Genomic DNA, 1,072,691 nt, shown 5'->3' with positions numbered 1-1,072,691 from the left:
AAGTCACTGAGGGCTGGCTTTGAGGATTCAAAAGACAGAGAGGTGGGTCTCTCTGCCTCCTGCTTGTGATTTAAGATGTGAGTTCTTAGCTGTTCCTGTCTCCACTCTTTCTCCACCATCATGAGTGCTAACCACCTGAAGCCATAAATGTTGGGGGAAGGGTCTGATGTACTTTGATGCTAATTACTGCTTTCTGTCTCTGGGACCCACTTTTTGACCAATAAAGGCCAATCACCTGGGCAGGGTAAATGAGATAGGTGTGGCTAAAGTGGCTTGAGACGGAGAGAATCTTGGGGGGAAAAGAAGACCGGAGGAGGGAGAGAGAGAGAGAGAAGAGGCCATCATGGGTTAAAAGGAAGAGAAGCACATGGCTGGTGGATGGAGGATTTGGCCCAGTTGAAGAACATTAGCAAGTATTTGGGATTATGCATGGGAGGTAGCGTGATAGAAATTAGTAGAAGCAGATGGCATGGGATTGGGGCAGATATCCCATACCTACCCCTCTACAGGAAGGAGTTTACAGGATTGATATCTGCCCAGCCCCAGGTTAACTAAGACTATTTTAAAATATAACAGGTGTCTGTGTCTTGCTTGATTGCTAGCAGGTTTTACAGAAAATAATAATTATAGGCCTGATAATAAACATTATTCGGCTCTATTGATAATTTAGAACAACATGTAAACCCAATTAGACACTTCATTTATAAGTTGCATCGGTCATGGTGTTTTGTCACAGCAGTAAAAAAGTAACTAAGAGCCGGGCGTGGTGGCGCACGCCTTTAATCCCAGCACTCGGGAGGCAGAGGCAGGCGGATCGCTGTGAGTTCGAGGCCAGCCTGGTCTACAAAGTGAGTCCAGGCCAGCCAAGGCTACACAGAGAAACCCTGTCTTGAAAAACCAAAAAAAAAAAAAAAAAAAAAAAAAAAAGTAACTAAGGCAGCATATTTCTCTAAGTAATTTATAAGAGTGAAGACCAATGGAAAGTTAGGCTTTGGCTGTTGCACTTAAAGTGGTGTGAGCAAGCACTCCAGGATAATCTGCCCCGAGGACAGAGCCCCACGTGGCTGGTGCCATGAGGATGTTACTGAGAAGTCGCTGATCTTCTCCTGGGTCCTGACTCCACTGGCACTCAGCCTGGATGGACAGATGGGGCCTTCATTCCTCTCCATGTGCTGTGGACTTCCCCAGAGCTGGATGAGTAACCCCAGAACTATCCTGCCTTTCACAGCCTACCAGTGGAAATTATACAGGCCCATGACATGAGGGAGTCATGGCACCCCACTCAGGTCAAGGAGAAGGACTTGCTGTGGTTTGGATCTGGAATGTACCCCAAAGTCCATATGTTAAAGGCTTGGTCTCCAGCCCCTGGTGCTTTTGGGAGGTGGCGAAGCCCCTAAGTGGCAGTGGGAGATCTGCACATCATAGAGTGCATACCCGTGGAGCAGGTGGTAGGATGCAGCCCTTTTTTTGACTTCTTTTTCACTTCCTGTCCACGAAGCTGGGATTTCGGTCTGTCCCCCACTGCCACCTGAACTGTGGCACTTTCTGGAGGTGGGGCCTTAGTAGAACATGAAGATCATGTAGTTGAAGTCAAAGAAGGGGTCCTTGGTGGTGGCAGTATCCGCTTGCATAGAGTAGAGGACACCAGGAGCTGATACACTAACTTTCCCCAACCCCTGACTTTTACCATTTTTGGCTCACAGTTCTAGGAGATAAAGACCATTGTGACAGGGTGAAAGGACCAGATAAACTCCATTAAAAAAAAAAAAAAAGAAACTCCATTCTGTGGTAAACCTAGCCAAGGGCTGAACCCAGACTCCAGAAAAACCACAAACTAATCTAAACAGAAAAATATTCCCTAGCAACACAATCAGCTCACTTGGGAAAGTCAAAATATACTCTTGGCTGGTCAAGGTGACCAGCAGGTGGTCTGGCACATAGCAACGACCAATTAGGAGAAGCCAGGCCAAAGTTCCTAACGCCCCCATGACTGCTTCAACCAATCTTTTCTTTAGGCCAACTTGTCCCTACACCTATTACCCAACCACAAAAAGCCAAGGCTTGTAACTCCCTGCTTGCAGCTTTTCTGCCCAAATGCCATCCAATCATATATTATAAAACCCATTTCTTTGTCTAAAACCTATTAAAAAAAACCCTCACTTGAGATTTGAGGTTGCCTCCCTGCATCTGCTGTGTCAGTGCATGGGAGAGGTGGCCCAGGTTCGAACCTGCATTAAAGACTTCCTTGCAATTGCATTTGGACTCAGCAGCATGGCTTGGGGTGACTGATCATATTGCACGCAAGTAATTAAACAGGGGTGCACACTGCTGCTCAATGCCCAAGATATCCCATGGGGTGGTGCCACCCACAGGTTCCACCTCTCTTACCCTAATCTAGAAAATTTCTCACACCTATGTCCAGAGGTTCGTTTCCATGGTGACTCTAGATCTAGACGCGTTGACAAGATTAACTGTCACATAGGTTTCTTTTATAGATTTCACGCAAGATGATTACAACGAATCAAATTAATGGAGATCTGCTGCATCTTTGCGCACGGCCTCAAAGGAATGAAGAAATGACAGATACACATTCACAGAAGCGGGATCTCTTGTCAGCTCTCCCATGGAAGAGACTGCAGAACCCTCGAAGCAGGACCGTCCGCTCAGCATGTTTATTACATACAGTTGAACAGCCTGGCGTGGTGGTGCACGCGTTTAATCCCAGCACCTGGGAGGCAGAGGCAGGCGGATCTATGTGAGTTCGAGGCCAGCCTGGTCTACAAAGTGAGTCCAGGACAGGCAGAGCTCTCTTACACAGAGAAACCCTGTCTTGAAAAAAACCAAAACTAAAACCAAAACCAACCAAAATAAATCCCATACAGTTGAACAGAGAGTTGGGGTTATTATATACAATTGAATTAAGTGGCAGGGTTTACAGTATACCCCTGAACGGGAGACAGGCTTAGCTCAACAGTAGGAGCAGTCTCTATAGGGGAGCAGTCTTCAGGCCGTAAATATTCAGGAGTACAAAGCTAAGGTAGACACTTTCTGCACACACTATCAACATTAGAACTTGAGACAGGAGGAAGGACTTTCCAGCTCCCATGGCTCTAAAGCACTGGGCTCCTTAATATGGCTTTGCCCATATCAAACAATCATATATAAAAAGATAACATTCGAGTCTGACATGAATGTGGAGAGATAGGCACCACTTCACATATCACTGAGAGTACAAACCATGCCTCTTCTTTGAAGAATCCCACTCGGCAGCAGGGAAATGTTCAATAAATTATGATACAGTTCCATGTGGACCACTAAGCAGGAAACGACAACAAAAACCTTTCTGGTAAATTCCTAGCGCCAAAGCCTGTAGGGTGGCGCACTAATGGGGAGGCTGCCGCGGGCGCGCATGCGCGAGCAGGAGGCGGGGCCTTGTGCGGTTCTCCGCGCGCCGCGGCCACGCCCACTTCAATTCGCTAACGCGTGACCCAGTGAGTCCCGGCTGTGCCCACTGAGCAGCCCTGCCCCGAGGCCGAGCCTCCAGGCTCCAGCGGTACAGTTTTCGAGAGCCAGGGCCCGGTGGTGCGTGTTCCGGGCAAGCGGGACCTCGGCCGCGGCGAGCTGTGCGGGGAGGAGCCGTCCCGAGGCGTGACGCTCAGTCGGGGTGCCAGGGAAGTGAGTGCAGGCTACGCCCCGGGTCGCACTGGGGGCGGGAGAGGGACCTGGCCACCAGGTGGGCAGTGGTCGTGCACACCCCATTGACCTGCGTGCTGGCCGGGTCTCCTGAGCACCGAGAGCCTGAGCTGGTTCGGAAAGTCTCCAGCTGCACTTGCACTCTGGGGATTAGACCGGCTCCAGAAAGCGCCACCTGAGCTTGTTTTCCTAGAGCCTGCTGGAGCGTTCGCGCTTGTTGTTTTTTTAAGGCTTTGATGGGAGGAGCCTGCTGAACTTTGGGGGAGAGCGCTTACAGGTTTATTTGTAGAGATGTCCTAAACTAGATGAGGACAGGACACTATGCGTTTGTAAGTCGAGTAACATTTGTCCCTTAAGGATGGTTTCAGCCACTGTTATTATTGGTTTGTTGGTTTTCTGAGACTAGTTAGGCTGGCCTCACCTTGTTTAGCTGAAGGTGATCTTGAACTCCTGATCCTTCTCCTGCCTCAGCCTGCCTAGTGCTAGTGTTACAGGTTAGTGCCGCGATGCCCCGCACTATTATTATTATTTTTTAATTATTCCGTTTTTCCATGGACAGATTTTTGGTTGGAAGCTTTATTTTCTAAATCATTTCATGCTAGATTTCATATATTATAGTTAAAGGCAGACTCAATTGTATTTGGAAAAATAAGGTTTTTTTGTTTGTTTTTTGTTTTTGTTTTGTTTTGTTTTTGAGCACATTAGGTACCTGGCACCACCTTGCATGCTGTGGTTGCAGAGATAAGCAATGTGGATGAGGTGCCAACTTTTTTGTGGTCACCAGCAATGGGACTACCCATAGGTGCTGCCACTGTAGAAATCACTATGAAGGTTTCTCAAAAGACTAATGTATGACTTAGCCGTACAACTTAATATACCCGGCGGTCCAAGTCCTACCGCAGAGATCCGTGCACATCTCTGCATACTGCTGCATATTACAAGAAATGTCTGTCATCAGATAAGTGGATTTTTATAATTGGTATACATACACAGTAGAATTTTATTTTGCCATTTAGGAAAAATGAAGTCACGACATTTATTAGAAAATGGACCAAACTAGAAATGACCCTACTAAATAAAATAGGCCAGACACAGACAAGTGCTGGGTTTCTCTCGTGTAGCTGCTGAACTGTTATTTGTTAGTTAACTTCGTTCTTTGACAACTTTACACACGTATGTAATATCTTCTGTTCTGACTACTCCCATCCTTTACCCTTTCTTGGCTCCCCACCCCCACCGCCCAGCAACACCCCTCCGCATCTCCCCGCAGAGCTCTTACCCTCCTCCATGTCTCTTCCTGTCATGACCTCCTGAGAGTTTTCCCAGGACCTTCTATGTGGCCATCGATTTAGAATACATTTGACCACAGTGTCTCCCTCTACATGAATCTACCATTGGCCAATAGTTCACAAGTAAGGAGTAGGCCTCATGAATCCCCCCACCCTGCCCACCCTCCTCCCACTCTCTCACTCCCCCCCCCCTTCCCACCTCCACCCTTGACTTGACAGGGCCAGTCTGCGCAGGCCCAGAGCAAGTATCCACAGCTGCCGTGAGTTTGAGTGCAGTGACTGTGCTGTATCTAAAAGGGTGGGATTTCAAACTAGAAATGCTCTGTCTGCTGCCTCTTGAATTCTTTTTTGTTCCCTACCTTACAAGTTGTTCGCTAAGCCTTAGAAGGTGTGGTATAAACATCTTGTTTAGGGCTGATTCCTTCGCTTTACTTATTCTCGGCTTCTTGTTTGGTTAGCTGGTTAGTTTTCTAAGACAGGGTCTCTCTGTGTAGCCTCGGCTGTCCTGGACTCACTTTGTAGACCAGGCTGGCTGGCCTTGAACTCAACAGAGATCTGACTGCCTCTGCCTCCCTGAGTGCTGGCATTACAGGCGTGCGCCACCGAGCCCGGCTATTCTCAGCATCTTGAGTAGGCATGAGACTGCATTCACCACTGCTCATTGCAAGGAGAGGCTTCTCTAGGGCTGAGAGCAGCGTTTGTCTATGATTATAAACATAGATAGCCATCTACAAATTCAGTCAGAGAGATTGGTTATCTCCATAACAGTTGTGCCACCGTTACACAGGTGGGCACATCCTGCCTGGCAGGTTGTGATTATAGTTTATAGAGCTTCAGCTGGTTAAGACGTAATCTTTTCTCTCTTAACAGCTTTCATAGCACCATCTGGCACTACAAGCTCGGCAGCTGCAGGGAGGTGTACAGGTCAGTTGCAGCTTGGTTTCTTTCTTTCTTAGAGCCAAGAGTGTGCAGCAGCGGTAGAGGCCTTTCGTCTAGCTCTGGTGGATAGCCAAGGACTATCAAGAGCCTGGGCTGTCATGTGGGGTCTCTGACCAACGATTCGTATGGAAGTGTGGTGATTTGAGTCTATTTGAATGTTTGGTCCCCAGTTGGTGGGACTGTTTGGAAAGGATTAGGGGGCGTGGCCTTGTTGTAGGAGATGTGTCACTGGGGGTGGGCTTTGACGTCATTCCCAGCTAGCCCTCTCTCTCTGCTTTACGCCTTTGGATCAGATGTGAGCTGTCAGCTGCTGCTCAGCAGCAAGCCTGCTGCTCTGTTCCCCTCCATGATCCATTATGGTCATAGACTCCAACCCCCTAGAAGCGCCAGCCCCAATAAACTTTCTTTTATAAGTTGACTTGGTCATGGTGTCTTCACAACAATGGAAAAGGCACTAAGGCAGGCGGTGTCCCACCTGGCACTGAGACTTTCCCTTAGTAACTCACTCCTCCCGGGCAGTAGTACCTGGTCACGCACATGCTCTCTACCTTTGAAACCTTTACCATTTTCCACTGGGTTTCCATATGGCGTTTGGTGCAGCCTTCCCTCATCTCCCCGACCATCCCAGCGTAACCCTTGCTGCCCCAGTATTCCCCAGGATCTGCTGTATTTCAAGCAGCCCATGAGACTCTCCTCTCTCCTCCTCCTTAAAGTTTCCCTCTCCCCACTGCCCCTTTTCCTGCCTTCCACAGGTATTCCAAGTTAAACACATAAAACTGAAGAGTTGAAGATAAGATTCTGGGTCTTAATTCTACGTTTATATCAAGGGTGGGGGTAGGTGGATCGTGAAAGTAGAAAGGAGACCATGAGCAGGGGGGAAAAAAAGCTCAGGAGATGGGGAGAAAGTAACGGAATACATGTGACATGAGGCTGGAGAGAAGGTTCGGTGGCTAAGAGCACTAGCTGCTCTTCCAGAGACCCTGGGTTTAGTTCCTAGCCCCTACCTGTAACTCCAGTGGCAGGGCCCTCTTTGGATCTGTGCAGATACTGCATTCATGTATTGCACAAACATGCAGGCATGTATACTACACTACACGCACACACACACACACACTCTATACACACATATATATGACACATACACATATATAAGATATACACATTACATGTTTTATACATGTATTGCACAAACATGCAGGCATGCATACTACACTACACACACACACACACTATACTAACACCTACAACACACACACACATATATAAGATATACATGTTGTATGTTTTATACATGACATGAAGGCAGATGGGGGTTATTTCCACAAAGAAGGGGACCAGAGATCAGGATGGTAGTGGGGAAATTCAGCAAGACGAACTGGATGATGTCACGGTGAAACCTGGAACTATATGTTGGTGTTAAAAATTGAATCTAAGGCTGGAGAGATGGCTCAGTGGTTAAGGACCTGGGTTCGATTCCTAGCACCCACATGGCAGCTCACAACTGTCTGTAATGCCAAGATCTGACACCCTCACACCAATGCACATAAGTTAAAATTAAATAAAAAACTAAAAAAAAATTGAATCTAAAAATTGCCTCGGAATAAACAACAGGAACACCAAAGATTTGTAAAAATGAAATCAATAAATATTGCTGAAATTTACAAAAAGGAACCAGACATATGTTTGTTTTAGCAGTAGAGAAGAATTTGGAATTTAAGCCTTTAAATCTTGTTTTTGGACTGTGTCTGGTCTGGCTAACTCAGTTTTGTTAGCATTTTGGTTTCCTTGCCTCAAATCTTTTGTGTCTCTGTGCAAACCATGACAGGACAGCTTTCAAGACAGCCACGTTTTGAATGAGACTTTGGGTCCCCTCCCCTGCCCCCCCCCCCCATCAATAAATCATATCACAAAGCAAAAAGCCTTGGCTCTCCTGTGGAGGAAGCAGCTTACACAGTTAAATGTAGTGATGGGGTTTTGTTGTTGTTGTTTTGTGTTTGTTTGTTTGTTTGTTTTTCGAGTCAGGGTTTCTCTGTGGAGCCTCGCCTGTCCTGGACTCACTCAGTGCTGCCATTACAGGCATGCGCCACCGTGCCTGGCTTAAAAGGGGTAGTAACGTTTTTGAGTTGAGCTGAACAGGTCTGAAGTGAGGCTGGTTTTTAGATTCCACAGACAAAGGGTGTTCTGTTGGGTGGCTACGATCGGCAGAGACGATAAGTCTTGTGTTTTTTGTTTCACCATCTCCAAATTACCCCAGGTAATAAATTATCCTTAAAAAAAAAGAAAGAAAAGAAAATGTAGAAATAAAATAAAATTAAAAACAAATAAAACCACAAGCATGTAGGCCAGACAACGTGCCACATGCCTTTAATCCCAGCATGTGGGAGGCGGAGGCAGGCGGATCTCTATGAGTTCGAGGCCAGCCTGGTCTACAAAAGTGAGTCCTGGACAGCAAGGGCTGCACAGAGAAACCTTGCTTTGAAAAAACAAAACAAAAACAAGACCAAAACCCAAAAACTGAACATGTAGGTACTTTCTTTGGGTAGATTCTTTTACACAGACTGGGATTTTCCAGATTCCTAGGTTGGCATGTAACTTTGACTGGTTTAAAAACTCGCAGGCTGCCTCACTTTGCGGGAGGATCATGGTGAAGCTGGTTCACACGCTGGCAGATCACGGTGATGACGTCAGCTGCTGCGCCTTCTCATCTTCCCTCTTAGCTACCTGCTCCTTGGACAAAACCATTCGCCTGTACTCCCTGAGTGACTTTGCTGAACTGCCGCACTCCCCCTTGAAGTTTCACACCTACGCTGTCCACTGCTGCTGTTTCTCGCCATCAGGACACGTCTTGGCATCATGCTCGACAGATGGTACCACAGTGCTGTGGAGTGTGCACAGCGGGCACACCCTGACTGTGTTGGAACAGCCGGGCGGCAGCCCAGTGCGTGTTTGCTGCTTTTCCCCGGACTCCGCTTACCTGGCATCAGGGGCCGCTGATGGATCTGTTGTTTTGTGGAATGCACAGTCGTACAAATTATATAGGTATGGCTGATTAAACCCTGCCTGGCTTGAATCCTGTTACAATTAATTTTGTTGTTGTTGTTGTTGGTTTTTTGAGACAGGGTTTCTCTGTGTAGCCTTGGCTGTCCTGGACTGGCTTTGTAGATCAGGCTGGCCTCGAACTCACAGCGATCTGCCTGCCTCTGCCTCCCACGTGCTGGGATTAAAGGCGTGCGCCACCACCACCCGGCCAATTTTGACTTTTTATTGTGGTAAACCACACATGTAGTTGACCATTTTAGTTGAAACTAAGTACACTAGAAACCATAATGTTCTTTACATTAACAATTGAAGTAATCTGATCTTCCTGTTGGTGTCTGTACAGCAGGAGGAACGCCAGCTGGCCAACTGTTGCTCCTTTGGGGTCTTAGAGCTGAAGAAGGGGATGCACTGAAGTGATGTTCAGGGGTCACCTGGGTTCAGCCAGCCAGCTCAGAAAGAATGCAGTTCCTCCCACAGAAATGGACGCTGGCTAAGGAGGCTTTGCCGCTGGTTAGGCGTGGCTCCCACCGCCGAGGCACAGCTTCCTCCTGCATGTGATTAAGGCTGCACTAATTGCCCAGGCCTTATCAGTTTGTTTTCTTACCTGAGGAACAGTGTTGCCAGCACAGCGCCGTTGGCCTCTCTTCCCAAGAGAATCGCTGTGCGCCACATGTTTTTTTTCATAAAGAATTTATCTGATGCTGGGGCACTAGGCCTTACTGCTATCTGAGTGATTTTAATACAGAAATTGAATGTGCTTTTTTTAAAAATTATAATAGCATGTCTTTTCAGTAAAAGAAAAAGTCATTCTGCATATTTTAAATATGGCCATTGTTACTCTTGGTTTTCTTGTTGGTGGTTTTTTTTTTTTTTTTTTGCTTTTTCAAGTTTTGGGTTTTTTTTTTTTAATGTGCTCATATCGACTTGCTATGCAAGTACAAAGATATGAGGACTGTGGTGGCCCTGATCCCTGTGATCTGGGCTCGCATGTGTCAGCTGACGTGTTTAAACCCGCCCTGTACGCTGTAACGGATGTGTCAGTGTGCAGCATCTGGTACCCAAGCGGTCACATGTTCTAGTCCCGTCACAGCCAGCTGCCATGTCAGAAGGGGCTGTCATATGAGGTAAAGGACGCGGAACCTCATCGCCTCCTTTTCTGCTTTTGTTTTAGGTGTGGTAGTGTCAAGGATAGCTCCTTGGTGGCCTGCGCATTTTCTCCTGACGGAGGCCTTTTTGTCACCGGCTCCTCGGGTGGAGATTTGACCTTGTGGGACGAGAGAATGAGATGTCTGCACAGCGAGAAAGCCCACGACCTTGGGATCACCTGCTGCAGCTTTTCCTCACAGCCACTTCCTGGTTGGTTAGCTCACTCGTTAAGTACTGGATCCCCATCTGTAACTCCTCTGACTTTATCCTTTGAGTTTCCATTCCATTATTAGTCCTGAGGGCCTCCCTATTCTATTACAAGACCATCCTTTCTTTATCTTTCTAGATCAAAATGAATCATGAAGAACTATTACAGAAAAAAATTCTTTTTTTTTTAAGATTTGTTTATTTAAGTATACAGTGTTTCACCTTCATGTATGCCTATGTGCCAGAAGAGGACACCAGATCTCATGACAGATGGTTGTGAGCCGCTGTGTGGTTGCTGGGAATTGAACTCAGGCCCTTTGCAAGAGCAGACAGTGCTCTTAACCTCTGAGCCATCTCTCCAGCCCAAAATTGTCTTTTTAAAAAAGGTCTGTACAGGACAATTTAGCTTGTTACAATAGATTCAGATTCTTTGAATATGGAATTTGCATAGACTTAACTGTTGCCCACGTGCACTCCTGCGTGAGCGCTCTCTCTCTCTGAAACTGAGATAGAAATGGTCAGTTTACAAGTTGGGAAAGGACTGGGGAGATAAAGTGGATGAACAGCTTGCTATGCAAGCCTAGAGAGAGAGGCAGGGTTTGGCTCCTCAGCACCACAGAGCACTCCAGCAGTGGTGTGCGTACTCCTGTAACCCCACACTGGGGAAGCAGAGTCGGCACACAGGAGCCTAGCCAGGTCACCAGGGTCCAAGTTGACTGAGAGATTTTTTTCCTCACAAACGGTAAGAAGCAGTTGAGGAAGCCACCTGATACTGACCTCTAGCTCCCGTGTGCACGTGCGTACACAAACATGCACACACACCCAGTTGGAAATAGAAGTAACATTTTGCCTTTACTAATTTAATCTTCCAAAAACTAAGATGTTTCACAAGGAGACAAGAACTCCTGACTAAATTTTTGGCTTTAAGTAGACACTTTGGAGTAGATGGTTAGTCTTGTCCTTCCTCTTCCTCCCCCCGCCCCAAAACAGGGTTTCTCTGTGTAGACTTGGCTGTATTGGATTTGCTTTGTACACCAGGCTGGCCTCGAAGTCACAGAGATCACCTGCCTCTGCCTCCCCAAGTGCTGGGATTAAAGGCGTGCACCACCATGCCTGGCGGCCTTGTTCATTTTTATTGCCTGTGTTAGAGGAGAAATTCTTCCTCGACTCTCTCCAGTCTTGTCATCAGATCAGAGCTGTGTGCGGCAAGGAACGTGCCGCACAAGTGAATTACTCATCCTGGGGGATATTGTTTGAATGATTATAGACACAGATTAACAAAACATTTCCCCTTACAGGAAGGCTTTAAAATCTGGTGTGTGGTGGAGGGGTCCGTACCCACATGGGGCTATCTGTGACGCTGTTAGTAGCCCTGGCACAGACAGGGGACAAAGTGGCTTGGGCATTCCCCTTATTCCAGAGCCCTCAGAGATTGAACAGCAGGGAAGGTCAAATTTCAAATTCCAAAGCACAGTTTGTAAGCTCCTTCCTGGCATGTTGTACGTAACCCTAATTGAAAACCAGTCCCGGCTTTATACAGTCTCCTGCCACACAGCCTTCTGCCATGCCTTGACTGTATTGAATTTGTTTTTCAAGCAATCTCCCTCTGAGCCTAGTGGTCAACCTTGACCTTGACTGGTGAGGATTGCTTGATTAGCTGAAATGTTTTCTGTTTTTAACCTTTTAACATTATATATCAGTTGGATAGATTTTTTTTTTCCTTCATGACCTCATTCTTCTATTAAATTCTCTACCCAGTTTAGTTAAGCAGTTCAGTCTTTCTGTGCTTGTTCTGTGCTGTTCCAGTCCCAGGATGGCTTATAACAGACAGGAACTGTTTCACCCATCTTGGTTGTACTTCCTCTACATCTTTGAGGCACTCACGTGTTGAAAATAAATATTGCAAAGAGACACCCTAAGTAGGCAAGAAGTCCTCACTTTTGCAGAGGGCTACGCTGTGACGAAGTCAGAACAGGCACACCAGGGTGGGATGGTGCAGGGTGTGTGTGTGTGTGTGTGTGTGTGTGTGAGAGAGAGAGAGAGAGAGAGAGAGAGAGAGAGAGAGAGAGAGAGAGAGAGAGAGAGGAGGGAGGGAGGGAGGGAGGGAGGGAGGGGGAGGGAGGGAGGGGGAGGGGGAGGGAGGGAGGGGGAGGCGGGAGAGAGAATAAAAATGACAGCATTGTGGTAGATAACTGTAAGTGAGGGTGCAGTGAAATCACTGGACTGGACAACTCTGTGTGTAGAAAGTTTATTGTGGGAGCAGACTGCTAATCGGCTCCTGAGAGTAGAGGACAGCGACCTGGTGGGAAAGTACGCAGATTCCATCTGCTGGTCAGCAGGATGGAGTCTCTGCGGGTACAAGCTGTTAGGCTTATTCAGGAGCTAGATGCCCTTGCTCTAGGTAGTTACTGTTGGGGCAGATCAGACAGGTTGCAGTTTTCCTGGTGAACAGAACACCAGCGCCTCCCCCCCAACCCCCTCACGAGATTCCTGAGGACTTCTGAATTTCGGCTTCTGTTTTCCCAACAACAATCCTTCTCTGCGCAGTCAGAGTCCTTCTGTTTAGGACACGGTTACCAACACTGCCACTGGGGGACCTAACAATAATATTTGAGGCAGATTATTGGCAGTTTATGGGTAAGGAGAGTGTCTCTAGACCAGGCCAAGGCTGTGAGGCAGGTAACAGCGTGGGCAGAGCTTACAGTTTTCCTAGCATTTTTAAAGATGACCTTTGAAACGCATACTAGCCTTACATGTAAGTTTCCTTGGTTGAAGGAAGTGGTTAAAAGGCTGATGAATTTGTAGAAACATGGAGGTGGCTTTCAGAAACAGCTGCACTGCTTGAAAACTTCCTTGCTTATTAACTGAATCAAAGTTAAAACCACGAATATGAGCAAGTCCTCATGTTCAGGATCTCTGAGGTTATAGTGTCTGATGGATTTGAAAAAAAAACTGACACTGCCGGGAGTCATGATGAGGTATATGTACGTTCATTAAGATGCACTGTAGGAAAAATTTACTTCCTATACCAAATATCTAACTCGGATACTGTATGCTATGAACCTGTAAGGGCAGAGTGCACTCTTAAAGATGGCTACCGAGTTTAATTAGGCATTATTACATGTGTGTGCCAAACCACCTGTGACACATGTAAGATGGCGCATGTGCTAAGGCAGCCGCTGTGGAAGAGCTTGGATAGATGGCGTCCACCCAGTCAGGGTCTCAGTCTGGTAGACTGACATTCTAAATCCTCTAAGAAAGCATTATCTAGTGACTTCTGAGATGCCAGCTTGATTTGATTAATTTTCCTAAACTGTGTAATATTTTCCACCAGATCAGCCGGACTGATATGATTTTTACATTTATGTAATTTAGGTTTTCCTCTCGATCAAATCAAATGGAAAATGAATTCTCACTATTATCCCGTGTGTGTTACCGAAGGCTTTTAAGAACTTGGTACTTAAGAAGGCAATTACATTGGCTATGATTAACCATTTACATTCTTAAAATAATCAACTTTTCTCATTTTCTTTTATCAATGACAGCCGCATACATCTAAAATTCAGTTGGGAGATGGTCTACTTTTGTGACTAAATATTGGGTTTTATAGCTTTGAGCTATAGCCCAAAAGGACTTTTTTTAAAACAGCAATTTCAGTCGAACGTTACAATCCTGTGTAATACCTGTTTAGAAGCACTACTGTAACCATTCGTAGGGTCAGCTAACAACTATTTCTTGCTTACATGGCATAAATGAGTCACATTAACAGATGTCGGTATAGTCAAAACCTTTTGGTTTAAGTTTCTTACCAATTCTTTGTGTTTGTTTGTGCTTATTCTGATGTGTTGTTTTTAGGTGGAGAACACGGCCTTCAGGTTTACCGATTAGCATCATGTGGTCAAGACTGTGAAATCAAACTCTGGCTTGTTTCTTTTACCCACGCCTTAGGTATGCTTTAACTGTCTAAAATTATTTGTGACCTACATAAGATTTTTTTTTTATCTTTCTAAAACAATCTTTTAAACTTATACTCTGGATATTTGAAATGATAGTAAAAATCTGTTTTAAGAAACATTTATTGAGGCCAGGTGTGGTGGCACACACCTTTAATCCTAGCACTTGGGAGGCAGAGGCAGGTGGATTGCTGTGAGTTCAAGGCCAGCCTGGTCTACAAAAGCGAGTCTAGGACAGCCAAAGCTACACAGAGAAACCCTGTCTTGAAAAACCAAAATAAAAATAAATTCCCCTTGTGTTGTAGAATTTGCCACTGTCATAATGCTCCTCTCTGCTCTCCCAGGTAAAACACGTTTGTCCTGCTTTGAGCCTGAAGCCTCTGCTGCTCTTAGAACCTCCCTGTCTTGTTAAATGTTTGGTGTCTCCAGCATCTGCTGATACCTCAGCAGAGAGCTTAGCTCTCACCTCCCCATAACTTCTTACAGTTATTTTTGTATGTTGGCGTCAGAACACGCTGAAATCTGTATGCTTACTTTTAAGAGAGTTGTGTTTATTTTCAGTAATTCTAAGAAGCATGAAAAGGACTTTAGAGTTACACTTTCTTCTGTTTGTTCTTTCAAGATAGGGTTTCTCTGTGGACCAGGCTGGCCTCGAACTCACAGAGATCCGCCTGCCGCTGCCTCCCAGGTGCGCCACTGTGCCTGGCTATGGTTGTACTTCCTGAGAGTGCTGTATGTGTTGTGGATTTGTAGGATCTGTAAACGATCATTGATTTGTGTACAGAAAGACAAAATGTATTGGTAATGTCAGATTTTATAAAATATAAGCACTTGATTTTTTTTTTAAGGCTTTTAGGCAGTTAGCATACTTTTATTTTATCAGGCACTTAAATTGTGTACACTTCACATGGTTAAAAATGTTAGTAATCATAAAATTGCTCCAGCCTAGTCTGTGCAGAGTCTATTACTTCAAAGACTGTTATTCACAGCACTAATCAGATTTAGTGGATTATAAGAAGTGTGTGTGTGTGTGTGTGTGTGTGTGTGTGTGTGTGTGTGTGTGTGTGTTGGATTCAGGGCCACATTGCATGCTATTACTGATTTTTGAAACCATCTCATAAACCTACATTATAATTATTTGCACCCAAGCTACATGAAGATTTTTTTATGCTTTCGTCTTTCTGTTACTCACATCATTAAGTATATGAATGAAGTAGTGTTGACTTAAATCATAGGAATAATCACCTTACTAAATTCTCCTTCCTTGTTAATTACAGGCGTTGAATTAAAATATAAAAGTACACTAAGTGGGCACTGTGCCCCTGTTCTGGCCTGTGCTTTCTCCCACGACGGACAGATGCTTGTGTCAGGGTAAGCTCTAAGGAAGCCATCGGTGCTCCGGAAGCAGTTCTCTGTTGCTGCTGTTGTTCTTAACACTCATCTACCGTGTGGCCCTGCATGTGCCACAGTACGTGTGCAGCTTGTGGGGGGCGGTTCTCTCCTGCCACTGTATGGGTTCCATCCAGGACTTGAACTCAGGCCCTCAGGCTTGGTGGCACTCAACCTTCCCCTGCTGAGCCATCCTACCAGCCCATGGTTTTTTTTTCACACTTTCTTATGCTTCACATTTTGGGTCTTCCAAAATTTTACCCCTTGAGTGGTAAAGTGCTCCCTTAGTGTGGCTAGTTTGTACTTCCCCCAAACAGTGAGCTTAGAAATGCATTGTAATATATTTCTTTTTCTTTCTTCCTTTCTTTTGTTGTTGTTGTTTGTTTTGTTTTGTTTTTTTTAATATTTATTTCTTTATTGTGTATACAGTGCTTGAAGGCAGAGGAGGACATCAGATCCCATTATAGATGGCTGTGAGCCACCATGTGGTTGCTGGGAATTGAACTCAGGACCTCTGAAAGAGCAGACATCTTAACCGCTGAGCCATCTCTCCAGCCCCTTATTTTGTTTTTGTTTTTGTTTTTTTCTGAGGCAGGGTTTCTATGTGTAGATCAGGCTGTCCTTGAACTCAGAGATCCACCTGCCTCTGCCTCCCGAGACCTGCAGTTAAATATTTCAGCAACAGATTCCCCCTGCATCTCCTAAGATAACCACAGGCAAATTAACACCCATTTCCAAATTAAAGCACCCTTGCTTGCAGCAGGCCAGCTTAGGCATCTTTAAGTGGTCTGTTGCTGCAGAGAAAGTTACTCTGTACTCTTAATACTTTGGATGTAATTTATATTTTTTTCTACAAGATGTTCATAAAACTTTTAGTATGTGGTTTTCTGTACATCCACCTTAGTATGTCTACATGTGGGCTAGAATTTTTTTTAAACAAATTGGGGGGGGGGCAGGGAGGCATGCATTCTGTGTGAAAACCAGAGGAGTGGGTTCTCTCCTTTTACTGCATGGGTACCAGGGATTGACCTCAAGCCCTCAGGCGTGGCACCCGGCACCTTTACCCACTGAGCCAGAGCCTCATGTGCAGCACAGGTTGGCTGGAACTTGCTATATAGACCAGGTTCTCCTACCTGTACTGCCTTAACATGCAGATTACATAGTGTGAGCCATAGGAGCCAGCAGTGCTAGGAACCCTTTTAGTGTCCTGAATCTGTCGGATAATGTCCATCAATTTTTGGAAATTCTTACCTCTTCTGCTGTTGCCCTTGTACCTTTCTGTATCTCCTCTAAGACAAATTACACCTTCTAACTATAAACATCTCTTTTAGCCTTGAATAGTTTTATTGTTTTTGTCTTTTTTTTAAATTATTTTTTATTTTTGAGACAGGGTTTCTCTGTTTTAGCCTTGACTGTCTTGGACTCACTTTGTAGACCAGGCTGGCCTCAAACTCACAGAGATCCACCTGCCCCTGCCTCCCAAGTGCTGGGATTATAGATGTGCGCCACAGTGCTCAGATCATCATCATCTTCATCACCTTCTTCTTCTTCTTCTTCTTCTTCTTCTTCTTCTTCTTCTTCTTCTTCTTCTTCTTCTTCTTCTTCCTTCATCTTCCTTCATCTTCCTTCTTCTTCTTTCTTCTTCTTCCTTCTTCTTCTTTCTTCTTCTTCCTTCTTCTTCTTCTTTCTTCTTCTTTCTTCTTCTTCCTCTTCCTCTTCTTCTTCTTCTTCTTCTTTTTCTTCTTCTTTCTTCTTTCTTCTTGTATGCGTGTTTTGCCTACATATGAGTCTGTGTACTACATGTGTTCCTAATGCCCAAGGAAGCCAGAAGGTGGTGTCAGGTCCCCTGAACTTGATCTTACAGATGGTTGTGAGTCACCCTATGAGCTCTGGGAATCAAACCCAAGTCCTCTGCAAGACCAGCCAGTGCTCTTACCTGGCTGAGCCCTCTCCAGCCCGTTTCCATCTTTTTATACTTCATTACTGATTTCCCCTTTTCTAATGCTCTCTTCAGGTCCTGGGACACTTTAACACATTTAGTTAATTAACTCTATGTGTATGATTGTTTTGCCTGCATGTATGTAAGTGTCCCAAGTGCATATATGTCAGATGCCCTGGAGCTGGAGCTGTGGATAGATGTGATCTACCGTGTGGGTGCAGGGAATCAAACGCAAGCCGTGGACGAACAGCCGGCGCTGTTAACTGCTGAGATACCTCTCCAGTCCCTACCGTGCTACATTGACTAGCCCCCTGACTTTTAACTTTACTTAAACTTTGGTTCTGCTCTTTCTAGTTGGCTTTTTTTTTAAAAGGCTTTTTGACAAATTTTGTGATTGCCTGTTCCTTTTCAAAGCTTTATTTTATGAAGCTTGGTTTGAACGCACATGCTTGGTTCAATTACTTTATAATCTTTTTTTCTTCATAAAATTTTTATTATGGTTTGACAACCTATCCTGTTTTCAAATGAAAGCAAAAGCTATGATTACTTTGTTGTTTAGATTAAAAAAAAAAAAAACAAAACCAAAAACCTCTTAGACACTTCAGTCAGACAAGACTCGATATCCCTTTGTCATTAACTTTAAGATTTACTGTTTATACATACGTGTGTGTGTGTGTGTGTGTGTGTGTGTGTGTGTGTATGTGTATGTGTGATGACTCTATGAAGGCATGTGCATGTGAGAGCCGGTACCCAAGGAGCCAGAAGTGTTAGAAAACCCTGGTAACTGGGAGCTACCTTGCGTGGGTCCTGGGTGTAAGAGCAGCGCGCCATCTCTCTGCTCCCCGCTCCCCTCCTGACATTGCCTTTGTCATCTTCTGGCAATGCTAGGGATCTAACTCAGAATGTTGCCCATGCTAGGCAAGTGATCTACCACGGAGCTATACCCCGTATTTCACTCATATTGTTTTCTTTAGTGAGTAGGAGAATCCTTGTTTTAATTGCCTAAATACTTGTGAGCATTAATATATACTGTGCCCAGAAAAGGCTTGTGAGATGAGTCCATCCGTTTGCCCTTGTAATATTTTTTGTTATGCTGTGAAAGGGCATATGATTCTCTGTGTTCTAGACTTAGTGTTGCCTACCCGATAATTTTACAGATTCCATAGCAGTGCAATTGGATGACTGCATTTCCCTCTTTTCTTTCCTGTCCCAAAAGTGTGTGGCCAAATTCAACTCGCTGGGTGTACACATGAGGTGCGTACACACAGACATGTAAAGTACATGAGTAAATAAATGAAACTTTTAAGAAGTTTAGTGTCTTTAAATAAAAAGGATGAACTCTAGCAGCAGGACAGGAAGGAAGAGTAGAGCAAAGCACCCCCCCCCCAGGAGGTCAGGAGTCCCCCAGGAGGCCAGGAGCCTGGGCCTCTGCTTTTCAGAGGCAGCTCAGTGGCGCTCTGACCTAACAATGGGTGGGTATGCAGTGAGTTTATGCTATGACACTATTTCTGAGAGGTAATGAAAGGTAGAGGTGGGGCCTAGTTAGAAGAAGTAGGTCATAGGAAGCCAGTTCTTGAGGGCCATGCCCTCTGTGGGGTCATACCACTTCCTGGTCTCTACCTGTAGCCCAGCGGTTCTTAACCCAAAGGTTGCAACCCCTTTGGGAGTCAAACAGCCCTTTCATGGGGTCGCATATCAGGTGTCCTGCGTATCAGACACATCACAGTTCCTAACCATTACACCATCAGTGACAGCTGTCCCGATCCAGTGCTCACATAAGACATTAACTAATTCTGCTTACGTGACATTGCATCTGATGGTGTTGTCAGAAAGGGGAATTTCCTTTTCATTTTGTTGTCAACCTGACATCTAAGGAATATATATAACTGAGGACCAGGCGGGGGGTTGCTTTCGCCTTAAATGTATTATTAAGTGGGCTCTGGTCAGCTGCACATGATAATGGCTCATATTCCTTTAGAAGCTTAAGGGTGTGCGTGTGTGTGTGTGTGTGTGTATGTATGTGTGTGTGTTTAGAAGCTTAAGGGTGTGCGTGTGTGTGTGTGTATGTATGTGTGTGTGTTTAGAAGCTTAAGGGTGTGTGTGTGTGTGTGTGTGTGTGTGTGTGTGTGTGTGTGTTTAGGCTGATGAATTTGTCTTCCATGACTACTTCAACGTTTGGTGCGGTGCTCCTGCCCAGCCATATCTGGGACCCACAGCTCCTTGTTTTTCTTGGACAGTTGTCCACATTGATGTTGCTATGAAACTGGAAGTCCCACCTGTCATGTTGCTGATGTCACTCCTTAGTGTTTGTTTAAAAGATGCAAAAAAAAAAAAGATGGGCTTTTCCATAAGAATTTCAGATACTCCAGAAGTGATAACTTGTAATCTACAGAACTCAGGACTAAAGAGAGCTTCTGTACGTTATGTCTAATGTATACTTATTCAATATTTGGCTTGTTTCCTACTGTGTTTTTTTTATTTTTATTTCTCACATGCAGGATACATTATATGCTTCCCGTCTTAGGTCTGATGTTTTAAAGCATAATTCTTATTTTGAATTTATGACAGAGGCTCTGAGGCCAGTGTGCATTGCTGGTGTTGAGTCGCCTGCTGAATGAGGAGCTGGAAGCTAAGAGGTGTGAGCCCCTTGGCTGTAGCCCACTCCGTTTTCGTAACGATGAGCACAGATGGCTACACAGACAGTGTCGGCACTTGCCTTGCTGACCCTGCAGTGTGTATCATAGTGGCAGAAAGACTCTTCCAAGGATAGAAAATAAAAAGGCAGCACGTTTTAATCTATTCTGTGAACCATGTGCCTTGTTACAGTGTCACAGCTGTCTCTGTATTACAGAGCCCCACCCAGGTGGCCACTCCATTCCAGATGCTCGACAGTCAGGCCTTTGGCCTTTTCCAAGAGGGTGTACTTGGTTTTTGTAGAGCTTTTCACCTACTGTTTGCTTTTTTTTTTTTTTAAGGTCAGTGGATAAGTCCGTCATCATCTATGATATCGTGAGTACTTCAGTTTTTCATGTGAACTATTTAAACTGTTTATTAGACAGTTGAGCTTCAAATTTATATAAAATATATGTATTTACTTTACTATATCTACTTACTGTACCCAAGAATATCCTATACATTCTCACAGTGCTGAGATAGTAAGCTACTCAGGAAAACCTTAACTATCTCAGTAATGTCTTTATGATAGGTGGAATTTTAAATATAATCATAGAAAACACAATTAAGGAGCACCAGTTTCCAGAAATTCATCATGTCTTGCTCCCATAACATCAGGTATGGTTGAATGTGGCCCACCCATACTTCTTAGAATACAGGGTACATTTAGGGACCAGCATGTGAAAGAGTAAGTTGCCATAGACTTGGAAAAATACAAGTTTGGGGCAGATTTATATGGGTAAATACTGAGTATAAATAAAAACAAAGGTTTTACATATCACAAGGAGATAGACCATGAGAATGATCTTTAAGAGAAAATCGGTGTTGCCTGGGACGTCATGGCTTGGGCCAGCCAGTCAGGGGAGGCATAAGCCAACAATGTTTAGTTACCCACACTAGAGTTAAAGTCATTGGAGGTTCCAGCAAAAATTGGGACCACTCAAGCCAGATGAAGCAGAGCTGCGGTATTTCCTACCAGCTGTTATGGGATGTTTATATTCACCAATGGTTGTTAATATCGGTTTTTACCTGTAAAACAGGTGCTAGTCCCCGCTAAATACATAAGAGCACACTCAGCTGAGAAAATGCCTTCATCATATTGCCTGTAGGTGATGCTGCCAGGCATTTTCTCTTACTGATGTGTGTGAAAGGCCACCCAAGGCCGTGGTGCTGGAAGAAAGCAGGCAGGGTGAGCTGTGGAGAGCAAGCCAGCAGTTGGGAGTCCTTCATGGCTCTTTCTGCCTCAGTTCCTGCCTGCAGTTCCTGCCTGCAGTTCCTGTTCGAACTTCCCTCAGTAATAGACTGTGATTCGGGAGTGTAAGCGAAATCTACCCTTCCCTCGCCAAGATGCTTTTAGAACTGGGGTTTTATCACAGCAATAGGATCCCTAACTAGGACAGCATCTGCACATCGATTGGCCACCTATGTGTACTCAGAGTATCAAAGTCCATTCACTGGTCCTGCAGTAGGGACAGATCAGATACCACAGCAAGAATACACCTTACTTGGTTTTTCTATGCAGTTGGGTTACTATAAACAGTCTTGGTAAATTGGCAAACATCAGGGGTCACTGCATGAAAACGAGCTCTAAGCTTTAGTTAGGGCTGTCTGCTCTCCTTCGGTTGTCACTACGTTTCAACAAGTTACTTACTAGTGATATATTCAGCATGTGACCCTGTAAGTGAAGCTTCTTCCCTCACTTGCCTTCTGCCTGAGTAATGGTTGTTTGTTTGGTTTTCTTTTTTTCCAGGGTTCTCAGAGTGTGCTTCACACCCTGACTCAGCACACCAGGTCTGAAGTTAATTTCACTTTGTTTTAATGGGATTGAAAAGTTAGCCAGACGCTGTGTAATGGCTGTGTTCATTAACTAGGTATGTCACGACCTGTGCCTTTGCACCCAACACCCTTCTGCTTGCTACTGGCTCGATGGACAAGACAGTGAACATTTGGCAGTTTGACCTGGAAACCCCTTGCCAAGGTTAGTAGTAAACGACCCCATCCTCGCTTGTTCTGTTGTGCTCTCACAGGACCTGGGTCCTGCTGGGCAAGCGCTCTCTGCAAGCCTCAGCTCGCCCAAGCACTGAGCATCCTTAACCTAACTTAGCACTAATCACAAGTTTCAGCCCTTCTCCTGTGGTACTGGTGATTGAACCTGGGGCCTTGTGCATGCTAGGCAAGTGCTCTACCCAGAGCTACACTTCCAAGCCTAAACTTTAGTAAGCCCTTTGGCGTGCTATTCTTATGGCCTTTCTCAACACACCATACAGACTGGAATTTAATATACCTTAAAACTAACGTTAAAGGATCCTGGGTGAAAGTCATCTACAGTGAAGTCTTGGCAAATACTTGCACGCACATTCATGATGTCCATGGGTTTTTTGCATCGTTTCCATGTGGTGTTAGGTTTTTCACGGGTATGTGGCTTGCAGACAGAGCAGGAACCACAGCTTTGCCGTGTTGGCGTTCTTTTTTGGCCTCACTACTCAGCACAGGCATGCAACCTAGGAGCTTCCTTTTCATCACTGTCAGAAATAACGACATGGTGGTGTTAGTGACAGAACAAGCGGAAGTTCCTGTCACTGGTGGGAGTAGTATAGAGCCAAGAGAAATGACTAGAAGCCTAGATCAGTGGTAGAATGAATGTGTGGCTGGCACGCACAGGTCACAAGGTTTGATCCCCAGCACGATGAAAGCAAAACCTGTCTGCAGTGGAGACGGTCCTAAAGGATCGCGTTTCCTGAGGCATTCGATCACTACCGTAAGACCTGCTGCTTTCAAGGACGCTCAAACAGCAGACGTTCCAAGCGGGACTGTCTGGAGAAGAAACGTTTGGGTTGCCGTTCACTTGGCCTGTGTGTTTTAAAGCAGGAAGCGGGACCGATCAGCTGACGCGGTTAATAGAAGACTGGACAGAGGAGGACGTCTCGGCATGGCTTCGGGCTCAAGGGTTGGAAGACCTCGTCGGTACTTTCCAGATGCACAACATCGATGGGAAAGAACTACTGCACCTCACGAAAGAAAGTCTGGCCGGTGACTTGAAAATTGGTAAGAACAGCGAAGAAGGGGCAGTCTGCAGATCCTTGGTGCGCTCCCCTGCTCTCGGGTTCAGCTCTTTTCGGGTCCCTCTTAACTGTTCCTGCACAGCCCTGCTGCAGGCTAGTTTTTGTAGAATACTTGTCAGCTTAGAAAGAAGAGAGCATTTCTTCAAGTAACCAAACCTAGTTCATAATTTTAGACAGTTACACATTCTAAAAATTGATTATAGTTCAGACCTTAAAATTTTTATTCTCAAAAAGAAATTTGGCTCTATGTATGTGTGTCTAAGGACATGTATGTAAGTGTGTGCACATGGCGGTGGACGGAGGGCACAGTCTGTTGTTGCTCAGGACGCAGCCATCCTGTTCTTCTGTGACAAGCTCTCTCAGTAGCCTGGAACTCAGCAGCTGGGGAGAGGCTGGTTGCCCAGCAAGCCCCCCATCCACTCGTCACTGCATCCTCTGCACTAAGATTGTAAACATGGGCTCTGGCTGTTGAACTCAGGTCTGCATGCTTACGTAACAGCTGACTGACTGAGGTGCCTCTGTCAAAACGCCTCTTCTAAAGGAGTAGTGTTCACAGGCTGCTGTGGTGTGTGTGTGCACGCTTGTGCTCACAGAGTGCCATGACCATTACCACTACTGAATTTTAGAGCATTTTTATCAGTGCTAAACCCCATACCCTCCTCCTTTCCCTTTCTTTTCATCTTTTGGAACTACTATTTTGTTCACAAACCTACTTATTGCCACTTTATTACTAGTACTCATATATGTGGCCTTCTGTGCCTCACCTTTTCCTTTCAATTGTCATCGGTTGATGGGATTTGGGATAGTTCTATGTTTCAGATGTAATGAAGACTTGTATGAAGTTTTTAAATATCTTTTTCAGTGTTAATGTGTACGTATCCCCAGTAGAAATGGTGGGTCACAGGATGATTCTGTGCACGCACTGGAGGAGCTGTCAAGCCATTCACCAGAGCCCCCCTGAGGGTACACAGTCCCACCAGCACTGGTTGGGGGCTCCAGCACTTGTTTTTGTTGTTAGCGGAGTTAGTACTTGTGGCTTTTCCTTTAGGCTTTGATTTGTGTTTCCTTGATGACTTTGGATGTTGCCTTAATGCATCGTGGTTGGTATGGCAACACTCCATCAACTAGGTACTTTATAACTAACAGAAATTGATTTCTTCATCCTGCCAAGTCCAAGATGAAGGCAGGCTTGGTGTCTAGTCAGGAGCAATTTACGATTTATAGACAGTGCTCTTCCTACCGTCCCTTCACCTAGTGACGTGCGTGAATTCAGTCTTTGGGGTCTCTCTTATATGGGGTCTCTCTTATATGGGGTCTCTCTTATATGGGGTCTCTCTTATATGGGGTCTCTCTTATATGGGGTCTCTCTTATATGGGGTCTCTCTTATATGGGTTCCGGTCCCGTTTGTCCCCAAAGCCTCACCTCTTATCTCCACTGTATTAATTATGTTTCACACTTGGTCTTGGCCTAAGGCTGGGAAGCCATGGTGATAGGTTTCAACATAGGAATATTGTGCTTCACAGTTTGGAAAACTGGTAAATTCAATCATTTAGAAGCAGAATTAGGATGACTGTTCGCTGGAACATTGGTTTTTCACATCATCGTGAAGCATTATATGTCAAGATCTACTGTGTAGCTGTGATCCTGTGATCCACCTGCCTCAGCCTCTCGACGGCTACGATTACAGGCGTGCATGGCTGCATACCCTGCTATTCCCCCCCCCCACACACACACCCAACAGGGTTTCTGTTTGTAACCTTGGCTGTCCTGGACTCGCCTTGTAGACCAGGACGGCCTCGAACTCACAGCGGTCCACCTGCCTCTGCATCCTGAGTGCTGGGATTAAAGGTGTGTGCCACCACCGTCTTCTGGGGCCATTCTTAACTATATTGAAGTATTCTGTTTTATTTTTCTTCAGGATAGAAGTTAACTTTTAATCTTCAAATGCTGTTTTAAGGTTTAAAGAATTCTCTTTAGTGGTACATTTTTAAGAGAAGCACACCTTTCCTTAAGACAGTAAATTGGGCTGAGACAGAATTAAAGTTAGGATTGCTTTTTACACGCCGCAGTGTCTTGCCTGCGTTTGTCATTGTGGCTTGATTTCACAGTTGCCAATGTGAGTGTAAAATCCAAATGTGCTTAGCACTCAGTGTATGGGAGCAGCCATGCACTATAAAGTATGTTGGAATGTAAGAAGCCAAAGTAGCATGCCCATTATGTTTGACACAAAAAACTGTTGCTAAGAGACTGAGCACGGTCAAGCCTCTCGTTAATAGGCCTTTTGTAAATGTGGGATAAAGAAAGGGCTTTTAAACATACTTGCGTTTTCATGGTTTTTCCCTAGGAAATAACTCCTTGTGCCACATATTTGCATATGTGATGTTGAGGGTTGTGTGTTTGTTTTTTGGTTTTTCAAGACAGGGTCTCTCTGTGTTAGCTTTGGCTGTCTGTCCTGGACTTGCTTTGTAGACCAGGCTGGACTGAAACTCACAGAGATCCACCTGCCTCTGCCTCCCCAAGTGCTGGGATTAAAAGCGTGCACTACCATGCCCAGCTGAGTTTTTCTTTTCTTTCTAACTAGAGGCTTTCACTTTTTGATATTTCCTTTCCAAAAATTCATACAAGCCCATAAGACATTTTAAAACTCATTTTCCAGCTTGCCAGGTTTGGATGTGTGTGCCTCAGCACCCATGTGCTAAGGGCGGAAGCCAGCCTGTGGTACTGCAGGGAGATGGCAGAGCTTACAGAGCTGAGACATGGCGGCATCAAATTGTTAGGTCACTGTGGTGTCCCCCGAAGAGGACACTGTGGGCTTCCCTCTCCTCTTGCTCCCTAGACGCCAGAAGGCAAACAGTGTCATTACTGAGGGTCCCCACTGCAGTCTTCTGCCTCATGACACGCCAGAGGGCAGTGGGGCCCATGCAGCCACAGACTTAGAACAGAACCAGAGTCAACTCTTCCACGTTTTGGTTGGCTTGAATACTGCGTCCACGAACAGCAAGCTGATTGTTTAACACAGCACTGAGAAACAATACAAGTCTCCTTCTGGCTTCACGCGTTATTGCCTGTGCTTACATTTTGAAGTTCTGAAAGTTTGTCTCCCTTCCTAGTAATAATTCATTTCGCAGGTATTAACTTGCCGCCTAAAGGTAACCAATTCTCTTCTAGAATCTCTGGGGCTGCGCAGCAAAGTGCTGAGGAGTATTGAGGAGCTCAGGGCCAGGACGGAGTCCCTTGCCTCCGGGATCCCTGACGAGTTTATCTGTCCCATAACTAGAGAGCTTATGAAGGACCCCGTCATTGCATCAGGTAAGTGTGCTGGCGGCCAGGCTCCGGGTGTGTGCTGTGTGCCACACAGGACAGTGGGGCACTCATCACAAGTTTAACAACTGATGCTTTATCAATAAAATGGACTTTTTCTTGCTCAAACTATTGTTACAACTCAACATTTGACCTTCAAAAAGGGCATGGTGGCACATGCCTGTAGTTCCAGCAGTGGGGAGACAGGATTGCTACAAGTTTGCGGTCAGGCTGGGCTACATAGTGAAATCATGTCCTTAAAATTAAAAAAAAAAAAAAAAAAAGCAAGCAAATAGTTCAAATAAACCTTTTTACAACTGGGCAATACACACAGCATCATTATGGTCACTAGTGGACTACAAGTCAAAGCCACACCTCAAATCGTTGATGGGTTAGTCTTGAAAAGTTGGGAAACAGGGCTGGAGAGATGGCTCAGTGGTTAAGAGCTTTGTCTGCTCTTCCAGAGGTCCTGAGTCCAATTTCCGGCAACCCATTTATACTGGAATCTGATACCCTTTTCTGGCATGCAGGTGTATATGCAGATAGAGCCCTCATATACATAAGATAAATATATCTCTTTTTTTTTTAAAGTTGGGAAACAAACGTTGGCAAAAAGGACAGAAGTCTTATTTTGCTGGTGGGAATTTAAAATGGTCTGGCTTCTGAAACAAACCTGGCAGTTTCCCAAAAACTTAGAACATAGTTCTAACTCCTAGGTTGTGTGTGTGTGTGCGCGCGTGTGCGTGTGCGTGTGCGTGTGTGTGTGTGTGTCCGTCCAGGTTCACGAGAGAAGCCAGGCACAGACAGCAGCATTGAGAATACTCTCAAACTGGAAACAGTACAAGTTTGCCTCTGTCAACAGAAGAAGCCATACATAAAATGTACAGCCAGCCTATAGAATGCAATTAGCTGGCACGATGGAACCACAGCTGAGGTGCATGAGGCTGCTCCAGGCTTACCATGTCCGCGAGGGAGAGGCAGGAGGATGGCAAGTTCACCGAGTTATTTTCAGCAGCTGCGGGTACTGTGGATTTAGCATAGAGAGGAGCGAGCCCAGCAGTGGAAGTCCTGGATCACAGTCACCCACACAGGCCTCCCCTCCCAAGTGCTGGGCTCATGGCTTTGCGTCCCTTGCCCACCTCAGACTCCAGTCTTCACGTGTGTGGGAGCAAACAGTTTAGCACGAACATGGCATAAAAATGGTAGTGATTCCTCTCCTCCACGCCACATTTTTCTGTCATCTTTAAATCCAGTGCTGTTGGATACACTGAAGGGTTTTGCTGGGCTACTCCTGAGGCTCTTTTCTTCCCTCATCCTTCACACCACTCTGTCCCCACCTTTTCTCCCAAAGCGTCTGAATTTCAACAGGGTTCTGGTGTCTGCTGTTGTGTTTCAGAGGCGCAAGGGAAGTATATGGTGGCTTCTGTTCCTGTAGCCGGTATTTTACAGAGCACAGCCCGAGCTTGGCACGCCTTCAGGGCTATGAGCCAGCTGCTGTGGCTGGCGTGTCAGGCAAGGCAAGGAGTCTGTTTAACTGCAGGTAGACACCTGCCAGTATCTGCCGTTCATTTTACTAATCCCGGTTGCCGTTGCTTACCTGAAGCGGTGTACTCTTTTCAGATGGCTATTCCTATGAGAGAGAAGCAATGGAAAACTGGATCCACAAAAAGAAACGCACGAGCCCCATGACAAACCTGTTTCTTCCTTCGCTGGTGCTGACACCAAACAGGACTCTGAAAATGGCTATCAACCGATGGCTAGAGACGCATCAGAAATGAGTCTGTTCATCCGGCATCGGATGCACTTTTCAGTGATGCCCTTCAAACGATTCATTCCAAAAGCAAAATGCAAGGAAAAGACAAAGGTTAAAGTCGGTTACTTTTAAAAACTGTCAATTATAGCCGGGCGTGGTGGCACACGCCTATAATCCCGGCACTCGGGAGGCAGAGGCAGGTGGATTGCTGTGAGTTCGAGGCCAGCCTGGTCTACAAAGCAGGTCCAGGACAGCCAAGGCTACACAGAGAAACCCTGTCTCGAAAAACCAAAAAAAAAAACAAAACCCAAAAAACCAAAAAAACACACCTGTCAATTATGAGCTGAGCAGTGGTGGTGCATACCTTTTAAATCCCAGCACTTGGGAACGAGAGGCAGATGTATCACTGTGAGTTTGAGTCCAACCTGGTCTACAGAATGAGTTCCAGGACAGCCAAGGCTACACAGAGACATTTGTCTCAAAAAACAAACAAAACCCCAAAACAACAACAACAAAAAAGTCAGTGGTCTCTAAAACAGAATTATACATCTACTGTCATTGCTGTTTCTATAAAAGTGAAAATATTTTTGCACTAATGGGAGAATGTGTAGAAATAAACTTTACTATGACTTTAAATTACAATGCCTAAATGTGTTATTAGGTATAGGACACATCTATAGCATCTGTACCCAGGAATAGTCTAGATTTTTATAGATGTTTCCATCTTGGACAACAGCCATCCAATACTTTTTTTTTTTAAAGCAACTTTTACGATAGAATCTTGACAATATATTTGTAAGTTGTTTAGTCAATTGAAAAAAATCATTCCGTGCATGTTGAATAGCAATTTTGTTGCATTTTAAATTTGTGTAAGAATTTTCCTCCCATTATTCAACCTCAGAGTAAGCTACGTCAGATAGTCAATATCTGTGCTGAGATATATCAAATGGCAAACTAGCTTGCTTTTAAGACTTAGAATTCTTTAAAAAAAAACTTGGAATTCTTCAAGATGAGACTAGATAGCCTATGACCATATAGTGGGGGAGGAGGTCCCCCTCAGTCTTAAACCTAGGGGAGGGGAATAGGGTGAAAGTGGGAGGAAGGAACAGGAGGATACAAGTGATGGGATAACAATTGAGTTGTAATCTGAATAAATTAACACAAATAAATAAAAAAATTGAAACAGGCAAAAACAAAACAAACAAACAACTTGGAATTCTTAAGTTCTCACAAACTGGGAGTACCTATGTCCAGGCAATTAGCCTGGTAGCTACTACCCCACCAGCACTGTCTCTGCCTCTGCCACACAGGGACTAAAGCTCAGGAAGGCCAGCTGGACTGACTGCTCAGATGCCTGGCTAAAGCTCTTCCCCAGAGCACAGCAACAGAGCTGCCAGGCAGGAAGCAGGACACTGCTGTCTTTAGCCTTTATCCTCTCAGGCCCCCAAACGCTCGCAAAGTGTTCAAGAACACTAAAAATAAGAAATAAGGCTGTACTCTGGAAATCCCAGGTATGGATCTCGCCAGTATTAAATAAAACCTTATTTACTAAAGTTTATTCCAACCTCAGACTCATACCAATGCTGGCAGCAGACAGGCCTGGTGCCAGGACTGCCAGAGAGCACTTTGAAGATGCAGCAGCAGCAGGTAATAACATTAGTCAGAGGTTTATAAAGGCAGAATTCCCAAGGCTCATACTTCCTGTATGTGTGCAGTCAGGGGCACGCCCACATGCTGATGTACTTCCTGTGTGTATGTAATCAGGCGCACATCCCGCCCATGTGCAGTCAGGCATACATCATACCCACCTGCAGCCAAGGGCAGGCAAGCTTGTTTACAGAAGGGGACACACACAGTTTGAACAAGAACAACGCCCAGCATTCCAAGAAATGACCTGTCCCTCGGCAAGTGGGACGTACTGGCTAGATGCATTTTGTTTTATAGTTCTCCTATGCACGGTAATTTTAAACTTTTACACAAAATTTCCGCCATCATAGAGACTGGTTTCTTTCTATAAGGTAGCTTTGCCTTCATCTCAAATGTTGTTTTTGTTAATTTGTGGTTCTGTTTTCTTGAGACAGGGTTTTTCTCTGTTGCCTCCATTGACCTTGCATTAACCATGTGGCTCAGGTTGGGTGAGATTTGCAATCCTCCTGCTTCTGTCTCCAGAATGTCAGAATTAGGAGAATGAGGCATCAAGCCCTGCCGCCAGCCTCCTAATTACTGATGTTTCTGGCTAAGCTAATCAAACTTCCTTTTTTTTTTTTTCTTTTAAATTTCATGGCTCATTTCAGATTAAAATTTCCGGCCTTGTAAGATAATCTTTTAAGGTTTCATTTTACCTGGGTGTGGTGGCACAGGACTTTGTCCCCGTAGAGGGCGGGTGAATCTCTGTGAGCTGGAGGCCAGCCTGGTCTGCACAGTGAGTTCCAGGCTAGGCAGGGTTACATAGGGGTGACCTTCTCACTTCTCAAAGACAAATAAAACAAAAAGATTGTATTTTATTTTGTGCGCATAAGTGCTTTGCCTGCATTTGCGTAATTGCATCACATGCGTCCTGGTGTGTTCGAAGGTCAGAAGAAATGGGACCCTCTGGAATTGGAGATAAGCTTGGTTTGGGACACTATATGGATGTTCTGTGTGGGGATTCAGGAATCTGGTAAGACTGGAAACAGTTTTAGAAAAGGGTGTATGTGACTCCAAAGGTTTTTTAGACTTTCTGGCACAGGTGAGTCATAGTGGCACCTACCTCCAAGTCCTGCATTTTGGGAGGGCAAGGCAAGAGTATCCTGAAGTTCAAGGTCACTTTCAGCTACAAGGCCTGCTAATGGCTGGCTGGAGACATTTGATAGCCTGTCTCGTAATAAAACTAAACACAAATCAAGCAAGCAAGCAAAAATAAATGTTAGAGAAGGCAATGGAGAAGTGTTGCCTGACCTACCGGAGGTTGTCACCCCAGGCAGACAGCACTGAGTCCTACATCCTACAGGGATGAGATGCAGCTTGTCTTTTTTTTTTTTTTTTTTTTTTTAATGCGCAGTGGTGTTTTACGTGCATGTGTGTCTGTGTGAGGGTGCCAGATCTCCTGGAACTGTAGTTACAGATGGTTGGGAGCTGCCATGTGGGTACTGGGAAGTGAACCCAGCTCCCCAAGAGCAGCTAATGCTTTTAACCACTAAGATATCTCTCCAGCCTGGATTGATTGATTTTGGGTTTTGGAGGACAGGGTTTGGCTATACTTGAACTAAGAAGACCAGGCTAGCTTTGAACTCAGCGATCCACCTGCCTCTGCCTCCTGGTTGCTGGGATTAAAGGTGGGTGCCCCCACTACCACCCAGCGGTCCCTACTTCTCTTATCCTAGGCAGATGTTTCAGACCTTGGTTGTGATTCGGGCTTGGTCATCCACTAGGATATTAAGGGTACAGTGTCACTAGGTGGCAGCCAGCATGGTCCACAGTGTGAGTTACAGGCCAGCTCTGGACATCCATTCACTACTCATAAACACTTTGTTTCAGCTCTGCCTATGACCTAGCATTCAGTAGACTGAGGCCAAGGGGCACCTTCTCATGTAGTTGCAACTAGCCCGTCTACTCTGAGAATCCCAGAGCAGCCTGCACTACAGAGTCAGACCTTGTCTCACACAACACGAATATATGGGTGAATATACAAACTAATTACTGAATGAGTTTTTAAAAGGCCTGGGGGATGGCACAGTGGGAAAATGCTCTATTCATGTAGCACCACAGAAAATAAGAAATTAGAAAAATTTAAAAGTGAAGGGCTGGAGAGGTGGCTTAGTAGTTACTGGCTGTCCTGGGGTTCTGCACTGGCTTGCTACCCTCTGGCACCCCAGGTCCTGGGAATCCTGCGCCCTCTTCTGGTCTCCACAAGCACCAGAAGTACACAAAGCAAACAGACATAATTCAGACAGACAGAAAAATGCTTATGAAAGGAAGCACACCTTAAAAAGTATTTGGTAAGTGAAAAGCACTTAATCACAAGATTGTCTCAGTCTGTTGTGCATAAATAAAATACCACTTAGAAATTTAAAATGTGGGTAAGTGGTGGTACACACCTTTAATCCCAGCGTTTGGGTGGCACAGACAGAGTTGGAGGCCAGCGTGGTCTACGGAGCAAGTCCCAGGCTAGCTAAGGTTACACAGAGAAACCCTGTCTCAAAAAACAAAACCAGAAAAGAAAAAAAGAAATCAGGGAGAAACACTGTAAATGCACCTTTTACTTTCTCCTATTTCATAAGCATACAATGAGTAAGTTCCTTTATAGAAAATTGCCAAATCTAGCTTCCAAAACAATGTCCTTTCTTTGTAACCACTGTTTGTGGGCTTTTAAATGGATACTGAACTGTATTGTTTCTTCTGTTTCATAAGCAGGCGCCTCTATTGTAGAAGATAATATAGTTTAGCCTACATGATTTACAGTTTTATTGTGGGCAAAAGTGAAAAAGGGTCTGTCTACAGGTGGTGCTTTAAATTGCAATCTGTAGAGAATTTATGTTTTTATTTCTAATTTTTTAAAATATAGAAGAGATACCACATTAGAGCAAATTGTGTGTGTGTGTGTGTGTGTGTGTGTGTGTGTGTGTGTGTGTGTGTGTGTGAGACTTGCTGGAAGCTGGCTAGCTTTTTATATAAAAGCTAACAATAACTGAAAGTCACTGCTAGAAAGGACAATTTAAAAGTTACTGTTTAAATGTGTTAGGTTTCTTTAAAAAGTAAAATACCCTAAAACTACTCACTTTCCAAGTGTAACACTTTTTATATAAACAGAAGATGTCAACCAACCCCCTCTTCAACACAAGCAAAAACTGAATCCAAGACCATCTCACAAGAAGGGGCAAGAAGCGCCCCTGCTGGACACTGAGGGCCCAGGGTTGGTTCAGGACAAGGTGGGAACGGTGCTCAGTGCCCTCTGACCTGGATGCTTCACTTCTTCCCTGGATAATAAGCGTGTCCTGTCTTTACCAATCAGAGCAGCAACTTCATGTCATCAGGACATGAAGAATAGAGCCATGCACCACTCAGTACTACTTTAGCCCTCCTGGCTCATTCTTCTGTTTTAACCTTGAAATTATGTTGGCTGGAGATGCTTAGGCTTCTAAGCAACATCACAGACAAAATGGTAACACTGGCAGGTTAGCATTATGCTGCAGATTCCAAGTTACCCTTTCCTGGCAGGTGGCGGCTACTGAGGAAGGGAGAATCAAAGTCTGGAAGGTGTTCCCACTAGTAGGTTCCCTTGTTCCAGTGAGAGGTTCACACCTGAGCACATGTTCCTGTTGCCAGGGGATGCAGGAGAGTCACAGGAGGGAATTGGAGGGATGGTCTTATTTCATTGAATGCATGCATGAAGTTCCCAAGAACATGCTTTAAAAAAAAAGAACAAAAAACAAGCAGAACTATGCCAGCAAAGATGGAGGAAAGCACACAGGATCCGTACTCCTAGATGAAGAACTACAGGCAATTACTGGTTCTGAAAGAGGAAGAATCAATCATTTCCAGGGGCAAGCCCCCGTAGGCTATCCAACCCTAAATGCATGTACATACAAGTAATACTTGGCAGGTTGGGGGGGGGGGAGTAGGTGGGGGAGAGAGAGAGAGAGAGAGAGAGAGAGAGAGAGAGAGAGAGAGAGAGAGAGGGTGTGAATTTGAGAGGGCATAGGAGATACAGGAGGAGCTGGACGGAGGACAGGGAGCTGTCTCAACGTTTTTAAATTTAAAACAATACATCAATATAAAATACATAAAGTAAGAATTTTATCATGATACAACAAAAACAATCTCTCATTCTTACACTGCTTTGAAACAGACAGAGGCAGAGGACAAACAGACACTTTCAATGGAAAGATAATGCAAACATGCTGGAAGGACCAGCTGTCCCAAGAACACAGTGCACTGCCAATTCCGGTATGGCGGACAATCTGCCGCCAGAGAGACCACTAGTACACATTGTGTGTCCTCGTGTGCTTTTCCTATCTCAGGCAAAATCACCAACTATGACACCAGAGCACCCACCTTATTTTGAAGTTCAAAGGAAGCACGCTTGCTGGTGTCTTAAAGGTGCCCTCCACTCTTCAGGGTAGAGTGTAACGTTACAAGGAGGCAGGAGGTGTCGCGGGGTCGCTGCCCCCCCCCCCACCAATGAATGGCGACCCACTTGTAGTAATGGTTTTTATTCCATATGGAAAAGTACAGTAGTTGTGCAGAAACAAAACTACGTAACAAAGGAGTAAGACTTTCACAAATATTAAAGAAAACAATAAATAAGCCATAGTAATTAGAGCAGAACTCGAGAAAGGTTACAAAAATGGCCTGGCTTCTTGTACACAGCACACTATACACACAGAACAGACACTGACCGACACTGCAGGGTTCCTGTTCCTACAGAACCCTAACCATGTGCACAGGAACAGCATGGCTACTCATGTTTAAAACATTCTGCAAATATAGAACTTCCTTCTCCCCCGTTCTAGAAAATACATTTCACATCTCAACATATAAAATACTCCCCCCACCTCTCTCAAACCAGCAACTGAACATCTTCCAATAACACCATTTTCATATAAAAATACCTTAATCAAAGGTTCATTGCTGTACCTTTTCTTTACAGATGAATAATACGTCAGCTTGGATTTAAGTAGCACCTCAGAGGTGTCCATGCAGTGAGATAAAGTGCCGTGACGGGTATACTGTTAACATGCCATGATAACGCGTCGCTCGGTGGGGTTACCAGCATGGACGAAGCTTACAAAACATGCAGATAGATGGTGGGGGTTCTGTTGTTTGTCTTTAACTTCTTTTGAGTTACATTTACAAGTCTGAATAAAATTGGGCTAGCTACTTATATATATACAACACGTGTGACTATGAAATAATGCCTGCGTGAGGAAAACAAACCACCACTCAGACCTCAAGGGTCTTGAACACCGTCCCTAGAGGACATCGGAGGCTTGTTTGGGGGACTTCTGTCACTGTCCAGAGAACACTTGGAACCAGTTGGAGCTGATTTGTAGCCATCACTAAGGTTGCTTGTCTTTGTACTCTTGGACCACCAATCAGATTTCTAGATAGCTTGTTCCCGCCCATCAGCAACACCGCAAAGCATAAACATAGTTCCAAAGGGAGGGGGGCTATAAAAATACTCTGCAAAATGACCATAACATGGAAGTGTTTGATCCCCTTTGAGTAACTCACAATGGGAATGGTACTTGTGTGTGCTCATATTTCACTTACAGAAGAAAAACAAAAACAAAAAGCCAAAAAAAAAAAACCCCTGCTGTTCACAGCCAATTTTACATCCAGCTAGAAATCACTCAGGTTGCAATTTTTACACATATGCAAGAACTGGGATTTGACTAAAGGGATCTGTAACTTTAAAATTTCCCCCATCTTTTCCAGAATACACTTCCAGATAGCATGTCAGGAATTAAAATTTTTTACTGATGGAGTTTTTTTCTTCTTCTTCTCTAGTACATGTTGTGCTTTTATATGTAGCAAACCAAATAGTCTCCTAAGAGAATGACATCAGTTGATGTCTTCTTGACAGTCTTAAAACTGACAGATATAAGCCGACAGAGTTTCCAATGCTGTTTAGTATTTCTGCTTGTGGGTGATTTCTAGCTATGTACTATAGTTTGATCTTACATTTTTAATATGTCAATGGCATCAGATCCACCCAAGAGGTGGAAAATATGGCTAAAATGTAATTTCTATTTAAAAAAAAAAAAAGACATTATTTGCTACCACAAGCCAGCAGGCTGACTCCGGATTCTACAGGGCTTGCTTAAGGCTCACACGTTTGACTCTATGAACGATCGCTTTGGTTTCGCTGAAGTCAGGTGGCTCCTGTGGGCTTCCGTACTGACATGAGGCGGCTGCTTAGAGATGCTTTCTGGGTACAGATGAGGAACCCCCTTAGTTATCCTACTGTCTTGACAAAGGGCTGGGATTTGGCACTTACTCTCCTCCGCCTCCTTCACCTGTGCCCCATTGTGGACACCCGTGCCCAGCGGGGAAACGGAACAGGGTTTGCCTTGGCTACAGTAGCCTCCTGGCTTGAGAGTGGGCTTCTCAGAGCTAGACTGCAGGCCAGCTGCAGCGGCTGTGTTTGTCAGGAGCCCCTCTGCCACCGGGCAGTGCCAGGAGCGACTCGGAGGATTGCCCTGCTGCTGGAACCTGGCAGTCTTGTCCATGATGCCCATGAACGGAGTATTGCGGGGCCTGTGTTCAGCAGCGCCACCCTGCGTCTGGTTTGTACCTTTGTCTTTGATTCGAGAGTCTGGTCCTTGGGCCTTGAATCCATCCGAAAAACTACTACTTGAAGTCAAACTGCTGGTTGAACTGGACATCTTTATGCTGCTGGATGGAGAGCCGGAAGAGCCCGAGCTAGTGAGGGAAGCCGGGTGTCGCACGTCACTGCAGCTCGCTGGGCCTCCCTGGCTTGGAGGAGCTACGTCCACCGCCACAGAGGCATGAGCCAGGAGCCTCTCGGCAGCTTTGACTTTGCTCGGTAGAGGATACGCTGTGCTGCTCTCACTGCGCTGCGGCTGGAGGTTCTGGCTGAGGCCTAGGCGATCCCCAAAGTGGCCACAAGCAGTTCCTGCGGGGAAGGGCCCTGCTCCCTCTAAATGCTGGTTTCTGCTCGGGGCAGGGGCTGCAGATACTCTACCAGGCATCGGGCTTTGGGGAGGGTTCTGAGAAGGGACCTGTATTTTTGTGCTACTGTTTCTCATGCTAGATTGGCCGGAACCCAGATGTTGGCTGGTCTTCACTATCTGTGCCTGTTTGGTAGGCTGCATAACCACGCCTGGCTGAGCTACAGTCTCTCTCAGGGACTTGCTGACCCCCGCCCTGCTCTGTGGTGACGCTGGCCTGACTTTGGACTGTAGTCCCTCTTGAAGGTTTCGGATATATGGGGAAGGGACAGGTGGTGGTGGTGGGGGTCTGGGAGTCGGGGAAATGGACTCTTCCTGGGAAGAGCTTTCTTCCTCTTCAGCTTCCTCAATGGGGAAGTGGTCCTTTAAGCTGGAGGCAGGGGCATCTTCTTCGTTATCTGAGTCATTGGGTGGAGCGGGCACGGGGCCCTGCTGTTTCTGCTGCTGGTTCCTCTGGAGTTGCTTGCACTCTTCTTCAACACGGGCCAAAAGCCTCTTGATTTCCTGGTTGGTGGGACAGAGTTTCATGGCCTCCTGCAAGTCAGCCAGAGCTGCCAGGAACTGCCTTCATATGAAAGCACAAGACGCCATTAGAAGCCACATAGGAGCATGCTTTGAATGTAACTGTCCTGAAGCTAGCTATCTCCACAGGGAAAGGAGTGAGGCCCAGGCACTTCCTGACGTGGTTATGGTGACATCCTGGTTAGCCCAGAGCTGCTGGACCAAGCACAGTGCTGCGCTGTAACCCAGGGCTTTTGACAGAACCCTGCTCACATTATCTCCCTTGGCTCTCTCTCATCCTGTCCCCTTCTAACTCAGAGATCAGACTTAACCCTCTTCTGCTCTGTGTCACCGCTAACTTGTCAGTCTCCCTGAAACAAGAACCCGGCAGGTGTTGTGTTGGGGTACAGTATGGTGGGAGAGACACCAGAATGTCAAGAAAATGAATGCTAGCCACTAACTGTAAGCCACGCCCATGGCTCTCGGAAGCGAGCCTCTGGTTTTTATTGAAAGGAATGAGACGTGTCTGAGCAATAGTAACCCTGATGAAGCAAAGCACCCTCAAACTCATCTAGCAGGTCTGACCTCCTGGGCAGAGGTGGGGGTGAGGATGGGGGGGGGGGATGAATGGGGAGGGGGGAGAGGAGGGGGGGAAGAGGGATAGTTACGTGGGTGACCCCAGATAGTACCTGCTGTTCCTTTTCGCTCTTGCCCGGGCATAAAAGGCTTCATAGGATTTGGGTTTCAATTCCAGAGCTTTTGAAGCAAATTCTTCTGCCAAGCCAAAGTCCTGGTGTCAACAGTTAAACACAGTCAGAAGCAGCACTGAGAGAAAGGGCTATCTCCTAGGAGCTCCCACTAAGGGTCACAGAGCACTGCGTCTTGGGGGGTGGGGTGGCCTGGGGGGGGCGAGAGCAGTGCAGCAGCACACAGAAGGGAAAGGTGGCGGGGGGGGGGGGGGGCGCCAGGCCTGAGCAGGCACTTCCACTGGGGGTGGGATCAGGTGGAGGGAGGTAGAGGGAGCTTTAAAACGTCAGTAGGAAGAACTACAAAACATCTGCTAGTAACAAACTACAACTTGACCACAACTGGTTACAAATAGAGTATTTACTAAGCGAACTTAAGGGCCACAAGGCAGGTCGACTATAAGGGACATTTGGGTTGGCCTTTTCTTGAATGTGGGGAGAAAAAGCCCTTGACTGTTGTTAACACAGGCAGCGCCACAGCTGGACTGCGGCAGGGTTGGGGTGTGGGTGTGGGTGTGGGACGGACACTCGGAACAGCCTGCATTTGCTGCCTTCACTGAAGCAAAGGAAATTCATCCTAAGCACATTTTGGGAGGTGGGCAGTGGCTGTGACCTGAGAGCGGTCCCCGAGAGCAGCAGGTTCGCACAGCGCCCGCCCTAGTCAGACTGGCAGCCACAAGACTGGGCCTTCACCTCCTGCTGAAGAACTGGGCACCCGGCTTACATTTGTTTTCCTTCGGCATCGAGACAGATTGAGATAGAGGGAGACTCTCAGGTCATTGAACGGCCTCATGTCCTCTCCGAATCCTTCCCGAGGGAACTTCCTCAGGGCATACTGGTACCTCTGGGCTGCCTCCTTCATCTTCCCTTTCTAGGATTCAAAAAAACCACAAGAAGTTATTCTCCCCAGGGCTCTAAGATGACCCACCATGCTGAAAATCCTCATGTAAAAATCACTGCAGAACAGGAGAGGGGTCGGGATGCGTAGGTGTCTCAGTGAGACCCAGGGCATTGACCATCCTGAACGTAATCAGGCTGCCTGCAGTCCCACGGCTTGGAACAAGAAGGTGTCTGTAAGCTGCTAAAATCACTTACTCTCCATCTTTGTGCATCAAATTATCTTCTCACATATAATTTCAGTGTGTTATTCCAAGAACCACTGAAATATATTTTAATTTCAATGTAACAGAAACCACATGAAAACAAAAATGCTGTAGTTTCTAAGGCAGATAGTGCCTCATGGATCAACCTGAAGCTTGCTGCAGAATAATAATTCTTCTAGAAGCACTGGAGAATTGGTTTTAAAAACCAGAGCCACAGCACATCACTCTCAAGGCTAAAGAAATCCATTTGCTCAGCCAGCCTCGTGGCACAGCAGGAACTGCAGCCTGTTGGAACCAGCTTGATATTTCTGACATAATTACCTAGCGGAATCCATATTAAAACCACTTCAAAGCCATAACTATATACACCCTGAACTCAATTTCCAACCGCCTCCAAGCTGGGTACCCTGCTGGGTCATGCTACATGCCTAGTTATTTGTTACTATGGGGAAAAAAAACAACAACAGCAAAAGAAATAAATGAACAACACAGCAAATAAAGCTGCCTAGTACTGAAAAGGTTTAAAGTAGTAACAATCTTCGGTCCGTCCCCCCCTCCTCCCCTTCCCCGCCACAATAGTCTTAATTCTACCTAATTACAGGTCTGGAAAGAGTAGTAATCTATATAAAGAGTCTACACACCTACTGAGCCCAGGGGTGGTGGCCACCCACAGGTCACAGGCATATATTTACAGTTATGTTGGGGCAGAGCCACACTCCCTTGTCTGTGCGTGACTACCTCTGCCCCAGCAGTGGGCTGACTAGTCTGTACAAGCTGCAGAGGCTGAAGCAACGCTCCTAGCTACCCACCATGGATGGATTGACACTGATAGCTCACTTGGGGGAATTTTAAGGCCAAATTTATGAAGTTGTAGGTCTTTTTCCATTTCTGAGAAAAACTGGAAAAATGAGCTATCTCTTGATTAACTGAGGATATATTTACTGGGCTACAGTAAATAAAAATATCACTAAACACACATAAGACCTCAGAACTTATAGAATCAAGAACTAAAAAGTGAAAGACTTGGGGCAAGGGTGTGGTGGGGCGAGCCACAGAACGGTTATTTTAATTTTTTTGTTTTGTTTTGTTTGTTTGTTTGCTTGCTTTGGTTTGGTTTTTTTGAGACAGAATGTCTCTGTGTAAGAGCCCTGGCTGTCCTGGAACTCTCTTTGTAGACCAGGCTGGCCTTGAACTCACAGAGATCCTCCTGCCTCTGCCTCCTGAGCGCTGAGATTAAAGGCATGCGCCACCACGCCTGGCTTTAATTTTCTTTTTAAGTATCTATTTTGTAAGCGTTTGTATTGTGTGAGCACACACATGCCACAGAACACAACTTACAAGATTCAGTTCTCTCCATCTACCAGTGGGGCCTGGGATTCAGAGTTGAGCTATCAGGCTTAGCAGCCAACAACTCGAGCCATTGCACCATCCTCCCTTAAACATTCTTTTCTTGTGTAAATGCTTCTTGGGTGTCTTTTGCCAAGTGCCTCAAGAGTAGGTCCAGTGCCATGCTTGGAACTCTGAAAGGCAGGAAAGCCAAGGGCCTTCCTGTGGGATGTGCCAGCTGACCTAGCAGTGGCTATCCTTCATGCAGTAGCTTTAGACAGGAAGTCACAGCCACCACCGGGAGTATTAGCACCAATTGTCCTCAAACACAAAGAGGAGCCTGTTTCCATTCAGATGCCACGGCTAGGAGATTAACAGGCTCCTGGGCAAGAGGTCAGCTTGGAAGGTGTTGGAACTGCCCTCCCAGAAGCATGGGTGCAGCACCCAATACCAAACTAAGAGGCAGCCCCAGTCAGTCACAATGGCACAGAAAGAGAAAAGCCACCTACCTTGTACATCACATTTCCTTCCTCCATCAATTTCTGTAAAAGTATAATCAAAATATCAGGTTTGGAAGTAGCCATCGCCCAAGCGGCATTTCCTGCAAAACAAACAAGCTGTCAGGGGTTTTTCCTCAGCCCAGACGAAGCAGTGTTCTCTTCGGCAGCCCCAACCCTTGACAATACAAGCTGCAAGGACTCACCACAAGGCCAGTGCTGGGCAGTGTCTCAGCGCTCCTGGCATTAGGCCTCTGCACTCTGGAAAGCTGGTCTAAGCTTCTTGACTATTTTGTGCCACGCCAGCCCCACCCCCCCATGAAGACTCACTGATGCCCACGAAAGCTATCCTTATCACTCTACTAATAACAGAGAATAAGGTGTTCCCCTTCCCCCAAGAGTCAAGAAAAAGCATTAAGGGGCTAGAGAGATGGCTCAGTGGTTAAGAGCACTGCCTGCTCTTCCAAAGGACCCGGGTTCAATTCCCAGCACCCACATGGCAGTTCACAACTGCCTGTGACTCCAAGATCTGACACCCTCACACCAGCACACATAAATTAAAATTAAATAAAATATTTTTTAAAAAAGCATTAAATCCTCAAAGGCTCCTTTCTTCTCCCAGTATGACAGGAGTGGGAGAGGCTGATGTCCCCAAGGCCCGTGCACTCTGACCTAAGTCCCCTCGAGGTCCTAGCTTGGGCTCCCTGTCCCATCCCTGGTCTAGTTTCTATTTTGGTCTCTGCTGGCTACAGCCCTCTCTAGCCCTTAACCTAGCCTTGTGCTGTCACATGCATGCAACTCTGCCACTTACTATGAACTTGGGAAGCCACTGGGCTCCCGTGGTTTGTTTTTGGTTTTCAAGTAAAGAGATGGTATCCCCACTACAGGAACAAGGTAAAAATGGGAAACTGCTTAATACTGGGACAGACTGTTTTCCATGTAGCCTTCTACACCCAGACCTGCTTGTGGCCAAAGGGCCTAAATAGCAAACCAAAACGGGAACACTTCAGCAGTTGCTACGTATGCGCTGAATTTATGTGACGCTCCACTAGCCGCCTCATAACTCTCAGGTAACACCCACTCCCTGCTCCAAGGACTGCCTCCAGGTCTCTTCATAGAGATTGTGTGCCCCGGGGTCCCAACGTTCTCAGTCAAGCTGTCATTGGCAATCCTAGAACCACAGCTGTTCTCTAGAACCATGCAGGCAGGCCTTTTGGAGCCACCGATGCTCTACCTATCTGCAAGGAATACAACTTTGGTGGCTTGGATAAGAATGGCCTTCATAAGCTCATATATTTACTGTCTGGACTCCAGTTGGTGGAACTGTTTAGGAAGGATTAGGAGGTGTGGCCTTGTTGGAGGATCGATGTCATGGGGGTGGGGGGTGGGGCGGAAAGCTTTGAGGCTTCTAAAGCCCATGGCATTCCCAGTTAGCTCTCTGCTTCCTGTTTCTGAGTCAGATCTAAGCTCTCAGCTCCTGCTCTAGGTCTGCCTGCCTGCTGCCGTGCTCCCTACACCAGGTCGGTCACGGACTCACCCTCTCAACTGTTAACTCCTCAATAAACTCGTTCTTCTGTAAGTTGCCTTGGCCATGTTCTCATTACAGCAATTTAAAAAAAAAAAATCACACTTCCTGGTGTGAGTCTCCAGGCCGTTCGTGATTCCAGACTGCCCCTCCTCTTTAGCCTCTACTCTCTACCTACCTGAAAAGAATGTTAAAAGCTAGGGGCCTACAGATGGCTCAGCAGTTGAAGGCATTTGCCTCCAAGACTGGGGGCAAGAACTGACCTCTGTGTGTAGCTTGTATTCCCCCACACAAACAAAATGTAATTTTAAAATATTTACTTATTTATTTATTTGGTTTTTTGAGACAGGGTTTCTCTGTGTAACAGCTCTGGCTTTCCTGGAACTTGCTCTGTAGACCAGGCTGGCCTTGAACTCACAGAGATCCGCCTGCCTCTGCTTCCCAAGTGTTGGGATTAAAGGCGTGTGTCACCACCACCTGGCATAAAAATATAATTTTTAAAAGAGGAAAATCATAACTGCCTTCACTTTTCTGGATGATTGTAACTAAATGAGACAGAAGACAGATGAGAAGGAGTGGGAGAACAGAGGAGAGAGAGAGAGAGAGAGAGAGAGAGAGAGAGAGAGAGAGAGAGCGAGAGAGAGAGAGCGCGCATTCTGACGGCCTTAGCAGGCCATCTTCAGTTCTTTCAGGTAAGATGCTGGAAGCCACCCTTTGGCCCTGCTGAACAGAAGTGGGGGGGAGGGGGGGCTTACTGACCTAGTTTGGCTCCTTTTCTAAGCAGTGTAACAACTACCGCGGTGTTTCGACAACCGATGGCTCTGTCCAGGGGGCGCATCCCACTGTGGTCCACGTGTTCAATCACGGCTCCCTTTTCCACCAGATACAGCACCTAGAGCAGCGGGGATGGCACAGACCTGAGGAGCAGTCCCTGGCAGGAGCGGGGGTGGGGGTGGGGTCCTGCCCAGTTCTGCCTTCTGCCTGCAGAGCTACCAGTCTTAGCTTTATATCCATTTTAGATACCTCTGGCCATAAGGGGGCGTGGCAAATAAAGATAAAACTCAGGTGACACCAGGGAAAGGCGTGACAATGGCTAAAATGTCTCTGCTACAGTGACTGTCAGGGATGAGGAAGGCAAGCCCACAGGTGCAGACCAGTGTGTGCCTAAGTATGCGATCTGTGCCTGTCCCCACGTGCAAGGCCACAGACAGGACACATGGTCACCCTTTCACCTGCAATTAGCAATTGCTTCTGCAGTGATCTCCGGCAAGTTCCAGATACACAGACTCACACAGCCTGGGAGAACAAGCTGTAGACATGAGCAGCCTGGAACCAGATGGGCCTGTGTCACTCACTTTAGGGGTTTAGGAAAGACATGAGACAGTTAAGACTGTGAAGATGGCGTGACTGAGGTCATGGTGCACAGTCTGGGTGTAATGAAATATCTGCCTGTGTGCAACATGGGAAATGCTAAGGGGAAAAAAAACTACTTTGGCCACTTCAAATTTTCTACTTACTAAAAAAGAGACTCATATCCAGCTTAAATGGTTGTGTGTATCAACAGGGCATTTCCTATCAATCCATTCGGTACCCAAAAATGATACCAGAGCGGGTACTATCTACAAGGGAGGTTCTCAACCTGTGGGTCACGACCCCATGAATATACCTTTCACAGAGGTTGCCTGAGACCTTTAGAAAACAGATATTTACATTATGATTCCTAAGAGTAGCAAAATTATAATTATGAAGTAGCAACAAAAAATAATTTTATGGTATGTGTGGGTGGAGGGGGTCACTGTAACACGAGGAACTGTATTAAAGGATCACAGCGTTAGGAAGGTTGAGAACCACTGGTCTAGAATACAAAAAGAGCTACAACAATCATAAAACCAAACCAGCAAGTGGGTAAGGGACTTAAATAGATATTTCTCCAAAGGGGAGATACAGCAAGCATGTGAAAAAAGTAGTCAATTTCAGCCAGGCAGTGGTGGCGCACGCCTTTAATCCCAGCACTCCAGAGGCAGAGGCAGGCAGATCTCTGAGCTCACTCTGTAGAGTTCCAGCACAGCCAAGGCTACACAGAGAATTCCAGTCTCGAAAAAACCCAAAACCAAAAGCAAAACACACAAACAACAACAAACAAAACCCAAAACCCTCAATTCCACTAGCTGTCAGAGAAATGAAAACCAAAGCCACAATGAGTTGTCAACCCACACTCACAGGATTCTAATTATTTTAGAAAAGAGTGCATGTGTGGGGGCGGGGTATTAGTGGTGACCAGAAGACACTAGAGTCCCAAGAAGGAAGCTCCCAGCTGCTGTGAAAGGTGAGGCAGAGGGAGGTTGTGTAGTGGTGGGGTGTCCTTAGGAAGTTAAAAGCTGCCAAGGACAGCGGTGCACACCTGCCGTCAGGGTATTAGGGAGGTAGAGGCAAGAAGGTCAGCAGTGCAAGGCCAACCTTGGCTGCTATAGGGAGGGAGCTTGAGGCTAGCCTGGGCTGTGTGAGGCCGTATCTTTAAAAAACCAAAACCAAAACCAAAATGATTACATATGATCTGGTGGTTGCATTTCTGAGCATAAAACTATAGCCCAAAAGATTTGAGAGTGGGGTCTTTTAAGAGAGATTTGTCCAGTGGTATGTCTACTGATGGATGGAGAAGTAAAATCCCAGGCCCAGGTCAGGGCCTCTGCACAGCACGGCACGTGTCTCTCTGCCTCATCCTCTCACTAGACACGTGGGACTACAAAAGCAGAGTCCCACAGTGCTCTGGTGCCTACGCACGTCTGGGATGTGCTGCCTGGCAAAGGCACGGGGCCTGCCCTGGAAGAGGGCTCCCAGTTCTCAGTTTATAAGTTAAAATTGTAACTAAAAACAACCGGTACATTATAAACTATTTGTTTAATTAATACTTTGTATTAAGTGAATGTGGCTTCTGAGTGACCTATAGAGGAATTTTACTTGTACGTACCACATGATAAAATAAGACCATGAATGTGGCAAACATGTTCTGCTCCACGTCTGTAGAATATGGAGTTGGTAGGTATAGTGCCTTTAGCCTTTTAAGAGCACATTAAAATATTGATGAATAGTCATGGACTGAACTGCACGTAATACAGGCAACTGAGAAGGCCCCACATACCACATGGGCATGTGTGCGTGCACACACACACACACACACACACACACACACACACACACACACACACACACGGAGTCTGCAGTCAGACACAGCTCTGCACACTGCTGGGAACCCCTTCCCATGCTGACCCTAACCCTGCACACAGGAGCAGGTTGCACATGCCGGGAAGTGAGCATCCACGAGTACTCACGGTCTCTGCGTCACCGTAGAAGGCAGCTAGGTCCAAGGGAGTACGGCCATTTTTGTCTGTCTGGTCTATCTCAGCTCCTTCTTCGACCAGGTACTGGACCACTGCCCTGTGACCCTTCAGACAAGCCCAGCTCAGTGCTGACAGGCCTTCCTTGTCCAGGGAAGAAAGAGCAGCACCTGAGAGAAGAGTCCATTTATAACTGGGGGGCAGAAATGAAGATGCACTAAGTAGGCGCTCCAGTCTCCCAATCTGCTCTCCGACTGTTGAACAGTGGATCCCCCAAAATGGGAATCCCCCCTCAAGATTCTCAGGTAGAGGGGAGGAAAACAGCACCAGCCAGAGGAAGAACTTGTCTACCCAAAAAGAGATCTCCTGAGTTTCAGCGACTTGTTAGAACACCTGACAGGACAAGGTAGAAATCCAGACAATGACGGGTCGCTGTGGTGGGACCACACCCTGACCGGGACTGCTTAGCTGGTCATATCCTTGGCCCTTAAGTTCAAGTTTGATTTTACTTCAGGACCCCAAAGATGGACTTGAGGCTACTGGATCTTTGTCCGTCTTCCCACTGGGCCACACTCTCTCCCTTTTGGTTAATTGGCTTCTTTTTTTTTAATTTTTAATTTTTTTTAGTTTTTCGAGACAGGGTTTCTCTGCGTAGCCTTGGCTGTCCTGGACTCGCTTTGTAGACCAGGCTGGCCTCGAACTCACATGATCCACCTGCCTCTGCCTCCGGAGTGCTGGATTAAAGGTGTGTGCCACCACTGCCCAGCTTTAATTGGCTTCTTGAGGCGGGGAGGCGGGACCTGACCTGGGACACAGGTTTCCCAGGTTTGATAACACATTCTAACAACATGAATAAACCTGGGCTGCTGAGGGTCCCGCCATCTGGGTGCCTGCCTGTGAGTACGTCTGCCTGAGCAAGTCTACAAACCTGATGGCAGAGGGGCCTTACCAAAACTGAACAGTAAGCACCCAGGCTGCATCATGCCTTAGACAATCCACATGGCAAAAAAAAAAAAAAAAGACTAACTGGGAAGTTGAAAGTACTAGTGGGGCAGCTGAAGAAGCCAGCACACTGCAGCACGCCATACCTTTTGAAAGGAGGAACTCCACGGTGCTCAGGTGTCCTTCACAGGCAGCCACCATGAGAGGTGTCCGGCCCTGCTTGTCACTCAGGTTCACGTCGCAGCCCCGTTCCAAAAGCAGCCTGACAATCTAAAAGAAGCGCTGGGAATCAGCCCCACGCTGCGCCTGAGGCCTGTCTGTATGCCCAGGCGGTTTCTCCCTCTTTCCCACCTGTTGTGTGACATGCGGGCCCAAACGATCTTTATACTGTATTCTTTTCAACAGCATCGCCTATGCATTCTTTTAGTGTGCCTAACTATTATATGTACAGAAATCACATCCACCGGGTAGAAATAGTAGTGGGGGCCATGCCATCCCAATTTAGGTGACGATGGGATAGCCACATTGGGGTGGGGGTCAGAGGTTAACAGCATAGGAAGGTGCCAGTAGATGCCACTAAGGCTCCGAACTGGTCCTGAGGAGACGCACAGCTCCCTGTGTATCTGGGCTTCTGCAGCGATAGAGTCAACCAACCCATCTATAGATGGAATGCAAATACTGTGCCGTGATAAGGGACTCGAGATCTCTCAGACTTGACATCTGTAGACAATACTGGGAGGGGACACCGCTATGAGAGAAGGCTCTGAGGCAGGAGAGTGACTCCACACCCTGGGTCACACATACTTTGCTAAGGGGTGGACTGTTGTCAGAAGATAACTTTTAGCCAAAATTCTCAAAGTGAATTCTCGGCTCCAGCAGCGCAGTTTTCACGCCATGAAGGCTGGGGATAAAAAACCAGAGACTCGGGCAGGAGTCCTACGCACTCCTTGTGTTGGAGGAAGCCACTTTGTCTACAGGGTCGGCCTATAGGTTGCCGGGGGCACATTCCCTGTTTGCTACATGGCCAGAGTGGCAGAAGTGGCAAAGTCCTCCTATGCCTCCCACCTTCCCCTGAGTTAGGCAACACTGGGACAGGCAGAGGATAAGTCACAGACACCAGTCTTCTGTAATGAGTGGCCATGAAACTGTTTGTATGCACAGTGCAGGTGCAGCAAGGTGCCGAGTGTGGGTAGAGATGTGGCCACGGTTTCAAAAACAAAGGAGGAAGCTGCTGGACAAGGGCGCCCTGCTCCCTTCAGTGGAACATGGTGTAGGAATGTTTATTACAAGAAGCGCCATGACGGCAGCTCCTTTTCAAATATGTTGTGCAAACATGCCACAAAAGTCGTAGCAGCAGACACACCACAGTGAGCCCTCCTGGAGTCGAAACCACCGTGCCTCTGGCATGGCTGCCAGCCTTCTGCCCAGTCAGCCCAGCTGACTGTTCTTGTCCCATTGCGCTGGCCTCTGAGAAGCAGTCACGATGACAGACAGAGAAGCCAGGGACGGGAAAGAGCCTCAAGGGCCATGGGTGGCCTCAACAGCGAATCCCAGCCCCCACCCACTGCTCCCAAAGCATCTAGGGGTCCCCCTGGGTACCTGCCAATGTCCCTGGCGGGCTGCACAAAACAGAGGGGGTACTCCTCTCCTGTTGGCCCTTGACACGGCAGCTCCACGCTCCAGCAGCAGCTCGCAGACCTCCAGCTTTCCTCTCCCAGCAGCAGCAGTCAGGGCTAGGGGAAGGGGAAGGGGAAGGGGAAGGGGAAGGGGAAGGGGAAGGGGAGACAGGATTGTACCAGGTGCAGAGCAAGGGCCTTGAGAGCCTTCACTTATCACCTCCAGCATGTGGACCCTCTCCCTCCAAATCTGCGTGGATTCTGTGGTAGCTGTGATCAACAGAACACAGTGGCACTACGCTCGTGTCTGGGCCCGGGTCTCTGGAAACGAGCAACCTGTGCTATCCTTGAATGCTTGCTCTTGGGAGCCGTCTGCTAGGCTGTGAGGAAGACCAAGAATCTCTGGGGGTGATTAAGGCCGCATGCGCTGTGGACAGCCAGCCTCAGTGGACAGCCAGCGCTGTCAGGCCAGCCGTGTGTGAGCTGCCCTATGTAGGTCTGCCCCTCAAGTCAAGCTGCACCGCCTAGTGCTATGAGGTCAAAGACACCTTAGCTAGCCCTACCGCACTTTGCTTAAACCACAGATCCACTACGTTTGGGGCTTGTTTTCCTCAACAAGCGATAATGAGAACACAATACATCACAAACATACCAGGGTTCCACCTGGATCTGGCCTCTCGGCCTTAAGCCCAAATCCGTTCAATGAGATGGGTTAGGGTTAGGGTTAGGGTGACGAGCACTTGAGGTGCTTCCGGGAGGCCCCAGTTCAGTGCTAGCACATTAAGCTGCCCACAGACCATCTGTAACTCCAGCTCCAGAGAAGCCAGTGGCCTTTCCTGGCCTCCAGGGCCCCACCCTCCTGTGGCATACACAGAAAGAGACATATAAATGAAAATCAAAATCTTTTTCAAATACAAGGATTTACTGAGACAATCAAGAGTACCCACCCCATCACTCCTGCCTTGCTGAACAACAAGCCAGACTCAATGTTAAAAAAGAAAAGGCAAGGTCCCAAGGCGGATGTCACTGGGGCACAGTGGTGGAGGCCAGCACCGATGGGAAAGACCGTGCATGTGACTCACCTACATCCTGGCCTTTGCTTTGTCACAGGGACTATGTCCAAGAAAGGACAAAAGGAGGTGTCAATGACAACCCAGGCCAAAATACCAGCTTTTCAGCAGGACAAAATAGGCAGATGGTTCTGAGCCACATAAGATAAGATGCAAACCTGCTGCCAAGGAGGAAGAGGCTTAAGCACTGCGCTGGTACCATTTCCATGCCTGCTTAGAAGGCTGCTTTTAAATATATCCTCAATTTCCAGCTCCCAGAAGATAGCAGTATCCCTATAAACTACTGAAAGACGCAGACTTCTCAGCTACAAACAGGGAGAAGCAGAAGAAATCCTTCACAAGAGAGCAAGTTGATGCCAGGGATTGTATAAAAAGGGCCTGTTCTCCTCAGCAGCTGATGAAGCCAAGAAATGGAGGTGGGAAGAAGGGACCCGCACTTCTCATTGGTGGGAGTGACAGCGGGAAGACCGCAGTTGGAAAACAGGCCAGGAGAATGTACATTTGTGTGGCAGCACTCTTCACATGGCCTCAAGCTGGACACAGCCCACATCGCTATCAATAGTGGGAAATGCCACTGAACAATGCTGTCACACAGAGGGAAACTCACACATGTATAAAAATACATGCCCCACAGCTAAATACAACCCACAACACAATAGGCCAGTCTTACACATTCGACAAATGGCAAAGAACACACATTAAAAAAAAAAAACAACCCATTCTGAGCAGGGCAGTAGTGGCGCATGCCTTTAATCCCAGCACTAGGGAGGCAGAGGCAGGTGTATCTCTGTGAGTTCGAGGCCAGCCTGGTCTATAAAGAGAGTTCCAGGACAGCCAAGGCTACACAGAGAAACCCTGTCTTGAAAAACAAAAAAGAAAAAACAAACAAACAAAAACCCAAACATTCTGCAAGAGCAGTCTTAAGAGGGGATCTCAAACCCTCCTTCTGGAAAGAGTAGGGCCTAAGCTCTGCCCCCTCATCAAAGCTGGGACAGGGTGGTGGGGACCTCAGGAGCCCATGTACAGGAAGGCTGCTTTCCACACACATGTCTGTACATGCTCATCTCTTCAGACTCCTCTCACACGGCTGGCTGGTACTTGCTCCTCCTGGGGCCTCCACAAATACTATGCCATCGGGTTGGCTCCTAAGCCTCTGCCTTCTGCTCACAGTTACTCCAGCTCTGGTGACTGAGGTTAACCATGAGACAGATAGACAGACACAGACACAGATACCTACACTGCAGACCAGATAGCTGGGCCTGACACCTGTTGACGTCACCTGAGTTCCACTCCCAGCCTTGTGCAGGATGTCAGGAGTGAGTAAGGCAGGAGCCATGGGAGGGAACAGATTACCAGGGAAAACTCATCTCGGGAGCCTAGTGTCTGAAGCACAGGAAGACGGAAGGAACATGGTCTCCCCCAGGCCCCCAACCCATGCCATCCTTCTAGAAAGGAGAGCCAGTTCTCACTATGTTTCTGGTCCTGAGCCCCCTTCCCCCACCTCTCCAGGCATGAATGTGGACCTCACAGGCAGGGAGCACTGTCCCTCCCCGATGGCCCTGTCTCCCCAGCAGCTGGAGAGGTGAGTCCACAGACCATTCCTGCTCATTGTGAGCTCCTTCTCACACAGTGACACACCTGCTGCCTCCTCAGGAAGTAAGTCAGCACATCTCTCTAGTAAAACGTGCTCAAGGCACGCTGTTCTGACTGACCTCAGGTCTCTTGATTGTTTTTCCATAGACAGCACAGAAGGAGCAAGTCAGGGACCAGAGGAGGCAGTGGATCAGAAGCTGACACCAGCCTTTTCAGGCTTGGCCATGAGGACTCGTGGGCTAGCATCTGCCGACTGTCAGGATGTTCCAAAATCTACGAAGTACAGCACATCCTAATAGCATCGCTCAGCTCCTGGAAGTAGGACTGGCCCCTTTCTGTTCTCCAAAGAAGGGGTAAAGCTAGCCTGGGTCCCTGTGAGAAGTCAGAGCTGATGCCAAGGCAGCAATCACGGGCTTTGGTAGAAGGTGCAGAGGACCAGCACAGAGCAGCCAAGGACTCACGAGGCGTGAGGGGCCCAGAGTGGAGCAGTATTCCAGAATGCAGGCGTTTCAAGATGAGATAGAAACTACTGTTCGGTGTGTTTTCTGTGTTTGACCAGGGCAGTTGCCTCATTTTCAGTTAAGTAGTCAAACCAGAGCAGACTTAAGTGAAACACCCTAAGGCCCATCAAACGTTTAACTTCATTGTTTAATACACCATGACTACTGAAAGACCAAGGAATAAACACAACGGCCTCCACCGTATCTATTAGTACTAAACCGCAACCCCCAGAGCCACTGAAGCACACCGATGTGAGCGGCCAGTGTAGCACGCCTGGGGTTGTGATGTAAGTGGTTCCCATAGGAGCTTGGTCACCAGACAGGGCACTATTTCGAAGGACGAGGACGTGTGGCCTTGATGGAGAAGTGTGGGCGTTGAAGTTTTCAGAAGCCCCGAGTCAGGCCCTAGTGGCTCTCTCTTCCTGCTGCCTGTGGATCCGGATCTAAAACTCTAGGCTCCAGCACCATGTCTGCCTGCACGCTGCCATGCGACCCATGGACTAAGCCTCTGAAACTGTGAGCCAGCCCCAGTTGAATGATTCCTTTATAAAAGCTGCTGTGGTTGTGGTGTCTCTTCACTGACTGAGGCAATGTCAAAGGGCGGTCTACGGAATGTTTCTTTGTGCTATCAAGTCAAAGAGGTTCTTACGTGTGTGTGTGTGTGTGTGTGTGTGTGTGTGTGTGTGTGTGTGTGTGTGTGATGCGATGCAAACAGGCTCCTGCCCCTAGGGAGGAGAAGCCAGTCAAACCTAACTTGAATGGAAAGATAATCACTGACTCCAGTGTACGTTGAAACGTATAGTTTATGTACTGATGTGCTAAGGGCAAAGCAACCACCTTACCCTCAACAAAGCCAGTGGCCAAAGTGGTCCAAACCGGAAGATGAGAATCTGAGCCAGCCCCCATCCTTGCTGCAGGGAAGCCAGGATACAGTCTGTCCTGCCACAGTGATGGAGGTGACAACGCTCACGACTGTTGAGAGCTGGTGCTTGGGGACTTTTCACTGTAGACGGTCAGAGCGTGCCACGCCCAGATCTGCCTCTGGCAGAAAAGCTGTATTGATTATTTTTACTCAAGAGGCCCGAAGGAGCCCTGAGTACAGACGAGCTGCCCAGGGAGTGCCGGACATGAAATCACTGGATCACTGGGGAACACTTGCTGACCGTGCCCACACTACCTCTGTGTGTCCCATAGCCACTTGCGCACGCCTCGGCCTCACAGAGTCTGACACTGGCGTGCATTGCTCCAGCTCATGTGTCTTTTCTAATAGGGGTCTGGGCCTACCCCAGGGGTTATGAAGGATATAAAAATTGTATTGTTTTCTTCTCCTATAACATACACCATCTGAACGGATCTTCACAGGAGGCCTGCAAATGAGTCATGAAAGATCTTGGTGCCAGCTGCTGCTTTGGAATTTTCCTCCACTCAGGGACCCTCCTCCTCCTCCTTCCATGGCTGTATCCAACGAGGAGGAGAAAGGAATCAAGAGGCACACAGGGTCACGCACATGCGTGTGCACACAGAGACATGGGAATCCATGGGAAGAAGTGAATTAGGCCTTGGGTTTGATGGCGCTGCAGTGGTCGCTCTGCCTACCAAACACTTCCTTTTTTTTTTTTTTTTTTTTTTTTTGTTTGTGAAGAAGCTTCATTCCTGAGAGAAATGGGGCCTAAGTCGGGATCTCTGTTGCAGCTGCTACTGAAGTCTTGACAGTAACACATCAGACAGCCTGAGCTAAAAATAGGATCTGTGTGTCTCACCAGCCGACAGAGAAGCCGGAAGTTGGAGCGGCTGACAAGCTGACAAGCGTGCCCTGCCAGGCCTGGAGACAGGGCTGGATCCCACCCTCTTCTTTCTCCATAGCCGGATTTGATTTGCTGTGCGCTTGCTAATGCAGTCCGTTTGTGGGGGATTAAGAACCTGTCAGCACAGGTCCACTTTGCTCAGGCTCCAACCGGATCAGGTTCTGTACAGGAATTCCTAAGGAGATACTGCTGATGACAGACGGCAGGGCACGGGCTTCCTCCTCTGCCCAGAGATGGTATTTTTAGCCTTGTCATACAATCTCCCCAGGCGAGGATGCATCTCAAGTTTCAGCCGCCAAGGGGACTTTGGGATAGCATATTCCCATATTCGGAAGCATGGAGAGCTACGGCAAACAAACTCAAAACAAGCCCTGCTCAGGAATCCCAACCATCCTGCTGAGAAAGCCACCCTCAGCCCCAGCTCTAATGAGGGTCAGTGAACTTGGCTTGACCAGACCAAAAAAAAAAAAAAAGAGTGGGTGTGGGGGCGGGGTGTGAAAGACAGTACCAAGATGAGAGAAGAGGGCATTGCCCCTTTGTTCTGGGCCAGTGAGACAAACACAAAGCCCCAATCCATGTGAACATGCGACGGCTGAAGCCAGACACAAGCGGGCTTACTTGGCACGCCCTTAACGAGATGTCACCTGTGTAATTAAACCATGAGAAAAAGCACATAGCCTACCCTGACAATCCTGACTAATTCCACCTGGGCAGGCAGCACTGTCTTCTGAGCATGAGTAGATGCACTGTGGCAGATGTTCGTTTCAAGAAAAATCTGACTGACTCTCAGCCATCTGAGCTTATTGAAAACATCACCGAGAAACACTTCTTTGTACCATAAAATGGATCACTTGGCAGGATCTTTTACATATTGAATTTCTTCGGGCAAAAATTTGATTAAAAAAAGAGAGAGAGAGACAGAGAGAGAAAGAGGGGGAAAAAAAAAAGAAACAATCTGCAACTGTCAACTTGCTGGGAACACGGTCATTTCAGCATCAGGGCTGTTTATAAAATGTTATAACAGATCTGTCACTCACGCACACAGAGTGCAGCACTGCCGTGGTCCAGGACAGCTCAGTTTGAGGATGAGAATGAAGGTTGCCCATCGTTTGCTTCTTGGATCTGACCTGGGGACTTGGAAAGGTGACAGAGACCACAGCTCTGTGCCAGACAACCATCTCTCATACATTCCATATGGAAAATCCAAACTGATCATCATGGCCAGCTACAAGCTCTTAAGCAAGAGTCTGCACCCGGTATCCACACTGGCTCCAAGGTTGCCATGAGCAGACTGGCTCAGTTCTGTGTGTTCATTTATGCAATTTACATTAATAGAAAGCAGTAGAGGTCTCAGAAAGGTCACCTCATTGCGGAGGTACATGTGACATGTGACCAGTACATGTGACAACGATCCATTTTGTGACTTGGGACAAGAGGTCCGACTTTCCGTAGCTCAGTTCCTGTAACCTCATGCAAGTGCACTTGACAGTGATCTCAAAGTGTGCTTACTGAGACTCAACAGGCCCTACCTGTGGGGTTCTGTGCAAAGCAATGAAGCATAGTAAGCTCTTCACACGCTGCATAGTGTATCGTTAAAATAGGTTAGTGGGGCTGGAGGGATGAAATCTGGTATATTACTTAGTAATATTAGTGTCTTAGTAAGCATATCGGTATCTTAGCATCGTAACTCTAGCTGCATGTGATAGCTCTTGACTATTTGTCAGCTGCATATCCATGAACTCACTTTATACACAAGCAACAATTGATATTCTTATCTGTTGGAAACGAAGAAAGTAAGGCCCAGAAAAGCCCACCAGCTTGCCCGAGGTCGCACAAAAGAGGGAGGCTGGCTGCCCTCTAGGAAGTCTCCTCTAAAGACACCGAACTCAGGCGACTGTTTGTGGATGTCTTTAGAAGGAAAAGACAGACAGTGGCTCTGTGATCCCTAAGGGCTGCGGTGTTTTTCTCATGGGCAGTAAGAACAGTCTGTGATGGCTGTGTTGCCTTCTCACTCTGACCACAGGGCTCCTGAGGCCTGAACAACAGTACATCTTATTAAAAGCAGCCAGTGCCGCTGTGTAGCACATGCATCCAAGATGGTACCTGGATCAGGGTCCTCCCTCCCTTTTGCCTCTATTCTGATATTACTTCAAATATATCTTGGGAATAACGTGTGCTAAAAATATCATAACGTATATAATATATATAACATATGTATAATGTATATAACATACATAACAAATTCAGCTTAAACACAACTTCCTAAAATACAGATGGCATTAATCCTACTTCATATGCACTCTGTTCCTCTAAAAATCTGCATGAAGACCACAGCTCTGAACAGCTGTCACTCCTAAAGTATGCTGAAGATGTTGACACTTCAGATAGGTCCAGCAACTTGCCGTTACGCTGATGGTGTGCCTGATGCCACTGAGGGCATGGCGACAGTGAGATGGACAGAGTCATGGGGAAGACACCACCCCAATCTGACAGGCTATATTTTGGGATAGAGGTGGCCAGGTTCTGCCCAGAAATAGCCAACAGTGAAGTAGGCCTAGTTTATATCCTACAACCCACTAGGAAGTGCACGCATGTGCGTGTGCACACTCCATAGCTCAAATCTCCCGCTCTGCTTACAGAGGAGAAAAATTCATCTTACCTTATGAACAGCAGTAAAGCAAATGTCTTTAGCAGCTTTGGCAATGGGAGCCAATTATTTACAACGACCACACTCCTTTGTAAGTGTTCACCAACAAAAATAGCACAGACACAAGACCTGACCCACCACACAAAGGGTCTCAGTCAGTTCTAACCAACTCTGATGGGACACGCTGGCACATCTTCCTTCAAAAACTAGAGTAGGATGACATCCTCTAGAGGCAGCTAACATCCTATATTTTCAAAGCCCAGGATGAAGGCACTGAGGACACAACCAAGGCTGCTTTGCTGGAGAGCAGGTGAGGGCCCAGGAGAGGGAGATGTTATAGATACAAGGAGGAAGGTGGTGAGCAGGAGCCATGCTCACACTACACCAGGCCGTAGTACACTCAGCGGCTGGCAGACCCCACCACCGCTACCACGCAAACAGGGCTGCTGTGAATCCAACAAAGCAGGACAGGACTACCACCAAACAGAATCATGTCATTGGCTCCTTGGCCTGCCCCCATCTACTGAATACTTCTCCACTAATTCTATAAAATGAACATCCTATCCCTTAAAGCCTTAAGTTCCCTCCCCCCCCCCCCCCCCCCGCCCACTTGGTCAGAACCCACACAGCAAGCCCTAGATTAGACCAACCCTGATTAGACCAACCCTGTCCATTGTCTGTTCAGCAGCCACAAGGAGATGTGTAACTGATAGGGCAAGTGGCCAACACCTCTACCCCTGCAGAAACTCCCTGGGACAGCACTAGGCCAAACAGTCACATGGAAGCAAGAAACATAGGAATTCCAACCTTCCAGATGCCCACAGTGTGTGGACCATAGCCTCTCTTCATAACAGACAAAAGCAAACAAACCTCGACAGGAGAGGGAGCTGCGAAACCAGGCAGATGAGAGACCTATGGGAGAGAAACCTTTGCCCTCAGAAGAGGCTGGAAATGAGGGCCCTGTTTCCATCTATTCCAAGAGTGGGGCTAAACAGCCAGAAGTCTGCCAATTGCCACAGGACAGCATTAGGTCACCGGGTAAGTGGCCCTTGTCATTTTGGCTTTGGCTGACTCACATCAAACACTGACATGGAGACAGTAACTCAATTCAGTCGGGACTTGGTGGGAGCCAGGACTGACTCGTCACGGCTGTGGAATGCTGGGACAGATAACCCCAGCATCGGATGGGCTCCTGCCCAGAAACTGGGCGACCATCATCGTCTGACAGTCTGTGGGGGTCAGAGTGGTAGCCTCAAGGGCAGTGCGGTTTCTGCTAACAGGTGAGATTCCTTATTCTCCATGGAAGATGAGGAGGAGGAGGAGGAGGAGGAGGAGGAAGAAGAGGAAGAGGAGGAGGGAAAGGAAGAAGGCAGGAGGGAGGGAAAAAGTAACTACAGAACTTACTTTGAAGGGCTTGCCTCTCAACACTGGGCAGATAGCCTGGGCAACAGTGCGGTGAAACGGAAGGTTTTTTACACAAAGCCCTCTGCTCCCCAAAGCAGCAGGACTTAGGAATTTCCTAAAAACCTATGGGTTCGTTGCAGCACCCAGACTAAACACTGTTTTAGATCAGAGTCTTTAGACTCTGTAATAAAGCCCCTGCCTTTCTAAGCCAGCACCTTCATGACCATCAGCAGTGAGATGTGATGCTCTAGCACTAAGGGCACAAGGCCACGCCTCCTCCTGACCACCCGACTCCATGAGGTAGGTCTCTCACTGGCCTTTCTGGCCCAGAGTAATCATCAGACAACCCACTGCTTTCAATCAGTAGGGGTCATGATGCCCACACTTGGGCCCTGTGAAGCAGGTGCACAGAGCCTGCAAGAGCCGGTCCAGACAGGACAGTGGGGAAGGACTTTGTGTAGGAGCTGGGGTCCGGCTCCAAGCATCTCACGCTGTGGGAGCGGATGCTGCAAGCCAAACTGGGTAGAGACACTGCATAGGAAACAGTGCACCCTTCAAAGACGGGGGAGGGGGTGAGCCTGAACCAGATGTGGAAACCACCTGTATACACCTGCCAGCCAGTATCTTAAAGCCAGGTTGTTTATAGCTAACCCTACACAGAGCGGACTTGTGAATCAAGTCAAGGGTCCCAGGAGAAATATGCTGAGTGCATTTTCCATGTAAACACCTGTCGTTCCTCGGCCTTCCCTCAGTCTATGTAGGAGTCACTGTCGGGATTCTGGCCTAGGCTGTGGCCAACACACAAAGGCCTGCTCACTAGACAAAACTCCAGCATGGGCACAGATTCCCACCCCTAGCCAAGAAGCTGTTTGCAACCAAGAGCTGCTAGGAGAGGGAAAATCAGTTTTCTTCAACAAGTTGGATGAGGGTTCTGGGAAGGGGAAGGGGAAGGAGAATATGGCCAAGATATTGTATGAAGTTCTCAAAATATAACAAAAGAAAGAAAACCCCCAAATCAAAAAACCTCTTGGCTGATTAAATTCATCTAAGTCCCTACTGACGACAGAAAGAACTGTTTTCCCAGGTCACGACGTCTGGACATTGCTATAAGGCCTTCTCAGAGAAGGACTGAACGCTTCTTCTGCCTTCTCACCAGGCTCACGTACAATCGTGAGGAGAAGAACCTTGTCAACAATCTCAGTGCAGTGTGTGGAAGCTGGTCAGTCTCTGATGGGAACACAGCTCCAGCCAGTCCCTGGGTTCTGGGCAGGTGAGTGCCTGAAGCGGAGACCGCAGCCCTGCTGAGCCTAGACTTCGCACTCTGAAGAAGCGCGAGATAATACACGGGTACTTTTTTTTTTTTTTAGTGAGAAGTCTTTAATTTCTCAAGTGTCTCTTTCGACATTGACCAACTGGCAAAATCTCAATGGGGAGGGGACAGAAACTCAGGATGACCCGCACCATCTGCAGTCCTACTCGTCCCCTGCAACCCATGCCGTGCCTCACTCCTCCTCCTCCTCCTCCTCCTCCTCCTCCTCCTCCTCCTCCTCCGGTCTACAGCAATCCACAGGAAGCCGGCTGATGGTGGCTTCTGAGAACAGCCGTGTGGCCCTGAAGGGTAGCCTGCTCTCCCACCAGGAAACGCTCCCAGGCTTCTCCCAAGTGTGAGCTGTCTAATAAACTTTCCAAACCACCATCTGCTCTGTTAGGAAAGATCTCTGAGGCAATTCGAAAACAAATCTGTGCAAGAGAAATGGCGATCGTATGTGTGGTACACAAAGTGGGGAAACGTCGCAAGCACCGCGGTCACATCCGCCGGATGCAAAGTTTCAAAGCAGTGGCATCTCCATTCATCTGAATGTTAATCTATCTTCCCACTAACCCAGGCAGACCCCTCCCCCGACTGACAGAAAGGGGCTTTAAAAGGTATTAAGTATTTCAGACGTGGGTGGGGGTGGGGCGGCTGCAAGACCCGAGTTCTATCCTCATTCTACAAGGCGGAGCAAGTCATACTTTTCCTACTGAGCCACCTTTGAGTCCCTTGACAATGGGACTACCGCCTGGCACCCCTGGCAGGCTGGCATCAAGGGAGCATCAGGTAGGGTTAGGACATGTGCAAATCCGAAGCCTTACTAAGCCTTTTCCATCAGCTATTCCTCAAGTGCATGGTAACTGCTGGGCCTATACCTCAAAATGAGTCCCTAAGAAGTTTTACTACGCATACGGCAAGTTTAAAAAGGCTTTCAGCTTCAAATGCCTCGTGACAAAATGAAAACAGGATGACATGTATCACTAGTCACTCTTAAGACAATCGGGCCACAGCGGGGCTGCGGCAACACTCGAGCGGCCCCTGACTACACCCAGTGGAAGGGTAATTACCTGTTTCTCCCCACAATGTGTCGGTGGCATTGACTTCGATTTCATGTTCCTCTGCCATTCCCAGCAAGCACTGGACCACCTGTCAGACGTGGCAAGGTGATTTAATGAGCTCTCAGAGCAATGGGTGCTTATTATAGCCCATATATCAAAGGAGAGAGTGTTGTTTTTCTAACCATTATTATCTTGTGCTGCACAAGTGGAGAAAACAGAATGAAAACCATTTGCAAGCATAATTCGTATGCTAGTCACACTTTCCCTTGGAGAATTAAAAAAAAAAGAAAGAAAGAAAGAAAGAAAGAAATACAACAGTCTCAGTGAATTTCAGCAACTCTGTTCAGGTACTCAGAATTCTAATGAATTCCAACATGACCCAAATATGCCAACGTAATCAACAAAGGACCCAGCAGATCACATAAAGTGCAGCTTCTGCATAAATCACCATTAAGCCATCCTTCATGAGGAAAGAAAACACGGTGATATAGACATTTTTACAACGAGAGTTTTTCTTTTAGTACTGTCCAGATGATTCTGCTACTGACAACACTGTTTCTCTCCCTTCTGGGCATCTTCCTGTCAAAGAGCAGAGCAGGTCCCAAGCTGGGAGCAGGAAAGCTTGCTCTTGAGGAATATCTGTGCCCTGGACCAGAGCCAGCGTCACCCTGCGTGACAGGAGAATCCGACAAAGCCATTTTCCAGGCTCCCCCATCCATACTGTTTGCAGTACACTGACTGGGTCTACTCCCAACCCGTGGAAGCTCTGAGTGCTCCATAAACGGCAGGAGGAAACCACAGACCTTACCACGGAGTGATTATGTGGAACTGTATATGGTCTGGCACATACCTGCCACAATCACAACATTCGTAAGGATTGGACAGGAGGACTCTGGGTCAGGGGAGGGCAAAACAGGGATGCAAGTGAGGTCCTGTACTCTGGAGATGGAGAGAGCAGGCCTGAGCTGGGAAGGCAGTGGCTTCTAGAAGCTACCAACGCCAAGACAGGTTCTCTCCTGGAGCCTTCAGAGAGAAGCCTGGCCTCGTCTCACCTCAATTTTATATTTTGGACACCCCACCCCCACCCCCTACTCCAGAGCATTAAAACTGAGTGGGCGCTGTGTTGTGCTTGCAGAGTGTGTGGCTATTTGCTGTGACGGTGTTAGGAAATTGACATCCTCTTCAGGACTCTGCTTAAGAAATCTTGCTTTTCTGCTTGAAATGGTTATTGGTTGTGCTGAGGCAGCTTCTGCCCAGTGTTCTCTAGGCCATCCCCTGAGTGAGGAAGATGAATTATGAAAGAGAAGAGAGCTGGGCGTGGTGGCGCACGCCTTTAATCCCAGCACTCGGGAGGCAGAGGCAGGTGGATTGCTGTGAGTTCAAGGCCAGCCTGGTCTACAAAATGAGTGCAGGACAGCCAAGGCTATACAGAGAAACCTTGTCTCGAAAAACCAAAAAAATTAAAAAAAGAAAGAAAAGAAGAACGTGCATCATGTGTGGGTGTGCATGTGCTCACAGATCTCCAGAGATGATGTCTCACATGCTGGAGCTACTCGCTCACACAGCCGAAGGAGGAGGCAGGGTATGGTGCCCTGTCCTGTGATCCCAACACTCAGGAGAGAGAGGCGGGGAGATCCAGAGTTACAAAGACAAGACTATTTGAGGTCTTGTTTTTAAAAATCAAGACAAATAAAATAGGAAAATAATCCACATGTCCAGATATGTGTATTTAACCCTGTAATTTGTGCATGCCAAAGGCCAGCTGCCCAGCCTGGTGTTCAAATTTCAGTTATTTTGGGGAAAAGAGTATCACCAGACACTGGTGCCTCCAGTCGCTCGAAGATAGATAACAAAGAGTGAGAAACACACAGCAAACTGGGAGCAAACATTCTAGTCACAGCCACGGCACACAGACAGGCCAGCTGATGGCAATTAAATCGTCAAACCTAGAGCTAGGGACATTCGCTGTGCCGACTCTCCCCTTTGGACAGTGAGCATGCTTTCAGGCTCTCAAAGCTTGATTTTTAAAAACCCTGCATGCACTCCAGAAAGATTTTAGAACTAGGGTTTCTTGGGATTGTTTTCTAAAGGCAATAAAGACAAAAGAAGGAACCAAAGGGCTGGGAGGAAAGAGAGCGAGGTAGAGGGTAAGAGCAGAGGGGAAGAGGAAGGGCAAGCAAGAGAAACGGTGTGCAGCCATCAGAGCTCGTGAGTGGGAGGCAAAGAGTTGTGCTCACCACCTCACTCAAAGCAAGCACAGGGTCACTGGGAGTCCTTTATTAGTCAGGGCCAACAGGGACTTCTCAAAAATCTTCCTTTTGTTGCTTGTGGCTCTCAACTTGGAAGGTTGTGATCAAATAACCGGTGTACTGGGCTAGAGCATCTCCTACGTCAGAAAGGAACCCCGCAGCCCCACTCACCGTGCTGTGGCCCATGCTGGCGGCGGCCGTCAGTGCCTGCTGCAGGGCCTGGCTCTTCCTTAGCGTGCCAGGCTGGGGAGGACCCGCTGACCACTCACAACTCAGTAGGTACTGGAGAATGTCACTGTGGCCCCGCAGCGCGCTGTGGACGAGGGCGCACTGACCCTTCTTATCCAAGTGGTCTACCTGGGAGGCAGAAGTAGGGCAAAGGCAGAGGTGAGCACCCTCTCCACTGAGACATGGGTGCCCTGAAGGCTGTGAGCAGCAGAACAAGGACTCGCATTCCAGCTTGTCTCTCTGGGCAGCACCAAACCCGTGGCGCTGTATCACAATACACTTTCATTGTGATAAGAACATGAATCCAGGTCTCAGGGTCCCTTTGCAGGACTAGCAACCACAAGTCTACACACACACACACACACACACACACACACACACACACACACACACACACACACACCCTCAGCAAACTACGCAGAGCTCACAGACTGAACCCTCAGACAAAGCCCTATGCTTCCCAGGCGCGTACGCAGATGAAGTATCTGCAGGCTGCTCTGAGACGCTGAGATTTGGGGCGGTGGTGATGGCAGCTTTTGGTCACTGAACCAGGATGCCAAAGGCAAGGATCTAGAGAACACAGATCTATAGGAAGAGGGACAGGAAGGAGAACATGCGGGGAGGTGACCTGAGACATACTTATAAGTGACAGCCACAAGGCTGGGAGATGCCAGCTAGTCAGAAGAAACGTGTGAGCGCTGTGCACCTCCTAAAGGCACCCCCAGCATTCCTTATCTGAAGGGGGGAAGTCTTAGGACTGAAGAAGAGCCCAGGGCCCAGTTGTGACATGTCTGCAAGATTAGGGACATCTTGCCCCATGACTTGGACTCTCCTAGAGTCCCCAATATGACAGCTAGCGTCTTCCTGAAAGCTTTCAGATGTGACAGAAGAGGACCACTGGCCTCAGAAGAAAGCAAAGAGACACCTGGTATCCAGATATGGGGGCATGTGCCACACAGCAGTAAGGCATGTACTCCAAACACTGGAGGTGAGCCTCAGATGTCCCAAATGTGGGGCTTATAACCACGGCCACCACCACCACTTCTGTACTTGCTTTAAGCCTAACCTAACTAAACAGGCAAAAGACAATTAGCGGTGCTTCACCCATCATTACTCGACAGGCTCACTTGCCTGTGAAATGCGTATGTGCTTCTATCAAGCTAGAGAGGGCTTATGCTGAGCCTAGCACCCATGGACTTCACCCAGGAGCCTGGTAGTTCTACCCGAATATGTCAGGTGGCAGGCAGTTATCTCATGGTAACAGCAAGGGGCTGGTGCAAGACTCACACCAGCGTCACGGGATTCCTAAGGAGAGATGAGAACTTGGGCCTCAAAGGCCCAGTATTCCAGGTGGGGAAAAGGAAAGATGATTTCAGGCAGTTCCCACAGCTCAAACATATGACTTCTAAGAAGCAGAGAGCTCAGCTGGGCGGTGATGGCACATGCCTTTAATTCCAGCACTTGGGAGGCAGAGATAGGCGGATCTCTGAGTTCGAGGCCAGCCTGGTCTACAAAGCGAATCCAGGATAGCCAAGGCAGCACAGACAAACCCTTTCTAGAAAACAAAAACAAAAACAAAACAAACAAATAGACAAAAAGCAGGGAACTCATGTGATTGTTTTAAAAGAATCATGAGATGAAATAGGAAAAGGAGGATGGGGGTGGGGAAGGGGCGGGAAGAGGTAAATATTTAAAATCTTTCCAAAGGGGCTGGCAAGATGGCTCACTTGCTTCCAAGTTTGATAGCCAGAACCCAAACAGTAGAAGGAGGAAACCAACTCCCTCCAGTGCATTTGTTTTCTGAACTCCTTATGTGCAGCATGGCATTTACATGCACATGCCTGCACACGCACACATACGTACACAGACACGTACACATAAAATGTAAAAAAACCTTCTGGAAAAAAAAATTTCCAAACAACTGTGGTGCCATGTTAGATTCTAGAATAAATTCAGGATGGTGCTGCTCGTGTGGCTAATAGCCACGAATCTGCCTCATACAACGCCAAGCGTATGTGGTAGGCATCACAGCCACCTCTCTCCTGAGGCTCCCACTCAGACACCTGGATCTTCTACATCGATTCTGCAATTTCTCAATGAAGCCTGGCTGCCCGGGGCCCAACAATGCCAATAACGGCAGGAAGCTCTTACCCTCGCCCCTTTCTTGGTCAGCAGATACACCAGCTTCATGTGGCCAGCAGCAGCCGCGTAGCAGAGCGCGTTCATACCGTTCTCCGACACCCCATCCAGGCAGGCGCCAAATTCCAGAAGTAGAGTGACAACTTCTTCGTGGCCAAGGTGAGACTGGACGCACAGGATGGGGGCATTATTTAACACTTCCGTCCTGTAGTTCACGTTGGCCCCTCCCAAAATCAGGAGCCGGCTCACCTGTTGGACAACATCCCCCCCCCAGCAAGATTAGTGTGTCTGTCATATGTATGTCAGCTTTAACAACATCTGGGAAGGAGGAATGTATCTGCACGTTTTTGTTTTTATTCTACTGGATCTCAAGCTTGGGACGTGCCAGCAGCAAATACGTGCACACTCGCGCATGCGCAACTTTACTGGTCAGACTGCCCAAGTTCCTCCAAATAATGAAGACAGAACTGCAGTGCGATGCAGCAAACCTATTTCTAGGGATATATCAAAGCGACTGAAAGCAGAATCCTGAAGAAATGTGCACAAGTTTCCATCAACATCATCCACCTAGGCCAAGACGTGGAAGCAGCCCCTGGGTCCACCAGCTCATGGGCGGATAGAGATGTGCGTGCCCACAGTGGGAAAATTCAGGCTTAGGGAAGAGTTCATCCGTGGTGGTGCTACAGCATAGATTAACATAGATCGCCCAACACTAATAAGGATGTGCCAAAAGTGATAAAACACAGACATAAGCTGAGCGTGGCTTCCAGACCATGGGTAGAGGGGAAACGTGTGGTTTTAATGGCTATAGAGACTTACAGGATGACAAGGTTTAGAGATTTACAGCATTTAGTGTGAATATACTTGAATGACATAAACACTTAAAATGGTTAAGATGTTAAAAATTCCTATTAATTATTGATTTTTAGTTCATCGCAAGTGAAAATAGAACTTTTTAACATGTACAGTATCCCTCTTCCCTCATCGTCTACACTGGGTGGCACATAAAAAAAAAAAAAAAAAATATATATATATATATATATATATATATGTAAACTTCACATGCGTGGATGTTTTGCCTGCATGTCTGTCTGTGCTATCATGTGCATGCCTGATGCCCACAGAGGTCAGAAGAGGGTATCAGATCCCCTATGACCAGTTGCAAATGGTTAGAAGCCACTACATAGGTGTTTGGAATTGAACCCAGGGACTTTGCCATAGGAACAGCTGTTCTTAACCTCTGAGCCATCTCTCCAGCCCTTGGGCGGCACATGTTTAACTATTTCCAGCTAACGCTGATATTATTAGTACAAGGACTAAATAGAGAAAATTCACCATTTTAACAATGAAATAATAATCAAGGATTGAATCATTATCAATAAGATACATCCAAAAGATAGCATGAATAGTCACTTTTCTTAACAAGGATATGTCCCCACAAGAAAAAGAGAAAGCACAGAAATGTTTGCGTCCCGGGACCATCAGTACAGCGCACTGACAGCAAGAGTGTCCTCTGTGCTCCCACTGAGTGCAGCACATAGCATCCACCAGGGGCTTAGACATCACGGAACGTTTCTGATCTACACATATCAAAATGAAATCACCGAACAGATCCAAATTTCTACCTATATTAATCTCCAGATTATGAGGGGGGAAATGATGCCACTTTTACACCTCCCCCTCCCCCGAGACAGGGTTTCTCTGTGTAACCCTGGCTTTCCTGGACTCACTTTGTAGACCAGGCTGGCCTCGAACTCACAGAGATCCACCTGCCTCTGCCTCCTGAATGCTGGGATTAAAGGCATGCGCCACCGTGCCCAGCTACTTTCACACCTCTTAAGATGCCCCATTGGTCCTCAGTTGGTTCCTTTCAACAGCTCCAACCCTCAGCCATCCCTCCCCCTGCCAAGCCCTGGAGGACCCTCAGGCCTGACCATTAGATGTGAAAACCTCAGAGAGTATGTCACCTATTCGACTAGAGATGATTGGGGATCACTAAGAGATACAGAAAGGAAATGGGCATCTAAACATTGTGGTAGTTCAGTGCTCTGTCCATGGAGTAGCTGACAGGCTATTTACAAACTGTAAGCACAGGAAGTAAACACTACCTGTGGGGGGAGCTATAGCTCTCAACAGCATCTTGGCATGTTAGAACCTGGTGGTTCCATGCTGCTGAAGCTTAAACTCACAAGATCGGGGGCCCCCAGCTTTCTCTCTCACACTCTTTTCCAGGGCAATCCCCTCACTGCAGGGCCCCTGGCCCCAGCAACAGTCAACAGGGCCTGTCATCACAGCCTCTGCCTTTTCAGTTCCTTCTGTCTTGAACGCTCACTCCAGACAGCAAAAGCTGTTTCCTGTGGGTCTCTACTCCAAGAACAGAACCCCAAAGTGAAGCCCCGACCCTGCTCCATGCACACTCCACTCAGGCACAGACTCCAAGCCCTCTCCATCCCCCCAAAACTTCTTGTATTCTTAGCTCACTGCACTGGGTTCCGAAACAGGAGTTCACTGAGAAGAGATGCAAGAAAAAGCTCTTCCATAGTTAGGGATGGCGCGCGCGCGCGCACACACACACACACACACACACACACACACACACTCTTGAGTCTTTTTCATTACTGGGACCAATACTTATCCAGCCAGATTCAAGTCAACACCAACTCTGTTTCCACTCTCAGTAAGCAATTAGAGGCGTGTGTGTGTGTGTGTGTGTGTGTGTGTGTGTGTGTGTGTGTGTGTGTGTATGTGTGTAGAACACAGAAGAAAAGGCAGGTGCTCAGAAATGTAAGAATCTAGCCAATAAGCTGACTGATTCCTACAAGAGTTAAACAATTTCATCACTCCCTAAAACACCAATTGACTCATGTACAATTCAAAGGGATTTCAAAACTATAAGTTTAAATAACAACAAGGATTTAAAAAAAAAAAAACCCCTTCTGAATAACTATGATCAGTATTAAAAAAAAAAAACAAAAAAAACCCAAAAAACCCATCATTGTGCTGAAGAAATAGTGTTTTATAGAGGCCTCGGATATCAGCTTGGAACAAGATGAAGGACGCTCTCAGAACATTCTGCGATTTTTGTGTTCCAGTACCTTCAGGAATCAAGCAGTGTGCACCCGACTGTGCTCAGCGTGATCTGGGTTGTGGAGTGCATCCAGCCTCAAGGTGCAGATCTCAGAGGACTCCTGGAGGGTGCGTGCTTAGGGCAGAGGCTTTCACACTATTCACACTTCCTCTGCTGGGGTGGGAGGCACTGGTTTTGTGGCTGCACTGTTGTGTGCATTTTTACCACTTAAAACCCCACCAGTTCGTAGGTCTTCCCTTTGCCCATTGTCCTTAAACGCACGGCACACCTGAAGTCACCCAGACCTTCACAATTTCATGTGCCTGGGTCCCAGCCTGGAGACTCTGACTTTCCTGAGCCTGGGGCTCTGGCAACCCAGGTTCCCAAGAGAATGGCCCTGGCAGGTAGGTAGGTAGGGCTGTAAACCCACCAGGTGTCACACACACACTACAGCAGGCTCAGGGTCAGGTATCCTGCCACCCTTCTGTACCCCAAACCTCTGCTCCCCAGCTGATAAAACAGAACAAAAGCATCCATTCCCTAGGTGGCTGTAAAGAGTAATCATGAATGTCAAAATAACAACACCTCCCTACAGGGAGAGAGGGAGGAGAGACAGGAAGGGAAGGGGAGGGAGGAGGGAGGTGAGGGACGGGGAGAGCGAGACTGGCTTAGCACTGACATTCAGTATTTCAAAAGGGCTTAAAAAAACTCTTAGCAGCCACTGTGACCATCGCCCGTTTATGGGGGTCTTCAGAGTGGAGCCCCTGGACCCCTGGAGGCCCATCTCCTCCCCACACCTACCCAGATCGTCGACAGCACAGAGCAGGAGGACAGAGGGCCTCACATGAGTCACGGCTACCATGGCAAGGTTCCCAGGTGCCTGCAGCCCTGGTGCAGTCACAGTTTCCAGAGCCAAGGGGGAGCGGCAATAAAACAACTCACCTGGGCACACAGGCGTGCCAGGAACCTTCCCCGAGAGCTTTGGCTGCCAGCTTTATGATCACCGGGAGATGGGAGTTTTTGTTGTCTCCATTTCAGAAGTGAGGACTCGGCAGGCTCCAAAGTAGATGGGGCCTGAGGTAGCTCAGGACACAAAGCTAATTGCTGTCCCTGGAGCAGCAGGGACAGCACAGGGTGGTAGCAGATACTGTGTGGCCCCACAGGAGGGGGAGAGATGACTCATCCTACACACTCTTGTCCATCTGTAGGAGACGTCACAGGCTTCACAGAAGCTCTCTTTACTAACCCTTGGAAGTGGCAAGACCACCTAGCAACTTACGAAAACACAGAAGGGTGGCAGAGCACCTCAGACAAGGAGGACCTGGAGCCAGCTCAAGCTGAGAATCAGGGCCACTGAAGATCGCCCTCCTTAATCATCCAGGCAAGGAGAGTCAGGCCGTGCCCCTGTCTCCTTCCTGGTTTCCTCTCCTTTCAGCTGAGCAGGAACTAGAAGCCAAAAGCTCCCCCAAGTCTACAGGCAGGGGCTGGCACAAGCCGATGACAACACTTGAGGAAAACAACAAGCTGGGCAGCAGCCCAGAGGCTCCAGTGGCAAGGATCCCAGTGGACCAGGCAGGGCCAGGCTGGCATGACCCTGGCCCTAGCAGCAGAGGCCACGGGGCTAGCAATCACCAGTGCACTTTTGAAATTACCAAGCCCTCATTTCAGAGCAAGTCACTTTAATTTGCCAAAGTGGCAAACTGCAATTATTTTCAAAATGACATTCATTCCTGTGTGACAACAGTTAATACTCTCTAAAAACAGTTCCCTAATTGCATGCATAATTTAAATTACTGTAATTTGTTCAGTATTCTGTGAAAACCGTTTTCTCCCTCATCAAAGACTTACAAAGACAAAACAGGAAGATAATGGAAGGACTTAAGATGCTAGAGCCAAGTTGTATAAATTTGGGGATGGCGCAGAGGCAGGTAACACTGGAATTTCATAAAACAAAGTAAAAACGAACAACTTAAAATCACCAGTATGTTACAAGGAAAGGTGACAGCCTGGAGAGCGAAGCTTTTAAATCCACTGTCTTGAAAACCCGTGTTCAAGAGAGTGTGACATTTCACATTCACTCCTTTCCACACTTACAACCTACGTAAGTTAACCTCTACGCCCACGAATTCATTAAAGTAGTGAGAGCAGACTCTGCCAGCTTACTCCTTCTCTTATGATTTATTAACTCTACAGAGAGGCCAAAAGCTATAATGCTATAGTCAGAAAGATGAGCAATGTTATAGTAAGCTAAACTCGCATTTTTATAAAATCCAAGTAGGGGAAAAAAATCACAACACAGCTATGTTTACGAGACGTCTACATTTAGAGCCATCTGCTTTTAGAAAAACTCCATCTAGAAACCAAGGGTTACCTGGGACAAGGGACAGCAGTGTGAACTGCTTCTCCTGCATTACAGAGGTGGCTTCTTGCCCACCTACTTAAGAAAGCCTGCACCACGGGAGGCTCAGGTAGGACAAAAGCATTGAAAGCTAGGAGCCTGCAGGCAGAGGACACATGAAGGGTCCCCAGGAGCATGGTTCCATTGTAGTGTAAAGGTACCAGATAAAGGAGTTAAGTTAAAGCTGAAGCTCCACAGAGGACAGTGGGAGGCCACTGGGGGACAGGGCGAGACACTCTCTCGCTCCATACCACCATTCACTGGCCAGCAGGGCTCTGGGTCGTCCTTCCAGACTCACCCATCGCTAGGTTCTCCCCGATACCCTTGGTCCTTGAGTGGGTGATAACCTCACTCTTCAAACTCAACAGGGACAGGAAGAAGGCAGACCACCATTAACCAATGGGGAAGGCTCCTCGAGTCCAGACATCAGAGCCATGGCTGAGAGAAGTGTTGAGGACGTGGTGAGTGAACAGCAGGGAGAAGAGCGCTTCCCATGTCTCCATCTCTGGTGCATGTAACCCCTTTCCTGAGGTGAAGTGGATGCCAGGTACCTGGAAACTGAGCCAGGCCTTGCCTCCTCTCTCTGGACAACCAGAGTTACAATGAGGGAGGAGCAAGAGCAATTATCACTTCATAGTGGTTTGCCGTGAAGACTCAGTCATCTGGGAAGGAGGCCCAGCGTTTCTGCAGCAGTGCATGTCAGGGCCTGGGGCTGGGCACTTCGGTGTGGCCTAAACCACAGACCTGGCCTCAGGTATGACCTTGGTTCTAAGACTGTGTTATACAATCTGCAAATGGGGAAGGAAAATCTATCTGCAAAAGTTTAACAAGAATAGCGCAATGGGAGAGCCAACGACCACAGAGCAAGAAGCTCTTGGCTCGGCACGCAGCCAACCTAGCACTCCTTCCATTGTTATGTGTCCCTGGGACCTGCAGACAGCTTTCTGCGACCCACCGTTTTATGTCATCAATGCCTAATTTCATAGGGTCCATGAAGAGTTGGGTTGCTATAGTAACTCAGGACATTAAAAATCTAGTTTCCCTGCAAAGCTCTCTGACCTTTGGTTTCCTCTGTGAACTCCCTCCTTATCACTTCCTCTCTGAAATGGTCACACAAAGACCCCATCTACATATAGCTCACTGCAGGAGCAAAGCCGGGGTTGGGGGGGGGTTTGGGGGGGGGGAAGTGTGTGATGTGAAGGAGGGGAAGCCAGCACCAGGACAACCTCTGCCCTCCCTGGAGTCACGGCTGGCAGGACGGCAGAGGGGAAACAGGCCAGGTCCCTGGGCAGAGGGCTGCTCACCTTCACGTTGGGAGTGTAGAGATTCCTGAGAGAGGCCAGGGCAGCAGACAACCCCTCTGTGCTGTAACCGATCCACAGGGCCTGAAGATGGCTTGAGGAGACTCCAGTCTTCTTACTGAGGCCCTGGAAACAACCCAAGGCAGAGAATTGTGAGTGCCTCATGTCAGCTGAGCATCTGTGTGAAAGTGAGTCTGTCTAACACACGCAGAGGTGCGCTGTACAGACAGTGACATATACAAGAGGATATGGGGGTGGGGGTGGGGATGAGAGGGGAGGGAGAGAGAGATTGAGGGAGGGAGGGAGGGAGGGAGAGAGAGAGAGAGAGAGAGAGAGAGAGAGAGAGAGAGAGAGAGAGAGAGAGAGAGAATGAACATATAAGGAGAACGCTTCCTTCTGTAGGAGGAAATCAAGAGGAATGACAATCACCGTCTGTTACTCCTAATGAATGAAGGGGTCTAGGCAGTGGCCAGTAAAGGGTGGTGGCATTACAATAATAAGGCAAGCTCAGCGCTATGTCTCCTAATGTAGAATATTTTCATCACTGTAATCTTGGTATTTTGCAAGTGGGAAGGAAAAACAAAACAAAACAAACCACCTCAAGCCCAATAAAGGCTCTAGACCAACCTGTGAGTTACACCCTTTGAGAGTCCAACAACCCTTTCACAGGGTTTACCTAAGATCATCAGAAAACATAGATATTTTCAGTATGATTTATAATAGTAGCAGAATTACAGCTATGAAGTAGCAATGAAATAATCTTATGGTTGGGGGTCGCCATGCCAAGAGGACTTGTATTAAAGGGTGGAAGCATCTGGAAGGTTGCGAACCATGGCTGTGGACATACCTACCTCGACAGGAAATTTAGGGGGAGGGGTACACATCATGTGTCAGTTTGAGAAACAAGGAGGGTCAGAGAACCCAGGCAATACGAAATGATAAAGGCGTTGGAACTCAGGTTCTTAATAACGAATGACACAATAGGGAGTGAATGCAAGGTTTCCAGAGACCTCTGAGATGGCCTACAGACCTGTCTATCATCTTCAAGCCACGAAGCTCACTCACATCTCACCTTGAAAATGTGTGCTTTCAGGATGTGGTGGCCGAGCTCCATGGTCTGTTGGCGGTTCAGCTTGCTTTCCTGTCGAGAGAACATGAACGCCAGTAGAGCGTGCCCGTTCCTAGGACCAAGAAATACAAAGGCTCATGACAAAAGATCCCATCCCCCCACACCACAGGCCCTCGCATAAGGGCATCCCACTGTGCCCCCCTGAACTGTCATCCGTGGGCGTCAGCATGAGTACCAAGAGCCTTCGGGCTGCTAACTCTTCATAAAGGCAGCATGTAATATCTATTTTGCAGTCAAGTCACTTGCAGGACACTTTCTGGGGTTACTTTGCTCTGTAGAGCGACCCTTGTTGCCTGCATCTTCCGAACCGTCACTGTCTGCTCATCACTTTCACTCCAGCCCGTCACAAGAATGCAAACTTCATGACACTACATCACAGCTATAACCACAATGCCCAATACTAAGTGAATACACAAGGGGAGGGCTTATTGGATGGATGAACACGTAACAAAGAACGGGACCTAATCCTCACTGCCCTCAGGCCCCACCTCCCATCATCCTTAGTGAACATACTGGCAGAAGACAGGCCTGGCCTTATAGGGGGAAGGGAAGGAAGTAAAGCTAGGCTCTGCATAGCAACAGGTCCCAAGTAGAGGCTAGAAGACTAGACGGAACCCACGCAACTCACACAGAACAGCCTGCCTCTGCCTCCTGAGTACTGGGGTTAAAGGTATGTGTCCCCACACCCAGTTTGTAACAGGCTACAAAAACCAGTAGCTTTCTATACACTGGTAACAAACTGGCTAAGAAAGTAACCAGGAAAAATAATTGCATTCATGGTAAGGTGAGAAGCCTCTGCAATGCAAATTAAAAGCTACTGAAGAAAGAAACTGACGATACTAGAAAATGGGAGTTCCTAGGTTCAGTGGTTGGCAGTATATCATTGTTTAAGTGGACATATTACTGAAGGTGATCTATAGTGTCTATGCAATCTGTATAAAGTATCAATGACATTCTTGACACAGTGAGAAAAAGTAATTTTTAAGGATCATATGACATCACAAAAGTGTGGAAACTCCAATTCTGAGTAAAAAGAGCAATACTGGATGCACAATGGTTAGTTTTAAAATATACTAGAGAGTCATGGTAACAAACACCAGGATGGCGTTGGAATGAAAACAGACACCTGGACCACTCGAGCAGACCAGAGACCCTGGAAATAAACACTTGTGAATACAGCCACCTGGCTTTCCACAACATGTGCTCAAAAAAAGGCAGATTCTTTCACAAATGATGTTGGGAAAACATTCACATGTTTTAAAAAATGGAAATATAAGCCAGGCATGGTGGTGCATGTCTGTAACCCCAGCACTCGGGAGGCAGAGGCAGGCAGATCACTGTGAGTTCAAGGTCAGCCTGGCCTACAAAGCGAGTCCAGGACAGCCAAGGCTACACAGAGAAACCTTGTCTCAAAAAACCAAGGAAAAAAAGGAAGAAGAAGGAGGAGGAGGAGGAGGAGAAGAAAGAAATATGTACATATTTCTGGTCCTGTACAAAAGTTAACCCAAGTGATCTGAAAATTTGAAACTAAGAAAAACACTCCAAGATACAGACATAGGCAACAACTTTCCGAATCAGATTCCAAAGTCTCAGGCAAATGGCAGCCAACAGCAAAGAGCAGCGAGTGACAAAGAGAACTGTGAGAATGACGTCAGCACAGCAAGGGAACCATTCCCAGTGTGGACAGCCCACAGCATGGGATCTCTGCCTGCTATTCATCTGAGAGAGGACTAACATCCAGAATATATCAAGAATTCAAAAACATTCACACCAAAAGAAAAAGCAATCCGATCAGCAAATGCTCCAGTGAACTAAACAGACACTTCTCAAAAGAAGTATAAATGGCAGCAATATGAAAAAAAAATGTTCATTTTTAGCCACTAAGAAAATATATGTATATGTATATTTACATATATACACATGTATATACATATACATATATACTGAGAGTCCATCTCATGCCAGATGACATTCATCTAACAACGAAGGAAAAGGCTGATGCTGAGGCTTGCTTGGTATGATGCTTGCCTAGCACACATGAAAATCCTGGGTTCAGTCCCCAGCGTGGCTGGCAGGAGAGATGGAGGGGTACACACCTGTGATACTGGTACTTAGGTGACTAAGGAGGATCTGAAATGTAGGTCGTCCTTGGTACATTATGAGTTCAAGACCTGCTGACCTAGGATACAGGAGACCTTGTCCCAAACAAAACAACAGCAACAATCAAACAATGGATGCTGGCCGAGAGAAGAACCCTCGCACTCGTTTGAGGAGAACGCAGGCTGTACAAGACATCATACAAATCCGTACGGGGATTCCTCCAAAAAAACCACACAAGCACTCCTGTGTGTGTACCTTTAGGAATCATGCTCACCACATCTTTCACAACAGCTGATTTATGAACTCAGCCTGTATGAGGTGCTAATGAACTTATGAGTGAAGAGGCTTGGTGTTTAATATATATAGTGGAGAAATATCCATGTTATTTATAGGAAAGTGGCTGGAACCTGAGTTCATCATGATAAATGGAATAAGCCTGACTCAGAAGGACAAGTGGATCACGTTTCCTGTCACATGTGGAGTCCAGAAGAAAACAGCATGAAATGGGGAAAGGTCTCTCAGAGGGGCAAAGGGAGGGCAAAATTGGGGAGTAGGCGGGGCTGCATATGATCAAAGTATATTAAATGCATACAATAAAACTATTAGTATATATATAATTAATGTATGCTAAAACACAGAAATTGCACACTTAACAGATGGCTCCACTGTGGGCATCAAGCACAGACTTCAGTGGTCAGCCCAAGGGTTTCCAGGGCTCTCTCAGCAAGGCCGACCTGTCTGAAGTCCTATCACTCTGTGTCTGTGTAGCTCCCACGTGACCCTCCTATGACTGGCCTTCCCTCATTTGTTCTTGCTCCACGTGCTCCACTTCAGATCCGGACACCGATCTGAGCCTCACCTCCCCGACCTTGTGAGTCACTGAGTGTTCTGATGCCCTGTCTGCTTCTGTGAGGAAATGGCCTCAACAGGGTAGATGATTTGCCCACGACCAAACAGCTAGTAACTGAGAGTGGGTGGTCTGCCAGGCTCAGGAGCTTAGGCTTTGGGAGAACACTGGGTATCTCCCCTTCAGGAACTCACAGCCATTGGAGGAGACACGTATAACCATACTGAAATTCAGCCAGAAGCACACTGCAAAGAAGCCACACGGTAGGAGAAAGCAGGAAGCAGTCCCAGTCTGAACAACCCGCCTTTGCATTTCCAGTCCCCTTCCTTGTGGCTTACACAGCCTCAGTGATGTCCCCAACAAGACCCCGTTTCCTGTATTACTGAACCTGAACCACTCAACTTCCCCTCTCCTCTCCCTGCCTCCTTATGACCTGGAAGAAGGGGTCTCTGGGAGACACAGGGTTACTTCCTAACAGCCACCTCCAGACCCCCCTACTCCCCTGAACCTCTTGGTATCTCTACCCTGCTCCTGCAATTCTCCTCCGCTTCCAGGAGGCCAGACTCACCGAGTCACACCAGTTTTCTATCACAGATGTTCAGTCTTCACCTATCAACTTCCTCAACCCTCACACAACATCTGCCCATGGAGAGAGGCTCTCCACAGACTCAATCTGCTCGAAACCAAAGGCAGCTCTGACCTGGAAAGACCGGTCCACAGCCCCACCCTTTCTAGCCGGTCTCCTTCAGCCGGCACAGCAGCCCCTACACTGTGTGGCCTCTCAGTCTCCCCACAGGTGCTCTACTCTCCAGAACCGTCCGGGTTCTCCAGAGGTGACAGCTAAGAGGCCTTCTCCAGCATAATTTCTGCTGGCTCTCTCAGTCCTCCACACCACAACAAAAGCTCCAGTCAAAGCAGGTGTCCTGTTGCCTGTACGTGCCCTGCCCTGCTTCTCATAGCTCTCCCTGTCTGCAGTTTATTCTACTCATATCCTATATCCTTTTCTTCCTCAAGTTCACCACACAGAGAGACCAGCAGAGTCTGTCCCAGATCATGAGTCCTTGAGAAAGGTTGAGGAGTTGATGCATCCAGGATATGGTTTGGGGGAGTCTAGCATCACAGACTTAAAATTATCTCTCAGTCTTTCCACTGCCTCACCCCCTACAGGGTTTTTCCCTGTAGCCCTGGTTGTTCTGGAACTTACTCTGTAGACCAGGCTGGCCTCGAACTCACAGAGGTCTGCCTGTCTCTGCCTCCCATGAACAATAAGAACAAAGCAGAAGGCATGGCAGAGCTCGACTTCAAAACTTACTGCAAAGCCAGTGGGTGGTGGCGCACTCCTTTAATTGCAGCACTTGGGAGGCAGAGGCAGGAGAAATCTCTGTGAGTTCGAGGCCAGCCTGGTCTACAAAGCGAGTCCAGGGGAGCCAGGGCTACATGGAGAAACCCTGTCTTGAAACACCCCCCCCCCCAAAAAAAAGGCAACTTACTACAAAGCTCTGGTTATCACAGGAACAAGGCAATGGCCTACAAACCCACCTCCCCTTACAGCTGGAAGGAAATCTACATCCTTACAGGCAACAGACTTTCAACAAAGGTGATATTAACATACAAGGAAGAAAGAACTCTTTCCAATTAAGCAGAAGAGTACAATGGAACCCATCTTTCATCAGTTAAAAAAAATGGCTTAAAGATAAAGGCTTAAATGTCAGAGTAAGCTATGGACTAGAAGGACACAGGAACCACTCCAAGGCCTTAGAATGGACAAAGACTGTCCTGAAGAAGACCTCAAAAAGCATTGGAAACGAAAGCAAAAATACACAAGTAGGGTTGATTTAACTGCAAAGCTGCACTGGAGAGAAAACAGGGCAGGGACAGTCTACAAAATGGGTAGATTTACAAACACGCTATCCCCAGGTCCTGGTAACTACTGCCTGTCTGCGGCTGCTGATCCTGCAGCAGCCATGGCCATGCTCAGCTCTGTCCTCGGCTGTACTGCCACCACTGTTCGAAATGCAGCAGCGAGGGTCAGCGATGGCCACAGTCCAGCTGCTTCCTCCGCTAACAGCAGCCGTCTACACCCTGTGAGTCTCCTGACGTTTTTGTCTCTACAAACTCAACTGCAGCTGATCTTCCCCTGAAGGGGAAAAAAAACCACCAGGTAACTTGGTGAGCGATGTCACAGCATACACTTTGTTGCCTCTGGGGATCTGCTTTTTGGTAACTAACCAGTGGTCCTAAGCCAGGTCTTGAAAGATGATAAACCCTGACTGCAAGTGTCACCTACGAGAACAGCTACAGTAGTAGTGAGTGGCACCACACCTCTCAGTACACGTCAGGAGGGCGGTGGCTCCCTCACAAGCATCGGGCCCAATGCCCACCACAGCTGAGGAGACAATCCAGCAGCTCGAGGAGGAGGAGGAGGAGGCCACACCACTAGAGCAGGAGGCGAGCCTGACTCAGACAGCAGCTGCTCAAGAAGGCAAAGATGCAGGCTAGGCTGACAAGAGAAGGCTTGAGATTGGCTGTGTCCAAAGGCACTTGGAGCCTGCCATTTCTGACCTCTCACCTATTTCGTGCTACTGGGTGATGGCCTGCTGGCAGGCAGGCAGGCAGGTATGTCTCCCCACCCTCCTGCAGTTTCAGTTCCCTAAGAACTGCATCCCGCCCTGGCTTTGTCTGTGAGGAGGCAGCTGACTGGATTACAGGGCTCGTCTCTGTCTCCACACACCTGTGCTCCTTGGGATGAGGAGCTGTGCGGCCATGGGTAGTCAGGAAGATGCAGGGGGTTAGGGATCCAAGACAGAACACACATATCTCCCCCCATCCACCCCCCACCCCCGGCAAACATCGCTACTCCCTAAAGCAGAGACACATTTGCTGCACATGACCCAGCCATGCTGGTGGGAGGAGTCAGATCAATTTAAAAAAAAAAAAGCAACTAGGCACCGCGCAGCTTCCCTTCCACCCAATCACACTGGAAGGGCCTGCTGTTCCAGTAATCAAAGGAAAGAAGCTTTTGTAGAAAGGAGTATTTTTCCCCCCACTCTTCTGACCAAAATGGGGGAAACAGCAAAACTGCGTGGACCATGTGCTTGAATTCCCACAAGCCTGTACCTGGGCTCACACAGGAAGGCTGTGCTTTCACCGTCGGCTCTCCACACCAGCCACTCTCTGAAGGACGGGTGGCAGAACATCCGAGTTTTGTCCCTCCTCTTAATGAGGAAGCAGGAGAGGGCCTCCATCCGCTGCTGAAAGTCCTCCCAGCCCTGCTCGCCTTGGATGTGACCGGCATTGATAGCCTGAAATATCTGCTCATCCGTCATGGGGTGGAGGGACGCAAGGGCCACGTTTAAAATGGGAAGGGCTCGGTCGAAGGCAGACTGGGTCATGAACTTCATGTTGCACTGCAGCAAATACAGCTCGGACAGAGACACAGGCACCACCTTGTAGCTGGCACTCTTTATGACCAGGTGTCCCCGCTGGAAGAGGTCCAGGGTGAGCTTGAGGTACAGGTAGGAACCGAGGCTCCGCAGCACCAGATGGCTGCTGACTTTACCGATGAGGGCGGCGTCGGCCTTGCCATTCAGGGAGATGTTGCTGAGGATGTCCTGGCTGCTGTGGACCCTGTGCTGGACGTATGCGTGCAGGTCACTGTGAATGTCCTTGTTGTCTGGAAAGTCATCTAAGGAAAGCTTGACAAATGGCAGCGCGCTGACGATTTCCTGGGAAAAAACAAAAACGCGCACAATGTCGCTCCAGAGTTTCCTTTTTCACTTTAAATCAGGTTCACTGGTTCTCTTTCAAGGAGGATTTTCATGGATTACAGGGACTCGTTGTTTTGTATTAAAACGTGTAATAGGATAAGGGACAGATAAAAAGCTTATGTGAAAGAAATCCTAATACGAGATAGGATCTGTAAAGGCTTTCCCAAAGCCCTCATTGAGGGCTCTGGGCCAAGTGAGCAGAGGCAGGGGCCCAAGGAGACAGCAGCAACCAAGCCACACCAACACTGGGGCAGGGAGACCCTGCAGGCGACCCAATCCCTCTAATCTCTGTGCAGCTGGTTCTAGGACAAGGGTAAACACGAACCAACACTGCACATCTAAGAACACAGCCAGACGCGGAGATAAGGGGTGCCCTCCCTGCATCAGATACCAGGGCTGTGAAACCCCACTGGGAAGTATGAAACTCCCTGCCCTGCCTGTGTCCCTGGACGATATATAGCAAAAAATCTTTGCCTGCTCCAGGATGGCATGTTCTCATTTTTAAAGAATTTTAAGTAGATATTCTTTTTAAAAAATATTTTCTGAGCATGCTTTGTCTGCATTCTGTGTACCAAATGCATGCCTATTACCCATGATGAGGGCACTGGATACCGTGGAAATAGACTTAATGATGGCTGTGAGCCACCATATGGGTGTCAGGAACTTGCGTTTTCTGAAAGAGCAGCCCATGTTCTTAATCACTAAGCCATCTCTCCAGCCCCTAAGTGAACTATTGGTTGAATCTTTCTTTCTTTTTTAAAAAAAGATTTATTTATTTTATGTATATAAGTGCTCCATCTGCAGGTACACCTGTGTGCCAGAAGAGGGCATCAGATCACATTATAGATGGTTGTGAACCACCATGTGGTTGCCGGGAATTGAACTCAGGACCTCTGGAAGAGCAGCCAGTGCTCTTAACCCCTGAGCCATCTCACCAATTCCTTGTTGGTTAAATCTTAATTGCGTGTTGCCACTGATGTTCCTACTCCCTTACTTCAAAGATAAGGTCCTAAACCCAAAAGCCAAAGAAGAAAAAACTTTAACTTCTCACTAATATTTCCGAAGCTCACGCCTTTTGATTGTCGTTAACTACAGGAAGGGAGTACCAGACAGCCATTTCCATTTTGCATGGGTACTGACCAAGCCTGGGTACTCAGCCGAACAGGAATACAGGAGTTTTAACCCCAAATTATGCTTACTGAGGGAAACATGACTGAAACATGGAACTCACAGGTTCATAGAAATAGGCATGTCTTTTAAATGTAGGTTCAATCACAAGGTTTTTGTTTTTGTTTGGCTGTTTGGTTGGTTGGCTTTCGTTTTTTGAGACAGGGTTTCTCTATGTAGCCTTGGCTGTCCTGGACTCACTTTGTAGACCGGGACTGGCCTCAAACTCACAGCGGTCTACCTGCCTCTGCCTCTCAAGTGCTGGGATTAAAGGCATGCACCACCATTTCTGGCCTTTAATTGCAAGTTTTAAAGAGGGGGGAAAATGAGTATGATTACTCAATTCCCCACAATGAATCAAAGCATACCCAGAGGAACCTCCAAACACCTGGGAGCTCCAGTAGATGGCTCCACCAGAAACTGCAGCCAGTACATAGCCCACCAGGATAAGGCAGGCTTAGATAATGCCACCTTACAATCCTTGTTCTTATGGGGCTCTCTGGACTAATTTCTTTTTTTTGGTTTTTCGAGACATGGTTTCTTTTCTATGGACTTGGCTGTCCTGGACTCAGTCTGTCGACCAGGCTGGCCTTGAACTCACAGCGATCTGCCTGCCTCTGCCTCCCCGAGTGCTAGGATTACAGGTGAGCATCACCACACCTGATCTGGACTAATTTCTTGAAGTCCAGATATATTCAAGTCAGTAGCCAAACGGCTATAACACTAGGCCAGGAACATTTGTCACTGTACACTCAGGAAGCAGGAATTTGAAAAGAGAGGAGAAGAATCTTTTGTCACCTGAAAATTTGCTCTCACAGTCACGATCAACTTCAGCCAGCTGGGGAATTTAGGAATAATTTTGGTAATAAATGAAGACAGCGTATCTCCATAATCAGGCTTATGAAATTCAGCTTCATTCAAGCCATCTATCAAAATGATGTATTCCTCTTCTGGAATTTTCTGCTCTAAAAGATGAAATAATTTTTCCAAGTTAAGAAATTATCCATTTCTATAACATGGCACCACCCAGAGCATTTTAACACACAGCTGAAAGTGTTAGCAAAACCTAAAAAGGTTTGCATATGGCAGAAGACTTGCTCCCAAAGAAGCATATTCTCTACTAAATTTTATAATGAAACACAGAGCACCGAGCCAAAGAAAACCAATTCTTACGAAAACAGTTTTCAGAAACATATTGGATTACAGACATTAGCAGAATCTCAAGTGTGTATGTGTGTGTGTGTGTGTGTAAGTAAAATACAGTTAGTTCTTCATAAACCATCACCTGAGTAGCCTGCAGCTAAAATAGCTGACATACATAAAGCCCAACCCCACAATGAGCAACAGGCCTTTCCATGAGCTCCTCAGTGGCCTGACTTAGGGACAGAGGACCCAGCCTTCCCCGAACTGCCACCAAGGGCTGTCGCTCACTGGGGAGAGCCCTGCCTTACAGATGGAGTGGAGACCTTCATACAGCCTGAGCCTAGTTTCCTGTTTTACTAGCAACAGCTTTCTACTCTCAGCAAGCGTGACACAGCCATTTCAGGCCCTCTTTCTAGCATCTTCTACCAGTAGATGCTTTGTAGACAGGTAACTCAAAAAAGGCATGAGGTGGTAGGGACCAATCATGTCACTGTCACTCCTACCTGGGGCGGGGCAAGGGGAAAAGAAGGGGGAAACCTAAATGGAATCTCCTAGAAATGCTGTTAGATTTAGATTTCAACTCATCTAAAGCAGGGGGTGGGGGGTGGGGCAGAGGAGAACATGCTGGAAAGTTGCCAACAACCCACTGTTTTCCCTGCTGCCTAAGTGTAAGCAGTCTTCAGAGTGTATGTTACCTACATAGATTACAGGAATGTTAGAGACCAGAGCCTGCCTCCTTGAAATGTGGAGGATGTGGGGGGCTGTGAGGGTAAAAAAAACAAGGAAGAAATAAGTTGGGGTAGCTCCCTGCCCGGCCTTTTAGCTTACATACAGAACAAGACGGAAGCAGAGGGCCAGATCTAGCAGCTGGAGAACCAAGTCTGAGTATCAAACACAGCTTCCTAACTACCTATAACTAGCATTAATCTCTCATGTTATTATTTGTTTTGCTTTGTTTGTTTTGCGACAGGGTTTCTCTTGTAGTCCTGGCTATCCTGGCCTCCCTTTGTAGAGCAGGCTGGCCTTGAGCTCACAGAGATCTGCCTGCCTCTACCAGGATTAAAGGGGTGCGCCACCATGCCCAGCTTTTTCCTATGTATTTAACTCCCCAGTTTCCTGCCTCCGAAAGCCCAAGCTGTTTCCTGTTTTGTTTTGACGGTTTACCACTCCTAAAAGTTACTGCTCTTTGTTGGAGAGCCTTCAGAAGGTGGAGGTTTCCAAGCCCTGCTCAGTCACCACCTACATGCAAGCACTTCAGGTATTAATAAGCTTGCCTGGCTCTGTCCCGCTCCATGTCTATTGTTGGCTCCTTTCACAAACCAAGTATCAAACTTTTGTAGGGTAGTACGTCCTTAAAACTGCTCAGTTGACGATTTTGTCCACACCAGAGGCATGGCATGGACATACCACGTCATACCACGGAGGGTGGATATGGTGGCACCAGATGTGTACTGAGTCACCAACACCCTCTTCCTGCCACCCCAGGACTACCCTTTGAGGACCACTGGGGCATCGGCCTGTACTGGGATGCAGGCCTGACGCTTCTGGTTGGTACCGTTTCTTAGGCTCGTGAGCGGCTCCAGCACGCCCCTCTTGAAAGCGGCCACGGGGTCCTGCACGCAGGAGCGGAGGCTCAGCATGCTCTGCAGCTGGGGCTCCTTGATCAGAAGGTCTCTATAGGCAGCCAGCTGGTGAGACCGGCACAGCAGAGCTGCAATGCTGTGCACAAACTCAGGCACCAGACACGTGTATGTGTTGTCAGCTTGGCAGTAATGGTAGGCCACCACCTATGGAGAAGCAGAGACTTCAGCATTACCCCCACCAAGACCACAGCTCCTCCCGTGACCTCAAACAGGAGCGTAACTGCCCCTTCCTGAGATAAGACCCAGGGAGTCTTTTCCCAAAAACTCAGTCACTGGCTAGCTTAATTGATATATTTATTCTGCTCTGTATTGGTGTAATTTGCTCGGTTCTCGATAGACCATTAATTGCAGCCACAAATCCATCTTGATTAACACGAGATTCAGTGCAACTGTACTCTGTATTGAATGCCGATTAGTAAAAGTCGCTTATAAAACCTAACGCCTCGTCTGGCTTAGAGCACTTCTCCAAGCAAGCCGTGTTCCCGGCACTGCCATCTGCATCGCATTTCCATTCTCAAGATCAGCAGCACCTCGAGGGAACCCTCTGCTCACCCAGAAAAGCACAGGATCAAGTTGGTGCTTAGGAACCCAAGCTGTAAAGTCACGGCTGCGTCTTCCTCCTGGCAGGAGTGGGTCTTACCCCCTCCCCTCCCCTCCCCTTCTTCAAGACATTCAGAAGACATTCAGAAGGGGAGCTAGCTGCCCATTGAAAGGGCGCAAGGGAAGAAGGTGAAGACCTGCCTGCCTGCACCCCACAAGGCTGAGGGAGTTCCCTTTGTTAGGACAGATCCGGCAGGCAGGCAGTAGGTTGTCTGTTAGATGCCTCCCCAACCTCTGCCCAAACAGAGTGTCAGTAGCAGAGCACTTGGGAACAAGGGGCATGCGCTACGTAAATGGACAACGCTAGCACTTTGTAAATGAAGACGAAAGTAAGAATGTGAGTGTGGAGCGAGGACGGTGGAAAGGACAGATGGCATGCGCATGCGCAGTGCACCGTGCTTTCTACAGGGGTCTGAGGCTCCACCCTCCTACTCGGCCCTGCAGCTTCTGCAGTTAATTGGCCCCAGACCACGGGCCTTGGTACATCAGAGTCCACTGAGGCAGGATAAACATCCCACATGTCACAGTGGCAGGGCGGCTCACGAGATCCTAGGATGACGATAGACTCTTAGCAAGGGGTAGGAGTATATACGATGCAGCTTTCTCAGGGCAGCATAGAACAACCATGACTTCTAGTTTAGATTACATATATCCCTTAGAGAAACGCTAACTGTCCCCTCAACTCCTGCCATACAGAGCTTAGCAGCAACCTCCACGCGGGCCTCCCAACCCCGTGCAAACCATCACAAGGTACCCAACACCCATAGTCTTGCACAGCGTTTGACAAAAGCATTTTGGTAACCCAAAGCAGACCACAAAAATCCATCTGGAACCACAGGCCGTTTTTAAAAATTTGAATAAAGTTCATTTAAGCCACAGGACACACTACTCAAAATAAAGCTAAACACAGTTCAGTAACACCTTTGCTTCTGTGACCCCTGTGGTTTATATGTGTGCACGTCTCTTACTGTGGGTCACACTTAGAATACCTGAAAACCCACCACAGTAAGGATAGCTTCAAGAAGCATCCTTCATCTCTGGTCACCACCTCAAGACCAGAGGACAGCTCTGACTCAGTGGTCAGAGCAGGGGCTGGGGGGGGGGGGGGGAGAGACAGGTGACAGTGGGAGTGGCCTGAGCTGACTGACACTCCTTTCAGTTCATCTGTACCTCCTCACAGTGTGCCCTCCTCACTGCCATCTCTGCTGGTTTTCCAGCTTCATCAATGCTGCCCATGATGGGCAAAGAAGCTGATCAAGGCAAGAAATGGACCTGCTTTCATGCAGGAAGGTGGCCTATAAGCCAGTGTGGGACACAGAGTGGGGTCCTTGGTGATCATGCATTTAGAGAGAGAAAGGCGGCCAAAGTTCTTTTTACAATCTCCCAGGAAAGCTCTGACAGAGGATGCAGAGACCCACGCCCCCCCCACCCCCCACCCCCACACACAATAGAGTGTGATGCAGGCAGAAGCGGTCTGGGCCAACTTGAAAGTTTCCCTCCCGCTCACACAGCATGAAAGGGCATGTGCCTGTAAGGATGGATGTGTGGTGAATGCATATGATTTCCCCTGCTGCCTTGAGGAACTCTCTGGACTTGGCTCAGATGGACATAAATCTTTAGGATTAATTTTCATTAAAACCTTATATTTGAGCCAGGCGTGATGGTGCATGCCTTTAATCTCAGCACTCGGAAGGCAGAGGCTGACGAGTCGCTGTGAGGTTGAGGCCACCCTGGTCTACAAAGTAAGTCCAGGACGGCCAAGGCTACACAGAGAAACCCAGTCTCAAAACAAACAAACAAACAAACAAAAAACCACAAAACAAAACAAAAAACCACACAAACAAACAACAACAAAAAAACCCTTATATTTGAAGTACTCAATCATACTTTATCAAAAGCTACACTGTGCCTCAGCACCAAGCAGTTGCTTCTATTTTTTTTTTAAATCCCTTTTCAAACTGGTCTTTCCATGCCAGGCAAACCTCTACCCAGAACACTCCGTGAAGCAAGAGCAGGTTACCTTAGAAGCGAGGTACTTCACCGCATCCTCTCTTGGTCTCTGGTTTTCCGCGGTGCCAGGCCCGGCAGGAGTTTTGGCCACATTGAGAGCACTCGTGGAAGAACTCGGTGAAAGTAACGGAGTAAAAGGAAGGTGCTGGGTGGGATCTGATGCTGGAGAGAGAGCCACCGATTGTAATGTCAGCACGCGGTGTGGAATACACCCTCTGAATTTGTCCCAGACAAATTTGAATAGTAATGAGCAAACATGACTCAAAGTGAGAGGTCTCAAATGAACACGTCAACTCCCACCCCATCTCCTCCCCTGGAGAGCTGCTTTCTTCCGGTTAAAAAAGAGAGACGATCTGGGAGTGGTGGTGCACACCTTTAATCCCAGCATCGGGAGGCAGAAACAGGCAAATCTCTGAGTTCGAGGCCAGCCTCGTCTACACAGCAAGTTCAAGGACGGCCAGGGCACTGAAAACAAAAAACAAAACGAACCAAAAATCCCACATGACTCTTGTTCATATTTCAAGATTTGTGATGGGCTCACTGCATAGGAAATAGTCAGGGAAGCCAGGCACGGTGGTGTGTCCCTGCATCTCAGCGCATGGGGCACTGACCGAGGCAAGACGATCTCAAGGTCAAAGCTATAGAGAGTCCTTGTTCACACATTCATGTGTGCACACAGTGGGAAATGGTGAGCTATTCTGTCTCCCATTTAAATTAGTCTTTTTTATTTTTGGTAAAGCCAGCACAAGATACAAAAGAATTCTGCATAAGATAAAGGGAGATAAAACAAGTATATACACTTATACCAAAAAAACAAAAAAAGGGGGGGGGGATCAGACTCTGGTTTTAAGACCCAGACTTCCCCAGGTCACTTGATCAAAACCCTTTGTAGTAATGTACGCCTTGCAATGCAAGCACCCTTTCTGGGAAGAGGGAGACAGGGGCTGCAGGTCAGAAGGACACAAGAAGGCTGGCATCAGCCCAGACTGTGGTTAATACACCATTGTAACAATGGGAGACCCTCTCTCTCTCTCCATCCCCACCCCACCCCAAAAAAAAAGAAAGAAAAAGAAAAAAAGCACCCAAAGAAAACAAGCAAAAAGCCAAAACAAAACACCCCATGACACTATGACGGCCGGAAGTATGCAGACAGTTCAGCTACGCTATGAACTTAGGCTGGATACAGTAGCTAGAACAACTCAGGGACCACATCCCCCTACTGAGAGAGCAGCGCCCCCCACCTATCTTACACTGCACGATAAGCCCGATAAGCAGCAACCACGGACGCACTTTTGGGCGACGAGCTGGGGCTATTGGACGCAATCTGTCTCATGCGGCTTCCATGACAGCTCAGGGCCACCAACTTGGAAATGATGGCTGTCTTCCCAAACCCTACGTTCCCCACAACCACTGCTCCTCTGTTTTCTGCCGGTTCTGTGTTGTTCCTCAAGTTTTCTTCTATCTGCTGAAAGAGCCAGTCTCTTCCCACAAACACAGAGTCAGTTGTGATGCTCGGCACTTCAAACAGCAAGGGCTTCAACAAAATGTCCTGTGGCTTGTAGGGAGCAAATCGTGCTTTAAAACAACAAGCAAACAAACAAACAAACATTGTTATGGGAGGGTAGGATAATTTAGTATAAAAAGAAACAATATGTATAACTTGGTTCTATATATTTGTCTATAATATTTTACTTATTTGTTGTTGTTGTTGTTCCCCAAAGTATCCTGTTAAAATGACTTGCTGGTCCCTATCTACTTCCAAGTTATTCTCAAACACACAGAGAAAGCAGAGCAAAAGCCCCACTCACGTCTCACTGGCTTCTTCCACCCTCCTGAGATAAAGTGCAAACGCACTTTCCCAGATTCAAGGGCACAGCCCCCACCTGGGTGCATACCTGCTGTGCCCACATGACACAGGTAAGGCCCCTGACCCCACAGCTGCGTGTTAGGCAGCCATCGGATATGGCTGACATGGTCTGAGGGACTGAAACAAAACTGAGTGGCTTTATGAATGGCAACTATCTTTCATCACAGCACTATTCCATTCCGGAAGTAATTTAATCGTGCACTTTAAGCAAGAAATCCCAAGTTCTAAAAGTTGGCTGCCAGCAGACCTTTAAGGTACTTAAAAAAAAAAGTACAGATACACTTCCAATAAAGTTTGAATCAGACTTCAAAACGTTCATTGGGGCGAGCTCATCACTGTGACATGGGATGCTCGGATAAATACCTTTAACGTCCTGTGCCCTACCTCCAGCTGTATTGTGCCAGGGCAATCTAATTGACGTCCGGAGAGGGGCATTTCTCTGTCCATCTAAGTAACTCAGGTCTTCCAATTTGGTAGAACTTGTTGCTGCAATATGAAAATAAAGCCTAGTTTAAGGACACACCCAAACTACTGTAAGTGATAAATTACTAAGCAGCTCAGCTCCACGTTCAGCAGTTTACCTCAGGGTAATTATTTACGCCAGCCTATGTTTCCAGCAGGACTGTTAACTTAAAAATGGAAACAGTCAATCACTATTCATTCTTAATGGTACGTTGATCTGGTTGCCAGAATTCACCATTACTCCTCGACAGAAACCGACTTCACTATAAAATTTTTTAATTGGGGGGGGGGGCACAAAAAACCCCAAGCCATCCAAAATTTGACAACTGGTGTCACACGGCACACTTCAGAACTTAACCGCTAACACATGTCATCAAACTACTTGTCTCTACAGCTCCAGGGAGCTCTGTGCTGGGTGGAACTCCAACCTCCCTAATTAAATAAGTAGACTCTGCATGTACAATCTCACAGCACTCAGAACATGAAAAGCTAGCTCTTGGCAGTAAAAGTACAAACACTTTCTTAATCTTCAAATGTGTGTGTGTGTGTGTGTGTGTGTGTGTGTGTGTGTGTGTGTGTGAGAAAATATACGTGTATACAAAGCCAGGCATGATAGTGCACATCTTTAATCTCAGCACTCAGGAGACAGAGCCAGGTGGATTACTGTGAGTTCCGGGCCTGCCTGATCTACATAGAGAGTTTCAGGCCAGGCAAGGCTACATATCGAGACCTTGTCTCAAACAAACAAACAAACAAACAAAAAACCTATAAAATTTAAATCCCCAAAATATATGTATATTGTGTATATATTAGACATTTTAATGTATTATTGTGTTTATTCTGACCAAGACAGTAAGGTTCACAGTATATAGGTATTTGTTAAAAAGCATTAAGGTTCATTCACGGGCATGCAAAAGTAGTAATTCCAGGAGAAGTTACATTCCGAGGGCTAAGGCTTTTGAAGTCATTACAAGGACAAGGGTACGAGGTCAGTACTGACTAGGGCAGTCTGTACTCAGAAAGCCCTGAGCTACGTCACAGGCTGTTACCTGCATCTGGCTACCCAGAGCATCCTCCCTCCTGAGACGTTTGTAGCTGTCCCCACCTCCTGTTCTTTTCCGTGAGGAGAGCCTCAAGCTGACTCGGAGATGTCCAGTCACCTCCTGAACGTCCTCCAAGAACAGCCACGTAAGTATTCTACCACTGTCCCTCCGAGGCAGCAGGCGACCGCTTCTGCATCTTATTAGTGCACATCTACTGCCTGACGACACACTGTGCAGATTTAAGTTAACACTCTCCTCAAGGTCAAAGCCTATGTGTATCCTCCACATCTGAAAGATTCAGCTAAGCTGGTATACAGTGTGCATGCTTGCAACCCTAGCACTTAGGTGACAGAGACAGGAGGGTGAGGAGTTTAAGCAAAAGCAAGGATAGGATACACAGACAATCTGAGGTCTAGCCTGGGCTACAAGAGGCCCTGCCTCAAGAAAATAACCAAGAGAAGAAGAACAGGAGCTTCCTCAGGCAGGATTTTTCAGAGGCTTTCGGCAGGTTAATCCGATGACAGCCTCAAGCTTCTCTGCAGATCTTACACACAGCGAAACTTCCCGCAGAGGCTACAAAACCACCCCTATCTTTCCAGGTTCCCTACCGAAACACAGCTTGAAACCCAATCAATCCTAGGCTCATGCCTGAGGCCTGGGATTCTGGCTCCTTTGCTCAACATGCCTGGAAGTGACTGCAACTGCTGTGGCTCTAGCAGAAGGCGCCATCACAGCCATAGTACATAACTCACTTGAGAGCAGAGGCTTTGGTCCTAGCGAACACAAAGACACCCTGAGTTTCAAAAGGCTTCTGTTTCCCCTTTGCCTGATCCCCTGGAGCATGACTTTCACTTTGTAATTTTGTGACAACTGAAAAGACTACAAAAATATGTGACTGTAAAAGACATTTGAAATCAGAGAACTGGTGGGGGGAAAGGGGAGCCCTAGTGGGATGTGGGTACAGGAGATGGGGAGATTTCAAGTGTCTCTGTCTTCAGATTTCCAGCTACCAGCATCAGCACCGGAGTCTGTGGCGGGCAGCCTGAGCAACACCACCTTACACCGCTGACTGTGCACTTCCACCATAGCTAAGTCCAGGCATGGGGCAGAGGCACGAAATCCAGCGCTGCTTGAGCAGCTGTGGCTACAAGGTAGGACTCTTTTTCTGATGATAACCAAGCACCCTTGATTAAGCTGAGCTAAAAGCCTCAGCATGGCAGGAATCACGAGCTTAGAGACTTTCTGAAGCCACCAGGACACCTGAGATAAGGAACAGTGAGGCCTCAGCTGCTCAGCTATGAGCTCGCCCACAGATTCTCAGACATAGCTACAAGAGCCAGGCTCACATTATCCACACAATAAATACCTAAAATGCTAAAAGAAAAAAAATTCTGGGCCAAGAAAAGTTAAGAGGTTAAAACCATTTCATACTGTAGAAAGCCCACCACTAACATCACTGTGACTAAGCCGTGCACGCAGGTGTGTACGAACCCACGCGTGCATACACTGTGCTTTACATCTGAGTGAGGAGCTCTTTTCAACATTCTGAAGGACAATGTTTCGGGAAGAGTTTTCTCCTAAGCTATATAAAGAGCAATGTGTGCTGATGTCCTAAGCTGTGGACTAACCTAGCAAAGGTAAATGCCAGAAGTCCTGGCAATCACCAGTTAATATTTCAAGAAAACTGGAACTCACATGGTAACTGTGTGTGTTGGTTTTCTGGAGAGGTACAGAGTGGTCTCTGATCCACTCAGAAAGTGTCTCAAAAGATTAGACAAAGGGTCAAAAATAGAAAATCCCACAAGCTGGAGAGTTGGCTCAATGGTTAAGAGCACTGTCTGCTCTTCCAAACACTCAGGTTCGATTCCCAACCCCCACATGGCAGCTCACAACTGTTTGTAACTGTTCCAAGGGATCCCAAAGCTCTTTAGGACACTAGGCACACACACACATGGTGCACATACCCATGTGCAGACAATAGGCCAACACACACACACACACACAATTTCTTTTTCAATATAGTAAAACCTACTGGTCCACTTCTAGACTAGCCAAGAGACAATTTTAAAGGCTTCGAGCCTTGATTTTTTAGTGAGGAAAAAAGAATGTCCATGCCATGCCTTTTGATGTGATAGGTAGCACTTCAAATTAACTCAATTCTAAAGAACAAAAACAAAACAAACAAACAAAAAACCCTTCACAATCTCTCATCTTAGAAAACTTTTTAGTCTTGGATTAAAAAAAATTAAAAAACAAAAACAAAAAACCTCCTTGTTCTCTACACTTCCCCTTCAGGAGGCTGAATTACAGGAACGGCTAGTGATCTTAGGAACTAACTACCCCTGTCCCTTCACCACAGGTCCAGGTCTCCTGTGGACACCTATCAACAAAGGCCGCCACTCTTTAACCCATGGGCCGGCTTTCCTACCACGTGGCGTCTTTGCGTTTATGTGGGTGATAACATGCAAATACGGTCACGAGGTTCTACAACATGGCCCGTCACGTTTGAGTTCGGCACTGACACTGAGTGTTCCCTGTCTGCAGCCTGCCCGTGCACCTGCTGGGTAAACAATGCTGAGTATAGTTCACACAAGTGAACATGGTCTTTTCCACGACCTTGAACCCGGCGGCCATTCCCTCAGGAGAGGTTCCGCTTGGGTGGCAGGAAGGCGGGCGGTGGAGAATCTACTAGACTCCGCACTTGTCAACAGACACACAAGGGAGGGCAGCTGCCTGCGTGTGCACTTGGTTTGCAGCGCAATCTGACAGGGAAATGAGCAAATCCATTGAGCCATGGGGTCCACTCAAACCCAGAGGTAAGATCCAGCCGTTCCTGAGGTCTGGCTCAAGGGCACACACAGAGGACAGTGGGTGAGCGCTGCAGAAGCCAGACAGCTTTGTCCCTTGACCCAGGCAATCTCTGAAATATTCAGCTCACACTCACTGTCACCTCACACAGCTGGAGACGTACCAAGAGCTTCTCGCAGGACACATCACCACCACCCTGAACTGAGTGCTGTTAACATCGCTGAGATTACTCTATTAATGAGTTTCCTAATTTTAAAAAGGAGTGGTTACCCTACAAGTGACCCACACATTGTCACTAGGTAACTATAGCCTAAAGCATCTTGAGTACCACATATTATGTTCCCGGGGGTGGGGGGTTGGGGGGGTGGGCCAGTGGCAATAGGGGTGAGGGCGGTGGGGGTGGGATGACAGGGGAGCTTTTGGAAGAATCATCAATCAATACGCACAATGCTCTCTAGTACTTCTCCCTGGCAGACAGGCCAAATCCCTCTTCTGGAACAAGGCCACTTTGCTTCCTTTGAAAGTGAATTAGAGTTGTACCTCACAACTTTTCCATTAAGGCCATTTATTTACCAGCTGCTCCAGAGTTCCATCATTTAAAAAAAAAAAAAAAGGGTGACCTAGCACATAGTGAAGGGGCAACATAAATTACAGAAAGCTCTTTTTCTGTACAAAGAGTCGGTATAGTAGCGCGGGGGCGGTTTGTAAGCACTATGCCAGTAACAAAGAATTTACTTGAACAAGCACCCCTTCTGAATTCAGCCCAAGAGCTCCGGCAAAGGAAGAAAAGACCTTCAAAATGCACAAGAATGAAGCTCCTCCGTCCACCTTCCATATTCCTTGTTTGAAGACAGGCCACCGACCCATGCATCCATGCATCCATGTGCGAGCCCGGCAACGGCTCCGTGCCTAGCTGCTGCCTCTTGCTTTCACTCCTACCACTGCACTAGCGTTCAGCCAGAGCTCCACTACAGCTCAATTTTCCAGTAGCATTTGGCCTCCCAGCTATGATGGGCTGCAGCCATACAAAACAAAGTGTTTTAAAGTTGAATGAGAAACCCTTTAAGCTGGTATCAACTAAATAATGCCTGTATGTCAAGATATAATAAGAGGTCATAATTCACACACGCTTAAATGGAACACCAAGGGCAGAGTTACTGAGCTTTTTTCTCCCTCATCTACAAAGAGCTAACATTTCAAATCACAGGTTTAAAGAAACTCAAGAGCAAAAGGACCACTGAAAGACCTTGTATGTTTAGAATGGGTAAACTGAGGCCTATGGCAAAGACCGCACTGCTGGCTTGTGTCTGGATTAATTTTTCTAGGTAGAGAAAAGGGAACCCAGGCCCCTGAGGCTTAGGCGAGAGGCATGGCCTTACCTGCAACTGAGTTGGGCCGTGGCATTATTAGCGAGCTGGAGCTCTGAGAATAAGGAATCGGACCATCTCCAGCTGAGGACTCCGCCTTGGGCAGCACGCTCTCCGCTGACCCAGAGGTCTCCTCTTCTGCCACGGGGGAGCAGTTATCTGCTCTTCGGTCCTGAAGCACTCCCTTCTGAATCCCTAACCTTAGGCTCCCATCTTTATTCCATTCCAAACTGGAGCCACTGCGGTCATCATTTTCCGATGAACTTGTAATTGTGGCTGAAATGAGAGATCAAAATACTTTGAAAATACTTTGAAGGAGGCGGCGAGGCTTGGCTGGGGCTGCTGAGAGTTAAGACACATGCACACCCCTCCCCAGGACCAAGGGAAAGGTTTTCTGGTCTACACAGGTTTTTATCAGAGTATGCTTCATATAATGTATTTCGGTAAATCAAAAGGATGTTGCTTATGGGGATGGGGGGGGGGGGGATAAACTGCTAAATCACTCTACAGGAAAGGGAAAGAGCGGATAGGACCATAATGAAAAAGCTGTCAAAGTATCTGAGCTTTAACAGTGAATCTACATAATTTGAAGGCACTGAATCCTCCCTTTAACTCCTATCTCATTAAATCCCTCTGCATCTTTAAATACTCTATCCAAATGCTCATTTCCTGGGGAGAGCCATAGGCGACATAGCAACTACTGCAGAACAGAGGCAGGATATGGAAACAGAGATGCAATTTGAAATCTGAGAATCTGATCCTTAAAACTAGCAACTGTAACATCTGTCCAGCAAGGTCCAGAGAGATCCACTTGCCTTATTCCATCCACAAGAGGGAATGGAAAACTCCAGTGTGAGCAGGGCAGGGAAAGAACCGGTCTGGGAAGGTCTGCTCTGGTTTTAGAATTAAAATTTAACTCCTAGGAAAGTAAACCATCATGTGGTGGGAGTTGGAGGGAGGGGGGACAGCAGGGATAGAGGGGGGGCAGTAGAGGAGAGGGGGAAACAACCTAAAAACTTCCTGCCTGGGAAAAGCGCAGAGGAATATGGGAAAGCGAAGCCCAGTACTCACCCTACACAGCTGCTATAAGCAGACGCTCCTAGATTTCAGACTGCCTGAGCAGCTTACAGTCCCCTGAAACCACAGGTCACCCAGCCACTCCGGCTGCCCCAAATGTTGACCCAATGCTGGCTCGTGTCCTTGAGGACAGGAGCCATGCCCATTAATGCTCTGCTTGGATCCCAGCAGCCTGGGCCTCTGAGTGGGATTCTGGCAAATGGGAGCGAGCTGGCCAGAGTGCACTCAGACCCAGCTGCCTGGAGGGACCGGCTTCATTCGCACACTATGAAGAGCACACTGTACCAGCAACTGGTAACTGAGCTCGGACAGGGTCACTTCTCTAGGACCAAAAGTTCTGAATGGTTTAATTTTTGCAATGCTCTTGAAGGTTCAGAAGACAAACGATTTCCTTGCTGTGGCTGCAGGAGCCCTTGCTGCAATTCAACCACTGTCCTTGCTGCTGCAGCCTAGACATACCGCTCTCTAGCTTCTGCCTATTTAGAAGGCCTTCCTACATGTGGAAACCTTCGTAGTGTACCTGCCTAAAGTTGACCTTCTCCATCTCTGGACAGTGCAGTATCTGGGGCATGGTGAGTGCTCAATAAATATTTGCTGGATGAATGAATGAATGAACGAACGAACGAACAGCAATTAATAGTTCAATTCTACTTGCAGTCAGACACTATACCCCACTGACCTTACTGTTACCAGCTCAGGACCACCGGCCTCACGCCTAACCCAAGTGAAAGCCAGTTGAGTGGGGTCTGCTTCAACTTCTGGGAAACCAAGATGATTGTCCCCACATTCCTATGAGTAATAAACTGTGCCCCCATCTGTCTGGAATCAAGCCGGTCTTCACTGTGTTTTGAAATGGACCCCTTACATGTAAACATAAGAAGCATGGTGACTCTTCCCAACGTGGAGATGCTGCTGCAGGGTTAACCAGAGCAGCTGACACTCTGGAGGTCTGCTATATGCCCGAGACTGCTAATGCCTTACAGGAATGGCTTAACTTATTAATGAGTTTATTGTTTATTTATGGGAATTCATTATTAATAGTAACTGTTAATAAGTTAAAAGCATAAAAAAAAATTACAGTCAGTCCCATAAAACGGAACTGTTTTAAGTCCAGTATTTGGGATTCTGAGTGCTTTTCCTGAGACATCTTGTAATATGTTACATGCTCAAGGCTGCCCCAACATCTAAACGATGGCAGCGGGAGGGGAATGACCAGACTGAGGGTTGGAAGGATGTGTTTTAATTTTTCTGTCTTGGCTATTTTTATTGGTGGGACCTGCATCTCGGGGCAGTCGATGCTTTTCTATATTTACTCTCCCCTCAGTACCGTAAGCTCTTGCAATAGATACCCTAGTCCTATCTAAGACCCTAACCAAAAGGAACAGGGACCTAGACCACCCCACTTCCTGTCACAAGTGACAGACAGCACAGCAGACTTGCAGCTTCGTGGGCCCAGAAAGCAGCTGGGAGCATCTGGAAGAGCCTGGCCAGGGGTCCTAGGGGGCAGGACAGGCTGAAGGTTTAATTGTCGCAGGGATGGTCAGGATGTGATGGGTGGAAAGCCTCAAGTACTGACAGTGAGAGAGAGAACAGTGGACGAGAGAAGGTGACCCTGAGTTCTCCAACGGAGTGGGCGTGGCTATCGTTTTTTCCCATTTTGTGGTGCTGGGCATCATATCCAGGACCTTGCCTGGACCTTAGGGAAGTATTCTACCACTGAGCTACACCCTCAGCCCTGAGGTAGGCACTCAAAAGGGAGGCTAGAAAAGGTCAGTATTCATTAGCAGGAGACTCTAATGAGAAGAGACTGGCAGTGCCCCCACAGCTACAAGGAAGCTTGTAACCGAGAGGCAGTCCACCGGCCACGCTCAGCAGGGCGCAGAGAGTGGGAGGCCAGTGGCTCTTGAAGCCCAGCGGGATTGCCTTACTGCACAAAGCCCCAGCAGTGGACTCCTGGCTCAGCTCAGCTGTAACTAAGCCACCGAAGCCAACCAGCGGAGCAGAGAAAGGCCGGGGAGTCCACTCTGCTTGCATAGAAGCTGGCCTAGCCATTTGGAGAATGTGTGCGTACACAAGCCATGTACACACGTATACACACACACACACCCCCTTAGGGCAACATCTTAAATATGAAGACTTTAAAAAATAAAGTCTCTACAGTATGGTCCGCAGAGATGTCTCAGCAGTTATTAAAAGCTCATTTGCTGCTCCTTCAAGAGGGACCCGAGTTTCGTTGCCCAGCACCCACATCAGGCAGCTCACAACAAAGGATCTGATGGCTTCTGGCCTCTGTAGACACTGGCACATATGTGACATACACGCAGAGAGAGAGAGAGAGAGAGAGAGAGAGAGACAGACAGACAGACAGACAGACAGACAGACAGAGACAGAGAGAAAGAAACACAGATACATACCCATTTAAAATAAAAACAAAATTTTTAAAATATTTCTTGATACTCCCCAAACTCTGAAACGGTCCGAGCACCCACAATTCTACTGTCTCAGTCCTGCAGCTGCATCACTGCCAGCCTTTGCTGACAGAAGCCTGTATCGCCCACCTTGTCTGTACCACTCTTCCACCATGTGCATAAGGCCCACGGGCCCATGTTCCATCAAGCCACATTCCACAGTGTAAGGTAAACGGGGGCCTGGTGCTGCTGCTCGCTACAGACTCTCAACTTACACACTTTCTCAGTGGATACTACTATGAAAACTCCTGTACCCCCGGGACAGTTGTCTATCTTCCTCTACAGTGATTGTATATTCAGCCATTTGCACGGTCACATATTCATTCTTCCAAAATACCTTCCTGAGATACGAAGCCATACACACAAAGAGGGTCCTCATGACAAGCGGGAAGAGGTGGCCCGGCTAGGAGCCAGCCCCACTTTACAGAGGCAGAGACAGACTTGGGAGAGGGTTAGTGGCACATCCAACACCAGCTCCCCTCTCTGTGCAACCAATGCATGTGCGAGGCCTCCCTGACTGGCCTAAGCTCCGTACACAGGCTGCACAAGCGGCTGTGGTTATAGGAGAGTTTGCTGTCATGGGGACACCTTACTTAAGCACTGTCACCGACTCAGTCACCAAATAATGTAATAATAGGTAAAGGTAGACAGCAAATGCTCCCCCTCAAGCTTCCCTTCAACCACCTTTGCTTTATTTCAGCTTCTGTATTGGAGGCACACTTAAAATTGAATCAGAAAAACCAAAACAAAACAAATAAACAAACAACAACAAAACAGCCTTAGTACAGAACCTAGTAGCTCTCTTAAGACCTAAATCACACTGTGGGTTTAAAAGAGCACTAAAAAAAAAGCCAGACCTGGGGCTAGAGAGATGGCTCAGAGGTTAAGAACAGTGGCTCTTCTTCTGAAGGTCCTCTGAAGGTCCTGAGTTCAATTCCCAGCAACCACATCGTGGCTCATAACCATCTATAATGAGATCTGATGCCCTCTTCTGTAAAGCACTCATATACAATAAATTAAATTATAAAAAAGCTAGACCTATTACAATGGTAATCCATGTTATCCAGGTGGCCAAGCTTAGGCTGCTCACATCAACAGGATCCTCCTTGAGCTACAGAGGAGAGAGAGCGCAGGAAGGGTGCATGCACACTGTGTGGACACACACCTAAAACAGCATCTTAAATACGAACACTTTGGGATCCAACCTGGGTCCTCGATGTTTTGAGAACTGGCACTGGGACTTGATTCCCTAGGCACATGGCACCGGGATACACGTCCATTTTACAGATATAGCCTCATGCAAGTGTGTTTCTCTTTTTCCACTGGGAAGGTTAACATCACTGTCTGACCTCTCCTAAGAACGCAAGTGAAACTGTGTGCTCCCAATTTCCAACTTTACCTCCTTGGCTGACTTGCACCCCCACAGGGAACTCCTGGTTCACTACACATCTATGAGTGAGCGTCGATTATCCTCCAAAGATCAATTAAGTAATAAGTATCCTTAAGAAATAACATACCAGCCGGGCCAGGCGTGATGACACACACACTTTTAATCCCAGCACGCGGGAGGCAGAGGCAGGCAAATCTCTGTGGGTTCGAGACCAGCCTGGGTTACAAAGCAAGTCCAGGACAGCCAGGGCAATGCAGAGAAACCTTGTCTCGAAAACAGCAGCAGCAGCAGCAGCAGCAACAACAACAACAATGAAAAGAAAAGAGAAAAGAACAACAACAACAATGAAAAGAAAAGAGAAAAGAAAAGACCATACCTACTACAATGGCCCGGCATAACAGTGCTTACAGTGTGCCATCTAAGCCCTTGTCATAGCTTGCTTACCTCACTCCCTCACTTCCCATAACATCCTTACAGACAGGAAAGCCCCACAACTCCTGAAGTATCACGTGCCTCAGAATGTTGCTCTAATGGTGTCACGTGAATTCCAGAAAATCTGAGACATGTACTCCTGAATACATTGATAAATTATATACAAAAATTGCTCTAATTTACTATAAAACATATACCAAAAATTTCCATCTTTTAAAGGAGGCAAAACCCAGAAATTACAGTTTCCCTCAAGCACTGCATGGGTTGTTGCTCATTCTCCACAGTCGGAATAAGAGCTACAGGGAACGTCACCCTTCCTGCCTGGGCTGGAAACATTTAAATAGCAGATGATAGTTAAAGAGCCTCTTACATTATTAGCAGGATAGTTCTATCCCCTTCCTGAGCAACCAAAGACAAAGTAGCACTGAAACATCTGTTCACTTCCAAAGTCAGTTGAATGGATGACAGGAAGAGCTTAGAAGTTAAAGCATTTGCGCAGTGAATTAAAAATCAAACAAGAAAGGACGATGACGGCTGCTTATAGAAGTGGGAGAAGGGAAGAAATAGGCTAAAGGGGCCGTCCAGCCTTTTTAGCACCTTCCTTGACCCAGACCAAATGAAGGTCTCTGACCACTTCAGAAGTTACAATTTCAATGCAGCAAAGAAACTCTGAGGTTGAGAAAAAAAAAGGAAGAAAGAAAGAAATCAGCTCTGAATCAAGGCAGCATTGTAGCAGTTCCCTAGGTCCTTGGCCAGACAAAAGGTCTCAGTCGGCGCCAGTGAACTCACACCTCATACCAACAGCTGTTCGGGATACCTGGGTATGCTCTGGATTCCCGGAGCAACAAAAGCAAAGGCCAAGACTGCACCACGTAATTCTTCGAGGCATCATTTTTCTGACCATGTATGCAGGACTGTGCGTCTCTCGAACCCTCAACCCAAGCCAACCCACTACAGACGAGCAAAAACCACACAACAGTCCCTGGCTCACCTGCTCCCAGCTCCTAATAGCTATTAGCTCAGCAAGGAGAAGCTTCCCTGGGGAAGAATGCAAGCTACCTCTCCTGTCAGAGGGAATGCCGGGATGGAGTCCTGGAAACCTGCAGCTCCAGGGACTGCCTGGCTTCTCCTCCTGCGCAAGCCCCAGAATGGCAGCTTGGCACTTCCGGCTAGTCCTGCCCCTTTGGGTGTTGTGCTGGGAACCCTGTGCACTGGATCGTGACAGCCAGATCTCTGTACCAAATCTCCAGCTCAGCGCTCACCCGCGTTGCGCAAGGCACGCTTTGCCACAACATGCAGCAAGGCCAAGGACCCAGGTGCAGTTCCCAGGCACATTCATCAGGCCTTTCGATTGTGGAAATACCTGAAGGAGTGGCTACGGGCTAGGCCTGGGCGGTGTGGGAGGGAGAAGCCGGGACCCGCCTCTCTCGATGAGAACACTGCCGCAACTGAGTCTGGCCTGGTAACGAAAGTCTCCAGGAAAAGTCTGAAGACTTGAATGTGATTTTTTTTTTCCTAATATAAGTTACAGTGCTTTGGCAATGCTTTGAAAACTTATATAAGGACAGCATTCACATGGGGGCTTTTGACACCCTCAAATAATGCCCCGGAGCTCGGGAGTCCATGGGAAAGGCTCTCGGCAAACAGTGGTTGGTATTATGCGATGCGGCAAGAGCAAGTGCCTTTCGTGGGAGGTGTCCACTCAGCCAGTGGCAGGCCTGATGACTTCATAGTCCCATAAGGAGACAGTTTTGAAAATAGATACTGTGCCTTACTTTTTATTGCCCTGGTTCTGAGCAAGCGTGCTCCTGGTATACAGCAGGCGCCCTTACATGCTTGCCAGTACGCAGAGAAGAGCCTGGAGAACCCAAACACACTGAGTGACTGCAGTCAGTGCAGCTGCCGCTGGCTGGAACCGAGGATTTCTTCCTACATTGACTGCATTACCCAATCATAAATGTAAAGAGAGACTTTCCTCCTTTCCCCCAAGAGATTAAAAAAAAAAAAGGCGCCTATAATTAACGATGATTTTTAAATTGCAGGCAATGTAGCAAAATGAGTATTAACCCAGATTTGAAACATTCTAAATAGTTATTAGCAAATCAATTTCAAAGCATGCTAATTTGGGAGAGCGGGGCAGGCAATACAGGTGGCAACAGAGCAGCATTGGTACAAAAATAAAAAAAAAGGTTGCGATTTACAAGTGTAAAATGAAAAGGAAGCACAGTTAAATTACCGCATCTGATCACCTCCCTGGAGACACAGAGTCACAGAAGTGAACAGACTAAGGCTACTCCAGAGTCACTTTCATTTCACAAGCCTGGGAGGAGACAGAGAGTCAACAGAAGATTAAAGCTGTCCACGATGGCTTTTTATGTTCTAAGCAACTGCTCGGGGAAGCCAATGTTAGCACGTCCCACCAGGCAGTGGCAGGGTCTGGCCCAAGGGCCCCACAGCTTAGCACAAGCCAAAGGTGTTCCTATCAAAGCTTATATTTGCTCCCCACTTCTGAATGCATGGAGAGGGGGACAGGAAAGCAAAGAGGGAGAAGCAGCCAAAGAGCTGGAATCAGCACTTACTATGCAAGGCTGTATTGCCTGGGATGCCGGCCCCTGTGGCCATCCTGGGGGGAAGGGGGGGGGAGCTAACACACACCATCTGGGAGAGACATGTAGAGTTGGGGAACAGGGCCACTGTGCAGAATCCTCCAGCCTTCCAGGACTTTCCCAACACCATCACTCAAAAGCAGCAGCTGCTGGATGCTGCAAATACTAAACATATAAAAACCTGGACAGGCCAGGGTGAACAGCGAAGAAGAGAATGGGGCTAGGAGTTGGTGGCATGCGCCTTTAATCCCAGCACTCAGGAGGCAGAAGCAGGAGAGGATCTCTGAGTTTGAGGCTAGCCTGGTCTACAGAGTGAGTTCTGGGATGGTCAGGGCTACACAGAGAAACCCTGTCTCAAAAAACAGAAGGAAAGAAGAAGAGGAGAAACAAAACAAAACAAGAACAAAATGTGAAGAGAACTGAAGGGACGAGGCTTCTGAACAGGCAGTGTCTCTAATCGCATCTAACAGAAACCCTTCTTCTTGGTAGATCTGTTAATAGAGTGCGGAAATCTTTAAGATATGGTAGGTGGTTGTGGTTGTGGTTGTCGTTAGTTTTAAACCTTGGGCAAGTGAGACAGCAGCTCACTTGCTACACAAACCAGGCGTCCTGAGTTCAATCCCTGGGGTCCCACAAACACAGAAGGAAGACAGTGACTCAGCAGGTTCCTCTGAACATGGATGGCACAGTACATATATCCACAGAGACATCTTACATATATATCATACACAGGAGTGCGCGAACGCACGCGCACACAAACACACACACACATGCACACACAAACACACACACACACATACATTTGAGCACACACGTGCACATATGCACATACACACATACATGCATGCACATGGGTGCATGCATATGTACATAAATACGTATGTGCCCACACAGATACATATATACATACATATGTATACATGTGTGTGTGCGTGCACATAAACACACATGTATATATTTATATAAATGAAATCTTGGTAGAGAAGCCAGGGTTAGTTTGTGATTCCTCCCCTCCTAAGTGGAAAACATCTATCTTCTTGAAATAAATATACACATTTAAGACAGTTATCATCATCTGGACATAAAAATTAAACAGATCCAATTCGGAACGCTCATTAAAACACAATATTTCTAGCAATTTTTTTTTTTTGAGACAGGATTTCTTTGTGTAACAGCCCTAACTGTCCTAGACTCTCTTTGTAGACCAGGCTGGCCTCGAACTCACAAAGATAAGCCTGCTTCTGTCTCCTGAGTGCTAGGATTAAAGGTGTGCACCACCGCACCTAGTATTTCTAGCAATTTTTGAAGGTCAAATTAGTTTCCATATATATTCTAATGAATACATATAGCTCCCACCTCCAAAAAACAAAAACAAAACCAAAAAACAAAACTAGGATCAACACAGATTACAATTCCATTTGTAACAGTTGGAAGCAATTTAAAAGAGCGTCACAAAGAAAACAGTTTTCTCGGGCAGAGAGGAAACACCTTTTGAAGCCTGTTTCTTTATAAAAGCTTTTCTTCCAAAGAAAGCAACTGCAACTTTGTTTTGCTGTGACTAGGTACGGCTGGGGCTCACACTTAGCAGGTTTTCACATTGCAAATTTGAAAATCAGACACCACCATCCAGGTAATGCCAGTGGTTTCAGTAAGTAAAGGGTGAGGAACTTAAAAAAAATAATAAAAATAATAAAATTAAGACATCATAGAGAATGCAGTCAGTCCCGTCCGCTTGGCCAGTATCTCTACATGTCAGGGTCCTTGTACTTCTAGAGACTTTAATGTCAGGAGAATCTGAACCTCTTAAAATAGGATAAAGTGGGGCTCCCTTCTGGATGATGCAACAATGTTTGAAAGGGGCAGGACAGTCCATTAAGCCCACGTCTCCCAGAGCAAGACTGGAAGGCCCAGAACATTCTAATGCTCACTGGCGCCTTGCTAAACAGTGGAAACCCAATGCTGCTAGGGAACCTGTGGCAGCCTTGAGGAAGCTGCCCGGGCATGTGGCAATCCAAGCTTCCTCTTCCTTCATCACGGGGCAGAGTACTTTAGGTTAAATACAATCAGCATGCTGGAAATCAGCCTAAACAGTCAGAGGAGGCTGAGGGATTCTCAAGGATAGGTTGGCACTGTGAGACATGCCCCCTAATGCCCTGAGTAAACTGTGCTCGGGACACTGCTTTGAGCCTTCGGCTGTCCTGAGCTTGCAATACTGAGGCAGCCTGTGTCTTACACAGCCCAGCCCACTGCACAGCCTTTGCTAGCCAACACTGGCTGTCCTGGTTCATAAGGCTAACCTTACTTAAAACAGGGATGTACAGACCAGTGACATTGTCACTGTGGGAGAGTGCAGGGCCCTGAGCAAGACCATTGGATTCAATGTGCTCAAGGTCACCAAAGCTGCTGGCACCAGGAAGCAGTTTCAGAAGTTCTGAGGGGACTCTGGCCTACTCCTCAGAACAAATAAAGTTATTTTCCAACTTAACAAAAAAACAAAACAAACAAATAAAAAATCCCCAAAAAACCAGAAACTTAAATGCACCTGGATCCTCTCTCTTCCAGGCCTCACCAACAGACTCTATCTACAAAGCTGCTGCCAGGCCTTCTGAGGTGGGAAAACCGGATGTTCTACCTTCACCTCTGCCCCCTAAGGTAGGAGCATTCTTAACTATTTTATTTCCTTAAACACCTATGATGCCCGAAAGCTGTGACCATGGGCTGCAGTTCATAAAGTCAGAACGTGAAAAGGGCACACCCCACCCCTGCAATCACAGGACCACAAGTGCAGCTCAGGCTTGGGAACCTGCAGGCCCTGCAGGGACTCCAGCAGAAGCTCCTCCCCTCTGGCCCCACCACTCCTGCCTCCTCAGATACCTGCAGCTCAAGCCAGCCTGGAGAGGAAGTACTTAACTCCTTTTCCTTCTCCGCCCTAACACACCTTGACAACAGACTTTGGTGCCACGGATCACAGAGGAGCGAGAACAGAGGCATGATGTCACCAGCACAGCGCTTCCCTCGTCTAAGGACCTTGTACTATGTGATGGGAGCGCAGTCCCCAGGAACTGGGGTCTCCCATGAAAGACTGTTAACCCCATCTCTCCCTTTTCCCACTTTCAGGTCAATCTTTGCATCTCTTCGTGCTTTGCCAAGGTAAGGGAACATGTTGGCTAGAGCCAAGGAACAGAGGGCAGAATGGACGACATAAAAGGTCCTTTAATTTCTTACTCCCAGCACTCGGCTAATAACCCAGAACAGAGTTGGAAAAGCAAGCCCCCCCCACCCCCATCACCATATGGAACCAAAATTAAATAACAAGTACACTGAAGGGAACCACTGTGGTGCCAGAGGAGCACACAATAGGAGTTTGATCAGCCGGCAGACACTGGGGAGGGCCATAGTAAATCAAGTGGTCGGTCAGAGCTTCCTGCAGCTTACTTTTCCGCTGGCAGTACAAGCTAGGCAAGTGCCTTTGCTTTTGTGTATAAACGCTTGTAGGGGCTGGGGATGCAGCGTAGTTGGTTTTCACTTGGCTCACAGGTCCAAAGCCTTGGTCTGATGCCTACTATTGCAAAGCAAATCACTTTCAAACTTTCAGCACTGAGCCTGGCGTGCTGGTGTACACCTTTAATGCCAGAGCTCAGAAGCAGGCGCATCTCTGTGAGTTTGGGACCAGCCTGGTCTACACAGAGAAACCTTGTCTCAAAACAAAACAAAAACAAAACAAACAAACAAACAAACAAACAAAAGAAACAAAGTTTCGGCACTGTACCCAAGTGAGAAAAAATGAATGACGGATAGGAGGTACTGTGAGCTAAAAAATGCTTGTAAATGCTTGACTCACACTCCACTCCCCCACCCTGAATGATATATTTAAAATCAGTAATTTCAAACTGGTAGAATGTCACTTGTGGGGATGGTGACAATTTTCTAAGGTCAGCTTGTAAGGACAGGTACATACTAGACTTTAATCAATAGCCTAAGCGAGTGACTATTACGATATATAAATCACATTTTGATACTGCAGTGACCACAACATAAAACAAATCCATAAAAGTCTGGTCCCACCAAAATTAGTGGAAGAAGTCTCCTGGCCGAAGCTGAGTCCTAACCAATACACACAGAGCTCCGACAGCCTGACTCCAGCCCTGTCAGGGTCGGGGTAAGGGGTTGGGGGGGGGGGGCCCAATCTTCAAAGTCTACATTGGATGAAGTCTGGGTTTGGTTTTTGAAATTATACTTGGGTGAAACTGCAGGTGACTAGAGAATATGGAGGCCTCCTATCTGACTACATATCAATGTGGATGGGGAGCTGGTGAGTGATAATGTATGACTCCCTCAAAGACATGGGTGGAGCCCAGCAAAGGGGAAGTGGTGAAGCCATGCAGGAGACCCACTATGAAATCAACAACTGTGGAGCAGAAGGCTTGAGTGATGCCTTTGGCCCTCCTCACCCCCATCCCTCCATCCTCCCACCCCCATCCCCCATCCCACGCCCTACTCGTCTGCTGCTGGAAAGCTGGAGACCTCAGCCCCTGCTGAGCCAGACCTGCAGAACCTCACCAGCTGTCAGTCTGGGCTGGATTCTAATATCACACAGGTGTCCAAGCTAACGAATCAACCAAAACCCCCTCATTTTCTAAGCAAGGAAGTGTGTGAAGGAGTTAACTCAATGTTGCTTGAGCCACTTGGAACTCAGTCTTCTTGCGCTCAGCTTGGTGGGACCACATCTGCCATAGGGGACCCCGGGAAACTTCCTGAGAGCACCCTGGCCTCAAAACTGTGGCCAGATCCCATTAGAAGCAACAAACAGAGAACGCAGGCCCTACAGGCCATCAGGGAGAAAAGCAACCTTGAGATTGGGGCTGTGAAAACTGATTTATATGCAGGGATTTCATGGCCCTGCTGTGGTGCCCAGGAAATGCTGACCAGGAAGGTAGAAGGAGTTTTGTAACTTCACAGGCCAGATCCGATAAGTTGTTTTGCTATTTTTTTAAATTTTTAAACACACACACACACACACACACACACACACACACACACACACACACACACAAAGAGCCTAGTTACATTAAGTAAACATCAAGGAATATAAAAGCTGAAATTCATTCTCTTGGCTGCACAAAGCCCTCGAGCTGTCTACAATGAACAGGGCGGGGTCTGCAGACGGTCCTTCGTGGACCACACTGAACCCCTCTCCTGAGGTGCCTGAGTGCTCTGGCGGGCAGGCGGCGAGCCATCACATTGGCACGCAGTGTGCTTCTTACCTATAATCCCACTGTCCTTGCTTTCCAGGGTGGAACTAGGGCTGCTAATGGTCTCACAGGGGCTTTTGTTGGCTGCTGTCTTGCCGACACAGCTATTCAAGGTCGAGCAGGGGCTGTCGGTGCTGGGAGAGGCGGTGCTGCTTGTCAGCGTGGAGCAAGGGCTGATGCCGCGACTCAGGGCTGTGCACTGCAGACCAACAGGAGGAGGAGTTAGCATGGCTTACACAGCATGCTCCAACACATGCTTTTGTTTTGGTGCTAAAATGACGAAAACTAAACACAAGACAAATGGAGACTTTTTTTTTTAAATCTCTATAGCTCAACAGGGACAGACACGGTCTTCCAAATGCTCAAGGACATGTGTCTTTGTTCTGGTGGCCTCCTTTGAGGTTTTGATTTTTGACTAAGAGGGCAGTCTTAGCAATAACTTCAGCGGGGACACAAATTCATAAACCAGAGGTGGCCAACAGGCTGACGACTTCCTTTCATTTAAAGCCTGCAGAAGACAAATGCGCTTTCTGACCTCTGTACGGAAAACCTGGGGACCGTGTTTCTATTAGGTTTCCCAAGCAAGGCAAGCCTGATTCTATTCCTGAAGATTTATGGGCTGTGTTCAGGAAAGGAGACTGGCGACCACTGCATTCTCAATCAAAGCCTCCTGAGCCGTGCCTCCTCACAGGGACCCTGGACGGCCTCAGAAGCTCCAGCCTCCCACTGCTATTTGCACACGCGCAGCGGTGGCTGTGCTACCAGGGACAGAGAGTTACCTCCCTGGAGGACGAGCCAATTGACTCCCTCTCAGATTGTCTCTGACTCATCTCCTATGAGTCTTTTCTTCACCCCACTGACTCCCCCACCGCACCCCAACAGCTAAGGAAGCACAGGTAACCATACACGGAAGCACTTGACTGAGAGGAACGGTGTTCTCAAGACAGAGGTAGCCTTATTGCAGAACAGCTGCCACCAACCTTAAACCATGTTGCCACTATCCTCTGGGCCATGGTTATAAAGTTAAAATGGATGTTTCCTTAAGTTCTGATCTCTTCTGTTTGTCATTAACTATTTCCGCCACCACCCCCTGCAGAGACACCACCAGCACTTCCCCCCCTCAAAAAAAAAAAAAACACCCAGTTGTAGTCATTTTCAAAACACAAGAGCCCAGAACTCATTCAACCAAACAATACCACGAGCCCCCTTCCCCCTCCAACACTCTGGTAGGAAATGAGGCAGCTCCCTCCGGCGGCATTACCATGGCTTCATTTTTGTCTTCAATGGTTATGTGTGTGGCTCCTGGGATCCCTTCTCCCAGTAAAAATCCCAGCCTTGTCAACAGCTCCTGAGCTGCTGGAGAGCAGCTGGGCTCATCGTCAGCCTTTGCTTCTGGAAGGAAGAGAGAAAACAGTCAAGATGCCCCTGGGGGCACATCTGGGGAGTCGGGCCGGGGCACATCTAGACGAGTTCACACTCCAGCTGCTTGTCCGGCACTTTGTGCACCCTTAGAAAATGCGCCACGTCTGACTTTGACGAGGCTGCCTGCCCACTCCAGTTCATTCTAATTAAGGGGCTGTGACAGGTTGAGGAAACAGTGACAGGGAATCCCAAGTGCAAAAGGCAAAACTTTTGATTTGAAAAAGAAGACCCCGCAGGTCATTATCTGATAGAATCCCAATCCCAGCATCATAAGAGAAGTGGGTGCCTCACACACCTCTTTGGCTAACAAAGAGCTTCTGCTTCACCGCATCCTCAGAGAGCTCTATATCCACGAGAGGCCAGCATTAAAACCAAAATGGCATGCTACAAGGACCCAGCTTATTTAGATGTTAGGATAAACTAAATTCCAAGTTTTCAGTCAATAAGACAGGAGCACGGGGCCTTGGGTGGAAAACTTGCTGCACATATTCCATAGCAGTGAGGTTCAAAGCCCAGTTTCAAAACATAAGAATCCATACCGAATCAAAGACCAGCAGTGAAGGGGCCAGGCGTGGTGGTGCACGCCTTTATTTCTAGCACTTGGGAGGCAGAGGCAGGTGGATCTCTGTGAGTTTGAGGCCAGCCTGGTCTACAAAGTGAGTCCAGGACAGCCAAGGCTACGCAGAGAGACCCTGTCTCAAAAAAACGAAAACAAACCAACCAACCAAAGACCAGTGAAGAAAGGCACAAGACAGGATCTAATGTCCTACTGTGCATGCCACATGACAGACCATTCTCAGCACGCTGCACATGACTCTGGGAGGCACAGTGTTTCTACGGCTAGTCATCTGGATTTCTGTACCGGACAGAATGTTCCATGTTGGAATTTACTTAAATACTGAGCTAGAGACTAAGCTCAAACCCCGACAGTTATGGCTGAACAATACAGAATCGACATTACTCTACTCCTCTCTCCCGCCTTACAGCATCCACTGGAATGGGATTCTATACAAGAGCTAACTGTGCTCACCGAGGCTGGGACTTAAGAGCAATTTGTGACTCTCAAGACAGGGATTGCATGTTTTGTTTACAGGGATTGCATGTTTTGTTTACTCTTCAACTTGTCAAGACATCCAGACCTATACATGCTTGAGCCTATTTTGCCAACATGTGGAAATCTACGATGAGTAGAGGAAAATGAGAAAGAAATAACAATAATGCTATGAGCTAACATCACCACCACCACCACGATGTCAGCTCTAACTTTGCTATAAGCAACTGCAGAGTGTAAGTCAGCAAAACTTTCATGAAAATCATATGGATTTTCCTCGGTGGCAGGGAGGTTTTGCTACGCCACGTATCCAGACCGGCAGCTGTGAGAGAAACCAGGCTGCCAACGTCTTTGTGAAAAAACAGCACCCATCCACTTGCTTACTCTCAAAAAACTCACTGTTGAGGGCACAAGGACTATGTGAGATGGGTATTTCAGTCACTCTAGACCTAAGATGATTCTGTGTCCAGAGTCCTGATCTAGTTTCCAGATCTCTTAGGTTAAGCTCATAATATCCATGGGCCCATTCCAAGCCAGGAGAAGGCAAACACCCGAGGGCAGGTGAGCCACACCCCTAACACAACCCTAGGAAAAGTCCCTTCTCACTGGAGACTTCAAACAACAGACAGATTCTTAAGAGAGATGGCACTTGGGAAAGGAAGGTGGAAACTAAATCAAATCAACACAACCTAGGCACACCCAAAGGCTGAATTCAGAGACCTCCCCGCCCACCACCCCCTACCCCGGCTTCCTCCCCAAGTCAGACAGCTCCTTGTCTTAGGTGGCAAGATGACTGGGGTAGGGGGGCTGACAGGGAATGAGGTGAAGACGGCTAAGTGGGTGAGGGGGCAGCTTCTCTACTTACTCCACACCCCTCTTTCTTTTCTAAACAATCCCCACACTGCTGTGCCACTGAGACTGGGTCCCAGCCCCAGAGAGTCCAGCTTCTGGTTCGACCTGAAACACTGGGGGAAGGGCCAGGAACTCCACCCTGTTTGGCAGCTGGTATAGAGGCCAAAAAGCAGCTGTGCCTGCAGGCTCGGCTGCTGCACAAGTCACCCTGTTGACAAACCTAGCCTATGCCTCACTCGGGGCTCGCTTGGAGGTCCTAGATCCTGTACAGGACCCGTACACCAAAGAGGGAGGGACGTTACTGATCCATGGCTGTCACTGCCACCTCCACACTCAACCTGCACATAGGTACTCCAAGTCCGATCCCCCTAAAAAGTACACAAAAATCTAAAACCAACCAGTCAGCTAGGTATGCCAAGTGAATGTTTTTAACCCTAGCAGCTTATGCTGAAGAAAAAGGACTGTGGGATGGAGACCAGCGTGGGCCACACAGTAAGTGAAGGGCAGTTGGGGCTACACAGCAAAAGATCTGTCTTTAAAAAAGAAAAGAAAGACAAAACTCCAGTAGCTAACAAAACTAATCACTCCAAACTCTCCATGTTCAAATGACATGGGGAACTATGACGACTCCAAACTTAATGGCTGAGTTGAAAAGAGACCCCACAATTTATAATGAACCGTTGTTTCCCTGTTCAACCTAGACATGGTTATTACTAAAGTTCTAAAACCCTTCTAGGATTGAAAATAGAGTCGCACATTCTTGATTTCATTTGGTAGCTATAACATCATCAAAATGTCATTTCCTTCGGGGGCTTCCCCAACTGTTTTATTGGGGGAGGGGAATACCCATTTTTTCCTAAACTTCATCTTGGTGACCATCTCCTCAGAAGGTCACCAGCCTAGCTCCTTAATATTCACTAAGCCGTTTCTCTCTCTTCCCTGACCCATAGTATCTTCTCTGACTGGACTTTCACTCTGGCAGAATTACCTGAGTGAATTATAACAGCACCATTCTGGGAGAGAAGAGGTGTCAGGGAGCCTACACAATGTCGCTAAGATTAGGGTTCTCTTTGAAGCTGCTTTGTCCCCAGTGTGATCCAAACTGAATTCTGACGGGCCACTCAGAACCAAGGGTCTGCTTTCATTCTTATAGTTAATATTAATTCCTTCATCAAAAATAGACACCTTACCCAATACCTATGGAACAGGGGGACAAGGCGGTGGGGGGGGGGGGAAAGAGATCTCACTCTAGTTCACATCTCATAGATTTAAATATCTGAAGAATTGATGATGCACGGATGTAGAACCGAGAGAGCCATGTGCCTCATGTAAACCCACTAAGCAAATGGAGAGTGATGCCCTTATCAATAACATCCCCATGGAATCCTCGGTATGGAACCACTGTGGAGAGTTCACCCACGTGGGAAGTTAAAAGGAAGTTCACGGATCTCTTCCCTTCTTTTAGTTGTCCACACTCAGAGTACTGCATTTGAGGCACAAACATCGGCAAGTAGTCCATACACTGACTTGGTTCCGGCCGCCGTTACTTCGGATCACCAGGTGCCCTTCCTTCCTTCACAATCATTTTCTCGCCCTCCCTGGCATCTCGGGAGCCAGAGAAGTCCTCTGTACCGAAGCTATCAGAGACCTCGTCTGGTAACTCGCCTCTCTGAGAACGTCAACTTCCTGCTCGCTGATGTGGCCGTACCCACTTCCTGTAGGTTGTGAACCTCAAAACCAGCAACATGTGAGAAATGCCTTCTACGCCACAAGATGGTTAGCGCCTCGGCTTAGCCTTAACAGCAAGGCTACACTTCTCCGCTGCCATTTCATTTCTTGGCTTCACACATTCACATGTATTTTCAAATGTGCTTATAGCTCTCTTCCCTAAAAATATAATTGTTATCTTTTTTGGCTCACATAGCTTCTTCTAAACTCACTATTCCAAGACAAAAATTCTCTCCCTTTGCTGTTTACACCGAAGGTTCTCACTAAGGCCCACGCTCACTGGCTCATTTCCCATTTACGCGCCCCCACTTCTTAGAGGCAGACACTGGCAGCTGCCCGCTGTGGGATTTTTTTCAGCCTCCCCTCTAACTGGGATCTTCTCCCTCTGTTTTTTTGGTTAATCCAGCTAAGGGTTTGTCACTCTTGCTTGTCTCGGTGAGTCCTTGCGTTGTCTTCCAGGCCTCTGTTGCACTGACTCTGCCCTGATGGCTATTGCTCCTCCCTGTCTACTGGTTTGGGGTTTTACTCTGCCCCTGTTTTCTAAACCTTTGAGGTTCCATTATTGAGTTACATATGTGAGCCCTTTCTGACTTGGGAATCCCTCAAGGTCCTTGAGGGTCATTCCACGCAGGGAGAACCCTATGTCCCCAACCTCCGTCCTCTTTGCTCTCTACGACGCAATGGGTACTGAGGACAACTCCTGGCCACTTACTAGCTATGTGACCTTGAACAAGTGAAGGGCACCACGTTGCCAAGATACCTGTTAACCAACTGTGTTAGTGTGATGGACCTTGGAACCGGCATGGACCCCTTTTCCGAATCTTAGCCACTTCTACCCATGGCCTGCATCTTGCTTAACTTGCCTTCTCTGGCTGATACTATAAGCATTTCAGCTTCTTTTTTGTTTGTTCTTGTATCTTTGTTTGCTTGTTTTGGTTTTTGAGACAGCATTTTCCCCCTCCTCTGTAGCCCTAGCTATCTTGGAACTCACTCTGTAGGCCAGGCTGGTCTCGAACTCAAGACATCTGCCTGACTCTGCCTCCCAAGTGCTGCAACAAAAGTGCTGCCATAATACCCGGGTTACACTTTCAGTTTCTTCCTGGTCAACGTGCCTGAGCCACCAGGGCTCCCTCCTTATTTCCAAAAAAACAGTATTTTGTAAACAGATCATCTATCTGCTAATCTGCTGTTTCTAGGCCACAACATACAAGCTAGCTTTAAGCTACTCAACTCACTCACCTCTGCATTCTAATTCACCCCCACACTCCGTCTGCGGAGCTATGCTTCTGGGTTTGTCACTGCTGGGGACCGAACCTCTAACCGCATGCTTGCTGTATCGCTGAGCTACACCCCCAGCCCTGGGATATAGTCTTATAGAACCACAGAACTATAACCTAAGAGACACAGCAGCCCTTTCAGCTAACTGCAGCTCTTCTCTTACACCTCTCCAAGGCCTGACAAGTAGCAGTTTCTTAAAGGTAAATTCCAGCACAGATGGTAATGTATACCAACTAACTTTCTGCGCTCGGGTCCTGTAAAATCCAATGACCTGGTTTATGGGTTTGGTTCTGTTTTGTGCTGGAGAATTAACCCAAAGCACTGAGCATACCAAACGGGCTGGCACTCCACCAGTGAGCTACCCCCCTTCCCTCCCCCCTCACCCCCTCCCTCAGCTGCCCACGCTTCAAAGGGGTCATTTACCCATGCGAGATTTTGTAACATTACGGATTGAGTCAGCTAGGAAATTTTTTTCTGGTTTTGCAAATCTTAAAAATGTTGGCACAGTTTATTACACAATATCAAACCATCATAATCATTAATATTCCATGAGGTCTTACCTGAGAAATCCTCAGTCGCTACCAAGCTCAATGTGACGGGTGCCAAGGCTCCGAAAGACATAACTTTCATTTAAAAGGTCAAGCTTTAGCATTGGTGACTAATCCTGTGGGGAGTCTTTTTGTTGTTTTGTTTGTTTCTTTAATTGAAGTGACAGGCTCATTTCATCCGTTTGGAATAAAATGTGTGATAAATGCTCAACTGTGAGCAATCACAGTTTGTCAATCATTATTTCAAATAAATGTTATGTTTCATTATGAAAAGCTGCTAGTCTATCTTGCAACTCAAGTGACGGCAAAAAACGCTTTACCCGAAGACAGCCATCAGACAGCAGCAGCAGGAGAAACGCACGGTGCAGACTTCCGGCTTTACCACCCAGAATACTAAAAAGATTGGTACTCAAGGGTCAGGATTTAATAACACTAATTCTTTTCAGCGTCTTATCAGGGGAAATGCTTGAGTGAATTTCCAGCCTCGGTGCAAGCATGTAGCAGGGAAGGATGCCAGGGCGCAGTGCCCTGCTCTGACAAGAAGTTCTACCACAGAGAGAGGGGTTCCAGGGTCACTATTCTGGTTTTCTTGCTGTTGCTGTGATCCAATGATGACCAAAAGCAACTCAGGGGATGAAATGGTCTCTGTCATGCTTCCGGTCACAGCCCACCACTGAGGAGAGCCAGGATAGGAACTTGAAGCAGAAACTACAGGCGAACACCACTTAGTGGCTTGCTCCGGCTCACGTTTAGCCAGCTTCCTTACACAGAGCCCAAGATCACCTGCGTGGGGATGGATGCCGCCCATAGTGGGCTAGGCTCCCCTACATCAATGAACAGTCATGACAGTCCTCCACAGAGAGGCCGGCGGGCCAATCTGATCTGGGCAGCTCCTCAACTGAAACTTACTTCTTAGGTGATTCTAAGGTGTGTCAAATTAAGTAGGGAAGACACAGACACGCACATACCAAAAACTAAACAAAATCATGGAAGCAAGAGGGGACTTCTTAGGAAGAAGAGTTTCAACAGGAGATGAGCTCAAAAAAAAAAAAGTAATAGAGTGAAAATGACTAAAATTTATTATATGCATGCATAAAACTGTCAAGGAGTAAGTATTTACTTAAAAAAAAACCCAACACCCCTTCATTTACTCAATTTCCTGGGGGTAAAAGACAGTGTCTTCACCAATTCTTCCTTCCACACATCTCTGTAATTTCATTTGCTCACCTTCAGTACTCTCTAGAAATAGCCCTACTAACTACATTTATTCTTTTTTTTTTTTTTTTTTTTTTTGGTTTTTGGAGACAGGGTTTCTCTGTGTAGCCTTGGCTGTCTTGGACTCACTTTGTAGACCAGGCTGGCCTCGAATTCACAGCGATTCTAATTTTTTGATGGCACACCTCCACTTTTATCAGCCTTGCAAACTATGCCCTGCAGGGTGGAAACCAGTAACTGCCATAAGATACAGCGAGAGAACACATGGTTCTCCTGCCCCTCCCTGCTGCGTCCTCCACCTGCTACTGGGTCCTAACAAAACCCCAAGGCAGCAATCTTCTCTCAAAACAGAACAATCCTTCCCCTTGGTCCAACTTACGTCATTTTGCTTCTAAGGCAAAGGGTACCTGTTATGCTGATCTCTCTCGAGGCCACCATGGTTTTCAACTCAGATCAGCACTTCGGCTTTTATTAGCTTTCCTGCCATCTCCAAGACACAACCTCTCTGGAAACAAGTTGTATCAAAGGGCTGGGTCTCCTCTCATCCATAGCTGTCATCTCAGAGTAGGAGTCACCGGTCTCTTTCTCTCAGGCCTCTGGGCTCTCAGAATCTTCTCGCCCTTACCCCCTTGCCTGACCCCTGCTCTGGAGACGGGATTCACTCACTTGACTATGGAAACCGCTTGCTCAGCATTCTCCCTCACGCTGGCCACTACCTGCTCCCTCCGCCTGTTCTACTGCCAGCTGCTCCGGCCTGAATGTTTTGTAAGCCCTGCTTCAATTTCTTCACTAAAACCCAACACCCAGAGTGACAGTGTTAGAACATGGGGCCTCTGGGAGGTGATTTGGGGACTGGAGGTGCACAGCCCTCATGATGAGATTCACGTCACGTGTGCAAGAAGGACCTTGTGATCCCTTTCTGCAGTTGTGAGGTCAGAACAAAAAGATGGCTGCCTAAGAGCCAGGAAGCAGCCCTCACCACATTTGAAATCTGCAAGCCCCTTGATTTTTTTTTACCTTCCAGGTCTCAAAACCTGTTGGAGGCAGAAATCAGTTTCTGCTGTTTATAAACTACCTGAGGTTTGGCGTGTTTTTGACACAGTAGCCCAGACAGGCTACCCAGGTAAATCCTAAAGCACAACGCATCAATTAAGCCTTTCCCGTGCTCAGCCTCCCTACCTGCTGAGCTGCCAAGCCATCACACGGTTTGTATTCATCACCATCCTCACTCGGAATTACAGTCACCTTGTGCACAGGTCTCTAATCCCCACTAGACACTACGGCTCGATGAATGGCGAGAAGCCCCCACACATACTCGATAACTTGTCTCAGACGGCAGCTAGCTTGGGGCTCTCAAGCTTGTAAATATTCACTGAAGGAAGACAAAATGAAGACCTCCTCTGCTCCCTGTCTCTCTTCCTCTGGACATGTGCTAGGCGTGTCCCCTTCAACACTCCCATCAAAGTCCCAATCAACCATAAGAGGAAGGTGAGCTGCCATCTAAAGAGCTGAAAATTCAAGACAGAGCAGGCTGGGGATTACCACTCGGGAAAGGAAGGAGAGCACTATGAGGGGCAGTGCAGGCATGTTTTATTTCTAAAACTAGGTAGGGAATGGGCAGTCACCATTAGTCTTTAGGTCTCCTTCCTCCATGCATCCTTTCCAATGTACGTAAAAGTAATTTATAAAAAAAAAAAATAAAGGAAACAACAACATATCACCACACACGTTCATCTAAGGAGATGCTCTTTGCCCCGCAGGAGTTTTGTGCTTAATGACACATCTGCTTCACGCATGTTGTTTTATTCTTGTTGTGCCTTGGTTTTCAAAACAAGGTCTTGCTCTGTAGCCTAGGCTGGCCGGTAACTCACTATGTAAACCAGGCTAGCTTTGAACTTTCCTCTCTAGAGCGCTGAGATTACAGTCAGGCACTGACCTTGCCATCTCATATGTGTCTTAAGTTTTCTCTGCAAGCCAAACTGGTAGGGGAGGAGGGGGGAAAAAGTTTCGTCCTATTTTGAGATTGATCTCCACTGAGCAATGACTCATTAGATTAAGAACTTTCTCACCCCTCCCTATCGCAGCCTGCTTTGCTAATTGGAACAGTAAGGTGAACCTAGCTAAAATCTGGTTGTTCCCAATCCAAAGACATAAAGCTATCTGTGGCAGCGTAATAATCCCCTGTAATTCTGCTGGATTTCCTTCCCCCTGTAGAGGAAGAGGTATTGTTGGGGGGGGGGGAGGGGAACACACTAAGTTATGGACAGGATGCTTGTTTATGAAGGGCCTGTTCTGTGCGGTAGCGCATAGGTCGTGAGGACCATTGACGGAGGGGAACAGAGGAGCTACATTGTTTTCTCCATCCATTAAGTCACTGTTTTTGCCAGGGTAGAGAATCTGTGTTTCAAACATATTTCAAAATACTAAAAGCTACAGTACGCTTTTCCTTACAGATGTTTGCGGGTCTGTGTAAACTTTAATAAACAATTAATAAACATTAAAAAAAATGTTCATCTGGCTGGACCTACTTCCCAGATGGCCAAGTTAATAAACAAATTGTGTGTGCTCTTTGGTTCTTATTTTATTTTGATGTACGTTCCAAACAATGAGCAAAGAACCGACAGTGGATGGACTTGCATGGCCACCGCAACAAAACAAGGCAGCCTAGGAGGGCGCAGCTCAAACATGTGGAAAACACTGATGCTGCACAAGTCTACATGAAGTTCCCAAAGCACTATCAGGAGGAGCTACTCTCAATACTGTCAATCTGCTGAATACTGTCATGAAACTACAGGCAGCAGCCGGAGCGTCACAGAGACAGAAACAAGAGCGCCCAAAGGAAGCACAGGAGGAAAGGTCAACCTTTCATGCGGAGCTTGAGTGTCCATCCTGATACTCAACTTTGGAAATTAGAGTTTGCCTTATTACCCAAAGCTTAGTTGGTTCTACTCAGCAGAAAAGCCTCTACTTTAGGTTCAATAATCTGGACATAAGACTTACACTTTGATATGGCAGTCTTAATTAACTCCATTGAAACTTAAAAGATTCCATGAGGATTACAAAACACACCACCCCTTTGCTAATTGTCAAGTTCAATTTTGTTAGGCAACTGCCTCGCCATCAGCCAACAGAGTTAAGTGCTGGGGCTTGTGCCACATCGCGACCATCTCTACATGTGACCGTGCACCCAGAAACATGAACCATACCCCTTTCTCACACCCACAAAAGGGAACACGCCTTGTTTCTTAAAATTAGCCAACTGCAAGTGTCTCAGGTCCTGGCATTTGCACACTGTGACTCTGGCTGCTCACGGGATCTGATGAAGGCGAATCAGAGCTGGCATCTTAGGAATGAGCACACGCGCTCGTTTTGGCCACTCTAGCAAGACCAATCACCGCTCTTGAGTTTAGCTTGGCCCATAGTCAAGTATACACACACCTCTTCTTGCCAGGAAAGGCGTCCAAATCTGCCTCAAGCCACCGGAGAAAAGTTGACGATGAGAATTATATATAACCATTTTTCATAGTCCAGTAAAAATTCTAAGTCTGTCCCCTGTCTCACCCCTGAAGAACCCAACATAGAACCAACCCCATGAGTCCTCCTGGTGATACCTATGCCTAATACAGTAAGCCTCCAGAACTTCAATCAACCAGGACTGCAAAGACCTGGTCAGTGGAGATTCTGGCATAGGGTGGCAGAATTAAATCTGAATTGAGCAGAGACCTGGTAAATATGAAGACTAGTACTCACATCTGAAGACATTTGGAATAAATGCACAAGTCTACGTGAGGTTTCCAAGGCATCTCAGGAGAAGCCTGTGCTGAACAGATTGCTAATCTCCTGAACACTGTCATGCGACTACGGACATAAATGAGAGAGCCCAAAGCGGGGATGGAGAGATGGCTCAGCGGTTAAGAGCACTGTCTGCTCTTCCAGAGGTTCTGAGATCAATTCCCAGCAACCACATGGTGGCTCACAACCACCATCTATACCCTCTTCTGGCATGCAGGTATACATGTAGATAGAGCACTCATATATATATATATATAATAAATAAATAAAATATTTTTTTAAAAAAAGATTGCGCAAAGGAAGCATGGGAGGCAAGAAGTGCAACTTGAGTGACAATCAAGAAGAAAAACAGGTGAGGGGGAGTGTACTTTCTACATATGTCACAGCCTCTGCTGAGTCCAAAGGGGGATCCTCAAAATGGCAGCCCTAGTGACAAGTCCTAAACATTAGGGCTTTGGCCAGGTAAACAGAAGGCTAAAGGAGGGTTTCAGTTTACCAGGAACCTCCTTTAATTGGCCCCCAAAGGGCAAAGGCATCTAGTTCCCAATCAATTCAACAGCCAGTATCAGCTCAAGGACCCTACCCTGCTGACTGTCATAGAAAATCTACTTGCTTTTCAGCCATTTTACTCTTCTCTCTGTGCCCTGCCACCTGAGACAGACTTGATTTGATCCCTATAAACCTATCTTTCTATCCAGGAAGTGGTCAGTTCAGTGATTTCACCTAGCCCTCACTTATAGCCTCTGGCATCAGCTGACAGCTATTTAACCTAACTGGGGATGCTCCACCTTCAAAACACACACACACACACACACACACACACACACACACACACACACACCCCTAAGGCTTTGTCCCCTCTTGTTACAAAGCTTCAATGTGAGCCCCTTCTCCTACCCAAATGATACGTGGACCCAAAGAACAGGGTGGACTTCTCATGCCAGGAGGCCTACCTAGTGCCTGTCCAGTGTGTTCCTTCCTATCTTCCAGTCCACCCATCCCAGTTTCTGCCTTTCAGTTCATTTTTAGCTATGTAATCGGCACTATACACTCTACCTTCCTGCCATACCCTACTGCCTTCCACACAAGATGCACACACGGTGGCTACCGTACAGGAGGGAGGGGCTCTCCATCCCCATCATGAGGGAGGCAGAAAAGGGCCGTAGACACTCCACAGGGGTCATCTGGCTGCGTATTTTTTTCATGGATGAGCATTTTTCAACGTTAGAAGTGAGTGTTCACACAGAGGACAGTAAGAGTTTTTACAGGCTGACAATTTTACTCTCTCGTTTCTTCAGGGAAGCAGACTATATGTTTAGGACCTTCTGTGGACAAATGAAATCCCAGACAAAAACAAACAAGTAAATTCTTGAGTATTAAAAGTAAGCAAACTGCCAGACTTGATAGTCCATGCCTTTAATCCCAGCACTCAGGAGGCAGAGACAGGTGGATCTCTAAGTTTGAGGCCAGCCTGGCATTGAGTTCTGGACAGCCAGGGTTATTATTACACAGACAAACCCTGTCTCAAAAATAAATAAATAAATAAATAAATGCAAAAAGAAAACTATTAATAAATCTATCAAGTGCTACAAGCATATAACATGCTATACTTACATTTTGATTTAGAAGTGTGTATGGGGTGTGATACATTGACTTTATGGCAAAAAAAAAAAAACAACAAAAAAACAGCTTCAATCAGTTTGATTTTCTTTTCCTTTTTGTTTCTAATCTAATCCCCTAGAGAAATCACAGATGTTTAACTTCTAAAAAGCTTTTGAAAGTCACCAGGCTCTCTTAGCGAGTTTATCTAGTGAAAGTCTCAGATTCTGAGCCAAAGCTTGCTCTTGAATATTCTGAAGGGATAATGTGTTTATATTAACAACAACAAAAACAAAACAAAACAAAACAACCCACAAAGTCAACTGGCTGGCTTTGCATGTCTCCCAAACCCAGGAAGGTCAGAATTCAGAGGATACAAGACCCAACCCTTAAACAATGCAAATACACCCAACACAACTATTCCTGCCCCTTGCATACAATTTCAAGAATTCACATTAGCTCAACAAACCTCTGTCAACTGCCCAAGGGGAAAAACCTCCCAGATACATTTAGTTCAGTGAAGCATTCTTGCGAGGGACTCTTAGGTTTCCCTAAGAAATGGAGAATGCCACTAGGTACCGTGTTTAGGGAATGGGGCAGGTATTGTGGAAAGCAGATCCTTACCAGTCTCGCTGGGCTCTGAGGGCTTGGACCCTTCTCTGAAAGGGACCATAGCTGGATCTCCAGGCACCCTGGGGCTCTCCACATACTTGGGCTTCCTGATGGGACCTGCAGTGAGAAAGATCACAGTGTAGCTAATGTTTTCCACATGCAAACAGCTTCAGAACATACAGTGCGTGTCCTTACCGTGACCCCAAACACTGCCTAAAGGCAGGTTGGCCCTCCCTCCCTTGAAAACACACACACACACACACACACACACACACACACACACACACACACACAGTCAGTTCAGAGCAGACACAAGAATGTCAAGTCAGGTCTGCCAAACTAGAACAGGGTGAGCTTTGGTTGGGAAAAAACGTAAACGCTGACAGAAACCAAAGCTGCTTTCTTCCGCTGCAGTTTCCAAGGTGGTTTTCACTGTGCATCAAGTAGGTGTCCAGACCAACACGGGGGCGGGGGCAGAGGTGGGGGTGGGGGTGGGGTGGGGGGTGCGGCCCATGTTGTTCTATTGAAGATACCACTCCTCTCCCTGAGATCCAAATGATTTGGTTGCTTGGCATCTCAAAGTCAGGAGTTGTGAATTACAAACAGCTAGCCTCTGCTATCAACATGCTGAGCAGAGCCACTCAAGGAGGGCCTCTTATCAGTGACTGTGTGGATGGAGTCTAAGCATGGTTGCTCCCTTGGCAGCTGAGGCCGCTGCCCTCAAGTGGGCGTGGCCAACAGTCCAGCACCGATTTGCCTGGCACAAGACGTTGAGAGTCTTATCTCCCTCCCCCAACCACAACTTATCAGAAAAATCTGGAATTTTCATCTCACTTTTGAGTCAGGGTTTGGCTGTGTCACTCAGGCTGGCCTAACCTAACATCTGTATCCTCCCGCCTCAGCCTCTGGAGTGATTACAGGCATGTATACCACCACACCCTTGGGATTCTTTATAATTTTATGATTTTTTTTTCATAAAAAATCATAGAGAAAGTTCTTGAAACTCTTAATGAGACTGAATAGAACACCCATTCCCTGCTGCTGGGGACAAAGATGCATCACTCTGGAGAACATTTCAGCAGAGTTCAAAAAAAAAAAAAGTTCAACAGGGGTTAGCATGTGGTCCAGCAGCTCCATGCACATGCAGACGTATGTCCACAAAGAAACAACTGTGTTCACAGCAGCACTGTTGCTATGACCAAAGGCCCATCGACCGACGAAGGAGAGCACGCTGGGATACTGGAAAGGAAAAGTGATGAAGCATCTACTCATGTTAAGCCACATCCTGTCCACATCGAACTCCCAGTATAGGTTGCCCACAGATACCAAAGGTTTGAATGGTTGCCAAGGTTGAGGATATGCAGGCTTGTAGGGTAACAAATAAATGAATTCTTTGGAGAGTAACAAAATGCTCTAAAATTAGACTTCAGCAATCATTCGTAACATGCTTGCAAACATGTTTAAAAAAACGATAGTTGTGCACATTATTTGGAGAGGCGAGTTGCTTGGTCTATGGACTAGATCTACTAGATCTACAGTGACTTGAAAAGCAAAAATAGTGCTATTTGTGCCTTCTAACTATCACATTCCATGCTGGTCCAGCACCACCTGTTTGGCCTTGTTCCAGTGTGCACAAGGTCACACACACACACACACACAGAGAGAGAGGGGGGGGGGGGAAGACAGCGTTCCAGCAGGCTACAAGACCTCTTACCAGCCCAGCGCTGCCCTTCATCCTCATGGTGAAAGGGCTGATACAGGCCGACTCTGAACAAGCCCCTGTCTCCACACCTTATATATCTGAAAGAGCTTGTTGAAAATATGGCTTATGGTGACAGATGCTGCCATCTAAAGGTTTACTGTAAAAGCATCTACAGACCTGGGGGGGGGGAAAAAAATCCAGCTTCACCCAGCGGCACGGCACACTGCCTCTCAAAGAGGCTGAGTGAGCAAGGAAGCTTCTTTTTAGGAAAGGATGCTATTTCAGGCCTTAGGAAGCATGATTACAAATGACGAATGAAGGTAAGTACACAGTGGTCACAAGATTTATTTAACTCTGTCAGAAGAATTTTTAGAATTCTATTGTAATGGTTACAGAAATGGCGAAATATGATCACAGTCTATGTGGGGACTGTGGCCTCCTTTGTGATAGCACCCGAACTGTATCTTACACACGCACGCATCCGCATGCAAGATGCATTAAGAGGGAAAACAAAAAGGCTAAAGCAGTTGACAGGAAGAACAGAAACAGCAAGGTAGCCAGAAGAGGATCCAAAAAAAAAAAAACAAAAACAAAAACAAAAAAAACAACCCACACAGAAAAACAAAAACAAAACAGACTAGGCACATGAGAGTGGAGGACTACATAGGCTTATCGGTTGTTCCCAGCTCTCTACAACAGCAGAGCACAACCCTGCCATCTTGTCTCTTACTGTTAAAGGATCAAAGCCCTCAGTTACAACTGTGTGACGATGCCCGGCTGGTACAGCATCAGGCTTACCCAGTGCCCCAGAACCACCTGCCCCGCTCACCAGAGCTCATCAGCTCATAAGAGGAGCAAATCCAGGGATCTAGTTACAGGCTCCAAAGAACTTACCCAACATCCCCTCAAAAATACCCTCTCTTTCTTAAAGTGTGGATCACTCCTCAAGTGGTTATTTGCCTTCGGAAACCACACCCACCTCTTGAAGCAACTGCAAAAGATCAGGGTGGGCCTGGAGCAGTGGCCCAGTCACCTCAACTACTGGAGAAGCAAGGCCAGGAGGATAGGCGGCTTAAGGCCAACCCAGGCTACAGAGCAACTTCCTGGACAGCCTGGGTAACTTAGTGAGACTGTCTGAAAACACAAAGCAAAAAAAAAAAAAAAAAAAAAAAGCTCGGCGGACACAGCTTACTAGGACAGCACCCATCTATCAGACGCACAGGTCTAGGTTCAGTCCCTCCTTAAAAGCCTTTCTTACAAGCCCGTGGTTACCGATCCAGAGGGAGTAAGATGCTAAGAGCAGACTTGGGAGTTGGCAAATCTAGGTTCAATCACTGTACCCCCTCTTTTCTTGTCTCCCCTTTATGCCGCCCTCAGTATGTCCCAGCAGGGTTAAGAGATGAGCAAGCAAGGCTCTTACAATGGAGGCGAAAACCCAGGAGGGCACAGACCGGACCAGTATTGTTCCCGGGCATAAACAACAAGGCTGGGGATGAATGGAGGGCTAGAATTTAGTGAAGTAAATAAAACCTCTGCCACCCAGTGTTCGCCCCAGCTAAGCACATGTCTATGCAGTCACTAATTCAGCTAAGCGCATGTCTATGCAGTCACTAATTCAGCTAAGCACATGTCCATGCACTCAGTCACTAATTCAGCTAAGCACATGTCCACGCACTCAGTCACTAATTCAGCTAAGCACATGTCTATGCAGTCACTAATTCAGCTAAGCACATGTCCACGCACTCAGTCACTAATTCAGCTAAGCACATGTCTATGCAGTCACTAATTCAGCTAAGCACATGTCCACGCACTCAGTCACTAATTCAGCTAAGCACATGTCTATGCAGTCACTAATTCAGCTAAGCACATGTCCACGCACTCAGTCACTAATTCAGCTAAGCACATGTCCACGCAGTCACTAATTCAGCTAAGCACATGTCTATGCAGTCAGTCACTAATTCAGCTAAGCACATATCCATGCAGTTACTAATTCAGCTAAGCACATGTCTATGCAGTCAGTCACTAATTCAGCTAAGCACGTGTCCATGCAGTCAGTCACTAATTCAGCTAAGCGCATGTCCACGCAGTCAGTCACTAATTCAGCTAAGCACATATCCATGCAGTCACTAATTCAGCTAAGCACATGTCTATGCAGTCACTAATTCAGCTAAGCACATGTCCATGCAGTCAGTCACTAATTCAGCTAAGCACATATCCATGCAGTCACTAATTCAGTCCTAGAAATCCAGGGAGAAGAGCACAATGCTTATCGTTTCTAGGTCAGAAAACTGAGGTTCAAGTCTAAGAATCTGCTCCAAGGACAAAGGAACTCGCACAGCTTCCTGCGTGGTTCTGAAACCCAGGATTAAGCCTCCACTAGAAATCCTAGATTGGACAGAGCACAGGGAAGCAGTGCAGGTAGCAAAGGTTTTATTCATCCCACGTGTCTCTGATTTCCCCTAACTTTTACTAGCAGCCGGAATATTAAAGTGAATATAAACAACGGTTCTCCGGCATGACCCTTTTATTTAAATTGCTTTTCACGAACAGCTGAACCTCAGATGCTGTAAAACAAGATACATTTATGGGCAGAGAGATTTTATTCTAGCCCCGATTGATCGTTAGAGAATTCGTGCACACTTTCTATCAAGCGAAGCCGACGAAGACTCGTTGCCCGCCTCTCCCTCTGAAACACCATTAAAGTTGCCATAAAGGGATTAAACCAGAAATGGCCGGGCAAAGGACACATCCACGGCTGAGGACCAGACTTCTGAAACAGGGAAGAGAACGCCCACGGAGCAGAGGATGAGGCAGATCAGAAAAGCCAGGGGGTCACGGAGCCTCAGAGTCACAGACCAGTCAGCACATCGCCTGCCCTCTACTCAGCTGTGGGAGCAGAGCCAGACCGACACTTTGGACTCCAGGGCAGAACATGATACAGAAGGCACCTCTCAGACCTACCAGGGCAGAACATGATACAGCCGGCAGACCTCTGACCGTCACTTTGTAGCAGGGCCTGACTTTCATGAGTACCTCAGCATATAGCCATATACAAAAAAGGAGTTGGAGATCCCCAGATGGACCCTATCAACCAAAAGACCCTGCCCGGCAAGTCACCTGACTGAAACAGTGTCATGAAAAGAACTAAGGAACCCAGGAATACAAGGAAGAACACCCGCAGCCACAAGGGTGTGCTGTGACAAGGAGTGTCAGCCAAGCAGGCTGCACTGCAAAGTGAGGACATCGTTGGAGACCACACCAGTGTAATTACCCTCCCCCCCCCTCCACTGGTCTTCTTCCTCAACGCCTCAGCGTCCCAGGCGTCTACTAGACCACAGTGACAACGATCTTGGTACTGACCCATGCTAAAACTGCTCCAACTACAGCAACCATACAACTTGGAGACACAGGTTAAGGCTGAAAAGCCCATTTTCCCACAAGCCCCCTCACTCAGGGGAAATTCCTGCCCGCACGTCCACACCTCCTACTTAAAACAAAGCACTACACATCTCCCGGGCACTGACTACTTTAAAGCAAAACAGGCTCCCTCCTTACACAAGCCAAGGACGAAGACTGCAAAGCAAGTGTCCCAAGAGCAGGACGCTTCTGCTACTAGCTCCGTGTTAAGGCAAGAGTTCTGAAAAACAAGACGGTCAGTTCTGGGTGTGAGCCAGTTATGTCTCCTTGGCCAGGTGCCTGCCTCTTTCTGGTCACTCCTCGGGTTCTGAGTGGTTGTCCTTGATGGCAGCTGTCTACCTTTAGTGCCCCCCTGGGTGGTCATGTGACAGTGTGGTCTGAGGTATCGGCAGGATCTCAGACCATGCTTCAGTAACAAAGTGGACACTATAAGGACCACCGCTGACCTCCCCACTCCTGGATGCTGTGAGGAGCTGATGGCTATGTCCTAGTCTGGTCCAGATGAAAAAGCTTAAGGTAGAGCTGGAGAGATGGCTCAGAGGTTAAGAGCACTGACTGCTCTTCCAGAGGTCCTGAGTTCAATTCCCAGCAACCACATGGTGGCTCACAACCACTTATGATGAGATCTGGTGCCCTCTTCTGGTGTGCAAGCATACATGTAGTCAAAATACTGTATACATAATAAATAAACCTTTTTTAAAAAAAGAAGCTTAAGATAATTGTGTTGTCTTTGTTCTTGTTTTGCTTGTTTGTTTGTTTGTTTGTTTAAGAAAGGGTCACAGTTGGCCCAGGCTAGCCTAGAATATACAATTTACCCAGCCTGACCTCAAGAACACAATCCTCCTGTCTCTACCTGTCAAGGGCTGGGATTACAGATATCTGCATTACATCTGGTAAATGGGCTTTCTTGATCATAAATTAAACTCACTCCAGGTGGGTTTTATCTAGCTATTTATTTTGCCTTTTTGAGACAAGGTTTCTCTGTGTAGGACTGCTCTGGCAATCACTTTGTAGTCCAGGCTAGCTCAGAAATCAGCCTACCTCTGCCTCCAAGTACTGGTATTAAAGGCCTGTGCTACCACTGCCTGGCATGCCAGCTGACTTTATATCTCTTTCCCTATACCAATCTGCTTTCTCCATCTCTATATGTACAATGTGATCAGCAAGGGGCTCCCAAGGCTATAAAGGACCTTTAAATTCCAAGGAAACAAACAGAGGCTATGCAGTCATAAGCTTGCAGGCACCAAGTGGCTGGAGCAGAGCACATCAGCTGCTGTCAGCATCTTTAACCACAGAGAAAGGTCTGGAAGGCACTGGTAAAGCCACCCCAGTTGCTGGGTTCTGCAAATGAAAAGCACAGGCGTCTGCCCTCTCAGCATTCCGTCTTTGCTCTTCCTAGAGGCCAGCTTTCCTACTCTTTTTGACATTTTCATCACATAGCTATTCTGCTGCTTGGAAACTGCCATATAAGGACTGGTTTTAAAGGAGGATGATAGAAATAAACCAAGCTAGGCTTTATCTCCAGGCAGCGAGGGGGTGGGGTGGGGTGGGGTGGGGTGGGGTGGAGGTTACTTCTCATTTCAGAGTGTTTCCATTAAAAATAATGCTGTGTGTGTGTGTGTGTGTGTGTGTGTGTGTGTGTATGTGTGTGTATGTCTGGGTATATATATGTGTACATGTGTGTATGTGTACACACTACTTGGGAGAAACAACACCTGCAGCTGCCCACTGCATAGCAGTAAAGGTCCCATCAATTTTATCTGGTCTAGGATTTTACCTTACGTTGGAAAATGTGCCCAGGATAAGAAAATCAAGAAGACTAAGGATTTTCTTGATGGGAGAGTGCTCTTTAGTTCTAGAGCAAATGTACCTCAGTACCAAATTTAAATGGCAAACCAGAATGGCCTAACTACCAGATCACTCTTGAGAATATTTTGTTGTGTTTTCATTTAAATTAAAAAAAAAATTGGTCAGGGGAGTGGAAACGGCTCAGTGGGCAGAACATTTGCTGCATGTAAGCAAGAGACCTCCCCTGGGTTCTGATCCCTCCACTCACACTAATAAAAACAGGCATGGCTCTGGGGACACATCTGCAACCCAGCACCATAGGGAGACAGACACCAGGGGTTGGCTGCAGCCTTTAGCTACCAGCCTAGCTCCTGGCTCAGTGAGCAACCTGGTCACGAAGGAATAAGGTGGTGTGTGACGGAGCAGGATACGGAACCTTACATATGCCTACAGCATCCAACACATACACAGTTCTTCTTAGAGACAGAGTCTTTGCAGTCCAGACCTTGCTATGTAGACCAGGCTGACCTCAAATGCTCAGTGATCCTCCTAATCGCTGCAATTATAAGAGCGCACCAGGCACGGATGGCACCTGGCTCATCTTCAAGTTTCTTGTTGAAACAGGGTCTCGCTATGTAACTATGCCTGGTTTCAAGCTCACTGTGTAGACCAGGCTGGCCTTAAACTTACAGAGACCGTACTGATTTTTTTTTTTAAAGAACAAGATATACAGACAGAGCTTCTAAAGTTTCACCTCTTTGCTTCCCATACCCCTCAAAAGATTGTGGGAGGTGTAGAGAGGTGGCTGCAGCTTAGGACTGATCAAAGGGTTAGATTAGACTCAACGAAACCTGCAGCATACAAGGACTCTTCCACAGGGCCTTTCTCAGGCAGGGCTACAGGTGGCAGCTGCCCACAGACAGCGCCAGAAGACCAGAGCTAGCTGGTCCTCTCGGGAGGATTTAGTCTGAGAAAGCCAAAGCCAAATAATCCACTGGTGGGCAAGCCCTGACAGTAGCATTCTTTGTTCTACCAGTTAAAAATACCTAACTTCTTCAGGGGTTAAGATGCTTTTAGGCCTAGATAGATGTTTTAACTTGATAAAAATGAGGTATGATGGATATTGATTTCCTTTCAGAATTTTTAGACTCACCAAGATAGGAGAGATGTTTTCTTCAAGGCTACCAAATACAAACAGCAAAAACACTATGAATGAAACAGTGATATAATTCCTGATTGTTTTCGTGGCTCTTCTTGCTATAGGGTAGTTTATTGTATATATGCATAATAATAAATGTATAGGTAAAAAAATTATTTAAAAAGTAACAAAAACAGCTGGGCGTGGTGGCGCACGCCTTTAATCCCAGCACTTGGGAGACAGAGATAAGCGGATCGCTGTGAGTTCGAGGCCAGCCTGGTCTACAAAGCGAGTCCAGGACAGCCAAGGCTACACTGAGAAACCCTGTCTCAAAAAACAAAAACAAGGGGGAAAAAAAACTAACTTCCCCAAAATAACTGTTGGGAGCCAGTGGTGGCCAGAGAGACATCTCAGGAGTTAAGAACATATGTTAGTCTTGCAAAGAACCCAAGTTCAGTTCCTAAGTTTTCAACTGTCTGCAACTATAGCTCCAGGGAGATCTGATGCTTCTGTGGACAGAACACACACATATACATACATACATACATACATACATACATACATACATACATACACAGAATAAGAGTATCTTTAAAATCTGGTTTTTGAGCACAGACTTTATGTACAAGTGGTAAAATTTCCATCTGATTTCATGTAACAAGCCACGGTTAAAACAAAAACACATTGAAAATATTGTAAAAAGTTACATTCATGTCATGTGTATATAGTTTATATAAATCATAAATTTATTTTATGCTTAGACTTGGGTCTCACCCCTGTGATATCTTACGGGATACATAAATAAATTCTCCATACTCTAGAATATTCTGACTTCAGGGCATTTCAGATTAAGTGTAGTCAACCAGTAGGAACCAGTTGTAAATAAAATGGAGAACCACCAACATTAATTTTGTGTTGGCCCTGAAAGGAAGATGTGTATCCTTCCAGGAAAGGTCATTTCCGGATTTCTGGAAGAGGCAGGGAAACAGCCAGTGAGGGAATGGCTCCGCTCCTATTCCTACACGCAGGAAATGAGCGCTGCCCCGCCTGCAGTAGCTGAATACAAAAAGAGAGAAGCGGGATCCTTAGGAGCCTTCCTTCCCTGTGAATTCTCGAGTGTGGCCGCCTATACTAGTCAGAATGCACATTCTCAGCCCCGCCCCACAGGAGCAATTCTGCGGTAGCCATCTGTATAGGTTTAGCCTAACTAGAACACCTACCTGAGGCTTTGCTCACTTCTTGAGGAAGCTTACAGTCAAGTGAAAAGACATGACAAACAGCTGTCATGGCAGTGCTGTCACTGGGGAAAGCACCAGAAGAGCGGCACCTGAAAGCTAGGGGGGAAAGTCACTGCAGGAAAAGCTTGGAGTTGAGGGGGCGGGGTCACTGTAGGGAAAGCTTGGAGGTGAGGGGGCGGGGTCACTATAGGGAAAGCTTGGAGGTGAGGGGGCGGAGTCACTGTAGGGAAAGCTTGGAGGTGAGGGGGCAGAGTCACTGTAGGGAAAGCTTGGAGGTGAGGGGGCGGAGTCACTGCAGGGAAAGCTTGGAGGTAAGGGGTGGGGTCACTGCAGGGAAAGCTTGGAGGTGAGGGGTGGGGTCACTGCAGGGAAAGCTTGGAGGTGAGGGGTGGGGTCACTGCAGGGAAAGCTTGGAGGTAAGGGGGCGGGGTCACTGTAGGGAAAGCTTGGAGGTGAGGGGTGGGGTCACTGCAGGGAAAGCTTGGAGGTGAGGGGTGGGGTCACTGCAGGGAAAGCTTGAAGACGGGTGGTGGTGGGGGTATCATGGTAGGAAATGCTTTAAGGTGGGGGGCTGTCACTGTAGGGAAAGCTTGAGAGGTGAAAGATCTCTTTGCACAAATACTGACTCCAACAAGAAATGATTTGCTTTCAAATGAATTTTACTTAATTGCTAAAAAGTAATACCTTCTCAGAAAAAAATTAAATTTGCAAATACCTCCTCAAACTTTCACTTAGTATGATGGTTTCAGCACATTTATCCTAACTCCCGACCCTCTGTCAGAGAGAGGGCTTGAAGTGACAGAAGAGGAGGAGGTGTCTCTCTTCACCCTAAGATTCCATTCCTCCCTGTTAGCATCCAAGAAAGGGTCAGAGCAGAACAGTCCTGTGTCTCAGTCCCCAGGGCCTGGGTAGGGACTAGCCCCCCCTCCTTGGCTTTACACTTGACGGTCCTGTCTGCACACATACTCCACACCTTCTCGCAATATACAGGAACCTCCATACCCTGCACCACAGAGAAATGGCCACAGCAAGGAAACACAGATACTTTTCTCCAGCCTCACCCTCAGAATCATCTGTGTCTCCTTGGGGCACACCTACCTGCAGCCTCTCCACCCAACCTCTGAGCAGGGACGTCAACGGCGGGAAGAGGCCTGAGAGATGCAGACTCCGACCACTTTTAGGGAGAAACGTCTACAAAGTTGTTAAGTGGAAAGATTTACAGGTACCATTAGATGAGAAAGAAGCCCATGGCTCTTAGTTACAGTCTGAGAGCTGGGGGCGTACCTCAATTGGCAAAGTGTCTGGCTAGCGTGCATAAAGCCCTGGGTTCGATCCCCAGCACTGCATAAAACGAGATGCGGTGGCCCAGGCCTATAATCCCAGCACTTTGAAGGAAGAGACAGGAAGCTAGAGATCTCAAGGTCATCCTTGGCTACACAGTAAGCTCAAGGCTTCTCTCGGCTACCTAAAATCTTGCCTCTAAACTCTAATGATGATGATGGTGGTGAACCACAGTTACTAAGCCCTCTCAGCCTGGATTACAGAGACCATCAAAGCCATCCCAGCCCCTCTCAGAAGGTGCACAACTAACACCTTCAAGCACACAAAAACAAGCAGCTGCTGAGGGTGCAGAGCAATCGCCGAGGAGACTACAAAACGCTTAAGTGTTTTTGGAACATACTTGACACTTTCATACAAAATTATACACACTAACTACATAATCTTGGCCAAATCCACTCCTGAGTTCTGACCCAAGTGAAAGGAAACACATGTTTACACGAAAGCCAGCGTGCACACAGTTATTAACAACTTTATTTATAATTGCTTCAAACTGGAAACTACCCATCTGGCAAATGGGCAAACGGTGGCATGCGCATGCCGTGGACTTCTTCTGAAACAGGGAGGAATTTATCGCTACCCACCACAACATGGACCCAGCCAAGAAGTGGGGCTCAAAGGGCTGTACACTAGATGACTCTACACATCACAAAGCTCTAGGTGTGGAGGAAGGCTATGGGGTTGCCAGGGCTTTGGGGTACAGCTGACCAGAACGGAACAGTGGGAATACACGGAGATGAAGGAACTGGCCTCTGTCTTGACTGTGGTGGCATTTCTGCAATTTCAAAGCATTTGTTGAAACTGAAGATCTGTGCTGATGGGCGCCCCCCCCCCCCCGCCCGTTCCTTCCTGTCTCTTTCCCATTTGCAAGGGATGAGGACATGTACGCAAAGTGCTTCAGCAAGGGATGTGGACATGTACACAAAATGCTTAATCAACGTTTCCATGAGGCCATCAGGTAATGACATGTTAGAAGGGTGTAGTAAAATAAGACATGACTGTGATCGAGCTATTTGATTTCAAGAGGTCTGCAGAGATTCAGGATTAGGAGAAGGATCTCAAGACGAAGGAGCATCTCCAGCTGTCAGACAGGTCCCAAATATACGAGTCCTTGTAGGAGAAAGGAGGGCAGTGAGACTGTCACACCGAGAAAAGGTTACAAAGTGAAGCTAGAGAGAGGCGCAATGTGGCCGCGAGCCAGGGACATCCGACAGCACCAGACGCTGCAGAAGGTAAGTTCTCCCAGACACGGACTCTATGGCCTTCTGCCCGCGGCTCAGAGAGAGGCACCCGCAGCCGAAACCACCAAACGGTGATCACGTGCCACCGCGTCACCGTAGCCCAGGGAACACTCGCTCTTCAGTACCAAGATGGGGGTGTCGCTTTGCCCACAACACCCAAACCCCTCCCCCATGAGAGACAACTTCAAGTGGGTGATCTGGACTGTTAACAAGGAGGAGCGATAAATGTCATTTCAACTACTGTTGTTTGACTGCTCCATATGTAAAGACAACTTTAAACTTAATATAACAACACACATTTTTGGCCCTAAGCTTACCTTTACTGGGTTGAGCTCCTCGGCTATCCCACAACCTAAGCGAAGTTTAGAACCGAATGAAGAGCTGAAATAAACCGAAAGAGGGGCTGGAGAGATGGCTCAGAGGTTAAGAGCACTGTCTGTTCTTCCAAAGGTCCCGAGTTCAATTCCCAACAACCATATGATGGCTCACCACCATCTATAATGTGATGTGGTGCCCTCTTCTGGTGTGCAGGCGTACATCTGGGCAGAATACTGTATATATAGCAAATAAATCTTTTTTAAAAAAGAAAAAAGAACCCCCTCTCCCAAATAAAATAAAATAAACAGAAAGAACCAGTATGACTGCGTTACATTTAGGAGTACTCTTGTCACTTGTGAAAACTAGAGAATAACTATCCTTAAAAAATAAAATAAAATAAAATGTAGCCGAGCATGGTGGTGCGCGCCTGTAATCCCAGCACTCGGGGAGGCAGAGGCAGGCGGACTACTATGAGTTGGAGGCCAGGACAGCCAAGGCTAAACAGAGAAACTCTGTCTTGAAAAATCAAAATAAAAAAATAAAATAAAATAAAAGAAAGAAAGAAAAAAAGAAAAAAAAGAAAAGAAAAGAAAAAGAAAAAGAAAAAAAAGGAGTAAATGGATAGATAGCTGAGTAGCCTTCAGCTTCTACCTGAATTGTGTGATTCTCGGCCTCAAATGAAAATTCATGTTAAATATGATTTTAAATTAATTAATAAATGCAAGACTTAAAAACTGCATTTAACAGCTATGGAAACTGTGCCTTAAATTGCTAACTAGAATACACTGAAAAGCAACTTTAAATTTTACTTTATACATCATCTTAAGTAAAATGTTGCTTTCAGAAATTAAGGGCTCGTCTTAAAATGCCTTTTCTGCCTGGTAAGGTCAAAGCTTCTTTTCAAAATATTAGTGGAAGGAAAGGGACTCTTTAACTCCACGTCCCTGTGTGTCCTCCAGTCCCCACCCAGGTGGCAAGGTTACCCATCATGCATCACTGCCCATGTCCTTGAAAGCACCTCAAGGCAGCTCCCTGCTGTGCTGCCATTCTCTGTACAAAGGAAGCACTCTGGCCTCATCGCTAAGCCATTTCTGCAGTCAGGACCTTACACTGCATGGTCAATAAGCAAAGTGCAGACTGGGCTTGCGTCAGACAAACAGGCTTGATGGCGAGGCTGCTGGGAAGACCTTTCGCTTGCTGCAACATCTGCAGACATCATGCAGTGACGTTCTGGGCTGAGCTGTTAGGCACTCCGGAGTCCAAACAGGGGTGCCTACTGCCAGCCCTGCAGTGACCCACACTGCAACCCCCCCATCAGTGCGCATGCAGAGGTCAGAAGAGGGCATTGGGGTTCTCAGAGTTGAAGCTAGCGCTAACAGGTACTTGCTGGGTGGGGTGCTGGGATCCAAACTCAGGTGACTGGGCAGAAAGCATCTTTACACCTTTATTCACTGAGCCACCTCTCCAGCCCAAGTTGTTTTCTTTCTTTTTTTTTCCTTTTTAGAATAGCTATAACTGATTACTTTAAAGTACTTACCTTTTATCTAAACTTGGTAATATAATACGATATGATAGAATATCAAAGTAGCAGTCCTCTCTTTGAAGAACAAAATTATTTTTTTCTTTTAAAAACTTGCTGCTAGACCAGTCACAGAATTTAGCAGAACTGGAATGCTCAGTGTTGACCACAAGGTGGCGCTGCTCTGATGCCAGTCTCTGACAAAGGCCCAGAGGCTTGCTGGAGAGGTTTCTTCAAGAAATGATTGCCAACCTAAGGGATATGAAGACTCAGGTGTTTTGTCTTTAAGGTTTTAGACAGCACACATATGCTTAGCAGTTTACACTAAGGGATTCGACCTCAGAGGCAACAACTTCCTGCTTGTTTTACACCTAACCTAACAGACAGATCCTGAATGGAACAACCACAAAGGCAGGTCCCAGACTCACAGGGCGCCAACCGGACACCTAAGCGGGTGCTAAGGCCGAAGCACTCCTTGCCACACACGGGAAACTCTGAAAGTTGAACACACGCACATCCACACAGGAATAAAAGAACAGGGAAGAGGCAACTTTCAAGAGACAGAACAGTCCCCAACAATTTACACAGATACTCCACTCTCAGAAGTGTAGGGTGGCGCTCCCACCCTTACCTGTGGGCGGCACACAGTGACTGTAAAGAGAACCAAGTGTATTCCTTATGTGGTTGACGGAAACGAGACAGGGGAACTTCTAGGGACAAAGTAGACGCCCACAACCTTGGCCAGATGATTAAGATCAACACGGACAGAGGTAAATTACACTGCTGGTATGTACCTTCAACTCTGTGGGATGAAAAAAAAAAATCCACCCCTGCCGAGTTCTGCCTGAAATTCTTACGGTCTGGCCAATGGTGAGAAAAACATCGGACACCTCCCAATAGACCGGCAACCTACATAAATCCCATACCCGAAACCACCAGGGTCATCAAAAAACAAAGGCTGTCTGAGAAACTGTCTCACAGTCAACAAGAGTCCAGGAGATGCGTTTAATCTCAGCAGAGACAGGTGGGTCTCTGAGTTCAAGGCCAGCCTGGTCTACAGAGAGAAACCCTGTCTGAAAAACAAAACAAAAACAAGCAAACAAAAATCTACAGAGACCTATCTGAATGCAATATGGTGATGTGGAGCAGAAAAAGAGCATTTGGGATGGAAAAAAACGCACAAGTACAGACTTTAGTAGGTATCAATATTGGTTCATGAATTTTCTCAACTATGTCACATCACGTTCTGCGTTAATGACAGAGGAAGCTGGCCATAGGACATATGGAACTTGTTTATATTATTCTTGCACCTTCTCTACAAGTCTAAAAATACTCCAAAATAAATGTTTATGAAAAACAAAAAGCAAAGCTCACCCAAGGCTCAAACAGTAACTGGCAGACATCATTGGGAGACAGAAACGCCTGTTTCGTGGAGGTACTTGTGTCCCTGTGGTCCCACACACTCACTGTAGAGGACACAGGACAAGCAGAAAGCTGTCTTTCGATGCTGGCCGGCAGCAGTGTGAGGCTCTACGTCTTCCGTGCCAACTCACACTCTTGAGAACGATCAGGGCTAAGGCCACTGCGCTGGGTGGCAAGTCAGCGGGGTAGCACTGAGGCAGGCTTTGAAACCAAAGGGGAATTGAGGTCCTGGCCAAGTATTGGCTGGGTGTATAACTGCTGGGAGGGAGGCAAACCACCTAATCCCAGGCCCCTCACCTACTGCTGAAGGACTTGATACTTACCTCTAGCGTTAGAAATGTGTATACTGTGTCTAGCAATGAATAAATTCCACCTCTCTATTCCTAAGAGGCAAAAGCCAGGGAAACCATGGTCTGGGGCAGAATGAGACCACTGAGTGCTTCCCTAAGTGTGTGCCCGATTACAGCCATGACAGTCTATCTACAGATCATCCACGGCTGCTCAGAGTCACGACGGCCAAATTGTAATGGTCACAACAGAGGGCACAGTACCCTAGTGCCGGACCCATGGCAGAAGCTGGCCAACTCTGGTCGGCTGCTGTTCTCCCCAGTCACTAACAGATATACACTTCATTCCATACTATATGTGACCTTCAACGTCCTCAACTACCTTCCTCCCCGAGGCCAGAGACCTGGGCGTGGGCTCTGCACTCTGACTCCCTTGAGCTCTGCACAAACAGGATTCCATGGGTGATCTGACATCCCTGACACGCTAAAGTAAATTAGTCCACGTGATGGTGAATTATGCCCACACTACACCTAGTTTCCAACAGAAATAGTATTATTTAGAGTTAGAGGCCTGACCAGTTAGTGCCTTAGAGGTTTTTGTCTTTTGTTTTTCTTTTTTTGGTTCTTCGAGACAGAGTTTCTCTGTGTAGCCTTGGACTCACTTTGTAGACTAGGCTGACCTCAAACTCACAATGATCATCCTGCCTCTGCCTCCCAAGTGCTGGGATTAAAGGCATGTACCACCATGCCTGGCTGAGTTCTTATTTTTAAAAACAGAGGAATAAGCCAGGCGGATCGCTGTGAGTTCGAGGCCAGCCTGGTCTACAAAGTTAGTCCAGGACAGGCAAGGCTACACAGAGAAACCTTGTCTTGAAAAAACCAAAATAAATAAATAAATTAATTAATTAATTAATTAATTAATTAAAAAAATAAAAATAGAGGAATACTGCCCACCTTGGAAATATCACTAAAACTGTTATTTGGGGGTAAAGAAATATAAAAGTAAAAGGAAAAACAACTTAAAAAAATCCAAATTCATCTAGAAAACCAAACTAGACCTGTAGCAACTTTGCCAAATGGCTCTGCCAAGACAGATCCCTAAGTTCTGGGCCGCTGGGCAGAGGCGTGGCCAGCGCCTCAGTGGTGGTCCACTGATGTCTCAACTGTTATGCCAACATCATGTGTGATGATACCTCTAGTCGAGCCACTGTCTATATCCTGCCCCCTTAAATCTGATATGCAAATACGTCACTGTGACCTAGAGTTTCTTTTTCCTGACATTTTCTCAGACCAACCTCCAGCCTCACAGCCTTCCCTTGTCCCTGCAGAGAACGGAGCTGCTGCGTTTTGTACGCATCACTGTAAGAGTCCCAACCAGTCTCAGCTCCCAGCTGTCAAGAAGAAAACAGACTCTACCCTAGAGCTCAAACCTCTTCCACCCTTCTGTACAGAACCAGTCAAAGGACATCACTGACAAAAACAAAATAACCAAAACACTTTAAAAAGCTTCCTGGCTCCACCCGGGGCTGCAACTGTTTCTTTGCATCTTTCTGACTAATGTTTCTTGTTCCACTAGTCTCAGGCTCCAGCCCCCTTGGCCCTGACTCACGTTTTCACATACCTTCTGAGCATAGGGGGTGGGGTGTGGGCTGTTGCCTAGTCACCTAGATGCCCCTTAGGAGCTTCTGCTTGCCATGGACCTCGTCTGCTAAGGATGCCCTTCCAGCATCACACACCTGGAACCACGCCAGCCTCCAACCAAGAGCTTCTCACTCTTCCCATGTGATTACAGCGCATGGACCCTTCTGTGTCTCCATCATCACCAGTCTCACAGCCGGGTGCAGCGGCGCACTCCTGTAGTCCCAGCACTTGGGGGAGGCAGAGGCAGGTGCATCTCTGTGAGTTCAAGACCAGCCTGGTCTACGAATCGAGTCCAAGACAGGCAAGGCTACACAGAGAAACCCTATCTTAAGGGGAAAAAAAAAAACAACAACCACCCCCTGCACCACCCACAAAAAAACCATCGCCCAGTCGCTCACACTAAACTGGGTGTTCCCTAGAGTTTAGGGCCAAGTGTTTATTTCCCTCCGTGTCTCCTTCATCCCCATCTCAGAGCCCACACAGCTAACATTCAGAAAACCTACATGAAGCAAGTGTTTACGGAAGCCCGTGACCTCACATAACTCTGTGCCTCTGAGGCCACTCAGAGAAATAAACGTCCCCAGCAGAGAGCACCTCCACCTCTACAGGGTCCTCACCTGCTGGCCAGTCCAGGAAAGCTGGAGCAGAAAGGGACCTTTGAGCACCTCTTATAAAAGACACATTGACTAAGACCCTCCAGGGTAAGTAAGAGAAGAAATGGGATGCCAACCATGAAAACTAAAAAGATGCAAAAACACAAGTGAAAGTGTGGTTCTCTTAAGCAGTCTGCTAGGAGTTTCTTCCTTGCCTCAGAGCAAACTCAAGGGACATTTTATTTTCCACCTTCTGTCTACTGCAGGAAATCAAAGGGCCGACAATTCTAAACCATCACAGCTTTCAGGAGGCAAGGGTGAGTTTGTCTCTCCTTCTTCAACAGGAATTGCTTAGTAAAACACCACAACCTGTAAGAAGAAGAAACGGGCAAGGGGATGGCTCAGCAGTTTAGAATGCTTGCTGCTTTCCAAAGACAGGGGTTCAGGCTCCAGCTCCCCAACTCAGAGGAGTCTGTAACTCCAGCTCCAAGATATCCACTGCCCTCTGCTGGTCTCTTCGGGTACATGTACGTATGTATGTATGTATGTATGTATGTATGTATGTATGTATGTATGTATGTATATGTGTATGCCTGTGGCTGACACACAAACACACATAAACTTTTTTTTAATCTTACCAAAAAAGAGAGTGCACTGTAAACCCAAAGTCAGTAAATCCCAGTCCTCAGGAACTGGACTGGTTTCCTTGATGTGGCCCACTCACATCATTTCTCCTCGCCTCACACTCCTCCTCCGAGCTTGCTTACTTATGTTGTACGCGAGCACGGCTTCATCTTCATGGCTTTCAACAAAAGCAGCCGCGGGAACAAGAACAAACAAGTGTGGGGCACTGGGCTGTGGGAATGAACACCAGGTCAGGGCCCGGCAAGACCCTTTCTACAAAAGATACGGATGGGCCAGCTCGCTCCCAAAGCCGTGGCCACAACGTCACACACAAACCCAATGGTGAACAGGCTCAACGGCATTTACAAACCAAAATCTAAGGAGCGACTCAGTTCAGAAGTCCCTGAATTTCAACAGTGCTGTCTTCCTGGTCCAAGGTATAAAATTAAAAAAAAAAAATTTTTTTTTAATGACATAGGAGAGGTCAACAAAGAAAGGCCAGAAGACAGCAAATTATGTGCTCTCTACAGTCAGCTTGATGTGACATTAGCAGCTTTTCTCCAGAGTGTTCTGGAAGGCAGCTCTTCATAAACGGCCTCTGTAATTCTCCCAAAGGGAGGGGAGGGATGCATATTGTGGCTGATTTACTGCCATTTCTATATGAGGAACTAAGTATCAGGAGAGGTCAGTCTAGTAAACTGGGAAGACATAGCACTATAAAGAAAAAGGGGCTGGGAACTTGCCCCCAGGTCTGTCTTCCTGGACAGGACAAGGCCTAGGTAAGATGTTTCTGTTAAGGCAGTAAGAGAAAAAGCAGGGAAAATGCATAAAAGTTCCTGTTTACCTAGCACAGACGATGCCTACTCAACTTTCATATAGCTACCTTAAAAAAAAAACATCCACTTGTTCCAAGAATCTCTCGCATGCACACGTTCAAATGCTAATGTATACATGATTGCATAAATATTCATTCTAATCTCAGAGTGTATACATCCGGCTCTAATAAAAACTCTATCACTGAAAAGATATAAATTGCAGCCAAATGTTTTCAAGAAAAGAAATCCCTATTGCGTTTTTTACTGAAGAGCGTAGGGTTGACAGTCATTTTCTGAGCGGCACAAAGGGGAGCCTCCCGGTATAGAAGTGTTACATCCAGAGTCCTTGAGAAACACTGTGCTGCCCAAAATAGCAGTGTCTCTAAGTGCTCGCTGTATTGTCAAGCAACACCCTCCAATATATGGCAGAGTCATAACTAGGGCACAATGACCTCATCTGCAGCCCACTGCACCTTCCCCATAAGGAAAAAAAGGACATGCGGTCAACTGTGGCAGTCTCATTTGCTGGTCCCGCAGCCAGGCTCTGCCCCCACATGTCCTGTACATGACAGGATTCTGGTGTACAAGGCACAAGGTCCAAGCTCTCTACCCCACCTGGTATACACGCAAGTAAACAGCAATCTGTTTCAATGACAGAAGAAAAAAATAACTGCAGCGTCATCCAGAGACAGTCTTCTGTGAGCAGTGTTAGGGACAGCCAAGCTGACATGAAGGCTTCCACTCAAGTACTGACCTCGATCGTTTGCCTGCAGCAAGGCGCGACACCGTGACTCTCTCCTATGCACAGCTCCAAACACCAGGCAACTTGACTGCACTAAAGGCCTGCAAACACGCATCACCGTGGAGTGTGTAGTCACTATGATCTTGAGCACTGACCTCTCACATCCACTGAGAACATACGGAGGCCGTCATAAATCCCTGGGCACTCTCTGCTTTGCCGACATTTCCCCTATCTGATGTGCCCCATTACTATCTTAGGTCTCACTTCACTCACCAGTTCTGAGAGCTAGCTTCCTTCAGCAGGCAATCACTCACACCCAGCATTTTATTCACTTCACATGAGTGATGGGGGCGGGGGTAGTGTTGGAGCTGGGACAGGCTGTGGGCATTCTGTTTTCCTGCCCTGCTCCCAGGGAACAAAGGCTCGAGGGACACAGAGCTGCACACCAAGATGACACATGCTTACCAGAAACCACAGAGGGTGGATTCCCAGGGGAGGGCATCTGGCTGAAGATGACGGCTCCGGAAGACCAACCCCATGGGAACCCACTGGGGGCCACTGAGTTAGGATGAGGGAAGACGGAGATGGGCCCCATAGCACACGCTTCTCAAGGAAACTGCGACCACCATAGCCAACCCTCTGTCTAGGTTAAATTTGGTTTACCCTGTCGTAGAGACAGCGTCTGGTGCTATAATAAAACCACCACATCCTAAGTGTGTGAAAGCCCAAGATAAGGAACTAACTACAAACTGATCTCTTCATGTGGTCTCTTCACCTGGCTGTGACATAGCCAGCTCCCGTCTCTAAGGGGCACATCTAAGGGGTACATAATATTGCCATGGCGGGGGGGGGGGGGGGTTTCTGCTCTGAGAACCACTCTATACTTCATTACCTCTCCAAAGCCTGCTTCCTAGCAGCAGGTCACCGGGGCTTAATACTGCAGCCTGGGAACTTAAAGGAGACACGTTCAAGGTCAAATCCAGAAAGGTACCAGACTCCCATCTGCCCGAAGAGGAAACACTACAGCCTGGCCCAGCACAGCATGATGGGAGGACACAAGTCTGGCCTGCCTGTGACCAGAGAGCAATCGGAAATGGGACTGCCCCAGTGAGGTCCTGTTTGGGACACTACTCTACCCAGACCAGGACTTGAGGTGATGAATTTTACCCTCCAGGCCTTTTTAAAGGTGACAGCGCCTGCGGATCAGCAAGGAAGGCTTTGTGATGAAGGAAGTAAGGAGAAAAAGCAAACTTCCTCAGCGAAGCAATTCCTTAAAAAATGGGTGCTTCCTGGACTCCGTGCTCACTGTCCTAAACAACAAACACTATGGGGCTGGTGTGTAGCTGTGAGTAGAGCATCTTTGAGCACGTTTGAGGTCCTGGCTTCCGTGTTCAGCACAATAAGAGAAAAGAAAAAAAGCCTTGAGCAGGACGAGAGGATACAGTTAGTGGCCGAGCGTGTACCTGCTGTGCATGGTAAAGACCTGGGTTCGACCGGGGTGGGGTATGAACACAAATGGGGCCTAGATTTAGCCCTGATGACCAGCGCCTAGGCTTTGGGGGAGATAATTAAATATAAGTGGGCCTAGCTGGGCCCGATGGTGGTGCTCGCCTTTAATACCAGCACTTAGGAGGCACAGGTAATCGAATCTCTATGAGTTAGAGGCCAGCCTGGTCTACCAAGTGAGTTCCAGGACACCTACACAGAGAAACCCTGTCTCGAGAAACAAACATACATACATACAAACAAACAATCAAACATAGGTGGGTTTGTGAGAGCGGATACCCTATGGCAGTATTATGTGTCCTTATATGACAAGGAAAAGAAACTGGAGGTGGCTGTATCATGGCCACGTGAAGGGACCATGAGAAGACATGCTAGTCTCTACAGTCTATTTCCTTAAAAAATATGTATATATTTACATATACATGTATACATATATGTATGTACACACACACACACATTTTGTGTTACCTTCATTTCCCAATTCCTAGCTCTGCACATCTTTGGCTGCTCTGCCTCCATCGCAGCCGGCCATTCCTACCCCCTACCAACATTCACATTGCACAACAAATTCGAGGGTTCCAGCCAGGGCACCAGCCTGCTCTGTCTATTCCTACCTCACGCTAACAGTCATTAATGTTAGAGACAGGTCGAACAGCTTCCACCGGCCTCCGTGATTTCTGGGTTTCGCTGTGAATCAGCAATAATAAAAAAGACTCCCACTGTCCCCGCCCCCATCTATTTTCTTTGAGGCAAAACATTCATTTTTGAACATGGCTCTGGGCTGGTTCCAGCAAGCCATCTGACACAGCCACAGGGTGCAGCTGACACTGCTGGAAGGGTGGCTGGCTAGAACCTCCAGCTGTCATTAACTGCGGCAGCAAACAGGCAGCAAAACCTTGAAAAGCCTAAGAAAATGAGAGGGCGACCAGGGCGAGAGAACGCGAGGGGCTGCCAGCAGACCCCGAGCTAAAGCTCACTCCCCTTTGCTCACAGCCTACAACAGCCCGGCCTGAAGTAGGGGCTGGACCTTAACTATGAAACACATGGTCTCCACAGATACGGCAAAACGCTATGTTCAAACCTCTAGGAATGCAAGGTACCACTACGTCTAAATTGCTTGTGTGTCCACTGGTGTTTTCAACCAATCACACACAGCCGGTAAAGCGAAATTCTCCTCATTCAGACGGCTTCACGCCAGGGACCCATGACGAACATAAAGAAAATGACTCCTGTCCTCGAGGAATTCAGGCACTATCACAGCAGAGAGATGGGATGCCGGGCTTGGCGGAGGGACATACCGTGTGTGGTGTGTGATGCGGCCAGAGGCTACTCCTCCTAGACTGAAAGGGAAGACTACAGGAAAGCTGCACGGAGTGAGGTCAAACCTGTTAGCTCTGAGAAATCCTGACTTAGGGCATAAAAGGAGAATGAGCAAAGCAGGGGTGGGAAGGTTGGGGGGCTGGGTGTGTATGGGGGGGACAGACGGACAGACTTGCAAGCGCTGGACACAAATTGATGAAGCAATGACGGCCAACCAAGGCCAATCAAAGAAGAAAGAAGAGTCTTTTCTTTCTTTCTTTCTTTCTTTTTTTTAAAGAAAGATTTATTTATTACTATGTATATAGTACTCTGCCTGATGTACACTTGTGGGCCAGAAGAGGGCATCAGATCAAATTATAGATGGTTGTGAGCCACCATGTGGTTGTTGGGAATTGAACTCAGGACCTCTGAAAGAACAGTCAGTTCTCTTAATTTCTCCAGCCCAAGAAGAGTCTTTTCAATAAACGGTTCAGAGACAAGTGGCATCCATGTGTGAAACAATGAATTTAGTCCACACTTCACACTATAGGTTAACCCAAAATGGACCGTAGATTGAAATATTAGGAAGTGAAAACAACGGACCTCTTAGGAGAAAAATAGTGTCAAGCTCGGTTAGGTAATGGTCAAAGAGACAGGACATCAAGTACGCTGACAACATAAAACCCTTTCTGTTTGAGACAAAACTATCATGACTGTGAAAAAGAAAGCCCAGGATGGAAAAATGTTTGCAAATAACATACCTGATAGATAATTTACATTCAGGACATTAAAAAATTCAGTACCATGTAAGACAGCAGTTTGCATGCACTAGGGTGATGAGTTAGGGGACGAACAGGGTTAGAGAGGCTGTAGGGAAACTAGACTCTAGTCCACAGGTGGGAGCATCAAGTAGCGTAGCCACTGGGAAAAGTAAGTTGCAACACAGAGTTAAGACCCACCAGTGCTAATACCACATATATAGGCAAGAACAAATAAAAACAAACGTGCACATACAAGTTAAAACACAAAAGTGTTCACAGTAGCAGTATTCATAGTAGGCCAAAGTGCAAACAACCAACTGTCCATAACAGGTAATCAAAATGTGCTTAAGTAGGGCTGGAGAGACGGCTCAGCAATTAAGAGCACTGGCTGCTCTTCCGGAGGTCCTGAGCTCAATTCCCAGCAACCACACGGTGGCTCACAACCACTGATACTGAGATCTGATGCCCTCTTCTGGCCTGCAGGTGTGCATGCAGACAGAGCTCTCATGTACACAAAATAAATAAATAAATCTTTTTTTAAAATGTGGTAAGTAGACACTCTGAGATTTTATTAGGTAGCAAAACCAAACTCATACTACAGTTTCATACTACAAAGTATGTTCCAAAACCAGCAACAAAGTCACTCACTGAAGATCACGTCTGGTAATGATGCTAACCATAGGACATGGCCACCCTGGGGAATCATCTACCACACAGAAGGGGAGAGGAGGCTGCTGGGGGCTTGGGATAGGGGAAGGACAGGGAAGAGTGTAGAATGGTTAATAATGAATTTAAGTGTGTTTGGGTTTTCTTTTTTAGGTGAGGTTAAAGATGTCCTAAAATTAAACTGGAGCAATGTTTACAATCTTGCAAAAAAATGTCTTTTAAAAACTGCCCTGGAAACTTTAAATGGTAGAATTATGTGGTGTACAATTATATTTCAATAAATCTGTTTTTTAAAAAATGCAACAGGGTAAATTACAATGGAAAAATGTATCAATTTAACTTTAGAAAATTAGAAACCTCTGTAAGTCATAAAACACTATAACCTAATTAAGTGGGAAAATGGACCCACAATGGTTTTTTAATAACATTCAAGACTGACAGATTCAAACAAACAGTAAAACTGCCATTCCTAAGAAACACATACTGAAAAGTCACGATCAACCATATCCTCACTAGTGACCAAGTGTGTCTTGACCCAGCCATTATACACATACAGCCCAGCCTATGAAAAGAAAAATGGCATTCCTTTAGCTGCTGGTCAGGAATGCTCTCTCACTGTTCTTCAGCTAACCCCTTGCTTGTCCAACATTGGAGATAATGGGGAAATGTGTGGCTGTTGTTGTGTGCACCATAGAGCAGAGCAAGAACACTGGACATGGTGGTGCATGGCTGGGAGTCGGAGGCCAGCCTGGCAAAAACAAACAATAGAAAAAGACAAAAGTAACTGTAGGAGGGTCAGGACTAGACCCATCTCTCTCTCTCTCCCTCCCTCCCTCCCTCCCTCCCTCCCTCCCTCTCTCTCTCTCTCTCTCTCTCTCTCTCTCTCTCTCTCTCTCTCTCTCTCTCTCTCTCTCTGACACATACACTGTTAAGTTCTTAGTATTGCCTGACTGGCCTTAAGCAATCCCCTGTCTCAGCCTCCTAAGTAGCTGAGACCACAGGTATGTGTCACTGTGCCTAGAAATTTCATATACTTCATGTACGGATAATTCTTTACCAACTATTATCTCTAATACAGGAAGATAATGATAAACATATATGTGCTTGCCCTCGTTAAGGAGGACATGCACGCAGCAATCATGTATTCTTCCCTGGTGGCTGGCAACTTGCTCTATTATTAACATTAGTCTGGAAGTTAAAGAAACAAATCTTGAGCCGTTCCTCATACGCCTTAAATCCCAAACTCCAGCAGAGATCTGGAGTGCTGGAGTGCTGGTGTTCCCTGGATACTCCTGGAGCAGTTTCCGGGTATAGCCAAACGGCACACGGGTGAGCTAGGACTCACGAACAGAGGAATAAGTACAACCAAGGCCCTCAGATTCAAAGTGGAACAGACACTAGCTCTGTGTGTGAGCACACATTTGGAGAAGAATGACAGAAAATGGGTGTGTCACTGTCACGCCTAGTTTAGCTAAGGGACTACTCCTTGGAGAAGGCTACCATACGACAGCTTTCTGTGAGGAAACAGGGCTCTTCTAGTTCCCACAGCAGAGGGAAGTCTCCTTGCTGAAGGCTGCATCCCAGCTGCGTCTTAGACACTCAAAAGGAAAGCAGGAGGTGGGGGCGGCGGGGGGGGGGCGGGGGGGGGAGCGGCTGCTTTTACAAAGTGAAGAAGGAATTTGTGTCTCCGGCCTTAATCTCCATCCCCAGAAGCAGGCTCCCAGGCACACTACTTCAGCCTGGGCTCTCCTCTGTACACAAAGCCAGAGCATGCACTCTCCCACTTAACAGCGCATGCGTCCGCAGCACACAGGCAGAGTGGTACTGCTGACAGCTCAGTAACTTGCACAAGTTCCATAATGACTGTGGGATCCTTGCTTCCTCTTCTTCAAAGGCTTCTGAACCCGAGGCTGCTCTAAGAGCCCTCGCAACCCCAAGCGTCTTAGACGCCGCCATGATCTCTGTGAGCCTCTCCAAGCATCAAAGACAGCAAGCGGTTATAGATGCAACTGGACACGCCAGCTGAATGCCTTTCTAAACACGAACTTGATCTGACTCAGCTGTGAAAATGCCCCCGACACTGTACTCTGGAAAGAAAGGAAATGGAAACGTCTAAGAAGCCCAGACAGATGGGGAGTTCAAAAGAGGAGGGTTACAGAGAGACACCCCCAGCCCCCTTTAAAGGTCTCAGCAGTCCACAACTAACCCTGGCAGAGTGCCTACAAGCGCCGTCCATTTAGATATTTTCCAGAAGATGTTAACTTCAAAAACAAAACAAACAAAAAGACCCCTCAGTGGACTTCTAAAAGGATTATCAAATCAACACAACTTCCCAGAAAGCAAACGGCCAGTGTGCAGCAAGAGTCTTCATGAATGCAGGTAACTTCATTGAATAATTGCACTCTGGGAAGCTACCACCCCTGAGGAGGTATCGGATGTGCACAAAATTTGCCAGACAAAAAAGTATTAGGAGTTCTGGAGATGGGTTCCTCATCAATATGAACCACTTACTGTGAAATGGTATGCTTATAGGCAGGGTCTTATATAGCCCAGGCTAGCCTCTACCTCATAAGCACTGGGCTTATAGACAAGGTCTTACATAGCCCAGGTTAGGCCCTACCTCATAAGCATTGGACTTATAGGCAAGGTCTTATATAGCCCAGGCTAGCCCCTACCTCATAAGCGGGCTTATAGGCATGCATGGCTGTTCTTGGCAAGATGGGAAATGATACATATTATACTACAGTTGAAAAACAGGAAACATTTTAGGTCATGCTACAAGGATTGTTTTGGATGTGATTCTTGTGTCTCACCCTTCCATGCCCTGGGATTATAGGCATGTCCCACGATACATGGTTACAATTTCTTTACATGAAAAAACACTATCAATATCTAGGTGGAAACTTGTTTTAAAATCAATTACAGAATATTGAAACGGCCAACAATAAATATCAAATTTCTCAAGAAAACCAGAAATGCATTAGGATATAAAGCATGAAAAAAGAGAGAAAAGGAAAGAAATGTATCATGTGGGTCTCAGGTTTATGGGGTAGATGTCGGGGGATGGAGGGAGGGACGGGGGACGGGGGGGGGGGGGGACGGGGGACACGGAGGGCAGAGGATCAGTCAGTGACATAGTTGCTATTCAAGCATGAGACATGAGTTTGAGTCCCAGTACCCATATATTAAGAAAAAAAAAAAAAGCCAGGTATAGCAGTGTGCCTATAATCCCAGGGTTGGGGAGGCAGACAAAGGAGAACCCTTGGGGCCTGCTGATGGCCAAGCCTATCTGAAATGAAAGAGGAAGCTTTGCGTACAGCAAGAGAATCTGTCTCAGGACTGGGCTGGGAAGGTGTGTGGTGGGGCGTATCTCCAACCCCAGCAGATCAGGTGGATCTCCAGAGTGTGAGACCAGCCTAATCTACATAGCAAGTTCCAGTGCAGCCAGGGATACATTGTGAGATCCTCACTCAAAAATAAAAATGAGGTGGGAAAGCCATTAGGGAAGACTCCTGATGCCAGCCTCTGACTTCCACATGCACACACACCCATGTGCATACAAACACATATAAAACACACACACACACACACACACACACACACACACACACACACACACATTAAAATGCCAGCAGCAGTTCTCTCTCATGTATGGAATTTCCTAATTAAGAAACACTCTTGCAGAATAGGGTAGGAAAGCCTTGGCAGACATTAACTCCTTGTCCAAGAATCGCACGAGGAAGATGCTTCCCTTTCACAGGTCGCCAGGGTTTTCTCTAAAGGAAACAGACAGACAGCAAGTGGAGTTTGCACAACCACTGGACCAGCTATGTCAACTGTAAGAAAGAACTGGAACTAGCCAGTGCTCTCCAGTCCCCTCGCTCTAGCTAAAAGTACAAAGGGGGCAATTCAGGCCAAGGATCACTAGTCCAAGGTGTCCGGGGGACCCACAGTGTTTACGGATTTAGATTATGTAAATGCAGATGCTGAGATAGGAGGGGGACCCACATGAGACTGATTTGTGCTTATGTACATCCTGTAGGCATAGCCAGGAGGAAACGTATGCAACACTTTCAGTGTGCCTGATTTTTGCCCATGATCAAGCCACAAGAGGTTGGGTTGTGGTGTCCCGGCAATAGTCAAAGTCACAGATATTGGAGCATTTCCGATTTCAGCCTTTCAGATTAAGGCTGTTCAACCTGTACCAGCACCTGTCATCACTTTCTGTTGTTCCCATTTCAGATTTAAAGGGCTGCCCCACACCCATGCCTAATCATAATGGAGCCAACGTGATCTATCAGGGGGAAGAGCTTGCAGATACGATAATGGCATTACTAGGAAGAGGCCCCAGGAAATGCCATTTTCTCATCTCCGGGAGACAAAACAAAGATACAGTACAGACACTGGTGCATTCCTAGTCCCAAAGGACTCACAAGCAACCACAGAAATATCTTAATGGGTGTCGGTCCTTGTTTGTGATGGTCATAAAATGGATCTTCCAGTTAGAATTGTATCAAAATGTGAAACAATGCCCAGAAAATGGAATATGCTGGCAAGCAGTGGAACAAAACACAAATAAGCAGATGAAGGTTGCAGAAAGGTAAATACAAATAATTGAATATCAAGTGGGGGGGACTGCACATATAGCTGTGTGTACAATACTTTGAGCATGAAGGAGGCTCCCCAAGTTCAATCCTTGGCACTTCTAAAAACAAGTGATTAAAAGCAAGTAACTCAATCACACAAAATTTACATTAACACAATGGTATGCCAGCTTGTTTGTTTGTTTGAGATAGAGCCTTGCATTGTAGCTTTGTCTGACTTGGGACTTTTTATGTTGACTAAGCTGGCCAAGCTGGCCTTGGATTTTTGTGCCAGACCCCTTGTCTTTGCCTTCCATGTGTGGCAGGTAACAAGCATGAGCCACCAACCTGCCTTTAATGATATTATCTCTGCCCCAGTTTGCAGGATATAGGTTGGAACTAATAGCATTAATCCAAATGTTCATGACTATAACTTGTGTTGACCAAGGTGCTTTATTACAGACACAGCAGTTGTCTCATGATGGAATAATAGTTCCAGGCTCTGGCAGTTTCTATCTATTCCAGTAGGGATAGAGCACTCCCTTTCCATGAAGGAAATAGTCCAATATAGTCAAGCCGCCAAGTTGCTGGCTGCACTCTGGGGAATGGTGCCCTGCCTGGGGCTCAGTGTTGGTCTCTGCTGTTGGCAGATCTGGCACTCTGCAGGAAGTGTAGCCAGGTCAGCCTCCGTGAGTGGAAGTGCAAGTTGTCATGCATGACTTCCATCTCTGCCACTATGGCCACTCTGGTCATGGGCCCATCAGGCAATGACAAAGATGGCCAGGCAAAGAGGTGTCCACAGAACAGTCATCCTGTCTACTTGATTACTGAAACCTTACTTAGCCGAAGGCACCTTTAGGTAAGCATTTTTATAGGACACAAGTACTTTTACATCCTTCGTCCCTCAAAGAGATCTATCTACATATTTCTTCCTTGAATTTGTTACTTTTCAACTGCTGTGACAAAAATATCACAACTAAGCCAACATATAAAAGAAAATGTTAAAAAAAATTTGTGACTCAAAACTGCAAAGGGTTATGACCCATAACGGTGGGGAGTGGGCAGCAGTAGCTGAGCGCTCATGTACCTACCAACAAGTAGAAGGGAGGGAGGGAGGGAGAGAGAGAGAGAGAGAGAGAGAGAGAGAGAGAGAGAGAGAGAGAGAGAGAGAACTGGGAATGGTATGGGCTTTCCCCAGCACTTGGGAGGCCGAGGCAGGTAGATCTCTGAATGTCAGGCCAGCCTGGTCTACAAACCTATTTTCAGGACAGCCAGATCTATACAAACCCTGTTATTAAATAAATACAAAAACTCAAAAAGAGAAACCGAGTGAGTGAGCAAGCAAGACAGAGAGACAGACAGACAGAGACAGACACAGAGACAGAGAGAGGCAGAGAGAGAGAGAGAGAGAGACAGAGGCAGAGACAGAGAGAGAGAGAGAGAGAGAGAGAGAGAGAGAGAGAGAGAAAGACAGAGAGACAGGGGGAGAGAGAGAGAGAGAGAGAGAGAGAGACAGAGACAGAGACAGAGACAGAGAGACAGAGACAGGGAGACAGAGACAGAGACAGAGACAGAGAGAAGAAGGAAGAGGAAAGAAACTTGAGACCTTAAATCTCACCCTCTGTGATGTGACACACCTAATCCAACAGGCCGCACCTCCTAATCCTTTTCAAACAGTTCCAACAACTGGGAATCAAGCATTCAAATACATATGAGCCTATGGAGGCCGCTCTCATTCAAAACACAATATTCCTCAAATGCCTTTTTCACCAATTTTCCACTCATGCTCTTTCCAAATCCTTGATCATCCAGTCAATCCATTGGCTATAGTCCATGTGTCAGTAAAGAATTGTACATCTGGCCATTCCTACTTCCGAGCAAAATGTGCAACCACTAGTATGGCCTGAGTTTGATTAGCATCAGGTGGCAAAGAGTTTCTATATGAGAAAGTAAGACAGAAGAGTGGTTGCGGGTGGGATGGCTTCCGAGTGAAAACTAGACCTGAACAAGTCAGGGAGCACAAGCCACTGAGGAGAAAGGAGGGCACCTGAGGGAGGACTGGCTCATTGTCCTCTGGGACCTACACATACCCTTTATTTACTGTATCGTTAGTAGCAACAGTGCTCGTTTTAAAATAGATGGATATTTTTAAAGCCAGTGCATGTTCACTGCCATATGCCAACCCATGTAAAAAAAAAAAAAAGGCAGGTAAGACGTTAGCATGCCGGATACTTTTCCAGTGGCATACTTCAAGCAGGGATCCATATCAGCAACTACGAAAATATGATCTCACATCTTCTGAGTGCCATTTTTAACGCAACCATCTCTGTCTTTCATTTTTTTTTTTTTTTACTTAAAATCACCAAGATACTAATGCCAAGTCACCACAGTGAGACACGGATTTGCTACACAGATTTGGTCAGGGCACCAGAACTGTTCTGCTAGCGTGGATCTGCTCAGTGGAACTAAAGCATCTAAGATGGAAGGCATTTTCCTGAGCCCGTGAAAAGATGACATATTCAGGGGGACTGATACATCCTTCTATCGACAAGACCATCCACAAGAACTTAGAAATAAATAATCATTTTTTTAATGTTTCCTTTATTCTTATTGTATGTGAATGGGTGTTTTGCTAGCTTGTGTCCATGTGCCACATGCGTGCAGTACCTATGAAGGCCAGAAGAAGGCATCTGATTCCCTGGGACCAGCGTGACAAGATGGTTGTGAGCCATCATGTGGGTGCTGGGAATTGAACTCAGGCCCTCTGGAAGAGCAGCCAGTATTCTTAACCTCTGAGCCATCTTTCTCCAGCCAATACATTTCATTTTTATTTTTATATATTTTTTATTTAATTTTAATTTATGTGTATTAGTGTGAGGATGTCAGATCTTGGAGTTACAGACAGTTGTGAGCTGCCGCGTAGGTGCTGAGAATTGAACCCAGGTCCTTTCAAAGAGCAGGCAGTGCTCTTAACCACTGAGCCATCTCTGTTCAGCCCCCATTTCATTTTTATAAGGGATATTTCTCAAAGCCAAATCTGATATTGGTCGAGGAATACGGGACAAATTGGTTAGGGTTTCTCCGCCTATATGATGAAAGAGTCGTCAGCCACATTGCCCGGGCTTGCCCAACAATGCTACGGAAAGCCCCACAGGACAGACAGTGACTTTGCTATCAGTAATAAAATTATGTCTGAAATGTAGCAGTCCCTCGAGTCTCAGGTGATCCCCAGCCCTGAGGCAAAAGCAATAGCAGTTCACAGTGTGAGCAACTGCACGGCAGAAAGAAACGTGGTTCAGTATGTCACATCTGCGTCTGGTGTTCCCTTCAGCTGAGCTTCCTTAGCAGATACTAGCTCAGAGTCATCCTGTTCTTCATAGGGATGGCATGCTTGGTTAAGACACTCTGCTTGCCCTAAAGCATCAGAGAGCAACGCACACAATGTTAAAGAAAAAACATTAGTCAGTGATGCTTCTGAGAGTGCATGGAGGCACGCTTCATTCAGGAGTGGATGTCCCACCTCACTGGGCAGTAGTGTTTTGTTTTGTTTTGTTTTGTTTTGTTAGGGGGAGGGATACGAGACAGGGTTTCTCTGTGTAGCCTTGACTGACTGTCCTGGACCTTCTTTATAGACCAGGCTGCCCTCAAACCCATAGCGACCTGCCTCAGTCAAGGAAAGACTAGTCTCAACTATGACAGTTGCACAGTCAAGTGGGGCTGTTGTAGCCAAGGTACAGGGTGAAGGTCAGCGGATGGAAAATCACAAAGAGGAAACATCAAGACTGAGAAGGGGAATTCTGGCTTAAATGAGCTAACAGGAGACTTGCCGCTGTTAGCCCAGATGATCCAATATGACCTGGGGCGCTGGTGGCAGAGCTGGGGGTGGGGAGAAGACTTCCCTGTTAAACTGACATAACAGGTTTCTTGGCTAAATCCGTATTTTTTTATAAAAAGGCCCAGATAAGCCTAGGAGAAGGTTCATGAAATTTGGCAAAGCAAAAAGTTTCTGTTGATAAACCCACTAACCTAGGGTGAAAAGACAGTAATATAGCTAAATTTAAAAAAAAGAAAGAAAGAAAGAAAAGAGAATAAAAAAGGTGTGTGCAGCTGCTGAGCGCGGTCATTCCCACCAGGGTAAGCTAGCAGGAGAGGCCCTGTGGGAACCGCCATTTGCAGGAAGAAAAGGCACAGATAGAGCAGTGAGGCAAGCAAAGGACATTCCAGGAATTCCCCAAAATACTGATAAACAGGTCAAAGTCTTTGGCACAGGAAACCACTTCATACCAAAAAACGTTCCCAAGTTCCAGCTAATGACTGAACTGTAAACAATGCTGTTCAAAATAAGAAAGTTCTGGAACAATGAAAGATTCTGGACACTCCGACATTTCTAACATGTCACGCCTCAGGGCTTTCCCTCATGACTCAAAAACAATGCACATGTCACTTCAAGTAACACAAATATTTAGGAAACCAGAATCTAATTAATTTCATGGCCCCAGGGCACAATTCAGATGAACTCGGAATATGTTCCCATGTAATTGAGAAGAATTTTCATTGGCACACGATCAATGGGAACCCAAATTATCTTGCCTTTTGTAAGCAAATAATTCAGCCAATTTAAAAAGAATATCAAAGAGCTGTGAGGACCGGGAGGACAGGCACAAGGAGGGCTTTCCTCACATCTGAATCCCAGCCTCTCCCGTTCAACCAGCACTTGTTTTCTTCCCAGTGTGGGTAAGTGTATGAAATTGTTAATGATGAGTCAAACTGGTTTATCCGAGGTACCGAAAGTCCGTGGCTCCTGTCCTGTTACAAGCCTGAGTCGTCACCGGAAATTGACCTTTATCGCTGTCCCAGTGCTGGATGATGTCAGCAAAAGATTCAATATATAAGCTTTGATGGTAATGGACAGGCTGTTGTCAATGACACCTGCTTGTATCCACAACTTTAGGGGTGTCTTGTAAGGAGACAGTGTTCTCAATTCACCAGGAGGAAACTGGCAAAGCCATTAGTTTTGAGGGGTTTGTTGTTGTTGTTGTTGTTGTTGCTTTGTGGTTTTCAGTTTTGTTTTTCCAGATAGGGTTTCTCTCACTTTGTGACCAGGCTGGCCTCGAACTCACAGCGATCCACCTGCCACTGACTCCTTGAGTGCTGGGATTAAAGGCGTGTGCCACCGAACCTGGCTGATCATTGGTTCTTAATCAAAATCTTGAATCTATATGAAAGTCGTCGCTTCATCGTTATATGTGGAAGTGGAACTATACAGACAGGTAGGTTAAAACATTGTTTTCCCTGGGGACAGCAGCAGTTAAGCGTACCTATTGCTCTTGCAGAGAACCTAAGTGCAATTACCAGCACCCATGTCAGGCGGCTCACAGCCACCTATAAGTCCAACTCCAAGAGATTCAACAACTTCTGGTCTCTGAGGGCACCTGAACTCACATGTGCACATACACACATAGACATATAACTAAAAATAAATCTTTGTTTTTTTTTTTTTAAATCTCCTTCTTCTAAAAGTTATTTTAACACTTGGGGGGGGAGGGATCTCCTAAAAAAATTTATTTTTTAGCCAGGTGTGGTAGCACACACTTTTAATCTCAGCATTCAAGAGGCAGAGGCAGGCAGATCTCAGTGAGTTCAAGGCCAGCCTGTTCCACAAAGCGAGTCCAGGACAGCCAAGACTACACAGAGAAACCCTGTCTCAAAAAAACAAACAAAAAAAGAAGCAGCAGCAGAAGATTTGTTTTTTGAGATGAAGTCTGTTACTATGTTGCCCAAGCTGGCGTGGTATACCTGGGCTCGAACAATTCTTGTTGCTCAAGCTGGGGTGGTATACCTGGGCTCAAACAATTCTGCTTCAGCTGCCCAAGTGCTGGGATTATAGGTACGTAGGTACACGCTGCCACAGGTGGCTCTCCCAGAAGACTTCTTACTCATCTTGCTCACTTTTAATGTATAGATTATTTAAATAGCAAATATAGCTAATGAGGACACTTTTTTTTTTTACCTGGAGATTTCTTGTTTGATCTTGACTGTGTCAAGTGAGACTGCCGAGGCAGCAAAGGCGACGAAGGGAGAGACATTGAGACCCCTTTGGCCAAGCTCACACGGTAGGTGTCCTCCGCGGTAGGAGGACTATTCACAGGAGAGTCCCCACTGTGACTGGAGGATGAGGCAGGCGTCTCTGAACCGAAGTCGCCTCCTGGAGTGGAGAGAGGAAACAGATTTAGGTTACGCCACCCATGACAAGTTGATGAGACTTTAATTCCTAAGAGCTACGTTCTTAGAATACAGTTCCTATACACCAGACAGACTGAATGTCTTTTCCAGGATTTCTCCTTATCGCTCTTGAAATCCATTGCTTACAGGGGAAACTCAAGCTTTATGACTGAACTCTGTCAGGAGGCCCTGTGTGTCCTACTAGGCTGCTACAGAAAGTCATGGATCTGAGATACATCATGATCCACAAGGCGCTCTGATTTCAGCTGCAGCAGTGGGGGGGGGGGGAGAGGGGAGAGGGGGGATCAACTGGACTTTTGTGGGTGTCAGTGGAGCAGATTCCAAAGCCAGGGAACTCTATGGATTTCCAGGCCTGAGTCAGTTTCCTCTAATATGCGGATCCCAACGGAAGCCTAGACCGCATCCACAGTGCTCCCTGGATCCTCTTCTTTTCTGATCCCACCTACTCCACCTTCCTGAACCCCTGCCAACGCCGACCCATCACAGGGCTCACTTATAGAGCAGGTCCCTGTAGGATCTAACCCCCAACTGAGGCTGGAAACAAACTGCACACCATTATGAAACCAACCTTCTAGACTAAGCAGATCCCCCCAAACCATAGAGGATGCAACGATAGGGTACCGCATATATGAGGAATACAGGCTTTCCTTGGCAGGGACCAGCCTCTTAAAGAAAAAGTACAGCCAGTCTGCATGTAGTCAGATGATACACTTTGCTGCTAACTCCGCCCCCAACTCTACAGCCCTACCCCCAGTCACTTTCCTCTGTATAGACCAAGAAGCAACTGAGGACTACCAAGAAGCTTGAGTCATCACCCCACAGATTACAAACCATCTTCAAAATTCTAAATTATAGGCTGTAGAATTCGGAGGAGACATATAAGTTTTCCATAAGCAAAACCAGTCTGTCTGACAAGTGCTCTCCAACTACTCCTTGTCATGACTTCCAGACTAAAAAAAGAAAAACCAAGTACTACATTTGGGGCATGGGTGGGGGCGGGGGGCTGGCTAGGAAACCCCTGAGATGTCCAGCCAGGCAGGTACTCATTCTTGTTTGTTTTGGTTTTGTTTTGTTTTGTTTTTTTGTTTTTTAGAGACAGGGCCTCTCTGTGTAGCCTTGGCTGTCCTAGACTCACTTTGTAGACCAGGCTGGCCTCGAACTCACAGCGATCCGCATGCCTCTGCCTCCCGAGTGCTGGGATTAAAGGCGTGCGCCACCACGCCCGGCTCAGGTACTCATTCTTTTCCCAGATCTTTGTGCATAAGGCCCCAAAGGGATGAGACCCAAACCCACCATCATTTGTGTTGTCTTGTTGTGCGTGCTTTTCACACTGGGAGCCCTAGAGAAGGAGCATTTCAGGCCGTCACAGACTGAGGGAGCACACTGAAGCCTTCACTTCCACAAGCAAGTCAAAAGCAACAGAGCTGGCCAGAGAAGAGCAAGCTGGCAGTCTCCTCTGCCAAGCAGCAAGGTCTCCTCAGCCTCACTTGGGCCGACTACACTAGAAGCCATTTCAATAGACTAGAGAAGCTAATGACTTATCACAAACTGCCCAAAGGACTAGCATCTGAAGAAGGAAGAAAGGTACAATTACTAGACGGCCCTCACTGGAATCACAGGAACGCTCAAGGCAGGTGACCAAGCCGTTCTACCCCCTAAGGGAGGAGGGTAAACAGGAGTTAGTAGAGGCCCCTTATACGGTCCATACGAACCACAGAGGTGCCTGCCCTGGACCTTTACTCTTCAGACACCATGTTTTTGGGTTTTTTTTGTTTGTTTGTTTTAAAAGATTTTCCTTATTTATGTATTGAATAAGAATGCCCTGTCTGCATGTACACCTGCACACCAGAAGAGGGCACCAGATCTCATTATAGATGGCTGTGAGCCATCATGTAGTTGCTGGGAATTGAACTCAGGACTTTGGGAAGAGCAGACCGTGCTCTTAACCTCTGAGTCATCTCTCCAGCCCTCCGACACCATGTTTTCATAGACATCAATGTTGCATACTCCGCCCCACAGGACCAGAAAAGCAGCCTCAACTCTCGAAGATACCACCTCTTGAAGATCTGTAGCCAGTGCACACATGCACGGAGCACCCTAACTACCGCCTCTGCCTGCCAATGAAAGGCAGCGCCAAGGCTACAGCCAGAGCACCACCTCCCAACAGGGCGGCATGCTTATACTCTGAGGAGACTTAAGAGCAGGGACCCTTACTTTCTCGGTCTCACAGCTAGTTCTAAGCCCAGTCCCCACCACCATTTAGTCCCATAAGCAGGTACAGCGCCTATAAGATCTGCAGCTGTCTGGGAGACCCCCCACAGCTACAGAGGATACCAGAATACTAAGAAATGTTTTTTTTTCCCCATGTGTTTAAGACAGCTACACCTAAGTTACAGACTTGGGCTATAAATGACAGTGCCACAGCCTGACAGGCCATAAGGAGTAAGTCTCCCTACTCACTCAGAAAGATGCCTAACCTACACATGACAACCCAGATTTCTAGGCCCTAACTTTTGACTGGAACACAAAGAAATGGAGAGATACATACACCATCGCCAGAGACTTTAGAAGTTAAGCTTGTAGCCCACGAAATGGCAATTATCTCAGACACTTAGAATTCTCTAACACAGAACAAGAGAAATTAGGGACTGCAAGACAGACTTAAAGCATCTCCTGGTCGAGGATTCTGCCCATAAACTTTGTTTGTAGCAAGCAAGGCAAATATTTTCATCAACCACAAGTCTGTGAGGAAGAGCTTCCAAAGCATGCGGCAGCCGTGAAGACCCTCGGCCTTGGCAGCAGCTGGGCTCCAGCTCTTTTGATTTTATGTTGGCTGCAATAAAAATGGGACTTAAAGAGATGGGGTTTGGGGGGAGGGGAGACTTCTATTTGAACTTGGCTTTGCCATCCCATGATGGTATCTGTCCCAAACAGGCTGCTCTGCTTGATTTGTTGTTGTTGTTGTTGTTGTTTCTTCAGAAACAATTAAACTTCTAGCTCCTTTTTACCAGAAAGGCACAAAGCAGGGAAAGTGGCTTCATGGATGATCAGGGAGCACAGAGCACCAAGTAGGAGGGAGACGCAGCAGCTCAGAAGCAGTACAGCATCCTGGACCTGAGAACTGTAACTTTGGCAGCACAGGGCAGCAGGTTAAGGCCAAAGAAAGCCCAGAGCATTGCATGACACCACAGGCCAAAAGTAGAGGGCTGGTAAGAGCATGCACACAAATGATGGGGTATGCCCCGAGCAGCCAGACATCAGAAACCGGCTGATTGATTCAACATTCCCTAGCAGATGCTTTAAAAAGGCTTAAGAAGAATCAGCGTTGTTTCGCTACAACAACCAGGAAGACGCCCTTCCCAGTGCTGCAGCAGGAAAGCCCAGGCTGGGCAGGACAACAACGCATCCTCTCCAGGGTATGCAAGCCATGCTAGCAATGACCAGGATTTGCCAGGCTCCCCTCCAGCACTGGCAGGTGCTTCCCATGGAACATTTAAACACCACAGAGAACCACACCACCCCAACACCACTCTCAGAGAGTCCCCTGGCCCAGTCTCACCTCTCATAAACAAAATAAAAAACAAAACAAAAAAGCCAACAACAACAAAAAACAAAGCAATATTAACAGAGGCAGCAGCTGTCCTTTGTCTCATAGCCAGCTCAGACTCTAACACAGCACCGCACTTGTTTAAGGATGCTGTAAGAAACTCGGAGTCCCAAAAGTAACACATTCTAAATGAGCTAAGTATGGGAGGGGCAGTTACACTTTATCTGTAATAGGCCTATAGTATATTAGGCTCTGTAAGTTATATTCCTACAGAATATGACTGGTACTCTATAAGAATACATCTGTAATATGTATTATGTGTAATATGTCTGATACACACACACACACACACACACACACACACACACACACACCCCTAACCTTTTCCCATCTTAAAATTACTGATTTCCTGAATTCTAAACATAAAAGATCAGGAAGGGCATGGAGATAAATGGACATTTATAAGATCTTCTGTGTTTATAATTAATCAAAATTAAAATATACACATAAAAGAAGTATAAAAGTGAAAGCCGTACGCGCAAAGATAAGGGACTCACCAAAGAGAATAAAGACATCCAATAAAGCATTGTGAATTGGCAGAAATGGCTTTTGATAATAGTTCTTTATTTTACCTCTTGCCCCTCCCCCTTGAAGACTTTGAAAAAGGATTTAAACTCACAATGGAAGGGAAAAAAATGTGAGTCTAGGAGATGGACATTTAAAGGTGGCCATGCAGAATGGCAACGTCGATACTGTAGATTAAAGCACACGTAGTGCAGGATTAGAGCCGGCTTTTAAAGAAGGAGGGCAGCGAAGGCAGGCAGATGAAAGCAACGCCTATCTGAGAAAGGGTAGACCTGAGAAAGGCAGGGGTGAGCTCAGACATTCAGGTAAATAGGTCTACAGAGGCAGGAAGTAAGATTTCCATTTATCGTGCCATAAAGTGGCAGAGGGGGGTGGGGGGGGGGGCGGGGGCTGGAAGCTTAGAATAGAAAGAGAAAGATGCTCTGTTTATGCAGCTCCAGAAAAACGAGACTCGGGTGATACGTGTAACTAGGGCATTAAATGTATTACGGCATCTTATGTGGCTCCCGCCTCTGAGCACACTGTTTTTTAAACATATTTCCCATCATAAGGCTTTATAACCACATAACTCATATATATTTACAGAAACCCAGCAAGTTGGAAAAGATTTCCTCTGCAAAATCCAGGGTCGTTTTTGAACCCTGTAGACGGCTCTCTCTGCAGGGGAAAAAAAAAGTACTTTAAAGCATCTTACGTCTTTCGTGATCTCCTGGCTTCTAGGCCCAGCTACTTATCATTCAGTGTATGTGTTCAAAAAGAAAGGTCGCACCATCACGACTAATTCTCAAACAGCACCGCTGTACCACCAAAGCAGCAGGAAACCAGCTAACCAACCCCCAGGGTCCAAAATGGGACAAGTGGATCCTTTCGTCTTGAGATATTGCACAAATAAGTAAATGCCTTCTGGGTGAAAGTTAGCAAATGTCTCACACTGCATGCGCTGCATCCTACAACATACAAGTTAGCGGACTGCCACTTTCCCTCCCTGACTGTCCAAGCTTTTCCTTTAAAATATGTCACCGTGCAAGAGCTGCTATGCTTTAGAAATATATGACCCCAGAAAAATTTCCATTCTCACACCCTACAGAAGCATCATTTAAAGCAAACGCTTTCAAGGATGCAAGGATGTGTCCAGGCGGAGGAAGCTGCTTTGTCGGTTCATCTTCACAGCCTCTATGGAGCAGGTTCCATTCCTAGTTCCCTTCTCAGGTGAGGAAACTGAGTAAGAGAAATGACTAAGTAGTGTGCAAGCAGATGAGCTTGAGACAGGCATGGTGGCGCATGCCTTTAATCCCAGCACTCGGGAGGCAGAGGCAGGTGCATCGCTGTGAGTTCGAGGCCAGCCTGGTCTACAAAGTAAGTCAAGGACAGCCAAGGCTACACAGAGAAACATTGTCTTGGGGAGAAAAAAAAATGTGAACTTGACCTCAGACAACCCAACATGGAATCCATCTTCTCAGTGTCATCCCCCTTTCCAGAAGCCTGCCAAGATATGCTTTCGATATTACGTCATTCTGTGTACTTAATAGGGAAAACCCAAAAATAGTATATGTAGGTCTACACACAGTCCCAGGCCACCACGAAGAAAGCTGTCCCTCATCTATTTTCCAGCTCTGTGCCGGCTGCTTAATTAGTTCCAAGCACTCCTGAACGTTCCGCTAGGGAGGTGCCCGCGCCTCCTGATCATTAATTTTCCTTCACTCACACCTTATGCTGCTGTCACGCAAACCAAGTGCATCTGAAACATAGGTGTTTAGTCATCAAGCACCCAAAATAGTTTCCTTTCCATCTACCCAGGACTACATGTTCATTAGCTCTTTCTGCAGCGTGCGGGCCTGCGGCTTCCTGCAGCATGAGAGTGGGCAGGTCTAGCCTCCCAGCCTAGCCCAGAGAAGAATGAAAATGTGGGTCATCTGCAACCAACACAAGCCTGGGAGGGCCTGTGGGATGCAGGCAAACTCCTGATCCTACGATTCCTCGGCAGCACGCAGACGTTTTCTGACCTCACACCTCTTGGGTTCTGAAGCTTTCAAGGCCTTGCGTTCCTGTATCGGATTGGGGCAGCGGCGCCAACTCCTCTGTCCAGAGAAGAGGTCAAGCTGTTTCAGCGACTGTGGCTCAAGTCATGGACTTTAACACTCTCCCAAAAGAGGGGAGGGAATGCAGCGAACGCAATGTGCAGCAGGGCTTTCTCTTGCCACTGGAACAAGAAGCTGGTCAGGATCTAAGGAAGGAAGGAAGCAAGCAAGCAAGCAAGCAAGCAAGCAAGCAAGCTTGCTCTGGGAGTGTTAGTGTATATCTGTAATCCCAATGCTCAGAAGGCTGAGGTGGGAAGCCAGAGGTCAAAGCAAACATGGAGGGTGGGGCGTGGGGAGGGGAGGCAAATCGGAGGGGGAAGGGAAGGAAAGAACTGTAGGAGATGATTATGCAGACATTTTCCAGTATTTAAAAATGTATTGTGTCATGAGGGTGTATGCGTATCTATTTGTACATATCCGTGTAGTATGTATATACAAGGCTGTGGATAATATGCATGTAAACACTACTATTGTTTGTGAATGGAGGATCTCGGGATTCCGTAGTCATGCCAACATCTGGAAGTGGGATGTAAACAACTGGGAGCGTGGGCAGAGGTTAATCCTTGTATATGGTTGACACTCTCTACGTGCATGTCCGACGTAAATATTTACATGTAGACTCCCAAGGAGAGAGCCATGTGTGTATGTGAAGGTCTTTGGGTTAACGGGCCACCTGCTAGGATCTGACTTGGCCAGTGAGTGAAATGAAGTCCCAACCCACAGGGAATGTGCTCAAGGACACCTGCATGGTGACTACCATCCTGAGGTGGCCTTGTCTGCGGTTGGCAGGTAACAGGACAGCAGAACGCCATCAGCAATGGCAAGCATTTCTTCCCTGTCCCTGTGCTGTCTCTCTGCCAGCCCACGTCATCAATGCTGTCACCATCAGGAGGACAAGCCAGTTGATGCAGTGGGCAGGGTACAGGTGGGATGCAGGTGGTTGACGTCAAGCATGACTCTGCCGCCGTCTCACCCCCACCCCCACCCCCAACCACTCTAAACAAGCAGAGCAGCACAAAGACTGGTTTGGGTGCCAAAGGACAAGTTACAAGAAAGAAAAATAAAGTTTGCCATATGATCAGCATCTTTTAAACCATGTGGAATAAACATCTATGCCAGTATACGCAATGCTTTATACGCTGTATGACAGCGGTAGTAAAATGTGACACACAGCCAAAGCCTAGAGTTCAGTAACAGTTGATGGTGGTTGTTCTCGCCGCTTAGAGGCAGAGACAGGTTTCCTCTTCCTTGGCTGTCTTCAGTTTGGTATGTATCTTGGCAGTGTTTACTACGGCGTGAATGTTTTATAGACTATACTTCATTTTCCAGCACATACTTCTAACAGAAATGTGTACCCATCTGCTTTTACTTCCTGGGGCTGCCCAGTAAAGCTATCTCGCTGGGTACTTACCAAGAGAGATGTCTCCTTTTCCTCTACCTAGAACCTATGACCTCAATCCACAGGTTCAGACTTGCCCTCGTGCAGCTAGCACACCCAACCCATCTACCCAGGTCTTACTGATGTAAGAAGGTCCGTTCCTTCTGTCGTTCTCCAGTGATATTCTAAACTGGCTTCTGTTTGCCTGTCACTTTTCCTCAGTAGGACACAGGGTCTCGCCATGAAGTCCAGGCTGGCTTCAAGCCTACCCACCCCAAACCTAAGATTAATGTCTATTAACCACAGGCCAGATGTCTTATTCCAATCTCTTTGCCTTCAACTTCCAAGCTCAACCAATTAATGCTTGCTTTTCTTTATGTTAAATTTCCTTAAACACAACCCAAATACACTCTCTTAATTTGTAATAGCACAAAAAAACAACTTTGCTTTTCCCACCAGACCTTCTTATGGTTGACGTAAGAAATAAGAGGAGCACGGTGCCATAGACCTCACAAATACGCCAAGCAACCAGATAGCTTGGAATAGCCAGTGCCTTCAAGGTATCCATCCTTAAGCCATCTGCCTCTCAACCCCCACCCCACCCCCATCCCCGCCATCTCATTTACATGTCTTAAATATGCTATGTCTGTTAAATGTATCTGGACTAATAAAGATGATTACATTTGCTGACTGTATGTGTGTTGGTGTGGGTGTGACACTCGGAGGACAACTTGCAGGTGTTGGCTCTCTCTCTCTCTCTCTCTCTCTCTCTCTCTCTCTCTCTCTCTCTCTCTCTCTTCTGTTATGTGCACTCTGAGACTGAACTCGGGTCACCAGGCTTGGCAGCACGTACCATTCCTGCTAAGCCATTTTGCCAGCCCCCAAAAATGGTGATTAATCTAGTAGTCATTAAGTCCTTACTCAATGCACCAGGCACCTTACTAAATACCTTACATACATTAATTTATTCATCACAGTCCATTTAAAATAGATAATTTAACTTGTCCTTGTTCCAGATGAGTACACACAAAGTTGCCCACAGGTTAGAACCCAGGCTGTCTGACACCAGTCATGACACCACACTGGTTTGCTGGCCCAAGGCACAGATGCCCTAACCAAAGTGCATACGTGCATGGAGATCCAACTGCGCGGTGCCTAAGAAATCCTATCACCCACAGATCATTTAGCAAGTCGTGTTTCTCTGAATGATAATCATCAAGAACATTCTGTCACATTGGACATGATGACATTTTGGGGGTGGAAAAAATAAGTAGAGGGAAAAAGGCTTTTGGAACAATATCCTAACCTGTGCGCCACCCCCTCACTCGCTACTCAATGCCAAACTCTGGCACTCCCGTCGGCAAAGCTGTGTGCCAGCAGGCCTCACCACAAGAGAAAGGACAAGAGTAAAGGGAGCTGCTGTCTCTCTCGGTTTGGTTAAAAGGGAATTTCCTTATAAGGAAAAGGGAGTCTACAAACCGCAGAAGGAGTAGGACAAAGTTTTCTAGGTAGCATGTAAGCTTTCTCAAAAGCAAACAAGAAACAGTCAAGGGTAAAATGCTTGCCTTGCAAGGGTGAGGTCCCAAGTTTCCTCCACAGAACCCATATTTAAAAAATAGAAAGAAAGAAAGAAAGAAAGAAAGAAAGAAAGAAAGGAAGGAAGGAAGGAAGGAAGGAAGAAAAAATGCTGCACACGTGTGGCAGTTCCCTGCCAATCTCTGCCAGCACTGGACAGGCAGAGGCAGGAGGCTCCCTGACTGGTGGGCCTGGCCTACCTAGTGAGCACCGGGTCGGTGAGAGAACTCAAGGTGGATGGTACATACAAAATAACACCTGAGGATGCCCGCCGGCCTCCACACCAACATGCACACCTCCAACACCCACGCGTTCAAACTGCATAACACAACTACCTCCGTCCATATTCCAGAAAGGGAACATATGAATCGACTGTACACGTAGCTGTTGGACAAGGCCCTTTTCAGGCCTATGCTGAGGTATGGACACTAGAGGAGAGAATGAGATGACTCTGCATTTCCTGTTTTGTGCCTTTTATATTCTATATGCCATATCCCTGCTCTGCCGTGTCACACACACACACACACACACAACTGTTGCTCAGTTTTCAAAACAGCAGCATCAGTGACACGTCTGCTAAGACATCTTAGCAACAATGCCAATATCGGCTCGCCGCAGCTAACCGTAACAACATTCCACTCTAATCAGGATGTCTCGAGCAGAGAATGGCGTGCAAGTTATCTGCTTCATTCATTCTTCGAGTACGTCTCTGCGAGAGAAAGGCCCTCTTAACATCATGCAAATTGAACAGCAAAATTATACTCGCTAGCTGTTCCCTTCTGTGTATCCAACTTGTAAGTGTAAGTATGTGAGTGAGCAAATGTTGACAGAGAATCGGCATAAACACAAAAATCAAGTGAAATACACTGACAAATCGCTTTGATCAAATCATGCGCCTTGTTATCCGGTAATAGACGTCTCTAACTTCCGCAGTTGCGTCTCTGTATTTCAAGCTCATCTTTCTACGACTGCCAAGAACACAGTTGGCTAGCTAATGAGGGAATCCATTTTTCCTAAGAGTTTTCAAAGTCACATACACGAAGCGTTGCGTATCTAGCTGGGGTGTCCTTGCAGTGGCACAGGAAATAAATGGCAGCACACGAGCAGCTCTAACCACTCAACAACTCCCACAAAGGTGCATATGTGTGGCGCCCGCCCAGTCACTTCCAAGGTGACAATGAGTAGGTCTGGCTGGGGATGGACCAGGGTTAGGACTCATTGCACATCGGTTCCATCAGAGCCGGGTCCTGTAAAGATGACGTGAGCAGTGAGTCTTGTGCGCAGCACTTGAAATGCACAGCCATCTTTGCTGGCTCAGAAGCTTCTGTTTCAGATCCTTGCATCTAAGGCCTTCGTCCCCTACCCACTTCCGTCTCTTGGCAAACACATGTCTTCCCAGACTGTTTACAGCAATTGTCCCTGCGGCTCTTTCCTCCATCTGCACCAGATGGAGTGGTCAGGGCCGGGCTGGCCACATAGACAAGGGAGCCGATGAAGCTAACGAAGCAACATGTCCAAGATGCTACTAGCTCCCAAAGTCTGAAGCCGAGTCAAGGGACATAAAAGCAGAGAGCCCAGAATGGTCTGAAACGTACCATCAACCTTAAGAGCAAATATTTCCAACATGCTTACTATGGTCAAGACATTGTTATAAGGACTTTAGCTCATTTACTCTCCAAAGAACTAACAATCTAGAGAGAATACTTGCCCTACTGGCAGGGGATTGGCTCCAGTATCCCCACTGGATCTTAGGATGAGCAAGTCCCTTACGGAAAACAACACAGTATTTGCATAAAACCTACACACACCCTTTTGCATACTTGAAATCACAGCCAGATGTTGGACAACACTTAATACAATGGAAATGCTATGTAAATGGGGGGATTGGGGGGTGGGGAGAAGCGTCCATGCTGTATTATTTAGAGAATACAAGGCAGAAGTCTGTTTGTGGTCAATGTTCATGTAGTTTTCTTTTCCTTTTTCTTTTAGTTCAGATTTTAAATATTCAGCGGGCCGCTCTGTAGGGTTATTCTCCCCGTTTCACAGACACAAAACTGGAACATGGTGAGGTTCAACAGCTTGAGGTGGATCTGGGACTCGAACCCAGAACCTTGAGTATGCTAAGCAAGCACTTTACCATCACTGCACCCCAGCCCTTAGAGAAGTTCCGTGCCCTCCATTTAGAAACTCATGGCTGGAGGGCTGGAGAGATGGCTGAGGTTAAGGGCCCTGACTGCTCTTCCAGAGGTCCTGAGTTCAATTCCCAGCAACCACATGGTGGCTCACAACCATCTGTAATGTGATCTGATGCCCTCTTCTGGCCTGCAGGTATATATGTGGGCATAACACTGTATAAATAATAATAAATAAATAAATATTAAAAAAAAAAAAAAGAAACTCATGGCTGGTTGTAAACACTAGCATTTGGCACACTGTGTGACAGTGTGTAGTGAAGAACAGCTTTCATAAGGACCATTGTGTTTTCTCTAGAGAATCTGCTTTCTGGTCAGCTGTGGTTCACTTCCTGATTTCTTTAATACTTTTAATTTAAAAAAAAAATCATCCACTCTCCTCCCCCAGCATCTGCGTATCAAAACCCACGATATAAATTTAAACACTTGCATGAATATATTTTATTTCCTTGCATTTCTCCAAAGTCAAAGATGCCATGCCATGTGGGGTTCCTTTTCGTCTCACTTGATGTTAAAATTTTAAAACAATTTTAAAACTCTCATAATTGCTATATGATACAAATTACCTTTGTTTTATAGGCAAGAAAACTGAAGGTTCAAAGAAATAAAGCAACCTGTAGTTCTAAGAAAACTATTAGAAGCCTTCAAATTTGGAACTGAGACACTCCTTTGGGGGACTTCTGGTTTTGTTTGCTTGCTTGCTCGCTTGCTCACCTAGTTTTGTGTTCTGAGACAGGGCCTCATACATACACAGCCCAGGCTGGCCTGCAACTTGCAATCTTACTCCAGGCTGGCTGAAAGCAAGCTAGCAGGGCCCTTGACTCACTGCAATGCATCCTTCCTCCATCAAAAGCTATCCATCTGCCTGGAGAGCCCAGGCAGCCATGGGAACAACGCAACACATAAAAAGGAGCAAGCCCTCCAGAGACTTCGTCTTCACAACAGTGGAGCTGTGGGCGCAGGGCCACACAGCAGTGGCTGACTCACGCACAGAGCAGGGCAACAGTCGGTCGCCTCAAAGAGTGAGGGTAACCCAAGTAGGTTCCTAACACTGAACTTAAGAGAATTAGTACAGACTCCTTCACTTAATCCTACCAAACATAAAGGGTGACTTGGATAAATCGCTTTAGGCTTTGTAATTCAAAATTAAACATAGGACCTGTTTGCCTTGCTTAAAACTTTAGCTGCTGAGCTCTCAATGATTAAGCACCCATTGAAATATTGAAACGGCTACTAAACCCAACGGAGAAAGCGGTAAATGACAGGGCAAAGGAAGAAACAATTGTTTATCATTGACAAAAAGTCATACACTATATGCTGTATCAAAAATCCAAGATGTTAGTTAATTTAAGCCTCATAAGCAAGCCCTTAACACGCCGCAAGTCATTTGTCTAGGTTCGTGGAGCTGGTAAGTGACACAGCCACAATACAGCCCCAGACAGCATGGTTTCAAACAGCCAGTGAGTGTACAAAAAGTGCTGAATTCATCTTTAAAGAAATCATAATTGCGGGCTGGAGAGATGGCTCAGTGGTTAAGAGCACCACCTGCTCCCCCAAAGGTCCTGATTTTACATCCCAGCAACCACATGGTGGCTCACAACCATCTGTAATGCGATCTGATGCCCTCTTCTGGCCTACAGTTGTACATGCAGGTAGAACACTGTATACATAATAATAAATCAATAAATCTTTTTTAAAAAAAAGAAATCATAATTGAAGCAATAAAGTGAAAGTTTTCTGATATTAGCAAAGATGAAGCTGTTTAATTAAAACGTTGGTAAGGATGTCAACAAACTCATTTCCTAACATAGTGTTGATAGAATATCAATTTGTCATCTGCTTAAAGATGTTTTGGCAAAAATTGAGAAAAAAACTAAACTTTGAAACTTATTTTGGTTGAGTGTGGTGGTGCACGTCTTTAATCCCAGCACTCGGGAGACAGAGGCAGGTGGATCACTGTGAGTTTGAGGCCAGCCTGGTCGACAACAGCCAAGACTAACACAGATAGACCCTGTCTCAAACAAACAACAAACAAACAAAACACTTTAAAAAAAAAAAAAAACAACTCTTTTCACCAGGACATAGGCACATACAGGGAGATTCGTTTCAGAACAGATTTGTAACTCGATCAGAAAGACAGTAAGACTTTTTAAGCCAGGGTCTTGTGTCACCCAAGAGGATCAGGAAATGAGTACGTAGGATGGCCTGGGCCCTGAACTCAGGTTGCGGCCAAGTGCCGGGACTGCAGGGCCCTGCCACCTGGGCAGGCTTCAGCCTCACTGGCCATCAACTACTGAAGTGAATCATAGTGCACTTGCCAGACATGACATGGTAGCACAGGCCTTTATCCCGAAAGTTCTGTTAAGCCCACAAGTTCAAGATCACTGTGGGCAAGAAAACAAATATCTTATCTCTTAAAATAAAAACTTCATCCTTAACTGATTTTCCCAATTGCACATTGCTCCAAAGACCCATATTTACTCTCATTTATTATTAGAGCGTCATTTTTTTTAAAAAAAGAAATGGTGTCTTCTTTAAGGGGCAGCCTCGCTATGTAGCCCAAGCTGGCCTTGAACTCAGGCAACCTTCTGCCCCAGCCTCCAGAGTGCTGGGATTACAAGCCTGTCCCACCACAGCTGACTAGAAATGCCAAGTAAAACAAACAGTGACCGAACTCGAACATGATTTTTTAAAAATATCTTAATCAATTTATTTCATTGTATAATTAAAAATAGCAACCAAAAAAAAAAAACAAACAAACAAAAAACAAACAAACAAAAAAAACAAAACACACACACTTTGAGGGCAGGCATGATGGAGGTGCCAAGTGATCGCCAGTGACGGAAAGAATCTCCCAGAACTTCCCCTTCACATATGGCAGCATTCAGGCATGAGATTCTGAGAATCAGACAGCTCAGGCTCAACAGTGATGTGACATGGCACACAGCCCTTGCTAGGGTATAGCACACTTCTAAGAGGAGACCCCTGAGAGCTTGCTGGCACAGCTGGAAGGCTGCCTTCCACCAACCAGGGAAAGCCCTCACCATATCCTGACATGCTGCTGGCTCTGTTGTTTTAGCCACCCCATCAAAGATGCTCCCTTACGGAGGTCCTAGCAGATAAAGAAATGCATTATCATAAATCCAAAAGATTTTTTTCACATCTGGTACTTGGGGAAAATATTTTCTAAAACAACCTACAGTTTTATCTAAAAAACTGTCCTTCGGGACAGACAAAGCCCTGAAGGAGAGGATGCACAGACGTCTAAACTGCTCAGGGTGGGAAGGGGAGCTGAAGGGAATTGGCAGCAACCCTCTCTCTCGTCCTTAACCTAGAGTTTGCAGCCAGGCTCCCAGCCTTGCCAATCAGCTGACCCCATGATGTATGAAAGCCCCAGATAACCCCAGCAGATAATCCCTGTGTCACATCTGCCTTAAGTCCAGCTCCAGGGAAGAGGATGCTTTCTCCTGGAACCCATGGGCAGGCAGACACAGACAAGTAAATAAATAAATATAATAAATATTTATAATAATATATCCAATATAAACAAATATCTAGAATAAATAAATAGTTATATATTTATTTATGGGGGAGGGGAGTCGAGACAGGGTTTCTCTGTATAGCCGTGGCTGTCCTGGACTCACTTTGTAGACCAGGCTGGCCTAGAGCTCACAGAGATCTGCCTGCCTCTGCCTCCCACCATGCTGGGATTATAGGCATGTGCCACCAAGCCCGGCTAATAACTCTTTTTTTTTAAAAGCATCCCAATAAGAGCCCAAACGACTGCAGCTACCTAGTATAAGTTCCCCATCAGAGATCAAACCATTACCCTGTCCTTGGCTTCCTAGGACAGGCACGGTGTGTCAACTTTGGGCCTGGATGCTGCCACACCACCTTAAATATGGGCCACTCTCAGCTGGATGCTGAGGAGTGAAGAATTCAAATCATTGAGATATGAATTTGACTTCTGCTCCTAGGACTCTTAATGAAAACTGGTGAGCTCCAATCATGCGGTTACACAAGCGTTGACCCGCCTCAATTCTCTTCAGAGACTACTGGCGGTAGAGTGGGGGTGAGTCAGGCTCTCCACATTTTTGTAGGATAGGAATAAGACCTTTGAATTCCCTCCCCAAAATGCAAACAGCTCACATGGAAACTAAAATATGGAGATTGTATGGAATCACGCAACATATTGATGAGGTTCTTTGCTGAGTCTTTTTTCCACCCTTTCTTAAACAGAAAAGCATCTTTCATAGGGGGAAAAATCTGATATGAAATGCAATTTAATAAACAAAAAATTTATTTTTAACTTAGTTTCAAATTTATCAGTTCTTTATTGAAGTTAAGCTTCCATTTGCGTAGATACCCATGGGGGAGGGGCTCAAGGAAAGGCTTTGCTTCACCCTTTACGAAGGTTCTAGCAGGAAGTGTCTTCCTGGAGGGCGCATTGGTCATAAGGAGTGGGAAATCCTGCGTGATTGCCTTCCCTTTCCCTCAGAACCCAGAGCTTGCTCCAGGAATGCACCTCACAGCAAACAGAAAGCTCATCGTGAAGCCATCACGGCCCACAGGTGCAGGAGTCCAACACATGATAGATGCTCTGCACTTGTCCCCTTCCTCTCCTAATGTGCCCGCCCTTTATGGTTCCATAAAGCATAGGAAAGCAACCAGAGGACGGAGGTCAAAGGTCTTCCAAAAATCAAGACCTTCATGAATGAGGATGTGTTAGAATGAAGCCTTCCAAACTGTGTTTAGAAATCTACCCTCAGATCTGCTTGGCATCTCCTGAGATAACGTTTGCCAAAGAGAAGGTGCCTTCCAGTTTAATTGTACAAAGACGGATACAACCCAAGTATTTGATGAGGGCTAAAGGTGAAAAACACAGAAATAAATTCCAAAGTATAAACTACATGCAGAAACAACTGAGAGCTTACCGGTTACGTTACGGACTAATGGCTAAAGATGGGAGAAGCGCTTATAGTAACCCATATTAGTAGACTCCGTATTTAGGGATAGAAAGTCATCAAAAGAAGCCTCAAGAATATCATTCTCTGCCTGAGATCAGTCCCGACTTCTCTAACTTCCAGAGGGGGAAAGAAGAATAATGTTTGAAGGCCAGTGTGATGGTTCTTACTTAGCATGTCTGGGGAGGAAGGGGTTTGTTTTCATCTTATACTTTTAGCTAACAGTCCTTCACTGAGGGACCTCGGGACAAGAACTCAAGGCAGGAACCAAAGCAGAAGCCATAAAAGAATGCTTCCTACTAGCTTGGTCTCCATGGTGTGCTCAGCTTGCTTTTTTATACATTATACGACCACCACCACCCTGCCCCGCCCCACTGCCAGCCTAGGGGTGGTAGCACCCACAGGACCAGGGCTCTCCCACATCAATCAACAATTAAGAAAAACCACCACACACTTGGCTATTGGCCAATATGGCAGAGACATTCTCTCAGTTTGCGCTTCCCTCTTTCAAAATGACTCTAACTTACGTCAAGTTGACAGACAGTTAGCCAGCACGTGTATAATCCCAGTGTTTGGAAGGCAGACACAGGAGAACTGACTGCAAGCTGAGCTAGCTAACGAGTGTTAAGGGCGGTCTGGTCTGTACCTCTCCTCTGGTCTTTAAGCTGCCAGAGGTCTCTCAAGAAAGAACAGATGTAGTGACTATTCGGCAGAAACTAAGTATCAACCTCTCATTTAAACCTTCACATTATCTCTGTAAGGAGGTCTTGCCCAACCGTCCATTACTGCAGAGGGGACCAGGCTAAGATTTGAGTTTGTGACCTCTTATTCCAAGGTCTAGTTTTTGTTTCTTTGTAGACTTCCCATGTCTGAAGACAATAAAGAACCAACTGAGGAGGGAACCTAGTAAACCCTGAGAAACAAAGCTGTGCCTCCGCTCCCTTCTCTGTGTAAATCAGAGACTGGTATTTTGAACAATTATTCAAGTCCTATGGCAAAGAGAAATGCATTACCTTTAGAAGGAATTGTTTCTGGTTATTGTATTGCTTGAGAGATAGGTTTTGTAGTCTCTTAACAGAAGATACCAAATAGCCACATCTCAACAATACAGCGGCTGCACCAAATTCCTAAATAATAGTCCACAGCCTCGGAAAGCGGGCCGTGCAGCTCAGAATAATCACAAGCAGCTTCATAGTTTCTGGATAAAACAAAGCAGCATTTCTACTGAGGCAGTTTTAGAAGGTGCCACCGAAAGCCAGAGTGCAGCCTGGAACGGCTTAAAATACCACGTTTAACAATCACATCAATGGCTTTTCAACTTTAGAGAGGATAACAGCTTCCTTTCGCTCTGAATTCAAAGTGAAGAAACAAAGGCAAAACAAACCAATTAATTCAGTACATACACAGGCTGGGACTGTCCACTGCCTTAATTAACACCCCCACAAGTGTGCCTAGCCAACTGCCTGAGTTTCAGCGGTGGGAAAGGTGAAGGCCAAAGCTTCTTAATAAATTGCTCCCAACTAAGCCCACTTCCTTAATACACACATACACACCAAGTAAAAGTTCACCCATCTTTGCTCTTCTGTCTCAACTTGGACCTACTTCACACAGGTACTGATAACCAAGGGAGCTGGTACGGCATGACTCTAAGCCTTCAGGGTTAACAAGCTGGCTAGAGAGGGTATACAAACAGGGAGAGTGCCCAGTGCCCTCCTGCAGAAGGAGGTTAAAATCTATGTTAAAAACAAAGTGAACTTTCATTATATTAGGTATTAGATACTAGGTAAAAGTATGCTTCATTTCTTGACAGCAAGAAGTACCACAACAGGGGGCTGGAGAGATGGCTCAGAGGCTAAGAGCACTGGCTGTTCTTCCAAAGGTCCTGAGTTCAATTCCCAGCAACTACATGGTGGCTCATAACCATCTATAATGTGATCTGGTGCCCTGTTCTGGCTGGCTTGCTCACATCTAGGCAGAATGGGGCATAAATAATAAATAAATATAGAAGAAGAAGAAGAAGAAGAAGAAGAAGAAGAAGAAGAAGAAGAAGAAGAAGAAGAAGAAGAAGAAGAAGAAGAAGAAGAAGAAGAAGCCGCCGCCAGGCAGTGGTGGCGCACGCCTTTAATCCCAGCACTCGGGAGGCAGAGGCAGGTGGATCTCTGTGAGTTCGAGGCCAGCCTGGTCTACAGAGTGAGTCCAGGACAGCCAGGGCTACACAGAGAAACTCTGTCTCGAAAAACAAAACAAAAAAAAAGTAAAACAACAAAAACCAAGCTGAGCCATCTGCTTGCTGTGGGGTACTGGCTCCCAGCATCAGCTACCCTAAGGACCTGCACTTGCCAGTTTGGAGGGGAAAGTGACCTTCCCAGTGGCTCTGACTTAAGAACCCTCAATGGTGTAAGGTGGTGGTGGAAGGCAAAACCCACCCTGCCCCAAAGACACTGAGAAACTCGCGTGCACTCTTCCAGATCCTTCACAGCTAGGACAGAGGTATGGGAGTCAGGCTTGGCCCTTTCAGAAGCACTTGGCACGGCTTCCAATTCTCCCTGCCTAATCCTAAGCGTCCTCTCTTCCAGATGAATTTTTCTATCGATTTTATGCTGTGTCAGAACAAAGAAACGCAGGACGTTAACAAAAGTCAGAATGTTCTATATGCTACTACAATATATTTCTCTGAACTACGGGACGTCAACATCTACAAATAGGTTCTAATGTAAACAGTCTTTGCATTGCTGTGGCTGTCAGTGCGGCAACCAAGTATGTCAAATGAAGCTCTTTTATGTGGATATTGATAACAGGAGAAGCCATGTACATATGGAGGAAGCTGCTATGTCTTCCAGTCAAGTTTGCTGTAAACCTAAAACTACACCTTTCAAAAACTTATAAAAACAAACAAAAACAAACAGACGTCAGAGCCAAAGAGTTGTGGTGCGTGCAGGTTTAGATCTGTGGTGTAACATTATTTCAAGGCCCAACGTTGGATCCCCAGGACAAGAAACAACAAGAAAGGTAGGATTCTATCAAGGAGTAAACACACTATACAGATAATTTTAGGAAAACTAATTGGCTTAGAATAATAAATGTGTGCATGTGTATATATGCACACATGTATGATATTTCTTCTTTTCTTTCTTTCTTTTTTTTTTTTTGGTTTTTTTGAGACAGGGTTTCTCTGTGTGGCCTTGTGTGTTCTGGACTCACTTTGTAGACCAGGCTGTCCTCAAACTCACAGTAATCTGCCTGCCTTTGCCTCTCGAACAGTGGGATTAAAGGTGTGCGCCACCATGCCCAGCATGATATTTCTTCCTATTCAGTCAAGTTTTAAGTCTGTCAATAAAGCTTTGTCATTTATTCCAAGATAAAGCTTGCATATATTATTAAGGATTTTTGCTGTTATGACATGTTCGTCCTTTCTCTACAGAAGAGGCTGGCTTCCCTGTCGGTTTAATATGTACTCTACACTCTTGTTAGATTCAGATCTAGCGCCACCAGACTCTCCTGACTGCACAGAACATTTAGGGGGGGGGGGTCAGTTTCGAGACAGGGTTTCTCTGTGTAATCTTGGCTATCCTGGACTCACTTTGTAGACCAGGCTAGCTTGTTTTAACAACAGTTTAATAAAAAAAGTCTCATAAAGCCGGGCAATGGTGGCTCACACCTTTAATCTCAGCACTCGGGAGGCAGAGGCAGGCAGATCGCTATGAGTTCGAGGCCAGCCTGGTCTACAAAGTGAGTCCAGGACAGCCAAGGCTACACAGAGAAACCCTGTCTTGAAACCCCCCCCCAAAAAAAAGTTGCATAAAAATCATCTGATAAGATAGGTCAGATGAAATCAAGAAACATCGTAGGAGGTGGCAAACTTCTTTGAAGAGCTTTGCAGTAAAGATGGCGTCTCATCTGCTTCTTTTAAATCAAGACAGTAGCATGAAAACAAACAGACAAAAAGTATAAATGTCTTAATCTAACACGGCCTTTTACTGTGGCTAATACTGACATTTTAAACTACATTTACATATGGAGGGTGGGTGTGCATGGGTGTGTGCAGGAGCATGCGTGTGTGCACGCAAGCATATCCATAGGGTCCACACATGTGGAGATAAGAGGACAACTTTCAGAAGTTATTCTCTCTCCCCAGAATGTGCGTCCCTGGGGATCAAGTGCTAGCCAGTCTTCAGGCTTGGTAGCAAGTACTTGAGCAGCTGAGCCATCTTGCCAGCCTCTAACCTTTATTTTTGCTCCAACAGACCTAGTTCAAAGTCAAAAGATAGATGCAGCTTGTTTTTTGGTTTTGTTGTTGTTGTTGTTGTTGTCTGTTTGTTTTTAATGAAAGCATTTCAACAAGGACAAAGAGAACATGCAAACCCTCAAAAAATGCTTAGAAGTTTTTGTAATGGCATTCATCAACACGCCTGTCTGGGTTCTACAAGCATGGATTAAAAATGTGCAACCCATGGGGGGAGGGGGGCGCTCAACATCTTTAATCCCAGCACTCGGGAGGCAGAGGCAGGTGGATCTCTGAGTTCGAGGCCAGCCTCGTCTACAGAGTGAGTTCCAGGACAGCCAAAGCTACACAGAGAAACCCTGTCTAGAAAAACAAAAACAGCACGCCAACCAAAACGGTGTAATCTTTTTCAAAAGGATTTTGCTAATTTTAGAATTCATCCAATGGGATTCAATCTCACAGTCTAGGCTATACATATAACTTGAGTTTCAACACTTGTTCTCGCCCCCGCCCCCACCCCTACCCCCAAGCATTTTAAGGTAGATACATATGATATATTCTCTTAGGGGCAGAATCTAGAAGAAAAGCTTTTCGATTCTTCTGGGAAAGGGCTGAGGATAGAGCTCAGCTACAGAATGCTTCCTAGTAGTCGCCTTCCTTAGTTGTGGGTGTGAGGAAGAGCCACTACTGGTTAGCCAGCTGTGGTGGCACAGGACTGTAATCCAGCCATTGGGAGGTGGGGGCAGGAAGAGCATAAACTTGTGGAGAAACCTTGCCTCAAAAACACCACCAAAGTGCCAGGAGGTGGTGGCGTGCGCCTTTAATCCCAGCGCTCAGGAGGCAGAGGCAGGCGCATCTCTGTGAGTTCGAGGCCAGGCTGGTCTACAAAGTGAGTTCCAGGACAGCCAGGGTTGTTACACAGAGAAACCCTGTCTCAACACCTCTCCCCTAACACTCACACACACACACATACACACACACACACACACAAAATGAAACAAACAAACACTGCTCTTTCAAAACTTCTGGAAATACTTAGTTCCCTTTGAGGAATGCTCCTAACTCCACCCCAGTGGTTCTGTGGTCCAAATTCTCAAACTATGCTCAGCTTTGGGGGAGAAATAAGAAGAATTCTACAAAGCAAGTGAAAAGTTGAACTCTTTTCTTTCTTTCTTTCTTACAACTATTTCCTCAAAGTTATGACCATGAGCTCAAGTACACAGAACTTCTCATCTGTCCCTACAATAAAGACTGCCTTCAAAACCTTTACATCCTGTCTTGAGAAAAACAAAAACAAAAAAACCCTTTACATCCTGCAGAAGTTGTTGCCCTGCCTTGCAACTGTCTCAGACCTACTCGCTTTAACTCGCAGATGAACTCAGCTACCATCCTCTTGGATGCTGAAAGCTGGCCGAGAACTCAACACGGGGGTTGCCAAATTCCAACTATGTACCCAACTCTTTTTTTCACATAACTTCCTCTGGATGTAAATGCCTAACCGCTTTGTTCCCAACACAACACAGCCAGGTTCCACTGAACAGCAAAGGGCCCAAACCACACAGACAGCTTCACACAAAATGGTCCCATGACGTTTTCAAGTCGGTGTGCCCTGGTGAAAAACCCAGAGTGTGGGAACTATTATAAATTCAGGACTCAGAGAAAGCAGGAGCGACTCTTAAAAGGCCAGAGGGAGACCTAAACTCCAAGGCCCATGTTTTGAAACTGGAAACCTTTCAAAGGCTAACTGTGCTTGCTGCCTGGCCTGCCTGGCATGCACAGGTGCTGGGCTTCACTTAAACGTTAGTTTCCGTGATCCTGGCACTACGGCAAAGGAGGAGGGTCTTTGCTGAGAGATTCTGTTTCTCTGTGGGGAAGCTGGCTTGAAGACCCTGGTCCTGAGATGGAAGACAGGGCGGGCACCTGTTTGCTTGGCAGCTCCATCCCAACAGACAGCTTAGACTCTAAGTTTATACTAAAAACTACAAAGCCTTCAAAGGCAACAAATGAAGTCTCTAGAATTAGTATCAGATGAGCCAAAACTTGGGGGGGGGAATTTTTTTTTTTAACTGCTTTCAGAAAAATACCGACAAAGACATTTTGGCTCTGACCCAACAGAGGAGGAATGTGCCCCTGGAAAGAAATTATGTGAACTAAAAATCTCTCCATAGTAACGGTTCTGATTAATTATTCAAAGCCAGGGGTTGGTTTTCTAAGGTTATGAGCTAACCATGCGCAGCCTTCTGTTTATATCATTAAAATCTGCTTTCTTCTGTTCTTTGTATCTGTTTACCCAGGCATTAATGAGAAGTGTAAAATGAAACCCGAAGAGCAACCTTGTAGTAAAGGCTACCCTTCTGAGGTGAACTTGCCACTTTGCAGGCTTGGTTTAAGGGATAATTAGTAATAAGTAGAAATGTTATCCAGGATCCACATAGCCAAAACATTCAGAGGTCTACTAAGCTCCTCATAAAAGCAAGGAAACAAATTAACAGTACATAAGGTCTTCTGGGTTCAAGGTTAACTGTTAGAGGGTGACATTTGGGCACTATGTGTACTTATCTATTCTTTAACAGAAGGGACACTGAAGTCTTCCTTGACATGAAGTAACTTTAAAAGGAGCCATTTGCTAACAAGACCAGATCGAACATGAGTTCAAAGAGTGGGCTGCAGGGTGGTTCCTACGGCCAGCACTTTAACTGTGACTACAGGTGCCTGCTGCATAGACTTCGCATCAAGAGGGACTGGAATGTAAGACCAGACGACCACCCAGAATGCTATGCTCCCGGGGTCTCAAGGGCTGACTAGGCACCACAACACTGAGGACAGGAGAGACGCCAAAGCCAAAGGGGGCCGCTCTCCTCACACTGAGTGAGCAGCAGTCTGGCATTCGGTGGGTCTACACCTGTTAGGAATAAAATTTGATACGCAAAAACAGTTGGTCAAACATAAACGAGGGAAAAGGCTTTCTAGAAATCAAACTTCTACACAACTGCAATCCCTCAATGTCTTTAACTTCACTTCCAGATCTCAATGGCTTGTTAAAATTATGAACCTTTAGTCTTTGGGGGAAAAGGATTTGGTTCAAAATTCAAACTTAATTTCCAACATCATTTCTCATTAAAAATAAATTAAAAAAAAAATGTGTGTGTGTGTGTGTGTGTGTGTGTGTATTTTTTTTTTTTAATTAATAAGACAGGAGTGGGGTGGAGAAACAGCTCAGCAGTTAAGAGCCCCAGCTGCTCTTCCAGAGGACACAGGTTCAAAACCCAGCACCCATGTGGCAGCTCACAACTGAAACTCCAGTTCCAGAGGATCCGGCGCCCTCACAGACAAACATGCAGACAAAACACCACTGAACATGAAATAAAAATAGTATTAAAAGACAACAACAAACGAATACAGAGCTCCTTGAAGCCTCCAGAACACAGTTGGTGCTGAGCCCCTCCCTAGCCTTAAGTGATGGAGTCTGGCTGCCCCGCCCAGCCTCGCTCTGCCCACTGTAACAGCTCAACTCTGGTTTGGGCACCTACCTGCTTCCTTCTTGCCTCCCTTTCCTCCCTCTCGGCTCTTCTTCAGCACAGCCTTCAGCATTTTCAACACCCTTTTGTCTCTAAAGAGAAAAGAAAAGGAGTTACTTTAAAGAAAAACTGGGGAAAATGTTTGCCTGTTGCCCTCACGTGTAAGGTGACCTCATGCTCAGAAGAGACCTCTTAGGATAACCTATCAGACCTTAGATTTTCCTATGAATACACATGTGGTGGCAAACTAAGTGGCGGGAACAAGGAATGCTTTCTAACTTCCAGTGAAGACATCAGAAGTTCACTGTCATGTTATAAAAGTTACAACAACCACATGCAGGGCATTCCCCGCATTCCACACCTAATCAGGGTTACGAGGCTAAAACTGGGTCCCCCGTTACTATGCTTGGCATGGTAATATACTTTGCCAGCCCTAATTCATAAAAGCAAAAAGAAAAGAAAACCTGAAATCACAAAGATTATGGTTAATCAGAAAGAAGCTACTTGGTTAGAAGAAATGTGTCACAGGTGCCACTAATTATAAGCCACGAGAACCATTGTGGAAGGTTACTGGTTTGGAACATACCCCACAAGCACTTGCAAACTAAATACAGATGGAGCACATTTTAACCCCGATGCCAGGTGGCCCAATTAAACAGTGCATACTCCCGTGCATTCTTACTATATATAGTTATGACTTTGGGCAGGGGATGAGGAGAACAGGCTATGGGTTGCTGCTGAGTCCTTTCAAAGAACGCACTAACTGCATTTTTGCATGGGGGTGGTGCAGAGTCTGTAAAAAAACAACACAATGGCCCAGGATTAAGAAGAAACTGGAACCATCCCTACCACGAGGGACAATGAGACTATTGTTCCCTCATGATGCTGATGCTCCATGAAGAAAGCAAAAGGCTGTAAGCAGCTCCAAAACCAACAGGGGGGGTGGGGGAGGGGGAAGCAAGGGGAGGTGGTGGCAGAACCTTCTACTACAGGACTCTCAAACCTGCCTCACTAAGCTGCAGGTGACCTTAGTATGACAAGCCACATCTCAATGCTTAGAGTAAAGGGGGGGCGGGCACGTTGAGAAGGACAAGGGGTCGACATGTGCTGCCATACACAGAGTCACAACATAAGCAGAGTAGCCTTTCTTATCATGTGCTCCAAGGCTGTGTTTATTTTCCCAAGCCTTTGTTTTACCAACCAAGAAACAGAGACCCTGGGAGCCTTGATTCCGCCCTTGGGGTCACTCAGCTAATTAACAGCAGGCCCTGCCTCAGAATGTGCAGTCCCCGCTGGGCCCTGCCTCCCTGAGCCGGCTCCTCTTCCTCAGCAGGCTGCCAGGTGGCAGGCAGCCTCTCTCAGATCCACGAAAGCTTTTGGGCAAGCAAACAGAACTGAAGGATATTAGGGAAAAAACCATAGTGGTCACTAGCGTTAACTCTTCACACAAACAAGCGCTCTGGCCCAGTTCTGCCTTTGAAATGTTTCTTGAATCTGCATAGACGTGGGGCCCTGTGGAAACACACGTTTCTCTTGAAAGTCACACTTAAAATAATGCAAAGTCATGTGGCATTTTTAAAAGGCCATTGATGGCTCAGTGGTTTAGAGTACTTAACTGTTCTTCCTAAGATCCTGAGTTCAAGTCCCAGCAACCACATGGCAACTTACAACTGTCTGATGCTGTCTTCTGGTGTGCAGATGTATATGCAGACACAGTACCCATAAACATTAAATAAATAATAAATAAATATTTAAAAAGTAAAATAGAGCTGGACGTGGTGGCGCACACCTTTAATCCCAGCACTCGGGAGGCAGAGGCAGGCGGATCGCTGTGAGTTCGAGGCCAGCCTGGTCTACAAAGCAAGTCCAGGACAGCCAAGGCTACACAGAGAAACCCTGTCTCGAAAAACAAAAATAAATAAATAATAAAATAAAATTAAAATAAAAAATAAAATAAAATACCACAAAAGCCAGACATGGTGGCATACACCTGTAATCCCAATAGTCAGGAAGCTGAGGCAGGAGGATCACCAGTTTCAGTCAGTCAGGGGTACCCAGCAAGATTGCCTTTAAAGAGTTTTGTTTGCCAGGCTATGGTGGTACATGCCTTTAATCCCAGCACTTGGGAGGCAGAGGCAGGTGGATCACTGTGAGTTCAAGGCCAGCCTGGTCTACAAAGTTAGTCCAGGACAGCCAAGGCTACACAGATAAAACCTGTCCCCCCCCCCAAAAAGTTTTTGTTTGTTTTAATTTAAAGAAGGGGAAGGCAAAAATAAAACAAATATAAATGTCTATCTAATAGTCACACACCTTTTCTTTTCTTTTTTGTTTGAAACCAGGGCATATATTTTATGCCTGGTTGAAATCCTCAAGAGGCCCTGGATGCTGCAACAGCTGCCCTCTCGGATTTAGGCGTCATTCCTTTGCAGAATCCATGTCTGAATCTGCGATAGACAATTTTTGGGTGCCACATCCACCCAGTCCCAGTAGTGTTTCGTCTCTTAGCCCTGGACTTCAGTTATATTTTCTCTTACACTTGGCACGGCAGCCACGTGTGCCACAGGTCGACTTCTGTGGCGTCAGAGCCACAGCAGCGGCACAGTGTGCGTCTTATTGTGACGCTTGCCAATGGATGACGTTCCTTTTGTCATCTTGCTTCTGCCACTGAGGCCAAAGAGCACAGTTTCTTTCTCAGATCAACTGTAGAGGTTTGAAATTCAGTGAAGACCACACACTTTAAAAAGGAAACCGTGGTGTGGTGGCGCATGCCTTTAATCCCAGCAGGCAGGAGGCAGGAGGCAAGGGGATCGATCTCTGGTCTACAGAGTGAATTCCAGGGCAGCCAGGGCTACATAGAGAAACCCTGAGGGCTGGCGGGGAGGTACTAACCATAAACTTGTCCTAGGCCCCTCACACACACTGCGGTGGCTCTTAGAGGGGCCCGTGCTTGACCTGCTGGCCATCTCAGGCCACATCATGTCCACAAACCTGCCCTTACGTCACCATCAGGCCATTCCTAATTTGCAGCAGAAGTCCCATGCTACCCACAATGCTTCAGAGCAAGGTCTGGGTGACATTGGTTTTTGGCATCTCATCCCAAATGTCCGTCTGGCCCGTGCCGCGAGCTCAGCTGATTTTAGAATAGTCACAGCTTCTACATCAGCGGTCTTAGGTGTATCAAATATCTGCTGTAAGTTTTTCTCCTAGGTTCCCACACTTTCAGGGACATCTGACTTGGGGAAAAATTCAAAATTAATGATAAAAGCTGCTCAAACAATGACACGGAAAAATAGATTATGTGTGAGTACAAATGAAGTATCCTAATCCTACCATAGCCTGTGCGCGCGTACGTACGCGCACGCACGCACACACACACACACACACACACACACGCGCGCGGGGGGGGGGGGGGGGAGGATATAAAGATTTCCCAGCAAGTTAAATTCTGAAATCAACAAAAGTCCAACTGAGCCATGCAAGATAATCTGTAGCCTAAAATCCTTGAGGCGTGGCCAAAAAAGAAGCCACAATAACAAACCAGGCTGTGTGTCCAGCAGGTCAGCTAGCATGTCTGATTGTACCTGTGTCTGCACACACAAATGCTCTCAAGTTGCTCAAGAGCTACGTACGCTGTAAGCAAGTACTCGGGAACAGTGTTATAAAGTAATGCACAAGCCACGTCCTTTATTTCAACTGCAAATATCATGCTAGACCCCACAGGCCAAACTGGCCAAGTACAACTGGACAAACAGCAACCCTCAATTTCTGCCCTGTAGAACTGGCAAGTTTATGGATGGATTCCTTTAATACCAGCATTTGGGAGGCAAAGACAGGCAGATCCCTGACCCCTTAGTCCAAGGCCAGCCTGGTCTACAGAGTGAGTTCCAGGATAGTCACCTACATAGAGAAATCCTGTATTTAAAGAAAAGAAAAGAAAGGAGGAGGAGGAAGAAGAAAGAAGAGGAGGAGGAAGAAGGAATCTTCTTCGAGCTGCACACCTGTAATCTCAGCACTTGGGAGACTGAGATAGGAGGATCACCATGAGTCAGAGGCCATCCTAGGCTACATAGTAAGACACTGTTTCAAATGAAAAGGAGGAGATGGTAATAGTTTTCAAAGCTGGGCTTGGAAACTCACAACTACAAGGCTATTCCTCTGGAAGCCCGAAGCAAGAAACTGTAAGTTCCAGACCCCCCTAGACTACCACATAGTGAGGCTCTGAAAGCAGAGAGAGAGATTTCAAGTGCAGAAATCATCTTTATAACTATAGCTAGAGACTTTTGATCTGGGGGTACACCACAGTGGTAGAGTTCTGACCCAATCTGCTCAAGGCTCTGGATTCCATGTCTAGCACCAATGGATGGGTGGATGGATAGATAGACAGACAGACAGACAGACAGACAGACAGAAAGACAGAAAGATGATAATAGATATATGACAGATAATGGATAGATAGATAATGTTAAATAGATATGACAAATAAAATAGATAAAAGATAGATAGAAGACAGAAAGATGATAATTGATAGATATGATAGATAATAGATAAATGGATAATGATAAATAGATAATAAAATAGACAAAAGATAGATATAGATATATGATAAATGTATAGATATAGACAGACAGAAAGATAATAATGATAAATAGACAAGATGATAGATAATGATAAATAGATAGATGAATATATAAATTATTTTGAGGAAGAGACAAGGTACCATGGCTCACAACTCAGTAACAGACAGATTAACAGGAGAAAAGCCAAGGTCTTAAGTGACATGGAAGTACTCAAAAATGAAGACCCAAATTGAGCTTTTAATGCTTAGGCTTGGTATTAACCAATAGCTATAAACTTTGAGGAACACAATAAGGCCATTTTTCCAGTCTTCCCAGGCCCCAGGGGGCAAGATCTCTCGAATGGGGGCTTTAGTGACCTACTTTAAGGTGAGATTAGCAGAAAATTCCTTTACAGCCATGCAAGAGTGTCTTGCCAGACTGCCATGTACTGTTCCTTCTTGCTGCTGCTGCTGCTACTATCTGGCAAGGGGCTAGATTTTAAGATACCATGTTTCAAGACCCAAGAAAAGAACTGAGTAACCTTTAAGCTACTAGAGATAAAATTAACCAAGGGAAGTTTCTTATGAAGCTCATTTAAAAGAAAATCAAAGATCAATCATTACCCTTAGAAGGCTGATGCCCTGGGGTCACCTAAATGCCCTTATTTGTTAAAAGCACTTGACATCTGAGTCTCCTGGGCACTGCAGAGTCATCCTTTAAACATCTAGGGGGGCAGTGGGATGGCTCAATAGGAAATGCACTTGCCACGGAAGCATGAAGACTTGAGTTTGAGTCCTTAGAACCCTCAGAAAGCCAGACAAGCCAGCGTACGTCTGCAATCCCAGGGCTCCTACAGTATGCTGAAAAGCGGAGAGGGGAGACTCTGAAAGGTCATGGCCAGCTAGTATTTACCTGTAGTTATATATAAGAGACTCAAACAAGGCAGAAGGTGGCAACTGACACCATACAGACACACATATGCATGCACATCACATATGCAGACACGTATACACACACACACACACACACACACACACACACACACACACAACCAAACTCCTCTAAAACCAAAAATTTCACTTTGGGTATTTATTTCTCCTTTAGCACATCAAGTCTTTGTGAACAGACAGAACACCCTAGTGTCAGACAGCAGAAATTTTGCAGTGCATGGTACCCTACCATCTGACATAGAACAGAACACCCTAGGAAACCAAAGAGAAAATCTCAAAAGAAAATCTATCACAGTTGTCACTCACTGCAAGTCATGGAATAATACTTGCTTTATAGGGCTTTCTTCTGCAGCGGCGTGCATGCATGCAGGCTGTCCATGCAGGGTTATGACAACCTCCTAGCAGAGGGCAGGGACTGTGTTTATTCTTTAACAGATACAAAGAGAATCTGGAAGACAGGCTTGGCACCCACTCTGCTCTCGGTATTTGTTGACAGATTTAACCAGGCTCAGATGAACACAGATGAGCTACTTCCTCCCAAGTCAGGCAATTAACCAGCATTTACAGCACTTTAAAAAGGACACAGGACATTCCAATACAGTCTTGCTGGCAAAGGATGCATCAAAAGTCAGTGAAATCCAGTATGACATCAGGCAATGAGATACTTGCAAAGAATATGCTGCATTTCCTAATATCCCCCACATCCATACCTGAATTAACCTGAAAATGCCAGGCCAGGCAAACCCACCTATCCTCTCAAAGCAACAGTCTCTGAAGAGGTTTCCTTTCTTTGGTCTAAATAAGGTGGGCCTGAAGAGATGGCTCAGCGGTTGAGGGCAGTCGTTGTTCTTCCTGAGGACCTGGGCTTGGCTCCGAGCATCTATATGGCAGCTAGCTGTAACTCCAGTTCTAGGAGACCCAATACTCCCTTATGGACTTGTGAACAACAGCATTTTATGCAAGTGGTGCCCAGAAACACATGCAGACAAAACATTCATTCATGTAAAGGGTAAAAAAAAAAGTAAAATGATAAAATAAAAAATAAATGAAACAAGAATAATATTTACAAATGAAATACAGTAAATTATGTTGCATGTGAATATTAGAAAGTATTTTACAAAAAAAAGAAAAAAAAGAAAGCATTTTACTTCAGAAAAGGGAGACATCAAACCAGCCTTCGTGTTAGTAACTCAAGTTTTTTTTTGGTTTGGGGTGTTCTCCCACCACCATCACCCCAGTTTTTCGAGACAGGGTTTTTCTGTGTAACAGAGCTCTGGTGATCCTGGACTCACTTTGTAAACCAGGCTGCCCTCAAACTCACTGCTGCCACCACACCCAGCAGTAATCCAAGTTTGTAAAGACCATTCTGTTCTCACTTTGGGGCTTATCTATATATAAGCCACATTCAGTATTTATCAAAAGAAAGAAAAATGGATGCTAGCAGTAGGCCAGCAGCAAACTATAAAATGATAGACAAGACAGAATATTGCAATCAAGAGACAACAAAGCAGAAGAGAGACCACAGAAAGAAGTCTGCTCGAGGCACCCTGGGAAATCATGAGAAACCTGCAAGAGCACTATCCACATTGCTTGGGAAATCCCAGGAGGTTGAGGAAGTGCAACTCTTGATGAATAAATAAAGTTCCAGAAATGCCTCCTCCGTCAATACATGGCTTTAATCCCAGCACTCGGGAGGCAGAGACAGGTGGATCTCTGTGGGTCTACAAAGCAAGACCAGGGCAGCCAAGGATACACAGAGAAACTCTGTCTCGAAAAGCCAAAACAAACAAACAAACAAAAGATGTATTTTTGCTGATACAAACTATGGTGAAAAATACTCAATTCTACAAATTCCCCTCAGCATTCAATGTTTTTAAGCAAATAATTTAAAGGGTTATTAGAGAAAGGAAAGTACAATGAATGGCAATTCTCTCCCCCACACTTTTAACCCGTTGTTTAAGAATTCTTCTGGGACCAGGTACTAATTCCCAAGTTCATAGTCAGAATTCTCTGGTTCATACATAAAAAACAGATCTGTTCTCCATCAGGCCTTAATAGCACTGGCTACACGAAGACTTTGTTTTGGCATTCCAAATATGCACACAAAACCAATCAGGGCAATGACAGAAAAGCCAAAGTCTGAAATCAATGCATTCTTCTTCAAACCAGGACAAGCTCAGCCCCAGAAATAACCCAGGACTGCATTCCTGCAAGGCCAGTGCAAAGGTGGAACTCCCAGACTGCAAAAAACCCTGCTTGCTCCCAACGTGTGTGTCCTCCCTAACCAAACCTCATCTTCATCCAGGCAGCAGGACGCCCCTAACTGGAACAGCGGCGTCATCACTCTTCCCACCACACAGATAGTGAGGACTATTAGAGCAAGCTAGTCCATGCAAACAAAACATGGGGTTCCCAGTGGCCATGAGACCAAAAGCTCTGGAAGATGTACTGGGGCTTGAATAGGGACCACAGCCTTGACAGAGTCTCAGCACCTCCCACAGAGCTTTAAGGAGGCTGGGACCCTGGCTGGAGTCTCCCATGGAGATTGAACCCCCAACCCTCCTCAGGTTAGCACCATCCCCAAAAGCCACTCTCGCTGTCTTCCCGTTAGCTTTTCCACTTGTCTGGAAAGGGCTACCATCTCCAGCTAACACCAGCTGCCCTGCTGACACGTGGCAATCAACTCCCTGAAGGAGGAAGACGGCCATATACAGTGTGAGAGAGCCACTCCCCCCTTTCGCTCCGACAGAGAGAATGGCAGTACCTGGGCCTCTGGACTGGCTAAGTTCAGGTCACTTCCACCAGTGGGTGCTGCAATTTTTAAGAGATTCTTTCTCGTCCACAGTCCCACAGTAAATCACCATAGTTGACAAACCATAGCCATTAAAAAAAAAAAAAAAAAGACCACCTCAGAGGGAGGCCATGGTGTGGGCGATAAGCTTTTAGTATGAAAAGGGAAGAGACCTTGAAGACGTTCTTCAAAAAGTGTTAAAAGGCACTCAGTCAATCAACAGCAGCTGGATGAAGGCTGGTATTAGAAATCCAGAGAAATTAAATTTTTTTTAAAATTGCACTGCATCTGGCCTCAAAGTGAAAAGGGTCAGACAACTTCAAAGATGCCCCATGAAAGGCAGCTATTCATGACAGAGAAATCTCTTGCTTATGTAGCTGACAGAGGCATCTTTTCACTTAATGCCTCAGAATAAAAGACCTCAAAAACCCCTCTTTCCCCTTCGCTAGAAACTGGCAATGACTACTAACGAGGTTATAACCTCCACATGCCCCAATCTTATTAGGACGGGAGGGGTCTCGCTTTGTTTTCTCAGTTAATTCTATCCTATTTTATGTTGTGTTTATGCTTGTGAGTGTTTTGCCTGCATGTGTGTGCCGAGGGCCTGTGGAGACCAGAAGAGGGTGTTGTATCTCCTGGAAGTGGAGTTAGAAATGCTTGTGAGAAGCCGGGCGTGGTGGCGCACGCCTTTAGTCCCAGCACTCTGGAGGCAGAGGCAGGCGGATCACTGTGAGTTCGAGGCCAGCCTGGTCTACAAAGTAAGTCCAGGACAGCCAAGGCTACACAGAGAAACCCTGTCTCAAAAAACCAAAAAAAAAAAAAAAAAAAAAAGAAAGAAAGAAAGAGAAAAGAAAAAAAATGCTTGTGAGTTTCCATGTGGGTGCTGGGAATTGAACACGGTCCTCTAGAAGAGTGGCCAGTCCTCTTAACCACTGGAACACCTCTCTGGTCCTTGGGACTGGAGTTCTTAATACCCACTTAGTGGTTTGGATTTTTGCTTGCTTGCTTGCTTGCTTGTTTGTTTGTTTTGAGACAGGGTCTCAATACGTAGTCCTGGCTATCCTGGAGCTCACTATGTAGACTCATTAAAGGTATGTGCCACCACACCCAGCCTGATTTTGTGTTTTTCAACCCCCCCCCCCAAGGTGATTCTAATATGCAGACAGCAACACTTACCACACATGCTGGGCTCTGCCCTGAGCACCTTGCATGATGTGTGGACTCATTTCATCTTCAAATTATTCTTTGAGGGAAAAGTCCTATCGACCTCCCCTCTGCAGGGGCACAGACAGGCCCAGGACTCACCCAGAGGTACAGAGCTGACAACGCAATACCTCCTTGCTCATTGCCTGTCTAGACATCAGACTGACTCCAGTAGCTTCAGGCCCAGCCATGCAGTCTCTGTGCCTTCTCCCTCCCAGGCCTTGATGACCAACCAAACACAGGCCAAGTTGGCCAACACAAAACAAAACTTTGGCCAAGAGGCTTGTAAGGGAGGAAGAGGAAGGAGCATCCTGATGCCTCAGATCTATCCTGAAGAAGCTGCTGCCTCTCCACCGAGGCACCTACGGTTCGGTCCCTCAGATTCTCCAGGCATCCAACCCAGAGCTAACTCCACCTACTGTTGTGGCCTGCAGGCACTACGCAACAGAATGCGTAGTAAAGGAGCAAGGCACAGAGTTCACTTGCACACACAGGGAGAACATCGAGAAGCAGGCCAGACTGCCAGCAGCGAAGAGCATTTGGGACTGAGACCTTTGTGTCACGTGGGCAGCGCCCTTTCTTCTTCCTAAGATTTCTCCCTTATGTTAGCAAGGAATTCGTAAAGACTCTCCACTGTCCATGGACACAGCACTTGTTAAACACAGGGCATGAGGCGAGGCAGGTTTACACTGTCTAACAATGGAGGGTTTTTACCACTGGACACTTCATGAATGAAGCAACGGCAGGGCGTTGGTGAAATAGTGTTCATTGCTCCAGCCAATCAAATTCAGTTTATCCAATGACTCTAAAGCTTACCGACCCAAAAGGCTTTGCTAGTAGCTCAGTTACTTAAAACAAACAAACAGCAGCTCCTCTTTATCCCACTTGAGGACTCAATGAAACCCAGAAAATTCAACAGTAACCTGCCATGGGCACACACAAATGGCTGGATCTTCGTCATCTGCGCCACTGCTAGCAGCCAAATGACACCTCATGACTAGTTTTCCAGGAATGTAAAAGTTCTGTGTATCAAAAACCCACATCACCAGCAAATCACTAACTGGACGGCACTCATGCAGCCTGGATTGCAGAAGCAAGACCGCCATTTACATAGCAAGACACAAACACGCCCGGAAACACCGGAGTTCATATGTGGGTCCGATGTACTTCTTCGAGTGTATTTTATATGCACTCTTGGCTTTACTGCTCTCAGTTTGTTTACTATAGGGTAACTAGGCCAATATAGGGGTCTCTTTACAGAACTCTGGCTGACTAGCCTGAACTCTGTGACCTTGGATTTGCAGCAATCCACCTGCCTCTGCCTTCTGAGCACGGACAAGGATGGCTGGAGTGCACCACCACCACACTGGCTTGTCTCACTGGTTCTATGAAGTATTTACGGCCTGGCAACCCCAGTCCTTCGGCTCACTACACTGGGCTTCCCAGGAAGGGTGTTACCCAAGGCTCGCCTCTCCTGCCCACAGTGCCTAGTACGCAGTGGGGCATCCTCCAGCTGCACACCCTAAATCTGGAGATCCCCAAAGGGAGAGAGCTATGACTCAGAGGCTAACGTTCGCGGACTCACACTGGGCACGCCGGCTTCTCGTGTTCTCAGGTTACCAAGAAGGCTTTTGTTTCTGAGACTTGAACTACAGCAACAGCTGCTGGGTCTCCATGCTTTTCTTAAATTATCAAAATTACCTAGGTCTGGGTCCCAGTGTCAGCTGTGGCACAGCCAAGCTTTTCCAGAAAAGATAAGAAGCCCCAGGCTATGCTAGAAATGCTGGGTGGAGGCTCCAAGATAATTGGGAGGTCAAATCCAATTCAACAGTGCAACCTACTCCAGCTAAATTCGAACCAAAGAATAATTCCTGTGTGTATGAAGAGATCAAACATTATTTTTAGGAGTCCCATAAAAAGCTTAATCAGGCCTATGAATTTAGAAGCTAGGGCTGTAGCTCAGTTGGTAAAGTGCTTGCTGAGCATGCACAAAGACCTGGGTTCGATCCCCAGCACTGGGCAAACAGGGCACAAGCCTGATCCCAGGACACGAGTGAGAGAAGTTTGAGGCTATCTTTGGCTACATAGGGAGTTGGAAGCCAGCCTGGACTACAAGAGACTGTATCTCAAAACAAAATCTGTGCATTTTAAGCTTTACATCTAAAGCCATACATCCCTTCCCACATACAGATGTTTTTGTTTCTCAAATTTCAATGAAAGATTCAATTAACGCCTTTAGTCTACACTGAAACTTTTTTGTTTTGTTTTGGTTTTTTGAGACAGGGTTTCTCTGTGTAATAGCCCTGGCTGTTCTGGACTTGAGTTATAGACCAGGCTGGCCTCGAACTCACAGAGATTTGCCTGCCTCTGCCTCCAGAGTGCTGGGATTAAAAGATTCTTTTAAATTTTATTTTATGTATATGAGTACTCTATCTGCATGCACACCTGCAGGCCAGAAAAGGCCATCAGCTCACATTATAGATAGTTGTGAGCCACCATGTAGTTGCTGGGAATTGAACTCAGGACCTCTAGAAGAACAGACTGTGCTCTTAACCACTGAGCTATCTCTCCAGCCCTGCGCTGACACTTTCTATCTCAGAATTCTGTCACCACCTCTCTGGACACAGAAACATATCCAGTGCTTCAAGAACAAGAGAGGCGCTGTGAGATCTCTCTCTCTCTCTCTCTCCTTCTCCTCCTCCTCCTCCCTCTCTCTCCTCACATTGGACATGGAGGCTGTGACATCCAGAAGCCAATTTCTAAAAAGTATATTCTTTATATACCCAGACAAAGTCACTTCCTAAATATCAGTGTGTGGTCCACATGCCCGGTGGAAAACAGGACACATGTTTCTTGACTGACTCTGGATTAGGGACCACCAATCTGGGGTTGTTCTACTTAGAATGGAGATGCTGCACACATGTACTTGGTTTTCAGTCCCAACAAAGCATCTCTCTGGTACAGCAAAATGTGTCTGCAACAAAGCCAGGATGGAGAATAGATTGTTCAACAGCCAAATCGTGGTGTAGTAAACAAAACTCTTTCTGCCTGCTCATAAGTCTCATGAAGCTCATATCTCAAGTTTTTGATAATTCTTCGGAAAGCATAAAATCACATTCACCTCCTGCTTAGATTCCTAACAGAATCTCCTATAACCACCCCCTCGCTGGTACTGTAAAGCTGTTAGGCGGGACTTGATTTCCAGCCTTGGAAACAAACAGCAGCCGTGGACAAAGACATAGACAGCACCTTCAGTTCTCACCATAAAGCCGAGGCAGGAGCTATAGTTAACTCTCCAGAAAAACAGGGAAGTGGATGGAGTCAGGTCAGTCAGCAGCCTGCTCCAGGTCACACCTTTGCTCTAAACCCTCGCTCCCTTATCTTCTGGGGACGGTCACATGACCTTCTAGAACTCTGCCTTGCACCACAAGGCCTTAGATCGAAAGATAACCCTAAGTGGCGCATACACATCAAGTCTCTAGTACTGTGCTTGGAGGCTAAAGACAGCATCATTGCAAAACCATGGGGCTCTTCCTATAAGCAGTGTAAACCTACATCACATGAACTCTGTGTAAGTCAGCCAAATGCCACAACCCCAAGCAGCCAACAGTCTCGCTCTCGATGTCCTCTGTGTCCCTTTACGGAAGCCACTGCTGCCTCTGTATAGACAGCTGACGAATCCATTTCTCCATTGTTCTGCCAGCACTACAGCCACACTCCATGGCCAATCAGCAAGCACCAAGCCTGGCAATGCCAACACAGCATGTCCCAAGCTAACCCCTCCCCCACCACACCTCCTGATCCACCACTCCCTGGGACCAAGGCTCTCGCTCTGAGTTCCATGTTGTTTTGTTCAGACTCAAAGCCTCCAAGTCTTCATGGCCTCCTGGACAGTCTGCCAAACAATCAGGACCACTGGTCCTCAGTTCTAGCTCCTCCTCACTGAAGGCCACTCCCCGCCCCCCCCCCCAGCCTAATTCTGCTAGCTTTAAGCTAATGAGTGCCTCAGAATCACCTAGAAGTACTGCTGAGCCAGACTGCTGGGCCCCAGCCCTGGAGTGTCTGCTTCCTGTGTCTGGGGTGCAGCTGAGTTTCCGACGCTAATGATCCCAAGCTGAACATGATGCTGAGCTTGTCCGGGTCCTCTGAGGACCACGGCTGCAAACACTCCTCCTTCCTCTCACTGTCATTTAAAGTTTCCTCTGGACCACCTCATCATGGGGCAGGGTAGCCATTCTTCAATCTAAAATTCTAACTTCCTAAAGTTACCCTACCAAGGGCCTACAGAGAACATCAGGCATTCACTCTGTCAAAACTGCCAGCCAAATACACCGCATCACACCTGAATCTCTAGGACAATTTTTGTAGGGCAGACTTTTAAAAGCTAATTTCAAAATCGCCCAGTACCAAGCTGGTTCCCCTCTTCTTGGTCAACCATTTTTGCCAAAATGTAATGGGGGTTGGGGGAATCTGAGAGAGGGGTGGAAAGATGACGTCCTCAGAGTAATAGAGGTGTGAAAGCCAATAGCAAAGTAGGAGTCACTTTGGTACATCACAGACAGAAGAAAACGAGAGTGGATTTGGCTCAAATGCGCCTGCCTATACCTGCCTATCCTGAGTGTGTAGATCATACCTTATCTGCTCTAAGAACAGTCTTCCTAAGTACTGATAATGGAAACTAGGCCCGTGTATACTGTCTTTATTAATAAGGTCTTTATGTAAGTCTTTCCTGCCTTTGTTCTCCACACAGTCATAGTGATCATCCAATCATTGTGTTCGCCGAAAATCTAGGAGGTTTTGTATCTTCACACACTGCCATTTTTAAAGAAGAGAGCTCACCTGTTGGCCAACTCCCCAACTCCCCAAACTGCCCCCTTGGGCTTCAAGAAACTTTCCCTCAAGCCATTTAATTCTCATGAACACCCTGTGAGGAGGGAAAGCCTGGTCCCACTATCCTTGTCTCAGGCCACCTTGTTACCACGCAGCTCTGAGAAACCTAGGGCTGGGATCTAGAAGAGTCCAACAGGCAACACAGGCCACAGTTTTCCCAAAGTCACATCTTTATCCGTTTTGAGTTGCTGTAACAAAATACCTCACCCAATTAATTCCCTACAGAGGAAAGAAGTGTACTGAGTTCAGAGTTCAGAAAGCTGGAAGATGCACAAGTGTGTGACCGCATCCAGGGAGACAGCAGAAGGACAAACTGACATCCCTGTGGCACAGAACCCATTTCTGAGACCTGCACTGACCGTGTTTTACAATCCAGTCACTAAGCCTTCTATCGCTTGTCAACACTTTCACATGAGGACCAAGTTTCAATACCAGTTTAGGAGAGTACAAACCACACCCAAGCCATACCTACTTCCAGAAGAAAAGAAAGATGTGTCTTGGCAGATGAAAACATGAGCGAGATCTAGCTGCCAACTCAAACTCAGTTTGCCTGACAGAAGTCTCAAACACTGGAGTGGCGGGTGGATGCCAAAGGCTGCGGCCTTGGAGTTTGAGAGAGTGTGACCCATAGGTTTAAATCCCAGTTCCCAACGTAAGATCCGCTTCGTGCGCCTGGAATCCTGTGTCTACACTGAAGAGTCTCTCGGAACACTAAATTCTTCTTACAATATGTAATCCCAACATGTTAATACTGTTCGACAAGTGCCTGGGTTAACCGTGTCCGGTATGAAATATGACTAGAGATATTCCCGGCTGGCTCTATTGTACTCTTCACACGTCTGCCTACATGTTCTAAAGCCCGCAAGAGCTGAGGTTGACAATGACTTTAAAATCTTTGTCAGCTGGGTGCGGCGGTACATGGTTGTTCTCTCAGCGCATGGGAGGCTCCAGCAGGAAGATCGCTGTGAGTCTGAGGCCAGCCTGAGCTAAAGAACTGACCATCAGGACAGCCAGAGCTACACATCAAGACTCTGCCCTCCCAAATATGAAAATGAAACCATTCTTTTCTTTTTTTTTTTTTTATTCACAATATTAAAAATGATAGTACTTTAATTACGAGGCTGGTTGAGGAGTCATAAATTTCTGGCTTTCGTGACAGGGTCATTGCACAGCCAACCCCCAAAATGGGAAAGCTGGTCGGAGCACTGGGGTGATGGACTCGGTGTGGGACAGGAAGCAAGAGATAATTAGAGAGGAAATGAGTTCAGTTTAGATATCCTGAGTAAAAGTACCTATGAGTCATCCAAGGAAAAGGGTCCAAAAGACTGAGCTGAGGATGAGCTCAGAGGGACTTGCAGGCTGCGGGACTAACTTGTGGGTGGTGGCAAACATGGAAGGATTGAGACACCCTAAAAAGAGGGTGCTGAGAAGAATAAAGAGAAACCGCCAAGGATGAACCTGACGTGGGGGGTATGAGTGAGGAAAGGCCGACGGGGAAGAAAGAAAAGTCACGAACGTGCAAAAGGAACCCACCTCCGAGGAGACGTGGTCATGGGCGCCACAGAGAAGTCCTGTCAAGCCCCCTACAAAGTGACCACAGAGGCCTCCCCATCAGGAGCCATGTGTGACCTCAACAGGAGCAGCTTCTGTTGAGGCAATGGAAAGCAGATGACAGGCTATCTGTGAGGTCCTGCCTAAACCATAAAATCCTCTAACTTCAAAACTGAAGTTCACCCCTCCCCAAAACCAAACATTAATAAAACCTCAAATAGTAATGGGCTGCAACATCTTCTCTCAGATAAAGAGAATTAAAAAAAAAAAAAAGACAGTTTTAAAAACATGAAGTTGCCAGGTGGCGGTGGTCATTGCCTTTAATGCCAGCACTCAGGAGGCAGAGGCAGGCGGATCTCTAAGTTCGAGGCCAGCCTAGTCTACACAAAGAAACCCTGTCTTGAAAATTCCAAACAAACAAAACATAACATAGTGCTAAGGAGATGTGATTAGGAAAAGGCAGCTGCCACCAACTCTGACAATCAGCATTTCATTCCTGGGACCCACATGGTGGGACAGAACCAACTCTTGAGTTGTCCTCTGACCTCTGTATACACACACAATATAATTTAAATAAAACAAACAAAATCGGGTCACATGACCTCTGCTGCCAAGCTCTTCTCTACTTCCTGAAGCTCAAGCCAGAAAAGAAAAAAACGAACAAACAAAAACAAAACAAAAATCAAACAAAAAAACAAAGCTAATTCTCTGGCACACAGAACTTGGAAAGGAAAAATGATAACACACTAAATACACTTCCAGCCCCAAAAACCTCTAAGGGCAATACACCTTTTCACTGTGACCCCGAGGAATGCATGGTTGCTGTCAGAGACTCCATTCCAATATGCAAATTTCTGGAAGAACTCTACCCAAGCAGATCCACCTGGGTTTCTATAAGCGACACTTGCTGAATTTAGCAATTTACTCTTTGGTGTTATTTTTTCACATTCTGTGTGCAGTTAAAATTGTAGAAAACGTTGTTCTCGTGCAATTTTAGGTGAAGATTGTGAAACGGTTCAGCTATGTATCCTACGGCAGAACGGAATGTTGGCTTGGCAGAACAAGGTGGTTAAACTAGTTAGTGAGGCTCGAAATAACACCCGCAGAGAGCTGCTCAGGGAGAAGGCCTTTTCTGTTCTCAAGTGAACACCCGTACGAGTATTTTTCAAAAAGTGAAAAACCTCAAGTATTAATGTAGCACAGACTTTCTGTAGACGCCACTTAATCTAAGCAGGTGATGAATGTTCTGGTCCCTAATCTGACATGAGACTGCCAGTCTCACCCAGGACAAGCACACGTCAATCACCTGTTGTTAGGTTTTTAAAAACAAAAATGCAGCAGGGGTTCATCCTAGTCCAAACCCTAACTCAGCACACCTGGGACTGAGTCCAGAATTCCACTTTTAACCTTCACAGGAGACTCTAAAATGATGCACTCCCCGCATACTCCTGTTGAGAGGATCTACCTTTTGGCAAGACTCCCAAAGTCAGGGGAGCAGTGCATCCGCCGTTCTTGATGGATGAACAAGGAATGATAGAAAGGTGAGTGCAAAAAAAGGAATCCTGCTGGCAGATCCCGTGGGGAAGGTGGCAGAGTACACGTCACAGGGACATTAGAGGAACAGGTTTTGGAGGAGCTTTAACCTTAATCCTCAGCCCCTCCGGAGAAGTGTCACCACTACCCACAGAGAGAGATCTAGGCCAGAGGCCTTGGTGTCCTTAACCTACCACCTGTGGTGAACACCCTGTGGGTGACTGCCAATGCCTGGAAGGGCGTCCGAGCCTAACTGGCAATGCTCCAAGCTGAACTCACCCAACATCGGCCGAGGGGACCTGTTCCCATTCCCAATCAGATCACTCTCCTGAAGAGAATAGAAAAGATGCTCCGAGCCAAGTGCAGGCTTTGCAATGGAGATAAGAAACACAGATAGACAGGTAAGCAGAAGGGATGGTGAGATGGCGCAACACCTAAGACCTGAGATTCAACCCCAGAATCCACGCGATGGGAGAAAAGCAACTCTTGCAAGCTGTCCTCGCAAGCTGTCCTCTGGCATACAAACATACACACAATAAATGAAAAGAATTTTTTGAAAAATGAGCCAAGGAAAGGGCCCTTTCCCTTCTTTCACTTTTTCTCTCCTTCCTTTTTTCTCGTGTAGCCCAGGGTATATGAGCTTTACTTTTTAAGACAGGGTCTTGCTATCTAGCACCAGCTGTACTGGAACTTTCTATGTAGACCAGGCTGGCCTTGAACTCAGGGATCTACCTGCCTCTGCCTCCTGAGTCTGGGAGTAAAGGTGTTTGCTATCATGTCTGTTTATTTCAGGACCTGGGGACCAAAGCCTTTGTTTGCCTTTGCACATGCTAGGCAAGCACTCCTCAAAGTAAGCTAGCTACATCCCCAGCCATGAAGCAGGTATTTGTTTCATAATTTACAGTAAGACTACAGTGTAGGGGGAAAAAAAATCACAGGGTTAAGCTCTCCCCTGAAGTTCCTGAAACCACACACCTAGAAAATCCTCCTTGAAGCCCAGTGTAAACAGAGACACAGAAGTGAACAGCCTAGTTTGCAGAATGCGCAGGAGACGTGCCAGCCTCAACTGACATGACCTCCAAAAGCCAACCTATGAGTTGTGTTTGCAGTAAGGAAGGCTGTAAGCATTCCCTTATTTGCCACCTGGGAACCAGAAGGCAGCTTGTAATTAAACCTGACAAAGTTTTCTTGGGGAACTAGGGGCAGGAGAATGACAGTAGGAAAGAGACAGTCAATCGAACTTTATTAAAACTCTGAAAGTAGTATGTGCCTGTCGTCCCTGCCACGCTGGAAGCTGAGGCAAAAAAAAAAAAAAAAAAAAAAAAAGGTCACTGGAGTCCAGGAGTCTAAGGCTAGTGAGACATTTTCTTCAAAATATATAAATAGGGCCTGGGGATGTAACTCGGTAGAGTGCTTGCCTATCATGCACAAAGCCCTCGATTTGGTGTCCCAGCACCACACACACACCAGGTGTGGAGATGCACAGCTGGAATCTCAGCATCCCAGGAGAGGTAGAAGGGTCAAGGGGCCTAGGTCTTCCTGGGATATAAGAGGATTAGTCTATACATAAACAAGTAACCTGAGACATTTTAATCAGTTGTATTCTGTGTAAGTAAACCGTAAGCCAATATATTACAGTAATCAACATATATCAAATATTTTCAGTAGAAAAAATATATTTATATAGTACATATTTTTATATAAATATATAGTATATATTGTACTAGGCATATACAAAAGCAAAAAAAAAAACACTGAAATAAACATGAATCACTTAAACTAAAAAGCGCTGAAAGAATGCACTAAAGTTTCTACACTATTAATAAGAATGTTTTAATAGTAAGACACTGATTTTTTTTTAAAAATTGTTTTCATTGAAATATGTTTTATTTCCTAAGCCATCAAAAATGTCAGGATCTGTCTGCATTAGTGTGTCTCCCCGCTCTCTCTCACCTCGCCTCACCCCAGCCACTTCCGTGCAACAGAGAGTGACTGTCTCCCTCACTCAGGGCACCAGGAAAGTTCCTCTAGAGCCTGACCTAGAAGCCTGGCAGAAAGAACCAGAAAACGCAAGCCTGTCAGTACATGCACCCTAAGGGACAAGCAACACATGCCCTAAAACCAGCCCTGGGCTTGGTGAGAACCCCAAAGCCGTAGAGATGGAGAGGAAGAGATGATGCCACTGAGGCGCCCAGAAGCAGGGGTGACTCGGGGTTCCCTGCTCTGCCCTGTACTGGGGGAAAACCCCTGCAGGTGCCCCAGCAAAGGAATGGAAGTGCCCGGTTCACCTCCACTACCTTGGGTTCTCTTCAAATAGGTTTACAGCCCAGTCCGCCATGAAGTGCTTTCAGCGTTTAAGGTAACCTTGGGGCCCTGAGTCCTTCTGACCTCTCCTTCCCAAGTAATCTCTGCCTTCCCCCCAAGACTCACTGTCCCTGAACACAGGGCTCTCTCTGCCTCACTCTAAACAGTCCCCCACCCCCACGGCCCTTCCTCTGTACCAAAGACAACCCCACCACTACCACCACCCGCCCTGTGTTAGCAGCTCTGCCATTATGCCTGGAATGTTGGTTTATGGAGGGCTTGTGGCTTGGCCCTCCCCCTCCCCCTCCCCTCTACCCCCTCCCTCTCCCCTCCCCCCCCCCCCTGCAAAAAGAAGGTTTGTCAGACACAGCCAAAGGCCGGCTTCCACGATGGATTCTAGAAGGTTCCCATGACTGACTCAGAGACTATTTCCTTGTTCTTACACACCCGTCCATGAAAAGTGGTATTCCCAAGGGTGCTTTCCACACTCACAAACGCTGACAGCTCTCACGGCCATGCTGCCAGGCTTCACTGCCAATAAGGACAGGATCCTCTGGAGTCACAATCCGGGCCAACAAGATCACCTTGGCGAGGCCCGGAGGACTAATGGGTTTGTGCATGTAGAGGCTTTCCTCCCTCTTTAAATTGGCTTAATGAGGAGCTAGGAACCGGGCCCCGCCCCCATGCCCACCAGGACTTCAAAGATGAGAACAGGGCATGGGGAGCTGTTCTCTGGGAGGAGACCAGGCACTGATCTGAGGAAGGTCCAGTCTCCTCCACCCACTTTGGAATCCACCGGGAACCTCACTAGTGCAAACAACAAGCAGGAACCCTCCCACACCAGATGCTCTAACATTACCACAAAAAGACCTCCGCTCCTGCTTGTGTTAAAGTAAATGCCAGAGCTTCGGCATCGGGGCTGCCCCTACACCAGGCACCACCTGGCGAACAACAGCTTGTATGCCCAGGTGTCCCAGTGTGGGCTCCTGCCCCGCAATGGCCTGCCTATTTCAGGGGAACAGACCTGAGAGTCTCCCAGCTGCTACAGGCCCTTCCATCCTTTCGCAAGGCACATCACCACAGAGAAGGCACACTTCCCACCACGGGCCTTCCACTCCTGGCAGAAGAATAACAAAGGACGTCCATCAGATTCCAGGCCACAGAGACTCTGGGCCTGAGGCCCTTCCAATTAGACACGAGGCAGGTTATGTACACGGCACACTGTTCTCTGGCCTCTGCCCCACCAAGAGCAACCAGCCTGCACCGCTGCTTCCGGCAAGGGCAGGGAAAACATCCTTTCTGAATTTGGGACTACAACAAAGGCAGCAGTGGAAATTACAGAGGCCAGAGGGGAAGGAGCTTCCTTCGAAGAGACTGCCGGTCCCTACAGCCTGTTTTTGTGGTGATGCGATCACAGGGAGCAGATTCTGTATCTGGTCCTACATGGGTCTTAAGGATCTCTGCTGTAATTACGGTAAGGCTGTAATTACGGTAAGGAAAAGGAGAGGTCAAGGAGACCAGAGTGGTGCTTGAGACGTTATAACTACAGCCAGACTGCCTACTGTACTTGAACTACGCCTTGAGATTTCTATCCCCCAAAACAAACTTTAGGTTAGGAGGAAAAAAAAAAATCATGGAACTTTTTACTAATCTGTTTCAAATCCATTCCACTCAAAAAAATCTTTTCAGTATATAGAATAGCATTTACGCCCAATAAAATTTTTTAAAATAAGCACTATCATATAATATCCCTATATAAAAATATATAGTTTAATAAAATGCATCAGTACTGATGGGATTTTTATTAAACCTGAAACTCAAAGTCTATAGAGACTGAGGACTCTTAACTACCCTTTACTAACAATTTTCAGATCTAATTTCCAACTGACTTCCATTTTTGCTTGTTTTTACTTGGGCTTTTCAGGCCAGTGTCCCTATATATCCCTAGCTGGCCTGAAATGCACCGGGTAGAGCACCATGCTGGCCTCAAACAGTGACCCTCCCGCCTTTGTCCCTCAAGTGTTTGAATTATAACCACAATCCACAAAGCCCAGCTTTCCAAACTAGCTTCTTAAAACACACAGATGGCCTGAAGGTGCATGCTTGTAACCCAGCACTCAGCAGCAGGCTGAGGAAAGGAAAACCACGTGTTCAAGGCCTGCCTGGACCACACACAGTAAGCCCAAGGCTAGCCTGAAGAATGCGGCAAGACCCTGCCTCAAGATAAAAAAGTAGAGTCCGGGTGTGGTGGTGTATGCCTTTAATCCCAGCACTCAGGCAGAAGCAGATGCTGTGAGTTCAGAGGCTAGCCTCATCTACACAGCCAAGACTACACAGAGAAACCCTGTCTTGAAAAGCTAAAATAAATAAACAAATAAGAAAGAAAGTAAATAAATAAGTAAACCGGGCGTGGTGGAGCATGCCTTTAATCCCAGCGCTCGTGAGGGAGAGGCATGTAGATCGCTGTGAGTTCGAGGCCAGCCTGGCCTACAAAGCAAGTCCAGGATAGCCAAGGCTACACAGAGAGACCCTGTCTCAAAAAACCAGGGGGTGGGGGCGAATAAAAGGAAGTAAGTAGTAGAAGCTGGCTTGGCAAAATGGCTCCAGGGTTAAACGTGCTTGCTGCACAATCTGGGAACCTGCGTTTGTTCCCTGGAAACTACATATGGAAATAACAGACACCACTAAGTTGTCTCTGACCTCTATGCGTGGCACACACCCTCCTTGCCCCTCTATACAATAATAATAAATACATTTATTTATTCTTTTTTTGTTTTTAAGTAAAAAGTTGAGCTGCGATGGAACTCAATGGTAGAGTGCCTGCTTGGCACGCATGAGGTCATAGATTCAAGTGTAGAGAAGCCCTGGTGCTTTTGAGAAGAATGACCAGGGCTTCTTTCTCTGTTGCGCACCACTCGCTTTCAAAACTAATAGATTTAAAAAAAAAAAAACTGAATAGATTTCAAAAGTTGTTTATCCAACAGAAGCAGTGATCTAAACACCCACTCTTTTCCTCTCCAAGTATTATCCTAAGTCTGGCCTCCTCAGTCTTCAGTCTTCATAAGGCAAAGGGTACTGTGCATGTTCACGAACCAAAGCGTGTCACCACTGGGCCCGTGGGACAGTCCTGAGGCTATGTGGGGGGGAGGGGGGGTTCTACAGCTCTGAATAGCACTGGCTAGAAGCCAGAGGCATGGGACAGCTCAACAGCGGGGCAGAGGTCACAGTTCGTGAGGAGGTTCAAGTCACACTCTACCGCCAGCAGTGGGAAACAGTACCCCAAGACCTCCTAAAACAAATCAAACACACTCTGGTTTCTGTTGTGCTTTGAGGCTCTCGACTAATAGAAAGCAGGCCTGGCTAACAGTGGGATGGGGAGGAGGGGACCTTATGTGGGAATTCCTCTGGCCTTTGAAACAGGAGTGGCAAAGTACTCTCTTGGGGGAAAAAAATTGTATTGCCCACACCGGTCTCTAGCTGCTGGGCACAGATCCTCCTGCCTCAGCCTACCACATCCCATGGGACTACAGGCTGGTGTTACCCAGGCCACAAAGGCCTTTAGTTTCCATTTCAAATCTTGCAAAACTTTCTCTACCGAGACAGGCTTCCGGCTAGCCCCACGAGGAGATGGTTTCCCGTCCCAAGCACCTATTCGGATTTCCTGAGGCGTTTTCATAATTCTGGTGTTCAGAAGAATGCAGAGACTCTTTAGTTGCAGGTTTAAACATTAGTACTTTGTCGGCTTGGCCTACTGATTCTCATAGGTAGCCGGGATTGAGAACCACTACCTTTGACCAAGTGCCAGAGTGTGTTCACTTTGTCCTTTTGAGGGTGGGTGGGGAAAAACTTACACCTCAGAGAAGTTGAGGATAGGGGAAACAAACAGGCCTGAGAGAGGAGGGAGGGGGAGAGAGAGAGAGAGAGAGAGAGAGAGAGAGAGAGAGAGAGAGAGAGGGAGGGAGGGAGAGAGAGAACAGATAACGTCAGAGGGTGATTGCGTACAAGGTATGGCCTGAGAGAAAAGACTAGAATAGAATAGGCCCACTGCTTAAGCCCTGCATACACTGTCACTAAATTTGGTTGCTCAGGCGGCAGGCAGGAGATAAGATAAAGCTGTCGTAAGAACACTGCCACCCCAAGCGCTTTAAGAGGCGAAGCGTGATTATGCTGCTGGCTTTCGTGTGAAAAGGGACGGCCAGCTCGGACTCGGCTCTCTACCTTCCACCTGGCTCTGCTGTTCTACTTGGAGGTCTCTTCCCTACTTTCTTTTGTTCCCAGAGGAGGCGAGGGACCACTTTTGCCTCAACCATCTTTTATCAGTGTTCCTCACTTGTTTCCACAGTGGCACGGCTGTTTTTCCAGCACCACCGCAGCCAGTCCTCAGAGCTGGAACCCACGGGGCCCGATTTCAATCACAAACCCTCGCCGTCCCTCCTCTGAAGGGAGTTCTCCAGGCGAGCTGTTCAGTCTCCCCCCCCCACCCCCCCATCACAAACAACTTCTCAGCAATGGTTTCATGAACTCCCTCTCCTCCTCCTGGGTCTTCTGGTGTCCCCACTGTGTCTCCAGTGTAGACTGGATGGTCCTTTAAACTCAAATGCCACTTGGAGCGCAGCTCTCTCCGTTCCAAGTTCCTGACTCACATCACACAACAGGCAGCCTGGATGCAGCGTGACTACTTCTAAGTGCAGGTTTCGGGTCTGCTAATTCTACTTACTAAAACAAACAAACAAACAAACAAACAAACAAACACTATGGGGTTTAATGGCAAAGCCCATGCCATCACTCACACCGTCCCATGGATTTCCAAAACACGGGACTATCAGAAATGGCCTTTGCCTCAGGCCTGAGCTGCTCTCTATCCACTGTCGCATCACCCAATAAAATGTTTTTCCCCCCTTTTCTTTTCATGATAAAAGTGAATTGGGCGCAGGTAAAAAAGTATTGTTGGTGGACAATACTAGGGGAGCCAGACAGGCCATAAGCTGTGACCTCATCCAGAAGACAGCTAGGAACCTGGCAGCATGGGAAGTTTTAGAGTTGCCACAACCTGGGACTAAAGTCACCGGAGTCCAGCCGAGAGCTCCCCAAGCTCCATCTCTACCTCCTCTCAGACCCACCCTTCAGCCAACTCACCTCCTTTGGGACACAACTCCCATGGGAGAGAGATTTTTGGTTTCCCAAGGCACTGGCAATTAAGAGGGTGGAGGGACTGTCAGATCAAAGCACAATGACAGCCCTGAGAAGTTAAGACTGACAGAAGAAAAGTTTACAGTTGAGCTTTTCAATTCCTCCCAAAGTACCCGGGGACACCAAAACAACACATTACAAAATGCACAAGGACTGGCTCAGAAAGATGACCCCGAGCACCAGAAAGAAGATGCGGCCAAACCCTGTCCTTTAAGACCCAAGTAGTCTCCAAAACAACATGGAGCCTGCAGCCAACTACAGTGTTCAGTCTCCCTGCAGCCTTCAGGACCGCCTAAGGCCCCTGCCACCCTTCTCAAGGTCAGGACACAGACACTCAGCGGCTCTGCCATTCCGGTGTGGAATTTCCTCTGGCTGCCCCACCGCCATCAGTCCCTCACCTACCTTTTTTCAATGGTATTTGTAAGTCAAGCTCCCCACCAGAATGTGGACTTCTCTGCGCATAAGGAGGGACTACAGTTTGGGGTGGAAGCCACACCCTTCCTCCTTCTCAATGACCAACTGAGGCCTGGAGGCTCAGGCAGCTCAATCTGCCCTGGAGGCCTGAGGCCTTAGGACCCTGCAGAAGGCAGCGTTTAAATTCGTATGTTCTCAGCCAGTCTTCCGTATTTCTCCAGCTCTAAGGTTAATGAGTTGACATATAGGGTCCTGCAACCAGTGAGGCAGGCGGGAACTACCTTGGGACGGAACCTGTATGTAATACAGAGGGCCAAGCAATAAACTCAGCATCGGTGAATAAAGGCAAAGCTGGGTTCACCCTTGTTCTAAAAAATTTTAAAAAAAAAAATTGCCGTGGCCACTGCCTACTCAGAACAGACCCACTACGTGACTTGATAGACAACAGCATCAAAACCCTGGGTTGGTTGTTTCAGGTTTAGTGAAGAAAGTACTGGCATAAGCTTAACCTGGTAGTTCTGTAAGACAGGCACACTACAGTCCTGTGTCTTGGAAAGTTGAGGCAGGCAAATCAAGAGCTCTGAGCTAGCCTGGGCTACTAAGATCCTATCTCAAAATGAGAAATAAAATCCACATCTGCGTCTCCATCCTAAAAAGATAATTCTCAGTATTGTTTCAAACTCATTAAATCTGATTGTTACAGACTAAGCCCCAATCATTTACAAAACAGGCGCGCGCACACACACACACAAACAAAAAAAAAACCAAAACAACAACAACAACAAAAAAAAGCTGGCCTTCCAGGATGCTAAGACTCTCTTAGCTGAGGTCCAGGCAGCTGGGACTTTCAGGCCTGGTTTGCTGTCCACAGCCCTTTCTTCTCACAGCCAAGCCTCTTAACCCTCGGTCCCTCCCATCCCTTCCTGCCTCAATCCAGTGAGCACTTCTACACTAGTTTTAAATAGCCCCCAGCAGGTCACTCTGGCTGTTCAGTGAACCCTTAACCTCTGTCAGCTTCCTTTCCTGCAGTGCACAGGCCTAGCCTACCATCTACCTTGGTTCTGACAAGAAGCCAGGGACTCTCCCCAGATCACCTGTCAAAACGTCTCCAGGGCAGAGGGACTACCTTTGCTGTAGGCTTCTGTCTAGGACACTGACTGCACATGGCCAGAGCGGGTCAGGGCATGCGGATGTGTGTCAACCCACTCCCAGGGCCAGGACTCTCGGGACCCCTATCTGGACCGTTCACCCTGAAGACCCTTGCCCTTCTCTTCTGGAACAAGGACTTCCTCCCAGCTGCAGGCAAGCCTGCTGTCCCCACCCCTGGGCAGGGAGCTGCAGGCCCGATGCTTGGCACTGATTAGGAAATGACTCACCACTGAAGGGGCCTCTGGCTATGGTACAAGTTAAGTCATGAGATCTGGCTCTATCAAAAAAAGAAAAAAGAAAAGAAAAAGAAAACCCCAACAACAAAATGGAAGAAAACCATTTCCTTGTGCTGAGAACCCATGTTGGCCACTAAACCCCAGTCCACTAGTTCTAAGGTTAAAAAAAAAAAAAATCTAAAATCAGAGACATAACTAAAGTTGTGTGAGCTACTAGCCACAAGTGGCTGAGGCAGCAGAATTCCTACAAGTTTCAGGCCAGTGGAGAGTAGGGATTGACAACCTGTATCAGAAACAAAACCAAACAAGAAAGAAACAAACAAAAGGCAACTATTACTTCAATTGCCAACATCTGACTTACATACAATGTGCACAGTTGCTAACACCTATAATTGCAGCACTGGGGAGGCTGAGGCGGAAGGACTGACATAACTCTGCAGCCAAGCTTGAGTTCCAGGGCTACCTTTTGCTCAGGCACTCCTCACTGCCCCTCCCCACAGGAAAGAGAAAAAAGACACTAAGCAGACCGTTCTTTCCTCGGCAGTGAGGTTATCGTCCCAATCCCTACGCACAATGCTAAATATATGCACACGGTTATCAATATTCTGAGATTTCTGCTATTCGAAAGTAGCCTGCTGCACTGCCTGACACTTGAAAACAAATGAAGGATAGTCACTGCCATGTTCTGGGCAAAGCTTACTTTGTAATCTCTATTTCTGGAGTCACTGTGGGGCGTTCTGCTTTTTACCTGTAGAAATGCCTCTCCCTGCTCTGTTTTATAACTTTGCTTTTGATCTTGTTAAAAATCCAGAAAACCCAACCTTGCAATTTTTTTTTTCCCACTCCTGGGAAGAAAAGTACACAGAGTCATTTAAAAACCAAAAGCAGTGTCAACACTTCCTCAATGGCACAGCTGCTGCCGGCAATCACTGAAGAGGAGAGCGTTCTTTACTGTCAAATTCTATCCCAAATAATTCCCAAAGTTACTGGTCAAAAAAAGAGGCCTTTGCCTATGCTTTAGCTATGAGTAACTGTAAGCTATGAGTAATACAACAAAGCCACTTCAAACTTGAGAGAGAGACAGAGAGATGGGGGGGGTGTAGAGGAAGAAAGAGAGAATATTCATTTTTCTGAGTATCTTTCCCAAAAACCTGAAATCAGGACGCCAAAGCAGCCTCTGCATGCCCAGAGTCACGGCAGCGGCAGTGACAGCAAACATGTCAGAGAAGCAAGCTAAGGGCCCATATGGACAAAGAATGGATCAAGAAAAATGTGGTGAGCCGGGTGTGGTGGCGCACGCCTGTAATCCCAGCACTCGGGAGGCAGAGGCAGGTGGATCGCTGTGAGTTCGAGGCCAGCCTGGTCTACAAAGTGAGTCCAGGACAGCCAAGGCCACACAGAGAAACTCTGTCTCGAAAAAACCAAAAAGAAAAAAGAAAAATGTGGTATGTCTGCACAACAAAGCACGATTCGTCCTTAAAAAAGAAGAAAATTCTGGGCTGGGGGTTGTAGCTCACCTGGTGTGTAAGGGGCTCACTCTCCCGCCACACATAAAGCAGGTGTGGTGATGCAACCTCTAACCAACGCCAGCACTTCAGAGGCGAAAGCAGAGGGCTATCTTGGGCTACAAGAATAAGCCCTACTGCTAAATGCAATAAGCCAGTTACAGAAAAGACCAAGTGCAACACGATCCCACCGAAAGGAGGTAGAAAAGCTCACAGAAGCCCTGGGGAGAGAGGGGGAAGCCTTTTGGTGCAGATAAAGGCTCACTCAAGCATGGTGAGCAAGCACTAGAGATCTGTTACACTTAGCAATAAATACACTTCACCACAAGCTCAAGAGAGAAGAGCTCCTGCTATATATTTTTTTTTCTTTTAGTTTTAGGGTGAGTTTTGGGGGGTGGTTTTTTGGGGGGGTTGTTTTGTTGTTTGTTTGTTTTGCTGTAATTTTTTAAAGAAAGAAAGAGGCTCGGGAATTCAGATCTAACTGTCCGAAAAGGAATGAAATCTGGGTCCTAAAGAGGGATTTTCACAGCCATGCTCTCCACGACTCCAACAGCACCTGGCTACAGACAAAGCGGCAGAGACTCGCACACAGTTGACGGCCAGAGGGCAGGTGCAAGGGCAGAGAGGACAGAAGGCAGAGAGCATCAGGAAGAAGGGCACCTTAGCCCCAAGCTCAAGGGACCAAGCGGGGGGGAGCGGGGCTCTGGTCACCACCAAAACCAACAATGGGAAGGAACTGGCTTATTTGGCCTACATCCTCGAAGGAAGATGAGCTCAGGACAGAAATCTGGAGAGATGAACCGACGACGTGGAGTCTAAGGAGGAAGTATGCTTTCTGGCTGGACCCTAACTACTTAACACAACGCAGGACCACCCGCCTAGGCATAGCCCCGCCCACAGTGGGCGGGGCCCTCCCATACCAATCAAAATACCCGACAGGCAGTGCCCACAGGGTGACATGATGAAGGCAGTACTTCAGTTGAGGCTCCCTCTTCCCAGGTGACTCTAGTTTGTGTCAAGTTGACTAGCACAGCTATGCACATCTAAACGACGGCCCTAAACTGGCCCAGGCCAGGAAGAACATGCTGGCAGGCAGCTTTTGCAGGCTGGAGCTGTGGTGTCATGGAGAGCCAAACTCCATGCACGCTTCCAAATCATCAGCTAGACCCTGGAAGCAAAACCACCAAGGCAAATCACTGGAGCTGGCCAGCAAGCAGGAGGCATGAGGTAAGGGGGAGGCACGACGGCAGACACACACACACTGACACACGCACGCAGGCACGCACGCAGAGGCAGCATTGCGTGATAAATGAGCCACTACAGACTCACCTTCCGGTGGAACCACTCTGGTGGTAAAACGATCTGAAGAACCATGGCGCTGTCAGAAGGCAGTGGGACCTTTCCAAAATGAGCCATGGGGGATTGCGGTGTGGGGGTGGTCTTTAGAACCATGCCTCTTTCCAGCTTCTTGGCCATGAGGTGAGAGTTTTTGCTGCACTTCAAGACCTGCTATGATGGGTCGCTTCATCACAAGTAACTTATTCTTGTCCTGAACCTCCAAAATTGTGAGGCAAAAAAAAGCCATTTTTTTCTTTTCGTTTGTTTTTTATTTTGTTTTTGTTTGTTTGTTTGTTTGTTTTTCAAGACAGGGTTTCTCTGTGTAGCCTTGGCTGTCCTGGACTCAATTAGTAGACCAGACTGGCCTTGAACTCACAGAGATCCACCTGCCTCTGCCTCCCCATGTACTGGGATTACAGGCAAGGCGCTGCCACACCTGGCTACCATTTTTATCTTAGGTTGATTGTCCCAGGCATTTCATTATAGTGACAGAAATCTGGAGTGCGGTAGCCATGAATATCAGGGAATTACTCTCTTCTGCACATAGCATAGGGATAGGAAACTTCATCAATTGGAAATGAATACTGTTAATAGATAAAATAACAGAATGTATACTTTTTAAAAATTTGTTTGTGTTTAGAAGGGGGAAAGGCATAGGTCAAAGGTTACAAAGCTGCAGTTGTACAGGATGAGTAAGTCTAGGGATCCGAACAGCATGGATGGAGACAATTGCTTATAACAATAGGATATACACTGGTAGTTTTCAAAGGACTCGCAGGGACTCTTACCTCGAAAGCACAGCCTGAGAAATGCATTGCTAGGCAATCCCATCACTATGCAACCACCAGAGTGTACTTAGAGAAACCTAGTCATACTGTTCAGCCATGAGACGTGTTAAGTGCAAGGTCTGAGAGGCTGCTACAGGAATAGTAATAGCACACTGCATTACAGGGAATTTTTGTATAAGTAAAACAATATTCTTTTTTTAACATTAAAGTTTCTTATAAAACAGTATGCTGTACATATGCAGTGTCCTCATGAGCCTTTAGATTCTCACATGGGCATCACCACGAACATATGAGGTGCAGTGCGCCACTTACCAGCTGCAGCGCGTCTCTGAGCAAAAGGACTCTTTTTCAGTACATTGTAGTTGTCTTACGGGACCACTGTAGTGATGCGTGGTCGGTTATAAACCAAACATGGTTACACAGACATTTGACTGCAGATCAAGCTTCACATCAAACAGGCAAGAAAAAAATAAACCACTCGAATCATCCATACACAAACTGCATAAAAGATCAGCAAAATGCTGATGCCTGAAGCTGGTCAGTGAGTATTTCACGGACTGAGTTATATATATATGTCTCGTGATTTATGGGTGTGTGGTAATTCCTGTGATGACTTTTTAAGATTTATTTATTTATTATTATGTACAGAGTGCTCTTCCTGCATGTGTGCCTGTCTGCCAGAAGTGGGCACCAGATCACATTATAGATGGTTGTGAGCCACCATGTGGTTGCTGGCAGCCAGTGCTCTTAGCCTCTGAGCCATTTCTCCAGCCCCTCTGTGACAACTTTTAAACCTCTGGAGCATAGCACTTGGTGGAGGTTTGCTACCCGAATCCTAGTCATGTGTCCTTGTGTTGTGCCTAGAATGCACTCACTCCTGCGAGACAGCTCACTCCTTAACTCCACACTACAAGGGCTGTTCGCTCCAAAGAGCCGCTTGTCACCCATTCGCCTCACCCTGAATCTCCTGGGACATTATCTTATATTTGCATATAAAACCGCCTATCCTCCTAGACTGTGAACAAGAAAGGAAGCGTCACTCAATTTATTATAACATGCCCAGGATGTGGTATTCGTATGTCACCCGATAAATACTTGAAACACAAACAAGGCCTAGCTAGCCTGGACTCATTACAACAACGACCGCTGCCGATGCGTAAGGAGGCCTTTCAGGCTGTACAAAAAACCATCCTGAGGTGGTCCTGGGTGCTTCAGGTTTTTTTTCACACACGCACACAGTCGCCAACTTCTGATATGATTTGGGAATTTTCTCACTTCACAAGGGTGTGAAATTGATACAAATTCAGTAGACACCATACTCGGGAGTTAAATTTGAACTTTTCCCATGCTCACAGTATCTGTTCTCTCAGTGCTGGGCAGTGTGGGGACCCACAGCTCCCAGTCGCGTGCTCTGATGTCAGCCTTCCACAGCACACTGTGTTGGCGATGTTTCTGAAATATTGTGTGTAATTTTGCATCCCACTGTGTCTACTAAACACTCACCAGCGTGTGTACAGGTAACACTCAGTACTTCACCACCAAACAGGCTATGTTCAATGATTTTCTCACCAATAGGTCACTGGAGTGTTCTGAGTAGGCTAAAGGCAGGGAAAGCCAGTGTTAACGGGAGCTGCAATCCCAGGACAGCTAGCTCTTACGAGGAGATAGGAGGATAAGGAAGACGCTAGCTCAAAAGCAAGGCCACAGCAATGGCGCGCTAAGTCATGATGCACGGTAGGTACAGTGTGCTAAATAAACGCCATCATAGTATTTGCAATGCATTATGGGTTCATCAGGCTATGATTCCATCGAAAGGTGAGGAGCATTTGACATTTTTTTTCCGACCTTCACAGCGAGTCAAGAAATTTTTCCCAAGTTCAGCCATTCCTTCTACTTCAAATCCAACTGTATTCTGTTAAATTTAAATTAAATGTGCTATCTTGGTCCATGGGGATGGCTCTGCGGGTAGAGGTGGTTGCCATGTAAGCCTGGAAAACCCAGGTAAAAATAAAAGGAAAGAACCCAGTCCTACTAGGTTGTCCTGACCTCCACATGCATACCATGGCACGCATCCAAACACGCATTATGCACACACCCATCCACACACACTCACTAATAATAATAATTTTTAATTTAAAACAACCTTGTTTTATGTTATATTTCTATGATTTTAAAAGTATCTACAAAAGGTAGGTTGATATTGTGATCAAGAAAATATTTTTTTACGTTTTTAGAGAGAGAGAGAGAGAGAGAGAGAGAGAGAGAGAGAGAGAGAGAGAGAGAGCGCCAGCCTCCATGTTATACTATGTATGAACAGGCCAGAGGACAATATGTTAGGGACAGTTCTCTCCTTCCTCCACGTGGGTCCCAGGGATGCCCCCTAAGTCACCCGTCTTGGTAGCAAGCACATTACCCACTAAGCTCTCCTTCCCATGCTTCCCCTGCCTGCTTTTGGTTTTTGACCCGGGTCTCTCTCATAGGCCAGGCTGCCCTGGAACTCCATACACGGCTGATGCTGCCTTACGCACTGGAGTCTCCCGCATCCAGTGCCAAACAGCTGGCCTTCAAGGCAGGTGCAGCCACAGCCAGCTTTTTTAACTTCTTAAGAAGAAAAGTCTGGGTGATTTTTCTGTTGACTGGAAAGGATGCAAGCCTTCCTCCACCCTCCCATTGCCAAGCTTTGAACCCCATTGGTGTCTACCAAAATGTAGGCTCAAAGCCCAGTTTCAGATGAATGCGGTTATTAGCCATTACCATGGAATGGCTTTAGGCTAGAAATTATCCTTACATTCTCATTTTAAATATTACCTTAGGGCCCTGAGTTAATCAGACAGGAGCCTGGGCCTCTCTTTTCTCTCCCCCCCCCCCCTCTCCTGATATAGGGTTCCTCTATGTAGCCCTGGCTGTCTTGGAACTCGCTCTGTAGTCCAGGCAGGCCTTAAACTCAGAGATCCGCCTGCCTGGGACCAAAGGCGTGCGCCACCACTGCCGAGCTCTACCCTTCTTCTTAGGCACAGTAAACCCCAAGTCCTAAGCACCTCACAAGGGAACAATGTGTCCTCGAAATACACATTATTCCTCTATGTATCTTAACCAAAGACAAAGCAATCCACACTAGTGCTAGCAGGGTACTGTGGTGTTACTCTGTGTAACTTAACTCACCTGGTGGTTCAAGAACAGTACCCCACACGGTAGTACAAGGATCCCCTGTAGTCCACAGTTTCATTTATCCTTTGCCAACTATGATCCAATAGGATTAAATGAAAAATCCTATTTTGTAGGCTTTTATATATTTTTTTAATTGAGAGGAAGAGTCTTCCCTCCCTTATTATTTGTTTGTTTGTTTGTTTGTTTGTTTGTTTATTTATTTATTGGTTTTTCGAGACAGGGTTTCTCTGTGCATGTCCCTGGCTGTCCTGGACCCACTATGTAGACCGGATGGCCTTGAACTCACAGGAATTCACCTGCCTTTGCCTTGAGTGCTGGGATTAAAGGTGTGTACCACCACGCCCAGTTGGAAGAGTCTCTTATAGCCAAGGCTGGCCTCAAGTTCATTACATAAAAAAAGATGACCATGAGCTTCTAACCCTCCTGCCTTGATTTCTGGAGTGCTAGGACTGCAGGTGTGAGCCACCAAGGCCAGTTAAAATAGAGCAGGGTGTTGTGCAGGCTAGGCAAGCATCATACTGATGGTGTGACAAACCATTTACTATACCCAGCTAGCTCATCACCCACTATGTATGCTAGCTACCTATTAGTCTTCGGTAGCTGTCTGCAGGATCACTCGTGAGTGTATTGTTTACTTGTCCTATTTTATTATTAGTCGATGATGATCTCTTCTGTACCTAATGTGTCAATTAAACTTTGTTATCACAGGTATATCTGTATAGGGGGAAAGCATGGTGTAGACAGGGTTCAGCATTCCCTGGTGCTCAGACATGCATTCAAGTCTCAGAAGAGCACTAGGAGGCTACACATAAGCTTCTCTGGAAAATAAGGAACCCCTGGGGAGACGGGGGGGGGGGGGGGGGGGAGGCTGCAACATTAAACGGGGAGCCAGTGGGGAAGTGACTAAGCCACCACAGCTCTCTGATTTAGGGCCTTACTAAAGAGTTGAAGGGGTATCCTACTGCCCCCTTGCCTTTCTAACATCTGAAAATGCAGCATCAAGCTGTACCCTTAAAATCAGAGAGCAGCAGCCCACACCAGGCTGCAGGCACCAGAATGCAGATTAGCTAAGGCTCAGAACTATAAGCGATAAATTCTTAAAAATTCATTCTTAAAAGCCACCCAGTCTTCATTACTTTGTACAGTAACACGAATGGACTAAGATATGCCCATTTAAAATATCTAGACTAGATCCGGGCATGGTGGTGCACGCCTTTAATCCTAGCACTCGGGAGGCAGAGGCAGGTGGATCACTGTGAGTTCGAGGCCAGCCTGGTCTACAAAGTGAGTCCAAGACAGCCAAGGCTAACAAAGAGAGACCCTGTCTTGAAAAACAAACAAACAAACAAAAATCTAGACTATCAGAAGGTGTTGACAAGAGTAATAACAAACTATTACACCTGAACAAAGCCTATCTGCCTATAGAGGCAATAGGTGCATGTGTTTTGGGGGGTAGGGGGGTCCCTGACTGCCAGACAACATTTGAATGACCATGAACTGGTCTTTTAAATCAGTTGGCCCTGAACAGTTTCATATGCAAAAATCAATAAATCAAATTACATATGCTCAAACCGTTCCTATTCTAGGATTCAATATAAATTCACACACTCTTAACTGATTGTCTCTACAGGGAAAGAAATAAGGCATGTGCAACCTTTACCACAGCGGTCGGCTTGCAGTAGCCACGTCATGAAAGCTAGCAGCTGGGATTAAAGCAAGGGCTGTTGGGTTTGAATATGTTACACACTGCATACATTTGAGTTTCTTTGGTGAGGTTCTTTTTCTAAAAGAGAGGAAGAAAGAGAGGGGGAAAAAAAAAACCACTTTAAAGTCCCATTTTAATCAGCGCTGTTAAATCAAAGAAGCCCAAAATGAAACAATAAATTATGAAGCTCTACATGAAAGGATACGAGCCTCTCAAAACCGGCTGGCTTTGTTTTGTTTTAAACTAGACTTTCCGTGAACTCTTGGCAGCACTTGGGAAGAAATCGTGATTGCTGTGAAGAACCGTCATTCAACACATTTACTGAAAATTGCTGTATCTAAGTTGCAGCTGAGGGAGCAGAGAGCAGCAGGGCTCTCGCTCAAGCTCAAGGGAAGACGTCAGCGAGCATCCCAGGGGGTGCAAACTGTCCCAGGTTCTGGATAAGGAAAAGGTTATCTGAAACCTCTGGAGCAAAAGCCTCCAACCAGTGGGCCCCAGATAGGCTGTCTGGCGGCATGCTTTGTTTTGTCTTTAGCTGATTCAGGCTCCGTGCTTAGCAATTAGGAGGTCAGAAATGGGAAAGGGTGTGTAGCTTCTGTTGAAAACGTGCGAGGGCCAGCAGTACCATCTTCTCTCAGCAACACTGGAGGGTATTTACACAGCTCCCTTAACCCCTGTACCACAAAGCCTCCAGGGCTGGCTTGGCTGGCTTCCCAGGGCCCAGCCTGCTGCACCCTAGCATTGTCAGAGCTTTTAGCAGCACAGGTTTTGGAGCTAGAAGCCCCACCTATCACACACAAGCCAGATCATTATCTTAAGGACATGGTTCGTCTTTCCGACTTCAGTTTCCTGCATGCAAAACTGGGATATTCGTGACTGTACGTACCTTCCTCACCTGGCTGGTGTGAGGGTAAATGTGTTATTACCTGCAAAGTGCTTGCAGCAGAGTCTGATATGCAGTAACTGTTCCATAAATATTAGATGCTACTGCCTTCTGGCCCCTGAAGGCATATGAGTTTCAAATTTCTGTCTCAGAACTTTAATATTCCACAGTGACCTGCCAAATTATTTTATGATTTAAAAAGAAATTGCCTATGGTGAAAGCTGTACAGATACAACTTAAGGATAACTAGAGGTGCCAGACACAAGGGGACAAACGCACGACTCTACAGTCTGAGGTTCCACACAGCTAGAGAGCAGAGAGAGGTTATAGGAGCTGGGGGCAGGGGATAGGGGAGCTACTGTTTTCAAGAGTATACAGTTTGTCTTTGAGTTGCTGAAAAATTTTCTAGAAATGGATGGCAGTGCTTATAAAAACATGAATTCACTTAATGCTATCAAATAACAAACTTGTAAAGAATGAAAACATAACCTTTATGTATTATGAATTTTGCCATAACTTTTTTTGTTTGTTTTTTCCTGAGATACGTTATAGGTGTGCATCACCATACCTCACCACACCCATAACTCATTTTGGTTTTTGGTTTGCTTTTTTGTTTTGTTTTTCCTGTTTTCTTTTTTATTCTTTCTTTCTTTCTTTTTTTGGGTTTTGGGTTTGTTTGGTTTGGTTTGAAACAGAGTCTTACTATGTAGCCTTGACTGGCCTGGAAATCACTCTGTAGACTACCTAGGCTAGCCTCTGTCTCACAGAGATCTTTCTGCCTCTGCCTCCGGAGGCTAGGATTAAAGGTGTGTGCCAGCATACCTCATAATTACTCTAACCTATATAATTTGCTCTGAAGCAATTTGCTGACACTAAGGTATTTTACCAATCCCTAAGACACCCTAGTGTACCATAAATTTATGTCCTCAAAACCTGCATGCCACATATCTTTGGATCTGGGGGTGTCATGCAGCAAATACTGTATGAGGGGAGTGAGGCCAACTTGTAGTGCCTGTCTCAGCAGCAGGATCGTTGCTCCTTCACGATCAGGTGTTATGGACTCCCCACTCTCAATTTTCTCTCAAAATGGAGGGCTTCCAGCCAGACACGACAGAAGTGGCTGCTCTGAACTGTGGGACACTGAGCAAACGCGACATAGCATTTGGATGCACGTCTGTTATGATGACACTCAAAAGGCACAGACACACTAAGGCAGCTGTGAAGAAACACAAGGACAAGTCCCACATCACCTACGTCAGCATTGGGTTTTCGGTTTTATCTTGTATGGGGTCTAGTTATATAGCCCAGGCTGCTGAGAATTTGTGAGTCTCCTGCTTCAGCTTCCCAAGTGCTGGGATTGCAGAGGTAAGCTACCACGCCTGGATTGCCAAGGGCTTTAATGCCCTACACGCTACCACTTTCTAAGGTGTCTATTTAAGAAGAAGGAGGAGGAGGAGGAGGAGGAGGAAGAGGAGGAGGAGGAGAAGAAGAAGAAGAAGAAGAGAGGAAAAAGAGAAAAGAAAAGAAACATCAAATAAAAGCAAATTAAAATAATTACTTTGAGCCAGGTGTGGTGTCGCAGGTCTATAATCTCAGCACTTGGGGAGGCAGAGGCAGGCAGATCTCTGTAAATTCGAGGCCACACTAGTCTTCAAATCAAGTCTGGGACAACAAGGCTACACAGGGAAACCCTGTCTCCAAAAAAACCATACATACATACTTTTACTAGCACATATAAACCAGTAAACCAGTTATATCCTGTATGAATAATATATATTCACAATTTTTCAGCCTGAATCCACCACAAATTTGGGGGGCACAAGGGGGGGGAGAGCGGATGGACAAAAGACCTCACTTGTAGTTTTGGGTGGCCTGAAACTAGCTATGCAAACTATGCTGGTCTTAAACTCACAGAGATCATCTGCCTCAGCCTCCCAAATGCTAGGAGTAAAATATGTGTGACCATACCAGGCTCTCAAAACATTAAATTCATTTTTATTTTTCCAAGTGACTGTTTCCCAGGCTGTTCTGGAACCTGCTCTGAAGTCTATAAAACAAGCTGGCCTCAAACTCAAGAGATCTGCCTGCTTCTGCCTCCCGAGTGCTGGTACCCCATCATTAAAGGGGTGCCTGCCATGCCTGGTGTGAAACATTTCTTTCTTTTTCTTTTGAAGATTTATTTATTATGTATACAATGTTTTGCCTGCATGTACAACTGCACCCCAGAAGAGGGCACCAGATCTCATTATAGATGGTTGTGAGCCACTGTGTGGTCACTGGGAATTGAACTCAGGACCTTTGGAAGAGCAGGAAGCACTCTCAACCTCAGAGCCATCTCTCCAGCCCTGAATGTTTATTTCTTAACACTGCAAGGAGAATCACCGCCCACGTTTTTATAATCTTGAGTCAGGCTGACTCCAAGAAAAAGCTTCTCTGTACACAGGAATTTCTTAAATAAATCCATGCCTTTGGGGCACAAATGATTCTTTTAAATACTAGTAAAAGTAAAATGATATGGCACATTGCTTATCTTCTAAATATAGCGCGGTGAATGCCTACCTATCTTGGTGAGAACCTCCCTGGCACCTTCACCCCATGGCTGCCCGGTTCGAAGGCATTGTGTCCCCCGGAGACTGCATATGCTGTAGGGAACTGTGTCCCCCGGTGACTGTATATGCTGTAGTGAGCCATGTTCCTAAGTGACAGTATATGCTATAGGAAAAATCTTAAGACAGGGATCATTTTTCCCCTGTGAGGGCACAAACCATGAGTAAATAAACAAACAGAATCTAAAAGCTGCCAACAGACTAAAAGGAAAAACTATTACAGACAACGGCCCCGCCCCCAATGTATCCTCTTTTAAATCAATGTGTACATCAAATGACAAGTATTTCTATACTCTAAAGACCAAACAGGGTGGGGGCGGGGAGACTGATGTTTAAAATTCATTGAAAACCAGCCTCAAGCAAAAAATTACTGCCATCTAAGACATGACATCCACCTACAAGTCAGCATGGGGAAAAAAGAATAAAGAATGGGGAGGTTAATATTTTTTGAGGACAAATCTGGCCTTCTTGCCCAAGCTGCAAATGATACCAAATGTTTGCTAAACAACAGGAAGAGGCAATGAACAGACAGGGGAGTGAGCGCAGGGCCCCGCCATTAGGGCTGATAGGTCCTTCCCACTATGAATGTCAGAGTTCTAAGGCACAGGACCTTTTAGACAGAGGCCATTACAGCGGGCCTAATCCAATGCGACTGGTGCCTTTATTCAAACAGGAATTTGGATACAAGGAACAGGCACAGGGAAGAAGCAAGGCCGTCACCTAAAAGCCAGAGAGGTTTGGAATGGGCCTCAGAGGGAAACAGCCCCTCCCACACCATGATCTTGGAGCTGTCTCCCACACTGGCTTTTTGCTGCAGAGACACACAGCTCGTGGCGCTCCGCCGTACCTGCATGCTTGTAGGCCCTGGGTTGCACCTCCAGCTGGTAAGTCACCGTGTATGACTGCACTAACACAGAGTCTACACAACCTCAGGTGCTTCCCCTACCAGAGGAAGGCTAAGACGATGGCCACAGGGCCTCTCAGACCCACAAACATCAGCGTGGTTGTAAGCACAACTTCAGTCTTGGTGGGGCTACGGGAGAAATCTCAAACAAACGTTCCGTCCTGCAAAGATCTTACCACCTCCTTAACACGGGCAGCAAACAAGGCCCTGCATGTACCACACTCCCATAAACCATGGCAAGTCACGGATCAAAACAAAAGCATCAAAGACTTCGTTTACCAGTCAACAACAACAAAGCTAAGCCTATTTTTAAGACAGCGTTTTCCCCCAAGATCAATGGCAAGTCTGTGAAGCTTAGACCCATTTTACCACAGGAAGATGACGTAATGCTCTGATTTGTTCACCAAACAATATAGCATGCCTTCAATATGTCCGCCTGTTTTCATCTCCCTAAATACATAATTGATTTTCAACATTTTATGCTCCAGTTACCACCCCAGAGCAGACTGGGACCAGTTCATATTTCAACTGCTTCTTCCTTCCAAGTACAAAAGGAGTGATCAGAACAAGCAATAAATTGTTTCCAGTTTCTCTTGGAGAATGATTTGCCCATGACCTTCTTCAGTTCCTCCATCACTTACATCACATCCTTCATGCATACAACATGGCTACAACAAACGAAACTAACAACAACAACAACAGAAGAATTGGTTTTTATTTCAACACTGACAGGGTAGACAGTGACATTCCTCAAGAAACAGAATTAGGACCAATGTCAAATAAAAATTGAGAGTTTAAACTTGCCTTAAAAAAAAAAAAAAAACTAGAGCTATATATTTGGGTCATTTTATTTTTAACCACAGTCTTCTAAATGACCTGAATATCCTAACATCCATTCTAAATGACAAGTCTTGTAATTCTTATGAATAATTTAGTTGAGCAAACTTGCTTTACTTGCTGTTGAATAAAAATGTTGCTTCAGAAACTGACAAACCAGTTGTCCACAATATATTTTAGTCTTAATATTCTTCCGTTCATACTAGAAAGAAAAATGAAGGCAGGAAGTACTTTAAACCGGGTCTCTGACATGGTGGAGACTTCAGTAACCATCACGTCAGGAAGTGTCAAGATAAGTTAATGTCCTCAAACATGTGTTTGCATGCGGGTACAGAGAACACTGCTATCGGCACAACCGCACACAATGAGTTTCCTTCACGAACAAAACCAGGGAAGCAGGACACCACAGCTACAGCCTCAGTGCCACAACTTTCCTGAAGACTAAATACAATATGCTAGGATACTCACTTGGGCTTCTACTGAACAGAAGCCACAACAGCCCTGGCTTTGACAATAGCTATAGGCTGAAGGACCTCTGTTGCTGTTTCCACCACACCTCACTTTTACAAAAGCTTGCATCTCTGGTACAAGATAACATCTGCCCAGAATGAAGGTGCCTTTGGGAAATATAAGAGTATTTGTTACTGGGAACTGGAGTCAGTCTGGCTCCTGTTTCTCTCGTACCGCGAACACCCCTCTTAGCTCAACCATCTGGGTCTCTTTCTTGGGTCCCCACTTCTAGAAGCCTCAGTAACAATATTATTAATTTATAAAGCTTGGGGGTGGCGGGGACTAAGAAGTGGGAGCAAGAGCCCAGTGGGAGGCGTGGTCTAGCTTGTGGCTCTGTGAGAACGGCCTCCACGGGGGGCCATATGATGGCTCAACACCGGCCTTGTGCAGCCAGTCAAGTCTGCCTACAGTAGAATTCACCTGGTTGCGGAAGCACCATGCGGGTACACGCAGAACCGACCTGCATCTTCCAAAGGTTGTGTGGGAGACTTTATCTCCAAATCCTTACGCTAAGGCCATTTGGAGGAGGGGCTCCTAGGAACTACATTAGGATTAGTTGGGGTCATCAGGGTGGAGACTTCATGACAGCATTTGAAAGACCTTTATAGAAGGGGAAGTCTAGTGGCAGTGGCACGTGCCTTTAGGAGGCAGAGGCGGGGGATCTCTGAGTTCGAGGCCAGCCTGGCCTACAGAATAAGTTCCAGAACATCCAGAGCTACACAGAGAGACCCTGTCTCAAAAAGGAGGAGCAGAGGGGGAGGAGGACCCAAACAGGCAAGCTTGCTTTACCTAGCATGAAACACTCTTTACTGTTCTCTTTTTCTTTTTTCTAATGTTCTCTTTCTTTCCTTCTTTCTTTCTGACTCCATACACATCTGTGTGAGAGTATTAGAAGCCTGGAACTGTAGTTCGAGAGACAGATATGCGCTGCCATGTGGGCGCTGGGAACTGAACCCAGGTCCTCTGGAAGAGCAGCATGTGCTCTTAACCATTGATCCATCTCTCCAGTGCCAAAACCATTGTTAAAATTTATTTATTCATGTATTTTTTTAATGTAGGAGTGCTGTGTCTGCATGTATACCTATATGTATATCATCAGCCTACAAAGTGAATAAATATACGGGGGTATTCAAGATCGTACAATCCTGAGAAATTTGACTTCAGTCTCGGAGCTTATCCTAGCAGGAGGACGCTTGCCCAGCGTGAACAGGACTCAGGTTGCCCCACCCCCGCACCCCCCAACACTGCAAACATAAATAAAAATAAGTGATTTTACATTTATTTTACTTCTAAAGTCATCTGTGAGAAGACAGGAAAAAAAATTTAAACAGAATTAATTCTAGTCCCCCAAACATTGAATTAAAAAGAAAAAAAACCCCTCTCAGTCGAAGCACATGGAATCACACATAGCCTCATTATGACGAGTATGACGACCATGCCCCAACGTGCAGCTCTCAGCGGCTTACCAGCGACCTTGTCTGCGCTTGTGAACTGGGAACCGTGAGACACCTACCTCACGGGTCTGAGAGGGAGAGCAAGGGAAACACAGCTCTAGGAACGGCCGCTCATAAAACAGAGAGAACACACGGAAGGCAGCTAAATCAAGGAGGCAGCGCTACACCCTCTTCCATCCTCATGTACCCAGAATGGCTACATGCACTGAGGGGGTCCGACGATTAGCCCCATAAACCTCTCCTCAATTCTAGAGTGAAGAATTGAGGCCCAGTACGGACAAACGATCTGCCAAGACCTCACTCAGATCTTTTCTTTAAAGCCCTTTATTTCTACAAGCACACATTCATCCGTCCCCTTCCTTGAAATAGGATTTGGCAGATTATAATCTGCAAGTTGGAATCCTTCTTTACTATACGGACCCGGACATGAGGAGGCCAGGCGCCTGGGGGCTTTCCGGGCCTCCCCTTCAAAGGATGGGGCTCAGTGTGCACCGTCCCACTGAGAATCAGCATAAATTTGTCCCTGACTCAATCAACCCTTCACGTGGCTCTTCACTGGCGCACAGCCAGCAACCCCAAATCCTCACTTTATCAGTTCCTGCTTCTGTCACCTCTAAGGCTGCTCAATCCCTCATCCAAGCCACAAACACACCAATTCCTTAGTCATAAAGCCAGCTAGTTCTTTCTTCCTAATTAAGGAAAGGGGTGCTAAGTACCCTCTAGACGCTGCAAGGGCACCACCATTTAAGAAGATTCCTCCAGAACTTAACACTGGCAAAAACTGCCTGCATGTGCAGTTGCCAGTGGTTACCCATACCCCCTGCTTCCTGAAGACACTCTTTTTCTCATCAGCTGTGAAACACCTCTGCTGGGCTTACTCAGACGATGCTCAAATGTTTTATTTATGGGGAGTCTCTAAAGCCCCACTGCTACTGCAATGCTGTGAAAGCCCCCCCCCCCCTCTTTTTGGGACCAAGTGCACTGTTCTAAGCGCTTTCAAATGAGAGTTGGAGCTTTGGGCAGCAATCTGTCATTTATCACCCCTGCCTGCTTTTATTCCTTTAAATAACAATACTCTGAATTCTAAACCTGCCTGAAATCACCAAGTTAAGATCAAGCAGCACCGGGTCCCTGACAGCAAACTTCAGGAAATCAGCTAACCAGACACCAGTCAACCCACAGGCTCACCACACATTGCTCTGAGGTGGTTTCTGGTGCTGCAGGATTGCTTAGTTCCTTCCTTAAAGTCCTTAGAGTGGCAGAGATCAGTTTCCTTTGATGTGTCTAGTCATGCTACACAATCTCAAAACCGATTGCTATAACAGACTATAGACAATTAGTCCTAATTGGCCAGCAAACAGCCCACAAGAGTAAGCATCCCCTCCTGCCGGCCTCCTGCCTCCCCCAGTCTGCTCGAAGCCTCGTCCATTCAAACCTCACCAAACCTGGGTCTGGTGCTTTCATCTTATTTCCACTTCCCAGTGTTTGACCTGACTGCTTCATCATCATCATCATCATCATCATCATCATCATCATTCCATTCAAACCTACTCCTTTCAAAGAGTTGGAAGACCTCCCAAACTAAACATTCTGCTCGCCTTGTGCGGGAACTACACTCTGTGTCCGGTATCCAGGTTTCCCAGTCATGAGAACGTGATCCGACCAGCCTAACGGGAGAGCATTAATGCTAGCGGCTTGGTTCATGATCCCTCAAGCAGCATCCTTAGGCAGATGGTGAGGGAGCTAGAACCCCCAGCTTTCTGGTTTACTCCGCACCCAGCCTACTCTCAATCTGCTTGACAGCGTATGTCTCTGTCAGCTTCTCGTGCACACAACCACTCCAGAAACTAGCAAAGCCTCCTTCAAAACAGTGCTGTGTGCCTCCTCTTCTGGATCGCTGTCATCCTCGGCCAGTTGTATCCGAAGTGTGGGAGGTGATCACCCAGGGCATCAAAAAGAAATAAGGTAATTTCTCACTTTATTTATTTGCCTTATTTGTTCTTTAGTTTCTATTTTCGTATATCTCTCAGGCAAACAGCTTGTCACTAAGCAAATGTATGAGTATAATTTATAGAAGTACAAGTGCTGGAGGTGTGAGCAAGGATTTTACTGATGCGGAGAAATGTTTGAAGGCTACTGGCTGGCCGGTTGTGGTAGCATGCACCATTAGACCCAGCTATCTGGGAAGCAGATACAGGAGGAGTACTTGAACCCAGGAGTGGGAAGTTACCATAGGCCAACAAAATAGCGATGGCTCGGCAGCTAAGAGCACTGGCTGCTCCTCTAGGGGACCCAAGTTCAATTCTCAGCACTCACGTGACAGCTCACGACTGTCTACAATCCCAGCTCCAGGAATTCCATCCCACCAGGCATGCATGTGGTACACATTTCTGTGCGCACAGGCAAAATACCCGTACACATAAAATAAACTGAAAGGGGAAAAAAAAAAAAGATAAGAAAAGAATATTCTGGTTAAGGTTTCAGAGGTCTACGAGCCCATCACGATAGAGGATGGCATGTCAGCAAGCCACAGGCATGGTGACCAGAGCAGGAAGCAAAGAGATCACATCTCCAACCTCAGACGTGGAGCAGAAGGAAGGAACTGCAAATGGTGAGCTATAAATTCCCGAAGCCCATCCTGAGGGACACACTTCCTCCAGCCGGGCTGTGTCAACTCCGCAAACAGCGCCACCAAGTGTTCCAATTCCTGAGCCTGTGAGGGACATTTCTTAGCCAAATTAGCACAGTATTCTATAGATAATTACAAATAAATCAATGTGCTATAGTTGAGGTCATAAAGTGTTTGCGTTCATACAGTTTAGGTAGTAGCATCACATTCTCACATTTCAGTATTCATTCCTGGCCTTCTTATTATTCAGTTAAAAGTACTTTTATTCAGGCCTATGCATAGAGCTATTTCCACATACAGACAGATACAGACAGGCATGCAGACACACACACACACACACACACACACACACACACACACACACACACCATAGCTGACAATTATTTGTAACTCTAGCTCTAGGGGATCCAATGTCACTTCTAACCTCCAAGGTGTCCTGAATGCATGTAGTGCACATACATACACTCAGGTACATGCATAGACATACAAATAGAGTGAGAGTGTGTGGTGTGTGTGCGCGCGCGCGCATGCACGTGCACGCACACACACGTGCGCAGTGTGTGTATATTCTTTATTTTAAAGTTAAAATAATCAATAAAATAGCTCTTAAAAGTAAATGACATTAGGACCAACTTTCAAACTTATGAATGTAGGACTTATAAAATATATGAATTATTTGAGCTTTTTTCTCACTTAATGCTTTTAACACTTAAAATATATAAATATGTATTCATTTTTCTAGAAAGATTAGGATTTTTAATAGACAGGGAAATCTTTTTTTTTTTTTTTCTTTTTCTTTCATTCTTTCTTTGTGTTTGTTTGTTTGGTTTGGTTTTAAGTTTTTGAGAATTTCTCTGTTTAGCTCTAGCTGCCCTGGAACTTGATCCGTAGACGAGGCTGGCCTTGGACTCAGGTATTTGCCAGCCTCTGCTGCCTAAGTGTTGGGATTAAAGGCATGGCCCACCATCGCCCAGCTAAGAGGAAAACTATTTTTTTTGATGACGTATTTATTTTATGGGTCTGTGTGCCGAGCATAAACTTGGGAAGCTGGAAGAGGGCATTTAGCCTCCAGAACTGGGGTTATAAACAGTTATGAGCTGTCTGACACAGGTACTAGGAACCAAACACACGTTCTCTCTGCAAGAAGACCAAGTATTCTTAACCACTGAGCCATCTCTCCAGCCCAGTGGTGCTCAACCTTCCTGGTGCTGTGACCCTTTAATGCCTTTTCTCATGTTATAGTGACCCCCCCCCACCATAAAATTATTTTCATTGCTACTTCATAACTGTAAGTTTGCTACTGTTATGAATCATATTGTAAATATGTGTTCTCCAGTGGTCTTAGGCGACCCCTATGAAAGGGCCATTTGACCCCCAAAAGGGATCATGACCCACAGGTTGAGAGCGGCTGCTTCAGCCCCCAGAAAAATACTTTTATAGAACGTTCGTGCTTTTATAAAACTCAGGACTCTTCTATACTCAATATGGTGGGTTTTGTTTTTGTTTTTGTTTTTTTCAGAATCTTTTCCTGTCTTAAAATTTATTTTTATTATTTTTTTCAATTATGTGTATATGTGGTATAGGGAGGGTGAATGCACATGAGCGCAGGCCCCAGCAGAGTCCAGGAGAGAGTATGAGAAGCTTAGAGGTAGCAGTGTGAGCCACGCATGTAGGTGCTGGGGACCTAACACAGACCTCTAAACTCGGCAGGTGCTCTAGACCCCTGAACTGTCTCTCCCGACCCCTCAATATCGTTTTCAGTGAAGAGAGGCTGCAGCCAAGCCATCATCTCCGCTACTTTGTCTACCAATTCCCAAGGCATCCACAGCGTGGCTTTGAACAGGTCAGGCAATGTTACCCCCTCCCCTTGTAATTCATAGCTATATTCAACTCACTCTGAGTGTCAGGAATGTTCTTGGCTGAGAGATAAAGGAGTAAAACTTAAAAATCCTGTGGCAAAAGCCCATTAAGCAATTCCAAGAAGGCATAGCAAATTCATTATAATACTAGCTCCCCTGGAGGGGGGTGGGGTGAGGAAGGGCTGGAATCAAACAGGAGGCTCATCCACGCTAGGCAAGTATTTTACCGCTGTGTCATAACCCTAGCCCCCACATTAGCCCCGATCGTTTTACAAAACGAAGGACCGCTTTAGTCCTGCTGTAAAAGCAAGTTTTACCTGGGCCTCTCAGTGTGTCTGAGCTGGTGAAAAGCCAAGGAGACAAACTACTGATGAAGACAGGACCCAGATGAGCCCAGATACCCTCTGCCTCTCCTTGCTGCAAAAGCTCCTCAGATCCTGCCAGGCTGTGAGTAAAAAAACATCCCAGCCAGAACCGACCGAGGTCTGGCAAATGACTTTCTGACGGACAGCACCCCACGGAGCTCTGTCTGGATCCTCAGAGCACTTTTCAATGATGCTGATGAAGGTCTGTGTATACCTGGAGGTTACAGCTGACGTACTGTACTGCAGAGAATCTGACAGCTGCAAGACTCAAGCGCAGAGCAACCCAATCTCTCACGACGCTGTTCATTTCCAGGCTGCCCTTGCGGGACATGCCAGGAACCATCTTTTTTTTTATTTATTCAGGATGATTGTATAATCACAGACTTGGTTTTCTCCAGTCACCACCGTTTTACAGGAAGCACTCCTCAGGACAGCCCAACTTCTCAGCACAGAATTTAAAAAAAAAAAAAAAAACACCCACCAGGAGAATAAATGAATCCTGCTGGGTCCAGAGCAAACACGTGAAGAAGGAAGACGGTAAGGGCAGCTCTCTCAAGGGAGCACTTCCCTCATAAACAGCTTAGGTTTCCTCATAAACACCTCACGGAATCCAAGTGCCTGAGACATCTGTGCACCTACACCACAGTCATCACAAATAGTACGGGACACAGCAGTTAAGTATGGACGTGCCTTTGTCATTTCCGGTGACGACCCCAAATGTCCGCAAGGAGCCTACAGCCACTCAAATCCTAATAGAGTCATCTCAAATGACTCTGCCAAAAAGAAAGAAAACCTAAGACAAGAGGTCTCGGTTTGCCGACTGAGATCTGACTTCATGCATGGGCTTTGCCACTGGCAGCACAAAAACAGTCAGGCCTCCTCCTCCTCCTCCCTTTATCCATCCATCTCCATCCATATCAGGTTCTTGACTGCAGACTCGGTGGGTACAGCTGCCCCCAGGGAAGGTGCCAGAAAAGAGGCTCACTCGAGAGGAGCATGAGGCAGAGGGACAGGCTACGCTGCTTATCAGCACAGTCCTCAGATCCATCCTGTCTACCCACAGGTCCCAGTCTGGGAAGAATTTACTAGTAACTAGGTCTCTGTAGGTAGCACAGACTCCCCCACACACTCATGCCTCTATAACCTTGAGTCGCCTGCTGGTCCCCCTCTGACAGTTCTATGATAGTTGTACCCAGCCAAGACACTGGAGGCCAGGCTCTCCCATCACACTCTGACCCCTGTGATCTCATTACTAGGCCTCCTCCCGCCTTCCTCTCCTCATCAAGAATTCTCCTTACCTCCACTGACAACTCCCACCCCCTACACAGTTTCCAGAACCTTCTTTCTGCGTGTCAGCTCCCAGAGTAGGGGCAGGCGGAGCCAACAGCACCAGCTTCCCCACTTTCTAAATGTATAACCTTAGGCAAGAAACCCAGGAGCCCTCAGTCTGTGCAACAGTGCTGACCTCGCCCCCTCAGACCAAGGATTAAATGAAAGCGACCCATAAAGCACTTAGCAAATTCCCCAGCATTCATTCACAGTTTTGCTAAGTGCCCACTTTGCAAAGAAAAGGGTCTTGTAAACTGGCCGTGACTGTTCCCTCCCTCCACTCTCATACTTTCTATGATGGTAAGGCACACATTTTACCATTTGTGGGCCTACAGTTAGCTCCAGTGGCACAGATGCACGCTCGTACAGTTCTTAGCCATCACTGCCAACAATGTCTGAGCACAACTCCTCCCTCCGCCTGCTGCCGGAACTCTGCCGCTCTCTGAAAAACGAACTCGCCGGCTTGGCTCAGGAAGCATCAGCTCCAACACAGGCCTGGGCAGGTGGAACCTCTCCTGCCCACTTCCCCTCTTGCCACATGTGAAAACCGCTCCTCCTTCGGTTGTCCCCCGCCTCACGAATGGTCATATCACTCTCCACGCCCAGGTCTCAGCTGACACCTACCTATTTCTGGTATCTTCTCATTCACCGAGGAAACGCGGATAAGGTGGCCCTTCAGTCACAAGTCTCTCTCCTGTCCTCTTCCTGTATGTTTCTGTCAGCTCCTAAAAGGCACAAGAGCACAAGGGACAATCTGAGTTAAAATCCCAACTCCATTTCTTGACCCACTATATAACCTGGAGCAGTTTCTTCCCCTCTCTGGGCCTCCATGCCTCATCTGTAGATAAGCCGTTGATGGTGACGTTGTCTAACCGACACTTGAAAGCACTTAGACTCGTGTCCAGCAAATGAAACGACAGTGACTGTCATTCGTCACACCCACCTCTGGCTCTCGAGTCTGTGCTTGACCACCAGGCACACTCCATAGGCAACACTGTCATTCCCGCCCGCACAGAGTCGCTCTCCCGAGGCCCTGGCTCTTTGGTGGCCCTAGAATGTGTCCTGTCCGTCACACTCAGACCTCACAGATTCCCACACTACTCAACCACCCCAACCCCCTAGCTGTATCGCTCGCCTCGTTCTGTGGTCTTCTTCGCTGGTCACAAGGTGGAAATCAGACCAGGCCTCAGCTTTTCAAACTACATCCCAAGCCAAAAAGTCCTCAAGAGGGAAGGTGTGCTACCACTTAGAATGCTCAGACCCAGAAAGACCCTCAAAAAGACTTTTTTTTTAAAAAAGCCCCTTCAACTGCGCCACACTTTCAGCACCCCCTCCCACTCCACCCAGAAGGGCAAAGCCAGCAGGTTTACTACACTGAATCCCGCCTCCCTGCCTCTCCGCTCCTCACCAGGATTCCACAACAGGCACCTCTCCAAGCTTTCCACTTTGACTCTAAACCAACCTTTCCTGGGACCAGCTTCTAGGTGCGTGCCTATCTCTTCCCACTTAGATAAGTAGACCAGCCATTTACAAGCCATCCCTGCCTGGGCTCCTGCTGGGCTGGCTCCCAGGTAACTCCGGGTGTCTCCCCCTGCCCAATGCCCATCCCTTTCCTACACTGTACTCCTCCAAGACGCCTGTCCTCACTCCTCCCCCTGCCTCTGACTCTCCGCACTCCTCCAAGAACACGCCGCTATTTCCTACTGATTGCATCTGTCTACCAGGGCACAGAGCTATGCCTGGCACAGGTGCCAATAACTGCTCAATAAATGAACCAATGAGTATTGCAGACCCTGCTTTCTCCTCTGATAATGTTTTATTGAGGTGGTTTATTAAAAAAACTTCAAGGAAGATTCATAAACCCGCCACTTACATGCAATGCGGTACACTTTCTTTCTCTGAATTGGATTAGGAAACATCCCCTGCGCTTGCCTTCCCAGTGCAAATATATTCCTTTGATGAAAGGAGAGAGAGAGAGAGAGAGAGAGAGAGAGAGAGAGAGAGAGAGAGAGAGAGAGAGAGAGACCAGAAACTTCCTCCTCAACAAAAACAGAAAACCAAAAATAGCAAAACAGCTTATACAAAGTGCCCGGCTGACACTGGCTTAGGTAGGGTAAGAGGCAGTTGTGTGAGCCTAAGAGGGGAAAGGGAAGTCTACATTGGTCAACTGGTAAACAACACCAGTGAGATTCACATGCCATTCAAGAAAGCTGAGCAAAATAATAAATCTCGGGGCTGTTTATATGGCAAAGGAAGAGGAAGCGGTCAGTGGCAGTGGAAATTTCCTTCCTTTGTCTAGTTTTCCCTCTTGGTCTGCCTACCATACCGATGTCTCAATAGTGACTTATGACAATTTCGTTTATAGGAAATGATTTCAAAGGGCCCAGGGAGCTGCAGATGGTACCTTGGGGGCCCATCTGTTTAAGGATGAAAGCATAGCACACACCATTACATCACTCTGACCTTCCTCAGTAACTTCCTATCTGACAAAACCTAGATGTTTGCTCGGTCAACAAGATATTTGTGTTTGTCTCCAGCCTCGGGCTTTTGGACCCTGATTAGTTTTGAAATCATTATGCGTCCAAACTGAATAGGGCCACTGTTGGCAGCTGGAAGGCCAGCCTCTGGGCACAGCCCCAGCTCTGTGGGCTTTGGGAGTGACTGCTGTCCTTTCTGCATAATTGCCCTCTCTGATGGAGCATCCTCCAGCCCCCTTCCAGAGCTAAAGCTGCACTCCTTGGCATCCTCTTTCCTCGGGAGACCCCAGAAAAGGAAAGAAGGGTGTAGCAAGGCCTCAGGCTCTCCACAGATAAATCCTGTAATGCAACATTCTGCCCCAACCCGGGCTCCCATCCCACAACGGTGCCCTCAGGCCCCGACACCAGAACAGCTATTATTTCACAGAACCCATGGTAACCCAGTGCCCACAGGTACAGCTACGTGACAGACAGTCAAGCATGCGCAGGTGGCCACACACACCTTTCTTCACTCTAGGACACAGCAACAAAACCTACACCCTCTCTAACTCCGCACCCTCCCACACCCCACAGGGCACCACCACAGATACCGCGTCAACTAAGAAGTGCCTGGACCTCCTGGCCAACCAGTTTGCGAGACCAGAGAAGAGAATGCGGAGTAGTGGTATTGCGAGGGGGACAAAACGGTTGTTGGACGAGACAGAATACATTACATTACATAGGTGGAAATGTCATAATGAAGCCCATTATTATGTATAATTAATATGTACTAATAAAAACATTTTATTCTCTAGAGAGGCTAGGTGGTATGGGGGAAGGCATATGCACTGATGCTTGCAACTTAAAAGTGCTTTCTAAGAATAAGCAGGCTACGAAGATGAGACTCGGTGGCCTATGACCATATAGTGGGGGGGGGGTCCCCCTCAGTCTTAGACCTAGGGGTGGGGAATAGGGTGAAAGTGGGAGGGAGGGAGGATACAAGTGATAGGATAACAATTTAGTTGTAATCTGAATAAATTAATTAAGTTTTTAAAAAATGCTTTCTAAAGTAAGATGGATTGATGGGCAAGTGTGTGGTCAGTCAAGAGAGTAAAATCCCAGCCGTAGAATGCAGATAAAGGTCATCATGTCAAGGCTCTCAAACACAGCAGTGGGGGTGAGTACTTAAGTGTCTTTAACAATCACATATCATCTGGGCTACTCTAGTTTTCCACTAACGTCCCCCTGGTCTCAGCTCCTGGTCCAGGGCCCCACTTTGTAGCTACTTGTCCTCTGATTCCTTGATCTCCTCTGGTATCTTACAGTTTTTTATTTCTGTTTCTTTTTCATGACCTTAATATTGTCAATGAGTACTGGTCAAGCATCTTGTAAAATAGTCCTCCACGGGATTTGTCCCCCCCCCTTTTTTTCTTTTGAATATAACAAGTTTATTTAGCAAAAAAGTTTCTCATGAAAATGAACTCTCATGACCCGATCCTAGGCCAGAGTCAAAGATGCCCTTTGGGGAGAGATGTGGACTCTGATGAACTCACAGCTAGCGTTTAGACTATTTCGAAGGGTTCTAACATGATGCTATTTCCACGCATGACCACCATCCCAACGTTACTCTGTTTCCCACCTGCTGTCATCTCTACACATTCACCAATCACAAAGGGACCAAAGCCACACAGTATTCCCTGTACGTCTGCCACCATATAATTTAACTACAACAATAACTTCTTGTCCATAAATTTCTTCAGCTCAGAAGCTCATGGTGACTCCTTGGTGAGCTCAGTGCAGCGGCATAGGAGTAGAGCTGTCTGGCTTTTTTTTTTTTTAAATGGCTGGCCTGGGGCTGTAGGTTTAAGGAGACAACAGATAAGGGTCCTACAATCACTGTATGCCCACACTGCCACAGGATGGCTAAGCACAAGGTTGGCTTGGACTGCTTGGCTCAGCAGCTGCTGGAAACGTTAATCTCTCCCCCTTCCACCCTCTAGCCTCAGTGAGCTACAGGGGGTGGGAACTTCAGCCTTAGGCTCCTGAAGGAAAAGTCTCTGTAATAATTATTTGGAATTCTTCTAGAAGAAAGACGTTTCCTGACTTAGCATAAATTTCATGTCATGTGAATACACATATTATGCTTTGGATTATTATGCAGTACCGTACTATTTATCTTGTTGCTAAAGTTAGCTCTAGCTATTAGGAGCTCCTTGAGGTTGGCTCCTTCCTCCTTTCGACATGCCCACATCCTTTGTTGGTTTTTTTTGAGGACTTCCTTATTTTCTAGCCCCACAAGATGCTCCAGATCTATAATTATGCATTTTTCCAAGGAGTCCAGGTCACTGGAGGATGGCACCAGTGGAGTGACGAGACAGGTGTACTTATTACTAATAGCATGACGGATGCCCTCACCATTCCTCTGTACTAGCACACTTACACACATCGACTTATCAACATTTAGCTAAACCCAAGTCCACACTGGGGTCTCTAATTCTAATCCCACTCAATATGGAACATCCCAGCCCAGTTCCTTGCTTGTTTCACACCATCTCTTTTTTCTTTCTTTCTTTCTTTCTTTTTTTTTTTGTTTGTTTGTTTGGTTGGTTGGTTTGGTTTGGTTTTTTTGAGCCAGGGTTTCTCTGTGTAGCCTTGGTTGTCCTGAATTCACTTTGTAGACCAGGCTGGCCTTGAACTCAGAGACCCGCCTGCCTCTGCCTCCTGAGTGCTGGGATTAAAGGCGAGCACCACCACTGCCCGGCCTCATATCATCTCTTAAACCTTGTGTACACATAATAGAACTCCAGAATTGTGTTTGCTGGGGCTTTTTGTTTATTTGTTTGGCTGGTTGGGTTTTTTGTTTTGGTTTTGTTTTGCTTCACCTTTTGCCTTTAGAGTTTTACTCAAAATACTTAAAAGTGAACTGGGTCCCTACCTATGTCTTGTGCCCCAAGTCTTCAGTGTCATACAAGACTGTCACTATCATACAATAATGCAGCTAGACTCTTCCATTGTAGCCCTTCATCTCAACACACATATCCCGCACTCACACACACAGTCACTGCCTAGTGTCTGATCTGAATACTCAATTCTTCCCTGCCTACTCTAGCTAGAGTGCTGTATACGGCCCAAGCAAAACTCACAGGGCGCACAGGTTCTGCTCTACCCTTGAAGCTATGATCCTTACAGCTGAGGGGCTCAGCCAGCGCCTAGCTCAGTTCTGGGACACAGAGAGTGCTCAGATATTAAAAAGATGAACAAGTTATAGAGATTTCATCATTTTATGTTAATGTAATGCAAGTTAATGGCTGGAAGACATTCAACAGAGCCTGAAGGGCATTCTATCACAATGATACCTAAAACTCAGTAATAATAGTTATAAATTTAATGTTACTCCCAACAGACAAAAGAGCAAATCATACACAACTGTTGCGAATCATTTGAACACACATTGGCATGCGATAAAAATATACCACACTTGTGTCCAAAATAAATTTATGTAGCCAAATAACAACAAAAAAAAAGAATGGCATACCATTTAGCATATGTCTATGAAAAGAAAAACATTGAAGGACACATACCAAGTTATTTTTAAGTTCCTTTTCCCCCCTTGTCCTTAAATTAAAATTAAGAAGCTTGTTTGCTCTGTGGGAAGCCAGACAGGAAGATTCTTCTAAGATGCCGTATTGATCTCAACAAAGAAGAAAACCAGCTCAATGTTGCACCTTTCATGCCGGCACTCAGGAGGCAGAGGCAGGCGGATCTCTGCGAGATTGAGGCCAGCCTGGACTACAGAGCGAGTTCCAAAGCAGATAGGGCTACAGAGAAGAGTCTGTCTCAAAAAAGGAAGGATGAAAGGATGGAAGGAAGGAAGGAAGGAAGAGGAGAGGAGAGGAGAGGAGAGGAGAGGAGAAGAGAAGAGAAGAGAAAAGAAGAGAAAAGAAGAGAAAAGAAGAAAGCTGTGCACTGAACTAGGAACAGTTTCCAGGGCAAGGCTAGACAGCAGCAACAGGGAACAAAGAGCAAAGGTCCCGGGGCATGTCCTCAGGTCCACTGTCACCCAGCAGGAGCACCTCAAAGGCAGGACATGGGTGCAACGCTGCTTCCTACAGAGAGCAAGGGGGGAAATGGGGCTGTCTAGAGCGTGTCCTAAAAAACGTGAAGCTTAAAGGATAGAGAAGACTTAAGCAAAGGCAGGGAAGGGCAGTATTCCTCTGCCCAGATGATGTCTCATTATCTGTGAGAACCTATGAAGAGCCTGGGCCCTACCTTCGGCAGGGAGCCCTTCTCCTGCGTTCTGGGCATGTCCTGAGAGGAAAGAGACGACTGCATGTAATCTGCCTCCAGCAGACCTAATAAAGCTCAAGTGGCTGATACTGGGATTAACATTTTTACAGTGGCATTTACACCCACCCCTACCAAAAAGTGCTTTGTAACAGAAACTACCCCGGTACACAGTAATCTTCCATTCTGCTGAGGGCCTAATGGGAACAAAACCTCATGCTCACTTTTGAGTCATTTTCAATGCATAGCATTGCGCCCAGCAGACCTCTAGTCCCAGGTAACACAGGGCTGGACAGAAATAGAGGCCAACCCCACACAGACACTGTGGGCTACCAACACTGGGAAACTACTGAGGTTGTGAGGGTTTGTGCAGAACACTTAACTAGACAAGGCACATGCCATCTCCTTCAGTCCTTATAACCAGCAAGAAAAGGACCAGGCAATAAACAGCCACTCACAGCTCAACAGCAGTGTCTTTACCTAGAATGCATAAGGCCTTGGGTTCAAAACCCCTCAGCTCAGCCCAGGTGGCAGCTCACAACTGCTGGAAAGTCTAGCTCCAGGGGTCTGACACACACACCCCTTCTGGCTTCCAAGGGCTCCCACATGCGCTTGGTACACACATAACTCATGTAGGCACATACACATAAGTGGAAAGAAATAAAGCTCTAAAAGACATCAACACATTCTTCTTCAAATGTAACTCAGACATAATACCAAAATCTCAAAGTTAAAATCTGAAGCATAGCCTAGCATGGCAGCACATGCCTGTAATCCCAGCATGCAAGAGGTAGAAGCGGAAAGATCAGGAGTTCGAGACCAGCCTCTGTCGCAGAGACAAGTTCAAGAACAGAACACTGCCTGTCTCAAAACTAAAAAACAAAAAACCAAGGAACCAAAAATCATACTCTTCCATTCTCAAAGCACTAAAGACAATATTTGTGAGACCGAGGCAGGAGAACTATAAATTCTAGGCCTAGAGTGACCAATACAAGACCCTGTACCAAAGACAAAGTCTCAAGTTGAAAACAAGCGTGGAGACCTTACTTCATCCGCAGGGAGGACAAACTAACCTGGCCTCTATTCTAAACGCCATCCCCGCCCTCTCCTTCCTCCCCACCTACCTCTCCCGTACCCGAACAAAGATTCTGATCCTTAGTTAACTGCAGAAATATATAAAATAAAGACCTGATCTATAAGCCACAAAGTAAAAAGCTTAGGCCAGGTTCTGCCAGCTTATAACCTCTTGAGTCTCTGGGGACAGAGTCTCTCTGGTTAAAATTAGGTCTGTATCATGGATTCTCTGCCTGTGCCGGTGGGAAAGTTCTTCACAGTAGAATGATTTCCTCTTTACACATTCATTAATTGACCGAGAGTGATACTGCCGTTGGGCTCTGGATATGCCACCCAAAATATGGCTGCCAGGGACCACGATACCTCGGCACACATTCTGAGCCAGTTACTCTGAGAAGGGCAGCTTCTGAGGATAAGTGAGTGGGCACCTGAACAGGAAAGAGACATCGGCAAGAAAGCTGCTCCCAACAGCGTCAAGGCACCAGAGACGTTACCCGCATCAGAAGGCAGTGTCCACTGGAACCCCCATGCCTACTGTGCTACACAAACGCCAATGGTCTTGCTTTATGAGAAAGACACCTACGCCTGTATACATAGCGTGGATTCCCCCTACTAATCTGTTCCGGGTCAACCAGCCTCAGACTCTGGGAGGATGAAGAGAAGATGAGTTCCGTCTCCTACACCCCAGGCACTCCTTAAAGAGACCCGCAGCATCACCTGTCACAGCTGAGCACCCTATCTGCACTGCGATTCAGGACAACAGGACAACCCTAAAGAGGACTTTGGAAAGCAATGTTTAAAGTTTTAATGGAAATTTTAAGGTGAAACTTAAAATATGTAGCCCCATCTGGCCTTGAACTCACTGAGATCCACCTGCCTCTGCCTCCTGGGTATGGACTAAAGGTGCATACCACCATTCCTGGCTAGGTTCATTGCTTTTTAGATTGAGAAAAAATGTTTCGTTTGTGCTTATTAAAATATAGAATTATGAGCCAGGCAGTGATGGCACACGCCTTTAATCCCTGCACTCAGGAGACAGGGGCAGAAGGACCTCTGAGTTCAAGGCCAGCCTGGTCTGCAGAGTGAGTTCCAGGACAGCCAGGGCTACACAGAGAAACTGTCTCAAGAAAACCAATACATACATATAATTATGGAATATATAAGTGATGACAAATAGTACAAAGGTTCTTTTTAAAAGAAAAATTGTTCAGTCCTACCAACCAAATACCATCCAGATTCTCTATGCGTGTGTGTGTGTGCGCACGCGCACATGTGTGTAGGTATGTATATGCATGTGAGGGCACACATGTGCATATAAACATACTTAAATGGCACCATCTTGGCATGCTGTATGTATGTAAAAAGATACATAGTGCAAGAGCTAGTGAGACGGCTCAACAGGTGAAGAGAGCTGTCACTAAGCCTGACAACCTGAGTTTGGTCCCCAAGACCCTCATGGTAGAAGAAGAGAACTGACTCATGCAGGTCATGATACCCACACATACATGCATTTCATCCACACAAGAAATAAATAAGATATAAAAATTTTAAAGATATGTAGTGCATTTGAAAAAATAATAAATGCAATGATGCCATTTAGTAAAACCCCTTTCTCCAAAGGATACATTCCAACAAACGCAAAAACTTCAGCACCAAAACCCACCCATGTACACACACAGACACAAGCACACACACACAAACACACACACACACCTATAATAAAGTGTAACTTATAAATTAGTCACAGTAAGTGATTAAAAACAATAACACTCTTAGTTAGGCTTTTACTGCTGAAGAGACACCATGACTCAGGCAACTCTTATAACAAAACAAAACAAAAAAAAACCATTTAATTGGAGCTGTCTAACAGTTCATAGGTTTAGTCCTTTATCACCATGGAGAGAAACATGGCGGCATGCAGGCAGGCATGGTGCTGGAGGAGCTGAGAGTTCTACATCTTAACCAGCAGGCAGGGGCAGACTGCCAGCTAGGCCTATCTTGATCCTGAGAACTCAAGCCCCGCCTCCACAGTGACGCGCTTCCTCCCTCCAACAAGGCCACGCCTCCTAACAGTGCCCCTCCCTAACGGGCCACGCATTCAAACACAGGAGTCTGTGGGAGCCACGCCTATTCAAACCACCACAACAATTAACAATAAAGCCATTTTGACACTGCACGAGAAGTTTGTGAATGGGTTTGTCCCTCTTGAAGAAATCAAGGCAAATACTGGCAATTTCAGACCCTGGTTGACTGTGGGCTTCTGAAAGTAGACTGACTGACAGGAGGTATTCCTACATAGAGCAAGCTGATCTTCACCTCAACAGTACACAGAAGGCCTCGTCCCTCCATTTGGGATCTACCTCCAGTCAGGTCCCAAAGAAACTAAGGCTACCTGCTGTGCCTATTTAACAAGCCAAAGCACAGGCAGGCTCACTCAGCACCTGGGGTTCCCCTCAGCACTTCTCACCCTACCCACACCCTAAACCTCTCCAGCCCAGGGGCTTCCCTTCCCTTCCCTTCCGCCAGCTTCTGACTGGTTCTTTTTGCCCTGTTGGTCCTCTTGGCTGGCTGGCGCTCTCTCTCTCTCTCTCTCTCTCTCTCTCTCTCTCTCTCTCTCTCTCTCTCTCTCTCTCTCCCTCCCACCCCACCCCGTCCCTCCCCCCCCCATCTCATTTCTCTGTGCCCTTTGGTCTTCATCACCACCACCACCACGATCACCACCTCTCTCTCTTCTCATGGTCCAGTTCAGTCTGGACTCTTCTAGATGCCTCTGACTGAACTCTCCTTCCTATCTACACTAAAAACCTTCCCCTCAACCACACCTTGGTGGGCACGTCCTCATTTTCGTCCGCTGTACAGAGCTGCCTACTTGTTCTAGGTGGGTTTCTGTGGCTGTGATAAAACGCAGCTTGTCAGACATGATGCTGGGGGGGTGACTGTAGCTCACTGCCTCCAGAACACAAGACAGCTCCTAAGCTTCTCAAAGATGCCAAAATCGCCAAGTGGTGGTGGTGCACGTCTTTGATCTCAGCACTCAAGAGGCAGAGGCAGGAGGATCTCTGTGAGTTCAAGGCCAGCCTGGTCTACAGAGTGAATTCCAGGACAGCCAAGGGCTACACAGAGAAACCCTGTCTCGGAGTGGGGGGGAGGGCTGGGGGAGTGGGGGAGTGGGGGGGAGTGAAAGGTGTCAAAATCCTGCATGCTGAATCATCTTCCCACAGTAAAACCTACTGAAGATTCTGACTTCAAAGATGATGGAAAGGCTAGAGGTCAGAAGAGCGCTTAAGTCCTGCATCTTGTATATGACTGTTTTCCTGACTCTCCTCTTGGCTGAAAACTGCCCAAAATACCTACCATCTCTACCTTACAATATGCTGCAAAGCCTAAAATGAGTGCCTATTCTTTCTGGAGTACCTGCTGAGCTCATTCTCTGTGCCCTGATTTTGAAGACAAAGAGGCCATGCTGGCCCCAAGCAGAGAGAGAGAGAGAGAGAGAGAGAGAGAGAGAGAGAGAGAGAGAGAGAGAGATGAGCAACAAGGCCAAAAACACCCTGACTGTGATAGAAAGTATGAGGGGCAAGCGAAGACCCAGACACTAAAAACACCAGAAACTATGCACCACCTGGGAAATCTGTGACCCGCCCCCTGTGAAACAAAAGGCCCCTAAGTCACCCAGACTTTGGCTGCAGAAGGGAAAGGAGCTATAGCCACTGCCTTAAACACATAATGGAATGCTTTTCTCCCCTTTTGCAAACTTTACTGAGCATCGTTTAACATTTATAATTCTTAAAATATTTTAATTGCTGGTAGCACAGATGGAGGCGTGATTAATTCTGACGGAAATAATGTATGTGAAAGGTGGAAACTCTAAACCCCCCCGTGAATGGTGTTATTGTCAGAGCATGAAGCAACCTAGAATTATGCAGAATAGCGTCACACGCTGCAGCCCGGGGTATTTTTATGTTCTGCTCTTGGTTTCCGGCTCACCTGATAATGTACAACATTAATCATTTCTTTACAGTATTTCCCCTAATTAAAAAAAAAAAAAAAAAAAAGGTAAAAAACACCAGCCAAACAGTACAAAGGGGCCTGGAAAGGCAATTTCTCCTGTCCCTAATTCTTAACGTTTAGATTGTGGCCTTCGTCTCAGAAAATGCTGCATTTATGTTTCAACCAGTTTACACGTAAGTATCCTTAACATTTCGCTCGTGGTGCCGCATCTTAATCCTGAACCCTCCTCTCGTCCCCAGCCTGGTTTCTTCCCGCCCCTCCCCCCCCCCCCACTGAGCTTCTAAAGCCTACTGCGGACATCTCTACCTAGATACTACGGGAATCTCAGGGCGGGACACCCCGAACTCCTCACGCTCCTGCTTCTGGTGTGCCACTTCACCATTACTTAAAATTCTGAACAGTGCTCTTCTCTTCTTCCCCCTACGCACCTATGGATTTATCAATCAATCAATCAATGGCTGACTTCATCTTTCCATGCTTCCTATACCTACCCAAGTTCAAGTGACTATCTTAACCTCACAAGAGTCTCCCTGGCTTCTTGGTCTCTCTTCTCCCTTCCTACCCCTTCCTACCGATTTACAAAAAAAGGAAATGTCACCACGTCCCTTCACTTAAGCCCTTTCAGAGAGTCCGTCACCTATAGAATCAAGCCTCAGGTCTTCGGCAAGGTCCACGAGGCCCAGCAATAACCACGCCTCAGGCTCTCGGGGCTCCTGAGTCAGGACTACTTCCTCCTGCAACCTCCCTACCCCTCTCAAACTGAGCATAGCTCTGGATGTTTCCATCCACGCCTGGGATGGCTAATCTTAGTTGTCAACTTGACACACCCAGAGAAGAAGGAACTTTGATTGAGCCATTTATCAGACTGGCCTGCGAGCATCTCTTTGGGGGCCATTTTCTAGATTGCTAACTGATGCAGGAGAGGCCAGATATCAGTAGGGTACCATTACTTGGCAGGTAGGTTCAGTTTATAGGCCATCAGAAAGGAGCGAAGGAGAGTTTTGCCACTGATTTGACAGTAGGGTAGCCCACGAGTGAGGTGGGCCATTGGGTGGTCACGGTCTGTGATAGTGGAGGTAGTGCTCTGGGCCACCCAAAGGCATACATGAACCTGGACAAAGAAAACCAAATGGGGACATGCGGCTACTATAACCTGCAGTTCAAGCAGCGCCATCACTACTTTGGTTACATCCTTGTCCTCTGACACCAACAGAGTTGTAATAGTGTGAGGTCAAGGCTTTGTGTGAAAGGTGTCCTGTGCTATGTATACAGGATGGTACCAGCAATTTAAAAAAAAAAAAAAAGCAGCCGAATAAGAGTCTGGTGACATGCCAGCAAGCACCCGGTCTCTGCGGTTATAGCTTCAAGTTCCTGCCTTGTACTCCAGGCTCTGGCTTCCCTCGCTCATGGCCATAACCTGTAAAACGAAAATAAGCCCTTTCCTTCCTCAAGCTGTTTGTGGTCATGGCGTTTTATCACAGCAAACTGAGACGTAATCTCGGTTCTCAGTCTTTCCAAAGACGGCTTAGGCACAAGAGTTTCAAAGAATCGGCCACGCCCAGGGGAGAGGGGCCTCTCCTGTGCCCTGCTCCTGCTCAGCCTAGGTCTTGGTACTTAACCTCCAACTGGGGAAACTCACAAGTGTTGCCTTGCCCACAGGGGTTATGTCCTTCAACACAGAGCCCACAACTTCATCCTTGTAGCCCCCAGACTCTCATGACATAACCTGATGCTGTTGGTTCTAACAAGAGGCTGTCCAGACTCCAAGTGTCCAAATATCAGTCCTGGTGAGTACAACGACCTGCCCCCACCCCCACCCCCCTCCTCCTACAAGAAGAAACTGAGGCTCTGACATGAAGGCCAGGGCGTTAAGCAGATGCTGAAACTTGAAACCAAGTCCACAACAGATACTCCTTAAATTTTATGGTTCTCTTGTGTATTTTGGAGCTCCAATTGTAAAGTCCTAAAGATAAGGGTGAGTTCACAATTGTGGGCAACCTAAAGACACCTGTATTACCCCCAAATGTCAGACCAAAGCAATCTAGAAATGACAGTGACCAGAAAGCGTATTATGAACACATTTTGTACCAGCCCCCACCCCACAAACCTGCTTTTAGCATGCGCAGGCAAGGGCTTTGGGGAGATCTGTTCAAAAATCCAAGGGGGCACGGTAGCCCAGCTTAATCCCACCTGTTAGCTCTCCCCATGAACCGTCAGTGTCCCAAAGCTGTCCCCCATCACCCCCCCGACCCCCCAACTCCACAGCATCTGTAGGCCCACACTACTCACTGCAATGGCCCTTTGAACCAGAACTCGTGTGGATTTAAAAAGCGATCCCTTCTGGACAGACACAGCAATCCCTGCAAACACCTTTTGGGGGGCCCGTGGCAGAAAAATAGATAGGGCAAGAACAGAAAATTAGTACACAGGGGTGGGGGTGGGGATCACGGTTCACGGCCATCTACAAAATGGGCCCAGTGGGTAAGACGAGAAGGGAGGTCCTGTGAGGATCAAATTAAGCATTTTAGGAACAAGCACTGGGCCCCGAGCCTGGCACAAAGTAGACGCTCAAGTGGCATCTTCTAAATGACTGACAGGCTAGCAAGCACAGCTTCCAACTGACCCCTGCCAGTCACAATAGGGACTAAGGAGCTGGGAGCTGAGAAGCCCTGCCATGGGTACAGGACGGAGTAATGACACTTAGCCGGAGAGTTATGGAAGGCTGAACTCCCTCCTGCCAACTCAATGAACAAGAAATAATCCTGATCTGCACCAGCTGATGCAAAGCCCGCTGTCCCAGAGAACTAAGGCAGCAAACATTACTGTGAGCACCCGGTGGTTACCAACAAAAGACAAAACCTGAACATTTCTAACCAGCTATCCAACCCCACACAAATCAGAGACACGCCCCCCTTCCCCCCCCCCCCCCAAGCTCTGGAGGAGTTGTGGAAGGCAGACAAGGAAGAGCAGCACACAGTCAGCCCTCCTAGTGGAATAAGCAGGCCCTTAGTGTGCGGGGACAGACACTCAAGCCTCACTACTAAGCAGCAGTCTGGGAATTCACCACACTCCATTCCCAAAACAACCTTCAGAAGCAGCCACACCCCAGGTCCCCAGAGAGCAAGCTCCAGGAAGCTGGGCAGTTCACTCGGGTAGCTGGGACCAAGGCACTGGGTTGGGACCTTACCACAAGTCGCCTGTCTTCAAAGCCTCAGCGTGGCAGAGCTGCACATGACAAAGAGGGCAGGGACTGGATGTCACTAGTCCTAAGCAAATGTATAATAAGAGGTAGCTTGACTTTAGAAACAGCTGACCACTTCTTGTTACTTTGGGGGAAAGCAGAGGAGACTGAAGTCAGTGACCTTTGTTGTAATGTGGAAGCAAATTTAGGGCCCTTTTTTCTTTTAAATATTTTACTTAATTTTGATTTATGTGCGTTGGTGTGGGGGTGTTAGATCTTGGAGTTACAGACAGTTGTGAGCTGCCATGTGGGTGCTGGGAATTGAACCCGTGTCCTCTGGAAGAACTGGCAGTGCTCTTAACCACTGAGCCATCTCTCCAGGCCCAGGACCTTTTTTTCACTCTGCAGTCTACCACTGAGCCACACACCTAGAGTCTCTCGGTTTAATCAGAAACAACCTAGGCCAACCCCGGGCAATTGAACAAGCTGAGAATATATAGTATTCTTCTTTCTTATTCTCTGCTTTCCAAGATTCCAACACTCCTCCAAACTCTATTTTTCCCCCTAAGACATGAACTCACTATATAGCCCTAGCAGGTGTAGACCAGGCTGGCCTCAAACTCACAGACCCAGCTACTTCTCTGCCCCCAAGTGCTAGAATTCTGTCCCACAAGCCAGCCAGCCTTCAAACTCTTCTGCGTAAGTAAGAAAAACAGGAATCTAATTTCCTAGAAATCTCTTTCTGAAAGTCCACTGAAAACGCAAGGCCCATTCTAATTTTGAGGGCTTGCTACTTTTGAATGTTAATCCAAATGACTTCTTAAGTATAACAACTTTGGCAAAATTCCATGTAAATATACACAAGATTCTAAAAATGAATCATTTTCCTAGGTGATTTTTTTTTAAAACCAAAAGATCAACACCATATGGTTTAATGAGCTATCTAAAGTTCCTGAAATAGAGGCTGGGGAGACAGTCCAATCAGTCAGGGATTAGGGGGAGACCAAGGTGATTCTCGGGAGCTTATTGGCCTCCAATCTAGCCAAATTCACCGGCTCTAATTTAAGTGAGAGACCCTGCCTCCAAAAATAAGATGGAAGGCTGGCAAGATAACCCTTAATAGGTCAGGGTACTTAAGGAAAGGTAACTAAGAAAGATGCATAAACTGCAGTCTCCCAAAGTCTAGCCTTTTTTTTTTTTAAGTATTTTAAATTTTTTATTTACCTTTATTTTATGTGCATTGGTGTTTTGCCTACATGTATGTCTATGTGAATGTGTCAGATCTTGGAGTTACAGACAGTTGTGAGCTGCCATGTGGGTGCTGGGATTTGAACCTGGGACCTCTGGAAGAGTAGTTATTGCCCTTAACCACTGAGCCATCTCTCCAGCCCCAAGTCTAGCCTTTTGAGAAGTCAGAAGAGAAAGGCTATTCCTTCACATTGGACAGTTTTTTAAAAAACAAAACAAAACAAAACAAAACAAAAACAAATAAGACTCACAACAGCCAATCAAGCCACCCACAGCACCCAGAACAAGCCTGGCCCTAACTGGCCTTTATGTGGCCCTGTGCTGTTTCCTTGTTGCTGTCTCTGCTGACCCTTCCGCCTAGCTCTGCCTTTCTCTGAGCTCCTGTCTGTTTTGTGGACACGGTGCTGTCCAGTTCACCAACTGCTGAAAAAAGCAAACTGCATCTTGAAGACTCAGTTCTTTAAGCGGTGTTTTTGGACACCCCGTAGCACAAGATACACCCTGGGTTCAAATCCTAGCCGACCCACGTGACCCTGGGTCTGTTTCCCTTCATAAAAATACCATGAGCTACTGCGTCTTAAATGTACACTAAAAGGTAGGCAGCCGCCATCAGCTCTCCTCCGCCCACAGACTCCAGCCGTGACTGTCGCCTCTCACCTGACCCACTTCAAAAGCCTGACAGAGTGCCCTGCCACCCATCTGTCCCCACGCCAGTCTCCTTTCCTCCACGCCACTGCTGCCAAGGCTTTGCTCCAAAACACAGATCTGATTACATCACCTCCCAGCTGAAAGGCCTTTGACAGCTATCACTTGCTCGCGCGCAGGAGCAAGTCCGCACTTCTTGGCCTGGCATGCAGGGCCTCTGCAATCTGCCTCTCTCCTCCCAGCTACTCTACCCAAATGCCAGGCACCGTCTGTTCTAGAACAAACCCCCAAGCATGACTTGTTTTCCTGCCTCCCAGCCTCTGTTCATTGTGCTCCCTTCATCCAGAAAGCACTCCCTCCCACCTGGCAAAAGCCCACACAGACTTCACCCCCTCCCTCGGCTCCCTGATGCCAGGCCAGAACCAACATCACCTCTTCCTCTTCCTCCACCTCCTTTCTCCTGATGCGCTAGCTCCTGGTTACCTTCTCCTAGGACTGTGCGTGCTATTATCTCAGACAGACACAGGGCTGGACCTCATAAGGGCATGACAGCACTCAAAAAAAAAAATTAATAAAAAATACTTCTTGGCTGCAAGAACCAAAGACCATCTAACATAAGCCCCAGCACCAGGCATGAGAATCCCTCTTTTGAGTCGTTGGTCAGGATTGTCCAAGAGACTCCCAAAACAGTATAGGGCTATTGCTATTGTTATTGCTATTGGATTGCTATTCCTATAGGTTGCCCACTGATAGTAAATCCCTATTGTTACAGACACCATGCACTTCCCTGAGCTGGAACTGACGTAAATGCCTCCTCCCTGAGCCTTAGCGTTCATGGTACCAGAAGGTGTCATGCAAGCCTCCAAAGGAGGCAAGCAATCAATAGTCCTACCCAGCCATGACATATATAAACTGTGTGCTGGCTAACTGTATGTCAACTTGACACAAGCTCCTGTCATTGGAGAGGAGGGGATCTCAATTGAGAAAATGCCACCAAAAGAAAAGATGCTTCTGAGTATAAACAGACAAGCCTATAATTAGTGATCACTGGAGTGGGCCCAGCCTATTGCGGGTGGGCGACACGCCTAGGGTGGTGGTCCTGGCTAATATAAGAAAGAAAACAAGCTATGCAAGCCATGAGGAGCAAGCCAGTAAGCAACACTCCTCTGGGGCCTGTTTATCAACTCCTGCCTCCAGGTTCTTACCCTGACTTCCTGCAGTAATGGATTACACTGTGGCACTATGAACCCAATAAACCCTTTCCTCCACGGACCCTCCACACTCGCTTTTGGTCATAGTCTTTCATCATAGCAGTGGCAACCCTAACTAGATAACACCTTCATGGATTCGTTGCCTTTGAAAGTGCATGAACATTCTGATGTGTGAGACTTGGCTGCAGCTGCTGATAACGCAAAGACCGCCTATGACGGTGAAATCTCTATGAGTTCCATTGGCTCAGAACTCAGTCTCCATCCTTCTAGACACGGCATCTCTTTCCCAGGTCGGAGAGAGACGGGACGGTGGAAGAGGTGGCCCCTCAGGCTTAAACAAGATATGCGGAAGGGAAAAGATCATAGGCGATTTTTTTAATAGGACAAGTGTGAAGACCTCAAGTGTAGCAAGACTTAGTGTCACTGGGGTACTGAGCTCATTCTCAGAGAGTGAGCACCCAAGTATTCTCCTCATGGAAGTCGGTGACATCATAAGACCTGGAGACAAAATGCACAAGAGCTTATCCCACCACACGTGGTCTTTAACAAGATACCCAGTCTCTAAGGAGGATTCCTCCCCCCCCCACCTCCCCCCCCCCACACACACCCCTTCCCCCCCCCCCCCCACTCTAGCAGCTCTCTGGGGAAGCCTCCCTCCTGGCTAGCAACTGCCCTGTAAATAAACACATCCACGAGACTGGAGTGTGGGTATGCAGAAATGCTTCGTCTAAATAAAATGCAACTTACTGTTCTGAACCACAGAGCAAAACACCACTAAGGTCCAAGAAGCTTCTCCTGTTCTCACAGTCTCAGATGGTAAATGGATTTTCATAAAAACCAGACAGGTAGTTGGCAATATCCCTGTGCCAATAGAAAAATGCCCCTTTTGGTTGGCTAGTTCTTTCTCTCCCATAAAGCACCATCTAAAATTGCCCTGCATGTCCATTCAAATGTTTTTTGTGGAAATCTAATTGTCTAAATATAAGCCAACTACCTTAAAGATTAGCATAAAAGCAAGTTCTTATTTGGATGTCTGAAAAAAGAAAACCTTTTTTTTTTTTTCTTCAAGACAGGGTTTCTCTGTGTAGCCTTGGCTGTCCTAGACTCACTTTGTAGACCAGGCTGGCCTCAAACTCACAGTGATCCACCTGCCTCTGCCACCACACCAGCCCCAAAAAGAAGACCTTAAAATTAGCAATTCCGGGGCTGGAGAAGTGGCTCAGCGGATAAGAGCACCACCTGCTCTTCCAGAGGTCCTGAGTTCAATTCCCAGCAACCACATGGTGGCTCACAACCATCTATACTAGAATCTGATGCCCTCTTCTGCTCTGCAGGCACATATGCAGATAGAGCATTCATATGCATAAAATAAATAGATAAATCTTTTAAAAAATTAGCAATTCCTCACTCCTGAGCTGAGCACTGAACGCCATATAGTGAATTCTTTACTGCTGAACTAAGTCCCCAACCTCTTAAAATTAACAATGCTTAAAACACTTCAAACAAATGGCTCAGTTAGTAAAAGTGCCTGCTGCCAAGCCCGATGACCTGAGCTCAATCCCTGGTTCCCACGTGCTGAGAAAGAGAACCAACAACTGCAAACTGTCCTCTGACCTCCACACTCACCCTGACACAGGCACAAGCACTCATGTAAACACACTCACACTAAATAAGATATAAAATAAATAACTAATTAAAAAGTTTCCTCCAACAACTTAACCATAATGTTGAATTTAAAACACAGACCAATAAGTGAAGAAGCATGTCCCAGGTACCTATGAGCCAAGCCTGGTAGTAAACAGTTTATAGGGTCTTCCCTTTGGTCCTGGCACAAACTCCAAGAAATAGGCATTATTATCCTCATCTTACAAATATGAAAATAGGTCAAGTCTCCTATCACGGCTACCCACAAAATTCAAATGGGGCAAAGGTCATGATCTTACGGGTCAGGGCATAGAGCAGTTGACTAGTGTGTACTTGGTCTGGGGTTTGATGCCTTTTATTAGCAAAAAATAAATAAAAAGAGGGGCTGGGTGCAATGTCACACATGGCATTCAAGATGCTAATCTGAGCAATATTACAAGACTCCTGATTAAAAAAAAAAAAAAAAAACGAGAGGGGAAATGGATATATATGTATATTTGCAGTGTTGTGCTATAGTTATAAAACACTACTCTGATGAAGGCACTTTACTTCACAGAAGGTAAATTTTAATGTAGAAAACCATGTCCCTGCCAGCTAAGGGATTAAACGTAAGAGCGCGCCCGCCAAGGCTTAGGAAGGTTGCCATTCGTCATGTAAAGCTACTTTATATGTGATTAGGTTGGTCTTCATTGTCACACAAAGTTCCTTTCAGTTTAATCTCACCCAGACATAAAAGGCTAATGAGAGGACAAATTTAGAGGGCAAATTAAATTAGCAAAGTCGGCAGTGATGGGAGCTTTGATTCGTGTAACTGAGTTTACAAGATAGTGTGTTGATAAATTTACTTACTACCATGACACTTTTCCTTACACTTTTGCTCTGAGATTGGTCTAAGCATTTGTCGGAAAAGTCTGTATTAAAAATAGTATCTAGCAGAGCCGCACACCTTTAACCCCAGCACTTGGGAGGCAGAGGCAGGAGGATATCTGTGAGTGCGAGAGCAGCCTTGTTGACACAAGTTCCAGGACAGCCAGGGCTACACAAAGAAACTCTGTCTCAAAAACAAAACAAAACAAAACAAAAACCACCCTTTATGTATAAAATTGATGTGTATTTCCAATTATTGTGCAAACAAAAATGAGCCACCACACAATTGGAGTTTATCATTAAAATGCAGGTACCTTGCCATTCCAAATAAGAGCAAAACTGTTGAACACCCAAAAACATTACACACAGGCTGTATAAGGTACAGTGTACTGGACACCCAGGTAGCCACACTGACCATACAGAACCACACAAAATACCTTTCATCACACCTGAACCAATTCAACTTGCTAATAATAAAAGCAATTCCAATGAGAGTCTAAAGATTTTATTTACTTATTTTATGCATATGAGTGCACTATCTGCATGCCAGAAGCGGGCATTAGAGGGTACAGATGGTTGTGAGCCACCATGTGGTTGCTGGGAATTGAACTCAGGACCTCTGGAAAAGCAGATAGTGCTCTTAACCGCTGAGCCATCTCTCCAGGCCCCTCCAATGAGATTCTTTTTTTTTTTTTTTTTTTTTTTTTGGTTTTTCGAGACAGGGTCTCTCTGCGTAGCCTTGGCTGTCCTGGACTTGCTTTGTAGACCAGGCTGGCCTCGAACTCACAGTGATCCGCCTGCCTTTGCCTCCCAAGTGCTGGGATTAAAGGCGTGCGCCACCATACCCAGCTTTCCAATGAGATTCTAACTCATTATTTCTTTACTTTTTTAAAAAAGCTACTTCTTATGAATTACTAAACCTAAATGTTCTCGAATCATGGCAGTGAGAAGAATACACAGTCTAGGACTTTTTCCTTTTTCCTTTTTTTTTTTTTAAAGAAATTTTTCAAAAAAGTTTACCCTGAATCTAATATTAGATTTTTAATGTATTTTGTGGGCATGTGTAGGCACTATGGCCATGGCTTATAAGTAAAGATCGAAGGACAGTTTACGGCAGTCAGCTCTCTCCTTCCACCATGTGGATTCTAGGAATCTGGTCACTGGGTTGACAGCGGGTACGTTTACATGCTAAGCCACCCCACTAGCTCATGATCATATCTTTAAAACTAGCTTCCAGTTTAAAGGAAACATAACAACGTAAACACAGGAAAAGGACTTCAGAATATAAGATAGTCTACAAGCTCTTTGCTGAAGATCACGACTCAAAGGGAAGCAGTAAATTCTATTTTCCTATGTGAATATTTGATTCCCTCTTGGTACAAAAGAACCATTAACAAATGACATCTAAGGGACAGTCAGATAACACTGAGAGATTGTTGTTAATCTTATGTGATAATGACATGTCTTGTTTTGTTTTGCTTTGTGTCCTTAGTTAGAAATGTATACTACGGTTTCTAAAACAAAAATATTACTTTAAAACACCTGACAAACTACTCAACCGCCATTGTTCTGTGTGCTTGGCAAAAATACCTATGGTCCCATGTATTTGCAAAACTATGGATACTCTATTTGCTCTCTAGGAGACCTAGAATGAGTTTAAGTCTGGAGTGTTCAAAAGTTATAGCAAAACTTAGCTGGTTTCATGCTGAGAAGATTGCTCAGTACTTGTCACACGAACTTGAGTACTCCAGTTCAGAAGCCCAGAACACACTTAAAAACCAGGTAGGTAATGGTAGCCTCCTGTAAGCCCATCACTTGGGACACAGAGACAGGAGGATGCCAGGGGACAAGCTTGCTTGTTTGTTTTTTGTTTTTTGTTTTTCGAGACAGGGTTTCTCTGTGTAGCCTTGGCTGTCCTGGACTCCTTTTGTAGACCAGGCTGTCCTCGAACTCACAGAGATCCGCCTGCCTCTGCCTCCCAAGTGCTGGGATTAAAGGCGCGCGCCACCACGCCCGGCAAGGGACAAGCTTGCTAATTGGGCTACTCTAAACAGGCAAGCTCTAGAGTTAGCAAGAGATAAAATAGAGAGTGATGGAAGAAGACACCTGTAGTGTTTAGAATGCAAACAGCCCCCATAGGCTCAGTCGGAACTGTTTGTGAAGGATTAGGAGGTGTGGCCTTGGTGAAGAAAGTGTGTCAAGAGCCCTCAGCTATCTTCAGGGCATTCTCTGCTTCCTGCTCACAGTTAAAGATGTGAGTTCTCAGCTGTGCCTGCCACCTTTCTTTGCTCCACAGTCATGGCCTCTAATCCTCTCTTCCTCTGGAAGTGTAAGGGCAATTAAACCCTTCCTCTTACATGGTGCCTTGGACATGATGCTTTATCACAGCAGCCGAAAATAACTTAAGTCCACATCCAACATCAACTTCAAGCCTTCTCTCTCTCTCTCTCTCTCTCTCTCTCTCTCTCTCTCTCTCTCTCTCTCTCTCTCTCTCTCTCTCTCGGACCCTTAATCCTCTGGGGTGCCTAACTAGAATGCAGCAGTGCCCACCTGTAATCCCAGCTATGAGGAAACTGAGGCAAGTGAACAGTGAGTTCCAAACTAGCCTGGGCTGCAAATTTGGTCCCTGAAACAAAGACAAACAAATAAATAAAATCAAAATTGCATGTTGGCAATCTAAGAGCTACTTGCTGCTTCTGCGTCTCGTGCCTCTATAATTACGTTGTCTCTGACATGTTTTGGTTTGCAAACCTCTACAATACAAAATTCCACCGCAAGCTTGCCCTCCACGAAGTTAACGTTGACTTACTCCAATCCATTTCCTCTTAATCCGCAGAGGAGTGCTGTCAAACTCATCCAGATGGTCTGACTACACTTAACTTTTCAGTTTCAATCTGCGTTGAGGTATTTCCAAGGTATTGCCAACACCTCTCCAAGGGAGAGATTAAAATATCCATAAAAATCAAACGTGTCCCCATACCATTTAACAACGTTCGCCATCACTTACCCCCGCAGCTCTGATTCCCCCCTGTATGCAGTGGTCTCCCACTTATAAGCAGGTCCTTCAGATACGTGGCCGACTAAACTGCCAGAGCATCATCGCCTGATTGATTGCACATCATACCCACTCCACCGCCACTAAACGGCTTACAGCCACTTCCAACGACATCCCACCCTACTTAGGGTGCTCTCTGTTTTTAAATGTACGGAAATGTACTCAGAAGGACACAGAAATGGCTAGCGGAGAAATATGAGATAGAAGCCAACACCACAAGAAAATGATCAGATTTTATGCTTCCCCTGCCTGTAGGAGGCCATTTCTAATGTTCCAAACACTTTGGTATACACTCTGTCATTTGACCCTCAAAACTCTGGAGGGAAATCTGTTTTTCATCACAGCAACACAAAGTATCTAGCAGAGCTCAACTTGAAAGCAGACAGCCTGTCAGCCCTCAATTAGCCTTCCTATGTAAGGAATGTCAGCTAGTCTGCGTAGAGACCATCACTGCCAACAGGACCGCTCTGGCCAGCATCACCGTAGCATACAGGACGGTCTCCCAGGACTTTGCTTGGTGGTAATTACAGATGGCGTTTAGGTGTTCCTGTGTATCAGCTATGCCCAGTGGCACAGGCCTGCAATCCCATCCCTTCAAGTTGGATATGAAGGGATCAGGGGTTCAAGACTACCTGCAGCTATTTGTTGAGTTAGAGGCCAGTCTGGGCTGCAGGAGACCTTGTTTTAAAAAAAAAAGAAAAAGAAAAAGCCAGGTCTTAATCCCAGCACTCGGGAGGCAGAGGCAGAGGCAGGAGGATCACTGTGAGTTCAAGGCCAGCCTGGTCTACAAAGTGAGTCCAGGACAGCCAAGGCTACACAGAGAAACCCTGTCTCAAAAAACCAAAAATAGACAAATAAATAATAAAACAAAAAGAGAAATTGCCAGGCGAGGTGGCTCATGCCTTTAATCCCAGCCCTTGGGAGGCAGAGGCAGAGGCAGGTGGACCTCTGTGAGTTCAAGGCCAGCCTGGTCTACAGAGTGATTCCAGGACAGCCAAATAAAACAAAACAAAACAAAACAAAAACAAACAAAAAACCTGTCTCAAAAAAACAAAAAAGAAAACAAAACAAAAACCAACCAAACAAAAAAGAAAAATCAGGAGAATGAGATGGCTCAACAGATAAAAGCAAAAGGGGGCTACACACACACACACACACACACACACACACGCACGCACGCACGCGCACTTTTTCATTTCTTCTAACTACCAAAAAATCTTCATATACCTAATCCACTAGGTACCTCCCTAGGATTGCCCGATTATGTTTTTGTGCCATCAGCTATAAAGCTTCCCGTTGCTGCTCATGTCAATATCCCCATAGGAAAGCAGCGCTCTGTGTACCTAAGTACTCTTAAGAGCAGACTAAAGACCTCTGAGCAATCAAACCACAATGAGACAACACCTCATACATATTAGAACAGCTATTCCAAAAGATAGAGAGTCCTAGTGTTGTATGCAGAAAAGGGGGACCCTTTGTACCCTATTAGTGAAGAAATTAGTACAGCCAATAAAGAACACAATGTAAGTTCCTCAATAAATTCAAAACTGAATGGCTATCTATCATCCAGTAATCTCCCTTAAGTTTGCATTCAAGAAAATAAAATCAGTATCTTGAATCCAGTATATGGATTCAACCTAAGTGCCCATGAGTGAACAAAGAAATATATACAAATACATATTAGGGTATTATATAACCACGAAAAGGAAAATATCTCATCATTTTTAACAATATGCATGAGGCCACTGTACTAAATATACCAAATAAGTTAAAAGTAAGCCAGACACAGACAAATTCTATTGTGGTCTCACTATATGTAGAACGAGGCTCAGGCTGGGCACTCAGGAGGCAGAAACAGGTGGACCTCTATGAAGTCCAGGACAGCTAGAGCTACATAGTGAGATTCTGTCTCTCGCTCTCTCTCTCTCACACATACACACACTCACGCACGCATGCACGCATGCACGCCAAGTGTGGTAGCATGTGCCTTAAATCCCAGGACTCAGGAGTCAAAGGTAGAGGATCTTTGAGTTCAAGGCCAACCTGGTGTACAGAGTGACTTCCAGGACAACCAGGGCAACCCAGAGAAACCCTATTTCAAAACAAACAACAAAACAAAACCCACATACACACACACAGTCAGACTCAGAGGTGAGGGGCTGTGGCTGTTGAGTGGTCTTCATTTTACTGTGGTAATATTACATTTTGTGTACATGTCACAACTATTGGTATAACAGCAAGAAGATGTTGTCTCCATTTTCAATACACACATGCACACGTGTGCAGCGCTTTGACATAGAAGTGACTTGGGTTTGTGTCCTGGCTCCTTCTTAGCTCTGATGTAGTACGTGCACAGCTTTCTGCTCTTCTCAGGTTGCTGAGCTCTGGAAGTAAGAGGACCACACAGAGTATTTGGTGCACAGTGACATTTTAAAACCTTAGATTCAAGATAAAAAAATTTTTTTAATTAATTAATTAAAAAAAGATAAACCTGTAGGTTCTAGAGCTGGAAAGATGGCCCAGCAGTTAAAAGCTCTTGCTCTTACTGAGGACCTAAGACGATTCCCAGCACCAACATGGCAGGTCACAACCATCCATTAACTCCAGCTCCCGGGATCCAGCGCCCTTTTCTGACCTCCGCAGGCTCCAGATGTGACAGTGGTGTACATGTATGCAAGCAGGTGAAATACTCATACACATAAAAAATAAGCAAATCCTTTTAAAATTTAAAAACATAGTCCCAGCCTGTCTCTTTATTCCAAAGCAGAAGCAAATAATTACTTTAAAAAAAAAAGTTACTAAGGCAAGACCTCTCCCATCAAAAAGCTTAAAACTCACTGGGCAGTGATGGCATGAGCCTTTAATCCCAGCACTCGGGAGACAGAGGCAGGTGGACCCCTGTGAGTTTGAGGCCAGCCTGGTCTACAAAGTGAGTCCAGGACAGTCAGGGATACACACAGAGGAAAACAACAACAACAACCAAAAAAAAAAAAGTTAGCAAAACTATTTTGGTTTGGATTTTTTCCCCTTGGAAAAGCTCTGATATTTCCTTCTCTCCCATACTGGATAATCAAGCCCATTCTGCCTCATGTACTAATAAATGTTATATTCCTCGGTGTGGTTATGTCATGGTAGTTCTAGGGCTGGTTGGTTCAGCAGCTGAGAAGTCACTGTGGTTTTTAGGTACCTTCAGCCTTTGCACTGTTAGACCGCTGCACACTTCCTGTAATGCTGCAGATAGTTATAAGCAGTGCCACAAACCTGGTCATTAATCAGTCACCGACAGCAGGTGCTGTTCTACTAAAATTATCTTGACTCAAGATTCTCTCCCTAGGGCAGGAGACATGTGCCCAGCTTACCCATGAAAAATAATCAAAAGCAAAATTGTGGTTGAGTGGTGGTGGTGGTGGTGCACATCTTTGAAGCCAGTTCTTGGGAGGCAGAGGCAGGCGGATCTCTGTGAGTTCAAGGCCAGCCTGGTCTTCAAAGCGAGTTCCAGGATAGCCAGGGCTGCACAGAGAAACCCTATCTCAACCACAACACACATACATACACACACACACACACACACACACACACACACACACACACACACACGGCAGTAAGAAGGATAGAAAACAATGTAGGGAACTTCTTAGAGCAATGCCCCCACCAGCAGGTCATGGATGAGCCTAAACCTAGGCAGAAGAATTCTCCAACTGAGACCAGTCCTCAGTCAAAGAAATAAGTGGTTGGACACAGAAGGCTGCTCTCTGCAGAGCTGTCACTGTGTGTGTAGAACAGCGAGAGAAGAGCTATTCTTCCGTTTCCATGGATTTTTTTTTTTTAATTCACACATCTAGTTCCACATCGGCAAGTACTCAATAAACATTAATAATTGATGTTATGAATCTCAAGTAATTTAGAGCAAAGCCTGGGCAGGGAGAGAGGATCTTAGCAGATTACATGGGAATCATGACCAGCCCCAAGTTTTTAGAAGTAATTCAATAGCCCTTGCACAAATGGCTATACACACAGCGACTAAATCCCTGTAGAATGTGGCCAAGTCTGTGCTTTCCAGACTACAGGAGCATGTGTCATAAAGACATTAGGAATGCTCACAGCCTGTGCCATTGGGTATGCTCTTACGGTCAGCCAATCCTACTTTTAGAGATCTATGCTGTGCTGGCCAGCTCTTTTTGTTTTCTTACTCCTCATCTCTTCCATCCACAATAACGTCCTCTGTGGGGACACTCTGTCCCCCACAGTCCCATCTTATGGGTTTAATGTGGCCTGCTAACTGAAGTGCGTCTTTGGCCTATCTGTGCTCTTCCACATTTCTCTCAGGTTGGCGCTAATGGCAAAGAGGCAGCTTCCTGATGACATGAGATTTGGGAGCTACAAGGAGCCAGAGGCTGTGTAAGGCCATTGTGACTTAATAATTCACGCGCCACATCGAAGTCAAAGGGCTCCGACAGGCTAAGGGAGGCTCCTTCCAAAGGTATCCAAGATTAAAATGGATTATCTGGCTTTCACAACATAAGCAATGGGTTTTGTTTTTTGGTTTTTGGTTTGGTTTTTGGTTTTTCTTGTTGTTGTTGTTTTTCAAGACAAGGTTTCTTGTGTAGTCCTGGCTGTCCTGGACTCCCTTTGTAGACCAGGCTGGCCTCAAACTCACAGCGATCTGCCTGCCTCTGCCTCCCGAGTGCTGGGATTAAAGGCATGCGCCACCACGCCCAGCCTGGCAATGGGTTTTATAACTAGTCATTAAAACAGAGCCAAAGAATGAACAGAGGGAACGCATACATGGCAGGTGACACAAGAAAAGCTATGTCACATGAGCGTACACTGACTCTCAACTGCACAAATGCAGTTAGCATCTGCAGCTGCGTTTGTGCGATGCCGTTCGTGTCTTCAAAACTGTATGTAACATAACGTACCACTTGGCTTCAGTTACATCCTTTGTGCAAAAAGGCCATCCACAGTTTTAACTGTTTCTTCCACTCTTCTCCACCCCTCAGAAGCAATGAGCCAATCCACCACAGGTATGTGACCTTAGGTACGCTGGGTAAGGCAGGAAATCGCTGAGTCACTGTGCTCTATCTTAAATGGCTGCCCATCCTGGGTTCACACCTATCTACAGTGAGTAGCAGCTGGGAGTCACTGGGACTAATAAACTCTCTCACGTTAATGGCCAAATCCATACTGAAATCCATGGTCTCTGGCCTGCAACATTTTTCTTGCCCTTGCCATTTCTGTCTATGGATGGGATGCTTCTTTCTAGAACATTCTACTTGGTCACCCCCTCACCAAAGTCCTTAAAGACAGCACTCACTCCTCAAAGACAACACGGCAACGAAACCAGAACTCCTTTCACTAACCACAAGATAAGGCTTCTAAAAGCGTTCTCTGTAGAAGTCTCCTCATCCCCCCCTTTCTGTTTCTGTCCTCTTTGGGAACGCTGACAGCCTCTCAACTCTACTAGGCAACACTGTTTCCTAGTGTCCTCTTCCGCTTTCATTTCCCAAGGAAAGGGCCAGGATTTCAGATTTACCACTCGGTGAATACATACTGACCGATCTTCTTCTGAGTTTAAACACCATCGTCCTAACACTTTGCAAAGATGTCCCTCCAAGAGTACATTTTACAGCTGACTGGGAAGCCAGGGATTGTGCCACACACCTGTAATCTCAGCACACACAAGGCTAGAGCAGTGAGATCAGGAGTCTGAAGCCAGACTGGGCTACACGGTAATACCTTCCGGCAAAAACAACAAACAAATGTGTTGTATGAACAAATTGCTCAACCATAAAAGAGCTTACATGGGGCCATAGAGATGTCTCCACAGTTCAAAGAGCTTGCTGCGCAAGACGGACAACCTGAGTTCGATTCCCAGAAGCCACAGTAAGAAAGAACTCTAGTTGTCCTCAGAGCACACAGATGCGCGTACACACACACACACACACACACACACACAATGGCATGCTCACCCACGTTCATACACACACAGATCAAATAAATAAAATAAAAGCTGTAAAGTAAAAACCTGGTATCCTGCCGGACATGGTGGTGCACACCTTTAATCCCAGCACTCGGGAGGCAGAAGCAGGCGGATCTCTGTGAGTTTGAGGCCAGCCTGGTCTACAGAGAGAGTTCCAGGACAGCCAAGGCTACACAGAGAAACTCTGTCTCGAAAAACAAAACAAAGCTGGTGTCCTATCATATGATTTCACTTTGGAACCTGATAACGTTCATAGACAAGAGGGGTGTAGTTCAGTGGCACAACATGCATTGAGCATATTGGAAAACTGAGATTTGATTCTCAGCACTACCAAAAATACAAAGACCAGCTTCCAGTGTGAGGGTCGGTCCCGGTCCGGCTGCACTTGGTACTCCTAAACAGGCAGGCGGGAACACAGCAGATAAACAGTGCCAATGGATCACTGCAATATATCACTACTTCCCCCACTTAACCAATAGCATATGAAGAGACTTATGTAGTGTGGAAAGTGTTGCAAAAATCCATCTCTGTACTTGTCAATAGGAAGAGCTCATGACTCCAAGAGAGGGACATTCAGACAGGCTTGCTTCTTAGTCTGACAGAAGCCAAGACTGTTCATCCTTATTTTTAAAGAGATGTTGATTTGAGAATGGGTCTCCTCAAGAATGCTTTCATGGATACACATCTGGGATATAAGCCATGTTAGACCCCCACGAAGCCTACTTGATAAACCGAGAAACTGAAAGTAAACAAATGATTCGTCGGCATGTGGGTTTCTGGAACTCTCCTAGGGAGGGTGTTTAGTTATCATTATTAGGGAACTGTTTTTAATCCTTGCTATCAAAGCAGACATATAAGCCCTGGGGTTCTGGAACCAAAACAACCAGAAATGAAACACTGTGAGAAACGGCCACACATTCTGCTCGCCAGGGTTCACTGAATTCTTGGGTGACTGACATGAATACAGGGAAATACAGGGCCAGGAATGGGGAGGCAGGGACTCCGCCACAGGTGATGTCAGGGGAACTGCTCTGACTTCCCGGGTCCGGTTTACTCCACTGAGAGGGTTAACGGATAAAGTGTGTAGTGAAACCCTTTATAATTGCTGTCACACTGTTCTAATACTACAACACAGGCTCCAAAATTCCTAGATTTCCCCCAACTCTTGTAGTCACAAGGTTGCAATGGGATTCCATTTGGGGGATGACCGTAAGAAAACTAAAACCCAGAAAGGCTTAATAGCCCTGTAGGGCAAAGTTCTGTAAACTGGGGGAGAGGTGCTTTTACAACTAAAATAAGTACTTATGAGACAGTTCAGCCTGTTTCAAAAAAGAAAAAAAAGAAAGAAAGAAAGAAAAAGAAAAAAGAAAAGACAGTTCAGTGCTGGGTTTGGTGGCACAGAACTTTAATCCTAGCACTTGGGAGGCACAGGCAGGCGAGTCTCTGTGAGTCTGAGGACAGTGTGGTCTACAGAGTGAGCACTAAGACAGCCAGGATTTTATAGTGAGACCCTATCCCAAACAAGCAAACAAACAAACAAAAAAATTCAGTTCAGGAAAAAAAAAAAAACATTCTAGAGACTAACCCAACTAATTCCCCAGTGTGTGTGTATGGGTGTGCTAGGCATGCGTATTCCATAAGAAAAAACAAAATAAAGTAGCTGGCTGCTGGTAGCCGACGCCTTTAATCTCAGCACTTGGAAGGCAGAGGCAGGCAGATTTCTGTGGGTTAGAGGCCAGCCTGGTCTATAAAGTGAGCCAAGGACAGCAAGCGCTCTATTACAGAGAAACCCTGTCTCAAAAAAAAAAAAACAAAAAAAACAAAGACAAAGACAAAGTGAAGTTTCTTGCCCCATCAATAAGGCCTCATAAACGTTGAACAATAAATAGCATAAGCCCATTTTTCTAAGTAGGAAATTCTCGACCTAACAGAAACAAAATCTTTACTATTGAGTTTGAAGTGCCTGGTGGAAACAGACCTATCCACCTCCCAGCTATTCTGGCAAGACTCATTATAATATGGATTATAGCTCTACTAGTCCAGGGATAGGGCTTTTAATGTTCTCTGGGAGATAAAGAATTAATCAGCCACCCAGAAAAGAGGTTGCCTACAAATGGATGATTTAGTCAAAGTAATTCCATTGTTTCTGAAATTGTGCCCTCAGTCACCCCGCACCCAAACCCCACGATGGCACCAAATAAACTGTATGTGGTCAAAGAGACAAAAATGTTTTTCTGGCTGTTATGAGGAGCAGAAAAGGGCTGGCTATGACTCAGTTATGTTTTAGTTCCACAGGAACATGAATTATGATAATTTAGACTTTCTGGTGGTTAGACCAAAAGAGCAGGAAAATCAATACTTTCGAGTTCCAGCAAAAGTTAAGTTTGTGGCACCAGAATTGCAAGATAGGAATACGGAAGTGACCTTAAATTTATTTCTGGACTTTCCTGCCTCCACCAAAATCAATGACACTATTTCCCATCCCCTTACTGTCGAATCACAATAGCTGGGAAGCCTGGAAACATCGACTTGGCTGGTAAGCAGAAATCTCTAGGAAGGAGTCTAAAAAAGTCAGACACCAAACTTCCTTTACTAGGCATGCTTTTCATTGTACAGGCACCAAGATCAATTTTATGATGCTTTTTGACTGACACCCACAAGCATTCTGGCTGACACAAACTTTGCAGAGTGCAGGGCAGTCCCTGTGAGCTCTTTAAGTAGCCCAGATGAGCAAAACACCACCATAATAAGCACCTCTCAGGCGCTCATAAATTCTTTCATTCCCAGCAATCAAGAAGCAGCTGCTAAAATCCAGGAATCTTCCTAGTGGCAGATCTGAAATACCTCCCGGGCTGCCCAGAGAAGCTTCACAACTGCTTTCTTCTCTTCCTCCCTCCCCCATACCAGGAGTGCCAGCCTGGCAGGATAAGGATGACGGGGAGGGGGTGGGGGTAGCGGGGGTAGAAGGGAGTAGGGGAGTAGCGGATCTGGTGAAAGCAGAGACTCAAGACTCCCTTCTTTTTCACCACAAAGAAAACCAACCCTCTGTGCCAGCCAACCAGGTTTCTCCTTCCCTCCCCCAGCACACTAACTTCAGTAGTCTGATGAGTCTGGCATTTCTAGAGTTCGCGACCTCGGCCACCCTGAGCCTTTTCCTAAAAGATTTTGAACCAGGAGCTAAAGGCGTCTAAGCTCATTGACTAGTTAAGACTCGGTTTGCCTTTACCTTTTAACCCGGAGGGACGCTACTTCTGGGGTCAAGTTCAAGATGAAGGTGCCTTCCTCACCTCCCTAAATTCACTCTGCAGGAAACTGGAATACTGAGGCGAATCCCACAGCTCCAAGCACAAGGATCTGGGACTGCCCAGCGGGAGCCAAGGCAGCCTGGAGAAGATTGTCACAGCCCGGCGTCCTCCGCCCTCGGTCGCGGCGCCGCCGTTTCTTCTACCTGGCCACGGCCGCATTTCCTCCCCTAAGCCTTTACACAATAAGTCAAGTAAGTTTTGGGAACGCCAGTCCAGAGATCTTGCTGTCTGCAAACACACCACACAATGCCCAGAGCTTCCTTCCCCGCCAGCCGTTCCGGAAAGCCGCCGCGCCGAGCCCGGGGGCCCTACACACCCAAAAGTCCTCTAGGAAGAACCTGAATCCTCAACATGCCTCTAAAGTAACTACTCATCGCCCAAGGGCAAGGGAACTCGCAATCTTGACGCGACCCTCCACTTAGATGGCACTACTAAAAGAATAAACCGACAAAGACTAATCCCAAATCATCACCCCCCACACCCCCCGCAACAACAACACCAGCAAGAAAAGAAATTCGCTTGCATATGCGAGCCGCAGCCTGCAAGCCCACAGTGGGCGATAGGGTTTTCCACGGTGAAGTTCGCTCGGCAACTTCGCGACCGGCGCACCGGGACACTCGAGACCCCACGGTGCTAGGCACCTCGCCCGCACGTCCGCTCCCCCCCTCCCCCCGAGATGCCCGGCGCAACCCGGGCCCTGTCTAGCCTAGGGACCAAGGACGCGAGCGAGGGGCGGCTGGGAAACTCCAGCGCGCCGCGTGATCCCGGTGTTCCCCAGTCCGGCTCTACAGCAACCCGTTCCTCCCGGGGCGCAGGAAACGGCCTGCACCGACTCCCCGGCAGCGCCGAGTCCCAGGCCGAGAGCTCCGGCACGCCCGCGCCTATTCCCGGAAAGCTCCTCGCTATGCCTGGCGAAGGGAGGGGGCGTCCCGAAACTTTCCCACTAGCCTCTCTCTCTGGTTTCCCCGGGCCGTTCTCCGGGACCCTTCCTCCCCGCCGACTCCGGCAAGTGACCCGGCTGAGGACTCCCGGAGGCCCGCAGCAGCGCCTAGGCATCGGGAGTTACCTGCCGGGAAAGTTTCCAGCTTTCGGCGCGGTTCCCACCCCGGGGGCCGGGCCTCGGGGCGCGGCGGGCTGGGCGCTGGGCGGCTGCGGCTCCTTGCTGCTCCCGAGCCCGGCTCCCGCAGCTGCCACCGCCAAAGCAGCGCTCCGGCTCGTCCCCCCGCCTCGCTCGGCCCACACCGGGACCTCATTGGCAGCGCCAGTCCCCGCCCTTGCGCGTGCTCCGGAAGGCACCTTCCTTGTGCGCGCCCGCCGGGGCTGCGCCTCGCGCGCCCCTCCCGATTGGAGCTGCGGGACTCTGGGACCCGCTGGGGCGCGGCACGCGAACTTTCCGCCTGCCCGACGCCTTTTCCCACTTCTCTCCCAGTATGTTCCCTGCCAGAGGCCAAGCTTCCTTTGAGAAGGTTGCTCCCCTGGGGCCTCGCCTGGGCCCCTGTGCGACAGGACCAGCAGTGTGATTAGTCGCCCTTCCTTTTCCCTGCCCCCCCCCCAAAACTCCCTTTTTAGCCATTTTAAAACCAGTAAAGTAGCCCAGCTTTCGGTCTACACAGCTCTCTGCAAGCATCCGAGGAGTACATATGGGAGCAATTAGCCAAGCTGAAGTTTCCGCGGATGCCTTTGGGTGGCTTTGTTGGCTTTTCTTCCCCCTCGCTTAACTAAACACAAACAAACACACTTTCTGGTTGCAGAACGAGCTAAGAAAGATGGAAAGTACATCTCGCCCACTGCACCTTTTTCTTTCGAGAAAGTGACTTAGGGATGCTCAGGGATCAGTGATTGCCCAAGGTTGGGGGGGTCCGCCTCCTCCTCTAACTCTGGCTGTCAGTGCCGTCTGGGCTAAGTCCACTGGCTAGTCTAGTAGCTTCCTTGTTGGGAGGAGGAGTCGTAGAGAGAGAACGGACAAAGATGCTATTATTAAGTAGGCTTGTGGAAGTAAATCAAACTTCCTAGTTCCAAAAATGTTGTCATTCCCAGCAGAACAAAAAAGTTCGAGATGGCCGAGGGATCTGGGAGACCGGGGTCCTCCAAAACCTCCCAGGAATCCAGGCAGCCAATTTATAGGTAGAAGGCTCAGCCCGCTCTGATCCCAAAGCCCTTTGGACCCCCTTTCTTTGCAGATGGATCAACTAGAAATTCCAAGGGGAATTGCCTCAGGAGCCGCCCATCCGTATGCGTAGAGTGAAGAATACAGAAGTTGCTATAAATGGGTTTATTGGCAACCCCTAACCTTTGCTGTGGCAAACACGCCTTTAAAGACAACTGTGTTTTAAACAAGTTTCCCTATAAAAACTTCAGCCTCATGTACAGCTTCCTAGTATAAAGATAGCTACGGGGATGGTGCTCAGATTTAAAGCTCCTGTGAAAGGCGACAGGAAGCAAAAGGCTGCTCAATCTCTCTATAATAAATAAAAGATGACTGAAATGTGCTGGGTATTTTTCACTCCTACATTCAAAGGCCTGATTATCACTATATTTATATTTCAGCAGCAAAACCATCCCAGCCTTTTCTCAAGCAAAGCAGGGCATGAATATGTAAAGAAAGTGAGAGCACGTGGTAAGCCAGGATGCTATGACTTCCCTCTCCTCTCAGCTCTGAATCGCCTGGTTGTTGAAAACCGGGGTGATGTTTGATTAACGTCTCTGGAAATACAGTATGTAAAACTGACCAGTCTTTCAACAACAGATAAAAAAGCCAGCCAGCAATGATAAGACACTGACCTAAACAAAAGACAAAAACTCAGTAATCCAGTTTGAAATACTAAGATGTAAGAAAAACTCTTAAAGACATTAACAGGTCCCGCTTTGGGCTTGTTTGTAGTGGGTACATTGGGTGGGTAGTGGATGAAATTCGTAATTTTTTCATATTCTTCTTGGACAATCCTTAAGCGGTCCTTCCAAGCTTTAATAAAATTGCTCGCACTGAGCTTTAAAGGCAGTCAAGTTTCTTCCTATCTACCCTCAAACTTGCCCAAGTAACAAGTAGACAAATCACAGAAAGTATACCCAGCTCCTGCATCATCGTTATTTGGGGTTGAAAGGGTTTGGTTTTATAGTTTCAGAAGCCAAGGGCACTGAAGAAGTCATTTCGCAGGGCACAGAGGCACACGCCTTTAATCCCAGCACTGGGGAGGCAGAGGCAGGTGGATCACTGTGAGTTCAAGGCCAGCCTGGTCTACAAAGCGAGTCCAGGACAGCCAAGGCTACACAGAGAAACCCCGTCTCGAAAAAACAAAACAAAACAAAAAAGAAGTGATTTCATCACTGCCTGTTTTGGGGCACTTACCATTCAACCCAGGCGGAGAGCTAGCGATCTAAAAAGTGAACACAGAAGGGCCTCTTTTCCCTTCTTCCTGTAGTGTTTATACAATCCAAGCTACATGTTATTGAGCATAATGTGATCTCCTGCTTTAACTGGCTACTATTATACACAGTAGGTAGTACCACGAACATCAAAGCTGTCTTAAGCTGTGGGTGAGAATGATACATGTTAGAAAAGGCAAGACCAAACATACACAGAGTAAAAAGAGAAGTCAAGGGGGAGGGGTAAAAATAAGGGCGGGGAGGTCGTAAAGATCTGTTACGTAAGGACAACCAGAGACTTTACTAAGCATCTAAGTATTAGCAGACCCTTTAGTTAGTTGTTAGTCAACTTTGTATTTTCTGGAAGCTCACAAATGACCGCTTGCAGAGCCGAGCACAGCGGTGCATGCCTTTAATCCCAGCACTCAGGGAGGCAGAGACAGACAAATTGCTATGAGTTTGAGTCCAGAATGCTATGAGTTTGAGTCCAGAATAGCCAGGGCTACACAGAGAGACCCTGTCTGAGAAAAGCAAAACAAAAGAATCACCACTTGCTTTTCTTGGGTCTCTCCACTCATCCAGTTTTAAACGTTCACTAGTTCCTTGTCTGTTTATAACAACTGCGCGGGGTTGGGGGGGTGGAGGGGTGGGGGTGGGGGCGGGGACAAGAGACAGAGAGGGACCAGTAGACTGCACAGATATTATGTGCCACACACATTCCTCAAATATACATGTGATATACTGGATGCCATTTTTAAATTTTCTGTCACTTTGCCAACAGTGTAGCTTTCTCAGCAGACCGAAAGAAAACAGCATATATTAAACTGGTTATTTTACCGTACAGCTTACTGCCCGGGGCAACAACTGGGAAAAGCATGAGAGAACGTGCTTCCTGAGTGTTACTGTATCCCTTCTCCTTGGTCAGATTCCGAAGTACTTCTATTTTAAATCAAACCTAAGTTAGGATTGCAGTGTTTATTGTGGAATGTGTAGTATAGAACACACAGTACAAAGTAAAAAGATTAAAACTTAAGTACAAAAGCCAAGATGAAGCTTTAATAAGGCCAGGTAGGAAATCTAAACATAAGCACACACTTTTCTCCTTCTTTGGAGGGCTTTTTGTGTATATTTATTTTTGGTTTTTCAAGACAAGGTTTCTTTGTGTTGCTCTGGGTGCCCTGGACTCACTTTGTAGACCAGGCTGGCCTCGAACTCACAGAGATCCTCCTGCCTCTGCCTCCTGGGTGCTGGGATTAAAGGCATGCGCCACAACCTCCTGGCTTGGAAGGTCTTTAATATTTACAGAAATCATTCTTCTCCTTTAGTTGAGTTATCTCTCCTCCACTTTTTAACACTCTGAGGAAAAATAAAATAAAGACATGGGGAATAATAAAATAAATTGGGTATAGTTGGAAATCAGTTGGGAAAGCAATGAAAGTAAATACTCCTAGACAGTGCCTACATGTGCAATGATCCATAGTCATACACACTTGCTAACACCATGCTCCACAGGCTGATGGCAAACATTCATCCCTGGATACAGAAATCCATTGCTCAGTTAGCTAGGCTGTTCAATTAAAGGAGTCCCAGGACATACAAGCCCCTCCTAGGTCTAGTGCATGACTTGCCAATACTGTAGGAACTCATCCAATATGGAGTAGGCAGTGAATTTTTTTCTTTATTCTTTATTCTTTCTTTTTAATTAATTAGTTTGTTTATTTATTTAGTTATTTTGAGACAGGGTCTCTCTGTGTAGCATTGGCTGTCCTGGACTCACTTTGTAGATCATGCTGGCCTCGAACTCACAGCGATCCACCTGCCTCTGCCTCCCTGAGTGCAGGGATCGAAGGTGTGCATCACCACACCCAGCAATGAAGTATTTAAAATTGCCTTATAAGATGTGGGAATAGAGTTGGAAAGATGGGTCAGCTGGTAAAGATGTCTGCCACCAAGCCTAATGACCAGAGTTGAATCCCTGAGACTAACAGAGTAGAAGAGAAAACCACCCTCCACAAGCTGTTATCTGATAATAAATAAATGCATGTAATAGAAACATGAGACTAGCTCAAGTTCTGGGGAAGTCTAGCTTAAGATAGCATGCAATGTGACTAACCGTGTTGTTATTGTCGTTGCTGCTGCTGTGTAACCTAGGCTGGCCTTGAACTTCAGACCCTCCTGCCTCATCCCCCTCCCCCTCCCCCTCCCCCTCCCCCCACCCCACTCCCACCCCCCACAGTGTTGAGATTACAGGAGTACACTACCACACTATCTGACTAATGTTTTAAGGACAGATTTGTTCAGATCTTCTGATTGTGAAATGATCTGAAGACAGAAACTGAATTTTCCTTTTTTTCAGAAGAGGTAAAGTAATGCCATTGGGCATTAAGCCAACTAATGCTGAATCCACTTGTGATCATTTAAAATAGTCTGGAGATTTTGAGCATAAAAGGATTACTTTACAGTCTCCTCCTTAGGAGTATGGCTTCCTTTTTTTTCCCCCCCCACCAAGCTTTGTAAGGCAAGGCACTGAAATTGGAGTTGTAGCATCTAGGCTCCTGTTCTGGCTTCTGTACTGTCTATGATAGCCAGCAATCCAAGCTAGTGTTTTTGACCCGGGGTCTTAGTCTACAAAATAAGAAGAGCATAGAATCCTGGCCTTACAGGTCTATTAGAGGAATAAATTAGATAAGATTTGTAAAAACTTAATAAATTGGAAAGTAAGCTGTAATGGTTCCGTTTTCAGTGACCAGGAACCAGTATGCTTGGAGTAATCAGAGCAGTGTGCAGAATGCCCACATTTGCAGTCTGAGGAAGAGTAACTTCAGAAAACAACAGCAATTAAGTTCTCAGGGTCTCATCTGGGGGTAAATTGGTAGTTCTTGTCTCAAAACAGTAGCGTGCAGGAACCATTTACCGAAATATGATTTTCTCCCATGTGAGTGTTAAAGAGGAAAGAGTATAGGACACATCCAATACTGATGGACCTCATTTTCAGCACACAGATTGTTTGTGTGTTAATCCGTTTGTTTGTTTGTTTTGAGACAGGGTCTCATCATGTAGGCCTGGCTGGCCTTGAACACCCTATTGTAGGCCGTACTGACTGACTTCCACAAATAGCCACCTGTCTCTGCCTCCCAGGTGCTGAGATTAAAGATGTCCCCACACCCATCTTGGAAATTTTCGTCTTGTTTTGATGATAGGTGATAGGGTCTCACTGTGTAGCTTTGACTGTCCTGGAACTGACTATGTAGACCAGACTGTCCCTGAACTCAGAGAGATCCGAATGTCTTTGCTGAGATTAAAAACATGCAATAACACACCTGGCCCTTGGATTGGAAAATCTTTGTTGTTGTTGTTGTTGTTGTTGTTGTTTCAAGACAGAGTTTCTCTGTGTAGCCTTGGCTGTCCTGGACTCGCTTTGTAGACCAAGCTGGCCTTGAACTCACAGTGATCCGCCTACCTCTGCCTCCCCAATGCTGGGATTAAAGGCATGTGCCATCACACCTGGCCCAGATTGGAAATTCTTTTTTTTTTTTAAGATTTATTTATTTATTATTATGTGTAGAGAGCTGCGATGTACCGTGCCTTAACAAGGCGCAGGCTTCCGCCATCCTGACGGCGAGCGCTCTCTAAGATAAACAAGTCCTTATATGGCAAAAGGCTGTGCAAGGGTAACTGGTGATCTGATGACGAGCAGTCCTGCTCTGACGCGGACCTATGAGGAGGTGACACCTGGCATGAGCTGATTGGCCTTGAGTTGTACTTAAGCTTGGCCCTTCCCTTCTTCGGGGCCATTCCCACTGAGCTTAATCCTGAGTAAAGATCTCGAGAAGTCTGGTTGTTGGCGTCTTACAATTATGTATATAGTGTTCTGCCTGAGAGCATCAGATCACTTTTACAGATGGTTGTGAGCCACCATGTGGTTGCTGAGAATTGAACTCAGGACCTCTGGAAGAGCAGACAGTGAGTGCTCTTAACCACTGAGCCATCTCTCCAGCCCCGGATTGGAAATTCTTAAATAATATATTAATGTAAGGGAAATGCTTTCTTTAAGAGATCCAAGAGCAGTGGCATATACCTGTAATCCCAGCACTCAGGGAGGCAGAGGCAGATGGATCGCTGTGAGTTCAAGACCAGCCAGGTCTACAAAGCAAGTCCAGGATAGGGAAAGCTATGCAGAGAAACCCTGTCTTAAAAAACCATAAAAAAGAAAAAAGAAAAAAAGCCTGAAAAAGAAAAATGAAAGAAGAAAGAAAAACATATCATCATATAAAGAAAACCATTTCAAGCCGGGCATGGTGGCAGGCACACACCTTTAATCTCAGCACTCGGGAAGCAGAGGCAGGTGGATCTCTGAGTTCGAGGCCAGCCTGGTCTACAGAGTGAGATCCAGGACAGGCAGGGCTACACAGAGAAACCCTGCCTCAAAAAAACAAAAAGCAAACAAACAAACAAAAAAAAATAGCAACAAAAAAAGAAAATCATTTCAAGCTAGTATCCACGTTTCAGTAAATTAGTATTAACATGAAATAGTACAAGAAATGAAATAGTAGGAGGAACTTTTCACTGCACCAGGAATAGAGGCTCGTGTATTTTGCTGGTGAAATTTCGCTCGCTGTTGGGGGATGGGCTTCTCATATGTATTCCATCCGGCCAGCAGCATCAATTTCCTATTAGACTCCCAGCACCACCCAGTAACACATCATTTCAGTACCTGCTATTAATGGCCTTTTGATAAATAATCACTTGTAAGTCAATAAATTTGTATTAAACACTGTAAAAAAAAAAAAAGAAAGAAAGAAAGAACGAAAGAAAGAAATGAAACAGCTTTGCCATTTAAATTTTATCTCTTAGATGTTCTTTGCATCTCTGCAGCAGTCTATAGATCTAAACATCTTAGAATACAGCCAGAAACTGTTGAAACACAAACTCTTGCGTCCGTCTTCCTTGTGTGTGTGATGTCTGTTTCACCGGCTGCAGCAAGACTCATGTCTGCCTAAGAGAAAATAGGACACTCTGTAATTATCGGGAGATATTAAACCACCAGGCTCTATTAAAGGAGTCTCCCTTACCTAGGGCATCTGCCCTGAAAACCAGCTGCCTGGTGAAAATGAATTTGCCTGCTTAGTGTAGCTAAAAACCCTGTTACCTTTCAAGGATTTCCAAGCTCTTCCTGAACCTCCTTCTGCGTCCCGTCCCCAGCTAATCTATTGCTTCTTGCTCTTCTAGCTTTTCAGCGGCTTTGAAAAGATTACCTGAAGGGAAGAGATTACTGATAAAATTACAATAGAAACCAGTTAAAACAAGATGTCAGAGACCCAAAATAAGACAGCAGTCGCTGAGTGTTAAAATTAGATGGTGCACCCTCTGCCTCTTCGTCTTCTTTTCAATTTGCCATGCCTCATCCTGCCCCTGGGGAGCTGCCCAGACAGTACAGAGCTAGAATTTGTTGTCCAAAGAGTCCACGGCAGGAGGTCCACTCTGGAGAGCCGTGTTGGTGACACACATAGAAATTACATCACTCATATATCACTCCTGGCATAGGATCTGACATCATTTCTCTAAAAACACAGTTTGAGAGCCTCTTCTTTTTCTTCTTCTTCTTCTTCTTCTTCTTCTTCTTCTTCTTCTTCTTCTTCTTCTTCTTCTTCTTCTTCTTCAGACAGGGTCTCTCTGTGTAGCCTTGGCTATCCTGGACTTGCTTTGTAGACCAGGCTAGCCCTGAACTCACAGCGATCCGCCTGCCTCTGCCTCCAAGTGCTGGGATTAAAGGTGTGTGCCACCACACCCGGCATGAGCTAATTAAAAATAAATAAGCTAGGGGCTGGAGAGATGGCCCAGAGGTTAAGAGCACTGACTGCTCTTCCAGAGGTCCTGAGTTCAATTCCCAGCAACTACAGGGTAGCTCACAACCATCTATAATATGATCTGATGCCCTCTTCTAGTGTGCAGGCATACATGCAGGCAGATCACTGTATGCATAATAAATAAATAAATCTTTTTTAAAAGGGGGGGAGGGGCCAAACCAGGTGTGGTGGGCTCATTCCCATGACTAGGAAGTCTAAGCAGGAAGATCAAGCATATGACACCAGCATGGTTACACGGTGAGTTGAGTTTGAGATCAACCTGGGTTACTTAGTGAGACCTTGTTCCAGAAAAACATCTGGGGGCTGTACTGGAGAGATGGCCCAACGGTTAAGAGCACCAACTGCTCTTCCAGAGGACCTGGGCTCGAATCCCAGCACCCATATGGCAGTTCACAAATGTCTGTAACTCCAAGATCTGACACCCTCACACAGACATACGTGCAGGCAAAACATCAATGCACATAAAATAAATAAATTATTTTTTTAAAAAAAGAAAAAATTTAAAAAAGAAAAATAAAAAGATAAAAGAAAAAATAAAAGCAAAAACAAACAAACAAACAACAACAACAACAAACCAGCAACAAAGAGGAAAGGTGAGAGAACAGGGAGGACGGAAGGTGAATACAAAATACTATAGGATCCACACAAATAACCTTCAGGAACTGACAGACCTATAGAGAGAAAAGACAGAGCAGTGGTCAAGAATTGTATAAAGGCAGGTGAAAGAAAAAGGGATTGTGTCCTGGAGCTCACTCTGTAGAGCAGGCTGGTCTCAAACTCACAGAGATTTACCTGCCTCCGACTCCCGAGTTCTGGGATTAAAGGCATGCGACACCACCACTCGGCTAGAAAATGGTTCTAACAGGCAACAACAATGGCCCTCACAATGATAGCAACAGACCTGGATTGTACAACTGTCCACATCCTTGTAATAATTTGCTATATATTTGTAAAATTATTTGACATAAGTAAGTAAATAATGCAGGAGATGACAATCCCATACAACTATACATACACTGACAATCTTTTCAAAGCTCATTTTGTCAATTAATGTCTGTGTGTGACATGTGTGGGCTAGAGAGTTGTACAAATGCCACAGTACTTGTGTGGAGGTCAGAGGACAATTTTATGGAGCCGGTTCTTTCCATGCACCTTTGCAGGGATCTAGGGATTGAACTCAGGTCTTCAAGTTTGCAGTGCAAGTGCCTTTACCCAATGAGCTATTTCACTATCAAGATAAGAATCTCAAAATTAAAAGTTTAATTTTTCTGCCGGGCATGCCTGTAATCCCAGCACTCTGGGAAGCAGAAGCAGGTGAGTTCTCTATGAGTTTGAGGCCAACCCGCTCTACAAAGTGAGTCCAGAACAGCCAAGGCTACAAGAGAAACCCTGTCTTGAGGGGGAAAAAAAGTTTAATTTTTCAAAAAAGGCTTAACTAAGAATGTAGCTAGATACACAACATGAATGTAATAGTTTTTTTAAATCCTATGTATCATTTAGCATGGCAAACATATCAATAAGAAGTCAAACTATATCCAAACATTAAATAAAATACAACGTCTAAAGCTGACATTCTGGTACATGTCTATAGCCTCAGCACTTGTGGGGCTGGCCTGGTCTGCGTAGCAAGTTCCAGGCCATCCATGGCTACATAGTGAGACCCTGTCTCAAAATACCATTAATGAAGTAATTAATGAATTAACTAATTAAATATAATATCCCAATGCCTAGCCAGGCGTGGTGGCGCACGCCTTTGATCCCAGCACTCGGGAGGCAGAGGTAGGTGGATCGCTGTGAGTTCGAGGCCAGCCTGGTCTACAAAGTGAGTCCAGGACAGCCAAGGCTACAGAGAGACCCTGTCTCGAAAAAACAAAACAAAACAAAACAAAACAAAAAATATCCCAATGCCTAAGAGAAGAATAGCTTACTGACAATACAGTGCTAGGGACCAATGGCCGACCTTGAGAGCTAGCAATAGGACAGCTGGTAACTTTGCCCACCAGACTTTAAGTTCCACAAGGACAGGAGATGCGTTGCATGACGGAGTGTATATAAATTGGGTACCCCAGTTACAATCAGCTTCTCCAAACTCAGTGTTGTCATAGGACAGTGGGTGTTTTATTCATAAATCTGAGTTTGGCTGGGCCAGTCAAGCAGTATTCTCTGAGGCTTCTTCCAGCAGTTGTACTTAGAACATGGCTCTGGTGGGCTCTGGGAAGAGCCAAGCAACTAGGAGCAAGAAGAATTAGCCTCCGGACATTTCTAGCTGCCCCATATTTCCTCCACGTGATAGTCCCAGCATAGCAAACCAGTCATGTGACAGCTGAAGGCCCTTGGAATGGGTCCCCTGGGCAACAACAAGAGCTGCATCCTTTTTGTTGTTGTCTTGTTTTATTTTTGTTTTTCAGGACAGGGCTCACAGAAATCGGCCTGCCTCTGCCTCCCCAGTGCTGGGACTAAAGGCGTGCACCACCATGCCCAGAGACTGCACAACTTCCTTCAGTTCTTTTTTTTTTTTTTTGCATATGAGTGCTTTATTTGCAGAAGAGGGTATCAGATTACATTATAGATGGCTATGAGTGTCCTCACTGGGAGAACATTTATCAGGGGCGGGGGTGAGTATGAGTTAAGTGGCAAGGCATTACAGACAAAGGCTAAACTGCTCTGAGAGTCTCAAGGACAGGAGTTTATGTTTGCTTCTGAGGAAAAGCCCTATAAGGTAGGGGGCTCTGACTGAAAAAGACCTTTCCCTCCAAAGCATTTCCTACAGTATGGAGGTAAAGGACACCTTACAAGCAACACCTTGCTTCTATTGAAACATTGTTACACCTCTGAAGTACTTTGAATGATAATGGCGGTTAACTACTTTGCAGTGTGATGGCAACGTAATAGATAACAGGTGGTGACAAGTGTTACAATTATTGAAGAACTGTTTCACTTCACACATCATAATAAAAACGATGACTTATTGCTTGATATATGAGTCTCGCAAGACAACCTGAGAAAATACAGCTTTAATGAACTTAACCTTGTAAGAGAGCAGTGCTAGATTAAGTGGCAAGGCCATGGGTAGGACAAGCTCAAAAACAGGAGGACCCTGCAACTCAGCAAGGTCATCTGGATCGTTTTCTCTTCTCTCTGCAGCTGTGTATCGCGTTCACTTTGTCCTTCATCCGGACACTGATTCACTTGGGAACTAAACGGGGCTGGCCACTGCAACCAGGACCCATAAGGAAATATAGGGCCTCTGTCCCAAATCTCAGCCCTGAAGTCCCTTCACCTGGACAATCTGTCATACAGAATTCTAAGCCAATGGCAGTGCAGGACAAAGTGGGAATGTATGTGGAGCATGGTGGTTGGCCTAATTCTGCCCTGGCCTATTCCTGGTATGTAGGAATTTGTTGATTTGCCCCAAGACAAATGGGCTACAACAGGAAAAGGAAAGTTCTCCAAGAAATAATCTGATTTTGTAGAGCAAACCAGCAGATATCTACAACTGGGAAAGGTGGGTTTCACATCTTATTTCAGACTATAGAGGAAAATTAAGAAATCTTAGCAAAGCAGAGAGTGGAAGCATATGCCTTTAATCCCAGCACTCAGGAGGCAGAGGCAGGAGGACCTCTGTGATTTTTTTTTTTCAGAGACAGGGTTTCTCTGTGTAGCCTTGGCCGCCCTAGACTTGCTTTGTAGACCAGGCTGGCCTCGAACTCACAGTGATCCACCCGCCTCTACCTCCCTGAGTGCTGGGATTAAAGGCATGCGCCACCATGCCTGGCAGGACCTCTGTTATTTTAAGGCCAGTCTTGTCTACATAGTGAGTTCTAGGATGGCCTGAACAGTATAGAGAGACACTGTCTCCAAACAAACAAACAGACAGACAAAGTGTTTGGCAGTTTTTTATAGGGTTTTATTTATTTTCATTTCATGTGTATGGGTGATTTGCCTGCATGTATGTCTATGCTCACTGAGCAAGGTGTGCCGGCAGCAGGTGTTGCATCCTCTGGAACTGCAGTTACACATGGTTGTGAGACACCTGTTGGGGGCTGGTCTGCTGCTATGCGTGCTGATGCTAATTGCTGGCCCCCAAAGGAGTATCTTCTCAATACACCTGTCCTTGCTGGGTGAACCCTGCTCTACCTATTTAAAGTTGATTGGTTAATGGAAATGCTGAAGCTTGGGATTTGGGAGAAAAGTGAGAGTTTGGGGGTGGGGTGGGGGGTGGGGGTGGCGAGGACCATGAGGCAGGAGAGAGAGGTACAGAAGGAGGAAGAAGAAAGAAGAGGTCGAGATGGTTTAGTGTGGAAAGAAGCACATGGCTGGAAAGCATGGCTGGAGGAAAGCAGCCCAGATGGAGAGCATTAACAAGTATCTTGGGATTAAGGGTGGGAAGTAGCCCACATAGGAATGATTAAAGTTGATGGCCTCGGGTGGGGGCTGGGAAGTGATAAAGATAGCTTAGAGGGAGCCGGGCATGGTGGCGCACGCCTATAATCCCAGCACTCAGGAGGCAGAGGCAGCTGGATCGCTTGTGAGTTCGAGGCCAGCCTGGTCTACAAAGCGGGTCCAGGACAGCCAAGGCTACACAGAGAAACCCTGTCTCAAAAAACAAAAAAACAAACAAACAAAAAAAGATATCTTAGAGGGTTAATATCCACCCAGTCCCAGGTAAAACGAGGTTGTCGTAAAACATTACAGATGGCTGTGTCTTATTGATTATGATAGCAGGTTAGATAATACTACTGTAATAATTATAGACTAATTTATAATAAATGTTAGTAGATATTTTCATATTTCTCTAACAGCCATCATGTGGAAACTGAACCCCAGTCCTCTGGAAGAGCATTCAGTGCTCTTAATCACTGAGCCATCTCTCCAGTCCCAACATTTTTTTTTCTTTAAAACCACAATTCTAGAAAACTGGTTGTCAACCACTGATATAAAAGGAAACAACAAAAAAAGGGGGGGGGGGAAGGAAGGGATAATCGGTAGATGTAAAATGAAAAGTTACTAAAGGGAGAAACAAAGCTATTTTATTAGGCTGTTGGCTCAGTAAGAAATTACCAGGAAGCAGGGCACGGTGGTGCACACCTGTAATCCCAGCACTTGGGGAGGCAGAGGCAGGCGGATCTCTGTGAGTTCGAGGACAGCCTGGTCTACAAAGCGAGTCTAGGACAGCCAGGGCTACACATAGAGACCCTGTCTCAAAAAAAAAAAAAAGTTAGCAGGATTCTGCTATTTGCCCTCTCTGAACATGATTGGCATAGAGTCTAATTAAAATATTTATTAGAACCATCTGTAAACAGAACAGAGACGAACAGAACAACTGATAATAAACACCTTCTTCAAAAGGTGGACAGGGCCAGGCACAGTGGTCCACAGCACCAATCCCAGAGCTCAAGTGGCAGAAGCCTGGGGATTGTGGCACGGTCAAGGATAGCCTTAGCTACATAGGGAGTTCCAGGCCAGCCAGGGCTATGTGGTGAAAATATGTCTTATAACAAACAAAAATAGAAGGAGAGAGGGGAAATAAAGGAAGGAAGGAAGGCAGGCAGGCAGGCTGGGCTAGGATTTTTCAAAGACAAAGCATTTGATATGGAAAAACCATACCTCTGAGATTAATAAGGAAAGAAAGCCAGGAAGTAGGTGGTGGGGTGAAAAGGAAAGGGAAATACTACATTAGCACAGGACTGCATTCTCTCTTGTCTCTGGTAGTGCCTAAGAGGACCAGGGAGAAGGCAGTCAGAAATGATGTCACTTTTTGGAGATACTGCCAAAAGAAAGGGAAGTGTGGCACCCTCTCCTTCCCTTTCTAATTTTCTGTTGGCACCTTCTACTGATTGTACCTAACAAGGAGCCAGCCAGAAGTGAATCCTGGGAGATGTAGTTTGCAGGCCTCCAGCCCCAGCGTCATGAAGCCGACTACAGTAGGGTTGGTACAGAGCAAAGAGACACAGATAAGAAGTTGGCACATTCCAGTGATGTTGAAAAGCAAGTTTATTTCTATATCACCGATGAGCAAGCCAGAGGTAAGTAACTTTTTATAATATTGACAAAGACTTGGCCCTTTGGAGAACATAAGCCGTAAAAATAACCCAAACGCAGAAAAGAAAGAATTTAAGCAAAAAATGCTAGACGTGGCATCATTCCTAACAACAAAGCCATGAAAACCAGTCGACATGCCCCACAAAAAAGACATGACTAAGCAGGCCATGTAGACCAGTGTAACAGAACACGGCTGGCAGAAAAAAAAAAAAAAAAAAACCCAAACCCAAACACATGTTTCCAATAAGGCTGAAAATGTCTACATGGAATAAGGTTAAGTGAGAAAAGTTGAACCCAGAATTGTTTGTCTACCACACTAATTGCACCTGTGTAAAAAACATACCGATGTCTATTAAGAAAGATTTGGGGACGGAATGACGTCACGGGTCTGGAGTATCCTGCTACCTCGGCTTTTCTTCTGTAAAGCTGCTCAACCGCTGAATCAAAAGAGGAAAGCAAATGCGTTTTTAATTCTATTTTAGAAGCCAAAACAACTGAAAATGATGTGTTTCATATTAAGCTGCTTTGAAGAGAAAAGAAAAACAAAACCCATTCACATACACACACTCACTGTGCAACCTGGCTGACCGTTCCCGCATAGCGCTTTTTACAACTCCGGCATTAATCACTGCCATGGCCTCAGGCCAGTGTCCAATTGGTCTAGAGATTTTATTTTACAACTTGAGAACCGTGGCTGGCTCCCAGGGCCTCTGCTTTCCTGCCCTGAGCCAAGCCTTTCTTCTTGTTGCTGTTCTCCGTGTATTTTTTTACTACAGGCCCAGGAGCTGTTAAAGTCAACTAAAACAATGAATGAAGATACCGCGGTGACTACAGAGTCATGTGTGTCTTCCCCCCCCCCCCAAACTCCCTCCCCCCCAATCCCCCCCCCCATCGTGATGATCGAATCTCTGTACATATTTATTTATTGCCTCGGCATGGGTTGGTTCTCTTCATGAGCTGTGGTGTCTCCTACCCTATCTGAAACACACCCTGAGCCAAGAGGCCAGAGAGGCACTACCTCTTTCTGCCCACCCCTCCCCCAACCAAGTCGCTTCCCAGGCCTTTGATGTGCCCAGCTCCCTGGACTCATGAACTCTGCCTCACTGGCAAGCTACTCCAGATGCATGTCACAGCTGCCTAGGAACGATTGGCGTGTGTGGTTCCAGTAGGGAAGGAATGACGGAATAACCCCCTCCCACTGGGGGCCGGCTGGCAGATTGCCTAAGAGACCTTGGCCATGGCCTGGGCTGGTTCTCAGTGCGGAGCACCAGGCAGGCAGAGGCTTAAAGGAACACAGTTTCTAAAGCTGACCCACTTTCTGACTTTGTCTTCTTTGCTTCCTGAAGGATGATTATTCCAAAGGGGGTCCAGTTTTGCAATTCCAGTTTCACCACCTAGCCCTCGTGTGGCCCTGCGCTAGGTGAGCCTCTTGGCACCTCAGTTGCCTACCTCAGTTTTTAATGTACACAATGGGAAGATAGCAGTAAAACTACTTCCCAGTTTTACTGCAAAAAAATCTGAGACCAGGGTGCTAATATAATATAGGGAGGCAGAGGCAGGCGGATCGCTGTGAGTTCGAGGCCATCCTAGTCTACAAAGTGAGTCTAGGCCGGCCAAGGCTACACAGAGAAACCCTGTCTCCAAAAAACCAAAAATAAATAAATAAAATAAAAATAAAAAAGAAGGCCTAAAAAAAGATTGCCTTTTATTTTTCTAAAAAAGTCTCTTTAATGTCATCTCGACATCACGAAATGATGTCATCTGTCATAACAGTGAGCAAAGAGGTTTTTAGCTCCTGTTCTAAAATTTATGGTAAAGCCTGTAAAAAGTTATTGATTATTAACTAGGACTGGTAAACATTCTCATTATTCTCGGACATTGGTTGTAAGCATTCATTGAAAAGGAACTGGGCAAGAGCCACGAGTGGTGGTGCATGCCTATACACCCATCACTTGCGAGAAGGCCAAGGTAGGATCAAGAGTTCAAGGCTAGCCTCAGCTACATAGTAAATTCAAGACCCTGTCCCAAGACTTCTACCTGCCTGGCCCACAGCAAGGAAAAAGAAATAGAACTATTACAAGGGGGAAGGAAACGAGGCATTTAAATAATTTGGCTAACATGATCTTTATTTTGCAAATTAAACTTTATTTGCAGGAAAGCAATGACCATTTAAATGCAAGAGATTCTTTCTTGTTTTTATCTACAAGCATACTGATTTGGTTTCTCTGGTATTCAGGAATTTTCTTTCTTTCTTTCTTTCTTTCTTCCTTATTTGGTTTTTCGAGACAGGCTTTCTCTGTGTAGCCTTGGGTGTCCAGGACCCACTTTGTAGACCAGGCTGGTTTTGAACTCACAGTGATCCGCCACCCTCTGCCTCCCAAGTGCTGGGATTAAAGGCGTGCGCTACCACGCCCGGCTCGGAATTCTCTTTTAATTTGAAAATTGGTTTCACTCTCTTCAGATTTCCTAAGTACTTGGGTTTTCCCATTATTCGCCTGGTCTCCTAGTATAATTTGTTCAATTGCCCACAGCCTCAAAACCTCGGGCACAGGATAGAGCAGAGAAGTGGCAAGCGGAGGAAGGGGCTTATTAAATAAGAAGTCCATGCTGGGAGTGGTGGAACATGTTTGTAATTCCTGCACTCGGGAGATACAGACAGGAGGATCGTGAGTTCAAGGCAAGCCTCAAGCTTCGTAGTGAGTTCCAGGCTCACCTGGGCTATGAGAGACTCTGTATCAAAATAAAAATAAATACGATGAGAAATAAATAGCTAGATAAATTCTTTTCTCTCTAGGGCCAAAGGGGCCTTCTTCCTTGGTCTCATGGCCAAGTACAATGAAATAAGCAAGTAAACTGACCTGCTGGAGGATCCAAAGCTGATCACAAGAGTGAAAACAAGGGCTGGAGAGATGGCTCAGAGGTTAAGAGCACTGTCTGTTCTTCCAAAGGCCCTGAGTTCAATTCCCAGCAACCACATGGTGGCTCACAACCATCTATAATGAGATCTGGTGCCCCCTTCTGGCCTGCAGGTGTACATGCGGGCAGAATACTGTGTAAATAAAAAGGAAAAAGAAAAGAGGGAAGACTAAAAAAAAAAAAAAAAAAAAGAGTGAAAAGAAACAAACAAAAATTTGACTAAGGCGAGAGTTTGGAGAAAGGGACACCAGAAGTGCCAAGTGGGTCATGCAAGTAGTGCCAATGCTGTTCTTTCCTGCCTGTTCCTCAAAAGCCTTCAAGGGATCACTTCCCAAGTCTCTCATTAACCAGGACGGTAGCCAGTCTCTCATTACCCAGGACCGTGGCCAGCTGCATGAAAAGGTTCTCTTAGATTGACACAGTTTTCTTTCTTTCTTTCTTTCTTTTTTTTTTTTTTTTTTTTTTCCTGAGTCAGGGTTTCTCTGTTGGAGCCCTGGACTTGCTTTGTAGACCAGGCTATCCTCGAACTCACAGAGATCCGCCTGCCTCTGCCTCCTCAAGTGCTGGGGTTAAAGACATGTGCCCCACCCCCTCCCTCCGGCTGTGACACGATTTTCACATTCCATCTCTAGGCAGTGTTTGCAGTCTTGAGGAGTTCATTTGAAGTATGACAGGTGTGTTTTTAATCATTGCTCTGATGGAGACATGCTGAAGGCACCGGTGTTCTGAAGGGAAATCCGCATGAGGCACTCAGGCAAGGCTGAGAACCGCTGACCTGCTTTTGCCAGGGATGTAATTTTCACTAAGGAAAAGAATGAACCCTTACGTTTATAAATTGGGATTTCCACTGTGACTTACTACAATTATTACATGTAGTCGAACAGTGACTGGAAATGTGGCTATGACTAGATTTGGCTTTCTCTAAGTATATTCTAAGGCAAACTAGAAATGTGAAGGAATGTAATGCTATTTTTAAAGAAAATTGCACCTAAAGATTCTCACAATATAATGTTACATGCAAAAAGCACCCTATAGATATCTACTGTATTATTGGTTTCCGGTACTCACACAGCAGGGTCTACATGCCAGCAGTATTGTACTTGGCCAGGCCAATGCCCTGCCTCGCCTCTGATCAAGTCTAATTTAGCAATATTTGTGTGAATTATAAATGATAGTTTGTCCACAGTGTCTCAAATTTTCTTTTGTAGTGTGTGTGTGTGTGTGTGTGTGTGTGTGTGTGTGTGTATGTGTGTGTGTGTGAACTGAACACCTCAAGCATGCTAAGCACGCATTCTACCCCTGGGTATACATACTACCCCCATATTCTCTGACACAATATATTTTAGAACCAAAAAGAGCATTTAAGACGAGTTCAGGTATTTCAGTTTAAATAATTTTGTATTCCTATAGACTTTTTTTAAAAGATGAAAATCACTGTTGAAGACGAATATCAAAGACTCCAATGATGCTCTTAAAATAATCAGTTGAGCACAGACGTCAAACTCAATTTTAAGAGGAATGCCTTAGAGTTGAGGGTCAACCCCTTCTTGTAATAGCTAAAATTGAAGTCACCTGAATAAACAGAGACAGCAGAAGGAAGGGACAGTCTGAGCTCTACAACCTTTTGTATTTTAAAGAAGAAACCAAAGAGGTAACCAACCCCAGGTGACCATTGTGTTTGCCTGCTTCTGCGGTGCCTGGGAAGGTTAAGGTGAAGGTGGACCATTCCAAACACCGGTCCATTTACATTAGCAGAGAAACAACAAGAAAGACATCAAAGGGGCAAACAAGCACGGTGCTGTCTGAACCCATTTATTCCAAATTTATCTCACTCGATTTGCCCACTACAATCCAAAGGGGACCGACCATCAAACAGCCAATCGTTAAAAGCCCGGTATTCATAGTCAAAGCAGAGTAGGCCTTGGCTGGTTTCTGGGAAACTTCTAGCGCCTTCTCTATGTTAGCGAAGGGGAGTAGGGACTGGTGCTGGGAGAAGCGTTTTCACTAACAGGTTGTAAGTATGTCAAAGAGGTGTCGGGTTCCTGTCTGAGCACCATTAAGCCTGAATGCTGAGAACGAGCCCACCACTTGGGTGGTTAGCTGAGATGACCGGGAATGGCTTCCAACACCCCAACTTAGGCTGATGATGTAATTCAAGGAGAACAATTACTTCAACTTTTCAGACAGCTGGTCTCCGTCTAGATTCCTTTGTCTTAGTCTAGCATTCTGTTTTTAATGACTTCTCCCCTCCTCCCCCTCCCCCTCCCCCGTTTTGCGCCTTCTTCCCCTGATGGTATCATTGCATACAGAAAATTGCAGATGTTTCCTTTATATACCAGGCAAGATTAATATTTACTTTAAACAAAATCTGACTGGTGCATAAAAACCCATCTAACAGGGCATACAATACCCAGAGAAAAGTCTGGGGGCTTTTAGCTTTAGTAAGAGCTAAGGAATGTTTTTCAGCGGGGGCAGGGAGAGATGTTGGGAGTGTTAGCTTCAGGATGCAGACACCAGTCCCCTGGTGCCATTAGCTCAACAGGAATGAAATGTAACTATGAGTAGGGGAAGTCATTACGCCAATGGTATTTTTCTAGGAAATCCTTACTATATACCCTACCCAGATTGATTTGCCCAAGGAGTACAAAGGAGAGAGAAAATGGCGACACTAAAAGAAGCGATGTGAGAGGAGGGCAAATACTGACGTTCTAATGGGTGCAACCCAAAGGATGGCTAGGGAGGCGAGGAGAAAGCACTTTCAACTAGTGCCGTGACTAGTGTGGTTACCGCGGAGAGAACCACAAGTTGAATAAGTGATCCTCTAACGGGGTGGGGGTGGGGGGGCAGAAGGGGTTCTTTGTCCTTTGTGAACATAAACGTAAACATTTGTGCAACAGAGAGAAAAGCCCTTCTGTGGTTTCCTCCTCTGTAAGTCAGGGATGACTGAGTAATACCCAGCCAGAAAAGCATAATAGTGATTGATGACCGGCAATATATCACATTTATATCGCCAGGAACAGACATATATTTTTGGCCTATTTCTCTACATATACCGTCTCCACAATGAGTGTTTTTTTGGTTTTTTTTTTCACATCCCTCACTCCTTCCACTGCTCTTTCCCTTCCTCTCTCTTTCATTCTTTGATTGTTTTTTTTTTTTTTCCGAGACAGAGTCTCACTGTGCAACCAAGGCTGGACTTGCAACCTTCTGCCTCTGCCTCTGAGTACTGGGGTTACAGGCACACACTTCCACACCTGGCTCAAGAGTGTCTCACAGATTTTAAAGAACTATGTATTATTTTATTCTTTCTGGGTTCAGCAAACGATCAACTAACACTTTTTCTTAAAGTTTGCCCGTCCTATCTTATAAAGAGTAATTATCAGGGTGTGTGTTTGTGTGTGTGTGTATGCATGTACACATGTGTGCACATGTATATGGAAGCCAGAAGTTGATGTCTGGTATCTTCAACAGTTTTCTTTTCCTGAGTTTTTTGTTTGTTTGTTTGTTTTTCGAGACAGGGTTTCTCTGTGTAGCTTTGGCTGTCCTAGACTCCCTCTGTAGACCAGCCTGACCTCAAACTCACAGCGATCTACCTGCCTCTGCCTCCCAAGTGTTGGGATTAAAGGCGTGCGCCACCACCGCCCAGCTTCTCTTCCTGAGCTTGAACTGTGCAGATTTGGCTAGCCTACCTAGTCTAAATAGTTGGCTTGCCCCAGGGATTCCTGTCTCTTTGCCTTCAAAATCAAGAGTCACAGGCTAGCCACTACGTCCAGGTTTGTGTGGATGAAAATGATGTGAACTCTAGTGCTCTTGCTTTTACTGAAAGTCTGCATCCACTGAGCCATCGCTCAAGCCCCTGTTTCTTAACTGGTTTCCTTTTTTTTTTTTTTTTTTTTTAATTTTAAAAATTGCAAATGCTGGACTAGGAGCATAGCTCAGTAGAAAAGTATTTTGTTCAACATATGTGAGGCTTGGGTTTGGTCCCCAACATGCATAGGCTCCTACATGCACACACATACACACACACACAAACACACACACACACACACACACACACACACACACCACACACAATTTAAAAGTAAAATATTCTTCCACTGTCTTTCTCCCATTCATGCTGAGTTTAGATATTTACTATTGTATTTAAAAATTAGCCCCAGATTGCTGTGAGTTCAAGGCCAGCCAGCCTGGTCTACAAAGGGAGTCCAGGACAGCCAAGGCTGCACAGAGAAACCCTGTCTCAAAAAACCAAAAAACAAAAACAAAATTAGCCCCAGAATGTAGCGGCTTACACCTGTAATATATTCCCCATGGTTTCTATGGCTCAGGAATCCAGAGTGGCTTCTCTTGGTGGTTCTTGCACAGAGCCTTTCCCAGGTGGCTATCCTGTTCCCTGCAAGGGTAGCTGTCACCTACAGGCCTTAGACAGGGACGGTAGACCCACTGCTGAAATGGCTCACACGCACGGCAAGTGATGGCCAGTTGTTGATGAGAGAACATGGATGCTGGCTCCTCTAGAGGAAGGGATCCAAAGACAGAACTGGGAGGAAGGCAACCATCTTTAGTGATCCAACCCCGGGAGTCACAGGCACACTCACTGTGCAGACCTCTCCTTTCCGGTGAGAGGAAAATTAGACCCCACCCAAAAGAGTTCTGAAGTGCCATATGGATATATTTTTTAAGTTGTCACAGGCTGGGGCAGTAGCTCAGCAGGAGAGTAAGCGTTTAACTTTGTTGGAGCCTTGAGTTTCATTCAATTCAGTGCCCTAAGCTCCAAGTGACTATGGATAGAGTTCTACCTCAGAGTGCTTGTCCACTACACACAAAGCTCTGATTTGGTCCCTAAAACCCGTTCCTCTACTGGTAACAACAACAACAACAACAACAACAACAACAACAACAAAACCAAACAAAACCACATTAGTGCTTGTATATATATATTTTTTTAATTTAAGGAAAACACTAGTACTATAGTGGACCTTTCTCTATGTGTATACAAATTGTGATATACAGGTGCCTGTGTATGTTACACACACACACACACACACACACACACATCTAAAACTGTGTTACAAAACTCCTTAAAATTTAAGTAGAACAGTCTGGTGATATTCTAGTATCTATTTGTTTGTGGGTCACCTATGTTTTATTTGTTTGTTTGTTGAAACAGGGTCTTGCAATGTGGCACTGATTGGACCTTAACACACTGTGCAGTCCAGGCTGCTCTTAAACTGTGTTCTGGGTAGCCCACCAGAGATGACCACTCAGACAGTTTATAGCCAATTGAAAGTCTTCATTTCACCTGGATTGGACCACAGCCAGGTACTGGGTGGGTGGGGGATATATGTAGGTATAGATCTGAGTGTCCAGAACACAGGGTGTTTAAAAGCAGAAACCACATCCTTGCTTGGCTTGCAGAAACAAGCAGTTTAACAGACGCTAAGATAAGCAGTTAGCTAAAGGGCGGTCTGTACAAATAGGCAGTTTAACAGAAACTAAGTTAGCTAGGACACCCTGATCTTTGGTTCCTATAATAGAGTGGGGTAGTTTTCCATGGGATTCTCTATCAAAGAGACCCCATTCTGGTTAAACCTGAAATGCCTTCAGCAAGAATACAAGGTGGGGCACTGTCTTACCCTATCACAATAGCAATACTTCTGTTTCCTGATCATATGATATGCTACATGTCTTAAATCTTTAGATACTGCTCTTTCCCTCTGAGTTTATTAGACTAAATTGTGAATACTTGTTGCAGGACATTTGATCCCATTGTGAACCCTGAGACTGTGAACTATAAAAACCCGTTTCTAGCTCAGCCCTAGCACACACCTTTAACCTAAGAACTTTCTGTTTATTGTAAACAGGTGGTTATGATGTGACTTAGCCCCAGCACACATTTTTAATCCAAGAACTTTCTGTACATAAGATTAAATACAGCAAAATAAATAAATAACTAAATAACTGACAGGGACTAAACAGAAAGGAGGAACACACTGAGAGAGGAGTATTTAAAACAGCATGGAGAAGAAGAAAGGGCTTTTAGCTTTTTTTTTTTTTTTTTTCCTTTTTCCTTCTGGGATATGGCCAGGAAGTAGTAAGGACAGCTGGGTGCTTTGTTTTTTGTTTTTTGTTTTTTTGTTTTGGTTTGGTTTTTTGTTTTTGTTTTTGTTTTTTTGTTTTTTTCCAAGACAGGGTTTCTCTATGTAGTCTTGGCTGTCCTGGACTCACTTTGTAGAGCAGGCTGGCCTTGAACTCACATCAATCCGCCTACCTCTGCCTCCCGAGTGCTGGGATTAAAAGCATGTGCCTCCATGCCCAGCAACAGGGGCTTCTTTCTCTGCCTCTCTGAGCTAGCAGGTTTTCACCCCAGCACCTGGCTCCTGAGTTTTTATTGGTAAAATTGAATGACTGAGATTTTGTTTATACCACAACAGATACTTTGTTTATTTCATTCATTGTACTGTAGGCTCTTAATAAGTAGTAGCTGAGGCTCTCTCCCTCTCCCTCTTTTTCCCTCCTTCTTTCTTCTCTTCTTCCCACCCTTTCTTACTGTGTATGTGTTTTGTATATGTGTGTATGGATATGTGTATGTAGACGTGGGTGCCCACCTAGAGGCCAGAGGTTGATGCTGAGCAAATTTCTCCCTCTTTCTCTTTCCACCTTGGTTTTTGGGACAGAGTCTCTCAGAGTTTCAGTAGACTGGCTGGCCAGCAAGCACCCAGAATCTGCCTGTCTCTGCCTCCCACCTCTGCGATTATAGGTGAGCTTTTGCACTTGGCTTGTAGGTGGGTGCTGGGGGTCAGAACCCAGGTGCGTATGCACTTTACCTATCTCCCCAGCCCTGTTACCTGTTTCTCTCTCTCTCTCTCTCTCTCTCTCTCTCTCTCTCTCTCTCTCTTTCTCTCTCTCTTCCTTCCTGTCTGTCTATCTGTCTGTCTTTCTTTTGGTTTTTTGAGACAGGGTTTCTCTGTGTAACCTTGGCTGTCCTAGACTTTGTGGACCAGGCTGGCCACTCACAGTGATCCACCTGCTTCTGCTGCCCAAGTGCTGGGATTAAAGGCGTGTGCCACCACGCCCAGCTCAATCATGTTATTTCTTTGATAATTTCCTCTACTATTTTCCTTCCTACTTTCCTTCCTATCCTCCCCCTCCTCTTTTTCCTTTTCTAAATCACCATGTCTATCAATCAAGTGAGAGTCCTTGGAGAGTGCCCTTCAGAAAAGCCAGTTAGCCCACATATTTGTTCGCTGAAGACCTAGGAGAAAGAGATAAGGCTCTGCAGATGGGTGGTGCCCCCTCCACACACACACTCCCTGCCCCCCTCTGTGCCCCCCTCCCCCAGCTGAGGGTCACAAGCAGGAACTGTTTCCTTTCCTCCTGCTCCTCTTCCTCCTCCACCTGGGAGAGGAGTAAAGGCAGATCTTTTCCTGAGACATCAGGAGGGAAGTGCCAGGACTGTGTGCATCACTCTTCCTCTTCCAAGCCAGAATCTTGTGATGGGCTCCAGTGAAAAGGTTGCCGATGGTACAAGCAGGGACCCTGCTGCTAGCCTGACATTCTGTGTGGAGAAAAGGGCGGAACGCTGATGACGAAGCTGAGAAACAACAGATGGCTTTAACATTTTCTTAAAGTATTCTCTAAGAACATTTTTTTTAGTTCTGAAGAAATTTTTTTTTTTCTTTTTTCCAAGACAGGCTTTCTCTGTGTAGCCTTAATTGTTCTGGATTAGCTTTGTAGACCAGGCTGGCCTCGAACTCGCAGCGATCCACCTGACTCTGCCTCCCAAGTGCTGGGATTAAACGCATACACCACCACCATGTGGCTAATTTATTTTTCTTTATTTTTTTATTTTATTTTATTTTTTATTTTTTTATTTTTCTTTTTAAAAAGACCATTTTATTGTAAAATATTAGCATGTAAACAGATAAAATTATGTAACATAATGAGTTTTTTTGTTTTGTTTTTGTTTGTTTTTGAGACAGGGTTTCTCTGTGTAGCCCTGGATGTCCTGGACTTGCTTTGTAGACCAGGTTGGCCTCGAACTCACAGAGATCCACCTAAGAATAAGATGCTTTTGTATGAAAAAAAAAAAGGACTATTTTTAAAAACAAAGTAAAAAATCTGGGCATGGTGGCACACATCCTAACCCCAGTTTGAGAGACAGAAGTAGCAAGGTTTGCTTTCAGTCTGAACTACATAGCAACACCATGTCTTAAACAAAATAAGTTGGAAAGGAGGGAGGGAGAAATTGTTCTTTTTGTATGTTGTCATGCGGCAAAATATATATCTGGTTTTCCATTTAGAAACTTCTGATTTTCCCCGGAAATCTATCTGACCACAACGTCTCAGATGCTGAAAACGGCCAACCCACAGAAGGTGCTGTGGGTTATCCCTTCTTTTCTGTTTTTTTTAAAAATAAATATTTATTTATTTAAGTATACAGTGTTTCACCTTCATATATGCCTACATGCCAGAAGAGAGTACCAGATCTCACTATAGATGCTTGTGAGCCACCATGTGGTTGCTGGGAATTGAACTCAGGACCTTTGGAAGAGCAGGCAATGCTCTTAACCTCTGAGCCATCTCTCCAGCCCCATTCTTTTCTGTTTTAATGTGGAAAAAAAAATGTACTAAGTGGAGGAACTAGCCTCTAGCCCAAGATGGCCTCTAATGACTTCCTCGCTCTCCCTTTCTCTCTTTCCTCCCTGCCCCCCTCCTCTTTCTCTCCCTTCACCAGGATCTATTAGCCCAGGCTGCCCTTAAACTTGCTCTATGGCCCAGGCTGGATCCCCGATCCTGGCTGCTTCTACCTTCTAATGTTAGAATTATAGGACTGTGCTACCGAATCTGGCTCTGAACTCTCTCCTGGTATTTACGTATTTGTGTAGAGTTTTCTTACGTTGGATAAGAGCAGCACTGTGGCCACAGTGGGGGTCAGTGTATGAATGCTAACACTAGGTGACAAAAGATACTGCTGCGTCAGGACTGCTGTTTCAGCCCAATGGCTCTGAGGAAAGTCAGCTACCACGCTGTGAGGATGCTCATTTGGCTTAATGAACAGCCTATGTGGGAAAGAAATTGGTAAGCAGACCACATCGGATGCAGGACCTTTGTCTCAGCCAAACAGTCTTCAAAGATGACTTCAGTTTCCCCGTCTTTGAGATTCCCAGCTAAGAACCCCAGCAGTCACAGAGCCGAGCTGGCTTCTCCGGCCCAGTTCTTGACTCATAGAAACGATAATGCATAGTCACATTGTTTGAAGCCATTCGGCGTGTGTGTGTGTGTGTGTGTGTGTGTGTGTGTGTGACTTGTTATACAAGGACTGACAATTGATTCAACACCTAGAAAGCATTCTTACTAAGTATTTGAACTGTTGAACAGCATGGTGAGGGAAAGCTCCAGGAGATCCACTCCGGGCCTCATGTTTTCTAAACGGGAGTAGGCTTCAGGATTTAACTCCAGGCTTGGAAGAAGTGGGAGTGATAAGCGGACAAAGTTATGTAGATCCTCAGGAAACTCGGCCAACAAAACCCAGGATGGAGGAGACTACAGCCCGAATGACCCCATTTCTTCAATTGATCAACTGAAGGGGAAAAGCTAAGAGGGGGAGCCTATTAAAAGACACTTAAGAGATGTAATAGGACCAAGAAGAGACTTGATACCCTATGAGCATATACAGGGGGAGGTAATCCCCCTCAGGCACAGTCATAGGGGAGGGGAATAAGGGGAAAATGGGAGGGAGGGAAGAATGGGAGGTTACAAGGGATGGGATAACCATTGAGATGTAACAAGAATAAATTAATAAAAAAAATTAAAAAAAAGAAGAGATGTAATAGGTTTGCCTTTTCCCCAAGTATCGGCCGCCCTCCCCCGTGGGACAGTCTCTCTTCCCCGCCTCTGCTGACCTCTACATCTGCTGTGAGATTTGCTTGGAGGAGTAAAACTTGAGCAGGTGTAAAGGTGGCCACTTCGGAGGAGGAGGAGGAAGAAGAAGAGGAGGAAGAGCAGCAGCCGCATCTCACCAAGTCATTGTGTGTTTACACAACTCCTCGTTTCCGTCTGCCAGGAAGTGGCTTGTCACAAACAGGCACTATTCCTTTAGCTGGTGGCCAAGAGTGAAGAGGATGCGGAGGTGACTTACAATGGAAATTCATGTCACATGAGCCGGAAGTCAACCCAGGCTGTTGGAGGCCTGATTTCAGAGTTTTCTGCCACCGCAGCATAGCATGATGTACTCTGAGTCATACAAGTGATGCTGCAAACTCAACATACGATCCTTACTAAATTCCAACTCAGGAGGCAATTGAGGGACTGGATATTAGTCCGAGTCCCAGTCTGCTTCTCTGTCACTGTGATAAAATACTGACCAAAAGCAACTTAGAGGAGGAAAAGGGTTAGCTTGGTTCCAGCTTATCCTCTAGGAAATCCAGGGCAAAGCTTGTGGCAGGAACTTTGGCAGAGGCCACGGATGGATGCTGCTCATTGGCTTGCTTCCCTCGGATGGCTAAACTACCTTTTTTATATATCCCAGGGCCCCCCAGCCTAGGGATGGCACCACCCATAGTGGGCTAGGCTCTCCTCCATCAATTAGCAATTAAGCAGACAACCCACAGACATGTCCCCAGGCCAATCTGACGGAGGTGATTCCTCAGCCAAGGTCCCTGTTTCTCAGGTGTGTCAAGTTGACAAGCTAACTCTAACAGATGGTGATAGAGAAATTGCTATTTATTTTTAGGTGTGTTTTGTAAATTTAGTTCAACTTTTTTTTTTTCTTTTTTAACATGTGTGGTACCAAGAATTGAACTTCAGAGCCAGGCAGTGGTGGCGCACGCCTTTAATCCCAGCACCCGGGAGGCAGAGGCAGATGGATCCCTGTGAGTTCGAGGCCAGCCTGGTCTACGAGTCCAGGACAGCCAAGGCTACACAGAGAAACCCTGTCTCGAAAAACCAAAAAAAAAAAAAAAAAAAAAAAAAGAATTGGACTTCAGGCCTTGATGCTTGCTAGCCAAGCAGTCTACTAGTAACTAATATCCCTATCTTTTAAAATATGTTGATAATGTTGCAGGGACAACAAATAAAGTTTTAATCGTTTGAATACATGATGCGGGTGGGAAAATAGATGAAAGAAGACTGACCAGGAAGTGTTCACTGTGGAGCTGAGCAGTGGGTACATGCTGGTTTATCGACGTCGTCTCGTTTACTTGACATTTGGGTGCTTTCATTATAAGGTAAAAAGCTGGGTGGTGGTGGGGCACACACCTTTAATCCTACCACTCAGGAAACGGAGGCAGAAGAATCTCTGAGTTCAAGGCCAGCCTGGTCTACAGAGCTAGTTCCAGGACAGCCAGGGCTACACAAAGAAACCCTGTTTTGAATGCCCCCCTCCAAAGACAAGTTAAAAAATAGTTGGTTCTTTTGAACTTAGAGTTGCTCCTTGATTCTCTCTCTCTTTTTTTTAAAAGATTTATTTATTATGTATACACTGTTTTGCCTGTATGCATGCCTGTGTGTCAGAAGAGGGCACCAGATCTCACCATAGGTGGTTGTGAGCCACCATGTGGTTGCTGAGAATTGAACTCAGGGCCTCTGGAAGAGCAACCAGTGCTCTTAACCTCTGAGCCACCTCTCCAGCCCTGTTCCTTGACACTCAAAAGGAGCAGATAAAATATAAGGGCTTGGGCCGGGTGCAGTGGCACATTCCTGTAATCCCAGCACTGGGGGTTGGAGGGTGGGGAGCATAGGCAGACGGATCACTGTGAGTTCGAGGCCAGCCTGGTCTACAAAGCAAGTCCAGGACAGTTAAGGCTACACAGAGAGACTCTGTCTTGAAAAACCCAACCCAACCAAACAACAACAACAACAACAACAACAACAACAACAACAACAACGACAACAACAACAGAAACAACCTGGAGCTTGGGGGATGGAAATATACAATTTAGTGAAGGTATAAGGAAGCAAAGCAGTGTCTCCTTCAAGGCTCAGGAGGGAGACAGTAAAACGGATTACTTCCTGTGAGAAGGGTGTTTCCACAGAAGGATTAGGGCAGCTCAGGTCAGCCATGGAGGTGGGGCCAGGCTGGGAGGTGCCGGCTCCACCCCAAATGTGGACTTGGGGTGGGTTGATAGAGCTCTTTGACTATAGGAGAAAAACAAGTTTCCTATTCGTGCTTATTGGTTAAAGCACCTACCGTGCTCTCTGTGTATAGGGCATTGCATTGATATTTGGACTTGGGACCCTTGCTCTAGCCCAGTGATTCTCAACTTGTGGGTCATGACCCCATTGGGGGGGGGCGGTCTGACTCAGCTATCCTGAATAGCAGAGATTTACATTGTGATTCATAGCAGTAGCAAAAGTACAGTTATGAAGTAGCAATGAAAATAAATTTTCTGGTTGTGGGTCACCACAACATGGAAGGATTGTATTAAAGGGTCTCAGCATCAGGAGGGTTGAGAACCATGGCTCTCAACCCTCCATGCCTGAGCGTGATGTGAACTGATGCCGAGGTGTGCATCCTCTTGAAATGACAGTAGGTTGTTTTCTGCTGCCCCCAACTCGGCTGCCGCGAAGTGCTCTGAGCCGTTCCTAATGAAGAAGGCCAAGTAGGAGGGCCTGAGTCATCTTGCCGATACCACATCCAAGAGAGTGCCAGACAAGACGACAGAGTAAGTGCATCGCAACCTGGGCTAACAAGAAGAAGAAGCGGAGCTTGCCTCGATGTGACACGAGGGGGTTGCGTGCCAGGGTGTGTGACGTGGGAAACGACACAAGCAGGAGCTGAAGACGAGGATGGTTTAATGGAGTTACCTGGTTATCAGTGCATACAGAAGCCCTCAGTGGTCCTCCAAACCTAGGGGTTTCCTCAGGAAAAAGAGGGGAAACGGTATGCGAGAGTAGGTGCCACGCGCAGCGGCATACTGGGATGGAGGTCAGAGAGCATGTCAAACCTTCTAACACCAATATTTTGTGTTTATGATGGAAGCTTAAAGTGACTTTAATAGCCCAGGTTAGAGATACACACTTTCTCTCAGTGTAGGGAGGTAGGAGCAGGAGGATCTTCAGTTTCGGACTATCCTGGGCTACATAGCAAGACTCTGCCTCAAAACTAAATAAATAGCTAAAAACCAAAATCAAGAGAACTCAGCAAGGTAGGGATTTCATAGGAAGAGGGGAACAGAATGTTGATGGATATACCCCTCCAAAACTGGTTATTTCGTAACAATCACATGACATCTTTATTTTTCTTAATGGCATGAGAAAAAGCAAAGGCAAAATCCTTTGGCTCACACTTTGAATGATAAACCATACACTTCAAACTGGACATGGGCCTCCCTTTAACAAATGCCCTTCTCCGTTCTGCCTCCTTTCCTTCTGTCCCGCACCCCAACACCAGCTTAACTGGAGCCAAACACCATCAAGGACACTAAAAATAAATATCTATATTTTCTTCTGATATTTTGCCTGCTGTGACCTACTTTGGGTTGATTTCAAAAGCAAAGGACTGAGGTTTGTCCTCAATAAACAGGCCTGTGATCTCCTTTTCAGTGTGGGCCACACAGGTTTTGTACCACAAATCAGAGACTTGTGTTCTGAGAGAGAGAGAGGGAGGGAGGGAGGGAGAGAGAGAGAGAGAGATCCTGTCACTGCATTGATATTTCAATTCTGAAATCCCATTTGTTTCACCAAAAAAAAAATCTGCTCCTGCGAGGACAACTTCCTGCAGATACTCCTGATATTAACTGGACTCTACTTATGCCACTCCTGATATTCCTGAGTCACATGCAGAATTACTTCCAGCACACCCACACGTCTGGAAGCACATTTTTCAGTGATTATAAAATCAAGAGCTGTGAAGGTTCCTTGCAAATAGCATTCATCAGCTGATGTTTTAATTATTCATGTTTAATGAAGTCCCTATGAATCTCTTTTAAAATTAGAGTCCAGGACTGTTGGGAAGGGGCTTGTGTGGCGTGCAGGAGACCCTTAGCTCCTCCCTGGCTCTGTAAGAACTAGGCATGGTGGTGCCTGGCTGTGGTTTCCAGCACTCAATAGATCAAAGGGCATCCTCTGCTACTGCATCAGTTACCTTCTATTGCTGTGATTAAAACACTATGACCGCCAGGCGTGGTGGCACACGCCTTTAATCCCAGCACTTGGTGGGGAGGCACAGGCAGGCAGATCTCTGTGAGTTCAAGGCCAGCCTGGTCTACACAGCGAGTCCAGGACAGCCAAGGCTAACACAGAGAGACCTTGTCTCAAAAAAACCAAAACCAAACCAAACCAAACCAAAACACTATGACCAAAGCAATTTATAAAAGAAAGTGTTAAATTTAGCTTAACGTTCCAGAAAGCTAGAATCCATGACTGCCGAGCTAAGGTAGCAAGAACAGTTAAGAGCTCATATCTGAATCCATAAGCAGGAGGCAGAAAATACACTGGCAATTGTAGGAGTTTTTTGGTTTTTTGTTGTTTGTTTTGTTCTTTTGGTGTTTTAAACACAGGATTTCTCTGTGTAGCCTTGGCTATCCTGGACTTGCTTTGAAGACCAGGCTGGCCTCGAACTCATAGAGATCCATCTGCCTCTGCCTCCCCAGTGCTGGGATTAGAGGCATGTGCAACCCCTCCTGGCTGTGTTAAGAATGTTTTAAAAACCTCAAGACTGCCCCTAGTGACAAACCTTCTTCAACAAAACTTGCCTCCCAATCCTTCCCAAACATTTCCACCAACTGGAGACCAAGTGTTCAAACATATGAGCCTATAAGGGCCATTTTTATTCAGACCACCACAGATACATACAGGGTGCGAGACTAACTTGGGATACATAAGGTCCCTGTCTCCACAAACAACCAAAGTCAATAGGAAAGCTAGCACCTAAAAATAAATAAATAAATAAATAAAATTAAAACATGAGGTTGTAATTTGAAAGTTTCACCAACATCGAGATTATTGTCATAATTTAAATACTTCAGCTTAAGCAGTAAAAATCGCTGCATCTGCTTGAAAAGTTAGTTTTAATAGCCACCGCAGGAATTCTTAATTAACATTTGAAGTGTTCTAACGGGAATACACACACCAGGGAGTGGCTTGTTAGCATTTTATCTCTCTAATGGGAACCTTGGACCTGGAATCTATGCTCGTTCCAGCTCCTTCAACTATTCCTGTCTGCATGCAATTGGAGAATTTACAATTTACCAGAAGAAAAGTTGGCCATAGCTGTTTACTGGTGAAAAGCTTGGTGCCGAGGGCCGTGTACTGCAAAGACACCCCACTTTTCCAGGACTGGAGTCACTTTCTCTGGTCTCAGCGTTTGTTTGGTCCTGTACCTGCCACTCTATTCAGGGGTCAGTCCCCTCATCTGCTGGATCCTACTTTAGGACACTGTGGCATCTAGTTTGAGTTAACTTTTTTTTTTTTAAGATTTATTTATTTATTATGTATACAGTGCACATCAGATCACATTATAGATGGTTGTGAGCCACCATGTGGTTGCTTGGAATTAAACTCATGACCTCTGGAAGAGCAGTCAGTGCTCTTAATCGATGAGCCATCTCTCCAGCCTCTTGAGTGAACTTTTTATGGCCAGATCTTACAAGCTCACAAGAGCTTATAAGGGTGATTGGCCTGATTCTTAGCACTTGTTTACAAACACTTATCATAAAGTATATTTAATGAATAATAAGTAAATAGGAAAAGAGAACCAAAATTAAAATTGAAAACTAACCCTACATATAATGTTGAGGATCAGGAAGAATTCATAGGAAAAAACATACATATTAGAACTTTCTTTTTTTTTTTTTAAACAGAATTTCTCTGTGTAGCTTTGGCTGTCCTGGAACTCACAGAAATCCATACACCTCTGCCTCCCGACTGGGATTAAAGACGTGTGCCACCATGGCCCAGTTAGGACATTGTTATAATAGTAATATAATCTAAAAATCACACTCTATGAGACATAATATCTTCCCCATCTCACTAATGAAGAAAACAGAGGCACAAAATATAACCTGTCCCAGATCATATAGCTCTGGCAATTGAGGAAGCAATCACTTCCATCTAGGCTGTCTGGTTGGGATCAAGGCTCTACCTATTTTAGACGATTAGATTTCCTTTCTAGAAAATATCAAACACTAGAGGCCATGCCATGAGTACACAGGGTTAAAGAAGACGGAATTTGCTGTGAAGAATGTGATGGCCATTCTTGGTTGTCAACTTGACTATATCTGGAATGAACTACAACCCAAATGCCTGGGCACACCTTTGAGGGATTTTTCCCCCCCTTAATTAAATCATTTGAAGTTCAGAAGACTTCTAACCCAGATCTTTAAGGCAGGCAGGAAGACAAACCTTTAATACAGATCTGTTAAGTTGGAAAGATCCACCTTTAATTTGGACCACGTTTTCTGCTGGCAGCCTCTATAAAGGACTTGGACAAGGAAGCCCAGAAGTTCTCCCTCTTTGCCTGCTCACTCTCAGCCTCGCTAGCATGTCTATTCCTCCACTGGCATTAGAGCCAACTTCTTCAAAATTCTGGCACACACTGAAGTCCAGCTGAGACATCTAGCCTTGTGTTCTGAACAACTACTGCATTCTTGGACCTTGCATTCATAGGCAGCCATTGTTGGGTTAACTGGACCACAGACTCTAAGTCATTTTAATAAGTCCCCTTTCTATACATAGAGATATTCATTCTATAAGTACTGTTATTCTAGAGAACTCTGACTAATACAAGGACCCAGAGGAAAACAAAGCAATTCTGAAGTTTTTCTTGGCATCTAAAAAGGCTCTTACCCACAAGAGATTTTTTTCTGTCAAGCATCATTTGGGTAGCAGGCTTCTATGATGAATTAAAAATAAAGACCCGTCACTTGGTTGATGATGTGAGTAAAAGTTTTTTCCCAGTTGCAACCAAGCTACTGAGCTTCGGGAGGCTTTGAAGAGAAAGGCAGGCAGCTTGCCTCTTTCTTTTCCACTTTGATTGTCCCTAGTTTCTCCCTCTATCATGAAGTGACTGACCAAACCCATAGAAAAACATTTGTGGGGACTGGAGAGATGGCTCAGAGGTTAAGAGCACTGACCGCTTTTCCAGAGGTCTTGAATTTAATTCCCAGCAACCACATGAGGGCTCCCAACCATCCATCTGTAATGTGATCTAAAGCTCTCTTCTGGCCTGTAGGTTTACATGCATACAGAGCACTGTATACATAATAATAAATTAATTAAAGAAATTAAAGAAAAAAAGAAGCGTTTGTGTTTTTCTGTGCCAGGGCCAGGGTTGAAAGCATCTGTTACCACAGCAGAAGCACCTAGCACAGCACAGCCAGTACAGTGCCTTTCCAGTTTGTCATCCAGCCTGAAGCCAAGGTTGACTGGCTAGCTCTACTTTGTGGTGGTGGGAGGAGTCAGGGTAGAAGAGAGAGTTCTGTGGGGGCGGAGCTGAACTTTAAGGATGGTCATGGGAAGTGGCCACCTAGGCACTGATTAAGGTGAGGGTGGAAGTGAGCCCTGTGTTCACAAAGGCGAAGGACAGTGAAGCTAGGTCAGGAAGCCACCAGCAGCCACCAACGGGCTTTAGAAAAGACAAAGACACCGGGGAGGATTCTGCCAATGAATCTGATGTTTAACGTGTGCTGGTTAGGACTCTGGGTTTTTGGTTAGTTGGTTGATTCCTTGGTTACTATAATTGTGTGTGTGTGTGTGTGTGTGTGTTCGTGTGTCTACATATATACTATATACTTTTCAGTAGGATCGCTGGCCCTTATGTTATGTAAGGCAGGAAATAGAAAGTCTTGGGAGTCGAAAGAAAGACTAATGAAATGTAGGGTGTAGTGGCACATGACTTTAATCCCAGCACTCAGGAGACAGAGGCAAGTAGATGTCTGTGGGTTTGCGGCCAGGCTGATCTACATAGTGAGTTCCACTGGGTTACACAGTGAGACCTACCTCAAACCAAAAATCAAAAACACCACCACCAAAATCTAAACACACACACACACACACACACACACACACACACACACACACACACACACTGATGTAAAAATCTGCACAAGTAAGAAGGATAGTAGAGTTTTTGCTGTACAAGTGTGAGGGGAAGTGACAAGCCACGTGGCAGAACGTAGAATGCTAGGATTACAGGCATGCGCCACCACGCCCAGCTTCAGAGAAACTTCTTTATGTAGTAGATTTTGGTTAACAGAGACCCATAACTGGTCAGATACAAAGAATAAGACACTTTGGAATTCTCAGTCCTAAATGGGACATCTGTATTCCTTCCTTCCTCTTCCTTGGTAACAACAATCTGGGCTTAGAATACTCTACTTACGGGCTGGAGAGATATTAAGAGCACTGCCTGCTCTTCCAAAGGGCCTGAGTTCAAGTCCCAGAAACCACATGGTGGTTTACAACCATCCGTAATGTGATCTGATGCCCTCTTCTGGCGTACAGGTGTATACGCAGGCAGAATAGTGTATACATAATAATAAATAAATAAATCTTAAAAAAAAAAAAAAGAATACCCTACTTATTTCTAGAACCAGGAAGACACTACAGAGAGGCAGGGATGGGGATAAAAAACTGCATCTTTAATGCACGCCTTTGATCCCTGCACTCGGGAGGCAGAGGCAGGCGGATTACTGTGAGTTTGAGGTCAGCCTGGTCTACAAAGTGAGTATAGGACAGCCAAGGCTAACACAGAGAAACCTTGTCTCAAAAACAAACAAACAAACAAACAAACAAACTGCATCAATACTATGCCTAAGCATCGCCTGTCACCTTCTCTTCTGCAAGAACATTCTTCATTCTAGGTATCTGACAAATTGTGTCCTTGGATCTGGGAGTGACAACATGAGCCACACAATGCAGGCCTAAGGGACAATGTAAATTTGCAGGTGGAATGAAATTTTGGACATCATAGCTGAAACCTGCTCAGAAAAGGATAGGGCACAAGATAAGCCCTTAGGTAGTCATTTCTGCTGTAGGGTAGAAGGAGCAGTCAGGAAATGCAAATCGAAGCTCCAGGAAACTGCTATGCAAACAAACACTTGGCGGTGGTCCGTGTTAGCGCCCAGGAGCCCCACTTTGCCTTTCTGAGCCTGAGTTCCCATGACTGAGAAGACCATGAAGGATTCTGACCTGAACACTTTGCCTCAAAGCACTCAGGGGGAAATTATCCACCCAACAAATAGGCCGAACAGCATAGTTTGGCTTTAGTAAGATTATAAGTGCCTATTACTCAACTGGTTTTTGTTTTCAAAAAAAATTTTTTAGATTTATTTATTTGTTTTTGATTTTGATTTTGATGTTTGATTTTTATTTTATGTATACACGTCCTTTGCCTACATGTATGTTTGAGTACCTTGTGTATGCCTGGTACCCACAGAAGTCAGAAGAGGATGTTGGATACCCAAGAAATAGGATTATGGAAGGTTGTGAACTGTTATGTGGTTGCTAGGAACTAAACTTGGGTCCTCTGCAAGACCAGAACGTGCTCTTAACCACTGAGCTATCCCTCCAACTCCTATTCTACTGTTCCTAGGACGCTACTACCCAGGTTTTATATGTGATTATTACTTCACTGTAGAGAATTTTTAATTCAGAGCATGGCTGCTCTGACAAGTGATCAATCCAAAGTCCTTCTAGGTCTGTATGATCTGTCTGGGATACCGATGCCTTAAAAAAAAAAGAGTATTTATTTATTATATACACAGTGCTCTGCCTGCATGTACACCTGCAGGTCAGAAGAGGGCATCAGATCACATTATAGATGGTTGTGAGCCACCATGTGGTTGTGGGAATTGAACTCAGGACCTCTGGAAGGGCAGAGGGTGCTCTTAACCGCTGAGCCATCTCTCCAGTCCCCAATACAGATAGATGCTTTTAATCCCAGGGGACAGAGACAAGCAGATCTCTGACTTCAAGGCCATCCTGGTATAGATCAAGTTTCAGGCAAAAAAAAGCTTAGGTCCAGGCATGGTGGTACATGCCTCTAATCTCAGCACTTACGAGACAGAGGCATGCAGATCTCTGAGTTCTGGTCAGTGCTGTTTAGGCAGTTCAGTTGGATCATTGAGTTGACAGGCAGTGCAGTGGAGCTGAGTTCATGACAGTTCAGTTTGTGGAATTCAGAGGCAGTTAGCAGAAGACTTGTACAGAGACAGGGTGGAGAGAGAACAAGCTATACAAAGGTAAGGACAGAAAAGTTAAAACAGAGTGCCGGAGTTGAAAAACATTCTAGCCCTAGATTAGATTGTATGGGGACTAAAAGCTTTTAGGATTAGACCTAGTTTTGTAGTTCCGAGGCAGCTAGCCTTGGAAAGGACAATCACATCAGGTGAATAAAAGCTACATTTACACTTCGTAATCAGTAAAATAATTGTTGAAGGATTATTAATATTGAATTCTTATTTTAGTGAGCTTAGCGATTACTCCTTAACCAGCTTAATCCCAAATAAACACACAGAGAGACCAGGGTCTATTTAGTTACTCCATAACACAATGCTGCACAATAATTACTCCATCCTGAACCTCCATGCTAGTGTAGTTTCCTCCCATTTTGATTCCCCACTTTACACTTGCTTTTAAATCATCTCCTAGGCCGGGTTCATTTCTCTTGATGTCTCCCATCCATCCTCTCCTTCCTTCTCTTTCTCCTCTCCTCACTGGACCAGGATGTCCCACCCTATTCTCCGTTATTGCTCAGCATTGGCTAGTTTGTTTGATTGGCAAGGCAGAGAACAAATGGTGGCATGTTTACACAAGCTTGAGACTGGAGATGCTTAGAATAAACATCACAATGCGATGTCCGATGATCCAGAGAGTGGGATGGATAAACCAGCATTTGAATGAACATTTGAATGAACGGTAAACGGTACACAGTCCACAAGAACATTATGTCAAAAAAGAAGAATAACACTACATAGTTTAAAACTTTGTCTTAACTGCCAAACTACTTGAGCTAGTGATCTATACTGGTTCCTGCTACTTTCTTCCAATCCACCAAGCCCATCTACTGTAAGTTGCCTTTTACTCCACTCCTCACTCTGTCCAAAGCTCTCCAGTGGCCTCCCACTTGCCAAAGTCAATGACCTCTCCTTCCTTCTTATGCAACTTGACTTCTTTGCAACATTAACCTAGTTGTTTAGAACTTTTGAAAATTAGTTTTAAATTATAGAGTGAGATAGCTATACTACAAAATATATTTTAAATCAACTGTCACCCACAATGCCACATGACAACCCTACCAAGGCTATTTTAGCATATTTTCTTCTCTCTCTCTCTCTCTCTCTCTCTCTCTCTCTCTCTCTCTGATTTCATGTGCATGTTCACACATAGTGTGTGAATGACACACATAGTGTGTGAATGACACATATCGTGTGCCATGCATGTACCTGTATGTTGATTGTGAGGCTAGAGGGCAACATTAGCTGTCTTCCTCAGTTGTTCTCCAACTTAATATTTTTTTTTTCACAAATTTTTGAGACAGGTCTCCCATTGAATCATAAGCTCATCAGTTAAGCTAGACTGGTCAGTGCGCTCCAGGGACCCTTCCATTTGTACCTCTGCAGCCCTGAGATTACAGTGCGCGCTATCGTACCCAGCTTTTTTACATGGCTTCTGGGCTCAGGTTCTCTCACTTGAACAGCAAGAACTTTATGGAATGGACTGAGCATCTCTCCAGACCACTCTATTACTACTCTTCTTCCTTAGGTAGGTTTTTTACATCATTATGTATGGATATATATATACAATTTTAATTCAGAACATGGCTGAATTAGGTCTGTGTGATCTGGCTGGAGGTAGTAAGCCTTAGAAAGGACAATTATATCAGGTGAATAAAAGCTATATTTAGGCCGGGTGTGGTGGCTCATGCGTTTAGTCCCAGCACTTGGGAGGCAGGTGGATATTTGTGAGTTCGAGGCCAGCCTGGTCTACAAAGGGAGTCCAGGACAGCCAAGACTACACAGAGAAACCCTGTCTTGAACCCCACCCCCCAAAGCTACATTTATATTTCTTAATCAGTAAAATAGAACAACAACAATAATAATAATCCCGGCACCTGTTTCTTCCTCTCTGCCTCTGAGCCTGATTATTTCCCAGAATTCCTATCTCCCTGATTGTCCTGCCTAACCTCTCCCATCCACTATAGGCCATTCAGCTCTTCATTAAACCAATCAGAACATATATCCTAGGTCTAACAGATATACATGATTCTATAGATATATAAGGTAAAATAGTTAAGTAAGGTCTTCAAAAGCCTTAGGCCCTACAGAATTTAAAGATTTTTTTTAAGGGGCTAGAGAGATGGCTCAGAGGTTAAGGGTACTGTTTGCTCTTCCAAAGGTCTCAAGTTCAATTCCCAGCAACCCCATGGTGGCTCATGACCATCTGTAATGAGATCAGGCGGGTAGGCACACATGTGGGCAGAATACTGTATAAATAATAAATACATTTTTTAAAAAAGGTTTTTTTTTTTTAACTCTAAAGATTCTTTGACAACAAGACAAGTTAACTCCTGGCAACACCCAGCCTACCTCCAAGATGATCAACATCAAAGAACCTCCTTATAGAGTTGGCTTCAAGTGTGGCAAACAATGTCCTCCTTTCTGCCACAGACAGAATTCTGCCTAAAAATGGGCAAGTTTAGATGCAGGCAGAGTCAATGGCTAAACTCTGCCAAGATAGTGTTGGGTGACTGTTCAGGCAGTAAACTTTCTCAGTCTTTTTTTTTTTTTTTTTCATTTTGGAAGCTGCTAACTCCTGGTACACTAAGGTATTTAAGTTTCATTCCTTCTCAAGTCTCTGATGGAGTTGAAAACCAGATAGTTTAGTCATACAATTAAGCTTAGTTGGTTAGGGGTTAAGATGTTTTAGATGAAGATAGATGTTTTAAGTTAATAGAGATGAGATATGATAGATACTGATCTTCATGCAGAAATTTGGACCCAAGGAAAGATGTCTACTTCAAGTTTGCCAAATACAAATAGCCAAATCACTATGAATGTAACATTTATATAATTCCTGATTGTCTTGTGGTTCTTCCTGCTCTATGTAGTTTATTTTATTCATGTGTAATAATATAAATGTATATGTTATAAAAGAAACATAAGAGAGAGAGAGAGAGAGAACCAATCAGAAGGTGATGGAAAAGATGTTTACAAAATGCCTAGAGACTGGGATACTTCATTACAATAAAAATACCAATGTCTGACTGTACTCAGCTCCCTGCTGGTTCTGAAATCAACATTTGAATAACACAAAGACAACCTTTACACAGTGCACAAGAGATGATCACAACAGTGGGGAGTTAGTTTAATACTGTGTCCATTTAGAAGAACAGCCATGTGGGTTTTCCCCTGAGGCATATAACCTGTCTAGCCACAGTTTCTACAACACACACCTCACCCACACCCACACCACCAGTCGAGGCTCAGAGATCATTGTGGTAGAAAGATCCTAAGAGCCCACGGCTGCAGATAATTATAAGGAAACAGTGTACATATGAAGTCACAGCAGATGTGACAGCGTGCACAAGACCTATGCAAGCTAAAGCCAGCCAAAATCCCCACTTGGAGAGGGGAGACAGGTATGAAGTTCTACCCCGAGCTGAGGATCAATTGATAGCTTCTGGGAGACAGAGAAACAGTTTTAAGGGCGTGGCTCCTCATATGACAAACATTCCAGTGGATGATCACAGAGCCAAGAGCAAACAGGCAAGACAAACATGTACATGGTGGGTTTTTGTTTTGTTTTTGTTCTGTTTTTTTAAAGACTGTAAAGTTTGGTGGTAGGAAAGTGGAGTGGATCTAAGAGGAATTGGGGGAGAAGTGAGTACAATAAAAGTATATCATATAAAATTCTTACGGAGCTTTAAAAAAGAAAAGAGGCTGGGCGGTGGTGGTGCACGCCTTTTATCCCAGCACTCGGAGGCAGAGGCAGGCGGATCGTTGTGAGTTTGAGGCCAGCCTGGTCTACAAAGGGAGTCCAGCCAAGGCTACACAGAGAAACCCTGTCTCGGAAAAAACAAAAACAAAGACAAAAACAAAAAACAACACACACACAAAGAAACAAAAACAAAAAAAGAAAAACACAATAAAACAAAAGCCAAATTCCTGGCTTTTGACTTTGAGTCCTCTGGTGAAGGATGAACAGCCAGTTTTAGGACTGGTTGAAAGGAGCATCACACTTGCTCACTACTGACTCCCTGCTGGAGAGCAGAGAGAGGCAAGAGAGGCGAGCTAGTGGCGTGTGTTCCCAAGGATGAGGCTGGACCTCTACCCTGCTGGACCATTCAGAGCTTGCAGAATTGGTACATCGCCTGTAATGAGGAGTATAATGGCTGCGCAGAAGGTCTAGGCATCGTTTGCTAGAGATGTACCTTGGATCATGCACACAAAGTTCAGTGGCCACATAAAAGAAAGTTAAAGAAGTGAAAGTGATTTGAATAACACACTATGTGTGTGTGTGTGTGTGTACTCATGTGTATGGATAGGCATAAATACACATATAAATGGCACATATATGGGTTACAGGACAACTTAGGCATTAGTCTTTAGGTGTCTTTCACCTTTGGGACACAATGCCTTACTGTCCTGAAACCATGTCATGTAGGCCGGGCTGCAAGCATGAGAGTTTCCAAGGATCTGCCTGTCTCTCCCTCATCATCACTGAATTACAGGCACCTGCAGCCATACCCTGTTGGGCCCTGCTGGTGAGGTTGAAGTCTGGCATTACCGGGTAGCCCCCAAGTACTGACTCCCTTCCTCAGCTGAGTTCCTCTTCTCCCCCTGATCTGGGGAAACCCCAGATCCTCTAAAGGAGTGTCACATAGCTCTCAGGGAGATTACAGACCCAAGCCTTTCCGGATAAGAAAGCTGTTCAGTGTATACCTGGGGATTCAGGAAACATCCACCCTATGCTATGCTAATGAGATGTCTCGGTGTCCTGGTTTTCAATCAATGACACCCCCCCCCTAAAGCAAACAGGGTTTCTTTTGTTGTCCTGGACTTGCTGGCCTCAAACTGACAGTGAACCACCTGCCTCTGCCTCCCAAGTGATGGGATTACAGGTGTGTGCCACCACACCCGGCTTCAGCCAATGACTTTAGACGGTACCTGGAGTTCTTCCCCTATCCGTAGGATAATTAAGTAGTGAGTTCCTCCTCGCTGAAGAACCCGGCAGCCATAGCTGCCTTGGTCACCACCAAAGAGGAGAACCACTCACCGCCAACGAAGCAGTAGCCAGACCTGCACGCCAGTTGCTGTGAGCACAGCTTAACCAAAGGGTTGTTCCACGGCGGTATCATCACCGGCTTTGGAACGGAAGAGTTTCCACTGCCTTCTGGTACCGGCAATCTCATAAAAAGAGCTAGCTGTAACACCCTGTGGAAAACTCTTTTCCACGTCCCTATGAGATCCGGGAGCCTTGCACACAGACCTTCCTCTGAGCACTCTAGCCGCTCCTGAGAGAAGTGGAAGCTTTGATCCTAAAGTTCCATCGCGTTCTGCCCAGAAGCAGGCAGCACCTAGATCAGCCCCTATGAGGAGCATGCGCTTCTGGCATCAGCAGCGGGGAATGCAGAGCAACATTACTGTTTTGCTCTGGTTTGAGACATGGTTTCTCTGTGTAGGCCTGGCTGTCTTGGCGCTCACTCCGTATACCAGGCCGACCTCGAACTCAGAGATCCCCCTGTCTCTGCCTTCCTAGTACTGGGATTAAAGGTATTCGGGTGGGTTTTTCATGTGGCTTCTGGTGACATGACTCAGGTCCTCTCACTTTCTAGATCTCTCTCCACTCCTCACAGTATATTTGTATAATTATGTAATCAGTATATCCCAAATATCATTCCAGCATGTAAGCAACAAAAATTATAATTAGCATGCCTAGCCTTATTTCATTTTATTTTTTGAGCCAGGGTCTTGATAGGTAAACCAGGCTGGCCTCTAATTCAAGATCCTCCTGATTCTGCTGGCCAAAGGGCTGGGATTTGCAGACTGGCACCTATGTCTAGTTAAACTTTGTTGTCTTGGTATCAAGTTTCAAAAACTGGAATGGACTTCCTATTCATGGAATAGTTCAGTTCAGGCTAAATCATAGTTCTGAGGTGTGTGTGTGTGTGTGTGTGTGTGTATTAGGAGGTGGTAGCAGACAGAGCAGGTCCTGATAGACTGAAAACAGTCTAAAGGAATTCCTTCTGTTTCTTTTTTCTTTTCTTCTTCTTTTTTTTTTTTTTTTTTTTTTTTTTTTTTTGTGTGTGTGTGTGGCTTTGGCTGTCCTGGACTCGCTTTGTAGACCAGGCTGGCCTCGAACTCACAGAGACCTGCCTGCCTCTGCCTCCCTTGCTGGGATTACAGTCATGTACCACTGTGCCCAACTTCTGAAGGAATTCTTAACCCACGACCAGAACTTAGTCACTATATGTCTATGTATATATGTGTGTGTATATACATATACTTATATAATAAATACATATAATATACTAAAATATATTACATATAATATATTTTATATTTGAAAATTGTATTTTACTGTATATTGCATATATAGTACACACACATACACACACATGCAGGCACGCATATCTTTGTACATTTGATAGTATTACAGCCTCAGTAGGTACAGCCTCAGTAGGCAGAGGGCGTAAGGAGACCTTGTTTTATGGTAAGTGGAAAGAGCATTGATCTGCATGGGTTGAGAAAAAAGAAGGCAATTTGGATGTCTGGTTGTCACCACAGAGAGGTGGCAATCTGGAGAAACACATACACACACACACACACACACACACACACACACACACAGCTACACTCTGGCTGGCTGGCCTTGAACTTGTGATCTTCCTGCCTCTGCTTCTTCAGCACGTCCTAGCAGCATATACCACCACAGCTGGCACACTTCCACACACCATAAACACCCAGGAATGTGGACATCACCCTAGGGAAAGATGAACTTGAAACTCAATCTAACACAATTAAGCATCCACACTTAGTAGGGCTCAAAATTAGAGTTAATTTCTCTGTAGGAAGATGAAAGTGCAAGCATTTGGTGTGCTCAAATTCAAATACATAGGGCTTGAATGCTTAGGGCTATGGCTGCGCTTGCTATTATAAGCGCAGTAGCCTAGACAGTTGGGGTTTTGTTTGTATTTGCTTGCTGCGGCCTCCCGTGACTGCCACAAAGTGACTTAAAGAGGAATTGTGGCTCTTTAAAAGGTCAGTGGCAGGTTAGGTGTGTAGCTCAGTGGCAGGTGTGTGCTGAGTACGAGCAAACCCCTAGCTTCAAGTTGTAGCACAAAAGTATATAAGTAAATACTTTTTAATGAGAAAAGGAGTTAAAATTGGCTTTCTTCTACCCAGAGACACTCAATAGACAAGCAGCCAAAAGCAGAGTGTTGACGCGCTGTATTGACTGGATCTTAATTTGAATGTGTATTCTGATTGGTTATTAGCTGGGTGTTCATTTGTGTGCTCTTGTGGACAAATAACATTCCCTCCCAGCACTGGAAATACAAACTGTTAGGAGGCAAGTCCCATGCTACTTTTGGGTGAATGTTGCTAGCAGCATTCTTTATACAGTAGCCAATTATCAATCAATGGATGAACGGCTAAATAAAATATGGCCTACCCAAAGAATCAGCTCCACTCCAGCCAGGACGCAGAATGATGTGGAGATTTACGGCGCAGCTGGGCTGAGCCAAGCAAGAGCCATGCCGAGTGAAAGAAGCTGCTCAGAGGTGGTTTCTAAGAACAGCGGAAGCTTCTCTTTATATCTGATGTCCAGAATAGGAAATATAAGGCCCTGTCAGGGAGATGAGTGCTTCTCTGGAGGGATGGGGCACTAAGAACTGAACAGTTTATGTTTTCTTTCAAGGGTGATGAAAACACCACAAGATTCATGGTGCGGATGCTTGTATGTATCTACAGCAGGAATCTGTGAAATTATACACATTAAAAGGTCTGTGAATTTTCGCCTCAAATACACTATTTTTAAAATGTTAAAATAAATAATAATTTTGTTTAGAAAATCTAAGTAGGGGGGCTGGGGAGATGGCTCAGAGGTTAAGAGCACTGTCTGCTGTACCAGAGGTCCTGAGTTCAATTCCCAGCAACCACATGGTAGGTAACTCACAACCATCTATAATGAGATCTGGTGCCCTCTTCTGGTGTGTGCAGGTGTGCATGTAGATAGAGCACTCATAAACAAACAAACAAACAAACAAACAATAAAAAAGGAAAATCTAAGTAAACAAAAACAAACTGAAAAAATAAGCAAAACAAAACAAACAAGAAAAAAAAAACCCTCACCAAGACCAAAACAAGGGCTGGAGAGATAGCTCAGTGGTTAAGAGCACTGTCTGATCTTCCAAAGGACCTGGGTTCAATTCCCAGCACCCACATGGCAGCTCATAACTGTCTCCAGTTCTAGGGATTCTGACACCTTCATACCAATGCACATAGAATAAAATTAAATAAATTTAAAAAACAAAACAAACAAAAGCCTAGGAATAAATATAGAAACCCTAACAATGGTTAAACTTGAGTGCGGGCTATGTGAGGGTATGTATGCTAATTTCTTTACTTCTTTCTATATTTGAATTTTTTCACACACACACACAAAAGACTATTTCCAGGACCTGGTTTGACATTTAAGGAGCTTAGAAGTTGCCACTATATTACTAAAGCAAGCCAGTTATGGTGGTGCACACCTTTAATGCCAGCACTTGGGAGGCAAAGGCAGAGGATCTTTGTGAGTGCAAGGCTAGTCTGGTCTACATAGTGAGTTCCAGGGCACCCAGAGCTACATAGTGAGACACTGTCTCAAAAAAACAAAAAACAAAAAACAAAAAACAAAAACAAAACAAAACAAAAAAAACTTTAAAAACTAACCTGTCTGGGTATGGTGCCGCACATCTTTAATCCCAGGCAGAGGCTGGTGGATCTCTGTGAGTTCAAGGCTAGGCTGGTCTACAAAGCAAGTCCAGGACAGTCAAAGATACACAGAGAAACCTTGTCTCAGAAAACCAAAAAAAAAAAAAAAAAAAAAAAAAAAAAAAAAAAAAGCTTTGGCTGGCCTAGAAAAACATTTAAAACAAAATTAAATCTGACCTTTTTCTTTTGTTTGATTTATCTTATGTGTATGGGTGTTTTGCCTGCATGTCTATCTGTCCACCATGTGTATGCCTGGTGCCCATGGAGTCCAGAAGAGGGCATTAGATGACCTTATAGATGGCTGTGAGCCACCGTGCGGTGTTGGGAATAGAACCCAGTTCCTCTGTTAAGCAGCCAGTGTTCTTACCCACTGAGCCATCTCTCCAGCCCAGAAGCCTTTTAAGTTGAAAAAAAAAAAAACCAATCAACTTAAAACTCTGTACCTTGCAAAATACTGTTCAAAGTAAAGCAGGATGAAGGCCAAGTAGCATTAGTGAGGCTTTTGTAGCATTAGTGAGGTTCTTCAGCATGAGGGAGAGAGAGAAAGAGAGAGGGACGGGGGCCATGGAGGGAGAGAGAGTGGAGGGAGAGATGGAACAGTAGGAAATGCTCATTTCAACCTGCAAAGAGGGAAAAGGTGTGGAAAAACAAAGCCAGGAATAAAGAAAAAGAGAAACAAACATAACAAATATGATAGATATTAATACATGTATGCCAATGATCATCTTAAAAATTTGTTGTCTCTATACACTAATTAAAGGACAAAAATTGTGAGGATGGGTCAAGAGCAAGGCCCGTGTTGTCTACAAAACCCTTACTCTAAATACAAAGATGCAAAGGCTATTAAAAGCAAAGGTGTAGAGAAACACATTCACACCACACTGATCAGAAGACACTGGAAGAAGATACATTAATTTCAGACAAAGGAGATTTGGGATCAAGGAAGTAACCCGGGACAGAGAGGGATACACAATGGCAAAGCCATAAGTACCCCAAGGAAGTGGAGCAGTCTTTAACATGTGAATCTCACACAGAGCATCAATTTCCTCACACAGAGAGGAAATTTGGATAGACCTGTAAGATTGTGCAGATGGGTCCACTATTAAAGTTTAAAGTTTTAATCCCCTTGTATTGGAATTGAACAGACTCAGGGGGCAGAAAATCAGTAAGAACAGTGAATGCAAAGTGCTGTCAATCAACTAGGTAGAGCAGTCTGTAGATACTTCATCTACTACAGCAGAGAACACACTTCTCAGATGTATGTGGATCATTAGCCATGGTAGGCAATGCACTTTAGAGATCATCTACCTATCAATTATCTCTCTATCTTTCTATCTCTCTATTTATCATCTATCTATCTATCTATCTACCATATATATACACACACTATCTATTTGGTGTTTCAAGACAGGATTTCTTGTGTGTAGACCAGGCTGTCCTCAAACCCACAGGGCTCTGCCTGCCTCTGCTTCCTGAGTGATTAAAAGCGTGTGCTACCACCACCTGGTGTGTTTTCGTTTTTGGTTGTTGTTTTTGAGATTCTCACACTGTAGCCTGGCGAGCCTAGAACTCATAGCAGTCCAGAGCCCAGGCCCAGTGAGTAAATAGACAGGAGGAGGATGGCCGTGTGGACAAGAGAAGCAATTCAAACAGGCCGCATCAACAGTGGGACAGCTGAGCTGGAGCCCTGGAGACAGTCAGGAGTTCTCTGCCTGTCAGTGGTCACATGATGGGGCAGTGGGACCCTGACTATCACAGGATTAGGTGTCTTCCTCTCTATAGGGTTAAGGTGAGCGTGCTGCACCCCTCAGTCTGGCATGTCCAATTAGTTCCTGGCCTTGGTTTTCTGGATACGATTCAATATGCCCACCTGCTCCTACAGACCCAACTCACCCCAATGTATTTATAAGGTGACACCCTTTCATTTTTTAGAATAACTTATCAGTGGGGTGGTACCAGACGCATGGTGGTGTTTACAACTCCACCAAGGTGCAGAGTCATCCTCTGTCCTTAAAATGGGTTAAGTGCTCATTCTAAATGTCCCACGGCAGGGCAAGGTCAGGAAACCCACTGTTTTATGTAGTATGAAGCAACTTAGGTCACGAGACAGCCTGATATCACCATCAGCATCAGCATCAGCATCAGCCTTACCACCACCATCATCATCAGTGGCAACAGCAATAGTTTAACAATTAAGAGCCGGGCTTGGTGGCGCACGCCTATAATCCCAGCACTCAGGAGGCAGAGGCAGGTGGATCGATGTGAGTTCGAGGCCAGCCTGGTCTACAAAGCAGGTCCAGGACAGCCAAGGCTACACAAAGAAACCCTGTCTCGGAACCCCCCCCTAAAAAAAAAAAACAAGATTGGGATAAAAGGACTTGCATTTGCCTCAGTCAAGGTTACCAAGAAAGGAAGGGCTGCTTTGGCAAATTGCTGTCAAGAAAATTACCGTAACGTGTGAATTTGTCACTCAGTACATTCTGACATTGTAGAAAGATATAAGTATGTTTATCCATGTTTCCGACACAGTGCACTCAGCAAATGGTAATGACAACAATAATAAAAAATGAATGAAAGTAAGTAATGACCTATCAAGTCATAAAAAGACATTGAAGAAACGTAAATGCACACAAAGTATGAACTATAGACACTGTGGAGACAGTGAAAAGATGATTCTTCACCAGAGCCTGGGACTATGGACGGAGTGCTGTGGGAACCCTACGTTATGGATGTTGAGTGATAATGTCAGTAGAGACCCAGTTAGTGTGAGGCCCACTTGGTGGAGGATGTTGATAGCTGGGGAGAGAGAGGGAGAGGGAGAGGGAGAGGGAGAGGGAGAGGGAGAGGGAGAGGGAGAGGGAGAGGGAGAGGGAGAGGGAGAGGGAGGGAGAGAGAGAGAGAGAGAGAGAGAGAGAGAGAGAGAGAGAGAGAGAGAGAGAAAGACACTCTTGCTCTGTGTGTGTGTTTGTGTGTGTGTGTGTGTGTTAAGGGTTGTGCAAGGATACTTTCTGCTTGATTTTGCTGTAGTAAAGTTGTTCTGAAAAATAGAGAGTATTAATCATTTTAAGGAAGGTGGTGGTTCCAGTGCTGCACCTGTGTGCTAAGGTATTAATTTGAGAAAGCATATATCTTTGCTGTTACTAATTATAAATTAAATAGAAGAATAAAAACAATTAATTTAGCTGCTGGTGGTGGTGGTGGTGGTGGTGGCGGCAGCGGCGGCGGCCACGACGCACGTCTTTAATCCCAGCACTCGGGAGGCAGAGGCAGGTGGATCGCTGTGAGTTCAAGGCCAGCCTGGTCTACAAAGGGAGTCTAGGACAGCCAAGGCTACACAGAGAAACCTTGTCTCAAAAATTTTTAAAAATTTTTCTTTTGGGGGTACCTAGTGATTTAAAACTATCTATGATATAGATAATTAATTTCTTTCTGTTGTTGTTTTTGTTTTTTTAATAGTTAATTTCTGGTAGACTTTCTGGATGGCGCTCCAGTGATAAATGGAGAATGGACCTCTGGAAGCAATGAAAGCAATGGTTGTTCCTGTTTCTAGGCCACCATGTAGGTGTAGGGAGCTCTGCCTTGGACTAGGCAGGATCATCAACAAGAAATGCAGAGAGGGAGCTGGAAAAGTGGCTCAACAATTAAGAGCATTGGTGTTTTTTCAGAGGACCTGGGTTCAGTTCCCAGCACCCGTATGGTGGCCCACAACCACCTGTAAATCCAGTTCCAGGGGATCTGTCACCCTCTTCTGACCTCCATGGACACCAGGCATACAAGTGGTATACATGTATACATGGAGACAAAACATTCATACACATTTAAAAAATATTTTTTCATGCCTGTCTTTAATCCCAGCATTTGGGAGGCAGAGGCAAGTAGATCACTGTGAGTTCGAGGCCAGCCTGGTCTACAAAGTGAGTCCAGGACTACCAAGGCTACACAGAGAAACCATGTCTCGAAAAAACAAAAACAAACAAAAAGAGAGAAAAAAAAGAAAAGAAAAGAAAAAGGATTCTTAATATTTCAACCCCAAAGCACTACAAAAATAAAATAAAATAAAATAAAATAAAGAGAGGAATGTTTCTGATCCTTTATAACAATATATTTGAGCCGGTTGTGGTGGTGCACGCCTTTAATCCCAGCAAGTCCAGGACAGCCAAGGCTAACACAGAGACACCCTGTCTCGAAGGAACAAAACCAAAACCAATATATTTGAAACTATTTACCAGTAATAACACACTGCATTCATTCATGCCGTTATAAAAAGCCGTAGCTGTCCAGTGCTATGTTAGCTCTCCTTTCCCAATAATTGATTCATCGAATCCTTGTTGTGATCTTCATTTATAGCTAAGAATATTTGCATTCAGGGAGAGAGCAGGGGAGAAGGCTTCTCACTAAAGGGCAGAGCGAAGTTTCTAGAGCCCAGCTCTCAATCAGACTGAAAAAGCTGCCCCCTCCTCACCCCCAGGCCCCCTCTAACACCCAAGAGGCTACCAGTACCCCCCCTCTCCCCCCAGAGCACAGATCGGTCAAAGAATGTTTCTTCAGTCAGCTCAGTGACTTTTCACTGTCTTCCGATTAGGGTGGTGCAGGATGGGTCTCTCTGACTTGCACTTAATAGACATGTATCTTTCTATTTAGAGTAGGGTTTTTATTTTATTTTCTTACCGACAATATGGGTCTTGCTTTTGGATCCATCCTCACACTTTTTGTCCTTTAATTAGTATATACCGATAATTGGTATGTAAGATGCCAATCGACATACACGCATGACTACCTATCATATTTGTTAGCTGCTCCTTTTTTTTTGTTGTTCCTGGCTTTGTCTTCCACACTTATTTTCCTTTTTCACTTTGTAGGTAGAAATGAGCATTTCCTGCTATTCCATCCTTGTCTTCAACCAGCAGTTTTGAGAATGGCTTCAGACTTCAGATGATTTTTTTTTCCCCACTTGCATGGTTCCTTCTGAGGCATACACTGTGGAGTCTCCAGGCGCCTTGCAGAGAGACAGGGCCTGCCACCTGTAAGTCCACACACCCACAAACAAGGGGCCTCTGATTTACTGGGCTTTCCCTGCTGGTCCTCAGAGCTGTTAATCTTCTGCCCCAGGGCGGAGCTTGACAGCTCCCAAAGGTCCCGTGAAGTACTCTTTTCAAAGTAAAATTCTCAATCAAGTAAATCTGAAACAGACTTGGTCCGACTCCAGGTACAGACTCCTTGGCCTCCCCTCACCCCCAGGCAGCAGTTGGCTACACTTCACTTCCTGGGTTTTTGAGTCCCATGGTGCAGATTTAGTTTTCCTTCAATGAAACAGTGATTTAAAAGCCCCACTCTTCCCGTTGTATGCCCGTGCCAGGGCCTAACCATTCTGTCTCTGGGAGTGTGTGACTCTCAACTTGGGCCGCGTGAAGCCCCGAAGCCGATGATGTGTTGCATAGAACCGTCTTTCCACTCTTTGATGACTGTTGCTTTTAAATACGAATGAGATATGAAACATAATATACATATAAATATGCACCACACAACAGATGCGATATTGAGAGGTTTGTTATATGAGCATGGGGAGAGAAGGAAGGAGGGCACCCCTGAAAGAGAGACACAAAACAGAGGAAGAGAGGAAGAGATACGGGTAGGAAGAGAAGAGGTAAGAGAGAGGAGCGAGGTGGGTCTGTCCTTTTATATACCGGGCAGGGCCACGCCCAGTGGCAGGTAGGCAATGACATCACAGGTAGGCAGACTGGGGCAGAATCCTAACATTCGCCTGTAACTAATCAGGACTCTTTTTCTTATTCATCTTTTATTTCCTCTCTTAAAGATTTATTTTGATTCCTGTATTTTGACTTAGCTTTTCATATTCATACTGTTTCTTTCTTTAGTGTGCCTTAGTGTCCCTCACCTCTGCTGGTGCTCAGTGGTGCCCTAGTGGTGGCTGTGTTCTGTAAATGGGGGATGGAGGCAAGTGTGGGGTGGGGTGGAGGGAGACGGTAGGGGGGGGCAGAGCTGCCAGAGCAGAGGGATGTAGTGCATTTCTAGCATCACTACAGCTTTTGTTAACAACGTCATTAGAAGCCAATGGTGGGGCACACCCTCCCTCTGTGTCTGTTTTCCCACTGAGTGCACTGGTATGGAATTTGTTAATTGGTATGGAAATTGTTAACGCTGTTTCCTCCAGACACTGGGACTGGGTAGGGTTGTGCTTCTTCGCTCTTTTATAATCACACCATGTGATTTGCTCAGGCCTGGGAAACATGCAAAGTGCCATGTGTCCTTTCTAGTGAAAACCGAAAAGCCCATGATTCCTCAAGCTCACTTCCCGTCCTCAGAGTGGCTGTGTAAGTAAACAGTGAGGCAGAATCTCCATGGCCTGGGGTCTGGGGTTGAGTAACAATGACTGGGAGAGCTCCCATGAAACCTGAAAAAAAAAAAACTAGTGAAGAATTGACTTTTTTTTTTTGGTTGTTGTTGTTTTATTTTTTTTGTTTTTTGAGACAGGGTTTCTCTGTGTAACTCTGTGGACTGGCTCTGTAGACCAGGCTGGCCTCGAACTCATAGAGATTCCCCTGCCTCTGCCTCCCGAGTGCTAGGATTAAAGGTGTGCACTGCCATGCCCAGCAAGAATTGAGTTTTTAAACTTTAATTATCATTATTACTATTCTTGTACGTGTAGTATGTGTGCATGTGGCAAGCACCTTGCTCACTGAGCCATCTTGTGGGCTCAAAAATTAACTTTTGCTGTGCTAATCCCTGAGTTGTTTGCTACTGTTATCGAGCCCTTCTTATCTGATAAAATTCAGAGCAGTTATCAATAATCCAGACTGACGGTGAATGTCTGTCATGGGTACAAAAGCTGATGTCCATCTTCTGATCTATGGAGCAATTTCAAATGAAATGATCAGGTCACTCTTTAGGCAGCCAATATACGCCGAGGGCCCATCATATATAAAGTACTGAATTAAGTAAGGGCCATGGGCCAGCCCTGTTATCTCAGCTGAGGCAGAAGGTGTTTTGGGCTAGTCTGAGCTACAAAACAAACAAACAAATCCCCCCAAAACCAAGCAGGAATTCCTGGTCCTTCTTGCCTTCGCCTTTGACATGCTGATCCACAGGCTTGCACCACCCCACCCAGCTCATGTAGTGCCAGGGGTTGCACCCAAGGCTTTGAACAAGTCAGACAAGTTTCATTCTCTGCTTGGGGTTTATAATATGTGATTAAAAAGTGGATTGGATTATTAGAGCTATATTTTAAATTAGATACTGTAATTCCAGATAACTCAAAATAGCCCAAAAGATTAAGTAACAGAGATGCTGAGCAGATTGCTTTCCACCACAGTTTCACTTTGCCTCTGAGCTTGTCCCAGCTATAAAGTTACTAAAGGATAGTGTTTCCAAAATAAGTAAACTCATGACTCTCTTGTGGTTATAAAATGAACAGATGTCAAAGATTTTATGTCATTTATTATTTAATGCGGAAACTGGAAATACATTACGACTGGTTCAAAGGAGAACCCAAAAGGGTCACAATTTTATGTGGAATAAAAGAATGTTTAAATGAGTTTACAAATGGATACAATTTGGATACAAATGGATGTTTTCATTGGCTGTATTAGCTTGTGGAGCAGTAGGGGCCTTTAAATGAAAGCAACACAACCACAGCTCCAACTCAGAGTTGATTGGCAAATGGCAGTTACAAATCTGTTTGGAGTGCTCTCAGCTACAGAAAATTGAAGGTTTGAAATTTACAAATTACATAATTATAAACTAAAGTAAGTGAAAGGATAGATTCAGATAAGTCAAGAGCATGTTGTATGCGATGTCATCTTCCATTGATGACATCCAATAGGAATCTCTGTTAGTATGTCATGAGCGCACCATCCAATAGGAATCTCTGTTAGTATGTCATGAGCGCACCATCCAATAGGAATCTCTGTTAGTATGTCATGAGTGTACCATCCAATAGGAATCTCTGTTAGTATGTCATGAGTGTACCATGTCATAGACATAGACAATAGTCTGGTGATGGTGGAGGTGGTGGCACACACCTTTAATTCCAGCACTAGGAAGCATAGGCAGGTAGATCTCTGAGTTTGTGGCCAGTGTGGTCTACAGAATGAGTTCTAGAACCAAGAGTACACACAGAAACCCAGAGAGAGAGAGAGAGAGAGAGAGAGAGAGAGAGAGAGAGAGAGAGAGAGAGAGAAAAGAAGAAGAAAAGAAGAAGAAGAAGAAGAGAAGAAAAGAGAAAGAGAAGAGAAACCCAGACAAGTTTGTTTCTACCACAAAGTACGTGAAAAACAATAGACTACAAGATACAGCAATTTATTTTTATTTTTTATTTTTATTTTTTGTGACAAGGTTTCTCTGTGTAGCCTTGGCTGTCCTAGACTCACTTTGTAGACCAGGCTGGCCTCGAACTCACAGTGATCTGACTGCTTCTGCCTCCTGAGTGCTGGGATTAAAGGCATGCACCACCAAGCCTGGCGATATAGCAATTTAATTGGCAGCAATTTGTTAAGTAGTCCCAATTTCTTTGATAGTCAGTAAGACAAATAGAAGTTGTTTTATTTTAATCTTTACTAATATTAACTCAGATTATATATTACATAACACACAGTAAACATCTCTCTCTCTCTCTCTCTCTCTCTCTCTCTCTCTCTCTCTCTCTCTCACACACACACACACACACACACACACACAATGTCTTTAAAGGGTTAAAGAAGCTCCAGCAGAGTTCCAAGAGCTTCAAAGAGGCTCTAGCAGCACTGTGCTCCTATGGCTAACCTGTTGGAAGCTATGGCATCAGCCCACTAGGTCCCAGGCTCAAGCCTGCCCCAGAGCAGTTGACCTGAAGAAGTGATGTAAGAGATTCTGTAGTCTGGAGAGGCAAAGGGTAAACCCCAATGGACAAATAGACAGGATGACAACTCCAGTAGGTCATGTCCAAAATGGGGGCTAAGCTGAACTGGGGTCTTTGGGATGGTTGGTGGTTCTCTGCCTATTTAGCCCTTGATTCACAAGGACCTGTTTGTTGCTCACATAACAAGTTGGTGTGGCCATTAACCATTGCAGCGTTAGGTGTCTTCTTCTTTATGGGGGCCACATGAAGAAGACATTGTCCCTTTTCCTCAGTCTGGTATGTTTCATATGTTTTCCAGATTTGATTTTAATTATATTTGCGTGTGCGTGTGCATGTGTGTGTGTGTGTGTGTGTGTGTGTGTGTGTGTGTGTGTGTGTTGGTCAGAAGATATTTTGCAGAAGTCAGTTCTTTTCTTCTACTAGATGGGTTTTGGTGATTGAATTCAGGCCACTGTTCTTGGCAGCAAGTGTCTTTCCTGTTGAGCCATCTTGTCAGCCCCTGATATGATCTTTAATATCCCTGTGTGCTTCTACAGCCCCAATTTATTTTGATAAGTTCATAGAGTGCTACCCTTTCTATTTTTAGTCATATGTAATTTATCACTTTGTGCCTGGTGGGTGGTGCCAGACAGATGGAGATGTGTACGTGTCCACTAAGGAGCAAAATCGTCCTCCGACCTCAAAATGGATCAAATGTTGCACGTAAAATGGAGTCTCTTAGTACATTGCAGGTTTTCTTAGTTGTTGTTGTTGTTTTGTTTTTTCTTTCTGAGACAGAGTTTCTCTGTGTAGCCTTGGCTGTCCTGGACTCACTTTGTAGACCAGGCTGGCCTCAAACTCACAGTGATCTGCTTCTGCCTCCCAAGTGCTGGGATTAAAGGCGTGTGCCACCATGCCAGGCTTTGCTGTTGTTTTGTTTGTTTGTTTTCAGCTTTTTTTGCTTTTGTTTTTCTAGACAGGGTTTCTCTGTGTAGCCTTGACTAGGCTGGACTCACTTCGTAGACCAGCTGGCCTCGAACTCACAGAGATCTGCCTGCCTCCGCCTCCCTGACTGCTGGGATTAAAGGTGTACACCACCACACCTGGCAGTACAAGGCAGCCTTTTTTTCCCCCCCAGTAAAAAAACATGGAAGGCTTCACAAATTTGCATGTCATCCTTGTGCAGGCGCCATGCTAATCTTCTCTGTATGTTCCACTTTTCGTATGTGTGCTGCCGAAGTGAGCACAAGGACAGTCTTAGAAAGTAGTTTTTACATAATTTGGAGTCACTTAGAGCAGGGAACAAATGATTTCAACAGCCTATTCTAGGCCCTGGAGAGATAGCTTCAGGGGTAAAGGTGTTTTCCCAAAATGCCTGATGTCTTGGGCTGGATCTCCAGAGCCCAGGTAGAAGCCACAAGGTGAAACCACAGCCAAGGTTGTCCTGTGACCTCCATACATATACCATAGCATAAGTGCCCACATACACGGACGGACATGTGTATGCACACAAAGGCAAATACATACAAAATACATATATATGTGTATATATATGTATGTATGTATGGGTTTTTTGTTGTTGTTTTGTTTTGTTTTGTTTGTTTTTTGTTTTTTGAGACAGGATTTCTCTGTGTAACCCTGGCTTTCCTGGACTCGCTTTGTAGACCAGGCTGGCCTTGAATTCACAGCAATCTGCCTGCCTCTGCCTCCCAAGTGCTGGGATTAGGTAAATACATATTTTTTAAAGCAGCGTTTAAAGCTCTCCTTAAAGAATTGTCAATGAGATCTTACTCCCCTGTATACCCTCCTCCCTGTGATTCTGTCAGGAGAATCAGACGCAACACAAAGCATGAAAAAAGATAGACAGAGCTTATGGCCAAAGAAATCTTTGTGCTAACCTTCTTGTTAGTCAGTTACCCTAACTCCCATCCCCCACTCCTCTCCTTAACCAGGTTTGATATAGCACAGGCTGGCCCCAAACTTGCCATGTAGCTGAAGATGACATTGAATTTCTAATCCTTCTTCCTTGACCGCTGATGTGCTGGTCCACAGGCTTGCGCCATCACCCCTAGTACCAGGGGTTGAACCTAGGGCATTGAACAAGCCAGGTCTCTTCTCTACCAGATAAGTTTCATTCCCTGACTTGGGTCTATACCATTTCTGAAGTCTCTACAACAGACGGTTTTCCACTAAGGGGTGTGTTCCTGCCCTGGTGATAACAGGCCAGTTTGGACTCACTTGTTATAGGAGGGGAAATGATGTATGTGGTATAACTCTCCTCTTTGCCGGGAAGCGTCAGGATACACAGTGATGTTGAAAGGTTTAGATAGTTATCTATTAATGACCGTTAGGGCTGCTAGAATGCCAGGTCTTCGCCCAACGTCAGAGCTAAGGCTCACGTCCCATTCATCTTTCATTCCTGTTTTTACAAGCTGTTGATGATGAGGGAATGGTCTGTCCTTAGTGACCTTCAAACCTGCTACTACTTAACTAGGGATTTAACAAAATGAATCCCATATATTAAAAGCCACAGAAATGAATGAGTAATGCAATTGTCTCAGTACTGGGCAATGTGCTATGAGATCTTTGCTACTAGATCTAGTTGCCAATAGGTCAGCTATGTTATTCTTTGTCCATAGATTGGGAAACAGATATATCTGTCCAACATCCCAGTTCTTATTCAAAATCAATCAACACTTTAAGTAACATATAATACAACAAAATATTTAACCTAAAATATTTAACAAAGCAATAAGATATTTATGATTTTTGTTTTTGTTTTTCGAGACAGGATTTCTCTGTGTGGCCTCGGCTGTCCTAGACTCACTTTGTAGACCAGGCTGGCCTCGAACTCACAGCGATCCACCTGCCTCTGCCTTCCCATTGCTAGGATTAAAGGTTTGTGCTACTACTGCCTGGCTTGTTTTTTCTTTTTTCTTTTCTTTTTCTTTTCTTTTCTTTTCTTTTTCTTTTTTTTTTTTTTTTTGAGACAGGGTTTCTTTGTGTAGCCTAGGCTGTCCTGGATTTGCTTTGTAGGCCAGGCTGGCCTCAAACTCACAATGAACAACCTGCTTCTGCCTCCCAAGTGCTGGCCTATTCTTTTTTGTTTTTTAAAGATTTATTTATTATGTACACAGTGCTCTGCCTGTGTGTATATCTGCAGGCCAGAAGAGGGCATCAGATCACATTATAGATGGTTGTGAGCCACCATGTGGTTGCTGGGAATTGAACTCAGGACCTTTGGAAGGTCAGTGCCCTTAACCTCTGAGCCATCTCTCTAGCCCTCTTTTTTGTGTTTTTGAGACAGGGTTTCTCTGTGTAGCCTTGACTGTTCTGAAACTCACTCTGTAGACCGGGATGGTCCTGAACTCACAGAGATCCACCCTTCTCTGCCTTCCTGAATGTTGGGATTACAAATTGTGCCACTGTCCATATTTTACATTTTATAATTTGTTTTTTTGTTTTGTTTTGTTTTTTATTTTGGTTTTGGTTTTTCAAGACAGGGTTTCTCTGTATAGCCTTGGCTATCCTGGACTCACTTTGTAGACCAGGCTGGCCTCAAACTCACAGAGATCCACCTGCCTCTGCCTCCCGAGTGCTGGGATTAAAGGCGTGCGCCACCACCGCCCAGCATATTTTGTAAATATTGAAGTGACAGTAAAACTGTGTGTGATTCAGCTTAGTGAGTTTTCACACACGCATTCGTCCGTACAACCACGACTAGAACCTAGACCCAGAATTGTTCTGCCACCCAAACCCTTGGCCAGAACTTCCGCTTAAAGCTCACGCCCTGTCCCTACAGCTGCCAACAGAGAGTTCTGACTTGTAAGAATATTAAATATATTGAGCTGCAGAGGTGTAACCTTTAAAAATGGTTTTAAATAACAGACCCACAGAGGCGTGTGAAAATAATGCCAAGAGCTGCTGGCACTCTTCACCAGGTTCTCCAGGGAAACCAGGAAGTCAGCAGCGAATAAGCCATAGATTTCACCTAGACTTCACAGTTTAACAGGCACTCACTGTGCGTGTGCAGTTCTGTGTAGCTCTGTTGAGACTGGATTCCGTTCACCAGCATGGCCTATAGCTAGAACAGGCTTGTTAACTCCTTACTCTGCCCCTATATAGTTGCATCTTGCAGAGTTTAGCATTGGAAAACCTTTCTGTGTATTCTAAGCCTCTTTTTAAAAAATTACACTTATGTTTTATTTATGTGTGCATGTGCAAGGGTGTTCCCCATGAACTAGGGTCCAGAGGATAGCCTTTGGGAGGTGGTTCTTTCTTACTGTGTAGGTCCCAGGGCTTACGTTCACTAAGGTCATTGGCTTGGCAGCAAACACTCTGCACATTGACCTATCTCACCAGCCCCAAAGCCTTCTCTTAAACTTTAAAAAATTTAGTGTGGGGGCTGGAGAAATGGCTCAGTGGTTAAGGGCACCGCCTGCTCTCCTGGAGGTCTTGAGTTCAATTCCCAGCACCCACGTGGTGGCTCACAACCATCTATAATGTTATCTAATGCCCTCTTCTGCAGATAAAGCACTCATATACAATAAATACAATAAATAAAAAGAGAAAGAAAGAAAAAATTTAGTGTGTGTGCTTGTGTGTGTGTGTGCACTTATGCACATGCATTTGGAAGCCAGAAGAGGACTCTGGTATCATCTTTTGTCACTCTCTCCCTTATTGACTTGAGATAGCATCTACCTGAACAGGAAGCTTACCAGTTTTCTTAAGCTGGCTGGCCTGTGAGCTGCCAGGATTCACCCAGTGCTGGGGGTCCAGGTATGCACATCAACGCCTAGGTTTTTACGTGGGCGCTGGGATTCTAACTCAGGTCTTCATGCTTCCACAGCAGTAAGCAAGTTCCCCAGGCTTCTAATCACATTTTTGATATTGTAGTATTAATTAATTAACTGTGCTACTAGGATTGAACGTAATGGCTCACACTTAGTAAATGCATGCTTTGTCATTGAGCTACACCCAAGTCTTTTATTTATATATATATATGTTTTGTTTTTCAAGACAGGCTTTCTCTGTATAGCCTTGGTTATCCTAGACTCGCTTTGTAGACCAGGCTGGCCTCAAACTCACAGTGATCTACCTGTCTCTGCCTCCTGAGTGCTGGGATTAAAGGCAGGCACCACCATGCCAGGCTTTTTATTTATTTATTTATTTATTTATTATTAGGTATACAGTGCTCTGCTTGCATGTACTCCTGCAAGCCAGAAGAGGGCGCCAAATCACATTACAGATGGTTATGAGCCACCATGTGGTTGCTGGAAATTGAACTCAGGACCTTTGGAAGAGCAGGCGGTGCTCTTAACCACTGAGCCATCTCTCCAGCCCCATGTCAGGCTTTTAATTTATATTTTTATTGCTATGATTGTATATAGACAATTCAACAAAAGAAACATTTCATTGTGAGTTGTTTTGCTGTCATTATTCATTTCATTGTCTGAAAATGATTCTACCACATATAGTGTTAAAACCTATACATCTATTGCCAGGTGTGGTAGCACACACCTTTAATCCCAGCACTCGGGAGGCAGAGGCAGGTAGATGAGGCTAGCCTGGTCTACAAAGCAAGTCTAGACAGCCAGGGCTGTTATACAGGGAAACCCTGTCTCAAACAAAGAAACCAACCCCAAAGTACGAAACCCCAACAACAACAACAACAATGAAAAAAAACCCAAACAACTGAAACCGTACCAAACCAAAAAAAAAACTTGCTGCTACATCACTGATGTTTAACGTGCTACATGGCCCAGGGGATATTTGGGCATCTTTAGATGCCAGGAAGGAAATAGTAGCCTGTTTGTTACCGTGAGTTCAAACTCTCTTACAGCCATTGAACCAAATGGCTGGAATTCAATCGATTGTCCTTCCTCTTTAGTGCTTTTTTCAAAAAACATATCCTGTTCAACTTTGTTTTTTTTTTTTGAGACAAGGATTCTGGTTTAGCCATGGCTGTCCTGGAACTTCCTCTGTAGACCAGGCTGGCCTCAAACTCACAGAGGTCTGCCTGCCTCTGCATCCTGAGTTCTGGAATTAAAGGCTTGTACTACCACTGCCTGGCTTCAAAAAATGCATTCTTAACAAAAAATATGCCATTCATTTTAAACCTCTAAGAATAAATACTATTTGGTAATAAATACAGGGACTGTGAAAATGCTATGCACTTTTTTTTTGTTTTTTCAAGACAGGGTTTCTCTGTGTAGCCTTGGCTATTCTGGACTCACTTTGTAGTCCAGGCTGGTCTCGAACTCACAGTGATCCGCCTGCCTCTGCCTCCCGAGTGCTGGGACTAAAGGCGTGCGCCACCACGCCCGGCTGCTATGCACTTTTCAACTCAACAATTTTTTAAGGAAAATTAATTTTCAAACTTATGAAATCTCAGGTCTTTTGCTGAACACTTCTTCCCCCAACCAATTAGACCTTATTATTTTTAAGTAAGAATAGCCATAGACATATTTTCTCCAATTTGTTTCAACACACACACACACACACACACACACACACACACACACACATATATATATTTTGCCTTTTCAAGACAGGGTTTCTGTGTGTAGACTTGGCTGTCCTGGACTCGCTTTGTAGACCAGGTTGGTCTTAAACTCATGGCAATTCACCTGCCTCTGCCTCCCAAGTGATGGGACTAAAGACATGTGCCACCACCATCTGGCTGAAATAAATTTTATTCTTTAAACAGACTGCGGCTTTTCAATGTCCAGAACACTGTTTAGCCATTTGTGGAGGGCTCTGTCATCTTGTCAACCTATCCATTACTGCTGTGCATATTGTTTCTCTTAGGTTAATGTTTATCTTAAACATTGGGGTGTTTCCATCCCCTTGCTTGAGTGACTCTTCTAGCATTCTTTGGTCAGTTTAGCCCCTGAGCATGCTGGTACTTTTCTTCTAAGTTCAGTACAGAGACACCTCAGTCAGCTTCTGATGTCATGCCTTATGTGCGGAAACCGGGCGCTCATCGGTGACAGCAAGGAACATCTTTCTCTCCTAACTTTGCTTTTCTTACTAGCTCTTTGAATGTGAAGTCTCTTTTTTTCTACCGAATTAGAACTCTAAGCCAAGGTAAGGACTTAACCCACTCATGCATGACGAAGCACATGCATCATGGGTGGCTCCAGGTGGCTTTGCCCTGAGGTCCATAAACATGGCTATTAATGACTAAAGTAGGATGTTGATGTCAGTGTAAGAGTCTCCATTCCTCCAGGTTGACTTTGCCCTTCCCCGCATAGGGTTGCCAGGTTTAGCAAATAAAAAAAAATACAAGGTGAAGAGTGAAACAGGCTTTTCTGACCACCTCCTACCTTTATGGTCACTGAAGGCTTCTACAATGGCTGTAGTCCCTACAGGCAGCCACTCTCCCAGCAATCCACTCTCAATGCCAGTGACCGTTTCTACCCTACAGATAGTCCCAAGGCACAAACGCCACAAATGCCACCATTCTTTACTGGTTTCCTTTTAATCCTGTCCCACACTGAAAATGGTCCCACCGTTAATTTCTCCTCAGCACGTCATGTGGAAATGTCCCTTGCTTGTCAGATCTCTAACTGACGCAGAGTGGTTCTGGCTATTGGAGAGTACAGCATATTTTCTAAAATATAAATTGTACATTGAACTATAGAGCTATCGAGTTACATACTCCTTGGCTGCGTGCTTATGAAATGTCAAGGATGCTTCAGTTTAGTTTGTAAACTGGACCACTCCTGATATCTCTGGGTGGGAGGCTGTAGAAATGCTCTGCTCACTCACTACTTGGCATTCTTTCACACTGAGGTGTCTCTCTTCTTTTTCTCCTCCTTTGAAACAGTCTTGCTATGTAGCTGTCTGGCCTGCTATGTAGACCAGGCTAGTCTTGAATTTGTGACAATCCTCTAGACTCTGCCTCTCCAGTGCTGAGATTACAGGCATGTACTGCCACACCCAATTTTACAATAAAGATTTCTATGCAGTTAACACCCCACTTCTATTCTCCTCTTTGACTATATGCAATTTCTTGATATTCATGGCATTTAGCCACTTAATTTATTGATCTTTCAAAATGATATACATATACATAAACATCTATACATATACATATGTATTTATAAATTTCCTTTCTTTGTCCCCCACAATCTTTTGTTAATGTCACAATATAACAAACATAGCCCAAGTCTAAAAGTCCCACAGCCTTTAAAACGTTCCTTTCTTTCTTTTCTTTTTCTTTTTCTGTGATATAAGGAAGTTTATTATTCTGAGAAGGGTAAAGACAAGGGAGAGAAGATACAGTCTGAGTGAAGCCATGAGAGAGACAAACATACAAACAGGGAGGGAAACAGACAGAGAATCAGAGGGACAGGCAGAGGGACAGGCAGAGGAACAGGCAGAGGGACAGGCAGAGGGACAGGCAGAGGGACAGGCAGAGGGACCGGCAGAGAGAGTGCAAGAGAGTACCTTTAAAAACTTCAACACATTAAAAGTCCAAGTTCTCTTTAAAAGTCACAAGACTAGCCAGACACTGCGATGCACACCTGTAATCCCAGCACTCGGGAGGTAGAGGCAGGTGGATCTCTGTGAGTTTGAGGCCAGCCTGGTCTACAAATTGAGTCCAGGGCAGTCAAGGCTACACAGAGAAACCCTGTCTCAAAATAAATAAATAAAAAATAAATCACAAAACTATTAACTCGGGGATCCTGTAATTCAAAACGAGTTACATATGATCTTATTCTAAGAGGGAAGAACCAGAGGACTTTTACAATGAGATCAAAGCAAACCCAAAGTCCAACAGCGTAAATAACTCAGCGTCTGTCCGACATTTGGGACTCACTTCTGACCTCTTGGCTCCAAACACTTGGGCAGCTTCACTTCTCTGCCTCTGACACCTAAGACACATACAGATTTCCTCACAGGCTCAGTCTGCCACAGCCCACACTTGCTGCAGTCCTTGGTGACCATCCCACTGTCCTGGCATCTCCAATGCTGGGGCCTGCGCTGCAATTGAGGCTGCACCTTCACCAAAGGCCTCTCTCAGTCTCCCTTCAGGAAGACCTCTGACCTTGCTATACAGTGCCAAGCCCTAGCTTCTCTCCATGGCCCCTTCATGCCTTCAAATCAAGTACCTTGGGGGGAGATTCTTACACAGTGTTTTCCTGCTTCTGTTGCCAGCTTGGTGTGCAGTCTTGGCCCCCACCAGACAGAGTGTCTATGTACTGACTTCGAGGAAAAACTTCCCAGAAGATTTTGCCTCAGGGATGCTGGTTGGTCTCTTATTAACCACAGCTGATTTTCTAGCTCCAGCTAACAAGCATCCATTATCTGAGTAAAGAAAAGGCTTTATGGATCCTTAATTCAAATATATCACATGAATGACACTGATGGAGTTAAAACAACAACAACAACAATAACAACAACAAACCAAAACTCTCAAACTTCCCTCTTAAACTTTACAAGCCAGGTCTCATTGTCATCTTTTCTCTTAGAGTTCTTCTCTCTCAGGATCCCACAGAAACAGCTCATTAAACCCTGATAACTCAGTATCTTTTCCAGCTCAAGGTTCTAAACACTTCCAAAATCCTCCTGGAAAACAACATTGGTCAGGTCCCATCACACTTGGACTTCTGGAGGCTGGAAATCTGAGACTGGACACAAGAATGGCCAGATCCTGGTAAGGGGCACGTGAGCTCTTTGGAGCCATTCCAAAGTGGCACTAATTCCATCATTAAGGCTCTACCCTCATGTCCTAATTATCTTGAAGGGCCCCACTTCTAGATCTCTGGGGATGTGGCTTCAACACACAAATTTGGGGAAGAAATAAGCTTCACTTCATCGTAAGGTCTGAATAACAGTGCAATGCAGTGTACATTTGCTTTACAGATGGTCAGCTGTTAAGGGGAAAACAGTCAATCATGTTAGCCTTTGCCTCCATCTTTAAAGAGTCTGTTGTTAGGCTTGGCGTGGTGGTGCACGCCTTTAATCCCAGCGCTTGGGAGGCAGAGGTAGGCAGATCACTGTGAGTTCGAGGCCGGCCTGGTCTACAAAGCAAGTCTAGGACAGCCGAGGCTACACAGAGAGACCCTGTCTCGAAAAACCAAAACCAAACATAACAGAGTCTGTTGTTGTTTGCTGTAAGTTTTGTAGCATTATTTGACCATTGAACTCTTGGCTGGGTAGTTTTTGACTGCGTTTCAACCAAGAGAAACTGTATATGGGGAATATTTTCTTTTTTTAAATTTTAATTTATGTGCATTGGTGTGAGGGTGTCAGATCTTGGAGTTGCAAACAGTTGTGAGCTGCCATGTGGGTGCTGGGAATGGAACCCAGGTCCTTTGGAAGAACAGACGGTGCTCTTAACCACTGAGCCAACTCTCCAGCCCAGGGAATATTTTCTTAATTTTTCTTTAATAAGGTTGGACTTAAAGAGTTTGAGGCCAGCCTGGTCCACAAAGCAAGTCCAGGACAGCCAAGGCTATACAGAGAAACTATGTCTCGAAAAAACAAAACAAACAACAAAAGTCTTGAAAATTTTGACTTGGTATTATTGTGCCTGTGCAGGATGTAAGTCTGGGTGCACACGTGACACAGCATGCACATGGAGGTCAGAGGTCAATTTTGTGGAGTTGGTTATCTCTCTCCATATTTACATGAGTTCCAAGGGTTGAACGGGGCCCATTGGGTTTACTCAGCTAGCACGTCAAAAAAAAAAAAATCTAAATGTTAATTAATGATTGTTAATTGTATTTTCCTTCAATTTAAATCACTAGGAACATTCGGTAGTATACTTTATTATAGTATTTAGAAATCACACCCATGAGAACAAAATATTCTTATACATTTTTGAAATGATTGACAAGAAACATTCTAAAGATTCGGCTAATCCTGGAATTTTATTGTTGGAATATTACTGCTAAGGAATACTGTACGGAATCAGATAATTCTCTGATTTTATCTTACTAATTTTCACAGGTTGTCATTATTATTCTCTTGATAACCATCACAAGAAATGGCCCTGGGTTAGTTCTTTAGAGACGAACGAATGGCTCAGGCATTTCCTTTGGAGCTATTGAAATGTAACATGTCATATCATTTCCTCTGTCTACTCGGAGGTATTAACATCCAGTGGTAGATATATATTTATTTAAACTACCTCTTTAGGTCTTAAAATAAACGTGTAGTTATGCATCAAATATACTGAAGAAATATGTTCCCAAGAGCCAACACAGTGCATGTATGGGAAATGGAATTGGGGAGATTTGTTTTGTTTTTTTTTCTAAAATTTATATGTGGTTTCATTTTGTTCTGTTTGGATTATTGGGGGGGAGGGTTGTGTATGACAGGGTTTCTCTGTGTAGCCTTGGCTAACCTGAACTCATTTTGTAGACCAGGCTGACCTTGAACTCAGAGATCTGTCTACCTCTGCCTCCCAAATGTTGTTGGCATTAAAGGTGAGAGCCACTACTGCCCTGCGTTTTGTTTGGATTTTTGGGACAAGATCTTACTGTGTAGATCAGTTTGCTCCCAAACTTGTGTCTTGCCTTAGAAGAGTGCTGGGATTACAGGCATACACCTCCCTACCTGGGCCTCTAAAGTGTTTTCTAGCCCCTTCTGTTGGTCACCATCTTTTGTTTGGGGAGCATGTGAATACATGCAAAGGCCGGAAGTTGACATTAAGTCTCTATGTCAATTGTTCTCCACTTTAAAAGAAATTAATTAATTTTTAAATTAATTAATTATTAGCCAGGCGGTGGCCTTTAACCCCAGCACTTGGGAGGCAGAGGCAGGCAGATCACTGTGAGTTCAAAGCCGGCCTAGTCTACAAAGCGAGTCCAGGACAGCCAAGGCTACACAGAGAAACCCTATCTCAAAAAAAACAAACAAACAAACAAAAAACAAAAAACAACAACAACAACAAAACACCAAACCAACCAAACAAGCGTAGCCCTTCTTTCCTGGCTGCATGCCTGGATTAATTAATTAATTTAAAATTTATTATTATTATTATTTTTGTCTCTAGGTCAAATAACAAGCGGATTCTCTGCTAGGTATGCCCTGTGTTTTATATTACTTTTCCGGTTCTTCACCTGCAGGAGTTGTGTACATGTGCACGCAGAAGACAAAGGTTCCGCAGGTAACTCATGGCAGAACGAGGAGGACGCTCATTTCTCCATCCCTAGTGCAGGCTAAACAAACTTCCTGGCGTCTCCTCCCATGATGCTAGGTCTCTCCTGGTTTTCAGCCAGCGCATTAGCTAGTCTCTTCGGTCACAGCTCGCCCTCCACGGCTGTGTTTCCGCATGCGTAGAGCCAACCAGTTGCAGATTAAAAAAAAAAAAAATCAGAAAAAAAATTGTACCTGTACTAAACACATTCAGATCTTTCTTATATTGTTCTAAAAAAAACAATGTGAAATAAGAGCTATTTACACAGTATTTCCATGTTACTTGGTGGTAAGCATCAGGTAATCTAGAGATGACTCAGGCATTGTCCAATCATGTGGTTCCCCAGGCTACAAATGACTAAGGACAGCAATGAGTGTGGCTTAACACAAGTCTGTAAACTTACTTAGGATGCGTTTGCATTTTTTTTTTGAACTTGGTTGTGTGGTTCTGCAGTGCTGGTTTTATAGATGACAGCACTGTGTTGCAATGTCAGGAGGGAGGCCAACGATGATGTGGGGAAGATGGACATAGATTAGGGGCAAACGCTGTGCCATTTTACATCAGACTCCAGTACCCATGGAGTTGGGTTGTATGTGGGATTTCTGGGACCAGTGGCCCATGGTTACTGAAGAAGCATTGTCACTCCCAAGGCTGTATGTAATGGGCCTCTTCTTGCCCATCTTCCCCCAGCTCCAGCCAGGTTGGTCATCTTGGCACAAAGGTGGCCAGGACAGCTGTGTCATCTCCAAACCGTTTACTCTTTCTTGGCCATCCCACTGCTTTGGTCATGAGGCAACCAGAGCAACCTTTCACATCAGAAGTTCGAATCCTTTTGCATTTATATGAATCACGTGTGTGTGTGTGTGTGTGTGTGTGTGTGTGTGTGTGTGTGTGTGTGTGTGTGGTGTCTGGGCACGTTCCATGTTACTCATGTGGAGGTCAGAGGACAACTTCCAAGATTTTGTTCCTGCCGCCTTCCACCTTGCAGGTCCATGAGACCAAACATGGGGTGAGAGGCTTGACAGCAAGTGACCCTATGCTAGTCTTCCGTCATGTGGCCCTTTATGTCAGGTCTCTGAGGTATAAATTATATGAAGATTCAATTGGATCATTGAAGGTATCAAATTCTTAGCTCCTTTTGTTAAGCAAACCTTTCTCTACCCAGAGCCCCCCTGGCCCCATCTGTGTTTTATCCTGTGGTATAATCGTTTCCACGTCATGTAAATGGAAGCACGCATGAGGTGGGCTGGTTTCTTTCTCTTAGCACAAGGACTTGGAATGCATTCGTGTCATTGCACGTATCAGTGGCTTACTCTTTTATTTATTTATTTTTATTGCTAAGAGATGTGACAGTTACAAGGCTGCCCAAGTCGCTAGGCATTTGGGTTGCACAAGGCACACTTCCATTTCCATATGGCTGCATAGATAGGCATGGGGCCCCAGGGTAGGCGTGCTAACCTTCACTAGAACCCAAGGCCGTTTTCTGAAGTGGGCGTACCATTTTGCATCCTCCCTGGCAGTGTAAATCCAGGTGCTCTGAATCGTCCTCAGCATCTGACACTGTGATTGACATAACCTGGAGCCATTGGTCTCATTTGCATTTTCCCAATGGCTAGTGATTCTGAGAATCTTCTCACATGCGTCCATCCATACATTTTCTTCAGCAAAGTGAGCAAACTTGTTGCCTATAGAGAAAGGAGTGGAGGGACCTGAGAGATGGCCCATCAGTTAAGAGCACATGCTGCTCTTGCAGGGAACCCAGTTTAGCTCCCAGCACCCACATGGTGGCTCACAACCATCTGTAACTCCAGTTCCAGGGGATCCGGTGCCCTCTTCTAGCCCTCACAGGTACCAGAAAAACATGTGGTGCAGAGACATACATGCAGGCAGAAGCAGTCATACACATAAATTAAATAAATCTAAACTTTAAAGAAAGAAATAAGTTTCTTGTTATTGAGTTGCCTGCCTATCTGAAATAAAAGTTATGAATAGAACTTATATGAATGTGGTTGAGAAGATTTGGTATATATATATATATATATTTGTTTTTCGAGATAGGGTCTCTCTGTGTAGCCTTGACTGTCCTGGACTCACTTTGTAGACCAGGCTGATCTTGAACTCACAGTGATCCGCCAGCCTCTGCCTCCCGAATGCTGGGATTAAGGGCGTGTGCCACCACGCCCGGCCGAAGAAATATATGTTTTTATGTATATAATATGTATGTATGTATGTATGTATGTATGTATGTATGTATGTATGTATGTTAGCTCACCAGAGCATCCTGGATGACATCCTCACATCTTGCACTGTTTTCTCAGTTTCATATGGCTCCAGTGAAGGCATGAGCTGTGGTTTATTGAACAAATCCCCTGTTGGCAAATATTTGAGTTGTTTATAGTAATTTCCTTTCCATGCTACAGCTGGGAATCAAATCCAAGCATGACTTTTTTTTTTTTTTTTTTTTTAAGATCAGCTTATTTTTATTTTCTGTATACCTGGTACTCTCAAAGGCCAGAAGAGGACATCAGATCCCCTGGGACTGGAGTTAGGGTTGGTTGTGAGCCAGCATTTGGCTGCTGGGAAATAAACCCAGGTCCTAGTGCTCTTCTCTGTGAGCCGTCTCTCCAGCTCTCAGGTTTCTATGTATTAAACCATGACCTTCATCTGTCTGTCTGTCTGTCTGTCTCTCTGTCTGTCTGTCTGTCTGTCTGTCTCTCTCTCTCTCTGGCTTTTTGATACAGGGTTTCTCTGTGCAGCCTTAGCCTGAACGCGCTTTGTAGACCAGGCTGGCCTCGAACTCACAGAGATTCACCTACCTCTGCCTTCCCAGTGCTGGGATAACCTGTGCCACCGTGCCTAGCTCTTCTCTATTCATCTTAGTGCTACCAGAGGGCCTTGTCTAAGTCCTATTTGTGAAAACAGAAACCTGCTGTGTGGGAAAGGAGTAGCTAGGACTGGGATGGGGAAAAGCTGAGCCAGGTCTCTGTAATTCAGGCCTCCCTTGCCAAAGAGACCTGCAAAGGAGCCGTGGGGAGCCTTCAGCTCCACTCCCCACAGGTCTCTGCTGACAGTGACATTCTTTGAGGAGAGTTTTTGTTTGTTTGTTTGTTTTATGCTTTGTTTTGTTTTTGCATCAGGGTCTCACTGTATAGCTCTGGCTGTCCTAGAACTCACTATGTTGATCAGGCAGGCCTTGAACTCAGAGACTGGCCTGACGTTGCCGCCTGAGTCCTGGGATTAAAGGCTCGCAGCACACCGTCCAAGGATGGTGGGGACATTCTCAAGCCCTCTGCCAGTCTTCCTGTCTCCCCTCCGCTTATTTCACAGCAGACAGCTCTCATGCTTTGCTTCTGATCTTTATCTACAGGGAGATTTTTTTGTGATCTGCGTTTCAGTCTCACTAACAGTTTACGGAGTTCGCTCTCCCTAAGTTCCTCTTTTGATCATCTTTCACCCTTAGCTAATTTGCTCAAGCAAGAGCAAAGTCCCGAGAGGAGATTAGCGAGGAGGACGCACTTGGCGCTATCACACAACGTGTTGCTGAACTTGATCCTTCACTTCTCACTCAAGGGGACGCGGAGGATGGAGCAGAAACTTCTTTGATATTTGATATTTAACAATCTCCTTCTCTTGTTGTTTTCTTAGTCTTAAAGAGCTAGGCTGACTTTAAACACTGATTAAAAATTTAAAAAATTAAAAATAAAAATAAAAAGCTTTCCAAATGCTCAAGCACATGAAGGTAAGTTGAAACACAACCACCAGCTCTCCTACTGACCAGTTCTTAATTTTAACCTCCTTCCTACCTTTGGCCTTCGAGACCTTTCTGATTCAACTTTTACCTCTGTACACAGGCCTGGGGCGTGTCTAGCTCAGTGGTGAGGCTGTTACCTCCCAGGGGGTGAGGGCTTTGCTTTGATTCCCCCAGCATCAGAAAAAAAGAAAAAGAAAAAAAAATTAAAACAAACCTCCATACACTCACTTTCTGAGGTAACTTGTGGGTTGATTGCGTTTAGGAAAAGGTACTTCTGAGAGTGAGCTCAGAGCGAGCTCTTCAGGGCACATGCCCCTGGTTCTCGGCTCCCGCAGCACAGGTTATAGTCAGCCTTGCTGTCGACAGAGTCTACAATATTTTTCTTTCCAAGTTGTTTATTTAAAGAACCAGCGGGAAGGCCATCCTTGGCCCACAGTGTAAACCCTGCACGGGGACTTTGTCTGACTTAATGAAGCTGTGCTTTAGTGTCACCTCTTCCCTCAGGCCTCACCTCTGCCCTGGAGAATGCCAGACCCTGAAATTTATGGGAATTCTGACCTGTGGGGCCAGGAAGTGCACGGGACTGGAGAAGGTGGTTAGGAGGGAGCCCAGACCCCGGGTAGGGGTGGGGGAGGGACACACCTGCAGCTCTGCTTTCCAAAGCACTGGTTTTTAGACTGCAGAGATGGGTTATTCTGGAAATGAACTTAGCACAGGAATGTCGCTTTATTTAAACGACTTCTTCTCATCCATACCATTTTAATTGGAAGAAAAAAAGAAAAAGACTTGATACAATCAGAACTCCTCTAGTAGAAAACTAGATATGAGCCACACATAGTCAGTCATACAAAATGTTATGGGGACATGATCTCTTAGGCCGAATTTTACTGCAATTTAAAAAAAAAATTTTTTTTTTTTTTAATTTCACTGCCATTCCTGCTAAGCTACAAGGCAGGAGGCTGAGAGAGGCAGTAGGGTAAAGCACTGGATTTAAAAATATTTTTAAATGGTCTCATTGAGAAAATTTTTCAAATGAGAGTCACCCTTGGAGGAATGAATGAATAAGCGCTGTGTCAAATTACGTAGAGACAAAGAAGAGAAGGCGTTCTATCAGAAGAAACGCACCCTGCTTTGTTTGGGAGACAAATCGCTCTTGCAGCCTGTGTGGAAAGGCCACTTTTAAGTCAATGAGAGTTGTGTTCCGGTAAGAGGGGCGTGTGAGACCCTATTGTACCCACTGTGCCTCTGAATAGTTTCCACAGTGCATGAAAATTCCTGTTCTGGGGTGGGTGGGTGGGGAGGTCCCTTTAATGTCCTAAACTGTTTTCAGGTTTTACAAAGCACTCGTTTCCACACTCAAAGGGCAGCCATGACCACATTGGAACACCAGCCAGCCAGCTACAGACGGTCTGGCTCTTTTAGACTAGTCCTTTTGAACCCTTAAAATGGTGAAAACGGGAATCGTTGGCTCGCTGGGGTGCCTGTCTTCTGGAAGCCGGCCAGGGCGGCCCGCTTTCTCTGGCTCTTGGTGGTGGTATCCGCTGGAGCTGGGTCCTGGGTGGGGATAATCAGAGCGCAGCGGTGACCAGCACAATAGCGGCTTAGAGGTCGGACGGAACACAACTCCGTGGGGGAACGCGGTCCATTCCGAGAAGTGACGCCACTGACAGGCAGTTGTCAGGGTCCTGGGCGAAAGCAGTGTGGCCCTCTTGACCCGGTACGTCCCCCTTAAAGATCAGTAAAGCTCACAAGGTCAATTTGCTTTGTTGAAGACAATGTTCGCTGTTTTTATTACCCTAAGGGACCTCAAACTGAGCAACAGGTTAGCTCTATCAAACTCCTCAGGGAGATGTAATAAAACATGAACTAACTGGTGGTGGCGGTGGTGATGGTTTTTTTTTTTAATATGAACTAGGCATTGAAGGCCTGCGCCACCACGCCCGCTATAGGCACGACCTTTTAAGAGACAAATGCCCCCCCCCCAATAGAAACAGGAAGGAAGCCTGCACGGAGCCAGCCTTGCTTAATGACAAGCGAGACCCTGACAGCTGAGAGCAGCTGAGGCAGAAGCAGACACTTTTCATCCGTCAAAGTCAGTCCGGAAATGGACAAGGTCAGACACTTAGTACTTAGTACTCAGCCTCCTCAGACAAGCTTGAAGATTTTGAATGATCCAACCGAAGGGTCTATTTCCAAAAAGAGAGCAAGTTTATTAGGATCAAAAGTCATTGTTCACAAAGATAAAAATTTCTACTGACTGGTATATACCTTTCCATTTTGGTATTTAATCTAATTGAAACTTTAGAGCATTCGGTCTGTGCGCAACCCAGGAATCAGACCCAGAAAATATATTTCATGTTAATATTTCTCAATGGGCCTTTAAGGTTAACAATAGTAAAAAATGCAGCTCCACATTTTTTTTTTGGTCACAAACCTAATAATATTTGTCATTGTAAAAAGAATATTAAGTATAATTCAGAATGTATAAGTTACATTTTACTATGTGCAGGCACTGCACTAAGTGCATGTGTGTTCACGCTTTAAGCAGCTGCCAAAGAATTGATCTTGTTAGCTCCGTTTTTTATAGATGAAAGACACTGAGCCTGAGGAGCTGCCCAAGTTACCAAGACATTTAGCTTGGAGAGAGCAGGATTTGGATCTCGGCAGTGTAACGTCTAGTGTGTTCAGCGTTACTAAGAGTGAACACGGAACATGCTCGGTTTTAATTATGTAGTGGAAGATTAACTTACAGATAAAACAGAGCGGTGGGCAGGAGGCGTTGCTCATCGCTTTGCGGAGGGTCCATGTTTGATTCCCAGTACACAGGGTGACTCACAACTGTCTTTAATAATTCCAGTTCTAGGGGATCCTTTACCTCTTCTGGCCTCTTTGGATTCCAAGAATGCATGTGGCACAGGCAAAACTCTCATACATGAAAGAAAGAAAGAAAGAAAGAAAGAAAGAAAGAAAGAAAGAAAGAAAGAAAGAATTGAAAGGCCAGGTACAGTGGCTAGGGCTACATAGAGAAATCCTGTCTCTAAAAACAAAAACAAAAACAACAACCCCAAAAAACAAAACAAAACAAAAAAGTGTGGTAGATGACGCTTAACCCCAGGCATGCTGAGCCTAGACTCATAGCATTGATTTTGAGTTTTAAAAGCATGAGGCCTGAACTGATTTGCCTTAATCCTTCATTATAATCAAGTGGCCGTTCATACCCTTCAAATCCACAGCTGCCCTTCATGCCTGGGCTTTTGTGTGGTCTCTACTGCCCTCTAGTGGTTGGTAGAAAACTGCTCTAAGTGCTTTTTGATGACAAAAGCAAAGCAAAGCATCTTCCTTAAGAGATTCCTCTTAAACCTACAGAGCAAGTGTGTGTGTGATTGATTACATTTGTGCTTTTAGTAAAATTTGGCTTGGAAAAAATACACAAGGGTTAAAAACTACTTGGATTTAGTATCTCTAATATGGATTTTTTTAAAAAAAATCATCTCAGTAGTATGTGTATAGAGGCTTGTAACTTATACAATCAAGGCTGTGTGTATGTCTATGCACACATGAACACATGTACATGTGTGTACTGTCTGTTAGCTGTAGATGATTGTGTGGAGGCGCATTGCTGGATATTGAAGCTCACACATTAGGATTTCATTTCTAGTTTCCATGCTGGACCAGTCGTAGCCAACACACTCAGTGTTTGCTGTTGACTGAAGACTGCATGACGGGCTTGTGGAGAACACTGCTAACTCTACAGAAATCAGGCCGTCAGGAGATGGGCCTCTCACAAAAGATGCTGCCTGAATGTGCCAGAAGAAATAAGTGCAACAGCATTTGAGTGCCTGGGTCATTTCCCCCCAGCCAGAGATTTCTTATCACTCAGCTGTTTGCCGGATGTTTGCAAAAGAAAGGCTTGGACCTTTTAAGGAAATGCAGAAGGAATTATGATGAGCTACCCAGAGAAGAGCCTTGAGTTTTGTTTGCTTGTTTGTTTGACAGCCGCATCTTGAAGTGGCAACATGGATAGTATTATAACCTCATCCTCACTGTGAGGTGAGATTGTCACGAATCTGCCAATCTCATCTGGCTGCTTAACATTTCTTTTTTCTTTTTAAAATTTATTTGTTTTTATTTTATGTGCATTGTATGTCTGCGGGTGTCAGATTTTGGAGTTACAGACAGTTGTGAGCTGCCACGTGGGTGCTGGGAATTGAACCCGCATCCTCTGGAAGAACAGTCAGTGCTCCCAACCGCTGAGCCATCTCTTCAGCCCAACATTTCTTAATGGTTTTTGTATGTATTGTTTCACTGGAAATCTTTGCTTCAGACTGAATTCAGCATGCTTTGCTTATGTGGATAAAGGCAACCGTGCTGTCTGCTTACCATTTGAAGGTTGATTTTGGACAATCATTTAAAAAAAAAGATAAATGAAATATGTATTTTATTCATTCTATATGTATCCAAATACGAAGATGAGTAATATATTTAATTATAATGTATAACTGGTTTCATACAGCAAAACCTCCTTCACATAGTTGCAGTACCTTTTAGATTGATTTTTTTTTTTTACAAAATTTTGTTTTTTTGAAACTAGATTTCTCCATGTAGCCTTGGCTGTCCTAAACTCCCTTTGTAGACCAGGCTGGCCTCGAACTCCCAGTGATCTCCTGCCTCTGCCTCCTGAGTGCTGGGATTAAAGGCGTGTGCCACCACACCCGGCTACAGATATGTTTTTAATTGAAATAGAATTACATATCTTCCCTCTGGCTCCTCCCAGGTAGCCTTCCTCCAATTCTTTCCATGGCCCCCTCGAGGTGCTAGCCTCTTTTTATTTTTATTTTTTCATTACATATGTATATATGTGTGCATGTTTTTTGGAAAGCTGAGGTGTAATCATCACTTGAACCTTGAGTTCAGAGCCAGCCCAGACAACATAGTAAGAACCTATGAACACAGTTAGAGCTTATGCCAAAAGCAAAGCTGTACACACAACAGCAAAACACAGATCCAAAGGCGTTATTCTTCATAATATATTTTCCTGTTATTAATTTTGTTTTAAGCTAGGCATGTTATCACATGCCTATAATTTCAGCACCCTGGGGGCAGAGGCAGGAAGATTGTGAAGCCGAAGTCTGTGTGGGCTGTATGCAACACTTGGTCTCAAAACAATTTTAATTTGTACCCTTATGATTCATAATAGCTGAAAGGAACATCCCAAGGATTCACTGATGTATGAATGAATAAGCGACTATATAGATAACTTCATTGCAATCTGCAGGGAATTATCCTAATGTGTGCTCAAGTCTATAAAGACCCTAGCATGAGGGATGGCCCCTGGAGTTGTGTGACATTTTTCAGTCACAGTAGCTTTAAGAATCCTCAACAGAGACCAACACAAAATGCACAGGCCCCAGCCCCTTTGCCTTGGGCTCTGCAGGTAGTCCAGAGTGTGGTGGCCCAGAAAATGGAAAAAAGCAAATTTTTAGGGGGTATGACACAGCCTTATTGACAGGGGAGGCATAAAGTTAATACGCCAAAGCGTCAGGCTCCCGGGAGCCCAGCTGGCAACTCCGAAGGGAGCTTTGAGTCAGAAATGGTGGGAGCGTTGTTGTCAGTAAGGGCAGGCAAGCTGCTGCCGGTAGGCTGTGGCCGCAGAGAAACAGGTGGTCAACGTGACCTTCTGAAGGGGCCTCTCCTCAGAACGGAGTTTCTTATTGGTTGGTAACGCCTAGGTTTCTAATTACTTCTTTAATCATTAGAGACAATGAGAAGTTCAGAGAATCCATGATGCCACTGGGCTCCAGCCTCCAATTTCTCAGATTAGACAACAGCGCTGCAAAGATGTCTCACGCCACACACTAGCTGGTACCTACCTGGCTTTGATCTGCTGAGCTCTGCGGAAGGAGAGGGTCCTCAGAGTGAAGAGGGCATCTGAAAGGGAAGGTGGAAAATTCTAGAAACAAGAGGGTCCACATCACAGCTAGGGTCGTTTCTCCTTTCCCATAGCTCTCCACCCCAGGGAGGGTAAAGAGAGAGGAGAGGAAGCAGAATATTGAGATGCATATTAAAGTTTAAAAAGAAACCATAACCTGCATCAAATTTGGGTTTTTACTCACTTATTCACTAGCTATATTGTGCTTGAGGATATTATAATTCAATGAGGAAACATACAGAAGCATACAATTTATAGTAAAACATGAATTATGCTGTACTACACTTACAAACATAGTGCTGAGGGGACCCTGAGGAGGTGACAATATCTTTCTATGAAGGACTTGGGAAACTCCTTCTAAGGCCAAGGACATTAGAGCTGGTCTTTAAGGGTGAATCAGAATTAGGAGGGAGGGAAGAGTAGGAGGAAAAGTCTGAGACTCTGGGTGTCCAAGGCAGAGTATAGAGAGGGGGTGATTTTTTTTAAATTATTTTTTATTAATATATTCACTTTACATCCCGATCATAGACCCCCTCCTCCTCATCCCTGTCCCTCCCTCTCTCCCTCTCCCCCTCCCCCTCCCTTGTCCTCAGAAAAGGGGAGTCCCCCCAACCCACGCAAGCGCATCAAGTCACATCAGGACTGAGCTCATCCTCATCCATTGAGGCCAGGCAAGGCAGCCCTGTTAAGGCAAAGTGATTGGAAGCAGGCAACAGAGTCCATGTTATTGACAGTATCTGCTCAGTTTACTAAGGGACCCATATGAAGGTCAAACTGCCCATCAGTTATATATGTTTAGTGGCCTAGGTCCATTTCTCTAGGCCTCCATGGGTCCAGGGTAGTTGACTTTGTTGGTCTTCTTGTGGCAATCTTGCCCCCTCTGGGTCCTTCTATCCCACCCCCTCTCGCCTCCTCTTCCACAGGACTCCCCGAACTCTGCCTAATGCTTGGCTGTGAGTCTCAGCATCTGATTCCATCAGCTGCTGGGTGGGGCCTCTCAGAGGACAGTTAAGTTAGACTCCTGTCTGTAAACAGGGTAAGGTATTGTTAATGGTGTCAGGGGCTGGCTCTCTCCTATGGGGTGGGTCTCAGGTTGGGCCAGGCATTGGTTGGACATTCCCTCAGTCTTTGCTCCATCTCTGCACATCTTGTAGGCAGGGTAAATTTTGGGCCAAAGGTTTTGCAGGCGGATTGGTGCTCTCCTCCCTCCACTGTAGACCCTGCCTGGCTAGAAGGTGGTCTTCCCAGTTTCCACGCCCTCCCCCTCTCCCCCCCCCCCCCACTGCTAGGAGGCTCAGCTAGAGACAGCCCCATACCCTCCCTGTGGCCTACCCTGTTGAAGGTCTCTAGCTTGTTTCAGTGATACCCCTGCCCTCCGGTCTCTTTCTTCTACAAGCCTTCTCCCTTTTTTTCTTTTTCTCTTTCTCTTTCTTTCTTTCTTTTTTTTTAAATTTTTTTTTCCTTCGAGACAGGGTTTCTCTGTGTAGCCTTGGCTGTCCCAGACTTGCTTTGTAGACCAGGCTGGCCTCGAACTCACAGCAATCTGCCTGCCTCTGCCTTCCGAGTCCTGGAATCAAAGGTGTGCGCCACCACGCCCTGTTTCTCTGCAAGCCCTTTAACCTCCTCTCCCTACAAGTCCCCCACATCTGATCCCCGCTCTTCCCCCTTGTTACCCTCCCCACACCCTCTCCTATGCAGGAGAGGCAGGCAGTGATTTTTGGAGTGACGGGGGACCCTGTATCTAGACCAGGCTGAAGAGCTGCCATTTCCTCCCGTATCTAACAAAGCTGACCAAGGGCAGGAAGCGAGTGGAAGAGAGTTCTGTGTGGGGAAGGATAAGCCTCATGGAACACAAGTGGCAGTGGGAGAGAGTGGAGGTGGGGACACCAGGGAGGTAGGTGGCTGTTGCAATCCCCAGGCTGTGCATCATCAGTGAAAGAACTTGCCAGGACAAGCCGGGCAGGGGGTGGATGCAATCAACCTCACCTCCTGCCTCCATATGTCTCTTCACTCACAGCGTGTCTCCTCCTCCAAGGCAGCAGAACCTGTGCTGTGACATTAGCAGCCAGTGCCAAGGCTCAGAAAGGCCTATGGTCAGTGCTACCAATGCCCATCCTGCCTGTGGGTGGGTCTGAGTGTGCCGGGTATATGGCTGTCTGGTAGAGCACTCCAGCAGGGAGGAAGCAGTCGAGGAACGTCACTTTACCATTTCCAGGGGAAGCCAGCTGCCTCTAATCCAGAGAACAGCTGAGCGGTTGGCTATATGGCAAAGAAAAGCACCCAGTGAGGAGAAAGAGCTTTAGTTTGGTAGCTGTTGGTGTAGTGGAAGGCAATGAGTTCACATCTCGGTGACTATAAGGACCAACTGGCACAGCCAAGACGTAAAGGCAGAGAAAGGATGCTACTGCAGCAGGCGTCACCTTCAAAGCAGAGCCTTTCTGGAACACAAAAGCACGTGGCGTTTACAGAGGAGCCTCTGTGTATGACACAGGGGTAGGTCCATTCCCAAACATGCTCAGTTAAGTAGTTTATTCCTGCACATGCTCAGTTTAAGAAGGAAGTAGAGGCTGGAGAGATGGCTTAGCAGGTAAGAGCAAGCACTGCTCCTTTTTTGTTTAATCTGGAACCCTGTCCTATAGAAAGGTTTTTTATTTATTTTATTTAATTTATTTTTTTAGCCTGTATCTTTTTATTGGAGAGTTGAGTCTATTGATATTGACAGATATTAATGACCAATGATTGTTAGTTCCTTTTATTCTGATGCTGTGTTATTGGTAGTGTCTTTGTATGCTTGTCTTCTTTTGGGTTTGCTATAGTGAAGTTATTTATATCCTGTGTTCTCTTGGGTGTAGTTAACCTCCTTTGGGTGCAGTTTTCCTTCTAGTAGATATTGTTTAAATTTGGTTTTGTCATGGATTATCTTGTTGTCTCCACCTATGGTAATTGAGAGTTTTGCTGCATACAGCAGTCTAGGCTGACAACTGTGTTCCCTTAGGGTTTACAAGACCTCTGCCCAGGCCCTCCTGGCTTTTAGAGTCTCTGTTGAGAAGTCAGGTGTGATTCTGATAGGTCTGCCTCTATATATCACTTGGCCTTTTTCCCTTGCAGCTTTTAGTATTTTTTTTCCCCTTTGGTTCTGTACAGTTGGTGTTTTGATTATTAGGTGGGGGGAGGAATTTCTTTTCTGGTCTTATCTATTTGGTAGGATGGGACCATGTGTCCCTTGGACCCATCAGCCATCCATGGGGGACTGGAACTGTGCGTCCCTAGCTCCCAGGATGCCTGCCTCTCATCTGGGAAACACAGATTACTCTGAGTTCAAGGCTAGCCTGGTCTACAAAGTGAGTCCAGGACAGCCAAAGCTACACAGAGAAACCCTGTCTCAAAAAACCAAGGTGGTGGGGGGGGGGGAAGAGGGGAACACGCCGGAGCACAATGAGAACTGTGTCGAGGCCTTGCCTTCCTCTAGCTCTGCTTCATCAGCAGATTTTTCTCTTGGTCTTTGGGGAGTTAACTGTGAGCATTAAGTATACATTTAACTATAGTTCTGGTAATGTTATAGCATTATCAGTAAGACAACCAAGCCTTGAGAAGGTATGGTAGGTATAAAGTATATGCATTGGAATCCTTACTGCTGTAGAGAGGTGCGTCCCAAAGGCAGCCTACAGATATACAAAGGGCCAAGGGCCAGGCAAGGGTGCTGCTGTCCTGTGGTAGAGCCATTGATAACTACAGTGATGGCCTCAAGGACCTTCAAGTGCTCTGTTGTCCGCACAGCGCCACAGGTTCCTGATTCTACCTGTGTCGCCATGAAATGTATCATGAGACCCTGCCATCCTGGTTATATGGACAAGACAGAAAAACTCTACACATAAGAAAGTAGAGCAGCGGCTTTTGGCTTAGATGGATTTGGGAGCCATTGGAAGTGTTAGCTAACTCGTTCAACCTCATGCCCTCCAGGGATCAGAGAAGGAAGCAAAATTGAAATAGCAATCTCGAGTAAAGATAGAAACAAGAGCAGAGAGACTTGGCGAGGTGGGAGGAAGTCTGAGTCATGAGAGTGCAGTCACTAGACCAGGAACAGCAGATGCTCAGTTCTCATGGGCACCATGAAATATTGGAGTCAGAGAGCATCTGGTGTGCCCTGAGCAGCCACAAAACCTGTTCCAGTTCTCCTTGAGGCCAATGGCCTTGGTGATGACTCACTGTGAAAATGATGACGATGTTAAAAATACAATGTTGATGTGCAATTTAACACAGTACTAGCTGTAACTTATTTTTCTGAGGTGCTGGGGGTTAAACTCAGGGCCTTGAGTATGCTAATCAATTGTTCCACCATGGAACAATCCCAGACCTGCATGGGTCTTAAGTGATAAGTTCTAGAAATTTAAGAAGTGTGCCTAGCCCTAGAAATACCAACCAAGACATGAAAGTTCATTTTTACAAACCCAGAAAGTTATTCTGCATCCCTTGACAAATTAACATGACTCTTGTTACCTTTGTGTATATATATATATATATATATATATATATATATATATATATATACATACAAATTAACATGACTCTTGTTACCTTTGTGTATATATATATACAATGTCCCTTTAAATCTGACTGCTTTTGTTCAACATAACAGTTACCTTCTGTTGCTGTAGTTGTTCTGTTGTGGGGATGGTTACAATTTATATTTCATCCTGCTGATGGTTTCTCTGTGTAGCCCTGGCTGTCCTGGGACTCATTCTGTAGACCAGGCTGTCCTTGAGCTGAGGCTTGCCCACCGCTGTCTCCCTATGCCCCAAGCTCCACCACCGCGGAACTTCATTTTCTTGGATAAATACCAAGGGGTATAATTTCTGAGTTACACATTCTGTGACAGGATCAAAGGTCTGGTTCATACTGGACTGAAGGTCAGTAAGGGGAAAGAGGTCCCTTAGTGGCTCCCTGCTGCCGTGGACCACTGGTCATGCCATCCATGTGGTCCCTGGTGCTGTACAATTACTCTAAAGTGGCTCGTGTGTGGCAACTGTGGCACTTCAGTGGAAACCGCAGGATGTTGGAAGTGCCAGAATCATGGATGTCTGTCAAGAAAAGCTTCAGGCATGATCTGGGTGGATCAGTTTCCTTCTGGAAAGGTGCTCGGTTGTGAGGTACAGTCTTACTATGTAGCCCTGGCTGCCCTGGATCTCAGCATGTTGACTACGCTGGCCTCGAACTCACAGAGAGCCAGGCACCTGCCGCTGCTGGGATTAAAGGCATGTGCCACCATGCTCAGCTTCCCATCCTTTTCTTAAATCCTGCTCATAATTTGCTTCTTAAAAATAACCTCTTCCCCTCAGTTAGGAGCTACTGGATAGTGCTAGCCGGTCTTCCCCACTTTGTTCTGTGGTATGGGCAGCCATATTATCCCTGCTAATTAGTTACTCTCTTTGTGCTCTTAAGAACTTCCTGTATGCAGTAAAACAGCCCCTGTGGGCTGGAGAGATGCACTGGCTGTTCTTCCAAAGGTCCTGAGTTCAATTCCCAGTAACCACATGGTGGCTTACAACCATCTATAGTGTGATCCGATGCCCTCTTCTGTTCTGCTGGCTCACATGCAGGGAGAATACTGTATAAATAATAAATGAATAAATCTTAACAAACAAACAACAACAACAAACCAAAAACAAACAAACAAAAAACAGCACCTGAATTCACACTATACTGTCCTTTGCTGCAACTCAGTGATTTGAAAAGCCTGATTTGGGGTGGGGGGGTGCTTGAATGTGCAGAAGGGTGACAAAGAATGCAGTGTGTTACAAATGGCTACCCTGGCCCTAGAGGGATTGAAGTCTGGCATACGAAGGACAGAGGAAAGCCTGGGTGTGTCAGGGGCAGGGCTTAACTCTGCACCCTCAGCTAAAGGAGTGAGCTGAGACTCCCTCAGACTCAAGGGCGAACTCATGGATTAGGAAGCCCTGGGCGGCAGGAGAGCTGCAAGAGGGGCCCTTGGGCTGAGGAAGTAGTTTAGCGTGCAGCTAGCAAAGGGCAAAGGGAAGGTTCTGGAAGTGTTGACAGGACAGTGTGAGCATGCAACCTGACACCACCAGCCTTCTGTGGGGTTTGTGCCCTGGGCTCCCAGTGAGCAACATGGGTACTAGGAGACTTGAAATGACTTGGTGTTTGTCTTGGCTTGATTGGTCCCCAAGCACTCGTTTTACAAAGCCAGGCAATGACTTGCACTGCTGTTTTCTTCAAATCCTTATTCCTTTTCACTCATCCTTAAATGCCAACAGTGGGAACCGTAAAAGTCTACCCCCTTTAGCCATCTGGCCTTCTTCTGGCATTAACATTCAATAAAAGAGCCAGATAAAAACATTCCTAAATCTTTTTTTCCCCTGGCATGGAGTGAATAGCAGAGCATTTTATGAGTACTTGATCAAATTCTAGTCCAGGGGAGAAAGCTAAATGTGTGGTACTGCAAAAAGAGGGCGCATCTGAAAGACACTTAGCTGCTGTGTGACTTTTGACAGGTCACTGTCCCTTTCTGAACCCTGGTCTACTGGGATGATAACAATGCCTGTCCTTTCTATTTACTGTCAGTCTTAAGCAAGACAACAAAAGTATTTATACAGAATTTCGCTCAGCATCTAATAGTTCCCACTGTCAGTCTTTTCTTCCTTTCTTAGCTTCACTTCCTGTGGAAAGTGGCTTGCTGCACAGGACTCAAAGGAGAAAATACATGTACAGATGTGTTTTAAGTGTGAAGTGCTGCTGCAGAGGCTGCTACTGTAAAACAGGTCATTATATTTTTAATCATGTTTGAGTTAGCCATTCCTCCCCGCTGCAGAGGTTCTGTAAAGGCTACACACAGTATGTGTGGCAAGCTACTTGGAGAAGAATACAATGTAGCTGGAGCTGGTTTCTCGGCTTTAAGACTTTAAATAGCAAAGAACCCATTGGTTTATTTTACTTTTGAGACAGGGTCTCTCTGTATAGCTCTGGCTGGAATGGAAGTCGTGATCCCCCTGCCTCAGCCTTCTGAGTCCTGGAACTGCATGTACTGCCATGCCTAGCTCCCCAGTGTTTGGAAGAGAAAGCCTTTGGGGTTTTTTTTTGTTCGTATGTTTGGTTTTTTGTTTTGTTTTGGTTTTTTGAGACAGTGTTTCTCTGCGTAGCCTTGGTTGTCCTAGACTCACTTTGTAGACCAGGCTGGCCTCGAACTCAAAATGACCCGCCTGCCTCTGCCTCCCGACTGTGGGGGATTAAAGGCATGAGCCACCACTGCCCGGCTTGAGAAAGCCTTTGTTAACTGCTCTGCCACAGAAAAGGAAATCTGGAGAACTATCTCCAACTTCAGCTTGAAAATATATCAGATAATAAAAATAAAAATGGTTAAATGTTCTTGTCAATGTTGTGAAAGCTTGCCGGGTGTTGGTGGCGCAAGCCTTTAATCCCAGCACTGGGGAGGCAGAGGCCGGGGAGTCTGTGAGTTCAAGGCCAGCCTCTTCTACAAAGTAAGTCCAGGACAGCCAGGGCTATACAGAGAAACCTGTCTTGAAAAACAAAAAGCTGTGAAAACCCAGGAACACAGTGATTCTGAGCCATTGAACATCCATTCTTATGGCATTTGCCTTGAAAATGCTCTCTGAGTTCACGACCACAGCAGGATATTGCAGTGGAAGGCTCAGCTTGGTGCTGAGCTGTAACAGAAATGATATTCATAGGCTGTGGACACCACCTATAGACCAAACATGGAGTGCTGTCAGATATCCTGGGCCAGAAGGCCGAAGATGCTGCTCCAGCGCTATAGAGAGTGTTGGGCGACTGTTCGGGCAGCAAACTGCCTCTGTCATTTCTTCATTTTGGAAGCTGCTAACCTGCACTTCTGGTTCACTCAGGTATTTAAGTTTTATTCCTTCTCAAATCTCTGACGGGGTTGAAGACCAGGTAGTTTAGTCTTTCAATTAAGCTTAGTAGGTCAGGAGTTAAGATGTTTTTTAGATCAAGATAGATGTTTTAAGTTAATAGAGATGAGATATGATAGATATTGATCTTCATTCAGAAATTTAGATGCAACAAGATAGGAAAGATGTCTACTTCAAGTTTGCCAAATACAAATAGCCAAATCACTATGAATGTAACATTTATATAATTCCCGATTGTCTCGTGGTTCTTCCTGCTGTGTGTAGTTTATTTTGTTTATGTGTAATAATGTAAATGTGTATGTTATAAAAGAAACATACTTTAAAAAATGGAGTGCCCATGTTGGCCCTCTTCCCTGTGGAAAGGGGTGTGCTCTATGTATGGAGGTAGCACATGTGTGTGGAGTGCTTGGGAGGCAGGGACGCAGGCGTGTGACCTGGGCATGTAGTGTACCCTTCCTGTGAGTTGTGACAGAGATTCCCATCGGGGAAGCTCTTAAAAAAACAAAACAAAACAAAAACAAACAAACAAACAAACAAAACCCCAACAAAACCAAAACAGACCCTCAGAAGAAAAAAATATTAGTTGCACTCAACATCTTAGTTCATTTCCTGCTGCTATAACGAAACACCTGAGACCTAGTAACTTAAAAAGCATAGTGGTAGATATGTCTCACGGCTCTGGAATCCATGGCCGGGAGCCGGATCAGGTGTGGGCCTGGTGCTTGCTCCTAACATGGCAGAAACCTGAAGGGCAGGTGGAAGCCTGTATGGGAGACAGAGGCCAAGGGGTAGGTGCACTTATCACAACCTCAAAAATACACTCAGTCCATTAAGGAAGGCTGTAATTCTCCTCAGCAGCTATCATGGCAGAGCCACCGTGTGAAACACCCAGAGTAACAGCTGAATTTCCCATAGGAGTTTCAGAATGGACAAATCATGTCAAAACTGTAACATCAACCTGTCAGCAAGAAGTGCAGAGAGTACATCTTGGTTTTTGGTTTTGGTTTTGAAACAAGCAGCCCAGGCTGGCCTTGAACTCACTGAGTAGCTGAGTATGACCTTGATCTGACCCTCTTGCCTCCAGTCTCTCCCCCCACCCCTGGTCTTCATCAGCTCAGGCCATCAAGCAGGGAGTGAGGACCCGGAGAAGTTGACAGTCTCCTTTCCCTACCACAGACCTCCTCAGGAGCAGCCCTAACCCTCAGAGGTTAGGGTTTTAGCTGGGACCTAGCATGTTACACCTGGACAAGTGTTTGCATGTGACCTAAAGGCAATTTCTCCCCGAGGACCTGTGAGTACACAGATAAGCACAGTCCTGCCTGAGGTTTCTGGCAATGCCACCTCCCTAGGGGTCGTTAGGAAATGTGTGGGAGTGCGTTTTGATTGTCACAATGGTTGGTGGGGAGGATGCGGCAAGCCTTTATAGGGCAAAGGCCTGGGATGCTAAGCATCCTAGAGTTCCCAGAATTGTCCTGTGTGCCGTTTGGACTGCCCCCATGGAGCTGCACGCCCCCCCCCCCCCCCCCCGAGGCCAGAGGATCATGGCAGAGCAAGGTAAGAGCACATTTTGTGCTTCTCTGTCCTGTCTGTGACACTGAGATTGAAATTCCTATGCTGACCCATGCACGCTTTCTGCTCCTCGGTTTTCCAGGCAGCAGGGATGAGGTAGAGGGGGAAGGAGATGAAGCTAGCCAAGGAGCTTCTGTGCTGACTGAAGCCGGGAGCCTTTGGAAGACCTGGCTTGGCTTAAACCTGCTGGTGGTGACTCAACTCTAGGACTGGCCCCAGGCCAAGAAGAGCCAGCTTGGTCCAGGTATGTCTGCCTCTGAATGAGCAAGCTCACATAACAAGGTTGTGGTCATGTGACTAACTTAAGCTCTGAGCATGCAGGTGGGCCAAGAACATGCACTGAGGCTCTTATTCCAGGGAGTGGAGAGAGCTGGAGTCCAGGAAAGGACGCTCAAGGTCAGAAGCAGACGTTGGAGAGATATCTGTTGACGATGTACATGGCTCCTGGAAACTGGTGAAAACAAGACTATGGGTAGCTTTTCCATAATCTTCAGAAAGGGAACCTGAGCTGCCAACATCTTGGTTTTTAGTTTCTGAGACCAGTTTGAGTCTTCTGATCTCCAGAACTGAGAGTAGATCTCAGGCTGTGTGTGTGTGTGTGTGTGTGTGTGTGTGTGTGTGTGTGTGTGTGTGTGAGAGAGAGAGAGAGAGAGAGAGAGAGAGAGAGAGAGAGGGACAGAGAGAGACAGAGACAGAGAGAGACAGAGACAGAGAAAGACAGAGAGAGACAGAGAGAGTCTGAGAGTATGGGTGAGAGAGGGAATGTGTGTGTGAGTTTAAGTCTGAGAGTCTATGGGTGTTTTTGTGTGTGTGGATGTAGTGTGTTTGTGTGTGAGTGAGTGTGTGTTTGTGTGTGAGTGTGTATGTCTGTGTGTTAAGCCACTATGTTTGTGGCAATGTGCCACAGCAGCACTAGGAAAGGACTAGACTCACACACCTTGTTTGAGGTGTAGTAGAAGTCTTCCTCCTCAGGAGGCCCTAGAAGTCCTCAGGGAGTTAACCTGAGGAATCTCCAAGCCACAGCACACCAGTCTTGAAGTTTCCATGGAGACAGTGAAGGAGGCCTGGAAAAATTCCTTCTTTGCCTCTCAGCAACCTGCAGGCATAGCACAGGATTTCGTGATGTAAGTGTATGTGTGTGCGGGACGAGTGTCCGAAGGAGCAGAGAGGAAGGAGCTCTGTGCCGCCCACCCTTCTCACACAGTATGGCCTCTGCATGGAAAACTAGGTGCTACTTCTGTTGCAGGAACCGGAGTGTCCTCCACCTTACAGATTCCTACACTATCCAATGCCACCTCAGATCATGCAAAAGCCCTGACTGGTAAAGTCAAAAATTAGAATCAAATGGATGGGATCGATAAACAATGCCTCCTTCACCGAGGCAGACCGCAGCATCCATGGGTGACGGACTCCAATAGCCATTTTCAACACTGCCTGAGGCACTCGACCACAGGCGGTGGTGGCTTCTCTTCTTCCCTCAGAACATACATAAATATTTAGCTGCGAACTTCAGAACAGAATAAAGCCAGGCCTCCAGTTTATTTGAAGGGAAAATTTCCTAGCCCATACTTAGATCGCTAAAGAGAAAAACCAGTTGAGCTGGTTGTAAAACTGAAGATTAACTAGGAGCCAACATGAATCCTCTCAGAGCCCGGTCCTACCCTCCCCCCACCCCCACTCCCCAGTAGGAAAAACAGTAATCACTCACAATTAGGTATGTGGACCAGTGGGCCTGGCTCCCTGAAAAGCTCTGTTTTCTCTCAGGAATACTGAGTTTGGCATAAGGGAAAATGAAAGCAAGTTAAAAGAAAAAAAAAATCATTCCTGGCTTCATTTTTCTCTGGAGAGTTAAAAAAGAGATGTTGGCTTTGAATAAAAGCTTTCTCGGGAACCTTACTCTGGGATGTCAAGTAAAAATGCCCAGTGTGGGCTCTCCAGAAGCTCAGGTCTATCTTCAGCTCTCTGAAAACAAAACCTTCCTTACATGCTAAGTCTCCTTTTGTCAGATGAGTTATTGGCAGGAAGTCTAATTTATAGTGTGTTCACCAGGACACGGTGTGGTACAGGTGGGGTCCCTGACTTTTGTTGCAGTGTGATGTGAAATGGCTAATGTGTTCCCCGGCATATTTTACAAAGCCTTGCTGCATTAAGAAGCACAAACTCAGAGCTCACAGCAACGTGACTTGCTGTCTACATTAGATGGAAGTCATCCAGCCTTGGATATGAGGCCGTCAGTAAACTGAGTACCGAATAGCGCATGTCTGGTACTGAACATTTCTGTGGCTTCACACAAACCCTTGGCTTTCTGATGGACTGAGGCTCACCTCATCCCATGACCACTGAATTCTGTGTGACCTTTGCAACAATCTTCTGTCCTTCTTTTCCCATGAGGTCACCCATCTGTACAGCACAAGGCCACAGCACAGAGCCCATCTCTAGGGATCTCTGACCATAGCCCCTGGACACCATCCTCAGCTCCGGGACAGCGCTCTGCTCCCCGAGAGCACACATATAGTATGGGCTTGGAGTTTGGACTGTTCTTTGGGTAACTGGGATCTTCCCAACTCCCCCCCCCTTCATTTGAGACTGGTTCTCTCGTATCCCAGGCTGGCCTTGAACTTGCTATGTAACCAAGGATGGCTTTGAACTTCTGATGCCTCCTTGCTTTACCTCCCAACTGCTAGGATTACCTGCAGGTGCCACCACACCCAGAGAATGTGGTGCTGGGGCCTGAACTCAGAGCCTTGTTTATGAGAGAGAAGCACACGTGGCCATGATATCACCAGCCCCCGCAACTGGTCTTTTTTTTTTTTTAAATTATTATTATTTATACAGTATTCTGCCCACATGTGTGCCTACAGGCCAGAAGAGGGCACCAGATCTCATTGTAGATGGTTGTGAGCTACCATGTGGTTGCTGGGAATTGAACTCAGGACCTTTGGAAGAAGAGACGGTGCTCTTAACCTCTGAGCCATCTCTTCAGCTCCTGCAATTGTCTTTTATGAGCATCTTCAGTGCCACTTCACCCTTCTCTCCCTTGCTTCTTACCTCCCCCCTCTGCCCTCCCTCCAGCCAGGCAAAGCCCAACACTGGCTTAGCTGTGCTTTAAATTCAATGGCTTCCAAATCGCCTGAGGTACCTGCCCTCACTGTTTGGTTCAGTGTAGTGTGTGTGTGTGTGTGTGTGTGTGTGTGTGTGTGTGTGTGTGTTGGTGGTGATGGGGAGGGTTGTAGCCTTTCCCAGACCCCTTCAACCCCTTGGGCTTCCCTGAGGCCTCTGGTGACACGCTGTAAGCCTTGGTCACATTGTCACTGCCCCTCCCCTCATGATGGCCCTTGGGGTTTTCAGGCCTGTTCTCTCAGCTCCTTTCCATTTCTTCTGAGGCCTGTGGAGAATTCTGGAACTCTTAAGGCCTCTCTCAAACTCTGAGAGGCCAGTGAGGGAAGAGGTAGGCCCAGGTCTGTCCTCTGCAGAGACTGATCCATTGCAAGTGTTGGTGTCTTTACATAGCTACTGGGAAGGCCACATAGGAGCTTCGGTCCTGAGGCTGCCTGGCCTCTGTGATTGGCTAGCCTTTCTCTTCTCAGCTTTCCCCTTCCCACACATAGCTCAGGCTTTTCCTCCAGGGAGCACTGCACTGTGCAGAATCCCTTCTCTGGCAGGCTCTGACTGCGCTGGCTGCTGTACTAGACATTTTGAGAATTCAACACAACTTTACACCTTTACCTCTTAAGGACCTGGTTCTTACTGTGGGAAGCCTGGGCTTCAAAACCTTGCTTCTGCTTTGTGCTTTCTCTGTGCACCACACCCCCCTCCTCCCCCCTGCGCCCACCTCCCCACCTCTTTTGGTTCTTTTTTTTTTCTTTTTCTTTTTGGTTTTTCGAGACAGGGTCTCTCCGTGTAGCCTTGCCTGTCCTGGACTCGCTTTGTAGACCAGGCTGGCCTTGAACTCACAGCGATCCACCTGCCTCTGCCTCCCAAGTGCTGGGATTAAAGGCGTGCACCACCACTGCCCTACGTGCTTTTTTTTTTAAGGCCTATTTTGTACCTCATATCTGATCAACGAGTTTCCTTCTCCTTCTGAACTATATCACATCTTCCCTTGAGACGAGCTGCAGTGAGTTAAAAAAATGTTGGACTGGAAAAGGGGAGGAAGAGCTGGTGACCTGTACTTGTAATCCAGCACTCCAGACGCCGAGGAAAGAGGGTCACGAGTTCTAGGACAGCCTGGACTATATGGGGAGACTGTCGTCGTAGTTGTCATTGTCATCATCATAGAGTAGTTTCAGAAAACTAAGTGTGTACCGCCTCATGCTTCCCTCATCTGCCACCTCAGCCTCGGGCTGAGAGTTCTCACTTGATTTGGTAGTATGTGAAACAATATATAACCAGTTGCCAATGCCTTTAATAGGGCAATTTTATCTAAAAAACGGTATTTCCATCCCTTCTTAAAGCTTGACACTGGTTTCTGGCAATCACCAAGATCCTCGTTGGGTAATTCTCTCCCCAGTTTGCTGGTGCCCCCTGCTGGTCATTCTACACATAGCTGCTTGGCTTAGTGATGCCTGGGGAAGACCGGTCCAGAGTCTCTACTTCCGTTCTTCCGCTTACACACTATCCCTGACCCTTGGCCCGTCTTTAAACCCCTACCATCTCCTATGGCAGTACGAGGCTGTTGCCAAGGATAAGGATGAGCAGAAACCGAAGCAAATATTGTCTTGAATTTTAGGGAAGAAAAAAAAAAAAGGAGAAGAAAGAAAATGTTAACAAACCCCGTGGCCAACTTATCTTTTCCATGTGCTTTTGTGAAAAGCATTTGAAGTTTTATGCTTCAAGACATCAAGTTGGAATATTTCAAAGTGTCCAGACATTTTGAATTTGACCTTTGACAGCCTTAGAAGCTGACTTTTCTAATCGTCTGTGAAATGTTAAATGCAAAGTGTAGTTTAACTAAATTCACAGTTGAGTCTTAGCTAGGGTTGGATAGTGCTCCTCTGAGTAAACAAAATGATCAGCGCATGTGCCCACCTCTGTGTGTGACAGACAGGGACAGCGTCCCACAGTGACGACAGGATGCTGAACTGTAGAAGGTGCAGTGCGGTGTGGCCAAGCCACACACAGCTCTGCGAACTCCAGCTTCTGAAGAAAAGGAGGGATGACATAGCTTCTCCCGTGTACGGATATCGCCGGAAAAATAAATCAGAAGTGAGTAAATATGGGTGCTTGTGGCATGTGAGAATGACCGAATGACAATTGTCACTTCTAATATTTGGAATTTTGAAAAATATATTATCACTTTAAAGTGACAATGGAAAAATAAGTGCTGGTGAGGTGGCTTAGCGGGTAAAAGTGGTTGTTGCCAAGTCTGACAACCAGAGTTTGAGCCCTAAAACTCACATTTGAAGTAAAGAACCAACTCTCAAAAGTTGTCCTCTGACACCCACACCCCACTCACCCCCCCACACCCACCCACACCCACTTAAAATTTTGGCTGTTTGAAAACTAAGATGATAGAAGGTGTGCTCAGTAGCAGTTCTCATGTGCTATACTACTGTTTAAGAAGCACCAGTGTATTCTTAGTTTCTGGCCTAGAAAGTCTCTTTAACAATAGTTTTAGAAATGGTTTCAGCCGGGTGGTGGTAGCGCCTTGGCAGCACACACCTTTAATCCCAGCACTTGGGAGGCAGAGGCAGGCGGATCTCTGTGAGTTCGAGGCCAGCCTGGTCTACAAAGTGAGTCCAGGACAGCCAAGGCTACACAGAGAAATCCTGTCTCAAACTCTACCCCTCCCAAAAGAAATGGTTTCAACTAAAAAAAAAAAAAACCTATAAAAATAAAAGCAGCCTCACCTCCTGGCTCTGGACCATCTGAGGTCTTGTTCTCCTATGTCTAAAAGTTTATTGTGTTTTGTATGGTTCTTGTGACAAAGTATCTGACAAGAAGCCACTTTGAGGAGGAGGAGGGCTTTCATCTCGGCATAGGGTTTGAGGGGAGACCGTTCATCACTGCTGGGGAGTCGCTGTGACAGGACCTCAGGCAGCTAGCTGGCCAAGAACCAGCGAATGATGAATGCGGAGATTCAGTTCACTTTCTCTTTTTTGATGCTGTCCTCAGGCCGTGGGATGGTGCAGCCCTCAGTCAGGTGGGGTCATCATCTATGAGAGACCGAGGGTCCCTCACAGACCTCCTCTAGGTGCCGTCAGGTGACGACAAATCGGTCTTAGCCAGCACAGCAGTTCCTAAGGATGGAACCACTGCACAGCTGTCAACGTCACGAGTTTACAGTTACACAGTCAGGGTGAGAGTCTCTCTGTGGAAACAAATGTTTCCTAAACAGTAAACCCTCCAAAACGTCTAGATTGTACAAAATGGCGGTGGCGGTGGATCTGCTGTCACAGGTGGGCAGATCAATGAGGCGTCACCACGGAGTTTATTAAATACTTCCGATAGGCCCGTTAGTTAGTTTCTAGAGGATGTTCTCCTATTTCTTCCTTTGCCACAAACCAAGCCATCCATCTCCAAAAGCCAGCAGCTCCCCTGAAGTTCTAAGTGAAAAAGTCCCACAGACTCCCATCATAGCTCTGCAATGGAACTGGGAGACGATTCCTCAGCTACCCTTCCTTTAAAAGTAATTTAAAACTAGAAATGGTGCCTTGTTCCAAGCGCGTTTGTTTCCTTCCATCGACGGCCGTGGTCCGTGTGGTCAGGGTCTGGACTCTGTTTTCTCTGACTATAGTAGAGCTTGAGGAACAGAAGAAATTCTGGAAGCTATAAAGAAGGGAAGGGGGTGCCTGTCCCTCCCGCGCTGGGCCAAAGACCCAGAGCCTCACACAGCTCCTTTGATTCCTTGAAACAGTGCTGTGCTGTCTAGTGTTGAAAACATTATTTCAGAAACATTCCTGAGATGCTTTCGTGCCAGACGCCATGTGCGTAAATGGAGGGAAAAATGGTTCTGTCATTAGCGGACACTGTTCTATAATCCCCGGGGAGCCGTGGATGGAGGGGGAGGGGTGGTGTGTACCCGCCAATGCCTGGCTTGTGACCTGGCTTGAGGGGGGCGGGGCTTTCCCCTCTGATCCTCCTGTTTCTTCCTATACTCTCTGCTCTCCTGTTGTTGTCAGAACACACCTGAGCTTGGCCGTCCTGGGGAGGGATGCGTTTTGCCCTCGTTAGTCAGTTCTTTGTGGGTTGAGATTAGAATTTTGTGCTAGATACGATGCCTGGATGAAAATCAGGATGTTTATTTGTTCAACTTCTTTATTTTATTTTATTTTTTTTACTTTTTTTTTTTTTTTTAAAGCACTGGGGATTCAGTCCTGGGCCTGAAGTATTTGAGGCAATAACTCTAAAATTAAACCATATCCTTAGCTTTTAAGAAAAAAATTTTTTTTTTAGGCCGGGCGATGGTTGCACACTCCTTTAATCACAGCACTTGGGAGGCAGAGGCAGGCGGATCGCTGTGAGTTCGAGGGCAGCCTGATCTACAAAACAAGTCCAGAATAGTCAAGGCTACACAGAGAAACCCTGTCTCAACTCCCCCCCCCCCCGCAAAAAAAAAAAAAAAAGAAAGAAAAAAAGAAAAAAACTTTTTTTGTTTTGAGGCAGAATCTTGCTACATAGGCTACACTTGAACTCTTGGTCTCCCAAGTAGCTGAAATTATAGACAAACCCCGCTTGGAATTAATCTCAGGGTCTCACAGGTGCACTGCAGCCCCTCTTCAATTTTTTTAAAAAAAGAATTACTTTTATATGAGTATGAATGTTTTGCTTGCCTGTATGTAAATGCACTACATCATGCAGTACCTGTAGAGGCCAGAAGAGGGAGTCAGATCCCAGGAGGAGGAGTTAGAGATGGCTGGTGAGGCATCATGTGGATGCTAGGAATTCACTGAGGCCCCTCTGTCTGAAAACAAACAAACACACACACACACACAAACAAACTGAAACCAAAACAAAACAATTTTGAGCTGGGGAGATGGCTGAGTGGATGAAAGAGGCTATTGCTAAAGCTGACAACCTAAATTTCATTCCTAGGACCTAAACGTTGGAGCGAGAGAACAGACTCCTGAAAGTTGTCCTCTGACCCCACATGTGCGCTGGAGCATGTGAGCGCCCTGCCTGCAAATAAGCCAACCAACAAAGAAATGAAATGTAACTTAAAGAAAAAAATAATATAATCCAGTTTAGTGCTTTCACAGAGTTGTACATCGGCTCATCCTATCAATTTGAGAATATTCTCACCATCCCCAAAGACATCCCTCACTGCTTAGGTTTACAAATAGTCTCTACACCTTTCACCCTGCCCTCAGCAGCCACTGAGTTGTAGGCCTGCTTCTGTGGGTCTGTCTGTTGCGGACATTTGGTTTGAATGCAATGGATGGTTCTTTGTGACTGGCATCCTTTGGGCAACATCATCTGTGTACAGAACATGCCAGCACTTAAAGCTTTCTTTCTTTCTTTCTTTCTTTCTTTCTTCCTTCTTTCCTGTGTTTAGTTTATCGAGACAGGGTTTCTCTGTGTAGCCTTGGCTGTCCTGGACTCACTTTGTAGACCAGGCTGGCCTCGAACTCACAACCTCTGCCTCCCAAGTGCTGGGATTAAAAAGCATGTGCCACCATACCTGACTCGGGTTTTTTTGATTTGTTCATTTGGTGTGGAATCATACCTGGGGCCCTGTGTATACTAAGCATGCGTACCCACAATTTCTCATTTGTTTTCACTGACAAATAACATTCCCCTGCAAGAGGAGACTGCAGCGTATCTACCCACTCATCTCTTGATGGACATATGCGATGTTTCAGCTTTGGGTGTATTATGAATAACACCACTATGGAGATCTGAGCACCAGTTATCATATCTTGTCATTTGTTGGCTTTCAATTAGTTAATTCTGAGGTAGGGTTTCTTTGTGTAGCCCTGGCTATCCTGAAACTTCCTTTGTAGACCAGACTGGCCTCAAATTCAGAGATCTGTCTGTCTCTGCCTCCCGAGTGCTGGGATTAAAGCTGAGTGCCACTGGGCCTGGATCCATTTGTTGGTTTATATATATATATGTAATGTTACCATGACTATCTTGGGGGAAAAAAAGTGGTGGAAAGATTTTCAGCCACAGAAAATGAGAATAAATAAAAGGTGGGGATGTTGTCTTAGGCCTTTTGAACAATCCTTCAGCATCTGTAAAGTGGGGTGTGGTACATGCTAGAGACTAGATATTATAGATAGCATCTGGCACACTGTAATTTTCCAACATGTCTTCGTCATCATCCTGTATTCTCCGAACCAGAGAGAGACAGAGACAGACAGAGAGATAGAGACAGAGAGATAGAGATGAAGAGAGACACACAAGACAGAGAGAGAAGACACATAGAGAGAGAGACAGAGAGAGGCAGAGACAGAGAGATAGAGAGAGATGGAGAGAGACACATGCATGAGACAGAGAAAGAGACACAGAGAGAGACAGGAACAGAGATTTTCTTGTGTAGTGGAAGTTAACATGGAGATGGAAAGACTGATTGGACTGTGAGAATAAGTGACAGTGGATGGCTCAGCCCCAAATGGGAACCTGTATCAAGTCCTTTATGGCTTAGGGAACGTTCTGGAAAAGAGGGTGGAAAGGAAGTAAGAGCTGGTGATGGGGTGGCGGGGGGGGGGGGGGCTGTGAAATACTGTTTCCAGACATGACATGGTCATTGCCCTGGTGACCTCATAGCAGCTATGCCCGCCTGCACACAATAGGGCCCACCAGCATTCTATCACGGATGGGGGAGGGGCTCGTGAGGCCCATCAGCAGTCTTTTGTGTGTGGGGGGAGGGGCTTGTGAGCATCCGCCTCCTTGGGCAGTTGATGTTGTTTCCTGGGGAGAGTTGCTTTTCTTCTGGCGGTTTGGCTGCTGTAGGATGGGTCAAATCTCCTGCAGGTGCAGCCAGCATTAATTTGATTCAGTGAGTTAAAAAAAAAAAGATATGGAGGTTGGAGGGAAATGTTTGGGAGGAGTTTGGGGAGTGTGACCGGGGAGTTGGGGAAGACACGGCTATGTCTACATCTATGAAATTATCAAATCGAGCAGGCTGTGGTGGCGCACGCCTTTAATCCCAGCACCTGGGAGGCAGAGGCAGGCGGATCTCTGAGTTCGAGGCCAGCCTGGTCTGCAAAGCGAGTCCAGGACAGCCAAGATGACATAGAGAAACCCTGTCTCGAAACACAAAAAAAAAAAAAAATAGGTAAAAGAAAGTATCAATCAGCAAATAGTATCCTTTAAAAAGGATGTGATGTGCCCCTATCCTCTCTTTGTTTGGAAGTGTTATCACCAATTCCATATGTCCCCTGACCAGGACACTCTGCCTTTATTTCCGGTGTCTGTGTGGCATGGCCAAGCATGACATCTGCGTGTCTGAGAGTGCCTGCCTGCTTTGAAAGCCAGCTGGACCACTTGACCCAGCGCTGTCAGACTGCTTGTCTCCTGTCAGCCCATAGCCATGCTCGGCGCTGGCTCCCTTGCACTCGGTGGGTTCAGTTAAACCTCCCATTATCTCTGTCTTTGGGCGCCTTCTTGTTCACTCCATTGTCCCTGCCCAGCGGGCCTCAGCTGGCTGAAGGGAATGGTTTTGTTCTCGAGTGACCTTTTTCTGCTCTCTCTTCCGCCGTTCTGTTTGCATCTCTTCTTTGATTTTGCTATTTCTGCCCCAGGGTCTTCACCTTTATTTTCCTCCTCTGTGCTTTCCCTTAAAGGCATTTGCAGCAATATCTGTTTTATTTTTTGAAAGCCTCGGGCTATATTCCTCTGGAAAGCTCTCTTTATGACACTAAAAAATGTTTCATTATTCTGCAGTTTAAAGGGGAGGAGGACTTCCCTTCGCCACTTCTTTTCTCAATTTTCTGCACTTTAAGAAATTAATTTTAACCCTTGCTAGTGCATGAATAGGAGCCACATAATCTTTTCCTTTACATTTATTTACTCTCTTAAATGGTACTTTTCCTTGTTATTTTGTGTTTTGCTTTTTTGAGCGAATGTCTTGCTATGTAGCACAGGCTGCATTGAAAAATATGTGATCCTTCTCCTAACCGTCTCCTGAGCTCTGGGATTACAGGCAGATGCCTTACTACACATATTTTTTTTCCTAGTTACTCTATACTTGTGTTACTAATGGACTCTTCTTAAAGAAACGGGAAAAAATTCTCCTGGACCCTCAGGACTGACTGAAGTAATTTTACTTATAATAAATAATACAGGTAAGATGCTGGCTACTATAGCGAGTTTCTTGACTTTAGCAAGGTTATGATGACTCAGATCTCAAGTTTCTTATTCAAAGTCTTGTAAAATTAGCGCATGAGGACGATATGTTGGGTCTTTTCTCATCAGTTTCTGATAATTACAGCAGTGGCACATTGTACCTGATGGGGGTGAAAGCTTCAGAGCCAATTTGTACCTGAGGTCCAGCATCATGCAGGCTTTATTGGCGGGTGCCCAGGTCACCCAAAACATGTCGCTATAATTACTGATTCTTTGGAGAGCCCTTGTGAGAAACCTTACAATTGGTCACCACACCTCACAGTGTGGTGATGTACACTTTCATGCAGAGGTGACCTTTTGTCTCCGCTGTGCCCAGTCCTTCTCCTCAGCTCATGCCTTTTGCGAAAAATCCTGTTCCAACTTCCCCTTTATCTTTCTGTTTTCCTTTGAGGGCTCACATCAATGCACTGGATCTTTTGTCGTTTCCCCCCCCCCCTCCTGTTCACTTTCATGATCTTTCAACTACCCCCCCACCTTTTAAACAAAACCCCCAAAGCCTGAACTTTCATGGCTCTTGCCCTCTCAGGGGATTTGGTTATTCCCCAACCAGTCTTTTCACTCAAAGATTTCTTTCTTCGAATTCAGTTCTGTTTCTTGTCAAAATTATACCAGAGCCTGCCTTTTTGGAGAATTCTCAGCTTCCTCTCTAGCCTTTGTTCTTATGGGATGGAAGAGGCAGCTGTAGACTTAGGGCCAAGGCATGCCCAGAGAAACTCCCCCCACCTGACCTCAGAGACTCGCTTAACCTTCCAGGGGCTTATTTTTCTTTCAGGCCTTTGCTATTTCTTTGAACGTTTTCGTTTTTTTTCTTTCGACTGACCGTTTTCTGTGGCTGGGGTTGTGTCGCGCCACTCTTCCTAATTAATTATTCTTCATTTAGCCATTCTGTCATATTTGGATGCAGTGTTAACATGGTGGCAGTTGACGGCAAACTTGTTGGGGCCAGGAAGCTATTTTTTGGGTAAACTGACTCCCTAAATTATCCACGAAATAGCTGAATGGTTGGCGTGTCTGGAGTTAGGGAGAGGAGGAGAATGAGAAAAGGAAGAACGAGGGAGCAGCCGACATGAATAGATGGGGGTCCAGATCAGGGTGGTGGACAAGGACGACAAGTAAATGAAGAGATTTATCAGAAATCGGAGGTGACTATGGCAGGGGACCCACTGGGAATCCACAGCCATCTTGAGGACGTTTTGAGCTTTCACTGCACATGGGATGGATGTGGGGGAATCCTGGTGGGGGGATATGAGGTAACCTTAACTAATCAGAAGGGGTAGTGACTCCACCTGACAGAGGGGTGTTAGCTTTTAAAACATCACATGGGCCAGAAGCAAGGCTTGTTCCTGGGCCCCTCTGAAGAATGCCGCTTAGACAGAGAGCCTTGCGAGGAGCTGGGGCATAACGACAGTTTTATTTGCCGTTCATTTATTTACCTTGGTTCTTGTTCTGTCCCAGGTGTTTGAACGGCCTTAGAGTGTCATGGATGTAAACATGCTTTTGTTTTGATCCCAGGTGTGGGCTGGGGGGCTGGGGGGCTGGGGGAGGGGACACGGACTTGTGAGGGAACAGGTGATGCTTATCCACTAGAAGACGAACCATCTCATGTGGGGGGGGGGCGAGGGCGGGGGGGGGGCGGCAGGGGCGGGGGGGGGCGGCGGCGGGGGCGGCGGGGGGGGGGGGCTTCTTGGGTCTTGGTATTGTTTGGTTGTTCATCGCTCTACTTCAAGACACTCCTTAGGGAGAACGGCTCCAGAGAATGCTTCAGGGCCCCAGGTTCCGGCTGCTGCTCCAGGTTCCTGCAGCAACTTCCGTTGAATTGCTGGTCTGCCGAAACCCTGCCAACTACGCCAGGGAAGTCGCTCCCAGGAACTGAGTCCAAAAAGGTCTACTTCCCCTGCTCCCAGTAACCTCTTTTCCCTCCTATCGAGGGGAGGTGGGTTGGGAGGGAGGTGTAAGCAGTAAAGAACCTCAGACAAAGTAGGTTTGGAAAAGGTCGGAGCCTACATTAGAGATGGTTCTTCATACCATTTTTTCTCAGCAAGAATCCACCTTCTCCCGTGCTTAACTTCCATCCCTCTAAGTTTACTCACTGCACCGTCTTGCTCACTCTGAAAGCCATCTTTTAGCCTGTGCTTCCCCTCCCCCTCCCCCTCTGTGGCTCCAGTTTCATGGGCCCAGCGGTGTGTCTTCTGATTGTTTGCTTTGGCTCTTGTAACTGGTGCAGTGACGGCAATCTCCATTTTATGGTAAGAGATTCTCCCGGTGGTTTCCAAAATTATTGTTTTCTATTCCATAGTGTTTGTGAAGAGTCTGTCTAAGCTTAGGGCAGAGACAAAGGAATTGGGTGGGGGTGGGGCAGAGGGGGGGTGGGGGGGAGAGGCACTCATGGAAGCTGTGTTGCGTCACAGTGTGTCCCACAGTACACACTTTTGTCCGCACATCTTTGCTTTGCAAATGCTCGTTGCCATGACTCGTCAGTCTGGTACAAAGCCTCTGTCTTCTGCTACTGTTAGCAATACTGGAACCTTCCTTGGGTCTCCTCTTGGATATCCACTTGGCCTGTGTCATGGAGATCCTGTAGTTTTGGATCTGTAGCACTGGTCCCCTTTATGCACTACAGCACTTCATTAATGGGGTAAATGTTGGGGTGGTTCAATTTACAGCCCTGGATCTGGGCCTGAGAGAGATCTGAGCTGGTCAGTCAGCCAACTCTCCCGTTCCCATGCCCCCAGGCCAGCTCACAAGCAATCAAACCCCTTTCCCTTCAACTAGGGCCAGCTCTCCTGACAGCCATAGATGTCTCAAGAGGGATGAGGGAAAGGAAGTGTGTGTCTCCCTTGTCTGCCCAGCAGACCCAGGGGCAGGGCTGGCTCTTAAGGAGAACTGAGCATGTGTGCGTTAACTCAGTCAGTATCCAGGAGATGGGCACTGACCTATGGCAGTGGATAGATTCATTAGGTGTCCGGGATTCTTTTCACACGCTGCAGAATTACTAATAGAATTCCAGTAGGACCCTGAGCCATAGCAAAAGGGACACAGGAACATATTGGGTTTATAACTTTGGAAACTTTATTATCTAACGTAAAAATGGAAGATACAAAAGTTGTCTTATATACCAAACAAGGGCAGCAGCAGCAGGCCTACAGGAAGTGTTGGCTGTTTTTGCTGACTGTCCGGATCATGGGGAGGTTGACCAGATGCCTGTGTTTTATATCCTGGTCTAAGACTTTCGAGGCTGCTGGATAATGTGAGGCCTCTTCAGGGGAGCGGCCTTCTCTAGAGCAGGAGTGGGTTTTTGATGTGCCGTGTGAACTGTTGCTGGAAATTTATGGTTGAGCTAAAAGTGAGAAGGGAAGAGGACATAAACACATTGGGTTTGTTGGATCATGAAATATTATAGTGGTAGAAAGCAATACAGCTGGTCAAGTCAGAGTTCGTTTATTTCTTTGCTGAGACCTTCCTTCCACAGTACTTCCTGTCCTTGGCCCATGGGAGTAAGTGTATGTTACACTGTTTCCTTCACTAATGTGTCTTTAGCTTTTATAGCCATAAGAATATATGACATATGTAAGTAAAAGTCTAGGCTGGCCTTGAACTCATGATCCCCCTGTCTCAGCCATCCAAGGGCTGGGATTGGAAGCATGTACTACCACGCCAGGCTATATATTTGTCTTGAGGTCCCATTTTGAAAAGCAGAAGTGGTGAATCATATGTGTGCCACTGCTCTGTGATATTAGAGTGATTCTAGGTTATAGTCTAAGAAGGATGTGGAGACATTAAGGAGAGGTGCTGAGGAGGGGAACAGTCTTTAATTAATCATTAAACAATCAGGAAAAAAGAGCCTCTGAAAGAAGTTAATTTATTCATCAGGGCAGCACACTGGAAATTGTAATTTTTTTTGATAAAGAGTGTGACGTTGGCCATTCCCCCTGCCTCAAACTAAACAGCCTGGGGAAGGAACACAGGCAAATAACTAGCATCAGGTGAAAACAATTCTCGTTAGTCAGCTGTGAGGAAGTGGGCTTCAGCATATTTAAAGTAAGACAGACTGGGAGACTTTCTGACAATGAGAGAGATTTCCTATTGACCAAAGATCCTGTGGGATTTACGCCCAGTGCATCGTAAGACCGGGGTGGGGGGGTTAGGGGGGTGTCTCCTGGCTGCTGAGTGATTTACACATGTTTCTTAGGAAAAGTTTGGACTCAGTGACCTCTGGGCCTGTTCAGTTTTGGGTTTCCAAGCTCATCAGTTCTGCCCCAAAGTACCTCAAGACACGGCTGTTAGCCAGCCAGGAAGTGGGGCCTTGGCTTGCTAGTAGCTAATTTATCACTATTGAATTTGAATGCCCTTGCTTTGACACTCAACCTAAATACAAGGAGGGAGAAAATGTTGTGACTCTAAGTAGCACATTGTTTATGGTTTGATTGGGCTCATCTAAACGAAGGAAAACATGTGCCTTACAGCTCTTCTCAAATATCTGTGGCCAACCTAGTGCACACAGCAGTGATTTTTATGTGCAACTTGACTCTGAGAACTCTCGGTCTTTAAATGCGCATGTGTACACACACACACACACACACACACACACACACACACACACACATATCATATACACACATACCAAACCACACCACACACACTCACATACTACAAACATGAACAAATACCCTATAAACACACACACACATACCACAAACATACACACATACATATATACACCATAAACACAGCACACACCACACCCACACATCACAAATGCATACATACATCACAAACACACCACACACACATCACAAACACATACATACATCACAAACACACCACACCACACACAAATACACACACATATATATGCCACAAACACACCACATACCACACCACACCACACAAAAACACACACATACATACACCACACGCACACCACATATACACACCACATACATATCACACACACATACATACACACACACATACACACACACGAAATCTCTACCTGACATTGTCTAAAAGGGCTACCTTTGAGGGATAGAATCATGCAAAATGTTTTAATTATAAGCATTTTTTTTACTTTATTTACAATGAGCAGATACACTATGTACTAATTAACCCCAAGGACGGTCCCCTGCTGACATTCCAACAGAAAGAATCAAAATAACTTAATATTGGTTATAAGCATTGTTTTAGAGTTGAAAAAGAATGGAGAACTTTTTGAAGTCAGAGCAAATATCCCATATATATATCTGTGTTGCAGTATGGTAAGGGAGGAGGATTTTGTTTTGTTTTTCTTTTAACATTAGAGCCCAAAGGAAATTTCAGGGGTCACTGGCTTTAGTGGTTTTGATCCAGAGTGGGCATTTTCAGTTTCATCTAAAACAGATGAGTTATTTCAGGTTGACTTTAAATCACCCTTTAAATCACAGTTAGCAACATCCACCTGGCAAGTTACTGAAGGTCAAATGTGAGGCAAAAGGGTGAACAAGAAAACAAATGGATGCCTCTGATAGAACTGTGTTCTGAGCAGTTGGTTCCTCAGGATGGGGAGGGCTGAGGTGAGGAGGAGAAAGCCACTGTTGTCATTATTCTTTGGGTGTAAGAAGCAATGAGCGGGCTGGGCATGGTGGTGGACGCCTTTAATCCCAGCCCTTGGGAGGCAGAGGCAGGCAGATTGCTGTGAGTTCAAGGCCAGCCTTGTCTACAGAGCAAGTTCCAGGGTGGCCAGGGCTATACAGAGCAACCCTGTGTTGAAAAACCAAAAAATACCAAACCAAACCAAAACAATACTCCTTGTCTTAGTTAGGGTTTCTATTACAGTGACAAAACACCATGACCAAAAGCAACTTGATTTCAGTGTACACCTTCATGTAAGTCTATCACTGGATTACTCTTTCTGGCTTGCTCAGCATGCTTTCTTATCACACCCAGGACCACTAGCCCAGTGGTGGCAGCACCCACAGTGCGCTCGGCCTGCCCCTACCAATCATCAACCAAGAAAATGCATCATATGCCTATCTGGTGGGGGTATTTTCTTAACTGAGGTTTCCTTCTTCCCAAATGCCTGTAGCCCGTGTCAAGTTGGCATAAAACTAGCTAGCACACACCTCGAATCTTCTCCAAGTTCTTGGCAACCCTGTATTATTCTGTCTCAATGAATTGGACTATTCTAGATATCTCCTGTAAGTGGAAGTCAGGCAGTATATTTCTCTTTATTCACTCCAGGTAACACAATATATTCAGGGTTCATTCAGGTAATAGTACTTGTCAAAAATCTCCTGGTTTAAAGATGAGCAATGCTGTATTTTATACCACGTTATGCTTTTCCATCCACCAATCCATAGATGGATGTTTCACTTTTCTGGGACCTGGGAATGATGTTGCAATGAGCATTGGTCTGTTCAAGTCCCTGTCTTCAGGTGTGTGTGTGTGTGTGTGTGTGTGTGTGTGTGTGTGTGTGTGTGTGTTTGTGTATGCACATATACGTGTGTGCACGCATACACAGAAAAAGAATTGTAAGATCGCATACAATTATATGTTTACTTATTTAGGAAATGATTTTGAGGCCAGCATGGTCTACAGAGAGTTTCAGGACAGACAAGGCTACACAAAGAATCTCCCTCCTGAAAAACCAAAAACCAAACCAAACCAAAAAATCTTAAACAACATGAAAAACAACAAAACCAAAAATCAAACCAACTAACCAATCACCCAACCAACCCCCCCAAAAAAAAATGGCTAAGAAATATATTTTTTAGATGTTCAGTATTCTTCTTAAGCTATCCGAGAAATGTAAATCAAAACAACTTTGAGATTTCATCTCACCCCAGTCAGAATGGCTAAGATTAAAATAATAATAATAATAATTAATAATAACAACAACAACAACAACAACAACAACAACAACAACAAATGCAGTGTCACACACAGATTAGAGTGATTAGACAGGCAGTCACAGGGTCCTGACACTATTTGTGAATTGGTCTGGGAGGTTTGGGGCTGGGGGGGGGGAACAATCAACAGGATGGAGAAGGAAGTAGGAATATGTTAATAAAGACAGTAAGACTTAAAGAACCCACTTATCAGCTCAACCACACTCAAGGGCAGGCCCCATGCCCAGGAGTAGTTGGCCAAAACAAATCTAACTTCATGTTTTTAGTGGCTTTTTTTTTTTAAGAGGGAGCATGCAGCTGCATGGGGAAGGAGGATGTGGAGGAGTTGGGAGACTATGATAAAAACACTTTTATTTTTGGTTTTCCGAGACAGGGTTTCTCTGTGTGTATCCCTGCCTGTCCTGGACTCACTTTGTAGACCAGGCTGGCCCAAGTGCTGGGATTAAAGGCTTGTGCCACCACACCCAGATTGATTTAAAATTCTTAAATGATGTGCCCAGCATGGTGGCACACGCCTGCAACCCAGCACTCAGGGAGGCAGAGGCAGGCAGATCTCTATTAGTTCAAGGCCAGCCTGGTCTACAAAGCGAATCTAGGACAGCACAGGCTGCACAGAGAAACCCTGCCTCAAGAAAAAAAAAATCTTAAATGATAATTTAAAAAAATAGATTTTGAGGAAGATTAATTAAAAATTCTTAAAGATGGGGCAAGGAACTAATCAGAGTTTTCCAAAGATGAAATGCAGCCAGGCAGTGAGTGGTGGTGCATGACTTTAATCCCAGTGCTTGGGAGCAGGGGCAGGTGGATCTCTGTGAGTTTGAGGCCAGCCTGGTCTACAGAGAAAATTCCAGGACAGCCAAGGCTATACAAAGAAACTTTGTCCTGAAAAACAAAACAAAAATAAATAAATGAAATAAAAATTAAAAAGTGAATGGCTAAGAAATATATTTTTAAAGGTTCACTACTCTTCTCAAGCTATCAGGGAGATGCAAATCAAAGCTGCTTTGAGATTTCATCTTACTTCAGAATGACTAAGATAAAAAACAAGCACGTGCTGGTGTGCATATGGGGAAATGGGAACGCATGCTCAGAGCGTGTGGGAGTGTAAGCTGGTTCAGCCACTATAGAAACCAGTGTGGAAGGTCCTAAAAAATCTCTGAGTAGATGTACCACACAGCCCAGCGGTACCATTCTTGGGCATATACCCGAGGGACTCTATTCTGCCACAGACACACTTGCTCACCAATGCTCATTGGTGCTATGTTTGTAATGGCCGAGAAACGGATGTCTGTCAGTTGATGACTGGGTAAGGGCAATGCAGTGTGTTAACCAAGTGGCATATTAGTCACCTCATGAAGTTTGCAGATAAATTAATGGAGCTAGAGTCCCTCCTCGGTGAGGTCATCCAGACCCAGGAAGACAAATGTTACATGCTTTCTCTCATATGTGGATGCTGGCTCTGAATCTTTAGATAAGCATGTTTCATCTAGAATACCATAGAGGGCAGGAAGCAAGCATGGAGCCCCAGAGATGCTCTTTCAAGGGAGATAAATAGGATACAGTGATATAAAGGGTCAAAGAGGAATAATGGAAGGTGAAGGGTTAAATAGGATGGAGAGGTGATGGGAGGACATGGAAGAAAGGGGGGGGATCTAGGGAGGTGTAACCAACACTAAAGACATTTTGAAAAGTCATATGGAAACTTGTGGATGTTGTCTTCCTAAAACATACATGTATACAACATAGGCATATGTACACACATACATGTATACAAAAAGAGTTTAAGTAGCCTTATCCTACAATAGGGTGAGGGGAGTCAATGCCCCTACTAAACACTAGCAAGTGAAAAAAGCCCAGTGCCAAGAATGGGCTACCTATTTTAGGGTTCTTGGCCAGCAGAGTCCCAGAGATTCCCCAAATTGGCAATTGCTGAAGACACCATATTCTTGAGTCACAGAGCATGCAGAAGTCAAAACAGTTCCTACCCTGAAGCCTACTCCCTTTTGGCTAGCATCTTAACTTGGGAAAGTCCTAGAATTTTAATCATTAGTCATTGTAAAGTGACAGTGTTATTAGAATAGAACTTGTTTCTTGTCTGAGTCACTAAGGTAATGGTATCTAACTGAACATGAGGAAGAATCAAGGTTGAGGGATGCGTGCGTGCATGCGTGTGTGTGTGTGTGTGTGTGTGTGTGTGTGTGTGTGTGTGTGTGTGTGTTTGTTTATGTGAAGTCTGTCTCATGGCTTCATTACAGGAGTGACATGAAAAACCGATCAAGAGAAACTCTTGTGTTGAGAATTTTCCTTCCTGGTAGACGCCTGTGAGCTCAAATCCCCTATTTTTAGCCTCAGGGAGAACAGCGTAAGAAGTCTGATCAAGGTCTGTCTGCCGGGAGCTCTGAAATAAACTAGATGGAGAGAGATCAGGGGATGGCTCTGCTTTTGAGCCTGAGGAGTGGTGTGAGTGGATGCTGGCTCCTCCATTCATCGTCCCTGGCTGTTAAGTCCAGCTCCAATGTTGGTACTTACATTTCCACCGCCTGTTAAGTCAAGCATTTCATGCATACACTTCACATCAGTGTCATTCATGGGCACTCCTATGAGGATGCAAATCTGTGGACCAGGAGGACCCCTCCTAATGTCCCAGCTGCCTTTGATACTTTTCTTTCCTAGGATTCTGTTTCACAGGCAACTTTGGCCAATGGGTGGCCCAATGCGTGGCAACTTGGAAAAAAAATCACCAAGCTTTAATCTCACAATATTCACACCTCTACATAACAGCACAATTAATGTTTAACAGGATACCTTTGTATGCTGAGAACACAACTTGGCATCTCTTTGTATTAGAAAGAAAGAAAATCAAAGTACAGGAGAAACCACAAAACGTTGAGGACCTAAGTATCATCCTAAAAGCCAAGTTGCCTTTGAAAGTGGCCAGTAGTTCATCAAGGCCACGCCTCCAGATGTTAGTGCAGAGAACATTCAAGTTACACAGTGCCTTTCTCCAGTGGCATCAGGCCTTGTGTGCAGCCAGTGGACAATGAGAATGTTCTGTGTAGGGAGGGAGAGGTAGGAAGGATGGGCTGGATAGGCAGAGGAGGAGAAACAGGGTGGGGGAAGAAGAAAGAAGTTTGTATGTATGAAGCCCAGCGTGGGCACATGTCTTTAATCCCAGCACTAGGAGGCAGAGGCAGGCAGATCTCATGAGTTCAAGACCAGCCTGGCCTACAAAGTGAGGCCAGGACAGAGAGGGACTACAAGAGAAACGCTGTCTCAAAACAAACAAACAAACAAAAAAGAAGGAGGAAGAGGAAGAAGAAGAAATCAGAAGTCTATATGGAAAAATAGTGGCAGGAGCGTGCTTAGGGTGCTCCTCACTTAAATTAATTCAGACCCAACCCTTTGGGGGAGTGGTTTCTATATTTCCCAAGTCTTAAACTCTAGGTTGGTAGACAATTAGAAATTTCTTGTCATGACTGAAAGGTTGATGAGGCCTTGTAGGAAGCGGTGGTCTTAGACCATTACAGTTCTAAAATAAAATCAAGATCATACATAACATGGGTTCTTGGGACTAGGCATAACTCAATATAATAACTAGCTGAACATGGGAAGAGATGATCCTCAATCATACTACTGGGTTTCTTCTGACCAATTGCTAGTTCTTCATGACAACATATAGTATAGGTGAGGAACCACTTTAATATGCAGGGGCTGGGGAGGACATCAAAGGAGGTATATATCTCTATTTTGGGTTTGTTTGTTTGGTCCATCTGTGTAGTTCTGACTGGTTTTGGAACTTGTTAATGTAGATCAGGCTGGTCTTGAACTCGCAGAGATCCACTCACCTTTACTTTCCAAGTGTGGGAGGAAAGGCTAGTGTCACCAGGTCCTGCACATTAGTTTTTATTTTGATGTCCCCTGTGTGCTTGAGTGCAATGGAAGACAAAAAAGGTAGCTGCCTCAAAAAGGAATAGGTGGAATGTGACCGAGGCTAACATGTACCTTCTTCTGGTGGCTGTGTGCATACACGTATGCTCACATTGATACACAGACAGACACACTCATAGGCACACTTACACAGACACACAGACAGACGCACTCATAGGCACACTTACACAGACACACAGACACAGACACACACAGGCACAGACACACACAGGCATGCACACTTACACAGACACACAGACACACACAGACACACACACACACACACACACACACACACACACACACACACACACACACCCCTTTTCTTGAGGGCAGCTGTACAGTTTCTGCTCTCTTTCCAGAGTAAGCTGATGATACCCAGAACCTGAAATTGGCAGCAGAACACTTCCAAGTATGGCCCTTCTGCACACTCTTTGCTCACACCGAGAAAGCCTAGTAAGCAGCAGGTGCAGGAGCCCATCTTTCTAAAGGCCAGAAACCTTTGGAAGATTCTCTGCTGCTGTGACCCTCTTTCCCGAGTCCACCAACCGAGAAACTGAAGCAGAGCTCAGCAAGGGCGACAAGAGTTGACCCACATCCAGAGCACAGAAGAGACTTAGCCGCCAACTGTCGGCTGTTCTTCTAGCCCAGTCAGTCCTCTAAAATGGATTTACCTTCACTCTAAATCGCTCACACTCTTCACTTCCTTTCCCTTTATGCTGCAAGTGTATAGGTTCCTAGCCTGTGATAGGCTACTGCATATTCATTTTTCCTTGCTTAGCTCCTGGGCATGCAATAAACTTCTAGGCCTTTTCTCCTGCTCATCTGTCCACTGGTTTATTTCAGATTAAATGCTCAAGTGTGGGAGAGAAGTTGGAAACTCCCTTATGACTTCAAGTCTTTAAACAGAGGCTGCTCTGTCCCGTTCCTTCAATTAATGGCTAAGTAGAGAAAGAGTGGTCCTCTTTGACACCCTTAGGGTACATGTATTTGTCTCCTGAAAACAGAATAAGGCTGCCCAGAGTTTACCTACAGAGTTTAGGGAGGGGAGGCACAGTCACAGAGTCCCAAACCACAAACCGTTGTTTGCCCAATATGACTCTTTTGAGCTGTCTGAGCTACTTGGAAGAAGTTCAAGCTCTAGAAGGAAAAATTGTAGCAGTGAACTTTCCTTATAAATGGACTTGACTTGATAACCCAGCTGGTGTCTGGCCGCCTCCAGCCCCCAACCACTCAGCCCTCTGCTGCCCACATTGCCACAAATCAAGTATTTTCCATGGAGATGCAGAGGTGCGGAGGAAGGCCAAGAACGGCTGGCCTTTGTACAAAAGCTGTCTTTTGTAAAATTATGCCAGTCTCTCTGAGAAATATCTGGGAGGGCAAAGAAGAGTTCTGTACACTCGGCATCACGACTCTCACCTCATCCCCTGCCTTGTTTTGAAATGACTTATTTAGAGTCACTTTAGGGAGTTAGGAGATACAGCTCTTCTCATTTTAACAATTTTATGTTTCTCTAACTGGGAACAGACTGATTTCTTTTTTTTTTCACATGGGCATCAAACTCAAGGGCTGGAGAAATCCCAGTGGCCATCTGCCGGCTCCCATGAGCCTCTCAATCCACTGGGTAAATACAGCGTTAGAGCATCATGTGCATCTCTTCACGCATGGCTCACCTTGTCCAGTGTGTCGTTCAGAGCGTCCAACATCTGTATCTTGGCAACATTTGTGATGGCGCTGTGAAGATGAAAGGAAACTCTAAATAAGATCCGGATCTTGGGGGCTGGGAATGTAGCTCAGGGCTTGGTAGGGTGGCATACAGGAGACTCTAGACTCAACCCACAGCATCACCCCACTGGGTCAGGGAGGCGTTTCAGGCAGTAAAGAGCTTGCAATGCACTCCCACTTCGCAGTGACCAGCAAACAACCTCCGGCCACCAGAGTGGACTTCTAGCACCATCGCCTTGATAACAATGTCTAACCAACTCCTGTGCACACTGTCCAGCTGAGCTTAGAGTTAATAGTAAGCTCCGTTCCTCTAAGTGCAGAGAAGTCAATGACTTGTCTGTTATAAACCCTTCCCAAGCCTGGATTCTTCGGAGGCCCAGGCCCAGGCCCAGTAACTGATGTAATGGTTGTCTGGGCTTACACTTGGCAGAGTTGAGAAAAGAACAGGCCCCCTAGTTAACCATCTTCCGAGGCAGCACAGTCTGATACCATTTCCAGCACAAACTTACTATCTTAGGAGCTGCCCTGGATGCTGCGTGAGAAGATAAACACTGTGTGGGAGTTGCTATTGAGAATTTACAGTCCCGCTTTCATCATGGGATTGTTATTTTCTGGTATCAGGAACAAGCCAGTGATTTGTTGCTCATAGAGGCTGATCAGTATTTAATTATCTGTTTCATGTGTGTGTGTGAAATCCTTTACAAAAACCCCTTCTATATATATATATTGGGAGGAAAACTTGAAAAGTAATATAAAGATAACTTTATTTAGGGGCTGGGAGGATGGCTCAGTGGAGAAAGGGCATTGCCATGCAAGGTCGAAGACCGGAGTTCGAATCCCTAGAACCCACATAAATCCAGGTAGGCTCAGTGGCCTGCCTACAGCCTCAGTCCTCGAGATGCAGAGGCAGGAGAATGCTGAGAGTCAACATCAGGACTCTACATATGTGAGTAAGCATGTACATGAACAACACACACATACACACACACACACACACACACACACACACACACACACATATTTGGTTTGAAAGGGACAAAGAAATTACAGTTTGTTTCCTGAGCATCTTTTTATCAACTCTTTTTGAATGACTCACTAGTGTTCCATGGAAACCAGCCTCTGAAGCACCCCTCACTGGGCCACTCAGAGGAATCAGGCTGATATATTAACTTCTTTTCCAAATGCACTTACTTTCCTTAAGCAAGTCTTTGGGTGCATAGGACACACCAATTTATACCTCTAACTTTATTATGTCACGGTCATGCTAGAAGCAGCAGGGAGAAAACAGCCCCGGTATTGGTAGCTTCCAAGCTTTGTCTTAGTCATGGTTCTAGTCGCTGTGATAAACACCCTGACCATGAGCAACTAGGGGAGGAGAGATGATTTCATCTCACACTTCCAGGTAACAGTCCATCACTGATGGAAGTCAGGGCAGGGGCTTAGGCAGGCCAGGAACCTGGAGGCAGGCACTGGCACAGAGGCCGTGGAGGAGTGTTTCTTGCTGGCTTGCTCCTCATGGCTTTTCCCTGCCTTGCTTTCTGCTAGCACTCAGGAGCACCAGTGTAGGGGAGCCACCGCCCACAGTGAGCTGGACCACCCCTATCAATTATCAGTCGAGAAACTGTTCTACGGGCTTGTCCACAGGCAGCGTTTTCCTTTGTTGAGTTTCCCTCACCTCAACTTACTCTAGCCTGTGTCAAGTTGACATAAAACTAGTCAGCACATAGTAGCCCTTAGTTTAAGTGAATGGTGGTTTAAAGACTTCCAGTGGGGCTGGAGAGATGGCTCAGAGGTTAAGGGCACCGACTGCTCCTCCAGAGGTCCTGAGTTTAATTTCCAGCAACCACATGGTGGCTCACAACCATCTATAATGTGATCTGTATACATATGTATACATAATAATAAGAAAAAAAAAACTTCCAGGGGCAACTGTTTAATTCAAGGGACTCCTCACTTTACCATGGAGCATGGTATGAAAAAGGTCATATGAAGTGCAAGTTTTTTTTTTTTAAACTTATTTATTATGGATACAGTATTCCTACAGGCCAGAAGAGGGCATCAGATCACGCTGTAGATGGTTGTGAGCCACCATGTGGTTTCTGGGAATTGAACTCAGGACCTCTGGAAGAGCAGTCAGTGCCCTTAACCTCTGAGCCATCTCTCCAGCCCCCAAAGTACAAGATTTAAAAAAAAAACGATCTGAAGTACGATGCATGGGTGAGCATCAGGGTGAGATGCATTTAGGACCACACTTTGTGAGTGGGAGGTGGCTAGGGGGACCACAGCGAGGAGAACAGGTGATGTGATGGAGACCCAGGGACACCCTGGTCGGTAGCCCAGAACCAGGATTCATCATCCCTCCCCAAGCCTGGCTGCTCCCCTTGAAATTCTTGGGGGCCCTGGTTTGTCCCCAGATAACTTCTGGAGGCAGAATGTTAAGTAATCCCTACCTTGTTTTCTCCAATCCTGTTTTTTTGGTGTGTTTTTCCAAAACGCCCATTTCTTGCTTTTTGGAAATTCGCATTCCTCCCGCTTTCACTGGAACCGAGAAGCACCAACGTGCACGTTAGAGTAGCTTTGTTTCTCAGGCAGGGACTCGTAGCCAAGCTTCCAAATTTACATGGATTAAAATCTTTAAACAACAGAATTAAAGAGAAGGGGGTGGGGAACCCTAAGGAAGTCAGGGTAGGGAGGAGGAAGGTCTGGGGTTTACTTTTTTATGCTCATGGAGGGGGAAAGGCAAAGAAAGTCACACCTTAAGAGTAGGAAGAATAACATCATACTCCCTTAGGCATTTGGTGGAAAAACAAAACAAAACATTTTTTCTCTTGTTATCAAACCAATTACATTCTTCAAGATAGCAACCCATAATTACAGTGTGACCCTTTGTTTTCCCACAAGATTAAAGCTTTTGCATGGCTTGCATTTTTAAAAAAAAATTTTTTTTTTTCTCAACCGAAGCTTTCAAAAGCCAGATTCTGAGAGATGAGCCAAGTTTCAGGGTGCTGACAGACGTTTAATTCAAATGAGGGGCTTTGAATTCCAGAGGCTAGCCACCTTCATCTCAGACCCCAAACTGCCACGCTGGCCGAGCTCTGTGGAATCTAATGAGTAATTAAACTGTATTAATAGTCACGCCATTCAAGAGTTCAATTAGTGTTAATTAGGCTACAGACGACCTAAAAGCAATCCAAGTGTTCAACAATGTCAGCTGAAATCAGCTTTGGAAACGAAACAGCCCGATTCAGATTGCAAGTCAAAACAAATACCTTCCTCTTTTCCCAGGAAAGAAATCACACATCTAAAATCTGACAAGCTCGAATGTGTAATGGCTACACACGGACGCTGATTTGTTTAAACCTGTTAATTCTCTTTAGGGAAACGCCCCTTGAACAACTTTCTAAAACTAATCCCAATAAGGTGAAGAGTAAAGAAAACCTATTTCTCAGTGCCTTTGTGTGTTGTCTTTATCACCGTTCTTATAAATATTAATACTTAATTCTTGTGAGAGGGCATACATGAAGAAGGTGCACAGTCAAGAAACAGGAAGATTTGTGACTGCCTCCCACCATTCCTGGTCTTCACCCACAGACAGTTTACACATTGTTTTAAATGGTAGCCTAAGGTACTAACGGTTCTGTGTCTGGTTTATTCCCTCCCACCTCCCCCTTAGCCACACATTTTATAGAACACTCTAAATTTCTCTACCTTTATCTGTGTCTCTCTTCTTATTATCTTCTTTGCAATTCTACTATGAAAACCTGTGTTTACTTAGCCATTTTGCTAATACTAAGCATCTGATAACATTTCTAATTCATTGCAATTATAAACAAAGCTACGCCGGGTACCCTTTTTTAATACAGAACTTTCTACTAGCACATGTCTGTCTTCTCTGTGACATGCCTTCCCAGAAGTGACTTGGGCCAGGTGCATTCGGAATTTTGTTAAATCTTGCTGAACCGGCCCTTCACAGAGGTGGCACTAGTTTACAGTCTCATCTGCTACCATGGCAACAGCTGTTTCTCCACACAATGAGCCAGAAAATGCATTGCTTGTGTCAACCAGTGAGCTAAAACTTAGAACTCTAATGGTCAAGGAGAAGCTGCCGCGGAAGCAGGATGAAAGCCCAACATCTCTGTCTTCCCTTACGCTGCTGCCTTCATTTGGGCCGCCTTCTCTGTCTTCCCTTACGCTGCTGCCTTCATTTGGGCCGCCTTCTCTGTCTTCCCTTACGCTGCTGCCTTCATTTGGGCCGCCTTCTGTGTCCAGGTGTTAGAGAAGAGGCAGAAAGCAGAGGGGTTGGCTGGGGGAAAGAAGACATCCCACCTTACCCTCCCCGGTTCTTCCTGTATCTAAACCTAACGCTTGGGCTGGGGACAGAGACCTAGCAGTGCTTGCTGGCCTTGTGGAGAACTGGTTCAGTTCCCAGAGCCCCCTGGAGTTCATAGCCACCTGTAACTCCCGTTCTAGAAGTTCTAACACCCTTTTCTGGCTTTACACGTTTATTAACATACACGTTAATAATAATAAAAAAAAAAAGGCAATCCTAAGCCTCAAGCTCGTGTCGGGACCTGGAAGACGAAAGTGGGCATCACTGCGCCCCCTTTGTCTGCTCTTCTTCCCAGTGCACATAGATCAAATCTCTATGATTTTGGTCACCATGCATGCCTTTAAATGGCAGGTTGGGAAAAATGGCCAAACATAGCTACTTGGAGCTGCCAGAACAAGGGCTGTTGTCCTAAAATTCCAGGTTACAGTATCTCATTGCTTTAAGTTGCACTTTATCTAGTTTTTCCAGACAGGTTTTCTCTGTGTAGCCTTGGCTGTCCTGGACTTGCTTTGTAGACCAGGCTGGCCTCAAACTCACAGCGATCCATCTGCCTCTGCCTCCCAAGGGCTGGGATTAAAGGCGTTCACCACCACCTCCTGGCAATTGCACTTTATCTTGTTATTCCAGCTTACGCTTGCTTTAGAAGGTATTTTTGTGTTTTCTTTTCCGTGAGGTGTCCATAGTTTTTGTACAATTCTCCTAGTTTTCATCTTTTTCATACTGAATTTTGGGAGCTGTTTGTGAACTGCATTGTGAATGTAAAGTAGTTAATTGTACCATTTACTGCTTTTTTACTTATTGACAATGTCTTCCCATTTGCAAAACTGTTCTGTTCTTATGTAGACTTATTGATCGCATATGGACTTGTAAGGATGGTGTTTTACAGGCATTCTCTGCTGTCTTCTGGAAGCTCCATGGTTTCAGCCTGTAAAACCAGGCTCTGGTTATAGACTTATGCCTTGTTCCTTCAGTGATATATGTGATGCAAGTCAGTCAGACGGAAGAGGTAGGTCTGTCTTGTTTTGAGGCTGTTGAGACCAGATTTTGCTATGAGTCCAGGATTGCCTGTGTAGCCCAAGCTAGCCTTAAATCCCCAGTGATCCTGCCTTCACCTCCTGTTATAGGCATGCACCAGCACACCTGGTTTGACGTAAGATTTTTTTTTTTTGGTGGTCCAAATGTTGAAAAATAATCTTTTCTCTATCAATTTGAAGTGCACCTTTACTGTACACTGAGTTCTTGGGCATAAGTATACATGTACAGGTATATTATAGATGTGCACCACCGCACCTGGATAAATGTATGGCTTTTTAAAAAAGATTTATTTATTACTTATACAGTATTCTGCCCCCATGCATGCCTGCATGCCAGAAGAGGGCACCAGATCTCATTACAGATGGTTGTGAGCCACCATGTGGTTGCTGGGAATTGAACTCAGAACCTCTGGAAGAATAGACCGTGCTCTTAACCTCTGAGTCATCTCTCCATCCCCAACTTATGGATGTTTTAAAAGGGGACATTGATGGCATTATACTCTTGCTGGCTCTGTATTTGAGAGGATATGTGGTTTTCTAGTGTTCACCTCTTCGAAGCCCCTTGGGCATTTGTTCAGATCAAGCTTGCACATCCTTTATAAGCATTTTCTCCTTGTTGATACCACTATTTTAAATCAGGTCTATTCCTCATTTCCAAACTAAGAACCTAGAACTGAAAAAATTAACTGAACCTCAGTGAGTTTATCTTAATTTATTTTATACCTAGATATAGTGAATTCTATTATTGCTTATTATAACTTTCTCTAGATTCTCTTTGATTTTCCAGGTGAAAAAAAATATATATAATTTACAAAAACAATATAGCTCCTTTAGAGAAATGTTAAATAGTGGTGAATGTGAACATCTTTGTCTTTCTAATTTCTAAAGGCTTGTATTTCCTTACTAAATGTAATAAATTCCTTGGGTGGCCTTCTTTTCCTACATATCTCTTGATGTACATATATAATACATATACATATGTGTATATATGTGTGTTTATATATATAATACATACACATATTATAAAATTTTCATCATATTTAGGGAATAATCTTTATTATCATTCTATATTACTCTGTTATTTGAGTAAATATTGAATTTAAACAAATGCATTTCAACATTTATGAATATGTTTATATGAGTTTTTTTCCTTAATGCAGTTCATTAATTAGATCATTGCTTTTTTTTTTTTTAATGTTGAGTTAATTTGGAAGGACTCATCCAGTCTCTAGAGGAGAGTACCTCGAGAGAGGGAAGGGAGCTCAGTGACAGGAAGAGCCGCGGAATCCAGTAAGACTACTGGAGGGAGGTGAGGGTACCATCACCAAAGTTCTGAAGGGCCATGTGTCATATTGGGGATCATGGGAGTCCTAAGGACTCTTGGCAAAGTAGGGCATCTCCTCCACTCCCCCAAAGCTTCGTGACCTCTGTGATTTGCCTATGGCTTGAGTTGTCCTCAAAGGGTTGATCATCTCAGAAACTGGTCCTCAGTGCGCTGATAATGAAGGGGAGTAAGTGTTAAGAGGTAGGGCTCCTGGGAATCCTTAGGTCAGCTGGGAGTGGCCCTCAGAAGGGACATAGGAACCCCAGCTAATCTTCGTCTTGCCTTCTACTGAGAGAGTCCAGCTCTTCCTCCATAAGGTCTTCACCAGAGTCAGTCTCCAGAACTGGGAGCTGAATAAACCCAGTTCATTTATAAAGTTAGCCCGTCTGAAGTATTTCGTTATGCTAATGGAAAACAGACAAATACAGTGGCTGTAAGCTAAATATCTCGTTTTCTTTCAGGCTTGGTTTCCACATCCTTCAGAAAGGAATAAGTCCCATTGTTCAAAGGGTTTTTTGGTTTGGTTTGGTTTGGTTTTTGTTTGTTTGGTTTTGGTGTTGGTTTTTTTTTCAAGACAGGACTCACTTTGTAGGCCAAGCTGGCCTCGAAATCACAGAGATCTGCCTGCCTCTGCCTCCCTGAGTGCTGGGATTACAGGCGTGCGCCACCACTCTTAAGGTATTCTTAAGACTAAAGGTACATAAACCATACTGGCAAAATGACTCAGTGGGTGAGGGTGCTTGCCACCAAGCCGAATAACTTGAGTTCAATCACCAGGACCCATGTGGTAGAGCTGACTCATATTGCAGCCCGTCCTCTGACCATGCGTGTGTGCTGTGGGGTGCACCACCCACACATATAAGTAAATACAAATGTTTAAAACTGGGGAATACTTTTTAAAAGATACATAAGCCTTTGGTGCATGGCAGGCACTTGCTGGTTAGTGCTTATTACTATTTAGATTTATCTTAGGTTGCTCCAGAAGGAGAAGGCAGAGTGGATATCAAATAAGAAGAGTTTCAGAATAGTTTGTATTACTCAGTGTGAAGTGGTGCTACCGTGGTCAGTGCCTCTCCGCGTACTCAAGTGAGGGGAAGAGGTTGGTCTGTCCCGAGCATCCCAGGACAATTCTGGGGAACTTAGGAGAAATTGACTGGCATAGTCATTGTCAATGAGGCCCTTACTATGATTCTAAACCTTCTAATCTACTGTGAAAAGAACATCCATCCATCACTTGCCTTACTTCAGAAAGAGCATTAGTAGTGCTTAACAGAGAAACAAACACTAAAGGCTATTTTTGAAACCCGCGCTGCAGGAGTTCTTCATTTTTAAGAATAAAGAAGAGACATTTAGGGAAGATAATTTCATTAGTGTCGAGACACAGAAACTCTCTGTGGGTGGATGCACTCGTTTTATAGAGTAGGGCTCTCACAAACTTGTGGTGAATGAACCAGTTGGAACCAGTTTATGGGAGGGTCATCTTCAAAGCTCTGCTGGGAACACTGGTCTCACTGGTCTCCCAAGATCTAGACAAATCGCCACTACAGCCCACTACAAGCACACCCTGGCCCATTTTGCTAACACCACGTGTGGCTGGAAGGTCTTTCCAAGGATTCACTATGTCTAAACCCAACCTTTTACATGTGCCCGAACTCCAACTTCCCATTTGTACTATATTGTCTCTGGGATCTTTGTGTAAAGCTAACTGCAATTCAACAAAGTAACATACAAATGGGCTTACCATCTTAAGGGACCATCAATACAAATTTGAATACAAATACAGTAGGATTGTTCAGGAATTTTGGCGAGTAAAAAGAACTAGAATCTGTAGAAGTAAAAGTATGTTCTTTTGGGTTGTTTTGTTAAAAAAAAAAAAAAAAAAACCTAAGTTGTTTGAGGTCAGCCTGGACTACAAAGTGAGTCCAGGACAGGCACACAGGGCTGTTACACAGAGAAACCCTATCTCAAAAAACCAAACCAAACCAAAACAAAACAAAACCCCTCAAAAACCTAAGTTGGTACAGGAGGATTGACACTTCCCCTCTTGTCTCTGGGGTGGAGCTGAGCTCTTGTAGTGGATTTTGTGGCTTGCAATTTTTCAAAGATAGATCTTGTAGTTTCAGATTCTGTATACTTTTCAGTTAAGCTTCTTTCAGTATTTGGTAGAGAGCAGTCAACAGGAGAGCCAGCCTGTAAGAAAAATTAGTCCTTTCTTTCTCTAGACCATGGGGAGTGTATATAAGAAAGCAAGAAAACACGTTTGTGCAAACTCTGCTTATGGAGGAAAACTTAACTTGAAGATTTAATTAAAAGGTAAACGCCTACAGAACGCTCAGTGTACATTCAGAGTCGTTGACTTGTCAGCAAATTTTTGGTTTCCAGTCAAGATCCCTGAAAAATTCTCAATAAAAGAGGTTTTTATCTTCCAGCCTCAGGGCTGTGTGTCTTTAGAGGAGTCTCTTGGCCTCTCTGAGTTCCAGCCTGCTCCTGTGATGCTTCCCTGTAGAACATTCTTTATCTGTACAGCTGCTGCCATGGCCAGACTTTTCTATGCTGTGCGGTGCAAGGTTGACTCTGGCTGAATGGCAGCTGCCCTTGCAGTCATCAGCTCCCTTATCCGTGATGGTTTGGGCAGAGGATCTCATACACTTCTTTCTCTCCCTCCCGCCCCTGTATAGGTCCCCCCTACACTGTATGAGTTAACCAGTTAGGTTGTCAAAAATGGAAACTTCCTTTTGTTAGTTTTCATGTCTTAAAAAAAATTTTTTTTTGGAGGGATGACAGAATCTCACTTACGTAGCCCCAGCTGGCCTGGGATTCTCTTGGTAGACCAGGCTGTCCTCGGATGCACAGAAATCTGCCTGATTCTGTCTCCTGAGTGCTGAGATTAAAGGAATGCATCACTGTGCCTGGCTTATTTTTTTTTAATTGTTTTAATAGGGTATCTTTTATGGATTCTTTGACAATTTTATATATCTAATGCCCACCCCAGCAATTACAGCCTTTTTATGTGTATATGTGTAGATATACTGTGTTCTTATTGATCTTCCTCCTTCACTGCTCTGTCCCATCCTTCCTGCCCTCCATTTTGTTTTTTGTTTTGTTTTGTTTTGTTTTTTTAAGTGACACTGGTCCTTAGGTAGTTATAGTCACCTCTGGGGTTCTTCATGATGGCCCTTCTGCATAAACTTCTCTTTCCCTCATAAGCCAGAACATGGCTCTTGCAACTCACAGCTGACCCTCTCTCTGTACAGCTCTCATCTTTTGGCTTAAATCACAAGAAGTCATGAGTGACTGCTAGTCTTCCTCGTCATCACGCATTACCTTCCTTGGACCACCTTCTCCTCACAAAATGTCGCTACTGTCGCTCACGTAATGTTTAGTTCTTATAAAACTAACAGAAAGGCAAATTAAACAAAGAAACAAACCCAGGAAATTCACAGTTATGCTTCCTAGAGTCCAGGCTAGTCCATGGTTAACACTGTTTTGTTTCAGGGCATAAACATGAAATCAAGGCTAACAGTGGTGCTGAAATATTAACATTAATACACATAAAAGAAGCACTCAAACCAAGGCTAACAGTGGTGTGATATATTACATTAATATACATAAAGGCTGTGCTCAGCGCACGTAAGTAGCTGGGAGGGTTACAGCTGCCTGCCTCCTGAGTGGTTTCATTCATAACTACGATGCAAGCATTAGTGTCTTTTCCCATTGCAATTGCTTTCTGTCTGGACTACCGTAGCAGGTGCCGTGAGGAAGGCTTCATGTCTGGCTGCCTTGGAGTCTGGAAAGATCGCTCTGCTGACTACAGTGGGTTTTATCAGGCCTGTGTTTTTAAAGGTCAACATTCAAGTGTCAGGTACTTTACATTAACTGTCTCCTCTCATCTTCACAGTAGCCTTACCAGATTGATGCTGCTTAGTGTCCCCTTTCAGAGGTAGGAAGACAGAGGCTCAGAGACGTAGATTAAAAGTGAAGTTCTAAATGCCTTTTGCCTTCCCACCATATGGCATTAGCTTCCTGCTGTCAGACATCTGTATTTTGCTTCTTAAATATCAGGTGAAGATTTAATAGAATTTTTGGCACCTTATTAGTTTTGTTCCATAAATAAAATGTTGCATCATTGCAGACTGGTTCAGACTTTAAAAAAAAAAATATGGGGAGGCAAGATGAAGGGTGAAGCTTCTTTGTTCTTTTGAGCTCGGAAGGGAAGCAAGTCGGCCTGTATCTCCATCCCAATTATCCCAAACCTCTTATCTGCAGTGTCACAGTTCATAATTCACTGTCATGCCAGAGGCATTCTGACATGCTTGATGGAGTCGTGGTGTGCCATGTACACAGAGTAATTAGTGACCATTAGTGATGGGGACAGGACCTTGGGGGGTGGGTATCATTCAGACTTTCATTTGCTTAGTTTAACTTTGTAAATATACTGCAGCAAATCATATTTTTAGCTGCATTGTTTTCTGAAGAATTGGAGTGGAGGCAGCAGGAAGAGAATGGCGCATTGATTTTCATCTGTGCAGGATATAAATTCCGCTTTTAACAACTGTATATATAGTCCTCCCCCCCCCAATTCATTTGCATCAATACCTTAAACATTTTAATGTTAACATTTGCTGAATTCAACTACAAGTGTAGAATGTCAGTAGCTTGACAAAGAAGATTGGTTATGGTGTCAAGAAGAAGCGGAGAAACTTTAGTTCTCCTGGGCTGTCTTCCAGAAAGCACTGGGTCTGTATCAGATCCTCGCCCTGGGCCAGGCCTGGGCCTGTCATACCTGCCAGCGGCTAAGAGGCCTCACCTTCCTTAGACGTGACAAAGTATAATACAAACAACTGGATTTGTAAGTGGAGACAGGCGAGGACAAAGTAGCCAAGCGTTTGAGATGTCAAGGAAAAAGGACTGCAGTTTTAAGAATGTAAAATCTGCTTTAAAAAATAGGCCTGTTTGTGCTAGCCAAGCTATACAAACATATTTGCTTAGTTACAAGAGAGCCAGTTCCTATAGCCTACAGACTTGATGGGAATAGCATGCGTTTAAAGACACAAGACACTCCAGACGGTAGGGCCCCATCCCCGCCCCCTCTCCCCCACCCCCCCACCCCCACCGGTCCCTGGGTCCTTATTAAAAAGTGCTCCTCAGTTTATGGGCCGATAGTATTGCCCAAGCCCAAAGACTCCAGAAGCAGAAATGGGGCAGTGTTCTGTGCGTGGAAGTCAGTATGAAGTCACCTAACCATGGGCATCTTGGAGAAACAGATCATGAGCGGTGGAAAACTGGGCAGGGCTCCCCAGGGTGGTAATGCATGCACCCAGGTGAGGATGTGTCACAGCTAAGCTACACGCTTGGAGGACCTCAGGCTTGCTGGAAGTTAAAGCAACCGTGGGGAGCTGACAACCTTGGCTCGGCTGAGCTGCTTCCAGGAGGATGGATGGGAGCCTGCAGCTGCGGGAGGGGAGCAGAGTGAGGTCAGGTGGGGGGAACCTACCTGCTGGCGGGTGCCGCGCTTTCAGCGGGGACGGCAGGACTTGCACCCCATTTGCCATAGTTGCCTGTGTGCCAGTGCCTTGCTCTGGAGGCTGACTGCCAGTTGTGGCTGCCTCATCTCACCTCTCTAAGGCTTTATAGCTGCAAGGGGCGGGGCCCCTTGAGGGTATTGCTGAGCAACAACTGGGCTTGTCACTCAGCTGCCCTGGAACCTAAGTCTCCTTGGCAAGCGTTCTCTTCTTTCTTTGATCTGGGAAAGCCAGGTAGATGTCTACAGGACAGAGGGATCTCTGAGGAGAACGTAGAGAAGATGCAGTCTGGTGGCGTTCTTCCTATCGGTGGACAAGACAGGGTCATTGTTTGATGACATCTGGGGTCTTTCCAAGAGACAATTACAAGTGAGCACAATGCCTATGCCTTTTGGAGGGTTTCCCAGTGTCAAGCATTCATATGAAGAAAATGATTGCAGGTGTGGACAGAGGCTTCTACTCAAGTATATTAATTGCATATTTCTTTTCTTTCTTATTTTGGGTCATTTTGAAGGGAATTAACATAAATATCCCCCAAACAGAGGCTTAGCTAAATTAAGATGTGGCCAAGAGAATGTAGAGCGTATTCCAAGTCATATTTCAAGTAATATTTAGTGATGCAGAAGTATTAGTGGTCATATAGTAAATGGTAGTCTGGAAACCAATAGATGTATGTATTGCAGCTTATTGCCATATCTCCAGGGCCAACATTTAGCAGATAGTACTTGGACAAACTCTTCTTCCAGTAAAAACTGCCCTTCAGCCGGCTGTGGTGGCGCACACCTTTAATCCCAGCACTTGCAGGGAGTGGGGGGGGGGGGGGCAGTGGCAGAAGGAGCTCTGTGAGTTCCAGGACAGCCTGGTCTACAAAGTGAGTTCCAGGACAATCAGGGCGGTTATACAGAGAAACCCTGTCTGGAAAAAAAGACAACCCCCTGCCTCCCCAAACCTCCCCAAACTACTTATGTACCAGAATACCTCAACTGCAAAAATAAACAAATAAATAATAAAATGTTAGTGAAGATGTTAAAGCAACATGAGCTTTTATACATTGTTATGAGATATAATGTATAATAGAATATAAAAAAGTAAAAAATGTTAGAAGTCAATTCAACACCCCTAGCACATATTGTGTAGCCAATAACCCAATAGCTGGGAATTCTCCTAAGGGAAATAAAAACTACTAAATACACAGAAGCCTATGTGTAGATGTCTAGAACAGTTCTACTCAGAAGAGACAGAAGTGAAAAACAACCCCAAAGCTTATTAACTGTAGGGTGGACAAGAGTTTGTGCTGCATGCACGTAACTGAATATAGCTCAGCACAACAGAAGCACATTGCACAGAGCAACCCCAAAAGACATTATGCTAAATGAAACATGACAGGATAAAAAAGAAATCAAAACGTAAATCAAGTTTCTTGCTGTATAATTTCAAATATAAGCTAGATATGATGCCACATACCTAATAATCTCAACACTGAGGAGGCTGAGACAAAAAGGCTGTAAGTTTGGGGCTGGCTCAAGCAATTTAACATGACCCTGTCTCAAAATAAAAATCAAAGTGGCTGGAAAGATGGCTCAGCTGTTAAGAATGATGCTCTTAAAACACAAAAACAAGGGCTGGAGAGATGGCTCACAGGTTAAGAGCACTGGCTGCTCTTCTAGAGGTCCTGAGTTCAATTCTCAGCAACCACATGGTGGCTCATAACTATCTATAATGTGATCTGATGCCCTCTTCTGATGTACATGAAAACAGAGCACTCATATACATAAAATAAATAAATAAGTAAAAAAAAAAAAAAAAACCCAAAACCAAAAATAAAACAGAACAAGCAAATAAAAAACCAAAGAATGCTGCTCTTGTAGAAGACTGAGTTCAGACCCTATTACATACACCAGGTGCCTGCTGTAACGCTAGCTCCAGGGGATCTGACACCCTCCTCTGGCTTCCTTGGACTCCCACATGCCAGTACACACACACACACACACACACACACACACACACACACACACTCTCTCTCTCTCTCTCTCTCTCTCTCTCTCTCTCTCACACACACGCATACTCACACACACACTCACACACACACTCACACATACACACACACACACACACACACTCTCTCTCTCTCTTTCACACACGCATACTCACTCACACACACACACACTCACACACACACACACACACACACACACACACACACACACACCCTTGCAGGGCATGTAGGAGGCCCATTCAACTATCCAATCGCTGGCATGGTAGAGAAGAAAAGTGAGGGGGCTCAAGTGACAGCAACAGTAATCCAATCAGCTAATGCTGCAGAGGAGAGCAACCTGCAAAGGAGTGGGAAGGGACTTTTGAGGGTGGTGGATCCACTCTGTATCTTGGTTATAAGCGTGGTTACGTGAATCACAGGTCACATATACCTTCTATAAAAATGTGGCTATTACTGTATGTATGTGAAAATACATCTCAATAAACAATATGAATATCTGCTTGTTAAATAAACTGATGAACGTGTACTATAAAATGTTGAGAGACTGGTTATAAGTAGCTTATTACCTGTTGATTTAAAAACATTATTTTTATTAACTGTGTGTACAGGTGCTCACACACATTGTGTGCACTCGTGGGCATAAAATTATTGAAGCACCATGTGTAGACTTGACTTTGCTTACAAGTCGATGTGACACACAGTGAATTTCATGTTTAGACTTGGGCCCCATCTCTAAGAGATCTCATGTGTGGATTCCAAGATTTGAAAAATCACAGACTAGACACGTTGGTTCTGAGCATCTCAGATAAGGGCCACTCAGCCTGTAATGGGTAATATGACCACTTGCTTTTTTCTTTACCACTAAAAAAGAAAATAAACTAAGAGTTTATGATAGGACTGTAAAAGTGATCTATAAAAGGGTGTCAGAACCCAAGAAGAGACAAGCGACCTGCTTAACTGTCAGAAGGGGTGGGGTGGGGGACCGAGGCCATTGTGCTTTGCTTTCTGGGTGGTCTACTCTCAAGTCCTTGCCCATCTCTGCTCCTGCAGCAGGAGGAATCAAGCACCCACTCTGACTGCCTCAGTGCATGGTTAGCTCCAGAGGCGGTGAGCCCTGCCTTTAAGTTAGTCAGCAGGAGCCCAGGGCTGTTGTGTGGTCCCTGAATTCAGTGGAGTCAGCACTATTTGCTTTGGATGCTATAAGGATGAAAGTCTTTCCGAAGAAAAGCAACATGCCATTACCCCTGAAGTGGGCTTATAAACCTCTTTTAAAAGGAGACATTGCTGAGGGTGACTCCAGTAGGGGAGCCGTCCTTCCCGCATCCTGGGTTGGCCTTAGTAATGCTAAAAGCCTAGTAAAATGGATTCTCATGGCACTGTGGTTTCCAGACAGCCTTTTACCTTTTAAATGCGAGGCCAATATAACGTTAATGACATTAATCAGCCTTCGCTTTCATGAGAGCATTTTCTTCTCTTAATTTGTGTGTGTGGTGATGCCATTGCATTTCTCACGCACTTTTGTTTTTGCAGCGCGAGTCTCATTTTTATATTACGCTTTCTCTCTCCCAATGTTAGTTACTTTGTATACCTAATGTCAAGTTCTGAAAGTATGGATAATCTATGTCAGAAATCCTAGGTATGCAATATTATGCCCCAAAGGGTGGCGACTCCTATGCTGGGGGGAGTTTAGAGGGAAACTTCCTGCTAGTCCAGTGCCCGGGCTTCCAACACCCATCTGTGTCTAGACGTCTCCACGCCTTCTAAACACTGGCATTCCCCTTCCTTCCAGACATTTTATTTTTAAATAATGAAATGAAAATATACGTTGACTTCAGTCACTATCTGTGTGTCTATCCTCTCTGTCTCTGTCTCTTTCTGTCTCTCTGTCTCTGTCTGTCTCTGTCTCTCTCTCTGTCTCTCTCTCTGTCTCTCTCTGTCTCTGTCTCTGTCTCTCTCTCTCTCTCGTGAGTGTGTGTGTGTGTGTGTGTGTGTGTGTGTGTGTGTGTGTGTGTACAGCACAGTATGGGGATCAGTGGACAACTAATCGGAATCGGCTCCCTCCTTCACCATGTGGGTCGTAGAGAATGAACTCAGGTCACCAGAAATGCTTGAAATAAGCACTTTTGCCGGCTAAGCCACTGTGTGAGACCCCAGAGAAACTCTGAATTCCTAATATTCTTTTTCTTTATTAATTGGTGTGGATGTGTGTCTGGTGTATGCGTGTGAATGTGCTTGTGTGGCCTGGTGTGTGGGAGTCAGAGGTTGATGCAGGGCGTCTTCCTCAGTTACTCTTTCCACTATTTTATTTTTAAAATTAAGAACATATATTTATTCTTTGATACCTTACATTCACAACACATTTTTTTTGAGAAAGGGTGTCTCACCGAACCTGGAGTTCATCGATTGATTAGGTTGGCTGGTCAAAGAGCTTGAGAGATTTCCCCTGTCTCTGCGTTACCCTCCATACCAGTGGAGGGTTCCAGACCACACTGTCAAGTCCAGTTTCTTCTGTGAATGCCAGGATAACTTTCAGTACTCACACAGCATGGACTTTACTGATTGGGCCATAGCTCCAGGCTGCTGCTCCTCCACCCCAACTCACCTCGCAATATACTTTTTTTTTTTTTTTTTTGAGGCAGAGTCTTACTCTGCAGCTTATGCTAGCATGGAATTCATTATATGACCCTGTGTAGCATCAAATGCCTGGCAATCCTCCTGTCTCAGCTTCCCAGGTACTGCAATTATAAGGCCCAGTTTAATTCCTAGTCCTTTTAAACAACACCAACACGAACACCAAAACAAAGCAGCAGCAACAACAACAATTGTTGTTTTCTCTGTTCGCTGGACCTGAAGCAAGAACCCACTGTTAATGTGGAAATGTATGTGCTGCTCTTCTTTCACAGTCATCAGCCCATCAGAAACCGTTGTAAACAAGGGACTTCCCCAGCAATGAAGCAAGTCTCAACTCTGTGCAGGAAAGGCATCTGAACAAAGATCTAAAGTTAGCCAATCTTTCAAGGGTAAACTATGAAGAATACATGTTTGTTTCTTTCCTTGAGGCCACAGGGCCAATAGACAGCTTTCATCAGAAGATAACAATTGTTTGTTTGTAGAAATTCACCATAGAAGATCTGTGAGAACATTGATTTCTGCAGTCGCCTTATGTTTTCCACATCCCATACGACATAATTTTCTTATTACACTGGATAGTCAGGGAAAAAACAAAAACAAAAACAACAACAACAAAAAAAACCCCAAACACCAAAACAAACAAACACAAAACACACAGCAAGGGCCAGCCCGGTGGCGCAGGTCTTTAATCCCAGCACTCAGGAGGTAGAGGCAGGCAGATCTCTGTGAGTTTGAGGCAGCCTGGTGTACAAAGAGTTCCAGGACAGCCAGGGCTATTACATGGAGAAACCCTGTCTTGGAGGGTGGGGGGTTAGGGGTCAGGGGGTGGGGGGCCAGGGGGCAGGGGGTGGGGAAGCAAGATGACAGAGAAATGCTTGGAAGTTTGGAACTGGTTTTTTGTTGGTCCAGTCTTCATCATTGTGAAAGACTTGAAACATCCATCAAGAATTTGAGAAGCAATACTGGGAAATCTGTGCAACACACTCAAAAAAGACAACCAAGGAATAGCACACTGAGTAGTGGATGGTAACACCGACACGTCAAAGGGATGCATGCCTCTTGCATGGGTTAGAAAGGCTCAGGTGCTAAAGGCCTAAGGAACCCAAGGACAGCCAGGTTGGGATGGGGGGAGAGGGATGGGGAAGGAGTAAAGAGATGGAAGGGTGTGGCAGGGGACAGGGAGAAGGGGAGAGAGCTTGAAAGGCTGCCAGACACCCGCCTTTTGTTGTTGTTGTTGTTTTGGTTTTTCGAGACAGGGTTTCTCTGTGTAGCCTTGGCTGTCCTGGACCCGCTTTGTAGACCAGGCTGGCCTCGAACTCACAGTGATCCACCTGCCTCTGCCTCCCGAGTGCTGGGATTATAGGTGTGCGCCACCATGCCCGGATGAGACACCAGCCTTTTGAAGAGCGATGTTTGACTTTCTGTGGCCCAGCGGATCTGCTCCACTGGTGGCTTGTCCCACCCTTGGGTAAGCACCTGCCGGTCTTGTTACAGGAAAACCTCCAGCTGGAAATGAATAAATCTGTGTAACTATTTGGGCTTTGTTTTCAGACTTTATTATTTCTTCATTACCTGAGCTTTGGGTGGTCGGCTGCTGGCAGCAATTTTATGGAGAAAACACCCCTCCTGGTCCTTGAGTGAGATTATGGAGGCTTTCTTGTAGATTTCCAGGATAGATTTCTGAGCTTGGGGATTCTTGCTTATGACTGGACCCCTGTTCCTTCCAAGTCCCCTTTTCCTGTTTACCAAGCAAATGATGGGAGCATTCACTCCTATTTTCTATAATTCTGTATATCTCTTCATTGACAAATCCTTGTTAAGTCTCCTACAAGTTAGTTGGCCAACTGAGCATCTCCAAGATTTTTGCTTATTGAACAACATCATTATTGGTCTATTGCTGTGACAAGTCACCATGACCCAAGGCAACTCTTATAATATAAAAGAAAGCATTTACTTGGGGGTTTTCTTACAGATCTGGAGGGTTAGTCCATTGCTTTCATTGCAGACAAGCATGGTGCTGGGACAGTAACTGAGAGCTTTAAGTCAGGCAGTGGGCAGGGGAGAGGGAGAGAGGGAGAGGGAGGGAGGGAGGGAGGGAGGGAGGGAGGGAGGGAGAGAGGGAGAGAGGGAGAGAGGGAGAGAGGGAGAGAGAGAGACAGAGAGAGACAGAGACAGAGAGAGAGAGAGAGAGAGAGACTAAGGCTGACATGAGCTTTTGAAACCCAGTGACACACTTTCTCCAATGAGGCTACACCCCTCCAACAAAGCCACACTTCCTAATCCTTCCCAAACAGCTCTACTAACTGGTAATTAAGCATTCAATTATATGATCTTGGGGGCGGGGGGCATTCTCAGTCTTCTCAGTCAAACTGCCATGGACAGGTAATACATTTATATAATTTAAAGGTCAGGTGATAAAATGGGATTTACAATGAAAAATCTATGTGCCCCCACGTTTATTTTTTGTATGCCAAACTTCTTTCTGTCCCCAGCTTTCATCAGACAATAGCTTCTCTCTGACTCAGAGAGTGTCCAGCCTTTTGTTTCATGGTTAGACTGAAATTTCCCAGTGTCTTACTGTTGCGAATTTGTCTTCAAACATTTTTTTATTCCTAAAATGGTTGCAGTAAGAAATTCCATATAAATACAAATTAGACACTGTGTGCCATGTCATCTACAAGAAAATTTCCTAGGAATAGATAGTTGGATCAAACGACACCTGTATGGGGGCAGATCCAAGAAGGCGGCACCGTTCACGCACTGTTTTGGATCAGCAGTGCAGCAGTGAATGCAGAGTGACCGACAGACCAAACTGTGGGCCCCCAAACACCAGCGTCTGTTTTCTCAGGTGAGAGAAAAATCACGATGAGGGAAACTATCAGGACCAACCTTAGGTTACCCCAATAATTCCCAGAAAAGATCCCAGGTTCCAGAGGGCAGGGTCTCAGTGTTTAACCACCCGCCTGTGAGATGCTCTCACTATCCCATGAATACCTTCCTGGTACCTGGCCAGCCACTCCAATCTTGGGCTTCCTGAAGCCCAGGAGTTAGGGGAACCCCAGATGCCCCACTTCAAAGCTCAACCAGTCTCCCTAGGGAGCTCTCCAAGAAGGACAGAGTCTGGGCAGCTGCCACTCATCAACCTCAGAGTAAGAAAGCCAGTGGCAGATTGGTTATCTCCAGGACTTCCCATGATGAGCCCCCCTGCTCTTCACCCCACCCCCGTGCTCCTGAGAAGAGTCCAGTTAGCTCATGGAAGAGCTGTGAGGACAATTCCCTGCGAACTACCCACCAGTCCAAGACCATACCCACCATTCTGAGGAGGGCTTCTGCGGGAACATCCAGCTTCCTGCCCAGGGCTCTTCCTGAACCCATGCCCTAGAACTCCATGGGGCACCAGGGACTACCAGCTAAGCCAGAGACAATCAGATGGCTAAAGTCCAGTGTAAAAACACAATCTGTAAAATCCAGGGCAATATGGCACCTCCAGAATGCAGTTATCCCGTGGCAAGCAGCCCTGGATAATCTAGCACAACTGAAACACAAGAAAATGACCTTAAATCTATGCTTTTCAAGGTGATAACAGGAAATAAATAAAATCATTAAAGGAACACAAGAAGATGTAGTCAAACAGATTGAGGCCTTTAGAGAGGCCTATATAGAGAGGAAATAAATCACTCTAAGAAATATAGGAAAAAAAAAACCAAAACACCAAACAGGTGAAGGAATTGAACAAACCATTTAAAGAAATGCAGGAAAACACAAACAGGTGAAGAAAATCAATAAAATATCTAAGACCTGAAGATGGAATTAGAAAACAAAGAAATCACAAACTGAGGAAATCCTGGAAGTGGAGAACATAGGGGGAAAAACCGGAACTACAGAGGTTAAGCATCGTCAACAGAATACACGAGATTGTGTTGAGGAATCGCAGGTGCAGAAGATACAGTGGAAGAAATCGATGTATCTGTCAAAGAAAGTGTTAAATATAAAAAATTCCTGACACAAAACATCTAAGAAATCAAGGGCACCATGAAAAGACAAAAACTAAGAATAATAGGAATAGAAGAAAGAAAAGATTCCTGGCTCCAAGGCCCAGAAAATATTTTCAGCAAAAGGCAACTGCATGGTTCCATCAACATTGCTACATTGCCCTACATAGCCCAGAGACCGATGAGTATCTTTTCCCTTATTGCTTCACCTCTGTGTCCCTTTTGCTCTCAGTAAAGCTAAGTGAAAAATAAGCACTTAATTTAATTAATTTTAAGTTGGATTTCTCCTTATTTGAGTGAGTTTTACATCTTAAATTTTTTTTAATTATTTGAAAATTTCATACACACATATAAGGTGGGGCTTCGTTTCTGTGTTTTATTTAGGCTAGGTCTCACTTTGTAACCCCAGCTGGCCTGAAACTCACTATGGAAACCGAGTTGGCCTCATACTCACAGAAATCCACCTTCCTTTGCTTGCTGAGTACTTGAAGTAAAGGCTTGTGCCTGCCATCCCCAGGTCACATAATGTGCTTTGATCAGAGCCAATCTCTACCCTACCCTCTTTCCTTCCAATTTCACATGTTTTTTAAAAACCCACTGAGTCCTCCTAGTGCTGTCTGTATGGGCATGTATGTGGGACCATCCACTGGAGTGTGGGTAGCCTCTCTGGGGTCACATAACCGAGGCAAACTGACTCTCCACCAGCAGGCATCAGCCGCCAATACCTTCTCACAAATTTTTGTCTTCAATTGCAAAGATCTATGGCATTTATATACTTTCAGTTATGATTGTTGCCATTTTAAAAAGGTATTTCTATGTCTTTATACAAAATGAGACATTCTTAAAATATTTTTGAGATTTAATTATGTGTGTGTCTGTCTGTGTGTGCCTGTGTCTTCTGTGTGTGGCTATGTCATGTAAGTGCAGGTGTCTATGAAGGCCAGAGTCATCAGATCCCCAGGGAGCCGGGGTTACAGGGGATTGAGAGGTGCTTGACCTGGCTGCTGAGAACCAAGCTTCCTCTTAACCACTGAGCTGTCTCTCTAGCTGCCCTTACAAGTCCTTACCTAATGTTACTGAATACTTAGGACTTGGGTTTAATTGATCGTTTCATAGCTTTTTGGTTATAGATGGCTTGCTCATACCGGAAATCAAACATATGTGTGCAATGCATTTCTTTGATGAGACCATTTATTCTTTTGTTGTTGTTTTGTTTTTCAAGGCAGGTGTAGCCCTGGTTGTCATCCTGGAACTTCGTCTGTAGTCTAGGCTGGCCTCGAACTCAGAGATACCTCTGCCTCCAGAATGCGGGGATAAAAGGTGTGTGCCACCACCTCCTGGCTTATTTATTCTTTTTAGGTTATTTATTTTGGGGTTCTCCAAATTGGATTGAAGTCTGGACCTCCTAAATGTAACATTTGCTCATTTGAGCCACACCTTAGGTACTGTTAGATCACAGTGAAATATGTTGTGCTCTTCACTTAACGTATATATGTATAATATGTGTGTATATACATATTATACATACACACACACACACACACACATTTGCAGTTACTCACTGAAGGTCCTGGGAATTTAGTCCAGCAATTGCTACACCCAGCTCTTGGTGGATTTGTTACATTTGTCTGAATGTTTTGCTGTTCTATTTCATGCAAACCGGTAGTTAGATCTGAAAGCTGGCTGAGGCTCACGTTTGGTTTCTTTTCTTTGGTGAGTGTACTTCAATAGCATTATTGCACACTTCCTGTTGAATCACATCAAAAGGCACATACAGTCTGGTTGTCTTCATGTGCTGTTGTGGCCGATCTGTCATTGCAGTCAACGCACTGGTTTTAAGGAACGACGTTAGATGCAGAAAACGATATTTGTCTCTATGTAGAAAACGGAGCGTCAAAGGAGAAACCCATCGCTTTGCTTTTGGGAGGAGAACTTTGTGCAACGTGAAGAGCTGCCTTTTATATCTAACGCAGTAAAGACTCAAAGCACAAAGATGCTCTTCTCCTTGACTTCCTCTTGTCTCCTATTTAGAATTTTGCTGTCAGGTGTCCTGAGGAGTAACTTGTTTGCTCATGATGACAAAATGTGGTCAGATTTCAGGCACTTATGTCCCCTCTACCTTTCTTTCCTTTTAGAATAAGTAAAAAAATGTTTTCCATCTTGCATGTTTTACTTTTAAAAACATTCCTGCTCCCAGCACTTGGGAGGCAGAGGCAGGTGGATTGCTGTGAGTTCGAGGTCAGTTTGGTCTACAAAGTGAGACCAGGACAGCCAAGGCTACACAGAGAAACCCTGTCTCGAAAAACTAAAACAAAAACAAAACAAACAAACAAACAAAAAACCTTCCTGCTAACTGCCTTTCAAATGTCAGTGAGAGTTTAGGGGTGTGGAAAGCACCTTCAAGGAGGCTGTGGCTGTAATCCTCTCGGTGAAAGAGCCTTGTGGACTTGTGATTTCTTTCTTTCTTTTTTCATTCGATGGAAAAACCATTTTATTGGGAGTTGTATACAGGAAATGAAATGGACAATCTGTGGAAAGTGCATTTTAAGGTGAATCATCACATATCATTTTGTTTTTAAGCCTCACAAGTTTGCACAAGTGATTAGAGTGGCAGAAGGCTAGGTTGTTGTACCTGAGGAGAGACTTGCAGTTTCCTAATGACTGTTGCTCTCTGTGTTTTTGCATCTTTGTTTTTCTCTTCCCTCCACCCTCTATAGCTGCTGAACAAGTCCCGGACTCTCATGAGCCATCAGTCTGTGAAATGGCCTATGCCAGCCCACTTTTTCCAGGTGTGATGCTTTGCGAGGTTGATAAACTCGCAGGCCTTGTGATCTGGATCTACCCATACGTCTTCCAGAAGCACTTGCTTAAAGGGAATCAACTTTGTTTCGTGTTGCTTTACAACTATATTTCTTCTCAGACAAAAAGGCCAAGTGGTTTCTCAGTGGAAAATTGCTTTCCCCAAACCATTGTGTGGTATCTGCAATTGCTTGTCCATTTAAGTGAAATGAATATAGCTGAGCCGACTGACACCTTGGGTAAGAGATAATTTGCTATTTTTCAAATAAAGGAGACACACGGCCATGAATAAGTATATCTTGCAAATGGACTTTAAAATTTTGCCAATCCTCAGTTAATCCTGTTTCAATCTCTGTCCCCTGGTGATCTCTAAAGATAAACTGATGAAATTATAAAATTCTTTCCATGGAAAGTTCCCAAAAGTGTCCAAAAATTCCTCTTTGGGCCTCCCTCCCTTAGAAACTGTACCCATTTGTTATCAGTGCAGACCCATCCATGTGTGGGCGAGGGGGTGGACCGGTGTGGAGAGGAAGCCACGTGCCTTGTTCTTTCTCATGAGTGTGTGTGGTTCTCGCTAAACAAATGGTTGACATTTCTTCATTGGTTGGAAAAATAACTAAAAACTTAAAGATGTAGACTGGTCTGACTTCAGGGATGCTGTGTGAACTTAGAAGAAAACATCCTCTTTCTCAAACTGCATATCAATAGCATTGGTTGGAGGTGTTAAACAATGGTATAAGACATATTTTTGAAAATTTATTTTCAAACAGAGTTTCACTACATGCACTGTAAATATGGGGTTGGCCTAGACCTTGAGAGTTTCCACTTCCTGGGTGCTAGAATTCAGATATGCAGCTAAGCTTTAATCTCTCTCTCTCTCTCTCTCTCTCTCTCTCTCTCTCTCTCTCTCATGTTTGTGTTTGCTTGCATGTATGTCTGTGTGCCATGTGTTTGCCTGGTACCTGTGGAAGCTAGGAGAGGAAAATGGAGTTACAGGTGGCTGTGTGCCCTCATGTGCATGGCTGGGAATCGAACCTGGGTCCTCTGGGAGAACAGTCAGCAGTCTTCACCATGGAGCCATCTTTCCAGCCTCCCAGTTTTAAGTTTTTTATATCCCATTATTAATAGAGGTAGTGAAGAATATCACCCAAGGATCTGATTTCTGGAAGAAGAAAAAAAAACTTTCAAGCATAGATAAAGATCAAACACTGCCTGCCTTCTCATATGATCACGACTGTAAAGTGAACGTAGAGATAGAGAGAATGTTCCTTTCATTCAACTTCCTGTGCTTTGATGTATGGTAGGAAGGTAGTGGCCAGGAAAAGGATGAACACACGGGAGACCGGCGAGAAAGACTGGAAACCTTCCCGACCTGGGCTTCACAGGACAAGCGCTAGCTTTCAAAGAAAGACCAGAAACTTTCAGCTTCTAATGCACGCTTCATGCACAAGAAAAAGCCCCAAGCTATACACACTTAGTGTGTTCTATAAATGTCCTACCAGCTCCAGCTGCTGGGGGGCCTAATGGTTTCTGGGTTCTCTACTCAGCTCCTTCATCCACTCATTTTTGGGAGTGTTTCCCTCTCCTCATAAGCTGTCTTTTTTTTCCCCCTAACCGTCTTTCCCTGCTGTGGTCATGAGACACAGAGCCTGAGCTTGGGTGCCCTCTGACCTCAGATTCCACAGCCTGGCAAGAACCACGTCTCTGTTTTTCCTAAGCATGTTTCCTCTGATACGCTGGGCTATTTCTCCGATCTCCATGCTCAGAAGGCAGGCTCACCTAAGCCATGCTGAAGACATGGGTGGACTAATTATACCTTTAATGAGATCCTGTACATTTTTTCCCTAGAATTCCTGCCTCTTGGCAAGGTCTGTACCCTTCACATAAGGTTTGGTTGGGTTGGTCTGCTTGCCTTCTTACTTCATAAACATGGGACTATTCTCTCTCTCTCTCTCTCTCTCTCTCTCTCTCTCTCTCTCTCTCTCTCCTCTCTCTCTTTCTCTCTCTAAGACAAGGTTTCTCTGTGTAGCCTTGACTATCTTGGACTTGCTTTGTAGACCAGGCCTCAAACTCACAATGATCCACCTGCCTCTGCCTCCCAAGTGCTGGGATTAAAGGCGCGCCCATCGCCCAGCTGGAACTATTCTCTTTTCATCAGTCTTTTTCCTCTGGATGCTGCCAGAGCCCTGGTGTGCCCTTTTCTGGGACTTTGGGTTTTTCAGAGTTCCCCTCTCTTCCCTGTGGCTGCTTGCCCACCATGTGGTTGACCTCTGTGCTGACCTCTTATCGTCATTTCCCTACTCTGGGCAGCTGCTGAGGTTCCGTTTCTTTTAAACTCTAAGAAAGTTGTCTTCCAGTTTCCATTTGAATCCACTCTTAAATTCTTCTGTTAAAGAGAACTAGAACCCCATGAGGGCTCCTTGATGCCCCTGGTATCATGGGCATAAATTAGAAGCTGTGGGTCTTAAGATGTGTAACAGTCAAGACAAGAGTTTTTGCGCTCTGCCCCACAGCCCCTCAATGGACTCAGCTCGGGCTATCTTGTAATGTCAGCCTTCCTGTTTCTATCTTCCAGGACTGGGGTTAGGAGAGTAGTAGAATGCTTGGTATGCAGATCACGTGGCATATGGCTGGCACAAACTAAATGCGCGCTTACCGACAGGGCTGAGAGAACCAGGATAGTCCATAGTGGGCAGCACCTAATTCTTCGATGTGTGGTGGAACTGGCACCCAATTCTAAAGTCCCCTTCAGAAAGGGAGGGTGACCCATGCTGGTCACTGAGTAGTCTTAACTGATGGTAGCAAAAGGCAGAGTGGTAACCCATTGTGACTAACAATCAGTTTAAGGGTTCTTTGATGTCGGAACATATTACAAGAAAAAGGAATCCTAGGCCCAAGAGCTAGGGGAGTTGTATATAGGGCAACAAGCAAAGAGTGAAAATGTCAGAAATTGGGCAGGAGAGAAGGGGGGAGGGTTGGCAAAGGAAGCAGCAGCAGCAGCAGCAGCAGCAGCAGCAGCAGCAGCAGCTCAGAATGCTTTGTATAAAATGGAAATTGGACCGGGAGTGGTGGCGCACGCCTTTAATCCCAGCACTCGGGAGGCAGAGGCAGTCGGATTGATGTAAATTCTTCAAGGCCAGCCTGATCTAAGACAGCCAAGGCTACACAGAGAAACCCTGTCTCGAAAAACCAAAAAAAAAAAAAAAAAAAGGAAATTGGGAGGGGTACAGGATGAGGGGCGGGAGGAGAGCCTGTTTCAAGGACAAAGCACACGGAACCTGGGCCCTCTGGAAACGCCAGCATCCCGTGCTGCGCAGCCAGGGGGCGGTCTTCAGAAGAGCAGCCATCTCCCGGGCCGCTCAATACCTGCACGCATTCCGTTTAAAAGTGGACAAGTCAAATAAGGCTTGTGTGTCTGTGCTCCCAAGACGGAAAGCTCCACGCTTTCTGTCAGGCAGTAGAAAACAGGGCCTTCAAGTCTCAAAAGAGTAGTTCTTCTGGAGGGGGGTGGGCGGAGAAGCCTGCTGGAAATCAGGTTTTATTAAATTTGCTTTCATGATCCAAATGTGTTCTGGTTTTTCTCTTTGTGTGCCAGGTTCTGACTCATTTGGAGAGAAAATGGCTCCATGCTAGGCTTCTTTTCCATTGCTTGCTATCCCACGGAGTCCATGGTTTGAAAGACTCTGTCTGCCAAGCTGCACTTGAGACCAAATCACATTTCCACTTTTCCTAATCAAATATCTAAAGCAAAGCTTTGCACGGCGGGTGGGGGTGGGGTGGGCAGTGGGAGAGGGTTAGGTTTCCTGACTTCTGACAAAATTCTAGCCAACAGCTTGGAGTCTGAGGTAACGGGGTGGGGTGTTGGGTGTTGGGGAGCACAGTTAAGATCAGACTCCAGCCCAGGGCAGGGCCTTTGACTGAAACTGAGTTTGAATATGTTTAAGTGGGACATGTATACTGTCACTTGTCAAAGGCCACCCTGTCCCCGTGGAGCCACCCCTCGCATTGAGATGGAGGGCCTCCAAAGGCACCCAATGAGGAAGAACGTTTGTATTGCCGATAATCTTGTGAGTGAACTGGAAACACATTGGGGTGCTGGCTTCTAATCATCACAGCCGCTGACTAGTCTTCAGAATTGGGGGAGGGGGGTCACAAGTGCACCCCCATGAGGCCTCTGTGGAGTGCTCAAGTCCAAAGGGCATCTTAATTGCCACCCTCTCAAAGGGTCAGCTGCTTCTCTCATGTTTTCATATTTGTTCTGACTCCTGGACACTCACTCATTTGGGCCATGGTATCCGTAAGGGCGGCTTTCATTCAGCCCACATGGAAAGTCATGACACACCTTCGCTCTCCGTTTGCTTATTTGTCTCTCCAGTTCATTTTGTTTTGATCTTTAGAGAGCAACAGATAAAAGAACTAGTTCCACCCAAAAAGGAAATGAAAGGGAACTTTAAAAAACACGCTGTAATATCCGCCCCTGTTGGCACCTTGTGTTAAACAAAGAAAGGAAAAGGAAATTTTATCTGAATATTATATGTGGGGGAGGGGAAGGGGGGGCAGTGGGAAGACTTTAAAAATCTGCCTAAAATAATCATGCCCATTCGACAGTGTAGTCAACCATTGTGCAAAATAGTAAAAATTTGTGATAAATGGGTTTTCAATGCTTTCTTAGCTACTTTAAAAAATGAATGGAACATGTTTTTAAAATTACCGTAATGTTAAAATTCATACCCCAAGCTTATTTTTGGAATTCTGCCTGAACAAAAAATATGAGGCCGAAGGGCTGGGGCTATCACTCAGTATTAAAATACTTGCTTAACAAGCACAGGGCTCCAGTTTCAAGTCATCACATGTGCACACACACACATACATACATATATTCACACACTCACATACACATACACACACTCACACGTACACTACCATATTGCTGCACACTCAAGCAGAAATAAAATCCCAGGTGGTAACAAGGATAAAAGAGTAATAGTAGGAGACTGTGAAGGCTGATAGATCGGGACACAGGGGACCTGCACAAACTGATGCACCAACCAAGGACATTGCAAGCAGAGAACCTAGACCCATGTTCAGATGTGGCCGACGGACAGCTCATTCTCCAAGTCAGGAAGTGGGGGTGGGGGATGGGGAGGCAGGGGAGAATGGGGAAACTGCTTCTGATAGGAACTCCAGTGCCTGCGATTTCATCATTGCCTCATCCTTGCGGAGAGGCCCTGTGGGAACACAGAGGAAGGGGATGCAGGCTATCCAGGTAAGACCTGATAGGCTGTGGTCGATGGTGGGGGAGGAGGACCCCACCTGTCAGAGGTCTAGGGGAGGGGAATAGGGCAGAAGAGGGAGGTGGGTGGGAACAGGAAGATAAGAGTGAGGGGATTACAATCTGGATATACTGTGAATAAATTACAATAAAAAAAAAGTAACAGGATCTCTAGGAGTCAATTAGTGCAACCCATTCATTTTATTTTATAGTATAATATCATCCTACCAAAGTTCAAACTTTTATTCCATAAGTTCAGATGATATGGACAATAACATACATCAAACATATGACCAAGAGTTCAAAGTTTGAATTAAAAGAAAAACAATCTCCTCGAACAAACCAACAACAATAAAACCCAAAGCCTACTTCATTCGGCTGTACCTCTGTAAGTCCTGAGCGTAATTGAAGAGGTGGGAGAGCAAACGTGGCGATGCAGCTGAAGGATTTGGAATTGAACACTGTCTTCATCACTTATTAGCTAGTGTAGTAAGCGTTAGGAGCAAACTCCATGAGGCATCATGCTGTCCTTCCTGGGACAGCTTCGGAAGCTATTCAAGGGTGCTGGCAGTCTTTATGAGATTAGGTATCTTGTTCTACAGCAGTGGGAAGATTTCTTTGTGAATCAAGATATTAAAAATATCTCCTGGGCCTGTGAGATGGCTCATGGGGTAAAAGCGCTCTCTACCAAGACAGGCGGCCTGAGTTCAATTCCTGGAACTCAAACTGGAAGGAGAGAACCAACTTCAAAACTTGTCCTTTGACATCCAAGTACACAGGCTCACACTCACAAATCTGTCTGTCTGCCCCCCCCACCTACCCCCCCCCCCACAATCACCACCAACAGGGACAAGATCAATTACTACAGTAAATGAATGAGTGAGTGAGTGAATGTTTGAATGGATGGATGAATAAATAAAATTTTAAAGTCTCCTTTGGGGCAAAAGCTGGTTGCGCTCATTCACAGCACTTTATATAAAGCTGGAGTCTCCTAAGGTGTGAGTCAGGCTGACTGTGCATCCTCTTCTAGAGCTGTTCCCTGGTGCCTCTGTGGGACCCAGGGGCAGGAGACTTGAGTGACTAACCGCTCTAGAGTGCCCAGGACTTTCACTGTTCAAACTGAAACAGTCCTGCACGCACTGGGATGGCTGTGCAACATGCTAGAAAACTGACCTGTGAGTGAAGCTCACATTGTCTGCTGGGCTATTGTCTGAGTCAGTCTCATGGCTTCTTGGGTGTGCACAGAAGTTAGGGGTGCTTTATTCTCAGTGTGCCAGGGCAGAACTTCACAGTTCTGATGGAGAGACGTTCTCTGGGCGTTTTCCTTTAGCGCCCATCCCTTTACCTGCAGAGCACAGAGACCACCTGTCCCTCAGAGTTTGAGGGCTGAAGGGAAGGGTCATTGTAAGCCCAAATGCCCTGCTCAGCACTCTATGTCTCACCAGAAGCTGTCACCGTGTCCCTGGATTCTTTATTAGATGGGATTGTTCTGATCCAATTGTTGTGTGTGTGACTTGTGTAACCCTTCTCATGTCTACACGTTAGAGAATAGCACCTTAAAAAAAAAAAAACTCAATTAAGTGTTTTGATTATTTTCAATACAAAGGTCAGACAGGTTCCTAGCTGACTCTGGTTTCTAATTAAAATATCCCTCAGAGGATGATTTGACTGTGTGATCCTACACAGCCATGGCGTGATTCGTAAAACACTTTATATCTACTCAAACAGTGTCACAAGGCACTTACCATCCTCTGTAGCTCCTCAGCGACCTTAAGATTTCCTCCTTAAAATTCCTGGGAAATAATAAAAGTCCCAGGGAGCACTCTTTCGAGACTCTTTGCATGGGGTGATTTCACACCTAACGCAGACTAGGAGATAAATGCTACCGCCGTGTCAGGGAGTCTCTTCCTCTGTGGAAAGCGATGCTGAAAACCAGCAGTTCTCGTCATTTTCTGTGTTGCCAACGGTTTTATAGATCTCCGTTGTTGGGGCATGTGGTGTATTTATGGCCCTTTCTTTGAGTACCCAGGAACCATTTTCTCTAGACGACAAAGAGAGTCTATGCTTCCGTGACTCGGAGGGTTGGGAATGATAAACATCTGGGCAGCCTCGAGCGTGCAGAGGCCTGGGAAACACGGGCATTCTGTGTGACAGAGGAGTGTGACATCCCTTTTGTGGGCTCTAGGAAAAGCGCATTTAAACTGAATGTAGCTATGAGATTATTTGAAGCTGTCTAGGAAAATGGACCCACTTGGGACTCTGAGATTATACCTCAGCCAGCCAGCTCTTTTACGCACAGGTAAGTCAAGAATGCCAAACGAAAATAAATCCTTGGTGCCTCTGCGTCTCCTCAGATGTGAGGGGTGGACAGAGCCTCGGCATTATTCTATTTCTGTTCTAGAACCTATTTGCGCTTCCCTTGTGGACTCAGTTCATTTCTTGTTCTGCAGATGTCACACAGGACTCGATGGATTTAGTACTTCCCATCCAGCATGGGCTTTCTGGTTTGCTGTGTATCCGCAGGGACTAGAAAACATTGAGAAATGTTGCCTAAAGGGGCCAACTAAACTTTGGGGTGACACGATCTTATAGAAACTGTATTCTTGTATCGCTCTCTGGCATGAATTGAAAATCCTCCAATGGCCTCCCACATTCTGTTGGTTTTTTTGAGACAGGGTTTCTCTGTGTAGCCTTGGCTGTCCTGGACTCACTTTGTAGACTAGGCTGGCCTCGAACTCACAGTGATCCACCTGCCTCTGCCTTCCGAGTGCTGGGATTAAAGGTGTGTGCCACCTTTCGGTTTCTATGCATAGTAAAGAAACTGCCCATCAGTGGAATGACCACCAGCACACATGTAGTTGTTTGTTTTTTAAAAATTTTTTTAAAGACATAGACGGATGTCTTACCTGCATGCATGTCTATGAATCACATGTCTAGTGCCTATGGAACTTAGAAGAGGGAGTCGGGTCCCCTGGAACTGGAGTTACAGACAGTTGTGAACTGCATGTGGGTGCTGGACACTGAACAGGAGTCTCTAACAGAACAGCCAGTTTTCTTCACCACTGAACCATCTCTTCAGCCCTCAGCATCTGTTTTTTAAAAAAGATTTATTTATTTATATTTTTATTTATTTATTATGTATACAGTGCTCTGCCTACATGTACACCTGCAGGCCAGAAGAGGGCATCAGATCACATTATAGATGGTTGCGAGCCACCATGTAGTTGCTGGGAATTGAACTCAGGACCTCCGGAACAGCAGCCAGTGCTCTCCAGCTCTCAACATGTTTTAGTTTTCTACCTATTGCTTATCTTTAAGCAATAAAGTTGATATAATATTAACATACTTTTACATTTAAGAACTGTATTTTTGCTTTCCTTTAGTGTCATTGCCCTGAACTTTTTCCGTTTCTTAATGGATCACTCCCATTGACTCTGAACATTGTTTTCCTAACCCGAATCCTCATCCCCTTTATTTTCTCACTTTGTAGACCAGGCTGGCCTCAAACTCACAGTGGCCTGCCTCTGCCTCCCTGAGTGCTGGGATTAAAGGTGTGCACTACTACACCTGGCTGGTTTTTTTTTGTGTTTGTTTTTACATCCTTCACCTTCCTCCAGTGTGAAACTTCACAACTTTGTAGGCCTACAGCCCTTCCGTCAACCAGTTTTTGCCTCAGCTAACAGTTCCTATAGCTTAAGAACACTCTGGACCAGTGGTGACCTCTGTTGAATCCCGACCCCTGGTTAAAGTCATGCCTGGAGGTGTTGCCTTATGCTAAACCACAAACCGAGTGGCTTAAATAGTACAAATCTTTCTCTTGATGCTAAAAGTGTGAAACAAGCCTGGCAGCAGAGCTGTGATCTCTCCAGTGGTGGTGGGGGTGGGTGGGGACACAGGGTAGAAACAGAGAGAGAGGGAGGGAGAGAGAGAGAAAGAGAGAGAGAACATGATTCGCTCAAGCTCTCTCCTAGCTTCTGGGAGCATCAGGAGTTCTTGGCTTTGGGTTGGCCATCTCCTGTGTCTCCTTGTATATTTTCTTTCTTTGTGTGTGTCCCTCGGTGTCCAAATTTCCCCTTGTTTGAGGACATGGGCAGAGAAGGTTAGGGCTCATCTTTGTTTTCTTATCATTGGCCAACCCCGTTTCCTAATTAGGTCACATTTGTTGGTATTGGGGATACAATCTAAGCTCCTAATCATCCTGTGGCTTTAATATTCACATTCATCCTTCAGAGAAGGATCAGAAAAGCCCATCAAGAAATCAATCTTGCTGGGCCGTGGTGGCACATCCTGTTAATCCCAGCACTTGGGAGGCAGAGGCAAGAATATCTCTGTGAGTTCGAGGCCAGGTTGATCTACAGAGCAAGTTACAGGACAGCCAAGGCTATGTAGAGAGACTCTGTCTCAAAAACAAACAAACAAATAAAAAAGAGAAAAAGAAACTGGTTAAGAGCACTTGCTGCTCCTGCAGAGGATCCAGGTGCAGTTTGCAGCACCCACATGTCGCCTCATAACCATTTGTAATTCAGTTTCCGGGGATTCAACAATCTCATCTGGACTCCATGGGTACCAGGTATGCATTTGATGGGCGCATGTCATACATAGATCTGAGCAAATACTCATACACATAAAATAAAAATAGGTCTTAGAAAGAAAGGAATGAAGGTAGAAAAAAAAAGGAAGGAAAGAAGGAAGGAAGGAAGGAAGGAAGAAGACATTGATCTGAGGCTCAGTTCATGGACAAGCCTAGGTGATTGGTTCGTGGTGGCACCACAGCAAAGCCATATGCCTTGACTCGCCTTTTTTTTTTTTTCCAATAAGGAGATGTTTTCCCCAAGGCCTTGGCAACCTAAAAGCAACCCCCCTTCCCCCATTGCTCCCTCCTTTCCCCCTTTCTGATTTACACCAAAGTGCTTGCCAAGCAAACTGAAGTGCCCTGAGGTCAACGTCTGATTTATTTCTGGGTGTTAGGTGCACCGGACAGAGGTCTTTCCCCCCAGTACACGCATTTTGTATTTGTATTCATGAATAAGCTGTAGTTTGTTTGTTTTTTAAAATGTGTTCAGCCTTTGCTGTATCAGAAATAGCCTGACTGTCATTATTTTTATGACCAGTTCAAAGTGTATTTTCTGTTAAATTTCAAGGTTAAAAGAAAAAAAAAAAAACATAAGAAGCCTAGACCATGTATAAGATGAGCTGCCATCCAGATAAAGTAGGCTGGCTTCCCGCTGCCTTCCGACCTCACGAGCCACAGATGCAAATGTGACAGTCTGGGAGGAACACTTATGCCTGATTTTCACCTGCATCCAATCGTAGAATGAAAATCAAGATCTGAATTTGTTTATCATTTGCAAGATGGTAAATACATTTCACTAATGGTTTGTAATTAAAATGGAAAATCCCACGTATGACAGAATCTGCTCTCCTAATGGCATGCTTGACTGCCGAGGCATTTGAATCACGGTCGAATGTAGTCATTGTCCATTAAACTCATTGGACAACAGGAGCCCAGGCTGAGCTTTCTAATTCTGGAATTTGGCAACTATGAACAGCATCTCGGTGCTTCTGTGGGGGGTGCGGATGCCAGCTTCCACAAGACTGGCTCCAACAGCATCTGCCACTCCATTTAATGCTGACTCTGCTCAGCCTTCCCATGGATTTATTTGCCAAACCAATAAGGTGAATCGGAATGGAACCAGAAACCATGCCCACAGCCTCTCCAGAGGGCTCAGCACTCTGAGATAATGACCTACTGATTTAGCAAGGTCAGTGGCTAATGTGCAAATAGCAGGTTGTGACCATCTTTACAACTTGCCCAACATTAAGTCATAAAGAAATGACAGTCTATCAGAGTTTCCCATGAGAACAGACTTAGGAGTAGATTAACAATTTTTGTCACTGTGTACTGCCTTTCTACATCAAGTCTGAGCTTGTCTCTCTAGTTGCTTTCGACCTGGGAGATTTTTACATTCCATTTTCCTTATTTATCTATTGTGATGGTTGATATCCTTGCATAAGAGATCTGTGCTCATTAACTGAAATGCTCACACAAATATTGGAATATGGTATTTCTAGATGGTTAACCCAGGGACCCAGACATCCCAGTGTGTCTGGGGGTTAAGACAAATGGAGTAATAGCAAATATCCATGACATGTGAAGAACGGCCCCTGGGAAGATGTAACCCCGGAGCCTCACTTTGTAGCTGAGCTGGAACGTCAAGAATCAGGGCTGTGGTGAGCTCTGCTAGGACCACCCATGTCCCGGAGTGCAGGCCAAGGAAGGCTTAGGGCCCACAGTGTTGGCAGGTGGGAGAGGGAGACAGCGGAATGCGCAGGAACACAGCTGAGCGCCTACCCTCAGACCAAGGCTGCACTGTGATTTTGGCATTGTCTCTGATGTCTCGTCTCTGAGCGGGCTCTCCAGGTCACCTGACAAGTTTGGATTCATGCCTCCAAAACCTTAAGCCAGTTTCCTCCTCTGTAAAAGCTCACCAGGGTTTATTTTTATTACTCTCAGGTAGGTCCCAGAAGGATTCAGATACTCTGTTTTTGTTTTTTTTTTTTTTTTGGTTTGTTTGGTTTTTTATTTGTTTGTTTTGGTTTTTCGAGACAGAGTTTCTCTGTGTAGCCTTGGCTGTTCTGGGCTAGCTTTGTGGACCAGGCTGGCCTCGAACTCTCAGTGATCCATCTGCCTCTGCCTCCAGAGCACTGGGATTAAACACGTGCGCCACTACTGCCCGGCTCAGATACAGCGAGTTGGTTCAAAACCAACACTTTTTCCCCCTTTTCTTTTTAATTAACTTTATATCCCAATTTGTAGTCCCCTCCCTCCTCTCTTTTCAGTCCCACCCTCCCTTTCTTTTCCTCCTATCCCCCTCACCTATTCCTCAGAAAAGGGGAGCCACGCCCTACCCACCCAGCCCAGCGCATCAAGTCACCTCAGGACTGAACACATGATCTGCCCCTGTGGCCTGGCAAGGCAGCCCCACCAGGGGGAAGTGATCAAAAAGCAGGCAACAGAGTCCGTGTCACAGACAGCCCCTGCTCCCCTACATATAGCCTGAGCTGCTCATTGGCTACATCTGTGTAGGGACCTAGGTCCAGTCCATGCATGGTCCTTGGTTGGTGCTTCAGTCTCTACAAGCCCCTCTGGGCCCTGGTTAGTTGGCTCTGTTGGTCTTCTTGTGGAGCTCCTGTCCCTTTCTGATCCTTTTATCCTTCCCCCTACCCTTACACTAGACTCCTTGTACTTTGTCCAATGTTTGGCTGTGAGTCTCAGCATCTGTTTTGAACCTGTACTGGGTGGAGCCTCTTAGAGGGCAGCTATTCTAGGCTCCTGTCTGTAAACACAGCAGAATATTGTTAATAGTGTCAGGGGTTGGCTCTCTCCCATGGGGTGGGTCTCAGGTTGGGCCAGGCATTGGTTGGGCATTCCCTCAGTCTCTGCTCTATCTTTATCCCTGCACATCTTGTAGGTAGGGTAAAATTTGGGTTGAAGTTTTTGTTAGTGGGTTGGTGTTCCCCTCCCTCCACTAGGAGTCCTGTCTAGTTAGAGGGTGTCCTCTTCAGTCCCCATACTACTAGGAGTCTCAGCTAGAGTCACCCCCATATCCTCCCAGGAGCGTACCCTGTCATAGGTCTCCAGCTTGTCAGAGATATCCCCGCCCACAGTTTCTCTTTTCTCTACAGGCCTTCGGTCCTCTTGCCCCCCTCACTCCCCAGGTCTGCTCTCCACCCTCGTTTCTCTCTGAGCTCCTTCTCCTACCCTGTTCCCTCTCTTCAACCGCTTTCTCTGTCTAGCCTATTTCCCCTTCTGAATGAGATTCAAGCATCCTCCCGAAGGCCCTCCTTGTTACTTATCTTCTTTGGGTCTGAGGGTTGTAGCATGTTTATCCTGTACTATATGGCTAAAATCCACTTATAAGTGAATACCTTCCCTGTGTGTCTTTCTGAGTCTGGGTTACCTCACTCAGGACGATCTTTTCTAGTTCCATCCATTTGTCTGCAAATTTCATGATGTCCTTGTTTGTAGTAGCTGAGTAGTATTCCGTTGTGTAAGTGTACCACAGTTTCTTTATCCATTCTTCAATTGAGGGACATCAGGGTTGTTTCCAGTTTCTAGCTGTTATGAAACTACTGTGAACAGAGTTGAGCAAATGTCCTTGTTGTACGGTACAGCATCTTTTGGGTATATGCCCAGGAGTGGTATAGCTGGGTCTGGAAAAACTGACACTCTTACGCCCTATCAGCACCACCTGTACTGTGAGCCATCATTACGTTGGTCATTGGATTGCAGGCGCCTTGCTGAGGTACCATAGGGATCATTGTATCAGATGGGACATTATTTTGAGAAATAGAAAAGTTGAACTTTTCACCCTACTGAATCATACCTTTCTTCATATGGGGATGAAGGATAATGGGGTCTTCTGGGGGACTATAGCTGTGGTGTTAGTCCCAGATCTAATGGTAGGACTTACTTCATTCATATCAGCTTGTCATATATGATGATAAACTTTTTATGTTCCTATGATTGGGCTAAGGGTTGTCTAGATACCTCATATTCTTTCTGTACTTGTCAACCTGTCTTCAGAAGAGATTACGTATTTAAACCAGTAGCCGGAGCAAAGATGTACCCTTTCTAACTGAACATCATTGACCAATCATTTGGGAAACGGGATAGGCCGGAAAGGTAGCACAAAAGGGCAAATTTGCTTCTTAAGCTGATACATCTCTTTCCTTGCCTGGGATGCTGGAGACCCTGGGTCTTCAGTCTTGAGACGCTGAGACTTACACCAATGTGGTCCCCCTCCCTGAACTATGCACAGGTTTTATTTTGTATTTTTTGTTTTTTTGAGACAGGGTTTCTCTGCATAGCTTTGGCTGTCCTGGACTCGCTTTGTAGACCAGGCTTGCTTCGAACTCACATACATCCACCTGCCTCTGCCTCCCGAGTGCTGGGATTAAAGGCATGCACCACAGATGCCTGGCTCTGCACAGGTTTTAGGTCTTCCTTCTTAGACCGAATTCCACCACCAGCTTTCCTGGTTCTCCAGCCTGTAGATGGAGGATGGTGGGACCTCCAGAATTATGTGAGCCAACTACAAATATACATTTCCTAAATGCATACAGGGCTATAGTTACTGCTTCTCTAAGACTCCTGGGTAGTCCTTCAAGATAAAATCAAGGTAGGTCGGGTGTGGTGGCGCATGCCTTTAATCCCAGCACTCGGGAGGCAGAGGCAGGTGGATCTATGTGAGTTCGAGGCCAGCCTTGTCTACAAAGAGAGTTCCAGGATAGCCAAAACTACACAGAGAAACCCTGTCTCAAACAAAACAAAACAAAACAAAACAAAACAAAACACATCAAAAAAAACCCCAAAAAAACAAAACAAAAGATAGTCAAGATAAAGTCAGCAGTGTTCATCCTGGTAAGTGGCTGTTAAGTGACTATTTACTAGCAAATATTAATGCCATATGTAAGAAGCAGACTTTCCAATGCAATTGCAGAACTGTGTTAGATTCTGCTCACGAGGAACAATGATCTGAAGAAAGATATAAAGACAGCAGGAAAGTGTTGCGTTCTTTTCAATGAGTCCTTGAGTTGAGAAACTGTGAGATGAACTGATGATTGAGGAGACGGCCAAGATTAGTGGGGTTCAGGGACTTCATACCTCAGAAGCATAAAGGGACCCTTCCTGTCCTTACTGCTCGTGGAATGTCGCTTGAGAAGGGCACTGCACTCGCTGACAGAGATGTGTACAGCAAGCTTGAGAGAAGGGAGAAGCCGGAAGGGGCAATGGCAGGCCACAAGAAAGCTCTTGGAATGGGCAACACAGAGGGAGAACGAAGGGGAAGTCACGGGGGATAAAATCCGTCATATTCTTACACCGCTGGGGTCAAAGCTAGGGCCTTAGGAAACGAGAAAACCAAACACTGCATATGACTTCTCTTTGGAAGGCACTAACACTTTGAAAAGACCAGAAAATTATTTAGAGGGGAGGGGGTCTAGTGAAGGCTCTGTGCTCTGTCGTTTAGGTTGATGTGGGGCAAAGCCGTAGCTAATGCAGATGACTTCTGTACTAAAAATATGCTTGCTTCAAATCTGAGCAGATTGTCTGGAGCAGTAGGAAGGAGCAGAACATCAGCGGCAGACTCTAACTCTAGGAGAGTTGACATTAGTGATAAGAGGGTATCCGAGTTAGCTTTAGCTGTCAACTTGACCCAATCTGCAAATTACCGGAGAGGGGGAGCCACAGATGAGGAGTTCCCTAGGTCAAACTGGCCTGTGGGCACGTACCGTACATCGGGGATTATCTTCACTGGGTCCTATATCACTGTGGGCAGTACAGTTCTCAGGCCGTCCCATGAGGAAGCCAGCTGAGCATGCATGCATTTGTGCAAGTCAGTAAGCAGCATTCCATGGTGTCTGCTGTACTTCCTCGGCTATGAGAGAGCTCCCTGACTAGAGGAAAGGCTGCCTGGGACAGCAAGCAAGCCTACCTTCAAGTTCCTGCTTGAGTCCCTGTCCTGATTTTCCTCAGCGATGGACGTTGACCCGGAAGTATAAACCAAATAAACCGGAAGTTGCTTTTGCTTAGAGTGTTTTATCACAGCAACGGAGAGGAAAACAGGACAGGGAGGAAGATGGAAGGTTAGGGCTCCTGGAGGATCTAGACGTGGAGCCATGTGATCAAGACGCCAGCTCAGTACAGACAAAAAGGGATGAGTATGGCTAGGCGGGGACAGCGTGTCCAGCTGTCTGTGCACATTAGCCAGGCTTTTGAGGAAGGATTTCTTTTGCCTCCTGGTTTCAGAGTGTTTACTCTACCATGGCTGCCTCTGTTATTTCTGGGTCTGTAGTATGGTGACTGTCCTAGCCGTAGGATCATGTGACAGAAACTACTCATAAGAAGCAGAGGGTGAGTCAGGAAGGGACCCCCCCACACCAAGTGACCCACTTATTCCAGATAAATCCTACCTCCTCAGGTTTCCAGACCATCCCAAAACAGTGCTACCATCCAGAGACCAGCATTCAAACCACAAGTCTGGGAACCTTTAACATTGAAAGCACCAATACTTGAATGGCTCATACCATGAGGGAAACGTGGGTAAGAGACGAGCTAGGCAACCACTGTGGGAAGACTTTTTCTAATTATGCCAAGTAGACCAATTGATCCTGTGACCTTTCTTCTATGCTGTTTTCCCACAATCACTCTAGCACTCACCCAATATGCGGACCAGACAATACAAACATTTGTGAGATTGTTCTAAATTTTATTTATTTATTTTTACCATTATCTATTGCCAAAAATCTTAAGAGAAACTGTAAGAGCATTTGTTTTTAATGATTAAAACTATGTCTTGTCAAAGTGAGTCCAGGACAGCCAGAACTACAAGAGAAACTCTGTCTCGAAAACAACAACTGTGTGTGTGTGTGTGTGTGTGTGTGTGTGTGTGTGTGTGTGTTGTCAAGAATGTAGCTATTAGGCTGATTGTGGTGGTGTAGGTCTTTAATCCCAGCATTTAGAAGGAAGAAGCAGATGGATCTCTGTGAGCTCCAGGTGAGCCTGGACTACATAGTGAGACCCTGTTCTAAATAAATCAATCAGTAAACATGGACAATATAATAATTAACAACAATATCAATTGGATATTTTTCTTATTAATCTTAGCAGACTCTAAAATATCATGAAGAAAATACACATATTTTCTAGATTTGATCTCTGTAATTAAATAGCCTGGAAGTGGTAGTAATAGAGAAAATTCACATAAAGTTGTGGCATAGGGGGTGCTTTGGTTCAAATGTCATTTAATTATTTAATCATGTCGCCAAAAGATGTATTTTGATCGAAAGCTTGGTTCTCAAAATGGTCCTATTCAAAGTGACAAAAACCTTTGACAAGTGGACCCTGGCAGGGAGTCCTTATGTCTTAGAGATGTGACCTTGGGAGGGGTTATGAGGCCTCAGCATCTCTCTTTCACTTCCTGTTGGCACACCTTTACAGTGACAGCTACCGCTAAGAGGCACCTCACCAGAGCCGACTGGATGTAGGCACCAAAGTCCTGCACCGCTGAAACTGGGAACTAAGTAGACCTTTCCTGGTAAAAACTTTAGCTGCCTCGGGTATTTCATCATAGTGATACAAAGCTGACTAATATAGCAAGCTCTTTGATTGTTGGCAAACAAAGCCACTTCCAATTTTTGTTGTTGGTAGTTATACGTGGTAGCAAGGCTAGCGCATATGAACAACATTTTACCTCTAGCTTTAGCTCATAGTTATTGAAGTGTGGCTGTGGTGGTCTGAATGACCCCCATAGGCTCACAGGGAGTGGCACTATTAGAAGGCGTGGCCTTATTGGAGGAAGTGGGCTGGGGATGGACTTTAACTCCTCAGATGCCCAAGCCAGTGGCTCACACTCTTCTTACAGCCTGCTGATTCGGATACAGAACTCTCAGCTCCCTCTCCAGCACATGTCTGTCTGTGTGCTGCCATGCTTCCTGCCATGATGATAATGGACTAAACCTCTGAACTGTAAGCCCCAATTAAATGTTTCCTTATAAGAGTTGGACATGGTGTCTCTTGACAGCAATAGAAACCCTAACTAAGACAGCGGCTTTTATTGTTAAGGCCCAAGATAGAATTCTAACATTTCCACATCTCCAGAAGTTTGGTGAAAGGTGAGAGAGAAGGGCTTACATTTCAGTCGTCTCTTAAGGAACCATTTGGAAATGTCCATGTAATCTTTCTTCTTAGACACCAATGGCTGGAACTTAGTTATCTGCTTATGTCTAGCTGCAAGGGATCCTGGGAATTGTAGTCATTATTCACTGCTGTCTCTGGTTCAGATAAGCTGTGGGGCACTCTGGAAGGGCAAATGCATATTGGAAAAAAGTGAATCTGCTTCAACAAATGTATGTGATTTGCTCACTTTCACATATCACATGAGCACAGTCAGGACTAGAGAGAACTTGGTTTTCCTGGGTCCCTGTTGCCGCCTGGCATTTTAATTAATTTTCATATCTTCTAGTATATATACCTCTACTACAAGCAGAAGCCTCCTTGGTGACTTAATGTTGGTTTGCTTAAAACGTCATTTTCCTTTCTCAGTGTGAGCCATTCCGGTGATCTATATGGTTCTGTATATGCGCCCTCTTGCCATACTTAACAGCACACAGAAGGGTATTCTCAAATCACAGATGAGAGATTTGGGGCTCAGGTTATCCCCTGGGTAACTAAGAAAGTGCAGAGAAGTGAGGGTGCAAACCAGAGGGGGTCGAAACTCACAGGAAGCCACAAGACAATCAGGAGAGGTGGAACCCAACAGAGACAGGGGCCCGTGGGGATGTAACCAGGTGAAATATGTGGGTAATAAAGGCAGTTTCTCCGCTCCTAGGGATTTCTCATGTAATATATTTTCTGAAGGTGAAAAAATATTTATGATTAGCATGTGGTTGTTGTAGATAGCTTGAGGATAAAGATGGGCATTTATCATTTAAACAGGGCACAATAACCATGGCTTCTCATTTCCTTTTCCCAAGTGCATTCTTGTGACCTAGTAAGTAAAATTGAGGCATCAATATTTGCAGAAAAATGATGCTCACCCTGCTTTGACGCCACGTTGGAAACCTAAAGAGGACTATTTTATTTTTATTTATTTTTTTGGTTGTTTTTGTGGGGGATGGGGTCTTGATATGTAGCCAGGTTAGCCTTGAATTTGAGGCAATTCTTCTGCCTCAGCCTCCTGAGTGGCAGAATTACAGATGTGTGCTACGCGCCAAGGCTTAAAAGGGACAAGTGAAAACTAATAATCTCTTAGTCCTTTTATAAAGCCAGGTCCTCTAATTTTCCATCACAATAGACGATGAGTGTAGGGTCTTTCCCTAAAGCATTCCTCTCTGTGCTGAGAATTGCTCTGTCTCTCATCAGGAAGACGTACAGAGTCAGCTCTTGACTGGAGTGAGTTCTCTCCAGCTGGATAACTGCTCCCAGCATTGTTTGTAAGGGAGTCTGAGTTAAATCAGGCAATGTAAGTACTAGGGGTGCCATGGAGGACAACTGTGGGAGCAGTGAGGGAAGTGAGAACTAGGGGAGCAGAGACACGTTGGCAGCCTGACTCCATAGGGGTGGGTGATTTGGAAACCATAGGGGGTCTGAGAACATTAGATATATCCCACCAGAGTAGCCTGTGAAGGGACGCTGGCTGGTAGATGATATTCAGTGCACTGCTGCTTCTGAAGGCTGATGGCCAGGCATCCCAATGTGGGCTGTAGGACAGTGCTGCTCAGTGGTTTGGGCATCTAGCCAGTGGTACAGGAAGCAGTGGGCATGAGCTGGGCAGATGTCACTCTGTCTGTCACTGTAGAGAACAATGGCTGCTCCTTTGTTCTCGCCTTCCGGCTTCTGCATAAATCCCCCTTTGGGTCCACTCCATCTTGGAATCATAAGTAGTTTCTGGCAAATGTACTTCAGCTAAAGCAGCTTGCCACAGCATAACTTCCCAGAGTGGAATAGCAAAGGGGGATGGGAAACCAAAGCTTGTACACCTAAAAAATGTGGGGGGCCACAAGAACCCCAAAGCCTCATACCCATAGGAGTCTGGTCTGCCTGTGAGTGTTGATAGTGTACGTAGAGACTATCTATCAACCACAGCTCCCTCCTTCAAGAGCCCAGATTAGCTGAGCCTGGCTCCTTAGCCAGCTGCTTACTATAAAACCTGCCCCCCTGAATCAGATGTATAAAATGCACCCACCGAGTTTCTGGATTGCTGCGGCCGTTGGTGCCCTACATCAGAGGGGGGGCACACTCCACCAGATCACAGCTTGTGTGTGTGTGTATGTGTGTGTGTGTGTGTGTGTGTGTGTGTGTGTGTGTGTGTGTGTGCCCATCTTTCTTCAGTCCCTCATCTCCCCAGTTAGGCCAATCCCTGAGGCCATGCAGAGTGTGGCAAAGAAAAAAGGCTAATGGTAACTGGCCCCCAGCTCACCCTGTTCACATACTCGCAAGAACAAAACAAGGAACTCATTGGTAAGTAGCCACTTGGACGACATCAGATCCTGAGTGTGGAATAGCTGTGTAGTGTACACTTGTCTTTCACATCCCCAATAAGGACTAGGAGTGATGCCCAGGCAGAGAGCTCGTCTGGTGTGTACAAAGTCCCGGGTTCAAAGCCAGCCCCACAAAAGTAAAATAATAGAAGGTAAATGCGGCTACAAGTATGGATCTGATTTTTAGTAGCTACAGCGGGAACCATCCAGGAAGCTCAGCTGAAGTACTGAGCGTGTCTCTGGTTTTGACCGAGTATCAAACAGGCTGCAATCTGAGGACCGCAGAACATCCTGCACCGCTCACTGTTTGAAGATGGCTCACACAGGAACAATCTCACTCATAGCTTCACACTTGGTGCTTACTGATGCTCATTACAGATTATTTCCCTTAGCGTCATTAAACTTTAACCTGAGCCACTTTCTGGCACATTAACAATATGGCAGACAAACAAAGGAAGGTGAGCCACACATTTAATTTTATGCACAAAAATGGTCAGTGAATTAGATGGATTTGAAGATTGGAGGAGCACTGTCCTGGTGTAGTCAGAACATTCCAGAAGGCCTGTAGATCTCAATTGTGAACAGCTTTAAACACAAACACAAAACAAAAACAGGGTTTCCTATCTCCCAGGCTGGCCACAAACTCACTATGCAGTCAAGGATGAGTTCACACTTCTGATACTCCACTTCCCAAGTGGTGATATTACAGGCATGCAATGGTGCCTGATCTACATAGTGCTGGGGACTGGATTACCAACTGAGCCCCATCTCCAGCCCTGTGGATAGAGCAAGGGCGGTCGGTGGAGAGCCCTAAGAAGTCTCTTTGATCTTCACTTTTGGGGCACTCAGATAACTTTGGAGAGAGAGAGAGAGAGCACAGGGAAGATGTTCAGCCATGGCACCGTGCTCCCTCCCAGGCTCAGACTAGGCTGGGAGCCACTGGGGGCTGTGGGTCTTGTCCACAGGGGGCCACCAGCTATTCCTGGGAGCTTGCTCAGGGCTGCAGCAAAAGCAGAGGCCTCTCGCTATCTGTTACCTATATTTCCAGGCTCCTTTAGACACGTCTTCCCTTGGTGTTTGGTGTTCTCTTTAATCTTTGGTGGCCCAAGATCACTCACTGTTCCTTGGGCCAGCTTTGATCAGCCGCTGCTTTGTGCATCAGACTTTCCATGGCCATTTTCTCTGCTCCTTTTCCATTGTCCCTTCAAGGGGCCCAAGCAAGAGCCCATTAATAATGATGGCAATTGGGTGTGCCTGCTTCCCCAGATTTGTCTGCTGGGTCCAAATTGGGCCTTCTGATAGAAAGATAACTTAGGCAGTCCTTCGGCTGTTTCCACTGGCCACCTACTCTGCCTACATGCGGGCTACACCACAGACGCAAATGTCTGTTTAATTATTCATGTGACTGATGGTTACCTATTGCTCCAGCTCAAAGGTCATAAATGTTTCATGTCTATGGGTACTGAATAAATGCTTCCTGGCTGAAGCAACCTGAGCATTGTCCTTGCCCAGTGATTTTAGTGTATAAGTTACAGAAACAGGTGGGCATCAGCATTTCAGCAGACATGAAAGGACCAGGAGCTACAGGGGAAGAGATAACCATGGAGAGCAAGGCTGGGCTTATGAACAGATGGGCGGGATGGACAACAGACACCTGAGGCCGTAAGTCACGTACTTTAGCATGCCTGAGTTTGGGATACGATTTGCAAAAGATTTGGAGGTCTATCACAAGAAACGATAGAGAAAGGCCTAATGGTGGGCAGTGCCAAAGCAAAGCAACTGATGGAAACCAACTCTGCCAGTGCCTACAGGAGTCCCCAAGCATCTCAGGGGCACATCTTTCTGGAGTGCCTGGCATTTCTCACATTCACAGGTCCACCAGCATCTCAGGCCTTATCTGTAGGAAACACAGGCTATCCCGGGCCTCTTCACATTGAATGAATGCGTTCTGCAGTCTTCACTAAACTGTCCTGACAGGACAAGGACTGATTGTGATGACGAAGAGTCAGGCCTAGGGCTCCATGTATAGAAGGAATTGAGAAATAGTAGCTACTAAGGGGCTTTGAATACTTGACCACGTGGTGCAGCAGAGCAAGAAGCAGACAGTGAGGGTCATGGCTCAGTTGACTAGTCTGCTCCAAGTGTGAGCCACATCCACCTCGCTTGAGATCCTGCCCTGCAAGCTGTAAGATGACACAAACCTTTCCACTCCCCCAAGCTTCTTTTGGTCATGGTCCTTATCACAGCAATAGAAAGCGGATAAATACAGATAGGGTCTCTGTGACCCAGGCTGGTCTGGAACTATCTCACTGTGTAACCTGGGCTAGCCCCAAGGTCATGACAGTTCTCCTGCTTCTGCCTCCCGAGGGTTGGGATACAGACGTGAGCTAGATGTCTGGCTAGTGATGCCACTTTTGGCAGCACACACATCTTACAAAGACTTTTGTAAGTTGGCCTTGGATTACAGATGATTTCGTGGCGGGTTGGTTGATCCTGAATTTGCTTGGCTGGTACCTTGTTTTATTAGAGGATCTTATGAAGAGGTCCGATCCTTGTTAGCGTCTCCTGCCTGGAGGAGGTGTTCTTAGGCGAAGCTGCTGGCCATGTGACGTCATTGGATGTTCAAGAACCAAGTTCTTTTCAAGTTTGGCTTCCTTTCCAAACTGACAACTACAAAATAGCATCATGCATGTAGGATAGAATACATTGTTTCCAAACTGATTTTTTATATCTTTTTTGGGTTTTCTTAATTTCTCGATTACATTTCCCAAGTGGGAATCTCTTACCCCTACTTTTGGACTGTTGTTTTGAATAGTTACTGTGATGGCATCTTCAGTGGTCCTGCTAACTCTCCTGAGGATATGTTCAGGAAGTAACTCTTATTGTTGATGGCAGTCCTCCACAGGCTGGCGGTCCTCCACAGGCCGGCAGGGAGGCTACCTCCTCCACCTGAGGTTCCATATCGCTGGGAAAAGGAAACCAGTTGGAACATGCGCCCACCTCCCTTCAAAACTTCAGACTTGATCACTGGCCTGACTACTAATTCTATGGGAGCTTAGATTGAGTGATAAACTTGGCTTAGACTGGGCAAACAGTGTCAAAATCCCCGTGTACACATGATGAGTAACCCAGGGTTGGTCTTGTTTCACAAGTGTCTTTGGAACCAGTGACTTTCATATTTACCACTGTCATGACTCCTTTCTCCTACACACAGTCTCTAGACAAGTTCCTACCTGACGGGGTGGATGCAAAAGAGATGCCAGGGAGGGACTCTGGAGCCGGTGCTGCCTTCCTCTTCAGCCACTCCTTAGAAACTTGTCCTGACTTGCTATAGAGGCACCCACTTAAAACCATGATGCTAAGTAATAAGGTGCCCAGACCTTTGAATTTTGTTAAGGGGACTGTACTTCCACAGTTGATTATAATGTTTGATACTTCTCTGAAAATTATTGTTTCCTGTTTAGGAAAAAAAAGAAAAAAGAAAAATCCTTCCTCGACTCAATTCCCAGTATGGTGTACACACACACACACACACACACACACACACACACACACACACACACTTTAATGGAATAAAACCAAATAGGTGATGTTTTGCATACAGCTATAGTATGCACTTTCATCTATTATTATTATTATCATCATCATCATCATCATTTTTATTGTTTTAATATGTATTTATTTATTATTATGTATACAGTGCTCTGCCTGCATGTGCACCTGCAGACCAGAAGATGGCATCAGATCACCTTATAGATGGTTGTGAGCCACCATGTGGTTGCTGGGAATTGAACTCAGAACCTCTGGAAGAGCAGACAATGCTCTTAACCACTGAGCCATCTCTCCAACCCTTGTCATTTATTATTAATACTATAGAAAATATCTTCCTATAATTTCAGGGTTTTTTTTTTTTTAAATAGAAGTTCTCAATTATGTTGCATTGACTGGCCTAGAACTCACAGTTCTTTTGCTGCCTTGGCCTTCCAAGTGCAAGGATTGCAGGCAGGAGCACTGTTCATAGTGGTGTGCTCGGGTGGAGTTCTATACCTCAGCTGAACACAAGAACCCAGACAAGGATCGAGTGTTACCTGACCGTGGGCCATGACTCCCTCCCCATGCTCTCCATTCCTGTGTGTGCCCACTGCAGAGTCTGGGGCATCTTACCAGGTAACTGTAGAGGTACAGGCCGGGCTTCTGGCAAGGGGGACGCTTCTGCACAGCCAATTTGGCAGGAACATGGAGAGCCCAGAAGGTCCCTGGCTCAGTGAGCAGCATGGGTTTGGAGGATGTGCCATGACTGTTGTCTGCTTTGGCAACTGCAGGTGCTGTTTCTCTTGTGGATGCTCCAACATCTGCTGCCAGGCAGAAGATCCAACAGTTTATCATTTGTTTGTGGTCCAGATGTACTAAGGGGATCAAATTGCTAGAGGCCTCTTTGTTTTATTCCCACCTGTACTACGTAGGCATTTTGTCACTTTTATTTTGGTGTGTGAAGGGCTTTGTTGTCCTAAGTAACAGTTCCTCTCTCTCTCTCTTTCTCTCTCCCCCCCTCTCTCCCTGCTCCCTTCTTCCCTCTCTCTCCCTCCTTCCCCCATCTCTCCCCCCTCTCTCTCCCCCTTCCCCATCTCTCCCTCTCTCTCTCTCTCCCTCCCTCTCCTTCTCTCTCTCTTTCCCTCTCTTTTTCCCTCTCTCTCTCCCTCCCCCCTCTCTTCCTCTCTCTGTCTCTCTCTCTCTCTCCCTCTCTGGCCCCTCTCTCACTCACTGACATATTCATTTCTTTGTAAAATGGTCTCTGAACTATTTCTGGCATTTACAGACATTAATTCTCTAGGTGAATGCTCTCTCTTCTAAACAATGTTTATATAATGATGACTTCTAGACCTTTCCATGGTTCACCTTGCCCACCTCTGGGGGAAGAGGTCTGTGCCAGAAACCGGCTAGACCATCTTCCTGCTACAAAGTCCCTCTCAGATCTCCTGACCCCTCACATTGCAAATGTAAGGCCATTGTCTTTCCCTGAAAAGTATAGATTTATTCTTTCACCATTTGGTCAAAGACTTTGACAAGTAATAGAGGGGAGGGTGGTGAGGTACCAAGATTAGCCAGGCCTGCATCACGTGTCCACCCCTGATAGAGCCCTGTGACTCACCAGCCCTGGACGAATGTCACAACATGAGCAGAGGGTGACAGAAAGCAGTGATTGACAGGCCCACATCACAGCTGTGCACTCCAAGCACAAGTTTCTGTGTTAGGAGAGTGGCTCCTTGCACGCGTCATAGAATTACTTCTTTACTCAGCTTCTTAGTTTGCGATCTCTCACTTCTACTGAGGGTCACAGGTATCCATCTTACTGGATCAAGAGTAGAATAGACCCAAAACAATTGACTTCTAGGCCCTTACTTCCTAAGTGGTAGTGTCTGCATGAATCAACCCATCAACATGCTGGTTCTCATTCAACAGGACTGGGTTGGGAGCTGGAGTTTCACATTTCTTATATACCCTATTAACAAAATACCACAGATGAAGGCCTGGCTAATGACAGGAATTTACCTTCTTCCCAGTGCAGTGGGGAGTCCAAGATCAAGGCTGGCTTCTGGTAAGGACACTCTTTTGGGCTGCAGATGGCCCCTTTCTGGCCATGTCCTCACATAGCCTTTCTTCTGTGTAGGCATAAAGAGGGAGGGGGTACCAGTGTTGTCTCCTCCTCCTCCCCCTCCTTCTCCTCCTCCCCTTCCTCCTCCTCTTCCTCTTCCTCCTCCTCTTCCTCTTCCTCTTCCTCTTCCTCTTCCTCTTCCTCTTCCTCTTCTTCTTCTTCTTCTTCTTCTTCTTCTTCTTCTTCTTCTTCTTCTTCTTCTTCTTCTTCTTTGAGACAGGGTTTCTCTGTGTAGCCTTGACTGTCCTGGACTCGCTTTGTAGACCAGGCTGGCCTCGAACTCACAGAGATCCACCTACATCTGCCTCCTGAGTGTTGGAATTAAAGGTGTGCACCACCACACCTGGCATCTTCCTCTTCTTACAAGATACCGGTTCCCTTGGAGTCCCCACCCCATATCCTCCCTTAACTTTAACTAATTGTAAAGGCTTTATCTCCAGAGACAGACACACTGGGTGTCAAGGCTTCAATATATGAGGGTTTTTTGGGTTTTGTTTTTCTGAGCAGGAAAGAGACACGTTTTGTCCCCACCCACTTCACCACCTCAACACTTCAGTGCCAAAGAAATGAGCCACAGGGTACTGGAGCCCCAGGAGTTAGGATCCAGTACCCTGTGGCTCATTTCTTTGGCTTGAGAGAAATGGCCCACACCTGGGTGAGTCCTCAGTTTTAGTAACCAGCCCATAGCTTAATCTACATATGCATATTTCCTGTAATGTAGAGTAATGTCCAGGTAGAGACAGATTGAGTTTTGTTTTGTTTTGTTTTGTTTTCCTCTCCCTAGTTTTGGCCAAAGGATAAATAGCTTTCTCAAAATTTTTTGTGTGTATTTTATGTTGTTTTCTCTTAATGCAGGCAAGTGGCTGGGCCCACCACTAATCTTTATGGTGAGGACTCTGATATACTAGTGTACAAACTGTCAAATGCGAGTCTTTTCTATCAAGTACTGCAAAACTTGTGTTTAGCACAAGGAATTAGGATCTTGTATCTCCCCTACCCTGTAAGACTTTTATGTAAATGCTTTAATGTTCCCCAGCCAGTGAAACCATGGTTTACACAAAGCTCCACTACTCTATTCTAACAATTTGATGGTTTGAGGTATGTGTGACCCCTTTCACCTTCCTCCTTCGTTTTCTGTGGGCCAATTCTTTTTTTTTTATTAATTTATTCAGATTACATCTAAATTTTTATCCCATTGCTTATCTCCTCCTGTTCCTCCCTCCTTCCTGCCCTCTTTCACCCTATTCCCATCTCCTAGGTCTGTGACAGAAGGGGACCTCCTCCCCCACCATGTGGTCACAGCCTATCAAGTCTCATCTTGGTAGAATTACTGTTCTTTCTCTGAGTGCTACTAGCCAATTGAATACAGAATGTTAGGTCAGACCCTAGCCAATAGGGAAAAGACACAGCCAACACCTGTGTTAGTATAAATACCAAATGCACTTCCTGTCGCAGTGTGTTCATTCTTCCTTATCGTACCTTATCGATCGTGAGTCAAGTCTACCTCATCCAGACACTTCCGTTGGAATGGTGGTCTCTTTCTTTGGGACCCCTAGCTCATTTCTAAAAGTAGGGGACCCAGAGCAGCCAGGCAGAAACCCAGAACTTCACTCTTTGGGCTCAGAAGGATCAATGCACTATGGTGGAATCTGCCATGATCCTGCTTTCTGGTGATCATTAGGGATGACTAGTGTCTCTAATCTGCTGATTACCAACTCTTTGGTCATTTTCTAGCTGTTTTCAAGGTTATTTTTAAATAGTTTTCCTTCCATTTTGAGAAGAACACTTTTTGTAAAGGGCTGTCAAACTCACCCAACAGCCTCAGCTCTGCTGTGGGAGGGCAGCAGGTGCCAGCATGACCTCTCCGTCTTGCTTTTTATACCTAGAGGGCAGCATAGGCTGTTAAGGGCAGAAGAGACATCACAAACCATGACATCATTACAGGGCCCCATTTAATCTGCTAAACTGCTGCAGACGCACTATGCATTGAATCGCGTTTCTCCAAATTCCCACCTAAGACTCCTATTCCTGGTACTTAACATGTGCTGTGTTTGGAGATAAGGCCATTTGGGTGGGGTCCTGACCTGCCATGATGTCTGGGGCCTTTAGAAGAAAAGGAAAAGACACCAGGAATCCACTCACAGAAGCAAGACCGTGGGAGAACAGGGAGGAGGCAGTGTTTGTTTGCAAGCCAAGGGAAGAGGCCTCAGGAGAAACCACCCCGGCTGACATAACTTTGATCTTGTCCTTCCAGCCTCCAGCGCTATGAGAAAGTAAGTTTCAGTTGCATCCGGTCTGTGGAATGTGTAAGAGCAGCCCTAGTGGATGATGCAAGTTGTACACACTGAGGTCCCATTGTTTGGTGGTTGCTTTTGTTTTTGTTTTGGTGCTAGTTTGCACTCCAGTGTTAATCTATGCAACCAATATGTACTAGGCTGAAATTATACTCACACAACTAAAGCGTAGTCCTTGCCCTGGGCTGGCAGTGGAGACACACCAGTGAAAGACCGGGGCGATGGTGATGGGGCTCAGAGAAGACAGAGCCTGCTGTGCTTGGGGAGCGTTGATCCCTGAAGGTCTTTCCTGCTGGAAGACCCAGTGCAACAACGGGGATGACTAACGATGAGGGTGGAAGGTCCCTGGAGCCCAGGCGTCAGGATTTGGAGGCCAAGTTGACAAGTGATGGGTTTTGGATGGCGTGGTGAAACTTGCGCCGTACGAAAGGGTTTGTTAGTTGAATGTGGCAAAGGATTAGAACAGGGGACAGGGGACCCATCGTGGGGAGGTGATGAAGAGATCCAGGGCTGGTATAGATGGAGAGTAAGGCACAGGGTTAGTAATTCAGGGAGCTCCTTGTGTCTCTAAGGGGAGGGAGTGTCCTGCCTTATGTCTGTTGGGGTAGAAAGAACGAGCACAGCATGTCACTCTGGATGGAGTTGCCTCCCTCCTCCACTGTGTCTGGTGAGAGCAATTTCTGGAGCTTTTTCCTGTAGATGCTCAGTCTCTACCTTCACCACATGCACACACACACACACACACACACACACACACACACACACACACGTATGCAGTGCACCCTTGAGCAATCAGGGCTGTTGTAAACCCCTGTTTTGTTGGTGGCTCATAAGCCTCACTAAGTAGCCCTCACTTGACTTATTGTAGGAAGAGAAAAGCTCAGCCAGCACATGTGCCTTGGCATCCTCGTTGCATGTGGAAAACCTATACGCCCATACACGAACACAGTGGGCAGCTCCCTCCTCCTAACCTGTGCCCTAAAACCCACCTTTACATTCTCCTACCCAGCCTGTACCTCAGCCTTCCTTGGTCACGTGCCATCTCCCAGGCCAGCTCCCTGCCTCTAGTCTTGTTGAGAATAAGATGTAGGAGCCGGGCAGTGGTGGCGCACGCCTTTAATCCCAGCACTCGGGAGGCAGAGGCAGGTGGATCCCTGTGAGTTCAAGGCCAGCCTGGTCTATAGTGTGAATCCAGGACAGCCAAGGCTACACAGTGAAACTCTGTCTCGAAAAACCAAAAGCGGGGAAAAAAGATGTAGGTTGGGTTGGTCTCATGGTTTTCAGTCCTTTTGGCAGACAACAGACGTGCAATACGCTGCAATACAGTGAGCGAAGAGGTCTAGGTGCTGCCCCATGGTCTCTCTGCAAGCTCACAGTACCGGGGTTCTGAAGCTGGGACTCACACAATCTCTTTACTGATCTCTAACTGAAAGTTACCATCGCCCTTAGTTGTGAACGTAGGCGGTCATCTACTGTAGTATTAGCAATGCCTGCGGGGTTTCACCAGGACAAATCATGGATTATTCTTTTTTATTTTATTTATTTTTTTATGGATTATTCTTATAGCATTTCTAGCTGCTGCCATGCTCCAGAGCATCCTCTTCAGCCTAAGTATTAGACCATCCCTCAACACTGCTAGCTCCACTCCTAGTCACTGCAGACCCATGCAGGAGTCTGTGGCACAGCAAACGCTAAGACCCCGAGGCCTGGACAGTAGCTTAAGTTGAGCAGTTTCCTTAGCAAGAGTGATGGTTTCGTGCCCTGACAGGCTTCTGTCACTCCCATCTACTCAGGTAGCCTTTGGAACCTGACCTAGAATGGACTGTGTCTGAGAAGAATATTCCTTCCGGCCCCTAATAGACCTGCTTGGTCTGTATAGGTTTGAGGTGGTCCCTCTGTTTGGGAGTTCCTGTCCTTTTATAGGATGCACACTTAGTGAGAATAAAGCCATCAATCTATTTGCCAAGAATGTTTGCTGCTTTTGTTAGTAAGGCAGGCAAGTATAAAGAAAAACAATCTGGTTTTGGGCCGTTCACACATCCTTCAGATAATGCTCTGGCAGCCTGAGACGCTTACCTGTAAGTACAATGCACACACATCTCTCCCTAAATAATGCGCCTAGCAACCTTTCAGCACCTAGGAGCCGCAACTTGCATCAAGCTGTCACGTGCATCAAACAACAGAAATACACTACTCCTCATAGAAGCCTCTTATAATACCCCATTTCTATTCAAACATGTCTGGGAACATGTCCTAAAACCAGGAGAGGTGGTCTGATCTAGCCTGAACCGGTTTTGAGTGCTTGTGCACCAAGGCCAACTCTGTCCCCCTGTTTACTGTCCTGTGCCCATGCATAATTGAACATGCACAGGGTTGCAGTCAGATCCGTTACGGGAAAGGACATGCATAGGAAGCAGAGACTTACATAATTCAGACCTGTTTCTTGAAACAGAACCGCCCAAGCCACACCACTTAAAGCCAAGCTCCACCTCCTGTCAAACCACATTAAAAGAATCTCCAAACGATAACCAGGGCCCCTGAGTATTCTCACTAAGATGGCCTACTGTCACTCTTGGCAGGGGCTAATCTGTACTGCCACTTTGCTTTGAATAACATTTCCCTATTTGATCTGAGTGTATGTAAAATATGCTTTGAATAAGATACCAAAAAAAAAAAAAAACAAACAAAAAAAAAACCCGGGAATAACCAGCTTAGCTAATGACTTTGGCCACCAGCAACAAGAGTCCTCTCCCAACCTTAGTCCCCACGTGACCTTACTCCCTTATATATAAGATAACTCAGGGCAGACCACCCCCATGTTGTTGGCGTTATACTGCTTGTTTATTACACGCCATATTGTCTCAGAGGCTCCTTCTAGGGCATTTACCAAGACCCCACTGTTCTGTTTCCAGACACCTGCGGCCTAAAGCATCATTCAGAAACTTTTTATCGAAAAAAAAAAAGGATTGAGATAATAGTCGCATAACTGAAAATATACTATTCTAAAGAGAAGACTCCCATGATCCACAACACACACAGCGCTATGCGGCTGTCATCTCTACCTGGGTACCAGCGTTTCCCCATCTCCAAGTAAAAGTCATGCTCACTATAGACAGTCAGTCCCAACCCAACACTGCTTGTCCCTGGAAGTCATCAGTCTATAGTGTATCTGCATAATTTGCATATTCTATTTCATGTATCATACAATGAAGCCTTTGCCTCCATCTTCTTTCACTTAGCACAGTATTTTCTAGGTTTAGCCAAGTACTTTTTTTTTTTTTTGGTCTGAACTATAGTTCTTTTTTCTGGCTGACTAGTATTCCACCGAGTTTATCTCTTCATCTGGTGACTAGCATTTGTGCTATTTCTATCTCGTGGCTTGTGTAAATAGTTCTGTGAATCTGCATCGCCGACGGCATTCTTTCCTGAGCACCCGCTTTCACTCCTTTTGGATTCTCTGTCCACTCTGGTTCTGCTGTTTACAAGCTGGCTACTCCAGGCTGGGTGCAGAACCAGCACTGACTGACCTGTGTAGGTAACTGTTGTGGGAGTGAATAACTAAAAGGGCGCAATGGCTCCCCCTTGTGGTGAGCAGGGACAAGCCTGACTACTCCTACCTTCCCCGGCAGTGTGGCCAACATAACAATTTATTGACTTTGTAGGTTGAACCAAAATCAAATAAGATACCAGGTGGGTAGGAATGTGGAGATCTTTGGACAAAAGAAGTGATATAAACCTATGCTTTTCTTTTATTGAAGAAACGGGGTGGTGACCCCAAATTCTCTTTGTTATGCTTGGAGAAAATAAAACATAGAGACGATAGAAACAGCATTTGGTATTTAACTGAATGGTTTGTCATGTAAAAATCATAGGGCTTCTGGGTAAACTCTGCCTTTGGTGTGCTGTGCCGCATGCCAGAGAGTGGCCGTGTGTACCTTGCGAGGGCCTGTCCCTTTTCCTCTGCTGCCTCTTGCTGTAAAGCCGAAAAAGCACACATGTTCCACTCACAGTAGACGCCAGGAAGTTTCCAGACCCAGCACAGTGAGGATAAAATCTCACCTCGCTCTCATATGTCAGATTGCGCATGCTCTGAATCTGCAGTCTGGCAATCCCGTAGGAAAAAAAAAAAAAGGACTCTCACCAGCAGGGACTAGCACGCATGAAAAACACAGGGGAGAGCTGCCCTGTGCTGGGGATTTGGACTTCATTTGGTCAGCTGGGTCCCATCCTCAAAGTGTTGGCAGCTTTAGGGCTCTAGTTGGAGCAATAGTTGAAAGGTAGTAGATGAAATAGGTTGGAGAGGGGCGTTTGACTGCAGCTTCTCCCAGCAGGTTATTTCACCACAAAGAAAGAGGCTAGAAGGATGCGGTCTGCAGCGAGGGACCATGGGGTGGGGGTGGGGGCGGGGGCGGTGTGCTTCGTTGCGTGCTGAGGAGGAAAGGTTCTGGTTTCCCGTTGTCCACCTGGGCTCTGGTATTTTCTCCTCCCTTCCTCCCTCCCTCCCTCCCTCCCTCCCTCCCTCCCTCCCTCTTTCCTTCCCTCCCTCCCTCCCCTCTGCAGGACTGAAATAATGACACCCCAGGAATGCCGGCAGCTTGCCACATTCTTTTAAGATCCCAGATCCGTCCCTGAACCCCAGATTCCTCACTTCAGAGTTGGCATGGACCATTACCAAGCGTTCTTACTGTTTGGTTATTACAGAGTGAGTTGGCTTTCGGGCTGGGGTTACTACAATGCTGGCTGTTGTTTCTAAACTCCAGGGCCTAAACATCTGTTTCTTTCTGGCGCTGCAGATGGCAGCAGGGCCTCTCCATGCCCTCGCTGCACAAGCAGCCCTTCTGCCCTAAGCTGCACCCGCAGACCCCAAGCACCGATTTCAACCTTTGCTTGTGTTTGTAACTTTGGCAGAAACCTGATTAAAACTTGTCTGACCCAGTTAACAGCCCGGCCGCCGTCCACCACTTCTATAAGCACCCAAACTTCCCTCCTTGACCCCCAAGGCTGCCCCAGGAAGTATCTTCAGACCAGGCTTCCCTCCTGGTAGGCTCTAGACTGTTTTCAGCCTTTCATCAATCCGGAAACAGAGCTCCTTCTGCAGTCCTGAATAATCCCACGAACTAACTCGACCCCAGCAGTCCTGCGCAGTGTAGAAGCACCAGAGGAGGTAGCTTACACAGGAAAGAACTGGCAGCCCTCTTCCGGCTGTCTTTTTTTTTTTAATCCCTAGACAGGGTTTCTGTGTGTAGCCTTGGCCGTCTTGGACTCACTTTGTGGCCCAGGCTGGCCTCGAATTTACGGAGACCCGCCGGCCACTGCCTCCCCAGCGCTGGTAATTCCGGCTGCCTGTCTTGCATTTTCTTTCATCTTCTTCCATTTCTCCGGAGGCAATAAAAACAAACCCTTTTTCTGATGTAGATTCTTATCAAATCTTCTCTCACTTACAACAGCCTTCCCTTCCTAGGAGGAGCCCTGGGGTGTGGGTTTTCACCGGCTCAGTACCCTGCCTTTGGAATGCCACCCTAGTGCTAACAAGTTCAGGACGACTTTGATATAACCCACTAGAGTTTGTGAAAAGCTCAGATGTCTATTTTTACACTCATGACCTATATTTGATTTTTAACAATTGGTGGCTTCCCACCATGATGATTTTTTTTTTTAAGTGTTCTCTTTTTGTAACATGTTCTGTCTTCAGGTTCCCTGCTGTTCCCTGGCTGAACTTCCTGCGAATGACCACTAGGGGGCACATGATTTCCAGTTTGCAAAGTACTGTCCACAGCCAATTTCTGGAGCTTTGCGAGCACAAGAACCAGGCTTTGTTTGTTTGTTTGTTTGTTTGTTTGTTTTCCCTCAGAAGCAGGGTCAAAGCACTTGAAATTCCCTGGGTATAGCTAAGACATTTCCTACAGCATTCATCTGTGAAGTGCTGGCTGTGAGCAGCAGACATTCTGGCCAGCAGAGGAAAAAACAAACAAACAAACAAACAAAACAACAACGACAACAAAACAAGGCAAAACAAAAACTCCCACTCCCACTGTGTTCCTACCCAGGGAAGGAGAAAAGAACTGAAGAAAGCTGCACCCAGGAGCCCTGTTCTTTCTAGGTTGCTAAAGAGCATATCTGTGTAGCTGCCATGTATCTATTTAGGTCTCACAGTAAGACAGTAATACATCCTGGGTCTCTCCCCCTATGCCCAGGCATCCTGCCAACACCGTAGGCTAACATGGGCAGCTGGCAACCTCTCCCCAGTCACCTTGGATGTGGGCCAAGGCAAACCTGATGAGAAGTGAGTGGGGTAGGGAGACCAAATGACGTGGGAATATATATTGCATTAAGGTTCTTTGGAGCACTGTGGGGCTCTGCTATCAGACCTGAGATAGTGAGGATGCTGCATCCTAGTCAGAAGATACAGGCGGCTATGGCCTTGGGGAATGAAGCAGACTTGATGGAAATGGATATAGGCCCAAAGTGAAGATTGATTAGCACAAGATCAAAATTAGGACGGCGGCTTTTAAGGTAGCGGGTAAAAGGAGGTAGAAGGTTATCTCTCAATAGTGTAGTATTGCCTACCCTCTGTGAGGGTCTTGTTTCCATCCCCTGCACTGGACAGAGAGAAAATATGAATTCAATGGGAAGTAGCCAAACAAACAAACAAACAAAAAGCCTGTAAAATGTCTGAACTAAGATACTAAAGATATTCCCAGCACTCAGGGGGCAGAGCCAGGCGGATCTCTGTGAGTTCGAGGCCAGCCTCGTCTAGAAATAGAGTTCAGGACAGTTAAGGCTACACAGAGAAACCCTATCTCAAAAAACCAAAAAAAAAAAAAAAAAGACACTAAAGATAGTAATTAATAACACAACAGATAGATAAGACTGAGCATTGGTGCTTCCTAGCTCCGTGGCCTTGGATAGCATACACGGTCTTCTCTAGACTTTGGTTTCCTTGACTGTAATGGCTCAGGAGTCTAATGGGGACAATGACAGCACTGATTGGTGCAGGCTTAGTGAAGTCATTGGGGACTTAAATTCTCTCTATACCCTGGCTCTGTCATTCTCAGCAGACTGACATCTGCTCCTCTGCTCCTGGTGCTGGGGCTGCTAGGGCCAGGTATGGGTTCCTAACCTTCCAGCAATCCTAGACGTTTTATGCTAACGGCCTAGAGTCACTCCAGTAGACCTTCCTTGATGTGTTGCTGACCATTGCCCGTCCAAGGAGCGGAAATGTCCTTGGGTAAAGAGTTCCGTGGAAAGCCTCAGGCGGGACTCTGATCTCAGAGGTGGGCGTGGCATAGTGTGGGTGCTATCGCCTACCTGAGAGTAGACGCAACTGATGATTCACCCTCGGGCATCTGCCCTGTAATCTTCTGGAGTTCTTGATACCAGAGGGAAACCAGGGCTCACTTAGGTTAACTAAATTAGGAATAGCTTTTGAGCAGGCAACCGCGAGGGATTTCCAGGCCCTGTGGTTGCTGTTGGATGCACAGTAGCTAATATGTCAGGCGTGCTGAAGAATGGGGAGGTCATGCGCATGCAGATGTGCATTAATATACAGCAACATATACACATTCTTCAGGGAGAGCTGCACCGTGCTTGGGATGAGGATGCAACTGGTATGACTAGCAGCACCCTTTAAAGAAGAGGGCGCTGAGTCCATGGAAAGATGTCTCAGAGACTGGGGTGCTCCACTCGAAGCCTCAGGAACACTGCAGACTGTCCAGACTACACACTGGGTGGATGCACAGAGCGTACTGCTGAATGCACACTGAAGGACATACAGTGAGAAACTTAGATCGGGCGAGGAATGTGAGCGAGGCTGCCATCTAATGTCCCCGTTCTCCTGCCCACCCCTATGGATGACTGTAACATCCTTTCCTTTCCACAGATCCCTCACAACACTTTTTCCGCTGTGTCTGTTTCCACCTTTGACTACAGTTTTACATCTGCCTCTCCCACCCATGCTCAACCACAGGGAAAGGCCACGGGTGGCAAGCTGTGCAGCCTCTGATGACTCACCCCCCCCCCACACACACACAACAATGAGTGTTTCTAACAGCCCCGAGCCAGCTGCAGGGGCGCATGTGACATTTGTGGATGCCCTGAGCTCTGTTCTGCAGCATGGATGGTGGCAGGATGCACAGAGCCTAGTCTGCTGAGACTGTGGTTCTGCCTCATGGTGTCTGACAGAATTAAATAAACATGGTCTAGCTAATAAGAGGTCTCAAGGGGGCGATGAATCATCCAATATAAAGAAATATAAATCTCCGTGTCACCCAGATCCTTCTCAGGTTAACATCAATTTTCCTTCATAGGTATCAGGATTAATTTAGGCTTTTTTTTTTTAAATTAGGCAGTTGATTCAATCCTCAGCCCTAGCAGGACTGACAGGCAATAGACCTTGTCCTTTCTCAGTATGCATTCTGATGGATGTTGGTTGCTCATGATGTAACAGAGGTGCTGGTTGTCATCTGGCGGGTGGGGTTCCAAGCTCATGTTCTGGCCTGGACAAAGAATTGAACATCCAGGAAACACAAGAGCAAGAAGCAGAGAGAGGGAAAGGAACACCTTTATCCCTTAAGGCCTAAGCCTCGCTTATTGTATAGGCCCCTGGATCCTACTCTTCCCTTATTGGCCCTGCTTAGATACCCTCCCTATACCCTCCTGCTGCTCTCTTTGTAACGTCTTCTGGGAACAAGAACCTACCATCTTAGGGGGCCCATATTTTTCTTCATTGTCTACTTTCATCTCTGTCTTTCAGCAGATTCGTCACAGTGACATAGCTGTCATCACATTTTATACTAGGGGAGGTGGTTCACATTTTATCTGGGAGAGGCAAGAGGAGCCCAACCAGGATGGTCAACTGTCTTGGTCTTCCCATTTTCTGAGAAAATACCCAAGTCCTTTAGCAAAGCCACCCTCCCTTGTCCCCTCCACCCTTGGGCAAATGGGCTATAAGCAAACTTCAGACTTCCTTTGTGACCTGGGCACTTGTTAATGGCCAGATACACACACACACACACACACACACACACACATACACACACACATACACACACACACATACACACACATACACACACACACATACACACACACATACACACACACACATACACACACACATACACACACATACACACACACACATACACACACATACACACATACACACACACATACACACACACACATACACACACATACACACACACACACACACACACACACACACACACACACACACCTTTCCTTACCTGTAAAATGGGGGTAATAAGAGTAACTGTCTCAAGTAGTCACTTGAATGATTTAGTGACTTTAATGTACACACACACACACACACACACACACACACATACACACACATACACACACATACACACACATACACACACATACACACACACACATACACACACATACACACACACACATACACACACATACACACACATACACACACACACACAAATACACACACACACACATACACACACACATATACACACACACACACACCTTTCCTTACCTGTAAAATGGGGGTAATAAGAGTAACTGTCTCAAGTAGTCACTTGAATGATTTAGTGACTTTAATGCACACTCACACAGACACACACACACACACACAAATTAAAAACTCTAACTAGCAGCTGAGTGGTGGTGGGGGTACACACCTTTAATCCCAGCACTCAGGAGGCAGAGGCAGGTGGATCTCTGAGTTCAAGGTCAGCCTGGTCTACAGAGTGAGTTCCAGGACAACCAGGACTACACAGAGAAACCCTGCCTCCAAAAAACCAAAAACCAAACCAAACCAAACCAAAACCAAAACCAAAACCAAAAACCAAACCAAAACAACAACAACAACAACAACAAAACCACCACCATAGCAGCAGCAGTAGCAACAACAACAACAACAACACCTCTAACTGGCTGCATTCTTCTAAGTTCTGGAGCAGGCATCCCTTCCTAGGTGACAGGCAGAGTCACCCCTCTGCTACACAGCATGGGACTAGCAGATATTTCCAGCAGGGTGTGGGACCTATAATGGTTTCTGTTAATATAACACAAATACAGACAATGGCATAAAACAAAAAAAGTAAAGCCTTAAGAATTACCAACTAAAGGGGGCTGGAGAGATAACGCTGGAGTGGTTAAGAGCACTCGCTGCTCTTCTAGAGGACCCTGAATCAACTCACATTGCAGCTCACAACCGTTTGTAACTCCAGTTCCAGAGGCTCTGATGCCCTCTTCTGGCCTCCATAGGCACTGCACACTCATGATTCACAGACACACATACAGGCAAAACAGCCACGCATATAAAGATACATTTAAAAATGGTACAAGACCTGCTAATTAGGGCAGCAAGTCATAGCAACCATCTGCAGTGGCAGACAGAACTCTGGCTGCCCCCTGAGGACTCCTCCACTGTTCAACTCTACCCTTTATGTTGAGCCCAGAAATTATTTATTTTATTGCTTTATTATAAAGTGGTGTGGCACCATGCAGTTACCATTTCTTAAATATTTTGTTTGTTTTTTGGCTTTTTGAGACAGAGTTTCTCTGTGTAGCCCTGACCGTCCTGGGCTCATTTTGTAGACCAAGCTGGCCTTGAACTCACAATGATCCACCTGCCTCTGCCTCCCAAGGGCTGGGATTAAAGGCGTGCGCCACCACGCTCGGCTTCCACCTCTTAAACTTATCTCAAATACAGAGGGCTCCTCATCTCCCTCCTGTCCTTCTGTACAGGGGTAGGAGGAAACAAAGAAGCCAGCTGTCTAAAGGAAAGGGCATATGTAGGGATCTGCAAACAGTGCTGTGCACGCTGGAGCCTGGAAGGGGCACACTGAGCTCCACCTATGTTATTGCTTAAAGAGATAGATAACGGTCACAGGCCATTAAAATCCCATCTGTTCCTCACGAAACAGGAAAGCCGTTAGGGCTGAGGCAGGGGTCTGACGTCACCTGTGGCTCTACAGCTCCCACCCTGTGGGGATGGAGGCTCAGCTCTCTCCCTTACTGTTGAGGAGATCAGGGTCTTTTACAGCAAGCCTCAGTTCTGCCCCCAACTCTTGTTCTTCGAGACATTCCTGATGCTGTCTGGAACGCTGCCACAAAGAACACGGAGTCCGGCTCTGTGGCTGCGGCAGTGTTAGGCCCAGAAAGGGAGAGGCCAGGAGAGTGTGGAAAAGGTCACTGGGACTTTGGACTTGAGTCAGACAGGCAGAGAACATTCATTCCCCAGGGGTTGGGGCGTGGAAGGAAAATGGGGCTTAAAGGAGGAAATTATACATGGACAAGACAGGCTTTTCTGAGTCAAATCCAAGAAACACAAGTTAAAATAAGCATAGCGTGCGTGTTGGCACTGGCTCCATCTGCAGGGAACAGAAGACCACAAGTGCTAAGGAGATGCTGTGAAGGCTAAAGTTACTTCTGGGGGAACAGTCCAAGGGTTGGCACAGTAGGTCAGGGGCCCGAGGAGCACAGCCATCTACCTTTCTGCTTGGTTAATTCTTATCAGTGAGGTAGCATTTTTGAGGACAGCACATGGTCCAAGATGGCACCTGAAACTCCGGCCAACTGCCTCCAAGCTTTAGGCAGGAGGCAAGAGAAAAAGGCCAACAGGGGTGTGCCTCGACACAAGTATTCTTTTAACTAGCTTTTCAGGAAGACGCGGTTTACAGTTTCAACTTCACTGAATGAGCCTAGCTGAAAAGGTGAGCCTGAGAAATGTCGTCTTCCCTTGCTGGAATAAAACTGGTTCCTTGGGAAGGGTACTCTGAGAGCATGAACGGGCCGCGTGGGGTCAGGCAACTGGCACTCATTTGCTTTTGAGTCAAGGCAGTGGCACGTCATGTCGTCATGGAGAGAGTCCACGCCAGCAGAATATCGGGGTTAACAGGATCTACCATCTGCTCGCAATAATCTCTGTGACAGAGCATTAAGCCTTTCTAAGAGCTGCTCCTTCATCTGAAAAATGAGGAAAGTGCTAGAAACCGTCTCGAAAGGAGAGTCAGATGCAGGCGGTATTGGGCACAGGAAGAGCAGCCCACAGCAGCCGCTACGCTATGACTCCAGCTCAGGAACCTTGGAAAGCAAGTGTTTGACATATAATACAACTTGAGGTTCATTAAATAACCCTGCCACGCAAACAGTGTGACAGATGGGTTTCCAAGCCCCTACGATGGCTGCTTATATTGTGAACTCTCCAGGAAGATGGTTAGAAGGGTCCCTACATTTTCATGTAAAGATTTTTTTGTGGGGGGAGGGGTTTCAAGACAGGGTTTCTCTGTATAGTCTTGGCTGTCCTGGACTTGCGTTGTAGACCAGGCTGGCCTTGAACTCACAGAGATTGGCCTGCCTTTGCCTCCCTGGTTCTAGAATTACATGCATTTGCCACTGGTCCCGGCTTTTATTTGCTTGTTTAATCTGACACCTCTTTCTTTATTATTTGCTGGGAATTGAACCTGGGCCCTCTAGAAGAGCTTTCAGTGCTCTTAACCACTGAGCCATCTCTGCATCCCCACAGATGATTAATTAGACCACTGATCATATGAGAGAAATCTGACATATTAAAGCAACACATGCCAGGAAGCTGTTGACAACCAAGATTGTGCTTGAGCAACAAATAATCTATAGTAGCTTTTTTTATTTGTTTGTTTTGTAAAACTGGTTCTCACTTCGCCCATCTCTTGATTAGTTTCTACTAAAATTTTTGCTGTAATATTAGTAGTGGTCTTAGGATTTATTGCTGTGAAGAGACACCATGACCATGGCAACTCTCATAAAGGAAAATATTTAATTGGGGCTGGCTTACAGTTTCAGAGGTTTAGTCCATTATCGTCATGGTGAGAAGCACTGGTGGCAAGCAGGCAGACATGGTGCTGAAAATGTAGCCGAGAGTTTTACATCTTGATCTGCAGGCAGCAGAAGGAGACTATGTCTCACACTAGGCCTAGCTTGAGCATTTGAGACACCCTTTCTCCAACAAGGCCATGCCCACTCCAACAAGGCCACGCCTACTCCAACAAGGCCACGCCTACTCCAACAAGGCCACACCCACACCATCAAGGCCACACCTTCTACCAGTGCCACTCCCTACAGGCCAAGCATTCAAACATACGAGTTTACGGGGGCCATTTCTATTCAAACCACCACAGTAGTTTTACTGATCATATAGGTCATTTTTTAAAACCTCTCTTTCTATTCTAGTAATCGTTCCTGGGACTGGTTATAAAAAAGCCCAAAGACAATCCTTAGCACCGCAAAACAATATCATGCCGTCCCCTATTACAGGTGTGCCTTTTATCTCCCTTGACAAAGGGCATTTGGATTCTGCATTGACAAGCTGAGAATTAATGTGTAATATAGTCAATAAACATAACATCATTTTGTGTCAGTAGTATTGTATTCTTGTTGTCTCCTTAAGTCATTAGCTTATTCTTCCTCTTGGGACATCTCTATTTTGGGGGGGTAGGGTGGGGTTTCCAGACAGGGTTTCTCTGGGTAGCCTTGGCCGTCCTAGAACTGGCTGGCCTCGAACTCACATCGATCTGACTGCCTCTGCCTCCGGAGTGCTGGGATTAAAGGCTTGCACCACCACGCCCGGCTGGGGACATCTCCTCTTGATGGTTTTGTCCTCTATCTTCAGAGGTCTGGTAGTCTCAGGGTACTATCCTGGTCAGACACACTGGAGAAGGAGCCCTCTGTGGCTTCATTCATTTTCTGGGAAGATAAAGCGTAAGCTCACCCTGATGTTGGAGGAACAATGGACCTTTCCTTTGATGACTTCCTAGCTCTCTCCATGTAACATACATTTCAGGCTGTGTCTCCTTCAGGGCAGAAGAAGCACTGTCCTCTAAAGCGACAAAAGCCATCTGGTGCTGCGTGCACACCTCTAATCCCAGCACTCAGGAGGCAGAGACAGGCGGATCGCTGTGAGTTCCAGGCCAGCCTGGTCTACAAAGCAAGTATAGGATATCCAAGGCTAACACAGAGAAACCTTGTCTTTGGGGGAGGGAGGGGGGAAAAGGAGTGCTGGTAGCTGGAGAGATGGCTCAGAGGTTAAGAGCACTGGCTGCTCTTCCAAAGGTCCTGAATTCAATTCCCAGCAACCACATGGTGATTCACAGCCATCTATAATGAGATCTGGTGCCCTCTTCTGGCCTGCATGTGCACATACAGGCAGAACACTGTATACATAATAAATATTTTTTTAAATGCCATTTAGGTATCTGATGGTGTCCTTCCACAATAGCTTGACCTTGTGGATCGGAAGGGATTCCAGGAACATGATTAATATTCCACAAATTGTTGCTAGTATAAGCAGCACCATATTCAGTGTTTAGTTTTAATGAGCGTCCTAGAAAGTGAATGCATAAACAAAGTCAAGCTCTGATATGACATCATGGTATTTTTCTGGAGTCCTCCCCCACCAAGGCCTCCTGCCATGCCTGGAGCCATGAGGCTCTGTGGCTGACGAGCTAGGGAGAGGCACTGTGCACACCTGCAGTGCATCCCGAGCACAGGTCTCTGTACACCTGACGGCAGAGAAGGCCCCAGACACAGGCAGCCCTCCCTCCAGATGACGAGCTGCTGTGAGAACTCTTCACTACCAATTATTCACTAGACACCTGGGATACTGTGGGAACTATGTCCCCAGTACAGGATGGGCTCCTGTACCTCTTCCCTGTCCAGAATTTGAACGTTTATGTCAGACCACAGGCAAGCACAAAACCAACCACCCAACCAAACCTACTTAATTAACAATGGCCACTCATTTCTGAAGATTTAAACTCAAGGCTATTTACATAAGATTTAGGGCTGGGTATGGTGGTGCATGCCTTTAATCCCAGCACTCAGGAGGCGGAGGCAGAGGCAGGCGGGTCACTATGAGCTCGAGGCCAGCCTGGTCTACAAAGCGAGTCTAGGTCAGCCAAGGCTACACAGAGAATCCCTGTCTTTAAAAACAACAAACAAACAAACAAACAAACAAACAAAGATACAGGATCTTTACAATTCAGGGCAATGAAAAATCTGAGCTCAAAAGGACTCTACCACACATGGTCCTTGGTGGGTGCTTCAGCCTCCCTAACCCTCCCCCCCTGCTTCCCCCCCCCCCCCCCCGCTCCCCGCCCCAGGCCCAGGTTAGTTGGCTTTGTTGATCTTCTTGTGGAGCTCCTGTTCCCTGTGGGCCCTTCTATCCTTCCTCCCACTCTTCCACCACCAGTACTCCATCCGATGCTTGGCTGTGAGTCAGTCTCAGCATCTGTTTTGATCCGTTGCTGGACCTAGGCCCCCTACACATATGTCCCAGATGGGCAGCTTGATCCCCTAGTAAGGGCAGCGGAGGCTGCCTCTGACAAGGATTTTCTTGCATGCTTTTTGATCATTTCCCTCTGTCGGGGCTGCCTTGCCAGGCCACCATGGTAGAGGTGAGAGGCTTAGTCCTGATGTGGCTCGACAGGCTGGGATGGGTGGGTGGGGGTGTCCCCTTTTCTGAGGGGTAGGGGAAGGGGGATACGGGGAAGAGGGAGGGAGGGTAGAACCAAGAGGAGAGGAGAGGGGGCTATGATTGGGATATAAAACGAATTAATTAATTAATTAATTGCTTTTAAAACCTCTCCTACCAGACAACTGGATACTCAGAAGTACCTGAAATAATCACAGAAAATCCTGAAGGAAAAAGCAATTGGGTTTTCCCATGCTAGCATGAAAGTGCATATGCAGCTGATAATGTAAATGAAACGAAAACGTGAACAGTATCAAAGCCATAGTAGCTCCACAAGGAAGAACTCACTGGAAGACTCTCACTCTTACTACATCGCACAGGTTCTCGGGTGTATCAAAAATCATTTTAGGTGACAACTTCAAAATGGTCTCCTATTGATTGCAGTTACGGTTTAAGACCTTCTGCCTCCAAGGGAATTTGAGAAACATGTAAGTATGTTTGCATTCCTTGGCCACCAAATTATCCAGAAGAAATAATCTAAAAAACTTTTTTGATTTATTTTTAAAGGTTTATTTATTTATTTATTTATTTATTTATGTTAGTTATATTAATGTTTCAATTTTATTTTTTTTCAATAATTTTTTATTTTTATTTTTTTTACCATTTTTTATTAATTTATTCATATTACATCTTGATTGTTAGCCCTTCCCCTGTTTCCTCCCATTCTTCCCTCCCTCCCACTTCCCCCCTTCTCCCCTCCCCTATGTCTGTGATTAAGGGAGACTTCCACCCCCTATATATGCTCTAAGATTATTTATTTATTTTATACACAGTGCTCTGCCTGCATGTACACCTGCAGGCCAGAAGAGGGCATCAGATTTCATTGTAGATGGGTGTGAGCCACCATGTAGTTGCTGGGAATTGAACTCAGGACTTCTGGAAGAGTAGTCAGTGCTCTTAACCTCTGAGCCATCTCTCCAGCCCCAAAGGCTTTCTTGATTTTAATTTATCCCTATTTTCCTTCTTAAATCCATCTCAAGCCCTGCTCACATTGTTATTTTTAACTTTTTTGTTAATGTTGTACAAAAATTCAAATTAAAAAAAAAAAAGAAGTTTCAGTAACCATAAGTACGAAAAAATCCGGGTGGTGTTTGGACTGTCAGCATCTGAAAGGCATGAAATGAGAGAGCCTCCTCTTTTGATCTAAAGGACAAGATAAAATTCTTTACTTTGCTAATGCTGTGAGTCCGACGTTGGATGGATGCGTAATTTGACCAGGCATCTTCAGGCAAAGAATCTCCTACAGTCTATTAGTACAAACCTGGAACCGCATCACAGCGTGCCCTGGCCCTCAGAGCCTGCTAAGGCCTGTCCAGCCTCGAACCTGCACGGCGGGATCCCCTCCTTTACCAGCCCTGGTGCAGTGGCAACCCTCTGCCATCTTTCAGAATTTCACAGCTGTGACCTAAGAAAAGCAGCTTGAAGGTGGGGGGCTTTACAGGGGTGGGGGGCTCATGGTTTCAGATAGTCCAAACCACTGTGGTTGTGGGGGGGGTGGGGTGGAGAAACTCAGGGATACTGAGGCAGGTCGGAAGCAGAGAGTGAGACGGGAAGTCTCCAGTGATAGTGTACCCACGAGGGCCTGGCCCCAGCTAGGCCTTCACCTCGGCAATCTCCCAGAATGCTGCCCCCAGATGGAGACCAAACATTCAAAACATGAGCCTTTGGAGGGGGGGGGGCGTTTCATATTTAGTTTATAACACATAGTGATGACCTTCTCTGGATCCCTTTCAAGGCAGGCAGGAAATTCCAGCTGAGGCCTGATTCCTCTAAGCGCCAAACAATGGATTCTTCCGTATTTTGAGGTACATGAGCCTGGAGACTTCTTCCTAGAATGCTGAATCTGTTATTAGAGTCAAAAGCAACCAGAGAGGGCGCGCAGGCGGGGTATAAAGTCAGTTAGACTCTTCTTTCCCGTTTGGTTTACAGAGGATGTGGAAAAGGAAGTCAGTGCGGAAGTAAATTGGTCACAACTAAAACCACTTGGCTAAATCAGACACAAAAGGACGCCAAATGTCATTTCGATTGTGTGCAGTTACCTTCCATAAGAGACAGGAAGTAGAACAGGTTCCCAGGGACTGGCGAGGGTGAAGCTGGGAATGAGGGAATCGGCATCTCACAGAGTAGAACTTTATGTATGGCGTTACGTGAAATGTCTGGGAGTGGGTAGTCTTGTTTGGTGACAGAACATTGAGAATATATAAAATTCTTTTAAACGGTATATCAAAAGATGGTCAAAATGGAAAATCCAAGAAACACCTAGACGTGTTTTGAGGGACATCAGTTTTCCGGAAGACAGTGAGTTCTGTAGCAGAAGACAAGGTCCTGGGAGGGTGGTTAACAGAAAGGAGCTTCAGTCCTCGGCAATTGTGACCCACACAGGAAAATCAGCCGGAAGTGCTGCTCAGCTGTGGGTGGAAGGCTTCAGCCCTGATAGCTCCCGGGGTGGGGGTGGGGCCGGGGAGGGTGGGCACAGGGACTGGGAAGCCCCACCTCATGACCTTAAGTCACTTCTTTGCTGAGAAGACATTAGAAAAGGTCTTTGGCTTTGGCAGGGCTGGAACTTACTGGAAAGGCCTGGAGGTGTAGCCCCCTACCCACCCACCCCCCCCTCCAGGAATACTGAGAGGAGTATGTGGGCTCACCCCAAATATGGAAAGACAGGGGCAAAACTGAGCATACTTTGTCAACACCAGTCATTTCAGGCCAGTCTTTGGCTAGGAGACAGACCATGGAGCGAGTTTCAGACAGCGGCCTCTAGGTGGTGCACAGACCGTGATAAATACCTGAAGAGGCTGGCCTTCATCTGTAACTGGAGCCTCAAGGTTCAGTTCAGAGGCAAGGATTTTATAATACGCTGCTCCCCATTCCAGCTGGGTGATGCCCCCAAGCCCCTCTGGATTGTTCCAAAGATGGCGGCTTTGATCATCTTGAGGACTGTGGTAGAAGAAGGAAGTCAATCTGCTTCAGGAAGCGCTGGAGCTATGGACTGTGACCCTCTACCCTGGAGGCCAGGGATGCACAAACTCTCTCAGAGAAGGTCTCCTTCACTCAGGCCCTAGTAACTCAAAGGCAAAGGACACTGACCACTAGTCAAGCATCATGGGAGAAGGGACGACTCGTTAGCTGTGAGGAAAGAAGGCATTCGGGTCTTGAGTTTTGGAAGCAGTGGGTTTCCTTCCTCTTTTGTTTTGGTTTTTCATGACAGGGTTTCCCTGTAGCCTTGGCTTTCTTGGACCCTCTCCGTAGACCAGGCTGGCTCCCTTTTCTTCTCAAGTGTGTGTATAACCTCAGTAAGAGCCTCGGGAGATCAGGGGACAGGAAGGGGCTATGGCTCAGAAGGCAGGGCCGGCAACTCAGGAAAACAGGGCCTGCCCAGGCCATTTTTACACAAACAGCTGACACGCACACCTGCAGACCCCGGCAGGGACAACCTCTACTGTTGCTGCAAGACCCTGCTATGGGGACAGAGAAAGTGGGGCTCATGCTTAGTTTGTACCAGGTTGACCCCACACCTTTAAGGCACCATGCAGCTACCTGGGTTCTCTCAGTTTTCCTCCACTGAACAGGGTCTAGGAAAACACAATTAGCCGATTAGGTTGGTCAGACATGTTTACCGAGGGCCCTCCAAGGACATGCCATGTGAGATATGGTTAGGTACCAGCTGCAGAAACTCCTGGCTTCAAGAAGATAAAGTTTAGCCGGGCGTGGTGGCACTCGCCTTTAGTCCCAGCACTTGGGAGGCAGAGGCAGGTGGATCTCTGTTCGAGTTCAAGGCTAGCCTGGTCTACAAAGTGAGTCCAGGACAGCTAAGGCTACACAGAGAAACCCTGTCTTGAAAACAAAAACAAACAAACAAACAAACAAAAAACAAAAAAAAGAAGATAAAATTTACAGGAAGGACAGTCCAGGAGAGCCACCACTGACTTTGGGGGGAGGCTATTTTAATTAAAATTAAAAGTAATTAAAATCAGCAATTAGCTTCTAAGTCTTATTTGTCACATTTCAAGAGTTTAATAGCCCCAGCAGGCAGCAGGAGCAGCACACACTAGTCACTTGCATTGTAGAGCGTTCTATTGGACATCACTGTGGCATTGTGGGCCCTTATGGACATGCTGTAAGCCTCTCATGAAGCTGACAAATACCTAATAGTGAATTAATACGAGACAAGACTCAGATGTGCTATGCTTCTCAGCCACTTAATGATGGTCGTCTGATTCCTAAATGTTCAAAAGCATCGTGAGGGATGCTTGTAACTGAACCACACTGTGGAGTGGTGGGGTTAGAATTTACAGAATGTAGGCCGGGCATGGTGGCGTGCCGCTTTTAATCTCAGCACTCGGGAGGCAGAGGCAGGTGGATCGCTGTGAGTTCAAGCCCAGCCTGGTCTACAAAGCGAGTCCAGGACTGCCAAGGCTACACAGAGAAACCTTGTCTTGAAAAACAAAAACAAAAACAAAAACAAAAACAAAAAAAATTTACAGAATGTAGAAGTATATTCTCTAAACTGGAGCCTTCAAATGTATGGGGCCCCAAATGTATTTCTGGACTCACCTCATGTGTGGTTATTCCTCACCGCCCCGCCCCCCATCTTCTGCCTTTGAGGGTGGGCCTAACTGGTCCAAGAGGAATCCTATGCCATCCGTAGGCTGAAGAATCCAGCTCAGAGTCAATCATATGACATGATTCATGCCACAGCAAGCCATTAAAATGGCACGTGAGCCAAGCCTGTGCGACAGGCTTGAAATTCTAAGTACCAGGAGGCTGAGGCAGGAGTGTTGGGAGTTCTAGGCCTGCCCGAGGCTGTGACTTGGTAGTAATATGCTTGTCTGATGTGTGTGGTGTGAGGCTCTGGGTTAATTAATATCCAACACAGAATATTTGTGACTTCTTTGGGCCATCGGGAAGTGAAAAGGGAGGTGCCAAGCATTTGGCCTCTGAGGCACAGTGAAGACACAGAAGACAGAAAGAGACCGGAGTCTGGCCTTCAACAGATGGGAGCCTATTTTTTAAGCTCACATACTGAAGGGCAGCCTCTCTCTGGAGGGAGGTTAAGGTAGGGTCTGCCAGGAGAAAGAGCTGGCCGGGACCATTTACAGGGGCAGGGTGTGGGCCTTGGAAATGAGGGAGTTGTTGCAGCCATGGAGTCTTCGAAGAGTCTCTCCTTCCTGCCTTTCTGGAGTGGCTGATACAGCTGAGCAAGGCCACCTGTAATCTCTCAGGATGCTGTCTTACAGGAGAGGCCCTTTATCACCAAGGGCCTTGAGGGGAAAGTTTGTCTTCACTTAAGCGAGTGACTGAGGGGATAGCCTTTTCCCTCCCAGCCTTGTTGAGGGTGGGCAAAGTCTTAGGAGTGTGTAGCCACCCACCACACGATAAGGCAGGGAGCCAAGGATCCCCCAGAGAAGGGAGCAGGAGGGCCAGGTTCAGTTGCTTGGCTTCTGGGCCCAGTGCCCCAGGCTAGTTAACTCCTGCCGGCTTCAGCTTTGAGCCTGCTAGGCTTTCCTGAACCTCACATAATTATCTCTTGCAGACAGTAAAGCTGGGCAGAGGAACACTGGGAACTAGCCACAGGCAGTCACCAAGCCAGTAAAAGGCTGAGCCAGAACATAAACATGGGTGTTTTCTATCCCAAACACATGGCCTTTGCTTTCCGTCAGGCGCACATGAACTGTCTCTGCATTTCAAAGGGTCTGGGGGAGAGACCAGGAGGATAAAAATCTCATGACGCCTTTGCAGCAGAGAAAACAGTATTTTAAACTGGGCGTGGTGGTGCATGCTTTTAATCTCAGCATTTGGGAGGCAGTGGCAGGTGGATCTCTGTGAGTTCGAGGACAGCCTGGTGTACAAAGGGAGTCCAGGACAGCCAAGGCTACACAGAGAAATCCTGTCTTGAAAAACAAAAACAAAAACAAAAACAAAAACAAAAAGAACCAAGAAAGCAGTATTTTACCATGGATATTGTTTGGGAATGCTTGGACAGTCTGGCTCTTAGAGGCCACTTAAAAACCACAGGCAGACTTTGCTGTATCTCTAGCAGCTACGTTTGGTGGGCCTTTCTGTTTCTTGCTTTTCCTTAGGGCTATAGGGAAAGTCTTATGGGATTTTCATCCTCTTTTTTTATTTTTTATTCTTATTTTATTGCCTTAAATAGTAGGTGTGGAAATTCCATAAAGAACTGATAAGTGGGGTGAGGGTTGGGGGCAGGGTAAATTAAGAGTTTGGCTTCTCCTAAGAATGCAGTAAACTGGTCTCTGAAGCCCGACCTCACTTTTGTTTGCTCCTTACAGGGAGGGTGCAGGTGAGGGAGCCCGCCTTTTGATGTCAGGAGGTGGTGGACATTGCCCTGGAGAAAGTTCTCAATCTTTCTGGATTCAGTTCGCACCCCTGCCGGGAGGGCAGCTATAATCCCCTGTCTTTGTTTTGTGCCCCCATCCCCCAACAGTGCACCTGACCTTACCAGTTAATGAAGGCCACCTTTTCAGCAAATATCACGTTATGCTTTCTAGGCCCTGGTGAACTGAGAGCTTTCCTAGCAGAAAGGTCACAGTAGAGAAGCATCCTCTTCCCTGTACCCTGGGTAATAGGACCAGAGGAGAAGCCCTTTGGGTGAGATGGAGAGATTATAGGTAAAAGCCCTTAGGAGAATATGGGATCCTTATCCCTCCTGCAGAGCTACACAAGCCAAACCTCTACCTCAAGTGATGCCCTGGTGGGAAGAAAGCCAACACTTGCAAGAAGTGCTTTTCTCAAGGCTTGCTGCTTGTCCACGTCAGCTGGCTTGGTGGCACAGGCCAGAAGACTGAGGCAGGAGGATTGTAAGTTGGAGGCTTGCTTAGCTTATGGGGCGAGTTCAAGGGTATCTTGGGCAATGTAACAAGATTCTGTGTGAAAATTAAAAATTGAAAAAGCCCAGCCAGGTTCGGTGATGCACGCCTGTAATCCCAGCACTCAGGAAGGCAGAGGCGGGTGGATCTTTGTGAGTTCCAGGCTAGCCTGGTCTACAAAGTGACTCAGTGATCAGTACTACAAATAAAATGAAATTTCTAACAAGACTGGTACAGCTGGAGTCACAGCCAGATACAGTGGGTGTCTGCATGTGTGTGTGGGGGAGGGTACGAGTGTGTGCAGGTGCGTTTGTGTTCTTTCTGGTGTGTGTGAAGAAGAGAGCTTGTGCAAATATGCCGCAGCCTCTATCTGAGGCCGACTTCAGAAATGTCTTCCACACCTTCCTTCCCACCTCCAGGGTTCTCAGTGAGTGCTAAGCCAGGGTGCTCCTGCAGCCCAGGACACTGCTCTTCCTAGGAGCTACTTACCCCAGTTCTGCATTCCTGGTGGGTGCAGTCAGCTGCATCCACGTGATTCCATCCCCAGCTCTTTGTGCTCTGCTTTTCAGAGAAGGTATGTCCTGCTTGGAAGCATGCCAAGGTCCAGGCTGCCCTTCACCACAGGCACCCATTGGAGTAGCTGCACTCCCCGCCCCCCATCTTCTAACCTCAAGAAGGGTTTGCCGCACCCACTCTCTGAATATTCTTTCAACCCCGCCTTCCTCTAACCACAGGTGAGCTTCCCTCTGCCTCTACCCATAAGCCTTCGCTTTTCTGTTTGAACAAAGCCATTTAACTCTTTCAAAATGGCCCTTCTTGCTAAGGCAAAAGCATTTGACTCCTAATAAAGCGTGTAATTAAATCTCCCAAAGGGCTCTGCAGGAGAGGGCTGCTATGGGCAGACACACGTAGGGAGAGAGGGTAATGGCTTTTCCCTCCCAGTGAGAATGATGCCAACTGTGCTCATAACAAGCGGCTCTCCTTCTTTTCTGTGGTCCCAATGGCAGCCACAGAGAGGGGACCCTAGAGCTGAGCTGCTGCCCAACTACCCAGAGGTAAAGAAAGCCAAGAAGCTTAGCCCTAGGGGCAGCCCTGTGACATGGGCTAGCTGGCCAGTATATTCCTTGGACCTTGGACTGTCTCTCTTCCCTGCTCCTAGAACCGTATCTACAGGAAGCAGAAGCTAAGTTCTCTCATCTTTCAGGTGTGCAAGGGTGATATTCTTTTTCTTCTTTGTTTCGCCAGCCATTTTACCTGCCTGGAAAATTCTAGTGGTTCTTGTAGGTCACTCAATCACACGTTTATGATATGGGTAACAAAGCCACGTTGGGTCCCAGTGCCCTGATCTTCCTACGCTAAGCATCCTATCAGGAAGATGGGCCCTCGTCACTACTTCCCTCCAGTTGGAAGTTGTGGTGTGGCTCTGGGCACTGACCTTTCAGAATTACAGGGTCACTTGGTGCCCTGTCTTCATGGTCAAGCTATGGAAAATTCTGGAAGAAGACCACAGAATTCACGTCTCAGCCCTTCCATTCACCAGTGGTCTCAGACAAGTTCCTTCATCTCTGTGTACTGCAGTTGTAGATAAAGTGGACATCATGTTAGTATCCACCTGATGGTCATAATTAGGACTAATACATTAGTGGCCTACTGTATTCTGGGAATTGCCCGATATGGACAGCAGGCAGCATCGTGGTTATGCACATCTTGTACCACAAACAACTTCCCAGACAGTGACTGTCCCTGCTTTCTTTGCTACCGAACTCAAGGGTAAATAACTGGGTAGCCTGTATCCTATGACAGCAAGGCTGACTGATTTCCTAGGACCTACTCTGCCCCTGACATCACCAGCATGGACCGTGGCTTCCTTACAGTCTTAAGATGGCTGCTGCTTATTCTTTAGCATGGAAAACTGGGTGGGAAAGAGTCAAACACAGAGAACTGGGTATCACTGTAGCCTGGCTGGATGTTTGCTTCTTGGGCCACGAGCGGCCTTGTTTTCCTTCTGGTAAAAACCTGGCTGTCCTAGAAATAAATGCTAATATCGGGGAGGAGTGCCATCTACTGACCTTCAGTTGAGACCAGCTGGGGGAACTGTGTATCAGGCAGAGAGATGTCTTCCTTGTCAACCAACATCATCTCCTATCTCCTTGTATCTCTAGAACTCTCCTTTGTTTAAAGGCTTCAGGGCCTGGGGACAGAGAACCTGTAGAAAAGAGAGGCAGCCCAGGTCCCTTCCTGGACACTCACGCTCCCTGCTGCTTTAAGATCAGGACTTAGAGGAATTTTCTAACTCCTCCAGGCCTGCAGCCAGAGGGCCAGCTAGTCTATTAAGTCTAATAGTGATAGCCAAAGCTTGCTTCTGGCATGTTCTGCCCAGTCTGGAAACTGCCTGGAGAAAACTCCCATCTCATTTTTTTTTTCCCTAGCTGAATTCAAACTCCATGCTCCAACTATCATGGCTCCATTCTACGGTGCCACCTAGAGGTCATCATGTGTCCAGAGTGAAGAAGTCCAACAGCCTGGCAGGGAGGCACCAGCTCATGAGCCCAGATCCAGAAGGGTTCCCAGTAGACTGCTAAGTCCCGCCCCTCAGGGAAGCAGGCTCTGCTTACAGAGCTCCCAGCCCACACTAAGGCCTGGGTTCTGCTCAGCCTTCCATGCACCCATAAAACACAGTTCTCTGGATGCTGTTTTGCCCCCTTGAACATGAGAAACCATACCTCCCTGTCTCCCTGCAGGCTCATTATTAAGACTAGTCATGTGGGCAGGCAGCAGTGGGCTCTTAGAAAAATGCCAGTATTGGAAGCTGACTACGGCTCCCATCGGGGGAGTCTAGCCCTAAGAAATAGAGTTCAAGCCAGGCAAAGTAGTGGCACACTCCTTTAATCCCACTCCTCAGGAGGCAGAGACAGGTAGATCTCTGTGAGTTCAAGGCCAGCCTGAGTTCCAGGATAGTCAAGGCTATACAGAGAAACCCTGTCTCGAAAAACAAAACAAAGCAAAGCAAAAGAAAGAAAAACCAACAACAAACAACAAAACAACAACAAAATTGAAATAGAGTTCATCACTGAGAGGCTGTGGGTCTTGAGATTGAAAACAAGCCCTGCACAATCCTCTTCAATGGACCTCCCAGCACCCACTTCCCACACACACACACACACCACACAAGAGAAGAGCCCGTGAGGAGGCAGGGCTAGATCTTTTCTGCTCTTCACATTACAAGACGAGGTTCTCCATCGCCTCAGACCCTGCCAGTGGCCAGTGAGGACCAGAACATCTGCTTTGCTTCTGCAAACGGATCGCACGCAGAGGGCTGTGCTGTGAATCATGGGCTCTGACAGCCATGTCAGCTGATGAAGCTGGGCGCCCGGGCAGATCCTCAGGCTGAAGAACATCTGCCGCCTTTGTGAGCTTGTCTTTTCTCCACTTGCTGAGAAAAAGGCTCGCAATAGTTATTTGCGAAAACAGGTGGAGCGCTTTGAAGAAAGGCAGTATACAAAACAGAGCCAATACAAACAGCCCCTGCTCTGCCTTCAAGCTGGTCCAACCCTACCCCACCCAGGCTTAGCAGCAAGGCTGTGGCCTTCTGCAGAGGCCCTGGGCGGGGAAATGTGAGTGCATCCTAGGGCTCACAGGACCTTAAGTTGGCCTCTGACATGACCCTTCTGGACCATCTGTGATGGCACTCACCTTGTTCCCCAGCCTTGTATTGTCCTCTGGGGGAACAGAGCAAAGCCCAGCCACTTTTATGCTGTGTCAGGATTAACCAGATAACGGTGAGTGCCAGAGATGCTGTGATGGAGGCTGTTGGACAAAAGAAGTTTCCATGACTTCAGCCATTTGTAGTTTCCTGCAATTTGGTCTTTTTGGTGCAAGGTGTTCAGCAGCACCGCGTTAGGTTTGTTTGGGGTGGGGGAGGGGAAGTTGTGCCTCCGATTTATTTTCGTTTCTCCAAGGCCAACGGTTTCTTTAAAGATACAGAGAGGATGGGGTGCAGCTCTAACTCACTTACAGATAAGAACCCTGAGGCTTAACTGAAGTCTAGGTTTGTGTGAAATCCCTCAGGGGAAGAGCTGGAGCCAGGGTGTGTCAGCACTAATTCCCATGCTGGCTTTGTCCGTTGGAGGAAAGCTCACTACAGTGCCTGCAAGCACAGAAAGGAAAATGGGAGGGGATCTGAAGGACTGAGGTAATTGTACAAATGTAACTCCATCTTGTGACCAGGCCGGAGTTTCTGTCTTTCAGAGTTTTATAAACAAACTTCTGGAAAAGCCATAGCCTGAGGGCAACCAGTCAGAGCCTGTCAAGACACCTGGACTGAGGAAGATAAGGTTGCTTAGCTACCAGGTTGGAGAGCCCCCTAACTCCAGACCAGAGTCACTTAGCCTACAATTTTGGGCCAGTTTGAACCAGTTCAGAGAGCCCCTAGCCCTGGACCAGAAGCCTAACCAATCCAAGATAAACTCGTACTCTTGCTTCTGATCCGCACCAATAGAAATAAAGATTACCTGGGCCACCATGGCCCTTCCTTTGATTATCTATAAAGAAAAAACCCTGCATGCTCAACTGGAGATCTTTCGCCATCTTGCTTTGCATAGGCAAGGCCCCCAGTGTCCTGGATCTCTGCAGAATGAAGGCTCTTTGCTTTTGCAAATAACTTCAGGACTCCTGATGGAGTTTGAGGTCCTCGAGATCTGGGCATAACAGATCTAACTCATCACATACCCGCCTCACATAACCATCATCCAGTGAGCAGTGGCTGGACCCCACCTCCTACCATAGAGAGGCCCTGGAGCTGCCCTTGTGTCTGGTCCCCGGCATTTCTACAGCAACATGAGCAAGAGGCAAGCATTCAGACCCCGAAAGGCAGGCAGGCAGGCACTCGCGGGAAAAACCATGGGAGAGCCTTCTTTTCATTATTCTTTATGAACCTTCTAAAGCATAGACTGTGGCTCCTGCTGGGAGAGCTGACAATGGACAGCTTGCTGCTCCTTACCCAGAGAGGCCAGTGTGCCTCACCGAGGCCAAGCTGTAGCTCTGCGATCTACAGAGCAAGCTGGGCAGCGAGACTTGAGTGCGGCACGCAGTGTATAAAGCAGGCTGGACCGTAGGGTTGAGCTGCAAATCTGCAGTCTGTAATGCAAGCTGACAGCAGTGCCACGCTGCAGTTTACAGAGCAAGCTGGACAGCGGGGCTATGCTGCAATTTTGCAGTCTCTGAAGCAAGCTGGTAGCTTGGCAGGGGCAGAATCAGCCAGCATGGAGCAATCTAGAAGAGGCTTTCTGTAGTCCTCCTCTGGCCATTTAGTATGTGACCTGTCCCCATGTGACTGAGGGAGCCCAGGACTTCTTGCAGCTTTACATGCAGGTCAGCCATGGTGCCTAATCCCAAAGAAGACAGGACTAGCGTGTCTGCCCCTGTGTGATATACATACATGCTAAGCAACACAGAATTCCCAAGGACCATCTCCTGGGTGACCCTGGGTACCTGGTATCCTGAGGAAAAGGGCTGAACAATCTATGGGTTCCATCAAGAACACTGAAATGGACAGACGGTTCTTTCCATCTCTGTGTTTGGCTTTAATTACTGTTTAACAAAAATAACCCAGCCTTGCCTATAGTCAGTCGCCAGTGAGGTCAGGCATTAGCCATCGCAGAGACCTGTGGGGGTGGATAGTGGAGTTAGTCATGAAAATGGCCAGGCTGATCTCTCCAAGGAGGGCCCAAAGGATGCCTTGGATGAGTTTCGTTCCTTGCCAAGACACCTCATCTTCATTTCAGTGGTGAGCTGGCTGGCTGTGCAGGGCTGCTGTTTCTCAGTGTCTGTGGTGCCAGGGGACAGTGGGAGAACCGTAAACACTCAGTAACCAGCTGCGTGAGAGCGCAGGGGATCTCAAGAGAACTCGGGTGAATGGAGCTGTGTCTTCCATGCAGGGGGTTGAGAACAGAGGATTCCAAGGAGGGGGTGAAAGGGAACCCCCCCCAACCCCATGCCTTCCTGGAATGGGCAAAGACTCCCTTCCATTTTGGCGGCAAGAGGCTGGTGGTCCAAAGCAGAAGCAAGCAGAGCAGGGTAGGGAAGCCCCATGGTGGCGGGGCGCAGTTAGGAGAGAAAACTGAGCTTTGGTTTGAGGGGAGCTGCTGAGTGAAGTTGCTGGGCTCTCATTGGATGCCTGGTTCCAGCTGTGACGGGGAGGAGGGGGCCCAACTCTAGGGTCCACACCCTGTCCTTTAGCATGACCTGGGGTTGCCCTGTGGATCCACGCAGGTGGTGAACTTCAGACTATTGCTGTTCATGGAGCTGGCAATTGAGGGACACGCTTGGTAATTAGCAGGAAGCAGTGTGAGAAAGTCACCTGGAGCACTGGGGAAGGGTTCCTCCCTGGCCCGAACCTTCCCTTTTGTCCATCCAAGACAGCCTAGCTAAGAGGCTCAGCTCCTGGGCCGCCTCCTGTCATCTGGGCCTTGTCCCCAAGCACCATGAATCCTCTATAGCCACTCAAAGCAGTCTCAACTCCTTCCTTTCTTTCTTTCTGTTTTTTGAGACAGGGTTTCTCTCTGTGTGTGGCCTTGGCTGTCCTGGACTCACTTTTGTAGACCAGGCTGGCCTGGTCACAGTGATCTGCCTGCCTCTGCCTCCTGAGTCCTGGGATTAAAGGCGTGGCCATCACATCCAGCTTCAACTCCTTCCTCCCTGTTTGTTCCTATGTTTGCAGCTTTCCGTTTTCTTTCTTTTTAGGCTAGGTGGGAAACACGTTCGGGCTGTATATCTTTTCCCATCTGTCGCCTCTTCCTAGTGAGTGCTGTTTGAAGCATCACAACTCCTGCTTCTGAGCTCATGCATCCTAGGAGGGACTGGCCACCTTGCTCCTCATCCAGACTGCACATACCTACAAGGGATAGATGGAATGTTCTAACTGTACCACATTCAACATTTCTGTTGAATTTCTCCCTTCTCTAGCTTCTGGGGCATGCATATACACGTGTATATATATGTTGGACAATTTTTTTCCTACCTAAAGAACAAATCACCTTTAATATTTGCTTGTTATCTCTGGGGGCTTCACGGGTGCCTCAGTGAGGTCTTAACCAAGGAGGTGTGCATCATCTAGAATACAGAGCTGGACCATCTAACTGCACCCCAGCAATAAGCATAAAGCTATCTCTCCAGAAGGAAAGCCATTGCTATCATTTTGGTCCCGTGTGTGGGACACATGTGCAACACAAAAAAATGCCAATTGTCTTTCTCTGGTAATCGCTCATATTAGAGATATACCTTGGGGGGCCCTCCCCTCACAGATCAATTTAATTACAGGCACGAGTGCCCACTTGGGCTGGGGAGCCAACCGGGAGCCTTGGATTTCAATAAAGTCCAAACTGCTTTGAAATCTAAATACTGCCAGCCTTCAATTATCCACGCCGAGGAAAGGGAGCATGGATAATCCTCAGCAGCAGATGATTAAAAAATCATTTCTTTTGGCTTTTGGGAGGTACCATATGCTATTTGCAACAGAGCAGCAAAATTTCCTCTCCAGTTGTGTTTTGCTCCGATTAATAATGCAGCGAGCTTGCATTTCTCCTCACCCACTTGCGAATGGCAGCTGGACTCAGATAGAAGGGGCTATTGAGAAGCATGTTGACTGTTTCCCACCATGGCATGGCAGGGGCAGGCAGCACTTGAAGCACTATGAAAAACAGCGTTCCGGTCTCTCTGTGAGAGAGAAGGCTGTAAAGCAACAAGTTCAACTCCAAACTCAGGGACTGAAGTTTCCCTGTGCCTGCATCTCGGTTGTGTTAACCCCTCTAGCTGATATCTGATCTGACAGTGGTTCCTCAGACAGTGGTTCCGATACCAGGATTGCTGTGTCTGTGGCACACGGTGACTGTATGACTGTCTCCATCCCATTGCTCATGTGTCTCACCTGCCTAAAGCACCCTTTGCCCTCTCATCCTGTGTGGATTTCATTCATTTTTTAGGACCCAGCATTGTTTTCCACTTTTTGTTTTGTTTGGTTTGGTTTTTCAAGACAGGGTTTCTCTGTGTAGCCTTGGCTTCCTGGACTCGCTTTGTAGACCAGGCTGGCCTCGAACTCACAGAGATCCGCCTACCTCTGCCTCCCAAGTGCTGGGATTATAGGTGTGCGCCACCATGACTTCACTGCCCACTTTCTTTACAAACCCTTTTTCTAACCCTGCCCAGTTGGAGCAGCCTTTTTCTTCCTCTCCTCTCCTTCTGACTGCCCACAGCATTCTCCAGTTTAGATGGAATATGAGCTTTGTAGCATAGCGGAGAGAAAGGCACGGCAAACCTTTTACATGGGGCTGTTTGTTCCTCGCTTGGTCCCCTCTACACACAGACTGGAGGACACAGTCCCACAGGAAGGTTTGTGAAGGTTTGTGAAGACATTAAACTAGTGGCTTTTCATGCAAAGTTGCCTCAGACTGGGGGACTTGGGAAAAGCTTAGAGGATAGGGCCCCCTGCTTCCGTAGGCTGGGTGGAGCTTAAAAGCTAAAAAGTCGTCAACACGTGAGCGCTCAGGTTGGTGCTGAGAAGTGAGTTATAAACACACGCGTCATCAGTACTTACCCCGTAGAGCCAACAACTCTGTGTTCTGTTCACAAAGGGGAAGCAAGAAGGGGACCAGAGAGACAGGTTAGCAGCTAAAGGCCCTGGAAGCTTCTCAGCCAGGCAAACCTGAGTTTCCCCTAGGAACCATTTTAAGGTGGAAGGAGAGAGGGATCCATCATGTTGTCCCTCTAACTGCTATACATGCACACAGCATCACCCACCCCATGCACACCCCATGCACACAGCATCACCCACCCCATGCACACCCATGCACACAGCATCACCCACCCCATGCACACCCATGCACACACCATCACTCACCCCATGCACACACCATCACTCACCCCATGCACACCCATGCACACACCATCACTCACCCCATGCACACCCATGCACACACCATCACTCACCCCATGCACACACCATCATTCACCCCATGCACACACCATCACTCACCCCATGCACACACCATCATTCACCCCATGCACACACCATCATTCACCCCATGCACACACCATCATTCACCCCATGCACACAGCATCACCCACCCCATGCACACCCATGCACACACCATCACTCACCCCATGCACACACCATCACTCACCCCATGCACACCCATGCACACACCATCATTCACCCCATGCACACCCCATGCACACCCCATCATTCACCCCATGCACACACCATCATTCACCCCATGCACACCCCATCATTCACCCCATGCACACCCCATCATTCACCCCATGCACACACCATCATTCACCCCATGCACACACCATCACTCACCCCATGCACACCCCATGCACACACCATCATTCACCCCATGCACACACCATCATTCACCCCATGCACACCCCATCATTCACCCCATGCACACCCCATCATTCACCCCATGCACACACCATCATTCACCCCATGCACACACCATCACTCACCCCATGCACACACCATCACTCACCCCATGCACACACCATCACTCACCCCATGCACACCCATGCACACACCATCACTCACCCCATGCACACACCATCACTCACCCCATGCACACACCATCACTCACCCCATGCACACACCATCATTCACCCCATGCACACACCATCACTCACCCCATGCACACCCCATCACCTACCCCATGCGCATACTATCACCCAACCCATACACACATACACACACATACACACACACATACACACACACACACACACACACACACAAAAAAAAAACCAAACAAACAAACAAAAAAAACCCAGAGACACCAAGAAATACACCAGGGTGGCGACTCTTCTCTATCATAATTCCCAATGCATGTTTTAGCTTTGTTTGCTTGTTTGTTTTTGAGTTAGGGTTTCTCTGTGTAGCCCTGGGTGTCCTGGACTCAAGATCTGCCTTCATCTGCCTCCTGAGAGTACAACATCACTGCCCAGATAATAAAAAAAAATCGTGTGGTGTGTGTGTGTGTGTGTGTTCAGCTACATGTATAGAGGTCAGAAAACAGCTTTGGTAGTCTTCCATTTCTACCTTGGCTGTCCTGAACTCGCTTTGTAGACAAGGCTGGCCTCAAACTCACAGTAATCTGCCTGCCTCTGCCTCCCAAGTGCCTCCCAAGGATTAAAGGTGTGCACCACCATGCCTGGCTGACATAGGGACTCTTATTCCCAGCATCCTATGCCAGGTCAGCTGGCCCCCAGACTTCAGAAGTTTGTCCTGTCTCTGCTACACATCTTGTTACGGGAGTGTTGGGTTTGCAGATGTGCATCATGGCTGCATAGTAATTCAATAGCTCATGGGCATTGCTGGTAGGGTCATGGTTTGCATTTCACTGCCATTTAGATGATTTCAGAAGATTATATTATGATCTGGCATTGCAATGAAAATTACTTTCAACATAGACAAGCTTGGAAACACAGTGAAACTTTGATATCAGCAAAACAAACATCTGTTGGAGGAATAATCACTCCCAGATGTTCTTGCAGGGAAGTGACCAGTTGGGTCAACCGTGTTACAGGTTGGTGGCCTAGGTTGGGGTTCTGGGGTGAGTGGTGTCTGCCTTACCTGGGAGCTTGTGGCTTTCAGCCCCTAGCCCGGACCTATGCTACCAAGATTGCTCGATGATGTGTCTGAATATGAAATTTGAAAAGCTTGGCCTTGTGGGACTCAAGAAGCTGTGATATCCAGAGTAGCTTTGGCTCAGTTATGTTTTGTTACCAAAATTATTGCCTGTCTTGAACTAGGCAAAAAATTTCTGAGAGGAATTGTCAGTGTCTCAGAAGGAAATATGGATGCTAATAAGAAAGGATGTCACCACCTTTCATGAAAACCCAGAGGGCCTTGCGTGAAAAACACGAGTGTGGTTGACTGGAGAGTGACTCAGGAGCGAAACCGTGAAGAAGTTTGATAGAACCCCTTAGCCAGCTCGTCTCAGTTGCTTCCCTTTGTAGAACTATGTGGGAACGACGCACGGGACAAGAGATGTTTCAGTGAGGAAACAGATGAGAAAAGACATCACAGTTTAATTAAAAACATGGTCTCCCTTTGTCGGATGAGGTGACTGTATTTTAGAAAGCATTTTAGACCTCACAAAACATGAAACCACAGCCTTTCTCTAAATTACCCTTTGCCCAAAAGCTTTCCTTTCAGTTACCAGTGCCTACACCCTGGAGATTATTTAATGCATCAAGATACCCTACATAGCCAAGTGGTGGTAGCACATGCCTTTAATCCCACCCAGTACACAGGAGGCAGAGGTGGGCTACACAGAGAAAGCCTGTCTCAAAAACCAACCAGCCAACCAAAAACCAAACCAAACAAAAAACACAATACAAAAGAAAAAAACCAAAGAAATAAATTTTGAGTTTTTGATTCTACTTTCTAAGCATTTTTTTAAAGGCCTGCCTATTCTACGTCATTAATCTACCCAGAGAAGAACAGTTTGTTCCAAGTACTTTATAGCTCCTTAGTAACATATACCACAAACCTCTGTCTATCACAAACTAGCATCTTGGGGGAAAACATGGGAAGATTAAAGAAGAAGAGAGAAAGATCACATCAAAGATGGGAGTGAGACTGGAAATTTTTTTAAATTTTTTAAAATTAAATTTAAATTTTTAAAAATTATTTTATTTTTGAGACAGTGTCTATGTATCCTTGGCTAGTATAGCACTCACTATATAGCACAGGGTGGCCCTTGAACTCACAGAGAGCCACCTGCCTCTGCCTCCTGGGTATCGGGTTAAAGGAATGTGCCGCCAGATTCATCTTAGACTGGCATTTTGTTGTAGTTTGTTTTGAGGTGCTGGAGAGCAAACCTGGGGTCTCATTCATGCTAGTCAAGTGCTCTTCACTGGTCCATATCCCTCATCTCCAGGCTGGCTGTAACAGCTTTAAGGCCCTTTGCTATGGCAATTACAAAACATTTCCAAGCCTTCAGTAACTGATGTCCTGCTGCTTCCTCCTCCTCTTCCTCCTCCTCCTTCTCCTCCCCCACCACCTCCTCTTCCTTTCTTCCTCTTCTTAGACACAAGCTAGAGCTATCTGAGAAGAAGAAGCTCACTTGAGAAAATGCCTCTATCAGATAGCTTGTCGGCAAGTCTGTAGGGCATTTACTTGGTTAACAATCGATGTGGGAGGGCCCAGCTCATTGGAGGCGGTGCCACCCTTGGGCAGGTGGTCTTGGGCTATATAAGAAAGCAAACTGAGCAAGCCAGGAGGAGCAAATCAGGAAGCAGCATTTCTCCATGATCTCAGATTCAGTTTTTCTAAACAAACAAACAAACAAACAAACAAACACCAAAAAACCTGGTGTTCCAGCCCTGAGTATCTGCCCTGATGCCCCTACATGAAGGTCAGGCGGTTTATCACAGCAACAGAAAGCAATTTAAGATAGCTGTTTTCTTTTCTTTTCCTTTCCTTTTTTCTTTCTTCTTCTTTTCTTTCTTTCTTTCTCTTCTTTTTTTTAAAGATAGGGTTTCTGTATAGCCCTGGCTGTCCTTGGACTTTGTAGACCAAGCTGGCCTTGAACTCACGGAGATCCACCTGCCTCTGCCTCCCGAGTGCTGGGATTAAAGGCATGTGCCACCAGGCAGCACATCCAGCAAGACAGCTGTTTTCAATTGCTGCACCAGGTGCTAGCCTGATTTTCACAGCTGAAGGAAGTGAAAAGATGCTGAGCCGGTGAAAAGGATAAAGGCAATGGAGGTGAAGAGTGACAGGAGCATTGCCCGTGACTCTGTAAGGGCTGCACTGCTGTGGTGGAATCTGCAGGCTGGAGTGGACAAGCATGGCCATCTCCAGTGACAGACTATTTGAAACTCTCTGTGATCAGCCTTCGGTACCCTGACTCTGTGCACAGATCCTCAGGGGAGTTATCCACGGTGCTGTTTGTTACCTAATGATGCCCAGGGCTGGGAGCCCCTGACCTTCATATGCAGGAGGATTTGCTCCTTGCTCTTCACTATGGAGCCTCCAGTGCCCTCGATTTTCTTCCCCAGCAATTTCCCTCATCTTGCTGTTTTCTTGCAATTCTTATTTCCTTTTAAGTTGGGCTCAGCTTTCTCTGAGCTGTCTTTGTGTGACTGGCCCCATGCCCAGCCTTTGGAGATGCCATCTCATTACTGATCCTTGGCCGTGCTTCCTGACTTTGCTGAGATAACCTCAAGACTCTTGCTTTTTTTTCTGAATTAACTGAGAATCTAGTTATCTAGGTAATCTCATGATTCACAATGGCTTTCCATCTTTGCTGACAAGGAATCTCACCTTGGGCAGTAAAAGCTCTCCAGGGTTTGGGCTATACTTCCTGCCCATTGAAGAAGAATGCGTGGACTGGGTTTCAAGGCCAGGGGATTTCTTTTTCTTTTTTCTTTTTGGTGTTTTGAGACAAGGTTTCTCTGTGTAGCCTTGGCTGTCTTGGATTCGCTTTGTAGACCAGGCTGGCCTCGAACTCATAGCAATCCACTTGCCTCTGTCTCCCGAGTGCTAAGATTGGAGGTGTGTGTCACCATGCCCGGCTAGGCCAGTAGATTCCAATAAGCAAGCAAATGTGCAGAGAAGAAAAATCATATCACTTGCCTCCTTAAGCCTCTGCCCAGTGAAGGTCTTCCCTTTAAGTTGGAAGCTTTTCAATGATCTTCTCTCATCTCTACACAACCACCTCCAAAAACAAGTTTTGCTTTATTTAAAAAAAAAAAAAGCCAATACTTATCATTTGGCTCTAGTCTTAAAAAGGTGTTGCAAGCCGGGTGTGGTGGCGCACATCTGTAATCCTAGCACTCAGGAGGCACAGGCAGGCAGATCGCTGTGAATTCCAGGCCAGCCTGATCTACAAAGTGAGTCCAGGACAGTCAATGCTACACAGAGAAACCCTGTCTCAAAAAACAAAACAAACAAACAAAACAAAACAAAAAAAAAAAAAAAAAAGAAAGAAAGAAAAGAAAGAAAGAAAGATGCTGTAAACTACTGGTGATTTTCCCAGGAGGCACCTGGCAGCCCTGATGGTCTCGAGGTGCCCCAGCGTCTTCCCCTCATGTATCTCTGGTGTATGTGTGAGCAGCTTCTTGCACATTTATTTATTTATTATTATTTTTGTTTGTTTTGTTTTGTTTCAAAACAGAGTTTCTCTGTGTAGTCCTGGCTGTCCTGGAGCTCACTCTGTGGACCAGGCTGGCCTTGAACTCACAGAGATCTGCCTGCCTCTCTCTTCTGAGTGCTGGGATTAAAGGCGTGCGCTGCCACCACCGCCATCACTCAGCACATATTCCTTTTCTTTCTTTTTGTTTTGTTTTTTGAGACATGGTTTCCCTGTTCACTACGACCGCCCAGCTCACACATCCCTTTTTTAAAAGCTTCTTTTCTCATATTTTCAGATGACCTCCCACCTCTCCCCATCTGTCCTCCATCAGTATTTCTGGTAAGTCCATTCTTCTTGAGCCTTTCCACCTGACCTTCTGCTGTAAAGTGTGAAGCGTACGCTTATCCGAGGGTCTGATTCCCTCAGAAGCACTGAACAGGCCCCCGTCTGGTTTCCCAAATGACCCTACCCTCTGGCTGTCCAACTGTTCAAGTCAGGTGTACCTCCTAACAACACATGCTCCTTGTGGTTCGAGCGTCTTTACAGTTCACGTTCTGCCCTCCATTCATGCTTTTGCTCCTGTCTGGGCTACAGTGGTTTGCTTCAGTTGCTACAGTCTCTTTGTGTCCACAGCACCTGGGTGAGGCCCTAGAGTCACTCTCACTGCCGGCAAAGTCCACAACCCTTACACCATGATCCAGTCTTTACCTGTATAGTGCCTGCTCTATGCCCTAGCATCCCCCAGCCCTCTACCTGGTCCATAGCCTTTGAGAACACAGACTGCTTTCTTGTGTTCTTCCTAAACTACACCATTGCTCTTCTGGTGGGCGCCTACTCAGTGTGTGTGTGTGTGTGTGTGTCGGGGGGGGGGGTGTCTCACGTGGCTCCTGGAGAAGTTTTTCCTGGTGCCCTAGAGCTACAATAGATGTCCTTTGTGTTCTTAACTCCTCTTTCTTGTCTACAGAGCCCCCTTACAGTGAATCACATGCTCTCTGTCTGCCTGCCTTGGCTTCAGATGCAGACCTGGAGGCCATGTCTGTCTCACCATCACGTCCCAGCATCTAGCAACAAATACTGAAAATGTGAGTGGCGGTATCCTACTGCCTTTCCAGAATGCTTTGTACGGTCCATCCGTGTTCAGCATGCCTGGCTGTCTGGGACTCTGGGATGAGACTTTTCTTTTTACCAGTCTTTACTTCATAGCCCTTTTCTACTTCTTTCCTCCCCTCTTCCTGCCTTTGCAGCATTCAATTCAAATTAGCCAAGTTGAATTTTGCATGAGCTTAGTTTTCCTTTTCTCAGTGGAAACTGCTTATCTCTTCATTAATAATGGATACTATTGTAACCCAAAGCCCTGTAGCTTTTCAAGTATAATCATGTTAATAAGTATCTGGTGTTAGTTTGCTAACACTACCAATGTCTCCAACACTTTAATAGTGGCTTAAAAAAATAAGGGTTGGTAAAAACAGAGACAAGGATGCATGGCTTGTAGTCTTTATTTCTAGAAGTTTTGTTTCTTTCTTCAAATTTTGCCTCTTTAGTCCCTCTGATTTATCTGCAGTAACCATCTGAGCATTGGCCAGATTTTATAGTCTTAAGTATATGTAACTTGGGAGCCTTTAGGAAAATAATAATCATATTAATTATAGGTTTTGAAAATAATTATGCAAGGAGGAGGAGCCTGAAAAAATCAAACTCCATCGAGAAATCAGCTGTCCAAGGTCTGTCTTAACTTAAAAAAAAAAAAAAGATTTATTTATTTATTATGTATGCAGTGCTCTGGCTGCATGTACACCTGCAGGCCAGAAGAGGGCATCAGATCACATTATAGATGGTTGTGAGCCACCATGTGGTTGCTGGGAATTGAACTGAGGACCTCTGGAAGAGCAGTCAGTGCTCTTAACCTTTGAACCATCTCTCCAGTCCTAACTTTTGTAATTAGAGAAATTGAGGGCCAGAGTAAAGGATTACTTTGAGGACTGTTGGTCGGCTTTTCCTTCTCCTGTGGCTTGCTATGGAGCTAGAGGTTTGAGAACACTAGTGAGAGGCCAGGCTGTGGTGGCACACTCCTTTAATCCCAGCACTTGGGAGCCAGAAACTGGTGATCTTTGTGAGTACAAGGCCAACCTGGTGTACAAAGTGAGTCCAGGACAGCCAGGGCTACCCAGAGAAACCTTGCCTAAAAAAAAAAAAAAAAAGAAAAGACAGAAGGAAAAGAAAAGAAAAAACAAACAAACAAAAAAAACCCACTAGTGACAGTCATATAGACCAAAAAGCAGAGGGAAGAGACACAGTGATGTTTTAAAAAGGAAGAGGGTGGGGAGATAACTCAATGATTAAGAGCACTCACTGCTCTTGCAGAGGACCCAGGTTCTAGTCCCGGCACCCACACGGAGACTCAAAACCACTTCTAACTCCAATTGCAGAGGATCTCCTACTCTCTTCTGGCTTCTGGGGGCACCTGCATGCAGCTGGTGTACAGAGCCTCAAGTAGGCACACATACACACATAAAATTTAAAAAATAATTAAAAACGAAATAAATGTGTTTGACAGTAGGAAGACCCCTGCATGACAACCCGTGAGGAGCAGGTCTTTTTCACACCACTGAACAACTGTAAAAATAGACCTGCTGAGGATTTTGAAGCTGTTTGCCTTCAGCCAGACAACACATCTCCCCTCCTTGTTAACAGGGGACAAAATCCAGATTTGTCCAGTGGTGTTGACAATGTAGATAACTCTCCAGGCTTTGTGTGTGTGTGTGTGTGTGTGTGTGTGTGTGTGTGTGTGTGTGTGTGTGTGACAGGATCTCTCAATTATGTAGCTTTGGCTGTATTAGAACTCATTGTATAGAGCAGGCTGGCCTCAAACTCACAGGGATCCACCTGCCTCTGCTTCCTGATGTGCCATCATGCCTGGCTCTTCAGTTATTATTATTATTATTATTATTATTATTATTATTATTATTATTATTATTAGTTTTTTGAGACAGGGTTTCTCAATGTAGCCTTGGCTGTCCTGGACTTGCTTTGTAGACCAGGCTGGACTTGAACTCACAGTGATCTGCCTGCCTCTGCCTCCCAAGTACTGGGATTAAAGGCATGTGCCACCCCCACCTGGTTGGATGTTCAGTTTTATATAGAAGAAGATGGAGGGGGATAAAAAAAAAAGCCAGTGCAGTCATAAATATAGTCAGAGTATTATGTGACTGGACAAAAATGCAATAGTGAAACCCATTCTTTCGTGTAGTTAACATGCCCTGTGTGAAATGGGAGGGAAGAAGGCGCACAAAAAATATGACAGTGCATCATTTGGCAGTGTCGAGGGACCCAGTCAGTCCTCTGGAGTGCTGAGGCAGAGGGCTGCTTCCAAGCCCCTCCCTGCCTGAAAGGCAGATTTGGTGCCAGTGCAGGCCTTAGGCCTTGGTGCTCTCTCTGCCTCACCTCTTTGGTGATATCCTGGCCAATCTATATATATTGCTGACTTTAGCTTTGTCTCCTCACCCTCTACTCCCCTAGTCAGCTCTGAGGAACCCCCTTGTTTAGGATAAAGGAGAGAGAGAGAGAGAGGTCCTCATGGAAGCAGAGACCTTCTGATAAGACTTGCGGTTTGCACCCTGTGATGGAGCTTTGTCATCCTGTGAACAGGATGGATAGGGACTTGGGTGTGGGCAGAGGTGAGGCACAAAGAAAAACTCCAGGTGCAGCTGTGTGCCTGGGGCGGGAGCGGGGGTGGGGGTGGGGGGTGGGGGGGTGGGGGGGGTGGGGGGGTGGGGGGATGGGGTGGGGGTGGAAGTGGAGAGTGTGCATCAGTGCTCTCACTTCCCAATTAAGAAAGCGGAGGCTTGACCTCACCGTCTTGAGGCCCTTTTACTTCTCCACCCTCTGCAGATGCTCCGTAAAGTTTTATAAAGGAAGGAAGCCAGGAGTGGCGAAGCACACCTGCAATCCCAGGCTCTCCAAAGGCTAAGGCCAGAGGATCATGAGCCAGCCTAGGCTATAGAGCAAGACTCGAAGAAACAGCAGCAAAATAAAAACACTGTCCCAGCCCCAATTTAAAAAAAAAAAAATCCTAAGTCAACTAGAAAATAACATAAAAGGTCCGCCTGCTTGGTAGGAATGCATATTTGTTTGGTTACTGATGTCAAGATACGCAGGTCTAGGCCGAGCAGGGCATGTTGCTACGTCTGCAGTACTCTCTCTACTTTAAAGGATGAACTTCAAGATATTGTCAAGTTATGATAAACAGAGAGGGGGTAGTGTCATGAGCTGGAAATGACGCTGGGGGCCCTAGCTCACAAGCTGCTGACATCTGGGCCAGGCTTGTGAGGACAGGGAAGTGCCTGGCAAGGAAGCAGCGGGAAGCCGGGAAGCCGAGAAGGAGACTGGCAGCCTTGGTCCACTCCACCCTCTCTGAGGACCAGGGGAGAAGCAAAAGCAGGGCAGAAGCTATGACGTCCTGGTGGGTGTGGCTCCGCCCGAGAGGAAGTTTTCTGCTGCTAGCCTTGGGGCAGACTTACAGAGCATTTTTCTAATGTTCTGGGCCCTCCCTTGTGCTGAGAGTAGGTGGGTGACAGGCAGAGTCCTCCATAGAGGGGTGATGCCTCCTTTCCCCGCTGGGTGTGAGAGTTCCCCCATCAACCCACTGCCAGGCCTTGGGCGCCAGAGACCACAATGGTTTCCCTGTGGAGACTCCAAACTTGCGACCTCCAGAGTCAATGTTAGTCAGGCGATTGTCACACCAGCTCGGTTTTCTAAAGCTCTTCTTTAAACAGCTTGTACAATGGCAGGCCTGTCCCACAGTTGGCTTCACAGCTTTGAAAGACACTCTTGTTCAGAAGGAACCCCCTAGAAGGCACCGGGGCATGGAGAGGGTCACCCCTGCTTTCTCCAGTCTGGCTGCTAGCCCACGCTGGCAGCCAGCACCGGGCACCGAGTGTGAGGACGATTTGCCGAGAGGCTCCGAATGAGCTGGACCGCACAGTCCTTGAAGCCCGTCCAGATTTAAGTTGATAGTGGTATGGTACTGCGGACAGTAGAGAGCAACTATATCCCCGCCCCCACTCCGTGCACCCTCTGATTTTCTGAAGACTGATGGTGGGTTTCTTGGCAGAGGAAAATGGTAGAGACTAAAAGGGTCCGGTTGTTACCACCTCGAGAGTTCCCCGGGCAGAAACCTTGTCCTAACCAGGCCAGCACAGCAAGCTGCAGAGCACAGCATAAGCACTGCCCTTGTCCGTCCTTGGCCCCTCTACACAGGGCAGGGAAGGTCAGTCTCAGGTACTGGGCAGGGTTGGACTGTTGACAGTCTTTAGCTGTGTGTTTCGGTGCCAAACTGCGGGAAGCATTACACCCCACACACGGTGGATGCTGCCGGCAACAGCAGTCTTCCGAGTGTGGGAGGGAGGTTCAGGGAGGCGATCAATGTCCAAAGGCCACGTGGCCAGCAAGGGTCAGGCTGTGGCTAGATCTGTCCGGCTTCATTTGCAGCCCTTCACCTTTTACAGGGCTCTAGGACTTCCTTGGCACAAAGTGAGAGCTCACCTTGGCTCTCTGCCCTTCAGACCTAGATTCTGTCAGAGGGACACAAGTGATCCAAGTACAAATATAGTCACTTCCCGTCTCCTCTTCTCCCCGAGAGCATGTGCCTGGGTTCCATGTCTGTTCAGCCATGATCTGTGAGGTTGGGAAAGTGACCTCAGCATTCTGGTGTCATCTCAGCCACCCTGACTAGCGGTTCAATCTTGAGCCTAATGCTTGCGTGGGCTGGCAGTGCCTTAGCACCAGGGAGCTTTCCCAACCTCACAGATCATGGCTTGCTCGGCTTGCTTTCTGAAAACACCCAGGACTACCTGACCAGGGGTAGCTCTACCCACAGAAGCTGGCCCCATGGATCAAAATAACTAAGTAAAAAGCCCCACAGGTTTGCCTACAGACTAATCTGGTAGGACTGTTTTCTCAACTGAGGTTCTTTCTTCCCAAATGACTCTTAGCTTGTGTCAAGGTTGACAGAAAACCAGGCAGCACAATGTGCACAGGCTTCGTGATTCTTACCATTTCTGTGGTTTGGTGGCACCATCGACACCACTGCCATTTATCTTTAGATGTTTCTCATTGTCCCTGAATTAAGTTCTGTATCAACTGAAGAAACAGTTTACCTTTCCCTCTAGTTCTGTTAAATTCAGTGTTACCTTCTACCTCAACTCTGTCTACTCCATGTCCCTCATATAACTGGAATAATTCAATATTTGTCTTTTTAATGTCTACATTATTTCATTTATTATGATTATAATGTCCACGAGGTTTGCTCATGCTATAACATACATCAACCTTTTCTTCCTTTTTAAAGCCTTAATTGTCTAGATAGAGCACAATTTGTTTATCCGCTCATCTGTTAATGGGTTTTGGGCTTGCCTGTACCTTTTGACCAACATAAATAATGCTATGAATTTGTGGCAACTTGTTCCTGAAGCTGTGGAAACTAATAGAGATGGTAGCCTGAGCGGAGGTCTTCCTGAATTATTCAGCAGAGGTCATGCAGGAGAACAGCTTTTGCAGACCATAGGCAGCTGATTCCTAGCTGCCACCTGGGGGAGGAGTAGCAGCCTATAAAAGCACAGAGTTGCTGGGCGTAGTGGCGCACACCTTTAATGCCAGCACTTGGGAGGCAGAGGCAGGTAGATCGCTGTGAGTTTGAGGCCAGCCTGGTCTACAAAGTGAGTCCAGGACAACCAAGGCTATACAAAGAAACCTTGTCTCAAAAAACCAAAACCCCAAAACAAAACAAAAAACAAACAACCAAAAAAAAAAAAAAAGCACAGAATTCCTAAATTTTACATAGGTTTTAAGAATCAGATTGTAGTACTCGGGAGAATATCCCATACTTCGTCTGGGTAGCACAATAGAGCTGGCCTGGTGGCGTGGGTGAGGGAGAGCTGGTGGGCTGACCAACTCAGCTTCCATCTAGGCCAGATCCAGGGCTCTGAGTTTGCCCACCCCCAACATCTACTGCATCTATGATCTGCTGAGAATGCGAAGGGGCCAGTCCTACAGACCCAAAGCGGCAGGATCTCCATGACACAGAGCAACAACAGGATATCTGGGAGGATCCAGTGTTGATAGTGTAGCAGAAGCCAGAGGCCTCAAACCAGACCAGTGAGTCATTGCACCGAACATTTGCAAGTAAAGATGTTTGGGCGAAAGGGTGTGCTGTGTGACATATGGTGACACACAGCAGCTTCCACAGCAAGATTTTTTGTTGTTGTTGTTGCTTTGTGTTTGTTTTTGTTTTCTTTTGAGGGGGAGGGTGCAAGGGAAAAGGGTGAATACGAAGGTATGGGGAGATGAGTGGAATTAGAGTGTATCATGTGGAAATCACAAAGAATCTGTAAAAAGTGAAAAAAAAATCATGTTGCAAGATATTTAACTCTATTTTCTGGTGTATATAGAGTTTGCAACCTGAGTCTGTTGCCCAGGGTATGCATTGGACATGGAAGAGGGGTAGTCTTATACAGTGAGTATATTCTAAATTTGATATTTTGACTGGAAAAGTTAAAGTTGGGCATCATCTTTTTTTGTTTGTTTGTTTGTTTTTGGGTTTTGTTTGTTTGTTTGTTTGTTTGTTTTTTTGAGACAGGGTTTCTCTGTGTGGTCTTGGCTGTCTTGGACTTGCTTTGTAGACCAGGCTGGCCTTGAACTCACAGTGATCCAACAGCCTCTGCCTCCCAAGTGCTGGGAGGCATGCACCACCACGCCTGGCTTGGGCATCATCTTGGACACCAGAAAATACAATAATCCCAATCCCAATACAAACCTCAAGATTGTGAACTGTAAAACCCTGTTTTTTGTTTGGTGTGGTTGAGCCCTAACACACACCTTTAATCCAAGAACTTTGTTTATTGTAAACAGGTGACTATGGTGTGGTTCAGTCAGCCCTAGCACACACCTTTAATCCAAGAGCTTTCTGTATACAGGATTTAATAAAATTACCCTTAGGTCAAGAGGCAGAGCAAGAAACCAGCTGACAGGGATTAAAGAGCAGGAGGGACTTTGAATTGAAGGGTATTTAAGACAGCATGGGTAAGAAGAAAAGGCTTTTGAGCTTTGAGCTAGCAAGCTCTTTGGCTTTTAGTTTTTTGGCTTTTCCTCCTGTCCTGTCAGCTGAGCTAGTCAGCTTTTTTGGGCTTTTTTTTTTCTTTTCTGTGAGACATGAGCTGAGCAGAAAGGTCAGCTGGATGTTTCCTCTGCCTCTCTGAACTAGCAGGTTTTCACCCCAGTATCTGGTTCCTGAGTCTTCATTGGTAAAAATCAAACAGTTGGGATTTACATTTTTTAAAACAACAGAATCAGGATAGGGCAGAGGAGCTGCATTTTTGAGGTGTATGGATTTTCAATGCATTAGAGCACAAGAAAGAGCAGGTTAGCATTTCCACATGAGATGCTTTTCAGGATCTGGGATGTGGTACCTAACCAGAAGGGATGGGGCTAAGACAGTTTCTCTGAGCTTGCACATCACTCAGCAGAGTGAACAGATGGCTGAAGTGGAATGCATTGTTTTCTGTTAGTGCAGAAGGAAGAACTGCACTTCTGCATGGGAAACGAAATTGTCTCCCCCTCCTCCCAAGTAAGTACTGAAGTCCCCAGGCTTGAGTTGGATGCATGGTAAATTAATGAAAAGAAAGTTAACTTTCTCAAGGAGATGAAGTTTTGTTGGATCAAGCAGGGGGAAGGGATGAGCAGTCAGAAGACCAGCAAGAGTTGGTGTGATGTCTTGAGGGAGGCTCTGAGGCTTTACTGTAAGGCCCAGGGTGGGGTGCATGGAACACAGGGAAGGAGCAAGCCCCCAGAAGCAGAGGCTCCCACGGGCACAAGCAGCTCCTTTTATGCTACCCTTGTCCCCTTCTTCACAAACCCTGCAGCTAAATCTCTCACTCGTGGCTCCTGAACAAAGGACTTTACAGTAAAGGAGAATGTTCCATAGACCATCTCAAAAAAGAGGGGTAGAGGGCACTGCAAGTGCGAGAAGCAGAGAACGTGGGAACCCCCTGACCCTGGAAGCCCAGCAGTCAAGGGAGTGGAACTTTCCTTGTGGTCAAGGCTGTCTTATTTGCTATTGAGGGAAAGGAATTTACACACAGAGCAGACTTGTCTATCTGGAAGAATGGGTCCACGAAGGCTGCCAGGCATGTAAGTGTGTGGCTTTGGAACGCCATTTCTAGGCTAGCAAGCCCCACCCACATGTATCACTGAATTGAGCTTTCTGATATCACAACTAGAAATCCTTGATGACAGTCTACCTGATGGAAGGCGCGCGTGCGTGCATGCGTGCGTGTGTGTGTGTGTGTGTGTGTGTGTGTGTGTGTGTGTGTAAAACAGAAAAAGGTCAACAAATCATTGAGAGATTAAGATACACCAGAGGTGACAATTAATAAAAAGATACAAACTCTCTTCTTTTGATACTTTCCCTATTTTCTCCTAGGCTAAATGCTAAAAAAAAATATGGAATTTAAACAATTGTTTTAAGTCAAGTCAATTTGAAGAGGGAGAGTTAGAGGTTTATAGACTCCCCTGGTTGGCAACGGGTTGCTGATTAATGGTGCCGAAGCCTGTAATTATCCTGCTGTCAGGAGGCCGAGAGTCTTCAATAAATCCAGGCTCATCTGCCTTCCCTAGGCTCCATAGGGGAGTATCTTGATTTATTTCCCCATTGGCACATAGTCTCTTTACTGTACCTTGGGGAATGTTCAACTTACTTAATGGCTTGAGAGGTCAATTTTCATATTGCGAATATTGAGCAACCTGGAATGTAAATATCCCTGCCCGTGACTGTGGGGATAGGAGCTGCGCTTTCTTTCTTCTTGCCTTTGCTGTTCATTTCTCTTTCCCCAACTAACTGGCTTCACTAGGAACCTAGGTGTGGTAGATTGGAAGCCAGCCTACTACCCATCCTTTCCCGAACCTTTGCCCCTTAACCTGTATCCTCTCCTGGGAATGTGGAACTGAGCTAGTCTGGCCATTGCAGCTGAGAGGCTGTAGTGGAAGGGACCACGCCAGTTTCAAAGCTGGCCTTCAGGAGGCCTTTTGTTCTTCCCTGTATGCAAGGACCCTGCCCGGCTTGAGTTCTAATGAATCGGTCCAGACCTGACTTATGAGAGGCATGTGGCAGAGCCGACAAGCCCTGAGCTCAGCATAGACCGGAAGAAACCACCCAGCAGAGCTTGCCTTAAACAGTTGAATTGCTGAATGAATCACGCACTAAACGAATTACTGTCTCAGGTTTGGTTTTTCTGTGCAAGTATTATTAGGGCGATAGAGAAAAGGAGAAACAGTGCTGGGTAAGCCATAGCTTTGGCCCATAAGGAGCTCACTGTCGAGGTAACAGCCTGACTACCACGTATTCCTAATGGGAAGTAACAAGGAGAACTTCTTTCCGTTGACCATCACCTGTGTACTTGTCATGGTGATGGGCATTTTATCCATATCCACTCATGTAAACTTTGCTGCACTAGGGATGATGCTGACACTAGTATCATCCACTTTATAGATCTCAGTGCTAATGATGCTGCCTGCACTTAGTCCCTGGCTTCTGCCAGCCCTGGTGCCCTTCTATAACTCATTATATAACTGAAAAATTAGAGGGAGAGGGGCATCTAGCCTTAAGGGGTAGCAGAGAAAGCCTTCCTAGGGCATGGCCAATTGGAGAGACCAGGGGTCCGAGTTCACAGGACACCAAGTGCCTGTAGAATGATCTATTGTGCTCAGGAGTTGGAGGATACACACTAGTGATGCTCACTTGGGGATGTAGGCTAAAGAAGTCAGACCACAACTGGCTATGGGGACTGGGATGCATAGGACAGAGCAAATTTTGTTTACTTTATGGGGCCAGAAGCATTTGTCTGATGCAGCGTATTCAATACCTGACTGATGGCGAATGTACGCTTGCGATGTGTTTGGTTGTTTAACTTTTATATTGTGCTTAAATGTCTGTGCATACTGACGTGTGTGTGTGTGTGTGTGTGTGTGTGTGTGTGTGTGTGTGTGTGTGTTCAGAGGACTTCTTGCAGGAGTCTGTTCTCTCCATGAGGGTCTGACTGAGTCATTGGGTTTGTCCATGTCTCTTTAGAGGGCTCAGCTGGTGAAGAGGAGGAGGCCATGCTGTGATACCCACAGTCTTGGGTGGCTCTTTACCCATCTCCGCTAAAAAGAGTCCCCTCTCTCTGCAAATGGCCACCCGGGGAACAGAGAGACAACAGCATTTGGCATCTCTGCATTTGCAGGACTCAGTTTAATCTGTGAGCTCCCTGAAAGAAGCCGTCAGGGCGGCTCTGTGCATTGTTCCTCACGGTATGGGAGATCAGGTGCCATAAAAATCAGTGGATGTGAGTGAGAGCACAGAACCATGTCTGGCCACTGCGGTGTCCCCATGAGTTAATTCACAGAGCACAGACCCCACTGCTGTCCCAGTTTTGTGCATGAACAAGCAGACATTAGGGAGCGGGCAGCTGCGGACAAGGCCTCACAGCTGGCGAAGAGCCGAGTGTGGGTTTGGACTGGATCATTTGGTTCTGGGAGCCCATGATCTTAAACTCTGCTCCAGTAATCTGGAAATTAAACCAGGGGGACAATGAGCTAGGGGGAAGGGGGGTGGGTGGGAAGAAAGGCGGGAACACATAACAGAGAAGTTACTGCCGTGACACTCCAGTTCCTTCCTCTTGGCTCCACCCAAGGACAGGCTACTCTAAGTGCCTGCAACTAGGCTGAGGTCTTCCTGATGTTTCCCAAGTCAGCTTCCCCTTTATTGGCTGTCCCAGGCTGCTCCAGGTGCCCAGAGCTCTCATGCTGGTCCTGGACTGACCACAGAGACTGGCTGCTGCCTAGGCCTACTGTTTTGGATATGATCCGTGTTTTTCTGATGTTCCCCCCCATTCCAATCTACACTGTGTCCACATCTGGTTCCTCAAGCCCACCTGATCAAATTGTCAAAAGGAACTCAAGCCAGAGCATAAACAGCTGGCACTGTTTTCCCTCTCACAGGCAGTAGCTGGCGTTCATAGTTATAGCAGCAGGCGGGCCTGAAGGCTGTGGGCAGATTTCAGACTATAAAGCCTTAGTGTCCTTGGTGTCAAGAAGGGTTGCTGAAACAGAATAATTAGTCGCAGGGCCACATGGATTTCATTTCCTGGCAAAGCCGGTCAGACCAATGACATCAACCACAGAACTCCTTGCTGTCCCCTCATGCCCTCCCTCTAGGAAGAACTGCCCACCCTCTGACCACATAGAGAAAAGACGGACTACAATAAGCATGAAAGAAGATAAATAGCATCTTTCAGACAATCTCTCCGGGGACAAACGCTTCATTTTTACAGTGTCACCCGGTGCCTCATTTTCTGTGGTGACCTTTTGTGTCCGTACTGAACTGTCTTCAAAACAAGAGCAAGTGCTCGTTTCCTCCTCCGATCGCTGAAGCACACAGCAGACAAATCTGTATTGTATGGCTCTGGGAGTGGGGACACGTTGCCCACTCTCAGAGCTCCCGGCTACTTCCGCCCTTGACTCGCACGGCAGCCTGCAGCGGCTGAAGAGGAAGCGAGGGTCGGGAGTGATTTTGATCCTCATCCTGTGTTTAGGATTCTAGCTTCCCTTTGCCTCCCTAGAGGTCATGTTCTGGGAAGCAAGTTGTTTTCCATGGAACAAAGGCCTCTGGAAAGCAGGAAGGCCATCCCAGCAGAGCCCTGTGTGGGGAAGTAAGCAGCTAGTGGTCTGCTCCAAGCCACTTGGCTTGTTGTGGCTAGGGAGGATTTGGGATGCAGGTCCTGGAAGGCCGTACTGAAGGTCAGGCAACACCTACTCCTGGCAGGGTGTGGCTCCAGCCTGGCTCAGTGAGGACCCAGGCAATACGACAAGCCTTTTGGTCAGTCTGGCTCTTGTAAGAATTTTGTTGGACCATGTCACCTGCAAAATGGAGACAGTGGTACTTTCCCCTTAGATTTTGTGTAGGGTCAGAGATGGATATACACACATATACACATATAATGTATATGTATATATACACACATATCTGGCGTATATACAACATATATATAAATATATATTTATAGATAAATGTAATACATAATGTGATATATAAATATATAAAATATATATCTAAGAAAAAGGTTCAGAAATGACCAGAGTCAATAAAATATAAAGAATTACTTTCTTTCTCAACCCTACTGGGTATACCCCACCCATCCAGCCCTTTCTAAAATGTAGTGAGATGCCAGTGTCTCAGTCCTAAGCTAATTCTTTCAATATTTCTGAAGTGGCCACTATGACAGGACATCACTAGATACCTGGATAAGAACCTTCTGTTTGGTTTAATTTCAGAAACAATGGATTAAAAAGCTGGGCACGTTCTTTACTCAGAGCATTGACTGTGAATATTTCTTGGTGTGTATCAAGAGTGTATCAAGCTTTTTCTGCATACTGGAGAGATGGCTCTGGTGTTAACAGCCTGTACTGTTCTTGTAGAGTTTGGGTCCCAGCACCCACGTCAGGTGGTTCAGTAGCCCCAGATCCAGGGAGTCCAATGCCTTCTTCTGGACTTTGTGGGTACCTTTCCCTCACATGTGCTCACAGACACACATATGCACATTACTTAAAAAATAATGATACATGAATTGGCTTTAGCCAGGTGTGAGGGCACATGCCTTAAATCCCAGTACTAGGTAGGCAGAGGCAGGAAGATCGTTATGATTTCTAGGTCAGCCTGGTCTACATAGTAAGCTTCGGGCCAGCCAGGGCTACATGATAAAATCCTATCTTTTTTTTTTTTTTAATTTCAAATGTGGCGCTTTTTTTTTAATGACACAACTATCCAGATTCTCAGAACAGAGTAAAAAATGCTGATCTTGATTTTTGTGCTTCTAGCTACCTGAGATATCTATAGTCTTTGTATTGATTTTGACTTAACAAGATTATGCTATTTTTTATCAGCCTCATTAAAAGAAACTCTCAGCTGAAAACCATTTTCTCAGGGTTCTACGTCAGGGAAGATGAAATAAAATATGCTTCTCCTATTCACCCCTCATTCTAAAGGCAATTTAAACTCATGAAATTGAAACATCCCCTCCCAGAAGGAGGAAAGAGTCAGGGAAAATCCACTGAACTTAGGATGCTCAGGAAGCTCATACAACTTGCAAGACCCAGGAAGTTCAGAAAGATACAAGACTCAGGAGACCCTGCCATGAATTATGTAAGGAATTGGTGGAGAGAAGAGATTCTTCAGTGGGGCCGCCCGCAAGTTGAAGAGGAAGCTCCAGAGATGTCACTTTTATGAGTCATGGAACATCCTAGGACGAGTTTTTCAGGGAAGGATCTGCCTAAGAGACGCCCATCTCCTGTAAATAACACCTCCACCATGCTGCAGAATTTAACCCCGATAACCTTACTGGTGTACCAAGTAGACTTGGGTGGAATACTTTCTTTGGCCCATTGAGCCCTATCTGTGGTGAACAGACATCTTTCTTTCCATATCTGCTTAGGAAAAGTCACAATTCTCTAATGTAAGGAGGCTCTGGACGGTAGAGAGAAGGCAGACTGACTACAGGCCAGCCCTGGGGACTGACACGGGTGGGCTCTCTGGATTGTGCTTCTACCTCACATATCCTAGACTAGCTGGGCACAGCAGCAAGCCACACCAGAAAGCCTTCATAGAGTCCACTCCACTGTAGCCAAAGACCTGAGACAGGGTCTTTTGGACACTGCCACCTCTATTCCAGCAGTACAGCGCAGAAGGACTGAGGCCCCTTTTTCTTTGTACCCCTGGTAGCAAAGGCCAATAAGAGTCCAGACATGTGCCGGCTCCATGCCTACAAAGAACCTACTCTCTCCACCGAGTGGTGCCAGAGGAGGCCACACAGGGAGCGAGAGGCTTGGCCATGCTTGTCTGGCAAAGATACCATCACCCCACAGTGTAAGTGGAAATTGCACAGGAAGTCTGGACTCTGACCCCAGTCAAGAGTGATAATGTGTCCTTCGACCCTGGGCCTAGCAGACAGTCAGGACGTTCACCCTCTCCCAGTGGTAAGGAGATGAATAAAGATGAATGAGATGAAGGAATAAAAATCAAGATGATGCAAATTTACTACAGGCAGATGTCATCCAAAACCACAGCTAGCAGGAGCTTCCCACACAGCAAGGGTCTCATTCTTCTAAAAAGAAGACATTTTGGAACATTAAGAAAGAGGAAAGAAGCCGGGCAGTGGTGACACACGCTTTTAATCCCAGCACACGGGAGGCAAGGAGGCAAAGGCAGGCAGATGGCTGTGAGTTCGAGGCTGGCCTGGTCTACAGAATTTGTCCAGGACAGCCAAAGCTACACAGAGAAACTCTGTCTCAAAAAACAAAACAAAACAAAACTAAACAAAACAAAAAAAAAAGAAGAAGAAGAAGAAGAAGAGGAAGGAGGAGGAGGACGAAAGATTATGCTTGAGAAAATATAGATAGTTACAACAGGCTTTGCCTTTCTTCATAGTTTTCTAAACTATGTTTGATGTTTGAAGTAAAAAACCACAACTGTTTAATATGATTCTAAATGTGTACAGGAGAAACATTTAAGGCAGTAATATTGTATAAGTGGTGGTCGTAAAGATACGTAAGGGGGTATGGTATTTCTAAACCTAATGCACACTGCTACAGTGAGACCAGAAACCATAATAAATCATACATATGTAATGAAATGCCTATAGTAACTGCTAAAATGCTATACCAACAGATAGACATACCAAAACTGGAATACAAATCCAAGTGGAATTCTACAAAATGTTCAAAGAATCCTTTAGAAGGTGACAAACTGAGGGCCAACTGAGATGGCTCAGCAGGTCAAAGCACTGGCCATCTGGCCTGGTGAGCTGACTTTGTCCCTCTAGATCACATAGAGGGAGAGAATCAACTCCTGCCCAGTGTCCTCTGATCTCCACACATGCACGGGGGGACTGTGCACACCCACACCATTACCCAAATGAGTGACTAAGTAAAATATAAGAAAATTAAAGAAAAAATTGAAAACATGGAGAACAAATAGAAAATAAAAAACAAAACATCAGACAGTTCTAGCATATTAATAACTATAAATGATCTAAAATACCAATTAAAAGGCAGAAGTGGGATGGGTGCGTTAGTTACTTTTCTGTTGCTGTGGTAAAATGCAACCAAAGGCAACCTGAAGAAGAAAGGGTTTATTTTGGCTTAGAGTTCTAGAGGGATGGAGTCCACCATAGCAGGGAGGCAGAGCAGTAAGCAGCGACCATGCTGGCAGAAGCAGAAAACGCAAGAGCTCACATTGTTTTTTGTTTTGTTTTGTTTTTTAAAGATTTATTTATTTATTATGTATACAGTGTTCTGCCGCATGTACACTTGCAGGCCAGAGGACACCAGATGTCATAGATGATTGTGAACCACCATGTGGTTGCTGGGAATTGAACTAAGGACGTCTAGAAGAGCAGCCAGTGCTCCTAACCTCTGAGCCATCTCTCCAGCCCCTAGAGCTCACATTGTTAAAGCAAGCAGGAAACAGAGAATAAACCAGAAGAAGGACAAGGCTATATAGTCTCAAGCCCACCCAAGTGATTTATTTTCTGCAACAATGCCACGTCTCCTAAACCTTTCCAAATAGCTCTGCCAACCGAGAACCAAGTGTTCAACTACCTGTGCCTATATGGTACTTATTAAAAACCATTACAGTGAGTGAATAAAAACCAAACTTGAGCCGGGCATGGTGGCGCACACCTTTCATCCCAGCACAGGCAGAGGCAGGTGGATTGATGTGAGTTCGAGACCAGCCTAGTCTACAAAGTGAGTCCAGAACACCAATGCTACACACACACACACACACACACACACACACACACACACATACACACACACAAATTTTCCCTTTAAATATCAGGATAAAGGCAATTTGAAAGTGAAAGGATAGAAAGACTCTACATCCACTAGGATGGCCATCACTAACACACACACACACACACACACACACACACACACACACACACACACACCAGAAAATAGCATTAGCAAAGATGCAGAGAAAAAAGTTGGTATGTTTGTGTGCTGATAGCAGTGATGCAAAAGGGTGACAAACAAGAGGTCTTCAGATAAGCATTAAATTACTAAAACTCTACTTCTGGGAATACACACAAAGAAATGAAAGCAGGAGCATGAAGAGATTGTTGTGTACCCATGGTCCTAGCCGCTTTATTCCTGTTCTAAAAAGATAGAAGCAACCTACTTGTCCCCCTTTGTTCATTAATGAATGAAAGGGTAAACAGAATAACAGCATACACACACACACACACACACACCAGATAAAGGCACTTGCCATCAAGCCTGGTGACCTGGGTTTGTCCCTAAAGGTCACTTAAAAAGAAAGGATCAACTTCTCTCCAGAGAGAGAGAGAGAGAGATCAACTATAGAAAGAAACTCTGACCCGCTACAGAGCGAGGGCAAGGTGATAAGTGAAACAAGCCAGTCACAAAAGGACAAGTATCTAAACTGGTGTCTAAACTGATTGAATTCCTAGAAGTAGAAAGTGGAACTGTGGGCGCCAGGGGCTAGGGAGAGAAGCAAAATGGTTTCTGTTTAATGGGCTCAGAGTTTCCATTTGGAAAAATGTAAAAGTTCTCTCAGAGGAATCTTGTGGTGATGCTTATACAGTAATGTGATCAAAACAGCCAACACGGGAGCAGATAGTGTATATCATATGAACATGAAGCAAAGGAAAACCAGAGTGGCTCTATTAACAGGAAACAACGCAGATATCAGAGAAAAGAAAATACTAGAGAAACATAGGGCCACTCTAATATGGCCATGTATGTCCAATTACAACATGATAATTCTAATCATACATGTACCAAACAACAGAGACACAAAACAATCACTGAGTGAATAGAAAGAAAAAAATCCATAATTGCAGGTGGAGACAGTAACACTCCACTCGCAATAATTTACTTAAATAGTTGGAGAGAAAATGAGTAAGGATATAGGAATATTAGGAATATTAACCAGCAGGATGTAACCCACATTATAGAAGCCTCCCCTCAGCAGGAGTGGAATGCATGGCTACCCACGGGCCTCACACCACAATGGACCACAGTATAGTATGAAAACAAAGCTTAAGAAATGTAAAAGAATGGAAATCACTCAGAGTAGAACCACAGTGGAGTAAAATTAGAAATCAATAACAGTAAGACAGCTGAGAAATCTCAACACTTGGAAACTAAGCAAGACATTTCAAAATAACCCATGGGTCAAAGAAAAGGGCTTGAGAGAAAGAGAAATAAATATCTCAAATGAAAAGAAATAATGTTTTAGTTACTTTTCCATTGCTGAGATAAGGCACCATGACCGAAGCAACTTATAAAAGTTTTGGGGGACTTATTCTTTTAGAGGGCTAGAATCCATGACCTTCATGGCAGGGAGAATGGCGGCAGGTGAGCAGGCATGGCACTGGAGCAGTACCTGAGAGTTTAAATCTTGAGACACAGCAAGTGTGTGTGTGTGTGTGTGTGTGTGTGTATGAGAGAGAGAAAGAGAGAGAGAGAGAGAGAGAGAGAGAGAGAGAGATCGATCCAGTGACACACCTCCTTTAAAAAGGCTATACTTCCTAATCCTTTTCAAACAGTTCTACCAACTGGAGATCAACTATGGGGCCATTCTCACGTAAGCCACCACAAGTAGCTAACGCAGTGCTGACAGGAGAAGGTCTGGAACACCGATTGCACACATTAGAAACAAAGAAAAGTGGGCAGGCCAAGATGGCTCAGCGGGTAAACGGATTTAATGTGCAAGCTAGTGACGTGAGTCCAACCATATAAAGGTAGAAGGAAAGAACAGATCCTACAAAGTTGTCATCTGGCCTCCACATGTGTGCCATAGTACATGTCCCTCCTTCATACATTTTAAATGTAAATGACCAAGTGTTTTATTAATATCTTAGCTGTGGTGGAGATATGTATAAAATCTAAATGAGGAAAACAAACAAAGCAACAAGGACCCAAAGAAGGGAAAGAAGGAAATACTCAAGTGACACCTGAAATTGATTAAATAAAACACAAAAACAATCAAAAAAATTTACTGAAACAAAGAACTAGTATTTGAAAAGAGCGATAAAATTGACATTTTAGAAGTAAACGTTACAAGGGCAGTTGAGATGGCTCAGTAGTTAAGAGCACTGGCTGCTTTTGCAGAGCACCTAGATTTGGTTCCCAGCACCCACCTAGGGCCTCATAAACACCTGTAACTTCAGTTCTAGGGCACCCAGCGCCCTCGTCTGGCTTCCATGGGCCCCAGCCATGTACACGGCACACATACATACATGCATGCAAACACTCATACACATAAAATTAAGACCAAATCAGCCAGGTGTGGTGGCCTATGCCCTTAATCCCAGCACTTGGGAGGTAGAGGAAGGCGCAATCTCTGTGAGCTCGAGGCCAGCCTGGTCTACAATGCCAGTCCAGGACAGCCAGGGCCATACAGAGAAACCATGTCTCAAACAAACAAAACAAAACAACAACAAAAATTAAGACCAAACCTTTAAAAAAGTAAAATGCACAAAGAAAAACACAAGCTAAATATTAGGAAAAATTTAAAAGGCAATTACCCAGACCCTGAAAGTATCAGGAGGCAAATAAAGGGCCAACTCTATGCATGTTTGACAGCATAGGCAAAACAAACTACTTCCAAAAAAAAAAAAAAAAATCCAAACCATCCTCTAAGAAATATAATCCAAACCACCTAAGGGGGCAGGGTTATAGTAAGAATAGCCCTGTAATATTGAAGGGTTTAAATTTATAGTGAAATACCTCCTCCCCCCCCCCCCCCCAAAAGACATCTCCAGGCCCAGATGGTTTTGCTGGAAAAGTCTATCAAATACTTAAGTAATTATTAACAGGAATCCTACACACTCTCCCTGCTAGAAAGCAAAGGGGGGGGGGGGGAATCTGATCAATTCATTTTATGGAGCAGGCATCGCTCTGATAATCATGCTGCAAGGAGACACACACCTATTAGAATGGTAAACAAACAAACAAACAAGCAAACAATACCACCAGGGGCAATGTCCGGAGCGGTGTGGAGAGATGAGGTCTCTCCTGAACTGCTGTCGGGAACATAATATGGTACAGCCACAATGGAAAGCGGTTTGGCAGCTTCTTAAAGGCATGGAAACATACAACTGCCACCCAAGCCAGCGGCTGTACTCGTGTTTAACCCAGAGGGATGACAATGTATACATCCACACGAACAACTGCAGCAGATACATTTGTAGCAGCTCTTTTGTAATACCCTCCAAGTTCGAAACATCCCAGATGTCCGATGGAAAAGTAATTATCTATGTCTCTACCATACGATTCAGCAATAGAAAGGAATGGGTGGTTGGTAAAGGCAGCCACCTAGATGGTCTCCAGACAATTAGGATGAGTAGGGAAGAGCAATTCCCCCAGAGGTACATACTCAGGGACCCCATTTATATGAAATGATCCAATTATAGACATAGAAGATGTATTCGTGGATGCTTAGAATTAAAAGAGGATGAGGTTGGGGTGGAATTCAGACAGCTTCAAAGGGCAGTTTGAGGACACCCCCATGTCAAGACACAATGCTATGGTGATGAGAACATGGTCCAATTTCATTGCACATTGTCATTGGGGAGAGTGGGTAATGGGTATATGAGATGCCTGTATTTCTCATAGCTACATGTAGAAGCCATTATTTCTATATAAAAAGTCTAATCAAGGAAATCTATCCTGAATTGATTATCATATATACACGTATGGAAAACACATAATGTCCCATAAATATGTACAATCACAGGTATCAGTTGAAAAGAAAATAAAACTTAAAATCATCCCACTTGGTTATTATAAGAGCAGATTAAATTAAAATTCTCCATCTGCTTGGCATGGTTGGCACTCACTCAGGGCTGGTGATTATCTCCAAGGCAACTTACAGTAGGATGCTGAGCATCATAGACGGTTTGGTAGAAGGGGGTAGCATATAGAGGAGCAATGGTTTTGAAGTTGAAAACCTGGATGTTGAGTCTCAGGTACTATTATTAGCTTGTGGTCATGGGAACTTAATGTGCATTGTTGTTGGCATTGGTCAAATGGAGATAACTACACCCGCCAAGATACCGTGTCACCAGCCATTAGTATAGGAAGCACAGATTCAGGCAGACTCCAGACTCTGGCAGTGCTTGGACAGTATATATTGAGGAGCCACTGCAGCATAAAGTTAAAACAATTAGTAAGTTAATGTGATGCCAAAGTTCTATCCCAGGAAATAATGAAAGTTTGAGTGTTTTAGAGACCAGTTCTTCTTCAGAAGAGGAAGACAAAAGGCAGACGTGTTTTGTGGGGTGTGTGTGTATAGCATGTTGCTTTTCTGAGATGGCGTTTTTCTATGTATACCAAGCTAGCCTTGAATTCACTATATAATTCAAGTAAGCCTCACACTCACAGAAATCCTCCTGCTTCAGCCTTCCAAGAGCTGGGGATAGAGGTATGCATCACCATACCCAGTTCTATTTTTGATTTTTTTCGTCAGTGCTCAGAGTTGATCTTAGGCTCTCTTTCCCACATGTTCTTTCCGTGGTTTTACCACTGAGGTCGATCACTATCCTTGAGTCGTTTTAAAAAGTCAACTGTTCAAGGCAGGCTGAGAAAATTAAGATTCACAAATTTATATGGAACATTAAAGATGTTTCAGAGGACTTTCGATGTCTATAAATGTACTTTTAATTTAACGAATGAGAAACGCATATTTTTAAAGAGTAAATTAATAAGCTTCACGTTCTGGGAACAGCTTTAGACTTTCAGAGCATTGGATAGATGTGCATGCGTGTGTCCTTCTCTCCGGCTGCCACTATTATCGCATCCTGCATCACTGCAGCACGTTTCTGACCACTGATGGATCATCAACAATACCTCTCGATCAACTAAACCCTGTGGTGTGTATCAGGGGTCCTTCCTCACGTTACCCTATGGGTTTTGGCCGCCGTGTACTGTCACATAGCCATTATTACGGGTCTGTGCTGAACACCTTTGCTCCAAAATTCTCCACAAGTTTTCTATTCATCATGATAAATATCTGGGTGTGTGATCGCTGGATCTTAGGGAGTGAATATTTCAGCTTTGTACGAAACTGTCAAGCTATCTTCCAGATGGCAAGCAGCATTTTACATTTCCACGGGTGGGGGAGGGGAAGGGGGTGGGGGGCGTGGAGTTTCCTGTTGTTTTATAACGGCAGCAGCAGCTAGTGCTGTAGATTGGTCTCACTCTTTTTTGGGAGGGTGACGGGGGTGTTTTGCATTCTGATGGGTGTGAAGTGGTATTAACTGCAGTCATCCCCCTCCCCCCCCCACCCCGCTCCATGTTAGCTGGGGAAATCTGGAAAGTTAGCTACCAAAATGCTGCCAGCGATTGTGTCTGGGGCAGGATTTCCCCAACTTTGTTTTTGTTCTTGCCTGTATATGTATTCACAATAGCATTTATTGCACATTTAGTTGTAAAAAAGTTGTATCTTGACCTTTGGTTTTTGACAGTTTGAACATGATGTTCTTGTTTTTGTTTGTTTGTTTGCTTTGTTTTTGTTTTTTGAGACAGGGTTTCTCTGTGTAGCCTTGGCTGTCCTGGACTAGCATTGTAGACCAGGTTGGCCTCGAACTCACAGTGATTTGCCTGCCTCTGCCTCCCGAGTGCTGGGATTATAGGTGTGCGTCACCACCGCCCGGCGAACATGATGTTCTTGATTGTAGTTTTTGGAATTATTTTACTTAGTATTCTGAGTTTCCTGGGCCCATGGTCCACTGACATTAATTTTAGGAAATCTTATGACTTCTGCTGCTGCTGTTCTTCCTCCGCCTTCTCCTCCACCCCCTCCTCTACCACCCCCTCCTCCTCCTCCTGTACCCCCCTCCTCCAACCCCAATATATTCTGCTCAGTGTTTTCTCAAATTTTCAAGTTTTTATAAGCATATCAAATTTACTTGTTTTTCTTTAGTTGTATTTATCCGATACACTTCTATTTCTGATTGTTTTTGTTTGTTTGTTTGTTTTTCAAGACAGGGTTTCTCTGTGTAGCCTTGAGTATCCTGGACTTGCATTGTAGACCAGGCTGACCTTGAACTCACAGCAATCCACCTGCCTCTGCCTACTGAGTGCTGGGATTAAAAGCCTGCACCACCATGCCCGGCTACACTTCTATTTCTGTTACAGTATTTTTTTTTTTAATCTCTGGTCATTCTATTTTATTCTTTAGGACTTTCATCTGTCCGCTGTTATTACCCACCTGTGCCTGTCGGTTGTTAGCTTCTTCACCAGGAGCCTCACCGTGTAAATGAGAAGTCACTGTGGATTCTTGGTCTGACTCAAGGAGCTCAGCTCAGCTGCTTCTGTAGCTGGACGTTTGGCTTATAGTACGCCCTGTAATTTTTTTTCTTAGAGAGCTAGACATGAGGCACCTGATAGAAGACCCATGAGCTCTGTAATGAGATGCTGAGGGAGGAGTCCTAGAAGGGGAGGGTGAGAGAGGAAGCAGAATGCTAGTCCTAACGTTAGTCTTGACCTTTTTTCTAAGCCAGTACCCCTAGGCTTGACTTTCCCAAGTACTTCCCAGCAACCTGCCTCGCCGCAGTTTTTGGTGGGACAAAATATAAAGAGAGAGCATCCCCCCCCAAGCCCCCCCCCCCCATTAGCTGTCTTTTTTCTCCCTCTTGAGCTGGAGTTGACAGTTTCCCTTTCTCCCAGCAGGCCAGGCTGTGACAAAGTCTGTTTTCGTGAAGGTGGGTCTTACTAAGGGCATGATCTCTGGTGTTTCAGATACAGCTCTGTGCAGGGACCATGAGGGGATTTGGTCTGATCTTCACTGTAAGCTCCTGGCAAAGCTCTGAGAGACGAGAGCCTCCCAAATCACGGTGGTCCCTGAGACTGGGGCCCCTGGAGTTTGTAATTCTCAGCGTTGTCTGCCTTTAGGCTGCAGCAATCCAAGATCACAGCTTACGGTCTCTTCCCAAAAAGTCAGCTCCCCTGGAAGTTTCTCGTGGATTTTACTGTAAGCTGTGATGCCCTGATCTGCTGTCCGTCCCTTCAGGATGAGGAACTGTCCGTTTGTGTTCTCCCTTCTGTGTCAGATCTAAGAAGGCCAGTTCTTTCTCTTTCTTTAGTTTTTTCCTAGTTAGGACGGAGCAGTGGTGTCAGGGCCCATTGAGTGGCAAGGGCATGAGAGGCCCAAAGGGTGTTGGTGATGAGTATGGAGTTGCTGTTTCTTCAGCTCTCTATTCCACAGGCTGTGCGACAAACAAGTGACTTTGACTTTCCTTCTGGACAGCTGCCACTGGGGGATCTCAACAACAACAACAACAACAACAACAAACCCTCATAGGGTCTCTTGGAGGGGTGGGAGGACTTCCGTAAAGCCAGCAGCCACTAGCGCCCCGCCCCCTGCCATCCTGCCTTCCACAGGGGACAGGCTTGGCCACAGGTCCCTCTCCTTTGCAAACTCTTTCCCTATCAAGGAAGGTATTTGCCGTGAGTTTCAAAACAAATGAATCACGGAAGAGAAGCAGCTGAACAGTCTGTGCCATCTTGGGGAAAACATGCCTGGGGATGTTTGGACACGCTTAACCCTCCCAAGTTGCCGTGGCTCTTTCAACAGTACTTTAATTTCGTTTCCTTAAGAGCGCAGACTTGCCGAAAATTTGATTTAGACTATCTAGGTGGTAACTCTGGATACACTGTGTTCAGGAGCAACACAGACAGTGGCTGCGGGTAAGGGAGGGCTTCCTATCCAACTGGCTGCCCTGCTCGTGTTGCCGAACCTTATATATAAGTCAAAGTTTCCTTATCTCTAAATTAGGGGTGGGGGCAGGGGCGGGGGACAGCCACTTCCTTGGGCTGTAGTGCACAATTGACGTGATGCAAGAAACTGGGGGCATGGCAGAGGGTACATTAACGCTGCTGTGTTCTAGTTTGTTTGCCTTCTCTGGGGGCCTGTTTTCTAACATGGATGCTAACAGATGCTAAGACACACAGGGGAAGAAGAATGAGGGCTTACAAGGTGGAACTTCCTTCTTCACGGGGAGGCCTTCCTGTTCTCTGCTGCTGTCCGACAAACCACCTCACCATCTGTGCTGCAGAGCCATCCTATGATCCCCACCAGGCAAGAATTAGGGGTAGATCACGGTAGGTCTGCCTGGTCCCTGCTCCCATGATGTTTGGGTGACAGTGTAGAGGCCAAGGGTGAATGTAACGGACTGTTTCTTCACTCGAACACCTTGGCCTTTGGGCTGCGATTGCTCAAATGGAGGCTAAGAGGCGGCTTATGATAATCTCTCCCTCCCCCACACTCTCACGGGTCCTTCTCTTGGTCTTCTCACAGTGATGACCCCAGAATGCTTGGGCTCCTGGCACCATGCCCCTGTGTACAGTGCAGAAGGCCGTTTGTAACCCAGTGCCATTTCTCCTCTCCTGTTGCCAGCAGCCATACAAGCTGGCCGAGGTTCCGGGGAAGGATATATGGGCTCTACCTTTCAGTGGGAGGTGTTCATGAGGTTGCGACCACGCTTTAAATCAAAACTACCACTGAGGTCATCACAGGGGCTCACGTCTATAATCTTAGCACTGGGGAGGCAGGAGGATGGCAGGTTTGAGGCCAGCCTGGGCTATATAAGAAGAGCACACCTCAGAATAACAGACACCAAGCAAAACCCACCAAAAAAACAGCACCACCACCACCAAAAATCCTGCCTCGGGGACCGTGGATTCCAGCAGACCCTGGCAGTCTTCTTAGTTTTATTAGGGCTCCTCATGAGGAGAAATGCTCTGTATAGGAGGAACACAGGAGGGAGAGCCCTACCTCCTGGAATCTAAACTCAGCAACAGAGAGCTGGAAGGGACAGGCTCACATTTGATGCTCTTTCGCTTGCTTCCCCGCAGAGATGCTTGGGTATTTAGGAGTTAGGAGTGGATGCTAGGTTTTGTATTTCTTTCATTTTTTTGTATTAACTTTTTTTGGGGGGGGGGTAGTTTTTTGAGACAGGGTTTCTCTGTGTAGCCTGAGCTGTCCTGGTTATAGCCCAGGTTGGCCTCGAACTCACAGATCCACATGCCTCTGCCTACGGAGTGCTGGGATTAAAGGTGTACGCCACCATGCCCGGTTTGTATTACCTTTTTAAAATTAATTTATTCAGATTACATCTAAATTTTTATCCCCTTGCTTGTCTCCTCCCATTCCTCCCTCCTCCCCTCCTTGTTCACCCTATTCCCACGCCCTAGGTCTGTGACTGAAGGGGACCTCCTCCCCCACCATTAAAAACATCCATTGCTACCATTCCCAGCTAAAAGGGCCGTTCCTTCCTATGGTGTCTGGGGCTGAAAATTCACATTCATACACAACTTCAGAAGAGACTTTATTTGCTTTAGGGTTTTCTTTTCTTCTTAACCGTTTTGTATTTGTGTATGGTATAGGATTTTTAAGATGTAATTAATGAGAGATCCCACTCTCTCACTAATGAGATGAAGTCACCTCATATTTGTAGTTATTCCAAATCTGGTGATGGACTTCCACAGGGAGAGGGGAGAACACAGGAGAAGGCCATGTGAAATCAGCAGAGGGCAGGGCTGGGGTGGGGGTGGGCACTTTCCTAGCATGTGGCAGGCCCTAGGGTCCATCCCCCATATGTGGAAAGGACAGAGGAGGGTATTGATTTTTAATGCCAGCCACAAGTGAAGGAAAGCCTAGAGCCACTAAAAATTGTGAGAGGCAAGAGAGGGCCTTCTCCTAGACCCTTAACAGGACTGTGGCCTAATGGCACCGCTGGGCTCTGATGCTATGAGAGATGGATTTCTGCCTCAGGTTACCTTTCAGATCATGACAGCCTCAGAAGCTGACATGCTGGGCACATGGAACAACTCCCTGACAGGACCTTCTGGCTGTCACCTTGGCCAGGTCACCATTACTATTTGGGGCCAGTTGGCCTGGCGTGTAGGTGGCATCTTTTCTCTAGATGCCAGTACCCTGCCACCCCAGATGTTACCTTAAAACACTCTCTGGCTATGTCAGGTGTCCCCCAGGGAGGTAAACTGCTCCCTGGTGGAGAGCCCCAGGCAGAGATAGACAAGCTGTGACCATGGAGACGACTGGTCTGAAGAACCGGAAAGAGGAAAACAGTTGTTGTTTCTGCCTTTCAGTTTGCTAGCAGGCGGGCAGGTAAGAAAATAGATTGATGTGACGGTGCGTTTGTCAGCCCTTCTCCTGCTGATTGATTCTGCCTCAGTCCTGGACACATTTTTATAGCTCATCTCCAGAAGGACTCCAGGCTGGTTCAGAGCATGAGAGTGAGTGAGCAGTCGGGGGAGGGGGGGATGGGAGGCGGAGAGGGCAGAAAGCAGGCTGCAGAAGCCAGAGGCCTTTTGCTGCAGCACCTACAGGGGCTGGACTAAGGGGGACTTTAGAATTCAGTCCCTGAGGCTGTGGCTTCTGGGGCTGGGTCAGGGAGTCTTGTGCCACGGGCCTGATCTGTCTCTTGAGAATGCCTGCAGCAGATGGAGAGACAGGCAGACAGGGGAGAGGGGGGCTGAGCACAGAGAGACAGGGGAGAGGAGGGCTGAGCACAGAGAGACAGGGGAGAGGGGGGCTGAGCACAGAGAGACAGGGGAGAGGAGGGCTGAGCACAGAGAGACAGGGGAGAGGGGGGCTGAGCACAGAGAGACAGGGGAGAGGGGGGCTGAGCACAGAGAGACAGGGGAGAGGAGGGCTGAGCACAGAGAGACAGGGGAGAGGAGGGCTGAGCACAGAGAGACAGGGGAGAGGGGGGCTGAGCACAGAGAGACAGGGGAGAGGAGGGCTGAGCACAGAGAGACAGGGGAGAGGGGGGCTGAGCACAGAGAGACAGGGGAGAGGGGGGCTGAGCACAGAGAGACAGGGGAGAGGAGGGCTGAGCACAGAGAGACAGGGGAGAGGGGGGCTGAGCACAGAGAGACAGGGGAGAGGAGGGCTGAGCACAGAGAGACAGGGGAGAGGAGGGCTGAGCACAGGGAGACAGGGGAGAGGAGGGCTGAGCACAGGGAGACAGGGGAGAGGGGGGCTGAGCACAGAGAGACAGGGGAGAGGGGGGCTGAGCACAGGGAGACAGGGGAGAGGGGGGCTGAGCACAGAGAGACAGGGGAGAGGAGGGCTGAGCACAGGGAGACAGGGGAGAGGGGGGCTGAGCACAGGGAGACAGGGGAGAGGGGGGCTGAGCACAGAGAGACAGGGGAGAGGGGGGCTGAGCACAGAGAGACGGGGAGAGGGGGGCTGAGCACAGAGAGACAGGGGAGAGGGGGGCTGAGCACAGGGAGACAGGGGAGAGGAGGGCTGAGCACAGGGAGACAGGGGAGAGGGGGGCTGAGCACAGGGAGACAGGGGAGAGGGGGGCTGAGCACAGAGAGACAGGGGAGAGGGGGGCTGAGCACAGAGAGACAGGGGAGAGGGGGGCTGAGCACAGAGAGACAGGGGAGAGGGGGGCTGAGCACAGAGAGACAGGGGAGAGGGGGGCTGAGCACAGAGAGACAGGGGAGAGGGGGGCTGAGCACAGAGAGACAGGGGAGAGGAGGGCTGAGCACAGAGAGACAGGGAAGAGGGGGGCTGAGCACAGGGAGACAGGGGAGAGGAGGGTCCAGCTCAGATCTAGCTCACAGTGCTTAGGAGGAAGACAGTGCCCTTAAAACAGATTCAACACACCATGGTTTTCTCTCTCCCTTTAATTTTTTATTATTTTATTTTGTATGCAGATGTGCAGAGGTCAGAGGACAACTTGCAGCAGTCAGTTCTCGCCTTCTATGATGTGGGTCACAGAGATGGAGTTCAGGTAGTGGGGCATCGTGGCAGGCACCTTCTCCTGAGCCGTCTCACTCCCTTTCACCTGACTTCAGAGTTTCCCGCAGAGTCAACCCATTCATTAATTGTTGTGTGCAGCAGACTTGTTTATTAGTAGTGACAGGAATCAATGGTGTGTAGCCATTGGAAACCAAAAGTAAGCTCAGTGCTCGCTGGATGCCTTAGCTATGACATTTATAGGAAAGCCCCAAGGGGAAAGAAGCGAGGCACGCGGGAGAGCCACAGAAATGACAGGACCCAGCTACCAGAGCTGTTTGGCTTGATTTTGTTTCCCCCATTTCCTTGGTTCTTTGAAGCTGTGCATCTGAGTCCGCAGGACCTGACAGCGCAACCCCGCCCCACCTCACCACCCAGCCGTGGTCTGTAGGAAGTCTTTTACTACTTTGTGGGTTGTTCTTTATTCCCCCCGATTTCACCCCCTATCTCTAGAAAGGAGAGAAAGAAGGATAAAGGGGGAGAGAGATAGAGGTCCTTGAATCTAATCTTTCTTTTTTGAGCATGAGTACTTACCAACTGCAACCAGTGCCCTGGGTGACCAACAACCATCAACCCCATCTATCGGAGTCACGCCTCTGCTAGAGCATGAGGCAAATCGCAGACGGCTTCTGGGGACAGTTCAAAGCAGCCCCCTATCCCCACACCTGGGGTTAAAATGAAAACATATTCTTATTATATTTCTGTGTTTTGGGGGGCTGGAGAGATGGCTCAGAGGTTAAGAACACTGTCTTTTGTTCTTCTAAAGGTCCTGAGTTCAATTCCCAGCAACCACACGGTAGCTTACAGCCATCTATAATGAGATCTGGTGCCTTCTTCTGGTATGTTGGCACATACAGGAAGAATACTGTATAAGTAAGTAAGTAAGTAAATAAAAAAATAAAAATAGTTCTGTGTTTTTCGAGAACCCAGATTCTCACTACAGCAGGCAGTGTACCTCAGCTATTCCTCAGGGTTCTGGTAGCCTAGGGTCAGTGAAGAGCATCTCAATTTAGACTTTACATCCCTGGCTTCAGTGCTGGGCCCGCCCATCTCAACATGTACACATGCACACGCCTAATCTCTCCTCTTCCCACAACATTTACTAAAAAGTCGCACAAGAGCCTACGTCACACAGGACCCCAAGTCCTAAACCACTGCAGCCCCCAGCTAGCTCTGCTCAGGTCACCTTTGTTCCCACAGAATTTTCAGACCCCTGAATCTGAGACTGAGGACCGCGGCTGTGGCCGGAGAAAGGCAGGGCATGAGTGTGCTCAGCAAAGAAGGCGAATCCCGCCGTGTCCAGAACAGGACACAACAAGGTGTCACATCACAAAGGATCAGAGCCCAGCTGTGACAAGTTCCAATTCTGAACATTTTTGTTTGGTTTTTATTGGCTGGGTCAACACTTTATTCTGGAGCGACCATTAGCCCTGTGCAAACATGGTTTCAGAAGGTGCCGGTGAAGGGAGCGCCTCTCGGGAGCTGAACATGTGGCTTGGCTGCCCACATTTTATGAGAGGAGAGATACCTAAAATATTAATCTACCCCCCCCCCATTTGTCTTAAACTGGGGTCACTGTCTACTCACTTGAAAAGCTCATTTGTAGCCGGGCACAGTGGTGCACGCTTTTAATCCCAGCACTCGGGAGGTAGAGGCAGGCAGATCGCTGTGAGTTTGAGGCCAGCCTGGTCTACAAAGTGAGTCCAGGATAGCCAAGGCTACACAGAGAAACCCTGTTTTGAAAAAAACAAAACAAACAAACAAACAAAACAAGAAAGAAAGAAAGAAAAGCTCATTTGTATCTTTCATCTTTGTGCGTTCTCTGGGCAGCATCCTGGGTAATTTCTTCAAAAATTCTCCCCACCTCACTAACATTCATTTTAATTTACTTAGACACCACGACGGTATTGATTTTGTATATGTAAGACATCTCTTAGGATCTTTTACAAGCAGGACGGTCATTTTTAAAGTGACTTCCTCTGTAACATGTTAAATATTTCTTTGTTTTGTTTTCTTTGTTTATTTTTCAAGACAGGCGTTCTCTGTGTAGTCCTGGCTGTCCTGGACTTGATTTGTAGACCAGGTTGTTTTCGAACTCACAGAGGTCTGCCTGCTTCTGCCTCTCTGAGCGTTGACACCTGGTAGCGAGCGGCATTGGACACAGTTCTGTGTGTGGTTTTCCTGGTCACAGTTCTGCTGACTGCACTCTCAGTGGCTTATTTCCTTGTGCCTTATGTAACATGATCTGGGATTCATCTATTTTTGAGAATCCTTTAAGTCTTGGATTAAAAGTGACTTTTCTAAAAAAATTACATTTATGTTTACCCCTTTATCTAGATCATTAAATCCCTGGTGTCACTTATATTTAAAATTTATTTACTTAATTAGCTTTCTTTGAACCAAGTCTTATTCCCTATATAAATATAAAATAATGTTATCTTAAAAAATTACCCATCCAGACCTTAATATCTATATATATTATCAAATTGTAAATGAGGTCATGTATTTAGAATACTGTTGCTGTCTAATTGGTTACTGGAAGCATTAGAGTTTGAAAACACTTCCATATATAGCATATATATTTATATATAATTAGTAATTATTCATTCATTGCTTATTATATCGCTTTAAAATTGTGTTTTAAATTGTTGCACAAAGCATAAAAATCATATGCATGTTAATGGGATACTGTTTTGGTATGTTTATTTAATGTTTAAATTAGGTTAAACATATTTATCTCTCAAATATTTATCATTTCTTTATGGTGAGAGTTTTCAAGACCCGTCTAGGGTTGTTTTGTGTTTTAAGGACAATTTTATTAGAATTTAAAGGATAACTATAGGGAATGTGACTGTAAATCCAGGCAGGTACCCAGAGCAGGACAGTGGAGGAGAGAAGAGAGAAGGCCATGCTTTGTAAAGCAGCCACGTGGTAGGATGGGTAAATAACTTCAAAAACAAAACAAAATAAAACAAGAGCAGGCTGGTGTGGCGGCACATGCCTTTAATCCTAGCACTCGGGAGGCAGAGGCAGGTGGATCATTGTGAGTTCCCGAGGTCAGCCTGGTCTACAAAGTGAGTCCAGGATAGCCAAGGCTACACAGAGAGACCTCATCTCAAAAAACAAACAAAACAAAAAACAAACAACCCCCCAAAAAAAGAAAAGAAAAAAAGAGCAAGAAATCCCAGAATGTCCAGAGAAAGCAAGAATTTTTTTTTTTCCTCTAAAAGAAAGAGACAAGAAGAGAAAGGATAGGGGCTGGAGAGATGGCTCAGTGGTTAAGAGCACTGTCTGCTCTTCCAAAGGTCCTGGGTTCAATTCCCAGCACCCACATGGCAGCTCACAACTGTCTGTAACTCCAGTTCCAGGGCATCTGACAACCTCACATCAATGCACATAAAATTAAATAAATTATTTAAAAAAAAAAAAAAAGAAGAGAAAGGATTAAAAAAAAAAAAGACTCTTTCTTGTATTCTTTGAGTCACGTGACTGTGGCTCCTTAAGCAACCGCCTCTGTAGTGTGTTTTACTGCACAGCGCATTGTTGTTCATGGTCACCCACTTTCAGCAGCTCGACAGAACTTCCTGATCTCATCTACCTGGGCCTTGGTGCCCACTGACAAACTTCTTCCTACTTGCTCCCTAACCCTCAGCCTTTTGTCACCACTGTGGTACTTTCAACTTCTATGGTATGAGGTGCACTGTTTTTTATTTTATTTTATTTTATTATTATTATTATCTTAGATTCCATGAGAGTGCCTGCATTATGGTTCTTGTCTTTCTGTGCCCACCTTATTTTACTTAGCACAAGGATCAGGGTTTCTCTGTGTAGTCCTGACTGTCCTGGACTCACTTTGTAGACCAGGCTGGCCTTGAACTCACAGAGATCCACCCGCCTCTGCCTCCCGAGTGCTGGCATTACAGGTGTGCGCCACTACACCCTGCAGGAACTTCATTCTTTTAATGGCTGGATACTATACCATTGTGTAATACTGCACATTCTTTATCCACTCATCAGTTGGCGGGCACTTGTTGTTTCCACTTCTTGGCTACTGTGGCTAATGTTGCAATGAACATGGGAGTGCAGGAGTCCATGAAATATTGATTTCATTCCCTTCAGATGCAGTAATGAGGCTGCTGGATCATATGAGAGTTCTATTCTTAGTTTCTCTAGGAACCTTAACTTTTTTTTCCTATAATGGCTGCATTAATGTACATTGCAGCCAATGATGTGCAGGCATCCCCTTTCTCCACACCTTCCCAGTGCTTAGCCCCTTTGTTTTGTTTGTAGGTACCCTCCCTGAAGAAAGGTGATAGATAATTCATTGTGGGTTTGGCCAGTATTTTCCCAGTGATTGCAATAAAAGTAGTAAATGTACTTGTCTGTCGTCCCTTACAGAATGTCTGTTTGGACTTACTGGCCATTCAAAGAGCTGAGTTATGGGGTTTTTTTTTAATGCTGTGAGATTTTGCAGTTCCTTATCTATTCTAGAAATACACATCACAAATAGTTTCTCCCAACTGTAGGCCATCTCCCCAGACTGCTGATCGCTTCTCTCTTACTGTGCAGAAGCATTTTAGTATGACACATTCATGCTTTCTGTTTATGCTTTCATTTGCTGTGCTTTTGGGGAGGGGTCTTGTCCAAAGGACCCTTGCCCATCCCAGTGTCCTAAAGCATCCCTCAGAGTTTTTTCCTACTAATCCAATAGTTCTTAACTGGAAAGGCTTTAGGTTGAACTTGGAGTTAAAATTTTGTACCAGTTGAGAGTCCAGTTTTGTTCTTCTGCATATGGATATTTAGATTTCCCAGCAATATTTATCTGTTGGAAAGACTGTTCTTTTTTCAGTGAATGTTTTTAGCACCCTTGTTGGCCTTGGGCGTGTGGACTTACTTGTAGGCTTTTCTTCCGTCTCATTGGTTTAGTGTCTGTTTTTATGTGAATGCAAGGCTGTCTTGGTTACAATTCATAGCATGTTCTAAAGTAAGCTAGTTTAATAATGCTTCTTGCCTTGATTTTTTTTATTCAAGATTTATCATCATCATCATCATCATCATCATCATTTGGTTTTTCAAGACAGGGTTTCTCTGTGTAGCCTTGGCTGTCCTGGACTTGCTTTGTAGACCAGGCTGGCCTTGAACTCACAGTGAGCCGCCTGCTTCTGCCTCCCAAGTACTGGGATTAAAGGCGTGTGCCACCATGCTGGGCTTTATTATTAATTTTGTAATGGAGATTTTTCCCATTTCTGTTGAATTTGTTCCAATTTTTGTTGTTGTTGTTGTTGTTGCTGCAGATGTTGTAGTTGAGATGGCTTTCTTGGTTTGTGTTTCGGATAGTTTATTGACACAGCAATGTTACTGATTTTGTATGTTGATTTTATTCCTGAAACTGCTGAATTCCTATATCAGGTCTAATATTCTTCGGTGGCATTTTGTGGGTTCTCTACCTCATTTGCTCAGTATTTTCATCACAAAGTGATGGGAGGCTTTTATTAGAATTTATTGCTTGTTTTTATTACTTTATTAATTGTTGGTTTCAGTTCTCTCTCTCCTCTCTCTCTCTTTCTCTCTGGTTTTTTTTTGGGGGGATGGTCTCACACCATGTAACTGAAGTTGACCTTGAACTCACTATGTAGTACAGGTGGCTTTGGCCTCAACAATCCTCCTGCCTCAGCCTCCTAAGTGCTAGGATTGCAGACCTGAGTCATGACAGCTGGTCCAAGTTTTCTATTTCTTTGTGATTCCTATTTGGAAAGGTGTGTGTGTGTGTGTGTGTGTGTGTGTGTGTGTGTGTGTGTGTGTGTATGTGTGTGTGATGGGGGGGGATTGATTCATTGTTATGTAGTGAGGCTGGTTTTGAACCTACAATCCTCATGCCACATATTCCAACTTCTAGAATTACAGGTATGTATTACCATGGCTGGCATTTATTATTATTGTTTTGTTGTTGTTGTTGGTTTTTTGAGACAGGGTTTCTCTGTGTAGCCCTGGCTGTCCTGGAACTCTCTGTAGACCAGGCTGACCTCGAACTCACAGAGATCCGCCTGCCTCTGCCTCCCGAGAGCTGAGTGCCAGGATTAAAGGCGTGTGCCACTATGGCCAGCTTTGTATTATTATTTTGAAATCCCCATTTAACTTATTTCTGCCGTGACCTTTATTTACTTTTCCTACTGTTAATTTGGCACGTGGCTTCTGCTTCCTCCTTTCTTAAGCTACGGCAATTGTTTATTTGTGCTCATTCCACTTTTTGGATGTGAGCCCTCATCACCAGACACCTCCCTCTTAGCACAGCTTTTGCTATGTTTTATTGGCTTTAGGATGTTGTGTCTCTTTTACTTGTTTAAGTCTTTAATCCCAGCACTCTGGAGGCAGAGGCAGGCGGATCGCTGTGAGTTCGAGGCCAGCCTGGTCTATAAAGTGAGTCCAGGACAACCAAGGCTACACAGAGAAACCCAGTCTCAAAAAAACAAAAATAAATAAATAAATAAATAATTTAATATGTACAGGTGTTTTTGTCTGCATGTATGTCTGTGCACCATGTGCGGAGGCCAAAAGAGGGCATTGGATTCACTGCAGCCGCTATGTGGATACTAGGAATTGAACCGGGGTCCTCTAGAAAAAGCACTAAATTCTCTCAACCACTCTAGCCCTTGAAAAAAGTTTATTTATTTATTTTCTTCATTTCTTCCTTGATTCCCTCACTGGTTGTTCAAACAAAATTGTTTCATTTCTGTGTATTCATGTGACTTCCAAGCTTTTTCTTGCTCTTTTTCAGCTTTATTTGTATAATGGTCAAGAATATATTTGATATGATTCATTTAAAAAAAAAAAGGTAGAGTCCTGCTTTGTAGCCTAGAGAATGTTCCATGTTCTGATGAAAAAAAATGTATTTGTCACTGCTGGATGGAACATGCTTTAGATTTGGGGTAGGGAGCAATGTAACCCTGCTCTCTCGTTGTTAGTTCTTTTAATTCTAATTCTAATTAATTAATTCATTTTGTTGTTGTTGTTTTTCGAGACAGAGTCTCTCTGTGTAAAAGCCCTGGCTGTCCTAGACTTTGCCTTGTAGACTAGGCTGGCCTCAAATTCACAGAGATCCGCCTGCCTCTGCCTCCAGAGTGCTGGGATTAAAGGCGTATACTACCATGCCCAGCTTTATTTATTTATTTGTTTGTTTTTCTTTGTTGTCTGCGTGATCTTTATGGAAAGTGTCCTATGTAAGTCCCTAACACATTGGCGTGTATTTTCCCCAGTTCTTCTTATTAACATTTTCTTTCTGTATGTAGATGCTTTGATATCGGGTGCATACCTGTTTAGAATTGTTTCTCCACTTACTGCATTTACTTTTACCTCTGCACTGGCTTTCATTGTTTCTTTTATTTACCACTTTTGATTAGAAGTATGTTTCCTTTGATGCAAGTATGGCTACTCCTGTTTTCTTTTGGGCTCCATGTGCAGGTAATTTTTTATTCCATCTTTTAATTTTCAGTCATGTATGTCCTTAGAGGTGAGATCATGTAATCAACCTATACTAATAATGTATACAGTGTTATGTATCGCTTTAGCTTTTTAGTTATGATGTCTTAACAATTATTTTTTTCTCTTTCTTTCCTTCCTTAATTGATTGATTGATTGAGATGACTCTTTAATCGATAGAGTCTTACTGTATAGCCCAGGCTGGCCTCAAACTTTATATTATTCCTCTTTTTTTTTAAAGACTTATTTATTTATCATTATGTATACAGTGTTTTGCCTGCATGTACACCTGCACAACAGAAGAGGGCACCAGATCTCATTATAGATGGTTGTGAGCCACTGTGTGGTTGCTGGGAATTGAACTCGGGACCTTTGGAAGAGCAGGCCAGTGCTCTTAACCTCTGAGCCATCTCTCCAGCCTTATATTAGTTCTCTTGCTCAGTCCCCTGAGTACAGGAATCACAGGTAACCACCACCATATCTGGCTTTCTCCTTCATTCTTTGTCTCTCAGGTGAGACTCTCACTCACTTTCTAGTGCTGTCTAAAGTTTCCTGTGAGATGCCACAGTCAGGCAGTCAGGACACTGCTCTGTGTTTGCTCTTATCTCTTGAAGCCTTGGGACTCCTTACCTTATGTTTGGTCTTTAAAAACATTTGGTTACAAGGTATCTTTTAATAGACTTAATTGACCAAAGTTTAAGGTGACCTTTGACCTTCTATGCCTGCCTATGTGTTCTTTTAGTTGGGAAATTTTCTGTTATTTCTTTGAATACGCCTTATACTGCTCTGGTTCTCTGAAGCCTTTCTTGAATTCATGGGCTGTCACATAACATTGAGCAAGTGGGACTCGTTCTGGTCTTCCAATGCTGGCTTTATTTGTGTCTGTGTTTCCAGAATTCCTAGGTCTGCTGTTTAGTCTCTCTGAGCCAATCGTCACACAGTGTTTCAACACTTAGCCTGGATTTCCTTCTCTTTGCACTGTCCAAGTGAAGCGTGTTTCTCTCTGCTCCAGGATGTTGAAGACATGGGCATTTCTCTCCCCAGCCTTCTGTAGAACATCTTTTCACTTTGTTGTACTAAAAGCCGGTACCGTGTCTCCTGCTTCACTTGCTTTGGTCTTACGGGGGTATTTTGATGTGTGAACAGCTGACACCTCTGTCTTTGGAAGACGAATCCCTGGAGGACCCCACTCATCTAACAGCTTTCTTACTTACTGTTTTTGCTTTGTCGAGACAGGGTTTCTCTCTCTGTGTTACAGACCTGGCTGCCCTGGACTCACTTTGTACACCAGGCTGGCCTCGAACTCACAGAGCTCTACCAGCCTCTGCCTCCCGAGTGCTGGGATTAAAGGCGTGCGCCACCACGCCCAGCCCTTTACTTACTATTTTTTTTTTTTGTTTCACAAGAAACCACCAAACTAACGTTAATTTATATTTACATTTATAGTTTGTGTGTGTGTGTGTGTGTGTGTGTGTGTGTGTGTGTGTGTGTGCTGGGTGGGGAAAAGGAGGGATAGGCATGCCACAGAACGTGTGTGAAGATCAACAGAAACTTGTGGAAGTCAATTCTCTCCTTCTAACACGTAGGGCCAGGGATGGAACTCAGGTTGCTAAGCTTGGTGACAAGTGTCTTTGCCCACTGAGCTATCCCAGCAGCCCCTAAACTAACTTTAAAACCACTATAGTATTCTGCATTGCCATTAGCAGTGAACAGACAATCCTGTTCCGCCACATCCTCATCAGCATTTGGTGTCATCAGTGGCCACAGCAAAACAAAAACAAAAACAAAAAACAAAACTAACACAACTGTGTGTAGTGGTATCTCACCGCTGTTTTTAATTTGAAATTTCCAGATGGTATATAATGTTGTCTTCTTTTCATACACTTGCCTACCATCTCTTTATTTTATTTTATTTTATTTTTCTGGTGAAGGTGTAAGGAGGTTTTGCTCATTTTTCAATTGTGTTTACATTATTGTCGAGTTTTAAGAATTGCTTTTGATAACTCTTCTTAATCAGTTGTGTTGTTTGCAACCGTTTCTCCCAGTCTGGGCCTGGTCTTCTCTTCTCTTACTATTTATTATCTTATGTGGTATACAAAAGTTTAATTTTAGATTAACACACAACATGCACTAGCTTGGGGGATTCTGTAATCACTCGTTGTACAGGGTGGGGAAACTGAGACTCAGATGGGGCCATATCCTGTGCCCCAGGTGACCTGCTAGACACTGACTGAGTCAGGATCTGTGTTCTACCCACATAAGTCCAAAAATAAAACCTTGCCTTCTCTAAGTGAAAGGTGTTTCTATTCCAGGAGAGTGAAGGTATGGGTGGTTACCTCTCCAGCCTTCTTTAGTGCATCTTTTCACCTCCTTAGAGTAAAAGCAGCTCCATAGACCTCAGCCTCACAAACAGAAGGTCCTGCAGAGGGACCAGGAATCGGGATCTAGCTATGGCATGAAGCAGGGTCTTCTGGGATTCCTTTTCTCTCATTTTGACCCAAGAAAGAAAATCTGCTTGCTGTGTCTGACAGTTCACCTTAGGTCTCTCCACCGATGCTCTGCTCTTCTAGACCTTTCCTTCGGTGGTTCTCAGGAAGCCGGCCCAGGAAAAGGGGCTCTGCGTGGGGAGAATGGCAGTATGTGGCCTTTAGACTCAGGCCTGTTTTTCTTTCCCTGGGCTCAAGTTCCCTTTTGTGTCTAGGCGCAAACCTCCATGAGGCCAAGATGAAAGACTGCTTCATCTTCTCCTATGTGTGAAGAGGCACAAAAGATGAATCTTTTTGGCTGCCTCATATCACGGAGCCGTGGGAAGCCTGCAGGAGAACAGAGCATGGGTTATAGATAAAGCTTAAATCCATTTTTTTTTTTTTGCAGGAATTAGGCGGCTTACAAATGAAAGCAATATCTGTGTTTGGACAATGACTATCTTGGGGCCCTTATGGCTTTAATGAAATTCTATAGATCAAAAATCTTTAAAAAAAAATCCTCTGAGGCAGGAATGTACAAGGCTGACCTCTGCTCTGCTGGATCCCAGGAACCGCAGTGGACGGTGGCAGGGAGGAGAGAGGAAGGCGCAGCAGCTGGGGCTTGACGGGCAGGCTGACCTCACGGGAGGTGCAGCCCTCTCTTGGGGAGTCTGTTAGTCTCAGGCGTGGGGAGACACATCTTTGCCTGTTCTTCTCTCAGGTATACGTGAAGGAGGAGGAACTGGAGCAGGTATCTAAAGCAGTAACAGTGGTTCTCGAAGGGTAGTGTGGATCCCTGGGGATCCTTTCAGGGAGTCCACGAAGTCAAAACTATTACCCTCTTGTCATTTTCCTTCTCTTCTTTCTTCTCTCATGAGCACACACAGTGGTGCTGCATGGAGACTTATCTGCAACAGATAAGTAGAAGCAGGGGTGGGAGTGAGGTGTGGGGTGGGGTGGGGTGGGGTGGGGTAGGGGGAGAGAACCTAGTCAGACATGAACGAGATGCACAAAACTAAAACAAATAAAATCTTCTCACCGAATTTTTTTTTTTTTTTGAGACAAGGTTACTCTGTGTAGCCTTGGCTGTCCTGGACTCACTTTGGTAGACCAGGCTGGCCTCGAACTCACAACGATCCGCCTGCCTCTGCCTCTCGAGTGCTGGGATTCAAAGTGTGCGCCACCACGCCCGGCTCTTGTCACTGAATTTTAAAGTAGTTATTTTTCACAGCTGTGTAATTTACAGTACAAGTTATGACAGTGGTGATGTAACTGGGTTTAGTTTTGTAAATGAATTTTTTTAAGTATTAGAGTTTTAACCTTTCTTTCTTTCTTTCTTTCTTTCTCTCTTTCTTTCTTTCTTTCTTTCTCTCTTGTTTGCTTTGTTGAGACTCAAACCCAGGGCCTTATGCGTGCTAGGCAGCCAGTCTCCTCTTGAGCTATGCTGCCAGTCCCAGAGTTTTCATGTCTAATATCATAAATATAAATACAGAGACCACTCATCCACAAAGGCCCCCTAGGGTACTATTGAAGGTACCTAGGGGGTGGTGCACACATGTCATTCGCATCTCTGGGCTCCACTGACTGCTACAGAATTGATAAGTGGGTTTGGATTTTTTGTTAGACTATTTCAATTTTAGTTCTAGAAGGTATACTTTAATTAAATGCACACACTCGTAAGTGGAAAAAAAAAGAACTCTCACTTATGAGCTGGGGGAAAATAACTTTTTATGTACTCATATTTCAGAAATACTCTATTTCTGAACCTGGTGTTTACTGCATATCTTCTCAGAACTTTAAGGCATTGTGAGTCTCTGTAGGAAATATGCTGCATTGCACTTTCCAGGCTTATTTAGCCATAAACCTTCTCTTAGGGATATCACATGGACCCAAGGGTGCAAGGAACACACTTTGGGAGAACGCTGACTGTGGCAGAGAGTCGGCTGGTCTCTTGAGGGCTCAGGCCGCCGAATAGTATCCAGGAACGCACTTGCTTTGTTGAGTAAGTGTTTTAGTAACTTTTCTGTTGCTGTGACAAAACACCGTGTAGGCAACTTCCAGAAGAGAGCATTTAATGTGGGGCTTGCGGTTCTGGAGGGCTAGAGTTCACAGCCATCATGGTGGGAGGGGACATAGCATCAGGCAGGCATGGCGCTGGATCAGTAGCTGAGATCTTGCATAAGATGGGGAGGGGAGGGAGAGGGAGAGGGAGGGAGAGATTACTAACTGGGCATGTCATGGGCTTTTGAAACCCCAAAGGCTATCCCCAGTGACACACCTCCTCCAACAAGGCCACACCTCCTAATCCTTTCCAAACAGTTCCACCAAAGGACAAAGCATCAGATACACGAACCTCTGCGGACCATTCTCATTTAAACCACCACAGCAAGGAGCCAACAAGTGCTGGTTGTGCCTCGTACTGGAGAATGTACAGGTGTGAGTTCAGTGGGGAGCGATGTAGACTGGGAAGTGTCCACTCCAACCTGATGGGGACTTGGGGGGGGATGGAGAGTCTCTTCTGAAGCTTTGAAAGGAGAAGCAGACACAGAGGCTTTCAAGATTTGGTTAGAACCCACAGGATCTTGGAGATGGTAAAGTAGAACATCATGCTATAAGGTTGGGAAGCTTGCCGGGTGTGGTGGCGCACGCCTTTAATCCCAGGACTTGGGAGGCAGAGGCAAGCAGATCTCTGAGTTCAAGGCCAGCCTGGTCTACAGAGCGAGTACAAGACAACCAAGACTACAAAAGAAACCTCTGTCTTGAAACAACAACAACAACAACAAGGCTGGGAAGCTCAGTTTGACCTATCATGGTGGAGGGAGTATCCATGGTAATCTCATCAAAGTCAGGAGAGGATCGAACACCACAAAGCTGCTGACTGGACTCCTTGGCCCTCTTTTCTGGTTCTCCCCAGCAGGCTGGCAGTGTCTAACCTGATACTCTGACACTCTTCCATTGGGATAGGTTTCTTAAATTTCCTTGGCTGGTCTTTCTTCTGTCTGAAGTCAAGACAGCAGTATTTTCTTCCTAACCCCCTGCTGAGGTAATCTATGTGAAGACTTTGTTTTGTGTGAGCCATCTGGCTAGAGGGCAACCCACTCTCTTGTGTTTAATTTCCGTGCATAAGAACCCTGATAGACCGCTGTGGGAGGTCTTCCACCCTGGTTTCTTTGGTCTCTTGTGAACTCTGCTTGGTTAGGAAGCTTGGCTAGTTTTATGTCAATTTGACACAAGCTATCAGAAAGAAGGGAGCCTCAATTGAGAAAATGCCGCCATAGGAACAGGCTGTAGGCAAGCCTGTAGAGCATTTTCTTAATTAGTGATTGACAGGGGTGAGCCCAGCCCAATGTGGGTGGGGCCACTCCTGGGCTGGTAGTTCTGGATTCTATAATAAAACCACTGAGCAAGCCTGTAGGTAGCACCCCTCCACAGCTTCTGCATCAGCTCCTGCCTCCAGGTTCCTGCCCAGTTTGAGTTCCTGTCTTGGCTTCCTTCAGCAGACTGTGACTCAGGATATGAATCCCCCAAGTTGCTTTGGTCATGTGTTTCCCCACAACAATAATAACTCTAACTAAGACAGAAGTTGGACCAAGATTGTGGGGGTACTTCTGTGACGGACCTGACCATGTGTTTTGGGGACGACTGTGTGGAAGGGCTTTGGAACGTTGGGCTGGGGAAGCCATTGAGTGTTCAAAGCTCAGTGAATTGTTCTGTGGGAATTTGAGAGATTAGAGGATAATGAATATAGATGACAGAGGCCTGGTTTCTGAAGTTTTAGAGGGAGACAAAGACTCTATCGGGGCCATTTTATATTTTGAACTAAGAATCTGTGAGTCTTCTGGTCACCTGGGGCTGAAGAATCAGCTGCCATTAACAGGGTACCAGAACTACTGATGTCAGACTGGTGCTTGTCTGGGATGGTGGATGCTGCTCAGCTGGAGCTGAGAAATTAACAGCGATTAAGAACAGTCCGGCATCAACGAGGTGAAATCTGGAATGTGTTTGTTCTGGGTCAGCAACATACACAAGCTGTGTACCAGAGGCTGCCAAGGTTGTACCTTGTGCTGGCAGCTGAACTTAGTGTTATTGTAAAAGTCATCCAGGTGGTACTGGTTTTGAAGGCATGAAGGCAGTGGAAAGCAGCTGGGGCCCTTCATTGTGGGGCAGGGCTGGAGTCCCTGAAGCGTTTTGGAGATGCCAGTATCAAACGGTGACCACCAAGGATGCCAGCAGCAATGGAGTACAGCCGTCCTGAGCCTAGGCGACAGACACAGTCTGTGCGGGCTGCAGAGGGCAGGGCTGAAGAATTCACCTAGAGCCTTTGGAGAAGATGTGAGTGAACCTCAACTATTTACACTGCTGCTGTTTTGTTTACCTTGATTTAGTTGTGACTATGCTCAGGTTCTTCCCCTTATGGAATAAGAAAACATTTGACTTATTTTAATTTTTATAGGAGCCCACAGTTGAGAGACTTTGAGCCCTTAAAGAGGTTTTTGGCTTTTTAGAGAGATTTTGAGTATTTTAAAGAGATTTTGAACTTTTAATGAGAGTTTGAAAGTGTATGGGACTTTTAAAAGGTGGAATGTTTTATAATGTGATGTTGATAGTAAGATGTGATCTTTGGGATGAACAAGAAAGGAAAGATTATAACTTAACAGCGACGTGTGTTTGTGTGTCTGGTTGACAAGGGTCAACTGTGCTGGCTAGTTTATGTCAACTTGACACATCTGAGAGGAAGGAACCTTAATTAAGAAAATGTCTCCATACCTGGTGTGGTGACACATGCCTTTAATCCCAGCACTTGGGAGGCAGAAGCAGGCAGATCACTGTAAATTTGAGGTCAGCCTAGTCTATAAAGTGAGTTCAGGACAGCCATGATAACACAGAGAAACCCTGTCTCGAAAAACCGAAAGCAAAAAACAAGGAAAATGTCTCCCTGCAAGGCCAACAAACCTGTAGAGCATTTTCTTAATTAGTGATTGATGTGAGGGGGCCGCCTTGGGCTGGTGGTTCTGGATTCTTTTTACAAAGCAGGCTGACTTAGTCATGAGGAGCAAGCCAGTCAACAGCACTCCTCCATGGGCCTCTGCATCAGTTCCTGCCTCCAGGTTCCTGCCTAGTTTGAGTTCCTGTCTTAACTTTCCATAGTGGACTGCGATTAGGGACATGTAAGCCAAACCCTTTCCTCGCCACGCTGCTTCTGGGCACCAGTGACCCTACCAAAGACGGGGAGGTCAGCTCAGAGCCGCACCATGGGTCCTTCTGGGATTGGGAAGATAGGAGTGTGAAACCCGTTTTCTTTCTTTCTTTTTCTTTTTCTTTTCTTTTTTGACTTTGCTAAGGCAGTGTTGGTTTGCATTTTCGAAGCCTCATTAGGTTGGAAAGCTAGAGGGATTCCTGTCTGATAGAGGGATGGCCAAAGGTTTGTGTTGGCTTTAACTTAGAAAACACAGATCCAAAAGGTGACTGTCTTCTGCTTTCCCAGGGAAAGGCTAACAAGGCAAAAATCCCGCCTTCAATCTGCGATCGGTGTGACCTCGGGCCACTGAGGTTACATTTCTGAGGACAGTGTTCTCTTCTCTTGTAACTACGTAGGGACTTTTGCAAGTGGAATGATGTGGTTAGAGCCTGTGACGCAGTCCTTGACACCTGAGAGCCTGGAAAATGTTCAGCAAGTGGGGGTTGTTGTTTTTATTATTAGGAGAGACCAGACATCTAACATTTCTCTCATCCTCCCCCTCTGAGCAGCAGCAGGAGCCTGGCATTGCTCCTTCCTGCTTCTTACCCTTTAACGTCTTCTTGACCTCAGCTCCACGGGTTTCTCCTTAACTCAGCCCTTGCCCGCCTCATAGGCTCCCTAGAGCCCTTGCTCAAAGTAAAACCCAAGCCTAGTTCAAGTTCCCCTGTCTTCTCTGAGGCTGTCTTTGTTTGCTGGTTGAGGCAGGGTTTCTCTGTGTAGTTCTGGCTGTCCTGGACTTATTTTGTAGACCAAGCTGGCCTCGAACTCACAGAGGTCCACCTGCCTCTGCCTCCCAGAGTGCTGGGATTATAGGCGTGTGCCACTGCACCCTGCTTATGAGGCTGGCTGAGACTTGGCGTTTGTCAGGGTTTGCCTTGTTCCAGGCCAAAGGTAAACTCACCAGCTCCTCACAATGTCTAGATTCTAAACTCTAGACTATGTCAGTAGAATGTGCCAGAAATAGAAAAGAAGTGACTCTCACCTGGGTGGCTGTGGACACAGGAGCACACAGCTACAGGCTATAGGGAGTTACTCATAACATTAGGCACTGGTCACACATGTTCACCATTATTTTAATTTGTTTTATTTTGAAATAAGCTCTGTGTAGCCCTGGCTGTCCTGGAGCTCCATATGTAGGCCAGGCTGGCCTCAAACTCACAGAAATCCGTCTGCCTCTGCCTCCCAAGTGCTGGGATCACAGAAACGTGCCACCATGCCCGACTCTACCATTGTTTTTGTTTGTCTTTAGTTGTAGAATCTTTGCAAAGATGATCTTTGGTGGGTATAGAATATAGACAATTCTGTTTGATGCCATGGATGGTGAAGACCAGAACCTTAATGGTTGTAAAACTTCCCGTGGTCAGAGACTGTATGCCAGTATGAGCATGGGAGACAGAGAGGGGTAGGGAGAGAAAGAGAGAGCACAAACACTTGCAAGGAGAGAGAGAAAGAGAGAAAGAGTGCAAAATGCCTGGATCATATAGGGAAGAGCCTCTGGGGGAGGGGGGAGGGGCATCCCAGTCCCTGGGCTGGACATTTCAGGGCAGAGGGCAGGTATGCACCTTTCAACAGGTAGGGACTGAGGCATGCTGGGAGAGCCTGGGGGCCAGGTTAGCTTTGATATGTTAAAAAGGCACCTCAGCCTCTTGTCTTGGGTCTGAGACCCAACATCCCAGGCCCTCTGTTTTATAATAAATGAGTACGGGGCGACATAATCATCTATGACTACTTCATGCTGACTTGGGATGTCACTATTGGGGCTCCAAAAGTTGGAATGCTGGCCAAGTCTGGGAAGAACAGGATGTTTCACTTGCTGTCCAGTCTCTGCAGGACCATCTGGGGCTAGGAACTGAAGGCCTAGTTGAGGCAGTTTGCGAGGCTGGATCCCCCTGGGGCTAGTGGTTTTGCAGCTGTCCTGTATGCAGAAACACCTGGACTTGGCAGGCTAGTGTAATGAAAATATAGGTTAGGGAGAAAAATAATTTTTTAGGTGTACATTTGGAACTTTTAGGCCCATGCTATTGGTAGTTGGGGGGAGAGGAGTCCCAGAAACTGGGGAGAGATCCCACCCTCAGGTTGGGTGGGGGGTGGGAAAACACACTGTAGATCGGCAGTGTTGTCTGGAGTCCTTTGACCTTTGAGAGGCGGATTCAAGTTGGTTCCCTGAAGCTTACAAGAGTCTTTTTAAGTTTTGTTTGTAATCTGTACTGAAACTCATGTAGTAGAGAAGGCGAGAGGCTCACATCTTTGTGTCATATTAGAAGCTTGGGAAACAATGTTGGATTAAAAGCATGAATACTCTCTAAGGAGTGCTCAGGGAAGACAGAAGGCCTCTGCGGTGCAGAAGGGGCAAAAGGTCGTTTGATCTTGATTTTTAGTATGACTACAGACTGTGAAAGAGGAGCTTCTTTCCTCTATGCAGAAGACTGGAAGTACATAAATTTAGCACAGTTAGAAACATTTTAAAGTCTATACTTAGAAGACAACGAGAGGAAATATAAAATCCCGAGCTTGTGACTGTGATGTTATTAGAACTCCATTGATGAGAATCAAGACTCTGAATTTTGAAGTTTAGCACATTGAGGGAAAGGAATCTGAAGTTTTGTTGTTGTTTTTGGGGGTTTCTTTGTTTGTTTTTTGTTTTGTTTTGTTTGGTTTTTTTGAGACAGGGTTTCTCTGTGCAGCCTTGGCTGTCCTGGACTCGCTTTGTAGACTAGGCTGGCCTCGAACTCATGGAGATCCATCTGCCTTTGCTTCCCCAAGTGCTAGGATTACAGGCATGCACCACCATGTCTGGCTCTGAAGCACTTTTTATTTCTCTTATATACCTTAAATCTCTTTCTTATTACCATTTAAGCTTTCACGTCCTCCGGCCATAACTTGCACTTACCAACCTTAAAAACAGTTTCTTAGACCCTAAAACACTTTCTTAGAGCCTCACAACTTAAGCATCTGTATCCTCAGACCTTACATAAACTTTACACTTTTTTTTCTATTCAATTAGTCACCATGAGACACAGGTGCTTGATTACTAGGGGAAGTTACTATAAAGTTAGTTTCTAAGCAGGAAGCGCAGACCAAAGCAGCTCCCGAGTTTATAAGAATGAAAGAGATTTACCAGCTGCCCGGACCCCTGGTTCCTCTGTGGCTGGTGGGGCATCAGTCTTCACTGCCAGGCCTAGAAGATCTGACAGACATTTCTGTGAAGTAGGAATTTGTAGGACTGTCTTATCTTTGTCCAGGTAAAGTGAGGCAGTCAGCTTCCCAAGTGTCGTGCCTGTCCAGTTTGGACAGTGTGCTGTCCGCAGTTGAAACAAAGGGCAGTGTACAGCCTCACGGCCAGCTTTGCTGCACTTAAAGCAAGCGGAAGGTGGCGCTTCTTCCGTGCTCATCTTTGAGGAGATTAGCAGTGCTGTCAGTAACGGGCATGTCAATCATGAAAAGCTTTTTTAATAAACATTTTAAATGCCATATTTTGCAGATCTCTAAGTGTTTGAGGACCATCTGTCTATCTAAAGTGTATTTGAATAGATGAACTTTGCTTGTGGCCCCAGTTTCCTGCCCTAGGCTTAACCCTGAAGACATACAGGAAGCTAAATAAGGCCTGTAATTAGTTACATTGGTGTTTAGCATGGCTACAAAGATAGTTTTGAACACATTAAAGGATTTGATCATTTAAAAGGTCCTTGACTATTAACTTGCATTTCTTTTTGTTTTGTTTTTTTTGTTTTTCAAAACATGGTTTCTCTGTGTAGCCTTGGCTGTCCTGGACTTGCTTTGTAGACCAGGCTGGCCTCGAACTCACAGCGATCCGCCTGCCTCTGCCTCCCGAGTGCTGGGATTAAAGGCGTGCGCCACCACGCCTGGCTTTTAACTTGCATTTCTAAATCATCATTAACAGTTTACAATAATTTAGTTGTTTTCATAAGAGTAAGACTTTAGGTTTAGCCCTCTTAGGTTTGTGCCTTAAAAATCACAATTTTGAATTGAAGCTCTTTTGGTAGCAAAACTTTTTTTGTTTGTTTTTGTTGTTTTTTGAGGCAGAGTTTCTTTGTGTGTAGCCTTGGATATCCTGGAACTCCCTCTGTAGATCATGCTGGCCTTGAACTCAGAAATCAGCCAGCCTCTGCTTCCAGAGCACTGGGATTAAAGGCCTGTGCCACCACACCCAGCTCAAAATAAAACTTTCAGTCATGGATAAGGTCCGTAGGGAGACTGGCAACTTTATTGATCCTGAAAATAGGCACTCTCTAGAAAGAAACCAAATAGCCATTCCATGGGTGAAAAGGGAAAAAGAGTTTGTTTTTTGTTTTTAAACTGCCAAGGCTGTCTGGGAGGAGGGAGGCTCGTGAGCTGGGGTGGGGCTGGTGAACAGGATGGAGGAGCCTAGTGGCCAGCATTGATTCTGACAAGTTTACAGGCACCACAGTCATATGTTAATGGTGGGCCACAAGTTCCTCCTGCCAGAGATAAGGAGAATGACTTCCATTTTAGCAAGCAGGAGCTTTCTTAAAGTCCCTGAGGGAATGGTGGCTTTTCTGTAAATGCTCCACCTAGGGAAAAGGACTGGGGCGCGGGGTCCATGATACACCATTATAGACTATTTCAGGTTTTTGTTTTTTGTTTTTGCTATGGTTTAGCTCAAACAGCTAAGACTTAAAAGACAAAGAAGCTCGATAAACATTATTGTGAATCTCCTCATTAGACCTTAGAAGTTTATAGACCTTTATTATTAAATATACTGAAGAGACCTAGCTAATGTGACTCCATTTAGTCAGCAGGCACCACGGTTTTCTTTGTTTGTTTTTGTTTTTTCAGGACAGTGGCTCTCTGTGTAGCCTTGGCTATCCTGGACTCACTTTGTAGACCAGGCTGGCCTCGAACTCACAGTGATCCACCTGCCTTTGCCTCCCAAGTGCTGGGATTAAAGGCGTGCGCCACCACACCCACTGCAGGCACCATGTTGAGCCTGTCCCTAAATTCACCTCTGTTCCTGGAAAAACCACAAACCATTCCAGGAAAGAACCACCCTAGGCTAGAACCAATCAAGTACCTATTGTCCCCAGATGTTATCCAAAGGTTGCTTAAGCTTTTGTGGCCAGACTCAACTAATCCCCTAGCACCAACCCAACCTTGTTAAATGTCAACCTGTAACTGCCAAACTAGAAACTACTGTTCCTTACTGTAACCACAATAAACACCCTGCCTAATGGTTGTGGCACACACCTTTAATGCCAGCACTCAGGAGGCCAGCCTGGTCTACAAAGTGAGTCCAAGACAGCCAGGACTATAAGAGAAATCCTGTCTCAAAAAACCAAAAGAAAAAAAGAAAAAGAAAAGGAGGACTTACGCCAGGTATGGTAGTGCACACCTTTAAGCCCAGCACTTGGGAGGCAGAGGTAGGCATATTGGTGTGAGTCCAGGACTGCCAAGATAACACAGAGAAACTGATGATTCATGCCTCTTGATACTGATCCAATGCTTCAGTGAGGTTTGAGGGCCATCGGGCTTGAGTTTGGATAAAGGCTCCTTGCTTTTGCATAGGGCTTTGTAATCCTGGTGGTCTTTGGGGGATCTAGCCATCTGGGCACAACAATATCTTATTCATTAAATTTCATTCATTGCTACTTATCTAAGTTTTCTATCAGCTTGGTCTTGAGTAATAAACAAAGAACACAAGAAGTTGGACATACATCTTAAATTAGCTTTTGTTAATCTGAATAGATTTTTATAACCTTGAAATTTCTTCTTCTTCTTCTTCTTCTTCTTCTTCTTCTTCTTCTTCTTCTTCTTCTTCTTCTTCTTCTTCTCCTTTCTGTTTTTTGAGGCAGGGTTTCTCTGTGTAGCATTGGCTGTCCTGGACTCACTTTGTACACCAGGCTGGCCTTGAACTCATGTCAATCTGTCTGCCTCTGCCTCCTGAGTGCTGGGATTAAAGGCATGTACCACCATATCTGGCTATAACCTTGAAATGTCATGGTTATATACAGCATATTTTAAACCAGAGTTGAATCATATATACAGTATGTTGCAGCAAATACAACCCTGAATTTTTATCATCATACAAAAAATCCTTACCAATCTAAAATATTTGAGACTTGTTGTTGCTTTCTTAGTCTAAAAGGAGATACAATGATAAACAGAGTTCATTAGGGCTAGGAAGTTTTACAAGTGTTTCCCTGTATCATATTGTCATCCTGAGATGGTGGCCGACATGGTTGCTATTTAAATACACCTGTTTTCCTAGTATAACTATATACTTTTACATGGGAGTTGGATTCAAGTTACATGCACATATACCCTAAACAAGAGTTGAAACACACACACACACACACACACACACACACACACACACACACACACACTCATAAATAGATTTTAAATTACAAGATTTCTGTTATAAGTTTAAAGCCAAATTTTGTTGCAGATTATATAGATTTTAAACTTACAAATGAGCAATTTACAAATCCTAATATAAGAGTTTACATCGCAATCCTAATTTTTTTTTTCTGTTAGAGAGCAGAGTGCAAAGAAATTACAGATAAAAGATTGTTAAGAGTGAAAAGTAGACCCTTAAGCATAAAGCAGAGCACGTTTAGATAGAAGATACTTGGGAATCATTTGACTGTGATGGTGAGAATTTGGAAATCTTGCTTTTGATTTTATTAACTTGGCTCTTCTCCCAGGTTCTTGGCACCAAGTTAATAAGTTTTCTCCACTGTCAAAATAAGCCAATTCATGACGAATTAAAAGTAAAAACCCAAGAGCTGGGCATGGTGGTACACGCCTTTAATCCCAGCACTCAGGGAGGCAGAGCAGGAGGATCATGGTGAGTTCAAGGCCAGCCTGGTCTACAAAGGGAGTCCAGGACAGCCAAGGCTACACAGAGAAACACTGTGTCAAGAAACAAAACAAAACAGAACAGAACAAAAGTAAAGAATCAGCTTTATTCTCTGGCAGTTCACTGGTCCCAAGAAATGGGGCAGGTAATCTCCATGCAGACAAGGTGACCAGGGTAGGGGGAGAGAAATATAGAATACATGTGTGCAGGGAGAGAAAAATGCAGAAAGAGCTTGTGAAAAATGTCTCGAAAGGAAAGAGCCTCTGGGGGAGGCAAAGCCCAGCCCCTGGGCTGGAAAGTTCAGGGCAGAGGGCAGGGTGTGCCAGTCACATCTTACAGCTGTCGAGGTTGAGGGATGCTGGGAGAACCTGGAGGCTAGGTCCACTTGGACATGTTAAATAGGTACCTCAGCCACTTGTCCCAAGTCTGAAACCCAGCAGGTACATTTTCTGCTCAACCATGGAATTAATACATGTTGCCTTCCCCGTTCATAGGATCAGTGTAATGGCAGTACAGAAACCACCTCATAGCACCATTGGCCATCTTGGGAAGAGACTTAAGAATACTTCTTCAAGCAAGGCGTGATGGTACAAGCCTTTAATCCCAGCACTCAGGAGACAGAGGCAGGTGGATCGCTGTGAGTTCCAGGCCAACCTGGTCTACAAAGCGAGTCTAGGACAGCCAAGGCTGCAAGAGAAACCCTGTCTCGAAAACCAAAAAAAGAAAAACAAACAAACAAACAAACCAAACTTCTTCCCACACTACCTGAGTAGAACAAGCAAGGGGCCTGGCTTTGGCTTTCCAGCTTCCCTTGTAGGTAGGGTGTCCAGTGAGAGACATATGGATAAGGGTTCCGGGGCAGTTATTTTAAAGAGGCTGACTCACCTGGCAAACTTTACTTTCTCAATTTTTTCCCCCTATTTGATGCATAATGAGTCTGTGTTAGTTGGGGTCCCAGACGCTGGCAGGGAAGTCATGAGGGTGAAGGCACAGCCGGACAGCAGGACAGAGCTTTGATCCATGCAGACATTGGGGGATCTACTATGTTAACTTTAGAATGTCTTGCTTTGGTCCCTTCTGAATGCAGTGGAGACAAGATAGAAATGAAACATTTTACAATTGTCTCATAGAACCACAGTCGCTGGGACTTTGTTCTTACCAGCCATACACATTTCCTCGGTTGTGTTAGCTTTGCGTCTTGGCATACCTGTGGTAACTCAAGTTGAAAAGGAGAATGAGAGTGTGGAGTGAGCGCTCCAGAGGACTTGAGTTTGGATCTCAGTACCTGTGTCTGGAACCTCAAAACTGCCCATAACTTTATATCCAGGGGATCTGATGCCCCTCTTCTGGCCTCTGAGAGTACTGGCATACACTCACACACACAGACACACACAGAGACACACACACAAAAATAAAACAAAAAATAAAATACTTCTTCATTGAGAAAGGAAGACTTATTTTGGTTTATAATTTCAAAGTTTTCTGCCCATGGGGGAGTTTGTGGTAACATAAATATGCTTACTTCATAGTGAACATGAAACAAGAGAGACGGGGGAGTCTGGCCTCTCAATGGCCCCTTCAAGGTCACTCCCCCAGTGACCTCACTTCTTCCTACTAGGCTATCTATAAAGGTTCTACCACTCTCAGTAGGGCCACAGGCTGGTGACCAGGACCTCCCTTAGGGCCTTCGGGAAGTATTTAAGAGTTTAAACAGCATTCGATCTTTGACCTCCAAAAATGCATACCTGTTTTACAACATAACGTGCATTTATCCCATGTCTGAGAGGCCCCAAAGTCTTAACTCTTTCAGTATTGTTGAAAAGCCCAAGTCTAAACCAGGTGTGGTGGCACACGCTTTTAATCCCAGCACTTGGGAGGCAGAGGCAGCTGGATCACTGTGAGTTTGAGGCCAGCCTGGTCTACAAAGTGAGTCCAGGACAGTCAAGGCTACACAGAGAAACCATGTCTCAAAAAACCTATTAAAAAAAATACCGGTAACATACTCAAATATACAAAGGCACAGGGTAGATCTTCATTTCAAGGAGAAGGAATGGGAAGATGCAAAGAGTAGATCAATACAAGACCAAAACCCAGCAGGTCAAACAGTAAATCCTGGAACATTGTGTCACACGGGTGGTTTTTACAGGCCCTTCCTCCTGGCCCTCCTGGCTGCAGCCTTTATGGCCTGTTTCTTGGACTTCCCTGATCAGATGATGCACATTGCTGACATCTCTACCTTCCAGAGATCTCCAGTGTAGCTTTGCTTTTGCTGCAAGTTCAGACATTCCACTCTTGGGGGCTGCCTGCATGAACCCTGAAGCTGGGACACATGGCTTACTTAGCCTCCGTGTCCTTCCTTTGAACTCTGGTAGGCCTCTGCTACCCCACAGCTCCTGGGTTCTGTAAGCTTGCGGGATCAACATCATTTGCATACCGTTTAAGTCTGCTACAGGCTCCAGAGTAGCTTGATGACAGCACAGAGGGGAAATAAATCCCTAGGAAACTATATCCAGGTAGCTCCGTGCAGCAGGATGCTGCAGGGGTCTCTTTTCAAATTAATTCCTGAGCCACCTGCAGGCCTCTGTCCTGTTCTCTAAATGCAAACCCGGCTACATCTCTTTCCTTTATATTTATTTATTTATTTATTTTTTTGTTTTTTGAGACAGGGTTTCTCTGTGTAGCCTTGACTATCCTGAACTCGCTTTGTAGACCAGGCTGGCCTCGAACTCACAGCGATCACAGCGATCCCCCTGTCTCTGCATCCCGAGTGCTGGGATTAAAGGCGTGCGCCACCACCACCCCGGCCACATCTCTTTCTTGTTTAACATATCTCCGCTCCCTCTCCTTCTTTCAACTCCTCCCAGGTTCACCTCAGATGCATGGTCTTTTTTCTTTAATTACTGTTGGTAATGTTAGATATGTGAGCAAAGAAGTATGTAAATAACTTGCCGAGTCTATTTAGTGCTTCTTGTAAACGTATACGTTTCTGGGGCTGAGTACTTGGGATTGGATGAGCTCAGGCCCATCCCCGAGGAAGCCTCCTTTTCCTCTCCCAGCAGTCTTTCCTGAAGAGTCTGTAGCTGTTCACAGGACCCTGTGAGAGAACCGGGATCTGCGCTCGCTCGTTGGATTCCTGCTCATTACTTAGGTCCCTCAGCATTCAATGCTTTAGACCTGGCACACCTGGTCATAAACTTTCTCACTTCCGGAAAGGAGCGGCAGCTCACTGGGATTGGGGTGGGACAGCCATGGCCACTGAAGAATCCTAAAAGCAGACCCTGGAGGGGCTGCCTCCTCCCTGAACTCATTTGATTAGATTAGCACTGAGTGGCTGCGGCAGCCTGTCAGGCCCCGGGGAGACAAGCACGTCACATTTCCTTGGCAGCCAACACAGACATTTCAGAAGTGTTGCCTTCTGGGGAGTAAACAGTTAACCAGGGATTTGCGAAGGAAGACTTCCGCTGTTTCTCCTCGGATTTCTGAATTATACCTTTGACCCCCCCATAAGCTGTGATTAACTTTATCTTTTGAGCCAATGCATCCGTCGGCTCTGAAATGAGCTCTCTCTCCAGCCACGAATAGAGAGCAAACTAGTGCATCATATCATTAAGTCTTTATCAAAATTCCCCTAACTGTTGCATGGGAGTTTAATAATGAAAAAGCTAGTTACGGCTTATGCAAGCGATTATGACAGTGCAGACTGTCTTTCAGCGATTTCAAGTTAGAATTAGGCAGCAGCAATAGGCACAACCAGCCACTTAGGGGACACGCCAGCTGCTTCCAGAGGAGCTGCTGACATAAAAACAAGGGAAGGCACTAAAACAGACACAACTGGAGTCATGATTTGCTTGCTAAAAATTTTCCTTTTTGTGTCTGCAGCCTTTGAGGAGGGTCTTGGTTGAGGACACTCAAGAGGGCCAGCCAATCAGGTCAAGCCATGGTGGGAATGATTTGCCACAGGGCAAATCAAGATGGCGGTAAAACTAAGGGCTAGAGGGCTGTAAAGTGTAGTCCACTCAGCTGAGCTGCTATCTCTAGGCTCTGAGGCACGGACCAGCCAAGGGCAGCTCCATAGCTTCTGTCAAAATTGCCCTGGAACTCCCAAGCTCCTCTCTCTCCCACGTTCTCTTTCTGGGTTGCACAGCCATTAACAGCTAAGTTTTCTCCCCAACAAGGATTTATCTGACCAGAATCAAAGCTCTCCCTTGGTTTCCAAGTCTGCACTGCGAGCCCATGACTTCACCGACCTGCTCACTCTCTACCAATCTCCCTGGAACTTAGCTGAAAGGGCCCTGCTCCCACACTGCTTGCCTGTAGTTGGAGGAGCTCTGAGGTGGACCGCTGTTTATTTATACGTCTCTTTGGATCATTAGGCCAAAGGGCTCCACACTTCTCTCTCTTGGCAAGGCGCTCAAACCCAGGTCTGAGCCTTACTTTTTAAATTACTTTCTTGTCAACACACAGAAATCTGTAAAACTGTAGCTTGTCTGAAAGCTGCCCGCATGGTGCTTTGCACTTCCACATTTTCCAAAATTCTTTTTAAATGTACCTTAGAAAACAGCTGCTTAAAAAAAAAAAAGGCTACTGTATATAATTGCAAAAGGGTATTTTTTTTTCCTAAAGCTTTCTCTGTGAGAAACTAAGTGGTTATTTTGTTAATGTTTAAAGTAAATTGCATTTTTCCTGACTCAGAAGAGAGAAATAATTATAACTTCAATGCCAGGTCATTAAACTCTGTCTCAGCCTATGCTATTTTTTTTTTTTACTGACTACGGTTAATGTATTAGGGGGAGCTTTATTAACATATATAATTACACATAATAATAGGTTTCACTATATTTTCATATATGTACACACTTTTGATCACACTCTTCATTACTCTCTTGTCTCTCCCAGTTCTGCTGTTTCTTTTCCTTTTTACCAACTCTCTTCCTTTTAAGTTCTTTTGTGGGGTGATTACTGACATAATTTGCTACAATGAAATGTAGGTCTGACGTGTTCATTTTGAAGTCTTGTTGCATGTATGCACCGTGTAGTTGCCATTCCCATCAAGACAGAGAACATCTCCCTCATCACAGAGGGCTCTTGACCACACCCACCTCTGTGGGCACCATGGGTCTCTATCCTACCTCCTAGGGGAGTTTTTCCTGTCCTTGTGGGAGAATCATTCAGCATGCATGCTTTGCCACCCTCTTCCTTCTTTTGAACAACATGCTTTTGGTATTTGATCAGGTCATGTGTGTGGCTCATTGTTTATTGCTGACTAATATTTTATCATACAAATACACATATCACACTTTTTCCTTTCTTGGATTAAAAGATTTGCTTATCCATTCTTCTGGTGGAGAGTTGTGTTGCCTCCAGCTTTTGGCTATTAGGAATAATATTACTATAAACAGTGCTACTAAAAAAATAAACTGAACAAATGAACAGTAATGGCCAAGTTTTCAAATGTTTTTCTCTGTTATCCAGTTTGATCATGGAAGCGAAGCCACAATCTGAAGGATTGACAAGAGTGTTGATTTAAGCATATTACTGAGGCCTCAAGATGCTAGGATTACATAGTGACAGACTTTGTTTAATAGGCCCTTGTTGACAGACAGACATGGCTCACAGAGTGAGCTCCCATGAACAGAAATCATCATTCACAGTCATCAGGACTCCTAATTTCTCACAGCAAGGCTCACGTGACATTATGGTGGGCTAGATACATTTGAGTACATATTTACCTTTTTTTTTTTTTTTTTTTTTTTTTTTTTGGTTTCTTGAGACAGGACTTCTCTATGTAGCCTTGGCTGTTCTGGACTTGTTTTGTAGACCAGGCTGGCCTCGAACTCACAGAGAAACACCTGCCTCTGCCTCCTGGGATTAAAGGCGTGTTGGGGGTAAAAGCATGCGCCCACATTTTTACTTTTAATAGCTGCTCACTTAAGATATTTAAATGTAAATCTGGGCATGGTGATGCCCACCTTTAATCCCAGCCCTTGGGAGGCAGAGGCAGGCGGATCTCTGTGAGTTTGAGGCCATCCTGGTCTATAAAGCAAGTCCAGGATAGCTAAGGCTAACACAGAGAGATCCTGTTTCAAAAAACAAAACAAAAAGCTATTTAAATGTTATTTTATGTGTGAGTTGTGTGCATGTGTGTGCTCGCGTGAGCCATAGCAGTCAGAGGGTTCATTCCTTCTACCTCTCTGTGGTACTGAACTCACGTCATCAACTTATATGGCAAGAGCTTTATGTGCTGAGCCAGCTTGGCATGCCTTAAATGCTCAATTTATGGTTTCTTTTAATTGATGAATCTTAAGTTTCATTTGGTAAATTTAAGGTAGTGATGAACAATGCCTATTAGACAATGTTAGTTGGAGTTCAAATGCCTGAATTTTCCACCAGCATTTAGTTTAGACTGCAGGACAAACCTTGCCTCAGTCACTTAGTGGCAAACTGAGTCTTCTGTTGGCTTCAAGGCTTATAAAACAGAATACCATACATTTGCTGTGAGGGTGAACTGATCATGTACGTGCAGCCATCAGCACTTTGGGAGTACTCAAAGACTTAGTATTTCTCTGCAAGAATCTGCAACCAAGCAGACAAACACTGGCCAGGAATTGATGATGAATAGAGCTATGGTGTCGTGTGGTCATGATTTCCAATGTGTAGGAGAAGCTCAGAGCCTTCCAAGGATATAATTTAAGCAAATGTGCACAGGCAAAAATATGCTTTAGGAGACTAGAGAGATGGTCCAACAGTTAAAAGCACTCATTTCTTTTGCAAGGGACCCGAGTCCCGTCCCGGCATCCACACGGAGCTTCAGAACCATCTGTAACTCCAGTCCCAAGGGATCTAATGCTTTCTCCTCACCTCCATGGGTATTACGAACACATAGATACAGGCACACTAAAACACACATGCATACACGCATGCATGCGCACACCCAGGCGCGCACGCCACTCCAGCAAAAAAAAAAAAAGTTTCATGGCTTCCCAAGTTTAAGATTGCTTTCTCCAAACTCACTCCTCTCTTGTAAGAAAACTCCATATCCTGAAATCAAAGTCTGAATGCTTTGATGGTAGGGTGGACGGAAACCAGGAAATAGAAGTCTGCGCATGTCTGCACTGCACACTCATTTCAGCACTGTTTGGTGCATACTCTTGCTGTGGGCTGACTGACTATCGTATGCTATTTGATAATATCAGGACTGAAACAATGACTCAACAGCTTCAGCAGGTCGTGTTTATTGTCACGGCTGGGGTGGGTGAGCCTATCTTTATGATTGACGGTGCAGGTTTCTGCCTGCAACTTCTTTTCTCCAGGGACAAGTTAGGGCCAGATCTTCTGCCCAGTTCTCACCACTGGCTTCTTCTGGCTAGATCAGGAGGTCTCCTTGGAGGCCCAAGGGCGTTCTTCCCAACTCTTGATCTGCATTAGTTGCGACAAGAGTTGCCAAAATAGTTGGCTGTCTTTCAGGCTCTCTTAGGGAACAGTCTTCACTGAAACCCAGATACCAAAGAACCAGGTTCAGGAACTTGGGATCAAATGGGTGTGTCCAGGTCAGTGCCTCAAGGGCATCCAGTGACCTCTGCCACAGAGAAGGGTGTTTCCTCTGTCCAGCCAGGGCCCTTATGGCAGAGAGCATGGTCCTTCTCAGCTGTTGCAGCGTGTCGTCTGGAAAGCCTAAAGCTCAGAAAGCCTCACCATTTGCAGGCTGCCCACACTTGGACTTGTTTTACTCTGAATCCTAATCTTGGGTTGTTTTCCACTCAGGAAAGCAATCATTTCTTGGGTCTCTTCCTATAGTCACAATGCTGTCGAGTAGGGACCCCCCCCCCCCAAAGGCTGCCTGTAATCTGGAAAATACTCAGCACAATAATTATCTAGAATCAGTTTTGGTTTATAGCATTGATGCCAAGCAAGCAAATGCCCAGCTGTTCAGATGTAATTACTGAGTTGCAAAAAACTGATGACACAAGTGCTCTTTGCCTGTAGTATGGCCTAGATGCTGGAAGGCTGAAACAAAGCAAAACCTGACAAAACTGTACAGTGTAGTGTGTCAAATTAAAACAAACAAACAATGCAAGAAATACATATACTAAGGTGTAAGGGGGTCACCATCTTGCAAAGGAATTACTAAATCTGATTTCCATATCATACCTAGAAAAGAAAAAAAGAGGTACAGAACATTCTCAAGGATGAAATTTCCACATTTATTATTCTTCCATGTGCATAGAAAATGGCAGTGACGTGTCCTGTGAAGGAGGCGGATGAGCATGGCGCTGCTGTCACACTGGACTTTGTGCTTGCAGAGTTCACTACCCACTGAACACAGAGGATGTCAGAGTTTGTTGTCAACTCTTAACAGTTCCTTGAGCTTCCCACTTGTGTTTTAAGCTGTCAGTTCTTCAAATCTCTTTTCAAATGACACACTGCTTTACAAATGATGGCACTTAACCAATGTGGCATTTCCATATTTACACCAACAGAAGAAATTTTTACAAGACATAATAGCATACAATCTTGACATTTAGTAATAGCAATAAAACATGAAGGGCATCCATTTTAATTTTTTTTTTCTGTACAAACTATCTGAACATAACTTTATTCACATTAAAAAAATCATCTGTAATCTGATTTGACCTACACATACCCCACCTCACCTCACCCATTTCCCAGACCTCTCATCACGTCACCCACACCCGCACCACTAGAAGCTACAAGTAGTTAGACCTAACGCCTACACAGAGCTCAGAAAGTCCTCTCCCAAGGGTTTCCGCACTTCCCTGAAAATTCCTCGAAAAAGAAAAAAAATTACTCTTCACTCATTCCTTCTATTTCACTTTCACATTTCATCATCGAATCAGCAAGACAGACTTTGCACCTCAACCCAAGCGAAGTTAGAAGGAGTCCCCCAGCAGGCGTCTTGATGCTACACCCAGGAGTCCGGGGACCCTGGGTACTGTTCGGCTCTGTAAGAAGGCCGTTTAGTGGAATAAAAGTCTACATAATTTGTGGTTGATTTCAGTCCGTACTGTGTTGAGTAATCAGTAGAAGCTGGAAAGTGGACTCGGTCATCAAAATAAGGGTCTTCATAGCTCCGAGGAGACTGCAAGTACAACCTGTATGCATCCAAGGTCTTCCTGGTGGAGTCATCCTGATAGTAAAGCTGCTGATGCTGTTGGCAAGATGGAAACACAGTTAAAGAACACTGCTGTGGCCTTCCAGCTTCTTATCTTAAAGCATTTTGTGGGCTAAAGGGGACAGAGCAGCTTCAGGTGCAGCCGCCTTCACCCAAAGCAGGGCTTCTGTCAGTTATGTTTATAGGCAAGCTGGCTTTGCTTGCTCAGGCGAGTTCAGGTCCTCAAGGGAGTGGCCTGGGCTGTGGAGGAGGCAGCTTTTGCAGAGGGAAGGTAAGCATATCGTGAATGTATTTGAGGGCTGGAGATTTGGCTTTTGATATTTAGATAACGTAATTAAAGGATTGTACTTTAAAACATTTACCACTCAATTTAAAAAGAAATGATGTGGTTTGATGAACTCTGCTGTGGTAATAAGGGATGAGCAATCTCAAGGCAGGAAGATGACAGAGTTAGCAGAGACACATGAGCAGATGATCCTAGAGGTAGGCCTTCTGTGAGCCAGTGGTGCTAAGTTCCTCTGAAGCTGGCAAACACGACACGTGCAGCCATATGGGGCATCTGTTTCTGGGTCCTTCTGTACAGTCTTAGCTTTGACCTCACTATGACGCCCCTCAGACCATCACGGCTCTGATGTCTGTTTTCATCTTGCCCAAATCGCCTTACTTAGTGAGATGTGAACATTTACCATGTAAGTGCTGGCATCTGACTTAAATTAATTCTAGTATCACTGACATTTTCAGAGCTAAAAATCTATGTGTTTAACCCCTACCTCCTTTTTTATAGATAAAGTTTTTTTGACTTAAAAAAAGTAGCATAAACTGGGTATTAGAGGTGCATGCCTGTAACCCTGGCCACCCCTGAGGTTGAAAAGGGAGGGCCAATTTAATCTCAAAAGTCTGAGATCAGCAGAAGCAACAGTAGGGCCCAGTCACAAAACAAAACCAAACCACCCAAAAAACTAGAAATGAATTATCAGTAATGTGGGAGATGCTTTTTTCTTTTCTATCTGAATAAAGAAGATTATGGTGTAGAGAGGGGTCCTAGAACATCCTTATTTGGAAGGACACAATGCAGTTCTGCTTGGGAAATCCTAGTGTTTTGTGGGTGAGAGGGGTGAGTGTGGCAGAAAGGACCTCGTGGGTAGCTCAAGGCCCTTCTAGAAGTAGAGTGTGGGGAGGAAGTCATGATGATGGAGCTTGAAGTGTACAAAAGAACAGTGAGATCAGAGTGGGAGGTGTGCTCCCCAACCCTGCCTCACCCTGAGGATGGAAGAGACTTTAGAGGTTAACAGAAAGGGGGAGGGGGTGGGGTGGGGAGTGGGAGAGGGAAGCCGTTGGAGGAACATGCACTAGAGGTTTTTTAGCATCCCCATCATAGGCATGCAGTCTCAGAAGCACTGATGGAAACGATTTGTCTAAGCCATGGGCATGGCATGGCTGAAGAGCAGAGAGCCTCAGGGGACACTCCTTGGACCCTGTACTGAGGCCCGACTCTCACGAGTGGCCCCTTCACTGGGTGACTGCTAGCCAGTCTTCTGTACAAATGATGTTGCAGATTCACCTGTAGCCGTCTATTTTGTTCTCTTGCTGGTGAGGAATAGGAACTGATGTAAATTGGTGAAGGTTTGCTGGAGCCTGTAAGAAAATATTTTATTAAATTAAAACTAATGCTTATTACACTGGTCCACCAGGTTGTGTGGGTCCTGCCTTCTCTAGTGCCAGCATAGGCAAAGGGCAGCAGCTCAGACTCCCAGGATCTGGGAGGGCGGGCAGTAAAAGCAGGCCACCTGCGTACGTGGCAGGCAGGAAGAAGCAGTGAATGCAGAGCCCCCCCAGCCGAGGGCTCATCTCAGCTCTGCTCGGTGGGCTCTGAACAGTAGCATGGCTCCCTGTGCTGAGCTGAGGAATGCCACTCTTCCAGGGCCCTGAGCCACAGTGTGCATCAGAGTGACGGGAAATGCACCATTGGCATGGCCCTCGTGCCTTGGAGCAGCTGTGAGGCGGGTCCTGGGTTCTGGAAGGGCAGGCACAGGCTTGTTCAAAGAAGCGGGGCTACACACAGGCATCTTGGGTCTGCCAGGGTTACGTCTATTGTAAATGGAAAAGAACTTGGTAATTCAGCAATTGTCTTCAAGAGTCCAGACTCCTGATGACATCACTATTACTGCTAATACTAGCAAAGGTTTTAATTTTTTTTAAATAAGGAAAATAGAGCATACTCCAAGCAAATTAAGTTTATTGAAGCAAGCAAAGATAAAGAGTGCATGCTCGAGAAGCAGTCTTTAAACGAAGCAGGCTGCTGCAGACCCAAAGCCTCCTGCACGTCAGCTTCTATGTGTGTTCCTTTCTGCACAGAGCGTGGTATTTGAAATGTAGCATCTGCAATTTTCTGAGCTATTAATTGCCATGGTAACAAAAGTCGATTAGTAAATAGTCCTGTGAAATCACAATTTCAAAGACAACAGCACAACTCAGACTCCTCCCCCAGCAGCAGTTAAGCTGCCATCAGCTTGCATTTATTTCTTTTTAATAAATAGGTATTTTCCCTCCCTCCCCTCTTTTTTTTTTTTCCTCAAGAAAAAGTACTTTTTCTCTTGCAGCAGCTCACGACTTCTTTGGAACCTCTGGAGCAGTTTTGCTAAATCTTTGAGAATGGACCAATTACCTTTTGGGCTGGCAACTTTAACATAGTTTTATGCCCATCTTTCTGAACAGGATATAAAAGTATTAACACTATAATATTTATTTTTATTCTTAAGAAATATTCACACTTGGGGAAAATCATATGATATATTCTACAGTTCACTCAAACTCTTTTCCACAAAAATGTAAATGGACTAGATTGCTATTGACCAGTTTGAACTTAGAAATGAGCCAGTCTAGGGGGTATATGCAGCTCCAGCAACAGCACACGGGGTCCTTGGTTCTGATGCGTAAGGGACTCTGGTTAGACACGGATGGAGGACGGGAGCAAATAGCATGGCACAGGGGCAGTCCTCTTTTTTATTTGTGGTCATCATTTAACTATATTAGCTTGATTTCTTTAAAATAACAAAGGGCAACAATCCCAATGGCAGCAAAGAAGGGACAGGGATAGGGTTTGCTGCTGGGGGACCATCTTTATGTAAGCGCAGGCTCGTTCCCAGGACACTGGCTGAGCGCCCAGAAATGTGGTTCCTCCAGGCATTGTATCACACACCCGCATGGCGTCTTACCAGGGTACAGGCCTTTGTGTGTGGTGTCCCCTTGGCTATTGTAATACTGCATAGGTGGCTGGGTCCTATCGTATTCAGAGCGAGGGTCTCTGATTCCTAACAGTGCTGGTGAGGAAGAGGTGCTGCCAACTGAAGGGAGAGGCAAAGGAAGGGAAGGAGAAAGAGAGAGAAATCAGATTGTCAGCAAATCTGGAAAGTGCTCCAGAAAAAGGTAGGTTATTAGCAATGCCACAGTAAAATCAGCTCTTAGAGGGGTTTGAGGGCGAAGAGCAGCCAGACCCTGAGGAGGGCCCATGAACACGCTCTAGTTTCCTCTACCAGGAAGGGTGACATTGGGCCCATCCCTAGCTGCAGCCAGCAGCCAGCAGCCAGCAGCCAGCAGCAGGGGTCCAGAGTAGAGTGCAGTGTGACTCAGAGACTTGACCCACCCTTAGAAACCAAGTGGAATAACTTAGGAGCCATGTAAGAGTTACTTCTCCTTTGTGGTCACAGTTTAGTTGCTTATGAACATTGTTTATATAAAGACATTTGGTAGCAGGATTTTGTTTTTCTTTTCCTTGAGACAGGGTTTCTCTGTGTAACAGCTCTAGCTGTCCTGGAACTCTTTCTGTAGACCAGGCTGGCCTCGAACTCACAGAGATCCGTCTGCCTCTATCTCCCAAGTGCTGGGATTAAAGGCGTGCGCCACCACCGCCTGGCTTGATAGCAGGTTCTAAAGCATGCGTTGATGTTTGGTCATTTAAAAATATCCACATTTAAAACTATCTAAATGTGTGTAGAAGGGCCCAGTTCATAACATTTATGGTTCTCTTTATGGTGATCTCACAGGAGATCATGTGAACCTGGTGCTCAGATGAGTTCTGATTCTAGCCTGGGCCACACACCTGATAATGACTAGTCATCTACTCATGTCCCCTTTGGACTTTTTTTTTTTTTTTTTGCCAGGAAGGAAGAAAGAACAGGGTAACATCACTTTTCTTTTCTTTTTCTCTTACAAACAGTCTGGTTTTAAGAAAGTTAGCTGCAAGTAAGTGGCCATTTCTTTACCCAGTTCACTTGAAAGCAGTGGTCCTCCAGCCTTGGCCCCTGTGGCTTGCTACAGCCATGCCTTCAGAGGGCCCTGGCAGGGCAGGTCTTTTCCTGGGCTGTCACGTCAATGGCACAGGGATGCCTGTGATGAGTGAGGTGGGCATGACCTCCATGTCTCTGTGCTACTTCCAGCTCACTCTGGAGAAAATGGCAGCACAGAGGAAACCGGCTTCCTTTTAGGATGGCACTTAACAAGGCAGCAGATTGCCCATAAACAGATTCCTCACCAGTGCTGAAAGCTGATGGTTGCCCTCAGACAGCTGGGAGACAGGAATGGCACAGAGGGCTGCCTAGGGACCATGGTGGGGGCCATTAGCACTTTGTATGTTTAAGAGCTCCACATGGCAAACCCATTGCATAGTAACTGTGTGCTAATCTGTTTGAAATGATTCTGTGCTTGCACGCAAGCCCCTTGTCTGCAAGCTGCCCCTACTGGCTCCCCTGACACCCCTATGCTGAAGTCCTTAGACATGCTGAATATTTGCATAAAAGACTAGTATGAGGGCTCATCAAGGGTGTCCAAAACCAAGCAAAGTTCTTGTTGAACAAAACAGCTCATAACTTTAAACCAAGACATAAATACCCACCACATACAGTAGGTGCAGATAATGTTTACGAAAAATGAAGAAGCCCAAACCAACACAAACAGCATCAAACTCCCAGCACAACCACAGACATCCATTACGTGGCAAGAGCCCCTGGGCAGGGATATTACTCTTTTTGTCCACATGAGCAATAGGACTGTCAGAAACAGAACAGCTGACTACAACAGATAATACATGTGTCAGAATGTGTGATTTAAAGCCAAATCAAGGGAAGAAGTGTCATTTTTCCTGTTTCATCCTGGTAAGAATTACATTTATAGGACTATTTTGACTTTGCGGTCCTCATGTTTGTTTATATGTAAAAGATTTAGTGTGAAGTTCAAAACATTCCTTCCATTAAGCTAAATTCTTCAACTGGGTGGGTGGCTCAGCTGCAAGAGTCTCAGTATAAAGTCCAAGCGACTTCCTAGGAAGCCACGCTGTGAGTTGGGATGGGTGGATGCGGTAGGGGTGTGTGTCTGCAAAGCAGCCAGGGGCCTGCGGGTGCCACTGCAAAGCCTGAAAGGTCTAAGTTCAAGGAGCCTGTCCCTAAGACGTTTCACCAAAAAAAAACCTAAGAAATAACAGAAACAGAAAGCATCCAACGCAAAGCAACAGCGGCTGCAGCGACAATCCTACTTAGGAGGAGACTGAAGACTTGTGCAAAGTTGGCAGATAGCAGAGACATTCCCAGTCAGCCAGTGAGTTTTAAGTTACCCTCCAGGACTCTACATCACGTTAGTGGTCCAGCTGGCCAGATGTGGGCGCCAGGGTCCCTTCACAAGCATGGTGAAGCAGCATCCAGGCGTGGGGACAGGCCCTGGGCTTGTGTTTATGCACTGCAGGCTCTCAGGTTAATAGGCAGTGCTGAAGTGACAGGCTTAATCAGCTCAGACTCAGGTTTTTTTCCTCTCTCTGTGTGAGAACAATGTTCCATCACACAAATGCCCACTGACCTGACTGGATGATGGGTGACATCTGTTGGTTGGTGGTGGACAAAGAAGGGTGTGATTTAAATCGGTCTCTCTCTAGCGTGGACACAGGTGTAATAAAATGGTTCTGATTCCATCCATCCTGTGGCGTTAAAAGAAAAAAAAAAAAGAAACATCTTAAAATGAATAAGAGCACTCTACTGCAGTTCGTGAACAGGTGTGTGTGTGCTCTGAGGACTACTGATCACATCACAACTGTGCTTGGATGTTACCTTTTTGTAAATGCTCCGGAGGTCCCGATATTGCCATAATGTATTCAAGACCTGGGCTGCGGCCTTCACCACTTTCAGAGAGGATCTAGGGAGAGAAGGTGGTTTAAGGAAGATGGGCAGCATGGCCACTCACTTTGAGACACTCAGGCTGCAAGCCAGTAGCCAAAGGAGCAGAATGGAGGATACCAGATTCTGAGTGCAGAAACTGGAACCCCAAGAATGGAAAGGGTACCTTCTCACCTTTGCAGCACAGGGGAACCCTGAAAGCTGTTACCCATCCCTCCAATTTCTCCCATCACATCTTAACCCCACGGCCTCCACCTTACTGTTGATTCCAATGGTGAGGCTTCAACCTCATCCTAGCTGAGTAAGCAGGGCCGCTAACTCTTGCCTACCCATCATCGTCCCCTTCCACTTGGCTACGGTTTTCTGCATTATTCTGTATTTTAAGAGGCAGAGACAAGGTTTCTGTGTAGCCTTGGCTGTCCTGGACTTGCTTTGTGGCCTGGAACTCAAAGAGCTCTGCCTGTCTCTGCCTCCTTGAGTGCTGGGATTAGAGGTGTGCACAGCCACACCTGGTTCAAAGTTTCAGTTGCTTAAAAGGAAAGGCAGGATGTGGTAGCTTACTCTTGTCATCCTAGAACTCAGAAGACTGAGACAGGAGGATTGCTAGGAGTTTGAGACCAGGTTGAGCTACATAGTGAGTTCAAGGTCAGCCTAGAATACAGGGTAGGGCCTTATTTGAAAGAAAAAGCAAGCAAACATATTGTATGAATTTGTTACTAGTGAAATAAATAGTGAAATAAAAGGGCTGAAAGGCAATACTGTTTATGCTGACAGATGTCAGCGGGTAAGGCTACGGTTTTCTGCATTCTGTATTTTAAGAGTTCTTTCAGGTTATCAGCTGACAGTCTAGATGAGATGTCACCTGAGCCTCAGCACTGCCATCCAGCTAATTAATCAGCCATCCCATGCATGTAACAGGCCAAGCTTTGTTCTGTGGGTGAGGGCACAACAGCAGAGAAAAGACAAAGTCTGACTGTGGGAGTCAGATGCTACGGGAAGACTCAGATAACACAGTCAGTGCCAGCGAGAGAACCAGCATGGGTGGGGGAGGGGGAGCGGTGAGAGTGGCTGCTGCCCTACTGCTTGGAGAAGGTACTTGGCACCCCCACTTCCATTTTGCTGATCTGACACAAAGACAAACTTAGTTACAGCTGCAGCCACATGAGAGGAAGGCTCTGCTTCGCTACTGATTAGTTCTGCCCACTTGTGCTGCTTCATCTGTTACTGTCATCCAAAAGCAAGGGGAGATGTGTGACCCAGCCCAGAGCACGCGAGTGCGGAGCGGTGCTTTTCCTGCCTTCTGGGCCCTCGGCAGCAGAATCAGTCTCAAGGGTGAGGTTCTGACATTCTCGCAGAGCAGGCCCTAGGCTTTGAACAGAGGCCAAGGTGCAAGAGAAACAGGACTGTCTCCACCCTGGCGCTTTGGTTCTTCTAGGAGCTGGCATGAACCAATGTGGCTTTAGCGATGGCTACAGCCTGGGCAGCTAAGTCTCCCCCAAGTCCTAACTCCAATGTGACAGTGCAGGAGGTGGCCTTTGAGAATAAAGGTCACTGTCTATGAGACCAGAAAGGGGCTTGCACCAGAAGACATCGCATCTATTGGTGCCTTGATCCTAACTTCACAGGTACCAGAATCGTGGGAAATAAACTTCTGTTGTTCGTAAGCTCGCTAGCCCACAGCGTTTTGTTAGAGCCACCTGAGAAGACTAAGTCAGAGCCAGATGGAGGAGTGAGGCACACTATAATAAAGGAAACTGCCACGCATGACACAAAGCAAAGCCCCCAACCGTTGCCCCATTACAAGTCTTGGCTGATGTAGACTGCTCAGTCTATCAGCATGTGAGAAGTACAGAAATCAATCCTTGCATCAGAGGCAGGACAGTCCCAGGACGCAGGGCCCCACACTTGCCTGTCTCCTCGGCCTTTGGTTATGTTCACCAGCTTCTCTATGCCCCCTGAGTCAGCCAGAGCTTTGGCGTTCTCCATGTTCTTGCTGGTGACCTCATGCAGAGCACAGCACACAGCGGCCACGGTCTCGTCAGACAGGATGCTGGGGCCGTTGCCGCCTGGAAGCCTGTTGACCAGGTCTCGCATGGCGTATTTACCTGCCGGGAGCACAAGACCAGGTCAACTCTTCATGGGCATTAGCTTTTTATTGCTGCTGTTAGAATCTTGATAATTTGAAGGTTTTAAAAAACAAAGCTTCAAAAGAGACATGGAAAAAAATACCCAGAGCCCATAGCAAAGAAGAAAGGCACAAATGCAACTTTGAGGGAAAGTTAACATTTACTGTCATGTCACTTCAACAAATGACTTCTTTATAGAACATTACTGTCACTTGCTGAAAGAAATATAAACCAGTGTTCGGAGGAATGACTGGCTGTGACGCTACACGATACACTAATGACAGTAATGAAGGCTTAGGGCAAAATCCTATTCTTAATTCCAGTGTATCAAAATACTTCAATTTCTGCTCAAAGCTTTTTTAAAAAAAAAACAAAAAACCTTATCTTTGAATCTGGACCAACTAAGGTTGCCAAAAATGCTTTTCATTAAATCTTTCTGGGTCTGGTCTTCTGAGTCACCAGAGAGCAGTCTCCCACTTGAACGAAGCTGAGGGTTATGTCTGCTGACCTGGCATCAGCAGTTAACCATAGTTTCTTTAAAAGACACAAGGAGAACACTTCTACTGAAATTACAGGTGTATTATCTCCTAGTATAATGATAATGAAGTACACGAGAAGACAGGGCTGAGGAGGGACTTTCAGCCAGGGAAGAAATATCTCAAACACCCAACTTCTCTTCCTCCTCCTCCTCCAGAGATTATCTCTAGCTAGCTTTTTCAATTTCAATTACCAACTGACAAAGTGGGATAAATGTACCACAAACAAAAGAAATTAACTAAGGCAAAAGTAAATATTTTCTTAGGGTCCCTGATGCTAACCAGGGTTTTCATCAAAGGGTGTTTATATGCAGCGGCAGCTGTAGCAGGGCGGGTCTTAACTGCAAGCTGCGTGCTGTGCCACTTCCTGCATGTCACGAGTAGAGCTCCTTAGAGCAGAGGTTGTTATGAGGAGGGGGGAACCAGTCGTGATGCTGGAAGCCTACAAGATAAACGTGGATCCTAGAGCATGGCAAGGTGACTGAATGCTTACACATGGGCAGAGTGCACAAGGATATGTGATTAGCCATGGTTCTTAGCAGTAGAAACTCAGTGAGTATATATCTTCTCATAAGAAATTCAGAGTAGATGTAACATCTAAGTCTTGATTCGACTGCTCTGACCACAGAGAGTCAGTCTCTCTCTCTAGTAAGTGTGGGGATTTGGCAGGGCAGGACCACAGACTCACTCACATTCTCTCTCTCCCCCCCCACCCCCCCTGTTCTGCCAGGCAAGGTGTAACTGGCTTTACTGGCAAGTCACTGTATTTCGTTTAATTTTTCGTGACTCCTTTTCGTGGGACTTGGCTTGACCTCAGCGCGGCCCCATGCATGCTATGGATGCAGCCTACCATGAAGCCGTACCGCCTGCAGCCTTCCTTTGAGATAGGTCTCACCACTGCAGACTGACGTGTACCGTGTAGGCCGGGCTGGCTTTGAACTCATCTTTCTGCTTTAGCCTCTCAAGTAGCTGTGACTGGCTTGGACCTCAGCTAATCTTAAAGCCAGACATTACTCTCACTGTCTCTCATGCTTCTCTTGCTCTCCACCCCTCCTCCCCTTTATATTGCAGCATGTGTGTTTTAATTTAAGTTGGGTCTAAATTCACATGAATCCATTAAAAAAAAAAATCACTCCTTCCCCTACGCCACCAGCCATGGGGCTGGCATGGAGCCTGAATGGATGTAGGGGACTGTCCCCATTTCCTCTTACTTCCTCTAACAGTAAGAGGCACTGCCAACTTCTTTTCAGAGCCTGGAGAGAGCTCCTCTGGGTACCCCCAGGAGGAAGCGGGCAGCAGTAGGGTACACTGTGGGTTATGAGCTTAGTGGGCATCAGGTTCAGGGTGCAGGGCACCATCTATGGGGTACCCCTCCTCTTTCTGTTAACCTGCAAACTGCTGGGATAGGACAGTGCTTGGAGGTCAGCAAGCTGCCTGGTATGCAAAGAGGATGCTGGTGTACTTGCTCTCTGTGACACAAGAGCAAAGGCCGCCTAAAATACTGCGTCCTAGTGGCCCAGTCCTTACCTCACCTCCGTCCTCACCCCACCTTGAGGTGGAAGTGACAGTGGTCTGTCACGGGGTTGAGCATTCACACAGACCTGGGAGGGAAAGCTATACAGTGTCCATACACTTTCTTTTGGTTACTTAGAAGATGGTCGTGTTGGTGAATTAGCAGATATCAGTACAAATACTGGAAAAGGAAATTAAAACATTCTTGTTCTGGCTGCTTAGGACGTAACTTCTCTTAGGGGCCAGAGAAACCAACTTCATTAAGCAGTGCGGTTATATATACCTGAAATCACTGGAGATCTCTGGCTTTCCTGGAAATTTACCTTCTCAGAGCAATGTTTAATTAATGAGTCTGCCTCTTGTTGAAAAAGAATAGTTGGAAAGCAGAGAGTCCAAATACATCAAGAAATGAGGAGCAGGCTCGGTTGGAGAGAATTTTAACGGCGTGCATTAATAAATCACGCGTTTTGTAACTGTCACAGTTGCTTCCTTTGCAGCTCACTCTGTCACCAGCACATACCGATGAGCTCCTTGTTGCGAACGTCCAGCGCCATGTTCCTCAAGGCAGTGGCCACAGAAGAGACGACTCTGTCATTATCCATCCTCAGGAGCTCAACAAGGATGGGAAGCCCCTTTTCCTTCCGGACAGCTGCCCGGATGTACGCTGCGAACTGGTGGGCAAGACAAGGCCGCAGTAAATTAAACGAGAGCTCCACTCTCACACGCTACTGCAATCTGAAGACATAAGCCAACACATTAAATGTTTTCTGTCCAGTGCAGACTAAGTCAGTGGTACCACCGTTTGGGAGACAGACAGGCTGCAATGGCTGGTTTAAAAAGAAATCCCTCAACGCCTGAAGATCTTAAACCACCATCTGTCAGATTTCTGAGCAGTGCAGAGAAGGCAGTGAGTACTTTCCACTCAGATATTATAACCGTGATTATGGAAGGAGCCTCTGTTTCCTTTGCAGTTGGCCCCACACTAGGTCCAGAGGCCAGAAGTAGGATGGCAGAGATACCCCCTAGTGTACTTTAGAGGGAAGCCTGGCTTCACTGAGCTACTCATTTTTTAGTGCACAGTGTAACAATATGGAGTTTGCCAAAAAGACTGCTGGAAAAATTTCTTTTCTCAGAAGAAAGGGAGTTCGTCACAGACACGAGACGCCATAATTCATACCCACAGCAAAAACATGTCTGGTTGCAAAATGCATTTTCACATTAACTGGCTGCTTCTTGTGCACCGTGTGAACAGGAAGGCAGCACTACGTCACTACCAAAGTGATGTTACAGAATAGACCTGGATAATTCAAAGGAGCTACTCTAGTAACATATAGTATTGTCCTGCCGTGGACAAGGCACGGAGACAGGGATCCATTAGCTTTCTGCAACTACTGTTAATGTTAAAATGTGTGACTGACTGCCCAGTTTCTTGAATGCTAACAGAAGTGATTATGTTAATCATATATGTAACAGGAACAAATGCCTTTCAAAGACCCAATTAACATTCATTGTATGAAATGATAGCTTTTATTTCCTAAATCAAATGGAATCTACAGGGAGGAAATGAATATTGTACCCAGGTGGTTACACACAAGCACAGCATATACAATACAGTACAAGGCTCATTCACTCCTGCAGACAGCACTGGGGCAGCGTAAAGTTTCAGCTTTCTGAAACTGCAGGACCCATAAGGCTTCCTGTTTCCCCTGGAGACTGCCCGGGCCAACCCAGTGAGCCTTTTCCCAGTTTTTCTTCTATTGTATATGCAGCCATGGCTACCTTTTTGTTTGTTTATTTGTTTGCTTTTTGCTTTTTGAGACAGGGTTTCACCGTGTATCCTTGGCTGTCCTGGACTCACTATGTAGACCAGGCTGGCCTCGAACTCACAGCGATCTGCCTGCTTCTGCTTCCTGAGTGCTGGGATTAAAGGTGTATGCCACCACATCTGGCTTGCCATGGCTAGATTTTAAAAATGAAAGTCTTTTATGTTTATATTTTTATCACATACATAAGAAATGTATTTCTTAATTTTTGATGATGTGTATGTATGTCATGTGGGTGTGAGTGCCCCAAGAGGCCAGCAGGGGGCATCAGCTGTGGACTGCCTGGTGTGGTGTGGGGAACCAGACTCCTTTCCTCCTCAAGGACAGCAAGTTTTGTTAACTGCTGAGCCACCTCTTCAGCTCCGAGGCTCTGAGATTTTTAATATTCAAAATCCTTAAATATAATGTTTGTATTTTAAATAAGTTTGCCATGTGACTTTTACTTACTGAATGATCCCAGGAATGAAAATCTACAAAGTTCAATCATGCGTGTTTTCATCATTACAATTTTAATCACCAAGTGATTCTTTGGCTATATAACAAATATTTATATGCCAGGAGCTATCCTCAGTCTTTGTTTCTCTGTTTTGTTTTTAATCATTTTGCTCAGTACTCCCAACCATTGTACGAGCAATATTCATTTCTTCGCACATATGAAATTGCTGAGGTTGGGGTCCTCCACCTTGGCTTGTACGAATTCCGATAGCTTTTAGCACTAAGCTATTTAGGAACAGGAAATAAGCAACCACATTGACTTAGGCAACACCAGACTACAAGTACCTGCAGAGACTCTGTGTCAGTCACCTGAATGAATGCTCACATCACCAGATCTACTAACAGAGTTCAGTCATGGAGAACTGAGCCTCATTTTGGGAGGTGGGACAAGGAGCCAAAATATAGTCCCCCATCCACCCCCCCCCCCATGCACTTGTCAGCAAGTTTCTGGAGATTGAAAATGTTTCACATAGGGACTGTTTGGGAAAATAAGAGATGATAGCTAAAGTTTTTTTGTTTTTGTGTTTTGTTTCTTCAAGACAGGGTTTCTCTGTGTAGCCTTGGCTGCCCTGGACTCAATTTGTAGACCAGGCTGGACTCGAACTCATAGAGATCCACCTGCCTCTGCCACCCCTGAGTGCTAGGATTACAGGAGTGTGCCACCACACCTGGCTGGTAGCTCAAGTTTTAAGAAACTTCATTTTCTATTTGGTTGCACATGTGCAGAGACACACTTCCTACACTTTGGAGAAGCCTGAGAGAAGTGGGGGTGCTCCTGCCAGCACTGCCTGATCTCAACTTTTGGAATCAGGTCCCCATCTCCTTTCACTATGATGTGGTACAGGATCCCATGGGGAACCCCAGCCTCTACTTTTCCTTGACCTCACCCCCTGCAAAGCCACAGAAGTGAGCCACCAGTGTCCTCACCAGCTTATCTTTGTCCCTCATCTGCTGAAAAGCTCAGTGCTCCCTTGTCTGTGGGTCAGCGTCTGGTTTTGGACATGATGGCCAGCTCCAAGGCAGCCCCTCCTTGTCCTGTCTGCTTTGCCCCAGAGCAGCCTGCTGAACTGACCCTGTCCTTTCCTCCCACAAGACCTTTTCCTCTTTCATCACCTCCTCCTCTCCACTCCATCCTCAGCCCCTGCAGGCTTAGCTTGGCTCATGCTGCTGAAGTCTTCAACTTCATCCTCCCATTTCTCCCTGCCCCGCGCCAGGCCACTCTGGGAGTTGGCTTTCAGGACCACACAGGATGGATCCAGTGGACACTATAATATTTGCCCATCAGCCTCAGATTCTCAGGGAAGGGACTCTATCATATGCATTCTAGGGTACCCAGAGGGGCATCTTGTCTCCTTCCCAAACCCCCTTAATTCCCTTTTATGGACAAACCCTTCCACCTCCATGGCTGATCTGACCACAGGGACAGAAACAAATATGGACAAGGAGGAAACATCCCACCTTCCAGTTGCCGGCGGAGAGGTTCTGGAGTGAGCCGGCAGAGCCTTCCAAGGTGGCTGGGTTGGAACTTTCTGCTAAAAGAGTCAGATACGGTTTTACCACTGATGGGTGCCAGAGCATCTCAACTCCTTTGGGGGACTTGGACAGTCCAGGGATAGGCCCGACTCCATCCCACTGAAAGACAAATGGCACACGTGAGGGGGAAGGAAGGAAGACAGAACTCTAACTGCCGAAAATATGCATTTTGTTAGATGCAACTTTAGCTAAATAGCAACACTCTTTTCTGCCAATAACATGATTTCTCATTCTCTAATACAAAAAACTGTAGAGAAATAAAATGCTCACTTGATCCTCTTGTGGAGTTCTCTTTTTCTTCTTCTTCTTTTTCCCCCAGCAGCTTGGTTCTGAGTCTTTGCTGGGAGACTCTTTTCCTAGTAAGTCATCCAATTCATTTAGTCCAAGCAGCCGGGCCTGTGGGACTTCCAGCTCTAGCCGATAGGACAGGTTCCTCAGGGTACACACACAGTTCTCCACTGTCTGAAACCCAACATAGTGTGTAATTAAAAACATCACACAAAATGGCCTTGGCACGGCATAACACCAACAGGAAATAAGTGGAGAACAAGAAGGAAATGCTGCTGTGTTTACTTCACTGTGACACAATCTAAGGGAAGTACAACTCTTCAGTCTTGTGGACCAGGGTGCCGCTGTAAACGGAGGAGCTGGCTTTATGCTAAGAGTCATGAGGCCTGTTCAGTGCCGCATGGCCTCACAATGCTGTGGCCTCACTCTGGCCCCTGTGCAGATCCTCAGCAGGACAGTGGGGTGTTCCGCCTCCCTTCTGGGACCAGTCCTGTCACCAAGTCTGATTTCTGCTGCATCCATTTCCTATCTTCCATCTCTGAGGAATGCACTAATTTCTTTCTGTTGACATTTTGCCTTCTGCACCTGGTTTTTAAACTTCTAATTGGGGGCCAACTGTCCCTTCAACTCAGATGTCTAAAGTCAAAGCTAGGGTTGGCACAACTGGCAAGTTCTCCTTCTCAACTTGCTGTTTTTCTTGGTTTCATCTGTAGGTCTTGTTTAGTGTGGCTCAACTAAACCTTGGCTGTTACTTCTCCCAAGTCTATCTCTTTTCTCTGCAGACTCGTCTTGGTGACCTAGCCCATGCCAACACCACAAAGCCTGGACACCTGCGGACTCCTGACCCTCTAGCTCTGTCTTCCTGACTTCCACAGCCCTAGGGGCAGAATTTACTAGAGTGTCACAGAGGAGACAGGAGGCACAAGGAAGAGTTGGGGTGGGCTGGGGTGTCTGTGTCTAGGAGCGGGAAATCCGGCACGAAAGAGAGCACAGCTGTCACTTGGAAACCACAGAGAAATCCTGGACCTGTATAAGGGCCTTCACCACATGTCACAATGTTCCCATGGTTCCAGGCCTGTTCTGTTGCCACATCATTCCCAACTTGTAATGGTTATAGACTCATCCTTTGATCCGGAAAGCAGCCCCAGGCTCCAGATTTCAGAGACTGGATGGCACGCATGCAGGTCGGTAGTTGTCACCTGCCACCTGGGGTGTAGGTGTCTAGAAAGGCACTGACCTTGCTGTCATAATCAGACGTGTTCACACACGTGTGGATCACATACAACAGCGAGTCCACCAGCCCTTCACAGGACCGCATTTGCTTGCGTGCTTCCTCCCCGGCCGAGCTGAGGTTCCTGGGTGGACAGAGACACGGGGGAAGGTGCAGAGATGAACAACTTACTCTTCAGCCAGGAAGCCCAACTCTAATGGTCCCAGAGATGGCAGCGGAGAGCAGACATGGCAAGGTGACTTGAGGAGATACACCACCCGTTGCCACTCGCGGCCTGTTTGCTAAGCCAGCTTCTTACGCTCCCGGTGACTTGCTCTGACCCTCAGAGCCTCAGAGAAGCAGCTTCTGCGTTACTTCAGATGAAGGCTGTCCTGGCTACTATTGGTTGTCATTTTGACTACATCTGCAATCAACTAAAACCGAAATCCATGGATACAACTGTGAGGGCTTTTTCCCCTTTTTCATTTGAAGTGGTCCGATTTTAATCTGGATCTTGAGGTTGGAAGCTTCACCTAGGCTACACCTGCTGGCAGACTGTATAAATAAAGAGCAGGGGAGAAGGAAGCTTGCTCCCCCTGCTTGCTTGCTCTTGCTAGCAATCTTTCACTGCTATTAGACTTACTTCTCTGGGATTCCAGTATACTGAAGCCCAGGTGGGCACCCAGCCTCATGAACTGAACTACTACTACTGGCTTCTTGGACTTTGTTCGATTAGCTGCACCACAGCCTCCAAGTCATTCTAATGACATCCCACATATAAAAATATGTATCTACACACCACATACATCCCATATATAATCTATAAATTGTAATAAATTCTAATAAACCACACATTCATTCTATAACTTCTGTTCATCTAGAGAATTCTGACTTGAATATGTAGGCTTTCATTTACCTCAGTGATCATCACAGAACTCACCAGTAACTCTTACTTCAGCATTACTTTTTATGGTGCCTACTGCCATCTTCTCATTCCCTAGTTGCACCTTCCTCACAGCTGGGCCCCAGTTCATCTAGTTTCACCCTGGTTTTACACAAGTGACATTTACCAAGCATTACAGCAGGGTCATGTAAGGTGGACAATGGGCTAGCTGAGGAGGGGAGCCGAGCTTCCTTGGATCCAGGGTGGAGGATGGAGTGCTGTTTCTGCTGACTGCAGGCTGTGACCCACGCAGGACTGGCCAATGAGTTGAAGCACCTGCTGTCTTCTTGAATCTTCATTCCATGTTGGCCCAGACACGAGCCTCTGTGGAGCTGCAGCACAGGCCCTCTCCGCCTGGCTCAAGCTCTCTGCCCAAGAGGTGCTCAGATGTCTCGTTTTGTTTTCCCTTTCGGGGCTGGGACTTGAACTCAGGACGCTGTGCACGACAGCACTGCCATCTCTAGCCTATAGACGAAGCCACTAAAGCTCATGGTGGAAGTGGGGAGCGGGCTTTGCTGGGCACTCTGCCATTCTGCCAACGCTCGTGTTTCATGTGCCTTGAGCAACAGGAGGCTTTGGAACGGTGTCAGATGTGAGTGGGTAAGCAGTTAAGGAGCTGATCCCCAAACGTTTAAGAGAATCACAGGTTTCATATGTTAAACGTAATGACTTAGGGGGCAGCGTTTGGGCTGACTAGTTACAGAACTCAGAAGCAATAGTTGTTGAAGTCAGATGAATCTTGACATCCTGAACTTCAAAGATCATAACTGGAACTGAAACATAACCCAAGCTATATCAGACCTGCAGTAAGCATGTGGTAATCAGAAACCAAAAACAAAAACAAGAAATTCTACTTCAAGAGAAAATGCTGGAACTGCCTCAGTGCCATTCTGGGTAACTGACGTAAAGAGTCATATGAAAGACAGTTGCTTTTGGGCTCCAGCCTGTGCTCAGTGTCTCCTCACACAGTAACAAAGTCTGTACCCCAGACTATGAAGGAGAGCCACCACCTTTGGGAGAAGCTAGCCAGATAGCGCCTTCTACAGTCAATTTACTTATGACACGCATTCTTTCATCGCGTAATTAACTGGGAATGAAGCTCTTACCTCAGGCAACCTGTTGTATTCCGCAGAACCAGTGAGGTCTGAAATTTGATTTTATGATCATCATCAAAGGAAGAGTTATTCCACCCAGAATGTGGAACGATCACAGTGTTGGTTAAGGTTGAGAGAGCATCTCGAATGATTGTCATCTTTACAGCATCGCATGATGATAAATTCCAAAGAACCCCTGAAAGAGAAAGTTCAAGCAGAAATTAGAAGATTCTGTGGCTTTAAGACAGAAACAAACACAAGAGCCCCAACTGATAGCAATGCAACCTGCTCCCCAAACCTATGCTCTATATTTGCAACTGGGTTGGGATGGACCTGCGGTGAATGCTGCACACACACATGCTGGCTTTTACAGTGTATTTCAAGGTCACCTTCAAGGCATCTATTAGACAACTATGGGCTTTACAAAGCAAAGAAACAATCCCAGGGGTGGGGTGGGGTGGGGGATGGGCCAGGGAGGTAACCCAAGCTCAGGGTCCATGAATACAATATGCCTGTGATTTTCGTAAAGCTTGCTTTTCCTGCATTGTCCCTTATAGTCATGGCTGATTAATGACAAGCCTCTAGAATTTATGACTTAGACACAATTTCATTCTCTCAAAAGATTAATATACTTCTCTTCATTAAGTCTCCTTTCTAGGTGTTTCTAATTAATTAATTAGTTAATTTTCACTTCATCAGCAGGAAGTTCAGCTTCAATAGTTTCCAGAGTACAGTGCAGTGTAGTGTCCTAAAGATACCAAGAGCATGGAGGCTTGTTATTATTGCTTCATTTTCCTTATTTAAAGTTTATACATTTTATGTTTACTTTGAAGGGTTTTATTGCCATGTGTTTGAGAAGTGTAAGTTACTGCCATCCCTCTTTAGATACAGGAGAAAGTAATAAACCAAGTGTGTTAACTTACTGTCATAACTCCGAATGATTCAAACAGAAATGGGACCGCACTTGGAGATGCCTACTTTCATAGCATTTTCTTATCAATGCGCTGTTTTAAGTAAGGAGGAAAGTAGTGGAGAGCTGGTGCATCTGGCTTTCTTTGCCCAAAAGTCTCTTGGAGCCCCACAATCATCAGCACGGGACACTTGTGGGCCTGTGGGAGGAGGGGCTGGCAGTGTCTGCCTTTGTCTATGGGAGTGTGTTGGGCTTGCGAACACAACTGATCAAGAGCACTGGGCCAGACAAGACTAATACTGCTGTTCCGAATGTTATGATCCAAGGGGCCTGCCTGAGCAGCCTTCTCTGGATGTAAAGTACAGGAGGAAAGTAGACAGCCCATAGCAGTTTTGTTGTTTGTATGATCAAAGAATAGTTGAAGAGTTTAAAAAAAAAAAAAAAAAAAAAAGATCCTGACTGTTCGCCCAAGGGCTGCCTTCCCCAGCCATCCCTATACTGCAGAGATGTGGTCAGTAGTGGAGACCGATGCTGTGTACCTATCCTCACCCTGTGTTTTGCTCTGCCTGTGCCTGCTTTGATTTCTAGACCTCATTAATTTGGTTTCTCAGCCCCTTCCCCAAGGACTTTCACCCCTGGTCTTTCCCACCACATTCTAAGCACAGCCTCTAAGGACTATCTTGTGTGGTGCCCATCTAGTCGCACCGAGGCTAGTTCTCCTTTAAGGAGGGTGGGCACGTACAAAAGGGGGATTTAGATAATTCAGGATCTGGACAATAAAGGCCTTGATTTGTTTTTGAAAGCTGATTCTTCTCACTATGGTCTTTGTCCACATAACCCTATCAAGACATGAGGTCTCACTGAGAGGTGTGCACATATGTGCACAGGTGCTTAGGAACAGAACTGACCTCCGCTGTCAGAGTTACAGCTCTCTGGAGTGTTTTGGGGCAATGGTTGGGTGCTGGGGGTTTGGCCAGATTGTCATAGAGGCAGCTGGGGAAGAAGTAATCCTGACTGTGGCCATATTTATCTTTCCTCCATAGTGGCCTTTACTGGCTGTTTCTGTTTCCTATGCAAAAGACATTAGCTGAACATTTTCTTAGGGAAAAACAATGGAAGATAGTGATGGACAAGATCTGAGAACTAATTCTTGGTTGGTCTGTCCTGTTCACGGAACAAGAGAAAGGAAGAAGACAGAAGAGTGGGCTGAGGCACAGCAGGGTTGGGACGGGCTTCAATGCTCCTGCTAATGAAGCCATCACATTCAATCTAGGCTGCCAGGAGCAGGAGCCAGCTACAGTGGCAGCACACAGCTCACTGGCCATGGACGGGGGAAATGCTATTACCCAGAACACCCCTGCTGATGGTTCTGGAGCATGGGATTCCTAACATGACTGCTGCAATTCTCTTTCTGTCAAAGCCCTTCACATCCCTCACCTCACAAACCACAACTCTCAGGGACAGCTTTGTTTTCCAATAAGCTGCTTTCTTCATCACAGAGTAAGTGCAGTTCAGTCAAGTTAACTATAAGGTGAAGTTGATGCAAAGCAACGCTCATACTGGAGACTATAAATATAACCAGATGTACAGTTGCCCCTCATTATACATGGGGTGGGGGTTGGGGGGCTAATTCTAGGCCCCCTCTGTAGTTACCAAACTGGGCAGATGCTCAGGTTGCTTGCAATAAGTGGCATGTGCAGTATTGCATATGATCTATGCCCCCTGTCTACTGTATAACTGCATTTCTCAGCATACATATCCAATGCAAGGTAAACTTTGCAGAAATATTTGTTATACTATAATTTGTATTTGATTTTTTTCTCCATTGTATTGTTGTTTCCTTGAATATTGTCCCGCTGTCAGTTGACTCTGTGGATGCACCTTATAGCCAGCTCTTTATCTCCACAAGAAACCAAACCACCTGCCCCAGAAACTTCAGGTTCAATCACAGCCAAAAAGAGAAGGTGCCTAGGATGAGAAATTCCCTGAGACTGGCTCTAAATTCCCTCGGTTTTGTCTTGTCTTCATTCCTAGCTATCCCTAAGCTTTACTTCTGGTAAGAGGGTATTCTTCAAATTTGAATAGTCTGAGGCTTTTTGTTTGTTTGTTTGTTTGTTTTTGTTTTTTTGTACTGAACCAGAATTTTCCTTCTCTCCAACTTGGAGTGGCCAGTAAACTTGCATGTCATCCTACAGTTCACTAGCAATCAACTTGGGATTGGACATCAGATAAGTGTTCTCAAATCAACAAGAGCAAAAACATCATCAACTGATTCATAGTGTCTTTATTCACCCTGTGCTTAGAGCCGAGATGCTCCAAGTCAATCAAGTCCCCACTCGATTACTTTAGGGATGTGCAATCCTAGATGGATTTTCTTAAAGGAAGATGAACATGTACACTTTTAAATTTAATTTAAATTTCATTAGGCATGTGCAGGCAGCTACCTAACTGTTTCTTTTCATGTTTTGTCACACATGTGCAGAATAGAAAGTACCTGCATATACTTGTTGATGGATTCATTTATGCCTTGTGTTTATTTAGAAATTTCCCTTTTATTTTCTGCCTATCATGCTTGGAGGGCAGATTGTGACTTTTCTTGAAACAATATTCAAGAGTGAAGGTCCATAAATGCAAAGAAAGAGCCCAGACAGTGATCCAGATCTTTTACACAATCTGCTCAGTACGTACATATGCTGCCTTTCACGACACCACCATCTTGCTGTGCCACCTCCCAGCATCAGAAGAGTCCCACCATGACACTAGAATGCCCATCCCTCAGACTGCGAGGCAGGAAGGAAGAGGATTGCCAGAATAAGAACATCAGGCTGTTTAAGGACGTGCAACACTCCAGCAGATGAGCTGGCTGATAGTGCTATCCATGGGTCAACTAGGTCATAGAGCCAACCAGTGGGACTCTGGCTTTCATCTCTGCAACCAAAAGAAAAACTTGTCCCGTCTATCCATGACTAGAGAGGAAAGTCCAGTTTTGACAAGCATGTGATATTGACATGAGCCACACGGCAGCAGCTTTATTGTCCTATGCTGTGTGCCACTCACCACACACCAAGCCACACTCCTACCTGTGCACTGCACAGGTCAGGCTGAGCCCCATTTGTAGTGCTGTACTAACCACTTCCAAGGATGAAGTAAATCTTAAGACACTGATTTAAAACTTTAAAATCAAAACCTAAGGTTTTGATTTCCTACTCTGAAACCCCACAGGACAGCACAATACTTAGTTCTGGTCAACAAATACTACACAAAAAAGGGTTCAGTGAGATTGAAAAGGTTTAGAGAGGGCAGGATGAATCTGGCTCTTGCACTCAAGGTGAAAAGCACCATTCTCCCAGCTGGCTGACAATCCCTGTGTACACTCCTCCTTGCTGGGGCAGAACCATGTTCTTTCCAGTTGCCTAGGCCTCCAGGACAAGAGGAAGACCGTAAGTGATGAGAAGAAAACACAGCAGCTCCCAGAGGTGCCAAGACTGACGAGAACACCAAGAGCTACGAGCCTGGCCTTCTCCATCCACGTGGGGAGCCTGCAGCCCTGACATCCTCACGCGAAACTGCCCTCAAAGCTGTGAGCGGCATGTTCCGTTACCGCTGTGTGCCCACACAGAAAGCTAAAGGGAAGCTATAATTTAGTTTAGGAAGCCGGGGGTTTTATTTATTTTAAAGCAATTAGCTCTCTGTTCTGAGGACTGAGGATGTGCACATACAAATGAATTTAGAAAGCATTAGGAATTTCCATGCGCATTGTAGAAAATGACGCTCATTCTCTATCGCAGAAAAAGTACAGATCATCATGGGTAACCAATAAGCAAAATGAACTGCTGCCGTGGGAGATGAAAGTTTGTTTTCTTCACAAAGAGTGAATAAAGTAATTAAAATTCCATTTCGCATAAATCCTATGCTGCAGACTGTTCAAAGCACTTGTGTTTAAAGCTAGCTGTAGAACTAATCTAAAGCCCAACTGATAGTTTTATATTCACATTAGAAGCTGATTTTGCTGATTAATTAAAATAATAGCAACTACTTGAAAGTACATTTTAAAAGGAACATTAAAACCCAAATAACATTTAAAAAGTGCTTTCCCCGGCACCGTGAATACTTAACAGCCGACAAACGTGTTGTTCTCTGACAGAAAGGATCATTTTAAGCCATTTATGTTTTATTGCATTCAGTTTATATTCTTTCCAAATTATCAAAAATCAAGCACCTGCACACACTGCCAACGAAGAAGCCTAAGAAAGAGCAGTGCTCTGTATATATCACTCACTGTGCCTTGTTTCTTCTCATGAGCCAACATAATCTCAGGGTCGGTGTGTCTGCCTGTCTGTCTCATTTCTACCGAGCTGGAAATTGAACTTACAGTGCCATGCTCCAGAGTGGATTACCTCGGACCCATAGTCCCAGCCCTGACAGCCAGCACCTTTCTTAGGATGCGCACAAGGTAAACAACTACCCAGCCTCTGGGATGTGAGGAATGTCAAAGGAGACTAGGATGAAGATGACTTCTCTTCCTGTCCTGGGGCAGAGAGAATATCCTGCCTGCAGTGACCTGGATCCGAAGGACATCCATAGGCTCACAGGGAGTGGCACTGTTAGGAGGTGTGACTTTGTTGGAGGAACCGTGTCTCTCCCTGCTGCCCGCTGCCCTGGCTACAGAACTCTCAGCTATCTCTCCAGCACCATGCCTGCCATGCTTCTCAACAGGCTGACAATGGACTAAACCCCTGAACTGTAAACCAGCCCCAGTTAAATGCTTTCCTTTATAAAAGTTGCTGTTGTAAGGCGGTGGTGGCGCACACCTTTGATCTCAGCACTGGGGAGGCAGAGGCAAGTGGATCTCTGTGAGTCTGAGGCCAGTCTGGTCTACAGAGCGAGTCCAGGACAGCCAGTGCTACAAAGAGAAACTGTCTCAAAAAACCAAAAACATAGAAATAGAGATTATGCTCTCACCGTGACAGCGCTGCATCCGTGGATTTAGGGGGACACGGTGCTGTCATGCACACCTATTTGCAAGCATTCTTCAAAACAGTGGTCGGAATGTTACAGCGCACATACAGTGGTACAAGGGTTTCAGAACCTATGCGGGTGTGCTGCACTGAGTTGCTGATAGCCAGGCTGGAAGCAGGGGTAGTGAGGTGGGTGGTCTCCAACTCAAGACAAGGCCTCCTCCGAGAATGCACTCACTATTAATTTCCAGGCAGAACTTAGGAAAGGCTCGCTTGCCTCTTTTCTGTGGCTGCCCCTGAAGGTCACCCCTTTGCTCTATGGGTGCTTAATGAACCTCTGTGCCTTTTTGTTGGGAAAACAATGTAGCAAATAAATACTATGGTGACTACGTTAAGCTACAATATGGCCACCTGCTACTGCCTGCCACCTTAAATCCACAAACCATGAATAGTTTCTACTATTTAATAGTTTCTACTGTTTAAACCTATACCGTCTCGACACAACCTCCACACACTAATATAAAAACTCCAAATCTGAAATGCTTTAACATCTGATTTCAGATTTCCAGATCAGGGATGTTGATGTAAAGTCTACGCAGATACTTTAAACATCTAGGAAATTCTTTAATTTGAAGTACTTCCGACCCCTAGAATGCCAGGGAAGGGATGCTCAGCGTGTACAGACCTGTGCTCTCTAGTACTGTAGCTACCAGACCCAGGAGGCTAAGTACGCACTTGAAAAGCGGCTAGTCCAGATTGAGTTGCATAAAGCACACACTGGATTATAAAGATGTGGTTTAGAATCAGTGCGAAATATCTCACAATTGATTTTCATATTGATTACCAATCGGCATTCTAACTATTGGATCAAATCAAGTACATTATTAAAATTCATTCCACTGTCTTTGGTTTTGTCCTCTGTTAAGGTGGCCACTGGCCACTTAGAAGTATGTGTGCAGCTCGGATCACACTTCTACTGAGTGCTGGTAGGTTCCCGGTGAGTTGTGTGTTCTCAGGAGGCCCCATGACAAACAGAGACGGAGCCATTAGCACAGGCTGCACATGCCATTGCCAGGCACTCCACACACCTCCTCTCAAATCCACAAAGCACAGGTACCACTTGTCACCAGGGGAGCAAGTGTTCCATAGAGGTGGTATGCCAGAGCCTTGTGCCTGTAGGGAAAGCTGTCTGAGGCCAAATCCCAATACCACACAGTGCTGAGTTGCCCTCCTTGGACAGCTGTTAAATTATGACTTCTGTCTGGTAGGACCAGAGGCTACGGCACTGAGCTGCAGTGTGAAAGGCAGAGGTCAGAAAGAAAGAGCTCGGGGCCCCTGAGGAAGACTGTCACCTTGGGGAAGATCAAGCGAGGGAAGCCTGAAATGCTCTCACAGGTACCACAGAGCCCATGTCACGGGACAGTGGTTTCTGTGTGAGGTGGTGAGGACCCAGAGTGAGGAAGCGAGAAAAAGAACCGCCTGTGAGAACTTGGGGCTTGATGCAAGCTGTTGGTGGTGTTAAAGACAAGCCAACAGCTTGCACATGTGTGAAAGTACGGTGCTGTTGACAGAATGAGGAAGTCGAAGGGTTAATGAGAGAACACTGCTATCAAAATGCCTGCCATTTGCAGTGTCAGACTAATCGCTCAAGCTTTCTACCAGGGCCACTGTGCCATCAGCAAATTATAAACATGAAATGGAGTTGGAATAATAGGAAAGCAATTATTATGAGTGGGACAAAAGCACTGTCTTCAATTACAGAAAAAAAAAATGCCTTTTTGTGGATAAATCTGAGGAAGAAAATATGAGGGTGACATACAATAATTTCCAGGGTTCTGAAGGTGCAACATCTACAGGGAGGGCACAATGGCCCCGGAGCAGGCACACAGTGCTGCTCTTGGCCTAAAGGCGTGGGCCATGGCATTTTCCTGAGAGGCCTCCAGGGTGGGAGGCTCTCTCCTGGCTCAGCTGGCTTTGGCCCGACTCCGCCTGGCTCCCCTCAGTGCTCCATGGAATTTCCTGTATATTTAGATGCATAGTGCGCCAGGTGCGGGAGAGTTCCCTCAAGTGTGGCTGTGGTGGTGCCAGGGTGCTGGCCCTGAGGGAAGAATTGTTCCCTAGAGAGCGGTGGCGGCTGCCCCGGGAGGGCCCTGCCCGAGCACTCGGCCTGCAGAGGCTTGCTTCTGTCACTCAGAGTTCTTCCCACATGAAGGCCATGAGAGGGATGGCTGTTCAGTGTCTGGAAAACGTAAGCGCCGACCTGTGTTTCCATGATTTTCTAATCACAAAGGTTGATGATGGCACCCCATTTACTCACACCTCAGGACCCCTTTGCAGGACTGGATTTGTATGTTCTCTACTGAGGTAATTTTGCTGCTTGCTGGGTGTTTTGAGAGGATTAAGGACACCACATGGTTATGCAGTACAGTGATCCCTGGAAGGATATTTCTTCAGGAAATAAGCTTTTAATTCAGGAATGCTGAGATGCCCACAAGGGACATAGAGAGGACTCCTTTTGTTGGAAGCAGGTGCAAGGGAAAAGGCTGCCCAGGGGGCCCAGGAAAGCTCTGAGCTGGAGCTGGCAGGGGGTGCAGCGGGCTCCACCTTAACCCTTGTTCTGCTGGATACACTTTCAGACAAAGAATTTGGTCATTTATATGAACAGAGAGACTTAGTTATCCAGAGAGTCACTTAAGACAGTGGTTCTAAACCTCCTGAAGGCTGCGGCCCTTTAACATGCATCCTCATGTTGTGGTGACTCTCCAACCACAGAATTATCTTCATTGCTGCATCATAACTGTAACTTTACTACTGTTATGAATCTTAATGTAAATATCTGATATGCAGGACGTCTGTGACTCCTGTGACAGCGTTGTTTGGTCCCCAAAGGGTCCTGACCTACAGGCTGAGAACTACTGCTTTAAGACGAATACTCTACACCTGACTGGTGTGTCCAGGGACACTTTCTCATGTGAACCTGCAGAAGCTTTGAGGCAGTGACTAAAGCAGGGAGCTACAGGGCGCCAGGCAGGGGCAGAGCCTCTGCAACACTGAGCGTGTGATACGGAGTCTCCACATGTGTGTCCCAACTGTCCTCATATTTATAGGCTGTCTAGGCTAGCGAGGGAACATACAACCAAATGCCTCTCTTGCTGGGAAATTCTCCTCTGACCAATGCTGGCCAGCCAAGTTCTCCATGTGACTTGTTTCCCACTTGGCTGCCTCCTTCAAAGGGCGCATTCCATGCACAAGGGCACATCAGCCTCAACTGACTCTCCTGACAGACTCACACTGCAGCAAGCTAAGATTTAGGATTATACCAGGTTCCTAGGCCAACGTGACTGCATTAGTGAAGTTTGAGGAAGAGCTCTCCAAAATGCTGGGTAAAAACCAAGCAATTATGGTGCTGAGAATTCCGTCTGTTGGTACTTCCACAGAAGGGACAATGTTTGGAAACAGGCATTTGCATGCCCAGGGTTGCCTCTGTTTAGCATTTCTCAGTAGTTTGTGCTGGGGCGACACTTCAGCTTGTGTGTCAGGAGCTCAGCCTCCCTGCACCCGAGTGTCTCATCTGTAATGTGGGTGCGCAGGTGTGCTTCTGTGGTATAGAGATTTCTTCAGGGTGCTTTTCTGTTCTATGTTCTTTATGAACTAAGAGCTGGCCCATTTATAATGAACTATTTTGGGATAGTACCAATTAAACTTAATTTTTTTTGTCATTTTTCTCATTATAAGTTTTTATGGCTTGAAATGAGACAGGGAAAGGGGTGGGTGGCTGGAGATTTGTGATGAATGATTTTGTTATTAGTGTGGATTCTTACTAACTTTGGCTGGGAAGTGGGAAGGGCTGTTGCCAGATTTCTGAAAATAACACACACAGCTCTTAATAGCTCAAGCGGTCCAGAAAAGCAGGAAAGTAATGGACTGCCTCCTGTCTAGATCAGGTAACAAATGGCTGTATAGAAGGCATAATAATGAAGTCATGAAAACAAGAATAAAATTTTTCATTCTGCAAATCATGGCTCTTTATATTATGAATGACCAATTGTTGCTAGGACCTACTGTTTGCTAAACCTTTGCCTGGCTTACCTAGTTTCCTTAGCATAAAAGTATCTAAAAAAGAAAAAATAAATAAATAAGAAAAAAAAATATCGAGCCAATGATGAGGGAGGGCCGATGTGGCTCATGTTCTGCAGTGTCTTGAATCGCAAATTTCAGAAGGAAATACTCCATTGGCCAGACGGATGAGCAATCAATTGCTAACTTGGAAAGAGTGAATGCAGAAGTGATATGAACTCAGCCTATTATTAGTGAAGAACAAAGGCGACTTTCTGGTGTTTAACAAGGTACTAGGGAGGAGCAACACCACGAAAGGCTCAGGACATCTAGTTCACTGCAAGTTAGGCCCCCAAACTCTTTGTAGCAACTTCAACTTCTACAGTCTAAAATATAATTTTAGGGATGTCCAATGATTATAAACTCCCATTTCCTAGCTCATAAGTACAATTTAATAATCCTGAACAAATGAATTCATCATATCATTTTTAGTGACTTGGGCTCACAGCTGTGGCCTAGAAGACATTGACTTTATGGCCAAGGCAGGGCCAGTTAGACTTGGTGCAGCTTTTGCCTTGAAGCACAGTTAACAGCAGAAAGCCTGTAGGGGAAGCACTGTGCACAGGGCAGTGAGTACTCAGAGAGCATGGTTTGTTTCACTATGGAAAATGTTCAACACAGCAAAGGAAGCACAGAGCCATGTTACATGTTGGAGAACTATTTTAATTAGCAAAGGCAGCCATACTGTCTTGGGAAAAAAATCTTGGTAAAAAGTTTTTGTTTTTTTCCTTGAAAGTGCAAACGTGGCAAAAAACCCCAAACCAAATCAAAATGAACACACACACACACACACACACACACACACACACACACACACACACACACACCAAAAAACAGGCCCTGGGCAGTTAAGTTGCCAAACAAAGAGGATGGGGTGGGGGGGGGGAGGGAGGAGAGGAAAGGACTTTACATTTCATAACTAGGTTGGAGCACTTAATTTTGTGAATAACAGAAGACCTACTTTCAAGTGAATAGTAATTTCTTCAAATTATTAGCAGTTTGAATTCAAGTTTATTGGCCTTAAACATTTTATGATTCTAAGTTGGCTTTCATTATCACTGACAAGCTCCTAGTCCACACCTGCACAGGCCAAATGTCAAGGCTGCAGAGCCACTGTCCTTGTGGATGGCACTGGCTGGCTACTGAAGACCACACAGACACTATGCCTTCAGGGAGGGTTTTGCAGCTCAGGGGGCTGGGTGCCGGCAGGACCGGTCTTTAGGGCTGTTCTTAGGCAAAATGAGCTCCCCAGGGCTTTGTTGCTTGTCTCCTCATTCAGAACAAATGTGCTGGCTGTGATGCACAAGCTCTGGCTCAAAAGTTATGCGTGGTCCTGGCCAACACAAACGTGCAGTGGCGATGTCGTATAGGGACTCGTGTCTTGGATGGCTGATCAGACAAGGTGGATTTTGAGACCCTCTTTCAGATGCCCCCCCTCCCACCCCCTGATTCTGCAGGTTAAAGAATTTGTAACTATGTGACATGGAGAAGTGTTAATGGAAGATGGACTTAAGGACCCTTCTCTTGATGCCTTATTGCTTGAAGACATGCCAAGGTTCACTGTTTCTTAGACATTTCTTCTGAATGAACACCAAGTAAGTTTGGTGCTACTGAAGGTTACAACCAAGAAATGGAACAACTAACTTTACTCTTCCACTAGGTCATAGGCTTTAACATACGTGTACACCATCATGCCCATATACACACACAAGCAAGCAATTTTTCTAGATGCATCAAATGACTTGGTTTCACAGTAACCAGACAATGTTTACACAGGAATCAAGCTGAGAGCAATAGCCTTTGAACTGGAATTTGCTTCTTACGTTCTCTGCATATGAGATCTGAGTGATACGTTTTCGTATTGGTCATTCCTCATTTCATTTCATCATTCCCTTTCCAATATCATAAGCAACCACTCCTGTCAAAATTATTACTGATGACAGTATGTGGTTATAAAGTAATTTTTGATTTTCTCTACCATATGTTTCTTAAAAGTCAAAAATGCTTCTGGCAGAGTGTTCTGGGGAAATATGAGGAGATGTTTATAATCTTATCTTGGAAGACTCCATAGGCTATAGCTATTCCTCAACTATACAGTCACATGGCCTCTCTTCAGGGCCAGGGCCTGCATCTGAGAAAAGAGGCCAGCAGACAGAGTGGTGAAATGAGGGCCCATAGCTAAGTGAGCACTTGGGTCAACGTGCCACAGGCAAAAGGACACGAGCCCTTCTCAAGTGCAGACTCTAGTTCAGATAAATTAGAATGACTTTTAAATAGTAAAATATGGGCGGGGGGGGGGGGAACACCCCCAAACCACTGAATGTTTGTGTACTTTTCTTTTATTTTTTTTTGTGTGTACTTTTCTTCCTGTTTAGCATTAACTCTTATAAAGTCTTTGAGGTCTGCTCAGGAAAGACAATATAACAATTTTGTGCTAGGAAAAAAACGTAGCAATAAAAGTCCAGAAACATCTTACTTCTTTTGTGAGAAAAGAAAACATACATTAGGGATAGCAGGCTCGTGTCACACAATGCCAGCTAGTTAAGCAAGGGAACCAAGGGAGAGTGTCTATGAATACATTTATCTGATACATAGGGAACACTGCAAATATCTTCTGGGTGCCCAGCCTTCTTCACAGCTGGGAGCAACAGCCAGCCCCACCTACCTGCTCAGCGCATCACTTGTCCCTTATAGCACTGCTTCCCAGGCCTTCCGGTGCCACTATGCAAGGCACAGTCTAGACAAGATCACATGCTCTACCCACCTGTAACAAGCTCCCTGACTTCTGCATCAATAGATTTTCTCAACAGTCGCAGCAAGGCAGGGATCCCACCAACGTTCTTCATAGCTATCTTGTTTTCATCCGTAGACTTGCCAAACACAAGGTTTCGGAGGGCGCCACAAGCATTCTTCTGCACTTCTAAAACCCTGTGGTCCAGCAGGTCGACCAGATGCTTGATTCCCCCTAGCCTGTACACCTGGAATGAAGAAAATCAGGTACTAGGACTGAGTGATATGCAATACATTGGTGAGACCATGGTATACACCTGCTGAAAATTCTAAGGATGCTCTCTAAGAGAGCGTTCCTTTCCTGTACATACGGCTTAAAGAGCAATGGGAGATCAGGGGTAGGGGAAGACTGGCACCTGCATGCAGGCCACAGTCACGCTCCAGGCCTGACATTTTCCCTGTAGGAATGTGTGCAGTAAATACATAAGTGCAGAGCACAGCTACCCACAGGCAAAACGGGAAGGATTCCAGACCTGGCTCTCTAGGCTACACTCCTCACATTCTTTTCCACCTGTGAGCTCTTTAGTATTTTACTTGCACGGTGCTAAGCTTTCTTTATGTCCACCTTTGGGTCTGTAGCTGTTATGCTGTTTTACATAATGAGCAGATAATATATGGCACTATGGGACGATAAGGCCTGAAATGTCACGAGAATCTGCATGCTACAGAGCACTGGCTGACCCGGCCAGTGACTCATGATCTCATGAACACCAGGACACCTGTCTTGACCAGAGCCTCATGAGCTATTTTAGCTCCCTGGTTCATCGAATGCAGTGATTTTTTAATCTAAGAGATTCTTTGAGAATATTTCTGAAGCGCAGATTAAATTGATTTCTGCTCCATGTTTTATAAGTATGCTAGCTAAGTGGATGAGCTATGACAAGGCTGAGAGCACTCCAGGCATTACACATGTCTCAGGTTTTCCTGAGAGGCAATGAAATGCACAGTCAAGAAGTAAAAGAGTATCTGGAATCAATATCACTTCAAAAATAAATTTTATTTTTAGTATTTTTCATGGTGCTAAGGACTGAAGGGCCTTGCAGGCATATACTGTACCATTGACAATAACCACTACTCATTTAGCAATTATTTTTATTTTTAAAATTTTTGTTATTTTACATGTATGAATGTGTTGCTTGCATGTATGTGCAACATGTGTGTACAGTACACACAAAAGCCAGAAGAGGGCATTAGATCCTTGCTAACTGGTATTACAGATGGCTGTGAGCAGCCATGTGGGTGCTTGTAATCAAACCTGGGTCTTCAGGATGAGCAGTCAGTGCCCATAGCTGCTGAGCAATCTTTCCAGTCCCCCATGTCCCTAGTCACTTCTAAATAGAAATCAAGCAGCTGCTAAGTAGAAGGCATGGTGAGCTCCTGCCATGGTGGGCTTTGGGTCCAGTACCTCCATCTTCACTTTGTTGTCACCGAAACACAGGTGCTGCAGGTAGGCTGCAGCGTTCGCCTGCACGGATGGGAACTGGTGCTGCAGCATGTGAATGACCTCTGGCAGCTCGGGGTCACGCCAGGCAAACTCCCTACGTGGAAGAGACACAGCATCAGATCGGAAGCTCCCGGAGGAATGCATTTCTGATAGGAGGGGAAAGTTCAGCAGAGGCAGGAATTACAAGTTAAAAAATCCTAAATTATCCATTTGAAAATAATCTCTCCCAATCAATGTATGCAGAGGCCCAAGTGCTTGTGATCCGAAGAAATAAATCATGGTGCACAGACAGAGGAGTCGGGACCAAAGGCGACTGTCAGTGGGCAGCTTTCCCAGCACAGAGCTCCTCTTCCAGGGTTTTACTTTATGCCTTTCTACCCATCTAAGAATGCAGCCGATGCAACACACAGGTAAACAAGAGCAACTCAGCTACGTGAGATGTCCCACGAGAAGAAAGGAAGGCCTGATGGGAAAGGACAAAACGGCTACTTGCTGCTAATCACAGATCTGGTGGGAAACATAATATTCATAGTTGCTCTTGATTATGAGTCAGAAACACAGAGGAGTAGGAAAAAGAAAAAAATAGCTTGTCAGAAATGCTATGCCCAGGGAACACCATTTCTGAAACTCCCTGGCCTTTCTGTTTCCAGAACTGTATTATTGTTACGTAGTGCTGAGTGGAGCCAGGGACACATACCCTGTGTCAGACACTATCCCAGGTGCTCCCTGCCTCCGTCAGTGCCTGGTAGGAGAGCACCTTCACATCTCCTCCATGCAGTGCACTTTGTTGTTGGATGCTGACATAAGAGCAAACATTCACACTTAATAGAAATCCTTTTACACTTCCTTTGCAGGCAGCATCACACTGTCACGATTTTCTGGTGTCATCTGACTGACCTACTGTTTAGGATCTTTGCAACTTGTCCTCTTTACACGAAGGACAGCTTTTTGTAGGAAATGGTCCACATAACAACAAATATGTAAGGGATGCCATCAAACTTTAATGAAAATAATGAGTTCACCCTGAGTAAGTTAATGAAAATCCTTTTCATATTAATAACCAATTGAGACTTCTATTAGTGAATTGTTTTTCTGTACATGGACACTGATAAATATCGTTCGTAGTAGCTGTTTTGGGAGGTGCCCTGGTTATCCACTAAAGAGGCATCAATTAACTGGGATGGAAATAATGGATGGAATGATACTTGCCAATAAAAGGAATGTCCTGGTGTACTCAGTGTGGTGTACTCAGTGCGGTGTACTCAGTATGGTGTACTCAGTGCAGTGTACTCAGTGTGGTGTACTCAGTGCGGTGTACTCAGTGTGGTGTGCTCAGTGCGGTGTACTCAGTGTGGTGTACTCAGTGTGGTGTGCTCAGTGTGGTGTACTCAGTGTGGTGTGCTCAGTGTGGTGTGCTCAGTGTGGTGTACTCAGTGTAGTGTACTCAGTATGGTGTACTCAGTGCGGTGTACTCAGTGCGGTGTACTCAGTGTGGTGTACTCAGTGCGGTGTACTCAGTATGGTGTACTCAGTGTGGTGTACTCAGTGTGGTATACTCAGTGGTATGCACTGAAACGAGCGAGCACGGCGAAGCTCTGCCAACAGAAGTCTGAGTATAACTGCATACAGAGCAAGGGCGGGTGGAAACTAGTTGGGAGTTATAAGAAAAAAAACTTTCAAGAACAATAAAATCTTTTCTCTTTTTTCTGTCTTTTTGAGACAGGGTCTTACTTTCTAGCTCATGCTGGTTTTAAACTCAAGGCAAGCCCCCTGCCTTAGCTTCCCTACTTGCTAATTTATAGAGCCTGGAGTGTCACTTGGACTGGGAAGGCTCCAGGGGTTAATTTTCCAGTCCACTTCAAAGGGCCATTACACATCTATATGTATGCACATGTACCACCCATGCAAATGGGTATCTTGACGACATGGCCTTAGAAACAGGGCCCTGTGCTCTTCAGAGCAACGGCACAAGTTAACATTTATCCAGTTTACCTGCATCTAGCCCTGTCGCTTGCGATCCTGCGCCCCCTGAGACAAGCACTACTAAATATCACTGGCTATAGACAAGGCATTGGGTTCAGTCTGAAGGCAGAAGTTAGGGAATGTACAGTCTATGTGTGCGTCCCTACAGGAACTAGAATGTAAACACAAGTTTTGGTGCGGGGAAACGCAGCCATGGCCACATTTATACGGAGATAACGTTGGTGGCCAGTTTGAGAATGAGCTAGAATCGGGGAGGACTGAGGCCTTAACCAATCAGAGCCACCTATAACTGAAGTCTTCTCTCATCGCTCACCCAGTCTATCAGTGGGCTCGTCTCTCCTTCCTTTATCCTTCCTAAGCCATCCCAGACTCCTGCTCTAAATGGCACCCTTCCCGGATTCAGTGTTTGCCTGGCATCCAGATGATCTGAAAATTCTCCAGAACCCACATGGTTCTGGGCAGCTATGCCAGTCTGCCTGTACTCTAGCCTCTGAAGGGGGAGACGGGGAGGCCCACAGCACGCGGGCTGGCGACTTAGTGTTTCTCCCTGACCAAGGTAAAGGAGGCACTGAAGAGGATTCCCACCAGGAAACACATGCTCCTACACACGCACCCACACCTATGTGCATGTGCACCCATGCATATGCAGGAATGTATATACATGGTGTACACACACACACACACACACACACACACACACACACGAAAAAAATTAATAGGAATTGGAGTTATTGGCTGCAGCCTTAAGCTGTTCAGTCACTGTTATTTGGGAAATCAGCTGAGTATTTAGAGCACCGTTACCTCTCCTGTAAGAACAGTAAAACGGCTACCCCTGCCTGCTTTAGAGAATCGCTAGTGGCTAAGTGTGATGGTGAATAGTTATTAACCTTCACCCCTGAAAAATGAGGCTTTCCAAGAAGGAACACTGTCTGTAATAGCCTCCCTTTTCTATACTCAACTGCGTTAAACATTTTTCATTAAAAAAAAAAAATCTATGTAGCGTCTATTGTGTAAGACTATGCCGTAATTTACAAGAGTGCCAGGAGTGTGGTCTAATCCTTCCTGATAACTCACATTTATTGCAAACATTTATTCTTTTTCCTCTTTAAGTGGTACAGTGATGATTATGACTTTCTGACATACCTGGGAGCCAGGAGGAGCAGGCAGCAGGAGGGCAGCTTCCAGTAGGAGCAGGGCAATGGTTGCCAATAACATCACCCTGACTTGGGTTTAGCAGAAATTTACCCTGGGAAGGCTGCTACCAGTTTCCATGCTAACTGGATGGCACCAGTACAAGGATTTGCTTAGTTACAGCCTAAGCCTAGACTTTTCTTTTTAGTATGGCTCTGTATCTTGATGTTCCATAAACTACTACAAAACAGAGGTAAATGTGTGAGCGAACTGTGTATAGGCCCTGGATAGGTACCACAAGAACGGAATCGCTGAGGAGTCAGTACCCAAGGAACCCCTCATCCACCTGGCTTGTTGCTTAGGGGCATCTTCTGCTTTGTAATGCAAGAGGCTGAAGTTGTACAGGATAGGTTTGCTGCTCTGCGGTTAGGCACTGGGGGGAGGACTGGCTGTCGGGGTAGTCTGGAATTTGTTGGTGCTAAAGGGGTAGAAGGCACAGACAGGGCTCTCTAGGGGACTGGTTGGTGGAGAGTGACTACTGTACGGGAGAGTTGAACGCACAGTAGCTGATGTTGGACTCCAGACTTGTTGGAGTACAGATGTGAGTATGTGAGGATTTAAGTCATATGACCACAAAGGCCATGTTTGAGCAGCCGGGACCACACCACAGAATAAGGCCGATATTCTAGGGCTAAATGCAGCTGAAATACGCTTCTCAAAGGGCAAAAGCTGTGCTGGCAGTGCCAAGAGGTTCTGCTAGTAACCTGGTTATCTGCCACAAGAAACTCAGTAGTGTAGCAGGTCTTCTAGTCCAGGCTGCCTTGCTTCCAGCATCCAGCAGGTAAGTAAAAGTCACCGGAGACGATGGGACAAAAAGCAACAGTGGACACAGAACCAGAGGTAGTCCTGACCCTGGCCTTTTCAGAGGAAGGATTTGAAATTTCTCCAGTTGTGTTCAGAGGCTTAAATAAAGGCTGGGGCGGGGGGGGGGGGGGGGCGGGTTGTGGAGCCCATGATCCCAGCAAATGCAGAACTTGAGGGTTTAGGGAAGTCTGTGATTTCTAGCAAGACCCTGTCACAAAAGCCAGACCACACCAAACAAACTAAATACCATAATATAATGAGTGAGTAGATCTGGACTCTTATCAGAGACATGGAAACTACAGAAAAAGGACCAAGGTGATTAAAAAAAAAATCAGTGTATAAGCCAAACATATACAATGCTAGAGTAAAAAGCATGGCATTTTTGCAGAGGGTCACTAGAAGCCGTCTGGTCAGAGGGGGCTAACTCTCATGGTCCCAAAGTGATTTTATTTATTTATTTTTTAAATGTTATTTATTTATTATTTATATAGTATTCTGCCCCATGTGTGTTTGCATGCCAGAAGAGGGCACAAGATCTCATTATAGATGGCTGTGAGCCCCATGTGGTTGCTGGGAATTGAACTCAGGACCTTGGAAGAACACACAGTGCTCTTAACCTCTGAGTCATCTCTCCAGCCCCCACAAAGTGACTTTAATACATGTAACTAGGATCCCAGAGGGAGAAGAGGGAGTTGAGCACAGAAAAGAATTTAAGAAATAAAAGCTGATTCCCCCCCAACCCAATTTTTTTGCAAAAACATCAATCTACATTCAAGGAATCTCAGTGAGCCCCAATCACGCCAAATGCAAAGAGATCCATACTTAAGCTCAGCACAGTAAAACTGCTGGAAGGAAGCTGAGAGAAAAAGCATATTACAAAACAAGAAGAATACAAATAATTTCTTATTTCTCACCAAAAAACAACAGATGTCTGAAGACAATGAATAACACCTTTTAAAGTACTGAAAGAAAAAAAAAATTCACACTTATAAATCCTGAATTTTATATGTAGGAAAAATACCCTGAAAAACGAGGCAAAACCATTTAAGGTAAACTGAGGCTAAAAGAACTCACAGCAAACTCTTCAAGCTGATGGGAGTAAGAGAAGATGGAGACCTGGGTCTACAGGAAGATCTTTAGTGGTAAGGGTGAATATTTTTAAATATTTGCTTTTATTTCTCTTCATTTCTTTCAAAATGGTCATTTTCCAGCAATAATAATACTGTATATTATGGCTGTTCAAATGCATATGACAGTGACATAAAGGCCAGGGGGTAGAGAAAGGACCAGGTAGATGAAGAGGACTGCACCAAAGGACCACCAGGGACACACACCTTCCATCATCTTCCAGGAGATGTTCTCTCGTCAGTCTGTGCACAAAATATATTTGTATATTTCAAAGCTGAATATACCTTTCTCTCCCCGACACCTTTCTCTCTCTCCATGTCAGAGCTGGGCCTGGTGGTGTGTATCTATAATCCCAGCATGAAGAGAGAGAGGTAAAAAAAAAAAAAAATTATGAGCCCCAGGCCTGCCTGATGGACATAGCAAGAGCCTGTCTCAAAAGACTAAAATACAAGGAAACCCAACAAACAAAAAAATCCCACAAAGTCTAAAAAACAAAATCCTTACAGATTTCTGTCTACATAGCAAACACCAATAATTTCCAGTCTCACAGAGAACTTGTCCAGTTAATAATCCAGTAAGAGCAGTAAAGTCTCAGGCTGATAAAATCGTTCAAGTTGTTATTTTTAATGGAGGAATAGCAATTGTCAAGAGCCTCTGGTTCTGGTTTGCATATTCAGTCTTTGGAAATGTCTTTCACGCATTGGATTCCAGGGTCAGCTACAGTAAACGTACCTGTCACCGTAGAATGACCGGCTGCTCACCTTGTGAACAGCGTTATCAGTGAAACTGTACACAATCAAAGCTCGCTGTAACCGCTTATGCAGTAGGCTATGGCATTACCATAGCATGAATAGCAAAAACATATTACCATCTGTGAGACTTTTGTTTACAGTGAATCAGTTCACATTAGAAGTTGAAGCTGAAGCCTCCAGGGCCCATCTTCGCCTCACAGGCGAGCCAAGCTTCCCTGCCCGTACAGACAGCTATTATTATCAGGCAGGCCCAGTGATGGTATCGAGGAAATTTTGTATGTGTTGCCTACCACAAAATTTGTTCATTCTGAAGATTTTAGAAAATGAAATAATATAATAATTTCCCTGATAATTATATAGGAGGTACTATAAGAAAAAAATCTTTTTAAAAATCCCTTATGATAGCCATAGTGACAAACTGTACACCTACGTCCAAAAGAATTTTAGGCCTACAAACAAACCCGTGATGTGGTTCAGCAAGACAGTGGCTTCCTGTCCACCTAAAGTACGTTTACTTACTCTGTGTGGTGACCAGAGCCTCACTGATTTTTGTTCACAGTCATTAGAATAAGCTGTAGGCTCTTAAATTAAAAATGATAATTATAACAACTTCCCAGCGAAACCATTGTGGGCGATGAGTGAATGAAACCTTGCTAATAATATATGCCTTAAAATAACACCAAAGTTGCATAAAACTTAGTAAAGATTCCATTCTTTGAGACAGGAAAATTCTTTTAGGTTTGAAAACATAGTTTCTGAATACTTTAAATGGCTTTTCCTACAGAGGAGGCCAGCTTTTAGGACTCAATTAAGTATCGAGGGGCCCATACCTACCATGGCAAATGTCATCTATGTGGCCAAACAAAAGAAAACAGGAATACATATGTGCTCATAATCTGTCAAGCGTGTTACGCTTCTGAGATGAGAATTTCTTGTATGCCGTCTTCTCCTAACTGGCACAAAGACGCTTAAAGGACCTCATTGGTAAAAGATCTGCCTAGTGCTGACTAATACAAGTGAGAATTAATCTATGAACTCTCTGAATCAGGCAGGAAAAGGTGTGTGGATTGCTGATCTCTCACGGCCCGGTCTCATTCGTATAGGCCCCCCCAGTAGCTAGCTGCCTGTGTCAAGTACCTGCATGATGAATGCTACAAATATTCTCACAGATCTGTGTGCTCTCTAAGTACGGAAAGAAAGCAGTCAGTTTTAAAAATTGAAGTCAACTTCAATGACCTGCACAGGTGGAAGCAATAGAGATAAGGAATTACTGATATCACCACAGGCTTGACAGGTTAAAAAGACAGAAGGGTGGAAGTGGTTGGTGTGACAGGGTGTGTCCTGAAGAGTCCCTCTGGTACTTGCCTGGGGTCCTTCTGAATGCTGTCTATTGATGGGGATCTTGTGGCACCATCGTCAGCTGGCCCCGTGTGCTGTAGCCTGCTATAATTGCACTCTTGTACTCGGTACTGGACTGGCCGGTAGGGCTCCGCGTAGGTAGCTGCTGTGTTCAAAGCGTAATTATTTCTTTGGTATGTAAGGGTGCTTCGTTGGCTGGATGTCCTCTGTAGATTTCCAACACCTATTACAAAGTCAGCGTTTTGGGAAAGATTAGTTAGTATGTTCTCCACAGAGCTGCACTTTTCAAACATACAATATTTTTTGCTTTTAGACAGGATTAAACATTTGGCAATTACATCAGCTGTTTAAATTTGGATTTCCCAAGCTTAGCCTAGCTTAAGAAATAGAAGAAGTACCTAGAAAAGAAAGCCAGGGAGACTATGAGTCTGCTTTTAGGCTTGGGTACATTAAGATTTAGAAATTTAAAACCCCAGTAAAACCACAAGAGATTAATCTCAGAAATGAATGGTTATTATTTCATAATTCTAATTTAGTGATTAGGAACAAGGTCTTTACTGAAATTTATAAATAACTCTTCAAATTTTTAAATATCCTATTTCTTTGGTATCCACTTTACTTCTACACCTATGAATCTTGGTAATACTAGGAAAAAAAAATCCATGCCACAAGAAAGTCAGACTTTATTTCTATGGCTGTTTCCAGAAATTAGTACATGATTGTATGCACACAGCAACTGTCTGCACTCAACACGTCTCTCTTAATAAAGCAGGCGTGTCTCCCATTGGGGTACTCAAGGGTCTTTCTGCAATTAGAAAAGCTGTTCACCTCTCCTCAGTCCTTTTCCCAAGAGCACATGAACGTTTCTTTACCGACGTCTGTCAGAAGGAAAAGTCTTCAGTGGACCGAACTGTCCAACTTTGGTAAGAACACTGCAGACTTCCCTTCCCTAGTGACGTGCCTGGGTTGGGGGTCGTCACTGCCAGCAGATATATTATAAATCTCTAAGACTTGGGGTTTTCTGGATACTGGAAGCTGCCTTTGAGCCCTCTCAAGCTGCCCTGTGCCACCTTCTGGCAGTGCACCCCACAAATGCTATAGCTTCCAAACCTGTGGTACGATTAAAAAAAGGTAAGGATTGGGTGTGAGGCTCAGCAACCTGTTTATACATATTTTGTCTGCCTTCTGTGCTCCTGTGCTGCTGTGACCCTCTTGCAGTGGGCATCTCTGTCACAACATGGATGTGAGACTTAGAGGAAATCCCACACTGAAAACCGCGATGTCCAATCAACCTCACCGCCAGGCCCGCTAACTCCGACATCAAATCACTCATTTGGACTATTTCAACACTTAGGTCAGGCAACATGAGTCACACAGAGCTATTTCAGCAAATGGTTGCCTTTCTCTGTCTGATACGTGTCAGAATCATATTTACAGCTTTATACATTTATCCTTAAATTAACAGCACAATCATTACCTTCATTGATTAAGGGAATCATATTTACAGCTTTATACATTTATCCTTAAATTAACAGCACAATCATTACCTTCATTGATTAAGTTACGATATGGTAAAATATATCACCCAGTAAGCACGTGCTGAATGAACTCCTGCTTTACTGTTTATAGATTTGCTGTCACAGCTGCTTATCTGACAACTAACTGGGCAATAGGATTCTCCGCCAGCGGAGAACCCGGTCTCAGTGAACTCTCTCTCCTGTTAGGCCAGGGAAAGCAGGAAAGCAGGAAACAGGGCCCACCTGAGCCTGTGCGGTACAAAGCTGTCTGTGATCCTTGGAGTTCCACGGTCCCGTGGTTTGGGCTGCGGTACACTGGGCTGTAGTATGTTCTCCCTTCATATATAGGAGTGATATGCAAGTCAGGAGACACAGCTGAACGAAGGTCTTGTCCAAGCTGACTGTGCTGACTGGCATAGGAGCTCCGTAAGCCTACAGGTAGGAATATGGCATCATCACAAAATGAGAAAACCATGGTGTGGTTAGGATCAGACACCTGACCAAGCCCTAACCAACAGCACAAGAGTTAAGGCTGAAGATGACTTTTTTTTTTTTTTAAACAGGAAGGAAGGCCTGGTGTGCAAAGGACTCTGAGTACTGTGTTTTTAAAAAGAAACTTTCTTAGTAGCAAGATAGAAGTACACTTCCTAATAAAAATGCATTACATTTAATTTGCTAGAACTCATTCTCCAATGATTACTGGGTTACTGTGATGAAATAGAGAATGCCCTTCCTGCTATGATTACCACTTAAAGATCATAGCAAAGGGTGCTGCATAAATGACAGCCTGGTTATCGATGGGCTGTCCATCCATGTTCCCATGAGACTGTGGTGCATGGTGACATCAGCATCAGCTTAGTTTGCATAAGTATGCCCCGTTTGTACCAAACAAAGGAGGCTGACACATCTCTTACTGTAGCCCATGAAGGGAACCCCAGCTGTACTAGCTGCTTGCAGACCTCTCCATCTCATCAGCAGGTAGAGCCTACTGTGCTTCACACAGCTGGGCCATCAGTTAGCCAAGCTGTCCCACTGCAAAGCTAAGAGCCCACAGGGAAGTCTGATGTGCCCTACAATGGAGACAGCCACGCCTCAAGGACCAATGATGGAAAGCAAGGATACTTTGCAGTATCATTTACTCAATTAAGTTTCTATTTGCAATCCCACGAACACTTATTTATTTACTTATTACAGTGATGATTCTATGTCATTCAAACTTTTGTATTTAAAACATTTAAAACAAACAAAAATGTATCTTTTAAGCATTGATGCACTTTTTAAAATTCTCCAGACATTATTTAAATATACAAGAATGAATATTTTGGGCCATATATATTTTCCTGTGGTAGAAAGTACATTTTTATACACATTATGATATCAATTAAACTACAATCACAGCAGGGCATGGAGGCATAACACATTTAATCGCAGTGCTTTGGAGGTAGAGCCGGGTATACCTCTGTGAATTTGAGGCCAGCCAATGCCATGCAGAGACCCTATATCCAAACCAAAACAAAACCCCAAACCAGACCAAACCAACATTTACAACCACCAAATGAATCCATAAATGAGGGCTTCAGTGGTCTTTTAGACAGGAAATAAAACTTCCTGAGAATCCTTTGTTTCACTCAAAGCCTAGAGTTATTTTTAGCAATGAAAGGCTAGTTCTTAGCTGGGTGTGGTGGCGCAGGTCTTTAATCCCAGCACTCGGGAGGCAGAGGCAGGCGGATTGCAGGATCGCAGGATCGAAGGATTGCAGTGAGTTCAAGGCCAGCCTGGTCAACAAAGTGAGTCCAGGTCAGCCAAGGCTAACACAAAGACCTTGTCTTGAAACCCATATCCCCAAAATGAAAGGAAGGCTAGTTCTTACACATATTTTCCTACATATATAATATATTTTTTTTATATGTGTACTTTTCTTTCCTTGAAATATCAATCCAATTTCTGTTGCACATCATCAGAGTCATTTAGAAGATGCCCATTTAGTGCTGAGTGCGGGAGACAGGAGTTTTTATGCTGTCTTCCTTCCCTGGGCCTCCATCATCTTCTTCAAGCTGGGAATTGTACACGGCTCTTGTTCACAAACACAGAGGAGGACCAGCCCTGAAAGGCTGCTAGGGTTTGGGGCAGGGGCTCTTCATAACTGCTTCCAACAGGACGTGCTGCGTGCTGCTCAGAGCCATCAGGGAACACTCAAGCCAACCACACCTCTTTGACGGCTGAATAATAAATGGGTCATTTCACAACTAGGAACTTTTCTGATCTTAAATGCAGGCTCACAGGGGCTAGAGAGATGGCTTAGTGGTTAAGTGCACTGTCCTGATCATCCAAAGCATCCTCCAGTCCCAAGAGATCTAATATTCTTATACCAATGCACATTAAAAAAAAAAGTTTTTGAAAAAAAAAATCCACGTTCACTATGCTTCATAGGAATTTGTTAAATCAGAAAAAGCTTTCTAGAGGCCACAAGATAAAATATAAATTTTATCCTCAAAAATATTAAAAATTTTAATAAAAAAGCAAAGGAACAAAAATACAATGGAGAAAAAGTGTAACTAACATCAAGCATAAGAAGTTATTATACGTAAAAATTACAGGTCTAAGCCTGTGTTTTTAATATAAAATGGATAATAAACATAAACTCATCACCTTTGTCGTAAACTAGTAATGGCCCCAAGTAGAGTGGCCCATAGGAAGTGACAGTGACAGCAAAGGAAGCCTGCACACTCCTGTTGCAGGTCACAAAATACAAACGCATGTGCCCTTATTGGAGGACAGCTTGTTAGTCTCCCTCAAGGTGAAAGGACGTATATGCTTTGTTGTAGCAATTCAGCTTTGACAAACAGATTCCACAGGGAATACAGTACCTATTTATATGAAAAAATGTCTCTGTCAGCTAAAAATGATAAACAGACAAATGCCTATTAATATGGAAGCAAGTAAATATACTATAATGTATATATAAAAGTAGCACTGTGAATCTTTTTGTTTTGTTTTTTTCCTCCCAGCCCTAAGGTCCCAGAATAACTACTCATGAGACTCATTAAATATTTTTTAACAAATACCTAGGCCATATAGATAAGCTCTTTTCTAACTAGCTCATAACTCAAAATAACCCATTTCACTAACCTAATTTTGCTACATGGCTGGTTACCTCTGTTCAGGTACCGTATCCTCATATCTTGCTGGCTGAATCTCCTGCACCTGGTTCTATCCCAGAATCCTCTCTGCCTGCTGGATGTCCCACTTCCTATTTCCTGCCTAAGCTATAGGTCATCAGACTTATTATTGGCAGGTGAAGTTTCCATACAGACACAAGATATCCTCTCAACATCTTTTAGAAAGAGTGCAAGCTCCTTTAATCTCAGTACTCGGGAGGCAGAGGTAGGTGGATCTCTGTGAGTTCGAGGCCAGCCAAGATAACATAGAGAACCCCTGTCTTGAAAAACCAGGAAAAAACAACAACAACAACAACAGAAATTCACAAGGGCTTTGTGCATGTCCCATCAGGGTGCCCATCGAAGCAGTAGGGCATGAGACTCATATTCTAGCACACACAACTACAGCATTCCTCCAGAGAACGTCAAGCGGGTATTCTGACCACAGGTTAACATATCATGAAGGTGTATGAAGGTAAGTCTAGATGTTCAAAACCCTTCAATAGAAAATAATACTAATAAAGAGCGTAGGGTTCTAATAAATTCTTTTAAAATGCAGTGCGTACGTGGACACACACACACCCACACACACACACCCACACACACATGCTTTATGTACCATAATATTTTGAGAAAAAAATCTGATGCTTTGCAAAAGAGTTCTGTGTATGTATTATATAGTATCATACATAAAAGGACTAAAGCTTGAAAAATAAGTCACCCTCAAGTTTCTAGTATAACTTTTCAGATAAAACCACTAGGACTGTCCGCAATGATCATCATTTCCACACAGGCACAGGGAGGACTGACTCCCGGGGCTTCGTACAGTGCTGTCACTTGTCCTCACCTGTCAGGCTGTCTGGCCGTGGCGGAACCATCCTCTCATAAATGTCATACTGCTGCTGTCCGAATTGGTCCATGTCATGAACAGTTCTTTGCAGTGAAGGTCCCAGATGCTGTGGTACGGCGGTCATCCCCGAGCGTTTGGGGGACGATGACCCCACTTGGCCTTGGGATGGGGAAGCTACTCGAGTCTGGGCATCTGTCAGGGTCAGTGGGGACCCCACCCTGGTGGCGGTCTGGTACTGAGGGGCTGGTCCGTTGGGATTGGAGGTCTGTCGGGAGGTGACAGACCCAACCCTGCGCACAGCTGTTGGGGAGGCGGGTCTCTGTGAGTACGGGGAGGCGGCCCGCTGAGCAGGGAGCGTGGTGGAGGAGTAAGCACTGGGGTTCAGAGGTCGGGAGTCGGTCACTGACGGAGAGCCAAATCCACTACCCAGAGAAGTTCTCAGTGACCCCCGTGAAGGAGACACGCCTGTGCTGGTAACATAAGAAGGAGACTGTGCTCTAGACGGTACTGAACTAACTCTTCGCATGGCCCGATTGGCTACTGATGGCTGATGAGAGGGGAGAAAAGAGAATGGGTTTATCTAGGGGTTTACATCATCCACTGTCATTACAGAAGTAAAAACACACATAGCTCACACAGGATGTGACCTCACTATTGCAGGCATCCGATTTTCCCCTTTGCATAAGCTTTTGCTTCTGCTTTTTTTTTTTTTGAGATTCAATTTGAATATTAAAACCAGTCAGTAGAAGACATCTGAAGACATTTAATAACCTTTTTTTTGGTCTTTACATTTTTCACTTGTTGCCTCTGTGTTTTCTGACATATGAAATGTTTTATTCCAAGTGGTACAAATGGCTTGTGAGCATGAAGGGCCCTGGGGCCATGTGCTTGTATCACTCCCTGCAAGTTAAGCTGGAGCCAAGGCAATGCGTTTTGCATAAAAACAAAAACTCTATCTATTCCATCTCTCAGCCTAAATGGAGTTGAGGAACATTTATGGATGGCTGGTCTTTATGAGTTGGCTGTTAACTTGTGGGACATGTTTTTTCCAGTGTCTAATGTAGGAGCCTCTGGCTACTGCCTGGGTTCAGCTCTCCCTTGATAATTCAGTACAAGGAGGAGCCTGACCAGACAGGCGGACTAGCCAAGTCCTTTAGCTCTCCTTTCTTTGGCTTTGTCTGACACATGAGTTCTTAGTGGTAGTTTAGCTGGTGGGTTTAAAGAGATGGGAGTGAGATACCCGAGAATCTGTGCTAAGTTCTTGTTAGCTTTCTTGATCTTAGACAGCTGGAAAAGACTAGAATGGAAAGCAAACATTTCTACCATGGAACAGTCTGTGATGACTCTGTAGACTTCTAAGACACAATGGGTATCAGGTACCTTTCCTGGCGCTGTGCAAGAGTAAAGAAACCGAGCTGGAGAAGTGGCTGAGGGGAGCGGGCACAGGGAAATGGCAGGCAAGCCGAGGGATGGGAACAGACCTCAGGGCTCTGCATGGCAGGCTGCTCAGTTATCCTCTGTGTGTTTGGGTGCGGGGTGGGGGCAGCTGTCTGCTGTGATGGTGGGATGGGGGGGTATGTGCAGCCTCATATGTCACTTGAGGATGAGCGCTTCGCCTCCAAGTGTTGCAAGCAACCTGGTTGCTGAAATACCTCAAGTGACCCCAGCCTCAACAGTCTGGGAGAAGTAGTGGAGGCACTGAGGGGATGTGGGGAAGGAAGGAGAAGGTAACTAAACAAGGCAATGGGGTAGGGCTTAAAAAATAGTGTACAGTAGGGAGAGTTCAAACATGTGTTCACATGCTAACAGTGGTCGCATGGACAAATGGAATAACATCCAGCTTATGGCTAGATAAAATAGCTGTCCAAACTACATGTAGGTTAAGTCACAGACACCTACTTATAATGCATTGGCTTTAGGGACCAAAATCAACTTAATGTAAGTTTTTATCTCTTTAAAAACAACATGATTGTGACTAAGGATAAAACTGTAGCGCGCAGCTGGGGTAGATGCCACGGACATGTAGAGGCGCTCAGTGCAGAGTCCCTTAAACGTCACCACACACCTCTACCAGCCAATAGGCAAATGCATGGACGCTGTGCAGGCCGGGGGCACAGCCTCAAGCAGCTGGCCACAAGGATAAGAGAGCTAGCTCCCTTTAACCCAAAAAGTCCTAAATTGATGAGCAAAGCTGCCCACAACTGTATCAGCACTTCCCTGTAGTGTTGGGAAGCTGGCCCTATGTGGTGTGTCCTGCAATGTTTCCTGAGCTGCGTGAGGAACACAGGATCCCTCCAGCGTTTCTGGATTCCCATGGACAGAGCGCTAGCCTCGTTGCCTACTTTGGCTCTTAATCCTGACATAGTCTGGTGGGATGATGTGAATTACATAGCACCAGGGAAGCAAAGGAATGTTCAGAAGCATGCATACAATATTATATTTTTGCCTATTGACTGAGTCTTCACTTAACAGAGTGGATAAGCCAGCCTCCTTACTATGGCTTTACAAGGACAGGCATCCAGGACAAGAGATGCTTTCAGCGAACAATTTAGTGAAGGTTTAAATGTTTGCTTAGAGTAGACTAGATCCCATCTCATGGAGGTGGAGAATGGTTTCTGTCCTCTAGGCCTTCCTAATGCCTATTTTAGTGCTTGTATTGCTAAGGGTTAGGAGCCCCTCAGGAACTATGTCACTCCACGCCATCCCCACATTCCCTCTGGACTGCTTTTCCTATCAAATCTCTTGTTTCCAGAAGAATTACTCTACTGCATCTAGGAACTTATAAACATTCATTAGTAAGAGTAAACTAATTTGAACAAATATAATTCCAGGCTTTATACTTAAAATATCTTCAAAACCACCATGCCTACAGTATGCAGTGATTTTGAGTGAAGTTTTTCATTCTATAAATTATACACGTTAGCCTTGCTTTTAATAAGCAATATCTCCAACAGTTATGCAGCTAAGAGGGTATTTCTAGATGTCTGACTTACCTGAACCAGTGTTTGTCCTTCAGCTCTTGAATTCCTCACCACATGGTTACTTCCTGGTCCCGTGAATGGATGCTGTCTGTCTGCCTTGCTCACGGATTGGCTGTTGTGGAAACTCCCTGCTTCCTGGTACCCACTGTCAGAATAAGAATTCATCTGTGTTGAACTTCTTGAGTTTCCCAATGATCCTGCATGGATGAAATGGTGGGAACACTTCATTATACTTCTGAGGCTCATGTTTAAAGTAAAATGATGAGAAAATCTAATGTTGAAAATAAAATACAACAGACCCTCACTTTCATGGAGAGATATCTGTTCTGGTGAGTAGAGGGCCCCTTGTTCTGGTTCTGTCCTGATGAGATAGTTGTTGGGCTGGACAGTGTCAGAAACTCTAGGTTTGCTTATACCAGTATTTGGCACATCTGTAAAAAAATAAGTTTATAGCTGAATTTAATGACATTACAGAACAACATTACTTTCTGAAAGGTACAGATTTTTTCAACAGCATCCTGTAATCCATAGGACACTAGAAAGCTCTGCTCACCTTAATAGCACAGCTATCTTAATTTTATCTATGTGAATGTGTTCTCCATGCTCAGTTTATTATTATACTGTGCTCAGCTCCATACATGTTTTCTGTTCTGGTTACAAGTCCCAAGTTAACTTGGTATTACATTACATCAAAATCTGGAAATGCATCTTGTTCACTCTTGGAAAACCCATCTCTCTCACTGTCCTCCAAATACAGTCACAGGTAGAATAAGAATGATGTCCAAATATCAAAGGGACAATACAGATCCCAACTGTTTAGGACAAAACCAGGGAGTACTCAGGACAGCGAACTTAGTGATGAAGCAGGGAAGGGAAGATGAGCTAATGGTGTAGTTCATGTCGCTTATAGTCAAAGGAAGCCTGCAAAGTAGTCAGAGTCACAAATAACAGAGGCACTAATATCTTACTTACCTGTTTATTTGTCCCTTTAGTTTCCCCCAGAGGAACATATACACGTCTAACCTGATAACTGTTTCTTCTAATTAACTGCCTCTCCCGTAGCTTGTATGGTTTCCTATGGCACCAGTTGCCACTTTGAACTTGAATAAAGGGCAATCACCATCATCCCAAGAACTCACTTGCTTGTCCATTCTAACCTTGTTTTTTATGCTGTACTTAGGTGATGTAGCTCTTGTTGACCACTCAAATACCCTCTTTCCTCCCATATATAAAACATACATTTCTCCACGTTTGGGTTATCATAATTTGAAGCCCTTTTTCAGATTTAACCTTTATGGAGCTAACCCACATTTTCAGGAATGGTGCTTCACTTTCAAGTACTTTAGCTAATTCTGAGTCTCTAAGGATTTTAATGTCTCCACTAGGATTTCTCCCCAACTTTCCTTCCTTCTCTCCTAGGGTTCTGTTATAAGCTACACTAGCAATAGTCTTACCGTCTCTATTAAAATATGTAAACCTAAGGATGCAGACTTGTCTCATTTGTGCTGTCATATCCCCAGTGCCTCACGTGGCACCTTGTACTCAGTAAACATTTGTTGAACAAACATTTCGAGTAGCAATAGCAGTTTTCTTTTACTGGGTAATGGTTCACAAATACTACTGTGCTATATAGCTTTATTTATGTATTCAATAAAGTTGAGCTATGTAAAGCATAGTAAAAATTTTAGGCAGCACTAGCTGAGCTGGTCTAGAGACGCATATGAGTGAGGACTGGGAAATCCTAGTGCATTCTGAGGCTTGAACTTGATGGCAGATCCCAGCTGACACTGTTCTGTTTCCTGGCCTGTGGGACGAGATGCTGCCATCCCTCACAGGGGCTGCTAACAACCTGTCTTCTGATCCATCATATGACAGTTCATTTCTAGGTGGCAGAATTCTATGACAGCTCTGAATCCTCAATCTGGAATTTTAATATAAGATTTCAGTTGTGTGTGGCTCTCTAGTAGATGGTAAAACATTATCTGAGTCACTACCAGGCAGGCAACAGTGAAATGACCTGTTTCATTTGTAAATCTTCTGCTAGGAGTTTCTGGAGCACAGCACATTTTATACAGCAATTCCTGAAGGAGTCTGTTAAGGCTTTGTTAGCAGAGAGTGTGCTGGGCTTGAAAAGTCACAGGGAACCAGAACAGCCAGAGGAGCTGCAAGGGGCATTCACCCAGGCAGAGAACACTGGGCAGGCAAAGGGACACACACACACACACACACACACACACACACACACACACACGGAAAGTAATTGGCTAGCATGCACAAAGACAGAGATTCAATACCCAGTTCTGAGGAGAAAAAACAAACAAACAAACAAACCAAAAACCAAAACTGACATCAATCATGGACTCGGGAAACAGTCAGTTGGTGGAAGTGTTTGCTTTGCAAGCCTGAGGACCTGTGCAGTGCCCTAAGCCACATAAAATGCCAGAATGGCAGCATGTACTTGAATTGCAACACCGCGGAGGTAAAGACAGGAGGGTCCCTGGGACTCCCCAGCCTGCCAGTGTTTTGATCTGTGAGCACCAGGAAAACGAGAGACTGCCTCATAGGAAGTGGAGTTCCTGAGAACAGCGCGCGCGCGCGCGCGCACACACACACACACACACACACACACACACACACACACACCCTAACACAATTACTATCTTTAAAAATAGAAAAGCAAACAAATGATATTATCCTAAAAGCAACATTAGCTAGTGCCCTTGAAGTCTTATCCCCTGACTGTGTCTTCTAGTTTTCAGTGTTGTGCCCAGAGAACCACAGCACGGCAGCGCACACTGGTAAGGTGAGTGGAGGGTTGAAACACCACATTGCCATGCAAGGAGAGCTAAGTAACTGGGTGTAGAGAGGAAAGGGTTTTTTTCGTCTCATCTGTTAGCAAATGAGCCAGGTAGAGTTGTGACAACTTGATAAAAAGATCTATTTAATATGAACTATAAATCAATCAATCCTTATACTATGTATAAGCATCACTCCGCATGCCCCCTCCTCCCCACCCCGAGCCCATTAGTAAGTATCTGTTAGGACAATAGGTGCTAAAATGTCTTCTGATTCATTATATGAAAGTTAAGTGGCTTTCAAAAATAGTTTTACTATTACTCACTGTGTTTCTTTGAACATTTATTAATTTATAAAACAAAAATAGATACACACAAATGGGTGTACAGGCAACCACAAAGTACCAAATAACCAGGACACCCATTTCCTAATTAATTGGCAAAGTCTTCCTGATTATAGGATGGTGGGGAGTATATTGATCAATTATGTATTACTTATGCACTCTTACATTAAGATGCCTTTTACAAGACAGTTCAGGCACTATCCCAATTCAGAGAAAGCAGAGGCAGGAAGTGCAGGACGGACCATGTCATGGCTAGAGCTGTAATCTAGAATAACACAGTTGGCATGCTGTGATTTTATTTGGTCAGGACAAGAAATCAAAACATTTCAATGACAGACGGCAAGTGAGTGCTACTTTAAACTGCATCCTGAACAACATACTACAAAAAGACATGTTTTCTCAGACACTAGAAATACATGGGCATCTTCAATCATCAGCCAGCATCTCCAAGAAAGCATGTACCCAAAAATAGAGCCAGGACATTCTTTAAGATACAACAGAATCTCCATCTGTGCCTAAGAATGGAAGGTTACTGGAATCATGGTCCTTTCTGACTGTCAAATTTCATCTCAATAGTCTAATTAAAAAATAAATTTAAAAATCAGAAGGTTTCATCTATAAAAATATACTAGTTGGTTAAGGATAATAATGCCTTACAACTATGAAAAATGGACACATTATCTACCTCATGATGTTCTAGTCAAAGATAGAATATGATGTGGATATTTTATCCTTTGTGCAATATACACCTCTAAACGTGTAACACGTGTAAACCATTTGCTTAAGGAGGTCTTCAGTAAAGAATCTGGAGTCATTAAAATGGCTCTGCTTTGTTCAGCCACATGTCATGCTGTCAGACTGCATGAGGCGAGGGAGGTCGTACTGTGCAATCACCATGGAGACAGGAACCTGGAGCTCAGCAGAGGTTTTGGGCATGTACAACACTGCACCTGGCCTTTCACGGCCCAGGTCACTGGAACCTCCTGCTGGGTTCTCTGAGTTGCTGTGGGGTTAGGAGATGATAGTTTCTAATGGTTCCTTCCAACTCTGTGGCCCGTGAACAGAGAAGTGTGGCAGGAAACCTCGCCGGTGGATCCGAGGCTCTCATTCCCAAATCTACCCACGTGCGGGAGGAGTCAACTTTCCACAAGTACAGAAATGTCTCAGGCCTCCTGTGCTCAGGAACAGAGCTCCAGGACAAGTTCTGGACGAGGACCTGGGCTTGGCACCATAAGGATTTCTCCTTATTTAGTACTTTGTGGTATATCAGATGTGTCCCCACACCAGACACCCAGGAGCACATGGAAATGCTTCTGGAGTAAAAGTTCAGACCAGGGCAATAGGAACGAGGAATATGGAAATGTTCCCTGGTGCGTGGAAAGGAGGCCAGCTGGTATTTTAAGAACATTAAAGATACCCACAAGTTTGCTGACTCGGCTAAAAGTCATTGTGTACATACCCTTGAAAGGCAGGATTTTTAATGGGAGGACAGACTTGAGAGAAAGGCTGAAGCCCCATATTTCTTGAAATCATTTCTAGTCTGGTGCTAGTGAATATTTATTTCAACTTTTAAATATTCATGACAGCTCTGAAATTTTGTTCATCTAGAAAACGTTTTATGAAAAGCTCTGGGAAATAGAAAACCATTGATGAAGTACCATTGATGGAGTTCACTTTAAACTGCTCTGAAGATCACTTAATATGGCTGAAGTTCACCATAAAACCTTGCCTGTCTACACCCACTTTATGGCCAAAGCAAACTTTATTGGTTTGTTGATACTGATACTGTGTCACTATCAATACCTGCATTCTGAATCACTGATACTTTGATTTCTACAATGACAACCCAAAAAGAAATTTAGTCCTATGCAACACCAAAGAGATGCCTTTGAACTCCTAGAACATGAAACTATTAAAACAATTTCAGGGAAAGGGTGAATGTGTTTCATTTCCATAAATAACCATGCCAAAATGAGTGCTTATTAGCAATTTTTAGTCTGCAGAAATCTAAACACAGGTGCCATACCTGCCAGAAGAACACATGCTTTGTAACTATAAAAGGAGAGCTAGCAAAAGCAAGAGGTAAAAAGCGGGATATGAGTGGACCAGACACACAGTTTACCAGCTAGGCACTCTGACCTGGCCAGGGGCCTTGGGCTCATATGGGGAAAGATGAAGGAAAAAAATTAAAGATCTAGGTGTAGCAGTGCATGCCTGTAATCTTGACACTTGGGAATGCAAGGCAGGGGAACCACAAGTTTGAGGCCAGGTTGCCTACAAAAGCAGACTGTTGGGGGTTGCCATGTATTCTAATGCTAAATTACTGGGCCCCAAGATCTGGTTGCTATCTAGATCTTGCGGGCCATTCTCAAAGACACTGAGTGATGTGATGTAAATCTTACTCCCCAACTTAAAGTTGGTTGGTTAAAGAAAAAAAAGCAGCTAACGGCCTATAACTGAGCAGAAGAGAAATATGTGGCGCTTAGGTTCCAGGGCTCGGGGTCAGATGGGGACCACAAGAAAGCAGAGAAGGAAGCCACCATGGGGCAGAGTGGACCATGAGCATGAGGGCTGGCCTGATGGAGCAGAAGCAGCCCAGGCAGCAACAATTATGGCAGATAACTTGGGGCAAAATAGCTTAGATATGGTGCTTTAAAGCTTTTATAATTCCAAGAGGTCTCTGTCTCATTATTTGGGAACCAGCTGGGGTAGAGAAGCCCTCTAGAGTGTGCAGCCACTCTACAGCAGCAGACAGATCATCTCCACACCAAAGTTAAGGGATTCGTAGTGACGGATGGAAACAGGTATTAACCTACAGGGAAATCCAGCCAGCACTTGAAGTCACTCTCAAATATTTTTCGCAGACATATTTTAGTTTTGGGGAGAAAAATGTAATAAAATATAGAAATGAGACTATCAGGAGGCTGGAGAGATGGCTCAGTCACCGTGAGGGCTGGCTGCTCTTGCTGAGAACCTCAGTTTAGTTTCCAGCGCCCATGTCAGGAGGCTCACTCACTATCACCTGCAAGCCCTGCACCAGGGGTCTGATGCCCTTTTCTGGCTCCTATGGGCACATGAATTCATGAGCATATATGTACAGTTAAAGAAAATGTCTTAAAATAAAAGAAAGAAATAGGAGTATCAGAAGTTGGAAAATACAAAGCTGCTGCAAGTTTCTTTTGATAAAAGAAAGGCATAGTGGTATACTCAGGATGGAAGGCAGGGGGATCAGTGTAAAGCTATCTGTAGCTACACAGGGAATTCAAAGCCACTTTAGGATACCTGCGTCCCTTTCTCTACAAATACAGCAAACCAAACCAACAGCCCTGTCTCCGCATGAAGCTATAAAGAATGACATTCCCTAGGAAAGAACATAAAAATGAGTATTCTGAAACAAAGCTTTCCTACTTTTCTCCTGGCTATCTGTATGGAGAAACTTTTCAAGGCAAAGTCAAGAGTGGGCTGCACACAGGAAGGAAAAGGGGACTACAGGTGGTAACCCCAAGTAACAAACCGCAAACCCAGGGACCAAGGCTTTGTGCACCGAGGGAAAAAAGGAAAATTGAAAGGAGAAGCCTCAGACTTGATCATTTCTATTACATTTTAGACAGTTAATAGAAGATCTTTTCACAGATCAAAAAAGAAGGGGAAAATTCAAACATCCATATCAAATGAAATATTAAACAGTACAACTAGATACTAATCTCTTCACCCTGTACTAGCTCTAGTTAAACTTTGGGGATCACTCACTTAACCCACAGAAGTGCCTCAGACATAGCCAGGTATATATGTCTGTTGAAGCAAAACTCTAGTATTCTTATTTGGTGGTGGTCCAAGCACAAACATCAATAATTCATAGTTCTAAAGCACAGAATCTGGTTTCCACTTCTGTACAGGTGTGTCTCTTGGTGGACAGCGTCCAGGTGGGGAGTGGCTCCAGGGTTCCCAGGAAGAAGAACCTATGGATGCTTCAGATTCTTATGCATTTTTTTTTTCTTCTTTCTCATGTGTGCACGTGTGTGTGATAGAGCCTCACACAGCAGCCCTATCTGGCTCTTTATGTAAAATGAAGGGCAGTTTCATCTACACACAGGCTCCCATACACGTTATATCCAGACTCCTTATCATAACCAATAAGGTGTAAATGTTATACGAATAACCATACTGAATTATTTATTTAGAGAATGACAGGGTGAAGTCCATACAGACGCCATCATCACAGCCTAAACCTGACACACCCAAACAACAATCAAAACAACATGTTTTCACATAACCTTTGTCTGCAAGGCTGGGATCTGTGGTGCTGAGGGAGGATACTACAAGTAATTTTCTTAATAAAAGTTCACTTAAAAAAATCTTAAGTAAAAAAATCTTAAGTATATAGAAAATATGAATTAATACCTACTTGGTAGAAAACCCATGTCATTTGCATCATAGTAAATTTCTTTCTACAATTTATAGGTGAGAAACTCTGTACAACACAGCCAGCCTTTTCTGACTTCTACTCAGTTCATTCTGATGTCTCATTTTTACCCTGATATTTCAAATGACTTCTGTAGAGAATTTATACTTAAACTGATTAAAGTTCATACTTCCTAGTATCTTCCATTTATCTTTTTCTTTTCTTTGTTATAGAATCATAATATCTCTCATATCAAATCATCTCTAATACTTCCAAATGTATGTCTATAAAACCAGGACACCATACAACCATAATGACTTTAATGGCATATACTGACTTCATATTAAAAATTTCCTGGTATTTTAAAGTGTTTTTGTTTAGCTGTCTTATACTTGTCAGCCCCAAAGAAGACTTTCCATGTTTAGTTAAGCCTCTTAATGTAGACATGGATGGACACTTCTAATTTTCATGTCTTGTCTCATTGGGAACCACAGCAGTAAGACTGATTCATAGTCTGAAGATTACAGGTGCCTTGTTCCAAACCCTAATTTTGATTTTAATGTGTGTGGTGAGGCCTGAGTACATAGCTTAAAAGCCTCACAGGTGACCCAATGTATGGAGAAGTTTGGAGACATGAGGGATGAGGCCAGGAACCTTAGTTACCCCAGCGACGGTAAAGAAGAGTGCATTTGTGCAGTAGATAAGGAAAATAAACCAAACCCTCCAAGATCTTCAATAACATAGTGGTCATTTTATACAGCAGTGCTGACCTAACGGCCTGTCTGGGGCTGAAAGCACTTTCTGCTGTAGCTGCCCTTCACGAACTGTCCACGTGTCTACTGAAACATAACATGCTCGCACCATTTAAGCTCATGTCCTATCTCATGATGAACTCAAGCTTTCTTTGTGTTGCAAGTTACTTGTCCCAGATGGAGGAAAGAAGGAAAGAAAGGCTGTCCTAAGCCTAGTCTCCCATTTATCTTTTACCTTCAGTTTTTGTGCCTGGGGGCTTGAGCTCACTCTGGTGGCAGAGTGTGTATCTATGTATACACTTTAGAAACAAACACCTCTCTGTACATACACAAAATGGAGAGCCTAGCTTTATGGCCTTAAACTTGGCACATGGGGCTGCATGAGGTGGGCAGCATGAAGCCATGACACTTCAATGTGCTGTATATACAATAAATGGACACAGTACTGAGAATGCAAGTAATTGCTTTAAAACTTCTATTTCATCATTTCCTGTCCTTTCTATAGTTATTGCCAAATATGAAAAGCCCTTACTATTTAGAATTGTTTTCTCCCTATGCACCTGAATTTACTGGGCACATGTAAAGTCAACTATAAGCTCCCCCCATTTCATTATCCTGTCTTTTGTTGACTTGTTTTTTGAAAAGCACTAATCTTCCTGGCCTCTAGAATGTTTTACTTCTGAGTACCAATGCTCCATCATTTACTTAATATTCATTAATCTTTTAAATATTTCTTTCTAGGAACTATGTTGGAGTTAAGTGGGACTGTCTGGAGAGATGGCTCAGTGGTTAAGAACACTCACTGGCTGCTCTTTCAGAGAACCTGGCTTTAATTCCCAGCACCCATATGGCAGTTGTCAACTGTCTGTAACTCCAGTTCTAGAGAAGCCAACATCCTCACAGAGACATACATGCAGGTAAAGCACCAATGCGCATAAAATAAACAAATAAATCATTTAAAATAAAATAAACAGTGGGCCTGGGCAGGCCTATAATCCTGGTCACTTAGAAGCCAGAAGCAGGAAGATCCCAAGTTCGAGGCCTCTCTAGGCTACACAGTGAGCCTGAGGCCTGCCTGAGTAATTCCCAACCCTTGTCTCATAATAAAAGTAAAAGGCGGCTGGGAGTGTAGCTGCGGGTAGATGGAGAGAGCTTGTCATGCATGTGTAAGGCCCCAGCTTTACATGTACACATAAAGAAAATCCCTCCACCCTCAACAAGAACAGGAAAACAATGGGTTTTACTGACGGTGTGATGAGATGAATAGACCAGAGCCTTTCAGTTCTGCAAGGTGGTTGCTTCCTCTAATCCAAGTCTGATTCCCTCATCTACACCCCCAGGCCCCTGCGATCTCACACAGAACTTCTCAAACTGTCAACCTTTTGCATTATATAGTGATTCTCCCAATAGAAAAACTGTGAAATTGTGATCCATAGCAACCTCCATTTCACAAGCAGAGCATGAGAGCAACAAGCAGGATCACTGACAAAGGACTCAGCTTGGCTTCCTAGCTTCTTCCTGACAGCCACCGTTACAGTTGTACATTAAAAAGAAAAAAAAATTTGATGTGGTTTTCCTCTGTAAAAAAGCCACACCGGAACATTTCTCTTCATGAAAGCGATTCCACACAGAGCTTCTTTCACCATGAAAGAGTCTGTATGCCCATGTCTACATTCTTTGCCCTTTATTATTACAGTACACATTTCCTTAAATTCCGATGTTATTTTCTATTTTATTATATACTACCTTAAAAGTTACCTCAAGCTTTGAAGGATCATAAGCAATTGTACAACTACATAACATGTTAAGAGATGCAAAGGAGAAAGATGATAACGATGCACTCGTCAAACAGAAAGAAGGCAGCGGCATGGATGACACTCCCTCTGAATCGCAGAGCAGAGCACAGGTTGCTAGAGATATGAGAATATAGAAAACACAGAGCAGAGACGTGAAATGGTAAACTCTCCTTGTAAAGACAAAAAGAAGTGTGCTGATGTTTTAGGAAGTGAAAATATGACAGATAGAAAATGCAGAGTACTGAAGACGGCAAACGGCAAAGAACAACGCGGTGCTTCCAAGCGCCATCATCACTTTGTAGTAGTGGTACAGGATGCAGAGGGTTCGGTACCGTCTCATCCTTTGGGAAGTGGCTCTTTCCAAAAAGCCTACTATTCTTAGTATAGGTTAAATGCCACCCACCATCTACCAACCACTAAGCGAAACCAGATTTTCCTGAGCTGAATTACAAAGAGATAGAAATCTTTCTGCTTAGCACACCCCAATTTCCTCCCTAGATGCTACAGTAAGTTGGCTATTCAAAAGCAAAACTCAGCAGCTGGGCTCAGTTTGGGAGCTTCAGCAGAAGGCAGCATGCTCAAGTGTCCCCCAGGCACCACGGTTGTGCCTCCCTAACAACTCACCCTCCTGCTGGACGCCTTTAAAGGGTGCACTTTCCAATTCAAATCTGTAAAACTTTAAAGAGGGAGGGATGGAGAAAGGCAAGAAAATGCAAAATATGAAGACAATAACAGTGACGGACTTGCAGCCCCACTCCTTCTGTGTCATCCGTTCTTACACAGGGAACCAAGGAAGAGCATGAAGCTGTCTTCTGTTAAGACCAAGTCAAAAGCGCAGCATACAGAAGGCCTCTGAAATAGTTTTCACCTGCTAAAGCAACATTCTGGGAAGGATTTTCAAAGTATGTTTTCTGCCTGTGCTTCTACCCACACAGAGTTAATACAATAAAGTTTACAGTAAAAGAACACCAACACTGCCATTTTATTCCAATTATCAACTTATACTTGAACATGTAAATGGGCATTTATTCTCTGCTAGAAAAAGGAGAATAAAAGGAATCAGAGTTTTGTTTTATTCATAAACATCAATTTTCAATTTTCCTGGAGCTATAGTTTACTGTCATGGCCACAGTTCGGATGCTATAAGCACAGCTAAAAAGCAGGCTAATCCCAGAAAACCACAATTCTGAGGGTAGGAGAAAGAGCAAGTTCTGCCATTTGTGGATGTTGTATCTGAAGGGAAGCCTGCCCGGAAAAACAATAAATACATGACTATAAGGCCCGGGCTGGAGTAAGTTTGGGTTATACTGCTCTAAGAAAAATAAGGGGCTGTGTAGAGGGAGCTAGCTGTGGTGACAACAGCTGACTTGCTGCAGTTGTATCTCCCTGATGCTGGCAAGCTTGGGGAGACATGTGGGCAGTATTTAATTGTTATGCATTTAATTGAAGTGTATTTTAATGCTTACACATACATATATTTTAATGAGATGGTTGCACTGTCTACTGGGGTGATGAAAGTTAAAAATGAAAACACACCCACATCTGTAAAATACTTCTTGAAGAATTTTAAGAAAAATATCCAGCCCATTAATGGTATTTGCTACTTGCCTATGACACAGATCCTAAAGATGGGGATCAAAGTGTGGGGATAAGGGAAGGGCCCAGCCAAGGACAATATGTGCAGTAAATTTCAACCCCTACCCAGATCTAGCCAATGGACAGGACATTCTCCACAGCTGAGTGGAGAGTGGGGTCTGACTTTCACACGAACTCTGATGGATGGGGAGGCCTGTTGGCACTCAGAGGAAGGATAGCAGGCTACAAAAAGAGACCTGATACCCTATGAGCATATACAGGGTGAGGAGGTCCCCCTCAGTCACAGTCATAGGGGAGGGGAGTAAGGGGAAAATGGGAGGGAGGGAGGAATGGGAGGATACAAGGGATGGGGTAACAATTGAGATGTAATATGAAAGGGAAGAAGGGCCAAGGAGGTCATAGACACTGCATCTCCCCTTGCATGTTTTCACCTGTCTGTGCTGTGCGTCAGCAGACATCTGTCTGGTGTTGGTAGCCACAGCTGTCCAGCTGCCTCTCCAGCTCGGGAAGCTAGGCAGCAGCAGTGGGTGGGAAAGAACGGCTGAGAAGAGGTCCCAGCCCATCTCAGCTTCACACAGCATTTCTGCCTCAGTGAGCCTCTTCCTGGCTCCCAGGAATATGAAGAAATCCCCACCCAACCCCTGTACCTATTCCAAGACTCTGACAAAGTCAAGCGCCCCATTACCCCGCGCCCTCGGAATGCGCGCAGACACTCAGCATCACCAGCCTCTAGGGTGCTCCGCTCTCCAGCTGAAGCGCTCAGACCTCCAACCTTCCTTTGACAGCGAGGTTCTCTGCCTCTAGTCCTCTAAACTGAAACAGCTGCCATGGGCTCTGCTTTCCCAGCCAATAACAGATACTTTGCGTCTGGGGAGGCAGAGGCCAGCCTGGATACACAGTGAGACCTGTCTGAAAATGTAAACAAACAGCAAATATAACTGCACAGCTATGTCCTCAAGTTTGTTTAAAAGGGTAACTATGTGTAACACACATAAAAACTGAGATGAGATTAATTGTAAAAAGTTATTTAATATTTTCCTTTATTTTAAAACATTAACTGATGGGCTATATAACACATTTAAAATTGATAAGATTTTTTTTATAATAAAAAAAGGCAGGAAGGCAGGTAGTAAGATGAAAGTACAAACTTTGCCATTCTCCACTACTTGAAGAACAAAACCCAGAACCTAATCCAAGAAAAAAAAAATGGTGCTGGCCATCACTGAGGTGCAAATAAAAATTTAGGAGCTGCTACATCATGTCTGCTAAGATAGTAAAAAAGTACCAAGTGTGGGAGGGGCAGGGAAAGATCTTATGCTTTGCTGGTAGGAACAGTCAAACTGGAAACCACTTTGCCAAATGTTTCAAAGTTAAACCCTGAGGTAGCAGCTGACTGAGGGGTTCTGCTCTTTGTTACCGTATAGGTAAAATCACAGCAATGGCCCAAAAGAGAAATACCTATCAATTCATGAGTGGATAAAGAGAATGTTCTCCAGTGCCCTAATGGGACAGTATTTATCAATAAGAAGGAATGGAGTGCTGACACATAGGGTGAACCTTGAGAACACAACGCTAAGTGAAAGAAGCCCATCATGAAGGGTCACATGCCGCACAAACCCATTAACTGAAATGTCTGAAACAGGCAAATTCAGAAAGAAAGAGAATGGTGGCTGCTCAACATTAGTGCTTTTGTATAGAAAATGATGGTGATTGATAAAATGTATGTTGCCTCTTTACAGGTAATGACAGTGTTCTGAAATTGACCGTGGTGATGGGTGCACAACTCTGAATATATGAAAAATATTGAAATATGCAGTTTAAATGTGTAAATTGTAGGGCATGAGAGTAATATCTTAATGAAGTTATCATATCAAGAAGATAGAAAGAGCTACAAGGGAAACACTATGATCAAGATCACATCATACATGTTAAAATCTGCAGTACAGAAAATCCCATAAAAGCTGAACACGGTGAATCCCAGGCATGAAGGGGCTGAGCCAGGACAGCTTGGGCTGTGACTCAGTGAGCTCCAAGACACCTGGGATGCACAGAAAGACTCTGTCTTACAACAAAACAAAACAATCAACAACAACAACAAACAGGAGGAGGAGGAGGAGGACGAGGACGGGAGCAGTGATGGTTGACAAGGGCAAGATTTACAAGCCTGGTAATGTCCTATTAGACTATCAGGAATGTCTAACTTTTTGACACTGCACCATGACACTGTCATCTGCTAAGTTCATGACCAAGAGCATGCAACTAAGTTTACAAAAAACAAGGGAGGGGGAGGAGAAACAAACAAACCCACATTTCACGATGTGAGTGGTCCATTCTGAGGTGATGGGGCTACAGACTGTTGGATATGCCTACAGAATTTGGGTTTCAAGAGCACTGAGTAAAGTAGCTAAGAATCAAAATAAGCTCAGAGTTTTAAACACTTAAACATTTTATAATTTTTTCCAAGTAAATATTTTGTTCCTAAATTAACACATTTGCCCCGCTTACACCGAGAAGTATCTTTAATATTTGCTAAGGACTGGGCATTTTCTAGATCCTGGAGCAGAGGAAAAAGAAACCTTACAAGGGCTTCAAATTTAGTTGTGAAGCTAATGTACACGCCCTCAAACCTTCCTCTGACATTTATTATTCATACATGTACGATGTATTCATCTGCTCAGGTGAGCAGGGCGGACATGGTTCCTGCCTTTTGTGATGACCTGACACTGTGACAAAGTAGAGGAGTAACACTGGTCCCAGATGACACCTGGGGCTCCTCGGGTTTCAGATCATCTCTGATTACCTCCTAGGGACAGCGAGCAGGGCTGGCCTCAGGGTTCCAGCCTGGTTGCCACTCAGAGGGTTCAGCCCCCAGCACTCCAGCTACATGTCTGACCCACCTGACGAGATACAAGTGTGCAGGGAACTGTCCGCTCAGCAGGAGAGCTTTCCTTCACCCTGGGCTGGGGCTTGCTTTCATTCATGCCTCGTTACTGATTATTCTCAAGTCCAGCACGCCCAGTACTACCCAAAGCATCCCAAAGACTGGCTCTCCATTCCGACTTTCCCAGGTTTTTGGTGAAGTTGCCCTTCTACTCGGCTCAAGTCCTCGAGGCCTCAAGCCATCATCTTTTGTCTACACCAAGTCACTCTCCAAATCCTGAGCAGTGGTCTAGTCCAGATGGTCCCACTCCAAATCACGCAGTACATTTCTACCTGGTCTTTCTTTGCTACATTTTCCTTCCCTGTGATTCACCACTATTCTGTTCTTCCAGAAGATGTTTAAATGGTGTGACTTTTTAAAAAGCATTTTTAGGGTTGAATCCAGCCTTCTAATATCTACACATCTCCCTTCCCCACACACTGCTGCTCCTGAGTGTTGTCCCCTCTCTAGTCTGGTGGAGGTGAAGACCAGGTGGGCTTCAGGCTCATTTTTGGGTAGCTGCCAGTCAGAAGTGGCCAGTCCATCTCTGACATGAAGTCCCGCCTTATTTCCAAGGTAGCCACATATTCTTTCATGGAGTATCTAATATATAGGTCTTGCTGGTAGGAGCTTTTCCATGATCTTATCCGCAATAGCAGTTTGAACAAGCAAACACTGTAGAATAGCGATGGGAAAGACATCGGAAGTCTGTGGCCAAGTGCAGGTAAAAATAGATAATGCGTCACCTGGTGCTCTACGTTTCTTCAGGGCGAACTCTAGTCTTTGCCAATGCTGTTGCCTTGCTCACCTTATAAGCTTCACATGGTTTGGTAGTGGGAGGCCAGGTGTTTTGTGCTAATGCTGTCTGCTACGTAGGGTGCACAGCATGTGGCATGTGGCATGGGTGCTTGATTAGCACATACTGAGTGAAGACTGCACACGCCCCTTGGGATAGTGGCAGGTGCTCTTTGTAATGTAATCCATCCTTCATGTGGTAAGTTTAGGGGAAAGGACACATAAACTGCATTAAAGTCTACTATATGTAAAGACTATACCAAGCCTAGCTGATATTTACCAGTGAAGATGTTGGTGGAGATGAGAGATTACCTTTTTTACAATGGCCTTCCTGGTGTCCCCTCTGTTGATATCGGGGAACTGCTGCTCGATGCTGTAGCTTTCGATTATGCTAAAAGGATAAAGGGGACTGGAACTACCCACCACACCAGAGTGAAGCAGCGCAGTCTCAGTACTGTCTGCTTGGCTAACTTCACCAAGAGACAGGAAGACAAGGAATAAGCTATGTAGGAGTTAGTGGTACAGCACTGGCCTAGTGTGCACAACACCCTGGCTGCAGTACCCAGCATGGGGTTACAGGGTGGGTGCTAGCTAACGAACTGCTTTTTTGGTGTGTGTATCTAAACAAACAAACAAAAAACCCATTTTTATATAATTAAAATAATAACAAACATACACACACATACCTGTTGATCTCCAAGGAAATGATTTTTCAGTTGAGCTAGAGAAAAAGAAAAAAAATTTTTGTTATAGAATTTAACCATGGACATATTCTGCATTCCAACACTAATATTTACATCTAATTATGTAAAAGTATAAAGACCTCAAATAAAATTCAAAATTACCCATCTAAATTATTTTTAAACCCTATTTTTACTTGGAAATTAAGCAAATTATAAAGAGACACAGAACAACCGAGTGCGTTAATAGAGCTGGTACTTGTGACACCATGAAACCATATGTGCAGCAGGTACATTTAAAAAAGACCCACTGGCCACTAAAAAGCTCAAAGGACTATACCAGAGACTCCAACAGGCATGCAAGTTAACAGAGACATGCTTTGAACTGAAAGTTGCTTTATAAAAAGCTAACGTACATAGAGCAGTATATTAAAAAAAAAAAATCAAGACTTAGAAGCCAGGGCAGTATTTGAGCTACATGGTTTCCTTAGCTTATAGCAGTGGTTCTCAACCTGTGTGTTGTGACCCATTTGGGTGTTGAATGATCCTTTCACAGGCTTTGCCTTAGATCATCAGAAAACACAGATATTTATATTACAATTCATAACAGTAGCAAAACTACAGTTATAAAGTAGCAGTGAAAATGATTTTATGGTCGGCGGATCAGCACAACATGAGGAACTGGATTAAAGGGTCGCAGCGTCAGGAAGGTTGAGAACCACCGGTTTTTAGTATATGTATTTAAAACACATTTTCATGTGAAAATATATTTGTGCACCTTTTTGCCCTTTTCTGCCATGCACCAATTAACACGGGACATTATGGCACGAGGCGACAGTGTGGTAGACCACAAACTAGATGATTACGCATTTGTCAAAGGTCAATTAAAGCATTTAAGATATGGATCTACATATTGAACACATTATCTTCTTTATCTTGCTCAATAACTTAATCAGTGTCATGAGTAATTTTATTTTATAGATAAAACATGTGGCAACAAGAAATGCTGAGTTCAAACCTATGATGTTTTGATTCCAAAATTAGTGCTCCTTAACACTGAGACAGACAGACAGACAGACAGACAACTCAGAAAGAAGTCTGGAAAAATAAAAATAAATTATTCCTTTGGAGTAAGGATACAGATTTTTTTCTTTAATAATTTATGAAAAAGAGCAGTAACTCTGGACTCAAACACTTTACAAAACAAAGGCTGTGGAGTTGACAAAAGGCAACAGTTCCACATTCCTGTCTAAGTCCTTGATGTCGTCCCCAAGAGGTCACAGGGACTTTGGCTGGGTGGAAACGAGCGATTGTGCGATTCCCCCTTCCCATCACAGGCTCAGCAGCTCACACCCCAGGGCCTGGGATGTTGGAAGCAGGTGAATGCAGCCAATCAGCAAATCCTGTGCAAGCTCCAGGGGTGCTGCTCCAGCTAATGTGCTCTTACCTCATTTCAAAAGGGACAGGAGGGTGAGGAGTGGAAGGGAAACTGAGCAAACCTTACTTAGTAAGGGCTATTTGTCTGTTCCTGGTGGCGGGTCACCATTGTCCTCGAACTTAAAAAGTGGGTTCTTTCTTACAACAAATTTCAGTTTCTTAGCATTTTTGTTATTTAATTTTACTCCCAAAATCAGTTCTCCAAAAACTAGGACGGCTAATGCCTCACTGTACACTTGCCAAAACAATCACATCTTATGTCAATATTAATACATGCTGCTAACCAAGCTGCTATCCAGAATGGCTTTTTATAGCTCATGTATCTTGGGACTACCATGGGAATGTATTAAGCTCTGAGTTTTAACTTACATAACTTTAGCAGAATGCTTTCTATGTTTCTCATCTTTGAAATTTACCAACCTTATCCTGCCACTCTTCTGGTCCTCTGCTCAGAGTAGCAGGGGCTGTGGCTGTCTGGCTCTTCTCAGTGCCGTGGGACTAGCATCCTGCCTGCCTGGCACACAGGGGACACTTAATACACAGTGCTAATTCATAGAATGTGAAAAGCACCAAGCAGCTCACTGCTCTGGTAATAAGGTAAATATTGATGAAAAGCTGTAACTTTGTTCAAGCAGATTAACTTATTTCCCTCTTTATCACGAGGAGGTGCCAGTAGTTTCCTTTGTGGCCTTTTCTTTTTTCTGAACAAAAATCAGGCAAATAATATTTGGCTGCTGAAAAGACCTTAGGTCCCCCAAATACAGTAGGACATTCCTAAGTCAATGGGAATCTTCAACTAAAATCATCTTCCTATTTCTATTTAAAGTAATATCTATAACTCATTAGGAAAATAAGCTAATAATGAACATTAAAATTAAGCGAAATTGCCAAAGTGTTTGGAGGACTACATATTACCTGATTACCTTGACAAGAAATCGACAGTGCTGTTGTAGTAACTATGGAATATGTTCTTCAGAACAGCGTGTTTCTCTTTTGAAAGTACCCACTTTAACTGAGTCTCAAACTGTTCACTCTGTGACCCGAGGACCGAATCTGAAATGCCGGTTAATAGGACTCACGCTGCTTTAGGCCTGGCAGATCAGAGCCATGGTAGACACCAGAGGCAGCCTCAGCCTGGAAGGGAAGGCCTGGTTCCTCCTTCTCCTCTCTCTGGCAAATCAGAGCCATGGTAGACACCAGAGAGCCTCAGCCTGGAAGGGAAGGCCTGGTTCCTCCATCTCCTCTCTCTGGCAGATCAGAGCCATGGTAGACACCAGAGGCAGCCTCAGCCCGGAAGGGAAGGCCTGGTTCCTCCGTCTCCTCTCTCCCCACCATCTATTCCTAGAAACACTTCCTAACCAACGCTGGCTGTCTACCATGTGTCTGTAGGCACTGTGCCCGGAAGACTCCGCCCTGGCTCCCTTTCACGTCCCTTCTGAAGATGCCAAGCAGCCTGTGTTCTAGGAGCTTCCACTGGAATGTGAAAGACATTTAACACACAAGGACTGAATCATCAACCAGAGTTTTGTGTCAATAGGAAAATACCATCATAATTTCAGATAACTTTATCATCAACCATGATTTACAATGGACCATTCATGTGTTCAGAACTGTCCAGGTCAGAAGATGAACAGCAAATAAAAAGAAGCTTGCTGGTAAATTGACCAATCAAAGCTTTGCATTTTAGGTAAATTATTATTATTTATTTTAGGTAGGGACTATGTATTTTTGTGCTTCATAAAATATGCAGCAATCACTGTAAAATTCTATACATATGGAATTAGTGTTCATTCACAGATAAAAATGGCCTTTTACATTGTGTTTGAAAATCCTCCTGTGTTTGGTCTTTTGTCAGGAGTAAGGAAACTTGCCTGCTCATACTCCTCCAAGGCCCAAGGGCAGGCTAGTGAGCAGGCTACACGAACCATGTGAGAACAGGGTGGTGATGACCTGAGTACGTGCCGTGAGCACTGTTCCTGGTCTCCAGGTTTCAGAATCTGGCTCACGTGCCCTCCTAGAGATTCTGTGAACTGATACCTGATCATCTGTTTCTGTGCATGCAAACCAGGGAGGAAGGGCTGTTGGGAACTAACAATCATGACTGGCTTATCATAAGACTGACAGAGACACATGCAGGTCCCATGAACTATGTCCAGTGCTTCCAACCCCACTTTGTGCTCAGCATGTTACAGTTCCGTCCTGGAAAGCGAGCCATGAGTCACTGAACCTGAAAAGCAGGAGTTAATTCACTGCCCAGCAGCTGACACATGGCTCTCACTTAGGGTACCTCGCTACTAGGGACACAGGCTGGACATCCATCCTTCCATCTTATTTGGGCTGGAACATTCTCTCCATCTTTCTCCTAGTCAGTCTATCCTTTCAGGCTCTTTCCTGCGGTTACTACTGAGTTTTACTGAATGGTGCTGGCAATAAATGGATGTCATTCTCCGACCGCCAATGTACAAACAGACCCACAGAAATCTGAGGGCGGCACAGGACGCCCTTGCCACCTGCTTCCTTTAGTTTGCCCTTTCCCATCCAAACCTACATTCCAGGAACTTGCAAGTACTTGAACTTGCCTCGTCTGCCAAGCTGCTTCACACTTTGAATGCTATTGGGGGCGGGGGGGGATGTGCAGGAACAGTGTGAAAATTCTTTCAGGAACTGTTCAAATGGCAGAGCGGCTGTCCAGGTACCATGAAGTACGCACATGCATGTATGGACTGTGTGCAGGAAACTAAGCAGTCTAGTGAGGTTTAACTTTACTTTGTGATTCTGCCTATAAAAACAAGAATGCTCTCAGAAAATGCTCTCCCCGCCCTGCCTAAGGCTGGCCAGCCTGCTTGGACACTGCTGGGTAAGCACTGGGGAGGTCACAGTGAGAACAGAGTGGAGCCACCCAGAACCTTGCCACACCACTTCCCTCACCCCTTCTCAGGTGTGTACCGGTCACTCAGAGGCAAAGACCTCTCAGCGGCTGACAAAACTAACCACGGCGACCACAAACTAAACTTCGCTCGTGTGAACTGCTCCAGAAACTGCATTCCCTGTGGACATGGTTTAGGCTGACTGCCCACCCACCACTTGAGGGCCTCCTCCTCGGTGACCTCTAAGGTCCTTCAAGAAGTAGAGTGATGAAAGTTGATTCCTTGCTCTTCACATCAGGACCGTGTCCAGCTCACTTTTATATTTCTACTTTTCATGATGACGATTGTGGTATTTGTTCCCGGTTTCCATTACCAGACCACAGCTCTGCTACGGGGAGAGACTGTGCCTTGATTCTAACCAGAATTGAATAGGACTCCGGAATGCTTGCCAATTAGAATTATTTTTTGGCGGCGGAGGGGGGGGGTTGTTCAGTTTTAAAAGTAAATTCTACATGATTTTCAATGATCTTTTTTTAAGAAAAGAGGCAGATTACTCATTTTATGATGCAGTAGGTTTCTTGAATGCTCTTGGCTTTTTACTGAGAACACTTTTAAAATATAACACCAATAGGAAACCTAGGACTTGAAAGCATTTACCTCATTGTCAGGTGAAATCTGTCTGTACCGTGGCTCCCATCAGTCATGTCATGGGCTCACTAGGCATGTGAGAAGCAGGGTTGCCCTAATGCGACAAACTTCTGATGTTTCAGGAACCACTACCACCCACCCGTAGGTAACTGTCCAGTCTAGCTAGCGTTTTTGTGCGGTGCTTCAGAGATATCTGTTGCCTTTTCAAAAGGCAGACCGAGTAGACAATGCAGTCTCTACACTAGGCTCATTTTCTGCGTATCAGGACAAGTAGAACCTCAGACAAAATGAAGCAATAAATCTTGATTATTCTTCCCCAGCAAGCACAAATGCTCCCCGTCCTTATAGTAAGCTACCTAAGTAAAAAAAAAAAAACAAAACAAAAACAAAAAAACAGAAAAGCCAATAAATAAAATAGATGACAAGGGAGCTTTGCAGTGCCTGCCTGAAGAACAAGGAAGCTAGAAGGCAAATTGATACCATCAAGCCCTAAGAAGTCCTGAAGACCCTGGTTTAAAAAAATTCATTAGCCAAGGCAGAAGGCATCGCCTGTAGTCTGAAAGCAATTCTTGGCATTTAACTACACTTAGGAAAAGCTTCCAAAGTTGCTTAGTGCTCAGCCACGGCATCAAACAGAAACTCTCCCTGCTTCTCATGTCTTACAGAGACAGAATGCAGGCCTCTACCTGGAACCATGTGATGTGCCTGAAATTCTGTTAGCCAGAGGCCAGTTACCATTTTTCCTGGCTTCTCAAATAATTAGCCGTAAGTCCCCTCTCTTCCAGAGGCAATCCCCAATATCTCAGTAAGGAGGGAAAGTGAAAACATGACAACAGGCCATAATTCAAGATTAGATCGTTTGTATGTAATGAGTTTGTCCCAGAGAATGGCACATGTTCATAATCTATGAGTCATAACAAATGAGACAGGACAAGGGTCTCTTCATAATTATGTATGTGACCCGAGGATGACACTGAGGCTAAGGAGAGACTGTGCTCCTGGTTAAGTTAAGAATGATGTCATTCACATAGGACATAGCAACTCCTGACCAGAGCCTTGAGCTGTCCCCACTGGGCAGACAGGCATTTGCTTTGGTCCATCTCTACAGCAAACCCAGTCATAGCTATGACCACAGAGAGGCAACAGGTGGGAGGAGAGGGCAGACCGGATACTCCAGGGCCTGTAGGAAATAGCCAGGCCTATAGCCTGACTCAGGTATTTCCTTTCAGCAGCATTTGACCCAAAACACCTGGTCATACTCTCAGAATGTGTCTTCACAGTTTCGATACTTAAAGAATCACACCCGGCAGGGGCAGCAAAGTTCAGTCTTGGCTTTCTGTGGCTAGTGGGTCTAGTAAACTTGGTGGCCATCCGCTGTCTCTCTTCTGTCCATGTTGTTTTCCTACTTCTCAATTCCTTTATGCTACCTCAAACCCGTGCTACGTATTCTACCATAGTTTAGATTCCCTTATAACAGCTGTCTAAAATACACTTCAGGAAAAGGTTAAGATATAAATAAATAATATTATGACCAGTCTCCCAAAGAGAAAACGACTTTTTGATGCTCAGTGCAAACATTCACAGTGAAGGAAACACACTGAGCAATAGAGGCGAATACATTTTAGATGATGCTGAATATTCTTTGACAAAAGCATTTTGTGTGAGTGCTGAGTGTATGAATAAAAGATTTAGAAGACCATATGGGAAGCGAAGATCAGAGAGGATGTGTTACTAGACAAAAATGAGACAAACAGTTCCCTGTGGCATCCCCGTAGATTACACAGGAAGTAAGACTTCTGGTGAGGCCCACCCCTCAACAGTGTCCTGATTAGTCAGAGAAATCCAGAGAGAAGGGTTTCCTGACATCTCAGCTAACACTTGAAAAACCACAGCAAATGGAAGGAAAATAGCAAGGTGGCTGGCTCAGCACCAGACTCCACGGTCCCGCTCAGGTAGAGGGTTAACTTATGAACGCACAGGTGGATGGGAGTTGTCTGTTTATGGCCTGTAAAATGCTGTTGTTTCACTTCTTATCTTCTCAGACCCTCCAAAGATGAAGAAAAGAAAGGGGAAAATTAAGTTCAAAGCAAAAATATTGTGTTCATATAAAAATATCCTTTCCTTTCGGAGTCAGGACAATCTCAATCTTGTAATTTTAAATGAAGGTGGCAATGGTAAAGAGCAGGAGAAGAGTTTTCCCAAGAAGGGAAGAAGAGAAGGCCCCTGCTTTTCTACTTCTCCACATGAGACTAAATGCGATACCGACTCAGGACCCAGCTGTCCAGAGCTAAGAAAACCACTGATAATCACAAAGCTTCGTTCTGACGCACACAATTTCATTCCGTATAGTCTTTAGGATTTAGAACGCTCAGGAGGGCTGGAGAGATTGCTTAGAGGCTAAGACACCTGGGCAAGCCTGAGTTCTGTTCCCAGAACCCATAAAAGGCGTGCGAGAGAAGCTGTTCTCTGCTATTCAAATGTGTGCCAAGGCATGTGTGCCCATTATGCGCTACACAATAAATAAGACAAAATGAAATGTGTTGGAAGATTTACTTAATGTACAAACTTATTGTATGAAATTATTCTTTCAATTTTATCTTTTTTTGGTGTATGGTTTGTTTGCGCATACATATACACATACTTACAATGTGTGCACATGTGAGTGCCCCCCCAACTGATTTTTTCTTTTTTAATTGCTCACCTCATTTTTGAGACAAGGCTTCTCAACTATCCTGGCTTGCCAACTTGTCCCTTGGGATTCTCCTGCCTCCCTTCCCAATGCTGTGATTGCAAACATGTACTGCAGCACCTGACTTTTTAATGTAAATTCTGGGGATCTAAACTTGGCTTCTCACAATTGCACAACAAATAAAGTCCATATCCTCAGATTCTGAAAACCCACTTTTAAAAGAAATTTTAAGAGTACACTTTAAATGAAATATTTATTTTGCTAATAATTTACCAGTTTAGGCATTCAGAAGCAAATGCTTGGGCCAGTGGTGGCACATACCTGTTACTCCAAGGCTTGGAAGGCTATGGCGACACCATTCAGTGTCCATCTAAAAATTATTTCTGCCTACTGGTTAGCAAGACCAATAATTTACTTTTAGATCTTATGAGAAGTGAAGGTTCTTGAACTTTTAAAATAACTTTTGTTCCAATTAAGGACTTCCTGCTTTGCTCCCATTTCTTGCTGCCATCATGCTCGCAGCTCTTGATTTATAGGGCAGGGCCATTAGAAGCTATTTCTGTGCCGAGGGAGAAAGGAGTTCACATGGGAGGAGAGACCTAGCATCATCAGTAACTGTCTGGGGAAAGGACAGAGCCTGGAGACAGTCAATAACCAGCCACCACCGCTCTGCTCTGCAGCACCGGAAACCCAGACGGGAGGCTGCAGACTGCTTAGAGCCCCGGAGTCGTCCCACAGCCTCGAGCCCAGCCACCTCCCTCTCTCTACTGACCACATAAATGCATAGGATTTCAAAGCTACCCACGTGGGGTGGGCCACGGGCAGTGATCGCAAGGGTCTCTGAAGACAACATTCTTGAAAGAGGGAGGCCGATGGGCAAACCCTCCTCAGGTGGCCAGGCTCTTCCAAATCACAGACACGGGGACTGTCTGGTCACAAATGTTTTCCAGCTCCAGTGTGAATGCCCAGCATGTTTCTAAGAAACGAGAATCCTACAGCAACACTAGTTTACAATTTACAACACGACAGAGAGAGGGCTGATCAGCTTAACTTTTTTTTTGCCCTTTACCGTTCACGACCATAAGTCAACAGGATCCATAAGAAAGGCTTATGGAAGATAGGGAACCAACTGTAAGTAATAATCTACAAAACTTAAAAGCAGTGCTGGTAAGACTGCCAGGTGAAGGCAGCTGCTGCCTAGCCTGTGACCTGAGTGTCATTTCCAGGACCTCCGCGGCAGGAGGAGAGAACGTACGTGTGCCTCAAACAAACATGTGCGATAAAACGTAAAAGTCAGGGCTAATAAGCAGTCTCTCTTTAAGCTTCTTAGAAGAATTCCCATTCCACTATGAAACCTGAAGAGTTTTAGGAAGTTTCTAATATTCTAATAAATATAACTATACTAGTTTTATAAAAATGCAATAAATTAGAACACAGCGATATGAAGGGGAAAGAAGACTTGGGAAGGCTATTTGGGGATGGTTGAAGGGAGAGTGGAGGAGGGGTAGGAGCAACACAGAGGTTTGGACACACACACACACATGCACACATACACACGTGCTCACACACACAGGAACACATAAAAGAGTTTAATTGGGTTTAATGCTGGTGCTCTTGGTTCCCCAGCAGAACTTGATGGTAAGACTCTGTTGCTGAGAACTCCACAACTTTGGTTCACAGAACATGAAGAAATAAAGCTGGTAGTGATCTGGAACCTTCCTCTGTGTTGGCTGGCTTTTGCAGCACCAGAGAGTAATTCAGGCTGCTGGGGGAGATAAGGGGGTACGTCATTAACAGCCATGCCCAGCTGTGAGCCTGGGGAGCTACAGTAATGACAGGCAAGGCAAGATACACCCATGGGTGCAACAGTGGCAGGAATGTTATGGGGTAGCCAACAGCTTTCACATAGAATTTAGGGCCAGCTCCAAAGGAAGAAACAAATGTCTTGTACTGTAAATCTGGCCAAGACTGGGGAGCTCATAGGCCCCGGGGGTGAACCCACTATTATTACTTTGTTAGATGGACCTGTATCAAACTATCTTCTAAACTCGCATGTCTATACCCAGAGATCAGTGCAGCTCTCAGACCTCATCAGAGTCTTTGCAATGGGTGGCGGCTAATGCAAAAGATTGCAACTGGTCAATGTACAGAAAGAAGGTGTCTTTGGGGTGCTGAGCCACAATGGGACATCTATATCACACTGCCTCCCCAGAAGCCATCATAGATCTTGGGGAGGGCAGAAATACTGTAAGAACCAGAGGTCAAGGACGACCGCAACAAAATAACCCCTTCTGCACATGGCAAGCGTGAACTCACAGCAGCTGTGGTGGTTACTAAAGACCAAGGCAGTCAGCTTTGCAGCACAGAAGGTAGTGGCACTTATGAGTCCCCTCCCCTGCCTGAGGAGCTACGGACAGTTAGTTGATGGTCTCTGGGTAAGGGAGAGCCAGTTTTCTTTAAGGGTATGGCTCCCGGTAAGCCAACATTCCAGTGGATGGCCCTGTACTCACGAGAATATAGGTAGCACAAATGGAACTCGAGTGAGCTGTAAAGAAGCAAACAAATGAAAATGACACGAAGTTGGGAGGTGAAAGGACTGCGGTGGATCTGAGGAGAGTTAGAAAAAAGGGTAGGAAGTGAAAATAATCACAATACATTTACATGCATCCCTGGCATTCTCAAAGAATTAATAAAACACTTTAAAAGGCAAATATATACCCTATATAAATAGTGAATTTAAAAAACAATTTACTCAAATTTAAGGGCTAAATCATCTGACATTTTAAAATGTTATGTAACACTTAAACATAAAATAAAAATATAATGGATCACTTATCCAGTTTTACCCATTTTCAACCAAAAACTGGCCATGTGGCAATTATTAAATCTATACCAATTTATTAAATCTATACCACAATAGCGTCACTCCAAAAATTTAACAATAAAATTCATTCCATTCAAAAATATGATTTTAATGTTTAAAAGCTTTTTCTTTGAATCAGGACTAAAGTAACTAGTTGTATGTCTCTAAAATCCCTTGGTCCTGTCTGAAATTATTTCATTTGTTTGCTTTGTAGAATTCCTGGCAGCCTGAATCTAATTAGCTCACCAGCCCAGTGCCATTTACCATGCTCTTCTCTCTCCTGTATTTCAGACTGGTATTTAAATGTAGATGCAAAAGCAAATTTTCACAAGCAGGTACCATGGTGACTGTTCTGTACTTCACACTGTGTCACACTGGACCATCAGTCCCAGACTTTCAGTGGTCTCCCCTTCGATGTCAGTGTATGATGGAGACATGATTCTGGTGTGCACAAACCGCCACAGACGTATGGGTGTAACACGTAGACTTATTCTGAATGTGCCACTCTCTTCAATAGCAGAGACATACAGTGTGGGCCTGTTTCATGTCCTACTCATACGTCATCTGCCCGGAAAGTATTTTGTCAGTGCGGCACAGAAAACAGGTGCATTCCGCATTCTGTACCTCTTGCGTATCCATGCTGGAGCCACACTTGGAAATTTAACTTGAATTTATTGTGACTCCAATAGTGCTATTACTAATAATACAACTAAAGCTGGGATCAACCCATAATTTAACTAGACTGTAGCAATGATCACAGGATCCTAAAACACTAGATCATGCTTATTTTTCCATGAAGCAAAAAGCCTGGAAGGTGCATGCACACACCATCCCAGAGACAGTTTTGGCAGATTAAAGCAGCCTACTCATGCAAACCAATGTTGTAGCAAAGCTTTTGGTGGATGCTAAAATCTGTAATTGTTCAACATAAGATGTTTAGCCATGAAATTCTGTAGCTTAGGGCTTTTCTTCCCTTCAGCTGTACAGCGTCTTTTGTTGTGTGAAGGAACACAGCCCAGGGTAGAAAAATCTATGCAAAACCAGATTAGATTGATTTGTTATTAAGTAGATCATGAAGTCCCGAGGAGGACAGCTATTGGAACAAGTCAGACATTACAGAGCTGGCGAATGGGGCAAGGTGTTTTCTTTCTCCGGGCAGACAGACGTGCCATGATCACTGTTAGCGGCAAGTTGATGAACTGCTGATGGTGCGCGAAAGGAGGGGCCTTCACTTTTGGGAAGATAATCACACTTTCAATTTTTTCCCCAAGTATCACTGGATCAGAGCGATGCTGAGCAGCTCTCTGAAGGGCTAAGGAAACATCTCACCACACACATCACTCTGCTCTGACTGCCAAGTGTAACAGCAACCATCTTTAAGCTTGTGAAGTTCAAAATGATTCAGGCTAAGGGGTGGTAGCATTTTCCCCCTAAAACAATTGACAGTACAAGTTGCATTAGTTAAGGTGCTGTTTTCCAAGATTGTCTTCCAGAATTTCTGAGCTAGTACTTAGATGGCCTCTCATATCATGGATTTGATTAATTAGTAGAAGCAACAACAGCCACTGCAGGCTCAGGTGGGCAAGCATAGTGATGGAGACCAAGGGGTTAGTGGTTTTCCTCCTATATCGAGTGTAGGTGCACAACACTCAACTGGGAAGTAGCCAGAGGAGGTGAGAGGCTTACATCTTCCTTAACTACTTACTGGTACCCGCATGGAAAATACCTTTGTTAGGGACATCTTAATGTTAGTTGGGTGTGCAGTAATAACTAAAACCAAATCAAACCAAACCGGAAATCGAACCCTACTGAGTAATAATAAGATAAAGAGCCCCAATATCTCCTAATACAACTGTCAGTCTCCTAAGAGAAGCTCTTATTCTCTTCTCTCAGTTTTAAACCCAAGGATATATAAGCAAGGACAGAGCCTGGGCAGCCAGTGCCATCTGTTGAACACAGAACCCTCACAAAGTATATAGCGCCGGCAGCCGTGCTAAGCACTGCAGTATTTGCACAGATCTACGGCGACTGCATTAGTAGAATGGACACTTCTTTGTTTTTTGTTCCTTTGTTTGTTTTTGTTTTTGCTTTTGTTTTGAGACAGGGTCTCTCTGTGTAACCTTGGCTGTTCTGGACTTGCTTTTTAGACCAGGCTGGCCTCGAACTCACAGCGATCCTCCTGCTTCTGCCTCCCGAGTGCTGGGATTAAAGGCGTGCGCCACCACGCCTGGCTGAGTGCACACTTCTAAGAGGCAGCATACAGGTGTGTTGTGTAAGATCTGCTCACAGTTTGGTGAGACACCGTTATCAGACATAGCAGGTTGTCAGATGCCCTCCTCTGGCTTCTGCACACACATAGTAAATTTCAGGTAAACTGAGGATACAACTACGAAATATAAAGCTATAAAACTTTAGAAGTATAGGAAACCTCTTTTAAAAATACTTTTGGGTTAGCAAGAAGGCTCAGGGACTGAAAGTACTTGTCGCCACGCACTAAGGGTTCAAAGTCTGCAGTGCAGAGTAGAAGGAAAGAATTGACTCCTGAATGCTGTCCTCAGATGAAGGCACTTTACGCTTGGGTACGCATACATTCATCATTCCCACACACAACATGGGTACAGAAATTAAAAAACACATTTAAAACTGTACGTTTGTCATGACCCAAACATGGCGCTTCTGAGAGTATGTGTTCCAGAGTCTCACACACAATGAACAGAAGATAATTTCAAAAAGTGCTTCTTGTGAAAAAGATTTTCAGACTGGAGGTGATTAGGTTAGAAAGAATAGGGCTGATAAACAAAGGCAAACGCATCCTGATTTCACTGACATACTGAAGCTATAGTTTATCAAGAGGTAGGAAAAGGTGTGGGATGGGGTGGTTCGTCAAACAGGGTATCACTGTGTGGCTGCAGTGGGTAAGAGGGTAGATGACTGGCTGACGATAACTAATTATGTATCTAAATGGCTAATAGAGAAAGTGCTCAATATCTCCCAAAATGAGTAGGGTGCCTAAGGTGACAGACAGATACCCCAATTGGTCTGCTCTGATCATCACTGGAACATATACAGACAAACATATGATATAAATTAAATGCTAAAGATAAAATAAATTTAAACAGAATATTCATTTTAGTTTTAAAATGTCCACTTTTTACTACTTTTAAATTTCAGCAGAGAATAGAAGAACAGTTTAATAGTGTGATAAAGCAGTATAAAAATAAATCTACATGCATCAGTGTGGACACATCTCAGGAAGAAAAGGCAAAATGAATAATGACATAGAAATACTATAGTATATATTACTTAATTAGTTTTATGTGTATGGGTGTTTCAGCTGCATGCGTGTCTAGGAACCACATGAGCGTCAGGTGCCTGAGGAGGCCAGAAGACAGTGTTTAGGGTCCCAAGGAACTGAGGTTACAGAGGTTGTGAGTCCCCCTGTGGGCTCTGGGAGCCAGACCAGGGACCTCTGGCAGAGCAGCCAGTGCTCTAACCATTGAACTATCTCTCCAGCCCCACCACCCATGCATATTTAAAAAGCAACAGAAAATGCTACCCACAGGAGAATACAAAGTATATTTAATATAAAAGTACACAAAGTACTCTAGAAGACAACACACCAGTGGTTAGCAGTAGGAAAGCAGAGTGGAACAAAGAAAAGTTGAATTTTGCATTTAATATTTCTTCTTATATCAAAAAATTAAATTCAATATATGAAATTCTCAGTAATTCTGAATTCTGGGCATAAATATTGACATTCTCACTCTAGAGTTGTTGTTTTTAGTTTTCTTAAAGATTATAAATACTGATAACTTCAAAGCGAGAGCCATAAGACAACAGGACTTAAGAGTACTGTTGTACTTTTGATATGGTGAAAGTAATTACAAATTCCTATATGTCAAAAGTAAAAGTAAGGTTTTTGTTTTGTTTTGTTTTTCTCTCGGAGAAGTAGCCTACAGTCTCTTTTCTAATCTGTTTTTAACATATGAAAAAATATGTACATAAGCCAGGTGTGGTGGCACATGCCTGTAATCCTAGCACTCAGGGAAACAGAGGCAGGTGGATCTCTGCGAGTTCGAGGCCGGCCTGGTCTACAAGGCAAGTCCAGGACAGCCAGGACTACACAAAGAAACTCTGTCTTAAAAAACCATTGAGCATGTTTGGAGGCTGGAGAGATGGCTCAGTGGTTAAGAGCACTGGCTGCTCTTCCAAAGGACCCAGGTTCAATTCCCAGCACCCACGTGGCAGCTCACAACTGTCTGTGACTCTAGTTCCAAGGGATATGACACCCTTCCACCAATGTACATAAAGCAAAATTAAATAAATCATATTAAAATTTTTATAGCCCCAATGATTCAGAGGGAAAGCTAACAATGTAATTCTTAGTTTGGCTCAATAACTCATTAATGGCAAGTAATTTAGGACTAGTAACTACAGAATATAAAGTATGAAAACTGTAGAAAATGAAATGTTAATTAAAACAGTTTCTTAAATTAGATAAAGGCATGGTGCATATATTTTATGTGCATGGGCTTCTGAATCTTTAAAAGCTGTTTTCCTCTTCATTAATTAGAAAAAGTTAATACAGCTGGGCTGCTTTCATATTTAATCAAAGGTACCAGAGTAATATGAAATAACTATAAGCAATCTGTATTTGTGGTTCCTCCCAGCTACATCACACACTTAATGTTTTTAAATGCTTGATGTAAGAGATGGTGCAGTCACTTGGGGATGTTATAGACTCTGATTAAAATGCTCTGTTGCGTCGGGCAGGGTGGCGCATGCCTTTAATCCCAGCACTTGGGAGGCAGAGGCAGGCAGATCGCTGTGTGTTCGATGCCAGCCTGGTCTACAAAGTGAGTCCAGGACAGCCAAGGCTACACAGAGAAACCCTATCTCAAAAAACCAACCAACTGCTTGGCTACATAATGTTCTGGATTCATAGCAGACTTTATTTCTCATGAAGAATATCTGGTTAATGATTCCGATATTGTGTGGTATGTTCTTAGTTAAAAGAGGTATCTGGGAATGTGGTCTGCATGCCCCTGGGCCTGTGCTCCACAGAGTCTGCATGATCTAAGTTTGAATCAAATGTGTCCAACAGCCCATCTCAGAGAAAATTTGCTTGTGGCTTGAGTGGCAATGAGGAGTAGATGTTAAAAATGCCTTCTGGAAAAGTGATGCTGAGCTACCTGCCCTACAATGACTTCTGAAGAGCTGAGCTAGCCAGGCACATTTTCTACCCTTCTCATCTGGAACTCTCCATTGCTTAGAACAGGAGTTCATCTGTAAAACCTCAGTGATCCTCAATTCCTCTCAAGAGTGTCTATATGATAAATACTTACCACGGAATCCCAGAGAGTATTTCTGAATTACATTCAAACAGTTTGTTCCTCATTTAGTCTGATTTAGAAATGAAGTCAGGGAGCTTTGACCTTGACCATCAAGGGAGGCAGTAGTGACAGATCTAACAGGCTATAGGGAGGCTGTGATAAACACAGCAGCAGGAAGAGGCCTGGTCTACTATGTGCAGATGCCAGGCTGGCAATAAAGGATGAACGCAGTAGGAAACAGCAGGACAGAGGAAGCAGTTAGGCAAGCAGAAACAGCAGGGCATGGACAGACAGGACCAAGGCAATCTCTCTGGAGCTCACTAGTCCCCTAACTTAAGAAGGGCTCAGGTAAACACCTTGGACTTTCCCCTAAGAGTCAAAGGCAGCACTCTTCAATGGCCAATAGTGAATGACAAGGAAAATGTGGTATGCCCACATAACACAATATCAACACAAAATCAAAGATGTCAGATACAAAGGACCAAATGTGTAGTAGCATATATAAATATAATATGTCCAGGATGGAGAACGCTAACGGGCGACACCTTTGTGAATGTACTAAAATCCACTGATCTCTGTACTTTGAAAATACGAATTTGAAGGTTATAAGAAATTATCTCATTAAAACAAATATTCAACAACAATAATAAAAATCCTCAAATTTTCACTGATAAAGCACTAAATGCCAAAAGGATAGCACTCTATCAGAGATCCATCTAATGGCAAATGAAGTACATAATAAATGTCAAGGAACAGGCAATTTCCCCAAGGACTCTTTATTTCCATGAAGGTGTTATTTGAGGCAGCTTATTTTACAGTGATTAAAGAAAACTATTCACTGACTGAAGATGTGAATCATGAGGAAAGTGTCTCTGTTACTGACAATCTCAAAACACTTTCAGGATTTTTAGTGGGATCAGCAGAAGCCTGGTGGCACCAGATGACCCCATAAAATGCAAAACCACGACACTGTCCCAAGGGCTTCTCCCACGGGGAGGCAGCTCTTTTCATTAAATAACAGTTCTCTTCCTAAGTGTCAATAAGAAGACTGTCTAAGCTGCATGACCTTTTGTGAACCATGAAGAATTCTACTTGATTGGGGCTTTAAACTAAGGAGGGAAGGAAGGAAGAAAGGAGGGAGTGAGGGAAGGAGGGAGGGGAGAGGGAGATGGAGGGAGAGAGAGAGGGAGAGAGAGAGAGAATGAACATCTTGGGACAAGTGCGATGTTGCTGATGTCAGCACTGCCGCCCCACCCCTTCTCCTCTATGCAGGTGTAAGGACAGGGTTTTTCAGTCTAGAAGCTTTGAGAGCAGCAGCAGCAGCCAATAAAGAACGTTTCTAAGTAATATAAGTGTATTTGAACAACACAGGAGAAAAAAATCAATAGTCTGCAACTATTAGCCTTTTAAAAACTTCACTAAAGATGAAAACTGAGTATTTTCACAAGTGAAAATGTTATGATTTACAAGATAAAGTATGAGAAACAAACCTTCAGCTTGCAAAGAAACATACTTTTACCATTTAAAACTTATCTGGGACGAGCTGAGGAACCAAGTCAAGGTGAGCTTCTGGGCAACAGAGCAGGATCTCAAGCCTCTTAGCAGTTTCCACATTATGCACTAAAACTCAAGAATCCTAAGACTCATATTTTCACTTACTGATGTCTATTCTAACCATGTTTTCTATGCTTGCCTGGCCTTGTGACCCAGCAAGATGAACAACTACTGTACTTTCCTTGCTTGAATGCGATGTGAACACAGGCTATATATACCTTGTGGACCCGAATGCTGCTTCCTTTGCTGGTCCTATGTCCCTAGGCACCTCTTTGCTCACTGTGCACCTGCCCCGGGAAGGCTGCAGGAATCTCAGGCTGCTGGCAAATGAGCATCCCCGGGCTCCGAGCTATTGCTTCCCTGGGATATTTTGGACAAGTGGGAGCCATTAGAAGCTGTTCAGCTAATAAGCCTGGCATATCAGAGTGCAACTTGAAGAATAAGGTGAAAAGTTACTTGTGGGAATTACTTTCATGTAAAGAATAAAAAATCGAAGAGAAAGAAATGTAGCAAGCTTTTAAAAGTAGTTGTCTCATTTTTGGGAGGGTGATGAAAATACGCTCTGTGGATTGTGGAGGTGGCCACACAGTGCTATGCCAATTGTGTTAGTCAGAAATCATGAAACTACTACAAAGGGGTGGATCTGCTGTGGTTTGCATTTCAAGACACCTGACTTTTAAATATAGTAGTTATCGACTATGGTCTTGGTCCCCCTTCCCTCACCCCTTCCATGCTCTTGAGACTATGGTCTTGGTCACCCTTCCCAGGGCCTTGGTTCCTCCCCCTTCCCAGTCTCTTGAGACTAAGGTCTTGGTCCCCCCTTCCCTCACCCCTTTCCAGGCTCTTGAGACTATGGTCTTGGTCCCCACCCCCTTCCCAGGCTCTTGAGACTAAGGTCTTGGTCCCCCCTTCCCTCACCCCTTTACATGCTCTTGGGAACAAAGCAGGGCAGGCTCCAGGTGTGTGGATGGGCGCAGCATCCGGGTGGCTTTCTCATGGTGAGTTCTAGGTCTTTCTACTGTTATTTTAGCCAGTTAAGTTGAACCATAACCCTCCTCTGATGCCACTGGAGGGAGAAGTGGACCAAATGCCATGTTCATCAGGTATGCTGGATGTTCTGGGTGGCTCCCGGGCTTTGCATAGCATAGCAGTTCCTGGGAGCCATTTTTGTCACTAATGTGCATATAGCACACCTGTGCAGAAAACTGCAACATGAGGCACCTTACATCTTAGCATCCCTTACCATCCATGACTCTCAAAACCTATGCAGACAGAAATAGTCACGGCAGGCTGCCTGCTTAGTGGACCTGAAAGCCATTCATCTATCTACATGTGCTAAATACTGCCCTGAGCCAAGCTAGATGTCAGAATTGGCCTCCAGTGGAATTACTTTTAGCAAAAGTGTCATTTCATTTATCTATCTTCCACTTAGCAATGAGAAATTGCCCTATGAGCTTGTTTCTGCAATTTGTTAACAGAGGCCACTGAGGGTCAAACAATACTCTCTTATGTGATCATATAGGAGAAACCACTGAAGTCTTGGCACCCAGGATGGGAGGATCTTCCTGAGCTGCCTGGTACATTTCCATTTTGTACATGCTAACACCGTGACATTCATTAATGAGATCTGTTTCCGTCTTGTGCACACTCACATCAGGACTGCTTCTGTCTTCCAGCACGGCTGCTAGGATGCTCAGAGCAAAATTGGCTCTCAACCTTAGTAATGCAAAGCATGCTACATATACATTTTTTTGTTCTATTTTAATCTTGGCTCCATTTCATCTTTCTAAATTTTACCTCCCCTTTCCTCTAATCCTCACACTTTATTTTTAGTTTCTGTATTTTAAAAGATGTTTCAAATGCATTGGATGAGATGAAATATTAACTCAACCAGCTACACAGTACTCAGAATAAGTACCTTTACTAATTTCAGGGCCTTTTAAGGTTTAGTGACAATAGTTAGTATCAGACATTGTCTTTGCAGACACCACCAAGTCCACATCAGGAACATTACAAATGCATTAATATTGCTGGTTTATGTATGTTAGAATGCTACAAAATAAAACAAATGGAAAATCATATAAAATTAGCTTTTGCTGCCTTGTTTGGAACACTTCTTCTGGGTGATTAATAGAAAATCCGAGCATTCCAGTTGAGGTTGTTGTAAAGTCCTCAGCGGAGCACCCAGCATGAGAAGCTCAAGTGTGAGGGGCTGCACTGCCCGCTGCGGAGCTGCAGTGCAAGCCCCTCGGCAAGCCTGCCTCGTGCTGCCGCCTCTTCACTCAGGGACGGCAGTAATGGTGAAAATTGTGGGCAGCTAAAATGCTGATTAAAATATACATTTTCTTTTGATGCATATTTAGACAAAAAGTTAGACAGTCTTACAGGTTACCTTACTCTCACTGACAAAGATCTTAAGGAAGGTAACAGGTTATAAAATGTCTATTTATTTTTCTGACTAAACTCATTTCACACATAAAATGAAAAAGTATCCAACAGGAAGCTTCTTGGGCTTGAGCAGGGATTCTACGTCAGTGTCCTTTGAACCAATCAGGAGGCTGACAGCAAAGGGGATGTAGGTATCAGAGCTAATCTCTATTTACATCTTTACATTCTGGTTCCAAAGTGGGCAGGAAGGGGCCAGGAGACACACAGAGGCAGAGTCTCTCTCACAGGACAGAACAGAGCACTGCTGCTCTCTTTGCTAACATCCTTCTTTGAATGGTGTGCAGCAATGCTGGCCTCAGAGCTGAGCAACTCTGCCAACTGCACTGTGGGTCCTCTGGAGAGCATCATAAGTTGTGGGAAAGGCAGACACCAAGAACAGTGCGTGAAGAACTTGCAAAGCCACCTCTGATGAGCTGCTGTCTCTCAGTGAGGCCCATGATGCATTTAGTGCACATTTGGGTGGGAGCAGGGCTGCTGAGCCAGTAGGTGTGCAGTGGTTGGGCCTCACCACTTCACAGTGGGCTAACACAGGCCCACAGTTATGAGTTTATTGGAAGGGAAACCACTTTCCCCGTGGAACTTGGGAGAGGCTATGGAAAGGGGTTAGCAGTTGGGGCATCAGGAACACAAGGGGGTCTGACCTGAGAGGACACCTGAGTGAGTTCATGGAATGAAGAACCTTGTCCCTAGCTGTAACTCTAACAATCTGGTAACTCATTCTTTTGGCTGCTTAGATTCTCATTCTGTTTTACACCCACCGTCTCCGCATCCTACGGATGTCCTAATGAGGTTCCTTCCCCATAGCCAAGGGCCAGCACTACCTGTGTGAATGGATGAAACTCTAGTGATGTGCTGGCTTTGACTTCAGGCAGTGAGAACTAAGCACAAAGCACACACAAAATAAAGAATAAAATTCATTGACAGTAATTATTTTGTTACCCAGAATATATATTTTATAGGTTTTAAAACAAATCTATAGAATTAGATCAGTTATATAGCCCTAATTAATATTTTAAAAATCAAAGTTTACTAGCCATGCAAATAACAAACACATCCTCACTCAACAGATGTTAACATTTTGTCATGTTTGTTCCAGATGGCCCTGTTAAATATAATTTTACAGATTTGGCCAAAGCTTAGCTCATGATGACTTCTTTCTTCCTTCCTTTGAAGAGGTATTACTTTCTTAAATTGGTGTCATTCAAAAATATTGTTTATGATCTTTTATCACGAGTTCACTAATGAACAATTTCAAGTTTAATAATTTGTATAGGAAAAACCTTTCTGAACAAAACACTGATAGCGCAGGCTCTAAGAACAATTAATTAACGGGACCTCATGAAACTGAAAAGTTTTTCCATGGCAAAACTTTTGGGACAAAGTGGCAGTCTATACAATGGGAAAAGATGTTTTATCAGCTACAAGATAGAGAACTAACATCAAAACGATCTAAAGAACCAAAAAGAAGAACAAACAAAAAACCTTAGCTATCAAGAAAACAAATAATGCAATTAAAAATGGGGTGCAGATCTAAACAGAATTTTCAAAAGAGAAAATTCAAATGGCTGAGAGAATTTAAAGAAATGTTCAACATCCTTAGTCATCAGGGAAATGCAATGCACAACTTTGAGATTACACCTTACAGCCATCAGAATGGCTAAGATCAATAAAACAAATGACAGCTCATGCTAGTGGGAATGTGGAGTGAGGGCAACACTCATCTACTGCTGGTGGGAGTGCAAACGCATAGAGCCACTATGGAAATCAGAAAGAGGGATTCAATCTATGCCAAGATCCCGCTATACCATTCTCGGGCATATACCCAAAGGATGCTTCATTGTACTACAGAGACACATGCTCAACCATGGTCATTGCTGCTCAGTTCTCAAGAGCCACAAACTGGAAACAACCTAGATGTCTGTCAGCAGATGAGTGGATAAAGAAAATTTACACAATGGACTACTACTTAGCCATTAATAATGAAATAATGAAATCTGGAAGCAAATGGATGTAACTAGAAAACAATCAATCAATCAAACAAATAAAACATCCTAAGTGAGATAATCGGATGCAGAAAGACAAATGCTGTATGTATTCACTTACATGAGGATGTTAACTGTTACGTCACTGATAAGCTGGCTACAATCCATATAACCACAGAGGTTTGGTAGACAGTAGAGGACTGGGGTAGGGGGTGGGCCTCCCTAGGAAGGGAAATAGAATAGATAGTTATGGATAGACAAGGAGGAGGGCCTGTAGTGGGAGAATAAACAGGGAGGAGAGGAAAGAGTAGGACAAGAGAGAGAACACAAGGAGGAACAGCTAAGACTAAGGTCTATTTGAAGGGCTGTATGGAAACCTAACACAGTAGAAACTTTCTATAATATATACATATAGGAAGGTGATCTACGTGAACTCTCCAAGTAGCGGGAAAGACAGAGACACAGCTGGACATCTTATCACAAAATGAAGCTTCCAGGAGCAAGAATGGGTTACATATAATTGAATTGTTGGCTAAAGGGGTCCCATGGGAACCCCCAAACAACCTGGCTATTGCCAGCTCTCCACAAACTTAGAGTAAGGCCCTACTGCGGAAGACAACACCTATACAATTCATTGAACATGGAGAAGTCAAGCTGGTATCTACCGAGACTCTCGGACTAGTAGTATTCATGGTGCTGGAAGGTACTCTGTACACTACTAAAGGAGACAAGTAAACACCAACCCAGCTACAAACCCTTCAATCTACAAGATATGCTGGTACAATAGTGGTACAAAGCTCATGGGAGGAACCAACCAGTATCTGATTTAAGTCCCACTCCATGATATAGAACCCATATCCAGCACTGCTTGGGTAGCCTAGGTAGTATAGACCAGGGACGTGGGGGAAACCAAATTATTACTTTTATATGAAAGGAACATAGCAATAAAATGACTCCTAACAACGTTCTGTTATACTTATAGATCTGTGTCTTGCTCAGCCATCTTCAGAGAAGCCTCCCCTACAGCAGCTGGTAACGAACAGAGACCCACAGCCAGACCTTATACAGAGAGAGATCTTTGGGACATTCAGCCCTAAACAGGATGTCTCAATCAAATCCCTCCCCTCAGGGCTCAGAGAACTCTGGAAGAGGAGGGAGAAAGACCCTAAGAATCAGAGGGGATGAAGCACACCAAGGAATCAAGGCTTTCTAGACACAACAGGGCTGGTGGACATACCAACTCAGAGACTGTGGCAGCATGCATAGGGCCTGCATAGGTCTGTACCAGATGGGGTCCTAGAGCTGAAAGGGGAAGTGGACACATGCCCAGAAGGACACATTCCTAACCCAGAAGCTAGCTCCAGTTGATAACTACTTGCCAATGAAAAATTAGTTTTCTCAAAGAGAGTCTCACTTGGGAAACAAACCACTTTAAAGCGTAAGCCCCATGCCCAGGAGTAGATGGCCAACACAAAATGAAATCAGTGACATCTTTAAAGGTCCACTGTCTCACAATATTAAATCAGGGCTTTAAAACCAAACCAACCAAATAAACAAAACACCAAAACTCTTGCAGGGTGTGGTGGCCACTTGGGAGGCAGAGGCTGGTGGATCACTATGACTTTGAGGCCAGCCAAATCTACAAAATGAGTCCAGGACAGCCAAGGCTACAAAGAGACCCTGTCTTGGGGGTGGGGGAGACACCAAAAAAACTAAACAAAACCAAAAACCCTTACGGGTCCCTTGATACATATTATGAGTTGTGGTTGGGGTTTATGGGACTCCTGTGTGCGCAAATGTGTGTATTTCTGTAGCTATGTTTTCCTTTGGTTCTTCTTCTTGTTTGGCTTTTTTGTCATATCCCAGTCAAGTCTGCTTTGAAACCATGTTCATGTTGATATATGTATCTCATTTTAACTATTCTAGACTGTCTATTTATAGTTCATTTCCTACTTCTATCTTGGTGGACAATTAACTCTGCCTTCCTGCCTGTCTATCATCCATCCATCTATTTTTGTTTCCCAAGACAGGGTTTCTTGTCTAGTCTTGGCTGTCCTGGACTTGGTTTGTAGAACAGATTGGCCTTAAACTCACAGAGATATGTCTGCCCCTCAATTAAGTTCTATTAATTGTTTGACTTTTGTTTGACTTTTGCCAACAACATTGCAGTGAGCATCCTTTGTACCATGTATGCCTTTCAAAGTTTCTCCAATGGCTTCTAGTTTGAGGAGTTAGAAATTGGATGGATACTGTTTACTAATTTTTTACTCATTGTCAAGCCTCCCTCCACCCCCACCCCCGCAAGAAACATTTTAGTGAAAACTTTAAAAAATCAGAACATAGTGTAGCATATAAAAACGCACCCCTCCCACCTGGTGCATCCCTTCTCGTGTCTGTGTTACTTTGGTGTTCTGGGACCTCTCAACAGGTCACAGCTCCTGTAAAGGGGCCATCACAAGGGGACGTTTCTATGACAGGGTACACACTGAAAAATTCCACTAGGGGTTTGTGTTTTACAAAATCTGACTGTGAGCTCATCTCTAGAGGTGACAGTTGCAAAGACAAGGATTCCTAAATAATTCGGAGAGCTACAATTAGACTCCAAACCCACACACTGCATGAGTATGGTGTTTGCCTTCCATGTAGCCCTTTGAAGGATACAACTTAATGAGATAACCAAATCAAATCCACCAAATTGTGAATGCCCATGCCTTCATTCCTTGGGCTGTGCATGGAAATTAAACACAACTCCCATGCTTATCTTGGGATCTGGTAACTCCCCAGCTTCCAGCAAAGGCAGTTCAAAGTTTAGTGGTCTTCCCCCCCACCCTTGTTCTCCCATTTTCTCTAAATATCAACTTTTATAATTGACATGGAAATTATTTCTATAAGTTTAACAGGATAAATCCGATTTTTCTGAGTCAGCTATTGCCAGGGCCAGGCGTCCTGCCCGGCCTCTCACATGATGGATTAATTTTCTTATTAATATAAAATTCTATTTTTCTATTCATCTGGTTTATTCTTTTTGAAAACATACATAGCATCATATTCCTGAATTTGTAGACTTCCATTTTTAATGCTAAAACTATTGATACCTTCAAAAAACTATCGAGCGGAATTGATTTTCTTCTTTTATAATGTTCCCTTCTGTGGCAAATTATCTCATTGGCTACCAAAAGGCATAGTTAGACATTTATAATATTAGACATTATAATATTTGCTTGTGTATACATTTCTTAGTATAAAAGCCTGCCTGACCCAACAAGATGGCTCAGTGGGTAAAGATAATGGCCTGACTCCGACCCCTGAGACACATATGGATGAAGGAAAGAACCTGTTTCTGCAAGTTGTTCTGATCTCCATGTGCGCACCATGGCATGAGCGCTCACAAAACACACTCAACATAAATAAACAGGTTTTTAAAAAGGAAGAAAGAAAAGACTTCCCATAATATTAAAAAAAAATATGATCACCTACTTTTATATCTTTAAGCAGTCCTATTGGCTTTATTTATATGATTTATGCCATGTCAGTATACACACCCAAGGCTGAAACATTTGTGCAAACCAAGTCTAAGCGTTTAAAGACCATACCAACCACACACTAGAAAAGAGAAGCTACAAGCAGCATCTTATTCAGCAAAAAGATGTTGTCTCCAATGAGCTACAGAAGAAACAGAGGAGAATAAACTAATGCAATTGCGGTGCAGTGCGTAGGTCACATATATCAAGCTTAAAGATGCAAATGATAAGATGTAGTAACACATAATTTTTAAGAAGCAGGTCTGCAGGTAAGCAGTGATTTAACACATGGTAATTTATACAACCGTGATATTCCTAAAGAGGAGAAGAGGCCATTTAAAACAACAACAACAACAACAACAACAATTGTGATAAATGTGTTTCTTCAATTAAATCCCCAATTTGTTAACTGCTATATTTGACTACCTTAAACTCATTCTGTACTTACCACACTTGAACACTGGTTATTTTATAGAGTAATCAATGTATATAGCAGTTACACAGATTTTAGAAAAACTCAATTGTAAATTGAAGGCATTTCTAAAGGCCAACTAAACCATACCACTTAGAAATAAATATTTCTTAGTTTGAAAAATCTATTCCATGTTGCCCAAGCACCAGCCAACTCGATTTACCAGGTAGCCATTAACTGTGCTGCGTCCATCAATGGTGTGCATGCAAGACGTCAGATTTCCTCTTTTGCCACATGAGCTTACCAATGCTGTATCAATTACTTCAGCACAGGACTGAAAGATAATCAATGCTGTCAGCAGCTTCTCACAAGTCAAATAAATAGACATTTTGGTGTCAAATTCAGAATGGAAGTTACCAGGAACAGCATTCTACAGGACGAGTCGCACAGCCCTGTTAACTTACGAGGACATGTAATTTGGGTGCATAAAGATAGAGCCACTGGCCCTGTACCTGGTGCTGGCGATGCTTGGCGATTCTGCTCCAAGCCTACATCTTTCTAGCTGACTGGCAACAATCTGCCTTTCCACTTCCAGTTCTCGGGTGAGTCGTTGAAACTGAAGCTCCTGGGGGTCAAAATAAAAGGCATATAAGGCGACCAGGTTGGCTGCTCGGGCAGATACGAGTTAATGTTTGTCACAGGAAACACAGGAACGTACCCATCACATAAAGCTACAGTGAGGCGTTATGCAATTCTAGGAGACGAACCTGCAGACATGTGGGTGTCTGAGTTGAGAATACTCGCGTCTCAGCGTGTAGATGCCTATGCGCCCTCTCTGGCTTCAATTCTACTCAAGGCTTTAGACAGTGCTTTCGCATGCTGTTTACATGTTGCCCAACCATCCTGAGTCCTTCTTCCTCAATGGCTACTTTTGATATCTCTTCTCATGTACTGCATGTTGGGACATGACGGGAACCATGGTGCCACATTTCCTCTAAGTCACTGCACCAAGGAAACACTCGGACCCTACAGGAAGTGGGTGGCTTTCTTTATTCTGTCATATAACCAAAAATGTCCACTCTATTTACAATGTACTCGTGTGGCTACTTCGCAGAGGGATACAAACAAATAAAAGGAATATGCTTATGCCATGGACTCCGAACTTGTATTGAGAAGTAAGAAAAGCTATCTAGAGAAATACTCTTTATGCTATACCAGAATGAAAACTAATTTGGTTATTAAGTGGTTTAACTGTATGTGTACATCTCTTACTGTTGGTTTGATAGGACTTGATTAAACAAAGAGCACACTGTTCTATAAGACACCAGAAGATCAAATCCGACACATCACTTGCTGAAGCTTTCAGTTAGAATTAACATCTGCAAAAATATATCCAGGTCCTGTGTACTGTAACATCTGCCTACACATCTATCCAGCTGTAAGCAGTTTAACTTGACAGTGACTGCTAGTTCAAAAGAACAGGCAACCGAACATTAAAAGAATAGTTATGGCTAGGTTAATGTTTGTCATAAACCTTACGTATGTCTGCAACTCTCTGCAGTAACTACCTGACAGTGCACTGGCTTTGTAAGTTCCAAGCACTGTTCTAAGAATAGTCATATGTATTACTAATTTTGTAACCTCTAGTATAAAAACTTGAAAATAAATAAAAATATCACACACCAATATTAACCAGATCTAAAGCCTATATATAATGCAGTGGACTTTAATACAGTTGGGATGGAAGCTAGAGCCTCACATTTAAATTTATACTTTCAGTATTGAAAAAATTTCAAGCACTTATCCACTAACAAAATCTTACAACAGAATTAGAAAAAGAAAACCAATTGTCTTTAATATTTTTCATGACTTTGTACCTATTACCTGCTTTCAGCCCTTCTGTATTTTCTTATATTTAGCTTCTTTGCTTTCTTTATTCATGTATACTATACGCACAATGTACATGTTTATGTATTCATATATTATTGTCCAGATTCTGAATAAGAGAGCATGAAGTTTTCTTTCTGTGATTGTGTGACCTTGCATGATATTATATATTCTAAGCTCATCCATTTGCCTGTAAATTTTAAATTTCATTTTCCTGCATAGTTTTCATTTTTCTTTACAACAGAGTAGTATTCATATACACACATATACATAAAATTTTCATTATTCATCCATCTGTTGATGGACAACTAGGTTAATTCCAATCCGTTGTTACTGTAAACAAAACATCAATGAATAAGGGGGTGCAAATATCTCTATAGTAATAGAGTATGGAGTTCTCTGGGTAGATACGCAGCTGGAACACAGTAGTTCTATTTTTAGTTTTTGTTTTGTTTTGTGTTTGTGTTTTTGAGAAATCTCCAAATTGATTTCCACAATGGCTGTATTCATTTGTGCTCCCATCAGCATTGGATAAGGGTTCCTTTCTCTCCACATCTTCTCCGACATTTGCGGTCAGATTTATTTATAGCCATTCTGATGAGGGCGAGGTGGAATCTTAAAGTAGCTCTAATTTGTATTTCTCTGATACTTAGGGATATTGAACACTTTAACTGTGATCATGGGTTCCTTTGCTGCTGTACTAACCTCCAATTTAAGTTTTTGTTTGTTGGTTTGGTTTTTTTCAGTGGGGGATAGGGAGCTGCAGGGGACAGGGTGTCATTATCTCACCATGTAGCCCTGCCTGGCCTGGAGTGTGCTATGTAGATCAGAGTGGCCTGGAACTCTCTAGATATTTTTCTGCCTCAGCCTCTGAAGTACAGGGATTAAAGGCAAATGCCATCAAACCCATTAAAATTAAATTAAGTTAAAAAATAAGTGTTTAAAAATATAGCTAAACAAAGAAATGAAATGCTTCTATAATGAAAATCCCAAGATAACAAAAAGCAAAATCACCAGAGATACTAGACAATAGAAAAAAATATTCCATGTTTCTAGGTGGGGAAAATTAATATTATGAAAATGTCTATGCTACCAAAATTAATTTATACCACTAAATTTTCCATGCTATATTTCAATGATTTAGGAAAAATAATACATGAATTCATATAAAACCATAAAAAGCCACAAACAGCCAAAGCAATCCTAAGGAGTAAGAACAGTACTGGAGGTATTACAACACCCACCCTCAAATTATACCACAGAGCTATAGTGACGGAGGCAGTCTGGGGCTGGCATAGAAGTACACAGGCAGGCCAATGGAATGGAACAGAAGAGCTGGAAATAGCAAAGTTAAGTTCACAGAATTTTTGACAAAGGAGCAAAAATATACTTGGGGGCATGGGGTGGGGTAGCCTATCCAATAAATAGTGCTATGAAAACTGGGTTCTCCCTGAAGTTAGATTCTTATCTTTCTCACCATGTACAACAATCAATCCAGAAGGGACCGAAGACCCAGATTTAAAACATGAATTGCTGAAACTTGGCAAGGACTTTTGGAATAGAAGACCCACAACACGGGAACTAACCCCAAGTGTCAACAGGTGGGACTGACGAAAATAGTTTCTGCACACAAAGGGAGTGATATAGAGCAATGACCCTTCACTGCTCATCACTTTCTGATACGAGATCCTTTCCTAGGGAACTTGATGGTGCAGGCTCATTGGACGAGGCATAGAAGAACAGCAGCTGCTTCACAGCGTTCAACAATGACTGCAGCAGAGCAGTGCAGCAGTGCAGTCCAGGTGGGTCCACACTGCTGGTCAGTACCATGCTGAGAACACCTCAGGAATCAGCATCACCCCCTCCTCACAACGTTTCACAGTTATTTTTCTTTTGGCTGTGTGTTTTTGTATGTGTGTGTGTGTGTGTGTGTGTGTGTGTGTGTGTGTGTGTGTGTGTGTTGGTGATATCTATTCTTTTATTAGATAGAGCTTTCCCCACAACACTGGCTATTTGTATCAAGCTAGTCTAGGAAGAAATCACTCCTGGATCTCCCAGTATTTGTGATACGGCTTTTACAGATTGTTCCCAATGACAAGAAGGGATTGAGGCTGGTATGATTTTCCACTTTATAGAAAAAATTCTATTATGATAGATCTTTAAGTTGTGTTTGTGGCATCTTCTATGATCTTGGAAACAATCTTTCAAGGAACTGTAGAGGAAGTTTCTACCTGGAGTTAGGGACAAGGCATAGTTCCTCATAATTCCCTACTTGGAGCCAGAGGCAAGGGACTTTGTCTTGGCCTAAGATGTACTCAGGCCACACAGTGACTCATGCTCACCTGCAGACTGGCTCCAGGAAGCAGGAGGCTCCGCCCCCTCAATTCTGCCTACTTGCAGTAGGAGTCTGGTCTCAAGGTCAAGTTCTTCAAACAGAAACCACCTCCCCTCCAAACAAGCTGTGTGTCAGCCTGGGGCTGCATCAACACTTTGACCACGTATCTGGAGAAGTTTGTAAGCTGTTCTGAAAGCTGGGACTCTGGCTTTGCTCTCCTGTCTTTGTCACAAGTGTGAAAAGTCAAGACTAAATGAAGTCCTTTTCTGCTTAATTAGGAGCATCAGTCTGTGTGTCACTAGAAGCACCTCAGAAATACCCAGTGTGCAATGCTCGGAAGGCCTGTGAATACATGCTGGAACACCATGCATTCAGTGCAAATGTTAGGCAGTGGCCTTAACATCCTAATGGACAGAGTAAAGTCTATATTATATCTCTAGCAGTCTCAGAGTCCATACAATTGAACATTACTCACCAACTTATCAAAACCACCCTACTGATGTGTCCACACGACTCATTAGCAAGACTCCATCAGGGCACCAGGAAGCTGGACATTGGGGATCTGCAACTGTTACTAACAACTCTGGACATTTTCAGATAAAGTGTATCTTTGTTTTATTTATTGACAAATGTTGTTTCTATGGAATATAAGTCTAGCATGATATGTGACCCAGATAGATGGAGGAGCAAGTTTTCAGTATTTGGCAGTTCTGTCCCTATTGCATCCTTTGCCGGGCTGATGTGGAAATAGCACTATGTAGTCATACAAGAGCACATGCAGTGATTCCTAAGGTAACACTCATTAAGATACTTAGGCAGAGCCATCCCTTCTGTATCTCACCCTCCAAACATAAGAATGTAACAACTGGTCTCTTACCAATAATTAGAACTGGCCATTTACATTAAGTGGGGAGAACAAAAAGGAGATGAAAAAATGAAAAGAAAGTCATAGCATGTGACTATCCTCAGAGTTCAGCAAATAAAGCACAACCTTATAAAGAAAAGTGATTATACCAATATGCTCTAAAAGATAGTTGGTGTAGGCATTATAAGCTTAATTATCATCTTAATTTCATTCCAGGCATAAATTCATTGATAAAGACAGAGGGAGCCTCAGGGCAATAGGACTTATGCAGTGTCTTGATAATGGTGACGTATGGTGGACATTCCTGCCAAGGACCAGCAAGGGCTCACTCACTACCCTGGCTCGCTCAGGAGCTGCCAAGGCACCAAGAACCAACCCCCTTGTTCACGGTACACCAGCTGCCTAGGCCTCCCCCAGCCGCTGACTAAGGAAGCCTGGAAAGGCTGGGCCTAGGGAGCCTTCCTTCTGGCCTTGGCTAGGGCTTTGTCAGTCTGCACTGAGGTTGATACCATTCCTACTGATCTTTCCCTTCACACAGGCCCTGAAGGGATAGATCTCGGCACAGAAAGCTTGCTCCATGAGCCCCACCTTGGCCAGACTCATGTTGGCTTCTTTTCTACAGTGATAGAAGTTTCTTTCACTTAGGTTCTGAATACTGTGAGCTCCTTTGGGTACACAGGAAAGGTACAGACACTAAAGCAAAGAGTGAACACCTGTGAAAGTGAGCGGCAGGCCTGCTACCACAGGCCTCACCCTTCTGCAGGTCTGCTTCAGCTGTCTTAAGTGCTAAAACGTTAATTTATGTTATAGCACAAACAGCCCCTGGTTTCCCGCTGGATCCTACTCTTCCCTCTTCATGCCTCGGTAGAGGAAATCAGAGCCTTGGGTCTGCTGTGTATTAGTCTTGTGAATATTTCATGTTATTGCTTCTACATATGTGAATTTATGTAAATAGCCTCCTGTGCAGTTTGTCTGCAGATTGCTCTCAATGTAGTAAGACTCTGAGTTATCAGTATGGGTAGCTCTTGCTCATTAATTTCCAGCGATCAGTAAGGTCCCGCTTTATGACAGTAGCAGACGTATTCATGGTCTCATCATGATGGACCATGAGCTGGTTCTGACTGCTTATGCAATTATAAGCATTCTGTAAAACAAACAATCTTGATTAAACCCCGTGTATATGAGCCACACTTCTCCAGAACAGACTCAGAAGGGAATTAAGACACTTAAAGGTATACACACTATTAATTTTATTTCACAGTGACTGCTGGATTACAGGTGCAGTACAGGTGACCTCTGCCCCCACACTCACTGCATCACAGGAGGTCTCCCTCCTCCTCCGTGGGAGTCTGCCTTGCCTATGCTTCCGGTTGCGTTTCCTCAATAACTGACATATACTTCCTATGTGTACTGGCCATTTAGGTTTTTGAATTTCCCAAGAATTTCAAAATTTCTTAGGGGAAAAATTCCTCCTTATTGCAACTGCACAGGCCTGTCTTCTATGGAAACAGGCATCTCAGAGCAGTCAGAAAGCAGAGACAAAGAGACAGCGAGGGGCCAGGGATGAGCTACCCCAAGGATACGAGTGATCGATCGCCTCCTGCCAGATTCCACCTCAAGCTTCCCGAACCTCCCAAATTATTACCGTTAGGAGAGCCAAGCCCTCAACACAGGCACACACAGGGACATCTCCTAGGCGAGCCTCAGCCCCTAGCTCTCTGGAGGCCACCTGCAGGGAGAATGCAGGCTTTACTGCTCAGCCCAAGATGCTTCATTTCCACTTCCATCTCTGTGACCCGCCCTTCCTTTCTGGCTCAGCTCAGTAATGTAGTGTAATGGCTTTACTCAGTCAATTTGTTCCATTTAGGTGGAAAAAAAAGGATTCACATATTGAACCTACAGTATACTGACTGTTTTGTTCATGTTTTCTCTTTATTTTTCTGAGCCATAGTCATGAAGAATTCCTCAGTCGGAAACCATCAGTGGCTTGGTTAGGTTTTAGTTCATATACTGCGTTTGTCCCAAAGAAAATATTTTCTGACATTTCTTTTCTTTTTCAAAATAACACACCTATCTGTTCTTGAAAGTTCATGTAGCCTGAAATCTCTTTCCTCCTGTTTTCCTTCCTTGTTAGGGCTACACCTTTGTTAAACTCCCAGGTTTGAGTTCTCTTTTCCTCCTTAAAGTGACTTCCATGTTCTTTCAAACAGCAACACTAGGGATTCCGTGCATCCACGTCTGGGGCTACCGCACCTCCCTCCGGCTCCCTGAGCATCTAGCACTAGATGCTGCCACCCCACCTCCTCTGGAAAGCAGAAATAGCTGCACTCCGGTTCTTAGTTTCAAAGACTCCATCCAGTGTTGCCCCTAAAATCAGGGCAGACTTCACCTCCTGTGGGTGCCTACTCTCTCACCCTCGTTAAATCCTCTCTGAGGGTCTTTGTGCCACATCCCCTGGCCCATCCCACCCGTGCCCTGTGGAAAGAAGTCTTATTCTGCTTTACAAAGCTGCTTTACAAGCTGCTCATCTCTTGCCCAGAATATTCCCACCTCTGGGTTACTAAGAATACCCACGAGGCTTTAACTGCAATGGAGTTCTCTCCTAAAAATACTCTTTTCCCTACAACTCTGGTACTCCTCCACGCCCAACACTGAGGAGCCTTCCAGAGGGAGGGTGCTCTCTTGGCTCCTCACAGGCTCTGCTCATTAGCATAAAGTGTTCATAGTATTCCTCATCACCAGCGTGTTATGTAACCGTCCAGTGAGCAGACCTGGAAACCATACTCCCTCTTACAATCTCTTCTTTTCTCTACTGGTAAAGGCCATAAATTTGCTACTTGCGTGTGTCACGGTTCACTGTGCTTTGAGGCAGGAGCCAATCCACCTCTCCACTCACCTGCATCACCGCCCTGTGCGTCCTTCTAGCTCTGCCCTCTGACCACAGGAGAAGCTGTAGTGGTTACTATGACAGTGGCGCTGACAGCAAAGAAAGAGCAGCAGGCTCTGCTGTTCAGCCACCAATGAAGTCTCCACCTTCTGGTTTCACAGTAGCAGGCACTGCCAGTTTTCTTCCAGGCTTAGCGGAGAGAGTTCCCTTCCTAGCCAAGACTTCTGTCTCCGGGCCTGGTGGCCTCCTACAGCTTCTTGCTCTCCTCTCTCTCTGTGTGTTCTTTAATCTCTTCTCATATGATGCTTACACTGTTCCCATCTGAAGACACGTCACGCCGACCCCAGGGCTCCTGTTTTCTTCTCCTGTGACCCATGCTAGCTTTTCACTAATGATGCTTTACTTTGTCTCCTTTTAACAATATGGTGCCATCCCAGGCACCGAAGTCATTAATACTCTGGGTTCTAAGTAGGCTTTTAATATTCAAGGCACTAGGCAACATATGTCCCATTCTGATGACATAGTATATGAAGGCACCTCCATCTTCCCTATATTCAAAAGATCAATGAATTGGAGACATACTATGTTTGTAAGTCTTGTAGTTTTAAAGCTGATTTTATAATACACTTTACCAGCTGGCAGAACGCACTTGGCTGGATCTCAAATACTGGACAACCAAAAACCACTCAGAAATTCTGTAAAATCTAAAAATCATTTAAAAACCACACCTTTTTATTGATTCTTTGTGAATTTTACATCATGTACCCCAACCCAACTCATCTCCTCATGCCGCCATATCTGCCCTCTGCCCTTGCAACCCTGGCCTCCAAAGAAAACAAAAAACCACCACCACCACCAAAACCACCATGCCGGGGAAGCTGTGGTACGTCATGGCGAGTCACACCTTTTTGCCCAAACAGCTTTCTTTGCAAATGTTCACTGCAATGAGTCTAAATACTATTTTCTAATCTAAGTGGCACTAACTAAAGTATCTGTATTTACAAGCCATTTTGGGGTTTCTCAGCCATAGAGGGGACCCAGTGTCCAAACTGTCTATCACAGTTTAATGTCTATGTAGTAGTTCCCTCACCTAGTGCATAGTTACAGAAATATAATTAATTAATTAATTAATTAATAGAAACATAAGCCCTATCCCTTTGCACTAATTAGTTCTCTCTGTTAAAAGTAAATAAGTTAAAAAAAAAAAAGACAGACAGACTTGAAAAACTAACACTGTCTTTCCCAAATAATAACACAAGGGTCCCCAGGACATTAGTAGATACTCCCTTGGCAGTGAGGTGTAGGCACCTACGTGGGACCATTCATGATTTCCTATACTTATCACTCAGGGCTCTTCACTATGTCTTCCACACTTCTGAAACACGACACTCCTGTGAACGCCTACTGCCCTCTGTTCATCCCACAGTACATACAGCCCTGGCCATGACATCTGTTCAATTCAGTCATCAGTTTATGCAGCATGTAGGGTTAGTGCAAAATCTCTGCAATTTCTTTATTTGTAAGTATTTTATATAAAAGCCTGGATAATATATTACGAGTAATCCTTTTTGGGGTCCTTAAAGCATTTAAAATACATCTCCTTAAAAAGGCAGCAAAGACATTTGAACAAAAAGGTTTGTGTATAAAACTAGTTCCTACTTTGTCTGAAGTTAGAGAAGACAGACAAAAGTGGGGGTGGACGCCAGCTGCCTGACAGTTCATTGACTCTTAACAAATCAGCCGCCAGCTTCTCAGAGATAAGGCTCTGCTGCTGAGTGCATAGTTTCAGAGGCACTGTGCACTGTCCCCAGTTTCAGAGGCGCTGTGCACTGTCCCTTCTTCTGCCTGCTGCATTTATCTGTCGTTAACCATCCAACACCCTCAGCTCTCTGTATCCTTTGCAAATCATATGTTGAACTAGCAATGCCTTCTCATTTTCATTTAGCTTACCTCTTAAAAAGGTATCTATGTACTATATAAAAAGTATGTGTGCATTAAAAAAAAAATCAATAGTTCTACTAAAAATCTCTTACTACTTGAGGTTTTCCCAGCATGGTTAAAATTCTTTACATTTGGAGAGCGCCGTTGTGAAATAAACGCTGAGGCCACGTGTCATGGGGACTGATACCTGGAGTCGGTGTGACCTGACAGCTGATACTATGAGCTTCCACTACAGTAGTGGCTTGGGAGAACTGTCACCTAGAGCATGTTGTTCTTTTCTTTAAAGTGTCACATCATTGTTGATTAGCTATTTCCTTGAATCTCATATTAAGAGATTATGACCAGTAACTTCACTTGACTTCCTACCATATATATATATTTCAAAACTATTAAGATGCATGGTGTACCAGATATGACGATGCACGCCTTAACTTCAGCACTTGGGATGCAGAGACAGGCTGATCTCTATGAGTTTGAGGCCAGCCTGGTCTACATAGTGAGTTCCAAGCCAGCCACAGTTACATTGTGAGACCCTGTCTCCAAAAACAAACAACAAACAAGCAAGAATGCAGGATACATGTCCTCTAGTGTTAGATGGCATCTGGAGTGAAGTGACCGCACAGCACATGACCATAATGCACATAGATCATCATTTGCTGAAATGGAATACTTTGAAGAATACAGGTCTGATCTCCCATTTTCTCTACATAGAATATTTTTATACACAGCCAAAAATATGAAAATGGTATGAGACAAATGACTAAACCTAACCTTTCTTTATGAAATCTTAAAAATAGCACTAAAAATAGGAGGCTATTTTTTTAAAAAAAAATTGGTTTTTAACAAGGAAAAATAATAGAAAGAAAAGTAGATATCTCAGGTATGTTTTCTTACGACTCCATTAGAGTCACTTTCATAAGTGTTCCTTCTGCTCCACAGACTATGTATGAGCTAGTTCTGCCCTGGCAAGTTAACCCTCTGTCAAGGCTTGCTCCTGGGCATAAGGAATGCCTCTTGCAAATGGTTCACTTTATACACCTAACTTCATTAAGAATATCATTCATTTCTAAACTTTCGGAACTCACCTTGGTTTCTACAGAAATGTGATTAAGAAGACCCAGCTTTCTACCCAGGGCGTTAGAGCCACAGTTAGTTACCCTCAGGGACTTGGATCGACAGGAGAGAACCAGGTCACATCTGAACCGATGGCTTAAGGTCAAGCACAGCAGTGTAGCCACAGGCAGAATGATGCCCATTTCAGCCTTGCTGTCCTCCAGTCTTTTCCCAAACTGGTGGGTTCTCCACTGACACTCCATGCTGCTGGTAGCTACATAAAAAGGCCATTTTAACTTAATCTTTCATGGCCCTTATAAAACATCTGTCTGTTCCCTATTTATCTGATAAAGTAGTTGAGCATGGGCTAGGGATGTTCTTAGTGGCAGAACATTCTCTAACACCAAGTTTAATACCCTGCAAATCTATCCCACAAATAAATATATTTTTTTTAACTTGTGTTAAATCTACATGCCTAGCAGTATGGAGGAAACAACAACAACAACAACAAAACAGGAAAATTCTTAGAAGTGGCAAATTTGACAAAATGCTGTTTATGTTAATTTTTCAGACTAATTTACTTGTATGAATCTCAAAATTAGCATATTGGATACTTTTTTCCATCTTGTATATATGATCATTTGGAAAAGATTTATTTATCTGCTTATGTTTGGTCCAGATATAATCTACAGTTATAAGACTATCTTTTTGTACAACACAGTACTAGTAATAAGTGCTGCTTGTGGGTTAGGCATTCTGCATGCATGTTTCTGTAACTCTTGTCCATATCATGCGTCGAGATCAGAGGACAATTCTGAGACTTGGCTATCTATTTCCACCATGATGCGGTCTTTCTGGCTAATGTTCCTGGCTCCACTTCCCATCTCACCACAGGAGTCCTAGGATTACAAACATATGGTACCTCATGTGGACATGCATACATCAGCTCCAGGGACTGAACTCATGGCATCAGCTGAGCCACCTCTCTGGTTTTCATGTTTCTGGAGTTCTTAAAAAACCACAAGCGAGCTGTGTCAGGCAGCTGTGGGGTGGACGAGGCACGGGAGGTGGCGTGGAGATGTCTCCAGGCCTGTGAAGTAAGGAGGAGGAGCAGGGCCACACTCCTGATTCTTCTGTTACAGAAAGCCGAACATCTGAGCTTCTTTCACTTTCTGCTCCTTAAGTTATATTTAGAACTGTAATTTACTTTATTACTTCAAAACCTCCTTCCCAAATCAAGTAAGTGCTAGAACTTAATGAGGAGTAAAGTGCCAGATGCCACGTAGACACGGGAACTTCCTAATGACAAAGGGGCAATGCATAGTGGGAAAAGACCAGTGGCATAGTGAGAACACAAACTACTTCAGTACCTTGGTACCCAAATACACACACAAGCACGCACACGCAGGAAAAGAGCATGACAAGTATACACAAGAAAAACATATTCATAAAAAGATGACCTAGAACATTTTTATAAGCTTCTTAATATAAACCTGAAAACTGTAAGAGAAAAGATAGACCCCTTAAAAACAGCTCTACACCTAGGAGATCATACAAAGAGAGTCAAATGATGACTAGGGATGCGGGCTGCTGGGAGGCTTGATCAGCACTGTAGCTGTACGACTTGGGGACCACATCCAGCACCACAGAAGAAGTCCAAGGGAGAGAGAAAGAGGCCAAGGGAGAGATGGAGCAGTGAACAAGAAAATATAAGGGAGGGGCACGGCAGAAAATAAAATATAAACACTAAGTATTGGGAAAACTGCTCAAATTCATTAGTAAGGAGAAATAAAATAACAATGTGATACCATTTTTATGACAATGGAAAACAATGTTAAAGTCTGGTGCCATCCAGGGCTGAAAAGCAGCTGGGCACCAGTACACGCTTTTGTGAGTGGGTTTGTTATACATCTCCAGGAAATAGATCCCCCCACCCCCACCAACACACACTGCTTAAGACCCTCTGCTTCTACTTTTCAGTATCTAGTCTGTGGGGTAGCAATCCACACAGCGTCAACGTCAGCACAGTTGGCAATAATGTCCACAGCCTGCCCCACCACCACGTGGCAGCATCCTGCCCACAGCCCCTCACAGAGCAGCACACTATATAATCATTAAACAGAATGAGCTTCTTAGTTATTTATGACCCCAGAACCATTACATACGCTTTTTTGTTTTTTAAAATCCAAATGAAAAGCTGACTAAAACACAACAGGTCAAGACCCCAGCTCTGACTTGGTTTGTTGGGGCATGGAGGGGCTACACAGAGCGGCACAGCTGGCTAGCTTAGAAGGGCAGGGCTGAGACCAGGGAGGAGACAGAGCTCAGAGCTTCATAGTATTGTATCCGTTCAGCATGTGACTTCTTTAAAGTCATATTCATAAAAATAACAAAGTGAACAGGCTAAAGAAATGAAGCCATTATTTGCACGAACCAGAAGAGATCTTATTTAGGAGACACATCCCAATTCCAGGAAAACAGCATTCTAATAGAAAGGACAAGTGTAAATTTTGCTTTTTTCAAAGCCCAATGGGGATTCCCATAATGCTCTAATAGCACGCTCTCACAACTAACGACTCTGGCTTGTTGTGAGAAAGTGTTTAAATGGTGAGGGCACAGAAGTAGTGCAGAGGAGTGTGACTGGATGGGAGCCTAGAGGACTCAACTCAACAACACCTGAAATGTACCGCCATCAGTTCATTAGTTTAGGTGTTGAGGGCCTTATATACTTAAAAAACAAAACAAAACAAAACAAAACAAAACAAACAAATATCCCAACACCCACAAATACAAAGCCAAGCAATCACATTAAACTGGAAATAACCTAATAGTCATCAACAGGGATTGGTAAAACAGCCTGCCCAAATATATAGTCCATACAATAGCTAGAGATGCCTACGACAATCCACATGTGATATGGTGTAAGCTTCAAGATTAAATGAAAACCAGTGAACTTAAGTAGTTTTAGATATGCTTGAATATGAAGAAAACATTTTCTTCATGCACATGTAAGAAACAGTTTGTGGGAATTTAAAAATGTTTTAAAAAATATTTTTATAACTTTTTATATTTGAAATTTTTTGATATTTTAAAACGAACTAGAGACTTTTATTGTAAGTTTACTTTATAGTTCTTTATGTTTTTTACTTTACTTTGTGATACACACACACACACGTACAAAACAAAATCAAAAGACAGGATTCAAGACAGTGGATGTCATCCAGGCATAGTCTGTTAGAATCTCCAGGGAATAAAGTAGGAAAAGCTGCGTAACAGTGATGAGAATAGATAGCTGACAGCTGAAAAACTCTAGTCTAAGAGCAAAGTAAAATAGATAAATTTTAAAAGCAGAACAAGAAAAACAAAGTCCATCCTAGACTTTGTCAAGCTCGTGGGGATCCCCTTGTCCCAGTGTGAGGAAATGACTGGAGCCACACTTAAGACAGTGCACCTCAAAATATTGTACCTCAACTCTGGGGCCACACTTAAGATGGTGCACCTCAAAACACTGTGCCTCAACTCTGGAGCCACACTTAAGATGGTGCACCTCAAAACACTGTGCCTCAACTCTGGGGCCACACTTAAGATGGTGCACCTCAAAACACTGTACCTCAACTCTGGGGCCACACTTAAGATGGTGCACCTCAAAACACTGTGCCTCAACTTACAGTAGCAGACACTTTAAGAGAGATGAATGAAGGAAGGAACGGGTAAGTAAATAGGTAAATAAAATAAATGGTGTGAGGGGAATGGAGAAAGCCAAATAAATGAATGAACAGATAGACAGATAGACAGATAGACAGATAGGTAGGTAGGTAGGTAGGTAGGTAGGTAGATAGGTAGGTAGGTAGGTAGGTAGATAGGTAGGTAGGTAGGTAGGTAGGTAGGTAGGTAGATAGGTAGGTAGGTAGGTAGGTAGGTAGATAGGTAGGTATAGGTAGGTAGGTAGGTAGGTAGGTAGGTAGGTAGATAGGTAGGTAGGTAGGTAGGTAGATAGGTAGGTAGGTAGGTAGGTAGGTAGACGGCAGGCAGATGGGGCGGGGTGGGGGTGGGGGAGAGGATGACGACAAAATAGCCAAAGTTGCTACACTGAGGAAAAAGCCCTTTCCCTTTGGCACTGGAGTGGAACATTCTAAAAGAAAAACTCCTGGTTGAACAATTTGGTGCTGTCAGATCTTCCATGTTCCTCACTCAGGAAGCTCAGGCCGTGGAGTCTGTGTTGAACACGTGTAGACTGACGGGTTGAAACTTTGAGTCAAAAACCTTATGATTCAGAAAGGTAGAAACCTGATCGGAGACAAAGTCTAGAGGGAAACAAAGGCACGGTGTCCAGGGACAGCATTTGCGAGCTGGAGGTGGCCCAGATGAGGGACCAGCATCTATGAGTCAATCCAGGATAGATGGACACGACCTACTGATGTGACGCACTTTACAAAGGACCTCCTTAAAATGGAACAGCACTGGAAATCCCAACCACTGAGGGTCTGACTGAGGGTGTGGCCAGTATCTATGCTCTGATCCCTGAAGGACCGCCTACTGATGGGCTATCCCCTGGGACTTAACCTTGCACAGTGCAGCTCAGAGCCATGACAGGCATAAGTGAGACTGAGGAGGAACATGGAGAAATTCGAGGCTACAACCAACAATAAGAGCACATTCAGACTCCGTATCTCCATCCAGCCCTCTCCCCTATTTGATACAAATATTAATTTAGCAGGCCAGCTCTGTCCTATTGTCTCATATATTCCCATGCTCGCTTTCTGTCTTTCTCTTACTCCCACAGCTCTCCTTTCTTTATTATTTTTTTGATAGGCTTCTAAGGAACACAGCCTAGCTTAGCCTGCTGGATTCTGTGTCTCAGCCTCCTCAAACATGTTTCTCTTTGGGATCATCTGACTATAGTCTTTTATTTTTTTTCATTTCACCTTCAGCTAAAATTGTCTCATCTTTTCCTGTGTCTCTTGTGTTTCCACTGTTTAGTTACTTTTTCTTTCTAGCCTTGTCTTGTATCAATCCATCTTAGCTCCAATTCCCCCCTTTCTACTCATACAACAACTAATTTTTCAGTAAATACTATCAGTGTTCCCATTCGCCCTAAAATAGTTAGAGTTTAAGGGGTGACTGACTATTGCTAAATATTTATATTTATATGAGCCTGATCTCTGACAGTTGGAAGCATTATTTTAAATTTAGAGGAATTAATAGGGAGTAGGCCTACTGCCCTGAATATTAGTCTAGAAGACAAAACCAACAATTAACTCTACTATAATCTAGTTCTTATTGAATACTACAAACATTCTCAACGAAAGAATGAAGGTGAATAAAAAATATTAAACCTAAGCCTGCATGTACAAATCCCAACTCAAAAACATAATATAGAACACCAAATATGTCAAATATATAAACATACATACGTATGTGTAAGTGTGTGTGTATACATAAGACTCCTCCAAAATTTACTAATACCACAGTAAGTAGCACTAATGGAAATGAGTTAGATGAAATCCCCGGCAACGGATTCGAAAGAGAAGCATATTCATAGAAACAATGGAGGATACCAATAAACTCATGCATGTACTCCAAAAGAACACACAATGGAAATGACAATCTCAGTAAGTTAAATATAGAGCTCCATGGAAACGCTCACCAACAGGATGCATCACAAGCATCACTAGGAGGACAGAGTACTGAGGTTTGAAGAGACAGTAAAGAAACTGGAACAATGACAAAGATAAAAAATACTAAGTAGAAAAAGAACATTTGGGATCTTTGGGACACTATGAATATACCTCATTAATGAATCACAGACAAAGATTTCACACTAACGCATAGAAATAGTTTCAGTAGGACCAGAGGAGAGAATGTACAAGTCTGGTGAAAGAGATGCTCATCTCAGGAGGCATTTAGGACACCAACCAGACATGTCTAGAAGAACTTTACCAAGTAATACTGTAGTCAAAACACTCAATATACACAACGTAGAAAGTGTTTTATAATCTGTAAGAGAGACAAGTAGCACATAAAGCCATGCCCATGAGAAAACTTGTATATTTCATAATAATTAGTTTAAACGCATGAGTGTGTGTGTGTGTGTGTGTGTGTGTGTGTGTGTGTGTGTTTACACACATGTGAAGGCAGTGGACAGAGATAGGAAGAGGATGTGAGATACCCTGGGGCTAGAGTTACAGGCAGCTCACAGCTGCCTGATGTGGGTGAGAGGGAACAAAATTGAAGTCCTCTGGTAACTGGAACACTACAAACATGCCTAATGAGAGAATAAAGGTCATTTAAAAAAAATTACACCTAACCCCCATGTATACATTTCAATTACAAAATACAAGAAGCCTAAAACATCAAATTCAAGTCTCTGGTTAAAAACAGCAAATGCCCTTAACCACTGAGCCATCTCTCCATCTTTTCTTTAACAGGTAAAGCCAAGAGGGCTTGGCAAGGCATATTTAAAACTCTGAAAGACAAATGCCGCAAAGACTATCCATCTAGCAAAACTAAGTTGTAACTCTAAGAGAAAGACAAACTTTCCATGATAAAAATAAGCTAAAAAAATAAATAAATAAAATCACAACCACTATACCAGCTTCATAGAGGAGGACATCTAAAGGAATTCTTTGGATGGAAAAGAAAGATAAATATACCTGTGATGTCACAGGAAATAGACCACACCAGCATGGCAGTTAAGGCAGTGCAAATAGGAAAATACTGAACATGACTAGTAAACAAACATCAATCAACAAGATGATAGGAAGCAACACAACAAAAACTCTGAATATTAATAGTCTAAGTTCTTTAATCAAAAGACACCAGCTAGCAGATTGGATAGGAAATAGGATCCTCCTATTTGTTGCCATTAAAAAATACATTTCACTGTCAATGGCAGATGCCATCTGACACTGAGATGGTGGGAAGACACACCCCAAACAAATGGATACAAGAAACAAACGGGCATCACTCTTCTAATATCTGTCAAAACAAGAGTCTAAACCAAAATCAGATGTGACAAAGGTGTGGTGAATGCCGACTGCGGTGCAATAAAACAGTAAGTACATCACCAGCAGGAGAAAGTATGGAGACCAACCAACCCAATACTGAATGATAAATAGAACAGCGAAGACATCAGGTGGGAAAAAAGTTAAGTCCCAGCATCAAATGAAAAAGAAAATACAATGTACCAAAATCTATTGATAGAATGAAGTTAATTCTAAGAGGGAAGTTTATAGTTACAAGTGTTCACATTAGAAAATATGAAAAATCTCAAATATACAACAATGACCTCAAGGCCTTAGAAAAAACAAAGTGAATCTCATTTTATGGAAACACCAACTTCAAAGCGATCAAAATTGAACTGCTTGAGTAAAAAGTAGGGAAGATACTTAAAGGCATAGGAAAGACTTAAATTGATTTTATTTTTAATAACACATTTTTATCAGTATATGTGTATGTGCCATGAGTGCAGGTACCCGTGGAGACCAGGGGCTTGGGACCCTCTGGAGGATGAGTTACAGCAGGGAGACACCTGGTGTGGATGGATGCTAGGAACTTGGGAACTTGGGAACTTTTAACCACTGCACCGCCTCTCCAGCCCCCAAGCAGTTTAAGGACTCGGTTGTTCAGAGAATAATGCTAACAGTTGAGAAGAGGGATCTTATAAAAGGATGTAAAAGTTTCTGCTCAGCAAAGGAGACAGTTAATCAAGTGAAAGGACAGCTTACAAGACAGGAGTAACCATTAAGGAAACAAACAGCAAATGGAATTAGTTCGGGCACTATGGGAATCAGTATGGAGGTTCATGAAAACAAAAACAAAACAAACAAACAAAACCCACCCACCCACCCACCCATCCAAACAAAAGCCCTCCGCTAAAATAGATCTACCTTATGACCCAGCTACCCCTCTCCAGGGGTTGGCCTGGAGGACATCAAGTTGACACATGGCAGAGATATTTGCAGATCACTGTGTGGTACAGCCTGACTCACAATAGCTAAGTGATACAACCAACCTCAATATCCAAGAAGAAAAGAATGGATAGTGAAAATGTAGCACGTAAGTACAATGGGATGTTTTTATCCAAAAAGATCAGAATCTTGTCATTTGCAGGAAAATGTACACAACTATAACTATGGCATTAAGCAAATTAAGTCAGTTTCAAGGAGGCAAATACTATGTTTTCTCATATGACTCCTGGGCTTTATATAGTACATTAAGTCATGTACACGTAAGACATGAAACTGTCTGGGGGAACAAAGAGGACTACTGAGGAGCGGTGAGGGACTAAGAGCACAGCAGGGGAGGAAGGGTACATATGCGTGGGTGTATGGTTATACCAGAGTACCATACACAATGACTACAGACAAAGAAAATGGCAAATTCATAAATAAAGTAGTGCGAGCTATTAACACCCTAAAGCCACAAGTGACCCCAATTTTTCTACCTGTACATTTGAACCTAATAAAGAACATCTTAAAAATCAAGTTTTATAAAAGGACATGGAATCTATAATAGAAATAAATGCCATATCTAGAAATATGTGCTAAATAAATGGACTGGTTTAATAGATTCCACTGCATATATTTCTTGGTGCTCCATTAGACAATTCAATAAAGACAATCTCTACAAAGATGCTGCTTGGCTCACCGTATAATTGTAATTAATTTTATTTCATAAACTGTTAATAAGAATGAAATTGTTGTAATGCTCACCATTAACCATCTATTGAACTTCATTTTCTCAAGTTGAAACTACATTTTCATTGGAAAATAATTCTACTCTCTCCACGCCTTACTAAAAGAGAACTACCTTTTGGTCTTTTATACAAAACTGAATACTCTAAGTATCTCATATAAATGAATTCATATAGTATTTGCCAGGGGATGGGGAGATGACCCATCAGTTAAGAATACTGGCTGCTCTTTGAGAGGTCTGTAATTTGACGTCTAGCATCTGCACAGTGGTCATCAGCTGTTCTACTGGCAGTCCCAGGGCATCTAACACATTCTTCTGACCTCCACACACGTGATGCACAGGCACACATGAAGGCAAAACACCCATTCACATAAAAACAAATCTCTTTTAAAAAAAGTATTCACTTTTTTTTTTGACTGGCTTCTTTGATTTAGTACAAAATCCTCAAGGCTGATTTGCTCAGATTTCGTTTCCCTTTTAAGAACAATTACTACTTCCTCGTACATGGGGGTGGGGGGAGGGGCTCTACTTATGGGAGGAGGGAAGGAGGAAGGGGAAAATGAAAAGCAGAATGGAGGGTAAAATAAGAGAGGATGTCTGAGAAAGCTCTAAGTAATCATACTATTAACTATCTAAAAACACCTGTAATTTACACTAGTCAGTGCAGAGTTTAAATGGATTGTTTGCATCTGGGCTGACAATGCTCTCCCCAATAGCCATGGACCAGTGGTTTTCAACCTTTGTAATAATAGTTTCTCATGTTGTGGTGATCCCTGACCACAAAATGATTTTCATTGCTACTTCATTTTAACTATAATTTTGTTGCCGCTATGAATTGTAATGCAAATATTTTTGGAGATAAAGGTTTGCCAAAGAGATCACGACCCACAGATTGAGAACCGCTGCCATAGCCCATCTAACAAAAGCCAACTGGGCATGAAAAGCTCTTCTTTGAATTGTTGGTTAGGGTTATACATGCACCATCCAAAAAAGTATAAACTATTGCTGTTGCCCTTGATTTTCCCCCAAGCCTCCCCTGACCTAGGTGGAAAATAAGTCCCTATTGCTGAAAATACCATGCACTTTGGACACAGGGTGTGGAGGTCACTGAGCTGGAAGTGACCTAAAGTCCTCCTGCCAAGGACTAATGTTTATGGTACCAGAAGGTGCCACATAAATAAGCTTCCGAAGGAGGGAAGCAACCAGTGGTGCTACACAGCCACGATGCCTGTGAAACACGCTACTGACCAGCAAGGCAAGGCAACACTAAAGGTACAAGAGTGGCACGCACACTGTGGTAGTGACCAGTGGTTTTCCAACTAGACTTAAGACCTGCTCAACAAGGAGGAAAGCACTGGTGATATCAGAAAGCTGGCCAACTACCCAGGGCTGCTCCAGTCATGGGCTCTGGAGGAGACCCTCCAACCACAACTTTAGTAAAGCGGTGTAACTCCCTACCTTCATTCTAAATATCCACACATGGGTAAGTGTAGTCCTCACCCTCCTCTTTGCAATAGGCAGAGGTCATGTAAGAAAACTACAACCAATCAAAATACAGAGTTATGGAGCCAACTGATATATATATCTACAATTCAACTCTCACACCTGAGACTGAGAGATCTTTGTGGCAGGAGGCAGAAAGATTCTAAGGGCCAGAGAACAAGGACTTACTGTGAGCGTGCGTCTACTAGGAATGGCAGAAATACAAAATCTCACTATTGTGGCTGTCTATACATGATCCAAGTAAGGGCAACAGGAGAAATGCCAAAGTGGACAGAAAGTTTAGGAGGACACAACCCTACATGAAAAAGTACAGGCAACTAAAGAATGCTGTGAATAGAAGAAACTAATAGTGCAACAGGGGACAAGTCACTTTAACATTTATCAGTCTGGCCTAGGTCATCTGTAAAATGGACACAGAACACACAGAAGAGTTGAGGCATAAGCAAACTGCAAAGTGTAATTTAAATACTAAAGTGGTTCTCAAAGAGTTAAAGCTCTAAAGTCAAAACCAACTTTTTTTTCCTTTTGTTGTATTAAAGATAGAACCCAGGCTCTTTGAAAATTTCTTATTACATTTATTTATTTATTTGAGTGGTGTGTGTGTGTGTGTGTGTGTGTACGCTCACATGTGGAGATCAAAGGATAATTGCAAGAACTTGCTCTCCCTCTATCATATGGGTCCTAGGAATCGAACTCAGGTCATCAGGCTTGGAAGCAAGCACCCTTATCAGATGAACCATCTTGCCAGCTAGAGGCCAAGTTCTTACACACAGGAGGCAAGCACTCCATCACTGAGCTGTATCCCCAGCCTAGCAATTAAAGTGTCTTTCCGATGAGCAACTTGGGGATAGATGCCAAGCCTCAGCAGTAACAAGGAAGCTTGTACTATAAATACAGAGGTCCTGTATCCATCTTTACTCGGCTTGGCACTGCACAGAGTTATTAGATGGCTCACTTAAATAATTTACTTTTCATCTTCTGATTATAATCTGATTTCAATGGCCCTACTTTGTCAATTTGTTGTTCTCTCCTCCTAATACTCATGTGAGGAGGATCCAATTTTATCATGAGGTCAAAAAAAGAGAGTAGTGTCTGAAGCACCGCTCAAGACACATGACTGGGACTGCTCAATAATGTAACAATGCTACAGTGTGTAGTGATTAAACCATAAAACAAGTGACCTATATAAAGTTGGTGTCCTCATGACCCCCACCCCAAGCTAAAACCACAATCTCTCTATGTAGTCAGCCTGGATATATCAGACGCTAGGGCAGGGATAGGGATTATATTTTGAAGTTTTTCTTTTATTGTTCCGGGAACTCAGAGTCTTTATTTATATTTCCCATTATTTTTATTATGTTGAGAATTTCTTTCTCTACTTTATAAAATACTGAAAGAAAACATTTGCATTTGTCTTGTGAAATTTTTCTAGGTGACAGTTTTCACGTTGGCAGCTGTCTCCTGATGATGAGCAGGGACAGGTCAGGGTGACTTCCTAACTCTCCTTTCCGGAACAGGAGTATGCAGCCTCTGAAGCAAATGCTCACTGTGAGTTCTCACAGAGTGGTCGCTGCTGCCCCGTTCCCGACCAAGGCCAACAGTCTACTACAGAGACTTCCAACTGTCAAATGAGAGAAAAGACCGCAGGGCAGGCAGGACACTGGGTCGTCACAAGGCACGTGAGTCTTGTGCCTTGGGAAGAAGAGTGGGACTGTGAATTGGTGCGAGAGCTGGGGAGTAATTAGGGAGTCACAAGGCAGCCTCTGCTTTTCACAGGAAATATTCCAGGTATTTCTGCAGAACACATTGGAGCTCCAAATCTAGACAACGCCTTCCACTCATGAGGGCCTTCTGTGCTTCTCCCCACAAAAGGTGAGGGGAAAGCAAGCCATCAGTATACCAGGCGACAGTTCCCCATTTATTCAAGAGGAGACCGAGTTTTTACTGAAATACTGCCTGAGCCTTCACTGGGGACCGTCTGAACTCTTTGAACTCACACAGCACCCGCCTGTGGCATCCGGCACCAGGTATCTCCTCTGCTTTAACGTCCATCATCGGTGCATCATCGCAGGCGCTAACCACCCAGTCTTTCCACTTGAAGATCGTTCTTGCTTCTCTTTCCTGATGTGCCTCTTGAAATGGCTCTACGGTGGGTCTTATCTGCTCCCCAACTCTGCTAATATAGTTTCTTCCCTCACTGTTCTGTCCAGTTATCAACACCGTGTGTGTTAGTTCTTTACAGCAGTGGGCACTATTTACCCAGAACCCCCTGCGTCTTTCAGCATGGCGCACTCCTTGCCGTTCTCTTCCCTCCTTTGGGTCATGGAAGCCTGGTCCTTCTCCCCCGCTGTTTCGCTCTGGATAAACTCAAGTTTCCCCTCCACCTCTTGCGAACAGTGGTGCTTCTCGTGTTCAGTTTGCCCTGGTTTCTCGTCAGGTGATTTTACCAAGAGTAACAGCATCAGTTGACATTTACTGAGCACATGCTATATGTCACCTCTTATTCTAAGCCTTTACATCTCACCCAGGAAAGCAGCGGCTTCTCGGGAACCGTGTGTTCAGAAGAGACAGACGCCTCAGGATTATGTTACTATGTCAGGTCGCACAGCAGGCAGGGGCCTGAGTTCTCCCAGTTTCATGTCTGTACCTATGTTCGTCACGCCCCTGCTGCTCTGTGGCTTCAGGCAATGAGTCCGTGGGTGGAAGCTTCTCGGGGGCAACTTCCAGTCACATGTGCATGGTCAGCTGCCTAGCACGATGGCTATAGCATCTCTTGCAAACACCTCTAGAGTAGAACTTGGTTATCAGTGACCTCCATCACACCCATGTCACCTCAGGACCTCATCTTACCACACCCAACAAAGGCTAAGCAGGAACTCTTCCTGCACATTGGTTTTGGATGTAAACCTAAACCTACACTTTTGTACACATGTGTGATTTATCTTTTAAAATAAACAAATACATTACAATTAAAGCAAGGCAGTTTAACAATATTGTGGATGACACGACTATTATTAAATGGTAGATAAACATACATAGTCTGGCAATTTGGGACGTTCTGTCAGAAGTGCCTAGTACTGCTGAGAAATTGGTCTGAACAACTAGTGTATAGCATGGGACATGTTTACATGGAGGCAGGCAACTCTGGTTGCAGAACACCTTGCAAGCACACACGAATGGACAGTGTATAGCATGACTTGGCTGGTTGCAGGTTCATGACCTCACTCTTTAACTAAAACTCCGTCATCAATGCATCGCATGCAGTTTCACTTACAGAACTCTGTAACTTATTAGGAGTCAACCCTGCACCATGCCACCTCCCATGCTCGCCATACATGGTGACAGCCAAGGCTCAGGATGGATGACATCAAGTGCTACACGCTTACTAAGTTTCGACGACTTCCCTGTGCAAATATATTACTATTCTCATCCTAGAGATGTGGATCATGAGTCTCTAGGGCTGCACACCCTGAGAGTGCACGCAGCACGAGAACAGAGCCAGGACTCAATCAAATTTTACTTAAATCATGTGTTTGTGTGCAAGCATGTGCGTGGAGGCCAGAGAACAACTTCTAAGAGCTGGCTCTCACTTTCGATCACGTGGGTTCCAGGGAGCAAACTCAGGTCACCAGGCTTGGCAGTAGGTGTCCTTACCCGCTAAGCCATCTTGCCAGGCCTCCAGAGCTCTTTATCACTCCCAACCTTACACCACAACCACCAGAGTGTGACAGGAAAACTGATTTCAAGTTGGAGAGGAAGACTATTAGAAAATAACACAAGCCAAAGCCATCCACGAAACTCTCGCCCTTTGGCTTCATTTGCTCTGCGGTGATCACCATCTTCAACTCCGTAACTGCAGTTCCTATCTAACTGGGATGGCGCCACAACCCAGCAATGGGCTACAACACAGTTTCCGCATCTCCGGGGATGCAGGTGTGGGCCCAGAGAATCCAGCTCGCAGGTGTTAAGAAACTGTCTTCTCTTCGCTTCCCATTAGATAAGCAGGGCCTTCCAAGCCACCCAGCTCACCCTGCGGGGAGACAGAAATGCTGCCAGTGGCTCTTTAGACTCCTGGGATCACAAATAAGACTCTATAAGAGCAACTAAACTAGGGAGGGAGAGACTCAAAGCTTTATTTATCTCCATTCTAAAAACTCTCCGAGTTCTGTTTTTAAGCTCATTATTGTCAATGTATCTGATTGAGAAAGAAGATAAACCAGTCTCAGGTGAGAGTGCACCATAGCAACAGGCCTGCCAGGAATTCTCTGGGGAGAAGAATTTCACTGAAGTATGTGATTGCCTATTCACACTCTTGATTACAACACACCGAACCATTAAACTAAATTGTAAGCCATTAGTGTATTACAGGAACTTTGAAAAATAAACTACCCCGTATAAAGGTATTTTCACACAGACATTCACATTGAGATGTGTTTAATTGTTTGTAGCCCTATTTCTCTTTTATTTAGAAAACAAGGGAACCATCTAAGCTGTTTCAGAACTTGACAATGTCACAGTGCACTAATGTGATAAATCTGGCACTGCCCTGTATCACTGATAAGCAACAAATCTTCCTCCAGCTCCCACTTTGTGACAAAATATAAATGGAACTCTTCTTAGAACTTGATCAGTGGTTGAAATGTGTGTTAAGCTGGGCCAACAGTGGCAGCAGAGCAGAACCCCCACCTCGGTTCCATTGTCGTGGGCCATGTCTACCAATTCAGTGAAGACAGACAAGAGGGCAAGCATTACACGGGAAAGGTGTTTCTGTCTGTGGGTTGACAACACTGTCAGCTACCCCACGAGCTGATCACAGTCCAAAGTGGGAGCAGGCAAGGGTACAGATGGCGGGGGCTGACCCCATCTCAACGGTCAGTCAATCAACCCAGGGCAGACATCACAATGAACTCTTATTCCTTCCTTTCTTCACTCACTCAGCATTTCCCACATTTGTCTGCAAATTGTGAGGTACACAGAGCAAACATTTTGAAATATTTAGATCAAAGGACAAAAAAAAATCATTTATGTGACATAATTTTTATGCAACCAATTTTCGGTTAATTATACTAATAAACACAACCAATGGTGTGAGTCTAATCCAAATTGCTTACCTTTGGATTTGTAATGCGCAGTGTGGCATTTCAGTAGTAGATCTGCTTTCCTAATTACATTCTGCTTTGTTAGTAAAGCCGGTTTAATGTTTCCTTAGTATACAAATTATATATGAAAGGTGGGGTTCCTGAAGCCTTCTGGACAGGAGGAAAGTTAGTTCACAGTTAAAAATCTACCACAGATAGCCGGGTGCAATTGCACACGCCTGTAATCTCAGTACTTGGGAAGCAGAGGCAGATGGATCTTTATGAGTTCGAGGACAGCCTAGTCTACAAAGCAAGCCCAGGGCAGGCAAGGCTACATAGAGAAACCAAAATGCAAGCCCTGCGCCCCTCCCCCCCAATCCACAGACTGACTTCAGAAGGGGGAGAAAAAGAAAAGAACAAAAACCAATAAAGTGAACAATCTCAAATAATAATTATTTTATGGGACTTCATATGTACACAAGCTTGGCACGGCTCACTTGCTATAGGGTAATTTAGGCTGATGCTGGAGTTGGCCTTAGAAACGTGGGCAGCTTTATGAACTACCTGCAGCCCAGTATCACTTCACTAAATAAAAATCTCAGAATCTATTTATATAGTTACAATATTCTAGACTGCATGTGTATTAAAAAAAAAAAAACCAGGAAATTGCCATGATTATTGGGAAGCACATAGCACTGCAGCCACCGCTGTGGTTTTTGCAGCCTACTGTCATTTTACCATTCTACGTGGGGTGCTGATTATCCACTGCAGATACTTACAAATCAGGTGAGCCTAGTGTACTAAGAAGGTACAGAAAAACTGGCAAGACCAACAGGGAAAATTTTTTATTGAAGATGAAAAATTCTTTTTGGATGGGTACTGAGAAAGCAAATATCGGAACAGGAGCTTATGATCTAAAAACAGTGTTTAAAGAAGTCACTGGTGATAAGAAAGCTGAGAGACTAGATGAGCTAGCTAAGTAGATTTTTCAGGGATATGGAGGTCAACTGGAGAAGGCTGACACGAGCTCAGTCTTCAGTGAATGAGGGCGAGTACCAGGAAGTACACAGATGGCAGCACTGAGGAGAGTGTAGTGGTACAACCAGCCACGATGCTTCGAGAAGCCAGGACTTGTGCAGGATGAGCGTGTGTACGTAACACCTGGGAAGCAAGAAGAATGTTAACTACATGGTGAACTTGAGAGACTCACGGGTTAAGAGATGCACCAAGTACCCCTAGAAAGAGATGGAGAGAAAATATGAGGTCTTCTCAGGGAACAGCTGGATTGCTCCTAAGGCCAGGAATGGGGAAAGGGAAAATGCACAGAGGTTATGGATGCAGGAATGACAGCCGAGGGAGGAAGAGTTCCAGAGGATACAGATGACAGAAGGGGTGACGGTGAATGCAGATGTCATGCTACCCAGAGATCTGTTTGAAGGATGGGAGGTAGGCAGCTGACATGCTAACTGGACGGTGCAGAATTCTCAGGAATGAAATCCAGATACTTTGAGGTGTAAGAAACTTAGACCCTACAGCTTTCAAAACCTTGTACCTTATCAAGAAGAAGCAGGTGCAGGTAGCTATGCACAGCCGTTCTGCTGGGCTTCAGGAGTGGGACACTCACAGTTTGTCACCTGTCCCTTGCTGTGTCTGACTTGTCAGTATTAAGGGGATTTAGCTCCAGGATGTAAAAGCTGATGGTGAGTAGGATTTGGAGCCAAAGGAAAACTCCGATGTTCCTATTCCTGGCAGCCAGAGTCCACGCTACAGTTACTATGTCCAATAACAACCCCCCAGAGATTACCAAATAAATCACAGCTAGAAGGAAGTAAAAAATCAAAGCAGGCAGAAGTAGGGGACACACATCCAAAGACAAGAAAGAGGAAGGGCACAAGCCATGTCTGGCCTGAGTTCATTGATGAAACCAGTGTGGCTGAAACCAAGAATGAAGAAGAAAGATAAGAGCAAAGAAAAACCACCGGCCTGGTCACGGGACTGGCAGAAGCCAATGCAGGGACACTAGTCTCTACTCAGAGGCCATAGGATGATCTGCGTGGAGGAGCTCCCTGACTGACGTCCTGTTTACCAGGCCCTCTGTACACAAAGGAACATTAGAAGCCTCCGTGACAGTCTGGGAAAAGGCAAGGTTGGGTTGTGTAAGGATGATGGTGAGAGGTAAAGAGCAGTTGGATGCTGGACACGTTTTGAAGACGTCATCACATGGGCCTTCTTTTAGTTCCAGGAACATATTCTATTTCTCCTTTGCACAGAGGAAGAAGTTGGAAAAGTAAGAAAGGTGTATCCTTCGTGTTTTAGCTTCAGGACTTCACTCTTGAAAAGATTTTAACTGAATCCAGTTCTAGTAGGTTCCCTCCTTCTACAATATCCATCCTGGTCAGTATAGTACTTACTCAAATCGCCTATTTATCTGTGCTTAATGCTTGCCTCTCCCCATGAGATAATAAACACAACACAGTTCAGAGCTATGAAGGGAATGGTGGGAAAGGAGCCAGCCCCAGTCCCCTTCCGGGCCAGATCCTCCAATCTCAGCTCCTAGCATTTGTAAATACTACACGGGCAGGAAGTGTGCTTTTAGGTCATGAAATTCAGATCAAGGAAACATTCCTGAAAAATCATTTTACAGGAGCATAAAAGGCCATGAATTTCCTCAAATTTCATAAGCTAAATGTGATGATGCATACAAGTAGGTACCAACTACTCAGCTGCTTAGGAGGCTGTGCTGGGACCACCACGGCATGCGAGCAACCTGGCTAACACAGGCTGACCCAACTATAAGAGAAAAAGCAAGCAAGCAATAAACGCCAACCCAGTAAAAATGTATAAAAGTCATAAAACAATATCTATATATCAAAAAGCAGGTATCACATGTACAGAGTGAATGTCTATAAAATTACCATTTTTAAGAGAAAGGTACAGTACGTAAAAGTTGAGCTAACTGCTTCTTTAATGGGCTTATGATTTCTACAAATAGCATGGGGTTCCTGAAAATTAAATGAAACAAATGAAATATATTTAATAAGGTTAAATGTAAAATCTCACTGTATTATAAAAGGTCACTCTAATTATGATCACTTCAGATCTTACAATAAACATGGTTCAAACTAAAAGAACCTTTATTATGCCAGTTCTGAAAGCCAGAAACTCAAAATCAATCTCGGTGGGCAAAATCCTCGTGTAGGAGCCTGTTTCTTGCCTCTGGCAGCTTCTGGTGGCTGCCATGCTGCTCAGTGGCTTCCCTACTCCAGTCTCTGTGGGTGGGCATCTCCACATCACTTCTTCTGTATGCAGACTTCTCTCTGCCTCTCCTTCACAACACTTCTCGTGTCTTGGGGCTCACCTTAATAAACCAGGACAATTTCCTAATCCACGTATCCTTTTTCTAAATACTGCAAATAACTACGGGTAAGAACCTGCTTTCCCTTATGGGAGGAGAGGTGGAATATTCTAGCCACCACGATCTATTCTTTATTTTCCAGGGATTCATATCTATCCTCTGTGCAAAACAGTGTGGCCAGTCCCGACATCAGGAGAAGTCTCAACACGATACAGCAAACAAACAAGCCCAAGTCTGTTGACACCGTGAAGTCTCACTTGTCAACTGTCGACCTTCCTTCCAGTAATGCCCTGTTGAGAAGGTCCCTGCCTGTGACCGCATCTTTAAGTGTTTTCCTTCTCCTTCTATTAGTCTATGAGTTTCTGGTTTTACATTAAGGTCTTTGATCCATTAGAAATCCATTTCTGTTTAGGGTGACATCTAGAGCTAGTACATCTGCCATGTCCCTGTGTCATGAAAGTAGCAGTGAAACTCTCTAGGAAATATGATGACCAAGGAGAAATCCAAAAAATGAGGGGCAGAGAAGATTTAGATAAAATGGTCAACAAATACTGTATTTGCACAAAAGCCTGGATAAACCAAAAAAAAAAAAAAAAAAAAAAAAAAAAAAAAAAAAAAAAAAAAAAAACTCCCAAAATGTGAAACAAAACAAAAAATCTCAGGTGTAAATTAAATATGGACAATGGCTCTGAGTAAGACCTGGGCTTAGGTAAATCCCCCTCCTTCTTTGGATCAATAAATTAATTGAAAATTATCCTCTTTCCAGAAGACAATGTTGGGATAGGCACAGAAATAACGGTTATGATAGTCTCATTCCCACACCCAGACAGTAAAAAAGAACAATTGAACTCATCCTAGGTAGTTTCTACACCCAACAGGAAGGGTTTCAAGGCTTTAGGATAGCAGTCTGACCTCAAGGTTTTAGCATGGGGTCACCCTTCCCTTCCTCGTATCATCTTCCTGTTGACTGTGGAAATTCCACAGCAGCTTCCACTTCGCTTTTTCTGTTATTCTCAGTTCAGAGCGGGAGTGTCTGTGATGCTCAACCATTCTCAACATCCCAGAAGTTGGTGCTATTAAAGGAGCTGGTCCTTCACAGATCTTTTCTGGATAACTCATTCTCTGGTTTCTGCCAAGATGGCGGAAGGATGTGTTTACAGCATGTCTCTGGGTGTCTAAAGACTCTGGGATTTCTCATGGAGGCACGCACTTTCCTCTCAGGGGATATAATTTCAGGGTCATTTGTAACTTGGTAGGTTGAGAATTCCCCAAATCAACTTGAGGTGTATCCTTGCTCTAACTCTCCCTACAATACATATTTGTCCTCTTGTATTTTATCAGAGAGCAGTGAAGAGGCCAGGCCACACTTTGCTTGGGATCCAATAAATACTGGGTCATCTACTGTATGCTTCCCATACAACGGTGAAAGACATTTCAGCTGGTTTGGTACTAGGCCACGTGAAAAGACGGGCACTCGTCTCTCCAGTTTCTACCTTTTCAGATCTTTGCTACAGGAGCCTGACATTCCCTGGCCCTGGACTGGAAGCTAGTTAGTTTGGGGCTAGAACCAAAGTTTAATCTCTGCTTATACTTCTTGTGTGTGTGTGTGTGTGTGTGTGTGTGTGTGTGTGTGTGTGTGTGTGTGCACGCGCGCGCGCGTGTGTGCGCACGTGTATTTCTTTACCCCTTGACATCTCTCTCATAATTTCTGGACATCATCCTAGTCTTCATCTCCATCTTCCCCACTGCCCCCCTCCTCCAATCGTGGCCATTATAGAGATACTTGCGGTCCAGTTAGTACTCACCAGGGTAATCTAAGATAAACTCTCTGTCTCAAGGCCCTTGAGTTAATTACACCCATGAAGATCCTTCTGATCTTCTGGCCCCAGGCATTGAGATGCCTATCTAGGCGGATTGGAGCCTTACTCATCTTACCAAAGCCACAGAGATAGAGTATATCAATTACTAACAGTTTATCATGCCTATAAACAAATGTTGACACAGCTCTCCCAAAGTGGCCATTTAATATCAATATTGCAACAAAATGCTACAAAATTACTTTGCTCTCATGTCAATGTGACATATTCATTCTGATTTTTTCATTTGCAAAAAGTATAACTCCAAACATAATTTTGAAATGAGGCTGACAGTGTATTAATTATAGCAAGCACTACTGAGTTAGCAAATGCAAAGACTTAAAATAAAATATACTTCTGTAATAGGTAAAGATTCTTAGGAACAGTTATACTTTGTCTTATGAAGTATGCTTACATTCTTGCTCCTCAGTAAGGCAGAGCAAGGTGACCCAACTTCTTATGGAAGAAGCCTGGCTGAGATGGTTTCAGGAGACCAGCAGGCAGCTAAAATCTGCTGCCCTGCAAAGGGATGACCCTCAAGCTCTCCACTCAGAAAGGAGGGCAGATTGAGACACGGGTGATGCTTTGCAAATTAATGCATCTTCTCCAGCAACTCAGAAGCAAATACAACTTGGAGCCCTCTGCCTGCAGATGGACCACCTAACGGAAATCACGCCCTTTGCTGTTTTATCAGCTTGGTTAAGCTGACCCAGAGACCACAGTCCTAATGAGGGTCTTAGCACTAGGGAAGGCATGCGTTCTTCTCCACTGACTCCTGGAAAGCAAACCAGTGCTGCACTGCATAATCCAGAGTGTTAAAGCCACACACTGTGTGTGTGTGTGTGTGTGTGTGTGTGTGTGTGTGTGTGTGTGTGTGTGTAGTGTAATTAACAAAGCAATCTAATCTGGCTTGTTACGTGTATGTTCAGAAGTCCAGATGTAGGCTGTCCGAGAAGTTTCTCGAAAGCACTGTCCTCATTTTGCAAATGTGAACCACCAAGCATTGGTGAAGCAACAAGCATAAAATATTAGAAGTGTCCAATCTCACATGAACTCAGGCAGCTAGATGAGTGATGATGTTGGTTTGAATAGTTTCTTACTGTGCACAGTTACAGCAGCATTCTGCTGGTCTAAAAAGCAGATGAGCTTCAGGAGACCGCCAGGTTGGGAAGAGTCATATAGACGTAAGATCCCAAATGGCCATGTTGCCTAATGCATCTCACCATCAGGGCCGGACATTATCCCACCATCACATTGGTCTGCTTTGGAGGCCAAGTCCTCAAATCACGCTGTCTGCCTAAGGACTCACAATGAATATTTGAAAGCGGCTGCACAGATCTTTTCTAGGGTGATAGAGAATTCCCTATCTTTTGGGGTGTGTGAAGGAACATTGCTGGGAAGGAACCCAGGGACCTGTGTATGCCAGTCAAGTACTCTGCCAATGGGTTTCCTTCTCAGCTCCAGGCAGTCTGTATCTGACAGCAGGTGGCTATAGGACTTGCTCATGCATATCAAAACTTGCAGAACTATACACTTAATTGGAGATTTTTACTGTATGTCAGTCAGAGCTCAGTAAACATGCCAGAGGACCATGTACCCTATCTCCATGATTTCTTTTCATTAAGTCACACCAATTTCTCCTTCGGGTGCTGTTCTAATCCTAACAACACTGATACATACTCACTAACTGGCCACTGTACCTACAGTAACATTTTTCTACATTAATATATTAAAAGTTGTCATTAATGGAATATGCATGCTTTAGCAGCTGTGCTGCTTTGCCTGGCGCTTTCTACCAGGCTAAATGGTACCATTTCCATCAGCGACACCACTGTGAAGTAATGTGTTACTTACATAAGGCTGAACGTTTTAGCATTACATTTGTATTATGTATGAACTCACAGCTTTCATAGTCTAGTGGTTATGTTTCTATTAGTTCAAAAAACGTTAGCAGTAGTGTGAAGAAAACAAACTTTTTTATAATAAGCCTCTATATCTTAATGCATGTGTCTAACAGATAACCACCAAAGAAAAAGAGGCTGTGAATCTGAGTGGAGACAAAGGAGATAGTGGGAAAGGTTGGAGGGAAGAAAGGAAGAGAGAAGAAAGGATGTAATTATAATTTAATTTCAAAAAAATTTAACTAGCTTTCTAGTGATGATAGAAATATATTTAGAGCTGTGCAATCTAAAGCAATTGCTTCAATTAGCATAGAGAAGCCAAATAAAAATATAAAATGTTTCTGGAGTAAAAATTTTATGTAAGTTCAAATTTAAGTAAGATTTTTACAACTCTATTTTATATACGTAAACTTCGATATTACTGGTCCAATCTTAAAATACTCCTGAAGCATAAGGTATTATTTTTATGATCCTGGTTCTCAAATAGATGAGTCAGGCCTGACTTTACTAAAACTACCAGCACCGCTTCTATAAAGAGTGGGAGGCAGCCAATCGTCTGAAGCCTCGTCTGCCATGCCAAAGACTTATGTGTGATTCCAGCCATGTGGATCAAGTCATAGCCACTCAGCACCAATAGACAGACTGATGCAAACTGAGCAAATCCAATACGAACACCGCATTTCAGTAGCTACATCCAGCCTTTGAATCAACTTGAACTCTTCCCTCGCTCCCTTATTTCTGACTTCAGTCAGGTGTTGCTCTGTGAAGCCTGTGTTGTGTTTACCTCAGAAGTCTGTTTTCTTCAGAAACTTACAGTCCGGTGTAAGCCAAGTTTTACTGTAGGTGGCCCCCAGCCCTTCAAAGTCATTTAAATTCTTTTTTACATTTAAAGTCATCTGTATTGATTAATATAAGGTAGACGTAATAAGCTGCACCCATGGTGCAGGTGTTGAGTTTGCTGAGTCTTACTAAACACCTGCGACAACAAACCATAGGCAAATCCCACTGGGATATATCCACCACCATCACATCCAACTGCCTTAGCTTCCTCCAAGGCCATCGCTCTCTGCACCTTGGCAAACAACAGATTTATATATTGTTATTAGATATTAGTTTCTTTGTGCTAAGGTTTCATCTGCACAGAATAATGCAGTAGGCATTCAAACACCTGACTTTTTTGACAGTGTGCTTCGGAGATACATCCAAGCCGTGTTTATCAATGGTTAGCCTTTCCAACATGCTGAGTGACCGGCATGCAATGCAGCTGCTTACTCACCTGTGATGGGGAGGATGTGGTTTCCTAGTGTGGCTGGCACTTGGGAACACTGATGCTCTAACCATTTGCATGGACACAGTTTTCATTCTTTCTTAGGTTGTGTCTAGGACAACTGTGTCACAGGCTAACTCTATGTCTAACAGAAAATCTCCAAACGGTTGCGTATTTTATAGTTATTACTAGCAAAAGAGGCAAAAAGGGAAAAAATTCTGAAACAAAACAATCAATGAGAAATGAATTTGAACAGTGGGTTATAGTTTGCTGATTTCTGTTTTGGCCTCTGTGTAAAAATACTGCTTTTACTTTTTTTTTTAGGATGTGCGTGCCTTCTGTATTGTTTTCTTACCTTACTGCACCGGCTAAACTTTCAAAGGAAAAGCATCCTTCAGCACTAAGTGCAATGCTGAGGTAAGTTTCTCCTAACACACTGCCTCTTGGTTTGCTGAGATACGGGGATAAATGGGTGTTGAATTTTACAGAATGGAAGTTTCTTCATCCACTGAAAGAATCACATACATTTTCTCCTTCTATTGATATAGAGGTGAGTTACACTTAGTAGTTTTCAGATGATAACTCAACTTTTTACTCTTGGGAGCATCAACTTATGTTTACAAGAAGTATTGCCATGTGAGGTGGTTGGTTTCTTTCTTATAAGGTCTCACTGACTTTGGTTAACAGTAAAGTTACAGTGCTGGAGAAACAGCTCAGGGTTAAGAGCACTTGCTACTCTCATTTAGAACAGACTGGAATTTGGGTCCCAGCTCCCACATCAGGCTGCTCACAACCACCTACAACCCTAGCTCCAGGGGACCCAACATTCTCTTCTGGCCTTCCTGCATACATGTGCACATGCACACACATACACATAAATAATAATACATCTTTTTTAAAAATGTAAATCTTGTTACATTTACTATTTACATTTCCTCCATATGTTAGATCCTTTCCTTTGTTGGTCTGGTTTTCTATCTCAAAATGCTCAAAAAGAAGCCTCAAACTTCATTTTAGAAGTGGTTCCCTGGACAGCATTGCTGGGACACACGTGTTGTGTTACAACTCTTACTTAATACTTATCATTTAAGAAGGAGTTCAAAGGTTGGACCAGAAGGGTGACTCAACGGCCATTCTCTGATCTGCATGCCAGTGAACCTTATGCGTGGTGGCTACTGTCTGCTATGTGTGTCCTTCAAAACTAGTGCTCAGTGACACTGTGGACATCGAAAGAGACATGGCATGTGGCCCATGCTCGTCCTCACCTTTGTAAATCCAGCTGTGTCTGGCCTTTCCTTCCCTGAATGGTGATTCTCAGCCATTCTGCAAAGCCTGTGGCCAAATCTTTTTTTGTCTCTGTGGGTTTAAACTATACGCCTGGCTCCATCACCTGTGCCCTCTTCAATGCTGCCCGACTCCCTTTGCTATATTTACCTCCTCCCCTGAACTGCACAGCTTGAAAGGAAATCTTTATCTCATAAGTGAGATTTGCCAGAACCTGACACCTCACTCGGCTGCCTACTGTGATGCTTCATTTCTTGGCTCCTGCACTAAGCTGCTACTTTACTCAACTCAAATCCCATGTTTCTTTCCTGTATTCTAAGGAGGACAGCCGACCAAATGGCTTGGGATGACTTCGTAAAGAAAGACCACCAAAGCATGAGGTTTGGGGGGTCAGCGGGCTGTGCCTGTCCCTTTTGCCACGCAGCCATCATCACCTGCACATTTTCTTACAAGCATCCCAAATGAGCTACACAAGCCACAGTGCTCACATCCTGCAAAAATAATGATGCAAACTCTGAAGAAATACTATGCCTAAGCCAAAGAAGACCATGAGAAAATAAACTGAGAAAGAGGCTTTTATGGCTAGGGAATCTAAAAACTACTACTTGACATTTTTCTTATTCTTATTTATGCCATTCAAAATATATTATATGCTAGCTACGATGTCATCTATTCAGGAAGATGAGGTGGTGGGGAAGTGTGTGTGTGTGTGCGTGCGTGCGTGCGTGCGTGCGTGTGTCCATATATACCAAGTTAGGGTCATCTTCAACTGTACTACAGCTATCCTCTCTCTAACAGTAAAAAAATAAAAAAGACTAAAAAAAAAGTATGATATATAGAACCCTCCACTTAAAACCCAATTTGAATAAAATACAGACTAGTGGCACAAATCCAGCATACAATGTAAAATAATCTGACAGGCTAATGCAGAGAGTTTGATAGTCTGTATCCAGATGCTGACATCTATTTGCAGATATCATCTAGTGAAGAGACACAATTTAAACCGAATTTAATTTTTTCAAGATTCAAATCAGCAAAAAACAAGCCAATGTCAGTGTCTACCTCAGCTAAAAATATGATTCAAATTTTGCAGCACTGTCAAAGGTATTGCATATAAGCTTTCTTTGACTGATTATGAGAAATTGAACACATAGAGTAAAAATTGAGCCATGGGAATTAAATGAAGGAAGCAATCACAGTTCTTGGCATTTGTGTAGGGATTTCGCCTTCGCAGAGTTGTCATAAACATTAAACTAATTAAATTATGCAATGCACTTGTGGAATCTCACCGTGAGGTTGTAACTAGGAAAAAACATGGTACCAGGCTTGAGTAGAGCACAGTCCTAGGGGGGACATTTGCATATATATGTATTTATGTCAACGGTTATAATTATTCATGGGTGACTAGAAAGTAGGAGCTTAAATAAGTACAAGATTGTGAACCAAATGCAGGTATGACAAGGAAAAGTCATACTTTTCCACCTGCTTAGACCTCATAATTGTCATATTATGTTATATAAAAAGCATTAGGCCACGAAGGTCTTTATTTGTGCCCTAGAATACTTGACAGGGTACATGCCCTCCAGCGGTTTTATAGTACAATAAAGTTATTTGCCCAGGTATTAATAAAATGTAAAAGCTCCTTTCTCTCCACTTTTCAGATACATGGACAGGAGACAGATGTGCTGGTGAAAGGGTGTGAGGAGCACAGGGACAGGGAGAAAACAGCTCTCTGGCCTGCAGGGTGGGGCTGGGGGTGGGGGGACAGTGGAGGCCTAGATGTCTGGCAAGGAAGCTGTGTTCCCAAAAGTGGGTGTAAGTTCCCAAACTTTAAAGCTGGTCGGAAGTCGTGCCAAATGGCCTGTGTTCGGTGCCGCCAAAGCAAGCATGGGAGATAGGCCTTGTACGCTGGGCTTGTGACGACGGATGAAGCTGAGTGCCCGTGGCACTGTACATTCATGGGTGAAGGACAGAACCAGATCCGGGTCCTGTGCATGAGAGGCCTTTGAAAGTAAAGGCTCTGGGTAGGACACTGAAGTTTTATTCACTCAGCTCTAACTCTCTTAAGAGAGACGAAATGCAAATCCTCAAACCATCAGTTCTCTGGGTGTCAGGTGAGCTGGAGCTGTGGCAGAGAAACTCCTTGCATATACCTAGCCGGCTACATGACCTTCCGGCTTCTAAGGGCGGGCTGGCTGTATATCACACTCACCGAACAGTGCCCAAAGCCCAAATCATTACTCTTATTATTGTAGCCTACCTAACAGCAGAACAAAAGAAATGGAATGTGAAATCTGAAGGTAGCTTGGAGGGGTGAAGGGAATATTTATGTGAAAGTAACAGATCGAGACATCTAATTTCAAAGCGTTTGAGGCCTAAATTACTCTGCTCCTTATTTCTTAGTCTAACACACCCCAAATAAAAATAACCATATTCTCGTTTTGCTGGCTATAATAGCATAACAATGCTTTGGGTAACAATTTTTACAAAATTATTCCTAGATTTCTGAGTGCTTTACTTCTCAAGAGTCCCAGACTGCCCCTCTTAAACTAGCTATCTAAGTTCTCTCTCCGTCTCTCTTGTTTGCTTTAAGACAGGGTTTCTCTGTGTAGCCCTGATGCTCTGACCTTGCTTTGTCTTATTATTGTCATTATTACAATTAATTAATTAATTATTTTATCCACTTTACTTCCTGGTTGCAGCCCTCTCTCTCCTCTCCTCCCAGTCCCAACCTCCTTCCCTCTTCCCCCTCCCCTACTCCTCAGAAAAGGGAGCTCCCTCTTCCTACCCACCCCGGCTCATCATGTTGCATCACAGCTGAGCATGTCTTCTTCTCCTGTGGCTTTGCGAGACAGTCCTTCCAGGGGGAAGTGATCAAAAAGCAGGCAGCAGAGCCATGTCAGAGACAGCCCAACTCCACTTATTAGAGGACCCACATGAAGCCTGAGCTGCCCATTGGCTCTATCTGTGTAGGAGGCCTAGGCCCAATCTATGCATGGTCCTTGGTTAGTGCTTCAGTCTCCACAAGCCCCCCTGGGCCCTGGTTACTGGACCTTGCTTTGTAGATCAGGCTTTGTTGGAAATGCTTACAAACTCTGCATAGCCATGAGTGGTTTGCTCCAATTAAGCAGTGACCATGGCCAAGAGCACAGCCTTGTGACTGGGGGTGGGTTGCGGGAGAGTGTAGGGAACAGAACCAGATCCTAATTGTTTCTGAGTTCTTTAGCCTCCTATAGCTACTTAACTCATATCTCACTTCTCCCATACTTAAAAGTGCATGAACACACACAAACACACACACACTAAACAAATATGTAAAATTTTAAAGATTACCTTGATCCATTTTCACTTTCAATGCCAATTATCTTCTAATTTCAAATATTAATAAAGAATGTATTGCTCTGAGTGATTAAATAGAATGCATGGAAAACCAAGAATTCTGATGATGACTGTTGAGTGCCACCTCAAATATTCACATAAAAACCACAGACAGCTCTGCAGGTTTTGCAAGCTTGTCCCAGCCGCAGACACACAACCTCCAGGGGTGTGGTCAACATTCTTCCTCTAAGTCCCATTACCTGCTCTGCTTCCTCTTTCCTGTTTCTGCTTGGTCCTCTCCCCGGCACGCATATGTACACGCACACTACATCCCACAAGACCATAGGCAGCTAAACTATAGATTTTAAGCTGTGGCAAATAAAGTTACGTCAGAGTCTAAAGAGTGAAAGTGGAGTCTCTGTATCATTCAGAGCCGTTTGCAGTGGCCCTTTATATGCATTACTAATGCTGCATGCCTCTGATATGTGTGCATGACATGCTTTAGTGTGTCTGCGTGTGAATGCTTGACTATTTGGAGGTAGGTGATACAGCCCAATATTCAACTTATTTTATAGTTTTGCTCATAGAGAGTAAAATTGGGCAGTCTGTACTCTGATGTGAACACACTGGCACTCGACTGGGAACTGAGACTCAAATGCTGAAAGAGATGCGTTTTCTGCTGATAGATCAAAATGTTTGAAGTTCAAAACCCTTTCGTGGCTAACTCAAAGAGGAATATTTTAGTTTCGATTATACTTTGAAATTTGCTCATTTCCAATTACAAACTGCAAAGGATGTAATTTCCAGGCGTGGGAAAAATGTGCTCAACAAGCTCATGACTGCAGCTTGAGACTCTGAGTACTTTAGAACACTGGTAGTTGTCAGAAAATAAATTCAAATAGAAAACCTCATATTAATACAATAATTTCCCAAATCACAGGAATAAGAAAAAGAAACAAAATATTTTGGGCCTCACTGTAACATTAATTACTTGGTCTATTTAATGATATACATTGTTATTTTAGAAGATGGCAAGAACATAAAAGTTCAACACAAACACTTAGTTTGTAAAATTTAGTCAGTATTTATAAGATTCAGAAAATCAGCATTTTAAAAGCTTAAAGATAAAATTAACTAAAAAAGAACTTTAAAATAAAGACATATTGTGAACACAAGGGAACAGAGTCCACCCTGTCCTCTGTAGTACTTTCTTATTATATAAAACATGAAATAAGCAAGACTCTGTTCCAAGGAAAAGAAGAATGATAGTAATGGTTCTGACTCTGGTCCTTCATGGCCCACCAAGCCTACACTAGCCCAGCCGGAACCGAGGCGTGTAGAGGGCAGCACCCCATGTCTGGGTGCCAGGGCTTTCCTGTCCTTCTGTGACCAGAGCAGCCAGCTGGCGATGCTTATTTCTGCTGGGCCTATAGCTGTTTACCCAAGTCACAACTCCCAGGTTAGGGGCAGCCAGGACCAAGCTCCAGTCATACGAAGAAGGAGCCTCTTCTTGCTACACTCTTCCAAAGAAATGTGTGTGCTGCCCGCCAGGTGAGCTGTGAGCACTGGAAGCTGTTTGGGCCTTGAGGATAGCAACGGCGGCAAAGTTCCCTGAGCTTGCTGCTCCTTGGGCTGTTTCCTGACTGATGAATATATTTCCACCTTATTTAGCCAAAGCATTAGGATGCCTCTCTGTTAGCAGAGAGGATGCGAAACCTGATAGCCTTCTGACAGGGCGGACTGCTAGCGCCTAGCTGCCTCACTCCTGTTCCACACTGAAGCCCCAGCCAACGCAGCACACTTGACAGGCCTTCTGGACCGTATCCTCTTGCAACACTGAAGTTGTCTAACACAGGCCGCTTGGGGGGAGGTAGGAGACAGGTTTGGGGCTCGTGCAATTGTCCTGGAACTGAGCACTTAGTCGTGACTGGTTTCTGATCAGAACTGGAAGTTCAGTAATCAGCAAGTACCAACTGAGAGCGTATGACGAAGCAGATTGTATTCCAGGAAGAAATGCTTGTGTCCTGTGCTGGGTAGTTTTGTCAACTTGACTCAAGCTAGAGTCATCTGAGAGGCGGAAACCTCAATTATGGAAATGCCTCCACAAGATCAGGCTGAAGGCAGTATTAGGAAATTTTCTTAGTGATTGGGCATGGCCCAGCCCATTGTGGGTGGTGCCAACACTGTGCTGCTGGTTCTCCTGTATTCTACAATCTACAAGAAAGCTGACCGGGAAAGCCATGGGGAGCATGCCAGGAAGCAGCACTTCTCCATGGCCTCAGCATCAGCCCCTGCCTCCAGGTTCCCGCCCTGCTTAAGTTTGCTCAACGATGACTTCATTCAGTGATGAACAGTGGTGTGGAAGCACATGCCACAAAAAGCCTTTCCCCTCCAAGCTGCTTTGGTCACAGTGTTTCATCACAGCAACAAAACCCTGACTAGGACATGCTGTGTTTGTGACCTACATTCCAGGAGTCCTGACTTGTACTCCTCTCTGAACTTCTGCTTCCTCGTCTGGACCGTGGGTAATAACATACAGAACTGTTGCGAGGTTTAAGAGGAGAAAAATGCATACAACACGCTGAGTCTCCACATTGTCCGAGAGATGCTCACAGGAATTAAATAGTGTTAGTTAACTGTGCACAGCATGTAGATACCATAAAACCACCCAGAGCTGAGCATGGAGGTGTGTGACTTAGCAAGACTTAAACACCCAATTTAAAGATATATCCTAAAAAGCTCCAATGCTAGTGAGAGAACCAGGCCACAGTCGCTGTTCTCCTCTGCTGGTATTGGTTTTTACTTCTAATGTCTTTCCTTCTGCTGAGACAAGGCCTCACACGGCCTAGAACTTGTGATGCCCTCTTGCCTTAGATTCCCAAGTGCTGGGATTACAAGTCTGTGCCATGCCAATGACTATAAAGTTTTTACTCTTTTCCACTGGCTTTCAAGACATGCCATACAGATAGGAGCTTCCTCTGAGCCTGTATTAAAACTGAAAAGATTCAAACCTCAAGAAATCATTCCTCTTTATAAACTTACTTAAGGAAGTGAACAAAGTGTTTTCAGTAAGATGTGCCAGGGTGTTCAATGCCCAAGGTAGATTATTAACGCAGCCCTTGTGTGGGTTTTGTTAATGGGCCATCAGGACTGTTGCAGCATGCCACCCAACCTGTGATCTGAACCTACCCCCTTGCCTGGCACAGCTCACACTCATTAAACAATTATTGGCTTCTCAGAAAACCTGCAGAACGCTGGATGCATTTCAGGCGAGGGCTTTAGGGCAGGCTGGGACACGGGAAGCAGGGACCCTCTGAACTCAAAGACGGGATTGGGAGCCTGGGATGCTAAGCCTCTCAGAGATGGAAACAAACTTACAGCTTAGAAGGACTAATAATTAATTAGAAATAATAATTAATAAAATAAAAATAATAAGGGCAGAGTAAGCAACACCGCACACCAGGGCGGAGGAGGCTTTATTCTGCTCTCATAATCCCAGGGGCAATCACATTTGAATGGCAGCTTTATCACTGAAGCCCCCAGTGAATGACAAAACTTCAGTGTTCATAAACACCCAACAATGTGACAGCTCTACTTCTGAGTGCTGACATGACCTTCTAGTAAGTACCCTGCATTTGGATAGCTTTTAATGTAGGGGATGTGAGTGGAGCCCATGAACTGGGTAATGCTACTGTTAGCTTAACAGAAAGGATTCAAGCTAGAAGAGGCAAGGGGGCTTACCCAGATCATGAAGTAGTTTGCAGGAATCTATACTAGACTCAGATAGAGTTCAGGTCTATTTGAAACTAATGTTTGCAATCTCCCCACTGTATCAAGATATCCTTAAGTTCTCTACTAAATTCACTAGGAAAGGACAGTGAAATGTGACGGGCCTTTACTAAGAGGGCAGGACTATCCAATGGTCAGTGTAAATAACAGTGAGAGGCATACTGTGGTACAGAGATGCTCTGGGCTTACTGAAGCCCCCCACCCCAGGGTAGGGGTGGGGGTCGGGGTGGGGCTGAGGCTGGGACTGTAAGGTTGGTTCCAAATCACTAGGAGAATTTTCAGCTTTAGGGTAAGGAGCTGGTTTCCTGGTGTAGCCTCCCTCTAAATGAATCTTGGCCGGTCAGCTGACATTACTCTGGGCTACCAGGTGCTTTCTTTTCCAACATGCCAATTCTAACCTGGAAGGTAAATCCTATGTGTAGTGGCACATAGAGCTTTCTCAGGATGTTAAAAAGCTTTACAGAGAGCTAATGTGGGGCACTCAAGGCAGTAGCCGACAATAACAGTAACAGAACAGCAAACAAGACTTAGCATGTTACAATGTTTGGGCCTAATATATTCTATTATTGTGTACTTCAAGTCTCCCTGGCTTAAAAGATTCTGTAGCTAGACCTTTTCACACATAGACCCCTATGAAAAGTAGCTTCATTTTCTTTTTTTTTTTTTTTTGGCATAGTGCTAGCAATAAAATAAGACAGTCTTAATTGCTACATCTGCCTTCTTATGGGTAGGAATATATCAAAAGGGAAGACTTAGCATCTACCAATATGAGCCCTGCCGATCCTAATAAACCAGTCTGAGTGATTTTACTTGGCTTGGAGCACATCCAGGTTACAGAAGGTAAGAATAGATTAAGGGCATGCGAGATCACAGCAGTGACAAACTCTTGCCCACTTCATAAAAGCACCAGTATTTCTTCAGGCGTAGGTGTGACTCATGCCATATTTTCAATGAAACATTGCTGGAAGCATTTAAAAGCCGGAAAATATAATTCTGTCAGCACCAATACCTCCTGCCTCTAAAACAAAGTTGTGACATCACTTCAAAATATATTATAGTTGTCTGAACAGGCTGCTGTGTAGAATGGGCCAATGCCTATACAAGCTGAAGCCTGTGGAGTGTGGCCCTAGCCGAGCCCCAGAGACTACCATTTTACATTGGACTTAGAAGGGAGGCACACATTTCATTTTGGTACTTTGAGACAGGTTCTTTGTAACCCAAGATGGACTAAAGCTTGTAGCAATCTACCTGCCTCGTTTTCCCTAGTAATAATATTATAGGCAAGAACAACCACAGCCAGCAAAAAGATTCCCATCTGAATAAATATCTTTTAATGTTAACCTCATATAAACTATTATCTCCAGTAGCAAGGGAAAATAAAGTATCCAGTGTAAGCCATCAAAAGAGATGCCTCCAGGTACTTTTGTCTTAAGCTTGGTTATCTCCCTCCCTCTGCTATTTTCTGGGGCAAGAAAACACCTTCCTTGCCTCTCCTAGGTGGCAAATAATGTGATTAGTATATTTAATGTTCATGTTTGGATTTTGTTTTCAATCTATTTTCCATCAAACTCAAGGATTTGCAACACATGAACACTTAATATTACTACGTTCGGACATAACTTCAGCCCATAAAATATGGTGGAGGGACCCCTTACAGTTTATCATCTTGAGTAAAGCATTAACAAAAAGTGAGGCTTTATACACTTTTCTGTATCTTCCTTCCGTAATGATCTCTTGTGTTCCCCTTCCAAGGTAAAGGGTAGAAATATCGGGAGAAGCTCTTAAAAGAACTGATCATTTCCTGTAAGAATGCACTAAACAGTCAAGTCTGCAGGGCTGGTTTACAGTTCACATTCCACAGGTCCTGACCCACCTCGAGGACGTTGGGTCCATCAAGCACGTAACCAAACCCTGCTTCTCCACGTCTGAAACTTTCCATTGGCCAGGCCAGCTGGCCTTGTTTCTGAGTCTCTCTCTTAAACTGCCCTGGGCCAAGGCATGAATATGCTATTGCTCCTACCCACTAACCCCTTCTGAAGACAGGATCTGGTGCAGCCTAGTTGACACAAAATTCCATACATAGGTGAGGGTGACCTAGAACTTCTGACCCTTCTGCCTCCATTTCCTGAGTGCAAGGATTACAGGCATAGATTACCACCCGGTCTATGTATGTACCATGCTTGCCTGCCATCACAGCCGTACATCTTCCACTTTCATAAGCAAGACAGTCAAGCTTCTTAACCACAATTCACCCAGCAAGCTCCCACTACTTGTAACGTTCACAAACTGGCCTCTTTCCTTCTTTGTCAACCTTAGCCTATGACATCTTTATTTTAATAAAGTCTTTTATTCCTAACTAGTCATCTTATTTTGTAGCTTTGGAATCTTATAAAAAGCAAAATGCTTTTTGTAATAAATGTAGAAAACATACAGGAAAAGCATCCTAAGATGAATGTGGAGGCTATATATTGGAATATGTATTTCTCTAGTAAAGCTGATCATTCTGTATTTAAATGTTTCATTTTTAATCCTAACTTTTCCCATACCATTAAAATTCACTATAATGTACTGCCAGTCACATGCATATAATACAATGCAATGTAATACAATTCTACCTGTATTGAACAATCAATTTATCCCTACTTCTTATGCCATTATAAATGCCATTGTGGCTAACATCTTTATGCTATTAGCCAATATTTTCTTAGGTGTGATTCCCGAGGATCAAACTGTGAGATAACAGACAAAACTATTTTTAAGATCTTTACTGCAGATCACGTGCTTTCCAATGGCTGTGTGCTGACATTCATGGGTACCCATGGACTCAGCATCACCACCCTGCTCTTTGCACTGTTACCAGCAAGAAGAGCAGGTACCATTTCAGGGCTGAACAGAATCTCTGGGGTTATTGCATCATTTCATGTGCATCTTTCTCACCAACGTGCATGTCTCCATTAATTCCCTTTCTCGGACTTCCTCCATGTCTATCATATGCTTTCGGTTTTCCAGCTTTCCAGAACGGGCTTCAGATACACTGACAACATGTTGAGTAGTCACTGACCCACCCTACCCATCCTTCTGTCTTACAGAACCACTGCAAAAGTCAGGTGATTCCTGTTCTGCAGCTGTGGAGTATGATGTCCTGAAAACTCATCTCAGGTTCCCTATTTACTAACACTGTAGGTTTGTGTGAGCTCTGTAGCTTTCCTGAGTATCACTGTCCTCATGTCTAAATGGTGGTAGTAATTATAGCTATCTGTATGAGTAGGTGTTTTTAAGAAGGAACAACAGAAAACACTTGGGCTAATTTAAGGATAAACATAGAAAGCTATTGGATAGCTCAGGATTATGAGATTACCAGCCAAATTAGTAACGTGGGCAATGCATGGAACAACGATATCCCACAGCTCTAGACACAGACAAATTCTCACTATGTTAACTCAAAACGTTAGAGTAAGAACACAGGCAAGTTGGGTGTGGTAGCACACGCATTTAGTTCCAGCACTCACAAGTCGCAGAGACAGGTAGATCTCTGAGCTCAAAGCCAGCCTGGCCGACACAGCAAGTTTCAGGACAGCAAGGACTACAATCCTCCTGCACACAGCACGCCCTCTCATTGCATCTGATTCCACAGAAGCCATTGGTTCTTATGTCACAGTGATGACAAAACTGTTTTCAATTTTTAGTTCTCATTTGTCACTGGCAGTAGTAACAGTAGTTCTATTAATAGCAGTGCTGCAGCAGGGAGAGAAGAAACAGCAATCTATTCAGAAAGCGGGAGGCTCGTGAAGCAGTGCAAGGCTCTGCTCTCCACACGGCAGGGCTGGCCTGGGTACACACTGCTTCTTTCCTGTTTTGGTCTGCAGCCATCCTGCAGTAGAAGCCAGCTTCCGACTCTTCTCACAGACAGTGTATTTGTGGGTTCTCCCTTGTTTTCTCTCCCCTTACCCAACAACTGTTCATAGACTTTTAAGGGAACATTATCAAGCATTAAGAATTTGTTTTTATAAGAAACAGTATTCAAAATGAGAAATTAATAATTTCATATCACAAAATACATTTCAGGCATAAAGTGTGTTGGCCAGTCTACACTGCAGATCTGATGAGCTCTGTGGAGGACTGCTCATATGCACCCCTACAGCCTTCACATGCCTCACCAGTCAGCTTAGAATAGAGACAACTCTAATAAACAACAAAACACTTTTCCACAGTAATTTAATAAGAATTCAATTTTCCATTATTCTATGCAAACTGAAATAAAAGAAATCACGGTCCTAAAGTTAAGAGCTTATGCTATACAATAAACAAAACAAAACAATTTCTTCTTATTAAATATCAGAAGAGCACTGGCAAACAGTTATAGCCTTGAAGCAGGAGACATATGAAGAGACCATATTAGAGGGAAAAAAGTGAATTAAAAGGTATACTTTTATTTTAAAAGAAGGCTATTATGGCACTATTTAGGGAGATGAAAACTCTTTGCTCATGTCAGCCATGTGAAGGAAAGGTATTCAGAGGAAGATGATACAGAAGCGCTGTGCAACCAGAGTGAATCCTCCTGAGAACTCATCAGAAGGCTAGGGACAGAGACGGGGCACCCTGGTCATGAAGGAATGGATTTAAGGAAATTGACAGATGATGTGGAATGCTGTTCCAGCAGGTGACATCCTATGGCGAACACTCTCCTGATGTTAAACTCAACAAATGAGACCATGCCTTATGTTGGTTATGGGAGAGGGAGGGGAACAAGAGTTGGTTGGGTTGGGAGTGGAATAGACTATGACTGGGATGTATTATGTATATGTATGAAAATATTGCAATGAAACTCATTATTATGTATAATTAATATTTTAAAATACTGGACATTAAGGGAGGCAGAGGCAGGTGGATCACTGTGAGTTTGAGGCCAGCCTGGTCTTTTGTGAGTCAAGGACAGGCAAGGCTACACAGAGAAACCTTGTCTGGAAAAATAACAAAACAAAACAAAAAACAAACAAACTACCCACAACTACCTCGCTTAATAGTCTAATACTGAAATGACTTGAACCATTATATAATTATCAAAGGAAAATTTATCTTTCAAAGTCCAAAATACTTTAATACTAAATATTCTATCCTATTTATAAAAGCTATGTGTGATTACTGAAGTAGGGTTATACTGGAAATAATGTGTAATATGCATTTGTCTTCAAGTTTCAATGAGTCATTCCAATGTGTTTACAAGCTGTTTCTATTATATGAATCCCTAAGCCCTAAAGGTTTGATTCATAAATTCAAAGATTCTACAAGTTAAGACACAGATTTATCTGTAAACTTCTTGCAAAGCCTTTATGTTTTAACTGCTTTTTCTTTGGAATGCCTGAAACAAAATAATTATAACTAAATTACTTTGCTAAGGTACAAGCAGATCTAATTACTCTGGAAAACAATTTATTCATAAAACATACACAAATGAAGTAAGGCCATATGGACTCATTTCTGCAAGTAACAAAAGTGGCAATCTAGAAAGCAAACACGTAAGTAGGCAGGCAGGCACCTTCAAAAAAAACCTATGCTTTGCCAAATCTCTGAGGTAGCTCTGGGCCCCACCTGAAGGCAAAGTATGTGTGTGAGGTATCTTCCCCAGAAGCAGTGGGAAAGACAAGAAGCCCGGTCACACAGGACAGAACTCAGAGCCAATTGCTGCTGCCCAACTGTCTCACCAGTGCAGCAGTGACTCACTTCAAGTTTAGTACCATAAAATGTACCCATACAGGGGCGACTGACCCATGGAGTAATTATTTAACTCTGAGGAGAAACTGTGAATTGGGTTATCCAACTGAAAAGGAAATTATCATTTTAAGCATGAAAAGCTAGACTTGGCTTTAAATGTTAAAAAGGAAAAAGTATTCTGTTACTTTCAAATGTAAATGAAAAGTACTGTGGATAAAAATTAAAGTTAAAATACTTAAATCAGTAAATATGCAAATGACTGACATGCTGTGTGTGTGTGTGTGTGTGTGTGTGTGTGTGTGTGTGTGTAGCACATTTAAACAGAGGAGGAACCAAAGTGCACATAATCAGATCTGTGACCCAATTAGTTCATGTGTCAATTGCTGCCCCAGTGAAGAACACAACACTCTCGTGCGTGCCATTCTGCTGACCAGAACTTAAGAGAAGAGCACCTTTACAGGCTTCCTTCCCAGCCTCCCTGCTTCCTGGACAAAGAGCTTTGCTCCTAGTCGGTTTACCATAATTTTGTTTGTTTGTTTTGTTTTTTTGAGACAGGGTTTCTCTGTGTAGCCTTGGCTGCCCTGGACTTGCTTTGTAGATCAGGCTGGCCTCGAACTCACAGCGATCTGCCTGCCTCTGGGATTACAGTTATGGTACGCCACCAGGCCTGTCATTTTAAAAAATGAATTAGAAGCAAAGCTTAGCAAAAAGTGTACATGCTTGTTTTTTAAGTTTACCTACAAGCAGGCATGTTCAGACAGCTATTAGGCACTCTAGCTGTGTATGTGACCCCGTTGCATGTCAACAGCCAGATGGAAGCTGTAAACACAAATCTACAATTAAAGGCTACTGTCTCCTAGACTCTAGTGTCAACATACCTAAAAGATGGCTTCAACTCAAACAGAATGAACATTCAGTTACTCTGAAGTACAACTCAGATCAGGAAGAACTGGGAATGTCATGGGGGTCCAGCTGATCACTTGCAGGTCACCAAAAAATGAGTGTGCAAGCTAAGCACAAACACTATTCTCATCCACATCTATGGCACACACAAAATGTCAAACTTCGAGTCTACAGAGTCAAGTGTGAATGCTCAGAATTCTTGAGTACAAAGGACGACACAGGAACTCTATTATTCAATTGCATTTTAACCTTGTTTCTATAATATTGAGGAATATTGATTGCGCACACACACACACACACACACACACACACACACACCACTGACAGAAGATCCAGCCTTACCTTGTACTTCATGATGCAGCTCAGGCATGGGAAACTGTAAGCCAATCATCACAACTGCCAGGGTCATTTAGTTACCCACAGAAGCGATAAGCAAGTGACCAAGAGAGGAAGGGGAAAGGCTGGTGCCCTACTCACAGGCTAGTGCTTTTAGCTTAAGCAGGAACTCCGCTTGTTTACAGCTGGAATGCAGATGTTTTCTGCATGTGGCTGAAGTGTGTCAAAGAGGACTATTCAGTGTAAACAACCTCGGGCTGCATAAAAGGAGGCTGCGGAGGCAGGTGCAGAGCAGTGCAGTTGTTTCAGTTTCGGGGGAATAAAGTAAATACTTGCCCCTGAGTTTGTTGAGTTCTGGGCACTCTGCCATGCAGGAAGGGCGTGTAATTACTAAAGCTAAGATAGCCATGTAAAAATGAAGTAATACCAATAGGACACGGTTGGGTTCCAAATTCCTTTGTCTTATCTTCAAATTTTAAGAATCCTTGGCTCTCATTTCACTCTTTGATATTTAACTACCACTTAAGTAAATATGGACATAATGAAGGTTTAGTTGTAATTTCCACAAAAATCCGGAACACATTATCTTGAAAGATGGCATCTTTCTTGAGAGCTCCACAATTCTCATTGAAAACAACAAAAGTAGCACACAGGTACCTAATTTAGGAGCATAACAGAGCAAAAGCAGTACACAGTTAAGTCAAAGTGTTTTACCACATCCACCCTTTGACTCCAATTTTGTGCCATCTGGTTTCACCTCAATCTTAATCTGGATCTTGAGTTTCTTATCTCACCATCAAAAATAATAATAAATAAATAAATAAATAAATAAATAAATAAAAAAAATAAAGAATGTAGTGTATTGGTAGGTGAAAGAATGAAAGAGCCCCTGAGGCAACTTCAAGCCTACATGGCCAAGTTCAAATAGAGACTTTATTCATTCACACAATTTACAACAGAAGATGAATGCATCTAATCAGAATGTGTGTGTGTGTGTGTGTGTGTGTATGTGTGTGTGTGTACATGATTCTATAGAGAATAAGTAATATCACCAAAAACAAACAAACAAACAAACAAACAAACTGTGAGATTTGTTAATCCTACTCATGATTAGTAGTGTCATTTTTATTTGGAGAACATTTCTAGAACCAAGAGATAGTAGTCTATCTGTTATAAAACTGCCATGCACTCTGCCAATTGGCCGATGATACCCTGCACGTAGGCAGTTGCCTACTGTTTGCCTGTACCTGTGAAGAGAGCAACAGGGCCTCTCAGAGGTGCAGGGAGAGAACAATAGGCAGCCACTGCCTTAGCAAATCCCTCTTAGGCAAAAGTACGCAGTGCATTTCAAAACTGAGTCAGGCTCTGGTTTTCACAGTATCCAAGGTCCATTGTGGGTACCACATTTGGGCTAGTTCTTCATTTAATGACTGCATACAGTACATTAAGCCAGCTAGTCAGCAGTATAAAGTTGGCCAGACATCTAAACACTATTAGGATACAGAAACCCCTCTGAATTCATCTTGGATGCCTGTATTCTTATTGAGAGATAAATTAAACAGCAAAACCAGCCAAAAGATGACCTTGATTGTAAGCAACGGATGGCTATGGCTCACGTGCCACTTTCTGCAACTTCAGATCTAAGTCCAACAACTGCACTCCTGTTATTTCTAGGAACTGACTTTTTCTCACAGAGCAGAATCCCCAAATCAAAGTCAGAGCCCATCCTTTCATTATCTGTTTTTAACTGTCCAATAATTTGGACACGTGGAGAATGAAACCTGTAACATGTCTGTCAATATGTCAGCTGACATGAAATAAAACTTTATAGTCAACTATGTAGATCGATTTAAGTCCTAGATCAATCTAGGTACAGGACAGTTAAAACTGTCTTAAGAACGAGAATTACAGATGGGTACGAAGCTGCTTCCAAGATGGGAAACTCCTGCCAGCCCTGTTTCTGTGAGTTTGGCATAGGTTCATGGATTTCACCAAACAGCGAGCTGGTAACGAGGTTACTCAACAGTACTGAACTCCTCTTTGCACAACCATTTATTGCTAGACTGATATCATAGGGAGTGCTTAGAACAGGAACTTGTAGCAAGTGTATAAAACAGCATTCTGTCCTTAGGGAGCCAATTACATAAGCTCAAAGCAGCTCAGGGTAGTCGAGGCTGCGCTATAGGGTATGAGGGACCAGGAGAGATGTGATTTCAGGCTGGCAGAAAAAAGGAGCTAGCCTTTGACCCATCTACCAGAGTAAAGACTGTTCCTGTACCTTGCTGTTGGCATAATATTATTGTGGACTGTGTACAGTTTACCCTAGTTCACTGGGATGCTTAGTCTAAATATCTGAGGTTTCTAGTTTGTTTAAACATGTCACTGTTTGTTCTCAAACCAACTAGCCAATGCTGAGCAATAACAGGATTAAGAGGGTGGGACATCCTGATCCAGTGAGGGGAGGAGAGACAGAAGGAAGGAAAGGATGGAGCCAAGAACCAGGAGGAATGAGCTGGACCTAGGATTTGAGTAAAAAGCAAGTACAAAGTGGGAAATCAGAATGGGAGAAAACTAAACTAGCCTGGAGGCTTAGGATGAAGTAATTATTGTGCAGAATTGTGCTAAAGGCTAATTACATAGACCCTGGTCTCTCTGTGTGGTTATTTGGGTATAAAGCTGGTTAAGGAAAAACCGCTGATTTCACTAAAATAATAATTCAATATTAAATATTACTAATCTTTCAACACCTTGTTATGGTGGTTTGAATATGAATGTGCCCCACAGACTCATGTGTGTGAATGCCTGGCCACTATTAGTGGCACTATTAGGAGGTGTGGCCTTGTTGGAGAAAGTGTGTCACTAGGTGGAGGGCTTTGAGGCCTTAGAAGTTCAAGCCATGCCCAGTGTAGCATTCTGTTCCTGTGGATCGAGAAGTAGAACTCTCAGCTCCCTGTCCAGCACCATGCCTAGCGTCACATGCCTCCCACCATGATGAACTCTGAAATTGTAAGCCAGGCTCCATTAAATGTTGCCTTGTCATGGTGTCTCTTCACAGCAACAGAACCCTAACTAAGACAGCTGCTGTGAAAAGCTATCATTCCATAAAAGGAGAATGTAAATTCCAACTTGTGCCAGAGAGCAACCTCGTTTGCCTGAGGATCTTTGAGGAAAAGATCTTTGTTTTTATGACACCTGGAAGCCAATTTCAGAGGAGACTGCTACAGGCTGCTGGCCTGACCCCTGCCCTTCCACTTCTCGTAACTAGCCCAAAAGGAGGAAGTTATGGGAATGCCAGGGGGGATATTTAGTGGCCTTTTCCTCTCAGAATTCAGATGCGTGTCAAAGGTTCTTATTTTACAATTCTTTCATCAAATGCCTTAATAGTATCAGTGTTTGAGGTTTTGATAAATCAACAAGTTAATAATTTATTTTTATATGACTGTATCTTATAATTTACACACAAAACTCTATTTGTAAGGCAACCATGCTGAAAACTTGAAAGCTTAAGGCCATTTGTTAAGAAAAATACTGGCAGAACATAAACATGGCAGAACTAAATCCTCAGGCAGGTTTTAGTCTGCTGATATCAATGTACAAAAGAAGGCTCATGAGTCCCAAAACATCCTAAAATCAAAACCACTAGCTCCTCCTTGGAGCACAAGCACTTTATATGTAGAGATGATTATGATGGTGGAGGTGGAGGTGGTGGAGGTGGTGATGGTGGAGATGGTGGAGGTGGAGGTGGTGATGGTGGAGGTGGTGATGGTGGAGGTGGTGATGGTGGAGGTGGAGATGGTGGAGGTGGTGATGGTGGAGATGGTGGAGGTGGTGATGGTGGAGGTGGAGGTGATGGAGGTGGTGATGGTGGAGGTGGAGGTGGTGGAGATGGTGGAGGTGGTGATGGTGGAGGTGAGGGAGATGGTGATGGTGGAGGTGGAGATGGTGATGGTGGAGGTGGAGATGGTGATGGTGGAGGTGGAGATGGTGATGGTGGAGGTGGTGGAGGTGGTGATGGTGGAGGTGGAGATGGTGGAGGTGGAGATGGTGGAGGTGGTGATGGTGGAGGTGGAGATGGTGGAGGTGGAGATGGTGGAGGTGGAGATGGTGGAGGTGGTGATGGTGGAGGTGGAGGTGGTGGAGGTGGTGATGGTGGAGGTGGTGATGGTGGAGGTGGTGATGGTGGAGATGATGATGGTGGAGGTGGAGATGGTGGAGGTGGAGATGGTGGAGGTGGTGATGGTGGAGATGGTGGAGGTGGTGATGGTGGAGGTGGAGGTGATGGAGGTGGTGATGGTGGAGGTGGAGATGGTGGAGGTGGTGATGGTGGAGGTGGTGATGGTGGAGATGGTGATGGTGGAGGTGGAGATGGTGGAGATGGTGGAGGTGGTGATGGTGGAGGTGGAGGTGATGGAGGTGGTGATGGTGGAGGTGGAGGTGGTGGAGATGGTGGAGGTGGTGATGGTGGAGGTGAGGGAGATGGTGATGGTGGAGGTGGAGATGGTGATGGTGGAGGTGGAGATGGTGATGGTGGAGGTGGTGGAGGTGGTGATGGTGGAGGTGGAGATGGTGGAGGCGGTGATGGTGGAGGTGGAGATGGTGGAGGTGGTGATGGTGGAGATGGTGGAGGTGGTGATGGTGGAGGTGGTGGAGGTGGTGATGGTGGAGGTGGAGATGGTGGAGGTGGTGATGGTGGAGGTGGTGATGGTGGAGGTGGTGATGGTGGAGATGGTGATGGTGGAGGTGGAGATGGTGGAGATGGTGGAGGTGGTGATGGTGGAGGTGGAGATGGTGATGGTGGAGGTGGAGATGGTGATGGTGGAGGTGGTGGAGGTGGTGATGGTGGAGGTGGTGATGGTGGAGGTGGAGATGGTGGAGGTGGTGATGGTGGAGGTGGAGATGGTGGAGGTGGTGATGGTGGAGGTGGAGGTGGTGGAGATGGTGATGGTGATGGTGGAGGTGGAGGTAGAGATGGTGATAGTGGAAGTAGCGATGGTGGTAGTGGAGATGGTGGAGATGGAGGTGGTGATGGTAGTGGTGGAGGTGGAGGTGGTTTGTGATGATGGTGGTGGTATCAGCCTTTCCTAGGTGCCAAGTACTACTGTGTGACAATTACTACACAGGCCTGAAAACTAAGACCCTCAAAAAGGAAAAAGTTTCCTAAACTGGGGTTGATATTCCTGCCAACAACAGCTACAGATTCAAAACTCTCTTTACTGGGAACTAATTCCTAATTCTATCTCTAACCACATTTCACTCCCAAGGTGGCCTCCTCAAGCATAGCAATGGTTGCTATGAGACCGTGGCCTGGGACTACAGCCATGCATGGACTGTCCGTGACCAAAGCAGTTCTGCTTCACTTCCACTTATTCAAAGAAACATGACTAAAAATTAATCATTAGTTAATAAGTTATACTATGGCCTACAAAAAATAGAGTATTTCCAAAAATTCCAGGTAACAACAACAAAAATGTCCTGCACACTGGTGCTAGACATAAGTTTCGTTTTAAAAAAAGTTTCGTTAAGGAGAGGACGTTGGCCCTAGACAAAGAGAACACATACATATTAATACTAAGCCAGTAACTTAGAAGTGATGACATCTTTTCACTACGTACTCTGTACCTTATATTGCTTCAACTCAAAGTCGTAATTCAAATTATGACAAAACTATCTGTACCATGTATACTTGATTATTCCCTGACTTCCACAAATCTGCTCTGTAAAAAAATACTGTAAAAAATATAACCAAACCCCCCTACTTTCGAAAAATGTATGCAATACTAGACTGCTTGACTAAAAAATACACCCAAATAAAAACTCAAACTTGAGTCACCTCTGTTCGTCACGACGCCTTATGTCTGTTCACCAACACGCCAAGAACCTCCAATCCCAAAGACCTATCCCTGACTGAGCTAGGGGTCCGTGACACTACTGTACACATTTTATATGTGTGAATATTGTTTGTTTTTATATCTGTTTTATAAATGAGAACACTGAGGTATAGAAAGGTTTAAAAACAAAGAACAACAAAAACCCTTCAAGATGACACAGCAAGAAGAGAAATCAAGATAGAAAGTGCAGCCATCTACCAACTGCCCTGAAGTGTGCTTCCTTCTGTGCCCTGGTACAAGGCCCTTACTGAGTTCTTGCTGCCATCAAACCAGGCCCATCCTTGGAGAACAGGCAGCTGACCCCATCATCTACAGGGCAAGGCAGCAAGGCTTTCCAGTAATTACGCATCCCATCTAAGAATGCTGGTCTTGGATGCACAGGAGCATCAGTGGCAATCACTTCCTGCGTATAACGTGTAGGCTGAGAATGCCACTCTGACGACTAGTTCAACACTGACCTCGGAAGCAGAAGGTCATCAGCATTGTCTACTCACATTTAGCTTTCTGTGCTCTATCCTTCTATAGACGACAGAAAGCGGTGCATCTCATGAGAGGATCAAGAAGCTTCTCCTCAAGGGTGTGTGCTGTCTAGTTCTAAAAAGTCTATGGAAGATGTACGTAGCTATTTAGAACCAGGCATGTGTCTTACCACAGGAGACAGACAGGGCTCTCTGGGGTGAGTGATTGAAAGAAATTATGTATAGAAACTACAAATGTATTTTAATGAACTCAAACTCTTCAGGACATGAAAAGAAACAAAGATAGAGTATGTCTTCCAAGTATCTAAATTAGCTGGATGACACCTGACAACTCTTTTAATAAACAGCATGTATCACCCTTTGCTACCTGGAGAAATTAGAAACCTTCTTACAATTTCACATAAAATATTCACTCTCACACAATCTATCACCAAAAGATCAGATTTTAAGGCAATCTCAGACTACCCCAGAATTCCTTAGTTGAAAAGGATCACAGATGGCTTCCCTATTGTCTTCAACACATAGGCTTTCCAGTGTCAAGGTACAAGTGCAGTGTCTCTGCTGTTAGGTTCAGTGCACACGCTTTCTGGTTTTCAGTCCGTTCTGGGCATTTTGATCACTTTACCACAGCTTTGTCAGAACAGTGTCAGTGCTAAGAACATCAGCGCCTCCTCACCTTGCTGCTCCTTACATCAGAGCCTGACCTCACCTGAGGGTTCCAGCGAGGTTCCTCCTCACTTAATGGCCCTGGGGGTTACATTCTAGAGTAAATGAAAACATCCTGATGGCACTTTGCTCCTGTATTAATGATTTTGCAGCGACAGGGACTGAACCTAGGATACGGAGCATGGAAAGCAAGCACCTTACCACCAAGCAAGCTACAGTTCCAACCCTTAAAAGGCTGACTTTTGTAGTGTTTCAAAACTCCCAATTTCAGTGAGAAAAATGTTTTGGCACCGTTTCTTGAATAATTTTTCAAACTGCTTTGCTTAAAAATGTAGCTCTGATGTCAGGTGTGGCGTAATCCCACACGGAGTTCCTGGGTGAGGCAGATGGTGCAGTACTGCGGTGTCAATGTCCCTCAGTCTTTGTCATCGTTAGCTGTGTGAGCTGCAGATGCTGAGTTTTGAGAACACTGTGACACTCAGTTTCCTTCTCTTGATGGAAAAAAACACCCAGTCGTTTAATTGTAATAAAAAAACAAAAACAAAAATGAATGAACATATTATTTGAGCAGAATGCCCTTCATGGAGGGCACCGAGTTCTCTTGGAGGCAGGTAGAAAACGAATCCCAGAGGATCCATTTGCATGTACTGTATTAAGCCTCTAAATCTGAAAAATTAAATTTGAAAGCACCAGTTTCTCTAAGCACTACAGATAAGACCTAACTTTGAAGGTCTTGTAAAGGACCTTGTATTTAAAGGACAGAATATTAGTGCCTTAAGAATAAACATAAACACGGGATGGAAGCGGATAGGCAGTGTGACAAATTTTAGAACATTAGCTCACAAAATGAAGTACTTGGATTTAGACAAACATACAGATACAGCTTTTATCCCCCACCCCCAAACCACAGAGACAACCCTAATACCTATGTTAAAAGGCTCAGAGTATCTAGACAGTACAGGCCAGAGTCCTGATGGACAGCCAGCATTGTGAAACACGCCGTACACAGCTCTGCGCGCATGCACACACTCGGCAATGTGGGAGACAGACACCAATCACCATCAAGGTTGTCCTTACTTGCAGACGCACAAGTATCCTGCATGTTCCGATTCTGACTGGCAGCTGGAGCAGCTCTACATGCCAGTCATCCCAATGTACTCAGGGATGTAAACACCTTATAATTAGAAAACGTGAAGGCGTCAAGGACGTTAGACAAATTGATAACACATCCAAAGATTAAATTTTAAAGGCATTGAAGAAATGTCATTGCAAATTTCAATGAAATGGTGTACCTGCTCCTTCACGGAAGCTAGAATAGTGGTGGCTGTGGTCTCGGGTTCCATGCCTGGGCCAGTGGAGACAGCTTCCTGCTGGGTCTGTAGTTGCCCCTCCTCCACCAGTGAGGCCTGTTCAGGGGCGGGCATTCCTCCTGCAATCAAGCAGGCAAAGGGTTAACACTGCTTCCTGAGTGCCTCAAGGGACTGGGATTTGCTGATGAGTCCCACTGTAAATGGTTCCTAAGAATTACAGTGGCTTCTACAGAATAATCACAACTATAATAACAAAATAACATACACTTGATAATATTTAAACATCATTTTGGAAAAATGGTATTAAAAGGGCTGGAGGAGGGCTCTTTAAATGGCTCAATTTTCTATTAAGTATGTACACAAATGACATCTACAAACATGAACTGACAGAAAAATACTTTATCAATCATAGAAGAAGTTTAGACAAAAGGTTAAAAAAAACTGAAACTCAAGCAAAGCTTGAAAGTTAACAAATAAAAGTCTATGGTGCTGAATGCCTTAACAACTTACAACCAGGACACTCAAGGTGGGGCTCCCATGACTTGGTTTCTTTCAAGTAGTCTGATCACTCAGAGATGACAAGGACTTTGGAGATCATGCCAGAGACCAAAGCCTGTGGCAGAATAGATTAGCAGCAGCAGATGCAATATCTCTCTTAAGACAATTTGACTGTGTTACAAGAAAGCTTACTGACCTCATACAGACATTCTACAAGTTAAAAAAAAGTGTATATAGCAAGAAAAAATGCTATATAAAGGGTTACAAATACTTTAGCAGCCTGTTTATGTCTCCTTGAAAGACAAGACTAAGGCTTCATATATGTAACTAATGCTTAAATAATCCCTGTTGAATAAATAAGTATACGAAAAGACACCTTTTTGGTGTCTCTCACTTCTTGTCAGTAGGCAAATCCTACCAAATCCTAGAAAGACCATATCCATTTTAAATCTGCTACACCGCTTACATAGAGACAGCTAACATCATGAATATTTTCATCAACATTCTTCATAATTTATTCTAAATTCCACTCTACAGCTTTACTTCAATTTCTAACAAATGAGCCTCTATGGTGTTCATGTCTATCCTTTGATCTGGGAGCCCCTGCCCCCATTCCCTTAACTCCCAGCATCAGCAGCTCTTTCCTAAGGACTTAACCCACTCATTTTTTCCTGACCCGGGGTTAGGAGAGAGGCTTCCGGGTCTCTGCTGATGGCTATCCCGTGTCTGACACATGCACAGGTGACAGAGCAGTAGGTCTGACAGGTGTGATTGTTTGTGCATCCTCCCAAGGTGAAACACATTCATGAGGCTCTCTGGCCTGCTCCAGCAGCTGCGAAGAAGCACAGGGTGGACGCTAATCTACACTAGACATCTTCTCCTATAGGACTGGTAGGAGGGGTTTCATTCTTGGACCAAATGCGTCTAGGATCAAAACCTGGGAGCACTGAGGCAAAGCACCAGCCCTCAAGCCTCACATTCTCAGTGATAAAAAATAGGCACACAATTTTTTATACAACACATTCAATGATTTTTATGGCAATCTTTTTAAAAATTTATTTATCTGTATTTTATGTACATTGGTGTTTTGCCTGCATGTCTGTCTGTGTGAGGATGTCAGATCTCTTGGAATAGAAGTTACAGACAGTTGTGAGTTGTCATGTGGGTGCTGGGAATTGAATCCAGGTCCTCTGGAAGAGCAGTAGTCAGTGCTCTTAACCTCTAAGCCATCTTCCCAGTACCCCAATCTTTAGCTTTTATAATGTGTTTATTGAGATGTAAAGCACATCCAAAATACTAGCTGAATAGAATTCTATTTTTACCAAGTGCTTATCAAAGATAACATTATCAGCTCTGTTGATGAAAAAACACTATACAGACAGCCTAACATAGAAAGCATTCAAGGCAAGGAGAGAGGGGCAAGCAATCTGGCCATTGGGGGAGGGGGAGCCATACACCTTAAAAATAACAGATGGTTGTGAAGAACAAAAATGTTACTATGCAACGGTGAAACAAATAATGCCAAACCCCCCAAAATTTAAATGTCAAGAGTCTAATATGAAACAACCAATGTGTCAGAAGAAAAAGATTTTTAAAAAGGCATGGAGCAAATAGAGTTTAGAAAAGGAGCAGGATATTCATTCTCTTACACACAGAACACGCTGAGCTTAAAGATACCAAATTATGTTACTGTATCTCAGGGAGTGCACTGTACTTTACTTAATCACTTACTGAAACATGACGAGCCCAGCTACGCTCACTCACGTGCTATGTAGGTGGAAAGGGATTGTAGGTAGGAGGCAGTAGCTCATCACCTCACTGATGCAGCAAATTATGAATCAGAGAAGGCAAAGTCTAAAAGAGGCAATGATGACACAACGCTGAAGTCAAGGGAGGCCCAAAGAGCATGTTTATGAAGGAAACTACCACGATGCTAGAATAAACTTCCATTAACAGGGTTATTGTATTTTGATTCCTCAATAACCAGGATGCAATGCACAGTGACAGGGTGGAGAGTGGAGAAACTCACTTAGTTTTCTCTAACAGTCCTCAAGTACTATAACCCAAAAGAAACCCTCACGGTAAGGTTTTCTGCCCATTTTCTTACTATTCTTATAACATAGATCCATTAATGAGTTGGAAATAAAGCTAAGTGAAGCTAAAGACAGAATCTGACTCCTCTTTTTGCAGAGCCCAGGGGTGAATATTCACAGTGACTAGGGTCAAAGAACGGTAACACTCTTTCCATTAGCAAGGGTAAAACACCACCAACTAACACGCTCAGCTGAGACACAGTGAGCCAGTAAGCTGTGGTTTCCTCAGTGAGTGCAACTTGCCAGATCACAACCTGATCTGACAACACTGAACCATTTTAAGGCCTTTTCGAAGAACCATGGAGAAGGGAAGTGGTGTCAGAAAAATGGAAGGAGGAAATGCCAGGCCTATATTTTTAGAAAGTAGAAGGTAGGCTCCTCACATTATAAATAAGAGAGAGACAAGATGCTGGGTGCGATTCTACAAAGAATGCTATCCAAGAGGGATTTGTGAGGACTAAGAAGAGGTGCATCAAAGAAGTCACAGTAAGCTTGCTGAATTTCCTTCTTTGGTAGTGTAACCATGGAAATGCAGTGTGTCTGAATTTTAGTGAGGAGTGCACAATATTAAAAGTCCCTTGTGATACTATAATTAACATAGAAATGGGGCTGAAATAAGGGCAACTGCTGACTTGAGCAATCTATAAATACCTGAATGAAATACATCAATCTATAGGAGTCTACGGTAATGACAGAGCTCTGAACTTAACCCAGTATTAACCAAAACCTTAGCCAATGGTATAAATACTACGCAGGGCCTGTTCAAAATCTTCAATAACTAAGACAAATACTGATCTTACCAAATAAGAAAACTGAAATACAAGTAAGAGAAGAAGAATTCTCTTGCATTAACAAGCTGCCTCTAATGAGAAGATAAGCAGGATGAATGTGAGGTCCTGTCTGAACATTAGCTCAGCAACACACTGGGCAGACATGCAGATGCTTGAGGTTCAAGAGTGATAAGTTGTAAGTCCAAAAAGCTAAGGTGACCATATACTACACTGATTAGGAATTAAAGAAGATTGGAGGGGGTTTAATGAGCATATGACGTCTACTCCCCCTCCTTCAGGCTTCTGGGGACATACAACTTCCTGTTAGAGATGGCCCATTCACAGGAATGAGCGCTGGATCCAGTCAGGAAATGGTGGTGGTGGTGGTGGGGCTACAGAAGGGATTCTGCTGTTATTCTCAGGTACAGGAAGGGTTGTGATGATTGGCACTGGTCTTGATCCTGATGAACTCAAAACTTCGTAGAAGAAACAGAACAGACTCTCAGTGACACGAGGGGGTTGGGGACTAACCCAAAGAAGCTAAGGCCTGTGTAGACAAACAGCCTCTGAACCTCTGAAGGGCTGATACGGACACACACTCTTTCTTTAGGTGACAATCCTGGAAGCCACACTTAAAAATGGCTTTATAATGAAAATGGATTATTCTATTTTTTACACATAGAATCAGATTTGAATAATGGTTACACTGCTATGGAACTCAGGAAGACCACTCCTTTTGGAACTGTGGTTCAGATGTGTAAAGTTTTCAATAACTGGTTGCCCCTTAAGGTTGGTGGTTCTCTCCCATCACGAGAAGCCTGCAGCCCAAATGTGGGTAACTGAGCAGGTGTGCTGGCTGGCAGACGCAGGGAACTAAGCTGACAGCAGAATTTCTTCCACATCCCCAGTGGTTATGAAGTCCCTAGTGAGTCCTCAGACACCGTCAACTGCACTATACTGTCCCTTCTACGAGACAGCCAGAGAGCAGGGAGCCCCTGTGGCTCGTCCCATCTCTGCCTTCACAGTCTGGGACTACAGGTGTGTGCTGCCTCATGGGACTTGCAGGTTCCAGTATTTGACTCCACATTCTTGAACTTCCTAAAACACTGGATTTGGAAGCAGCTCAGTGACAATGGGTTTTCAAGGTAAGATTTAGCAAAGACGAGGAAGCTTTCCTCGGAAACTGGTGGGTCAGTGTTTCATGTGCTTATGCTAAACTCCGACTAATTGATTAGTGGGCATTTTGTGCTCAAACTGGCTGGTCTTCTATACTCTAGTGAGATGCGCCAAGGTTTTCTTTGCAGTTTATAATTAAAATATATAAGCAGTTTATGACCCAATATACGTAACCCCTTTTATCATAGATGATACTAATACACAAAAGTATCTCTGTTAAATTTGTAAAATGGGACATCAACTCAGTACTAGATGTTTGTCTTTAGCCCCTTTTAATCACCACCCTGATGACTTTTAGTCAAAATATCATAAGTACACTTTTTCCACCAAACTACTAAAAAGTTGGGTTCCACCTAGTCTCCCCTTCTCTTCTGAGATGGTAGTGTGGAATATAGAACATATTTTCTGACTTCATTTAGAACACTCAGAAAAACATTACGTTGACAAGAACCACGATGCATTATTGAAACTTAAGATAGAATAATGATTTTAAGAACAAATTAAGATATTTTAAATTTAAAAAGCCATGTAAACATTTAAATCTGAGTCAAATATATAAAAACACTAATGACACATGACAATGAAAATATTTAAGGACAATGAAAGCAAATTTGCAAATGAATATAGAGTAGAAATCCATTTCTGCAAAGTTTAAAACATGTACAAATAAATCCATATTTCTTAAAGACTATAGTCACACACATTCATAAGTAGCAAAGAAATGACCAAGAAGAATATCAGAGCAGCAGTTGTGTCTATGGGGAAAGAGGAAGTGAAATCCCACGTGGGGCTGTTTTCTGCACTAGTATGACCAGAGAATACTAATTACACAGGATGCCCGGGCTTTTAACTATACTTTTGATTGTATTTATTTTCTATGTACTCTTCTGTACCCTCTTTAAAAAGAAATTAAATGAAAAAGGTTAAAGACTAACAGATTAGGGCTGGGAGAAGGCTCAGCAGTTAAGTTTTACTGTGTAAATAAAAGGATTGGAGTTTAGATCCCTAGAACCCATGTAAATTTCAGGTGAGCATGACGGCCCATCTGTAACGCCAACCTTGGAAACAGAGGAACAACAAAGCGAGCCAGGTTAGTGAGACCAGCTGCACTGGCAGCAAGCTCTGAATTTATTGAGAGATCTTGGCTCACAGTATTAGGTAGATAAGTCATCAAGGAAGATTCCATATCAACTTGAGGCTTTCAACATGCATCTGCACATATTTTCACCCACATATCTGCGCACGCATGCGTGCGCACACACACACACAGAGAAAGAGACACACACACACAAACAAACAAACAAACAAAGAGAAAAGACTAACAGAACAGAACCTATGGTACTAGGTATGGCCCATAAATAGAAACACTGAATACTTGCAAAGTTACAAACAACACAGTAACATTTCCCAGATTAACAGCGACATGTATCCATTTTAACTATTTTAATAAACAGGAGACTTATGTCACAAATATTAGTCCCCCAAATCCCCTGTACTGTTCAATAATGAATAATTTCTGAAAGTGAAACAGTTAATAAGTGATAGTGAGCAGTGCTCACACCCTGGTCTGTTCACTTGCACTGTGTCCAGCGGGGACAGGGTGACCAAGCTCCTGTCACAGCAGGACAATACTGCACAACAAATGGGAATCTGAACTTGGTAAGTGTGGATCACAGTTAGCTATTTTCAACACTTCTTGAAAACATCTTACTCCTCGTGAAGAACAAAGGAGGAAAGAAAGGGCACTTCCCTTTGGAAAGGGGAACAGGGCTTGGGGATTTTGTGTTTAAGGAGCTGAAGAATTTGTGGTCTACAGATGCCATGTGGAAGAAGACAGAAAGGGAAAAGAACTGCAATGGTTCAAAGAGGCCCCTGTAGTTTACAGTACACAGACAAGCCGAGGTAGCCCACAGCTCACAAGTGCTGAGGCCCTTGCAGTTTACAGTACACAGACAAGCCGAGGTAGCCCACAGCTCACAAGTGCTGAGGCGCCTGCAGTTTACAGTACACAGACAAGCCGAGGTAGCCCACAGCTCACAACGCAGGTGAAGCGCTGGAATGGGTGGACGCTGCCCTCTTCTCTAGCTCAGGGCTCAAGGAGAAAGCAAAAAGGCATTCTCTCTATTTTAAGATAAAAAACTAGTCAGTCTAGAAATTTCAAAAATGCCATCAGTGGGCCAAACATCAGAAAGATAACAGACTCAGAGCCATGGCAAAGCAAGCAGAGGAAACCCTGCCATGGCGGAGACTGTCTGGGCATCTGTTGGGAGTGCTGAAGTCTTAGAGCCTGGCAGACAGCTGTCTCTAACAGCAGAGCTTGGAGGATCAGGAGGAGGCACGTTCAGGTGGGCAGCCACTGCAGGAAGTGCCCAAGCAGCCTCCAGACACAAAAGCAGTGAGCCAGAAGGAAGCCTCAGCTGCTGAGGAACAGGAAGAGCAACGTCCCTAAAGAGAAATCAGTGAAGAAGGCAGATGACACTAATCCTTAGTGCTGACACTGTGAACCGTGTGTATACAGAGAAGCCAGGGATACTGAAGGAAACAGAGCTCTAGGCTAAGAGGAAGTAAATCTGGTTGATGGAACGAAGAACAAAATAATACCTGAGGGTTTTTCATGATGAGATCACAAAATTCCTCGATTCCATAGATAAAGACCAAAAACATTATTCCAGAGGCAAAAAGAGAATCAGTTTGTTCTCAATTACAGCAAGTACAGCAAAAGCACAAACATTACCAGGCATCATGAAGGCAGCAGAGGCGGTTTCTTTGGGTTATTTTTTTGTGTTTTAGGTAGAGTCTCACTCTGAGGTCCAGGCTGGCCTTGAACTCACCAAATCTGAGGTTTGTAGGCAGCGCTCAGCCCACCCTCTGCATCAGGGCTGGTCCCTGATGTGCTTTGACCATAAGCACAAGATGTGACCTGAGAGAAATATCAGAGACGACAACTGAGGAGGCCAAACAGCTGCTTCTCCTGGAACTACTGGGTCACTGTGCTGTGCGGGAGCTCAGAGGCCGCGGAGGGAGCCATCCCAGGCATTCTAGCCAAGAAGGCAGAACATGGGCCAGTCCACCTCAGACCTACATAGCCTGACCACTCAACAGCTGACTGCAGAAAGGCGAGACCTGCAGAGCAGAGCAGCCTCCTGGACAATGTGAAGTGCTGGCAAAAGCAGCAATGTTGGCTAAGCTGGTCACACACACTGAGCAAGGTAGAACCACACATAGAAGGTAATCTACATACTTGAAATATCATAAGATTAAAACTAATATTTCACATGCTGAATTTTTTTCTGAAAATATCACTTGTTTACATTTCTGATCTATATATGTGATACTATAAAGCAGGTATTAGTAAAAGTAATGATAAGATCCCAGCAATTAATCTATTTCCAATATTATAACAGGCAACACCAGACAGATTAGTAAATTACTACATTGAAGTGCAGCTCTGGCAAATGGGGAACTTGAAGCCCTCAACAGACAGGCAGCAGGTACTGACAGGGCCCAAGTGGGAAAGAGCCTACCTAGGTTTTTTACTTTATTTAGCTTTTTCACGTAGGTTTTTGCCTTAGGTTTAGACTTCCTAACCTCTGTAGACTGTTGTTTCATGTCACTTGCAACTAAAAGCATAGTAAGTCATATCAAACTCAATCTGTCCAAAGAGCTGTGCTCTTCACTGACTTTTCATATCTAATGCCAGTGTTAGCGAAAGTTAAAGTCTAATGAAATCCCTGTAGGACACATATGGAGACTTAGAAAGACGGTGATTGATAACTAAATTACTAAAGGCAATTAAAAAAAAAAAACCAACCTGTTTAGCTGAGGGCCGGAATACTTAATAAATACTAGACAGGTTTATGAAATGTAAAAACACAAAAAGATGTAATGCAGTGCCGTCTTTTGTATTTCTCAGCAGCTGGGCTAATTGCTGACATCAGCTTCTCTTCCCACACTGACTACCTGAATGGCGCTAGTTTCGGGTCCTGCCTGAGGGTTCAGCTATTCTGTACTGGACTTCAGTTTGTTACAAATTAATTCATTTGTAACTTCAAGATTCAATTTAAAATTCTCCAAGTTTTACTTCTCAAAACTGAGCTGCTATAGCTGCTGAGCAAATCTGAGGAAGATGTGGCCATCTCTGAACACTCTGCTACCGCACCTGATGGCCCTAAAGCCTCTTGGAACGTGGAAGAAGTGCACAGTATGGGGGCTGTTGCAGAGGCTTCAGATGCGTAAGGGAACTGATACTTGGTCTCAAAAGTCTCAGAGTCATTAGTGTATGGTGCCATGAAGACCCTGAGAAGTTGCAAGTTCCTGTACCACCACTGCCACCACCACCACCCGATCCCCGAGGCTTGGGACTAAACCTAGGAACTTGTGTACCCAAGGCATATGCTCTACCACCAAATCTAAACCCAAGCCTTCAACCCAGACTGCCAAAGATGCCCCCCTCCACTTTCTCCTGTGAACATTCTGAACCTAAGGAACATATGCTGGGAAATTTTTCCACATAATAATAATCAGTAAAAGTAATATAAAAACAATAACAACAACTCAGTAATGAGTTAATGTCATTAGAAAGAAACAACATTCCATCCATCACAACTGAAATCTGAATCCAACTTTCCAGTGTTGGCATGATATTAAAATAAATACAAAATTAAGTACTGTGCTTGCTGGTTTTTATGTCAACTTGACACATGCTAGGGTCATCGGGGAAGAAGGCATCTTAACTGAGAAAATGTCTTTATCAGATTGCCTATATCAAGTCTGCGGGGCATTTTCTTGATTAAAGACTGATGTAGAAGGGTCCGGCTCACAGTGGGTGGGGCCACTGCTGGGTCAGTTGTCCCGGAGTGTGTAAGCAAGCAGGCTGAGCAAACCACAAGAAGCAAACCAGTTAAGCAGCTTGTCTCTATGGCCTCTGCTTCAGTTACTGCCTCCAGGTTCCTGCTTAGAGGTCCTGCCCTGACTTTCTTTGATCATAAGAGTACAAAGTGAGAGTTGTAAGATGTAAGTTTTAAGTTCCTTCCTGAACTGCTTTTGGTCATGGTGTTTATCTCAGCAACAGAAAGCAAACTAAGATCGTACTTGAATGATGGTATAGAAGTCATGCTTTCAAAATTAAGAGTAAAGGTTTCTGGCAACAGAATTAAGTGTGAGTTTGTGTTTTGGCTATAAGTGGGTCCTAAGCTTTTGAAAGATTGGTTTGTAACTATAGGAATGAATGATTTTCTAGAAAAAGAACCCAGTCTGATCCAGTCTGGTTCAAGTTTTAATTACATTTTCATGCACATTCATGTGGAATTAGGCTAGGTACACAGCAGACATTAGTATGTATTTGAGCCGACCAACTCCCCCATCTGGGGAGTTAAACATGTCCAGTCTAAGGTGGACGTTAATCTGTAAGGCAATTTAGTAAATGGACAGGGAGAAAAAGAAAGCTGACAGTTTTGAACTGGAGAGTCATCAAACATTAATTACACATACATTTAATGTCTCTTTTAATAAATACTGACTTAAGTAATGACGCTTTTAATAATTTACAGCTTTTAAAGTAGCTCTTGGGAGTAAGAGAAAAACTACAAAAAAAAAATAGAAAAAGAAAAAAGAACAGAAAAAAAAGCAGTATAATAGCAACAATACCTTCGTTTCCTGCCCTGTCTTGAGCAGGCTGACTTAGAGGAAGCACAGACAGCTTTCCGTCTCTTCCACTGAGTTTTACAGTCTGCATGTTTAAGGCAGCTTTCAAGGGGCCAAGCACATATCCACAACTAACATCTCCAAACAGCCTTTTGAAGACAGTACAAGGGGAAACATCGGCCTTTTAGACAGAGCTTCTGTGACTCTGATGTTCAGAGGTGGAACAAGCAACAGGTTCAACAGCAACAACTCTGAGGGGCAACACTACGATCCCTGGGAAAGAGGCAAATGCAGAGGAAGTGCTTAGTAAGCAAGTGTCTATGCAACCGAACAGGGAAAGAATGACAACACATTTATGTCTGTATGAGAATATCACGCCATGTGAGGTGTCATGCTTGTAAGATGATGAAGAGCTCCTGGCCTAGCAGGGAGGAAGGGAACAAATAGTGAGGAAAATGCAATGATAAAAATGTTCAAAGCACAGCAGGAGGAAGAAGAGACCAGTGTGACATGCTGTAGAAAGGTCATCGGAAGATGAAGTTACTTGGAGAACACAGAGGTGTGAGCTTCCCAGTGCGTTTTGTGAAGAGAATGCCGAGTCTAAATTTGGTGGAGCAGGAAGAGGAGGAAACAAGAAGGTAGCTCTGAAGATGGGAAGACGGAGGGGGCCGGTGGGCAAGGAACACATGAATCACCCACGGGCAGCCAGAGACGATGCTGAGTGCTGAGGAGGAGTCAGATGGAAGTGTGCCAGCACCTGCCAGAATGTGTCAGTGCGACCTCGAAGTAGGTAACACCGATATGGAACTGGAAGAGTAAAACCCAAAATGGCATCATTGGGAGGGGCAGGAGTAAAGCCTGGAAGGCTTGTGAGAACTAAACAGTGACAGGAAGTAAAAAGCAGGGCTGTGGGGAGAGCAAAGCCTGCCCCAGGAAAGAGCTAATCTGTCCTTGGTGACGCGACGGTGGCTATGCTCCTTTCATTGACTAAGAAAACATGTAAGGAGATCACAATCATGTGCACAAGGATTCTCACCCTGTGCACAAAAACACCTTTACAGAAAGCATCCTGGCAAGAGACAGGCTGAAAAACAGGAAGTTGGTAAAACAGAGGCATTCAGAAAGACTCAAATGGTATATACTCACTTATATCTGCATACTAGCCCAAGGGGCATGTCCCATGAAAGCCTTCACTTACCAGGAAACTGGGACAGAGGGGAGGACATCCTACTGGGACTCTGGAGGGGGAGACCTGGTGGCACTCAGAGGAAGGATAGCAGGCTACCAAGAAAAGACTTGATAGCCTATGAGCATATACAGGGGGAGGTAATCCCCCTCAGGAATAGTCATAGGGGAGGGGAATAAGGGGACAATGGGAGGGAGGGAAGAATGGGAGGATACAAGGGATGGGATAACCATTGAGATGTAACGAGAATAAATTAGTAAAAAAAATTTAAAAAATACAGAGGCATTCTTGGATACATCAGTAAATGCCTTCTCAGGAGCCCTGCACACTATAACGCTAGAATAAAGGAACAGACTATATCATCTCAACCAGGATCAGAGCACAGCTATTACCATCGTGCATGGCTGGTGCAAGCCTAAGGTACAAGAAAAAGAACCTTGGGTTTCCATCCTGTCTGGGGAAATAAGAGACCACAGGAAAGATGTTTACGTTGAAGTGCAGGGATGGTCCTGAGAGCTCTCCTGAGTCCACCATGCAACAGCTGCCGTGATCCCTCAGAGGCCTGGCCAGCCGACACAGCAATCGGGCGATCACTCCCAGTCTTAGACCTTACTGGTGACAGCTGCAGCGCTGCAGTTTCATGAGGGGACCCTGCTGCTACTTCTACTTGCTCTCAGGATGGCATCAGGTTGAGCATTCCTGCCCACTCCAACTCAGAAATTGATAGAACTGCCATGAAACCATTAAGTTCGAAACGTCAGCAGCCACGAGTAACGCATCCAATACTCACACTAGAGTTCAGTGCATTAAAAACAGCTACGTACATAACACCACAGTACAAAGGCACAGCGGACAGAGGAAGTGCTAGGCACACCAAGGCTTGTTAGAACCTGTTCAGACAGCAGCAGCCCCAGAATGCTGTACACGCCAGCTGTCTCCTGGAACCTCGACACCTACCTGACAACAGCTGTACTCAAGTACCACAGTGTTACCACAAAGGCACTAAAGAACTCTATTCTTTCTCAGCCCACTGGCTTGAATCATCTTTTTGCAGGATGATATATCTTAACTTCAGACCATCACTCATCTCTGTTTTTAACTTTTGCTTTCATAAAGTAACACATTTAAATTCTATGAAAAGTACAATTTTAAAGCCAAGAACAAGAATAATAGGGTTTTGGGTTTTTGTTGTTGTTGTCGTCTGTTTTCAACACAGAGTCTTACTAGGTAGTTCTGGCTGTTCTAGAACTCAGTATATAGACCAAGCTGGCCCTGAACTCAGAGATCGTCTGCCAAGTGATGGGATTAAAGGCTTGGGCCACTATGCCTGGCTAGAATTCCCTATTTTATATATGATCAAAGGGGACCATGTTTGTACATTATCTCTATTTTGTCCATTCTAATCAAATGTTTGTCCTCATCAAGATACAAATTTGTGGTTCTAGTCTGTATAATGTGCATATAACAGAATGAGCATAACACTGTATATAAACCTGTGCCAAGGACCAGAAATTTCTTGATACAGCATGTACTGGAATATTCTTTGAAAGTAAGTTATCACTTAGGCAATTCTTTCCTGGTTTTACTACAACTGATGTTAAGTGTTTGTATGACTATGTATGGTTTCCTAAGGAGCTATCTTTTTCTAAACAAACTAGATTTGATTTGGGGTGAGATGCATGTGTGTGTGTGTGTGTGTGTGTGTGTGTGTGTGTGTGTGCACAAAGCTTCTATGAAAGTGAGGTTGAAAACAAAAATGTTTTGCTTCGAAAGTATTTTTCTAACTCGCTCACCCCCCATGTATAAGCTGTTCTATCTTGCCAGAAGGAATTTCAGTCAGGTGACAAGTTGACTGCACAAATGTACATTTCTTCTAAAGGGCACAACATTGTTTTGATAAATTATGGCATTCAAATAAAATTGTGAATCCTAAATTAATAAAAAAAAAAAGTACTCTTTTAGTTAACATAATACAACATGCAGGAAAAACCAAGGGCCCTAGAGAAGAAAGCCAGTGTGCGCTGGTCAGCAGACTGCATGGTCTACAAGCCTCAGAATGCACCCTGCCACATCTCTTGGACTCTGGCTCAGAGAGGTCCCTCCTTCCTGAGTACTCTGTCTGTCTGTCTGTCTGTCTGTCTGTCTGTCTGTCTGTCTGTCTATCTATCTATCTATCTATCTATCTATCTATCTATCTATCTATCTTTTGAGACAGGGTTTCTCTGTGTATCAGAGTCCTAGCTGTCCTAGACTCATTATGTAGACCAGCCTGGCCTTGAACTCAAAGAGATCCGCTTGTCTCTGCATTCCTGAGTGCTGGGGTCACAGGCATGCACCACCATTTCCAGCCTCACACTGTGATCTTTTAAAGAACAGTAATTGAGCTGGAGTTTGAAGAATAAAGAATGGTGTGGGAGAGCCGGATATGTAGCTCTTTCGGAGGGAACAGAGGTGGGGAGAGAGCGAGGAAGGATAGCTGGTAGTGAAGAGACCACCAAAACGATCAAAGGCAAAACCCAGGAGAGAATTTGGAAAGCCTCCCCCTGCATCTCCTTGACCCAAGGTGGAGTGCTCATGTGGGCACATTCCCTCTCAAGATGGTCGCTCTGTGGAGGTCTATTCCAGTAGCCTTCAGACAGCTGCAGGAGGCTGAGCAAGGAAGTAGATTCCGCCCTTTGCACCCAAGCTCTCGAGGTCGTTTTAAAGTACACACACACACACACACACACACACACACACACACACACACACACACACACACACAGTAAATACAAAATGATTGTCATCTGTGTTACTAAGCCATTTCTTTCCTCGATTCATATCTATATGCCAGTCCTTCTTAAGAACTCATCTTCCAGGCCACCAAAAAATAGCACTTGATTTCATGGGGGATGTCTTGCCTTTCCTCCAGCCAACCCCGCCTGCCTCTTAGCAGCACACACTGCTCATCTCTACCCACTTGCTTCTGCTCTTAAAGGCTTTCTTCAGCTACTCAGACTCGAGCTTGAGACCAGGATCCCTGTCTTCTGTGTCTGTGTCTAACACTTGTGCTCAGGCGTTTAATGAAATGGCTGCTGACAGAACAGGCTTTACTATTCGAGGAACTGAAAATGGAAACTGGCACTCCACTGTCAACTATGGGGAAATGCTTAATGTATTGGGTTGTTCATATTCAGACTCTCAGAACCACTGAACAGCGGGCTGCCTTGAAGAAGTCTTTTGTTCATTACTTGGCACTAAAAATGCCAGAAAGAATCAGATTTCACCTTTGGTTATTTTAGCTGAGCAACTTGTCTACTTTTAGGTGAGAGTTTTGAGTTTCTTAGAGGAAGGATTCAGGGAAATACCCACAAGTCAAGGAAGCCGCATTCCATTAGCAGGGCATAACGCAGCCATGGCGCGGAGGGGTTGCACTAGTCTGGCTACATTTTTTACCTGCACAGTGAACTACTTTGATGCAACACTGTCAATCAGACCTGTCTTCCCAGCAACAATGCAAAAATGAGATATAATCCATCTTGAGTTCACCTCAGTATACTAAAACACCCCCTGACCAGGATGAGTAGGAAAATGAAAGGACTAAATTATTTCATGTTTTAAAAACCTCATTTATTAACACCAATGAAAATACACCTGCACCCTGATTTAATGCAGAGATCAAAAACATTACTTGATTATTCTGAGAATACATTAAAAGACTCCAAAGGTTTAATTATATTTACATCTCATAATTTTGTTACTTTAAAAATTTTGCTTAATACTTACTTACTGTGTACAAAGAAAATTTCATTCTAGTAAACTCAATTTATTACAAATTTATAATTTGTCATTACAAATTCTAAATTAACATGACATAATCAAATCTCAAAAAATGTTTTGGCTTTAACATTATGAGGGCCCTTATATTATTTTTGTGCCACTTTAATCCCTGAGGGGAAGGGTGTTCATTAATATGAAGATGAACTATAATTTGAAGTTCACTGGCAAGTAGACATTTTCCTTATATACTGAAGGAAATCTAACTAATGCTCTCTGGAAGGTAAGACATATGTAACATGTGATATTAGAGAGTGTAAATAAATGGCAACTAATAAATATTTAATGATCCTGTCACTTGTCGGCCATGTGGTAGCATGGGTGAGGGAGAGATGCTCTCCTCCCCACACTTGCCACCTGTGGCAGGCAGGAGAGCTGGCCCACGGGGTCATGAGAGTGGGAGAGTTGTCCCTGGCCCTCGCCAGCTGCAGCTTGGGAGAGTGTGCCCTGGACTTTTGCTTGGGCAGCACAGGAGAGCTGGCCCTTGTTGCAGAGTGAGTCAGCCCTGAGGGTGTGAGCACAGGAGCGCTGCCCAGCCCCTCACCTGCTGCAGCACTCGAGAAAGCGGGCCTTCCACCTTCCCTGGGCAGCACAGTGGAGCTCGCCCTACTGGTATGGGTGCAGCTAAGTGGTCCCTGAGGGTATATGAGCAGGAGAGCTGGCTCTGCCTCCTTGCTGGCTGTGGCATTGGGTGAGGTAGCCAAGGCAGTGTTAGAGAGCTTGCCCTGACCAGCTCAACTACCACGCAGGCCTAGATCCAGGGCTTTGAGTGGCTCACCCCAACATCTACCCCATCTATAAACTGCTGGCATGCACATCCAAATCAGCAGAATCTCCGTGACACAGAGCAACAACAGGATGTCTGAGGAGTCCCGGTGAGGATCCAGCATTGGTAGTAGAGCAGTGGCCAGAGGCCTCAAACCAGACCAGTGACTTATTACAGTGAATATTTGCAAGTAAAGAAGTGTGAGTGAAAGGTTATGCAGTGAGGCACACTGTGACACACTGCAGCTTCCATAATGAGATTTGTTTTGTTGTTTTGTGGTGGAGGCTGGAAGGGTGGATGTGGAAGGCAGGTGCCAGGGGAGGAGGAGATGCCTGAGATTAGTGTGCATAATGTGAAATTCACAAAGAATCAATAAAAAGCTAAATTAAAAGCAAACCAACAAATATTTAGAACCTTAATGGTACAAAGAAAGAAAACATACACGTTAGATGATTTTCCAAGCTACCTCAGAATAGAAAAAAAAATATAAAGTTATGATGTCCAATCAGCCTTAGAATTGCAAAGACTTTTAAAAAGTACCTTCTATCCTCATAGAAGTATTTATGTTCATAACTCAGAAAAGTACAGCAACATACATAACTTGAACATCAGCAATGCCATAATAAATGAGGCGTTTAATTTGCATTTGGTGAAAACGGAGCAAGCTGGTGCTATGATGGGGCAGGAAAGGGAACTGAAAGGCAATCTGTTCACTTTATAGGCCAACAGTTTTCTCCTCTGTCTGAGTCACTACATTACTGAGAGCAGCTGGATCTCTCAGCACCAGTTTCCTACCTACACATCAATTATAAGCTGGTGCAATTCCATGCTGGAACTGTCCTCAGGAATTAGGAAGTGCTTCTAACTTTCCCTCACTGGCATCTTCATCTCCATTTTCAGTGCTTACAAAGATGGTCACAGGGCTAAAAAAAAAATGCTCACAGGGAACCAAAGCCTACATACACCCCTGTCAAGACTTGAAACCATTTCTCAAGTTTTCCAAAACAGAGAAATACAAGACGGAGCTGGCAAAGTGTCAAATCAAACATGTCAGAGTTAGGAGGGGCCGTTCATGTGGCAATGAGGAAGCCCCAGTTTTGTGGTACTAAGCTGACCTTCAACACTGTGACAGCTAAACCACCTGGCTTTACCTCTGACTAAGGGGGTGTGAGTGGCTCATAAAACTGTATCTTAAAAGAGCCATGGAGGTGGTGGCACATGCCTTTGATCCAAGCACCTGGAAAGCAGAGGCAAGTGATGGATTGCTGTGAATTCGAGGCCAACCAAGTTCCAGGTCAGCCAAGGCTACACAGAGAAACCCTGGAAGAGCGTGATGCTGACCAGGGGCACTGCTCCCCTCTCTGCAGGCTTTAGATAACCCCACACTGCTATTCTGAAGCAGGTGCAAACAAACAAGAGTGTGCCTTCTAAAGAAGGGTAATTGTGAAGAATAACTGAAAAATAAATTGATCTTTCAGGAAAAACACTTACTGTTCTGTTCTTAACCACTTTTGATGTACCTGCTCTAAGAAAAAGCCAAATATTTTAACCACCAGTCGGCTGGCTTATCTACCCTAAGGGCAGGCAAAGTGAAATTACACCCATAGAAGCTCCTTGGCAAAATTCAGCGGAAACCCATTAGCCAGAAGGAAAAGTTCTACCATAAAGTCCTTTCATACCTTTTTCAGGGTGCTAGACTATTCCAAATGTATAAAGTAGTACTAGAAGGTTAAAAATAAACAGATGTAAGGATAAAATCTGAAGAGGGGGAAGGATAAAATTTGAACAATTACTCAGGATCTAAAAACAAATAAATAAACAAAACAAAAACCCCAAACCAAGAAAATAGTATTAAACCCAATAGACATTCTATCACCAAGAAAGGTCAGGTACTAAACACAAGTATTTAAGAAGCCTGAAGGTCTCAGACACATGTGGAAACATTCTGTGGCTAAATTACAAGTCTGTTAAGGAGTAACAAAGGAACGGCTGAAAAGAATTCTAGAAATGAGAAGTTCCTTGAAGAGTATCTTCGCAATTCCTTGTTTTCTTAACACCTGTTTTCTGAGCAGCACCGAGACAAACACAGAAGTGCATGTAGGGTGGAGACGCTCTCCCAGGCTCACCTGGACTCCACTCGGCCAGAAGAAGCCCGGTCAGAGCAGCGTCCCAAAGCCTGGCAGGCCAGGTAAGGTCAGGGCCATACTGCAGATCACAGCAGCTGAATGTGAGCATGGACACAGCCCGTCCACAGTCTTTGCAGCTGCTCTACCAGCTCCCAGGGTAGGGTTCTCCAACTACAGTGGGCAACCAAAGCAATACAATTCAAAAAGAAAGGCAAGTCTGTCCCCATCTAACTTAAACTAACTTTCTTATAGGAAGTCTTTTCAAAATTCCCACTTCATAGTGTAGCTTGGAGGAAAAAAAAAAATTGGGCTGAAGCTGTGGCCGCGTGCACATTTACTGAGTCTTTCAGGAGCATCTCTGGAGAGATGAGCAGCCGAGATCAGGCCTAGCTCCTCCATACCTGTACTTCTAAGAACAGCGCTTGCTTCTCCCCACCTGCTCTTGCTGCTCCAGGCCCTGCTGCTGTGTCCCGCCCCAGCTGTGTCCCTTACCTTAGCCAGATAAAAAAGCCCTAGGCCCTCACTCCTCTCCACTGCACTCCTCCTAACACACCAGCCACCCTATGTCTGCCTCACTTTCTTCCTTTAGAATAAGTTCATGTACGGAGAGGAGGCTGCTTGCTGGTTTATCGGAAGCAACAGCAGTTTCAGGCAACATGGTACAGGAAGAAACCTGACTCAGTGCTCAGTCTCAGGGCTCTGATTTCTCTTGTCCCAAAGTTCAGGTCTATTTTAGGGCTGTCTGGTTTTTCTAGAAAGTCTGCATTGGGAGGTGACTGGACTCTGACATCTTGACAATGGCTTCTCATTAGACTCTAAGAATCTGACTCTGGGGCCTGGAGCTCAGTTTCACATACGTCTCCTAGACATAAGCAGGGTGACCTCCCAGGTGCTCAGACATAGTGTGTCCATGCCTGCATTCAGTCTCCCTAAGTCTGCCGGCTTAGAGCACCTTCTCTAGTCAGGCTACTAGGCAAAACTAAAAGTTATCTGATGCAATTTTAAGGTGTCCAGGTGAAGCTGGGCAGTGGCGCATGCCTGTAATCCCAGAATTCAAGGAGGCAGAGGCAGGGGGATCCATGTGAGTTCAAAGCCAATCTGTTTACTACAAATCAAGTCTAGGACAGTCAAGGCTACACAGAGAGACCCTGACTTGAACACCCCCCCCCCAAAAAAAACCTATCCACGTGAAGCAAGCAGAAGCAACCCACAACTAAATAAGCTAGCGTCCATGGCAGCGTGCTGGTCAGTGCCAGGCCCGGAGCCTCTCCTCCGTTCTATTTAACAACACAAACTCTTCTCTCCCTTTTCTACTGTGAACAGTGTCTTTGTAAAGACTGACATAAATAACTAACCTAGCAAGCTAGAGTAACTAGTCTGCCATAATCAGCAGATTAACCATCAAAAGCAAAGATAAGATACATCACTGAAATTGTAAGGTGGTAAGTGGAGCATCCCAAGTGACTCACACCATAAACTTTTCTTTTTTTAAGACATGGTCTCACTAAGTAGCTCTGCTGGCCTGAAGCACACGATGAAGACCAAGCTGGCCTCAAGCTCACAGAGACCTTCCTGCCTCTATCCCAGTGACAAGATTGAAGGTGTGCATCACCATGCCTGGCAATTTTTATATCACAACTGCTTTCCACTGAGCTGAAATAGCTGGAGAAGTCACATTTCAAAGCTACATGAGTGTGTTGGCTAGTTTTATGTCAACTTGTCACAAGCTGGAGACATATGTGGGAAGAGGGAGTCTTAGCTGAGAAAGCTCCTCCGTAAGCTTGACATGCAGGCAAGTCTGTGGTGCATATTCGTGGCTCGTGGTTGATGTAGCAGGGCCCAGATTACTACGGGGAGAAGCATCCCTGAGCAGGTGGTCCTTGGGGCTGTAAGAAAACAGACTGAACAAGCCCTGAGAAGGAACCAGTGAGCAGCAACCCTCAAAGGCCTCTGCAGTTTCTGCCTCCAGGTTCCTGCCTTGAGTTCCCGCAGTGATGAGTTGCGATGTGCAGCTGTGAGCAGAAATACTTTCCTCCCCAACTCTTGTCCGTGGAGTTTTAGCACACCGACAGAACGCGAAGACATTGGTTATTTTGGGGCTCCAACAAATCATTAGTAATTCTTGTTACTCTTTGAGAAAAGCATGGAACCAATACCTTACATGCTGACCTGTGTGTTCCTGAGAACAAAGAAAAGGTTTGCTATCTATAACCCCAGGCTCTGAGGCAGAGGCAAGAAACAGGTAGCTTCCCATAGGCCAGCCAGTCTAGTCAGTCTGTGAGTGCCGAGCTCAGTGAGACTCCATCTTAAAAGATGTGGTAGAGCGTGAGCAAGGACATCCCAAGTCTCCACATGCATCTACATACACCAAAATGACTGGGGAGCGGACAGAGATGGAGCTGGCAGAGAAGTTCCTAGGCCAGCTTGATCATTTCTAAAGGGACTTAAGTTACTACTCCTGAGTCTAATAAGTAATTAAATGCTACTAGCAAAAGTAGGCAGTTTTCACTGCCAAATGCTTAAGTCAGCTTTAATTTTCCTCTCATTCTTGCTGGGGAAAGGGCTAAACCATAAGCAAGACACTGTCCTACAGGGCCCTGAGTGTGAAGAGCATAGACATGGTGATGATCAGTACATCAGACAACTCCAATATACTCAAGTTGGTTTAGCCAAGCTTTTAAGAAGCAACTCCATCACACTTGCCACTTACTCACTGAACACCAACTAAACAGGGGATGGTCCATTCACTGTCAAGTCATTAAAGTGTCAAGTGCATGTTTGGGTGCTTACCAGGAGATTTATATTTTTTTAAGATTTTATTTTTATTAATTTTAATTATGACGGCCAGAGTGTTGAATGGATCCCCTGGAGCTGGAGTTACAGATAGTAAGTGGTTGTTGGGAATTGAACTCATGCCCTCTGGAAGAGCAGCCAGTGTTCTTAACCATTGAGCCATCTCTCCAGGCCTCCACCATGAGATTTTAAACACATATACAATGACTCTGGGGAACAGAAGAAAGAATGCGCATTTACAAGGCATCTTAACACTGGGTAAACAGTAGGATCTTAGGGAAACTTTCCTGTGTTCTCGTATATCTCAAGCTCACCATATCTGAAAAATACATGAATCTAAAGTCAGTGACTCTCACTGTGTGTCCTGCAGCATCAGCAACAGCCAGACCGATTGCATTAGAAATTCCAAGTGCATGGCAAAGGACTTAAGAACTATCCAGGTGACTGGCAGACACTAATGTCGAGAGGCTGTCCTGAAGTAGAAGTCACAAGGTAATATAGTAAAGGGCCACTATAACTGTAAATATGAAAATACAGTGGGGATTTATGCTTACAAAAGTTATAACAAAAGCATCAAAGATCATTTCTCTTTAGCTACAGAAATAATTCTACATTCATAACAAGTAACTAAAGGGCTATATAATTTATTTATCTTGGGATAAAAATAGTTCTAGGAAAGAAGTAAGATAACTTTTATATAGCTGCTAAAATAGTCTACTTAAAATGGCAATATCTCTAATTTTGGCATAAAATTTCAATGAAATTGGAATGGTCTTAATTTTTGAAAGTCCAATTTGGAAATTATAAGCAGATGCTCAATTAACAAACTATGACTTGGGGCTAGGGAGATGGCTCAGTCAGGAAAGCCACATAGATAATATGACTCAGCAAAATACAAATTTAAATGTATTTAATTATAATTTCATTTTCATAGAGCATACGCTTTGTCTTATGAGATAATACATTAGATCCATGCATCACCCTGAGCTTTCTCAGTGGCATTAAAGCATGTCTTTTAAAGTCCTCAGCATTTTGAATCCGCAGAGAGGGAGAAGTTCCAAGGTAAATGGAGAAACAAGGGAACAGGAACGGCTGAGGTGTTATCTGTCAGGCTCTGGTACTGAACAATCTGAAGACAAAGCATTTTGCTGCATCTTTCACACAAGGTGACACACATCTAGAAACCACTGGAAGCAGAACAAGTACAGTGAGCTTGAACACTGCTTCATCATCCGACACGTGTCACTTCCAGGAGCGTTTCCAAGTCTGTACATGTGCTATGGCTCAAACTTTTAATTAGGCAGAAGAATTCCTACCAGAAGAGGGTCTAGCTAGATTTATGTAAAGCAGATGTGGCTAGCAAAGCTAAGCAAGTTATAAGATAGGCCTCAAGACTATAGCACTCCCCACCAAGAATTCCCACAGCATTCTTTCATGTATAAATAGCAGATCACAGAGCAGAGAGTCCCAAGGATTTGTGCCAAAAGTTTATTTTAAAACAGGGTGCTTACTAGTCTATGCTTTTGAGACTGTCTACTTTTATTCTTTAAAAAAAAAAAAATCAAAACCAAAACTCCAGCGCACTGTAGAGTTTGAAGCAAATATAAGCAAGCATTCTGCATTACCATCATCCAACATCACTGTAGATATGAGCTGGCACAATTCCATGAAGACATTTTGGATAGCCATCTGGGGGTACCATCCTGAAGGATGGAGGCTAGTTGGGGTATATGATTGGGATGTATCAGGAGAAGGTAGAGGGAATCAAAATTAGTAAGTGCACTGACCCACACAGACTGGGATCTGGGGAAGGGGAAGAGTGATCAGGAGCAAGGGGGAGGAGGTTGGGGACTCTGTAATGGAACCAGAATGCTCAAGGAATTTACCAGACTATTCAAATGACAGTTCTAGATGAGGCACTACTGTGGGGACGAGGGCTCTGGCTCACTTCTGGCAGCCTACTGAGCCGCTCTCCCCATATAGCAATAGGAAGACAGTTTCCAAGAATCCAAGAGTTCTTCTGGACTTAAAGCTGATGGCTAACGAAACTGGCAGCACCTACTGTTCCAGCATATTATTTATAGAACACTATCAAGGTCCCTTGCTTAGTTTTTGGCATCAGCCAAGCCCAGTTATAACAGTGTCTAAAATACGGTTGTTAATTTGTACTCATTACACACCTCGGGTGTCATAATCCTAGTATTTTAAATCTACTTTTCACCAAATGCAGCAAAGCCAAATGACTAGCTCATGTTTTACTTTATTATTGTAGTTAAGTGATTCCAGTCCTTTAAAAAAAAAAGGCCTCAAATAAGAATGTAAGCATCATCAAATGTGCTCCACTTGATGATGCTTAAATTATATAGACACCGCCCGATGCCAGCGCACAAGACTCCTGAAATGCATTCTGGGGAAAGTCCCCAGGCTGTTACAAATGGCCGGCATCTTTAGCAATACTGGGTAGCGAAAAGTAATATGTCCTAGACAAGAAAGCCTTACCTACGCAAACATCTGCATGATGGCTCTGCTGAGAAGAGAAAACAATATGTAAACAAATCAAGGGCCAGCAAGGTGGCTCAGAGTCTACAAGAACTTGCTCCACAAGCCTAAGCAATGAATTTGAGCCCCAGAGCCTGCAGCAGGAGACAACCAACTCCTCAACGTGTCCTCTGACCTCCACACGCACACTGACATCATGTGTATGTGACACAATAGCAACTGAAATGAAGTTTGGAGAAAGAATCAAGACAGGCACAGGTTAAGCTAAAACAGCAACCATGTACTTCTCATGAAGCTATCTAATTTTGCTCTGCCCTCGCTGGAGTGTTTAAATCTCCCTCTTCAACAAAACACTTGACATCAGATGGCAACACAGGACTGTGGAAGTCCTGGGGCTCAGCCAGTTCACAGGCTCTGCAGCAACACTTGGGGCTCAGGCTCAGTGGGCAGCACACATGCCTGCCATAGATGGATGTCAGCAGGGGGTGTGAGCAGCTGCTACAGGAGAGCAAGCAGGAGGCTGGGAAGATGCGCTGCAGCACAGCGCTGAGTAATGCGGCATCTGGAGAATGCTGAGAAACAGAAGCACAGAAGCATGGGGGCTATTAGAAATGAAATAGTTCATGTAGGTGACGTCAATAGATGCCCAGAAGGGGACAGAAAGGCAGAGCTGCAGGGCAGCAATCAATGTTGGGCTCTGTTGTTTTATTACATGAAGGTCATAGCTCGCGATGTTGGTCTTCTGGTAACATATCTCAGAGGTCCAGCAGCCCACTAGAGGCCACTGCCCAGGCCGCAGCACAGCAAACAGGGAAGCGTGCCAAAGCTGAGTAGCGTTCATAGAGAGCTGCTGAGCCGGACTCCACCTGCAGGTGTTTCCAAGGTGTCTGTTGTCCTTGCCACATTCAACCTCAAATCCATCTGTATTTGGGTCATTAGAATTATTATTAGAAGCCATTAGAATTATTCCAAGGTTTCTGAAGTCTCAGATAAAACAACTACCCTGCAAGATGCATGCAGACTTGAGTTTGTCTTGGCCCTCTGGCTTCAGGGAATGGGTAGTTCTTAACAGTTTAGCCGTCGTGGGAGCTCCTTCTCCTAGGCCACTGGCCTTCCGAGAACCCCTTCCCATGTTGAAGGCCCACAGTGCTGGGTCAAGCATGCTGGAGACCTATCACCGAGTTGTTAATATCACAGGTTCTGACTTGGAGGTACCTGCCCTGGGGAGGAATAGAGGTCATTACCAACCATCTGTGGGTATCTATTTTTCTGGGCATTGCTGTTAAGTTAAATAAGCACTGCATTTTCTGTTGCTCAGGGAAACAAAATATCTGTAAACACAGAAAGCTTTTGTGTCCTTTCTTTATAGAACTTGGGTTTTTAATGAGGTTGGGTTTTCTTCTCTTTTTTTTGCTATTATGCATGTTTATCAAAGAACAAAAACATTTTAAAGACAGTAATGAAAATTTCTGCATGCTTAATAATAATCTTGACTGGTTTGATTCAACAGCGTTGTCACTGGTGCGGTTATCTGGATAATTGCTCTCTATAGAAGCAACTGAACCAATGAAGGCCATCATATTTGCTACTGTCATGAGTGTGTGCTGCACTGCAGTCAGGACGTCCCTGCCCCGCAGCACAGATATGACGCCAGTGCCGAAAACAAGGTAATTATAAAACAAATGCAAGAGATGAGCCAGCCCTCATTATTCATGAATGTAAAGTGGACTAAATTATCTTACATACTGTCCACAATAGTGCCACCAACTTACGGCTTAGGATGACTCTTGACCGCTTTCCCTCCAGTTAACACACTAATTAGAATGTGTCAACATTTCTGGGAGATTGCCATCCTACCTTCTGATATACACTGATCACATGGTGAACATGGTGAAAGGTTGACAATCCACGTCCGCAGGCGAAGCTGTCTAATTCCCCCACCCCTCTTCCTGAGTTCCTTGCAGCTAGTGATGCTCCCACATGCCTTACTCAAGAAGTCTGAAACTCATTTATGAGCAAGGGCTGTTTCTGCTTGATCCAAGTATTGCCAGTATTTTTCTTTCTTTCCAGAAACAACTGGCCTCATTTTAGCTGAGTAGATATAGAGTAAGTACAACAGATCTCACTGACATGAAGCCAAGCCATCCCGCTTCCAAGCCACAGTAAGGGTCAGCGGTGTCCTGCTCGGCCACCCGCACCAACACAAACGCTCCTCCAGGCCCCGCTATCTTTAGGGGTTGTCACAACACTGACCTCAGTTACTCTAACTCAAGCAGGCACACACGCTAAATATTACCTCCCCAAACTCAGCAGTTTCTCCCTAGATGGAGACAGAACTGGGCCAGTAAGGAATGATTGTCTGCTAGTGAGCTGGAGCTGGGAGCCTGGGCAAGGCAGGCCACAGGCCTTACTATACAACACAAAGGGCCAGGCTGCAGGCCTTGCTCTGAGTTCTGAGCAGGAGATTCTTCTAGGACACTGTGCACTTGGGTTGGCTGATGTAAACCATGGGCAATGTTCCTATACTTGCATGGTTATTGCAAAATGGGTCAGTTTTTCTATCTAAAAGAAAAGTCTAGGAGGTGGTGCACACCCAGTGTGCCAGTACGCTAGGGGCAGGAAGACTGTGAATTCAAGGCCAGTACGGGCAATGCAACAAGTTCCGGGCTAGCCTGGGATAATAAGATAGTCTCTCCCAAAACACAGACCAAAACTGAAAAGGTCTAATATATTGAGTAGTTGTATGCATTTAAAATTAAGCTGCATCAATCCCGAGTTGATAACCAGTTGCAAATGGAAATTCAGTTTTCTCCAAGGGAGTTTCACTGGGGAAACAAACAACTCTTAAGGGTAGGCTGCTCATCTACAGATGACCAATAGAAAACAAACTCGACAGCATCATTGGAGGTTCCTCGCCTCACTACAAAAGGTCAGGGCTTCTCCTTTTTAAAGACTGTTATCTTATTATTTTTTATTTTTATCTTATTCTACTTTTTCTTCCCTCTTTTTGCCTTTTGGGTCCTTTTCTTATATATTATGACTTTCAGTTTACTGTTATTACGGATGCCTGAATATGCAAATGAATGGGCCTCTATTTCTCATGTTATCTCTTGGGCTGTTTTCCTTCTGTTTGTTTTGTCCAATTCTAATATGTTGGGTTTTGTTTTATCTTTTTATATTATTTTATTATATTATAATCCTTTAGAGGTCTGTTTGTTTTCTAATGAGAGACAGACAGGGGGTGAATGTAGGTGGGAGTGGAGACCGAGAGGACCTGGGAGAAGGGAGGGGAACCTTGATCAGGATATGTTTATATGCTGACATGTGTTTATAATCCTCCCACTGCAGAGGAGAAGGCAGGAGGATCGGAAGCTCAAAGCCAATCTGGCTACAGGACACCCTATCCCAAACTAAACTAACCAAGCTTCACAAATGTCCTCTCTGAACCACACAGCGAATAGCTCAAACTGCAGAGAGCCTGGAGCAGTTGCTGAGCCCTTCCTAGAAGCACCCAACAAGTTCCTTGATGAGTGCTCTGCAGGACACGCTCCTGACCTGCTGGGATCACAGAGCTCTGGGTTGATACCCCAGGGCCACTGGCTGTGTCACCCAGTTCTCTCTGTCCTGTTACCACCACAGGCCATAGCCTGGCACAGCTTTAGCAGAGGCAGAACTGACTAGAGCAACAAAATATTTCTACCCTCTGGATACTGGCAGAGTCCACTGTTTCCTATTGGACTCTGAACCGGTTGGAGTGTATAGCAGCAAAGCACCGAGAGTGGAGGGCGGCAGGCAGCAACACCTCTCTGGCCCCAACTCGCATCCTTAGAAACATCCTAGTGGTGGCTATCAGGCCCTACAAAAGGAATGCTAAAAAGAAAAATGATATCCAAACACCCAAAATCATATTTAACAGCAGTTAACCTTTTGGGATAACCTTGTAAAGCCAATAACACCATAAAATATTAAGTGTCTCAGAAGACAAACTCATGTGACTTTTATACCTAGATAGGGTGTGTTCATTTCAAGTCACTGTACAATCCTAATTTACTTTCATTTAAAAAATGTATGAAAAACCACCTAACTTACAGTCCCTGGCCCCACCCTCACCACAAAGCCATCTCCCATTCATCATTTGTCTTTGGCTTAGTAAACTGAGAAGACACCACCCCCACCTCATATTCTTACCTGAAGCTTTTTTTTTTTTTTTAACCACATTCCAAATTAAGTTTATAAAACTCAGAATGTACCCTGTGTTCTCTCTTTCCTTCTGTTTTGTTGGGTTGTCTTTTCTGGTTGAGTTTACAGTGAATAAGCAATGCTGACTGTGATATTTTGTAAAATGCTAACAGTGTGGTATATGTGACATGCTGGCCTCCACCTTCATCACTGAAAAGTTAATGCTTTAACTGCAGCATCAGCCGCCGTCTACGGAGTGCTTCCTGTGAGCCAGGCAGGGCTAGGCACTGCACTACTTTTATTTCTTAACAATAGAGGCAAACTCAGTTACACATTATCTTTGTTGCACAGTTGAGAGAACACAGAGCTAGGAAAGTAAATAACCTGCTTAGGGAGGTCACACAGGTTGTAAGTGACTATGGCCAAGCCCTAACAACCATCCTGCCAGCTTCCAGAATGATGAACATGCCTTAGAGCAGCACAAGACACACTTAAAAAAATAGAGAGAGAGAGAGAAAAAAAAGGACAATTCCTCAATCAGTACTTATTTTCTCTGTGTGACTTATGATTTCTCTGCACTGGGTGAGAGGAAGCAAAGAAACTAAAGAGGAAAAGGAAGAAGGGGATGGGGAGTTGGACATGTAAATTATGCAAAGGGACAAGCAAGGTCACTCAAAGACACAGGGATATAAATGAGGCCTGACACAGAAGAGAGCAGGAGCCAGCACTGCAGCCATCTAAAATGTTAATGCTTCAACCAGGCCTGGGGGGCCATGTGACCCCAGTGGACACCACCATGGGAGCAAGCCTGCAGCCAGGCTTGGCTACACGGTGAGTACGAGGCAGTCAGGGCTAAACAGCAAAACTCTGTCCAAAAACAATAACTAAAAATGTACTTTAAAATGTGTATTTAAAATTTAAAAGTGTAATTGAAATGTAGTGTTTAGAAGCCAAAATATAGCTCAGTGGCAGTGTATAAACTTAGCACACACAAGGCCCTGGTTTGATTCCTAGAAGCCTTCAGCCAAAATAAAATAAAATAATGTTAATGTATTTACACAAACACACTAGTTTGGTGAGACAACAATGGTGCCTACCACACACACACCCTCTTCTTTCAAGCACAGAGCTATGCGTAACATAGAAGTTCACTGAGAACATAGCTCGCAGCACTAGGCCAGCGGAGACCATCTTTGTGGCCTGAGTACTTCCTTATAGTACCAGAGACCTTGCCTGTCTTACTTGAGCTGCTTTTTTTTTTTTTAACTTCTGCCAACTTCCTCCAGGAGTTGAGGCAACTGCCCACACTATCAATCCCACACTCGCCCACTACTCTTTCTACTCTTTTAATTAGTCTTTTAAAAAATGGCACCGCATTTCAGTTTTTTTCTCTGACTACTATGAAAATAGAACATTTAAAGTAGCAATTTATTTAATTTCATTAGCTATTTGCAAAAACTCTACAGGAAAGTATTGTCCATACTCTACGGGTCTGAAAAAAAAAAATGGTTCAAGGCATTTAACATATCTGCCCAAACTTACTTAGCAAATGAAGAGCAAAACTATTTATCTGTTTTCAGAGGTATTGCTTATTTACGAATTAAAATAGCTAGTAAGTTAATTTTACCTATAATGAAAACACTTAGTGCCCTTAAACATCTTTGCTGTTGGTTTAGATAACTTCCTATTAGAAATCTAGATAAGAAGAAATTGAATAATGAAAGTGATCTAGTACCATATGAAGCTGTTTTTAGTACCTGTGATTGCCTACTTCATACATTTTGTTCCAAAACAAATCATCCTCAAGGTTATTAATCATTACTTCAGACACATGGAACCTATAATTTGCTTGTCTGTTTTTAAGATATTTAAATTATTTCTCTGTCTATTACAAATACCTACACTTTGTGGAATATTTTTGGCATAGCTCACATACCAACTAGACACAGGTAAGACTGTACAAAGGTCACACTTGTGTAAATCAGTCTTTCTGGCTTTATTCAGAACCTGTTGCCATCATGACGTTACAGTCACCTGAGTGAGGTGAGCTGGCTTTCAGCACACACATAATGAGGATAACACCCTCTTGTCCTCAAGCGTTGGAGACAGGAAAGTCTCAAGTGGTGTGGCGGATGAACACTTCCGCTGAAGCACAGTGAGAAACACACTAAGTGCAACAGCTTTTCCCTCTTTACCATGAGTCGTGCATCATGTAAAATTCTGAACTTTTACAAAGAAAATGATCCAACTTCTCTAACAGCAAGAGTCTGCCTACGTTCTGGTAAACTGGCAATGCCAGCTTGGTCATGTGAGTTCTGCACTCCTAGATTCTGTTCCTTTCTTCCCCAGAGACCAAAAACTGAGCAGTAAGGTCAATAATTGTACTGGAGAGTGAAAGATTTTCTTAGGGTTTTTATTGCTATGATACAACACCATGACCCAAAGCAACTTGAGGCTTTATTTCAACTTCTACTTCCAAGTAATAGCCCATCACTGAGGAAGTCAGGACAGAGACTCAAGCAGGCCAGAAACCTGGAGGCAGGAATTTACACAGGCCACAAAGGAGAGCTGCTTGGACCACGGACCCAGGGCAGGCACCACCCACAGCAGGCAGGGCCCCTCCTCAGGAATCACTCATCAAGAAAATGTCCTACAGATCTGCCTACAGGCAACCCGAGGGAGGCCCTCTCTTTCCAGATAACCAACCCTAGCTTGTGTCAAGTTAACAAAACAAACAAAACCAGGCCAAAGGTAGAGGGAAGGAGTCTGTGTGAGGATTCAGACTAGAGGAATAAAGCAAAAGTCAAATATTGTTGAGTCAAATACGGAAGAGTCAGCACTCCTAAAACACCAGAGAAGAGCAGTTTGGCGAATGATAATCTAAAGGCTGGCCACGGTTCAGCACATCAACCACCAAGCACTAGCAAGACAGACGTCTGGATGGGCTGGGACCTTCTCGATGCCAGATTTTCTAAAACCATTGTATTCTAGCATGCAGGAGATTGTCAGAGATCGTCAGTTGTCTATTGAGGGTTACCTAAGCACAGTGGCATTGTGCATCAGGCAGGGAGAGCCACCATGGCAGGCTAGAGCAGGAAAGCAGAGGGCTGGCCTTAAAGGCACTGACTAGCTGCCAGGTTGGTCTGTGGAACTCAGTGGAAATCCATGCTAAGCAATTGAAGGAGGGTACTGGAAGACTGGGCCATTGGGGGAAAGAAGCACTTGCACTAAAACCCAATCAATTAATCAATAAAAATGTAAAAGGACAAAAGATTATCTGGCTTGTTGTTACATACCAATAATCAAAACAATATAGACAAAAAGTAATGCTTAAGTAAAAATTGTGATTTATCAATATTAGGGAACCGACAGGAAAGGGGTTGTAAGGCAGAAATTCCACCTTCATACCAAAAACGGAACAAGTGATTTAAATCTGATGCTTCAACAAACTATATAACCACGAGATTAGGAACTAAAGAGATGAGTATTGGAAAATTCCACTGTATAGTATTTGGGAAGAAGGAGGAGGAGGAGAAAGAAGAGGAGGAGGAGGAGGAGAAGAAAAGAAGCAGCAGCAGCAGCAGCAGCAGCAAGGAGTTAAAGGACTGTTAAAATTTAGCATCATTATGCCTTTTAGTATTTTTTAATTATATGCTTATTCATTAAAATTTAAGTCTAATAACTGACTAGTCAATATTAAACATGAACAATTCTGAAAATGTGTACTATCACATAGAGAGGAGAGAAAAGCTGTGTATAAAAGCTATGCCTATGCATCTGATCCATTTCATAAAACAAAACTAAGGTGCTATTTTTAAGTAGTGAATTTAAGTAGTCCATCTCTCTCACTATTCTACATCTCTGCTGTAAGCGTACGTGACTTTTTTATAAGCAAAAACAAAACAAAACAAAACAAAAACCTATGCCCTATGAAAGTACAGAAGAAAAGGAGCCAGTGAGAAACACAGCTGAAGAAGAGTCAGAAAAATAAAACGAAAGATTAGCCTGGTGTCCTGAAGGGCAAGGGGCAAAGGAAAGCCTTTCACTAGGGAAGACGTGGTCTGAGGCCGCTGCGGGAGGCCTGGTTCAGATAGAAATGAACAGGGCTTCGGAAACTCTACAGCAGGCGGGAGCCGCAGGGCTGGGCCTGGGGAGGGGGCTGAGGAGGAGGGCCCTGGACAAAGGAGCAACTAAGGGGCCAGGACAACTCTCTGAAGGTGAGGGCAGACTACTCATGCTAAAGTCTGTGGAGACAGAAGATGTCTAAGAAGAAAGTAACAGAGAAAAAGTAATTAGGGATAAAGAGGATTTTTCCAGTTGTTTTTGATTTTTCAAGACTGAAGTAAAAACCATAGATTGGAAGAAAATATGAAGCTTTGCGATTCAGAATTTTTCACTTAGGACTTGCAGCGGTCCTTCTGGCACCGTGGCCATACCGTCCTGTAGAGTTCCGCCAGAAGGCCCTCTATTACACTGCTGAAAGGAAACAGAGAAAGCCCTGACCATGCCCTAACAAAGGGCCATCAACAGAGCTGTGAAACAACACTTCCCGAAGTCCAACTAAACTGTCGACAAAATAAAGCTAGTAACACAAACAGAGGAGAAAGGACCAGACAAGGACAGATTGAAGTGTTGTGTTCCCCCAGGAAGGCTCCACAGATGCTGAAAAACATTCCCCACATGTCACTTCTTCAGAGAAACGACTCTTTACCCCAACTTGCTATTTCACATTTTTAAACTTCGGCTCTCTGACAAATCACCTCTCCTTGCCACTTAAAAGTCCAAAACATTAAAAACAAAAACAAAAAAACAAAACAAAACAAAAAACCAAAATACAACACACACACACACACACACACACACACACACACACACACACACACACACACAAAACAGCATTACAAGTAGAAATTGTTAAGAAGGTATGAGAAGGTATAAGAAGACAGCATCTCCACTTCCATATCTTTTAACTCATTCACAAAAGTCTAGTAAATGTGATTTTTTTTTTTGGTAGCTATTATATATATTTTTTCTCTTTAAAAGCTTGTAGCTCAGTTTTGTACCTCTACTGTCAGGCAGGTACCAACCACAGCCTCATGGGAAAGACAGAGGGTCACCATGCATCCGCGGGATCACATCCGTACCCACTGATCTGCTGGCACAGGTAGAGTTTATAAGCCAAACTTACACATTTTGGCTAGAAGCACCTCAATTTCATCCTTCAGAAAGCCCTACATAGATGCCATCTGTTAACAAAAATCTGCACACCTTAAAACTGGGTGAAAAATTTTAAGTAAATGCCACTGTTGAATCTAGCACTTCTCTCTTTTAAAAAGATTATCTGAGAATAAGACCTCTCTATTTTCTTACTAATGACCGAGAGTTGACAAAGATTGTCCATATTGGTAACTGTCTTCTCAAGGCAGAGACTTGTGTGTATTGAGGGGGGGGTTCGGGGGTGGGGGTGGGGGTGGAGGGGTGGTGAACAGGAGGGCAGTGCCCAGCGTTACTATGGAACAGGAGTCCAAACTCCCCCTGCACTCTATGATCTTCCTACTACCTTACTTAAATTTTGGGGATTATATTTGTGTTTTAAACATATATACCTTTGTTTGGTTTGACAAACACAACTTTTAAAATTATTTAAAAGGTACCAAATGACAGGAAAAAAATTAAACCACACCAATCAAATGGGGCCTACATCCAGCAAATGAGTACCATTCAGTAGCTGATATTCTGACAATGAAAAGATGAAGTAATGTTTGGACCAACGTGTGAAGCACCTGGGCAAAAGCCCACCATCTCCATCAGGCTAATACAGACGCAGGCGCAGAAGAGTTTCAGAACACCTCCTGTTAATGTTCCGTGTGCAGTGTCAGATACCAAGAGCGTTTCAGAGCTTAGCGGGTGGTTTCGGTGTCATGCCAACCCCACAGGAGGCACAAGACACTCTTCTCCAGCAGAGCATTTGAAAGCGCTTAGTGACAAGTCTTAGTTTCAGAAATCTCTTAATTGGTAGGGACACAAATTCAAAATGCTAAAGATACTAAAACTTCGAAAGTATTACAAAAACCCAAAATTCTAGGAGGTTATCATTAACAGTATCTTTTAAAAAGCAGCCCAGGTGTTCTGACATGCAGCAAAATAACATCAGAATGCTTTACATGTTACATAAATCACATTATATTGACAGTTTCTGGGAAAGGGGAAATGTTCTAGTATGTGGACGGTTTTAGTTTAAAATAATATAAAGTAGTTCTGTCAAAATCTTCAATCTCAACTCCACTCATGGTAGATGTGAGAAAATAATGTTTGAGAAAGATGTAAGTCCTTTTGAAGGCCGGAAACGAAGACAGCCTGCCTCCCAAACCCCACTGCCTGCCCACCCATCCTACTTGCTTCTTCTACACACGTCCTGGACAGCTCCTTTTTGAGCCACACTGGCCTCCATCCTTTCCTTGACTGACAGCGGGGAGGGATCCTAAGATCTTGTGGTGGGAAGACATCAATAACCATTGCTAACACTGATTCGCACTGACATATCACAAAGGCTGGCAAAGCTGTTAATTCAAGTGGCACATCATTGTGCTAAGGATATTCTAGCCACCAGAACTGAACAGTCAGGGACAGGCAGAGCTCAGGGGAAGAGTAGTTATCTAGCATGCCAGAGGCCTGGATTCTAAGCCTTGGTACCAAGCATCCCCAACACACACAGAAGTGGCCAACAAACGCACATGACCATCAAAGGAAGGAACGTCAAAAGCATCCCAGGAAGTGGGGGTCCCTGGGGAAAGGACACCTGGATATAAGTGAGGCGTGTGTGCTGGTGAATTGCATGCTGGCGATCTTTTCTCTGTGGGTGCTTCTCTACACAACTTACATGTGGTGGGACACTGGTGACATAATAAAAAGGGACGGGCACATGAGATACACACAAGTATGGATGTGCACACACACAGGTTCACAGGTATATAAGGAGACAATGTTTCTAGAAAAACTTAGGTAAATGGGTAAGAACAAATAAAGAATCATGCAAAGAAATGATGGCATGGTGGTTTGAACATAAATGACCCCCATAGGACCACGACTTTAAATGCTTGGTCCCCAGTTGGTGGAATTGTTCGGGAAAGATTCGGCAGTGTTGCCCTTTTGGAGGAGGCATGTCACTCGGGGTGGACTTTGAGACTTTAAAAGCTCCTGACAGGTCCAGTGTGTGTCTGTCTCTGTTTCTCTCAGATAGGAAGATCCTAGGACATTCTAACAGAGATGGCGTGGTATGGAAGCACTGAAGGAGAGAGTGGCAGGAGCGTACAACAGCCTCTACAACCCTTTGTTTAACTGCCATATCCTAAAAACCAGTCCCCAGCATTTTTTATAGTGTCTCGTGAAAATGTTAAATTTAATGTTAGCAACTGTGGTTAGCACTGGGGTCACATGATGCTTAGAAGGAAGTTAGCAGGTAGCAATGACAAATGCCTAGGTAGAGAATCTGACTCGATGAGTAATAATTTCATCACCATATTCATTCCATCAGACTGAGAAACTTGCCCAGGCTTTGCTTTCTGCTCACTAGTTCACTGGATATCAAGTATGCAAAACTACACTGTGCATGAGACCAACAGTGTCGGCTTAACTTGAATAACTGTGTAAACATTTCTGACAAACTCTAACTTTAATTCACTGCTACTGTGTACATAGGGCCCCTCCCTAACTTAGAGCAGTGTTAGTCAAGCAGACTTTTTATAGAAGAAAATTAAGTTTGGGTTCTGAATCTGTTTACTCACTAGCTGCGAGACTACAAGTCACCGTCTTTCATATATAAAACACTGTGGGTATAATATTCACCCTTAGCAGGGCATGGTGGCGCACGCCTATAATCCCAGCACTCGGGAGGCAGAGGCAGGTGGATCGCTGTGAGTTCGAGGCCAGCCTGGTCTACAAAGCGGGTCCAGGACAGCCAAGGCTACACAGAGAGACCCTTTCTCAAAATAATAATAATAATAATAATAATAATAATAATAATAAAATAATAATATTCACCCTTTTAAAAGGGTATGTTGAGGGCAGCTAGGAGATGAAGAGGTACACAGAACCACTGTACAGGTCACACAGCTATGCTTTTAAAAATAAAGTCTGGTGTCCATCCAAAACACTACTCAGGGTCCTAAGAATCTCCTATGTCATGTGCAACTGTTTGTCACATAAGCTACAAGGGTGGTGTGAAAATCACTACTGCAGCGAGAACCATAACATGACACGCCCCACACTCTGGCCACTTACTCTGTCCTCTCTGTCCCACATCTGTTTATCTTCCATGAGTGTGCTGACTTTACATGCTTCGGAAGGATCACATGGTCAAAATTCGGTAAGAGAGTCTCAGGCTGTATGGGAAATGTTTTACGCTGAGAAGGTTTCTGTATGTCCAAGCAAAGGCATTCACCACACGTACAGCTATGTGTTTGACCCATGACCACTAGCAATGGATTCACATCTTCCTATTTGCATGACAGCTAGAGGGACCTCGTGCTCATACCGCTCAGCATCCCAGGCACAATGGAAGGATGCCATTCTGCGCTTCACGACAACGGCCTGTTGCCAGTGACACGCATTAGTCTAGCTTTCAAGCTTTCTAGACTGCTTTCCATATTCGGTTGCCATGGCACCATCTCTGGTTTATCGTGCTGTATTTATCCATTCTCTGCCTCACATTTAGGAAGAGCTGGATTGGAAACATGGGTCAAACTGTTCCAAATACCTCCCTCTCCTGTATGTCAGTCACTTGACCTTCCACAGCTTAATGACCCAGAAGGCTGCTCCAAAATCAGAGCGACAACTGCAGGCTTTAAAGTCCTCACAACACTTCAATGCTTTGTTCATTATCCTTCAGCTTTGTTGAAACCCCAGAATCACACTATCATTAACTAGCCTTCAAAAAGACCCATTTGATGTGATGTGGTGGAAAGTAATCGGTCTGTTGAAATTCCTTTACTTTATTGTAATTTATTACTGTAATAATAATTTCACAGGAAAAAATCTACTTTACATGAAACAATTAATATTATCTTTGTACTTCATATAATCTAATGAAATTTTCTCATATCTACATATATTCTAATATAAAAACTAGTTTTGATTATAATCACAAAACCAGGAAGTTAGACCATAAAGTCATCTTCAAAATAATTTTAATGACTATAAATTACATAATGTTAGATCATCCAATTCTTAACAAATTTTATTTCTGTAATTCTTTCATCTGAACTCTATTATTCCACTATCATGGACTACAAAGATTTAAATAATAACATTCACTGTGGTCAAAACAAAGATGTGCAATTCCTCTTATAAAAAATACTTCTGCTATTAAAAGAGCTTTGAATCAATTAAGACAACTCATTATAATACAGCCTTAATTAAGTTACATATGCCAATGTGCCTTATATTACTGACATTAAGGATGGATACTATTAACCTAAGTAACACCTACTCCTATGTTTCCCATTAATACAAAATTACCAAAACAAATGTCTGAGAGCATAACCTAGTATGTACGTGTAAATTTCAATATTGCTTCATCTTTTTAAGTTAACAATAAGCTTAATGTTTAAGTAGTTTGTCAACAAAACATGCCTCTAGCTGAGTTTGGTGGTGCAGACCAATGGCCCTAGCACTGGATGAAGTAGATGAGGAGACAGCACAAAGGCAAGATCACAGCCTGGGCTACATGGCAAGCTTGAAGTCAGAAGGGCTATATAGCAAAGATATCTCAAAGACAGACAGAAGGCAGAAAACATAATGTCTTAGGTACAAGCCTAGTAGTGGACTGTAACCATTCATTTTCACTAATTGATTCAACAGATAGACACTGGCCATCTAGACACGTCAGATGCCCGAAACTGTGCCCTTAAAGACGCAATGCCGCAATTCCTCCACGCAACTAAACCTTATGAGGAGGCAGACCTCAAATAACTCTATGAGTAAATTGGAAGTTATGAACAGTGCTATGATGGACTCCAGGGAAGCCTGCGTCGTGTAGTGAGTGGGTATAAGGAACACGGACTGTGGGGCGAAGCGGATGGCACTGAGACGCAGGGCTGTCCCTCCCAGCTACGCATCCCTGGGTGAGTGGCTTCCGTGGGTCTGTGCTCATAGCTGTACAACAGGATTAGTAGCACCTGTGTCACAGACTGTTCTAGTTAACTGATTCACATAGAATATGTGGGATAATGTCTAGTACCTAGTAAGCAGTCACCAAACAGTGGCTATTATTTTAAGAGAACACAGAATTCAAGTCAGGTTGTCATTTTGGAACCTCTGCTTATAAAGAATAACGTCCCACACAGGGGAGGGGGGAGAGGGGTAAAGGCTGTGTCAGCAGCAGTGAGCCGGGTAAGCTGCTCTTGCTCCTCCTCCTCCTCTTCCTCCTCCTCCTAGTCCTCTTCCTTCCTCATCTCTATCATCTTCCCTTTCATTTAAGTTCTGGCATTTGGAGGGAGGTGAGGTGCGTGGAAGGCCAGCTGAGCATGCTAGACTTGTCATGTTCACCAAGGGCACCAGGAGAATGTTCACTAATGCAAGCTCATTCTTCTGACTGGTGCCATGTGGGCCTGCTGGTACCCTGCTGACTGACAGTTTCAGTGTTTACAGAACCAGGCAATCTCCTGTTCACCACACAGACTATATCTCTAAAGAACAGATCCATGACTTCTTACTCACCATGTATTACAATTGTCTAAAATGACATCTGACAGAAAGGTCAATTATCAGCATTTCCATCACAAGGAACATCCCGGTCTCATTAGGCATGGCCCACTGTGAGAAAGGCATATGTGCAAATTCAACAGGAACCCAGCATTTTCGTATCAGAAGTTCAGAGCGTGCAAGTGAAGGAGAAACAACCCAAAGAGTGCACTGTACAAAGGATGAGAAGGTAGCATCCACACTTCTAAGCTTACTAGCTAAGAGCAGCAATGGGCACCTAGACAGACCACCAATGTCTGAGTTCTGTGAGACAAGCAGATTTGATGCTGATTGGCTCAGGGTAAAGAGGCTGCCTCCTACAATGCTTTTTTTTTGGGGGGGGGGCTTTTCAAAACAGGTTTCTCTGCACAGCCATGGCTATCCTGAAACTCTCTCTGTAGAGCAGGCTGGCCTTGAACTCATACAGATTTGCCTGCCTCTGCTTCCCAAGTGCTGGGATTAAAGGCGTGCGCTATCACCGCCCAGCCACAACTCTTATTTCTACAGATTCGTCAGCCAGGCTGCCAGTTAGATAGCTAATCAAATGACTGGAAAAACAAATGTCAGCAATGGTTTTCACTGACAATTTAAAAAATATTTGGCAAGCTATAATGAAAACCAGTACCTTTCAAATGACCTGTTCTCTCTTGATACAAACTGTATATTTAAATACAGAAGTGCATCCAGTTAGTTTTAATACAGTGTTAGAGCCTGGAGTTGGTGGTGCACAACTTTAACCCCAGCACTCAGGAGGCAGAAGCAGGGGGATCTCTGTAAGTTCAAAGCCAGTTTGATCTACATAGTGAGTTCCAGGACAGCCAGGAATATAAAGAGAGACACCTGTATCAAAAAAAAAAAAAAATTACAAATGACCCCAAGAATTGCTGTAAGGCTACAGGGCTAGACACCGTACTCAGTCTAGTATGCTCTAGTCCCAGAACTCAATTCCTGATACAGAAAAAGAAAGAGTAAGAAAGACAGGGGATAAAGATAAGGATGAAAGAAGACTAACAAATATCAAAGGAGACAGGAGGTGAGGAGGGTGTTAAAGGAAATTGCTAGTCATACAAGTTCACTGGTTATCTATCTTAGGGTTTTATTGCCTTGAAGAGACACCATGACCATAGCAACTCTTATAAAGGAAAACATTTAATTGGGGCTAGTTTACAGTTCAGAGGTTTAGTCCACTGTCATCATGGTGGGAAGCATGGCAGCGTGCAGGCAGACATGGTGCTGGAGAAGCAGAGTTCTACATCTTGGTATGCGGGCAGCAAGGAGGAGACTGTGTGCCACAGTGGACTTAGCTTAAGCATAGGAGATTTCAAAGCCTGCCCCCACAGTGACACACTTCCTCCAACAAGGCCACACCTCCTAGTAGTGCCACGCCCTATGGGCCAAGCATTCAAACACAGGAGTCTATGGGGAGCCATTCCTATTCAAACCACCACAGTATCCAAAACTGAGCCCTTCTTCAAAGTTTTTATTTCAAATTAAAAGGCTCTGCAGTGTAACTAAGGTTTTGTTTTATTTTTTAGATGTGGGGTGGTGGTGGTACACACCTTTAATCCCAGGATTCTGAAGGCAGAGGCAGGTGGATCTCTGAGTTTGAGGCCAGCCTGGTCTACAGAGTAATAGCCAAGGCTACACAGAGAAACCCCGTCATGAAGAACAAAACAAGACCTTCAGAACAACATAAATCTTGACCAGCACTGTGGGACAGACTCCTGTGCTGCCAGAGCATACACGGGTGCTGCTGTGCCACCTCCACTGTCTGTCTGGCTCCTGAGCACTTGACGTGTTGTTCCTGGCTCTCAGGAAAAAGGTGCGTCAAAGACCCTCCTCCCTCCCTCTCTTCCATTTCATTAATTTTTTAGAGATTTGTTTTATTCTTGGGTGGTTTGTGTCTGTGAATGTGAGTGTCCAGCAAGACCAGGCAGGAGTGGGCATCAGACCCTGTAGGACTGTGGTTACAGACAACTACGCCACCCAACATGAGCCCTCTAAAAGAACAGTGTGTACTTGTCACAGATGAGCTACCTTCCCAGGCCCAAGCTCTCTATTTTAAGTTAATATCTGAATGTGACTATTGGATGCCCTGGGTAGTACAGTAATTTAAGTGACAGGGCAGAGTAAAGAACTCCATACACTGTGCTGGTATTACTCTATGTAGGATATAGTAAGATATGACTAACATTAACAATGATGTCTTAAAATGTGACACTAGAGCTATCAGCTAATTTGGCTCTATCACAATATTTATGGATGAAAAATGTTCATCTGCATAACCAGTTTTGCTGTCTTTATGCACATGTAGCAGTTAATGTTCTACATATAGCTTACTTATATTATTCTTTAGTTCTACAAAATACTTTCCAAAAGTAAGCCTGGTACTTGTAACAATACTTGAAATAAGCCAGTTAAAAATGAGCAAAGAATTTGAATAGATCTTCTCTAAAGAAGATAAACAAGTGCCCGTAGAGCACATGAAAAGATATTCAAGTCTCTAGTCATTAGGGGGGCATGAATGGAAAGTGCAACAAGCTACCACTTAACACCATTAGCAAAGCTATAATTAAAGACAGACAATTAAGTGTGAGCAGGGAGAGGACCCTACCTCTCAGACTTTGCGGCTGCTAAAGCAGCACTGTGCGATAGCTTTGGAACAATTTGGGAGCTCCTCCAGTTACAGTTACCATATGAGCCAACTATTCCTCCAGCTGGATGACCAGGAAAACTGAACACATTTTTCCTGGAAAAACATATGTGTGACGTCATTACTCATGATAACCCCAAACCAGAAACAACACAGACACACGAGCTGATGAACATGAGGCATAGCTGTGCAATGGTATAAAAGGAAATGAAACGTGGATTTGCTACAGCACATATGAATCTTGAAACACTGCTAAAAGCAGCCAGACACAGCCAGGCATGGTGGGGCAACCCTTTAATCCCAGCACTCAGGAGGCAGAGACAGCCTGGTCTGCAGCAAATTCCAAGACAGCCAGGGCTACATAGAGAGACTGTCTCAAAAAACAGACAAAATAATGAAATAAATAATATATTAAAGGGGGAAAAAAGCCAGATTCAAAGGGTGATATATTATGTTACTGTATATATGAAATCTCTAAAACAAACAAACCATGCAGCAAGTAGATGGGCAGTGGTCAGGGGCCTAGGAGAGAGCCGGGGAGCCACTGAGCAGGAGCACCCTGGAATTACGTAGGCATGACGATCACACAACTCTGTGTGTGAGCACACTGAAAACGCTGAGCTACACCCTAACAGCTTGAATTTGGGGATGGATGGCTGTATGTTGACTGCAGACAGCAATTTCTCACTAAAAATCACTGCTTTAAGATTTTTTTATTAATTTCCTAGTTATATAATTTGTTGCTAAATATCTTGAAGCAAGGTTTATCTCTTGAAAGAAGCACTGGTTGCTTTAGCAAATGGTTTTTCTGTGAGTGGATATATCTGAAAACGGAAGTTCTAAGTTCTACGCAGGGAGGAAATTTTACAGTTAATCATTCCTTGAGTCTAAGCGCAGGCGAGCCATGTGATAGTGGGAGCCGGCACTAGCTTCTGAGCAGACGGGGGCAGGCATGTGGTGGGGCAGGCCTGTACTCTGCCCTCTGAGATCTGCAGCATTCAGTGAGGTAAGCACGAGAAAGTAAAGTTCTCCTGTGGAAGTTACAAATAGTAGTGGGGAACGGGATAAGGGGAGAGCACTGAGGTACAAAATCTAAATGTATCTCAAAGAGGAATCATAAATGCTTTTTTAAAATCTCATATCAAGATTGGAAAAATGTGTGCTTGTCTGGGTCGTATTGAAATTCCGAGACTTTTTATTTTGTTTTCATGACTGGGTTTCTCTCCGTATAGCCCTGGTGTCCTGGAACTGCTCTACAGACTATGCTGCCCTGCCTCTGCCTCCTGAGTGCCCAGCAAAATTCAGAGACTTTTAACCACGTCCATCACAGACATGGAATAGAGCTGGAGAGATAGATCAGTGGGCAAGTACGAGCAAGAACACTGACTTCGGATTCTCAGTGCTCACAAAAAGGCTGAGTGGAGACTCAGTAATCCCGAGGCAAGGAAGAGGGGGGCAGAGCCAGGCAGGCCAAGCTCATTGGCCTGACAGTCTAGCTAACTGAGCCTGTCTCAAAGAGCAAGGCAGAGGGGCAGTAGTGCTGCTCACTCAGATGTGGAGTTCAGATCCCAGCACCTAGTCAGGCAGCTCATAAACCCTGCAAGTCCAGCCTCAGAAACCGATGCCTTCTTCTGACTTCTAAAGGCACACATGCACACACATGCACCCAGAGACATAGGCACATAATCTTTAAAAAAAAAAAAAAAGGTTGAAAGTGACAGAGTAAGACACTGACGTGTACAGTCACACATTCCACACATGAACATGTATGCATGCATATGGCACACACAAGTTCCACAGAATACACTGCCATGTGGTAGGACAGTGAAGCTTTTCCCCCTCAATACAGTTGTTATTAGATAACACTCCTTCCCAAATTGATAAAGACATGAGTCTCACTTGGGGTATGGAAATGACAATCTGCTTGAAAAGCTTTACAGGACTAGATCAAGGGGAAAATGGTAATTTAAAAATATGCCGCATTAAGAAAGCTAGTATTTAATATTTAAATTGCTACACAGCTAGGAAGCTCAGAAGAAAAGTGTTGCTTAAGTTATTCCTACTAATGGAAAACTGAAAATAATGGAAACTTCCTGGAGAATGAGGGCTTGGCAGCCCAGCCTAATAAAGGAATGGGAACAAGTTCTGGCCACGAACTACAGGCTGGGTGGGATGTCCTCATTAACTCCGAGAGGGCGGCTGATGCAAGGGAGCCATAACCACAGCAAATGTTTTCCACATCTAAAAGACTGTGTTTATAGACAAGTGCGTGTGCAGCACACCCGGAACACAAGGAACAAAGGAACATGACCAACCTGACTTCAGAAGGCTTAGGCAACTACGCAAAAATCTTAAAATATGACAAATATTTTTACGGCTGTCCACTTATCACTGTGCTTTCCCAAGTTTGAAGTACTCTGAAAACTCAATCATTAATGCCTACCAATTTTACTTATCTTCAAATTCAAATATGGTTTTGAATATCCAAAAAATGTTTATATAATCCATATTTTAGTCATCTTGATGAAGGTAAAACTATCAGTAATAACTAGGTCAGCCTATCAAGGTACTTAGAAAACTATTTTTAACAGAGAAAGGATGAACAAGCCACTGCCAGAGTCAAATGCTGGGCAGGAGGTGGGAAGCAGGGGACGGGCCCGCTGATGACCCACTTATTGTAAATTAGCACAGCACCAAGGCCAGAGCTGCTACAGCGTGTTAATGGCTTTCACACAGGAACCCAAAGACGGTGCACACGGCTGACAGAGTCTGAGGACAGTGCACACTGCTGACAGAGTCTGAGGACGGTGCACACTGCTGACAGAGTCTGAGGACGGTGCACACTGCTGACAGAGTCTGAGGACGGTGCACACTGCTGACAGAGTCTGAGGACGGTGCACACTGCTGACAGAGTCTGAGGACGGTGCGCACTGCTGACAGAGTCTGCAGTATATTAAGCTCTGAGGGTCAAACCCGCAGCATGCCACCTGCTTTCGAATGTTTTACAACATCACAACTCATCAGACGGAAGAGACAACACACCTACCTAAAGTGATGATTTTTAAGATTCTGAAATAATTTTCTCAATGATTGCCTAATTAAAAAAGCCTGGGTGATGGTGATATCATCTGGAAGGAACTGTAGTTTCTCGTGTACAACCTCACAATTTGAAACTAACATGAAGTTAGTTTTAAGCTTCAAACCACACCCTTAAAAAATAAAGCTGCACATGTACACTCTCCAAGGTTTCCAGTCTATTTTAGGAGCCTGAGAATGTTTTCAACCTGAACTGTGAATTTCCATTTAGAACACAAGAGCTGAGTAGAACAGACTTTGTCTCTTGCTTATTAGTTACATACATGAATAAAGCTACACTTACCAGCTTATTCATATCCCACAGGAGTCAGTTTCTACAGATGAACAAGCATGAGGGGTTTCTGAGAATCTCATTTGTCCATCCGTCCATCCATCCATTGATCCATTGTGTGCTGCAGCACCCAAGCAGAGGTTCGTTCACTCACTCACTCACTCACTCACTCACTTGTTCATTGTGTGCTGCAGCACCCGTGTAGAGATCAGAGGACAATTTACAGGAGTTGGTTTTCTCCTTCTATGATGTGGTCCTGGGAATCAAACTTGTATGGTCAGGTTTGGTGGAGGGCACCTTTACTGACTCAGCCACTGTGCCAGGCCCCTAATTTAGCAATTTTTAAAATGGTAATTGGACCTCTGTCTAGTCCCAGCTAGACAGCAGAATTTCAAGGACCCTACCTTCACCTGTGAGTTTAATCTTTTGGCCTCTGCAGCTGACCTGAGAATCAGACCACGACGCAGTTTGGTACTGCAGGAGCTGGTATGTCTGCTACAGTGAAGCAGCATCTTCCCTTCTGGTGAGTTTTTTCCTTATGTGCAAAAGCCACACCTCCAATCGGGCTAGCCTGCCTCTTGGGTTTGGGGCGGAGCATGAGAGTGGGTGTGTCCCGTCTAGCTTAGCCGAGGGACACACACAGTGCCTGGGAAGCCCTGTGATACATTCATTCTGGACCTACCATTTTGAGAAAGTTCCCACTGGCCTTCTAATGACTGGGACTAGACTAATTACTACTGTCAGAAATGTTTCCTCCTTGATCCAGGAATTGACAGAAGATGCAGTATAAATTTCAAGCTTCTCGAATGCCTTAGCTCTCATGTGTATCACATTCATCACACACAAGGCTGTGCAAGGAGACTTGGGGCACCTTTGCTCAAACTGTAAGGTGCAAGGATGGGACTTAGGGTAGGCTCGGTGGTCATCATCAGTACACCTGCTTGAGAGGCGCCTAACTAGAGCACTGCAGGTTTGTGCCAGTGCAACTACTGGTCACAGATCTTGCTGGACTTGGATATAATGACTAACAGAAAACACCAAGTGCCTTTTATTCTAAATTTGTTCCTACTACAAACAGGTTCAGGACAGTTAGCTGGGAAGGGAAGACTCTGCAGTGAACAAATTATAGCAACACTTAGTGATGCAGTGCTTGGCAACTATACAGTTCTGGACAGCGGGGACTCCCTAAGACTGTTGTGGCAGGGCTGGGCTGCATTTTAAATTTTAAATAAGTAAGACAGTATGACCAAACCCTTTTCCTTCTCCAAGCCCAACTCTTAGATTTAAGATACCATATTTCAAGCAGCAAACTACTTGGACAACATTAATAGAATACAAAATCTGACACAAACGTCTGTGATTTGCCTGTCCCTTCCCCTCAGCAGTTTCTTCTATGAAACCTCTGGGGACTCATTTTGCCAATAGTCTCCTTAGTTTAGCTGCTCATATTCACTTGCTGATACACCAATGTCTGCCAGACAGACGCTGTGGTACTAAGCATGAATAGAAAAGATTTTCCTAGATTAGGACATTTCATCAAGAGTTCAAAGCCACAGCAAGATCCAGTCTCAAAAAACAAACAAACAGACAACAGACAAACAAACACCAGTAAAAAGATTTTAAGTCGTCTCATGTTCTGATGACTTGGGGGAGAACACCTGAGTTCAGGATAACTCACTTGATTCCCATTACACTGAACATTTACGACACCAGGCTCATTACAGTCTACCATTTGCTTTTTAGACAACAGTGCATTTGAAATGTAAGAAAACTACTGTGTGCTGGCTGTAACAGCACATGCCTTTAATTCCAGCACTCAGGAGGCATAGCAGGTGGATCTCTGTGAACTAGAGGCCAGCCTGGTCTACATAGTGAATTCCAGGACAGCTAGGGCTATAAAGAGAAACCCTATCCCGAAAGAAGAAAGAAAGGAGGGAAGGAAAGAGGGAGAGAAAGAGAAGGAAAGTAGGAATGAATTGTTAATTCATTTTAAAAATGGTTTTAATGTCAATTATTGACTGTATCTGGATTCCATAAAACTTAGGTATTTAGATTATAAAGTTTTGTCTTTCAATCCTTTCTTCAAAACTTAAAACTACAAAAGGAATTCATGCAGCTAAACCTTAAAGTTAAGTATAAAATTTAATCAATAAAATAAGAGACACAGTATAAGAGAGCTGGCTCAGTGGTTAAGACTCCTTTCTGTTCCATTAGAGGACTCAAGTTTGGTTCACAAGACCCACAGCAGGCAGATAGAGCAAGGCTACCTGTAGCTCCATAGATCCTGCAGTCTCCTCTGGACTCTGCAGGCACCCTCATACTTGTGGCACATATTCACACACACACACACACACACACACACACACACACACACACACACACACACACACTTTTTTACATAAATAAGTTCAATAAATACAATGACAGAAAAAACTGTCAAGAAGATCAATTGAGTAACTGGCTTGGGATTCAGGCTACAGCTTAGGTAAACCACTATTTTCCAACTATAAGACTCAAAGTTGCTGGAGAAACCAGGAGACACCATATGTGAGCAGCCCAGACTACAAACGGTAAACAACATGATTCTCATTGTTTCTTTCCACTCAACCTAAAGTCAAGGCTACCATGTAGCTCCTCCAAGGTAACCTAAGGCAAGGTCACCACTGGAGTAGCAAACCCAATCAGTTTAAGGAGAAATGTGCTCTTCAGAGAGTAACCTGATCTCACCAAGGGACTCAGCTGACAAAACACAGGGTTCTACAAAGGATGCCTATGTGTACATACTCACAGATACAATCTCTGCGCATGGGGTGGGGGGTGGTGGTGGTGGTGGTGGACACGGACAGACGGGATGATGGACGGACCCGGGACGATGACAACTGGGGATGGACGACACACCAGGCCTACTAATGAAGGCATGCCTATAAATCTGTCCAGGTCTTATATTTGTGCCAAGCATTTGGCTGAACACTAGCAACTAAAACAGAAGTCAGTTTTGTCATTTTTTGAGTCTAGATTTAGGTGAGAAGACAGCACATACGCAGTATCCCAAAAAGGAAAAAGAAAGAGCGCTTTCCTGAGGCCAGGAGTTCAGATGCAGAGATGGGCTCCTTCAGAGGAGCTATTAAAAGGTACATAACAGGGAGCTGGGGATGGTGAAAAGCCAGTAAATACTCTTGTAGCAGAGTCTGATTATTAATACCCATGTTAGGCTGCTCGCAATTGCCTCCAGCTCCAGCTCCAGCACTTCCGGCCTCCACAGCACCTGCACCTGCATGCACACTGCACCTTCCCCACACCCCATACCCCATAATTAAAAATAAATCTTTTTTAAAGGTTTGTAAATCATTTTTCGGTAGAAAGAAAGATAGATACATTGTGGTAATACTCCCCTGTAACCCTGTACTTGAGAGGCTAACACAAGGCAGGAGGACCTCAAATTCCAGACTAGGTTAGGTAATACAGCAAGACTCTGCCTCAAAACAACAACAGTTGGGGGAGGAAGAAGCATGGAGAGAAGGGGGGAGTGAAAGCCTAGGCCTGTGAGATTGTCTGTCAGTGCATCTTATATATATAATATATAATATATTTTATTAATTTATTCATATTACATCTACATTGTTATCGCATCCCTTGTATCCTCCCATTCCTCCCTCCTTCCCACTTTCCCCTTACTCCCCTCCCCTATGACTGTGACTGAGGGGGACCTCCTCCCCCTATATATGCTCACCATCATATTTTAAGAGTAGTTTACCTATGTAGTTATAGAAACAACCTCAAGACTGTGCTCCATCCTTCAGTAAGGCCACCAGCCTACCAGTCTTTAAAAAGCACTACCTTGGAAAAAAACAAAAACAACACAGAAAACACTACCACGCGTAGAGAACTCTCTCAGGGCCTTGAGCATTATGGACTGGCAACTATGGCCAAGCCAAGGCGTGGGCAGACAAAGTGTTAAAATAGAGAAGTCCCGAGTCAGCTCCTGGACAGCGTGGGGAGGGGCCGAACCACAGGACAGCGGGGTCAGAGAGGAGGACGGGCTACCAACCATGGCAATTTCTTTCTGAAGGTTACATCAGCGTAGATGCTTAGGCATGCAAATTTAGCTTTTGCGTAAAATCAGGGGAAAACCCTACATGAATAGATTCCCTGGATTAAAGTTAGTATCAGGTTTAATTTTTACAGTCAAGAACAATCAAATTGTCTGCTCGTATTTTCTGGATCATGAGAGCTATTCACACCGAAATGTCTAACATTTTGTTCATTGTGTTTCAAAAAAAGAAAGCCTTCAAGTGCTGACATGAAGTAATGTGCTTTATTTCTAACTGTGCACAGCACTGTAGCAACATGCTGGTGCACATGAGCGGAGGCACACTCGAAGTGAGGCTGGCTGATCTCACAGAAGCAGTAGCATCCGGCTGAAATATCAATGAACGCCTGTCCAGTGTTCTCCAGTCTCATTCACAGCTGCAGAGTCTTTCCTCCATTAACTGTCATTTATTGAACTAAGCATTATTTCAAAGAAGAACTAGTCACTGCAAAGAAATTCCTATTTTAGATACACCATTAAACTTAACAAAGGCATGGAACACTTCTGATTATTGAAAAATTAAACACGCTTAAATTATTCGGTCTCATTCTACACATAGCCAACCAACACTGAAGTCCCCTGTTCCTCAGCCCTCTCCTGCCTCAGGAAGCTCCAAGCAGCTCAGTGCAGGCCTGGAAGTTAGGATGGACCAAAACAGGTAGGCTAGGCCATTTTCTTTAGGCTGCTCCTATCAGCCCTAATCACTTTATAACCCAACTGAGTGGGGCAGGGACCTGCACCTGCGAAAGGCCATCGTCACCTTGCCTTCTGCATCAGGAAAGCAGAGGTTGCTGTTACATTTTAAATGGTAGAAGCTTAACATTTAAAATCCAAGTATCGAGGCAACGCAGACTGTATTTTGCTTATCTTTTGCCATGAACCTAGTTTATGGAAAATTTTAATCCAGATATTTGTATTTCTTCTAAGGTCAAGATTAAAGGGGAAAACTACGAGGAGGGGAAGAAGGCTTCTGCTTTGTCTACTCTGTGGCTGGGAAGCAGGGTGGCCCTCCGCGTACTAAGTGGACTGTTTCTTATGTAGGGTCCTCTATTCTGTATTTAAAAGTTTCCATGTGCCCTGAGTAGGGTTTTCATCTTGATTTCAAAAGTTAAGCTATGAGTTGGAGTCAGGACAATGATTTCCTCCTCCTGTCCCCAGAATCTTAGGTAATTTTTAAGGAAATCACCCTGAAGGCAAGGGCAAGGCTGTTTGTACCCTGTGTGGGTCTGACAGCAGAGGCCTGTGCTGCGGTGGGAAAGCACAGGAAAACAGTGATCAGTGAAGAAAGTTCTGGAAGAGGGCTGGAGTTAAGAGCACTGATCTTACAGAGGACCTGGGTTCTAGTCCCAGCACCCGCGTAGTAGCTCACAAGCACCTGTCGCTCCAGTTCGAGGAAAGCCAATGTTCTCTTCTCACTCCATGGGCATCAGGCACACACATGGTGTATATACATGCAGGCAGGCAAAACACTCACACATAACATAAAAAATAGATCTGAAAAAAAAATTAAAAAGGAAAAGGAAGTTCAGGAAGGCCCAGTGTTCTCCTGCTTTCATCATTACCAATCTACTGTAACACCAATGGCATTGATAGCAAAAGCGCAGGCCACGTTCACAGATGTGCCCTCTCCCCACACTTGGCGCCAGGCTATTAAAAAAAAAAATCAACGGGTATTGGCTGCAATTAATTGACAAAATTTACTGAGAGTGCCAGTGGCCCAATGTAACAAAATAAAATAAGCAAAAAGCTTGGTACCCATGAAAACAAGAATAACACCACACACTGTTGGCCATCACTTTCTATGATCCACTACTTGATTTACTTACTACTGATTTATTATAAGAATAAGTATATTTGCCCTCTTCATCTCAATTCTAGGCCTAGGAACTTCTAGAACCCTTATACTTTTCCTCAGACATAGAGATGACAGAAGGGAGCGTCTTCTGTTGTTTTCCATGATGGTCCCTCATTCATGGCATAGAGCTTCTAAGTCCCTTAGAACCTTCAGAATAAGAGTCCGTAATAATGTGTCCAGGAACTTAGTCTAAAAAGCAACTACAGTCTTATTATGTACTTGAAAGTGGTCTCAGTTCCTCTGTAAGCCACTTCTTTCTGCAACATGTGGCCATGCATAGCATCCAATCTGGCTAGTATGAATACAGGACCACATTTTCAATTTAAATAGCGCATAAGGCCAGTGGTACCATATGGAACAACACAAGTTAGCAGCTTCAAAAACACATATCTTTTCATTGTTAACATTAAAATTTCAATAAATAAATTTGTTTCTGTTTTATGATTTATAGCTTTTTGTTTGGCTGATTTGTTTTTTCAAGATAGGGATTTACTGTGTAGCCCTGGCTGTCCTGGAACTCAAACTCTGTAAACTAGGCTGGCCTGGAACTCACAGAGATCTGCCTACCTCTGCCTCCTGAGTGCTGGGATTAAAGGTGTACGCCATCATTGCCTGGCATGGTTTGTAGTTTGAACTCTTTGATATGAGATAGTTCAGTATAATAAAATAAAAGGAGGAAACCCTGCTTTTGTTGTAACTGTTGTGGGGTCTATAAAGCGCCTTAGCTTACATTAAAGACTGGTACATAACGAGTACTTAGCAAACACCTCAGTAAGGTGCTAACCTTACACTCCAGACAGCTTTATTTCTCCAGCCACCTCAACATGAAATGTATCACTTGGGATAGAAAATGTGAAAGATGAGGACCAAGCCTTCTCCTAAGCAGATCTGAAGGAAACAGCCACGAGGGAGGCTAAGCGACGCAAGCCAGAGTCCAATGTAACATCAACAACGTATCATGGGAGGTTTACAGTTAAGAGCCAGGGAAGAAGAGCCATTTGTGGTGCTGGAGTGATGGTTCTGTGGGGAGAGGTGCTTGCCCAAGCCTGATGGCCTGAGCTCCATCCTTAGACCACACAGAAGAGGTGGGACCGGAATGAGGTATTGATGACTGAGGGCTTTTGCACACAGGAGGAGATGGGAAACAGTGAGTAGAAAGGAAGATTCAAGATTAGTTTTGAACCAGGTAAGGTGGTGCACAACTTTAAAGCCAGCACTGGGGAAGCAGAGGCAGGCTATGGCTGAGGTCCAGGACAGGCTACACAGAGAGACCCTGTCTCAGACAACAACAACGAGACTAGATTTTTGAGAATGAAGAGCCTTAAATGACAGTCTACAGGTCTGAATATGATCCTGTAGGAGAAGCAATGAAGACCCATGGAGCTGGAGAAAAGAGCAGTCTCTGAGGGTGCAAACAAAGTATTTAATTATTCACTCACTCACAGCAAGCAGCTGCTGCTTACTCTATGTCAGGAAGGCTGCTAGGTGAGAGAATTACAGTGGTGCCTGTGACACAGCCTTGGGGTTAGCCCAGCTAGGACAACAGAGTAGCCAGGAAACAGCAAAGAAACCAAGGACAGCACAATGTGCCAAATGCTCAGAGCAGAGCTGGCACACAGTGCTGACAGGGACAGAAGGAAGACATACATGTGGAGTCCGGTGAAGGGCAGGGCCAGGGAAGGGCTCACTCTGGATCACTGAGACGGGAGGGGGAAAAAGGTTATGGTGTGCAAATGTAGAAAAAAAGAAAAAAATTCAAAAGTAGAGCACTAATGGAACATATCGCGTAGCTCTAACAGCATTACTTATGGAGCCAGTGTATATCTTTTCAGATCTGATTTGGAAGGTTGAAATACTAATAACGAGCATTTTAAAATGAACAGAAGCAATATAGAACAAAGAATAAAACCAGATAAATAAAACGAGAAGCTATTTCAAACTATGAAATAAACATCTTTGACATCAAGGTAGGAACATCAAGAAAAGCTAATTAAATTAACAGAGCAATCATGAAGACGCTAGGCCAGAAATGAGTTCATCATTTCTTTAGCAGAAAGTATGCACAATAGCCATACAAAACAATGTGACAGGAGTGTGGAGGGCAATTAAAAAAAAAAAAAAAGGTTTAGAGAACATTTCAGGAAAAGAGAAGAGGCCCAGCCAGCTCTGAAAGCTTGACAACAGAGGCCGTTCCAAGCATACCTGAGGGCGCCATCATATCACATGCGCCCTGGCCAGGCTACTAGCCTCCTGCGTGATATTTTTAAAATTTTTTTGTTTGTGTAAATGTATGTTTGTATGTGTGTGTGTGTTGTTGTATGCACATTTGTGCAAGTATGCAGCACCCAGAAGACAGCCTCCAGGGTCACTCTACAGGTACTTTGCCCCTTGCTTTTGAGGCAGGGTCTCTTGGTGGCCTGCAGCTCAGGGGAAAGGCTGGGCTCCCTTCTGCAGATTCTAGGAATCCACCCCAGGTCTCCTGGCTGCTGAGACCATCGACCGCCAGGCCCTCCCTGGCCGCCCTGCCCTCTCTTGTCCTACAGGGATATTCTCCATGATCACATATAATACAATTCTAAAAAACCAAAAATTAACCATCAACAAATATAATACTGTTACAGGAAATTAAATACAGCTGCTGTTAAAGTAATACACAATATAAAAGAATCAACCAAACAACCATGAAACCAAGTCACTATGATCCTACTTAAAATCAATGACGGTGTCTTAATAAAATAAGATAAACTCACAGGGAATAAAACTTACAAAATAATAGCAAAATATCTTATATAGACAAGTTTTTTTAATTTTCCAAAGCTATGAATATAATTTTAAAAAACTTTCATCTTAACTCAACGAAACATCAGGTTGAGTGTATAATTCTGGAGAGAAAACTTAAATCATATGTAATTTAATGAGATACTTGTATTTGTAGACTTTTTCTCAGGGAAATACAAACTTGCTAGTACAAAAACATAAATATTAATATAGTATCAACAGGGCTGAAGCTTCGGCTCGGGCAGAGTGCTCACCTAGCACAGCCAAGGCTAAAAAAGAAAGAAGGCGGCATCCTGTGAGATCACCTGTTTAGCATCTACAGCGCCTTGACTTGTATTTGCTATAAATGAGAACCTGCACATGTCTGGCTTAACCAGCTACATGTTCACATCATGTACACAGATGTGTACACACAGAACAGGCTAATGCTGAAGGCAGCAATCTGAATGAATCTCTAAAAAGTTATGATGAGCGAGGAAAAGTCCAAAATTAAATGCTAATATACTCACATTACATAACATTCTTATTATGACAAAGCGGTAAAAGTGAAAGTGTGAAAGGGTTGCACAAATGTGGGGCACACCTGCATGAGGTAACATAAGAGCTTTTATGGTGATGGGAACGTTCGTGTCTTGACCACGCCCTACGTCATCACTGGACTACAGTTTACTTATGCTAGGCACTGAGGGAACCTGGGTAAAGGTTATACCAAATTTTCCTGTGTTATTTTCCATAGGTACATGTAAATTCATAATCATTTCACAATTGAAATATCAATTAAGAGTTAAGGAGATGGTTCAGTGACTTTGAATGCCTAGAACCTAAGGAAAACAAAACAAAACAAAACAAAAAACATGCTGTAGCAGGAGCCTCTGTAACCGCAGTGCACCTCCAGGAAGACAGGAAGCAGGCCCAGCAGAATTCCCAGAAGCTAACAGGTGTGGCATGCACAGCTAAAAAATATTACAAAGAGACCTCCTCCTCTCAAACAAGGTGGAAGGTGAAGACAAGCCAACACCTGAAGATGCGCGCACACACACACACACACACACACACACACACACACACACACACACACACTTTTTCATTTTAAGTAAAAGTATACGTGAGAAGGAAGGAAAGAAGAAAGGAAGGAAGGAAGAGAGAGAGAAAGAAAGAAAGAAAGAAAGAAAGAAAGAAAGAAAGAAAGGAATGCTGGGCAGTGGTGGTGCATGCCTTTTGCAGATTTCCATGGATTCAAGGCCAGCCTGGTCTACAGAGTGAGCGCCAGGAAAGCCAGGACTACAAAGAGAACCGTGTCTTAGATAGATAGATAGATAGATAGATAGATAGATAGATAGATAGATAGATAGATAGATATTGCATAAAGTTATTGTGTAGTCTAAATTCTGATTTCCTGTAAACTCTGCTCCCCAACTGTCCTCCTGAATAAAGCAGCTTACAGCCAACCAATGAGCAAGGGAGGGACTTCCTGCCAGCCAGAGGAGGAGGAGCCAGGGGATTCTTCAGGTGATTGAGCCAAGGGTAGGGGTCCAAGGAAGATCAGGAGGAAGGATCTAGAGCTGAGAAAAGCTACAAAGTGCAAGTTTTACTGGGATGTTTCCTGGGAGTAAGATAAAATAGCATAGAGGGTTAAGAACAGACTTCAACTGCTCAGATTGTGCTTTGAACCCTTGTGTTATAAAAGAGTCTCAATTACTTGTGTGATAGTTGGGTTAAGAAATAAGCTAAGAGAAACAAACATGGTTTATAAAAATGACATCAACAATAGGTAGGTAGATAGACAGATATGATGCATGACTATTACCAGCATCACAGAAGATAAGGCAGGAGAATTTCAAGTTCAGAACTGGCCTGGGCTATGCATCAAGACCTTGTAATAACAACAACAGAGGGAGAAGGAGGAGCTTATTAAACTTTATTAAATCAAATACCGGAGTGAAAGACCATAAGACATATAAGAACGTTTCTAATTATACCATTAAAGCTTTAAGTTGGTTTCCTAAGTTGACCTACAAGATCAAAACAAGATATGTAGATTCCTATTTTATTTACATATTTTGTGCCAATGATACTCTTAGGATTTTAGTAACATTTCTCCTTCTAAAAGCTCTGGACTTTGTATGCACTCTTGTCTTTCATCCTCAGCTGAAAGTTATTACAGATTGAACACTTCTTATCTAAAGATCTGAAATCCAAGCCCTCCATATTCTGAATGCTTTGAGTATGATGTCAGCACCAGAAAGTTCTGAGTTGAGGAAGCTGAAGAGACGGGACAACTGTGAGAGAACTCCCTGTTCTCACAGAGGACCCGGGTTCAGTTCCCAGCACCCACACTGGGTGGGTCACAACCACATGTAGAGGATCCACCTCCCTCTTCTGGACTCGAAAAGCACCAGCACACATGTGATATATATACAAACACTCGGGCACACACAAACACAAATAAAATAATCTTTTTTATAAGTTTAAGTTTCAAGATACATTCCATATGTGTGTGAAATTATTAAAAAATAAATTTAAAATGGGCTTAATAGTTTTTTTTAAAGTTCCAGGTTTTGAAACAAATTTTAGCTTGTATTTTCAGATAGGATTTTCAGTCAACAGTCTATTCAAATATTACAAATTAAACAAACAGCTCTGAAATCTAATCACTATGGTCCCGAGCACTTCAACTAAGATACACAACCTATACTACACCACAAAAGACAGGCTATCAAGTTTGCTCAGTGTCAGATTCCCCAACCCCGACCAAGCTGGTCCTAGCATATGCTGGCTGCCTACTGATGGTTTCAGAGAGGGCATTATGTAAGTGCAGCTCACTCGAGCTACAATCTAGACAATTAGGGTTACATGAAGATGAATCAATCTGTTTGAATTTTCTAATTAATTCTGTTACCAGGGAATTTGACACATGAATTATTTATCTAGCAAGTGGCTAGAAAAGAAATTTTTGAAAAAGGAAAAAAATAAAATAAAATCTTCATTGAAGCATCATGCATTATAAAACTGCTGTTCAGGTCTCAGATTACCAAAGCAGCAATAAAGAGAAGGGATTGCTGGAAAGTGTGGGTAAGTAATGTCTCATAACTCACTCCCTCAAGGTTAGTCACAGAAAGACTTGAATCCCTGCTGCTAAATATAAATGGTTCAGGGGGAAAGAACTCTTTGCCTGTGATCTGACAAAATACACTGGATGGCACAATAGGTGATTTACAGGTTTAATTAACCTACTGGAAACAGTATTTAAAATTTTGAATAATATTTTGGAAAACTGATACTTGATAACACGTGATAGATTTCAGAATGACATTTGTATCTACAAAGAGCTGAGTTGGACATTTAATGGCAAAGTTGTTCTTATCAGCCTCAAATTAATAGCTATCCTCGTAAAGTCCTGGGAAGTTTCTGATTTCTTATTGTTTTATCAAAATGGTCCCTCGCTGCTTAGTCAGTCAATGACAATAAGCAGAAATTTCCCATCAGTGCTTGAGTCTAAGAGTCAAGGTAAGATTCAATGAGACTATTTATTCCAGCAGATGTCCTGAGAGATTTTTAAATCATTCTTTTGTTTATTTGTAGCACTAGAAGAGAATATTATTAATAGCAAGTTCAGACTTACAAATTGCATACAAGATGAAAGAAAGCACAAAACACACTAAACTGGGGTATTTTCCCCCCAGAAAATAAGAACTTACTACATGGCAAATCTTGAGTCATCAATGACTCTGTCATGACTACTGTATTTTCATTATGGTTAATTATTTTACATAAGCTGTTGAGTAAACTGTTTGAAGAAGAGATGTAATCAAATTCATAAAGGTAACCTGTTCTGACGTCTCTATCTTATTGCTGCAAGGGAGTATTTTTCCATTTCAAGCCTCTTACAAACGAAGTCAGTTACAGTGGCTAACACATCTGACTCGCTAGACTTGAGTAAGTTATCAAGTAATAAACAGCTAATCAAGCAGAAGTAAAAGCTAAATTCTAGTCGTTTTGTAGTTCTTCCTTAACACCAGTGGAACAATCTTACATATCTGGTTATAAACCAAGACTTCTGGGCTAGGCTTCGGCTCATGTGTCTTATCTTCCCCAACCAGCCTATAAAACTTATCAAGGATTCCTAAAAGACCGAGATTCCATGCGGCCTATGACACTCCTGCAGTCACTCCTGCAGCCCAGCAGAGTCTCACACAGCGGGCATCTACAGGTGTTGGTCAAAATAAAAGAAAAGGAATCACTTTCAGTAAGACATATCGTTTTAAATATGAGTTCTCTAAATTGCAATAGCAATGATCTCACAGATGGTAAGACTCCAACTATACCTAAAACACCAATTGCCTACAGCCTCCTCGCTTGGAGGCTTGATTGTGCCCAGGAATAAGACTCTAATTCACTTTTGTCTCCTGTGCACTATAGGGTACGGAGGGTCAGAAAACAGCTCTGTTCATGGCACAGTAACTACTACTCATTTCCATTGTACACGAAAGTTTGGGTTTCCTGTAAAGGTACAGACACCAAAAGATCTGTCCACATGTTTACTTTGGTTGTGACACTATGTATTCATTTAATAGTATATATTACTGTATAATTCATATTCCCCCTTGAAGATAATGCATTAAGGGAAATGGCCAATTTCACTACTTTTAAGCTATTATTTTCAGTTGTTTAGCCCTGCCCCCAACCCACCACACCTTTGTGAGGAAAAGCAGGACACGGGTTAAGCTTTTTTATTAATTTTTTTTTCTTTATACTGAAAAGACAAAACTAAGTAAGGCCATGCAGTTAAAAGCCACCCTAATTTCTGAATGTTGATACATAGGCTATGGCATGGGGAAGAGTCCACATTGTATGAAATACAGAACAGAAAGTTCCTATGATCATGAAGTACTCAAAGAAAATATTGTTTCAGAGGGACAATTGTGTGTCCTGCCTGCTTAATTTCCTTGCGGGCTCTCCAAACCATCTGAGGAAATAATAAGTAGGACTTCCTCATGCCAGCCAGCTTAGTCCCCTGCAGCCACCACCCTCCGTTCCACGCAGCTTCCATCACATGCAGCCTTGAAGTTCCCCTGTGCATGGATGGGGACTGGTGGTTAACAAATGAGTCCCGGAGGACACGGCTGTGGCAGCCTGGGTGCACAGCATCCCGAGAGCTTGCTGCGCAGCTCCTGCTGGCTGCAGCCTCGCTGAGCCTCCCCGGCCTCATTGGTTCTACACCCAACCACTGCCACACAGCATGTGCAGCCCTACATTTGTGTACTCGGGAGCTGAAAATTGTGGGCATACAACTCCAGTTTTACCTCTTTATCCTCAAGGATAAATTGTAATATAATAAATTCTGAAGAAGACAGCAAGTTCTTGCTGAGGAAAAAAATGCACTAGAGAGACAATGCTTAATGCTCTAAAAGCTGTGAAAATACGTAGCAGAAGGACTCAGGAGACCACAGCCCGACTCCCTCCTTTTTGTAAATTAAAAACAAACAAACAAACTAATGCTCAGGGGAGTTAAAAACTTGTTTAAGAAACATACTTGCCTGGTGGCAGAGTCACAACCAGAACCAGGGTCTTTTGATATCTTTACACACCACTGTTTGTTGGTTTCAACTATCTTTCTTTTCTTTTTCTTCCTCCCCCTCCCTTCTCCCTCCTGCCCTGGGTTATTTTTTCCTGAATCTAGTTCATGTCCATGGTCATTTGGCCACAGCGCTGAAGCCTGTCAGTCATTTGGTCTACATGCAGTACATGCTACAACATAAGAAGAAAAGTAAAGACATGTGTTGGAGTGCCAAGCCAGGCCTGCCTGCCTGGGCTTCACACACGTTAGTGGACTTAGTCCTCATGATCACTATGAGGTGGGCACTTAGAGCACTCCATTTTATGGATAAACAGAATTAGATCAAAAGATTAACTGTAGTGGGATGGTGGTGGCACACACCTTTATTCCCAGCACTCTGGAGACAAAGGCAGGTGGATCTCTGTGAGTTCAAGGACAGCCAGGTCTACAAATTGAGTTCTGGGAGAGCCAGGGCTGTTTACACAGAGAAGCTGTGTCTCCAAAAAAAAAAAAAAAAAAAAAAAAGACTTGGGATACGATGGGAACAAGATGATGGTATATGCATACTTAGGAAACTTGACGTTTGGATTGTTGGTATTCAAGCCCATATATATATATATATATATATATATATATATATATATATATATATATATATATATTTAGTTTTTCGAGACAGGGTTTCTCTGTGTAGCCTTGGCTGTCCTGTTTTTGCACTGTAGACCAGGCTGGCCTCAAACTCACAGAGATCCACCTGCCTCTGCCTCCCAAGTGCTGGGAATAAAGGTGTGCGCCACCACTGCCCAGCCAAGTCCTTGTAATTTAAAAGGATACTGGCTTCCAAATGTTAAAGAGCTCGTCAAGGTGATAAAGGTTTACCACTACCAGTCTTCCTCATTCAGCCCCCCAATTTACACATCTTAAGTTTAAAATGTAAGAAAGAGGACATAATTAATCAGATGTCCAGGTTGCATCTACCTAGGACTTCAAGGTCTGTTACGTAGGCTGTTGATTTCTATGAAAAATTCCAGACCAGCACCTAAAAGCCTCCACTGAGCCAGGTGTGGTGGTGTACACCTTTATTCCCAGCACTTGGGAGACAGAGGCAGGTGGATCCCTGTGAGTTCCAAGCCAGCCTGGTCTACAAAGCAAGTCCAGGACAGCCAAGTCTACACAGAGAAAGCCTGCCTCAACAAAACAAAATAAAACACAAACAGCCTCCATTGTACTTGGATAACCCTAGTTCAACTACAATCACACTTTTACACAACAGCATTTTATGACAAAATATGTAGAACTCTAAATTCTATCCCGATACTAGGCACCACATCTATGCTCTAGGTAAATGGCCTTGGTCCCCTAAAGAGGGCTTCCCCTCCTCCAGCCAGACAAATGTGATGGTATTGGTGGCATAGGGAGTCCAGGTTAGGGAAAACAGGGTCACTATCTAAGATAGTAGCAATCACTAAATTCACATGAAATAAATAGGCTAAGGCCAGTCTTAAATCAACTTGACACACAAACTATAGTTATCTAGAAGGAAGGAACCTCAATTGACAAAATGCCTCCCTAAGATCCAGCTGTAAGGCATTTTCTTAGAGTGATTGATGAGGGAGGGAGAGCAGAGGAGCAGCCCATTGTGGGTGGTGCCATCCCTAGGCTGGTGGTCCTAGGTTCCATAAAAAAGCAGGCTGGGCAAGCCAGGGGTAGCAAGCCAATATGCAGCACCGGTCCACAGCCTCTGCATCAGCTCCTGCCTCCAGGTTCCTGCTCTGTTTGACTTCCAGTCCTGACTTCTTTCGGTGATAAACAGCAAGGTGGAAGTGTAAGCCAAATAAACCCTTTCCTCCTTAACTTGCTTTTCGTCATGGTGCTTTGTCGCAGCCACAGGAGCCCTAACTGAGACAACACCTGTGGAAATCATTCACACTGTGGCTGTCACAGAGAGAATTCCTGGCTCCTCTGCCCTCCCTCTACACACTCCACTGACAGGTCTGAGCTCTGTGAGGACAGTCTCCCCAACAGCGACTGCCCATCCATCCAGGGACTCACTATTCAGCACGTGAAAGGGGCTTCATGTGATATGCCTAGGAGTTTGGAGACTCCTGTGTTTTACATATTTTATACCATTAAAATTTTATAACCCAACCCCTACTGACAATTCATCATCAGCCATGAATTTATGAGTCACATGATAAACTATGGTATCAAGGCTGTGAATAATAAAATGATCAGCAATGTGGCCAACATTTATTAGTATATCAAATGCAAGGAAATCTAAGCTATGAAAAAAAAGGAAGAAAAAGAAAAAGAAAAGCAAGTTAGCCAGTGGATATACAAAGCAGTTCTATGTGTTACTGAGGGTACCTGCATGTAACACACCCCCAATTTGGTCACTACAACCTAGCCCCAAAAGATTTAGATAACTCCACTGAATTATGAAGGGGCAATGTGAGAAGCACTTCAGTGCCGTGAGAGCATCACAGATACAAGCTGGCGGTCTTGGCACCCTCAGGCCTGATCTCCTTCCTCGGCTGCTCACTCCTGGCATACAGACGACCAGCTGACAGCCAGCGTATCACTTCGTGCCACCACATGAAGCTTGATATGCCTGTGCCTGACGGTTTTACCTTTCTCTTGAACAGCTACCTGTGGTTAAAGTTTGGCCATGAAATAGCTACTTAATTCTCCAAACACCTTGCCCACTGGTGTTCTGTTCCAGAGCCATCTTCCCCTTCAGTGCAGACAGGTGCTGCAGCTTATTTTCCACACGGAGAGAGGAATTACCCCAGAACTGAAGCAACTTCAGCGATGTTATGCTCTAAAATAACCCTATAACAAACTATTTTTTATTAATTAAAAATGAAAGTTGGGCACTGGAGAGATGGTTCAGAGGTTAAGAACACTGTCTGCTCTACCAAAGGTCCTGAGTTCAATTCCCAGCAACCACATGGTGGCTCACAACCATCTATAATGTGATCTAATGCCCTCTTCTGGCGTGCAGCTGTATATGCATTGAGCACTGTGTGTATATATAGCAAATAAATAAATCACTAAAAAAGGAGAGAAAGTTGGCTGAGCACAGTGGCACACACCTGTAATTCCAGCACTCAGGAAGGCAGAGGCAGGCTGATCTCTGGCCAGACTATTCTACAAAGCATGTCCAGGACAGCAAAATTGTCTTAAAAAAAAAAAAAAAGAAAAACTTGTTTTCCATTTTAGACTTATGCAAGGAGTTACTTCCTAAAGTAAATTAAAACCTTCAGAACATAGATCATTCTCAAAATATCTTGATTTTGAAAGGAGGCAGGTAAGGAGCACAAGTTGCCAAATAGCTGGCATCATGTCAGCTATGAAAATCTATTTAAATAGGTCTCTGGATAATAACACAGAAGAAGAAAAAAAAAGGCTTCCAGCTTAAAAGATGATAACAACTAGATTTTTAAAAATCAACTTAAGTAGTTAAAAAAAATTGTCAATTTTCACAGAAGAAATAAAATTGCAATTATGCTTTAATTCAGATAATCTAAATATTCAAGTTTATATGATCACTCAGTTTTTTATTATATTGAAACTGGTAGTGGGCTCCTTAAAATTATGTTATGTCAGATACACTCACAGGATTATCTTGGCTTATGCAGCAACAATGTGTATGACTTTCTCTGGCTCAGTTGTAACTGCTTCCTTCTTTCAGGCTTGCCGTCATTTTCCTACTACCTTAGCTTCCTCCAAAAACACAGAGGTAAGTAAGACCCAGCAGCACACTTAATCCCTCCCACTTCGGAATCTTCCCTACGGCATACACATGCCAAATGCAGCGCCTTCTCCTTACATAATAACAGAAGGTAAAGCGGACCTTCACTTTGGTCAAAACAGTTTGATATCATGATGGTTATAGATGATAAGCCTCCTCTCTTTAAGCCTTACTAACAGCATGTGTTTCCAATTGAAAGCCTGCTTTTTACCTGAAACAGGTAAAACTTATCTGCTCAGTCATGCTCATATGCACGCTGTATATCTGAACAAAAATTTTCATTTTTGATGCATTAGAGAAACTAAAATTCCCTTTACATTTTGAGGAGCAAGAGCAGGGAATGAGCTTGGGGCCTCACGCATATTAGACAAGCCACAAGAGAAGCTGCCGCCCACTCTACTTTTAACTTTCTAATCTTCAAGTCAAATTAAACAAGCAGGAGTCAAACTGTTATAATGCATTGTTACATAATAAAAGTTTCCTGTCCGCATTTACAAACACCTCCCCCAAATCGTCCACATTGTAACTATAGGCGAATTAAAGCTCTAAATTAGAAGGTTCGCTGATTACAGACATACCTGAAAAACAACGTAGCAACCAGAAGACACAACCTTTCATTTCATTTCCCTTGGGCTTAACTTAAAAGGCCTGCAGACTTTTCAATGCCCTTGATGCATGCTAAATAGGGGTCAGGAGACAGGTGGCTGATTGAACAATTGACTTATTTTACTGACTCCAACGCAAAATAAGCAAGTCAGGAAGGTTTTACAGTCCCTGCAACCTTCCAAGCAGACGGTGAGGAATGAAAGCGCACACGGCATGCTTTGAAACGGCCAGAAACACGTCCTCCAGACACCGTTCTTGCTTTCACATTGCCATTTTCTACAACTGTTCCTCAGGTATTAAAAATGAAGATACTTCCATGCAATACGCTCCATCTAAACAGAGACACATTCTTCTAATTTCTCAAAAGCAAAAACCTAACCCCCAGATCTGGGATAGCGTCTGCCAAAATTTTGCCTTTCTGTATTAAGGGACACCCCCCCCCCCCACGTATGCTAGCCGTTGTTGATTTTGTAAATGTTTCCCAATCTTTAAAAGTTGGAGGACTGTGCTTTTTTATTCAGTTAAACTCAGCAACAAAGAGAGAAATGGCGCTTTCCACTAAAAAAAAAAAAAATTACATCTTGAAATATACATGACTATGATATCCCCTGTTTACTTGCAGTGGTAACTTACACGCCCCGAATTTAACTGTACCAGACAGTTCTATCTGTCCCATCGCTGGCCAAACACTGCTGCTCTGTTTCTTTTCATTATGTATTATACGAGGCCTAAACACAGCCCAGTATGACGAGGGAAAATATCCCGATCCTTATGACAGCAGTGATGCTCTCGAGATCTCTCGCAGTAAAGCCCGGACCTGGAGCACTAAAAGGCATTTTCTGATACAGCTAAAATATGTTGGCTGCAAGCTGTCACTCAAGAACATTCGGCCCTGTCTCTGCGGGTATTGAGAAAACCCTGGTTTAAAAACATGCGCTATCCAAACCTTGCAAAAGCAAACTTGCCAAGAGCCTTGTGCAACGATCAATAACCTTGGGTACAGTGACACCCAAATTCACGGTCCTGGAGACCAATGCAGCAAAAAAAATAAAAATAAAAAATAAAAAACCCCGAACGATTAGAGCCTCAAGAAACTAACGCGCTTCACTCTCCACCGCCCTCTGCCGCAGGGAGAGAAGCGGAGGCAGGAGTGTGAACAAGGCTCACCAGCTCAGAAGATGCTCCGTGACCTCTGGCTGCGCGGCGAGACCAGGGCCGGGAAGGCGCTAGTGCGGCCGCGGCCCGTGCGGACTCTGTCCCTGGTGCATTCCTTGCATTCCAGCACAATCTGTCGCCAGCCTACGAGCTGGCAGCGCGCGTCGCCCGTTGGACACACACACCTGCCTATCGCGGCGCCCCGAGCAACCGTGGCGCCTCCACTGCCTGCGCTCCCGGGCTGTCGCACTCGGTCACCGCGGCGCCAAACCCCGGCCCTGCTGCTGATGCCTGGTTTCCCAAGCAATAGGAAGGGACAGGGACCCCAGATCCACCGAGGGGTGCAGCGGCTCCGCTCCAACTCCTGGCAGCTCAAGGAGGCAGGGTGGCGCGGGAGAGCAGCCGGGAGCCTTGAGGCTGGGGCGCCCGCGAGGGAGGAGCGTGCGGTTTGCTGCCTCGAACTGGGAGCCCGGGACCTGCCCGGCGGTCGCCACGCGCACCAGCGCGGCTACGGGGGCCCGGGCGACACGCGCGGCGGGCGTGGGAGGCAGCGGCAGGCGGTTGGTTCGACCGAGCTAGGGTTGGACCTAGAGACGGCCGGCCTCAGACACGACGGCGCGCGGGAGCCGCGGGGCTCAAGTTCGGGAGGCGGTGACGGAATGCGGGAGGAGAAGCGGTAAAGCCGAGGCGTGCGGGGCAAAGTTGTGCGCCGCCCGGGGGGGAGGGGAGAGGCGGGCTGGTTGGCGGAGCACGCGGCGGGGACTGAGAGACCAGGGCCAGGGAGCCGCGGGGGGCGCCCGGCCGCTGCCAAGTCCCGGCTTAGCGCGCTCCGGGCAGCTCGCGCCCCTGAGCCCCGCGCCCTCCCGCCAGCCCCGCACACTTACTTTCCAGCTCAGGCAGAGGCCGTCGTCGCTCCCAGGACCAGGGACATCCGCGCCGAAGAGTCGCCGCTGCGGCACCGGAGCAAACTGGCCGAAGTGCGGCAGCCGCGCTGCTGCCCGCCCCTCCCTCCCCACCCGCCCCCTCCCCCGAAGAGGCTCTCCCACCACCCCGGTGGCGGCGGCAGCTCGCCTCTACCCCGTGCCCATAGTGCCGCCGCCGCGGCCGGCGTCCACGCGCACTCAGCCCTGGAGCCTACTAGACTGCCCGGAGGCCGCCGCCCCGCTGCCAGCCCGCCCGCCTGCCCGGCCAGTCCCGGCACCCGGGAACGTCAGCACGCAGCCGTCCCCTAGACAGGCTTCGCGCCCGCCCTATTGGGCGGAAGGAGAGGACGGGTCCTCCCCATTGGCCCGGCCCTCATATTGAACGAGCCAATAGGAGCTGCGGTTTCAGGTCGCCATGGAGACCGATGCTGTTAAGAGCGAGAGGGCCAGGAGAAGGTGGGGAGTGAAGGCAAAGGTGTCCCTGGCCTCTGGCGCGGGAGGGGGCAGACGGGGAGAAGGAGTATTAGGGGATTCCCGAGCGAGGGCTCAGAAATTGGGCGGGTCTGACTTTTGAGCATTGCCAAGACTGTGCATGGTGGGGCTTGTCCCCGACGTCAAAGGCAGAAACAACTGAGCCCCAGGACTTCGGTTTTACATTGAGAGCTCAGGGATAGGCGGTTCATTTTTCCTGCATCTGGGAAGCTTGAATGGCTATGCACTCTGACCTTTGACATCTATGCAAAACGGTGAGTTTCCATTCCATTCCTGAAATCTCTGCTTCTTCCTGACCTCACAAAGTCACTTGAATTCTTCTTCCAACCACTCTCCCTTCCCTGAGTGGATATTTCCTCAGATTTTTTGGTTCTTCGAGCCTATAACCCCTCCCAAGGCAAACAAGATTTCTTGCCGGTGATGTTTTGGTAAGGAAACTGAATGGTATTGTGCCAAAGGAACAACCCACAACAGAATGAGTTCTCTGCTTCCCAAAACAGCAGGTCTGATCTCCCCTCTCCCCTCCTTCTTGTCCTGTGTGCTTTCTGCACTGAGCTTGGCAGGTGCACGCTCTTCCCAGTATGTCACGGGCTGGAGACGTGCCAGAATCCATCCTGATGATTTCGCAAAAGAAAAAAATAGGTAACAAACGACGGATTTTTGCTGTTTTCCAGATTATTTCTAAATTTGATAAAGAAATGATGAATTGGAACATGGACTCAGTACTTACCCAAAATCTCGACCTTTAATAATGAGTGCTCTACTTTCATTTAAATCATTTTGTGCTAGTTTGCTTTTGCTAATTATTTTTGATGAGTGATGTTCATAATTAGACACTACCTATTAATCTGCAACTTTCACACATGCTTCTCCTCCTCCTCCTCCTCCTTTTCTTCTTTTCTTCATTTTTGGTATTTCAAGACAGGGTTTCTCTGTGTAGCCTTGGCTATCTTGGGCTTGCTTTGTAGACCAGGCTGGCCTCGAACTCACAAAGATCCGCCTGCCTCTGACTCCCTGAGTGTTGAAATTACAGCCATGTGCCATCATGCTCAACACAATACTGCTTCTTAACATATCTTAAAAATAATATCACCCTAACAGATAGCCACTGATATATTCATGTTCCTTCTTTTGGTAGCTTTGTTTTTTTCATGATATTTTCTTTAGTTAAAAAAAAATCATCTTTATACTAGTTCACCTCAGAATAAGAGACCATATTAATTTTTCTGGTTATAGTGTGGAAAAGCTGGCAGGAATTGTGAAATTACAAAGGCTTTGTTGTGAGATGCATATTATTGTATGTACAAGCTCTATGTATCTAACATACATTCTGAATTTTAATTGGATGGTATGTTTTGGTTTTTCATCTTATAAGATATAGCCTGAGGGGGTTGGAGTGATGGCTCAGATGGTTAAGAGCATTGGCTGTTCCTCCAGAGGTCCTGAGTTCAATTCCCAACAACCACATGGTGGCTCACAACCATCTATAGTGTGATCTGATGCCCTCTTCTGGCATGCAGACATACATGCAGGCAAAACACTGTATACATAATAATAAATGAATAAATCTTTTTTTAAAAAAAAGATATAGCCTGAGAAATATTTAATATGGCAACTTGTTTGGGGGAAACGATCTCCTTGGTACTTATTGTAAACTTGAATTTAATTGACAATTCTGTGTAGGGTTGGACTGTGGGGGGAAATGGGTAAACATGTGAGTGTATCATGTAAATACTTCAGATTTAGGATGGAGCCAGCAAACAGTAAGGTTGGAGTAAAGATATCTCATGGCTTGTCATTAGAAACATTAGCTGGTTTTCTCTTGGGTTTGTGGTTGTTGTTTTCTTGCTATTGTGTGCTTATAGAATGGAAAAAGTTACAATGCAACGACTGATAAATAAGACATTTTAAATGTACAGTCAAGATATTAATAATTTGGTTTTTTTGTTTTTCTTTTCTTTTGTTTCTGTTTTGGTTTTCCGAGACAGGGTTTCTCTGTGTAGCCCTGGCTGTCCTGGGATCAGGCTGGCCTTGAACTCACAGAGATCCACCTGCGGCTGCATCCCCACTGAGTGTGGAAATATCTACCTCATTCAGCTGCTTTTTTTTTTTAAATTTAAGTAATACCAAATGAATGGATGACTATCCTAATCAAAGAAGAAAATGCGTGTCTCATTTTTTTTTCCCTTTGTAGAGTGAAGGAAAAAAGAACCAACTTTGTTTCTACTCTAAAATCATTTTCTTTTGTATTTTTCTCAAAATGCATATCTGACAAATATTTTATGTTGCATTTATATGTGCAATTTACATGTCATTTCCGTTGTCAGCAATTAAAATGTTGCTGAAACCCAACAGGAATAATGGATGTCCCCTACATAATTTGTCATTCATCACTACGATGAACTTCTATTGCTAAGCATTTATGGTTAAAGCTGTGCAGACAGTTTATTCCACTGAAAGTTAATGCTACCTAGAAACTGCCTAGCTGCCTGTGTTCACTTTTTAACCATCAGGATTGTTCTCTTCTCCCAGAGAACCCCTCTCACATCTGCCTAATCTGATTGCAATTCTGCACCATTCTGAGGATCCTCCAGTCTGCAAGGGATATAGTAAGGTTCTGGAGATCTGGCAAGAGGCCTTTCACCTCGCCTTTCTTGAACCCCAACCTCAGTTTTCACCCCTCTTTGCCTCCACCTGCTCTTATTGGGTTCCTCTCCTACGCTCCAGTTATGCTACTAAACACAGTCCTCTTACCCACCGGGTTTTTCTCTGTCGTACTCTCCCAGGCTGCCTTTTATACCCTCTCCTCCCAGGCTTCTCCCTTAGGCTCTCAAATATCCAGTCTCGACTTATCCCCTCTTCATGTACTGGCCTTTCCTTTCACTGAGAAGCAGTACTGATGGGGAGAGCTCTGCTTTTGTGTGCACCTGAAACTGTTCCGGAGGTTGTGCTGTCTCTCCACAAAATCTCAGTTCATTTTGCCGTTCAAGTTCTCTCTTGTAGCAGTGTCCTTTGGAGCAAGAGTGAGGCATATGCCTATAACTGCAGCACTTGGAGGCAGAGGAGGTAGGAGGCAGGAGAAGTCCATCCTCAGTCCTGTCTGCACGACAAGCTTCAGGCCAGCCTTGGCTACATGAGACCCTGTCTCAAAACAAACACCCAGTTTTGCTTAAAAGTTGGCAGGATTTGCCAGGCGTGGTGGCACACGCCTTTAATCCCAGTGCTCGGAGGCAGAGGCAGGTGGATCTCTGTGAGTTCGAGGCCAGCCTGGTCTACAAAGTGAGTCCAGGCTACACAGAGAAACCCTGTCTTGAAAAACCAAACCAAACCAAAACTGTGTGTGTGTGTGTGTGTGTGTGTGTGAGAGAGAGAGAGAGAGAGAGAGAGAGAGAGAGAGAGAGAGAAAGAGAAAGAGAGAGACCATGTTTTATTTTTTTGTGAATGCATTTATTCACTGTAAGACTGTCACATTCACAGTCTTATCACATTTAAAATGAGAAGTATGAGGCAGTGATAGCTAAAGCAAACCGAGCAAGCTACATCATCAATAAGCAATAAACTGTGGCTACCCCTGACATGCTGATTATAGGGCTTAATTCTTTTTAAATATTTCTTATTTAAAACAATTTTTTACAGTTAAATATATTTTGATCATATTTTTCCTCCCCCAAGTCATTTTCCAGATCTTCTCTCCCTTCCTACCCATCCCACTTTAACTTCTTTAAAAAAAAAAAAATTAATAATAATACAACAAAATCCTCCCAAACCAAGAATTGCCCCCAAACTCCCTCCACAACATCAAACAGTAACCAAATAAAAGCATATGAAAAACAAAGAAACTGTGGAGTCTATTATATGTTGGTCAACTACTCCTGAACAGGAGGCCTATCAGTAGTTGATATACCCCACTGTTACTCCATTGGAGGAAACTGATTTTCTCTCTCCCAGCAGGTGTAAGTGGCAGTTCAGGTGTTAACCTTTACCCTAGTGGCTAGGTCTTCGTTCATTTATTCATTCATTCATTCATTCTTTCTTTTTTTTTTTTTAATATAACGAAACAAAATGCAACAAGACAAAACAAAAACTATCACAGTGAAGTTAGACAAGACAAACCAACAGAAGGAAAAGAGCCCCAGAGAAGGCACAAGAATCAGAGACCCGCTGGTCCACACACTCAGGAAGCCCCTAAAAACATAGTTGTCATAGTTGGTAAGACCTACCTTGCATGTAGGGTGCAGCATTTCTGGGGCTGGGCCCTGCACTGCATGATAAGGGGGGGGGGGAGGGGGGCAAATATCCCCTGTGTCCTCTACTAATTGACTCAGCTGTCAGGAGCATCTGCTTCTCTGAGTTCCCACATTTGGCCTATAACCTGATACCATGAACCACAAAAACCTCCCCTTTCCTCTCAGTTGCTTTTTGTCCGGTATTTTATAACAGCAATCGAAAAGAAGCTTGAGACACCCCCACTTCCAGGCTCTCCTGGGAGGTGGAAACCTTTGTCAGCTAGCCTGTGGATCCATTGACATGCAAATGGCCTACCTGAGCAGAGGGAGCTTGCTTGTGAACTCTCTAGGTCTGGCTGCTGGGTAGCGGTGGTAGAACAGAGGGGCTTCATCTTAGGCTGATGGTGGACGAGGTTTAAAAAGAGTGAAGAGGCTGGGTAACTTCCGCCTCAAGATCAGAAGGAAACAGCAGAACTTCAGGGACGTTTCCAGTGCCCAGTGCCCGTGCAGAGGGAAGTCTACCCAAACCATTCAAGGCCTAGGAAGACCCTAGGACGACCTCCAGAGCGTTACAGTGGTGACTATTTTCCTGTTAGTTCAGGATGATTAATGAAGAAACAAAACAAAACAAAACAAAAAAACCTTTTTGAAATGTACCATAGAAAAGAAGCAGTAGATGTTATCGCTGTCCGATGTCTCTACAGCAGGTGGGAGCAGTGACAACCAAACCTCTGAAAAGACACCAGTGCAGTAGCATTTATGATGGAAGAGGAAAGTTTAAACATGCAGGCAGGCAGGGGACAATGCTGGGGCTCAAAAATGGTTCAGCTGTGGTGGTTGCAGGATCGCTGTGCCCCGCCTTCAGCCACATTATCTGAATCTGCAAATCCTTCACCACCCTGTGGACCAAACTGGCCTCCCTCCCCTGCCCCCACCCTCCCCCAATCTCAGGCTGACTTCTGCCTTAGTGTGTATTTGTAGCACTTGGCCTTTTACCCACTGATGTAGTTAGTTGCTTCTCTGTGAACATTCTGCCCGAGAAGATGCGGTCCCTGGCACATCCATGACTGTCCCTTGGAGTGCCTGGCGCCCATGAAGTATTTCCCACAGTAAGTGAAGCCAGTGTTCATTAATCACTGTAGGCCATGTCCAACTGTGACAAAAAGAAATCAGTAATGTTGGGAGGTAATTAGAAAAAGATGAAATTAACTATTCAGTGTGAAAATGAGAATCTAGGCAGAGTAGCGATTTCTCCTCCACAGCCTTCAAAGACAGCAAGGCCTTGGAAACATGAAAACATGAGTGGAAACACGCAAGGAGAAGAAGTGGGCTCATGTGGTGCCTTGTTCACAGCTCTTGTTTATTAAGGAAAGTGACTGAAACTCAGCTTTGCAAAGATGTTTAAATAAGAGTCACTTAATTTTTTCTTCATATGAAGTGCCCATAGTTGTGCTGTCTCTCGAGATAAGTTTGTTAGAATTTAATAATTTTTAACATCTAATAATAACATTTAGTAATTCTAAGCCACCAGACACTTGGTATACGTAACAGATAGCTGTTATGTGTGATAACCAGGTGTCCTAGCTAGAGCCCCCTTTGAAGGGGACAGTCCTGCATGACTCATAAGCCTTTGTCCCCCTCACAGCAACAGCCTCATGGGGGCCTTTATCTAATGTAGCCAAGCCACTGGCTGTTTACCTGTGACTGTTCCAGCATCAGCCAGAAACCTCTGGCAATGTGAAACTCAGAGAGCAGGCTAGCTGACTGGAGACCCTTGTTTCTTACAGGGAGCTAGCTCAGTGGTTAAGAGCACAAGTTCAGTTCCCATCACCCACGTCTAGGAGCTAATTATAATCAGTAACTCCAGCTCCAAGAGATCAGACACCTCTAGTCCCCGAAAACACCAGAACTCACATGCACATTCCACCCCGACCCCTGACAGACACACAGAATTAAAAATAAAATACATTTAAAAAAAAAAAAGCCATTTGGACATGAGCCTCTGCTCTAACTTCTGGTTCTGTGAGAAATGGTAGGGTGACAAAGCTCCACAGAGCCACTAACAGACCAAGATTCTCTTTCCCCACTTAGAGACCTTCATGGAGGGTGTCCCCCCCCCCCCACGAACAAAAATGACCATGCCGGGGCTCTGAGATGGCTCAACAGGTATGGTGCCTGATGCCTAGTCTGATGGCCCGAGTTTAATCCCTGCAACGCACGGCGGGAGGGGAGAACCAATTCCTGGAAGGAATCTTCTGACCTCTACACTGGTGCCATGGCGCGCGCACACACACACACACACACACACACACACACACACACACACGAGAGAGTAATAAACAGGATATATATTTTTAAATGCTCATAGGAAAAAAATGGGAAGCAAGGATGCTGTGTCTAGCAAAACTGTCCTTCAAAACCGACTGTGACAGTTCTCCTAGATGGGCCTATGTTGAGAGCACGCCAATTCAATCCATGAAGCCACCCGCTCTCAGTAATACTCGAGATGCACTGGGCAGCCTCCCTTTGGAAAGCAGAGTGCTACAGTTCGGAGCTGGACTATTTCCCCAAAGGCCCCTCTGTTAGGGCCTCTTCCCCAGAGTGGCACCGTTGCCAGGGAGTGGTAACAGGCCTTTGAAAGGGATTGTAGAGTTGTGTCGTTCCAGTCTTCTCTCTCAGCTTCCTGGCCTCCTTCTGTGCCTCCTACAATGACACGGGCACAGGCCTAAGGTAATGGGGCCAGGCTTCTGTGGACAAAAAAAAAAAAAAGGTAGAAACTGATAATGTTAATATTCATTGTTGCAACTGAAAGCTGATTAACATATACCTCTTTACTCACTGCCATCCTGGGATATCAAATGATCATTAAACATAAAGAGATTACAGATGATTACTAAATATGAACCTCCTGTTAGAAACTGCTCTTTGAAGTTTTTCCTAAATAATTAGATAATAAGACCCCCTATGCTATTAACTCCAGGGCTCTCTCTGCTTCACACTTATCAGTCCCATGCGTGAGCTCCCGCCACCTTGTCCTCGGACATGGGGCCTGACTCTTATTCTCTCGCTGGATCACCATTTCCTTTGCACACCTGCTCTCCTGACTTTGCCCCTCCCCCCACGGGGCACCTGTGGACCTTGTTAAGGCTTTGCACCCCTGTGAGGTTGGGCTAGGAGAGGCATGGCCCGCACTCGCTAATCCACTCACTGCTCTGCCATAAACCACAAGCCCAAAACTGCCCTGTTGTTGTGTGGCTTGATAATTGTTTCAATAAAAGAGAGGGGAGAATGAATGGATGCAGAAAAGTCATCGATAAGAAAAGGCATCAGTTTATAATAAAATGCTCAGTAAGATGGCAAGTAGTAGGAAACTCCTTCAGTATCAGAAGGAGCGTGTGTGAAAACCCACAGAGAACCCTGTGCTGGTGATGAAAAGACTGACACAATTCCACTGAGACTGAGAATAGGGCCTATGTGTGTGCACCTCATCTTGAAAGCAAAGGAAGAAAGACTTGGTAATTGACTCAGAGAACTGACCGAGGACACCCACACACATCCTTACTGTTGAGCACTGTGCTGATTGTTCTAGCCAGTGCAATAAGGAGGGAAGAACAAAATCTGAAGGCATATAGATTAGAAAGGAAAAGAAACTACAGATACCCACCTTTGTTTGCAGATGCCATGATCCTGACTATAGAAGACTGTGTCCTAAAGCCCGTAGAAGATTGTAGAGAATATACATGCACACACCAAACTAATGGATGAACTTAGTAAAGTCACACATTATATAATTATTAGATAAAACCAGTTACATTTCATATGGTTGGAACTAGCAATCTGAAAGTCAACAAAAATTCCACTCATGACATGACTATTCACAACAATAAGAAACAATATTTACACAGTCGTTTAAAAAGAAAAGCACACTATCTTTGATCTATAGATTCAATATGATCCCTGTCAAAAGGGATCCAGCAAGTGTTGTAGCAACTGACTGTCTTAAAATGGAAACACAGGAAAACAAGACTACCAAAACAGTTGTTGTTTTTTTTTTTTTTAGAAAGAACAAAGAGTAGCTACAACATTTAATTATAAAACCTACTATAAAGCTACAACAATAAACACAGTATTGGCATAATAGCCTTATGGATCAATGAGAAAGCAGATCCAAAATTTAGCTTTTGCATGTAGTCAGTTCCTTTCAACAACGATGCCAAGGCACATCAATAGAGAGTCTTTTCCAGACATGCTGCTGTGATGACGATATGGGGCAAACTCTTAGCTCACACTGTGCAGAAGAAATATCTATTCAATGTCCATCATAACCTACAGGTGAGGACTGGAAATTATAAGGCTTTTGACAGGAGAGGAGCCTTTGTGATCTTGCCTTTAGCAAAGGTTTTCTAGTTATGTCTCCAAAACCATGAGCTATAAAAAAAGAAATTATGCCAGGGATGGTGGTACATATCTTTAATTCCCTGAGGGGACCCTCCCCTAGGGACTCCAGACCCTCCAAAGACCCCAGTTTGCTTGACTAGTACAACTCCATGACAGGCTTCAGGTTTTCACTCTGCCTAACTAGGCCAAGTTTCTAACAATTCCTGAAAAAAACAAAAACAAAAACAAAACCCACAACTCATAGACAGCTTAGGGCAGTTCATGGGCAGCTCATCAGCTTATAGGACAGAATGACCAGATCATGTTTTTATTACTTCATGGTCTTGGTAAAGAACACAGCTGGCTCTGTCCAATCAAATTAAAGGCCAACTCCTGAGTAAGAGCCAAAACCTCAATGACTCAAAAATCCCCAGTAACCAAGCAAGCAGCCAATCCTGAATCCCCTCATATACTCTGACTCTCTTCTGACCAATCAAAGCTTTTCACAGATCCCTCTGACTGTCTACAAATTGAGCCTGCTTGCTCATTTTTGGGGTACCCTCTAGAGGACAGAGAATCCCAGCATGCTGGAATAAAATGCTCTTTGCATTTGCATACTGCCTTGGGGTCTTTCTTCAGCAGATCACCCAGACCATATCACCCTGACTCTGGGAGCATGGGCAGGTTGATCCCTATGAGTTCTGAGGCCAGGCTGGTCTACAGAGTGAGTCCAGGACAGCCAAGGCTCTTGTTATACAGAGAAACCCTGTCTTGAAAAAACAAACAAACAAACAAACAAGAAGTAATTATTAAATTAGATTTTATCAAAACAACATCACTTTCTCTTCAGAAGACAGCAACAAACCAGTAAGAAAATAAAAAGTCAGATTCAGGAGAGTGGAAGTGGTGGGTACATCAAAATTAAGGCAAAAAACTTAACTGAACATGCGGAAATAGGCTGGAGATATGGTTCAGTGGTTAAGAGTATTTATACTCTTGTCATGTCAGGGGGCTCACAACTGTGTCTTCCAGTTCCAGATAATATGACACATCTGGCGCTGGGGGCACAGGCACCAGAACACAACATACACACACACACACACACACACACACACACACACACACACACGCTTTAAAATAAACAAATTTTAAATGGAAAATATTTAATAAACACATCACTAGTGTGGTATTCATGTGTCATTAGGGCAATCATAACTAAGGCCACTACAGAGTACCAGAGAATCGTTGTAAACTTCTGATTAGAAATTAAAATGATATAACTATTTTGAAAAAAATCAATGTGACAGTTTCTTAAAAACAGAAATGTAAACTTATCATATGACCATTCAGCTCTACTTCAGGAAAATACATGTTATATAGACTTGTACCTGGAAATAATAGTAGAACTTAGTATAGTGAAAACTTGGAAATAGCCCAAGTATTCCTCACCTGCTTGTTGCTGTAGTAGAATACTATTCTACTGTAAAAAGTATGAGCTATAGATACATCTAGATTCATAAACCTCTAAAAATCCATTAAGAGAAAACAAAGGCAAGTACAAAGGACACATGTGGTATATGATGTCACTTACATAATACTTTGGCAAAGTTGAAAATATAGCATCAGTGGTTACCCTGGTCTGGGGTGGAAAGACTGAGCAAGAGTTAAGAATGAAGGTTTTCTTTTTTTTTTTTTTTTTTTTTTTTTTTTTTTTGGTTTTTCGAGACAGGGTCTCTCTGTGTTAGCCTTGGCTGTCCTGGATTCACTTTGTAGTGAGTCCAGGCTGGCCTCGAACTCACAGCGATCCGCCTGCCTCTGCCTCCCGAGTGCTGGGATTAAAGGCGTGCGCCACCACGCCCGGCTTAAGAATGAAGGTTTTCTAGGGATAGAAATGTCCTCAAGCTTGAGGGTAATTCTGTACTATGTATTTTTCTTTAAAATAACTATATAGTTATAATAAAGCCATTTTTGTTGAATAAAATTATGTCTCAATAAAGCTTTTATAAGTAAAACCTTCCTAATAATGATAACCACATCTTTAAAACTCTCATATATGAACACAGTAAATCTGGAAGTAATTTTGTCGTGATTGAAAAGCCTCCAAATGATGCCTCATGGGATTTAGAGCTCATTTATTAAACATTAAAAAATACCAGAGAAAACTGGTTCACATCAGGAAATCTAGGAATTTACTAGAAAAAAAATTAAACTACAACCATAATGTAATTGGTGAATAGAATTGAATTTGAATGTCTTAATTGGGGGTATAAAGCTAATACTGTAACCTGTCCATGTCTGTTTCTGTTTTAAATGTTTACACTCATTAAAGCAAGTGTGCGGAGAGAAGCTGACCTTGGGTTAGAACCCTATTACCTTGTGTCCTACCAAGACTTACAAGAAAACGAACCACCTCTATCACACAAGTTTCCCCAAAATGTATGTGAGTTGTCAACGTTATTATACTTATCAGTAATCTATATTTCCCTATGTGTATATTTTATATTTGCATTTTATAGTTTACATAATATTAGAATGACAGTAGATCTAAAGAATGTGAGTACTTTTGAAGTCGTGTTACTTTGTTTAATGACGGGCTTGTGTGCTGGCGTATGCTTGGTGTTCTAGCATGCTTTCTGTTGCTGTGATGACACACTGACCAAAATCAGCTAGGTGAGGAAAGAGATTGCTTTGTCTTAAAAGATACAGGCTGTTATCCAGGGAAGTCAAGGCAGGGAGGGATTAAAAGTGGGTGCTTAGAGCAGAAACCATGAAGGAGAGCTGTTTACTCGCTTGCTCATTGTACCTTGTTCAGCAACCCTGTTAAAAGCCCAGACCTACCTGCTTAGGGATGACACTGCCCACAGTGAGCTACATTCATTGCCAATTAAAGAAACTGTGACTTGCGTCACAGACATGGACGCAAGGCAGTCTGGTCTAGGCATTACTTCCTTATAGGTACTTCTCTTCCTAGGCAATTATGGGTAATTTTGAGTTGACAGCAGAAGTTAAGTAGGACATTTATACATCATAACTTTACTGTAATATCTGTAGATAAACTCTCATCTGCTGTTTTTATTTCTGTCTTTGTTTTGTTGTTCTAATTTTTCCTTTTGTGAGTCCCAGGAACTTGAAATAAGTCTCCAGTAAACTACATTCTGTTCTTACTCTTTGCTTTCTGTTTGTCTTGATGCTTGGATCTCCTACCCCCACTAAGATCTATGTGAATATCCACCACACACATCACCATGAGGGTAGTGAAGGTATCCGAAGTGCTGCTGGGGACAGTGGTCATCTTTGGGCACATCCTCACACTGTCAATGTGACAAGAGAAACAACAAAACTACACAATGAAGCAAGCCAGGAAAATTCTGTGCAGAAGAGAGATGACAAAAGGGAAACATTGACCCTACATAAAGTTATTTATTTATGGCCAAATAGAAAGTGTGACCTCAGGAATTCCCCTGGAGCGCTCAGGCTTCTTCTTCCTGTAAGTGGCCTAAGATGACCTATGAAGATGGCTCACTAGTCTCTTGACCCAGAAAACCCTATGAAATCATGCAAATCAAGAGGTTCAATCATCATGTTCACTTTAAGAAGACCCATGAAGCTTCCCAGGCCATCAAGGGTACACATATCCAGAAAGCCACCAAATATCTGAAAGATGGCTTTTGTTTGTTTGTTTTGTTTAGTTTTGTTTTCGAGGCAGGGTTTCTCTGTGTAGCCTTGGCTGTCCTGGACTCACTTTGTAGTCCAGGCTGGCCTCGAACTCACAGAGATCCGCTTGCCTCTGCCTCTGAGAGTGCTGGAACTACAGGCGTGCACCACCTTGACTGGCTTGAAAGACAGCATTTTTAAGAAGCAATGTGTGCCATTGGGGTGGAGTTGGTAGACCAAAGGGTGGGGCTGAACACAGGGCCAGTGGGCAGAAAAAGATTGTTGAATTTGTTGCCCATGCTTCCAAACTCAGAGAATAATGCTGGACCTAAGAGTTTGGGTGCAAATTCTCTAGTCATTGAGCGCAGCCAGTGAGGAAAGCACCTAACATGTGTCGACGACCTTACAGAGCTCGTGGCCAGATTGACATGAGCTCCCCCTGCCACACTGAGATGATCTTCACTGAAAAGGAACAAAGTGTTCCAAAGCCAGAAGAGAGGGCTGCACAGACGAAAAAGATCCCTCAAAGAAGCTGAAGAAACGAAAATTTAAGGCATGAGAATAAGTTCAGCATAAAATAAATGTAGATTTAAAAAAACAACAACAAAACCAAGCAAACAAAACCAAGCTGATTTGAAAATACCGCTTTCAGTGACTTAAAGTTGGCTTTGTAAAAGTCATCTACTGTTTTCGGCCTCTGTCACATGTCCACAGAAATGAGGCCCTCTGGAGCACCCCACTTCTTCTAAGCATGAGTGATTGACCTGAAAAATGTTGTATAACTTTGAACTTTAGTATGAGGATGTTACTGTGCTCCAGAGAAGATGTGCCGGGGTCCTGTATATTTGGTCTTCAGTGTGGGTCCTCTGTGATTACTTTTGTGTTGTGGAAGCTGCTTTGTAACTACAGAGCGCTTGTGTGCTTACAGCTGCTAACTTGTGTTTTATGCAGCAGATGGAAGAGCGCTGAGCTTCAAGTCAGGCGTGGTCCTAGTCTGACTACTGTCCTTACCTTCTGGGATCTCAGACAAAGCATTTAATCTTTCTGACCCTGTGTTTACTGATCTTTAAATGGATTGGTCAGACTGAAATCATTTCTGGGCCCAGGTTAATTAGTGTATGAAGTGAAATGCTGCACGACCTTACTCTAAAAGTGGGGTCTTTGATTTACCAAGTATGCTGGTCACAGTGCTCCAGCCCTCGAGTCTGTTTTCACCATCTTTGTTTCCCAGCTTCCGCATACGCTATCTTTGTTTAAACTCCTCTCTTTACTCTTCCTTCTTCGAGATATGCTTTCTACTCATGCCTGCATCTGGCCGTCCTTTCTGTAATTCTACAGCCTTACCTTTACCTTAACACAGGAGCATCTGTTTACGTAGCACAAAACAGGCTTGACAGGTGGCTCAAAGATTAAAAGAACTTGCTGCTCTTGCAGGGGTCCCAAGTTTTCTTCCAGGCTCCCATGTCAAGCAGCCCACAACTGTCCAAAGCTCCAGCTTCAAGGGGTCTGACGCCTTCTCTGGCCACTGTGTGCATGCGCACATGTGTGGCACATACATGTGTAAATAAATGAAAACAATATAAATAAAATTTTGCGAGGTCTCACCCCTAGACAACAAACTACAGGCAACTGATGACTGCTGTGAAAGGGAGAAATAGCCTTTCCTGGGGACAAGTCCCCAAACTGGTTATCCAAGACAAAGCACTCAGCTCTGAAACCAAAACGCAGACGGCAACAGGTTGTTTTTGTATATTTTTGCACACACACTCACACACATATATGTAACAGTAAAAAGAAGAAATTATCAGTTTGACAATGGGTGAGGTCATGGGAGGAATTAGGAAGAGAGGGGCTCTGAGAGAGGAAGGAAGAAAAGGAAGGTGAAAAGTATTGCGATTCTATTTTAATTAAAATGTTCAAATTTTTAAAATAGTAAGTACTAATAACAAATCTTTATGAAAACAAAAGTAAGTTGAATTTTTCAAGCCAAGTTGGACAGGCCTACTATTCCCATCACTGTGGAGGCTGAGGCAAGACACACCCAAGCATGAGGCCAGTCTGCATTGCATAGTCACTGTCATAGTGAGTAACCTACAACAGAGAGACCCTGTCTCAAAAAAGCAAAACAAAACCCACACAGACTACCAGGGGTTAACAGAGGGCAAGGGCCCTGTGGGTTCCCTGTTCAGACCACCACCTGAGAAGCCTGTTTCTTCCCTGAGGGAGCAGAAGGTGAGGCTGGGGATGTGGCCACTGGAGCAGACAGCCTGGGTTTGCCTCTTCCTCCTTTCAGCAGCTGTGTCAACTTTCATCTGTTTCCGCACCTGCAAAGTGGAAACAAGAACATCTATCCAAACACCATCTTGCAGATTAACTGAGGCTCTTAAGATAGTGATGGCCTCCGTGCAGCTGAAGCTGAGGCGGAGGACAGTGTGCTGGTTCTGGGGCCTGGGAAGCAACACCCATATGCCCTCCTTTCTGCTGCATCTTGCTGTGTCCTTACCCTGAGGTGTGCATATTGGGCTAAACTATGAAGAAGAAAATTAGCGTGATTTGTGGATGATGTTCTTTTCATTTAATTTGAAGCTACCTACAGCAATATTTTCTCACAAGTAAAATTTCTGTCTGAAATGTTTTGTTGCTGCTTATTTATTTATCTTTTGGGTCATTGCTGTTAGTTTTGTTTGCTTCTCAACTGGCATGCCACAATAATTATTGTGCTCTCAGACATTAAAGAAAGGGGCCCTGGAGCAGCCTTTTGGACAGCCATTTTATACATCATTCTATTTGAAAAGCAGCGCACACAAAAATTCTTCTTAGCAAATGTTAATTGATGAAAACATTTCTGCACTAGCACCCGAGAAAAGCAATATGTTCTTGGCTCTTTCAAACCACAGAATAATCTAGCCACTCATGAGAAAACTAGTTATTTATTTCTATACAAACTTCAAAAATCTTTGTTTTTGATACCAAGGCTCTTTTATTCTCTATCAAAGCAAGTTTTAAAAGATATAACAGTCACCTCCCCCGCCCCAACACTTTTTAAAATGAGAAAATCAGCTGAATTATTTAGTAAGGTTCCAAATGGGTACCAAGTCTACTTTCCACTCCACTATTTGAATACACTGAGGGCTGAAGGGGAGTGTTTTCACATTTTCTAAAGTGTATCGTTATACACAGTGTTCTAAAGAATGAGAAAAATAAGTCAACACACACACACACACACACACACACACACACACACACACACATACACACACGGCACAGTAAAGATTTTCACTGGTGTACCAAAGTTCTTTAGTATTTATAGAATTATAATGTTGCACAAACCTGCAACATGGAAAATATTAAATCTGCATGAATCAAGGAGTAGTTTACTTGCACCAAACTCTCCTAGATGCAAACAACAAAAACCGTAAATATTACTGATAAAGGATCAGTTTGCACACAAACTTTATTAGATTTTAAATTTCTCTTGAAACTGTAAAAATAAACCCTACATATCCACAAATGGAGAAATTAAAATTCCCAAGCTCTATGATGAAAGCTTGCAAAGAATTTTATCTTAAAAAAACTAGATTTGCATACTTTTATTCAAATATAAACATAAGTGGACAATATATATTGTGTAATAAAAATGAAATAATACTTCCCAGAGGCAACTTACTGAAACTTATTGCTCAATCATTTAATTAGAGAAGTATCTATTTTTTTTTTTTAGGAAAAAAATCACTTTAGTCAAATAATATTTTAAAAATCATGATGCTACCTTCCAAAATCTTCCAAATGTAAAGCATTTGAATGTAAGATTAACAGAGTGGCACATTTTCAGGAATCAGCATCTCTATTCATAATCAAATTCTCTGTCACACACACACTAGGCATTTCTTTACTTAGAAAAATATTATCTATCATCTATCTATCTACCTATCTATTTATCTATATCTATCTATCTATCTATCTATCTATCTATCTATCTATCTATCTATTATCTATCTATCTTAATCTTACCTATTTATCTTTGGGTTTTTTGTTTGTTTGTTTGTTTTTCGTTTTTGAGACAAGGTTTCTCTGGGAAGCCCTAGTTGCCCTGGAACTCACTCTGCAGACTCTGCCACCTCAAACTCACAGAGCTCCACCTGCCTCTGCCTCCCAAGTGCTGTGACTTAAAGGTGTGCGCCACCACTATGCCTGGCAATGACAAGTATCATTTATATTAAAATTTGTTGCTGTGGTACTCAGTTAAGAGATGCTACTGCAGCCAGCCCTGTGGCTCCACATGTGTCCTTTCATGCTGGTGGCAATTTAGATTTTTCATCCTTGCTTGTTCTCATATTGGTGCATTGCAAAGGTAGGAATAAAACCCCATTTCCAAAGCCCCAAAGGTGCCACGCTGACAGTGTCCCTGGTATGTTCACACACTGGACTCTGTGTGATCCACTCATTGGAGCTACACTAGTACATCAGGATTCTGTTTTGGAGAATAGGATAAAAGCCCGAGCTGTTGCTGTTCTGTTCAGGAAATAGTCTCCATGCCAACGAGCTGAAGGCTCTTCCTCACTTTTTCTTCTAACAGATTTAGTGTGTCTAGTTTTATGTTGAGATCATTAGTTCACTTAGACATTAAATTTGTGCAGGATGATAAATATGGATCTATTTGCATTTTTCTACATGTAATCCAGTTAAACCAATACCATTTGTTGAAGATGCTCTTTTTCCATTGTATGGTTGACTTCTTTGTCAAAAATCAAGTATCTGTGAGTATGTGGATTTATTTCTGGGTCTTCAATTTGATTCCATCGATCAACCAGCCTGTTTCTATGCCAGTAACATGCCTTTTTTTTTTTTTTTTTACTGTTGCCCTATATTACAGCTTGAGATCAGGGATGGAGATTCCTCCAGATGATCTTTTATTGTACAGGATTGTTTTAGCTATTGTGGGTTTTTTGTTTTTCCATACAGAGTTGAGAATTGGTCTGTAAAGAATTTGCGTAGGCATTTTGATAAGGATTGCATGAATCTGTAGATTGCTTTTGGGAAGATGACCATTTTTACTATGTTCATCCTCCTGATCCACGTGCATGGGAGATCTTACCATCTTCTGATATATTCTTCAATTTCTTTCTTCAGAGACTTGAATTATTTTTCATACAAGTCTTTCACTTGCTTGGTTAGAGATACACCATGATACTTTATGTAACTTGTGCCTATTGTGAAGGGTATAGTTTCCCTAATTTCCTTCTCAGCCCATTTGTCATTTGTATACAGGAGGCATACTGGTTTGTTTGTTTGTTTGTTTGTTTTAATTACTCTTGTATCCAGCCACTTTGCCAAAAGTATTTATCAGCTGTAGGAGTTCTCTTATGGAATTTTGGGGGTCACTTATGTATACTATCATATCATCTGTGAATAATGACTTCATCCTTTCAGATGTGGATCCCCTTACTTTCCTTTTGTTGTCTTATTATTCTAGTTAGAACTTCAAGTATGATATTGAAAAGAGAGGGGGGTGGAGAACCTTGTCTAATCCGTAATTTTAGTGGAATTGCTTTAAGTTTCTCTCCATTTAATTTGATGTTAGCTATCAGCTTGCTGTATATTGCCTTTATTATGTTTAGGTATGTGCCTTGTATTCCTGATTTCTCCAAGACTTTAAATGTGAACGGGTGTTGGATTTTGTCAAATAGTTTTTGGCTTCTAATGAGCTAATCATGTGGGGTTTTTTTCCCCTTTCAGTTTGTTTATATGGTGGATTACATTGATGGATTTCCCTATATTGAACCACTCCTGCATTCCTGGGCTGAAGCCTACTTGGTCATGGTGAATGATAGTTTTGATGTTTTCTTGGGTTTAGTTAGCTAGTATTTTATTGAATATTTTTGCACCAATGTTCATAAGAGAAATTGGTCTGAAATTCTATTTAGGGTCTTTGTGTGGTTTAAGTATCAAGGTGACTATGGCCTCATAGAATGAGTTTGGTAATTTTCCTTCCATTTCTATTTTGTGGAGTAGTTTGAAGAGTATTGGTATAAACTCTTCTTTGAAGGTCTGGTGGAATTCTGTACTGAAACCATCAGGCCCTGGGCTTTTTTTTTTTTTTTTTTTTTTTTTTTTTTTTGCCTGACTTTTGAGGACTGCTTCTATTTCCATAGCGGATATAGGATTATTTAATTTGTTTACCTGATCTTGATTCAACTTTGGTAGGTGGAATCTATCAGGAAAATTGCCCATTTCATTTAGATTTTCAAATTTTGTGGCATATAGGCTTTGGAAGTAAGACCTAATGATTCTTTGGATTTCCTTGCTTTCTGTTGTTATGTCTCCCTTCTTATTATTATTCATTTTTAATTCCTCCTCCTCCTCTTCTTCTTTTTCTTCTTCTAGACAGGGTTTCTCTGTGTAGCCTTGCCTGTCCTTGACTTACTTCATAGACCAGTTGGCCTTGAACTCACAGCAATCAGACTGCCTCTGCCCCCTGAGTGCTGGGATAAAAGGTATATGCCACCACACCAGGAATGTCTCCTTTTTTGTTTCTGATTTTGTTGATTTGGATAGCGTCTCTCTGCCTTTTAGTTAGTTTGGCTAAGGGTTTGTCTATCTTGTTGATTTTCTCAAAGAACCACCTCTTGTTTTCCTTGATTCTTTGAATTGTTTTCTTGTTTCTAATTTATTGATTTCAGCTCCGAGTTTGATGATTTCCAGGCGTGTACTCCTCTTGGGTGTTTCTGCTTATTTTTTCCCCTGGGGCTTTCAAGTGTTCTGTTAAATTGCTTGTGTGAGATGTTTTTTTCTTTTTTCTTTTTTATTCATAATTGGAATGAGTCTGTATTTCCTATGCCTGATGGATTTTTTTAATTAATAACACATTTTTATTGAAAATTAAAATAATTCATATTACATCTCATTTTCTATCCCATCCCATGCATCCTCCCATTCCTCCCTCCCTCTCACTTTCACCTCAATCCCCCTTCCCTATGATTGTGGCTGTGGGGGACCTCCTCCCCCTGAATATGGTGCTAGGGTATCAAGTCTCTTCTTGGTAGTCTGTTATCCTTCCTCCGAGTGCCATTGGGCCTCCCCAACATTTCTAATCTCTTTATGAAGGCACTTGGGGCTATGAACTTTCCACTTAGCATTGATTTCATTGTGTCTCATAAGTTTGGGTATGTTGTATCTTCATTTTCTATGAATTTTAGGAAGCCCCTAACTTCTTTCTTTATTTTTTCCTGACCCAGTTATCATTGAGTAGAGAGTTTTTCAGTATCCATGTATATGTAGACTTTTTGTTATTTTTGTTGTTGTTAATGTCCATGATGGTCTGATAGAATACAAGGTATTATCTCAATCCTGTATCTGTTGAGGCTTACTTTGTGACCTACTATATGGTTAATTTTGGAGAAGTCCATGAGGTGCTGAGAAGACGGTATAATCTTTTGTGTTTGGGTGAAAAGTTCTGTAGATATCTATTTGATTCATGACATCTGTTAGTGTCATTATTTCTTGGTTTAGTTTCTGTTTCATTGACTTATCCTTTGGTCAAAGTGGTATGTTGATGTCTCCCACTATTAATGTATGGGGATTGATGTGTGGTTCAAACTTTATTAATGTTTCTTTTACAAATGAGGGTGCCATTATCCTCTCTTTCTCTGCTGCACGGACATCACCGTCATGCTTGCCTCCTGCTCTATTGCAGCCTATTGGGCGTTCATTTAATTCAAGAAAACAGAGACTGAACAGCCAGAAGAAACCTTCCCCAATGCCAAAACCAATGGTGAATTTGGTAAACACTCTGGAGAAGACATCAAAGAGGAACAAGCCTTTAAAAGACCTAAAGATACTGATGAGATGGTTGAATTACTTCAGAGTAAGAATGCAGGAGCAGTGATTGGAAAAGGAGGCAAGAATATCAAGGCTCTTCATACGGACTACAATGCCAGTGTTTCAGCTCCAGACAGCAGTGGCCCCTGAGTGCACACTGAATATCAGTGCTGATATGGAAATGATTGGAGAAATTCTGAAGAAAATCCTCTCTGCATTGGAAGAGGATCTGCAGTTACCATCACTCACTGCAACCAGCCAGCTCCTGCTTGGTTCTGATGCTGCAGGATGCTTAAATTACCAACACTATAAAGGAAGGGACTTTGGCTGAGACTGTTGATTCATCAAAGCCTGGCAGGAGGAATTATTGGTGTCACAGGTGCTAAAATAAAAGAACGTCGAGAAAACCCTCAAACAACAATCAAGCTTTTCCAGGAGCGCTGCCCTCATTCTACTGACAGAGTTGTTCTTATTGGAGAAAAACCTGATAGGGCGGTAGAGTGCATCAAGATCACCCTTGGCCTGATGTGAGCCTCCCATCAAAGGACGTGCACAACCCTATGATCCCAACTTTTATGATGAAACCTATGATTATGGTGGCTTTACCATGATGTTTGATGACCGACATGGATGGCTTGTGGGACTTCGCAAGTGGGGAAGAGGTGGTTTTGACAGAATGCTTTCTGGTCAGGGTGGGCATTTCATGCCTCCTTCTAGAAGAGATTATGATGATATGAGCCCTCGTTGAGTACCTCATTTACCTCCTTCTGGTCGAGGTGGCCCAGGTGGCAGCAGAGCCAGAGAATCTTCCTCCTCTTCTACCACCACCACCCAGAGGGGGATATCGAATGGCCTACGACAGAAGAGGAAGGCCTGGAGACTGCTATGACAGCATGGTTGCGTTCAGTGCTCATGAAACCCGGGGCTCTGCAGTTGACACAAGGAGCCCATCAGAATGGCAAATGGCTTATGAGCCACCGAGTGGTTCTGGATATGATTATTCCTATGCAGGGGGCATTGCTCATATGGTGATCTTGGCAGGCCTATTATTGCCACACGAGTAACTATTCCCAAAGATTTGGCTGGATCTATTTTTGGCAACAGTGGTCAGCATATTAAACAAATCCATCATGAGTCATGAGCATCGATCAAAACTGATGAACCTTTAGAAGGATCTGAAGATTGGACCAGACACAGAACACACTATATTTGCTGCGGAACAGTATGAAGCTGTATTCTGGAAAGTTTTTCTAAGACTAGGGAAGAACTGAAGGAGTCCTGCATCTTTTTTTTTTTTTCCAAATCTGCTTCTGTTTGAAAAGCCAACATTCCTTTGCTTCGTAGGTGTTCTGTATTTGAGGTGTAGTGAAATCTTTGCTGTTCACCAGATGTAATGTCTTAGTTCCTTACAAACAGGCTTGGGGGGAGAAACTAACATTGAAAAATTGAAACAGCAGCAGAGTGAGTGAATTTTATATTTTGCTCATTGTTGGTGGTTTAAAAAATTATTGTGAACACATTGCTTTGTGGTCACTGTAACACTGGGGGTGGGACAGGGAGGAAAGTAATAGTCTACATGTCCCTGGCATTTGGTCAGAGCAGTGTGCAGAATATAATGCTCTTTTATAAGAAACATTTTGTGATTTTTAAAATAAATTTAGTGAATCTTAAAAAAAGCAACAACAACAACAACAACAACAAGAACAAATATGGCTGCCTTTATATTTGGGGCATAGATGTTCAGAATTGTGATGTCATCTTGGTTGAATTTTCCTTTGATGAGTATGAAGTGTCTTTCCTCATCTCTGTTGGTTAATTTTGGTTGAGAGTCTATTTTATTAAATATTAGAATGGCTACTCCAGCTTGCTTCTTGGATCCATTTACTTGGAAGACCATCTTCCATCCCTTTACTCTCGGGTAATGTCTATCCTTGTGGCTGAGGTGTGTTTCTTGTATGCAGAAGAATGTTGGGTCCTGTTTACCCATCGTTCTGTTAGTCTTTGTCTTTTTATTGGAGAGTTGAGTTCATTGATATTGAGTGAGATTAATAACCAATCACTGTTAGATCCTTTTATTTTGATGTTGTTTGTGGTTGTATTTGCCTTCTTGTCTAATTTTTGTTTTGCTGAAGTGAAGTTATCTATTTTCTGTGTTTTTCTGGGTGTAGTTAACTTCCTTGGGTTGGAGTTTTCCTTCTAGTATCTTCTATAGGGTGGATTTGTGGATAGATACTGTTTAAATTTGTTTTTGTCATGAAATATTTTGTTTTCTTCATATATGGAGACTAGTAATTGGCATGACCATGATTTGATCAACTAACAAGTAGCTTGTGTTACTTAGCTATCCTAAACATCCTGCAATAGCACTTGGTATTATAATTGAGTTGGATGGATATAATACCTCATATTAGAGTAGAAATATATATAATGTGTGAAGACTAATCTTACATTTGAATTCTATACCAATATATCAAAATTAAACTATTTTTCATCAATACACAAAATTCTATACCAATGAATTAAAAATAACCTTATTTGTGAGTAACAATTAAGGCCTTTGGTTAAGAAGTAGATTCAATCATCTACTTTTTGTTCTATCGTCCATATATATATATAATTTTTTTTTTTTTTGGTTTTTGTTGTTTGTTTTTTGAGACCAGGTTTCTCTGTGTAGCCTTAGCTGTCCTGGACTCACTTTGTAGACCAGGCTGGCTTAGAACTCACAGTGATCTGCTTGCCTTTACCTCCTGAGTACTGGGATTAAAGGCGTGCATCACTACACCCGGCTCATCTTTATATATTTCTATATCCACCTTTCTTTCTTTATGGCTCCTATCTCCTTACCTATGAAACATAGATAAAGGAAAAGAGAGACATCCCTGAGTCCAACCTAGTTTTCTCTCTGTATAAGACCAATAATAACTTATAACCAACTCCCTATAAAAGTAAGTAGCTGTAGCCCAAGAAAACACATGTTCATGATTTTTAAACCTTGGAAAATAGAGCATTCATTATATATATTTTCAAGAACTCTAGTCATAATCTTAATGCTTTTTCTATTTTCTGATTTTTTTCTAGTATATTGCTCAATATTTTTTGATTCTTGGTATTTTGAATGTTTTTTAACTCATTAAAGATATTCTGAAAATTATGTTGTTTTTGAATGTCTTGATTTTTTATTATTTTTGTCATGTATGCCTATGTACTATGTGTACGTCAGGTGCTCATGGAGATCAGAATAGGCTGTTGGATCCCCTGGAACTGGAATTAGATGATTATGAATTGCATTTAAGGGCAGGGATTGAATTCAAGTCCTCTGGAAGACTAGTCAGCCTTCTTAACTACTGAGCCATCTCTCCAGCCCCCTCCGAACTCTTTCTAATTAATGTTGGGCCTCGTTTTAATCTGAATTTAAAACTTATGTATAAAATCGTGGCGTGCTTTTAAGATTTGATAGCGTGGCTACCTGAGTAGTTCCTTTCATGAACTTTAGCTTTTTGGGTAAGACATAAGCTTCTGGAGTCTCTGCTGATTGGGTGTGGTGAAAACATAGCAAGTGAAAAGAAATCAAATATTTCCCATCCCTGTATAAACTCAAACAATTGCTCAGCTTCTCCCCCCAACACACAAGGGACATGTACTATTTTTTTTATATATATACACAAATCCCAGTATTCAGCAAAGGCTCATGAAGAACTTGTATAGGTAGTGAATATGGTCAAAGTGCCTGCACATTGGCACTGCCATGATGAAGGAAAAGGAAAAGGAAAAAAAAAGTAGGGGTGTGGAGAGGTAGAGGAAGGGATAGGAGGGGAGGAAGTAGGAAGGAAAGAAGGAACAAGGAACAAGGAAACAGGAAGGAACTTCGAGTCCCAGACCTGAGTTTCTGCCTTGCTCCACACCATTTAAAACTTCACTTCACAGCTCTGGCCTTAACAGCATGGCTGCCTCCCCAAGTCTACTAGGACTTGAAAACCACCTCCCTGTTACAGGGTCTAGATTGTCTCATGGCAAAATCCACAGCATCGTGAGTCGTACGCAGCTCGTTTCTCTCTCCTCAGTGATCAGACATTCTCTCAGGTCACCAGTGTGTGAAAACATGATGCAGGTCACACACACACACACACACACACACACACACACACACACACAGGCATGCACACATACTCAGCTTTCTAGGTGCTTATAGTGGAAGGCTTCAATTCTTTGTACTGTCTTTACAGCCTTCATCTGTCAGAAAGTCCTTTGAGCAGTTTTCAGTTGTCTATGTGTACATGAGTATGCACTTGCATGCACACGCTTCCTTCCTTCTCTTTGAAAAGACTTCCCTTCCAATGGTTTCTGAGGTATCATACTAATGTGAGCTCTACGCTTTCTCCTTTGTCATCCTTTACCTGGGAATTACATCTTGGAATGTTTCAAGGCTGAGCTGTAAGTACAATTTCTTTTTATCTCATAGTCCCTCCTGAGAAACGCTACCTATAACATCAATATCAGCAAGGACCAGCAAACCCCTGCCCTCTCCTGCCTCAGCACATGTCTCTAAGGACTCCAAGCCAAGGTAATGGAATCGCTGGGATCTTCTCTGCCTCCCTGACACCTGCTTCCAAATTCCCTCCTCCTCTAGGGCTCTGCTTCAACACAATTCCGAGGCGAGTGCCTTGTCCTTACAAGCTTGGATCCTGGAATCCCAACGGAGGTGGGGTGGGGGCAGTGAATGAAGAAGGGATACACACTAAAAAGCTGGGTGATCTGGGCTCTCTAATGGGGAAGCCACAGCATCCCAGAATCTCAGTGTGCTTATTCAATATCATTGAACGGGAGGTGGGGTTATTGCTTACAGCTGAACTAGGAGGCGGGGCTATTAGATACAGATAAACAAGGAGGCAGAGTTATTATATACAGCTGAATAAGGAGCCAGGTTTAGCTAACCTAGGTGTCTGTAGGGGACTGGCCTTTAGGCTGTAACCATCTGGAGCAGCAGTCCTCAACCGGTGGGGGCTTGAATGAGCCTTTCACGGGGGTCATCTCAGACCACTGGCCCTACCTGAATGGATACAGCTATTAAACACATCAGAAAAATGGCTGCAGGATTATTTGTATTGGGTTCTTTAAAAAATAGCTAATATTTAAAGCCAGCGAGATTGATTCCCCACGCCACGTTTTGACTATGTGCCTCCTCCACCCAGATGATTCGACTCTATGACTATTGGCCATGTTCTTGCCCTCAATGCACCAAAGCTGCTGTGTCACCTGAGTTTTCATTGCTTTTGGGCTCAAAGGCCTGGGCTCTGGCCAGACAGGCTAGCAGTGCAGCCTCATGCACAGGGTCACTTTGGCCAGCATCTGCTCTGCCACACACAGCTGGCGAGGCAGGCAGGCCCTCAGCCTACCCTGGGCTTCACCACCCACACAGTCTCTCAACTGTGTGCTTCCTGTTTTCTGCTAAACCTATGGCCGACCCCCCTTTCCTAGCCAAATTTATTGCCCTTGTTCACTGGAAACCAAAGGTGTGTCCCCCAACATAAACCAACAACTGGTGAAGCAGCCATGTGTCCACCCACTCTCATGGTTGCTTTTTAATAGCAACCCCCCAAAACACCTCTACTTCTCTCACATTTTACAGTTGACACTTAGAATCCGGCCCCACACCACTTCTACCTTTATTTTTATCCATACCATCATTTGTTTGCTTCTCTCAGGAGCCTCTCTCAGCTGAGTCACGGGAGTTCCCTGTGGCCAGGTATTCACTGTCTCTGTCCCCCCCTCCCCTTTTTTTTGGGTGCCACTCTGTCATAGTCTTCATGGCTTCAGGTATTGACCTATCTAGGGCTCCAAAGGAATGAAGAGAGGACAGACTCACGGACATACATACCGAAAAGTTGGGGTCAGGTGGTCTGGGGTTTCTGATGGAGAAGTCACAGCATCCCAGATGTTCAGTGTGTTTATTAAATCCAGTTGACCTGGGAAGCATGATTACTACATACATTTGGACACGTTTGCCTAAGCCCAGGAATACAGTGTCTGTAAGGGTAGAGTGTCTGTCTTTAGGCTGTCAACATTTGGGGGCAGAAAGCTATGGGGAATAGTTTCTGCATATAGCATCCACATATTTGCACCCACATCCAAGGAAGGCTTTTCCTTCTCTCTGAGCCTTACCTGAGGAAGACTTCACCCTCCCAAGTGGCCAGCACATTGGTCCTTCATCCGACCATCAACAATACACACTCCTGAGTTTGATTATTTCCAGTTGTCTACTCCTCTTGGATATTTCTGCTGCTTTTTTTTTTCTAGGGCTTCCAGCTGTGTCGTTAAGTTGCTTATGTGGGATGTTTCCAATTTCTTTTTAAAGGCACTTAGTGCTATGAATTTTCCTCTTAGCACTGCTTTCAATGTTTCCCACAAATTTGGGTATGTTGTTTCTTCATTTTCATTGAATTTCAGGAAGTCCTTAATTTCTTTATTTCTTCCTTGACCCAGGTGTCATTAAGTAGAGAGTTGTTTAGTTGCCATGTATGTGTAGGCTTTTTGTTATTTCTGTTGTTGTTGAAGTGCATGGCCTAAGACCATGATGATCTCATGGGATACCAAGTATTATTTCAATCTTCTTGTATCTGTTGAGGCTTGCTTTGTGATCTACTATGTGATCAATTTTGGAGAAGGTTCCATGGTGTGTAGAGAAGAAAGTATATTCCTTTTTGTTTGGGTGAAAGGTTTTATAGATACCTGTTACACAGGACATTCTTTACAGTTGAGAGGAGAGTGGGATCTGACTTTCACACGAACTCTGGTGCCCCATAATTGACCACGTCCCCTGGATGGGGAGGCCTGGTGGCACTCAGAGGAAGGATAGCAGGCTACCGAGAAGAGACTTGATACCCTATGAGCATATACAGGGGGAGGAGGTTTCCCTCAGTCACAGTCATAGGGGAGGGGAGTAAGGGGAAAACGGGAGGGAGGGAGGAATGGGAGGATACAAAGGATGGGGTAGCACTTGAGATGTAATATGAATAAATTAATAAACTATATAAGAAATAAAAAACAAACAAACAAAAAACAATACACACTCACTTAGGACTCCAGTCACTCCCTACTGTTAGCTATCCGTTGTGCTGCTGAGAAACTATGGGGAGGTCTGGGATAGTTCCTTCTTATTCTTCTGTAGTCTCTGACCACAGTCCCTTAGGAGTAGTAAGTCCCCTTTTCCTCCTTAAAGCCTGTTTCTCACCACTGTCACTAAAATGTCTTACCCGTCTCTTCTGCTAACACCCAAACCTATTCTCTCCAAAGTGCAGAGCTGGGCACACCACTTCCTTCCTCCAGTCGGCGTGGTGGAGGCGCTCAGCTCTAGGATAGACTCATCCCAAGGCCTGAAGGGTTCTCAGTGTTGGCCTTTGATACCCTCTTGCTGTTTCTGTCACCATAAAAGCTCTGACCCTCCTTCTAGCCCTGCTAATGGACATTCAGTTCGGTTTCAAATGCCTGTTTCTGCTTGCACATGAATCTCTGAACATGCAATTTGGTTAGGTTGAAATGTCATTTTTATCTTCAAATCATGCACACCATTTCCAAGTTATAGACTACTACCCATCTCACCTCTTAAAAAAAAAGTTTCTGTTTTAATTCATTCTTGTGTATACCTGTGTATGCAGTGCTCTGCATGCATGTACACCTGCGGACCAGAAGAGGGCACCAGATCTCATTATAGATGGTTGTGAGCCACCATGTGGTTGCTGGGCATTGAACTCAGGACCTCTGGAAGAGCAGACGAAGCTCTTAACCACCTCTAAGCCTTCTCCCCAACCCTCATTTTTTTTTGAGACAGGGTTTCTCTGTGTAGCCTTGGCTGTTCTGGAATTTTGGAGACCAGGTTGGCCTCAAATTCACGGAGATCTGCCTGCCTATGCCTCCCTAGCGCTAGGATTACAGGTGTGTGCCACCACCACCCAGCTTTGTGTACAATTGTTAATGCTACTTTGTTCCCCCAGTAAAACTCAGATTTGTGTGCTTAGTACTAAGTACTATTAATATACTAGCAATATTTTGAATGCATGAATGAGTAAAATATACATTTACTTTAAATAACAGAATCATGAACAAAATAGATTTAAATGAAAATATTTGACTATTTTATTAATGACTTAATGTGTATAATCACTTCATATATTCTGAATGACAGTTTTATGCTCTTCTTGTAAGAGAAAATTACTGTTTATTTTGAAAAACATGAGTAAAATATTCACCTTATGATTTTTATCTATAATTTGTCTTTTAGGTGAAAAAAAGGACTATTTTCAAAACATTTTAGCTTTAAGCCATATACATCTGTCTTTTTTTTTTTTTTACAAAGGATAAAATACCCCCCCCCCATGTCTACTGAGGGAAGGAGCTTGTGAAGGCAGTGTAACAACTGCTGCCTTTCATGAACATGCTCCTGCTGTATCTTGATGGAATTGCAGAAGCTAGCCTTTCTGTCACTTGCTATTTCACATGCTCCTAGTACTGTGTTCAGTACTTTAGAGTATCGCCAATATATGAGACAATATTCAGGCGTTACCGACTCCAGTCCACAAATGTGGAAGTATGAGACTGTGATTCTCTACAAATATTAAAAGAATTGAAATCAAAGCAATTATCATTTTGTACTGTATTGCAATAAAAGTAGAAATTAACAAGAAAAACCTTTGTATACTATATAACATCATGAAAACTGAAAAATATGCTCTGAGCCAATAGTATAAAGGTGAAGAGATTATGAAGAATTAAAAATATTTTTTTCTTAAGATTAATGAAAATGGCTGGGCAGAGGTGGCATGTACCTTTCATCCCAGCACTCAAGAGGCAGAGACAGGTATGTCTCTTGAGTTTGAGGCCTGCCTTGTCTACAGAGCAAGTTCCAGAAAGAGACCCTGTCTTGACAAAAAAAATTAATAAAAATGGAAGCATACCTAAACCTCTGGGACAAGCCAAAAACAGCAGTAGGAGAGGTGCATACACCACCAACATCTCCACCACTAAAGCAGGAAGTCAAATAGGGGAACCGTCATCCACCTCAGGCAACTGGAAGGGCAATAGAAATCAAACCCAGAATAACAGGAGGGAAAATACAGGTCAGAGCACAAACAGAGTCTAAAAATTTTCAAGTGCAAGTGAGTCATTAAATGAAGTTTATTTATTTATTTATTTATTTATTTATGAATATGCAATTGAAGTGGGCATGGCAGCACACACCTGTAATCCGAGCACTTGGGAGGCAGAGGCAGGCAGATCACCGTGAGTCACACAGAGAGACCCTGTCTCAAAACCCCGCCCCCCCAAAAAAGGGATTTGCAGTTGGTCATCCCTATGGCACACGCCTTTAGTTCCAGCACTTGGGAGGCAGAGGCAGGCAGATCTCTAAACAGATCTCTGTAAGTTCGAGGCCAGCCTGGTCTACAAAGCGAGTCCAGGACAGCTAAGGCTACACAGAGAAACCCTGTCTCAAAAAATAACAAATTAATTAATTAATAGATTATCATGAGCAACTAACTGTATACCAAAATTTAAGGATATAAAATAAACACAATTTTGACATGTTAACCTTTAGCAAGATTAAATTTTGGACAACCATATTCTCACCTGTAATGAGCAAGGAGACAGAACCAGTAATAAAGAGGCCTTCGTTAAATAAAAGCCTACTCACAGTGCATTGTATGCAATTATGAAAATTTTAAATAAGTAAATGCCTGCGATGGTTTCACTACTGAGTTATGACAGAGATTCTAAAGTAGTTTAGACAGATTTACAAGAGAGAATTTTTCAGAATTCATTCTAAAAAGCCAGTATTAGCCAGATGCTAAGAATACAGAATGACACACAGAAAAAAAAAAAAAAAAAAAAGAAAAGAAAACTACATACTAATATCACCGATGAACCTAGATGCAAGCATGCTAGCAAATGGAGCCAGAGAGACAGCTTGGTGGTTAAGAATGCTTGCTTTTCTTGCAAAGGACACGTTTGCTTCCTGGAACTCACTTGGCAGCTCACAACCATCTGTAACTGCTGTTCCAGGAATCCAGCACCCTCTTCTGGACCCTGGAGGCACCAAGCGTGCATGTACATACTTGTAGGCAAAACACTCAAAAACAAAGAACAAAGTAAACTATAAGACAAAATAAAATCTTTTAAAAAATACTAGCAACTTGATGCCAACATCTTATTAGAAAGAATATTATGTCATATTCAAGCAGGAGTCAACCAGGAATGCAAGGAAGGTTCAACATATAAAATCAATACACATGAGATGTGGCACCAAAAGAATGTTTCTAAGGTAGAGAACAAAGGAAAAGTGGCCACTGTCACCCCTCTCAGTCAACATAGCCCCAAAGTCCAAGCTGGAGCAATCAGGCACAAACAGATGAGTCAGGGTTTTCCAACTTGTTTGTTTTGAAAAGATTTATTTATTTATTATTATATACACAGAGCTCTTCCTGCATGTACACCTGCAGGCCAGAAGAGGGCATCAGATCACATTATAGATGGTTGTGAGCCACCATGTGGTTGCTGAGAATTGAACTCATGACCTCTGGAAGAGCAGTCAGTGCTCTTACCCGATGAACCATCTCTCCAGCCCTGGGTTTTCCAACTTATAAAGGAGGCTTTCAAGTTCTCAATTTGCGGATGACATGACTGTGTATAGAGAAATGCCAAAGCTCATCCAGAAACCTCTGGGAACAATAGTGAACATAGTGTATAGTGACAGGAAAGACACAAGAAGACCAGCAGCACTCACTTCTATTACCCAGTAATACATTATCCAGAAAAAAATCACAACATTAAAACATAATACCTAGGAATTAATTTAAGCCACTTTGGAATTTCTTATAGTGAAGATATAAGACACTTGCTCTAGGTGATTAGAGGAAATAACCTCAAAATGAAATGCTGTCCCATAGACATGGGACAGAATAAATACTATTAAAATAGCAATATTACTCAAGGTGATCTACAGATTGAAGGCAGCTCCATCAAAATACTGAGGAAAAAAAATCCACAGAACCAGAAAACAAAACAAAACAACAACAACAAAAAACAAAAAAAAACCGCCTAGAATTTGTTCTAACACTAAGTAGTCAAAGCAATCTTGAGACAACACAACAGGACAGGAGGACAGCACTGCCGGCTTTAAAATGTGATCCATGCAGTGGTAATTTTAAAAACTAGCAGAAAGCTGGCCTCACAGAGGACTAGAATCCAGAGGCCGGAAGTGACTCCATGTATCTATAGCCAAATGGTCTCCCGCAAGGAGCCCAGAACACACACTGGGGAAGAATGGCCTCTGAGCAATGGTGCTGAGGAAACTGGCCACATGTAGAAGACTGAAAGTACCTCCCCGTCTCTCACCATGTAAGAAATCAAAACAGACAGCCTCTTAAACATTAAACTGGAAGCTGGAACCAATAGAGGAAGTAATGAGGTCTTTTAATAGGCAAGACCCAAGCAGAGCCAACAAAGGCAAAGCAGGTGAATAAGAGGCCATCACCTGAAAACCTGCTCCTCACAGGAAACAACACACCAAACAGGCAGAGTGTCTGAGCTGTGTTGCAGCAGAAGGCCAGATCAAAGGTATGGTGCCTCCATAGTGGGATACTGTGTAGATGCTATAAGATCACATGACTCCAGAATAAATCAACGGCAGTCAACAGCAACAAAGCCCAACCAATAACCAGACCGAGAAGCAGCCTCCAGACCTAAACAGACAGATCTTCAAAGCAGATGCTCAATGGGCATGTGGAAACGTTCCACACCACTACTCACGGAAACCCAAGTTAAAACCACAACGAGACATCACCTCATGCTGTTCAAATGACTGCCCTCCAGACAAAAGAGAAGTGCTGCTGCCAATGCAAAGAAAAGGCAACTGCCAACACCAGGTAGAAACACAAAATTACAAAATCAGTGTGGCCATTGTGGAAAACAGAAGAGCCTGGGGAATTGTCTCATATACTTAAAAACAAATCCACTGCATCGTCCAGCAGCCTCACTAGTGGATATGTGGCCAAACACAAATGAAGACAGCATGGTCAAGGAGGCTTCTACAGCTGCCACATTGACTGTGGCTCTGTTCACTATAGCCAAGTGGCAACAAGCAAGTGTCCATCATCTCATGAACAGCCTAAAAATGTGTCAGATATACACAGTGAATACTATTCAGCCATAAAAACTATGAAACACTGTCATTTATGTCAATAAGCATGGAAGTACAAGTTGTCCAGTAAAAGTAAGCACAGAAAGAAAGCACCACATGACCTCTCATATGTGGAATCTTAAAAATGGTATTTTCACACATGTCAAGAGTGGAATAGTAGTTACCAGAATGGAGAGTTACATAGAGAAATAGGGAAATAGCTTGTTAGTGGGCATTATGTTATTGAAAGGAAAAATGTGTTTTTTGTGTTATATAAGATAATCTGTGATAGCTTATATATCTTACATATAATATACATAAGATAATGTATACTTTATTTATTTTATTTTATTTTACTTTTTTGGTTTTTTGAGACCGGGTTTCTCTGTGTAGCCTTGGCTGTCCTAGACTGGCTTTGTAGTCCAGGCTGGCCTTGAACCCACAGCGATCCACCTGCCTCTGCCTCCCGAGTGCTGGGATTAAAGGCATGCGCCACCACGCCCAGCTTAAGATAATGTAAATTTTTAAAAGTGAGAATTATTTATGCATATTTTCATTAGAAAAATAAATGCTTGAGAATGTACTATATAAATACATGTACACAGAGATTTGAACATTAAGCAATGTATATATGTACCAGATTTCACATAGTTCTCTATAAGTATATTAGACACACACACACACACACGTTAAAAATGTGATGCACGTACACAATGCAGCCATTAAGAAAGGTGAAATCTTGGCCTTTGCAAGGATATTGCATGTGTAAAATGAAATACGGCCACTCAGAAAGGCAGGCACCACATGTTTAGTCTCATATTCAGAGCGTCGGTTTTTAAAATCTATGTGTCTGGGGGTCATGACATAGGAGGGGGACAGTGCGAAGCAAGGAGGAGCTCCTGAGGGAGGCAGGAAGTAGAGGGTGATGGCTTCGATTTGCAGTGAAAAGGGGGCACTAATCGGGGGAGGAAAGGGAACCAACTGCCCGGGCTGGGGCTGGGAGAACAGAGCTGTCAGGCCAGGAACCTGAAAGCAGCGCTTGATGCAGAAACCATGGCGGAAGGCTGCCTGCTGGCTCGCCCGTTCATGGCTTCCTCAACCTTCCTTCACAGAGCACCCAGGCCCACCAGCACAAGGGTGCTACTGCTACACTGAGCTGAGCCCAACCCCATCTCAGTCAGAAAAACACAAAACTGCTCTATAGATTTGCCTACAAGACAAGCCTCTGGAGGCATTTTCTTAATTAAGATTCCTTCTTCCCAGATGACCCTAGCTTGTATCGAGTTGACATAAAACTCTAGCCAGCACAGGATGCTAACGTAAAATAGTACAATGGCAGTACAGTGTTGAGTGTCGTAGTGATTGAGTAACTTGTCAGGGTCTAGGAGGTGTCAAAGCCTCTATGCTTTCTGCTCATCCTCAGAAGCCAATTCCTCATTTTATCCAGGGAAACTGAAACTCGAGCGACCGACCACATGTCCAGCTTTCCTTTGCGCCGTGTGACATCACACTCAATTTCAGTGTTTTAGTACATCCGCAGCTGCGACCAGCATGTGTCATCAAGTTTGAGTGCAGGGTACTCTTGCCTTTAGAAAACAGACTCTTAAATATCAATGACCTGTTCTTAATATAGTCTTTCCATAGTAATTAAATTTTCATAGAACTCTTTGATGACTTGATTATTGGTTCTTCGGAAATCAATAGAATTATTTTGATGCTTGCTTCTTTCAAACATTACAACACAAGCAGTTTAGCCTGTTAGCTCAATTAGAACACAGTGTTGACATCAATCACCACGCGATTCTATTGACTGCTTTTTGAAAAATCCGTCACCAAAGCCATACCCGGTTCTTCTCCTCAGTCATGTTGGAAGCTTCTCTAGCTGTGTCAAGTAATGCACCTGTGCACCTGTAATCCCTTTGGAGTGAAGAAAAAAAAAAAAATCAAAGAACAGGTTTTCATAATTTGCTCCTGTTTAACCTCCTATGAGTGTGTGTGTATATGTGCATGTGTGCGCATGTGTGCGTGTGTGTGTGTGTGTGTGTGTGTGTGTGTGTGTGTGTGTGTTGCACATATATTGCGTTTGTCAGCTCAGGTACTCATGTGGAGGTCAGAGGACAACCTTTGGTGTTGGCCCTCACTTTCTACCTTCTCTTGTTGTTCTGTGGCTGCTCACAGCAGGCTGGCTAACCGGCCAGCTTCTGCCCGCTCTCCACACCTCATTTTCTTATAGAAACAGGGGACTTTCAGGCCCACACTACCTCACTAGCCTTAAAGTGGGTTCTGGAAGCCAAACTCACGTTCTCTTCCTTGTGTGGTAACTGCTGAGCCCTCCCTAGGTCCCCCTTTCATTTTCTATCAGTTAAAAGGTGGTCTCCCCCAAGCCCCTTTAACATGCTCAGATGCATTCACTAGCATTCATTAGCAAGCATGTATTACATACTTCCTACATGGAAGACTTTCTGGAAGATACAATGGATAAACTAGACAGAATAGCATACAAAAGACAGAAGAGCATACAACTTCTATTGTAGTGGGGTGGGGGGTGGGGGGCACAGTGGACACCACAATAAACCAAAAGAACACTGAGAAATGCTGGTAAAAAGTGTAAGAGTTTTGTCCAATAAGCATTTTGGAGACAGATAGTACTCTCATTTCTTTGAACAGGATTGTCACATAAGGTCTTGTAGACCAAGACTGTGTGAGAGTCATTTAGCCATTTGAAATCTATCTCAACACACCTGCATTAGATGTAGGGACAGGAAGGAATATGGGAGTTTCCTGGGGAGAAGGAAGGCATGGGACAAGTGGGCAAGAGAAGCCAGACACGGAAGATTCAGACAAACCAAACGTCACCATCACTTTTTTGAAATAACATCACTGACATCTCAGTTGCCTTACAGTTAATTGTAGCTCACTAATGCTATTTGGCCTCAGAAGAAAAACCACATATTGTCATAAAATCGTAGAACTGAGTGATGTCTCAGAAATTACTGAGCCCAACCCTCTCATTTTAGAGACAAAATGAGAATTTGAGCCTGTGAACAGTGGTTAGGTGGCCTGCAGGAGGTTACTCAGTAGGGCAGGACACACCTAGGTTTTAAGCTTGAGGTTTACTGTTACAGAGCCCAGTTTTTTTCCTAAAAAACCAGTTTTTAAGAAACCATTTCTTTTTTCTTTTTTGTCACAGTATTTGTATGCCATGCCTGATTCCCATTTGATCTGTAGAAAAACCAAATAACTATAATCTACCCAATATTTAAGTAGAATTAACTGTTTCTGATTTGGATTATATAATGGTCTTTACTTTTTGTATTAATCTTTATTTACTTGTTTTCCTCCCCTGTGGTGCTGGGAATCAAAACCACGTCCGTGCAATTAATGCATACAAGCAAGTAAAGTATAAAATGTAGACTGCAAAGGGCATGAAGGCTCAAGTGTGGGTCATCCATGTTGTAGAATCCTTCAGAGGATGTGATCTTCCAACACACTTGAAAAATAGAGTGGAAACATCATATCTGCAGGGTCAGATTTCAGAAGAGCTTTCCATTTTCTTACTCATGTTTCCAGTTTTGAAAAAATGATTCCACTCTATTTAAAAAATGAAACATTCTAGATTTATTCCTAATTCATTGACACATTTTTTTCCCTTGAAGCAGATTGGATCTTTAACAGTGTGTTTTGTGGGAATAGATTGTTTCAAATTACAGTATCATCATTGTTGCTTTCTTTATACAATTGTTGGAGGTTGGTCTGATGCTATGTATTTTGATGCTAATTACTGGCTCTGGAAAGATCTAGTTGCTGCCCTGAACCTTGTCTCCATGATTGGCTGAGTAGAAGGCCTACACCTGGGCAAGGCGGAAGGAAGGGGGCAGAGTGAATCTTGGGAAAGAGAGGCAGACAGGAGGAAGGAGGCGGAGCATCGCCATGGAATAAGAAAGAGTCCTGTGGGCCCAGAGGAGGAACTCTGAAGTCCCACATGAAAGAAATGGCCAAAGTGAACAACCTTAGCAAGTATTTTGGGTTTATGGGTGGGCGGTAAATCGAACTGAAATTATTAGAAGCAGATGGCATGGGACAGAGGCTGGGATATAAATGAAGATGCTTAGGTAGTTTTTGCCTTGCCCCAGGTGGAAACAGGCTATCATAGAATACAACAGAGGCCTATGTCTTTATTGATTGTAAAACTGGCTTATATAATATCATCATAGTAATTATAAGCTTAATAATAAACATTTATTAGGCCATACATTAAAGTAACAGCAACACATATTGCCCTGGAAGTTTCTAAGCTTCCTCCTCAGAACCAGACCTGTATCACTGCACATCACTTCCTGTGCAGGTGATGCCGCCTCTGCTCCCTTAACAACCTTGTTTTGCTCAGCTTGTTCTTTCACAAGTCTTTTGAAATTTCATACCTATTTGTTATACCTTCTCTTCACTAAGAATATTGTTAACATTTTGAGTGAAACACACACCACAGGTATTTCAAAGATCAGACCAACATGACAGGACAAACCACAACCCAGAGGCCAAATCTGGGCATCAGTCTGTTCATTTAAATAGCGTGTTACCAGAACCCTGCTCTTTGCACCACATATCACCTGGGCTTGCTTTGTTTTTAGACAAGATCTCACAGTGTAGCCCTAGCTGGCCTGAAACTTATGAAGACCAGGCTGGCTTAGAACTCACAGATATCCACCTGTCTCTGTCTCCTGAGTCTTGGGATTAGAGACGTAGCCCACTACCCCTACCTGTAGCTACTTTCATGCTATACTATACTATGGAGTTAAGTAACAACCAAGACTGAATGACCAGCAAAAAAGAAGATATTTATTCCATTTACAGAAAAAGTTTGCAAACACCTGACTACACACACACACACACACACACACACACACACACACGCACACACACATGCACACATACACACGTATGTGCATGTAATACTGGGCAGATATTTGTAGAAGAGAGCCAATTATGGTTTTTACCTTTCATTAACTTAAAAAAAATGATATACTGAAAAGTAAAAAGATTTCTTCCCAGTATGTTTTCACTCAAGTGGGCCCATGAGTAAACTAGCCTATCAAAGTGACCAGCACAAACAATCTCCCTGAGGTGATTTGTAACACATTAGAAAAACATCTTATGAAAGAAACAATTATCTTAATAGGATAATATGTCTTCAAGAGACCATCTAACCCCCCTCTCTGCCTTTTTAATGCTTTTGCTTTTTATGGGAAGGTCCTTTTAACAATTTCTTGACACTTTAGGCAAGTTAGCTCATTAAATTCCTAGTCTCAAATTCATTTCCACAAATATGTTCAGTAAATGTATTCTAGTGTCTGGATTGGAAACATTATTTGCGCAGTAAAATCCTGGAATCTGACATCTGAAATACAAAGTTAACTTTAATAGTTGTTCAATTGCTATATAGGTAAAGCTGTTTTAGGTATGATAGTTGGTTGAACATTTTTGTTACTCAAAATTTCATAAAGAAAACCACCTTTAGGTACATAACAGCCTTATTAAAATTAGGACAGGAATCTCCTTTTTAAAGACTTATTTTTATCGTGTGTGTATGTGTGTGTGTGTGTGTGTGTGTGTGTGTGTGTGTGTGGTGAAGCACATATGTTGGCAGTTGCCTGTGGTGATCAGAGGCATCGCATCCCCTAGAGCTGGCGTTACAAGCAGTTGTGGGCCACTTAGTGTAGGTCCTAGGACCTGAACTCAGGTTTTTAGCAAGATCAAAATGTACTCCTAACTCCTAAGCCATTTCTCCAGCCTCAGGTATTTTTAACTTCCTTCTTTCCTTCCTTCTTCCCTTCTTCACTCCCCCTTTCCCTTCTTCTTCTTTTTTTTTTCTTTTTCATTCCCTATGCAGCATAGGCTGATGTCAACTATACTGCATAGCCCAGATTGGTCTTGGACTCACAACATTCCCAGCATAGCTACTCAAGTACTGGGAATGCAGGTGTGCACCACCATGCCCAGCCCCATGCTTTTCTTAAAATACAAAACAAAAACAAAACCCAAAAACTCCTATTGCATTTTTAAAAGTTATTTATGTTTGCACATGTATGCGTGCCTCCCCCCCTCTCTCTGTGTGTGTATGTGTGTGTGTGTGAGTCAAGCACGTGGAGGTCAGGTGAACCCCTGTGTGAGTGAGTCAGTAATCTCTCTTCACCACATGGAGTAGGCATTGAATCCAGTTGCCAGACTTAGTAGCTGGGGCTTTTGCCTGCTGAGGTGTTTCTCTATTCTTCCCTTTATAAGTCTTAAGTTTGTGTGTTCATTGAGGATATGAATGAATAAAAACAGCTTTGAAAATTTCACAAAATGTGGCTTCTATTAATAAGAATACTTTGAGACACTTTCAAAAAATCATGGCGTTTTCATTTCAAAATTCTGATTATGTATGTTGGGGTGAAGTATTGGAATCTTCTTTTAAAAAGTAACTTCTCTAAATGCTGACTACTCTCATTGGGTCATCATGTATTATAAGCACATATCAAATTGTCACACAGTGACACATAAATGTCTAACTAAAATAATGATGAAAAGGGCAAGTAAATAAAATGTGAACATGTTGAGTGGTTTATGTCATAAGAAAAATGCTCCAGCTCTGAGAAGACAAACAGGAGAGTCCCTGGGTTTCACAAGTCTAGCTGGATGAGTGGGCTCCACGCTCAGTGAGAGACCCCATCTCAGAAAAATAAAGTGAAAAGTGATTAAGGACAACCCCTGATATTGGTCTCTGGCTTCAACGTGCATGTGCACACACATGTACACATCCATACACCGCATACAACAAAGCAGAATAATGCAAAATAATTGCTTTCAAGAAGCTTAAAGACCTTTATGTGAACACAGACAACAACAATAACAAATCATAAAACAGTAAAGGAACAAAGAGAATGTACCAAGAAATAGAAATCATAAAGAAGAATCAACTTATTAATCTAACGAATGCACGAGTGAAAAAATAAAAAAATAAAGTGTCAATGGAAATTCAACCTAGCAGAAGAAGAGAGGAGTCAAGGAAGTAAAGAGAGGTCAATAAAAATTATCTGGTCAGACGAAATGAAAATATAAAGAATCAAATAAAGGATTGAGGATTTATGAAATACTTTCAAATGAATCAATGTGATGTGTAAGTTGTCAACGTGACAGACTCTAAATCACTTGATAGATGGGCCTCTGGGCGCACCTGGGGAGAGTGCCTTGGTAGTATTACGTTAGCCTGTGGGTGGCGCTGTTCCTGGCTGTGTAAGCTGAGAAAGGGAGCAGCTTGGTAGCATGCATCTTTTGATCTCTACTTCCTGATTGGGGTGTCATGTGACCAGCTGTTTCAAGCTGTGCCAAGCTAGGATGGACTGTCCCCTTGAATTGTGAGCTAGAATAAACTCTTTTTTTCCTTAACTTGCTTTTGTCAGGGTATTTCATTACAATGGCATGGAAAGGAACTGTTGTACAAACAGTAAGTGAATTGTGACAATCACATAATAAGACATGCAAAAACAAAAACAATTAAAAAATAAAAAATAAAAATAAAAAAAATACAAAAACTTGGGTAAGGAAATAGGAAATAATGACTGAAAACTTCTCCAATCTGGGAGAAAATAAATAGGCTGAACGTAAGAGGTCCACACAGAGACATGTTATACTTTGTTACAATTCGAGCAAATTTTTGGAGGCAAAAAGAACAGTAAGTCAAGGAATGCCATTAGGCTACCTGTGGAGTTCTCAGCAGAAACCTTGCAATCCATATGTTGTATGTAGAAAACCCTAAAGACTCAAGAATAACCACAACAAAACACACGATAGATCTGGTCGTGAGTTCAGTGACAGCACAGAGTACTGGGCCACTCAGTGATGGTTCTCTATACAAGCAATAACTACCGAAAAGGAAATTAGGGAAGCAATCCCACTTACAATAGCCACAAAATAATACAGTGCTTAGGAATAGGCAACTGAAGATGTAGAAGACTCATGTCTAACACCACAAAGAAGAAAATAAAAGTCACAGGAAAGTATGAAAGACCGTGCGTATTTTGGGACTAGAAGAGTAAATGGTGTTTAATGACCACAGTTCCAACACTAATTTATATATTTGGTGCAATTGGTATCAAAGTCTCTGGCCTTTTAAGGAACAGAGCTAGAACATTTCTAAATTTTATGTAAAACCATAGACTATCCTAAATAGTCAAAGAAACTGAACAGGAACAAAAACGTCAAAGATTTCAAGTTTTGTTACTAATCTGTAGTGCCCATAACAACGTAGTGCTCTACCTCAAACAGAGACTAATGGAACTGGCTAGAATGTCCAGAAATAAATTCATGTATCAGTGGTAGGAGGACATGGTGGGGAAAATGCACCCAGTGGGGGAATTATAATCTTTTCAGTCAGTCATTCTAGGTACCCTGGATACCCGTCCACACAAGAATGACTCTGGATCCCTACCCAACACTATGTACAAAACTCGCTGCGGATTTGATTAAAGACTTGAGCATAAAACCTGAAACTGGAAAACTACCAGAAGAGCAGGACAGAAGCTTCTGATGTCATCCCAGGGAGTGCGTTGTTGGATACAACATCGGACGGCAGAGGAAACCATTACCACAATAAAGCAATCATGTATCCTTTATGTCTGATGAGGGATAAGGAGATGTGTGTTTGTGGAAGGGTGTAGCCCAAGAGGCAACAAGAAACCAAGAGACTTAGTTTAGAAATGTGCGAAGGACCTAATAGACTTTTCTATAAAGAGGACATACCGGTTGCTGCCGGGTGTTTGGGAAAGGTGTCCGACAGGAGTTGTAAGAATCAGAATGACAAGGAAAATCACCTGTGATAGATTGACTCTATCAAGAAGCCAAGAGAGTAGTGGTGGTCATGATGTGAAACAAAGAGCCCTGTGCACAGACCACATGGATTTAAATTGTAAAGCTGTTACAGAAAATTGAAAAGGAAACTGCCTTATGATCCAGCAATTATGTGTCACTGTTTATAATAGCAACATAACGTATGTGAGTAAGTGTCGTTTCAATCAGTGGATGAAACAGAAAGTACATGTGCGACCTTCCTGTACTGCAAGACTCTCGTCCTTAAGGAGGAAGGGATTTCTGGCATTTGTTGATACCTGGCGAAGCCTGGAGGACAGTAGGGTAACCAGCATTAGACAGGCACAGAGACAAATTCCAGAGAGCACGTTTCTGTGTGGATCTGAAATAGTCAAATTTATGGATGCTGAGAGTAGGATGGAAGTTACCAAGGGACAGAGGACAGACTAGGGAGATCTTGATCAAAGGGCACCAAGCTTCACTTAGGCATGATGGGTAATTCTGGGAATATAATGTGCAACTTGACTAAAGTTAGCAATGCTGCATAGCACATTTGAAGCACGCGTGTGTGTGCACACACACACACACAGTTTGATCATCATAAAAATAGTTCTCTGAGGCACAGACTAATTAAATTGGTGTGGTTGTTTTATATTATATATAAAGAAAATATTCCATTGTGTGTCCTTAATATTTGTAGAACTTAACAATTGTACTTAAGTAAAGCTTTAAAAATCCCTCCCCATTTCTGCATGGTATAGGAGGTGGCCTAGATGGGGCCTGCACGCTTTCCTTAAGCCCACAACTCATGTGCTCCTCCTACCTTGAGTCAGGTGATTGACTTCAAGGAAGTCAATTGCTTGACATGAGGCTTTTTTTTTTTTTGGTATTTTAGTTGATGTTTCCTTTTCTGTGTCTCGGGCTTATTTGGGTCAGAGACTCCCTCTGAGAAGTTGATGAAATCTGTGCAATCTCTCGCCAGGAAAAGTAACTCAAAAATTTTTGCATATAATTACAGGGCTCTGCAAACCTTGACATATGACCATGGACTCCAGCCGTGGGCCAGGTTAAGATCTACCCTTCAATGATGGCCTACTTAATTGTTATCTGTAGGCAGCTTAACTTACTCTAACTTTGTTTTCTGTCAGATACTATACTGCCCCAAACTTAGGGTCTTATGACTATCCTGACTCTGTGCGTCTCTCTTGCCAGTGAACTGGGTCATATATCTCCAGTTTACTTAATGCATATTAAATTAAAAAAAAAGACCCTTCTCATGTGTTTGGACACAACTCTAATATTAAGGGATGATCCCAGTAGAAAATTAAAAAGAAAAGACGGTGAGATATCTGTGGGACAGAGATTCCTTACACAAGTTGTCTTTACATGGAGACTTGTGCTCTAAGAAAGAGGACAAGAAGACAGAGATGTGGGGGAAGGCAAGGGGACTAGAAGCCTGCAGGGAACCACTGAGGACGGGCTTGAGTAAATTGGGTGAGTTCAGAGGAAGCTGGCAGCATCGCCGTGATCCTTCCTTCCCTTGTTTTAGAAATGAGAATTCAAGGAGGGGTATGAACAGCTTGGGTGGCAGATGGCGGCAGAGAGAGCCATTCCAACCCAAATTCGAGGACTGTCTCACAATCCTAGGCAGGAAGAATCTTGTTTTCTTCAAGGTCTTAGGTGAGGTCAGAGGAGAAGACATAGAAATAATAAGAGGCACGGAGAGGGAGAGGAAAGTGAGAGAGAAAGGGAGGAAGAGAGGGCAGGGGAAAGGGTCAGGAGATCAGTCACACTTGCGAGCCTGGCAAATCTGGACTGACTGATTTCTGTGGCAATGTAGGCTGTCCACCAGAGGTTCTCTCAGCAACGTGCACCCGATAGTGATCTTTTCATTTTGCTTTGTTCTGGATTGTTGTTGTTGTTCATTTGTTTGTTTGTTTGTTGCTTTTAGAAAGGTTATCATTTGAATTTGGCCTGGTCCAGAATCCTGTATCTAGACCAAGCTGGCCTCCATTTTGCTGTTAGCCCCTGTCTCTGTCTCCCTAAGTGCTGGGATTACAGGCACGTGCCACCATGTCTGGCTAGAGTGACTTTCCAGATGTTTAGATAGTTAACATGTCATGTGTTACTGTGCAGGGGTTGGAGGTAGGCGTGTATTAGAGAAAGTAAATGGGCTAATTTTGTACCCGTATGCCTTACCTTGCCTCAGTCTCGCACTCCCCCACAGGGCACTTCTGCTGGTATTGGAAGCAGATAGGTCATGCTCACATCAGCACACGAGGCCTAGTAATCCAGCGCAGCTGGCCTTTAGCAGCCACTTCTGTCTATCACCATCCCTGTGTTAGTCCCTGCTTTAGTTGGACAAGTTTCCCAGAGACCCCTGTGTTAAAGATTTGGTCTCCAAGTAATGGTCTTGGAGGCACAAAGACTTTTCAGTAGGTGGGGCCTTAGGGAGGTCCTCAGGGTGTTGACAATCTGGTCTTAAAGAGGACCGTGGGAAATAGTCTTGCTCTCTCTTCCTCCTGCCTCGGATGTGAATAGTTTACTGCACCATGTAGGCTTTCTACAATGTCGTGGATTGTGTCCAGGATTCAGGCTGGACAATGTGAATCTGGATTGGGAGTCTATGGGGCGGGTATGTTTGGGAAACACGCATGTGGAGAGATCAAGACGCTGGTCTGACTGGCCGCATAGCGTAGAATCTCCCTGCCAGTCATTAAGCAGGTATACGTTTTGGGGAAACTGACCTCATATTTCAGATCCTAGTTCCCTTTTTATTTTCACAAAAAGTTGTAAAAATAGTTTCTGAAATCATATTATGCACATAATTCCCATTTATATATTTATGAATCCTAACCTTAAAGTAGCCTAGACCTACTTTAAATAGTATATTCAACCAATATACTTATCTTTAACTGTAGTTAACATAAACAATTAAATTTGATGGTTTCTACTATAAATAAATACCAAATGCATAAATATAAGTCATTAACTTCGGAGAGATTTACAAACCACGATTCAAGTTTGTTAGACTGCTTTTTAAGATTTAAGATGAAATAGTTAACCCTATAACACATTTTGTTCCCTTAAGTAATTAAGCTGAAAATATTTCACGTGTATTTTTAGTACTTCTAACTTTGCTCGGCTTGCTTTGGGAAATTCAGTGAAAACATGGGCAAGAAGGACTTGCTGACCCGAGATGAGCTGTGGGATCTGTCTTTGTTTCAGAGTAGACTGTCTTTAGGTGTGGGCCACCCCCTCAGTTAGACAGACTGGACATGTTACCATGATAACTAGTGTAAAGTTTATGGCTATAAAAAGTGTGGAAGTGTGTACTTTCCCCTATGTTTAAACTTTGTTTTTATAGGTACAAGGCAGTGTGGAGGGCTCTTTATTTTCTAAGAGATTCTTTAAGTTTAAAGATTTGTTTATGTTAGTGTGTGTGTGTGTTTTGCCTGCCTGCAACTAGTGTAAAGTTTATGGCTATAAAAAGTGTGGAAGTTTATACTTTCCCTTATGTTTAAACTTTGTTTTTATAGGTACAAGGCAGTACCTTTATTTTCTAAGAGATTCTTTAAGTTTTAAAGATTTGTTTATGTTAATGTGTGTGTGTGTGTGTGTGTGTGTGTGTGTGTGTGTGTGTGTGTGTGTTTTGCCCGCCTGCATGTGGAACACATGTATGCCTGGACCCTCTGTTATGCCCTGGAAACTGGAGTCACAGCTGGTTGTGTGCCTGTGTGGCTGCTGAGAACTGTACCCGGGTCCTCTGCAAGGGCACCAAGTATTCTTAAACCACTGAGGCATCTCTCCAGCTCCGAAATTCTTTAGTTTTAAATTATGTGATGTGATATTAACAAGTCTCATGGTAACACCGACCTTGTTCCTTTTAGACCCAGAGGATCATGTTTGGCAGCGTTTTCTTTGTCCTGTCGGTATCTGCTGATGGAAACAGGACAGAAATACATATTCCCAGTTCTCTTTCTTCCTTTACAGAGCAGGCAAAGTTAAAAAATTCTCCCCAGAGTTCTCTTCTTACTTTGACTTATTTTTCAGTTGGTAATTCTTTGCGCAGATAATTTATTAAATTATCCACACAGATACAAGATCCCCTTATAGTTGTTGAAATTAATAATATGCTTTTTTCATTTAAATTTATGTTTAACTGATACATAAAAACAACACTGTTATTTATTAATGGGTTGCCATGTGATGTTTCAGTGTACATAAATATTGTATGATGTTTATGCACAAGATAAATCTATCTATCTCCTCAAACATTTATCACTTCTTTGTGGTGAAACATTCAAGACCTTTTCCCCCCCCCTGGCTATTGAAATACAGACCCTGCACTGGGTATGGTGGCACACACCTTTAATCCCAGCACTCGGGAGGCAGGGGTAGGTGGGTCTGTTTGAATTTACCATGCTAAATCAAGACTGAGGCTAATGCTGTCTTTAGTAAGGTCATATGATTAGCTGACCATGAAGCTGAGTTTTTGACCTGCTTGAGCCCTTTCTAACCTTCACTGCTCTTAGTTATCTCTGACTATGATGATCTTCTAACCCTGCCACTAATGACTATGAGAGCCACCTCAAAGATGCCCAAATTACATGATGAGTGTGCAGGTAGCCTTTAGTGGGATTTCTCAGGGCCAAGGATGACCTTACCTCACTGGACTTGTGGGCTGCACCATGCGCTGGGCGAAGCTATTTGTATATGTACTTTATTTTAGTCCTCATGTCTAGCGTGACTTCCAGGGGGGGGGGGCAGCCAGCATTCTGATACCACATTGTAAAAGGCAATCGAAGCTCAGAGAGGTCATTTTTTCAAAGCCACACGTCTAGTAGCCAGGGTACAAGGCCTTGAAGTCAAGAGTTTTGGAGCCGCACAATAACTACTGTACGTTTGTGTGTCAGGGGACTAATCTGTGGCGCTGATGCACAAGTTTGGTTGACGACATCTTTGTGAATCTTCGAATGCTGAATTTCTTTGGATTAATTTTTTTTCAGTTTACTCATCTACTAGATACATGATCTTATTTTATTTTTAATAAATACTAATACAAAATAGTGCTCTGTGTGTGTGTGTGTGTGTGTGTGTGTGTGTGTGTGTGTGTTGACACAAGAACAATAATTTTGGTAGTGATGCTTTTACAATGGCTTTTTAAAAGTTAGTATTAAATGCCATTTTTAATTGTTTTGGTTGGTGGGGGCATTGGAGACAGTGGTTCACTGTTTCACTTGGAAAAGCTGCTCTCTGTCAGGTCTGTGAACAGCTTCATTGTTTAGTTCACACAGAGGTCAGTAGTTCTAAAAATACACTTTTAATAGGTCAGGCAATAGATGTTTTGTATGTGTTGTAGGGACTTGCCCTTGGTGGTTGAGATGAGCAGTTTTGTGCAGTGTCTCTCTCTCTCTCTCTCTGTGTGTGTGTGTGTGTGTGTGTGTGTGTGTGTGTGTGTGTGTGTGTGCATGCTGCGCTTGCCTTGAGGCTTATAATCTTACTAACTAAACTCTTAAATCTTTATTTTGTGAAATCCCTATATTATATAGCATTGAACTTGACAGATGTTTTGACTGTGTAACTTCAAAACATAGGCTTTGGGTCAGAATTAAAAGAAAAGGGAGATTTTCGGTCAATTCGTTTGATTAAAAAACCCTGAGGCAGTTGCCTCCACTCAGGCTGGCAGCCTTTACAGGTGATTTCAGTTGTGTGTGTCATCAAAGCTGGCCCAGCTTTCCCCGGCCCCAAGAGACTGCTGCTTTGCTCTGGAGTCTCTTCTTAGCATGATGAATCGTTAAGATTTGTTCATTTCAAAACAGACCATTTAAAAAAAAAAAAGCCACATTGTTTAGCTGGCTGGACCGGGAGCCTTAGAGACGGGGTCTCTTTTCAGCTGTAGAAAAATCTCCTAAAGCAAAAATCACAAGATCCACAAAAAAGATATTACTTCAGTCTGAGGCAGCTTCTTCTCCTTAGTCAGCACTGAAAGCGGGACACTCACTGGAAGGAGCTTGGCAGAGCTGTGTGGCCCAAGCTTCAAGTTTTCAACCCGGGCCGAGAGCAGTCCTCCGACTTACGTCCTCCATAACGTTCTAAAGTCGGCTTTTGTCTATATCCCTTCATTGTCAGCAGCAGAACTGAGATTACATCTACTGAGAGAGAAAAAGCTGATTTAGATGAACTCGTTATAAACCCGGATGGTTGTCTGACTTCGTCATTCCTCTCCATTGCAGCCATATGGGTTTTGGGGTACTGGGAGCAGAATTGGGGATACCGTGACTGTAGCTGGGACTTGATGACTCCTTGCCTGACGTAGCAAACTGACCTGCTGGTCTTGATTTTCAGAAAAAATTATTATTTTTTAATTGTGTGTGTCCATGTAGGGGTGAGTGCATGTGTGCAGGTGCCCAGGGAAGACAGAGGCATTGGATCTCTAGAGCTGGAGTTATAGGCACTCAATGTTCTGCCCACATGGGTACAAGTATGTGCTCTTTTGTTTGTTTGTTTTCTGAGACAGGCTTTCTCTGTGCAGCCTTGGCTGTCCTGGTCGTGAGTCACCACGCCCGACTCAAGTGTGTGCTCTTAATCACTGAGCAGTTCCTCCAGCCCCAGGGCCAGGTTTTAACATAACTTTTCCCTGATTTTTTTTTTTTTCTTTAAGTGTGATCAGGCCGTAAAAGCAAACAAGAACACAAGAGAGCCTTCCTTGATCAAACAAGGAGAATTAAACCCTGGCCTTTGCACTGGTTCTCTAGTTGGAGTTGGGCTGCCTGGTGCTGGCTCCCACTCCCAGTTTGCACCCCTTCACAGGCTTTCCTGCCTTCACTGCCAAGAAAGAGGCTTGGAGTTACTCCTCTTCCCCCTGAAGTTTTCTTTTTTTTTTTTTTTTTAATACATTTTTATTAATTTATACATATTACATCTCAGTTGTTAGCCCATCCCATGTATCCTCCCATCCCTCCCTTCCTCCCACTTCCCCCCCCTACTCCCCTCCCCTATGTCTGTGTCTGAGGGGGATCTCCTCCCCCTGAATATGCTCATACGGTATCAAGTCTCTCCTTGGTGACCTATTATCTTTCCTCTGAGTGCCACCAGGCATCTCCATCCAAGGGACATGATCAAATATGGGGCACCAGAGTTTGTGTGAGAGTTAGATCTTCTTCTCCACTCAACAGTGGAGAATGTCCATCGGCTAGTCCGGGTAGGGGTTCAAGGTTTTTACTGCCTATTTTTTCCTTGGCTGTTGCCACAGTTTGCGGAGGACCCCAGGGCCCAGACTCGCCTGTAGTTTTCCAGGACCCACTGGATCCTTCCATTTCCTCTTTCTCCCAGGCTTCTCACACCTAAAGTTTCAATAGGATGTCCTCCCCTCTTACCCATTATTCTGGTAGGTACAGTTTTTCATGGGGACGTACACCTTGGGCTAGTGTCTCGATATAAGTGAGTATATACCATTTAGCTCTTTTTGCTTCTGTGTGAACTCACTCATTATGACAATTTCTAGTTCAATCCATTTGTCCACAAATTTTGGAAATTCCTTGTTTTTAATAGCTGAGTAGTATTCCATAGTGTAAATGTACCACAGTTTCTTTATCCATTCTTCTGTTGAGGGACACGTAGGTTGTTTCCAAGTTCTGGCTATTATGAATAAGGCAGCTATGAACATGGTTGAGCATATGTCCCTGTTGTGTGGTAGTACATCCTCTGGGTATATTCCAAGGAGTGGAATAGCTGGGTCTTGAGGAAGCCCTATTCCCATTTTTCTGAGAAAGGACCAGATAGCTTTCCAAAGTGGTTGTACTAGTTTGCATTCCCACCAGCAATGCAGGAGTGTTCCTCTTTCTCCACACCCTCGCCAGCATGAGGTGTCAGTTGAGTTATTGATCTTAGCCATTCTGATGGGTGTAAGATGGAATCTCAGTGTCGTTTTGATTTGCATTTCTCTGATGACTAAGGAGGTCGAGCATTTCTTTAAGTGTTTCTCAGCCATTTGATATTCCTCTGTTGAGAATTCTCTGTTTAGCTCTGCGCCCCATTTCTCTATTGGGTTATTTGGTTTGGTGGTGTTTAATTTCTTAAGTTCTTTATATATTTTGGATATTAGACCTTTGTCAGATGAAGAGTCGGTGATGATCTTTTCCCAGTCTGTAGGCTGTCGCTTTGTTCTCTTGACAGTGTCACCAGCCTTACAGAAGCTTCTCAGCCTCATGAGGTCCCATTTATTAATTGTTGATGTTAAGGCCTGGGCTGTTGGTGTTCTGTTCAGGAAGTTGTCTCCTGTGCCTATGAGTTCCAGACTCTTCCCCACTTTTTCCTCTAACTGGGTTAATGTCTGTGGTTTTAAGTTGAGGTCTTTAATCCACTTGGACTTGAGTTTTGTGCATGGTGACAAATAGGGGTCTAATTGCATTTTTCTACATGTAGACATCCAGTTAGACCAGCACCATTTGTTGAAGATGCTGTCGTTTTTCCATTGAATGGATTTGGCTTCTTTGTCGAAAATCAGGTGAGCAAATGTGTGTGGATTCATCTCTGGGTCTTTAGTTCGATTCCATTGATCCACTAGCCTATTGCTGTGCCAGTACCATGCTGTTTTAATTACTGTTGCTCTATAGTACAACTTGAGATCAGGTATGGAGATTCCTCCAGCGGATCTTTTATTGTAAAGGATTGTTTTTGCTATTCTGGGCTTTTTGTTTCTCCATATGAAGTTGAGAATTGTTCTTTCAATATCTTCAAAATATTTAGTAGGTATTCTGATAGGGATTGCATTGAATCTGTAAATTGCTTTTGGTAAGATGGCCATTTTTACTATGTTGATTCTTCCAATCCACGAACATGGTAGATCCCGCCATCTTCTGATGTCATTTTCAATCTCTTTCTTCAGAGGTTTAAAGTTTTTTTCAAATAAATCCTTCACTTGCTTGGTTAGGGTTATTCCTAGATATTTTATATTGCTTGTGGCTATCGTGAAGGGAGTAATTTTTCTAATTTCTTCCTCTGCCTGTTTGTCATTTGTATATAGGAAAGCTACTGACTTTTTTGAGTTTATTTTGTATCCTGCCAATTTGCTGAAGGTGTTTATCAGCTGTAGGAGTTCTCTGGTGGAATTTTGGGGGTCACTTATATACACTATCATATCATCTGCAAATAGGGATAATTTTACTTCTTCCTTTCCCATTTGGATCCCCTTGATCTCCTTTTGATGTCTTATTGCTCTGGCTAGAACTTCAAGAACTATATTAAAGAGGTATGGGGAAAGTGGGCAGCCTTGTCTGGTCCCTGATTTTAGAGGGATTTCCTTGAGTATCTCTCCATTTAATTTAATGTTGGCTATTGGTTTGCTATATATAGCCTTTATTGTGTTTAGAAAAGTGCCTTGTATTCCCGATCTCTCCAGAACTTTAAACATAAATGGGTGTTGGATTTTGTCAAATGCTTTTTCTGCATCTAAAGAGATGATCATATGGTTTTTCTCTTTCAGTTTGTTTATATGGTGGATTACATTGATGGATTTCCGTATGTTAAACCATCCCTGCATTCCTGGAATGAAGCCTACCTGGTCATGGTGAATGATGTCTTTGATATGCTGTTGTATTCGCTTTGCGAGTATTTTGTTGAGTATTTTTGCATCAATGTTCATAAGAGAAATTGGTCTGAAATTCTCTTTTTTTGTTGGGTCTTTGTGGGGTTTAGGTATCAATGTGACTGTGGCCTCATAAAAGGAGTTTGGTAATATTCCATCCATTTCTATCTTTCGGAATAGCTTGAATAGTATCGGTATTAGCTCCTCTTTGAAGGACTGGTAGAATTCTGCGCTGAAACCATCTGGCCCTGGGCTTTTTTTGGTTGGAAGACTATCAATGGTTGCTTCTATTTCTATAGGCGAAATAGGGCTATTTAATTTGTTTATCTGGTCTTGGTTCAATTTTGGTAAATGGAATCGGTCGAGAAATTTGTCCATTTCCCTTAAATTTTCAAATTTTGTGGCATAAATGTCTTTGAAGTAGGTCCTTACGATTCTTTGTATTTCTTCGGTGTCTGTTGTTATGTCTCCCTTTTCATTTCTGATTTTGTTAATTTGGATAGCTTTTCTTTGTCTTTTAGTTAGATTGGCTAACGGTTTGTCTATCTTGTTAATTTTCTCAAAGAACCAGCTCTTGGTTTTGTTGATTCTTTGGATTGTTGTCTTTGTTTCTAATTTATTGATTTCAGCTCTGAGTTTGATTATTTCCAGGCGTCTACTCCTCTTGGGTGTTTCTGCTTCTTTTTTTTCTAGGGCTTCCAGATGTGTTGTTAGGTTGTTTATGTGGGATGACTCCATTTTCTTTTTAAAGGCACTTAGTGCTATGAATTTTCCTCTTAGCACTGCTTTCAATGTGTCCCACAAATTTGGGTATGTTGTTCCATCATTTTCATTGAATTTCAGGAAGTCTTTTATTTCTTCCCTTATTTCTTCCGTGACCCATGTGTCATTAAGTAGAAAGTTGTTTAGTTTCCACGTGTTGGTATGCTTTTTGTTATTTCTATTGTTGTTGAAGTCCAGCCTTAGACCATGGTGATCTGATAAGATACAAGGTATTATTTCAATCTTCTTGTATCTGTTGAGGTTTGCTTCGTGACCAACTATGTGATCAATTTTAGAGAACGTTCCATGGGGTGCTGAGAAAAAGGTATACTCCTTTGCGTTTGGGTGGAAAGTTCTGTAGATATCTGTTAGATCCATTTGATTCATGACATTGGTTAATGAAGTTATTTCCCGGCTTAGTTTTGAAATCAAAGTCCTATCCTTGAGTGAAAGTGGGGTGTTGAAGTCTCCCACTATTAATGTGTGGGTATCGATGAATGGGGCAAGCTTTGTTAATAACTCTTTTACAAATGTCGGAGCCCTTGTATTCGGAGCATAGATGTTCAAAATCGTGATGTTTTCCTGGTTGACTTTACCTTTGACAAGTATGAAGTGACCATCCTTGTCCCTTTTGACTAATTTTGGTTGAAAGTCTATTTTATTAGATATTAGAATAGCTACCCCAGCTTGTTTCTTGTGACCATTTGCTTGGAATATTTTTCCCCAACCTTTCACTCTGAGGCAATGTCTGTCCTTGTGGTTGAGATGTGTTTCTTGAATGCAGAAGAATGTTGGGTCGTGTTTATGCATCCACTCTGTTAGTCTGTGTCTTTTTATTGGAGAGTTGAGACCATTAATGTTGAGAGATATTAATGACCAGTGATTGGTAAGTCCCTTCATTTTTGGTATTTATAACAATCGAGTTTTTGTGAAGTTGTGATTTTGCAATGGTGTAGTTATTTATTTCTTATGTATTTTTGGTTGTAGTTTGACCGGTTGGGGTGGAGTTTTCCTTCTAGTAACTTCTGTAAAGCCGGATTTGTTGCTAGGTATTGTGTGAATTTGTTTTTGTCATGGAATATCTTGTCTTCACCTCCAATGGTTATTGATAATTTTGCTGGATATAGTAGTCTTGCCTGGTATCTGTGTTCTCTTAGCGTTTGCAGAACCTCTGTCCAGGCCCTTCTGGCTTTCATGGTCTCTGCTGAGAAGTCAGGAGTGATTCTGATAGGTTTGCCTTCATATGTTACTCGTCCTTTTTCTCTTGCCGCTTTTAATATTTTTTCCTTGTTCTGTATATTTTGTGTTGTTATTATTATGTGGCGGGAAGATTTTCTTTTTGGGTCTATTCTATTTGGTGTTCTGTAGGCCTCTTGTATGTTCGTATGCATCTCCTTCTTCAAATTGGGGAAATTTTCTTCTATTATTCGGTTAAAGATATTTTCTGGGCTGTGGAGTCGGTTACCTTCTCTTTCCTCTATCCCTATTATTCTCAAGTTTCGTCTTTTCATGTTGTCTTTTATTTCATGAACGCTTTGTGTCAGGAACTTTTCAGATTTAGCATTATCCTGGATGATTGTTTCCAATTGTGCGATTGTATCTTCAAGTCCTGATATTCGTTCTTCCATTTCTTGCAATCTGTTAGATAAGGCCACCTCTGAGATGTTTGCTTTCTTTTCTGATGCTTCTCGATCGCGTTTTTCTTCCGTGCGTTCTTTTATGATTTCTTCCATTTTTATCTTCAGGTCTTGAACTGTTTTAATAATTTCCTTCATCTGGTTATTTGTGTTTTTCTGAAATTCTTCAAATGCCTCTTTATATGACTCTTTTAAGTCATCAGCCCTCTTGTTTGCTTCCTCCTGCATTTGTTTACAAAATTTATTTGATTCTTCCAATATCATCTTACTTACTAAGGATTTGAGGTGGTTTTCATGTATATCCATTGTTGTTGGGTTCTCCAGGTTGTTTTCATTAGGATTGCTGGGATCTGGAGATGCCATCCTGTTTTGGTTTTTGTTAGCATTCTTTCGTTGTCCCCTTGTCATTTTGGTGAATCTAATGTTGGGAGGTGGTTTGTAGTGACCTTCCCTGTTTGGGAGTGGATAGTTGATGTCTGCTTATAGGTAGGGTGCCCTTACCTGTGGGGAACAGGGAGTACTTCCCTGGACCAGGCTGGTGATTCAGATTCTACTCCTGTAGATTTTTCTCAACACCTTAGGCTCGAGGCTGAGTCCCGCGAAGTAGGTTTCTGTTTGGGCCTTTTCCCCTTACTGCTGTATCTCAAGTCAGCAGTATTGGGATCTAGAGTAAGGTCAGCACACAAGCTCTCTGGTTGTGTAGGTTGATCCCAGCTGTCTGTCTTTCCTGTTGCTTTGTAGCCAAGACCCCAGGTGGATCAGATCTTCTGGGTTGTAGCTGTCTTAGGAGCGTTCAGCCTTTCCCATGAATTTGGGAGTTCTTGCTGGGTCTGCAGGAGCTGACACAGCTAGGATCTGCCTGTTGGAGATTACAGGATCTGTGCCTGTAACCATACGGTCCCCCTGAAGTTTTCTTAGTTCAAGCCTTTAGATGCTTACCTTCTCCCTGTCTCATCCTATCTGCTGCCCGCCTCACCACAGCAGTTTCTTGCAGGGATTTTGAGACCCATTCTTGCCCTTTTCACCTGGCCTTGGGTGTGGATCTGCCTTGCCCAGGGTCTTGTTACCATGGACAATGCGAGCCTTCTTTCTTCGCTCCACAGAGCACTTCCCTTGTGCCCACTGCCAGCAGGGCGGAAACTTGCCCACTTTGGAAAGGCTCCAGTGCTACAACTGACCTTCAGTTTCCAGTTTGAGAAAGCAGAAACAAGATAGGCATGCTTTTACCCTTCTCAGCAAATGATGATGATGATGATGATGATGATGATGATGATAATAATAATAATAATAATAATAATAATAAATGGTGATGATGACATTGATGGTGAAGTAACTATATCAGCAGCCATACCCATAATACTATTCACTGCTATGGCAGTTAACATTTATTGCCCCTTTTTGCAACCATGCATTATGGCTTTTTTTCTTTTTATAAAAGAATAGGCATTATATCATTTTAAACCTTCAAACAGCTCTGTGAGATTCCTCTGTTACTGTTTATTATGTTGAGTTGATGAAACTGAGGCTGAAGTGGTGAAAATACCAAACAATGTAGAGGCGCCATATTGGAAGCCAAGTGTGTCGGGTTTCCCATGTTCTGGGCCACAGTGGCTAGCTCACAGGGCTGAGACCTCCTACTTGAATGCCCACAGCAGCCAGGGCAGAAGAGAGAGTCAGGGGACAGGCAGGGCCGGCGAGACACCAGGCTGTGCTGGGGGCCGCCTCCTCAGCGTTCAGTGCTGGAAGGCAGGATGGGGCCTCGGGGTGATTCAGAAGGACCTTCTGTCCTGTCTAGAAAACACCCCAGCTAGTCCGCAGAGATTTAAAATGATGGAGCTTCAGATTTTAATAGTCATTATTTTCCTATTAAATATTGACATTTAATGTCAAAGCTTCAGAAACCTAAACAGAGCCCTGCAAAGGTTAAAGTAATTATGTCTGGAGAATGAGTGGCTCGTTACCAATTTTGGCCTAGGCCTTGCAATGGTCCCGTTATTTCAGTGAGTGGTAACTTGGGCTTAAGATATTTTCTTTGCTATTCACCACAGTTGGATCACTCTGAGCCGCTGCATGAATTATTGCTCAGGAGAAGCCACTGGGGCAAAGCCGATTTGATTAAATATTGCAGGAAAACTAAAAATAAATAACAGCAAGAGTAATGACTCCAAGGCCTACTGTGTGCCACACACCTCACAAGTGCCATGTTAGTTTAATCTTCTTAGCATTCCTGTTTAACGTGTAAGGGAAAGAGATCTGAGTGAGACTGACAGCAACAACTGGCCAAACACATTTCTCCGTCTTGGGCCCAGAGGCACATTGCTCTACAGGCCCCATTTGGGCATGGGGCAGGCTCTCTGTGCTCAGTGTGACTTTTCGGTTTCAATGAGGGTGATCCCTCGCATAAAAAGATGTCTATATACTATGAGAAATCTTTTCCTTTGACACTATAGCCTCGCCTGAAATTCTAGCCTTGAGGGATTCCTTTGTGCTAAGCGTAATACTCCCGGGAAGGCCCCACTCCCAGCATTCTTTGTTCCTGTGTGGCCGTGGTTACTCAGATTACTTCCTTCTAGAATGCGTGAGCTCATGGGAGTTTGCCTGGGTGGTGGGAGCCTGGGAGCATTCTGGCTCAGTCATGGTGGCTGGATGGTGAAACACAAGAGAGCCACGAGCAGGCCTTTGCCTGCCACTGGTGCAGGACAGTGGGCCTGGTGTCTCTTTAAATACTTCGCCTTAATTAAAAAAAAAATCATATGATAACTAATTTTTAGGAGAACAAGTGACAGAGGTTTGTTGTAAGACTAGAGTAAGTGGCAGAATTTTTAGTCATCAGAATGTGGGAGAAATAAGGTGGCCCTGCCTGCAGAGTGGAAACCTGCGCCTTGCTCTTTTCTTATATTTCTGGAGTGACTTGGAGGGTGTGCTTTCCGCAGTGTTGGCTTCTGCAAAGGAAAGAGAGGGGCTAGAAGCATTCAGGTGACTGATGGCAAGGATTCTCTGACCTGTGTTGTGAGGCCTTAGTACCCGCTAATTTTATTACACAGCTTTGGCCCCCAAACATCCCCTAAATGTGCCAAGTCTGATAGAATTCTCTCATGCCGGTGTGCAACATGAATCCTGCTTCCATAGTTTTGGAGATTCCAGAGAGCTCAGTGTCCCCTCTTTTCCTACTTTGGAAATCCAGTGTGCAAAAAACCCTTGTGTTTTTGTTTTTGTTTTTTTGTGGTTCTGCTGCAACTTGGCATCATTCACTCAATCTCTTAATTATTGCTCAGTGGAAATTGATGCTTTGCTTAAATGGTGAATTGTTTTTCTGCAATTCTTGAATTCTGTGAGAACACAGGAGCAATGTTTGGATGTATTTATGTATTAACATATACTAACCCGGATTTACACACTTTAAATTTAAACAATCTCATAATTGTGGCCACTGAGTGGACTCAGGCTCAGTGATCTGAGGTGTGAGCATGCGCATCTGTGACTGACGCGGCCCTCTCTGGTCAGTTCTCACAGCCCTTTGTCAGAACTAAAGTGCACACTTTATAAAGAAGACTAGCAAAGTCTACAATCCTGGAGGATCTTTGGTCACTAATGGTCAAATGGCAGCCAGCTCCTTTAAACTCAAGTGTGTCATGTGCTGTGGTTTGACTATATCCTCCAACACTCCTTGAGGTGAAAACCCGGTGCAAATTGTGAGGCAACTGAAGGTGGAATCCTCACGAGAGCCTAATCCACACACAGACCGTGTTAGGGTACAGTCACGTCTCTCTGACAACCTTGCTCCATCTCACCGTGTGGTACCCTCCACCATAGCATTATCCACCCAGAAGTCCCTCATCGGGGGCCACCCAGGTGCTGGAACCATTTGCTTAGACTTCGTAGCCACCAGAACCCTGAGTTAAATAAACCTCAATTCTTGACGAAAGACTCAGTCTGTGAAAGATGAACCAAGCCGTGGTGGAATTACTCCATTTGTCTAATCCACAGCCAGGTGCGGGGAAAGGCTTTTACGGGTGAATTGCTCTATTTTGTGTGGTATACTTGAAGATAAGACCCATGTATTAGTTCTCAAGAAAGCTGGTAGAGAGCAGCGTCTCCTCTTTAAAAGCTTGTCCACCCCTGTGATCTGCTATTTTGTCAGCTCATCTATTTAATTTTGGCTGCCCTTTTCTGAATTGAAGCCACCCATGTTCTTGGCATCAGCACACTTCTGTCAAGCTCTTTTTATCCATTTTCTTCTGTTTTTTTTTTTTTTTTTAAATCTGAGGCTGCCTACTTGGCCCCCCTAGGCTGCAGTCACAGGGGACTGTTGCAGTATTCTAAACCCACCATGCGGTTCTGCTTCCCGCATCTGAGCCTGTCTCCCAAGCTCTTCCCTCTCCAGGCTGTGCAATTGGAGGCTCACCTTACAAGGCACCTACCTGCCCGCTCCTTTTCCAGGTTGGCCTTTAACCAAAAGCAAAATTAGGCTCTTGGCCTGGGCACCCCAATGGCACACTGTGCATCTTTTGAGAGTCATGACCCCTGGCTGACTCTGCAGGCCAGGCTTCTTCCTTGTGGAACAATCCAGGCACTGTTAGATTTTCTGCTTATCCCAAATCCACCGCAGTCTAAGTATGCTTTTCTACTCTTTAACGCATGAGTCATCCTGGCACTGTGGCTTACTTTCCTTGTCATCTCAACTCTCTTCTGCACAGTTACCCGCACTCAGCACTTACGAAGCCTTGTCGTTACCTTTATCTGGTTTTAGGTGGACATACAGACAGTGTTACCTTTCTTAAAAATGGAAACTACCTCCATAAGATGGAGTGATGCCCTGAGCACATCTGGACAAAGACTTCCTGCATCTTGACTAATGCTTGTGATATGAGTTCTGGGGGCGATAGGAAAAGCCGAGCAGGAACCTGTTCTCCATGGGGGCTTTGTGTGGTTCTGTGTAATTACGCACAGTGTGCTGCCACCAGGTCCACTGGAGACAAAAACACTAAATTAGATATAGTGATGTCTTATGGGAGATTTAAAACCACCAGATTCACTGGACACACAACTTTAATCCCAGCAATTGGGAGGCAGAAACAGGTGGATCTCTGTGAGTTTCAGGCTAGCCTGGTCTACAGAGTGAGTTTCAGGACAGCCAGGGCTACACAGAGAAACCCCGTCTCAAAAAAACAAAACAAAACAAACTCCCAAAATTAAAAAAGGAAAATGGAGATTTATACTAATATTGCTATTTCAGAACATTGATTTAAGGGTTGATGTGGTCCTGAGATAGTATTGAGCATAGTATAGAAATAGTTTATAAGTCGTGGATGTTGTGACATAACGTCTTGTCGACACTGTGCAGTGACAATGCTGCGTAGCCACTGGCATGAAGCTGGAGACTACAAGTCAGAGCTGCAGGGACGTGGAGACCGCGCTTCAGCACCAGCACAAGGCCTGGGGCAGGGCGATACACCCAGTAAGGACTGGATAAGTGAGAAAGCCAGTGGGCAAGCACAGTAGGAAGGGGATGCCCTGCAGAACTAAGGCCCTCCCCCCCAGGGTGACTGCACACTATGGTTGAGGAATCAGAGCCACCAGTGAGTCAGCGACAAGAAGTGGATTTTTGTCTGAGATCACAGACAAATTATGGTTCTGCACTCTCAGTGCGTGTGGCTGGTGAGGTCATCACTCAGCCTCCCAGGGAAAGAATCTCAGGTAAAGGGAAGAGTGTGGGCCCGCCCTCCTTCTCTGTTACCCTAACGCTACATCCAGTGTAGAAATCCTCATCCAGCTCCTGTCACTTCTCACCTGTGATTGCGGAAGTTCTGTCGCCCGAAAGGATGATCCCTTACCTATGTGTGCTCACTGCCTTACAGTGTTTTCTGACAACTGACTACAGCTTTATTTACATACATGCCCTGGCAAGGCAATGGTTAATGGAGTTAACACAGCATCTTCTGAGCTCATGCCAAGATAGTTGCACCAAGAGAAGTCATGATTAGCCACTTGTGGTAGTGTATGCCTTAAGTCCCAGCACTGGGGAGGCAGAGCAGGTGGATCTCTGTGAGTTCAAGGCCAGCCTGGTCTTCAGAGTGAGTTCCAGAACAATTGGAAATTTCATTCCTCACACACACACACACACACACACACACCCTTCTCTATCTTAGTTATCTTGCTATTTAATGATTAGTTAGTTAGTGTTGGAATTTCTGGATCATTTTATCCACAAACAATAACATGAGGTGCTGAAATGAGTACTGTGGGGTAACAACAAACTGTATTTTCATAAGTAAAAAAAGAGTTTACTCATTTTTCCTTCAGAGTGAAACCATTTAGATAAATAGTAGTGTGGAATAAAGCCTCATTACTTTGGTAGTGAATGTTTAATTCATCTATGTCATTGTGATTAAATGTTCTCTAGGATTTTATACTAGTTAAAACTGGCCTAATATATTTTAACACTAAGACTATAGACATTTTACAAATAATATTGATCTTTTAATTAAAGTTCATGATATACATAGACTATCTGTTCTAAACACAAACATTTTTTATTGTATTATTAGAGAAGAGTATAACAGTCATCAGTAACAAGGAGAAGGTGCCATTCATGTCCCGTGAAGGCAGGGGATATGGCCCTATATCCGCTTCTGCATCTCATGTGGCACCAGCAGGTAATAAGAATCCAATACATTGTCAGATGACACCAGCCACATATTACACTGCTGCCAGCCTGGGAAACAAGTCTTGAATAATGGCTTTTACTTGGGCAATAGCTTTCGGTTTGTGATGTGGGAATCCTCGGTGTTGTATGGAGATGCTGAAGGATTCTGCAAAAAGTAAATTACTTTTTGTCAAAGCATTCACATTGCCTGCAGCCCCCCTCTCTGTGTGGTTGTGTGTGTGTGTGTGTGGTTGTGTGTGTGTGCGTGTGTTTATAAGGATTTTTAGTTATGGTGCAGTCCAGTTTAAGAAAATAAAAATGTATTGGATTAAGAAGGTAGGAAAGATGAACAGAAGGAGAAAAGGAAGAGGAAGGAGGAGTAGGGGAGAGGAGAAGGAGGAAGAAGAGCAAGAGCAGCAGCAGCAGCAGCAGCAGCACCAGCAGCAGCAGCAGCAGCAGTCAGTGCTGCCCCTATCACCAAAGAAAGGGTCTGAGCATATCACGTGTCTTCTGAGGCCCCTAACCCCTCAGCTCTGGGTGAGAGGCTGTGCGTTTGTGTTTGTTTATGATAGTTTCATTGCTAAGGGGGGAGGATGTCTGAAACCTGTTTTGCTTAATTACTTTGCAGCCCACCACGCTCTCCTTACCCTCCAAGTTTTCCCCATCTGGTCCTCCTCAGCACCACTGCCTCCGCTCTGATCTTGGACTCCCTGTCCAATCTTTCCTCTATTAACTCCCCTATGCTCTGGCCCCCAGGTCCTGTTGGCTCTGAGTTTTCCCAGTCAGTGTGTTTGCTCGGCTTTGCTGGGGTGCTTCTGCCTTGACCTTGGTTGAGTACTCCCTACGGCACTTCATAGTGTTAAAGTTTCAAGGCCATTAAATTGAAGATTTGTGCGTGTGTGTGTGTGTGTGTGTGTGTGTGTGTGTGTGTGTGTGTGTGTGCTCTTTTTTCTTTTTTCTTTTTTTTCTTGCTTAAGGGGTTATAATAATACAATCATATTTTATTTGTTAAATACATTATGAACACACCTTCTTAGCATACTTCCATTGATTTTGCTACGATGTTGTGTTTGGAGAGAGTTTATGTTGTCTTTAATAAAAAAACATTAGGCTTAAACTACCAACTTATAAGGGGAAAGAGTCCAAAATTTATTTGAACTATTCAGTCTCACTAATAATGAAACAAAACTTAGATCACTGATATATGGTTTTAACTTATGAAAAGTGACAAATATATAAAAGGATAACATGGCAAAATCATGATGCTTCTTACTATTTTTTGCCTCTTTAATTTTTTAAAAAAATTTGTTGACTTTACATCCTGATTGAAGCCTCCTTCCTCTCAGCCCCCCGCCCAGCCCCCTGCCCAGCCCCTCTTTTATCCTCCCCTCCCCTTCTCAGAGAAGGAGGGTCCCTCATAGGTACCAACCCACCCTGGCACATTAAGTCAATGATGGAGTAGGCACATCTCCCACAGAGGCAGATTTTTTTGAAGGGGGTTGCTTAAAAAACCTAATCTCCCCATCTATTTGTATCTGTCTCCTGCCCTTGCAATCTCTTCTCCCTCCCAAGAGAAGATAAAAAGCACAAACCAAAACATCAAAACCACCTTGCCATGGAAGCTGTAATGTGTCACAATGTTTCCCACAGTGTACCCTCTTGTACAACTTCTTTGCTTGGAAATGTTCATTGCACTGAGTCATTGGTCTGGTTTGAGGCCTCTGGCTTCTGCTACACTATCAGTACTGGATCCTCATGGGGACTCCTTTCAGACATCCTGTGTGTGTGTCATGGACGTCCTGCAGCCCTGGCCCTTTCATACACTCCAGCGGTTCATAGGTGAGGTAGATAGATGTTGGGTGGCAGCTGAGGTGGCCAGCCTGCCAGCTCTCCTCCACCCACACCTCCAGGGCTACCTCTCCATCTCTGCCCAGGCTGGCTCACACAGTGCCGCAGCTGGTGAGGGGTAGGGACAGCCCTCTTGCTCATGCGCTCTGAAGGCTGCTCACTCACACCCACACCACTAGAGCCAGCTCTACTGTGATGCAGGCCTGCTGTCCCCTTGTTACACTGGTAAGGGGCTGAGACAGCTCTCCTGTTCTCAGCTCTCCTGATCCTGGGATCCAGCTTTCTCGCTTGCCACAGGAGGCAGGTTGGAGGGAGCCAGGGGGTGATACACTCTCCCTCACCCATAGTCACAGATATTTTAAAATCTTCTTTTAAAAGGGTCTCACTTATGAACAAGGGGGCAGTTACTTGATGCCTAGTGTCCTATAGGCAGTATGTAAATATAGTAGAAGTTCTTCAATGAACTTTTCATAAAGCAACCACCCTTAATCATCAGATACCTTCAATGTTCTCGGATGCAAGAGCTGAAAGTGATGTTGATCAGTTAGGATGCTAAAGTGTGCTGCAGCATGAGGCTGAGGGGTGTAGTGTTTGCTTCTGCTCTCTGGACAGCCAGGTGAGGCTTCTAAACTTGGGTCTGCAAAGGGGACTGCAGTCAGGACAGACAGTGACATTGCGTCTGTGACTGCAGGAGGTGCCAGCTCACTGCCCCGACTACTTCAGCTTCAGTCTAAATTAGAACATGTGAGATGTGTTCTAGAGATAGCTTTTGTGTTGTCCCTGCTCACCCAAGACACACATGACTTGAGATTAGAGTCTTTCTTTCTTTCTTTCTTTCTTTCTTTCTTTCTTTCTTTCTTTCTTTCTTCCTTTAAGGTTTTTTGAGCCAAAGTTTCTCTGTGTAGCCCTGGCTGTCCTAGACTCGCTTTGTAGACCAGGCTGGCAGCGGTCCACCTGCCTCCGCCTCCTGAGTGCTGGGATTACAGGTGTGCAGCACCACGCCCAGCTGGGGTTAGAGTCTGTCTGCATTTTATCCCAGGCTTCCCTAAACTCCTAGGCTTAGATGATCCTTCTGCCATAGCATCCTGAGCAGATGGAACCATGAGTGAGATCAGTTGCAGCAAGATTGGGAATATAATTTGAATCCTGAGAAAATGATTGCAAACAAAGCTAGAGGTCAGGATAAATTCCAGTCAAACATCTGTGGAAATAGGTGGGCAGGACTGTGGTCTTTTTTTAATAAGTAAAATTAATTTTTATGTTCATTACTGTTTTGCCTGCATGTCTGTATGAGCGTGTCAGATACCCTGGAACTGGAGTTACAGACAGTTGTGAGCTTCCATGCGAGTCCTTGGAATTGTACCCAAGTCCTCTGGAAGAACAGGCAGTGCTCTTCACTGCTGAGCCAACTCTTCAGTCCCACCCCTACCCCTTTGAAAAGAATTTTTGTTGTTGTTGTTTTTCCAAGACAGGGTTTCTTTGTATAACTTTTGCTGTCCTGGAACTTGCTCTGTAGATCAGGCTGGCCTTAAACTCACAGAGATCAACCTGCTTCTACTTCCCGAGTACTGAGACTAATGGTGTGTGCTACCACCACCCTGAGACTAATGGTGTGTGTCACCACCACCCGGAAGGGCTGTGGTCTTAATGAGAGATAAAGATCTACGGTAAGACTATTTTAAAATGGAAAAAAAATTAAGCTTAGCTTATAAAGACATTGGTAAGTGCTTTAACTTTTTAAAAATATTTTTTACATGCATTGGTGTTTTGCCTGCATGTATGTCTGTATAAGTGTGTCAGATCTCCCGGAACTGGACAGTTGTGACCTACCATGTGGTTGCTGGGAATTGAACCTGGGTCCTCTGGAAGAACACCCAGTGCTGTTAACCACTGAGCCATTTCTCCAGCCCCTAAGAAAAAAATTTAAAATGTATTTATTTATTCACTTTACAACTCTATTGCAGCCCTCTCCTTTCTCTCCTCCTGGTCCTACTTTCCCACTTTTCCACCCTCTTCCCCATTTCCCCCTTCCCCTTCTTCTCAGAAAAGGGAACCCCTCCTCAACAAACCCACCCCAGCACATCAAGTCACATCAGGACTAAGTGTGCATCCTCTTCCCCTGAGGCCTGGCAAGGCAGCCCAGCTAGGGGAAAGTGATCCATTAGCAGGCAACAGAGTCCATGTCAGAGACAGTCCCCACTCTACTTGCTAGTGGACCCACATGAAGACCAAGCTGCCCATTAGGTACATATGTGTCCAGGGCCTAGGTCCAGACCATGCGTGCTCTTTGCTTGGTGCTTCAGTCTCTGTGAGCCCCATGGACCTATGTTAATTAACTCTGTTGGTCTTCTTGTGAAGTTCTTGTCCCTTCTGGGTTCCTCAGTCTTTCCCTCAACTCTTCAACAAGGCTCCCCAAGCTCCCCCTAATGTTTGGCTGTGGGTCTTTGCATCTGTTTTGATCCGCTGCTGGGTGAGCCTCTCAGAGACCAGTTATGCTATGTTCCTGCCTGCAAGCATAGCAGAGTATCATTAGTAGTGTTAGGAGTTGGCTCTCTCCCATGGGGTGAATTTCAAATTGGGCTAACCATTGTTTGGCCCTTCCCTCGATCTCTGCTCCATCTTTATCCCTACACGTCTTGTAGTCAGGGTAAATTTTGGACCAAAGACTTTGCGGATGGGTTGTTGTTCCACCTCCCTCCACTGGTTATGGTCCTGCTTGGCTATAGGTGGTGGCCACTTCAGTCTCAGTATCCCCCTCTGGTGGGAGTTTCAGCTAGAGTCACCCCCACATCCTCCCAGGAGCCTACCCTGGTGCAAGTCTCCAGCTTGTTCCAGAGATGCCTCATCAGTTTCTCTTCTCTCTTCTAGCCCTCTCACCTCCCACCCACCCACCTGATTCCCACCCTCATTCCCCCTTCCTAACTCCTCTCCCACCCAGTTCACTGTCTTCATCCACTTCTGATGTGTATTTTATTTCCCTTTCTGAGGGAGATTCAGGCATCCTCCCTTGACCCTCACCGTTACTTAGCTTTTTTGGGTCTATGCATCATAGAATGATTATCCTGTACTATATGGCTAATATCCACTTATGAGTGAGTACATACCATGTGTGTCCTTCTGGGTTTGCGTTACCTCACTCAGGATAATATTTTCTAGTTCAATTCATTTGCTTGCAAATTTCATGATTTCCTTGTCTTTAATATTCCATTATGTAGATGTACCACATTTTATTTATCCATTATTTGGTTGAGGGATATCTAGGGTATTCCCAGTTTCTGACTATTATGTATAAAGCTTCTATGAACATAGTTGAACAAATGTCCTTGTTGTATGGTGAGATGCCTTTTGGGTATATGCCCAGGAGTGGTATAGTTGGGTCTTGGGGTAGAACTGTTCTCAATTTTCGTAGAAAGTGCCAGATTAATTTCCAAAGTGGTTGTACAATTTTACACTCCCACCAGTAAATGGAGGAATGTTTACCTTCCTTCATATCCTTGTCGGGTGTGCTGTCACTTGAATTTTTTATCTTAGCTATTCTGACATGTATAAAATGGAATCTTAGCATCATTTTGATTTGCATTTCCCTGATGACTAAGGATGTTGAGCATCTCTTTAAGTGTTTCTGGCCATTACAGATTCCTCAGTTGAGAAATCTTGGTTTAGCTCCGTACCCTATTTTTAAATTGGATTATTTGGCTCGTTAGTGTTTAATTTCCTGAGTTCTTTGTATATTTTGAATATTAGGCCTCTGTCTGATGTAGGGTTGGTGAAGATCTTTTCCCACTCTGTAGGCTGCTGATTTGTTTTATTGAAAGTGTCCTTTGCCTTACAGAAGCTTTTCAGTTTCACGAGGGCCCATTTATTAATTGTTGATCTTAGAGCATGAGCTGTTGGTGTTCTGTTCAGGAGTTGTCTCCTGTGCCAATGAGCTCAAGGTCTTCCCCACTTTTTCTTCTGTTAGGTTGAGTGTTCCTGGTTTTGTGTTGAGGTCTCTGATCCACTTGGACTTTAGTTTTGTGCAGGGTGATAAATATGGATCTATTTGTGTTCTTCAACATGCAGACAGACATCCAATTAGACCAGAACCATTTCTTGAAGATGGTTTCTTTTTCCATTGTATGGTTTTGGCTTCTTTCTCAAAAATCAAGTGTCTGTAGGTGTGTGGGTTTATTTCTGAGTCTTCAATTTGATTCCATTGATCAACCTGACTGTTTTTATTACTATCACTCTGTAGTACAACTTGAAATCAGGGATGGAGATACCTCTAGAGGTTCTTTTATTGCACAGAATTGTTTTCACTATCCTGGGTTTTTAATTTTTCCGTATGAAGTTGAGGATTGCTCTTTCAAGTCTGTAAAGAATTGTGTTGGAATTTTGGTTAGAATTGCATTGAATCTGTAGATTGCTTTTAGTAAGATGGCCATTTTTACTATGCAAATCCTACTGTTCCATGAGCATGGGAGATCTTTCCATCTGATATCTTCCTCAGTATTTCTATCTATCTATCTTTCTTTCTTTCTTTCTTTCTTTCTTTCTTTCTTTATTTATTTCTCAAGACACCGTTTCTTTGTGTAGCCCTGGCTGTCCTGGAATTCACTTTGTAGACCAGTCTGGCCTTGAACTCAGAGATCTGTCTGCCTCTGCCTTCAAGTGCTGGAATTAGAGGCATGGTGCCACCACCACCTGGCTTCTTCAATTTTTTTTCTTCAGGGAATTGAAGTTTTTATCACACAGGTATTTTACTTCCTGGTTAGAGTTACACAAACATATTTTATAGTATCTGTGGGTATTGTGAAGGGTGCTGCTTCCCTAATTTCTTTCTCAGCCCATTTATAATTTATATAAAAGAGGGCTACTGAATTTTTGGAGTTAATTTTTGTTTCCAATCACTTTGCTGAAGGTGTCTATCAGTTGTAGGAGTTCTCTGGTAGAGCTTTGGGAGTCACTTAGTATACTATCCTATCATCTGCAAATAGAGATATGTTGACTTCTCTCCAATTTGTATTTTCTTGATTGCCCTTAGCTATAATATTGCACTAGCTAGAACTTCAAGTACTATGTTGAATTAAAATATGGAGAGAGTGGGCAGCCTTGTCTTGTCCCTGATTTCAGTAGAATTGCTTTAAGTTTATCTCCATTTAATTTGATGTTGGCTATAGGCTTGCTGTATATCGCCTCTATTATGTTTAGTTATCCCTGCTCTGTGGCTGTGGGTCTCTGGGATTTCAGGTAGAACTGGGGCCTGGGAAATGGCACATGGAAGGGATAGGGCAGACCTTCCCACTGGATAAGTGCATTTGAAAGAGTGCTTATTATAAAAAGAGAGCATAAGTTGGGAATTAAAGTTGGGTTGAGATCAGCTAAATGTCCTATAGTAGATTAGTAGGAATTTTATCATATGCATCTTTTTAAAAGATTCTAGATCTTCCTTCTTTCAAACTGAAAGGCCTGTCTGAATTAAAACTCTCTAAAGGGCTATTTATTCTTCGTGTTTATTCAGGTTGTAGAGAGAATGAAAGACACAGGCATTTCTTTCTCATCTTAGAGACCACTAAGATATCCTAGGAGACTTTCATATTTACCCAATGAAATTTTAATAATTTATGTTTTTATTTTCAAGAGATGAGAAATGTCATAGAAATAATCCTGTAAAGATTTATTTTCATTATTTTAAATTATGTATATGTGTGCACATCTGAGTGTAGGCCTGGACACAAAAATGCAGGTGACCATCTCTCTAGACTACCTTGACAATCTTTAAATACTCCATATCTAGAGTTTTTACCCCAATTTTTGTACCTTTAAATTGTGGTGACAATAGCAACCATAAGTGGTTCCATAAGTGGTGTGTCTACAGCTTACTAAATCAGTCACAACCTGACTTAGTATCACAGGGTATGTAATCCAAATAAAACCTTTCCCTGAAAGTTGCTTTTGGTTATAGTGTTTTATCACAGCCATAGGAACCAATCTGGTAGACTAGCTTTGTTTGCTGGTTGGGTTGAGTAATGTCATCCCAATATCTCTGAGCATGCTTAGCACTTAGATACTGTCTCCCAAATCCATTCCCTAAAGATCCCAAACACCTAGGAAAAAAATATTTGGTTCAGGACCATGAGCAGAAAACTCCAAAATGAGCCTGGAAAGTTATGCTGTTCCAAGAAGCAAGGAAACAATCAAGGAAAATATCAAATGAACAGGAGTGTTGAGAAACACATATGTATTTTTATATTGCTGATATAGTTGTAACTTGAATTAATTATACAATATTGATCAGCAAGAACTACAACAAGAATGTGGCAGATTGTTAGAGTTGAGGTGGGTGAAAATTAGAAATTCTTGAAGGTGGATGCTGACTAAATTTTACTGTGATGATAGGAAAAGGTCAAATATGTGGAAGGAGAAGAAAGAAGAGCATGCATATAAAAATCCCAGGAAACAAAATGGACAATTTGATATCTTTATGGATTGTATTAGTTACTTCTCTGCTGCTATGATAGAACATCATGATTAAAGGCAACATAATGAAAAAAAAAGTTTTGGCTTATGGTTCCAGAGGGTAAGAGCCCATCATCGTGGGGAGGCATGGCAGCATGAGCAGCAAGCTGAGGGTCACATCTTCACCTTTAAGCCTGAAGCAAAGAGAGAAAAGAGGAAGCAAAATGAGACTATGAAATCTCAAAGCCTGCCCCTGGTGGTATAATTCCTTCAGCAAAGACATACCTAAACATCTTCAAACAGCGCCACCATCTGGAGAGCAAGTGTTTAAATATATCCGCCTATGGGGGACATTCTCTTCTAAACCATGACATCACATTCCCTGGCCCCAGACGTCCATGGCTGCATCACAGTGCAAAATGCAGTTAGTCTGATTTCAAAAGTCCCCACAGTCTCAACACTGCTTTAAGTCCTGAGTTTTTTCAGAGACTCAAGACAATCTCTCACAGTGAGCCCTGTTCTGTAAAACCAAAGAGCAAAGTATATACTCCCAGCATACAATGACACAAAATATGTGTTCCCATTGCCAAGGATGGGGCATGGTGAGGACAAACTGGGCCAAGCAAGACTGGCTAATATCCACTAGGGCAAATATCAAGCCTCCAGTTCCTTGTCAAAGGGCTTAGATGGCTCCACCCCTCCAGCTTTGTTGCCTGCAACATGCATCTCTTTCTTGGGTTGCCTCCACTACCTTTATGTAGTTCTCCATGGCGAATTTCTCACAGCTCCAGTATCTTGGAGTTTGCACTGTAACCCAGGTTTTGCTTTCACAGCATCACACAATGGCCTCTCGGGGCTTACTGCTCTCTCAGAGGCTTCATTCTGAGACTTTCCTGTTACATGCTGCCTGGCCTCAGTGGTTTCCTGAAGCAGCAGAGTCCATGACCCCTTCACTCCTGCATCCTTCTGTCTCTAAAACTCAGCCCTTTGACTCACATTCATAACAATGTTTTTTAATTCAGCTCAAAAGAGCAGAAAACTCTTGAAGCTCTTTTTCTCCAAGGCTTAGCTGGATGAAGTCTTGTCCTGAAGGCACCGTTTCCTTGGTTTCACTGCCTCAGCAGGGTCTCCTTAACTGTGCCAAGCTCTTAGGCTGTAACATTAAGCTTCCTAGTGTTCTTTTCCTATTCAAATGCTATGTTTTGTATTTTTTCAGTGCCATTTGCTCCTTCTCATTGTCGGCCTGCATAAGGCAAACCAGTAACAACAATGCTGCAGACTTGATCGATATTAATGGTATCTTAGAATTTTGTCTCCCAAAGAAATTAGCCAATTATTTTTTAATTTAGCTTCAGGCAAGTTCTTAAGGACAAGATCAGAAGGCAGCCAGATTCTTTAATAAGGCAGCACAGGAGTGGCCTCTAGCCCAGTTGCTAATCTGATTCCCCTCTGAAACCCCTTGACCCTTCCAAGTCCACATCGCTCTTAGCAATATTGTTTTGTGGGCTTCCACAGGGAAAGGAAATGGTTAAAAGCTCTGTTTACAGCATGAGCCACTGTAGTGCAAAGTTGCAGACTCTTCCATGCTTTTCTAAGAATCCCGTGGCCAGGTTCTTCATATCAGCAGCCCACTCTGAGGTACCAACTTCTGTGTTAGTTACTTTTCTGTTGCTGTGATAAAATACAATGACTAAGACAACTTAAGGGAGCAAGTTAAGTGCCCATCATGGTGTGATGGGCAGGCATAGGAGCAAGCAGCAGGCAGCAGGCATGGTGGCCATGAGAAGGGACATGTAAGCTCACATCTTCAACTGCAAGCGCAAAGCAGAGAGAGCAAACTGGAAGTGAAGCGAGACTGTGAAATCTCAAAGCCTACCTCCACTGGTGTGCTTCTTCCTGCAAAGCCACACTCCTAAATCTCCCTAAACGATGCTACCAGCTGGGGAGCAAGTGATCAGATACAGGAGCCTGGGAGGGACATGCTTCATTCACACCAACGCAGGAACTGATATTTGTTAAGAACTGTGGTAGTAGGAGTTAGAAAAAACTAGTTTGGATACCAGGATCTGTGAAGAGTGGAGTTTGGTGTTGCAAGCATCTCTTTGTGGGTTGAAGGGGTGGTGAGAAAAATTCCTTAACCTGATCTTGTATGTGATTGGCTTGCCTTCATGATGTAAGTGGGGGTAGCTCTGAAGATGGCTAAGCACTTGTGTTTCTTGGGGAATTCTTTCTTTCTTCCTTTCTCCTTTTCTTTCTTGAATAAAATAAACTAAGTCAGAAATCACTGAAGTGATGACGAGAGCGTAGCTGGCAGCTTGAAAACTCATTTTTGACTGATGAGATGGCTCAGTGGGTATAGGCATTTGCCAGCAAGCCCGATGACCTTAGTTCAGTGCCCAGAACCCAGATGGTGGAAGGAGAGAACTTTCTCTCTCAAGTTGTCCTTTCACTTCCATGTGTGTTCTGTGCCATACGTGCTCCTATCCCCATTCACACACAAATTTAATAAATGAAAACAAACAAAAAAACCCAAACCAAAGACATCTAGTTTAGCCATTTCCTAAATGCGAATCTGTAAACAAGTGTGTTAGTTGGGTCTCATTGCTGCCGTTTTAAGGGGTGATGTGCACCATTGATAGCCCCTTTCCTTCCCTCTGCTTTTGCCCACTCTACTACAACATGTATTTTACACTAGACAAACACCTCTATTGTAGCTGAAGACAGACAAAAGTGATACTCTAAGACTTTGGCTGGGTGTACTTTAGCCAGTTTGCTGTAAACAGGACAGTAGATTTAGAGTGCATCACCAGCTGTCAGTCCCTTAGGGTCCTTGGAAGAGACTGCAACCAGAGGGAAGGAGACAAGGCAAAGCCTTCCTTTTCATGATGCCCTTGTTCGGCAGATGGGCAGCGCCAGACAGATGGTAACAGTTCATGCTCCCTTTCTTTTCAAGTGACCCTATCTTGCCAAAGGACACTTGGCACTCCAGGAAGGGCACTCTGAAGAGATGCCAGAAGGCTTGTTTGACCCATGCAAGTGGGAAGAGGCAACAATTCTCTCCAGGTACCATAGAAGCTTGACCAAGATGTGGCCCTAAGGAGATAAAGGAAAGCTGTTATCCATTCAGTCTTTGGACAGACTAGACTGGCCAAGGGTTTTTAGAAATCCTGCACTTCATTTGCTGTACGAGTGAGTCTCTCTCATTAAATCTTTTCAGATCATGTATTTTTTTTTCAGGTTTCATAATAGTTTGTTGAATACCTATGCTGTACTATTTATTTAATAAGTCCCTCAAAGGAAATTCTTGGTTTAAAAAAAGTGTTTATTAGCCAGATATAGTGGCTCACTCCTGCAATCCTAGCACTTAGGAGACTAAAACAGGAGGATAATTAAGAGTTTTGGGCCAGCCTGAACTAAAAATGAGAAAAAGAGTATTATACACATTGTACTATAATTGATATCCTGATTATTTTGTATGTACCTCTGATTATAACATTAGTATGAATTACTGGAAATGGAAGCACTGGGCTTTCATTATGTGTCCCAACAAGCTTCCAGAAAGTTCCACCAACGTGTATTTTCTGTCTGGTATCAACTGTTATTTCACACAGTCTTGTCATTATCATGACATTGTTATTTTGTATAATTTTCTTGAGCTTTCATATAATAAACTGTAATATTAGCTAATGCATTTATATTTATAATGACAGACACTATTCTAGCACTTTCTTTATATGCAATGGGCAGAATTCTAAGAGGAGCTCCCACAGGCAGGGTGTGACTATGTTGCACTTTCTCTCCTGTGATATTGCTATCTTATGTTGCCAAAGAGACTTGGGCATGTAATTAAGGTTCCTGATAACTGACAAGATAAAAGGACTGTGACCTTACTCCAGGAACAGTTTCCAACTTTGGGGATTAGAGACAAAATCAAGGGATTCTACGTATGACAAGGAGTTGATGAGAGGGGGACTTTGCCTGGTTGCGTTGACTATGGAGGCAGCTGTGTGACAATAAAAACAAGAAGCCCACTTTCTCCCAGCTACTCTGGCTCATACTAAACAAGTACACGAGAGCCTCAGTCCCAACACCACAGGTAATTGCATCAGACATGGATGGTTCTGCAGATGAGATTTTGCTTAAGATTTTGACTTTGGTTTCAGCCCTGTCATGGTCCAAGTGAAGAGCCTAGCTGAGCCATGCCAGACCTCAACACAGCAGCATCATGAACTAAGACAGGGACACCAATTTTACAAAACATGGGACACGGACGCCAGGTGGAAGGAGATTCAGTGAGGTCATTTGAGCATAGAAATACATGTAATATGTAACAGGCTCCTAGACCTTAGAAGACCCCCAGATCTTAGCACTACAGATGCCATGATGGAAGTACCATTCAGGCCATAAAACTCAGTGCATAACCCCACCTGCCAAAACAAACAAAGAAAAGATCTAAGCCATTAAAGACTATAGTTCTGAAAATGCCTCTAATATACTAACCTTGCTTTTTGGCTCATGTAGTTCGGCTTCTGGCTGATTGTTCCTGTTAACTGAAGTATGTCAACCCAGGATATGGTTCTTAGGCTTAAAAGCTCACCCTGAGAAAGGCTTGGGGCTACACTGAGATTTTCAAACTCCCAGGGTAGTTGCCCACCAGCTAATAAAGACTTTTTGTTGGCTTAAACCCTGTCTAAGTAGTCTTCTCTGGTGGATACCTATCACCAGTAGCTGATGTCAACCTATTGGATACAATGGATCTGGATAGACAAATACATAAACCATGTACCTAGTGAGTAAATCTCATTCATTTCAAAGTTACCTCTCCACAAAGCACTAGTTGCAAACACAAGGAGTAACATTAAAGCGGGATTTGTTTTTTTGAGAGAAACTGCTTTAATTAAACACTGGAAACGACCCCAGGGACAAGTGGGAAGCAGACTGCAATATGAAGAACATATCAGTCTTGTCACAGACCTAACACGCATGTAATCATGAGGAAACACCGGACAAAACCTGCTCGAAGGACAATCCACAGAGAAAAACTGGCGTGGAATCTACAAAGTGTCTCCATCATCGAAATCAAAGGCACATGCGGTTAAAGAGGCGTGGCAACCAAACGCAGGGCTTGACTCTGAACTGGGGCTTTTGCTGTGAAGGACAGTGCTAGAACAATCAGCAAAACCGGAGTGACAGCTGAGGATAGGTTGATAGCAATATTATCAATATTAAATCTTTCTGAGCGCCGTCTAGTGCCTACACGGAAGGCACTCCGTGTTTGTAGGGTGCCTCTCAAGAGTGTAGGAGTGCCGGGTAAAACGAGGGCAGCAACTTCCGTGAAATCAAAGCCTCCCTCAGAAAACAACAGATTTCTTTCTACTCTGCTTGCAACTTTCCCATAAAGTCGGTGATGGTTTCAAAATACAAAAGTTAGTTTACAATAAAAACTTTAAGGGGAAACTTCCTTTTCTACTTTTAAAAAAGTGTGATTAAGTATAGAGCAAAAATTATTGTATTTATGTTGGTTATTTCTGTGGCATTTTTATGTGTAGCTTTGCAGTCATTTACTAGATATGTTGCATATATTTACATATATGTAGTAAATATGCATATGCATGCATTATTCATGGTTCTTTAGAGGAACAGAACTTATAGAATCAATCTGTGTTTATATAAATGGGATATATTAGGATGGCTTACAGGCTGTGGTCCAGCTAGTCCAATAATAGCTGTCTGCAAATAGTAAGCTATGACACAGGTAACACCACCATGTCCTTTAACAGGCTGCCAGCACAAGGTGTGGCCCAGATTAAAGGCAGATAGTCCCACTTCAAAAGATCTGGATTAAAGGTGTATCTTCCCAGTTTAAAAGGCCCAGATTATAAGTGGGTTGCTAGGTGGTGGTGCATGCCTTTAATCTCAGCTTTTAGGAGGCAGAGGCAGGTGGCTCTCTATGCTCAAGGCCATCCTGGTCTACAGAGAGACTTCCAGGAAAGTCACGCTGCAAAGAGAAGCCCTGTTTTGGGAGAAAGAAAGAAAGAAAGGAAAGAAAGCAAGAAAAAAAAAAGAGGTGGTGGTGGTGGTTTTCTCACATCAAATGATTTTATATATATATATATATATATATATATATATATATATGTATATATATACACATACATATATATGTATGTAGACATACATATATATACATATATATGTGTATGTATACATACATATATGTATATATATACATACACACACACACACACATATATATATATATATATATATATATATATATATATATAGTGTTTGGGTTTGTGTATGTACTGTGTGTGTACTTCTGTGTTAGTACCTGTGTTTGTGTGCAGTCACCTCTGTGCATATATGGAGGCCAGAGGTCTACATGAGGTATTTTCCTGCATCTCTCCTCACCCTATTTTTTTTTTTTTTGAGACAGAGTATCTCACTGTTTTGGCTAGAATGACTGGCCAGTAAACTCCCAGCAGATCCACCTGCCTCTGCTTCCTTCAGTCCTGGGATTACAGGCATACACTGCTGTGGCCAGCTTTCACATGGGTGTAGCGTCCTCACTTGCATAGCACTTTATCCACCAAGCCAACTCCAAGCTTAGATTTTTTTATATACCCTTTTATTACATAAAAATATTCTTACTTTGTAGCTTGTTTTAGAATTTTTGTATTCATGCACAATCTATCTGTGACTGTTTACGCTCACTATAATAGTAACTGGTCATGGTGACACTCTGAGTATGAAATACATTGTGCTATTAGAATGCGCAGATTTGGTTTTCCAGGTATCTGAGTGCCTTTCAGCAAGCTCGCTAATTCTGCCATGTTGTTATGTCAAATAACCTCGGGCAGCAGGTCTTAGTGAGATCTAGTAGCAGCTAATTTAACACTGCGCTTGGAAGAAGGATGGCATCTGCTGTTTACACCACACCTTGTGCCTCCTCACGCTCTCCCTTTGGACAGGACCAGGAGCATCGTTTTCTAAATCCAAATAGTATTTGCTTTGCTAATATTGGGTAATTTTTACCACTCACTTTTCCTCCCATCCCCAATAACTAATAATCCAGTGGATCTGTGATGTGTCTCAACTTATTCTACCACTAAGATAATGAATAAATGGCACACACTTGGTGCTTATGGTTTTAGGAGTGATGAGCCCGCATACCTGATGGATGATGAGGGGGTGTTCTTCACTTTGAGAGGTATCCCATAATGATGGTAAAGGAAATCACATTCCTTCTAACTCCTTCTCAGGATCCGGATCTCACTTCATAACTTCTTTAAGGTCCTTCCTGCTAACCTAATATACCTTTGACCTGGTGGCAGCGTTCAGACCACAGCGTCGAGGTCATCCTTAATGGGCTGTTAGGAGTTTGCTTGCACTTGTCTTCTGATGATGCTGTGTACACACTTCTACTGAGTGTATGCAGGAGTTGACTAGCAGGGCAAAAACAGCTGAACAGTTTCCCAGAAGAAAATGCCCCAATTTACACTCTCCTAACCATGTAAGTGTTCTGGTGCTTCCACCTTCCCTCTGCCATTGAACATTTTCTTTTCAGTTTTAGCTACCATGGTATGCTGATTGTGCTATTACATTGTGACTTAAATTGCATTTTTTTTTTAAATGAGTGAAGTCAAATGCCTCTTAGTATGTGATGGTGTCTTTTTGTTGTGGAGTGTCTGTTTATGTTTTCTGTTCCATTTTGTTTATAGGTTGTCAGTCTTTTTCTTATTAATTTATATATCTAGATTCACACTTCTATAAGGAAATGCTTGGATGGCAAATCTATTTTCCTAGTGCTTAGGTTGCCAGTTGCCTTTTCATTTCCTTACAGAAGTTCTTAGTTTAATATTGGCCAAGTTCTTACATTTTCACTTTGCATTAGCTTGTGGTAAAGAACTCCGAGGTCCCGGAATTTATGAGAGAGCGGGGGTGGGGTGGGGGGAGGGGTAGGTGGGCGAGGGGGCGGGGGAGGGCCTGGTCTCTTGTATCCCAAGTCACTGTGTAGCTGAGGGAGACCTCGGGCTTCTGATCTTCCCGTCTCCCCGGTGCTGGAATAATGCACAGTACACCTGCTTTCATGTTGTGCCGGGGACTGAACCCAGCACTGTCTGCATGCTAGGCAAACACTCTACCAACTGAGATACACCTCTCGTCTGTTGTGAACATGGTCTCTTTTATATATGAGAATAAAGATAACAATAGATACAAGGTACCAGATATTATGTTATATGAGGTTTATTAAATGAGCATGGGGAGAGAAGAAAAGGGGGGGAGAAGTAAAGGGAGGAGTAGAGAGAGACCTTGTGGACGGTCTGTTCTTTTATATGGCCCTGGGCAGGGCCACGCCCCATGGCAAGTAAGCAATGACGTCACAAGTAGGCAGACTGAAGCAGAATCCTAACAGTCCCCTCCCCTCCCACCACCTATATACCACACTCTCTCTGTGGGTGTAGTTCTGGCCTTGGATTCCCTACCCCTGTGTCAAGTTTAGCGGCATCATCAGCTTACTGACCTTTGTTATTTTGACTGGGCATATTGTAGTTCATCATTTTAATTTATTTGTTATTGATTGCTATCAAAAAAGTGGTAGTTCTTAATAATTCATATTATTGACCATTGTAGGGTTTATTATTTTTTTTAATGGAAAAATTCTCACACCTGCATCTACTTCCTGAGTACTGAGATTAAAGGTGTGTGCTACCCTTCCTGGCTTGAATCAAAGTCTTTTGATGGTACATTCGCTTTTTTTTTAGATGTATTTTTATCTTTTATGTATGAGTGTTTTGGCTGCATGCATGTCTTCCTGGTACCCTTGTAGGCCAGACTGGTGCATCAGACCAACGGACTGCTGGAGCTACAGATCGTTGTGAGCTGACCTGTGTCTGGCAGGGACTAGAACCCAGGTCCTCCACAAGAGCAGCACGTGCTCTTGCCCACTGAGCCATCTCTCCTGCCCTCGGTGCTACATTTAAATTCAAGAAGAAAATCCTATGTACCTAAAACTCCTCACTGTCTTTGAGTTCAATGAGCCTGGCCCCTCTCAGCCCCATTCCTACTCTACAGGCAGAATCTAAAGGCTAGACACTTGTTTTTCCTTTCCCTGGCTTGAATAACAGATTTTTTTTTTTTTCACAAAACAAAATTTAAATCATTGTTTGGATGATGCAACGTGATTCTCTCACAAGAGGTTGTAAAGTCAGAGACAGTTGAAGCTTTGCTACTTCCATCCAGGCTTGGTTGAAACTATCTTGGATAAGGGTGGAGCCAGGCCTCCCCTATCTACCTAATGCTGCTCACCTCTTACCTCAAATCTCACTGCCTTATGATGCTGCACTGCCTCACATCACTCAGTAAGGAGTGACTAGCCTGGAATGTGTCTTACTGAAGGTGACTTGCTATGTAGACTACTAACTAAGCTGGTTAACAGCCTCAAGTTACCCCACACTGCCTCCCCTGAGCTGCATATTTGCCTTTAGAGGGGAAAGAGACTTTTCTTCCCTTCCTTCCTTCCTTCCTTCCTTCCTTCCTTCCTTCCTTCCTTCCTTCCTTCCCCTCCCTCTCTCTTTCTCCTTTTATGACCCCAACTTGAGGTGATTGAAAAAAGAAAGAGGAAGTGATTTCTGTTTGTTCCTTCTTCTCTTCACTTTTCTGCCACTTTCTCTTTAAACATCATCTTAACACCTTTAATTGGGATTTGTTTTTTACTTATTAGCCTAGAAATGTTATCAAATCTTAACTGGCAATAACACAAAGTGAATAAGCATTTCTTAAGTATTTTAACTATTTCATTCATTCAAGATGTATCAGCGTCTACCATATTGCAGGACCATTACTGAGCAGTTTTCTAGTCTTCATTGCTAAAGTCTAGTGGATTGCTTGCTGCTTTTTATTAAAATTAAAATGATGTTCATATAATATTTTATAAGAAAATTGCTTCCTTTATAATTGATCCTTTGTGGAAAAACTATTCATTCTAGAGCATTACACACCATAGACACATTCTTTTGCCTGATGTCTTTTTGTGTGTTGCCTTTTAGTAGTTTAATTAAGTTGTGGAGTATTTTTTTCTCTTTCGTCTTCCAGAACCGCCCACATACCTTTTTACGTCCTTTCCTCCAGCTATGTTTAAACTGAACATTCTACTCTATTGAATTTTTAAATGGAAGCTTTTGCTAGATGGAGATCTCTGTGCTGCTTTTGAAGAGCAATAGCAGTGATATTTTTTTAATACATCTATATTGTTGTGTAATTCTGTAGAACAGTTTTTATGCTGCTTTATATGGAGGGTCCCCGAAGGCTATTTTCTATGGAGGGTGCTTTATATTACCCCAGTAGTTCAGCAATTGAGAATTATGTGTGGTTGGAAAGCATAGAACCGGCTTGCAGAAATGTGGGGGTTTATTTTTCTCATAATATCATGTCCAGAGGAAGCAGTGCAGGGTAAGGACAGAGGAGTCTTGATGTCACTGGTCCAGCTTCCACTTGGCTTGCTTCTGCGCAGTTCTTTCTGTATATCTTTCATGCAAATAGTCTCTGTATAGTTGCCTCTGTATCTGGTTTCACACCTGTATTCCAGGTAGGAAGAATGAAAGGGCAGGGGTGAACCTGCAAGAGAAAGCAAATCTGCCCTGCTCCCGCCCCTGATTGCTTACACCTCACTGCTTACATCTCATTGGCTGGAACTCTACTGCAGGGTCACATACAGCCTCAAAAGAACAATATTCCAGCCATGAGCAAAACTGGAGTCTGTTAGGACGATGAAAGTGGAGAGTGGGTATTAGCACGTGACTGTCTCTGCCAGTTTCAAGCTTCAGATGGTAAACTTTCTCAGCACTAGGGGAAAGCACATCAGAATTCCATTTAATTACTGAACTTCATAACCTTGCTTTGGCCTTGGCTTGCACATTTTTTCTTTTAATGAACAAGCTTGTAATCAAAAGACAGGACGATGCGTTTGTGACAGCTAATCACAGGAAAAAGGACGGGGTTCTTAATCATTTGGTTAAAGAACGTGTCTGAAACAATTTCTCTCGTAAATCACAACGAATCTGTATAAAATTGTATGGCTATGTAAAATTAAAAGTAAAGTTAACTAGAAATCCCAGGCTGGCTGTCACACTGTTATTACAACTTAGTAGGGTCCTGGTGCTCCAGGAAGGGGCCGGAGAGATGGTTCAGTGGTTACCAACACTGGCTATTTTTCCAGAGGATCCAGGTTAAATTCACAGCACCCACATGGTAGCTTACGACTATCTGTAATTCCAGTTCCAGGGGATCTGATGTCATCTTCTGGCCTCCACAGGCACCAGGCATGTGTGTGGTACACAGACATACACAGGCAAAACACCCATACACATTATATATACAGATATGTGTTTGTGTGTCATGTGCATGTAAACATATGTACATATACATATTTAGACATGTATGCATATAAACATATGTATATATACACATACATATCAATGTACACACATTCATATGTGGTGTGCATATCAACATGTAGTGTATATAATATATATGTATACACACACACGTGTGGAATGATTAGGAGTCGACAGGGATGTTTTAAATGAAATAGTGAAGGAAGGAGTCTCTGCCGGGGTCCGAATACAGTCTTTCCCTCTTAATCTAGTACGTGGTAGTTGATCGGTGACCACTGGAGGAGATGCAGAAGTAAGAGAAGTGCGGATACACACACGGGGCCACCACAGGACCGAGAGGGGGAATCATCTGTCAGAACTAGAAGAGGCTCGGTAGCTTGACACGAGGCTGAGAAGCACAGCCACAAAGGTGGCTCAGACAAGGGTATTCACTGCCAGCGAGTGTGTGTGCAAGACTTGGTGGGGAGGTCGAAGGAGTTGTCAGACTCCTGTTGTGGAAAAAGGAGTTTCTAGAGAGCTAGTGGGTTAAACAACACCAACTATCACCATACCACCCTGCTGGCCAGACCTCCAAAATGGGTCCCCGTGGCCAACATCCGGCTCTCAGCAAGGCTGTGGGACCCCTAGGGAAACATCCATGTCCTCACCCTTTGCAGCCTCCAGGTTCTTCGGTTTTACCCTTCCTAGGTCAAGGCCCTGTGTGTGGTATCACTTTTCTTTCTGACCCGTGCTTCTGTCATCATGTCTCCTTTTCGGACCTTGATGCACCGCCGTCCCTCTTATAAAGTCACAGTGATTACACTGGGCACCTGGGTAAACCAGCATCCTAACTATTTGCCTTTGCCATGCAGCATGACACAGCAGAGGTTCTGAGGGCCTCAGTCTTGTGAGTGCTGGGATTATACACAGCACAGTTGTCATATGAAATTGTACTTTTTCCTTCCTGGAGCTGACTTGCCAAAACTGAGAACTACCCATCATGCTGTCTTGTCTAGGAATATCAGCGCGATCATCTTTTCCGCTCTCCCATTTTTTTTTTTTTTGAGACAGGGTTTCCCTATGTAGCCTTGGCTGTCCTGGACTCACTATGTAGTCGAGGCTGGCCTCAAACTCACAGCAATCCACCTGCCTCTGCCTCCCAAGTGCTGGGATTAAAGACGTGCGCCACCACGCCCAGCCCCGCTCTCCCATCTTACTATAATGCAGAGTATGCTGGCTTAAGACATGTGTATATTCCTTTAATCTTGGGCTGTAGAATTACTGCTGTAGCTTTGGGAGTTATAAATGGGAGAACGGACACCTCATATTGTTTGTTCCCACTTTTTTTCCTGTGGACTACTAGAGGTCTGCAGAGACTGGCCTCTCTTGGCTCTTTCCCTCTCTACCCATCTCTCTTCTCCAACCTGGAAAAGCACTGAGATCAGCAGGTTACACTTGAATTATTTTTAATAACAAGATTGACTTAGGCTCTCTGATCTATGCAGACATAAGAATGGGGACATTTCCAAAAGGTTGACTATATGTGGAATTTACCTCATAAGCCAATGCTAATGAATTATGAGAGGAGCAGAGATTTTGTAGATCTCTTGTCTGATTGTTGATTTTATTTTGTAGTAAAGGGGCAGAATTAAGTTTTCCTAGAAAAAATTTCTTTTTGAGCCAATGAGAAGACTCACTGGGCAAAGGCACTCAGTCAGCTGCAAGCCTGCGGGCCTGATGTCCATCTCTGGTATCCACACTGTGGAAGAAGTGCCTGGCTCTTGCCCTGACCTCCACATGTGCACGCACAGCTCCCACCCACATGCTACACAGATAAAATGAGTAAATTGATGCTTATAAATTAAAATGTTTTTCTCAGATGCATTTTCCACTATGTTAGTCAACATATTCGCTTTATTGCTCTTGAAGTCCATGCAGATTTATGCACAGAGGCATAGTAACAGAATGACAAGGAAAGATGGCCAAGTTATATTACTAAATAAAAACCAATTTATACAACTGTGCCTACATTATTATTACATTTGTATACAGATTACACAGGCTACACTGGATACACTAATGTGTATGCATTAGAATATACTGAAAAATAATTTCTAAAGCTAAATGTAACTGTGTGTCAGGGTTTAATAGAGCCAGACAGGTTTTAAGAAGCAATTTTCTATGTAATTTGACATGATTTTAAGTATTACCTTTATAATTGAAAAACATAAAGCTATTTACTTGTACTTTACAGAACATGAAAACAGACACTGGGAAATTTTAAATTGTAAGATTAGCAAACTGTATTATAGTATGTCCTGTTTTTAGTAGAAAAGGTTGTAAGGCCCGTGGTTTTGGTTTCGGTGCATTTGCTTGTTCTCTTACGTAGTTACAGGTTCGTGTCTTGAAAGTTTCTTGATAATATGAAATTTGGCTTCTTTGATAACTGCTACAAAAATAGAACCAGTGATAGAGTATTCCCAATATATGATGAAATAATCACCAGCAACGTAGTTCTTCTTACTGTGTGTGTTTCTCTCTATGATAAAAGTTTAGAAACAATGCTTAAGCAAAAGTGAAGTCAAAATTAACTGCAACCCTGCATTCCAGAAATTGTCACTCTTAAAAGTGTGGCTTGCAGAGTTCTTTTGGGTCAAGTTTCTTGTTATTTCCTGCAGTGCATTTTTATAGATTTTTGGAGAACAGATTCCATAACCTCCTTAAGCAGTTTATTCTTAGATCCCTTGCTTTGCCTTGGTTTCTCTTTAGAGCTATATCTTTCTCATTATGCCTGAATTTATCATTGGGGTATTTGTTATGTAGCCGAGCAGCCTGAGCGTTATTAGTTCTAATCATTTCTCATTAGTTCTTCCAGGGCAAAAACTTTATATTCTGCAAACTAGAATGCACAGTGTTGCAATGGAATGAACATGTGCCATTGCACTTGGATGTAAAAAGAATATTTTGGATATTAGGGGAAAAGTACCACTCAAGCTAGACTCTGGTCATAATATTTGCACTAACATTTAAAATATTTTGAGAGCTGTCGTATGGAACAGATAATAACTTGATACCATATCAAAGCCATTGAATGTTGTTTACAGTCTTAGGCTGTTTGGTAAAACCGTTGTTATCTTAGAGAATATATCCTCACGGCTAACTGATTGATCCACACGGCCATACAATAAGTACTGATTCAGCAATAACAGGGTAGCTACAGAGTTTCCATTTTTAAAAGTCTAAATATAACTTTTTTTTCTCAGTATATTCAAAGTCCCTCCCTGCCCCCGCTCCAGAAAACAGGTAAAAATAACTTTTAACATCATGGGGAAAAAAAACCACTTCATTTTATAAATTATAACTCTGCTTCTTATTTTCTCATCTTTAGGGAAGTCTGACTTTTCATCTACCCTATAGAGACTTAGTTAAACCCACATGTGTTTGTTAATTTGTCTCATTTAACAAAAGTTTAGATTCTCTATCAAATCTGTATAATAGAACTTTATGCTAAAATGTTTTCCAAATCTCTTGCCATTGAAAAACTACCATTACATTGTGTATAAAAGTATTCATCCTATACTCTGAGAAATTTTTCCTAAATTCACCAGTTTTAAATGTTTTCAACTATTAAGTCTATCTAGAAGGCTCAATATTTTGACAGCATTCAAGCACTTTCTGAAGTGTCACATAATGTAAGCACAGAATTCTTTCAAAAACCAAGCACTCCTAATGATTTAGCATGGGAGACGCTGTTCAAGTGCAGTTGCTCACCATCCGCATTTAGCCACGGGCTGAAGCAGGTGGTTTGGATTTCTCACTGGCAAGCAGATAAGTGGCCTGAGCAGCATGCACTTGTTGCAAACCTGGAAGTGTTGCTTTTAGCATAACTTGTCAGTCCTTGATCTGACTGGAAACTGCATTTTGTACTTCTGAGGTTTTTAAGAACTGTGTAAGAGCAAATAGTCTCCACATTATTGATGGAGCTAGGGCAGTCCCTTACAATGACGTATATGCTGCCAAGCTTTGCACACTGTGTGAATGTTCACAGTGAACAGGGCGAACTCGTTAGTTTAGGCTTGCCACCAAACAGCTTCACCTCAGCTTGGTTTGTTCCCCATACTGATAATGAGTTAAGCCTTATTTTCAGCAAGTTTTATTACGTAAAACAGCTCTGCTAGTCACCAGTTGTCAGATCTTTGTTGTTCCCCTGAATTCTAAGCATCCCAGAATGCTAAAGGAAGCTGAGCCAAGTCACTTGTTTATAAATTTTCCAAATTGTAAATCTGAATACCTATTCAGTTCTTTGACATAAGAAATACTACAAGTGAATTCATTTTTGTAATGATCAAATTTAATGATTTCTTAGAAGTGTATATAATAGTATTGAAGGCTAAGTAATAATTATGTCAAAAGATTCAAGTATATACATATTCTATATGGCTGGGCCAACACAGCTAGATTTCAAGTTCATGAAGACAAATTGGCTTTCAGTTACAACATTTATTTCTAGAGATCAACCTAGGTGAGGGTTTTATACCCATACCTAAAAAATTTGGGGCTGGTTAGATAGAAACAGGTAAAGTGCTGCCAAGCTGATAATCCAAGTTTGGTCTTTGGAACTTATGTAGTGGAAGGAGAGAAGCAAGGCTGCGGATTGTCCTCTGATCTCTACGTATGCACCATGAGACACGCATGCTCACTAATGCGCAAGCACACACACGCACAAACACACACACGTAAGCACATAAATTAATGTAAAATTAGTATGATTTGAACTATGTATAGGTAGTTATGAACACTGTGTGGTTTGAATGGTTTTCCTTAGCAAACCAGGAGACCAGATTATAATAAACCAAGGTAGCTGAAAGAGAAATGGGAAAACTCACTCTGCTTAAGATCCTCGACCCTTGAATCTCAATGCCAAGAAAGATGATTCCAACTCTAAAGAGGGGAAGCTGTCCATGAGAAAAGACTAATCTGTGAGCCAGAAGACTAGAGGTCTCCTAGTTAGAGACATAACACAGAGGAGTTAGGTGAGGAAAGCACTGAAAACAACCGACAAGGTATGGCAAGCCTGAGCTAACAACCTCACGTACATTCTTTTTTTTTTCCTTTTTTTTTTTACTTTATTAATTTATTCTTGTTACATCTCAATGGTTATCCCATCCCTTGTATCCTCCTATTCTTCCCTCCCTCCCATTTTCCCCTTATTCCCCTCCCCTATGACTGTTCCTGAGGGGGATTACCTCCCCTGTATATGTTCATAGGGTATCAAGTCTCTTCTTGGTAACCTGCTGTCCTTCCTCTGAGTGCCACCAGGTCTCCCCCTCCAGGGGACATGGTCAAAGTTGAGGCACCAGAGTATGTGAGAAAGTAATATCCCACTCTCCACTCTACTCTGGAGAGTGTTCTGTCCATTGGCTGGATCTGGGTAGAGGTCTGTATTGTCCTTAGCTGGTGCCTTAGTTTGAGCGGGACCCCTGTGCCCAAATCTGCCTATCATAATGTTCTACTTGTAGGCTTCTAGGACCCTCTGGATCCTTCTACTTTGCCATTCTCCCATGCTTCTCTCATCTAGAGTCCTACTAGAATGTCCTCCCCTCTGTCTCAGTTTCCTGGTAACATAAAACCAGAGACACTAAGTCACTTAGAAGAAAAAGTGGGGAAGAACCTGGAACATATTGGCACAGGAGACAACTTCCTGAACAGAACACCAACAGCCCAGACATTAATGTCAACAATTAATAAATGGGACATCATGAGGCTGAGAAGCTTCTGTAAGGCAGGAGACACTGTCAAGAGAACAAAGCGACAGCCTACAAACTGGGAAAAGATCTTCACCAACCCTACATCTGACAAAGGTCTAATATCCAAAATATATAAAGAGCTCAAGAAATTAAACACCACCAAACCAAATAACCCAATTGAGAAATGGGGCTTGGAACTAAACAGAGAATTCTCAACAGAGGAATATCAAATGGCTGAGAAACACTTAAAGAAATGCTCAACCTCCTTAATCATCAGGGAAATGCAAATCAAAACAACTCTGAGATTCCATCTTACACCCATCAGAATGGCTAAGATCAAAAATTCAAGCGACACCACATGCTGGCGAGGATGTGGGGAGAGAGGAACACTCCTTCATTGCTGGTGGGAATGCAAACTAGTACAACCACTTTGGAAATCTATCTGGTGCTATCTCAGAAAAATGGGAATAGGGCTTCCTCAAGACCCAGCTATTCCACTCCTTGGAATATACCCAGAAGATGCTCCAGCATACAACAAGAAAATTTGCTCAACCATGTTCATAGCAGCCTTATTCATAATAGCCAGAACATGGAAACAGCCTAAGTGTCCATCAATAGAAGAATGGATAAAGAAACTGTGGTACATATACGCTATGGAATACTATTCAGCTATTAAAAACAAGGAATTCCCGAAATTTGTGGATAAATGGATTGAGCTAGAAATGATCATAATGAGTGAGTTAACCCAGAAGCAGAAAGACTCAAATGGTATATACTCACTTATATCTGCATATTAGCCCAAGGGGCATGTCCCACGAAAGCCCTCACGTACAATGTTTGAGGCGCCTTCCTTACCTGTCTGGTACTTGAGCATATTATAAAATGAAAAAAAGCGTTTGTCTGTCTTTGTGCATGGGAGTCTCTTCCGTCTTCTTCCATTTTCTCCGGTCTTCCTCCTTGTTGCCTCTTTCACTTGATTAATCCATGTTTGTCCATGTTTGTCTTTCTGTCTGTAAGCCTTACTATGAAAGCATATTAAAAAGAAATCAAAAGTAATGGTTGGGAAAGCAGGGCTACTGTATACTTAGAAATTGCCCTCTACATTCTTCCGAGGGGCTAGAGGACTTTAAGAACCTTTCTACTCATGTCCTTAAACAGATCTGTTCAACACTTAGTATATTTTGTGTGAGCACTGGAGACCATATGTTCTAGCTCAGTTTCTACTGCTGTGATCAAGAGCATGAGCAATGGCGCACGCCTTTAGCCCCAGCTCTCGGGAGGCAGAGGCAGGTGAATCGCTGTGAGTTCAAGGCCAGCCTGGTCTACAAAGTGAGTCTAGGACAGCCAAGGCTACACAGAGAAACCCTGCCTTGAAAAACCAAAAAAAAAAAAAAAAAAAGAGCATGAACAAAGGTAACTCTGGGAGGAAGTGCTAGGTTTATCTTGCAAAACTGTAGTCTATCACGTGGGGAAGTCAGGGCAGGAAGTCAAGGCAGGAACCTGGAGGCAGGAACTGATGCTCTAGAGAAACACTGTTTACTGGCTTAATGCCTGTGGCTTGCTCATCTTGCCAGGGTGACCTAGGACCACCTGCCAGGGTGACACCACCCGTGATGAGCTGGGCTCTCCCACGGCAATCATCAGTCACGATTTCCCAGAAGGCTCCAGCTTGGGTCACGCTGACAAAAACCCAAGAAAGACTATGCATATTCATTACTTTTCTTATTGCTGTGATAAAATGTCTCTCAAAAACAACGAAAGGGTTGTGTTCATAGTTTGAGGGGTAACGTCCATCCCCTAGGGAAGGCATGGTAGTGGGAACATGAGGCAGGTGTCCGACTGCCTCGTGTCTGCAATCAGAAAGCAGACACAGATGAGTGCTATTGTTCACACTCTGTCCTTTTCACTCAGTGTGGGACGCTGGCCCACGGAATGCCACCCACACCTTCCCTCCTCGGTTAAACTTCTCTGGAAACTTGCTCTCAACTATGTCCGGAGGATGGCCTCCTAGGTTATTCTAAATCTAAGCAAGCAGTCAACAGAGAGTAAAGATGACAAGGTACCAGTGGAAGTACGCTGCAGTGCAGTGTCTATCAAGGGAGACAAGCGTCAACCTAGCCATTACACAAACGTGAGGACAGGTTGGCTTTATCATGGAAGAGACAGGGCCGGATGGGAGAAGCAAGAGGCCCGCTCTAATTCAGATGGAAAGGCGTGGCTCTGTCAATTCCAGCGGGAGGTGGCTTGACTCTTCCGACCACAGTGGAAATGGGCAGATAGGGTGGGAATTTTGGAAGGAGCTTAGTTGATAATAGGTGAGTGTAAGTAGAGTGCAGCTGTTGGGAGGGATGCCCGTGTCATCAAAGCCTTAGAGCACAGTGGTTGTGCTCAAAGACCCACGAGAACTACACACTAGAGTTTATACCCTTATTCCCGAAGCTGGTGGACAAGCTGAACATGATATTTTGGCAGGGGTTTCAAAAGGTTACAGACCTTCCTCTCTCTTTCTACCCTCCTCTAAGATTTTTAGATACTGTAAATATCAGCAGATGTGAGTAGTTCCCCCCCCCCCTTGATAAGTGGATCAGAAAATTATGAAAGGAGGCACAGTAACTCAGCGTCATTTAATTAACCTGTCTGCCGTGGAGGTGAGCTTTCCTAGAGACAGGCCTGCTCACTTCGGTGCTACTGCAGATGGGTTCGCAGGAAGCGGGTCCTGAAGCAGATTTGGGGTGTTTATCAGGGACCGTATGAAAGGAGTGTGGGGGAGCCAGTGAAAACTAAGGCAGTAGGAAACTGAAGTACGTTTTTCCATATGAGCACATCTTGGGTTGGGGCCAGCTTGCTTTCGGACCCGTGCTGCTTTGTCAGGGGTCAGGGGCTGTCTGTCCTCAGAAGGGTGCGCCTTTAGATGAGGCTGCACTCTGCAGCTGAGTCCAACAGCAAGGGAGGTGACTGCAGAGGCAGCTTGCACACCGGGTTCCCACAGGAGTACGTCACTCCTGGAAAGGGTTGAGGACCTGGCTGGTGCACTTGCATGTTCACCACACTGTTATCACTTATAGTAAAAGTGAGGAGGAATTCATTCTTCAACTAATGTCCTTCTTTTATGCCAGAGCGGTAAGACATCTGCCCCTTCCTGATCACCAAGTATTTACCAGTTGGGGCAGTTGCATAAAGGAGGGTTAGGAGGGAAAGAGAAGGAGTGGCCAAGAACAAGAATGGTGTGGAAGAGCGACCAGGGAGACGGGTTTGTCAGTAAAGTGCCGGCCACACAAGTGTGAGAACCCAGCTAGACCCCCAGCTCTGCATAAACACTTGATGCGCTGGTGCGTGCTTGACCCCAGCACTGGGAAGGCAGAGACCATCTGATCAGTGGGCTCCTGGTTCCCATGAGAGACTCTGTTTCAAAACACATGGAGGTTGGCTCTTGAGAAATGACACCAGATGTTGACCTCACACCACCACTTGTACACACACACACACACACACACACACACACACATACACACACCCCACACCCCATAGGAAAAATACCCTGGAATATAGAGTTATAATATCCACTCCTGCTTATCACTTTTGAAAATAATTAAGTGAACACATCTCTAAAAATATTAGAAAATCGGTCTGTAAAATTTAAAATGTTTCTTGTATTTTGACAGATACAGGAAGTGTGAATAGAAGAGAGTGGCTGTTCATGATGATTCAGAGGAATGACAGCTCAGGTATTTTTTTTCCTACTTCCATCTGTCCTTTTTGATTTATAGCATATTATGCAGTTTTGAAATGATACAAACTTAGAATGCTGATTTCTAAAATTCTACTAAGGAAGACTGGTTTTGCTTACATGGAGTGACTGGCCAGTTCTGCATAAGGCCCGTTTCAGTCACAGCTGAGGACAGGACAGTGCTGCCTTCAAAGTTCTTCTGCTGTGTTCTTCCTGAGGATGTTTGCATCCTCTTAGGCCACACGTTAGTTGTTCATATTAATACAAGCGTGAGTTTTTGTTAGAGATTTTTAGGTTATTGTGATCTATGCCTTGGCTTTAGTGGACCTCTTCCTGTGTTTTCTCAAAAAGGTTAATCTACTAAATTCAGAGACGATATGCCTTTGGGTAGAGACTATACAAGTATTGAACATACTTAGAATCTTATTTGAGCTATTACATATTTAGCGTTAATTTTTTTGAGTTAGAAACTTATCTTCTTGTGTAGTTTTATTAATAGAGATGTGATGCTTAAATATTTCCTGTTGGTGCCTAACATTTAAAAAATGTCTGGAATGCAAGTAAATTGAATAGCATGATAATTACTGGCATTGGCAACGTTGACCTCACACAGGATTGCTCTTTCCATGCCCTTTGGAAGTGATGTTATGCAGGACTGCAGCGGCCTTGTTCTTCTAGATACAAAGTATTAAGTACACCACGAACATTGCAACCATCTTTTATTTGCTTTTAAAAATAAAAATACGACCTAACCTCAATATTTTTTGCCTTAACTACATTTTGATTTTGAATGATGTGACATTATTTCTATGTCATTTTTCTGTTCTTAATGAAAAGCGGATATCCTGAAAAATGGGATGAGACGTTCCAAGTATAAGCCAGCTGACTACGACCAGTTACGTGCCTTAACCAACGCTAGGAAGCTAGCGTCTGCTTCCACAGAGCTGAAGGTTAGTGGGTTTTGTTTTTGTTTTTCAATTTGGTAAACTGAACTGCTAGGAGATATGGTAGTGTTTACATTAAAAATAAAAAACAAAGCTGGGTGCCTGTAATCCCAGCACTCAGGAAGGCAGAGCTCTGTGAGTCCAAGGCCAGCCTGGTCTACAAAGCAAGTCCAGAACAGCCAAGGCTACACAGAGAAACCCTGTTTAAAAGAAAAACAAACAAAGAAACAAATAAACAAATCAAAAAACCAAAACCCAACCCTTTCCCCTAAAAAAGGAAAGAAAAGGGAAAACAAATGACTGTTCAGATAGTTTTTAGAACTATTAACAGTACTGAGTAGCAGCTACCATTCACTGTCCTGTCAGTGATGTAACATCATTTACATGCAATACAAACTGGTAGTAGCATCATTATTAAGCTGGATTAAACTTCATTTTGGGGTAGATAGATTCATTAGCTTCTAACAATTTTCAACTTGATAGGAAAAGTAAAATATTCTGGCAAGTGCCGGCCATGGTTTATTTTCTGATTGAGTGCTCTTTCTCCAACACCACATAAATATACCCTCGGGTATCTTCTATTCTAGAATTTTCTCCCTCCACCTCAAATAAGTGTCCAATACCATGAAAATGGTAACATTGACTAAATTTGAAGGGGCCATGTGCAAACGATCGTGCATAGTATTTTAAGCTTTGTATCGCTGAGGATTACACATATGGCATATTTTTCTCTTGCAAAGAATGGAGTTCATTAAAAAAGTAGCATTTTTGTTATTGTTGCTTGGTTGCATCAAAGTACCCGGTGGAGCAGGATGTCAATTTACAAGTTTTTAAATTTTATATTTAATGGTTTAGGGTTTGGTAGTTTTGTGTGGCCTTTATTATTCCTATCTTTTAAAAGGCTATTCTTCCCAATGCAAAGCACATGTGACACTTTAGAGACACCCCCTGTCTCCATGAGCTTTATCACTACAAACTCAGGTGAGAACTTAATGAAGTGGGGCCTGGTTTGCTTGGTTCAGGCTCGACTGTAAACTATGGTCACATCGAGCAGGCATTCCAAGTAATTTCATAGAAAAGCCCCATGGCTATCCTCCTGGGAGAACTGTCCATGACTTGTGTTCTGAGACTTCACAGAGTTAAAATGTGCACATACAAGCATATATACATGCACATTTAGTATGTATTTTATTACCTTCCATTATAAGCATGAATATGACATACTGTATATGTTTCCTCCTAACATTTTACCACATCATCTTTGTATTAGTTCCTATGTTACTCAACCACCACAGACCACAAAGTTTAGGCTTTGCCTGCTACTTAGCTTGCAGACAGAATGTGACTGGCCTACTGGGCCTTACCCTTCTGGAAGGCACTATTTGCTGTCATAAAGAGATCCGTCAAATAAGCCCCGGGGATAAGATTATAGTAAATACAAACCTCAACAAAGCATGCTTCCTTCAGAATTCAGGAAAGGTGTTTTCTTCAGACACCTCACTGGACTTGAGATATCATTGGACATCAATGAAATATTAACTAAGCAGAGCTTGAGAGACACCCCAGGGTGCAAACTGCTTGCCATGTAAGCATGGGACCTGAGTCTCAACCCTTGGCACCCACCTGAAAGCCTGATGTGCAGTCTGTACCTGTGACCCAGGCCGCTTATGGTGAGATGGAAGGCAAGGGAGGAGAATGCTTAGAGTGCAGGCCAGATAGCCTGCCCATGCAACAGCAGACGGGAGACCCCGTCTCAAAGAAATTGGAAGGCAACAGCAGACACCTATGGTCATCCTGTGTCCTCCAGAGCGCATGCACACCTGTTATATGTACATTACACATGTAGGTGGGTGCACACATGTAAGACAGAGAGAGAGAGAGAGAGAGAGAGAGAGAGAGAGAGAGAGGGAGGGAGGGAGGGAGGGAGAGAGAGAGAGAGAGAGATATGAAGAATTTTTAAAATCTAATAAATCTCAGCACTCTGGAAGCTGAGGCAGGAAGATTGTGGCCTTAAGGCCAGTCTAGGCTACACAGCAAAATTCTGTCTCAAAAACAAATATATAAAAAAGACAAGTGACGTCCGTGGACGAATTGAAGATGGTAAAGCTGTGTGATTTGTCTTTAACTCTGTTACGCTGGAAATCCTGCTACTGTGAAGCCTTTAGACAGAGGCTTTTCTGTGTGCTAGAATCCTCTATCCCATAAGATAAATTTCCAGAATTGTGGCAAAATTAATGAATATATTTAATGTGTTGAGAGATCTACCAAGTTTTCTTCTGAAGTAAAAGTACTACAAACATATCCACTACACCTTTGTTAATATTAGAATGTGTAAGGTGGGCGAGGTGGTCTACGCCTGTAATCCCAGCACTCTGGGAAGCAGAGGCAGGTGGAGCTCTGTGAGTTCAAGGCCAGCCTGGTCTACAAAGTGGATCCAGGACATCCAGGGCTACACAGAGAAACCCTGTCTCGAAAAACCAAACCAAACTAAACTAAACTAAACCAAACCAAACCAAACCAAACCAAACCAACCAAAGAAGAATATGTAAATATTTGTTCCTAGTTTTATCCATCCATCCATCCATCCCTCCATCCATCCATCCATCCATCCACTCATCTGTCCGAGATGCATCACACAGACACATGGGTTGAATGTTGATGACTTAGCTGAGTGTTAAGTTCAGTATTTGGTCAAGGCTAATTTCTTTTTTAATGATAGGATCCCTATCTGAGGCTACACACATTTAAGACTTTAATTACTAAAAGCTTTACATTTTTAACATTAAGTACAAGACCAGAAAATGTTCCCCGGTACCAGCTGCTCGGTGTCACCTCAGGCCCCTGGACTCACACGTGGGAGGCGATGCAGCTGCTCCTCCCAGCTGCCATATTAAGTTGCATTGTTGACCTTTTTGTTTATAGGAGAACATAATCCCCCCAAAGTCCTTTTTTTGGTTACATAATTTCTAGAAATAATGACATGTAAAATTTGTACTTTGGTAGATTTCTGTGATTATTGAAAATGGCTCAGTCAGTCTTTCCTGATCACTCTGTTAGGTTTTTGATTCCAGGTTTTGATGTGTACAATTCATAAGATGAGGAAGGGTCCTTGGAAAGCAGCGGTGCCTCAGTTGCTGTTTCAGGTTAGGGTTAGTGAGGATGAATACATTTTGAGAACTGCTACGAAATTTTCTAACACTTTCATTTTTCTTCATGTAATTTACATTTTTATTATATCATGGATTAAGGAAGATGTGTTAAGAGTGTTATTGTACATGAGTTTTGGAGTTTTTCTCTTCTCATTCAATTTAGAGACTTCACATTGACATTTTGCCTTAATTTACTTTTTAAGATGCAAATAATAACTAAATAGAGTTTCCTTACCCAGGTCTTAAGTAGGATTAAATAACTTAGAATTAAATAAAGCTCTTAAAATCCATTTTAACATTATAGATGTGTGTGTGCCAAACAGTCTGTACTAGCTAGAATTACCAGTGTCATCTCTGGTAGTCTTACTTATATTCTTATAAAATATGTATGAGCTCAAGAGCATATCCTATGGCATATAGATAACAAGCCACTCTGAATATCTGTACCAGCCGTGTCTGTTTTCCTGTTCATTTCACTACTTATGTGTTCAGCTTTTACTGTCATTGTTAATTAATTAGACACAGGGTGATGTTGGCACATAGACCCATGAGGAAAGATGGCAGGTCAGGCTGGACCTTGACTGCTCAGCCGCCTGCCGGCACATTGTCACTGACATGGGCGTGTGAGGTAGATGTGATGCCGTCCTCTATAACCCCTGTGACACTGAGCATGCTCAGATTCAGATGCTAGGCGAGACTCGGAAGTAAACACCAAGCTTTCCAAAGAGCCATCTCTAATCTGAAGTTGTACAGTGGATCTGGGCTGGAAAATGAGGCCAGCTTTTGGTACATCATGTCTCCATTCACAATTTATTAAGTTTTAAAGAAATATTAATAATTATTTTTATTTGAGGTTCTTTGTTTAGGATGGATACGTCTTCTGCTCAATTCAAGTATCCTTCCATGAAATCTTTTTAACCCTATAGGAAGTTACCCATATAACTGCAGTCGGTTTGAACGGTGGGCTGACTCACCAGGTGATGTCATCCAGCCTCAACAAGGATCAGCTTTGGCCACAGTTTTGCTTATAATCCCACCACACACTCCCCCATGCTAAACACTCCTGAAGGATATCACTGACATCATAAACACTCATAAACATTTAGTATATTACTTTAAAACAGTAGCACTTAAAAGCCCTACCATTCCACCACTGTGTATGAAATGTTTGTTTCTCAATAACTTGTATTATCTAGTTAGTATTATTAGATTTCCTTGATTGCTTCAGAAGATTTTCTCAAAATTTATTCAGATAGGCATCTAAGTACAAGCCAGACATGATGATTCACTTTGGTTAGGGTTCTTTCCCCCCCCCCCCCCCCGTCCTCTTGTAGTTTTATGCTTTGTCTTGAAGAAGTCATTATTGGTCCTTATAGTTCCTCACAGTTTGAATGATGCCACCTGCATCATTTCATGTCATCTAACAAGTCTTTCTCTTTGTACTTCTTGTAAATTGGTGGTTATATCTAGAGAATTGATCAGACTCAGGTTCAGTTTACTTTGGAAAGAACATTTACTGATGGAACTTTTGTTTTCCAGTCTTTTCTTATTGTAAATGGTGCTGCAGTGAATAATTTTGTACACCTTTGCCAAGATGCTTTTCAGATACATTTCTATAAATGATGTTACTAGGTCATAGTTAATCAATGAAAACATCTTATGCATAGCCATGTTACCTTCTGTGGGCTTGTATCAATTTCTATTCCCATTAGAATGTAAGAGTGAGCGTGTGTCACCAGAGCCTCGTGGAATGCTTTGTAAAGCCACTGGCAGCCTGGCAGATGAGGAATTGCATCTTATGGCGGTGCTTTTATTTGCATTGTGTTGACAGCTCTTTATTGATAGTGCTCTCAGCACATCCCAGTGAGTTTTGACAAGTGTGTAAGCACATGCAGTATAGCTTCAGCTGTGCACTGCTTACAGATGTTCATTTCTGAACTTGGATGCTCTGACCCATGAGTCTTCTGTACTGTTTCAAAAGGCATTGTTGGGATTTCATATCGTATAATCATAGTAAATCTGATACAGTGGATTTTTGTTTTCTGATCTTTCAAGGAATTCATTAGATTTGACATTTTTACTCAAAGTATTTTAAATCATCACCATCTGCATAAGTTATCATCCACCTTAAAAATAATTGCATATGGCTTATTGCTCCATAAAATGGACTCAAATCATCTAGCAATTTCTGCTGATGAAGATACAATTTTAAATCTTTGAGTTCTTTTAAAGACTTTGTTTTTCTTCATTTGTAGCCTGAGGATAAAAGTAGAGTCGATGGCTGAATTTCCAAAAACAAAGCAAAAACAAAAAATAAGGTGTTGTACAATGTATTGGAAGTGTCTAGTGAAAAATAGTAGCTTGATTTTTGACTTTTATAGTCTATTTAATTGGCCTTTCCCTGAGCCCAAAGGCAACAACATTGATTTTTTCCCTTAAGCTATAAAAAATATGTTCACATCTTCCACCAATGTGTTTTAATTTTTTGTACAACATGGACCAAATATGTCAAAGGAATCTAATTTTAAAATTGTATTTGTGCAAGAAACTTCAGAGGCTATAGATAGGAAGAATTTGAAATACATCTTTAGACATTCTTAACTGAAGTGCTAGTGTGCCAGCCTGTAGAAATACCCCATTCCTTAATTTTTTTAATAGGTAGAAAATGTACATTTTTTTTACCAATGTTTCCTATCTAATTTTTCTTAAAATTCATAAATATAACACTCTCAAGAACTTCTGTGGAGAAGGTTTGATTTTGTCTTTTTGAAGTCATTCTTTGGATTAATTTGTTTGCCCATGTCCTTAATTTTGAATCAGAAACCCAGAGTGCGCAAAGATAAACTCAAGGTTAAAGTAATCAGCGAACAGCAGCTGGAAATAGCTTGCATTATGAGATCCCTTTTTGGAACTTGTCCTCTCAAGTTTTCATATCTTCCTTATTGACGTTTTACAGCTATCAACGTATTAAAGTGGTTCGGTGGCGGAGAAATTAGGAAATATGTATATTTTTGTCAAGTTTCTGCTCCCTACTTTCTTTTTAAAAGGTTTACTTGTACTATTTTTAAATCATGTGTACATGTGTCTGTGTGGGTTTGTGCACGTGAGTACAGTGTGCACAGAGGCCAACAAAGGTTGTCAGAACCCCCAGAGCTGGAGTTACAGGCACCATGTGGGTGCTGGGATTTGAACCCAGGTCCTCTGTAAGAGCAGCTGGTGCTCTTAACCACTTATTCATCTCTACTGCCCTAATTTGTACGTTCATTTGTAACAAAGTGTTAACGTGAAATGTAAAGTTTGGAGTACACATGGCTATAGACGGAGTCTAATCAAGGTCAGCTTTTCTACCCTCTCACTCCCAGGGCCAACTGGCCCATGATGCTCAGGTGAGGGATGGGGCCAGATCTGCACAGCCCTCAGACATCAACATGTCCCAGAGTGACAGCCCAGACCTGGGCTCTCCTACCCTCATGTCCTTTGGTGGTAAAGACACCTGCTGCTGCATGGGGAATGGACTCAGACGTAGCCCCCAGTGGCAGCAGAGGTCAGGACCACACCGTGGTCCCAGGTGGCATCACCTGCTGCTCACATCAGGCTGTTCGTCACTACCCTTGAGTCTCCGGTTCTGCCTCTCTTCCCTGTGCATACATCCTTCTGCTTCTCTTTCGCTTCCACTTCTCCACCACTTACTTGCTCCTCTTAGTGGTGCCTGGGGTCTCTGAGTGTCCCAGTCATCCCAGGAATGGTCCGAGGAGTGCTATGCCCCGCTTGTGCCTGATGGAGCTGGACAGGGCATCTCTGGCACGGTCTACCTGCCCATTCCCCCACCAGGCCTGCGCTGCACTATCCTGGTGGTCGCCTGAGGCTAGCTCCCTGTCCAGGCCCCATGTGCCAGTCTGGTGGTCATCACAGGCTGGCTTCTTGCCCTGCCTGCTCTGGTGGCCTGTCTAAGGCTCACTTGCACCGGAGGCCTGCAGTCCCAAATGGAGTTCTTCCAATTTCCAGCTTTGTCCCCTTCCTTGGAGCCCACCCAGGCCTGCCTGATGCCAGACTGGTGGGCGTCACAGGTTGGCTTTTTCAGATGTTTACAGGTCAGAACACTGAGCGTAGTCATAGCCTCTCTCCTCTCTGCCACCTAGGAACACACATGTGACACAGTAGCCACACCTGCAGTGCCTCTTATGATGAGGGTTCAGTAAATACAACCCAACACCTAGGACCTATGATTGTGATGTTTAAAAGCTTCGTGATTTTGAGCAAATCTTCTGGCCTTTGGCATTCTTATGTCTAAAACAGGAATAATGCTGCCTAAGTGCCTTGTAGGGAACATGTGTCCAAAGTGGGGACAAATGTATGAAAACTCTCAAAAAGTCTTCCTTGAGATTGAAGTTTGGGGTTTACTTATTGCATAAAAACCAGAATGGCACTGCTGGGGAGATGGTTCAGGAGCTAAGATCACTCACTGCTATTCCAGGGGACCTAGGTTTGGTTTCTAGGATCTGCACGGTGGCTAACCATCTCTAACTCCAGTTTTAAGGGATCTGATACTCTCTTCTGGCCTCTGCATGCACCTGTGGTGCACAAACATAAATGTAGGCAAAACATCCATACACATAAATAACAATAAATATTTTTCAAAAGCAAGAAAAAGTAAACAACAAAAACAATAAAACAAACAAACAAACAAAAAACCCCACAACAACTTCACATTTATTTTTGCACATCTTAAACAGAGTTCTTAAATTGGCCACTATCCTAAACCCTTTTGTCTTTCTTCTAACTGATATTTTGGTTTTTTTGAGAAAGCCACATCCTCTTGGTTTAGCTAAGGCTAGCCTTGAATTCATGCTGGGATGATTGGCAGGCACCCCACACACAGCTCTCCTCTCCATGGTATTTAATTCAATACTTATTTTAGGTGGATTGTGTGTTAGAAGATGTACCAGTGATGACTGTAAAAACAGGAAACTTTTCTTTTGTGGAAATATATTTTTAAAATACCGAACTTTTTGAGAAGTCCACACATGTATTTTGAGCACATTTACCATTTTGCTCCTCTCCCCAACTCTCCCGCGATCTGAAAAAATACATTTTTAAAAGCTCGAACACTGCTACTCTTTTGTTCCTCCTTTAAATGTAGATCAGAAAAGCCGTGGCGACTTCAAAGGCGGCTAAAGAACAGACGCTGATCAAACAACACACACAGGTGTGGTGGCAGGAGCAGGAGCGGCTGAAGGGAATCAGGTGAGGCTGGGGATCCCCGCCCCCAGGTGAGAACGTGTAGGAACCCCTAGGGGTTCCCGTGATCAACTCACATCTATAGTGCCCGGTCTTAGTTAACGCACACAATCCGAATTGAGAGTCCTTTGCCTGTGAGTGACATTTTCTTAGCTTACTCTGGAAGGCAGGGAGTGTTGAATATGCTTTTGCTTCCCAGTGGGGTAAGGGACAGTCATCTGTATCTGCCACTCACACCCTCCTTTTCGCTCGCTGTCCCAGGCCTGGCTGTGTGTGTGTATGTGTGTGTGTATGTATGTATGTATGTATGTATGTATGTATGTATGTATGCCATGCTGACATTGGCCACATGCTTCTCTCCGTATAAAGCAGAGGCTCCTCAGGGGCAAACGTCACAGTCATCGTTTCATCCTGGGCACACAGAAGGTTAAAAGATGCTCTCAAGACGTGGGAACCGAGGACTTCAGGATGCTCTGTGTTGGCTCCATGTTGCACCATGACTCACCCAGTTTTATTTGGATCTTGTCACTATTTGTAGCAGACAAAGATGAATTAAGACAAAATAATAGTTTGATATTTGATCTTAAATATAAGCTCTGAAAAAAATTTTCTTTCCAAAAGTAAAGAACCAAAAGAGAAAGCAGATGTCTTTCTCCACATTTGAGGCTTGCCCATTTGCTCTGACAATGCAGTATTTATAAACTCGGCTTCTAAATAAATGTCATTACATGTTCTCACTCTTAAGAAGATAGAGCACCGTTGTGGGCTCAGCCTAAGTCAAGTTCCCGGACCCCATTGCCTTTGCTTTGGACTTGTGGAGCTGCTTACTCTGTCCTGTGACCCCCACATGCTAGGTGCAAGGCTCATGTATGCTGAAACTTAAAAACCAGAAAAATATAGTGCCATAAACTGTACAACATACTAAGTCTATAAAAACCAAATCTGATACACCAAACTCTTCGAATGTCACCTCTAATAGAGAAAAAGTATTCAAGGCCACTGAAATTGAAAAAAAAACCACTTTGAAAAAAAAAAAAGAAAAAAACCACTTTGAAAAATTGCATAACTTGAAATGCAATAGTAAGGAAAGCCACTTGTTAGCTTTAATCTAGTGGTCACCGACGGGGTCACAAACAAAGGAAGACACTGGGAAGGCTTTGCTTTTCTTTTCCCCTCATTTTATAAGCCTTCGTTTTTTACATCTTCCCTGTTGTGTGGACCAAGTTGATCTTGAGCCAGACAGGTGAGTCATATGCACAGCATTGTGGAGACTCATTCTGTCGGCTGAGCCTGGAGGACACAGAGATGTTGGAGGCGAGGAGCTCTCCAGTGACGATGACCCCAGGGCCTGCAAACTTATAAGATCTAAACACTGAACACGAAAGAGTGCCAAGATAACGTTCTGTGTTATTCTAGAATGTAAGGTAATTTTATTACATATTCAGTGAAGTTAAAAACTAAAAGCAATAGGAGACCCATTAGAGAGGTGGCTGCATGTGTGGGAGTGAAGGGACCTTAAACAAATGAGTAGTTTAAGAGCTGTATTTGTCTACCTCAGAAAACCTGCCTGGCATGAGGGATGGCACCTGTCATCTCAGCACTCAGGACACTGAGGCAGGAGGAGTGCTACAATTTCAAGGCCAGCCTGGCTTAAATAGCAAGTTTCAGGCTAACCTGGACTACAAAGTGAGACCCTCTCTCAAAAAATATATATTAAAAATGAAATTCACACACACACACACACACACACACACACACACACACACACACACACACCTGTACTCCCTTTAATAAGGAGAAGATTCTTATGCTTGACCTAAAGACCTCATTTAATGATCTCAGACCTGCAGAAGATAAGGGGTACAATGATGTTTAACCTCGCCTTGATGACTGAGTATGTATCAGATAACATAGCTGACAGCTACTGTGCTTAACCTCAACCCAGACAATAACCATACTATTGCTCTCCTGTGGCTGCTGCTGAGGCTTCCCACTGAGCTGAGAGGGTTAAAGTGTCTGCAAAAGGCAAACAAGCTAGCATGTGGGAAGCTGGGATTGAAACATTGGTATTTTTTTCCTGTGTTTCATTATCTTGTAGCTGACTGGCTCCCCCCACTCCCCCCCAAAAAAGTTTCCCTTCACATCAAAGGAGATCTAGTTTTCCAGCCTTGCTAGTCAAAACCAAGGGAAGATGGGCTGGGAGATAGTTCAGTTGGTAAAGAGTTTGAGAGGGAGGCACGAGGACCCAGGTTAGAATCCCAGGACCCACAGGGACTGTGGCAACTGTTTGCAACTCCAGGCCCAGGGGATCTGAACCCTTCTTACTACATTCGAAGGCACCAGCCATGTACAAGATGCACCTACGCACATGTAAGCAGGGTGCACATACATACATGTAAGCAGAACACACAAACACGTAAACTAAATAAATCGTTAAAAAAATTACAAAGATAAGGTGGAGAGGGATTAAAGAAGATGCCTAATGTCAACTTCTGTCCTCTACTTGTGTGCATGTATGTACATAGACATGTATGCACACACACATGTATGCACAAGTTAGGACCTTAAAACCTTCACTTAGAGAACTAGATAAAATTTCCAAATATCAGATTTGTTTAATATTTAAACTTGTAAAATTTTATCTGAAGGTTGCCGGGCTTACTCAAATCATATGCCCTGTGGTCTCGATTACACGTTCCCAGGAGCATTTGCTGTTGTTTCCTTCTGTGACATAAAGTGAGCTTTGGTACAATCATTTGCAGATGATTTGCTATATGACTGTCTGCAATGCAACTGTGACTGCTCGCCTAATGAAGGGTGCATCCGAGTCTAGCACAGACCTCAGCATGGCCTGAGAGTTCAAAGATCTGGGTGGGGAGTTTGTTCCCCTCGATCACCAAAGTAGCACACAGCTCCCCCTTTTTGGCATATTATGGACCTATTGTTGTCTCCTCAGTACCCCGCATCCACCCCGAAAAAAGAAGGAGCCAAGCTGGTTGAATGAGTGCTATGTTTGTATGTAAAACAATTCCGTTCTAAAGTGAATTCTGGTTTGTCTTCATAAAAATGCACCCAACCCGTCCACCCAAGGGGGAAAAATGCCAGGCAGTTTTGTTGAAAGCCTTTAATTATGGCAATCAGAAGGCAGACACAGGGGTATCTCTGAGTTTGAGGCCAGCCTGGTCTACAGAATGAGTTCTAGGACAGCCAGGGCTACACAGAGAAACCCTGTCCCTCCCACCACCACCCGCAAAAAAGAACCCAAAACAAACACAAACGAAAAACCAAAAGACCAGCCATGCTAAATATAAGAGTTGCAGATAAACTCTTAGAAACAAAGGATTGGGGGAGGGGGAGGATTCACGGGGGGAGGGCTCAGTGGGCAGGGTTCAGAGGGGAGGGCCCAGGAGGTAGAGCGCTTAGCTAAGCAGAAGGCTGAGTTTGATCCCTAGAAACCAGGTGTAAAGCAGGCTGAGAGTCCAGCGAGCAATAGTGATCCCAGCGCTGCAGAGGAGAGGACAGATGGCTCCCTGGGCTCGCCGGCCAGCCAGTCTAGCCTACTGGGTGATCTACAAGCCAGTGAGAGATGCTGCCTCAAAATGGTAGACAAAGCCTAAGAAGGAAAGACACTGAAGGTCGACCTCTGGCCTCTCTGTACACACACTCAAACACATGAACATGTAGACACACATGTGCATACATATGTATACCCTCCCCCCATTTCTGGAAAAAGCTACCCGATGGGAAATATAGAAGTATCATCACAACAGCCTTTTACCTTTTCACATATATAAATTGGCCTAAAAGGTGAAGACACATGTACATGTCAATACTCTCCAATATTACAGCATTAGTTATGAAAACTATTTGGAAATAGTATAAAATATCAGTGATAAGCAAAATGACCCCACAAAGCTACAACATGAATTGTTAAATATGCTGTTCTTCCAACTATATAAGCACATATAATCAAAGAAACTTATTGTGAAATGAAAAGAACAATCATATTAAAGTATTATAATAATTACCATTTTCTCATGCCATTTTAATATTAAGGTATACGCTAACAACAAGTCCTGGATTCAGTTACATAAACAAGGGGCAAAAAATGTAATTGTGCTGAATGCCCACCTAAAGGCTGTTATGGTTTTACTCTAAAAATGACTGTATCTTTTAAAATTTAGTAAACGATTATAAAGATCTATTGATCATTCCTAGATAAAACCAAACTGTTCTTTTTCTCCCATTTGCCTGACTCAGACAACGGCTCTCCTTGTAGGTCCTGGCTGGCCTCTCTCCTTTTCTTCAGCTACCATTGCTACTGCTTGTCCCTTGTCTCCAACCTGCTGCTTTGAGAGTCTTTCTGAGCTGAGCACTGAACAGGTGGGGTGGCTTCCAGGTGCCTGGGGGTGCTTAGTGTGGCATGCTGCCAAGTCCTTGCAGGGGGGCATGCTCGTGCTGTTGTTTCTGCCCATGTTAGGAACTCAGTACATGGCTCAAGTAAGCGAGCAGATGTACAAGACCAAATTCAATGGGCTGTCCCTGCCCCACTCACTTATGACTATAAAGAAATTGATTGAGATCCTGTCTGTTTCAGATGTAAATTGGAGTCGGAAATCAAATCTTGTCTCAATGAGGAGAGCATTGGAAATGATTGTTTCTGTGAGCTTATGAATTTTGGTGAGTGCCTTTTTTTTTTTTTAACCTACATATCAAGGGGAATTTTATTTGGAACTATGAAAGTAGGTTCCTACTTCATGCTCTTTTAAAAATAATACCTGTCTGGTTATTTTTTCTAAACAAAGATAAAAAGTCGATAAACTAATAATCTGTTCTTTACTTAAAATAAGAACGTGTCTCCTTGATTCAATTTTGCTTCCTACAGAGAAAGAGCTGTCAGAACAGTGGTGCACATATCTTAAGGCTGCGGTCTACCCTATTCATCAACTGACCAGAGGCCTGAAGAAACAGCGCCACACCTCCCAGCATGCACCCTGCCATAAGAACTCAGCAATGGTTCTGGAAGAGGTCAGTATGTTGTCTTTTAAAAACATCACGTTGGGCTGGAGAGATGGCTCAGGGGTTCTGAGCGCTTGGCTGCTCTTTCAGAGGACACAGCCAGCACCCACATGGCAACAACTCATCACTGTCTGCAACTCCAGTTCCAGGTAATCTGACATCCCTCACTCAGACATAAATGCAGGAAAACATCATTGCCCATAAAATTAAATAAAAACAGAATGTAATATTTCACTTTTGTCCCAAATAGAGCAGTTGAAGCAAATACTTGCCTTGTGCGGTTTAAGTAGAAGGCTCCTCAATATCAACATTTGCTTGAATATGTCTAGGCACCCTCATTGTGACTCACCCTTCTGCCTTCATCCTTGCTCCCCGCCCCCCATGCCAGCATGTTTTGAGATTCTGCCCCAGGATAGGGAAATCAAGGCGTCTGCCTGCTGAAATTCACCCCAGGCTCTTCCTAGTCCTTAAGGCCTCCTCCTTCAATCACATCTCTCGCATGACACTGTCCCCATTTCATATGAGCTTGGTCCCACAGAGGCTGACCTTGCTGTGCCTTTCACATGTCAAACCTACTCCTTAGGACAGCTGTGTTCTCAGATGGAGGGCACCTTCTACCCAGTAAGTCTCCCTTGTTCCTAGCCGGCCACCCTGTGGTTCATGCCCTGCATGCCTCTTTGTGTGCCTTTGTTTACTAGCTTGCTGTGGTAGGTGAAGGATCTCAACTTTTGTCTCTCCACTTGTCAGCTAGTCTATAGTGCTACACTGCTTTCATAGCTAGTACAAAGCATTAGCCATGCCTAGCTATAGACTACGAGGAAGATTTCTTGAGAGCAAAAGTGTGACTGAAGTCTTCCCGTCAAAGATTCCAGACTCAGAACAGCGCTGCCATGACTATTACGTGGTGAGCCCTATTTTGGTGAAGGGTCTGGAGTCCTCACTGAGACTTGTTTGATGAGCCTTGGCTGCCTGGCTGCTCTCTCCTTCGTAGATCTTCAAAAGGATTTTTCCCTCCTCTAATTTTCACCCCCGCCTGGCTTCTGAGACTGTGTCTTTTGAAAGAAAGGACCTTGGGTGAAGTGCAGTACTTATACGCCACCTCACCACATGCCACACATCCTTTAGGTTGGCTTCGTCAAGCAACAGTCCAAGGCTGCCTTTGACAGACTTAATGAGGAGCAACGGAAAATAGAAAAAGACCTTGAGGACTGGAGTGTGACGGTAGGTGTGACGTAACTGGCAATTGACTCGTTCACCCATTTTTCAGTTTCGTTTAAATAAAATAATCATTCCTTTCAGTTTCTAGACTATTCTTCAGAAGAGAAGGCTGACCTGCTCCGTGAGCAGCCCATGGAGTTAGAAACTTTGGAGTGCCCATACCCCGATCTGAAATTGGCAATCCTTAATGAGTTCTGTAACTTTACAGAGAAATACCAAGAGAAACTTGAAGCTCTTGATCTACAGTTAGAAGACATACGCAGGTGATCCATTAGAACTCCTTGACTCCCGAACGCCGAGGTTGATTTGTGTTCAGGGCCGCTACGCTTCTGACTTAGTGCCTTCCAGCTGCATGTGACTGTCATAGGGTCAATATAGCTGTGGCCTAGTTTGTTGAATAACAAGATTTGGTCATACTTTACTTTACTACCCAGGGCCATGCACATACTTGGTGAGTTCTATTACTGCATTACACCTCTGGCCATTGGTTTGTTGAGGCAGGGTTTCACTTTGTACCATACTAGCTTGGCATTCACTTGCGGTGTCCTATGATCTCATACCTATTGTCTCCTTCTTGGCCTTCCAAGTGCTGCTAGAGTTACCGATATGCACCATACACCCAACTGGAAAGAATATTGTATGTTTGCTTTGCTTTTTTTTGCTTTTAAAATATTTCCTTCATACCAAAGCTTATGAGAGTTTTATTGAGCCTAGTGTGGTGGCACACACCTTTAGTGCCAGCCCTTGGAAGGCAGAGGCAGGTGGATCTCTGTCTGTTCCGGATAAGCAGAAATCTCATAAATCCTACAATATTCTATATATTACTCATAATGCTTTAACTATAAATAATTATGTTTTATTTGATGAATATTTATTGGGAAAACCCTAATAGACAATGGTCTCTGTTAAGCTCTTTTGAAAGAGGTTCAAGAAGAAGGTTCTAGATGAGTCTAGAAGATGACCTTATCTCTTAGAAGACCAGCAGTCTTAGGGAAGAAATACACACACACACACACACACACACACACACACACACACACACACACACACACACACTTGGTTAGGGCATACATACATACATACATATGTATACCCTAACCAAATATGACTTACATGCAGACATTAATAGAAGAAAAGAGGAACATGTTGGCAGTGAATGAGAAAGTACTGGTAAAGCCCAGTGGGTTTTCAGGAGTAGTTTCTTAGGGGAAGAAAGATAACTTGAATTTAGAGGTGGTTTGTAGCAGTCATTTGCAGCTATGAGCACAAAGGCATACAAACAGACTCTCTAAGTAGCAGAGTGAGTGACATAATTATAACTCTAATTGAACTTCCAGTTTATCAGGATCTTGACTTACTTTAATATGATTATTTTCCTTTTTGCTTTTTGTTATTGGGTCTTGAAAGAGTTCTCCTGGTCTGTGTATGTGCATATCTGTGGGAGTGTACACTTTATTTATTTATCAGTTTAGTTTTTGGTTTTTTTGAATCAGGATTTTACTATGTAGCTCTGGCTGTCCTAGCACTCACTCTGCAGACGAGGCTGGCTCAATAGAGACCATTCTGGGATTTTAGAAAGCAGATTGCAGTTCTAAAATTAAAAGAACAAAACGAAACAAAAGTTGGGGCTAGGTCACAGTTGGCTGGTGACGTGATGAGAAATCATGAAGTGTTTTGAGAGCTGGTCATGCAGACATTGGGCACAGAACATCAGAGCTCATGTTCAATGAGAGGTGTAAGTTTGCCCAACAAGGGTCTAGTCAGTTTCCAGGAACCCGGAGGCAGGTAAGCAGAATATTTGGATGACATTCAAGAAGTCAGAGTGAACGGTGAACTATTATTTAAGTTATGTGTGTGAGTGTGTGTGTATTTGTGTGTCAGTGTATGTGTGTGTGTATGTATGTGGGTGTGTATGTGTGTGTATTGCGTGGAGTTGAACTCAAGGCCTCATGCTTGCTCAGCCAGTGATGTACCAATGAGCTCCATCCTCACCCAAGAAATGGAGTATTTAGAGACATTTTCCAACTTCATCTTTTACACAAGTGACCTTGAAGCTCTTAGACCAGTGGTTCTCAACCTTCCCAATGCTGCAACCCTTTAATACAGTTCCTCATGTTGTGATAAAATTACTTTCATTGCAATTTTGTTACTGTTATGAGTCATAATGTAGATATCTGATATGCGGGATATCTGATAAGCAGGCCCCTGTGAAAGGATCAGTCAACACTCAAAGGAATCATGACCTACAGGTTGAGAACCACTGTCTTAGATGGTGTTGAGCATAAGAGAGAAGTGAGAAGCCCTGGTTCATGTTGTGGCGGGATCATGTTGGCAAATATTATGCTTAGTGACGGGGGTGGGGTGGGGTGGGGTGGGGCACAAGAAAAGATTGGACACATAGGAAGTTATTGACCTGTCTCAAAATATAAAGTGGGGAGTGATAGATATCCACCATCAGCTCTGGCCTCTATGTACACACACACACTCACACACACATAAAATCTTTATATTGGGGGAATAATATGTGTCTTTTCAGAAATAACATTGAAGGAAAAAAATCATTAAAGTGAAATAAATATTTGACTTTAAGACTCTTAAATATTATTTTTCCTCTTCTTACTGGTAGCAAAATCTTCAAGATTATCTGTTCTGGGTGGCGTTTTGTCAAACACATTAGCAGACGAGATGACAGTCGTCTTGATCAAGGTGGTGGGAAGACTTGAGCTGTTGGACACCATTTGGAGGTTGAGCCAAGGCATCTGCTGATAGATTTTCTTCAAGAGTCACAAAAGTAAAAGCCCAGGGAACTGCAGTTGCTGTTGCCTCCTTCACTTGGCTTGCTCGGATTGGGAGTCTAAGACAAAGGGAGTGGGCAGACTATGAGGGGGGGAGGCATCAGGTGCCCGGGCTCAGACATGCTGAGTATAAGCAGCCACGTAAACATTTTTGGGCTTTGTGAGTTCAGAGTCTGGGAAGATCTGGTCTAGAGTTATATTCTGTGAGTCATTAACGTGAGATTGGATGTGGTCATCAAAGCAATGATTCAGGAGGAAAAGAGGCCAAAAACTCCGCTCCAGACATGTGAGCAGGACAGTGTCAGAGAAAAGAAAAGAGGGAGAAGCAACAAAAGGTAGACAGATAGGCAGACAGGTAAATGATAGATAGACACTCAGATAGATGATGGCTAGATAGATGCAGAGAGTCAGATAGATAGATGATGATAGGTAGAAGATAAATAGAGAGATAATAGATAGATAGATGATAGACACTCATAGATGACAGATAGATGATGGTAGATGATTGATAGACAGACAAATAAAAGATAGATAGATGACAGACAATCAGATAGATGATAGATAGATGACAGTCAGATAGATGATGATAGATGATTGATAGATAGATGATAGATAAATGATAGATGACAGATAGATACATAATGATAGATGATTGTTAGATAGGCAGATAGAAGATAATAGACAGAGAGATAATAGATAGATAGATAGATAGATAGATAGATAGATAGATGCAAAGAGACAGAGAGGGAGACAGACAGATGAGGAGAAAGTAGCCTGTGATGACCCACTGAATAAGTGCTGCATATGTCAACAAATGACTGAGAGCTGTGTGGCTGTAAAAGGAGATTGTTGGTAGCCATTTTCATTGAAGAAGACGATGTAAATGGTTGGCTGGAGTGGGTTTGAATGAGTGGGAGGCGAAGGATAGAAGAGAATTAATGAGGACAACTTGAGACTTTTTTTTTTCTGCCAAGGAAAGCAGGATCTCTTTCTGCTGTTGAGCTCCCTGCTCACCTACATTTTCATTTCACTTAGAATGGGAGCAACAGCGATGTGTTTGATGCTCATGGGGATAATGAGGTAAGGGCTAAAGTTTAGGGGAGAGGAAAGATAGGAAGGAGGAGGGAGGAAAGGAGGGGGGAGAATGTGAGTGTGTGTGTGTGTGTGTGTGTGTGTGTGTGTGTGTGTGTGTGTGTGATAGAGAGAGGGGGAGGAAGGGAGGGAGGGGGAGGGAGGGAGAGGGGGAGGGAGGAAAGAGGGGGAGAATGTGAGTGTGTGTGTGTATGTGATAGAGAGAGGGGGGGAGGGGAGGGAGGGGGAGGAAGGGAGGGGGGAGAATGTGAGTGTATGTGTGTGATAGAGAGAGGAGAGAGAGGGGGAGGAAGGGAGGGAGAGGGAGGGAGGGAGAGGGGGAGGGAGGAAAAGAGGGGGGAGAATGTGAGTGTGTGTGATGGGGGGAAGGGGAGGGAGGGAGGGGGAGGCGCTGACTGAGGGATGTCTGGGATTGAGGAGGTTTGCCTTAGCACAGGAGATTCCATGTGCTGTCATAACTGAAGTGGGGCAGGTGTTGCAGAGCATGTGGCTCGGATGCTGCGTAATGAGATGCCGCAGTGCCCTGGAAGTCCTCAGCTGTAATTCTAAACACAATGAGTCAGAAACTTAGGAACCTCTCTACTTACAAAGAAATGAAAAATAAAACAAGACCCAAATATTTACCTTATGAGAATGGCCAAAGATACAATAATTTTACCCAGGGTTAAAAATAGTATGAGGGGAATGGCTATTTACATACGACTGGCATATGATATTTTTCAAAGCCAGAAGATATTTTCCAAAGGTCACAGTGGCACCAGAAATCTTTATATGGGGCTAGGAACATGGCTCAGTCAGTAAAGTGACTAGAGTCAATAAAAAACAAGCATAAGGACCTGAGTTCAGGTCCCCAGCAACCACATAAAAGGCAAGTGTGATGACACATCTGCAGTTCCAGCACTGAGGAGGTAGACACTGCAGGATCCCTATAGCCTAGTGGCCAGCTAGTCTTAAACAACTGGTGAGCTCCATGTTCAGTAAGAAACCCTGGCTCAAACTATAAGATGAAGAATGGCCCGGTGTGGTGGAGCACCCCTTTAAGCCCAACACTTGGGAGGCAGAAGTTAGTGGATCGCTGTGAGACCAGCCTGGTCTAAAAAAAAAAAAAAAAAAAGGAAAGAAAGAAAGAGAAAAAGATGAAGAATGGCACATATCTAATATCAGCCTCTGGTCTCTACATACACACATGGACATGTTTGCAGACACACACACACACACACACACACACACACACACACACACACACCCGCACACACACTCACACATCTTTATATTGAGAAAATAATATTTGTCTCATAATAGTGAAAGAAAAAAATCACTAAAGTGAAATAACTATTTGACTTCAAGTGTGTTAAATACTAATTTTTATTTTCCTACTGGTAGCAAAATCTTCAAGGTTAATGTTGTGTGAGCTTGACACAAGCTAAAGTCATCATGGGAAAGGACCCTGAGCTGAGGAACTGCCCCGTCAAATGGCCTGTGGGCATATCTGTGGGCTATTTTCTTGATTAGTGAAGGACTCGGGAGTGCCTGCCTCATTGTGGGTGGTGCTGCCCCTCAGTGGGTGGTCCTGGGTTCTATGAGGAAGCAGGCTGACCATGCTAAGGAGAGCAAGCCAGTAAGCAGCACTCTTCCAAGGCTTCTACATCAGCTCCTCCCTCCAGTTTTTTGTCTTCCCTTTATGAAAGATTATAGATAGTAAGATAAAATAAACTTTTTCTTCCCAACTTGCTTTTGGCCATGATGTTACCACAGCAATAGAAAGCAATCTAAGACATTACCTAAATAGCCAAGCATTAGGCAGCAGGGACATCTGGCATGCCGGGTCCATACAGCACATTGCTACACTGATTCTAATCCATAGGGATTTTTAATGACACAAATAGCTGTAATATGTGTTATGTAAGTACAAAGCAGGTCACAAAGCAGGCTATATAATATAAATTCTCTTAGTGTTTCTTAAAGTATGACATCCACATCTGGACAAACACAGAAAAAAAGACTGGAAACCCAGTTGTTCAAATAAACAATAACGATAGTCACCCCAGGTAGTGAAATTATAAACATTTTGACATATTTGGTTCTTATTTTGAAAGGCAAATCACACATTCAAAAACTTAACTTAAAAGTTCAATAGATTGTTGATCTTTAATGAGTACCGATTGCATGATGTGACAAGTACCCATGACATTAACCCTTAGTTTATCTCATTTTAAGAGCTATGTTTTGTCAGGTGAGGTACCCATTTGTAAGCTTGGCTTTTGGAAGGCAGAAAAAGGTCTGTGAATTTGAGACCTGCCTAGACTACACAGCCAGACCCTGTCTCAGGCCACAGAAGAATCAAAGGGACAGAGAGAGCTGTTTTTCACATTAAGTAGCTTCTGGAAGGAGGGCAGTTTTCCTAGTTTTGAACCCTTAGCAATTCAATGGATGGGATCTTTATGCCCATCTAAATAAGAAAAGCTATTTACACACCAACCAGCTTGAGTCCAAGACCAGTGAGTGCTGTTTAATGGAAATATGTGAGTCACATATGCAATTAAAAATTTTAACCAGTTGTATTAAAAAATTAAAAAGTGAAAATGCAAATGTATTATAATTGATATTTCCAAAATATTAGAATTGCAACATGCAACAGATATTTTAGAATTATTAATGAGCCATTATACACACTCTTTTTTTTTTCATGTAGTTTTTGAAACATACTCATACTACAGAGTGTGTTAACGTGGCCATGTCAAACTACACATGTGTGTCTGTCTGGTGGGTAGCATCTTGGATAGCAGGGCTTGAAAGGATGTCTAATTTACTAAAACACACTATAAAAACCATCTAACTACAACGGAGCCTCACCCTTCATTCATCATGCTAGCAAAGCACTTGGGATTCTACTTAGGCTGTGTGTCATTAAGAACACGAAGGTGAGTTTAATTGCTTACTTTAGACTCAAAAGAGATTGTGGGCTTAATTTCCTCATATTTGGATGAATTAATCATATAGATGAGACATAATTGTGTGATGGTCCATTTAGCTGTGTCAGATCTGAAGTCAATGTGTAGCTGACTATAGCAAGATAACAAGCAATTTGTAATTTACTGTTGATAGGTATATTAAATTTTATACTGTTGGCTCATAATTAATATTCTGAGATCTGAATCCGAATGCCGTTTAGCAACGAGCCCTCACAAAGTAGCCAGTACTCTCGCACCATGCTTTGCAACTTAATTATTTCCATTTATCGTTTTTGTTGATGCCAGTCAAGAGTGCTTTAGCACTGTGAACATTTCAATTTGTGTATTTGTTTCTGAATTTGGAATTAATTACATTACAGAAAAATGTTAAAATAGTGATAATCAAAGTGAAGAAATGAAGTTAATCTAAATGCAAGGGAGACCTTAGAGTAAATCTTGTGTGTGTTTCAGATGTATGTGTACTGTTCGTGAGAAGGGGAACTATGCCTGTATCTACTGTCTCCCCATTTTGAACCCCGCCTCTTCCTGTGCTTTTGGTCAGTGCATTTCTCCATGCTTTAAGTCATGCACTGAATATCCTTTGACATCCATTTTTATTACATGAATATCAGTATATGTGATTTTATCATAGAAATTCAACCAATTCCCTATTTTTGAGTACTAGATATTCCTTTATTCTTTTTATATTTATATTATCACACACATATATAATAAACTACCTACAGCAAGAAGAACCATGACACAATCAGGAATTGTATAATGTTACATTCATAATGTTTGGCTATTTTTATTTGGGAATCTTGAAGAAGACATCTTTCCTATCTTGGTGTGTCTAAAATTCTGAATGTAAATCAGTATTTATCATATCTCGTCATTATCAACTTAAAACATCTATCTAGACCTAAAAACATCTTAACCCCTAAACAACTAAGCTTCATTGTAAAACTAAACTACCTGGTCTTCAACCCCATCAGAGATTTGAAAAGGAATAAAATTAATTACCTGAGTATAGAGGGAGTCCAGGTTAGCAGTTTCCTAAATGCGAAAATGACAGAGACAGTTTGCTGCCTGAGCAGTCACCCAAAACTCTCTATAATGTTAGAGCATCATCTTCAGCCTTCTGGCCCAATATATCTGACAGACATTTTTGTGAGGCAAGAACTATTGAGGACTTGCTTACCCTGTCAACTCTGCCTGCATCCAGACTTGCCCATCTTTAGGCAGAATTCTGTCTGTGGAAGTAGCAAAGATATTTTGCCCAGTGCCTGGTTTGCCACATTTGAAGCCATCTCTATAAGGAGGTTCTTTGATGCTCATCATCCTCTTTGAAGTAGGCCAGGAGTTAACCTGTCTCATTGTCAATGAATCTTTAAATACCATATTCTGTATGTATTTGAGGCTTTTGAAGACCTTATCTAACTATTTTACCTTATCTTTCTATAGAATCATATCTTTCTGTTACACCTAGGATGTATATTCTTGTGATAAAAATAGACTAGTAATTGATATGACCATGATTTGATCAACTAACAATTAATGTGTATAATTCACTTAAGTTAAACATCCTGCAATAGCTCTTTCAAAGTATTGGAAGTAAACCTTGTATTATATTGAATTGTATGGGTATAGTACCATATATTAGAGTAGAAATATATATAATGTGTGAAGAATAATCTTAAATTTGAATTCTATGCCAATGTGTCTAAAATTTGTTTTGCATCTATATCCAAAATTCCATACCAATGAATTAAAAATAACGTTGTGAGTAACAATTAAGGCCTTGTGTTGAGGAGTAGAATCATTAATCTACATTTTGTCCTATCATCCCTACATATTTCTATATTCCCCCTTCTTTCTTTTCAATCCCTATCTCTAAACCTAAGAATGAAAGATAAAAGGAAAGAGAGATATCCCTGAGTCTAACCTTGTTTTTTCTCTAAATAAGACCAATAATAACTTATAACCAACTCTCAATGAAAATAAACACCTATCGACCAAGAAAACAACCAAAAACCTACCTAACTCCCTTAAAGGAAATGGGGCATCATCCTCTTAAGGTTTCTTCTGGCTGATTTGGGATGAATAATACCTTTGTAGGGGCACAAATAGAACTGAGGGGAAATGGTTAAACAAGCTAGGAATAGCATTTGTGGTCCAGTGTCTAAATGTTGAGAAATTTCGGGCTGAATTAGAGTCCTGTGTAGGAGAGTCTGAAATGCTGGTCCAATTGGGATTGGAAGCTTTCTTTGAAGCTGTCCTGGGAGCCATCCTTTTCTGATGAGGAATAGCAACTGAAGCATTGGGTGCTGAAACATGAAAGATGCAGGCTGTCAGTATCCAGCATACCGAGAGGAATGAATCCTGTCAGGTCTGATTCGGCATCAATGTCCAGTTCTTTTGTTTTGAAAACATAATTTCTCACAAGCATTATAAAGCCCTAAAATTATAAACGTATAAGGTGTGCTTGATGCACAGAACAATTAAGGCTAGTTCTCTGCTCTTTGTATGAGCAGAAAAAGGACATCTGTAAATCTTAATTCATGCCATAGGAAGAATGGAATCTAATAATAAATCACAGGGATTCTGCAGCCAACAAGAGGACATGCATGGACATTCACGTCTCAGCCAATCTCAGAGCTATTTCCATGGAGTGGGTTAGCAGTATAAGTTACCTCCTTGTTCTGCAGTTTTAATCCTTCACATCCTAATTGCAGCCCCCTCCCTCATCCCCTACTGACCCCTCTCCCTCCCTCTTCTTCTGTCCCTCCCTCCCCTAGTTCTCAGAAAAGGAGCCCTTCTCCCCTAACATCTGACCTCAGCCTATCAAGTCTCACCTTTACTACCTGTATCCTATTCCTCTGTGGCCTGGCAAGGCTGCCCTGCTAGGGGAAAGTGATCAGAGTTGGTGAGGGGCAGAGTCCATGTCAGAAGTAGTCCTTACTCCCTGTATTGTGGGACCCACAAAGAGACTGTACTGACTGTCTACTACAACTGAGCAGAGGGTCTAGATCCACATATTACATGGTCCTTGGTTGGTGCATCAGTCTCTGTATTGTAGTGTGGTTATCTCATGTTATGTGGTTAGTATCTGCTTATAAGTGAGTATATGCCATGCGTGTCTTTCTGGGTCTAGGTTACCTCACTCAGGATGATCTTTTCTAGTTTTATCCATTTGCCTGCAAATTTCAAGATTTCCTTGTTTTCAATAGCTGAGTAGTATTCCATTGTGTAAATGTACCACAATTTCTTTATCTATTCTTCAGTTGAGGGATGTCTAGGTTGTTTCCAAAGTCTGGCAATTACAAATAAAGATGCTATGAACACAGTTGAACAAATGTCCTTGTTGTATGGTGGAGCATCTTTTGGGTGTATGCCCAGGAGTGGTATGGCTGAGTCTTGAGGTAGAATTATTCCCAGGATGGCAGCTAATGTTGATTGTGGCCAGTGTCAGGACTTATCTCTGCCTCTCTGCTCTGTGTCCCAGATCTGGTAAGCAGCAGACAGGCAGAGAGAGCCCAAAGCTGCACTGAGTGTCTCACAATCTTTCTCAAGATGGCTGCTAGTGTGGGTTGTCCCTGGAATTTTTCTGTGGCTTAGCTGGGTGGACAAGGGTCAGAGTCACCCATGGTCCACACCATGTGGATTCCTCTCACGTGAGAATCAGCAGCACTGGTGTTTTGTAGCTCTCAGTTTGGTCTTTAGGTTGCTGTGCAGGCCTGGTTGTCCTGCTGATCAGAAGTGGTGTGTAATCAGCGCCGCCATCTTGGATCTCCTCAGTAGTAGATATTCTACATTCTGATGTTCTTTGAGAAACTCTGAAATGGACTGGCTTGCTTTTGTATTTTTGAATATTTCTGTGATTATTCTCTTCAGTTGGGTTTTAGAAATGGAGAGTCCAAGTCAAAGGATGTTAAGGACATTGTTATACTTCCTTCCAGAAAATCAATCTGAGTTATGTTGTCTTCCCCTTTTAGTTTTTGAAGACAGACTCTCCTGTACCAGGGTGGCCTTCAACTACTGAGCTCATGTGAGCTTGAGCTCCTGATGCCCTGCCTCCACATTGCTGGTGTTTCAGTCTTGTGCCACCATGCCCAGCAGAAATTAAAACTAGTTTCAGCATTTGGTTCATCTTCTGGGCTTAGTGATGAGGCCTTAAATATTGCTGTCCTGAGGGAACATCACCAGGGTCCTGTTCGTGGTCTTTCTTTGTGTTCCCAGGCTTACCAACATAGTGAACCTCTATCAATGTCCTTAATTAAAAAGAGAAACACACACCTTTCCCCCTTTCATCAAAGCAAACCATATACTCTATTGTGCATGTGCCTGTTGCCTGAGGAAGACGAGAGAGAAGAAACCTAATGTAGTATCATAATGGAGATGACATGGGCTCTCTGATGAGAAGCCACAGGTTACAGCATTAAAGTTTAATCACCAGTGGGTATTTTTCCATGAAAATGTACTCTCAGTACTGTAGGGAGTGTTCAGTGCCTGAACATTACCAGCCTCAAGTTCTGCATGTGGATCTGTGTTAGTTGTATTCCAAGAGTGATTAATAAAGAGAGAAGTACCGAGATAGAAGCATAATTCTAATTCTTTCATCTTCAAGGGCTTAACTAGTCCCATTGGTTAGCAGACCCAGGCAGGCAACATGGGACACAGTACTACTCACTTCTCTTGGTGCTTTCAAAGGAGAAAGGCCCATTCATTGCTGACATTTGCTTCTGTTGAGTGATGGGTAATCATAGACAATTTTCCTTTTGTCATGTAGTTTTAGTAGCAATTTTTTTTGGTTTGTTTGTTTGTTATGTTTTATTTTTTTGAGACAGGGTTTCTCTGTGTAGCCTTGGCTGTCCTGGACTCATTTTGTAGACCAGGCTGGCCTTGAACTCACAAAGATCCGCCTCCCTATGCCTCCCAGGGCACTGAGATTACAGGAGTATACCACTGCTCCTGGCTCAAATTGTTTTAAAAGAAGGGTTTCATCAAAATTACTAGTTTATAACTTAATGCTCTATCATACTAGAAAACACATTTGGCAGTTACTAAACCTGCTTTGGGTTTGTTGCAAAAATAATGCATATTTTAAATTATTTTGTCTATGGCAGAATGCATCCTGTCAAGAAAAATCATGAATCTCATTTTTAAAAGATTTAAACATTTTTATTTACATGCATACACTTGTGTGTGTGTGTGTGTGTGTGTGAGAGAGAGAGAGAGAGAGAGAGAGAGAGAGAGAGAGAGAGACAGACAGACAGACAGACAGACAGACAGACAGACAGAGACAGAGAGACAGAGAGAGAGACAGAGAGAGAATGTGTGTATGTGTGTGTGTTTGTGTGTGTGTGTGTGTGTGTGTGTGTGTGTGTGTGTGTGTGTGTGTTTGCAGAGGCCTAACGAGGGCACGCAATCCCCTGGATTTGATTGTTATTGACCTGATGTGGCACACAGAAACAAACTTGGGCACTCTGCAATAGTTAGCTCTTAATCTCTGAGTCAGCTGTCTAGCCCTTCAGCAGGCTTTACTGTTAGCACCTTCGCTGTCTATACCTGTCCAAAACCCAAACCACACCAAACAGACTAAAGAGCGAACAAAACCCCTTTCACTTTTAATCAATATGCAGTACGAAACATTAATGTACACACACAGAAGCACACACACAGAAACACACACACACACACACACACACACACACACACACACACACACACACACACACACTACATAACAACTGACTCATGGTAATTGGCTGTTTTGTCACTCTACACATTTATTATTATCCTGAGTGTGGAGCAATAAAATCCTTTCTCTTAGTAATTTGATATATTTATTAATTCTTATCAACCATCACGCTCCCATGCTGTTTTAGAAAATTAAGAACACATTCCTGTCCCGTCTCATACCTAGAAGTGTTGACCACTTTCTTTCAATGCTTCTTTTCCGCCATACCCTTCGTGGCTCCAGTAACAGCTGTTCCACTCTCTGTTTCTTTGAGATAAACTTTTAGCTGTTGTAGATAAATGGTATTATATGGTGTTGGTCCCTCTATTACCAATTTTGCTCAATATCCTCCCGTTTCACCTACAGTGCTGCAAATGACAGAATTGCAGTGTTCCGTTTTGGTAGATGGTGTAGGGAGCCTCAGCTGTGCATCCGATCACCTCAGTCTCTTCAGAAGAGGAGAGAATTACCTTGCAACCAGCTTGGTCTCTGGCTTTGTCTATGAGCCATCTTCTTCATTGGTAATTGATGTAGGAGGGCCCAGCCCACTGCGAGGGGAGGGGGCCCCTTAGGCAGGTGGGTCTGGGCTATGAGAAAGCTAGGGGAGCAAGCCAGAGGGTGTGAGCCTATGGGCAGCTTTCCTCCATGCTTCCTGCGTCTGTCTCTGCACTGGTGCCAGGTCTTTGCTCTCTTCCTTGACTGACTGTGGCCTTGACCTGGGAGCTAAACAAACCCTGTCCTCCCCACGTTGCTTTTGATCATGGTGTTTATTGCAGCCACATAGAAGCAAACCGGGGGTAGGTTTTACACATATGCATGTCCAGCCATTTATCTACTACGAGGGCCTAGATTTTCCAATTTATTTGTACATAGTCTTTTAGTAATCTTTTTATTTCTTTGGTATCATCTGTGACTCTTTTTCATGTTTGATTTTCTTTATTGGAATCTTCTCCTTTTCCTATAAATAAATTTGTCAATTTAGCTTATCTTTAATTTTAGTAGTTTTTTATAGTTTTTGTATTTCTCAGGTCCTTTTTTTTTCTCTTTCTGTTCTGGCCTTTGTAATGTCTTTCTTTGTACAAACTTTAGATTTGGTTTGATTTGGCATTTCTTGTTTCTTCAGTTGGATCATTAGGTTATTTATTTAAAATCTTTCTAATTTTGAATTGAATTGTGTTTGTTTCACTATAACTGGATGTCCCAGCACTGGATGTCAAAATAGTTATAATTGTTGAATTTGTCCCTTGATCACTAAATTGTGACAGCATTTCTCCCCTCCCCCCAGCCCCAGCCTGCAATATTTAATTCAAAGTCAGGTTTCAGTAGTAGTCCCTGTTACTTTGGGCTTTTGTTTACATGATAGATCTTTTTCTGTTCTTTTACATCCAATCTCTGTGTACTTTTACTGGCAAACTGAGTTCCATACAGCATGTATCTGGAACTTATTAATTTTTCAATGTAGCCAATCTATAGTGGTTTTTAAAAAATTATTTGCATATGTGTTTGTCGCATGAGTATACCTGTTCATGTGTATGTGCATGTGCCTGCTAATGTATGTGTGTGTGCATAGTGTGGAGGCCAGAGGCTGACATCCAGTGCCTTCCTCATTACATCATCATCATCATCATCATCATCATCATTATTATTATTATTATTTTGAGACAGTGTCTCTCACTGAGCCTGGTGCTTCCTGATTTGGCTTAGTTTGGCTGGCCAGAAAGCTCCAATAATACACCGTCTCTATTTCCCCAGTGCACTCTCATGCTTGGCTTTTGACATGGATATTAAGGATCTGAACTCAGGTCATCTCCCTATCCCCAATCTATCTATGTCTTTTAATAGGGGACGATATTTCATTTGCATCTGAGGTTGTTTTTGATAAATGCACTGACCTATGCTTTTTATATTCTTTCTCAGATTGTTTTGCAAATTCCTTTCCTTTCTGTCCTGCTCATACGTGCGCCTATTTTCAGTGTTGGTGGAGCTTGGTTCTCTTAGTCTTCTGTCATCTCCTCTGTTGTTGGGTCTTCTACTCTGCGTGTTTTCACAATGGTAGTGAACATCCTTCATGTCTGTGTAGGACAACCTTGAGTGCTTCTTGTAAGGCCAGCCTGGCAGTGGCAACTCCCCTCAGTGTTTGTTTTGAGACACTTTACATTTCTGCCTGTGTCTCTGAAGTGAGCTTTGTTGTGTGTAACATGTTGAGTTCAACGGGGCTGTTTGGTTAGGGCTTTGCCTGTCTCATGTACTTCTCTCTTGGCTTGTAAAGTTTCTATGGAGAAGCCTCCTCTCAGATTAATGAAGTTCTCTTATGACTTCATGCTTTTCTTTTTGTTTTTAGAATCCTCTTGTACTTAAAAACTACATGTGTGTATGTGTGTAGGTGCATGCACGTGCATATGCACATCTGTGTAAAGGTTGGATGAGCTCAGTGTCATCCTCTGGGATGTTGTCCACTTCCTTTGAGGCAGACTCTCAATGGTTTGGAGCTTACCAATTGAGCTAGACTGGTTGTCCTAGCTGCTGAGGATCTCACTGGATCTTCATTGGATTTATCGATCCTTTAGCTCCAAGATTTCTAATTGAGTCTTTGTTATATTTATTTGAATAAAAATTGATCATTATTAAGTTGTTGTGTGCAATATTATGTATGCAATATTGTGTGTTGCATATTGTTTTGAAGGAGGTACACATTGTGGAGTATATTTTAATACAGCTTATTAACAAATATATTACCCCCTACAATTACTCTTTTTTACTTATTTTTGTCATTAGCATACGAAGTGTAGATTTCATTGTGGAATTTTTCTTCCTGACTGGTTCTTTCTTAGGTTAACTCTTTGCTGAATGCCATGTTCATATTATAAGCTACTTTTGTAGTTTCTTGAACTGTCTATATTTTGAATTGTTTTTCAGGCAGTTCTTCCATGTCTGTTGCTAGTAAGTCACTGTGTTCCTTTGAGATACCTATGTGCAGCACCTTTGTTGCTTTTCATTTTTGTGTCCTTATGTTAGCATTTTAACATCTGACCAGTTGCTTCTACCAGTTGTAAGCGGTCACTTTTGTGGTGGTAAGTCTCTCTCCTGATGATGTTTCCAAGGTGTTGACTGGACAGACTGCATTGGCTTTGGTTTTAGTTGGACACTTTAGGATGTTGTCTATGTGACTCCTTCAGCTCTTGTCAATATTGGTAACACCTGCAGGTGTCTCAGTGTCCAAGCCTGCCTGGCTTGTGGGATTTCATCACCAGCTGGGAAATGCCTCTCTCTCCGTTGGGATGGGTTATTGCCTACACTGAGTCGCTGGGTTTGGAGTGCCTACCAGTTTCTGCAGGCTGTGGGGATGTTGGCTTCTTCGTGGGGCCATGCATGTTGCTTCATTCGGTGTTGTCAGTATCTGAGGTCTTCCCTAAGATGTGAAGTCGTAGCTTAGTGAATAGTGAGTCAACACAGGCTTTTGGAATGACTCAAACACATGAAATTAGGTAGAACTCAACAAGGATGGAACTGCATTTGCCATGCTTAGTTATTTTCATTTCATGAGTGACCTGTTTTGTCTTCCCTTTTCGAAAATTGCAATGAAATGATGTGTGTGGACTTCAGTTCTGTATTTGGAGGTGGAGGAGTGTGAATGTCATATGTCTTACCTTCTGCGTACTGAAATCCTGGCATGTTAGAAGCACTCAATAAACGTGTAAACTGAGAAGTCTGGGTGTGCTCTAATGAGGACAAAAGTTGCAACGACACTTTTAATTATAAAATTTAGGTAGGCCAGTAACATAGAAACGGTAAATAGTGAACAGATATTTTTCTGTCTGAGATAGTTTTTAATTACTTAATTTACTCTTACATGCATGAGAAATTTGCCTGCACTTACGTCTGAGTACTATACACATGCCTGGTACCCACAGTGGCTGGAAGAGGGCGTTGATCCTGGGGAATTAGAGTGACAAATGGTTGTGAGCTGCCATATACGTGCTGGGGATCAATCCTGGGTCCTCTGCAGTGCTCTTAACTGCTGAGCCATCTCTTGAACATCTGTCTGAGACATTTTTAATTGTAAAAGTTTAGGATAATTTTGCTGTTTTCTTTGGAAAAGTTTAAGCATTAAACAATTTTCAATTTCAGAATGTACATAAGAGGTTTTATTAATTTTTAATTAGCCATGTAACCTAGTGTTACACCATCACCAGGGAAGTGGTTCACTTGAAGAAGAACTGTGGCAGGTAAAAGCTAACTCGGTCTTAGTTATTTTACATATGTGATCTGTAATAAGAAAAAAATGAAGGTTTGATTAGGAGAGATAAATGTCCATGTTTTAGTTTAGAAACATGTGTGTGTTGAGCTAAAAGGCCATGTTTCTAAGAAATGGCTGCTTTATTACTCTGAGGAAACTACTCTGCTTGAACACTCACTCCTTTTGGATTTTACTGTGCCAGTTCTGTGTGTGTGCGCGTGCGTGCGCGTGCGCACGCACACATGCATGTGTAGTACTGTATGCGTATGTATGTTTGTGCTGTTACTCTTGCATGTGTCATAAGACTTAAACCTGTTTCTCTGGAGCCTGCTATAAATATTGTAGAAATGATAATATTATGATATTTAACATGCCACTTCCTTTCAGCATGCTTTTCATTTTTACTTCTTAAGAACTAGGAAAATGACTCACAACTTGTGTGATTTTTTTTTTTTAGTAAATAGAGAAAGACAGTTGAGATGTGAAGCTTCTCAAGTCAGCTGGGAGGTCAAAATGGCTGCTGTCGCAGTCCAGGGCTTCCTTAGTTTGAAATGTCTGGTTTAAATGTTTGATGGTCATCTTATACATTTAAGTGGTTTTTAATGTCATTAAAATAGCAACTAATTAATACATCGATGCAATTTATAAAAATGAACCAAATGCCATAAATTTTTCTGCTGCTCTATTTATTTATAACCGTGTGTGCTGATAATGTGTGCTTGTATTTGGAAAGCATTTCAGTAAATGTTTGCTATTTGCGCATTGTGGACAGCTACAATCTTGTACCACTATTCAGTAGGCGAAGCCATCAAAGCAATTAGTTTAAAAGTACTTCTCCATTTATCAAGTCATGTAAGCTGTTTGAAGACTGTGGGCAAGATTGCTTGTGGATTATGTTAGGACGAGTTCTATAGAAACAAAACCAAGGAGGGTTCCTAGAACCACAGAACTATTAGCCGGTCGGTGTTCCAGGAAGGCTTGTGAGGGCCGCAGAACAGAGGAGGGGAAAACACCTAGGCAGGAGGGCATCATGGTGGAGGCTGGTTCTGATGTGCACTGAGCAAGACTAGTGCCACAGTCGACCCCTTGGAGGGATCTGACTGGGCTAACCTTGTTGCCCTATGACTATCATTCATCTAGTATTTGTGGTTGGCCTTGGAAACTGTGTGGAAGGGGAGCCTCAGAGGGATGTGCTTCTGCTGTGGCCCAGGAACGTTTTCCACAGAAGAGAAGGGTCTCAGAAAGTCACCAGCCAAGACTCCTGGCATCTTGGCGGTGGGGATCCCCCTCTAAGCAAATAATAGTTTAAAAGGACAAAAACTCAGTAGGCCCATGCTCTGTCCCTTTCCCCTCCAAACAATACCCCACACAGCCACAAATACGAAAAAGATGGAAATTCAACTGTGTTCAAGGCCCTTTGATTTTAAAAATAGTTTAAACCATTAACAAGGACATGGTCTTTAGTTCTGTCCCTCTACTGCTTGTGGGATGATATTGAAGAATTCTCCATTAACTGCTGTTAAAATGCATCCACATGACTGTGAATGAAAATGGTCCTTGAGAGAGGACCTGAGACATTGTCCTTGACAACCCGAGGGCATTTTTAAATGCTAAATGCACATAGGCAAGCTTTTCTCCTAGGTTAATTTTACCACTTGAAATGTTTTATTTGCAGAAGCCTTTGGCTCTCTGCACATGCAGAACTCATCCAGTTGGAACCAAAACACTCGGTGTATTCATGAATGAATTCATTTTAACATTTCCCGTGTATTAGATTATTATGACATATTGAGCACTTTCCTTTTGGTAGACCATCTTCTACCCTCTCTCTCTTCCTTTTATATAGTAGGTATGGAGGTTTTTCCCTTTTTAATTTTTTTTTCTCATACTCCTTATCAGTACATTGAAAGAACTAGGCAAGAAATAGGCAGCCTTGTATGACGCTGGTGGAATTCCCATTAGTTTTCCTGACTTAAAGGGTGGGTTATTTTGTTAAGATGTCAAATGCTGCCAGGCATGGTGGTGCATGCGTTTAATCCCAGCACTTGGGAGGCAGAGGCAGGTGTGTAAGTTCGAAGCCAGCCTGGTCTACAAAGCTACTCCAAAAGCTACCCAAAGCTACACAGAGAAACCTTGTCTTGAAGAACCAAAAAAAAAAAAAAAAAAAAAAAAAAAAAAAAAAAAAAAAAGGTGTTAAATGTTTTTCAGAGACAAAAAGATACCTGGAAAAAAGTTGAATTGCATAACTTAACGTGTAAGATCATTGATGTAGTAGGAATAAACAATGGCAATCCACCTTGGATCAAAGAAATATTCGTTGCTATTAATACTTCCTCTGATTGCATCTGTATTTGATTATTCTAATTTGCTTAGCAGGAATAATAATAACATGCAAATAAAATCAGAATATAAAGAGGCATTAATTAAGTTGGGAGTTCAAACTGACAATGCAGCTTTTTTCACTTTGCACAGGACTTTGTTAATACTGTATGCAGAACGTGAGTCATACCATGGCTGCGAGTGGTGGGAAGGGACTAGGTGTGCTGGGGCAAGGCAAACAGGTGACTAGGGAAACTTGCAGGATCGTGTTTACAAGTGATGCCTTTGTAAGGTGCTTCCTCCAAGCCTCATGACTAGGATTCCAACCCCTGAAACCTACATGGTAGAAGTAGAGAGCCAGCTTCTGTAAGATGTCCTACGACCTCCTGTGTGTGCATGTACACACACACACACACACACACACACACACACACACACACACACTGAAAACCCAAGTTATTTATTTACTCATCAGACATGTAGCAGCCCTGTTTATTGTTGTATTACCAATATGTAGCATTATCCACGAGGCAAAGAGAATAAAGCAAAAGATTATTTGACTTGCCTTGGAGCTCAAACCTCAAATATAAAGCTTCTCTCAATCTGTCTTTATTTTTCTTTATATAAAACGTGCATCTGTTTTCAGTTGTGTTTTTCTTCAGTGTAGCAATGGGAACTTCGTTGAACAAGGAAATTTTATTTTTAATCTTTATCCCTTATGACTATTTTCCAGTGTTTATCTATTCCAGTCACTAGTGACGGCTTTTAAAATGTTGCTATAGGCAAGATAGAAAATCATGTCTCACCAGCATCCTTAAATTATTCCTGGAACTCTGGCAAGATCAAACCAAGGACTGAAAGAACCCACTGGACACAGGCTTAGAACTTCTCAGGAACAAGCACTCAGTGGCTAACATTAAGGGAAAAAAATGCCTCAGTTGAATGTTGGTGCATTCCCATGGCCTCTGCTCCCAGGATGACGCTAGGGGTGGGCGTGGGCGTGGTGTCTTGAGACCAGCTTGAACAACATAGTAAGTCCTTGTCTCCAAAAAACACACATCTTCTGAGATGATCGTCACTGGCTACCAGCTTGGACAGTTTGAAGTCCCTTAAATTTTCCATGATCTTTCACCTAAGTGTGTGACATTTTTATTGCTTCCAGAAACTTCCAGCTAAGTGAAGAAGAGCAGTGGATTTACCAGGCTGTCTTGGATCAGTATCCTGGAAATCTCCTTGGCAGGAGGACTCTGTACTTGGACATGTTGCAAAGATATTTTCCTCACAAATCTAGGCATCATTTGGTGAGTGCATCCCAATGATGAATATGCATATCCTACACGCCCGTGAATTGCAGTGTTTAGTGGTCCATAATTCGTAAGACAAATATATGTCTATTATAAGTAACTGAAAAATCCCTCACTGCAGAAGATACTGTTACAGATTGCAAACCTGTGAGGGTTGTTTTTGAAGTCTGTAAAGTCTGGAGGAAGTCCAGGGTGGGTCTGTGTCCACCTGCCTGGAGACGTTCACCATGCTTTCCCAGATGCAGAGCAGCGGTTGTATCCCTGAAGGTCACACCATCACTTACCTGCCTGCTATGGAGGTTCTGCCATATCTGGCTCTTGCCTGAACCTGGAATGCCTGCCTTCTCCCCATAGGGCTAGCCCCACTTCAGTCCTAGGCCTGGGGAAACCAGCGTTTACTCTGGGCTGTGTCATTAGCCTCCACCACCACAGCTCTGCCCGATTCCCACATGGTCCCAAACACAAACTCCACTTCAGGGACCAAAGACAACTGACAGTTACCTGAGAGGAAGCTGGGAAACAATGATTTCATTCTGTGGAGGGCAAGACTACAGTAGCAAGGGTCTAGAAGTTACCATGGTACCAATTAGTTCAACAGTAACTCACCTTATAACGCACATGTAACAAACAAGCACGGATTTAACTTTGTTTGTTTGTTTTCGAGACACGGTTTCTCTGTGTAGCCTTGGCTGTCCTGGACTCCTCTTGTAGACCAGGCTGGCCTCGAACTCCCAGGGATCTGCCTGCCTCTGCCTCCCGAGTGCTGGGATTATAGGTGGGTGCCACCACGCCTGGCCAGTGTGGTTCAAATGAGCTATGCTATGAGATATCACGTGCTGGACCTCTGCAACGACTTCCAATTAAGGAGTGAAATGACTCTGTCAGTCCAGTGAAAGTCCATTAGTACAGTGACAGTGCTTGAAACCATTGCTATCATTAATGTCTGGTGAAGAAATGGAAGTAAAAGCCACACAGCTGGTGTGGCTGTCCTCTCCTGTCCTTCTTATTCCGCCCCATTCTGCTTTCCACCCCCATGTAGTAAATATTTAATTCTGGTCTTTAAGTAACTCATTAGAGATCTTTAAGAATTCTTAATTAATCAAATTAGAGGTTTCTTTTTATTCCCAATTAGTTCTGTTTGCCTGTGTAACTAGCCCTCAAGTGTAACTTTGTAGATTTTTATATTTTATTACTATTGATGTGATAAAGATTTTTCCATTTACTTTCCACATTAATTTGGTTGCTATACATTACTGCACGGTCTGTGCTTCCTTTCCTTGATGTTTGACAGATGTTAGTGTATATTTAGCCTCATAGAACAAAGCTAAGAAGTTTACAGAATGTTTTTTCTCTCTGGTTAAGGTGAGACCTTGGCCTGGGTTAGCACGATCCTAATTAATTTCACCTAAAGTCCTGCTTTCTGTCGGCCATTTCTTGTCCTGCTTCCTTTCTAATGCCTAGCCACTTAGGGATCAAATAATATGTCAGACTCACAGGTGTGGGCTGCACTAGAGTAGTAAAGACTCACTTCTGGCAGTCCCTGTTATTTCCGTCACCCGCAGGGATTTCAGACATCCTAGGCTCCCTCTGCGCCTGCACCGCCACCTCTGTGCTCCCCAGCGTTACTGTTCACCACTGGAAAAATGGTGCCTGCTGCTAGTGTGAGAACCCATGTCCCTCAGGGGCGGACAGGGTGGGGGTGGGGTGGGTGGGGAGGGAGGCCAGAAGGGTGTCATCACCAGAATTACTTTTAAGCACCCTAACAGCTGGGCGTTTTAGTGATTAAAAGCAACTATGACTTTCCAAGATTATTGTGACATTCAAAAAGAATTTTAGTGTGGCTGGAGAGATGGCTCAGTCGTTAAGAGCACTGGTTGCTCTTCCAGAGGACTCAGGTTCAATTCCCAGTGCCAGTATGGCCACTCACAACTGTCTGTAACCCTAGTTCCAGGGGATCTGACGCCCTCACACAAACATGCATGCAGGCAAAACACCAATGCACACAAAATAAAAATAAGTGAACAAAAAATTCTTTTAGCAAAGTATGTTGCTTAGCTGAAACAATGTAATCATTTAAAATACAGAAAAGGACTTAAAAGTGGGATATTTAAAATTACATATGAGGACAGATGGATTTTTGTTGAAGCATTGCCATTTAGAATTAGCCACTGCAGGGACCACCTGGCCTGCTTCCATGCTACCCGAGGGGACAGAGGATTTAGAAAATCAAGTGACATCAGAAGTTGCCAGTTAGGCAAGTCTCTGAAAATTGGAGCTTGTGTCTCGTTTCTGGCCGTGGTGAGGATGTTTGTTCCCAGTTGTTCAAATTCATTGCTTGTAATGGATTTTTTTTTCTTTTTGAGACAGGGTTTCTCTGTGTAGCCTTGGTTATACTGGAACTCTCTTTGTACACCAGGCTGGCCTTGAACTCACAAAGATCCGCCTGCCTCTGCCTCCCAAGTGCTGGGATTACAGGTGCGCGCCACCACGCCCAGTGGTTGTAATGGATTTTATCCACTTCATAACCATGACATAAGCTACAGGTCATTTCAGAATGATGAGCCACTGGACTGTCACCTGTTACTTTTGCAGGTAGCGCACGAGAAATACTGTGACCAGTATCACTTTGCTAGAGAGCAGAGAAGAGTCCTGCTGGACAGTTGGGACAGGAACAGGAAGGACTTTGTACAGAAAGCCACACTGACCCTCCTTGAGGCCTGTGCAGCCCATGAAATGGAGAACGTGGTGGCCAAGGACAGGAAGCGGCAACAGGAACTGTGTGCTGACCTGAAAGCCAGGGTAAGATGCTGCTGCAGCGGGGGCTTTGTTATGAGGGTGTGCGTTAAGGGTCCACCTATGCCAGGCTATGATGGTGCACACCTTTTATTCCAGCACTCGGGGACACAGAGGCAGGTGGATTTCTGAGTTCAAGGCCAGCCTGGTCTGCAGAGTGAGTTCCAAGGCAGCCAGGGTTACACGGAGAAACCCTCTCTTGAAAACCAAAAACCCAAAATCAAAATAACAAACAAACAACTTGTGTTCAAATTCTATCTGAGGTTCAGTTTCTCTGAACAGCCCATCTTCATGAAAACTGTTGGTCTGAACTGTAAGATTTTGCAATTCATCCAGTTTGAAAAAAAAAAAAAGTCCGAAATCAGCAATTTCATAAAGCTCAACCTGTTACCGGAACAGGATGTTAGTATTGAAATTTTGGTGGTGATATCTAAGACCTGACATAAGTGCCACACAACAGGCATGGCTAGATGGAACTGTCTGATGCTGAGCCAGACTCCATTCACGTGGAAGGGCTGAAAAGGCCAAGAAGAGAAAGAAGACTTGTGGAGTGCGTGGGAGCAAGCTTGCCAGCCTTTGTGGCCCTCAGCAAGGTGTGGGGGTGCAGATGGGGCTTTGCTCCTCCTCTGAACCAGAGAGGGGGCTTCAGCATGCGAGAAGAGCTTTCGGTTGAAAGGCTGGAGTGTGGGTGTCTGCCACACGCAGGCAAACGCAGAGGTGCCAAGTGACGACTGAAGGTATGCGTTGCTGCTGCACTCAGGTAACTGCACTTCCCTCCCTTGGCACAGAGGCCATTAAGCGAATCGTGTTTGGGTGTAACCTTCTTGGGTTCCTGCTAAGTGATATAGGCACAACAAGAAAGTTTATTTTCTTCATAGGAAAAAAAAACCCTGGCAGACATTATGGTATAGTGATTAATATATCTAAAAGCAAAGGCCTGTTTGGAAACAGTAGAGGAAACATGCTTGACCAGCATTTTTTTTAGAAGCAGAAAGTTGTTTTTTTTTTTTTACACAGCCTAAGTTTGGAACCTAAAAAAGTAAATGTTGGATCTAGGCTGATGTACCCCAGCCTACAGAGCTGGCATGTGTTTCTCATTCTTGGAGGCTGAGAGGGAACACAGGGAACACAGGGTCAGGGTCATGGTCATGGTCATGGTCAGGGTCAGGGTCAGGGTCAGGGTCCGGGGAAGTCCTTGTACTTGTAGCCTGCCTCTGTTCACTTTTCCAGCATAGCCATTAGCCCTTGAATTGTGCGGTGTGCAGTGTGTGCAGCCAGGCACTTAAGTGAGCTATAGAATGAAAATTGCTTATTACACCCGGCGTAAACACTGAGCTAAGATATACTGCATAGAAAACCAATTCCTGAGGCTCAGGGCTTGCTCCCGGCTCCCCTCACCCTAGCCACCCTTCTGAGTTCATCCCTGTGATGTGTTCTGTCTGCTACAAGCAGCATGCACATCAGATCACTGGATACGTAGCTTTTACGCCTCTATTGCTCATCATATCTGCTTGAACCTTGTTTCCTGTTGAAATAATTCATTGTTTGTAGTATTGTATTGTATTTCATTGAATAGAAATACAATTTATTTATATGGTGTCCTGATTTTTTTCTTTTTTTTTCCTTTTTTTTCTTTTTTCTTTTTGCTATTCTGAACATAAGTGGACATGCCTTCCCGCACCGACATGCTGATTTCTGTTGGGTCCTTAGGAGCAGGATGGGTAGTAGATCATAAGGTCTGTGGATGGAGCTTGAGTAAATCATGATAAAATGGTTTCCCAAAGTGACTATGCAGATTTTCAGCCAACATCCTTCACATCCCATTTTCAGTAACATTGCCTTGGCCGATCTCTGCTTGAGTCTGGTGACTAAGGAGTGGCGCTGCTCTGTGGGGTTCACTTGCATTTAAAGTAAAGGCTGAGCATCTTTTCATATACTCATCATCCAGCCCGCGAACCTTCCCCTCAAGTCTTGCCCATTTCTCTTATGGGTTCCCTGCTTTTTCTGTCCCTCATTGTATGTTGTTTACACATTCTATACAAGTTCTCTTTCTTTTTGTTTTCTCTCAAGTGGTTGCTCTCTATATTTTTAGCAATGTCCTTAATGAGAAAACTTTTTAAAAAATTCTTTTCTCATCTATTACATCCTGACTACAAATCCCCTTCCCTCCTACCCACCAGCTCTACCCCTCTCCTAACCTCAGAGAGGAACAAGCCTCCCAGGGACATCAAACAAACACTGCATAACAATCTACAATAAGAACAGGCACGTAGCATCACATCAAGGCTGGGCAAGGCAACTCAGTAGCAGGGACATGGTCCCACAGGTGGGCAAAAGAGTCAGTCATAACAGAGGATCAAAGTTCAGTCCCCTACAAGTGCTGCAAGTTTCCATGAGTCCCAGTCAGTTGGTTCTGTGTTCACCTGGTGGATCCCTGGCCCCTCTGGTTTCTCCAATCCTTCCTCCCTCTCCTCCACAGGACTCCCCTAGCTCCCCTTAATGTACTCAGCAACCACTCCCATCAGTTGTCTCTTTGATGATTTGGCTAGGCTCTGGTCTGAGCACACTCTGCAGGCAGGATGATCTATGGGTTGGAAAGTTTGTAGTTGGGTTGGTGTCCCAATCTCTCCACTTGAGGCCTTGCCTGGTTACAGAAGATGGCCAGTTCAGTCAGTCCCCATGTCCCCCTTACTAGGAGTCTTTGCTAGGATTACTTTCATAGATTCCATTGCTCCAGGCTTCCACCTTGTCCTCCCAAAATGTCCCCCAACTCCAGTAGTTTCTCTCAGTATTTTCTCCTTTCCTCCTCCCAATCCATCCTTTCTGTTCCCAACCCAACCTGTCCCCAGTGAAATCTGTTCTATTTCCTCTTCTCTGGGAGATCCCTGGTTGCCCCACTTAAGCCCTCCTTCTTACTTAGCCTCTCTGGGTCCATTGTCTGTAGCATGATTGTCTTTTACTTTACAGCTAATAGCCACTTATAAGTGAGTATGTACCATGTGTGTCTTTCTGCATCTAGGTTACCTCACTCAGGGTGATTTTTTTCCCTAGTTCCATCCATTTGCCAGCAAATTTCAAGATTTTCTTGTTTTTTAGTAGCTGAATAGTATTACATTATGTAAATGTACCACAGTTTCTTTATCCATTCTTCAGTTGTTTTCAGTTTCTGGTTATTATGAATAGAGCTGCAATGAACACAGTTGAGCACATGTCCTTGTGATAGGATGGGGTGTCCTTTGGGTGTACGCCCAGGAGGTAAATAGCTGGAGCTTGAGGTAGATTGATTCCCAATTTTCTAAGAAAGTGCCATACTGATTTCCAAAGTGGCTGTACAAGTTTGCACTCCTACCATCAGTGGAGAGGAGTGTTACCCTGGCTTCACATCCTCACCAGCATGTGCTGTCACTTGTGTTTTTGATATTAAGCATTTTGACAGGTGTGAGATGGAATTTCAGAGTTGTTTTTTATTTATGTTTCTCTGATGACAAAGGATGTTGAACATTTCTTTAAGTGTTTCTTGGCCATTTGAGATTCCTCTTGAGAATTCTCTGTTTACATCAGTATCCCATTTTTTAATTGGATTGTTTAGCTTGTTGATGCCTAGTTTCTTGAGTTCTTTACATATTTTGGATATCTGCCCTTTATCAGATATATGAAGTTGGTGAAGATCTTTTCCCATTCTGTGGCATGCCATTCTGTTCTACTAACAGTGTCCTTTGCCTTAGAGAAGCTTTTCAGTTTCATAAGGTTCCATTTATTAATTGTTGATTTTAGTATCTGTGTCATTGGTTCAGGAAGTTGTTTCCTGTGCCCATGCAGTCAAGGCTACTCCCCACTTTCTCTTTTATAAGGTTTAATGGATACAGTCTGGTGTTGAAGTCCTTGGTCCACTTGGAGGTGAGTTTTGTGCAGGATGATAGGTATGGTTCTAGTTGCATTCTTCTACATGCCACATCCAGTTAGACTAGCATCATTTATTGAAGATGCTTTCTTTTTTCCATTGTATATTTCTGGATTCTTTATCACAAATCAGGTGTCCATAGGTGTGTAGATTTATATCTGGATCTTTGGTTCATTTCCATTGATTAACAGGTCTGTTCTTATGCAATACCATACAGTTTTTATTCCTACAGCTCTGTAGTTTGAAATCAGAGATGGCGATACCGCCAGAAGTTCTTTTACTATGTAGGATTGTTTTAGCTATCCTTGTTTTTTTTTTTTTCCATATGAAGTTGAGTATTGTTCTTTCAAGGTCTGTAAAGAATTGTGTTGGTATTCTGATGGGGATTGCGTTGAATCCATATAGATTGCTCTTGGTAAGATGACCATTTTTACTGATAATCCTACCAATCCATGAGCGTGAGAGATCTTTCCATCTTCTGATATCTTCTTCAATTTCTATCTTCAAAGATTTGAAGTTTTTATCATATAGCTCTTCCACTTGTTATGTTACAGTTAGCCCAAAATACTTTATTTACTTATTTATTTAGTTTTGTTTTGGGTTTTTTTTTTTAAAGATAGGGTCTCTCTGTGTAGCCTTGGCTGTCCTGGACTCACTTTGTAGACCAGGCTGGCCTTGAACTCATAGTGATTCACTTGCCTCTGCCTCCTGAGTGCTGGATTAAAGGTGTGTGCCACCATGCCTGGCTAGCCCAAGATACTTTATATTATCTGTGGCAATTGTAAAGGGAGTTGTTCCCCTGATTTCCTTTTCAGCTGGTTTGTCATTTGTATGAAGGAAGGCTACTGATTTTTTTGAGTTAATATTACACCCAGCTACTTTGCTGAAGGCGTTTAATCAGCTATAGGAGTTCCCTGGTAGAATTTTTGAGGTCACTATGTATACTATCCTATCATCTGCAAATAACGATACTTTGACCTCTTCCTTCCAATTCGTATTTCCGTTATGTCCTTTAGTTGTCTTATTGGATGGGCAAACATTTTAATGGTGCGTTGTCTCAGCAGCGCATTCCTTTTTATCCCTGTTGTAGATGAGTCTGATCAGTTGTGTTCATCCTTTCGTGACCGTGGTTACTTAGTCATGTGGTGGGAAGCTTTAGGCTTTCCTGTGACTCTCTGCCTCTGAGAGAATCTTTTCTCTCTCACTCTCCTCCTTTATCTGTACTAGGTTGTCATAGACGACGGACACAAGTGCCTGCAGGGAAGAGGCACGCATGTTCCTCATTCAAGTAGTCCCTGGGCCCTGGGGCTCAGGCCTTCTTGGTTGTCTTGAGGATATTTTCCCCATGACAAACTGCCTGGTGCCTTTAACAGTTCTTGGGAGGGAGATACTTTCTTGCCACAGCCAGAAGAGGACATTTTCCTGCTCTTTTCCAGCTCCAGGGGTCTGCTCTCACGCCTGTGGGTTTGCTGCCCTTCCCTGTAGTCCTCCCGCCCCCCCCCAAATCTTCAGTTCCTTTCTTGTACATCCTCACTGCCATTAGAGGCTCCCTCTCCTTGGACACTCTGACCGCAATCTTTCTGTTGAGCACTCTGCGATCAGCACAGCAGAGCCCGAGAGTGGGCACCAACTCCCCTGTGTCTGTCGCTTCTGCAGGCTCCATGCTTTCATGCTCTGCTAAATCATCAAAATGTGCAAATCATTAAAATGTATTAATTCATTACAGGGCTCTAGCTGCTGTCGTCCCCAGGTGCTCTGCTCCAGGTGAGCCATCTTCCATGTCATATGGCTCTTATAGCCCTCTATAGTCCTAACTGGATTACTGCCCCGTGGTCTCTACTGATGGGGTTTGGAAAATTTCTAATGTAGGAGAGTCAGCTTTAAAAAATTTTTGATGTCAAAGTAGAAGTGACAATTTTTTTTCAAAGTTCTCCATCTAAATGGAAGCTGGAAGATCCTAAGGAAATCCTACTCATCAATTTTTTATATGCCCTAGTTAGTGTTGGCTGATTGTGAGAGGTCATTGTCAAGGTTATCTACCCTCCCCTGGGTAGGACCCCCACCAAAAGCGAATGGAACCGCAAAACTAAGGTCGAGTGACAATAAGTGGCAACCTGATAGACTAGCCAAGTGAAAATGCGCATGGCCCGGTAGGGACATTTTTGTAGGGACAGTGCAGCTAGCAATCAAGGTGATGGGATTGCTGGGGCAGCAAGAATTAGCCACTGGCTGGGCTTACCTATAACATGTCAGGGATTTCCGAAGCTGCTGCTGTTCTTTCTGTGTCTTTCCTTCCCTCTTCCTTTGTCTTTCTTTGGATCCTGGAGACTCTGGGAAACTGAAAGAGAAGTCACTTCATGATCATGGAGGAAAAGACCTTGATCTCCTGGGACTGCTCAGTGGCCCGGGAGAGTGTGCTTTGTGACTTATAGTCCCCATCCTGCTGAACTTAGATCTGGTGACAGCAGAAATGGGGACTCTATAAATCATAAAACGGGCCCCATACATCATAAGATGCTGCTTTGATTATCTCCCACATATCACCCTCGCCAGCGTGTCAGCAGTCTCCCGACCCCAGCCTACGACAGCTCTCCATAGGGTCTGTCTGATGGTCGACTCAGTCTCTGACATGTGCAGGTGACACTGTGCTGCCTGGCTGCCTGAAATCAGGAGACAGCACAAGCATAGGCTCCTGGGGACAGATGTGGCCACAAAAGGCTACCATGTTTTGGATTTGAGTGTGTCCTCCAAGGTTTATGTGCTGGAAGTTTCCAGATGTAGAAGACCCTTTTGGAGGTGGGCCTGCTGTGAGCTTTTGTTATAACAGCAGAGACCAGACAAGCGTGAATGAACGAACGAGCCCTCTAAAGGATAAGTGGGAATAAAAAGTAGAGAAATAGGAACACAAAACTGTGATGAAATAGGTTTTATCTTCCTGCAGATACAGTGTGAGCACCAGAATTTGCATTCCTAATGAGAGACTAAGACTCAGTAAGTAGCTGGGATGAAAATATATTATAAAAGGAAAGAGATAAGTCCGTAAATTGTGGAGTAATTTAAAATGCTCAGTTATGTTTACACTTTTTGACGTGGAAGAAACCACGAGGCTTATTCCTTCGCCATCCTTTTCCGAGTCTGGAAGCTGAGCCCTGAGAGATGAAGTGACTGCCTAAGGTTCGCACTAACTCACTGTGCTTGGAATTCAGCACTATCTATCTCGGCCCCACACAGGTTTGCATGCAAGAACATTCACAGAATAATAGAAGATATTTATTATGGTGTTGGTCCCAGGTGTGCTATGTATTAGAGCCACAGAATGTGGGAAAATATGATTTCATTGTAGCATAAATTTGACCTTTCAGAAGCTAATACACTAGCTATAATAAACATTAATTAAACATTTAACCATAATTTTGTTCTCAGACTTAGAATGTAAAAGGTCTTTGGAGGAGTGAGTTAGACGATTTGTGTCTTACGAGAAGTATTAAAGGAATTTTGGAATACCGAGTGCCCGTTCTCTGTCTTTTTGGTGCTCTGCCAGGAATGGTTGCTGTGGCAAAGCAGAGGTGGCTAGGCCTCTCACTCTCAGGATTAGTTGGGAGAAGCATGTGTTCAGGCACCCCTCCCAATCTGACATCCTTGTGCTGTGCCCAGCTCAGATCATCCTATTGGCTCTAGGCAATCCCACCCTGTCTGTCTTCAGAGTTCAACCCAGGAGGCTTCCCAGAGATGTCTCCTTAGTGCCTTTCTTTGCTTCCGTACCAAGTGACCCTGTACTGCTGTGGAAAAGACCACACCCTCTAGACTCTGACGCCACCCTGGAGACTTGCCTTCCCCCTGCCCATTCCTGTTATGACTATTGAGACTGGCCCGCTCCACACTTTCCTAAGGCCATGTACCCAGATGCCCAGACTCGGTGTCAGACACCTCCTGGTTATCAAGAAAATTACGTCACTGGGAAGTATGATCATCCCTTTTCACAGGAAATCAACTTCCTACACCATTCCCCTCGGACCTCGGACCTCTCTAGTTTTCCGCTCAAGGTTACAAGTGACCACATGACCTAACCCATCAGAGGTGTCCATCCTCGGCTTGCTGCTCCTCTCCGTGTGTTCTGTCGACCACTCGCCTTTCTCCTGCCACACCGTATGTCCCGTGTCCAGATAATTCTAAAACCTGGCTACCCTCTGGGTTTCTTCCCTGGCTCATTGTTCTCATGTTATTTCATTGGCCACTGAGCGGCCTCACAGTTTTGCTCACCTTTCTCTCAGATACTCTTCCAAGGCCCAAATAACTCTCTCCTGACTTTGCATAGTGCCACGCTAATTTTAGAAGTCTCCAGATGCCCCCAAAACCAACATCAAAAATGGAAATCTTGACTTTCCTGTGGTAAGTTGTACTTTTTCCTTGAAACTTTGTTTCTTAACCTCCCTCCCTCTTATATTCCTTGGATAACATTGGGAAGTTGTCTGTTTTAACCCTTTAACCCCCATACCTTTTCCTTTCTGTCCTTGGGCCCCTACCTCAGTTCCTAAACTGTGTACTCTAATGCTTTGTCTTGTTTTCTACCCTTACCAAGTCTTCCCCTTAAGCCAGAGTCAGAATTCTCTGTCGAAATTTCCATTCAGAGCCGGGAGAACTAACAGGGACCTGCACATCCAGCACCCAGAGCTGGTGGCAGAAGGATTTTGAGTATTAGATTACTCTGGCTCTGAGATCCATAGCAAGACTTGTTCTCAATAATAACAACAACAACAGTAGAAGAGGAAGAGGAGGAGGAGGAGGAGGAAGAGGGTGAGGGAGGAGAGTAAAAGTTTTTTTTTAAACAAAAGACTTTTTTATTTTTAACATTTGCTAACTCGGTAGCATGCTTTGGCTTACAATAATAGGTGAACTTCTTGGTGGGTTTCCAGATCCTCAGTAAGCTGGATGTAACTGCCTTCCTAGCTTTCTTTCTAAACACTCCCCACTCTACCCTCCAAGTGAGAAACACCAAGTCACAGGAATTCACCCCTTGTTTCCTCCAGCTACAGCATTGTACACTCCCTTCTCTCCGGGCCCTGAACTTTCTCTCATGCTATTGGCTTGCCTAGTGTGTTTCTCTCCTTTCCCTTTGCCTGATTCTATCTTGACCACCTTCAAGACTTGGCTCAAAAGACTCTATTGCATCTACAATGAGATTTAATGCATTCTGCATTCTCTCTACCTGACTCTGGCTTCCCAGGAGTTATGATTATAGCACATTGAAAAAATCCACATCAGCAACACAACTGCAAGTGATACTCCATTTTCTTCATTTTGGTACTTTATAAGCCTCACCCTCAATACATTTTCCAGTGTTGGGACTATGATAGGTTCTCAGTAAATTCTATTGGAGTGACGTGTGTAAGCTGCAGGCATTTTTCTCCCTTCTCAATACCTCCTGACATAATGATGTTTCTATTACCTTCTTTCTACGTTATTTATGAGGATGCTTGCTGTAGAAGAAAGTATATCATGTGCAAAGTCATTAGGAGGCAAAATATCAGACTGAATTATCAACACCGAATATGCTAAGATGTTAGATGTAGTTTTAACAATAACACTTAGCTAGCTATAAAGCTGGGGTATATGTCAGTTGTGAACCAAATCATCTGGCTCTTGGTTTTCTTCTTCCTGTCTCATTTCTGTGCCTCCTGTTCCCATTTCAAGTTGGCTGAATGACCTGGCCACCAACCTCTAGTAGTGATGGAAATCAGATAATGAGTTAGGCATTGGCACTTTGAATAAACTGTTGGGGTTTGGTTTGGTGCTGCTGTGTATTCAAACGCTAAACACCGATTCCCAAGATCTGGTTGCCATCCATATCCAATTTCCACATACACTGAATGATGATGTGTAAACTTTGCTCCCCTATTATCACTGACTGGCTAATAAAAAAGGGCTGGAGCCTGTAGCTGGGCAGAACAGAGGTGGGTGAAGCTTTGGTTCCTGGGCTGAGGGGTCTGATATAGGGACCACGAGAGAAGCTCACACACAAGGCTGGGGAGAAAGGGTGTGTGGCATGATGGCGCAGCCCAGACAGGACAATATACTGGCAAGTAACTTGGGGAATGCAGCTGGGAAGTGGCCAGACTAATTTAGAAAATTAGTATACATCCTACCTGCCTAGTTATTGTGCTAAAGGTGCTTCAATGAATTGATAGGTCTCTGTCTCTAGACAGATTATTTGAGGGGCTAGCCAGGTCTTAAAACAGCCCCTTAGAGTTTAATAAATATTTGAGTTCATTCCCCAAGATGGGAGCCCCTCACATCACCCGTGCTATCATCTCCCATGGCTTCAGCTCTTTTTTGCTGTTGGAGAATAACCTTGGCATTGGGTTCCACCAATCAGAAGTGAAGTACTCAAATCCAGATGGAGAGTTCTCTGAGTAAGTGCGATCAGTCTGCCTCTCAAACTATGAAGTCAAATTTAACAGGTTTAGTAGGTACTTGACAACCATGCAAAAGTAAGATCTGTAAAATGTGACAAGCTTTGACTGTGAGCCCACATTCACCCTGAATTTCTTCATGAGACCATTTTCAATATGGGATGGAGAGGCATATAACATGAGTGGGGAAGAACAGTATTTATAGGAGATGCTGGGAGGCAAAGGTAGATGGGATTAAGGTAGATGGGATTGTAGAGATTTAAAAACCCTCTAGAACATGTATAGAGACAACCCTTAAACCTTTTCCCACCCTATAACCTCTGAATGTACAGGGCGAAAGCCAAAAGACCAACAAAGAATGGATGCTAGCTGGCTGGCAACACAGTGGGGATCCCAAAGATCAGAGAACACAGTGCTGGACAGGCTTGGAATCGACATTCTTGTCCAAGTAGGGGATTAAGAAGCAGAGACCCTTAACTAGGACCAGAACTAGGCTTCAATTTTCAAAGCCACCTCTCCCCATCCCTTACTTTTTTCAGCAACAACCACCCCCTAATAGTTTCATGACCTTCTAAGGAAGGATTATTGCTTGGGGAACCAAGCACTCAAGCACACGAGCTTGAAGAGACATTCACATTCAAACCATAACACAGTATATGCAGGAACAGATCTTGCAGACACAGAAGACCCTACTTCAGATTACCTTTGAGACAGAGGTGGTTCCCGAGGCTTAGCTACCGGCCACATGCCTAAGTGACCACATACAAGGGAAAGGATGCTTTCACCGTATAAAACCCCTAGTGTCCATAGGTGTCATTTATTTTCATTAAAATTTCTGGCATCACCTCAGGAAACACTTGCTGGGTAATAGATGAAGATGGGGAAGTTGCATCTTAGATGTTAGTGATCCATACATAAAATACTTCCCGAGTCAGATCAGGATAAAAAAGACAATAATTGGAAAATTTAGATGTTCAGTATACCACATGATTTAAAGATTCAACAGGTTTTTTTCCAACTTAAGGCATTTACTTATTAATGCTTTGGCATGATTAACTGTGCCATGTACCATCAGCAAAATCGGTATTAACATGGCACTCTTCCCTGTGGGCTGTACAGTGGGGAGGCATTCATAGAGAACTTCCCTGCGGGGAATATGCATATGTAGCACCGAAAGGAGCAAGGGACTTCCTAGGAACCCCAGGATCAATGCCAGAAAGTCTTTCTTTGGTCACAGTAGCAGATAGCATTTCCTATATGCAGCTGTTTTGCACTGTCTCTGGCTCTTGGCAGGTAGCTAATTAGAATTCCACAGGGTTTAAATGCTTGGTGAATCTACATATTATTTCCAAGTGAAATATTACAAGTAGTCCAACTCTTAAAACGCCTTCGTTTTTAAAGCTGATTTGTCTGCGTTGGGTCTAGTTTATAAAGTTTAAAAGAGGCTGTACTTTTTAATGTTCTTTATGATGAAAACCTTATATCTCAATGGCAAGTCATAACAGTATCTCACAAGATGTTTTGCAAATGAAGATATTTGGTCTGGAAAGTAGATGTTTGCATCTTACTGTGACTGTGTGCAATAAAAAATAAGTCAGCCGTAGTATCAGGTTCTGGATAATTAAAGAGAGAAATCACAACCTGAAGTTGCAAAGTCTAGGTTTTAAAAATGCCCATGAAAAAAAATTAAAACATGGCCATTTTAAAGAGAATCCTAAGTGTGTCTGATGGAACAGAATAAGATATCCAGGGATAAATCCAGACATTGTAGGTTAGTTGATTTTCAGCAAAGATACAAAGCTAATTAATCCCAAGTGGCCAATTGTGAACCATTGCCTCTCCACATTACACCCAAATGGACCTAAATTCACACTGCATGCCCTTTATAAACCATGACTCAAGGACTGTAGACCTACATGTAAAGACAACATGTGGGGGGTCTTTACAGCCTTGACATGGAGAAAGGTATCTTAGCCATGACACCAGATGTGTTATCTCTAAAAGAAAGAATGATTAATTAGATATCCTCAAAATGATCAAAAGACACAAACAAGGCAATAAAACCCAAGCTAATAAACAAAATAATATAATTGTCTACTTAATGTCTAATGAAAGAGTCAGATACATTACTTACAAAGAGTTCTCAAGTATTAATGATAAGAAAATAATTCATTTTTCATGTGTACGTATGTATGTGTTCTGTGTGTGCAGTGTGAGTGCATGCCTGTATTTGCATACATACACTAGTGTGTGTGCACATGTGTTCTCAGGAATGTAGAGGTGTGAGGCTGATTCTGGGCATCTTTCTTAATTGCTTTCCATGATATCCAATGAGGCACATCTCACTTGAACCTAAAGCTCCCTCATACGACGACGATGTTGGCTGTGGGGATCTTGTCCTTGTACTCTGAAAGCTGGAATCACAAGCAGGCTACCATGTCCCCAGAATTTACCTGGCTTCTGGGAATCCAAATTCTAGTTATCATGCTTGTGTGATACTTGTGTCCATTTTCTTTTCCTTTTTTTTTTTTTTTTGAGACAGGGTTTCTCTGTGTAGACTTGGCTGTCCTGGACTCACTTTGTAGACCAGGTTGGCCTCGAACTCACAGCGATCCACCTACCTCTACCTCCCAAGTGCTGGGATTAAAGGCATGCGCCACCACAGCCTGTCCAAAATTCATCTTTGGACCACTCATGGTTGACATCCATCCTAATCCATAGTGTACTCAGTAAACATCACCATTGTATGGGAGGGATTTTGTTATACCCATGTACATTCTCTGATAATTTACTTGTGCTTCACATAACTCACATAGTTGATGTTCACGATTAAGCAAATTGCATTGTAAAATCTGCTGATGGCATTAACTTGGCAGGGCAGTTGTGCATGAGACAGTCACCACAGGACATTCTCATTCTCTCTCTCTCTCTCTCTCTCTCTCTCTCTCTCTCTCTCTCTCTCTCTCTCTCTCTCACACACACACACACACACACACACTTTTTTTTGCCATTAAGAACTCCAAGGACAGTTGATCTGCCATTTGCAGTTTTCCGTCTATTCTGGCATCCTCATCCTGGGGAACCATTAGGCTCGAAGGAAGTGTATAATTGTGTAGAAAGCCTCAAGTCCTGACTCTTTGCTTTTACCCTAGAGAGGATAGGAAAGCTTTCGTCAAAATCATCCTGAGGTAGTATTGATGGTTTGCAAATTTGCAAGGCTTGGCTTTTAATGTATCATTTATTTTCATAGACCTCTCTTGGCAATAAGAAAAAATAAATCCATAATTTATTAGAGAAAACTGTGTGTTTCTGTAACAGTGATGTTCAGGTACATCCTATCTAGTGGCGCATCCAGCAATCTGAGCAGTGTCCTCTTGGTGTTGCCTATCACGCTGCTTCTCGCCAAAATGTGAGAGCATTTTCCCCTATGGACAACTTGAGAAAACCTCCATTTTGAAACCATCCAAACCAACCGATTGAGTCTTGCCTGTATGTATTGTCTCAAACCATTTGGCTATAGTGTCTTGATGCAAATTCTCCTTCTGTGAGTGAGAACGACAGACTAGGAAAGGAATAAAGTTAAACAACAACAGCAACAAAACCCCGAGGAAATGATCTGTCAGTGCCTGAGGCATTTGTAATAAAGAGAATCAAGTTTCTGGGCACGAAAGAACCACATGAGACAGTTAAAATGATTCTTCTGGGCTCCTTGCCTAGTTCTTTACTTTCACGAGAATGGGATTTGTAAAAGGTATGTACTGAATGCCTGAGTATTTGAAAGCAGCTAAGTTGCTTATTACTAATAAACTTTCTGATTTTTTACAAAAGTATGTTTCTTTGACAATAACAATGTAGATCACTCATTTCCTCACTCAACAACAGCCTTTTGTATACACTCCCCACCCTTCTGTGTCAGGCACTGTTATAGGTACAAAGCATTAAAAGAAGAATACACCATCCTTAGAGATCTCAGCTTCCTGTGGAAGAGCCAATGGACATAGATACAGTCGTCTTGGACTGTGGTAAATCCCGTGGAGAGAGCTGATAAAACTTCTAGGAGAAGGGAAGGAGCCTATGGGATGGATAGGATGCAGTGGTCAGCATTGCGGAGCCAACCAATTAAGCAACTACCCAAGACATGGTGTTAGGTTTATAGTAGGCATAGGAGGGCATTCTAGACATTGGGAACTAAATGTTAATCTATATAATCAATGTGTCAGGATACAAAAACCGGTCTGCTTCTCCTGCTTAATTTATAAGTCATAGGGTAAAAAAATACAAGCTAAAGAGGTGCTAGATCTCAGAGGGCCTGTGAGCGATGTCAATGAGATAGCGTTTTAGTGTATGGGATGGGGAGCTATTACAAGGTTTTGGTAGATGAGGGACATGCTTTAAGGTATCTGATAACTGGGCTTGGTGAGAATAAAGATACATTTTATGAAAGGAGGTCTAAGGGAGCCAGAGATGCCATGTTTTTGCTGTCATTACTGCATGGATGAAGGGGGTAGAAGGGTGGGTGAATGTGTTCATTCAGTGACTGACTATGCAGTGAGTGCTGAATTTCAGGTTAGCATTCTACCAAGTACATAGGAAAGAATCCAAAATCCCAACTAGCAGATCTTACCTTCTAGAAGTTTGAGCGACACAAAAATGAATAAGCAATATCCATGCATAAGAGAGGCAAGTGCTAAGAGCAAGGGAGAAAACATACTAAGCAAAGAAAAGTGCACAGGAGTTGGGAGGGGAAGATTAGTCATTTACAGAGTGGAAAACTTGTTAACAATATATATATATTTATTTTTATTTCTAATTTATTCACTTTATATCCAGACTGTAGGCCCCTCCCTCGTCTCCTCCCAGGCCCACCTGCTCTCCCTCATTCCCCTCCCTCCTCCTCTAGTCCTCAGAAAGGGGACTGTCATCTGACCCCTGCCTATCAAATCTCATCTGGACTGCCTGCATCCTCTTCCTTTATGGCCTGACAAGGCTGCCCTGCCAGGGGGGAAGTGATCAATGAGTGGGCACCAGAGTCCATGTCAGAGGCAGCCTCTACTCCCCATATTATGGGACCCACAAGGAGACTGTGCTGCCTATTGACTACATCGGAACAGGGGGGTCTAGGTCCTCACCATGCATGGGCCTTAATTTGTACGTCAGTCTCTGCAGGAGCCCCTGGGCCCGCATTTGTTGGCTCTGTCGGTCTCCTTGTAGAGCTTCTGTAACCTCCAGGTCCTTCTATCTCCCAAGTTTTCCATAAGACTCCCTATGCTCCACCCCAAAGTTTGGCTGTGAGTCTCAGCATCTGCTTTGATCCCCCCTGGGTGGGGTCTTTCAGAGGACCTCTTTGGTAGGCTCCCGTCCTGTTCCTTCTCTTCGACTGCCTCTAGTATCTATTCTATTTGCCCTTTGAATGAAAATTAAGCATCCTCCCTAGGGTCCTCCTTGTTATTTAGCTTCTTTGGGTCTGTGGTTTTTAGTGTGGCTATCCTGTATTATGTGGCTAATATACCATCTGTGCCTTTTTTGATCTGGGTTACTTTACTCAGGATTATCTTTTTTGGATCCCTTCTTTTGCCTGCAAATTTCAAGATTTTCTTTCTTTCTTTCTTTCTTTTTTTTTAATAGCTGAGTAGTACTCTATTGTGTAAATGTACAACAATTTCTTTATCCATTCTTTGGTTGAGGGACATCTAGGTTGTTTCCAGATTCTGGCTATTATGAATACAGTTGCTATGAACATAGTTGAGCAAATGTCTTTGTTGTATGGTGAAACATCTTTGAATTAAAGACCTCAAGATAAAACCAGACACATTGAATCTGTTCAGAAAAAAAAGTGGGGGAGAGCCTTGAGCTCATTGGCACAGGAGACAATTTCCTGAACAGAACACCAACAGCTCAGGCTGTAAGGTCAACAATTAATAAATGGGACTTCATGAACTGAAAGGCTTCTGTAAGGCAAAGGACACTGTCAACAGAACAAAGCGACAGTCTAAAGATTGGAAAAGATCTTCACCAACCCTACATCTGACAAAGGGCTAATATCCAAAATATATAAAGAACTCAAGAGATTAAACACCAACAAACCACATAATTCAATTAAATGATGAGGGACGGAGCTAGACAGAGAATTCTCAATAGAGGAATATTGAATGGGCAAAAAGCACTTAAAGAAATGCTCAACGTCCCTAGTCACCAGGGAAATGCAAATCAAAGCAACTCTGAGATTCCATCTTACACCTGCCATAATGCCTAAGATCAAAAACTCAGGTGACAGCACATGCTGGTGAGGATGTGGAGAAAGGGGAAGACTCCTCCATTGCTGGTGGGAGTGAAAACTTGTCCAACCACTTTGGAAATCAATCTGGTGCTATCTCAAAAAATTAGGAATAGCTCTACTTCAAGCTATACCATTCCTGGGCATATACTGGAAAACCTTTTTGGGAAGGAGACAAGAGGAAAATCTAGCAGAGGCTAAGTAGGCAACATCTAGGGGAAACCCTGCCTATGGAGAAGGAGCTGCAAACATAAAAGTCTTCCCTGTGATGTTTAAGAACAGTTTGGGCCTAGTTAAGGATGGTGTGGCCTGGCTTACCTCTCAGATCCTTCTGGCTGTTGGCTTGGAGCAGACTAATAGGGAAAGAGCTCACCCTAGCAGACCACTAAGAGATGTGATGTAATCTAGTCCCCCCCAAGGTCAGCACAGACAGTTGCACTGTCTGATAGGATTCCCAGCTCCTAGCCTACTGCTCTATGGGGCTCATCTTCTCAACATGCTACCGTCCCTCTTATTCTGCCTCCTCTGGGCTTCAGATATCAGCACTGGCCTGTCCTCCAACCTGTTATGCAGAACATCTCCCTTCCAATATTTTATTTTGAGTGGCTGCCATACCACAACAGTATATTGGCCCATTTTGTTTTATATTATTTTTGTTTGTATTTTGAGAGAGGGTCTCTCTCTCTCTCTCTCTCTCTCTCTCTCTCTCTCTCTCTCTCTCTCTCTCTCTCTCTAGTCTAGGCTGTTGGCAGATGCTTTGGTTATTTGTACTAAAGGAACCTAGTATCAGCTCTTCTTTGGCCTTAGGACAGAGCTTTCTGTAGTATTTATATGAGTGAGATTTCTGGCTCATAGATGATATGTGTACCTATGACTTCGTGTGGTATTAGCACCCTGTCCTCCAAAGAGTCAGAACCCCTCTATCTTTATAGCTCTCATACATAAAAATTCTTGTTCCTCACCCTTGCATGTTTGATATTTGTTTTTTAACCATCTGTAGATATGTTGTGGCATTCATTATAGTTTTGGCTTGTAGTCTCTGATTTCTAAGTGAATGTCTTTTAGCTTGTTTAGTGGTGACTTAGATTACTTTTCTTTGTTTCTTTTCTTTCCTTTCTTTCTTTCTTTCATGAAATGTGTGTGTAGGCAGCGCTAATTGGACTTGGCGGGTTAATAAGAACAATGAGAAAGGAGGAGATGAAGCTGGGAGGGAGGTGGATGAAATCCATGACAGAGCATTGGAAGGAGATGGGATGGGGTTACCAGGGGGAGATGGGATGGGGTTACCAGGGGGAGATGGGATGGGGTTACCAGGGGGAGATGGGATGGGGTTACCAGGGGGAGATGGACGTGATCAATATATATTGTATAAATGTTTGGAACTTTCAGAGAGTGGAAATATTATTTAAAGAAGAAATTGTCTCTTCAAGTTTTTGCCTAACCTTTTCTGGTACTTGATCATTAAATATTTCAGATACCAGCTATTGGATTATAATGTATTTCAGGCATATTTGTTTCTCTTGTTTTCTTTCTTTTGGAAATATCTTTTCATTACGAAAACCTTACTGTTTTAAATATTTTAAAATCTTTTGCAACATGGTCCTTGGCTTACAAAGACTCAAACCTTCCTGCCTTTACCACCCGCTGAAATATTCATGTGTACCTTCATACCCAGCAAGGTTTTAAATTTTCATGTAATAAATTTATGCACCATTGTTTTTTTTTCAAAATTTTATTAGTTATTTGTGAGTTTTACTTCATGTACCCCATTCTCACTTGTCTCCCTCTCCCTGAGTATCTACCCTCTGCCTATGCAATGCCCAAAATGAAAACAAACAAAAAAGAATAAACAGAGCAAAACAAAGCATAGAAAACATCTTGTCATAAAAGCTGTAGTGTATCACAGTGTGTCCCACAGTATAACCCCTCTGTCCACACATCTTTGCTTGCAAATGTTTATTGCAATGAGTCATTGGTCTGGTTTGAGGCCTCTGGCTTCTGCTATAACAACAATATTGGATCCTCGCAGGAATTCCTTCCAATTATTCTTTTGTTGCCCTGTGTCATGGAGATCCTGTAGCTTTGGATCAGCAGATCTGGCCCTTTCACATGCTCCAGCATTTCACAGATGATACAGGTTTAGGAGTGGGCCATCTCAAAGCCCCAGCTCAAGGCCTAAGTGATAGCAGAGCTGGTCAGCCTGTTGCCTCTTCTGTATCCACACCACCAGGGCAAACTCTCCAGCTTTGCTCTGGCTAGCCCATCCAATATGGCTGCTGACAGTGGACAGGGTCAGCTCTCCTGCTCTCATGCCATCAGGGCCAGCTGCTGAAAGCGTAGGGCCCACTGTTCTAAGTTCTGCAGCTGGTGAGGGTCCGGGTCAGCTCTCCTGCTCTCGTACCCTCGAAGCTGGCTCACCTGTGCTTTTCCCATCAGGGCCACTTCCATTGTGTTACTCAGGTGATGTACTGAGCCCACTCATCCTAGTGCTACAACTGATGAGGGGCAATGCCAACTCACCTGCTTTCAAGACTTTGGGGCCATCTCTCCGAACTACTGCAGATGGCAAGGGGTGAGGGGGTGGAGAGGGCATCACCTCCAAGTCCACACCACCTCATGGCATAGAAGTGGCTCTTTCATACTCATGCCCTGGGCTGGGTTACCTACGTCTCCTCCATCAGGACCAGCTCTACTATACTGCCCAGGCAGATGCACCATTGTTCTTTACAATTAGTGTTTTTATATTTTGTGCTAGAAATCCCTTCTCACCTTTAAGTCTGAGTCTTTTTAATTTTCTAGAAACTCTGCTACTCTGCCTTTGATGCTCAGGCCTATGATCAACATGGGACATTTCCTTAGGGCAGTTAAATAAAGGCTTAGTTTTACTTTTTATCATAAGGGTGCCCAGTTGTCCCAACAGATTATTTTGTTCTTTCCTACTACCCTGTAGTTCCATCTGCACCCAAAGTGAAGTGACTGTAAATATGTGCATCTATTTCCAGATTCTCCGTTCTGTTTCATTTCTCTATATGTAATCATGGGCCAGCGCCATTCAGTGTTAATTCCCATAGATTTATAACTAGTCTTGATTTATTGTAAAGGAAGTCTTACTGCCGTGCTAATCTTACTAATTCCTAAGCTTTTGCATTACAGACTCAGTTCTTTTTTTAACTTTATTTTTATTTTAAAACAGTTTATTAATTAGCCAGGCAGCAGTGAAGCATACATTTACTCCCAGCATTCAGGAGGCAGAGGCAGGTGGATCTCTGTGAGTTCAAGGCCAATCTGGCCTACAAAGTGAGTTCCAGGACAGCCAAGGCTATACAGAAAACCCCTGTCTTGAAAAATCATAAATAAATAAATAAAGTTATTTGAGAATGTCACACAATGTATTTTGATTGTATCACTTCTTCACCCAACTTCTTTTAGACCTATCCCCACTCCCTACCCACACGGCCTTATGTCTTTGTTGTTTTTTTTTTAACCCCATCAAGTCCAGTTTGTGCTTATTATATACTCTTGGACGTGTGGTCATTCACTGGGCTATAGTTGACTACCAGGGTCCCCACCTTAAAGAATACTGACTTTCTCCTTCACAGCAGCCATTAGTTATTGGTACATCATTAGCTGGGGGTGGCATGTCATGCTCTCCTCTCCCCTCCATGTTGGGATTTTGTCTGGTTTAAGTATGAGCAGCTGTTGTGTATGCTGTCACACGTGCTGAGAGTTCATAGGTGTAACTGCTCTGCTGTGATCAGGGAATATAGTCTCCTTGTAGCCATTCACCATCCCTGGCTCTTACAGTCTTTCCATTTCCTCTTCCATGATGATAGCTGATCCTTGGCAGAGGGTGCGTGATAAACTATTTAGGGCTGAGCATCCCACAGTCTCCTGTTCTCTGTACCGTGACTAGCTGTAGACCTCTGTACTAATTGCCATCTACAGAACAAAGAAGCTTCTATGATAAGGGTTGGGAGATGACCTAATCTGTGGATGTAATAAGTGATTTATAATACAATGTCCACCCATCAGAATAATAGTAGGATGTTCTCACCTACGGCACATGACATGTCTAGCCACAAGTTGTTAGTCTCATAATGGTGTCAGGTATGGATTTTATCTTGTGGAGCAGGCCTTAAATCCAATGAGAAAGTGGTTGGCTACTCCTATAGCATTTGTAGAGGCTATCAGTTCTTTATTCGCCTGCTACTGAACCTACTTGCTGAATTCTTTAAGAAATGTTGAAGCATTTCTATTACCATATATTAATTAAAAATGATAGTGGGATTCTTTATGACATTTCATATATATATATATATATATATATATATATATATAATGTTTTTAAGCATATATCTTTGTATATGTGTGTGGTGTGTATGTGTGAGGGTGCACCTATGCATGTTGGGAGTTAGAGATGAACCTTAACTGTCAATCCTTGTTTCCAATTTTGTGTGAGTACCAGGGATCTGGACTTGGCTTTCTAGCAAGTTCTTTTACCCACTGGGTCTTCTCTCTGGTCCCCTAAAATAATTTTGATCATATTTACTCCCATTACCCTCTGTCTTTCCCTTCAATTCTTGACAATCCTCTTCTTCCTAATGAGTGCCTGTCTGCCCCCCTGCCCCGTGTGTGTGTGTGTGTGTGTGTGTGTGTGTGTGTGTGTGTGTGTGTGATTTAAATTTCAATTGTTCATATGAATAATGGATGAAAGGTTATTTCTAGGAGCCTGGGCAATTTACCACTAAAAAAAAAATGTTTCCCCTCCCATAGTTCCTCGTGGGAGTGGGGCATGGGGAGGAGCGTGATGCTTCAGAGCCTTCTCCTGGGCCACCATTAACTGCTTACAAATCCTCTCACAGCTGTTGTGAGCGCACAGGTGGAACAGCCATATCATGTCTGTTATATGTTATAATATATATTATATATTCCTTCCTTCCTCTGACTCTTACTTTTTTCTGCCTTTTTTTCTCATGATGTTCTATTCTTAGCCTTAGGGAGAGTGCTGTAGAGTCCCCTTCATGGCTGAGCAAACACTTGTTTTCAGCACTTTGGCTAGTTTATGAATTTCTGCCTCTCAACCAAGACTGATGTTAATACTAACCTATAGCCATAAACATAAATGGTTAGAAGGAAGTTTACTGGCCTCATTTAGCAAAAGAATAGTAGTAGCTGGTTCAGTAGAGCCTGTGACTTCTCCTGCCATGGCTTTGACTAGGGTTATAGTACCAGGCATAAGTCATCTCCAGTGAAACAGGCCTCAAATCCTATCAGACAGAAGCTGGTTACCTCTTGTGCTGGTTTGAATGAGAATGACTCCCATAGTTTATGTATTTGTATGTTTGGTTCCCAGTTGGTGGACTGCTTAGGGAAGATTAGGAAGTGGGTCTTGTTGGAGGAGGTGTACACTGGAGGTGCGCCTTGAAGTTTCAAAAGTCCATGCCAGGCCCACTCTTGTTTTTTCTTTTCTTTTTCTCTTTCTTTCTTTTTTTTTTTCAAGACTTATTTAGTATTGTATATACAGTGCTCTGCCTGCATGTACACCTGCAGGCCAGAAGAGGGCATCTGATCACATTTTTGATGGTTGTGAGCCACCATGTGGTTGCTGGGAATTAAACTCATGCCCTCTGGAAGAGCAGTCAGTGCTCTTAACCACTGAGCCATCTCTCCATCCCAACTCTTGCTTCTTATTTCTCTGCCTCCTAGCTATGGAGCAGCATGCTAGCTCTCCTGCTCCAGAGCCATGCCTATCTGCTGGTTATAAAGATCATAGATGAGCCCCCATGAAACTGTAAGCAAATCCCCAACTAAATGCTTTTTTTAATAAGTTGCCTTGTCATGGTGCCTCTTCACAGCAGTAGAACAGTAACTAAGACACCCCTCCTAACAGTCATGCCTCTTTGCACTATTGGACACATGCTGCATGGCAGATCAGTGGTGTCCACAGCTCAGTAAGACTGTTGTTGATGACTTTTCTCCCCAGCAGTCCCATAGCACTTTCTGGTACTACAAAGGCTAGCCAACAGGGAGGAAATTTCCAAGTCAGTTTTAGCTTGATTTCTCTATATCCTTCAACCAAAATATGAGGTATCTTCAACAATAAAACCTTATCTTCTAGGTCTGATAGACCAACAAGAGCAGTGACAATATCCTGTATTGTTTTGATGGCTTAAGAGGTCTCCCTGAGCAAATTCATAGGGAGTTAGCCCACCCTTGGCAGTGGGGTTTTCATTTAATACCTAATGTCTGCTGGAAACAGCTACATCTACTCATATAGAGCACTCTGTCAAAACTCTTAAAACTTGCTCTTTTTTTTTTTTTTTTTTTTGGCATAGAAGGAGGTGTGGGTAGGTAGAGATAGGGGTTTTTCTCTCTGGACTTGCAGGAACAACAGAGAAGCAGCTGGCAGGACACAGGTAAAACAGAATTCTAGAAAAGAGAGATAAGGAGCCTTCACAGGTTTGGAGGAATGCAGGAGAAAGGTAAACTAGCTAGGTAAAAGGACACAGAAAGATTTCTTAAGAGCTAGCAGGTTAGTTGTAGAATCAGGCTTGTCAGTAGATATTTTGTATATAGTTTAAAAAAATAAAGGTATCCTGATGAGCTAGCAGGTTTTTACCTTTAAAAATTCTTAAAACTTTTTATTAATGTATATTCATTGATTCAAATAATAGACTTTACAATTACATTTTCATATGTCTTATGCTGTAATTTTCATTTCTCATTATTTGTGGTTATTGTAATTTTATTTTAAGTATTTATTTATTTATTATTTATACAATGTTCTGCCTGCATGTACACCTGCACACCAGAAGAGGGCACCAGATCTCATTATAGATGGTTATGAGCCACCGTGTGGTTGCTGGGAATTGAACTCAGGACGTTTTGAAGAGTGAGCAGACAGTGCTCTTCACCTCTGAGCCATCTCTCCAGCCTGGTTATTGAAATTTTAAGTTGTTTCTATTTGCGTTTTCTCTCACAATTTTAAATTCCTTGCTTAAAATTTCAAGTTCAACTCGTAGCTTTATGATCATAGTATACGTTTTTGTTTTATGGACTGTTTCTTGCAATTTTCACAAATAACTTTTTGTCCTTGCTGATTCTGTCTTACAGTGTTTATCCGTATGCATCTGGTGCTTAGGCTATTTGATAGTCACTGAATTAAATGCTCCTAGAAATAATCTGATCCTAGATGACAGCGTCTTCTTCCTTCTTCTTTCATATGTATATGAAAATATTAAAGACTCAGCATCAAAGTGTGAAAATAACATCCCCCTCCCCCCATGCCAAGGCAAAATGTCCTTGTGTTGCCCAGACTAGGTTTAAGTGTCAAAGGTTTCTGAATCACTCAAATGATCCAAGGTCCCCATACCAGAGGCCATATTTCTTAGACTTCTACCTTACCAAACCTGGCCTCCATACCTTGTTCTAGTCTTAATTTCTAGATAAAAATTCTTCTGTAGTGAAACCAGGCTCTATTGAAACAGCTAATCAAAACTCGGTCCCACCTGATCTTTCTGAGAGATGCTCCTCCTGCCACTGGGGCACTGTACCTGTGTTCATCACCTCTCAGCATGTGACAAAAGAAAATCAAATCCCCAATCCCATTTATCACACGTGACTGCGTAACAGCATTTTAGTTTTTGGTATTGTTCATTTGAAAACATCTGGCTGCTTTTTTTTTTTTTTTAAGCCGTTCAGCAGAACATTCATCAGTCACGATCGATTTCATTTCAAATAAATTTAATTATATTTCAAGAAAGAAAATCATTACTACCTGCAGACTGTCTGTGGATTTAGTTATGAAGGGACACGCTAGTGACTGCAGGTTACAAACACTGGGGCATAGGGTTCACCACTGACAATGGATAGGTTGACTTGTCTCCAGTTACCCGTGTGTTAACATGGAACAAGTTACGCCAGCCTCTAAGCCTCTGTTGCTTTTGAATTAAAAAAAAAATCCCATCTTGCTGTGTTGTATTAAATGAGGCCACATGCTCAGATTACATGGCATCATTCCTGGCACTGAGCAAACAACTAATAACATTTAGTCATGATTTTCTCTATGTGAAAGCCATTGGGGGAAATGTCAATAGTAGACAGCTGGTGGGGATTTGGTGGGGGACGGTGACCAAATGAAGTCCTCTTCCTTTGTGACTTCAGAAGAAGCAAGAACTGCAGACAGCATTTCTCTTCTCCTCTCTCCTCTCCTCTCCTCTTCCTCCTCCTCCTCTTCCTTTTCCTCGCCTTCTTCTTCTGTTTGGTTTTTGAGACAGTGTTTCTCTGTGCAGCTCTAGCTGTCCTAGAACTTACTCTGTAGACCAGGCTGGCCTTGAACTCACAAAGTCTTTCCTGCCTCTGCCTCCCCAGTGCTGGGATTAAAGGTATAAGCCACACTGCCCTGCTGCAAAAGACATTTCAGTTCACCTTCTCACGTCTGGAGGAAGATCACATCTTCCCCTCTTTCCAAAGAGCTGAGACAGAAGGATAATGCTCCATCTATGCCCATTCGAGAGGATGCTGAAGTTTAGGTAGTCCGAGGACACTACAATGGCCAGCAGACTTACAAAGTGGTCCAGAAGAACAGGAAGATATGTGTAGTCTCCACTGAATGGGTGCAGGGAGAAAAGGCTAATGGAACAACCGTCCATGTGGGAACATACCCCAGCAAGGTGTACCACAAAGAAGAAAAAATCCTGGAAAGGAAAGCCAAGTCTCGGCAAGTACGAAAGGAGAAGGGCAAACGTGAGAAAGAGACAATTGGGAGGATGCTGGAGAAGAGGGACCTCGTGTACAACTTTCATTAAAGACCACTTGAGTGATTTTTAAAAAGTCAATAGTATATTTAGCTCAATTTTATTCTCCTTAATTATAGCAAAACATGAGCCTCATTGGGATATATTCTTCACAGATATGGAACTACAAGTATTGGGAATGGTAGCTATTACCTGAAAGAAATATACAGTGATTTAAAACAGGACTCTTATGAAATGGTCACAGCTGCCGTGACTAGTCATTCAGCTATGCACATGGCCTCACCCTCCTGAGGTGTACTGTGTGTTCACCTGCCCTGAACAACTGTGTGCAATGACCCTGGACATAAACTCGTCAACTATAAAATATTGAATACACTTTCAACATTACATTGTGAGCTGTAATTAGATTTAAAGTTATAATTAATCTTAATAATTTTGTGTTTTAGGATAGTCTCTTGAATTATAGTTTCTGCCCCAGCACTAACTGTCTGTGTTAATGTAAATAGAGCACAGTATCTCAAGGCCTTAATTTCTTCATCTGGCAAAGAAGAGAGTTGGTCTAAACTACCTCCATCTCTAAGATACTATGATTTGCATGTAAAATGCAATTTTAGTATCTCTCTAGTAGATTTGCATGTGTGACAGAATTTCTAGCGTTAGCCGGGGCACTTTGCAATTTGTATTTCTAGGCCTATAATTAGCATGAAGCATCATGCTTTCTCTATCCAGCCTATTAACAAAGCATGCATATTCTCTAACAAACATGACCTTTAAATAATGGTGCTCCGTATGACCTTACTGACACATTCACTGCCTGCCGCAGAGCCATAGTTATCTGTATAGAAATGGCCTCACTGGATGCCCTCTTAGTTCACAGCCTTTCAGTTGCCTGAAAGGAAGGTCCTCATCAGTGATAATGGAAATACCATTGTGGATATCTGAATGGAATCTCAGCTCACGTAAGGCGACACTGGGTACCCAGTGTTAAAGTTACCTCAACAGTATAATGAAGCAGCTTTGGATGCAAACCCAATACACTCATGTTACCTCATCCCTACCTGGTGAAGTTCTTAAAAAGCTCCAAGTCAAATAATCACTTTGCAACATCTTAAGATGATTGAATAAATAAATTAGTTTTATTTTATGGGGAGGAGAAATGAGAGAGGACAAAGAGAACAGGAAGGGCTAGAGAGCAAGAACAAGCCGGAGAGGCATCACCACAATTCTCTTATCTTAGAGTGTCTAGAGGCTCAGGCCACCAAGCCCTTGGCTTCTGACAGATGCTGCTGCAGATGTATGCAAGGGATCCCACCCAGAACTCACATAGAGAGGAAGCACTCAGCACCATGGGTAATTTTTCAGAGTCATTGAGACTGCTTATGATCTTCTGAGGCAATAATAGTTTCTCCAGGGATTTTTTTTTCAATTTAAATTGTCCCCAATCAAGAACCTTTTACAAAATACATTGAATAAATATAACCAATGGCAACCCTGGTTTCCAGCTGCCGTCAGAGGTCTCGAAAGAATATGCTTCGATTATAAAATGAGACAGTCAGGGACCAGAGGATAAAGAGAATTCCAAGAAACCACTGAGCTGTTAAGTCCCTTTGTTCGCATGGATTCCCTAGTGTGTAGCCACAGAGAAGTGTTAATATCAAAAGGTTCTTTTTACTCTTTTTGAGAAAAGAAAAACCTAATTGCTTCCTAGAAGCAAATGGCACGGTATCCACTTGTGCACATAGGTCCTCTGGATACAAACCTATTATATTGTCTAAGCCTGAACAATGCAGCAATCACAGTTATGTTAGCTCCCTTATCTTTGAAAAAAATACTCTAACATACATTTCTCTGTCACCGATGCTATTGTATGAGAGAGGACAAATTATCACCTATGAGAAACAGATAAAGTCATCGAGTCACCAAAAACTGACCCGTCAGGAATGCAGGAACCCACTGGCGTTTTACTTAGAGCTGGAACTCATTTCACATATTTTTTGTATATTGTTTTCTATTTTATTTTATTTTTTAATTAATTTATTCAGATTACAACTCAATTGTTATTCCATCCCTTGTATCCTCCCACTCCCCAGTCCCTTCCGCTTTCACCCTATTCCCCTCCCCTATGTCTATGACCGAGGGGGACCTCCTCCCCCTCTCTATATGGTCATAGGCTATCAAGTCTCATCTTGGTAGCCTGCTTATTCTTTCTTTGAGTGCCCTCAGACCTCCCCACTCAGAGGAGGTGGTCAAATATGAGGCACCCGAGTTCATGTCAGAGTGAGTCCCCGCTCTCCACCTAGCCAATGGTCAGGATTTCGCAGATTCTTGACTGACATTTCTCGTGTCTACAGGATTGCTGGTGAGGAGGTGGGAATAAAAGAAAAATAGTGCCCAGAGAAAAATGAACAAAAGGGTTACTTCCTTCTCCTCTTCTTCCCTCTGGCACTTGCCAAGGTAAAGTGAGTTAGCCCTGGTCATTCTCAGCCGTGTGCACACACACCGTGACTAGCCTCTCTGCTAACTTCTGTAGATTATGTGAATCCACTGGACTCAAACCTAGGCCTTTCTGGAGCTCTTCTCACTCTGGCTCTGTAGGACCCTCCCTGACCTACTCCTTTCTAGTCATGGCCACTTGTCTAACTCACTTGAACTACAGCCATGTTCTCCCACAGTGGTTGCCCCAGCGCCAACCTTGTGATGCAACATTGGTCTTCAAAGAGCTGCCAGAAAAAGAAACCTGAAACCAGCCTTCTGCCCCTGGTGCTTCTGCTCAAGAAATTGCTAAATGATTCCTCGTGACCTTGGCAGTGGTTGTCAATTCCTTTGGACCCTGTGTTTCTGATTTGTGACAAATATTCTGTAAAACTGTATCTAAACTCTCAAAATTAAATCCATAGGAAAACATATGTAACCTATATATGTAATCTGAATATTAAATCAGTATAATGAAAAAAGGAAGAAGAAATAAAACTATAATGCCGAGTATATCATAGTGTGTAGTTGATTGTTCAGGTGTCTGGATGTGACATCGTCAGAACACATGCTTACACCTATGTGTGGAATGACAGTGACTGTGATGGCTGCAGACATAGAAGGACTCGGGGCTTGTATTCACAATTCCAACCCTTGAGTAGTACTGCTGCTAGTGACATGATTTTATCAAATGGAAAATACCAGATACATGATCTGTAACATCCTTTTCAAACTTTAATCTAAACAGGAATCCTTTGGAAAGGGGTGGAGCCTGAGGCCGTGCATTTCCATCAGGCCCACAGGTGATGCATAGGTCCCTGGTCCGTACACTAGGTGATGAGTCATCAGACCCTAAATAAAGAGGCATTACTTGTATCCAGAGACAAATGCATCTTACTGAAATAAAAGCAAAATCCTGAAGTTCATGCAACACTTGTGGCCTGGAATTATCTATAACTGAAGTAACCTCTCTCTCAGAATATTCTCTAGGATATAGCAGCCATGGTGGGCTAGAAGCCCAGAACAGGGGCCATGGAACTGCCAAAAAGACACAGCATCTTTTCTGAGGTGGAGGTGACTGAGGCTTGAGTCTTCTTCAGGAGACTGATAACCTCTTGAGGGGGGTGTGATGGTCTCCAGAGGGTGCAGTATAGTAAGGCCTATCCTGCCAAACCTAAACTGGGCCCACAAAGCCATGCTTACATCTCTAGGCATTTGGGTGCTTAAGACAATTCAGTACAGGAACGCACTAGCAAATCTAGGTGTGGCGGCTTCTTGTGAGGAGGACATGGCATTCAGAGGAAGCTATTGAGAGTTGCTAAAGATGTACCTGATTTAAAGAGAGATGACCAGTGCCCTGGGTCTGCCAAAAGAGAGGCTAAGGCCTGTTTGACACATCTTTGTCACCATATCCTCTGTTAAGGCTCAGAAACACTTTGGCAGCCCTATATGGTAAAAGGAAGTGAGTGTGATGGAGGGTACATTAGCACACTAAGCTAATGTGACCTCATGTGTAGTCACAGGTTGAAGAAGCCTAAGACACTGGGTGTGAGTGGAACCTGGCATCACCATAATGAATGCATGTACTCTTCCTAACCTTTATGTAGACCACATCTAGAGCAGGTGCGTCTGACCCTTAGGAAAAATGTCCTCCTCCCCATTGCCAGGCGCACAGTTTTGCTTGAGCCACTTTTATATTATGTTATTCACTTCTCACATTTTCCAGTCCCTTCTAAAATCATGATGTCTCATTAGAAGAAAAAAGCAAATCCACCTTTTATGCCTATAAGGCTTTGGATCTTTATTTTAATCGACAATTAGTGCTAATACATACTGGAGTACAATAGGCTTTTTTGGTGTATATAGACATTATAGGATGATTAAGTTACTAAACACAACTGTAGCTTCAGCTACTCATTATAAGTCTTTAGTTTCTGAAGGTACCTTTTAAGGCTGAAGAGATATATTATGAATTTCATTATTTCATGCCTTCCCACTAAGTGGGCAGAAGAGTGCTGACACAATTGATTCTAGGCCAGTTCCCCCTGAACTTCTATCGAATGCTCCAGAAAAGATAAGACTCCCATACCAGGCTTTGTTTCAGCTGCTGTGCTCTGGAGCAAGCCTCTGCATATCCACTCTGTGTCAGAGGCAGGGGAATCTGTGGCTTTATCTGGGGTTCTAAGTCCACCCCTCCCTCCCAGGAAGATTGCCACTCTTGATAGACAGTTAGCCTTAGGGAATTTCCTATTGACATCAAAGATAAGAATTACCAAAGTATCAACAGTAGTTGTGTACTTTTTCTTACTTGTTTTCATTTGGATTCTTTATTCTATTTTTCCAAGAGCCATTCTTCATCTTCCTTGACCCAGTGAGGCAGAGACCTGTTTGCCCACAGGACTGGGTGTCTGTCTCTGCCTGGCCCTGCAGTTTTCTCAGGATTATTATTTAATCTGAAATTGAGCTACAGTCTTTTGACTCTTCTCCAGAAATTTCTGCTATAATGATCATGAAATGGTCTTTGCTGTCTTTGAGGCTGTCCAGCTTTTTTTTTTTTTTCATGGGTTCTCAGTGGTGACTTGTAATTGGCCCTGATATTGACCAGGCATAAGACTAGTGTTTTAGGTTTGCAGTGGAGGAGAAAGGATGGAAACAAAGCTCATGAACATAACTCGTCCTGTAAGGAGGCAAAGATAATACAAGATGTCCGAGGTTTCCAAGTTGAAGTGGCAAGGGAAATGGAGAAACCAGAGTGATTTACTTGTGTGACAAAATAAGTACATTTGGGTTTAAAAGATATTATTTAAATGATAGCTATACCCCCAAATAAAAATATGAAACATTCTCATTTTATTTGATTTCAGTACAATAAAAGGGATATATTGCAAGCTACTCAGGTAATGGTGAATTATTATATGAGCAATTTAGAGAGTATAAATGAAATTCTCAGTGTAGCTAACAATTGGCTTCATTAATCCCATTAGCTGGTGAAAGTGAAGGTGATATTGAGTAAATTGAAACACTGAGTGGGTCTGTTTCACGTGGCCAGTGATACTTAATCATCATAAACATTAAGAATATGTTTGTATAATTTTTCTTGTTTTTAATCTGAAATCACACTCTACTTATATTGCTCCTTTTCTGCAGGAGTGTTTTTGCCACTCCTGTGAAGTGTCATGAAGCCTCTTAGCTGTCCTCTGATAGGATGACAAAGGTGGCTTCTGTCTACTCATCAGTTTTCAGAATAGGAAAAATGTCTTCTCCACAAAGTGTGTGTGTGTGTGTGTGTGTGTGAGTGCATGTGTGTATGTGTGTCTTTGTGTGTGTGAGTGCATGAGTGCATGAGTACACATGTGTGTGTGTGTGTGTGTGTGTGCACGAGCGCGTGCGTGTGTCTGTGTGTGTGTGTGTGTGTGTGTGTGTGTGTGTGTGTGTGTGTGTGTGTCTGTGGATGTGGATGTGGATGTGAAATGTAGGACAGACAGTGAAATATTCAGCCAAGAAAAGAAAGCAATTCTACCATCTGTGACAATGTAGATGAATTTTGTGGACAGTGTGCTCGGTAAATTTAGACAGAGAATTCCAAGTACGATGGCCACACCACTTGTGAGAAGGATCTAATGTTAAGGAAACAGAAGATAGAAAGTTGGCTGTTAAGTAAAGGAGGGAATGCTTAAATGTCCTCACCACAAAACTACACCAAACCAGGTAACCAGAATGTAGCTAACTAGGTTGTTATGATCATTCCAAAAAGTATTTGGCTGTCAAGTAATCACAGGGTGGGGCTGAAGAGACAGCTCTGGGGTTACGAGTGCTTACTCTTGCAGAAGATCCAGGTTCAGTTCCCAACACCACATGACAGTTCACAGCCATCCAAACTCCATTTCCATGGAATCCAATGCCTTCCCCGCCCCCCCACCTCAGGCACCGGGAACCCATGTGGTGCACGTACAAACATGCAGGCAACATACTCATACATATAAGATAAATATATCTAACTTATTAAAGATACCTTAACCTTATTCGTTAATAATATGCAAATAATACTAGAATAAGAAATGTTGTCTAACACTGTGTGATGGGTACATGAAGATTTCTGATTCATGAGTTCATTCAGAGTAGTAAAAAAAAAAAACAAACAAACCTGATTTTGCTTTATCTTGTTTATTTGAGACAGGGTCTCTATCTGCAGCCCTGGCTAGCCTGGGACTCACTGTGCAGGCCAGGCTGGCTTTGAACTCCCAGACTCACCTGCCTCTGCTTCCCTAAGGCTGTGAGTTAAAGGCATGTGCCACCACGCCTGATTTTTAAAAAGCCCAGGAAACTAAAGCCTCAGTAGGATGCCGCTGTCTCTCTAAGAGTGAGTTATCTTATCTTATCCAAAATGACCCTCTCAAATGAGACCAAGTCGAGTGTAGGTGAAGGAAAAAGCAACAGCAGTTTTGATTGTGCATGGCATAGCCGTGCTTGTCATGTGTGACCCTCAAGTCCCTCGGAGTACTTATTCAAGTGAAACAAAAATATGTTTATACACAATCCTACATATGAATATATCTGTTTAATTTCCGCTCACCCACAACCTGAAGCATCTGATGAATGAATAAAGACCCCATAGTGTGCTCATACAACGGGATACGTCCCAAGTTATTCTAAGAACCAGTACTGAAGTGTGCAATAACTGGATGATTCAACAAACACATTGTGCTGCAGGAACAGCCAAACCCCATTTAGAATTGTTCCTTTCACATAACATTTGATAAAGGCAAAACAGCAAGTTACGGACATCAAAGCAGACACTGTCGCAGTGTAAAGGAGGGAACAAGTGATCGGTTTGGGAGAAAGAAGTGTTAGTTGTTTCTCTTGAAGATAAAAAAAAAAAAATGGGTATGCATGTGAGTGCAGGTGCCCAGGGAGGCCAGAGGTGTCTGATCTTCTCTCTAGAACTGGAGTTACAGGCAGTCATGAGCCCCTTGATGTGGGTGCTGGGAACAGAATTGGGGTTCTCTGCAAAGTATGTGCGGTTAACTGCTGAGCCTCCTCTTTGCCCTCAAGAAGCTTTTAAAGAATTAAAACCGAAGGTTTATATTCATAAAGGAGCAAAGCTAAATCCAGACTTCAGATCTTCAATTCATTATCTTTGCTATCTTTTTAATAAGAGAAAAATAGATTGGGAAAACATAGTCACTTATATTTAGTTCCAATACTGTTATGAGTAGAAAGCATGTAAAATGATTAGGATACAAATTATTTTTAATTTTGATTATATATATTTACTATATATATCACATATATGTATCTGTGATATATATATATATATATATATATATATATATATATATATATATCACACACACACACGCACACACACACATATATCTTACAGATGGATTGTTACCTGAAATAAGTCCTTTTTTCTCCAAGTTGTTTTTGTCATGGTGTGTTTTATTACAGTAATAGAACACCTAAATAAAACTTATGTGAAATATTTGGGGGATAAGTCTAAGTCTAAATATGAGCTCCATCCATTTTATAGACACCTAGTACATATGGTCTGAAGATAGTTTTATACCACATCTTAATCACATTTAAATTGTAACCTGCTACATGAGGTCAAGCATACAATTTTCTACTTGTGGTATCACGAGCATGCTCAAGGTGGGTGCAGCTTGGGAGCATTTCAGCTTTTAGGATTAGAGATACTTAGCCTCAAGCATCTGCTAAGAAGCAACGGGTGGAGATAGTTGTAAAGAGTGGGGTAACTTGATTGGCATAAGGGGGAAGAGGGAGGGAGGGAGGAAGGGACCTGGAGGAGACGAGGGAGTGGACTACAATCAGGGTGTAAAGTGAATAAATTAAAAAAAAAAAAGAGTGGAGTAACTCACCAATTTTGCCCTAAAAATCTCTGTAGTGCAATAGGGAAGGCAATTTTTTGTTAACAGCTTTGATTCTGTATGGTTAATTTGGGGAATGGCACCAAGGACAAATGACAGTTATGTCCCCCTGGATCTGGGATGGTGTAGAGGGAGGGACACTCCAGCTGAGTGCCATGTGATAGATAATAAATACTTGGCTTTTACAGGAAGGGATGGGAAGGTGTGGCAGGGCATTACCCAGGTGGGAGAGCTTCTAACAGCGACATGGAACATGCGAAGGGCTGCATGTGGTTTGGCATGAGGAAAACCCAGGCTGCATGCAGCGGAGCGAAAGACGCGTGCGTTCCCTGATGGATAATGAGGGACCTGGTATCTCTTGCACTGTTTAGGCTTTGTCTGCTAACAGACAGGTTGGAACTTGGTGGCCTGAATATAAGAGTGGGGTATTAAATGTTTGCTTTTTAAGAATGAGAGCACACTTACAGAATTAAGATTGGCAGGTTCTGCATACAAACCTAGCAGCTGAAAAGCTAGAGTATCTACTTTCCATCACTTGTTGTCTTTGTTCTCACGTGGCAACATGTGACCAGAGTCAAAGGCACCTAGGTGCTGTCAGGTGGGGAGTGCTTGATGCACACAATGGCATATCCTCTGGCCACTACCTGCCGTCTCAGTGCCTAGCTTCCTTTCTGCCCGTTGGTGTGCGTGAACCTGTGCAAAGGCTGGGCACAGGATAATCATGTGATCTTACTTTTCACTATGGAAGGATTCAACGTAAAATTTGGGTGTAAGGGGGCCTGTTGGGAAGTAATCATCAGACTGGGAAAGAGATGATGAAACGTCACCAGAACGCCACGCCTTTAGTAGATTACAGTCGCGGGAGTGCAGGATTTGGTGACAGGATGTTAAAAGGCACTAGAAATAGGGGAATCTAGGTTTGCCCTTGACTTGGACAGCTGGATAGCCTGTGACAGCGACTTAGTTAGGCAATGTAGGTTCTGAGGGAGGGGCGGTGGTTCTGTTCTGAGTCTGTGGCTTTTAAGGTATCTGCCGGAGCCTCACAGCTGGCTGGATACATTGAACTAGAGCCATGGACTTGGGAGCCCCGAGCCCTTCTGTGGTACTGGAGGGCCCGCGTGGTGAGTGATAAGGAGAGAGCACCCTAGACACGCCAGAGGGAGCGTGGGGAATGTGGGTGGAGCCCAACAGCTGTCATTAGTTCTGAGATGTTTCTAACTTTTAAAAAAATAGGCTTCTAGTTTAATTATGAGTTAGAATTGCTTTCTTGTTAATTTAGCAGGTTGTGCCCTACTTTATAAACAAATGACAATATCATCCTCCAGGATTCAAACTGCGGCCTATGTGGTCCGTGGGATGAGTGGCAAGGATCACGTGACGGGAAACCTAGACTACGCGACTCCTTGGAAAAGACAAAGTTGTTTTCAGTGTTAGAGAAAGCCAAGCCATTTGCACATAAAAATGTCTAGAGTTACCAGGCAGTTTGCATTAGCTCTTTTAAAACAGATAGCAGCTTTTTTTTTTTTCTTCCTAGCTGAGAATAATCATGAGTGAGCAGATGCCTGCCACAGGGACAGCCTTGAAAGACAAAATTCAGATTTCTAAATCTCTAACGTAAGTGGCAATTAGAGTCACACCGCCATGCTTTATGAGTTTGGTTTAATATGGTTTTATGGGCTAGGACAAAGTTGTCTCCTTGGCTGCAGAGTGTGGGACTTTTTGTGAGGGCTCGTAACTATTCCTCTGAGAAACATAAAGCGGAGTGCTGGGGAAGTCGGAAGAATACGTAAACGAGCTTCAGCGGGGCTGTCATTAACAAGCAAAACTGGCTAAATCGTGGGCATAAAGTGAATGAATTCCACATTGTTTAGTGTTTATCTACTCAGAGCATTCCTTTTAGAGGTTCACTATGACTTTATGGGAAAGAATAATATTTCCCATTTCTATGAACATATTGTAACACCACCATAGCCTCCTGCCTACTTCTTAATGTCTATTTGGAAGAAATTCAATCCGGGGGAGTTTAGTGTCCCACGAATTGATGTGCTGTGCTTCCATTAGCATTTTTTGGCGATAATCTGAGGTAGTCCTCTATGCATAATTATAATTGGCCCTTAATTTTTATTTTATACTTCATCCTTCCCCATCTTCTCTATCTTTCTGTTTTCCCTGTTTGGAAGATAATGCTGCCCCCTCCCATCCCCCAATTGTACTTTGGCTGGACTTTCTAGAAAAAGACGTTCAGGCAGTGCACACATATCTAGTTTGAAATGTTTATTACTGAGTGAGACATGTAAATGGGGTTCTGCTGATGGTAACAGAAGTCACTTTGGTTTATGATCCCCCAGTTCATCTCCTTGTGATCTCTGTGTGACTTCCCTGCTTGGCCGCCTACATAGATGAAATGGAATGAGTTTCTCATTTGACGAGCTTGAAAGGCCTCCTGTGTTCCTTAGATTATCTTCTGTTGAGTCTATGCTCTGTCTAGGAAGAAGTGAGCACGAAAGGAAAAGAACATTTTCACTGAAGGTGTACTATTTCTGTCTCTATAAGGCAGGGATCCATAAACGCCAGTCACTTTCACACTCCGTAATCACTTCCTTAAAAAATCACTTCCTAAAAATTTTATTTTTAATTTATATATTCACTTTACATCCAAAGTGTAGCCCCCTCCCTCCTCTCTTCTAGGTCCCTCCTGCCCACACTCTTCCCTCATCAGCATGGACCATAGATACCAACATGGCCTCCGGTGGCATTATGGACCATGGTGTGATCTTCAAGGAGGTCCAGTCTAGAAAGTGAACCTTTCCTTATCATTGCCCAGGACCAGGACAGTAAGTTTGAGGGCTAAGTCTGCGTCTGCATAAACTCCAGGCTGTAGCATTCCACTCTGCTGACCCTACGCTCTACATCTCTATTTTACCCATCTTTCTATCACATATTTGTTCATCGTTGTGATGCCCACCACCTGTGCCACAAAGGCAGGGCAGCCTCATTGGCTTCTGCTGCCCATTCTTCTCCTTCTTCTCCTTCTCCTCCTCCTTCTTCTTCTTCTTCTTCTTCTTCTTCTTCTTCTTCTTCTTCTTCTTCTTCTTCTTCTTCTAACTATAGAACAAATAGAAAGTTCAGAGCCGAAGAGTCAAAGGGAGGTTATACTTTCTGTGTTGGATTACTCTGTCATGTAGTCACGATTCTGGGATTAAATTTAGGACTGGGCAGAAAATTATCTTACTTTTCTTAAGGGATGCCTTTAAGATCATATATATTTTTCAGAGTGACCTTTATTGAGTTGTGTTTCTAAAATTTAACATGGTGGTTGTGTTGGTTAGGTTTTTGTCAACTTGAAACAAGCCAGGGTCTCCAGGAATGAGGGAACCTCATTTGAAAATGCCTCCATCAGATTGCCTCTAGGCAAGCATGTGGGAGCATTTTCTTGATGAGTGATTAATGTGGAAGGATTCAGCCACTGTGGGTGGTGCCCAGCCTAGTAAAGGAAGTTTTAGGGTGTGTAAGAAAGCAAACTGAACAAGCCACGGCAACGAAGCTAGAAAGCAGCAGTCGTCTGTGCTTTCGACTTGAGTTCCTGCCTTGACTGTGGCAATGACGTTACCTGAAAGTATAAGCTGAAATAAACCCTTTCCTCTCCAAGTTGCTTTTGATCATGGTCTTTGCCACAGCAATAGAAAACTACATAAATGTTGTCTCCAGAATGTATGGTAGAATTGGGAAGTATACATATGAAGTTATACATGGATAAACATTTTATACAAGATAATGAATTACTCATATTTAAAGTACCCCTACTAAACATTTGCTTATGTTAGGCATTGTGACAATGTCTCAGGGAAATATAAGAGAGAATAAATTCATGTCTCCACATCCACCAGGGATATAGCTTTACATATATACCAAATATGCACACATATATGGTACCAAGCACAGGTGGAAGGTGGTAGAATCTTTAAGAGAAGTGAGGCCTGTTTGGAGATTTTAGGTCGTTGCTCATACTTTAGGCAGAATGTGGCACTCTGGTCTTTCACTGTGTTCATACCCTGGTGGCCTCAAGATGAGCTACTTGCCCGAGCCATGTACTCTCTTCATGACTTGTGGCTTTACACAGGAGCAGTGGGACCAAGTGACCATGGCCTAAAATTTCTGAGATTGAGCAAAGCAAATGTTTCTTCTTTCTAGGTTCATTATATGAAAGACTTGGTTATAGTAACAGAAAGCTGATGAATACAATGGCTATTCATAGTGTATAGGACATAAACTAGAGTCTTAATGTGGAAACTACTGAACAAAAGAAAAGAGGGTGTGAAGAGGAATAAACTATGACCACATGTGTAGTCTGAAAATATCGACTCTGGCCTCAGGAAGGTGAGAGTAGCAAGAATGGATCCAGGGAAGGAGGATAATGATGCTGGGGACAGATAAGATGGTCAGGGGGTTCAGTCAGCGTGGGCCAACAGTATTTGTGTATCTGGAAATGGTGGACCCATGATGCTGAGCTTATGCAAATGGGTGGTATTTGTAAGTGTGCAATATTATTAGCCCATTTAAAATTAATCTTAATTTCAAAAATGGTTAAAAATCATGCTCCAGGCAGCCAACTAATGAGTCACAAAGGTACAGTTCAAGCTCTACTTTATGATTTCAAAACCTTGTGTCTCCACTCTCTCCTGCGCTTCAGAATTGATTTCTGAAGGTCTGCGCTCAATGCTATCAGCATGAAAGCTTTTCCTTTAGACCATGGAGCTGTAGCATCCTAGCCTTGGGAAGCACTATAGAGAGTTCCTAGGATTTCCAAGCTCTTTTGACCATGACTAATATTACACCACAAATGAATATACACATAATGGAAACAACGCTCTCTTAGAAACACTATGACTGCATTACTTGAGGCATGCTGTTTTCTTCTGTTCCCACTTACAGAAAAATGCTAGTTGCTATTCACAACACTGGTTTTATAATACAAATGATAAGTTCTTTGAAAAACATTGAACTAGTCCTTTTAAATTCTAGAAATATTTGAAAGTGATTTTCTAAAAGAAACTCTTGCTGATTCCCTTTTTTAAAAAATTAAAAATATTTTTTCATATAATATATTCTAATCATCGTTTTTCCTTCCACATCTCCTCCCAGATCCTCCTGACATCGCCATATCCAACTCTACATATTCTTTCTCTCTCTCTCTTAGGAAACAGACAAATAAAACAAGGAAATAATAATAAAATGAAACAAAACAAACAAACAGAAACAAAGGCATGGAAAACACATGCATACATACACACACACATACCATAAAAACACAATATATAATCAAAAGACCAGTAAGGTTGAAAAATGCCCGCCCTCTAACAGCATTATGAGACACAAAACTAACCTCCAAAAATGCTATTGAGTTTGTTTTGTGTTGGCCATCATGGGTAGGCATTGGGGCCTGCCTTGAATTGTGGTTTGTATATCAAATGAGACTCCACTAGAGAAAACTAATTTTTTCTTTGGTTTGAAGAACCATTGAACTAGTCCTTTTAAGTTTTAGAAGATCTGGAAAGTGATTTTTTTTTTAAAAGAAACTCTTCTCTCTCTTTTAAAATTAAAAATATGTAAGCATTTGACATTTGGAGATAGTTTCGGGATAAGCATGGGGGCTCGTGTCTGTTTCTCCTCTTAGTGTTGGGACCCCTCTGGCTTGGGCCTGTGCATGCTGCCACAGTCTCTCTGTGAGTTCATGCACGTGTCAATCCTGTTGTGTCTAGAAGCTACCTTCCAGTACTGGGAACTCGAGTGAGTACGGATGATCGCCATAGTTAGGCATGAGATATGCAAGTGTTCACTGAGATATATATAAGTGTTGTCTTCAGCAAAATCACCTTATCATCAGTTTGTGGAGCGCAACCAATAGCCTTGCCAATCACCTGAGTTGTTTGGAGGTTTGCAGGAGGACCTTCGGCAAAAAACCGAGATACAACCCATTTCTAGAGGTTTCACTTGATGGTGAAAGATGCCTTGTGGGTTTATCTCCTCCATTATTTGGTGATTCTATTTAGATTTCCTTCACCTTCACTTACACACACACACACACACACACACACACACACACACACACACACACACATTTCATATGTGTGTGTGTGTTAGGTTTCCATAGGATATCTCAAATGGCCCTTAGTGTTAGCTATCTCTCTCATAGTTCCTTTTTTACCCTCCTCTTCCTTCTTCCTCTCTAATACTTCCAATTCAGCTCCCCTCCCCCCAAGCCTGTAGCCTGTACCAGCTCTCCGTAGCTGTATATTCTCGTATCCCCTTGCTGGGGAGAGCCTTCCCTCTTTACTAGTCCCTTACTCCATGTGTAAGCTATAGTTACACAAGTTGCAACATGCGTTATCATGCTTAGCAGCTAATGTCCACGTCGGAAAGTGATTTTCTAAGACTTAGCAATCAATAGGCAAGTGAGTGTCTGTGCTGCTCCATTAGACAACTTGGCTCTATCAGCTTCATATACAGAACTGACTGATAGGTGTGTAAATTTTGTCCTTTATAAACAAACAAACAAACAAACAAGCAAACATCCAGCTGTTGATTATTTTCTGCTTATTGGCATTTAGTCTGTTGTTGTTGTTGTTGTTGTTTTAGTAGTCTTGTTTTGTACGAAGGTTAGGCCGTCCAGGATGCAATTAAGTCAAGCATTACATTTTGTTTGAAAAGTAATGGATATGCAACAGTCAAGATAATAAAGAGTGCATAATCTCTGAGAGTCTAATAAAAAGCCACAGAAAAATGGAAAGCACTTATCAAACAGGGGTGATAAAAATGCACTTACAAAGTTACCCCAGAATCCAAAGGATAATTGTGAAGCTAAGAGGGAAAGCCAAATTTTTCAGCTAAGCAAAATTGCCAAGTGGAGAATAGAAAGCCTTAATAACATTCACACAAGCACAGGGACTATTTCCTGAGTGAAGTTAAGCAGAAATGGCGCACAGAAGAAAAAAAAAAAGCCTAGGCCTGTAATACTGGAAAACGATTGAACATTTTGGAAAATTTTTAATGGAGCTCTCAACTGTTCAAGGTTTAATAAAATAAAAATTTGACATTATTCAGTTGAACTGAATTTGGAAGCTTATAGTAACATTGAGGGAAAAGAGAAAGGGTTTTCTTGGGGCTTTTTACACATGTACTCTAACCTTCGATGAAATATGAAGCGGGTGTTGAAAGTCCTGACAAAGTTTCTGGCTTTTTCCCCATCAGGCCAGGACGAGTGTACCTCCACAGTGGAGGCATCAGAAAATGGAAACCTCCTCTTTCTCTAGCCAATCCTAGAGCAGACACATGAGTGACATCATCTTATTTCTAAGCACATCTCAAGAAGATTGTCCATGGGACAACACTCTAAAAGAGTTTACTGAACACCCTTGCCAATCCCTTCACACATACGCACCTCCGCCATGTCATGTAAGCTCTGGACACCGTGACGGCACAAATATCTGCCTACTCTTAAGAAATTGGTAGCCCACCCAATGGATTTGATCCATCTCGTTCAGAAGAGTGACAAGATGCCTGGGGCATGGTGTGTGAGAGCCTCCCACCAGAGAATGAATCCAGGCTTTGACTGTAGGTAGGGTAAGGAGGGACGTAGGCTGATGAAGAATAAGGGGCAAGCTTGGGGATTTCTGTGATTGTGTCACACCATATAGGCCCGGTGTCCTATAAGTTCTGGCAGTTGTAGTTCTTAGTGTTTTGTTATTGTCAGTTATTGGTCAGACAGTGCCTGTTCTATTTTTCCCTCCAAATAACTACAGCTTACTTATGCTTCCATAACCATGGCCGAGATAATGTTAATGCTTAATTAGCTATAATTGTTTAAAAGACCTATAAAACACTGATGTTTCTCATTGCAACTCATTATGTTTGCAAATTCAGCTGCAGAGTTTGTCTGTCATACATTGTGACCTTTTCAAATAAGGAAATTTGTATAATAAGTGGACTAGAATCAGAACAAGAGGAACTGTTGAGGTCACACAGCTTAGTCCTTCCTTTATGATGTGAGAACTTGGTGAAGTATTTGTTCAAAACAGTGATATTGTTGGTTAATTGCAGAGAGAAGTGACTGGAACGCCTGGGTTCAATATCCATTTTCTTTATAGAGTGTGACATAACAGATTAAAAAAAAAATCCCACAACTTTGATGTCAAAATGTGTCAACATTGTTACCGTGACGTTAGTTCTAGTGGTGCCTTTGACGTCTTCGGACCTTTATTTATTTTTATTTTTCATGACATTTTCCCCTCTGCGGATGTACATACCTGTTAACTTCATTTGCACCATTCCACTGTACGGCAAGAGCAAGGACTACAAGCTAAGCCCTCCACAGTAAGCCCTAAAGTTATGCGTGGCGCATGAATACTCTGGACCATTTGTCCTTTCTCGGGCTACGATCATTCAGAAATGGCGCACTCGGCAGGAATATTAAAGCGTTAACTAAAGACTTGGAAAAATGTCCTGTGGTTAAAAACTTGAATAACGCATTTTTAAAAAATGTGCACCTGCCTACCAGGGAGGCAATGTTCTCTCATGCTTATTATTGTCACGCAGTTATGTTCGAATGCTCTGTTTAGAGCTGTGTAATTAGCAGAGCCTTTAAAACGAAGTCGCTGGCCTTTTCTGCGCTATTCTCCCTTCCAGTCTCAGCGTCACTCAGGATTCTTTGCTTTTTTAGCCCATTTGTGCTGCTATCGATTCCTTTGCCCACCTGCCAGCTTTCTTATTATTAGCCCTCTCAGAAAAATCTAGAAATGGGTTGTCTTTTTCTGAGGACCCACTGGGTAAGATTCCCCCCCGCCCCCAGCCCATGGCACCCTTTCCCACTGCTCTTCCCCGTACCCACTGTGTAATCTGAAAAGCCCCGTTTGACTGTACCCGTTGTAGAAAGCCCGACTCTCATTGTCAGGACTGCACACACGTCTGCCTTCTATAATCATGCCTTTGCGTAGACTTCTGATCACAAAGGATGTCATGAATTATCGACTCCCGATAGACGGAAGAGGCCTCCGGCTGTTGCGGTCATTCAACATCAAGCGGAAGCAGCTTGCTTTCTGAAGGCTGAGTCTTACTCTATCTAGGCTCTCTGGCCCCACGGCTTCCTCTTTCTCATGCTAGCTGACATCTACAGCCCGCTGGTTTGCGATTATTGAACTTGCCTGTAGTTTTGTAATCTTGGGATAAAATCTATGTGCATCTTTTTAAAAAAATTGCCTTTTCTGGAGAACACAAGAAGGGTTCTTTGGACTTGCAAATGCCAGAAAATGGCAACTTAGGCAAATTGTTGGGCAAACTGTTTAGCTTGATTAATTGCTTACACGGTTATTATTAGGTACCTATGATGTACCAATACTCTGCTTGACAGTATAAGGCGGAGGCAAATGTATAAACTATGTTCTAAATGGAAACAGTATGTTTAGCACAATTACTGAGCAGTTATAGTATGGTACATGAAATAAAAGAGGCACAAATGTTGGAGATGTTTTGTGAAAGCTGTGAGACATGGTTTGGGCCCCAGGTGAGTGTGACACATCATGTGAAATACAGGGAAATCAAGGACATTACAAGTAGGGAGTGTTTGTATCTGTCCTTGAGGTTAAGGATAAGAGTGAGTTAAGGGCTTAAGAGATGGCTCAGTGCTTAGGAGAAATGGCTGTGCTTCTATAGAACCCGTATTCAATTCCCAGGACATACATGGCTTTCTACAACTGTGTGTAGCTCCAGTTTCAGGAGATCCAATGCCATCTCCTGGCCTCTGTAGGCATCAGGCTTGGACATAGTTCACAAACGTACAGAGCCAAACACTCACAGGCATGAAAAAAACAAAACAAAACAAAATAAAACAGTTGGTGTCACATACAGTTAAAAAGAGTAAGCATAAGAACGGTCATTTGAGACAGAGCCAAGAAACAAGCTTTCCTGGAAATCACATACTAACAATATTATTGTGGGGTTGGGAGTGAGAAAGTCAACATAATCAATTGGCATTGCCCTTGTAAGCCTTCCAGTCTTGTTCAATAAATGCACTTGGCCAAAAGATTTTGAGTGAACTAGAAAATTACAGCTAATCTCAGTGGTTTTGAAATTGATTTCTCATTAAGAAAAGCTCATGTAAGCTTAAATATATATGTATATATAACCAAATTATTTATATATAATCATCAAAGTGTATATATATATATATATATATATATATAACAAATTATGTACATCATCAAAGATTGTTGTGAAATCCAAAGGAATAGTTATATGAACAGGCATACACAATGAAAACAGTCCATCCTCCTGCAGACTTGTGATCCTGCCAACAGGGGGCAGGTATTTGAGGTGACACAAGTGCCCTGGGCTTGGTGTGATATGAAGCTGTGACAGGACAGGCCCCACATTAATTTTGGAAGTCTGGATCCTAGAAGCACTAGCAAATAGGGAAGTCTTTTGAGAATTTACGGAGAGTTGATTTTACAGGCAGAAAGAGCCGATAATACAGATTTCGCTGTCAGATCCTGCAAGAGATGACTTCATAGAACAGGTTTAAATAATAAAATAGAGAGCAAGACTGGAGGTGAAAGAGGGTTCAGGGTTGAGTGGCTAAGGGGCAGGGAGAGAGGCGTGCCCTGGTAAAGGCATGGGAGAGAGCCATGGCACGGCGTGCAAAGGAAAGAAACGTTCCTGGATGGACAATAGGTTGAGGAAAGAACAGGACAATCTGAGTGTTCAGGAGGAAGAGTGTTGGCAGCAGTTGTCAGGACACTTGATTTTTACTGTAGCAGTTGCAGATAAAAGAGAGACTTACAGTCAAGGTAGCTAGCAGGACAAGGACGTGTTCTAGAGCCCAGGTCCAAAGAACTCAGCCATGCTGCTCAGAGATGGCCAATGGGGTGGATACTGTACTTGCAAACCAGGAGGAGGCATTTTCCTGCTTATGTTCATAGACATGGCAAAAACACACTTTTCAAAAACCAAATATTTGAAGTTAATATAAACTATTTAAAAAGCTAAACTATTTAGTCATATTTGAATGATGTATTTCACTTTTAATTTTGTATGTTATTAATGAATGATGCTTGAATCAGAAACTTACAAAGTTACCTATTACTTTTTTGGGAGAGGAGTTTTGTACACTTGTGTATTTTTCATTACTGTTTTGTCAGCAAGAAGAGTACAGGGGTTGGGAAAAAAGTTTGATTTTATTTTTCATTAGTCCTCATTTGTTTTTTGTTTATAAAAAATGTACCCAGCGTAGAAAGGTTAGATTAACCTTTTAAAATCTTTTAAAATAATATTCAGAGGTTCTGTTGTCACATGGGTAAACCTCCTTCCAAAAGCCTTTCTTGACATACACACAGAGATACGTTATGCTAATGAGATCATACTATACACTTTATATTGTTTTGCATCTAAAATATTATAGACATTTTCTTATCAACAAATATAGAAATTTAGCATCTTCTACCAATCACAGATATTGTATGAATGTACCAAAATTGATTTAAGGCACCTTCTACTGAAGAGCATTTAGACATCTCCCAATTTTTCTGTTTTTAGACTACACTGCAGAGAGCACTGCTACGGTACATTTTCGTGCCCTTGTCTAGCTGACAGTTGTATTGTTTGTATGTTTTCTATTGCTGTGATAAAACACCATGACCAAAAGCAACAGAGGGAGGAAGGTGTTCATTTCAGCTTGCAGCTTGCAGTCCATCATGAAGGGACGTCGAGCAGAAACGTGGTTGCAGGATCCGGAGCGGAGCGGAGGCTGTGGAGGAAGGCTGCTTCCTGGCTTGCTTTCTGTGGCTTTGCTCAACCTGCTTTCCTACAGAACCCAGGGCCACCTGCCCAGGGGTGCCACTGCTGATAGTGGACTGGGCCCTCCCACATCAGTGTCCCACAGACTTGCTCTCAGGAAATTTGATGGAGGTACTGCCTCGATTATGGCTCCCTCTTTCCAGATGACTCCAGCTTGTGTCAAGATGAAAAACGGCTAGCTGGTAAAATGTCCTTTGGATAATTTCCTGAGGGCAGGGATATGCATGAAAGGCTATGTGCGTTTTATACTGTGATATTATATATTACATATTGACAAAATCTATGAACAATATTTGCCTACCCATAGCACATATCCGTATCCATGAAGTTCTTTTTTTATGTTTTCATCTCAACTTATGCTCTTTTTTCCATGCTTATAAAATAAGGAAGTTGAAATATGTTAGTATTTCTTAAAATGTTTAAGGTCTTAGGACCATTTCAGAATTTAGGTGGTGGTTGGATGTGCATGTCCATATGTATGTAAAGGCCAGTGATCAACATTGGGTATCTTCCTTGATTGCTCTCTATCTTACTTTTAAATTATATTTTTATTTCTTTTGCATGTGCCATAGCATTTATACGGAGGTCAGAGGAAAACTTATGAGAATGGAACATATTTCTCTGACCTATTGATAAAGCAGTTCACACACAAGGCAAACACTGAGCCACAACCCAGTCCAAAATTTTTTTTGGAAGTCACAGATTCTTTGTATTAAATTCATAAACTTTTATTATTTCCTGATTTCAGCTAGAGTCTCTGGATGAGTTATTTAAAGCTGCTGTTTTCTATGCTAGCATGCACACAGTGCATATGTACGTTTGGAAACACTTGAGTCCTCCTCAACACGAAACCTTGTCCCATGTGAAATCACATGCAAGCTTTTGAAATGAAGGGTTTCTGTGTGTTTCAGGTTTCTCAGTGGCGAGCCCGCCAGGAAGAGTTAGCGAGACTGGAAATGGAAATTTCAGCCGGAAGAAGAGAAAGGCAAGAGGAGGAAGAGAAGCTGTGGAAGAAGAAGGAATTGCTGCAAAGGGAGGAGACGAAGGCGAAGGTAGACAGTCTCCTGCTTCCCTGATGTGTGAATGGATTCCTGATTGGCTTGATTGAGCAAAACTGTGGTGTTTAGCATAGAATTCTCCTTGGCCACCCCAGGAACCTTTGTGAGAATTGAGCAAAATCTTGTGTTATCCTCCATGAAGCTCATGGATTTGTGAGTGCTGAAGAGAACCCATGTTGAACACAGATGTCTGTGACTAAGTTCATTCCGTGTGTGTGTGTATGTGTGTGTGTGTGTGTGTGTGTGTGTGTGTGTGTATGCAAAATCTGAGTCTATTCTTAAGCCTTGCACTAAGAAGGGACATGATCAGGCTTTCAGTGTACCAGGAGAGCATTTTGGTTTATGACAATGTAGTGAATGACTGATAGTTAGAAATGTACTCGCTGGCGCAATCCATTGTACCAGGGACAATTCATGGAATGCCAAAAGGCCCTTGAAGACTTCACTTCTTGCCTTGTTACTTATTAGATTTTTCAGTTATGCAAATGTACCATTCTTCTTTGGGGCAAGTGCTTGCTTCTTAGTCTTAAAATCTTATGCAAACCCTGAAGTGCTGCTGGTGCAGATCTATAGAAGATATAAATGCTTGGGGGTTGTTTTCACTATTTTATTATGGCATTTAGACATTTTGTCTGTTCCTACAATAAAACTCTCAGAAATTGCAGTAAGGATATCTTAGTGGAAAATGTTATCAGAATTATCAGGCGATGTTCAGGGAGCTGCTGACTCTGGAAATCATTCACGGAAGGTAGTTACCTCGTGACCAGTCAGTGAAAGGAAATCAATTTGTTGGCATAGCTCCTCCAGTCTTGCATATCAGGGCCAGAAAGATCACCTGTACTGACTTGATCTGCATGATGTAGGAAATGATTTTTAAAAGCTGCTTATAGTGCTAAGAGTGACTGATTAACTCATGGCCATTGGTGGACTACCTCTTGCACTTGTGACCACGGTTTACATTTTGGGCTGTGTGATCAATGAAGTCTATGAAACCCTTATTTAGGAGTTTTTTTCTTCAAAGTTGAATACTGGGGGATAAAGGAGTGCTGGACTTTCACGCTATAAGCCATTTTTGCTGCATTTTTGACTCTTTGTGCCGGCAAGCTGATGTATTGAGAAGCAGCACGTGTGCTGAAGGTTCTACGCTCACTTGACAAAAATCAGCCGCTAAGGCATTGCTTTTCATGGCTTTTATATTTTTTAATTAAAAGTTGAATTCCATTTCGTCTCCTGAAGAAGTAAATTGGATGGTTTCATCAGGCCCACATCAAGAAAGGTGATTTTTTTAAAAAAGGGATAACTGCCTGAACCTCACTCATATTACTGAATATTGATTATGTTCAGATAATGTAATTGAACTGTGTATCTTTGTGTGGCAAATTACTATTTGCTATCATGAAAGAACAGTATTTGACATGCGCATCCCTAGATTTGTCTTCTATCTCGGGTGCTCTCCCAGCATTTCTTCTCTACGAGGAAGTGTGACCACAGAAGGCATTGTATATCTAAGCAGTGGCTCATGTAGTATCACCTTAAGTATCAGGTAAAGGGCCTTAAAAAAGGTCCATTTTCTGAATGTTTACAAAGACCAAGACAACTGAAGTCAGTTACTAATAGTGGGAGAGAGCACATTTAACTGTGGAAATTAGGTTGGATTGGGTAGTTGGCATAGACACTCAGAGGAGGATGGCAAGGCACTGCTCACTACTTTCTTTGCAGTTGGTACATAACATTTGTAGAAAGGAAAGAAAGAATTTTTAAAAGGTGAGAAAGAAAGACCTTCTGAGTTTTCAAAAAGGATGACACATGGTTTCAGAAACACCAAAGCCAGCAAGCAAAGAAACACAGAGAAAGTAAAGGGCGGAATCTTTGGCAACTGTGGTGGCCAAGGTGATGGCAGAATTAGTAAAGCCTAAAGCAAGAAGGCACCGTGGAGACTGAGGAGAACTTCAGTGACCTTAGTTGCAACATCCTTTCCACATTTCGGAATGTAAGTCCTGACTTATACCTAGGAGCATTAGGAAGCAGATGCTGAGAAGATGTCGTGATGTCCATATGCCCAGTGCATTTGGGGCTACAGTTGCACCCCGTTAAGCTCCCTTCAGGGTCTCACTCCGCTGTCTTGCATGTGATAATGATGGACATGCGTGAATTGTGACACCGAGTGTTTTCTATGTGCAGAGTTGCGGTGACCTCGCATGTTCTGCATTTTCCGTGTGTTCTGACATTTGCTTTCAACCTTTAACAGTTGTATAGGACCAAGTATCTGGTGTATTTTGCTTATTTTCTTCTTATAATAATTTTTTTATTTAGGAAAAATTTTAAAATACAGAGGTTAATATAATGTTAGTGTCCATCGCCTAGCAGTGAAAACTTAAAATGCTTCATGTCATCTCATATTTTCAAAAAACTAAGTAGACTTTTACAAAGTTGACATCATTTTCTGAGGCCTTAGTCAGCATCTTCTTCACCTCCATAGAGGTTTTGTTTCTCACACCCCAGAACAATATATAGCGTTAAAACATTTTAACACGTATACTGCCACATGAACACTATTGTATTACACCATTGTGCAACACTCCTTTTTTTTTTTTTTTTTCTGTTTGGAATCTCTCCCATGTTAACAGTGTAGAGTAGAGCTGGCTTTGGTTTGTTGTTGTTCATTTGCTTTAATTGGAATTTTGTATCCCATAGTAGACACATCTGCCGGCTGCTCCATTCTCCTTAGTGGCTTTCACTTCAGCCTGCAAAGGTTTGCTGTTTTTCTGGATGTGAGGCTTTAGACACCATGCAGACATCTTTTGGCCTAACCAGAGATTCCTCTACATGCTCCTAGGAGTGACATGATTATGTTGTAGGATCAATGTATTTTAATTTTATATGATTTTTAAACTTTATATGATTATTATAATTGTTTTTTTAATTCTGCAAATCTGATAAATGTGAAAAGCACCTCGTTGGTGTTTTAATTTTTATTTCCATGGTTATTTCTGAGACTGGACGTCTTCTTATGTTTATTGGGGCGTTTTCTTTTTTATAGATCGCTTATCTGTACTTCTTACCTACTTTCCTATTTGTATATTTATTAACCTACAGATGGGGCTTATAATGGCAAGAGGCTACATTTGAATCAGCTACTGGGATTGCAAGGACTTTGTTCCTCTGGTCATTTGCCTTTTAATATTTCCTGAAGTCTCTACAGCTTCACAGAGTTTAAATGATTAGGGAAGGAAAGCATTTGTTTCCTCTATGAATTGGACTTTCCTTTCTGAACTGAGACCAGGTACTGAGGCTCTGACGACAGCTCTTAGTTTTGCTTCTGACGACAGCTCTTAGTTTTGCTTCTGCCGAGGGTCATATGCATTTTACTGGCTCAGAACCAGCTTCCGGGTTATTGTCTAGCCCTTGGGACGCGGTGCTGTGAGCCCTTGTGAATGTCAGCGGTCTCAGGCATGACACCAGCTTAGCGGACTGCAGAGGCCCCTTTGATCCTCTGATGCCCAGGCACAAGGAGGCCCCTTTGATCATCTGGTGCCCAGGCATAAGAAGGCCTCCCAGCCCCTTCTTAGGGAGTGATCATGCTGTGCTAATCCCTGCTCTGTGTCTGCCCAAGTTCTGTGCTATTTGCTGCTCTTGGGTCCAACTCCTGGGAAGGTAAAAGGCTAGCTGTCAGCTACTCAGACCCTTCTTAGGGGCTAGTCTATTTCTAACTTCAGCTGCATCTCCTTAGTCTGATTTTGGAGTCATCTTTCTATTTAACCCTGGGGCTGTGCCTGTGAGTGTGCATGCTCGTGTGTGTGTGTGTGTGTGTGTGTGTGTGTGTGTGTGTGTGTAAGAGAGTGAGATAGAGAGAGACAGACAGACAGAGAGATAGAGGGATCTCCTGTGTGTTACTTTTGTTCAGTATTTCTACATATTTATTTGTATATATTTCTACATCATGAAGAGCTCCATTATCAACAGACATACTGATCAAAAGTTCTGGCTCCCTTTACTAATTCTAAACCTACCTTCTCTTTAACTATTTTACGTGCTAGAAGCGAGCTTTGTTTTATAAGAGCATTACAGCAGCTTGGCAGACCTCACAGGGGATAGTCCTGCAGACAAAGGCCCCTGACTGAGGCATGCTGCTCTCCTGGACTGCTTCCCCTTCATTCTCCCACCTGCAGCCTCTCACTTGACTTCCTGTATTCATGAGGAAGCAGCAGAGGTGACAGAGATGCTGTGACATGCATAGGACCTCGCCTGACAGTGTCTAGACAAGGCAACCTCTCCTCCCTAATGCTTCTTCTTTCGGGGGCTCATTTGCTAAGATAATGTTTTAGCTTCTGTCTAGTGCTAATGTTTACTCTTATAGGTGCCCAGCACCTTAGATTACACTTTTCTCTGTGGTTTAAAACTCCAGTTGGATGGACTAGTCATACTTTTTGTGGTTTTCATCTCAAGATTCCAGACAGATGTTGATTAGCTGAAATTAGATAAGTGGTTAGCTGACAGGTAATTTTCACAGGCATCTATCAATGTTTGAAGTTATGGTCGTGATAAAGTCAGAGGGTAGCACCTTCCCATGAATGAGCATAGAACTACTGCAGGAAACAAGATTATTGTTCTAGATGGGCCTTAAAATGGCTGAGAAGTGATACTGATTTCTGCACTGATTGCTGCATGTGGTTCTTAAACTAGTATAAGAATATCATATTATCTTGAGAGATAGTATGATATGTATGCATGTATGTATGCATGTATGTATGTATGTATGTATATATGCATGTATGTATGTACATATGATACATTCCTATGGGATGCCCAGTCTAGGGTTCCATGGGCTCCAAGGCAAGAGTAGTTGCAGTTTTCCTCCCAGGGTGGAGCAAGGTTCATATACTAGAGACATACTTCCTGCCTGCTGTAGTGTCAGACGATTCTCTGAAAACTTTTAGCCACATTCCAACCCAGCACAACAAGCAGCCAAATTGGGAGGCATTACTAGGGAAACCAGGATGCCACCAGTGGGTATATAATTGTCATTTTGACTTCAGAGATATCTTGGGGAGGGATCTGTCATTATGTGAATTCTCAGGTTGCCCAAAGTCACAGCTTCAGTGTGATGCTGGTCCTTGAATGTTCTGGCAAATAGCCCCAGCATTTCATGCACCTACAGAGGAGCATGGGGGAGCAGAGTGTATAGGGCACAGGCTATCTAGAAATGACAGTGAAAACAGAGTGCAAGGTTAGATGGCTGGTGCAGCTCTTGTGCTCAGAAGATTCCACAAGATCCATTCTCCCAGGAGAATTTACAGTTCAGGTCAAAGCTATTCTCCCAATGTGGTAATTTGTGGGTTCATATGAGAGGAAACTTTCATAAAATCTCAAAGTCTCTTTGGAGGTACTGTGTAATTTGATTCTGTACTGTCAAGTTTTCAGATGTTGATCTTAAACTTGCATTTAAAGATCCTTCAATGTAAGCCCTGTGTCTTTAGGACCATTAGGGTTTAGAGGAGCCAGCAAGTACATCTGGGCAAGCCAGCGTGAAAGATGTCCTCTGAGATTCCCTCCCAGCCCTCTACACACCCTTCCTTACCAGAATGGGAAAGAACATGAAGCTTCCTCCCATGCTTAGCTAAAGAGTGCAGTTGATGGCAAAACTGTGACATTATCAGAATGACCCCATCACAGGAAGCCTTTAGAGAAGAGGACTTTCTGTGGCTGGTTGCCCAGGGTGGCTAGAGATTTGAAGGACAAGAAGAACATGATCTGTCATTGATGGCCAAAGACTGATGGAGCCATCAGGCAGGGAACACGGGTAACCTTGTGGAACTAAGCCAGTGAAGCAGTGCAAAGCTCTAAGTCACAGTCCTGTGACCATAAGGAACTTGATTCTGTTAAAAAAAAAAAAAGAATGAAGTTGGAAGCAAATTTTTCATTCAGCTTTGCCCAAACCTTAGGTTTCAGTATTATACCTTCAAAAGCAGAGATCCCAGCTACACTGTGCAGGACTTCTGAATTACCGAATTATGAACTAATAATAGTCTCACCAAGTCCGTGGTATATGATAATTTTTATAAAGTAATTTAAAAAACACACACTCAACTGGGTCTTGCTATCTGTAATACCAGTAATGCAGAAGTGGGTTTCAAATTGCAAATGGGGAAAAGCCAGAAGAATTTTGAGGATATCATTTTGAGGTTGATTAATATATATAAAAAAAAGACTAGATTAACTTCAACAAGTGATTGGTACACATAGGAGATGTTAAAGACTTGTGTGATGAGGATTCTACCAAAACTGATGAGAAGATAGGCAAGCGTCAGGAGTGTGGGGATACTAAAGCTGGGTAGAAAAGGAGTTCCTGACTAATGAGCTTCATAGAGCTGAGACATTTGCCAAGACACTGAAGGTGCTGCCTGGATTCTTTTTGCTACTTAGAGTTAAATGGGGGAAATAGATTTTGAAAAGCTAGTCAGCAAAAAGGATGCGAATTTGATGGTTAGGAAAATTCCCAAACAGCTCGGAGATTCCCCTTTGTAACAAGAGTCTTGTTGGACAGCACAGATAACAAACTAGATGTATACAGTCCTTTTGCTGAAGCCTTCAAAAGGTCAAAAGGTGAGCATACTCATTTGTATAAAAGATCCTCCCAGACTTTAAGGGTCCTTCTTTTGGCTCTTTTGAAACTAGAAGGACTTAGGAAGTTTAAGGATGATGACTCTCAGCCACCTCCAGAGCAGGAGATGTGTGTGTGTGTGTGTGTGTGTGTGTGTGTGTGTGTGTGTGTGTGTGTGTGGTCTAATACATGGAAATCCTATGAAACACACATAAGGTCTTGAGACAATGTCTGAAATAAGGCAGCATGAAAAGAGGAAACTGTATGATCAGAATTCTATTGCTGGGGGCAGGTGACAAATGTCTCAGCTGTCAGTCTCTGCCATCATTCATAAGAAGGGGGTGGGGGTGTCTCAGAGTGTGGAATCCTGAGCCTAGAGGGCTGAGTTGAACAGCTTAGGTATTAGAGGCTAAGGTTGGCATCTACAGGCACGTGGCATTCCAGATACCCCTTTCCTGGCTCAGACTTCCATCCAGGCTTGGGAAGAGCTAAGATTCCTTCCATCTCCATGTATGAGGTCAGGCTGAGCACTGCAGACAGGGAGGAAGAAAGTGCTTCCTGAAGGCATATGACATTTTAGCCTAAGCTGCACTCCTGTCTCCCTTTTGACCTGGAACCATTTGGGGGACGGAGGATGGGTTCCAGCCAGAACTAGAGGACCAGAAGTTGAGTATTCTCTGACAAGACTGCATTAGCTTTGATATCCCATGGCAGGCCCATGGCTCTGAAATAGGATCTAACTAAGGAGAGGGAGCAGTCCAAAGATATTTCTCTTTTCCATCATGTATGGGCTATAACTGTATGGTACATTGGCAGGCTCATTGAGAAAGGAACCCAGACATATACAGATACAAAGACACTGAAGCTGATCTAAGGAGAATCAGTTCCGAATGAAGACAGGGATAGGCCATTGTGGGAAGAGAAAACAACAAATTACAAACAGGGCAGCAAATGCGGAGGACCCCAAACTCAATGAGCCCCTTAGAAGTGGGGCCTGGCTCCAAGTGCATTGAGCACACGTGCTTTCTTTCTTTCTTTCTTTCTTTCTTTCTTTCTTTCTTTCTTTCTTTCCCTTGCTCAGATCTAGCTGTCACATGCTAATTGTGTGACCAAGGAGAAAATGGTTTCATCTCCCGAGTTTCAGTATTTATATCTATTTGTATAATATTGAAAAAGTTGAGACAAAAACATGGGAAACAGCTAGCACAGGCCTTGGACCCAGAAAGGGCTCTATAAATAATACAGTAAGTACTGATTTTAATATTGTTGTAGCAGAGTGGTAAAACAGAAGGTAACTAGAAACACCACAGAATCAAGTCAGGCATTTCCAATAGAAATCAGAATAAAGCTAATAATAACTAGAGGGAACAGAATTAAGCCAGCTTCGGAAACCAGAGTCATGGGCACAGTTCTTCTTATCTTTGCTTGCTCATAGCTGGCGAGAGAATACCCCTCAAGGGGGCATTACTTGATCAACACCGGTGGCTGCATAACTGGTTTTTAGTGCCAACAAGATGAAACATTCTGATCAGAACGTAGAGCATGCAGCTAACTGTGGTGACTCACTCTAAACCAAAGGACTATTGACTCACTAGTGTATCCCCTGGGTCTAAGGTAGCAATAAACTGCAAAATACAGACTCATTAGCACATAGTTCAAAAAGATAAAATGTGCGGCATTTCTTATAAGCACTATGACTTGCTGACTTCACTGTAAATTGTACACACAAGCCTTCTGCTGTGTGTTCTGTTTTGAAATCTCGAGGCTTCCTACAAGGAGTAGTGTGTCTCAAAGTAGCGCCTTTGCTTTTTTCATTGCGTGCTGCCACTGCGGCCCACCCTCCTGCATTCCTGTGTCGGGCTGCATTTGCTTTCTCCCCACCCATCTCCTTCACCTAAAGGGCAGGGCTATGGGCTCCTAGTCAGATAGATTGGCAGCGAGTGCCATGATCGCGAGACCCACATGGGACAACTCTCCATCCATTTACTCACTGTGTTCCAGGTTTCTTTCAGTGTGGGTATATCTTACACCCCAGTCCCTCACTTTGCAAAGTTCATGCCATTGTCAAAGGGCACTCTAACATAAATTGTTCCTCTTCTGGTAGTTTTTAAAAAAAATATGTATTTATCTGTGCTGCCATAAAGACAGTATACATTTTTTCCCATGTCAATAGAAACCCTTAGTAATAAGACAGAAAGATTTGAGTTTCAAAGTTTATCAGGACATCAAAAGTGTTAATCAAGAAAAATGAAAGCTACAAAATGGGGTGAATTACATTTTGCTTGAAATTAGTTGAGTATGGCCACATATAACACGTTAAATATTTTCTCATGTATACACATATGTTCATACTGATAGATACATAAACATCTATATATTCCTAATGTAATTTTAAGAGTAACTCCTGGCCCATCAAGGCAGACTGAAGTGCCTTTATTCTCATCAAATGCCTACACCACCTCCTCTTTCATCTCTTGGCTTTGTATCATCAAGCCATACCATGGGCATCCATCCGTCCTCACTCTGCTGGTCTGACTGCCTCTTAGTGTGAAGGCTCCCATGTTAGCAGTGTTGCTAGTTTAGCCGTGGCTGATCAAAGTCCAGGCCTTGAAATGAACTTTCTGTCCTGGCTGACTGCAGCAGGGCTCAGCAACTCTCCTCTTATTAATCTTCCTTCACTTCAGGCCCTTAATTGCTACTGCATGCATTTGTGCACCACAGGCACTGCAGGATATGGAAGTATCCTCTGCAATTTCCTTCAAATGCCTGTGACTGATGGCCTCTCATCCCCACGAAGTGCTCCGATGTTGAGGAAGAAGGGTAATGATGATCACGAGACATTAGGGAGTGGGAAAAAGAACCTTTCGAAACCATCGTGCTGCTTGCAAAAACAGACGCTCAGGGATGGTACCTCCCAGTCCTGGCCAGGATCCTGTTTCCTCTGCATCCTCTCCCATTGTGACAGACACTGTCCCCAACCCACGTAATGTGGAGACAAAGGAAGCTTTTGAAGAGGGAAAGAAAACTATTTAGCTGGATCTCAGTGACAATAAAATGATTTGAAATATATGTACTAGTTCACCTGTGCTAGCTGAAACTTTGACACAGAAGCACCGCGGTGGCACTTAGCAATATGGTGACTTTCAGTGATTAAACCTGGCTTTCAGCACTTTTATGTTTTCAGAAAACAGAGAATATAATAGGACAATAGCCATAGCCTTTGGGGACCTTGGGAACGTGCCTTTGATTCTCGCCAAACACAAAACTTGACCTCCACTCTAACATTCCTTCACTTGAGCTTCTCACAGTGTGAGAGATTCTTTGCAAATGAACCATCTGCATTAACGCTAAGTCCCTACAGAGCTAAGGACCAGGCTCGAGAACTGGTCCCCATGCCTGGACTCTGGACATCTCAGCTGGCGACTCCTAGGTGTGGAGTTTTGCACAGTGTACTGGGGGAGTTATTTTATTTATTTATTTATTTATTTTTAAAAATTACTTTTGTGCCAGGCGTGGTGGCGCATGCCTGTAATCCCAGCACTCAGGAGGCAGAGGCAAGTGGATCGCTGTGAGTTTGAGGCCAGCTTGCTCTACAAAGTGAGTCCAGGACAGCCAAGGCAAGCACAGAGAAACCCTGTCTCAAAAAAAGTACTTATGTGTGTGTGTGTGGAGGGTTGGGGTAAGGGAGAAGGAGACTAGAGAGGGAGAGAGGGAGAGAGGGAGAGAGGGAGGGAGAGCACTTGGAGGCCAGAAAAGAGCAGCAGATCGCCTAGAGCTAGAGTTACAAGAAATTGTGAACTGGTTAACATGGGTGCTGGGAACCAAACTGAGACCTTCAGCAAGAACAGAATGCACACTTGAGTCCCTCCAAGCCCTTTTGCTATTCTATTTAATTTTCAAGTCCGATGAAGTATACCAAACAGCAAAGCTAAAGAAACGTAATGAATATTGTCATTTAACAATAGTTAGATAAGAAGAAGATAGTAAATATTTTATGCAGAAAGAACTCAAAATTAAACTGGGATTATAACTGTCTGTTATAAAAATTTAATATCAGTCCTCCGAGTAATATTTTATGGGTAAAGAAGTTAATGTCAAGCAGGAGGTTTAATTAAGCGAAAGAAATAAATCAAGAATCACCTAATTTTAAAATGTTCCCAGTGTTCTTTGGTTTGTCATTAAAACTTAGACATGAACACAAGTAAGCTTTTTAAATGAACCTGTTTCACCCTGTTTACACGAGACTGAACAAGTTGAAACCAGTTCTGAATATAAGTCTACAAGTGACAGGAAATATAGGGTGACAACCCAGAGTCAGCCAATGGCAAGCTTACTTGTTTGTTTTCAACTGTCTTTTTAAAATGGAAACTTACGAGTTTTGGAGATGACTCATTGTGTAAGAGTGCTTGTTTTGCAGTGATCTGAGTTTGAATCTCCATCTCTCACATAAAAAGATGAACATGGCTGTGTGTACCTGTAACCCTAGCAGAAATGTGCAGCAGATACCCTTGAGCTGTGAACCAACTGATGTGGGTACTAAAAACTGAACTTAAGCAACAAGTGGTCTTAGCACTGAGCCATCACTACAGCCCCTACATCTTCTTTCTAAGAAGAGTAAAACATGATGGGATCTTCCTATGTTTTGTGATGATATAATTTTAAGAAAAAGTTAGATAAAAAATGCTAGATGATGAAGAGCCGTGTATATTTGTTTCTTTTTTTATTTTGTTTGTTTGTTTGTTGTTGTTGTTTTCTCACAAGATTTCCCTGTTGGAAGCTTTAGAGGGAGAAACGTAAGAATTAACTCCAGGTGCCACGTTTGGCTATGTTTTCTGCTAAGTCTTGATTATTCATAATGCTCTGATATAATCAGTGACCATTTGTGTAGAGTTTGCAAAATTCTAGGCAGTACCTGTGTTTATTTAATCTTCTTAGTAACTTTGAGGAATAGATAACAATGTGATCCTCAGACCTGAAAAAATTGTGATGTATACAGTTACACAATTTCCCTAAAGCTACATAGCTGTGAAGTATTTGATTCCAGTTTATTCTTTAAATGCTGTTGTATTGTTGGTGCTGCACTTGTGAGTGCTTTCTGCTATTAATTTTGAGAGTAATCCATCTTGAGAAACCTCAGTTTCAAAAAAACCTCATATCAAAGTCTTGGATGTGGGATTATTGTTATCCTAGTCCTACCCTTGTTCACACAGATCTGTCCAGCAGATAGGAAATTGATGATATTAGAACTTTTTAGTAGTACCCACTTGCCGCAGTAGAATTTCTTTTATGTTCCAAAAGTGTCCAAAACTGAGTATCTTTTTTTCATATTCTTAATATTATAATTTCTCTGAGTTAATGATGCACTATGAGCAAACACTCCATAAGACATAAGATAACCATGATAATATTGTGATAAGCTGACTTTTCCTTAAAGATTTATTTATTGTTATGTACACAGTGCTCTGCCTGCATGTACATCTGCAGGCCAGAGGAGGGCATCCGATGACATTATAGATGTTTGTGAGCCACCATGTGGTTGCTGGGACTTGAACTCATGACCTGTGGAAGAACAGTCAGTGCTCTTAACCTCTGAGCCATCTCTCCAGCCCTGATAAGCTGACTTTTAAAAATTACCATTTTTATTTCCTCTTGGTTTAATTCCCTTTTGAGGGGATTAAGGAAAATGAGGAAAACGGCCACGACTGCATTTTGTTTTGTTTTTAACATATTGACAATATTTTCACAAGAGAATTTCCACAGGTTTCCAAGATCAGATCCATCAACTCACCAGAGTGTATACTCACAACCCTGGCATCCTTCTTTTCACAATGCTGACGTGTCCTGTGAACTGAATCCCATCCCCTTTCCTACTCAGGATTGTCCCAATCTTTGTCCCACCACATTCCATCTTCCAGATCTTCTCTAAGTGCATGCATAATGTCTTCCGTCTAACATGTACCCTTGACCGCCCCCCATCATTCTATAGCCTGAACTCAGTGTCAAGCTTTTCCCCTCTAATTCTCCTTTTACATTTTTTAAAACTGTCTTCAACACATAATAAAACCACTTATATTAGATCCTGTGATATTTTGGTATGTATGTATATTGTATTATGCTTAAATCAAAGTAAGCATATATATATGCCCCATAACAAGTACCTTTTATTAAGGTGAAACATTTAAAATTATTTTCTAAAGCATTTAAAAAATACACAGCAAATCAGTATTATCTGCAGTCAGCCCTACTGAGTGATAGTACACCAGAATTTCTTATTCTTGTTTAGCTATGGTTTAGCACTCTCTGATTATTCTTTCTCTGTCCTATGTACCCCAGCCTATAGTAACCCCAGTTCTCTCAGCTTCTATGAGATCAGATGTTTCACTTCCACATGGGTGTGATCACGTGCTGCTTGACTTCCTGGCTTGTTTCTTCTAATGCTGACCTAGGGTCATCCTTGTAGTCACAATTGACTGGAGTTCAACTCTTACAGCTAATTTGCATTCTTATTCCTTATCTGCTCATGAGTTGATGGGCAACTTGGGCTGTTTCAATTTCTCCATTGACCGCAACTAGTGCTTCAAAACATGGAAGTGCAGATGTCTCTCTAACATACTATTTTAATTTTCTTTAGCTATATCCCTAGTATTAGGATTGATAGATTATGGGTGGTTCTTTGTTAATTTTTGAAAGACCCTCCATACTGTCCTCCAAAATTCACCTTCTCACCAGTTGTGCACATGTTCAGATTTTTACAGTCCCCTCCAGCACTTGTTATCTTTTTCCTTTGTCATAGCTGCCATTCCAGCTGGAGTGAGGCCAGGTGTGAGGTTATTGTGATTTGCATTTCCCTGATGGTTAGTGATGGGGAACTTTTTTCCCCCTTTACTCCTGTTCTCTTGAACCATTGCATCCTCCAACTTCAGCAACACTGCACTTGCCAAGGTTGTCCTTGACTTCCATGTCCCACCGACTACTCCCAGTGGGCAGTTCTCAGCTCTCGTCTTTCTGGAACTACTGTGATAGACCTGACCAGAGCTTTGTCTTTGGAAAATGATTCGGTTTACTTCTAGGAAGCCAATCTACCACAGTGCTACCTTCTTCTCAGTAAACTTGGATGGGTCTTCCTTATTCTTCTATCTCCCAAACTTTGGAATGTGTTGGGGGATCAGTCATCTAAGTACACATATGATTTACATGATCTCAATTAACTTCATAGCATTTATATATGCTGAGCACTGATTAATAGTCCTTTTGAAGTCTACATTTATATACCCAACTATCTCTAATCTAAATGCCAAAGCTGTGGTTCTGTCTTCCCACCAGACCTACCCCATCTTTCTTTCCTGTCCTCAACACAGATGGAATCTGCTCTGCCAGTGCTGATCCAGCAGTCTTGGGGTCATAGTTGGTTTGCATTTTCTCTTCATACCCTTACCTCCTGACATGGATAGAAGCTCTATCTGTAAAATACAATTAAAAGCATTACATTAGCCTGCTGGTCTTCTAATTAATTCCTCCACTCCCTCTCTTCCCATTTCAATAATCCACCTTCATGTTCTTTTATGCAAAGCATCCATGCTGATCATTGTACAATTCACTTTGGATTATATCCCATCTCTCCCCCAAAAATGCACGAATGAAGTTTCTATCCATTAGAAATAAAATAAAAACCAGCCTCAAAGGCCCCTGCCTGATCTTCATCCTTGCACTGTGCTGATGTGAGCCCACCTGCATCTGCCCCACCTGCAGCTCTCTGCTTCCTCCTCCAGGAACATCCTAGCATCTGTCTCCAAGCCTTTGGCACTTGTGGTTTCCTGCACCTAGAACCCTAATCCTCCTCCTCCAAGATGTCTGTCTGCACAGCCTACTTTTCACTTCACTGAAGGACCCAATCAAACGTCATGCTAGTGAATACATCCTTGATGACCCCCCTTTTTCTATTGTCATCTATATATATATTCCGCTTCTTTTTCTAGAATGTATACTCACAAGAAAAGAAAATTTGTGTCTTTATTATTATTTTTTTTATTACCAGGACATGGTGCCAGTCACTCACCGAATATGGGCTGAGTGGGTACGTTTGTTGCACACACTTCGTACAACCACTTAGCTCTACACAGCACATGCCTTGGTGCTGAAGTGGAAAGGAAGTCATGTCAGGCCCGGGAGCCCTAATAAGATGGATGACCTTGAGCACATTATGCAGGCTGTTTGGGATGTTGCTCTCTTGGTTGTGAAAATGAAGGGTTTGGATTAAATGTCCATAAAAATCAACTGAGCTCTAAGCTCTAAGAAGTCATGATTGAATGATTCGGAGGCCCTGTTTACTTTTTACTCACCCTGACACTTCACGGCTTGAAATACAACATCTTAGTATACAAAAATCCCTTTCTAATGAATAGCGAAAGGGAAGAAATTCAACAAGATTATGGGCAAATTTATTTCTGCAATGTCAACATACGATACAACCATTATATAATATTGCCCATCCTGAAAACAGACATTTCTCCTAAAGAAGCCATGGCAGTTATTTTTAAATCACCTGGCATTTCAATTAAGAGTGAGATAACTAATGTGTTTACTCCAGAACACTTCCTTGGCTCATCCTATTATGTGGACACAGGATACATCACAACAGAAAGTAGCTTATTGCCAATTTGTGTGGGCAGCACGCTCCACTGTGAAGGAGTGCTCACGCAAGTGGCCAAAGGGAGCACCGCCTAAATGTTATTTCTGTATGCATATAGGTATCACCTACTTCTAAACACTTATAATCAAGGAAATTAATACTGCTGTGTGGGATACATTAACCTTGAGCTGTCTCCGCCTGTGATTCTGTGGCTCCTGGGGTTTCCTTGGCCTCTAGGTGCATTTAGCAAAAGTACAAGATGGGCGGCTGGGATGAAGCAGGATAGCATCGTCCCCCAGCTCCTGGCCCTGTTGGGTTGCGCTGGACTATCATCCTTTCTACCAACGGCTCCTGTCTGCTGCCCCTCCCACCACACTATCATCCATCTTCAGCTGGCGAAGCAGCTCAGGCTGCCCAACTCCTCGCCGCCTTCATTTCTACTCTCCTTTCAACTTTCCTTTTAATACATCTTTCCAGCTTCTTCTAATTTTTATCTGCGCCTATCTGTTTATTAGTAAGAATCATCAATGTAAGAAATTAGTGAGTAAATGACAAGAAGTCAAAGGGCTCGGAGTAGAGTTATGTCAGCAAAGTAAAAGTAAAGAGAGATTTTTGTCACTTAACTCAGAGAAGAGCACGTGGTACCCATTTGCTACTGATGGACGTGGTACCCGGGGCTGGAGAATGCAAGGAAGAGTCGAACTTATCCTATAGGCATCATCTGAAATAGAAGGTCTGTATGAGGACCTTATAAAGCCCATGGCATAAAATTAAATCATGAGTCCATGATATGTTTCTAAGGACCATGCATAAACACGATGCCATATGCAATGTGGTAGAAAGGGATAGTGTTATGCATCTGTAGGCACAATCACCGGATATGCTGTCCTGTCTCTGGGCTTGATGAAAGGAGATGCTTTGGAAATTCCAGGAATGAATAATAGCCATGCCCTTTGGATTCACTTCAGACTTTCTTTGGCTAAATTTAAAAAGCAAATGTTTGAAATTGCAAAGTATTTTATATCTGTTGTAAAAATACAGGCAAGCACATGAAATGCTATACAAAACACCCCAAATCTGCACCACTCCCAAAGGAAAGTTAACAACAGCAACAGCCTTACAAAGCTCTACATACATAAATGTAGTATTTTAAACATTATCTCCATGACTTCTCAATACATCCTGTGCATTTCCCCTTTTTATGCAAGATTTTTATTACTTGTTATCAAATGAACCAGTAATGATCCAATAGTTTACTTGATAACCTCACAATTTTGGGTATTTCCTTTGTTGCCATTTCCCCTCATTCTTTTAAGACTGTCAGCTTGTTGGACTTAAAAACTGATTTCTTAGTAATTAAAGACTCTGAGACTTTTCTTGTTATTAAAAATAATATTTGTGTGCGAGTGTGTTTATGCACACATGCATTCCATAGCACACATGTGGAGGTCACATGCATTTTATGGCACATACATAGAGGTCAGGTGACAACTTGTGGGAATTGATTCCTTCCACCACGTGAAGCTCAGGTCATCAGAATAGGTGGCAATTGCCGTTACCCACTGAGTCATCTTGCTGGTCTTGTTTTCTTATTCATGGCCTCATACTATTCTTCAGGAGAAAATGCCTAATAGTTTATTCTTTTACTAGCCAGGGGTGAACTGTTTATCACCTTGTAGCTCAGTGTCTGAAAAAGTCAAGTGCAGGGTAAGGGAACATATCAGAAACATGAACAATTTGAATTCTGGCAGGAAAGAGAACCACAAGGTTCGAATAACCAGGCAGTAAGGTTGTGAAATTGGCTTCTGTTTTATATACCAAAGATCTGACTTTGGTTTCTTGCTCAGGTGGAGAGCTTTCAAGTTTTGTGTAATGAATGCTTCACAAATTAAGTCACTGAAGCCCCTTTAAGATTTAAATTCAGGGTTAATAAAGTGTGTATGTGTGTGGTCATGTACATGGGTGAACACAGGTGCCTGGGGAATCCAGAAAAGGATGTCAGATTCCCTGGAGTTGGAGTTAAAGGTGACTGTGATGTGAACTACCCGACTGGAATTCTGGGAAGTACTGGGATTCTCTGTAAAATAGCAGGCACTCTCTCTAACCTGATGCCATTTTTTTTAAAACTTCAGAAATGTAAGTCATTCTTGGGTCATATCACACAGATATTGGTATAGTATACAAAGAATAGGAAAGATAACACTGACTGAAATATTTTGAGAGGAAGAGTGACACAGGGTTATCTCTAGCATAAAATAGCTTGAGTTGGCTCTCAAAAGCAACTTGACTCAGTGAAATAGCAGTTATGCATGCTCCTGGGATTAAATATCATGTCCATGACAGTGTAAATCAGTTCCGTGACTGGTAACTTGAACCATTATTGTCTATTCAGATATATTAGGATTTATTTGAGCAAAACCCAAAACAGTATTTTCTTCAATGCTGCTTGTCTGTATTATTTTTCATTGCATCAGTTTAGCAGATGAATCTCTTTCATTTATCTCCTGATAGACAATAAACGGGTACAAAAGATGCCATTGCATAAGAAATGTCTCTTCCCTTCCAGGAGGTCATAAGTTATGTGTCAATGCAGAGGTAGTTGCACTATTGTGGTTGTTAAATTAACATAAAAATATAAAGTAAGGGGCTGGAGAAATGGCTTAGCGGTTAAAGCGCTGACTGCTCTTCCAGAGGTCATGAGTTCAATTCCCAGCAACCACATGGTGGCTCACAACCATATAGAATGTGATCTGATGCCCTCATCTGGCCTGTATGTGTACATGTAGGCAGAGCACTGTATACATAATAACAAATAAATAAATCTTTAAAAAAATATAAAGTGAAAAATGAGTATGTTTATTAAGATATCCAGTTGTGCTTCCATATATGATAATGTTACATTTTCATATGGGGCTGGATATTGCAGGTCAGAAGCAGGAAAACTGTCTGTAAGTTGCAAGGGGCTATTGAAATAAAATAGGAACCAAAATGAATTCACTGTTTGCTTTTTGTTAATGCTTTATTGGGAAAAGAAACTGAGTATTTTAACCTTTGTGTATGGCATCTTCTATGTGTCTGGTTAAGTGTTATGACCTGATTCTGTAAAGTTATTAAATTCTGGAGATAATAACTTGAGAACACTGTACAGAAGTCTGATTGTTCAAAGATTCAATATCACACAGATATCTTGAAATTAGTGGGCCACCCTTTTCCTATTATAATGCTTTAGTTCTAAGCTTCTACTTTCTATCTGTAAGTAAGAAAGTCTTATTTCATGGTAAATTTAATGGCTGTCTAACCCGCGTCTAGGTTTTCTAAGGGTAAACTTTGATGTATGCTTAGAGGATAAACATCATGCTTTCTCGTAGGGTTGTTAATAGAAAATAAATTGTTTTGAAAATTGCTAAAGTAAGGTAGGATATAAAAATGATCTAAATGCTCTGAAAAAAATACTATTACATTTTGATACATAAATCTATATGGAGCTTATTTTCCTAGGTTTGTTCACGCTCTCACTGGTGTAAATCTACTAAAACGGAGCGATGTGGGACTGTGCAAAAGAACGTCTTACGTACGGGACAAATTAGCATCCCCATGAGATCAGGACGATGGGGGCTTGCTTTATTTTGTTTGAAACATCATGTCCAAGTAAGAGCTTGACGTTTAGTTTATCATTTACATTGTCTGTCTGAGCTCCCATCGCTGGAATGTTTTCAAGATGGAGCAAGGAGCCTAAAACTCAGTGCATTTACATTCCGTGTCTCAACAAGCATCTCAAAGGGCTAGTTAGCCATTCTTAGCCAGGATTTTAATTTGACGCTTGCAGAGCCAATAATTCTCGATCCGCACTTTCTGCTCCTATTAATTGATGAGGAGTGCATGGAACACTCCTTGGGGAAGTACTTAGTTCAGACTTCACCATGCTGCAGATAAACCTTCTGGCTTCGTTCCCATGCACAACTATCATTCTTGGGCCAGAGACCAGGAGAAGAATCCACTTGTCTAACAGCAACCCTTTAAACTCTAGCGTGTGCCAGACACAATCTAAGGTACTAGGAATACGATGGTAAACAATGCAGAGCCATATGGAAAACGCTAAGCCAAGAAAACATACATAATACCCTAGCAGGCACAGCTGGCCACACCTGGAAGAGGAGACAGGAAGAAGGGCTGAGAAGGCAGTGCTGAGAGTAAAGTCTTAAAGGAGGGTCAGGAGGGTTTCCCAGTCAAAACGGCAAGGGCTGCACAACCCCAGGCATATATAGTAAGTGCTCCCATAGTCCAGGGACAATCCAGGGGAGTGTCATTTAGAGGAACCAAGGAGAGAACCACAATAAATCCTAAGCAAAGGGCCCTTACTGCAAGAGATGGAGGTAGGTTTATTTTAGTCTTGACAATATAATAAGATTCTACAGTGGAGGCGAGAAGGGAAGCCGTTCTCCTAGGAAAAGCTGTGAAAATGAAGATGTAAATGAGGTTGGCACCTTTTCTTCCTAGCCTTGGACTTTAGATATTTTTCTGCAAATAGATGCTTAATTTGGGCCTCCCAGACTGAGTTCTCCCCGGACCAATTCACACCTCCAGATGTTGTTGTCTCCACTTAGGCGTGTTCTAGGCATTTCAGGAACTACGCGCTCACAGTGACCTTCTGCTTGTCCTCCTTCCCCAAACCTGTTCCGCGAGCACACGCTTTCATCTCAGTTACTGATGCTCGAAGCTCACAGTCGCCAGAGCAAACTGCTAGGACGCATTGCTTGCTCTTTATCCCACGCCTTTACTGGGCAACGTTCCTCAACAAGCACGTCGGCGCCACTCTCCGGCATGCCTCACCCCTACCCTGCACCCTAGGTCTTAGCCAGGTGACCATCTTTGCCTTACGTTTCTCTCTGATATGCTCTACTTCTTGGCACGTCTGCTATCCGTTCTCCGTGTAACAGGCAGAGCCGTCCCTTACGCTCAGGGTCACCCCTTGTCCCTGGCCTGTCCATCCAGACTCCCAGCGCTCTCGTCTGGCCCCTGCATTAACTTGCCTGCCTATTCTAATTGTCTCCTGATTCTCAGCACATTTCAGGTCTTTCCTGTTGGAAGCTGTTGAAGCCGCGATGTCCTCATCTTCCACTTGTCTCTACTTTTTTTTTTTCTCATGGCAATCTCACTTTTAGCTTTCAGCTTTTTATCCAAATGTCCTGTTGAAGGCATTCTATAAGTGCCATCTAATAAAGCCACTCAAACTATTCTGAATCATCATTGTACTTATTTCTTTCTTAGGAATTGACAGAATATGTAATGACTGGTTCACTCATTTATTTCCTTATTGTGTCTCCCCTCTACTAAGTCCCAGTGTTATGATGATTGCTATAAATACCATATCCCAAGTAAATGGTCTATGGCTTCAGGCATGCCCTTAATAAATATTAAACAAACGAATGAATGCCAAAGCCAATACTATTTTTTAAAAATATATATAAAGGTTAGTAGAATCAAACATACAGAACTACCAATTATTGATAAAATAGGAATTGAAATGGTTGTTTGATTTGATCCCCTGTAAGTCACTGGTGAAGGCAGCAAGTTTGCCTGGATCATTACTGATATATTTGGATCTACCAGTTACCTAGAATTGCTCTGCATTTCCCTGTTGTTTGGGAAATTCCTCCTATTCAGGAGGCAGAGGTAGGGGTGCTGTGAGCGAGGAGTAATATGGGAGCTGCATCAGTGGGACCCAGTGAATAGTCTCAGCTGCCTTAATGAGAAAGAACCTTGCATGGCATGTTGCTACCATCTTGGTGGTTTCAATAAAAGTCTTAATTTCTTTCTTTTTTTTTTTTTTTTTAAACTGGAGAGCTATGTGTTTAATTGTACTGCAGAGAAGAAAGAAACACAAAGAGAATGGGGCTGGACTGATGAGAAGGACAGATGGGGGAGTAGGGAGATTTAAGAATGGAGAGCTGCCCTAGATAAGGGTTTTCTGGGTCTCTAGAACATATACTTATGACCAATGAAGGAAGGACAGCTCTCCTTGCTGGGATGTTAATGAAGGTTGGAGCTTTTGTATCCCCGGTGAAAAGTGAGGGAGCAGAGGTAGGTATGTAGGGAACCTGTCTTGGACTGTTGTTGAGAAGCTGGGAGCTATTGACCAGGAACTAATTTTAAAAAGGTAATTGTCACTGCAGGTCTCGGTGAGGCCATGGGCTTGGTACCTGTTCATACAATTGTATCATTGGTCCATGGTCATTAAGTACATGCTTTGCTCTAGAAGACACTCACAGCTGCCCAGATTAGCAAATCATGTGTTTTGCAATCCAGTGGCAAAGAGAGAGGATTTACCAATTAGCAAAGCATCATTTTGAGGCCGACTAAACAGTGTCCTGAGCCAGAGCCCAGAGGATGAAGGTGGAGAGGGGCCAATTCTGCTCAAAGAGTCCATTGTTATATAATTTAAGATTTTAGCAGTAGAACGCTAATGAAAATCAAATCCTGAAGGAAAAGGCACTTTTTTGGGAAGAAGTCTTGAAAACACAAGAATAACACGTTGAATGGAAGTTTAGATGCTGCCTAGATGGGCAGAGGTAGCTTTGAGGAGTTTGTGACTCAGGTGTCTAAATTCTTGACGGGACCTGGGGATGACCTGGAAGTCTACATGTAGTACTGACAAGACCAGGCAAAGGGTGCTATATTCAGAGAATCCGAACATGGGAAATGATAGGGGTTATGTGTGAGAAAGATTGATAGTGTTCTTACCGCCATGGTTAATAACAATGAAAGTTCAAAGCACTCCCCAGAATGCTGCACCGGAGAGCGAGCGTGCCTTTTTCCCATGAGTTTCAGTGACAGCAAGGAAGAGGTGCTCTGAAGTCTGAAGCTGGGAGGAACCTTTCAGATGGTGGCGCTGAGGTTTCCCAGGGAGTAAACACTGTGAATGACTGCACCGAGGAGGAGGAGGAGGAGGAGGAAGAGAGGAGAGGTGGGAAGAGAGAGGGCAGGTGGAAGAGAAGAAAGAAGAGAGGCATGGAGGGAAGAAAGGAGGAAGGGAGGGAAGGGGGGGCCCGCATACTCTTTGTTCTGCACAAGGCAGCACCCCACGAGATGGCAGGTGAGAGGGTGGCAGCAGCCTGGCCACAGAAGCAGCTCTGCTCCTCCAGCGCCAATGCTAAGAGGAGTAAGCACATGCTACTGGGCTGGTAGGACCCAGCAGAAAGTTCTCTCTCATTTCATGTCTGTGCTTTTTAAAGCTCGGGTTTGAAGTAGCATCCACCGTCTTGAAAAATGAGACGTATTTATTGCAAAAAGCCCCTATAAGATAATGCAGAAAAGTATAAAGATGTCTTATGCCCCCAGTGGAGACAATCTAATTATCCTGCCTGGCACTTAGAGATTCCTGCACTTATGACGAGAACTATGCTTTTCCCCCACCCCTGCAGCCACACTTGGTTTACTAAGATTTGTTAGTCTGTCTCTCTCTCCCTCTCACCATCTTTGTTGTTGGAACCTTCCTGGTTTCTTTTTTGTTTGTTTGTTTGTTTTTCAAGACAGGGTTTCTCTGTGTAGCCTTGGCTGTCCTGGACTCAATATACAGACCAGGCTGGCCTCGAACTCACAGAGAACTGCTTGCTGCTGCCTCTCAAGTGCTGGGGATTAGAGGCGTGTGCTACCACACCCAGAGCCTTCCTGGTTTCTTTCTGTTCTCCTTCAACCCTGACTTGAGTCATGTGGAGTGCTATCACCTTACACCATGTTTAAAGCCTTGAGCTGCTGGTTCCTTCCGGCTGCATCATTGCTCTGACTGTGTGGCCTGGGAGCTTCAGCTGCCTCTTGAGAGGCTCCCAGGGATCAGAGACTATGCTGCTAGGGACAGCCAGGAAACCACTCAGCTTTACTTATCCAAACTTCCAGAAGAGGAAGTGCCACACTGGAGGTGTCACCACTGAGGTACCTCTCTATCTTTCACTAGCAAGACTCGGTGTCTCGAGCCAGCAGCATGGCAGCACGGAGCAGTAGAAAGGTTCTATTAACTTGAGTTGCCTAAGCACACTGTGGAACTCTGGGATGGTTCCAGCCCCCTGGAAATGACACTTATTTGCTTCCACTGAGAGAAGTAAAGCAGGCCCGGGAAGAACAGTGCTTTCCACCTTCGTGGGCCTGATAAGCATGACCTTTATTTTACCACATAGGTCGAGGCTACTCTTTACCACAGGCTTGTTAATTCGTGCTTTCCCTCCTTCCTCCCACCCATCTCCTGCCACTTCCCTGGGAGCATAAAGCTTTCAACATCCTGCTGTCCATTAGCATAAATAAACCCATGCTTTTAAGGTAAAAATAGTTGTAATGCTATATTTGTTAAAGACTGCATTACCATAAGCGGATAAAAATACTCCTGGGTAACAGGTAGGCCATATTCTTCCGAGGCAGTAGCAAGCTTTTATTGTGGTTCCCCGAAAGTCGATTATTTCAGCCATGATTAAAACCTAGGTCTCAGCACACTTTACATTTCCACTTCAGAGGCAGTTAAACCAGGAGCTTTCCAGAAACTCGGACCCCTGTGTTTTAATTAATTAATTAATTTTTTCTGTTGCCAATATTTTATAGGCCATTCTGAAACACAGCAACACCAACAAAAAAGATGAAATGCCATTGCAATCCGAGCTCTGCTATACGAGGACCTGGATAATGCTGTTGCCCCTCCCCCATTTGATCAGTTGTTAATTTAAATCTGGTGTGATATTTATACGATAGATAAGAAAATACTGGGCTAAGCAACAGCAGAAGTGGGAAGAGATGGCGGCGAGAGATCTCCAGCGCTTAGAAGAACTGAAGAAGTTAATGGCCGAACAGTCCGTGAAAGACAGAGAAAGGTAAGGGCGAGATTTTAGGCCATGACAGTGAGCTGGGAAAGCATCTCCTCTAATGTGTTAGAATAAGCAACATCAGAGCGAGGATCTTTCACGCCGAATGTTGCCATTCAATATTTATGTCTATAAATGGATATAATGATTTCTATAATATAGTTCCTACTCTTGCTTTCGTACTTAAGCCTCCACTTTTCCTTCTGTTCCTTCCTAGCTTCCTCCTTAAAGATCTCACAGAGGATTTTGTGGCAACTGATTGCCCACTGTGTGCAAGAAGTGATACTGGTGGCTGCTGTGACTTAATAATTTGACCCAGGAGGAGGAAGCCATTATTTTAATAAGAAAGGGGTCCACTGACTATGGCTCGCACTGAGGAGGACAAGCCGCAATTACACAGAGCTGTGTGGATGTTCCAATGAACTCACTAAGCTCATATATGAAAACATGCCCTAGAATTCCCTACAATTGTGTTACTGCAGAGCCGGGAAGGACACTGTACATAATGAGCTCGGTCTTCTTATTTTTATGGATACACCAAGAGATTAAAACAGTGTTTTTAAAGATTACTGTATCGGGGCCCAAGAGAAAACAGTAAAAAAATCATAGTAATCTGAAAAGGAAAAAAATGTGAAAATAAAGAGCTACATTCTCTTACAGAAAAGCCCTGTTACATAAAGGAGTCGGGTGGACATTAGGGAGTTCTCTAGGGTTAAAGGGGAGCAGCTTGAAGAGAAAAGTTAGACCCTGTCTCTGGGCTTGCAGCTACTCCTTGTCCCATCCATCTCTGGGTGAACATCACATTATTTTCTGGGCATCTCAGCATTTTAGAGTTGAGTAAGGAAGCAAGAATACAGCAAAGCTTGAATTCAAGGTCAGGAGGTCAGACAACCAAAAAAGAAAACTGTAGCAAGAAAAGCCAAAGCACAAGTGGCTCCCATAGGACATGTCATTCCGTGGCTCAGACAGAGGTCAGTGGGAGCCCCCAAATAGCTGTGTACCAACGGGCAATGCAAAGGCAGTGGCTGGCTGGGCGATTTAAGCTCTCCGAGGAACAGAAAGAGCCACAGGAACTTGGAGGAGTGTGAAAAGCAGAGCAGATGTGGAGTCCCAGCATTGGGAACATGCTTCTAATAGAGCATCTCTCATAGCAGGGAGCTTCTCTGATTACAGAACCATTTTCAGTCTTTTGCTTCCTGTCCTAGTAATTATCAAGATTAGCTGATTCAGAGCTTCAGTTGAAAAGAAGAAAAAGGAAAATCAGATTAGTGTGTATTACATAACAGGAAAAAAATAGCCATGGTACAGCAGAGCAAGAAGACTAAGGGGCAGGAGCCATAGCTCAGGATTTTATTCTTGACTCAGCTTTGAACAGCGTATGACCTTGGGAAGGTCAGTTGTTTACCTCCCACAAAGCTCTGTCTTGTCCACCGGAAACCATCTGAAGGTGAAAAGCTGATGACTTTTAAGAGTTTGTGATATATATTCAACTCCTTTGATGAAATAATGCAGTTTTAAATAATTGTGAAGCCGATCTTTGCATGCCAAAGATAAATCAACTGATGAAGGGCTTTCAAATATCGTGATATATCCAAGCTATAATTCTCTGGGGGAAAATGATGCTGTGTAGGCTGGGGATATAACCACTGGAAGAAGGCTTGCATAGCATTTGCAGAGCCTTAGGCTCAATCCTAAGTACCGCATATGTGGGGTGGCTAATGCCCATCATCTAGCACTTGAGATGGGGGCAGGAGGATCAGAAGTTCAAGGTCATCCTTAGATACATAGCAAGTTCAAGGCCAGCCTAGGATAGGTTACTGTGTCAAAAGAAAGAAAGAAAGAAAGAAAGAAAGAAAGAAAGAAAGAAAGAAAGAAAAGAAAGAAAAAGTATTGTAGATAAAAATGTAATTCTCATTCTGTAGTTTGAGATGTAGTCTTCTGTGCAAAAAGCTTTCACTCTGGCATTACCAGAAGCTCTATTCATCTGGCACTAAAAAAAATTGGTAGATAGGCTAAAGATTTTTTTCTCTAATAATATAATACAATAAAAATCATGTTTTATATCTTAAGCTAATGCACTTTTAAAATATCAGATTAAGGAGGCCTAAAATATTAGCTTCCAGACTTACCTCATGGTAGACAGATGTGGCCTTGAGAGTTTGAAAACTCAGCTCACTTATTTCTGTTTTGTGTACGGAAGACTAAGGTCCATGAAAACAGCACATTCATCACAAAACCTGATGGGTGGGTAATATGAGACTTTAATTTTGGGGTTAAAATGGTTACATTTTGGAAGGTTTCATGTGATTTGACATACTAAATGGGCAGTCACCACCATACCTCACTTTCTTCAAATTATTTTGCCAAAGTTTTCACCAGCCTTCTAAATTCCTAATAGCCCCACTTTCTACATGTTCTTGAGAGTGAGAGAGAAGACTCCAGAAGTGGGCTGTTGCCATTTGAGCCTTGTCTTTTCTATCTATATGAGTTTGGGTAAGCTCATGTCTTTGTGCCTTAGTTGTTCATGTGTACAATGAATAGATAAATAGTATCTACTTCAGAGGATTAAAAGTATCAAATAGATATTACATGTAGCTCACTGCCTAGAACATAGTAAGAACAGTCTATATGAGATTTCCACGAATTGACTTTGTCAATGACAAGATGTTTCTATTGCAGTTTTGTCAAAATATTTGAATTTTAAAATATTTTTAGAACATGTAGTAATGAAGCCATTTTTTTTAAATAAAAATGAAACCATTTATATTAAAGCAACCTGCTCCTTGATCCCTGTCCTAAGGCAGCAACTTATCTGTAATTCCTTTCTATTATCAGCTGTTTAACACAACTACACGCAGATCATCTATATATACCCAGACAAAAATCAAGTGTGAGAACACCAAACCAACCTTCAGTGTACTGCAAAACATAGTACCATTGTGTTGGTCAGCTAGAGCTGTCGTGAAAAATTGTGCTCCCCGGAGGTTTGAAAGTCTGGGACTTATTCTTAGTTCTTGGAGGTGGAAATGCTCGATGGGGCAGGGTTCTAATGAGGACACCTTCTCTGGCCTTCAGAAAGCAGCTCTCTCAGGGAGACTCACTGAGCTGGGAGACACAAGTTCCCTAATGTCTTTCCCTATCTGGGCACTGATACCCATGTAAAAGGCTTCTCCCTTCCCCAGGGCCACTGAGAACAAAGGGCTGCACATAGGAATTTGACACAGACACATTCAACTAACTAACCATCTGGAAGAAAACAAAACGTATTCGTCTTCCTGCGGATTGTCTGTTAACTTGCCTATTTTTGGTTGCTACTACCAAATAATATCACTGGGGTGATTAGAAAAGATGCCCTTGTCCAGCAGGGAAGTGTATGCAACCCCTGCTACAGAAGGACAGACAAGCCAGGAGAAGGGTCTCCTCCTGAGCTATGGCACACAGCTTGGCAAACAAAGGCACACCAGAAGCAAGCTTCAAAATGATCCATGGTAATCCTCAGACCAACCAAATAAAACCCCCAAACCAGAACCAAAACCCACAAAACTACCTAAGCTTTTAAAAAATAGAATATGCTATTTATTCTGCCTCTAAAAAATTAGCCATGTAGCCATCTGGAACTTATATTCATGAGTTATGCGAACTTACTCTGACTCCTCCCCCTCCCCTAATTTGATGGCTACCTATCTCAGAACTAATTAATAGTGATTCACCCTTCTCCATTTGATTGGGTATGCCACTCTTATTATATATCACATTTCTAATTATATTTATATATCCATATGGACTCTTAATTAGATGAAATAAAAGCTGATCTCTACTTATGCTCCTGCATGGACACCATGCTGTTCAGTCAGTCTCTTGTGCTGTCTAGTAGGGCAAGTATTCGCCTCAAAAAAATAATTACTCTCATGCCACTTCTTTTTACAAATTCTATTGACTTTGCATTAAAATGGTGTTAAGGAAAACTGAAATATAGACAGGATTTGATTTCCAAACTTAGAAACATGTGGCCAAAATAGCTGTCTGGTCGTTTTCTTCTTTCAGGTTCCCATAAATGTTTCCAGTGAAAGGTTGGAAAATATTTTGATTGAGATAGAAACTTGTGATCAAGAAGGTAATTTCAAGTTCCTTTTAGGTGAGGGGGAAAAAGTCTGCCTTAAGATAGCAGCAGGTGAGGGGCAGAGATACAAAGTCTAGGATATTCATGAGGTACTGAAATGAATTAATGTTGGTAATTCATGTCATTAAAGAGAAAGCAGAGAAAGAAAGATGGTCCTGAATATAGTTGAAGGGTTTTGTTATTGTTTTAATGTTTTTTGTTCATTATTTGACAACTTCATACATCTATATAAGTTGCCTTCATCATTCCAACCCCAAACTTTGTCTTCTCACTCCCTGCTCCCCAATATGTGCTCTTTATGTACCTGTATGTGTATCTCTCTCTTTCTAAATACAGGTACATATTTTTTTAAAACATTTAACTGAAGAGCAATTTATGTATCACAAAAGCCTTCTGTTTAAAATGTATACCTCAGTGGTCTTTAGTAAGTTTATAGAGTTGTAGCACCATGGTGACAGTCAGCTCCGTAATACTTTGTATCACATCTATTGGTAATGAAGCAGCTACTTCTAAATGGAGGGTTGGGTGGGATAAGTGACTGATATGAGTTTTGGGGGAGGGGGCAGTTCTGCAACTTTATTTGACATTCATCACGTTAGCTCTCATCCACATCGACGGTGGTCCATAGAGTTTTGAATGTAGTAACAGGCATGTAAGTTATCAGTGGGTAGAGCTTTTTCTGGTGACTCCTCATCCTCATTACGTTTTCTGGGCAAACATACATGGATACAATATGGAATATTCCTTATTCTTTTGTCCCAGATGGCTTTATTGATCCTGGTATCAATGTGCACATCTGGAGTCCCCATCTCCTATCTGGCAAATTTCCAGATACCTTTGCATGTTTGAGGGGCATGCTTCTTTAAGACTACTCCGTGGATATGCTTGTGAATGTTGATGGTGCGTTCTCATGTCACCTCCTCGGTGATGGTAGAATGATCTTGCTTCTTGCTATCCTTTGTGTGTGTGTGTGTGTGTGTGTGTGTGTGTGTGTGAGAGAGAGAGAGAGAGAGAGAGAGAGAGAGAGAGAGAGAGAGAGAGAGAGAGAGAGAGAGAGAGAGAGAGAGGGAGGGAGGGAGGGAGGGAGAGAGAGAGAGAGAGAGAGAGAGAGAGAGAGAGAGAGAGAGAGAGAGAGAGAGAGAGCGCCATTCTGCTGAGCCCAAGTAGAAGAGGCCAGGGATTGTCAGTTGTGTGTTCTGACTCTCCTAATTACCTCAATGTCCAAGGTGTAAAACAATGATGTATATGCAATCAAAGCATTCTGGTATCTAATTAAAAACATGAAAAGAAACATGTGGAATTGGTTTTTAGAATATATTCTGTTTAATTCAATTACTAACTCAAATGGTGTGGTTTTGATACACCACCAATATAAAAAATCACTAATGAGGTGTTTTTACAGCTTTTTCCTCAAGTATTTAATGTCTGATGTGCATTTAATACTTAAACTCAAACCAGCCATATTTCAGCTGCAGAATAGCCTCTGTCATCAGTGACTGGAATGGAAAATGGAAAATGGCAGGTGCAGTCAAACTTGTCATCCTCATGGTGGAGGAGAGCTAGGTGGCGGTTGACTGCAGACTGCCTCCCTTAGAAAACTGGCATTTGACTTGGTACACACTTTGAACCTTGCTTTTGTTTGCTCATCCTTCTGCATCTTCAGGGTCTTCACTGCCCATGCCACGATGCCCTTTGTGTCTATTGTCTCTAGTAATGAGCCTCTGTCTCCGTGGAGTCTGTTGGTGATAAACCCAGTCTCTGTACCCTCAAGGTACCCACATCTATTACCCCTGTCCACACACAGGCATTACCTGTGGTCCTGACAGTCCCCTCTTGGGTGAGTTCTTACTCCTTCCAGCCCCTGGTTTTTGTAGAAACTGGTTTGTTCTTCTAATAAGACTGTTTTCAAACCATGAGAAATAAATGCTCTCCCGTGCTCTCTAGACAACTTACACCCCATCCCTGTGGCATACAGGGCAAGGTACATGCTAAATGCAGGGATTTCCTGAAGTCACTTTATTCTAGATAAATGGGGAAGGGGTCTTGTGCTGTTGGGCTTTCCATACCTGCCTCGGCATTTTTATTCAGCCTCATCATCCCAGCTAGTTCACTAAGGAGCAGAATGTAGTAGAACTGGCATGGAAACTGTTCACCATTGTTCTTTCTCCAGCAGTGTTCTGGCTGATGGGAAATGTTTCCACAATAAAATCAATGCATGAGGTTAACATTTTCAAAATGTTTAATATCTATTTAAAGAGAAAGTACCTCAGGATTCACTGGCCACCACCCACATTGCTAGCAAGAGCCCCGTTCCTCTTGCCTCATTTTCTTTGAACGCACCAAACCCCTTGTCTTTTAGGGACTCCCCCAGCTGCCATGAATCTTACAAGACCCCAGCTTTTCTTGGCTCTTTTCCTTCAGACACCCCAAACCTACTGCTTTCCTCAGACTGCCCACCACCTAGTAGCTAGCAAGAGCCCTGCTCCCCATAAAGTACTCCAAGCTCACCACCTTTCCAGGACTCCTCTCCTACTTTGCAGGACTCATGTCACTCAGTTTTCAGGTAGCGCCCTCCCTCTCTCCTCTTCAGGGTACTCAATCCTCGCTATCCCAGGACTTGCTCCACCCTCTCTGCAGGAACCTGCCTCTTACATTGCAGGTGGAGACAAAATCATCCTGTCCCTCTGACAGTCTAAGCTCACCATCTGAGGACCGATATCCACTGCCTGCTCACTCTGCAGAGGGAGCCATTACCCACCCTGCCCCATAGCACGTCATCCCCATCATCCGAAAACCTGTGCTGGACTTGTGTCCATTGTCTCCATTACCGAGGGACCTGTACCCATTGTCTACTCACTCTGCAGAGAGAGTCCTCGCCTGCTCTGCCTTCCAGCACCTCATCTACACCATCAGAAAGTCCCTGCTCTCAGAAGCTATGTCTTCCCCTAGCCGAGCTAGAGTCAACCCAGAGATGCCATTTGTGAATCGGAACAGAGTGGCCGTAGCCCGAGTTTCAAGCATCTCCTAGCTGATCCAAAAACCAACCAAATAAAGGTAACAGCAGACACAGATCCAAAACCCCACTTGGTACAGGTGAACTGGAAACACTTATCAAAAGACTCAGCCAACGGACTAAGTACAGGTGCCCAAGTCTTATCACAAAGCAAGGAGCTGGAGAGATGGCTCAGAGGTTAGGGGCACTGACTGTTTGTCCAGAGGTCCTGAGTTCAATTCCCAGCAACCACAGGGTGGCTCACAGCCATCTATGATGTGATCTGATGCCCTCTTCTGGTCTGCGGGTGTGCTTGCAGGCAGAGCACTGTATACATAATAAATAAATAAATAAATATTTTAAAAAGACATATACAAAAACAAACAACAAAACCAACAAAAAAACACAAACCAACCAACCAACCACTACCACCACCACCACCAACCACAAACAAGACCATTTATCTCCCAGATCGGCAGCTCTATAATTGTGAGAACAGCTTAGAGGAAGCAGAGGACACAGGATGCAAAAGAACAACTACAAACACAGTGAAAGAGAGTGAGCATGAGTGAATGCCTGGGTGAACTTGAAGAGGACGGGAAGAAAATCCTGATTGAAGCCCAAGAAAACAAAACATGAAGAACAGCCAAATGAAATAAGGAGGGAAGCTCAGGATATGGAAATAAAATTCAAAAGAGAGATAGAAAATGCTAACGCAAACCCAAGGTGAAAAATGAAAAAATGCAGCTGGAAGTGAAAAATTCAACAAGTCTAATAAAAAGATCAGTGGGAATATCAGAGGACAGCCTCACCAGCGGAACAGATCACATGAAAAATAGGGAGACAGGGCTTGGAGACATGGTCAAGAATCGGGTCATTCAGTGGAAGAAAATGATACAATTTTTTTCCCGTATTCATGGACTATGCAGGGTCTATGAGACATTGTGAAAATATCAGTGCTATGAATTTGGAGAAGAAACTTAGGTCAAAGGCATAGAAAATAAATGTTTGCAGCAAAATCATAGGAAAAAAAATCCAAATCTGGGAAAGAAGTGTTCATCCGGGTACAAGAGGCATGGAGAATACCTAATAGAATCAGAAAGAAACTCTTCATGCAATATTATAAATAACACACTAAATATACAAAACAGTGGAAGGGCACTGAAAGCTATAAGAAAAGACACCCGAGTCATATGTAAGGCTGGCCCATCTGAATAGCAGATTATATCTCAATTAAAAACTTTCATTAAAATCCAGAAACTTTTAAAGTGTGGAGCAATGTGTTTCAAATTCTGACACGCTGCAGAGACCATCCAATAGTACTTTACCTGGCAAAACTATCTGTCTAAGTGAAGGAGAAAGAAAAACTTTTCCATGATAAACAGGCTAAAGAAACGTCTGACTTTGGGGGAATGAAGCCTAAAATCATTGGTTTAAAAAAAAAAAAAAAAGGAGATTAACCAAGACACTGTTGAATGACAAATGGGTCCTTCAACATATGAAGAAGGAAAAATTTTAAATCTTGGAAGAAAACGAAACATAACGTCCAAAAGGCTCTGAGAGAGAATAAAAGCAGCACGGAAAGAGCCATAGGCACTCACAGCAAAAGTCAGAAAGAACCCAGGCGACAGGGGACACGTGAACAAAGCAAATCCCAAAGTGGTAGACATGAAGAATGACCTGGGTCAGGGTGGAAATGAATGTGAGATAGAAGCCTTAAGAATCAATGAAGCAAAGCGTTGGTACTTTGGAAAAGAGAAATGATTGATAGACCCTTATCCTAACTGACCAAATGAGAGAGATGACCCAAATTAAGACAATTAGAAATGAACAGGGAGACGTTCCACATATGCCAATATTTAGTCACGGGAACATCCTTTAAAGACCTGTATTCCACTAAGTTGGAACACCCAAAAGAAACACATGAATTTCTATCTGCCACTGACCCACAAAGTTAAACCAAGATGAGACTGATAGTTTACCAGATCTGTTACAAACAAGGAAATTGAAGCTGTAATTTTAAAGAAAAATAATTCTTCTTGAACTCCTTTCTCTTGTAGCTATCATATAATTTCCTTTTTAATATTTTTCCAATTGTTTTTTTATGATGATAAATGTAATTTTTAAATTAAATTCATTTTCTGTGTGTCTGTAGGTGTGCACATGTGCACACGTGTGGAAGGCAGAGGACAATTTGTAGGTGTTGGGTCTCTCTTCCCAACATATGGGTTCTGGGACTTGTGCTAGGTCATCAGGCTTGCTGGCAGGCACCACTGAGCCATCCTCCTCCTGGTGAATGAAATTCCGACCTTCTGTTTATTTATTTTCATTGCTGTTTCTTATGATTTCATAAATAACCTGCCTGCCTTTCTCATCTTCCCCTCCCCTTTGCAGTAATTTTATGTATTAATTTTTAACTGTATATTTATATGGTAATTAAAAGAATTTCCAGAAGCAGGTTTACTTAGCCAAACAGCTCCTCTGGGTGTCGTTGCATAAACAGAAACTGAAGCGGAGCAAGACGACAAATGGACAGTGGGATTCTAAGAACTTTATCAGCAGGGGCGCTGTCAGCCAAGCAGTGCTTCTTCCCTCTGCAACATCCCAATCACCTGGGGGCTCCTGAGAGTACCCTGAGCTCCTGCTGGACCCAAAGCAACTGAACCAACAACGCTCTGTTTTCGGTGTGGTATGTGCAGGTGAAAACGCATGAGCATGCATATTCACATAGAGGCCAGAGGGGCAACCTTGTTGTTCCTGAGGCATTCTATGCATTTCCTCCTGCCGTTTTTTGGGGGGCGGGCAGGGGGTACAGGGTCTCACTGCCTAGAGCTCCCCAGTAGGGTAGGATGGATGACCGGTGGGCTCCCGGGATCTGCCTGCCTGCCTTCTCAGCACTGGGGTTGCCAATGCACACCACTGTGCCTGACGTTTTTAGGTGGTTTCTGGGAATTGCACTCAACCCTCACACTTGCAAGGCAAGCATTTCCGTAACTCAGATCTCTCCCCAGCCCCAAATCAATAATTCTGAGAGGATTTTTGACACCAGTATTAAAAAGGAGCCTTGGAGCATGTAGTAGTTACTTTTCTATTGCTACGATAAAACACTATGACCAAAGCAACTTGGGGTTTATTTGTTTATTCTAAACGTTGGTTTAGAAGGGTTGATTTGGACTTATGGATCCAGAAGATTCGAGTCTATGATGTGGAGCAAAGGCTTCAGGCAGCAGGCTTGAGGGCTGGAGCAGAAGTGGCGGGCTCACACACAGCTGAAACTAAAATAGGCAACAGAGGGAACAAATCAGGATTGGTGCCAGTCTTTAAACTTTCAAAGCCCACCTCCAGCGATCCACATTTTTCAACAAAAGCATACCTTCTAAGCCTTCCCAAACAGTGCCACCAACTGGGGACCAATCACTCCAATGCCAGAGACTATGGAGAACAATTTTTGCCAAACTATCACATGTGGGATTTTGAAGTCAAATAAGGAATTCTGTCCACACTTTTAGTATGGACCCTAAATTATCTACTGGGCTCTTTTCTTCTAACATTAAAAAATTATGTGTGCATATGCAATCATACGTGAATGCATATGCTGGGGATGGGTCAGAAGAGAATATCAGATCCTCTGAAGCTGGAGTCACAAGCAGTTGTGAACCACTGCTGTGCATTCTGGGAACTGAACTTCAGTCCTCTGAAAGAACAAGTGCTCTTAACTACCAAGCCGTTTCTTCATAGCCTCTACTGCAGTGCTTGTCAACCTGTGGGTCACAAGCCCCATGAGGGTAGGATACTTACATTACAACTTACAGCAGTAGCAAAATTACAGTTATGAAGCAGTGATGAAGTAAGTTTATACTTGCAGGTCACCACAAGATGGGGAACTGTATTAGAGGCTCACAGAATTAGGAAGGTTGAGAACCATTGCTCTACTGGGCCCTCAAGGAGATCCTGCTGTGTGTACATACTGGGACACTAAGAATGTCTCTTATAGATACTTTAGGCAATATAGATAATTTAGGCAAGGTATTTCAAACTCTCAATTCTAAAGATTCACTTTTAGCACATGTGTTTCATGCTTTTTTTTCTAAGTACTCAAATGTGTCTGTGTGTCTGTCTTTCTGTGTTGTGTATAAGTGTTTAAAAATATTGCTTTCTATAGTTTGGAAAACAGTTGTTAGTCACCCCACCTCCATTCCCCAAACAACATGTTCCTGTGTCATAAGACAGAAAACATTTGAAGCTCAGGATGTTGGTGGCCATTTGGGAAGAAAGAGCTCAGCAGCAGCTGTAGTCTTAACAATAAATTGGCTTTGCTAATCCAGCGTGTGTTTTGGGGTGCTTGCCAACACCGGGGAATTGACAGTTGTTGCATTTTCTAAGTAGGAAAAAAAGCAGATGTTTATCTTTATATTCTATACGTCTTTTTTACAATGTGCACCTTTTGGCACGTGGTATTAGACGGCATTGAGAGCCATGTCTGTACACCTTAAAGAATATGTGTTGCAAACTGGCTTAGCCTAAAATTGATGTCTATATGTTTTTGCTTCTCAGCAAGAGATTTCCCCAAATTAGTGGAAATGCTCTTGTTCATTAAATCTCTGTCAAGCAAATCCCCACTCTAAGTGAATGTGCCAAGTGATGGCAACTGGGGATCTCTGGGAACCAGTAAACAAGCTATCTGCCTTGCCATTAAAATGAATGTCAAAAATGCTTTGCAAATTAGCATTAGTTTAGAAGACTCACATCACTCCTTAGCTTTGGGTTATTTAACTAGTTATTGACGTCTGAAAGAGGCCTCATTGGTAGCTAACACTGAGGTAATTTGGAAAAGATGGTGGTGGTGGTGGTGGTGATGGTGATGGTAGTGGTGGTGATGGTGGTGGTGATGGTGGTGGTGATGGTGATGGTGGTGGTGATGGTGATGGTGGTGGTGATGGTGGTGGTGATGGTGGTGATGGTGATGGTGGTGGTGATGGTGATGGTGGTGGTGATGGTGGTGGTGATGGTGGTGATGGTGGTGGTGGTGGTGATGGTGGTGGTGATGGTGATGGTGGTGGTGATGGTGATGGTGGTGGTGATGGTGGTGATGGTGATGGTGGTGGTGATGGTGATGGTGATGGTGGTGGTGGTGATGATAGTGATGGTGGTGGTGATGGTGGTGGTGATGGTGGTGATGGTGATGGTGGTGGTGGTGGTGGTGGTGATGGTGGTGATGGTGGTGGTGATGGTGGTGGTGATGGTGGTGGTGGTGGTGGTGGTGATGGTGGTGGTGATGGTGATGGTGGTGGTGATGGTGATGGTGATGGTGGTGGTGATGGTGGTGGTGATGGTGGTGGTGATGGTGGTGATGGTGATGGTGGTGGTGGTGGTGGTGGTGATGGTGGTGGTGATGGTGGTGGTAATGGTGGTGATAGTGGTGGTAGTGGTGGTGATGGTGGTGGTGATACAATTTCTTATAAATTGCCCATCAGGATAAGGTCACCACTCATGACCTATGTTCAAATGTTCAGGCATTCCAGCAAGAACACAAATTAACTCAGTTTACTGTAGTAGACCCAGAGTGTAGCTTAGCTGAGAAAGCCTGATTGACGGAAAGACACTAAGACATTTATGAACACAGTTAAGTTCAGCCATTCTAATGGGAAAATCAAGCAAGCTAGAGCCGGTGGGCAGATGGAGCACCAGCTGGGAGAGATGGCACAGCTGAGGGTCATTCTAAAGGTCTGAGGCCAGGACTTATTTTGTAATATATGCAAGTCCAGATGCTTACCCGTGGTTCCTTTCAAACCACAGGCAACTGAAGAGTCTTTTATTTAGTCAATTGTACTGCTTTGACTTTATTATTCACAACTTTGACTATTTTAGAATTCATAGTCATTAAAAAGGCAGCTGGGTTTCTACATCAAGACAAGCTGACCTACCTGTTACAGTAACTTGTTCAGACCATAAAGTGGAATATTACTTGGCACATGTTTGTTAGTGGGGAGGTGATATTCTGAAATGCTTTATAATGTGTTTTACAGTAAGTGAGCATTGCTGCATTTCCTCCATTGTTTTTGCTTCACACGGATGCATCAATCTATGGTCACAGATACTCTCATTTCAAACAGGACATCTAGGTGAAGTGGTTATTTGGAGAGTAATTTACTCTAAATTCTTTGTCCAGAAACAACAACAAAACACTTGAGACAGTCTTCTTCTGTAATCCAGGACGGCCTCAAACTTGCTGTCCTCCTGCCTCATCTTCTAAAGCACTAGGTAAACAACTGTGCCCCCAGCACTTCCAGCACAAAACATTTTAAAAAATCTTTTTATTAATTCTTTGGGAATTTCATACAATGTTTTGATCATATCCATTCCCCTTCCCCAACTCCTTCCCACCTCCCCTCACCACCCTCCCACATCCCTACCCATCCACTCGACTTCATGGTCACCCTCCCCTCCTCCACCCCAACTCAATGAGTCCAGCTTGTGTTAGTCTTCTACTGAGCATGGATTCTGCCCTGCAGTGTGGTAGATAACACCAGGTTTCACACTATTAAAGAAAACCAGCTCTCCCAGCACCAAGAGAATGTCAGTAGCTCCTCAGCTCGGGGTGGGATGTTAACAGCACGGACACTTTCACCTTGGTTCATAATTTGTGATACAGATATTTGAAAGTTTCTCTTTGTGCTGTGCTTATTTTGAAACTGTATTTTCCTCCTCCCACTCAACACTAACACCAATATAGAGATGTAGTCTAGGTTGTGTTAAGTGAGGTGCAATGGCCCACTCTAAGGGTAAACATCACCATACCATGGCAGTCTTGGACTGGATAAAAAGGAGCAAGTGAGCAGAACACTAGCCTTGTGCCCTCTCTGCTTCTTGAGTGTGACGTCAATGTGACTAGTTGTCTCACACTTCTTCCACAACAGCTTCCCCCACCTCGATGGGCTAAACCCCCAAACTGTGAGGCAAAACAAGTATGTCCTCAAAGAATATACATTCTACTCAACTGGGCCATGGAAGTTTCTCAAAAATAGGCCACATCCCGGGACACAAAACCAATCTAAACAAATACAGAACGTTTGAAATAACTCCTTATATCCTGTCTGACCACAATGCAATACAGCTGGAAATCAACCACAAAAGAATCTCTAGAAACCATATAAACTCATTCTGCTGGATAATTTTATGTCAACCTGACACAAACTGAAGTCATCTGAGTGGATGGAACCTCAGTTATGAAGATGTCTCTGTAAGATTAGTTGTGCTCACTCCTGCAGTGCATTTTCTTAACTAGAATCCTAGTGCATGGTGGGTGGTGCCATCCCTGGGCTGGTGGCAAGCAGGCTGAGCAAGGCAGAGGGAGCGAGCCACCAGGCAGCACTCCTCAGTGGCCTCTGCCCCAGTTCCTGCCTCCAGGTTTCGGCCTGGCTTGAGCTCCTGTCCTGACTCCCTTTGATGATGAACTGTGATGTGGAAGTATAAACTGAATAAACCGTTTCCTCCCCACCTTGCTTTTTGGCCATGTTGTTTCATCGCAGCAATAGAACCCCTAACTAAGACGCTTAAGATTAAACAATTCATTAACGGATGATGAATAGGTCAAAGGAAAAGTCAAAAAGGAAAATGTAGAAAATCCCAGATAGAAATTAAAATGAAAGCACAATATACCAACACCTCTGAGACACATTGAAAGCAACCCGAAGAGAGAAATTAATAGCTCTATACTTCTACATTAAAATTCAGAAAGAACACAAATTCTGTAAGTATCTGTTAGGTCCATTTGATGTATGATGCCATTTAATTCTGATATCTCTGTTTAGTTTGTGTGTAGATCATCTGCCTACTGGAGAAAGCAGGGTATTGAAAACACCTATTGATACCGAGTCAGGGTTAATTTCTGTCTTGAATTCCAGTTGTTGGCTTCTTATGAAATTGGATGCCTATGGTTTTGTTGGGGAATTGAAGTTATTGATATTTAAAATAACAATTGAAAAGTGTATATGTTTCATTTATTTGTTTTTTTCTCTGTAAGTCTTGGCTATTCTCCCTTCAGTGTAAACTGTTGCTTCTAGGGCCCAATATGTAATTATTTAACAAGTGAAATATCATACCTTGCAAAGAAGCTATGAATGTGCTACACATCAGAGGGCTTTTACAAATAAACATGAAAGTTTTGACATGCTCAAGAGAACATTCAGGTCACCCAGAATATACCAGAACACTAGGGATGCCACTGTGCCCTATGCCTTCCTGTCTGTCTGTCTGTCTGTCTGTCTGTCTGTCTGTGTCAACTACTGCACTGTCCCTGTCATTATATTTTGCCTCACCTCAGACTTAGAGCATCATGGCCAGACTGAAGCCCCAGGAGCCATAAACCAAAAATAAACATGTCTTCCATGAAAGTTGATTATCTGGGGGATTTTATCACAGTGACAAACCACTGACTGACATAGTTAGGAACTCCAATAAATTCTGTGAGAGTGGATTTGTATTTTGTCCCCGTGCTTGTCTGTCTGTCATGGCACAGGGAGCCCACTCTCAATAGTTGGGGATGAGAAAGACATCTTGTTGAGAGATTAGGTTCTAAAGTCTCTGACTCTGTGTAAGTCTTTGTATTTGTTCCTACCTGCTGCAAGAGGAAGCTTCTCTGATGATGGCTGAGCAAGACGTTGATCTATGGGTATAGCAGGACATCATTAGAACTCATTTTATTGATACGTTCTCTTAGAAGAACAGTAGTATTTGGTCTTACCCTAGGTACTTGGGATATCTAGTCTCAGGTTCTTTGTTACTCAAGTAGTGTTGGTTATAGGTGTCATCTTGTGGAGTGGGCCTTAAATTAAATCAGATATTGGTTGGTTATCCCACAAGTGGTATGTTGTTTTAAATGAAAAATCCCAATCATTCTATTTTACCAGTAAAGATGCTAGTGAAGAAGCTTCTTTCCCAGTAAAGAAGCCAGATGCTGGGGTGGAACCTGTTAGCTCAGAGAGGCAGAGAAAGCACCCAGCTGACCTTCCTACTTAGCTGATGTTCCAGAAGTAAAAAGGCCCCAAAGACTCATTAGCTCAGCTGACAGCCCAGGAGAAAAAGGCCCAAATAACCAAGACCGAAGACTTACTAGATCAAAGCCAAAGACCAAGGAGCTGAAGAGCTCAAAGCTAAAGAGCTCCTTCTGCTTCTACACACTGTCTTAAAGACCCTTCAATTCAAAGTCCCTCCTACTCTCTAATCCCTGTCAAATGGTTTCTTGCTCCGCCTCTTGACCTAGGGCTGGCTGAACCACGCCTTAGTCACCTGTTTACAATAAACAGAAAATTCTTGGATTAAAGGTGTGTGTTGGGGGGTCAACCATGTCAAACAAAGGACAGGTTTTTTACAGTTCACAATCTCAGGGATCACAATAGGATCAAATATCCTGTTACAGTGTTATTCCACCTTTGCACTTCATACCTTGCAGGCAGGATACTATTGTTTATAAAAGGGCTTATAGCTGGGTTAATGTTTATGTTTCTCCTTTGGTAGGATGCAGAGTAACTTCCTGTACCAAATGCTAGTATAGTATAGTATAGTATAGTATAGTATAGTATAGTATAGCACTCTATGTAGGCACTGACTTGACTTCTCTATATTCGTGAGTTGTGGAGGCGTTACATTCAGCAATAAGGCCTTACTCTCAGTTCATAGAGATCTGTCTATAGTATTGGCGGGTGTGTTTGGGGATTCCCATGGGACTCCTTTGGCCAACAACTCAATTAGAACCCATTCCTGTACTGGAAGCTGCGTCTGGTGACAAGAGATGGCCAACTGAGGCTCCGTTTCCCCATTATTTGGTGATTTTACTTTTATCATCTTCACCCACACACCCACCCACACATACACCCCCCTATACTCCCACATGTACGCACACATATGTATGCATATGTGTGTGTGTATACATATATATATACTCCAACCCCCCTCAAAGTCCCAAATTCTATTGCTGTGTGGTTCTACAGATTGTATCATTTCCCTGATGGCTAAGGATGTCGAACATTTTTTTGTTTCTTGGCCATTTGAGTTTCCTCTTTTAAGAATTCTATTTAGACCTGCACCCTATTTTTAATTGGGCTACTGTTTTCTTTTTAAGATATTATTTATTTATTTTATGTATATGCGTGCTCTGTCTGCAGATAAACCTGCATGCCAGAAGAGGGCATCAGATCCCAGTGTAGATGATTGTGAGTCACCAAGTGGTTGCTGGGAATTGAACTTAGGGCCTCAGGAAGAGCAGGCAGTGCTCTTAATCACTGAGCAAGCCCAGGTTAATGTTTTCTTGATATCTAGTTTTTTGAGTTCTTTATATATTTTGAGTATTAGTTCTCTATCAGGTGTGGAGTTGGTAAACATCTTTCCCCATATGGTAGCCCACCACTTTGTCTGATGCATGGTGTCTTTAGCTGTACAGAAGCTTTTCAGTTTCCTGAGGCCTCATTTATTAATAGTTGATCTTGGTGCCTGTGCCAGTGGTGTTCTTTTCAGAAAGTCTTTTCCTATTCCAACGAGTTTAAAGGCATTCCTCACTTTCTCTTCTATCAGGTTTACTGTACCTGGTTTTATGTTAAGGTTTTAGATCAGCAGTTCTCAACCTGTGGGTCACAAACCCTTTGGGGCTGAACAATCCATTCACAGGGGACTCTAAGACCATCAGAAACACAGATATTTACATTATGATTCATAGCAGTAGCAAAATTACAGTTATGAAGTAACAAAGAAATAATTTTATGGTTGGGGACACCACAACATGAGAAACTGCACTAAAGGGTCACAGCCATTAGGGAGGTTGATAATCACTGTTTTAGATTCACTTGGAGTTTAATTTTGTTCAGGGTGGTAAGTATAGATGTGTTTGGATTCTTCTACATGCAGCCACCTTGTTTGATTTGCACCATTTGTTGAATATACTGTTTTTTCTCTTGTGTGTATTTCTGGCTTTTTAGCAATCAAACCTCAGGTGTTCATAGGTGTGTGAATTTATGTCTGGATCATTCATAGATGTGTAGGTTTATGTCTGGCCCATCAATTCTATTCTATTGATTAGCATATCTATTTTATAGCAAAACCATGCTGCTTATAGTACTATAGCTCTCTAATACAACTTGAGGTCAAGAGTTGTGATACCTCCCGAACATCCCTTATTATTCACAATTATTTTAGCTATTCTAATTTTTTTGTGTGTTTCAATATGAAGCTGAAAATTATCTTCTTAAAATCTGTGAAGAACTGTGTTGGAATTTTGATGGGAACTGCATTGAATCTGTAGATTTGGTAGGATAGTCATCATTTTTACTATATTAATTCTACTGATCTGAGATCATGGGAAATCCTTCCATCTTTGATATCTTTCTTAATTTCTTTTGTTAGTATCTTAAAGTTTTTATCATACAAGTCTCTCAGTTGCTTGCTTAGAATTATCTCAAAATATTTTATATCAAAGGCTATTGTGAAAGGTATTGCTTTCCTGATTTCTTTCTCAAATCATTTTTTATTTGTACATAAGAGGGCTACTGTTTTATGAGTTAAATTTGCATCCAGCTACTTTGCTGAAAGTGTTTACCAGCTGTAGGAATGTCCTGGTGGGATATTTAGGGCCACTTATGTATACTATCATATAATCTGCAAATAAAGATACATTGACTGTTGACTTCTTTCTTTCTAACTTCTGTCCCCTTGATCTCCTTTGGTTGCTCTGGCTAAAACTCCAAGTACTATATTAAATAGATATGGGAAGAGTGGATAATCTGTCTTGTTCCTGATTTTAGTGTAATTGTTTTGAGTTTCTTTCCATTTAATTTGATGTTAGCTATGGCTTACTGTAAACTGTTTTTATTATGTTGAGCTATGTCTCTTCTATTCCCAATTTCTCTAGGACTTTTATGATGGAGGGATCTTGGATTTTGTTAAAGTCCTTTTCTGTATCTAATGAGATGATCCTCTGACTCTTACCTTTTAGTTTGTTTATATGGTGGATTATATTTATTCATTTACATTTGTTGAACTATCCCTGCATCTCTGGGATGAAGCCTACTTGATCATGGAGGAAGATATTTTTTTATGTGTTCTTTGATTCAGTTTGCAAGTATTTTCTTTAGTATCTTTGCATCTATGTTCATAAGAGAGTTGGACTGTGATTCTCTTTCTTTGTTGTATCTTTACGTGGTTTGGATATCAGGATGACTGTGGCCTCATAGATTGAATTGGGCAATATACCTTATGTTTCTGTTTTATGAAATAATTTGAGGAATATTGGCATTAGCTCTTTGAAACTCTGCTGGCCCTGGGCCTGCCTGCCTGCCTGCCTGCTTTCTTTCTTTCTTTCTTTCTTTCTTTCTTTCGGGGGGGGCTTTTATTGATTGCTTCTTTTTCCTTAGGGGTTATAGGTCTACTTCGATAGTTTATCTGATCTGATTTAACTTTGGTAAGTGGTAACCATCGACAAAATTGTTCATTTATTTTAAATATCTCAATTTTGTAGAGTACAAATTTTAAATTATGTTCTTAGATTCTCTGGATTTCATTGATGCCTGTTCTTAAGTCCCCCTTTTCATTTTTGATTTGGTTAATTTGGATATTCTCTTTCTTCCTTTTAGTTAGTTTGGATAAGGGTTTGTCTATCTTATTGGTTTTCTCAAAGGACCAACTCTTTGTTTCATTGATTCTATATTATGATTTTAGGCCTGGGTTTGATTATTTCTCTTCTACCCATTCTGGGTATGATTCCTTCATTTTGTTCTAGACCTTTCAGATGTGCTGGTAAATTATTAATGTAAGATATCTCCCCTCCCCCACTCTTTCACTCTCTCTTAGGCACTTAGTGCTATGGACTTGCCTCTTAGAACTGCCTTCCTTGAGTCCTATAAGTTGGGTACATTGTATATTCATGTTCATTCTATTCTAGAGAGTTTGATTTCTTTCTTCATTTCTGTCTTGACCCATTTTTCTTTCAGTCATGAATTGTTCAGTTTCCACTAGTTTGTAAACTCTCTGTTGTTGTTGATATCCAGCCTTAACCCCTGGTGGTGCAGGGCGTTATTTAAATTTTCTTGTATCTGTTGAGACTTGCTTTTTTGTTGGGTTATGTGGCTATTTTTGGAAAAAGTATCATGAGGTTCAGGAGGAAGGTATTTTCTTTTGCAATCAGATTCTGTTCTGTGAATATTTGTTAGGCCCATTTGGTTTATAATGTCAGTTAGCTCCAGCATTTCTCGGTTTAGTTTTTGTCTGAATGACTTGTCTGTTGGCAAGAGTGAGTTGTTGAAGTCTTCCACAATTCGTGTGTGAGGCCCAGTATGTGATCTAAGCTCTAGTAGTATTTCTTTTATGAATGTGAGTAGCCATGTATTTGGCGCATAGATGTAAAAAATTGCAATGTCCATTGGTAGATTTTTCTTTTGATAAATATGTAGTGTCCTTCCCTATCTCTTCTGATTAATTTTGGTTTGAAGTCTATTTTGGCAGATATTAAAAATGTATACACCAGCTTGATTCTTAGGTAGTTTTGCCTGAAATATCTTTTTCCATCTTTTTACTCAAAGGTGAGGTCTTGATGTTGAGGGGTGTTTCTTAGATGCAGCAGAAGGATGGATCCTGTTTTTGCATTCATTCTGTTAGTCTGTGTCTATTTATTGGGGAACTGAGACCATCGATGTGGACAGATATCAATGAATAGTCTTTGTTGATTCCTATTACTTTGATTTCATGGTGTGTGTGTGTCCCCTGTTTTGATTTGCTGGTCTGGGATTACTTGTTCCTGGTGGTTTTTTTTTGTTTGTTTTTTGTTTTTTGTTTTGTTTTGTTTTGTTTTGTTTTTTTAAGGTGTGGTTAACCTCTTTAGTTTGGAGTTTACCGTCTAGCTGCTTCTGTAGGACTGAATTTGTATTTAAATATTACTTAAATTAGATTTTATTGTGGAATGCCTTATTTTATTGATCTATGGTGATTTAAAGTTTTACTGGGTATAGTAGATGGTTTCTTAGAGTCTATAAACATTGTCCGGGCCCTTCTGGCTTTTAGAGTCTCCACTGACAATTTGATTGTTATCCTATTAGGTACGCCTCTATATGTTACTTGGTCTTTTCCCCTTGCAGCTTTTACTATTCTTTTCTTGTTCTGCACTCTTAGTGCTTTCTTTTCTGGCCCAGTCTATTTGGTGTTCCATGTGCTTCTTGTGCCTTGATAATCATCTCCTTCTCTAGGGTGAGCAAATTTTCTTTTATGATTTCATTGAAAATATTTTTTGTGCTTTGATGATCCATGTTTCTTCTCCTTCTTCTATTCTTATTATTCTTAGGTTTGGTCTTTTCATTGTGTCCCATCCCAGATTTCCTGGATGTTTTGTAGCAGGATTTTTTTAGATTTTTTTTTTTTTAACCAAGGTCACAGAAGTTAGTGTCCTGCTTTCCTGGATGGCTTGGCATGAAAGTTTCCAGGGGATGCTAATTATCCTTACAGTTTTAGGCTCAACCAGCACTAGATAACTGGAAAGGAAGGAAAACTCAGACTTCTTGGCATACCTTTAAAGCTAATGAATAATTCCATTCCACTGAAACTCTTTACTGCCCCTTCCACAGCAAAGCATGAAGAACTGTGGGTATCATATGACCCTTCTGCCAAGCAGGGCAGAACTAGAAACTTTGGCCCCCAAACACATGTGTTAATTAGAAGTCAAGCCTTACTTGGGCAGGGAGCACTGTAAATGGAACTTATTTTCCTGGCTCAGTTGTTGTCTGGGAGGCTTACTGCCTCCTTCTGCTAATTTAGGCCTAGTCCTGGAAGCTTCTAGATGCTGTACAATCTAACCTAGGCCTAGAACATTTTCAGCCTCTGAGACTTACTGCTTAATAAGCTCAGCCTCACTTGTTCTTTCTGAGCTCTGAGCTGGTTGGTTCAACTCACCTATTCTGGCCCAAAGTCTTCTCCCAGATGACTTGCTTAATCTGGCTTCTCTCTCAGCCCAGAATTGCTCTGTTTGGCCTCAAATTTACTCAGAAATCTGCTCTAATCTTCTGGCTTCTTCTCATTCTCTGGCTCATTCCTCCTCTCTGCCACCCATCCGTCTATTACTGTCCTGGTAAAACTCATCTTCTCCCTGTAAAACTGCCTCTTAAGTACCTTCCATCCTTCTCTCTTCTTGTTAGAGTTGGGCATATCCTATTTTGTCAAATCTCCTCTGGTTTGACACCTTTTTTGCCAGTTAATTAGGTATCACTTTCAAAAATGGGCACTTCCTTCTACAAACTAACTTTATGTTTGTTTGGGATTAAATTAGGCGTGTACCACCACACCTGGACCTAAGCTTTTCTTTACCTGATACTTGCTCTATCCCAGGCTGGCCTTGAACTCAGATCTGTTTGTCTCTGTCTCATGGATTAAAGGCATGTTTGTGTTCCAGCCAGATCACACAGATCTAGAAGATCTTTGGATGTGATCTCTTGCCAGAACAGCTATATTCTAAGTTAACATTCCTCTATAGAGTCCTTTTAGAAATTCAGGTTGAAATAGTGACAATGGTTTCCTTTTTTCTTTCCTCTTTCCATTCACATTGTATTTTTAATAAAGTTCCAAGTCATAAGCACAGTCCAAGAATTCTACTAAAATCTATCATTTCTAGTTTGATGTAAATTATCCAAGAAAAGAACAACTATCTATAGTCTTTGAACTTTTTCAAACTTACTTTATTTGGGGTTCTTTAGTGCCCATACCTCCCTTCCAACCCACCTACTCTAGATAGGAGAGTAAAGAGGTTAGTGGGGACAGGAGAAGTAGACTTTTAAAAACTCAGTTCCTTGGAGCAATTTCACTCATCGTCATCAGGATTCCAGCAAATCCACTAAACAGCAAACCAGCAATTCAGCAAAAGCGACTGTAACAGTAGCTGCCAGAACAAGGAACCTCAAAGTATTCCCTGGAGTGTTTCTCTCTAGAAGCATCTCGAACTGGATCGATGAACAGCCAAATGATAGGAAGTAATGCCAAAACCAAAGACCAAGCCTCTGGATTGGGGTGTGTGTGTGTGTGTGTGTGTGTGTGTGTGTGTGTGTGTGTGTGTGTGTGTGTAGTATCTCAAAGCCCATATTAGGATGTTTATCAGTTGGCAAAGTCCATGCCCCACCAAGAGGCAGTTCTTCTTCTAGTAGACAAAGACCACGTGTCCTCTCGCAAGTCTGTTTCCAGCATACAAACACCACACACCCTCACACAAGTCTGTTTCACATCCCACACTTCGGATAAAAATAAAAACATGTTCACATACACTATAATTATCCAGTAGATTATGAAGATGTACAGGATAATATCCTTGTTTTATGTGTGTTTGTTAGTGAGTATACATATGTAAGTACAGTATGGCATAGACATGCCAGTGCATACGTGCAGGGGCTGGAGTGGGATGGTGGCTGTCTTTTTCATCACTTTCTGTCTTATTCCTCTTGCTGAACCCGTAGCAACCCTTTGCCATCCCAGTGCCAGAGTTACAGGCACACGTATAAGCATGCCTGGATTTTTATGTGGGTAATTAGATCTGAATTCAGGTTGTCCTGCCTGCATAGCAAACACTCTTACCTACTGTCTCATTTCATGTATTAGTAAGGACTATTTAATTAGTTAGATTAGCCGAAAGGAGTTAAAAGAAACATTCTTAATGACAATCAGAAAGTTTAAAATATAGAGCCTGCATGATGGTTTGGCAGGTAAAGGCTCTTGTCACCAAGAATGACGATGTGGATTGGACTGCTGGCATCTACAGGGTGGAAGGACAGAACTGACCCCAACAACAAGATGTCTCCACATACCATGTTATGCCTGTGACCCCACATACTCATAAACAATATAAATAAATACATGTAATTTTAAAAAGAGAAGAACTTAAATACAGGCTGCTGAAATGTACTAGAGAGAAACCCTAAGCTTTTCACATTAAATAACACTAGTATTGGTACTTTGAAATAATGTAGCCTTATAGTAAGATAAAACACAGAAACAAACATATTATAAGCATATTACTGCTAATAAGATGAGCATTAAGTATAAAGGAAAAGATACTAATATTAAATAAAAATTTTTAAGTCTTATGAAATAAGAACATCAATGGAAATTTAGGGTTTCCTTTTTTTCCTTCCTAGAGAGAGGGTTTTCTCTCTAGAAAGTGACATTGTAGAGGCCTTGAAATAGTGACACCCCAGTAGCAATGGGTATATCATGTGTCTAGATACTGATTTCTAATTATTTTCTAATAACTGTTGATTAGTAATAAATCTAGAAAACGATAGCTTCTAAGTTTTAATAGCATTTGTGTGTGTGTGTGTGTGTGTGTGTATGGATGGTTCCTGTACGTGTATGTGTTTGTGTGTAGAGGTTGGAGGAAAACCTCCCCTGTCAGTCTTTTTCTTCTGTCTTGTTGGAGGCAAAGCTGCTCTTTGTTTGCCAGTGTGCTGTGTACTCAGACTAGCTGGCCCTCCAGCCTCTGGGACATCCTCCCGTTCCTACCTTCCTTCCCTTTGCAGCAGCCCTGGGATTACAGGCATACTTTTCATAGGGTTCTGGGGAAGCAAACTTGGGTGCAGCAAACCCATTTTACCAGGAGGGACATCTTATCAGCCCCAAGTTTCAATTCTGAATGTGGCAATTCAGACAAATGCTAGTGGGGCGATAGAAACTTTAGGTGAAGAAAATGGGGAAGAAACTGGATATTTATATAGTGCTAACTGTGACTCTATGAAATGCCAAACGAAAGAGAAAACAATGGACTTTTACAGTGGGGAAATTTGATCATCAGTGCCTTCACCAGGCACAGGGACTGCAAATAGCATCAGTGTCAGCGGTGCAGGCTGACACCACGCCCTGTGACACGGGACACTATGGAGCCCATTACCTTTGTGCCAAACTGTTTTACCTTAATCTAATCAACTTTCTAGTACACAAGTTGGCAGTGTTTTAGGTTGGTGCAGGGGAGGGAAAAGATGATTGTAACTGCTTTAGGTTTTGTTGGTGATATTTTATTATAACCAGTCAATTTGCTGTTATAGGGCAAAGACAGATATGACGAGACAATATGCAAATGAATGGGTGTAGCTTTGTTCCAGTAAAACTGTGTTTACAAAAGTAATCATTGGATTAGCTCAGGCCCCCAGGCCATAATTTATGAGCTCTGATTTGAGTCTCAATTTCCTATCTACAGGTAATTAAGGGGAATTAGAATCCAAGGGAACTGAATATTAAAGAAATACTGCACACGCATCAAAACAAAACAAAACAAAACAAAACAAAACCAGTGTCCTGGGAAAATGTGGTGCTGTTCAGATTCAAGCTAGACAGCTCATTTTCCTCCCAGTCAACACTAAGCACTGCCTCCCCAGTCGTGTTCAGTCCTCCACGATGATGTCATCCCTCCCAGAATCACCCGCTGCACTCTCCCAAATCTTCCTGAGCTGCTTTTCAAAGCCTCCTGACATAACTTACTCCTGCTTTTCTCTTAACTTTTGGTGATAATCATTTAGAAAATAACTTGATGAAAAAAAATAGAGAAAAAAATGCCTGTGTTTAATCATGTCTTTAATTGAGGACGGTATGGTCTCAGCTGACCATTTTACTCTCAAAGGAAAAAAATTTTCTTGTTCCTTATGATAGTGTCTGTATTAACTATATTTCTACAACTAAATGCCATAGATCATTTTTGTTACTTAACTACATTTTTCCTGCGATGCAATATTTGGAGTTAAAAATCTTAATTTATTTCAGAAAATGTCATGTAGAAGTACATAGGGTCTCTTGTAGGGAAATAATTTAAGGATGGAGCTATAGCTTAGTGATATGGCACTTACACCCCCCTCCCCAAATTTAAAATAACAGAATGTAATAATTGATTTTAAATTAATATCAACACATGTCCTTAAAAGTTATAAAGCAATTCCTCTCCACGCTCAAAGTTTCATCATCTATCTTAGAGCAAACCAAGCAAAGCAAGTGAGTGCTCTTCATGGGCCAGGATGGTTTTCTGAATCTGCATCTTACTGCTGCATCCCAGATTGGTCTCTGAAAGTCTACGCGGGACATGGAACAGCCTTCTGCAGCTCAGACAATCCACTTCTGGCTCTGAGGTTCTGCCTCTGGTTTTCCATTCTTGATCTGGTCTCCTCTCCTAAGAAGTCATTTCTGAGAGGATAAAGCTGCTTCCGAATTAAGGTTTCTTTGATTTTTTTTTTCCTTATTGCAATGAAAGTTTTGTCCTGCTCTTATCCCTCAGGGGGGAGGTGGTCCTGAACTTTAAGAGTCCTTTCTGTTCTTTTTATCCAAAACATAGGGTTTGCAAATGGAACCTAGGGTAAATTTAAGCCAGGTTCCTGGTTAATTTTTCTGTCCCACAGACCATACATACAGATGACAGTTCCAAATGACCATTTATGGCTGGAAATAAAGGCACAAAACCATAGCAAGTATTAACTCCCGATGCTATCTTCCAAAAAGTCAGTGATAATCTCCTCTTTTTCCTCAGATGGTAAAAATCTTTAGCCCTTTATCAAAAGTCTGGTGAAATCCCAGGGCCCACCAGGACAGGAAGCAAGGGCACGAACTAACACCAGTCTAAAACCATCACTAATGCACTTCTGGGAGACTCTGTGATTCCTGAGGTGACTCAGAAAACAAGAACTAGAACGTCCACAATGCTGGGCTGTTTCTTGCAGAGGAGCAGAGCTGATGGACCACTGCTAGTAAGGGAGCAGAGTGGTGCTCAGTGCCTATAACTGACTCATTTGTTTATGTTTTTCTTTTTTAAAAAATATATTTTATTAATTTATTCATATTATATCTCAGTTGTTATCCCATCCCTTGTATCCTCCCATTCCTCCCTCCCTCCCATTTTCCCCTTACTTCCCTCCCCTATGACTGTGGCTGAAGGGGACCTCCTCCCGCTGTATATGCTCATAGGGTATCAAGTCTCTTCTTGGTAGCCTGCTGTCCTTCCTCTGAGTGCCATCAGGCCTCCCCATCCAGGGGACGTGGTCAACTATGGGGCACCAGAGTTCGTGTGAAAATCAGTCCCCACTCTCCACTCAACTGTGGAGAATGTCCTGTTGGCTAGATCTGGGTAGGGGTTCAAAGTTTACTGCACGAATTGTCCTTGGCTGGTGCCATAGTTTGACTATTTATGTTTTTCAAGACAGGGTTTCTCTGTGTAGTCTTGGATATGCTGGACTCACTTTGTAGACCAGGCTGGCCTTTAACCCATAGAGATCCACCTGCCTCTACCTCCTTGAGAGCTGGGATTACAGGCATGTGCCAACCGTGCCCGGCTCCTATTTCATTTATAAACTTAATATTTATTACGGAGAGTCTTGGGATACAGCTGCGAACAAAACACATACACCTGTCATCAAGATCCCATTGACCCTTGGGAGGTTGAAATATGCTTGGTAAGGACAAGTGTCAAATGCTCCAGGGATGACACTTACCCGGGCAGGGTGTGGAGAGAGGAGGCAGATCACCAGTGGTTTAGAGAAAGACTTGTTGGGAGAGACGACACTCGTGAGCAAAGGCCAGGTTTCTGACGTCCCTCGGAAGACTTAAATCTTGGAAATTCTAACAGGGTAAATTCTGAATTCTTTGGCTAGTAAAGTATAACTAGTTTTATTAAGCAATTGATGAATGAACTTAGTAGTTTATACCGTTATATTTTAAAGGGTGTAATAGCTTATTTATGAATTATTATAGAGAGTCTTGTGCAGAGATTGGAGGGGTAGCAAGAATAGGAGTGCAGTTACTCCAGGAAGATCCATACGCTAACACTGAAATAGATTCAGGTGAGATTAGACACCCTGATGGATGGGTGAGTTGTCAGGGGACGTAGTTTATATGAGGCCCTCAGGTGTTCTGCAACCAAGGGGACTTGGGAACATTATTTGAAAAGAATTTTAAGTACCACGAATCGCAGGTATTCTATCCCTATCCTATGATATAAACTCAGTACTTTTGGTAGCCTTAATAAAGATGGTCTTCAGTTGAATTTAGAACTTTGAGGACTATTCAGAAAGCTTGAATTCAGGGTTGGGGAGATGGACCATCCAGTAAAGTGCTTGTCACACAAGTGCAAGGACGTGTGAACTGAAAAGCTCAGCACCACCACAGAAAGCCAGGCACAGCGGCACGTGCCTATAATCCCAGGGCTGGGGAGACAGAGACAAGTAGACCCCTGCAGCTTACAGGCAGGGCAGCCTAGCTGGACTGGTGAGTTCCAAGTCCAGTGAGAGACCCTGACTCAGAAAACAAGGCAGAGAACGACGAAGACACCCAGTGTTGACCTTGACCTCTACATGCAACACGCACACATAACCATGCACACACACCCCCTGACACACACACACACACACACACACACACACACACACACACCAATGCACATGCATAGATACCAACAGAGAAAGAAAGAAACCTTTATGCTATATCTATTTGTAGAGACAATTCAGCTGCCCTACATTCTACTGACTATCTGGGGGTTAATTTTTAGTAATAAGACCTTCAAATTAAGCTTCTAGACACCATTGATTAAAATAGCCGATTAAAAACGTAAGAGGGAAAAAACCTGAAGACAATTTTCTTTTACTAAATTCCTCTAAAGTTCTTTTGATAAAATGCCGTAAGTTGAGTCCCTCTTGGCTCACCCGCAGTGGAGCCAGAGAACAATGATTCTTCTGTGAAAAGCTCCCCATCGCGCTCCAGGATCTCGCCGTATGCCATCAGCCTTAGTGTTGCTACGCAAGGAGCCCCACTTTCTTTAGATTTCCTCAGTCAGTCTTCTGCTCCTTAATGCCTCTGCTGGCCTCCTCCGGAATTCCTTCCTCAGAACTCACGTATTGATTCCAAGACCTACAATGACCTTCCCCTTTCGTGTTATTCTAAGCGGGACTTAAAGTTATTTTAAGTTAACATTTGTCAACCGAAAGTGATAATGCAGTCACTGTTTAGGACACAGAGGCGCACACAGATGCAAACACATGTACACAGATGCAAACACGCACATAGATGCGCACACAGCAGACACACAAGTGCAAACTCGTGTTCATGCACAGATATATAAAATGCAAAATTTCTGTGAGAGAATTGAAAAGTCTTTTCTGTTTCTTTCATTTTTTTTATGTGTGGGTGTTTTTCCTGCATTGCATGTCTGCACATCACAGGCATACAATCCCGGTGGAGTCCATGAGACCCTGGAACTGGAGGAGCAGACAGTTGTGAGCATCCATGTAGGTGCTGAGAATCAAACCCTGGTCCGCTGGAAGAACAGCCAGAGTTCTTACCTATGAGACATCTCTCAGCCGCTGTAAAGAGTTGTTAATGTCAGCTCCAAGAGGTAGTTCATGAAATAAGGCAGCGTGAACTCTTATTTAGGTCAGTTGTGGATATAGGTCAGACTTCGGCAGGCCTTGGCGTGTTGGACTACATAAAAGGAAGGCAGGTTGTGAGGAGTGGAAAAGTTTGAAGTGTGAATGGGAAGTTTAACGTCTAACTATACTATACTTTGTGGTCTTCCACTGTAGTGCTAAGTGAATTCATAGGCAATAATGTACTGCTAAATTCTTGCCAACAGGCTGGGCCTGCAAGAAGTGAAGTCCTGGTTTGTAGTTTGCACCAGTTTCTGCAGTGCAGATACTTCTACTGTAGCCCATGTTAAATAACTGACTGGATGTCACTGGATACAAAGTTTGCAAGATGTGTGCAGCTGTATACTATTTTATTTTTACCGTACTGATTTAATAACAGGCATCATTAACCTCAGACATGGACGATGTGAAGATTAGTAAAATAATCAGGAAGTGATGCTTTTGAAATTTTAATACCTTTTTAAAAAATATACTTCATTTCATTGTAATTTTATATAATTTAATGTATAATAGTGGGTCTGTTTAAGAGCTGGCTTGCATTTATCCTAACATTTAACCATTGGTTCCCTCTAGCTGATAATGGGGGGAAAGGGCTCTTAAAATTTCTGAGTCTCTAGGCTCCCTAGCAAAAGGAAGAAAGCACACAGCTAAGTCCCCCTGTGAGTCCCTGCGCAATGGCACGGGATGGCCACTATTGCACCAATGTGCCATTATCAGCGGTGGTGTCTCCCCAGTGCACTTTTCCAAAACACCAAGGCTAAGTTGTTGTGCTCTCAGACAATTTACACTTGTCCTGCCTTGTGGGGCCAATCTGAAGAAAAATGGGAGATAGCTGGAAAACTCTGAAGTGTTGAGTAGTAATCTGGAGAGGCTGGGAACCGAGGAACTGTTTCTACCACAGCGGCATCCTAACACAGCGGGCTTGGGAAGCCAAGTGAATCCCAAGATGTGTGGAACATGACCTTTAAAAAGTGATTTACTGGGTAATCTACGACCAAAGCGAGAGGCTCTGAGCTAGGGAGAGAGGCACTTCTCAAGGACGCAGCACATATTTTTGACAAGCGTTTTACAATATCCAGGAAAAGCGTGGCAATAGGCACCATCCTCAATTTTAAGAGGCGGGCAGAAGCTCTCAGGAAACAGCAAGGAGTAGAAAGGACAGAACTACCTCGTGTTTGTATCAGTTATTCTATCACTGTCACCAAATGCTTTACAAGAGGCAACTTGAAGGTGAATTTAGTTACTTTATGGTTTGAGAGGAAGCAAGTCCATCATGGTGAGGGGTGCTTGTGGGACCGGATCTCTGTGATCAAAGGCATGTAAGGTTGCTTGCTCGTCTCTCAGCAGACCTAGAACAGAGAAACAAGGCTGGCTTTCTCTTTTCATTTCAGTCAGTGACCCCTGCCTATCCAATGGTGCCACCCACTTTCAGGCTAGATCTTAATCAATTAGTTAATCCTCTTTGGACACACCCAAAGGTATACATCACTTAGTGCTCCAGGTTGTCAATCAGCTGTTGCCATCACAGTGGTAAATGAATGTTCAGTGATGGGTGAATCTTTAGAAGCATTCCTGGTGGGCCGAAAGATACAGCGTCGGAACTAGAGCTGTAGCTGCATATGCAATTATCAAATGTGGGAAGTACCTCTGAAGATAAGTAGCCAACAACTACTTTAGAAAGTAGAAGAATAGCCAGGGTTACAGTAGACTGTGTCTTAGGACATCTGGAGAATACAGCATTCATAAAGTTATACCCCAAAGATTCTCAAAGATGGAGAATAAGCCAATAGGTGTCAATTAATTGAAAATAGGAACAATGAGCAAAGAACAGATCATTCCTCCTATTTGGGTCCATCTATAATGGGGTAGAAGGAGGGTTTCACACATGCCCAGGACCACTCTATTGAGTGGACCCCAAGCAGAACAAATAGAAATGGTAGCACACATAGACCTATTAATGTGAGCTTGGGAGGAGCCAGCAGCTTTGAGGATATATATATAAAACTGTTAGGTGTATTATAGGGTCTAAGAAAGAGTAGATGGCACGGGATGTGTATTAGTTACTTTTTGATTGCTGTGACACAGTACCATGACCAAAGTGTTTGGGATTACAGTTCCAGAAAGTTAGAGTCCATCATCCTTATGGCAGGCAGCAGGAAGGCATGGAGGCTGGAGCAGAAGCTGAGGGCTCACATCTTGAACCACAAGCAGGGAGCAGAGTGAGCAACCTAGAAATGTTCAAAGTCTGTCAATTCTTAATTCCTGCCTCACGCGATACACTTTCTCCAACAAAGCCACACTGCCCAAGCCTACTCAAATAGTACCACCAATGGGGGACCAAGCAGTCAAAGGCTGGAGACTGTGGGGGGACATCTCATTCAGACCACCACAGGATGCTAGAGAAAGAAAAGCTTTCAGTCGTAAGAGGCCAAACCCTTGGGGCCACCAACGAGGGGACTCTGGACCAGGCCTCCAAAAGCGTCACCAGCACAGGGAAACAGCAAGGTATAGCACAGTCTCCAAGGCACTGGTCATTTGAATCATGGTTAACACTCTGGTGCCAAGTTACCTGCATTTCTCATATAAGAGGCTGCAATCCCAGCAAGACAGATGATTCCACACTGCAGCACATGGCATGGCCCTCCTGCAGACAGCCCATGGTAGACCCAAGAGCCTGCATTTTACAAACAGATGTTAGTGAAGTTGGCTCGCCATCTACCTTCTGAGAGAATACAGTGTAATGAAGCCCAGTCCCCTGGTGAGGAGACAGGTCTGGGAACACTGTGTTGAGCAGGCAGTTTGGCAATCCCACCTGGGGAGCAAGTGCTGACCCTTGTGACAAGTAAACGCAGGGCCCAGCTGTGACAATTAACTTGTGGCAGTTGCCTGGATACATGTCTCTCTTTTACTTGATTCTGATAACTTTTAAGCTTCTATGTTCCCTTATGCTTAATACAATGTATGCTCCCAATATTTCTTGGAAGCAATTAAAAAAAAAAAAAAGACCCTTCATCACATCTAGTCTAAAGAGAAGGCAAATGGCATTGCTGAAGTATTAGCTGAGCGGTGGATTATTTTTATAGCAAATATATATATGAGACTATCTTTAAAATTAAGGATTTTTAATACAAATAGGCAACTTTAAAAACACATGATGCTTCTCCTATTTTAATAAGCATGACCACTCACAGCATTCTTATACTCAAGTGTGTTTGCATTTATAATGTGCATTATTAATTGAAAAGCATTCTTAAGTCTCCATCAAGTGTGCAGAGAATTTTTCTCTTTGTGAAGCTATTGTCCCTCTTTAGTCTTCCAGCATTTTCAAATCCCACAAACAGAAAAGGGTTATCATCGTCAGGCGAGCGTGCATGGGCTTGAAAGCTGTAAATGTTTTTTAAAGACCTAGGCTTTTGAGGCTTGCTTTTCTCTCTCACTCAGAGGTTTGGTTAATCAAAGCTTACTCCCTTCCTAGGACATGCACAAGTGACCTCATGTTGGAGCAGGCTCAGATGGGGTTTCCTCCAAGCATAGTGGCGATTGCTCTATTTTCGGAAAGACTTGTTTCTGTCCACTTTGATGCCAGCTTGGCGTAAGCTCATTCCACAGCCCTGAACTGGAGCTGTCTACACAGGATGTCTCTGTCTAAAGCACACATGCAAGGAGGAAATATTGTCTGTGTCTGGCTAAAGTGATAAAATTATTTTTGAAGCCAAGGATCTCAGCAGAGGCCAGATTTGTTGATGACAATCTTTGGAAATCCAGGGACAGAGTATATATTCAAAAGAAGGCCCTTGTAAATATTTTTTACTTGAAATAGCAGGGTACATTTTTAAATTTTATTTTATTTATTTTTTTATGAAATGGCTGGTCACGTTGTAGTCACAGTCAGGAAGCAAGCAGATAGTAGAAAGAAAGGGCGGGGCTGTGCTATCAAACCTCCCCATGTAAACATCTCACAGCTTTCCCAATGTCCCAGCATCATTCGCTGGGACAAGATGTTCAGACACATGAGCATATAGGAGGGCGTATCACACTCAGCCCATAGGAGTATGTGTTTGACAGACCTGAGTCGTTACATCTGAAAGAGGACAAGTAATATTATAACGCAGGCCCAGCAGGATGGCTCAGTAGGTAGTGATTCTTGCTGGGCCAGCCTGCCAACCCGCATAAAGGTAGAAGAGGAAACCCAACTTCACAGGGTTGTCCCCTGTTCTCCACATATGCACCCTGGCATGCACACCCACAGGCAAATCGTAATAAGACACAAAGGCTTTCTGAAAGAATCATTAGCCTGCAGAGTCCGGTGGAGAGCCCGTGCTTAGCCTTTCACGCCTGTGACAAGGCTGGCTACACCTCCATGCAGTTAGAATCATAGCCATGAAGTTAGCTCAGTCCAGGCAATGGGACTGACTGCCCAGCAGCTTAGGTTAGGGCAAAAGCCTCCCTTTAAGAGGCAGCACTGATGAGCCCTCGTCAGCTTAATGTGGAGCCAGCGGCCCTCACTGTTTACAGGGGTCCCGGTTAGGCTCCACAGGGAGCCGGGTCTGTGCTCTCTGGTCCCAATCACTGCAGTCTTTGGAGGGAGAGATGGCATCCTTCTCTGAGGAGCCTTTCAGGTTGTTGCTGTACTCTGCGAGGAACATGGACAGGGAGACAGCCTGTTTCTAGGTGTCTTCGTCAGCTATAGCAAACTGGACCTATGTTTGGCTGTTTGATAAAATAAAACTTTGGTCGTGTTAACTTGTCTCGTGAGAAAGTCTCCTCTACTTCTTTTCCAGGTTGTCTGACATAGCCTTAAAGTCTACAAATTGTCCATTCTTGGAAGCCACTTTCATTGTATTCCTCTGGTCTATGATCTGCCACCCCCCCACCCCCCCACCCGCCCCCGAGGTGTCTCCATTTGGAGAGGTATCCTAAGAGACACCCTGTGGAAGATGGGTGCAGACATATCCTACTTCAAGTAAGAAAGGAAATTACAGGGTCTCTGCTCATACAATCATGCTCAATGGCAGGGTTTCCTTTGTAGGAAGCCAGGGGCATTGCATTCTGGGGGTACCTATTTCTAAAGAAAAAAAAAAAAGAGCCATCTATCCCAGAGTTTGTTCTGGAAGGCTGGATCCTCAGGCAGAGAAAAGGCTGGTTATGCACAAGGAAGAAAAGCCACTGAAGAAACTGGTTGACATGCTAGCTGGGGCAAGAGTACATCAGCTCTGAGGGCCATAAGGGAAACGTGCCCTAGAACAGCCACAGCCAATAGTCAGTATATCTCACTGTTTGTTTTCTAAAAGTATATTTTAAACGTCTAAAGAAATGGTTTGTGCGTGTGTCTCGATGTGTATGTTTGCCTGTGCAGGTGCGTGTGTGTGGGTTGTGCTTGCTTTTGTGTGTGTGTGTGTGTGTGTGTGTGTGTGTGTGTGTGTGTGTGTGTAGGCCTGAGGGCAACCTCAAATACCATTCCTTGAGTACCAACCACTAGTGTGTGTGTGTTATGTTATTTTACCTTTCTTTCTTTCATCCCCTTTATTTTTAGAAACAGTGTCTCTCAGTGGATCTGGAGGCCACCAATTAAGCTATACTGACTGGCAGGGACCACTAAAGGGCCTCCTGTCCCTCCAACATGCATTCTAGCACTAAGATCATAAGTGGAAGCCACTAAGTCCAGGTGTTGTTGTTGTTGTTTTTCAGATGAGCTCACAGAAATCTAAACCCAGGCTTTCATGTTTGCAAGGCAAGCACTTTACCAAATGGGCTATCTTTCTAGCCCCTGAAAGAAAGTTCTGATGGTAAACACTTTATAATATTATTACAGTGGAAACAAGAAAGGGTACTTTGTTAAAAAAAGAAAAAACAAAAACAAAAAAACAACAACAACAACAAAAAAAGAGGGATAAGGTATCAACCTTCCCCAGAGGCGTTTATGAAAGTAAATTTTTATGCTTTTTTTTTTTTTTGGCCTCCAATGTTAAAGCTGTTTGTTGAGCCTCTTTGCTGATCATTTCCCAGGCTGAAAGAAAATCAAGGTTGACAGCATTGCCCTGGGCAGCTGAATCCCTATAAAAACATCTCTGGTCCTTTTGATGTTTGCTGTCTGCAAAAGTTCTGAGAGACGCGGGAAGGAAGAAAGGAAACGGAAAGAGGGTTTTTAAGCAGTGTTAAGAAGCCAGGCTTTAAGACTCTTGTTTACTTAAATCCTTTGCTGGAGGGAGAGGGGCTCAGTGCACTTTCCAGCAGGACTGTGAAAGCAGGGAAGCCCCACCCCCTTCCTCCTCCCTCCTCCCCCCTCCCCCCTCCCCTCACCCTCATGGCATAGTGTCTACCTGCCCTCTACTGTCCATTATCACAAGGAGTTAAGTCAAAATACCCTGGCTGGGGACTGAAATCTGATAGTGTGGCAGCCTATTTTATTAGCATGGTTTGTGTAAGTTCTCTTTTGGAACTTTGGTCATCAAAAATATTGTATCTCTCCTGAGGTTTCTTCTAAAGTGTCCTCCCGTGAAACTAACTACTCATGTTTATGCTTTTCTTGCCTTTAAAAACATTTTTTTTTCCTGTTCAAATGAAAGCAGAAGAACTTGAGGAAAGCTACTTTGTTAAGCAGGATGCATCATGAATTTCCTTCTTATACAACCATTAAAACGGCCATTTATCATCTCAAGGCATTTTAAAAACTCAAATGCATATTAATCATGAAGCTTCATGGGTTTAATTCACTAATTCAAAAGGGTTTGAGACGCTGTGCAAATCTCCTCATGGTGCCAGGGCACATGTCTTCTCTTGGTCAAGTGCCTGCTGCTGTGTGTACTTTTCAAAAATCCAGTGTAGGGCTCCGCCTTTGTCCACCTGGTGGGCATTCCAACTGCTCTGATGCAGTCATGTGCTCCTGGCTGGGACCAAACACCCAGCCAGAGGAGACAGAAGACTGGGCTTTGCACTTTACAGCTCAATAGGTTCAGCATATCATGGGGGGTAGAGGGAAAATGGCAGCAGTGGCACTTGACTGTGGCAGCAGGAGAAAGAGGTTGCTGGCTCACCTCTGTGTGGATCAGGAAGCAGAGGGAAGGGGCACTGGTCCCTACTCCTTGGTTCATCTTCCATTTTGTCCCATTGTGTTGTCAGGGACTGTAGCCCCTGGGATTATGTCACCCCTATTTTGGAAGAATTTTACCTCCTCAATTAATCCTTTCTAGAAACACACTCACAGATGTAAACAAGTATTTTTCAAAATCTATTTTCTTTTAGTTTCTTACATCTCTTTCTTCCTTCTCCATCCTTTCTCCACGCTGTTATCTTCCACCATCCCTACACCAAGTAAGAGAGAAAGAAGGGTAGAGGATAGAGGGGCGTAGGTCTCTTAGCTACTTCCTGCTGGTTAGCGTCTTTGGGATCCTTGGGGCAAGTCCAATCTTCATTTCAGGATATCTCTAACTTCTTCTTGTCAAATTGCATCAACAACAACCAGGAGCAGTGGGGGGGGGGGGCGGGGGAAGAACACCAGCATTCTTTCTTGGAGCACCCTTCTTTCTCTTTCTCCGGGCTCTAGAATTTATTCCCTCAGAATCTTCAGAATTAAACTATCTGCAGCTGGCAATGAGCCTCTCTAAAAGCCCGCATGAGGCAAATAGCTTACTGCTGCGGACAATCTGAATCAGCCCGTATCCCACACCTGGGATTAAAACAAAACATGTTTACATAACATGACTGAGTTTTGTTTTTTGGTTTTTTTTAAGACACTGCAGCTTTCTACTACAACCAGATATGAGGTCTGTTCTGCTTTTATCCCTCTTCTCTTCCAACCCCTCAAATGATTAAATATCTTACAAAACAAAATGAATTTCATCAGTTTATATAGGTTTTATAGTCTAGCACAGCTAGTGATATATATTTAATATATTGATAATTTTTTTGGTCAATTCCTGTTTCCTGGAGTAGTTGGTAGAATTTCTTTTTATCTCATTCACCATTCATTCTTTCATTCATGGTGTTTATCTTCTATGTCTTATATCCGGTGTTACTTGTGGGAGACTCCAAAGAGATTAAGTCACAGCTATGCTGTGAAGGAAATGCAATGTAGTAATGAGGAAAGACATACAAAGCTATAGCGTGTGCCAGTAAGTGGATATGTGTCTGTGCCCGTTAGTTTCCCAGACAAATCCTGCTTGCTTATAGAAGGCAAGTAACATCCCCTAAACTGGATTCTACTGAAGATTTTTCTGTTACCAAGTAAATTTGGACAATAAACACAGTAAAACTCCCTATTGAAGATTCCTCATATCCACCACCAAAGTACTGTAAAAATGAGCAAGTCCTTTATGAAGACACCCTTTTCATTCCTCCTAGGACTTCCGAACCTTACTTGGATGCCCATATCATGGTCCACATGTCAGTATGCTGTGGGTTACACATCTGCATTCTTTGGGTCATCAGTTGGAGAGATGAACAACTAGGCGCCGTGTCCTTATCTGGCTTGGATCTGGGGACCCTGACTAGGACCAAGGAGGAGATGAAGAAATGACAGACACGTAGACACAGAAGAGGATCAGGTGGTTTGGATTCTCTGATGGAGAAGCCACAGCACCCAGGAAACTCAGCATGTTTATTATGTACAGTTAAAAAGGGTAATGGAATTGTTACATACAGCTGAGCAAGGAGATGGGGTTTCTAATAGAAACAAATGTGGAAATAGGAAAATATGACTGCACTAAGAGGCAGGTTAGCTGATCCTGATAGAAACACTCTCTACAGGGGAACCATATTTAGGCCATAAACATCCGGGGAAGAAAGCTATGGCAGACATGCTCTGCATACACTCTCAACAAGGGCACACAGACTAAAGAAAAGCTTTGTCATCAACCTTCTCAGCTTCATTGGGGGAAGGCTTTGTTATTCCTCCAGGCTGAGATATTGGGGTCCTTGAAATCACCATGCCCATGTAAAGCAATACGCATTTGCTCAGGATGTCACTTACTCCCTAAAGGTTACTGCCCAGCACAGCTAGTGGTAAGCTATTCTTTTATAGAGATTAAAGTATACATGCTCTCCTTTTTCATATATGAAATGTTTATTAGTCAGTACTCCCTCAAACAACTGACAGAGCTTAGGGAGAACAGCACGGGAGTCCAGGATTGGGTCTTTTTTCAGAGAGTCAACAGGTATTTTAGGCCCCTCTCACCCTCCTCCTCCTCCTTTTCCAGCTTCTGACTGTGCACTGATCTAGATGTCCTCCTTATGGATGGACTGGGCATTAGGAGGAAGAGGAGGCCTGGTTACAAGCAGCTCCGGGGTCAGATCTTTCTAGCATCATGACCTCAGAGAGAAGGGTTTCTTTTTCAGTATCCAAAATAGAAATTGCCGAGAAAGATTCTGACTGGCTCAGCTGAAGTCATACACTCATTTAGACTCAGTCGCACTGTATAATGTATTATCGCTGTTGTTGTTGTTGTTGTTGTTGCTATTAGCCATATTCTGACCATAGGTAAATCCTAATTCTCAGTAAGGGGGGAGGTATGTCTGAATTAATTCCTCAAAGAGGTAGCTAGACTAAGGAGCTGCATGCAGTTCTGCAGAAGAGAGTTGACGTCAGTTAGGTAGTGAGTCGGTTGCTTTTCTGTGGCTGTGCTAAAATACCATGACTGTCCTAATTCCTTCCCTATTGCTGTGATAAGACACTCTGACCAAGGCAACTTATAGCAGAAAGAGTTCATCTGGGGGCTTCTAGTGGCAGAGGGCTAGAGTCCATGATGGCAAAGTGGAAGCAGGCAGCTGGAGTAGCAGCTGAGAGATCACATCTTGAGGCACCAGCAGGAGGCAGAAAACATGCTGGCAAGGGCACAAGTCTTTTGAAATCTCCAAGCCTACCCCTACAACAAGGTCACACTTCCTAATCCTTCCCAAACGGCTCTACCCAGTGGGGAATTTAAACATAGGTCTATGTGAAACCACAGTGACCACCACAACTTAAGGAAGGAATGGTTTAGTCTGCCTTTTGGTTCCAGAGGGTAAGAGTCCTTCAATGATGGGAAAACATGGCGGCAAACAGCAGGCATGTCGGCTACAGCCAAGAGCTCACATCTTCATCTGCAAGCACAAAACAGAGAACACATTAGCAATAGGCCGTTAAGCTCTCAAAGCCTTCCTCCCCCAACCCGTGACAGGATTCCTCCAGGAAGGCTGCTCCTTCTCAACTTCCCCAAATAAGTCCTACCAACAGGGGACCAAATATTCAAACACTGGAGCCGCTGGGAGACAATTCTCAACTACTACAGTAAATGCTAGAGAGATTCAAAACAACAGATGTCTACCACAGTGCAGTTTAATTATTAACTTCTAGATGTGGCCATAATAGGCACTTGGCTCTGGCTTTCAATTTCTGTTGGAAGGAGAAGGTTAAAAAGTCATCTATTTTAATATTTAAGTCATTATTTTTAAAAGACATCTTCAACTTATAAGGTAGTTTCTAGGTAATAAATCCACACAGAAAGTCACCTCAGTCATTTCCTTAAGTATATAAGAGACTTTCTTGGCCCCAGCATGTCTTATTGCTCAAAGCAATACATTCTGTGAGTGCTTTTCTTAGGCTTTTAAGTAGCTAAAATGTCTCTACTATGAATATTTTAGGCCAAGAGTTTTTACATTCATGTTGTAAGGTATTATTAGCAGTGAAAACTTAACAGTCTGTCCTTGAGCTATGATGATCTCCAAATAACTGACTGTACAGAATCTTAGCTCTACCCAAGACGCATGTGGCTCACCTCTACGAGGCTGTAAAGAGGCCTTTGGGTTTTTGTTTAGACTTGTCATGAGTTTTCCCAACTTTTTACTGGATGATGTCAGTTGGTTTTATCCATCTCTGCTCGTTGCCCATAAGTCGTTAGCTCTGCACTTAGCCAGCCGTGTACCTCCACTGTTCTTGAGGGACTTATCTGAGAGTAATCCTGAATTCACAGGAAGAAAGATAAAAGATCAAAGGATTTGTAGCTTCGAAGGACAGGAAAGTCCAAGCTTTAGGGGAGCTGGCTATGTTTGGAGTCTGGTTTCTAAGAAAAAAATTTTTTTTTAAAGTGAGAAAATAAGATCCATGTTGGAGCCTTGGGTGAACAGATGTAAAGGAGCTAGTGATAGAGTTTTTGGGGGGAACAGTCAGTAAAAGGGGACAGAGTCCAAGAGAAAGGTGGCTATCGGTGTGGGCATTGCCAACAGGTCTCACAGGGAAAGAGACCTCTGAATGTGCAACTTGGAGCCTGTGGTAACGTTGAAGAGTGGTTTCCAGAGCGTGGAGTGAGCAGAGGCCAGACTGTAGCCAGCATGGACCAAATGAAGAAGGGACTACACACAGAGAGGCCAGCGTCTTCAATTACAAACCAGCTCTGTAAAACGAATAAGGAAAGGAAGATGGCGGGGGTCAGAGCTGATTGATACATTTCTCACTCACTTGAAGAACGTGTATGTATGGGAAAAGAGGACAAATGAGGTTGTTAGAGAGGGAGACTGAAACTAAAGTAAGGAAGAGGCTCCTTTGTGGCGCGTGGTACTAGTGACAACAACTAAATGTATGGGAACAAGAGCTCAGGCTCACGGGGAGGGTGAGAAACCTTGGCAAGGTCATCAGGCCAAGCATGAGAAAGAAACGCCAAAGACCTTTCCAGGTGAAGCAGATCTCTACTCAGGATCCGAATTGCATGTGACCTAAGGAAGGTGAATGCCAAACAGTTAGAGTTAAAAAAAAAAAAAAGATTGCCAAATGTGTTGAATATCTTGTTAACCTTTAAATAAATGTATAACACATTTAACAAAAATTAGGATGGGGACTGGCAGGGTGGGTGTCCAAAGAAAAGAAAGCAAGCTAATCAATGGGTTTTGGTGACTGTGGGACTTTGGTTCCAAAGCCATGGAGAGGATGCAGTAGAAGCTGGTCATGTCTCCTCACCTGGGAGAAAGAGTAGAGGGAGAATTAACTACTTCAGGGAGAGAGAGGGGGGCACGCACAGGCTTAGTCTAGTACCTGGCACATGGTACCCAATAAATAATGTCAAAAATGCAAATTTGCTGAGCTAAAGTTCCAGGTAGGGTCAGGCTGTCTGAGCCCAAACAGGAACCTGCTAGGCAGCCCATAGGAATGGGTCCCCAGAGGTGTGCAGTCTCCAGCCTTTCTCAACAGATACACATGAGCCAAGAGGTTGGAAGCATCAACAAGATCTCCCATGGCAACAGTCATGACTGATGCTGAGCTCCAAGTTCAATCTAAGGGAGTAAATTGTGGAAGAGGTAGGGCCATTGGGAAACAAAAGGCTGTTGGTTACAATTTCGAATAATTGTTATTCAGGGCGGATATGACCTGGGCAGCTAGTATGTTAGCCCAAGGACCATTATAGAGTGAGAGGCACGTAATTGTAAAGTCATTGGGTAAACTTCTGTGATTGTCACTGGGGATCAAAGCAATCAACACCCCCCCCCATAGGCACCCTTTATTTCAGGGGCTGCCGCTGAAGTATTGTCACCTGGAAACACTGTTTTCCAACTGTTGATAGGAGTCATTACAGTGAGGTCATGAGTGTGCTCCAAAAGAGCAGTATTTTATTATCAACTGTGTTAAGACTTCCTGGTGCACATTGATTGGGGGGGGGGGGAAGGACTTTTTGTCAGTTTTATTACTGTTTTAAAACCTTGGCAGATACCACAGTATATATTCCTTACGTTTGCTTAAAATATTATTGGCAAGTTGTATAGGAGAAATTTTGAGGATCCATAAGGATATTAAATGGATTGCATTGCAGAAAGTCAGGTAGAAACCAGTACGAATTGTTTTAGAAAAGGGTGAACAAACAGTGGCAGGAGTGGCCTGTTGGATTGACATGGGGAAAGGCCAATGTGACATTTGCAGCACCCTTCCTGTGCCCTGTCCTTCACACCTCGTTCTACTCGCTCTCCATCGTGAACCCCCAGGTCAAGGCCATATTGCATCACAGGGTGATCTGGATATCTGGCTCAGAACTGATTACAACCAACAAGACATGGGCTCCACTTTCCCTCAGTGGGTTTTGCTGCTGGTGATAAAACACCTACCTTTTTGTGTGGCTCAAAGAACGACTCCTGGAGAGAGAGGGAGAGTGGCTCATGTCTCCTCTTATGAGTGAATATGCTTTGAATTACACCATTCCGCCTAGAGATCACTGAGAGAACTCTAAGTAAGAGCCTGAGGTTTTCAGCTGTCATCAAGATATGTTTTGTTCAGCTGAGGGAAAACAGGCTTAGTAACAACTGTTGTTAAGGCTGCCTATCAACAGCACGGATCACAGCCTGAGAAGGCGGTGGTCACCCAGGGAGCCGGCCATCCATATGTTTTGGGGACACAGTCAGGTAGGAAAGGGCAGGGCTGAATGCCAACAGCATCATCAGAAATTTCTAGTTTGGACTGGACCTGAAGCGTGTAACTGAGATGTGTAGCCCAGAGATGTAAGCCCTGCCTAGGTAGTAATTTGTACTTGGTTTTTGTCTCGATAACAATAGTCAGGTAAAGACCCTTTAATGTATATATTTATCTATGTTGTAGTTCTCAGAATGTGGTCCCCAGGCCAGCCGCATTTGTGTGTTTCAGAAATTTACTGGCAATGCTGATTGCAGGCTCCATTCTTTGTTCTTGAAGCAGAGGCCCCAGGGGAAAGGCAGCCAGCTGCCTAGCCTTCAGGTGACTACTCTAGGCTCAGGCTGATCCGACTGGCATTGTCAGCCAGTCTGGCTCTTGTTCATTAGCCATGTCCGGTGGAATGTCTCACCAAGTATCAGGGCTTGGGCCTCACCAGTAGGATTTGATGGAACTAGTAGATAGGTAGTGCCCGGGCATCAGCTTCCGGTCAGTTCCAGTGGCTCTAATTATGGTGACAGCTAAGAACCATTGTTCCATAGTTATCCAAGAAATGACTCTGCAACCCAGGATGTGATCTCCCAAAACTGACTTATCGAAATCAATTTGGCTCTTGCTAGAGTGTTGACTCAGTCTTTTGTATACGAAGCCAGCCATAAAGCAAGTAAAACGTCACAGGATGGGAACATTTCTCTTCTCTTCTCTTCTCCATTGTGTCCTGAGCACTGGAAGCAGGGTTTGGCATGGAGAGGATGGGAAGGTAACAGTGCAGATGAATCCCATTGAGTCATTGGGAACTGGGGCCCAAGAGTCTCACAAAGGAGCAAGCTGGAAGAATGGCTTCTGTCTGGGGCTGGCCTGTGCTCACCAGTCCCTGGTCCTACGGACGCGCTCTGAGGCCTCTTTGTTCTTGCTTCAGGCACATCTGTACCAGGATGTCACTGCCTTGAGTCAAGACTTACATAACTATTTGTGGGGTTCAGTCTCTGCTGATGTTCTTCCCAGAGCTGAATGGAGCTGATTCTCCCCTTCTGTGGAGCTAGAGGGGCGAGGCACAGTGGTGTGACCGCGAGTTTCTTGTTTGCTCTGGACAGACTCCTAGTCAGAAGGCCCTGGCTCCTGACTCACCTCTGTTGATTTATACATTGTTCCATGGATGCCTCATAGATAATGGGACGGTCTCCCTCATTTGGTGGCAAGAATAACCTTCTGAGTGAGATGTTAGCCCGGAATGGATTTCTCAACAGGTAAAAACCCATTGGCCAAGATGCTGCTGCTGCAGTCCCTCTGGCAGGGAGGCCTGGGCAGGTACCTGTGTTGAAGTTCATGACTTCAACTCTATGGTGAAAGTTTGTTTATAGACAGAGTTTGTTCAGCAGAGCAAATCACATGCCTGGTACACCGGAATGGGAAAGCTCAGTGTTGGCTCGTACCCTAGCTAAAATTTTTGGCTTTCTGCTCTACTTCACTTACTGCTTAGGTTGTCCTATGAGAATGTTCTTGTTTCTGAACCGCAATGCTTGCCACCGTGTGCCCTTCATGGCCAGCCTCTCTTCAAACCCCCACCCCCACTCCCTTGGTTGCCGTAGCTGTTTGGATGGCAGTTACCCCATGATTCTAGATAGCGTGGTCTGGATCGGAAGTTGTTTCTGCACCTTGAGGTCCACTCATTTCTGAGAGCCCAGTACGCATTCAAGTCTCCTCAATCATCTATGGATTCCTTATGTCTACATGAAAGCTTACTGTCCCCCCAACCTCACAAAGGCCTGGAAGCTCAAAATGTCCCTTCTCAGATTATTGTTAATGTCTGGCCTGACTAGGCAGCAGCTGTTGCTTATAAACAATGTGATGACTCTCCTCCCCCAAGAGAAGTTGCAAATGCCTCTTTTGCAGTACAGTACGTTCCACCTCTGTAGACTCAGGGAGCATAAAAGAGTAAGAAATGAATGCAAGGCTCCTGTTTGGGGATTCAGTGCACAGCTTAAAAACTATTGAGTTTAGCCATTTCCTGACATTGACTTTCATAGCAACAGTTTAATTTGGAGAAAATCTGCTACCTCAAATGACTAAAAGTATTTATGTGGAAAATTTTCCAAGTGATTGGCTTTACTGTGTTGCTATTTTCTTTCCCCATGAATACGTGAGTATTTGGCTTTCTCCCAAGAGGGCTTTTCTGCATCACTTCTCTTCAGGAAAAGACAATTTTCTATCCGGAGTAGAAGTAGTTCCAGGAGTCTTCCTCTTTTAAGCAAAATATTGTCTGAGTTTAAGCCAGAGCATTGGTAAAAATTTAGAATCAACTGTGTCTGGAGCGCCCTTGAATTTTCTCCGAGATTAAGGTCATCTGAATAACCTTGGGTGCATTCCTTGTAGAGTGACTGGCTTGTGCTTCCTGCAGCCCTGCCCTGTGCCTAGCCTCCGCCTGCAGCAGTCTTACTAAAAGCGTCTTCTCCACTGTCTTCCTTCTTCCTTACTCCTCTATGTCTTCAGCTACCTTGCCAGTGTCTGCCCTCGCCCACATCAGCAATGATCCCCCATAATCCAATGCAATAAGTAATGTTGGATTATAATCCATCTTTCTGTAACATGCGACATCTTGGATCTCATTTTCCTTACCTTCTTGAGACTGTTTATTCCTCTTTATTTTCTTAAATAGTTTCCTCTTTCTTTGTTTCCTTCTTATGTGTTGTTTCCTTGTTTCCTAATTCTCTTCAAGCCCTACACTCATATCCTGGAAGGCAGCTGTAATGATTAAAAACTAAGATTCCGCGCAACAGCTATGATATGGAGAAGTTTATTTGTAGGAGCATGGGAGAGCAGGAAAGGAGAGGCTCCACGCACCACAAAGGGAGTGAGGAAGAGATAATGAGAGAGACAGACAGACAGAACAAGAGGAGAGGGAGAGGGAGAGGGAGAGGGAGAGGGAGAGAGAGAGAGAGAGAGAGAGAGAGAGAGAGAGAGAGAGAGAGAGAGAGAGATGGGTTTTTCCTCTTTTATAATCCTAAGCAGGGGCCACACCTAGTGGCAGGCAGGTGATGACATCATAGGTTGCTAGGCAGACTGGGCCAGGTAGGCTAACAGCAGCCACCTTCCCTGCGACTCTAGTTCCGATCTGCTGACAGAGTTTCCCCATCCTTGTCTAGCTCAGGTCCAAGAACCAGTTTTGTGCCAATCTGAAGCTTGCTCCCTGTTTCTCTTTTAAGTTCCCAGTCTCGGGGCTGGACACTCTGGTTTGCCAGGAAACCGTAATTTCTTCCTATCTCTTATCCCTTCCCTGGCCCTAGAAAGCAAGCCCTTTCTAGTTATTGTATTTCTTCCATGTCTTAAATTCACATCTTCCCTGACTTCCTGCCAGTGTCTCTTTCTCCCACAGGATGAGAAACGACCATCTCTGATCTCGATTGCTCTCTCTTGCCTCTTTATCATCCATCGTGCATTCTCCAATCCCAGTTCTCTGATCAAAACCTCTCCTCTCTCCTGCTTGCAAAGCCCCACAGTGTGACTATCTTATGCCCTCAGCCTGAGGTCCTGTCACCTTTCATTTCCCCATATTTGTATTTTGGCCTTACTGGATTTCTTTTCAGTCCCTTAAACCTACCGTGGTGTCTCATCTCTGGACTTTCACATGATCCATTCTTCCCAGTCCACTGCTTCTGTTTTTCCACCTCTTTTGAGTGTTACGTTCAGAACGCTCCTCACATAGGCTACCAAGTCTGGCGAAGTTACCTCCCCCAATGGCTTTTTGCCTCACTGTCTCATCAAAGCACGCCTCCCGGCAACCAGGCCACCTCACAGTTGCCCCATCTTGAAACTTCTGTTAGAGTGTCTGCTGTGCAAAGACTGCTGTTGACTGCTCACTGTACGTGCCTAATGCAATGTTTGATTCACGGCTGGCACTGAGCTCAATAAATATCTATTAAATGAAGAATGAGCTTCAAACTGAACTGTGAGCCAGCCTTCTCCGTCATACAGATATAAATAAATGCCATAGCCTCATTTTCAGTTTCTTCCTCACTAGTCCCCTGGCAAGGACGACTATTATTTTCCCACAAAGCAGACAAAAACTTTGTTGCAGACAAAGCAACCTATATATCCCACAGGAAGAGAAACTTTCCGAGGTTCTGAGAATTAGCATATGGTAATTGGCAAGTACCAGGGTATCTTTTAATTGAACCTTCACAGAAGTTCACTTAGCTTGTACTCAGTGCTTAAATTGAGTAGAACCTCACTAGGGAGGTTGTGTCATGTCACGCCTTAGTGAAAACGGAGAGAATGAAAAATACAGCTTCCCACACGGGGGCGGGGAGAGAGGGAGGCATGCTGATCTGTGGCCCCTGAATCCTCATGTTGTGTTGGTACTGACTCCTGACACCGAAGAGCATGTTAGTATAGGCGTGACTTTCAGAGGAGTCTAGGACTGCCCTTCTCAGATCCCATTGAAACTTTCCTATTTCACTCGCTTTCCTTCTGTCTCTCTCCCTGTCGTCTCCATTATTGCCAGTTCACGAGCAAGCAGAACTTCAAGAGCATCCCTCCCAGAAGCACATCTGAGGAAATGGTGCGACGGCCAGGCTCGATCCAACACAGCTGTGCTGTGATCTCTGCCACCATTTACTTACTTGGTTCTGGCCTTTCGGAGACCAGGATAAGATAAGAGAGGTGCTCGTTCTCAGCTGCCGGCCCCACCCTGACCGTCTCCCCCTTCTCTGCTCCCTATCACTCCTTACTTCTCCAAACCCTCGGGACCCGGCTCAGATGTTCCTCCTCCACGAAGCTTTTCGCACCACCTGAACAGAACCTCAACAACCCACCAAGCGGCCGCTTCGCTTTTCTCCCACTCCAGGGGACCGTATTTGTACCTCCCCGCGGAGTCCGAACACCTCGTTCGGTTCTTAGGCATGTCTTGTTTCTATGTTAAGTTATCAACTTTACGGAAGCCTCCTTTTCTCAGCACACCCACACTGTCTAGCACAGTAGGTGTTCAGGGGCGAGGGATGTGGGAGAAGAGAGCTGGAGAGGAGGACAGCGCAGAGGTTAATTGCAGGGGGTGGGAGGGTGAAGGCAAAGCTTGGGCTGAGAACAGGCATTCTGGGTTACGGTTTCTGCTGTGCTACTTAATGAGCATGAGGCTTTAGACAAATTACACCATTTGTCTGTGCCTCCATCTCTGTATCTGTGAAAGATAAAATTATATATACAAAATTACACCCCTACCTATGATTGTTGTGAAGTCTATCCAGGTAATCATAAAGCACTTAGTATAAGACTTTTTGACTCGGGAGCACTCAGAAGATATCAGAATCTCCAGCAAGGGCTAGCGAAGCTGTCGCCATAGAAAATATTACTGTGTATACCAAAGGCAAAGAGCATTTGTGACTAATATGACAAAGCAGGTTGAATCTAAGCTGTCGCCAGTAGAAGACCTGCATGGGCTAATCCTCCTGAGAACCCAGGTGCCTGCTTTTTTGAAATGGTGAATCTCATTGCTCTAACTCAATAGAATCGGTTTGACAAGAAGCCAGCAATGGCCAAGGCTACTCAATACTCAATGCAGGCCACAGAGAGGGCTAGTTGAGCTCACAGCATTGAGCTCTGTTTTGATGCACCCTGCTTTAATGTCTGATGACTACGAAGGAGATGAAAAACTAACGCTGAAGGGGAAAAGTCATGTTTTTGCTGCCATCTACAGATGTCAGAGTGCATTTTTAAAAAGCTTTTTTTTTTTACATGCCCACAAGCCCATTTCACCGAATGAGACTGTATATGAAGCATAGTTTAAGTTCTAGTAACCTAAATAATTTAAGCACATTATTACAGTAATTTATTTTACCCTGCTTTCTAAAACTATGCACATTTCATAAGGAATTCAGTCTTTATAGTTTCTCGAGTTGTGTTCAAACTTGTCATCAGAAGGCTGTGTCCTAACGCAGGGTTGGGTGATGATTGCTCAGGGCACCTTAGCTGTAGCTATGGCAGCTAAGCCGACAGGGTCAGCGTTTTAAATGGTGGCAGACAAGACTGAGCTCGGTTGGATCTTACTCCAGGCTTTCCTGTATCTTTCTGCTGACTAGAATTACTGTAAATTGCCTCTCATTGTTTGACTGTGAGAAATCAAAACAAGTAAAAATCAAGCCGTGGGAGTGATGTCCCTTTTGAGATGGCTCCCGTTGCGCTCTTGTCTGAGTACCGTGTGAGTTAATTATGGCCCACCTACCTGTCCTGTGTCTCTTTTCAAAAGGGTTACATATAGACAAGACTTATTGGAGAAGCGTTTGATGGAAAGAAAAAGAATGGCCCTTCAAGAAGTTCAGGAAGAAGAAGAGAGAGAGAGGCGGCTGGAAGCTCTTCGAAAACAGGTGTTTTCAATGTGGAAGTTTTCGGCTCTTTTCAATGTTGCTAAGTGTGCTAATGATATATATATATATATATTTTTACTGGGACTTGGTTCATGACATCTGCCATACAAAATGAAACTTTTCCAAATGAGGGCATGGTGTTCATTCCCAGGAGCCAGTTAGGTTTATGTTGAACCAGGTCCAGTTACTTAATATAGTTAAAGAAGTGTATCGGCAGCATTTAAAAAGCTCTCCCAAGATTTAAATGTGTCTGTATCTCCTCCACTTCCTTATCCAAACAGTATCTGTTTGCAGCGGTGAAACTCTATTTCCAATCAAAGGACTTCACTGTCCTCAAAAATGTGGCAGAGCAAGATAATCCACTCTTGAGTGGGAACCTTTGCTTGGAAGAATCCCACAGTCAACAAGCCTGTTAAGCATCACTTTACAAATACCCCTTTTGTACCAAATTAAAGGCCTCCCACTGCCTTGCCTAATAAAGGTAGGCAAATGTAGATGAAAGTAGTCCATAGCAAACAAGGTTTAAGAGATTGGGAAATGTGAAACAGTTTCTTTGGTAATTTTTCTGAACTTTGACCCCGGAATGATTTGTTGAGCTGGTAACTGTACAACCTAGCCAATGGGAAGTGGCTGTGTAGTTCCCTAAGTGAGTGGATGCTGCACAGAGCCACACATGACAGTTGACCTTGGATGTCCTTCCACACTGGAACAGCTGGTTAAATACTCAATGGCAGAGAAGACTTTAGTCATTTATTTAGCCTGCCTTGGCTCCATACTCTCATCTGGAAAACGGGATAATAGAGGTAGTTCCATCCCCATGGGTTTGTGATAACTGAAGTTCAAATTTGTGAGTGCTTACTAACTGCAAAGCCCTATTCCGGTGCTCTTGGGTGAAACTTGGCTTACCCTCCTCAGGATCCCTGTCAGGGAAGCATTACAGACACCCCCACACTGTAAAAGAGGAAACCAAGAGGTCAGGTGCTTTTTCCAAAGTCACATAAAATGGGACCCCTATGACACCTACCTCACACCATTATCCTCTTCAATAAAATAGGCCGTAGAGATGAATTCAAAGCATAAGAACATAAATTCTGTTCATCGTATATCTGAAAAAAAAATCAAAATACTCAACCATTAGCAAAGAGTTACATACTATGGTCTTCCAGAGACAGATGTAATGTCACAATTACTGAATTCACTCTTATTGCAAATATAACTTTGGTAACTGCTGAGTCCATGGGACTAGAATCCTTATACCCAGGACCCTTTGAAAGAGAAAGGTTTCTGTTCCCATCACCTGTAATCAGTGTTTAGAATTGTAGTATATGGTATTTGAACTAGTAAACCTATAACAATTAATTACATTTTACCCCAGTCATTTTATTATACTTTTGCAAGGGCATTAAAAATGCCATTTATAAACCAGGCATGGTGGCGCACACCTTTAATCCCAGCACGCGGGAGGCAGAGGCAGGCAGATTGCTGTGAGTTCGAGGTCAGCCTGGTCTACAAAGTGAGTCCAGGACAGCCAAAGCTAATACAGAGAGACCCTGTCTCCAAAAACCAAAAACCAAAAACCAAAAACCAAAAAAAAAAAAAAAAAAAAAAAAAAGCCATTAATGTCATGCAAATTCTTGACTTGCAGAATTAACAGGCAGGTACTGGTCATGCTGCATATGATTAGCCAAGTTAGTGGCTTCATTTCATTAAGACTTGGGTCAAAACTGTTATTATTATGTAGGACAAAGACTTTGTGTTAAAATAACTCTCTAGTTTTATAGTAGAAAGGTAACTCACTGTCTTTAACAGTCAAAAGGAATTTACTTGCCTTGTACAGTGGAAGTACACTCAGCTTGTCCAGTAAAGATTACACAATCGACTTTACCGGAAGGCCTCATGACATTGTTACTTATACCCAGAGATTGATAGCTACTGAACCATGAATTTTATTGCTTTTTGTAATTTTCAAGGTGGTTTTCTGTGTAAGATTCCCTCTGACTTTTATCACAGATACATTTGTATCTGAAATCAATCATACTTGTAACTATTTAATCATGATGAAATGATTGTGATATCCCAATCTTTTGTTTGACAGATGGCTTAACTCCTTTGTAAGTCTCTGGGACTAGCCAGGATTTAATATTCCTTTGATCTTTCCTCCACCGTTTTATACTTAATAACATTTCTTCAATGGTCACTAGACAAATCTATATTCTTACCCAGAAGCCCATAGTTTGTACCCTCTTCTGAGTGGCAGTGCTTTCTCTTCTGCCAGGTTGCTGTTGTTGTTCAATCTGATCCAGTTAGAATGATGTCAGACACACTGGCGTGGAAAGCTAGGCTAGATGCCGAGAGTGAAGATGAATTCATTCTTCAAAAGCCGCTCTTCACATTGACTACGTACAACGAGCAGCAGGTAACTGTGGGAATTAGTCCTGGTGCCATGTCCATGCTGAGAGTAGGAAGAATTGCTGGAGTGTGCACTCTGGGTTACAATTTACTTTCAATATTTACATGAAAGTACCTTATATATTAGCATATTTTACTTTTGTAAATGATAATACATAATTACTGCATGAATCTAAATATTACAAAATTGTGACGTAAAATAAAACAGTTCAAAATGGTGTCTACCAATGGAGAAAATTTATAATGTTTTATTTAAAAGTTATTGATATAAAAAAGGCCATTGGCATTGCTTTAAGGTTCAAAGATTTCTCTGTTGTATGAAGAGCTTATTTCTAAATTCATGGCATCAGTCCCATTAAATAAGCAACTAATGAGAGTGGCAGGCGGTATTGAAGAAAGCTATCACAAGCTATGTTCTTAGAGGTAGGGATAGAAAATTTTCTGTGGAAACAGCATTGAGGAATAATGAGGCTGTTTGTAGGAGCTTTGAATCTGTGTTAGTTGTGGCTGGGACTAGAAGGGAGATTTCAAAGAACTTTTAGCGGGAGGAGGGTAGGAAAGAAGACATATAAGCGAATGGATATCACCAAAATTAAGAGAAGAACCTCATGAATATTACAGAAGTAGGGAGAAAAAAAGCCAAAATCTCAGGAAACCCCTTGCCAAATGAGTCCACAGCACTTCTTCTGTGTGCTGCACGCTTGATAGCAAGTAGTAAGGTGAATTTTTCATTCATTAGTAATCAGACAGATATTTATGAAATAGATGCTGTATTCTGGCTCTGTGTGAGAGTGTAGCACTGGGCTCCACCCTAAATGGACCAGACTCATCCTTCCTGGGGGAAGTTGGCTCTCTAGGTCAGGAAGGTAAGTATTATATTCGGAAGGAAAGTGAAGGGTGAGGCAGGTCTTTGTGGGATGCAGGATTAAGTCTGCCTGGATGCCTAGAGAGATGGAGCTTCTGAGACTGAGCAGAGCTGAAGATTTGACGCAGTTGCTGCTGAATTCATGCAAGATGGTTTACAGTTGAAATGGGAAAAGGTTGACATGCAGGGGGAGAAGAGTTGCTTAAAGAGCATGTGGATGTATCTGCAGAACCAGCTGCCAAAGTGGGGAGGCAACTGGGCCTTACACAGACTAAACTCAGAGCAAGAAAAAGCCCTAGGGAGTTGGACAAAGCCATCAGGTTTTTCCCAGGCAGAAAAGACTGACAGGAGGCTCTTCCTTGAAAGTCTTCACTGTGCCACAGCGCCAGGGCCACAGGATAAGTGGAAACTTAGGCTAGGGCGCAACTATGATACGTAGTAAGCCGTTCTACTCAGACACTTAGCCTTTATCCTATGAACAGACATGATATTTTAAGGCAGGTAGGTTAAATAATGGCATTTGTATTTTATCCTTGTATCATCGTGAGTGGAAAATGGATGGGTGTTGTGGTGGAGGAGTAGAAGTGGCGGTGAAAGAGTCATGAACAGCTCTGACTGGAGAGAGGGAGGCGACAAAGAAAGCGAGGATAACTCTAAGCCAGACAAGTACCACTGTGAAAGGCCCACACTGGGGCATTGTGGATTCAAATCCATACTCGTGATTTATTGGCTGTGTGCTCTTGCCTAAGCTATTAACATCTTTATGTTTGTTTTCTTCATATTTAAAATAATTACTTGCAAAGTTCTTGTGAGGATTATAACTAATAAATATCAACTGCCTAGACTATTGCCTGGTATTCAGCAGGCAATTCAACAAATTATTGCCACTTTGTGGATCTGCCATTAACCGTATAAGAATACAGAAGAAAAACCAAGCCTAGGGAGGAGAATTTGTTTTGTTCATGCTATGGTTACAATGAGGAGGTCTAAAGCACACTTTCAAGAAATGGATTACCAAGGGAGGAATGGGAGGATACAAGGGATGGGATAACAATTGAGATGTAATATGAATAAATTAATAAAATGTAAAAAAAAAATGGATTACCAGCTTATGGGACAGAGAAACCCCTCTTCTTCGTTTACTTTTTACTCAAAAATTGAATAATGAAAAAAAAATTAAAGTTCCACAGCTCTGGATCTGAAGAAAAAGGTAAATCCTGCAAAGAATTTGGGAGTAAATGGCACAGAGGCAACAGAGGGAGCAGGGCTCCTTGAAAGTGGTCGTGAGCAAATGGGGACAGGAGAGGAGAAGCCTGGATCCTTGGCTCAAGCAGTCGTCGGCCATCACTCCCCCAGCCCTGCTTCTGAGTGGCTGCCCCTGCGTCTTCCTTTTGGAGTGCGCCTGACAGTTGGCTCTTCGGTACCTCCAGACAAGTCTAGGTGTTTATGACTTCCTGTCTAGGCAGTCACAGTAGCCTCCTGGCTTTCCCCTCCCCCGACCCCTTCCTTCCCTGCTACCTTAATTTCTTCCGACTTTACGATCAGCTCCATCTTCACACTTTCATACTAAAAGCAGAAACAAACACCATGGCCCTAGCCAGCACAGCCTTCAAGGCTTCGCAATCCAAACCCCATTCGGGGCGTCCTTTTTTCAGAGAGTTCCTCATGGCACACAGTGTTCTGCCTAAACTCCCCTGATGCCAAATTGACCTCAACATTTGTATGTGAGGCCTCCCTGTCTGATTAGATCTCTCTTCTTCCCTCTCTGATTTATGGAAGACTATGGCAGACACCAAGGTTGTTTCTTATCCTCATTTCAGCAGCAAGCCCCGCCCCCATGTTTCACTACATGGGGCACAGCCATGGGTTAGTTACCTGTGCGTCTCCTATTACTTCCACTCTTTCAGGATCTCATTGAGGAGCTATTTTCAAAAGCTTATGGCTGTATCTTTGGGGGGGGGGGCGTTGTACTTCAGCTTCCGGTAAAATGTCTCATTGGGTATAAATCCATATGTGGTCACCCCTTATCATGACAAAGAATGTGTAGGCATTTAAGATCCGCAGGAAGGTGATTAGGGTTCAATTAAGTACAAACAAGAACAGAAACAGAGTTATTTGTGCGTCTACTCCTACTTAGCATGGGATGGACGGGGCATTCTCCAGTTCTGTTTGAACTAGAAATTCAGCCATGGGTTATCTTTTTTTTAAGGAGTCATCGTGTGTTTTTACGTAATTTACACATAATGATAGCAAAGCTGAGGTGGCTGTCAGAGAGGCTGAAGGGATGACGTAGCAGCTAAGAGAACCCGGGGCTCTCACAAAGGGCCTGGATTTGGTCCCCAACATCCATCAAGCACCTCGCAACGCAGCTCTAGTTCTAAGAGTTAGTATTACCAAATTAACCAAGACCGTGGGACTTTTTTTGACGTATGCTATCACTCAGTGAGATGTATTTTAAAGATTGTTTTCCCTGTAAATACCATTTGCAAGAATTATAGACCCTGTAGCTACATTCTTTCTGCTTGTTATTTTACAATTTGACTTTTAATTATGGAGGATTCATTAACTAAATTACTACTACCTCTTCTAGTGTCTGTAAGCACCACACAGTGCATGGTACATATACATTATACATGCATGCAGACACACACTCATATACTTAAAAATATGCTTTTATTAAATTATAGCTTAAAGATATATCCTGGAGGTTGATTTTATTTATGAAAGTAGATTTATTTTATATGCTTTTTTTCCTATATGATTCTAACCAGCAATCAATAACCAATAATGTGGGACCAGGAAAGCCATGTGACAGGGCGAGCCAGTCCAGAGCAACAACGAGCTTGAGATGTGTCTAAAACCTCAAAATCTTGTCCTGATACTGACAGGAGTAGGGCCACTTCCCCCTCGCTCTAGGCCTGCGTGTCCCAGCACACATACACACCTCTCTACCCTTGAGGTAGTCATGTTGCCCGGTGGCCAGGTTTCAGGTTAAACTTCCTCTCCTTATAAGGACATGGCCAGGAAGCACCTGGAATTCCTCTTCATGCAAATGAAGCATTCTCAGCACCTCAGCTCTAGTCAATGATGTACACTCACCCCCAAGACCCCTACCCACTCCCTGAGCTTTATATAGCTCTTGTTCACCCCCAATAAAGAGACTTGTATCACTGAAAACTATCTCTGGAGAACACTGTTTCTCCCACATGCAGTGTTGACCAAGATTCTGTGTAACCCATTAATCTTCATTCCCTTCGATCCAGCTAGGTAGTATCTGGATACCCTGAGGGGAAAAGCAGAGCCAGGGCGTCCCCAAGAGAGTACTGCAAGTCTTTCTGTGGAGCTCCTGTCACCTCCAGGTCCTTCTATCCATCCCCCCATTTTCCTCACAAGACTCCCTACGCTTCACCCAATGTTTGGCTATGAGTCTCAGCATCTGTGTAAATCCACTGCTGGGTGGAGCCTCTTAGAGGACAGCAATGCTAGGCTCCTGTCTGCAAGTGTAGCAAAGTATTGCTAATGGTGTTAGGGGTTGGCTCTCTCCCACGGGGTGGATCTCAAGTTGGGCCAGGCATTGGCTGGACCTTCCCTCAATCTCTGCTCTATCCTTATCCCTGATCATCTTGTAAGGCCAGGTAAATTTTGGGTTGAAGCTTTTGTGGGTGGGTTGGTGTTTAATAGAGCCAACTAACCAGGGCCCAGAGGGGCTTGCTGAGAGGGAAGCACCAACTAAGGACCATGCGTAGACTGGACCTAGCCCCTTACACAGATGTAGCAAATGGGCATCTCAGGCATCATGGGAGTTTCCTAGTAAGGGGAGTGTAGGCTGTCTCTGACCTGGACTCAGTTGCCTACTTTTTTATCACTCTCCCCCACCCCCACCCCCATGGCGGGGCTGCCTTTCCAGGCCACAGGGAAAGAGGACGTGCTCAGTCCTGATGTGACTTGATGAGTTGGGTGGGTGTGTAGAGAGGGATTCTCTTTTTCTGAGGAGTAGGAGAGGGGAATGGAGGAAGAAGAAGAGAGGATGGGACCACGAGAAAGGAGGAAGGGGGCTACGGCCAGGGTGTAAAGTGAATAAATAAATTAATTAATTAAAAAATAAAAACAATACTGGAAGTAAGGTTATTCTGTTTAATAATTTTAATATATTGTATTTGATTAATATAGTATATAATATTGAATACATCGCATGTTGCAAATAAGTAATACGTTGGATGATGATAATGTCAAAAATAGTTTGGACATTTTTAGTAAAAACTCTGCAGTCACAGGACTAACACGATTTACTGTTATCTAAGCAACTACCTTAAAAAATTATGCAACTTAGGAAAATATGAAACTAAGTGATAAAATTTACTTCAGTTAAACAAGCTATTGTTTATTTACATTTTATTTTATGCCTACAGATAACTTCTGATCCTAGACTGCGATTTGAGTTAGCACTTCGAGAAGCTGGGCTCCATAAAACACTGTATGCCAAAGAGATGCTGCCCAAAATTGGGCCTCAGAAGCCTCCAAGGAAGGACACAGAATCAACTGTGTTCAAGGTCTAGAGGGCACATGCAAACATTATATGGATATGGATAATGTTAATTATCACTTCCAAATGTCTAAAAAGCACCAGGCATAGAAATTATAGTGTGTGTTAAACAACTTTCCATTTTTATCTTCCAAGTTTATCCACTATTTGTTTTTTTCTTTAAATAACATGTACTATTACCAAATTCACCAAAATTATGAGACTTTGTTATATATGTTGTCATCTGGTAGGCTATTGTTTTGGGACTTTTTTTCTATAAGGAGGATATCAAAATAACTATTTGCAAGGTTTATATATTTCACAGCTACATTCATTTCTGCTAGTTGTCTCACTATTTGACTTTTACTTCTGGAAGCTTCATTATCATTAGTACGTCCATTGTTTCTTGATTACTGTGGGAGGACATTCACCTTTTCTCTACATTTAGAAATCAGTTTGGTGCATCGTGTTTATTGCAAAGCAATTATCTGAACCATCTCCATTTGCAAATTTGACTTAAGAAGACATTAGACATAGTGTCTCCGTCATAGGAATGTGCTTTGTCTGGGAAGACATGGTTGTGAGGTCATTTAGAAGGAAAGCTTGAAATAAATGTTATCAAAAGTTCCAAATTATCCAAGAACTGCCTACATGATTTTCTTGAAAAGGAGTATTTCAAATAAAGCTCACCTATGAATTTTTTTGCTATTTCTAAAAATGCATCAAGGAAAAAAATTTTTTTTCAGCTAGAAAGTGTGGTGTTAAAAACTTCCAGTTGCTAACAGTAGGAAGAAGAGTAACCGCTTTTCTCTCTGTTGCCATTCCCTGTATTTCCTAGCCACCTCCAGCCACGGTTGGGTTGTGGTCTCCAAGTGGTCATGAGAATGCTCTGAAAGCCACAGCTGCCAGCCGAGTGCTTGCCTATAGCGCCCAAAGCCTTGACTTTGGTCCCAGCACCCTAGCAGGTGGATGTGCTGGCACACACCTACAATTCTAGCACCCGGGAGACAGGAAGCAAACTAGTTCAAGGTCATCCTCAGCTAACTAGTAAGATCACAGCCAGCCTGCAATACAGGAGACCTTGTTGAACACAGGGGGAGAGAGGAAAACAAGAAAAAGCAGGCGAGGTGAGACAGGACAGAAGAACAGGAAGAGGGGGAAGAAACCACTGCAGAAAACAGTATGACTGGGACTCTTCATGACCACGCCCAACATGGTGAGTACGAGTAACATCAGTACAGCTTGTCAGAATGCATTGTCTCTGATAGAAGAGGTTCTATAGGGGAGGGATCTTTTCCACATTCCACGATTCAGCCTGATGCTTCCCTGCTGCAGCTCCTGACATCATAGTATCTCAGCGGAGAGTGGACAAGTCCTTAGGAAGAGGTAGAGAACAGTGGGCATGGATTTGTCCTCGGGTTTTTTTCTAGGGGGTCAAAGTGTTGTTTTATGGGGCTCTGACCACAAACCCTTGAAAACCTGCTGAAACAGAAAACGTCCTATGCAAACAGTGCAGTGTGGGTGCTGCTGAGCCTGTGAGTCCTTATTGACTTGGACGTCCACACCAAAGTCCTGGGAGCACATTCAAACATTGCTGAAATAGTAACTCTTTTAAACTCTCTTACTAGTTAGACTCATTGCTGGGGCCACCAGGTTAGCATGTAGCACCGCCATTCTGAGAAAAAGCACCATGCTCTATGCTGTGGTTGTAAGGAAAACTGTGTTGAGATCTTGCCAGCAGTCTAGCCATTGGCTCTGCCCAGACTCAGCCTCTGACAGTTTTCTTTATTTTTTAATTGTATTAATGGTAGGGCTTAATCGCTGACCACAAACGATGCTTAGCATCAGTATGTGCTTTCCATATGACACCAGAGCATCCTCACAGCCTTATGATAAGGTTCTTGTCATTATTAAGGCCTAGAAATAAGTCCAGAAAGATGAAATAATATATATTTGTCAGTGTCTTCAAACAAGGACATTAAATTAAGTGAAATGAAAGAAAATAATCTGAATCTAAAGATTAATAAACACATGAAAAGATAAAACGCTTATTTAGATCTACAGTGGACAACCAGCACCCACTCAACAGATGCACGGCCAATGAATGTAGTAGCCATGGAAAAAGAGGAAAACTGGGTGTGCTGGTACAGGCGTGCGATCCCAGCATATGGAAAGTGGAGGCAGGATGGTCACCCTCAGCTGTGTAGCTGAAGGCAAACCTGGACTACATGGAACAATGTCTTCAAAGCCAAAGGGGCACAAAAGAGCTGTGTGATGGAAAACTCCTATAAGAGGAGCACTTGGTGGAAACAGGAGGACCAGAGGTTCAAGGACAGTCTAGGCCTTCTAGCCAGTCCCAGGCCAGCTAGGGGTATATCAGACACTGAGAGAGAGAGAGAGAGAGAGAGAGAGAGAGAGAGAGAGAGAGAGAGAGAGAGAGAGAGAGAGAGAGAGAGAGAGGTGTGGTGTGTTAGTGTGGATTAGAAAGCCATCCCTTGGCTGAGGTGGGGTTTTATACCCTTTGATCCAGCAACTCTCCTCCTGATGTGTTACTGAGAGGCTCCTGCACCAGTGTGTGGGGAGGCAGAAACTGGGGCTCACAAAGGAAAACAAACTACATTTCATCAGTAGTAAACTGGGCAGACATGAAAATTATCAGATTTTTACTTATGGAATTACACATCACAAAGGAAATGGGGGAAATTTATTGATATGGACATGATATTTTCCAAAAGGAGTGAGGTGTCATATTTCATTCATCTAAAGAACAAAAACCTGCCAAAATAATCTGTATTGCTTATGGATACATACACAAGAGGCAAAACAATGCAGAAAAGCAATAAAATATGCTACAAAAAATTTTTTTGTGGTTGTTGCTCGTTTTCTTAAATCTTTAAGCCTTCCTTGAATTTAAGAATATGTTGGAGTAAATTCCAGGGTTAGAGTAAATCTATGCCGAAGTTGATACTTTCATGGATCCTGCTTGCAGCTTAATTAATAAAGACACAGAGACTTTATAGTTCAAAGCTGTTCGCCTTTCGCTCAGCAGGCTCACAGCTCGCTAGCTAACTTAACCTTGACTTCTCCACCATCATGGCTCCCCCAGTCAGTTCTCACTGTCTGCTTATAGCTCCATTCTGTCTCCCTCCCGCCCCCTTCTCCCTGACCTCACCTCTTCAAGTCTTCCAGTCTCCAGCATCTCTGCCTTTGCCTCTGCCCGGAAGTCCTGCCCCTGTACTTCCTGGCCCAGGTCTGGCCTGTTGGCTCTTTATTACACAAAAAGCTACATTCCTGTTTGAACCAATCAACAGCAAGACAACACCTGCTCTGTCTCTTAGGTTGCCTTTAGGCACTGAAGGCTGCCTGGCCTTCATCTTTTGGGCAAGTGAAGAAGGAGAAGCATTTACAAATAGAAAACCAGTGATACGCCATAGAAATGACAGTACCAAAATCCTGCCAGCACTTAGCTCTCTGCCAGCCCAGAATTATCAATTGAAAATACAGGGACATACCTTCTCAATGTGAGGTAAAGTCACTCCAACATCTGACAATGCCATGTTGTCCTCTAACTGCCCAGCCACTTTTTGCCAGTCAAGGACCATCTTTAAAGAGTTGCCTGTAGACGCTTGAGACCTCTCCTGTTTTCCCATTGGTGTCATTGTTCTTAGCAAGGTCAACAATGAACTTCCTGCTGGCAGATGGTGAGTTTCAATCTCTGCCTCACTGAGTTGGTAGCAGCTTTTGGTCCAGGTGGCATCAGTCCACCTAGGAACATGTGTTTCTCCTGGTTCCTGTTGCTTCACCTGTTTTACTTCCCGCTACTTTGGCTGCGTCTCAATTTCCTCTGCTAACTCCCCCATCTCTGTCTAGCTCTACGTCTGGGATTATTCCAGGACTGTACCCTTTAGGCCTGTTTCTCTTTATTGTGGTCACCCAAGGGGACATCCTTAAACCTTACAGGCTTACTTTTCATCATTTTGGGGTGTCTTTTAATGTACAGTCCTTATCTTCTTTGCTTCTTCACCCTTTGGAATTTATTTACTGAGGAACAAACATGCATATGTAGCCCTCCCTCTAGCAGACTTTGTCCCTCCTGCCCCTAACCCCTCCCCCACTTCCGTCCTTTGTATCTGTTACCTGAGTCTAGCTTTATCAGATAATATTTTGATTCTTCTTTATTTTTCCCTCCAACACCACTTCCTCTGCCTTCAGATTCTGCCCCACCCATTAGTTGGTTAAGTACCTGGACGTTTTTGGAAATTTTCACTACTGCTAGCTCTCTGTGCTTAGAGCCATTAATTAAGAACCACATGACTAAGGTACTGCAGTGTTTAGTTTCTGTCAGCCTAAAATGAAACAAGACAGGAGAAGAGGGAACCTCGGAACTGAGAAACTGCCTCCGTCAGACTGTCCTTCCTGTGGGCGTGTCTGCGGGGCATTTTATTGATTGCTAGCTGATGCAGAAGGCCCCACCCACTGTGGATGATGTGTGGGACCCTGTCTGTGTGAGAAAGGTAGCTGAACAGGCTAAGGGGAGCAGTACGTGGCACTCCTCGGTGGTTTCTGTAGAAACTTTGAGTTCCTGAATGATGGACTATGTCCTGTAAGAGGAAACTAACGCTCTCCCTCCCAAGATGCTTTTGGTCACAACAGCAGAAAGCATGTGGGGACACATCCTCTAATATAACACATCCTCCAGTAGAACCAAGCCTTCTTCCTTCATTGCTAAGAACCACAGATGAAGGAAAGCTTTTACTTCTTCTCGTATTTGGTGGTGTAAGAGAAGAATCCAAACTGTTTGCTTCTTAACATTTAAAAAAAAAAATAAGGAATTGGTTTTCTGACAACTTCCAAAGATGATTGATTGTCTTAGATCTTCATGGTCAGGCATTTTAATATGTTTGGTCTCATAATCTATGGAAGAGTCATTCTTTATCATATTCCAATTATCCCCTCTTGCCCAGTGGCTCAGGAGTTCTGACTAAACAATCTCACAGATTCAATACTCCACACTGTTGCAGGTTCTATTGCTCTGGTCAAAAAGCTGTGCTCAAAACTAGTTGATTTTCACCTTTTGTCGCCCGTGATTTGATTTGTTACACACTCCAGAGGCTGTATCCATCCCTTGTCACTCTTATAGCAAATTACCATAAAGTTAGAGGCTCATGCAATACATTGTAATCATGGTTTTGGATATTTGCCATCAGAAATTGGATCTGTAATCTAAAATCAAGCTGTGACCAGGCCAGTGCTGCTCCCTGGGGCTCAGGGCAGAATCTTTCTTTTTGAGCTTCCAAACCTGCTCATGATCTTTGGTTCATTTGTCTCAAGCCAGAGGGGACAGGTATAGTTTTCACATCCCATCACCTTACAATCTCCTTCTGCCTCTCTTTCATCAGTAAGGATTCTTGCAATGACTGTGAACTCCCAGTGAGGACAGTCTCCCTACTTTAAGGTCAGATGACTGGTAATCGTGATGTCGTTTGCAGTGTAAGTCAGTCACAGATTCTGGGCTTAGGAGACAGGATCTCAGGGTCATTTTCTTCCTGCCACTGGGTGTCTGACGTGACGCAGTCAATTGCTACTCAATTGACTAGATGGTCAAGAAGACTCGCTGACACCGCTGGCAGAAGATACTATGTTGGCCAGGTGCTCATCTGAGCGAGACACTGGACCAGATACACATGCTCTCCGCGTGAGCTGGGTTCCAAAAAGAAACAGAAGCGAGCATGTTAAAGCTCGGGAGTCTGTGAAGTGCTGCTGGAATTGGCCTACTGTCTCTGCACTCCTCAAAGCAGTCATAGCGCCCTCCCAGATGCAAAGATTCCTTATCCCTGATGGCTGGCCTCCCTTGTAGAAGGGTTATGTGAATTTGAAGATACTTCGCCACCATCTTTCAAAGTCTGTCACATTTGTCATCTGACATAATAGAACAAGCCAGACTCCTCTACACTTTCTCTTCTGAGCTGGTTTTTCTCTAACAAGCTCAGAGTCCCATTGGTAGGAAATAGTATGTCAGTACTACAGTTTGGATCCCTAAGGTTTTATATTGCTACTGGGTTGATCTATTCTAGGTACTTTCTATGAGTATTACTAAAATATACATTCATGTGCATGTGTGTATATCCACAAAACAAGCCTGTTAGTAAAGATCATATATATTAATCCATTCTGTTATTTCACATTTGGATTCCTTGGGGTTTTAACTTCATGTCTTCCACTTTCATTTGTATTTTCTTTTCTCCTTATGGAGGATTCTAGTGCTCCTTGACAAGAAGTCAAAATATGAGATCATTACTCACTGTATTATCCCACACCTTATGCACATAATAGTGAAGGAAAAACACCAACATGACAAAGCAACAATAAATTCTTTAGCTATGTACATCACACTCTTTCTTGTTATAAATCCATTATATTTTTGTTGTCAGAAGTTATGTAAATACTATACACTTTTCATTAGCTCCTAATTTTTTCCCTAAAATGTTTTCTTTGCAAATTCTTTTGTAAATACAATGGCACATGGTCATATATAACCGTTTCCCTTTCTAGCTCCACCTCCAGATTTCCTAACCCCATACACTCCTTCCAACTTCATGTCCTCTCTTTTTACTAAACAGCCTGCCAAGGGTCTGAAGAGCTGTCTCAAAACTTGCTGCATTTCCATAGGACCCAGATTTGATTCCTAGCACCTAGATGGCAGTTCACAACTGTCTGTAACTCCAGTTCCGTGGGCTCTCATTCCCTTTTCTGGCATTTGAAGCCACCAGGCACACAAGTGGTACACAGATATACATACAAGCAAAATATCCATACACATAAAATACAGCTAACAATTATTTTAAAATGACTCTCTACAAAATCCAGGACAGCCAAGGCTACACAGAGAAACCCTGTCTTGAAAAACCAAAAAACCCAAAACCAACCCTCTCCCCACCCCCCCCAAAAAACCCAAACCACTCACTAAGTCCAATTAATGTTGACTATGTGTGTGAGTGTGGGGCCATCTTGTGGAACAACCTATCATTGGCCACAATCTCCCCCCCCCCCCCAAAAAAAAGAGTGATTCTCCTTTGACTTCCAGTTCTCAGTTAGGGCTGGGGAGTCAAGAGATACTCTTCCACTCATGCTAGAGTTTTGGCTGACTTGATCTTATGAAGGTCACACAGCAATTTTACGTTCCTGAGCACAATGGCTATGCCACGAACAGAGACAGCATGCCACAGTAGCCTCCCCATACCCTCCAGCTCTAGTAATCTTTCCACTTCTTCTACGTCACTCACTGTTCCATGAGCTTTGGGTACAGAGGGTGACAGGGTGTCCCATTTGAGCCAAACACTCACAGTCACTCAGTCGCTTATTCTCAACACTGGGACCAGTTCTGGATCTCAGCGTTGATCACTGACCTCTGTAAAAGGAAGCTTCTCTGACTGAGAGCAGCCCAAGGCTGTGGCTGTAAGCGTAGCTATTTGGAAGGCAATTTTGACAACCTGGCCACTAAACAGAACAGCAATAGTGAACCTACCTAGGGCTGAAACTCTACTTTATCTCGTTTTGTAAGTCAGCATGTTTTGCTGGTGTCAGGGGGCTCTGTGTTAGCTTTCCACTCGTCTTTTTGATGCGGTCTGTATCTTGTTTTAGGGACAATTCCTTAGAAGCTGCGCATGGAAACTGGATTTGGAGTGTGTTGATCGCGTTGTGTTGGAGGCCTTTATAGCTGCAAGTGGTTTTTTTTCTCCCCAAGAATAAATGCCATATTTACATTTTCTTCCCTTAGCCTAAATGTCAGGAGGCTGGTTGCAAATGGTTTTCTTTCCCTGACGATTTACTTCATCTTTTTGCCTGACTGCACAAAGCACTTCCCTGCCTTCCTCGTGATGTAATGGTAGCTGGAATTTTGCTGATGCCAGTCACTCAGGTGGCTATAGTCAGCAAAACCAGTTCCCTCTTATGACACAGAGTCAAATTTATTCCAGGGATTGTTTATAAATTATACTTCTTTAGTATTTGTTGTTTAATTAAAATATTTTGGTTTTCCCCCTGGGGGCTTCTTACTGTGCTATTCTGATCAATTTTCCCTTTGTCTCCTCAGTCCTTTGATCTCATTTCTTGATGTTTACTGGAGTTTAAGCGACTTCTTGCTTGGAAACAGTTTCACTCCACAAAAAAGCTAAAATCTAAGAAGCCATACCTTTAACTAAGAGTCATACACTGCTTCATATTCAAGAGGATTTATCATTTTTGTTTCCTTACTATATCCATGTGTAGACACACATACACATATGCTCACACATGCACATACATACATACGCAGACATACACAAACATTCTCTCTCTCTCTCTCTCTCTCTCTCTCTCTCTCTCTCTCTCTCTCTCTCTCTCACACACACACACACACACACACACACACACACACACACATTCATACACTTTTTTCCCTACAGTTTGAGAGTAAGTTATCTGTTCTATCTGTCTATGTAAGGGTACATAGGGTAAGAATGCAGCCAAATACAGCGGCATAGTGAAATATATGTATCACTGCTATAATAACTCCCAATCAAGTCTATATGTTTCAGTTTTGTTCTCCTATCCATCATCAACCTTTGTAGCATCTCTCCTCACATCAGGACCCAGTCAGAAACTGGCCATTGATTTTCATTGTTGGCTTTTGAAGCTCCTTTAATCTGGTCCATCTCTGTAGTTTTGCCTTTTATGACATTAACTTTTTATTTGTGGTAAATATATGCAACAGAAAGATTACTGTATTATCTAATTGTAAGTGTACAGTTGAGTGGTATCTGGTTTCTTCACATTATCACTCGAACAGCACTGCGATCCCTCTCTACAACTGTTTGTCATTTCATCTTGGAACTTTGTAACCACTAACCAAACGTACCTTCATTCCTCCCTTGATTTTCTAGGCACGGTAATTAAGCATGAAACAGAAACAAAGGCATTTAAGTCCAGATAGAATAAATTAAGTGGTTCCTACTTGAAGAAATTACAAAGATGTGATTCCACAAGGAAAAAAATTACCTCATCACAAACAATAAATGAATTCAGTGATCCCACAAAAATCCACCTCATCATAAATAGTAGATGAATTCAGGGAAGTGCCAAGACACGGAATCAATATGCAAAACTCAACTCTGTTTCTATACTAAGAGTGAACAGTCAGAAGAGGAAAATCAAGAGTGAGCACATTGCTCATCCCTGCTCTTACAGCTAGCTAGAACCTTTGGTCCCTCACCACTGAGGATGAGGCTAGTGGGAAGTTTTTCACGTACAACCTTTATTATGTTGTAGAAGTGTCTTTCTAATCTTATTTTGTATTTTATGAATAATGAAACGACATTGCATTTTGTCAAATGCCATTTCTGCATCAATTTAATTATGAATTTTTTCTTTGTTCCAAAATATATTGTCTTTTATATCTAAGAGGAAATCCCATATTTGATGGCTTACAACACTTTTAATGTAGGTTTTTGTTTTAATGTAGTTTTAATGTTAGTTTTTTTGTTTGTTCATTCATTTTTTTAAAATGTTTTATTTTTAACCGGAAATAGCATCTTTAAAATGCCCATTTGGTTGGGGAGGGGAATCTTAATTTTTTGTTTTGAATTTTTTACTTTTATTCTGCCTCAGTTGCTTGGGGACTCCACCAGAGCCTGTGAAGCCAGCTTGGCTTATGCTTGTGGACCTTCTTAGCTTTCTCTTGTAGCCCAGCCCCGTTCTTTGTTGTCAGCTCCCATATCTAGAATGCTTTCTACCGAGGATCCCCAGTCATCAAACCAGGCTGTGACTCAGGTTTTCCCTCTCTTCCCTGTCTTCCATCACTGCCTCACTACCTCACCTGTCTTACTCACAGCAGTCTGTAGCAGACTACTTTCAGGTAGCCCTTCTTCCACCCTACATCCGTTTCCTGGGGACTCTGTCAGAACTTGTTATTTGTTGTATTTTTTTTTCCTTTGGTGTGAGTGTAATTTTAATTTTTAAAAATTCTTTTCTCATATATTAATCCCAACCACAGTTTCCCCTCCTTGCCCTTCCAGTCTCTCTCCCAGACCTCTTCCTTCCCCAGGACCCACCCTCCTCTGTCCCCTCCCCCTCAGAAAAGAGCAGGGATCCCAGGGACATCAACTAAACACAGTAAGAGTAGGCACATACCATCACATCAAGGCTGGACAAGGCAACCCAGTAGGAGGAAAGAAGTCCTACAAGTGGGCTGAAGAGTCCAGGACAGCCCCTGTTCCCACTATTAGGATTCCTACAAGAACATCAAGCTAATCGGCCATAACATATGTGTAGAGGACCTAGGTCTTATTCTTACAGGGTCCGTGATCTCTGCGAGCCTCCGTGTGAGTGCTGCTCACTTGATGCTGTGAGACCTGTTCTTGTGTTCTTGTACTCTCAGTGTTCCCATGGTGTCCCTAACATCACTGGCTCCTCCAATCAGTCCTCCCCTTCCTCCTCCACAGGATTCCTGGAGTTCTATCTAATGCTTAGCTGTGGGATTCCACTGCTCCCATCAGTTGCTGGATGAAGTCTCTCAAGTCTCTTTGATGACGATTCTTCTGGGCTCCAGTCCCAGAACACTCTGCAGGCAGGGCAATCTGTCAGTCAAAGGTTTTGTGGCTGGGTTGGTGTTCTTTCTAAAAATTGATTGATTGATTGATTGATTGATTCCTTCACTTGCTTTACATCCTCGTTGTAGCCCCATCCCTTCTCACCTTCCCCCTCCCCCTCCTCTATTCCTCAGAAAAGAGGAGCCACCCTTCCCATCTACCCCAACTCATCAGGACTGAGTGTGTCCTCTTCCCCTGTGGTGTGGCAAGGCAGTCCCGCCAAGCAGTCGAAAAATCTCGCAAGAGAGTCCATATCACAGAGAGCTGAGGCTCCCCTTACTAAAGGACCCAAGTGAAGCCTGAGCTGCCCATCAGCTACAGCTTTGTAAGTGGTCTAGGTCCAGTCCATGCATGGTCCTTGGTTGGTGCTGCAGTCTCAGCAGGCCTCTCTGGGCCGTGATCAGTAGGCTCTAGTGGTCTTCTTGTGGGGCTTCTGCCCCCTCCAGGTCCTCCAAGGTTTCCATTAGACTTCCTAAGCGTTGCCCAATGTTTGGCTATCAGTCTCAGTATCTGTTTAAGTGACTGTTGGGTGGAGTCTCTCAGAGGACCACTCCGCTAGGTTCCTGTCTGCAAGCATAGCAGACACAAGCATCACCAAGAGAGTACAAGTGATGGGTTGGTGTTCTAATCCCTGCATTTGAGCCCTCGCGTGGTTACAAAAGATGGCCAGTGTAGGAGGCTTTGCTAGGGATACGCTCATAGATTCCATGAAGTTTCTATTGTGCTAGGTTTCTACCTTGGCCTAGAAATTCACACCCCCTTGTTTCAGTTATTCCCCACCCAACACCTGATCCCTCCTGTTCCCAACTCCACCCCTTATCAGGTCACCTGTGAAGTTTATTCTATTTCTCCTTCCTAAGAAGATCCTTGCATCACTCCTTAAACCCTCCTTGTTACTTAGCCTCTCTGGGTCTGTGGTCTGCAGCATGACTGTCTTTTACTTTCCAGCCAATAGCCACTTAAAAGTGAGTACACACCGTGTGTGCCTTTCTGGGTCTGTTATCTCACTCAGAATGATTTTTTTTTCTAGTTCCATCCATTTTTTTTCCCTGTAAATTTCATGACGTCACTGTTTTTAACAGCTGGATAATCCTAATTGTATAAATTTACCATATTTTCTTTATCTATTCTTTGGTTGAGGGGCATCTAGGTTGTTTCCAGCTTTTGGCTATTTATGAATAAGTATTTTCTATGAAAATAGTTGAGCAAATGTCCTTGGTGTGTGATAGAGCATCCTTAGGGATGATCAGGAGTGTGCATGCCCAGGAGTGATAGAGCTGGTACAGTAGTATAGCTGAGCCTTGAGGTAGAACAATTCCTAATTTTCTGAGAAACCACCATGTGACATCCAAAGTAGATGAACAAGTCTGTACTCCCACAGCAGTGGAGGGCTGTTCCACTTGCTCCACATCTTCAACAACGTGAGCTGCCACTTGTATTATTGATCTTAGCCATCTGACAGGTATGAGAAGGAAGGTCCTTTTGACTTGCATTTCCCTGATGGCTAAGGATGGTGACCTTTTTTTAAAAAAGTGTTTCTCAGTCATTTGAAATTCATCTGTTGAGAATGCTCTGCTTAGGTCTGTGCCCCATTTTATCACTGGGTTACTTACATTTTGTTGATGTTTAGTATCTTGAGTTCTTTATATATTTTGGATATCAGCCCTCTGTCAGATGTGGAGTTGGGGAAATTCTTTTCCCATTTTGTGGGCTGCCATTTTTTCCTATTGATGGTACCCTTTGCCTTAGAAACTTTTTCAGTTTTATGAAGGCCCACTTATGAATTGTTGATCTTAGAGGCTGAGATGTTGATGTTCTTCTATTCAGGATTTGGATCTATTTGTATTCTTTTACATGCGAATATCCAGTTGGACCAGCACCATTTGTTGAAATTGCTTTCTTTTTTTTTTTTTTCCATTGTATATTTCTGGCTTCTTTGTCAAAAAGCAGGTGTTCATGGGTGTGTGGATTTACCTCTGGGTCTTCAATTTGATTTAATTGATGAACATGTTTGTTTTTATATTAATAGCATGGAGATTTTATTACTATAGCTCTGTAGTACAGCTTGAAATCAGGGATGGTGATACCTCCAGAAGTTATTTTATTGTATAGGATTGTTTTAGCTACTTTAGTTTTTGTTGTTGTTGTTTTGTTTTGTTTTGTTTTTCATATGAAGTTGAGTATTCTTTCAAGGTCTGTAAAGAACTGTGGGAATTTTGGTGAGAATTGCATTGAATCTGTAGATTGCTTTTGGTAGGATGCCATTTTTAGTATGTTAATCCTACCAGTCCCTGAGCATGGGAGATCTTTCCATTTTCTGATATCTTCTTCTATTTCTTCCTCAAAGACCTGACCTGAAATTTCTGTTATATAGGTCTTTCACTTGTTTGGTTAGAATTATCCTAAGATATTTCATATTATTTGTGGCTATTGTCAAGGGTATTATTTCCCTTACTTCTTTCTCATCTCATTAGTCATTTATATATAGGAAGTTGAATTTTTTATTTAATCTTGTATTGAGCAACTTCATCACTTCACTGAAAGTGTTTATCAGTTGTAGGAGTTCCTTGAATTTTTGAGGTTGCTTATGTAAACTATCATATCATTTACAAATGGTGACACTTTGACTTCTTTTTTCCCCCAAGTTGTATCTCCATTACTACTTGTCTTATTGACCTGCCTATAACTTCAAGTTTTATATTGAAGGGATATGGAAACAGTGGATAGCCTTGTCCTATTCCCCATTTTAGTGGAACTTGAGTTTCTCTTGATTTTGGCTCTCAGCTTTCTGTAAATTGCCTTTATTATGTTTAGGTATGTCCCTTGTATAGCTGATCTCGCTAAGAATTTTATTAGGATGGGCTGTTGGATTTTTCAAAGGCTTTTTCTGCCTCTAATGAGATGACCATGTGATTTTTCTTCTTTCAGAGTGTTTATAAGGTGGCTTATATTGATGGATTTTCATATGTTAAATCATCCCTACATCCATGGGATGAAGCTGATTTGATCATGGTGGATGATATATTTGACATGTACTTGGATTTGGTTTGTGAGTATTCTATTGAGTATTTTTGCATCAATATTCATGAGGGAAATTGGTCTGAAATTCTCTTTCTTTGTTAAATCTTTGTATGGTAAATGTATCAGGATGACTGTGGCTTCATAAAAGGCTTTTTGCAAAGTTTCTTCTGTTTCCATTTTGTGGAAGTTGAAGATTTTAATTTCAATATTAGGTGTACACATGTGTGTATTGTATGGGTTTGTGAGTGGGAAGGTGGGGACCCACACGTATCAGAAGAAGTGGGCCTGTTACCTGAAGCCTGACTTCAAGTTGAGGACTACCTGACATATGAGTGTGGAAAGCAGACTTTGATCCTCTGAAAAAGCAACACATGCTCTTCACCTGTGAGCAATTTCTCTCAATCTAGGGGCTGGATTTTAGTTTGTTTTTTAAGATAATGTTTTACTCTGTGCTCTAGGCTGGCCTAAATGTCAATATGTGGCCCACTTTGGCTGAGAACTTTATCAACCTACTCTGTATTTTGGAATGTTGATATTACTGCCAATAGTCTGTTCATTTTGACTTCTGTCCAGAAAGCATTTGTTGAGGAGTCCTTACATTTATGGAATTCAGGCAACATCAATGATATTTAAACAAAGCACCCATGTCTATGTGTTCAATAAATATCCCACAGAAGAAAGAACAATGCAATAATAAATTGTTTTATTGACATCTTATTATACAGGAAGGGGGCATGAAGTGGTGTGGCCTTGGGAGATTTTTTAAAAATAGAAATTAATACTGACATATTGCAGGATCTTTCAACACATTGTGATCCCTGAGACTATGAACTGTAAAAACCTGTCTTTTGTTTACTGTGGTTAAGGTCTGTGTGTGTGTGTGTGTGTGTGTGTGTGTGTGTGTGTGTGTGTGTGTGCTCCCATGAGCACTATGCCTATTACATCCAGGAAAAGAGTGAGTATCCCCCAGCACGGAAGTTACAGGCTGCTTCCAAACATTTATGTTGGCCATTCGATTTTGGGCATTCTACAATATCGGAGGGATCTCCTAACCTCTGAGGACCATTCAATTATTGTGATCCTTCTTTCCTAAAATACATTCCAACTTCCTGAGAACTATGGGATGCAGCTCCATCCCTGACACACTTTTAAAGTTGTTTTGAGAAACAGTGCAGTCCCACCCAAGCTGCCTCAGTTTCTTTGACAATGAACTCCCAGCACACAGACAACTGGAGCCCTAACACACACCTTTAACATAAGAATTTTCTGTTTATTGTAAACAGGTGATTAAGATGTGGTTCAGCCAGCCCTAGCACACACCTTTAATCCAAGAGCTTTCCATAGACAGAATTTAACAAAGTTAAGCCCTCAGTCAAGAAAAGGAACAAGAAACCAGCGGACAGGAGTTAGAAAGTGGGATGTTCTTGGGCTGCCTTATAGTTTTCCTATCATCTCCAGCAATAACAGAGTCTGAATGCCAAGTCACAGAAAGAGCACATGCCACATCTAAGACAGATGTCTGTAGCAAAGAAGATGCTGTTGGACAGTCTTAAGGCCCTGAGTGTATCTTGTGTTTAGTTAAACACAGGAAGAATCTATTTTGTTCTGAGGACAATGTATTCAGGTAACTAGACAAAGCATTTTAAGCTGATTGGCTGGGATTTAGGCTAAGGGATCTCTCGGTGGGTGGGGGGGGAGCGCCTTTCCAGCTTTCTGGGAGTAAGGAACACAGCAGAATGTTGCCATCTTAAAACCAATAGAACACACATAATCTTTAACCCAAGCAGAACATGTATCTATCACCTATTGTTTTAGTTTTATTCTAGGCAGCAAGCATTGACCCTTCTTGGTTTCAGACAGGTAGGGACTGACAGCTTGAAGTTAACTTTCCCTTATAGTTCAAAATAAAGATTCAGGAGTAAAATGACTTCTGGTGTGCTAAAAGCCTTAATAGAGGAGCCACAGTTATGCTAGCAACTAAAGTAGGTCTCAACCTAAGTGCTATAGAGTTTAAGCAAGCAAAGCAGGTTACAACAGCCTACTTTTCCATAAGAGATTTTGAATAGCTTAATGTCATCTTCTGCTAGAATTGAAAGTTTTTGGCAGCTTGAGTGGCACTAAACTGTTTCTCAAAACAACTTTCCAAAAGTGGAAAGGAAGGAGATGCTCCCCATAGTGCTCAGGAAGTTGAAAAAATTTTTTTCACTTTATTTTTTTTTACTAATTAAACATTTTTTATTTTTTACATATACATTTATGTTATTACACATAAACAATAAACTACCTATAGCAAGAAGAACCATGACACAATCAAGAATTATATAAATGTTACATTCTTACTGTTTTGGCTATTTGTATTTGACAGCCTTGAAGAAAACATCTTTCCTATCTTGGTGCATCTAAAATTCTGAATGTAAATCAATCTCCATCACATCTTGTCATTAGCAACTTAAAACATCTATCTAGACCTAAAAACATCTTAACCCCTAAACAACTAAGCTTCATTGCAAAACTAAGCTACCTGATCTTCAATTCCATCAGAGACTTGAGAAGGAATAAAGTTGATTACTTGAGTATGCCGGAAGTGCAGGTTAGTAGCTTTCCAAATGAGAAGATGACAGAGACAGTTTGCTACCTGAATAGTCACCCAAAACTCGCTGTAATGTTGAAGCATTTTCTTCAACCTCCTGGCCCAGTATATCTGACAGACATATTTGTGAAGCAGGAACTATTGAGGACTTGTTTACCCTGTCTCAGCAGAGTTTGGCTGTTGACTCTGCCTGTATCCAAGCTTGCCCTTTTTAAGGCAGAATACTGTCTGTGGTAAAACTGAGGACATTTTGCCCAGTGGCTTGTTTGCCACATTTGAAGCCATCTCCATAAGGAGGTTCTTTGACGTTCATCATCCTCTTTGAGGTAGGCTGGATGTTGCCAGAAGTTAACCTGTCTCATTGTCAGTGAATCTTTAAAATAATAAAAACATTTTAAAATGCCATATTGTACATGTCTCTGAGGTTTTTGAGGACCTTATCTAACTATCCTACCCTATCATGCTATAGAGTCATATCTATCTGTCACACTTAAGCTGTATATTATTGTGATAAAAGTAGACTAGTAATTGACATGACCATAATTTGATCAACTAACAATTAACTTATATAACTTATTTATCCCAAACAGCCTGCAATAGTACTTTCAAAGAATTGGGAGTAAACCTTGTAATATAATTGAGTTATATGAGTACAATACCTCATATTAGAGTAGAAATACACACACACACACACACACGTATATAAGGTGTGTGAAGAATAAACTTACATTTGAATTCTATATTATTGTATCGAGAATTAAGCTTATTTTGCATCTATATTTAAAATTCTATACGAGTGAATAAAAGATAACCTGTAAGTGTCAACTGAGGCATTAAGTTGAACAGTAGATTTACTAATCTACTTTTTGTTCTATCTCTCTATATATTTCTATATTCCTTCTTCTTTTTTTTCAACCTCTATCTCCAAACCTAAGAATGTAAGTTAAGGGAAAAGAGAGATATCACTGAGTCTAACCTTGTTTTCTCTCTAAATAAGACCAATAATAACTTGTAACCAACTCCCATTGATAATAACCCTCTATAGCTCAAGGAAGCAGCCAAAAACCTACCTGACCCCCATTAAAGGAAGTGGGGCATTGTTCTTTTAAGGTTTCTTCCAGCTAATTTGGGAGGAATAATACCTATTAGGGACCCAAATAAAATTGGGTAATAGTTAAACAAGCTAAGAAGGGCATTTGTGGTCCAGTTTCTAAATGTTGAGAAATTCCAGGCTTAATTAGAGTCCTGTGTGGGACAGTCTAAAATACTGGAACAATTCAGATTGGAAGCTTAAAATATGGAATGCTTCACAAATTCGCATGTCATCCTTGTGCAGGGGCCATGGTAATCTTTGTATTGTTCCAATCTTTGTATTGTTCAGTGCTCCAAAGTGAGCACTGAAAGGAAATTTAGAGAAGAAAGATCACAGTTATGGAGTGGTGCTCAGTGGTTAGGAGCTCCCTCTGCTATTGTAGATTGCCCAAGACCAATTGGCCAATATGTATGGTAGGAAAAGGCATGTAAATTCAGTGCTGGGGGATCCTCATTGCTTTCTTGGATGAAATAGGCACAATGTTCAAGGGAACACACACACACACACACACACACACACACACACACACACACACACACAAATACTACATTTGATACACAAAGCTTTAAAGATGAAATCAATTTGGTAAGTTTTTATGCAAAATAGACACCTTATTCTTTGTGATTCTGTATCCATAAATACTTTTCATGTTGAGGAACTTGGGGCTGGAGACACGGATTATTGATTAGGAAGACTGGCTGCTCTTCTAAAATATGGGAGCTCACAATCATCTATCACGGGATCTGAAGCCCACTTTTGTCAAAGAGGCTAACAGAGTCCTCATGTACATAAAATATATTTTTTTAAAAAGGTTCTACATTGATCAATTCCTAATACTTTTACACTCGAACCTTGGTGCAGGAGCGCAAACTGTGGACACCAGAGCAAAGTAGGCTATTGTTCAATAATGGAGACCACTCACACACTTAAAAATTAACATGCAATTCACAGAAGAGGAAACCAGGTAACCAAGAGACATGTCCCATGAAAGTATTCACTAACCAGGAAATTAGATGTAGAAGGGGCCCTTGAGCTCATGGGCTTTTGGATGTTTGCTTTGACTCTCCAGCTCCTTGGGCTTTGGGATTGGGGGCTATGAACTTTGCAAACCTTTGACCTTGGGTTGTTTTGTTCTTTTCCTCCTGGGCTGTCCACTGAGCTAGTGGCCCCCTTTGGCCTTTCCCATAGATACTTGTGCTGAGTAGGAATGTGGGCTTGGTTTTTTCCTAGCTCTCCCAACTTGCAGGTTTTGACCTCATCATCTGGCCCATTGGTATTTACCTGTAAATAGAAACTTCAGGGTCTTCATATCAAAGAACAGAGAGTCTGCAACTGAGAGCTTGAAATAGTGTTCCTTTGTGAAGTCAAGGACAGTGTTGTCCAGCAGAGGGGTTTGTGTCTTTTTGGACACCTTCCTCTCCACTATGGCTGCTTCATAGAGCTCTGGAGTGCATAGGAATCTCTATGGCCCTATAACCATGAGGCATGAGGCCTGGATAGAGTGGGTCAAGGTGGGGAATGTCATGGAGACCCACAGGTCAAGATGGCAAGGCCAGCCTGGTGGAAGTGAGGCTTCACACAGAGAGCAAAGGAATGTTAAATCCTGAAGGGAAAAGAAGCAGCAAACCCTGCTCCCTTGGCCCTGGGCTGCTCTCTCTTTCCCTTCAGGCACCGGGAAAGGCTCCACAGAGCCCTGTGGCCTGAGTGTGTGGGATCCAGGAAAACCTCCTTCATAGGGTGTGTGTGTGTCTGTGTTGAACATTTGAGTTTCAAATGATTTTGATAGAATTGAATAGCCAAACAAATGGGTTGCAACTACTGGGTAGAGAAAAGACAAGAAGAAAAGAAGTATCAAAAAACAATTTATTGAATGGAAGCAAATGTGACCTTGACCCCACCTTTCCCCCCCACCCCCGGCCTCACCCCTTAGATTCCAGTCTTTTCCAAAGAGGCATCGAAGTCACTGGGCCGGACTCAACCCGGCACTGAGCATAAGAACTGAGAAAGACCCCCGAGGGTGCACATGCAGGTTTCCGGGGGCAGGACAAAGCCAATGTTTATCCTGTCCCAAGAGGAGCCATTTCTAGAGGCACAACTGTCTTGGTGACTCCACAAGGCCCCATTTCACACAGTGCCATGGTTCTCCAGGTGCTGTTCCTCCTCCAAGATCCAAGTCCTCACCCAGGATTGTGTCTCCCACCATCTGAGCAGTGTTTGAAAGCAGAAGCTCTGGGTCCCCAGGATGAGAGCTGTGTCCCAAGCCTTGTCCCTCTTCCAATGCAGATGTCAAGTTTCCTTGTCAGCGCCGGCAATAACAGAGTCTGGATGCCAAGTCATAGAAAGAGCGCACTCCACATTGAGGGCAGAGGCCTGTAGCAAAGACGATGCTCTTGGGCTGCCTGAAGGCCCTGAGTTTAGCTAGCAGCTCAAGACAATGCTGTGAAAATCTCCTTACGGAGACATAACCCGAGGCACCATAGCACTCCAGAGGGGCAGGGTACTGTTCCACCTCCATCTTGCTCCAGTTGTCTGTGTGCTGCCACAGTTCCTTCAGGATGGGCATGGAGAATTCATTGTCAACGAAATGGACCTTGGTGAGCTGGGAGCACTTGCTGAGGGCGGGTATGAGCACGGTGAGGTGTGAGTCCCTCATCTTACAACCCCTCAAGTCCAGGGACTGCAAAGTCCCTGCCACCTGGTCTAGGAGAACTCGCAGAGGCATGACATCCAAAGATGTGAGCACCACACCTCTCATGTCCAGGTGCTTTAGCTGGAAGAGATTTGGACACACAGAGAGGTATTCCAAGTCGGCCTGGGATGCGCGGTAGTAAGTGATGGACAGGGTCTCCAAGGGGGTCACCAGGCACCTAGGGACAGACCAGGCTGTTAGTCGTGGCAAATGGCGATGAAGAATGTAGGATGGGCTTACACAGAGGTGGAAGGAGCCCCTAGGTCACTTTGACCAAAACAGCAAGGGCATTCTTGAAGGTGCTTGCTGTGGAAATCTGCTCAGCCAAATCAAACCCACAACTCATCTCCTGGCCTCACCCTCAAGCGGAAAACGGGCTCATCCCAGAAGCCCATTAAGCACAAGGGAGAAGTTCCAACCCGTGAAAGACCTGACCAGATCTAGGGGTGCTTCCTGTGGGCTCCATGACCCTGGACTCCATCTCAGCCTCTGCACAGTCGCTCTGCTGTCGTCTGACACCCACACTGCCCTCACTGTCCAAGGCACTCAGCTCTTCTTGGCCTCAAACCATTGGACCCATGGCACTTGGGCTGTTCTCACAGACCTCAGCCCAGAGCTCACTGCCACAGAGTGCTGTGGAGTCCTCCCACTCCCGACTCCGCTCTCCCCTTCCTCTTCCTTCCCATTGGATTGGTTGGGCCTCATTCCCACAAGGACCACAAACCATCCTTGCTAGGTCTGGCCTACTGCTCTTTAGCACACTCGAGTCCTCCCCTTCATGGGAGCTCAGTGGAGACCTTGATTCAGTAGACACTGCAACTAGACAGAAACCAGTGGGCATGCTCGTGGGAACTCCCTCGAGTTTCCTTCCCTGTGACCGGCAGGCTTCCTGCCAAGAGGAAGGTCTGCTCTGGTAGTTTTCCCAGCTCCCCAGCCTCACTTACCCAAGGGCCTGTCTCATGTGGTCTCTGAGAAAGTGGACGCTCTTCATGGAGAGGTGCCGGAGACAGTTGAATCTGGAGAACTGAGAAAGGAACTTGTGCACACACTTCTCTTCTCCGTCTCTTGTCCTGGGGCCAAGCCTGAAGACGTTCTTGGAGATGGGCGCCAGGGAGAGTTTGCGAAGGTTTCTCATCTGGCCCAGGCAGGGCGCAAATTGGGCCAGCGTGGACACATTCCACTCTGTGTTCAGTTCCAGTTCCTCCAGGTGCTCCGGAGGAAACACAGTCAAGACCTGCCTGACTCCACGCACAGGCTGAGCCCAGATCTGCATCTTCCTGCAGCACAAGTTAAGGGAGCCCCGTCTCTGCTGGGCCCACTGCAAGAAGCATGCCTGCTGTGGATTGGGCCGTGGCCTGAGGCAAAGCTCAGCTACCACCTTCAGTCTCTGCCTCAGGGCATATCTGGGAAGGACCTTCTCCACTCGCATCTCAGCCAGGCCCTCAGCCGAGCAGCCACCACCATGCTCTGTTCCAGCCCAGAGGCTCCAGAATGGATGCTGTTCAGGGCTCAGATCCACAACCTGAAGTTTTCCCGTCCTGTGGGTACAGCAAGTGAAGTGTGAGCCATGTGACCAGATCCAAACACACCCAGTGAGTCAGCTTTTCTTACCCGGGTCTCCACAGAGCCCTTCCCCTGGGCCAGGGTGTGCCTCTTTTCAGCAATGAGTGTCCAGCAGGTACCCAGGCATGCTCCAGAGCTTTCCTTGAGCTGAATGGTGAGACCTGCCTTCTTCCCTCCCCTAAGTGAGTCTCTCTGTCCCCTTGGTCCCATTCCTAGTGGCTGTGGGAACGCCAAAGGAGGCACATCCCACTGCGTGGTTCCATCTTCTGTAAGCTCCCATCCCTGCTCAACTGCAAGCAAAGAATCCCTTGTGCTAAGGCCGCTGTATCCCTGGCTGATGCTCACAGAGGCTTCTGACATACTCAGGAAGAAGCCCTACTCCTTGACCCCACCATCACACCCCACCCCCACCCTGTCTCCCCCTTTTTCAAGTACCTGGATTCTTGCTTACCTGAGCTGAGGCTTCTTTTTCAGCCACATGTCTACTCCTGCTAGCACAGCCTGGAAAGTTTCCAAGTCAGGGGTCTTCATCAACGCCCCCACAGGGAGACAGGGGAAAGGCCAGCTTGCCACTGTGGCCTTCACAAGCAGTGTTTGTCTGCCATTGAAGGCCTCCATGAACAGAGCTGGGAGGAGCTCCCTAGGCAGTTGCTCCAGACCCCAGATGGCCAAGGTCTCATCTCTCAGCAGAGCCTGCCTTGCCAGCTTCAGGAGTGTGGCCGGGGTGTCAACACTCATCTTGCAAGGCCTTCGGTCACCAGGATCTTGGGGGAAGCATTCAGGGAAGAATGTGTTGTCAAGAAAAAGCTTAGCAAACTGCCTCCCCAGCCCAAGAGCCATCCCAGGCCACAGTTCTTGCTCATCAGCTTACCTTTGCCCTCCATGCTGTTCTCCAAGCCCAACTCTCTCCCTCACAGCATGTGGAGCCTCTACCAAGTACACCCCAGGGGAGAGGACACATTCCCAGGGTTTCCATCCAACCCAACCCAATCCTTTTCCCACTGGGAAGGTTTCCCCAGCAGTCTGAAAGTTCAATACCACCTTGGGCTGACAACCAGACCTAGATCTTGTCAACAGTCCCCAAACAACAGAAACGAGCGAGTTCACACAGCCACCCTACCCATATTTTCTCTAAAACAGACAAACTGCCTGGGAAAAACTGAGATCACCTAGGACATGTGGTAGTTTCTCTATCGTGCATTACTTAGTGTTAGGTCAACTGAGTACCAAACTGCATGATAAATAAAAGAGTAGTGTTCAATGAGAGACCTCTAGAAGTTAAGCCTTTAGAGGCCAACATAAATCATGAGGAAACAAACCAACTAACCAACTGACCAACACAGCAGAAAGAAATTCCCCATCTTGGGTCTGACACCCCCCTTCCCTCTCTCTCTTTCAGGTAGCCTGGCCCATTAGAGGGTAGCGACTTACAGGGTCTGCAGAGCGTTTCACACAACAGGTTTCTGGATGCCAGCAGAATCAGGCTGGGACTGCAGGCTTCAGCTCACAAAATGGCTCCTCTGGCTCCAAGGACGCCTTTATATACCCTTCTACTATCTCCCTAATCTAGCCACACCCTCAACCACACCTGTCATGGGATTGGATTATTGAGCGGGACACTTAAGCCCAGTTTGCATTTTCCCATTCTCTAGATTGAGTTCCAGCTTTCTGTGTCAACACAAACAGAGCAGGAACACCACAAAGGATGCAGATCCCGAGTCCATTGACTGATTGACCCCAAAGCCTTTATAATGTTTGTTTGTTTGTTTGTTTGTTTGTTTCTTCTTGTGTTTGCTCTTGAGGTCCTTGGTTTGGGGTTGTACTCTGAGACTCCATTGTCCTATAGAGAAGTTGAACTTGCGAGTTCAGCTCCTAGGAATCTAAGGTGCCCATCAATTCCAGGAGTTTAAAGGGTCCAGTCTAAGCCTAGTCCTTTGTTCTCTGTGCTTCAGCCTCCAAAGGTGCCCTCGTGTCCACGTGACTTACTTGGCTGTGTTGGACTTGTTGTGGAATTCCTGTTCCTTCCTGGCCCTTCTGTCCTTCTCCTTACTCTTCCTGTGTATTCCCTGGTCTTTCCTGTATGGCTTTTTTCTGTGTGTGTGTGAATTTCAGTATTTATTTGGATCCAATGTTGGGTGCAGCCTCTCTTAGGACAGCTGTACTCTGTTGTTTTGTGCCAGAATAGCTGAATATCCTTGATAGTGTCTGTGTGTTCAATAAATACACATCTGAAGAAAATGTAGTGCAACAATATATTGTTTTTTATTACTGTATATTAAAAGGGAATAAAATGATAATGCCTTGGGAGATTTTTTTTTATATATATATAGAAGGTAATACTGAGAAGTTGTAGCATTTTAGATCCCATTGTGATCTCTGACACTGTGCAAGAACCTGTCTTCGATCTCAGTGTCATCCCTGAACTTTTGGGCTGATAAATTGTGTCTTTTGTTTATTGTGTATGATTCTTTTTTTTTTTTTTTTTTTTTTTTTTTTTGGTTTTTCGAGACAGGGTTTCTCTATGTAGCCTTGGCCGTCCTGGACTCACTTTGCAGATCAGGCTGGCCTCAAACTCCCAGCGATCCGCCTGCCTCTGCCTCTGAGCGCTGGGATTAAAGGTGTGCACCACCACGCCCGGCTTTGTGTATGAGTCTTTATGCCTACCTTTAATCCAAGTACTTGGTGCTCAATTTAAATTGGGCATTAGGGTGTGGTTCTGCTGGCTCTAGCACACACCTTCAAGGACATCTTTCTGGAAAGGGGATTTAATGAAGGCCATCCTTGGTCATGAGGAACACAGATAATCCCGCTGACAGGGATTAAAAAACCAGAAGGACTTTGAGTGAGGGGCATTTAAGAGAGCAGGCAGATGTTGAAGGGGCTCCTTAGCTCTTGCTTGGCCTTTGGCTTTTAGCCTTTGAGTTATTCAGCTCCTTGTCCTTTGGCTTCTTGGGCTTTGAGACAGCAACCTTTGTTCTTGGGTTGTTTCTGTGGTTTCCTCCTGGGTTGTCCATTGAACGAGGGTGCCTTTTGGGCCATTTGCATAGGTGCGTGTGATGGGTAGGAAGGTGAGCTTGGTGCCTTTTCTCTGCCTCTCTGAGACTGTGTGTTTTCTCCTCAGCATCTGACTACCGATTTCTTATTGGTAAAATATAGTGTTTTTTATTTTCCTGTAAAACAACTCAGAGACCACAACAGACATGAGGCTTAAAAAAAAAAAAAAAAAAAAAAAAAGAAAGAAAAGAAAACAAATGTTTAGTACTGAAAGAAAAATGAACACTTATAATCCTTTTCTCTTTACTATCTGCTCTCTTTCCCTTCGGTCACCTTTAATGGCTCCATGTAGTTGATTTGTTTTTTAGTTCACTTTGTATCAAGCCACTTTCTTGAAGGTGTTTGTCAGCTTTGTGAGTTTTCTGATGGAATTTTATGGATCACTTAGGTATACTATTATATTATCTGCTAATTAGGATAGTTTGGCTTCTTCTTTTCCAATTTGTATCACTTTGATATCCTTAGTTGTCTTATTGTTCTAGCTAGATCCTCATGTACTATATTGAAGAGATATAAAGAGAGCGGGCAGCTTATCTTGTCCCTTATTTTAGTGGAATTGCTTTAAGTTTCTCTCTGTTTAATTTGATGTTAGCTATAGGTATATTGTAGCTAGCTTTTATTATGTTTAGGTATGGGCCTTGTTTGCTGTCTCTTGAAGACTTTTATTATGAAAAGTGTTTTTTCCTTATCTTATGAGATATCATGTCATTTTTTTCTTTCAGTTTGTTTGTATTTTGGATTATATTGATGGATTTTCATATGCTGAACCATCCCTGCATCCCTGAGATGATACGACCACCACCTCAGCAGCTGTCGGAGGGGATGATGACGTGGGAATTACTCACTGGAGAAAACGAGGAAGGAAAGCTCTGAGAATATTTCTACAGGATCAAAATCTGCCAGTTTCAAATGAAATTTCCCAGCGCCAAGCCGCTATGTACTGTCCTTGGTATAGATAAAAAGCCACCTGATAATAAGATTTCTCTTTTCTGTTTGTCATTTCATATGAGACTTAGTGCGACTAAATGCACTACCAGAGGAGGAAAGAAACTGGTGTGAAGAAAAGTGAGTCAGTAGGAAAAATGTTTGAGGGGGTGGGAGAGAGCGGAAGAGAGGGTCACGGAAGAAGAGGGTCGCGCAATAGCGTCACAGGAAGGGCAAAGTCTACAGGGGTCCTGAAAGGCGGAGACTAGGAACATCTGCAAAACCCACACAGTATGTGTTTGAAAATTAATTAAAGCATGCAAGGAAAGGGGGCAGCTTAAAGGCCTGAGGCATGAGGGTATTTCTGCTAGCACTGGTATAGACGGAGGTCTTTTGTCTGGTCAAGTGAGACTCTGGCGGGATGACAACGCAGAACACATATGCTGCTTGCGCAAGAAACTCTCGCGATAACCAGAAGTGAATTGTAATTCCCAAGGAAAGCCCAGGTCGCCGGCCACCCGGGCGTGGTGGTGCACGCCTTTAATCCCAGGACCCAGGAGGCAGAGGCAGGCAGATCTCTGTAAGTTCGAGGCCAGCCAGCCTGGTCTACAAAGTGAATCCAGGTCAACCAGAGCTACACAGAGGAACCCTGTCTCAAAAACAAACAAACAAAAAAGAAAAAGAAAAAATTTCAAGGTGATTAAAGCTAAAGCAGCTGAAACAGGTAGCCCGGCATGGTGGCACATGCTTTTAACTCTGAGAGGTAGAGGCAGGCGGATCTCTGTGAGTTTGAGGCCAGCTTGGTCTACAAAATAAGTTCCAGGACAGCCAGAGCTACACAGAGAAACCTTGTCTCGAAACAAACAAACAAACAAACAAACACACAAACAAACAACAACAAAAGGCAACTGAAACACAGTGAGAGGTGGAAAAGCACAACACTGCCACAAATGACGGTCGTGATCCCAACCCGCACTGAACAGATTAACACAGCAGTCCTCACATGTACATGAGATGGTTTTACCATGTCTTTATGAGAAAATAGGACCAAAGAGGTTAAGTAACTTACTTCAACTCACAGAATTATTACCGGTACAAGGTTGTTATTATTTTTAACCAGTTGTAGAGGGTTATACTAATGCAAGGATCAAATTTCATGTCTAAATGAAATTTCAAAATTATAAAAAAATTTAATCTTAAAGACTGATTGGTAAATTAGAAATCAGACTAGACACAACCATAACAAGAATGGGTGATGTGTGTAATAGAGCTAGGAAAAATCTGAGGTGCAGAGAGAAGTGAAAATGATAAAAGCAAATAGCACAAAACAACAACAACAACAAAACAAACAAACAAAGCAAAGCAAAATAAAACAAACAAAACACAGCCAGAATAGAGTGAGAGGAACCAGAGCTGTCTGGAGGGATCACAGACATGTGGTTCAGTTTCTGCTGGGTACCCCCTGGACAACCATCCATCTTCTCCTCTAAGTAAAGTTTTATTTTGTTTTAGTAAGCCACAAAAGGAGAGTGGTTTTAATGTCTTCCCAAAGTGTTTGGAACCGTTTGATAATAAGGCAGTTTGGGTAACATTTTGCTTTAAATACACTTCGAAGGTAAGTGGAGGGACTTGGCCAGCTCCAGCGTGGTGAGTACGGCTCTGGCAAGCCTGGCCCTCCTCCCCCATTCCCTCTGCCTCTCTAAAAACCAGTCCATTGTGTTGCTAAAGTTAGTCACCAAGGTCTATTCCCTTATTTGGCCTCTTCCTCCCTCTGAGGCTGACTACCAAGGTCCAGCTATCATAGTATTGAAGTCCAGCAATCAAAAGCCCCCTTTGGCTCACCTAATTAACATGCCCAGTTAAAACAAACACCTCATCCTAACATTGGGTTTCCCCACTCTACCTTTATAAACTGCCATTTTTCTATGGGCGTCGTCTGTCTTCTCTCTATCCAGAGGCAACCCTTTGTCCCTCCAGCCCCCTGTCCCTTCCCTTCTGCCTAGGTCTCTTCCCCTCCCTGCCCCCCCACCTTGTTCTCTATCTCCTGTCTTTGTCTTCTGTTTCCTGTCCTCCATCCCTCTGGGGAAAATAAACCTTTGTGTTGAGAACTTGGCCTTGGAGGTCCCTAGCCGATGCTTTTCCTAACAGAAAGCGCTTCAGATTTAACACAATGTTTCGAAAATGTCAAAGGAATGAAAGCAAGTTGTTTATAAATATTAAGAATTTTAAGCATATGTGGTGCTAAGCAATATTGGCATATCAGGGGAAATGTGTAAAAAAAACAAAAAAGAGGGAAATAATACAACTATACTTTCCTACGTGTCAAATAAGAAATTGTCTGAGGAAAAAAGAGATTTGATAAAAATCGGCAAGGACTACAGTATCATGAGAAGCATACATTTGTCACACTGCAATGACTTTAGACTGTGTATGTATTTCAAAGAGGCAAGAAAAAAGGATACTTAATGTTTTCATAGCAAAGTTGATAACTTGCCATGAGCCATGTATACGTAAAGGGCCTGTAGCAAACAGGTGAGCTTCCTGGAGACAGTCCACCATTTTGCATGCTCTACAATGGACGTACCCCGGAAGGGATGGACCACTGGGGCTTTGTCCCAGGATTGCGTCTTGCTGCTGTCATGCTTGCTATTGTTGTGTCCCTCTAGCAGGGTGATAAGACTTCCAAAGTCATGAGGCCCACAGTCACAAGACAACCGTGAAGCACCACAGCTAGAACACTGGACAGGCCAGAGGGTACAGTCTGGGCAGCGGGTGACAGTAAGAGGACTTGCCAAGACCTCGGACTGCAAAGCTGAGTATGACCAGAAGCCCCTGGTACTCAGAGAAGAGAAACAAGAAGTAGAAACGGTTCTGTGGGTCCGAGACCCTTGCCCAGGCTTAGCACCATCATGCACCACAGGAACCACAGGCTCCTCCAGTATGCCCTTGACACAAGCATATAAGCAGCACTCTCGGGGTTTTCAAGGATTGAGAAAGAAATAATGTTCACAAAGTGAAGCAAAATCAGAACCTACAATTGACAAATCTAGATAGTGACAAAAATCTGAAGAAAAAAAAACATTGAAATGTTTTAAACAGGGAAAATTGATATCAGTTAACTTTAATTAAATAGAAACAAAATAGGTAAAATAGAAACAAGAATGTCGCATTTAAATAGAACTATGAATCGGCTTGGACATAAATACTATTGAAGGTAAATGCAGGTATTTATTGGTTTATGAAGAATCAGCGTGAAGGTTTCGAGTCATCTTTCTGAAGATTAAAAAATATAAAAGCAACATAGACTTGATGCTCTGTTTTTGCCTAAGGAACGAAAGGTGTCTGATTTCACAGAACCCTGCAGCTTGTGGATGCACAGTCGTCCTGTGTGAAGATCAGAGTGGAGTAGTCGCTCCCAGCTCACTGTCTTGGCTCCTGGGAATTGCCCCCTTGGGCCCCTCTGCAGTGCTTGGAAGTCATCTGTTTTGTGGTCATTCTCAAATGCATCAACAACTATGCAGCCCTGCATCTAGAGAAACACACAAGATGTCAGAAACAGCAGAATTCTATGTCTCTTTCTCTTGCTTGGCCAAATATTAGTTCTGGGTTTTGATTGAGGTCTTTTCAAATGTCTGTTTCTCACATTTTCTTCCATTACTTATTTGGCAAAATGTTTCTAGTTTTCCCCAGATCTTCTTAAAATTGTCTTTATTTTAAGTGGTTTTATGTTTTGCCTCTGCGTTCTAGTGAGCCTGGCATAAAACCTAAGGAAGCATGAACCCGTGAGGGGGAACTACCCAAACACATGGCAGACAAAAGTCACACTGGTTCCATGACTTTTAGGAATATACATTAATTAATAGAACTTTTGGTACTGAAAAGTGAGCTGTGCTCTTCAGTGGGGGATAAAATAATCCTACAGTTGGTTCTTCCCGGGAGTAGAAATTATTGCTATGAAAACCAGTACTCAGCAATTACAGTGATCCTCAGAGGAACTGGAATGTTCGCTTCTAATTTGTGAAGAGGGGTGAAGTGGTAGTTGAGTAGATGGAGGGCTTATCTACAGAGGGCACAAGGTTGTGGCTGACACGTTAGAAAAGCTGAGGAAAGACCCTGGGCTCGTTACATCCATGCTAGTAAACACCGAAGCATCGAAGCATACTCCAGTTCCCTTAAGTATGAAGGCAACCTTTTAAAAGTATAAAAATAGTTTCTAGAATTTCTGGGAGGGACACAGAGTCAGTGCTTAGGGCTTTCCAAACTTGAAAGATGCTCAGCTTGCATCAGGAAACCCTCCCAGTGAACAGCCACTGGTCCTCTGCTAGTCCTACAAGCCTTTGCTTGTACCCATTGACCTGAGTACTAGGTACCGTAGACTGGAGAACGATTACCCGCCAAAGCTGAAGGCTTCAAATGGTTCTATCAAAAATGCATCCCCACTTTGTCATGTATGTATTTTACGAAGCTACTGTGGAAAACTGAAGCTCTCAATCTGGGACATAGATGTGTGATATGAGATATTTATTGGTTGTGAGTATGGTTTGGGTAGGCATACAAAGATCTCCTATCGGTGAGACAGTTCCAATTTGGGCCCTAGAAAGTCTCACCGGGCTACAGCTGTGAGTGAGAGAAACAAGGCAACAAGACAGATGACTAGATTTTTGTGCCAGCATACTGCCACAAATGATGGTGCTGTCAGTGAGATGGAGTATATTTGAGGAAAGAGAAGGTTTTGTATAAGAAAGGCATTTGCATTTAAGAGTTAGCACTACTAAAGAACAAAGAAAAAGCAGGGTATGGTGGTGCATGCCTATAATGTCAGTACTCAGGGAGGCAGAGGCAGGCATATTTCTGTGTGTTCAAGGCCAGCCTGGTCTACAAATGAGTCCCAGGACAGTCAAGGCTACACAGAGAAATCCTGTATTGAAAAAACAAAACAACAACAACAACAACAATCCCTTAAAGAAATTGAATAAGGGCTGGAGAGATGGCTCAGACATTACAGGCTAGACAACCAAAATATACAACCAAAAATATAAGAAATTGAGGAAAGGTCTAACAAAAAATGAAAAAACTCCTTAAAGAATGAAAAAAAAAAACAGGTGAAGGAAATTGTTCAAAACCTGAAAATAGTAATAGAAGCAATAAAGAAAACACAAACTAAGGAAATTCTGCAAATAGAAAAATCTACATAAGCAAACAGGACCTATAGATGCAAGCATCCCCAGAAATAACAAGAGACAGAAAAGAGAATGTCTGGTATAGAAGATGCAATAGAAGAAATAAATGCATCAGTCAAAGAAAATGTTGAATCTAAAAAATCCCTAACACAAAGCGAGAAAATCTGACTCCCGGAGCTTTACTAATAAAACTGAATGTTTGGGATTTTGTTTACTAACAATAGAACAGTCAATTTCCTCCATAGATAACACTTACCAAAGTTAAATCAAGCTCAGATAAAAAATGTAAATAGACGTATAATCCCTAAAGAAATAGAAGCAGTCATTAAAAGTCCTCCACAAAACAAACAAACAAACAGGCAAACAAACAAACCAAAGCCCAGGACCAGATGGTTTAACTATAGAAGTCTACCAGGCCTTCAAGAATATTCCATACTAACACTCTAATTATTCCACAAAATAGAAAGGAACATTGCCAAACTCATTATATGAGGCCACAGTTACCCTTATACAAAAACCACAAAAAGATTCAACAAATAATGAGAATTACAGACCAATTTCACTCATTAACATTGATGCAAAAATAATAAAATTCTCAAAAACCCAGCTAAGAACACATGAAATACTTCATCCACCGTGATCAAATCGGCATCATCTCAGGGATGCAGGGATGGTTCAGCATATGAAAATCCATCAATATAATCCAAAATACAAACAAACAAAATGAAAGAAAAAAATTACGTTACCTCATAAGATAAGGAAAAAACACTTTTCATAATAAAAGTCTTCAAGAGACAGCAAACAAGGCCCATACCTAAACATAATAAAAGCTAGCTACAATATACCTATAGCTAACATCAAATTAAACAGAGAGAAACTTAAAGCAATTCCACTAAAATAAGGGACGAGATAAGCTGCCCGCTCTCTTTATATCTCTTCAATATAGTACATGAGGATCTAGCTAGAACAATAAGACAACTAAGGATATCAAAGTGATACAAATTGGAAAAGAAGAAGCCAAACTATCCTAATTAGCAGATAATATAATAGTATACCTAAGTGATCCATAAAATTCCATCAGAAAACTCACAAAGCTGACAAACACCTTCAAGAAAGTGGCTTGATACAAAGTGAACTAAAAAACAAATCAACTACATGGAGCCATTAAAGGTGACCGAAGGGAAAGAGAGCAGATAGTAAAGAGAAAAGGATTACAAGTGTTCATTTTTCTTTCAGTACTAAACATTTGTTTTCTTTTCTTTCTTTTTTTTTTTTTTAAGCCTCATGTCTGTTGTGGTCTCTGAGTTGTTTTACAGGAAAATAAAAAACACTATATTTTACCAATAAGAAATCGGTAGTCAGATGCTGAGGAGAAAACACACAGTCTCAGAGAGGCAGAGAAAAGGCACCAAGCTCACCTTCCTACCCATCACACCCACCTATGCAAATGGCCCAAAAGGCACCCTCGTTCAATGGACAACCCAGGAGGAAACCACCAAAACAACCCAAGAACAAAGGTTGCTGTCTCAAAGCCCAAGAAGCCAAAGGACAAGGAGCTGAATAACTCAAAGGCTAAAAGCCAAAGGCCAAGCAAGAGCTAAGGAGCCCCTTCAACATCTGCCTGCTCTCTTCAATGCCCCTCACTCAAAGTCCTTCTGGTTTTTTAATCCCTGTCAGCGGGATTATCTGTGTTCCTCATGACCAAGGATGGCCTTCATTAAATCCCCTTTCCAGAAAGATCTCCTTGAAGGTGTGTTCTAGAGCCAGCAGAACCACACCCTAATGCCCAATTTAAATTGAGCACCAAGTACTTGGATTAAAGGTAGGCATAAAGAATCATACACAAAGCCGGGTGTGGTGGTGCACGCCTTTAATCCCAGCACTCGGAGGCAGAGGCAGGCGGATCGCTGGGAGTTTGAGCCAGCCTGATCTGCAAAGTGAGTCCAGGACGGCCAAGGCTACATAGAGAAACCCTGTCTCGAAAAACCAAAAAAAAAAAAAAAAAAAAAAAAGAATCATACACAATAAACAAAAGACACAATTTATCAGCCCAAAAGTTCAGGGATGACACTGGGATCGAAACAGGTTCTTACACAGTGTCAGAGATCACAATGGGATCCAAAATGCTACAACTTCTCAGTATTACCTTCTATATATATAAAAAAAAATCTCCCAAGGCATTATCATTTTATTCCCTTTTAATATACAGTAATAAAAAACAATATATTGTTGCACTACATTTTCTTCAGATGTGTATTTATTGAACACGCAGACACTATCAAGGATATTCAGCTATTCTGGCACAAAACAGCAGAGTACAGCTGTCCTAAGAGAGGCTGCACCCAACATTGGATCCAAATAAATACTGAAATTCACAAAACAAACAAACAAACAAACAAACAAAAAAACCAGACAGGAAAGACCAGGGAGTACACTGGAAGAGTAAGGAGAAGGACAGAAGGGCCAGGAAGGAACAGGAATTCCACAACAAGTCCAACACAGGCAAGTAAGTCACGTGGACACGAGGGCACCTTTGGAGGCTGAAGCACAGAGAACAAAGGACTAGGCTTAGACTGGACCCTTTCCACTCCTGGAATTGATGGGCACCTTAGATTCCTAGGAGCTGAACTCACAAGTTCAACTTCTCTATAGGACAATGGAGTCTCAGAGTACAACCCCAAACCAAGGACCTCAAGAGCAAACACAAGAAGAAACAAACAAACAAACAAACAAACATTATAAAGGCTTTGGGGTCAATCAGTCAATGGACTCGGGATCTGCATCCTTTGTGGTGTTCCTGCTCTGTTTGTGTTGACACAGAAAGCTGGAACTCAATCTAGAGAATGGGAAAATGCAAACTGGGCTTAAGTGTCCTGCTCAATAATCCAATCCCATGACAGGTGTGGTTGAGGGTGTGGCTAGATTAGGGAGATAGTAGAAGGGTATATAAAGGCTTCCTTGGAGCCAGAGGAGCCATTTTGTGAGCTGAAGCCTGCAGTCCCAGCCTGATTCTGCTGGCATCCAGAAACCTGTTGTGTGAAACGCTCTGCAGACCCTGTAAGTCGCTACCCTCTAATGGGCCAGGCTACCTGAAAGAGAGAGAGGGAAGGGGGGTGTCAGACCCAAGATGGGGAATTTCTTTCTGCTGTGTTGGTCAGTTGGTTAGTTGGTTTGTTTCCTCATGATTTATGTTGGCCTCTAAAGGCTTAACTTCTAGAGGTCTCTCATTGAACACTACTCTTTTATTTATCATGCAGTTTGGTATTCAATTGACCTAACACTAAGTAATGCACGATAGAGAAACTACCACATGTCCTAGGTGATCTCAGTTTTTCCCAGGCAGTTTGTCTGTTTTAGAGAAAATATGGGTAGGGTGGCTTTGTGAACTCGCTCATTTCTGTTGTTTGGGGACTGTTGACAAGACCTAGGTCTGGTTGTCAGCCCAAGGTGGTATTGAACTTTCAGACTGCTGGGGAAGCCTTCCCAGTGGAAAAAGGATTGGGTTGGGTTGGATGGAAACCCTGGGAATGTGTCCTCTCCCCTGGGGTGTACTTGGTAGAGGCTCCACATGCTGTGAGAGAGAGAGTTGGGCTTGGAGAACAGCATGGAGGGCAAAGGTAAGCTGATGAGCAAGAATGGTGGCCTGGAATGGCTCTTGGGCTGGGGAGGCAGTTTGCTAAGCTTTTTCTTGACAACACATTCTTCCCTGAATGCTTCCCCCAGGATCCTGGTGACCGAAGGCCTTGCAGGATGAGTGTTGACACCCCGGCCACACTCCTGAAGCTGGCAAGGCAGGCTCTGCTGAGAGATGAGACCTTGGCCATCTGGGGTCTGGAGCAACTGCCTAGGGAGCTCCTCCCAGCTCTGTTCATGGAGGCCTTCAATGGCAGACAAACACTGCTTGTGAAGGCCACAGTGGCAAGCTGGCCTTTCCCCTGTCTCCCTGTGGGGGCGTTGATGAAGACCCCTGACTTGGAAACTTTCCAGGCTGTGCTAGCAGGAGTAGACATGTGGCTGAAAAAGAAGCCTCAGCTCAGGTAAGCAAGAATCCAGGTACTTGAAAAAGGGGGAGACAGGGTGGGGGTGGTGTGTGATGATGGGGTCAAGGAGTAGGGCTTCTTCCTGAGTATGTCAGAAGCCTCTGTGAGCATCAGCCAGGGATACAGCGGCCTTAGCACAAGGGATTCTTTGCTTGCAGTTGAGCAGGGATGGGAGCTTACAGAAGATGGAACCACGCAGTGGGATGTGCCTTCTTTGGTGTTCCCACAGCCACTAGGAATGGGGACCAAGGGGACAGAGAGACTCACTTAGGGGAGGGAAGAAGGCAGGTCTCCCCATTCAGCTCAAGGAAAGCTCTGGAGCATGCCTGGGTACCTGCTGGACACTTCATTGCTGAAAAGGGGCACACCCTGGCCCAGGGGAAGGGCTGTGTGGAGACCTGGGTAAGAAAAGCTGACTCACTGGGTGTGCTTGGGTCTGGTCACATGGCTCACACTTCACTTGCTGTACCCATAGGACGGGAAAACTTCAGGTTGTGGATCTGAGCCCTGAACAGCATCCATTCTGGAGCCTCTGGGCTGGAACAGAGCATGATGGTGGCTGCTCGGCTGAGGGCCTGGCTGAGATGCGAGTGGAGAAGGTCCTTCCCAGATATGCCCTGAGGCAGAGACTGAAGGTGGTAGCTGAGCTTTGCCTCAGGCCACGGCCCAATCCACAGCAGGCATGCTTCTTGCAGTGGGCCCAGCAGAGACGGGGCTCCCTTAACTTGTGCTGCAGGAAGATGCAGATCTGGGCTCAGCCTGTGCGTGGAGTCAGGCAGGTCTTGACTGTGTTTCCTCCGGAGCACCTGGAGGAACTGGAACTGAACACAGAGTGGAATGTGTCCACGCTGGCCCAATTTGCGCCCTGCCTGGGCCAGATGAGAAACCTTCGCAAACTCTCCCTGGCGCCCATCTCCAAGAACGTCTTCAGGCTTGGCCCCAGGACAAGAGACGGAGAAGAGAAGTGTGTACACAAGTTCCTTTCTCGGTTCTCCAGATTCAACTGTCTCCGGCACCTCTCTATGAAGAGCGTCCACTTTCTCAGAGACCACATGAGACAGGCCCTTGGGTAAGTGAGGCTGGGGAGCTGGGAAAACTACCAGAGCAGACCTTCCTCTTGGCAGGAAGCCTGCCGGTCACAGGGAAGGAAACTCGAGGGTGTTCCCACGAGCATGCCCACTGGTTTCTGTCTAGTTGCAGTGTCTACTGAATCAAGGTCTCCACTGAGCTCCCATGAAGGGGAGGACTCGAGTGTGCTAAAGAGCAGTAGGCCAGACCTAGCAAGGATGGTTTGTGGCCCTTGTGGGAATGAGGCCCAACCAATCCAATGGGAAGGAAGAGGAAGGGGAGAGCGGAGTCGGGAGTGGGAGGACTCCACAGCACTCTGTGGCAGTGAGCTCTGGGCTGAGGTCTGTGAGAACAGCCCAAGTGCCATGGGTCCAATGGTTTGAGGCCAAGAAGAGCTGAGTGCCTTGGACAGTGAGGGCAGTGTGGGTGTCAGACGACAGCAGAGCGACTGTGCAGAGGCTGAGATGGAGTCCAGGGTCATGGAGCCCACAGGAAGCACCCCTAGATCTGGTCAGGTCTTTCACGGGTTGGAACTTCTCCCTTGTGCTTAATGGGCTTCTGGGATGAGCCCGTTTTCCGCTTGAGGGTGAGGCCAGGAGATGAGTTGTGGGTTTGATTTGGCTGAGCAGATTTCCACAGCAAGCACCTTCAAGAATGCCCTTGCTGTTTTGGTCAAACTGACCTAGGGGCTCCTTCCACCTCTGTGTAAGCCCATCCTACATTCTTCATCGCCATTTGCCACGACTAACAGCCTGGTCTGTCCCTAGGTGCCTGGTGACCCCCTTGGAGACCCTGTCCATCACTTACTACCGCGCATCCCAGGCCGACTTGGAGTACCTCTCTGTGTGTCCAAATCTCTTCCAGCTAAAGCACCTGGACATGAGAGGTGTGGGGCTCACATCTTTGGATGTCATGCCTCTGCAAGTTCTCCTAGACCAGGTGGCAGGGACTTTGCAGTCCCTGGACTTGAGGGGTTGTAAGATGAGGGACTCACACCTCACCGTGCTCATACCCGCCCTCAGCAAGTGCTCCCAGCTCACCAAGGTCCATTTCGTTGACAATGAATTCTCCATGCCCATCCTGAAGGAACTGTGGCAGCACACAGACAACTGGAGCAAGATGGAGGTGGAACAGTACCCTGCCCCTCTGGAGTGCTATGGTGCCTCGGGTTATGTCTCCGTAAGGAGATTTTCACAGCTTTGTCTTGAGCTGCTAGCTAAACTCAGGGCCTTCAGGCAGCCCAAGAGCATCGTCTTTGCTACAGGCCTCTGCCCTCAATGTGGAGTGCGCTCTTTCTATGACTTGGCATCCAGACTCTGTTATTGCCGGCGCTGACAAGGAAACTTGACATCTGCATTGGAAGAGGGACAAGGCTTGGGACACAGCTCTCATCCTGGGGACCCAGAGCTTCTGCTTTCAAACACTGCTCAGATGGTGGGAGACACAATCCTGGGTGAGGACTTGGATCTTGGAGGAGGAACAGCACCTGGAGAACCATGGCACTGTGTGAAATGGGGCCTTGTGGAGTCACCAAGACAGTTGTGCCTCTAGAAATGGTTCCTCTCGGGACAGGATAAACATTGGCTTTGTCCTGCCACCGGAAACCCGCATGTGCTCCCTCCGGGGTCTTTCTCAGTTCTTATGCTCAGTGCCAGGTTGAGTCCGGCCCAGTGACTTCGATGCCTCTTTGGAAAAGACTGGAATCTAAGGGGTGAGGTCGGGGGTGGGGGGGGAAAGGTGGGGTCAAGGTCACATTTGCTTCCATTCAATAAATTGTTTTTTGATACTTCTTTTCTTCTTGTCCTTTCTCTACCCAGTAGTTGCAACCCATTTGTTTGGCTATTCAATTCTATCAAAATCATTTGAAACTCAAATGTTCAACACAGACACACCCCCCCCCTATGAAGGAGGTTTTCCTGGATCCCACGCACTCAGGCCACAGGGCTCTGTGGAGCCTTTCCCGGTGCCTGAAGGGAAAGAGAGAGCAGCCCAGGGCCAAGGGAGCAGGGTTTGCTGCTTCTTTTCCCTTCAGGATTTAACATTCCTTTGCTCTCTGTGTGAAGCCTCACTTCCACCAGGCTGGCCTTGCCATCTTGACCTGTGGGTCTCCATGACATTCCCCACCTTGACCCACTCTATCCAGGCCTCATGCCTCCTGGTTATAGGGCCATAGAGATTCGTATGCACTCCAGAGCTCTATGAAGCAGCCATAGTGGAGAGGAAGGTGTCCAATAAGACACAAACCCCTCTGCTGGACAACACTGTCCTTGACTTCACAAAGGAACATGGAATTTCAAGCTCTCAGTTGCAGACTCTCTGTTCTTTGATATGAAGACTGACTTGTAGAGAGCAAATGTGAAGCCATTTGCTCTGTCAAGTGTGTAGGGGGTGATGGGTGACTCATGTAGTAACAGCAACTAATATACTATAATAACAAATAATGGATTTGGAGGTATCACCTAATCTTTCTCCCTTTGGGCATTATGGGATGTAGGTGGCCCAGTATTAAGCCCCTGTGTCCCATTCCATTCTCCCTCTTTTACCTGCCCTTGACAGACATCTGACCGTTCCTACTATACCTCTCTCAGTGAGCCCTTCCACCATTTGCCTGCACAGTAAGTCCAATCTCCTTGAGAGCATGTAACCCAAACTACCCGCCCAGACCCAGTCAGGGAGGGGTCTAGTCATAGTGTCTTTCCTGTGTTATGCTCGCAGTCTGTTGTCAGCACCTTGCACGGAGTTCTCACCAAAATCAGGCCTTTAAGTAAAGTTCACTTCAAATGTCTGCTTTGTCCAAGAAACCCTCTCAAACCTTCCTACTCTATGTAGTCACTCTGTTGTTGTTGTTGTTTAACCTTTGAAAGCATGTGTGTTTCTTCCTCTCTTCTAGAGTCTATGTATTTATTTTCCTTTGATTTACAGTGACTCACATGTCAGTCTTGGTGCTTCAGGTATACAAGGATGTAATTGGTTAAAGGAAACAATCCTCTTGCTGTCTCATTGTAAGACTGAGACCTCTCGAGAGGTCTCTAGTCTATTCCTGGAGTCCCCACTGAAAGACAGAGTCTGTTGTTGATGCCAACGCATAGGAATTTATTAAGCCGATGCAACAGGGTCTTTCCAGCTCTTTCAAGCTGCAGACCCCGAGAAGCAGAGGCATGGGCCTTTTATAGGTTTTAGACAAAGAAATGAGTTTTACAGTATGTGATTGGTTGGCATTTGGGCAGAAAAGCTGCAAGCAGGGGGTTACAAGTCTTGGCGTTTCGTGGTTGGATAATGGGTGGACGGGCAAGTTGACCTATGGAAAAGATTGGTTGAAGCAGTCACAGGGGGCGTTTAGGAACTTTTTAGTTGGGGAGGGGTAGTGGTAATTTTAAACACAGCTGGTTGTCCTTGAGTCCAGCTGGACCCTGAGCACAGACCAAGACCTTGAGTCAAGTTGGACTCTTCAAGGGTTTTCCTGTCCCTCCCCTCCCCCCCACACAGTGATCTTATATCTGTCTGCCCTTGGTTCAAGCTGGACCCTCTAGAAATTTACATGCTTTGGCCTTAATTGGGGTCCTTAAGAGAGGACTAGGTAGGCTGACTTTTACATTTTCCCAGACTTTGGCCCTAACAGGGGTCCTTAAGGGGGCTGGTTCCTTCATCATGGTATCTAACCTTGTGACTTACAAGAAGCTGCTTCTTTATAAATGTGTTTGTTTGTTCTGCCCTTTGCTTCGTCGCTTCCTGTCCCCACCATTGACGCTTTAGAGCAATTGTAGAAATAGTTCAGTTTGGCTCGAGCCTTCTGGGCGCTCAATGGGAAGAAGGCGGATAGCGCAGACAAGCAGACTGTGAGGTACAGGAAACAGGTCTGAGGAGGTGTGTGGTGCCCACACTGACCATTTACCTGCCTACCAGTCTTGTTTTGTTGTTGTTGTTGTTGGTTTTGTAATGATGGTGCTGGGGAGTGAGGTGCGAGTGGAATGTTAAAGCCAAAAGGGCTTTTCTCTCAGATGAAAAATAAGGTGACTTTGAAACAAAAAACATAACCTATATTTTTAAAGATCTGTTCTTTATAGTCTAATGGGAGATGGGACAAAATGGAGGACTTAGATAATTTTTATTACTCTGTAATAGCCACAGTGCTTCGAAATGTTAACAATTAGCCTTCTACAGAAGACAACACTTTTTCTTAGAAAACTTAAATTCTAAAAAAAAAAAAAAAACAACAACAAAACTAAAGGCATAATCCTAAATTACCATTTGGCAGGGTAATTCTAGACCAGTTCTCCACAAAATATATGATCCTGCTTTCAAGGTTGTTTGCCCAATGAATTTTAAAACTGCTTTATTCTCATAAAATATTATTAGTATTACATTTAATGTTTCAGAAGGAAAAGCAGTTAAATGGCAGGGTTTGTTCTCAAGAGAAAACTGCTCTGTTCAGTTTGTAGAAACATAAATGTTAAGTCGATTCTATATTGAATGACACCTACTGGGTGGAGTGCATCAGAAATGGGAAAATCACTAGGAAGTGAGAAATAAAGCAGATTACAAATTATAATTTTTTCTAGATATTTATCTTAGAAGGCCTTGTGATAAGACTCTTGTTATTATTTTAGGATTCCTAAAAGATGGAGAAAGTCCTAAAGAAATGAAGAAGTATGTGTGTGTGTGCACATATGCATATGTACACATATGTATGCATCACTTTTAAAGGAAAACATCAGCAAGATGAGTTTGCTGAGCTCTAAATCTGACATGAAGACTGTAGACCAGATCTTCAAAATGTCTACTTAGGGTATGTCCAAGGGCACGCTGGATCCCGCAGAGGAACAAGATGGCTTTATGAAGCTCAGTATGTGTCAGACAGTTTTAATTTCTTTCTATGACAAAAGGCAGAGCCTGTGGCTTAGAAGCAAGTCATGAAGTCCATTTAGTTTTCACTCAGGTTTTCATTTCTACCTCGCATGTAATGCCTGTTGGCAAAATTAGTTGAACACCATGTTGCTAAGGCTGCACTCTTGTAGAGATCATGAGAATTGTCAACTGCAGACATATATTTGTACAGAAAGGGCTATATCTCAAGGCATCCTGGTTATTTAAAACCATTGACTCCTAGTTATATATGATTCAACATGTATAGGCAATAAAGCACACATATACGCTTAGTCCATCCAGCCTTACAACGCACTAGTAAGTAGCTGGAATGTAAAATTATTAAGATACTATTCTGGACATCAATGGGTTGCTCTTCTGGTCACTATGCCAGTGGAGAATAGTTGAAAGGCATTTAGCAGTTCAGCTTTGGTGCCACCTACAGGGCATTCTTCTAAACTAATGGCTGTTTTCTGAGGCTATGCTTTACCACAGAGCTGCCTGGTCCCTCTCAGTGAGGCTCAGTGTTTTTGAAGGGGTTTCCTGGTGACCCTAGTATGCTCCAGTGTTGAAAGCCACAAGACAGTGTCCTAGAGAAAATCAACTGACATCCATACCCCGCTCATTACATCAAGAATTTGTAAGGGAAGGGCCTTTGGCAGACATACATTCCTCAACTGACAGTCATTTGAGCAACCAGTGTGGACAGGCGCTGTGTTAGGTGTTTGGAGAGGACGGTAGAGCAGTAAGAGAAGCAGGTGTCGTCTTTGCCCTCAAGAATATTACTGTCTAGACTTTAAGTGTTCATTAAACAGTGATGCAAATCGCAACAAAACCTCAAGCTGTGATGGATACTTCAAAGAAGTAATAGAGGGCACAGTGGGAAGCAAGGCTGCCACTGCCGGGAATTGACTGGAGGCTCAGGAGGAAGGGAGGATAATTAGTTCAGATTTAAGCCAGGAGCAGGAGTTGAAGTAGGGACCATCTGCCAAGAGCACTCCTATGAACTTCTGGAGTAGAGGTGGTGCTATGGAGGGTGAGGTCTACAAGGCAGAACATGGTATCCAGACTTGGAGTAGCGGGGGAGCTGGAAAGAGGGACAGATTGAGGACTGATGCAGGACAGTCCACTCATCTGTCTCCTTTGCTGTAGTTTGGCAGGTATCTGGATGGACACCATTTGCTAAAATAGGAACTACTGGCAAGGAAAACATTAGCCCTCTTGGTCAGGAAGTGACAGGAATATTCGGTGGCAACTACTTCATTCATCTTTCTGAGAATCACTCTTTCTTGGGGCAAGGTAGAAAGCAAGCAAGATTTTCAAGGGAAGCCAGATAGAAGTTCAACTGGAAAGCTTATTGAACCACTTTGAAGTAGCTCTCACTTAACGAAACAGGAAGTGAAGAAAAAATCTGGCTAGCACGCAGATGCTCTCTTGCCTCTGCCTTGGTGTTGGTAGTTCAGATGTTTGTTTGATGGTCAATTATTGAGAGACATGGAAAATTTCACTCCAAGCATTTCTGCTACCAAAATATGTTCACAAACCAAAGCACCTCTTAGGGGATCCTTGATTGCTGCTGGTCGAAGGAAAATTCCATCCTTGTCACAGGCTTGGGCTAGTTCAGACTCAGCCTGGAGCCGGCTGTCTCCAGCAGGGAATCCTGCCTTGAGCCACATACAATGGGCAAATGGTCCAGGATCCAAACACTCTGCAGCATGGTGGGACTTACATTTTATTTGTTCCACAACCATATAAATATATATACATGACATTACACACTATACAAGTTTACAAGGTGTCCTCCACATTCATCCCATCCAGTCTCCCCAATTTCCAAATGTGTAGAAGAACCTTCAAGGTGAGATCAACTTGTCAGGCCTCTCCTGCATGCTGTCTCTCTGTATCAACCAGGGGAGGCAAAGGTGCAGGCTCCGAAGGAAGCCCACCTCAAAGTCATGCAGATGGATTCACTCACTCTCTTGACTTCAAGTTGAAAATTTGGTTGTTAATTCATTCTTCAGCTTTATCCAGTTCTTATTGAAGCAACAACAGTAAATACAGCTTTCTCGTGACATATTTTCTTGTAGGAAAAAAAAATAGATTGCTAGAAGGCAATTTAGTTACTTCTGATTTCTGAAGGGAAAAAAAGGGGTCTTTGCATTATCAAGGGTTTTCATTTGAAAAAAAAAAAGTGTGATCTCAAGCTGTTGTGTGCTGTGAGGATCACAAATTTAGATAGTCATAAACCCCTGATTCCATTCTGTGTGCTGTGTGCTGAAACTGCAAGGATAGGAAAAAAAAAAGGGGGGGGGACGGCCATATTTCTCTGAGGGTAATTCATACAGACCTATATTACACTGACACATTTTTATAAATGTTTTGAATGTGTGTGCTCAATTTTTGTCACTTGTCCAACACCTAGAAGTGCTGACAACACCCTACCATCCACTTCTCGGTCTGCTTCAGCAAGAAACTGGTCACCATCTACAAATGCCTGATCCATTTTGATGTAGGCTTAATTAATGCTACATATGAAACTCCAAATGTCACAATTCATGAGTTTAAAATATTAATTATCAGACTGCTTTAGTTAACTCGTTCCAAAATGGAATTTGAACTTAATTTCACATGGGTATTAAACTCCATTACAATAAATTCAACTTTAAGATAAAGGATTTCATAAAATCTTTTATGATTTTAGCCCAAGGATGAGAATGACATAAAAACGTTATGAACAACACATGTCTTCAGCATTGTGACTCCATGTACCAACTCTGAGGAGAGGGGTAGGATTCTGAGTTATGACATCTGGTCACAAAGTCCAAGCTGTTTTTTGATGAAATTTGAGATTAGCAGCTGTGGCCGCTGCTGGTACTCCACGAGGACATCATGGGACAAATTGATTTGGTCACTCTCAAGTCTGTCAAGAAGTGTCACACAGACCACAGCAGCTAAAAAAGAAGACCACGTGGTTAGAGAAGCGAATAGTTCATCTATTCTATAGGATATTAGCCTAAAGCGCTAACATCACAATGTGTGCATTTTCAACCGTCTCTCCTATAGATGTAATCTGCATTCTCTCGTTTTCCCCTTCCTTCCTCCCTCCTTCTTTCCTTCCTTCCTCCCTCCTTCCTTCCTTCCTTCCTCCCCTTCCCTTCCCTTCCTTTGCTTCCTGCAGTATACTATATTAAGGAAATCATTGTACTCAGAAGAGAACAAGAAAAAACAAAAACAAACAAACAAACAAACAAAAATCCTTCGTATCCAAAGCACACAAACCTCTGGGCTTTCAATTGTATTGTTTGTGCTGAGATGAGGCTCTTCCTCTTGGAGGATGTGTCTGAAATGATGTTTTGTTTCTGGGTGGAATATATGAAAGTGCTTGCTGTAGATGAATGAGGCAAGCAGCGATGAACTAGCTGTGGGATGCTGCTAGAAAAAGACCCATAAAGGTGAACACTGATCCTTGTGAAATTTAAGATCTCAAGTCAAATGCTTGAACATAAGACTTAGGCATATGACAGATCAAACACGTTAGCATTTAACTTCCAAAGAATGAGGGAAATAATGCGTTAAAAACAACAACAACAACAAAATCATGTGGAAAAGAATACAATATGTTTTAGAAACAAAAAAAATTTTTTTTTTGACCCAAGGAGTGTATCTTTGATTTGTCCTTTTAGGAAAATTCAGACAAAAATAAGAAAAATGACTACTCTATCCATTTCACATCAAGCCTTTGATTCCAAGGAATGTGTTTGCTTATAAGGGAATCAGTATTGAGCACTTAGGATTGACAATAGTGTGCTAACCATTAGTATCTAAAAATGTATCACTGCAAAGGGGATCAACTCTGTGGATATTAGCTACCTGTGCAGGCATAGAAATAGAATTGGGTAATATATATATTTTTGTCTCACTGCTGCAGACATCCTTGGGAGATATAGACTTAGGAAGAAGTATACTATAATCATAAGAGTGCATGCTCTCTTTTTAATCTTTACTTTTCATTGTTCAATGGGGTGTGTGTGTGTGTGTGTGTGTGTGTGTGTGTGTGTGTATAGGGGTAAAGTGAAATATTTTATTATGTGTATGCATTATAGAAAGACTTAGTCAATCTAACTAATATACGCATCATCTTACATACTTACATAGTTTCATAATAACAATTAAAATTTACTCATTTAGATACTTAGGTAATACATTATTATCAACAATACTCACAATATATATTAGTGCATTAAAATTTGTTCTGCTTTATAACTGCAACCTTGTGCCCTTTGACCAACATGTCCACATTTCCCACTTCACCAATCCTCCACTCCCTCAGCGTCTTACAACCATGATTATAATTTGTATTCCTGTGAGTTTGAGTGTTTTAGATTCCATACATGCATGCACGAGATTGTGCAGCATCTCTTTCTATGCCTGCCTTATTTCACTTAGCACAATGTCTTAATTTGTCTTGTTTCAAACACCCAAACCTCCTTTTCTCTAAGACAGGAGTACTCCGTCTTAAATGTGCATCATATTTCACCCATGCATTATGGCTGATGATGGCTGTGATTGACTTTCTAATGGTGGTTGCTGTGGGCAGTATTGTAGTGAGTACTAGGGATGGTGTCTTCCACAGACTGAGTACAATTCTTTAGGTTACATATTCAGATTGTCTCACACCATGGTCACTCTATTTTTAGTCTGAGCAGGATGGTTGTGTTAATTGATCTATACCTCTGTCACCAGCATGCTAGGTTCCTTTTTTTTTTTTTTAAACCTCCTCACCAACGCTTGTAATTATGTGTCTTTTCAGAGCCATTGTAACAGGCACTCAATAATCATCAATCTACTTGTTTCCTTGCTATTCAATTGTATGAACTTCTTATGCATTTTGGATATAAATGTCTTAATATTCAGTTTGCAAATATTCACGCATCTTTGTGTTTGGTTTAGTTCTTGCTACATGCCAGACAATTATGACGTCATAATTCAGGTAGCCATGTCATGAACTTATGAACGAGGTATTATTTTTGTTCCCGTAGACAGAATGGAGGCTTAGAAAGGTTAAACAAATGGTCCATTATGACATAACTGCTAAGTGAGTAGCTAGTCAATCCCCAAGTTCCTAAACAACCGCATCCCCATCTCTCCTGAGCTGGTACATGGTGAATTGTTAGAACTTGCCTTGGCCTGCCCACCAAACTGATGCTTACCATCAAGTAAACAGCAACGGAAATATTCAACTGGAGAAGAATCTAATATTTCATCACCTAGGATCCTTTTCACTCAAAAGTCACTAATTTGCTTGAACAGGTAAACAAGAGAAAGGGAGAGCCAGTGACTTCCCTGGCTTTTTAAATTAATGAGCAGCAGGTCTGTGAAGTGTGATGTGGCTGACACACGCAGGGGGCATTGAAAGTCCAGCTCCAATCCCTCACTTGGCAGAAGGATAAAAAGGAAACTTGTGCCCTGTACTTTCCACAGAGCAGGCACCAAGAGGACTGTTTCCCTTGAATTTTAAGGGCAAGGTCAAATCCAGAGAGAGCAAGTAAGAGCAATTCTGGTTTTGCTTTTTCCACTCAGGAGAGGCCCCTAACAAGCAGCATATAATGATCCTGGCACCTAATTATTTCCATGAACAAATGAAGGGGACTAATTACCTAAAACAACCTGTCAAAATGAAGCCTGTGGCTTTGCTGCCATAATCCATAGATTAGACATGGCTCCTGGGGCCAGAGGGACACTTAGTGACCTAGCTGTCACCGAGAACATTGTCAGCTACCTGACCCAGGAGGAATATAATGGGAACACCCAGGTCTAAAGGAGAGCTTACTGTGTTCTGAGCCCAGTCAGTACTGCCTAGCAATTCTCAGCCCTTTGGCATCACTTATGGCCTCTTAGAGAAGCTGATCAAAACTGCTGCTGTGTCTTTTTCACATTAAAGCAAACAAACAAGCAAACTACATGTACTTCTATGCACACAAAAAAATCCTGTGGATAATGTTGGGGAGCCAGGGCCTCAATAAGCTCATACATTAATTCCTTTAAGTTCCATGTGGCCTTTCAGTCTGCTGTGTGAGCAGCTCCTTTATGATTCAGATCAAACCCCCAGCAAGATTTTGCATTAATTGGCAGGCAGGGTGAGGTGCATCGAAGATGACAGGGTTGGGAGCCAACACCAGTGTAAACAGCGGAAGCCACATGGGCTGGCTGTTAGAAACATGGGAAAGCAGTAAAGGTTTGTGTTGTAGCTCCCAGCCTGAGTTACCTGTCTGCTCTTCTTTTTTTCCTCTCTTTACTTCCACCTCCTCACTTTCTCCTGCTCAATCTTCTGTTGTTGGTTTTTTTTCAGTGTTTGAGTTTATAAAGCCACCACTCTTTTGTTCTGGGCTGCCTGGTGGAAGACACTAGAGCCACAGCTTTGCGTTTCCTGTGTTTCCTCTGAGACTTTGATCTCAGGCTGTTGGCAGACTCCCAAAAAGCAGGTGGGAAAGCTCTCATTGAGAGAGATCAGGGCTATGCCCAGATCTCTAGATCCTTAAAGACCACCAGGAGTCCAAAGCCATATGCAAAAGCAAGAAGCCTTCATTCAAGCTCCAGCTTGGACCCTCAAACCTCACCCATGCAGCCTGGTCGCAATCGATCTATAACATCTGGGAAAATTAGGGACTTGATTGGTTCTAGCCTAGGGCGGTTCCTTCCTGGAACCGTTTGTGGTTTTCCAGCAACAGAGTTGAGTTTAGGGACAGGCTCAACATGGTGCCTGCTGACAAAATGGAATACATTAGCTAGGGCTCTTCAGCCAGCTGGACCAGAGACATACAAATAACTGTTCCTGTAGGTTTATGTTCCTCAAAACTTGATCTGTTGGTCACCTGTATCCAAACCAGAGACTACAGATAATTCAGATTCCTAGGTTTCATCCAGGACACACGGAACCAGAGTTTTAGGGGGTGGGGGGATGTGCTAAGGACAATTAATACATATAGAAAGCAGGTCTTTCTGATTGAACTATCTGAAAACTACTTTAAAGACTCTCAACCGCATTCTTGAATCAAACCATATAACCACAATTGTACATAGCTAGAGCCTAATCCTTTGGGCCAATAAAGACATGTTGAATTAACTGGAGCTTTCACATTACATCCTTTGATTGTTCTGCATGTCTTGTAAAAGCATTATTAGAAATGCTTTCTGTTACAGCATAGCTGACAATATTCACTTGTTCAATATTTGGATAAAGTTTTGCCAAAAAAAGAAAAAGGAAAGAAAACACCTCAAATGCTTTCTTTCATTATATAACAAAAGCCGAAGAACACAACTTGTTTTCATTTTCACTTGAGAAGCCCAGAACTAAATCCAGGTGTTTACATTCGGCACTGGATTCCTGGGTAGAGTCTTCGGTATGCAGGTTCCTAGGAATATGACCACTCCTTTACATAAGCAGCTCCTATTGTTTTTCTCTTGTTTGTTTAAAATATTCCTTTCCCATTGAAAGCTGTTCATGGTGTTTTCTCTAGTACAGGTGTGCACACACCACCTTTCAACAGTAACTACCAGTTTGTGACATCGTGTGAAGGAAGCATCAGCCAGAAGGCAGTGAGGTCAGATCTAATCTGTCCTTGCTCTTGCTTAGCAGTGTGTCCTTAGGCTTTTCAGTTATTCTCTCTGGTCCTGGCTTCATCCTCTCAGAAAAGGACATCTTTCTGAGGTCTCCCAAGCTCCCATTTTCCACCTTGGGCCTCATATTACCTTGTCAGTAGGAAGACTATGTTGTCATTCCTGAGGAGGCCCTAGCAGCAGTACTGGGACCTTGATCTTCTGCTGGATGCCAGGCCATGAAACAAAAATGCCTTGGGAAACACAAGTAATGCAACCTGGTCCCTGGTCCTGGGGTCATAGCAGAGCGAGGCCAGTACAGGCTGTGCCAGCCATGCAGAAGGTGTGTTGGCCGTGGCAAAAGAAGGTTAAGCATTAGAATTAAAATCAGTCAGCCCAACACTAACTGGCTTTAATTCAAATTATACAAAAATATCGCAAAGTAAGGTTATTTTTTTTTTCTCCTGAATTTTGTCTTTGTCAAAGTAACAGGACAAAAATAGCTAAGTGTTAGCATTTGAAATGTTTCATCTCAAAGGATAGAAAGATATCTGAGGCGATCAAAGGTAGCTCAATTTGATCATTAACAAGGCTATACACATACTGAACCCTACACAGTTACCACTCAGGGAAACGAGTACTGCAAGGTGTGGTGTGGTGGCACAGATCTGTAACCACAGAATTGGGAGCGGGGGGTTGAGGCAAAAGTGAAGATCAGCCTGAGCCATAATGGCAATGCCTCACCACCACCACCACCACCCTGTACAAAGTAATAGGTTAACTACTTATTCACACCTGATTTCTCAGATGTGAAATCCGAGACGTCCTGGCGTGGCTATGCAGTGCCACTGTGTGTCTCCTAAGCTTTTTATTTGACTCCAGCACTAACTGCTGGGACCACCCAGTCCTTAGTGTTTGCTGGCTGAAGCAAGAGAATTCTCTCCTCACAACAGTTTAACTAGCACAAAACCACCTCTGATTTTTGAATGGTGCGCATTTTGGTTCTTTGGTCCAGAGACTCCCTAGCCTTATGTTTTCATGGAAATGCACCTGCCAAAAGCAACAGTGTTTCTGGAGTAAGTGGCCTAAGTTACACAGATCTGAGATCAAATTCCAGCTCAGCTACTTACTTGGGGGTAGGTGGGAATGTTAAGGCACCCTTAGCAACCATTTCTCTTAGGAAATGAGAGTGTGGAGAGCTACAAGTGGTTGCTAAATATCTTTGTGGAACAATTTTTCAAAAAAAAACCCGATTTACCCCTATTTGGGGGTTAAATACTATAGCTACAAACCTAAAATAATCATCCGTTTTTTTTTGTGGTAACATCTTTTGGGTTTTGTCAGTAGTCCCTATGCAGGTCCCAGATGTCAAGAGTCTTCATTGCTGGGAACATCCACAGTAGAATTAAAAAACTGAATTCAAGTTGAGCTTCTGTTTCCTTTTATTGAGCAGTTTCAAAGTTATTCTCTAAAGAATGAATACCTCCCTAAGTTACAAGTAGCTGTCAAAAGAAATAACATGGAATTATTCCTTTACTCTGTAGAAAAACCACTGTGAGTTGCAGACAACTAAAGGCATTGAGAATAGCTTGAACAGAGCCTAATCTTAGACAAATATTAGGTTTTATATATTACTGTGCAAGCTTGCATCCAAAAAAAGGTCTATCTTTAAAAACTAGATACAGGCTGACTATATTTATCACAAGTTCATAGCCTGAGAGGGTTATCATCTTTGATCACAAGGCCAGGGGCTCAATTGAAGCAAATTTCATTGTAAGAGAGGGACAGACAGAGATGCATGTGCTCAGCTCTGTTGCTTTGCTGTTGGCCCATTTTGCATTACTCTGAACGTACAGCTTCCTAATGCAGGGTGATTTGAAGTCTACTATTTCCTTACTCAGATCTTTGTTAAGGCGGCACTGGATCCCTACTGTGTATGTCTGAAACAATGAGAAAAAGAACAACAGTGACACCATGTTCCTTGGATGGGGAGACCTGGTGGCACTCAGAGGAAGGACAGCAGGCTACCAAGAAGAGACTTGATACCCTATGAGCATATATAGGGGGAGGAAGTCCCCCTCAGTCACAGTCATGGGGGGGAGGAATAAGGGGGAAATGGGAGGGAGGGAGGAATGGGAGGATACAAGGGATGGGATAACCATTGAGATGTAATATGAATAAATCAATAAAATAAATAAATAAATAAATAATAAAAGGAAAAAGAAAAAAAAAGAATAACAGTGACAGATGGGTGTCAGTGGCCTTAGTCCAGGCAGTTTGTCTACCTACAAATAACAGCAGACTCGGCGACTGCAGGTTTGCATAAATCTAACAGCAAGGGGCAATCTTGGCTCCAATTCTTCCAACAATTCTTAACCGCTACTGTGACCAGTGAGTGAAGGACCTGGTTTTCTATGGCTATTTTCCAAGGTCGAGTAGAATTTCACTGTCATTCTTTACATTAATTCTCTCAGCAAATATTTATGGCGTTCCCATATGGCAGACATTATTCTAGGTGTTGGGCATGGAACAACGGCAAAGTCCCTGTACTTCTGGTGCTACATCTCAATGGAGAGAGAAAGAACACTCACCTTATGCACTGTGCTGATTTGGCTTTGTCACTTGAAACATATTAGAGTCAGCTGAGAAGAGGAAACTTCAGCTGAGAAATTGTTCCCACAACCTTAGCCTATGGCATGCCTGTAGGCCATTTTCTTGATTAATAATTAATATGGGCGGAGCCAGCTCACTGTACACAGTACCATCCATAATCAGGTGGTCCTGGGTTGTATAAGAAAGCAGGCTGAGGGAGCCATGAGGAGCGAGCCTGTGAGTATCATAGAGCATGACTCCCCTCAAGGATGAACTGAAGTGCAGGAGTGCAAGCCAAATCAATTCCTTCCTCCCTTAGTTGCTTTTCATCAGAGTGCTGCATCACAGCAACAGAAAGCAAACCAGAGCACGCATTATATAAAGCAATACATAATATATAAGCAAACCAGAAATACAGCTAATAGTGTTGGATATGCAACAGAGAAGAGAAATAAACTATAAACATGAATGATTGGGTTTGAGTTGTTGAACAGTAGTCCCCAGAGACCAAGTCTCACATTAATTATGAAGATAAGTGGTGAGCTGCGTGGACACAAGCCTTCCCTGGTCCAGGCAGATGCAGAACAATCCATTTCTGCAAGGGGTCTAACTCTGTGACCAGGTCCTCTGAGATAGGACGGAGGTTCCTAGAAGAGTGATGCTAAAACAGAACATTATCCCAAGGCAGAAACTGTATCAGTTCTCCCATGGGTGTGGCTTCATGGCGGTTGTTCAGCTGTCTTGTAGTATATAAAAAGGCCATCAGAGAAGGCAGCCTGAAGCACAGGGTGGGACAGGGCAGTGACTGTGGAGGACAGTCAGGTCTAGAGAGCCAGAAAATCATGGGTCCTGGACTCTGGGGTCAGGTGAGAGAGCTCCATGCTGGTTGCCTGCCGTTCATGTCCTTCCTGATTTTTTTTTTTTTTTTTTGCTAGAGTTGCAGCCTATGAATGTACCCTCAGCCCTTCCCCCAAAGCTTTCCCGGCTCACAGAGTGGGTTAGTAAATGGGCTAAAGTCAGAGAGGGCCAGGGGCCAGTGCCCAAGCTTTTCCACTGGGAAACGGCGAGGGGAGAATGTTATGAAGTGGTGATGAAAGGTGGGGACATGCTAGCAGCCTGTGGATGGGCCTGTCGTCTGGCCCTCATAGTTGTTGGTCTTCCAGAGCCAACACACAACGTTTTAAAACCTTTTGAACCAGAAATATAGCCAATGGTGTTGAATATACAACAGAGAAGAGAAATAAATGATACAAGTATGACTGACTGGTGAAGTGATCTTTAAAAACCCCACCTTTTGAAACAGTGGTGTCTTGAGGGAAATAAACAGCTCCTGTGACTGTGAAGAAATTTGCACAGTAAGACTTGGATGAACTACAGAGTTGCAGAGCTGCTTTAGAGTGTGTGCTGGCAGCCAAAAGGGATCTGCATGATGAAAAGGAGGCTGCAGCCTTGGAAGAGAGAGACCCGCAAGGATGCCCAACCCAGCAGGCAGAAGCTACAGCAGCAGCAGCAGAGAGAAGAGAATGCTGCTGAGAGATGGAGGGAGAGCGGCAGGAAGCAGTGAGAACAAGGTCCTGAGATCTGACACAAGGACAGAAAGGCTCTCTTAAGAAAATGGCTTCCCTCAGGTCTTCGAGGACAAAGGCAGATACCCAGGACTCACAGCCTACAATGTTCCCCGGGGGCCAATAGATAACTTTTATAAAAAGAATTCAAGGACAGCACCACACTTATACCTGTGTGCCTATTGGCTCAGCGTTTTACATTTGACTGCATTGGTTACCAGAATCTGCTCATTTCCATATTAGCAGGGATATGAGACAAGTGGTCACTTGTTTTCATAAAAAAGAAACCCCAGAAGGTGTTCCCTAGAGCAGAAATCTTCTGCGTTGCTGCTCAAGCAAGGTCAAACTGCTCCACTCTTGCTAATTTGTTCAGAGGAAAGCAGGTTATGGTTTCTCTGCAAGTGAGTACTATAAGCAGTGTGAGGCAGGGTGGGGGTGGGGGATGGGTAGCCTGGAAAGACGGCTCAGTGCTTAAAGGGCTTGCTATGCAAACCTAACTAAATGCCTATTAAGTGTGTAAATCTGCCTGTAATTCTGGCTTCAGAAAGCAGAGAAAAGGTTTTCCCCACAGCAAGCTGTGCAGCAGGACTAGCCATGTCATCGAGTGCAGGGTTTGGTTGACGTAGGGGAACAACTAAGGATGGCTCCTACCTCCAGCTTCCACAAGACATGCACACTCATACACATGTGCCCACACATACACGCACACCACACACACACACACACACATAAAAGTGGAAAAACTAAACAGCACAAGGAAGAATCTATGGTTCCTCACTCATACAGTACAGGAATTGTTGTATACATGTATGCTGAGGTAACAGTGGCTAAGAATAGTGTCTGTAATTAATCTCCTCATGAATGCTCTTTTATTCCAAAGTGCATCCTCAGAAACGTTACCACATGCATAGCGCTTGTAGCATTCATATGAAAATGGGTTGGTTGGAAGGATAAATGTTAGAATTCAGGATTGTTTTTGTGAAGTGGGAGGCAGAGAAAACTCTCCTGGTGTACTGCCAACATCACTGACCACTCCTCTTCAATCTTCTTCATCCCCCCAACTTTTACTTGGATCTCTTTATGCCTATGGCTATGCCCATTGTATCTCATCTACTGTATTGGCTTTAAATGTCATCTTTACACCTTCAATATACAAGTTCACCCCTTCAGTCCAAACTCTTAATCTAAGCCCAAGAATCAGAAGTCCTTACGTCCTGGCAACACCCAGCCTACCTCAAAGAAGATGATGCACATTAAAGAACCTCCTTATGGAGATGGCTTCAGATATGGCAAAGAAGCCGCTGAGCAAATTGTCCTGTTTTGGCTACAGACAGAATTTGGCCTAAAAATAGGCAAGCTTGGATACAGGCAGAGTCGACGGCCAAACTCTGCCAAGACAAGGTAAGCAAGTCCTCAATAGTTCCTGCCTTACAAATATGTCTGTCAGATATACTGGGCCAGAAGGCTGAAGATAATGCTCCAACATTATAGAGAGTTTTGGGTGACTGTTTGGGCAGCAAACTGTCTCTGTCAATTTTTTTTCACTTTGGAAGCTGCTAACCTGCACTTCGAGTTTACTCAGGTAATTAATTTTATTCCTTCTCACATCTCTGATGTGGTTGAAGACCAGATAGTTTAGTTTACAATTAAGCTTAGTTGTTTGGGGGTTAAGATGTTTTTAGATCTAGATAGATGTTTTAAGTTGATAGAGATGATAGATACTGATTTACATTCAGAATTTTAGACTCACCAACGTAGTATGTATGTTTTCTTCAAGGCTGCCAAATACAAATAGCCAAAACACTATAAATGTAACATTAATATAATTCCCGATTGTTTTGTGGTTCTTCTAGCTGCACGTAGTTTATTTTATATATGTTTAATAATATAAATATATATGTAAAAAATAAAATAAATATATTTTTTAAAAGTTGTAAGTCAGCTGGCTTACCTGACCTCCTTTTAACAGTCTCTGCTGCCAAATTCTCACCTAAACACACTCGTCCCAGTTGTGATAAGTTCACCCTTCTGGGTACTCTTAGGGTCTGCCTCTCTCCTAGAACTCACATCCAATGTCAGCAAACCTTGGTGGGTTTTTCTTTTGGCTTGTGCAGAGGCTAACTGCATCTCCCTGCCCTCTGTTATCCCCGTGGCCCTTCATGGCTCCTTGGATGGCTGACCTGTTGTCCTTCTTATGCCTTTTCTGGCTTCTGCTCTGGCCCCATTAGTTTCTTCCCGGCTCAGCATCTAGGAGAGTCTACAGAGACTTCTCTTTTCAGAGCTCTAGAGTACCTTCCAGTTTCCAGACAGAAAATCAAAGTCCTAGAGGTGGTAGGAGAGGCCTGCCCCTGTTCCCCACCCCCCACGTCTCTCCCCACCCCTCCCCGCACTTCTCTCCGCCTGTTCCTGAAGCACACCTGCATGCTCCTGATATATTTAGCTTTGCATTGGCACCTTCCAGAATGCGCTTCCCGGGTTTCCATGTGGCCTTTCCCAAATGGCACTTCTCCTCCTACCTTTTCCTGACCGCGCTAATTAAAATTATGACTGATGGACTATTTTAGGAATCTCTCATTTGCATCTTGTCCCAACAAATCCAATTATAATAGAAAACAGCAGCCACTACCAAGACAGAGAACAATGGACCTGCAGTTGAGTCCTAGCTACGTCATCAGCCAGCAGGTGCCCTTGGATATTTGGATTTTTGGTCCTTGGGCTTTGTCTCCTCATATCCACGGTGAGGGCAATGTCCTACCTGCTCACAAAACACTATGAGATGGTGCATATTACAAATAGTTGTAGGGCATGCATTTAACATGAAATATAATTTCCCTGGGCCCTCTTTCCTTCTCCTGAAGAATGAACATAAGATGCCTTTGTGAAAGAGAGGGTGGGGCCGTTGGTATTCACAAGCAATGTACCTTTCAGACCACACAGTCCACACATGGCAGCGAACACCGTTGATTCCATCTCGATGTTCCTGACTCCAGCTTTGTATGCTCTCTTCAGGTAGTCTAGCTTCTTCTCTCTCGAGAAGGAACATAACGCTCCGTCTAGACGACCTTGGCCTGAAAGGGGGTGGAGCAAATTAGTTGCTGATGCCTAACCTCAGCAGCAGTGGCGTCTTGAGAAGGCTGGCTAACGGTGCAGTGGCCTGCATCCGTCCCTGCCTCTTGAGTGAGCCTCTTTCTTGAGAATTAACCTGGCTCTGAACTCTCTCCTCCCCAGAGCCTTTTCCCCCAAAGGGCTATAAAGCATGGCCACACCTGGCTCAAATCTCACACCCAGGGCAGAGTGTGTGTATAGGAGTGCCCAGGTTCTGAAGAACAGTAGGGGAACATCAGGAATGGGATGAGAGGGATACAGAGAATGCTGTCCTTTAAAGAGACCCTCAGGCTGCCCCAGTGACAGGGGGACAAGCGAGGTGGAGACACTGGAGGAGAAGAGGTTTCATACCTCAGTGACATTCCTGAGGCAAATGGTTTGGACACTGCCATTTTCCACATGACCACCCCGGCCAGGCACAGGCAACTGGTGCGTCCTTTGTCCTGCACACACCCCCTCAGGCTTTGTGCTACGCCTTCCCTCAAGTTTTCGAATCCACATTCTTCCTATTATTCCTGGCTTACTTGATTTCACCTGGTGGACCAGTGGGGCCAGAAGGACGGACATGGAGAACAGTCTGACGTACTCCTGCACCGTGTGTGCATTCTAGCCTTTTCCTTCCAGCAGTGCCCGGATGGAAGCTGGCTGCCCTCCATCCTTGCCTGGTCCTTCTCAGAGGCCTTTCTCTACGTTGCCTCTGTTCTCTGTGGCTCCCATCCTGGTCGGCAGGTTTTTCCTTATTCTTCCCCTTCTCTTTAGTGTTGTCTGCCACCAACACCTCTGTCTTATTTAGTTAGGCCCAGAGGCTGTAGGTAATGTGAATGTGAGGGTCTGCCTACGTGCATGGGAGTTGCCTCACTTCACCCACACAGCACAAGTGCCCCAGATGCAGGCCAGGGCTTTCCTAGAATGTCATGTATATACTATGGTGTATTTTTTAGTGCTACTTTATGTAATGTCAGCAAGCCAGAAATCTGGATTTTCATATGGAAAGCTCTAGAAATGACAAATGCTGGCAAAATAATTCACACTGGAAATGGTATCCCACGGGCCAATGGAAACACTGACTCCACCAGGCTTCTGTGACTGAGCTGTGACTGAAAGGAAGAGCCTAAGGTCCTACGACACTCTCAGCCTGCCCATCTACCACCTGCAGCCAACACCTTTACTAACCTGGACAAACGCGAACCTTTTAAAGTAATATGTAAACTTTAATCTAGAGAAAGGGAAAGGGAGTTGCTAATGGCATATTAAGATTAACTGTGATTATTATATGGCCGTAACTAAGCACAAGGTTTGCTAAAAGCCCAGCATGCAATGGTGTCGAGGCACTGTGGTTTCTTCTGTAATGAGCAGGCTCTATCCTTGGAGGCTGTCTTGTCTTGTTTTTCTTTGGCCTAGCCTCGTCATTCCCTCAGAACAAGAGCTACTGTTTGGCAGTGACCATCAACTTAACCCTAAGCTAGATGTAGAGACCAGGCTGTGGGATAAAAGCCCCACTCTGAGACCATCACATCCCATAGGGTCTGTCTAACTAGACATTTTTCTCTGCCTCCCAGTCTCCTTTCTTGCCTGGGGTTCAGGGGAACAACAAAAGCATAGAGCCAATATGGTCCTCTTTCTTAAAGTCAGCAATCTAAGGAAAAGTCATGAGCAGAGAGAAGATGCTGTCGATAGCACCAATTGCATTTTAGTATTCTAATTGATACAGGATTAAACCCATTCTCAGTTATAAACCCATTCTGCATGCTTCTTGGATGCTTATTACGCCCTTATGCTGTTATGCTTTAGTAAGTAAAAAGGCTACTTGCTTCCTTTTGAAAATCCACACTATTAATTGGCTAGCATGCAGTTTTAATACAGATTGTGGGTTTTCATAACAAGCTGCTGGTGCTTTCCTACCGCCTTCATGGTGGGCCAATGATTCTCACCTTCATAAGAATCATAGGTGCACATCGTGTGTCCGATGAGCGTCGGGAAGTTGGGGATTTCTTGGCTACAGTTGAGCAAATCCCCAGCCAGTTCCTTGTCGAGTTCAGTGCTTCGGGTGACCACGTTGTCCAAGATGACCTGCTCAAACCGAGGCTTGAAGAAGGAGTCTACAGCTGTATCTGTTATTACGACAGACCCCGGGGCAATCCCTGCAATATGGAATAAATAAGTGAGCCCAGAAAATTGCTTGGAGTTGGCTTCCGTGACATGCAATATGTAACCTATTCTGTCAACATTAATTAATGCTGTTTGTTAATGATTCCCCATTTTCCTCTTTAAAAAATATTTTTTTCCCCAAGTGCAATCAAATAACCTTTACAACAGGCATTTTTATTGGCTGTCTTTTCAGATTCGCATTTACAATGTGGTGGGGTTTAGACTTCAAGACAAACATGACTCTTGGACATGCAAATTAGTGCCAGCCTTCAGGCACCAACTTGAATAAATTAGGTCAGGAATAAAGTAAACGAGCCTGCCAGCAAGTAGCTTTCACAAAGTGAGATGACTACTTGATATTTAATCTTCCTACAAACTCCTCGATTACTAGAATTTCTTGGCAGCTTTCTCCTCTCTTCCTTCAGATTCTTATCACACACCCTTCCTTTTCTCCATGCAAATTAGGCCTCTTGGCTGCCTTTCTAGCGCTGCAAAGCCTGGCTCGCTCAAGGGGCCTGGGCCCACTGAGATGCCCTTTTCTGTCAACCCTGACTCTCCCTGCCTGGATGTGTGCTTGTCCTGCCTGACTCCCTTTCATCACAGTAATGTCAGCGTTCCTCAGGTGTCAGCTGGAGTCTCTCCCTTCCAAAAAGCCAGAGCCACGGAAGGAGAAGCAACGAAGTGAGCATCAATAAGTAACAGGGAACACAGATGGGTTACAGTGAGTTTCTCGAGCCCTTCCAGGACTCACCTTTTGATCTAGCCTGATTTCTACAGCCTGCGTAAGGAGATGTGTCTAGGTGGTGCCCTCAACAGTCTCTCTCCTGATACCCGTCACACTCTTTCTTGCTGCCATTTGTTTGTCTACTTCTCTGATGAACACAAGCTATATAAAGTTAAGGACAGTGTCAGTTCACTGATATCTCTCCCCGGGTCCAGTGCTGTACCCATCCTATCATAAGAATTCAATAGAAATCTGGTCAGTGTGTACATGCTTCCTTCCAGATGCCACAGAAAACATGTCTGCAAATTCTGGTCCACAGGACACGTGCCACCTGTATTAGTAATTAAAGCTTTATTGCCACATAACCACATGTTCATTCACATCCTGCCCTTGCTGTATCCGAGCTATGATGTGACACTAAGAAGTAGCAACAGCAAGTGCACAGTTTGCAAAGCCCGGGAATGTTATTACCTGGCACTTTACAGAAAGCGAAACAAAACAAAAACAGCCCTGGCTATGGAGTTCAGACTTATCTTGAGTTAGTATACATTCCAGTATGCCAAAGCGGAGTTCATTGCAGAACACTTTACATTTATAGCTAGAGACCCAAGGTGGCTGTCATTGTTTACTTTCTGTTGTTGTGATAAAAAAAAAAACACCTTTACAATAGCAGGGAGAACAGGCATCTATGGTTTACAATTCCAGCTTACAGTCCACTATTATGGGGAAGTTAGGGCACAAATCAGAAGCAGCCGGTCTCGACAACAGACCGGAGGTCAAGAACAGAGGGGAAAGAATGCGCATGCACCTGCTAGCCTGCTTCTGAGTGCTCAACTGCATTTCCCTACTCTTACATAAGTCAGGACCCCCTGACTAGGGAATGGCCATGCTCACGTCAGTGAATTTAATTAAGACAATCTCCAGACAGATGCGCCCACAGGCCAACCGGAGGTAGATAATCCCTTAACGTTGAAGCATTTATAGCATGGTTTCTCTAAGACAAACGTGCTTTTTAATTATGTACCTTTCTCTTATCAAGGTATTTGTTCAATTAAGGAACGGTCACGTTGGCAAAAGAATAAATAATATCTGCATTTTCCATCTTCAAATCCAGCATTGCTTCAAACAAAGCAAATGAAATTCTGAAATGAAGCTGTTTGTACCAGCACAATAGTTTAATTTGCCTCCATTTACAGGCCCTCATCCCGATGCTGTTACTATCTTGTTGTAGCCTGTACTGTGTTATCATGAAACACAGGACCATGAGCATGCTTTGGATGGTCACTAGAGTGACTTGCTGGAAACTCATTCACATCAAGTGGCAGTTGCAGGAGGGAGGAGGACAGAATGTGTAGCTGTGAGCTCAGAAAGCAGATCACCGTATCCCACCAACCAAGAATTACCAGCGGCCTTAACAATGGTTCCCGAGTCTTTCCCAGGCACATTATTCCCCCAAACTGATTATTTGGGATGTCCGATACACTACCATCTAGAATGATGTCTGAGCAACACTGATTGCTTCCATTCTCTCTTTCCATCTGGAGGAGCACCCACAAATGGTTTTCTGTCCACCCATGAGGGGTTTTGGTTGGATGTGTTCTTAAATTATAGCTCTGGACAGGCTGTAGTCCTTTTTAACTTGCCCCATCTTTGTCAGAGCCATCTGGGAATCATGCTGTTTCTTTAGTCCTTTAGGGATTTTATTTTTTCTTTCTTTCTTTTTTATTTATTTATTTATTTATTTATTTATTTATTTATTTATAACATCATCTCACTCCAAAATGCTTACTTGAGCAATTCTAAGGGATTTGTCTTTTTAAAAGCTCACCCCCTTTTAAGTAACCATGTAGTCCCGTCACTCTGTCAGTCAAACATTTCCATGTACAACGGGTGATCTGCTTTTTGCATGTGACATGGTTACCCTGACAAGATCTGCTCCTTAGGAAAGAATTGAAGGGAGGCAGGATAGCGCTTGAATGAAATTAACATGGGTTAACATGGTCCTTTTGCTATGGAGTTGAGAGAAGACAGTCACAGAGATGAGCCAAAAATCAGCATTTTGCTAGCAGCCGTAGGGTCTGATATTTAGTAGACGAAACAGGTAAATCTTTGTAATTTTCTTTACCTGAACACCCTCATTCCTGTCATGTAAAATTTCTCATGCTCAAAACCAACTCTTACCATGTGCTGGTTAGTTTTTGTCAACTTGACTCAGACTAAAGTCATCTGGGAAGAAAGAACCTCAGCTGAGGAGCTGCCTACATAAGGATAGCCAGGAAGCACTCCTTCACAGCCTCGGCTTCAGGTCCTGCCTTAAGTTCCTCCCTTGGCTTTCCTCAATAATTTCCTGTGAGCTGTTGGCTGTACAAGCCCTGTTTTCTCATGCTGATTTTGGCCTAGGTCTTGTGACAGCAACGCACACACACACAAAACAAACAAACAAACAAACAACAACAAAAACCTAGAACTTACTATAAAATCATACTTTCTAATAATTCTACTTTTTCATCTGAGCATCTTTGAACAACGGTTGGGGACACACACACACACACACACACACACACACACACACACACACAGGCAGGTTGAGGGGTATTTAAATCCTCAATCCCAGCCTCCCGCACTTTGCAGCCCATGTGTGTTTCTGTTGGACTCTACATATGTTGGCACATTTTGAATTAACACAGGGATGTATGAAGCATCACTAGGCTTTAATGGTAGAAACCAGTCCAACTCACCAATTCCCCCTGAGGTTCCCATTCTGATGATGGTGACGTCACAGCAGCGTGCGTGGTGGAGTAGTTTGATGAGTTCGTGCAGCATGATAGAAATGGAGGGAATGCCCATCCCGTGCTGTGGGAAGAGAGCGGAGAGGCATTATGTATCTCACACACATGCATCAGGGAGCAGGACGTATTTTTTTTTTCCTCCCTTACAAGCTAACAGCCCTTGTATAAATTTACATAATCATTAGGACTGTGCCAATGCTTGGGAGAACATAAGTCATCTCTAAGTGATGCCTACACGGCATGCTGATGGATGTGTCCATCTGTGAGGACTAGAGAGAAGCATCCTACTGCCAGCTAAGCTGAGCCCCTCACTGTCAGAGGTGGTATGGCAGCGAGTACAGACGGGAATGCCAGGACGGTGTCAGCTCTCATCTCACTGTGGGGGCTCTTTTCGATGAGCTTATGTGAAGAGGGTTGCTCCCCCATACATAACTGACATGAAACTGAGGAAACATAATTTTGGCTGCCATTTCACCAGTCTTACTCCACCCTAGTGAGTGAATACATAAACTAATTTTATTGTTCAAATGTTCAAATGTAGCTTTGATCATTTGCTGTTAATTCCATGTGAGTTCAGAAGGACTCTAGGAGAGAAATGTGGCTTCTAGTCCCAGAGTGTGAAGTAGTGCACGCCTGTAATCCCAGCACTCGGGAGGCAGAGGCGGGCGGATCACTGTGAGTTCGAGGCCAGCCTGGTCTACAAAGTGAGTCCAGGATAGCCAAGGCTACACAGAGAAATCTTGTCTTGAAAAAACCAAATTTTAAAAAAGAAAGAAAAAAGGAAAAGAAAAAAGTTTAAAACTTATGCTGAGCATGTGAATAAATTCAAATTGTTACAGATCATGACCACATCCTGGTTTAATTCAGCATCTATGCCAAAACAATCATAGTCACTAAACTACGTTCTTGACAGGACAGCGGGATTACCTCTGGCTTTGTCTTATGGTGACACTTTTACATTTAGTTTCACTTCTGGGGTAAATGTTACTTTTTTTTTTCCTTCCTCCTTTTATTGTACGAAATAGAACAAATAATTATAGTATAAAGGATTTTAACTGAAGAGCTAATAGACATAGTATGACCACTGGAAGTGGCTAAACCCTCTACCTTCTTCTAAGGTAGATAGTTTATAATATTTTTATTGAATAAAGAAATTAATAAACAAATGGATTTTGCCATTAGAAGCCAAAACAGGTTTCAGGTGCTCTTGGCCTAGAAGGAAGATCAAACGCAGTGCCCCAGTGGTATTATGTGTTTTCCTTAGTCACCCCACATTCCAGCCCTCGTCACATTGCACCACTGAGTAACCTGAAGAATTTGAGGGATCGATGAGTTGTAACTGTCCCCTAATACAGAGGGCATTTACAACTCAGCTCTTCAGAACTGTTGCATCTAGGCAGGCCTTGCTTATTCTCTTCTGCTTATGCCCACCCCCCACCCCCAGAAGACTACCATATCAAAATACGTGACAGACTTGAATTTTTGCTTCAGAAGGCAGCCATGCCCAGAAGGCTGAGATGGGCAGAGTGGGTGGCTGAGGGTAGATAGACACCCTCCTAAGTGCTTGTTGCTAAGCGGAAATGCTCAGAGAATCATTCTGTTTTCGTTTCATCTTTCGACAGACTGTGTCCGGAAGATTCTGATTGAGAGGAGGGGCTCCTCACAGGGGCTCCGTTGAAATGCCCTTGCCGCTTTTCAGCAAGCTTATTTCTGTTAAATTCTAACCATCGTGAAAATTGGCCTCTACGGAAAGCTCAATTTGTTTTGTTTTGGTTTGTTTGTTTGTTTGGAGTTTTTTGTTTTGTTTGTTTTATTTTGTTTTGTTTTGGTTTGGGACAGAGTCTCTCGGTGTAGCTTTGGCTGTCCTGGACTCACTTTGTAGACCAGGCTGGTCTGGAACTCACAGAGACCCGCCTGCCTCTGCCTCGCTGACTGCTGGGACTAAAGGCGCGTGCCACTATGGCCGGCTGGAAAGCTCAATGTTCCTAAAGGTGGATCAAGGACAGAGGAAAGGAAATGGCGGGGGAGGAGAGCATGTTAATTAACTAAGAAGAGGGACAAGCCGTGAAGATTTTTGCCCTTCCCTTGAATAGTTATGTAATGAGTGTAAAGGCAGGTGGTGACCCTGTGTGCTCTCCCTTGCCCTGAAAACTTTTTCTAGAGGTGCTGTCAACCTCTTTACTTGCATTCCCCTGTGAGAGGGCAAGGTAGGGTTAGGGGAGAACTGTGTTCAGATGGTCCCAGTTGGGTGTCCAGCCTGCAGAGGGTAACTGGCCTGTAGCTGTCCCGTACTTACACTGATGGAGAGCACAGGGCCTGTTTTGAACATGCAGTATCTGTCTGTCCCTGCACAGATGTCTTCAATGGCCTCTCCATCTCCCTCCAACCGGAGTTCTTTGTGCATAAACAGTGCAAACGCTTTCATCCTGTTGGGGCTACCACCAACGCAGACAAACTGTCAATAAAAAGCAAACAGGTGTCTTTCATTGTCACTAAGATAAGAGCACAGGCCAGCATTCGGTTCTAAGGGTTTCATTTTGTAGTACAGTTAGTTGACTTCTGATTGTGTGTAGATGTCCTGGATGGGTTGTGCTTTAGATTTGCCTCATTTACATCATTAACCTGAGAAAGAAGGCAACTAGGTGCAATGAGTTACGTACTAAATTAGTGAAGAAAGTCATAAGTGTTGACACTGTTCAAGGAGGTATTTCCTGGTAGTTTCGTTTATAGCAGCATCTTCCTTGATGTCACCATCCTCGTGGTGGACACTCACAGCACAGGTGTTTAGTGTCAAGTATGAAGGGTGCAGAATGACAGTGACGGGGAAGCAACAGCTGCCAGTTTCACTGTGTTTTCTCATTATCCACCCTAACCAGAGCTTTTATTTAAAACTTTACTGCGATAACTTACTCATCTCAAGACCTTTCTGTTCTTCACTGAGAAAAAAAAAAAAACATCACCATGGACCAAAGCTTGTCACTGTGAGTTCGGAACCATAGCGCAGTATTCCTTCCATTCCACTAATTTGTTTTGTATTCATCTTATTCTCTGAATTTAGGGTAGATATTGCAGTCAAACATTGTTCTGTTTAATAAAATATGATGATAGTTGGCAGTTGGGCATGGTAATACACACCTACAACAGCACTCTGAGGCAGAGGTAGGGGGGATTGTGAGTTTCAGAACAGCCTGGACTACATAGTGCATTTGATGCTGGACTGGACTACATAGTGAGACCCTGGCTCAAAAGAAACTTGTAATTGTTCATGTCACAACCTGTTAGGGATGCATCAACCACAAGGATGGGAGGATATGCCAGAGAGAGGGGAGCAGAGCGGCCTGTTGCTAGCCTACACGAGTAGGCATCCAGGTAGCCACCAGTCAGGGAGGGGTCAGCAACAGAGGACAAGCAGAGGGTTTGATAAAGGCTGAGGAGAAACAGAGCCCACAGAAGGTCGTCAGGCAGCAAGCCACTCAGAAACAAAAGCCACACGGTGTGGTGCGAGGGTAGTGCGGTGTCGTGTAAGAGATGTGATGTGTGTGGCATGGTACATATGGTACGGTGTATGTGATGTGATATAAATGGTGTCATGTAACAGATGTGGTATATGTAGTGTAAGGGGTGTGGCATGCTGTATGTGCTGTGCTGTATGTGGTATGGCATATACAGTGTGGTATCTGGGTTGAAGTCCAGAAAGCAAAAGCCAAGGAATGCTGGGCAGCTACCCTTTGAATGTAGGCACACTTGGCTTTGAGTGCCAGCTCGTCACTGACCAAGTAACTTGCTCAGCAACACAGGAAACTTCCTCAGACCATCATCTTCAGTGCTCGCTCAGGATGAAGTGTGATTGAATATGGCAAAAGAGCAGGCATGGCTCCGGGTACTTTCTCAGTGTCCATAACTGCAGACTTTTACTTTGCATATCAGATAACACTGCCTTGGCTTGCATTTTGAGCTCACAGTCTCTCTATTGCAGAAGTTTGTAATAAATGAAGCTGACTCAAGTTTTCTGGGTTGGATAAAGACCCTTAGTGGTGCCTGGTTGATGGTGGCAGCACTGGGCAGAGGATCCAAGGAAAGCTAGCAAAGACCTTCACAGGGATGTCTGAAGCAATCCCTGAGGTTGCAGAGTGGGCGCCTCTTGTGCAAAGGATCAACAGAGGAATTGTGTGGTCTGGTCTCAGGATGCCTCCTGTTTCTACTTGACAATAATTTCTGAGCAGCATACATTCATCCTCCATCACAGGACATAATTATTCTTTTTGTGTGGGTGCTCTGCTTCTCATCTACCTCACTACTGTCTTTGCTGGAATGTTCTAGATTTTCCGACAGGACCTTAAGGTAGTAATGCACAATGGAAGTCAGCCACAAAGGCTAGAGACAAGAGGGCAAGGCAGGCTGTTGTTCAAGGTGAGCTTCGCTTACTATTGATTACTCATGGACTTTTCTCGTTCTTGCTATAAGCAGTTAAACACTTTCTTTCTATGAGCAAGTCAAGGTCTAAGTACAAGGAAGCCCCCTTTTATATACAAAATACAGTAGTCTGAAAGTAGCCTCACTGTGTGGTGCCATTGTGTCTAAATTACATTCATTTGGGTTGACAGTAAAACCAAAACAGACGTTAGAATAGTTCGTGGTCTGTGTTCTGCTTTGAACTGTAGATATTGCAGTAATCAACAGGAACATCTGCAGATTTCTAGAGACATACAGATGACATGCATAGACAGAAGCAGCTTAGTTCCTTATGCTTACTCCTAAACCAGATTCACTCAGCATCACCTGCAGCCACCATGACCAGCCTGGCTGCTTTAACAAGAAGTAATACACAGCTGAAGACCACCAGCCAGCATCGGCCTCCAGCAGCCCTGACTGGATTTATGTTCCAAACAAAGTTATCTTTGTCCAGGATTTACCAAAGAAGGTAGAAATACACTGGACAGGAATAAGAAGCATTATAAAAAACATGTTCGGGATTTTGCCTAATAACTTCCAGAACAAACTCACTTTCAAATGTCCCCAGAAGCTTAAAAGATTTTGCCATGTTGCATTAATTTACATCATAAATGCAGTTTATGTATTTTGTGTATTAAGGAGGATGTTTTAAATGCATACTATGAAATCTTATGAAACAACTATTTTCCATGTTACTTAAAATTCTGAAGACACCATGCATTTCAGAGACATGGCCTAGAGCCTCCTGAGCTACAATTGATCTGAATACCCCCTACCTGAAGATGAGCCTTCGGGGTACTAGAAGGCACCATACAAGCTCCTAAAGGAGGGAGGCAGCCAGCAGCCCTACATAGCCTTGATGCCTTTGAGCCACACTAATGACCAGCAGGGCACGGTAACTGCGAGGGTGCAGTAGTGGCACACAGGCCTTAGTAGTGACCAGCAGCTCTTTCATTGGACTTAAGACCCACTCAGCTAGAGTGAAAACATTTGTGGTACTGGAAACCTAGCCAACTACTTAGAACTAGGAAGGTCATAGTTGTCGGAGGAGAATCTACAACCATTAATTTACTGAAACAGCACAATCCCTATAGCATGTGTCCTTATAGCCACAGGTAAGTGTAATCTTTACCCCCACCCCCATCAAGAAAACTTCTCTTTGCAACAGATGGAGAGCATTATGGAAAACCACAGCCAGTCATGAAGGCTGGCCTCAGTGGCTTCATCTACAAAGCATTCTGGCACCTTAAGGCTCGGGGAACATTGCCGAAGAGGAAGAGGAACAAGGGTAGCAGCCAGAGGATCAGGGAGTTTGTTGGGAAACTGTGTTTCCTAGTAACATCAGCTGCTGCACTCATGAAGTCTCACAAACATAACTGCCCAAATGTGAGGCAAACAAGCAAAATATCAATGGGCACGCAAAACTGAATGGAGAAAACCACATGAGGCCTCAACCCTACACACACACACACACACACACACACACACACACACACACACACACACAGGGCAACTAGGGGTAGAGGTATTCTTCCCTAGGGAAAAATACACCAATTGGTTGTCCAGCGCCAAACAGTCAGCCCTGAAAAGATACATACGAGGAAAACATTATATGGATTGAACTGGAGAGTATTTAGGATCATGTAGTTTATAGGCATGCAATAACAATTAATGAAAAAAAAAAGCCATAAATTTGAAGAAGAGTGTGGAGGTGTATATGGGAGGATTTGGAGAAAGGAATATTAAGGGGGAAATGTGACTATATTATAATCTCACAATAAAAGTAAATTTAAAATAATCACTTGGATGAATTAAAGGGTACTAGTTAGTGGTTTTATAAAAGATACCCATGACTACATGGTAAAAATACCTTTGGATATTGAATTTGAAAGACATCTTTCTAGCATCTCTATCATATTTTTCAATTATTTTCCTCTCTGGTGAGTATGGCAGAGAGGGATTAGTTACATGGCAAGGCCACTTCCTTTTCTTTCTGGGCTCATGGTTAATGCGAACTTCTCAGGCTCCTTTCCAGGTAGACAAGGCCCTATGCAGGATGGGATGCCAGCCACAAGACTATGAGAAGAAGTAAAGCTGTCCACTTCCGGCCTGGTTCACAGACTGCCCCCACCCCCACCCCACAAGGAAGATACATGACTTCTTCTGCCATCCGCTGGGTGGAGGTGATAACTGGGGAGATTTCAAAGCAAGATGCAAGAGAAGGAAGTCTTTGGACCTTGACTCCACCTGGCCAGTCATCAGCCAGGTACGCCTGCTTTGTACTTGTTAGGAATTAAAGATTAGCCTTATATTGTACTAAGCCACTGAAACTATGTAGTACCAAGTAGGAAAATCCCAGAAAATATAGGAAAGATACAAAGGACTATGGGTGACTTTCAGAGTCTGTCAGGTTTGTTTTTCTGTCCATTTGTTTGTTTAAGAAAGGATCCCACGTACTGCAGCCTGGTCTTGGACTTAGTAAGAGGCAAAAGTCAGGCCTGAACCCTTACCCTCATGAAGATGTCTCCCATATGCTTTGACTGCAGACATGTACCACCATACCTAACTCTTTCAGGTTTAGACTATATAGCTTACCATCTCCTCTCCCTTTGAAGTTAGCATTGATAATAATTATCACCATCTTTTGTGGGGTAAGTTTGAATTGTTAGGCATTGGTGGATTACATCTTTGCTTTGTAGCCAGAATTGCTGACCTGAGACTAAAGGGAGCCAAGAAATCTAATCTCCAGCGTGCTCACTCTGAGATAAGACAATGCTGGATGAAGATACATTTCTGAGGACAGGACCTATAACAATACAGCTGATTTTTATCTTCCTTTCCAACATCCTGTTTCTGTTCTGATTATAATTCTGTTCTGATCCTAAATGTAAATACACTTTTGCCTCCTATCCATCAAAATGAGGCTACAATTGGGGTTGTTCTCAGGGACAAAACGATTTGAAACGGAGCATGTCTGTTATTCAAGTGACTGTGCTGGTGGGTGACAGTGGTTCTGAGAAACAGTGTGGCAAAAGCGCAGGTGAAATCCAGCCAGGTAGAGAGGTGGAAACATAGAGTTCAAGTTTTTGGAGTAACAGAGGTGTGACCACATGTACTCATGTGTGTGTGCACATCACAGGTATGATTCTCTTCTCTAAAAAATGCTATCCAGACTGGCAGTGGTGGCACACACCTTTAATCCCAGCAGAGGCAGGCGGATCACTGTTAGTTCGAGGCCAGCCTGGTCTACAAAGTGAGCCCAGGATAGCGAAGGCTACACAGAGAAACCCTGTCTGGAAAAACCAAGGGGAAAAAAAGCTATCTATCCCATGATTTACCAATAACTAGTAGAGTAATAAGTGCGGTATTAAAAATAAAAAGAACCAGCAACTCTTTCATCAGGGAACTTAGAGCTTAACCTCAGCTCTCTCATTTACTGGCTGTATTGTGCCTCCTACAGATAGATAAATATAACACGTGTGTTTTAACGCCACACATCTATTGAGCCCTAGTTTCCTCCTCTGCATAGGAAAGGTAATATCTAGTTTCTAATATAACTCCTTTATATTCCTTTAACTCCTGACCTTCCTTGCCTATACCTCCCATGTACTTTGACTGTAGGCATGTTAGTAGAAGACAGGAAGGCGCCCTACATGGTGGGGACTGGGTAGGATCAGATACAAAGAAGGCCATCATGAATGGGAGAGGAGAGGCAGACACTCAGACATGTAATAGGCTGCTTGTATCAAAGCATTCTGTTTTCTTAATGTACCGAACACACTACTCCTTCATTTGTTAACTATGGCAATCCTGCTATTGCAAGCTGTCATCCTTAGATAAAGGTCTTGGGGAAAATCTCTGTGAGGCATGAACCTCACACTGAACATGTGAATTCAGGTCCAGTTAATGAGTACCAAAGTTTGACTTGATCAAAGATTCTTGGAGCCTAAATATCAGGCTCAGTAGAAGAGACAAAGGTTACATTTGAAAGAGGAAGAGGAAGAAGGAGATGGGCTGCACAAAGGCAGGGAGCTGCAGCCTGGAGCCCCACCCACACTCACATTTGCTCCTTCAGAGATGGAGGGAGGAGGCAGCTGAGCACAGACTGGCAACGGATATCCTAGAGATACTTGCTTCCTTCCTTCCTTTCTTCTCTCACCTTCCTTTCTTCTTCTGCCTAAACGCATCCTCTTTCTTCACACTCCTCCCTATTTGATTTTGGAGATTTCTGACTTACTGTAACTCAGAATCCACCTGGTTACAAATAGTTAAGATCCCTGGGACCTGGACTTAGAAGGGCTTGGTCTAAGTACCAGCTCTGCAATGCTGGAGTAACTTGAACTTCCTTTGACTCCTGTGAGCTCTTCCCTTTGATCATGTCTGCGAATCATCAAACACTAATATTCTTGCATGAGAAAAGCCCTTACAAGAAATAATATCTACTTGAGTCCTGTTTCTAATGGGAAATGCTTACTACAAAAGTAAAACATAGTTTGTATAATTTATGACGCACCACTTGACCCCAAGAGCAATGGATTTCAAACAAAATGGAATAATATGGGGAAATGATAATAGCATAATGTCAAACAAAAGGATATAAGATGGCAAGTTGCATCATGAAAACTTTTTTTTTAAAGATAGAGTCTCACTCCAGGCTGGCCCTGAACTTGTTATATAACCAAAGATAACCTTGAATGGGAACTTCTGATGCTCCTGCCTCAACTTCCCAAGTTCTGGAAATACGTACTTTCACTACTATACCAGTCTTTGCTGAGCTGTACCCTTAGTCTTATTATAAACACATTAATACTTTTTGTTAAAAAGGAATTGAAGAGTCATATGGGGTTAATATGCTTAAAGCACATTATGTGTTTTTATGTAACCCAGTGCCATGTACAACGGCTATATACTAGTAGAAAAAAGTGAATGAATAAATTAAATGGAAAAAAGAAAGTGGGTTGATAGTGTCTGGGTCTAGGAAGTAGGACTATAAGGATTATTTTTAAAACAGAATGCTCTTTTCTGTTTTCCTGTTTTTAAATAAGGAACAAGAATTGGTTTTACAGTCTATGTATATGATAAAATAACATAGTAACACAATTCTCCCATTATTATTCTGTAAACAGTTTTCTCATGAAATATTTTTTATAAAATAACAAAATATGTACAATGGTCATTTTCAAGAAGAGAATAATAGAGCTTTGTTAGTCTTGATTTCTCTTATGATTTAATAAGATGAGAATTAGTGAGCTTCAGCATTAAATGCAGATGTTAAGTTGTGAGCTGAATCTGTTAAAACATAATGAATTCTGAATACCCAACAGTATTGTCAATAAATTATATTCCTCTCCAGGGACACAGTGGCTAAGTGATCGTGTTTGCATTGGATTTAGTTTGGAAACATTTATGTCTTGTTGGGATGGAAGTGCTTGTTCATGATGCACACATTCTGAATTTGAGTGGCTTCATGTGCTCTTGGGACCTCTGACCTGTCTATCCAAGGCTGTGATGTTTATTCTGGGGAAAATAAGAAAGAAAAACAGCGGAGGGAATGCAGTCATTTTCCTGGCATTTAAAGTGTTTTTTACCTTTAAATCACCAAACATTGCTGGTAGGTTGTGTGTTTTAGTTCCTAAATCCAAGTGATAGAGAATGTCTTCATCCATAGCATCCAGGTAAGGATTCTTAACGTACACAGACCTTTTTCTAGAAACAAAAAACACATACATACACATGGTGAGAATTTTGGTTTCCTTTAAAACCCGGTTATATGATTGTGTTTTTGTGTTAATCCCAGGTGTGGGATACTGGGACGGTTTCAGTTGTCCACAGCTGATAACTGTGATTTGCCTAGTGCAGTAGCAGGGCCATAATTTTTGCAAGCTGCAGATAGTTTACATTTGGAATTCTGGAGACTCTTGAGATGCCAGATACCAGAGAGGGGCAGGGCTTCTCCAAAGAAGGCAACTGCTGCGCCCCTTTGTGCCATTTCTGGTTGCTGTCGTGGTTTGATGAGACTAAGTTGGAGACCATGAAGATTGGACTTGCACCCAAGGGACCCTATGGTCCTAATCAGCAGGAAGCAGCCTAAAGGTCTATGCCCCTTTCCCCTCTGACCTTCTGTCTCTCCTACCTGGTGTTGGTGTATAGGAAGGGATTAGGGTGGAGAAAGATGGTAAATAAAAGAATAGTGTCAGCTCATACACAAAGAGAATATCAAGATATTTGAAGAAAAAAAAAAAGCACACCTGAGACAGCATAACACCTATGATCACCACTAACACAACTGCTGCAAACAAGCCTCTCATAATGAAATCTGGTATAATGTGGCTAGTATTTGTTTTACACTTACTGCGTACCACACTTAGAACCAAGCATGAAAACTATACCATACAGAAAACTGATGAAATAAATACATTGGCTCCTTTAATGCTGTGACCACTCCGTTAGCTGAGTAACATTAATAATCCAATTTACAAATGAGGATGCCAAGGCTTTCAGAAGTTGAGCACTCCCATGCAACCAGGAAATCTACAGTCATCTCTAATCTGTTCTTTCTGCTCTAAGTGCCGTTCTCTTACTGTGAGGATATGTAATACAGGGATATGGCTCTCAGGCCACCTTTGCTTTAGTGCCCCATCAACCAGACAAACACATTCCCATGCAAGCATGAGCAAGCTAATTTTGTCCTTTCATCCCCTCATCTGTGAAGCAGAAGCAGGGATGGTGAAAACTGCCCCTTGGCAAGTCTGTGAGCTCTGACTTTTGTGATAATTATAAGGCATTGGGATGTACAGTGACAAAACACTTACCTTCATGCATGAGACTCATGACACCTTCCCCTAACACACACAGAGAGACAGACAGACAGACAGACAGACAGACAGACAGACAGACAGAGAGACAGAGACACACAGAGAGACAGAGAGGCAGTTATACAAAGCCTTATGTTCAGGTATAGAATAAGTATCCCTCATCACTGTACCTGGAATATTATGAGGCTATATTGAGATCAACCAGAAAAAGCAGAGTGTGGCCTGGAGTGTACTTGTGAACCATCAATTCCTTTTCCTTTGGAGTATACTGCTAGGCTAAATCCCCAGTGAGCTAATGTCATGTGACCAAGTTAGGCCCAAAGGGATGTGGGGAAGTGATTTGTCTGTTTATACTGCTTGGCTCTGGGATACGTTGTCTCAATGGCTGTATGGCGTCCATACCCTCTTCACCCATCAACACCAGTCACTGAGCTCAGACAGTATGAGTGTCTGACCACTGAGAGGTTGCTAGTTGTGGTCAGTGAACTTGGAAATGATCCGTGTCCCATTAGAAGGTTCAGGTGAGAAACAGACCTCAGAGGATGGTGAGGTGGATGCAGAGAGATGATCAGGCTCCCTGGAATGTGAGTTCTCAGGACAAAGAAAGGAGGACTAAGTACAGGCCTAAAGAAACAAGAGTTAGCCAACCAAGAAATGCTTAAGATGGCCAGTTGTGGTGGCACACACTGGTGGGATTTTCTGAAGGAGGAGGAAGAGGCAGGAAGATCACAAGTTCAAGGCCAGCCTGGGCTACACATTTTAGAAAAGAAAGGAAGGAAGGAAGGAAGGAAGGAAGGAAGGAAGGAAGGAAGAAATGCTTAAGATGAATTCTAAAGAAGAATGCCTAAGGAACTTGAAGAAAGTAGGCGTGATAGGAAAAGAGATCTAATCTGAATAAACACATAAAACAAAAATTCAAAACCACTATCATAAAAAATATTTAACTCAGAAGCAAAAAGTGAGATAAGATTAAACCCTTTAGCAAAGCATGCCGGTGCATACATTTAATACCAGTACTCAAGAAGCAGAGGCAGGCTGTTATCTGTGAATTTGAGACTAACCTGATCTGCACTGTGAGTCCCCGACCAGGGCTACATAGTGAAACCGTGCCTTTAAAAGCAACAACAACAAAAACCTAGAAGCTCTGCTTAGTGTCAGCCCATCACTCCATTACCCAGGATATTTCAGCGGCTCCTCATTTATGCCTGCATCCTGGTGCCAACATCCCACTCAAGGCCTGACCACATCACCCATCCTAACCATGCCTGGCTGCCAACCCCTGCTCCTTCCCTGACTGTATCCTGCATAGGAAGCAACTGTATGCTTCCATAGCAGTGTCTTCCACGGTCCACAAAGGGCCATCTCTCAGCACTGCATCTCCATCCCTGTATACTTCTTGGCTTCCTTTTCAGCTTCCCTGGTCTGTGTCTGGGTGTGCTTAGGTAAAGAATTGATGAATTCTGTGGTCTCTTTCATAGGCCAGCATTTCTTACAAGGTCTCTCTCTCTCTCTTCTCTCTCTCTCTCTCTCTCTCTCTCTCTCTCTCTCTCTCCCTCTCTCCCTCCCCCCCACCCCATTTTTATGACACTAGTCTATAGAAACACCAGTGCCCATCTCAGCAGTCCTAGCTGGTTCACCAGTCCTTCCTTTCTCATTTGGCAAACCTATGTAATAGAAGGCGCTGAGCTGCCCTACAGCTGGGCTCTGAATTCAGTCTCCTTTCTACTCACAAAGCATGCTCTTGGCGGCCTTCAGTTATTTTGTTTATCATAATACCCCTCCACTTGTCAGTGAAAATGAATTATCTGTCCCAAACTACAGTGGTCAAGATATCCCACCAAGAACCATCTGGAAACTCTTTGGTCCTTCCACTTCCTTCTAAATAGTTGACGCCATCTCAACTAGCCTATGACCTTATTATACATCTCCAGTGGCCCTCATCTGATGCAGGTTGTTCCTTACATCTCCAGTGGTCCCCATCTGATGCAGGTTGTTCCTTACATCTCCAGTGGTCCCCATCTGATACAGGTTGTTCCTTACATCTCCAGTGGTCCCCATCTGATGCAGGTTGTTCCTTACATCTCCAGTGGTCCCCATCTGATGCAGGTTGTTCCTTACATCTCCAGTGGTCCCCATCTGATGCAGGTTGTTCCTTACATCTCCAGTGGTCCCCATCTGATGCAGGTTGTTCCTTTAAAAACCACCAAGGGGATTCAAAGGAAAACACTGGTGACCTGGCCAAAATCAACTGGATGCTCAGAAAATACTTTTCAATTGTCATCATCAGATGTGCTGCTGATGGTGAGAGTTCCTACTGGAAGCTTTCGCTCATAAACTACTCTTTCCACTCCCTTCCATTCTTCTACTCATCAAAATCCTATTCCTTCCTTAAGTCCACCTCAAACGTCGCATCTTCCAGGAGCGCTTTCTAAGCAGTCTTTATCCCTGATCAATATCTCTCCCCTCGCCGTGTTCCTAAAGCATCTATATTTGCTCTAATGCTGTTAAAATGGACTTAATTCTCTGTCTCCTCAGAAAGGCTGTAAATTGCTTGATGCAGGCTGTCTAATGCATCTTTCTTTAATCTCTAAGACTTAACAAATCCTATTTGTTAACCTAAATTTAACTGTTCAGAAAGTAGAACAAAATACTATTAGGTTTTTTTCCCCCTCCTTCAAAACATTAGAAGGAACAGGTTTCTTAGTTAGTTTGTGAGGCATACCTCCTTTGGGGGATGGAGTGAAGGGGGAAAAGGAAGAATGAGTATTCCGTGGTGCTGCCGTGCTGTCACTACTGCAGAACAAGCATCTGCATCCCCAGACAGACACTAGACACCTCCTTGCTGTTGCTGGGAGGAGCCAGGCAACCTTTGCCCACAGCCCTTATGCAGAGGGTGCTGAGTGAAGCTTCTGGGCATCACAGCCCAGCTCGGGGAGCTGGTTAGAAAGGCAAACCACGTTTCCACCCCTGGACCATCGAACCAAAACCTGCATTTTAATAAACCCTAGTGATTCATAGGCACATTAAAGTTCTGGAAACACTGCCACTCACTTTCTCTTCCAAATTCAATTCTACTTTTTATTTCATTTTGCCAAAGCTGATTTCATGATCTGGGAGATTTTCCTTTGGGGTTCTAACCGAATCTACAAACCATAACACCAAGAAATGCATTCATTCATCTTCAGCGAGACTCCCCAACTGCTTATCAGAATCACTGGGGGATCTTTAAAGGGTGCCAGAGTCTGATGCTGATGGAGAGATTCTTGTCCCAATGGTCCATGGAAAAGCACTTCTAAGGTGATCATCCTTTCAGTGACCCAAGGAAGCATTTTGGCCATTTGAAATCTTTCCTTGTTCCACACAGGTTTTAGGGTTGTTCTAGTTCTGTGAAGAAGGCCATTAGAGATGGAATTATATTGAATCTGTAGACCACTATGGGTGGTATGAATGTTTCACCTGCATCAAGTCTCCCTGTCAACAAATGTGAAATATCCTTTCACCTGTTTATGCCTTCATGTTGTCTTGAATTTCTTTTTATCAATATTCTGTGGTTTTCAGTATACAGCATTTTACTCTACTTAATTGGGATTGTTCTATTAAGTTCAGTTTCAGGTAGTTTCTTATTAGTAGATAGAAAAAAAATCAATACTTTTGCTTGCTGAATTTATAGCCTACAACCTCACTGTATATCAGTTCTGTTAAGTGTGTGTGTGTGTGTGTGTGTGTGTGTGTGTGTGTGTGTGTGTGTGTGTGTTTTGATTAACTTAATACCTTCAAAACAACAATGTAAGAGCTATCACAGACCTTGAGTGGAACAATAGAGATATTGTAGGGAGTAGAAATATAAAATATGTAGCAGTGTGCACCTATAATATAAAACCAAGCTCTAGCCAACAACTGGAATCACTAGATGGACTTTAAAGAGTGTGGACGCTTCAGTCCTTTCTAGGGATTTCTGATTCAATTGGTCAAGGGCACCTGTGACGTGGAGTTTCTAAAACTACCGATGTCCATCTTTCCTGTGTTCAAGTAGAAAATCTCAAACCATCATAGTCATTAATTACATTCTATTGTAGTAGATTTTTAAAATAATAATTCCTTTATACTTTGGAGATATTCTTTAGATTTCCTTGATGTCTGATTGCCAGTTAAGGAAGCTGAAGCAGAATAATCCTAAATTCAAGGCCAGTTTGCTATATAGAAGGTTTCAAGACAGTGGAACACTGTCTAAAAGCAACCCACCAAACAAACAAACAAACAAACCCCCCATATGATTGTAATCAAAGCAGTGTGTCTCTCACACATCAACGAAGGGAATAAGATGAAGGTCCAGAAATAGACCCAGTTATTAATGGACAGTTGATATTTGACTAAGTAGCAAGAACACAATGAAGAAAGGAAAAGCTTTTCAATAAATGGTGTTGAGAAAATTTGATCCCCACCTACAGAAGAAGGAAATTTGAACCTGATCTCGGGCTATGTCCAAATGTCTACTCCGAATAGACAGCAGCTGCACAGGTAAGACCTGAAGCTGTGTCACAGAAGACCACAGAGAAAAGCTCCACTGTCTTTGTTTGTCAAGTGGTCCCTAAGGTAGGACTCCATAAGAAAAGGCAAACAAACATGTAAACAAACAAATGGGGTTGTACCAAACTAAAGCCTCCTGCATAGCAAAAGAAATAGCCACAAAATGAAAAGACAGCCCATGGGCTGGGAGAAGATACACATCGGACAGGAGTCTATTATCCAAGTTAAATAACTCGATAAGATGGAAGTAGAATATGGCTAAGTATAACTTAAAAATTTGGTTGGACATTCTCAAAGATCGAGACGGCTGCAAATATATTTTAAAATGTTCAATATCACTAGTCATTATGGAAATTAAAATAAAAAACACAATGAGCTATCTCTTCATATCTATTATAATCATTATTTTTAAAAGTATGTTATTAATTTATTCATATTGCATCTCAATTGTTATAATTATTATGATCAAAGATTTCTGATAACAGATATTGCCAAAGTCTAGAGACAAGAGAAATCTTGTATACTATTGATGAAAGTATGAATTAATCTGGCTAGTCTAAGAAAATATCATGGGGGGCATAGAAACTAAAATAAACCTATCTTATGGTACAGAAACTTCACTTTTTGTTATCTATCTAAAAGAATTGAGATTGATGTGTCACAGTGGTATCTGCACTCACATGTCAATTGTAGTGCAACATATTTATTTACATATTTATGTATTATAAATATGTTTATTAATACATATTCAAAAATGAACACTAGCTATACTTTATTACAGTTATTTATTTGTGGGTGTGGGTGAAATATATGGATGCATAGTAGCACATGTATGGAAGTCAGAGGACAGCTTGTAGGGGCCATTTCTCTTTTTCCAGGATGGGAGCCCAAGGGACACAACTCAGGTCAGCAGGCTTGGTGTCAAGTGTTTGTTTATCCACCGAGCCATCTTACTAGCCTCTCAGCTCTTACAGTGAAAAGCATTCTGTCATTTGTGACATGGACAGAACTCTGCTAAGGGAAACACCAGCCCAGAAAGACAAATACTGTGCCCCAAAGGCTGGGTACTAGGAAGATATGAGAAAGACATGGTCAAAGGGAACAGTACCACTGAAGGAATAAGCTTAATAATCTATACTGCCTTGCCAGATAACCACGAGTTACCAGGCATATACTTCAAAATTGCTTTAAAATAGATTTTGAACATTCTTACGATGAGAAATTGGTGAGGTGATGGATATATTAGCTAGATAATAGAATTTAAAATTTCTACAATACACGCATAGTTCAAATCCTCTCACTGGGCTGGGGATATAGATCAGTGATAGCATATTTATCTAGCATGCATGAGGCCTTGGGTTCAATCGCCAACACCGCAAAACCACCAACCAAACATACAAGCCCCTTAAGTACGTGTCAACTATCACGTTCAACCAAAAACAAATAAACGAATGTCTTAAAAACTTTAAGGAAAGGCTTGCCTGAGACTTCATGCCAAATTCAAACCAATATGAACCTGTCTCTTCCAACGCTTTGCTCTTTCTAAAATCCCTAACTACCACTAAATAGACTCCCACATTCTGTTTCCTTTGCAAGTCTTTTTTTTTTTACAGTCTCTTTTCATAACTTGTGCTCTAAATATCGGTGACCAAAGAAAAATGTTGGCCAACACTCTGGGAGGCAGAGGCAGGCAGATCTCTGTGAGTTCGAGGCTAGCCTGGTCTACAAAGCGAGTCCAGGACAGACAAGGCTACACAGAGAAGCCCTGTGGGGGGAGGGAGAAGAGAAAAAGAAAGAAAGGAAAAAAAAGAGTTAGCTGGGAGGTTTTCCATTTTGGTTTGCCTGTTTGTCTTCATCTGCATATTTCTCCATCTCTCTTCAGCTCCCCTGGTGGGTGGAGGGGTCTGTTTGAGCCTGGGAGTAGAGCCCTACCTGTATGCTGACATTATGGCAAGACGTGTCCCACAGTTCTCGGCCAATCAGAAAAAAAAACTTACAAAAATTCCTTAAGCTTCATGAAGACTAATGCTCTATTATGTTCTGTTAACCTGAGGCAGAAATTAGAGTTTAATTTGCAGGCAGCTTGGGCAGATTTATGCGTGCCTTTGAGATGACTAACATCCATGGTATTTCAGACGTCGATCCATGTCAAGTCAGTCCATCACAAAGCATATGAAATTACCCCGTTACACACTGAACACAGCTGAAGTGCCGTAGGCACTGCAGGCCCCTTTCATTATTTCCCAGGTACAGCCTATGGGCCTGGAACTAAACACTGAACTCCACAGTGGATTCCAGGCTGAACTTTGAATTCGTCTGCTCCTGTGGGTTGTGTAAAATTCTCAAGGTTTTTTTGTGGGTTCTTTTGACCCACTTTCTTCTTTTTCTCTCTTATTATTACTATGTGTATTTTTATTATGCTTTCTTATAAAACCGTGTGGAGGTGGACATGCAAGGATGCGTGTGTATGTGTGTGTGTGTGTGTGTGTGTGTGTGTGTGTGTGTGTGTGTGTGTGTGTGTGTGTGTAGAGGACATCTCTGTGGGATGGGTTCTCCCCTTCCACATTTCACTGGGCTCTGGGGCATGAACTCAAGTGGTCCAGCTTGCTCAGCCAGTGCTTTTATCCGCTAAATTATCTCACGCAACTCTGTTGTACATTCGTACAGGAACCAACCTGCCAACTCCCCAAGAGCCAAAGAATGAAACACCTCAGTACTTTTATGTGGGTTTGTATTATGAACAGTGTTGCAATTATTTAATGTCCAGTGTGAGAAGATGGGCAGAACTCTGGGGGTTTTTTCCTCTGAGCGTTTAAAATAAAATCCAAGAAATTTTTCATCTGACCAAAACAAATAAAGATCAAAATTACTCACCCTTCATATGTACTCTTGTCGGGTCTCATGGATCTATGAGAAGCAGGTAAAAGGGAAGCCATACTTTGCACTATGTGGTTGTCAGAAAAAGCAAAAGCAGGGCCTGCTGTTAAATTTCAGATCTAACCACAGTGACACGGCTTCCAGTTAGAAGAGCACCATCCCTTCTAAGCTTAGATTTTCTTCATAAATTTTCTTCTAAGATCTTCCCTTAGTAGTTTGAACTCCTGTCGACGATTTCAAAACACCATCCCTGGATGGCCTTTTATACCACAGCCCAGCTTGCAGGGTATCATTCCCCAAGAAGATAGGCTCCCTTGGGAGGTGTGGCGTCCTTTCTCTTTGACCAGGTTGGCTGGCTTGTTAACTTTGATCACAGCACCTTTCCCAACGGAGAGCTGGTGTGATCCGCAGAATTATTTGCTTTGAGACAAACTGTATATGAATGCAAACCTGCTTTCGGAGTCCGTGCCAACCTCATCAAAAATGTGTCCGGTGCTCGGGAGAACTTTCAGTTCCCAAATATTTTGTTTTGCCATTCTTTCCCACTACTCGCTAATTTCATTTTGTTCTTTCTGATCACTAGTTAGGAAAATATGCAAAGTCAGGGCCTCAGAAAGCCCCTTTGTCTGAATTTTGCCCATCGGAGTTCATACAGAAGGTCTGATGATTAAACAAAGCTGGTTTCCCATGGCCTCTCCATTGAACTAAATACTAAGTTGTCTTTAACATCCACTAACCTGTGCCTCTGGGTGTCAGTGCAGGCAGAATAAAGAATTATAGCTCATTATTTTTTAAAAATATATATAGTGGTTTTTAAAAATAAAACGAAATCTATTAATTGGTAGCCTGTTGTGACTGTGAAGGCTTGCAATCCCAAAACTCAGGAGTCAGGACAGGAGAATTGCTACAAACTTGAGGATGGCCAGGTCTACAGAGCTCCACAGCACACTCAGGAATAGAGCAATTCCTGACTCAGAAAGAAAGAAGAAGGAAGGAAACGAAGGAAAGAAATGAAGGAAGGCAGGAAAGAGGAAAGGGAAGGAGGGACGGAGGAAAGCAGAGAGGGAGGGAGGGAAGGAAGAAATAGGGGAGAGAAATGATGGATTCACTCTGATTGCTGGTGCATTCATCCTGGAGGAAGACAATCTCTTTCATCGTGACCCTTTCTCTTGTGGTTCCCATGGGAATCAGCTGACTTTCTATATGGAGCAGAGCTTCAAGAGCACTAGCATCATGGATTTTAAGCAAGTCAGAACTTAAAATATTTGCAAGGGTCAAATAGAAGCAGATATGTGGCCTTTTCTGCTGTGCGTGGATTTCTGTTTATAATGTGCAGTACAGTCAAGGATCAAATACCCTGGATCTTAACTTAAGGTGTAAATCACACCACTTCCTGCTGAAAACCATTTTTTGAAAACTTCTCCAATCTTTTTATTTTATTTTACTTTACTTTTGGCTTCTTTTGGCTCATTGTAGTCAGCCGACAGAGTTTTCAGAATGGGGGGGGGGTGGGCAAATGCATGCTGGGGAATAAACTAGGTAGCCTAAGCCGTGGCCACTGGCCACCAGGCGTTTCTAATTTTACCCAAACTATCCAGGAGCCATCGTGAAAGTTATCTCGGAAGAGATACTGGGTAGCTATAGGATGGAACAACGCTGGGCATGGATGCTGTCTTCAGACTAGGACCTTGGCTCCCGCCTGTGCCTTATTGTTATATGTACACTCAAACCTCTTGACACTGCAAGCTGCTTGGCCTGCTGCTCTTTCCCCACAGTGCCTGACAGCACTGAGACACTAATCACTGGCCCTTTGTCTTTGGGGAATCAAGAGGAAGAGCACCGACTTGCACCTGGCCTTTACCATTGCTCCTGACAGGCTGAACGTGTTAGCTAATTAAGGATTACATAATTAATTATTTCTGTGAGCAAACCAGGCTAATTAACATGTCTGCCTTCAGTGCATATTCTGGTCACTAACAATGTCCAATAGAACAAGCTCAAATGTATGTACTCCATGTAACTTTCCCTGGCCCTGGCCATTAAGACCAGCAGTCATCACACAGGGCAGTTTTAGAATAGACTTGAGGGGGGTGTCTATGAAAGGAGTATCAGGTGATGTCTTTTGAGGAATCTGAAATTATTTTCGTCTCCTGATTTCAGTCTTCAAAAGACTAGTTCATACTCTTACAGTGAGCTGTTACCTGAAGATCCAGCAGGAATGAGAAAAAGGTTTGCTTTGGGAAAGTTTGCAAAAGGTCAACTCGGGCCCAGCCCCTGGGGTGTTTTGCAAACATGGGCTGTGTTCCAGCAAAGCCTTCTGACTCCCTCCAGCCTGGATCAGGAAGGTCCTGCGTCAGCTCCACCAGAGTCTCGTGCCATGGTGCCTGAGCTGCAAGGAAGCTCTTACTTCTTCCAACCTTCCTCCACAGTGCCAGCCCCTGAACACGCTCCATCCTAGACTAGTTCTCCATTCTTAGACTTAGTTCTGCCTCTGAACTCCTGATGTTCAGCTAAACAACTTCAGGTCTCTCCTCGGCAGCTGCAATTTTTTATTGAGTCAAAGAGACTTAGCCATGTGGAGTTCAAATCCTGTCTAGCCACCTCCTAAGCAGTGTTCTGTCACTCTGAAGAGGGCTTTGCTTTTCAAATGCTGGTGACACTGATAGTGCGATATGTTTGCAACAGAACAGCTCTAGTGGCCTTTTTTTTTCTTTCTTTCATATGTCTGGTGTTTTAAAAATCAAACGCCAAAACAAGGTTTCACTGACTATAGTATGCTTTCAATATTCACAGCTAATGATGGCCACGCTATCGCCCTGTAGTATGTTTTGGCTGTCGTGACTTGCAATTGTCAGGATGCTTCTCCTTAAGGTGCTCAGCCTGGTTATGCAGGTAGATGGTGGCCATCAGCAAGTTACCTCTGTTCTAGAAACAGCATCCCTGACAGGAATGATGCTCGCCCTTCATAATGGCACAGTGCCGCCCACCAGTTCTGTTTTCCCTCTTCAGGCAGCCATGGCATGATCATGGGACCTTCTCATTTCAAACCAATTTCCCCTACTAGCTTAAAGGAGCTTGAAAACTTCTTGGTCTATCCACTCTGGTTCTGCACAGTTTATTTATGTATTTTTCTTCATCCGGTAATATTAACTGAGCACATACTATGCCCAAGAGGTCTAGGAAATGCTGCAGATAAAGGCATGAGTAAGACAGTTCTTACTTCTCTTGTTTCTTTGGCAAAAGCTATTGCTCTCTATGAACAGAGAAGACACAAGTTTCCACTCTTTTCAAGCGAGGCTTCCTTACAGCAAAACCCATGGGGCGACTGTCCCTGCAGAGTCCTGCCTCAAGCAGTAAGCTTTCCCGTTCCTTTGATCTGCCTTTCCTGTTCCATCCACAATCCTCTCCTT

At 44.2% G+C, this 1,072,691-nt stretch overlaps 9 protein-coding genes, 1 long non-coding RNA gene and 1 pseudogene across 41 annotated transcripts; 6 read left to right on the top strand and 5 right to left on the bottom strand.

Moving 5' to 3' along the window:
* Positions 1-3,438: 3,438 nt before the first annotated feature.
* WDSUB1 (WD repeat, sterile alpha motif and U-box domain containing 1) lies at positions 3,439-28,709 on the top strand. 5 transcript variants are annotated; one of them, XM_084797555.1, is made up of 12 exons: positions 3,440-3,675; positions 5,853-5,906; positions 8,539-8,960; positions 10,132-10,316; positions 14,169-14,261; positions 15,544-15,637; positions 20,570-20,603; positions 22,018-22,058; positions 22,139-22,245; positions 23,133-23,312; positions 26,499-26,639; positions 28,251-28,709. In XM_084797555.1, exons 3-12 carry the CDS (start codon positions 8,563-8,565, stop codon positions 28,406-28,408), a joined length of 1,431 nt encoding a protein of 476 aa, XP_084653681.1. In that variant the 5' UTR covers positions 3,440-3,675; positions 5,853-5,906; positions 8,539-8,562; the 3' UTR covers positions 28,409-28,709. The 5 variants fall into 5 exon arrangements, with proteins under 5 accessions (XP_084653682.1, XP_084653681.1, XP_084653680.1 ...); XM_084797557.1 differs by having other exon boundaries at positions 3,519-3,675; positions 8,639-8,960; XM_084797556.1 differs by lacking the exon at positions 5,853-5,906 and having other exon boundaries at positions 3,439-3,675; positions 23,136-23,312.
* A 5,849-nt stretch (positions 28,710-34,558) lies between these two features.
* Positions 34,559-262,442, bottom strand: TANC1 (tetratricopeptide repeat, ankyrin repeat and coiled-coil containing 1). Of its 7 annotated transcripts, none has more exons than XM_084800042.1 (27): positions 262,307-262,442; positions 228,904-229,004; positions 179,645-179,724; positions 155,341-155,535; positions 120,705-120,809; positions 107,857-107,987; positions 106,608-106,794; positions 93,383-93,646; positions 88,054-88,176; positions 87,114-87,398; positions 85,834-85,985; positions 83,126-83,357; positions 81,226-81,392; positions 78,611-79,218; positions 72,490-72,598; positions 71,421-71,543; positions 64,664-64,900; positions 62,456-62,641; positions 60,045-60,123; positions 48,630-48,763; positions 47,177-47,300; positions 46,083-46,258; positions 43,513-43,645; positions 41,241-41,332; positions 39,027-39,173; positions 38,246-38,346; positions 34,559-37,620 (listed from the first exon to the last, which is right to left on the bottom strand). In XM_084800042.1, the coding sequence occupies exons 3-27, from the start codon at positions 179,703-179,705 to the stop codon at positions 36,192-36,194; spliced, it is 5,580 nt and encodes a 1,859-aa protein (XP_084656168.1). In that variant the 5' UTR covers positions 179,706-179,724; positions 228,904-229,004; positions 262,307-262,442; the 3' UTR covers positions 34,559-36,191. The 7 variants fall into 7 exon arrangements, with proteins under 7 accessions (XP_084656168.1, XP_084656171.1, XP_084656169.1 ...); XM_084800045.1 differs by having other exon boundaries at positions 88,075-88,176; XM_084800043.1 differs by lacking the exon at positions 262,307-262,442 and adding an exon at positions 230,153-230,233.
* Positions 91,888-113,931, top strand: LOC311607883 (uncharacterized protein). 3 transcript variants are annotated; one of them, XM_084800051.1, is made up of 5 exons: positions 91,888-92,011; positions 94,818-95,019; positions 103,906-103,995; positions 104,461-104,493; positions 111,386-113,931. In XM_084800051.1, the coding sequence occupies exons 2-5, from the start codon at positions 95,017-95,019 to the stop codon at positions 111,578-111,580; spliced, it is 321 nt and encodes a 106-aa protein (XP_084656177.1). In that variant the 5' UTR covers positions 91,888-92,011; positions 94,818-95,016; the 3' UTR covers positions 111,581-113,931. The 3 variants fall into 3 exon arrangements, with proteins under 3 accessions (XP_084656177.1, XP_084656178.1, XP_084656176.1); XM_084800052.1 differs by having other exon boundaries at positions 91,964-92,011; positions 94,855-95,019; XM_084800050.1 differs by lacking the exon at positions 91,888-92,011 and having other exon boundaries at positions 94,447-95,019.
* Positions 262,443-362,822: 100,380 nt separating the features above from the next.
* On the bottom strand, positions 362,823-384,631 carry DAPL1 (death associated protein like 1). The gene is made up of 4 exons (XM_084800049.1): positions 384,495-384,631; positions 374,763-374,850; positions 372,261-372,321; positions 362,823-363,113 (listed from the first exon to the last, which is right to left on the bottom strand). The coding sequence occupies exons 1-4, from the start codon at positions 384,550-384,552 to the stop codon at positions 362,997-362,999; spliced, it is 324 nt and encodes a 107-aa protein (XP_084656175.1). The 5' UTR covers positions 384,553-384,631; the 3' UTR covers positions 362,823-362,996.
* Positions 384,632-460,957: 76,326 nt separating this feature from the next.
* LOC311607697 lies at positions 460,958-531,641 on the top strand. The gene is made up of 3 exons (XR_014782707.1): positions 460,958-461,001; positions 461,627-461,744; positions 531,531-531,641. It is a non-coding gene; the product is annotated as an uncharacterized lncRNA (long non-coding RNA).
* PKP4 (plakophilin 4) lies at positions 519,759-733,611 on the bottom strand. Of its 16 annotated transcripts, none has more exons than XM_084799647.1 (23): positions 733,489-733,611; positions 668,487-668,623; positions 610,707-610,819; positions 584,447-584,481; positions 568,660-568,791; positions 568,373-568,557; positions 565,377-565,926; positions 561,615-561,803; positions 559,861-560,077; positions 557,530-557,577; positions 552,599-552,731; positions 551,168-551,381; positions 538,432-538,615; positions 536,410-536,527; positions 535,155-535,346; positions 534,810-534,983; positions 531,554-531,704; positions 528,769-528,964; positions 526,794-526,878; positions 526,546-526,663; positions 523,917-524,045; positions 522,263-522,336; positions 519,759-520,737 (listed from the first exon to the last, which is right to left on the bottom strand). In XM_084799647.1, the coding sequence occupies exons 2-23, from the start codon at positions 668,616-668,618 to the stop codon at positions 520,492-520,494; spliced, it is 3,615 nt and encodes a 1,204-aa protein (XP_084655773.1). In that variant the 5' UTR covers positions 668,619-668,623; positions 733,489-733,611; the 3' UTR covers positions 519,759-520,491. The 16 variants fall into 16 exon arrangements, with proteins under 16 accessions (XP_084655773.1, XP_084655782.1, XP_084655781.1 ...); XM_084799656.1 differs by having other exon boundaries at positions 568,666-568,791; XM_084799655.1 differs by lacking the exon at positions 733,489-733,611 and adding an exon at positions 732,617-732,635.
* Positions 733,612-733,633: 22 nt separating this feature from the next.
* Positions 733,634-1,014,993, top strand: CCDC148 (coiled-coil domain containing 148). 2 transcript variants are annotated; one of them, XM_084799663.1, is made up of 19 exons: positions 733,634-734,273; positions 744,952-745,058; positions 758,554-758,655; positions 793,641-793,748; positions 822,812-822,874; positions 823,714-823,826; positions 832,110-832,213; positions 836,805-836,887; positions 837,093-837,235; positions 838,352-838,447; positions 838,526-838,707; positions 858,741-858,879; positions 861,475-861,681; positions 908,135-908,275; positions 932,245-932,363; positions 981,468-981,585; positions 983,861-984,001; positions 989,269-990,597; positions 1,014,739-1,014,993. In XM_084799663.1, exons 3-18 carry the CDS (start codon positions 758,631-758,633, stop codon positions 989,413-989,415), a joined length of 1,929 nt encoding a protein of 642 aa, XP_084655789.1. In that variant the 5' UTR covers positions 733,634-734,273; positions 744,952-745,058; positions 758,554-758,630; the 3' UTR covers positions 989,416-990,597; positions 1,014,739-1,014,993. The 2 variants fall into 2 exon arrangements, with proteins under 2 accessions (XP_084655789.1, XP_084655790.1); XM_084799664.1 differs by lacking the exons at positions 981,468-981,585; positions 983,861-984,001; positions 989,269-990,597; positions 1,014,739-1,014,993 and adding an exon at positions 932,572-934,377.
* Positions 753,990-755,404, top strand: LOC311606471 (heterogeneous nuclear ribonucleoprotein K-like; annotated as a pseudogene). Its single transcript has one exon. The product of its transcript is annotated as a heterogeneous nuclear ribonucleoprotein K-like (transcript).
* Positions 1,008,560-1,024,168, bottom strand: LOC311607692 (PRAME family member 12-like). Of its 2 annotated transcripts, XM_084799669.1 has the most exons (4): positions 1,024,129-1,024,168; positions 1,011,414-1,011,534; positions 1,010,344-1,010,937; positions 1,008,560-1,009,577 (listed from the first exon to the last, which is right to left on the bottom strand). In XM_084799669.1, the coding sequence occupies exons 2-4, from the start codon at positions 1,011,491-1,011,493 to the stop codon at positions 1,009,010-1,009,012; spliced, it is 1,242 nt and encodes a 413-aa protein (XP_084655795.1). In that variant the 5' UTR covers positions 1,011,494-1,011,534; positions 1,024,129-1,024,168; the 3' UTR covers positions 1,008,560-1,009,009. The 2 variants fall into 2 exon arrangements, with proteins under 2 accessions (XP_084655795.1, XP_084655794.1); XM_084799668.1 differs by lacking the exon at positions 1,024,129-1,024,168 and having other exon boundaries at positions 1,011,414-1,011,737.
* On the top strand, positions 1,023,095-1,027,014 carry LOC311607691 (PRAME family member 12-like). Its single transcript, XM_084799667.1, has 4 exons — positions 1,023,095-1,023,177; positions 1,023,844-1,024,157; positions 1,024,636-1,025,229; positions 1,025,996-1,027,014. The coding sequence occupies exons 2-4, from the start codon at positions 1,023,871-1,023,873 to the stop codon at positions 1,026,561-1,026,563; spliced, it is 1,449 nt and encodes a 482-aa protein (XP_084655793.1). The 5' UTR covers positions 1,023,095-1,023,177; positions 1,023,844-1,023,870; the 3' UTR covers positions 1,026,564-1,027,014.
* A 4,790-nt stretch (positions 1,027,015-1,031,804) lies between these two features.
* UPP2 (uridine phosphorylase 2) lies at positions 1,031,805-1,069,689 on the bottom strand. 2 transcript variants are annotated; one of them, XM_084799670.1, is made up of 7 exons: positions 1,069,279-1,069,685; positions 1,060,651-1,060,768; positions 1,052,907-1,053,065; positions 1,050,560-1,050,674; positions 1,046,881-1,047,090; positions 1,044,766-1,044,912; positions 1,031,805-1,033,042 (listed from the first exon to the last, which is right to left on the bottom strand). In XM_084799670.1, the coding sequence occupies exons 1-7, from the start codon at positions 1,069,338-1,069,340 to the stop codon at positions 1,032,891-1,032,893; spliced, it is 963 nt and encodes a 320-aa protein (XP_084655796.1). In that variant the 5' UTR covers positions 1,069,341-1,069,685; the 3' UTR covers positions 1,031,805-1,032,890. The 2 variants fall into 2 exon arrangements, with proteins under 2 accessions (XP_084655796.1, XP_084655797.1); XM_084799671.1 differs by lacking the exon at positions 1,052,907-1,053,065 and having other exon boundaries at positions 1,069,279-1,069,689.
* Positions 1,069,690-1,072,691: the final 3,002 nt, after the last annotated feature.

Source organism: Acomys minous (assembly GCF_964271855.1).
Source record: "Acomys minous genome assembly, chromosome: 10".
Lineage (NCBI taxonomy): Eukaryota > Metazoa > Chordata > Mammalia > Rodentia > Muridae > Acomys > Acomys minous.
The sequence above is the reverse complement of the archived record's forward strand: the minus strand, read 5'-3'. Positions and strand labels throughout refer to the sequence as shown.

What these genes read in the sequence shown, in the direction of transcription:
- LOC311607691 (XM_084799667.1), top strand. Translation starts at nt 1,023,871, where the DNA reads ATGAGTGTTGACACCCCGGCCACACTCCTGAAGCTGGCAAGGCAGGCT. An exon ending in AAAAAGAAGCCTCAGCTCAG is followed by an intron (nt 1,024,158 to 1,024,635) that starts GTAAGCAAGAAT and finishes CTGTACCCATAG; the next exon opens with GACGGGAAAACTTCAGGTTG. An exon ending in CACATGAGACAGGCCCTTGG is followed by an intron (nt 1,025,230 to 1,025,995) that starts GTAAGTGAGGCT and finishes GTCTGTCCCTAG; the next exon opens with GTGCCTGGTGACCCCCTTGG.
- PKP4 (XM_084799647.1), bottom strand. Translation starts at nt 668,618, where the DNA reads ATGCCCGCCCCTGAACAGGCCTCACTGGTGGAGGAGGGGCAACTACAG. An exon ending in CAGACATCTGTTGTTTTTTG is followed by an intron (nt 552,732 to 557,529) that starts GTGAGAAATAAG and finishes TCTTCCACGTAG; the next exon opens with GGAGTTTGCCTGGCGTGACC. An exon ending in CGTCTGATTATGACAGCAAG is followed by an intron (nt 535,347 to 536,409) that starts GTCAGTGCCTTT and finishes GTTGGGTTTCAG; the next exon opens with ACAGTGGAGAACTGTGTGTG.
- TANC1 (XM_084800042.1), bottom strand. Translation starts at nt 179,705, where the DNA reads ATGCTGAAGGCTGTGCTGAAGAAGAGCCGAGAGGGAGGAAAGGGAGGC. An exon ending in CTCAGAGCCCAGCGAGACTG is followed by an intron (nt 107,988 to 120,704) that starts GTAAGGATCTGC and finishes TCTTCCTTCCAG; the next exon opens with AAGCAAAGGCTGACGATGAG. An exon ending in AAGACAAAAATGAAGCCATG is followed by an intron (nt 106,795 to 107,856) that starts GTAATGCCGCCG and finishes GTTGGTCTGCAG; the next exon opens with TGCACAGCCCTGAGTCGCGG.
- DAPL1 (XM_084800049.1), bottom strand. Translation starts at nt 384,552, where the DNA reads ATGGCAAATGGGGTGCAAGTCCTGCCGTCCCCGCTGAAAGCGCGGCAC. An exon ending in AGCGCGGCACCCGCCAGCAG is followed by an intron (nt 374,851 to 384,494) that starts GTAGGTTCCCCC and finishes TCTCGGTTCCAG; the next exon opens with TGAAAGCGGGAGGAATGCGA. An exon ending in TGAACGACACACTGGACAAG is followed by an intron (nt 363,114 to 372,260) that starts GTGAGCCATGCG and finishes TCTCACTTTTAG; the next exon opens with CTCAACCATAAATTTCCAGC.
- WDSUB1 (XM_084797554.1), top strand. Translation starts at nt 8,563, where the DNA reads ATGGTGAAGCTGGTTCACACGCTGGCAGATCACGGTGATGACGTCAGC. An exon ending in CAGTCGTACAAATTATATAG is followed by an intron (nt 8,961 to 10,131) that starts GTATGGCTGATT and finishes CTTTTGTTTTAG; the next exon opens with GTGTGGTAGTGTCAAGGATA. An exon ending in TTCCTCACAGCCACTTCCTG is followed by an intron (nt 10,317 to 14,168) that starts GTTGGTTAGCTC and finishes TGTTGTTTTTAG; the next exon opens with GTGGAGAACACGGCCTTCAG.
- LOC311607692 (XM_084799668.1), bottom strand. Translation starts at nt 1,011,700, where the DNA reads ATGAGTGTTGACACCCCGGCCACACTCCTGAAGCTGGCAAGGCAGGCT. An exon ending in AAAAAGAAGCCTCAGCTCAG is followed by an intron (nt 1,010,938 to 1,011,413) that starts GTAAGCAAGAAT and finishes CTGTACCCACAG; the next exon opens with GACGGGAAAACTTCAGGTTG. An exon ending in CACATGAGACAGGCCCTTGG is followed by an intron (nt 1,009,578 to 1,010,343) that starts GTAAGTGAGGCT and finishes GTCTGTCCCTAG; the next exon opens with GTGCCTGGTGACCCCCTTGG.
- UPP2 (XM_084799670.1), bottom strand. Translation starts at nt 1,069,340, where the DNA reads ATGGCTTCCCTTTTACCTGCTTCTCATAGATCCATGAGACCCGACAAG. An exon ending in CAATGTTTGGTGATTTAAAG is followed by an intron (nt 1,053,066 to 1,060,650) that starts GTAAAAAACACT and finishes TTTTATTGACAG; the next exon opens with TTTGTCTGCGTTGGTGGTAG. An exon ending in GGGAACCTCAGGGGGAATTG is followed by an intron (nt 1,047,091 to 1,050,559) that starts GTGAGTTGGACT and finishes TCCATATTGCAG; the next exon opens with GGATTGCCCCGGGGTCTGTC.
- LOC311607883 (XM_084800051.1), top strand. An exon ending in CTTCACCTCTGCCCCCTAAG is followed by an intron (nt 103,996 to 104,460) that starts GTAGGAGCATTC and finishes TCCCACTTTCAG; the next exon opens with GTCAATCTTTGCATCTCTTC. An exon ending in TCTCTTCGTGCTTTGCCAAG is followed by an intron (nt 104,494 to 111,385) that starts GTAAGGGAACAT and finishes CCCTTCTTTTAG; the next exon opens with TTGTCCACACTCAGAGTACT.
- CCDC148 (XM_084799663.1), top strand. Translation starts at nt 758,631, where the DNA reads ATGTCTCTAAGGACTCCAAGCCAAG. An exon ending in CTGCTTCCACAGAGCTGAAG is followed by an intron (nt 823,827 to 832,109) that starts GTTAGTGGGTTT and finishes CTTTAAATGTAG; the next exon opens with ATCAGAAAAGCCGTGGCGAC. An exon ending in ACAAATCTAGGCATCATTTG is followed by an intron (nt 858,880 to 861,474) that starts GTGAGTGCATCC and finishes TTACTTTTGCAG; the next exon opens with GTAGCGCACGAGAAATACTG.